Here is a 1,019,889-nt window from a genome sequence, read left to right as displayed (position 1 = left end):
TCATTGCAGGTAGAGCGCACTTTGGGTGCACTCTGTATGCCTAATGCCCAGGCAGAGGGGGAACAGGTAAATATGTCCATTTGGCAGGGTCTCTCGTCAATTCTGCTCTTCATCTAAAAGGATAGTGTAAGCAGGGTCTCTTTGGAGTCGAGATAGCTCAAAACACTTGGCAATGGAAGATTGAAACTGGCTCATGGCTTGGTAATCCAGTACCTGAACAAGGTAGGTCTGCAGTTCTCCAGTGCACTGTTGATGGTTGACCAGCCAGCCTGATTTATAAATCGAACCTGGAGGGGTAGACATGGCATTGGTGGCTGGCATTTTAACCACTTGGCTCCAGATAACCCTGCAACATGAACTCTACCTTCTACCTTCTTGATAGCTTGGTTTGCTGATTCTTAAGCATGATGATGGGTTTCCACATATGTCAGACACCTGATTAACAAGAAAAGGATGATGTTAGCTGCCATAGGACAAACTTCATTGATGCTGCGCTGTTGCTGGGGTTAGTGAAGATTTTAGACCTTTAGCACCAGCTATGAACTAGGCTGAAATGCAGAGAGAGGGGATTCAGAGATATGTGAAAAGACAGGTACATGAGTTTGATCTTCAAAAAAGAAATTGGTTTACTTGGATGTAATAACGTTTATCTCTGGGTAGAAGTTCTGTGGGAGTTCTCCCAATCTCCTGCCGTAACTTTGGCAAAAGATCATCAGAAACCCTGGAGCAAATGTAAATGGCCTATTTCTGCAGGGTGTCCGTGGATCTGCGAAGTTTAGGCTGGAGATCAGGACAATCCCTACAGAAATTCTACCCCCTTGTGTTCTTCACACTTTCCCTTTTCATCAATTACAATGTGTTTTCTGATTGTTTATTTACTTGTGTTAATCATCTCCCCTCTTCTTTCCAGAAGGCTTTGAATTCTCCTACACATAAATAATGATCACTCGGCTGAGACACCAGAGAATTATCAGTGACAATGAGGGTGATTCTCGACAATGAGTGTCCTCATCTATTCAACAGTGGAGAGCATCAGGGTTGAGCCTGATGTCTACTAGATTGCTATCAGAAACAAGAACTCTTCCATAACACTGAATCCAATGTATTACTCTCCTGAAACTGTCCCAGCTGAGATAAATTAATTAGTACAGACTGGAGACTGAACCTGAGATCTTCCTCGTCCACATGGCTCATTTACACACAGGATAAACTCCCTGGGCCACTGGGAGAGCCAACTACAGGAATTGTAACAAAACCTGGTATTATGACAGTGTTAAATGCATCTCATTACAAATTGAAGGTGATGTCGTCACCATAATGCAGAAAGCTTATCCGATGACATCACCAAACAAGTATTTATTCAAATACTCTGAGATCAAATGGAATTTTTCACTGTGATGTCACTGCTGTTGCTTAGCGATACTTTCTCCTCAGGTACAAAAGAACCCTCTAAGGTATAACTTTTAAACTGCCACAAATGGAAGGAGTATTTCAGAATTAAACTGAAATATAGGTGTCAAAATCCTGCCACTGATATTCTACTATACTTGCCACAGCTAATGTCTTCAGATATGTCCAGTTTTTGACTGTCATAATACGAAAAGAAGATCTTTATTTAACCTGGACAGAAATTGTGAAAATGTTTGCAGAAGACTCTCGTTGAGGCCAAAGTTTTCAAAAAGTGATTAAAAGAAGATGCTGGTAATGAATATTTGTCGCCATTTTCCTCAGTACATATATTACTGTTGTTACTGGACAGCTAAATTCCCACGTTCCTATAACCGTGAATGCTTTAATCAACCACCAGGGACAAGGAGGTACAAGAAACTCTTTATCAAAACTGAAGAAAATTGTTCAGAGGTGCAGTTTTTACACAAGAGTATAATCCCAACAATGCATTTTCAAGACAGTCTGCCAAGGTGGGTGCCTCAAGAAAGATAGGCAAATAAACAGAGAGATAACAAAAACTTTAAAGCAAAGATCAATTTGAAACAGCAAAGGAGGAAGGGTAAAACTGACAAAAACTGAAGTAACTTATCTATTGTAGAAATCTAAAACAGAACAAAGGAAAGTGCAACATCCATTTTACTCCGTGATAGCTGACGACGCATCACCTAAATAATAAAATAACTGTCATTACAACAATCTGGAGAAATTTAAAAACTATCCCATAAAACATAACAGAATATTGGTGATGTTTTATGGATGATCTATCCTGAGGAGGGATGTTACACTGTCATGAGAATGTCGATATGGTAGTAGTATTATGTTCTATATTTAGCATTCACATCATGTTCTCAACACACATCCAGATTTATCTCCATCCCATCCATGTTGCCTCAGAAATTTTTTTTTTTTCAAAATCCCATTAGCAACTTTCATGGCCTGATTATAAGGAAAGTATTGATCATCCTTAGAAAACCCATGGCTCACCAACTACTAGGCAGTTCTTCATCTTCTGTGCTTAGTACACATTGTTGGTAGATAAGCAATTCCGTGTATTTCTTTCTGTAACACAAGCTGAGTTTTCTGTTGTTTGGCAGTAGGGTTGTCGTGAGGATATTGCTTAATCTGTTTATTATATAAACTATTTAATATTGTGATGCTGCTGTTGAATTGTTATGTTGGTCAAACTTTAATATTGATGCCAGTTTTAACATCGAGTTCAGTGTTGAGCTAGTTTTGAAGTCAAGCTCTCTTCATTTTAGAAACAATTTATGCATCACTCTTTTTCAGCCTTGTGGCAATTGCTACAGTATGATTTATTCTTTTTAATGCTTAACTCAATTAATAAGAAGCTGTTATCAATTAAACTAATCATGTACTATGATGCATCGCAACTGTATTAAATTATAAGTAAAAAACAATTTATGCTAACCTTATCTAAATCATTATTAATACCACATTTGAAATATTGTGTGCAGTTTTGAGCATTCTACCTTCGACTATATTGATACATTAGAGGTTACTCAGAGAAAAGCAACAAAAATTATTCTGAATCTTAGAGTTGAGATGTAGAAAGAAACTCACAGTACTAAAGTTGTTTTCAATAGAGAAAGGAAGATTGAGAGGAGACATAAACCAGGTACTCAAAATGTTGAGAAGAATGGACAAAGTAGATTGGACAAAATAGACTCCCAGATAAAACAGTAAATAATGGTCAATTGAAGTATTTTACAAAGAGTGGAATAAATAACTAGTTAGGAACAGGATTGAAGGCTATAAGGATAAGTACAGACAAAGAAGTAATATAGGCAGTTCCTAAGCTGTAGATATGCGATGCCAAGGATGGCAGCAGGGCCAGGATGTATAGCATAAATACTAACTTGGCCAAAACATTGGGAAAGCAAGATTCCCTGAAGAATATTCTGCTACCCACTCCAAGACTAATCATGCCAGCCTAATCTCACTCTCCATTATCCAGTTGTATGTTTGTCTGAATCAGCCACACCAGCGCATGCAAAATAATATAATTTATTTCAATATAATCCTTGTTCTGGGGAATGGGACGCCAAGGATGGCAGCAGAGCTACTCCCTGCAGTGTGGGAAATTTGAATCAGCTGGTTTTAATGTGTGTATACTGCTGGTGAATCCCTGAAGCGTCTTGCTCTCTCTGATGCTGTCCTTACCCACAGACAAGCTGACCAACAGAGGCACCGAATCCTTAGATTGCGGTTACAGATCATCCCCGATATTAACACCAGAGGAGTAGATGCTCACAAGCTGCCACTTCGTAGATGTAAAGTCCGTGCTGGCTCTATGCAAAAGCAATCCAGCTAGTCCCACTCCCCCACCCTTTCCCCATAGCCCTGCAAATGTTTTCCTTTCAAGTACTTATCCAGTTCCCCTTTGAAGATTGAATCTGTCTCCACCACCCCCTTGGGCAGTGCATTCCAGATCCTAACCACTTGAGTTTTTCCTCAAATCACTTTTGTTTCTTTTGCCAATCAGCTTAAATCTATGTCCTCTGGTCCTTGACCCTTCCGCCAATGGCAACAATTTCTCTCTATCTACTCTGTCTAGACCCTTCATGATTTTGAATACCTCTATCAAATCTCCTCGCAACCTTCTCTGTCTCAAGGAGAACAACCCCAGCTTCTCCAGTCTATCCACATAACTAAAGTCCCTCATCCCTGGAATCATTCTAGTAATTAATACTTACTTTGTTTCTTTGACAATCTAAGTTAGTACTAAGATGGGTCTGTATGTATGATGCAGTCTCATGCTGAACGATAAAAGGACTAACCATAGTCGTCCACATTTACAGGAATCTAACACTCTCATCAAAAAACTGGCAGTGGATGATAGAATTTGCAGGGACAGTTGACACTTAAGAGTAACTACCAAGTGAGGCCCTCAGTGTGGAGCCTTACTAGAAAGAAGTGTGGATTGCAGAATCCGTCCTTTTCTCCAACTCATGGTCCGTACTGAGGTTCCACATCGCAAGCAGAGTCTTGCGGAATCATTCCACTATCCATTCCACTATCAATTGTGGGACTTTTAACAATTATTTTAGATGCAGTGGATGTGCGCAGGAATCAACCATCTTTTTACAACTTGGACCCTCATTTGGGTATCAGTAATTAGAAATTTACGTTGATATATGTTAACATGAAACCATATAAATATTTTCCCATTTCAATGGTTTGGATGTTTTAACTATTGAATAATCCATGGTGGCCTTCTGAATGGAACTGACTTTGAGGAGTTCAGTAGACCACAAAGAACTTTGATTTGTCAAATATATTGATTTGTAGAACATGGCCACATATGCTGAATTGTGCATAGTAGTTCATGTAATGATGTTGCAGTATTCAAAATGAATAAGCGTGCTTGTGTACACATCATTTATCATCTCTCTTCATTGATTAAGCAGTGCCCAGTTGACTACCGGCAGCATCCAAAAGCACCATGCATCTCAGCATCAACCATCATTAGCCCCAGTTGAAATAGGGATCCAGCACAGATATACATGCTGCTGGAGATGTTGATACTGATGAGAATGAGGACATGCAGGATGAGGCACTGAACACTGGTGAGGGAGAGGTAGTAGAGGTGGTGTTGGCTGATGAGGAGCCAGCTGGTTCAGAGTAGGGGCCCATTAAGCTTTGCATTCCTCTACTGAGCTTTTTTGGGGATGCAGAGCTTAGTGAGCCTACTTTCAAATAGAGACTATTACAGCAGCAGGATTGTATTGAAGAGTGTATTGCCTCACTGCACACTACATTGGAAGGTGGTCTGGGTAGTTCTAATTGCAGAGCTCAATGGAAGAAGTGGGCAACAAGACCCTTATGTACATGTCTTCATGTGCAAAGGTTTCCATTGCTGGTTCTTGCTGAAGTGGAATGCATGGTGATACAGAGCTTCAGTTACTTCTTTAATGGAATGGTACATGGCAAAGCTGCTGACTCCTGAAGTGTCCTGTAAGCACCCAGAAGGTTCAACTGACAAATAAGTTGAGGCCAATGGTGACCTTTACTGCTACCGCTAGGGAGTTGCAGATAGTTTCTGTGGACCAAGTGTCCCATCTCAATTGTGGTGCAACTTGTAAGTCTTCTATTCCCTTTGAGCTCCTGGACCTCCCAATGCTCCTCCTCCACCACAATATACCCAGCATCTGGGAAGAATGATTTTGTATTGAGTCTGCTTACAGCTCATATTGGCTAGCATCCAAATTGGTACTGGCCGACTCAGAAACCGACTCAGAGCTGACTTCAGTCTGACCTCAACATGGCAAGCTAAATTGTGTAAGAATGAGGATTAATTCAGCTGGAACAGTTGCTGGGCCATAGGATTAGCTCGAAGGAGGGAGGAGGTCACTTTAACAAATCAGCAATTTATGAAAACAATATACAGTCAGTTGGAGAGAATGTTCTCTGAGTTCAGCGCATTGATTCTCAACTTGTTTACGTGCAAAGATCTGTGAGGCAATGTTTCACAGTTCAATTAACTGCAGCAAATTGCTTTGAACTGCACACTCTGTTAACTCTGCTGCCCATATCCTAACTCGCATCAAGTCCCATTCACCCATCACCCCTCTGCTCACTGACCTACATAGGCTCCCAGTCTGGCAACGCCTTGATTTAAAAACTCTCATTCTTGTTTTCAAATCCCTCCATGGCCTCCTCCAGCCCAACAACCCTCTGAGGTCTCTGAGCTCCTCCATTCTTGCCTCTTGCACCTTCTCGATTTTCATCACTCCACCATTGGTGGCTACGCCTTCAGCTGCCTAGGCCCTAAGCTCAGGAATTCTCTCCCTAAACCTCTCTGCCTCTCTACTTCTCTTTCCTCCTTTAAGATGCTCCTTAAAACCTCTTTGACCAAGCTTTAGGTCACCTGTCTTAATATCTCGTTATGTGGCTAGGTGTTAATTTTTGTCTGATTAGCTCTCCTATGAAACACCTTGGGACATTTTATTACATTAAAGGCACTATCTAATTGCAAGTTGTCATTGGTCTAACCAAGTTGTAAGCTGCCTCCCACATGTATCACAATTTATGAAAAAATAAATTAAGTAAATAAAGAGTAAAAGTTAACAATACCTTTTTCAGGTTGCCTATCCCTAAACTTGAAGATAGCATTCGCCGTTATTTGGCTGCTCAGAGGCCGCTACTGGAAGAAGAGGACTATAGGTAGGAGATGATGTAGGACATGAACTTCAGGTGCATTACCTTAAAAATACATTGAAATGATCCAAATGTATCAAGGGACAGAGAATTAACAGATACAACACAAGATATAAGCCACAGCCTACATGTGTAAATGTAATGATCATGCACGACAGGCAGGGCAATATGAAATATCAATTTTCAAAATGCCCAGCTACATAGAAAGTAGTAATAGTTTACAATTTCAATCTTAGAGGGTTAAATTATGAGGACAAGTTCCATAAACTTGACTTGCATTCCCTTGAATAAAGAAGATTGAGGGGTGATCTGATTGAGGTGTTTAAAATATTAAGAGGATTCAGTCGGATAGGTACAGAGAAACTAATTCTTCTCATGAGGAAATCAAGAATGAGAGGACACAATCTTAAAATTAGAACTAGGCCATTTAGGAGGGAAAACAGGAAGCACTTTTTCACACAAAGGGTATTGGAAATCTGGAATTCTCTCCCCCAAATGTTTGTGGATACTGGGACAATTGGAGCTTTTAAGACTGAGTTAGATAGACTTTTATTAGCTAAGGGTATCAAAGGATATGGAACAAAGGTGGGTAAATGGAGTTGAAGTAAAGATCAGCCATGATCTAATTGAATGGAAGAGCAGGCTCGAGGGGCTGAATGGCCTACACCTGTTCCTATGTTCCTATTTGGAACAAGTCCAATGCACACTGTAACCCCTAACCATCTCCCTCTAAAGTTATCACATTCTAAGCCATGCTTAGAAAATTTTCTCTATTCTATTTATATACCAAAATCATAGACACATTCTTCATAAATAGGAGGGGGAGTTGCAAACAATTGCAACAAGTGCTACAGGATTGCATATATCATAAAGTTCAGTAGGGCTGAGAAATGTCAAATGAAATTCAATGTCAACAAGTGCAAAATGATGAAACTAGATAAGGGGAATAAACATTGAAACTATAAGCTAAATGGTGTTAGTCTGTAGGATACAGCACAGGAAAAGGATTTGAGGGTTTTGATGGACAGATTGCTGAAACCATCTGCACAGTGTACAGCAGTGATAAATAAATCAAATAAGATCTTAGCTCCTTAAAACCCATCTCTTTGACCAATTTTTTAATATCTACTTATGTGGCTCGGTGTCAAATTCTGTTTGATAATCGCTCCTGTAAAGCACCTTGGGATGTTTTACTAAGTTAAAGGCGCTATATAAATGCAAATTGCTATTACTGTTGTGTAGCGCATGGAATAGAACACAAGTCATGGGAGATGGTGCTGAGCCTATACATGGCATTGGTTCATCTCCATCTGGTGTACTGTGTGCAATTGTGCTTGTCATATTACAGGAAGGACATCATGGGGCCGATTTTCAGATGGCCGAGCGGGTGCGTTGGGGTGGGGGTCCGAAAATGGCAGAATCCCGGAGCAGGTTCGGAGCCCGGCTCCAACCCGCTCACTTCCAGGTTCCCCAATGACGCGTTCGGGTGCGCGCGCAGCTCCCGCATGCGGGACTCCCACCGGCAATTAAAGCCGGCGGGATGATAATTTAGATACTTATTTAGGTAGTTGAGGTACTTGACAGACCTCATTGACTGGAGATTTTGGCAGGGGTGCAATTTTGAAGGATCCTCAGCGTATTTCCCATGCTGTGGGAAACACTCCCTGTTGGAGCAGACATGTTTCAGCCAGCAGCCAGTGGGAGATGCAAAAGATTATATGTCAAGTGGGGGGCATACCTCATTTATTGCAGCAGGGCACTCTGTCACTTCAGACAAAGTTTTGGCTGCAACACCTTTGTCTTTCCACTCAAAATTCTTAATTTATACCCTAAATTCTGCTGTGCAAATGCATTTACCTACTTTGCGGACCCCCTCAAACTCGCACTGTCAGGATGGGGTGGAGGGGGTGGGAATCATGGCTGCATTCATCACGTCATCCCAGGACGAGCAACATCACCAGCCTCGCCGGGCACCCTGTCCACCTCCGCCACGTGGAGCTCCACAACACAGTGCTGCGCCACAGGCACCTGCACAACAGCAAGGAGGGCAACAACAGAGAGAGTGGCGTTGCAGGAGACACTACCCTCGCCCAGGGTCTACAGACCAAGGCTCAGCTTCCTGGAACTCTCTGAGGAGCAGTGCATACGGAGGCTCAGAGTCAGTCATCAGGTAGTCGCAGACATCAGCAGCCCCCTTCATGCTGAGCTGCTCCCGGCTGGCCCAAGCAGCATCTTCTTACCTGTCGCTGTCAAAGTCACCACTGCCCTCAACTTCTTCGCCTCCGGATATTACCAGAGTGTCACTGGGAACATCGTCGAGGTCTCTCAGTCGTCTGCACATAAATGCATAAGGCAGATCACCGATGGCTTGTTTCGCAGGGCCTCGCACTATATCAACTTCCCCCTGGATGACCTGAGCCAGACGGAGAGGGCAGTGGGATTCCACGCTGTGGCTGGCTTCCCACGGGTGCAGGGTGTAATCGATTGCACCCATATAGCAATACAAGCACCTCCACATGAGCCAGGACTGTTCATCAACAGGAAGGGCTATCACTCCATCAACACTCAGCTCATCTGTGACCACCGCAAAAGATTCCTTCACGTGTGCGCCAGATACCCTGGCAGCTGCCACGATTCCTTCATCCTCCGGGAGTCCAACATCCCGCCCCTCTTCCACGCACCGAACACCCGCAAGGGCTGGCTCCTCGGGGACAAGGGACACCCCCTGCACACGTGGCTCATGACACCCCTGAGGAACCCCAGCACCGAGCAACAGCGTCGATATAACGACAGCCACATCGCTACCAGGTCTACAATTGAGCATGCTATAGGGCTGCTCAAGATGCGCTTCAGGTGCCTTGATCATTCCATGGGAGTGCTTCAAAACGCACCAGACAGAGTGGGACACATTATAGTCGTGTGTTGTGCCCTGCACAACATGGCACAACAGAGAGGGGTGCCGCTGGAGGAGGCCCCATCCACATCTGCCACCCATATTGAGGAGCAGGTGGAGGAGGAGGACGAGGAGGAGAAGGCAGTGGAGGAGGAACAACCCATGGGCAGAACAGCGGTCACCTGGCTGCTCGAGATATGTGAACGGTTCTCCTAAAATCAGACAGTGTGAAGAGTCCAGTCCTCAGCACCTGGACAGAGAAGCGGCCACACCAGCCCCCTCCCTTAGGTATATGGGCCAAAGGCAGGTATATGGAGTTAGATCATGGATCAGCCATGATCTGATCAAATGGCGGAGCAGGCACGAGGGGCTGAATGGCCTACTCCTGTTCCTATGTTCCCATGTTCCTCCCCCGCCCCCTGCATAAAATAGTCGTGCAACTACACATACACCCACTGTAAAGTGACCCAATGGGTGGCATCAATTCATGGTGAACCTCATGAAAGGGACTTTTACACAAGCCAGTCAAGAATGGCCAAGACATGGCAGTAGTGGTGACAATAATAATATTTAATTGAGTTGAGCAAAAATCAAATATAAATAAAAAACATGACAAACCATCAAATACCCTTGTGCATCCCCTTTGTGCTCACAAAACCTTTGCCTTGTGCTTCCGACTACTCCTATGTGGTGCTTCCCCGTGGCTGCAACAGAGGTAGTGGCAGGTTGCTCTTGGTCATGCCCTGACGGATTAGATGCTTTGGGCTGACGCCCTCTGGGTTTTGGTGCCCGTGAGGGCCCCTCCAAAGACTGCTCCACCTGCACCTGTGCAGGGACAGACTCGACCACCTGGAGAGGAGGCAGCTTTGCAGGTAATGGTTGAGAGGGGGGTAACGGGTGAGACGTGGGAGCGCTTTGAGTGGTGTCCCCACTTCCATGTCCCCTTTCACCATCATCCCTATCCTGGGCCAGGCCCACATCACTCCTACCACCCTGCTGGATGACAGTTTGGAGGACATGTGTGAAGCCTTGTAAGGCCAGTGCTAGTGTATCTGCTTGCATATTTAAGGCAGCAGAAAGTTGCTCACTCTGAGACCGAAGGGCCATTGTCAAGGCCTCAATGGACTCATTGGTGAGCCGTGCTTGAAGCTCTATGGAGGCTAGCCTTCCCTCCATCGCATTTTGCCAGGAATTTCTGGGCCAATATGTTGTTATATTGTTTTGACTCCGATATTGAATTCCTTCCTAAGTGACTTAAGGGAAGAGCTCGCAACTATGATGTGAATCAGGCTTTTGAAAATTAGATTACTCTATAACCGGCAAAGTGCTCTATCATCAAAGGCTGTGAAAATTTTAACGTTTATTATTAATACTGCAGCAAGTATTGTTTTTGTGCAGTATTAGGAACTCAGGTAACCAGTGTATTTTTTTGTCTATTTGTGGTCATTTCTTTATTAGAAGCAGCACATGACTCTCAAAAAGATAAGCAGGCAGTACTCGGAAACAGTTATGGGAAGGATAATGGTCTTTGTACCATATATTCACCACGGCAGAGTTCAAATAGCAGCAGACATGTTAAAAATTATGAAATTGAAAGTAAGGAGGGAATTTAGGTGATACTGTCTTTTCCATTGAAAAAGACAGTATAAATGGTTTCAAGAGGTAATTTGATGTAGTTCTGCAGAGAGAAGGGATTGATGGATATGGTGAGAAAATGGGCAAGTGAAATTGGTTACCTTTTCCTAAAAATACTGATGTTCTTACAACTATCCTGTCAGAATAATTTTGCATCAAAAAACTTAATCAGAAATGGAATTATGCAAGTTAAAACTCCAACATTCTAGATTGAATTAAAATACATCATCAATCTCATGAGTTTAAACCAACCACATGGTCACTTTCAAGCTCACCAATCAATTAGTCAGCCAATATACTGACTTGAAAACAGAGAGATTTGAGAGAACACTATCAATTTTATATTTGTGAAAAGTTTTAACTCACAAAATTCAAACTAGATTTATTGCTTTGAAATAAATGTATATGATACTTTAAAATGGAGAAGAGGATCAATGCAGAGTTGATTAGAATTATAAGCTTGCAACATCAGAACATAAAAACAAAGATCAGAAAAGACAATCAGCCCATCAAGCTTGGCCCTGTAGTATTTAATCTCACCCAACTGTATCTTTAAGTACCCTAACATCTTTGATTTCAGTATCTAGCCTGCTAGATTATTCCAAATGCTTATTATCCTTTGAAACAAGATTTTACCCCAAAATCTGTGCTCTATATTATGTATATGTCCCCTTCTTCTATCGGACTGACTGTTCTAAAAGTAATGCTCAGGCTTTACGTTCTCTATTTGGTTTTACTACTTTATGTGTCTCAATGTGGAAAATTGCCCAGGTATGTCCTGTCACAAAAAGCAGGACAAATCCAATCCGGCCAATTACCGCCCCATCAGTCTACTCTCAATCATCAGCAAAGTGATGGAAGGTGTCGTCGACAGTGCTATCAAGCAGCACTTACTCACCAATAACCTGCTCACCAATGCTCAGTTTGGGTTCCGCCAGGACCACTCGGCTCCAGACCTCATTACAGCCTTGGTCCAAACATGGACAAAAAAACTGAATTCCAGAGGTGAGGTGAGACTGACTGCCCTTGACATCAAGGCAGCATTTGACAGAGTGTGGCACCAAGGAGCCCTAGTAAAATTGAAGTCAATGGGAATCAGGGGAAAAACTCTCCAGTGGCTGGAGTCATACCCAGCACAAAGGAAGATGGTAGTGTTTGTTGGAGGCCAATCATCTCAGCCCCAGGACATTGCTGCAGGAGTTCCTTAGGGCAGTGTCCTAGGCCCAACCATCTTCAGCTGCTTCATCAATGACCTTCCCTCCATCATAAGGTCAGAAATGGGGATGTTCGCTGATGATTGCACAGTGTTCAGTTCCATTCGCAACCCCTCAAATAATGAAGCAGTCCGAGCCTGCGACGCCCACATCCCATGAACGAATTTTTTAAAAATGAAGTCACCCCTTAACCTTCTTTTCGAACCACATAACTTAATTTTCTCTATTTTTCCTCATAACTCATTGCCTTTCACTTGGGAGCATTCTCTGCTCTGCAATGGAAGAATACCCCAGAATTCTTTTTATTGTACACCTACGATGTTCATTCTTTCTTCTACTGTACAGTACAGTATTCATTTGTCAGTTTTAACTGTTGTTTGCAATTCCTCTACCCAATTGCATAGCCAATTTAAATCCTTCTGCAAAGCCTTACCTGCATCTGTCCCTAGTGTCATCCTTACTTTAGTGTTGATGCAAATTCAGCAAGCTTGCAATTGGTTTCTGCATCTAGATAATTTATGTAGATAAGAAATAGCAAGGGTCCAAGCACTGACCCTTGCACTATTCCATTCAGTACCATCTCCAGTCTGACACTACACCTTTCGTGTTCACTCTGTTTCTGATATTTTTAATGCAAGTCCTTATCCAATTCCACATTCTACTCCAGATTCCCATTGATTTTAGTTCATTAGCCTTTCGTGTGGAATTTTGTCAAGCTGTTCTGGAAATACATATTACAGAGGCTTGCACTATCTATTTGATTTGTAACACCAAGAAGGCTTGTCAAACAGGACTTCCCTTCCTAAATCCATAAAGTTACTTATTAAGCCATTAGGATACGGGTGCTCCTTCACTCTACTTGGTATAGGTCCCAATATTTTGCCTGCTATTAATGTAAGGCTATTGGGCCTGTAGTTACTTCAGACAGATTTGTTTTTAAATATTGGCACTATGTTTATTTGCTGCCAGTTCTGTGGAATCTCTGCAATACCCAATAAATATTTTACTAATTTAGCCAAAGTCCCACAAATTTTCTTTCTATTCTCCTTAAGCTCTCTTTGATAATTCCAGGAGATTTGTCAGTCTTCAGTTCTTTTAAATTATCATCTTCCTCCTCACTGATTTCAAAAATCTCCATGATATTCATTGTAGAAACTTGCATTTAATTAGTGCCTTTAACATAGCTAAATATCCCAAGGTGCTCCACAGTTGGGGCTCAGACATGAGAAGCAGCAGAAGGGAAATTAGAGGAGGTGGCTGAAGGTGTGGTCAAGAGGGTAGGTTTTAAGTAGGCTTTTGAAGGAGAGAAGAGATGTAGCAAGATGGAAGCGTTTAGAAGATACAGTACATGGAAGGCTCTTCCACTGATGGTACAGCAGAGGGAGGGGTAAGGTGCAGTAGACAGAGTTGGAAGAGTAGAGGGTGCGAGCAGGGAGATAGGGCTGAGGAGGTAGCAAATGTAAGGTCAAGCAGAGACATTTAGCGGCTTGTAGATGAGGCTAAATTTATATTTAGCATTTTTTTAAGAGTGCTTTGTTCATTTAATGCTACTTCAATTTTCATATTGAATTTTGAAGCCAATTAATTATCCACCTGTGTTTTGTTGAAAGGTCAATGTTAATGAACTACACCTGTGAGATGGAGGTACACATTTTTAAAAGCCATAAAACAGAGATTAATGGGAGGGGATTTTGAACTTCTGTCCATAATAGGTGTGAAGTCAGTGGAGTGGGCATGCTGCCCACTAGAAGCCGACATTGGGAGGTTTCCCAGCTATGGCCGTTGCAGCTCGCCGGTTGTGGGAGGGCAGGAAATCTGCCAGCTACTACATTGAGTAGTGGGCCTAAGAGTGGGGTGGAGCCAAACCCGGGCGAGGCAGCGGGTGCTGGCAGCAGGTCACAGTATTTTTGTGGATCCAGGATGAGCACATCTGCTTTTTCTGGGCTCCTTTAATCAGCAGATTAGTCCACACACAGTACCTGGTGCAAATGGGCGGAGTGTGCCCCATACCCATTTTACCTCAAAATTGCAATCGGCGTCCTATAACGGCGTAGGACTCCAATTTGCATATTTGAACAGTTTCCTACCTGAAGCAGGTGTGCTGTTTACACATTTACAGGCCCGCTTTAAAATCGCATCAGGTGGGCCTTGTGCATCCAAGGGCTGGCTGACGTGCCTGCCCGATTTTCTGCCACCGGCTGTCCATTCTCCAAGTGAGAAACGGAGATCTGGCAGTTAAAAACTGTCGCCTGTCACAAATAAAGAGCAAGGCAGACAGGCAGCTCTAATTTGATTTCAGTTTCTTTTTTAAAAGCTGAATTTTGAAAGCAAATGATGCCTCTTTCCAGAAAACAGACAAGAAGGAAGGGTAGGATGGCAAGGGAGGAGGGAAGCTGGTTAAGGGTGAAGAGGCCACTGGCCTCTCAGCACCTGCCTTTGGGGAGAGTGGGAGATAGTTGGGGGAGTGGATGGAGAGTTAAGGGTGAGTTGGGTGACCGTGGAGCAAGGGGGGGGGATGGGGGCGGATGTAGGGGTTGCTCAAAGGGAAAGAGTAGCGGTCGTGATAGGAGCGAAGGGTGTAATAGGAAGGGGAATGGGTAGTGGGAATATGAAGGAGCAGGGAATACAATGGCCATGAGAGGGTTAGGGGAAGCATGTGATTAGGGGAGGGAATGAGGCGGGAGCAGCTGATGGCCACATTTTGTCCCACAACCCCCCTACAATTGCAGCCTGCAGTCATTGGTGGATCCATTCCAGCCACACCACTCCATAACACCCCCATCGTCCAGTCAAAAGGAAAGGTTTAAGGCTCCTTCAACAAGCACAGGGCCCTTCTTTGCAATATTTAAATTCAGCCAGCACTGCTTTCAGATGGCCACCAGGGACCCCTGTAAGCAAAACAGTCCAATATGTTCCACCACTGCTTATTGGCCACAGGACCTCCCACCCAGAAATTGGTATATCTTGCATCTGTTTTACGCCAGATAAATGGATGAAACGCATACCAAATTGTGCCCCCTTAATGCTATCCTCAATATTATTAGTTAATCTCCTGACCCCTTGTAATTCATTGGCTGTAAAGCTTTTGGGATGTCCTGAGAACCTGAAAGATACTATATAAGTATGCATTCTTTCCTTCTTTACCCTATTCGGATATAGTCCATCTTTCTTATACCAACCACAAGTGGTCCCATTTATTAATAAAGCCAACTCCATTTAACCTGCTCAAATAGCCAGTCATGCATTAACCCTTAGATTCAATACTGGACAGAAATTAAATACATTTATGACTGCATTATTAACTACTAATTACAAAGTGATTGGTAGCCCAGATGAATGCAATCAAGATTTGAATAATAACTTGTAAATACACAAATTATCCTAGTTCCAACAAGACATGCAGCTTACTCCCATTGATCTTATATTCACTGGTGAATAAATGTTGTGGTTCTCTAATTACAGCTCTCTGATTACAAACTGGTTCAGGAACTATAATTGTAGTTTTATCAGAATGCAAATACACACACGAATACACACATGTATGCACACACACACTTGCACACACATGTGCACGCACACTATGTTGGGAAAATATACTATGTCGGGGATGTTCACTGATGATTGCACAGTGTTCAGTTCCATTCGCAACCCCTCAGATAATGAAGCAGTCCATGCCCGCATGCAGCAAGACCTGGACAACATCCAGGCTTGGGATCATAAGTGGCAAGTAACATTCACGCCAGACAAGTACCGGGCAATGACCATCTCCGACAAGAGAGAGTCTGACCACCTCCCCTTGACATTCAACGGCATTACCATCGCCGAATCCCCCACCATCAACATCCTGGGGGTCACCATTGACCAGAAACTTAACTGGACCAGCCATATAAATACTGTGGCTACAAGAGCAGGTCAGAGGCTGGATATTCTGCGGCGAGTGACTCACCTCCTGACTCCCCAGAGCCTTTCCACCATCTACAAGGCACAAGTCACAAGTGTGATGGAATACTTTCCACTTGCCTGGACGAATGCAGCTCCAACAACACTCAAGAAGCTCGACACCATCCAGGACAAAGCAGCCCGCTTGATTGGCAACCCATCCACTACCCTAAACATTCACTCCCTTCACCACCGGCACACCGTGGCTACAGTGTGTACCATCCACAGGATGCACTGCAGCAACTCGCCAAGGCTTCTTCGACAGCACCTCCCAAACCCACGACCTCTACCACCTAGAAGGGCAAGGGCAGCAGGCACATGGGAACAACACCACCTGCACGTTCCCCTCCAAGTCACACACCATCCCTACTTGGAAATATATCGCCGTTCCTTCATCGTTGCTGGGTCAAAATCCTGGAACTCCCTACCTAACAGCATTGTGGAATAACCTTCACCACACAGACTGAAGCAGTCCAAGAAAGCGGCCTTCTCAAGGACAAACCACCACCTTCTCAAGGGCAATTAGGGATGGGCAATAAATGCTGGTCTTGCCAGCAACGTCCACTTCCCATGAACGAATAAAAAAAAAGGTAGCTTCTTGCACAGCTTTTGTGCAGACAATTAATTGAGTTCCATAGCAAGACAATTCATCAGTGAGAAATAAACAAATACACTGACACTAAATTGGAAATGAATTCCTAGTGTATTTAAATTTAACAGTTCTGATTCTGATCAAATCTTGACAATTCAATTACTTTGCACGATTGTGATAATTTACTATATCAGTTAGAAACAATTCATTTGTATTCTAATATCTCAGACCATATACTATACATCGAGTTACATCGAGTCTATAGCACAGAAATAGGCCATTCAGCCCAACTGGTCTATGCCCGTATTTATGCTCCACACGAGCCTCCTCCCACCCTACTTCTAACCCTATCAGCATACCCTTCTATTCCTTTTTCCCTCGTGTGCTTATCTATCTTCCCCTTAAATGCATCTATGCTATTTGCCTCCACTACTCCTTGTGGTAGCGCGTTCCACATTCTTACCACTCTTTGGGTAAAGATGTTACTCCTAAATTCCCTATTGGATTTATTAGTGACTATTTCATATTTATGACCTGTAGTTTTGGACTACCCTACAAGTGGAAACATTTTCTCTACGTCTACCCTATCAAACCCTTTCATTATCTTAAAGACCTCCATCAGGTCATCCCTCAGCCTTCGCTTTTCTAGAGAAAAGAGCCCCAGACTGTTCAGCCTTTGCCCACTATAGGTGCAAATAATATGGAAAAGGTAAATCCAGAAAGTTACTTTAAACTAAACTGTGTGAATAGAACAAGGGGACACAGGTTCAAGCTAGTAAAAGACAAATTTAGGGCCAGTATCAGGAAGTTCTTTTTCATAGAAAGAGTGATCAACACACGAAATGGACTCTTGGATAAAGAAATGGAGGCGGAAACCTTGGAATCATTTAAGAAACAACTGGATGTTAGAAAGGAGGGACTTTAGGGTCTTTCTGGATGAAGTATAGAATCATAGAATGGTTATAGCACTGAAGGAGGCCATTCGGCCCGTCGAGTCCGTGCTGGCTCCCTGCAAGAGCAATCCAGCTAGTCCCACTCCCCCACCCTATCCCCTTGGCCCTGCAAATTTTTTCCCTTCAAGTACTTAACCAATTCCCTTTTGAAAGCCACAATTAAATCTGCCTCCACCACCCTTTCAGGCAGTGCATTCCAGATCACAACCACTCGCTGTGTAAAAAAAGTTTTTTCTCATGTCACCTTTGGTTCTTTTGTCAATCACCTTAAATTTATGTCCTCTCATTCTTGACCCCTCAAAAAACAGTAAGATGGGCTGAACGGCCTTACTCATCTGTAATTATCTTGCAACCTCTCAAATGACACTTTCTGTACACAAATTCTGTCTTGGCAAAAGATATGTTAAAATGTTGAATGACTGTCAACCAAAAATTTAAATGCTATATGAGTAAATGAAGTGCTTCATAACATTTATGTTTGTTCTCTCTGATACAGGAAAACAAAAGAGATTGCTAGTAATTTTGAAAAAGGAGTTGGCAGAACACTACACAAGGAACTTGTTGATTTAAACCAAAAGAATAAAAATACGAGTTATATTAGTGGTAAGATAATCAGAGAATTTTATTGCTGGCTCATTACTTCTTTAGCTTTAACAATAAAAAAAGTCATTCTTTATGACAGTGTGTATTCAGAGTTGTGGTGTGTGCATGTGTGTGGGGGAGGGGAAGGGAATGACGATTCGGTCACTACTTTTGGAAGTAATAATATGGTTTTATTTAGATTAAAAATATAGTAATTAACCTGCACTTTGCAATTAGTCTCAGAAAGTGCTTTTCACATCTTACAACAGAACACTGTTGAGGATTACCTCTATTCTACAAATGTTTTCTCAAGGCTGCTTTACAATGGACGTCTAACACAGAGAAGACAACAACACGGCAGATATAGAAATTCTTAAAAGATTATTTCATCCATGAACACGTTACTAGAACCACAAAGACTTTCTGGTCCCCTCATGTAGAACATATAAACATTCAGTCTAGCCAACCTTGACCTGATTAGGTTTTGTTTTATAGACAATAAGAGCTGAGTTGCCAATTCCCCTCCCCAGGAGCTAGCATTCTCCAGGCTTTAACAATAATATTTTACCCCCAAGATCAAAGAAAAAGGAGACCTTTCACAGTACAGCTGCATCTAAAATACATTTAAAATACATTGGCCTACTTAAAAGATCACATGGAAAGATATAATACAGAAATGTTAGGAGATGATGCAGAGCAGAACCTTGCATCTGTTCCACTGATTTTAGATGTTGTCTGCAGGTCTTCATGGAGAAGTTGGCACAGTTCTGTTACAGCTTACTTGCTAAATCTCAGCCTCCTTGGGCACATATCTTCTGTCATTCCCAGGTAGCTATGACAGGTACAGTACATCCACTGTGTTGCTTTGCCAAGGAACCTGACAGGACATCACTTTGTGTGCTGCTCAACATCACAGGTGTCGCTTTCCTGTTAATGCTGGTCCTCTGTCAATTGCAGTGCTGGTGCAGCATTGAATGCAATCCCCATAGTATGAAGTGTTAGCTAAAGTATGCAGCAGCTCACCCTTCAATAAACAGTCTGAGTTGTCTCTGCAGCAATGTCAATGTCAATTCAATAAGAGAATTACAACGCATTGGAAAATAAGATCAATTCTCTGATGTCATAGGCAGATGCACGATTAGCACAGGGGATAGTTTGAAAATCGACAAATAAGCCTTAGACCTACACTGTGCAGAATTGTCCAGACTGGTATTTTCCAGCTGGGCTGCAATGCCATAGTCAGAGACTTTCACATTTTTATTTTAGATTTCAGGAAGTTTAAAACTCACTTTAAGCACCCTAAGCTATTTGGATGGCCATTCCTCTGGAAATTCCTTTTGCTTTCAGTGAGCTAAAGGATGAGGAGGAATGAACAAAGGGGAAGAATTGTCTGCAGTGCAGCCATGAGAAACTCTTCAGCTAAGTCTAATAGACACCACATTTACTAAAATTTAGAACATACCCATGCACAGTCCTGACTACATGTGCCCAATGAACTGGTCTACCAAACACCATACATGCTATTTTTACTTATCATTAATCATGCATGCCCAACCATTCATTTGCTGATTCCTAAATCTGTCCCATTATAAATTAACTTTCTGAACAAAATGGAAATTCTATTCAAACAAGTTAATTACATTTAAGTGCTTTGTGTGCATATCTATAGCATTTTTTTACCCTGATGCTTCCCCTCAATGACTGTGTACAGTGAGTGCCTTATATTATCTAATCTAGTGCTCCTTCTAGGCGCTAGCCCAGTCGAAGAAAGAAGCAAAATGGCTGGCTGCTGAACGTCATTGAATGGCTCTTGGCATGGATGTGCTCTTTACCTCCTGTGCTGATTCATGAGATGATCCTGCAATTGCTTGATGTTGTGGTGGTGGCCTGAGGCCAATGGGCCACACCTTTGGGGGGTGCAGACAGGGCAGCTTCTGCTGTATTTCGTAGCTTCTCTGGATTGACGAGCACCCAAGGTGTGCTCTTAGTTATGTGGGTGCCCGCCAGGATTATTGAAATGAGGGAGCCTCCCCTTGCCTCCAAAAAGTCTAGCAGAAAGTACCCAACAGGCTAACCCCTGCACTTAGGCCACAATCAAAGGCTCACAGATTTTTGGCCCAATTTTGTCCAACTTATTCTGTAAATTCTGGGCTGACTCTTATCAATTCCATTGCCCCTTAGTTTAGTATCTTGTACAAATTTGACTCATTTGCATTGAGTTTCTGGATCCAAGTCATTCATGTAGATTAGAAACAGTGGTCCCAAAACTGAGGCTTGGGACACCCAACTCAGTACTTCCCCAACCCCAACATAACTCCTCTAACCAGTACCCATTGTTTCCTATCCTTCAGTCAGTTTCTTATCCATTCCCAACATTTATTCTGTACCTCTACAGCTTTGAGCTTAACCTCTTGTGTGGAACTTCTCCTATCAAGCTAAGTACACCATGTCATAAAGTTTACCACAGTCCACTTGGTTTGTCACAGTCGCAAAGAAGTTTAAGTGGTTGGTCAAGCAGGATGTTCCCCTTATGAAGCCATGATGACTGCTGTTTACTAGATTATTGTGCAGATGATCCTCGACCTTACTCCTTATAATTGATTCCATTATTTTATATGGTATTGAAGTAAGTCTAATGGTTTGATGTCTTGAATGTGGCTGATCCAATTAAGCTTCTGGTTAATGGTGACTCCCGAGGTGTTGATGGAAAGGAATTTGGCAGTGGAGGTGCCATTGATATGACTGGTCTTTTTCTTGTTTGAGGTGGTCATTGCCTTATGTACACAAATGTTACCTGCCACTTGTCATCCCAAGCTTGGATATTGTCCAGGTCCATGAGCAGTGGTGTTCATTTAAGGAGTTATTTTACAACTTTCAAAACAAATATATTCCACTGAGGAAAAAAGAGTGTAAAAGAAATGACAGCCATCCGTGGCTAAGTAAAGAAATTAAGGATAGTATCCGACTAAAAACAAGGACATATATGGTAGCCAAACTTAGTGGGAGGATAGAAAATTGGGAAGTCTTCAAAAGACAGCAAAAAGTAACTAAAGGATTGATTAAGAAAGGGAAGATAGATTATGAAAATAAATTAGCAAAAATTATAAAAACAGATAGCAAGAGATTCTACAGTTATATAAAACGAAAAAGGGTGGCTAAGGCAAACGTAGGTCCCTTTGAGGATGAGACCGGGAAATTAATGGTGGGAAACATGGAGATGGCAAAAATGCTGAACAAATATTTTGTTTCAGTCTTTACGGTAGAGGACACTAAGAATATCCCAACACTCGACAAACAGGGGGCTCTAGGGGGGGAGGAGCTAAATACGATTAAAATCACTAAGGAATTGGTACTCAGTAAATTAATGGGACTCAAGGCGGATAAATCCCCTGGACCTGATGGCTTACATCCTAGGGTCTTGAGGTAAGTGGCAGTGGGGATTGTGGATGCTTTGGTAATAATTTTCCAAAATTCTCTGCACTCGGCAGATTGGAAAACTGCTAATGTAACACCCTTATTTAAAAAGGGTAGTAGGCAGAAGGCTGGAAATTATAGACCAGTTAGCCTAACATCTGTGGTGGGTAAAATTTTGGAGTCTATTATTAACAGGCCAGAACCTACTCTGTTAATGGTAGGGCGTTGGGGAGAGTTATAGAACAAAGAGATCTAGGAGTACAGGTTCATAGCTCCTTGAAAGTGGAGTCACAGGTGGATAGGGTGGTGAAGAAGGCATTCAGCATGCTTGGTTTCATTGGTCAGAACACTGAATACAGGAGTTGGGATGTCTTGTTGAAGTTGTACAAGACATTAGTAAGGCCACAGTTGGAATACTGTGTACAGTTCTGGTCACCCTATTATAGAAAGGATATTATTAAACTAGAAAGAGTGCAGAAAAGATTTACTAGGATGCTACCGGGACTTGATGGTTTGACTTATAGGGAGAGGTTGGATAGACTGAGACTTTTTTCCCTGGAGAGTAGGAGGTTTAGGGGTGATCTTATAGAAGTCAATAAAATAATGAGGGGCATAGATAAGGTAGATGGTCAAAATATTTCCCCATAGGTAGGGGAGTCTATAATGAGGGGACATAGATTTAAGGTGAGAGGGGAGAGATACAAAAGGGTCCAGAGGGGCAATTTTTTCACTCAAAGGGTGGTGAGTGTCTGGAACGAGCTGCCAGAGGCAGTAGTAGAGGCGGGTACAATTTTGTCTTTTAAAAAGCATTTGGACAGTTACATGGGTAAGATGGGTACAGAGGGATATGGGCCAAGTGCAGGCAATTGTGACTAGCTTAGTGGTATAAACTGGGCGACATGGACATGTTGGGCCGAAGGGCCTGTTTCCATGTTGTAAACTTCTATGATTCTATGATTCTATAATTTAATAGGACAAAGTCAGCATGGCTTTACGAAGGGGAAGTCATGTCTGACAAATTTGCTTGAGTTCTTTGAGGACATAACGTACAGGGTGGATAAAGGGGAACCAGTGGACGTAGTGTATTTAGACTTCCAGAAGGCATTCGACAAGATGCCACATAAAAGATTATTGCTCAAGATAAAGAATCACTGGATTGGGGGTAATATTCGGGCATGGGTGGAGGATTGGTTATCTAACAGGAAGCAGAGAGTTGGGATAAATGGTCCATTCTCGGACTGGCAATCAGTAGCCAGTGGTGTTCCGCAGGGGTCGGTGCTGGGTCCCCAACTCTTTACAATCTATATTAACAATTTGGAGGAGGGGACCGAGTGTAACATATCAAAGTTTGCAAATGATACAAAGATGGGAGGGAAAGTAGAGAGTGAGGAGGACATAAAAAACCTACAAGGGGATATAGACAGGCTGGGTGAGTGGGCGGAGATTTGGCAGATGCAATACAATATTGGAAAATGTGAGGTTATGCACTTTGGCAGGAAAAATCAGAGAGCAAGTTATTATCTTGATGGCAAGAGACTGGAAAGTACTGCAGTACAAAGGGATCTGGGGGTCCTCGTGCAAGAAAATCAAAAAGTTAGTATGCAGGTGCAGCAGGTGATCAAGAAGGCCAACGGAATGTTGGCTTTTATTGCTCGGGGGATGGAATATAAAAACAGGGAGGTATTGCTGCAGTTATATAAGGTATTGGTGAGACCGCACCTGGAATACTGCATACAGTTTTGGTCTCCATACTTAAGAAAAGACATACTTGCTCTCGAGGCAGTACAAAGAAGGTTCACTCGGTTAATCCCGGGGATGAGGGGGCGGACATATGAGGAGAGGTTGAGTAGATTGGGACTCTACTCATTGGAGTTCAGAAGAATGAGAGGCAATCTTATTGAAACATATAAGATTGTGAAGGGGCTTGATCGGGTGGATGCGGTGAGGATGTTCCCAAGGATGGGTGAAACTAGAAATAGGGGGCATAATCTTAGAATAAGGGGCTGCTCCTTCAAAACTGAGATGAAGGGAAACTTCTTCACTCAGAGGGTGGTAGGTCTGTGGAATTTGCTGCCCCAGGAAGCTGTGGAAGCTACATCATTGAATAAATTCAAAACAGAAATATACAGTTTCCTTGAAGTAAAGGGAATTAGGGGTTATGGGGAGCTGGCAGGAAATTGGACATGAATTTAGATTTGAGGTTAGGATCAGATCAGCCATGATCTTATTAAATGGCGAAGCAGGCTCGAAGGGCCGATTGGCCTACTCCTGCTCCTATTTCTTATGTCCTACTGTAGGCTGGCATGGACTACTTCATTATTGGAGGAGTTATGAATGAAATTAAACACTGTGAAATCATCAGTGAACAATCCCATTCCCAACCTTACGATGGAAGGAAAGTTACTGTTGAAACAAGTTGCCCTAAGGGCAGCAATTGGAGGATTTTTTCCTTGACCCTTGTTCACATCAGTTTTACTTGAGCTCCTATTGCCATACTTGGTCCAATACTGCCTTGACATTCAGGACAGCTACTCTCACCTATTTAGCTCTTGTGTCTGTGTCTGGATCAAGGTTGTGGTGAGATCTGGAGCCGAATGGTATTGGCAGAACCTGAACTGAGCATCAAGGAGAAGGTCATTGGTGAGTAGGTGTTGTTTGAAGGCACTATTGATGACTTTCATATTTTACTGATGATCGGGAGGACGTTGATAGGGCTATAATTGCTGGGTTCATTTAGAACATATGAACATATGAATGCAACAGACAGGAAGATATCTGTTGGCACATTAAGCCTGTCTAATACGGTCATGCTGCAACTTATCTACACTGTGACGCCCACCCAATCTCACACCCACCCACTAACCAGCCAAGAAATCTCTTAGATGAGGCAAAAAAAAGAGAAAAAAAACTTAAGCTAATTTAGGAAAAAAACCTCAGAGAAATTCCTATCTGACCTCTGAAGGCAATCAAACAAGTTCTTGGAGACCCTAGTAAATGGGAGATATATCCCCAAATACCCACCTACCTTCTATAGATAGTTATGTTGGTCACACTCAAGAACTTGGCCAGCTCCCTTTTGAATGTTCACAGTGAATCAACACTCACTTCATGACCCAGCAACTTGTTCCATTGGTCGATGACTCTTTGTGAAATGAAGTACTTCCTGACATCCAATCTAGTTCTATTCTTATTTTGTTTGTTGTAGATAGGTAGTTTATCCACCAGCCTAAATGTCCACGCTCTCCACCACTGGCGTACCATGGCTATATGGTGTACCATTTACAGGATGCACTGCAACATCTGCGGAAACACCTCCTAATCCCGCAACCTTCACCCCCTAGAAGAACAAGGGAAGCAGGTGCATGAGAACATCATCACCTCCAAGTTCCCCTCCAAGTCACACATCATCCTGACTTGGACATATATCTCCATTCATTCATTGTTGCTGGGTAAAAATCCTGGAACTCCCTACCTAACAGCATTACGAGAGCAACTTCACCACCTGCTCAAGGGCAACTAGGGATGGACAATAAATGCTGTCCTTGCCAGTGATGCCTACATCCCAAGATTGAATTAAAGAAAACATACCTGGACAATCGTCCACATTGTTTGGTAGATGCCAGCATCATAGCTGAAACAGCTTTGCTGAAGGGGTGGCTAGTTCTGGTGCTCAGGCTTTAGCACTACAGCTGGGATGTTGTCAGTGCCACATCCTTTGCTGTAACCAGTGCATTCAGTTTCTTCTTAAAGTCATGTGGTGTGAACCAAATTGGCTGAATACTGCCATCCACGATGGTGGGGATCTCAAGAAAAGACTGAGTAGTAGCAATCACTCGCACTTTTGGTTGAAGATGCTTGCAAACACTTCAGCCTTGTCTCTTTCACACATATGCTGGGCTCCACCATGATTAAGGATACAGATGTTCATGGAACCTCCTCCTCCCATTAATTGTCTGATTGTCCACCACTATTCTCAACTGGAATTGGTTGAAAGAGTGGTGTTATGGTGTACTGCCTCACTATGAAGGCATTGTTGCAGCTGCCAGGACAGTGAGAATTTTACATGCATTATGTATTAGTACCGGTGGAATGGTAGCCTTTCCTGTTCATGTAATTGATTGCATTGATGAAGGGAGCATGTATGTCCACACGTGTGCCATTAATTATAACTTGTACATTGGGGATCATGCCATTCTGTTAAACTGGACAGCCTTTTCATGCTTCTGGTAGTGGCCCATTGGGAAGTTGATGAACTGACTTGTTCAAGAAACCAATGCATCAGTAAGCTGCTTTAGGCATGTACTAACAGCCAACTGAGTAATGTCTGTTATGACCCCAACCTGGAAAGACCCTGTTGCATTAAATTTGAGGTTGATGGTTCTCTTAATAGCCACTTGCAATGCGGAACATATAGTGGAATAGGCTGCAGGTTAGGTTTCAGCAGGCAGCATGACTCATTGAGGGCTTCCCTTGTGAGGCACAGCTTTCTCAAGCAATGCTCCTAGTCAGGTGGAGGTAGTAGTAGTCAGTAAATCTTGGAGTGGGAGGTACCAGCAGGTGGGTACTCAATAGATTCTGTGGAGCCTCACCAGCCTGTCCTCCATAAATTATCCCTCCTCTTCTTCAAAGAAATTCAGATACAGAGATATTCCCAAAAGAAATCCCATAGTTGACTCAGTAGAATGGCTGAATGAACCAAAATGAAAGTCGTACAGCAGCAGACCCGTAGGTAAACATTGAAGCAGCAGTCATAATGGAAACAACAACATAAAAAGCAAAATGGCTACAAATGGTTACAAAAGAAGGATTTAAAAATGACCTGCTGTGTTGCCTTAAACGCACTTCCACCTTTTGATTCATGCTTTGTAACATTCTAATATACAGGCCTCAAATACAACAATCTAAAATGAAGCATGTGGACTGAAAATGTGGCTTATGATATTATGCCACAATTACTGCATCTTTATAATCTATTTGCATGTAAGTGGGCATGTGTTTTCAGTGAATATCGTCTTTTGTGGGGGAAAGCCTGACAAAAAACTCAACCCATTTTCTGTTGCTGCCTGCTCCAGTACCATCAGAAAGCCATCATACAGGCAGCAGAAAATCCTGCCGAATGAATAATTAGAATGTTGTGTGCAGCTTGTTTGCTTGGTAATTCAACTTATATGTTTGTCATCATTTGCTACCATAGACTACACTGATAGTTAATCCATATTAGCACTCCTTATTGTTCCATTTTCTGGCTGATGAAGGGAGTGATTCTGAAATCTTGTATGCTTGCTAGATCGGTTCAATAATAGGCATTTAAATAATTTCTGTACTTCTACAAAGTAAAATCTTTAAAGTCCACTAAATAGGGTCAACTTTGGTCTGAGAAAAAAAATCCCAACACAAAGTAGGAAAAGTGCTCCCCAGCATTCTAGTCATAGTGATCAGTAACTGACTGTCAGCTAATGATAAAATGTAAAATAACGTTTTTGTTATTTCCTCTTTTTCAGCTCCCTGGTACAACAGGTATCTGAAAGCAAGAGAACCTCTTGCTTTTAACCACAATCCTTTCCTCAGTCTATGTTTTGACCCCAAACCTGAATACAATAATCAACTCGTTCGGGCCACAAATCTGATCATCTCTGCTTTAAAGTTTCTCAAAACACTAAAGAACAATTATTTGGAACCGGATATATTTGAAATGAAACCAAAGTTGAGCAAAACCAACACATTCAAAAGAATGGTCAGCCTTCTTCCCACCAGAATTTCCTGGTATGGAGCCTACCTGGCTAGTGCTTATCCTCTGGATATGTCTCAATATGTCTGCCTGTTTAACACCACCAGGATCCCAAAATTAAACAAGGATGAGCTTCTGACAGTGGAGCAACCCAAGCATTTGCTAGTGATGAGGAATGGTCATTTTTACGTGTTTGACGTACTCAATAACTGTGGTGATATTCTCCACCCATCAGAAATTCAGAAGAGCCTTCAGTATATTCTCCAGGGGGAGAGCCCTCCTCCAGAGTTCCCACTGGGTTACTTGACAACTGAAGAGAGGGATACCTGGGCAAGAGCAAGGCAGGAGTTGGTGGATCTGGGGAACAAAGAGAGCTTGCAACAAGTGGACGGTGCCATTTTCTGTCTCTGCCTGGATGATAGTTGGGTTGAGGATGAGACTGAGCTCACCCATACTATGCTCCATGGGTACGGTGCAAACCGCTGGTTTGACAAATCCTTCAGTTTGATCATAACTAAGAATGGGGCATCTGCCATCAACTTTGAACACTCCTGGGGGGACGGTGTGGCTGTGCTACGGTTCCTGGAGGAGATCTTTAAGGACAGTACGACAACTCCAGCTATCAGCCCCAAGCCAGAGCCCACTTCATCAGGCTCATCTACAGCTGTCCAGAAGCTTGAGTTCAAGCTGAGCGAGTCAGTGAAAGCAGCGGTCAGTAAGGCACGGGAAAAATTTGAGCACAAAAGAAAATCACTGGGAGTTGGACAACTGGAGTACAGCAAGTTTGGAAAGAATTTCATAGCCGAGCAGAAGTTAAGTCCAGATGCGATGGTGCAGCTGGCTTTTCAAATGGCCTTCCTCCACCAGCATGGGAAAACTGTTCCTTCTTATGAATCCTGTAGCACCGCTGCCTTCAAACATGGGCGCACAGAAACCGTTCGTCCAGCCACTGTTCCTACCAAACAGTGCTCAAAGGCATTTGTCTATGAAAGGAGGAAGCACAGCTCAGAGGAACTGAAAAACATGATTCACAGTTGCTCCCAATATCACAGGAAGCTGCTGGTCCAAGCCACCTTAGGTCAGTTAATGTGTAATATTAATGGTAAAGACCACACAGGAAATTACTATAGAAGATTAAAGGAATATGGAATCAGGGAGATGATAGCAAACTGGATTAAATTTGGTTAGACGGGTGAAAACAGAGCAGAACTTAAGGGCAATTTTTCAGAGTGGTTGGAAGTGGGTAGTGACATCCCACAGGGTTCAGTTTTAGGGCCACTTCTGTTCACTGTGTATATCAATTATTTAGAAATAGGTCTAGAGGTACTGGTTTCAAAATCTGCAGATGATACCAAAATAGGAGGTATAGTTAATTCTTTAGAAAACCGATGGAAGCTGCAAAGGGATATTGATTATTGGAGGAATGGGCTAAAATGCGGCAGATGGAATTCAATGTTAGTAACTGTGAGGTAATACATTTTGGTGAAAAAAATAACAGCAGCAATTATACTATAAATGGAAATAGGGTAAGTGCGGTGGAAGAGCAAAGAGATTTGGGGGTACAGGTTCACAGGATATTAAAGGCAGCACCTCAGGTTGATAAGAGCATTAAATAAAAACTAATGGAATTCTAGGTTTTATCAGAAGAGGTATAGAATATAAAACCAAGAGGTAATGAGCCAATAGAAAATCTTAAAGAGACCTCAGTTAGAGTACTCTGTGCAGCATTGGGCTCCATACTATAAGAAGGATATTGAAGCTTTAGAAAGGGTATAGATTCACCAGGATGCTGCCTGGTACAAGGAAGTACAAATATGAAGAATGACTTGTAAAATTGGGGCTTTATTGTTAGATCGCAGATCATGGGGTGATATAACAGAAGTGTTTAAAATTATGGAAGGATCGGACAAGGTAAATGGAAGCAGACTGTTTTCGATAGTTGAGGGGTCTAGAACGAGGGGCCATAGATACAAGGGCCAGAACTTTCAACTTTGGCAGAGGTGTAAAATGGGCAATATCAGATTGGCCGCTTATGGTACATCCCGCCCAATTTTCCTTTCCATTGAATTACCAAGAATAAATTCAAGGCGGTGTTGATTTAAGAAATTAAAGCCTGGAAATTACAGTGAGTGAAGTTATCATACAAAAACTTAACACATTTGTATCAAATTCCTCTCTCAGCTATTTCAATGTAGGTATTAACACATTTTAAAATAAACAAATGCCTCAATTGAAATAACAAAGTTGAGATGTAGACATGAGCACATTAATCATTTGCACAGTAACATCAATCACTGTAATTACCTATTCAGTTACATGCCTTTTGCACCTAAACAGTTTTTATTACAAAAACGCAACGGGCCAGAATTTGCTGGCAAAATAGCATCGAGTTTAATGCGCACACCATTATTAATGTGTAAACTGTCCAGCAACTTGTAGTGAGGAAAAGCTACGCCGTGAATTGCAAATCACCAAAAGTTGCCGGGCAACTTACGCCACTCTGCCATTAGCCTCGCTCGCCCTCAACTTCCCCACGAGTTTCAAGAAATTGCTGCATCTGCACATTAATTATTAATTGAACTCGCCGCAGAACGTTAGGACTGGCACTTAACAGTGTAAGTACCTTTTTAATGATGAGATTTATGCGCCTGCAATGCCACTCATCCTCTCTGGCCCCGAAAGGGACCAATTTAAATTGTGGAGTTTTTTTTTATTCGTTCATGGGATGTGGGCGTAGCTGGCGAGGCCGGCATTTATTGCCCTCCCTAATTGCCCTTGAGCAGGTGGTGGTGAGCCACCTTCTTGAACCGCTGCAGTCCGTGTGGTGACGGTTCTCCCACAGTGCTGTTAGGTAGGGAATTTCAGGATTTTGACCCAGCGACGATGAAGGAACGGTGATATATTTCCAAGTCGGGATGGTGTGTGACTTGGAGGGGAAGGTGCAGGTGGTGTTGTTCCCATGTGCCTGCTGCTCTTGTCCTTCTAGGTGGTAGAGGTCGCAGGTTTGGGAGGTGCTGTCGAAGAAGCCTTGGCGAGTTGCTGCAGTGCATCCTGTGGATGGTACACACTGCAGCCACTGTGCGCCGGTGGTGAAGGGAGTGAATGTTTAGGGTGGTGGATGGGGTGCCAATGAAGCAAGCTGCTTTGTCCTGGATGGTGTCGAGCTTCTTGAGTGTTGCTGGAGCTGCACTCATCCAGGCAAGTGGAGAGTATTCCATCACACTCCTGACCTGTGCCTTGTAGATGGTGGAAAGGCTTTGGGGAATCAGGAGGTGAGTCACTCGCCGCAGAATACCCAGCCTCTGACCTGCTCTTGTAGCCACAGTATTTATATGGCTGGTTAAGTTTCCGGTCAATGGTGACCCCCAGGATGTTGATGGTGGGGGAGTCGGTGATGGTAATGCTGTTGAATGTCAGGAGGAGGTGGTTAGACTCTCTCTTGTTGGAGATGGTCATTGCCTGGCACTTGTCTGGCGCGAATGTTACTTGCCACTTATGAGTCCAAGCCTGGATGTTCTCCAGGTCTTGCTGCATGCGAGCTCGGACTGCTTCATTATCTGAGGGGTTGCGAATGGAACTGAACACTGTGCAATCATCAGCGAACATCCCCATTTCTGACCTTATGATGGAGGGAAGGTCATTGATGAAGCAGCTGAAGATGGTTGGGCCTAGGTCACTGCCCTGAGGAACTTCTGCAGCAATGTCTCACTCTTACAGGTAGTAAATTGTTGTTAGAGATTTATAAAATTTAATATTTTTCAATTGTTTTCTTATTTTTCCTTTCTGTCTCTTTTTTCTCTCTTTCTTAATCAGTCTTTTTTTCCTCTCTTTATTTCTCTTTCTGCACCTGATTTAACTATAATTCACTCTATTTCCTTCTCTGTTGTTTCTCTGTTTCTTTCTCAATCCTTAAATCTCATTGGTTAAGGTGACAGACTGTTGGTCCTGTTGTTCACCAAGGACCCAGATGCCTTGTTGCCCTCGTTATCAGCTTGCACTTCCAGCAATTTGCAGCGCAAAAATTTTCCAGCTGAAGGGCGAGGGAAAAAGTCTAAATAACGGGGCACACCATGAGATGCCCCACTCCAGCAAATTCTGGGCCGTTTGAAAGAAGGACCAGTGCACTTGCTAGATTTCGTACAAATCATCTTTAAAAAATTGAATTCACACCCCACCATTTATTGTGATTATACTTTGATATATTTGATTATATTTTTCATATTCATTAAATAACACATATTGATTTTTAAAATTAATCTGCAGGCAATGGATTTGATCGTCATTTGTTCGCAATGCAGTGTCTGTCAGAGTCTAAGGGTAGCCCTCTACCAGAATTCTACAAAGATCCTGCCTACATCCAATTGAATAATATCATCCTCTCAACCAGCACACTGAACAGCTCAGCTGTTGAAATTGGTGGATTTGCACCTGTCACACATGATGGCTATGGCATTGCGTACAACATTTTTGACACCTGGTTTGGATGCAATCTCACTTGGTATGCCAGCAGAGATGGGAATGAATTCCTGAAATGTCTGAACCAGAGTTTGGACGATATCTTTGATGTTCTAAAAGGAAAACCTTTAGTTTAATGGAGATGTCTTGTATGCGGAACAAGTTTTAAAGTGTGCTTCGCAGTACTGCATTGTTATCTGAAAAGCAGTGCTATTTTGAAATGGAATTAAAGTATGAATGCATGTAAATCATAGTATCATAGTACCATAGTATCATAGCAGGTACAGCACAGGAGGAGGCCATTCGGCCCATCGTACCTGTACTGGCACTTTGAAAGAGCTACCCAATTGGTCCCACTCCCCTGCTCTTTCTCCATGGCCCTGTAAATGTTTTCCCTTCAAATATTTATCTAATTCCCTTTTGAAAGTTACTATTGAATCTGCTTCCACCTCCTTTTCAGGCAGTGCATTGCAGATCATTACAACTCGCTGCGTAAAAAAACGTTTCCTCATGTCGCCTCTGGCTCTTTTGACGATCACTTTAAATCTGTGTACTCTGGTTACTGACCCTTCTGCCACTGGAAACAGTTTCTCCTTATTTACTCTATTAAAACCGTTCATGATTTTGAACACCTCTATCAAATTTCCCCCTAACCTGCTCTGTTCTGACGAGAACAACCCCAGCTTCTCCAATCTCCACATAACTGAAGTCCCTCATCCCTGGTACCATTCCAGTAAATTTATTCTGTGCCCTCTCTAAGGCCTTGACATCCTTCCTAAAGTGTGGTGCCCAGAATTGAACACAATACTCCAGCTGAGACCTAACCAGTGTATTATAAAGGTTTAGCATAACTTCCTTGCTTTTGTACTCTATGCCTCGATGAATAAAGCCAAGGATCCCATATGCTTTTTTAACAGCCTTCTCAACTTGTCCTGCCACCTTCAAAGATTTGTGTATGTGCAACCCTGGTCTCTCTGTTCCTACACCCACTTTACAACTATACCATTTAGTTTATATTGCCTCTCTTCATTCTTCCTACCAAAATATATCACAGGCCCTTTGATTGAATCCACCATATTTCCCATATGCAGTAGAAAATAACTGCCAGGGACATCCGTTATTCTTTTCATCTTTTAATGGTTATGCTGGTGCTGGTGCTGTGAGGAATTTCAAAATATGAATGTTATTTATATTGCACTGATCATCAAAGTGATTCTCTGCTGCTCATCCTGGAATAATGTTCCTTATTCTGCCTGAATCTGGAGCCAACTCCTCGAGCCCTCTTCCCCGTACAGCCTCAATGCAGCGACCGGCATGTACTGCAGTGGGTGTGAGATGCTGGTGACTCCCTGCTTAACTTCAGTACATTGGCTGCAGGTCTTTCCTTGTTTAATATTGGTATATGTTGTCCGCTGGCTTCTCCCCAATACATGATCAGCAATAAAAACCCTAAAGGTCTTTTGTAAACATAAGAAGGTGTAGAGTACCTTGAAAATACAGCAAGATGTGTAACCTGCAAAGAGTAAATGTCCACCAAAATCCAGGATAGGACAACAAACCTCCTCCTCCCCACCACTGAGCAGAAATTCTGGCACAAACTCTCATTCACCCCCATCTCGGAAGAAAAAAATTGTTGGTTAGGATTTAAACTGACATTCACTCCGAGACGCCCCCCAACGATGGCCGAGAACTCCCTGTGACGTCTCCGATCCCCCCTCCCACAATGTCTCTGACCCCAACCTCCCCCACGATGTCTCTGTTCCCCCCTCCCCCCCACCGCGATGCCTCCGATCTCCTCCCCCCGCCCCATCTCAGACTTACCTGGCATCCGCTCCCAGGCTGTTTTCCGTCCCAACAGGCAGCCAGCCTGTCAATCTAGCTGGCTGTCGTAAGGGAAACCCAGAAGCAAAAATAATTGCCTCCAATTGAGTTGCAATTGCAGATTCTGATGCACTCACTTGACTTCTGGGTTTCCCACATGAAAATCTACTCACCCGCTGAGTTCCCAGTTAGTTAAAATCATGCCTATGGTCACTGTTATGACACATTGGACCCAACACACTGAATTAAACAGATAAAAAAAATGAGCCTCACCATTGCATTAACAGTCATTACTTGTTATCAAAAAATAAACTGAAAATAAATAGTTGTCAAAAGGATATATCTATCAGTTAATGACACCAATATTCCAGAGAATTTTCAGTTATTGATAAGATTATTTGAAAACCTGAGGGTGCAGATAAATACAATTAATTTCTAAGCATAAATGAACCAAAAACTGTAACATATTCTATTACATGAAATTTTACTGCTCTCAAACCTTAAAGTGAATTCTCAGATTTAAAGCATTTTGACAAGTAGTATATCTTATTAAAGCTGATGTTCAAAAATTCCCTAAAGCAGCATAAATTTTATTGGCATAGAAGTGTTGCTCCCCCATTAGTAGACTAATTGCTCAGAAGATTGTCATAAACTGGCTAAATAAGGCAAGTGATATTACTCAAGTTGAAGTTAATCCTTAATCTGTCATATAAAATGTATAAGGCCATCGGTGTTAACTGTCAAATTTTTGTCAGTTATATCTTTACATCTTATTTCTGCATCAAGCAGACTTTAGAGTGTAGATCATATAAGTTAATGAAGGATGTACTCAGTAATTCTTATTCTTTTCTCTACCCTTCTTTGGTTAACCATTCACTTCAGGTGTCAGCCTTGGCTCAGTGCCTTGGAATCACATATGCTGGCTGGCAGGCTGGCATGCCTACTTTCACTGGGTGTACTAGCCCGCCGATGGATTCCCAGGCCAGGAACAATGAAACATCTGGTCTAAGAGTGCGTTCCCCCTGACCATGCCCCCTTGACACAGGTGATCTTATTTGGGGTTTGGGGCAGAGGCTCTAATTTCCAGCCCGTGCACTGGAAAGGCTGTGGAATTTCAGCCCCCTTGTTACTTAGGCATCCCAGAAGGTGTTTCAGGTTGCTTGGTACTTTCCAGACAGGCAGAAGCTAAGCATCACTTACTATGACTGACATATGTCCCATTGATTCTTCACCCACACGATGATGGTGGGGGGAGGGGGAGTGGTTGCTTCACCACATCTGGGTGATGTACCTTCTCTCTGCTAACAGTGAAAATTGTTGCAGCTTTACATTATGGAGGAGAATTATTGGTTTCCAGGAGGCAAGCCCAAAAGCCAGGAGAGGCCATTTGAGGGGATCATAATGGCAACCAATGGATCGCTGCTCAAAATGGATGCAGAACCAGAAGGTGTGCAGAAAAGAGCTGGTTTGGCCTGATCTAAAACTTTCCAGCACTTAACCATCAGGGAGAAGATTGTGGTGTAGGATGTGGTATGCTCAGGGTTTGAGCATAAGTTAAACCGTACATTTTTATTTGTTTTAGGAACATACAAATATGCAGAAATATGTCAGAATAAATATTAATCTCATTGCCTGGCAGCAGGTAACTTTTCATTCATAACGATCTTTAAAAATACATAAATACACTAATCATGATGCATGCTGGCTGATGATTTTGTCGTCGTATCTTTCCACCATCACCTACTCCATCAGAGATATGGTAAACAACCTTTGTGATGGAAATTCAGTTAACCTTGCATTACCAGATTTATACTTGGCAACTTTCACTTTTATTATGAGACCTCCTATCTAAACATGGGACCTCACCTGCCCATACAGGTGGTTTTGCATTGGAAGGACATCAGTTTGTGTTGCATTTTTCCTCTTTAATGCTTCTTTAGGATAGAACTCAGCCATTCAACTATTCTTCTCATACTTTGGGACTGGGGCAGGTAAAATAAGATCAATGAAAAGCAAGTAATCCAACTGATTTGACTTCATTCTGTTCTAATCAAAACTATGGTTCCAATAAGTCCTAAGACATTAACACCAGAGTGATCAACCCACTTAGAAGCAAGGGCTACAAAGAAAATGGTGGCTCCAGGTTAGAGGTGGACCCAGTGAGAAAATGTTAATTTGTATTTTATTAAGATGATATTATAGATGGTTGAAATTGAGTAATAAGGCTTATTTTCAGTAGTGGATCTGATTGCCTTAAAAGCCAGCGTCTCAGGGTTGGACTTCCAACTTTGGTGGGTCATAAAACTGGCAGTATCAGATCAGTCACTTGTTATACACCCTGCCTGATTTCCCTGCCCGAAAACTGGGTGGGGTATATAAGGGGCGGCCAATTCGATATCGCCATTTTTATGCGCCTGCCGAAGTTGAAAGTTCTGCACTTATAGGAATAAAGTACTTGAGGAAAGAAAGAACTTGCATTCTTTAGAGCCTTTCATGTCCTCAGAATGTCACAAAGCGCTTCACAGCCAATAAATTACTTTTGAAGTAGAGAAAGGTCCCACAAACAGCAAATGATGGCCAGCCAATCTGTTTTGGTGAAGGAATAAAATTTGAGCAGGACACCAGGGAAAGCTTTCTAGTATTATGGGCTCTTTCATATCCAACTGAATAGGTTTAACAACTCATCCAAAGCACAGCCCCATTAACAGTGCAGCATTCCTTCAATACTGTACTGAACAGTCAGCCTAAATTATGTACTCAAGTCCTGGTGTAGGGCTTGAACAGACAATGTTCTGAATTAGAGGCAAGTGCTACCAGATTAACATGTAAGGTCAAATTCTGCACATTTTCCTATACTGCATATATTCAGAATTGTGATCTTTTTAAAGTACTTGTTTGCTTCCCCTCACAGTACTGTTATGGAAATAATAGGATTCCCCTCCTACCCCCGCCATACCTCACAAGATAGGTTTGAATGAAGGAGATTCTTCACTTCAACCCCATCATCTTCTCATTGCAACACTCAGCATTCACCTGAGCAGTGAGACAGATATCTCAGTTTAACATCTCACCACCTGTGATTATGTACCACTCCCTCAATATTACACTGGATTATACAGACAAGTCCTGGTGTGAGGCTTGAACCTACAACTTTTTGACTCAGAGGAAAGAGCAGTACAAGCTAAACCAAGCTGACACTTAATCCACTCACGTGTGTAAAATGTCAAGTTACTGTTATATCCATCATGTGTAACTTTCATGCAGCTGCTGCTGCATCACAATGGGCTGATATTATTACCTACTGCTGCACTGAGGAGTGGCTCAGTCACAGGCACAAGACTCCCTGGGGCTGCATTGTAATCATTTTTTTTAAGAGTCTTTACTAAGAAACACCCACTGACCATTTTACTGTAATAACGTGCTCATCTTCTGGGAAGGCCCACTGGAATTGACACTAGCATGTTCACAAGACCAATAGGGTGGCTATGTGGTGAGCTTCTCTCTAAGTTTTCAGGGCATGGTAAGTTAAGTGAAATCAAATGACTTGTTGATTAACTCTTATTGCAGGGGTGCTGGCGCAATGGGGTTAGATGCTGGCCTTTCGCTCTAAGGTTTGGGTTCAAATCCAGTTCAGACTGGAACTGAATGAAAGTCTCCTCTCGGAGGGATCTATGTGAAATGGGTTTGGCATTCTCAATCCAGTACTTCTCCCAGTTTAATAGTTTCACAGGATGACAGATGTGGGAAATTGAAAAAATGCAATGGGGAATGCCGTCTTGAGGTTGCGAAGTTCTAGAAGGAGCTTTATTCTGCATTTGACTGTGTTATACCTAACCTGGGAGGGCTGAAATGGAAAGCATTCCATTCCCAACTTTAACACCCTTCAACTTAATGACTTCATAAGCATAACAATCTCTTATTGAAGGCTTTAGTTAACTAAGAAGCGAAAAATCTGGAAATATGCAGCAGATTCATCACCATCTGAAAAGCAATAGATTAGGATAACAATTCCTGAACTAGTTCTAACAAAAGGCTTAATTGAATTGTTAACCTGTATTTTCTCAGTTCAGATGTTGGTTGACCTGCTGTATATTTCCTACATTTTCTGCTTTTATTTCAGATTTCCAAGATTCATGCTTTTTCTTTTTATCTCTATTATGTTTAATACCTGTTTTGTAGCCTTAAATTTTGTTGTATCATATATATTTAAAATCTGCCATATTTGTTAATGTTCTACTTTAGGAATGGTTTAAAGGACTGTTTTGAAAATTTACCAGTTCTTGTTTTGATTGTGTATGTAAAGTCCTGTTTTGATCTGCCTGAGCTAATGGCTCTGGTTTCTGTGCTGCTGTCTTTCTCTTGCAGCTACTGTCATCCAACGGGCTGCATTGGGCATTGTAGAGGAGGCCAAGGATGAGTTTCCAAATCTGACATCACTGGTACAATCCCAGGTATATTATAGCCACCTGAGGAATTTAAAATAGTATTTCTACTGAAATGATCTATAAATGGGAGTAAAATAAACAATGTGTGAGCTGGAGTGTTCGCTCCTAAACTATGTTAATTGTACCAACAGTACTGTTTTTAAGGCAGTGTTGTCCAATATGTTAGCCACTAGCCACATGTGGCTAATTGAGAATCAGAATGTGGTTGTTTGCATTTTTGATTAGTAAATAAAGAACGAGTAATAGACACTGTCGTTGGACATGTGATCTCAATACTCATATCCACACGGCATATCATGTGTACTTTAACCTTTTTGCACATTTGCTAGTAAAACGGCAAGATGAAAAGCAAAGCGCGAGTGTTTTTTGATCATTGTGTGTGCTTTACTTCCTTGGTTACTGCTTATTTGTTATCTGCGAAAATAGTGTGTAACATAGGTGAAAATGCGTGACCTCAGCGCCATGGAAACAACATCAGCAGTGTATCAGAGGTCAGTTCAACCAATCGGAAAAATCGCTGCAGACCAGCAGAAGAAAACAAGCACAACCAATGACGAGTAGCTCCAACAGGCAAAGGGAAAAGCAGCATCCAGCCTTGTTCTACATAGAGAGCACATTGTGCGAGTCAACATTCTCAGCAATCACCCTGATAAAGTCAAAGTACTGCTTACAACTGCTGGACAAAAACCTAAAAGCTGCACGAAGATGTGCTATGTCTGATAAATTCATGTTGGAATTCCAAACTTTGGTGGAAAAGAAAGACTGCAACATTTCAAACTGAATGCTGGTAGATGTTTGTTAAGTAAATATATATATGAAGTACAGTTGTTTGTATAATATGCTTTCTGCTAAAATGAGTGCATGTGGCAAAAACGCTGTCGCTATAGCCACGCCTGTGCTGGTCAGCGATTTCTATTGGACAACACTGTTTTACGGGACTGAGCTTGTTGCAAGGAATCCAAAGATGTGTTTGTGAGCTGTATAAAGGATACTGCACAGGAAGTTGTTCAATGCAATGTTTATTCCATGAGTGAAGGAGACCATACAACAGAATTTACAGGTCTCTATTACTCTGGGTTGGCTGTGTAACACTGGTAATATTTGTTTGTGAGTTGCATAGTAAGTGTATATAGCTGTTTTTAAAAAATATCACTGGTTAAAATGTTATAAGAATATAAGAAATAGGAGCAGGAGTAGGGCATACGGCCCCTCGAGCCTGCTCCGCCATTTAATAAGATCATGGCTGATCTTCGACCTCAACTCCACTTTCCCGCCCATGTCCCTTGATTCCCCTAGTGTCCAAAAATCTATTGATCTCAGTCTTGAATATACTGAGCATCCACAGCCCTCTGCAGTTGAGAATTCCAAAGATTCACGACCCTCTGAGTGAAGAAATTCCTCCTCATCTCAGTCCTAAATTGCCCACCCCTTATCCTGAGACTATGCCCCCTAGTTCTAAAGTCTCCAGCCAGGGGAAACAACCTCTCAGCATCTACCCTGACAAGCCCTCAAAGAAAACGTTTCAATAAGATCATCTCTCATTCTTCTAAACTCCAAAGAATATATGCCCATTCTTCTCAATCTCTTCTCATCGGACAACCCTCTCATTCCAGGAAATAATTTGGTGAACCTTCGTTGCACTGCCTCTAAGGCAAGTATATCCTTCCTTAGGTAAGGAAACCAAAACTGTACATAGTACTCCAGGTGTGGTCTCATCAAAGCCCTGTACAATTGTAGTAAGACTTCCTTACTCTTGTACTCCAACCCCCTTGCAATAAAGGCCAACATACCGTTTGCCTACCTAATTGCTTGCTGTACCTGCATGTTAACATTCTGTGTTTCATGGACAAGGACACCCAAATTTCTCTGAATACCAACATTTAATAGTTTCTCACCATTTAAAAAAATTCTGTTTTTCTATTCTTCCTACCAAAGTAAATAACCTCACATTTCCCCACATTATACTCCACCTGCCACCTTCTTGCCCATTCACTTAACCTGTCTATATCCCTTTGCAGACTCTATGGTGGAGATTTTAAAACCCAAGAACGGGTGGGTTGGGGACGGGTTTTTGGGTCGCGACTCCAACCCGGATTTATTTCCGGGTTTAACATCGGCGCATAAAAGTACAGACTTCCCACTGGAAATGCAAAGTCTGAAAATTTTGCTGGTGCGACTCAAAGAAACAACTATTTTCAACTCCCATCCGCCCCCAACCCACCCATTCATGGGGTTTAAAATCACCCCCTATGTGTCCTCGTCACAGCTTACTTTCCCACCTAGCTTCGTATTGTCAGCAAACTTGGATACATTACACTCGGTCCCTTCATCTAAGTCAATAATAGAAATTGTAAATAGCTGAGGCCCAAGAAATGATCCTTGCAGCACAGGATCATTGCTTGGTTACAGCCTGCCAACCTGAAAATGACCCATTTATTCCTACTCTCTGTTTTCTGTCCATTAACCAATCCTCTAACTATGCTAATATATTATCCCCAACCCCATGAGCCCTTATCTCCTGTAACAACCTTTTTTGTAGCACCTTATCGAATGCCTTTTGAAAATCCAATTCATAACAGACTGAATATCCTATCTATTTGAGAATTTTGTCTGATAAAAATCTTTAATTATTATTTGAAGGACAGAGAATTTGGGATGCATTGAAAGTGGAGCATTGTTATCAATTCATAGACACTGTACTCCAGAATAGCGTGGAGAAAATGCTCTACAGATGTGAGATGCGTTTGTCACAACTAATGGTTGCATTTATAGGCAGAGGCAGGTTATTCAGCACCAACAGTTCTTAAAGATGATCCATAGTTCTTCACAGGCGATGAAGTACTTTTGAAGTGTAATATAGGAAATGATGCAGCCAATTTGCACACCACAACGTCCCACAAACAGTAATAAAAATAACAGTAACAACTTGCATTTATGTAGTGTCTTTAACGTAGTAAAATGCTCCAAGGCCCTTCGCAAGAGTGTTATCAGATATAAATTTGACACTGAGCCGCAAAAGGAGATATTAGGACAGGTGACCAAAAGCATGGTCAAAGAGGTAGGTTTTAAGGAGCATCTTAAGAGAGGAGAGAGATGTAGGGAGGCGGAGATGTTTAGGGAGGGAATTCCAGAGCTTAGCGCCTAGGCAGCTGGAGGCACAGGCGTCAAAGGTAGCACAAGAGGCCAGAATTGGAGGAAAGCAGAGTTCTCGGAAGGATGTAGGGCTGAAGGAGGAACGAGGCTATGGAGGAATTTGAACACGGGTGAGTATTTTAAATTTGAGACGTGGCTGGAACGGGATCCAATGTAGATCAGCAAACACAGGGGTGATTGGTGAACGGGACTTGGTGCAAGTTAGGATACTGGCAGCAGAGCTTTGGAAGAGCTCAAGTTTACGCAAAGTGATGGAAGTGTCATCAACAGTGCTATCAAGCGGCACTTACTCAACAATAACCTGCTCACCGATGCTCAGTTTGAGTTCTGCCAGGACCACTCGGCTCCAGACCTCATTACAGCCTTGGTCCAAACATGGACAAAACAGCTGAATTCCAGAGGTGAGGTGAGAGTGACTGCTCTCGACATCAAGGCAGCATTTGACCGAGTGTGGCACCAAGGAGCCCTAGTAAAATTGAAGTCAATGGGAATCAGGGGGAAATCTCTCCAGTGGCTGGAGTCATACCTAGCACAAAGGAAGATGGTAGTTGTTGTTGGAGGCCAATCATCTCAGCCCCAGAATATTGCTGTAGGAGTTCCTCAGGGCAGTGTCCTAGGCCCAACCATCTTCAGCTGCTTCATCAATGATCTTCCCTCCATCATAAGGTCAGAAATAAGGATGTTCGCTGATGATTGCATGGTGTTCAGTTCCATTCGCATCCCCACAGATAATGAAGCAGTCCGTGCCCAAATGCAGCAAGACCTGGACAACATCCAAGCTTGGGCTGATAAGTGGCAAGTAACCTTTGCGCCAGACAAGTGCCAGGCAATGACCATCTCCAACAAGAGAGAGTTTAACCACCTCCCCCTTGACATTCAACGGCATTACCATCGCCGAATCCCCCGCCATCAACATTCTGGGGGTCACCATTGACCAGAAACTTAACTGGACCAGCCACATAAATACTGTGGCTACAAGAGGCTGGGTATTCTGCGGCAAGTGACTCACCTCCTGACTCCCCAAAGCCTTTCCACCATCTACAAGGCACAGGTCAGGAGTGTGATGGAATACTCTCCACTTGCCTGGATGAGTGCAGCTCCAACAACACTCAAGAAGCTCGGCACCATCCAGGACAAAGCAGCCCGCTTGATGGGCACCCCATCCACCACCCTAAACATTCACTCCCTTCACCACCGGCGCACTGTGGCTACAGTGTGTACCATTCACAGGATGCACTGCAGCAACTCGCCAAGGCTTCTTCGACAGCACCTCCCAAACCCGTGACCTCTACCATCTAGAAGAACAAGGGCAGCAGGCACATGGGAACATCACCACCTGCACGTTCCCCTCCAAGTCACACACCATCCCGACTTGGAAATATATCACCGTTACTTCATCGTTGCTGGGTCAAAATCCTGGAACTCCCTACCTAACAGCACTGTGGGAGAACTGTCACCACGCAGACTGCAGCGGTTCAAGAAGGCGGCTCACCACCACCTTCTCAAGGGTGATTAGGGATGGGCAATAAATGCTGGCCTTGCCAGCGACGCCCACATCCCATGAACGAATAAACAAAAAAGGTGGAAAAGGGAGACCAGTCAGAAAAGCATTTGAATAGTCGAGTCTGGAGGTAACAAAAGTCTGAATGGGTGTTTCAGCAGCAGATAGGCTGAGGCTGGGGTACTGAGATAAATGGCTACACTGTTTCAGTGGTGTTGGTTGAGGGATATTCACTCTCCTGCTCTTCAAATCGTAACATGGAATTATTCACATTCACCTGACAGGGCAGATGGGGCCTCGGTTTAACATCACATCTGTGCAGTGCTGCATGACCGCCTGATCAAGCTGCAGACCACCAATGGACAATGTGGCCCTCCATGGCTCCCTGCTGTGGACCCCTTCTCAGCTGAGATCTCAAACGTATGCATAGCTTACTTGCTTTTACTGGGGCTTTTGTGACCTTGGGTTCCAATCAGCAGCTTATTTTGTTAGGAATTGCAATGTTAAGGAATCAGATTGAAATAGTCAAAATACAAACCTTCAGCAACCTCATTGTTGCCCTGTGTTCTGCTCGCACACAGATCTCTGGCGATGCTGAGAGTACCCAGCAGAAGGGCATGGTTGTAGCTACCATAGATGATGGAGATGCCACTCAGGACAATGCCACACCCATAACACCCAGCCTATGATCACAGACCAGCTGCACGTTATTGGAGTGGAATCCATTTCTTTTCATCAAAGGATTGCTTGGGTTTAGGGGCCCTTATGGTCACGGACGTCCCATGCAATTTGAAGCATGCAGCCAAATGATAAGAGTGCAGGGCTCTATCGTGGTGCTCTGTATTTTCCATGGGGAGTTTGCTGAATTGAAAAGCCTGGGCAAACATGGCATCTGTAATCTGAATGACGCAAAATGCACACTGCAGGTTGGATGAGTTGTTAAATAGTTCTTCTTGTTACTTGGAATTGCCTTGTTGCAAAAAGATTTGAGGCTGCTGTCACTTTGGCTGAGACTGACAGCTGTTCCTGAATTGATTTACAGGTCTGGCTGCAGAAATGTTCAGTTTGGTGACAGGCACTTTGGTGAAGTATTGTATCCACATACAGGTTTTGTCTGACATGTCCAGGTACACGTTTCTGGACCTGTATACACAATTAACAGTGTAAGGACGGGATCTCGTTTATTTCCTGAGATGCAGACATACGATCCTTCCCTTCCAGAGCCTGCAAATAGAGAGGTATGCCCATAGGCTACCAAGAACAATAACTTACATTTATATAGCACCTTTAACGTAGTAAAATGTCCCAAGATGCTTCATCGGAGCATTATCAAACAAAATTTGACACCGAGCCACATAAGGTGACCAAAAGCTTGGACAAAGAGGTAGGTTTTAAGGAGCGTCTTAGAGGAGGAGAGAGAGGTAGAGATGCGGAGAGGTTTAGGGAGGGAATTCCAGAGCTTAGGTCCTAGGTAGCTGAAGGCAAGGCAGCGGATGATGACCATTCCGTGGAGAACAACAACAGTTAACAATATAATGCCACTTTAAGAAGCTGTCAGTAGAACTCTAATCAGTTTCACTAACTTCCTTTCGCCCATAACAGCAACATAGCACAGAAGCAGTAAATGAGAAGCAGCTGTACAGAAATTTGATAATCATCAATATATCTTGAACAATGAGATGAAGGGAAGAGTACCTCAAGCAGTGCCCACTTCATAAGAGTGCTCAGTACCTATTCAGGCTTACTTAATGCATTATGGTGATATTTCCTAATTATCATAAAGCGAAGGCCTCAAAGACCTTAGTACGCCACAGGCACTTTCGAGTCACATCATGAGGCACATATTACATATAATTTACAGCACAGAAACAGGCCATTTGGCCCAACTTGTCTATGCTGGTGTTTATGCTTTGCATGAGCCTCCTCCCACCTTCCTTCGTCTAACCCTATCAGCATATTTTTCTATTCCTTTCTCCCTCATGTGTTTATCTAGCTTCCCCTTAAATGCATCTATGCGAGTCACCTCAACCACTCCATGTGGTAGCGAGTTCCACATTCCGATCACCCTTTTATTTCCATTTCTTCGTAACCAAGAAGGTTTGTTACTTTTCAGCGTTTGAAGAACATAAATGGGAAAGCATGTATTTGCTATGCCCAGACACTGCTTGTACACACCCGCTCCCAGTGGGGAACACACAATCCAGCGCCTCCGCTGACTCCTCCACTCATTAACGTCCTGGTAATTGGAAATGTTCCATTCTGTGAGAGAACAGCAGAGCAGTGAACCCAAATGGAGCTGAATCCAGATCGCCCAACACAGCCCACCGCCCACCCACCCCACCGGCACCCCCCCGCCATTCCTGTCATACCCCTCGTACAGAAGGACGTCACAGAGCATTTAACAGATTGGAGATATCAGCCAGGTTTGTTGCTACATTACCGGGAGTCTGAGTATTGCTGAGGCCCTTCTATCCAGTGCATCATCATTAATGATCACCAATTTAGTTAGCCGCCTCACCCCAAAATGTGAATTTCAGTAAAACGCTAATTTAGGGACAATCAACAGATCCTCGGGACATAGCCTTGATATCAACAGGTCATTTTTCTCCCTGTAAAGTTCCCAAATTCCAGTGTTCCTGATTAAGAAACACCAAAAAAATCCCTTGCCTAACGAACCACCACTTGAGCGATTGCGGCTACACTCAACTCCAGTAACAATCACCCCCTCCCCTCCTCCTACACTGAACCCCAGTAACAATCACCCCCTCCCCCCCTCCTACACTGAACCCCAGTAACAATCACCCCCTCCCCCCCTCCTACACTGAACTCCAGTAACAATCACCCCCTCCCCTCCTCCTACACTGAACCCCAGTAACAATCACCCCCTCCCCTCCTCTTACACTGAACCCCAGTAATGATCACCCCCTCCCCTCCTCCTACACTGAACCCCAGTAACAATCACCCCCTCCCCTCCTCCTACACTGAACTCCAGTAACAATCACCCCCTCCCCTCCTCCTACACTGAACCCCAGTAACAATCACCCCCTCCCCCCCTCCTACACTGAACTCCAGTAACAATCACCCCCTCCCCTCCTCCTACACTGAACCCCAGTAATGATCACCCTCCCCTCCTCCTACACTGAACCCCAGTAACAATCACCCCCTCCCCTCCTCCTACACTGAACCCCAGTAACAATCACCCCCTCCCCTCCTCCTACACTGAACTCCAGTAACAATCACCCCCTCCCCTCCTCCTACACTGAACCCCAGTAACAATCACCCCCTCCCCTCCTCCTACACTGAACCCCAGTAACAATCACCCCCTCCCCTCCTCCTACACTGAACTCCAGTAATGATCACCCCCTCCCCTCCTCCTACACTGAACTCCAGTAACAATCACCCCCTCCCCTCCTCCTACACTGAACCCCAGTAACAATCACCCCCTCCCCTCCTCCTACACTGAACCCCAGTAACAATCACCCCCTCCCCCCCTCCTACACTGAACTCCAGTAACAATCACCCCCTCCCCTCCTCCTACACTGAACCCCAGTAATGATCACCCTCCCCTCCTCCTACACTGAACCCCAGTAACAATCACCCCCTCCCCTCCTCCTACACTGAACCCCAGTAACAATCACCCCCTCCCCTCCTCCTACACTGAACTCCAGTAACAATCACCCCCTCCCCTCCTCCTACACTGAACCCCAGTAACAATCACCCCCTCCCCTCCTCCTACACTGAACCCCAGTAACAATCACCCCCTCCCCTCCTCCTACACTGAACTCCAGTAATGATCACCCCCTCCCCTCCTCCTACACTGAACTCCAGTAACAATCACCCCCTCCCCTCCTCCTACACTGAACCCCAGTAACAATCACCCCCTCCCCTCCTCCTACACTGAACCCCAGTAACAATCACCCCCTCCCCTCCTCCCACACTGAACCCCAGTAACAATCACCCCCTCCCCTCCTCCTACACTGAACTCCAGTAACAATCACCCCCTCCCCTCCTCCTACACTGAACCCCAGTAACAATCACCCCCTCCCCTCCTCCTACACTGAACCCCAGTAACAATCACCCCCTCCCCTCCTCCTACACTGAACCCCAGTAATGATCACCCCCTCCCCTCCTCCTACACTGAACCCCAGTAACAATCACCCCCTCCCCTCCTCCTACACTGAACCCCAGTAATGATCACCCCCTCCCCTCCTCCTACACTGAACCCCAGTAACAATCACCCTCCCCTCCTCCTACACTGAACCCCAGTAACAATCACCCTCCCCTCCTCCTACACTGAACTCCAGTAACAATCACCCCCTCCCCTTCCTCCTACACTGAACCCCAGTAACAATCACCCCCTCCCCTCCTCCTACACTGAACCCCAGTAACAATCACCCTCCCCTCCTCCTACACTGAACCCCAGTAACAATCACCCTCCCCTCCTCCTACACTGAACTCCAGTAACAATCACCCCCTCCCCTTCCTCCTACACTGAACCCCAGTAATGATCAACTCCTCCCCCATGCTCTGAACTCCAGTAACAATCAACCCCTCCCCTCCTCCCACACTGAACCCCAGTAATGATCACCCCCTCCCCTCCTCCTACACTGAACTCCAGTAACAATCACCACCTCCCCCCCCTACACTGAACCCCAGTAATGATCAACCCCTCTCCCCACTCTGAACACCAGTAACAATCAACCCCCTCCCCTCCTCCTACACTGAATTCCAGTAACAATCAACCCCCTCCCCTCCTCCTCCACTGAACTCCAGTAACAATCACCACCTCCCCCCCCCACACTGAACCCCAGTAAGGATCACCCCCCACTCCTACACTGAACCCCAGGAATGATCACCCCCTCCCCCTCCTACACTGAACCTCAGTAACAACCACCCCCTCTACGCTGAATCCCAGTAATGATCACTCCCCCAACGCCTCCTATGCTGAACCCCAGTAACGATCACCACCCACCCCACGCTGAACTCCAATAACGATCACCCCCTCCCCCTCCTACACTGAACCCCAGTAACGATCACCCCCTCCCCCACTCCTACGCTAAACTCCAGTAATGATCACCACCTCCCCTCTCCTTTGTTGAACCCCAGTAAGGATCACCCCCCTTCTAGGTGAACCTCAGTAACGATCACTCCATCCTTCCTCCAACTCTGAACCTCAGTAATTATCACCCGCTCCCCCACTCCTATGCTGGACCCCTGTAATGATCACCACCCCCTCCCCCTCCTACGCTGAAAGCCAGTGACGATCACCACTCCCTCCCCCTCCTATGCTGAACCCCAGTAACAATCACCACCCCCTCCCCCCCATGCTGAACCCCAGCAATGATCACCCCCCCTCCCCCCTGTACGTTCCCCCATGTCGCATCGCATCACATCGCTGCCACCCTCTATGGGGCACCAAAGATCATATTATAGTCCCTATAAGTATAACAGCAACAACTTGCATTTATATAGCACCTTTAACGTAGTAAAAGATCCCAAGGCCCTTCACAGGAGTGTAATCAAACAAAATTTGACACTGAGCCACATAAGGAAATATTAGGACAGGTGACCAAAAGCTTGGTCAAAGAGGTAGGTTTTAAGGAGTGTCTTAAAGGAGGAGAGAGAGGTAGAGAGGCGGAGAGGTTTAGGGATGGAATTCCAGAGCTTAGGGCTCAGGCAGCTGAAGGCACGGCCGCCAATGGTGGAGCGACGAAAATCGGAAATGTGCAAAGGGGCAGAATTGGAGAAGCGCAGAGATCTCAGAGGATTGTAGGGATGGAGGAGGTTACAGAGAGAGGATGGGGCGAGGCCATGGAGGGATTTGAAAAAAAGGATGAGAATTTTAAAAGTGAGGCATTGCTGGACCGGGAGCCAATATAGGTCAATACAATAAGAATATATATAATGGGTTAAAAATCTTTAATAAGTAAGCAATTACAGATAGCCCCTATGAATGAAAGCAATGAGATCATCTGCAATTAGAGCACGGAAACCATTTGAAAGCAACAGCCAGAATCAAATAATTCAGCCTATATCATAGCTAGCTATCCACTTTGGGTACAAGTGCCCCAAAAATCCATGGCTGTTCCTAAGTACTCCCATTGTAACTTCGGTGGGAATACACCAAAATTGCTGTAAAACTAAGCTGGGACTTTATTACACTGGGTTCTGACCTAGCGATGATCTTTCCAGAATGACCTTGTGGGGGCGTGGAGCATCAATTCTCCCCTTACAAGGTCATCGATGTAAAGGTATGGCTGAGGTGGGAACTTCAATTGTCAGAGTTCCTATGCCCAAGGTCTTCATTGTGACCCAACGCACAGTTAGCTCAGATATGCTTGGTGGGACAAAGCATACTGGCCAACCCAACAGCATATATACGGACCACCAGGATGGTAATCCAGTTACACGGGTATTAATCAAGTAGGCTGCTTTGCCTTGGATGGTTTTGAGCTTTTTGAATGTTGTTGTGGATGCACCCTTCCAGCCAAGTGGTGACTTGAGCCTTATAGATGGTGAAGAGGCATTGAAGTGTCAGGAGGTGAATCATTCATCACATAGGACCCAGCCTTGGTCCTGCTCTTGTAGCCACAGTGTTAATACGGCTGGCCTAGTTAGGTTTCTGCTCAGTGGTAATCACGAGGAAGTTAATGGTGAGGGACTCTGTGATTGTGGTGCTGTTTAAAGTCAGCGGAAGGTAGTTGCGGTTTGTCTTGTTAGAGATGGTCATTGCCTGACATTTATTTATGTGGCACAAATGTTGTTTGGTACTTATCAGCCCAAGCCCGCAAGTTGTCCAGGTCCTGCTGTAGGCTGGTAATTTTGAGAATTCCTAAATCAAGCTCAACCTTACTTATATACCACTCCAACTCCATCCATGTTGGGTCTACCTGCCGATGGGACAGGGTATACCCAAGGATGGTGATGGAGGAGCCTGGGATGTTGGCTGCCAGATACGACTCTGTCAGGTTTTTGCTTGACTAATCTATGGAACAGCTCTCCCAACTTAAGCATCAGTCTCCAGATGTTGGACAGAAGAACATTACAAGGTTGACTGGGCTGAACCTCGCATAAGTCTTATCGTCATCCGATGCCTGGGTCCATTTGATATTTCTATTACTGTTCTGAATTTGAACCCTCTCAGCTGATAGTTTAGTACCGTAAGCACCAGGGGCTCAATTTTAAAAGCTAAGTCCGGGTGCATTGGGGGCAGAGGGCAAAGAAAATCAGAAAAATCCGGAGCGGGAACGAATCCCGGCTCCAACCCGCTGACTTCCATGTTTGACCCAAGACGCACCTGGGTGCGCGCACGCTTCAGGAAGCTGGAAGTCCTGCTGGCAATTAAAGCCGGCGGGATGATATTTAAACCAGTAATTAAGGGAGTTGAACTTGTTAAAGTACTTCATTCCATGTTGATTGAGACAGGGAAAGGATTTTAACTCTGCCTCAGCATGTTTCCCGTGGCCTCAAACACATCATGGTGAAGGAGTCGTGTTTCAACCAGCAGCCATTTGGATATTTAAAGCCCTGTTTGACAGATGGGGATAAAAGGTCAGTTATTGCAGCAGGGCACTCAATTCTCTCAAACAAACTTTTGGCTGGGAGATCTTTGTGTTTAGACTGAAAATTCCTGGTTTCCACTCAGAATTGTTCTGTTGACACATATTCACCAACTTTTCCGACCCCCTCAAACTGACACCATCAGGATGAGGGCGCACGATGGCTACATTCACCACTACATCCGAGGTCAAGGAACATCACCATCCTCACCAGGGACGGCATGCACTTCTGCCACTTGGAGCTCCATAACACAGTGCTGTGCCACAGGCACCTGCACAAGAGTACAGAGGGCAACAACAAAGGGAGCGACGTCACAGGAGGCACTACCCTCGCACCAGGGTCTACAGACCAAGGCTCAGCTTCCTGGACCTCTCTGAGGACCAGTGCATACGGAGGCTGAGAGTGAGTTGCCAGGTGGTCGCAGACATCTGCAGCCTCCATCACGCCAAGCTGCGCCAGGCTGGGCCTGGCGGCATCTCATTACCCGTCACAATTAAAGTCACCACTGCCCTCAACTTCTTTGCCTCTGGATCATTCCAGGGTGCCACCGGTGACATCGCTGGGGTTTCTCAGTCGTCTACACACAAGTGCATAAGGCAGGTCACCGATGGCTTGTTTCGCAGAGCCTCACAGTACATCAACTTCCCCATGGACGACCTCAGCCAAATGGAGAGGGCAGTGGAATTCCACTCTCTGGCTGGCTTCCCACGTGTACAGGGTGCAATCAATTGCACCCATATAGCAATCCGATTACCTCTACACAAGCCAGGACTGTTCATCAACAGAAAGGGGTATCACTCCATCAAAGCTCAGCTCGTTTGTAACCAACACAAAAGATTTCTTCACATGTGCGCCAGATTCCCTGGCAGCTGCCACGATTCGTTCATTCTGAGGGAATCCAACATCCCGGGCCTCTTACATGCACCGAGCACCCTTAAGGGCTGGCTTCTCGGGAACAAGGGATACCCCCTGCAGATGTGGCTCATGACACTTCTGAGGAACCCCATCAGCGAGCAACAGCGTCGATATAACAACAGCCACATTGCCACCAGGTCTATAATTGAACATGCGATAGGGCTGCTCAAGATGCGATTTCGGTGCCTTGATCATTCTGGGGGAGCCTTTCAATACGCACCAGCGAGAGTGGGTTGCATTATAGTAGTGTGTTGTATGTGGCGCAACAGAGAGGGGTACCGGTAGAGGAGGCCCCATCCCCTCATTCACCATCCATATCTGCCATCTACATTGAGGAGGAGCAGGAGCAGGAGGAGGTTGACGACGAACCCATGGGCAGAGCAACGGCTCACTTGGCTGCTCGTGAGGCCAGGGCATCACTCATATGCGAACGGTTCTCGTAAGACCAGAAAGTGAGAAGAGCCCAGTCCTTACACCACCTGGAAAGACTAGCGCCAACACCAGCACCCCCAACCCTCGCCCCTCCCTGCACAAAACAGTCCTGCAACTATACATACACCCACAGTAAAGTGACCCACTGGGTGACCATAAGACCATAAGAGATAGGAGCAGGAGTAGGCCATTCGGTCCCTCGAGCCTGCTCCGCCATTTAATGAGATCATGGCTGATCTGATTTTTACCTCAACTCCACTTTCCCGACCTTTCCCCATATCCTTTGACTCCCTTGCTGATCAAAAATTTGTCTAACTCAGCCTTGAATGTATTCAATGACTCAACCTCCACAGCTTTTTGGGGTAAAGAATTCCAAAGATTCACGACCCTCTGGGAGAAGAAATTCCTCCTCGTTTCCGTCTTAAATGGGCGACCCCTTATTCTGAGACTAAGCCCCCTAGTTTTAGATTCCCCCATGAGTGGTGTCCCCACTTCCATGTCCCCTTTCACCATCATCCCTCTCCTGGACCAGGCCCACATCACTCCTACCACTCTGCTGGACAACAGTTTGGAGGACATGTGTGATGCCGTGGAAGGCCACTTCTAAAGTTTCTGTCAGCTTGTTTAAGGCGGCAGAATATTGTTCACCCTGAGTCCGAACGGCCGGTGTCAGGACCTGAATGGACTCATTTGTGAGCCGTGCTTGAAGCTCAACGGAGGCTAGCCTTCCATCCAGCGCAGACATTCCTGCACCTACCTGCAACACTATCTCAGACAGTTCCACGGTTACCTGCGACATTATCTCAGACATTTCAGCAGTTACACGCAACACTATCTCAGACAGTTGCTCACAACTCTGCGACATTATCTCAGAGATTCCCTTACATACCTGTGCCGCCATTCCACTCACACAAGAGTTGGACTCCTCTATCCTCTGTGTTATTGTGGAGAGTGTGCATGGCACCTGTTCCAGTACTGCTGTCCCTCGATCATTCTCTTTTTAAAGGATGGCCCCCAGGGTTCAGCATCTGTGTCCAGCTGAGCAGAGCCTGTAGAGGAGTGCTCCCACCGATGCGGACTCTCCGCAGCTACCAATGCCACCAGTGCCTGCTCGTGTTCCAACTAATTGACTACTGGGAAACACCAAGGTGTGAGTATCTGCGCTGGTGGATGGCTCGCTAAGATATGATGGTGTGCCCTCAGAGGCCAGGACCTCCTCTGAGGAATCGCTCTCTCACGTCACTGTGGTCGTTGAAGGGCATGTAAGAGAACAGAAGGCAATATTAAGATCATCACAGATGTGTCATGTTGCGATGAGCATTCTGAGGTGTTCAACATGCCAATCATTGTTAACATCAATTCATGTTGTGTGTGATGAATGTTAAAGTTGTGTCACCGGACATTTGTGGGGTGCCAGTCTTGGCGTCCCCGATGGACAGGCACTCGAGGGTGCAGCTGATCTCCAGCGCCTCCTCCTCCGCGTCTGTGAGGACCACTATTTGTTGTGGACCCCCTCCATTCCTCGCCCTCTCACATGCATTTTGCGCTCTCATCTCCGAGAAGGGGAGAAAGTACAGACGTGTGAGTGAGTGATGGTGAAGTGGCCAACCGATGAATGCATTGCTTTGGGTGAGGCTGACCGTGAAAGAGACGCATCAGAGGGTGAGTATGAGACAGAGACATCACATTGGATCAGGATTGGGGTAAGTGGCAGTGGTGGGGTCACAAATGGGGAGGTGAGGAAGTGCTCAGGAAGTGAAGGTAAGTTGAGGATGAGCCTTAAGTGGGTGTGAGGAGTGATATGATGGAGTAGTCTTGGCAGTGCAGAATGAGTTGGGGGGGGTGCTGTGGGGTGCACCACGGAATGCAGGAGAATCAGTAAGTGTGCTCACTTTTGCTGACCTAGTTAGGTCATTGAAATGCTTCCTGCACTGGACCCAGGTGTGGGATATGTTGCTCCTGATGGTGACCTCCTCTGCCACCTCGAGCCAGGCCTTCTTGGTAGCAGAGGCAGGGTGTTTCCTCCTGTCAGCCAGGTAAAATAGCTTCCTCCTCCTCCTCACCCTGGCCAGTAGCACCTCAAGTGAGGCATTGTTAAATCTTGGAGCAGCCTTGCCCCTGTGCTGCTCCATTGGGTCTCCTTGCTCTTTGCTCCAGCAAAATCCATTGGAGCAATGACCCTTTAAATCTAGACGCTCCGTCTGACAGCCTGTCATGTGGGTGTGCAGTCCGCCCACTGCGCAGCTTTCGGACGGCAAACCCGGAAGCCACGTCAAGGGCCACCAATTACGTCGCGATCGCGTGGGGAAAGGTAAGTTTTTATTATCCGGGTTTGCCGCGCGCCCATTGATTTCCCCCCCCGCTGCCATCCCGCCACCCTTTTAAAATTGAGTCCAAGGCTACTGTGCTATATATACATATGTACACAATAAATAAAGTCCGATAAAGTGCACTTAGAAACATAGAATAATACAACACAGAAATAAGGCCATTCGGCCCATCCTGCCTGTGTCGGCTCTTTGAAAGTCCAATTAGTCCCACTCCCCTTCTCTTTCCTCATAGCCCTGCAAATTTTTCCCCTTCAAGTATTTATCCAATTCTCTTTTGAAAGTTATTATTGAATCTGCTTCCCCCACCCTTTATAAAGCCAATGATCCCATATTTTAACAGCCTTCTCAACTTGTCCAGCCACCTTCAAAGACTTGTGTACGTACATCCTCAGGTTTGTTTGTTCCCACACCCTCTTTAAAATTTTACCTCTCTTCCTTCTTCCTACCAAAATGAAACATTTCACACTTCACTGCGTCAAATTTCATCTCCCATGTGTCTGGCCGTTTCGTCAGTCTGTCTATGTCCTCCTGAAGTCTGTTACTATCCTCCTCACTATTTACTACATTTCCGGATTTTGTGTCATCTGCAAACTTTGAAATAATGCCCTATATATCCAAGTCCAGATCAATAGTATATATCAAAAAGAGCAGTGATCCCAACACCAACCCCTGGGGGACACCACTGCACAGTCTGAAAAATAACCGTTCCCCACTACTCTCTGCTTTCTGTCTCTTAGCCAATTTCATATCTATGCAGCAACTGTCCCTTTAATCTTCTCTATCAATTGTCAGGAACTATTCACATGGAGGAGGTAATAAGCACAGTAAGCAAGCAGGCGTTGTACTTCAGTTTTAGGCTCTGAATTTCCTCATGTTCAGATCTTAGCAGTAATGCTGGGATCTCACTTGACAGTGCCCTCCAGGGTTGATCCTGCTAGAGATTGCAGAGGGGCCTCATCTGCCAGCACCACTTTAGGGGGCAATTTTAACCGAATCCACTTGGTGGGAAACTGACAGGAATGGAATGCCGACTGTTTTATTAGAAAGTAAAATCAGGCGGAGTTAAATTACCCCTCAGGTGTGCCTCTGACACCTGCCTGCCAGAAACTCTGGCAGCTGTCCACTCCTGGAGATGGAGGTTGCCCAGGCCACACACCCACAGGTTCGACCATGGTCATATCCTATCAGTCGCTTGAGCAAGGGGATCGATCTGGGAAAAATCTTTTTAAAAAACCTTTAAAGCCTGATACCGCAGGCTGCTCACCTGGCCTGCACCCCACTGGTGGGGCACACAAATGCCCTTGTAGAGGCCAGTACTCACTCACTCACTCAGCCATACTACACCAGGTCCCCATGTAGGCTCAAGACTGGAAACTCTTGAACTAGGAAGTTCCCACCCCAGGCTTTGCACCCTGGTTGTCATTTGCCTTCTGAGGGGTGGATGGAAGTTCCTTCCATACGAAGAAAAGAGGAACTCCGGGAAATGGCAGAGACCAGGCACAACTGGTTCTCAGCTGTTTTCCTGTGGGTTCCGTCTGTCTCCCACTGGAGTTATAGCAGGACACTGGTGAAATCCCTGTGGAATTTTGGCTCTAGTGTTTGGGAGAAAGATTTAAAATTCATCATTAATATTTATAGAATATGTTTATAGGCTGGCCTTTAAATCAGCTCAAATGTCATCATGTACGTTGCATGTTTAGGCCTGGATCGGAGTTTGTAGAAATAATGCCAGTGAAAGGATTGGGAGGGGGAAATGGAGCTATGCTATGGTGAAGTTGGGGAAAGCAGTCTCTCACTTATGCATAGTCAAAGAAATGCATGCAGCACCGTTCTCAGCCCTCTGATAACACTCAGTGAGGTTCTTAATGATTGAAAACACCTGAACTTTTACTCTAAAAAGGTGCCTTTCTTTTCTAGAAAAGGCATTGTATTAGCTGCTTTTTGTGTATTTGGGGAAGTTGGTTTAAACTTTCTCTTGTAGCCCAACATTATTTCAGGTTGTTGTGAATATTTATGATTCCAGAATGTTGACACGGAAAAACAGTGACTTTTCTATAAACATGTCTCCACTCAAGATCAACACAGTTTGTGACCTGTGCAGTTACAATCTATGCCTGCATGTACTCAAAGTTATTGCATTTGTAGCACATTTACACAATGCTGCAGACGTCACTGCAAATATTTACATCCACCAGTTGCAGTGAAATCTCACTGAGAGAAGTCAACCTTGAGTGTAAGCAGTAGGTATGTTGATGTGGAAGGTATGTCAACAGATTTTACACGCGCAAGTGCACTGTCTGATGCGCTTAAACTGTAAATCTTTAACTGACAAGTATTGTTTCATCACAGAAAAGAGACCCAGTTTTAAAAAGATCGAGAAGCGTAATGTCTAAAGTCATGAGCATACACAATGGTGAGGACCTTGCTAATGGAATGACCAATATCTTCAAATTCAGCAGATCAACACCTCAACTTCTGCGGACACAAATCCTTCGGAAAATGGGGAATCAGCACCGCACGTCCCACCAACTGCTGACAGCCCAAGCACAAGCCGAACAATCTCTTCTGGTAGGAAATTTGCTTTGTTATGGAATTTATTGTGAGACAGATTACTGTTTGTAAGGGTGATTCTAAAAGCAGAAGAATGGTTAGTTAAAACATCCATAGATGGAGAGGATTCATCAATCTTTAGGTGAAATGAAATGTTTTAGCCCTACTTTAAGAGGCCATTTCCCATCCATCATTAGACACTGCGAACTCCTAAAGGAAGACATCATGCTCGCAGTTCAATTGTAACTGAGCACAATTGCTATTTCTGTTGACCTCCCTGCGTATTTAGTTTTGTCCAAAAAGCTTTTAATTTCAGTTATATCTGCCACACACCACTAGGAGATAAATTCATGTCAACAGCAGGGACAATCACAAGGTGGTGGGAGAATTTCCATGTGGTGAGTTGCCAACAGAAAAAGATTTGTGCCCGCCAATGGACTGGAGAGGCACTTACATGAGATTTTCCCAGGTCAGTTCATTTGCATATCCATTGGAGCAGTGATTGGTGTAAATCCCATGTCAGATGGGTATAATCTGCTGGAGTGCATTGAAATTAGAGGGTAGCCTGCAAAAAAAAACTCTTCTGGCTGAAGACTGCAGCAGCAGCAGGTGAAAAAGAGAAAGAACTTGCATTATATAGCTCCTTTTACAACCTCAGGACATTCCAAAGCATTTTATAGCCAATGAAGTTCATTTGAAGTAGTCACTTTTGTAATGTGGGGAAATATGGCAGCCAATTTGTGCGCAGTAAGGTCCCACAAAGATCCATGAGAGAAATGACCAGATCATCTGTTTTAGTAATGTTGGTTGAAGGATGAATATTGGCCAGGAAATATTAGGAGCAAGAGTAGGCCATTCAGCCCCTCAAGCCTGCCCTGCCATTCAATTAGATTATGGCTGATCTGCACCTCATCCCTTGATACCCAAACCTACCAAAAAATCTATCAATCTCAGTCTTGAAAATTGACCCAGCATCCACAGCCTCTTGGGGGAAGAGAGTTCCAGATTTCCACTACCCTTTATGTGAAAATGTACTTTCTGATTTCGCTCCTGAATGGCCTAGCTCTAATTTTAAGATTATGTCCCTTGTTCTTGATTTCCTCCACTGGAAGAAATAGTTTCTCCGTATCAACCTATCAAATCTTTATAACATTTTGAATATCTCAATCAGGTCACCCCTCGATCTTATATACTCAAGGGAATACAAATCAAGTTTATGCAACCTAACCACATAATTTAACACTTTGAGCTCTTGTATAATTCTAGTGAATCGGCACTACACCCGCCCCCCCTCCAAGGCCAATATATCCTTCGTGAGGTGCATTGTCCAAAATGGAACGCAGTACTCCAAATGGGGTCTGATCAAGACTCTTCAATTGAAGCATCACTTCCTCACTTTTGTATTCCAGCCCCTTTGAGATAAAGGCCAACATTTCTTTGGCCTTTTTGAGTGCTTTTTGTATCAGTGCACTCGTTTTTAGTGATTTGTGTACATGGACATCTAAATCAGTTTGCTCCACTACAGCTCCTAGCCAACCACCTCTCACAATACTAGCCCTCAGGTTGCACCTAGGAGAAGCACTAGAATAGATGAAAGAAAAACCTGTGTAGCCACCCAGGGAATCACGGTGTAACGAAAGAATAGGTTGACTTGTGTTCACTGTGGATTTTATTGTAATAAAATAGGATGTACACTGACGTCTTGCTTTGATTGTCATACTGGAAAGAGTGATTTATTTGGTGCAACTTTATTGAATCAGGTGATTTTTTTTTTATTCGTTCATGGGATGTGGGCATCACTGGCAAGGCTAGCATTTATTGCCCATCCCTAATTGCCCTTGAGAAGGTGGTGGTGAGCCGCCTTCTTGAACCGCTGCAGTCCGTGTGATGAAGGTTCTCCCACAGTGCTGTTAGATAGGGGGGTTCCAGGATTTTCACCAGCGATTATTGGCACATTCATGTAGGGTAAAGAGGGCTAATGTGCTGTATTGTTGAAGGATGGGTACCGGATTAAGGGAGTTTACCTTTTTTTGAAAATGGCAGAAAAGGAGTTAAGTCTCTGGTGTCAAAGGTAAACTGTGTTCCACAGAAGAGAGGACATGAGTGATGAGATGTGCTCTGATGCCTTTTGCAGCAGTCACTGAGGGTTCTGTTGAGTACAGGTCATCATGATGCTTTCCTCCAACAAAGTCAGGGCCATCTCACCAGCAATGTCAAAGCCAGGCCTTACTGTATGGCAAATTTGAGCATGGCATAGTAAGCTATAGCTATGCATGACACATGATCTGAAGCATGCTGCAGAGCTCCTCCCAACCTGTATCAGCAACAAAACCATGCTTTTAAGACCCCAACTGTCCTTTCAATAATCAATTTTGTAGCGGCATGTGCCACACTGTAACGCTCCTCTGCTGGTGTCAGGCCACTCTTTATGGGGTCATTATCGATGGGAGCAAGCGATACACTTTGTTATCCAGAAGCCTCCATTGATCTGATTTTCTTCCCTGAAGAGCTCAGGGAGGGCAAATTTCAAAGGATGAATGCATCAAGACAACTTCCAGCTTATCTTATTTGAACATATAGGATTCTTTGCATGTTGTCACACAGAATCTGTACATTGAGGGAATGGAAGCCAATCCTTTATTTTAATTCACTCTTGGGATACGGGCATCGCTACCAAGGCCAGCATTTATTGCCCATCCCTAGCTGTTCTTGGGAAGATGGTGGTGGGCCGCCTTCTTGAACTAAAGCAGTCCGTGTGGTAAAGGTACTCCTACAATGCTGTTAGGTAGGGAGTGCCAGGATTTTGATCCAACGACAATGAAGGAACGGCGATGTATGTCCAACTCAGGATGGTTTGTGACTTGCAGGTGGTGGTGTTCCCATGCGCCTGCTGCCCTTGTACTTCTAGGTGATAGAGGTTGCGTGTTTGGGAGGTGCTGTTGAGGAAGCCTTGGCGAGTTGCTGTAGTGCATCCTGCAGATTGTACACAATGCAGCCATGGTACACTGGTGCTGAAGGGAGCGGATGTTTAAGGTGGTGGATGGGCTGTCGATCAAGCGGACTGCTTTGTCTTGGATGGTGTCGAGCTTCTTGAGTTTTGTTGCAACTGCACTCATCCAGACAAGTGGAGGGTATTCCATCACACTCCTGACTTGTGCCTTGTAGGTGGTGGATTGACTTTGGGGAGTCAAGAGGTGAGCCACTCGCCACAGAATATCCAGCCTCTGATCTGCTCTAGAAGCCACAGTATTTATGTGGCTGGTCCAGTTGAGTTTCAGGTCAATGGTGACCCCCAGGATGTTGATGATGGACGATTCGGTGATGGTAATGCCATTGAATGTTAAGGGGAAATGTTTAGACTCTCTCTTGTTTTAGATGGTCATTGCCTGGCATTTGTGGTGCAAATGTTACTTGCCACTTAGCAGCCCAAGACACCGTGTTGTCCTGAGGTAGTGGAGGAGGTTTTATGTTGGAGCTCGCAAAGCATCATGTGTGTTGTCGATTCCACCCTGGGCCTTGGGAAAGCCAGAAAATCCATAAAACTGGATGGCCTTATCTTGCTGCTGCCTTGTTGTGATGCCAAAGCTGATGCCTCAGGTCTTCTGTAAAGTGTACCAGTGACTCGTTGAATGCATGCCCATTCCACAGCCTGGCTGATATTACAGATCTTGCCTATGGCTGCCTGAATTGAGCCTGTGTCATAAAAATTGAATGTGGTGGTCACTTTCACAGCCACAAAGATAGCAGTACAGACAGGTCAGCACTGGTGCAGGTTGCCAAACAGTAGGGGGCAGAGCTCCCCTATTGCCTCTTTGGTAAAGCGCACTCACCGTATATGCAAACCCTCAATAAGGCCTAATATCTCTTGCATTTTATGGGGACGGGGGTATAATATCTGGTGGGCTGCATCCTACTTAAATGGAGTCTGACTCTCCTTGGCTCCATCCTCCCTCCATGGTAATAGCATATAAAGGTATGCTCATTGGGAGTGGCATATCTATTCCTAAAAAGCCCTAACTGTAGGGGGGGGGGAATCTGACCTTTTCAGAAGCAGTCAAAGCAAATCCACGTCTAGGTGGACCAATGGCAAAAACATTGGTTCAATAAATCGTTCCCAGCTACAGAAATCACTAGTGAAACTCTCCACACTCTTCAGGCTCAGATTTAATAGAATCATAGAACCATAGAAAATTTACGGCACAGAAGGAGGCCATTTGGCCCATCGTGCCCGCGCCGACCACCCAGCCTAATCCCACTTTCCAGCATTTGGTCCGTAACCTTGTAGGTCACAGCACTTCAGGTGCATATCCAGGTAGTTTTTAAATGAGTTGAGGGTTTCTGCCTCTACCATCCTTTCAGGCAGTGAGTTCCAGACCCCTATCACCCTCTAGGTGAAACACTTTTCCTCAGCTCCCCTCCAACCCTTCTACCAATCACTTTAAATCTATGCCCCCTGGTTATTGACCTCTCTGCTAAGGAAAATAGGTCCTTCCTATCCACTCTATCTAGGCCCCTCATAATTTTGTACACCTCAATTAAATCACCCCTCAGCCTCCTCTGTTCCAAAGAGAGCAACTCCAGCCTATCCAATCTTTCCTCGTAGCTAAAATTCTCCAGTCCTGGCAACATCCTTGTAAATCTCCTCTGTACCCTCTCTAGTGCAAGCACATCTTTCCTGTAATGTGGTGACCAGAACTGTACACAGTACTCAAGCTGTGGCCTAACTAGTGTTTTATACAGTTCCAGCACTGCTCTTATATTCTATGCCTCGACTAATAAAGGAAAGTATTCCATATGCCTTCTTAACCACCTTATCTACCTGTCCTGCTATCTCCAGGGATCTGTGGACATGCACTCCAAGGTCCCTCACTTCCTCAACACCTTTCAGTATCCTCTCATTTATTGTGTACTCCCTTGCCTTGTTTGCCCTCCCCAAATGCATTACCTCACACTTCTCCGGACTGAATTCCATTTGCCACTTTTCTGCCCACCTGACCAGTCCATTGATATCTTCCTCCAGTTTACAGCTTTTCTCCTCACTATCAACCACACAGCCGATTCCTCACTTCTGCCTGTCTCAGCTGATCCTGGCAAAGCTGTGGCTTATAATTCTCAGTCCAAGTCACCCTGAGTGCTTTCCAAGTGGAAACACAGAGCTGAAGCGACACTGGACTTCATTATAATTTATTCAAATTAGGTCATTAGGGAGTCAGTAGGTGGATTGCGGGAAGGGCCAAAAAGAACAAGAGAATTCAGAGGGATCTATTTTGGGGTGGAAAGCCAATGTAAACGCTTCTGCCCTATCTTCAGATTAGCAAAAGTTATTCGCCTCGATTTTGCACTGAAATTACACTGAAAATGGCTTGAAACCTCTGCCCCAAAAGGTGTACAGTAATTAAGACGTTTTTCATATCATATTGAGATGTCATCCTTTACCAGAGAAAAGGGTGCCTCTCACCTCGTTTATTCTGCTCTAAACATAAGTGCTTTTTGATATTGAATGAGCATTGGTGCTGTATTCACTGCCTTCAATCCAGTGATACTCAGTCTCCTAGGACATGGTGCCACTTTAAATTTGGTTTGTGAGGTGAGGCGTGAGCTTTTGACCTGCCTTTTCCTGAGTCCTCGGTCATGGTTGCCCAGCTGTACCTTTCCATCCCCATCTGCTTTTACGATCCAGGCCTCCGTGAACTGTGAAACCCTTAAAATCATTTGGCTTGTCGCTTGCCACCAGCCCACCTATATCCATAGTGACTGGAACTGACTCAGCAAGCCCTCTGCCCGAAATCACCTTTGTCTCCAGTATAAATAGTATCCCAGAAAGCTTCCACCAATTGTTACAAATCCAGGTCTGCCTTAATAGCTTTTCGAGTTCAGTGGCATCGATTGCTCTCGTAAGCGGATCCTACATCTTTTACATGCCGGAGTTGGTTCACACTCCCCGATATCTACTTATATACTTATCCACTTAAAAGCACAACCCAAAAAATGTAAGAATGACCCCATACAACCTTGACATATAAACTGGATATCATGGGGGTGAAATTGGTCTTCGGCAGTAGCACAAAAAGCACTGATAGCAAATTTACAGCCCATTTTACACTACACTCAATTTTCTTTTCCATAGATTGATTTACACTTCAGGCCAGAATGAAATATTAAGCTATTTTATTTCTCAAACAGCAAATGAACATTCAGAGCAACAGTTATGATCAGATACACAATTCAATCAGTAAAACTTGTCTTCATATATTAATAAAAAAGTGAACACATTACACTAACCACATCAGTGGGCCATGTTACTTGACTTAAACAAAGTAATTTCTAACTATCATTCTGCATCCTAACCTCCCGAACCTGACTAATGCCTGCCCTAACATAAAATCATAGAATCTTACAGCACAGAAGGAGGCCATTCGGCCCATCATGCCTGTGCCGGCTCTTTGAAAGAGCGATCCAATTAGCAGCCTCAAAAAAAAAATCATTTTTGGAACGTAACGAACGTGCAAGTTCCAAAAGACATTAATTACTCAAAAGAGTTATTCTTTGCTAGTGTCCCAGACTAGGTCTTCCCAATACAATGGATATGAGGTGCTTGTTGGGCTGTATTTCAACAGGGGTTCTCCTGCTCGCCCACCATAACTTTGATGGACGAGCCACAGAACTAAGACCATAAGACCATAAGAGATAGTGTGGCCGGGTCCTGCTCCGACTTCTTGTGTTCTTTAGATTTGTGGTTGGGATCAGATCAGCCATGATCTTATTGAATGGCGGAGCAGGCTCGAGGGGCCGATTGGCCTACTCCTGCTCCAATTTCTTATGTTCTTATGTTCTTATGATTAGGCCATTCGGCCCCTCGAGCCTGCTCCGCCATTTAACAAGATCATGACTGATCTGATTTTTACCTCAACTCCACTTTCCCGCCCTTTCCCCATATCCTTTGACTCCCTTGCTGATCAAAAATTTGTCTAACTCAGCCTTGAATGTATTCAATGACTCAGCCTCCACATCTTTTTGGGGTAAAGAATTCCAAAGATTCTTGACCCTCTGGGAGAAGAAATTCCTCCTCATTTCCATCTTAAACAGGCAACCCCTTATTCTGAGACTATGCCCCCTAGTTTTAGATTCCCCCATGAGGGGTAACATCCTCTCAGCATCTACCCTATCGAGTCCCCTCAGAATATTGTATGTTTCAATAAAGTCTCCTCTCATTCTTCTGACCTCCAATGAGTATAGACCCAGCCTGTTCAATCTTTCCTCATAAGACAACCCTTCCATACCCGGAATCAACCTAGTGAACCTTGTCTGAACTGCCTCCATTGCAAGTATGTCCTTCCTTAAATAAGGGCACCAGAACTGTACGTCGTACTCCAGGTGTGGTCTCACCAGCACTCTGTACAGTTGTAACGTAACTTCCCTGCTTTTATACTCCATCCCCCCAGAAATAAAGGCCAATATTCCATTTGCCTGTTTTCCGTGTAAACTGTGTTTACGCTGTTTCCTAGGATTTCTGCGGCTCTTCCTCCAAAGTTACAATGGAAGTTACAAAAGAACCTCTGCAAAAATTAATTCCCATTGTTTTTAGTATTTGGAAAAACAACTTCAATCCCTGGCCCATAAGCATTTTAACCACCTTTTGTTTCAGTGCTTTTTAAAAATAAACTTGTGCGAATACACTTTGCTTTAAAATTGCAACATTTAAATGTAACTCTTTTCTGTGAAAAATGGTCAAATAATCCTGACACGTGACACTGGTACCAGTCAAAAAGCCGCATTACCCAGAGCTTGGCCAAACGCTCCATACCAATCAGTTTGAAGCAGGAGAAATTACCACTGTATAGGCGATGTTCCTTCCTCATGTCAACAAGCTTGCAATTCTTTTGTCAGTGCCTTTATATCATACCGACCCCCTGGTACTATGGATCAGATATTCTTACCATTCTACTTCTTAGAGAAATAATCACTTTAGCCAAACTGTTTGGATCTTTCTGATAAGTATATACCATTTTACAGATATGTCTTGAATGCACAAATCTTATTCACCAAAAATGCCCACTCTCATCCCTTGAGGATACTACTGTTCAGTAGTTAGGCTCATAATGGTATGAAGCAGATATGCAAGAAGCAGAAACTGATTACCTGTGTTGTAGGTTTGCTTTATCCTTGTGTTTGAGTCCTGACCTCAACTGGGAAATCCCTCTTGTTCTATTAAGCTTTGCTGCCTCCATTAGCCTTATGTAAGTCCAAACATGTTAGAGGGAGTAGGGACCCCTACATTGGGAGTTCCTGCTTCCCCGGCGCCTAAATGACCCAACATAGTATTAGAAGCTGGTATGTCCATTGAGATGAAGCGTAAAACGGCAGCAATGGGCTCCATTGGGGGTTATCCAGGTAAGATACTGGTACTTGCAAAGATAACACCAGGCCATGGACAAAACTTTCAGGTTGCTTATTTTAAATAAAAGTAATAATGAATTGCACACTCACCTGGATTATAAATTGCAAATCACCAGACCACTGATAGTGCAGTCAGATAAATGATGACTGAATGTGCTATTTGCAACATTGCAATTACTCACACTAAGGAATTTCCAAAGTCCATAAACATTTGGGAGAGGGGTGTGGGGGGAATTAGAAACAACAATGAAACCTCCATCTATCTTGCGCTTGAGCAATGGTGAGAATCAAAAGGAAAAAAATAAGTTTATTCACTTTGAAAATACTTTAAATTATGTATCGGTTCCTATGTTATAGCTAATACTGGCAAAATTAAGACGTTTACCACAATAGATCCACCAACTCATTTAAATATTTTTTTTATTCATTCATGGGATGAGGGCATTGTTGGCAAGGCCAGAATTTATTGCCCATCACTAATTGCCCTTGAGAAGGTGGTGGTGAGCTGCCTCTTGAACCGCTGCAGTCCGTGTGGTGACGGTTCTCCCACAGTGCTGTTAGGAAGGGAGTTCCAGGATTTTGACCCAGTGACAATGAAGGAACAGCGATATATTTCCAAGTCAGGATGGTGTGTGACTTGGAGGGGAAGGTGCAGGTGGTGTTGTTCCCATGTGCCTGCTGCTCTTGTCCTTCTAGGTGGTAGAGGTCGCGGGTTTGGGAGGTGCTGTCGAAGAAGCCTTGGCGAGTTGCTGCAGTGCATCTTGTAGATGGTACACACTGCAGCCACGGTGCGCCGGTGGTGAAGGGAGTGAATATTTAGGGTGGTGGATGGGGTGCCAACCAAGCAAGCTGCTTTGTCCTGGATGGTGTCGAGCTTCTTGAGTGTTGTTGGAGCTGCACTCATTCCATCACACTCCTGACTTGTGCCTTGTAGATGGTGGAAAAGCTTTGGGGAGTCAGGAGGTGAGTCACTCGCCGCAGAATACCCAGCCTCTGACCTGCTCTTGTAGCCACAGTATTTATGTGGCTTGTCCAGTTAAGTTTCTGGTCAATGGTGACCCCCAGGATGTTGATGGTGGGGGATTCGGCGATGGTAATGCCATTGAATGTCAAGGGAAGGTGGTTAGACTCTCTCTTGTTGGAGATGGTCATTGCCTGGCACTTGTCTGCTGCGAATTTTACTTGCCACTTATCAGCCCAAGCCTGGATGTTGTCCAGGTCTTGCTGCATGTGGGCACAGACAGCATCATTATTTGAGGGGTTGCGAATGGAACTGAACACTGTGCAATCATCAGCAAACATCCTTATTTCTGACCTTATGATGGAGGGAAGGTCATTGATGAAGCAGCTGAAAATGATTGAGCTTGGGACAATGCCCTGAGGAACTCCTGCAGCAATGTCCTGGGGCTGAGATGATTTGCCTCCAACAACCACTATCATCTTCCTTTGTGCTAGATATGACTCCAGACATTGGAGAGTTTTCCCCCTGATTCCCATTGACTTCAATTTTACTAGGGCTCCTTGGTGCCACATTCGGTCAAATGCTGCCTTGATGTCAAGGGCAGTCACTCTCACCTCACCTCTGGAATTCAGCTCTTTTGTCCATGTTTGGACCAAGGCTGTAATGAGGTCTGGAGCTGAGTAGTCCTGGCGGAACCCAAACTGAGCATTGGTGAGCAGGTTATTGGTGAGTAAGTGCCTCTTGATAGCACTGTCGACGACACCTTCCATCACTTTGCTGATGATTGACCTACCTCAGCAAAATCCACAACAGGATGCTGGCTGAATGCATCCTTTGAATATGACAAACCTTCACTAAAGGCACTTGACCCGCCCAGCTTCATTTTCAAATTGAACCCTTTTGATTCTGACACTATTATATGCTTTTCTTTTTCTTTTTCAAAAGGTGGGGAAGAACCGTCTGCTGAACGCGATCTCCTTTCCTGCAAGGACTGTCATCACTAACTTAATGTATGCTTCTTATGCAATGATTATCTGCATGGTAGGTAAGCAATTATACAAATTTATTTTCAACAACCCTCTCTTTTTATTAAATGTGCTCTGTTGAATAAGTTTTTTTTTCTCAATCTCCACATAGGCAACCTACATCAAAATGGCAGTGGGACTATTGAAGGAATTTACTTTCGTTCAGTCTACACAACAGGAAAAGAACCGCAGCATTAACAATCAATATTCTTTTTCAAAACACCACACTACAATGAATGGATCTCCTTTGAAAACAAGCAATTTTGTTCTGAAGCATTAAACAATGTCAGGATCAGAATGATAGATGATAAAGCAACAAATGAGCACAATGGAGCTGCTTAAAACTGCTTTGCTGTACTACTGACCAACTAGGAAGACTACAGATAAACCAAGAAAGGATCATCACATAATTTTCTAAGTGTAGTGTAGCTTGCTGGGCTGCTTTGTAAGATCTAATAGTTTTCATTGATTGTCACTGGCACTGAAAGAAGTAAAGCTGGTTTACAGAATTTTTATACCAGTTTTGTTTAAAAGAACACACAAGAAACCTATGCCCATTCAGCATGCACATACCAGAATGTCCTTTTGATTGACAATTGGACTTATAGTATGTATTAGACTGAAACTTATCAAACAGATAGAAAAATGTAACATTTCCCCCAATTTGTCAGATGTGGAACTGAATTATACATAATAGGAAGCTCCCACATTCAATCCATGATCTGTGCTGAGTCAGCTGGTCTCAACCAGGATTATGGTCATGGTGCTATGATTGGGCTCAATGCTCCTGAACTGGGGAGGGGAATAAAATCAGGCACAGTTCTTTTTCTTGATGCAGTGATTCTTGCTGCAAAGTATATGCAGTTGAGAACAGCATTAAGACTCAGCTGTGATCAACTACTGTTGTCGGACAACCTGCCAGCGCTCACTGCCCAGGCTCACGTATGAAAAATGGCCACTTGGACAAGTCTTTGTTGGTTGCTGATGCCCTTGGAATCATACTCAGCATGAGCCATTGCCGTCAGGAGAGGAAAGAAGATGAGAAAATTGGGCAGGAACTGGAGACAAAAAATTAGCACAACTGTGTACTGTGTATGTAGAACATGTTTTATGTGCCACATTTTAATATAACGAAGCAGTGCACAATATTCAGCTCAGTAAATGTTATCAGATAAATAGCCGTGGGAGAAAGGAAGTGTATTGCAGCAGTGAGAGATCTTGGCACAAATGCTGGGATCTGCCCGCCCGTGAGCACTGATGCTGACCTTGCCAAAGTTAGTCATCTACTATATATAAACTGGGTCCAGAGGAGATTTAATATTTCAAACTGTTTGGGGTCCAGGCCTAGATCCCAATGTAGGCCCCAAATAAACCATTCAGCTGGCCAGTATGCCTACCTTCATTCAGTGTACTAGTGTACCATGGTGTCTCTCTGGCCTGGGAGCACTCACGCACCCCCCACCCCCCCAATACCAGAATTCTTTCTTGGGGCAAGCAGAGCCTCTGCCCCTAAAATGGCCCCATGGAAACTGCTGGGGAGGGCTGGGATACAGTAATCCAAGTCCTGGTCTAATTCATGGCTCTTACTCTGGACTTACAAGTGTTCAGAAGGGCTGTGAACCTTCAGCCTCACTCTGACTGGTATGGTGGCTGCATCAAAGGCTGGGGTTCTATGAATAGAGAGATTCAAAAATTAAGTTTAAAAAATAGGCTTCTGATAAATATAGGAGGGATGGTCCAGAAGAAAACCATGAAAAATAAAAAGAGAAACAAAAAGTGGGAAAAGGAGTATAAAAAAAGATTTACGGTCAATATAAAGGTTGAAATACCAAGGACTTTTATAAGCACACAGGATGTAAAAGAATAGTCAAAGAAGGGGTGGAATCACTTAGAGATGAGTCATCTTATAATTGAGAATGAACAAATGGTGGAAGAACTGAAGTGTTTTGTTTCAATTTTTACACAAGATGAAAGTGAGACTAGAAGAGTACCTGAGGAGAATGTGGATGATAATGCTGGAGATAAATATTCAAATAGTAACTGTGGGATGTGTTTAACAAATTGGTACTCCCCTGTATTACAACAGTTAATAGGACTAGAAGTAGGAAGGTCACGAGGCCCAGATGATATGCATTCCAGAATGCTGAAAGGTGAGAAGGGGATGATAGAGGCATTAATGATAATTATCCCAAACTCCTCAGAACAGAAATTGTGTCAGAAGATAGGACAGTAGCAAGTACAAGAAAGAGGAATTATTAATCTATGAAATTATTGGTCATTTAATCTTGCCTTACTTGTGGGTAAACTTCCAAGGTTCCAATGTACAAATTCAGAAAATCAATGGATGGAAAATTCTGCAGGACCTGCAGACTTCCACATGCATATTCACAGTATGTGATGCTGGCACGCTAAGCTCTGGGGAGCACGAATTTGTAGAATCTGCCTTGAGTATGTGGGGTGAAATGGGGTAATCAGGGATAGGCAACATGGATTTGTAAAAGATAGATTATGCTTGAGGAAATTACTGAATATCTAGATAAAAGGAATGCAGTGGATTCTATATTTATGGATTTTCAGAAGGTTTTGGTAAGGTACCACAAAGAAGACTGAATAACAAAACTTCCCCTCCAGTTAGTTGGCTGGCGGAAAGTGTGGGCTGATTGCCCAGTAGTTCTGCCAGGAGGCCCAGTCCGTTTTCAGAACCGGGCCTCGTTTGAGTGAGGCCAGCTGACGGCAGCCAGAAACTGAGTGCCCCAGGGCAGCCCACTGAAGGAAGGTCAGTTCCTGGGGAGGGCCTTGATTGGCGGAGGGAGGGACGCCAGAGCAGCAGCGGCCTTGCTCCCACAAAAATGAAGAGCAACTCACCTTTCGGATCCTCTTCAGCCCAGCCGCCCACTGTTACTGGCCAGAAATATTGCTTCCACTGGTTGGCGACTTGATAATGAGAGGACATAGATTTAGGAATATCACTACACAGATGAATGGGGAAGTTAGAAGTCAGGGGTTATAACACAAAGGGTTATAAGAATTGGAATTAACATAGGTAGCTCCAGTTGAAGAAATCAGTACCGGCACAGGCATGATGGGCTGAATAGCTTTCTTCTGTGATATAATTTTTATGTTTACATATTTAGTCAAAACTTGGCAAGAAGAAATTTTCAAGACATGATGCAATTTTGATTTTATTCTCCCATTGCACCAAATGGGTGCCGATAAAATGGGGCTTTAAAATTGGGATTTAAAGTCACTTGTAATTGATCCGATCTTACAAGATCTTTACTGAATTTTGAAACCTCATAGACTTCTTTTTTTCAGGCACCTCAGGCCTCTTTTAGGATCTATAGCCAAATGTTTTCATTTCACATTTAATGTGCTCACACATTCTATGGCCAGATGTAGTCACCAGGATTTCCTCACGGGGTCTCCCGATCCACTATCATAGCTTCGGCAGAAGATCAGCAGAAACCCCAGATAAACACGTGGGGGTAGAAATCGCTCGGAGCGGCGAACCAACAGTGCTTGGCGCGCCACAGATTTGTACAAACCCACAAACTTACCGTCTTTTCTTTGGGCATTTCCTCAAATAGGAAGCGGAGAAGAGCCCAGCGTCAGTTCAAACGAAGCTAGGACCCTGGGAGAAGCGAGAGGAGCGATCTCTCCCCTCGACCAATCAGATCGCAGCATTTTTGACAAGCTGCGTTCACTGTCTCTGCAGGCTTCCAATGTTAAACCATAACATTTTAACTCAATGTAAAAACTGTTAAAGACAGAGAAAAAAAAGAGGGTAAGAAATAATTGAATCAAATAAAAGAGACAGAAGGGAAAAGTTTAAAAAAATTAATTTTGTAATTTAAAAAAAAAAAATTTTAATGACCAAAAACTATTAAAATAAGGAATAATAAGACTCCACATTTTTAAAAGTTAATGATTGCCAAACAACTAAAAATTAAGACTTAACGCACTGTTAAAACATAGTTTAGACTTGTGTTTTTAAGCGTACCTGTTTGGTGGCGTAATTAGTTACTTTCCAGCTGGGCAGATAGGCAAGTTTGCACTTTTTCAATGATTTCTCTGATTGCAGTGTGCAATGTCCCTTTAATTCAAAGCTGTCATATCACCGGCAAACCACTACGAGCAAGTTCTGGATTCCCGTGTTTCACTGCGCATGTGCGAATGCCAGAATTTGCTCCTTCATTTCGCTACTAGCAACGGAGAGTGCTGTTGAGCTCTCCGTTATTCCGCAAGCAATTTCTGCTCCATGAATTACGAAGTAACGGATGACGATCGGCAGAAAGCCTGAGGAAATTCCCAACAAGAGTATTCAGAAAGGGCAGAGAAGACAGAAAAGTAGGTGTTGTAGGGACAACTGGGAAATAAAAATTCAAAGATGTATTATATACTCTTTGTTGTCCATGTTATGATTTTTGTGTATGTACTTACAAAATTCTAAATAAATTGTTTAAAAAATGTAAAATGTCACCACCAGTACTGTATTGTGAGATAGCTTTCCTTGAAGGTGATACCGTAGAACTAGGCGTTAGCTGAAGATTTGTTTTCCAACATTGTATACTAATTTAACTCTGATAAAAGAACTCTGCATCTCCTGCAGAGGCTGAGAAAATGTGCACCAAAGTTCCAGTTTCATTCAGGCATCTTCATCAGGACTTTGCTATTTGCCAGGGTCTAATAATATTTCTGATTAATTTTAAGTTTTATTATATGACTTTCAATTTGAGTCTCCCCTGCACCACCCTTCTCTTGATTCAAAAGGCACAGAATTTAATTTTGCAGTCAGGCGATCTCCTAAAGATGTGGTAAGGGTGCCACCTTTTACTTAACAGGGGCCAAGACCAGACTTAAGGAAACAGCTGTATTAAGGGAAATTATTTCAACTATTGTGTGGCTTCAGTAGTCAACTGGTACATTTATTTCTCTCTGTTACAGAATTTCCTGCCTCCTAACTGTTTGCCAGTTGTTTGCTTTAAAAGTTACAGATTTAAATGCAGTCCATTATTATTAATTCATTTTTCTAACCAGTTTTTGTATCGTTATCTCGATATATAACTGGAAGTATGCCTCTGGTCTGTGTTTCAAGTAGCTGATCTCAACCGGAGCGGTACTGGTACAAATGGTCTCATTGACACCAGGTTAAATTGGAGTCATTAAAAAAAAATCTGCTGCAATTTCTAATCCTGATCATAACCTAATGACCTGTACCACAAAGTGCATAAATAATCTGCTGACACTCATTCCCAGGCTAACACATGAAGACCAACCAAGTTGGTGACTTGCCTTTGTAACTATCCCACCATCAAAGAGAAGACTATCTGGAAATAAAATTACACTATTTGTTTCACTGTTTATTATCAACTACATTCATTACACATAAAGTGAAGGGGTGTCAGGTTTGATCCCTGGTTTTGCTGAGTTCACTGATTGCACTAGGACACAATGGAGGCTGTACAATTAACTTCAACTAGGGTGGGGAAAAAAACTACCATGGATCCCTTTCCTGATTACTATCCAATGACCCCTGCTAGAAATTCCTTGTGTGTTGATATTGGGTGAGCACAGGATGAGGCTTGGCTCTGACACTCATAGGTCATTCCTGAGGAATAGCTACTTGGGCAAGATACTAGAGGGTTCCCACCACCCCAGCAAGAACCATTGCATTTTGGAGGTGAGGGGAGAAAAGGGTAAATATTGAGGTCTGGAAAAAGAATAGAAATAACAACAAAAAGTAAAAATATTTGTAGTTTTAAAAAGTCATTTTTGCCATCTGCTAAGTTGCATTAATTTACCACAAAGTCACAAGGCAATCACCCAAAAAATGTAAATAATTTGGAGCAAAATAGCATGAACATTGAACAAAACGATACACTTTGAGTGATACAGGTTAGCTAGACTGACAGGTCTGACCTTGCTCCTGTCTTGTTAAGTTCTAACATCAGTATAGGATTTAAACTTTTTACATATTCAGCAGGTAAGTATCTGATACAACAAACACAAACAATGGATTTCACAGTTGGTTGTGTGAAGTAAACCTCTGTCTGTACTTGTAATCAATGTGTGTCTGTTTTGCTGCCTTTTCTCTGCTTTTTTCAGGGAGATGTCGGTATTCTGATCAGTAGCAAGTTGTGATCTCTGCAACATGAAAACATTTTTACATGGGATAGGAACTAAAGGATTTTCTTTGAAGGAAATAATCAGGGCAAGAGTGAAAAAAATAAAATAATTACATTTCTCTTAAAACTTGTGCCCATCGGGCCCACTGCTGCTTTTCTTTCTAACTCCTAGATTGTACCTGGTTAGCAGTTTTCATTTATTTTATTTTATTCACTATCTATTTCTCTAATAAAGAATCCAAATTCCTGTAGTATTTGATTATTACCACTGAGTAGCGCTGTAATTAACTTTTTTGTCAAAATCCAATGTTATGTCATTCTAGTGCCCTCTGGTGACTGTCATGGAGTTCCAGTTAAGACCGAAGGAAAGGTTTGTACAATAAAGAGTTTGTAAGATCAATTTTACACAACCAGCACAAGTGAAAATCAGTTGAAAAGTTAAGGTAACATTATTACTGCTTATGACTAAAATGGAGAGAAAAGAACTGCCAGAGACCTACAAAAGGAGTGAAATAAAATCCTTAAGTGGATGGAACACTGACAAAAAAAGTGATGGCAAATGGTTAGTGACCAGTTTGTTATAGTACACCCAACAACATGGTCCGTGGCACTTTATACAGCTGAGGAGCGTTTTGAGCGGAAAGGCTGAGTAGGAGAATACTTGCCGATTACACCACAGGTACAGTCGGCAAGCACAGTAGGAACAAACTATGCTCATTGGACTTCATGGATCTGCAGAGTTACAAATAGTATTGCATTATTGGCAGGCCTCTTATTCTAAGGTTCCTCTGTACTAATAATTAATAACTTAGCACATAGCTCTTGCAATAATTAATACAATGGGGCAGAAATCGCTCGCGAAATAACAGAGAGCTTAACAACGCTCTCCGTTGTTAGTGGTGAAATGGAGGAGCAAGTTCCGGGGTTTGCACATGCGCAGTGAAACGTGGAAATCCGGAACTTGTTCCTATTGATTCGCCAGCGATATGACAGCTTTGAATTAAAGGTATGGCACACACTGCAATCAGTGAAATCATTGAAGAGTTGCAAACTTGCTATCTGCCCAGCTGTAAAATAACTAATTGCACCACTAAACAGGTACGTTTAAAAATACCAGGTCTAAACTAAATTTTTACAGTGCAGTAAGTCCTAATAACTGCCCAACAACTAAAAAATTAACTTTTAAAAACGTGAAGTCTCATTGCTCCTTATTTTAATAGTTTTTGGTCATAAAAAATTTTTTTACTTTTTCCTTCAGTCTGTTTTAATTCAATTATTTCTTATCCTATTTTTTTTCTCTGTCTATAGCTGTTTTTACATTGATTTTAATGTTGTATCTTTCACTTCCTGGTTTAACGCTCCAAGCCTGCAGAGACAGTGAACGCAGCTTGTCAAAAATGCTGTGATCTGATTGGTTGAGGGGAGAGATCGAGCCTCTTGTTTCTCCCAGGGTCCTAGCTTCGCTTGAACTGACACTGGGCTCTTCTCTGCTTCCTATTTGTGGAAGTGCCTGATGAAAAGATTGCGATAAGTTAGTATAAATCTATGGAAAGGCGAGCAGCATTGGTTCGCCACTCTGAGTAATTTCTGCCCCAATAAGTCTGAGGGGAAATGCTATTAATTCTTCTGTCCTGATCCTTTGAAGCATACATTGCCCGAATAAAGGCAGTAAATAAAAAGTTTATTTATTTTTTTTAAAGTTCGGTAGTAATCAACGGGTTGTTCTGCAGTTGCAGTCGTTGAACAAACAACATAACTTTAGTACTATCACCATTAAAAATGCAACTGTCACTAGCATCGATAAATGTCAAGATAAAAGAAATGAGTCAGTACAAACTGCAACTTCTAGTCACGGCGCATACAAAAAGGTGAAGAGAAAAAAAAGGAATAAGGATAAGAGAAAAAATAAAAGAAAAATGGAAACAAAAATAAGATGAAGAAAATGATAAGAAGAAAGTGAAAGAAAATAAACCAGAAGAAGGAAAGCAAAATAAAATGAAATGTATAAAGAGGAAATGACTGAGTGTGCAGTGAAGGTACCACTCACCTGTTATCAGACCTGGAGTTGTGCGTTTCCAATTGCTGAGCCCAGAATACAGATTGCGCTTTGCCACTGATCTGCACTTTCAGGGGCTCTTGTTGACCGGCTTTACACTGTGAGTGAAGACGAGAGCCCAACATCATCTCTGGAATTCTGGACCTGTCAGTAGGTCAGTGAAGCCTTCTCCTCCTCCTTTTCCCTAACAAATTTAGGGGGTTCTTTCAAACGCCTCAATCTCCCTCTTCCAGGGAGACAAACAGGTTTGTTTTAAAATAATTATTAATGTGGACCCACCATTGGGCGCTGCATTGCTGAGAAAATGAACATCCTTGCTTAAATGTTAACGGGAGCAACAGGATACAGCTGGAGCTAAAAATTCCTGCTGCTATTGCTTCACTTACAGAGGAAATCATGTACTGTATTAATTGGCCCTTAACAGATTTAATTCTCTTCTAATTTTCTTTAAACTTTCAGAGTGTGTATTAAACATCAGAGGAAAACTAAAAACAAATATTCCACTCATTAGTGTTTGCTCCCTGACTGACACTGCTACTAACAATCATTATAATTAGCACTGAGAGCAAATTGGAGAGACAGGTAGGTCATCTACACAGTGCTCAACGTTTCCATGTATAATGACACACACTGCATCACCAACCAATTCGTGGTCATCTAGTCAGTTGGTGACAGTATTTTGGCAATCGTTATTTGACAATGTGCAGGTTATAACCAGCTTCTAAACTTAGTATATGCTGCAATTTTTGAAAAAACTAAATGGTATTTGAAAAAGCTACTGGTTCATTTGATGGACCAGTATGGGTGTAATTTGAGAATCCAAGGTTGAACTCTTTATGTGGGTGTTTATATATGAATTTATTTTAAAATGGTATATTTTCTGTATCATTGCTGATGGTGAGTGAGAGAATTTGCTGCTTTATAACAGTGTTTGTGTTATGTAAGGGATAACATTAGACCCACAATGGAAAGGAAAATTGCTCGGGGTTTAAAACAAGCAGCCCATCTGATATCGTCTGTTTTACACACCTACCAAAGTTAAAAATTCTGCTCTCTGTATCTCACAGGTATCCGTTTTTACAATGTTCACATTTTCTGTCAGCAAAACACAAGTGTTAATCAAGCAATAATTAGAGGTTTTTTGTTTGTTTAAAACTTCAATTAATTTATTATTTTTGTAAAATGGTGTCAAATTAGGCTAAAGAAAAGTACTGTGTCTCTTTCTGATCTTAATACACTTTCTGAAGTTTATTGAATGCAAGATAAAATCTATAACATGTAATCAGTAGTCTTTCTCTCTCTCACACACAAACAATCATACACACAGACTCTCTGCTTTAAATAAAACATTCCATTAAACATTTACCCAAATAAGGCTTTTTAAATTTGTTTTTTAGCTTTTCATCAAATAATTTTGAAAAAAAACTGGTATAAATTAAAGAAAAATATTCCAGCAGTTCAGTTTACTAAATGGTGCTGATGCATTCTGGGAAATTGTGTACATTGCACAATTTGCATTTGGCAAACAGAGTCACTGCTCTGGGCAAAATACCCTGCTTTTGGGAGAGTGAGGCCTTTGAGTAGAAACTTTTAAGGAAGGCATTAAAAGATACAAAGAGCAATGCAATGGATAAATGTAATTATGATATTGTGAAATATGTCATTCTAAAATTTTGCTTAAAATCATATTTTGGACATTAGAAATTTTGGTCATGAAAAAGAATGAAGGATTTTTTTTCAGAGGTCATTGAGTGATTTGTGGAAAAAGACAAAATAGCACCAATTAGAGGCTTACAGATAATTGTTACAGGAGAGTGCTGTCATTTGGAATTCCCATTGGAGCATCATCTAGTGGCATTACACGTAATACAGGTGAGGCCAGGTAGGATCAAAGAGCTGGATTTCCATACTTTAAAGAAGCGTAGACTTGAGGGGGATTTGATAGAGGATAATGATGGGATTAGATGGTGCTTGTGTAGACCACTTATTTTAACTGAATGGGTTAGGGAGGATTGGGGTTCACTCTTCCAAGTTATATAAGGGCAGAACTAGGTTAGATGTTAGGAAGTTCTTCTTTTCCCAAAGAATAGTGGACCTGTGGAACAAGTTACCAACTCGTGCAGTGAATGCTGATTCGCTGAATTCCTTCAAGAGCTGGACCTATTTGTAGCTGGGATGGAGATCAACAAGAGGTAGGTACCTTGTAATGTTAATCAGGGCGAGGGTGGTTTCCTGGACTAGTTTCAATCTCCTAAGGGGGTCAGAGAGGATTTTTTTCTTTTTTTTTTCTCTTAATTGGCCAGGGTTTTTATCTGATTTTTCGCTTCTCCCAGAAGATTACATGGCTCCGGGTGGTGTGGGCAGTGTATGTAATGTGATGCATAAAGCATCACCAAAGTATGGGACCAGTAGGTTTTTTAACCATCTGTCATTTTTCATATGTTCGTAATAGTGACAGGTACATGTAATAGGTAAATGTTGACCTTTTAACATTGAAATTCCCATTGGAAATGTTTAATTAGTTGGATTCAGTCAAAATATCCATTACCTGGCTGACCAAAAAGAAGTGTTATTTGGTCACATCCAGTGGAACTCCATTATGTGTGCTATCCTTTATTTATACAACATCTCTGGTTTTTGGAGTAGTGCTACAACATTTTTTTTTACAGGATTACTTTTCATCATTGTAAGTGATGCCAAGTGACCAAGTTAATACTGCTACTGTCCCCAGTCAACTTCAATTTGAAAAATGGGAGAAAAGAATTAAAAATCGGAACCATTCCTATCACAGAAGCTTTGTAACCATGTTAAACATGTGGAAATGTACAGAAAAATTGAGTTTTCAAGAATAAGTGAGAATAACATGTGTCACATTTACATTCAAGCCCAACACCCCATCGCGCATTAAAATCTTGAAGTCTTCACACAATTAATTGAAACCTAACCTACAAACCAAACCCCATAGGAAACTATGCCCTACAGCTTCATCAACAAATAATAAGATGCAACTGTGATATTCTTCTGTGACTTCTCACAGAAATTGAAATTTGGAACACTTTTGTAGTAATGTAAAAATCATATTGGCAGAAGTTCTGATCGGTGAAGTTCAGGTATATGTGCTTAATGCACTGACATTACATTCTGTGTGACCTATTTTTATAGACAATTGGATTTTAAAACAATCTCCCGCATTCCTTCAAGCGAGAGCTGGAGCTGTTTCTGGCTGGGGGGAGATCACCTCATACAAAAGGTAGGTACAGCATAAAATTATCATGGCCAGAGTGATCTCCTAGATTAGTTTCAATAGCCTAAGGGGCCAGAAAGGAATTTCCCAGATTTTACCCCCCCCCCCCCAAATTGGCCTGGATTTTTATTTTTTTTACCTCTCCCAGGAGATCTCATGGTTTCTGGTGAGGTGAGGTCTGGTCCATCAAGCTATCCCTCACAAGGTATCACAATTGTGAGGGATAGCTCGATGGACCAGAGGGTCTTTTCCTGTCTGTCATTGTTCGTATGTTTGTATAAAAATATGGCACAAAGGAATGTAGTATGAATGAATTCCCCAATCAGAATATCACACTGTAATAACTAACACTAGCTCTTGTATAATTAGAACTCCACGTGAAACATTTTCATAACTTGGACTTATGTTGTATGCAAAAGAACATGTATTTTATTCTCCACTTATACCATTTATGTGGATAAAATAACTATTGGATAACCTTCAGTGAAAAAGTCGCTGACCCAAAACTGATTTCACTCCATCTGAGCTTCTTGACATCACATTGGAAATTAATATAGTCAAGCCATGATTTTTTTAAAAATTAATAGTTTCAGCTTTAAGTCTAACTTTTTCTCCCCACAGTTGTTTCTCTTTTATTATTTATTGTCGAATGCTGGCAAGGCCTCGTTTATTGCCAATCCCTAGTTGTCCTGAGAAGGTGGTGGTGGGCCTTCTCCATGAACTGCTGTAGTCCTTGTGGTGATATTGCTTCCATAATCCTATCAAATAGGGAATTCCAGGATACTGACTGAACAACAATCAAGGAATGGTGGTATACATCCAAGTCAGAATAGTGTGGTGACTTGGTGTCGATGGTGTCCCCTTAACATTACTACTGTTGTCCTTCTTCTGAGTGGTTGAGGTTGCAGGGGAAGATGTTGAAGTAACCTTAGTGAGTTGCTGCAGTGCATCCTGTAGATCATACATTTTGCAGCCATAGTGTGCCAATGATGGAGGGGGTGGATATTGAGTCCAATGACAGTGACACCAATTAAAAGAACTGCTCTGTCCTGAATGGTGTCAAGATATTTGAGTGTTGTTGTAGCTATACCCATCTAGATGAGTGGTGAGTATTCAATCACACACCTGACTTAAGCATTATAGATGATGGAAAGGCTTCAAGGAATCAGGAGGTGAGCCTCTTCCCTGCTTTTGTAGCCACAGTGTTGATATGGATAGTCCAGTTAAGCTTCTGGTCAATAGTGACCCCATAGATATTGACAGAGATTAGGTGATAATAACACAGTTGAAGGTCATGGGTAGATGGCTGGGCTTTCTCTTGCATGAGATGATCATTACCTGGCATTTATGTGGTGCAAATATTACTTGTCATTTGTTAACCCAAGTGTGGATGTTATTCAGGTCCTGCAGTAGCTTGGCATGGGTTGCTTGATTATCAGAGGAGTTGTAAATGGAACTGAACATTATAGAATCATCAGCAAACAGCCTGACTTTTGACCTAATGACAGAAGGAAGATCATTGATGAAGCAGCTGAAGATGGTTGACCAAGGACACTTCCCTGAGGACCTCCAGCAGTGACACCAACGGCAATCATCTTTCTTTGCACCTGGTATGACACCAGCCACTGGAGGATTTGCCCCTTGACCCGTACTGACTTCAGTTTTGTTTGGTCTCCTTGGTGCCATATGCGGTTGAATATTGCCTTGATGTCAAGAGCAACTACTCTCACCTCTCCTCTGGCATTCAGCTCTTGCATCTATGCTTGGATCTAGGTTGTGATGAGGTTTGGAACCAAGGGTTCTGGCAAAACCCAAACTGAGCATAAAGGTTATTGATAAGTAGGTGTCACTTGATGGCAGTATTCATGACTCCTTCCATTACTTTACTGATGATTGGGAGGAGGCTGATAAGGCAGGAATTGGCCAGGTTAGTTTTGCCCTGTTTTTTGTGGCTAGGACATACCTGGGCATTCTTCCATTTATAAAAGATAATGCCTATTACAGTGTTACCTTTCACACTTATCTTATTCACCATTAGAAATATTGTTTTAAAGACATATTTTAATGTTTAATTTAAATATAAGTAGAATAGTAAATAGTTAACTATGGAATATCATATTATCTAATTCCCACTGAAGGCTTTCATAACTTTTATTATTCCTGGGTTACATAGTTTTATTGATTGGATAAAAATGTATTTTGCATAGTTAACCTACTTATCTATCATTTTCTTGCTTAATAAACAATATATATACTTTTATAAATCATTGGGAAGCTTTGCAGTAATTTGTTCGAGGGGTAGATCCCTCTGCTTTTGTCCCCAATTTGGTATAATTAAAGGCAGCGTCATACGTAACGTTAGCAGGAACTAGATTAATTATACACCTAAATATAATTACACCATCTGAAGTAAATTCTATTTTACCTGAGACCAGACCGTCTGGGAGCACAGCGATGCATTGAGACAGAAGAATGCCTTTTCATTCAAAGCATTTTAGAACGGGAGCAATAAAAACGATATATTTGATTTAACTGGCTCAAATGATAAGTCATGATGTGGAGATGCCGGTGATGGACTGGGGTTGACAATTGTAAACAATTTTACAACACCAAGTTATAGTCCAGCAATTTTATTTTAAATTCACAAGCTTTCGGAGATTTTCTCCTTCCTCAGGTAAATGTTCGAACATTTACCTGAGGAAGGAGAAAATCTCCGAAAGCTTGTGAATTTAAAATAAAATTGCTGGACTATAACTTGGTGTTGTAAAATTGTTTTCAAATGATAAGTGCATACTAGCTTTTCAGCTAACACGCATCTCTCCATCAAGTGACAATGGAACAAAAGTGGGCAAATTTCAAATGAAGAGTTGCTGCAACCAAAAAACACACCACAGCATGTGGCTTTTAAACACTTCTGTCAGCATATTAAACTAGCACCGCCTCAATGAAGGAGAATGAAAGAGTTCACAACGTTAAGACAGCTTCCCGTGGTAAGTATCAACAGCGGGCTTTAGAACATCGCCCAAAATCAAGTAGCATTTGTCATCCTCATTGGCAATGGTACAAATAAACGTTTAATGAATCTATCAAGAAAACGTTAGAATATATGTTTGCAGCGAGTGCGGTGGAATTGAATTTGTAATAGCGCATTGTTGAATCTAATACAATATACAAAATCTACAAGAATGACTCGGACTGCAGTTTGATGTTATCCCACATAACCGGCAAACAAAATGCAAAGCGATTTTTTTTACTCCGATATCACCAGAAATAAAGATATTTGTTAAAACATGGTTTTCATTTTGTACATCCCGACAACCTGAACGTTTAATCAGGATTGTATTTATTATTCAACACAATGATCGAATCTAAATATAATTGCTTTAATATAAGGTAAAAATGCTGAACCTTTATAGAACAATAACTTCGTGTCCATACTCGATCCTTCATATGAGGCACACGTCAAAAGATGTTTAACCTTTAATTCACGAGACAGCTCCAGTCTGTGTATCCAATCCATTTATATCAAAGGTTTTGAACTTATTGCACAACAGCAACAAGTCGATAGAGACGTCAACAGTGTTCCTTTGAAAAGGGTCTGAAGTAAGAATGTGTATTAGCATTGATCTGAAATGACCATATAGAGAGAAGGCCAATGCATCTCACAGCAGAGACGTCAGACGTGCTCTCCCACCAACATGAAACATTGGATTACTTACAGATGACGCGGATAATATATATATAAAGATACTAATGATCTCAGTCTCTGAATCTTTCAGTTCGAACGGACTAGCTGAGAAAGTTAAGTTTTACACCGAATCAAGACAAATTTATAACCGAAATAACGTTTGTGTAATGGAGATGGTGATGACCTTGGACAGTCTGGTGCACAGAAACTTCTCTTCTCTGGATGTTTGGAGTATGAATTCATCAGGTAATATGAGTGAACTCTCCGAGCTCCCGTTGTACAACAGACAGATCAGGATCATCTCCATGACGGTCATTTTCACCCTGGCTTTCGTAGGGAATCTGGCAGTGCTGCACAGAATCTGCTGCAGCAAAAACAAGAGGCGGAAAATTGATTTCCTCATCACTAACCTGGCTGCGGCGGACCTCTGTGTGTCTATCATGACCCTGCTATCTCAGATTATTTGGGAAGTGTTGGAAGACGAGTGGCTGGCTGGAGATCTAGCCTGCAGATTTTTCAAAGTTTTCCAGGTCTTTGGACTGATTGCTTCTTCCAGCATAATAGCGATTATTGCGTTGGAAAGACACCATGTTATAGTCAACCCACTGGACTCTCCTCTGCCGACAAAGATCTTGACTACCATAGCTTGGATCTGTGCATTCGTGCTCTCCATCCCTCAAGCCTTTGTGTTCAAACTGACAGTACAGGAAGACAGAGAGAAATGCCTGAGCACGTTTGGGCACCTGCCCAAATGGCACTTCCAGATGTACATCATATTTGGAGCGATTACTGTCTTCTTTGCTCCTTTTTGCATACTGTGCGTGGCGTACACGAGAATTCTCTGGACCATCTGGAGGAAAGAGCAGCACATCGAAAATTGCAAACCAAGTAAAAACGTTGACCAAAAGCAACAGATGAGGCCAATCCGAATTATCGCCACGAACAGCTCCATTCCAAGAGCCAAGGTGAAGACCCTGAAGATGACCCTAGTGATTATCATACTCTTTATAGTCTGCGGGTTGCCTTATTTTATTATAGAGATGAAAGTCGCCTTCAGGGCCATCAGTGAGACAGACGCTGAGGTGATTGCAGTCCTGGGAATCTTCGTGGTTTCCAACAGTGCCGTCAACCCCTACATCTACCTGTTCTTCAAGACCAACAACCTCTACTTGAGACGTCTGGAGAAGAATGTCTGCTTCTCCTGTCTGAAAAATTACAGAGAGAACACATTCCACAGGGAACTGTGCGCAGTTGGCAAACGAGTAGAGCACTCCAGCACCACCACATCTGAGGCAGACACCATCCATTCAGTTTCCTTTGTTAAACCTCCGTCTCCCAACAGTGAGCTAGTATCCTGTGATAGTTCTATCTGAAGAGTGCTCAACTCAACTGGCATTGCTGCTCCATGCGGGTAGTGATCATTGAAACTTTATTGACTTTCTTAAAAGACATTTTTACAGAACCCTTTGGACTTTTCTAAGCAGATCTATATCATAAGGAAATGTAAAATAGTTAAGCCAGCCTCCTTCGATCGTTTTCCATTTGTTAAACTGTTTAGCTTTGAATGAACCGTTAAATATAGTTCGCTTTTTCAATGCTATATAGTAGAATAGTGCTGTTCTTCCTGCAATCGGTATGATCTGCTTTTTGGCTGGGTTGTTATTCGCCTTTCACTTCACGTAGGCTGGAAATCCAGTCCCCAAGATGACCCAAAAACTCAAGTGGACACGTTGACAATGCAAAAATACTTATAGAATCATAGAAAGGTTACAGCAGGGAAGGAGCACGGAAGGAGGCCATTCGGCCCATCGAGTCGGCGCAGGCTCTATGCAAGAGCAATCCAGCAAGTCCCACTCCTCCGCTCTTTCCCCATAGCCCTGCATTTTTTTTCCTTTCAAGTACTTATCCAGTTCCCTTTGGAAGGCTATGATTGAATCTGCCTCCACCACCCACTCCGGGCAGTGCATTCCAGATCCTAACCACTCGCTGTGTAAAAAAGTTTTTCCTCATGTCACCTTTGGTTCTTTTGCCAATCACCTTAAATCTATGTCCTCTAGTTCTTGACCCTTCCGCCAATGGGAACAGTTTCTCTCTATCTACTCTGTCTAGAGCCTTCATGATTTTGAATACCTCTATCAAATCTCCTTGCAACCGTTTCTGTTCCAAGGAGAACAACCTCAGCTTCTCCAGTCTATCCATGTAACCAAAGTCCCTCATTCCTGGAATCATTCCAGTAAATCTCTTCTGCACCCTCTCTAAGGCCTTCACATCTTTCCTGATGTGCGGTGCCCAGAACTGGACACAATACTCCTGTTGTGGCTGAACCAGTGTTTTATAAAGGTTCATCATGACTTCCATACTTTTGTACTCTATGTCTCTATTTATAAAGCCCAGGATCCCGTATGCTTTTTTAACTGCTTTCGCAGCCTGCCCTGCCACCTTCAACAATTTGTGCACATATAGCCCCAGATCCCTTTGTTGATGTACCCCGTTTAGAGTTGTGCCCTCTAGTTTATATTGCCTCTCCTCGTTCTTCCTACCGAAATGTATCACTGCATTTTTCTGCGTTAAATTTCATCTGCCACGTGTTCGCCCATTCCACCAGCCTGTCCATATCCTATTGAAGTCTATCACTATCCTCCTCACTGTTTACTACCCTTCCATGTTTTGTGTCATCTGCAAATTTTGAAATTGTGCCCTGTACACCCAAGTCCAAGTCATTTATATATATCAAGAAAATCAGTGGTCCCAGCAATCACCCCTGGGGAACACCACTGTACACCCTCCAGCCCGAAAAACAACCGTTCACCACTAGTCTCCATTTCCTGTCCATTAGCAATTTTTTTTTATTCGTTCATGGGATGTGGGCGTCACTGGCAAAGCCAGCATTTATTGCCTATCCCTAATTGCCCTTGAGAAGGTGGTGGTGAGCCTCCTTCTTGAACTGCTGCAGTCTGTGCGGTGAAGGTTCTCCCACAGAGCTGTTAGGTAGGGAGTTCCAGGATTTTGACCCAGCGACGATGAAGGAATGGCGATATATTTTCATGTCAGGACGGTGTGTGACTTGGAGGGGAACGTGCAGGTGGTGTTGTTCCCACGTGCCTGCTGCCCTTATCCTTCTAGGTGGTAGAGGTCGCAGGTTTGGGAGGTGCTGTCAAAGAAGCCTTGGCGAGTTGCTGCAGTGCATCTTGTAGATGGTACACACTGCAGCCACGGTGCGCCGGTGGTGAAGGGAGTGAACATTTAGGGTGGTGGATGGGATGCCAATCAAGCGGGCTGCTTTGTCCTGGATGGTGTCGAGCTCTTTGAGTGTTGTTGGAGCTGCACTCATCCAGGCAAGTGGAGAGTATTCCATCACACTCCTGACTTGTGCTTTGTGGATGGTGGAAAGGCTTTGGGGAGTCAGGAGATGAGTCAATTGCCGCAGAATACCCAGCCTCTGACCTGCTCTCGTAGCCACAGTATTTATGTGGCTGGTCCAGTTAAGTTTCTGGTCAATGGTGACCCCCAGGATGTTGATGGTGAGGGATTCGGCGATGGTAATGCCGTTGAATGTCAAGGGGAGGTGGTTAGACTCTCTCTTGTTGGAGATGATGTGGAGATGCCGGTGATGGACTGGGGTTAACAATTGTAAACAATTTTACAACACCAAGTTATAGTCCAACGATTTTATTTTTAATCCCACAAGCTTTCGGGGGCTTTCCCCTTCCTCAGGCGGTGTGGCAACAACCACTAGGTAAGACTCCAGCCACTGGAGAGTTTTCCTCCTGATTCCCATTGAATTCAATTTTACTAGGGCTCCTTGGTGCCACACTCGGTCAAATGCTGCCTTGATGTCGAGGGCAGTTACTCTCACCTCACCCCTGGAATTCAGCTCTTTTGTCCATGTTTGGACCAAGGCTGTAATGAGGTGGAGCCGAGTGGTCCTGGCAGAACCCAAACTGAGCATCGGTGAGCAGATTATTGGTGAGTAAGTGCCGCTTGATAGCACTGTCAATGACACCTTCCATCACTTAGCTAATGATTGAGAGTGGACTGATGGGGCAGTAATTGGCCAGATTGGATTTGTCCTACTTTTTGTGGACAGGACATACCTGGCAATTTTCCACATTGTCGGGTAGATGCCATTGTTGTAGCTGGAACAGTTTGGCTAGGGGCATTGCTCGTTCTGGAGCACAAGTCTTCAGCACTACAACCGGGATGTTGTCGGGGCCCATAGCCTTTGTTGTATCCAGTGCACTCAGCCGTTTCTTGATATCACTTGGGCCAAGTCTCTCTTATTTTCGGCAGAACTGAAGTCTGCGAATCCCTACCGCATTTTAGTACATTACTTCATCGGCTACAGGTTAAACATTGCGATGCTCATTCTTGTATTTCATGTTTCGAAATGTTCACCTAAAATCTAAAGTGCGAAATATTAGAATACCTTCTCAGGCTTGATGCTTTAAAAAAAATCAATTTACGACAATGCAGGGAAATAATGGGCCGAATTTTGTTTTGAGCTGTGAAATAATGGCCTTGGTTATACTTGCACTTGCCCATATGAGCTTTTGCATGGCAAGTTCCTGTAAATTAGAGATCCAAAAAGTGAGGCAATCTGGGACCTGTGTGAACAGGGCAAGCAGCTGTGTAGTCCCTTAACCAATCAGATTGAAGCATTGTTAATAAGCTGCACAGAGACTGAACTGGGAAGCATAATTCAGAGTAGTGAATCTAATGTGAAATCAGGTACAATAAGCAAAATAAAGTGAGGAAAATAAATATTGGATTAAGAGACAGAGTTACGGGAGACAGAACAAAAAAGTGAGAACTTTTTTATTTAATTTTTTAAAAATGTCCAACAATAATTAATACCTGAAGGGATGAGACTCCGCACTTATAAAAGTTAATTTTCAGTGTCAGAGATGTTGTTTGGCACTAATTAATATTTACCACGCTGTTAAAATGGAACTTACATTGGACTAGACAAGGCCTAACTTTTTTTTGGTGACTTTACTCTGTATCTATCAGGTAAGTACAGGAACTTCACGCCATTGAATGGTCAGCTGGCGAGATGCCCGTTTTCGTGCTGCTTTTGGAGGAGCATCGCATCTCGTACAGCAACTTCTGGATCTCCACATTTAACGCGCATGTGCGGGGGCTGGAAGTTACTGTACGATTTGTACACGAATAACACCGAGCGCTGTTAGCCTCACCATTATTTTTGCAGCAAAATTGAGCCCAATGCTGATTATAACAGAATTATTGTCATTTCTCTTCCAATTTTTTCCACAGCTTAAATGTAGATCGATAAAGTGTCCAAATATTTCATATTTCCCTTATCGCCATATAAGTCTCCCAAGTAACATACACAGGGGCATGGAAAGACACGTAGCCAATATGTACACTATCATTTCCTTCCTTTCTTATGCCAAAGTGCATCCTCACATGGTTAGAGTGGGAGTTTACCTTGTGAGGAAATGCAGAGTCGCTGTCCTGTCAGCCATGGCACAGTTCACTGTTACTTAAAGGTACTGTACTAAGCCACCCCATAATTTCATTTAATTTAAAAACATGCATTATTCAATTTATATTTCTGTTCCAATATTTTAGCTGTGTGTATCATACACCTTTTTCCTGGTTTATAATTCAATGTAGTAATTCCATTACCATGGTGGGTAATGAAAGAACTTGCATTTACATACCCCTTTTCACGACCTCAGGACACCCCAAAGCACTTTACAACCAATTAAGCCATTTTGAAGTGTAGTCACTGTTGTAATGTAGGAAATGTGGCAGCCAACTTGCACACAGCAAGGTCCCACTAACAGCAACGTGATAATGACTGGATAATCTGTTTTTTTAGTGATGTTGGTTGAGGGATACCAAGATACCAGGGAGAACTCCCCTGCTCTTCTTCAAAATATTGACGTGCGATCTTTTACGTCCACCTGAGTGAGCAGATGGGACCTCAGTTTAATGTCTCATCTGAATACAGGACCTCCAACAGTGCAGCACTCCCTCAGTACTGTACTGGAATATCAGCCTGGATTATGTGCTCAAGTCTCTGGAGTGGGACTTAAACCCACAACCTTCTGACTCAGAGGCAAGAGTGCTACCACTGAGCCATGGCTGACACCTCAAGTTAGGTATTAGATACTGATAGCAAGAAAGCTACATGAAGTATAAAACCAAATAATTTAAAGTCAACTGTTATTCTGAAGCTGCTTTATTCAAAATACACCTCTTAAAATTAACATATTTCTTACAGATTAATGTGTTTAGAAATGTAGTTCAGAGCTGTTGTACAGATATGTATGTAATCTTGAGCTGGTGGACCAATATTGTATGAAGAAGTCATCACCCAAATGTGAAACACCATGTGTATCTGCAATTTGTCCCTTAGCCAGGTAATTTTTGTATAATACTAGTTGATCTCCTATGGCCTTTCACACAGGGAGTCAAGGCCTGTACGGTGTTCAATCTTGATGTTCCCAAACAATGCAATAACATTACACTTTAAAATGGTGAACAGAAATTACTACTATAATAACATGGAGATTAAAAATTAATGAAATAAACTGAGAAGTTAGACTACAAACAAATGTATTATTGTTTTTTGACACCATGCAATCATAATGGGAAAATCAATCCACTGAAACCAATGCAAACTGCATACATCACGACTAAAGGCACACTATAGCATAGCTAAGTAGGCACCAGTGAATTGATCGATAATAGTGGACCAGCCATTGCTGAATCAATAAATTCATAGAGTAGCAGGTACAGAAGTTAATAAATTGAGACATCAACCATTACAGCAGTGAATTAAAAAAAATAATAGAGAAGACAATGGCTTTGGTCTTCCCAGTGTTTAATTGGAGGAAATTGTGGCTCATCCAGGACTGGATGTCGGACAAGCACAGAGGTAGTGGAGGGGTCGAGAGAGGTGGTGGTGAGGTAGAGCTGGGTATCATCAGTATACATATAGAACCTGACGTCATGTCTTCGGATGATGTTGCTGAGGGGCAGCATGTAGATAAGAAATAGGACTGGGCCAAGGATAAATCCTTGGGGAACTCCAGAAATAATGGTGCGGGGGTGAGAAGAGAAGCCATTGCAGGTGAGAGCATTCCAACTTCGTTGGACACCGGAGGAGAGGCGTTTGAGGAGGATGACATGGTCAACCATGCCAAAGGCTGCAGAGAGGTCGAGAAGGATGAGAAGGGATAGTGCACTACAGTCATAGTCACTGAGGATGCCATGTGTGACTTTGATTAGGGCCGTTTCAGTGCTGTGGCAGGGGTGGAAACCTGATTGGAGAGGTTCAAATATGGAGTTAAGGGAAAGATGGGTACAGATTTGGGAGCTGACAACATGTTCAAGGACTTCGGAGAGGAAAGGAAGGATGGAGAAATGGCAGTAGTTCGTAAGGACAGAGGGGCTAAGGGTGGTTTTTTTGAGGATGGGGTGGTGATGACAGATTTGAAAAGGGAGAGGGACATTACCAGAGGAGAGGAACTGTTTACAATATCAGCTAGCATGGGGACCAGGAAGGGAAGATGGGTGGTCAGCAATTTAATGGGAATAGGGTCGAAAGAGCAGGAGGTGGGTTGCATGGACAAAGTAAGATCAGAGAGGGCATGAGTGGAAAAAGGAGAGAAACTAGAGTAAGATGCAAGTTCAGGGCTAGGGCAGGGGGGAACCTTAGCTAGGTGGGCAAGGGGAAGGGAAGGATGTGGCAGAGGCAGCTAAAAGGACGGTATCAATCTTAGTGACAAAGAAGTCTTTTAGCTCCTCACACTACCCCATTAATTAATACCTACCCCATTAATAGTAATGAGGCCTGGGGATCAATTTCTGCCAATTCTTTGGCTACCCTCTTTGGGTGCGCATTGGAGTTGCACCACCTGCTCCACACCCATAGTCGGGCGTTAACCAATTTCTCCCTCAAATAGGATATTGGGTGGGTTTGATGACAAAATATCAAAGGAGTAACTAACTAAATTTCAATTTTCCACTTCTACCTCTCCTACCTATTGTTCATAACTCCAATTAGCTATTGGAAGATAATAACTAAGTCAACTATATGATGTCCAAAAAAAAAATCACAATAAATCTATGCTGGCTGAAATATCATTATGAAGCCACTCAATTATAGTTTACATTCATATACCTAGGTCTCATATTGTGGCTTTTTACAAACAATGCACACTAAATTCCACAATTCTTTTAATCAAAACAAATGAAACAACAACAATTTGCATTCATAGTATCATAGTAGGTACAGCACAGGAGGAGACCATTTGGCCCATCATGCCTCTGCCGGCTCTTTGAAAGAGCTATCCAATTAGTCCCATTCCCCTACTCTTTCTCCATAGCCCTGTGTTTTTTTTTCTTCAAGTATTTATCCAAGTCCCTTTCGAAAGTTACTATCAAATCTGCTTCCACCACCCTTTCTGGCAGTGCATTCCAGATCATAACAATTCGTTGCATAAAAAAATGTTTCCTCATGTTGCCTCTGGCTCTTTTGCCGATCACCTTAAATCTGTGTCCTCTGGTTACCGACCCTTCTGCCACTGGAAACAGTTTCTCCTTATTTACCTGTCAAAACCGTTCATGATTTTGAACACCTCTATCAAATCTCCCCTTAACTTTCTCTATTCTAAGAAGAACAACCTCAGCTTCTCCAGTGTCTCCATATAACTGAAGTCCCTCGTCCCTGGCACCATTTTAGTAAATCACTTCTGCACCCTCTCTAAGGCCTTGACATCCTTCCTGAAGTGTGGTGCCCAGAATTGTACACAATACTCCAGCTGAGGCCTAACCAATGTTTTATAAAGGTTCAGCATAACTTCCTTGCTTTTGTACTCTATGCCTCTATTATCAAATGTAAACAATTTTACAACACCAAGTTATAGTCCAGCAATTTTATTTTAAATTCACAAGCTTTCGGAGATTTTCTCCTTCCTCAGGCAAATGTTTCAAGATCTCCTTGAAGCCTACGCATTTATACATATTGAACAATAATAAATGGTGTTTACAGACTGCCTCTGCAACTGCCCGTTGCCAAGGCAATCACCGTGTTCAGACAGAGAGGTGTTACCTGCAGAACCTCCGAATACACATTCAATAAAAAAACAAACAGGGAAAAAAAAACAGAGAAAAAAAACACAGAGAGAGGCAGAAACATCCGGAAGGCAGAGAGAGCCAGCAAATGACCCATTATATTAAAAACAGATAACATTTGTTCGCTGGTGGGGTAACGTGTAGCGTGACATGAACCCAAGATCCCGGTTGAGGCCGTCCTCATGGGTGCGGAACTTGGCTATCAATTTCTGCTCGACGATTTTGCGTTGTCGTGTGTCTCGAAGGCCGCCTTGGAGTACGCTTACCCGAAGGTCGGTGGATGAATGTCCATGACTGCTGAAGTGTTCCCCGACTGGGAGGGAACCCTCCTGTTTGGCGATTGTTGCGCGGTGTCCGTTCATCCGTTGTCGCAGCGTCTGCATGGTCTCGCCAATGTACCATGCTCTGGGGCATCCTTTCCTGCAACGTATGAGGTAGACAACGTTGGCTGAGTCACAGGAGTATGAACCATGCACCTGGTGGGTGGTGTCATCTCGTGTGATGGTGGTATCTGTGTCGATGATCTGGCATGTCTTGCAGAGGTTACCGTGGCAGGGTTGTGTGGCGTCGTGGACGCTGTTCTCTTGAAAGCTAGGTAGTTTGCTGCGAACGATGGTCTGTTTGAGGTTGGGTGGCTGTTTAAAGGCGAGTAGTGGAGGTGTGGGGATGGCCATAGCGAGGTGTTTGTCCTCATTGATGACATGTTGAAGGCTGCGGAGAACATGGCGTAGTTTCTCCGCTCCGGGGAAGTACTGGACGACAAAGGGTACTCTGTTGGTTGCGTCCCGTGTTAGTCTCCTGAGGAGGTCTATGCGATTTTTTGCTGTGGCCCGTCGGAACTGTCGATCGATGAGTCGAGCGTCATATCCCGTTCTTACTAGGGCGTCTTTCAGCGTCTGTAGGTGTCCATCGCGTTCCTCCTCGTCTGAGCAGACCCTGTGTATTCGCAGGGCCTGTCCATAGGGGATGGCCTCTTTGACGTGGTTAGGGTGGAAGCTGGAAAAGTGGAGCATCGTGAGGTTGTCCGTGGGCTTGCGGTAGAGTGAGGTGCTGAGGTGCCCGTCTTTGATGGAGATTCGTGTGTCCAAGAAAGAAACTGATTCTGAGGAGTAGTCCATGGTGAGCTTGATGGTGGGATGGAACTTGTTGATGTTATCGTGTAGTCTCTTTAGTGATTCCTTGCCGTGGGTCCATAGAAAGAAAATGTCGTCGATGTATCTGGTGTATAGTGTTGGTTGGAGGTCTTGTGCAGTGAAGAAGTCCTGCTCGAACTTGTGCATGAAAATGTTGGCGTATTGGGGTGCGAATTTGGTCCCCATGGCTGTTCCGTGTGTTTGGGTAAAGAACTGGTTATCGAAGGTGAAGACATTGTGATCCAGGATGAAGCGGATGAGTTGTAGGATGGCTTCCGGAGATTGGCTGTTGTTGGTGTTGAGTATTGATGCTGTCGCAGCGATGCCGTCATCGTGGGGGATACTGGTGTATAGTGCCGAGACGTCCATCGTGGTGAGAAGTGTTCCTGGTTCAACTGGTCCGTGGGTACTGAGTTTTTGTAGGAAGTCTGTAGTGTCACGACAGAAGCTGGGGGTTCCCTGTACGATGGGTTTCAGGATGCCCTCGATGTATCCAGAGAGGTTCTCACACAGGGTTCCGTTGCCTGATACGATGGGACGTCCGGGTGTGTTGGCTTTGTGTATCTTTGGGAGGCAGTAGAAGTCTCCCACGCGGGGATTACGTGGGATGAGAATGCGTAGGATGCTTTGAAGGTCTGGATCGAAGGTCTTGATCAGTTTGTTGAGCTGGTGGGTGTGTTCTTTGGTCGGATCTGCGGGTAACCGTCTGTAGTGTTCCTGGTTGTCCAGTTGTCGGTATGCTTCTTTGCAATAGTCTGTTCTGTTCTGTATGACTATGGCTCCTCCTTTGTCCGCTGGTTTGATGACGATGTTGCGGTTGGTCTTGAGAGCGTTGATGGCGTTGCGTTGTGCTCGGGTGACATTCTGGACTGTCTTCTGAGTGCGGCTGATGAATCTGGCATTGACGCATTTCCTGACAGCTTGAGCATACATGTCCAGCTGAGGGCAGCGACCCTCCGGAGGAGTCCAGTTTGACTCTTTCCTCTTCGGTTGCTGTACCGCGGATCCCTCTGTCTGCTGTTCCGGATCGTCGATTGTCTCATTGGGTTCGCTGCTGAAATCTTGGGGTTTGTGGTAGAATTCCCGGAGCCTCATTCTCCTGATGAATTCCTCTGTGTCCGCCGCGAGACTAGTGGGGTCCATTTTGGTAGTGGGGCAGAAATTGAGCCCTCGGCTGAGAACTTCGATTTCGTCTGGTTGAAGGGTGTGGTCGGATAAATTGACAATAGACTTCCCTGTGGTTGCAACCGTGGTACCAGGGGAAGCTTGGTCGTTGCTGGTGGTGATGCCGAGTTTCTCAAGCTTCCTGCTCTTGGTTTTCATGTAGGCAGCGTAGTTCCGTTGCCTCGTCTGTTTGGCGGTATAACGTAGCTGGTCTGCTGTGTCCTGAGTACAGGTTGAGAGTATGGACTCTATCTTGGTTTCGAGGTTGTGGCGTCTGCTGTAGAGTTGGTGTATGAGATGGTTGCGGAGTGTGCGAGAGGTACGGCGGCAGAGTCTCTCAGCGTAATCCGAGTTGTATGTGGACTTGAGTGGGTTCGTGATCTGGAGTCCTTTCGGGATCTTGTCTGCTTTCTTGCAGCTCTGTAAAAACTTGATGTCTGTGTCTAAATGCGCGATCTTCTTGGATATCCTTTCCACTGTGAGCCGGCAGTTTGTGGTGTCGATGGTAGTCATGATGTGGAGATGCCGGTGATGGACTGGGGTTGACAATTGTAAACAATTTTACAACACCAAGTTATAGTCCAGCAATTTTATTTTAAATTCACAAGCTTTCGGAGATTTTCTCCTTCCTCAGGCAAATGTTTCAAGATCTCCTTGAAGCCTACGCATTTATACATATTGAACAATAATAAATGGTGTTTACAGACTGCCTCTGCAACTGCCCGTTGCCAAGGCAATCACCGTGTTCAGACAGAGAGGTGTTACCTGCAGAACCTCCGAATACACATTCAATAAAAAAACAAACAGGGAAAAAAAAACAGAGAAAAAAAACACAGAGAGAGGCAGAAACATCCGGAAGGCAGAGAGAGCCAGCAAATGACCCATTATATTAAAAACAGATAACATTTGTTCGCTGGTGGGGTAACGTGTAGCGTGACATGAACCCAAGATCCCGGTTGAGGCCGTCCTCATGGGTGCGGAACTTGGCTATCAATTTCTGCTCGACGATTTTGCGTTGTCGTGTGTCTCGAAGGCCGCCTTGGAGTACGCTTACCCGAAGGTCGGTGGATGAATGTCCATGACTGCTGAAGTGTTCCCCGACTGGGAGGGAACCCTCCTGTTTGGCGATTGTTGCGCGGTGTCCGTTCATCCGTTGTCGCAGCGTCTGCATGGTCTCGCCAATGTACCATGCTCTGGGGCATCCTTTCCTGCAACGTATGAGGTAGACAACGTTGGCTGAGTCACAGGAGTATGAACCATGCACCTGGTGGGTGGTGTCATCTCGTGTGATGGTGGTATCTGTGTCGATGATCTGGCATGTCTTGCAGAGGTTACCGTGGCAGGGTTGTGTGGCGTCGTGGACGCTGTTCTCTTGAAAGCTAGGTAGTTTGCTGCGAACGATGGTCTGTTTGAGGTTGGGTGGCTGTTTAAAGGCGAGTAGTGGAGGTGTGGGGATGGCCATAGCGAGGTGTTTGTCCTCATTGATGACATGTTGAAGGCTGCGGAGAACATGGCGTAGTTTCTCCGCTCCGGGGAAGTACTGGACGACAAAGGGTACTCTGTTGGTTGCGTCCCGTGTTAGTCTCCTGAGGAGGTCTATGCGATTTTTTGCTGTGGCCCGTCGGAACTGTCGATCGATGAGTCGAGCGTCATATCCCGTTCTTACTAGGGCGTCTTTCAGCGTCTGTAGGTGTCCATCGCGTTCCTCCTCGTCTGAGCAGACCCTGTGTATTCGCAGGGCCTGTCCATAGGGGATGGCCTCTTTGACGTGGTTAGGGTGGAATGTAAAATTGTTTACAATTGTCAACCCCAGTCCATCACCGGCATCTCCACATCATGTCTATTATCAAAGCCCAGGATCCCATATGCTTTTTTAACAGCCTTATCAACTTGTCCTGTCACCTTCAAAGATTTGTGTATGTGCACTCCCAGGTCTCTCTGCTCCTGCATCCCATTTAGAATTGTACCATTTAGTTTATATTGCCTCTCCTCATTCTTCCTACCAAAATCCATCACTTCACACTTCTCTGCGTTAAATTTCATCTGTTCTGTGTCTGCCTATTTCACCAGTCTGTCAGTATCCTCCTGAAGTCTGTTACTAGCCTCCATATTGTTTACTACATTTCGAATTTCGTGTCATCGGCACAAACTTTGAAATTCTACCCTCTATACCCAAGTCCAGGTCATTAATATATATCAAAAAGAGCAGTAGTCCTAATACTGACCCCTGGGAAACACCACTGTATACTTCCCTCCAGTCTGAAAAACAACCGTTCACCGCTACTCTCTGCTTTCTGTCTCCCAGCCAAATTTGTATCCACGCTGCCAATGTCCCTTTAATCCCAAGTGCTTTAATTTTGCTAACAAGTCTGTTATGTGGCACTTTGTCAAAGGTCTTTTGAAAGTCCATATACACAACATCAACCCTCTCCATTACTTCATCAAAGAACTCAATCAAGCTAATCAAACAGCTTTAAATTGGAAAAACACTCTAAGGTGGTGTTAGGAAAACTGACATAGAGCCAAAGAAGGAGAGACTGGTGGGGGGATGTGATCAAAAGCTTAGTCAAAGAGGTGGGCTTTAAGAAGGGTCTTAAAGAAGGAGAGGTAGAGGGAGCGAATTCCAGAGCTTGGGCCTAGGCGGTTGAAGGCATGCATGCCAATGGTGGGGTGAAGGAGAAGTAATGCAGAAGAGGCTGGAGTCAGAGAAATGGAGAGTAGTTGGTGGGGGGTTTTGGTGAAGGAGATTACAGAGATTGGGGAGCAGAACTGAAGCCATGGAGCATTTTAAAGATGGGCAAGAATTCTAAATTTGAGGTATTGGAAAACCAGGAGCCAAGTTGGGTCAGCAAGGACAAGGGTAGTGCAGGACTTGGTGTGGGACCAGATACTAGCAAGATTACAAGACATTACAGATAAGGAAGGCCATTCAGCTCATCTTAATTCATCCAGTTAGAGAGATCCCATTTCAGCTTCCACTTTTTAAAAAAAAGTTCATATTTTGTACCTTCACTACTGCCTCCTGTAAGTCCATTCACTCTGTGTGAAGAATTTTCTGCCATTAGTCTGAAATTTATCCCTTACTATCTTGAACCTATCTCCCCTTGTCCTACTCTCGCAATTTAATTCCAAGTAATATTCCCATTTTCCATTCCAATAACTGTCTTATATACCTCTATAAGATCACTTCTCAGACACTTCCCTCCGGCCTGAAAAGACAAGTGTCCAGTCTTTTCTCATAGTTCAGCTCTTATTTAAAAAATAATTCTTGGGATGTAGGCGTTGCTGGCAAGGCCAGCATTTATTGCCCATCCCTAGTTGCCCTGAGAAGGTAGTGACGGGCCTTTTTCTTGAACCGCTGGCAGCGGTTTGATACAATTGAGTGGTTTTTTGGATCACTTCAGAGGGCAGTTAGGACAACCACTGACACTAGGTTTCATCCTCGTGGCTCTTCTCTGCATTACCTCTAGAGCTGAAATGTCACCCTTATATCTCAGCAACCAGTGCTCGAAGTACAGTTTGACTTATATAGTTTGGTCACAATTTTCTCTGACTCACATTCAACGTTTTGGCTATGTAGTTCAACATCTTAATGGCTTGGTTGATTGTTGCTTTGCATTGGGTTGGCATGTTGAGTATCAAGTCTCAAACTCGTAGGTCTCTCGGTTTGGTCCTTGGCTAATTCAACACCACTCATTGAGTATGTGTGGTTCCCTAATTTTGCTTCCCAAGTGCCGTACTTTATGCTTGTCTGCCACTGTTGCACACTTATATATTTTAGCCTACTCATTATGTATTTTCTGAGATGTCTTCTCCAAATCCACTGCCTCCTAGTTTGGGAGCAACTGCAAATTTGACCACTTTGCATAGAGTTTCTGAATCCAAGTAGTTGTCCCAACACTGTGCCCTGGAGCACCCCACTCAGTACTCCCCTCCCCCAGCTGAACATAACTCCTCTAATGAGTATTTATTGCTTTTTATCTTTCAGCCAATTTTTTATTCATTCCCAGAGTTTACCATGAATCACTACAGATTTGATTTTAACTAATATCCTATAATGTTAAACGGTCAAATGCCTTTTGGAAATATGGGTACACTACATTGTAGGCCTCATCACAGTTCACATGGGTTGTCACTCCCTCAAAGAATTCGAGGAGGTTGGTTAGACAGAATTGTTCTCATCTGAATCCATGTTGACTGCTGTTTATTAGGTTATTATGTAGATAATCCTCAAATTGACTCCTGATAATCAACTCCATCATTTTACATGGAATGGAACTAAGACTAATAGATTTGAAGTTATGTGTGTCTGCTTTGTCATCTTTTGTGCATATGGGCAGCAAATCAGCCTGTTTCCAGTCTACTGGCACCCCAAGTGTCTATTGACTTCCTCACTATGATTGCCAGTACCTCTCAAATCTCCTCCCTAGTCTCTTTCAGCAGAGAACTCTGAGATAAATACCTTCTAACCCTGGGGATTTATTTGCTTTGAGTTTTTTCAGCCTACTTAGGACTTCCAATTCATTAATATTGAAGTTCTTGATACTACTTTGCTTAGCGCAAATTGGGGTGGGCATGCTGCTCATATCTTCCCTTGTGAATACTTAGAGGAAGCAAATCATTCAGAATATTTACTACTTGTGTTCATCTTTAGTTTCATGTCTTTTTGCATCTTTTAGTGTTCTCTGATTGCTGTTGTACTATTGTAGCACTGAAATAATTTTTTACTACATGCTTATCCTCTGATGCTGTTTTTTTTTTCTAGGTCCCTCTTTGTTCCTCTGATCACCCTTTTAATGTTTCTGTATTTTATATTCATCCCAGTGCTAAGACTTCTAATTTATGTATGTTGTGCAGGTCATTGGCGATTACCAGGTCAAGACAACACTGCTTCTCGTGGCTTCTTTGACAGACTTAGTCATGAAGCAGTCTTGCATCACATTGATTAACTCTGACACTACAGCACTTGGATTTTCCTAGTTTATATTTGATCAATTGAAGTCTTCTTTTAAAATAACTTTCCTGTTCTCAAATACCCTACCTATTTCTTCATAGAGCAAATGGTCCTCCTTTTTATGCTAACCTGGTGGTCTGCAACATATCCCAAGCCTGGCGCTATTGGTGTTTGAGATGTCTAGCTCGTGTAATTTATTTTGAAGCCTACCCCTACCACAGATCGACTTAATTTACCTCCCACGTATCCCTGACAATATAGGGCTACATCACCTTCTGCACCACTGAATGTTAAATTCATTTCCATCCTCTGGATTTAACAATGCTTCTGTTATTCCCAGATTTGGATGAGCTGGTTTATATGGAGGATAGGAGGTTGCAAGTAGAGTATTGGAGTAATCAAGACTGGAGGTGATGAAAGCATGTATGAGGGTTTTAGTTGTGAATAGTAGGGGTGGAAGTGTGCAATGTTATGGAGGTGGAGGTAGATAGTCCTTGTGGTGGAGAGGATATGGGATTGGAAACTCAGCTCAGTGTCGATCAGAACCTGACACTGCAAACAGTCTGGCTGGGGAGGGGAATGGAGTCAGTGGTGAGGGAGTGCAGTTTCTGGTGGGGCCAAAGATGATGGCTTTGGTTTTTCCAATATCTAGCTAGAGGAAGTTATGACTCAGCCAAGACTGGATGTCGGACAAGCAGTCTGACACCATAGAGGCAATGGCGGGGTCGAGAGAAGTGGTGGATGGATAGAGCTGGATGTCATTGGTGTACATGTGGGAACTGACCCTACATTTGTAGATAATGTCACTAAGGGGCAGCAACTAGATGAGGAAAAGGAGTGGGCCAAGGATGGATCCTTCGGGAACACTGGAGGTAATGATACAAGGGTGGGAAACTAAAATACATGTAAAACTATACATCAGTAGTTGAATATATCCACCTTTTAACAGCATTTTGATAAACTACGGGATCCTTTTGCCAGTCCTGGTGCCATCTGAGATTGGCAATAATATCTGTGTAATTCTTTCCTAAACTTTCTTTCCATTTGACGAACTGAAGTTTGTTGTATTGATGAACAGATTTGGACACTTCGGGGTAATTTAATATGGAGCGAAGTTTCTTATCTAGGGTGTTTGTAACTTCTGAATACTTAGTAGCAACATTTATCAATTCATCTGGATCAGCAGAAAGATCTGGAGAGAGATAAAATAAACAAGTATTATGTCAGCACAAAACCTTTTAAAACCAACTTCACAGCAAAAGGATAGATGCAATACTGAACAGATAGAAATTTATCTCATGCTTCATGTCATGAGACCTGTGCGAAAATTCAGATCACCAGTTGACGATAAAGAAGTTTTGAGGATATTTACCATACCAAAACATAGGAGTAAACTTTAACCCCACGAACGAGTGGGAAGATAAAAATCGTAAAGAGTAAAACCCAATCCGAAATCAACCCGCCCACTTCCGGTTTTAACGGAGGGAGGTGACCAACCCGTGCTCAGGAGGTGGGTCGGTCAGTAAAATCCTATAAGGAGGCTGCGGGCCTCCATTGACAGGTATTTTATTTTTAACACCTGGGGGCGGGGATTCCCGGGCCCTCTGCTTCACGCCACGTAAGAAGAGGCGAGAAGGCCCGAATTAACTGCACTGCTTGTGGGCCAGGAGGAACAGAAGTGTTTCTTCCATGCCCAACAAGCCTTCCTGCCACACGCAATCGACACCCACCCCCCCCACCCAACAACGATCGCCAACTCCCCCCGATGTCCGACCCCGCCCCGCATGATCTCCGACCCCCCCCCCACCGATGTCCAAACCCCCTACAACACCCCCAATAACCGCCAACACCGCCTGATGACTGACCCTCCGATGACTCTGACCCCAACCCCGACCTCGCCATATGGGACTATGATATAGTGGCAATAACAGAGACCTGGCTCAAAGCGGTATTACCATCGCCGAATCACCCACCATCAACATCCTGGGGGTCACAGTTGACCAGAAACTTAACTGGACCAGCCATATAAATACTGAGCAGGTCAGAGGCTGGGTGTTCTGTGGCAAGTGACTCACCTCCTGACTCCGCAAAGCCTTTCCACCATCTACAAGGCACAAGTCAGGAGTGTGATGGAATATTCTCCACTTGCCTGGAGGAGTGCAACTCCAACAACACACAAGAAGCTTGACATCATCCAGGACAAAGCAGCCCGCTTGATTGGCAATCCATCCACCACCTAAAACATTCACTCCCTCCACCACTGGCGCATCGTGGCTGCAGTGTGTACCATCTACAAGATGCACTGCAGCAACTTGCCAAGGCTTCTTCGACAGCACCTCCCAAACCCGCAACCTCTACCACCTAGAAGGACAAGGGTAGCAGGCACCACCCTCACCTAGGGAACACCACCACCTGCACGTTCCCCTCCAAGCCACACACCATCCTGACTTAGAAATATATCGCCGTTCCTTCATCGTCACAGGGTCAAAATTCTGGAACTCCCTACCTAACAGCACCATGGGAGAACCTTCACCACATGGACTGCAGCGGTTCACAAAGGTGGCTCACCACCACCTTCTCAAGGGCAATTAGGGATGGGCAATAAATGCTGGTCTTGCCAGCGACGCCCACATCCAATGAATGAATTAAAAAAAATCGTGTTTGACTGACTCGATTGAGTTCTTTGATGAAGTAACGGAGAGGGTTGATGAGGGGAGTGCGGTTGATGCAGTGTATATGGACTTTCAAAAGGCATTTGATAAAGTACCACATAATAGACCTGTTGGCAAAATTAAAGCCCGTGGGATTAAAGGGACAGTGGCAGCATGGATACAAAATTGGCTAGGGGAGAGAAAGCAGACAGTAATGGTGAACAGTTGTTTTTCAGACTGGAGGGAAGTATACACCTCGTGGTGTTCCCGAGGGGTCTGTATTAGGACTATTGCTCTTTATGATATATATTAATTACTTGGACTTGGGTGTACAGGGTATAATTTCAACGTTTGCAGATGACATGCTACTTGGAAAAGTAGTAAACAAAACGGAGGATAGTAACAGACTTCAGGAGGTCATAGACAGACTGGTGAAATGGGTAGACACAAGGCAGATGAAATTTAACGCAAAAGTGTTAAGTGATGCATTTTGGTTAGAAGAATGAGGAGAGGCAATATAAACAAGATGGTACAATTTTAAAGGGGGTTCAGGAACAGAGACCTTGGGGTATACATACACAAATCCTTGAAGATGGCAGGGCAAGTTGAGAAGGCTGTTAAAAAAGCATATGGGATCCTGGGCTTTATTAATAGAGGCATGGAGTACAAAAGCAAGGAAGTTATGCTAAATCATTATAAAACATTGGTTAGGCATCAGCTATTGTTCAATTCTGGGCACCACACTTTAGGAAAGATGCCAAGGCTTTAGGGAGGGTGCAGAAGAGATTTACTAGAATGAGGGACTTCAGTTATATGGAGAGACTGGAGAATCTGGGATTGTTCTCCTTAGAACAGAGAAAGTTAAGGGGAGATTTGAAAGGTGTTCAAGATCATGAACAGTTTTGACAGAGTAAATAAGGAGAAACTGTTTCCTTTGGTCAGTAACCAAAGGACACAGATTTAAGGTGATCGGCAAAAGAGCCAGAGACGATATGAGGAAACATTTTTATTATGCAGTGAGTTGTAATGATCTGGAATGTACTGCCTGAAAGGATGGTGGAAGCAGATTCAATAGTAACTTTCAAAGGGGAATTGGATAAATACTTGAAGGGAAAAAAATTACAGGCCTATGGGGAAAGAGCAGGGGAATGGGACTAATTGGATAGCTCTTTCAAAGAGCTGGCACAGGCATGATGGGCTGAATGGCCTCCTCCTGTGCTGAACCTACTATGATGCTTAAATTCTGCATACGGCAGAAAAGATTAATTGGATCCAATTTGTCCGAACCTTTCTTAATTTTAAACACATATCATATCTTCTCTTTTCAAGAGAAGTAAGACCCAAGGCAGTCAATCTTTCCTCATATATAATTCCCAGGATCAATGCTGTTGCTTTTCTCTGTACCCCCTCCAATAACTCAATATGTAGGATGCTCATCTTACAGACACTTTATTTTCAAACATGTATTAATGCTGTTAATTGTCAAATAACTAACCTAAGATTACATATGACTATCACAGAGCAATAATGTTCTATTTGCACTATTGCTATGGGAAAGCATAGATTGAATATGTTGAGGGATTTTCTGCCAAATACTAAAAAGCACCAAATAATTGGTTGTTGTGTTCGCCTACACAACAGTGGTGACACTTCATAAGCCATTCATTGGCAAAGAAGTGCTTTGAGATATCCAGAAGTCATGAAATGTGTTATATAAATGCAAGTTAGTTCTTTCTTTCCTCAAAATGGCAACTCAATTCTGTAGTGACACATCAAAATCACTCCCTTCACTAAACTTATAAATTTTAAGTCCAATCTGGAGTAAAATAATCACATTTTGATATGACTCTTACACATAGGGAACAGTACACAAGATCACCATTAATGATCTTAATAAGGTTTTAAGAAAATAAGGAATCTCACTTTTTGCTAGCATTTTTACACCTTTTTGGAGGGATAGAAATCCTCAAAATTACCATTAAACATAGATGAATAGCCTGTTGGCACTTTCTACCAACATTACACTACTTCTTCATCTACTTTTTCTGTTCAATAGCAAAAGAAAGGAATGTCAGGGCCCAAAAGGGAGCTTTGCCCTTATACTTCTACACTAAAGTGATTGTCACTTTTAGTAATGAGTCAGAGTGATTGTAAAGGCCATACACATATTAATACACATGACAGACTCTTCTACCAACAACATGCTTTGACATTCAGCAATTTTTTTGGAAAGTGATGTTGGATGGCAAATGTTAAAAGCAGATTAGAAAAAAGCTAAGTTATAATCAATGCAATCCCTTTCATAGTGGGATTATTTTGCACTTCGGATGCATGAGTTCTTTTGGCACAGACCAATACATTTTATTTCTCTATGCTACATTCAGAATCTGAAAAATATAGTCTTAAAGATATTGTCAACAGGAGTTGAATAGCATAGAATGCAAATGCTGCCGTTGGGGAACATCTTCTGATCATTGAATCAGAATGGACAGGAGTGATATCAGATAAGAGGGTCACCAGCACTCTAGCCACCTCACTCATTGACAGTGGCTAACTCAAAAGAGCCAATTTTTATCTTCTGAACACCCCTTCCATGTGTACCAGTTTATGAGGCATTATGGCATGGAAAAAAAGAACAGAAACCCATAATGCCAGGTCTTCTCTTCTGTGTATGACACAAATTTCTGGAAGTCCAATACAGATGGAAAAAGCAAGAGCTTCATTATAGTATTTAAAAACGTGGGAGTAACGTAATGCCTCTGGTGTCTCTTCCCAGCCTTTGTGCTAGGCCCATGCCACTTCCAAGTTATGCCGGTTAAATGAGTGCACAGGGCTGCTAAGTGCTGAGCTGCATATGAAGTAAGCTTAAAAGACCTTGTAAGAAGATTCATTCCAACAGTGTTTAGGCCATTTCTTGCCCATTTTTCTTACTTGATTTTGTTGGCACTTTAATTCTCATGAGCATTCCATCAATTATTTCAAATTTTGTTTTGCCCCTAACCAATTACTGGTACCCATTTGTTTTCCCCATGAGGATGTCCCTACTTGACATGCTCGTATGAAAACATGGAGGACCAATGAGGAGATGCGAGGCAGCTCAGGCTGCATGAGGTGGTCTGTGCTTGGCATCCAGTACTTGCACACCTGCATCTGCAGACAGAGGTGAACATTCCTCATTTTGACAGATGATCAGTACACCTGGAAACTCAAACTCTGAAACTAGGTCATGATAGCATTGCTTATGGCACGATAGGTATGAAGGTCTGACTGACCGTTATATTGGAGGGTTCTTTAGAAGCAGCCCAATCACAGTACATCCTCCTTTCAGGGGTACTGTGTGAAAAATGGCATGCCAGGATGATCATGAGGCAGCAACCCCACGAAAATGCCACAGTACCTGGTAACGACTGTGGGAACTGTCTTGACAGAGTTCTCAGGATAGCCAGATGCAGAATTATCCTATCTGCAGCAAAGATTCCTGCAACTACAATGCAGCACAGGGCTGCCACAGCCAACGACAGTAGTGGTCTGCTGCAGCCATTGACTGGATTCCGCCTCCGTAGGCATACTACAATGCTGACCTACAGGAATGAAGTGCAAAGTGAGCCACCCTCATTGCAACTACCTCATGCAGCACCACCTCCAGCTCAGCAGTCATCAAACAGGGTGTTGGGTGCTGCACTGCTTTATCACTTGCCTGCTAATTCATGCCTGTACCTTGTGTTTCTTTTGCCTGTCACCGTTAATCCTCTGCCCCATCAGCCTTAGAAAAAGCTGCTAACAAAGTGAAATGCCTTCTGAGCTTTTCTTTAGGCTTTCAAAATTTTTCCCACTCTATTATGACACTTCCCTTTAATTGCCCTCATCCCTTTAAATTGCATGTATATACATTTTTCTGTTCCCTTCACCTACCCAAATCTGCACTTGGAATAATTATACAAATAAGTTGAAACACAAAATTCAAATATATTAACATATTATAATTTTGGTTAGATTTGCACCAGTTCTATACTATTTAAAACCAACAAAAATTGGCCGAAAAAGATGAGGAGAAAATCTTGGCAAGTTTAGTGTATACGTCAATTCTTCTTCAATAAAAAGCTGCTGAGGTGATGTAACATCTACTACATATATGTGAAAGGGATATATGGATAGTTCTGAATGTGCACATTTTCAAAAGCAACCTAGTTTTTGATGATGGTATGATACCGGTGAAATTCAATTAAGTCAATTTTGTTATTAAGCTGACAGGTTAAGAATGGACATATAAGAGGGCATATAAACAGCAGCCAAACATAAATACCACCTGTATCGAATGGCTTCAGGGAGTTTTACAATGACAATATCTCTTCTAACAGGAAGCCTACACATGCAAAGATAATCAGGTTTATCAGTGTGTGAAAATGTGTCACAAATGCAGTTCAACTATGTTATGCAATAATGGTACTCATCCCCCAGGCAAAAATAAGGATTGTAGCTCAGAACAAGTCAGACATAATGGCCCTGAAATTCTGTGGGGGTTCAGCCAATCTCCCACCGCAACACTGGCGTATCTCCCAAGGAAATGGTGTAAACGGCTGTTTACATTATTTCCCTGGGGGTTCCGCTGGTCTCCCACCAGTTACGGTAGACCTATAGAACCCCCACAGAACTTCAGGAACCAGACACAAGCAAGAAGAGAATGAATAATATTGCTGAATATTTTTATTAGTTCATGTTTTTGTTGCCCTAGCTATAATTTCCATGGCAACCACCAGGCAGAATCTGTTGTAACCATGGAAAGTTTGCCAGCTAATTAGAAAATACATTATCACTACTCTGCATGATTACTGTATGACCAGCATGTGTATTTTTAAATGAGTTATAAAGGTCTCCAGCATTGGCACTTGAGATGAATGGAGAAAGCAGTGATAAAATTATAATGGCAAGATTCAGTAGGAATTGGTCAGAAGGTACTACTAGCAGTATGTACAGAATATGGAAAGGAAAGTGCCTTAAGGAAGTTTTGGACTCTAAGGGAATTAAGGGATATGGGGATCGGGCGGGAAAGTGGAGTTGAGGTCAAAGATCAGCCACGATCTTGTTGAATGGCGGTGCAGGCTCAAGGGGCCGAATGGCCTACTCCTTCTCCTACAATCTTATGTTTCCCAACATCAAAATGTCTTAAAATGACTTTGTCTTTGGATTTTTTTTGGCTTTGCTGTGCTGAATTCTGTGGTAATTGAAGGTTCATTGCAATAAGAATTAAAGTGCTAGCAAAAGCCAAAGGTTTACTGGAACATCAAACACTCAGGGTGGGGGGTGGGGGGGAGTAGTGGACTTTGAACCTGTGAGGCTGAGTGGTTCACTGATGCTCCTTTGTCCTTTTCGACGGCGAATATTCGGGGGTTGTGGTAGACTTCAGTGATGTGTCTGTCTTGGAGATGCTCGGTATAAAGGAGCATAAGACGGTTAAGGACCACTGGAAAATCTGCTCTGTGGTCTGCCCATCTTAACAATCTACTCTACTTCTCTCGTTTTTTCTCTAATCAATCATTTCAGCTTTCCTTGGTTAGTCTACATGCTTTTTCTGTTACTTCCTTCCTGCATCTCTTACTCTACCTTTTTGTTCTCTCTTTTAATCTGCCCCTTTTTCTATTATCTGTCTCTGTATCTATTACTCTTTTCATCTACTTGTGACGCTCTAACTCTCTCTCCTTCTCCAAGCTTTTACCTTGCGCCCTCTTGCAACTTTATGTCAAAGCTCCAGCACTGTGGAAAGTTGTAAAAGGCAACAAGCAAGAGTGTGCTGGATGACCAAGTTAAAGCACAGAGCAGCTGGAACTGGCACTGGAAGGTGGGAATGGATGAAATCATTAGCATGAACGTGCCTTTGATCTGCTGTGTCCATGCATGCAGGAGTATACAGATGCGGTACTAGTAGCTAGGAGCAAAAGGTTTATCTGGGGTTGAGGCTATTCAATTTGCATGGGCTGGGGCAGGAAGCAAAAATATTGGAGCAGTTGGAAGGTGGGAAGGGGAAGTTTATGCTGATTTTTTTTTATGACTTACTGATTTTTTTAAGCTTTAAGTGATAAAGCTTATTTTTTTAGGGATATAAATTTGGTTGGATGAATAAATGTCATTGTGGTTGTATAGAAAAAGCTTCTGGCAGAATGCAATTTGTTCAATCATAAAAGTGACCAATCAGAAATGACAGATGATTCTGGGATCTGACTGATTGAATGGACAATAGTTGAGATTGGGGGATGTGATGGATTGAAGAAACAGTGGTCTTTAGTTCAACAATCTGATTGATTGAAGGGACTTTGCAACAACATTACAAGACACAAACATGCAATTAATAATTACATATTAAAGTGATGTCAGCACAAGGGACGGAACAGAATTTAAGGAGCTAGGAAAGAAACTAATGAGCAGTACCTCAAAGGGAGTAATCTCCGGATTACTCCTAGTTCCACATGCTAGTGAGTATAGAAATAGGAGGATAGAACAAATGAATGCATGGCTCGAGAGATGGTGCAGGAGGGACGGCTTTGGATTCCTGGGGCATTGGGATCAGTTCTGGGGGAAGTGGGACCTGTACAGGCCAGACGGGTTGCACCTCAACAGGGCCAGGACCAATAGCCTCGCGGGGAGGTTTGCAAGTGCTATTGGGGAGGGTTTAAACTCAAGTTCCCATCCCATTGGTGGGGGGATGGGAACCTGAGCGCAGATTCAGAAGGGAGAGAAGCAGAGCTGAAAATGGAAGAGAAAAAATTAGTCAGTGAGTTTGGAAGGCAGAGGAAACAAAGGTTATAAAATAGACAATAAAAGAGTTTGGCAGTGCTTAATGGTGTATACTTTAATGCAAGGAGTCTAGTGAATAAAGCAGATGAGCTAAGGGCACAGATAGACACGTGGAAATTTGATATCTTAGCTATTACTGAAACATGGTTTAAAGAGGGGCAGGAATGGCAGCTCAACATTCCTGGTTACAGGGTTTTCAAAAGAGATAGAGGGGGGATAAAAAACGAGGGGGAGTGGCAATATTGGCCAAAGAAATAATTACAGCTGTGAGGAGAGATGATATGTTAGAAGGATTATAAAATGAGGCCATATGAGTTGAGTTAAAGAACAAAAAAGGGGCAATCACACTGCTGGGAGTGTACTATAGACCCCCCCCAAACAATGAGGAGGAGATAGAAGAGCAAATATGTAGGCAAATTTCTGAGAAATGCAAAAACAATAGGGCAATAATAGTAGGGAATTTCAACTACCCTAATATTAACTGGGATACAAGCAGTGTAAAAGGTACAGAGGGTGCAGAATTCTTAAATTGCATTCAGGAGAACTTTTTAAGCCAGTACGTAGCAAGCCCAACAAGACGGGGGACAGTTCTGGACTTAGTTTTTGGGAATGAAGCTGGGCAGGTGGAAAGACTATCAGTGAGAGACCATTTTGCTGGTAGGGATCATAATTCAGATAGATTTAGCATAGTTATGGAAGAGGACAAAGATAGAACAGGAGTAAAAGTTCTAAATTGGGGAAAGGCCAATTTTACTAAGCTGAGAAGTGATTTAGCAAAAGTGGACTGGAAAAATCTACTTGAAGGTAAAATAGTGTCAGAGAAGCAGGAGGCATTCAAGGGAGAGATTGTGAGGGTACAGAACAAACATGTCCCCACAAAGAAAAAGGGTAGGACTGCCAAATCAAGGGCCCCCTGGATGACATGGAGCATACAGGGTAGGATACAGCAAAAAGAACTTGTGCTCCAGAACTAGCTGCGTCTCTAGCCAAGCTGTTCCAGTACAGCTACAACACTGGCATCTACCCGACTATGTGGAAAATTGCCCAGGTATGTCCCGTCCACAAAAAGCAGGACAAATCCAATCCGGCCAATTAACGCCCCATCAGCCTACTCTCAATCATTAGCAAAGTGATGGAAGGTGTCGTTGTCAGTGCTATCAAGCGGCACTCACTCACCAATAACCTGCTCACCAATGCTCAGTTTGGGTTCCGGCAGGATCACTCGGCTCCAGACCTTATTACAGCCTTGATCCAAACATGGACAAAAGAGCTGAATTCCAGAGGTGAGGTGAGAGTGACTGCCCTTGACATCAAGGCAGCATTTGACCAAGTGTGGCACCAAGGAGCCCGAGTAAAATTGAAGTCAACGGGAATCAAGGGGAAAACTCTCCAGTGGCTGGAGTCATACCTGGCACAAAGGAAGATGGTAGTGGTTGTTGGAGGCCAATCATCTCAGCCCCAGGACACTGTTGCAGGAGTTCCTCAGGACAGTGTCCTAGGCCCAACCATCTTCAGCTGCTTCATCAATGACCTTCCCTCCATCATAAGGTCAGAAATGGGGATGTTCGCTGATGATTGCACAGTGTTCAGTTCCATTCACAACCCCTCAGATAATGAAGCAGTCCGAGCCCGCATGCAGCAAGACCTGGACAATATCCAGGCTTGGGCTCACGAGTGGCAAGTAACATTCGCGCCAGACAATGACCATCTCCAACAAGAGAGAGTCTAACCACCGCCCCTTGACATTCAAAGGCATTACCATCGCCGAATCCCCCACCATCAACATCCTGGGGTCACCATTGACCAGAAACTTAACTGGACCAACCATATAAATACTATGGCAACAAGAGCAGGTCAGAGGCTGGGTATTCTGCGGCGAGTGACTCACCTCCTGACTCCCCAAAGCCTTTCCACCATCTACAAGGCACAAGTCAGGAGTGTGATGGAATACTCTCCACTTGCCTGGATGAGTGCAGCTCCAACAGCACTCAAGAAGCTCGACACCATCCAGGACAAAGCAGCCCGCTTGATTGGCACCCCATCCACCACCCTAAACATTCACTCCCTTCACCACCAGCACAGTGGATGCACTGCAGCAACTCACCAAGGCTTCTTCGACAGCACCTCCCAAACCCGTGACCTCTACCAACTAGAAGGACAAGAGCAGCAGGCACATGGGAACTGCACTACCTGCACGTTCCCCTCCAAGTCACACACCATCCCGACTTGGAAATATATCGCCGTTCCTTCATCGTCGCTGGGTCAAAATCCTGGAACTCCCTTCCTAATAGCACTGTGGGAGAACCTTCACCACACGGACTGCAGCGGTTCAAGAAGGCGGCTCACCACCATCTTCTCAAGGGCAATTCGGGATGGGCAAAAAATGTTGGCCTCGCCAGCGACGCCCACATCCCATGAACGAATTTTAAAAAAGGGAAGCTTACATCACATACCAAGAGTGCAATACTGCAGAAAGCCTGGAAGAGTATAGAAAGTGCAGCGGTGAAATTGAAAAGGGAATTAGGAAAGCAAAGAGAGGGCATGAAAAAATACTGGCAAGTAAAATCAAGGAAAACCCAAAGATATTTTATAAATACATGAAGAGCAAGATAATAACAAAGGAAAGAGTAGGGCCTGTTAGAAACCAAAGAGGTAACCTATGTGTGGAGGCGGAAGATGAATACTTTGTGTCTGTCGTCACAAAGGAGGGGGACGATGCAGGCATTGTAGTTAAGGAGGAGGAGTGTGAAATAGTGGATGGGATAAACATAGTAAGAGAGGAAGTATTAAAGGGTTTAGCATAATTGAAAGTAGATAAATCGCCAGGCTGTATCCCAGGCTGTTAAGAGAAGCAAGGGTGAAATAGCGGAAGCTCTGACCATCGTTTTCCAATCCTCCCTGGCGACAGGCATGGTGCCGAAGGATTGGAGGACTGCTAACGTTGTACCGTTGTTTAAAAAGGGAGAAAGGGATAGACCGAGTAATTATAGGCCAGTCAGTCTAACCTCGGTGGTAGGCAAATTATTGGAATCAATTCTGAGGGACAGCATAAATTGTTATTTAGAAAAGCACGGGTTCATCAAGGACAGTCAGCATGGATTTGTTAAGGGAAGGTCGTGTCTGACTAACCTGATTGAATTTTTTGAGGAGGTAACAAGGAGGGTTGATGAGGGTAGTGCATTTGATGTAGTGTACGTGGATTTTAGCAAGGCTTTTGACAAAGTCCCACATGGCAGACTGGTCAAAAAAGTAAAAGCCCATGGGATCCAAGGGAAAGTGGCTAGTTGGATCTAAAGTTGGCTCAGTGGCAGAAAGCAAAGGGTAATGGTCGCTGGGTGTTTTTGCGACAAGAAAGTTGTTTCCAGTGGGGTTCTGCAAGACTCAGTCCTAGGTCCCTTGCTTTTTGTGGTATATATTAATGATTTGGACTTGAATGTGGGGGGGCTTGATCAATAAGTTTGCAGATGATACAAAAATTGGCTGTGTGGTTGATAGTGAGGAGGAAAGCTGTAGATGGCAGAAAGATATCAATGGACTGGTCAGGTGGGCAGAAAAGTGGCAAATGGAATTCAATCTGACGAAGTGTGAGGTAATGGGCTCGATTTTAGCAGGCCTGCGGGTTCCCAGTGGGTGGTCCTCCGGGAGCGTGGAAAACGCGGACGGCTAATTGCGTGCGTCCCCCGCGCGATCGCGGGATAATTGAACTGGTTAAGCCGTGCTTCCGGGTTCTCCGCTCCCCAGCTGCGTGCCGGCCGGCTGCGCATGCGCAGTACCATCGACGCGATGCAGGAGCTCCACTTAAAGGGGCAGTCTCCCAAAGCCCCTCCTGCTGCAATCAGTAGGCTACAGATGATGGCTCACCCGAGGGGAAAGGCTGCGCCACGTTTTTCAGACCTTGCGCTGCAGCTGATGCTGGAGGGCGTGAGGAGGAGGAGGGACATGCTCTTCCCCGCGGATGGACGCAAGTGCCCTGCCGCCGCCACCAGGAAGGCATGGGCAGAGGTGGCAGCGGAGGTCAGCAGCAGGGCCAACACCCCAAGGACATGGGAGCAGTGCCGCAAGCGCTTCAATGACCTCACTAGGTCTGGCAAGGTGAGTACACCAACGGACCCTCCCACAGCCCGTCCCCACCATCACGCCAAACAGATCACAACCCCTCCTGCAGAGCCACCACAGCGCTCCCGCAGCAATCCTCACAGCCACTCACTCACCATCCTCGCCGTGCCCGCAAGTACCCACCGTCCCTGTCCCCACCCGAACACTACCACACACCCCAATCCCTATGCAATGGGATGGGCATGTGGCACACGCATCCTCCCATCCATCTGCCCCACGCTCAACCCACCCACACCGATGCTCGATGCGTCTCACTATGCAATACGCACCCACTCACGCATCTGTGCTTTGCCTTGACAGGAGAAGAGGAGCAAGAACAACAGGGAAAGGGCACGCACCGGAGGTGGCCCGCCGCACGTGGTAGACCTCACCGACGCAGAGGTGGAGGCGCTCGACCTCGCCCGCATGCCACATTGCCTGTCGGTGGCTGATGGCGAGTCTGTCGCTGCAGAAACGGCCGGTAAGGGAAAGCTGACACTCAACACCCATGATCGCGAGTGACCATATCATCACCTGCCATCAGGCGCACCGTAAAGTTGGTGCACATGCCTCTTAGTGCCCTCTGTTCTCTTGCAGGGCCGTCTGCGAGCGATGCGATTGAGGAGGGCGATTCCTCAGAGGACATGGCGGTCTCTGAGGGTGCATCGTCACATCTGAGCCAACCATCCACCAGCGCAGAGACACGCACCTCGGTGGGTCCCCCTCGCCAACTAGTTGGGGTAGCACTTGGTGATTCACCGCGCACGAGTGAGCATGAGCAGACCCTGGTGGCAGGGGCAGCCGCGGAGGGTCCGCGTCGGTGGGAGCACTCATCTCCAGGCTCTGCTCAGCCAGACCCAGATGCTGAACCCAGGAGGCCACCAGTGAAAAGGAGAGTCGTCGAGGGGCACCAGCTAATTGCTGAGGTACTGGGAGAGGTGCCGCGCGCATTGTCCACAATTGCGCAGGCGATGGAGGAGTCCAACTCCTGCATGAGGACATTGGTGGCGCAGGTACAGGAGGGTACCGGCGACACAGTGTCGCGGGTAGGTGCGGGAATGTCTGCGGTGGAGGACAGGCTGGCCTCCCTCGAGCGTCACGCACAGCTCCACATCGAGTCCGTGCAGGCCCTGACAACGGCTGTACGGATTCAGGGTGAGCAACATTCCGCCGCCATAAACAGGCTGACGGATACACTAGGGGTGGCCTTGCAAGGCCTCACACATGCCATCCAAACTGCCGTCCAGCAGGGTGGAAGGGGTGATGTGGGCCGAGGCCACGAGAGGGATGATAGTGACCGGGGACATGGAAGCGGGGACGCTTCTCAAGGCGCCCCCACGTCCCACCCGTTGCCCCCCTCTCAACCAGTACCCGCAATGGTGCCTCCTCTCCAGGTGGCCGAGTCTGCCCCTGCCCCCGGTGCAGGAGGAGCAGTCTGTGGAGGTGCCCTCATGGGCACCGAAACCCAGGGGCCGTCCGCCCAAAGCATCTACCCGGTCAGGGCGAGAACAGGAGCAACCTGCCACTACCTCTGCTGGAGCCACAGGGGTAGCACCACGTAGGGGTACCCGCAAAAGAAATCCAAAGGCGTTATAAGCACAAAGGGAATGCACCAGGGTGTCTATTAATTTGTACACTTTTTGTTTATATTATCTCACATTGTACATATTAAATACTATATTCTCACCACTCCTGCCACCTCTCGTCCATTCTTCCGCGGCCTGTGCAATAGGTGCGTTCCGTGCAGGCCATCATGACGGCGAACACCTGCTGCCACCCATTGGGCACACTGCTGTGGGTGCAGGAGTACTGGCAACAGTCTTCAGTGGAGGGGGCTGGTATGGCCCCTCGCATGTGCAGGTGAGGAGATGCGAGCGCCTCGCACTGTCTGACTCTAGGAGAACCGTTGACGTATGAGTGCCTTCCTGGCCTGGCGAGCATCCCAGTGAGTCGTGGTTCGGCGCATGGGTCGTCCACCATCCTCTGGCGCGTCCGCGTCCTCCTCCTCCTCCTCATCGCCGTCCTCAATGTGGGTGGCGGGTGTGGATTGGGCCTCCTCCAGCGGCACCCCTCTCTGCAGTGCCATGTTATGCAGGGCACAGCAGACAACTATGATTCGTCCCACTCTGAATGGTGTGTATTGGAGCGCTCCCCCAGAACGATCAAGGCATCTGAAGCGCATCTTGAGCAGCCCTATGGTCTGCTCAATTGCAGACCTGGTAGCAGTGTGGCTGTCATTGTACCGACGCTCTGGCTCGGTGATGGGGTTCCTCAGAGGCGTCATGAGCCACGTGTGTAGGGGATACCCCTTGTCGCCGAGGAGCCAGCCGTTGCCGGCGTTGGGTGCCTGGAGGATGGGCGGGACGGTGGACTCCCTGAGGACGAAGGCATCGTGGCAGCTGCCGGGGTATCTGGCGCACACATGTAGGAATCTCTGGCGGTGGTCACAGATGAGCTGGGCGTTCATGGAGTGATACCCCTTCCTGTTGATGAACAGCCCTGGCTCATGCGGAGGTGCCCGTATTGCGATGTGGGTGCAGTCGATTACACCATGTACCCGTGGGAAGCCAGCCATGGCATGGAATCCAACCGCCCTCTCCATCTGGCTGCGCTCGTCCATGGCGAAGTTGATGTAGTGCGAGGCCCTGCGGAACAACCCATCGGTGACCTGCCTTATGCACTTGTGTGCAGACGACTGACAGACCCCGGTGATGTCCCCGATGGCACCCTGGAAGGATCCGGATGCAAAGAAGTTGAGGGCAGTGGTGACTTTGACGGCGACAGGTAAGAAGATGCTGCTTGGTCCATCAGGGAGCAGCTCGTCGTTAAGGAGGCTGCAGATGTCGGCGACTACCTGGCGATTGACTCTGAGCCGACGTATGCACTGCTCCTCGGAGAGGTCCATGAAGCTGAGCCTCGGTCTGTACACCCTGTGCGGAGGGTAGTGCCTCCTGCGACGCATCTCTCTCTGTGGTTGCCCTCCCTCCTGCTGTGCAGGTGGGTGTGCCACAGCACCGTGTTGGGGGGCTCCACGTCTCCGAGGCGGACGGCGTGGACTGCGAGGCTGCTGGGGCTGGTCATGCTGTTCGTCCTCCGAGGATGTCAACGCACCACCTATCTGGCAGGTGTTGGTCTGAGGGATTGTGCAGGGTAGGTAGGTGGTTCCTCGCACTAGGGCTGCGGTTTCACGTCGGTCTGTCCTCTGGCTTGGCGGGGGGTGGTGGAGGGCAGGGGTTGCCCTACGTGACGCGGTGGCCTCCTGCGTGGGTGAGGGCTATCCCACCCGCTGTGGAGTGCACCTTGGCAGCTGCCACAGGCTGCTGGCTGGAACACGACCGGTTGAAGGGAGACTGTTTCCCCCAGTGTGTGAAACTCACTGCCTTGAAGCTAAAATCCCACACTTCCTGTTTTGACAGCTGCTTCAGCTCATTTAATGACCTCAACAAGCAAGGTAAGTACACTCAAGTGGAACCCCGCTGGCTTTAATTGCCTGCGGGATTCCCACCAGCGGGGCCTGCGCACGCAGCCCCGCACGTCAGCGCGGCACCCGGAAGTGGCCGGGATCTCGGCGCGATCTGGTCACGTGACTGGATATCGGGGTTTTCGGGGCCCCCCCGCTGGAAACCCGACGCTAAAATCGAGCCCAATGCATTTGGGGAGGGCAAACAAGGCAAGGGAGTACACAATAAATGAGAGGATACTGAGAGGTGTCGAGGAACAAAGGGACCTTGGAATGCATGTGCACAGATCCCTGAAGGTAGCAGGGCTGGTAGATAAGGTGGTTAAAAAGGCATACGGGGCATAAAAAGGCCTTTATTAGCCAAGGCATAAAATATAAGAGCAGGGAGGTTATGCTAGAACCTGGTCCTGTGTAATGAGCCAGGATTAATTAATAATGTCCTAGTTAAGGATCCCCTTGGAATGAGTGACCATAACATGGTTATATTCCATATCCCATTAGAGGGTGAGAAGGTTGGTTCTCAAACAAGCATACTGAGCTTGAATAAAGGAGACTATGATGGTATGAGAGCGGAATTGATTAAAGTGGACTGGGAAAATAGATTAAAGGGTAAGACGGTACATGAGGAGTGGTGTTCATTCAAGGAGTTATTTTACAACTTTCAAAAAAAAAATATTCCACTGAGGAAAAAAGGGTGTAAAAGAAATGACAGCCATCCGTGGCTAAGTAAAGAAATTAAGGATAGTATCCGACTAAAAACAAGGACATATAAGGTAGCCAAACTTAGTGGGAGGATAGAAGATTGGGAAGTCTTCAAAAGACAGCAAAAAGTAACGAAAGGATTGATTTAGAAAGGGAAGATAGATTATGAAAATAAATTAGCAAAAAATATAAAAACAGATAGCAAGAGTTTCTACAGTTATATACAAAGAAAAAGGGTGGCTAAGGCAAACGTAGGTCCCTTAGAGGATGAGACCGGGAAATTAATGGTGGGAAACATGGAGATGGCAAAAATGCTGAACAAATATTTTGTTTCAGTCTTTACGGTAGAGGACACTAAGAATATCCCAACACTCGACAAACAGGGGGCTCTAGGGAGGGGAGGAGCTAAATACGATTAAAATCACTAAGGAATTGGTACTCAGTAAATTAATGGGACTCAAGGCGGATAAATCCCCTGGACCTGATGGCTTACATCCTAGGGTCTTGAGGGAAGTGGCAGTTGGGATTGTGGATGCTTTGGTAATAATTTTCCAAAATTCTCTGGACTCAGCAAAGGTCCCGGCAGATTGGAAAACTGCCAATGTAACACCCTTATTTAAAAAGGGTAGTAGGCAGAAGGCTGGAAATTATAGGCCAGTTAGCTTAACATCTGTGGTGGGTAAAATTTTGGAGTCTATTATTAAGGAGACAGTAGCGGAACATTTGGATAAACATAATTTAATAGGACAAAGTCTGCATGGCTTTACGAAGGGGAAGTCATGTCTGACAAATTTGCTTGAGTTCTTTGAGGACATAACGTACAGGGTGGATAAAGGGGAACCAGTGGACGTAGTGTATTTAGACTTCCAGAAGGCATTCGACAAGGTGCCACATAAAAGATTATTGCTCAAGATAAAGAATCACTGGATTGGGGGTAATATTCTGGCATGGGTGGAGGATTGGTTATCTAACAGGAAGCAGAGAGTTGGGATAAATGGTTCATTCTCGGACTGGCAACCAGTAGCCAGTGGTGTTCCGCAGGGGTCGGTGTTGGGTCCCCAACTCTTTACAATCTATATTAACGATTTGGAGGAGGGGACCGAGTGTAACATATCAAAGTTTGCAGATGATACAAAGATGGGAGGGAAAGTGGAGAGTGAGGAGGACATAAAAAACCTACAGGGGGATATAGACAGGCTGGGTGAGTGGGCGGAGATTTGGCAGATGCAATACAATATTGGAAAATGTGAGGTTATGCACTTTGGCAGGGAAAATCAGAGAGCAAGTGAAACTGGAAAGTACTGCAGTACAAAGGGATCTGGGGGTCCTCGTGCAAGAAAATCAAAAGGTTAGTATGCAGGTGCAGCAGGTGATCAAGAAGGCCAACGGAATGTTGGCTTTTATTGCTAGGGGGATGGAATATAAAAACAGGGAGGTATTGCTGCAGTTATATAAGGTAATGGTGAGACCGCACCTGGAATACTGCATACAGTTTTGGTGTCCATACTTAAGAAAAGACATACTTGCTCTCGAGGCAGTACAAAGAAGGTTCACTCGGTTAATCCCGGGGATGAGGGGGTGGACATACGAGGAGAGGTTGAGTAGATTGGGACTCTACTCATTGGAGTTCAGAAGAATGAGAGGCGATCTTATTGAAACACATAAGATTGTGAAGGGGCTTGATCGGGTGGATGCGGTAAGGATGTTCCCAAGGATGGGTGAAACTAGAACGAGGGGGCATAATCTTAGAATAAGAGGCTGCGCTTTCAAAACTGAGATGAGGAGAAACTTCTTCACTCAGAGGGTAGTAGGTCTGTGGAATTTGCTGCCCCAGGAAGCTGTGGAAGCTACATCATTAAATAAATTTAAAACAGAAATAGACAGTTTCCTAGAAGTAAAGGGAATTAGGGGTTACGGGGAGCGGGCAGGAAATTGGACATGAATTTAGATTTGAGGTTAGGATCAGATCAGCCATGATCTTATTGAATGGCGGAGCAGGCTCGAGGGGCCGATTGGCCTACTCCTGCTCCTATTTCTTATGTTCTTATGTTCTTAACTGTATAATACATTGGTTAGGCCGCAGCTTGAGTACTGTGTACAGTTCTGATGACCACATTACAGGAAAGATGTGACTGCACTAGAGAGAGTAGAGGAGATTCACGAGAATGTTTCCAGGACTGGAGAATTTTAGCTATGAAAAAAGATTGGATTGGCTGGTGTTGTTTTCTTTGGAACAAAGGAGGCTGAGGGGTGATTTAATTGAGGTATATAAAATTATGACTGGACTAGATTAAGTGGATAGGGAGGGCCTATTTCCCTTAGGAGAGGGGTCAGTGACCAGGGAGCATAGATTTAAAGTAATTGGTAGAAGGATTAGAAGGGAGTTAAGGAGAAATTTTTTCACGCAGAGGGTGGTCGAGGTCTGGAACTCACTGCCCGAAAGGGTGGTAGAGGCAGAAACCCTCAACTCATTTAAAAAGTACTTGGATGTGCACTTGAAGTGCTGTAACCTACAGGGCTACGGACCAAGTTGCTGGAAAGTGGGATTAAGCTGGATAGCTCTTTATCGGCCAGCACAGACACGATGGGCCAAATGGCCTCCTTCTGTGCCTTAACTTTGTATGATTCTATGATATGATTAATTATTTATTTAGTTAAATATTTTACCAGCAGGAGGAAAAGACAAGCAAAAGAATACCATTTCACATTGCTAATTAGTGAATTATCACAAACATAATCTTGAGATTCTACTAACTATTAAAAATAGTGAGAGCTGTATGATAACAACCTCTCAATGGTGTTACACCCTTTTAAGTATACTCATGGCCACCTATTATTTTCTCTAAGGGATACATTCAATAATAATCTTGATGTAGATTAGTAACCCTCTATGTTCCGTTGACCCATGAACCTGATTTGTTTGTAATCACCAATGGGTTATAAGGGATGATTTCACAATTTTAGTATAAGAAAACTGCACTCACAGACAGCAGGTTTGAGACAAGGCCTCAATTCTCCAATCCATGCGCACTACTAGGGTGTTTCGCACTGGGAGTGTGAAAACGCAGAATCACTCCTATAATAAACTATTGTGATATTTAATTAATTTTGCTTTTGCTATTTAAAGATATTAATTTCAATGGGTCTAACTGTATAGAAATGGGTGACATTTAAAACATAACTGAATCCTTTCATCCTCACTGCAAGTGGTATCAACGTTACTGCCCCTGTAATGAAATATAACATTCGGCACTGATTTAATGTAGTTAATGATGTAGGAAATGGTCAGAAGTCATTACTTATAAAGTAAATCACTTAGAACAGAATTATTTTAATGCCATGATCTCAATCAGTTTCATATTCAGTCCATCCGTTATCATGATACTGGTACAGTGCTACGTAATGTATGACATTCATCTTTCAATTAGTAAAATTTATTTAAAAGCTGACACTTACATTTTTACAAGTACTCTGGGCAAAAGATTCAGCATTTTCAATTTACAGATTTTAAAGAAACAGAACTTTACGAGCTCAGCCAAAATAAGAAAAATATCAATATTTTAACATTTTATAAACATCAAGGCCTCACTTTAATTTACTGGAAAAGTAAAAGATTAGGCATTAAGTTAAAAAATAAAAAATCCCAATTTATTCAAAATGCAAGTCTTTACAGTAAACATTGGTCTTAGAGAACAATGGATTTGTGCAAGTAATTAGATGACAATAAAAACATCAGGGGATCAGAGGACATTATAAAATGGGGAAAGCAAAGCTCAAGTGGTTTAGAATTATTATCTGAACCCTACAGTGATATAACAGCCTTGAATTCACTCAAAGTTATCTATTACTTTAACTTATTTAGTGAATATCCTTTGCTCTTGCTCACAATGAGTCGAAGCAAATGATACATCTTTTCGTTGTGTTTGTTGTAACATTCTAATGTCCACATTCTAACTCACTTCTGTTGAAGAATTTTTTTCTATACGCTTCTAATTTGTTTTGTGCTTACCTTAAATTTGAGCTTTTCCATTTCTATCTTGCTGACCAATGGTAACCATCTATCACTATTTACTATATCATAACCCTTCATAATCTTGAAGAACTTTATTAAGTCATCCCTTAGCCTTCTCAGCTAAAGCGCAGCAGTTGCGGAGGTCAGAAATTAAGAGCAGTGATAGCACAGCGAGAGTGGCGGGGATATGAAGTGCGTCGGCAGCGGAGGCCCAAGATTAAAAACAGAGAGAACACAGCAAGAGCAAGACCAACTCAATCACAGGTTGAAATTTGAAGAAGTGAAGGCACAGTGATGTCAGAATCAGCGCAGAGAGAAAGGAGCGGTGGAACCCGAGGGACTTAAGATAAATATCGAGGTTAAGTATTGAGGTAAGGATCTAGGATAAAGAACTAGAATAAGGATCTAGAATAACCTTAAAAAAAAATTAAAAAATTAAAACCATTTAAAAAAAAAAATAACTAGACTAACTAAATACATAAACAAATAAAAACTAGAAATGGCAGTGCAAGCTATGTGCTGGGATTGCAGTATTTGGTAGTTTCTGATCAGCAAGACTGTCCCAGATTGCCATATCTGCAGTAAATGTCTCTGGCTTGAGACACTCCAGCTCAGTCTTTGAGCTGGAGTGCGAGTTAGAGACACTCTGGCACACTCTGAAGGGGGAGGAATATCTGGACAGTTTTCTCCAGTATCCAGTTACATCTCAGGAGGATAGCACAGGTACAGGGTGGGGGGGGGGGGGGAAAGAGTATGACTGGTAGTCAGCAGGCTAGTGGGAACAGAGGGGAGACAGAGTTCTTTATCCTAGATCCTTACCACAGACACTAGTCCTATTCAACAGGTACAATACACTTGACACCTGTGAGGATAAGGAAAAAGACTGTGGGCAGGACGGCCAAAATGCTGACCAAGGCACCCTGGAGCAGGAGGCTATCCAAGGCGAGGAGGTGCGGAGTAGAAAGGTGGTAGTTATAGAAGATTCAATAATTAGAGGCATAGATATGATTCTTTGCAGTCAGGATTGAGAGTCCTGAAGGGTGTGTTGCCTACCTGGTGCCAGGGTAGAGGACATCTTGAAATGGCTGGAAAAGAATCTAGAAAGGGAGGGTTAGGGAAGGAAATGAACCAGAGCAGATAAGAGAAGTAAGCGTAGGAGAACATTTAGGCATTAGCGATAACATAATAAGGTTTAAAATAATAATTGAGAAAGACCATAAGTAAGACAAAGACCAAAGTAATAGATTGGTAAAAAGGTAATTTTGAGGGGATGAGAGTGGAACTAGGGAAGGGAAACTGGAAGAAAATGTTGACAAAGAGTCAGAACAGCAGTGGGAATTATTTAAAACGGTGATCGAAAGAGTTCAGGAGAAATATGTTCCTCTAAAAAGCAAGAATAAAGTAGCCAACAATGAAACACCATGGATGAATAAAGAGATAAGGGTAAAATTGAAACAAAAAGAAAAAGCAAAAAAAGGAGAGGATGACAAAAGGGAATACAAAAAGGTTAGGAAAGAAGTCAAAAAACAATTAGGAAAGCAAAGAGGCACTACGAAATTAAATTATCAAGGAATATAAAAAGAAATAGTGAAGTATTCAACAGACACATAAATAACAAAAGAAAAATCAGGACAGGGATAGGGCCACTAAGGGATGTACAAGATAAACTCACAGGTAATGTCAGCAAAATGACAGAAATATTGAATAGCTACTTTTGCCTCAGTAGTTACCAGGGAGACTAACAAGGTGGGCATGACATTAGAAGAGATCAAAAAAGATATTAAAACATTTAAAATAGAAAGGTGAGAGATAATTGATAAACAAGTCAAACTTAGAGAGGAAAAGACCCCAATGAATATTAAAAGAAGTTGGGGAGGAGACAGCAGAGGTACTATTATATATTTAGAAAATTCATTAGAAAAGGGAATAGTGCCAGAGGACTGGAGGACAGCTAATGTTATTCCCATATTTAAAAAGGGAGATAGAACAAGTCCAGGGAACTAAAGACCAATTAGCTTAACGTCACCTTTCTATTTTAAATGGGATCTTTATTCAAAGATGTAATAGAATAACATCATGAAAGCAAAAATATAATAAAGAATAGTCATCACTGATTTCAGAAGGGAAAGTCATGCCTGACCAATCTTACTGAATTCTTTGAAAAAGTAATAAAGAGTAGACAAAGTTAATGCAGTGGATGTAATATATTTGGATTTTTAAAAAGCCTTCAATAAGGTACCATGTTGTAGGCTCATGACCAAGGTGCATGTGGAGTCAGGGGACATAGAGCAGAATGGATAGCAAGTTGGCTGCAAAACAGAAAATAGAGAGTAGGGGTCAAGACTGGCAAAAGTGAGAAGTGGTGTTCCACAGGGATCAGTACTGGGACCACTGTTGTTCACAATTTACATTAACGATTTGGGTTTGGGAATTGGAAATACAATTTCAAAATTTGAGGACGGCACCTAAATTGGGTGGAGTAGTTAATACAAAGGAGGAATGCAAGAGGACATTAATAAACTTGCAGAATGAGCGTGTAATTGGCAAATGAATTTCAATATAGATAAGTGTGAGATGTTGCAATTTGGTAGGAAGAATAAGGAGGCCAGATACTGCTTGAATAATAAGAGTCTGAATGAGAAAGAGGAGCAAAGGGATCTAGGGGTAAAGATACACAAATAAGGCCATAGAAAAGGCAAATCAAGCACTAGGGTTCATTTCTAGAGGGATAGAATTAAAAAGCAGTGAAGTTATGTTAAACTTGTACCGAACCTTGGTGAGACCACACTTGGAGTACTGTGCACAGTTCTGGTCTCCATACTATAAATAGGATATAGTTGGAGAGGGTGCAAGAAAGATTCACAAGGATGATACCAGAACTGAGAGGGTATACTTATCAGGAAAGGCTGAACAGGCTGGGATTCTGTTCTCTAGAAAAGAGAAGGCTGAGGGATGACCTGATCGAGGTCTTTAAGATAATGATAGGGTTTGATTGGGTAGATGTAGAGAAAATATTTCCACTTGTGGAGGAGTCCAAAACTAGAGGTCATAAATATAAAACAGTCGCTATTAAATCCAATAGGGAATTCAGGAGAAACTTCTTTACCCAAGGAATGATAAGAATGTGGAACGCAATACCATAAGGTGTAGTTGAGGCAAATAGCATAGGTATATTTAAGGGGAAGCCAGATAAGCATATGAGGGATAAAGGAATAGAAGGGTATCCTGATAGGGTTAGATGAAGTAGAGGGAGGAGGCTGAGTGGAGCATTATCGCCGGCATAGACCAGTTAGGACTAATGGCCTGTCTCTGTGATGTAGTTTCGATGTAACTCGATGTAAAGTATCTGTTAGAAAGATACGGTGCTGTTCCTTGCGTTGAGCTTCATTGGATCAGTGTAGAAGGCCAAAGACAGAGAGGTCAGACTGGGAGTGGGATGGGGAACTGAAGTGGCAAGCAACAGGGTTGCATTTACGGACAGAATGGAGGTGTTAAACAATGTGGTCACCTGACCTGCGTTTGGTCTCCCCAGTGTGAGAAACGCAGAAAGTATAAAAAGTTAATGTTTTCTTTCGGTTTTTCTGTTGTCAGCAACAACTTGCATTTGTATAGTGCCTTTAACATTACAAAATCTTTTTAGGCACTTCACAAAGGGGAAATAGACTGAGTGGTAGTAGAAGAAGTAGGAGAGGAGAATGATGCATGGCATTTGGCAACAAACCATGGAGGCTTTATTTTACTCTTTGTAACTTCACAATGTATGTGGGTGCCACATATTGCAAATAAATGCTGCATATTTTGGTTATGAGCTATACACTGTGATCCACATTGGTTATTAAAGAGATTGAGAGGAATGGGTTAAAGGTTTGAGACCAAAAAAAGCTGCATAACGTCAGAGATTTTGATTTAGGCACTATTATAGTCATAAGAATTAGCATTCTGCATCTAGTCTAATAGCCAAGTGCATGATAAACCTCAAACTAACCTCATCTGTTAATTAGCCACAAATGTGTGAAAGGACAGGAAAAATGCTTCTTGCTGGGATGATGACATTTGCATCGTAGTTATGTTTAATTATTTTCAAAGGGAAGGGAAATTATTAACACACAGCACCTCCACAACTTAATCACCTTGCAGCTTAATACTTTCCATCTGCAATTTTGTATTTTCAAAGTTAATTAAAGCAAAATAATTATTAAATAACAGGTTTCACATTATTTTTAAAATCTAAGCTCTTCAAAAGATTTTGATTCTAAATGTTGCTGGTGGGAGATTGCCAATGCTTTTAACAATAGAGTAACTCTATTACTATATGTAATCTGGATCCACTGAGAACAACCAATTATAGTTTCAGGACCTTGTTGTACTCAGAATTTTATGCTCATTATCTACATATCAGAATTTTTGAGAAGAAAGTTATCATATACAACATACAGATCATAGAATGTTTCAGCATGGTACATGTCCTTTGGCACATCAACTCTCAAGTCTGCATCATTTTTCCTCAATGTGAGCCACCAACTCCAATTCTGCTCTCCTGCTCAACCTCCATACCCTTTAAAAGTCTTCTTTTTCAATCGACTATCTAATTTCCTTTTCAAAGAATTTATGGACTCTGCTTCAATAACAACTTGTGGCAATGAATTCCATGTTTCAACCACCCTCTGTGTAAAGACATTTTTCTAACCTCTCCTTCAAATTTTAATTTTGTGATTATCTTAAATTTGTGCCCTCTCCTTTCCACCTCACCAACCATAAAAACATAAGAAATAGGAGTAGGAGGAGGCCATACGGCCCCTCGAGCCTGCTCCGCCATTCAATCAGAACATGGCTGATCTTCGACCTCAACTCCACTTTCCCACCCAATTCCTATATCCCTTGATTCCCCTAGAGCCCAAAAATCTATCCATCTCAGCCTTGAATATATTCAATGACTCAGCATCCACAGCCCTCTGGGGTAGAGAATTTCAAAGATTCACAACCCTCTGCGTGAAGAAATTCCTCCTCATCTAAGTCTTGAATGGCCAACCCCATATCCTGCGATTATGCCCCCTAGTTCTAGACTCTCTCGCCAGGGGAAACAATCTCTCAGCATCTATCCTGTTAAGCCCCTTCATAATCTTATACATTTCAATGAGAACCAGTGGAGATAAACGATTATTTACCTTATCATAACCCCTCATATCTTGGAAGACCTCAATCAGGCCATTCCTTAACCTTCTAAGTTCCTGTGAAAAAGCACCAACATCTCAAGTTTAATTTCAGAACTGTAACCCCTCAATCCTGGTAACATCTATCTTTCCCATTGGTTTTATATTCTTTCTATTTTAGATGCTCAAAATTGTACACATTACTCCAATTGTACCCTAACAAAGATATTGTACAAGTTTAATATTACCTTCTTGTCTTTTCTAAATCTTTTAATGGTCAGTTTCTGTCAAATACACTGGACATGGAGTCAAAAGATAGTGAATGATAGAATGAAGCCAAAAAGGCTTACTCTTTATGAGAAGCAGTTACTTTTTCTCCTCTAATGTTCTCCCTATTCTCCTGAAAGTAGCTTCCAAGAAGGCCCTCACAACTGAGCATGACTTCATCCTCACTCAATTCATCATTCATAAATATGTGTTTTGTGAACATGATCAGAACCAGGATTCCTGGCTAATGTTCGCACTCCTTAACTCAGAGACACTCTACCTCTGTCACAGCCCTGGCTGGCGGCTAATGCAGCGCAGATTAAGGATCAAATTTGGGAACGTCCTGGTCTGTATGCGTCGGTCCTGCACCAGACTGTGCTACAGAAATACTTCTATTCCAACCTCTTTCAAAGGGATTTAATTCCAAATCTTACTTGACGTAGATTGCTAACCCATTTTTGGAACACGGGCCAATTCCATCAATGGTGACAAATTTCCATGGAGGTGCTCCTGCTTGTCCGCCATAACTTTGGCGGGGGAGGCACGAAAACGCCAGGTCTGTGTTTCTAGAGATAATTCAGGATTTCTTCCTTTGCTTCAGTTTGTCAAACATCCAACTAAGGAAGCAGTTATTTGATTTCTGGTTCTAATCTTTAGTAATAACCCAGATATGATCTACAGGAGCTGGTAATGTGATACTCGGCACACGTAGTGTTGCTGCATATTAGCTAATCATATTATTGTTGCTGGGCCTATTCAGTGCCCATTGTGTATTGCACTTTATAATGCAATCCAGAAGTGCCTGTGGTGTTGTAAGCCTGTGTACCTGTTGTGTGCTATGCTCATTAAGACCCTCAAAAAATGCAAATGAAGCCATAGTTCCATAATGTAGTTAAAATGTTTAAAATGTCCAAACAGTGTTCTCAGCACCCATATTAAATGGGAGCTGCATGGAAGTCACAATCGCCATGTTATGTTTTTACCCTTGAAGTGGACTCATCCTTTTGTTACTTGTTGGAGTAGTTATTGTGTTTGTTTCCAACAATTTCAGGCATCTTTGTGTTTTTTTATGTTTTCAAGGCTGAACTTACTCTGAGCTTCTTCAAGCTGTACCCTATCTACTGTATGTGCTGGTTTCCCCCCAGAACTGTCACAGTGTGTGGCCTATACAGGAGCTATTGGTATCCCTCCAGGCATCCCTCTTTATCTGGAGGAGGAGGAGGATCAGAGGACGCATGCAAGACAGGTGCATCTGCACCTCAGGCGATCAAGCAGGACCTAACTTTGCACTACCACCAATGTACACAGGCCAAGGGAATCATACCTAGACATAGTCCAAGAAATCTACATGTGGAGATAACAATTCCCAAGGAGGCTGAGAAGTTTGCAGTATTTTGCAGCTAAACCTAGAAACCACTTCCAGTATGGGAATGGCAGTGCCAATGGCAGTCAAGGAAATAGCTGGCTTCGATTTTGACACCATAGAAGCAACAGCAGAAGATTTATCTCACATTTCCCAATCTGCAGCGCACAGCTACATCATGCAGGTCACAGTTGCATTGATTTTTCAGGACAGTCATTTCATCAATTTTTCCATAGAAAATATCCAAAAACACAAATAAGCCCTGCACTTCTATTATTTGACTTGATGCCCCAAAGTGTAGGTCATTAATGATGGCACAAATGTGATCATACAGACCCCTAACTCAATGGCACCCCTTTCATGGACAGAAAGGTTCCATTTCATAGATGTGCCACTGGTCTGTGACCCTTTCTAAATGAAGTCTCATGATACATTAGAGCACCAGTTAACTAAATTTTTATTTACCCCAACAGTGTGTGGTGCAGATGTGCTCAGTGTGTTTTATCTCAGTGTTGCTCCTTTATGACAGTGCATGGCATGTGTTTTATATTTCCTAACTATATGCTCCTAAGTGATTCCTCAGGGACGAAAGGAGTAAGGTGGATAGCTGCGGGATGTCAGTGTCTGTCTCTAGAAATGGAGATAGCTCTGTATTTCCTCAGTAGATAGCCTTGCAACGACAGGAGCCACAGGTATTAATGGAGTAGCTGCCTGGGCTGTATACTATCTGACACATCTGCAGTCCTTTAAGCAGGGCAGTTAGGTATTATGGATGTGGCATCATTGTGCCAGTTCCTGTCATTCCCCTATTGCTAGGCACTCCCTCAACATAGCTAGAGATCTGTATGGGAGCAAACAGCCAGGCAGCAATGAGATTATTAAAGCCCTGCTTTATGGCTTTCTCAATCTGATTCTCCAAAATGGTGATTCCTGACAAGATTAAACTGCTCTAGTTGTCTGGAGCTTAAGGTCTCTAGAGCCCCAGTAAAGCATTAATGATGAAAGCTATGCTCAGGCTTACGATCTTGGGCAAGGGGAGGGCGTTCTGCTACAGAGGGGCCTTGTAACTGCGCCTAAACCTCCCACACACACTTCCAATCTGCAACATGCTGCCTACTATCTCTAGCCCTTTAATTCAAATTATCTGATAATTCAAATTTTTTGAACACTGAATTCTAATTTTGTTGCATTAGTTACATTGCTTAGTTCAAATTACTGGATAATTCAATTTTTTACTGCAAAAACAACTGAATTATCAGGACTAGATTGTTCATACGTGAGAAAACATAGTCAAGGCCACTCATTTATGATATTCATAGAAAAATAGGCAGCAAAGTGGAATTTGATCCCAAAATATCAGTAAAGATCATATACTGTGACATAATCATCAAAAATCAGTGGCCCTGATAATACATTTTCATTGTTATAAAACAGTGCAACCTCCAAATCACTGTGAGCAATAACACAGGAGAACCATGAGTAATGAACAAACTTTGACAAGAAGAATAACTGCAATTACTCCTGATTATTCAGTTGTTCTCTTGGGCAAAAAAATGGAACCATCCAGAATTAAGCAACATAGATAATATAGGAAAGTAGGAACTTAGTGTGCCCAAAAAATGACATCTCAAGATAATAACTTTGAATTAAGAGTAGACTGTATGCCATGAAGCTACAAGAGGTCAATTGTTAGTTTTGATTGCCCATTTCAGTATCAGATGTAGTCCTCGTCATTGTGAGAAGCGCCAAGTGGAGACCAACACTTTACCATTGGGAGGGAAAAATCAAATGGAGGGTCAAACACAGATTGCACCCAGTAGACAGGTTCAGAGTGGTAAGTTGTTCCCCCATCCTCTTGACTGCATGATAAACAAGACCCGATTGTGGAAGGTGAAAAATATAACTTAAAAAAAGTGTGACACGAACAAAAATGTTCTTTTTTTTGCCTCCCAACTACTTAATTTGTTTTTTCGCATTATTTATGAGCAAATTTGCTTGGAATTAGTACACTTATTTCAAGTGAGAAATCAAATATAGATCAAGAAGAAACTTCAAAGCTATAAAGATTTAGCCCACAACTCTTAAGAATCATTTTCATAAACAAAATGTAAAGACACAAACACAAAGGAAAATAAATAAATTAAGCTAACTATTGTATTTTTGAGAGAGTAAGTGGGGTGGGGGGGTACCTAACTCTGTCACAGTTTCTGTCTGTACTGAAATCTTCTTCAAAGCTCCTGTTGCTGGTCTGTTCAACAAACGTCAAAGGACAACATCCAGAAGGTTACCTTTAAGGTTGCATCAGCCCATATCTGAGGACATCAAATAATTATCAGGGTAGCAGAGGAGAGTCATAACAAATGACAGAGAAAGACCTTTTAAGTTACATAACCATTCCACTATATTTACTCACGCTTAAAATACTAAAACAAGGTATAAATTACTGAACTATTAGAATCTTCAATCATAACAAGTCTTTAAATTAGTAAGTAAATAGAAAATAAGTGGATTTTTTGAGAAATCGAAAGATATCAAGATGGGGGTTGGGGGGAAGGGATAAGGAGTGGGAAGGAGAAAGAAAAGAGGAGGGATAGAGGAGGAGAAGGAGTGAAGAAGGAGAGGGAGGAGAGGGAGCAACGATGGGGAGGGAGGAGGGAAAGGGAGGATATGGGGTTGAATAGGTAGTTACTTACTCTAGAGCAGCATAGACTTAGAGGCCACCTGATAAGAGGTTTATAAAATAATGAAAGGGCTGAATTGCATGCCTTTTGATAGATTATTCCAGTCTGACAGATTGGGGAGGACCGCGCTTAAACTACGCAAAAGTAGGAATAGACTGGATGTTAGGCAGTTCTTCTTTTCCCAGAGAGTAGTGAGCCTCTGGAAGGCGTTGCCGGCTGGTGTGGTGTGTATTGTCTTCAAGAGGGAGCTGGACCAATTCTTGGCTGGGACAGAGATCGCATTGTATAGAACTTAAGTGGGTTAACAGATAACACATGTCCATATGATCTCCTGGACTGGCTGTGATTGCCTGAGGAGGTCGGAAAAGAATTTTCCAGAGTATTTTTTCCCTTATTGGCCCTGGGTTTTTCCTCAGTTATTTTGCCTCTCCCAGGACATTACATGGCTGCTGGTGGGGTGGGGGGGGGGGGAGGAGGCGGGAGTAGGAAGTGTCTAGTCATGATGCTCCAGCCATCATGTGAGTGGGGCAGGCTTGACGGACCAGCTGGTCTATTTCTGCCCGTCATTTTCATGGGTTCATATGTATGACAGTGTAAGAAAAGCACTATACAAGCTTTCTACATCATTATAAACCTAAGCCAAGTTATTATAAACCTTATGTTAAAAGTAAAATACATATTAGCTGGCTGTGAACAAAGGGCTTGCTGTCCATGAAAACAACCTGTGCCGTTTTAATGGCCTTGTCCATGGAATAGTGAAAGGCAGTCACCTGTACCCTTGTTGTGACTGCCTTGGAGATGCCTCCTGGAGGCCACTACTCATTAGGGAGGTGGTAGTATCAACCGGAGGAATATACAAGGGGGTTATTCGGAGGTTTTTTTATGCTTGGTGTGAAGACAAGGGCTCATTAGTGGCTGTGGGAATCAGAAAGGAGTGCTTCTATGCCAAATGAAAGGAGGAACGGAATAAGACTGATGGCCACCCCCCCACCTTTCAGACAGGCAGAGAGGGTGATTGATGGGAAGCTTATACAGACATAAAGCGCTTATTGTGTTTAAAACATATATAAGTGAGGTGCTTTGCACTAACTAATTAGAACGTTCTCGGGGCGAGGCTGGCGTCCATAGATCAGGCTGCCAAAGACGCGTTTTGGGGTCTGCAGTTACGTGAGCAATTAGCCAGGTTGTATCAATCCAACCAGCATACTTGATTGTACTCTTGTATTTTAAACATCTTTGTTACTTGTTATAACTTCTTAATAAAGCTATTACACTTTGGAACCACCAGCTTCACATCCTTTATTAAGGACAAGAACAGTTTAAGTAAAAGACATATCGGTATATATATTTTTACTTACATACGGCGCTCCAACGTGATGCATGAGGTGTGTTGGTACAAAGTATAAGTATTTGATTTGGGTTGTTGTTTAAGTATTCGGGTTGTTATACAAGAAGTATTTGGGTTGCTGTGATTGATAAACGGGCAAAGTTGGGTCATGTGTTTTGGAGTCAAGGGAGACCTGTTTTCCAGTGGTGGTACTGAGGTGGGCTGTTTACCTACGGTTTTTAGTTGTTAACGTGCTGATCACATGGACTCATGTTTTCATTGAGGCGGGCAAGTGTGCTCACGGTTTTTGAGGCGGGCAAGTGTGCTCACGGTTTTTGAGGCGGGCAAGTGTGCTCACGGTTTTTGAGGCGGGCAAGTGTGCTCACGGTTTTTGAGGCGAGCAAGTGTGCTCACGGTTTTTGAGGCGAGCAAGTGTGCTCACGGTTTTTGAGGCGGGCAAGTGTGCTCACGGTTTTTGAGGCGGGCAAGTGTGCTCACGGTTTTTGAGGCGGGCAAGTGTGCTCACGGTTTTTGAGGCGGGCAAGTGTGCTCACGGTTTTTGAGGCGGGCAAGTGTGCTCACGGTTTTTGAGATGGGCAAGTGTGCTCACGGTGTTAGAAATGTTTTTTTTAAAAAAGGGAACTAAGTTGCGCAAAGATGGAAGAGCCACCAGTAAAAACAACACTGGAAGATAAGAAAAGACAAAGTAATATATTCAGGAGAACATAGGAACTTGTTCTGCATTAGTCAAAACCTGTCAGACTTTGTGTGAAGTTGACAGCCAAGTGAAGGAGTTAACTGAAGAGGAAAAGATCAAAAGTGATAGCTGGAAAGCAGCAATACTGCTGCTTCAGCTTCAGGAGGTGGAAAGATTTAAAGTCAAACTGCAGGCAGTTCAGAATGAGAATAAAATGCTGAAAGATAAAGCACAGGAAATGAAGGAAGAACGTAGCATGACTGACAATGAAAATAGGAAATATACAGAGATGCCGCAGGGATCAGTGGCATACATGCAAACACAGGTAGCAAGGAAAACACATGAAGCTACCCAAACAGAAAAAACAAATGAATTGATTGCAGTCACTAAAACTACGGCTGACAGTATGAGGAAAGAAAGACAGGCAACCCAAAAGAGACCATATCACGGTATGTAATGTAATTGCTGAAATCATGTCGTAAGTCAGTGTATTGTAGCTGAAGGAGATGATAGCAGGTACTAAGGTATAGACTGGAAAGGGGAGGATGACCGAGATAATTATTATGATCGAGGTCCGAGGGACTCGATACCCAGAACAGCCCCCATGCTTACAGTCAAACAAAAGGTCGGGAGAGTTAGGATCAAAGAGGAAGCTCAGCTACCAGAGGGTGAAACTACAAATCTTGAAAACACTGCAGAAAATGTGACACAGACCATAGAGATCCCCTATATGGGTATGCAATTACCCGTACTAGTAACAACTGTTCCTGAAATAAAAGTCAGGGAAGACAAAGGAGCCTCCGTAGCAGCAATAAATCAAACTTCTAAATTGAGTGATTGATGATTGAGACAAGGTGCGAACGATACTATATGCTTGTAGTCCCGAGGTAGTCAAGTGTCTGCCAGCGGGGATACGAGCAGGCAGGCAGGGATGGGTGGATACGATAGCTACGATCTGGAAAGCAGTGGGGATAGGAGATAGTGGAGATCAGGCTGCTTTGCAAGCTTTGATGAATTGTAAGCTAGTCAAAGATGGAGGGATCTTCACCACACCAGGCTTGGGTGAAGGTACAGACAGTGAGTTTGAGACTTTGTGCTCGATATTAGCAGGGCGGTGGGTTCCCAGCAGGGGGTCGACTAGGCGCGCAGGTAACGCGCCCGGTGAAATCGGGGTGCTCCGCAAGCAATTACAGGATAATTGGATCCACTTACCTGTGCTTCCGGGTTTTCCGCTGGTAAGCTGCGCGGCGGGCGGACTGCGCATGCGCAGCAAGGTCTGTCAGCTGGAGAAGCCCTATTTAAAGGGGCAGTCCTCCACTGGCTGATGCTGCAGAAAATAGGTAAAATTACAGCATGGAGCAGCCCAGGGGGAAGGCTGCTCCCAGGTTTAATGATGCCTCACTCCAGGTATCATTGGATGGGGTGAGGAGGAGGGGGAGGACAGAGATCTTCCCCCCGGCAGGTGGGAGGGAGTGGCCTGCCTCTGCCACCAAGAAGGCCTGGCTCGAGGTGGCAAGGGAGGTCACCAGCACCACCAACATATCGCCCACCTGCATACAGTGCAGGAGGCACTTCAATCACCTAAGTAGGTCAGCCGAAGTGAGTACATTTACTCATTCCCCTACACTCCATCTGCCACATCACCGCCCCCACCCCACATCTCCTTCTGCACTGCCAACACTATTCTATCACATCACCCCTCACACCCAATCAAAGCTCATCCTCATCTTACCTGCACTTACTCACCATGCCAGTACTCATCCCACCACTACCACTCAACCCAATCCTCATACAATCTCATGGCTGTATCTCATACTCACCCTCTGATGCATCTCTTTCACAGTCAGCCTCACTCAACCTGCTACTACCTGTGCTGCAGCCACAGGGCATGCATCACATATGTGCAGTAGGAAGCGTAAGGCAAACGTGTCGTGAGCATGAAGGGTGTTTGAGGGTTTGTCATGGTGTTTACCTATATTTAATTTCTGATCAACTCATATTACATATTATATTGTCACCACTACTGCCACGTCTTTGCGATTCTTGTCTGGTTTGTGCAATAATGCCCTTTCCTGAGGATCACTATGAAGACCCACAACTCATGCCACCCATTGTGTCACTGCAGAGTGGGTGTAGGTGTATTTGCAGGGTTCTTTTGTGCAGACGACTGAGAGACGTTGGCGATGTCCCCGGTGGCACCCTGGAAGGATGCGGAGGAGAAGTTGTTGAGGGCAGTGGTGACTTTGATAGCGACAGGTAAGAAGATGGTGCTCGGGCCAGCCGGGAGCAGCGCGGCATGAAGGAGGCTGCAGATGTCCACGACTACATGTCCACGGAAGCTGAGCCTCGGTCTGTGGACCCTGTGGCGAGGGTAGTGCCCTCTGCGAAGCATCTCTCTCTGCGATTGCCCTCCCTCCTGCTGTGCAGGTGGATTTGGCACATCACTGTGTTGTGGAGCTCCACGTGTCAGAGGTGGACGGCGTGGCCGGCGATGCTGTTCGCCCTCCGAGGAGGTCATGACTGCAGCTACGGCGGCCCCCATCCGGAAGATGTACATTTGAGGGGGTCCGCAAGGTAGGTAAATGTGTCTGGACATCGGGGTAAGTGTGCAAGTTTATGCATTTGATTGTTAGGAGGAGGGTGGTGGAGGCCAAACTATGTCCAAAGTGACAGAGTGGCCTCCTGCAATGAGTGAGGGTCCCCCCCCACCCCCAACTGTCAAATGGACCTTTGCAGCTGCCAGAGGCTGGTGGCTGCAAAACGTTCATTTCAACTGGGAGTGTTTCCCCCAGTATGGGAAACAGTCTCAGTTCATTGCAAAATCCAATCCCTCCTAAAATATCAAGTCAATCAGGCCTGTAAACAACCTGAAGTACCTGTTCAAGTACTTTAAGTGGCACCCCGCTGGCTTTAATTGCCGGCGGGAGTCCCACATCCAGGGGCTGCGTGTGCATGTGAGCACGTTACTGGGAAACCCGGAAATGGGGCGGGTTGGAGCCGGGCTCGGGGCCCGCCCTGGGAATCCCGGATTTTCGCAGCCCCCCCGCCACGAACGCACCCGATCGCGGGTGCGAAATAGAGCCCTTTGAGTCAGTACAGAATGGGGTTATGTCACAAGCATCAGAAATGGAACTGTCTCTGTACTGTCTCTTTAAGAAGCCTGTTCTAAATCATGAGTGCTTTCTTTTCAAAGTTGTGGGCTATGCCCCTTTTAACGCTCGTTATGTGTTTTCCTCTTTTGTGAAATGTAACAAAGATTTTGTTCAGCTGTAAAGGCAGTTATTTCCAGTATTTTTACAGTTTTTGGAAAGGTGTGCCTGAAGAAAGAACAAAACGAAAGACAATATAACCTACTGGGTTTTAGAAAGCACGTGCTATCTTGATAATTTTATCTGTTTGTCTTGTGTTTAATAGTTTAATATCTGTTTTGTGTTGTGTTTAATTCTGATATTGCTGAATTAAAATTGGAGTTATTGAGGTTAACTAACCCATTAAATTGTGGAAACCAGACTTCTGCTGTGGCCAAGTAAAATTCTGGACATGAGATCATCACATAATTGGCATTTTGAATTTCTTAAATGCTTAATGATTTGAAGTGAATGTCGAGCGATTTGAAGTTTGAAGTTGTGTTGAGTATTGGAGAGTGTGAGTTGATCTGATTGAAGTTGTGTTGAGTATTGGTGTGTGAGTTGATGTGTAACTGCAAATTGAAGAACGATATCTTGTTATCTAGTACAGGGCATCAATTTTGATAATTTTGGGATAATCATCTTGGTTGTACTAAAGTGTGATAGCTGTTAGCTCTGACAGGACACCCTTGTGATCTTGCAATCTTATGATTGGCTGAGGTCAAAAAAAAGTGAACGAAAAACGGAACAGATTAAATAAAGGATATCTCCTATCTCCTTGATAGGAAAAGCAGGAAACCTAGAATAGCTAGGAGAGTTGGTTAAGATCATACTCACAAAAAGTATGTGGAGAAAAATGAATTGGAAATCTATAGTTGTGTTAGGGCAAGGACAGAAAATTATAAAATTTAAGAAACAATTAGAAACTGAGGGCAACTTCAACAAAAGTTGACCGAACAAAATTAGAGGTGGAAATCACAATAATCTACAAATGTTGGACTAACTAAAAACTAAAACGAACGCAGGGAAATGCTGCGTGTGTCTGCTATCGGGCTTCATCGTCTTGTTTCTGAAAAAAAAGTTAACCCCTTCCAAGGACATCTGTTTTTAACTCAACAAGCAATAACCTTTGCATTCATTTAAAATAATTGCCAAAAGGAGATTTAATTATAAAAGAAAAGATGCAGCTTTAAAGAATTACAAGTTACAGTTATATATTAATGTGAACTTCTTCGAAGCACTTTGTGCTTTTGTGATTGATTCCCCATCCCTTAAGATTTTGACCAGCAAGAAGTAATTAACCCATCCTTCAGTATTGCTGTCGTAAGTATTTGGACTGTACTAGTTTTTGCTTTAAGAAGTTGGTCTGACACCTTTGGAGCTTCCAGCACTTCAATGTGATGGAGTCACAGCTTTCTGAAAGTGGAAAGAGCAGTCACTGTATAAACAGTTTTATTGTGACTTGATAAAAACAATGATTTTTGTAAAGTTCGAAGTGAAACACCCCTTTTCTTCAAGGGTGCATGGCAAGGACCCTATGATTAAATCAGGATAGGCAGCGCCCTCTCAAGACACCAACATGAGAGTGTGACCATGGACAGGTATGCCCAAGTTCCGCCCTATCAATGATAATAGGTGGCGGCACAAGTTTGGTCCTTATGTAAAGGGTCTTGAAGTGGGGGATAAGGTAATGGTAAAATTGAACAATGTTACAGGAAAGTACACAAAGAAATTTGAAGGCTCCTTCTCCATAATAGACAAATTGAGTAATTCAGACTGATAAAAAGGATAGATGGATACATATTAACGAGATAAAGAAATGGCAGGGTCAGGATACCGAAACGATACACGTCATCGTTCCTGTAATCCTTTTGTGGCTATGGACAACGACAATGTGCAAGCTGAGGAGGACGAGACCGCCTCCACCGATTCCAGAAGGACATTCCCATGCTTTGAGCCTTTAATAATATGGGACGAGGAGTGGGAGTTCGAACATTCTGAACCCTCTTTACCTGAGAGAATAAATTAAATCAAAAACACCAAACACAAAGAGAAGGATTTGGAGTTGGAAATTCCAAAGTCAGCCATCCTATGTACATCTGTGTGTGGGAGAGACGGGGTTAATTTCAGACAGGCTGCAAGCTCTAGAGAGAGAGAGAGAGAGAGAACAGAGGAGATAGGCAGTCTCTCATGTTTTGTTTTCTGGATTTGTTTTGGGTAAAAGGATTACTCCTTTAAATAAATGATGAATTGACAAACTAACCCCAAGAAGAAAGATTTTCTGTGTTTGGTGGTTTTCAGGACCACATGAGTGTTGATGGTGCAGGATTACCAAGAGTAGTTCTTTCACATAAAGTGGCATTACAAAGTTACAGAGCAACCGTTGATGGAGGAATGTTGGTGCAGGAAACAATCCAGTGGTGTGAAGAATTTAAGACCTTATGTGTAGACATCGACAGATATCCAATGTCACAGCATGTTGATGATTTGGACTAAGACTTAAGACTTGGATTTTGGTAATTCAAAATTACATACATAGAGAAGGAAAAGCAATCATCAGCCTTGATCCAAGCTGCTTTTCTTCTTTGGAAAACATTTTGATTTGTTTTGCTTTAACCCAGTTATTGTCCTACAATACAGAGTGCTCAACAGGGAGATATGGGAGTTGCATCCAAAAGTAATTACAAGCACTTCTGTATACTGTAGAACCACAAAGCCTGGACATAATTTGTTTCTGAAATTGGAATTGATAAGAAAAATTGATATGAGTTGCTGTTCAAGCAATCGAATTGGGAAAATTTACCTGTGGCTTAAGGAGATAATCAAATTATATTTTAAAATATAATTGTGTAACAAGGAAGAATTCTTTTGGGAAGGGAAAATAAAATTTTACTTTGACAAGTCCTGTCAGTCCAACAATACTGCTCTCTTATCTGGGATAATTTTGAAATGATGGAATGGACTCAGGAACAATGTAGCGGGATATTTTGGGAAATGAAAAGCAGTTCAAGAAGAATTTAAGTAAAATAAATTTTAAAATGTATTGGGATATTTACTCAACTGTAAATATTGTATTGGACTGTAAAGTTCCTCCAGGGCTCATGATTGGTAATATAATGGGATGGGTAAAATTGGATGAGAGGAAGTGATTGAGAATTAAAGATAGAAACAGGGAAATTACACCACCAAATGAGAATTTCTCTAAAGTCATTGACCTGGATATGATTTAATAAAGTTATCAATCTGGTATAAATATACAATCTGATACAGGGGTGGTGCCAGAGGACTGGAGAAATGTAAATGTTCATAAAAGGGTGGAAGGGTAAACCCGGCAACTACAGGCCAGTCAGTTTAACCTTGAGTGGGGAAACTTTTAGAAACGATAATCCGGGACAAAATTAACAGTCACTTGGACAAGTGAGGATTAATTAAGGAAAGCCAGAACAGATTTGTTAAAGGCAAATCGTGTTTAACCAACTTGATTGAGTTTTGTAATGAGGTAATAGAGAGGGTTGATGAGGGCAATGCAGTTGATGTGGTGTATATGGACTTCCAAAAGGCAAAGTGATAAAGTGTCGCATAATAGGCTTGTCATCAAAGTTGAAGGCCATGGAGTAAAGGGGGTAGTGGCAGCATGGATACAGAATTGGCTAAGTAATAGGAAACAGAGAGTAGTGGTGAATGGCTGCTTTTTGGACTGGAGGGAGGTATACAGTGGTGTTCCCCAGTGGTTGGTACTAGGACCATTGCTTTTTTTGATATATATTAATGACTTGGACCTGGGTGTGCAGGGCACAATTTCAAAATTTGCAGATGACACAAAACTTGGAAGTGTAGTGAACAGTGAGGAGGATAGTGATAGACTTCAAGAGGACAGACAGGCTGGTAAAATGGGCGGAGACATGGCAGATGAAATGCAACGCAGAAAGGTGTGAAGTGATACATTTCGGTAGGAGGAACGAGGAGAGGCAATATAATCTAAAGGGTGCAATTATAAAAAGGGTGTAGGAACAGAGATATCTGGGGTATATGTGCACAAATTGTTGAAGGCGGCAGGGCAGGTTGAGAAGCGGTTAAGAAAGCATACGGGATGCTGGGCTTTATAAATAAGAGACATAGAGTACAAAAGCAAGGAGGTTATGATGAACCTTTAAAAAAAATTAGTTCGGCCACAACTGGAGTATTGCGTCCAGTTCTGGGCACCGCACGTTAGGAAAGATGTGAAGGCCATAGAGAGGGTGCAGAAGAGATTTACTGGAATGATTCCAGGGATGAGGGACTTTAGTTACGTGGATAGACTGGAAAAGCTGGAGTTGTTCTCCTTGGAACAGAAAAGGTTGAGAGGAAATATGATAGAGGTATTCAAAATCATGAAGGGCCTGGACAGAGTAGATAGAGAGAAACTGTTCCAATTGGCAAGGGGTCAAGAACCAGAGGGCATAAATTCAAGGTGATTGGCAAAAGAACCAAAGGCGACATGAGAAAAACCTTTTTTTAAAACATAGCGAGTGGTTGTGATCTGGAATGCAATGCATGAGGGGGTGGTGGAGCCAGATTCAATTGTGGCTTTCAAAGGGAATTAGATAAGTATTTGAAGGGAAAAAATTTGTAGGGCTACAGGGAAAGGGCGGGTGAGTGGGACTAGTCGGATTGCTCTTGCAGAGAGTCGGCATGGACTCGATGGGCTGAATGGCCTCCTTCTGTGCTGTAACCATTCTATGATTCTATCTAGTGAAAGTCAGGAAAGTGTAGTTAAGAATAGTAAATTGATAGCTTTCTCTTGGAGATGTTGTGTCCTTGCCTATATTGAACAATGGGAAAACTGTATTTGATTGTCTGGCCACTGACCAGACATCGGGACCATGCAGGGGGGAATAATCAAAGACCTCCAGACACCATCACCACCACGACCACCCTCCTCCCCTTCCCCCCTCAATCTTTTCAATAAGATAACCTGAAAGTCCAAGAATGGCTATAGTGGACATGAAAGATACAAATGTATGTTGCCATCATTGGAAACGGAGAGCAGGATGAAGAACATGATCACAAAGGCCTACGGCCTGGTGAGCTGTTGGATCCACTCTTTAAACAGACCAGTTGCTCTTACAGGATTGAATCTCATTGGACATATGACGTGTGCCATGGAAAATATGTTCGGAAATACCATAAGGAAAGAGAGACAGGCCAGCAGAAAGTTAACATCCAAGAACATTATCTATGAAATGTTGCATGCGAGGCAACTAGTATGTGGAACTACACGAATAAGATGCACTGAAGAACGGGTCTCAGACATGCTCAGTTACTTGACAGCAGGAAGACATGGAATAGTTATCGTAGCCCAGGAGACTGAGAAAACCTTTTAAGCAAGGCACTGACAGATGCTCCATAGAGAAATCAACTAATTAATGAAACAATCAGGAAACACTGGTACCAATCAGAGGGATTGAAATTAAAGTAAAGAGGGACATAGTAATTTGGATTTCCAAAATTCAGGGTTAGGTTCCTTTAAATGAACAATGAAATTGGGAAAAATAATACGAAGTAAAAATATCCACAAGATGGATATTAGTAAAAGAAGAGCTGGAGAATCTTTAAAATCCATGATTTCTTGGTATTATGATACACTGTAGGTTTCTGCATTAACCAAATTAAACTTAGAAGCAAAATGTGTGTTTATGTTAATAAAATACAACTCAAGGCGACCTTAAACAAGACCAAGAAGAAAGCTACGAGGTAAGGTGAAAATTGATCCAGAGTGGTTTCATTCAGGTTCAAAGTTCGTAGATGAAAGAATATGGTTTAAATCGAAACCTTGTCAATTATCCCAACTCGCTTGGCATCTAGGAATTTAGCAAAAGGGCGTTGCCAAGAGGTGACAAGATGCTATCTCTGTGTGAGGAAAAACTGCTTGTAAATGCACAGCAGGGGTAAAGGATGGGGTAGCCATGTGACATGGTCCATCGAAAGTTGTTGACACAGAATCAGCACGGGGTGGTGGGATCATTTACGACTAGAAGATAATACCAGAGATGTGTACGTACAGCCCCAAAAGCCGAATAGTATAAGGATAGGGCACTCTGCACCCAAAAATTAGAACCATTAGGCCACTTCGACCAAAAGAGCAAATGGCTCAGATAGGTATGTTATGCCGACAAGATGAGAACGTTAGATAAGACCATGTGAGGTCACCCGGGGCTGTTGAAGTTTAAGATTGAAATACTGAAATGAAACAATGCAATGCTAACATTGAAAAGGGGACATTACCCTTTCGCAGCATGCATGGTGGGAAACAACACTGAATGTAGGACAACACCCTTAGGCTAGAATGCAAATAGGGCCAGGGTAGGAAAGAATGGTAAAAAGACAAAATTAAAGGTTCTTTATCTGAATGCGCGCAGCATTTGTAATAAGCTAGATGAATTGACAGCATAAATAGAAACAAATGGGTATGATCTCGTGCCCATTACAAAGACGTGGTTGCAAGGTGACCAAGGTTGGGAGCTAAATATTCAGGGTTATTTAACATTTCGGATGGATAGGAAAAAAGATAAAGGTGGTGGGGTAGCTCTGTTAACAAAGGATGAAATTGGTATAATAATGGGAAATGATCTTGACTCAGAAGATCAAGATGTCAAATCAATTTTGGTGGAGGTAAAAAATAGCAAGGGAAAGAAATCACTGGTGGGAGTAGTATATAGGTCCCTAACAGTAGCTACACTGTAGGGCAAAATATAAATCAGGAAATAAGGGAGGCTTGTAAAAAAGGTAATGCAATAATCATGGACGATTTTAACTTTCACATAGATTGAGCAAATCAAATTGGCAAAAGTAGCCCTGAGGAGGAGTTCATAGAGTGTATTAGGGACTGTTTCTTAGACTAATACATCAGGGAACCAGGGAACAGGCCATTTTGGATCTGGTAACTGGTAACAAAACAGAATTAATTAATGATCTCAAAGTAAAGGATCCCATGGGAAGGATCCCATAGAATTTCACATCCAATTTGAGAGCGAGGATCTTGGGTCTGAAGCTACTGTATTAAACTTAAATAAGGGCAATTATAAAGGAATGAGGGCAGAATTGGCTAAAGTGGACTGGGTAAACAGATTAGATGGTATGATGGTGGATAAGCAATAGCAAACATTTAAAAAGATATTTTATGACTCGCAACAAAAATATATCCCTGTGAGGAGGAAAGACTCCATAAAAAGGGTGAACCAGCCATGGTTAACTAAGGAACTCAAGGATGGTATCAGGTTAAAAGAAAAAGCATACAACATGGCAAAGATTACTGGTAAGCCTGAAGATTGGGAAAACTTTAAAAACCATCAAAGGATGACTAAAAGAATAATAGAGGGAGAAAATAAATTATGAGAATAAACTAGCAAGAAATATAAAAACTGACAGTAAAAGCTTCTACAAGTATACAAAAAGGAAGGGGGTAGCTAAAGTAAACATTGGTCCCTTAGAGGATGAGACTGAGGAAATAAGAATGGAAAACAAGGAAATGGCAGAGGAATTGAACAGATATTTTGTATCTGTCTTCACAGTAGAAGACATTAATAATATACCAATAATAGTAGAAAATCAAGGGGCAAAGGGGAGGGAGGAACTAAAAGCAATCACCATCACTAGAGAAAAAGTACTAGGTAAACTAATGGGTCTAAAGGCTGACAAGTCCCCTGGACCTGATGACTTGCATCCGAGGGTCTTAAAGGAAGTGGCTACAGAGATAGTGGATGCATTGGTTGTAATCTTCCAGAATTCACTAGATTCTGGAAAGGTCCCAGCGGATTGCAAAACCGCAAACGTAACACCCGTATTCAAGAAGGGAGTGAGACAGAAAGCAGGTAACTATAGGCCAGTTAGCCTAACATCTGTCATTGGGAAAATGCTAGAATCCATTATCAAGGAATCAGAGCAGAACATTTGGAGACTCATAATACAATCAAGGAGAGTCAACATGGTTTTATGAAGGGGAAATCATGTCTGACAAATTTATTAGAGTTCTTTGGGGAAGTAACGGGCAGGGTGGATAAAGGGGAACCAATGGATACAGTATATTTGGATTTCCAAAAGGCATTCGATAAGGTGATACATAAAAGATTACTGCACAAGATAAGAGCTCATGGAGTTGGGGGTAATATACTGGCATGGATAGAGGATTGGCTAACTAACAGAAAACAAAGAGTCAGGATAAAAGGGTCATTTTCAAAGCATTGAATAAAGCAGAACAGGAGAGGGGTGTTGGTTAAAGTGGAGTGAGAGACCATTACTGCAGATAGTGAAAGTTTACTACTGTATTTGTGATACTGTGGCTGATCTTCTGCTCTGCTTTATCAGGTGAGAGACCAGCCATAACATTGCAAATAAAGTTACAAGTCGCCAGCCTCCATTCTATAGGTCTGGTCTCTCCACTGTTGTACCCACCAAATAGTGGTATAAATTTATCACCTTATACAATGGTATATTTGGTACAATATTGTTACCCTGTTTGATATTAATTTTAATGTAATTTTTTAACACTGCAAAATGTTTCAGGTAATACTCCAATCCATTCAACTCCATCATCACAGAATTTACTGTCAAAATAACGGTTAGGCTAATGACGCTCACCGTTATTTATGCGTAAATCGCACAGCAACTTCAGGCGAGGGCAGCTACGTGGTTAAACGCAAAAATCCGGAGGTAGCTGTACAAGATGCGCCGCTCCACTGATAGCTTCCCGAAAACGTCATCTTGATGTCTGAATCACCATTCAAAAGGATTGAATGGCATGAAGTTCCTGTGCTTGCATGGTAGATACGAACTAAACTCGCCTCAGAAAGTTAGGGCTTGTCCGTTTCAGTCTAAGCACCCTTTTTAACAGCTTAATTACTGCTAAAATTAACTTTTACAAGTGTGGAGTCTCATTCCTTCAGCTTTTAATTGTTGCCGGAGATTTTTTTTAAAATTTAAATTAATTTTTTTTAACTTTTTCTTTCTATCTCTCTCTTAATCCAATCTTTGTTTCCCACTCTTTATTTCACTTTCTGTACCTGATTTGACATTGAATTCACCATTCTAACTTACACTTCCTGCTTCAGACTCTGCGCAGTCCATTAACAATGCTTCAGTCTGATTGGCTATGAAGACACACTGTTGCTTGCCCTGTTCACAGGTCCCAGATGCCCCGTAGAGGGCGTCGCCCCGTTTCCATCTCGCACTTCCAGCAACTTGCCGTGCAAAAGCTCACGGAAATTAAATGGACAAGGGCAAGCCTAACGAACGGCGGGAGCCGTTCATTCGCTGGCTAAAGTAAATTCCGGCCCATCCTATTTTTCTTTACTTTCCTTCAGCCCTCTCTCCCACCAGTTTGCAATTACCCGACCAAGAAAGTAAAACAAGATATAGAGAATATGGAGGAGAAGCAACAGAGATTAGAAAGGCTAAAAGTGGGTATGGAGAAAGATTGACAAGGAATATAAATAGAAATAAAAAGGATTTTATAAACACATAAAAAGCAAAAATTGTTAAAGAAAAAGTAGGGCAACAGTGAGAGCAAGAGGGAGCAGCCTAGCTCTGGGGCCATTGCACTGCAATAGGAGTACAACATCAGCTAAGCTTAAAGTTTGAATTGGCATGGGCAGAAGAAAGCAAACAGGCACAGATATGCTGAGAGAAGGAGCTTGCTGTGACTGACTTGAACTATAGCCAATTATAAAGAACCCACCCAGCTTTGCTTCACTCAACAACCAGCATTATCCAAATTCAGTTTTCTTATTTTTAAAGAATACTTCACCATATTGAAAATTTGCATTTTAAAGTTACAAATTTATGAAAAATAAAATGTAAATATTCAGCAGGATGCCCACCCCTGATACTGTTCTGGTTTGGATTTTACTCTACACATGCAGGCTCATATTTCTGTTTTAGAAATGTAGAATAATGTTTTCCAGAATTTTTTTATGACTGTAGCAGAGTGAACCAGGTCAATAAACTAGGCCAAATTCCAAAATGGAATCTTCGTATTTTCTTTTATACTGAGACCTCAAAAACAATGTCTGTTCACATGTGGCATTTGTTTATTTTTCAACTTGCTGAGTCTAACGCACCTGGAGCTCTCTCAGCTTCCTCTTCAGCTATAAAAGAACTTCGATGCCACCTAAACTGTTTACAAATTCAACCTGTTGATGTGCCAGGTAAGGTTGCAAAATACCATACCTTCATAAGGACCCATAACAGCGATGAAAGTAGCCAGAAATCTCGCAGTGAAAAATCTGTGTTTTTGATCAATTTGAAAACTCGTTAAAGAAGATAATACTAATTTAAGTTTAGTAAAGGTACACACATTGGAAGGATTATTGTAAAGAACCCACATGGCTTCACTTCACTCTATCACCAGCATGAATCAAATTCAGTTTTCTTATTTTTAAAGAGCACATGACGATTTTGGAAATTTGCATATTAAGGTTATTGCTTCAAAAGGGAAAGAAAAAGACTTGCATTTATATAGTGCGTTTCACAAACTCAGGACGTCCAAAAGTGCTTTTCAGCCAACAAAGTACTTTTGAAGTGTAGTCACTGTTGTGGTGTAGGTTAACACGGCAGCCAATTTGAGCACAGCAAGGTCCCACAAACAACAATGATATAATGACCAGATAATCTGTTTTTGAGGTGTTGGTTGAGGGATAAATATTGTGCAGTACACTGGGAGAACTCCCCAGCTCTTCTTCAAATAGTGCCATGGGATCTTTTGCATCCATCTGAGGAGGCAGACGGGATCTCGGTCTAACGGCTCATTTAAAAGACAGCACTTCTGACAGTGTCAGCCTGGATTATGTGCTCAATTCTCTGGAGTGGGACTTGAACCCATGACTGTCTGACTCAGGAGGTGAGAATGCTACCACTGAGCCATGGCAGACACCTAAATTTCCAGTATAAACTGCCAAATGATGAATAAGGAACAGTCAGAATATTTTCAGTTTAACTCATTAAACTGAAAATATAGAAACTTCATATTAACATAGTAAAAAGCAGTGACATACATTTTCAAGGCTATAGAGTACATTGGATAATACAGAGAGTATATGATAGCAAATCTTACAAGCGATCAAAAATTTCAGAGACTTTTTAACCTGAATGAAATGCGCAACAGAAAATTTGTAACATAATTACTTTTTTTTGTAGATGCTCGTTTGAAAACATGAAATTTATACTTGGAATAATTGTCATGGTCATCAATTTTGTTGCATTATAAAAGAGAGTTTAGATTCCATAAATTTATTTTAACCAGACTTACCAAACAGCTGGGGAGGTACAGAAATGCCATCTGCATAGGCTACATACTTCCATCTGCCAGTTCTAATCATATAGGTGGAGGCATTTACATTGCAGCCATGAAACTCACTGAAAATCCAGTCACGTCGTGGATCTTTTAGAGAAATTTCCTCTCCAAATCCTCTCAACAACAACGGGAGCAGAGAATAACCACTTACGTTTCCACGAAGAGGGATTCCGGCAATGTCTAAATGGAAAAGAAAATGGTTGTTATAAATGAGTTTGAAAGTGATTGGAATAAATTATAATTCTGTGCATAAAGAATCATTTGTATTTAAATTTTCAGTTAACAGAAATCCATTCAACATTTGATTAAAAGGAACATTCATGCTACAGTTTCTGCTCAGTAACAATAAATTGGTAAAGGAAACATTTTGCTTGCTGCAAGTCTGTTACAAACTGTTAAGAAGTATCTTAACAAAACAATTCCAAAACCACAGTATGTATTTTTTTCAGCTGGGGCAGAAGGAGGGGGATGTCATTGCTGGGAAATTAAAAACTTTGGCATCAGATGTCAGCATTCCCAGGTCAGGTGCTGCATGCAGTATGGAGCTCCTTTTACTCTGCTCAAAAGGTGAGTTTCCAGGTGTTCTCTGTTAGTTAATGGAAGAATTGTTCATGCATATGGGCTAAGCCAGAAAACCAACAAAAGCTAACCAAAAGCTTCAAAAAAGCTGCCACAGGCCCCAAAAAAGCTGACAACTCATAACAGTTGTGATGTGTGAAGACAAATAATTACTTGGGCTTTGTGCCTTCAGCCGTAGATGCACACAATGTTCCTTCACTTGCAACTATAAAATACATGAAAGCCTTATTTGAGGTACAAAATTGGTGATACATTTTTGGAGAGGGGGGTGGTGGCGATGCCGGCATCAGGTGGACAGTGCAGCTGCTCTACCAACTTTGCACATGTTTCAGTTGGAAGGTGAAAATTGGCCTCAAGGTGTCAAGCCATCAGTAACTATTGGCAATGCAGATGTTGTATTTTTCAAACTCCAATTCTGTGATAAGATACACAAATCAGGGTGATTGGAAATGAATAAAATGTCACTTCATGGGCTTCTAATCCAGTTGACTTTCAAAACTTGGGCATGGAAAACAGAGGTGCAAAATCCCATTAATAGTGAGGTTTATTGTTTTCCTGTGATAATGAGTAAATTCCTGTCAAATACCAGAATTTTTATATATCTAGGATCTCTGCATCCTTGAATGCTAATTTAATGCCAAATTATGCGTGGTGTCCAGCAATTGGAGCTAGTTTGAGACTACCCAAATTCATTTAAGATCCTTTGAGGTTTATTTCAAGAAAACTTTCATCCTGTCAGTTTAGGATGAATTTAAATGCAGATTTCAGAGCTGATGGCTATGGGCATAATCTACTGTATCAAAACATCGATAGATATAATTAAATACAAACTATTTTAAGCTTATTAATCTCAGACACTTAAATGCTTTACTCACCGAGAAAAGTTGGATAAATGTCCACAAGAGATACCAAATTTGAAATCCGTTGTCCTCCTGAGATACCTGGTCCAATCATCAGTAAAGGAACGTGAGAACTTCCCTCATACATACTCATTTTATAGAACTGACGATGCTCCATTGCCAGTTCACCATGATCTGAAGTAAAAATTATGTAAGTATTGTTTTGGAGCCCAGTGTCACGAAGAGCTGTTAAAATCTCACCTGTGTAAATAGAAACAATTATTCAAATGTAATAATTCTAACTTTGGCAATGAGCTGGAAAATTCATTATACACAATACAATAAAATGAAAAGCTTGAATTTTACCTCATCAAAAGTCTTCTACTTTTTAGAATTGATTTTGCTGTCCCCCCCTGCGCTTAAGCACCAAGCAGACGGAGTGCACCTGAAGTGCGCTCTGCCTACAATGACATGAAACCACATTATCCTCTGGAGCAGGTATGCCTTCTGGCAGTGCCTGGAACTGGAGGGCCCGGGTTGGGGGGGGGGGGCGGGGTGGGAGAGGGTTTGGGGGTGGCTGGAGTTGAAGGAATACAGAACCTGCTGCAGGCCTGCAGAGACAATGTACACCAGGATAGTTAATTAAAAATTATGAAGTATAACAGCAGGGCCAGGAATGCCTTTCCTGCCTCATTACAATGGCTATATCTTTGTCGGGACTTATTGTACATGCAGACATTCACCTTCCCACATCTCCAGAGAAAGCACGAAAATCCCCATACAGCATAACAGCAGGAGAAATCTGGTGTCAAGGATCTCTGTCCCGTTTCCTTCTCTTTTATGCTTGGGAATGAGCATTCCCAAGCACAAACGAGAGGAAAATCAGCCCCTCTGTATTTTGTAAAATGGCAAATAAATGCATCATAGTGGTGGGCAATCATTATACAGTAATTGTCACTTTGAACTAATTTCACCCATACTTCACTCTTGTCATTGCACCGCACTAATGCATACAGGTTAAAACTACTTGGTCATATTTATTTATAGGTGAATATACAGAAACAAAATGGCATTCCAAGATACTAAAACAACCCAATAATTAGAAACAAAGGAACTAGAAGCAGTCCACAAAGGATTAATACACCTTTTTCTTATTAGTCTATCGACAACAGATCAGGTCCTTTGGAGTTTTTTTCTTTTGTAGACTTTCAAGACAAGATGTTGCACAGGAACAGCGTACATTTCAGTTTGCCCAGAATTCATTTGCTCTTATGCCAGACTAAAAACTAGCAGGTAGTACTACAGTTGTATGATATGGGGCTACTTTCATACTATAGCCATTCCTTTTGAAGTAAATAAGCAGAGTAAATCATAGAATCATAGAATGATTACAGCACGGAAGGAGGCCATTTGGCCTGTCGAGTCTGTGCCAGCTCTCTGCAAGTGCAATCCAGTTAATCCCACTTCCCAGCCCTATTCCTGAGCCCTGCAAATTTGTTTCCTTCAAGTACTTATCCAATTCCCTTTTGAAAGCCACAATTGAATCTGCCTCCACCACCCCTTCTGGCAGTGCATTCCAGATCACAATTACTCGCTGTGTAAAAAAGTTTTTTCTCATGTTGCCTTTAGTTCTTTTGCCAATCACCTTAACTCTATGTCCTCTGGTTCTTGACCACCGCCGCCCCCCCCCCCTCGGCCAATGGGAACAGTTTCTCTCTATCTACTCTGTAATAACCCGTCATAATTTTGAATACCTCCATCAAATCTCCTCTCAACCGTCTCTGCTCTAAGGAGAACAACCCCAGCTTCCCCAGTCTACGCTGCACTCCCTCCAAAGCCAATATGTCCTTCTGAAGGTGCGGTGCCCAGAACTGCTCACAGTACTCCAGGTACAGTCTAACCAGGGTTTTGTAAAGCTGCAGCATAACTTCAGTCCTCTTGTACTCTCGTCCTCTAGATATAAAGGCCAGCATTCCATTAGCCTTATTGATTATTTTCTGCACCTCTTCATGACACTTCAATGATCTATGTACCTGAACCCCTAAGTCCCTTTGGACATCCACTGTTTTTAACTTTTTACCATTTAGAAAGTACCCTGTTCTATCCTTTTTTGATCCAAAGTGGATGACCTCATATTTGTCTACATTGAATTCCATTTGCCACAGTTTTGCCCATTCACCTTATCTATCAATATCACTTTGTAATTTTATGTTTTCATCTACACTGCTTACAATGCCACCAATCTTTGTGTCATCGGCAAACTTAGATATGAGACTTTCTATGCCTTCATCTGAGTCGTTAATAAATATTGTGAATAATTGAGGCCTCAAGACAGATCCCTGCAGGACTCCACTAGTCACATCCTGCCAATGCGAGTACCTACTCATTATCCCTACTCTCTGTCGCCTTTCGCTCAGCCAACTTCCTAACCAAGTCCGTACTTTTCCCTCGATTCCATGGGCTTCTATCTTAGCTAACAGTCTCTTATGTGGGACCTTATCAAATGCCTTCTGGAAGTCCATATAAATAACATCCATTGACATTCCCCTGTCCACTACTTTAGTCACCTCTTCAAAAAATACAATCAGGTTTGTCAGGCACGACCTACCTTTCACAAATCCATGCTGGCTCTCTCTGATTAACTGAAAATTCTCGAGGTGTTCAGTCACCCTATCCTTAATTATAGACTCCAGCATTTTCCCCACCACAGATGTTAGGCTAACTGGTCTATAATTCCCTGGTTTCCCTCTCTCTCCTTTCTTAAAAAGCGGAGTGACATGTGCAATTTTCCAATCCAGAGGGACAGTTCCTGAATCTCGAGAACTTCGAAAGATTATAGCGCCAGAACTCTGCAGAAGTTAGTAGCGGACTCCTGCACCATCTTCAACATGTGGCGGTAGCTCTCTGGCAGGCTGTCCAATACATTGAGCAATTGCTGGTGTGCAAAAAACATTTTTCGTTTGAAGACTGGACTCCTAAAATCTGCATTTCTGCCTTCTGCAGCAGAGCTAGGACCTGAGCTTACCCTCCAGTAAGCCATTTCCTGGGTTATCCTTTACACTTGCACCTGCTTCTGCCTTCATGTACTAAATGAATCACCCTGTGCAGAGCCCTCCAAATCACTATTTACACCACCTCGGATGCTGATTTCTGTGCTGGTGCTTGGAAAGGAGTGTGAGTAATGGTGCACCTTCAGTACAGTGGCTCGTCCGCTCCAGCTGCACGGTTGCAGGGTCTGAGCCATTGAAAGAACCTAGAAAAAGGTTAGAGTGACAAGGGTTAGGATGTAATGGTAAGGTTAAGCAAAGCAGATGAGTGGCAGTGCAATGCAGCCCCAGGGTGCCATGATGTTTGTGTGTGCACATGTTAGAGAGTTAAGTGACAAGAGTAAAGAAAGGGAAAATGGCCAAGCACCCCGCTGTGCATGGCCTCCAGCCTCACCATCTCCAATTCTGCATGACCTCCCTCTGCCAATGATGTTGATGGTAGTGACCTCCATTGCAGTGAGTCTGCTACGTGGTTGCACCTCCCTTGGCTCTTCCAGACTCCCTTCTGTTGTGTGCAAATTTGTCCTGTAAGAAGAGTGGGAGTGGGTTAATGTGTGGCTTATGAAAGGATTGTGAAGATGTGTGAGGCAGCTTAGCCTATGGTGCATGCGGAAAGAAAGCAGCAAGTGTTGCAAGTGAGAGAAGTCAGATGAAAAAAAAGTGTATATAGTGTCAAGTATCAAAGAACTTAACAGAAATATGAGAATTAATCCAAGTCCAAATAGAATAAAACCAGAATGTTGTTTGCACCAGTTTTGAGGACAGTAACAGGTGTTGAATGAGTGAGTGTAAGCAGAAGGAGGTGTCGTGAAGTGCCCTGTGCTGATTGGACGAGAGAAGGATGGTAGAGCTGAGGGAAAAGTGTGGTGTTGCAGGGTTGTATCCAGAGTATGGAAGGTTGTGAAGAGGAGTCTTAATTGGCAGTCTTGGTAAGGTTATCACATTTTTACCAGTACTATAGCCAGGTTCTGGGATTGATGCTGCTGATACTGACCTGCTCAGCCACCTCTCTCCATGCATTCTGACATTTGTTGTAGCACCTGTCTGAGGGAAACAGGACTTCCTTCTTGGCCCTGATTTCTTCAATATGTACCTCCTCCACAGTATCAGAAAATCGGGATGCCTTGGCCGTTGACATCGTGCCTGCTGCTCCACAACACGCATCCTATACACCACCAATGAAAACTCCTCCTCACCTTTAAGAGGTGCAGACTGGCTTTAGGAAACGGCAAGCCCACTGGATTTCCTGCCCTCCCAAACAGTGAGCTGCCTATAAGCAGAACAATTAGTGCTGGCAGCTCGCCTCTCAAATTTAAATGAAGCCAGATTCTTGCCCACGTCATTGGGTGGGCAGAGCAGATGTGCAAAACAAAAATCGACCAAGATTTCCAAATGACAGAGATTTAAATCTAGATTCAATCGACTTTGTTTACCCCTAGGAATGGAGTGGTGGGAGGGAAAGGGGGAAAAAAAAGGAAATTAATACCACCAAGTCTGTAATACAGTGACATCAATGAATAAAGTCCACACCTAATTAATTTTGGTATGAACTTGCAAGATAAAATTAATGTGTATTGAGTCACTACCACCTACTGCTAAACATCAAAGTGTTATATGCAATCTTTCAGAAGTAAAGAATCACTTACCAAGCATCAAGTCTGTCTCAGCGCACATTGCATAGTAAAATGCTCTAATGTCCTGGATTTCCTGATTTGTGAAATTGCCAGTACAGTTCTTGGTATAGGAGGAATAAAAGTCTACAGGGTGCATTTCAGAGAAAGAAAGCCATTTTGGAATCTTAATGAATTGATATTTCACCTGCAATTACAAAAAAAATATTAAATTATACACTAGAAGTGGGTGAAATTAAGAATGATTGCCAAGTTTCAACAACTTTATTCTGAATGTTCCTTCAGTTTAAGTGAAGCAAAACCCATTATAAAGCTTATTTACGTATCTCTTACAGATAAAGAAACAAAGCTAATTGGACATTGTTTAGGATAGGAATTAAAAGACAATATTTATCGTAACCATATAATCTTAATGTGATGGCAACCGAGTTTTCCGATGGCTTAAATATTAATATTCATTCCTTCACTACATTAGCTGCTGATAGAGTAAAAAGACATATTGGCCCAGAATTTGCTGGAAAAATAACGGTGAGTTCATGGCGCCCGTCGCTATTAGTGAGAAAAAAAACAGCAATTTGCAGTGAGGAAGAGATACGCCACGAGTTGCGAATCACCACTAATGCTGGACAATTTGTGCTGCTCTGCCATTAGTCTCGCAAAAACAGGACCTTGCAGTCAATGTCCCCATGAGTGTCAAGAAATTGCTGGATTTGCGCCGTAAATACAAATTAAATTCGACACAGAAAGTTAGGGCTGCTTTTCATGACGTAAGGACCCTGTTAATATGGTGATTTATGGTCTTGACATGCCACTCAACCTTGGAGGCCCAGAAAGGGAACAATTGAAACTGTGGAGATTCACTCCTGCAAGTAGTAAATTGTTCCTAGGGGTTTCATAAATTTTAAATTTAAACTTTTTTCTTACTTTTCCTTTGTCTCTTTTATCTCTCTCTCTTAGTCCAATCTTTCTCCCCCTCTCTTTCTGTATCTAATTTGTCTTCAATTCACCCTATTTCCTTCTCCGTCATTTGTTGTTTTTTTCTCTATCCTTAAATTTCTTTGGATAAGGAGATAGACTATTGGTCCCGTCGTGCACCAAGGTCCCAGATGCCTCATTGACCTCGCCGCACCGTTATCAATTCGCACTTCCAGCAATTTGAGGCGCAAAAAATGATTGGAGCTGAAGGGTGAGGAAAATTTCACATTAAGTTCGAGAGTGGCGTACTTAAGTCCGAAACTAGAGTCTTAAACTTAAACAAAGCCAAATACATAGGTATGAGGGGCGAGTTAGCTAAGGTTGATTGGGAAATTAGATTAAAAGATATGACGGTGGATAAGCAATTGCAAACATTAAAAGAAATATTTCATAATTCTCAACGAATATACATTCTATGGAGGAATAAAAACTCCACAGGAAAAGTGATCCATCCGTGGCTAACTAATGAAATTGAGGATAGTATTAGATTAAAAGAGGCTTACAAAGTTGCCAAAAAGAGTAAGCCTGAGGATTGGGAGAGTTTTAGAAACCAGCAAAGGATGACCAAAAAATTGATGAAGAGGGAGAAAATAGAATATAAGAGTAAGCTAGCAAGAAATATAAAAACAGATTGTAACAGCTTCTACAAGTATGTAAAAAAGAGTAGCGAATGTAAACGTGGAAGCTGAGACAGGAGAAATTATAATGGGGAATAAGGAAGTGGCAGAGACATTAAACAAATATTTTGTATCTGTCTTCACAGTAGAAGACACAAAAAACATACCGGAAATAGTGGGGAACCAAGGGTCTAATGAGAGTGAGGAACTTAAAGTAAGATTAGTAAAGAAAAAGTACTGGAGAAATTAATGGGACTAAAAGCCGACAAATCCCCGGATCTGATGGCCTACATCCTAGGGTACTAAAAGGAGGTGGCTGCAGAGATAGTGGATGCATTGGTTGTGATCTTCCAAAATCCCCTAGATTCTAGAACGGTCCCAGCGGATTGGAAGGTAGCAAATGTAACATCGCTATTCAAGAAAGGAGGGAGAGAGAAAACAGGGAACTCCAGGCCAGTTAGCCGAACATCTGTAGTCAGGAAAATTCTGGAATCTATTATTAAAGACGTAGTAATGGGGCATTTAGAAAATCATAATATGATTAGGCAGAGAAAAATGGATTTATGAAAGGCAAATCATGTTTGACAAATCTATTAGAGTGTTTTGAGGGTGTAACTAGCAGGATAGATCAAGGTGAACCAGTGGATGTAGTATATTTGGATTTTCAAAAGGCATTCGATAAGGTGCCACACAAAAGGTTGTTACACAAGATTAATACTCATTGGGTTGGGGGTAATATATTAGTATAGATAGAGGATTGGTTAATGGACAGAAAAGAGAGAGAGGAATAAACGGGTCATTTCAGGTTGGCAGGCTGTAACTAATGGGGAGCCGCAAGGTTCCGTGCTTGGACCTCAGCTATTTACAATCTATACTGATGGCTTAGATGAAGGGACCAAGTATAATGTATCCAAGTTTGCTGACGATACAAAGCTAAGTAAGCTGTGAGGACACAAAGAGCATGATTTTAGCATGGCAATGAGGTCTCAGCAGGGGAGGTCTACGGGCTAGAAATTGGGCTGCGTAGCGCCCGTTGTTTCGGCGCTATACGGCCTCCCAAGGTGCCAAGATGGCATCTTGGCTGAGCACGCATCCAGCGTGACTTGCGCCGGACGCCATCTTGGTATAGGTATTAGCACATGCGCAAATACCGAACGCCAGTAGCATGTAAAGTAAGGAGAAAATGGATATAATCAGCATGTAAGGCTGATTGAAAGTTATAAGACACCATTTTGGGACTTAATGCTCAACTCAATGCACAGTCTTAACTACAAGCTTCTGAACATGTCTTAGAGTGTCTGGAGGCCCCCACAACCACTATTTAAAGGGACCATGCAGGATTTACAAGTTAGTTGCTGGATTATTGCTTCTGGCTGCTGATGCATTTGTAACTGTTTTTGGAGGTCTCCTATACTTGAATACTAGGACACGGGGACATAGCCTAACATTTAGAGCCAGGATGTGCAGGAGTGATATTAGGAAATGCATCTACACGCGAAGAGTGGGAGAAGTTTAGAACGCTCTTCTGCAAACGGCAAGTGATGCTAGCTCAATTGTGAATTCTAAATCTGAGATTGTTAGATTTGTGTGAACCAAGGGTATTAAAGGATACGGGGCTAAGGCGGGTATATGGAGTTAGGTCACAGATCAACCATGATCTCATTGAATGGCGGAACAGGCTCCAGGGGCTAAATGCCACTGCCACTTGCTCCCTCCTTTTATGCGCCACCTTCTCCTGCAAGAAAGTGGGACGTGTGTCTGGGTGATTTACCTGTCATGGTTGAATAGCTGCCAGTGTGTGTGGCCTGTGAGTTGTGGGTGGGAGGCTTGCAACAGTGATAATATGTAAGGGTGAGAGGAAACATCTGATTGGAAGAGTTGAGTACTGATGGGAAGAGTTTGTTGGTATGTGGGTAATGGGGTGTGTAGTGCGTGGTGCAGTTGGTAAGAGATGCCACTTGACAGCTGACCTCACTCACCATGACCACTCGTGTCAAAACATTGAACTTCTTCTTGTACTGCATCCATGTTCGTGGTGCTGTGTGCCTGGAATTGACTTCATCCTCTGCTGCTCCCCACTGCCTTTTTGGCATACGTCTGCAGGGCCTCTTGCCAACGTCCTCCCCCCCGACCCCGCGGATATAGGATGTCCCTCTTTCTGTTCACCTCTTGCACCAAGGTTTCTAGTGCATCAGCAGAGAACCTTGGTGCACGCACTCTCGCAGGCCTGGTACAAACTCAGATTGGTGAGGTCTGGGATGCAGATTGGAGGACATGGGATTTAGTAGTGCGCAACCTTTATTCAATGTTTTAACATAACTCATCAGTTTGTAAACATATGGACGGGACCTGCGTCTGTGTTTTACGTGTGCGATGTCTGATCTCCATTCACACTCCTTGCAGACAGCAGACTGTTATTTTTAGTAAATAACAGGTACCGGCTACCTTTAAGAGATTTTAAGAGACATCCTCCCTTTAAGAGATTGGGGCTCCCCTATTGGTAGAAAGTACGCATTTACTTGAATCGTTGTGTAAGGCCTACTTTTCAACGCTGCTTGACGGTAAGTACTCAAGCCGGACGAATGCACAGGGGCCATCGGGTGCGGGTTAATAGCGGATCGCGCTACCCACGCCCAATAATAGGCATTATCCAATTCTACCCGCTATGTGCGCGTGGGAAACTTGGAAAACATTTTCCTACCTTTTTGTATGTGTTTGCAACTTAATTGAAGGCCCTCAATGTGGCTTCCGGGTTTGGTGTTCCCACATCGGGCAGTGGACGCACTGCGCACTCAAATGATGTGCTGGGAGGTGGATCATTTAAAGGGCCATTACAAGCATGGTTTTTGAGGGTGAAAGACGGAATTTAACGAGATGAAGCAGCACAGGACCAAGTCAGCACCCTGGTTCAGTGACTCCTCACTTGAGTCGCGACTGGCTGGGGTGATGAGGAGGAGGGACATGTTGGACCCGGGGGATAGGAGGAAGTGCCCTGCCTCTCCCACCAAGAAGGTCTGGCTCGAGGTGGCAGAGGAGGTGACCAGTGGCAGCAGCAGATCTTGGACTTGGGTGTAGTGCAGGAAGCGCTTCAATGACCTAACTAGGTCAGGAAAAGCGAGTACAGTTACTGATTCACCTGCATTCTGTGGTGCACATTACCCCCCCCTCACACTCTGCCCTGCGAAGCCTACTCCATCACATCACTCCTCGCACCCACTTAAGGCTCATTGTCAACTTACCTTCACTTTATGTGCAGTTCCTCAGCTCCCCATTTGCGCACCCACCACTCCCACTCACCCCAATCCTGATGCAATGTGACCAATGTGTCACCCTCTGATGCATCTCTTTCATTGTCAGCCTCACACAAAGCAATTCATCCATCGGGTGACCCTGTCACCCTCACTCACATGTCTGTACTTTCTCCCCTTGTAGGAATAGAGAGTGCAAAATGCAAGGGAGAGGAATCAGACCAGAGGGAGGACACCACAAATAGTGGCCCTCACAGAGGCAGAAGAGGCGACCTTGGACATCAGCCAAACGGTGGAGTGCATGGCCGTCGGGGATGCCGAGACTGGCATCCCGCAAACGTCTGGTGACAGAACTTTAACATCCCTCACACGCAACATGAATTGATGTTATCAATGATTGACCCATTGCATACCTCAGTATGCTCGTCGCAACATCACTTCTGCGATGATTCTTAATATTGCTGTATTTTCCCTTCCAGGGCCATCAAGGAGTGAAGATGTGGACGAGGGCGATTCCTCAGAGGAGCTCCCTTCCTCTGAGGGCGCAGGGTCACATTATAGTAAGCCATGCACCAGCACACCTCGGTGGATCCTAATAGAGAGTTAGTTGGGTTGTCACCTGGTCAGTCATCACACACAAGTGAACATGAGCAGACACTGCTGTCAGGGGCAGCTGTGGGGAGTCCGCGTTGGTGGGCGCACTCCTCTCCAAGCTCTGCTCAGCTGGGCACAGAAGCTGAACCACAGGGGCCATCCTGATGGTGTCAGTTTGAGGGGGTCCAAAATGTAGGCAAGTATGTGTGCACACAAGATGAATGGGTTTGATCTAGTAGCCATTACTGAGATGTGGTTATAGGATGACCAAGGTTGGGAGCTAAATATTCCAGGGTATTTGACTTTTAGAAAAGATAGGCAAAATGAAAAAGGAGGGAGGAGGTAGCCCTGATAATAATGAATGAGATAAAGGTGATAAAGAATCTGAGCTCAGAAAATCAGAATGTAGAATCAGTATGGGTGGAGTTAAGAAACTCACTGATGGAAGTAGTTCATAGGCCCTCTAACAATAGTTATAGTATTGGACACAGTATAAATCAGGAAATTAGAGAAGCATGTAACAAAGGTAATGCAATAATATTGGGGGACTTTAATCTTCATATGGATTGGGCAAACCAAATTGCCAAAAGTAGTTTGGAGGATGAGTTCACGGAATGCATTCAAGACAGTTTTCTAGAACAATATGTGGAGGAACCAACTACGGAACAGGCTATTTTAGATCTAGTATTGTGTGATGAGACAGGGTTAATTAGTAATTTTACAGTTAAGGGTCCTATGGGGGAGAGTAATCATAAAATGAAAGAATTTCATATTGAGTTTGAGAGTGATGTAGTTAAATCCGAAACTAGGGTCTTCAATTTAAACAATGCCAATTACATAGGTATGAGGGGTGAGTTGGCTAAGGTAGATCGGGTACGGTAGCATAGTGGTTATGTTACTGGACTAATAATCCAGAGGCCTGGACGAAAATCCAGAGTCATGAGTTCAAATCCCGCCACGGCAACTGGCGAAATTAAATACAATTAATTAATTAAATTCAATTAAATAAAATCTGGAATTGAAATACTAGTATCAGTAATGATGGCCATGAAACTACCGGATTGTCGTAAAAACCCATCTGGTTCACTAATGTCCTTTAGGGAAGGAAACCTGCCGTCCTTCCCCGGTCCGGCCTAAATGTGACTCCAGACCCACAGCAATGTGGTTGATTCTTAATTGCCCTCTGCAATGGCCTAGCAAGCCACTCAGTTGTAAAATATCGCTACGAAAAATCACAATAAGAATAAAACCGGACGGACCACTAGGCACCGGACACGACAACGGCAAACGAAGCCCAGTCGACCCTGCAAGGTCCTCCTTACTAACATCTGGGGACTTGTGCCAAAATTGGGAGAGCTGTCCCACAGACTAGTCAAGCAACAGCCTGACATAGCCATACTCACAGAATCATACCTTTCAGCCAACGTCCCAGACTCTTCCATCGCCATCCCTGGGTATGTCCGGTCCCACCAGACCTACCAGAAGTGGCGGTACAGTGATATACAGTCAGGAGGGAGTGGCCTTGGGAATCCTCAACATTGACTCTGGACCCCATGAAATCTCATGGCATCAGGTCAAACATGGGCAAGGAAACCTCCTGCTGATAACCACCTACCATCCTCCCTCAGCTGATGAATCAGTCCTCCTCCATGTTGAGCACCACTTGGAGGAAGCACTGAGGGTAGCAAGGGCACAAAATGTACTCTGGGTGGGGGACTTCAATGTTCATCACCAAGAGTGGCTCGGTAGCACCTAAACTGACCGAGTCCTGAAGGACATAGCTGCCAGACTGGGCCTGCGGCAGGTGGTGAGCGAACCAACACGAGGGAAAAACTTACTTGACCTCGTCCTCACCAATCTACCTGTCGCAAATGCATCTGTCCGTGACAGTATTAGTAGGAGTGACCACCGCACAGTCCTCATGGAGATGAAGTCCCGTCTTCGCACTGAGGACACCATCCAACGTGTTGTGTGGCACTACCACCGTGCTAAATGGGATAGATTCAGAACAGATCTAACAGCTCAAAACTGGGCATCCATGAGGTGCTGTGGGCCATCAGCAGCAGCAGAAATGTATTCCAGCACAATCTGTTACCTCATGGCCCGGCATATTCCTCACTCTACCATTACCAACAAGCCAGGGGATCAACCCTGGTTCAATGAGGAGTGTAGAAGAGCATGCCAGGAGCAGCACCAGGCATGCCTAAAAATGAGGTGCCAACCTGGTGAAGCTACAACTCAGGACTACATGCATGCTAAACAGCGGAAGCAACATGCTATCGACAGAGCTAAGCGATTCCACAACCAACGGATCAGATCAAAGCTCTGCAGTCCTGCCACATCCAGTCGTGAATGGTGGTGGACAATTAAACAACTAACGGGAGGAGGAGGCTCTGCAAACACCCCCATCCTCAATGATGGCGGAGTCCAGCACGTGAGTGCAAAAGACAAGGCTGAAGCGTTTGCAACCATCCTCAGCCAGAAGTGCTGAGTGGATGATCCATCCCGGCCTCCTCCCGATATCCCCACCATCACTGAAGCCAGTCTTCGGCCAATTCGATTCACTCCACGTGATATCAAGAAACGGCTGAGTGCACTGGATACAGCAAAGGCTATGGGTCCCGACAACATCCCAGCTGTAGTGCTGAAGACTTGTGCTCCAGAACTAGCTGCGCCTCTAGCCTAGCTGTTCCAGTACAGCTACAACACTGGCATCTACCCAACAATGTGGAAAATTGCCCAGGTATGTCCCGTCCACAAAAAGCAGGACAAATCCAATCCGGCCAATTACCGCCCCATCAGTCTACTCTCAATCATCAGCAAAGTGATGGAAAGTGTCGTCGACAGTGCTATCAAGCGGCACTTACTCACCAATAACCTGCTCACTGATGCTGAGTTTGGGTTCCTCCAGGACCACTCGGCTCCAGACCTCATTACAGCGTTGGTCCAAACATGGACAAAAGAGCTGAATTCCAGAGGTGAGGTGAGAGTGACTGCCCTTGACATCAAGGCAGCATTTGACCGAGTGTGGCACCAAGGAGCCCTAGTAAAATTGAAGTCAATGGGAATCAGGGGGAAAACTCTCCAGTGGCTGGAGTCATACCTAACACAAAGGAAGATGATAGTGGTTGTTGGAGGCCAATCATTTCAGCCCCAGGACATTGCTGCAGGAGTTCCTCAGGGCAGTGTCCTAGGCCCAACCATCTTCAGCTGCTTCATCAATGACCTTCCCTCCACCATAAGGTCAGAAATGGGGATGTTCGCTGATGACTGCACAGTGTTCAGTTCCATTCGCAACCCCTCAAATAATGAAGCAGTCCGAGCCCGCATGCAGCAAGACCTGGACAACATCCAGGCTTGGGCTCATAAGTGGCAAGTAACATTCGCGCCAGATAAGTGCCAGGCAATGACCATCTCCAACAGGAGAGAGTCTAACCACCTCCCCTTGACATTCAACGGCATTACCATCGCCGAATCCCCCACCATCAACATCCTGGGGGTCACCATTGACCTGAAACTTAACTGGACCAACCATATAAATACTGTGACTACGAGAGCAGGTCAGAGGCTGGGTATTCTGCGGCGAGTGACTCACCTCCTGACTCCCCAAAGCCTTTCCACCATCTACAAGGCACAAGTCAGGAGTGTGATGGAATACTCTCCACTTGCTTGGATGAGTGCAGCTCCAACAACAGTCAAGAAGCTCGACACCATCCAAGATAAAGCAGCCCGCTTGATTGGCACCCCATCCACCACCCTAAACATTCACTCCCTTCACCACCGGCGCACTGTGGCTGCAGTGTGTACCATCTACACGATGCACTGCAGCAACTCGCCAAGGCTTCTTCAACAGCACCTCCCAAACCCGCGACCTCTACCATCCAGAAGGACAAGAGCAGCAGGCCCATGGGAACAACACCACCTGCACGTTCCCCTCCAAGTCACACACCATCCCAACTTGGAAATATATCGCCGTTCCTTCATTGTCACTGGGTCAAAATCCTGGAACTCCCTTCCTAACAGCACTGTGGGAGAACCGTCACCACACGGACTGCAGCGGATCAAGAAGGCGGCTCACCACCACCTTCTCGAGGGCAATTAGGGATGGGCAATAAATGCTGGCCTTGCCAGCGACGCACATGTCCCGTGAACGAATAAAAAAAAAGGTAGATTGGGAAATTAAATTATAAGATATGACAGTGGATAACCAATGGCAAATATTTAAAGAAATAATTCATAATTCTCAACGAATATATATCCCCTCGAGGAATAAAGGGCTCAATTTTTGAAATGGTGTTGGGTTGACAGCGGGGGGGGCGGGGGTGAAGGTGCGCATGGCAAACCCTAATAAACAAAAGTTACGATAGCATCGTAATTGATGATGATTAACATCCTCTCCGGGTTTTGCGCCCGTTGACAGGCTGGCTGCCATCAGGAGCAGCAACATGAGGGGGGGCAGAAGAAAAAGAGAGAGAGTGAGACGTCATCCGCGCTGGAACAGAAGATCGGCCGGGGGGGGGCAGGAGGGAGAGGGGGGTGGGGGAGAGAGGAAGATCGGGGGGGGGGGGGGGGGGGAAGATCAGGGGGGGGAAGAGTGGAAGATCGGGGGGGGGAGAGTGGAAGATCGGGGGGGGAGAGTGGAAGATCGGGGGGGGGGGGGAGAGTGGAAGATCGGGGGGGGGGGGGAGAGTGGAAGATCGGGGGGGGGAGGGTGGAAGATCGGGTGGGGAGGGTGGAAGATCGGGGGGGGAGGGTGGAAGATCGGGGGGGGGGGGGAGAGTGGAAGATCGGGTGGGGGGGGAGAGTGGAAGATCGGGGGGGGGAGAGTGGAAGATCGGGGGGGGGGGAGAGTGGAAGATCGGGGGTGGGGAGAGTGGAAGATCGGGGGTGGGGAGAGTGGAAGATCGGGGGGGGGGGGAGAGTGGAAGATCGGGGGGGGGGAAGAGTGGAAGATCGGGGGGGGGGGGGGGAGAGTGGGAGATCGGGGGGGGGGGGGGGAGAGTGGAAGATCGGGGGGGGGGGGGAGAGTGGAAGATCGGGGGGGGGGGGAGAGTGGAAGATCGGGGGGGGGAGAGTGGAAGATCGGGGGGGGGAGAGAGTGGAAGATCGGGGGGGGGGGAGAGAGTGGAAGATCGGGGGGGGGGGGGGGGAGAGTGGAAGATCGGGGGGGGGGGGAGAGTGGAAGATCGGGGGGGGGGGGGGGAGAGTGGAAGATCGGGGGGGGGGGGGGAGAGTGGAAGATCGGGGGGGGGGGGGGAGAGTGGAAGATCGGGGGGGGGGGGGGAGAGTGGAAGATCGGGGGGGGGGGGGGAGAGTGGAAGATCGGGGGGGGGGGGGGGGGAGAGTGGGAGATCGGGGGGGGGGGGGGGGGGGAGAGTGCGAGATCGGGGGGGGGAGAGTGGAAGATCGGGGGGGGAGAGTGGAAGATCGGGTGGGGGAGAGTGGAAGATCGGGTGGGGAGAGTGGAAGATCGGGGGGGGGGGAGGGTGGAAGATCGGGGGGGGGGGAGAGTGGAAGATCGGGGGGGGGGGGGAAGAGTGGAAGATCGGGGGGGGGGGAAGAGTGGAAGATCGGGGGGGGGGGGGGGGAGAGTGGAAGATCGGGGGGGGGGGAGAGTGGAAGATCGGGGGGGGGGGAGAGTGGAAGATCGGGGGGGGGGAGAGTGGAAGATCGGGGGGGGGGGGGAGAGTGGAAGATCGGGGGGGGGAGAGTGGAAGATCGGGGGGGAAGCGTGGAAGATCGGGGGGGGAGAGTGGAAGATCGGGGGGGGGAGAGTGGAAGATTGGGGGGGAAGCGTGGAAGATCGGGGGGGGGGGGAGAGTGGAAGATCGGGGGGGGAGAATGGAAGATCGGGGGGGGGAGAGTGGAAGATCGGGGGGGGGAGAGTGGAAGATCGGGGGGGAGAGTGGAAGATCGCGGGGGAGAGTGGAAGATCGCGGGGGAGAGTGGAAGATCGCGGGGGAGAGTGGAAGATCGCGGGGGAGAGTGGAAGATCGCGGGGGAGAGTGGAAGATCGCGGGGGAGAGTGGAAGATCGCGGGGGAGAGTGGAAGATCGCGGGGGAGAGTGGAAGATCGCGGGGGAGAGTGGAAGATCGCGGGGGAGAGTGGAAGATCGCGGGGGAGAGTGGAAGATCGCGGGGGAGAGTGGAAGATCGCGGGGGAGAGTGGAAGATCGCGGGGGAGAGTGGAAGATCGCGGGGGAGAGTGGAAGATCGCGGGGGAGAGTGGAAGATCGGGGGGGGGGGAAGAGAGTGGAAGATCGGGGGGGGGGAAGAGAGTGGAAGATCGGGGGGGGGGAAGAGAGTGGAAGATCGGGGGGGGGGGGAAGAGTGGATGATCGGGGGGGGGGGGGGGAGAGTGGAAGATCGCGGGGGAGAGTGGAAGATCGCGGGGGAGAGTGGAAGATCGCGGGGGAGAGTGGAAGATCGGGGGGGGGAAGAGAGTGGAAGATCGGGGGGGGGGAAGAGAGTGGAAGATCGGGGGGGGGGAAGAGAGTGGAAGATCGGGGGGGGGGAAGAGTGGATGATCGGGGGGGGGGGGAGAGTGGAAGATCAGGGGGGGGGGAAGAGTGGAAGATCGGGGGGGAGAGTGGAAGATCGGGGGGGGGGGGAGAGTGGAAGATCGGGGGGGGGGAGAGTGGAAGATCGGGGGGTGGAGAGTGGAAGATCGGGGGGGGGAGAGTGGAAGGTCGGGGGGGGGGAGAGTGGAAGATCGGGGGGTGGAGAGTGGAAGATCGGGGGGGGGGGGGGAGAGTGGAAGATCGGGGGGGGGGGGAGAGTGGAAGATCGGGGGGGGAGAGTGGAAGATCGGGGGGGGAGAGTGGAAGATCGGGGGGGGGAGAGTGGAAGATCGGGGGGGGGGGGAAGAGTGGAAGATCGGGGGGGGGGGGGGGGAGTGGAAGATTGGGGGGGGGAGAGTGGAAGATCGGGGGGGAAGCGTGGAAGATCGGGGGGGGGGGGGAGAGTGGAAGATCGGGGGGGGGAGAGTGGAAGATCGGGGGGGGAGAGTGGAAGATCGGGGGGGGGAGAGTGGAAAATCGGGGGGGAGAGTGCAAGATCGGGGGGGAGAGTGGAAGATCGGGGGGGGGGGGAAGAGTGGAAGATCGAGGGGGGGAGAGTGGAAGATTGGGGGGGGAGAGTGGAAGATCGGGGGGGGAGAGTGGAAGATCGGGGGGGGGGGAGAGTGGAAGATCGGGGGGGGGGGGGAGAGTGGAAGATCGGGGGGGGGAGAGTGGAAGATCGCGGGGGGGAGAGTGGAAGATCGGGGGGGGGAGAGTGGAAGATCGGGGGGGGGGGAGAGTGGAAGATCGGGGGGGGGAGAGTGGAAGATCGGGGGGGGAGAGTGGAAGATCGGGGGGGGGAGAGTGGAAGATCGGGGGGGGGAGAGTGGAAGATCGGGGGGGGGAGAGTGGAAGATCGGGGGGGGAGAGTGGAAGATCGGGGGGGGAGAGTGGAAGATCGGGGGGTGGAGAGTGGAAGATCGGGGGGGAAGAGTGGAAGATCGGGGGGGGGGAAGAGTGGAAGATCGGGGGGGGGGGGAAGAGTGGAAGATCGGGGGGGGGAAGAGTGGAAGATCGGGGGGGGGGAAGAGTGGAAGATCGGGGGGGGGGAAGAGTGGAAGATCGGGGGGGGGGGGAGAGTGGAAGATCGGGGGGGGGGGGAGAGTGGAAGATCGGGGGGGGGGGAAGAGTGGAAGATCGGGGGGGGGGAAGAGTGGAAGATCGGGGGGGGGAAGAGTGGAAGATCGGGGGGGGGGAAGAGTGGAAGTTCGGGGGGGAGGTGAAGTCGGGGGGGAAGAGTGGAAGATCGGGGGGGGGGGAAGAGTGGAAGATCGGGGGGGGAAGAGTGGAAGATCGGGGGGGGGGAAGAGTGGAAGATCGGGGGGGGGGGAAGAGTGGAAGATCGGGGGGGGAGAGTGGAAGATCGGGGGGGGGGAGAGTGGAAGATCGGGGGGGGGGGGAGAGTGGAAGATCGGGGGGGAGAGTGGAAGATCGGGGGGGAGAGTGGAAGATCGGGGGGGAGAGTGGAAGATCGGGGGGGAGAGTGGAAGATCGGGGGGGGGGGAGAGTGGAAGATCGGGGGGGGGGGAGAGTGGAAGATCGGGGGGGGGGGGGAGAGTGGAAGATTGGGGGGGAAGCGTGGAAGATCGGGGGGGGGGGGGGGAGAGTGGAAGATCGGGGGGGGAGAATGGAAGATCGGGGGGGGGAGAGTGGAAGATCGGGGGGGGGAGAGTGGAAGATCGGGGGGGAGAGTGGAAGATCGCGGGGGAGAGTGGAAGATCGCGGGGGAGAGTGGAAGATCGCGGGGGAGAGTGGAAGATCGCGGGGGAGAGTGGAAGATCGCGGGGGAGAGTGGAAGATCGCGGGGGAGAGTGGAAGATCGCGGGGGAGAGTGGAAGATCGCGGGGGAGAGTGGAAGATCGCGGGGGAGAGTGGAAGATCGCGGGGGGAGAGTGGAAGATCGCGGGGGAGAGTGGAAGATCGCGGGGGAGAGTGGAAGATCGCGGGGGGAGAGTGGAAGATCGCGGGGGAGAGTGGAAGATCGGGGGGGGGGAAGAGAGTGGAAGATCGGGGGGGGGGAAGAGAGTGGAAGATCGGGGGGGGGGAAGAGAGTGGAAGATCGGGGGGGGGGGGAAGAGTGGATGATCGGGGGGGGGGGGGAGAGTGGAAGATCGCGGGGGAGAGTGGAAGATCGCGGGGGAGAGTGGAAGATCGCGGGGGAGAGTGGAAGATCGGGGGGGGGGAAGAGAGTGGAAGATCGGGGGGGGGGGAAGAGAGTGGAAGATCGGGGGGGGGGAAGAGTGGATGATCGGGGGGGGGGGGAGAGTGGAAGATCAGGGGGGGGAAGAGTGGAAGATCGGGGGGGAGGTGGAAGATCGGGGGGGGGGAGAGTGGAAGATCGGGGGGGGGGAGAGTGGAAGATCGGGGGGTGGAGAGTGGAAGATCGGGGGGGGGAGAGTGGAAGGTCGGGGGGGGGAGAGTGGAAGATCGGGGGGGGGGAGAGTGGAAGATCGGGGGGTGGAGAGTGGAAGATCGGGGGGGGGGGGGGGGAGAGTGGAAGATCGGGGGGGGGGGGAGAGTGGAAGATCGGGGGGGGAGAGTGGAAGATCGGGGGGGGAGAGTGGAAGATCGGGGGGGGGAGAGTGGAAGATCGGGGGGGGGGGAAGAGTGGAAGATCGGGGGGGGGGAGAGTGGAAGATCGGGGGGGGAAGCGTGGAAGATCGGGGGGGGGGGGAGAGTGGAAGATCGGGGGGGGGGAGAGTGGGAGATCGGGGGGGGAGAGTGGAAGATCGGGGGGGGGAGAGTGGAAGATCGGGGGGGGGGGAGAGTGGAAAATCGGGGGGGGAGAGTGCAAGATCGGGGGGGGAGAGTGGAAGATCGGGGGGGGGGGGAAGAGTGGAAGATCGAGGGGGGGAGAGTGGAAGATTGGGGGGGGAGAGTGGAAGATCGGGGGGGGAGAGTGGAAGATCGGGGGGGGGGAGAGTGGAAGATCGGGGGGGGGGGGAGAGTGGAAGATCGGGGGGGGGAGAGTGGAAGATCGCGGGGGGGAGAGTGGAAGATCGGGGGGGGGAGAGTGGAAGATCGGGGGGGGGGGAGAGTGGAAGATCGGGGGGGGGAGAGTGGAAGATCGGGGGGGGAGAGTGGAAGATCGGGGGGGGGAGAGTGGAAGATCGGGGGGGGGAGAGTGGAAGATCGGGGGGGGGAGAGTGGAAGATCGGGGGGGGGAGAGTGGAAGATCGGGGGGTGGAGAGTGGAAGATCGGGGGGGAAGAGTGGAAGATCGGGGGGGGGGAAGAGTGGAAGATCGGGGGGGGGGAAGAGTGGAAGATCGGGGGGGGAAGAGTGGAAGATCGGGGGGGGGGAAGAGTGGAAGATCGGGGGGGGGAAGAGTGGAAGATCGGGGGGGGGGGGGAGAGTGGAAGATCGGGGGGGGGGGGAGAGTGGAAGATCGGGGGGGGGGGAAGAGTGGAAGATCGGGGGGGGGGAAGAGTGGAAGATCGGGGGGGGGAAGAGTGGAAGATCGGGGGGGGGGGAAGAGTGGAAGTTCGGGGGTGGGGAAGAGTGGAAGATCGGGGGGGGGGAAGAGTGGAAGATCGGGGGGGGAAGAGTGGAAGATCGGGGGGGGAAGAGTGGAAGATCGGGGGGGGGGGAAGAGTGGAAGATCGGGGGGGGAGAGTGGAAGATCGGGGGGGGGGGAGAGTGGAAGATCGGGGGGGGAGAGTGGAAGATCGGGGGGGGAGAGTGGAAGATCGGGGGGGAGAGTGGAAGATCGGGGGGGGGGGAGAGTGGAAGATCGGGGGGGGGGGGAGAGTGGAAGATCGGGGGGGGGGGAGAGTGGAAGATCGGGGGGGGGAGAGTGGAAGATCGGGGGGGAGAGTGGAAGATCGGGGGGGAGTGTGGAAGATCGGGGGGGGGGAAGAGAGTGGAAGATCGGGGGGGGGGGAAGAGAGTGGAAGATCGGGGGGGGGGGAAGAGAGTGGAAGATCGGGGGGGGGAAGAGAGTGGAAGATCGGGGGGGGGAAGAGTGGATGATCGGGGGGGGGAAGAGTGGAAGATCGGGGGGGGAGAGTGGAAGATCGGGGGGGGGAAGAGTGGAAGATCGGGGGGGGAGAGTGGAAGATCGGGGGGGGGGGAAGAGAGTGGAAGATCGGGGGGGGGGGAAGAGAGTGGAAGATCGGGGGGGGGGGAAGAGAGTGGAAGATCGGGGGGGGGAAGAGTGGATGATCGGGGGGGGGGGGGAAGAGTGGAAGATCAGGGGGGGGAAGAGTGGAAGATCGGGGGGGGAGAGTGGAAGATCGGGGGGGGAGAGTGGAAGATCGGGGGGGGAGAGTGGAAGATCGGGGGGTGGAGAGTGGAAGATCGGGGGGTGGAGAGTGGAAGATCGGGGGGTGGAGAGTGGAAGATCGGGGGGGGGAGAGTGGAAGATCGGGGGGTGGAGAGTGGAAGATCGGGGGGTGGAGAGTGGAAGATCGGGGGGGGGGGGGAGAGTGGAAGATCGGGGGGGGGGAGAGTGGAAGATCAGGGGGGGGAGAGTGGAAGATCGGGGGGGGGAGAGTGGAAGATCGGGGGGGGAGAGTGGAAGATCGGGGGGGGGAGAGTGGAAGATCGGGGGGGGGGGAAGAGTGGAAGATTGGGGGGGGGGGAAGAGTGGAAGATTGGGGGGGGGGGGGGAGTGGAAGATTGGGGGGGGGGGAGAGTGGAAGATCGGGGGGGAAGCGTGGAAGATCGGGGGGGGGGGGGGAGAGTGGAAGATCGGGGGGGGAGAGTGGAAGATCGGGGGGGGGGAGAGTGGAAGATCGGGGGGGGGGGAGAGTGGAAGATCGGGGGGGGGGGGAAGAGTGGAAGATTGGGGGGGGGGAAGAGTGGAAGATTGGGGGGGGGGGGGGGGGGGAGTGGAAGATTGGGGGGGGGGGGGGGGAGTGGAAGATTGGGGGGGGGGGGAGAGTGGAAGCTCGGGGGGGAAGCGTGGAAGATCGGGGGGGGGGGGGAGAGTGGAAGATCGGGGGGGGGGGGGTAGAGTGGAAGATCGGGGGGGGAGAGTGGAAGATCGGGGGGGAGAGTGGAAGATCGGGGGGGAGAGTGGAAGATCGGGGGGGGAAGAGTGGAAGATCGGGGGGGGGGGGGGGGGAGAGTGGAAGATCGGGGGGGGGAGACTGGAAGATCGGGGGGGAGAGTGGAAGATCGGGGGGGGAGAGTGGAAGATCGCGGGGGAGAGTGGAAGATCGCGGGGGAGAGTGGAAGATCGCGGGGGAGAGTGGAAGATCGCGGGGGAGAGTGGAAGATCGCGGGGGGAGAGTGGAAGATCGCGGGGGAGAGTGGAAGATCAGGGGGGGGAAGAGAGTGGAAGATCGGGGGGGGGAAGAGAGTGGAAGATCGGGGGGGGGGAAGAGTGGATGATCGGGGGGGGGGGAAGAATGGAAGATCAGGGGGGGGAAGAGTGGAAGATCGGGGGGGGAGAGTGGAAGATCGGGGGGGGGGGGGGGAGAGTGGAAGATCGGGGGGGGGGGAGAGTGGAAGATCGGGGGGGGGAGAGTGGAAGATCGGGGGGGGGAGAGTGGAAGATCGGGGGGTGGAGAGTGGAAGATCGGGGGGGGGAGAGTGGAAGATCGGGGGGTGGAGAGTGGAAGATCGGGGGGTGGAGAGTGGAAGATCGGGGGGGGGGGGGAGAGTGGAAGATCGGGGGGGGGGAGAGTGGAAGATCGGGGGGGGAGAGTGGAAGATCGGGGGGGGGAGAGTGGAAGATCGGGGGGGGGGAGAGTGGAAGATCGGGGGGGGGAGAGTGGAAGATCGGGGGGGGGAGAGTGGAAGATCGGGGGGGGGAGAGTGGAAGATCGGGGGGGGGGAAGAGTGGAAGATTGGGGGGGGGGGGAGTGGAAGATTGGGGGGGGGAGAGTGGAAGATCGGGGGGGGAGGGAGTGGAAGATCGGGGGGGGAGGGAGTGGAAGATCGGGGGGGAAGCGTGGAAGATCGGGGGGGGGGGGGGGAGAGTGGAAGATCGGGGGGGGGAGAGTGGAAGATCGGGGGGGGGGAGAGTGGAAGATCGGGGGGGGAGAGTGGAAGATCGGGGGGGGGGGAGAGTGGAAGATCGGGGGGGGGAGAGTGGAAGATCGGGGGGGGGGAGAGTGGAAGATCGGGGGGGGGAGAGTGGAAGATCGGGGGGGGGGAGAGTGGAAGATCGGGGGGGGGGAGAGTGGAAGATCGGGGGGGGGAGAGTGGAAGATCGGGGGGGGGGAGAGTGGAAGATCGGGGGGGGGAGAGTGGAAGATCGGGGGGGGGGAGAGTGGAAGATCGGGGGGGGAGAGTGGAAGATCGGGGGGGTGGAGAGTGGAAGATCGGGGGGTGGAGAGTGGAAGATCGGGGGGGGGGGGGGAGAGTGGAAGATCGGGGGGGGGGAGAGTGGAAGATCGGGGGGGGGGGAGAGTGGAAGATCGGGGGGGGAGAGTGGAAGATCGGGGGGGGGGGGGGAGAGTGGAAGATCGGGGGGGGGAGAGTGGAAGATCGGGGGGGGGGAGAGTGGAAGATCGGGGGGGGGAGAGTGGAAGATCGGGGGGGGGGAGAGTGGAAGATCGGGGGGGGAGAGTGGAAGATCGGGGGGGGGAGAGTGGAAGATCGGTGGGGGGAGAGTGGAAGATCGGGGGGGGGGGGGAGTGGAAGATTGGGGGGGGGGGTAGAGTGGAAGATCGGGGGGGAAGGCGTGGAAGATCGGGGGGGGGGGGGGGGGAGAGTGGAAGATCGGGGGGGGGAGAGTGGAAGATCGGGGGGGGAGAGTGGAAGATCGGGGGGGGGAGAGTGGAAGATCGGGGGGGGGAGAGTGGAAGATCGGTGGGGGGAGAGTGGAAGATCGGGGGGGGGAGAGTGGAAGATCGGGGGGGGGGAGAGTGGAAGATCGGGGGGGGGGAGAGTGGAAGATCGGGGGGGGGGAGAGTGGAAGATCGGCGGGGGAGAGTGGAAGATCGGGGGGGGGGGGGAGAGTGGAAGATCGGGGGGGGGGGGGAGAGTGGAAAATCGGGGGGGGGGGGGGAGAGTGGAAGATCGGGGGGGGGAGAGTGGAAGATCGGGGGGGGGGAGAGTGGAAGATCGGGGGGGGGGGGAGAGTGGAAGATCGGGGGGGGGGAGAGTGGAAGATCGGGGGGGGGGGGAGAGTGGAAGATCGGGGGGGGGGAGTGGAAGATCGGGGGGGGGGGGGAGAGTGGAAGATCGGGGGGGGGGAGAGTGGAAGATCGGGGGGGGGGGAGAGTGGAAGATCGGGGGGGGAGAGTGGAAGATCGGGGGGGGAGAGTGGAAGATCGGGGGGGGGGGGAAGTGGAGAGTGGAAGATTGGGGGGGGGGGAAGAGTGGAAGATTGGGGGGGGGGGGGGGGAGTGGAAGATTGGGGGGGGGGGGAGTGGAAGATTGGGGGGGGGGGAGAGTGGAAGATCGGGGGGGGAAGCGTGGAAGATCGGGGGGGGGGGGGGAGAGTGGAAGATCGGGGGTGGGGGAGAGTGGAAGATCGGGGGGGGAGAGTGGAAGATCGGGGGGGGGAGAGTGGAAGATCGGGGGGGGGAGAGTGGAAGATCGGGGGGGAGAGTGGAAGATCGGGGGGGAGAGTGGAAGATCGGGGGGGAGAGTGGAAGATCGGGGGGGAGAGTGGAAGATCGGGGGGGGAGAGTGGAAGATCGGGGGGGAGAGTGGAAGATCGGGGGGGGAGAGTGGAAGATCGGGGGGGGAGAGTGGAAGATCGGGGGGGGAGACTGGAAGATCGGGGGGGGGGGAGACTGGAAGATCGGGGGGGGGGGGGGGGGAGAGTGGAAGATCGGGGGGGGGAGACTGGAAGATCGCGGGGGAGAGTGGAAGATCGGGGGGGAGAGTGGAAGATCGGGGGGGGAGACTGGAAGATCGGGGGGGAGAGTGGAAGATCGCGGGGGAGAGTGGAAGATCGCGGGGGGAGAGTGGAAGATCGCGGGGGAGAGTGGAAGATCGCGGGGGAGAGTGGAAGATCGGGGGGGGGGAAGAGTGGATGATCGGGGGGGGGGGAAGAATGGAAGATCAGGGGGGGGAAGAGTGGAAGATCGGGGGGGGAGAGTGGAAGATCGGGGGGGGGGGGGGGCAGAGTGGAAGATCGGGGGGGGGGAGAGTGGAAGATCGGGGGGGGGAGAGTGGAAGATCGGGGGGTGGAGAGTGGAAGATCGGGGGGGGAGAGTGGAAGATCGGGGGGTGGAGAGTGGAAGATCGGGGGGTGGAGAGTGGAAGATCGGGGGGGGGAGAGTGGAAGATCGGGGGGTGGAGAGTGGAAGATCGGGGGGTGGAGAGTGGAAGATCGGGGGGGGGGGGAGAGTGGAAGATCGGGGGGGGGAGAGTGGAAGATCGGGGGGGGAGAGTGGAAGATCGGGGGGGGGAGAGTGGAAGATCGGGGGGGGGAGAGTGGAAGATCGGGGGGGGGAGAGTGGAAGATCGGGGGGGGGGGAAGAGTGGAAGATCGGGGGGGGGGGGAGTGGAAGATCGGGGGGGGGTAGAGTGGAAGATCGGGGGGGTAGGCGTGGAAGATCGGGGGGGGGGGGGGGAGAGTGGAAGATCGGGGGGGGGAGAGTGGAAGATCGGGGGGGGGGAGAGTGGAAGATCGGGGTGGGGGAGAGTGGAAGATCGGGGGGGAGAGTGGAAGATCGGGGGGGGGGGAGAGTGGAAGATCGGGGGGGGGAGAGTGGAAGATCGGGGGGGGGAGAGTGGAAGATCGGGGGGGGAGAGTGGAAGATCGGGGGGGGGAGAGTGGAAGATCGGGGGGGGGAGAGTGGAAGATCGGGGGGTGGAGAGTGGAAGATCGGGGGGTGGAGAGTGGAAGATCGGGGGGTGGAGAGTGGAAGATCGGGGGGGGGGGGGAAGAGTCGAAGATCGGGGGGGGGGAGTGGAAGATTGGGGGGGGGTAGAGTGGAAGATCGGGGGGGAAGCGTGGAAGATCGGGGGGGGGGGGGGGAGAGTGGAAGATCGGGGGGAGGAGAGTGGAAGATCGGGGGGGGGGAGAGTGGAAGATCGGGGGGGAGAGTGGAAGATCGGGGGGGGGGGAGAGTGGAAGATCGGGGGGGGGGAGAGTGGAAGAAGATCGGGGGGGGAGAGTGGAAGATCTGGGGGGGGAGAGTGGAAGATCGGGGGGGGGGAGAGTGGAAGATCGGGGGGGGGAGACTGGAAGATCGGTGGGGGGAGAGTGGAAGATCGGGGGGGGAGAGTGGAAGATCGGGGGGGGAGAGTGGAAGATCGGGGGGGGGGGGAGAGTGGAAGATCGGGGGGGGGGGGAGAGTGGAAGATCGGGGGGGGGGGGAGAGTGGAAGATCGGGGGGGGGAGAGTGGAAGATCGGGGGGGGAGAGTGGAAGATCGGGGGGGGAGAGTGGAAGATTGGGGGGGGGGAGAGTGGAAGATCGGGGGGGGGGGGGGGAGTGGAAGATTGGGGGGGGGGGGGGTAGAGTGGAAGATCGGGGGGGAAGCGTGGAAGATCGGGGGGGGGGGGGGAGAGTGGAAGATCGGGGGGGGGGGGGGGGAGTGGAAGATTGGGGGGGGGGGGGGGGAAGAGTGGAAGATCGGGGGGGGAAGAGTGGAAGATCGGGGGGGGGGAAGAGTGGAAGATCGGGGGGGGGGAAGAGTGGAAGATCGGGGGGGGGGGGGAGAGTGGAAGATCGGGGGGGGGGGGAGAGTGGAAGATCGGGGGGGGGGGGAAGAGTGGAAGATCGGGGGGGGGAAGAGTGGAAGATCGGGGGGGGGAAGAGTGGAAGATCGGGGGGGGGGGAAGAGTGGAAGATCGGGGGGGGGGAAGAGTGGAAGTTCGGGGGTGGGGAAGAGTGGAAGATCGGGGGGGGGGGAAGAGTGGAAGATCGGGGGGGGAAGAGTGGAAGATCGGGGGGGGAAGAGTGGAAGATCGGGGGGGGGGAAGAGTGGAAGATCGGGGGGGGAGAGTGGAAGATCGGGGGGGGGGAGAGTGGAAGATCGGGGGGGGGGGGAGAGTGGAAGATCGGGGGGGGAGAGTGGAAGATCGGGGGGGGGAGAGTGGAAGATCGGGGGGGGAGAGTGGAAGATCGGGGGGGGGGGAGAGTGGAAGATCGGGGGGGGGGGAGAGTGGAAGATCGGGGGGGGGGAGAGTGGAAGATCGGGGGGGGAGAGTGGAAGATCGGGGGGGAGAGTGGAAGATCGGGGGGGGAGTGTGGAAGATCGGGGGGGGGGAAGAGAGTGGAAGATCGGGGGGGGGGGAAGAGAGTGGAAGATCGGGGGGGGGGGGGAAGAGAGTGGAAGATCGGGGGGGGGAAGAGTGGATGATCGGGGGGGGGGAAGAGTGGAAGATCGGGGGGGAGAGTGGAAGATCGGGGGGGGGAAGAGTGGAAGATCGGGGGGGGAGAGTGGAAGATCGGGGGGGGGAAGAGTGGAAGATCGGGGGGGAGAGTGGAAGATCGGGGGGGGGGGAAGAGAGTGGAAGATCGGGGGGGGGGGAAGAGAGTGGAAGATCGGGGGGGGGGGAAGAGAGTGGAAGATCGGGGGGGGGAAGAGTGGATGATCGGGGGGGGGGGGGGAAGAGTGGAAGATCAGGGGGGGGAAGAGTGGAAGATCGGGGGGGGAGAGTGGAAGATCGGGGGGGGGAGAGTGGAAGATCGGGGGGGGGGAGAGTGGAAGATCGGGGGGGGGAGAGTGGAAGATCGGGGGGTGGAGAGTGGAAGATCGGGGGGTGGAGAGTGGAAGATCGGGGGGTGGAGAGTGGAAGATCGGGGGGGGGAGAGTGGAAGATCGGGGGGGGTGGAGAGTGGAAGATCGGGGGGTGGAGAGTGGAAGATCGGGGGGGGGGGAGAGTGGAAGATCGGGGGGGGGAGAGTGGAAGATCAGGGGGGGGAGAGTGGAAGATCGGGGGGGGGAGAGTGGAAGATCGGGGGGGGGAGAGTGGAAGATCGGGGGGGGGAGAGTGGAAGATCGGGGGGGGAGAGTGGAAGATCGGGGGGGGGGGAAGAGTGGAAGATTGGGGGGGGGGGAAGAGTGGAAGATTGGGGGGGGGGGGGGAGTGGAAGATTGGGGGGGGGGAGAGTGGAAGATCGGGGGGGAAGCGTGGAAGATCGGGGGGGGGGGAGAGAGTGGAAGATCGGGGGGGGGGAGAGTGGAAGATCGGGGGGGGAGAGTGGAAGATCGGGGGGGGAGAGTGGAAGATCGGGGGGGGGGGAGAGTGGAAGATCGGGGGGGGGGGAAGAGTGGAAGATTGGGGGGGGGGGAAGAGTGGAAGATTGGGGGGGGGGGGGGGGAGTGGAAGATTGGGGGGGGGGGGGGGAGTGGAAGATTGGGGGGGGGGGGAGAGTGGAAGCTCGGGGGGGAAGCGTGGAAGATCGGGGGGGGGGGGAGAGTGGAAGATCGGGGGGGGGGGGGAGAGTGGAAGATCGGGGGGGGGAGAGTGGAAGATCGGGGGGGAGAGTGGAAGATCGGGGGGGAGAGTGGAAGATCGGGGGGGGAAGAGTGGAAGATCGGGGGGGGGGGGGGGGAGAGTGGAAGATCGGGGGGGGGAGACTGGAAGATCGGGGGGGGAGAGTGGAAGATCGGGGGGGGGAGAGTGGAAGATCGCGGGGGGAGAGTGGAAGATCGCGGGGGAGAGTGGAAGATCGCGGGGGAGAGTGGAAGATCGCGGGGGAGAGTGGAAGATCGCGGGGGAGAGTGGAAGATCGGGGGGGGGAAGAGAGTGGAAGATCGGGGGGGGGAAGAGAGTGGAAGATCGGGGGGGGGGAAGAGTGGATGATCGGGGGGGGGGGAAGATGGAAGATCAGGGGGGGGGAAGAGTGGAAGATCGGGGGGGGGGAGAGTGGAAGATCGGGGGGGGGGGGAGAGTGGAAGATCGGGGGGGGGGGAGAGTGGAAGATCGGGGGGGGGGAGAGTGGAAGATCGGGGGGTGGAGAGTGGAAGATCGGGGGGTGGAGAGTGGAAGATCGGGGGGGGGAGAGTGGAAGATCGGGGGGTGGAGAGTGGAAGATCGGGGGGTGGAGAGTGGAAGATCGGGGGGGGGGGGAGAGTGGAAGATCGGGGGGGGGGGAGAGTGGAAGATCGGGGGGGGGAGAGTGGAAGATCGGGGGGGGGAGAGTGGAAGATCGGGGGGGGGGAGAGTGGAAGATCGGGGGGGGGGAGAGTGGAAGATCGGGGGGGGAGAGTGGAAGATCGGGGGGGGGAGAGTGGAAGATCGGGGGGGGGAAGAGTGGAAGATCGGGGGGGGGGGGGAGTGGAAGATTGGGGGGGGGGAGAGTGGAAGATCGGGGGGGGAGGGAGTGGAAGATCGGGGGGGGAGGGAGTGGAAGATCGGGGGGGAAGCGTGGAAGATCGGGGGGGGGGGGGGGGGAGAGTGGAAGATCGGGGGGGGGAGAGTGGAAGATCGGGGGGGGGGAGAGTGGAAGATCGGGGGGGAGAGTGGAAGATCGGGGGGGGAGAGTGGAAGATCGGGGGGGGGAGAGTGGAAGATCGGGGGGGGGAGAGTGGAAGATCGGGGGGGGGAGAGTGGAAGATCGGGGGGGGGGAGAGTGGAAGATCGGGGGGGGAGAGTGGAAGATCGGGGGGGGGAGAGTGGAAGATCGGGGGGGGGGAGAGTGGAAGATCGGGGGGGGGAGAGTGGAAGATCGGGGGGGAGGGGGGAGAGTGGAAGATCGGGGGGGGGGAGAGTGGAAGATCGGGGGGGAGAGTGGAAGATCGGGGGGGGGGGAGAGTGGAAGATCGGGGGGGGGGAGAGTGGAAGATCGGGGGGGGGAGAGTGGAAGATCGGGGGGGGGAGAGTGGAAGATCGGGGGGGGGAGAGTGGAAGATCGGGGGGGGGGGAGAGTGGAAGATCGGGGGGGGGGGGAGAGTGGAAGATCGGTGGGGGGAGAGTGGAAGATCGGGGGGGGAGAGTGGAAGATCGGGGGGGGGAGAGTGGAAGATCGGGGGGGGGGGGGAGAGTGGAAGATCGGGGGGGGGGGGAGAGTGGAAGATCGGGGGGGGGGGGGAGAGTGGAAGATCGGGGGGGGAGAGTGGAAGATCGGGGGGGGAGAGTGGAAGATCGGGGGGGGGAGAGTGGAAGATCGGGGGGGGGAGAGTGGAAGATCGGGGGGGGGGGGGGGGAGTGGAAGATTGGGGGGGGGGTAGAGTGGAAGATCGGGGGGGAAGCGTGGAAGATCGGGGGGGGGGGGGGGGAGAGTGGAAGATCGGGGGGGGGGAGAGTGGAAGATCGGGGGGGGAGAGTGGAAGATCGGGGGGGGGAGAGTGGAAGATCGGGGGGGGGGAGAGTGGAAGATCGGTGGGGGGAGAGTGGAAGATCGGGGGGGGGGAGAGTGGAAGATCGGGGGGGGGGAGAGTGGAAGATCGGGGGGGGGAGAGTGGAAGATCGGGGGGGGGGAGAGTGGAAGATCGGGCGGGGGGAGAGTGGAAGATCGGGGGGGGGGGGGGGAGAGTGGAAGATCGGGGGGGGGAGAGTGGAAAATCGGGGGGGGGGGGGGAGAGTGGAAGATCGGGGGGGGGAGAGTGGAAGATCGGGGGGGGGGAGAGTGGAAGATCGGGGGGGGGGGGAGAGTGGAAGATCGGGGGGGGGGAGAGTGGAAGATCGGGGGGGGGGGGAGAGTGGAAGATCGGGGGGGGGGGAGTGGAAGATCGGGGGGGGGGGGGAGAGTGGAAGATCGGGGGGGGGGGGGAGAGTGGAAGATCGGGGGGGGGGAGAGTGGAAGATCGGGGGGGGGGGGGGAGAGTGGAAGTTCTGGGGGTGGGGGAGAGTGGAAGATTGGGGGGGAGAGTGGAAGATCGGGGGGGGGGGGGGAGAGTGGTAGATCGGGGGGGGGGGGGGAGAGTGGAAGATCGGGGGGGGGGGGAGAGTGGAAGATCGGGGGGGGGGGGGAGAGTGGAAGATCGGGGGGGGGGAGAGTGGAAGATCGGGGGGGGAGAGTGGAAGATCGGGGGGGGAGAGTGGAAGATCGGGGGGGGAGAGTGGAAGATCGGGGGGGAGGGGGACGGGGGAGAGTGGAAGATCGGGGGGGGGGAGAGTGGAAGATCGGGGGGGGGAGAGTGGAAGATCGGGGGGGGGAGAGTGGAAGATCGGGGGGGGGAGAGTGGAAGATCGGGGGGGGAGAGTGGAAGATCGGGGGGGGGAGAGTGGAAGATCGGGGGGGAGAGTGGAAGATCGGGGGGGAGAGTGGAAGATCGGGGGGGGGGAGAGTGGAAGATCGGGGGGGGAGAGTGGAAGATCGGGGGGGGGAGAGTGGAAGATCGGGGGGGGGAGAGTGGAAGATCGGGGGGGAGAGTGGAAGATCGGGGGGGAGAGTGGAAGATCGGGGGGGGGAGAGTGGAAGATCGGGGGGGGGAGAGTGGAAGATCGGGGGGGAGAGTGGAAGATCGGGGGGGGAGAGTGGAAGATCGGGGGGGGAGAGTGGAAGATCGGGGGGGGGAGAGTGGAAGATCGGGGGGGGGGAGAGTGGAAGATCGGGGGGGGAGAGTGGAAGATCGGGGGGGGAGAGTGGAAGATCGGGGGGGGGGAGTGGAGTGGAAGATCGGGGGGGGAGTGTGGAAGATCGGGGGGGGGAGAGTGGAAGATCGGGGGGGGAGAGTGGAAGATCGGGGGGGGAGAGTGGAAGATCGGGGGGGGAGAGTGAAGATCGGGGGGGGAGAGTGGAAGATCGGGGGGGGGGAGAGTGGAAGATCGGGGGGGGGAGAGTGGAAGATCGGGGGGGGGAGAGTGGAAGATCGGGGGGGTGGAGAGTGGAAGATCGGGGGGGTGGAGAGTGGAAGATCGGGGGGGGGGGAGAGTGGAAGATCGGGGGGGGGGAGAGTGGAAGATCAGGGGGGGGAGAGTGGAAGATCGGGGGGGGGAGAGTGGAAGATCGGGGGGGGGAGAGTGGAAGATCGGGGGGGGAGAGTGGAAGATCGGGGGGGGGGAGAGTGGAAGATCGGGGGGGGGGGAAGAGTGGAAGATTGGGGGGGGGGGAAGAGTGGAAGATTGGGGGGGGGGGGAGAGTGGAAGATTGGGGGGGGGGGAGAGTGGAAGATCGGGGGGGGGGGGAGAGTGGAAGATCGGGGGGGGGGGAGAGTGGAAGATCGGGGGGGGGAGAGTGGAAGATCGGGGGGGGGGAGAGTGGAAGATCGGGGGGGGGGGAGAGTGGAAGATCGGGGGGGGGGGAAGAGTGGAAGATTGGGGGGGGGGAAGAGTGGAAGATTGGGGGGGGGGGGTGAGTGGAAGATTGGGGGGGGGGGGGAGTGGAAGATTGGGGGGGGGGGGAGAGTGGAAGATCGGGGGGGGAGAGTGGAAGATCGGGGGAGGGGGGGGAGAGTGGAAGATCGGGGGGGGGAGAGTGGAAGATCGGGGGGGGAGAGTGGAAGATCGGGGGGGGGAGAGTGGAAGATCGGGGGGGAGAGTGGAAGATCGGGGGGGAGAGTGGAAGATCGGGGGGGAGAGTGGAAGATCGGGGGGGGAGAGTGGAAGATCGGGGGGGGAGAGTGGAAGATCGGGGGGGGGGGAGAGTGGAAGATCGGGGGGGGAGAGTGGAAGATCGGGGGGGGAGACTGGAAGATCGGGGGGGGGGAGAGCTGGAAGATCGGGGGGGGGGGGGAGAGTGGAAGATCGGGGGGGGGAGACTGGAAGATCGCGGGGGAGAGTGGAAGATCGGGGGGGAGAGTGGAAGATCGGGGGGGGAGACTGGAAGATCGGGGGGGGAGAGTGGAAGATCGCGGGGGAGAGTGGAAGATCGCGGGGGAGAGTGGAAGATCGCGGGGGGAGAGTGGAAGATCGCGGGGGGAAGAAGAATGGAAGATCAGGGGGGGGAAGAGTGGAAGATCGGGGGGGGAGAGTGGAAGATCGGGGGGGGGGGGGGAGAGTGGAAGATCGGGGGGGGGGAGAGTGGAAGATCGGGGGGGGGAGAGTGGAAGATCGGGGGGTGGAGAGTGGAAGATCGGGGGGTGGAGAGTGGAAGATCGGGGGGGGGAGAGTGGAAGATCGGGGGGTGGAGAGTGGAAGATCGGGGGGTGGAGAGTGGAAGATCGGGGGGGGGGGGGGAGAGTGGAAGATCGGGGGGGGGGAGAGTGGAAGATCGGGGGGGGAGAGTGGAAGATCGGGGGGGGAGAGTGGAAGATCGGGGGGGGGAGAGTGGAAGATCGGGGGGGGGAGAGTGGAAGATCGGGGGGGGGGGGAAGAGTGGAAGATCGGGGGGGGGGGGAGTGGAAGATCGGGGGGGGGTAGAGTGGAAGATCGGGGGGTAGGCGTGGAAGATCGGGGGGGGGGGGGGAGAGTGGAAGATCGGGGGGGGGGAGAGTGGAAGATCGGGGGGGGGGAGAGTGGAAGATCGGGGGGGGGAGAGTGGAAGATCGGGGGGGAGAGTGGAAGATCGGGGGGGGGGGGGGGAGAGTGGAAGATCGGGGGGGGGAGAGTGGAAGATCGGGGGGGGGAGAGTGGAAGATCGGGGGGGGGGAGAGTGGAGATCGGGGGGGGGAGAGTGGAAGATCGGGGGGTGGAGAGTGGAAGATCGGGGGGTGGAGAGTGGAAGATCGGGGGGTGGAGAGTGGAAGATCGGGGGGGGGGGGGAAGAGTGGAAGATCGGGGGGGGGGAGTGGAAGATTGGGGGGGGGTAGAGTGGAAGATCGGGGGGGAAGCGTGGAAGATCGGGGGGGGGGGGGGGAGAGTGGAAGATCGGGGGGAGGAGAGTGGAAGATCGGGGGGGGGGAGAGTGGAAGATCGGGGGGGAGAGTGGAAGATCGGGGGGGGGGGAGAGTGGAAGATCGGGGGGGGGAGAGTGGAAGATCGGGGGGGGGAGAGTGGAAGATCGGGGGGGGGAGAGTGGAAGATCGGGGGGGGGAGAGTGGAAGATCGGGGGGGGGGAGAGTGGAAGATCGGGGGGGGGAGAGTGGAAGATCGGGGGGGGAGAGTGGAAGATCGGGGGGGGAGAGTGGAAGATCGGGGGGGGGGGGGAGAGTGGAAGATCGGGGGGGGGGAGAGTGGAAGATCGGGGGGGGGGGGAGAGTGGAAGATCGGGGGGGGGGAGAGTGGAAGATCGGGGGGGGAGAGTGGAAGATCGGGGGGGGAGAGTGGAAGATCGGGGGGGGGGGAGTGGAAGATCGGGGGGGGGGGGGGGAGTGGAAGATTGGGGGGGGGGGGTAGAGTGGAAGATCGGGGGGGAAGCGTGGAAGATCGGGGGGGGGGGGGGGAGAGTGGAAGATCGGGGGGGGAGAGTGGAAGATCGGGGGGGGAGAGTGGAAGATCGGGGGGGGGAGAGTGGAAGATCGGGGGGGGGAGAGTGGAAGATCGGGGGGGGAGAGTGGAAGATCGGGGGGGGGAGGGTGGAAGATCGGGGGGGGAGAGTGGAAGATCGGGGGGGGAGAGTGGAAGATCGGGGGGGGGGGGGGAGAGTGGAAGATCGGGGGGGGGGGGGAGAGTGGAAAATCGGGGGGGGGGGGGAGAGTGGAAGATCGGGGGGGGGGGGGGGAGAGTGGAAGATCGGGGGGGGAGAGTGGAAGATCGGGTGGGGGGGAGAGTGGAAGATCGGGGGGGGGGGGAGAGTGGAAGATCGGGGGGGGGAGAGTGGAAGATCGGGGGGGGGGAGTGGAAGATCGGGGGGGGGGGGGGAGAGTGGAAGATCGGGGGGGGGAGAGTGGAAGATCGGGGGGGGGGGGGAGAGTGGAAGTTCTGGGGGTGGGGAGAGTGGAAGATTGGGGGGGAGAGTGGAAGATCGGGGGGGGGGGGGGGAGAGTGGTAGATCGGGGGGGGGGGGAGAGTGGAAGATCGGGGGGGGGGGGAGAGTGGAAGATCGGGGGGGGGAGAGTGGAAGATCGGGGGGGGAGAGTGGAAGATCGGGGGGGGAGAGTGGAAGATCGGGGGGGGGGGGAGAGTGGAAGATCGGGGGGGGGAGAGTGGAAGATCGGGGGGGGAGAGTGGAAGATCGGGGGGGGGAGAGTGGAAGATCGGGGGGGGAGAGTGGAAGATCGGGGGGGGAGAGTGGAAGATCGGGGGGGGAGAGTGGAAGATCGGGGGGGGAGAGTGGAAGATCGGGGGGGAGAGTGGAAGATCGGGGGGGGAGAGTGGAAGATCGGGGGGGGAGAGTGGAAGATCGGGGGGGGGAGAGTGGAAGATCGGGGGGGGAGAGTGGAAGATCGGGGGGGGAGAGTGGAAGATCGGGGGGGGAGAGTAGAAGATCGGGGGGGGAGAGTGGAAGATCGGGGGGGGAGAGTGGAAGATCGGGGGGGGAGAGTGGAAGATCGCGGGGGGAGAGTGGAAGATCGGGGGGGGAGAGTGGAAGATCGGGGGGGGAGAGTGGAAGATCGGGGGGGGAGAGTGGAAGATCGGGGGGGGAGAGTGGAAGATCGGGGGGGGAGTGTGGAAGATCGGGGGGGGAGTTTGGAAGATCGGGGGGGGAGTGTGGAAGATCGGGGGGGGGAGAGTGGAAGATCGGGGGGGGAGAGTGGAAGATCGGGGGGGGAGAGTGGAAGATCGGGGGGGGAGAGTGGAAGATCGGGGGGGGAGAGTGGAAGATCGGGGGGGGAGAGTGGAAGATCGGGGGGGGAGAGTGGAAGATCGGGGGGGGAGAGTGGAAGATCGGGGGGGGAGAGTGGAAGATCGGGGGGGGAGAGTGGAAGATCGGGGGGGGAGAGTGCAAGATCGGGGGGGGGGGAAGAGTGGAAGATCGGGGGGGGGAAGAGTGGAAGATCGGGGGGGGGGAAGAGTGGAAGATCGGGGGGGGAGAGTGGAAGATCGGGGGGGGAGAGTGGAAGATCGGGGGGGGAGAGTGGAAGATCGGGGGGGGGAGAGTGGAAGATCGGGGGGGGAGAGTGGAAGATCGGGGGGGGAGAGTGGAAGATCGGGGGGGGAGAGTAGAAGATCGGGGGGGGAGAGTGGAAGATCGGGGGGGGAGAGTGGAAGATCGGGGGGGGAGAGTGGAAGATCGCGGGGGGAGAGTGGAAGATCGGGGGGGGAGAGTGGAAGATCGGGGGGGGAGAGTGGAAGATCGGGGGGGGAGAGTGGAAGATCGGGGGGGGAGAGTGGAAGATCGGGGGGTGAGTGTGGAAGATCGGGGGGGGAGTGTGGAAGATCGGGGGGGGGAGTGTGGAAGATCGGGGGGGAGAGTGGAAGATCGGGGGGGGAGAGTGGAAGATCGGGGGGGGAGAGTGGAAGATCGGGGGGGGAGAGTGGAAGATCGGGGGGGGAGAGTGGAAGATCGGGGGGGGAGAGTGGAAGATCGGGGGGGGAGAGTGGAAGATCGGGGGGGGAGAGTGGAAGATCGGGGGGGGGAGAGTGGAAGATCGGGGGGGGGAGAGTGGAAGATCGGGGGGGGGAGAGTGGAAGATCGGGGGGGGAGAGTGGAAGATCGGGGGGGGAGAGTGGAAGATCGGGGGGGGAGAGTGCAAGATCAGGGGGGGGGAAGAGTGGAAGATCGGGGGGGGGGGGAAGAGTGGAAGATCGGGGGGGGAGAGTGGAAGATCGGGGGGGGAGAGTGGAAGATCGGGGGGGGGAGAGTGGAAGATCGGGGGGGGAGAGTGGAAGATCGGGGGGGGGGAAGAGTGGAAGATCGGGGGGGGGGGAAGAGTGGAAGATCGGGGGGGGAAGAGTGGAAGATCGGGGGTGGAAGAGTGGAAGATCGGGGGGGGAAGAGTGGAAGATCGGGGGGGGGGGAAGAGTGGAAGATCAGGGGGGGGAAGAGTGGAAGATCGGGGGGGGGAAGAGTGGAAGATCGGGGGGGGGAAGAGTGGAAGATCGGGGGGGGGAAGAGTGGAAGATCGGGGGGGGGGAAGAGTGGAAGATCGGGGGGGGAAGAGTGGAAGATCGGGGGGCAAGAGTGGAAGATCGGGGGGGGAAGAGTGGAAGATCGGGGGGGGAAGAGTGGAAGATCGGGGGGGGAAGAGTGGAAGATCGGGGGGGGAAGAGTTGAAGATCGGGGGGGGAAGAGTTGAAGATCGGGGGGGGGGGGGAAGAGTGGAAGATCGGGGGGGGGGGAAGAGTGGAAGATCGGGGGGGGGGAAGAGTGGAAGATCGGGGGGGGGGGGAAGAGTGGAAGATCGGGGGGAGGGGAAGAGTGGAAGATCGGGGGGGAGAGTGGAAGATCGGGGGGGAGAGTGGAAGATCGGGGGGGGGAGAGTGGAAGATCGGGGGGGGAGAGTGGAAGATCGGGGGGGGAGAGTGGAAGATCGGGGGGGGAGAGTGGAAGATCGGGGGGGGAGAGTGGAAGATCGGGGGGGGAGAGTGGAAGATCGGGGGGGGGGGGAGAGTGGAAGATCGGGGGGGGAGAGTGGAAGATCGGGGGGGGAGAGTGGAAGATCGGGGGGGGGGGGGGGAAGAGTGGAAGATCGGGGGGGGGGGGAGAGTGGAAGATCGGGGGGGGGGGAGAGTGGAAGATCGGGGGGGGAGTGGAAGATCGGGGTGGGGGGGAGTGGAAGATAGGGGGGGGGGAGTGGAAGATAGGGGGGGGGGAGTGGAAGATAGGGGGGGGAGAGTGGAAGATCGGGGGGGGTGGGGGAGAGTGGAAGATCGGGGGGGGGAGAGTGGAAGATCGGGGGGGGGGAGAGTGGAAGATCGGGGGGGGGGGGGGAGAGTGGAAGATCGGGGGGGGGGAGTGGAAGATCGGGGGGGGGGAGTGGAAGATCGGGGGGGGGAGTGGAAGATCGGGGGGGGGAGTGGAAGATCGGGGGGGGGGTAGTGGAAGATCGGGGGGGCGGGTAGTGGAAGATCGGGGGGGGGTAGTGGAAGATCGGGGGGGTAGTGGAAGATCGGGGGGGGGTAGTGGAAGATCGGGGGGGGGTAGTGGAAGATCGGGGGGGGGAGCGTGGAAGATCGGGGGGGGAGAGTGGAAGATCGGGGGGGGAGAGTGGAAGATCGGGGGGGGAGAGTGGAAGATCGGGGGGGGAGAGTGGAAGATCGGGGGGGGAGAGTGGAAGATCGGGGGGGGAGAGTGGAAGATCGGGGGGGGAGAGTGGAAGACCGGGGGGGGGGAGGAGAGTGGAAGATCGGGGGGGGGGGAGAGTGGAAGATCGGGGGGGGGGGAGAGTGGAAGATCGGGGGGGGGGAGTGGAAGATCGGGGTGGGGGGGAGTGGAAGATCGGGGGGGGAGAGTGGAAGATCGGGGGGGGAGAGTGGAAGATCGGGGGGGTGGGGGAGAGTGGAAGATCGGGGGGGGGAGAGTGGAAGATCGGGGGGGGGGGGGGAGAGTGGAAGATCGGGGGGGGGGGGGAAGAGTGGAAGATCGGGGGGGGGAGAGTGGAAGATCGGGGGGGGGAGAGTGGAAGATCGGGGGGGGGGGGAGTGGAAGATCGGGGGGGGGAGTGGAAGATCGGGGGGGGTAGTGGAAGATCGGGGGGGGGTAGTGGAAGATCGGGGGGGGTAGTGGAAGATCGGGGGGGGGTAGTGGAAGATCGGGGGGGGGGTAGTGGAAGATCGGGGGGGGAGCGTGGAAGATCGGGGGGGGAGAGTGGAAGATCGGGGGGGGAGAGTGGAAGATCGGGGGGGGAGAGTGGAAGATCGGGGGGGGAGAGTGGAAGATCGGGGGGGGAGAGTGGAAGATCGGGGGGGGAGAGTGGAAGATCGGGGGGGGGGCGGGAGAGTGGAAGATCGGGGGGGGGGGGGGGAGAGTGGAAGATCGGGGGGAGGGGAAGAGTGGAAGATCGGGGGGAGAGTGGAAGATCGGGGGGGGAGAGTGGAAGATCGGGGGGGGAGAGTGGAAGATCGGGGGGGGAGAGTGGAAGATCGGGGGGGGAGAGTGGAAGATCGGGGGGGGAGAGTGGAAGATCGGGGGGGGAGAGTGGAAGATCGGGGGGGGAGAGTGGAAGATCGGGGGGGGGGGGAAGAGTGGAAGATCGGGGGGGGGGGGGGAGAGTGGAAGATCGGGGGGGGGGAGAGTGGAAGATCGGGGGGGGGGAGTGGAAGATCGGGGTGGGGGGGAGTGGAAGATCGGGGGGGGAGAGTGGAAGATCGGGGGGGGAGAGTGGAAGATCGGGGGGGTGGGGGAGAGTGGAAGATCGGGGGGGGGAGAGTGGAAGATCGGGGGGGGGGGGAAGAGTGGAAGACCGGGGGGGGGGGAGAGTGGAAGATCGGGGGGGGGGGGAGAGTGGAAGATCGGGGGCGGGGGAGTGGAAGATCGGGGGGGGGAGTGGAAGATCGGGGGGGGGGGAGTGGAAGATCGGGGGGGGGGGAGTGGAAGATCGGGGGGGGGGTAGTGGAAGATCGGGGGGGCGGGTAGTGGAAGATCGGGGGGGGGTAGTGGAAGATCGGGGGGGGGTAGTGGAAGATCGGGGGGGGTAGTGGAAGATCGGGGGGGGGTAGTGGAAGATCGGGGGGGGAGAGTGGAAGATCGGGGGGGGAGAGTGGAAGATCGGGGGGGGAGAGTGGAAGATCGGGGGGGGGGGGGGGAGAGTGGAAGATCGGGGGGGGGGGAGAGTGGAAGATCGGGGGGGGGGGGGAGAGTGGAAGATCGGGGGGGGGGAGAGTGGAAGATCGGGGGGGGGAGTGGAAGATCGGGGTGGGGGGGAGTGGAAGTTCGGGGGGGGAGAGTGGAAGATCGGGGGGGGGAGAGTGGAAGATCGGGGGGGTGGGGGAGAGTGGAAGATCGGGGGGGGGAGAGTGGAAGATCGGGGGGGGGAGAGTGGAAGATCGGGGGGGGGGGGGGGAGAGTGGAAGATCGGGGGGGGGGAGAGTGGAAGATCGGGGGGGGGGAGAGTGGAAGATCGGGGGGGGGAGTGGAAGATCGGGGGGGGGTAGTGGAAGATCGGGGGGGGCGGGTAGTGGAAGATCGGGGGGGGGGTAGTGGAAGATCGGGGGGGGGTAGTGGAAGATCGGGGGGGGGTAGTGGAAGATCGGGGGGGGGTAGTGGAAGATCGGGGGGGGAGCGTGGAAGATCGGGGGGGGAGCGTGGAAGATCGGGGGGGGAGCGTGGAAGATCGGGGGGGGGAGCGTGGAAGATCGGGGGGGGGGAGCGTGGAAGATCGGGGGGGGGGAGCGTGGAAGATCGGGGGGGAAGCGTGGAAGATCGGGGGGGGGGGAGAGTGGAAGATCGGGGGGGGGAGAGTGGAAGATCGGGGGGGAAGCGTGGAAGATCGGGGGGGGGAGAGTGGAAGATCGGGGGGGGGGAGAGTGGAAGATCGGGTTAGGGGAGAGTGGAAGATCGGGGGGGGGGAGAGTGGAAGATCGGGGGGGAAGCGTGGAAGATCGGGGGGGGGAGAGTGGAAGATCGGGGGGTGGAGAGTGGAAGATCGGGGGGGGAGAGTGGAAGATCGGGGGGGGAGAGTGGAAGATCGGGGGGGGAGAGTGGAAGATCGGGGGGGGAGAGTGGAAGATCGGGGGGGGAGAGTGGAAGATCGGGGGGGGAGAGTGGAAGATCGGGGGTGGGGGAGAGTGGAAGATCGGGGGGGGGGGGGAGAGTGGAAGATCGGGGGGGGGGAGAGTGGAAGATCGGGGGGGGGAGAGTGGAAGATCGGGGGGGGGAGAGTGGAAGATCGGGGGGGGGAGAGTGGAAGATCGGGGGGTGGAGAGTGGAAGATCGGGGGGTGGAGAGTGGAAGATCGGGGGGTGGAGAGTGGAAGATCGGGGGGTGGAGAGTGGAAGATCGGGGGGGGAGAGTGGAAGATCGGGGGGGGGAGAGTGGAAGATCGGGGGGGGAGAGTGGAAGATCGGGGGGGGAGAGTGGAAGATCGGGGGGGGGGGGGAGAGTGGAAGATCGGGGGGGGAAGAGTGGAAGATCGAGGGGGGGAAGAGTGGAAGATCGGGGGGGGGAAGAGTGGAAGATCGGGGGGGGAAGAGTGGAAGATCGGGGGGGGAAGAGTGGAAGATCGGGGGGGAAGAGTGGAAGATCGGGGGGGGAAGAGTGGAAGATCGGGGGGGGGGGAAGAGTGGAAGATCGGGGGGGGGGGGAAGAGTGGAAGATCGGGGGGGGGGAAGAGTGGAAGATCGGGGGGGGGGAAGAGTGGAAGATCGGGGGGGGGGGGAAGAGTGGAAGATCGGGGGGGGGGGAAGAGTGGAAGATCGGGGGGTGAAGAAGGGGAGGTCGGGGGGGACATCAGGGGTTGAAGAAGGGGAGATCAGGGGGACATCAGGGGGGTGAAGAAGGGGAGATCGGAGAGGGAGACATCGGACATTGGAGCAGGGTGGAAAGGTAAGTTGATTTTTGTGTTTTAACTTCGTGCAGTGGTTTTTTATGTCATTTATTTTGTTTCTTTTTGCCTGATTGCACTAGGCGTGAATCAGAAGTCGTGGGAAAGCCGCCCGGGTAATTTAAAAATCGTTCTAACTACCGAATATGTCACAAGTAAAGTGACTTAAGTACCTCAATGAGGTACATTTGGCTCTTTAACTATCATCCCGCCGGCTTTAATTGCTGGCGCGACTTCCATATTTGGGACGCCCGCGCGCTCACAGGTATGTCCGTGGGGAACTCAGAAGTCAGCGGGTTGGAGCCAGGCTTTGAACCCGAACGGGATTTCCCCAATTTTTGGAGCCCCCTGCCCCCACAATTTCCTGGGAAAATCGATCCCAAAATCTCCATGGGAAAAGTGATCCAACCGTGACTAACTAAAGAAGTTAAGGATAGTATTAAGTTAAAAGTTAGGGTTAGGGTATTAGGGTTAGGGCATTAGGGTTAGGGTTAGGGTTAGGGTTAGGCTTACAATGTTGCCAAAAAGAGTATTTAGCCTGAGGATTGGGAGGGTTTTAGAAATCAGCAGAGGATGACCAAGAAATTGATAATGAGGGAGAAAACTGAATGAGAGTAAACTAGCAAGATATATAAAAACAGATTGTAAGAGCTTCTACCAGTACATAAAAAGAAAGAGATTGGTGAAAGTAAACGTGGGGGACTTAGAGGCAAAAACAGGAGAAATTATATAAAGGGGAATAAGAAAATGGCAGAGATGTTAGACAAATATTTTGTAGCTGTCTTCACAGTAGACAACACAAAGATGATACAAAGCTAGGTGGGAAAGTAAGCTGGGGGAGGACGCAAAGAGGCTGCAAAGGGATATAGACAGGGTACGTGAGTGGACGAGAAGGTGACAGATGGAGTATAATGTGGGGAAATGTAAAATCATCCACTTTGGTAGGAAGAATGGAAAAGCAGAATTTTTTTTTTAAAAGGTGAGAGACTACGAAATGTTGGTAGTCAGAGGGATTTGGGTGTTCTGGTACATAAAATCAAAGAAAGTTAACACGCAAGTATGGCAAGCAATTAGGAAGGCAAATGGTATGTTAGCCTTTATTGCAAGGGGTTTGGAGTGTAAGAGTAAGGAGTCTTGCTGCAATTGTATAGGGCTCTGGTGAGACCATGCCTGGAGTACTGCGTAGTTTTGGTCTCCTTACCTAAGGAAGGATAAACTTGCCTTAGAGGCGGTGCAATGTAGGTTCACTAGATTGATTCCTGGGAAGAGAGGGTTGTCCTATGAGGAGAGATTGAGTAGAATGGGCCTATATTCTCTGGAGTTTAGAAGAATGAGAGGTGATCTCACTGAAATGTATAAAATTCTTAGAGGGCTTGACACAGTAGATGCTGAGAGGCTGTTTCCCCTGGCTGTAGAGTCCAGAACTAGGGGTCATAGTCTCAAGATAAGGGGTCGGCCATTTAGGACCGAGATGAGAAAAAAATTTCTTCACTCCAAGGGTTGTGAATCTTTGGAATTCTCTCCTCTAGAAGGCTGTGGATGCTCAGTCGCTGAGTATATTCAAGACTGAGATCGATGGATATTTGGACACTAAAGGATTCAAGGGATCTGGGGTTAGGGCGGGAAAGTGGAGTTGAGGTGGAAGATCAGCCATGATCTTATTGAATGGTGGAGCAGGCTCGAGGGGCCGTATGGCCCGCTCCTGCACCTGTTTCTTATGTTCTTATGTTGACTCGGGAGAGAGACATATATGTATCAGCAGGGTTCCTGTTCCTAATCACTCCCCAATGACCCTAGATAAAGCATGGGTAACAATAGGGTCAAGTTTGACTGTGATGGCTCTTATGGCCAGAATGTCCACTAATAATTAAACTAATTGATTAAACTATCGAATGAAAAATCAGAAATGGTCGGTAGGCAATTTCACAATCAGTACTTCCTGTCAGCACCGCTCCTCGCCAGGAATGCCCAATCAGGGAAATTGGCCCTTGTATCTATACTTTCTTGATCAAATACAAGAATACAAGTTTTGCACAATTGTTGTACAAGGAAAGGTGGTTTATTTATTAAGACTATAGTTAGGGCCAGCTTTACCCAAGGTTCTGAATTAAAATTAGTAGAAAGCAAATAACATTACTTTTATGCAGATTTTTAAATTTGAAATACTTGTGAACAAGGTTTATTTACAGCAACCATAAGTATTTCCTTCCTCAACATCCTTCAGTTCAGGAACAGATAAGAATGCAAACTCAAACAATTAACTGACGGAGAGGAGAGGTTTCTCCTTCAAGCAGTCTCTCCAATTACAAGACAAAGATCAACATATCCCTGTCCAATAGCCTATGAGCCAAAGGAACAACTTCACTACCCCAACCCTGAAACCAGTTTACGAGCAGGAGACACCCCCCCTTCCCCCCTCCCCCCATTCCTGGGGGTTGTATGGGGGAAGGAGAGATAATTGTTCTGCTCTGCACAGTATACAATATTGCTTCAAAGCAACCAAACATAAGAGCCTTAACAGGTCTATATTTAACATTAATATAATGCATTAAAACTGTGAATAAGAAATTCAAATTAAAAAGTGATAAACTAAATACACCTTACTAAAGCAGAGGGATTAAACCAGTCCTGCAGAGTACCTTTTTAAGCCAGTAGGGAGATGTTTTAAATGTGGATCCTCCATATGCTTCTCCCATACTTGGGGTTGGATAGGGATGAGGCAAATTCAGACCCAAGCTCAGAATAAATGGTTGACCCAGCTGGGTTGCTTTGTATCGTATCCATTCAGTTGCTTTATCTGTGTTCTGCCAGTCACGGTCCATGATTCTTACAGTCGACTCATTACCAATCAGAACTGTAGTCGGTCTACCTTCCTGTCTGAGCAAGAACTTGACATCCCTGGTCCAGGCTTCTACACGGTTACTGAAGTCAATGAGAAATGGTGTTAAGCATATGGAACATATATGGGTACTCCTGTGCTTTTGTTATTGACTATGCATGAACAAGCTATTCTCATAGGACAGAATTGTTGACTGTAATACAATATGTAAAAAAATAAATTGTACATGGAATTCTTAAGAATTTCCACAAAAAACAAAAGTAGCACCGTTTGCTTCAAACCAAGGCTTGATAACTTTGAAATAAGTTAGGGAGCTGCTGTTGTGTCTTCCAGTCTTACCCCATTTCCATTATCACACATTCTGTAGGGACAGATAAACCTGTGACTGGTCCGAGATGGGTGCAAAGGTTGGTGGAACTGACAAGTGAAAGGTGACTCTCTGATCATCTTGATTGTTAAAGTTTATATATGTGTACAATCCTCACTGGTCTATTGGGAGGTGCAAACATATTCCCTAACACTCTAGCAGAAAGATGCATGAATAGTTCCTGCTTGTCTAAAGAGGCTCAAGCACCGGCATGTTATCAGGATCCATCCTTGATTTCCTGTATCAAAAATCTAAAAGCTCATCCCCAACTTGCTAACCTCCAGAAGCTACTATTACCTTTCCATATAAATAGTATGAATTTGTAATAAAGTTACTTATCAGCCCTCCTGATGGCAGTGAGTAAATTATTTGCAAATAGACAAATGGGCTTAAAATTCCACATTAAAGATTGGGGAAAAATGATCAAAATAAAAACTATAAAGTAGAGAGATAAACTACAAGTCAAAAATGTCAAAAGCATCAAGAGGCTTAGGCATCATACATACTTTATCCATTCAGTAGTCTTGGGGTTAGCATTGTGGAGTTTGGAAAGTTCTCCCGGGGGACTGGCATGAAACGAGCAGCCATTCAGGTAGATGTGCGGCGTCCTCAACTGCACCACAGGTACAGAGAGCTGTTCCCAAGTCCCCGGGTGTGGTCATTTGTTGCACAACTTACCATCCCACATCTAAAATGGTTGAGCTTGCACCAGAGATGTCGTGGCAGCTTGAAGCCAGGCAATCTCTCATCAGGCTGGGTGATGATGAAGACGTTTCTTAGAGAAAGAGCAGCTGATCCCAATTCTGTTTGCTATAATGAAGCAGCATCTTCCGTGAAGATGGTTGGTACCCTAGTCCAGATTGGTCTTCAGCTGATGAATCGGTGGCAAGATACCTCCATATATCTTTGAAAAGTGGAAGTTATGGCATCTACTGGATTTTGTCAAGGAGATTCTTTGCTGCAATATGACGTGTGATGTTAGGAAGCCATATATTTGAACATAATGGTAGCCTTTCAGGTTTGTTGGTATTCTCATTGTTTGATTTAATTGTATATCAACTGGTTTTGTATGGGAAGAGTTTAACCACATGGAACACAATATTGTCCAAATGAGTAGCAGAGAGCTAGCACCAAGCTGCGCAATGTTTGCGCATTGGTCCCCATGTTAAGTCTGCAAGCTTTTTAGGAGGCCATTTTTGCTCTTGATCTTCCAAGCTACCTTAGTGAGATGGTCCTTTTAGGTAAGTATACTCCAAGATACACTGGCTTTCTCGATCAGCCAATCTTGATCCAAGAATATGTTGAGTACTTGTGAAGTGACTAAGATGGAAGCATGACAACACTTTCTTCGACACACTGGGCTTAAATCTCCACTTTTGCAAAGTCAATGATAACTGCCATGTCCTGATTCAAATTGTCCTCAATCCTTTTGAAGTCTCTGTCTCTTAAAGCGAGAAAGATGTCATCTGCCTACTTGAATAGCTTGGAGATTGTTGGAAGAAGACAATATGTTGAAGAGTTGGAGCAAGAACGTGTTCCCGGAAGAATCCATTCTTCAAGATCCTCCATGTGCTCAGTTTATCACCTAGCATTACCTGAAATTGTCGGTCTCAAAACATCATTTTCGTAGTCATAACAACCCATTGAGGTAACATCTTTGACACCTTGACCAGTAGGCAGGCCACTGTGCCAGATGGTATCAAAAGCTGCTGCCAAGTCAAGAGTGAGTGGTGAATGTTTCCTTTTCTGATGAGTGCTTTTTTTTCAACGCTTAGTTTATTTTCAGTTAAGTTTAGTTAATAATCTAATAAATCGAGGCATGGCAGGGCATCTCAGTCCCGTTGAATGCACATCTTGTGCTACGTGAGAACTTCAGGATGCTTCCCGTGTCCTGGACAACCACAGGTGCAGGAAGTGTCGTCAGCTGGAGGAGCTCGAGCTCCAGGTTTCGAAGCTTGAGCAACAGCTGGCGTCACCACAGTGCATCCGCGGGGCTGGGACCTACGTGGATAGCACATTTCTGGAGGTGGTCACCCTACAGCTTAAGAGAGTGCAAGCAGAGAGGGACTGGGTGTCACCAGACAGACAAGGAGCACCAGGCAGGTAGTGCAGGAGTCCCCGGAGGGCATCTCACTCTCCAACCAGTATTCAGTTCTGAGTGCTGGTGGGAGAGAGGGTATCTCTAGGTAGTGCAGCCAGTGCCAAGACCATAGCACCATGGGACACTCAGCTGCACAGTGGGGGAGGAGAAAGGACATAGTGACAGGGGATTCTATAGTTAGGGGAGCAGACAGGCGTTTCTGCAGCCGCAGACGTGATTCCAGGATGGTATATTGCCTCCCTGGTGCCAGGGTCAAGGATGTCACTGAGCAGCTGCAGAACATTCTGGAGGGGGATGGTACCAACAACATAGGTAGAAAAAGGGATGAGGTCATGCAGGCAGTTTTTAATGAGTTAGGAAAGAGATTAACAAGCAGGACCTCAAAGGTAGTAATCTCCGGATTACTCCCGGTGCCATGTCCTTCCGAGAGTAGAAATAGGAGGGTAGAGCAAATTAATACGTGGCTGGAGAGATGGTGCAGGAGGGAGGGCTTTAGATTCCTGGGGCATTAGGACCAGTTCTGGGGGACGAGGGACCAGTTCAGGCCAGACGGGTTGCACCTCCATGGAGCTGGGACCAATGTTCTCGCGGGGAGGTTCGCTAGTGCTGTGGGGGGATTAAACTAATTTGGCAGAGGGATGGGCACCAGGATGTAACATTGGAGAGGAGAAACAAGGTGAACAAAGGATTGGGAGGGAAAGATAGCACTAGAATAAGAAGTAGTTCAGTATTTGGTGGGATCAGACTGAGAGAGAAAGTCTAAGATTGGTTTACAGTGCATGTGTGTAAATGCACAAAGTGCGGTAAACAAGGTTGGTGAGCTGCAGGCGCAAATAGCCTCATGGGAATGTGATTTTGTGGCGATAATGGAGACCTGGCTCAAAAAAGGGCAGGACTGTGTACTAAATATTCCTGGATACAAGGTGTTCAGGAAAGATAGGGAAGGAAAGAAAGGAGGGGGGTGGCAGTATTGATTAAGGAGAATATTGCAGTGCTGGAGACAGAGGATGTCCTGGAGGGGTCAAGGACAGAATCTATTTGGTTAGAGTTAAGAAAAAATAGAGGTGTCATTACATAGGATGTATTCTATAGGCCAACAACTGGTGGGAAGGATATAGAGGAGCAAATTTGCAGGGATATTAGAGAGGTGCAAAAGCCATGGAGTAGTAATAATGGGGGATTTCAACTATCCTAATGTAGACTGGAATAGTAATAATGTAAGGGACAAAGAGGGAGAACTTTCTTGACCAGTATGTTTCCAGGCCAACGAGGAAGGAGGCATTGCTGGATTTGGTTCTGGGAAATGAGGCAGACCAAGTGGAGCAAATTCAGTGGCGGAACATTTAGAGAATAGCGATCATAGTATCATAAGGTTTAAAATAGCTATGGAAAAGGACTTAAACCACTCTAGAGTAAAAATACTCAACTGGAGGAGGGCCAATTTCAGTGGGATGAGAACAGATCCGGCCCGGGTAAACTGCAATCAAAGATTGGCAGGCAAAACTGTAATTGAACAATAAGAACATAAGAAATAAGAGCAGGAAAAGGCCATCTGGCCCCTCGAGCCTGCTCCGCCATTCAACAAGATCATGGCTGATCTTCTACCTCAATGCCATTTTCCTCCACATCTCCATATCCCTTGATGCTTTTAATATCTAGAAATCTATCAATCTCTGTTTTGAATGTACTCAATGACTGAGCCTCCACAGCCCTCTGGGGTAGAGAATTCCAAAGATTCACCACCCTCTGAATGAAGAAATTCCTCCTCATCTCAGTCCTAAATGGCCTACCCCTTATTCCGAGACTGTAACCCCTGGTTCTAGACTCCCCAGCCAGGGGAAACATCCTCCCTGCATCTAACCTGTCGAGCCCTGTAAGAATTTTGTATGTTTCAATGAGATCACCTCTCATTCTTCTAAACTCTAGAGAATACAGGCCTAGTCTACTCAATCTCTTCTCATATGACAATCCTGCCATCCCAGGAATCCGCCCGACGAAGGAGGAAGCCTCCGAAAGCTTGTGGAATTTAATTTAAAATAAATTTGTTGGACTATAACTTGGTGTTGTAAAATTGTTTACAATTGTCAACCCCAGTCCATCACCGGCATCTCCACATCATCCCAGGAATCAACCTTTGTTGCACTCCCTCTATGGCAAGTATATCCTTTCTTAGGTAAGGAGACCAAAATTGTACACAATACTCCAGGTACGGTCTCACCAAGGCCCTATATAATTGCAGTAAGATATCTTTACTCCTGTACTCAAATCCTCTTGCGATAAAGGCCAACATACCATTTGCCTTCCTAATTGCTTGCTGCACCTGCATGTTAGCTTTCAGTCACTCATGTACAAGGACAACCAGGTCCCATTAAATATCAACATTTCACAATCTCTTACCATTTAAAAAATACTCTGTATTTCTGTTTTTCCAACCAAAGTGGATAACTTTGTATTTTTCCACATTATATTCCATCTGCCATGTTCTTGCCCACTCACTTAGCCTGTCTATATCCCCTTGATACCTCTTTGCATCCTCCTCACAACTCACATTCCCACCTAGTTTTGTGTCATCAGCAAACTTGGAAATATTACATTTGGTCCTCTCATCCAAATCATTGATATAGATTGTGAATAGCTGAGGCCCAAGCACTGATCCCTGTGGTACCCCACAAGTCACAGTCTGCCAACCTGAAAAAGACCCGTTTATTCCTACTCTCTGTTTTCTGTCTGTTAACCAATTCTCAATCCACGCCAGTATATTACCCCCAATTCCACCTGCTTTAACTTTGTTCACCAACCTCCTGTGTGGGACCTTATCGAAAGCCTTCTGAAAATTCAAATACATCACATCCACTGGTTCCCCCTTATCTATTCTACTAGTTACATCCTCAAAGAATTCCAATAGGTTTGTCAAACATGATTTCCCTTTCATAAATCCATGTTGACTGCCAAATCCTATTATTATTTTCTAAGTGTCCTGTTATCACAACCTTTATAAATGATTCAAGCATTTTCCCTACTACTGCTGTCAGGCTAACAGGTCTGTAGTTCCCTGTTTTCTCTCTCCCTCCTTTCTTAAATAGTGGGGTTACATTTGCTACCCTCCAATCTGCAGGAACCGTTCCAGAATGAATAGAATTTTGGAAGATGACAACCAATCCATCCATTATCTCTACAGCCACCTCTTTCAAAACCCTGTGATTTGGATCATCAGGTCCTTGGGATTTATCGACTTTCAGCCCATTAATTTCTCGAGTACTATTTTTTTTCCTAATACTAATTTCTTTCAGTTCCTCATTCTCGTCAGATCCTTGGTTCTCTAGTATTTCTGGGAGGTTTTTTGTGTCTTCTACCGTGAAGACAGACAGAAAGTATTTGTTTAATTTCTCTGCCATTTCCTTATTCCTCATTATAATTTCTCCCGTCTCTGTCTGTAAGGGACCGACATTTGCCTTCGCCAGTCTTTCCTTTTTACATACCAATAGAAGCTTTTACAGCCCGCTTTCATGTTTCTCGCTAGTTTACTCTCATATTCTATTTACCCTTTCTTTATCAATTTCTTGGTCCTCCTTTGCTGAATTCTAAAATGCTCCCAATCCTGAAGCTTACAGCTTTTTCTGGCAACTTTATATGCTACTTCCTTTGATTAATACTATCTTTAATTTCTCATTAGTCACGGTTGAACCACTTTTCCTGTTGGGTTTATGTGCCTTAAAGGAATATATATATATATATTTGTTGCAAATTTTGTATTAATTCTTTAAATGCTCGCCATACCTTTTAATGTAGTTCCCCAATCAACCACAGCCAACTTGCACCTCACACCTTCGTAGTTTCCTTTGTTTAGATTTAAGACCCTAGTTTCAGATTGAACTACATCACTTTCAAACTTAATGAAGAATTCTATCATATTATGGTCGCTCTTCCCTAAGGGCTCCTTTACAAGAAGATTATTAATTAACTCTTTCTCATTGCACAATACTGGATCTAAAATAGTCTATTCCCTGGTTGGTTCCTCAACATACTGATCTAGAAAACCATCTCGTATACATTCCAGGAATTCGTCCTCCACAATATTAGTGCTAATTTGGTTGGTAGTGGGTGGCCTTTAAGGAGAAGATGGTTTGGGTACAGTCTAGGTACATTCCCACAAGGGAGAAAGGCAGGGCAACTAAAGCCAGAGCTCCCTGGATGACAAAAGAGAGAGAGTAAGATGAGGCAGAAAAAATGACGGATATGACAGATATCAGGTTGATAACACATGTGAGAACCAGGCTGAACAGTGAAAGATCAGAGGAGAAATGAAAAAGGAACTAAGGGGGGCAAAGAGAGCAGATGAGAATAGACTGGCGGCCAACGTAAAAGGGAATCCAAAAGTTTTCTGCAGGCATGTAAACAGTAAACGGGTGGTAAGATGGGTGGGGCCAATTAGGGACCAAAAAGATCTACTCATGGAGGCAGAGGGCATGGCCGAGGTACTAAATGAGTACTTTGAATCTGTCTTTACCAAGGAAGAAGATGCTGCCAGAGTCTCAGTAAAGGAAGATGTAGTTGAGATATTAGATGGGCTAAAAATTGATAAAAAGGAGCTACTAGAAAGGCTAGCTGTACTGAAAGTAGATAAGTCACCCGGTCCAGATGGGATGCATCCTAGGTTGCTGAAGGAAGTACAGGTGGAAATTACAGAGGTACTGGCCATAATCTTCCAAACATCGTTAGATACGGGAGTGGTGCCAGAGGACTGGAGAATTGCAAATGTTACAACCTTGTTCAAAAAAGGGTATATGGATAAACACAGCAACTGTAGGCCAATCAGTTTAACCTTGGTGGTGGGGAAACTTTTAGAAATGATAATGTGGGACAGAATTAATAGTCACTTGGACAAATGTGGATTAATTAAGGAAAGCCAGCATGGATTTGTTAAAGGCAAATAATGTTTAACCAACTTGATTGAGGTTTTTGATGAAGGCAATGCAGTTGATGTGGTATACATGGACTTGATAAAGTGCCGCCTAATAGGCCTAACATCAAGATTGAAGCCCATGGAATAAAAGGGGCAGTAGCAGCATGGATACAGAATTGGCTAAGTAACAGGAAACAGAGAGTAGTGGTGAACGTTTGTTTTTCAGACTGGAGGGAGGTGTACAATGGTGTTCCCCTAGGGTCGGTACTAAGACCACTGCTTTTCTTGATATATATTAATGACTTGGACTTGGGTGTACAGGGCACAATTTCCAAGTTTGCAGATGACACAAAACTTGGAAGTGTAGTGAACAGTGAGGAGGATAGTGATAGACTTCAAGAGGATATAGACAGGCTGGTGGCATAGGCAGACACTAGGCAGATGAAATTTAACTCAGGAAAATGCGAGATGATACATTTCGGTAGGAAGAATGAGAAGAGACAATATAAACTGAAGGGCACAATTCTTAAAGGGATACAGGAACGGAGAGATCTGGGGTTACATGTGCACAAATCATTGAAGGTGGCAGGGCAGGTCGAGAAAGCGGTTAAAAAAGCATACTGGATCCCGGGCTTTATAAATGGAGGCATAGAGTACAAAAGCAAGAAAGTCATGATGAACATTTATAAAACACTGGTTCGGCCACAACTGGAGTATTCTGTCCAGGATGAGGGACTTTAGTTACGTAGATAGACTGGAGAAGCTGGGGTTGTTCTCCTTGGAGCAGAGAAGTTTGAGAGCAGATTTGATAGAGGTATTCAAAATCATGAAGGGTCTAGACAGAGGAGATGGAGAGAAACTGTTTGCACTGGTGGAAGGGTCAAAAACCAGAGGTCATAGATTTAAGGTGATTGGCAAAAAAAACAAAGATGACATGAGGAAAAACTTTTTTACACAGCGAGTGGTTATGATCTGGAATGCACTGCCAGGGGAGTGGTGGAGGCAGATTCAATTGTGGCTTTCAAAAGGGAACTGGTTAAGTACTTGAAAGGAAAGAAATTGCAGGGCTACGGGGATAGGGCGCGGGAGTGGGACTAGCTGGATTGCACTTGCATAGAGCTGGCACGGACTCGATGGGCTGAATGGCCTCTGTCTGCGCTGTAACCTTTCTATGATTCCACATGGCCCATATCTTTTCCTACTGTTGGAAACAATTTTCTATATAGGTGCTAAAAGCAAGATCTTGCTCACAAATGCTCCTGTTTGGTCTGAAGCCTACCTGGTCATCCTTCGGAGTTTGCTCCACTGTGAGCATAATTCTTTGCAGAAGTTGGTAGGCACAGCTCAGAAGTGGTATAGGATGGTAGCAAGCTGGGAGAGAATGGTTCTTCCCTGCTTTTGGTATAGCTATCACCCTAGCTTTCTACCATATCTTAGGCATCACGCTCTCTTGCATGACACGGGACATGAAAATTGAGCCATTTTATGGTCTTCTTTCTGAAATGTACAAGCACTTCTGGTGAAATCTGGTCAAGGCCGCAAGCTTTTCTTGCTTTCAGGAAACTCAATGCTTTCATGAAACTCAACGCACTCTCCCCTTCCTCGTTAGAGAATGATTGGAAGATGTCTTCTTCACTCTGGGGTACAATGCTGCTACATTCTCATTAGTGGGATTGGGTGTAATATATTAGTGAGACTGGGGGTAATATATTAACATGGATTGGGGATTGGTTAACAGACAGAAAACAGAGAGTAGGAATAAATGGGTCATTTTCGGTTTGGCAGGTTGTAACTAGTGGGGTGCTGCAGGGATCAGTGCTTGGGCCTTAGCTGTTTACAATATCTATCAATGACTTAGACGAAGGGACCAAGTGTAATGTATCCAAGTTTGCTGATAATACAAAGCTAGGTGGGAAAGTAAGCTGTGAGGAGGACGCAAAGAGAGGGCGAGAAGGTGGCAGATGGAGTATAATGTGAAATTATCCACTTTGGTGCGAAGAATAGAAAAGCAGAGTATTTTTTAAAAGGTGAGAGACTAAGAAATGTTGGTAGTCAGAGGGATTTGGGAGTTCGGGTACTCAAATTACAGAAATTTAACATGTAGATACAGCATGCAATTAGGAAGGCAAATGGTATGTTGGCCTTTATTGCAAAGGAGTTGGAGTATAAAAGTAAGGCGATCTTGCTGCAATTATATAGGGCACTGGCGAGACAACACCTGGACGACTGTGTACAGTTTTGGTCACCTTACCGAAGGAAGGATATACTTGCCTTGGAGGGGGTAGAACGAAGGTTCACTAGATTGATTCCTGGGATGAGAGGGTTGTCCAATGAGGAAAGATTGAGTAGAATGGGCCTATACTCTCTGGAGTTTAGAAGAATGAGACGTGATCTCATTGAAACATATAAGATTCTGAGAGGCTGTTATCCCTGGCTAGGGAGTCTGGAACTAGGGGTCATATCTAAAGATAAGGGGTCGGACATTTAGAACAGAGATGAGGAAAAATTTCTTCACTTAGTGTTGTGAATCTTTTGAATTCTCTACCCCAGAGGGCTGTGGGTGATCAGTCGTTGAGTCCATTCAAGATTAAGATCGATAGATTTATGGACACTAAGAGAATCAACGGATATGGGGATAGGACAGGAAAGCGGAGTTGAGATAGAAGTTCATCCATGATCTTATTGAATGGCGGAGCAGGCTCGAGGGGCTGTTTGGCCGACTCCCATTTCTTATGTGCCCCATGTGATTACACTTCAGGGGAAACCAAAGCTGCAAACAGCAGACCGAATATGGACAACCCGGATCCTGGTTAAAGTGGTTCGAGGGCAATAAGTAAATATACCACGTTAGTGTGGCACTCAGCCATACAAATCAGAAAGGTCTCGGGTTTGATCACTGGTCCATGTAAAGGTGCAATGGGGCTACGTCAATTTTTTTTTTTTATTCGTTCACAGGATGTGGGCGTCGCTGGCGAGGCCAGCATTTATTGCCCATCCCTAATTGCCCTCGAGAAGGTGGTGGTGAGCAGCCTTCTTGAACCGCTGCAGTCCGTGTGGTGACGGTTCTCCCACAGTGCTGTTAGGAAGGGAGTTCCAGGATTTTGACCCAGCGACAATGAAGGAACGGCGATATATTTCCAAGTTGGGATGGTGTGTGACTTGGAGGGGAACGTGCAGATGGTGTTGTTCCCATGTGCCTGCTGCTCTTGTCCTTCTAGATGGTAGAGGTCGCGGGTTTGGGAGGTGCTGTTGAAGAAGCCTTGGCGAGTTGCTGCAGTGCATCCTGTAGATGGTACACACTGCAGCCACAGTGCGCCGGTGGTGAAGGGAGTGAATGTTTAGGGTGGTGGATGGGGTGCCAATCAAGCAGGCTGCTTTATCTTGGATGGTGTCGAGCTTCTTGACTGTTGTTGGAGCTGCACTCATCCAAGCAAGTGGAGAGTATTCCATCACACTCCTGACTTGTGCCTTGTAGATGGTGGAAAGGCTTTGGGGAGTCAGGAGGTGAGTCACTCGCCGCAGAATACCCAGCCTCTGACCTGCTCTCGTAGCCACAGTATTTATATGGCTGGTCCAGTTAAGTTTCTGATCAATGGTGACCCCCAGGATGTTGATGGTGGGGGATTCGGCGATGGTAATGCCGTTGAATGACAAGGGGAGCTGGTTAGACTCTCTCTTGTTGGAGATGGTCATTGCCTGGCACTTATCTGGCGCGAATGTTACTTGCCACTTATGAGCCCAAGCCTGGATGTTGTCCAGGTCTTGCTGCATGCGGGCTCGGACTGCTTCATTATTTGAGGGGTTGCGAATGGAACTGAACACTGTGCAGTCATCAGCGAACATCCCTATTTCTGACCTTATGATGGAGGGAAGGTCATTGATGAAGCAGCTGAAGATGGTTGGGCCGAGGACACTGCCCTGAGGAACTCCTGCAGCAATGTCCTGGGGCTGAGATGATTGGCCTCCAACAATCACTACCATCTTCCTTTGTGCTAGGTATGACTCCAGCCACTGGAGAGTTTTCCCCCTGATTCCCATTGACATCAATTTTACTGGTGCCACACTCGGTCAAATGCTGCCTTGATGTCAAGGGCAGTCACTCTCACCTCACCTCTGGAATTCAGCTCTTTTGTCCATGTTTGGACCAAGGCTGTAATGAGGTCTGGAGCCGAGTGGTCCTGGCGGAACCCAAACCCCGCATCGGTGAGCAGGTTATTGGTGAGTAAGTGCCGCTTGATAGCACTGTCGACGACACCTTCCATCACTTTGCTGATGATTGAGAGTAGACTGATGGGGCGGTAATTGGCCGGATTGGATTTGTCCTGCTTTTTGTGGACAGGACATACCTGGGCAATTTTCCACATTGTCGGGTAGATGCCAGTGTTGTAGCTGTACTGGAACAGCTTGGCTAGAGGCGCAGCTAGTTCTGGAGCACAAGTCTTCAGCACTACAGCTGGGATGTTGTCGGGGCCCATAGCCTTTGCTGTATCCAGTGCACTCAGCCGTTTCTTGATATCACGTGGAGTGAATCGAATTGGCTGAAGACTGGCTTCCGTGATGGTGGGGATATTGGGAGGAGGCTGAGTTGGATCATCCACTCGACACTTCTGGCTGAAGATGGTTGCAAACGCTTCAGCCTTGTCTTTTGCACTCACGTGCTGGACTCCGCCATCATTGAGGATGGGGGTGTTTGCAGAGCCTCCTCCTCCCGTTAGTTGTTTAATTGTCCACCACCATTCACGACTGGATGTGGCAGGACTGCAGAGCTTTGATCTGATCCGTTGGTTGTGGAATCGCTTAGCTCTGTCTATAGCATGTTGCTTCCGCTGTTTAGCATGCATGTAGTCCTGAGTTGTAGCTTCACCAGGTTGGCACCTCATTTTTAGGTACGCCTGGTGCTGCTCCTGGCATGCTCTTCTACATTCCTCATTGAACCAGAGTTGATCCCCTGGCTTGTTGGTAATGGTAGAGTGAGGAATATGCCGGGCCATGAGGTTACAGATTGTGCTGGAATACAATTCTGCTGCTGCTGATGGCCCACAGTGCCTCATGGATGCCCAGTTTTGAGCTGCTAGATCTGTTCTGAATCTATCCTATTTAGCACGGTGGTAGTGCCACACAACACGTTGGATGGTGTCCTCAGTGCGAAGACGGGACTTCATCTCCACGAGGACTGTGCGGTGGTCACTCCTACCAATACTGTCATGGACAGATGCATTTGCGACAGGTAGATTGGTGAGGACGAGTAAGTTTTTCCCTCGTGTTGGTTCGCTCACCACCTGCCGCAGGCCCAGTCTAGCAGCTATGTCCTTCAGGACTCGGCCAGCTCGGTCAGTAGTGGTGCTACCGAGCCACTCTTGGTGATGGACATTGAAGTCCCCCACCCAGAGTACATTTTGTGCCCTTGCTACCCTCAGTGCTTCCTCCAAGTGGTGCTCAACATGGAGGAGGACTGATTCATCAGCTGAGGGAGGACGGTAGGTGGTAATCAGCAGGAGGTTTCATTGCCCATGTTTGACCTGATGCCATGAGATTTCATGGGGTCCAGAGTCAATGTTGAGGACTCCCAGGGCCACTCCCTCCTGACTGTATATCACTGTCCCGCCACCTCTGGTGGGTCTGTCCTGCCGGTGGGACAGGACATACCCAGGGATGGTGATGGAAGAGTCTGGGATGTTAGCTGAAAGGTATGATTCTGTGAGTATGGCTATGTCAGGCTGTTGCTTGACTAGTCTGTGGGACAGCTCTCCCAATTTTGGCACAAGTCCCCAGATGTTAGTAAGGAGGACCTTGCAGGGTCGACTGGGCTTGGTTTGCCGTTGTCGTGTCCGATGCCTAGTGGACCAATGCCGGGTGGTCCGTCCGGTTTTATTCTTATTATGACTTTTTTTAAGCGATATTTTACAACTGAGTGGCTTGCTAGGCCATTTCAGAGGGCAATTAAGAATCAACCACATTGCTGTGGGTCTGGAGTCACATTTCGGCCAGACCGGGTAAGGACGGCAGGTTTCCTTCCCGAAAGGACATTAGTGAACCAGATGGGTTTTTACGACAATTCGGTAGTTTCATGGCCATCATTACTGATACTAGTATTTGAATTCCAGATTTTTTATTTTTATTTAATTGAATTTAATTAATGAATTGAATTTAAATTCGCCTAAACCTCCTTAGCTGAGGGAAGGGGGAAAAAAAAAAATCAGCCACTGGTTCCTGCTCTCGCCATTTGGGCAAGAAAGAGCCGTTGCTACCCATGGAACCATGCCTCAAGTGCAATCACCTTCAGGAGACGAGTGATGAGAGGAAATTGGAGGGAAGGAAAATGATACTTGCTATTTTCAATATATCTACAAATGAAGCATGGAAACATAGAAAATACTAGCAGGAGTAGGCCATTCGGCCCTTCGAGTCTGCTCCGCCATTCAATATGATCATGGCTGATCCTCTATCTCAATGCCATATTCCTGCTCTCTCCCCATACCCTAGATGCATCTATGATTACTAAGCTGTATATATTCTCACTTTAATTGCAGATATACCAATTTGATGTTGTACTAGCCTTTCCCTGTACTATGAAGATATGCACATAGTACTGATAGTAGACTACAGTATTGTGTGCACGTCTTATGTGTAATATTTAAAGTAGATCCTAGGCTATTCAGACAGCTTTATATCGGAATGGAGTTTGGGGCAACGGAGGGGGGGGCGCACGGGGAGGGGGGGGGCGCACGGGGAGGGGGGGGCGCACGGGGAGGGGGGGGCGCACGGGGAGGGGGGGGCGCACGGGGAGGGGGGGGCGCACGGGGAGGGGGGGGCGCACGGGGAGGGGGGGGCGCACGGGGAGGGGGGGGCGCACGGGGAGGGGGGGGCGCACGGGGAGGGGGGGCGCGCACGGGGGGGCACGCACGGGGGGGGGGGGCGCGCACGGGGGGGGGGCGCACGGGGAGGTGGGGGCGCACGGGGAGGTGGGGGCGCACGGGGAGGGGGGGCGCACGGGGAGGGGGGGGCGCACGGGGAGTGGGGGGCGCACGGGGAGGGGGGGGCGCACGGGGAGGGGGGGGCGCACGGGGAGGGGGGGGCGCACGGGGAGGGGGGGGCGCACGGGGAGGGGGGGGCGCACGGGGAGGGGGGGCGCACGGGGAGGGGGGGCGCACGGGGAGGGGGGGGCGCACGGGGAGGGGGGGCGCACGGGGAGGGGGGGGCGCACGGGGAGGGGGGGGCGCACGGGGAGGGGGGGGCGCACGGGGAGGGGGGGGCGCACGGGGAGGGGGGGGCGCACGGGGAGGGGGGGGCGCACGGGGAGGGGGGGGCGCACGGGGAGGGGGGGGCGCACGGGGAGGGGGGGGCGCACGGGGAGGGGGGGGCGCACGGGGAGGGGGGGGCGCACGGGGAGGGGGGGGCGCACGGGGAGGGGGGGCGCACGGGGAGGGAGGGGCGCACGGGGAGGGGGGGGGCGCACGGGGAGGGGGGGCGCACGGGGAGGGGGGGCGCACGGGGAGGGGGGGCGCACGGGGGGGGGGCACGCACGGGGGGGGGCACGCACGGGGGGGGGGCACGCACGGGGGGGGGCGGGCACGCACGGGGGGGGGCGGGCACGCACGGGGGCACGCACGGGGGGGGGGGGGGCACGCACGGGGAATGGCACGCACGGGGGGGGGCAAGCACGGGGCGGGGGGGCACGCACGGGGGGGGGGGGGCACGCACGGGGGGGGGGAGCACGCACGGGGAGGGGGGGGCGCACGGGGAGGGGGGGGCGCACGGGGGGGGGGGGCGCACGGGGAGGGGGGGGGGCGCACGGGGAGGGGGGGGGGGCGCACGGGGAGGGGGGGCACACGGGGAGGGGGGGGGCGCACGGGGAGGGGGGGGGCGCACGGGGAGGGGGGGGGGCGCACGGGGAGGGGGGGGGGGCGCACGGGGAGGTGGGGGCGCACGGGGAGGGGGGGGGGTGCACGGGGAGGGGGGGGGCGCACCAGGGGGGCACGCACGGGGGGGGGGGGCACGCACGGGGGTGCACGCACCGGGGGGGGGGGGGGGGGGCACGCACGGGGGGGGGACGCACGCACGGGGGGGACGCACGGGGTGGGGGACGCACGGCGGGGGGGACGCACGGGGGGGGGGGGGACACGCACGGGGGGGGGCACGCACGGGGGGGGGGGGGCACGCACGGGGGGGTAGGGGGTGGAAGAGGCACGCGTGGGGAGGAGGCACGCGTGGGGAGGAGAGAGAGGAAAGAGGAATGAGAAAAGCGTCCGGGGCAGGGGAGGGCCTCCCAATTGCTGCTGACCTGCCTTCACCTGGTGGGGAAGTCCTGGTGGCTTCCCCACTCAGGCCCGGGTTAGAATGCAATCGGGGTCCCACTGATGTCGTGGGACTTCTATTTACATTCATTCATAAGGCTCCCACCTGCTTCCGGTGGGCACCTCTGCCACCTTAATGCACTGTACAGGTAAAATGGTGGCTATCGCGATTCCAGCAGTAACGGGCGGTAAGGCAGCACGTTCCTATTGGGTTAAAATCAACCCCATATTCTTTTCAGGCTATGTTATCAAGCCACAAACCTTCTGCATTGGAAAGGACAGGACAGGCAGTCTGCTAACAGACTACCACTCTTATCTTGTAGCCCACAGGCATACAAGGGCAGCCCATTGAAGGTTCCTCATCTAATTTTTCCTTCTCGCAAATTAGACTTGGCAAATTGCCTCTTTCCCTTCTGATATTACACTTTCATCACTTTAATAAGGTTGACTTGCAGAAAATACATGATCCAAATACATCTTATACCTTGCATACTTTGTAAAAATCTGCATCTTTTCTATTTCAACACAGATCTTTGAGCTTTTACATCCAAATGGAATTATCAATTCGGGTATGACGTATTAATAGCCCCTGCCATCAGGGAAGGTACAGCTGGTCAACAAGTTGCAACTTGAAAAGTTCACACTTTTTTTTAAAAAAAGGAAAAGGACCAATTGACCCGAAAGGGAAGGCAGCTACTGTTCCTTCCCTGAAGAAATAAACTTCAAAAAAAAATATTTCCTACCTTACTGAGTGGTGTCCAGAAGTATAATCAGTCTTTCCATATACTTTAGTGTAATAGCCATAATTCTGCAGGATTTTCATCCAGGTGGGGTAATCATGGTTCAGGCACTTGTAATTATTCCAGGATTCCGTTAAATGAACAAAGAGACCACTCCACAAGGCTTAAAAATTTAAAAAAATGGCTTTCAATATAAAATCTTTATATGCAGCAATAAAATTATTAAAAATTGTCAATGTATAAAAAAACCTGTGGATATAGGTTTGGCATACAAAAATGATTTATAAAGTCAGATCAGGTGCTCAAAATTATCTTAAATCTGTCTCCTCCAGTGTAAACAATTTCTCCCTATCTACTCTATCAAAACCTTTCAAAACACCTCTATTAAATCTCCCTTTAACCTACTCTGCTATAAGGAGAACAATCCCATCTTCTCTAGCCTTGCCACATAACTGAAGTCCCTCATCCCTGGTACCATTCTAGTAAATCTCATCTGCACCCTCTCCAAGGCCTTGACATCTTTCATAAAGTGTGGTGCCCAGAATTGTACACAATACTCCAGCTGAAGCCTAACCAGTGAATTATAAATGATTAGCATAACTTCCTTGCCAATGCCTCTATTTATAAAGCCAAGGATCCCATATGTCTTTTTATAGCCTTATCAACTTGTCCTGCCACCTTCAAAGATTTCTGTACATAAACCCCCCAGGTCTCTCTGTTCCTGCACCCGCTTAAAAATTGTACCATTTAGTTTATATTACCTCTCCTCATTCTTCCTTCCAAAATGTATCACTTCACGCTTCTCTGCGTTAAATTTCATTTGGCATGTGTCTGCCCATTTCACCAGTCTGTCTATGTCCTCCAATAGTCTGCTACTATCCTCCTCATTCTTTACTACGTTTCCGAGTTTAATGTCATCTGCAAACTTTCAAATTATGCCCTATATATCCAAGTCTAGGTCATTAATATACTCAAAAAGAGCAGTGGTCCCAATACCAAGCCTTGGGGGACACCACTGTATACTTCCCTCCAGACTGAAAAACAACCGTTCACTATTACTCTGCTTTCTGTCCCTTAGCCAATTTTGTATCCACACTGCCACTTCACAAGTTCAAAAAAGTCTTTGGATTTTATATTAGCAAAATGAGATGTACTGAAAACACAATGCAAAATATTCATATATTATCTCTCATATTTCAAATGATGGATTTGCTTTCAGTTTGTTTACCTAGACAGTTTTAAAACTGAACATTCACAACTACCTTACTGTCATTTGTGACAGGAGATCTTGTATTATTCTTAAAAAGAACAATCTTTACACTCTGCAATGAAGTGTTTAATTCCTCTGCAATAATTAATTGGGATTATGTAACATGAAATATGTGGAATGAGTTTTTTCTTGATCTTTAAGTCTAGCTTATGTAAATCAATAGAAATGATAGTTTTATAACTCTTGACCTTTACTGTAACATCAAGTGGTGTAATTTGTTGTGTTGCTACGGAAGATCCCACTTGCCTTTACACCGCCTACCTTGTTGACGTCAACACGGAACCTTAGGTGATATGATATCAAAGCAAAAGCAATCCAAATGCATACAACAATCCAACTGCGGTAGAGGCATTTGTCCATTAACAAATTAAAAATGTAGGCATTGGATTGGTAATCCAAATCAATGAAAAAAAATACCCTTCACTTTTCAAACTAGTTTGATTGTCAACTTTATATATTCATCTCTTACTGCCACATAGGATAAATGTCCCACAAGTTGAAAGATCACTTCAGCATTATAGTTTTAAAATAAATGTATTTCGCATGAGTGCTTTTCCAGTCATTATATCTGACCCCTCCAAACCATACAAAGCTTAGCAAATTGCCTATCATTTATATACATTGCTAGTTTTCTATACTTCTGTAAAAGAAAGCATTTCTTCCAGCACACATCTCTATTTTATGATCTTCTATCAACATGTCTCTCATACTATGTACAATTTGTTTTTTTAAGACAATAAGTTAATGTTTACAATTCAACAATTGTTGTTCTTTACAAGGTTAATAAACTGCTTCAATATGACAACAAAAATTAAGAACTATGGTAAATCAGTAGACTGACTTTTTTGTAATTCTATTTTTTTGGATTGTGAACACTACATCTGAAAAATGAACAATTCACTAACAGTGCATATACAGAATGTGCTAGCCAGAAAGTTAAACAGTAGAACACAAAAGTGAATCATAATACAAAGATAGTGAGGACTGAAGGATTTCACTGCAGATTGTTTAAATTAACCATTTAACTGGCTATCCCCAGGTCAGTGCACCATCCAGTTTGATTCTTATCAGGTCGAATAGAACTGGTGGGAAGAGTTCATTCATTGTAATCAATAAATAGGGTCCATACATGCAGAAATTGCTTCATTCAGGTGGATAGAACTTACAATCTTTTTTGACACATACTTCAAAATATACTATTTACCATTACAACACAGGACAATACTTTTTTGCAGCAAATAAGAGATCCAAGAATCTACCCACACATGAGTTAAGTGGGGCCTTTATGGGCAGACTGAGCAAACAGTGCCATGATCCTATGGGGGTCATTTTGACTTTGGGTGATAGTGTAAAACGGACGATATCGATTCATCCGCACGTTATACATCTCTCCAGATTTTCATTTTCATTGACTAAAAATGAAAATCGAGAGAGATGTATAATGGGTGGCTGAATCAATATCACCTGTTTAACACTATCACCCAAAATCAAAATTACCCATTACCAGTAAAACAAATGATACTTTTTGAATAGCTTGCCAAATCATTAGGATTGATTTTAACCTGGGGCACGTTCAGGGTGGGACTGTGGTGTGTGTGGGGGGGGGGGGGGGGGGTGGGGGGGGTGCAGGGAAGCCCCAATGGGGAGCTCAGCTTGCGGCTTGGGCTATTTTAACCCCTGGGGCTCACTGGAATAATCCAGTACAGTCTCCCACCTGAAACTGGCAGGAGTGACTTTAGGGCTAGCAGGTGGGAGCAAAAATCAGGTCAGGAGTCTGAGGATGTCGGGGACCCAAGGGAATATTAGCACTGGGCATGGCTTTGGCAGCCAACGCCAGCTCGGTTTGCAACCCTCCCAGATTGCCCAGGAGTGTCTCAGAATGGGGCAAATCTGAGGGGGAGGGTGAGGGTGAGGGTGAGGGGCGGGGTTCAGCCACATCAGGGATCGTGTTGTTGTGCACATACATACAAACCTGCCTGGGTCAAACCCGAAAGTGGGCGCGTTGGAGCAAGGATGCAGTCCCACTTAAAAAAGCTGGTATCTTAACCTCCCACCCACCCCCAGCCCACCCATTCTGGGGGGTTAAAATAACCCCCATGGGGTCTGCTTTCACATGTATACTGGTAAAACCCACGTCTACCTCTCCACCATCTATCTCAACCCCTCCACTGCCTCTGAGGTGTTAGATTGCTTGTCCAACATCCAGTCCTGCATGAGCCACAATTTCCTCCAGATAAACATTGGGAAGACCAAAGCAATTGTTTTCCAATGCCCTCCCCGGCCATTGTCTCAGGGTGAACCTGACTGTCCTCAACCTCGGCATCCTATTTAACCCAAAGCTGAGCTTCCAACACCACATCCTCTCCATCACAAAGACTGCCTACTTCCACAACATCATCCGTCTCCGTCACTACCTCAGCCCATCTGCTGCTGAAACCTCATCATCTTTGTCACCACCTGACAACTATTCCAATGCCCAGCTGGCCAGGGTCCTATCTTACATAAACCTTAGCTCATCCAAAATGCTGCTGCCACATACTATCCAGCACCAAATCCTGCTCACCGAGCTACACTGACTCCCAGTTCACAAACGCCTCAAATTTGAAATTCTCATCCTCATGTTTGAATCCTTTCATGGCCTCACCCCTCCCTATTTTTGTAAACTTATCCAGCCCTACAACCCTCTAACAACCTTGCATTCCTCCAACTCTAAACTCGTACATTTACCCACTCCTTTCGCCCTATCATTAGCAGCGATGCCTTCAGCCGTCTTAGCACTAAATTCCCTCCCTATTCAGCTCCGCCTCCTTCTCCTCTTTTAAGGCTCTCCTTAAAACCCACCTCTTTGACTAAGCTTTTGGTCATCCCTTTTAATATCTCCTTCTTTGGCTCGGCGGCGATATTTGTGATTACACTTCTGCAAAGCTCCTTGGAACATTTTGATATGTTAGAGGCGCTATATAAATGCAAATTGTTACTTGATTCAGTGAAATCAGCACCAACACATTAATCTAAATAGTTCTGGAGTCCTATAGTTTATGAAATTGTTGGAAATTTGATAATGATGCTGTTTTGGTCCTTGAATATATTTCAGCATGTTGAGGTGTGTCTGTGTTTATAGTTGCCACTGTTCAAATCAGGAAGTTCCACAAAAGAGAAAGCACAAAAGAGGGGGCAGACCAGTAGTTAGATGCATACAAGCCAGCAAAGGGAAAGAGGCTGCCACAAAGGAAAGTGAGTAACTTAATGCTGACAGACAGCCAGGACAAAATTGGGACATATTTGTAAACATGCAAAAATTGTTCCAGCAGCAGCACACACCTCCAAATGATTGTTTACTTAAGAAAAATTGCCACTGATAAATAAGCCTGTGGTATAAGACATACACATGGACAATTTTTTTTAAAGAGACATACTCACTGTGGGTGAATGGCCTTAAAATATAATGAAGTTATTCATGTTCACAGAGAAATTATTGCAGCAAAAACTTCCTGTCCATTACATCATCACCTCTTAACAAGAAGCATAGTGTGCTATGCTATTTCTAATACCGGCAGGTTTACTTAGTCTTTTTTCCCAGACACCGCTAGAAACGTTGACTAGGCACCCTTGAATGCTAAATCATTCATCTTTACTTGTCCTTCTGCTGGGCATAAAGGGGCCAAAAATCCACAGACCTTCTAGCAAACCTCTGCCATAACTTTGGTGCGAGTACAGTGGAAGGGTCGCAAATTAGCCTAGTACCAGGATATGCTGAGTCCTGGCCTTATGTTGGGAATTCTGGGGAGGCCTGTTGGAGGTTCAGCCTCAGCCCACCCCAACCAAGGCCACTGGCATAAAAGGAGGTGGGATTAGGGGTGGTGACTCCCTACGTTGGGAGTTCCCGCCTCAGAGGGCACAGTGAAGACAGAGGCATGCCTGGTGAGACCCCAGAAGAGAAAGGGAATGGGTGCCCTCATATAATTTATTTCTGAGAGTTGGGAGGGAAAGAGGGAAGTAACAACAACCCCTCCCCAAACCAGCAACCTCCATCGCAATTTGTGAACTTTGATCAGATCAGCGGCAGAAATCCCAGGTGGGTACATCCTGGCAGTAACGCCAGGATGCACGTCAGGGATTTTCAGACCTAGGGATTTTTAAGAACAAGAAAAGCCAACATTTGTCTCCTGTTGAGAAACAAATCATAAAAACTACTGGTCCACTATGGGTCATTGCTATTAAGTACAATAAAGTTATTCATATATATTCATTCAAAACATTATTACAGCAGAAACTGATCAGTCAACAGATGTGTATTTATGTTAATTTACTGATAGCTCTTTTTTAAATAACCAACGATTTCCAGGTTTGGTGTGCCATTACTGGAATAATTTTTGAATATTCCCACACATGTTTAAACTTCCTCCTAATTGGTCATCATTGCCCTGGGGCACTGCCTCTTTTCTGGCTCTATAAAACACCATTTTAAAACAGTTTTTTAATATAAATGATAGCAGTTTGCAGTATCATTTTGCTTTTATTCTGCCCATGAAGAACACAGAAGAAATATATAATTTTCAGCTAACCTTTAAGGTGTCTTGTCATGATTGTCTGGCTGGAGCAACAGCAGCATGGAAGTAAATTCATTTAATAAATATTTTGTGACTATATTGCAAAAACAAAATCAATTCAAATCATAGCTCTTTCTGGAAAAAAAGACACAATATGCTAATATCACTTCTGCCATTTAACCATCTCCTATTTCCCACTTAAGGACTTTAAAGGTCATTCTAAGTTTTGTATGTACGTGTGCAAGCGGGAGCTTTTCTTTCTCCCTTCCCTGTTTCTTTTTAAATGCTGAACGTCTGTAATATCCTCCAGTTTTGACAAACAGCCTACACCTGAAATATCAACTCCTCTGTTCTCTCCACAGATGCTGCCTGACCTGCTGTGCTTCCAGCATTTTCTGTTTCTGTTTCAGATTTCCAGCATCTACAGTTTTTTTTGCTTTATGTTTATACGCCTTTTGCTGGAACAACTGATTTTGGTAATACTGATTTTGACAACAAATACAGTCATTAAAAGCACAGGTTCTTTTTACAGGAATTGTAATTGTTTATTTTAATTTTATTTATATTTATTTTATTTTCCAATTTCCTCACTGTGTCCCTCATTCCCATCTAACTCAATACTGTTTTATGATCAGTCAAAAGAGGTCCAATTCAACTTCAGTTTTTCCTGAATGCCTCCAAAAAAAACTTGAAATCCCTTGCTGACGTAAAAGATGCTTCTTTTAGCAATTCAGCTGAGACGTCACACAACACAGTAAAAGAGGAGCAGGCAACTCTATTACTTCAACTTTTAATGTTTTGGTTCGGAGTAAAATGTTCAACCATTCTTGAGCTCATGAGTTGGAAACAAGGATTACACAATACATTGTTTCTTCTCATATAGTTCCACTTTTCTCCACTTGTTTAGGTTCCTCGCACCACACCTTGACGGAGAGGATGGGCAGGTAACTTGCTGGCAAGCCTCAACCAATCTAAATCAACTGCAGTGTGGTGCAGGAGAGAGGCCCATTAGTGACCATGTGATCATCTTTCCCTTCCTGTGGGACTGTACCTGGTCTCTGCTCTGCAACCCCCTCCCCCATGACATGACTGAGGTTTGTGAATAGCTGAATGAGAAGTCAAATGCACAGATCAACATGCTACCAGTCTGGAGCACACCAGTTTTGAGCACAATGTGCAATGCTATGTTGGGTTTGGAATGGCAAGGGAATTTTTGCAAAAATATGTGTTTTTTTTAAAACCATACCTGCTCGAGAAGGGCAGCAGATTGGAGAGTTGCTGTAGGCATTGAGAAAAACAGCACCATTGTCTTTCATGAAATTTATGTTGGGAAGTTTTACTGTCTGGTTCTGTGAGCCAAATGTCAACCTTCCATCCTAGAAAGAGATTAGAAAAAATTATTAATGACTCAATAGTGTATCAGTCCAGTAGAATTTTAATCAAATTCCCAGTCCTCTTACAAGAAAATGTTGAATATTTGTAGGATTCAAAAACAAATTTATATTTCCACTTGAGAATTAAATATTGCAATCATGCTAAAATTTTAAACCATAAATGTGTTATTTCTAACTCATGATTATCAAATAAATGACCAGATCATTTGTTTTTGGTAGTGATGGTAGAGTGAAGAATTTTGGCTGGGTCACCAGGAAAACTGCCTAGTATTCTTCAAAAAGTACAATGGGACCTTTTCCATCTACCCAAGATGGGAGATGGGGCCTCATTTAACGAATCATTCAAAAGATGCCACCTTTTACTAATTTGAACCTGTGTCCCCTTGCTTTACTCTCGCAATTTAATTGAAAATAGTATTGCAGATATGCCTTTTCCATTCCCTTAAATATATGCTTCTACAAGAACAACTCTCGAATGCCTCCTATCCAGCCTAAAAGCACAAGACTCTCCAGTCTTTCTATACAATTCAGACTTTCAATGCTAGAAATCAGCCTCGTGGTTCTTCCCTTCACTGCCTCCCAAGCTTGAATGTCTCACTCATTTCTCTGAAACCAGAAGTAGACACAGTACTCAAGGTGCGACCTGATCAGAGCGCTGTACCGTTTGATCATGATTTTCTCTGACTTATATTCTACTGTTTTGTCTATGTAGTTCAACATTTTATTAACTTTGTTGATTGCTGCTCAGTATTAGTGGGTCGAGTCTACGAAAGCTCCTTGATCTGTTTTGGCTTCATCAGTAGCTATTTCAACATCATTCGTGGATTATGTGTTTTGCCCATTCTTCCTTCTTTTGTGCAATACTTTACACTTGTCTGCCACTGTTCTGCCCACTCTCATATTTTGTCCAACTCATTCTGTAATTTCTAAATTGCCTCCTTCGATTCCACTGCCTAATGTAGTTTGGTACCATCTGCAAATTTGACCAATTTACATTGAGTTTCTGACACTAACAACAACAACTTGCATTTATATAGCACCTTTAAACATAGTAAATCGTCCCAAGGTGCTTCACAGGTGCATTATCAAACAGAATTTGATACCAAGCCACATAAGGAGATATTAAGGCAGGTGACCAAAAGCTTGGTCAAAGAGGTAGGTTTTAAGGAGCATCTTAAAAGGAGGAGAGGTAGAGAGGGAATTCCAGAATTTAGGGCCCAGAAAACTGAAGGCATGTCCGCCAATGGTGGGAGCGATTAAAATTGGGGACGCACAAGAGGCCAGAATTGGAGGAGTGCAGAGATCTCGGAGGGTTGTAGGGCTGGAGGAGGTTACAGAGGTCAGGAGGGGTAAGGCCATGGAGGGATTTTGAAAACAAGGATGAGAATTTTAAAATCGAGGCGTTGCCGGACTTGGAGCCAATGTAGGTCAGCGAGCACAGGGTTGATGGGTGACTTGGTGCGAGTTAGGATACAGGAGCAGAGTTTTGGATGAGCTCAAGTTTATGGAGGGTGAAAGATGGGAAGCTGGCCAGGAGGGCATTGGAATAGTCAAGTCTAAAGGTAACCAAGGCATGGCTCAAGGTTTCAGGAGCAGGGATGGAGATGGGCAACGTTATGGAGGTGGGCAACGTTATGGAGGTGGAAGTAGGCGGTTTTTGTGATGGAGTTCATCTCAGGGTCAAATAGAACGCCACGGTTGCGTACGGTCTGGTTCACCCTCAACTCAGTGGCCAGGGATGGGGATGGAGTCGATGGCTATGGAACGGAGTTTGTGGCGGGGACAGAAGACAATGGCTTCAGTCCTCCCAATATTTAGATGGAGGAAATTTCTGCTCATCCAGTACCAGATGTCAGACAAGTGGTGTGACAAATGCTGGTGGTGAGGTAGAGCTGGGTGTCGTCTGCGTACATGTGGAACCTGACATTGTGTTTTTAGATGATGTCGCCGAGGGGCAACATCTGGATGAGAAATAGGAGGAGGCCAAGGGTAGATCCTTGGGGGACTCCAGAGGTAACGGTGCAGACAGGGAAGACAAGCCATTGCAGGTGATTATCTGGCTAAGACTAGATAGATGGGAATGGAAGCAGGCAAGGGCAGTGTCACCCAGCTGAACGACGGCAGAGAGGCGTTGGAGCATGGTGTGGTCAATCGTGTCAAAAGCTGCAGACAGGTCGAGAAGGATGAGCAGGGATCGTTTACCATGGTCAGAGTCACATAGGATGTCATTTGTGACTTTGGTAATGTTCTGTTTCAGTACTGTGGCAGGGACGGAACCCTGATTGGAGGTATTCTAACATGGATTTGCAGGAAAGATAGGCATGGATTTAGGAGTTTGCAACACAGAGCACTGTGATCCCCACTCAATACTTCCTGTCCCCACCTGACAAGAGAGAACTTGCATTTTTACAGCACCTTTCACAACCTCACAACGTCCCACAGCGCTTCACAGCCAATTAAGTATTTTTGAAGTATAGTCACTGTTGCAATGGCGGGAACTGTGGCAGTCAAATTGCAGATAGCAAGGTCCCACAGACAACAATGAGATAAATGACCAGATAATCTGGTTTTGGTGGTGTTGGTTGAAGGATAAACGTTGGGCAAAACTGAGGACTTCCTGCTTTTCTTCGAAAAATGCCACGGAATCTTTGACGGGTACCTATAAGGGCAGATGGGGGTCTCGGTTTAACGTCTCATCCAAAAGACAGCATTTCCGATACAGCACTCCCTCAGTACTGCACTAAAATGTCAGCCTAGATTACGTGCTGAAGTCTTTGAAGTAGGGCTTGAACCCAAAACCTTCTGACTCAGATGGGACAATGCTACCCCTGAGCCAAGTCTGACAACCAAGTACCAGTTGTTTTCTACCCTTCGCCAAGTTTATTATCCATACCTACGGTTTATCCAGAATCACTAAAGCTTGGAGTTTAACTACTAGTCTTTCATATGGAACTTTGCCAAAAGCCGTTTGGAAAATCTAGGTACACTCCATTGTAGGGCTTACCACAGTCCACTTGAGCTGTCACTTTGTCAATGCAGTTGGTTAGGCAGGATCTTCCCCCTCTGAATCCAATTTAACTGCTTTATATTACAGAAATAATGCTGAAGATAACTCCTAATAAAATCAGTTCACAAATTGAATAAAGACAAATTGGGGATAATTTTAAGCTTTGGACAACAGTGTAAAATGGGCGATATCACTTCAGCTACCTGTTATACATCAATAGGGAGAGATGTACAACGGGCGGCTGAATCGATATTACCCACTTTACACAATCACTCAAAGTCAAAATCACCCATTAATTGAGTCTGCAGTCGCCCGTCCTGTCACCTTTTTTGAATATGTGCACGACATTAGCTATTGGTTCCTATCCCAGTATCTATTAACTCCCACATAATGATTGTCAGTGCCTCATATTTTCTCCCTGGTGTCTCTCTCAGCACACTGGGATAAATAACGTAGTCCCGGGATTTATTTATTTTAAGTCCTAATAAAAATAATTTCACATATTGGGTTACTATAAGTCACTGATGGGTTACATGGAAAAGCACCCCTGTCATTTTTTTATTCGTTCATGGGATGTTGGTGTCGCTGGCAAGGCCAGCATTTATTGCCTTCCTGAACCGCTGCAGTCCGTGTGGTGAAGGTTCTCCCACAGTGCTGTTAGGAAGGGAGTTCCAGGATTTTGACCCAGCGACAATGAAGGAACGATGATCTATTTCCAAGTCATGATGGTGTGTGACTTGGAGGGGAAAGTGCAGGTGGTGTTGTTCCCATGTGCCTGCTACCCTTGCCCTTCTAGGTGGTACAGGTCACGGGTTTGGGAGGTGCTGTCGAAGAAACCTTGGCGAGTTGCTGCAGTGCATCTTGTAGATGGTACACACTGCAGCCACGGTGCGCCAATGGTGAAGGGAGTGAACGTTTAGTGTGGTGGATGGGGTACCAATCAAGCGGGCTGCTTTGTCCTGGATGGTGTCGAGCTTCTTGAGTGTTGTTGGAGCTGCATTCATCCAGGCAAGTGGGGAGTATTCCATCACACTCCTGACTCGTGCCTTGTAGATGGTGGAAAGGCTTTGGGGAGTCAGGAAGTGAGTCACTCGCCGCAGAATACCCAGCCTCTGACCTGCTCTTGTAGCCACAGTATTTATGTGGCTGGTCCAGTTAAGTTTCTGTTCAATGGTGACCCCCAGGATGTTGATGGTGGGGGATTCGGCGATGGTAATGCCGTTGAACGTCAAGGGGAGGCGGTTAGACTCTCTTGTTGGAGATGGTCATTGCCTGGCACGAATGTTACTTGCCACTTATCGGCCCAAGCCTGGATGTTGTCCAGATCTTGCAGACCGCGCATCCTGACTTACGAAGATGATGAACCAGTGTATAAATAGGCGTTTTTGACACTCCTGAGCGCTGGGCGCAGGAAGCACGGAAACAAATTCAAAAGAAACCACAAGTTTGTGCATTATTTTCTCCAGTGTGAGCCAGTCACAAATGACAACTCGCACTCTCCCTAATGCTGATTCCAGCCACACTTCCTCTTACCAAAGAGTCACAAGTGACCAACACTATGTTGGGTCCCGACACTTGCACTTGCTGCTCCTGTGCGTATCTCTGGTTGATCCCGGAATCACATCGGCGGCTCTCCGCTCTGTGAAGTGTGAACACAATCCAGAGCCGAATGACGGCGGTTACAATGGAACGGTTTGAACCGACCGAACGCTCCATCACGGCGAGCGGACACAGCGCGCGACAAATCAATCCCGTCACGCGCTTCAAACTACAAATTCTATTGGTGTCCGCAGCATCCAGTCCAAAAAAATACCAAAATCACGTGTAGTTGTTTTCTTTATATAACTTAAAAATATAAATCTAAGGAAAATCGGGAGGGGGTGGACATTCCAATCAGCCGATTCATAGTGTAATCTATTATCCTAATAAAAGTCGGGATTTCAGATTGACCCCTTGCCCCGTAAATCGTTACGTCAGGTGACACGAGGAGTCCCGCGGAGGATGCTGGGATCGGGCTGTTGTTGAAGTTGCTGTAAAGAGGGAGCGGTCTGAGAGACTTGGTAAATTTTCCTCGATGCTGTCTGTAGTTTGTGTGTAGGAATATATCTGGGGAAATATCTGTTAAAATGATCAATCACGTTGGCTGTTAGAAAAGTCTGGGTGTCAGCAAGACCGGCAGTTGATGTTGGATGGTCAGTGATTGGCGCAATTGTCGTTGACTTAAGGTTGCTCTGAGGTTTTCATTTAATATCACAGATCTTCTGTTTATATATTTATTAATTAATTCTGTTTTTGGAGGGACTAGGGAAGATGGTATTGTTCTTTTTAGCCCAGAGAAGGTTAAGGGAAGATTTAATGGAGGTGCTCAAAATTATGAGGGGATTTGATAGGGTAGATAGGAAGAAGGGTACATAGGAACATAAGAACGTAGGTATGGAGGACACATATTTAAGGTAATTGGTAGAAGAACCAGGGGGAAAGATGAGAAATTTGTTTATGTTGTGAGTTATGTACTGGAATGCACAACCTGAAAGGGTTGTGAAAGCAGATACGGTAGTAACTTTCAATAGGGAATTAGATATATACTTGAAAAAGAAAAAAAATGCTGGGCTATGGGGAAAGAGTGAGTCTAATTGGATAGTTCTTTCAAAGAGCTGGCACAGGCACGATGGGCCAAATGTTGTTGTCCTCCTCCTCTGCTGTATGATTGGGTGGCTGGCTCCTTGGTGGTGTGATGTGTGGTGTGTATTGTGTTATGCCTTTTCTAATTGATCCATAAAGATGGCACTGGGTTGTCCGAGTGTCATCAACAGAGAAACAAATTTGCACATGCCATTTTATTTTATGGAGGCACAAGTAATAAAAGAATTAAAATAAAGTCTGATTTATTTCCCTATACCCATTGACAGTTTATAAATTAGTCTCTTGTGACCCTTTGAAGGCCTTGGAGGTTGAAATACACTTCATAATATCGATTCACCCAGAGTAAGTTTGGAATGATTCCTCCAAAAGTCTGAGGTTAGTCAGACAAAATCTACCCTTTTTAAAGCTGTTTTAGCTGTCATTTATTAGGTTATTTTTATGCAACTATTTTTCATGTTTCTGATTAATGTTTATTAGATTTTTGATTATTGTGGATCAGGCTAATGGGTCTGTGATTGGCATTTATGTCTCTGTTACCCATCTTAAATAAGGGAACTAAATTTTCCTGCCTCCAATAAGTCAGAATTTTCCAGTGTTCATTGAGCCACCAACTCTCAAGTGCATCACAGATCTCTTCATATCTTGGAAGTACTCTGAGGTATAGTTAATTTGCCCAAGGCTTCCACCCACTTCTGGCATCCTGGAACCCCTGCTTCACTGATGTCAAAATACCAGCTTAAACAGAACTTGATGGTACAAATAAAAAGGGGAAAGAAAACTGCAAATGCAGAAAATTGAAACAAAAATAGAAAATGCTGTAAATGTGCAGATAATCAGTGAGCATTTGTAAAAGGGAAAGATGAGTTAGTTTTGGATGTGACCTTTCATCAGAATTGAAAGATAAACAAAGGTCCCCCAAAGCATTTCAGTCAACAAACTTCTTGAAATGAAATCACTTGTGTAGGTGTATACACCAGCTAATTTCCACACAGCATGATCCCACAAACAGTAAATGAGATGACTGGCCAATCAATCTGTTTTTGCTGGTGTTGGTTGAAGGAGAAATGTTGTCAAAGGACAGGCAGAAAATCCTGCTTTGCTTTGAGCCATGCATGGGATCTTTTATGCTCATTTGGGCCTCGGTTTAACATCTTATCTGAAAGATAGTACTTCTCGCAATGCAGCACTCTCTCAGTACTACACTGAAGTATTGGCTTAGTTTATGTGATGAAATCCCAGACGGGGAGGGTAGAGCAACTCGACATCTTGGCTTTAGACTCCCCTGTGAGAATTGTGTTCTGACTAAATATCTTTCATAATATACTCTGTTCATCCTGGTTTAAAACCTCCCAAAAAGTAGTCAATTAACACTAATTATCTCTTGTTCATTCTCCTGTTCAACTTCATAGAGGTCTATTTTGAGTTTCAGCTTTTTCATTGACTACTTTTTCACTGTTGCAGTATTTGAAGGAATTTATGGTGATACATTTTGTATCTGTTACGATGTCCCTTTCCAAATTTCTCTTGGCGCTCCCACTCTCTTGACCTACTTCTGTATAATCCTGCATTTGGCCTAATGATTATTTACACTCTTCCTACAAGCTTTGTTTTTAAAAAAGGTCAGAATCTCACTTAATTTTTCTGATGATTCATTGCAGAGCATTTTATGTTTATTTGCATTTGTTTAGATGTCTACGCTCCCCCAGTTCTTGCCACCGTTAGCGGCTTTGCGTTCAGCTGCCTAGGCCCTAAGCTCAGGAATTCCCTCCCTAAACCTCTCCGCCTCTCCTCCTTTAAGACATTCCTTAAAACCTATCTCTTTGACCAAGCTTTTGGTCACCTGTGCTAATATCTCCTTTTGTGGCTCGGTGTCAAATATTGTTTGATCGCTTCTGTGAATCAACTTGGGATGTTTTACTACATTAAAGATGCTATATAAATGCAAGTTGTTGTTGCACTTAGATATGTATTTGCCTTTATGTCCCATTTAATGTTTTTGAGGGATATCCATTTAGTGTAAGGATGTCTACTTATTCTTGAGGTTCCACCCCCCCCCCCCAAAAAAAAATCTCAGACCACGTAATGTTGAGGTTTGTTCACATAATTGTGTACTATGATTTGGTTCCATGCCTGTGCTCTTTCCCCAAGTCAGATTGAAAGTTATTTTATAATAGGCACTATTTTCTAGCTACTTCTACTCCCTGAGCAGTACCTTGCCCACTCAAGAACCAAGTCCAGAAAAGACCCACCTCTTCTAGATTCCTTGCTATATTGAGTCAGAAAGCAATCAGCACTCTCTCAATACTACACTGAAGTATGTTGATGAGTTCAGAGTCTTTACCACTTTGGCATTCCAGTTTTCACTGGTTGAAGTATCTTTTTTCCTCCCATCCCACCAGTATGATCATTTTCTTGCTCACCCCCCCCCCACCCCCCTCCAAACAAAATAGTCATATAGTTATTCAATCCTAAAATTGAAGTGTTGTAAAACCTATATGATTTGTTGTGCTTTAATTCCTGTTTCCTCTTTTACAGGGAAATGTCCAGTAAAGAGGTTAAGGCCGCATTAAAAAATGCAAGAGAAGCTATTAGAAATAAAGAATATAAAGAGGCACTGAAACATTGCAAGGTACTGTGAGATTTTTTTGTATGGCATGATTAATTTCTAGTTTAATATTGCTTGTGTATGGCATTTTAGCATTTGCAATTGCACGAATATCTAAATGCTAAGGTAGTTACATTATTCTAATAATATGCTTTTGTAAAATGAATGCATCCTTCTCAAGATTGCATCTAAAATACCGTGATTTGTACGTTATGTTTATAATAAATCAGATGATATGGTGTTCTGTAATGTCAGGAGCATTATACATATAATGCACAATATAATTTATTACAAAGGTGCAATTGTGAGACTAGACCTACCCTTTTAAGACTACAAAATTTAATTGCTATAATTAAGAGATCCTGGTGTCAATTAGAGGTTGATTGCTGTCATTGAAGGAAGTTTGTAGATTGGCAAAAGCTTGTAAGTTTCTGGTTCCAGGTCAGAAGAAACCAACATGAAATTAATGCCTTTTTCTTAAATAACTTTTGATGGTTTGAAATGTGGCACCTGAAGTCTGACATTGTATAGCGTGCACTTCCTGTAAGTGTCACGTTTCCTGTAACAATTTTCCTGTCCCACTTTGGCCATTCAGGAACGAAGTTAGGAAACACTTCTTCATGCAAAGGTAGAAGTGTGGAACTCTGTCTCAAAAATCAGTAGATGCTAACTCAATTAATAACTTTAAATCTGAGATTGATAATTTTTGCTAGGCAAGGATATTAAAGGATATAGAGCCAAGGCGGAGCCAAGATGGAGTTAGGATACAGATCAGCCATGATCTCATTGAATGGCGGAACAGGCCCGAGAGGTTGAATGGCCTACACCTGTTCCTATTTTCCTATAAATTAGTAATCCTGACAATATATTTTGCATTACAATGCATTACACTTGTATTGTTATAAAGCAGTATGTCCACTGACTCATATAACTGATGCCATGGGATATCTGCTATATAATATATTAAAAGTCTTAAACTTTATCACTAGCTTTCACATCCTCAGATAGTGCTCTCAAAGTTATTCCAAGTCCAACTCACCATCCATTCACGGCTGAGACTATCCCACCTAGTTGCCAATTTGCACGTTACTTTTTCTATATTCAAGCTAGGCCCTCAATATTCATTCCTTAATTAGGAACTACTTTTTAAAATATCTTTCACTTTCAGCAATTTAGCTTGGTTTTCCAATTTTTCTATACCTTTGCAGCAGCGATAACAGCCTCAGATGCCTACTCCTACTTTCATTAGAAACTGCAATTTTCCATAATATTTAACTACTGCCCCAATACAGCACAGACACAATCGGACTTACACCATTCCCCATAATCACAGGTCTTGAGGAGGATGATGGGCTTGTGGTTCATTTCTTGTGAAGGCTGCAGTGAGGTTGAGGATGGATAGTATACCACGGTCACAGAGAGTGTTGTTTGTGACTTTGGTTAGGACTGCTTAACACACCACTACGCCCATATTACCTCTATTACCCATATTGCTTGTCTCCCTTTAGACCACCACTTGTCTCCCTTTAGACCACAGCCCATTTCAATCCTTTACCACTGCTATTTCACATTCAATTTTTAAAATATATTTACTTCCAAAATGTATTGCTATAACCTCACCATCTCCCAATCTTAACTTTGCACCTTCCTGTTTTCCACCCCACATTTTACATGTCCTTGGTCCTCACTTGCTTATTATTACTCCTTCATTGAATTCCCCATTTTTAAAAATCTATTTAGTCCAGCATCATTGTGAAAACAGTAGTGAGAGCAAAATCTGCTAGGATTGTAACTCCTGATTACTATCCAGCAACTCTTGCTGAAAGTTGGTTGGGGCCAGATGAGAGGATTAAGGTCAACTGTGATATAATGCTTTGTCACTATCTAAGCTCTTGTGATAAATGGCTACCTAACTGAGGCACCACAAGACAACTATTTTTGGAATTGAATCTCAGAGCGCAGCTGCCTTTAGTAGATGATGTAAGGAAAACAAATTGCAGTGAAAATAAGTTTTTAATTTTTATGAGGCAATTTCTTCCATTTTCCCCTGAAAGCAGTAAGCTGTATTGAGGTATGACTGCCTGCAGCCCTCTGATACTTCCTCTTTAGTACCATTCTTCATGAGTGAATTCTTATGACAGGTTTTTCAACAATGAATGGCATTAGAGACACAATGATCCTCCTTACGATTCAGGCTTCTCAAGGTACTTTTTCTAGTGTACAGCAGGAAAGCCCACTTTGAGGCTTTCTATGAACTAAAGCAAGACCTTGCGTGGAAGTAATCTGGGATTGTGTGCCCGTGGGGAACTATAATCCCATTTATTGGGCCGGAATTTGTCGTGAACGGCAAGCGATCCACACTCGCCGCTTCTTACATACTAACTTATCCATATTGTATCTGCGGTCTTTATTGTGGGAACTTCCTCTAATGGGAACCAGAAAACAGTCCAATGTTAACTCCCGTAAACCTAGGACCTATGTGGGCGACGAGAGGATGTCTCTCTCCCATAAACCAATTACATTGCTGCATCCTTGACAAGCCGCGAAGAATCAAAACCATGAAGTGCAAGCTACAACGAATCAAAACCAGGAGGTGAAAACTGGAACAGTAAAACCAAATGTAGAAATAGTTAGAGAAAGCAAAATAAAGAGAGGGTAAGAAATATTGAATTAAAAGACAGAGAAAAAAGAGACAAAGAAAAAGTAAAAAAAATGTTTTAAATGCCCAACAACTATTAAAATTGCAATGAACGAGACTACACATTTTAAAATTTAATTTTCAGTACCAGAGAGGTTGTTTGGCAGTCGTTAATACTTACCATGCTGTTAAAACTTAGTTTAGACCTAAAAAAAAAACTCAGCGTACCTGTTTTGTGGTGAGATTAGTTTGTTTCCAACTGGGCAGGAGAGTAAGTTGGCGCTGGTCCATTGATTGCAGCCGGCAAGGTTCCTTTAACACAAAGCTTTCAGATCACCAGCAAACCAGGAAGAGCAAATTCCGGATTTCCGTGTTTGATTGCGCATGTGCAGTCGCCGGAACTTGCTCTTCGATTGCACCATTAATAACAGCGAGCATTATTAGGCTCATCGTTATTTTTAAAGCAATTTCCGGCCCATTGTTTTCCAGATTCCATGTAGGATCTCCAATACATGCCCCATCACTTCAGAAAATGATTCATGTCAATCACACAGGACACTTCAACAGACCAGACTACCAAACAGGTTTATTCATGTGTAGTCAGTCACAGAAATAAGCAGTAATAGTCAGGTGTTGAAGTCAATTCAGATAACTCAGCAGCTTTGAACCAGTTCATGAACTAGTTAAATACTGAGTTCCTTTTGGCTTTTTTGCAGCTCTTTCAAACAAATGATAGAACACTTTTCAGAAGGGGAATAGTTGCTGATCCCTATTAGTTAGTCTTTCTAAGAATTACATAGGCATTTTCTTCAGAGAACTGTGTTTTGCCTCCACCTCTTAAAACTAAGTCAAAGCTTGTATATCATGCTCATTCTTATATACCTAAAAAAACTCTTTGAAATACAGCCTTATCTCTGAAAAGTCAGTCTAGACACAGATGCTTTACTTGCAATGAACCGCAAGTTTCATAATACACACAAAGGAATGTCAGTGGCTACTGTGGTGTGTGACACGTGCTGTCTATACTAGGGCTATGTTAGATTATGTCTTCATTAATAGCCTGGTGACGCATGTTAACACTTGCGTGTATTTGACGACTGACTATTGTCCCAGACCATTACAGTATTAGATTTACTGGCTTCTTTATGACATACTTCATGAAAAGCCAAAACAATGGAAATTCAATTCCCAGCATTATGTTGTAGAAACCATTTTAAGGGTGGTATTTCTCTCAAAACAACATCTAGTTGCATCTTTTTGCACTTATTACATATAAAGAAATTTATAGGATGTGCAACACTGAGCTGGGGCTGGGATAGGAAATCGAGGGTCAGTGTATACAAATGCATGGTCAAAGAAGGTGGCCTTGCGTAGGATTTTGAAGGGAAGGAGGGTGGTGGCAAGGCAGAAATGCTGAGGGAGTGAGCTCCAGAGGGTTGGGATAAGGAGGTTGAAGCAATAGCTACCAATGGTAGAGCTTAGGAAATAGAGCACAAGAAATAGGCTAGTGTCAGAGGATCAGAGAATGAGCACAGGGACACATGGCTGGAAGAGATCAGAGATAGAAACAGAAGTAGGCCATTAAGCCCCTCGAGCCTGTTCCGCCATTCAATTTGGCCATGGCACATTTGTACCTCAATTCCATTTACCCATCTTTGTTCCTTATTCCTTGATACTCTTACCTAACAAAGATTTATCGATCTCAGTCTTGAAAATTCCAATTGATCCAGCATCCACAGCATTTTGAGGGACGGATTTCCACTACCCTTTATGTGAAAAAGTGTGTGCTGATTTCACTCCCAAATGGCCTAGCTGTAATTTTAAGATTATGCCCCCTATTTCCCCACCAGAGGAAATAGTTTCTCTGTATCTACTCTATCGAATCCCTTTGTAATTTTAATGACTTCCATTAGATCACCACTCAACCGTCTAAACACAAGAGAATACAAACCAAGTTTATGAAAGCTGTCCTTATAATTTAAGCCCCAGTATAATTCTGGTGAATCTGCGCAGCACCTGGTCTAAAGCCAGAATATCTTTCCTGAGGTTCGGTGCCCAAAACTGAACACAGTACTCCAGATGGGGTCTGACCAAGGCTCTGTACAACTGAAGCAATACTTCCTCACCTTTGTAATTCAAACCCCCTTGCGATAAAGGCCAACATTATTTTAGCCTTTTAGATTACTTTTTGTACCTGTGCACTAGCTTTTAGTGATCTGTGAATAGGGGCACCCAAATCCCTTTGCAGCTGAGGGAGGGATTTGAAGGTGAGGATGAGAATCTTAGTCAATCAGAAGCCAGTAGAATTTGGTGACAACGAGTGATTGGATTTTGGGCCTTGATCTGAATGAGCATTTGGGCTTTGGCATTCTGGGTGAATGGTATAAGCAGGGAGTCCAGCAAGAAAAGTGTTTGGAGGATTCCAGGTATGAGGTGATAAAAGATATGGATTTGGACAAAGTGAGGAGTGACAATGGCGGAGGTGAACAATGTTGCAGAGGTAAAAGAAAGTGGCCCTGGTGACATATGTCATGTGAGGGAGGAAGCCAAGCTCAGGGTTGAGAATTATATCAAAGTTTCACGTCTCTGGCCTGGGCCAAGGTGGCAGCTGGGGAGAGACATGAAGTTGAGGCCAAAGACACGTAGGTGTTTGCATGAGCTAAAGGAGCCGGCTTTGGTTTTGCCGATGTTAAGCTGGAGGAGGTTAAATAACTTATTTTAATTTTTAAAAGTGCAGTACAGAGAGGAAATATATAAGATGCAGACAAAACTGCTCTTTTTTGTAATAGTCAGCACACGTGTACTTTCCAGTAAAGTCGCTGAATAGCATTTTGACGAGGGACTGTGAAATGGTACTTGGGCGAATTATGGTTGCCCGATTGCTGGTCAGAATGGTTCATTTCTCCCTCAGGTGGTGCTTTTACCCATTAGAGGAGCTAATATTTCTTTCTTAATTTTCCTCATGTTTATTCTGATCACTTCTGAGAATGGAATACGTGTGCATTTGGATACCTATTATTGGCATCAGGTAGTTCTAGGTCAAGTGCTGCAAAATAAGGTTTGTCCACTCTGCCCCAACTCTGCCTTAACCTCTGCCTGAAAGGAGCACTGCCTACTGTGAATGGTTTTCATTTCACATACCATCCAACCTTATGGTCTCTGGATAAAATTGCCAATTTATACCATGAGCCCACACGCACTTTGAAATGAGTTGCGATCACTACATGTCACTTATGACTTTTAAAGTCAACAAGAGACTGACATCATACGCTTTATCTGATTAGTTTGGGCTGGATTTAAGGCCAGGCCCGAAAAGGGAAAGAACATTCACTCAAATTTCAGGTGGATAGCTGGATTATGTAACTTATTTTACTTTTGCTCCCATACTGAAGAACAAACAGCAAACTTTAAATTCACTTTTGTACTTCTATATCACCTATCTAAAGAATGTATACGTGTTTAAATAAAGAATAACAACCAGATCTCTAAGAGGGGCAGTATCTACCTACTCTGAACTGTTCTTGCTTACACTTTTATTCTAATTGTGCAGGCTGTGTTGAAACAAGACAAAAATAACTACAATGCTTGGGTTTTTATTGGAGTTGCTGCCGCAGAGTTGGAACAGCCTGACCAGGCGAAGACTGCATATAAAAAGGCTGCAGAACTTGATCCAGACCAGTTGCTGGCATGGCAGGTGATCAAATTGTGTTCTCACAAACAATCCTATTCTGTGAATGTAAAATTGTATCATACAATACTTGGGTTTTAATATTGCTGCACAATCCTGCTTCAATTGGGTTACATCTACACACAAAACTAAGACTTGCAACCATTGAGTTTACTAAAAATTACATGTGCTCTATTATCTGTCTCCAGTTACGTTAGTAGACACCCAGGTGTTAGTCAAGCTACCTGCAAGCTAATAGAGAAACAAAATGTATTTTTCCCATGCAATAGGTTCTGATACTAATCACATTTTCATCCAATACATGAGGGGAAACTTGTGGGCTTATTTTATGAGAAGGATATTGTATTGTAAAGACTGTTAAAGACTACGTACATCAGATCTCTTGTGGTGGTGTTCAAAGGCCTCTGTTACCTGTGACTATCGTCTTCTTGCTGATTGTGTGTATCCCCTATTTGTGTTTTTCTGTTCTTCTTGTCTTCTGCTTTTCTTTCCCTTTATCGATGTTTCTGTTCTTCTCGGTTTTTCTTTTCATTTCAGGTGTTAGGGGATGGGTGGCATGGCATAAAAAATTGCCAGTTCCCATTGTAGTGCTTGGAACTAACGAAGAAAAGTGGTGTGGGATAGAGCTGATTCGAGGCAGCAAGACTAGTGGATCATGGTTTGGACCATGGTTGGAAATGGGAAGCAGAAGAAAGAGTGATACAGGTTGGGGTTGGGACTTTGGCGGCTAGTGATAGCTGGCAGGTTGACCTTGAGGGAATGTATGGGAAGCAACTGCAAAGGCAGTGGTCGGAAGGAAGAACACTTCAAAAAAGAGGCAAGGGAGTGGGACTGGGTGGAAGTAGGCGAGGTTGAGTTAGAGCAACAGTGACCACAAGACCTTTCTATACCCTGTCGTTCACCCCCCGCCATGTCTTTGGTTCTCATCTTAACTGGCGTCCATCGTATCCATTGCTCCTTAGTAGTTAAAGGTAGTTCCTAGCATTAGTTTTGCCAATTTGTCTTTATGGCACTGTAAGTAGACAATAGCACGATAAGCACTTTAAAAACAAATTGCTTGTTCTAAGATTAGTGCTAGGAACTAGTAAAGAGAAAGCATCTTCCGATTGGGCCCAGTGTTGAGACCCTTCTGTTTTCTCAAAGATCTTATTAACAGCTGTCATTCAAAGTCAGTACCCAAGCTGGGAGCCTAGGCTTTGATCTGTGACTAGAGGACTTGTGAAAATCCTGAAACAAAGGGAACAGATCATAGTTTAACTAAAACAAATAGCTATTCATCAATATTTAATGAAGACAATTTCTGACAGTGGACTAAGATGCTTGTCATTGAATGCATTAGTTTTGTCCAATTGAATTTTCTATTGTCCCTAACCTTAACAATTACCATTTCTGAAGGATACTGTAGCTAGCTAATCTGGAACTGAATTGATGTGTTCTCCTTTGAAAATTTGTCGTCCTGATTTAACAAAAATTGAATCTAGTCAAAAATACATTTTTGTCAGTCTCTAAAACTAACTGATATGGCTCATTCTTTGAAAGCAACCAGTCAAAACCACTTTGTATAAAAGAAATGCTATTTTCACTATCTTTCAATTAAAAGCTCGGATTAACAATTTTCCTTTCACTAGAAGGCTGCCAGTTAACAACCAGCAAACTAATCAACCCTGCAAGAGGGGGAAATTCAGTGCCCTATGAATTTTCTATTTGTTCACCATTACACATCTAAAATGGTCTGCAACCTAAGCATCTAATAAAATAAATCATTCTGGGAAAAAAAAATCATCAAACCTATCCGTCATATCTTAGAAATCTCTCCAGCCAATTCTCAGTAAAGGAATAGGTGTTGGAGCATACCGATAGTTTGGGACATATACAGAAGATACCCACAAAGAGTGAGGAAAATAATTGGAGGCATATAGAGAGATACACGATGAGAGGTGTGCAACTGCTAGAGAGGCAAAAAGAGAGGAAAGCAGACAAATACAGTGAGTCATCCAGAATGAATTAGATAGCAGGACAAGATAAGAAACTATTGAGGAAGAGAATTTTTTTGTTTTTTCCTGTTCAGCAAAGCCTTGGGAGATCAACTTGTAGGGACTAATTCTGCTTAATATCTATATTACAAATTGCCTGCACATATCAATATCTCATTAAGGCTGATTTTTGCAGAAGGACACATACATCTAAAGTTTGAGAGGTAAGGATCCCAATACTTTCACATCAATCTGCATCCATTGATACCAAAATCCTGATTAAAAATTGTAATGTAAACTTTTGTATAGCAGAGGTTAGGCCATTTTACCAGTCTTATGCCTTCAATTACAGGGCCTGGAACTGAGCTTAAATTTAAAAGCTACAAGGAAAATGCTACTAATAATTTTAAAGGGGTTTAGTATGCTGATATACTCCATGTACATTATGTTCCAGCCAGTCCCAATCAAAGCCAAAGCACTTTCCCTAAAGAAAGAAAATCAAAATAGATTGTTGATCTGTCATTGACAGTTACAGAATGCACCAACATGATCTGAGAGTAAGTTGCTGACAGTTCTTTTAATTGAACATGGGTGCTTCACGTTGGAGCAGTCCTTTTGATTGATTGAGTAATATTTAAGGGTTAGAATTCAAAAATGCATGCCTGGAAAATACATTCAGTTAAAACATAAAAATTGAATACCTTTGTTCATAGAGCAGAGGAGCTATAAAGATCAACTTTTTAAAAAAACTAAGAGAAATTCAAATTCTATAAAACCAAAAAAAATGAGATTGCAAGTTGCAATATATAACATAGATACTGGATTACAATGGTGTGCAGAAAGTACACCGCTAAACGACATCAGGCCTATCATCTGAGTGCTGAGTTGTTTGAACTGGTGTATCTTCCATTTACCATCATATATCTTTACAAATGACGTGCACAGTGTGTTTTAATTTCTTACATTGTGACATCATAAAGTTCAGTTGAAATGACCTCATAGTATAATACATTTTATTTATATAGTACACAAGTCTGTGACTGTATATTATAGGGAAATCAGGTACCTGCTTACAATCTCATGTCTTTTATATTATCTTTTATAGTTACAATTTAGCACATTTTTTTGTATAATCTTTTTCAGCTATCCATAACCTTCACTAGTAAGAACATATACATAAAACTTAAATTTTGCCCCCGACTTGCTTCTTTCTACGTTATCTTGAGATGCATTGTTATCTTGGAATTTGTGAGTGCCTTCAACCAGAAATAGAGAGAATTTGCATGGGCGTGCAGCTATTCGTTGCCCCATATGTCATCCAGGTAGTACCATCCAAACTCACCTTCAACGCTTCATAAAGTCTCTTAGCAGTCTTTTATTTAATTCCTCAAAATATTTTCTAAAGACTTAGGATTTAAACACAAGGATGAGAATTTTAAGTTTGAGGGGTTGGGGGACTGGGAGCCAAAGTAGGATGGGGATGATTGGTGAGTGGGACTTGATGCAGGATAGGATACAGGCAGCAGAGTTTTGGATGAGCTGAGGTTTACAGAGGATGGAAGGTTGGCCAAGAGAACATTGACATAGTCAAGTCTGGAGATGGTAAAGGTATAGATGAAGGTTTCAGTGACACGTGGAGGGCTGGCAGTGTTTCAGAGATGGAAGTGAGTAATCTTTATGATGAAGAGGCTATGTGGTCATAAGATCAGTTCAGGGTCGAATAGGGCACCAATGTGGCGAACGGTCTGGTTGAGCCTGACACTTCAAACCTCCGCCCCCCCCCCCCCCCCCCCAACATTTTAAAAAAAAAGCCCTAATCGTTTTAAAGCAGTAAAAATGTGAGTAAACCTCTAAATTCTAATCATTTTTATTTGTGTATGCACTATGAGGAGGAATTAAAAGATAATAGAATTTTCTTTTCTTTTCAGGGGTTGCTAAATCTGTGTGAGAAGAATGATACATCTGATAACAAGCATGAGCTTTTGGGAATTTACCAAAAGCTAATGGAACTGTATGAAAGGTAGCCTGGTTGAATTTTTTGGACCTATGTTTTCAGTAGAGATCAGTATAGTTGTCTAGGTTGGCTTAAGAGCTATCTCTCTTTGCCTGTGCTTGCTCCTGCTCCTTTGCTCTTTTTTAGGAGCACAAAGGTTATGTATGAGCATAGAAATGTGGCAAAAAGGTTGAATTCAGATGGGTTTTTTTTCTTGTGGATCTGGTTTTACAGCTTTATCTGTGCACAGTTTATATTTGCTTCAACGTGATCTTTATTTTGCTCACAGCATTTTGTTGCTTTAATCTCAACCTATATTTTTTTAAAATGGTTTTCAGACACAGTTGTCCAATACATGAACACATTGAAGTGTGCACCATATATTTAAAGATTAGATATGTGACAGTAGAACCACAATCATGAGCTTGCTCATTATAGATAGATGCAGCCTGATCAATTACCAATCTTGGTTTATTAAATAGTTGACTTTTTAAACTTTTATTTAAACAATATATTTGAATTTACCATCTTGAAGCCTCTCTACATTTACTTTTTGCCATGGAATCAGCTGGCAAATCTGATTACTGGCCTGTTGCTCCTGATTTATTAATATTACTTGCCCCATTTATTTTGCAGAACTATTTCCAAAGGAAGCAATATAATTCAATTGCCAGTGTTTCAGATTCCCCTGTTTACCTTGTGGGGTGAATTCACAGACTAGCAGGAACATCTGCCATATGCATGTGCGGTTGTTCTAAAGTTACATTTGCAAATACCATTCTGGCTTCTGGACCTTCCCCCAAGACGGAAAGTTGTCCTGTATGGGTAGCCTGAACTCGCGGACTGCACAAGTAGGTTGAAATATCAGGCATTACTGGCCTTCTCTCAACATTAGGAATGGTCTGTGGCCAGAACGGGAAAGTCACAAACATGGCTTTGTGAACTGCACCTGAATGATCTTGGAATGTAAATGGGGTATTATATTACAAGTTTGTCTTCCGGGACAGTTCTGTAATAAATGCTCAGTTTACCGTACAAAGTTATCTCTGCCAACCAGAAGATACTCTGCTAGACAAATGATATAGTAGCAACGTGATCACGGGTGCTGAAATCTCTTCAGGTATAGTTTCAGCTTATGCCTCCAGAAGTAAAGTGATAGTGTAAGCAAATTGCTGCCACCCAAGTGTGTGGCATCAGATTCAACATTTCGATTCTGAACTTTCTGCCCACCTTTACAGCAGTGTGCTTTTGTTTTTGCTGGCATGAGATCGTCCCTCGTTACCTGGGAAGGTCTGTGGCCAGAATAATAAGTTGCAAAGATGACGTTGTAACAATTGTATATGTAGAAGATCTCACAATTGTACAATCAGTTTTTTACCTAGTCTGTCCCACAGTGCAAACTGGCTGAATTTACCCATGTGAACTGGCTTATGTTATGACCAATTCTTTCAATGTGTTACAGAAGGTTGGAAAACAATCATACTTATTGTAGCTCATGATGGCATGAAGTTTTCAATGTGGGGATGGGGAAACATTCACGCAGCTTACGTTCTTCTATGGCATGTGGGTGAGAAAATGATTCTGCCCTTGAAGCATGTTATGAGGAAAAAACAACGTGGACCTCCCTGTAATAGTTTCATTGCAAGAACTTGGTTAAATTTGACAGTATAGGAAGAGGATTTTTAAATTATACTATGGATTGTACATTAGTTGGAAACTGTATTTGATGGTGTTATGAGCTGAACGTTGTAGTCCATATTATAATTCCAATTTCCTTCTCTTTTCCACCCCCCCAACCAGATTCAAATGCTGGTGCAGTTTATTTTCATGTGCTCCATTGATTGATTATTTGTTTGCACAACATATAATTTTAAATATCTTTTTTCCATTTTGTAGTTCCGATAAGCAAAAATGGCATGAAGTCTGCCTAAAGTTAGTTGATCTCTATCATCAAGAAAAGAAATATCGAGAGGTGAGTACATTTAGAGGTCCAAGGATAGAAATAGTTTTAAGTGCATTTTCTACTTTGTTATGGAGCATCACTATTATAGTACATTGGGACGATCAGCATAAAATGCTTGCAGAAAATAGTGTTCCTCTCACATCCTCGCTTACTCACTATTGCTCTTGTGATTGGTTATTTGTTTTCAGGATGTTTGTGGCGCTGGTGAGGCCACGTTTATTGCCCATACCTAGTTCTCCTGAGAGGGTATTGTTAAGCCTTCTCCTTGAACTGCTGTAGTCTTTCTGGTGATAGTGCTTCCATGGTGGTGGTAGATAGGAAATTCCAGGATATTGATCCAATGACCATGGAGGAACTGCAATATATGACATAGTCAGGATAATGTGTGACTTGGAGGGGGACGTGGAGGTGATGGTATTCCCACAATGTTGCTACTCTTGTCCTTCTTAGTTGGAGAGGTCACAGGGGAGGGAGATGCTGTTGAAGTAAGTTTGGTGAATTGCCACAATGTGCCGGTGGTGGAGGGTGTGGATATTGAGTCCAGTAACAGAGGCCGACCGGGTGAACTGTTCTATCCCGGATGGTGTCAAGCTTCTTTAGTGTTATTATGACCATTTAGGCCAATGGTGAGTGCTCCATCACATCCCTGAATTACGCCTTGTAGACTATGGAGAGGCTTTGAGAGATCATGAGATAAGCACAGAACCCAGCATCAGCCCTGGTCTTATAGCCAAGGTGTTGATATGGCTAGTCCAATTAAGCTTCTGGTCAGCGGTGACCTCCAGATGTTGATGGAGGGGCACTCGGTGATGGTGATATCGCTGAAGGTTGGGGAGACAGCTGGGGTTTCTTTTGTTCAAAATGGTCATTATCACACAAAGGTATTAGGAATATTATGTGCCATTTATCTGCCCAAGCCTGGATCTTATCTAGGTCCTGCTGGCATAGGCTGCTTCATTATCGCAGGAGTTGTGAATGGAGATGAACATTGGAATAGTCCACCAATAGCCCACTTCTAACCTTATGGTGAAAGGAAAGACCATTGATGCAGTAGCTGAAGATAGTTGGGCTAAGGACACTTCCCTGAGGAACTCCTGCAGCGATATCCTGTGGGTGCAGTGACTGCCCTCCGACAACTACAGCCATCTTCCTTTGCTTCAGGTTTGAGTCTAGCCAATGGAAGTTTTCCTTTTGTCCCCATTGACCTCACTTTTGCTGAGACTCCTTGATGCCATATTCTTTTGAATGCTGTCTTGACGTCGAGGGCAGCTACTATTGCCTCCTTTTGTCTTTATCTAAGGCACATAAAGATAATTCAATTCCAGCTACCTACTTCCAATTGAGACAGGATTGGTTCTTAAAATGCTGTTACCACTGTCTACTGTTCATTAACTACAAAGTAAAGACTCTGTTATACTTTTTTATTTTCTGAGTGTAGAACTTCTGGAGAATTTAAAAATGAGTAGGCAATGGTCCAAGTTTACTTTGTTGTTAAAGTATTTTGGGAAACTGCATCTTTTCCAAGCAAGTTATAGTTTACTGTCGTCCTCTTCATAGGACATTACAGCACAGAAACATGCCATTAGGCCTATCAAGTCTGCTCCGGTGCTTTTCAATTTGAGCCATCTAGTCTAATCTCGCTCACTCTCCATGTGCTTCAAAATTTCTGTTTTTCATGCAGCCACCTAATTCCCTTTTAAAATAATTTTTGGACCTGTTTCAACAATTATTTGAGAAAGAGAATTCCACATTCTAAGCTCTAAAGAAATCATCTTCTAACCTCCCCATTAATTCTTTTTATGATTATCTTAAATTAGTGTAACCTTGTTACCATCTTCTTAACTGGTGCAAACAGTTACCAAATCATAACCATTCATAATCTTGCACATTTTTATCATCACCTCTTAATCTCAATGCTAGTGAAATAGCCCTAACTCCTCACGTCTCTCCTCTTAACGGTAATCCCCTCATCCCTGGTAACGTCTTTGTTGCAGGTTGCCAAAACATGGAGTCGATTGATACAGCTAAAACAACAAGATGGAGCTGGTAAAGAAGAATTGCATCAATTGTGGAAGAAGATGATCCAGTTACTTGTAGACAAAGTAGAGTGTCAGGATAATGAGACCCAACAACTGGTAAAGACACCTCATACGTGTTAATAAGTTTGTTATCAGTAATCATATTTAATGAATGTTCAAATGAATAATATACTGAGAGTTATAAGAAATAAATTAAAAATCTTGTATTCATTTTAATTTTCCTCCCAGGGGATAAAATATGAAAATTTTATCTTTTAAAAGAAAACTTAATTCAGTTGTTTTGTTGTACAGAATTGAAATTTGTGGTTACAGTTTATAAAATTGAAGCACCAACCATTTGGTACAGCAACTAAAACTAGGGTTGCGAACCCTTCCGGAATGGAGGATTGGTTTCCCGGATTGGAAACCCAGGAGAAAAGTACTTTACATTCCCTGTGCACTTTCACTTCCCGCAGGTCAGAGACGGGCCTGAACTATGGTCAGGGAACTCTCAGTAATAATTAGTTTTATTTATTGATTCCCTGCTCCAATGCAATTATCCCGAGCCCCAATCTTAAAAAGATCCGTTCTGCAATTCTGGGGCTTAATGGTGGTGTCCCTACCCAGCATGCAATGCGTGCTAGAATACGCCCTGTTATTTTAGAGGAAACTGGCGCGCAGTCGTAGAACGGGCTCTTCGTATGTCGGCTGTTGAATTTAGCAAGTTGTTTTTCTTCATTCAACAACACTCTGTTGACAGAAATAAGTAGTCAGTTGAAACCTTGCATACCAAAAATTCCACTGAATGCACTGAATATACTTTAATATAATGTCATAGGAAAATGTTACATTTCAAGAAAGACGATTTCACAATTGTAGAGGAGCGTTTAAATTTTACTCTTGGGAAAAGGAGACAAAGGTTTTCTTGAAGATACTACAAATGGCTTAAATGGCCAAATGAGCAGGCATTTAGGAAAGGTCAGTCTGTTGTTCTTAGTGCTGTGATATCTGAATGATAAAACTGACTCTTTTTCCTGAGCCCTCTTCTGATGCCACCCTGATTGACATTGTGAGAGGTAGCTGTGGGAGAGAAAACCCCCATCTTTGAAAGCGCTATTCTGTTGAAATTTGATTGGCAATTTACCAGGGTGTTTTCCTCTTTTAGAAATCGGGATGTTAATCTTGCCACTTTTTATTTTAATGATAACCAATATGAATGCTAAACTACTTCAGTTTCTCGTGGTGAGTTTGGTCTAGATGATAGGATTTCTTCAGCTATACCGGCAGAAATTTGGCCAATCGGTACTCGCCTGCAGTAATACTCATTTTGAACTTCTCGAGTGGCCACTTTAACCATAGCATTGAAATTGTACAGCTTGATTAACAACGCTGTTTCTCTGATTTTGAAAGAGTATTTACTCTCTTATGTAATCGACATTTGAGTTTTAAAATCAAACAAAAATTAAATTACAGTCCAAGATTTACAAATTGTATGCATCATCTACTTGTGTAGGTTGCATGGAAAACTGTGGGACAATAAGGCATTAACATTTGCAAATTGTGGGCAGATGTCGTGTGATTGGATGTTGTATGATTGCATGGCACGTGATTGGATCTCCAGGAATACATCGAACCAGAGTTGGCAACCCTAGCTAAACCTAATTTTTTTTTTGTCATTGTAATGAGTCAGAGGTAAAGCCTCTGTGACTTATTACAATGACAAAAAAATCAGTTTTACTTTAACCAGCAAACTCCATAAATTGTACAATTTAGAAAGATTATTTTCAGATGGGGTCCAAAGACCTGCTTCAGGAGGGTGAAAGTAAATCTGATTCTGATGTTATAACATAGTGTTTGAAAAGTAATTTTTTAGAATTAAAAACCCTAATCAGGAATTAAAGGATTTAATTTTTTTTAAAGTAACTAGTTATTGAAAAATATTTTTTGAGTTGTAAGTGCCCTTTCAGCCTCGGCTCAGTGGTAGTACTCCTGCCTCAGAGTCAGAATGCTGTTCTTGGGTTCAAGCCCCATTCCAGGACTTGAGCACATAATCTAGACCAACACTTCAGTGCAGTACTGAGGGAGTGTTGCACTGTTGGAGGTGCTATCTTTAGGATGAGACATTAAACCGAAGCCCTGAATGTCTTCTCACATGGATGTAAAAGATCCCATGGTACTTTTTGAAGAAGAGCAAGGGAGTTCTCCCAGTGCCCTGGCCAACATTTATCCCTCATTCAACACCACTAAAACAGATTATCAGGTTATTTATTTCATTGCTGTTTGTGGAACCTTGCTGTGTGAAATTAGGCTGCTGTGTTTGCCTACATTACAACAGTTCTTCATTAGCTGTGAAACACTTTAGGACATTGAGGTTGAGAAAGATGTTATATAAATGCAAGTTCTTTTTTTTGATAATGCATTGCTAATTCTCTTTTTTTTGTGTAGTTGATAACTGCTTTTGAAAATGTCCTTTCCTCCCTGGACAAGATTCCAAGTGATAACCATCAGAAGCTTTCTACTGACTATATTAAATTTCTATCAAAAGTAAGCTTGCTCATCACTAAAATCTTATCACTGAAAGAGAAAGTAGCAAAAGTAATTATGGTTTCTGCTGCACATTATAATACTCACACATAGATTTTCAAACTTGGGTCTGGAAATCTGAGAGGATTTATGATGCATCATGAAAATAGTGTCCTAAGAATTCATATTAGCATGTCATTTATTTTTGCTGTGTAATAGAAAATATGTTCAGCAGTGATGGTGTTTTCCTTTCGGAGCTGACACTGTCCTTTGGAAGTTAAGACAGTGTGTCTCTGAATGTCAGTATTCGCAGGTGATCCCTGGAAATGCCTCAATATTTGCAATGATCCCTTACACAAAAAAGTTTGATAAATACTGCACTGGTATATAGGAATTCAGTGGGATGTAAATAGTATTGTACTTGTAAGCATGCCTTTGCTATTTTTTTTATTCGTTCATGGGATGTGGCCGTCGCTGGCGAGGCCGGCATTTGTTGCCGACCCCTAATTGCCCTTGTGAAGGTGGTGGTGAGCCGTCTTCTTGAACTGCTGCAGTCCGTTATTATGCAAAAAATAATTAATTTCCAATTTTTTTAAGGTGCCAACATCAACTTAACTGAATACATTACTTAGAAAATGCTTTATTTTACTTTTATTAAAGTAGTATAACATCAAAGGCTCAGGTTTATGAAAGTAGAAGTATATATTTTTTTTAACTTCTTTTGTTTCAGCTGCGCCATGAAGAAGACAAGCTAAAACTAGCTTGTGAAGTTTTGATAGCCCAGTATCCTAATTCATCATCTTCACTAGAAGTACTCGGCATGCATTTTATCCAGACAGGTAGTTATTTTTATAGTTTCAAAGTATTAGAATTTTTTGTACAGGGATTTGGCTAAGATGTCTCTCCACAGCATAAAATTGCCCATACTTTGACACAAATTGCAAATCTCTCACAGAGAGAAAATAAGGATCGATAGTGTGAGAAGTGAAGAAATTCATACTGATACCGCAGGAGATACTCATAGAATCATAGAAATTTACAGCACAGAAGGAGGCCTGTGCCGACCGAAAAAGAGCCATCCAGCCTAATCCCACTTTCCAGTTCTTGGTCCGTACCCTTGTAGGCTGTGGCACTTCAAGTGCACATCCAAACACCTTTTATATGCGATGAGGGTTTCTGCCTTTACCATCCTTCCTGACAGTGAGTTCCAAACTCCTACCACCCTCTAGTTGAAAACATTTTTCCTCAGCTCTCCTCTACTTTAAATCTTGCCCCCTGGTTATTAACCCCTCTGTCTTGTGGTTGGGATTAAGGAGCATTATTGAGATAGAACAGAGAGAACTGGCAAATGCTAGATTAATCTGTGTGCATGGCGTTGACACACAGTGCAAAATGTGGGAGGGAGCACAATTCGCGAACACTGGCACTTCTCATCTTGATGATAGAAATGACATCTCCTCCATTCATAAAAGCTAAAATACTTTGGAAAGAGTAGGAATGCAAATTATTGATCCAGAACTGTTTCTTATAGGTTTTATCTTGAAAATAAATACAGGATACATTGTGTGGGTTACAGAAAAGTATTCCAGGTTAAGTTGTGCTGAAAAACTTCTAGATCAGCAAATTTTAACTGAATGGTGTCCAACACTTTGATTGTGTTTAGTGATGCATTGCTTTAATCAATTAGTACTTTTGCAGGTGTGTTATTTCTAAACATGCTAATGTGCAACACATATTTGTTTTTCAGTCCTAGTGTCCTCCACACACTTTAGGATCTTGCCATGGATACTGTTACTGGCAAACTTCTGTGTATAGAGGATGCCTTTATTTGAAGAATGAGAATGACACTACTAGGTGTAATCTTTCTATCCAATTTGCAGTGGTGATTAACCTGTGCATTACTGAAGGATTCTGTTAATACACCATCCTCTCGTTTTAAACAGAGTGCTTTAGTGAAGAGGCTATGCAGTGTTTCACAAGACTTAATAAAATGGACCCAACAAATGGGCCAGGCCTTATTGGACTTGGGATCAAAGCTATGCAGGAAAAGAGATATGAAGAAGCAGCAAAGAACCTTACTGAAGGTATTTATTTTTTAGAGGGGGCGACTCTTCTTGGGGAATTGTGCTTGTGTGATAAGAAGAAATCTTAGACAAATGTAATACATCATTTATAATGTCTCTCTGGTTCATCAATCCTCTAAAAATGTATCTGATCACTTTTTTCATGCTTTTTTTAAAATTAAGAATGGCTAATCAAGCAAAAGTTAATATCTGAATGTAGACTTTTGTGCTTACAATTGACCTGTAGATTGTGTTGACTATTAGGCTTCTGCATTGGTACATTTCCTTTTCACTCTGAGCCCTGGGTTTGTATCACTCCAGATTTATGAATGAATGTGGTCTACCAGCTGTAAGGGTTCTCCCTGAAATGAGTTTGACCAGTTTCAGCCCAGTTTCTAATGGATACTGGCTCTGAGCACAAAACTGTCTGAAGTCAGCACACAAACACTAAATTGGAAGGTTCATTTAGAGAGGGTGACTCGTGCGTGAAATGGAAAATGAAAATGGTTGGGGTTAAAGCAAGCTGTCAGTGCACAGTTCTCCATACTCTGCCCAATCTGGTTATGCCATATCTAATCTGCGAGTGCCTGGTGTAGGTACCCGGGACTGGGTGTCCCAAGTTTACTGTGTACAAGTTCCTTGATATATCTCGAGGGCATCTGGATCGCATGTATCAACTACCAATGTTACAAGCCTCCTTCTGACTGCATGGTTCAATTGCCCTGTCTGTAGTGGTGCAGTCAGAAAGTTTGCCTGCAGCATCAAGAGTTGAAAGCTGGCTCTGATGATCTGGGTTCCTTCCAGATAACTTGTAAGGTATATAAGTGGAAATGTATTTCGTTCTCTAGCGCTGACATAGTATGCTTTTAATGAGCAAGCGAGTTCACCTCAAATAAAATATAAAAGTCATAAAATGTATTTATAACAAATTGGAATGAATTTCAAATGTAGTTTGGGGTGTGGTGTGATTGGATATTCTAATGATCATTAATACAAATAACAATTTGAAACATTTTGCAATGTTGATTCTTAAGTAGCAATATTTTACAAATTAGAATAGAATGGAATGATAAAGAAAAGGTGTCATGCCTTGTGTACTCTTCAGAATCCCACAGCTCTGGGAGACAAAAACTCCATTTGGCAGACAGGTACATAAACCTACATAGACCATTCCTTTCCCCCACCCCAGAGTCTAGTGCCAAGTCCATTTCTGTACTTACTGTTCAATCAGATTTATTTTCTCTTTGCATGCTTCAGTTGAGTCATTATTCATTGTGTTAGGTGGCAGTCTATAATTGTATCTTTTGGCAATCTGCTTCAAAAAAAGTGAGGCTGTATAACTGTATTTTACTATGTATGGTTGCTGCTATGATCTACTTTGCATTCTGGTACATATATGCACTAGCCACTAAACAGATAAACATGATTGAAACTGGTGTTTTTTTCCCTTTTGCCTGTTGTTTGCTTTGCCTTATATGAGATCTGAGAGGACTGTTATTTGCATTACAGGGTTAAAACAGGAACGTTCAGCAGTTATAGCTTGGTTTTATCTAGCAGAGATCCAGCTCCGGATGCACAAGTATGAAGAAACAATTAGCTCTTGCAGGCAGGGTAGGACATTTTCTTCAGTTTGCCTAAAAAAATAAGCATATACTAATTGATCTCCCATAGTGGTGGATAAAATTGAACTTTTTTCCTCTTCCTGTAATTATCTGTTTGTCTCCAATGCTCAATTTTCTGTTTCCCTTTCAGGCTTTCTCTCATTGTCTGTATCTTTGTCTCAGACTTTTTCTCTTTTTTTCTCTCTAAGAAAAAGAGGCATATGTTCCCTTTCAAATATCTATTGTTATGATCCATTTAAAGTTGCTATGACTCTGTCTGTGTGGCAAATATGCACACATTTACAAATTTCACTTTTTGTTTGTTCTCGTTCCTTGATATTTTCCCTACCAGTCATGCTGGAAAGGGTGCCACCAACTGAGCTGTTGGTGGCACCCTTTCCAGCATGAGAACCAGTTTTTTTTTTTTGTTTTCACATGAGAAAGAAATCTCATGTGAAAACATGGGCTAAAGGCCTATTCTCAGCCTTGTTGCTGACAGAGGTAGATTTTCTGATCTGCCATTCCCCTCTTTCCCCCCCCCCCAAAATCACTTGTCAGGTACTGCCTGTTCTCTGGAAATGAACAACGTTGTTTCCTCATTGTGCCGTTTGCCATTTTATCCGAATATTTGAACAATTTCAAATGATCCCAACCAATAATAGTTTCTCTTCCTCTTGCCAAATTTCCTCTGTTTCCTTGAAAACTTCCCTCAGGAAAATAATTGAAACTAGATCTGAGTCATGATCATTGTTTCCATTGTTTCCCATGGTTTATTCTGCTTGCTCAAAGACACTCCTTCAATGTAAATTTAAAAACCTGTTAGATGATGAGAAGATAGAATTGATATGTCTGTTTTAAAATTTTTCGACTTGTATCTTTGTGTTTTTTTAAGTTGAGCTGTGTTTAAAGTTACAGGTTTGTTGGTACTGTTCAGTTTAAAAAAAAATATATTTATCACAATGTATTCTGTTGGAATTTTTGTGTTGCCCACTTGCGTTATTTTGATTCTTTGTTTCATACTTTAACCATAATCAAGAAGACAGCAAGTGACCTGGCACCACCAGAGCCACTAGACTGGCCTCTAGAAGCTGCATGAGAGTAACCGTCTGATTCATGTCCCCATTTCTTCACTCTCCAATCCTAAAAGGAATCTCTCCAATGTGCAAGTGGATGATACTGAGCAGTAATCCATGTTCTAAAATTGCTTGGTTCAACATATTGATGCGCCAAGGTGCTGCACTACCTGTGCGTACAGAGACAAATAAAATTCATAACACTCCTTGTGTTTGTGGTTGAAAATGATCTAATTAAGTTCCAGCTGTAAATTTGCTGATACAATATTAAAACTTTTATATATGTAGTCACTGGAGACAAATTAGGAGCTGAAATTCCCTTGAGTTTTCAGTTTGTGTTGGTTGTGATTAATGCCTATAGGTCTGAAATTGTTGGAAAGCAGTGTCCGTGATGGTAACATTCCGCAAAAAAACAAGTTGCTTCATTTGCAAGCAGAAGCTATGGTCAGATCTGGCGACCCAAATAATGCCGAGAAAGCCTTTGGCATCTTGGAACAGGTATGACATTCTTACAGATTAAAGTCCGACATTGTGTTTCTAATGTGAAGTCCTGATGCTTTTACTATTAATGTTAATATAAATTGCATCCAGAAGTTTTGTAGAAGATTACTGGCACGGTGGAAAGATCAGATTGCTTACCCAGTAGATCTCTTGAAGCAGAACTGGATTTTTGCAGCTTTTTTTATCGAAACAGGACTTGTACTTGAAATTTTAGGCTTTTCGGGAACTCTGTCTTAACCTTTCTGGTTTAATATATTAGTCTTTTCTAACTTCTGCTTAGCCATGAACACATGACTGGGTGACATGGCTGTGTGTGATCATAATGATGCTGAATCCTGGTCATCTGTGTTGTACTTCAAATTAAACAGCAGAATTTAGTATTCGACTAATAGGTTCCACTTATGTTCTATAATTCATTTGATTTACTGCTAATATTTTCTTACAGTTCACATACTTAAGGGAGGTTTTCTAATCACTTTGTGTTGATTCTTCTACTTCTTATGAACTCAGAAATAACTCTGTGAATTCTGTTTCTGCAAGCTGAGCAGGAATTACTTTGTCCAGAGTAGAAATTGAAATCTTACCGGTAGTTTAGAAAGCAATTTTCTGATCTTTGTGTAATACTGTGGATGTTGGTACCTTTCCAGCTTCCTAACACCAGTGAACCAGTAGTACTTGCTATGAAAGGCCAAGCTTATTTGAACAAGGGTCTGATAAAACAAGCATCTCAGGTTAGTGTGTGCTTTAAATTGCTTATTAAATGAAATGCAAATGCACATGATGTTAATGTTCTGACAGTTGTCAACATTATTTTCACTTCGCAAATGTAACTAACCTACTGTTTTGAATACTTGCATTTTATTTCTAGCAAATAGGGGAAAAAATAATTTTGATTTTAGTGCTACAATTCTAGTAAAGTGATTTATATTAAACTGCGATCTTAGGGTTTTTGCTGATGTTTCTTTCCATCAGCAACAATCTAATTATATTACACAGATATGTAGCAGAATTTTGAATCTTTGCTAAAAGATGATTTTTTTTTTTCCCTCCATATGCCTGATAGATTGCAACAGATCTTACAGGTTCTTATCCTAACCTGGCTGAGACGTGGGAACTCCAAGGCCTTATTAATTATACCCAAAAATATTATATGCGGGCAGAACAAAGGTAAGAAAGGTCATTTAGCTCTGAGCTCATCTTGTGCTTACGAACAAAAACTAAGGTACTTCCTTAACTTAATTAGGTATGATAAGTTTGATTTTAAAAAGAAACATTCTATGTAGTGAAGGTGTGAGTTGTAATTTATTTTATTTTAGAGAATTGACTATCTGAATTATGAAAATTCTTACTATTGCAAACCAGAAGCATTGACAGCATGAGATAGTTATGAAGCTTGCATTGCGAATGGCACATTTTTGTAAAGGAGCACCTCTGAATTGTAGTTTTCCTTCCTCCCCTACCCCCACCACTGCAGTTTGTCTCCCTTCTATAGGTGGTGACATGCTGATCTACAGGTGCTAGTAGCACACTGATACCTTGCTCAAATAGACATCTTTCCTTTGTGAATCTGGATAATTTATGTTGGCACGTGAGTGGTCTTACAACCAAGGCCAGTCCTGCTCTCACCTGACATCTACACATGGTTGCTGCCAAGTTTACTGTGTGAGAGTCAATAGTGCAGATCCTGACCAATTTGTTTTCCCCCATCCATGGTTTTAATCTGAGAATAAGCAGCTCAGTGCAGAGATCAAATCTGGGAACTTTCAGGTCTATGGTTCAGTACCACACCATTTTTCACTCATCCACCAGTTGATCTCCTGCAGTGTTGCACATTTGGAGTCAAGACCAAGTACAATATTCAGGTCAAGCAATTGAGTGGACGGAGGCATAATTGGAACTAAGCAGATGGGAGGGAGGGGGAAACTGGCAAGAGGACAGGGGGGAGAAAAGGCAGGGAAACTAGCTCAGCTGGAGGGAGTGGGTGAGGAGGAGTTCCTCTGCTGATGGACACACCCTTCCCAACCACCAAGATTTCATTGAGCATGCTGAAGCAGGAGCAGAAGATATATATGCAGGAATGAGGGCAGGGGACATTTGGCTCAGGGATGGGAAATTTTAAGGGATTGTATTGCCCAGGAAAGGGAAACGTACACTTGTCTTCAAAGTATGATCTGAAGGTAACCTGTTCCACTCATGGCAAGAATAAAGTACGGCCTAAAAAGATTATTTTGTTGGGGGAGGGGGTGGAGATGCTGGTGGTTGCCATGGAGACCGAAATCAGGTACAGCTAAGGGGTGGGATGTGAGGTTCACAGAAGAGCACCTGTGTGGTTAAGGACTAGCTAAAGTCTCACATTTGGAGGTGGGGGTGAGTGGGTAGAGGCCTGCACAGGTGAGGAGGAGAGGTGCCAGTGAGATTGCAGAGAAGGGCAGGCCAAGCACCCATAGCTTTTACAGATGCTGGGATCTCTTAGAAGGGATGCAGGCCTTGAGCAAGAGTAGAATCTGAGAGTAGACAGGGAGCTTGGAAGAAAACTGACCAAACTGGAGACTCCAAGTGACCTGTACGGTGGCAAAATTTTACAATATTGTTTTAAATTTACTGTCACATTTTTTCTATTATACACATTCTTTTGCCAACATCGCTGACACCACGAGACTCCGAACCTTAGCCTGCTGTATAGCCAAAGCCAACTCAAAATCTCAATGGGCCAGATTTTGCTGTGAGCACCTGCTGTCTGTCAGACTTGCACTTGCCCATATGAACTTTTGTATGGCAACTTCCTCTAAATTAGACAGCCAAAAAGAACGGCACCCTCTGCAGGGCATCTGGGACCTGTGTGAACAGGACAAGCAACTGTCTATCCCCATAACCAATCAGATTGAAGCATATCAATAAGCCACGCAGAGAAGTGTAAGTTAGAATAGTAAATTCAATGTCAAATCAGAAAGTGACATAGAGAGGGTGAGAAAGATTGAATTAAGAAACAGAGATAAGAGAAACAAAGAAAAAGTAAAAAAAAATGTATTTCCTTTTTAAAATGTCCAACAACAATTAAAATCTGAAGGAATGAGACTCCATGCTTATTAAAGTTGATTTTCAGTGCTAGAGAGGTTGTTTTGCAGTCATTAAGACTTAGCATGCTGTTAAAAGGGTACTTGCATCAGAATGGACAAGACCTAACGTTATCTGGCGAGTTTAGTCAGTATGTACGGCGTCAGTACAGGAATTTCATGTTGTTCCATTCAATTGAATGGAGAGCCAGCTGGCGAGATGCCATTCTCGTGAAGCTTACGGAGGAGCAGTTTGTCTCTTTCAGCAACTTCCGGATTTCTGCATTTAACTGCGCATGTCCGGTCGCCGGAAGTTGCTGACTGATTTGCATAGAAATAACAGTGTTAGCCTCACCATTATTTTCACAGCAAAATCTGGGTCATTATAAAATAGTAGCTACTGTGTCAGCTGCTAGGGAGTTACTCCAATTAGTGGTTACTAACATCAGCTAAAACTTAAATATCAAAAACCTCGTGCCACACTACCACCTGCAGGCAGGTATGTCTAATGTAAAAATGCCAAAAAGATAGTAGATATCAGAGTTTTCAATGGATTTTGAAGTTGAATGTTGTGATCTGCCTACCATTTATCACATAAAATAGCCATATACGTACCTTTGCTAAATTCAGTTGAAAATAACATATTTCATAGAATCATAGAAAATTTACAGCACAGAAGGAGGCCATTTGGCCCATGTCCACACCGGATGAAAATGAGCCACCTAGCCTAATCCCACGTTCCAGCACTTGGTCCGTAGCCTTGTAGGTCACAGCACTTCAGGTGCATATCCAGGTACTTTTTAAATGAGTTGAGGGTTAGTGCCTCTACCACTCTTTCAGGCCGTGCTTTCCAGATCCCCACCACCCTCTGGGTGAAAAAGTTTTTCCTCATTTCCCCTCTAATCCTTCTACCAATCACTTTAAATCTATGCACCCTGGTTATTGACCTCTCTGCTAAGGGAAATAGGTCCTTCCTATCTACTCTATCTAGGCCACTCGTAATTTTGTACACCTCAATTAAATCACCCCTCAGCCTCCTCTGTTCCAAAGAGAACAATCCCAGCCTATCCAATCTTTCCTCATAGCTAAAATTCTCCAGTCCTGGCAACATCCTCGTAAATCTCCTCTACCCTCTCTGGTGCAATTACATCCTTTCTGTAATGTGGTGAGCAGAACTGTACACCGTACTCAAGCTGTGGCCTAACCAGTGTTTTATACAGTTCCACATAACCTCCCTGCTCTTGCACACTGTGCCTCGGCTAATAAAGGAAAATATTCCATATGCCTTCTTAACCACCTTGTCTACCTGTCCTGCTACCTTCAGGACAGGTAGATAAGGTGGACATGCACTCCAAGGTCCCTCACTTCCTCTACACCTTTCAGTATCCTCCCATTTATTGTGTACTCTCTTGTCTTGTTTGCCCTCCCCAAATGCATTACCTCATACTTCTCCAGATTAAATTCCACTTGCCACTTTTCTGCCACCTGGAGTCTACACTTTTCCTTCTCACTGTCAACTACTCTGCAAACTTTTTAATCATGCCCCCTACATTTAAGTCCAAATCATTAATATATACCACAAAAAGCAAGGGGCATCGTACTGAGCCCTGTGGAACCCTCCTTGTTACCTCTTCAAAAAATTCAATCAAGTTAGTCAGACACGACCTTCCCCTTAACAAATCCATGCTGACTGTCCTTGATTACTCCGTGCCTTTCTAAGTGACGGTTTATCCTGTCCCTCAGAATTGATTCCAATTATTTGCCCACCACCAAGTTTAGACGGACTGGTCTGTAATTACTTGGTTTATCCCTCGCTCCCTTTTTAAACAATGGTACAACGTTAGCAGTCCTCCAATCCTCCGGCACCGCGCCTGTATCCAGTGAGGATTGGATAATGATGGTCCGAGCCTCCGCTATTTCCTCCCTTGCTTCTTTTAACAGCCTGGGATACATTTCATCCGGCCCTGGTGATTTATCTACTTTCAAAGATGCTAATCCCCTTAATACTTCCTCTCTCACTAAGTTTATCCCATCCAATATTTCACACTCCTCCTCCTTAACTACAACGTCTGCATCGTCCCTCTTTTTTGTGAAGACAGACGCAAAGTATTCATTAAGAACCATATGACGGCAATTCAGGGTTCAGATGATTGATATAAAATTTGCTCTTGTGCAGTAATATGCTTGCGATTTATCACTGTTTTGGCTCAAGGCAAAGCTGGATCACTGACATGGTGAAGCCTCCAACATGTTTAGTTTGCTCTTTCATTGCTGTCTGATCCTTGACCGAAAGAAAAGTGAAATCAACTGCATGACAAAATTTCCCAGATTTTCAAAATGTCACGTGATAGGAAGGAACATGGAAGTCCTCACTTTATATGAACCTAATTATTTTCTCTTTGGAAAAATAAAGACAAATAACATTTTGACATATATCCCTACAGTTTCCGGAACGCTGTGAAAATAAAAGCAGACTGTGGAGAATATTATTACTACCTTGGACTAACTTACTGGTTCATGGGAGAGGAGATGAGAAAAGACAAAACTAAAACTGCTACACATTTGTTAAAGGTTTGTGAAAAACATACTCACTGCAATGATCTTTCTTGCAATGTACAAATTCTTCAAATTGATACTTGGATATTTCAGTCCATACCATACTGAATAGATAATAATGTATAATGGTAGTAATTGAACTACTGTTCTTTAAATATAACGTGTAAGGAGTCGCACAACACCAGGTTATAGTCCAACAGCTTTATTTGAAATCACAAGCTTTCGGAGCTTTGCTCCTTCGTCAGGTGAGTGAAGAGTTGCATAAAGGCACAGCATATATAGTCAGAGAACAATGCTTGGTGATCACAGATAATCTTTCTAACTGCCCTTTATCACACCTCGGCAGAGAGATAATCACAGCAATCAAAGGAGTGTGAATGGTGTTCAGACAGGTTAGTCAGGGAAACATTACATCCAATGTTTCCCTGACTGGTGTTCAGACAGGTTAGTCAGGGAAACCTGGTGTTGTGTGACTCCTTACATTTGTCCACCCCAGTCCATCACCGGCATCTCCACATCTTAAATACAATATGTAGGGTAACCCACAGGGACATTTTCATGGTACCTGACCCATTAAAAACATATCTAATTGCATTGAATGATCTTCCTCCAGCACCTAATATTTGTCTAGATAGATATTGATAAGGAAAGCCTTTTAATCCATTTTATCTCATCCATCCAGGAAGACTCTGCAGTCCCCTCCACCTTAGTATCCTGCTGCTCCTTAAATAATCCCAGGGTTTTCATCTCTACTGCCCTACCCAGTAATCTATTACAGCTGTTGATCAAATTTTGTGTGAAGAGCTTCCTGGCATCAGTCCTAAATTTGCTATTTGCTAGTTTGAACCTGTGTCCCTGTTCCCCTACTGGTGATGGTTTAGTTTAAAGTAATTTTCTGAAACTACTTTTTCTATACTATTTACTATTTTCTATTCCTGTAAGATCCCTCTGTTGGATTTTTCAGCTTTGGAAGGTGCTAAGTTTCTCCTGTCTTTCACCATAACTCAGTCCTCTGACACCTGGCATTCGTCTTGTGGCTCTTATCCGAACTGCCTCAAAGACTAGAACTAAACAGTATGATCTGACCACAATACTATTTAGTTTCAGCATGACTTCCTGTAAATGTTTTGGCTATACAGTTCAGCATTCAATTTTCATTTATTGATTGAACATGTTAAGCATCGAATCTACTAAGACCTCCAAAACTCTTTCAACTTCATCTTCAGCTAATTCAACATCATTCATGGAGTACTTATGCCATCCATTTTTTTCTTTCTTTGTGCAGTACTTTTCCATTTGTCCATATTAAATTTAATCTGCCCACTAACATATTTTATCTAACTCATTTTATAATCTCCGAGCAGCATCCTTAGATTCAACTGCCACTCTTAGTTGAGTATAATCTGCAAATTTAACCAGTTTTGCATTAGCTTCTGAATCCAAGTTGTTAATGTAAATTAAAAAACAGTAGAAGTTCCAACACCGATCACTTGGGCACCCCACTGAGCAGTTGCTCCTGCACACAGTAACTCACCACAACAACAACTTGCATTTATGTAGCACCTTTAACATAGTAAAACATCCGAAACGCTCCTGTGAAGCGCCTATCAGGCAAAATTTGATGCCGAGCCACATAGAGATATTGGGACAGGTGACCAAAAGCCTGGTCAAAGAGGTAGGTTTTAAGGAGCGACTTAAAGGCAGAGAGAGAGTCAGAGAGGTTTAAGGAGGGAATTCCAGAGCTTAGGGCCTAGGCAGCTGAAGGCACTGCTGCCAATGGTGGAGTGATGGAAATCGGGGATGCGCAAGAGGCCAGAATTGGAGAATCGTGGCGATCTCAGAGGGTTGTTGGGCCAGAGGAAGTCACAGAGATAGGGAGGGGTGAAACCATGGGGGACTTTGAACACAAGGATGAGAATTTTAAAATCAAGACGTGGCCAGACCGGGAGCCAGTATGAGTCAGCAAGCACAGCAGTGATGGTTGAATGGGAATTGATACAAGTTAGGATATGGGCAGCAGAGTTTTGAATGAGCTCAAGTTTACAGAACATGGAAAGTGGGAGGAGGGCATTGGAATAGTTGAGTCTAGAGTAACAGAGCCATGAATGAGGGTTTCAGCAGCTGGTGGGCTGAGGCAGGGGTGGAATCAGGCGATATTACGGAGGTGGAAGTAGGCGGTCTTGGTGATGGAGAGGATATGGGATTGAAAGTGCAGCTCAGGATCAAATAGGATGTTAGGATGTGAGGTTGTGAACAGCCTGGTTCAGCCTCAGACAGTGGCCAGAGAGAGGGATGGAGTCGGTGGCTAGGGAATGGAGTTTAAAGTGGGGATCGAAGACAATGGCTTTGATCTTCCCAACGTTTAATTGGAGGAAATTTCTGATCATCCAATATTGGATGTTGGACAAGCAGCATGACAAATCAGAGGTGGTGGTGAGATAGAGTTGGGGGTTGTCAGCGTACATGTGGAATCTGATGTGTTTTCGGATGATGTTGCCTCCAGCAAATACCTACTTTCCTACCCTTCTTGCTGTGGTTTGCATCAGTTGCATTCTTGCTTCTACCATGAGTTTGAGAGATTCAATGTCACGTCTTTTCTGTGAGCTATAGAATGCTTTAAACGTCACTCATTACTTGACATAAACTGAGTAAGTTGGAAGTCATATGTGAATGCATGTAGGCATAGCAATAAGTTGTGACCATCTTCGTTATTTTGATATCAAAGTGCCCTTTTTTTAAATATAAGGACTAAGAATAAATACATTTTAAAGAAAAGTTTCAAAGGAACTGTTTAAGACAAATATTTACCATTTTTAATACTAACCCATAAACTAAAGTTCCCCTTTAATTTTTTTTTTGTAAACTTTTAAAATTAATTTGGCCACAATCAGTAATGTCTCCACCTCCGATGTGGATGGTGGGAGCCAGGAGAAAAAAAGAAAGGTAAATTTAAAATATTGAAAAGTTAGGATTTTTTTAACCACAACTGTAATTTCTGATTTTAATTTTTCTTGTCCCTTTTCCCATTTCTGCCCTGACTGTGCTCTGATTTCTTTCAGAGAACTTGGTTGTGCACAATTGGTGTTATGTACAGATATACATCTTGCTGCAGTCTCCAAGCAGATACCCAGGAAAATAAGATGGGGGTGTGGTGAAGTGACTTCTGCCTCAATATCACACTACAGAAGTGTGATGCAACAGAAAGGGGGCTACACCAGGCATCCCAGTTCTCCACCCCTTTTTCATCTGCCTTGTGCCCAGAGAAGAAAACCTGATCTTTGGACAGAATATTTAATTTAAGTAATAACATTCAAACAAGTGCACTATACAGGGGAATTTAGGGTGAGCAAAACCACAGGTGCAATCCATCTATCACTTGGCTTGTTCTTCAGTCTCTGTTAGTGTGTTTACAAGTATATTTATTACTACTCAAAATCTTGAAGAAAATGACCATTTTGAAGAAGTAAACCAAGTTTTTGCTTAAAACTGTTGCCGGTTCTGGCTTGGATACAGACTTATGTACTGTAAACTTTTTTTTAATTAACCATAGGCTGCCAAGTTGGACACGTACAATGGAAGAACATTCTGCTTCTTAGGCCATTACTATCGAGACATAGTACAAGATAAAAGCAGAGCCCGAGGCTGCTACAAAAAAGCCTTTGAGCTAAACAACAGTGATGAAGAAGCTGGAGCAGCAGTTGTTGATCTCAGTGTTGAACTTGGAGATATGGTATTAAACACGCTTACTTTTTTCAGAATTTGCAGGGTTTTTTCATATTTTCTTTGTAATACTGCAATCATTTTCACTGTTCGATTTGTGACCAAAACTAAAAGTTAAAATTGTAAATTGGTTTCTTTGATCACAATACTTCAGACTATAAGGGATAAATTTTAACGGGGAGCTGGGATGGTGGTGGTGGGGGGTGAAATTCCTGACTGGAAACCCGAAAATACGGATTTCCAGGACATCCTTACGATTTTGACGTAAGGATATCTTTCAGTTTTTCTCTGTAGGTTTCCCGCCCGACAGCCAGCCAGATTAATAGGCTGGCCGTCACTCGGACGGGATAGCAGCCAGGGAGCAGATGCCAGCAGGTAAGTCTTAGATTGGGGTGGGGTTCGTTCATCGACAGGGGTGGGGTCATCGAGGGGGAGTCAATCATCGGCGGGGGGGGGAGTCGGGGTCGGAGATCGGCGAGGGGGGGGTCGGAGATTGGGGTGGGGGTGGCCAATCACGTGTTTGTGGGATTGCGACAGGTAGGCTTATTGGGCCTGGAGGATTCACTCCTGCTCCTCCAGGCCCATAAGCAGTGCAATAAGGGCACTTACCTGTTGATCTGGGCCTTCTCGCCTCCTTACGTGGCGTGAAGCAGAAGGCCCGGGAATCCTGGCCCCCAAGAGTTTAAAAATAAAAAATCTATTGAAATGGAGGCCTGCTGTCCCCTTAAAAGATTTCACTGATCGACCCGCCTCCGGAGCAGGTGGGTTGGGGTCAGAATTTACTTTTTATTTTTTGCGTTTTTTTTTTTTACCTCTTTCCCCCCCCCCCCCATTCGTGGGGTTAAAATTTACGCCTAAGTATCAGCTTGACTTAGTAGCATTTTTGCCTCTGAGTTAGAAGGTTATGGGTTCAAGTCCCACTCCATGACTTGAGAACATAGTCTAGGCTGACTCTTCAGTGCAGTACAGAGGGAGTGCTACATTGTCAGAGGGTTCAATCTCTTGGATGAGATGTTAAAGCAAGGCCCTGTCTGCCTGTTCAAGTGGTGTAAAAGTTCCCATGCGCTTTTTTGAAGAGCAGAGGAGATCTCACGGTCTCCTGGGAAATATTGCTCCCTCAACCAACACTACAGATTAACTAGTTATTATTTCATTGCTGTTTGTGGGACTTTGATGTTTGTAAATTAGCTGCCGCATTTACCTACAAAAGCAACAGTGACTACGTTTCAAAAAGTAATTTATTAGTTGTGAAGTGGTTTGGAAAGTTCTACGGGTATGAAAGGCACCATATAAATGCAATTTTTTTTAATATAATGTTCTGTAATTTGTTTTAAACTACTTTTAATTTTGTTTGTACACAGTAGTTTAATCTGGTCTGGTGCTGATTCAAGTGCCTGCATAGTAACATTTCAGAGTAATGCATTGATTGTGAAACGCTTTGGGACGTACTGGGAGACATGATCAGGTGCTATGTTAATAAAAGTTTTTTTTTTAATATAACTGTTTTTTGTCTGAGCTTAGATGGTGAGTATCAGCAAGTTGTTCAACACGAAGGCATCTCAGCTGAGAGAGATGCTGTCTAACCTGACATCCCATCATGTCCACTTCCAGCTGGGTCACTGGATAGTGATCAGGAACGTGAACCTTGGCTGATTTTTTTTTTTTCTTCCTTCCTTCCTCCCTCCGCCCCCCCCCCCCCCCCTTCCAAAAAATCTGCCGAGGCTGAGGTTAATATCACTACTGCCATTCTGGTTGACATCAGCTAACTCGGCAGAGCCCAGGGATCAAACTTGTCACCTTCCTAGTCTGGATATGTGTGATGCATTTATTCCCTGAGATACCAGGGGAACTCTTATTGTTAAAACTTCTATGTTAGCCATTTTGTTCTCTCCATATTTTAATTTTTGTAAATATGCAATCTAGATTAATTCAATAACGACAAAACTTGCATTTATATAGTGTCTTTAACATAGAAAAAAATCCCAATGTGCTTCATAGAGACAGTCATAAAATGGATACTTAGCCAAAAAGGAGGATATTAGAAGGAGTGATCAAAAACACAGTCAGAGGTGGTTTTAAGGAGGTCCTTAAAGGAGTTATGACCAGCCGTTATTTTTAAAGGTACTTTTTTCTTTTTCCTCCTCTTCCTTATGGTATTCCTTTGCTACTTTCACACTTCTGTCATTCTGCAGCTGCATGGAACTGTGTGAATGTGATCGGGTAACTGTCACTAGCTTTCTTTCCCTAGTGAAGCAAAATAACCTTGCCTGCATTCAACATCTCCACAAAATGGCATAGCTGATATCAGTAATCCACTATTTGTGGGACCAATGTTCTACAGCCCCATAACACAACAAATTCTTTTTGAACCGAGTATGCTCAGGTCACTGACGTGGATTGGCTAGCGAGTAAAGAGCGTACAATATAACCCCGACAATATTACTGAAACCCAAACGTCACAAGATCTTTTCTCTTGCACACCAATGTGATACTTCAATTTTGCTAGATTTCTCATCCTAGCTGCCCCTGTGCAGGACTGTCAGTGTGGTGAATTATTAGTAGTTTTTGTCCTGTAGGAACTGGATCACTTTGCAGAAAGACTCTTAACCGTTTCTTCTGGGCTGAATTGAAGTAGTGGTTCTCGACTGATTCCTATTTATTGCTATTACAGGTCAAATATCTAATATATGGCTGGTCACTCACTGTTAGTGTTTCTGTTATTTAGCAAAAAATTGGAAAACTTTTCATATTGATTTTTCTTTTTCTTTTAGGAAACTGCTCTTGCAGTTCTAAGAACAGTGACTGATCAGTCGAGTGCTGGGACAGCCAAATGGGCTTGGCTTAGACGAGGACTTTATTACATCAGAATCAACCAGAATTCCCAGGCTGTTGCAGAGTAAGATATGCTATATGTTTGAGCACTGGGTGGTCAGTTTCATTGGACAAAGGGTCAACGGAGCAGATGGGGAGGTGGGTCTTATGGATGAGAGGAGCTGAGAGAGAACATAGAGGGAGATGGGAGAGGAATGGAGGAGGTACAGGTCTAGGGTGGGTATCCTGGTTGTGGGGGGAGGGTGGCGAGGAAAGAGGAAATCAGCAGAGGCTGCTGAATAGATGGTCTCTAACTTGATAGCCATCCGTGAGCGCCTCACACTTGTTAGAAGTGAGGGAGGACGGGACAGGAGTTTAAGCAGATTAAATTACTCCTACCTCATTTTAACCGTCGTTTATTTTTCTCCATGGCTGAAGGGCATTTAAATAGCCAGTGGATGCATGAGCTACAACTCAGAATTTGGTCATCATCTTTCAAATCCCATTAACAGGGATGAACAAAACTGTAAAAATGTCATAAGTTAGAATGTTGTAGAGCATTGAGTCACAGCTAGGAAAAAACTTCAATATTTGTCTTTATATTTTGGCTTTATATATAGTTATAGTGCTGAATCCTCCTGTGACTTAGTGGTGTAGTATGATCCAGTTTGGGTTAAAGCCTACCCAATGAATCCATTTTCTTCGCCACCATTGAGGGATTGGGATTTTTAAGCTTGTGAGAGAGCAGATCTAATAACAATGTTGTTCTATGACTTTTATTCTGTGGCATTGAAGGCTACATTTGGTTTTAATAGCAAAGTTAATGATCTGTCTCTTTTTTTAAAGTTTACAAGCAGCTTTGAGGGCAGACCCAAAAGACTCAAATTGCTGGGAATGTTTAGGGGAGGCTTATCTTAGTAGAGGAGGTTACACTGCTACCTTAAAGGCCTTCACAAAAGCCAGTGAACTGAATCCAAACTCCGTGTACAACATTTACAAGATAGCAGCCATCAAGCAGATCCTTGGCAAGTACGCAGAGGCAGTTACAGAGTATAAACAGATAATTCAAAATTCAAAAAACTACGTCCCTGCCCTCAAAGGTAAGTTTTTTTTTAAATTTCTCTTTCTGCTGGGATTGCACAAATAAATAAAAAGTTCTTCAAAACTAATAGTTCCATTTTTATTTGGCAGTTGTCTCACATCCTCTAATTGTGTGACCTAGTTTAGACAAGGTGAAGGATAGTGATGCTTATTCCTATACTGCCCTTCATATTTCAGGATTTTTGACCTTTTTACCATGGAAGGATTTGGGTATGGTTTATTTTTTAAATGTAAGAGTCAGTGTTGACTTTTGGTGCACCAACTGGCAGAGCTCACTGGCTGATTGCCTGTGCGGTGAAGAGGTGGCCGCAATTTTGAGGTCCGGCCTGATTTGCATCGAGCTGCGGTTTGCCGACAGAGTGTCCTGGTGTAGCTCGTTGGATTAAGGCTGGCCAATATTGGGCCGCGCCAGCAGTTTAATGTGGGAAGTGAGGGGTAGGGTCACGATTGCAGAGGAAGGGGGGGCCCAGATTATTTTTGTGGTCAGGCGGAATGCTCTTCTGGGCCCCACAAAAATAATTTCAAACTCACCTTTTGCAGGGCCTCTTCGGCTCAGTATTTGGGAGTACTTACTGACAGGACAGGCCTCCCCCTCCAAGCTGCTTCCTTTTGCTCTCACTTTTAAGAAAAGGAGATTTAGGGAACATTACTGGGGAACTTAGCACTCTGTAATTGAACTGTTACAAAACGCTCAGTGTGGTTACTAAAGAGGAAACAAAGCACTTTACTGAGCTATGTTCAAACTCTGGTGACTATGCTTTTCTTTGTCAAACACGAGACTGAGTGATTTTTAACCATCGATTAGGAAATTGATGTTATGGTACTATTCTGATTGTAAGTTGGGGTTATAGTTTGGTCATTTGGAGCATCATCTGAACAAGCACTTTAAAAACTAAGAAGCACTGAGCACCTGTAAAGCAACTACAGCTTCCTTAGAGAGACAGGCATAGAAAGATCCAAATAAAATAGTCATAGAAGTTACTATACTGGTTGCTAAAGTGCTATGGTGGGTCAGTGTACTAACTTAGTAATTCAGTCATTTCTGCTCCACATAGTGAGTTCCTAATTACAGTCAAGGATGAACATACGAATTAAGAGCAGGAGTAGGCCATTCGGCTCCTCGAGCTTGCTCTGCCATTTGATAAGATAATGGCTGATCTGATTGTGACCTAAACCCTACTTTCCCGTCTACCTGCAATAACCTTTGACTCCCTTGTTAATCACGAACCCATCTAACTCAGCCTTAAAAATATTCAATGACCCTGCCTCCACCGCTCTCTAGGGAAGGGAGTTCCACAGACTGAGGACCCTCAGAGAAAAAAATTTCTCCTCATCTCCGTCTTAAATGGGAGACCCCTCATTTTTAAACTGTGGCCCCTAGTTCTAGTCTTTCCCACAAGGGGAAACATCCCCTCAGCATCTACCCCTTCTAGTCCCCTCACGATCTTATATATTTCAATAAGATCACCTCTCATTCTTCTAAACTCCAGTGTATACAGGCCCAACTTGTCCAACCTTTCCTCATAAGATAACCCCCTCATCCCAGGCAGTACCAGGTACTTTCCAAGAGGAAGGGGAAAATTATTGGTAAGTCACTTCATTTCATTCCTGCTTGTTTCCCCTAAGGTCATTTACAAAACAGCCTTCAACAGTAATTTACAATTCTAAGCTATCCTCACGTGCTAAAAATGTTTCCGTGCAATTATTGGGGTGGAACGAAAAAGTGAACGTTGAGCAGAATGAAAAACAGAAAGGTTAGAGGTTAGACCAAAAGTAGTTGAACCAAAAGTACAGTTGAAGGAAAGAGGTTTTAGAAGGCTTTAGAAAGCAGAGCGGGAGATGGCAGGGTGGAGGAACCTAGGGAGGCTGTTTCAAAGGTAGTAACTAAAAGAATGGTCACTGATGATGCAGCATCAACTGGTGTTAGACAGTGGATGGTGCATGTGAGAACATATGGGTCGAGGATATCGATGAGCCGTGGTAATGGAGGACTTTGAAGTTGAGGATAAGGATAGTAGAAGGTTGGAAATAGGTCAGTTATTCACACTTGGTCAGAGAATAGCAGATGATATGGAGAGATGTAACGGGGAAGAACAAAAAATTGTTTGATGTATTTTACAAACAAAGCATTTATAGTAACCAGCAGTCATGGAATTATTTGAAACATATAAGCTGAAAAGGGGTGCTTCTTGTAAGTCCTTTATCAAGAATGAGGAATTGCAAAGTTAAGACTGACCCATTCCAGGGACCCTCTAATATAATCTTTGGACTGAGATGGGGAAGTGGGAGGAAATCTGTGCCCTCTTTATAGGAATATAGTAACATTCAAAATTACCTGGAAATGTGGCAGGAATCCTTTTGTTTCACTGAGACTATTCACAGGAGAAATCAATTGGAGAGAAACAAAATTCAGGCAATCAGATCTAATATCTTTTTTCAAATTCACTGCAAAAATAAAGCACCATGCAAAAATAGCATAAAATGTTCCAAAAGCTTTGATTTAAATATTTAAGAGGATCCTCATCTTTTTTAATAAATGAACATCCTCAAATCACATGACTTACTCATGTTTTTCTAGGTCTAGGTGAGTGCTACTTAATGATGGCACGAAGTTCCCTCAGTGATTGTTTGGATGGAAGAGCTTTGGATTCAGCAGAACAGGCACTTCAGTACTTAGCTGGGTGAGTAAAAATAAATGCATATTTTACCCAAGTGATTAAACAAATACAACCATCTTTGAACTAGGCTCTCTGAATACTTTGTTAGAAACTGGAAAGCACATAGATCAGTAGTCAAAACAACTGGGCTTCGTTCTGGGTGCCCTTCACACCAGTGGGAAAACGAGATACTTTTATTTGCAAACTACCCTATCAAGTTTTTTTTTGCATCAAGTATGATAACTGCAGCAAGCAGAGTAGAGGAGTGACAGGGGGTGCACTGTAAAGAATTAATATGATGTGGGTTTCCTGCTGCAATTCCTCTACTCCTTGCTGAGTTCTTGATCTCAATTGAAGCAACGTGAAGGCCAGCTTTCACATATTAACATTATTTCATTGTAACAGCATTAGTGCAAATTCTGATTTATTTTAAACAAAACAATCAAGAATAAATAATAAAACAGCATTATCTTTTATTAACGGAAAGACTAGCATTTATATAGCCCTCTATCATGTGTCTCAGAAACAGAACCATAGAAGTTTACAGCACAGACTGTTGCCGTTCAGCCCATTGTGTCTGTGTTGGCTTTTTGCTAGAGCAATCCAAAGCTAATCTTGTAGTTCGGCACTCTCCCCAAGCCCTATATCTTCCTCTGCTGCAAATATTTATCAATTTTCCCTTAATGATGCAGTGGTCCCTGCCTCAACCTCTCCCTGTGGCAAAGCATCCTATGTCTTTATAAAGACATTTCTCCTAACCTCTCTTCTCACTCTTAATGACAATTTCAAATTGATGATCCTTCATCACCAACTTCCCAGCCAGAGGAAATAACCTTTCTCTATTCACCTTATCAAAACTCCTCTTAATTTTAAAAACCTCTATTAAATATCCTCAGCCTTCTCTGCTCCACTGGAAATAGTCCCAGTATTTCAAGTCTCTCCTCATAACTAATCCCTGGCACCATTTTGTGCACCTATGTGATACAGTTTCTATGGCATTAATGTCCTTTCTATAATGTGGTGCCCAAAATCATACACAGTATTATAACTGTGGACTAACCAATGCATTGTACAAATTTATCATTATTTTGTAATGCATATACTCGATATGTCCATATTTATAAAACCCAAAATGCTGTTGGCTTTTTTGGAATCATAGAATGATTACAGTACAAAAAGAGGCCATTCAGCCCATCAAGCCCGAGGCGAGTCTGTAAGAACAATCTAGTTAGCCCCATTCCCCCAATTTTTCCCCATAGCCCTGCAATTTTTTTCCCTTCAAGTATTTATCCAATTCCTTTATGAAAGCTGCAATTGAATCTGTTTTCACGCTTTCAGGCAGCGCATTTCAGATCATAACTACTCGCTACGTAAAAAAGTGTTTCCTCGTGCCACTTTTGGTTCTTTTGCCAATCACTTAAATCTGTGTCTTTCGATTGGCGGAAGGGTCGAAAACCAGAACAGTTTCTCTTTATTTACTTTACCTAAACCCTTCATGATTTTGAACACTTCGATCAAATATCCTCTTAACCTTCTCTGCTCTAAGGAGAACAACCCCAGCTTCTCCACTCTATCCACGTAACTGACGGTCCTCATTCCTAGAACATTCTAGGAAATCTTTTCTGTACCCTCTCTAAGGCCTTCATGTCCTTCCAAAAGTGCGGTGCTCAGAGTTGGACACAGTACTCCAGTTGTGGCCAAACCAGTGTCTGATAAAGGTTCAGCATAACTTCCTTGCTTTTGTACTCTATGCCTCTATTTATAAAGCCTAGGATCTCGCCTGCTTTTTTAACCACTTCCTTCCTGCTCCTGCACCCCCTTTAGAATTGTACCATTTAGTTTATATTGGCTGTCCTCATTCTTCCTGCCAAAATGTATCACTTTGCACTTCTCTGCATTAAATTTCATCTGCCATATGTCCGCCCATTCCACCAGCCTGTCTATATCCTCTTGAAGTCTATTACTATCCTCCTCACTGTTTACTACACTTGCAAATTTTGGTCATCTGCAAATTTTGAAATTGTGCCCTGTATACCCAAGTCCAAGTCATTAACATATATCAAAAAAAAGCAGTGGTCCTAGTACCGACATCTAGAGAATACCACTGTATACCTTCTAGTCCGAAAAACAACTGTTCACCACGACTCTGTTTCCTGTCACTTAGCCAATTTCGTATGCATGCTGCCACTGCCCCTTTTATTCCATTGGCTTCAATTTTGCTGACAAGCCTATTATGTGGCATTTTATCAAACGCCTTTTGAAAGTCCATATGCACAACATCAGCTGCATTGCCCTCATCAACCCTCTCTGTTACCTCATCAAAGAACTCAATCAAGTTAATTAAACACGATTTGCTTTTAACAAATTCGTGCTGGCTTTCCTTTATTAATCCACACTTGTCCAAGTGACTATTAATTTTGTCCCAAATTACTGTCTCTAAAAGCTTCCCCACCACTGAGGTTAAACTGACTGGCCTGTAGTTGCTGGGTTTATTCTTGCACCCTTTTTTGAACAAGGTTGTAACACTTGCAGTTCTCCGGTCCTCTGGCACCACCCCCGTTTCTAAGGATATTTGGACGATTATGGCCAGCACCTCTGCAATTTTCACCCTTACTTCCCTCAGCAACCTAGGATGCATCCCATCAGGACCCATTATTTTAAATGGCTTTATCTACCTTCACTTTGCTGTTCAGGAAATTAGATATTTGAACCCCAGGTTGCTCTCTTCATCCAGACTCTTCATTGTTTTTCTATTGAGTGCATATTCCCTGTAATGTTTCAGGATTTCTAACTGCTGCCATGGGATGGATCTTGGTGTAATAAGTGTAAAAATGCTATTAAATCATGAGGACAGGTTGCATAAACTTAGTTTGTATTCTCTTGAGTTTAGAGGGTTGAGGGGTGATCTAATTGAGGTGTTTAAAATGATATAGGGATTCAATAAGTTCGATGCAGAGAAACTATTTATGCTGGTGAGCACGTCAGGAGTGAAATCAGGAAGCTCATTTTACACGAAGGGCAGTTGAAATCTGAAACGCAACCTCCACTCCTGCCCCCAAATGGTTGTGGGTGCTAGGTCAATAGAAATGTTGAAGACTGCTGCTGAACGCAGAAGGTATCTACAGCAAACTTTGAATTTAAAATTTTTCCATTCCTTTTTTTCCCTCCCAAAATGTATTACCTCACACTTTTCCGCATTAAATTGCATCTTTCGCTTGGCTGCCCATTCCGCTAACCTGTTGTGTCTTTCTGAAGTCTTTTAATCCTCCTTGCTGTGTGTCAAATTCCCTACTTTTGTGTCGCCAGAAAATTTCTAGATTGTGCTCCAAGTCCAAACGATCTACGTATATCGAGAACAGCACTTCCAACCCTTTTCCAGTCCGAACAATGTGCATTTACCCTAATTTTATTTCCTGTCTGTTAACCAACTTTCTATTTATGTTGCTACTTCTTAAAGCATACACTTGAATTTTTCTAGCAAGCCCCTCATGAGACACTTTATTGAATGCTTTCTGTAAATCTATGTATAATATATCTACCGCATTCCCTTTATCCAATCAGTCACCTCTTCAAGAAACTTAAATTTGTCAAACGTGACCAATACGTGGTCAACCAATACATTTCTAAATTTCCTATTCCCCTTCAAATACTGCCACGGGATCTTTAATGTCTACCCGAACCACTGGAACAAGCAGATGGTGCCTCAGTTAAGTACCATCCAAAGGATGGCAATGTAACACTCCCTCAGTACTGCACTGGAGTGTCCACCGAGATGAAAGAAGGAAATTGCATTTATATTGTGCCTTTCACATCCTCAGGATGTCCCATGGTGCTTTACAGCCAATGAATTACTTTTGAAGCGTAGTCACTGTTACGTAAGCAAACGTGGTAACCAATTTGAACACCGTAAGGTCCCACAAACAGCAACAAGTTAATGACCAGTTAATCTGATTTTGGCAGTAATGGTTGAGAGAGAACGAGGAAAAAGAAAGCTCAGCATTTGGTATCACAAAACACCATGCAAAAATTGATTACTCGGAATAGTCTTCCAGGCAAGATAATAGAAGCAAAAACTCTTTAATCGTTCAATTGGCAGTTGGATGCTGTATTGGTGGAACTATGTGTTTCTATGAAAGGATCAATTAGATGGCCAAATGGCTTCCTTCATCTTTACGTATCTTTGTGAGCTGTTAACTGCTTTGAAAAAAATCAAAGAAACCTTCAAATGTTTTAACGTGTTTTTGTTTTTTAAAACTACGTTGATTATGTTTCGATAGTCTTGAACTTCAAGGCTGCTACTTGTTAGTGATGCTCTATTTTAAATGCCTATATTTACTTTTTCACCTTTCATTTTATTGCAGAGCTGTACTGTTTCGACCCGATGTATCCTGTCTTTGGAAGCTAATTGGAGACACTTGTACCACCCTCCATGTTCTGTCACCAGCAAAAGTTAACATTCGCGTCTCTGCTATTCTTACTGGACAGAATGAAAAGAGTAATGTGCAGACTTTAAACAAAGAAGAACTACTGCGTCTAGGAGGAAGGTAAATTACTTTCAATCCAAATATGTATTAATTTATCTATCAGCTTGCTGAAGAAGCATATTTAATCTTTCAAAAGTATTGTCACTTTTTATAACACTCCCTGCCAATATACCCTATTACGCTGTGCTCACCTACAAATACATACGGGGTGATTTTAATAGTCCACCCTGCCAGTGGGGAACTTCCTCACGGGCAGCACATAACAGAAAATTGTGGGCACCAAGGACTTGTAAAATTACTCTTGCAATCTCAAATAATATGTTTCCTATTCGTTAAGCATCCACATACAAATTAAAACGGCAGTCATTTAACCTGGGAAGAAAAACATGCAATTTGGAAGCTAAATTACTCTTGACTACTTTGCATCTAATGTGGTCTAAGTACTTAAGTGATTCCAGATTGTGGAATTATTTTTTCTACTTCTATAATTGTGATGTAACCATTATCTTCCAGCATAATTCCTCAGGTGACCAGTTACTCCATTACCTTAGCATTAGATTTGGTGCGCAGACCGTCTGAAGCCTTCCTACCTGATTATGTTTTCTATCATTTGTCCCACCGACGTCACTGCACCAGCGTAATCCTAATTACAAAGTCACACCCCTTGGCCTCTACCCACTCCTCTGGCACCATCTCTTTCAAACATTTTGCCCTGTTCCATCCCTCCTGCCTCTCATTGAAAATCCTTGTTGTATACTGCCCTCCCAAGCCCCATGCTAACTTCTTCACTGACATTATTTCCCTACTCTCCTCCCTTAACCTTTGCACCAAGTGACTCCTTATCCCTGGTTACTTCAACCTATAACTAAATTCACCTAGCCTTTTTCCCTCCATATTCCTTCTCATCTTCACTTAATCTCACCTTTCACATAAACTATCAATACTCACAGCCGTCCCCTTGCCTCACTGTTTTTTGTGGCCTTTCTTCACCTGAGGTTTCAATCACTGATATGGCGATATCTGACCACTTGTCTGCCTCCCCATTCATCTGGAAAAAACCTTTAGCTTGCTCTCTCTTGAATTTGTGCTCTCTTGAATTTTCTTTCTCTCTCCCAACTCCTGCTGTTCTGGCCTTCGAACTGCCACAGCACTTCTCTCGTTATTGGCCCCACCTATACCTTTGCCCATGTTCCCAACAAATCAGTCATTGTCTCCGATCTTGTCACTCCCTCAGTATACCCCACATCTTGGCTACCTTAAATTAGAAATGCGTAAACTCAAGCATACCTGGCACACAACCAGCCTTTGTCATTAGTCGCCAGATTTGGTTAACCATATCAAGCCTCGCTTCTGTCAAAACTGCATACTATTCCAAAATCATCCTCGAGGGAAAGGGAAACCCATGATCCTTGTCTCCATGACTAATTGCTTCCTGAAACCCCCTCCTTCTGCCCCCTCCATCCTCACCTACAATATCAAATGAGATTAGCTGAGGAACTCCGTCTCTAAGACGGAGACCATCCATGCAGCTGCCTCTTCTAGTTCCTCCCCTTCCTCTCTATCCTAGAGATTTGCCATCTCTCTCCCCCACCCCCCCCCACCCCCAATTCTTCCAAGCATTCCAGCCCTCGTCTCACATCAGTTTGCAGTTTCTCTCCCATCTTCCACATTATGCTCTCCAAGCTCCCCTCTTCCAAGGATCATTCTAGAATCATAGCATGATACAGCATCCGAAACAAAATGTGGGAACCAGAGACAATAATTTGAACAGGACTGGCAGTTAAATATTGCACAATATAACTTAGTAATCCTGAAAAGTATAGGGAAGGAAGTGGGGGGTGGGTAGCTGTACTAATTAGAGACAGCATAACGACAGTATAAAAAAGGGACATGAGTAACTTTAACAAAGAAACAGAATCCATATGGATTGAGACAAAGGATAAGAAGGGATCGATCACGTTAATAGGTATAATCTACAGATCACCTAATAGTGGAAGGGAAGTGGAGGAAAAAATATGTAGGCAAATCTTTGAAATGAGTAAAAAAAAATGCAATAATAATCATGGGAGATTTCAACTATCCCCAAATAAACTGGCAAGAAAAGGGAATGGCGTTTTAATAGTGTGTACATGACTCCTTTCTTACCCAGTATGTGAGAAGCCCAACAAAAGGAATCACTGCTGGATCTAGTAATGGGAAACAAAGCAAAGCAGATAAGAACAGTAAGCGTTGAGGAACATCTAGGCAATAGCGATCATAACATAAAAAGGTAGAACCATAGAAAAGATGCTGCACCTAAGTGGGCCATTCGGCCCATCGTGTCCACGCCGGCTCGAAGAACAACCAGGTGCCCATTCTAATCCCACCTTCCAGCACCCGGTCCGTAGCCCTGCAGCTGACAGCACTTTAGGTGCAGGTCCAGGTACTTTTTAAAAGATTTGAGGGTCCTTGCCTCTACCGCCAATTCGGGCAGCGAATTCCATACACCCTCCACCCTCTAGGTAAAAAAGTTTTTCCTCGTGTCCCCTCTAATCCTTCCGCCAATCAGCTTAAATCTATGTCCTCTAGTTCTTGAACTCTCCGCTAGAGGAAACAGGTACTTCCTGTCTCCTCTGGGTACGGTAGCATAGTGGTTATTTACTGGACTATTAATCCAGAGGCCTGGACTAATAACCTGGAGTCATGAGTTCAAATCCCGCCACGTCAGCTGGGGAATTTAAATTCAATTAATTAAATTCAATTAATTAAATAAAATCAAAATTTTTTTTGTTATTCGTTTATGGGATGTGGGCGTCGCTGGCGAGGCCGGCATTTATTGCCCATCCCTAATTGCCCTTGAGAAGGTGGTGGTGAGCCGCCTTCTTGAACCACTGCAGTCCGTGTGGTGACGGTTCTCCCACAGTGCTGTTAGGAAGCGAGTGCCAGGATTTTGACCCAGCGACGATGAAGGAACGGCGATATATTTCCAAGTCGGGATGGTGTGTGACTTGGAGGGGAACGTGCAGGTGGTGTTATTCCCATGTACCTGCTGCTCTTGTCCTTCTAGGTGGTAGAGGTCGCGGATTTGGGAGGTGCTGTTCAAGCCTTGGCAAGTTGCTGCAGTGCACCCTGTGGATGGTACACACTGCAGCCACTGTGCGCCGGTGGTGAAGGGAGTGAATGTTTAGGGTGGTGGATGGGGTGCCAATCAAGCGGGCTGCTTTATCTTGGATGGTGTCGAGCTTCTTGAGTGTTGTTGGAGCTGGACTCATCCAGGCAAGTGGAGAGTATTCCATCACACTCCTGACTTGTGCCTTGTAGATGGTGGAAAGGCTTTGGGGAGTCAGGAGGTGAGTCACTCGCCGCAGAATTCCCAGCCTCTGACCTGCTGTCGTAGCCACAGTATTTATATGGCTGGTCCAGTTAAGTTTCTGGTCAATGGTGACACACAGCTTGTTGTTGGGGGATTCTGTGATGGTAATACCGTTGAATGTCAAGGAGAGGTGGTTAGACTCTCTCTTGTTGCAGATGGTCATTGCCTGGCACTTGTCTGGCGTGAATGTTACTTGCGACTTATGAGCCCAAACCTGGATGTTGTCCAGGTCTTGCTGCATGCGGGCTCGGACTGCTTAGTTATCTGAGGGGTTGCTAATAGAACTGAACGCTGTGCAATCATCAGCGAACATCCCCGTTTCTGACCTTATGATGGATGGAAGGTCATTGATGAAGCAACTGAAGATGGTTGGGCCGAGGACACTGCCCTGAGGAACTCCTGCAGCAGTGACCTGGGGCTGAGATGATTGGCCTCCAACAACCACTACCATCTTCCTTTGTGCTCGGTATGACTCCAGCCACTGGAGAGTTTTCCCCCTGATTCCCATTGACTTCAATTTTACTAGGGCCCCTTGGTGCCACACTCGGTCAAATACTAGTATCAGTAATGGTGGCCATGAAACTACCGGATTGTCGTAAAAACCCATCTGGTTCACTAATATCCTTTAGGGAAGGAAACCTGCCGTCCTTACCCAGTCTGGCCTATATGTGACTCCAGACCCACAGCAATGTGGTTAATTCTTAATTGCCCTCTGAAATGGCCTAGCAAGCCACTCAGTTGTAAAATATCGCTTAAAAAAAAAAGTCACAATAAGAATAAAACTGGACGGACCACCCGGCTTCGGACCACTAGGCACCGGTCACGACAAAGGCAAACCAAGCCCAGTCGACCCTGCAAAGTCCTCCTCACTAACATCTGGGGACATGTGCCAAAATTGGGAGAACTGTCCCACAGACTAGTCAAGCAACAGCATGACCTAGCCATACTCACACAATCATACCTTTCAGCCAATGTCCCAGACTCTTCCATCACCATCCCGGGTATGTCCTGTCCCACCGACAAGAGGAACTACGAAATTAAATTATCAAGGAATAAAAAAAAAAGCAAAGTATTCAACAGACACGTAATTAACAAAAGAAAAACAGGGATAGGACCACTAAGGGATGCACAGGATAAACTCGCAGGTAATGACAGCAAAATGGCAGAAATACTGAATAGATGCTTTGCCTCAGTATTTACCAGGGAGACTAACAAGGTGGGCATGACATTAGAATAAGAGATTAAAAAAGATATGAAAACATTTAAGATAGAAGGGGGGAGATATATATATAAAAAATTCATTGGAAAAGGGAATAGTGCCAGAGGACTGGCGGACAGCTAATGTGATTCCTTTATTTAAAAAGGGAGATAGAACAAGTCCAGGGAACGATAGACCAATTAGCTTAATGTTGGTGGTAGGAAAGATAATGGAATCTTTACTGAATGATATAATGGGAAAAAATCTAGCAAACTAAAATATAATAGAATAGTTAGCAGGGATTTCTGAAGGGAAAGTCATGCTTAAATATCCTTATTGAATTCTTTGAAGAAATAACGGAAAGAGTAGACAAAGTTAATGCAGTAGATATTTGGTTTTTCAAAAGGCCTTCGATAAGTTTCCTCATTGTAGAGCATGTAGAGTCAGGGGACAGGTAGCAGAATGGATAGCAAGTTGGCTACAAAACAGAAAATAGAGAGATGGGGTTAAGGGTAGCTACTCAGACTGGCAAAAGGTGGGAAGTGGTGTTCCACAGTGATCGGTGCTGGGACCACTGTTGTTCACAATTTACATTAATGATTTGGATTAGGGAATCATAAGTACAATTTTGAAGTTTGCGGACGACACAAAATTGGGGGTGTAGTTAATACAAAGGAGGAATGCGTCAAAATGCAAGAGGACATTAATAAACTTGCAGAATGGGCATGTAATTGGCAAATGAATTTCAATATAGGTAAGTATGAGGTGGTGCATTTTGGTAGGAAGAATAAGGAGGCCACTTACTGCTTGGCTAAATGGGGTAGAGGAACAAAGGGATCCAGGGGTGCAGATACACAAATCACTAAAATTAGTGATGCAGGTTAATAAGGCCATAAAAAAGGCAAACCAAGCACCGGAGTTTATTTCTAGAGAGATAGAATTGAAACGCAGAGAACTGATGTTAAACTTGTATAGAACCTTGGTTAGACCACACTTGGAATACTGTGCACAGTTCTGGTCTCCATATTATAAAGTGGATGTAGAGGCATTGGAGAAGGTGCAAAAAAGATTTAATCAGATGATACCAGAACTGAGAGGATATAATTATCAGGAAAGGCTGAACAGGCTGCGGCTCTTTTCTCTAGAAAAGAGACGGCTGAGGGGTGACCTGATAGAGGTCTTTAAGTTAATGAAAGGGATTGATAAGATAGACATAGAGAAAATGTTTTCACTTGTGGGGAAGTCCAAAACTAGGGGTCATAAATATAAGATTATTACTAATAAATCCAATAGGGAATTCAGGAGAAACTTCTTTACCGCAAGAGTGGTAAGAATGTGGAACGCACTACCACAAGGAGTAAATGAGGCAAATAGCATAGATGCATTTAAGGGGAAGCTAGATAAGCACATGAGCGAGAAAGGAATAGAAGGGCATGCTTCTTGGTTTAGATGAAAAGAGGTAGAAGGAGGTTCGTGTGGAGCATAAACCCTGGCATAGACCAGTTGGCCGAATGGCATGTTTCTGTGATGTAGACTTGATGTAGCACAGGAGGCCATTCGGCCCATCGTGCCTGTGCCACCTCTTTGGAAGTACTTTCCAATTAGTCCCACTCCCCTGCACTTTCCCCATAGCCTTGCATATTTTTCCCCATCAAGTATTTATCCAAGTCGCTTTTGAAAGTTATGATTGAATCTGCTTCCGCCACCCTTTCAGGCAGTGCAATCCAGATCTTAACAACTCACTGCGGAAAAAAAACATTTCCTCGTCGCCTCTGGTTCTTTTGCCAATTGTCTTAAATCTGTATCCTCTGGTTACCGACCCTTCTGACACTGGAAACAGTTTCTCCTTATTTACTCAATCGAATCCCTTCAAGTTTTTGAACACCTCTATCAAATCTCTCCTTAACCTTTTCTGCTCGAAGGAGAACAACCCCAGTTTCTCTAGTGTCTCCACTTAACTCAAGTCCCTCATCTCTGGTACCATTCTAATAAATCTTCCCTGCATTCTCTCAAAGGCTTCCTAAAGTGTGGTGTCCAGAATTGGCCACAATACTTTAGCTGGAAGCTAACCAGTGTTTTGTAAAGGTTTAGCATAACTTCTTTGCTTTTGTACTCTCTGACTCTATTTATAAAGCCATGGATCCCCTATGCCTTTTCAACTTGTCCCGCCATCTTCTGCTCCCTTGATTTCCCACATCTGACTCCTAATCATTGAATTACTTCAGCCCCATACCAGCTAATATTTTGAACAGTTTCCTTTCCTCAGGCATAGTCCTCCTCCCATCAAAAGCAGTCATCACCCCTTCTATTAAAAAAAAATCCTCGACCCATCCTTCTTATCTAATTATCACCTTACCTCTAACCGCCCTTTCCTCTCAAGGTCTTATGTACACACATTCCTCCAGCTCCATGTCCTTCTCACCCGAATCTCCCTGATTGTGGGTACAGTCATGTAGTGGTTAGGGTACTGGATTAGCAACCCAGAAATAATGAGTTTCTGTCCCATCATGGCAAGTTGTGATATACAATTCAATAAATCTGGTAATAAGTGGGTTGACACCAAAAAAGCTGATCGTGAAAGTTGCCAAATCCCAACTGGTTCGCTTATGTACTTCAGTGAAGGGAACCTTCTGTCCCTTACCCGGTCTGGCCCACACATGATTCCAGTCTGCCACAATATGATTGATTCTTACTGCCTTCTTAAGTGATCTAGCAAGCCACTCAGTTGTACAAACAATTGCTACTTGAGAAGGCCTGACCCCACCCTGTCGACAACTAGCGCTGGGCAATAAATATGGTTTGCAAGCATTGCTCACTGACTTTGAAATTCAAGCTCTGCTGACTCCTTTGTTCCAGTAAGAGAGGAAACCAAGAATTTGACTTCGACTCTTCCCACTGCACTGTGTGTCAAGAAATGGCTCATTACACTGTCAGTCGGTGTGAGGGTCGTGGCAACACATTGTCTGGCCAGCTAGAATGCATGCTGATCTTGATAAAATGAAGCAATTCTAATATCACATATGAGAATGTCTCTAACATGTACTGGCGAGGCCTGCTGTCTCAACCTGATGTGGTATGCAAGAAACACAGGTCTGTTGTCTGCTCCCAGCTATTGGATCTAATTTGTATGCCAAATTTAATACCATCATAATGGCTCGGAAATTGTGCTGAGCGGCAAATGAACCTTGCCCACCGCTCATTAGTTACGAACTCACCCACAAACTATTCGCGGGCTTCTGGACGCCAACTTCTTCACTGGTGAGCTGCAACAAGTGCAGCGGCCTTTCCTGTGCTTCTGTCAGTGGTGAGAGCAGGGAAAGGATCTCTCCCCTCAACGAATCAGCTTGAAGCATCCTTGACAAGCCGTGCAGTCGGAACTTGGAAGTGAAGCATCCTTCATAAGCTGCCCAGATTAAGAACCAGGAAGTGTCAGATAGTTCAGCAAATTCGCTATAAAATCAGTTAGAGAAATAAAGAGAGGATAAGATTAAAAGACAGATAAGAGACAAAGAACAAGTAAAAAAAAAAAATTAAAATTTTAAAAAATTATTCAGAATATGCTGCAAGTATTAAACTTCAACCCTTTCAAAGCTGCAATTGAAGTTTTGCATCAAAATTTTCAAAATTGCAGATTTATTTGAAGAATATATGATTAAAACAAAGTCCTATTTTGTTACATATCTAATTTTACTTCACGATATACGACAGGCCCAAATTTTGCTGCCAAAATAACGGCGAGTTTAATGCACGCGCCATTATTAATGTGTAAATCGTCCAGCAACTTGTGGCGAGGAAGAGATACTTCATGAATTGCGAATCGCCACAAGTTGCTGAACTATTTGCGCTGCTCTGCCGTTAGCCCTGCGAAAACAGCAGCTCGCCCTCAACCTCCCCGTGAGTTTCAAGAACTTGCTGCATTTGTGCATCAATTGCCAATTAAACACGCCACAGAAAGTTGGAGCTAGTATTTAACAGTGTAAGTTTCTTTGTAATATCGAGATTTATGTTCCTGCAATGCCACTCAACCTCTTCGGTCCAGAAACAGAACATTGAAACCGTGGAGTCTCATTCCTGCAAGTAGTAAATAGTTGTTAGAAAGGAATAGTAAGAAAAAAATGTAAAAATTTTAATTTTAAAAAATCTGTCAATTTTCGCACTCTCATAATCCAATCTTTCTTTCCCCTCTTTATTTCTCTTCCTTTTCCTGATTTGACTCTATTCCACCCAATTTCTTTCTCCATCATTCCACTGTTGCTTTCTCAATTCTTAAATTTAATTGGTTAAGGAGATAGACTGTTGGTCCCATCGTTCACCAAGTTCCCAAATGCCCCGTTGCCCTTGCCGCACCGTTATCAGTTCGTATTGCCAGCTACTTGCAGAGCAAAACATTTTTGCACTGATGGGTGAGGGAAAAAGTCTAATTGAAGGGGCAAGTTGCCACGCTCCAGCAAAATCTAGGTAGTGTTCAGAAAATTGTGAAAGTTCTGTGATGGAAAACATGCACAAAAGTATTCAGTACTTAAAATATAGATGTACCTACAATTACATAAAGCTTACTATAAAATGTAAAATCAGAGACTAGTTATAGAATCTTCTTCATAAAAGTTACAAATTTTAAATGAAGAAGCTTTTGGCTGTTGCATACTGGGAAGCTCAAGGTTTTTTTGAACTTCAGATTTTAAAATAAATGTTTAATGGTCTCCCAAGTTATTTTTCTGTGGAAAGGGGAGAAATATTTTTAATAACTAATTTATTTTCTCCTAGGTGCTATGGACGAGCCCTTACACTGATGTCTGCATCTGCCAATCTGTGGTGCGACCTTGGCGTAAACTACTACCGACAGGCACAACACCTAGCCACTACAGGCGAAGAGAATGTAGTGTCTGAGTTACAGGAAAAATCACTGCAGGTAAATGATTAACTCTTTAAACATAAAACAGAAGTGAGCCTACCTTACAGGAACTGCAAATGCAAAATTCAGCAGATTTTCCCATTTTTAAAATGAAAAATTTTGGTGCAGTGAATTTTTTTTATATTGTTTTTCTGCATCAAATTATATTGTGCACCACGATTGTTTCCATACTGCCAACACTCATTCAGTTTTTCTGTTTTTAAAAAAAAAAGTGTGGCTTGCTCACTAGTTGCAGCTATATCCGCAACAGAAATTTGTCTTTCCACTTATTGCCTTACCAATGGCAAAATGAACCCAACAAAAACCATTGAAAGGTAGATGTAAACAGTCGTTTCTCCGAGCATGGTACTGCTGGGATCAGTTATTTCTCTCTCTACAGTTCCTTACACATTTCAGTAGATTGATTCCTCTCTGAACCTGTCAGAATAGACTTCAAAATCAAGCTTGCATTTATCAAAATGCGTAACTTAAGTCTTAATCATGGAGCTGCAATTTAGCATTCTTTCTTGTGGAGATAAATACTTCATTCAAACCTTTCTGACTAATTTACAATCACTGGTGCTTAAAGTATCTTATTTTAAGTTGAATATAATGGCCTGGAGTTTCCGCATGATTTCCGCACAAATAAGACCTTAATCTGGGCGGAATCAAATCAAATGGCGCAAAGGAATTTTAAGAGTAAGTGAGTTGCGCCCATAACTACTTTACGCTCAAGCATCCTCGAACTTTTACACTAGTTCAACAGTCCTTTCGCCGAACCGGTCCCCACCCACAAAACTAGCTAAGCCCCCAGTTGGAAAGGTGAATTTCCGCCTATTGCGCTCGTTTAGGGACGTTCATCACATTGCACCCAGACTCAGCCGCATAGGCCCCCATGGTCACGTTAATTCAGCGTTAATCACTTGACCAGTCAGTTGAAGCCACAGGTCTGCCTTGCTACTGCAGAAATCATCAATTAGTTTAAACAGAAAGAAGAATGCTGCTTACCTTATGGTCTCCAGCCTCACTCTGAAGGGGAATTTTTTTTTCCTTACCTTTTATACTAGTCCACCCGAGCACCTTGAGGCCCCATTGGCCCTGTTCCAGTCACAAATCGATTACATTCGATTACACTGCTTGATTGTGCTGATTCGTGGTAGATTTTATATTCTGGCTTCTGCTAATGAGTTTGCAAGGAAACTTGAGCATAACTTCCCCTCAGCAAAATTAGCACAGTTTCAGGCTCTTTCGGGGTGCAATTTGACGATTGTGCCCTTAGTGGAAACTCCAGGCCTATACTTATAATCTGTTCAAGCAGTTTTTCCTAATTTTGTGTGGACAGATTGGGTCACCTAGGTGCAGAGTGTCGGTGAAGATCACATCCACATAATGGAGCCCATTTGATTTTTCACTTGCTTAAATTAATGGACAGAAAATCAAGCAGGCTCTGTTAAGCATGTGCGATCCTCCCAATTTTTCCTTTGCACTATGCCCAGACAATCCTTCATGCCCAGGTGCAATAAGCAAGAAATCTGAACCTAGGTGTTAACTAACTTATGTTTCCATTTTCCATTACTGCAGTTTAAAAAAATAAAGTAATTTTTAATGCATGTTTATTCCACAGTGCCTTAAAAAATCTGTGATGTTGGACAGCAAAAATCATCTGTATTGGAATGCACTTGGAGTTGTTGCCAGTTGCAAAGGTATTGCTATGTAGAGTTTGGTCCAGAGGTAAAAACTGACCTTTTTCAAACCTATCCTGAAGTCGTGTTCAATTGTCTCTTGCAAACCTTGGTAGGCCAAATTTTGTAAAAAGCTATTTATTTACAATATAGTTTCATCAGCGTAAAATTAGAAAAACAACAAAAAAGTTAAATAGCATTTTAGATTAGATTAAGTATATCTGTAATTTAAAATATTTTGATTCTTTTCCTCATTGTTCTGATACAGGTATTGAAAATTATGCCCTTGCACAACATGCGTTTATCAAATCTGTTCAGGTTGAACAAAATGTAAGTAAATTCACAACTTCACAACAATTGGGGTACATAATCACAGGATAGGGGGTCGGCCATTCAAGACTAAGATAAGGAGGAATTTCTTTACGCAAAGGGTTGTGCATCTTTGGAATTCTCTACCCCAGAGGTCTGTGGATGCTGAGTAATTGAATATATTCAAGGCTGAGGTGGATAGATTTTTGGATTCTGGGGGAATCAAGGGATTTGGGGATCGAGCAGGAAAGTGCAGTTGAGGTCGAAGATCATGCATTATCTGATTGAATGGCAGAGCAGGTTCGTATGACCTACTCCTGCTCCTATTTCTTATGTTCTTGTGTTCCTTTCTTACATTTTCTAGTTAAATACGTTTTACTGTCTACTGTTAATTCAAAATCATTTTTTGCTCCAAATATTTTGAATTATCTAGTAGGTCAGATGAAGTACTTTTAATAAAAACATGAGGCACTGTTTGCACAGTTGTAATTTGAATTAAGATAATTTAAATTAAGCAACTGTGAATTAAGAGGAGTAAACTTTTTTCAATGTTTCTAATTGCACATGTTTCAAAGTAAAGATGTAACAACAATGCTTGAACGTTGACTTTTCAAGTGTAATGATCTCTTGTATTAGAATGTAGTGGCCTGGACCAACCTGGGGGCAACTTATTTGAAGAATGAAAGTATTGAGGTAAATATTGAGACCACTAGTAGTTAAACTGCAATAAAATTGATAGTCAAGGTAACTGGATTTACTTAGTAGTTCTTCAGCTAGATATATTTACGCTCTGTTCATAGTATCTCTAAAGTACACAAACTGCTGATATAAAATCTTAGAAAATATTTATGGTTCAATTGCTGCAACAAAATTATAAGATTAATGTTCATTTTCAGTGTTATCACCATTGCTGTGTGTGCTTTTCATATATTTCCAATTTAGCTCGCCCATGAAGCCTTTAAGGTAGCCCAGTCTTTGGAGCCCTCATATGTTATGTGCTGGATTGGACAGGTAGATCATTTATACTGTTTTTACAATTTTATATTCTTTAAAGCAAGTTGAATATGTTCTTGCAGTTGTAATAAAACTGGTACACCTAGTGTAAAATTCAACTGCAAGGGGGGATACAGGACAGGTTGGGGATTCATCCATCCTATAGTGGTGGTAGCTTTGCCCATTTTATTGAGGGTCATTTTATTACACAATTTTTCCGCATTCTTTGACCAAGTATTACAGCATTCAGAAAGAATCTGTAAATTTGTTATACTTGTATTGCGGTATGAATGATATTGAAAGAGTTAAATGATGCTACAAATTGGCAATAAAAATGAAGACTCAAATGTAATAGTACTCTCCTTTGATGCAGGAAAAACAATGTCTGCTTCTTCCCTATCTCACTAATTTCCACGTGGATCACCATCACTGGTTCCTCTCCTCCTTTGTTGACTACAACCATAAGGGTTATAAAGTTGTTGGCTTTTACCTCATTTGGTTAGACTGCATACCCTTTGTAATGTCTTTCATAATTAAATAAAAGCAACAGACGCAGTGCTTTGGGTGCACTTAAACTATTTAATTGTCAGTATCATTACTCTTAATGCTATTGATTTATGCTATTGATCTATGCTATTGATCCTGTTTCATTTTGTGGTGTACATACAGAATATTGTATTTTTTTTCTTCCATAAATATTTTCTACATATATTGACAAGGAATTTGCTTAGTTTATTTCATATGTATTTTTGCTATGGCAGTCTCAATTTCCAGTCATTTACTTTTGCAGGCACTTATTGCCGAAGCTGTTGGCAGCTATGAGACTATGGATTTGTTTAGACATACCACTGAGCTTGGTGTCAATGTAAGTACTGTTTTCTTTTATCTTAACTTTGCTTACTAGACTAAAAATAAGCAAATCTAGTCTATTCAACTGTGAAATCAAATTGACAATCCTCAAATAACACTGATTAGATAATTGTGAGCGAGGGTACCTCTGGGTTTCTGCGATCTGGGACCCTTTCAATACCTTGAACCTTACTCATTGAGTTTTTTTGTGTGCAAGTATAAATTGAATCAAGCTTGATACTAGTTTTATAATTCATTGCTAATTCAAATTAGAGTTGAGGCCAGAACAGGTGGAATGGGAATGTTTACATTTTGCTACAAGTTATTAAACCAGAGTTTATTTTAATTTTACAATGTAAAGAGAAATTAGAAAAATATTCCTTCTTTATACAGACTGAAGGAGCTAAAGGATATGCACACTGGGTGTGTGCAACACTGCAGGATAAATCAAACAGAAATTCAGAACTGTACAAGTACAACATTGTACAGATGAATGCAATATCTGCTGCACAAGTTGTCATGAGCAAGTATACAGGTACAGTAAAATATATTTCTTGACAAGCTGGGGCACATACTTGTTAACTGATGTCCAAATTTGCTTTGTGTAGAAATATTTTCAAACAACACTATTGCCAAACAATGAATATATCCATTAATACAAGAATGTAGTACTACATGCTTAAACATTCGACATTGCCTTGGCAATATTTACTAATCATTAGGTTTATTGTAAAACAATGTCACACGTCCTAAAAATGAAATATCACAAGAATATTGTTGAGTTTGAGAACTGGTGGTAGATCAATATTTCCTAAATATCAATAACAACAACTTGTATTTATATAGCACGTTCAATGTAGAAAATGTCCCAGGGTGTCTCACAGAAGCGTAGCCAGACAACAATGCGCCAAGCCAAAACCGAAGATAGTTGAGGGAGCATCAAAGGAGGAGAAGGATGTAGAGGGGTTTAGAGAGGGAATATCAGAGTGTGGGGCCTAGACAGCTAAAGTCACAGCTGTCAGTGATGGGGCGAAGGAAAGGGGCAGATACATAAGAGGCCAGAGTCTGAAGAACAAACTTCTGGAGGAGGTTAAAGATGAGGAGAGGCAAGGCCTTAAAGGTATTTAAATACTAGGAGGAGAATTTTAAATTAGGTGTTGGGGGACTGGAAGCCAATATAGGTCAGCAAGGACAGGAGTGATGAGTCAGCAGGGCTTGGTGAGGGTTGGATACGGATAGCAGATTTTGGATGAGCTGATGTTTACAGAGCATAGCCGGCTAGGAGAAGGGAAGTTAGATGGTCAACAGTTTGGTGGGAAAGGGGTCACAGTGAGCTTGGAGAGGACATGAGGGGAGATAGAAGAGAAGCTAGAGAAAGATGTGGGATTACGGCAAAGGCAGGCGGTGAGTCTGGGGGGAGGTTTGCCTTGCTGGGAAAGGGGAGAAAGCAGCTGAAGGCGACAAAGTGGCAGATGAGCTCCTTGCACGTTTTTGGAAGTGAGGGTAGAGGGATAAGATTAGACAGTTGGTAGTGGAGAAAAGAAGCCAGGGGTTATCTTTGCTCTCTAGGATTATCCTGAAGTAGTGGGCGGATTTGGCAGATGATCGTGAAGCCTGATGGTGGATGGCCAAACCAGTTGTGCACCAGATACAATCAAGTCTGCGCCCCTTGGACTAGTGGGAGCGAAGTGTGGGCATACCAGGGGGAACGAACAGGATGGGAGAGAGTAAAAGTTTTACTGAGGACAGTGGCATCAAAAGTGGAGGTGAGTCGCATTTGACCAGATCAACAGCTGTAGAATTGTGAGACAAATGGAAGGCCTAAGGCTAGGCAGTTGGCAGTTTGAAAGTGCAATTGTAAGTGACTTGGAGGAGAGTTTTTTTCCAAAGGCAGATGCAAAAGGAAGTGGGATTTGAAGGGGTAGGGGGATCGTGGGTAATGAGGGATAAAAGGAAGTGCCTGGTGATGGCTTTGTCTTGATCGAGACCATTGGAGTTAGAGAGGTCACATGAGATGGTACGGTCAAGGGGTTGGCTGTGAATATGGGGAGGGGATTTATATGAAGGGAGATGTTGAGAGGACAGGAGGGCAGTGAATTCAGAGGAAAGAGGGCAAGGTGAGTTGAGATGGAGATTAAAATCAACAAAGGAGTTGCTCAGTGCAGTGGCTGAGGGAGGATGTCTTAGAAATGGGACTTGGAGATGATAGAAAATGAGGATTTTAAAAGAGAGGCGAGAGGGGTGAAACAAGATGAGATGCTCAAAGGAGGAGAAGATGTCAGAAAACTAGGGGAGAGACCAAGGTGTGACCTAGTGATGAGAGCCATACTACCACCAGGGAGCAGTGGAAATTAGAGCCAGGTGGGCAGGCTTCAGTAAGGGCCAGGTGTCTGCAACCATGAATCAGTCAAAGCTATGATAATGCAATCATCTACATGAAGTTGTGGATGAAAAGGGCCTTGTTCACAAGTGAACTGACACTCTAGAGGGATAATAAAATGGATGGTTGTGTGTAATTTATTTTGTTTGAACAGAATAACGGAAAGTTGTTTTACTTTGTTGTGTTTGAACAGAGAGAATTCAGACTGATGCAACAGCTTTCACAATGTTGGGTTACTTAAATGAGTATCTAAACCTCAAAAAACAAGCAGGAGCGGCATATCACAGGTAAGGATTGTGTTTTAAAGCAAAAAGTATCTACACAAGTTTAAGAAAAGGAAGGCCCTGAGACAAACGTGGTTAAAAAGCTACAGAGTTGCTTTGAAGTTGTTTCCCAATAGACTGTAAATAATGATTAATTCATTAGCCTATCTCTGGAATCAAAAAGCACCTCGCATCCATTGTGTCAGGAGGTCCCTGATCCTGGGTGCTTGGCAAGGGTTGTCTGCAAAAGCCCCCTCGTCTCCTTGTGGACACAGCAAGACAAAAGTTAGAGACAGAGACCCAGGCATCACTCAGATCTTTAAGCAGAAAGCTCAGAAATTTAGCATGCAGGAAGTTAGTTAACAGTTATTTTGTTTAAGTTAACTAAGATGACCCACCGATGTGGAGAAGTGTATTGTGTTCGTTATTTTGTATTATTATGAAAAGGCTAGCTGTACTGATTGAATCATGAGTCTGATCATAACTGTTGCTCTATATGTTTACTTGCTGTGAAATAAGGCAGCTTATCTATTCCTATATGGTCTCAGTCCGCCTCCAAAACGATTGGAGAGGCATGTGGGGAAATATGCAAAAGAAATTAATATCCAGTTCAGGTTACAAGGGGGTGCTATCATTACAGCCCTGGGTTACGTTATTGTATAAGTAGCTAAAGGGCAGTGTGAGCCAGCAGATAAGGGGCAAGGGATCCACTTATGGGAGCGATTGACACCACTGAATCTGAAAAGATATCTACAGCAAACTTGAGGCTACGGAACCTAAATTTACTCACTGGGGAAAAAATATTCCTTTTCTAACGTAAACTTTTTGCAAAATGGATTTACAGGAGAATTCTATGCAAAAGCAAGATAGATGAAGCAACGGGCATAATAAACTGAATAAGTTACTAGCTGAGAATAACTTAACCTCACAAGTGCTCTGCGATGTCTTTGTTTGTAATGAACAGCAAGTTTGTTCAAAGTCCATCTATGGAATAGACTGACTAGTGTTTTAGTTAAACTAAACGTGGAATTGGTAAACTTGTTACCTTATTGGCAAGTTCCTTTCAATTAAGTTTCAACACCAGCCTTGAATAGTCAATCTTCCCCAACCCTCCAAAAAAAATATTGAGAGAAAATATTACAAAGCCAAAAAGCACTTCTATAATCTTCATTTTTGATCTTGCAAATTTTTAAGAATTTCATATCATTGTTGAGCAGAAAAATTATTGCACATCATTTTAGCAAAGTGACAGTCTGGTTCTTAATCTAGGAAATATCAACATTTTCTCTAATCAAAAGGTCTTGCTTTGAAGTTTGGTGTAATTTGAAAACACCCTCCAGTCCCCCTCCCCTCTTGCAACAATGTTGCATTCCCCTGCTTCAAAATTTGTTTTAAGTGGCCCTAATTTTTAACTTCTGTTAATTATCATGCTTTCAAAAATAGCAATTACATTTGAAATTTTTCAATATATTCCCAGCTGTAATGAAAAAATAGTTATTTTCTGATTTCTGTGCCATTGTCACATCTTAAACACTTCCTAGGCAATTAGAAGTAAGGTAAATTTAGGGCAGCCATATTTGGGATATAGCCCATAAGGCCACTTTGGACCTAGCAGGCCTCTTTTGCAGCTCTTGGCAAGATCCATGTGTTCTACACTTTTAGCAGGAGTGTCTTGCTGGAGAACAAGACAGCAGAATAACCCTATAGAGGCGGGACATTCTGCATTCTCAGCCTGTGTGTGGTTTCTTGGGGCCTCCCCGTTCCAGATCAGGTTTCGTGTTGGTCTGACGTCACTGCTTTTCCCTTGGAGACACTAGCAGGGTTGAAAACCTAACTTGAGGGTCTCCTCTTGGGTATTAACAAAAAATGCAGAGTAAAGTTTAGGCATATAAAATGGGGAATACTTAAAACAGAAATGATTCCCCTCTAGACTTGCCCTCCCCTTTAATAAGCAGCTCGCGCACCAAGGTGGTGAAGAATTGAAAAATGATGCATTTTTGCCTCTGGGAACAATATTCTAGTTCAGATATTCTGTCCCTAAATTTGCAAAATAATGCATGTAAATAGTCTGTGAAAGGAGCTGGATTGATGGATAGTGTGAGGCTCTTGCATTATGCTGTGCCCAAGCCTTTCACAGAAATACTTGGATTAAGCAGATCCTTACACTTCTGTATCCAGGGTTTGGTTCTTACATGTTGAGGTTGCAGAGAGACAAGCAACTGTTGCTGAAGCTCTGGACTATCATCACCTGATGGAACCATTATTCAGTGTGGTATGGTCCATGTCCATGCTGGAGACAAGTGGATGGTAAGAGCGCACATAAATTTTATGGTGAGTTGTGTTGCTCACCATACCACTCGTGGGGACCTGATATCCACAACAAAGACTCAATTCCACGCTTTTTAGTTGTTTAATAGCCAACTAGTGAGTCTGCCGTTGCAGGAGAGTAAAGATGAGGGGAGCAAGATCTCTTTTAGGGTTGAGGTGGCTCCTGGATACAATTGATGATGGAAATTAGGAAACAACTAATTTAATTTAATTAACTAAGAGTGGGAGGAGGCTCGTGTAGAATATAAACACCAGCATTGGTTGAGCCTGTTTGTCCTGTAAATTCTATATAATTTTTTTGCTTTGGAAAATTGTTTTTTTTAGTTAAGATAAAGATTGGTTATTTTCATTTTCAGAGCAGTTGTGCTACTACAGAATACTGAAGATGAAGAAAAACTTAAGTATGCTCGGAGAAATTGGGCTCGAGCTTTGTGGTAAGTTATAAATGGCTTATGGGTGTGACATACTGTCTGTTTAGACAGTCACCTCCCATTGTTTTAGTTCTGTCATTGGTAACCATTCTAATGACAGACTTTATTCAATGGTATTAAAATATATTTAGATTCCAATGTACAAATCAGATTTTTTTTTAAACAAGCACATAAAATGTTCAGTTTATTTTATGAAAGTCAGCTGCATCTAGTTAATCTTCCTTTTATGGCATCACCTTTACCTTCAACAATTCTCTAAATCTAATATGTGAAAAATTCTCTAATTATGAAGCTCTTGACAGACTGAGTACTGAATTGGTGTTTATAAAATGTACATAAACACAAATAAATACTTCCTTTCCATTTGGGTATTACTATCTTAGTGTATAATAATAAGGTTATTATTCCTACTGCTAGGACCATTCAATACAGATTCTTGGGCATCTGTGTTCCCATTCTTGGGGTTGCAGTTAGCACAGCTTTGGAATGTTTAATTTGGTGGTCTCTTACTAATGTAGCACAAAAATGAATCCTAATCTATTTGGCTCATTTGTTTAATTGATTGTTTTCTTATGACCACTAACAGTACTAAATGATAACCCATGCTTCTAGCTTTTTCTGGGCTGCGTTCTCTGTATCTGCATCTGCATATCAAAGAAATCTTAGCTCCTCATGACTATGCCCTATTGTGATTTCAACTACTGCTAATTATATTGGGGCGTTCTGGTTAGTTGCATGATTAGCTACGGTTATTCTTGAATGTTTATGTGGCTTAATATTTTAAAATAGTGTGATGTTCTGTTCTGTATATAACCTTTTATTAGCCTGTACTCTGCCTTCCGTTTGATGCTCTAGCTCTATCACAGTTCAGAAAAATATCTCCTTTGGAAACCTGAATGTAAAGATTTAGAGGCAAGATTCTTAAAGATTCAGTCTTGCCTTTTTTAAGGACTACTTGTGCCTGAAAAATGGTGCCTGATTGCTCAATCTCTGCTTATTTCCAGGCATCAAATCCCATCTTCCTGAAAACTGATCCCTATAAAGGCGTATGCTCTCTTCCAGTTTATTCTATTTGATCCGGCACTTCTCATACGAACGAGTGCGCACATATTTGAATCTAGTAACTTATTGTTAGACATTTCCACACTACATCTTTTGTATGTGCTTCAGCATGCACATTGGCTCTTCAAGTTACAGAGGAATTAAAAGTTGCTAAAGTGTTATCCATTTTACCCAACTGTGCACATATTCAAAAAAGCTTACCAGCCTAAGGGGTCAGACTTGTAAGAAGAAGTACGGTGATTTCAATGGACTTTGTAAAATCAATGACATGCAATGGATTGGGGTGTTGAGTGGATTCCAGCTGTTACACTAAAACCAACGTATTCTTACTCCAATCACCTATTTGGGTATATAACAGTAGCGACAGAACAGTAAATTGAAACTTTGTCCAGCTTGTAAATGTTAGCAAAGTGGTGGCAGTGTCAAACTACAGCTGTATTATTTAACAATAATGGCAGTTGCACAACTTTTGTCACATTTCTGTATAAAGTTTGCATCTGCTTGCTTACTGGTGCAATAAATGCACAATGTGTTAAGTTGTCAAATACTCTAGCAGATTCGACTATTCACACAATACATTCCAATACCGAGCCTGCTTTAGCAGAACAGATATTCATTAATACAAGGAAAGTGGAAAATTACTACTGTAAACTTGATTTGGAATCAGTGTACTGTTGCTTTTATTGCTAGTTTTAAAAATAAACTGTGTTCCTAGTAGAATTTTCCAAAATATGACCAAAAATATCATTTGATTATTAAAAATATTCTTTGTCTTGAGATGTGGCAATTCTGTAATCCTGCTTGTAGACTTAGAAGGAATACGAAATTAAGGGCAATATGTGAACTTGTTATGAAATTTGTGATCCACAGCTAATTCTTTACATTCTTCAAATGAATGTTCCTCTTTTAGCAATTTGAAAAATATTTCCTTTCTATAATACACTACATTGATGTTGCATTTGGTGACATGAAGCTCATAGATATTCACTAATTCCAAGGCATTATTTTTTTGTCACAGCAAGCAATCTATCTTTGCATGGGAATAGGGAGAACCAGGAAGGAAGTTAGTCAGGGTTTAAGTTTTAAAGTTGACATGCGCTTAATGTGGTGAGATCTCTAGCCTAGGTAACAGACCTCTGGTTCTGTTGATTAATATGTTAGATTAAATCCTGTCCCAATGCTTTTTTAAAAAAAATTTTGGTGCTTTTATGTTAGTAGATTAGCCAAAGGTCAAATTCCTGCCAGCTATAGTGTGACTGTCCTGAAGAGCTTTGATCATTGCTCAATGTATTCACCTTGTGGGTTGGAACACATGCAGTTTGAAGATGACCTTGCTGCTACATCAAAGTCACCCTTTTACTCTTCAGTGCTGCAGGTCAGTATCAGGAGGCTATCCAGGCTTACAAGTTGAACCCGCTTGTGGAGATTGATGACATCACCGGTCTTGCTCTGGCTTACTTGAAGAAAGGGCTTCTTCAGGAGAGTGCCAAAGGTAAAGATGGAGTTAGCAAAACTGAATACATGGGGAGAGTCTGTCAGCTTGACATTTCTGTATAATACATTATACAGTGTTCATTAGTTCAAATGTATAGGTTAGCATCTCAGTTTAACTAGAATTATTATTTAATAATAGAAATAAGCTATGAAAAATGTATGTAGCAGTTTATAAACAGCAAGAATACCATCTCGGGATGGGTTGGAGGTCCTTAATAGATTAACTGATTCAGTTTACTTACAACAATGGTTGCCTATGTTTCAAGTCACTGCATCTTTTCAAAGTAATTCATTGTGTGAATCACATTTAGGTATTTCAGCATGTAAGCAACAATTTTTTTTTTATTCATTCATGGGATGTGGGCGCCACTGGCAATGCCAGCATTTATTACCCATCCCTACTTACCCTTGAGAAGTTGGTGGTAAGCCGCCACCTTGAACCGCTGCAGTCTGTGTGGTGAAGGTGCTGTTAGGTGGGGAGTTCCAGGATTTTGACCCAGCGACGATGAAGGAACGTCGATATATTTCCAAGTCAGGATGGTGTGGGACTGGGAGGGGAACGTGCAGGTGGTGGTGTTCCCATGTGCCTGCTGCCCTTGTCCTTCTAGATGGTAGAGGCCATGGGTTTGAGAGGTGCTGTCAAAGAAGCCTTGGGGAGATGCTGCAGTGCATCTTGTAGATGGTACACACTGCAGCCACGGTGCGCCGGAGGTGGAGGGAGTGAATGTTTAAGGTGGTGGATGGGGTGCCAATCAAGTGGGCTGCTTCTTGAGTGTTGTTGGAGCTGCACTCATCCAGGCAAGTGGAGAGTATTCCATCACACTCCTGACTTGTGCCTTGTAGATGGTGGAAAGGCTTTGGGGAGTTAGGACGTGAGTCACTTGCCGCAGAATACCGAGCCTCTGACCTGCTGTTGTAGCCACAGTATTTATGTGGCTGGTCCAGTTAAGTTTCTGGCCAACGGTGACCCCCAGAAAGTTGATGGTGCGGGATTCGGCGATGGTAATGCCATTGAATGTCATGGGGAGGTGGTTAGACTCTCTCTTATTGAAGATGGTCATTGCCTGGCACTTGTCTGGCGCGAATGTTACTTGCTACTTAACAGTCCAAGCCTGGATGTTGTCCAAGTCTTGCTGCATGCGGCACGGACTGCTTCATTATCTGAGCGGTTGCGAATGGAACTGAACACTGTGCCATCATCAGCGAACATCCCCACTTCTGACCTTATGATGGAGGGAAGGTCATTGATGAAGCAGCTGAAGATGGTGGGCCTAGGACATTACCCTGAGGAACTCCTGCAGCAATGTCCTGGGGCTGGGATGATTGGCCTTTGTGCTAGGTATGACTCTAGCCACTGGAGAGTTTTCCCCCTGATTCTCATTGACTTCAATTTTACTAGTGCTCCTTGATTCCACACTGTCAAATGCTGCCTTGATATCCAGGGCAGTCACTCTCACCTCACCTTTGGAATTCAGCTCTTTTGTCCATGTTTGGACTAAGGCTGTAATGAGGCCTGGAGCCAAATGGTCCTGGCGGAACACAAACTGAGCATCGGTGAGTAAGTGCCGCTTGATAGCACTATCGACGACAGCTTCCATCACTTTGAGAGTAGACTGATGGGGCGGTTATTGGCCTGCTTTTTTGTGGATAGGACGTACCTGGGCAATTTTCCACTTTGTCTGATAGATGCCATACATATACATATGACAGCTTGCAGAATGTGATTGTAATAAATTGAAAATATTACATCATTTTTATCAATTAATTCAATTAATATAATCCTATTGTCGTTTTAAAATTCCTTAACCAAGTAACTGCAATTACTCATTATGCATTCTGTTTGTGTACTTTTTTTGCTGTATTGAGATGTGTTTATAAGTTGAGAAGTATGTGTATTTTTGAAAGTTTCTTTTTGGAGGTGGGTGGGTGGGGGGGGGGGGGGGGGGGTCAGTTAATTTGTTGAAAGATTACATACACTTTTGTTCATTTATGTTTTGCCAGCTTATGAAAAGGCTTTAACTGCTGCTCGCACAGAGAAAGAGAAGGCTCACATACTGATTGCACTTGCAATGATCGAGTTCAAAAAGAACAGAATGGACAATGCCAAGACTTTACTTTTCAAGTGGTAAATATCTAGGAAATATAATTCATGTTACATTGCCATCTCAATTTCAAGATGTTTCTATATTTCTAATTCTGTTTATTGTAGTTTGTAGATATTGGTTATTAGAGGAATTTGAATTATGAGATATAGATTTTTGGACTGTAGGGGAATCCAGGAATATGGGGATCGGGCAGGAAAGTGGAGTTGAGGTCGAAGGTCAGCCATGATCGTATTGAATGGTGGAACAAGCTGGAGGGGCCATATGGCCGATTCCTGCTTCTATTTCTTATGTTCTTATTTTGTACCTAATATACAACACTTGAATATCTGTAAAAGCAAACTGTATTTTGGCATGCTGCAAGCTATGGAAGGACCTCTACTCAAAAAGGAGTAAATTTTTAGGTCAATCCCTTTTGTGTATGTATACTTTCTCACACGTGGTATGAGGCATCAGACTAGTAATTACCCACTATATAAAGGAGTTGTAATTTCTGCATACACAAGGGGAAAGAGAGAACTCCACCAAGTAAAATAATACTTTGCAGATTGTCTCACCACTGGAGTTCAGGTGGACACCAGCTTCATGACTAAATTTTAAAAATCTAATCTACCAGTACCTCAGTGCCACTTCACAGAATGCAGTGTTCCAGATCAAGATCAGGCTTTTCTGCTGTATTGTGGTATTTTCCTGAGCACTTGTACACTTTAGAGCACGAGAAAAGACAAAAACAAAAAAAATTACTGTTTTCTAATTAGCTTTGAAATAAGATTTAGGTGTTCATGCAGTTCTTGATCAGCAATCTTTTTTTCAAATATTTGTTTTTGGGATGTGAGTGATGCTGGTAAGGCTGCATTTATTGCCCATACATAATTGACATGATGGTCTTCTTCTTGAACCGCCGATCATACATACTGCTACCACAGTGCGCCAGTGATGAAGAGGGTGGTATTGAGTCCAGTGGTAGGTGTGCTGATCAAGCAAACAGCTCTGTCTTAGATCATTAGAGCTTCTTGATTGTTGTTGCAGCTGTACCCATCCAGGCGAGTGCTGAATAATGCACCACACTCCTGACTTGAGCCTTGTAGTTGGCAGAGACATACTGAGGGGTTCGGAAGTGAGCTACTCATTGCAAAGTACACAACTGCTGCCTTGCTCTTATTGCCACGCTGTTGATATCGCTGGTCCAGTTAAGCTTCTGGACAGTGATGAACTCCGGGATGTTGATGATGGGGGACTCTCCAATGGTGATTCTGTTGAAGGTCAGGCATGTGGTTAGGCTTTCTCATGTTGGAAAGTGTCATTACCTGCTGCTTATGTGGCATGAACGTTACCTGCCACTTGTTATCCAACATCTGCTGTAGGCTAGCATGGGCTGCTTCATATCTGAGGACCTCAAAAAAGAACTGAACTCTGAAATTATCAGCAAACAACCCGGCTCCTGAACTTATGAAGGAGGTTGATGAAGCAGCTGCAGATGGTTGGGACAAGAACACTTTCCTGGGGCTGCGATGATTTTATCATAGTATGTTGCAGCACAGAAGGACGCCATTCAGCCATCGAGCTGGCTCTTTGAAAGAGTTATCCAACTAATCCCATTCCCCAGCTCTTTTCCCTTAGCTCTGTAAAGTTTTTTCCTTCAAGTATTCATCCAATTCCCTTTTGAAAGTTAGTATTGAATCTGCTTCCACCACCCTTTCAGGCAGTGCATTCCAAATCATAACAACTCTCTGTTTAAAAAAAATGTTTCCTCATGTCGCCTCTGGTTCTTTTGCCAATCTCCTTAAATCTGTGTCCTCTGGTTACTGACCATTCTGCCACTGGAAACAGTTTCTCCTCATTTACTCTTATCAAAACCCTTCATGATTTTGAACACCTCTATCAAATCTCCTTTTAACCGTCTGTGTTCTAAGGAGAACAACCCCAGCTCCTCCAGGCTCTCCATGTAACTGGAGTCCCTCATCCCTGGCACCACTCTAGTAAATCTCTTCTGCACCCTTTCTAAGGCCTTGACATCCTTCCTAAAGTGTGGTGCCCAGAATTGAACACAATACTCCAGCTGCAGTCTGACCAATGTTTTATAAAGGTTTAGCACAACTTCCTTGCTTTTGTACTCCACGCCTCTATTAATAAAGCCAAGGATCCCGTATGCCTTTTTAAACAGCCTTCTCATCTTTTCCTGCCACCTTCAAAGATTTGTGTACATACACCCCCAGGTGACTCTGTTCCTGCACCCCTTTAAAATTGTACTATTTAGTTTATATTGCCTCTCCTCATTCTTCCTACTAAAATGTATCACTTCACACTTCTCTGCATTAAATTTCATCTGCCACGTGTCTGCCCATTTCACCAGTCTGTTTATGTCCTCCTGAAGTCTGTTACTATCCTCCACATTGTTTACTACATTTCCGAGTTTCGTGTCATCTGCAAACTTTGAAATTATACCCTCTACACCCAAGTCCAGGTCATTAATATATATCTCAAAAAGAGCAGTGGTCCTAATACCGTCCCTGGGGAACACCACTGTATACTTCCTTCCAGTCTGAAAAACAACTGTTCACCGCTACTCTGCTTTCTGTCCCTTAGCCAATTTTGTATCCACGCTGCAACTATCCCTTTTAATCTCGTAGACTTTTTAGCAAAATTGAAGCCTATTATGTGCTACTTTATCAAATGCCTTTTGGAAGTCCATATACACATCAACCCGCATCTTGATTGATGAGTTTACCCTCATCAATCCTTTCCGTTGCTTCATCAAAGAACTCAATCAAATTAGTCAAACACGATTTTCCTTTAACAAATCCATTCCGACTTTCATTTATTAGCCTATACTTTTCCAAGTGCCAATTAATTTTGTCCTGGATGATGGGCCTTTAACAACCATATCTTCCTTTGTGCCAGTTTTGACCCCAGCCACTGGGGCCATAACTGGATCTATATTTCCAATGACTACTGGAAAGTGTGCATTGAATTTGTGGAAGTCAGATGAGAACATGATTGAGCTCGGCTATTACACAGCCCAGTTGATTAAGGTACTGAAAGTATGTTGGTATTTATGTAACAATTTCCCTAGCATGAGCTACCATGCTCAAGAGAGGAGGGAAAAAAATTGAGATATAAAGGTTGGAAAATATGTGGACTTAACCGATAAAGCAACCTAAATGTGTTCATTAACTTTTTCTTATTTCTGCTTATGTTGTTCAAAGAAAAGTAGGGCAGCTAAATAAAAGTAGTGTTAAATTATTGGAAAGCACAAGATAAATGCAATGAAGGTTATGAGCAAATTGGCTCCAGCTCAACCATTTCTCCTGGAACATATTAAACTATTTCTGTGGACTTATCTAGCTTTTATTTCACAAGATAAATATCAAATTCTCATAAGACTTTTGTAAAATGAATTGGAATTTATTTTTCTTTTGAATTTTTGTGCTCATCAAATCAAATTAACATTAGTGCTGGAGAAATGAAGCATTTTCCAGTTTCTGGCATCCCGCATCAACATTAAACACTAAAACAGTGTTCCAGTTCTGACGAAAGGTCATCGACTTGAAATGTTAACTCTCTTTCTCGCTCCACAGATGCTGCCTCACCTGCTGAGTATTTCTAGCATTTTCTGTTTTTATTTCAATATTAAACACGATTAGGTCAAATACAGGTCAGCCAACTGTAGAGTAAATTTCCTCTACCCAATGAACTTCAGTTTCAACCTCAGAAGAGCACTCCTAACTGCACGATTATTACATTTCATTAACCATTTATGCTTGTATTCTTTGAATGGGATTAACAGTTTTTTAATATGGGCCCCTGCCTACTTGATATAGTGTAAAACCTTTGCATAGTTTTGGCATAATTCAAACTCGAGTTCCACATGTGTAAAGGATGTCCGCTCCAGGACATAATCTAGGCTGACACTTAAGTACATCAGTCCTCAGTTCTGCAGTGAAGGATCTGCCGGCCTTTGGATAGGATAACAAAAAAATGTGCCGTCTGCCTGTTCAAATGGTTGAAGCAGATGCTAAAGTCTTTTGGCACTATTCAAAGAACAGGGAATTACTCCAGTCTCTTGGTCAACATTCATCCCATAACCAACATTACCAAAATCAGATTAAATGGTAATTCCATCTCACTGCTGTTTGTGGGTCCCTGTTTTGTTACAAATGGCTGTAACATTTGCTTATATAATGACAGTGACTGCGCTTGAAAAACAATTCATTCTATATAAATGCAGCTGCAGGACATTCTGAAGGGGGAGGGTGAACAGCTACAGGTCGTGGTCCATATCGGTACCAATGACATCGGTTTAAAAAAAGGGATGAAGGCCTGCAAGCAGAATATAGGGAGTTAGGAAGTAAATTTAAAAAGCAGGACCTCTAAGGTAGTAATCTCAGGATTAGTCCCAGTGCCACATGCAAGCGAGAGCAGAAATAGGAGGATAGACCAGACGAATGCATGGCTGGAGAGATGGTGTACGAGGGAGGGGTTTAAATTCCTGAGGCATTGGGACCGATTCTGGGAAAGGCTGGACCTGTACAAGCTGGACGGGTTGTACCCAAGCAGAACCGGGACCAATATCCTCACTGGGGCATTTGCTAGTTGTGTTGGGGAGGGTTTAAACTAGTATGGCAGGGGGATGGGAACCAAAGGGCAGGTACAGATAGGACAAATTCAGACCAGGAAACGGGAAGTAGAAAAGCAATTAGTGACGTAGTTAGCGACTCAAAGGCAAAAGAAGCAAAGGTTAAATAGTATTCAGCACAGGAATTTGACGGGGTTAAAGGGTATATACTTCAGTGCAAGGAATATCACAAACAAAGCAGATGAGCTAAGGGCACAGATAGACACATGGCAGCATGATATCATTGCTATAACGGAAACCTGGCTTAAAGAGGGGGATAATTGGCAGCTCAATATCCCTGGATGTAGAGTTTTCAGGCAGGATAGAGTTTTAAAAAAAAAGAGGCGGGTAGCATTATTGGTTAACGAATCAAATACAGTTGAGAAGGGATGATATGCTAAATAGATCATCAATCGAGGCCATATGGGTTGAGCTAAGAAATAAAAAAGGGGCAGTCACACTACTAGGAGTGTACTATAGACCCCTGAATAGCAAAAGGGAGATAGAAGAACAAATATGTAGGCAAATTTCTGAGTGCAAAAATAAGAGGGTAGTAATAGTAGGGGACTTCAACTACCCTAACATCAACTGGGATTCAAACAGTGTGAGGGGCACAGAGGGTGCAAAATTCTTGATCGGTGTCCAGGAGAACTTTTTTAGCCAGTATGTGACAAGCCCAACAAGAGGTGATGCAATTCTAGATTTAGTCCTGGGAAATGAAGATGGGCAAGTGGGTGAAGTGACAGTTGGTGACCATATTGGGGATGGTGACCACATTTCAGTTAATTTTAGCATTCTTATGGAAAAGGACAGAGTTAAATCAGGAGTAAATGTTCGAAATGGGGGGATGGCAAATTTTACAGAACTAAGCGGTGATTTGGCAGAAGTGGACTGGACACAACTACTTGGAGAAACCAGTGGGAGGCACTAAAAAGTGAAATTCCATAGGTACAATGCAGACACGTCCCCTCAAAGAAAAAGGGTGGCACTGCCAAATTTAGAGCCTCCTGGTTGTCTAGAAGTATACGGGGCAAGATAAAGCAGAAAAAGAAAGCTTATGACTGTCACAGAAAACTAAATACTGCAGAAAGCAGAGAGGAGTATAGAAAGTACAGGGATGACGTAAAAAAGGAAATAAGGAAAGCAAAGGAAGGGCATGAAAAAATATTAGCTAGTAAGATTAAAGAAAACCCAAAGATGTTTTATCAGTACATTAAGAACAAGAGGATAGCTAAGGAAAAGGTGGGACCTATCCGGGATGATAAGGGTAACTTGTGTGTAGAAGCAGAGGATGTGGGTAGGGTTTTAAATGTATATTTTGTCTCTGTATTCACAAAGGAAAGGGATGATCCGGACATAGTAGTTAAAGAGGAGAGATGTGAAATATTGGATAAGGTAAACATTACGAGAAAGGAAGTACTGGAGGGAGTGGAATCCTTGAAAGTTGATAAGTCACCAGGAACGGATGGATTGTTTCTTAGGCTATTGAAGGAAGCCAGAGAGGAAATAGCGGATGCTCTGAGGATCATTTTCCAATCCTCACTAGATACAGGGGAGGTATCAGAGGACTGGAAGACTGCAAACGTAGTACCATTGTTTAAAAAGGGTACGAGGGAAAGGCCGAACAACTATAGGCTGGTCAGTCTTACCTCGGTGGTGGGCAAACTATTAGTTTATCCTATCTCTCAGTCTTGATTCTGTCACTTGGAAAGGCATGGTTTAATCAGGGATAGTCAGCATGGATTTGTTCAGGGAAGGTCATGCCTTACAAAGCTGATTGAATTCTTTGAGGAAGTGACCAGGAGGATTGATGAGGGTAGTGCAGTGGATGTTGTCTATATGGATTTTAGTAAGGCATTTGACAAGGTCCCACATGGCAGACTGGTCGGAAAGGTAAAAGCCCATGGGATATAGGGAAATGTGGCGAATTGGATCCAAAATTGGCTCAGTAACAGGAAACAAAGGGTAAAAGTCGATGGATGTCTTTGCGAATGGAAACCCGCTTCCAGTGGTGTTCCACAGGGCTCAGTGTTGAGTCCCTTGCTGTTTGTGGTATATATTAATGATTGGAACTTGAATGTAGGGGGCATGATTGGCAAATTTGCAGACAACACAAAAATTGGCCATGTAGTTAATAGTGAGGAAGATAGCTGTAGACTCCAAGGAGTTAGGGAGGGCAAACAGTAAAAGGGAATACGCAGTAAACGGGAATATATTGAGAGGGGTGGAGGATGTGAGAGACCTTGGAGTGCATGTGCACAGGTCCCTGAAGGTGGCAGTACAGGTAGATAAGATTGTGAAGAAGGCATATGGAATGATCCCCGTTATTAGCCAAGGTATAGCATACAAAAGCAGGGATGTAATGAGGGGAACTGCATTAAACACTGGTAAGGCCACAGCTGTAGTATTGTGCGCAGTTCTGGTCACCACACTACAGGAAGGACGTATTGCTCTGGAGAGAGTGCAGAGAAGATTTACAAGAATGTTGCCAGGGCTTGAAAATTGCAGCCAAGAGGAGAGATTGGATAGGCTGGGGTTGTTTTCCTTGGAGCAGAGGAGGCTGAGGGGTGACTTGATTGAGGTGTACAAAATTATGAGGGGCCCAGATAGAGTAGACAGGAAGTACCATTTCCCCTAGCGGAGAGCTCAAGAACTAGAGGACATAGATTTAAGCTGATTGGCAGAAGGATTAGAGAGGACATGAGGAAAAACTTTTTTTTACCCAGAGGGTGGTGGGTGTATGGAATTCGCTGCCCGAATTGGTAGAGGACCCTCAACTCTTTTTTTGAAAAAAAAGTACCTGGACCTGCACCTAAAGTGCTGTAAGCTGCAGGGCTACGGACCGGGTGCTGGAAGGTGGGATTAGGATGTGTTAGATCGGTAGATGTTGAATGCTGGCATCTTATAATAGCATAAACTACAAAGTTAATTTTGTTCTGCTTTTATTTTAACAGCTCCATGCTGAAGGAGCCCAGTATAGAAAGTCTGCAGGCTTTGTGTGCTTTGGGCCTGTCGAAGAAGGATACCACCCTCACTACAGCAGCACTTAATGAACTGTTCAAACACTGGGGTAAAACCAGTTCAACTTATGAAACCTGCCTTCTTTCTTCAGGGATGTTTTCTCTGCAAGGTAACAGTGTGGCTGTACAGAGACAGGCAGCCAAGGCTGTTCATAGGTAAGAAAAACTCATACTTTAATATACAGTCTAGAATTCTGCCATTACTTACAAGAAATCAGATAATTTGACCTAAGAGTAGACTCTGTATATGATGATCTTCATCTCCCTTTAATTTATATCCCAACCACAGAATAATTACCTTATATACCCCCACGTGCAGTTTTGATTATTCCATAGTGATATTACGGTAGATCTTTCCTTCTTAACTTCAACACTACTTTTAACTCTCAGCGTTGTTTTCTATTTTTGAAATTTTTATGGCCAGATTTTGCTGTAACAGGGCATCTAACGGCATCTGCCGTTAGTTAGACTTGCCCTTGCACTTTTGAGTTTTTAAATTTTTTGGGTGGCAAGTTGCTGAAAGTGGAAGCTGATAATGGCGCAACGAGGGAAATAGGGCATCTGGGACCTGAGTGAACAGGGCATGCAACTGTGTCCTTAAATAATCAGATTGAAGGATTGTGAAATAAACAACGCAAGGACTGAGAAGGAAGTGTAAATTAGAGTGGGCGAATTCAATGTCAAATCAGGTACAGAAAGAGAATAAAGGATAAATAGAAATAGGAGCAGGAGTAGGACAAACGGCCCCTCAAGCCTGCTCCACCATTCAACAAGGTCATGGTTGATCTTCGACCTCAACTGCACTTTCCCGCCCAATCCCCATATCCCTTGATTTCTCTGGAGTCCAAAAATCTGTATCTCAGCCTTGACTATACTCAACGACTCAGCATCCACACCCCCTGGGGTAGAGAATTACAAAGATTCACAACCCTCTGAGTGAAGAAATTCCTCCTCATCTCAGTCTTGAATAGCCAACCCCTTATCCTGAGACTATTGCCCCCTAGTTCTAGACTCTCCAGCCAGGGGAAACAAGCCCTCAGCATCTACCCTGTCAAGCCCCCTCAGAATCTTATACGTTTCAATGAGATCACTTCTCATTCTTCTAAACTGCAGAGAATATAAGCCCATTCTACTCAATCTCTCATCATGGAACAACCCTCTCATCCCAGGAATCAATCTAGTGAACCTTCTTTGCACCACCTATATATCCTTCGTTAGATGAGGAGACCAAAACTGTGCACAGTACTCCAGGTGTGGTCTCACCAAAGTCCTGTACAATTGTAGCAAGACTTCCTTACTCTTGTACTCCAAACCCCTTGCATTAAAGGCCAACATGCCATTTGCCTTCCTAATTGCTTGCTCTATCTGCATGCTAACTTTCTGTGTTTCTTGTACGAGGACACCCAAATCTCTCTGAATACCAACATTTAATAGTTCCTCACCATTTAAAAAATATTCTGTTTTTCTATTCTTCCTACCAAAGTGAATAACCTCACATTTCCCCACATTATACTCCATCTGCCACCTTCTTGCCCACTCACCTAATCTGTCTATATCCCTTTGCAGATTCTTTGTGTCCTCTTTACAGCTAACTTTCCCATCTAGCTTTGTATCGTCAGCAAACTTGGATACATTACACTCGGTCGCTTCATCTAAGTCGTTAGTATAGATTGTAAATAGCTGAGGCCTAAGCACTGATCCTTGCGGCACCCCACTAGTTGCAGCCTGCCAACTTGAAAATGACACATTTATCCCTACTCTGTTTTCTGTCCGTTAACCAATCCTCTATCCATACTAATATATTACCCCAACCCCATGAGCCTTTATCTTGCGTTATAACATTTTATGTGGCACCTTATCGAATGCCTTTTGGAAATCCAAATAAAATACATCCACTGGTTCCGATTTATCTACCCTGCTATTTACATCCTCAAAAAAACTCTAATAAATTTGTTAAACATGATTTCCCTTTCATACAACCATGTTGACTCTGCCAATAAGTGCCATGTTATCACTTCCTTAATACTGGATTCCAGCATTTTCCCGACGACTGTTGTCTGGCTAACTGGCCTGTAGTTCCCTGTTTTCTCTCCCCTTTCTTTCTTGAATAGTGGTGTTACATTTGCTACCTTCCATTCCGCTGGGACTGTTCTAGAATCTGGGGAATTTTAGAAGATCACAACAAATGCATCCACTATCTCTGTAACCACCTCTTTTAGAATCCTAGGATGTAAGCCATCAGGTCCAGGGGATTGGAAAGATTGAATTAAGAGAGAGAGGAAAAAAAGAGACAGAAAGGAAAAGTTTTTTAAAAAATTAAAATTTGACATTTTTAAAATCTGAGACTCCTCACTTGTAGTGATTAATTTTCAGTGCCAGAGAGGTTGAATGGCAGTAATTAACACTTATCACGTCGTTAAAAGGGTACTTAGACTTGAAATGACAAGACTTAACTTTCTGTAGTGAGTTTAGTTCATATCTGACGCGCAAATTCAGAAAATTCACGCCTCTCAATGCATTTCAATGGTGAGGCAGACAGCGAGATGCCATTTTTGCGAAGCAACGGCGGACTGTTGCAACTCAGACAGCAACTTTTGGATATTGGCATTTAAACACGCATCTGCTCCTCGCCTGAAGTTGCTTGACCATTTGTGCATAAATAACGGCAAACGCCATTAGCCTCAGCATTATTTTGAGAGCAAAATCTGGCCCAATGTGTTAGGATACAGTGTAATTAAAAGGCTGCAATTTAATTTGAATTCAAGTAGTGTTCAGAACTATTTCAAATTTGCCGTTGCAGCTTAACAATTGAAACATTTGATTTAAATTACATTTATTACTCCTAATCACTCATAATTGCATTTGTATTTGGTACTCATTGTAAGTAGCATTGATAGAAAGTTGAAGTTTTCTTTATGATCCATTTTGGAAGAATTTATAGAAGATATAAATCAGCAATCAGTAGCTTAAATTAAAAGCCGTGACTGACCATATAAATCATCATCAATACAGGCTTGAATGAATTACGACAGATGTGGCTTATTTTATGTAAAACATTGGTCCAGGCCTGTGTTACTAATGTGTTTGACTTAGTTAAACTCCTTTAAAAAGAAACTATTAGTTCTGACAAGATGTAGTAGTGTGGATTCAGTGAAAGACTGCAGAGATGCATCATGATGTGGAGTTGTCCAAAATAATAATGGTTTAAAATATTCAAAATTTGAATCCTAAAAATTGAAACAAGACTTATGTAAAGAATAGGGTGATTTACAAAAATGAATCAATTTTAAAGACACACAAAGAATTTGAGTAAAATTATGTTATATTAGAAAGCCAGCCATACAGACTCATTAGCTTAAATTTTACAGTTTAGTCACAAATGACTAGAAATGAGTGCAACGCTCACCTGAAGCTTAGTGTGTTGACTGCATGCAGTTTTACTTGGTGAGCTTAGCTTATTATCGTAATTATTTACAATTCCATCCTTTGCCAAAGCTGAAAGCGTAGAGGCATAAGGATGGGAAAAATGAAATGAAAGGAAACTAATGTGGAGGCATGAAATGGAGTCTGCAGGCAAGTGATGGAGCAGCCCAACACATGACCATCTGTTCGATAGCTGTTGAATTGGAAGTGGTGCTGCATGAGTTATGAGGAGTGTGTCTCCATTTGCCAGATCAGCACAATCTCCATTGGTCAGCATTACAGAATGGTTGGAAGGAGGTGGAAACAGGTGTGAGACTCCAGCTGATCATGGTTATCAATAGAAGTGCCAGCCCTATGCTTCATGTCCTTGCAGCAGATGGGACAGCTCTACATCTGGTCTTTGCTGACCTGGAACCTTTGAAGACTGTTGCCTGCAGTCATTAACAGATATTGCCTGTGGCATCTTGGTTGGTGTAATATAAATTCTATAATCTTGAAATAAATTCTCCATGTATGCTTTATTTCACCCATTTCTTGTTGCTATGACAAGTGGTCTCAATTTTGAAATGTTTGGACTCTGTAAAATATTTGGGGGACTCTGGGTGCTACTTACAGATCTCAGTATCATGTCTAAACTCTTTTTCCAAATGTGTATATGTAGGTTAATTGGGAAAAAAAATGATAACTTTATTACAAATTTTTAAACCGTTCTCCCCCAGCAATCCAGCTGACCCTGCCCTTTGGACATTATTATCCAGACTTGTTCCTCAACATACTCCCCAAAAGGCAGAAGTAAGTATTTTTGTTTAAAATCCTGTTGCCAGAGAACATATGTTTTTTCTAATCCTTTACTAGCAGCAGAATTTCTTGTTTTTATGTGTCTCATTAGGCTGCTTGTAATGAGAAAGATTGCATACTTCAGGTTAAATTATTTGAGAGTCAAAAGGAATGTTAAGATTGTTGCTGCCTAGAAAAGTTGATGGTAACATCAGTAGGAAGGCGCAGAAGAATTAAATTTGAATGGGCAGGGACTGATGTAATTTACTCGTACAGAGATTGGAATGCTCTCATGATGTGCACTAGTTGCCAACTTTTACCGTAGAGGAAGCACATGTAAAGGACAAGATATGACATTTTCCAGTCCAGAGTCCACTCGTGGAGCAGCGCAAGACGTGCTCGCGCTTCTTCTTCCAAAAGCTGCACAGAGAGACCTCTGTGATCAGCAGCCTGAAAGAGGAGGATGGCTCGCTGACGTCCTCGCAGGCTGACATACTGAGGATCAGCAAATCCTTTTATGCCGGGCTGTACGACGCGAATCCCACAGGCAGCACAACCTCCCAGTCCTTCCTGTCCTCTATTACAGAAGTCTTAAAGGACAGCAAGCGGGAGAGCATTGATCGACCACTGATCTTGGACAAGCTGATAAAGGCCGTCCAGTCCTTCAAGAAGGGTAGAACTCCCGGAAGCGACGGCCCCAGTATGCAAACACTGTAGGACGGGATAGGCCCAGACCTACTAGAAGTGTACGGGGGTATGCTTCTGGCAGGCAGCTTGACTGAGTCCATGATGAAAGGCGTCATCACCCTCATCTACAAGTGGAAGAGGGAGAGGGAAGAAATCTAAAATTGGCGACCCATTTCCTTGCTAAATGTCGATTACAAGATTCTGAAAAAAGCCATCGCCAACAGGCTCAAGTCTGCTCTGGAGCGGGTGATCCACCCGGATCAGACCTGCGCTGTACCCGGCAGGAAGATCTCTGATAGCCTTGCGCTGCGCAGGGATACAATTGCATACGTGCAGGACAGGGGGGGTGAACACCTGCCTCATCAGCCTGGACCAGGAGAAGGCCCTTGACAGAATGTCCACACGTACATGATGGACGTGCTCTCCAAAATAGGTTTTGGGGAGGAAATCTGCGATTGGATCTGACTGCTCTACGCGGACATCCATAGCGCAGTCCTAATCAATGGGTGGGAGTCAGAGCTTTCCAATCAGATCTGGATTCAGGCAGGGCTGTCCACGGTCTTGTTCGTATGTTTTATCGAGCCGTTTGTCACATCCACCTGGAAGGACACAGGTATCGGTGTTGACGATCCCAGACAGCAGAGGCTGTCAGGTTAAAGCCTCCCTGTACATGGATGACATGACCATCTTCTGCTCCAACCAGCAGTCAGTCCACACACTGATGGGCATCTGCGACTGTTTCGAGCTGGCCTTGGGGGCCAGAGTGAGCCAAAATAAAAGCAAGGCCATGTTCTTTGGCAGGTGGGAGGCCCGGTCCCTTGTCCCATTCACCGTCAGGTCCGACTACCTGAAGGTGCTGGGGATCTGGTTCGGTGGGCCCCTGGCCTGCACAAAAAACTGGGAGGAGCGGATCGCCAAGGCCAAACAAAAGCTTGGTATGTGGGTGGGGCAATCCCTATCCATAACCAGCAGGAACCTGGTGATAAGGTGTGAGGTACTCATGGTGTGCTCTACATGGCTAGGACCTGGCCCATTCCCCACAACTCCGCCGTCAGTTACCCGAGCTATCTTCCACTTTGTCTGGAGGTCCAAGGTAGAATGTGTCCGCAGGGCCACCATGTACAAGACCCCAGATGAAGGGGGGAACAGCGTCCCCAACGCCGCTCTGATCCTGATGACCACCTTTGTGTGTGGCTGCCTCAGGATATGTGTAGAGCCCCAGTACGCAAACACCAAGTGACACTACATGCTGGATTTCTACTTGTCCAACACACTGAGAAGGCTGGGTCTGTCCACGCTGGCCGGGCAGGCACAGGCTTTCCCGTCCAGCTGGACCGTTTCTCTTCTCCTCCCCCACCTGACCCAGGTGGAGAAGTTCTTGAGGAACTCCTTCAACCACAAGGCTGTCAGACAGTGGCCGACACGAAACTTTCTCAGAATCCCTCGATCATTTTCTTCCCCAACTAGACGGTCGTTGCCATTTGGCAGAACGTCTCATCGCCAGAACTGACCAACAAGAACTAGATTTTCCCCTTTCCCAATAAGCAACTCACCACATCCGTAAATTAAGGAAGATGCCTTCCAGGCATCTTTCCAGGCATCGCAAGAACAGTGACCCATTCCAAACACCAACCTCCATGACCACAGTCAGAAATACCTCCTGCTCTAAAGCATGTAACACTATCATAACAGCGTATAAGCTGCAGCAATATACTTTGTATTAAGATATGTTCCTGCAAATACTTTGTAAACAAAATGTAAAAATGGTGCCATGAATATGTTAACCTATGTAAAACTCACAGGGGAAAGTTATTTAAATTGAACTAAGAACTTTAGTATTATGTAGTTTTAGTTTTGTATAGTGATAAGATCAGAAACAGTACTCCAACAAATCTTTCTCTTTGTAGGGTGGGGCAGTGGCTGGCAATATTGCACAGATTCTAAGTTTTCATCATACAAAGGTAAATTCAAACAGAAGACATATTTATGCTGCTACTTGTGTTTATTCTTCAGACTAAAATCACTAATTGCAACTCACAATTTGCCAAAAAACTTACTTTTTTAAAAAAAACAGCTTAACAGGGAACATTCGTGGTTTTGGAATTTTGTGCCTTGAATTTGCTTTTCTCTTCTAGAATGCTCTTTTGTTCAGTGCTGTCAATCAGTTGGCAGCAGATAAACATGCAGCAGAAGATAAAAAGAATAATGCATTAAAGACGATCCAAAAGGCAGTCCATCTGTATCCAGGTAAGAATGCCAGTCTGTGTTTCAAATAAAAGCAAAAGATGCTTCTTTCCCCACAATGTGTGTTAAAAATTCTTAGGTCACCAAAGCAGTGAATTTCCATTACGTCGAAGACATTTTGACAGTAGAACAGCATGTTCTATATAATATATTTCTCTCTGTCCACCATTTTTTTTCTCTTGCTAGCAACAGGTATTCTTTTATATATGAAGTCAGTCATGTCACCCTTCATCTGGCTTCATGAGCTACTTGATATGCCACTTGCTGGCTGTGTTTGCTGTCAAAGCACAGCATGGGCTCTTGCTCTGGCTTCATTTTTACTGAAGGTTCAATGAGACTCTCTCCATTATACGAAGGCAATTTTGCAAAAACAAATCTTCAAACATTAAAGTTAGGAGCCTCAAGGTAAATTGGAGACAAAATTGGCACTGATCTACCAAGATTACCAGGCTCAGAGAGAACCTGATAAACCCTCCGATAGTCTAGTCCACTAGGTGTTCCAATGAATCCACATCCTTGGTCCTGTTATCTGTACTGATTTTACCTGAGTATTGGTTATTTGTCCATTTGACACTGAAGACCTTGACCATGAACTCAGTATTAAGCATGGTGTCACACTGGTTATCTAAAGATTTCTAGTGCTGATTGATGAGCAAGAAGGGTTGGAATTGAGTCAGCTGAGGCAATAGGTCACTGTATCTGCCAATGTCATTTGATTTCAATCTATCAATGCTGCTGTTTGGTGTCACAGAATTACATAGAAATTACAACATGGAATCAGGGCGTTCAGCATAGCTAGCCTGTGTTGGTGTTTATCCTCTGCATGAGCGGCAGTCCTAAACCCATTTGCCTGTCCTATTCCTGGAACCTAGTTTTCTTCAACCACCTATCTAACCAAAATACTAACATGGTCTTTGCTTCAGTCACTATCACTGACAGTGCATTCCATAGCCTTATAACCTTCTGTATACTTAAAAAAAAAAAGAAGTTTTTCCTGCTCTCTGCCCTAAATCACTTGCATTAAATCTTGTATCTTATATCTGTGTCCCTTCATTCAAGACTTCCCAATCATTGGAAACAGTGAACTCTGTTCCATCCCTTCATAATTTTATACTCCTCTATCAAAGCACCCTGTAACTTGCTCTGTTCTAATGAAAGCAGCCCCAATTTTTGAAATCTTTCTTCATATTTCTATAGCCTCATACCAAGCAGCACCCTAGTGAATCTGCGCTGTACCCTCTCTAGTCCCTCAGAATTCTCCCTATATACAATTAGCTTCTTTCTATTAGCCTTATCCACTTGTGCTGCTTTTAACGTCTTGTGACCCTGAAGCCACCAAATCCCACTGCTCTTCCACTTCACCCAGCCTCCTCCCAATTATTATTTCCTTTTTAAAAAAAAAATGTACTGCCTCACATTTACTATTCCATGTGTCACTTTTTTGCCCATTGATGTGTCTTCTCTACAGGATATATTCCATCCTTCATGAATATTGTCACTGCTCCTTTCTTATCTCTTCTGTCCTTCCTAAAAATGTTATAACTCAATATATTTTATTTTCCACTTCTGCCCAGTTTGCAGCCAACTTTCTGTTAGTGTTCTTAAATCTCTATCTTCCTGTGATATAATTGTTCAAATTCCCCCAGTTTATTTCCCACACTCTCTAAGCATTGCAATACACCTTTTTCTTTGTGTTTAATGCTACACCTTTTCTTTTGATTTTTGTCCCAAGCTAACAGCTCATTTCTTTTATCTTAGTCTTCCCCCTGTTTATCACTCAGCAATTTGATCTTCCTTTTCTATTCCCCTTATTCCTTCTGCACACTATCCTTTTTGCTAAATTATTTTTAATTGTATGTTTACCTCTACTCTCTGCTTTAATTCCTCTGCCCCTTTCCTATTTATCTATTTTGCTAGTTCGTTAGCTTCCTTCTTGTTCAAATGTAGCCCACCATGCGGAATAGCTCCCATCTTCCACTAAACTGGTGCCAATGCCCCATAAAACAAAAGTCCTCTTTTGACAACACCCCTTTAGCCAAATGTTGAGCTTCCTAATCTTCCTCTCCCCTATTCCAGCATGTGGCTGGGGGAGTAATCTGGAAATTATCACCCTTGAAGTCTTGCTTTTAAACCTGCTTCCTCATCTCTCAAACTCCTTTTGAAGGACTTCAGGCCTTTCCTTTCCTATACTGTTGGCTCCCTTGTAGACCATGATAATTGGCAACTCTCCCTCCCCTTCCATAATAATTTCCAGTTTTTCCAAAATGCCCGTTACCCCACCCCTGGGAAGCAGAAAAACATCTGGAACACTCAGTTGAGACTGCAAAATAGTGACCATCCCTATCGAATATCCTAATACTGCTACCTTCCTGACTGAATTGCTAGGAAGCCAGTGCTTCAAACTTGTAAAGGGCATTTACTCTGGATGTTCCAGCTCTAGCCTGTCCCTCCTCACTTTTCCTGACTTGTAAAGGGAAAGTGAGGAGGGACAAGTTAGAGCTGTCCTTGTCTACCAATGCTAGCACCCTATCTGTCAGCAGGGTGACTACCCTCTGCAACAGTTGCTCCAGAAACCTCTCTCCCTCCCTGATGTTTCAGATTGTCTCCAACTTTCTCTCAAGTTCTGAGATCTTGAGCTCAACTAATCTCAGTTGGAGACACTTCCCACAGATGTTTGTCTGAGTTAACATCTGCTACTCAAAGCTTTCACATCTTGCAGGATTCTTGCTATAAATAGTAAACTTATGGTTAACAACAACAATAACTTGCATTTACATAGCACCTTTAACGTAGTAAAATGTCCCAAGGTGCTGCACAGCAGTGTTATCAAACAAAATTTGACACTGATCCACATAAGGAAAGGTGACCAAAAGCTTGGTCAAAGAGGTAGGTTTTAAGGGGTGTCTTAAAGGAGGTGAAGAGGTTTAGGGAAGTTTTAAGTTTATATTCTCCATCCCCTAAATTTTAATTAAACTACTCTGCTGCAAGTTCCCATTTTAGAAGTACTGTTTTCACTCTGTTCCTACCTCACTCCATGGTGTGCTCTCTGCTCAAACTGATGTGTTCTTACGATTGCCTCTCTTGTTACATTCCTACCAAATTAGGTAACAAACCAGTCCAACTACACAGTAAAATGCTGGAGAGAGAAAAGCAGAGTTATGTTTGAGGTCGATCACCATCCATCAGAAACAGACGAAAGGTTATGGACCTGAAACATTAACTTTGCCTTCCTCTCTCCACAAATGCTGCCTGTCCTGCTGAGCGTTTCCAGCATTTTCTGTTTTAATTTCAGATTTCCAGCATCTGCAGTATTTTGTTTTACACAGATTAATTAGCATCTCGCCAGTGACAAATGATCACTAGCTACTTGTGAACTGGCATTTCACTATCAGTTGCACAAATTTAAATTTAAAGTTCAGTTGAAGAAAAGAGAAAAACAGAAGAGGGGATTTTAACCTCCACCAGCCCAAACCGAGCGGAGGTAGTTAAAATAAGGGCAACAATAAAATAAGGGCAACAAGCTACCTTCCCTCGGGATTGGATTTTAATCTGCTGTTTTCTGCAGGACACCTGACGGAAGGCAGCAGAGTCCTGCTTTAAATATTCAGATCGGGCAACGACTAATTTTAGCCCGAGGCTGTGTGAGCAAGCAGTGGTGTCCTCCCTGCCATGAGCTGCATTGAGTTCTTATAAGTTGATTTAAATTTTTTAAGGCTTCCTTGTGTGCTCCCTACTTTCCCCCGACTGCAATTGCTTGACGATCCCCATAGTCAACCTGCTTTAGTGCTGGGAACCGCTCCCGCAGGTCCCCGGAGGTAGCCTCCTGCCACCCGAAATCCTGACCCTGCACGCCAGTCAGGTGGTGGGGTTGGCCGAGAGACCGACAAGCTACATGTTAATGAGGCCTGGCAGTTAAAGTCGGCCGGGACTCTCTCTGATGCCAGAGTTCAGGTCCATCATTTGCCTCAGACCTCTGTCACCGATCCCACCTTGAGTTAAAATTGATCCCAAGAAGTTATGAATTACTTGCCCCTACTCACCACTGAATTTCCACTCTAGCCAAATTCTGATTTTGGGAAGTACTGTTTTCATTCTCTTCCTACCTCCCTCTGTGGTTTGCTCTCTGCTTGACTGCTCTGCTCAAGCAATCATCCTCAGTGCATTGGGATACAAGAGCTTCATCTCTACTTTGTGGTGTTTTGTATATCATGTCTACAAAGGTTCTGAGCTCCATTTTTGTCATCCCATTCCTCAGGCTTCTATTTGTTGCATTTGTCACTGCTCAACACTGGCAAAAGGGTACTCTTTTAGCTCTGCTGGCACTATCCCAGTCACAACAAGCATTATGTTGTAAGTTTCAGATTATAGGAAATGTGGCTCTGATTACAGCAACTGCCCTTTGCTGTGTACGGAAATAAAGTAAGTTGGGAAAAAGTCCGAATTGTAGCAGACGTTGTGGATGTTCATATCATTACCAATGTTTATAAATCTGTGGATGTTTATTTTCTCGCCCCACCCAAAGTGCAATTTACCTGATATGGCCTGAACCCACCTGGATTTCTGGGTTTAGGCCATTAGTGTAGGCTTGGCATTCCCCATGTAAAGGCCAATCCATTGGCGGGGCCTTGTGCCCGGAAATGGAGTGGAAATCCAATCGCAGTTGCAGGCCTGAAAGGCAAGGCAGCACTAATGGCTGCCTGCTTCAGGGCCTTCTGGCTGCTGTAAAAAAAAAACAGGCCCAAGGATGGTATCCAATACCTGTAAACAAAAGTTGCTTACCTTTTTTCCAGACTCCATCTTCTTGCTGACCCTTTCGAGATTTAATTGTTTCAATTATTACAAGTGTAAAGAAGATTATAACTAACCAAGAAATTAATTTAAATATATTTTTCATTACAAACCACAAATGCAAACAATACACCTTTTTAAACCTTGAATTATAGTTTGTATTTTCAAAATCCGAAAATGACCATGACTCTAAATCAGGCTGTTCACATTCATTGTTGTGCTTAATTTCCTTAATGTTCCTGCTTTGCACAGCTGTATTAATGTCCTTGGTCATTAAATGGTTGCTTAACAGCTTGAAAGGCACAAAATAAACATTATTGCAGATAAATCCAGGTTGGCCAAATTTCTGCCAATAAGGCTTAATGCCATTCGATTGAACAAACTCACCAATTGGAAAACTGACATAATAAGGATTCTGTTCATTGCTGTTAAAACAAAAAAAATGTCTTGATTAACATTCTGGTTTCTAAAAACAGATAACATCCCCTTTTGTTGCCTTTATCTTAATTTTAATTTTACATTTAATAACCTCAGTATTTCCATTTTTTTAAGAACTCAAAACAGCCAGACTTCTGCTAAACTATATGTTGTAGCTTGAAAAAATAATGAATGCTGTTGCCTAGTATTTGCTGAGACTTTAGTAGTGTTTTTTATTTACTGGATTGGGTTTTATTTTGCAGATGATCCTGCTGTGTGGGCTAGTTTAATGGCAGCCTGTCACATAGAAAAAACATTATCACATTTAAAAGATACAAAACCAAAGCAAACTGCATTGGAGGAGCTGTTTGTTACAACAATCACAGCAAAAGGTAAGTGGTGCATTTTACAACTTTAATTTAAATGGTCTGTTGCCTATAAAGGTTTATCTGTGTTCTTTCATTTCATTGCTGCACGTACTCTGAGCTGAGCTTCAAATCCAACCCATCACAAAGATTGCTTACTTCTACCTCCATGGCTAGCTCTGCCCTTACCCCACCCTCACTGTTGCTGAAACCATTATTCATACTTTCATGACCTTAATTAAGATTTGACTTCTCGTCAGGCTCCCTAGCTGCACTTTACACTGCATGTTTACTGACTAAATATTTCAGTTGTCTTCTACAGTAGCCGGTTATATCTGGCATGTGTGCTATTGCTTAGTTCCCTGCTAAAATGAAGGACATATTCAGAACACCCTCATTTTAATGGGCAGTTCATTCTTCGTTTTTATGTAGCTCCTAATGGAGCCTTTTTGAGGACGAAGACCTCTCTTTGGTGTATAATTTTAATATTTTTATTGTTATTTTGTAGTAGAAACAGAGAAGACCATACCAGTTCTCTATCTTCGGTCCCTAGAAAATTGGTCCCTCCAACAGGCTGCAACTGGACTAAAAGAAATGGGCAGGCACTCTCAAGCTGAAGCCTTCTGCACTAAAGTACTGTATGATTCAAACAACAGCTTTGACATATATAATAGTTTAATTTATTGCTGTGCAGGGTGGTGGCTGTATTAATAACCATCAGGCCAAAATATTCTAATATATTTCATTAAAGTTTTTTTAAAACTTTTATATCATGCCCCATTGGTCTTGCGGGTAGATGCCCTGCTGATGTATAAAAGGACTGCCATGTTTTGATTCCTACTTTTTGCTAAGTTATCTAATCTTGTCCAGGTCAACAGTTGAGCCGCTACCATTGACCTCAGCAGCTCCGAGTTAGAGGGGAAAAATCAGCTAGGGCTGCTGCTCTGGATGGCTAGCCTGCTGGAATGTGTGAATGTGGGGTGAGGATATGATTGGCCTTAGCTGAGATTTCCCCCTCCTGCCCCCCCCCCCCCCCCCCCAGCATGCTTAATTAGACTATAACACTCGCTGTCTATTCTCATGTAGAATGGCCGATGTGGTGAGCTGCCAATGCACCGAGAACTATACTCCAGCACCAGTCAGTGCCTTCAGAAGAGATGGGGAGAAAATTGAGGGAAAAAATGACTCTTTTTCTTTTCAACTCTCAAAAAACTGATGTGTGGATAATAGAAAATCACTGGTTTAAAAATTGAGCCAAAACAGCACAGCTGTTGCTGTAGAAATGTTTGCCTTCAAGAATCTTAAAAATATTTAATAATGGAAATAACTGTACTCTATTGTCAGGTCTGTCAACTTGACTGCAGTTATCTGGGAAACCATTTTATTCAGTCATTACTGCCACCACGGCTGTTTTTTTAAAAAAAAATAAAGTGAGGGGAACAATTATTAAAAACAAATTAAATAACCTGTACAGCAATGTGCACGGCATCCAAAGCAAAACGGGGGAACTGGAGGCAATAATTCATAGCGAGGAGCCAGATGTAGTAGGGATAACTGAAACATGGCTACATAAAGAACAGGACTGGCCATTAAATATTGCCGGATAGATATTTAGAAAGGGAAGGAAGAAGTGGGGGGGGGGAGTAACGGTACTAATTAGAGACAACATAATGGCAATAGAAAAAAGGGACATAAGTAATATTAAGATAGAAACAGAATCCGTTTGGATTGAGACAAAGGATAAGAAGGGATTGATCACATTAACAGGCATATTCTACAGACCACCTAATAGTAGAAAGAAAGTAGAGGAAGAAATATATAGGCAAATCTATGAAATGAGTAAAAAAACATTAAATATTAATCATGGGAGATGTCAACCACCCCCAAATAAACTGACAAGAAAAGATAGAGAAAGGGGAATGGAGTTTTTACAGTGTGTACAGGGCTTCTTTCTTACCCAGCATGTGAGAAACCCAACGAGAGGAATCACTGCTGGATCTAGTGATAGGAAATGAACCAGAGCAGATAAAGAGAAGTAAGCGTAGGGGATCATCTAGGCAATAGCGATCATAACATAATAAGGTTTAAAATAATTATTGAGAAAGACATAAGTACGACAAAGACCAAAGTAATAGGTTGGAAAAAAGCTAATTTTGAGGGGATGAGAATGTAACTGGAAAAAATGTTAAGTCAAAGGGATGGAACAGCAGTGGGTAATATTTAACACTGTGATCAATAAAATTCAGGAGAAATTTATTCCTCTTCAAAAAAAAACAAGAACGAACTAGCCATTTATGAAACACCATGGAGGAATAAAGAGATGTTTAAATTGAAACTTTAAAAAAAGGTTTACTCTAAGTATAGCCAATAACTGAGAGGATGACTAAAGGGTATACGAAGAGGTTAGGAAAGCAAAGAGGAACTACAAAATTAAATGATCAAGGAATATAAAAAGAAATAGTAAAGTATTCTATAGACACAAATAACAAGAAAACTCAGGATAGGAATAGGGCCACTAAGGGATGTACAAGATAAACTCACAGGTAATGTCAGCGAAATGACAGAAATATTGAATAGTTACTTTGCCTCCGTATTTACCAGGCAGACTAACAACAACAACTTGCATTTAAATAGCACCTTTAAAGTAGTAAAACGTCCCAAGGCGCTTCACAAGAATGATTAACAAGCAAAATTTGACACTGAACCACATAATGAGATATTAGGACAGGTGACCAAAAGCTTGGTCAAAGAGGTAGGTTTTAAGGAGCGTCTTAAAGGAGGAGAGAGACAACAAGGTGGGCATGACATTAGAAGAAGAGATCACAAAAGGTATAAAGACATTTAAGATGGAAAGGGGAGAGATAATTGATAAACTAATCAAACTTAGAGAGGATAAAACCAGCGATGAATTGCATCCGCGCATATTAAAAGACGATGGGGAAAAGATAGCAGAGGCACTAATATATGTATTCATTAGAAAAGGGAATAGTGCCAGAGGACTGGCGGACAGCTAATGTTGTTCCCAAACTTAAAAAGGGGATAGAACAAGTCCAGGGAACTATAGACCAGTTAGCTTAACGTCAGTGGTAGGAAAGATAATGTGGTAGGAATCTTTACTCAAAGATGTAATAGAAAAACATCTAGAAAACGAAAATATAATGAAGAGCAGTCAGCACATATTTCAGAAGGGAAATTCATGCTTGACCAACCTTATTGAATTCTTAGAAGTAACAGAAAGAGTAGACAAAGTTAACGTAGTAGATGTAATATATTTGGTTTTTCAAAAGGACTTCAATAAGGTACCATATTGTAGACACATGTCTGTGTCAGAGCATTTGGAGTCAGGGCACAGGTAGCAGAATGGATAGCAAGTTGGCTGCAAAACAGAAAATAGGGATTAACAGTAGTTACTCAGACTGGCAAAAGGTGGGAAGTGGTGTTCCGCAGGGATCGGTGCTGGGACCACTGCTGTTCACCATTTACATAAACAATTTGAATTCGGGTATCAGAAGTACAATTTCAAAATTTGCGGACGACACGAAATTGGGGGTGCAGTTAATACAAAGAAAGATTGCATTAAAATGCAAGAAGACATGAATAAACTTGCAGAATGGGCATGTAATTGGCAAATGAATTTCAATATAGGTAAGTGTGAGGTGGTGCATTTTAGTAGGAAGAATAAAAGGGCCACATGTTGCTTGGAAAATAAGAGTCTAAATGGTGTAGAGGAACAAAGGGATCTCGGGGTACAGATGCACAAATCACTGAAAGTAGTGACACAGGTTAATAAGGCCATAAAAAAGGCAAACCAAGCCCTGGGATTCATTTCTAGAGAGATAGAATTGAAACGCAGAGAATTGACGTTAAACGTGTATAGAACCTTGGTTAAACCATATTTGGAGTATTGTGCATTGTTCTGGTCTCCATATTATAAAAAAGTTATAGAGGCATTGGAGAAGGTGCAAAAAAGATTCACAAGGTTGATACCAGAACTAAGAGGATGTACTTATCAGGAAAGACTAAACAGGCTGGGGCTCTTTTCTCTAGAAAAGAGAAGGCTGAGGGGGTGACCTGATAGAGGTCTTTAAGATAATGAAAGGGTTTGATAGGGTAGATATAGAGGAAATGTTTCCACTTGTGGGGGAGTCTAAAACTAGAGGTCATCAACATAAGATAATCACTAATAAATCCAATAGGGAATTCAGGAGAAACTTCTTTACCCAAAGAGTGGTAAGAAGGTGGAACACACTATCACAAGGAATGATTGAGGCAAAATAGCTTAGAAGCATTTAAGGGGAAGCTAGATAAGCGCACAAAGGAAAAAGGAATAGAAGGGCGTGCTGATAGGGATAGATGAAGTATGGAGAGAGGAGACTCCTGTGGAGCATAAACGCCGGCATAGCCCAGTTGGGCTGAATGGCTTGTTTCTGCACTATAGACTCAATGTAACCACGCCAGTGAAATTTTAGGTGTGCGGTTTCAGAGCGAGATACTTAACAAAATTTCCTATCACCATCAACTACTACTGAAAGTTGCTTTATGATTGAATGTAATAACAACAACTTGCATCTGTATTGCACTTTTAATGTAGGAAAACATTCCAAGGCACGTCACTGAAGTGCAATTGGACACAATTCGATGCTGAGCCAAAGAAGGAGGTGTTACGAGGGTGACTAAAAGCTTGGCCAAAGGAACATACGAATTCAGAACAGGAGTATGCCATTTGGCCCCTCAAACCTGCTCTGCCATTTGATAAGATAGTGGCTGATTTCATTGTGACCTCAACCCTACTTTCCCGTCTACCTACTATAACCGACAACTCCCTTGTTAATCAGGAACCTATCTAACTCAGCCTTAAAAATATTCAATGACCCTGCCTCCACCGCTCTCTGGGGAAGGAAGTTCCACAGACTCATGACTCTCGGAGAGAAAAAAATTCTCCTCATCTCCGTCTTAAATGGGCACTTATTTTTAAACTGTGGCCCCAAATTCTAGTCTCTCCCACAAGGGGAAACGTCCTCTCAGTATCTACCCCTTCTAGTCCCCTCAGGATCTTACATGTTTCAATAAGATCACCTCTCATTCTTCTAAACTCCAGTGTTTACAGGCCCAACTTGTCCAACCTTTCCTCATCAGATAACCCCCTCATCCCAGGAATCAGTCGAGTGAACCTTCTCTGAACCACCTCCAAAGCAATTGTGTCCTTTCTTAAATAAGACGACCAAAATTGCACACAGTATTCTAAATGTGATCTCACCAATGCCCTGTACAACTGTAGCAAAACATTTCTACTTTTATATTCCATTCCCCTTGCAATAAATGACAACATTCCATTTGCCTTCCCAATCACTTGTTGTACCTGCATACTAACTTTTTGTGATTCATGTACTAGAACAACCAGATCCCTCTGTACGTCAGCGTTCTGCAATCTCTCTCCATTTAAATAATATACTGCTTTTCTATTCCTCCTGCCAAAGTGGACAAGTTCACGTTTTCCCACATTATACTCCATCTGCCAAATTTTCGCCCACTCACTTGACCTATCGACATCCCTTTGCCGACTCCTTATGTCCTCTTCACAACTTACTTTCCTACCTACCTTTGTGTCATCAGCAAATTTAGCAACCATACATTTGGTCCCTTCATCCAAGTTGTTGATATAGATTGTAAATAGTTGAGGCCCAAGCACTGATCCTTGTGGCACTCTACTCGTTACATCTTGCCAAGTTGAAAATGACCCATTTATGCCTACTCTCTGTTTCCTGTTAGCTAACCAATCCTTTATCCATGCTAAAAAGTTACCCCCTACACCATGAGCTCTTATTTTGTGAAGTAGCCTTTGATGTGGCACCTTGTCAAAAGCCTTCTGGAAATCCAAGTACACCACATCCACAGGATCTTCTTTATCCATATTGCTTGTTACGTCCTCAAAGAACTCTAATAAATTAGCCAAACACAATTTCCCTTTCACAAAGCCGTATTGACTCTGCCTGATTGCATTGTGATTTTCTAAGTGCCCTGCTGTAACCTCAATAATAGATTCTAGCATTTTCCCTATGACCGATGTTAAGCTAACTGGCCTGTAGTTTCCTGCTTTCTGTCTCCCTCCTTTCTTAAATAGAGGAGTTACATATGCTATTTTCCAATCTGATGGGACCCTTCCAGAATCAAGGGAATTTTGGAAAATTAACACCAATACATGTACTATCTCTGCAGCCACTTCTTTTAAGACCCTAGGATAAAGTCTGTCAGGACCTCGGGACTTGTCAGCTTTTAGTTCTAATAATTTTTCAGAATCTTTTCCCTGGTGATTGTAAAATTATTTTTTCGTTCATGGGATGTGGGCTTCGCTGGCAAGGCCAGCATTTATTGCCCATCCTTAATTGCCCTTGAGAAGGTGGTGGTGAGCCGCTGCAGTCCATGTGGTGAAGGTTCTCCCACAGTGCTATTAGGTAGGGAGTTTCAGGATTTTGACCCAGCGACGATGAAGAAACGGCGATATATTTCCAAGTCGGGATGGTGTGTGACTTGGAGGGGAATGTGCAGGTGGTGGTGTCCCCATGTGCCTGCTGCCCTTATCCTTCTAGGTGGTAGAGGTCGCTGGTTTGGGAGGTGCTGTCGAAGAAGCCTTGGCAAGTTGCTGCAGTGCATCTTGTAGATGGTACACACTGCAGCGTGGGGGTGGGGGGGGCCGGTGGTGAAGGGACTGAATGTTTAGGATAGTGGATGGGGTGCCACTCAAGTGGGCTGCTTTGTCCTGGATGGTGTCGAGCTTCTTGAGTGTTGTTGGAGCTGCACTCATCCAGGCAACTGGAAAGTATTCCATCACACTCTTGACTTGTGCCTTGTAGATGGTGGAAAGGCTTTGGGGAGTCGAGAGGTGAGTCACTTGCCACAGAATACCCAGCCTCTGACCTGCTCTTGTAGCCACAGTATTTATGTGGCTGGTCCAGTTAAGTTTCTGGTCAATGGTGACCCCCAGGATGTTGATGGTGGGGGAATTCAGCGATGGTAATGCCATTCAATGTCAAGGGGAGGTGGTTAGACTCTCTCTCTTGTTGGAGATGGTCATTGTCTGGCACGAATGTTACTTGCCACTTATCAGCCTAAGCCTGGATGTTATCCAGGTCTTGCTGCATGTGGGCACGGGCTGCTTCATTATCTGAGGGGTTGCGAATGGAACTGAACACTGTGCAATCGTCAGCGAACATCCCCATTTCTGACCTTCTGATGGAGGGAAGATCATTGATGAAGCAGCAGAAGATGGTTGGGCCAAGGACATTGCCCTGAGGAACTCCTGCAGCAATGTCCTGGGGCTGAGATGATTGGCCTCCAACAACCACTGCCATCTTCCTTTGTGCTAGGTATGACTCCAGCCACTGGATGTAAATGTTTTAAGTTCTTCCCTCCTTTTCACCTCCTGATTCACAATTATTCCTGATGTGGAGATGCCGGTGATGGACTGGGGTGTACAAATGTAAGGAATCTTACAACACCAGGTTATAGTCCAACAGTTTTATTTGAAAATCACAAGCTTTCGGAGGCTTTCTCCTTCGTTGGGTGAGGTGACGAAGGAGAAAGCCTCCGAAAGCTTGTGATTTTCAAATAAAACTGTTGGACTATAACCTGGTGTTGTAATATTCCTTACAATTATTCCTGGCGTTTTATTTGTTTCCTCTACAGTGAAGCTGGACGCAAAATATCTATTCAATTCATCCACCATTTCCTTATTCTCCATTTATTAATTCCCCAGACTCACTTTCTAGAGTACCAGTGCTCACTTTACTTACTCTTTTCCGTTTTTAAATACCTGTAAAAACTCTTACTATCTCTTTTTATATTTCTAGCTAGCTTCCTCTCGTACTCTAATTTCTCCCTCCTTATTATTCTTTGTCATTCTTTGCTGATTTTTATATTCTGTCCAATCTCCTGACCTGCCACTAATCTTTGCGGACTTGTATGCTATTTCTTTCAATTTGATTGAAAAGGAGGGTTTTGAAGGAAGAGAAGGAGTGTACAGATTAATTTTTTTTTAAATAAAATGCTTGGTGATTTATTGATGGTCTCCTTTTATTTTAGGTTCTGAAGAGACACCCAGATCACCCTGTGGTGTTCCTATTGCTGAGACAGATTCAATGTGAACAGCTATTGCTTTCACATCAGCAGCTTCCAGATACAGTTTTAGAAGAGCTAAAGAAGGCAGTGATGTCAAACTTCACATCAGTAACAGCTTGGCATGTATGTTTTGTTTTGTGGCTGTGTGTTACTGTAATAGTTCTTACTTTAGTTTGATTTATTGTTTATTGCTGTCTGAGCACTAGGTTTCGGGGCAGTAATTTAAAAACATTTCGTATTCACAATATTTATCAATGATTTGGATGAGGGAACCAAATGTAATATTTCCAAGTTTGCTGACGACACAAAACTAGGTGGGATTGAGAGTTGTGAGGAGGATGCAAAGAGGCTTTGAGGCGATTTAGACGAGTTGAGTGAGTGGGCAGATACATGGCAGATGCAGTATAATGTGGATAAATGTGAAGTTGTCCACTTCGGAAGGAAAAACAAAGGCAGAGTATTATTTAAATACTGATAGATTGGGGAATGTTGATGTACAAAGGGACCTGGGTGTCCTTGTACACCAGTCACTGAAAGCAAACAAGCAGGTGCAGCAAGCAGTCAGGAAGGCAAATGGTATGTTGGCCTTCATTGCAAGAGGATTTGAGTACAGGAGCAAGGATGTCTTACTGCAGTTATTCAGGGCTTTGGTGAGACCACACCTGGAGTATAAAATTCTGACAGGGCTAGACAGACTGGATGCAGGGAGGATGTTTCCCCTGGCTGAGGTAGTCACAGTCTCGGGATATGGGGTATGACATTTAGGGCTGAGATGAGGAGAAATTTCTTCGCTCAGAGGGTGGTAAACCTGTGGAATTCTCTACCACAGAAGGCTGTGGAGGCCAAGTCACTGAATATATTTAAGGAGGACCTAGATAGATTTCTAGACACAAAAGTCATCAAGGGGTATGGGGAGAGAACGGGAATATGGTACTGAAATAGAGGATCAGCCATGATCATATTGAATGGCAGAGCAGGCAAGAAGGGCTGAATGGCCTACTCCTGCTCCTATTTTTTTTTTCCTAGCTTTTCAATCTGTTCATTGGACACTGCATTCCAGATAAAAATATCATTAATTTAAACCATCAGCATTTCTTAAACCTCAGTATTCTCCACTCAACCACTGGTTTCTTTTGCAAATGAACATTCTGAGAACCATCTGAATGTCATCTTTAAGAATCATTACCTTTTACTTTTAAACTTGATTAAGAAGCTCAAAAATGGTTAGTGAATGCTGTGTATTTAGAAATATTCCTGTCAGTTTGTCATCTCTTGGGACATGTGGGCACCCCAGGATATGCCCCTAATGGTGCAGATGGCCACATGATATATTTAAATCACTGAACCTCCCCATGACCCCGCTACATTTGGCAGGGTCAGCAGCGAAGGACCTGGACGGGCACATTCCTCCCCTCCCACCCCCCACACCCCAAATCAGATCTGGATTTTCTATTTCAGACTAATATATTTTAGAGGTGAGGCAACCTAAAAATCATGCCCACTGCTATAACACTGATTTCAGATCTCAGCGAGTTAGACTCCATTAGTTTCCGGCCAAACTTTTAAGTGATTTCCCTTTGGACCCTAATTTCATTACTCTTCGCCTGGGCTGTGCTTTACTAGACCTATGAGTGCTTAATGCTGACAGAGTACTCAGAATGGAAAATTCATTCATCCAGCACAACTGCTTTCCTTCACCTTAATGAGGATGCTAACTCTGTTTTTCAAAATAAAAACTGCATGATACATTTTGTTGGGTGGAATTTTTATGCAAATTGGTAACATTTCTTAGTTTACTTTTGTCAAGAATTTTCAGTGTTGGAGAGCTTGAGCTATGTTTTCAATACAATTTAAAGGAAATAACGCCTGAATATAATCCAGAATTTCACTGGAGAAAGATCTATCATTGAAACATCACTTAACGACTACTGTTAGCACATGCAGATTCACAATCACCTGTTCTAATCATATGGATGTATGCTCACATCTAGACACTCTTGTATTTCAGAGCCTGATTTACCACAAAACAGCACTTAATGCTATTTAGCTATCCCACTGGGGATTTTGATTTGAGTTCAACACAGTCAGCAATCTACATTCATCTTTTAATGTCTGTTTCCCCCTAGTGGCTGGCAGAAGTATATAAATCTCAGGGTTTGATGGTAGCAGCAGAGATGTGCTACAGGCAAGGATTGCAAATATCTTCGCAGCAAGGCGACATGAATGGCAAGTTGTCAAGTCTGCTCCGATTAGCACTGCTTGCACTCTCGCTCAGTACGGTAAGGATTTCATAAACTAACTGCAACTTTAAATTTTTTGTAAGTAGTGTGAAGATTTTAGTGATGACTGTCTTTGGTGTGATGATATACACGTACCACAGGTGAAGGCTTTCCTGTTCTGTACAAATGAATTTAAGCCCCATTTGTTACTGCACTCTGAATCTTGTGATTAGAAGCTTGATTCTTGTTGCTAGATATTGCTTTAATAGCGCATTGGAGCTTTCATGGTCATTTCTTATTTCAAAGTAGGTTTGATCTTTTTCACCCTTCCCAGCTTTTTTGATATTTGGCCCAGAAATTGCTTTTAAAACAATGATGAGCCTAACAGCGCTCACCATTATTAGTGGCGAAATTGAAGAGCAAGTTCCAGCAACCATGCGCACATGCGCAGTTAAACGCAGAGATCCAGAACTTGCTCTTCCTGGTTCGTCGGTGATGTGACAGCTCGCCTTAAAGAGATATTGCGGACTGCAATCAATGTAATCAATGGACCAGCGCCAACTTGCTCCCCTGCCCAGCTGGAAATGAACTAACCTTGCCACAAAACAGGTACGCTCAGTTTTTTAAGTCTAAACTAAGTTTAGACAGTGTGGTACGTCTTAATGACTGCCAAACACCTCTCTGGCACTAAAAATGAACTCTTAAAAATATGGAGTCTCATCACCCCTGATTTTAATAGTTTTTGGACATTTAAAAAAAAATTAATTTAACTTTTTTTTTACTTTTTCCTTCTGTCTCTCTTATCTCAGTCTTTTAATCATATCCTCTCTTTATTTTGCTTTCTCTGTCATTTTACAATACGTTATCGGGCACATCCGGGTTTTTAGTTTGCGTAGTTTGTGAATGAACTGCACTCCCTGATTCTGAGTGGCTTGCTTCAAGCTGATTGGTTGAGGGGCCTTAGAGATCCTTTCACCACTCACAATGCCTGTGAAAGAACACTGATGTTATTTGAACTCGCCGTTCAAGGAAGTTGCCAAAAAGAACGCAGTAACTTAGTGATTGAATTTAAATCTAATGAGCGGCGACCACTGCTAGTTCGCTGCTCAAAGCAATTTAAAGGCCATTAGCACTTTGTGAAAAGTCTCTCTTCTGCCCTTGGGTGACACCAGTTCACATAGAAAATTCAGTGCAAGATTTTTAAATTGCACTGAAAACCTTTAGTGAGAATTTCAGAACTGCATCATATTCTAGTTTCTATAAATTGATGTTTGCATTAATAAAGTGTGGCTAAGGCCAATTTTTAGTAAAGTAAAGAAAATAAAAAACTTTTGTTCTGGAAAGTAAAATAGTTGGAAATGTTTCATTTGAGAGAGATGCTTATGATGATCTGAACCCAGAGTCCCTTCTCGTCATCCAGATTTTGTTATTTTATGTTCCTCCATTTTTTTTTTCCCCTTGTAGCTGATAGGGTGGAATGGAGACTTGGTCTCCCACTTCCATCAATTCCACAGGGTGTGTAAAAAAGGTTTTGGTGACTGACTCTTCAACTTTGTCTTCCTCCCTGTGAAGAAGCAACTTGGGGGTTTTTGCTTTACATCTCCCCATAATGGCATAGTTCAAATCAGGAACTTGCATCAAGGAGAATCACAACTCTAAATTTACATCCTACACAATTTAATAGCAGTCCTCCATTTTACAGTCAAGGGATCAAGCAAGGGCAGGGAATATTTGCAAAAAAAGCTGTGCCAGTTGAACTATGTTGCATATTGACTTGTATGACTGAAAGAAAGGCACTAGGAGTAGCCTCCTCCTGTATTCGTAACAAATCATCCTAACCCATGGGTTTGGAATCAGTTCAGTTTAGTGATCAGAGTATTTGAGTCACCAACTTGGGTGATTTTTCTTTTAAATTAATTAAATTTTATTTTTTTCAAATAATAAGCTACAGACTACGTTCAGAAACATTTACTAGTAGGAACACAAGCTGACATCCAATCCAGCAGGTAAATTCACATAAAATGTGATAAATATTCCTGCACTCCCTTTTTAATTACCTACCAAACAAAACAAGAAGCAGCAGTAAAAACAGAAAGAAAGGAAAAACAGGTGCTTCACTCCATTCTAGGATGAGTTCAGTATTCCCCCTTAATAGCTATTTCTGGTCCTGGAAAACTGTGCAGGAGGAAATCTTCCCCCTACAACATAATAAGTCTACATCTTAACCCTCTATTCAAAGGCCTTCCTTAACCCTTCCTCTGTCTGGTGGTACAATTCTATCTTCCCCGCAATACAAAATGCCAGTGTCTCCAGATTCATTTTTTTCAAGGATCGGATTCACAGATTGGGAATACGTAGGTGACTCCATTGAGTGTCATACCATGACAAGGAGCCTGTTTGCTTTCACCTTTGACGTTAATCCCAACAAGCATATTTTAGAATCATTATCAGTAGCTATGCCCCCTGCCCTGGTAATTACATTCATCACAGACGCACCCCCCCCCCCCCCACAGCGGAGGGCAATGCTTCAATACTTGAAGAAGGGTGCCCTCTTCTGAGTCACAATACCTATGCCTACCCCCTGATTAGTAACCCAATGTAGCCAACATATGTAAGGTGTAATAGAATCTGTGGATGATCTTCAAGTGTATCAACCTCATCTGAAGAGTGCTGAATGCAAGAGATGCATCAGACCAAATTATTGATCAGTTGAACTATGTGAATTCAAATGCATGCTCCTTTTTCCAAGAGTTTTGGGGTTCTATAACTTGCACTGTCTCCCACCTGGAACATAAGAAATAGAAGCAGGCCCCTCGAGCCTGCTCCACCATTCAATAAGATCATGGCTGATCTTCTACCTCAACTCCACTTTCCTGCCTTATCCCGTGATTCCCTTAGTGTCCAAAAATCTATCGATCTCAATCTTGAATATACTCAACGACTGAGCATCCACAGCCCTCTGGGGGAGAGAATTCCAAAGATTTACAACCCTCTGAGTGAAGAAATTTTTCCTCACCTCAGTCCTAAACGGCTGATCTCTTATCTTGAGACAATGACCTCTGGTTCTCCAGCCAGGGGAAACAGCCTCTCAGCATCTACCCTGTCAAGCCCTTGAAGTATTTTATATGTTTTAATGAGATCATGTCTCATTCTTCTGAACTCCAGATATTATAGGCCCATTCTATTCAATCTCTCAAAGGACAATCATCTCATCCCAGGAATCAATCTAGTGAACCTTTGTTACACCCTCTCTAAGGCAAGTATATCCTTCCTTAGTAAGGAAACCAAAACTGTACACAATACTGCAGGTGTGGTCTCACCAGAGCCCTATATAATTGCAGCAAGACCTCCTTACTCTTATACTCCAACCCTCTTGCAATACAGGCTAACATACCATTTGCCCTCCTAATTGCTTGTTGTACCTGCATATTAACTTTCTGTGGTTCATGTACAAGGACACCCAAATCCCCCTGAATACCAACCTTAGTCTCTCATCTTTTTTTAAAAAAAATTCTGCTTTTCTATTCTTCCTACCAAGATGGATAATTTCACATTTCCCCACATTACACTCCATCTGTCACCTTCTCGCCCGCTCACTTAACCTGCCTATATCCCTTTGTGTCCTCCTCACAGCTTACTTTCCCACCTAGCTTTGTATCGTCAGCAAACTTGGATACATTACACTTGGTCCCCTCATCTAAGTCATTGTTATAAACAGTTGAGGCCCAAGCACTAGTTACAACCTGAAAGTGACCCGTTTATTCTTTCTCTCTGTTTTCTGAGCATTAAGCAATCCTCAATCCATGCTAATGTATTACCCCCAATCCCATGAGCCCTAATCTTGTATGACACCTTACCGAATGCCTTTTGAAAATCCAAATATACTACATCCACTGGTTTCCCCCTTATCTACCCTGCTAGTTACACCCTCAAAAAACTCTAATAGATTTGTCGAACACGATTTCGCTTTCATAAAAACGTGTTGACTCTTCCTAATCATATTATGATTTTCTAAGTGCCCTGTTACTACATCCTTAATAATAGATTCTAGCATTTTCCCTACTACTGATGTCAGGCTAACTGGCCTTCAGTTCCCTGTTTTTTTCTTTCTCCCTCCTTTCTTAAATAATGGGGTGACATTTGCGACCTTCCAATCCACAGGAACCGTTCTAGAATCTAGGGAATTCTGGAAGATCAAAACCAATGCATCCTCTATCTCTGCAGCCACCTCTTTTAAAACCCTAGGCTGTAAGGTTGAGGGGATTTGTGGACTTTTAGTCCCATTAATTTCTCCAGTACTTTTTTTTTTACTAGTCTTAATTACTTTAAGTTCCTCACTCCCATTAGACCCTTGGTTCCCCACTATCTCCGATATGATTTTTTGTGTCTTCCACTGTGAAGACAAAATATTTGATCAACCTCTCTGCCATTTCCTTAGCCCCCATTATAATTTCTTCTATCTCTGCCTCTAAGGGACCCACGTTTACTTTCGCTAATCTCTTCCTGTTTATATATTTGTACAAGCTCTTACAATCTGTTTTTATATTTCTTGCTAGTTTACTCTCATTCAGTTTTCTCCCTCTTTATCAATTTCTTGGTCATCCTTTGCTGATTTCTAAAACCCTCCCAATCCTGAGGCTTACTATTTTTGGCAACATTGTAAGTTTTTAATTGAATACTATCCTTAACTTCTCTAGTTAGCCACAGTTGTATAGCTTTTCCCATGGAGTTTTTATTCCTTAAGGGAATGTATATTCGTTGAGAATTATGAATTATGTCTTTAAATGTTTGCCATTGCTTATCTACAGTCATATATTTTCTAATTTCCCAATCGACCTTAGCCAACTCACCTCTCATACCTACGTAATTGGCTTTGTTTAAATTTAAGACTCTGGTTTTGGACTTAATTACATCACTCTCAAACTCAATATGAAATTGTATTATATTATGATCACTCTACCCCAGAAGATCCTTAACTATAAGATTATTAATTAACCCTGTCTCATCACATAATACTAGATCTAAAATAGCCTGTTCCCTTGTTGGTTCCTCGACATATTGAATATCTTAGAGCTTTAGTCACAAAATTTTTTTTCTATTCGTTCATGGGATGTGGGCGTCGCTGGCAAGGCCAGCATTTATTGCCCATCCCTAATTGCCCTCGAGAAGGTGGTGGTGAGCTGCCGCCTTCAACTGCTGCAGTCTGTCTGGTGAAGGTTCTCCCACAGTGTTGTTAGGAAGGGAGTTCCAGGATTTTGACCGAGCGACGATGAAGGAACGGCGATATATTTCCAAGTCGGGATGGTGTGTGACTTGGAGGGAAACGTGCAGATGGTGTTGTTCCCATGAGCCTGCTGCTCTTGTCTTTCTAGGTGCTGGAGGTCGCGGGTTTGGGAGGTGCTGTCGAAGAATCCCTTGCAAGTTGCTGCAGTGCATCCTGTGAATGGTACACTGTGCGCCGGTGGTGAAGGGAGTGAATGTTTAGGGTGGTGGATGGGGTGCCAATCAAGCGGGCTGTTTTGTCCTGGATGGTGTTGAGCTTCTTGAGTGGTGTTAGAGCTGCACTCATCCAGGCAAGTGGAGAGTATTCCATCACACTCCTGACTTGTGCCTTGTAGATGGTGGAAAGGCTTTGGGGAGTCAGGAGGTGAGTCACTCGCTGCAGAATACCCAGCCTCTGACCTGCTCTCGTAGCCACAGTATTTATATGGCTGGTCCAGTTAAGTTTCTGGTCAATGGTGACCCCCAGGATATTGATGGTGGGGGATTCGGCCGTTGAATGTCATGGGGAGGTGGTTAGACACTCTTGTTGGAGATGGTCATTGCCTGGCACGAATGTTACTTGCCACTTATCAGCCCAAGCCTGGATGTTGTCCAGGTCTTGCTGCATGCAGGCTTGGGCTGCTTCATTATTTGAGGGGTTGCGAATGGAACTGAACACTGTGCAATCATCAGCGAACATCCCCATTTCTGACCTTCTGATGGAGGGAAGGTCATTGATGAAGCAGCTGAAGATGGTTGGGCCTAGGACACTGCCCTGAGGAACTCCTGCAGTATTGTCCTGAGGCTGAGATGATTGGCCTCCAGCAACCACTACCATCTTACTTTGTGCTAGGTATGACTCCAGCCATTGGAGAATTTTCCCCCTGATTCCCATTGACTTCAATATTACTAGGGCTCCTTGGTGCCACACTCTGTCAAATGCTGCCTTAATGTCAAGGGCAGTCACTCTCGCCTCACCTATGGAATTCAGCTCTTTTGTCCATGTTTGGACCAAGGCTGTAATGAGGCCTGGAGCCGAGTGGTCCTGGCGGAACACAAACTGAGCATCAGTGAGCAGGTTATTGGTGAGTAAGTGCCGCTTGATAGCACTGTCGACGACACTTTCCATCACTTTGCTGATGATTGAGAGTAGACTGATGGGGCGGTAATTGGCTGGATTGGATTTATCCTGCTTTTTGTGGACAGGACATACCTGGGCAATTTTCCACATTGTCGGGTAGATGCCAGTGTTGTAGCTGTACTGGAACAGCTAGGCTAGAGGCGCAGCTAGTTCTGGAGCACAAGTCTTCATCACTACAGCTGGGATGTTGTCAGGGCCCATAGCCTTTGCTGTATCCAGTGCACTCAGCCATTCCTTGATATCACGTAGAGTGAATCGAATTGGCTGAAGACTGGCTTCTGTGATGGTGGGGATATCGGGAGGAGACCGAGATGGATCATCCACTCGGCACTTCTGGCTGAAGATGGTTGCAAACGCTTCAGCCTTGTCTTTTGCACTCACGTGCTGGACTCCGCCATCATTGAGGATGGGGATGTTTACAGAGCTTCCTCCTCCTGTTAATTGTGCAATTGTCCACCACCATTCACGACTGGATGTGGCAGGACTGCAGAGCTTTGATCTGATCCGTTGGTTGTGGAATCGCTTAGCTCTGTCTATAGCATGTTGCTTCCGCTGTTTAGCATGCATATAGTCCTGAATTGTAGCTTCACCAGGTTGGTACCTCATTTTTAGGTACGCCTGGTGCTGCTCCTGGCATGCTCTTCTACACTCTTCATTGAACCGGGGTTGATCCCCTGGTTTGTTGGTAATGGTAGAGTGAGGAATATGCCAGGCCATGAGGTTACAGATTATGCTGGAATACAATTCTGCTGCTGCTGATGGCCCACAGTGCCTCATGGATGCCCAGTTTAGAGCTGCTAGATCTGTTCTGAATCTATCCCATTTAGCACGGTGTCACCCGTTGTATGGTATCCTCAGTGCGAAAGCGGGACTTTGTCTCCACGAGGACTATGCAGTGGTCACTCCTACCAATACTGTCATGGACAGATGCATTTGCGACAGGTAGATTGGTGAGGACGAGGTCAAGTAAGTTTTTCCCTCGTGTTGGTTCGCTCACCACCTGTCGCAGGCCCAGTCTGGCAGCTATGTCCTTCAGGACTCGGCCAGCTTGGTCAGTAGTGGTGCTACTGAGCCACTCTTGGTGATGGACATTGAAGTCCCCCACCCAGAGTACGTTCTGTGCCCTTGCTACCCTCAGTGCTTCCTCCAAGTTGTGCTCAACATGGAGGAGGACTGATTCATCAGCTGAGGCAGGGCGGTAGGTGGTAATCAGCAGGAGGTTTCCTTGCCCATGTTTGACCTGATGCCATGAGATTTCATGGGGTCCAGAGTCAATGTTGAGGACGCCCAAGGCCACTCCCTCCTGACTGTATATCACTGTACCGCCACCTCTGGTGGGTCTGTCCTGCCGGTGGGACAGGACATACCCAGGGATGGTGTTGGAAGAGTCTAGGACGTTGGCTGTAAGGTATGATTCTGTGAGTATGTCAGGCTGTTGCTTGACTAGTCTGTGGGACAGCTCTCCCAATTTTGGCACAAGTCCCCAGATGTTAGTGAGGAGGACTTTGCAGGGTCGACTGGGCTTGGTTTGCCTTTGTCGTGTCCGGTGCCTAGTGGTCCGATGCCGGGTGGTCTGTCCGGTTTTATTCTTGTTGTGACTTTTTTTAGTGAGACTTTACGACTGAGTGGCTTTCTAGGCCATTTCAGAGGGCAGTTAAGAATCAACCACATTGCTGTGGGTCTGGAGTCACATATAGGCCAGACCGGGTAAGGCGGCAGGTTTCCTTCCTTAAAGGACATTAGTGAACCAGATGGGTTTTTACGACAATCCGGTAGTTTCATGGCCACCATTACTGATACTGGTATTTTAATTCCAGATTTTATTTAATTAATTGAATTTAAATTCCCCAGCTGCCATGGCAGGATTTGAACTCATGACTCCGGATTATTAGTCCAGGTCTCTGGATTAGTAGTCCAGTAACAGAACCACTTTGCTACCGTACCCCAAAATGTGGTTTGTTTTTCCTTGCTGGATAAAGCTGTAACATCCACAGTTTGCCTATCATCCCAGAAGTGATCCTTTAGCATGCTAAGCTGACAAAACTTTTAAAATTGATTGAGTTAGCTTAAATCATGGACTTATCTGTTGGAATGATTGAAGAAGTCTTCTTTTGAATACGTCCTTAATATAGTTGATTACTGCTTTCACCCAATCATGATACATTATTGGCCTATCCTTTGTAATAAGCAACTGTCATAGAATGTGACATATAAATATTAAACCAATGATCATAGGCAAGTAAATATTCACGAGCAGCATGATATTTAATTTTGAGACTTTGAGCCGTGGTAGGAGGGTAAAGTAAGTTCTTGAAAGTACTGCACCCCTCTTCCACTCTGACCAGCCCACCATCCTTTCTTATGAGGCATACCCACTGCATCAAAGTTTGCATACATAATTATAAAAGTTTGGATCCAGCAGGCTCAATACATTCTTCATCATGCCTCTCTGCATTTTGGTTAAACTTAATCTGATCGTTTTCATTCCCAGAGGGAGTTCAGAACATCTGAGTATTATGTTCAACTTGAGAATGTTCACCTTACCTGATATAAAGTATGTAAATATCTGCCATTGATCAAGGTTTTTCCTAATGTCAACGAGTTAACCTCTAATAATATCGGTTCATGACAATAATTACGCCCAAGTAGACTGTCCCTTTAGTAGACCCATGTTAAAACTGGAAATTGAAAGATAAGTGAACCCTTTTAACTGAGTAAAGTTATGGGTGGGTGAGGAAGGAAAGATAATTGATAGAATGCTTAAGTAGTTGTTTTGAAACGTTGGAAAAGGCTGAAAACCAGTGGTGATCATATAAGATGAGCTCTGCTAGTTTTCATTTCTTTCCAGTTAAAGTGGTCAATTGGATTTACTCATTTTTCTCAGGTCAGTGAAATTTCATGTTTCCATGATGGGTTTTGATATAATTTGCCAAACAAACTAGCTCAATTTTAAATGAAGTTAGAGCCTAGCCCTGTCCAATCATTTTAGCATAAAATATATTGACCATTGAGATACCACTGGAACAGATTTAATAAACCTGGAAAGTAAATTGCATCATTCTTTTGACCTCTTGATGTACCTTCCCAGTCCAATACCCCATTGATTGGATTGAACATTATTATGTATAACAGTTTCACACTTTGACTTTTTTTTTTTTGTTAGATTAAATGTCAAAAGAATCGATGGACATCACTAGTAAAAGAAGCAACCAGTGAAGCTCAAAAGATCTCTTTCTGTCCTCTTGCTGGCCTATTCCAAGCACTCCTGCAATTTATAGTTAAAATGGGAGCAAGGTAACTTTATAGCTTTACTAGAATTTGTAGATTTCAAGAATTAAGTTTCTTGCCTCATTCGAAGCTATATTTTTCAAAATGCAAACATTTTTGTGAAATGTAAAATGTGTTTCTATTTTGTATGATTGATCATGTAATGAAAGACTACAACTGAGCACTTAACTTTTCTACTTTTTCCACTTTTGAGCAATATATCCTATTGCATCTGATAAAATCTCTGAGAAAACAAACTAGAAATGTACAGTGGTGCTATTTACAGGAATGTATTAAAACTCCTCAATTTTAAATAGAGTGGGCATAGTTGATGGGGCATTTACAGTGGATGAACTGCAGATAGTCAATGTGTACAACCTAAAATTGTAAGACAGGACATAGGTTTCATGGATGAGATAAACTTGAATAGGACGGTAGTGGGGGGAGATGGGGAAAAACTGAATAGATGCAGGGGTGAAGGGCTAGAATGGGAGGAAGAAAAGAGTGAAAGTTGATCTTGGTGACAAAGAAACCTATGAGCTCCTTGCACTTTTTAAGAGGTGAGGCTGGAGTAGAAAGCAACACGGGCTTTAAGGAGACTGTCAGAAGTAGAGAAAAGGAGCATGGATTTATATTGATAGAGGATAGCAAAGCAGACCTTGATGTGGTCAAACCAGATCAAGCAATTGATGGCTATGTTGTGCTGTATGTGGGTTTATGTTTGTGCCCCTCAGATATGAGGGAGCAAAAATGAGGCCTTACCGGGGGATTGACTGAGCTCAGAGATAGTGAGGGCTTTGCTGGGGATATGGCCATCGAAAGTAGAAGTGAAGGAGTGGTTGAGCAAATCAACAATTGCAGAGGTGTTAAGTTGAATGGAAGACCAAAGGCCCTGCATTCAACAGTTGGGATTCTGAAAGTGGGGTTGTAAACAACTTGGTGGAGAGTTTTATTCATGGGCAGATGCTGAAAGAAGGGGTTGAAGGAAGTTAAGAGAGTGTGGGTGGTGAGGGATACAAGCAAGTAGTCAGAGATAGCCTTGAGTGATTGAGATTACTGGAGATGGCAACGTCAAAGGGATGACCATGAATATGGGTAGGAGAATTTATATGAAAGGAGAGGTTCAGGGAGGACAAGAGGGTGGTGAATTCTGAGGAGAAAGGTTGGAATTATTGAGGATGAGGATTTGCTCAGTGCAGAGGCTGAGGAAAGAAAGAAAGAAGGAACATTGGAACAGGAGTATGGCATTCAGCCCCTCAAGCCTATTCCACCATTCAATTAAATCATAGCTGATCTGTATCTCAACTCCAGGGACAATATATCAAGTGGAACTTGGGTGAGGCTTAGGGGATAATAGACAATGGGGATTTTAAAGGAGAGGCAAGAGAGATGGAAAGCATGAAGTGCTTAAAGAAGAAGAAGGTCCCACTGGAGTAGGGGGAGAGGCCAAGGTGTGGCATTGTGATGAGGCAGTTTGGGTGGGAGAGGGAGTGGAAAGTTTAGTCGATCATTGGACTCGAATCCATTGACTTTGTTTCCAAACTTTGAAGGGTTTTAGTGCCTTTATACTACAAATGTGTTGATCCTCTTATGTCTTTCTGACAGGGAGACTCGACGGCTGCTGGAGCGAGTGATATATCAGCCAGGGTACACTGAAAGCATTGCATCAGTTGCACGTTGGTACCTCCTCCGACATTTGTGGGCCAAAAATGACGATGAACTTATCACAGTAAGATTAAACGAATTGACAACCATTTTTTTTAAATAAGGGTTTTTCAGTTGATGTCCCTAGCAATAGTCTTCATTATAAGGCTATGGTGTAATTTAACTCTAAACTATATGTTAAATAAAACTCATTTTGTGGTGTAATGATCAAGCCATAAAGAAAGTAAGAACTTACATTTATATGGTACTTTTCATGATCTCTTTTGAAATGTAATCACTGTTGTAATGTAAGCAAACTCAGCATCTAATTTAAATACAGTACGGTAGCATAGTGGTTATGTTACTGGACGAGTAATCCAGAGGCCTGGACTAATAATCCGGAGACATGAGTTCAAATCCCGCCATGGCAGCTGGCGAATTTAAATTCAATTAATTAAATTAAATTAATTAAATAAAAATCTGGAATTAAAATACTAGTATCAGTAATGGTGGTCATGAAACTACCGGATTGTCGTAAAAACCCATCTGGTTCACTGATGCCCTTTAGGGAATGAAACCTGCCGTCCTTACCCGGTCTGGCCTATATGTGACTCCAGACCCACGGCAATGTGGTTGATTCTTAATTGCCCTCTGAAATGGCCTAACAAGCCACTCAGTTGTAAAATCTCGCTTAAAAAAAGTCACAATGAGAATAAAACCGGACAGACCACCTGGCATCGGACCAGTTGGCACCGGACACTATAACGGCAAACCAAGCCCAGTCGACCCTGCAAAGTCCTCCTCACTAACATCTGGGGACTTGTGCCAAAATTGGGAGAGCTGTCCCACAGACTAGTCGAGCAACAGCCTGACATAGCCATACTCTCAGAATCATACCTTTCGGCCAACGTTCCAGACTATTCCATCACCATCCCTGGGTATGTCCTGTCCCACTGGCAGGACAGACCCACCAGAGGTGGCGGGACAGTGATATACAGTCAGGAGGGAGTGGCCCTGGGAGTCCTCATCATTGACTCTGGACCCCATGAAATCTCATGGCATCAGGTCAAACATGGGTAAGGAAACCTCCTGCTGATTACCACCTACTGTCCTCCCTTAGCTGATGAATCAGTCCTCCTCCATGTTGAACACCACTTGGAAGCACTGAGGGTAGCAAGGGCACAAAATGTACTCTGGGTGGGGGACTTCAATGCCCATCACCAAGAGTGGTTCGGTAACACCACGACTGACTGAGCTGGCCGAGTCCTGAAGGACATAGCTGCCAGACTGGGCCTGCGGCAGGTGCTGAGCGAACCAACACGAGGGAAAAACTTACTTGACCTCGTCCTCACCAATCTACCTGTCACAAATGCATCTGTCCATGACAGTATTGGTAGGAGTGACCACCGCACAGTCCTCGTGGAGACTAAGTCCTGTCTTTGCACTGAGGACACCATCCAACGTGTTGTGTGGCACTACCACCGTGCTAAATGGAATAGATTCAGAACAGATCTAGCAGCTCAAAACTGGGCATCCATGAGGTACTGTGGGCCATCAGCAGCAGCAGAATTGTATTCCAGCACAATCTGTAACCTCATGGCCCGGCACATTCCTCGCTCTACCGTTACCAACAAGCCAGGGGATCAACTCTGGTTCAATGAGGAGTGTAGAAGAGCATGCCAGGAGCAGCACCAGGCATACCTAAAAATGAGGTGCCAACCTTGTGAAGCTACAACTCAGGACTTGCATGCTAAACAGCGGAAGCAACATGCTATAGACAGAGCTAAGCGGTTCCACAACCAACTGATCAGATCAAAGTTCTGCAGTCCTGCCACATCCAGTCGTGAATGGTAGTGGACAAGTGCACAACCAACAGGAGGAGTAAGCTCTGCAAACATCCCCATCCCCATCCTCAATGATGGCGGAATCCAGCACGTGAGTGCAAAAGACAAATCTGTAGCGTTTGCAACCATCTTCAGCCAGAAGTGCCGAGTGGATGATCCATCTCGGTCTCCTCCCGATATCCCCACCATCACAGAAGCCAGTCTTCAGCCAATTCGATTCACTCCACGTGGTATCAAGAAACGGCTGAATACACTGGATACAGCAAAGGCCATGGGCCCCGACAACATCCTGGCTGTAATGCTGAAGACCTGTGCTCCAGAACTAGCTGCGCCTCTAGCCAAGCTGTTCCAGTACAGCTACAACACTGGCATCTACCCGACAATGGAAAATTGCCCAGGTATGTCCTGTCCACAAAAAGCAGGACAAATCCAAACCAGCCAATTACCTCCCCTTCAGTCTACTCTCAATCATCAGCAAAGTGATGGAAGGTGTCATCGACAGTGCTATCAAGCGGCACTTACACAACAATCACCTGCGCACCGATGCTGAGTTTGGGTTCCGCCAGGACCACTCTGCTCCAGACCTCATTACAGCCTTGGTCCAAACATGGACAAAAGAGCTGAATTCCAGAGGTGAGGTGAGTGACTGCCCTTGACATCAAGGCAGCATTTGACCGAGTGTGGCACCAAGGAGCCCTAGTAAAATTGAAGTCAATGGGAATCAGGGGGAAAACTCTCCAGTGGCTGGAGTCATACCTTGCACAAAGGAAGATGGTAGTGGTTGTTGGAGGCCAATCATCTCAGCCCCAGGAAATTGCTGGAGGAGTTCCTCAGGGCAGTGTCCTAGGCCCAACCATCTTCAGCTGCTTCATCAATGACCTTCCCTCCATCATAAGGTCAGAAATGGGGATGTTCGCTGATGATTGCAGTGTTCAGTTCCATTCGCAACCCCTCAGATAATGAAGCAGTCTGAGCCTGCATGCAGCAAGACCTGGACAACATCCAGGCTTGGGCTGATAAGTGGCAAGTAACATTCGCGCCAGATAAGTGCCAGGCAATGACCATCTCCAACAAGAGAGAGTCTAACCACCTCCCCTTGACATTCAATGGCATTACCATCGCCAAATCCCCCACCATCAACATCCTGGGGGTCACCATTGACCAGAAACTTAACTGGACCAGCCATATAAATACTGTGGCTACGAGAGCAGGTCAGAGGCTGGGTATTCTGCGGCGAGTGACTCACCTCCTGACTCTCAAGCCTTTCCACCATCTACAAGGTCAGGAGTGTGATGGAATACTCTCCACATTCTTGGATGAGTGCAGCTCCAACAACACTCAAGAAGCTCGACACCATCCAAGACAAAACAGCCCGCTTGATTGGCACTCCATCCACCACCCTAAATATTCACTCCCTTCACCACCGGCGCACAGTGGCTGCGGTGTGTACCATCCACAGGATGCACTGCAGCAACTCGCCAAGGCTTCTTCGACAGCACCTCCCAAACCCGCGACCTCTACCACCTAGAAGGACAAGAGCAGCGGGTACATGGGAATAACACCACCTGCACGTTCCCCTCCAAGTCACACACCATCCCGACTTGGAAATATATCGCCGTTCCTTCATCGTCGCTGGGTCAAAATCCTGGCACTCCCTTCCTAACAGCACTGTGGGAGAACCGTCACCACACGGACTGCAGCGGTTCAAGAAGGCGGCTCGCCACCACCTTCTCAAGGTCAATTAGGGATGGGCAATAAATGCCGGCCTCGCTAGCGACGCCCACATGCCATGAAAGAATAAAAATAAAGTGCCACAAGGTCCCACAATCAGCAATGAGATAAATGACCAGTTAATCTGATTTAGTGTTGGTTGATGCATCAATATTGGTCAGGACAATACTTGCTGGACAGAATATTAGCTTGCATTTTAAAGAAATCATGACCAGATTTGGCTCAGTTAGTAGCACTTGCATCTCACCCTGTTCCACCCCTCTCGCCTCTCCTTTAAAATTCTCATCATCTATCGTGGTCTACCATGCTTCTGCAAAAAGTGCCATGGAATTTTTTTTACATGCAACTAAACAGATTCATGGGGCCTTAGTTTAATGTCTAAAAGATGGCACCTCTGACAACACCACGTTTCCTCAGTACTACATTATGTTTTTAAATGCTGACATCCTCGAGTGGGGCTTGAACCCACAACTTTCTGACTCTGTGGTAACTTACCAACTGAAACAAATCTGGTCATGATTTCTTTTACACATAGAATATCTATAGCAATCAAAGAAAGTAATGTTTATTAGATCTATGTGAAATATTCTGGACATAGGGGAGCTGAAATTCTTGTAGGGTAGGAGGGCAAAAAGTTGCTGGATGCACTCGGGAGGCAGGAATTTGAGGCAGAATTCAGATCTGCCAGGTTTTCACCACATGCAACCTGCATCCAGAATTCAACTCGGGCAGGGCGAGTCTTTGATTCCCTATCCTTATATCCACAGCCAGGTTTGGGGGCACATCTGGAACAATCCCGGGCTACCCTGAGAATTCCGGCTAGCACACCCTGTCCAGGCCCAGCAGAAATCAAGCCTACAGAGAGCAGGCATGGGTTCTATTGGTGACCTAGTAAAGGCTTTAGAAACAGAAAGAGGTGAAGGTTGAGTGTCAACGAGCTACTTAGTTACAGGAATATCACAGAGAAGCCGAACCAGTCCCTACCAATGACCCCACACCATGCACTTGCAGCAGAGGTGCTGAATCCTCATCATGGGCAGTAATACGAGCTTTTTATTTCCTTTTTTGTTTTCCTCATTTTCCCACACCCCCAAGACAGACTGAGGTCAATTGTGGCACTCCTACCACTGCCTCGACTGAGATTAGCTAATTTGGCACAAACCAGGTATAGAACCTGGGACCTTTTTGATCTGTGTGGATCAGCAATTTACTGGATAAACTCCCATTACATGAGCCTCAAAGGATGTTCACTGGCTCAAAATTCCTAAATAGTTTTTGTTTTAAATGAATCTATTGTACTTCCAGGTTTTACTTCAAAATGCCAAAACAAATGGAGATTCCAGAGTGGAAGAGCTGTACAGGAAGCTTATTGAATCATCCTAATAACTAAGCAAAAACAAAGACCTGACCTCGAATGCTTGTACAACAATGTCTTGTATAGGAATTGCAGCTGTGGCCACTAATATTACTTGTTCTTCTGGTTGTCTAATTGCAGTACCTATGACTGGCTTTCTTTGAAGCAATATGACTATAGTACCATTCATTGCACTTTGGGTATATTAAAAAAAAAACATTGTTTGCCAATATCTAGATCTATACCTTCTCTTCTATACACCTATCATATTGTCTTGCATTTTGCATCTTAAAAGCTGAGAATTTAAATCTACTGTCATGGCCAAGAAGCATGCTTTCATTGTAACTTGACCAATGATCTGTAATATTGCAAAATGAATACTAAAACAATCATGTTTGAACATTTGTTGCAGAGGTTCAGTGCAATGTCACAACTAAACTATGCATTTACATCATGATTTCCTATTGGAACCTAGTTGTATTAAAACAATTATTTTATTGCATTTTTTTTCTTTTAGACTATTATTTTATTTCACGGAACTATTGATGATTGTAATGATGCATATGACTGTTAATGCCATCTCTATGATGGACTCAGTTGTTTAAGACAGAAATTTTGTTTGTGCTTTGCATCAAATGTATTCAGGTATGTCAAATGTATTACAGAATAGCAAATATGTACTGAAATAACCTTCAAAAATGCTGCTTCAATAAAGAAAACAACTTGATCTGTAGAAATCCTTAAATACTTTTAAAGATGGATCTTGGAAAAACATTACAATGATGTTTGTTACCTGCAGCTTGTCTTCATGTGGTTCTATTATGTCTTTATTGATATAAAAATTCAAAGAACTTCTTGTATTGATCATGATCTACACTGGGGGGTTTTAGTGCCCATTCTTTGGACCCCGCTTTTTATGCGGTTGTGCAGAATGGATGATTTGAATTGGTTCTAATAGAAAATGGAAAAAGTTGAGGACAAGTCAACCTGACCCAATCCATCTCTAGTGGGCAATTGCAGATGCCTGGATAGACTGCCCTTTCAGGTGGGGAATGATATTCTTAACTGGTTTCTGCAGAGTAACAAATTTTATGGAGCATTTTTAAAGTAGTGTCAAATTCAAATAAAATGTAAAAGCAGGGTTTGAGAATAATGTTTACCAGTTTTTAGACGTTGAGTAACGAAGCCTGCATTTTAACCCAGAGGCTCTAGTGAGGTCAAGAAACATGCACCATGGTCATAGTCACCTGAATATGGGGATTAGTGACTTTGACCTATGTTGTGCGAGTGGGAGACAAAACAGATTGACAGGACTAAACGGGGAGAGAGAGGCACAGAGTTGGGTGGCAATGAGAATGTTCCAGAACCTTGGTGAGGAATGGAAGGTTAGAATATAAGAACATAAGAGATGATAAGGTGGGGGTGGGGTGGTGGAGGAGTTTAAGCAGGTTAATTATGAAAGCTGGAGAAACAATGCCGGAGTCGAGGTACTAGTTGAGAATGTTCACAAGCAGTGAGCCAAGAAAGAGTAGTTGAGTAGTCTGGAGGAAGGTTAAGAGAGTGGGTCTTATGGAGCCAATGAGTCTTTTGAGAACTGAGTGGAGATAAAAGACGAAGTAGAGTGTTAGGTTAAAAAGGGTTAGGGGTAAGCTAGGTGTGGTCAGGAAGGGTAGGGCTGAGGCAGCTGATCAGGACTGTCAATTTTGACAGAAATCCATGAACGTCTCACAAATGGCATCAGATGTGAGGATGGAGGGGGAATCAAAGGTGTCTGTTTGTAGCAGAGATAAAGAGTAATAACTTTGTTGATCTCTTTTAAATATTTAACACTTGGGGGATTCTGTGCCATGAGTCAGAAAAATGACATCCCTAGGCCAGGAAATTGGTAGTGTAAAACATTTGGATTGTAAACAAAATAGCACATTCTCCAGCACTTCCAGCCAAAACAGCCCTGATTGAAGATCAGTTTCTAATTGTGATAGAGACTGCAATTTTCCAGCACTGTGCCCGAACAAAGAACCCAAAAATACTAATGGGGTGGTGACGTGGGAATGGCAGTAACATAACTTTGTGAAACAGCACATAAAACCATAACAAAATGTACAATAAATTTTTTAAAACACAATGGAAAAGACAAAAAAAAGTTAGTTTGTTAATACTACATCTTTAAATTTTCAGCACTGTGGGGTATTGTAATTTTAACAAAATAGTAAAATACATGAGGCATGTGAACATAGTGACCACGCAAAATTTCTGCAGTTTATTCAATGGTATGATGTAATCAAATTCCAGTTTTTATAATCACAATCAGCTGATAGCTAAATTAAGTTTTATGGTAACATAATTTAAATACTACAAAACCATTTTTTCTTGTATTTTGATTTTTAAAATATCAACATTAAAATAAAGTGCAAGTGATTATTACAGTATTTAAAAGCTAAATTAAAATACCTGTATACCTGCATTTTTTAATCCAACTAAATCTGAATATCACTTTTTTTTTTAGAAGTACCAGCTATCTGCACAAATGTAAAGATCTTTGTTTAATTGTGTATGAGTAAAATAAATATTTTTGATGCATAGATTTTACAATAAACAGCACACTATGGATATTCTCTACAAAATTATATACATTTAAATTAAGTACCAAGGAAAGTTTTCTGATCTGACTTTGCTCAGGTAACATGGATAGTTCTAGATAAATGCTAAGGGTAAAAGAAAAGTAGGAAATGATACTTTCAGATTTTCTAATTATTCTTTCATCATTTACAATCTTACTATAGTGCCATTTTGTATTTCCCACTTCATTAATAAATAGTTTGAAATAATGTAATCTCATTAGTCCAATCACCGAAGTGGCTTCAACAAAAAATACTACAACTTCATCTTCCAAAATTCTATAGATTATGGAACAGTTCCTGCAGATTGGAGGGTGGCAAATGTAACCCCACTATTTAAAAAAGGAGGGAGAGAAAACTAAACTACAGACCAGTTAGCCTAACATCAGTAGTAGGGAAAATGCTAGTCTATTATAAAGGATGTGATAACAGGACACTTAGAAAATATCAACGGGATTAGACAAAGTCAACATGGATTTATGAAAGGGAAATCATGTTTGACAAACCTAGTGGAGTTTTTTGAGGATGTAACTGGTAGACTAGATAAGGGAGAACCAATGGATGTGGTGTATTTGGATTTTCAGAATGCCTTTAATAAAGTCCCACATAAGGGTTAGTGTGCAAAATTAAAGCACATGGGATTGGCGGTAACATACTAGCATAGATTGAAAATTGGTTAACAGACAGGAAAGAGAGAGTAGGAATAAGTGGGTCTTTTTCGGGGTGGCAGGCAGTGCCTAGTGGGGTACCGCAGGGATCAGTGCTTGGGCCTCAGCCATTCACAATATATATCATTGATTTGGATGAGGGAACCAAATGTAATGTTTCCAAGTTTGCTGACGACACAAAACTAGGTGGGATTGTGAGTTGTGAGGAGGATGCAAAGAGGCTTCAAGGCGATTTAGACAAGTTGAGTGAGTGGGCAAATACATGGCCGATGCAGTATAACGTGGATAAATGTGAAGTTATCCACTTCAGAAGGAAAAACAGAAAGGCAGAGTATTATTTGAATGGTGATAGATTGGGAAAGGTTGATGTACAAAGGGACCTGGGTGTCCTTGTACACCAGTCACTGAAAGCAAACAAGCAGGTGCAGCAAGCAGTCAGGAAGGCAAATGGTATGTTGGCCTTTATTGCAAGAGGATTTGAGTACAGGAGCAAGGATGTCTTACTGCAGTTATACAGGGCCTTGGTGAGACCACACCTGGAGTATTGTGTGCAGTTTTGGTCTCCTTACCTAAGAAAGGCTATACTTGCCATAGAGGGAGTGCAGCGAAGGTTCACCAGACTGATCCCTGGGATGGCAGGACTATCATATGAGGAGAGATCGGGTCGACTCGGCCTGTATTCACTCGAGTTTAGAAGAATGAGAGGGGATCTCATTGAAACATATAAAATTCTGACTGCTGGACAGACTGGATGCAGGGAGGATGTTTTCCCTGGCTGGGGGGTCTAGAACGAGGGGTCACAGTCTCAGGATACAGGATACAGGACATTTAGGACTGAGATGAGTAGAAATTTCTCCACTCAGAGGGTGGTGAACCTGTGGAATTCTCTACCACAGAAGGCTGTGGAAGCCAAGTCACTGAATATATTTAAGAAGGAGCTAGATAGATTTCTAGACACAAAAGGCATCAAGGGGTATGGGGAGAGCACGGGAATATGGTATTGAGATAGAGGATCAGCCATGATCATATTGAATGGCGGAGCAGGCTCGAAGGGCCGAATGGCCTACTCCTATTTTCTATGTTTCTTTCTAAAAGTCTTAAGCACCCAGGGCTGTCTTTCACTGGAACTTACTTAACTTGGTTGAATATTGACTGCTGATTACAGTTTTCTGTGGTAATTCACCTTTCCATTTTAATTTAAAGGAAAAGTAGCTAAATATCAGAAAATCCCCCTCCCCCCAAATAAATCCAGCAATCTTACTTACACTGGAAGTGCCTCATAGATAGATCTGTGGCCAAGAGCTTTCTGCTTTCTATTCCGGTAGAATGCAGTGGTATTTGGTGGGGAGAAAGATCAGAAATAATTTCTTTTTGGGGGAGATGGTCCTAACCAGGTTCGTTTCGTGAATTTAAAACCATAATCCTGTGTTGGAGCTCAGATAAATATAAACCTTGAGCTGCGGTCTTGTGTATGATACCTGAACCCCTCAACAGACCTACTGTCTTCATTTCTTTACAGATATCTATAGGATCTTATACGGAACTTTATGGATAGTTTTTAAGATCAATTATCTGCCGCCTGATTTGTTTTAAGTCTTTCTGGAGCTTTTCTTTGTCCATTTTTATCTTCTTGTCACTAATTTCACTCAGTGAACTGATTGAGTCCTTAATGGATTGAAATCCTGTTAAGGAAGAAGAGTTACATTTCAGATATTGAAATAATTCATCTAAAATACATTTTAATTTTCCATAGATATAATAACACTTAATAAAATATTGAGGTAGACATGCATGTTAAACTCATGACAAGTTGTAAAAAAACAACCTTTTTTAAAGTTTAGACCCCACTAAATATCCATATGAAAGATATGTGGATATATATCTGTTATTAATCTTTTACTTCAGCTGGACTATTATCTAAGGAAACCATGCTGCAATTAAATTATTTGACCATTAGAAAAAGTAGTTGGAACATGATGTTTTAAATATACCCTTTTAGTGAGAGAAACTGTAATTGAACCAATCAACTACTAAAGTTTAACTTTGTATTTGAAGACTGACCATCTTATGGAATTATAGTGGATACTATGTAAATGGATGGTTGACTAGAATTAAAAGGCCCTGTCTTGAATTTGTTTTGGACTTGCATATGTGAGCAACATAACCTATGTCCATATAATATTAAATCATTGAAGAACATTATTATCCCCAGTAATTTTGTACCAACTACTTTTCTGTGTAGCATATACGTGACACTTTTTCTCTGTTGCTATAATTGGTGAGTTAACAGAATAGGCAAGGTTTTTTTTAAAAGGGGGACATGAATGTCAACAGATTGACTTTAGGAGTGCACAGTAATATGGAAATCTGCATATTTTCAAACTAAGGATATAAGCAAAAAATGCAGATAGATGAAGTTCTATGTTATATAAAATGCACAGTTTTTAAAATGCTGCAGGGTAAACTAGCCAGTTTTAATGAATGGTGCAAGTAATTGTATTAGAAATGAATCACCCGTGTTTATCAGTTTAGTCCACTGAATTAGGATCTGACCAAAATACAGTACCAACATTACAACTTGTATATTTTTGATCTGAACAGAAGTCAATCATGCAGTATGTTAATCTCCTAATTCAATCATCTTTTTACTTTATAAAACAAGGAGCTTCTCAGCATTGCTAAAGAAAAATAATCTCTATCAAAATTCTTATTAAGTAAATGCTTAAGCTGTATGAGGCATGAATTGGTGCTGAAAATTGCTATGTATAATTTTTTAGTAAATAGGATTCTCCCCAAGGCTTCAGATTTGATTTGGAATTATTGAAGTACTCGCCATTGCTATTGTTGACTGTACAGCTAAACCTCAAACTCTCGATCAGATTTGCTAGTAGAAATTTCAGATTACCAAAAAAAAAATCCTAGTTGAAAATCTCTGCTCTAATCTATTGTCATAGCACCCGAATCAGTTCAAATAAAATGAACTACTTACCTTCTCTATATTCATTCTTTATACTTTCTAACTCATACCAGATGTTCTTCTCTACTTTGGCAAGTTTTGCATTTATCTTCTTTTCAGAGTACTTCATTCTGTTGGATTCAATATCTAGACTTTGTCTGTCTTCTAGTTTTTCTAGTCTCACAGAGATGTGGTTAAGCCTCTCGAGTATTTTCTTCTCCGTCAGTTCCTATAAAACAATGATAACTAAGCTAACTGCTTATTCATAATAAAATGTTGTTCCCACGAGCTGTTCACAGGTTATCCTTCAGTTCAATACTTTCTTTTTAATGGATTTGTTCCTCTTCTGTGGTTTCCATGCACTATTTATAATGCTTCACTGAAAGCTACTGCCAGGAAATGCCTGAGAGCAGCCTAATTTTCCCTGAGATTCACCACCCTAATTTTCCCTCCCTCCATGTGCTAAAATGCCAGGTTTCTCTTCGCAGCATGGATGAGTTCAGTAACCCAGCAGTGTGGGAGATCCAATCTGTTCCCATAAAATCCATAGAGCAGCAGTATCTTGGTGTATCAGGACATTACATATAAATGGTGTATCAGGACATTACATATAAATGATTATTTTTGTTGGAATTAATTTGAGCAGCAAACTTAACATGTTCAACAGTTGGTACAACTTCCTGGAATAAAATGCTCTCTTTATGTATATACAGAAAATCATATTTAGGGACCAGTGTTTGAATCCAACTCTTAGCTGATATTCAAAGCACAACTTGAGTCCTTTCTCAATTTATGAACATACGAATTAGGAGCAGGAATAGGCCAATCGGCCCCTCGAGCCTGCTCTGCCATTTGATAAGATAACGGCTGATCTGATTGTGACCTCAACCCTACTTTCCCGTCTACCTACTATAACCTTTGACTCCCTTGTTAATCAGGAACCTATCTAACTCAGCCTTAAAAATATTCAATGACCCTGCCTCCACCGCTCTCTGGGGAAGGGAGTTCCACAGACTCATGACCCTCAGAGAAAAAATTTCTCCTCATCTCCGTCTTAAATGGGAGACCCCTTATTTTTAAACTGTGGCCCCTAGTTCTAGTCTCTCCCACAAGGGGAAACATCCTCTCAGCATCGACCCCTTCTAGTCCCCTCAGGATCTTATATGTTTCAATAAGATCACCTCTCATTCTTCTAAATTGCAGTGCATACAGGCCCAACTTGTCCAACCTTTCCTCATAAGATAACCACCTCATCCCAGGAATCAGTCGAGTGAATGGTGGGGAGCAGACCTGGGAGGAGCACCAGAGCGGTGCCAAATTTAAAAGCGGCGAAGCAGCGGAGAGGCCTACACTGAGACCCTCACTGAGACCAGCGGCGGAGTTCCAGAGGTGACGTCACCAGTGAAAAGGTGATGCGGTGCAGGGGAGGCAGCTGATTGGCAAGTAGGTTCAGGTGAGTATTTCTACTATTCTACAGTGCAGTAACTAAAGTAAAAAGAAAGGTAGGATCTGCAGGTCTTACAGCAAGTAGCGTTTTTTAGTGAATCAAGGTCCCTAGTGTAGTTAACATTCTCTAAATTAAGAATAATTTAAAGGAGTAAACTCCATAAAGGGAGTAACTAATGAGCTTAATCTAAGGCAAGTCATGGCAGCAGTGCTCGCACCCGTGATATGCTCCTCCTGCACAATGTGGGACGTCATGGACACTACCGGTGTCCCTGGCGACCATGTGTGCAGGAAGTGTGTCCAGCTGCAGCTACTGGCTAACCGTATTTTGGAGTTGGAGCTGCGGGTGGATTCACTGTGGAGCATCCGCGATGCTGAGATTATCGTGGCTAGCACGTTCAGTGAGGTGGTCACACCACAGGTAAAGATTACGAGGCAGAAAGGAAATGGGTGACTGCCAGGCAGAGTAAAAGGACTAGGCAGGTACAGCAGGAGTCCCCAGGGGCCACCTCCCTCTCAAACAGATATTCCGCTTTGGATATTGTTGGGGGAGATGGCTTATCAGGGGAATGCAGCAAGAGCCAAGACCATGGTACCATGAGTGACTCAGCTGCACAGGAGGGGAGGAAAAAGAATGGGAGAGCAATAGTGATAGGGGATTCCATCGTAAGGGGAACAGATAGGCGTTTTTGCGGACGCAGACGTGACTCCAGGATGGTATGTTGCCTCCCTGGTGCTCGGGTCAAGGATGTAATGGAGTGGCTGCAGGACATTCAAAAGGGGGAGGGTGAACAGCCAGAGGTCGTGTTCCATATCGGTACCAATGACATCGGTTAAAAAAAGGGATGAGGTCCTGCAAGCAGAATATAGGGAGTTAGGAAGTAAATTAAAAAGCAGAACCTCTAAGGGAGTAATCTCAGGATTACTCCCAGTGCCACGTGCAAGCAAGAGCAGAAATAGGAGAATAGACCAGACGAATGCATGGCTTGAGAGATGGTGTACGAGGGAGGGGTTTAAATTCCTGAGGCATTGGGACCAATTCTGGGAAAGGCGGGACCTGTACAAGCTGGACGGGTTGTACCCAAGCAGAACCGGGACCAATATCCTCGCGGGGGCATTTGCTAGTTGTGTTGGGGAGGGTTTAAACTAGTATGGCAGGGGGATGGGAATCAAAGGGCAGGTACAGATAGGACAAATTCAGACCAGGAAACGGGAAGCAGAAAAGCATTTAGTGATGTGTTAGCGACTCAGAAAGGCAAAAGAAGCAAAGGTTAAATAGTATTCAGCACAGGAATTTGATGGGGTTAAAGGGTATATACTTCAATGCAAGGAGTATTACAAAGCAGATGAGCTAAGGGCACAGATAAACACATGGCAGCATGATATCATTGCTATAACAGAAAGCTGGCTTAAAGAGGGGGATAATTGGCAACTCAATATCCCTGGATATAGAGTTTTCAGGCAGGATAAAGTGGGTGATAATAAAGGAGGGGGGTAGCATTATTGGTTAAAGAATCAATTACAATTGCGAGAAGGATGATACGCTAAATGGATCATCAATCGAGGCCACATGGGTTGAGCTAAGAAATAAAAAAGGGGCAGTCACACTACTAGGAGTGTACTATAGACCCCCGAATAGCGAAAGGGAGATAGAAGAACAAATATGTAGGCAAATTTCTGAGTACAAAAATAAGAGGGCAATAATAATAGAGGACTTCAACTACCCTAACATCAACTGGGAATCAAACAGTGTGAGGGGCACAGAGGGCGCAAAATTTTTGATCGGTGTCCAGGAGAACTTTTTTTTTAGCCAGTATGTGACGAGCCCAACAAGAGGGGATGCAATTTTAGATTTAGTCCTGGGAAATGAAGATGGGCAAGTGGGTGAAGTGACAGTGGGTGACCGTATTGGGGATAGTGACCACAATTCAGTTAGTTTTAGCATTATTATGGAAAAGGACAGAGTTAAATCAGGAGTAACCGTTTTAAATTGGGGGATGGCAAATTTTACAGAACTAAGCGGTGATTTGGCAGAAGTGGACTGGACACAACTACTTGAGGAGAAATCAGTGGCAAGCCAGTGGGAGGCATTAAAAAGTGAAATTCCATGGGTACAATGCAGACACGTCCCCTCAAAGAAAAAGGGTGGCACTGCCAAATTTAGAGCCTCCTGGTTGTCTAGAAGTATACGGGGCAAGATAAAGCAGAAAAAGAAAGCTTATGACTGTCACAAAAAATTAAATACTGCAGAAAGCCTAGAGGAGTATAGAAAGTACAGGGATGACGTAAAAAAGGAAATAAGGAAAGCAAAGAGGGGGCATTAAAAAATATTAGCTAGTAAGATTTTAAAAAATCCAAAGATGTTTTATCAGTACATTAAGAACAAGAGGATAGCTAAGGAAAATGTGAGACCTATCAGGGATGATAAGGGTAACTTGTGTGTAGAAGCAGAGGATGTGGGTAGGGTTTTAAATGTATATTTTGTCTCTGTATTCACAAAAGAAAGGGATGATCCGGACGTAGTAGTTAAAGAGGAGAGGTGTGAAATATTGGATAAGGTAAACATTACGAGAAAGGAAGTACTAGAGGGAGTGGAATCCTTGAAAGTTGATAAGTCACCAGGGCCGGATGCATTGTTTCCTAGGCTATTGAAGGAAGCCAGGGAGGAAATAGCGGATGCTCTGAGGATCATTTTCCAATCCCCACTGGATACAGGGGAGGTATCAGAGGACTGGAAGACTGAAAACGTAGTACCATTGTTTAAAAAGGGTATGAGGGAAAGGCCGAACAATTATAGGCCAGTCAGTCTTACCTCGGTGGTGGGCAAACTATTAGAATCAATATTGAGAGATAGAATAAACTGTCACATGGAAAAGCATGGTTTAATCAGGGATAGTCAGCATGGATTTGTTCAGGGAAGGTCATGCCTTCTGATTGAATTCTTTGAGGAAGTGACAAGGAGGATTGATGAGGGTAGTGCAGTGGATGTTGTCTACATGGATTTTAGTAAGGCATTTGACAAGGTTCCACATGGCAGATTGGTCAGAAAGGTAAAAGCCCATGGGATACAGGGAAATGTGACGAATTGGATTCAAAATTGGCTCAGTAACAGGAAACAAAGGGTAAAAGTCGATGGATGCCTTTGCAAATGGAAATCCATTTCCAGTGGTGTGCTACAGGGCTCAGTGTTGGGTCCCTTGCTGTTTGTGGTATATATTAATGATTTGGACTTGCATGATTAGCGAATTTGCAGACGACACAAAAATTGGCCGTGTAGTTGATAGTGAAGAGGATAGCTATAGACTCCAAAAAGATATCAATGGGTTGATGGAGTGGGCGGAAAAGTGGCAAATGGAGTTCAACCCGGAGAAGTGTGAGGTAATGCACTTAGGGAGGGCAAACAGTAAAAGGGAATACGCAGTAAACGGGAATATATTGAGAGGGGTAGAGGAAGTGAGAGACCTTGAAGTGCATGTGCACAGGTCCCTGAAGGTGGCAGTATAGGTAGATAAGGTTGTGAAGAAGGCATATGGAATGCTCTCCGTTATTAGTCGAGGTATAGAATACAAAAGCAGGCATGTAATGATAGAACTGTATAAAATGCTGTTAAGACCACAGCTGGAGTATTGTGCGCAGTTTTGGTCACCACATTACAGGAAGGATGTAATTGCTCTGGAGAGAGCGCAGAGAAGATTTACAAGAATGTTGCCAGGGCTTGAAAATTGCAGCTACGAGGAGAGATTGGATAGGCTGGGATTGTTTTCCTTGGAGCAGAGGAGGCTGAGGGGAGACTTGATTGAGGTGTACAAAATTATGAGGGGCCTAGATAGAGTAGACAGGAAGTACCTGTTGCCCCTAGCGGAGAGTTCAAGAACTAGAGGACATAGATTTAAGCTGATTGGCGGAAGGATTAGAGGGAACATGAGGAAAAACTTTTTTACCCAGACGGTGATGGGTGCATGGAATTCGCTGCCCAAATTGGTGGTAGAGGCAGGGACCCTCAACTCTTTTAAAAAGTACCTGGACCTGCACCTAGAGTGCCATAAGCTGCAGGGCTATGGACTGGATGCTGGAAGGTGGGATTAGAATGGGCACCTGGTTGTTCTTCCAGCCAGCGCGGACATGATGGGCCGAATGGCCCCCTTCTGTGCTGTATCTTTTCTATAGTTCTAACCTTCTCTGAACCACCTCCAATGCAATTATGTCCTTTCTTAAATAAGGAGACCAAAACTGCACACAGTGTTTTAGATGTGGTCTCACCAATGCCTTGTACAACTATAGTAAAACATCTCTACTTTTATATTTCATTCTCCTTCTAATAAATGACAACATTCCATTTGCCTTCCTAATCACTTGCTGTACCTGCATACTAACTTTTTGTGATTCATGTACTAGGACACCCAGATCCCTCTATACCTCAGCGTTCTGCAATCTCTCTCCATTTAAATAATATACTGCTTTTCTATTCCTCCTGCCAAAGTGGACAAGTTCACATTTTCCCGCATTATAATCCATTTGCCAATTTTTTGCCCACTCACCTAACCTATCTATACCCCTTTGCAGACTCCTTATGTCCTCTTCACAACTTACTTTCCTACCTATCTTTGATTCATCAGCAAATTTAGCAACCATACATTCAGTTCCTTCATCCATATCATTGATATAGATTGTAAATAGTTGAGGCCCAAGCACTGATCCTTGTGGCACTCCACTTGTTACATCTTGCCAAGCTGAAAATGACCCATTTATGCCTATTCTCTGTTTCCTGTTAGCTAACCAATCCTTTATCCATGCTAATATGTTATCCCCTACACCATGAGCTCTTATTTTGTGTATTAGCTTTTGATGTGGCACCTTGTCAGGAGCCTTCTGTAAATCCAAGTACACCACATCCACAGGATCCCCTTCATCCACGTTGCTTGTTACTTCCTCAAAGAACTCTAATAAATTAGCCAAACACGATTTCCCTTTCACAAAGCCGTGTTGACTCTGCCTGATTGCATTGAGATTTTCTAAGTGCCCTGCTGTAACCTCCTTAATAATAGATTCTAGCATTTTCCCTGACAGATGTTAAGCTAACTGGCCTGTAGTTTCCTGCTTTCTGTCTCCCTCCTTTCTTGAATAAAGGCGTTACAGTCACTATTTTCCAATCTGATGGGACCCTTCCAGAATCTAGGGAATTTTGGAAAATTAATACCAATGCATCTACTATCTCTGCAGCCACTTCTCTTAAGACCATGGGATGAAGTCAGTCAGGACCTGGGGACTTGTCAGCTTTTAGTTCTTATATTTTTTTCAGAATCCTTTCTCTGGTGATTGCAAATGTTTTAAGTTCCTCCCTCCCTTTCACCTCTTGATTCACAATTATTTCTGGCATTTTATTTGTATCCTCTACAGTGAAGACTGTCACAAAATATCTGTTCAATTCATCCACCATTTCCTTATTCTCCATTATTAATTCCCCAGACTCACTCTCTAGAGGACGAATGTTCACTTTATTTACTCTTTTCCTTTTTAAAAACCTGTAGAAACTTTTACTATCTGTTTTATATTTTTAGCTAGCTTTCTCTCGGACTCTAATTTCTCCCTCCTTATTATTCTTTTAGTTATTCTTTGCTGTTTTTTATATTCTGTCCAATCTTCTGGCCTGCCAGTAATCTTTGCGGAATTGTATGCTTTTTCTTTCAATTTAATTCTATCTTTAACTTCCTTAGTTAATCACGAATGGTACTTCCTTCCCCTAGAGTCTTTCTTTCTCACTGGAATGTATCTTTGTTGAGTGTCATGAAATATCTCATTAAATGTCTGCCACTGCATCTCTACTGACCTATCCCTTAACCTAATTTCCCAGTTCACTTTAGCCAGCTCTGTCTCCATGCCCTCATAATTGCCCTTATTTAAGTTTAAAACACTAGTCTTAGACCTACTCTTCTCTCCCACAAGCTGAATGCGAAATTCAATCATATTGTGATCATTGCTACCTAGGCTCCTTTACAATGAGGTCATTAATTAATCCTGAATCATTACACATTACCAGATCTAGAATAGTGGCTCTCTGGTTGGCTCTAGAACGTGCTGCTCTAAGAAACTGTCCTGAAAGCACTCTATGAACTCATCTTCCAGGCTACCTTTGCCAATCAGATTCTTCCAATCTATATGTAGATTAAAATCACCCATGAATATCGCTGTTCCTTTCTCACAAGCCCCCATTATTTTTTCCTGTATACTGTTAGGGGACCTATAAACTACTCCCACAAGTGACTTCTTGCCTTTACTATTTCTTATCTCTACCCATTCTACATCTACACCTTGATCTTTAGAACTAAGGTCATTTCTCTCTATTATACTCATGTCATCCTTAATTAGCAGAGCTACCCCTCCACCTTTTCCTAGCTTCCTGTCCTTCCAAAATGTCAAGTACCCTTGAATATTCAGGTTCCAGCCTTTGCCATCTTGCAGCCATGTCTCTGTAATGGCTATCAGATCGTACATATTTTCTAATGGTGTGCTCCCATCGGGGAAGGAAGGAGAAAGGGTTGGTACTTCCCACTGACTGATTATGGAGCCACACTCATGGCACCAGTACAAGCATGCAGTCTTGTCTAGTCTACCTTCCCAACTGAAGGAGAAAACCTATTAGAACAAGGGTATCCAAACTTTGACTCCATGAGCTGCATGGATGTGCACTATGGGAACTTGGGGACAACATATTAGGTTTAAATCTGTCTATTTGTCCTCCCTGAATCACCTTAAGTCATTTACCACAATAAATTAATATGTACTTGCAAGTTGTTATCCAATAAGCTCTGTTCAAGATGTATAGGCTCTTATATTTACTTTTGTTTTTGTTCTAGTGTTGGGAGAGCAACCTCAGTGCATCACACTCAGGTGTTAATACTGCCACCTTATTCTGGTCTCTAAGCCTAACAGAGACTGATTCAGTGGACAGATCTGATCAGGTCACTTTATGAAAAAGTTTGTTGAAATGTAATAATAATGAAACAAACCTTCTCAAATGGTGGCAGACCACAAATTAAAATTTTGTTGCCACTGTGACAAAGTTTGTTTGGAAGCTTGCAGCTTTTGAGCACAGTAACTATGCTATTGTATTTGTACAGTGTGAAAGCATTCAAAGCTGCTTCAGTGATTAACAATGTTTTGAAAACAATCAAAATGAAAAACTTTACAAAATCATTAGTTATTCTGATCAACATGAGACAGGTGCAGGAGTGAATGGAGGAGAATTATTTTTAGACAAGCAAAAGCAATAATGTTGACAAAAATGGAACCATGGTGCAGACGTACTTGCACTGGCAATCTAATTTTCCAATGGGACTCGCTTATCATAATTCAAGTAGGTTGCTGGCACATGAAAAGATTGCCCAGAGAGCTTGATCCATAGCACACTTGGCTGACAAGCAGGAAATCTGGTGAAGCAGCAGCTGTTAAAGGGCTCCAAGTCAACTTTTAAAGGGGAAGTTGTGATGGTGACAGAAAAGTTGTCTAATTGTTCACTGATGCAATGGAGACATTTGGCTAGCATTGCTAATTCTGATGCTGAAGGGTTGGAGGTCCTGCAAGAGATGCCCTATTTGACATTGAAGGCTACCCTCCAGTAAAAATAGAGGTGCAAGTTGCATGAGGGAGGTCACTGACTAAGTTACCTGGCTTCAAATGAGGACCAACTCTGATCTCCCTCCCAGTTCCCTCTCCTCTGGCCATCAAACTTTCATAACACCTCTGCTTCTGTTCACCTCTTCTGTTCCCTCACCTCTGTTTTTCATGCCCTCGTTCTCACCAGATGACTCACCATCTCCCACTCTTGCCAGTCCCCATCTTCACTCCCTTAAGTCAGATAGCCACAAACTGGCACACAACTGGTCTAGATAGATTTAGCTTGGGCATAACTATGGCTTACTCTCCTCAGCCATATTCCTCCAGTACTATCTTTTGGATGAGATGTTAAACCCTCTGCCCTCTCATGGATGTAAAAGATCCCATGGCACTATTTCGAAGAAGAGGAAGGGAGTTATCTCTGGTGTCCTGGCCATCATTTATCCCTCAACTAACACAGCTAAATCAGATTATCTGGTCATTATAACATTGCTGTTTGTGGGAGCTTGCTGTGTGCAAATTTGCTGCCGTGTTTCCTACATTACAACAGTGACTACACTTCAAAAAGTACTTCATTGGCTGCAAAGAGGTTTGGAATGTTCTGAGGTTGTGAAAGGCACTATATAAATGCAAGTCTTTCTTTCTTTACTACTGTATCTCCTGGGAAGGCAAGTACAACCCATGACATACTATTTACTCAAACCCCTTTCCTCACCCTATCTGCCCTCACTTTCAATACCAAGTGAAAAGAGCTGGTGGATTTCTCAAGTTCTAAGATTGAGATCATCCATGCCTCTGCCTCTACTTCCCCTATCTCTCACTCCTGATTCTCTGTCACTCTGCAGATTCTGTCTCATAAACCCATCTTTTCCATGAGGCCCACCTCCTGTTTTCTCAATCCCCTCCCCACTCAACTGCAGACCACTAAGTATTCCCTTCCCAGTCCCAAGCTAGCTGACACTTAATGGCTCCCTTTGCTCATACATGTTCCCTCTTCCATACATAACTGTTGTCATCATCCACCTCCTCAAAAAGTCCACCCAAAATACATCTGCCCTCTCCACCTATTAACTCATCTCTATTCTCTCTCTTCTCCCTAAGGTCATTAAACGTGTTATCTCCCAAGTCCATGCTCACATTTCCCAAAACTCCCTTTTTGAACCTCTTCAGTCCAGCTTCCATTCTATAGTGCCAAGACCGCCTTGGGCAAAGTTATGAATGACAGTCTTTGTGATTGTGATGGTGGTTCATTATCCCTTCTTGTCCTCTTCAATCTCTCCACAATAGCTTCTCTTCTTACCTCCACACCATCACTGTCACCTATGGTGTCCCCTAGGATCTATCCTTGGTTCCCTCCACCTACTAGTCTTCCACTTTGCCCATCCTCCATAAACTCCAACTTGTCCAAAACTCAGCTGTCCTTTTTGCTGTCCTACGCTAAGTCCTGCTCACCCATAACTCCATCTAAATGGCCTACATTGGCTACCTGTCCTCCAGCACATTGAATTTAAAATAGTCATCCTTATCCTGAAATCCCTCCGTGGCATTGCCCCACCTTATCTCTGCAATCCTGTGCCTTGGATGTTTTCTACATTAAAGGTGCAAGTTGTTGTTCTGTAATTATAAAATGGTTTTGTAGCACTTAGGCTAGTTATTTATTTCATACGCATAGTGATGAGATTTATTACCACCATGCAATTTTTCCATGTGAAGTAATATAAAGTGCTTACAGTTTTCTCTTGCGTAAAATGTAACAAGTGGTCTACTCTCTGTCCTTGTTCGTTCTCTGTTTTATCCAGTTTATGTTCTGCCCACTCGCGTTGGCTTTGTATCTGTGCATGCACCTCAGTCAATGCAGCAGTAATCCTGGAAAAGGGTTGTTTTGTGATTATATATATGTTTATGAAATTAATATAACATTCCAAGAAAAAATGGTTTACAATGCTACTAACAGGTTAGTCAGTCTCAATGAACTAAAAAATAAAGCAGATGAACTTAAGCTCATATTGTGGTTCTACAATGATTCTTGGAATTCTTACATAGTGCCAACATCTTTGCGACTCCTATGCTTTATAGCAGATTGTGAGGTCAGAATCATCTCAGCAATATGTCATGGCTACTTTTCGAAGAAAAGGAAGAGGGCACTTTGGAGCAATGTGAGATACTTCTCATTATATAATAAGGGTGGGTGAAGGTTTTGACAAACAACTAGAGCTTTGATAGTGTTTCAATTTAATTTTGCTTGTGCTACATTTTTATATCCAAAAAAAATTCAATTTAGTTATAGCAAAGTTAGCACTAACCCATCAATTAGGAGTCTGTGCATGATAAAAGTACATTATCTTCTTCAATGTTAGTAGGCAATTTGTGATATTGTTCCCATTTCATTCACAAGAATGAATACAGTAATAAACACTTAAAACTGGATAAATTCACATTCTACATATTGTAAAATGTTCGTACTTGAGATCTAGAAGCTGAAGTTCATGTTGTTGTTCTCCTCTTGCAGCCTTTAATTTTGAATTGTGTTCACATTTAGAACTATCTATTTTCCTCAGTAGTACCATCACCTGTTGAAAATGCAAAGGCACAGACTAATTGGATAGCTCTTTCAAAGAGATGGCACAGGCACGATGGGCCGAATCGTCTCCTTCTGTGCTGTATGATTTTACAAATGGGAATGGAAATGCTAAAGTTAAAGTTGCTCAAGTTACCAGGTTCTCTGCCTGCTGATCCTGTAGGGAAACGTTTATGTGTGCATAGAGACGCGAGCCGCATGGCTCATGGGATAAGAACATAAGAAATAGGAACAGGAGTGGGCCATCCAGCCTCTCAAGCCTTCTCCGCCATTCAACAAGATTATGGCTGATCTTCTACCTTTTCCTGCACTATCCCCATATCCCTTGATGCCTTTAATATCTAGAAATCTATCAATCTCTGTTTTGAACGTACTCAATGACTAAGCCTCCACAGCCCTCTGGGGTAGAGAATTCCACAGGTTCACCACTCTCTGAGTGAAGAAATTTCTCCTCATCTCAGTCCTAAATGGCCTACCCCTTATTCTGAGACTGTGACCCTTGGTTCTAGACTCCCCAGCCAAGGGGAAACATCCTCCCTGTACCTACCCTGTCGGAATTTTGTATATTTCAATGAGATCGCCTCTTAGTCTTCCAAACTCTGGACAATACAGGCCTAGTTTACTCACCCTCTCCTCATACGACAATCCCACCATCCCAGGAATCAGTCTGGTGAACCTTCGTTGCACTCCCTTTGTGGTAAGTATATCCTTTCTTAGGTAAGGAGACCAAAGCTGTACACAATACTCCAGGTGTGGTCTCACCAAGGCCCTATATAATTGCAGTAAGATATCTTTACTTCTGTACTCAAATCCTCTTGTAATAAAGGCGAATCTTTCATTTGCCTTCCTAATTGCTTGCTGCACCTGCATGTTAGCTTTCAGCGACTCATGTACAAGGACACCCAGGTCCTTTTGAACATCACCATTTCCCAATCTCTTACCATTTAAAAAATACTCTGCATTTCTGTTTTTCCTACCAAAGTGGATAACTTCCCATTTTTCCACGTTATGTTCCATTTGCCATGTTCTTGCCCACTCACTTAGCCTGTCTCTATCCCCTTGATGCCTCTTTGCATCCTCCTCACAACCCACATTCCCACCTAGTTTTGTGTCATCAGCAAACATGGAAATATTACATTTGGTCCCCTCATCCAAATCATTGATATCGATTGTGAATAGCTGGAGCCCAAGCACCGATCCTTGCGATACCCCACTAGTCACAGTCTGTCAACCTGAAAAAGACTTGTTTATTCCTACTCTCTGTTTTCTGTCTGTCAACCAATTCTCAATCCATGCCAGTATATTACCCCCAATTCCATGTGCTCTAACTTTGTTCACCAACCTCCTGTGTGGGACCTTATCGAAAGCCTTCTGAAAATCCAAATACACCACATTCACTGGTTCACCCTTATCTATTCTCCTAGTTACATCCTCAAAGAACTCCAAAAGGTTTGTCAAACATGATTTCCCTTTCATAAATCCATGTTGACTCTGCCAAATCCTAAAATTATTTTCTAAGTGTCCTGTTATCACATCCTTTATAATAGATTCTAGCATTTTCCCTACTACTGATGTCAGGCTAACAGGTCTGTAGTTCCCTGTTTTCTCTCTCCCTCCTTTCTTAAATAGTGGGGTTACATTTGCTACTCTCCAATCTGCAGGAACTGTTCCAGAACCTATAGAATTTTGGAAGATGACAACCAATCCATCCATTATCTCTACAGCCACCTCTTTCAAAACCCTCTGATTTGGATCATCAGGTCCTTGGAATTTATTGACTTTCAGTCCCATTAATCTCTCGAGTACTATTTTTTTTACTAATACTAATTTCTTTCAGTTCCTCATTCTCGCCAGACCCTTGGTTCTCTAATATTTCTGGGAGGTTTTTTTTGTCTTCTTCTGTGAAGATAGACAGAAAGTATTTGTTTAATTTCTCTGCCATTTCCTTATTCCTCATTATAAATTCTCCCGTCTGTCTGAAAGGGACCCACATTTGCCTTCGCCAGTCTTTTCCTTTTTACATACCAATAAAAGCTTTTACAGTCCGTTTTTATGTTTCTCGCTAGTTTACTCTCATTCTATTTACCCTTTCTTTATCAATTTCTTGGTCCTCCTTTACTGAATTCTAAAATGCTCCCAATCCTCAGGCTTACTGCTTTTTCTGGCAAATTCATATGCTACTTCCTTTGATTTAATACTATCTTTAATTTCTCTTGTTAGCCACGGTTGGACCACTTTTCCTGTTGGGTTTTTGTGCCTTAAAGGAATATATATTTGTTGCAAATTATGTATTAATTCTTTAAATGCTAGCCATTGCCTGTCTGGTGTCATACCTTTTAATATAGTTCCCCGATCAACCACAGCCAACTTGCGCCTCATACCTTTGTAGTTGCCTTTGTTTAGATTTAAGACCCTAGTTTTGGATTGAACTACATCACTTTCAAACGTAATGAAGAATTCTATCATATTATGGTCACTCTTCCCTAAGGGCTCCTTTACAATAAGATTATTAATTAATTAATTCAAGGGGTGTTGATACCCTCTGTTTTGAGTGGACAGGGGCTCCAAATGCTAACTATCCAAGTAAAAAGTTGATAATTGCCATGTATACGGGGGAACTGGAGGCAATAATGTAGTAGAGAGAACTGGAACATGGCTACGTAAGGAACAGTACTGGCAGTTATACATTGCAGGATATAATGTATTTAGAATGGATAGGGAAGGAAGAAGGGGGGAGTACTAATTAGAGACAACATAATGGCAAGAGAAAAAAATGGACATTAGTAATATTAAGACAGATACAGAATCCATGTAGATCGAGACAAAGGATAAAAAGGGATCAATCACATTAACAGGCATATTCTACAGACCACCTAATAGTGGAAGGAAAGTGGAGGAAGAAATAACTAAGCAAATCTGTGAAATAAGTTTTTTTAAAAATCAAATAATAATCATGGGAGTTTTTAACTATCCCCAAATAAACTGGCAAGAAAAGGTAGGGAAAGGTGAAAGGGGAATGGAGTTTTTAAAGTGTGTACATCACTTCTTTCTTACCCAGTATGTGAGAAGCCCAACAAGAGAGGAATCACTGCTGCATCTAATAATGGGAAATGAATTGGAAAAGATAAGAAGTAAGTGTAGTAGAACATCTAGGCAATAGCGATCATAACATAATAAGGTTTAAAATAATGATTGAAAAAGACATAAGTAGGACAAAGACCAAAGTAACATTGGAAAAAAGGTAATTTTATGGGGATGAGACTGGAACTAAGGAAAAAGTGAAAGATCAAGGGATAGAACAGCAGTGGGAAATATTTTAAAAGGTGATCGATAGAGTTCAAGAGAAATATATTCCTCTAAAAAAACAAGAACAAACTAGACAAGAATGAAACACAGTGGATGAATAAAAAGATAACGGTAAAATTGAAACAAAATAAGGCATACTCTAAGTACACAGACAATAAAGGAGAGGATGACTAAAGGGATTATGAAGGGGTTAGGAAGGATGTCAAGAAACAATTAGGAAAGCAAAGAGAAATTAAATTATCAAGGAATATAAAAAGAAATAGTAAAGTATTCTACAGACACATAAATAATAGAAGAAAAATCAGGATATGGATAGGGCCACTGAGGGATACACAAGATAAATTCACAGATACAGCAAAATGGCAGAAATATTGAATAATTACTTTGCTTCAATATTTACTAGGGTGACTAACAAGGTGGGTATGACATTAGAAGAGGAGATCAAAAAAGGTACAACATTTAAGATAGAAAGGGGGGAGATAATTGATAAACTAATCAAACTTACAGAAAGGATAAAACCCCTGGTCCAGATGGATTGCATCCATGCATATTAAAAAGTTAGGGAAGAGATAGCAGAGGCACTATTACATATATATAAAAATTCATTAGAAAAGGGAATAGTGCCAGAGGACTGGCAGACAGCTAATGTTATTCCTATATTTAAAAAGGGAGAGAGAACAAGTCCAGGGAACCTAAACCAGTTAGCTTAACATCAGTGGTAGGAAAGATAATGGAAACTTTACACAAAGATGTAATAGAAAAACATCTAGAAAATGAAAATATAATGAAGAATAGTCAGCACGGATTTCAGAAGGGAAAGTCATGCTTGACAAACCTTATTGAATTCTTTGAAGAAGTAACAAAGAGTAGGCGAGGGTAATGTAGTAGATGTGGTATATTTGGATTTTCAAAAGGCCTTCAATAAGGTACCACATTGTAGACTCATGACTAAGGTCAGAGCAAGTGGAGTCAGGGGACAGGTAGCAGAATGGATAGCAAGCTGGCTACAAAACAGAAAACAGAGAGATGGTGTTAAGGGTAGCTACTCAGACTGGCAAAAGGTGGAAAGTTATGTTCCATAGGGATCGGTGCTGGGACCAGAGTTGTTCACAATTTACATCAACAATTTGGACTCAGGAATCAGAAGTACAATTTCAAAATTTGCGGACGACTCGAAATTGGGGGATATAGTTAATACAAAGGAAGAATGCCTCAAAATGCAAGAAGACATTAATAAACTTGCAGAATGGGCGTGTAATTGGCAAATTAATTTCAATATAGCTAAGTATGAGGTGGTGCATTTTGAAGGAAGAATAAGGATGCCACATTTTGCTTGGATAATAAGAGTCTAAATGGGGTAGAGGAACAAAGGGATCTCGGGGTACAGATATACAAATCTCTGAAAGTCGCGACGTAGGTTAATAAGGCCATAAGAAAATCCAAACCAAGCGCTGGGGTTCATTTCTACAGGGATAGAATTGAAAAGCAGAGAAGTTATGTTAAACTTGTATAGAACCTTGGTTAGACCACACTTGGAGTACTGTGAACAGTTCTGGTTTCCATATTATAAAAAGTATATAGAGGCATTGGAGACGGTGCAAAAAAGATTCACATGGATGATACCAGAACTGAGAGGATATACTTATCAGGAAAGACTAAACAGGCTGGGGCTCTATTCTCTAGAAAAGAGAAGGCTGAGAGGAGAACTGATAAGGTCTTTAAGATAATGAAAGGGTTTGATAGGGTAGATATAGAGGAAATGTTTCCACTTGTGGAGGAGTCCAAAGCTAGAGGTCATCAATATAAGATAATCACTAATAAATCCAATAGGGAATTCAGGAGAAACTTCTTTACCCAAAGAGTGGTAAGAATGTGGAATGTGCTACTGAAGGAGTAGTTGAGGCAAATAGCATAGGTGCATTTAAGGGGAAGCTAGATAAGCAGATGAAGGAGAAAGGAATAGAAGGATATGCTGATAGGGATAGATGAAGTAGGGAGGGAGAAGGCTCGTATGCAGCATAAATGGCTGCATAGACCAGTTGGGCTGAATGGCCTGTTTCTGTGTTGTAGATTCAATGTAACTAAATGTAAGGTCTAGGCAACTGAGCAGCTCCCAAATTTCCAACAGTGTTGCTGCAAGAATAGCTACCAGTAAGTTCAAGAAAGCACTAGAGTAATTTGTCTGTTGATATATTCACCCTCTTCTGTGGGGTAGCACTTGTCTTCTTCTCTGCACCTGACAGTGTGGATGAAATCACTGGTCTCACCATGTTAGGAAGCACAAGCATGAACCTGATTCTTCCCACTCTGATTTGAAAGGTTTCAACAACACCAACAGCTTGCTTTTATATCATGATGTCCATTCACATAATTATCTTAAAAACATTTTCTACCAACCTTCCTTTCCAATTCTTTCATTTGTACTTCCAGGGATGATTTAGCATCTTGAATTTCATTCTTTGCTTTCTGAATCTCACTGCTGGTTTCTCTGATATCCCCAGCAAGCTTGGAGATACTGGCATCACACCTTGAATTGGGAAACAAGATTTTAAAACCACTGTAATAATTTAAATAGACAGAAAATCAGGCAGGCTCCCTTATGGGTGTGTGATATCCTCTCCATCCTTTTTTTTTTTTTTTATTCGTTCATGGGATGTGGGCGTCGCTGGCAAGGCCGGCATTTATTGCCCATCCCTAATTGCCCTCGAGAAGGTGGTGGTGAGCCGCCTTCTTGAACCGCTGCAGTCCGTGTGGTGACGGTTCTCCCACAGTGCTGTTAGGAAGGGAGTTCCAGGATTTTGACCCAGCGACAATGAAGGAACGGCGATATATTTCCAAGTCGGGATGGTGTGTGACTTGGAGGGGAACGTGCAGGTGGTGTTGTTCCCATGCGCCTGCTGCCCTTGTCCTTCTAGGTGGTAGAGGTCGCGGGTTTGGGAGGTGCTGTCGAAGAAGCCTTGGCGAGTTGCTGCAGTGCATCCTGTGGATGGTGCACACTGCAGCCACAGTGCGCCGGTGGTGAAGGGAGTGAATGTTTAGGGTGGTGGATGGGGTGCCAATCAAGCGGGCTGCTTTATCTTGGATGGTGTCGAGCTTCTTGAGTGTTGTTGGAGCTGCACTCATCCAGGCAAGTGGAGAGTATTCCATCACACTCCTGACTTGTGCCTTGTAGATGGTGGAAAGGCTTTGGGGAGTCAGGAGGTGAGTCACTCGCCGCAGAATACCCAGCCTCTGACCTGCTCTCGTAGCCACAGTATTTATATGGCTGGTCCAGTTAAGTTTCTGGTCAATGGTGACCCCCAGGATGTTGATGGTGGGGGATTCGGTGATGGTAATGCCGTTGAATGTCAAGGGGAGGTGGTTAGACTCTCTCCTGTTGGAGATGGTCATTGCCTGGCACTTATCTGGCGCGAATGTTACTTGCCACTTATCAGCCCAAGCCTGGATGTTGTCCAGGTCTTGCTGCATGCGGGCTCGGACTGCTTCATTAACTGAGGGGTTGCGAATGGAACTGAATTGTTCCTCCATGCTCTGCACTCGGCTCATCGTCTACTTCCAGGTACAGGAAGGTCTGCCCTTAATCTTTAGGAGGTTATCTTTAGAATTAGATTGTGTTCACGTTTGAAGCCTCTTCCAGCCTCCAACAAAAATTCATCTGAGACACAAAGGGATCGGGAAGCCAAAGGTAGTGAGGAAAATGAGAAAAGCAGGGAAAACAGAAAGACGGAGAAAGAGAAGAAACTGTCGACTAACCATGAATTCCATCAAGGAAATTGGGAGTCAGTACAAAGGCAGCACAGGAATGTAAAGAAAATAATTATTATAATTCTTAGTTGCATGACTTATCTTTTTATGGTGTACCAGAGATGAGAGAAAGTATTATAGATTACATCAGCTGTTATCTCCACGAGTAGTTGAAAGAGGTGCACAGATCCAAATCTCATGAATTTACAAAAAAACATGCGATTTCAGGAAATTGCACAATTGGCAACTCTGTCAGCTTTTGTACAAAAAGATCAATAAAAATTCATTCAGAAAAATTAGCAGGTAGTGTTTGGTAAAAACTGAAAATAAGGAACCTCACTAGATAGAGCCTATTTAGTATTCTAAGTTATTTGAAACTCCCAACTCTGGAACATTTTATAGATATTGTAGAGACTGTAGTTTTTATTCTTCTGATGCTCTTAACATTTTCATTCCTTTTTAGTGATTTTTAGCTAGGAAATTGTGCAGTTTGAAACCTTGTTTGTCAAACACTGAGCAGCAGACCACAGTTCAGCCTTTGGCTGTAGCACCACAGAGTTGTAAATTGCAGACAAGTACACCATTTATATTGTCAAAATATACAAGGACACATGCTGAAGAACCATGGAATACAAATTATATCTCACATGCAGACTGACCTGAGTAATAAATTATGGTCCACACCATCAATGAGATTTAATTCAAATCCCACATATCTTATTTATATCACACCTCAGATAAATAATTAAAATAGTAAAAAATAAATATAACTTCAAATACAAACTTATTATTGTGCAGATTGCAAAATGGCCCTGGTGATGTTGCTGCCCATGGGATTTTCCACCCGCAGTGCTATTTGTTTCACATTGTGTTGTGAACATCATGAAATACATAAAGAATATTTCTGAGATGACTATGTGGGGGTGAAATTGGACATGTGCGAGATGCAAAACAGGCGGAATCGCATTTGCCAACCGTTATATGACACGGCCGATATTGAAGTCAATGGATCTGATTATCGTGCGGGGCATATTAATGGGAGACCGATACGATGCCACCTGTTTTGCACCCCCGCCCATGTCCAACTTCACCCCTTGTATATGTGCAGGCCAGGAAATTATAGAAACTGTCAGGATTCTGACCTCCAGTATAGTGTTTACTCTTGTAAAATCCTCACAAAACAAGAGCTGCTTATAAAGTGATATGAATGAGCTCAGAGTGTGATCTTTGCCTCAGGACAGATGGAGTGTTTCTGCACTTTACCCTTGCATTTCGTGCTCCATCCCTAGTACCTGGCAACTCTTCCACGGAGGTCCCCAATACCAGCCAAATGCTTGTGGTCCAGGCTCTGAACTGCAAAGCTAGTTCCTGCAGTCACACCATCTCTTGTTCTAATCTGCTCTTCCAGAACCTAGGAGGACATTATATAATTTAAATGTTGTATTTAACATAGTCAAAGAAAAACATTTAACATTTCCAACACTACTTTTTTTTTTGAGGGGGAGGATTTTTTTTGCAAGGTATGGATGGGATGTGCATGGATTTTCTATCTTTTGCACCCAATGTCAGCATCAAGCACTTCCGGGTGAAATAAAGAACAGTTTAGATACAAATTAAAGCTCCCTCAATGCTGCTGGAACATTTGTCTAAACCCCAAGTGCAGAAGTGCCCCCTAGCTGCCCCCTTGTGTGATATTGGACCTCTCTGAATGAAATTTCCAAATAAAACTTAAATGAAAACAATTCTGTGATGTGGGCTTATGCCCATTAGGGAAGGAGTTGGAATTGTCCCTGATTAATTTCACATAGGAGATTTGCAATCAAAGGGAAAGGAGTATATAAAATCAGTCTATTCTGCATTCAAATCCAGATCCAGAAATGAGTGAACAGTGTTTTAACCCAATGCATCACTTAATCTCCTAACACAATGTTTTTGCTGTTATTTAAAAGTATTCTCTAAGGGGGCACCAAGTTGAAGTCAAAACAATTCACAGTATAGAGGGAAAATCAGATGTGTAACACCTCTGAGTGGTACAGGTAGAGATTAAGGAGTTGATTTTAACTCCCTCCACCCAGCAGAAACTGTGCCTAATGTGCATAAATGATGATTTGATGGCTTCAAACTTTAGTTTTCATGCCTAAGAGGGACTTGACAAAGGAATATGCCGTCAGTTCGGCACTTTCCTCGGGCCTTGATTGTTTACGCAGATTTTCACTTGAATTACGCAGGTTTTTATGTTCCGGCATATGCTAATGGTTCTCAGGGAACTTCGGCATAACTCGACGATGGGAAAATTGGTGTAAATTTCAATGTGACTACCATGAGAAATCAATTTATAAACGATGAATTAAAAGAAAACTAATCAAGACAAAAAATTGAAAGGAAAAACTGATAACAGAGGGAAACTTACATTTACCAAGATAATATCGGAGCTGACACAAACTTTAACTTTTATCTCTGGATGAAGAATGAGTAATGGCGAATTGGCAGCTCATTTTACACCTTGTCCGATTTTATTTTTCACAATGGAAAAGAAAATCAGACAAGTTGTAAGACAGGCTGCCGATTCGCTAGCATCCGTCTTTTTCCCAGCGATAAAAGTTAAAATTACAATCAATTTTAATATATAACAGATTAATACTGATGATATCACCTGGAGGAATTGGCTTGAGCGATTTAGTAAGACTGATACTGTGAGGAAGCTGACATGTGATTTACTGTACATCAGTCTCTAGGTGGCAGACTTGTGGCAGTTACGTGGATTGAATGTGTTTGGTACTGAGTGAAACAGATCACACAACCTGGATTCTCCTGATTTTCTCAGAATTTTAGAGCCACACCGACTTTGGGCAACATAAAATAATCAGTCCAAATGAGGCAGCCTCACTCATACCCAGACTGGTGAAAAGGAGGCTTATGACAAATGTAATGTTCATAATACACTAGAGAACCAGGCTGAATACAGAAAATACAGAGGAGATCTAAAAAAGGGAATGAGGGGCAAAGAGAGAGGATAAGAATAGATTAGCGGCTAACATAAAAAGGAAACAAAAGTCTTTTGTAAACATATAAATAGTAAAGGGGTAGTCAAAGGAAGGGTGGGGCCGATCAGGGACCAAAAAGGAGATGATCTTGTGAAGGCAGAGGGTACAGCTGAGGTACTAAATGAATACTTTGCATGTGTCTTCACTAGAGAAGAGGATGCTGCCAATGTAGAGGTAAAGGAGGAGGTAGTAGCGATATTGGAGAGGATAAAAATAGATAAAGAGAAGGTACTCTAAAGGTTGGCAGTACTCAAATTAGAAAAGTCACCCGGTCCAGATGGGATGCATCTTAGGTTACTGAGGGAATTAAGGGTGGAAATTGTGGAGGCTCTGGCCACAATCTTCCAATCCTCCTTAGATATGGGGATGGTGCCAGAGGACTGGAGGATTGCAAATGTCACACCCCTGTTCAAAAAAAGAGGAGAGGGATAAACCGGCAATTGCAGGCCATTCAGCCTAACGCGGTGGTGGGGAAAATTTTAGAGACAACAATCTGGGACAAAATTAACTGGCATTTGGAAAAGTATGGGTTAATAAATGAAAGTCAGCATGGATTTGTTAAAGGAAAATCATGTTTGACTAACTTGATTGAGTTCTTTAATGAAGTAACGGAGAGGGTTGATTAAGATAATGCAGTTGATGTTGTGTAAATGGATTTTCAAAAGGCATTTGATAAAGTACCACATAATAGACTTGTTAGCAAAATTAAATGGACAGTGGCAGCTTGGATACAAAATTGGCTAAGGACAGAAAGCAGAGAGTAGTGGTGAACGGCTGTTTTTCAGACTGGAGGGTAGTATACAGTGGTGTTCCCCAGGGGTCGGTATTAGGACCACTGCTCTTTTTGATATCTATTAATGACCTGGACTTGGGTATACAGGGTAGGATTTCAAAGTTTGCAGATGACACAAAACTTGGAAATGTAGTAAACAATGTGGAGGATGGTAACAGACTTCAGGAGGACACAGACAGACTGGTGAAATGGGCAGACACATGGCAGATGAAATTTAACGCAGAGAAGTGTGAAGTGATACATTTTGGTAGGAAGAATGAAGAAAGGCAATATAAACTAATTGGTACAATTTTAAAGGGAGAGCAGGAACAGAGAGACATGGGGATGTATGTACACAAATCTTTGAAGATGGCAGGACAAGTTGAGAAGGCTGTTAAAAAAGCATATGGGATCCTTGGCTTTATTAATAGAGGCATAGAGTACAAAAACAAGGAAGTTGTGCTAAACCTTTATAAAAGACTGGTTAGGCTGCAGCTGGAGTATTGCGTTCAATTCTGGGCACCACACTTTAGGAAGGATGTCGATGTCTTGGGGACGGAGCAGAAGAGATTTACTAGAATGGTACCAGGGATGAGGGACTTCAGTTATGTGGAGAGACTGGAGGCACTGGGGTTGTTCACCTTTCAGCAGAGAAGGTTAAGGGGAGATTTGATAGAGGTGTTCAAAATCATGAACAGTTTTGATAGAGTAAATAAGGAGAAACTGTTTCCAGTAGCAGAAGGGGTCAGTAACCAGAGGACACAGATTTAGGGTGATCGGCAAAAGAATCAGAGGGGACATGAGGAAGCATTTTTTTTATGCTGCGAGTTGCTATGATTTGGAATGCACTGCCTGAAAGGGTGGTGGAAGCAGATTCAATAATAATTAAATAAATAGTTGAAGAAATAAACTTTACAGGGCTAGGGGGACAGAGCAAGGGAGTGGGACCAATTGAATAGTTCTACCAAAGAGCCGTCACAGGCATGATAGGCCGAATGGCCTCCTTTTGTGCTGTATCCTACTATGATACGAGCTCCATAATGATATTAACAACATCAATCTCCCTGCTGATTATATTTAGCAAAACAAATAGAGTACCTCTATGTCAGTGCTTAGTTGTTTGAGGATACTGGTTATAACTTGTATGTGGTTTTCTAGCAGCTGTTGGGATATTCTCTCTACTGGGTAGTTGCCTTGGTTTCCTCTCAAGTAGGTAATGATGTCCTCTTTTATCCGAAAAGCTTGCTCTAGAAGTGTTGCAGTGGTCCTTTCCTGGTTGGATATACGATCATCCATGATTTGCAAGTGGCTTTTAGACACCACAGGAATTTTCAGAAAGGAGTGGTCTCTGGATAACCAAAATAAGAAGAAATACATTGAATTAATTTCACCTCACAGAAAGCTACCATTTAAAACTTATCTTTGGGTTCTCAGTTTGGGTTCCGCCAGAACCACTCAACTTTAGACCTCTTTGTAGCCTTGATCCAGACATGGACACAAGCTGAATGCCAGAGGAGAGGTGAGTGTAACTGCCCTCATGATCAAGGCACCATTCGAGTGAGTATGGCCTGAAGGAGCCTGGCAAAACTGAGGTCAATGGGGGAGGGGGAAACAAAAACCCTCCAGTGCCTGGGCGAAACTGACACAAAGGAAGCTGGCTGTGTTTGTTGGAAGCCAATCATTGCAGCTGCAGGTCATGACTGTAGGAGTTCCTCAGGGCAGTGTCCTCAACCCAACCATCTTCAGCAGCTTCATTAATGGACTTACCTCTATCATAAGGTCAGGAATGGAGTTGATTGTTGATGATTCTGCAGTGTTCAGCTCCATTCAGAACTGCTATGATAATGATGTAACTCATTCGAGCCTACAGCAGGACTTGGATAACCTCCAGGCTGGGGCTGGCAAATGGCAGGTAATATTCATGTCATATGCATCAGGCATTGGCCGTCTCCAACAAGGCAAAGTCCATCCACTTCCCCTGACTTTCAATGACATCGTCATCACAGAGTCCCCCACCATCAGCATCCTGGGGCTCCCTACTGACCAGAAGTTTAACTGAACTAGCCTTATAAATAATGTGGGTAAAAGAGCAGGGTAGAGGCTGGATTCTTTGCAATGAGTGGCTCACTTCCTGAGTCCTCCAAGCCTCTTCACCACCTACAAGGCTCAAATCAGGAGTGTGATGGAACGCTCAGCACTCGGCTGGATGGGCGCAGCTAAAACAACACTCAAGAAGCTTGACATCAACCACGACAGAGCAGTCCACTTGATCATTGCCCCTAGCACTGGACTGACTATTCAGTCTCCACCACTGCATACTATGGTTGTAGTATATACTATTTACAGGATGCACTGGTGCCACTTGCCCAGCTTATTTCACTTTGAATAACAAAAGCGTCATCACTTCCAAGTTCCTCTCCAAGTCACAAACCATGCTATCCTCAACATAGACTGCTGCTCCTTCATTGTCACTGGGTCAAAATCCTGAAACTTCCTACAAAACACCATTGTGAGGGCATCATCACAAGGACTGAGTGGTACAAGGACAAGGCCTAGCACCACCTTCTCAGGGCAACTAAGGATGGGAAATAAGTACAACCTTGCCGGCATTACCTATATCCCGAAGTCAGATAAGAAGAAAGTTTTGCAGCACATTTTTAATTTACTTAAAATGAAGCAGAAGCAAATCAGAATTGAGGAGGTAGGGAACAACCAATTGAAAATTAAGAAATGCAATGGGAAAGTTATCAATGAGAAGCTACTAATGACTTATGAAAACAATCAACTTTGCATAAGTAGCCAGGGGTAAAATAACTAGTCAGGAAAATCTACAAATTGAAGAAACAAGGAGGTGAACCAATGATGTCACTCAAGATACTTAATGGATTTTTAAAAAGCTGCCTTTTTTCCTTCAACATACCGATTACAGGCTCAAGATAAGGTTTCTAACAAACCAAAAGCACATGATTAAACATACCCATAAAACTATTTTTTGTCTCCTCGGGGTACCTCATTAATATTTTCCCTCGGAGGCTTCGCTCTCTCTTGCAGTTGATATTTTTCCCCAATCTTTCACTCTATCAGCTGAAGAGAGTAACAACTACATCTCTGTCTACTATTGAGTGTTTAATTTGTATTCAATGAGAGACACACAGACAGAGAAAGTGACACAGATGGATGACTAGAAATGATTGTTTTGTTCAAAATGTGAATTCTAAAACAGTTAATGCTTACAGAATATTGATTTGAAAACAAACCGCAAGATGAATTTAAAAAGCTTTTTGAATAAGTATTATCGACCACTTTTTTTAATGCAAGGTAAATCATGAACCTAACTCTGGATCATTACTACAAAAGCAAAATATCACAGATGCTGGAAATCTGAAATAAAACAGAAAATGCTGGAAATACTCAGCAGGTGAGGCAGCATCTGTTTACATTTACAGCTCCTTTAGACCCATCTTTTGTTTCTTGACTTGTTCCATTGTGCCTTGCACCATCATCCCTTTTGTCACTTAATCACTCCTGCTCTCCACCCTACCACTGACCTTCCCTTTTGTTCTTTCCTCCCCTCCCCCACCCTTTGCCTGGCTCTGTACTTGCTTAAAAACAGTTAAATCTTAAACTTCTTCCAGTTCTGATGAAAGGTCATCAACCTGAAACGTTAACTCTGTTTCTCTCTCCACAGATGCTGCCTGACCTGCTGATTATTACCAGCATTTTCTGTTTTTATTCTGGATCACTTTTACTGAGAGATCTTTAGCATTTTACTCAGCATTTCCTTTTAGATCCCCCCCTTGTCCCCTCCTACACAGAAGCACTCTTCACATTCACAGAGACACGTTATCTACCCGCCTTCACAAAACCCCCTCCCCCCCCACCAGGGTCACAAAGCTACTCTCTTCTCCTTGCTGCCAATTGTGGCTCCAACTCCTACTTAATTTTGCTTTGCTCCAGAAGTAGATTCTCTGCCTCACTGACCTGGGGAAAGCTAGCGAGAGATTAAAAGTTCCTGCCCTTAGCATGCAGTAGAACGTGGTTCTGGAGTGAAGTAGTAGAACCAGGTAAGAGCTGGACCCAAGACTAACTGGGGGTCACGGTTAACTTTGGTCCATCAATATTAAATGTCCTCTGTGTCTTATGAATCTGCTCTAAAATTATTACCTACATTTTTGGTTTCAAATGTTGCATATCAGAATGAGAAAGATGCACAGAACCATAAGTTGATATATTTGGAAGTATAAAATAACATTTATATATTAAATTAATATATTTTTTAAAAACTTTATTACAAAAATAGTTGGACATCAAGTACATAGAAAACCTTGGTTTTTTTTCTATGTTAGTCATGTCAAAATGTTAGGGCAGTAATATAACAGCTTTTTTGTTTGTATTTTAATAGCCAAAAGCAGTAAAATCAATAAGTATATATGTATAACCACAGGCTACCTAATGCTGACATGTTGCTTGACATGTACAGTTGAACAAGCTATGCTTCCCATTCTAGTCCATACCATGAGCTGGTCAGTCTAATTCATCCCTTTCAATTCAGCATTACTCCAAAAAGTAAACCAAGTTTCTCTCACTTACTTTTCTGGTACCTGAACCTGCAGAAAATTTTCTCTGGACATTTTTGTAAACAAAGTTCCAATTATTCACCAGGTCTCTAAAACAGGAGAAGACAAAAAACATCTTGAGCCAATGAAATGTTTTAAAATGTAGTAGTTATGTTCGGTACTCCAATTTAATTCTTATTAATTCATGTGATGTTTGATTTCAACATCACAGTCCCTTAGGCCACATATTGCAATGTTAACACAGAAGACATATTTACATGCAGCACTATCAATCATGTTATCATATACAATCTGTTTTGCTAGAAAGCTACAATACATATAAAATAACATTTATATATTAAATTAATATATTTTTTAAAAACTTTATTACAAGAATAGTTGGACATCAAGTACATAGAAAACCTTGGTTTTTTTTCTATGTTAGTCATGTCAAAATGTTAGGGCAGTAATATAACAGCTTTTTTGTTTGTATTTTAATAGCCAAAAGCAGTAAAATCAATAATTATAGATGTATAACCACAGGCTACCTATTTAAAATAAAATTGCTGGACTATAACTTGGTGTTGTAAAATTGTTTACAATCATCAACAATACTTTCAGTTACTCTAACACATAATGGCAAATTGCATTTTCCATGGGATGCCTGAGCTGAATTTTTATACTTATAATATTTCTGTAATACTAGATTCGGCATTTTTCTCAACAATAGCTAGATTTAAAGTGTTAATTAGTTATTCAAAAGGTGGGGGGGAGTTATTATGTACAATCTCAAACATTTCAGGCTATTGTGAGAAGGTAGCTTCTTGCGACATCCAGGTGTTGTTGCATTCTATTTACACAGCGGGGGCTTAGAGCTAGGCAGATGATGGAGAGCATTCTACTCCTACATTAAACAATAGACATTCATCTCAATGTAGTAATTACTGCTTACAGCTCAATAGCCATTTCTCAAACTTAAGAAGGAGAAATTGCAGAAGGGGCATCCCTCTCTCTCGCTCTCTTTCTCTCTCTCTCTCTCTGACAAAGTGTTTTGTGTTTTTGCAGCAGCAGCTTAGCTTCAATAGCTTAGCTACAGAAGGTGGGCCCATATTTAGAGAGTTAGCAAGTTGCAGTTTACTTTTTTTTACATAATCCAGGAGCATAGGGAAATTGATTGTTCTTACTGCAAAAACTGTATACCGTTCTTTTGTGCATTATATGTAAATAAATCAGTTGATGGTCTGAAGTTGTGCTTTGACTCAGTAAAGTGCTATTTCAGTCCGCCTTCCATAAAGTGAGGAGAATTCACATGGCAGCATGTGCCTTATTTCAGCAGCAAGTTTACAGAGTATGGGTTCTCCCTTATGATCCTCAGTCTCACTTTTGTTTAACTAGGTACAGGGCAGGAAAGGTGCTGTTCAGATCATAGGGAATGCAAGATTCACTTATGGAAGTGACAATGAACCTGAGAGAATAACTAGCACAAGAAAACTAAAATTGTGACACATGTATCACTTCAAACAGTTCCAAATCATTATATATCACACCTAATGCACAGGGAAACATTTCTTATATTTTGTTGATAGCATGTTTTTAGTATAGTCAGTACAGCCTGGGCTCTCCAAACATTGAAGATTAACTGCTGGAAAGCTCTGCATGTGTAACTAAGCACATAGGTACAGACCCTCTTTGTGGCTGTTAGATGCTTGGATGGAAGTTCAAACTGAAATTTTCATTTTAAACCCTCCAGAATTTCCTCTAAGTTGATTTGTGAGAGACTGCTCTGCTGGTCTAAATACATAAGAGCAAGAGCATAATTAAGGAAAGAGTAGGGCCTATTACGAGACCATAAAGATAACCTATGTGTGGAAGTAGAAGATGTTGGTATGGTTCTTAATGAATACTTTGCTTCTGTCTTCACAAAAGAAAGGAACGACGCAAACATTGTAGTTAAGGAGGAGCAGTGTGAAATATTGGATAGGATAAACAGTGAAAGAGGAAGTATTAAGGGGATTAGCATCTTTGAAAGTAGATAAATCGCCAGGCCCGGATGAAATGCATCCCAGGCTGTTAAAAGAAGGGAGGAAATAGCAAAAGCTCTGGACCATCATTTTCCAATCCTCCCTGGATACAGGCGTGGTGCCGAAGGATTGGAGGACTGCTAACGTTGTACCGTTGTTTAAAAGGGGAGAGAGGGATAGACTGAGTAACTGCAAGCCAGTCAGTCTAACCCCGGTGGTGGGCAAATTATTGGAAACAATTCTGAGGGACAGGATAAACCGCTACTTAGAAGGGCACGTATTAATCAAGGACAGTCAGCATGGATTTGTTAAGGGAAGGTCGTGTTTGACTAAATTGATTGAATTTTTTTTAAGGCGGGAACAAGGAGGGTCGATGAGGGTAGTGTGTTTGATGTAGTCTACATGGATTTTAGCAAGGCTTTTGACAAGGTCCCACATGGCAGACTGGTCAAAAATGTACAAGCCCATGGGATCCAAGATAAGTGGCAAGTTGGATCCAAATTTGGCTCAGTGGCAGGAAGCAAAGGGTAACGGTCGACAGGTGTTTTTGTGACTGGAAGGCTGTTTCCAGTGGGGTTCCGCAGGGCTCGGTACTAGGTCCTTTGCTTTTTGTGGTATGTATTAATGATTTGGACTTAAATGTAGGGGGCATGATTAAGAAGTTTGCAGATGTTACAAAAATTGGCCATGTGGTTGATAGTGAGGAGGAAAGCTGTAGACTGCAGGAAGATATCAATGGACTGGTCAGGTGGGCAGAAAAGTGACAAATGGAATTCAAACAGAAGAAGTGTGAGGTAATGCATTTGGGGACGGCAAACAAGGCAAGGGAATACACAATAAAAGGGAGAATACTGAGAGGTGTAGAGGAAGAGAGGGACCTTCGAGTGCATGTCCACAGATCCCTGAAGGTAGCAGGACTGGTTGATAAGGTGGTTAAGGTATATGGGATTCTTTCATTTATTAGCCAAGGCATAGAATATAAGAGCAGGGAGGTTATGCTAGAAATGTATAAAACACTAGTTAGGCCAGAGCTTGAGTACTGCATACAGTTCTGGTCACCACATTACAGGAAAGATGTAATTGCACCAGAGAGGGTACAGAGGAGATTTACGATGATGTTGCCAAGACTGGAGAATTTTAACTATGAGGAAAGATTGGATAGGCTGGTGTTGTTTTCTTTGGAACAGCGGAGGCTGAGGGGTGATTTAATTGAGGTGTACTAAATTATGAAGGGCCTAGATAAAGTGGATAGGATGGACCTATTTCCTTTACCAGAGGGGTCAATAACCAGGGGGCATAGATTTAAAGTTATTGGTAGAAGGATTAGAGAGGAGTTGAGGAAAACATTTTTCACCTACAGGGTGGTGAGGGTCTGGAACTCACTACCTGAAAGGATGATAAAGGCAGAAACCCTCATCACATTTAAGAAGTACTTGGATATGCACTTGAAATGCCATCACCTACAAGGATACGGACCAAGTGCTGGAAAGTGGGATTAGGCTGGGTGGTTAATTTTCGGCCGGCGCGGACATGATGGGCCGAATGGCCTCCTTCTGTGCTGTAAATTTTCTACAATTCTATTCTATGATTCCATGGTGACATTTCAGTAGCTGAATGTAAGTGCTTAATGTCTGGTGCCTTGAGGATTGGATGAATCACAACAGCATTTTTTACTTGTTCTTGGGATGTGTGTGACACTGGCAAGGCAGTATTTATTGCCTGCATATTGTGACACCACCATCGCCGAATCCCCCACCATCAATATCCTGGGGGTCACCACTGACCAGAAATTTAACTGGACCAGCCATATAAATACTGTGGCTACAAAAGCAGGTCAGAGGCTGGGTATTCTGCGGCGAGTGACTCACCTCCTGACTTCTCAAAGCCTTTCCATCATCTGCAAGGCACAAGTCAGGAGTGTGATGGAATACTCTCCACTTGCCTGGATGAGTGCAGCTCCATCAACACTCAAGAAGCTTGATACCATCCAGGACAAAGCAGCCTGCTTGATTGGCACCCCATCCACCAGCCGAAACATTCACTCCCTCCACCACCAGCACACTGTGGCTGCAGTGTGTACCATCCACAGGATGCACTGCAGCAACTCGCCAAGGTTTCTTCGACAGCACATCCCAAACCCACGACCTCTACCACCTAGAAGGACAAGGGCAGCAGGCACATGGGAACAACACCACCTGCACGTTCCCCTCCAAGTCACACACCATCCTGACTTGGAAATATATCGCCGTTCCTGCATCGTCGCTGGGTCAAAATCCTGGATCTCCCTTCCTAACAGCACTGTGGGAGAACCTTCACCACACGGACTGCAGCAGTTCAAGAAGGCGGCTCACCACCACCTTCTCAAGGGCAATTGTGGATGGGCAATAAATGCTGGCCCCACCAGCGATGCCCACATCCCATGAACGAATTAAAAAAACACTATTCCCGGCCAGAATGGAGATGATTGGGTGATTCTCCCGTCATTCACGCCTGGAGTCCGCACAGCTGTAAGTGACTGGGATTGATTTTACACACATAATTTGTATGTGCCTCCATTCACTGCATTTTGCTGGTGAAATCACCCTACTTTTATTGGGAGAAGTTGCTGTAGTTGTGGTCATGAGTTCTGTTTCCTGTATTTCGAAGAAACTCTTCTTAAATAGACTCTGTAGACTGTTTGCAGTGGTGTGTTGTTTAAATAGACTCTGTCTGAGTAAATAGACTTTGTTTAAGCCCTGCCCCGCCACCAACACATTGGCTGACACAGTGGTGTCAATAGACACACTGATATTTATTACCCATCCCTAGATGCCCTGAGGGCATTAATAGTCAACCACACAATGTGGGATTGGAGTCACATGTAGACCAGACCTAGCAGGGTGATACTACTGTTGAGAATGAAAAGCTGTCAGTTTTGATGGATTATGTCGTTGTCAGGTTTGCAGTTTCAGGGAGAATGAGTGAGTTGGCATTAGGTTTTAGTCTAGTCAATGTTTCAGGTAAGACTGGCTGATCGATGTTCACATCGGTGTCTGCATCAGTCTAATCTGGAAACGATCACATCGTTATTGGTTGGCACTTCCCTACAAAGTTACACCAAAGGACTAGGAGCTGCTCTGTGTGAGACCAGTCAAAAGTGGAATCCAGTAGACAGGCAATTGAAGATTTTACAGAACAATTACGAGAAAGAGCCTCATTGTAAATATAAAAACGTATTTTACAACCTTGAAATGTACTGAACAAATGGTGCCAGGTCCGATTGTGTTAATCGAGACTCGTTTTGCTTTAAATTTTATTCTATAAACAAAACCACTCACCCTGTAGCTTGGGTTCTGTTCCCAATAGGCTTCCCTGTGATCGGCAGAGTCCTTCAATACGGTTGTAACCACATCGAGCACTATATGACAACGCTAAAGGACAAACTTAACATGTAATCGGCACAGTCAACTTGCCATTCATTCCATTAACTCAACTGGTTTCGTGGGTTAAAAGGAGAAGTCGTCGTGTAACCTATGCCGGGCTCAATGTCTAAAACAAACCGGGTCAGTTTCCCGGAAGTGCAGATCTGAATGTGATCTTGTTTACTGTTGTTTCCTAGTTACTGGAGAATGGTTACCAATCAGTGGTCATTGCACTGAGCGAGATGAAGAAGAAAAGATCCATTCGTTTTCAGCAGTCGCTGCGATTCGAAAAAATAACATCAATTTAAGGCAAAAAACTAACAATTTTTTATCTTTATCCTGGTATTTTTATTGAATTGTGCCCGATAACATTGCTTTTGGGATATGCACTTTATTGTTCCAACAAATTCTAAACAAGAGATTTTTTAAAAGAAAACTATGAATTTCAATCGACTGCCTATATTTAAAAGTTAGTGCCTTTTGAAAGTAAAAATATGAAAGAGGAAATTATAAAGTACATCCACTGATTATACCTCAACTGGATGATTTCGTTGCTTGTAAAACTAAAATCAATTTTTAATGATGTAGCTGATCGTTTTGCTTTATAATCGATTTCAATTTAGGTTTTGTTGGGCAAAATTGTTTTCATTCCTTGCGGCATCCAGCCTCCTTCATCAGATTAAATCTTTGACTTCCGAGGGTTAAAGATCGGTGTGCTGACAACTATTTCTTTGATCCTCCTTCCCCTTCTTGAGAAGGTGGTGAATGGGGCGCGTTCTTCCACAGGGACCCAGCTGAGATCAGACTGGGGAGACATCAAACTTGCCTTTCCCACCCTCACCTCCGTGGCGCCATATGTTGGTATTTCAGAGACCATCGCATTTTTAATGGGGAAATTTGACACAAATTTAACGCTGAAGGTTCAAGGCTATGGTGAGGGTGCAGGGCAGTGGGGTTAGTTTCTGATTGCTCTAGCAAAGAGCAAGCACAGACAAATGGTCTCATTCTGTGCTGTAAACTTTAATGGTTCCAATAAACAGGCCTGGAGTTTCCGCATCGCTTCCGCCCAGATATCAGTGTAAACAGTCAAATGAAATAGCGTTAAAGATAGCGGAATTTTAAACGTAAGTGAGTTGCGCCCATAACCACTTTACGTTGTAGTATCCGCAATGTTGGTTCAAATGTCCATTTGCCTGAAGCAGTCCCCACCCACAAAACTGGCCATGGCCCCAGGTCGTCATGGTGAGTTTCCACCAATTGTGCCTGTTCAGGTGTATTCATTACATTGCGCCCAGATTCTCAAGCGTCTCAAGTGACCCGTGGTCACATTAATCCAGCGTTAATCTCCTGCAAATGCAGTGACCAACAGGCAATTGAAGTCTCACCCAGGTCTGTTTCTCCTGCTGCTGCAATTACTTTAAATTTAGTTTAAATTGGTCTAAATTCAGTCAATTGTAACAGAGCAGGACACACCTGTGTGATTTCAATTGACTGCTAGTCACAAGTCTTACGCACCAAGAGCAGATCAAAGCAGTCAATCGAAGCCAATTAAAAAGTAAGACCAAGAGCAATACATCAGTCAGTTGAAGGAGGGCTAATTTCCTGACAATCCCGCTCCTCTTTGTGATGCTGGAAAATGCCCTATTCCAGTCACAAATCGATTACGCTGCTTGATTGTGCTGGTTCATGGGAGATTTTACGTTCGGGCTTATGCTAATAAGTTTGAACGGAAAATTGAATGTAACTCCACCTCGCCAAAACTGCCACAGTGTTCAGCGTATTCTGGGTGCATTTTGCCAATTACACCTCTCGCGGAAACTCCATGCCAGAGTGTCCACCGTGCTGCTCTTCACGTGTTTACATAGATATGGCAATGATATAACTAGAGGTAAATTGAAGAGATTAAAGCTCGATACAAAAGACAATGCTTGAGTTGGAGCTAAGATGGTATAAAATGTTTCACAATGATAGACTTAATACAAGAGCAGAAATTGCTTTATTGGTAAGGAATGATATAACAGCTATAGAAAAGACGGCTATAGCAGCAGAAAGGGGATAAGGTTAAACCAATATGAATAGAATAGTAGTCATGATGTGGAGATCTTGGAGATCTTGAAACATTTCAAGGAGATCTTGAAACATTTGCCTGAGGAAGGAGAAAATCTCCGAAAGCTTGTGAATTTAAAATAAAATTGCTGGACTATAACTTGGTGTTGTAAAATTGTTTACAATTGAATAGAATAGAGTAATGGTGAGTGTGCAAATAAGCAATTGATTACTGCTATTGATCACCAACACAAGGTAATGAGGAGCTAGTAAGGAAAGCTGCAGAATGCAAACAAATTCACAAAGGCACTCAGGGATAATTTTATCATGCGACTGAACAGAGTGTTAGTTTGGTCACCAAAAGCAAGGTTGAAGAGATAGGTGCTGAGAGAGAGCCTATAACAGCTGAAGGCTCTGCAGCTGAAAGCAGAGTGAAGCAAAGCACGATGCAACGGAAGCCAGAATCAGAAGAGAGGAGGATGCGTAAAGGAACACAGGGCTGAATGAGGTTGCAGAGGCAGGGAGGGGTGAGGTCATGGAGGGATTTGTAGATGAGGACGAGAATTCCAAATCAATTTGTAGAGGGATAGAGATCCCGTGAAGGTTGGCAAGTGCAAAGGTAGAAAGAGAATGAGACTTAGTGTGGGATAGAATGCAGAGCTTTAGATGAGTTGCAATTTGTAGAGGGTAGAATTGAGAAGATTGGCAATGACAGCATTGACATAATCAAGTCTGGAGGGGATAAGTATTTCAGCAGCTTTTAGGGTGAAGTAAGGAGGAGATGGGCATAATTATAGTTTTGATGGTTGCACAGATGTAGACTTTGAAGCTCAGTTCAGAGTCAAACAGGACACTGAGGTTGTGCACCATTGGGCTCAGTCTGAGAAAATGCTAAAAAGGAAGGAGTCAGGTGTTAATGTGGAGTTTTAGGCAAAAGCAAAGCAGGATGGCTTCAGTCTTCATAGAATCCTAGAAAGTTATGGCACAGAAGGAGGCCATTTGGCCCGTCGTGTCTGTGCCGGCCGAAAAAGAGCTATCCAGCTTAATCCCACTTTCCAACCCTTGGTCCGTAGCCTTGTAGGTTAGGGCACTTAAAGTGCACATCCAAGTACTTTTTAAATGAGCTGAGTGTTTCTGCCTCTACCACCCTTTCAAGCAGTGAATCCGGATATCCACCACCCTCTGGGTAAAAAAAATTCTCCTCAGCTCCCCTCTAATCCTTCTACCAATCACTTTAAATCTATGCCCCCTTATCACTGACCCCTCTGCTAATGGAACTAGGTTCTCCCTAATCCTTCTATCTAGTCCCGTCATAATTTTATATACCTCAACTAAATCTCCCCTCAGCCTCCTTTGTTTCAAAGAAAACAACCCCAGCCTATCCAATCTTTTCTCATAGCTAAAATTCTCCAGCCCTGGCAACATCCTCGTAAGTCTCCTCTGTACCCTCTAGGGCAATCACATCTTTCCTGTAATGTGGTGGCCAGAACTGTATGCAGTACTCAAGCTCTGGCCTAACCAATGTTTTATACAGTACTAGCATAACCTCCCTGCTCTTATATTCTATGCCTTGGCTAATAAGGTAAAGAATGCCTTTTTAACCACCTTATCTACCTGTCCTGCTACCTTCAGGGATCTGTGGACATGAACTCCAAGGGTCCCTTTGTTCCTCTACACCTCTCAGTATCCTCCCATTTATCATGTATTCCCTTGCTCTGTTGCTTTCCCCAAATGCATTACCTCACACTTCTCTGGATTGAATTCCATTTGCCACTTTTCTGCCCACCTGACCAGTCCATTGATATCTTCCTGCCGTCTACAGCTTTCCTCCTCACTATCAACCACACAGCCAATTTTTGTATCATCTGCAAACTTCTTGATCAAGCCCCCCACATTTAAGTCTAAATCATTAATATATACCACATAAAGCAAGGGACCTAGTATGGAGCCTTGTGGAACTCCACTGAAAACAGCCTTCCTGTCGCAAAAACACCCTTTTGCTTCCTGCCACTGAGCCAATTTTGGATCCAACTAGCCAGTTTCCCTTGAATCCCATGGGCTTTTACTTTTTTGACCAGTCTGCCATGTGGGACCTTGTCAAAAGCCTTGCTGAAATCCATGTACACTACATCAAATACATTACCCTCATCGACCCTCCTTGTTACCACCTCAAAAAATTCAATCAAGTTAGACAGACACAACCTTCCCTCAACAAATCCATGCCGACTGTCTTTGATTAACCCGTGCCAATCTAAATAATGGTTTATCCTGTCTCTCGGAATAGATTCCAATAATTTGCCCACCATTGAGGATAGACTGACTGGCCTATAATTACTTGGTCTTTCTTTTTCTCCCTTTTTAAACAATGGTACAACGTTAACAATCCTCCAATCCTCCGGCACCACGCCTGTAGCCAGGGAGGATTGGAAAATGATGGTCAGAGCTTCTGCTATTTCCTCCCTTGCTTCTCAACAGCCTGGGATACATTTCATCCAGGCCTGGCGATTTATCTACTTTCAAATATGCTAAATCCTTTAATACTTCCTCTCTCACTATGTTTATCCCATCCAATATTTCACACTCCTCCTCCTTAACTATAATCTCTGCATTGTTCCCCTCTTTTGTGAAGACAGATGCAAAGAACCATACCCACATCTTCTGCCTCTACATATAGGTTACCTTTTTGGTCTCTAATAGGCCTTATTCTTTCCTTAGTTATCCTCTTGCTCTTTATGTATTTATAAAACATTTTTGGGTTTTCCTTAATTTTACTTGCCAGTATTTTTTCATGCCCTCTCTTTGCTTTCCTAATTTCCTTTTTAATTTTACCCCTGCACTTTCTATACTCCTCTAGGCTTTCTGCAGTGTTGAACTCTTGGTGTCTGACATAAGCTTCCCTTTTTTGCCTTATCTTACCCTGTATGCTCCTTGTTATCCAGAGGGCTCTAGATTTGGCAGTCCCACCCTTTATCTTTGTTGGAACATATTTACTTTAAACCCCTTGAATGCTTCCCATTGCTCTGACACTGATTTACCTTCAAGTAACTGTTTCCAGTCCACTTTTGCTAAATTATTTCTCAGCTTACTAAAATTTGCCTTTCCCCAATTGAGAACTTTTACTCCTGATCTATCTTTGTCCTTTTCCATAACTACGCTAAATCTGACTGAATTATGATCACTACCACCAAAATGCTCTCCCACTGATACTCCTTCCACCTGCCCAGTTTCATTCCCTAAAACTAAATCCAGAACTGCCCCCCCCCCCCTCTTGTTGGGCTTGCTATGTACGGGCTAAAATTCTCCTGATTGCATTTTAAGTCTTGCCAATGTTGAGTTGAAGAAAGTTCTTGCTCATTCCAGATTTGATTATTGGCTAGGTAATGGGACAGTACAGTGTTGGTCGAGGAGTCAGGAGTGGTGGCAGTGAGATAAAGATCACTGTTATTAGCGTACATGTAAAAGTTAACCCAATGCCTATGAATGATGTCACCAAGAACCCCCCTTTAGACAAGGGGACCAAGATTAGAGCCTTGGGCCACACCCAATATGTATACGCAGGGTCCAGAGGAGAAACCTTCATAAGGACATGTGTGGATGTGTTGTGACAGACAGGAGTTGAACCAAGCGATGGCAGTGCCTTGGAGGTAGGTGACAGAGGAGAGATGATGATGAAGGAATAGATTGGTCGACTGTATGGAACACTGCAAAAATATCAAGGAGGATGAGCAGGTACAGCACACTGCCACAAACATCACAAAGGATTCATTAGTGACCTGAACAGGGCAAACACAGTACTGTGGGCAGGGTCAAAACCGGATTGAAGGAATTTGAAGGGTGAGTGATGATACGGAGCTGAGTGGTAATGGCTCGTTTGAGGTCTCCTTGAAGGCACCAGCTGCTGCCGTAGAGAAACCACCTCCAGCTCGGTAACGTAATCCACCCCCCACCCCGCTGCGGAGGGAGACTATCCATGCTTAGGGATGGCTGGAAATGGGACCAGCTGGTGGAGATACAGCCAGGAGTCTGGGGAGGGGGAGGGAGAGAAACAAGTGGGGAGAGATGTGAAGCTGGGGATTGGGACTCGGCGGGAGGGAAAAAGAGTGGGTGGAGGGATTCTGGACTTGGTGCAGGAGGAGAGAGTGACAGTGGACTGGGGAGTCGGGGAGAGGCAGACAGGGGATTGGGGGTCAGGGTTGAGGGCTCGGGGAGAGAGGGTGACTGTGGAATGGAGGTTCAGGCAGGGAAGAGAGGAAGACTGAAGATCGGGAGGACTGGGGTGCTGGCAAGGGGAGAAAGGAAGACTAAGTAATAGGGTGTGGGGCCCAGCATTTCCTGTAAAGTCAAGAGCAACAGCAATAACATGGTATGTAGGAGCAGCCGGTAGAAAAATAGGAACATACGAATAGGAGTAGCCTGTTCAGCCCCTCGAGGCTGTTCTGCCATTCAATTTAAATCATGGCTGATCTGTATCTTAACTCCATCTACCTGCCTTGGTTCTGTAACCTTTAATACCCTTACCTAACAAATCTATCAATCTCAGTTTTGAAATTTCCAATTGACCTAGCCTCAACAGCTTTTTGGGGGAGAGAGTTCCAGTTTTCCACCTTCCTGCAAAGAAGTGCTTTCTGATATCACCCCTGAACAGGCTAGCTCTAATTTTAAGGTTATACCCCCTTGTTCTGGACTCCCACACCCAGAGGAAATAGTTTCTTTCCATCTAACCTATCAACTCATTTGATCATTTTAAACACCTCAATTAGATCACCCTAGTCTTCCAAACTCAAGGGAATACAAGCCTAGTCTATGCAACCTGTCCTCATAATTTAACCCTTTTAGCCCAGGTATCGTTCTGGTGACTGTGCTGCACCCCCTCCAAGGCTAATATATCCTTCCTGAGGTGCGGTGCCCAGAACTGAACGCAGTACTCTTAAATGGGTTCTAACCAGAGCTTTATATAAATGTAACATAACTTCCACCCCATTGTATTCCAGCCCCCTTGAGATAAAGGCCAACATTCCACTAGCCTCTTAAATTATTTTTGTAACTGTCCACTAGCTTTTCTGTACTTGGACCCCTAAATCTCTCTGCCCCTCCACAGTTCCTAGCTTCTTGCCATTTAGAAAATACTCTGATCTATCTTTTAGGCTCAAAGTGGATAACCTCACACTCCCCCACATTGAACTCCATCCATCTGGCACAGTTTTGCTGACTCACTTAATCTATCAATGTCCTTTTCAACTTTATATTTACATCTACACTATTTACTGTGCCACCTAACTTGGTGTCATCAGCAAACTTGGATATATGGCTTTCTATTCCTTCATCTAAGTCATTTATTAATATAGTGAAACCTGAGGCCCCAATACATGTCCCTAGGGGACACCACTAGTCACATCCTGCCAATTGGATTACGTACCCATTAACCTGACTCTCTCTCTCTCTCTCCTACCTCCTAACCAATTCCCTATCCATGTCAATAAGTTGCCTCCAATTCCATGTGTTCTCATTTTTGTTAAATGCCTTCTGGAAGTCCATATAAATAACATCCATAGATATTCCCTTATCTACTACGTTAGTCACCTCCTCAAAACATTCAACTAGGTTCGTTAGACATGAATTACCCTTTACAAGTCTATGCTGGTAAAGGGGTGAGTTAAACCTGGGGACTTTACTGTGAGTAAATAGTGAAAGATTGATCCCACTGGTGGGCAAATGGGGAACATGGGGACAGAGACTGAGGATTCTTACTGGAAGAACCAAGGCAGAAGGATGAAGGAGGGTTTTTGCACTGAGGACTATTAGTGTATGCTTCAACTCAAGTGGATATTGAGATAGAGACTAGTACATTATTTAAAAGAGGATGGGTAAAGTATTTGAAAAGGAGGAATATAAAAGGATCTGGGGGAATGGGGTTAAAGGAGAGTGCCAGCACCGGCACAGGGGGCTGAATGTGATCTAATTTTTGTCATTCTATGAAAATCTTCTTTATTGAGTCTGAGCCCAGGGAGTGGTTCATAAATAAAAACAGAAAATGCTGGAAACACTCAGTGAGTCAGGCAGCATCTAGAAATGATGCTGATACAACAGATGTTGCCTGACCTGCTGAGGTCCAGCATTTTCTGTTTTTATTTCAGATTTCCAGCATCCACAGTGTTTTGCTTTTGTTTGAGTGGTTTAAAAATGTTGTTGCTGAACTGAATTTAGGGCGATGTGCCCTGTGAGAATTGCTCCAAACACTGAGCCCGCTGCCCCAGATCCACGTTGGTTTGTAACGACCAGTTTTGACCGGTGAAGTCCAAGTACAGATCGCCTCTGACTGAGGTTCCCACTTCAAAGTTGTCACCTTCACATAGAACTGGAGTCCAACCCAGAGTCCAAGGAGATAGGGAGAGAGATGGGGCCTGTTAAAAGTGGCATCAACTGGGGAGCCTGACCACACCTTGTGCAGTGCAGCAGGATTCTGGATGTAGTTACAGGATGAATATCAGCAGGTTATAAGGTTACTACTTGTTACAGATAGGATATTGGGGTGTTACACATTACTATCAGTGATTTATTGTATTACTGTTGGTTATGAGGGGAATCTTAGTGTTACCATTATTATTAGTTATTGGTGCCATTTCAGTGAGTTACTATTAGTTATTGGTGGAATCAAAGTTCCTCCCTCCCCCCATCAGTTTTGCCTGTTTTCCGCCCTTGGTTTCCCTTCTTTGCCTGCTCGTGGAGTGGCCTCTTGGTGGAACTTCTCGCACAACAGCTGCTGGTGCAAAACCACAAACAAAAATACTCAACTACAGGGAACCCAATCATTATAAAAGGTAAATGCAATAACATTTACAGATGTCATGTGTTCAGACGTTGACATGATCAAACCTCCAGGAATAGCTCCAACCAGAGTAGGCAGCCCTAAGCCTGAAGTGTGGGTGTCATTGATGATGTCAGAGGACACAGGGCGAAGCAGGGATTGTGTGATGAGAAATTTAAAACCAGCATTCTACCTGAAACATTAATTATCTTTTCTTTTTCAGCTGTAGATGTAACTGCTATGTGTTTTCAGCTATTGCAGTTTTTTTCTTTAACGTGAGAGTTGCTGATGAAGCAACACTTAAACTTAATTTTGAATGTGTCAATTTTAATCAGGCTCAGTCAGACTGAACAACTTTTTCAAGACACTATGTGGTGAATAAACAGCAATGGAAGGAACAAAAGAAAATAATGTCAATCATTGGGCCAGATTTTGCTCTGAAAATAACAGTGAGGCTAACACTGATCACCGTTATTTCTGTCCAAATCAGACAGCAACTTCCAGCGAGTGCACATGCACAGTTAAACGCGGAAATCTGGAAGTTGCTGTACCAGATACCCTGCTTCTCGGTAAGCTCTGCGAAGATGGCATCTCACCGTCTGGCTCCCCATTGAATTGAACAGCGTGACGTTCCTGCAATGATGTCATACATACTAACTAACCTCACCAGAAAAATTTAGGGCTTGTCCATTCCAATGTAAGGACCCTTTTAACAGCATGGCAAGTCTTAATGACTGCCAAACAATCTCTCTGGCACTGAAAATTAACTTTAACAAGTGTGGAGTCTAATTCCTTCAGATTTTAATAGTTGTTGGACATTTAAAAAAAATTAAATTTTTATTTTTTGCTTTTTCTTTCTGTCTCTTATCTGATTCTTAATTGAATCTTTCTTACCTTCTCTTTATTTCACTTTCTGTACCTGTTTGACATTGAATTCACTAATCTAACATATTTCCTGGTTTGTCTGCAAGGCTTATTAACGATGCTTCAATCTGATTGGTTAAGGGGATAGACAGTTGCTTGCCCTGTTCACACAGATCCCAGATTCCCTGTAGAGGACGTCGTGCTTTTTGGTTCTCTAATTTAGAGGAAGTTGCCGTGCAAAAGCTCATAGAAAGTCTATGGGCAAGTGCAAGTCTACAACAGACTGCAGGCGCTGTTCGTTTGCGTTCACAGCAAAATCAGGTCCATTATCTTTGTTTTCTAGACTCCCGTTACAGAGTGAGACGAGAATCACCTAAAGACATGTTATATCCAATGTGTGATAACATGCCAGTTCACTTTGTGCAGAATTAGGGGATCATGAGCCAGATTTTACTGTAAAAATAATGGTGAGGCTAACCGCACTCTGTTGTTATTTCTGTGCAAATCGAACAGTAACTTCCAGCGACCGCACATACGCGGTTAAATGCGGAAATCGAGAAGTTTGTGTTCGAGATGTGATGCTTCTCCAAAAGCTGCACAAAAACGGTATCTCATGGCTGGCTCACTATTCAAATGAATTGAACAGCGTGAAGTTCCTGCACTGACATCGTAGATAAGGACTAAATTCCCCAGAAAAAAAGTTAGGGCTTGTCCACACCAGCATAAGTTCCCTTTTAACGGTGTGGTAAGTCTTAATGACTGCCAAACATCCTGTCTGGCACTGAAAATTAACTTTTACAAGTGTAGTGTCTCATTCCATCAGCTTTTAATTATTATTGGACATTTAAAAAAAATGTATTTTTTACTTTTTCTTTGTGTCTTTTATCTGTCTCTTAATTCATTCTTTCTCTCTCTTTTGCTGTCTGTACCTGATTTAACATTGAATTCACTATTCTAACTAACCTTGTTCTGTCCGCACTGTTATTAACAATTCTTCAATCTGATTGGTAATGGAGGTACACAGTTGCTTGCCCTGTTCACACAGGTCCCAGATGCCCTCTAGTGGGCACCAAGTCCTTTGGCTGTCCCATTGACAATAACTTGCAACGCAAAAGCTCATAGAAAGTTCACCTTCCACCCTGCCAGCCTCCACATTCAATGTATCATCCTCCTCCATTTCCGCCACCTCCAGCACAATGCCACCACCAAAACATATCTTCCCCTCCCCTCCCCTTTTAGCATTCTGCAGGGACTGTTCCCTCCGCGACACCCTGGTCCATTCTTCCAACACCCGCTCTCCTCACAGCACCTTCCTGTGTGAGCGCAGGAGATGCAACACCTGCCCTTTCACCTCCTCCCTTCCCACCGTCCAGGGTCGCAAACGCTCCTTCCAACTGAAACAGCGATTTACTTCTTGTACTTTCAATTTAGCACATTGTATTCACTGCTTATGACTCCTACATTGGGGAGACCAAACGCAGATTGGGTGATGGCTTAGTCCGCAAGCATGACCCTGACGTGCCGGTCGCTTGCCATTTTAATTCTCCGCTCCACTCCCTCTCTGTCCTCAGCCTCCTACACTGTTCTAATGAATTGTAAACAATTTTACAACACCAAGTTATAGTCCAGCAATTTTATTTTAAATTCACAAGCTTTCGGAGGTGAACCTGAGGAAGGAGGTAGCCTCCGAAAGCTTGTGAATTTAAAATAAAATTGCTGGACTATAACTTGGTGTTGTAAAATTGTTTACAATTGTCAACCCCAGTCCATCACCGGCATCTCCACATCATGTTCTAATGAAGCTCGAGGAACAGCACCTCATCTTTCCATTAGGCATTTTACAACCTTCCGGACTCAACATTGATTTCAATAACTTCAGACCATAACCACTGCCCCCTTTTTTTGTGGGACTGCAGGTGCTGGTAAATAGTTCTGCAGTTACCATTTACAGCTCCTCTAGACCTATCTTTTGTTTCTTTACTTGTCCCATTACGACCCTCCTTGCTTGCACCATCACACTTTTTATCATTTAATCACTCTTGCCCTCCACCCTATCAGAGACCTTTCCTTTAATTCTTTCCCACCCCCACCACACTGTACTTGCTTAAAAACTGTTAACCCCTTAACATCTTCCAGTTCTGACAAAAGGTGAGCGACCTGAAACAATAACTCCATTTCTTTCCCCACAGATGCTGCCTGACTTGCTGAGTATTTCCAGCATTTTCTGTTTTTATTTCAGACTGCCAGTATCCACGGTATTTTGCTTTTCATAGAAAGTCTAAGGGCAAGTGCAAATCTAAGAAGCGGGTAGCGCCGTTGTTTCCCACTCACAGTAAAATCCGGCCCAATACCTTGCCTCAGTCCGAGTGTCCTTTCTACTGTTTACATTCAGCGGGATTCATTTACTGTGGATGTTTTAACCAAATATATTAGTTTAAATCCAATGGAATCTATAAGTTTTAGCAATTACTTTTTGAGCTCCGCCCTGCTTTCGACACGTTCCCAGCGTGTTAGTTTGAGCAGTTAAACAAGGCTCCAGGTTGGTTGTAGATTCACCTCCTTTCCCGGTCACTGCGTTAAAAAGGAAAGACGGGTTTGGCGTTTAGATCACTTGTCGGGTGGGTTGCTTTCGAATGACTTTCAAAATCTAAGCATTTTATCCTGCTGGTTACCATTTGTTTCTAATTCTTCTCGAGCCTGGGATCTTGTCCCAAAAATAACCGCTGCTGTAGGGAATGTAACTTTAGCAAGAGCTGAATCTATTGAAGCAACAATGTTTATTCGGTTATATTGCTGCTGTTAGGGGAAATCGGGTAGACTCCCGCTGCAACCGGAGCTGCTGCATTTCGATAAAGATTGGAAAGCAAAGGGGATCCATTAACTCTTCACCCTAGGCTGTTCCCGATCAGTCATAGCGAGGCGGCTCCACTTCCCTCCCAGGATTTTGAGCAGACTGCAGCAGAATGGAGGAAGTCACCGACACTTACCACAAACAAGAATCCCACTCCATCCACACTCGCCTCCGCAAACACTTCCAAAAGACCAGACCGTTCCTCGCCTCTAAATTCGCATCTGACCAGAAGGGCGAAACAGCGGGCAAAGTAAATTTGAAAAGCAAGAGGAAACAGGTGCTGGATCGCGTCTTCTCATCCTCTCAGCCCAACCTCTGCTGTTCGGGGCCGAATGGTACCGCAGGATCCAGGGGGCAAAGGGACTCCCGAGTGGGGGTGAAGCAGGTGAGCCCCCCGGTCTCTGCATCCAAACAGTTGGTCCCGCAGAGGCAGAGAGCTATTTTTGCCAGTGTTTGGTCCGCAGTAACACACCAGAAGAGCTCGTCCCTGGGTGCATCTGAATGCTTGAAGATCTCAGTCTCGGCCAAGGAAGAGGAAACGTGCAGTCAGGCCGGAGCTGCAGCGATTGTGAGTAACAGTTAACGTCGCTGTGTGTCTGGGGCACTTGGTTTTGGTGCAATGTTTTAATGTTATCGCTTGCATGAGTGGCAGGTTGTTTTTGTAGTAAGCGTTGAATCGGCTCCAGGGGCCGATTGCACTCGGGCCTTTTCAGTATGAATATGTGAATGGCTGAAAGGTGTTTGGTGTTGTAAGTTCATTGATGTAAATGGGCGGCAGCTGCCTGCTACTGTAGCACCGCATTGAACAGGTGGCAACTTTATACACAGGCACATATATCATCCCAGAGTTGGGTTCCATCCAGAGAGGGAAGATGCAACCCGTGGGGGATCAGACAGGGGAATCCTGCCTTAGGGTAGAACTCAAACTTTTTGTCAGTTGTCAAACGGGGTAAAATGACAAGAGCACCGGGAGAGGCGGGGCTGCAAGTCTAAGCGAATTGAAGAATATAGGGATCATTTACACTGGAAATAATATAGCAATATATTTCAGGTAATGCGATCAGGCTATAATTAGCAAAACTGTTCCCGCTTTGGGATCTGTAGTATCTCTTGTGATTTCTCATTTAAACCGCATTTGGTGTCTGTACCAGCCTGGTGCAGCTCCGACCCTGAACTGATAAGATCCCACTCTCGCACGTACTTCCTGCAGCATCTATAAAGCATGCGATGTACTGAGGGTGGCAGACTCGCAACAGGAGGACCGGAGCTTCTGAGGCTCCATATGTTCGCAGAACTCTACTGGGCAATAATTATCACTAGATAAGTCGCAGAGTAACTCGTGAATAGAACGAAAACAAATGTGCTTCCCTTTTGTGAATTGCTCCTATTTTACATAGAAATTGCTAAATGAGAAAAATATTAAAGTCCACTTAGTTTGCCTTCTGGTAGTCACAGGATACAACAATAATGGAGTTGTTGACTAATCATGGCAATCAATCTCTATCAATTAGTCTACAACAGACCCAGACATGAGGAGGAAAACACCAGTGGTGGAAAGCTTTTGGAATCAGGTCCAAAGCCAACTGTTCCTCCCAAGCATACTACACTTACCATATGTCATGTCTCAAAGTACTCATATACTCTATCCCAAAATGTTGTTTTCTGAAAGACTTCTATCTAATTTGAGTGAATCAACACTATCTGCTTCCACCATTTCCCTAGGGAGACTGTTCCATGGATTTGCCACATGCTCACTGAAATAATGTTTCCGCAGATTAGTTGTAAATTTACCCCCCTCAAGTGCAGGCTGCATCCTCTGGTACTAATGTTCTGGAAATGGTGAAACAGCTTGTCGTGGTGTACATTATTTCACCCCTTTAGAATCCTAAAAACAGGAATCACTTCTCAACCTTCTCTTTTCCACTGAGAACATGCCCAATTAATGTAATCACTCATCATAATTCAATCCCTCCATGCCCTCTTCTGTATCCACTCAATACCTGTACTATCCTTTTTGTATTATGGCATTCAGAACTGTACATAGTATTCTAAATGCGATTGCACCAATGATTTATAAAGTGGCAGGATTACCTCACCATTTCCACTCAATGTTGATCTTTTAATGCATCCCAATATCTGATTTACCTTACTCACTGCCACCGAGCATTATTGCAATTGCTTCAATTTATTGTCAACCAGGACCCCCAGATCTCTCTCGTTTTCTATACACATTATTTTCTTTCCATTTAACTTAGTTCCTTCCTAGAATTTTTGTTCCCATGTGAAGTACTTATGAAATTCAATGTAGAGAATTTCACTGCCACCTGTCTGCCCAAATCCCAAGTATATTCAAATCGACCTGTAGTCTTTCCTGTTTAGCTTTGGACTCTACCACCTTCATTAGCTTTAATTTTTCTTCTCACTTGAGAATTCCTCTGCAATGAACACCAGTGCCCTCCTGAAAGGGTCGCAGGCACCCATAGCCCAGGCTTCTACTATTGCCTCAGGCTTTGGTGTTAATACACATTCTCGAGTGATTTCTCACTGACATGTGGAACAACAGGTTTCATAGCAAGCACCATTTGCTTCTCTGACAGCATCCTGTGAATACATAGAAATGGTGCTATCACTATCATTTTATTTTTATTTGGTATAAATAAACTTCATTAACCAATTATAAGTAAGAGCAGCCCGAAGCATTTTGCCTTTCAATAATCATTCCTTCCTTTTAAATAAGGACCTGCTTTTTACTCTTGATTGCACAGCCACAATTAAGCTTTACAAGCGCATATACTTAAAAGCTACAGAGGAAGTTTCGGTACTCCAGGATTAAAAGGCTGCATTTATGTTCTGTTACTGGTCTGAGAGGTTTGCAGTACTGCATTTATACTGCAGGCTGCAAAACCCCATTTGTACTGCTATGAGAGCTCTGCACACATGTGCTTGCATAAGTATGATGTGGAGATGCCAGTGATGGACTGGGGTTGACAATTGTAAACAATTTTACAACACCAAGTTATAGTCCAGCAATTTTATTTTAAATTCACAAGCTTTCGGAGGCTACCTCCTTCCTCAGGTGAACGATGTGGAAATGAAATCCTCGAAATGAAGTCTCATTTATAATTCACAGAACAATGCTTGGTGAGTACAGACAGTTTTTTCAACTGCCCGTTGCCAAGGCTTGCAGCTCTGCAAAAACTTGATGTCTGTGTCTAAATGCGTGATCTTCTTGGATATCCTTTCCACTGTGAGCCGGCAGTTTGTGGTGTCGATGGTAGTCATGATGTGGAGATGCCGGTGATGGACTGGGGTTGACAATTGTAAACAATTTTACAACACCAAGTTATAGTCCAGCAATTTTATTTTAAATTCACAAGCTTTCGGAGGCTACCTCCTTCCTCAGGTGAACGATGTGGAAATGAAATCCTCGAAATGAATAAGTATCCTTGCATAAATATGCAGAGCTCCCCTCCCAACTGGTTAATTTAAATGTGTTGAGACCATTGGCAGGAGTGCCCACTATGTCAAAATATTTTTAAAAAACTCTGCAGAGCATTTTTTAAACTCAGATTGGCATTGCTGGTGGTCATTTTTACAGGTGAGGCACACACCTGTTACTGCATTTCCAGTTAACCACTTATTATTTTCATACTAGGAGTCCTTTATGATTTGCAGCACTGATGTTATCCTGCCTTGTTTTACAATTGTACCCATCTCCTCTCGCGATCTAAGAGAAAAACCCTTTTGTTTAAGATCGCACATGATATCACTGTCTGTCTCGATGGACGCCATTTCCTAAGCAACATTCCAGCTCAAATTCAACAAGTTTGCATCTCTGCAAAGATGGCTGCACAGTTGCTGCTTAGGCAATATATGAGTTTGCCTAACCAAACTAGCCTATTACCATGGCAATGGGTCCTTCTCACGAGCATAATGTCTTTAGTTTGAACGCACTGTTTCCTTATGTAGAAATTTTAACTCTTGATTTAAACTTTAGTTGCAATTAATTTGTTTACTGTCTCATAGTTTATTAATAAAACGTAACTAATAAAAAAAGTTGGTTAAAGTGTTTAGATTAGGTGAGTCTGTGAGAATTCTATGTGAGGTAGTGCCTCACCTGATGAGCTGCCACTATTGGAATTATACTCCAACTGGTATCAAGTCCAAATAGTTTGAAACAACTTCCCTGAGAGGATCTCACGCCATTGCACTCAGAAATGAGATCACGGCTAACTGCAGAATTGTGTTGTCACTTTTATCTTGTTGTGATTTGGAAACCACTTCACAGCAATGCAAAAGTGATAATATATAGGTTTTGGACAGATGCTGACTGAAATTCATTATTGCCTCAGAGGAAGTCAGCAGATGCTCTTATTCACTGTACCTTCAAAAATTATATATTGCATATGCATATATCTGATAGCTATAATTCAGAAACCACACACCTGTTTTATTTATGGCTCAAGCTGAATGTTGTTAGGCCTATTTGCAATTTTTATTTAGATGAGATAGCTAACAAAATATACCATACAGCCATGTTCAAATATAATACCGTTACAGCCAAATGTAAGGAATCTTACAACACCAGGTTATAGTCCAACAGTTTTATTTGAAAATCACAAGCTTTCGGAGGCTTTCTCCTTCGTCAGGTGACGAAGGTCACTCACCTGACGAAGGAGAAAGCCTCCGAAAGCTTGTGATTTTCAAATAAAACTGTTGGACTGTAACCTGGTGTTGTAAGATTCCTTACATTTGTCCACCCCAGTCCATCACCGGCATCTCCACATCACCGTTACAGCCAGAACATTGGTACATGTACTATAACAGCCAGAAAGCTATTGTTACATGTACTATAGCAGTCAGAAAATTGTTGGTACATATCCAGAGATCCACCCAGATTCCTCAAACATTCCTCCATTTGTGGTATTTCTAAGAATGTCAAACTTGTAAACATTTTAATTTGTTTTGGTGCAGAAATGCTGTTGCAGTTTCCAAAGAGCTAAACAGCCTGACATGGTGTGATGATAATAGCAATAACTATCTATAATGTAAATAAAGGAGCAAATTAGGTGCAGGCTGATTGTATTTTGTTTTCCACCATTGTTATGGAGAATGAGAATCACTTGTTTTTATTTAAAGTAACTGTATTCCCCTCCTCTTCCTCCATTCTCTACATGATTGACTGTTGATAACTGACCTGCTCCCAGAATTCCAACAGTGTTGCTCTGAAACAAGCCACAATGTCATAAGATGTGATAGTGGCCCAGGGAAGACTTTCTTCTCACTATGTGTAAGCAACTGACCTGCATAGTGACATGGCTAAGATCCTTAGGTTACCATGTAGAGCTTCACTAGAGCAAACCCACATGCCAGCATCTGTGGCACAATCTCTTGCATGCTGTGTAACTGCACCTCCATAGATCTTGAAGTACAGAGGAAATCACTGAGAATTTTAAACTTTTGTTTCTGTTGTAGAGATTAAACAATGGGTTAGATTTACAGATCTTATACAAATTCTAGAGTGGCTTCTGAGCATTTCCAAAAGTAATTAGAATTTTTATTGCCTTATTCAGCTTCTCCCCTTTAATTGTCTTTGCTTCCAAATTTCACTTACATGCAATTTTGCACACCCATTACTGGTTTGCTCCCTGCACTCAGCCAAATCTGCACCTGAAGAATGCAAACGAGTTAGCCGTAGAAAATTATGTGCAAACAATACACTTCCATTTAAGCCTATTTAAAACCAACCACTAGCCATTCCAGTCTAAGCTGTGTCAATATTGTTAAATATAGGCTTTTGAGTTTATTTGCAGAAATCCAAACTTGAACCATTTTGCAAGCACATGTCTTGCAAAAACCTTGCACCACACATGCATTGATTCACTTTATCTGTCCCACCATTGCATCATGCACCTGAATACTATTTTACAAATTACACCAGTTGATGTGGGTATCTGTGACTGGAGCCACAGCAACAAAAGTATGTGGTTTTAAGGGAATATTTTCATTAAATAAAATTAACATTAGGAGGTCTGGCAGTTTAGTATTGGATAAGAACTCAGTGACCTCTGGTCATCCAGACAATTAGGAAGAATATGCTTGTGGTGATGGTTGGTATATGTCCAGTGCTCTTCTGAATTTTTTGGGAGCTGCAGAGTCCATGTTCAGTGGCTGCGTAGGAAACTTGCATATGAATTTCAGATGTTAGCATTGATTTTCATCTTTGCAAATGCTGTAATTCTAGAGCGGTCAATAACAATACCCAGAAATAAATAAACAATCCCTATCTTGGACCTCAGAAAGCAAAGACTGTTGAGCCCTGACAGGTTAACTGGGATAATTGACCGTGATAGTTGTGAATGCTAACAAACGCAAATAATTAATACAATGATATAAATATTCATAGTATGTTGGCAGTGGTGGCAAAATATATAAGAACACTAGCTGATCACCTGTGCTGAAATGTATAGATGCTTACCTCGCCTGCCTTGCCCCTTTTAAGACCAACGCTGATGTATTTACTGTGGGTAAATGTCTAAGTAGATCCTAAGACAACAGCGTTGAATGCACTTTAAAGAAATAACTTGCATTTATATAGTGTCTTTCACGTCCTCAGGATACCCCAATGCATTTCACAGCCAATGAATTCATAGGTGCAGCACAGGAGGAAGCCATTCGGCCCATCGTGCATGTGCTGGCTCTTTGAAAGAGCTATGCAATTCGTCCCATTTCCCCTGTTCTCTCCCCATAGGCCTGTAAATTTTTCCGCTTCAAGTATTTATCTAATTCCCTTTTTTGAAAGTTACAATTGAATCTGCTTCCACCACCATTTCAGGCAGTGCATTCCAGATCTGGAATTGCGTTTCAAAAAAAATATTTCCTCAAGTCGCTTCTGGCTTTTTTGCCGATCACCTTTAAATCTGTGTCCTTTGGTTACCGACCCTTCTGTCACTGGAAACAGTTTCTCCTTATTTACTCTGTCAAAACCGTTCATGATTTTGAACACCTCTATCAAATCTCCCCTTAACCTTCTCTGTTCCAAGGAGAACAACCCCAGCTTCTCAAGTCTCTCCACATAACTGAAGTCCCTCATCCCTGGTACCATTCCAGTAAATCTCTTCTGCACCCTCTCTGAGGACTTGACATCCTTCCTAAAGTGTGGTGCCCAGAATTAAACACAATACTCCAGCTGAGGCCTAACCAATGTTTTATAAAGGTTTAGCATAACTTCCTTGCCTTTGTACTCTGTGCCTCTATTAATAAAGCCCAGGATGCTATATGCTTTTTTAACAGCCTTCTCAACTTCTCCTGCCACCTTCAAAGATTTGTATACATACACCCCCAGGACTCTCTGTTCCTGCACTCCCTTTAAAATTGTACCATTTAGTTACATTTTGGTAGGAAAGGCAATATATCACTTCACACTTCTGTGTTAAATTTCATCTGCCATGTGTCTACCCATTTTACCAGTCTGCCTATGTCCCCCTAAACTATCCTTCGCATTGATTACTTCATTTCTGAGTATCGTGTCATCTACAAATTTTGAAATTATACCCTCTATACCCAAGTCCAGGCCATTAAAATATATCCAAAAGAGCAGTGGTCCTAATACTGACCCCTGGGGAACACCACTGTATACTTCCCTCCAGTCTGAAGAACAACCGTTCACCACTATTCTCTGCTTTCTGTCCCTTAGACAATTTTGTATCCACGCTGCCACTGTCCCTTTAATCCCATGGGCTTTAATTTTGTAACAAGTCTATTATGTGGTACTTTATCAAAAGCCTTTTGAAAGTCCATATACACAACATCAACCGCACTACCCTCATCAACCCTCTCCGTTACTTCATCAAAGAACTCAAATCAAGTTAGTCAAACATGATTTTCCTTTAACAAATCTGTGCTGACTTTTGTTTATTAGCCCATACTTTTCCAAATGCCAATTTGTCCTGGATTATTGTCTCTCAAAGTTTCCCCACCACCGATGTTAGGCTGACTGACCTGTAATTGCCAAGTTTATCACACTCCCTTTTTTTGAACAGGGTTGTAACATTTGCAATCCTCCTGTCCTCTGCCACAGCCTCTATATGTAAGGAGGATTGGACGCAGTTTCCACCTTTGTGTCCCTCAGTAACCTAGGATGCTTCCCATCTGGACCAGGTGACTTTTTTACTTTGAATACTGCCAATTTTTTATGATGTGGAGATGCCGGTGATGGACTGGGGTTGACAATTGTAAACAATTTTACAACACCAAGTTATAGTCCAACGATTTTATTTGAAATTTACAAGCTTTCGGAGGCGTCCTCCTTCCTCAGGTAAATGTCAGGAACTCCTCAAAGCCTACGCATTTATAAATCACAGAACAATACATGGTGATTACAGGTAGTCTTTGCAACTGCCCGTTGCCAAGGCAATCACCGTGTTCAGACAGAGAGGTGTTACCTACAGAGCCCCCGAATATACAGTCAACAAAAAAAAAACAAACAGAAAAAAAAACGAGAGAGAGAGGGGCAGAAACATCCGGAAGGCAGAGAAAGCCAGCAAATGACCCGTTATATTAAAAACAGATAGCTTTTGTTCGCTGGTGGGCTTACATGTAGCGTGACATGAACCCAAGATCCCGGTTGAGGCCGTACTCATGGGTGCGGGACTTGGCTATCAATTTCTGCTCGACGATTTTGCGTTGTCGTGTGTCTCGAAGGCCACCTTGGAGTACGCTTACCCGAAGGTCGGTGGCTGAATGTCCCTGACTGCTGAAGTCTTCCCCGACTGGGAGGGAACCCACCTGTCTGGCGATTGTTGCGCGGTGTCCGTTCATCAGTTGTCGCAGTGTCTGCATGGTCTCGCCAATGTACCATGCTCTGGGGCATCCTTTCCTGCAACATATGAGGTAGACAACGTTGGCCGAGTCACAGGAGTATGAACCATACACCTAGTGGGTGGTGTCCTCTCGTGTGATGGTGGTATCTGTGTCGATGATCTGGCATGTCTTGCAGAGGTTACCGTGGCAGGGTTGTGTGGTGTCGTGGACGCTGTTCTCGTGAAAGCTGGGTAATTTGCTGCGAACGATAGTCTGTTTGAGGTTGGGTGGCTGTTTAAAGGCGAGTAGTGGAGGTGTGGGGATGGCCATAGCGAGGTGTTCGTCATTGATGACATGTTGAAGGCTGCGGAGAACATGGCGTAGTTTCTCCGCTCCACTCCGCTCTGGTTGACTGTATATTCGGGGGCTCTGTAGGTAACACCTCTCTGTCTGAACACGGTGATTGCCTTGGCAACGGGCAGTTGCAAAGACTATCTGTAATCACCATGTATTGTTCTGTGATTTATAAATGCGTAGGCTTCGAGGAGTTCCTGACATTTACCTGAGGAAGGAGGAAGCCTCCGAAAGCTTGTAAATTTCAAATAAAATCGTTGGGCTATAACTTGGTGTTGTTAAATTGTTTACAATTGCCAATTTTTTAAGCACCCCCTCTTTATCTATTTTGATCTTATCCAGTATCGTTACTACCTCCTCCTTTACTGCTACAACGGCAGCATCCTCTTCTCTAGTGAAGACTGACGCGAAGTATTCATTTAGTACCAGCCATGCCCTCTGCCTCCACAAGAAGATCTCCATTTTGTCCCTAATTGGTCCCATTCTTCCTTTGACTACCCTTTTATATGTTTATAAATGACTTTTGGGTTCCCTTTTATGTTAGCTGCTAATCTATTCTCATACTTTCTCTTTTCCCCTCTTCTTCCCTTTTTAGCTCTCCTCTGTACTTTCTGTATTCAGCTTGGTTCTCTACTGTATTATGAACCTTACATTTGCCATAAGCCTCCTTTTTCCATTTCATTTTAATCTCTATATCATTAGTCATCCTGAGAGTTCAAGCTTTGGATGCCCTTCCTTTCCCCTTCATGGGAAAGTGTCTGCTCTGTACTGGAGGGAAATGGGTTCTTCCCAGTGATTCGTGGACCTGGACAATAGTTCAGACAAAGACACTCTTACACGACGGTTTCATTAATCAAATTGATTTTTTAATGATTTAAAAAGTGCACACTTAAGCATGAAGCAAATCAATCAATACGTGGATTACTAGGTCTAGATTGCTGCAGTGATTGCTGTGTCGAATGTTGGGTGATTGCTGCATCGAGTGATGTGTGGAGTGATATGTCAAGGTTCTTTGTCTTCTCGTCAAAGTTTAGAAGTGATGTATCGAGGTTCTTTGTCGTCTTGTCAAAGTTTAGAAGTGATGTATCGAGGTTCTTTGTCTTCTCATCATTGTTGGAGGCGCTCTGACTGCAGTAGTTGTTCAACTGTTGCTCCTGCAACTGTTGACTGTTGAAGCTTCTACGATGTCTTGTCTTTTATATGATTCTTAGTTAATAGGGTGTGATCCAAGTTATGAGAAGACCCAGTTTGGCCACTCACCCATCGTAGCATTTATGATGGGCAGTTGGTTGGATCAGTCAAGAACTTGTGAATCCACTGTATCATCTTCTCCGTGTGAATCCAGGTACATTTAACAAGCTCTTTTTTTGTTTTGAGAACCAGGTGGTTGTTGAGTATCAAAGATGAGAACCAACGTTATTAGAATCATCTCGAAGCTTCTCTATAGCTGTCTTCTTATCAGCTGTGTGAACTTTACACTTGTTATGAGAACCGAAGACTGGTTCAAACTCTCTCAAAGCTTCTAGAAGGTGATGAAAGCTTCTGTCTTTTGCGCTTATCAGTTGTTATTGAAAATCACAGCTTGTTGAAGTTTTTGTACGTTGCTGCTTTTGTAGTTTTATTTTGATGTCCAATTGTAATGTCAAAGGGCGAGTTAACCCTTTACTTTCAAATGTACTATCCAAGTGAATGTTCAAATCCTTAAAGGGACTGGTTAACCATTTATTTTGAGTCGTCCAGTAGGTCTTCGGTTCACAATCTTAAAATGGGGTTTGAACCTTTTCCTTATGGTACCCGAACCGTCTCCTCCATGAAGGACTCCCATTGTTCAATTACTGTATTGCCTACCAATTTTTGATTCCAATCCACCAGGGCAAGATCCCTTTTTAATGCACTGAAATTAGCCGCCCTCCAGTTAAGTATTTTCACATTTGGTTGCTCCTTTTCCTTTTCCATAACTATCCTAAACCTAATGATATTATGATCACTGTTCCCTAAATGCTCCCCCACAGAAACCTACTCCACTTGACCCACTTCATTCCCCAGAACGTGATCCAGTACTGCTTCCTTCCTTGCTGAGCTGGAAATGCACTGATCAAGAAAGTTCACTTGTATACATTTCAGGAATTCCTCCCTTCTTTGCCCTTTACACTGTTACTGTCCCAGTCTATATTGGGATAATTGAAGTCCCCCATTATCACTACCTAGTTCTTGCATTGTTCTGTAATTTGCCTGCAAATTTGCTCCTCTATCTCCTTCCCACTATTTGGTGGCCTATAGTATACACCCAGTAGCTCCTGTATTGTTCCTTAATTCTAACCAAATGGATTCTGTCTTTGACCCCCTCAATTACATCAGTCTTTTCCGGTGCTATAGTAGTTTCTTTGATCAATTCTGCCAGGCCCACTCTTTTCTTTCCTTCCCTATTTTTCCTGAACACCTTATAGCCAGGAATATTAAGTACCCATTCCTCCCCTCTTTGAGCCAGATCTCTGTTATTGACACTATAATCATAGTCCCATGTGACGACTTGAGCCTGCAGCTCACCAAATTTATTTACCATGCATTAACGCACATGCACTCCAAACTCATCTTAGACCGCCTCGCATTTCTTCCCACCCCCCCCCCCCCCACCGTCTAAAACATCTTATTTCGGAACTATTCTTTATTCTAGTTCTATTTGTCCCTCCCAGTCCTCTGTGCACCTAGCTTCTCTTCTATAATGTTTCATTCTGGTGCCCACCCCCCTGCCATATTAGTTTAAACCCTCCCCCACAGCACTAGTTAACCTTCCCGCGAGGACATTGGTCCCAGATCTGTTAAGGTGCAACCCGTCCATCTTGAACAGATCCCTCATGCCCCAGGAATCTGAAGCCCTCCCTCCAGCCAGGCATTAACCTGTCTTAACCTACTATTCCTATACTCACTAATGCGTGGCACTTGGAGTAATCCAGAGATTACTACCTTTTTTGAGGTCCTGCTTTTTAACTTCCTCCCTAGCTCCTGGAATTCTGACTCCAGGACCTGAACCCTCTTCCTATGTCATTGGTTCCCACGTGGACCATGACTTTTGTCTGTTCCCCTCCGGCCCAACCCCTCCCCACCCCTCAAAATGTTCTGCACCCTCAATGATTACCTTTACCCTGGCACCAGGGATTTAACACACCATGCGGGACTCTCGTCGGTGGTTGCAGTAACGCCTGTCTATCCCCCTGACTGTCGAATCCCCTATAACAACTGCATTTCTTGTGCCCCCTGTGCAACTGAGTCTTCCATGTTGCCATGGATTTGCTCCTGACTGTACTTCTCCAAGGTGTCAACACCCCCATTGATATTCAACCCTATATACAGGTTTGTGAGTGCCACACTCCCAGGGGACTCCTGCACTTCCTTTCTGTTCCTCCTAGTCTGTTTGGTGGTCACCCACTACCTCTTCGCCTGAACTCTCTGTAGCTGCGGGGTGACCACCTCCTGAAACATGCTTTCCACAAAACTCAGCTTCCCGTATGCACTGTAGTGACGCTCAGAAACTTTGAGCTCGAGCAGTTGGCAGCACTTACTGCAAACATAGTTTTCCAGGACACACAAAGTGTTCTGGAGTTCCCACATGGCACAGGATGTGCATGCGACAGGCCCCAGCTGTCCTGCCATGCTAGCTAACAGTTATTTAAACTATTTGTTTAGCTTTGAGGCAATTTACTGTTTAGCTAACACTACAAACACTAACCAACCACTAAAGACATCCACCACTAAGAACAATAACCACTAAAAAAAACTAATCAATAAACTAAATACTTATTGACTTACCCTCGTTGCGCCTTCGTGTCCTCTGACGTCACCTTTTGACTTTTGCTTGATTTTTTGATTCTGCTCTCATGCCGCTCGTTCAGTTTCACAACTTTGTTTATACTCACCGTTGTCTCCCGTTCCATTCTATGAAGTACAGTCACTGATGTTATGTAGGCAAATACAGCAACCAATTTGCACACAGCAAGGTCTCATAAACAGCAATAAGATGAATGGCCCGTTAATCTGTTTTGGTGGTGTTGGTTGAGGGATGAACATTGGCTACGACACCAGGGCAATTCCCTGCTCATCTTCAAAAAAGCACCAAGAACTTTTATTTCTATCTACACCTGCAGACAGAGCATCAGGTTAATATCTTGTCCAAAAGGCAACACTTACGACAGTGTAACACTCCTTCCGTACGACACTGAAATGTCAGCCTAGATTAAAGGCTCATGTCTCTGGAGTGGGTCTTGAACCCACAGCGTTCTGATTGAGGTGAGAGTTATACATAGAATTACATAGAAATTACAACAGAAAAACAGACTGTTCAGCGCAACCAGTCTGTGTTGATGTTTATCCTCCACATGAGCAGTAGTGCTAATTACATGGGGCTGATTCTGCAAACCACACATTTGGAATGCATAGGTGCATTTGCTGAGTACTGGTGCAGAATCTTTCCTAACAAGTCTCACCAATTAGAAGTAATTGCCACTATTTTTCACCTTAAATTTATTGACTGAAGTTATTAATTATGGATAACAATTTTCCAGATATCTGATGGATTGTTTGGGATGTCCATGGGATATGTTCAATAGTGTCATTGCAAAAAAGATTTTGATGGAAAACTGAATTTTAATTTTTAATGGTTTACAGCCTCCAATGAGGATCAAGGGAAACAACCCTTATCCTATAGTATTCCTTTCCCAATAGGTCAATGGCATGAAATTTTAACAGTATTACTTAAGGGAAAGAAACAACCCAGCAAACTCTAACCTGCCCAGATACAGAAGGCCTTTGCCACAATGAAATAGAACATTTCCTGGTGTTTATAGGCACTGAACTAATAGGTTTAAAATTAGCAAACTGCAAGTAAGGTTAGAAATAAGTTTTTCCTAAAAATGGTGGATATTTGGAACAGTCTCCCAGCAAAAGCAGTAGATGCTGACTTGATTAATTCCTTAAAAGAGGAGTTTAATAAACTCAACTTCATTGCTGTTCCTTTGACTAAGAACTGCATGTAACAATGCAGATTCACCTCTCTGGTTCACAGTGTAGACTCACAGAAACTGAGTGAACTTTAAGCCTCCAAGTTTATTTAAAAGGTTTATTTTTTAAAAAAACAATGGTCTCTACTAAATATGGAAAGTTGGTGTTTCTAAGGCCACATTTGGAACATTGTTTGCAGTTTAAGGTACTTTGCCTTTATAAGGACATCGATGCATTGAGAGGGTTCAGAGAAGAGTAACAAGGATGGTTGAGGTATTTACGTTATGAGGAGCAATTCACAGAGCTGAATTTGTTTTAATTGGAGAAAAGAAATTTGAGGGGACATGATATAGGTGTTTAAAATGCTGAGAGATGCAGATAGCGATGAATTAAGTAGGCCATTTAATATAGTTTATAGGCACTGAACTAATAGGTTTAAAATTAGCAAACCGCAAGTAAGGTTAGAAATAAGTTTTTCCTAAAAATGGTGGATATTTGGAACAGTCTCCCAGCAAAAGCAGTAGATGCTGACTTGATTAATTCCTTAAAAGAGGAGTTTAATAAACATCTGGTTTGGAACAGAACTGCAGCTAGGTATGAACAGAGGTGATCAAGTACTCCATGGTATACAATGATTCCCATGCTGCTGGGAAAAGGGGAATGTTTGGAGAACAGCAGCACGGGTTGGAATGTGGATATGTGAAAATGGATGAATATTCTGGAGGTTTACTTGATAGTCTTTGAGGATGAATTGTATTGATGATAATCTATGGCAGTCTTCATATAGGAGCTTTTTATGATGACCATCCCATTAACATTCATATAAAACAAATCACTGTAAAGATCTTCTCTGATTCAGATACTGCTGCCTTCTTGGATATGGAAAAAAGGAACTTAGTTTACAGCATTAATTTTCGCGAAGTAGATATTCCTGATGACAGTCCCCCTTTTAAAGGTTATTATCTGCAGTATTATCTATGCACCTGGCAGAGTGCATGGCTCACTGACAGTTTGAATACAAGTAGAGTCAAAACTATTTGCATGCAGATGAGATGTATGCAAATCCTTTTTTCCCTATGTACAGTTTTATGCGTGGTCTTATTCCTTTTGCAGTGTATATTCTATGTACAAAACAACATGTTCCTGGGGAGAACACATTCTCATGGAGTGTCTGAAGCACGAGTAATTCTAATTTTTAATAATGTTTTAGGTCAATTGTAAGGGAGTTGACATGAGCATGGATTCAACACCTTGCCGGCAACTTGTTCCATAGTTGATGTAGCTTCTGAAGAATATTATCAATAAGTTCTTGTAAAGTACAGGTTCAGTGTAAAAAATTCGCTCCATCAATTGGGTATTGTACCACATGCAATACAAAGTACACCGTGGAACATTTACAATCAATGAATGTAGGTAGATAAAGGAAATATTGACAGACTGTGTACCAAAGATATGTCAGCACAAGATATAAGGTTCAAAATACTTCAAATCTAAAATACTGACTCACTCCCTTGATAGTTTAGTGGGTAAATCCACTGTTTTGTATGGCACTAAACCATGCAGAATAAGAAGATTCCAGGATCAATCCCTGGCCTATGTTAAGTTAGCCAGGATAGCGGTAGGATTTACAATTGGACATAATGTTCTCCCCCAGGCTAGGAAGGGGAAAAAGCAGGGGATATTTCTAGTAAATATCCAGTGACAAGTTGGCCATTCCTTTAAATTGCAGGCTTTTAAGTGTGTGTCTTGTTGTCAGGTGAGAACAGGATTATGTTTGTTTGTGATGTAACCTTTAGTTGCATAGCATACCAACATTGATGAAAAATGGCCAATTGGGTGAAGTACCTAAGGACTGCTGGCACTCAGATATACCACAACATGAGCCAGCACAGGAGAGGAGGGGGAGTGAAATTCACACTAATTTTCTCCCCTCCCCCTCTCTCCTGAAGGCTCCTGACTCCCTGTTGGGGTACAACTCCACAAATACTGACCTTGCACCACACATGTACTTCTGGCATGGGCCATTGGATAGCAATCAGGAGCAGGAACCCTGGTTTTCCTCATTAGCTTGGTCAATTGTAGCACCCTTATTAATGCTATAACTGAGATCAGTTTGGCTAAGTTCTAAAAAGACTGACTAATGGATAGTTAAATGAGCACTACGTTACTGAGAAGTTTTTGGCAAACTTTTTTTTAATCATAATTACATCAAGAATGATGCGTTTTGCGACACCATATGTATTTTTAAAAAGAAATTATTTTCTTAAGCATGGTGCTGCTTTAACATTCAGCAGACTGGCAAGAGGATGCTGTCAGTCTTAAAATATGGCACAGCTACTATTTATTGCACTGTTGTGCTGAAATGATAGCCCAGAATACAATCAAGAAATATACACAAGACTGAGGACTGCAATGTCTGCCAATGGGCAATTTTGATCAGATGAACTCTGTGATCTGTGTAAAGCAATGGGAAATCAAATGATTATTCAGTCAGCAATGTTTAGTATTTGCATGGATAAATGCTAATGGAGTTAATTTTTGAGGACAAATGTTTTATTTGTAGGTATTGGGACCAACCTCAGTCACGTGACACAGGTACCACTTATTTTCCTTTGGGAATATTTACTTCCAGTGCTAATCTAGATAGGATTTTGGCATGCTTATTATAAAAACGTTATAATAACAATTATATGGTTATTATAATTACTCCAGTACTATATTAATATATGGAGACTTTTGAAATTCTTATGGAATTAATCAAAAATATCTAGCTTGGCAGCTAGTTTTCTACAGTTGAGATTTTGTTCAAACTGTCCATTACTTACAAAGCAATGAAATCTGCATTTAACAGTTCTTCAATAATGGGCTTTTTTTTTGTTATCTGCTGGTGCAGTACGGGTTTACCTTAGAGGGAAAGTGATAGAAGTTTATTATGTTGATTTGTTGGAGGTTTTAACTATAAAAACTTAAGAAATAGAGGCAGGAGTAGGCCATATGGCCCTTCAATCCAGCTTCGCTGATCTTCTACCTCAACTCCACAAAGTAATGGGCAGGGGAATGTCTATAGATGTTATTTATATGGACTTCCAGAATGCATTTGATAAAGTCCCTCATGAGACTGTTAGCTAACGTTGAAGCTCCAGGAATTGAGAGCAAATTATTGAACTGGTTAGGAAATTGGCTGAGCAGCAGGAGACAGAGAGTAGGGACAATGGACAGGTACTCAGATTGACAGGATATGACTAGTGGTGCTCCACAGGGATCTGTGTTGGGGCCTCAACTATTCACTGTATTTATTAACGACTTAGATGACAGGATAAGGGGCCACATATCCAAGTTTGCTGATGACACAGATAGGCAGCATTGTAAGCAGTGTAGATGGAAGCATAAAATTACAAAGATATATTAATAGATTAAGTCAGTGGGCAAACTGTGGCAATTGGATTTCAATGTAGGCAAGTGTGAGGTCATCCACTTTGGACCTAAAAAGTTAGACCAGAGTACTTTCTATATGGTGAAAAGCTCAAAACAGTGGAGATCCAAAGAGACTTAGGTGTCCATGTACATAGATCATTAAAATGTCATGGACAGGTACAGAAAATAATCAAAAAAGGCTGGCCTTTATATCTAGAGGACTAGAATACAAGGGGGAAGAAGTTATGCTACAGCTATACAAAGCCCTGGTTAGACCACACCTGGAGTACCGTGTTCAGTTCTGGGCACCGTACCGTAGGAAGGATATATTGGCCTTGGAGGGAGTGCAGCGTAGATTTACTAGAATGATACCTGGACTCCAAGGGTTAAATTACGAGGAGAGATTACACAAACTAGGGTTTTATTCCCTGGAATTTAGTAGATTAAGGGGTCATTTGATCGAAGTTTTCAAGATATTAAGGGGAATTGATGGGGTAGATAGAGAGAAACGATTTCTGCTGGTTGGGGTGTCTAGGACTAAGGGACATAGCATAAAAATTAGAGTCAGGAATTTCAGGTGTGAAGTTAGGAAACACTTCTAAATGCAAAGGGTGGTAGGAGTTTGGAACTCTCTTCGGTAAATGGCAGTTGATGCTAGCTCAATTGTTAATTTTAAATCTGAGATTGATAGATTTTTATTAACCAAAGGTATTAAGGGATATGGAGTTAGGTCACAGATCAGCCATGATCTCATTGAATGGTAGAACAGGCTCGAGGGACTAAATGTCCTATCTTCCTGTGTTCCTAGGTACCCACTCTATCCCCATATCCCTTGATTCCCTTAGGGTCCAAAAATCAATCTATCTATCTCAGCCTTGAACGACTGAGCATCTGCAGCCCTCTGGGGTAGGGAATTCCAGAAATTCACAACCCTCTGAGTGAAGAAATCTTTCCTCATCTCAGTCTTAAATGGCCGACCCCTTATCCTGAGACTATGACCCCTAATTCTAGACTCTCCCACCAAGCGAAACAGCCTATCAGCATCTACCCTGTCAAGCCCTCTCAGAATTTTATACATTTCAATGAGATCACCTCTTATTCTTCTAAATTCTAGAGAATATAGGCCCATTCTACTCAACCTCCTCAAAGGACAACTTGCTCATCTAAGGAATTAATCTAGTGAATCTTCGTTGCACCGCCTCTAAGGCAAGTATATCCTTTCTTAGGTAAGGAGACCAAAACTGTGTACGGTACTCCAGGTGTGGTCTCACCAAGGCCCTACATAATTGCAGCAAGACTTCCTTATTCTTAGCCTTTATTGCAAGGGGGTGGAGTATAACATACCATTTGCTTTCCTAATTGCTTGCTGTACCTGCATGTTAACTTTCTGTGATTTGTGTACAAGGATACCCAAATCCCTCTGAATACCAATATTTACTAGTCTCAGCTTTTAAAAAATATTCTGCTTTTCTATTCTTCCTACCAATGTGGATAATTTCACATTTCCCCACATTATACTCTATCTGTCACCTTCTTTCCCAAATCTCTTAACCTGTCTATATCCCTTTGTAGCCTCTTTGCGTCCTCCTCACAGCTTACTTTCCCACCTAGCTTTGTATCGTCAGCAAACTTGGATACATTACACTCTGTCCCCTCATCTAAGTCATTGGTATAGATTGTAAATAGCTGAGGCCCAAGCACTGATCCTTGCGGCACCCCACTAGTTACAGCCTGCCAACCTGAGAATGACCCATTTATTCCTACTGTCTGTTTTCTGTTTGTCAACCAATCCTCAATCCATGCTAATATATTACCCCCAATCCCATGAGCCCCAATCTTGTATAACAACCCCTTGTGTGGCACCTTATTGAATGCCTTTTGAAAATCCAAATAGACTACATCCACTGGTTTCCCCCTTATCTGCCCTGCTAGTCACACCCTCAAAAAACTCTAATAGATTTGTCAAACACAATTTCCCTTTTATAAAACCGTGTTGACTCTGCCTAATCATATTATAAATATTTAAGTGCTTTGTTACCGCATCCACGATAATAAATTCTAGCATTTTCCCTACTCCTGGTGTCAGGCTAACTGGCCTATAGTTGCCTCCTTTCTTGAACATTTGCTACCTTCCAATCCATGGGATTGTTCTAGAATCTTGGGAATTCTGGAAGATCAAAATCAATGCATCCACTATCTCTGCAGCCACACCTTTTAAGCCCCTAGGATGTAGGCCATCCCCCAATGGAAAAATTGCAGAAACTTGAAAGGAATATACTGGCTTAACTTTCCAGATTAAGTAAACAGGATTTTCCACCATTCTAGTTCTACAGTGATTTTCTAGACACCCCCCAGCAACATATCCTCTGAAAATATTGATATGAGACAGTTTCAATGTGAAACATCTATCTATTTTTATGAGAGCATCTGTAACACTTTGTTTAAAAAAAACAGCAAATCACAACTGAACATTCTTAAAAAAAAAATGCCAGAAGAGAAAGATGCTCAGTCATTACAGGTTATTTGCTGTTGGTATGAGACTTTATTGATTGACCTGGAGATGGATATTTACAGACATCTAGCAATGTGCAAACTAACCTTTAATTGACTTCAGACTTATGGGAACATAGGAAGAGGAGTAGCCCACTCAGCCCCTCGAACCTGCTCCAACTTTCAAACAGATCGTGACTGATCTGTACCTCAACTCTATTTATCCACCTTTGATCCATATCCGTTGATACCTTTATCTAACAAAAATCTATCAATCTCCAATCTTGAAATTTTCAATTGACCCATCATCCACAGCCTTCTGGGGGAGTGAGTTCCAAATTTTCAATACCCTTTGTGTGAAAAGATGCTTCCTGATTTCACTCTTAAATGGCCCAGCTCTAATTTCCCCACCAGAGGAAATTGCTATCAAATCCCTTTATCATTTTAAACATCTCAATTAGTTCACCCCTCAACCTTCTAAACTCTAGAAAATACACAGCAGTGCTGAGAGTTCTTTGAATCCCTCCATGACTACTGCATTGATTGTGTTCCAAACGTCTTCCATCTGGGACTGTGGACCCGAATGCCTTAATATCATCAGAGGGAACATTCCTGAGAGATGTTCCAATTGTGCCCACAACTTGTGTCTGAGGTCTCCCCTGCAGATGTCAGTAATTCTCTATGCTGCTCAATGGCAGTTTGCAGAGTAGACTACTCTTGCCACATGGCACTGCCCAATTAGGTAGAGATTTCACAACTTTACGCAGACCAGCTTGTGTTATTTTGTACAATGAAGCGATTTGATCGCCAGTTCATGTTTGTGAAGTATCTTTCATTTTTTTTGGTGGCCTCATGAAGTTGGTATCATGAGCTGACTCAGCAGAGCCTCTGGCCGTGCTGAATCCCTACAAAAGGCCCAAAGATAAAAATCTGAAAAGATAATTGATCTCAGAGGCTCCAATTACCTTTTATAATTGCTGGACAAATGTTCCCTGCTGGATATAAAGGAAAACCTTTGGCGGAATTAGAGTATGGGGCTTCCCCTTGGAGTGGTTGAGTGACCATCTGAGATTCGGGTAGCATCCAGATTCTGGTTGCCTGCCCTAATTATTGTAATGACTGTCCCTATGATTTAGTTCAGGGTCATTGTGAGGCTGTTGAAATTTTTCAGGATTTCCAGACTGTTGTATTTTAAAAACCCAATATGCAATCTACATTACTTAGAGTGTCAGATGAATCTTTCCCTTTCCTAACACATGCATATCAGAAAATCGAGTTGGATTCTACCATTCATGCCTTTAGATATCTTAAATTAGCTTGCCGTTGGACTGTCCCACATTGCGCAGCCCATATCAATCACAACAGCTTCACAGTGCAGCACTAAGTAAAGTGTAATTAACTCTTACTTGCCAGAGTCATAAGAAATGGAGTTGGACACAGAAGTGCATTAACTAACAATATTTTATTGAACAACATCTGTGATAACATAATTAATGCCATCGTGTTGGTTGACTAACCAACTATAACTAGAGTGTGTCAGAAATATATATAGTACAAGGAGCTTTGCAAAAGCACAGAGGTTGGGAAAGACAGAGTGAACCTCTAATGGAGTGAAGTGTTAAGAGTGAGGACTTTCAAGTGGGAATTTGGTGAGTGTTGGAATTTGAGTATGGGAAAGGGGGTGCTAAGTGATTTAAACCAAAGCACAATAGACTAAGACTGAGCGGAGCATAAAGGGAGCCACACGAGGAATCAAAACAAGGCAGGAGGAGCACTAAGGGTAAGTCAGTAAGTATTTAGTTCATTGGTTACTGTTTTAGTGGCAGATAAACAGCAAAGTGCCTTAAAGCTAAACAAAGTTTAAATAACTGTTAGCTAACATGGCAGGACAGCTGGGACCAGTCGCATGTACGTCCTGTGCCACATGGTAACTCCAGAGCACTTTGTTCTGGAGAACCATATGTGCAGGAAGTGCTGCCAACTGCTAGAGCTCAAGCTCAGGGTTTCTCAGCTTGAGGGGCGGCTGGCATCACTACAGTGCATACAGGAAGCTGAGAGTTTTGTGGATAGCACATTTCAGGAGGTGGTCACTCCTCAGCTACAAGGAGTTCAGGTGGAGGGGGAGTGGGTGACCACCAGACAGAGTAGGAGGAACAGGCAGGCAGTGCAGGAGTCCCCTGGGAGTGTGGCACACTCAAACCGGTATTCAGTGTTGAATACCAATGAGGGTGTTGACACCTTGGAGTGCAGTCAGGAGTAAATCCACAGCACCGTGGGAGATTCAGCTGCACAGAGGGGCAAAAGGAATGCAGTTGGGGATTCGATAGTCAGTGGGATAGACAGGTGTTTCTGCAACCATCGACGTGAGTCCCACGTGGTGTGTTGCTTCCCTGGTGCCAGGGTAAAGGACATCACTGAGAGGGTGCAGAACATTTTGAGAGGGGAAGCGGAACAGCCAGAAGTCATCGTCCATATGGGAACCAATGACGTAGGAAGGAAAAAGCTTGAGGTCCTGCAGTCAGAGTTTCAGGAGCTAGGGAGGAAGCTTAAAAAGCAGGACCTCAAAGGTAGTAATCTCTGGATTACTCCCTGACTCATGCATTAGCGAGTATGGGTATAGTAGGATAAGACAGGTTAATGTGTGGCTGGAGGAATGGTGCAGGAGGGAGGTCTTCAGATTCCTTGGGCATTGGGACCAGTTCTGGGGCAGGAGGGACCTGTTCAAGATGCACGGGTTGCACCTCAACAGAGCTGAGGAGGTTACCTGGTGCTGTGGGGGAAGGTTCAAAGTAATTTGGCAGGGGGATGGGCACCAGGATGAAACATTAGAGAGGAGAAAGAAGGTGCACAGAAGACTGGGTGGGACAAATAACACTCGAATAAAGAATAGTTCAGAAATAGGAGGGATTAGATAGGGGGCAAATGCGAGGCAGCCTGAGATTGGAGTACATATATGTAAATGCACGTAGTGTGGTAAATAAGGTTGGTGAGTTGCAGGCTCAAGTCGCCAAGCGGGACTATGATATAGTGGCAATAATGGAGACCTGACTCAAAGAGGGGGAGGATTGGATACTTAATATTCTTGGCTACAAGCTATACAAGAAAGATAGGGATGGAAAGAAAGGTGGGGGTGGCAGTATTGATCAAAGAAACTATTATAGCACTGAAAAGGGATGATGTAGTTGAGGGGTCAAGGACAGAATCTATTTTGTTAGAATCAAGGGACAATAGAGGAGCTGTTACGCTACTGGGTGTATTATATAGGCCACCAAATAGTGGGAAGGAGATAGAGGAGAACATTTGCAGGCAAATTACGGAAAGAGGCAGGAATTATAGAGTAGTGATAATGGGGGACTTCAATTATCCCAATATAGACTGGGACAGTAACAGTGTAAAGGGCAAAGAGGGGGAGGAATTCCTGAAATGTGTTCAAGAGAATTTTCTGGAACATTGTGTTTCCAGCCCAATCAGGAAGGAAACTGTGCTGGATCTAGTTCTGGGGAATGAAGTGGGGCAGGTGGAGTGTGTTTCAGTGGGGGAGCATTTAGGGAAAAGTGATCATAATAATGTTCAGAATAATTATAGAAACTGACAAGGAACAATCAAATGTGAAAATACATAACTGGAGGAGGGCAACTTTTAGTGAGTTAAAAAGGGATCTTGTCCAGGTGGATTGGAATCAAAAATTGGTAGGCAAAACTGTAATAGAAAAATGGGAGGCCTTCAAGGAGGAGTAGGTTCAGGTACAGAGTAGACATATTCCTTACAAGGGGGAAAGGAAGGGCATCCAAAGCTAGAACTCCCTAGATGACTAAAGAGATTGGGCAGGGGGACAGGAGAGCAAGGGAGGGGGCGGGGGTTGGAATTCCTGATGGGAAACCCCGAAGTATGGATTTCCCAGACATCCATATGATTTTGACGTAAGGACATTTTTTTTTACTGTTTCCCGGCCGACAGGTCAGCCTGATTGATGGGCTGGTCTTAGTTGGACGGGAGATAAAGAAGGAAGAGGATGGGAGCAGGTAAGTGTTAGATGGCAGGTGGAGGGTTGGCACAGTCTTCGGGGGGGGGGGGTCGGAGATCGTGGGGCGGGGGTGTGGTCGCTGCAGGAAGGCTTGGTGGGCTTGGGGGAAGCAATCCTGCTCCTCCAGGCTCACAAGCTGTGCTATCAAGGCACTTGTCTGCTGTTTCGGCGCTTCTCGCCTCCTCTTGTGGTGTGAAGTAGAAGGCCCGGGAATCCCGGCCCCCATGGGTTAAAAACCAAAAACCTTGTAAAATGGAGGTCCGCAGCCTCCTTGAAAGCCATCACTGACTGACCCGCCTTCTTTGATGAAGTAAAGTAACGGAGAGGGATGATGAGGGGTTGATGTTGTGTATATGGACTTTCAAAAGGCATTTTATAAAGTACCACATAGTAGACTTGTTAAAATTAAAGCCCATGAGATTAAAGGGACAGTGGCAGCATGGATACAAAATTGGCTGGAGGTCAGAAAGCAGAGAATAGTGGTGACCGGTTGCTTTTCAGACTGGAGGGAAGTAAATAGTGGTGTTCCCCAGGGGGTCAGTATTAAGACCACAGCTGCTTTTGATATTTTTAATGATCTGGACTTGGGTATAGAGGGTATAATTTCAAAGTTTGCAAATGAAACTAAACTCAAATGTAGTAAACAATGTGGAAGATAGTGACAGACTTCAGGAGGACATAGACAGACTGGTGAAATAGGCGGACACATGACAGATGAAATTTAATGCAGAGAAGTGTGAAGTGATGCATTTTGTTAGGAAGAATGAGGGGAGGCAATATAAATTAAATGGTACAATTGAAAAGGGGTGCAGGAATAGAGAGACCTGGGGGTGGACAAACACAAATCTTTGAAGGTGGTAGGACAAGTTGAGAAGGCTGTTAATAAAGCCCAGGATCCCAAATGCTTTTTAAGAGGTATAGAGTACAAAAGCAAGGAAGTTACGCTAAACCTTTATAAAATACTAGTTAGACCTCAGTTGGAGTATTGTGTTCAATTATGGGCACCACACTTTATGAAGGATGTCAAGGCCTTCGAGACAGTACAGAAGAGATTTACTAGAATGGTGCCAGGGATAAGGGACTTCAGTTATGTGGAGAGACTGGAGAAGCTGGGGGTGTTCTTCTTAGAACAAAGAAGGTTAAGGGGAGATTTGATAGAGGTGTTCAAAATCATGAAGTGTTTTGACAGAGTTAAATAAGGAGAAACTGTTTCCAGTGGCAAACGGGTCGTTAACCAGAGGACACCGATTTAAGGTGATCGGCAAAAGAGCCAGAGGCGACATGAGAATACATTTGTATACGCAGCGAGTTGTGATGATCTGAATGCACTGCCTGAAAGGGTGGTGGAAGCAGATTCCATAGTAACTTTCAAAAGGGAATTGGATAAATACTTGAAAAGAAAATACTTAGTGCTATGGGGAATGGGACTAATTGGATAGCTCTGTCAAAGGTCTGGCACAGGCACGATGGGCCGAATGGCGGCCTCCTGTGCTGTACCTACTATGCTACAAGGTTATCTAAACTATTTGAATATTTACTATTAATTTGGACTTTGTTGTTTATCATAGGCACCATTAACAGTAATTTAAGTGTATCACAATTGCTCAACATTAGTTAGATTTTACTTATCAACAGTATGACAATTACATACGGTTTTCAAAATTACAGTATGGCTTAGCAAGATGGAATTTACAGTCTGTATTTGTTGTATTATAGTTAAGTTTCCAATATCAAAGCTGTCCCTCTGTCAAAGATATACAACCTTGTCCTGTGTAGTAGGTTATCTGTTATGTGATAGGGCAATGCTGCCTTCCTCTGGGATGCTTGGCTTCACTTCTGGTGATGCCTATTTTGATTTGCCATCTGAGGTCATTCATTCCGTGGTCTTCAGTTGTCTCCTTCTCATCGTAGCTTAACTAACCTCACATGTATGTTATTTCTCTTTGTTATTATTATTTCACTCTCTGTGCCTAGAAAATCCAAGGCCATTAACTAACAGTTGGGACATTCTTGTAGTTTTACTCCTGTTCGATTAATTTTCTCACTTTTACTCAACACTGTAAAAGCTCATTACAACTTCCTTTAATCTTCTGCCCTTTTGTAAACCTTTCTCAAAACCTTCCCGAAATCTACTGGTTTGGATGGGCAAAGCACGACCTCAAATATTTTAGTTGATTGCTAATCAATCACTTAGGGGACTTGACCATTGAACTGATCATCTTGGCTGATTACCAGTCATGTAGGTGCTTTTCATTGGTATCATTTAACTAGAGAAATGTACATCAGAAACTATTATTACCAGATTTTCATTCGTTTGATGAAGGACAGAATATTAATGTGATGTCACACTCCTTCCCTCTACTTGTTTAAATCATGATGATAAAGACCTCTTTTTCTAATGTTAGGTTTGTTCAGTGTTCTTCCTAGCTCATTGACTCATCTATTCGAGGACAGTAACAGATTAATTAGTCTACAGTTTTATTCAGACCCTAGTTAAAAGTTGGTACCAGTTTTATTTGGAAACACCTAGTCATACCAGGATGTGTGAATCCTTTGTCTGTGTCTGAGGTTTAATAACATGAAAGGGTTAACTTGTTCAGTTTTGCCAGAATGCCAGCTGTGTGTCCAGGCTCTCTAATCTTCTAAAATGTGTCCAGAACGCCCCTAGTAAATGATAGTGATGTAGCTGGAGACTCCCAATCCTAATGTCTACATTCCAGGCGTGCATTATTCATTCATCACTGGTGCTGATCATGCAGGGCATTATTTGGTAGTCCTGATCTCTCTCTCAATGTATTTCTACATGACATTTTTGGGAGGGGCAGGGGCAGGGATTGACCAGTGTTGGGCTGATAGTGAGAGGGACTGATCCCGATTCTTGTTATTGTGGCGCTACCTTCTCTGTTGACGTCACTGATACTGATAAACAATTTTAAACTGTTGGGGTGTAGAAGTGCAGAGCATTTTTGATGCTTAGCACCAAGAACTAGAAGATAATTCAAACTCCACCTTTCTCCGTTCCGGATGCGAGCTGCACCAGATGGTAAGCTGCTGGGTGAGGCTGCTGCCTCTGAATACACAGGAGGGAAAAATTAGAGTCTCTCTCTAGGTCACTATCACTTGCCACCTGGTAGCTGGTCGAAGCAGAAACAGGTTGTATGTCTCTTGTCTGTAGAGGTGTAGAATTAAGGCTGGACTTAAATACAGGAGGTGGTGTGGGGGGGTGGGGGGTGGGTTGGGGAGGGAGGCGATGGTGGAGGAATGAAAGCACATGTAAGTATCCTGTGCAAAAAAATAAATTTCAGCTGGATCAGTATTGCAAAGTTGAATTTTCAGGGAGTCAGCAAAAGAAAATTCAGATATACAGTTGTAGTGACTTTACTGCACATCTGCAAGATTGTGATTTTAGCCTCAATATTATCAGTCACCTTTACTGATTACAATTAGCTTTCTAGAAACCGGTGCTGAACTGCAAGATGTCATTTTACATTTGGCACATGATGAGTTCTAGGCCTGAGGCATGCCCCTGCCATCAAGAAAAGTATCAATAGGATTAGAAGATACTGGTGCTTCTCGACAAAGACTGAAAGAAAATTCCAGAGAAGCCCTGTGAGGCACTTTATGCCTCTATTAACACAACACAATTGACAGTGGAACCAGGGTGCTGACTACCTGTTTGTCTGGGGAATAGGGATTGTGCAACAACATGTAAAAGAAAATGAATAATCCAATATTCTGCAGTTAAAAGTAAAGAAAAAGCAAATGTAAGAGCTGGCTTATCATGGGCCTTCTCCATAAGACATCTTTTGGGAATGCATAAAGTATACAGGATGCATTGCAGCAACTCTCTAAGGCTTCTTCGACAGCTCCTCCCAAATCCGCGACCTCTACCAACTAGAAGGACAAGGTCAGCAGGCACATAGGAACAACACCACCTGCACGTTCCCCTCCAAGTCACACACCATCCCGACTTGGAAATATATCATCGTGCCATCGTCGTCGCTGGGTCAAAATCCTGGCACTCCCTACCTAACAGCACTGTGGGAGAACCTTCATCACACAGACTGCAGCGGTTCAAGAAGGCGGCTCACCACCACCTTCTCAAGGGCAATGAGGGATGGGCAATAAATGCTGGCCTCGCCAGTGACTCCCACATCCCGTGAACGAATAAAAAAAAAAAGTTATATAAAGGGTAAATGATTGTTTATTGAACTGTTCCCATGTAGCATTAAATAATTTTCCTCTGCACTGTCAAGAGCTGAATGACAAAATATGGAAACATTGCACCAGGGGTGCTATTTTTCTAAATCATGAAGAAAATGTCACCCAGTGATTCACAAGTAGTTATTTATTATTTAAGTTCAATTTCCAAACTATCACATCAAAAAGTCAGCCAGGAAGAAAAGATCTATAGCAAGCCTTAAAAAAACTATTAAAATGTCCCAGCCTGATGCAGCATCTCTGAAATAATTGCATGTTTTAAATTGATTTTATTGCAAATTAATTATCAGTAATAACTCATTACAAAATGCTTGACAGACAGTACCCAGACACCATCGGGGTCTTGTTTGTGCAGGACTTTCCAGCTCCCTATCCCGCCCCATTCAATGCTAACGTTTGCTATCCAAAGGGACAGAAAAATAAAAATTCATAGGGGCCTGAAATTCTGGTTGGGGCTAAGATGGAAACTCAGCAAATGTCCAGTCGAGGAACTGGAAAATAGAGCAGAACCTGGTTCTCCTGGGATTCTACCCCATTTTGTTCAGGGCTTGCCATTTTCCGGTGTTGGGGAAAGTGTGATGATTCTTCTTCCCACCTTTCCCAATCCTTTGTATTTTTCTTAAACATATGGGGAAGGAAATTTGAAGGGTATGTATGGAGGATGTGGCTGCTCCCTGTGGGTGTTGTCTGGGTACCTCAAATATCAGTTCCCTTTAGACAAATTTCTACCTTTCTCCTCCCTCTACACCCATTCTCTTTATTCAACATCTGCACCTGAATTCCTGTCTCTGCGTACCGGCTGTTTGTTTGTCCTGTGTTTCCCTCTTTTAGGTTTTCACACTATTTCTAAGCTTCAATAAGTTTTTATTTTCCTTTTCTTAACTGTGGTTCTTCGACCTGGCTTCTGCCACACACATCATGTTATGGTCCTAAGAACCTAAAAACCTCTATCTGATTGGAACCATAGGAACCTGATGGTTCTATCTTACACTAAATTTACTAACTATGAACTTATGTGCAGATTTGCACATATTGTGCACACTACTATATATCAAGGGCAATTAGGAATGGGCAATAAATGCCAGCCTCGCCAGCGACGCCCACATCCCATGAACGAATAAAAAGAAACATTTGCTATGCTTACCAAAGATTAGATAACTATTGTGGAAATGCATAAAGGGATACTTGACCATATTAACTCTCTCTAATACACCTAACTCACGAATGTAGAAATGCATGAAGGGATACTTGACCATATTAACTCTTTATTGACTCACATAATAGGTTAGCTACAGCACACAGAGAAGCACAATTGTGTAATTACGTTTAAGCCTTGGTATGTTGATAATTAAGTTAGCTGAGCAGGTGCTTAGTACCGTCTGCTCCCCCCCCCCCCTTAGCAGATAAGGGTATTGCTGACTACAAAATTATAATGAGAATACAGTTTCTTGAAAGGCCATGTGGCCTTGAGACTGACTTCAGCCCTACTGATAACCAGGACAGAAATGTGGGGAGGATGGGAATGCTCAGGCCTACGTGCCAAAGTAATAAAGGGCTATGGACGTTCGGGAGGGCAGGCTCACTACTTGATTGACCAACTACCTGAGCCAATAAAGAATGTACGTGTACCCCCATATTCTGTGACAGGTGGGCGTTGTTACTGAGCTGTATAAACGTGAGCTGTTTCTTGAACTCAGCGAAGATGTATCCTCAACCATTGTCTTGAGGTGCTCTTCCACTTGTACAAGTAAAGTAATAAATTCTCGCTTGTTCTACTTTTGTTTGGGTGTGAATGCATTGTATAGAATAAGTAATATTAAGTTTTGACACTATCTTAATTTTTCTCACAGTTAACATAGAATTTGACTTAAGCTGTACATCTATTGCCATCACTTACAGCCTGGATAAGCTTGTTCCATAGTTATAAAAAAAATTGAACTTTGTAGTTATTTACACAAGTAGGGCTATGTTGTTTGGTATTTATTTATGGAAATTTAGTTGATTTGTTTACGTTGAATGGCAGCTATTTACTGAATGATTTTCATTGCTGAAGTACCCTGTATGTTTCTCCTTTGTTGTGCTCCTTGGGTGTTTCTGGGTGACACATATGGCTGAGGGGTCAGGCAGGTGACCTACTAGGATGCTGATTACTGTTGCCATGTAGTTTAGTGCTCAGAAATGAGGAAAAGTGCCTGGCCTCTGGCTGGCATCTACCTAAAGTGAAAATTACAGCAGCAATATCCTTCTGCTCCTAAGGAAATGTGCTGAACACAGGCTTATCATCACCAACACTATCATTCAGCTGTCAAATAAAAACAAGACAGCTTGGATGTACCCTTGTTCCAAACACAGGCATTTGATTGATGGCATCTTAATCAGGAAAAAGGATATCAAGGATGTCAAGATCACCAAAGCAATGAGAGGTGCTGAATGTTGGGCAGACCATTGGCTCATTCATGCAAAACTCAATGTTCACATTAAATCTCCTTGGATGCCCCAGGGCAAAGCACCCAAGAAATGTGAGCGCAAACAAGTTTGTTTACTCAATTAAAGAACTGTGCACAGCTATTCAAAACCATTTTATCACTGTCAGTATGGCTTCTGGTGACTTTGAAGCTGACTGGAACAGCTTCAGAGACCCAGTCCACAATGAAGCTCAGAAAACTGTCCGTAAACACCAGGGCTGGTTTGATGAAAGTGATGATGATCTAAAAAGGCTACTTGATGAGAAACACCACCTGCATTCATTATGATCAAGGACAAGTCATCAACCAAAAAAAAGCAAGCTTATGATGACATTCGTAAACCAATCCAGACTGAACTAAGCATTGTGTGACACCTGGTGGAGCAATCCTCTGCTGACCAGAATGACATGAAGAACTTCCTTAATACATTTAAAACAGTATATGACCCATAATCTAGTGGCTGTACCCCTGTTGTGAGCACTGATGAAACCACTCTTCTCGCAGACAAAAATCAGATCCTGAAAAGATGGGCTGACCATTTCCAAAACCTCCTAAATTAGCTATCCGTGATGAGGCCATCGATCAGCTGCCTCAGTGTGCCATTAATTATATCCTTGCAAAAGAACCGACTCTCAGAGACTGAAAAGGACATCCAGTTTCTCTCAAGTGGGAAGGCACCTGGTTCTGACGCAACCCCAGCTGAGATATACAAAGCTTGTGGCGACTAATTAGTCAAATGCCTCAATAAACCACTTCAATCTATGTGGCGCTCAGGAAAGAGCCCCAAAGAGTTCAAAGATGCTTCAGTTGTTCACCTCTACAAAGGAAAGGGCAATCATTTTATCTGTGATAACCATCGAGGAATCTATTTGCATCCCTGCGCAATCACTCTTCAGCATTTTGTTTGCTGCTATGCTTCAGTCACTGATTTTTCCAGTCACTGAAAGCAAACGTGCAGGTGCAGCAAGCAGTTAGGAAGGCAAATGGTATGTTGGCCTTCATTGCAAGAGGATTTGAGTATAGGAGCAAGGATGTCTTACTGCAGTTATACAAGGCCTTGGTGAGACCACACCTGGAGTATTGTGTGCAGTTTTGGTCTCCTTATCTAAGAAAGGATATACTTGCCATAGAGGGAGTGCAGCGAAGGTTCACCAGACCGATTCCTGGGATGGCAGTACTGTCGTATGAAGAGAGATTGGGTCGACTCGGCCTGTATTCACTCGAGTTTAGAAGAATGAGAGGGGATCTCATTGAAACGTATAAAATTCTGACGGCTAGGCAGACTGGATGCAGGGAGAATGTTTCCCCTGGCTGGGGGGTCCAGAATGAGGGGTCACAGTCTCATGATACGGGGTAGGACATTTAGGACTGAGATGAAGAGAAATTTCTTCACTGAGGGTGTTGAACCTGTGGAATTCTCTACCACAGAAGGCGATGGAGGCCAAGTCACTGAATATATTTAAGAAGGAGCTAGATAGATTTCTAGACAAAAAAGGCATCAAGGGGTATGGGGAGAGAGCGGAAATATGGTGTTGAGATAGAGGATCAGCCATGGTTATACTGAATGGCGGAGCAGCCTCGAAGGACCGAATGGCCTACTCCTGCTCCTAGTTTCTATGTTTCTTGTGGCTTTCAATAATTTCAAAATCTGAGTCAAGATTAGATTCTGGACAGATGGGTAGCTCTACAACCGTAAAGGACCACAAGCTAAAACTAAGATGGGCTGGAAGAACTTTTTTGTGAATTCCTATTTGCTGATTGTGCTCTTGTGCCCCACTCCCAGGATGCTATGCAAACAATCATGAACTACTTTGCAAAAGCTTGGCCTGCAATTTGGCATGACTATCAGCTTTAAAAAGACTTTTTTCCAACCAGCGCCGGGCAAAGATTACACTCCACCTATCATTATTATTGATGATCACACGCTTCAGGATATGGTCTGATTCACCTACCTGGGTAGTACCCTGTCTAGAGAGGTCCATATCGATACAGAAGCATCCTGCAGCATCACCAAATGCACACCTTCTTTCCCCACACCCCGCCTCACCCCCCCCCTCCCCCCCACCCCCACCCCCCCCCTCCCCCGATGGTGGATCCCTAGTGCGCAAACACCAAGTGTCACTGCGTGCTGAGTTTCTACCTGTCCAACACACTGGGAAGGCTGGGTCTGGCCGAGCAGGTGCAGGACGTCCTGTCCAGCTGGACCATTACTCCCCCTGCCCCACCACCACCTGTCCTAGGTGCAGAAGTTCCTGAGGAGCAACCCCTTTGACCACAAGGCCATCAGACAGTGGTCGACACGAAACGTCCTAAGAGTCCCGCAAGGAACGGAGAAGGTGGACTCGATTTGGCTTCTTCCCCGACCAGATGGTCGAAGTCATTTGGCAGAACGCCTCGTCGCCGGAACTGACCAACAGGCACCAGAATGTAGTCTGGATGGTGTGAAAAGGCCTTCCCAGTGTGGTTCTTCCAACACACACTGAACCTCAGCGCCACCGCGAGTTGCCCTCGAGGCTGTAGCAGGGAGGCCACTGTCGTCCACCTCCTGATAGGCTGCCCCTTTGTGCAGAGGGTGTGGAGAGAGCGATGCATTGGTATCTGTCCTGGTTCATCCCAAACAGTTTAGTAACACAGGACACTGTGCTCTATGGGCTGTTCGCTGGGATGCACACCGAGACAGTTATCACCTGTGGCTGGAAGACCACCAACTCAGTGAAGGAGACCCTTTGGTCTGTCCAAAACGTGCTGGTCTTCCAGCTGAAGGATCTGTCAATGACTGAGTGTTGCCGATTGGCACGCTCCCAGGTGCAAGGGTACATGCTGTGGGATGCGCTGAGGCGAGGTGCGACCTACGCAAAAGCTCCATGGGGAAGGGCCACCATGTAAGGCCACCCCACCTTGTATTGTACACCATGAGTCATAAGAAATACTGTGTTGAATTGTAATAATGAGATTGCTTTGTGTACGATCTGTGGTGTTTTGGTTTTGAATTGTACTGGTTTGGAATTGTGATATTTACAATGAACTGTGTGTATCTTTAAATTCTATCTTCTCCCAGGCCTATCTGATGTCGTCCACCACCCCCACCCTCAGATTTGTTCCATGGACCAGAATCTCTTTCTCTCTCCCTCCCCCCGATTCGCGGCTTCTTTCCCTCCCGACAAGCAGCCAGCCCGCCAATCTGGCTGCCTGGCGTGTGGGAAACCTGGATGCACAAATACTTACCTTCAATTGAGTTGTGACCGCAGATTGCGACGCACTCATTTGGCTTCCGGATTCCCCACGTGAATATCTATGGACGTGCTGCGTTCCGGCTCCGAGCTAAAATCATGCCCTTAATCTTTGGTCAGTATTAGCAAGTCTAAGTGAATCTGCTCATAAATGTTGTTCACTCACAGCGAAATAAGACAGCTTTTAGATTTGTATATGGCCTTGTCTCACCAAGTATGTAGCTATGAGGCAGAGTGAGTAAATTCCCAGAAAAATAAGACACTTGACTAATTATGAGAGCGAGTAACATCACTGAACCCTAGAAGGTATCAACATAAGAACAGGAGTAGGCCATTCAGCCCCTTGTGCCTGTTCCGCCATTCAATTAGATCATGGCCTATCTATACCGTAACACCATCTACCCGCCTTGGTTCCATAAACCCTTAATACCCTTGCCTAACAAAAATCTATCAATTTCAGTTTTGAAATTCTCAATTGACCTAGCCTCAACAGCTTTTCAGTTCCAGATTTCCACGACCATTTGTATGACATCACCCCTGAATGGCCTAGCCATTTAAGAACACCACCTGCACGTTCCTCTCCAAGTCACACATCATCCCGGCTTGGAAATATATCGTCGTTCCTTCATCGTCGCTGGGTCAAAATCCTGGAACTCCCTTCCTAACAGCACTGTGGGAGAACCTTCACCACACGGACTGCAGCAGTTCACGAAGGCGGCTCACCACCACCTTCTCGAGGGCAATTATGGATGGGCAATAAATGCCGGTCTCGCCAGCGACGCCCACATCCCATGAACGAATTTTTAAAAACGTTTTAAGCCATTTAATTTTTAAGGTTATTCCCCCTTGTTCTGGACGCTCCCACCAGAGGAAATAGTTTCTCTCTATGGCAGACCCCAAAATGATAACACTGACTTTATATAGTCTCTCGAAATTGTTCTATACTTTTATTTCAACCAATTTGGCAGGGGGGTGGGCACCAGGATATAGCATTAGAAAGGAGAACCAAGGTGCACAAAGGATTGGGAGAGACAGATAGCACTAGAGTAAGAAATAGTACAGTATTAGGTGGGATCAGACTAAGAGAGAATACAAGAAGGTCGAAGATAGGTTTACAATGCATGTGTGTGGTAAATAAGGGTGGAGAGCTGCAGGCACAAATAGCCACATGGGAATATGATGTTGTGGTGATAACAGAGACCTGGCTCTCAAAAGGGCAGGATTGGGTACTAAATATTCCTGGATACAAGGTGTTCAGGAAAGAAAGAAGGTGGGGTGGCAGTATTGATTAAGGAGAATATTGCAGTGCTGGAGAGAGGATGTCCTTGAGGGGTCGAGGACAGAATCTATTTGGTTAGAGTTAAGAAACAATAGCAGTGCTATTACACTACTGGGGGTATTCTGTAGGCCACCAACTAGTGGGAATGATATAGAGGAGCAAATTTGCAGAGAAATTAGCGAGGTGCAAGAACTATAGAGTAGTGATAATGGGGGACTTCAACTATCCTAATATAGACTGGGATAGTAATAGTGTGAAGGGCGAAGAGGGGGATGAATTTCTGAAGTGTGTTCAGGAGAACTTTCTTAACCAGTATGCTTCTGGCCCAACAAGGAAGGATGATGTGGAGATGTCGGTGATGGACTGGGGTGTACAAATGTAAGGAATCTTACAACACCAGGTTATAGTCCAACAAATAAAACTGTTGGACTCTAACCTGGTATTGTAAGATTCTCAACAAGGAAGGAGGCATTGCTGGATCTGATTCTAGGGAATGAGATGGGTCAAGTGGAGCAAGTGTCAGTGGGGGAACATTTAGGGAACAGTGATCATTGTATCATAAGGTTTAGATTAGTTATGGAAAAGCACCAGGAGCAATCTAGAGTAAAAATACTTAATTGGAGGAGGGCCAATTTCAGTGGGTTGAGAATGGATCTGACCCGGGTAAATTGGAGTCAAAGATTGGCAGGTAAAACTGTAATCGAACAATGGGCGGCCTTTAAAGAGGAGATGGTGTGGGTACAGTCTAGGTACATTCCCATGAAGGGGAAAGTTAGGGCAACCAAAGAGCTCCCTGGATGACGAAAGAGATAGAGAGTAAGATGAAACGGAAAAAGGGTGTGTGTGACAGTTGTCAGGTGGTTGATACATGTGAGAACCAGGCTAAATATAGAAAGTACAGAGAAGTGAAAAAGGAAATAAGAGGGGCAAAGTGAGAATATGAGAATAGACTGGCGGCTAACATAAAAGGGAATCCAAAAATCTTCTATAGGCATATAAATAGTAAATGGGTAGTAAGAGGAGAGGTAGGGACAATTAGGGACCAAAAAGGAGATCTACTCATGGAGGCAGAGGGCATGGCTGAGGTAATAAATGAATACTTTGCATCTGTCTTTACTGAGGAAGAAGATGCTGCCAAAATCACAGTAAAAGGGGAGGTAGTTGAGATACTGGTTGGGCTAAAAATTGATAGAGGAGGTACAGGAAAGGCTGGCTATGCTTAAAGTACACATGTCACCCGGACCGGATGGGATGCATCCTAGGTTGCTGAGGAAGTAAGGGTGGAAATTGCCATAATCTTCCAAACATCCTTAGATACGGGGATGCTACCAGAGGATTGGAGAATTGCAAATGTTACACTCTTGTTCAGAAAAGGGTGTAAGGATAAACCCAACAACTACAGGCCAGTCAGTTTAACCTTGGTGGTGGGGAAGCTTTTAGAAACAATAATCCGGGACAAAATTAACAGTCATTTGGACAAGTGTGGATTAATAAAGGAAAGCCAGCACGGATTTGTTAAGGGCAAATCGTGTTTAACTACCTTGATTGAGTTTTTTGATGAGGTAACAGAGAGGGTTGATGAGGGCAATGCGGTTGATGCGGTGTATAAAAAGACGTTTAATCAAGTGCTACATAATAGGCTTGTCAGCAAAATTAAAGCCCATGGAATAAAAGGGGCAGTGGCAGCATGGATACGAAATTGGCTAAGTGACAGGAAATAGAGAGTAGCGGTGAACGGTTGTTTTTCAGACTGGAGGGCGGTAAATAGTGGTGTTCCCCAGGGGTCGGTACTAGAACCACTGCTTTTCTTGATATGTATTAATGACTTGGACTTGGGTGAACAGGGCACAATTTCAAAATTTGCAGATGACACAAAACTTGGAAGGGTAGCAAACAGTGAAGAGGATAGTAATAGACTTCAAGAGAACATAGACAATCTGGTGGAATGGGCAGACACATGGCAGATGAAATTTAATGCAGAGAAGTGCAAAGTGATTCATTTTGGCAGGAAGAATGACTAGAGGCAACATAAACTAAATGGTACAATTCTGAAGGTGGTGCAGGAACAGAGAGACCTGGGGGTATATATGTGCACAAATCTTTGGAAGTGGCAGGGCAGGATGAGAAAATGGTTTAAAAAAGCATACGGGATCCTTGGCTTTATAAATAGAGGCATAGAGTACAAAAGCAAGGAAGTTATGTTGATCCTTTATAAAATACTGGATCGGCCACAACTGGAGTATTGTGTCCAATTCTGGGCACCGCACTTTAGGAAGGATGTGAAGGCCTTCGAGAGGGTGCAGAAAAGATTTACTAGAATGGTTCCAGGGATGAGGGTCTTCAGTTACGTGGATAGACTGGAGAAGCTGGGGTTGTTCACCTTAGAGCAGGGAAGGTTGAGAGAAGATTTGATGGAAGTGTTCAAAATTATGAAGGATTTGGATAAATTAACAAAGAGCATAAGAACATGATTTATAAATGAGTCTACATTCACACGATGAAATAAATACCTGAAACCATTCAATTAACAGAATGAGTTCACATTCGTTCATATGTATTAGAGCACATGCTCTAATGTTATATTAATGGGTAATTTGCTTACTCATCTATCTTTTTATATTTGGGCTCAATGCAAATTCTGGAGCATGTTTGCCTGGTATGAAAAGCAGTCCTGACAGCCACCAGCCAATTGTTCATATTTGTATGTGATCTTGCTGAAAGCAACCATAGTAACACTAGGCCTCATAAGATGTGTAAAGCTGAATTAGTGTTTCTGATGCAGTTTTTTTAGAATTGTTAATTACAGTATTTTTATCATTTAATATAAGCCCAAAAATTAATTATCATAATTTCTCTTCCAGAGGTAAAGCAGTGGGGTCAACAGATATTCCAATATCAACATAAGAATCTATTTTTCATCACACTGGGACCCACTCCATTGTTAAGTGTTGGAGTTATCTTGATTACACAGCCTCTTCTTTTGGGGGGACATCAGATTCTAGAAAACTGTATGGCACTTGCGATTAGAATTGGTAGTCCACTGAATTAGACCCTAGCTTGGGTTCTGGGTTCAAATCCAGGTCTGACGAACAAGATGAGAGTTCCCATTCTCTCCTGGATATAAGGGAAATGTGTTTTTTATTTTTTCGTGGGATGTGGGCGTCACTGACGAGGCCGGCATTTATTGCCCATCCCTAATTGCCCTTGGGAAGGTGGTGGTGAGCCGCCGCCTTGAACCGCTGCAGTCCGTGTGGTGAAGGTTCTCCCACAGTGCTGTTAGGAAGGGAGTTCCAGGATTTTGACCCAGTGACGATGAAGGAACGGTGTGTGACTTGGAGGGGAACGTGCAGGTGGTGTTTTTACCATGTGCCTGCTGCTCTTGTCCTTCTAGGTGGTAGAGGTCGTGGGTTTGGGAGGTGCTGTCGAGGAAGCCTTGGCGAGTTGCTGCAGTGCATCCTGTGGATGTTACACACTGCAGCCACAGTGCGCCGGTGGTGAAGGGAGTGAATGTTTAGGGTGGTGGATGGGGTGCCAATCAAGCGGGCTGCTTTGTCCTGGATGGTGTCGAGCTTCTTGAGTGTTGTTGGATCTGCACTCATCCAGGCAAGTGGAGAGTATTCCATCACACTCCTGACTCGTGCCTTGTAGATGGTGGAGAGGCTTCGGGGAGTTAGGAGGTGAATCACTCGCCACAGAATACCCAGCCTCTGACCTGCTCTTGTAGCCGCAGTATTTATATGGCTGGTCCAGTTAAGTTTCTGGTCAATGGTGACCCCCAGGATGTTGATGGTGGGGGATTCGGTGATGGTAATGATGTTGAATGTCAAGGGGAGGTGGTTAGACTCTCTTGTTGGAGATGGTCATTGCCTGGCACTTGTCTGGTGCGAATGTTACTTGCCACTTATGAGCCCAAGCCTGGATGTTGTCCAGGTCTTGCTGCATGCGGGCTCGGGCTGCTTCATTATTTGAGGGGTTGCGAATGGAACTGAACACTGTGCAATCATCAGCGAACATCCCCATTTCTGACCTTATGATGGAGGGAAGGTCATTGATGAAGCAGCTGAAGATGGTTGGGCCTTGGACACTGTCCTGAGGAACTCCTGCAGCAATGTCCTGGGGCTGAGATGATTGGCCTCCAACAACCACTACCATCTTCCTTTGTGCTAGGTATGACTCCAGCCACTGGAGAGTTTTTCCCCTGATTCCCATTGACTTCAATATTACTAGGGCTTCTTGGTGCCACACTCGGTCAAATGCTGCCTTGATGTCAAGGGCAGTCACTCTCACCTCACCTGGAATTCAGCTCTTTAGTCCATTTTTGGACCAAGGCTGTAATGAGGTCTGGAGCTGAGTGGTCCTGGCGGAACCCAAACTGAGCATTGGTGAGCAGGTTATTGGTGTCTCAGCAGTATCAACCCAGTTTCTGGTGGGCACAGACTAACAGAATATAATTGCCCCCAATTTGAGAATAACTGGCACTGTTTCTAATCTCACTCAGGCCGTGAGAACTGCAGGTGTCGGAAGTGAAGAAATTCACTCTGGTGCTTTAACTAACCTGGCAGTACTTGTTGCTGGCACAGGGTAATAGAATTGGGAAAAGTGTTCCAGTCTTCCTCCCTCCCCGCCAAAAAAAAATGCAGTTGTGCAAAACCTGATGGGGATAATACCAGGCCGCCTCCTGGTGAGGAGATTTTGAACTGTCAAATGAATATCGACTGCAGTAACTTCAGAGGGCCTAGAATTTAATTCCTTTGTACCAGCAGTGCAGGCACAAGCCTGGAGGGAACAGGAAATTGGGAGTTTGATCCCTGCCCCGGTGTGGGGTTTTGTGCTGGGCCTGCATAGGGGGCAAAAAAGATTGCACTCCTCAGTGGGGCAAACTTCATTATTGTATGTATTTGGGGCCTTTGGACAGCTTGTCTTGTCTTCTCTAGAAATTGCATTGATTTGCTATATTAGAGTAAACCATCTTCAGCTGCTTCATCAATGACCTTCCCTCCACCATAAGGTCAGAAATGGGGATGTTCGCTGATGATTGCACAGTGTTCAGTTCCATTCGCAACCCCTCAGATAATGAAGCAGTCCGTGCCCCCATGCAGCAAGACGTAGACAACATCCAGGCTTGGGCTGATAAGTGGCAAGTAACATTCGCGCCAGACAAGTGCTAGGCAATGACCATCTCCAACAAGAGAGAGTCTAACTACCTCCCCTTGACATTCAACGGCATTACCATCGCCGAATCCCCCACCATCAACATCCTAGAGGTGTCACCATTGACCAGAAAATTAACTGGACCAGACACATAAATACTTTGGCTACAAGAGCAAGTCAGAGGCTAGGTATTCTGCAGCGAGTGACTCACCTCCTGACTCCCCAAAGCCTTTCCACCATCCACAAGCCACAAGTCAGGAATGTGATGGAATAATCTCCACTTGTCTGGATGAGTGCAGCTCCAACAACACTCAAGAAGCTCGACACCATCCAGGACAAAGCAGCCTGATTGATTGGCACCCCATCCACCACCCTAAACATTCACTCCCTTCACCACCGGCGCACTGTGGCTGCAGTGTGTACCATCTACAGGATGCACTGCAGCAACTCACCAAGGCTTCTACGACAGCACCTCCCAAGCCCGTGACCTCTACCACCTAGAAGGTTAAAGGCAACAGGCATATGGGAACAACACCACCTGCACGTTCCCCTCCAAGCAATCCCGACTTGGAAATATATCGTCATTCCTTCATCGTCGCTGGGCCAATATCCTGGAACTCCCTCCCGAACAGCACTGTGGGAGAACCTTCACCACACGGACTGCAGCAGTTCAAGAAGGCAGCTCACCAGCACCTTCTCAAGGGCAATTAGGGAATGGGCAATAAATGCTGGCCTTGCCGACGACACCCACATCCCATGAACAAATAAAAGAAATCTCATCTCGGTGTTGCAAAGGCCACTGGAGCAGAGGGCAGGCCTGTTGGCCCATAGCCGCAGGAAACGCCTCATTGCATCTCCTAAAGTTGCGTTGGTATTTTATATCTGATATCTATTGAGTGCCAGTAGATAATACATATTAAGCTGTACATCTGCTTGTTGTTGATAGGCAAAACTTTTACAAGAAGCTGATTGGTTAGCTCGTAAACCGATTCAGCACGAGGAGGTGGTTGGATTTCCAGTTCAGTTCTTTATAGTCACAGCATTCAGTAAAACTGTATCAGTGGCCATGTTCAAAAATGGGGATAGGGATAAACCCAGTGACTACAGGCTAGTCAGCCTAATGTTGGTGGGGAAACTCCCAGAGGCCATAATCCGAGACAAACTTTACTTTCACTTAGAAAAACATGGGTTAATTAATTTTTAAAATTCTTTTTAATTCGCTCATGGGATGTGGGCATCGCTGGCAAGGCCAGCATTTATTGCCCATCCCTAATTGCCCTTGAGAAGGTGGTGATGAGCCTCCGCCTTGAACCGCTGCAGTCCGTGTCGTAAAGGTTCTCCCACAGTGCTGTTAGGTAGGGAGTTCCAGGATTTTGACCCAGCGACAATGAAGGAACAGCGATATACCCAAGTTGGGATGGTGTGTGACTTGGAGGGGAACGTTCAGGTGGTGTTGTTCCAATGTGCCTGTTGCCCTTATCCTTCCAGGTGGTACAGGTCGCGGGTTTGGGAGGTGCTGTTGAAGAAGCCTTCGACAGCACCTTAATGACAGCCAACACGGATTTATCATAGGCAAGTCATGTCTGACAAATGTGATTGAGTTCTTCGATGAAATAATGGGGAGGGTTGATGAAGGTAGTGCAGTTGATGTTTGATAAAGTGCCACATAATAGACTTGTTAGCAAAATTGAAGTCCATGGGATTAAAGGAGCAATGGCAGTATGGATACAGAATTGGCTGAAGAGATAGAAAGCAGAGAGTAGTGGTGAATGGTTATGTTTTAGACTGGAGGGAAGTATACAGTGGGTTGGTATTAGGACCACTGCTCTTTTTGATATATATTAATGACCAGGGGGCACCATTTCAAAGTTTGCAGATGACACAGAATTTGAAAACGTAGTAAACAGTGAGGAGGATTGTAGCAGACTTCAGGAGGTCAGAGACAGACTGGTGAAATTGGAAGACATGGCAGATGAAATTTAAAGCAGGGAAGTGTGAAGTGATGCATTTTGGGAGGAAGAATGAGAAGCAAGGAAGTTATCCTGAACCTTTCTAAATCATTGGTTCGGCCTTAGCTGGAGTATTATGTCCCATTCTGGGCACCACACTTAAGGAAGGATGTCAAGGCCTTGGAGAGGATGCAGAGGAAATTTACCAGAATTATACCAGGGATGAGGGGCTTCAGTTATATGGAGAGACTAGAGAAGCTGGGATTGTTCTCCTTAGCGCAGAGAAGGTTATGGGGAGATTTAATAGAGGTGTTGAAAATCATGAGGGGTTTTGATCAAGCAAATAAAGTGTTTCCACTGGTGGGTGAGTTGGTAACCAGAGAACACAGATTTAAGATGATAGGCAAAAAAACCAGAGGGGAGATGATTTTTTTTTAAGTAGTGAGTTGTTACGGAATGCACTGCCTGAAAGGGTGTTGGATATATAATTGAAAAAGAAAAAATTACAGGGCTATGGGGAAAGATCAGGAGAGTTGAACTAATTGGATAGCTGTGCTGTAAGAAACTATGATTCTAAGGTGGGCACCAAGATTTTGAGAACCAGTTTTATAGGAGTTTTTGTACATGTGTATCTGCCTACTTATTCTGTGCTGAGTTATTGAGCAGCAGGGATAGTAAGATTCTATGATTCTAGAAGTATTGAAAAATAAGATATATAGGCAATAGTTATTCATATGGTCCATGCTCCATACTTGGCTGCTTGCTTATAGAACATTTGCAGTCTGATTTCAATGACATGACTCAATGTTGTAAAGATAGATTCAGTCCATTTTATAGCTAAAACTATAAAGATCACGAGCAAAATGCCTTCAGGCTAATGGCACTAGGAGTGCAATGGGCTAGTGCTTCCTCAGCAAAAGAGACAATTGCTTTTAGCAATTAAGCTAAGTGGTGAGTCCCAGCTTTCACAGAATCATAGAAACGATTACAGCATGGAAGGAGGCCATTCAGCCCATCGAGTCCGTGCCGGCTGTATGCAAGGGCTATCCAGCTATTCCCCCTACCCTGCCCTATCCCCATAGCCCTGCAATTTTTTTCCTTTCAAGTACTTATCCACTTCCCTTTTGAAGGCCATGATTTAATCTGCCTCCATCCCCCTCCCTGGCAGTGCATTCCCGATCATAACCACTCGCTGTGTAAAAAAGGTTTTCCTTATGTCACCTTTGCTTCTTTTGCCAATCACTTTAAATCTATGCCCTGTGGTTCGTGACCCTTCCGCTAATGGAAACAGTTTCTCTCTATCATGATTTTGAATACCTCTATCAAATCTCCTCGCAACCTTCTCTGTTACAAGAAGAACAACCCCAGCTTCTCCAATCTATCCACGTAACTAAAGTCCCGCATCCCTGGAATCATCCTAGTAGATCTCTTCTGCACCCTCTCTAAGGCCTTCATGCCGTTCCTAAAGTGCGGTGCCCAGAACTGGACACAATACTCCAGTTGTGGCTGAACCAGTGTTTTATAAAGGTGCATCATGACTTCCTTGCTTTTGTACTCTAAGCCTCTATTTATAAAGCCCAGGATTCTGTATGCTTTTTTAACCGCTTTCTCAACCTGCCCTGCCACCTTCCAACAATTTGTGTACCCCCAGATCTCTCTGTTGCTGTACCCCTTTTAGAATTGGGCCCTTTAGTTTATATTGCCTCTCCTCATTCTTCCTACCGAAATGTATCACTTTGCATTTTTCTGCGTTAAATTTCATCTGCCATGTGTCCGCCCATGCCACCAGCCTGTCTATATCACTGTCCTCCTCACTGTTCACTACACTTCCAAGTTTTGTGTCATCTGCAAATTTTGAAATTGTGCCCTGTACACCCAAGTCCAAGTCATTAATATATATCAAGAAAAGCAGCGGTCCTTGTAGCGACCCTTGGGGAACACCACTGTACACCTCCCTCCAGTCCGAAAAACAACTGTTCACCACTACTGTCTGTTTCCTGTCACTTAGCCAATTCTGTATCCATGCTGCTTCTGCCCCTTTTATTCCATGGGCTTCAATCTTGATGACAAGCCTATTATGTGGCACTTTATCAAACGTCTTTTGAAAGTCCATATACACCACATCAACTGCATTGCCCTCTTCTACCCTCTATCAGGTTAGTTAAACACGATTTGCCGTTAACAAATCCGTGCTGGCTTTCCCAAATCAATCCACACTTGTCCAAGTGACTACTGATTCTGTCCCGGATTATTGTTTCTAAAAGCTTCTCCACCACCGAGGTTAAACTGACTGGCCTATAGTTACTGGGTTTATCCTTACACCCTTTTTTTGAACAAGGGTGTAACATTTTCAATTCTCCAGTCCTATAGAACCATAGAAAAGATACAGCACAGAAGGGGGCCATCGTGTCCACGCCGGCTTGAAGAACAACCAAGTGCCCATTCTAATCCCACCTTTCAGCACCCGGTCCATAGCCCTGCAGCTTACAGCACTTCAGGTGCAGGTCCAGGTACTTTTAAAAGAGTTGAGGGTCCCTGCCTCTACCACCAATTTGGCAGCGAATTCCATACACCCACCACCCTCTAGGTAAAAAAGTTTTTCCTCATGTCCCCTCTAATCCTTCCGCCAATCAGCTTAAATCTATGTCCTCTAGTTCTTGAACTCTTTGCTAGGGGAAACAGGTACTTCCTGTCTACTCTATCTAGGCCCCTCTGGCACCACCCTTGTATCTAAGGATGTATGGCCACTACCTCCGCAATTTCCACCCTTACTTCCCTCAGCAACCTAGGATGCATCCCATCCGGACCGGGTGACTTATCTACTTTCAGCATAGCCAACCTTTCTAGTACCTCCTCTTTCTCAATTTTTAGCCCTTGCAGTATCTCAACTATATCTTCGTTTACTGAGACTCTGGCACCATCATCTTCTTTGGTAAAGACAGATGCAAAGTACTCATTTAGTACCTTGGCCATGCCCTCTGCCTCCATGAGTAGATCTCCTTTTTGGTCCCTAATTGGCTCCACCCCTCCCCTTACTACCCTTTACTGTTTGCATGCCTATAGAAGACTTTTGGATTCCCTTTTATGTTGGCTGTCAGTCTATTCTCATACTCTCTCTCTGCCCCTCTTATTTCCTGTTTCACTTCCCCTCTGAACTTTCTATATTCAGCCTGGCTCTCACTTGTGCTATCAACCTGACACACTTCAAAAATTCCTCCCCCTCTTTTCCCCTTATTATTACTATCCCAATCTCATAGTTATACGGCACGGATAGAGGCCCTTCGTTAGGATAGTTGAAGTCCCCCATTATCACTACTCTATCGCTTATGCACCTCTGTAATTTCCCTGCAAATTTTCTCCTCTGTATCCTTCCCAATAGTTGGTGGCCTATAGAGTACACCCAGTAGTGTAATGGCACCTCTATTGTTTCTTAACTCTAACCAAATAGATTCTGTCCTTTACCCCTCTAGGACATCCTTTCCCTCCAGCACTGCAATATTCACCTTGATCAATACTGCCAAGCCCTCCTTCCCCTTTCTTCGACATCTTGTATCCAGAAATATTTAGTACCCAATCCTGCCCTTATCACCAGAGAGTGGGCATAAATGGGTCATTTTCAGGTTGGCAAGATGTAATGAGTGGAGTGCCACAGGGATCAGTGCAAGGGCCTCAACTATTTACAATCGATATCAATGACTTGGATGAAGGGACCGAATGTATGGTTGCTAAATTTGCTGGTGACGCAAAGGTAGGTAGGAAAGTAAGTTGTGAAGAAGACATATGGAGTCTGTGAAGGGATATAGATAGGTTAAGTGAGTGGGCAAAAATTTGGCAGGGAGTATAATGTGGGAAAATGTGAACTTGTGCACTTTGGCAGGAGGAATAGAAAAGCAGTATATTTAAATGGAGAGAGATTGCAGAACTCTGAGGTACAGAGGGATCTGGGTGTCCTAGCACATGAATCACAGAAGGTTAGTATGCAGATACAGCAAGTGATTAGAAAGACAAATGGAATGTTGTCATTTATTGCAAGGGGAATGGAATATAAAAGTAGAGATGTTTTGCTACAGTTGTACAGGGCATTGGTGAGACCACATCTGGAATACTGTGTGCAGTTTTTGTCTCCTTACTTAAGAAAGGACACAATTGCTTTAGAGGCAGTTCAGAGAAGGTTCTCTTGACTGATTCCTGGGATGAGGGGGTTATCTTATGAGAAAAGGTTGGACAAGTTGGGCCTGTATACATTGGAGTTTAGAAGAATGAGAGGTGATCTTATTGAAACATATAAGATCCTGAGGGGACTAGAAGGGGTCAACGCTGAGAGGATGTTTCCCCTTGTGGGAGAGACTGGAACTAGGAACACAGTTTAAAAAATGGGGTCTCCCATTTAAGATGGAGGTGAGGAGAAATTTTTCCTCAGAGTGTCCTGAGTCTGTGGAACTCCCTTCCCCAGAGAGCGGTGGAGGCAGGGTCATTCAATATTTTTAAGGCTGAGTTAGATTTCTGATTAACAAGGGAATCAAAGGTTTTAGTAGGTAGACTGGAAAGTAGGGTTGAGGTCACAATCAGATCAGCCGTTATCTTATCAAATGGCAGAACAAGCTCGAGGGGCCAAATGGCCTACTCCTGCTCTTAATTCGTATGTTCGTACAACATCATATTCCCATGTGGCTATTTGTGCCTGCAGCTCACCAACCTTGTTCACCACACATGCACTGTAAACCAATGTTAGATTTTCTTGTACTCTCTCTTACTCTGATCCCACCTAATACCGTACACTTTCTTCTTCTAGTGCTACCTTTCTCTCCCAATCCTTGTTTCTCCTTTCCATTGCTACATCTTGCTGCCCATCCCCCTGCCAAATTAGTTTAACCTCCTCCTTCCCCCCCCCCCCCCCCCCCCCCAACAGCACTAGCGAACCTCCCCGTGAGGATATTGGTCCCAGCTCCGTTGAGATGCAACCCATCCGGCCTGTACAGGTCCCACCTCCCCCAGAACTGGTACCAATGCCCCAGGAATCTAACTCCCTCCCCCTGTACCATTTCTCGAGCCACGCATTCATCTGCCCTATCTTTCCATTTCTATAGTCGCTAGCGTGTGACACCGGGAGTAATCCGGATATTACTACCTTTTTGAGGTCCTGCTTGTTACTTTCTTTCCTAACTCCTTAAAATCTGCCTGCAGGACCTCATCCCTCTTTCTACCTATGTCATTGGTACGATTTGGAGAACAGGAAGTGATGGAGAAATTTCTCATGAGACATTGAAGGAAAGGATTTATTGATTTAACAGTACTGTACAAGATGAACAAAATTCTAACTATACATAGTATATTATGGAGCACAATTAAAACACTCAGAATCCTAGATTTTCCTCATAGGTAAATTGTTTGCTGGAAGTGTGATGGGGCAAGTTTTCCACCACCACTGCTGACTGTCTTATTTATGGGTTTAGCACACTTCACATGATTAAGACCCCCCTCCAGGAAGAACACCACCTCTGACTGACAGCTCGTCACTGGGAGATCAGGAAATAGAAGCTCCTGTTGGCTTTAAATGCCTCCAGAGCTTAAAAAGCCCAGCATCACTGGGAACAAAAAGTGAAGAGGAGAAGAAGGCACACAGAGTACTGAGCACAATATCAGCAGCAGGACACAGAACCCAAAACATTTTCAGATTGTTCCAGAGAAGCTCTCCTCAGTAAGGTTTGGGGGAGGAGGGAAGCCCTGTCAGGCTCAGACTGTAGGAAAATATCCACGGGTAAAGTGCAGGCGTGGTAAATGGAGGTTTCCTGGCAGTAAGTGCCACCACTACAACCCCTCAGTCAGCCACTCAGTGCCACAAATAGTTTAATGACCTTACCAGGGCAGCCAAAGAAAGGAGATTGAAATTGACACACCAGCAATGCATTTGTTTATCACTTATGACCAGCTTTTCCTCACTGTATTGTACTGCTTGAAGAGCTTTCCATTAATATCCTGGGGGATCTGTTGTGTTGTTATCATGTTAGGCTTTCGCCTCCAATTTCAGCTTCATTCACTGGGCATGATTTTACTGGGGGTGCGAAGGTGGTGGTGAAATTCCTGTCAGAAAACCCGGAAGAATGGGTTTCCCGGACGTCCTTATGATTTTGATGTAAGGACGTCTTTTTTTTTGACTGTTTCCCACCCAACAGGCCAGCCTGATTGACAGGCTGGTCTCAGTCGGACGGGAGAAGAAGAGGGGAGAGGACGTGTTCAGGTAAATGTTGGATTGTGGGGGGAGTCACCGGTAGGGCTCAGTCATTGGGGGAGGGGAAGGGTGTCAGTCATTGGGGGTCACGGGGGTGTCGGGGTTCAGTCATCGGGAGTCATTTCACCGGAGGGCGGTCAGTCATCGGGGGTCGGGATCGGAGATCGCAGCGGGGGCAGAGATAGTGGTGGGGGGGGTGGTGGTTAGAGATTGTAGGGAGGTCAGTCGATCGCATTTGTATGGTCGCTGCAGGTAGGCTTGTTGGGCCTGAGGGAAGCACTCCTGCTCCTCTGGGCCCACAAACTGTGCTATAAAGACACTTGTCTGCTGTTTCAGTCCTTCTCGCCACCTCGTGGTGTGAAGTAGAAGGCCCAGGAATCCCGGCCCCCAGGCGTTATAAACAAAAAGCCTTTCGAAATGGAGGCCCGCAGCCTCCTTGAAAGCTTTAACTGACCAACCCGCCTCCTGAGAGCGGGTTGGTCGCCTGACGCTCGTCCTGCCTCCTTGAAAACTGGAAGTGGGCGGGTTGGGGGGGGGTTTTAGATTTAAAAAATTTTTACTGCCCCGCCCCCAACCCACCCATTTTTCCCATTTAAAATCATGCCCATTGTCTTACATGATAGTTGTACCTGGTTTGCACTTGTTTGTTTTGTGCACATCACATCACCTTATTATGGTCTGCCTGCTGTCACCTGGGCTCTACAGAATCTCATGACAACCAGGGTCCATTTGCACAATCTGCATTCTGCTCAAGGGAGAAAGCAGTTCATAACCACCTGGAGAGGTTGGCCGTAGTTGGTGGGTTGTGGGTGGTTCGGAAAGAGGAAGGGCGAAATTAGAGATGTGACATGAGTCAGAGCTCGAAGACAGCTGCTGAGAAAAGAGATGTGATTGTAAAAGAAGAGAGAAGGATAGCAATGAAGGTGAACACGTTAAAAGAGGAAAAAAGTAAATCACGCTAAAGAGATGAACAGAACTTCTGTTCCTGAGAGAAGTAGCAGTGAATTAAACAGTACAAGCAAAAAGTGATACAACTGCAGATGCCGAGTAAAATTTCCATGGGAATTCGTCAATCTCCTGCTGTAACTTTGGTGAAATAGTGAGGGACGTACCAGAAAAAAGTGCAGCGGGGGCTTAGTGGCCAGTAGACAATGAGGATTTTAAAGGAGGGGTGAGAGGGATGGAATAGGGTGAGATGCTCAAAGGAGGAGCAGATACTAGTGAAGTAGGGGGAGAGGACAAGGTGTGATTTGATGATAAGGGCTACAGTGCCGCAGTGGCAGTTTGGGTGCGGTTTGTAGTGGAAACATAGCCAAGCAGAGAGGCTTTGATAAGGGGCATGGTGTAGTGGCCCATTTTTAAAAATTCATTCATGGGATGTGGGCGTCACTGGCAAAGCCAGCATTTATTGCCCATCCCTAATTACCCGTGAGAAGGTGGTGGTGAGCTGCCTTTTTGAACCGCTGCAGTCTGTCTGGTGAAAGTTCTCCCACAGTGCTGTCAGGAAGGGAGTTCCAGGATTTTGACCCAGCGACAATGAAGGAACGGCGATATATTTCCAAGTCGGGATGGTGTGTGACTTGGAGAGGAACGTGCAGGTGGTGTTGTTCCCATGTGCCTGCTGCCCTTGTCCTTCTAGGTGGTACAGTTCGCGGGTTTGGGAGGTGCTGTTGAAGAAGCCTTGGCGAGTTGCTGCAGTGCATCCTGTGGATGGTACACACTGCAGCCACTGTGCGCCGGTGGTGAAGGGAGTGAACGTTTAGGGTGGTGGATGGGGTGCCACTCAAGTGGGCTGCTTTGTCCTGGACGGTGTCGAGCTTCTTGAGTGTTGTTGGAGCTGCACTCATCCAGGCAAGTGGAGAGTATTCCATCACACTCCTGACGTGTGCCTTGTAGATGGTGGAAAGGCTTTGGTGAGTCAGGAGGTGAGTCACTCGCCGCAGAACACCCAGCCTCTGACCTGTTCTTGAGCCACAGTATTTATGTGGCTGGTCCATTTAAGTTTCTGGTCAATGATGACCCCCAGGATGTTGATGGTGGGGGATTCGACGATGGTAATGCCGTTGAATTTCAAGAGTAGGTGGTTAGACTCTCTCTTGTTGGAGATGGTCATTGCCTGGCACTTGTCTGACGCGAATGTTAGTTGCCACTTATCAGCCCAAGCCTGCTTGACCAGGCCTTGCTGCATGCGGGCACAGACTGCTTCATCATCTGAGGGGTTGCAAAATAGTGAGGGAAGTACCAGAGAAAAGTGCAGCGGGGGCTTAGAGGCCAGTATTAATGAGGTTTTTAAAGGAGAGGTGAGAGGGATGGAACAGGGTGAGATGCTCAAAGGAGGAGAGGACATGGTGCGATTTGGTGATAAGGACTACAGTGCTGCCGCGGCAGTTTGGGTGGGGCTTGTAGTAGAAACATAGCCAAGGGGAACACTCTGCAATCATCAGCGAACATCCCCATTTCTGACCTCATGATGGAGGGAAGGTCATTGATGAAGCAGCTGAAGATGGTTGGGCCTAGGACACTGCCCTGAGGAACTCCTGCAGCAATGTCCTGGGGCTGAGATGATTGGCCTTCAACAACCACTACCATCTTCCTTTGTGCCAGGTAAGACTTCAACCACTGGAGAGTTTTCCCCCTGATTCCCATTGACTTCAATTTTACTAAGGCTCCTTGGTGCCACATTCAATCAAATGCTGCCTTGATGTCAAGGGCAGTCACTCTCACCTCACCTCTGGAATTCAGCATTTTGTCCATTTTTGGACTAAGGCTGTAATGAGGTCTGAAGCCAAGTAGTCCTGGCGGAACCCAAACTGAGCATTGGTGAGCAGGTTATTGGTGAGTAAGTGCCGCTTGATAGCACTGTCGACGACACCTTCCATCACTTTGCTGATGGCTGAGAGTAGACTGATGGGGCGGTAATTGGCCAGATTGGATTTGCCCTGCTTTTTGTGGACAGGACATACCTGGACAATTTTCCACATTGTCTGGTAGATGCCAGTGTTGTAGCTGTACTGGAACAGCTTGGCTAGAGGCGCAGCTAGTTTTGGAGCACAAGTCTTCAGCACTACAGCCGGGATGTTGTCGGGGCCTTTGCTGTATCCAGTGCACTCAGCCGTTTCTTGATATCACGTGGCTGAAGACTGGCTTCTGTGATGATGGGGTTATCGGGAGGAGGTCAAGATGGATCATCCACTTGGCACTTCTGGCTGAAGATGGCTGCAAACGCCTGTCTTTTGCACTCACGTGCTGGACTCTGCCATCATTGAGGATGGGGATGTTCACAGAGCCTCCTCCTCCCGTTAGTTGTTTAATTGTCCACCACCATTCACGACTGGATGTGGCAGGACTGCAGAGCTTTGATCTGATCCATTGGTTGTGGAATCGCTTAGCTCTGTCTATAGCATGTTGCTTCCACTGTTTAGCATGCATGTAGTCCTGTGTTGTAGCTTCACCGGGTTTGCAACTCATTTTTAGGTATGCCTGGTGCTGCTCTTGGCATGCTCTTCTACATTCCTCATTGAACCAGGGTTGATCCCCTGGCTTGTTGGTAATGGTAGAGTGAGGAATATGCCGGGCCATGAGTTTACAGATTGTGCTGGAATACAATTTTGCTGCTGCTGATGGCCCACAGCGCCTCATGGATGCCCAGTTTTGAGCTGCTAGATCTGTTCTGAATCTATCCCATTTAGCACGGTGATGTTGCCACACAACATGTTCGATGGTATCCTCAGTGCGAAGATGGGACTTCTTCTCCACAAGAACTGTGCGTTGGTCACTCGTACTAATACTGTCATGGACAGATGCATCTGCGACAGGTAGATTGGTGAGGACGAGGTCAAAAGTAGGTTTTTCCCTCGAGTTGGTTTGCTCACCACCTGCCGCAGGCCCAGTCTAGCAGCTATGTCCTTCAGGACTCGGCCAGCTCAGTCAGTAGTGGTGCTACCGAGCCACTCTTTGTAATGGACTTTGAAGTCCCCCACCCAGAGTACATTCTGTGCCCTTGCTACCCTCAGTGCTTTCTCCAAGTGGTGCTCAACACGGTGGAGGACTGATTCATCAGCTGAGGGAGGGCGGTAGGTGGTAATGAGCAGGAGGTTTCCTTGCCCTTGTTTGACCTGATGCCATGCGATTTCATGGGGTCCGGACTCAATGTTGAGGACTCCCAGCACCATTCCCTCCTGACTGTATACCACTGTACCGCCACCTCTGGTAGGTCTATCCTGCCAGTGGGTCAGGACATACCCAGGGATGGTGACGGAGGAGTCTGGAATGTTGGCTGAAAGATATGATTCTATGAGTATGGTTATGTCAGGCTGTTGCTTGTCAGTCAGCAGGCCTGACCTGCTGAATGTTTCTAGCAGTTTCACATTTTGTTTCAGATTTCTAGCACATACAGTACCTTTCATTATATTTAGCAGCCATACCACAATGGTTTCTTATTTGGAAGGGCCTTTCCTTTGACAGTAGGCCACAGAAAGGGTCAGAAATTCATCAAATCCTTATTTTAATATTGACATCAAATCTGTTCACTGTTAGGAGCCACTATGAAGCTGCTTTCAGTTTGAGACCGAAGCTTCTCTTGATGGAGACTGAACTGCTGTGCCCCTATTGCAATCACAGTGACACTTTATTTAATTGAGTTGTCTGCTGAAGAATCAGTACAAGTAATCTGCCTTTTCAGTTCTCATTGATAGGTGACTGATATGGAGTGGGGGGCATGCTTAATTAAATTGAATCTTGTTCGCTTTGAGACAAACTGACTGCTTCTAGACAAGCAGCTGTTAATCGGGTTGAGTGTCCCGCCAGCTTTTAATGTAATTGTTGCTCTTCTGTTCATTATTCAATTGCTTGCCTTTCCGTGGCTGGTGATAATAGCCGGGCAGGTCAGTGAAACGACACATTGGTTCACACCGTTGGCACAAGGATAAGTTTGTGATTCCCAACATTGTAAGTTTGCAATCTCAGACTCCCTGCGGGTGAAATCCTTAGCAGAGGCTACATCATTTTCAGGAGGTGAATTATTGTGCCCAGTTAGAATTACATAGAATGTACAGAACAGAAACAGGCCATTCGGCCCAACTGGTCCATGTTGGTGTTTATGCTCCGCTGAGCCTCCTCCCATAGCTCTTCATCTAACCATATCAGCTCAACCTTCTAGAATGGTACTGGAAAAGGACCTAGCAGCAGATCTGTTGTCTGTTTACCTTCTTATCCAAGGAACTATGCGTGGCTTGGGGTGAGAAAACACAACTAAACAATGAGATAAAAAAGAAATGAAGCCCAAATGTGTTAAGTGGCAGTACATTACTTTGCTGCAGCAGTCAATTATATAGCGTAGGTACAAATGTCCCTGTAGTAACATCATAATGCTAGTTTATGTACCACATCACCATACACTAAGGAGTTTTATACAGGAAAACATCAAAAATGCTAATTTATCAACAATAGCCGTGTAGTTAACAAAAATGGAACTTGCACTTTACATGTTTACATGTAGTAACAAGCTTATCAAATTAAATTGGTAACAAATGTTGAGTTATCTTAAATTTATAGCTTACATTGATTTTTTTTTGCTCCTTGGGTTGAGGGATATTACCTTTGGGAATGGAAAACTTACATGAGCACCCAGTATCAAGTACTTTCAAGTACTTATCCAGTTCCCTTTTGAAGGCCATGATTGAATCTGCCTCCACCACTCCCTCGGGCAGTGCATTCCAGATCCTAACCACTCGCTGTGTAAAAATGTTTTTCCTCATGTCACCTTTGGTTCTTTTGCCAATCAACTTAAATCTATGTCCTCTGGTTTTTGACCCTTCCGCCAATGGGAACAGTTTCTCCCTATCTATTCTGTCTAGGCCCTTCATGATTTTGAATACCTCTATCAAATCTCCTCGCAACCTTCTCTGTTCCAAGGAGAACAACCCTAGTTTCTCCAGTCTATCCATGTAATTAAAGTCCCTCATCCCTGGAATCATTCTAGTAAATCTCTTCTGCACCCTCTCTAAGGCCTTCACATCTTTCCTAAAGTATGGTGCCCAGAATTGGACACAATACTCCAGTTGTGGCCAAACCAGTGTTTTATAAAGGTTCATTGTGAATTCCTTGCTTTTGTACTCTAAGCCTCTATTTATCAAGCCCAGGATCCCGTATGCTTTTTTAACCACTTTCTCAACCTGCCCTACCACCTTTAGCGATTTGTGCACATATACCCCTGGGACTCTCTGTTCCTGCACCCCCTTTAGAATTGTATCCTTTAGTTTATATTGCCTTTCCTCGTTCTTCCCACCAAAATGTATCACTTCACATTTTTCTGCATTAAATTTCATCTGCCACGTGTGCGCCTATGCCACCAGCCTGTCTATATCCTCTTGAAGCCTATCATTATCCTCCTCACTGTTCACTACCCTTCCAAGTTTTGTGTCATCTGCAAATTTTGAAATTGTGCCCTGAACACCCAAGTCCAAGTCATTTATATATATCAAGAAAAGCAGTGGTCCCTGTACCGACCCCTGGGGAACATCACTGTACACCTCCCTCCAGTCCGAAAAACAACCGTTCACCGTTACTCTCTGTTTCTTGTCACTTAGCCAATTCTGTATCCATGTTGCTTCTGCCCTCTTTATTCCATGAGGTGCAATCTTGATGACAAGCCTATTATGTGGCACTTTATCAAATGCCTTTTGAAAGTCCATATGCACCACATCAACTACATTGCCCTCACGACCCTCTCTGTTACCTCATCAAAGAACTCAATCAAGTTAGTTAAACATGATTTATCTTTAACAAACCCGTGCTGGCTTTCCCTAATCAATCTACACTTGTCCAAGTGACTGTCGATTCTGTCCCGGATTATCGTTTCTAAAAGTTTCCCCACCACCGAGGTTAAAGTGACTGGCCTATAGTTGCTGGGTTTATCCTTACACCCTTTTTTGAACAAGGTTGTAATATTTGCAATTCTCCAGTCCTCTGGCACCACCCCCGTATCTAGGATGTTTGGAAGATTATGGCCAGTACCTCCGCAATTTCCACCCTTGCTTCCCTCAGCAACCTAGGATGCATCCCATCCGGACCGGGTGACTTATCTACTTTAAGTACATCACAAAAGTTGGTGGTTGAATATTAAAACAGTAGAAATGGTTGACAAATTTTAGAGGAGGTAGCTCAGAAATTGCAAAATAGTTGGCTACAATATGCAACTGGGCAGACCAATGACAGATGAAATTTAATGCTGACAAGTACAAACTACTACACATCGGGGAAAAAATGTAAGCGATACATGTAGTCCATGAATGGTGTTGAAAATTGCCAAGGACGAAAATGAAGTAGACCTAAAGGGTCATGATTTCAAACCATTGAAAAACCAGCAGAATGTTGAACTGCATAGTCAGACCAGTACAATATAAGTCAGAGGAAGTCATGACCAAACTGTGTAGTGCTCTGATCAGACTGCACTTTGAGTACTTCCTTCAGTTCTGTCACCGACACGCAAGAGAGACATTCAAGTGCTAGAGGCAGTGCAGAGAGGAGCCACGAGGCTGACCTGTAATGTTAAAGGACTGAACATTGCGGAAGGACGGCAGAGACTTTCTCATCCATGATTGATTTCACAAGATCACAATTTAATTAACAGCTGATCAATTGTAAATGTTGCTTGTATTTTCAGTCAAATGGAAATGGTCAGAGCCATCAGAAATTCTTGGGCGCAGATTTTTCTCAGTAAACACGGGGCCTAGAAATTGGATCGCGCCCATTTCGGGGTGCAGTTGCGGTGCAGCGCATGCTGTTTGCATCCAATGAAGCCAAAGGCAGCACCACGGCAAATTGGTCCATTGGCCTCACTAGTAGAGTACCGTCGAGCTGCAGCCACCATTTGCGGCCCCAGAGGCAGCTCACCAGTCGTGGGGTGAGGGGGGTGCTCAGAACGATTGGCCGGTTCAGATGCCGGTCGAGCATCTCAGCAGAGTCCAGGGTGGGGGGAGGCAATCGGGAGGGGATGAGCAGTGGCCGGCAGCGACCTAAGATTTTAATGTGGAGATGGGACGAACACTCCTGCTCCTTCTTGCTCCACAATAAGGTAAGTAAAAAATTTTAAACTTATCTTTCGGGTGGCAGCCTCTGGTGGTCCCTTTAAGGACTGCTGGTTTGGCTGCTGAGTGTCTGAAGAAACTGATCACAACATGCATGGCACACGCTGCAGTCATTCACAATCCAGTTTCGTGGGTTTGAAACAGGCTTTAGGCCCGATTTGCATATACAGTGGGCTCAATGCCAGTTTCAGGCACGTGCCCTGGACGCCAATGGCTGAGCCCTAACCAATATGGCAGGCGACGGTCTTCTGGTGCAGAATAAGCGCGCACGTGCAACCCATCATAAGGTGCCCCTTTTGGGCCTGTAAAACAGGCGCAGCGCGATCCAATTCCTAGGCCGGGTTATTTAAGCCCTATGTTTTTCCAAGAATTATTGAAGCAGGCCCACGATTGGTAGGAAAACTTACTGAGATGGAATAGTCAATGTAATTAGCCACCCCAAATTGGAATTTGATGCTGATACTTGTGCATGATTAAGCCAGAAGAAAAACAAACTACAGTTCAAGTCCATGATACTATTCCTTCGGACTGTAACCTGCATTGGAAACATTTTTTATAATTAAATACATTTAATTTTTTTCTGAGCTGTGTGGATGTGTTGGTTTCTTTGACTGTTGCCTTGGGCGTGAATGAAGGAGGAGTGGGCCAGGGCCAGGGTTGGGATGCTATTGTACATCTTTGAGGTGCAGCTCATCCTGGAATAGCTTGGTTTCAATAGCAGCAGCTGCAGGGACGTGCAGCTTGGTGTCTGAATAACAGGAAAGTATTTTTTTTTAAATCCATGAATTATTTATAATTAAATCATTTTGGTGATTTTATAAATCTTATAAATCTTAAAACATATTAAACTTGCTGATTATATTTTATGAGATTTATACAATGTACTGATGTAACCAAATGTAACTTTTTTGTAATTTTATCGATAAGTCTTCAAATACAGAATGTGTCACTAAAATTTGATCATTGTATAAATCTCAAGAAAAATAATGTACTACAAAAATGAAAAAATACATTTTTGGTGAATTTAGAACCCATCCATGACTCTTTGGGCAGGCTCATCCCATCGCTAGCAATAATAAATTTGGAAAATCAATCCTTGGCCTTTTTCCTTCACCAGCTACTGAGCCTCCCGTTCAGTCTTCCTATGCCATCCCGTTTGCATCCTACCTTCAGTAAAATGATTTAATGTCGTGGTATGTTGAATTATTTACTGGAGCCATGTTTTGGCTAGTGGGAGCATCTGAGTAATGCCTTCTTCAGAATCATTCAAAATAACCTGCAGCCACTGCAGTGGCATCAGATTTTGATCCCAGCTCAATTTAAATCAGCAATGCAATTATTATCAATAATGACACTTTTTTAAACTAAATGCTCCTCAGAGGATTTCAGTATCAACAAAAGTAAATACTCCAAAATGTAAAGTGACCAAAAGACTGAGTGGAATTTGCATTTGTTACCCATTTGCCACTGATTGTATTATTATAGATATTTAAAAAATGGACTGGGCCCAGAGTCTGCTGCTTTTTGGAAAGAACGAGCAGAATATATTCCCTAGTGGACTGATAGGACAAATGAATGCACAAAACGAGATTCAGACTGAAGACAAAAAAAAGCTTCATTTTTCCCCCTTAAAATTCACGAGTAAATAGAAACGATTTGGGGTAGAAATTGGTATGCGTGTGCCTGTTTTTTATAAAACTGGTGCAAAGCATACCAATTTAGCAGTTACATGGCCTGCACCCAATCTGCGCAGGCATTGATCCTACTGTGGACTCCATGTGGCCCATTTTTTAGATGACCCTCGGCAGACACCTAAAACAGGCATTAGAACCTTCAATATGTAAATTAGGGGTCTAACACCTATTAAAGGACCCCTGTGACAAATTGGTCACCAATGAGGGGGATACGCATAGAAACATAGAAAATTTACAGGGCAGAAGGAGGCCATTCGGCCCATTGTGTCTGTGCTGGTTGAAATAGAGCTACCCAGCCGAATCCCACTTTCCAGCAGTTGGTCCGTAGACTTGTTGTTATGGCACTTAAAGTGCATCCAAGTACTTATTAAATGCGATAAGGGTTTCTGCCTCTACCACCCTTTCAAGTAGTGAGTTCCAGACCCCACCACCCTCTGGGTGAAAAAACTTTTCCTCTGTTTCCCTCTTATCATTCTACCAATTACTTTAAATCTATGCCTCCTGGTTATCGACCTCTCTGCCAAGGGAAATAGTTCCTTCCTGTCCACTCAATCCAAGCCCCTCATAATTTTGTACACCTCAATTAAATCACCCCTCAGCCTTCTCTGTTCGAAAGAAAACAAACCCCAGCGTATCCAGTCTTTTCTCATTGCTAAAATTCTCCAGTCCTGGCACATCCTCGTAAATCTCCTCTGTACCCTCTCTAGTGCAATTACATCCTTCCTGTAATGTGGTGACCAAAACTGTACACTGTACTCAAGCTGTGGCCTAACTAGTATTTTATACAGTTCTAGCATAACCTCCCTGCTCTTATATTCTGTGCCTTAGCTAATAAAGGAAAGTATCCCGTATGCCTTCTAAACTACCTTATCTACCTGTCCTGCTACCTTCAGGGATCTGTGGACATGCATTCTAAGGTCCCTCTCTTCCTCTACACCTCTCAGTATCCACCCATTTATTGTGTACTCCCGTGCCTTGTTTGGCCCTCCCCAAATGCATTACCTCACACTTCTCTGGATTGAATTCCATTTGCCACTTTTCTACCCACCTGACCAGTCCATTGATATCTTCCTGCAGTCTACAGCTTTCCCCCTCACTATCAACCACACGGCCAATGTTTGTACCATCTGCAATCTTCTTAATCATGCCCTCTAAATTTAAGTCTAAATCATTAATATATACCACAAAAAGCAAGGGACCAAGTATTGAGTGCTGCGGAACCCCACTGGAAACAGCCTTCCAGTCACAAAAACACCCGTCAACCATTACCCTTTGTTTCCTGCCACTGAGCCAGTTTTGGATTCAATTTCCCACTTTCCCTTGGGCTTTTACTTTTTTGACCAGCCTGCCATGTGGGACCTCGTCAAAAGCCTTGCTAAAATTCATGTAGACTACATCAAATGCACTACCCTCATCGACCCTCCTTGTTACCTCCTCAAAAAATTCAATCAAGTTAGTCAGACACGACCTTCCCTTAACAAATCCATGCTGACTGTCCTTGATTAGTCCGTGCCTTTCTAAATGACGGTTTGTACTTTCCCTCAGAATTGATTGCAATAATTTGCCCACCACTGAGGTTAGACTGACTGGCCTATAATTACTCGGTCTATCCTTTTCTCCTTTTTTAAACAACGGTACAATGTTAGCAGCTCTCCAATCCTCCGGCACCACGCCTGCAGCCAGGTAGGATCAGAAAATGATGGTCAGAGCCTCTGCTATTTCCTCCCTTGCTTCTTTTAACAGGGATACAGTTCATCTGGGCCTGGCGATTTATCTACTTTCAAAGATGCTAAACCCCTTAATACTTCCTCTCACTATGTTTATCCCATCCAATATTTCACACTCCTCCTCCATAACTACAATGTCTGCAAAGTATTCATTAAGGACCATACCCACATCTTACGCCTCCACATATAGGTTACCTTTTTGGTCTCTAGTAGGCCCTACTCTTTCCTTAGTTATCCTCTTGCTCTTTATGTATCTATAAAACATTTTGGGGTTTTCCTTAATTTTACTTGCCAATATTTTTTCATGCCCTCTCTTTGCTTTCCTAATTTCCTTTTTAATTTCACCCCTGCACTTTCTATACTCCTCTAGGCTTTCTGCAGTATTGAGCTCTTGGTGTCCGACATAAGCTTCCCTTTGTTTGCCTTATCTTACCCTGCATGCTCCTCGTCATCCAGGGTGCTCCAGATTTGGTAGTCCAACCCTTTTTCTTTGTGGGAACATTTTTACTCTGCACCCCTTGAATCTCCCCCTTGAATGCCTCCCACACTGATTTACCTTCAAGTAGCTGTTTCCTGTCCACTTTTACTAAATCACTTCCCAGCTTAGTAAAATTGGCCTTTCCCCAATTTAGAACTTTTACTCCAATTCTGCCTTTGTCCTTTTCCATAACTATGCTAATTCTAACTGAATTATGATCACTAGCACCAAAATGCTCTCCCACTGATCTTCCTTCCACCAGCCCAGCTTCATTCCCTAAAACTAAATCCTGAACTGCACCCCCTCTTGTTGAGCTTGCTACGTACTGGCTAAAAAAGTTCTCCTGAATGCATTTTAAGAAGTCTGCGCCCTCTATACCTTTTACACTGATTTTATCTCAGTTAATATTAGGGTAGTTGAAATCCTCTACTATTACTGCCCTATTGTTTTTGCACTTCTCAGAAATTTGCCTCCATATTTGCTCTTCTATCTCCCTCTGACTGTTTGGGGGGTCTATAGTACACTCCCAGAAGTGTGGTTGCCCCTTTTTTGTTTTTCAGCTCAACCCTTATGGCTTCATTTCATGATCCTTCTTACATATCATCCCTCCTCGCAGCCGTGATTGTTTCTTTAACTAATATTGCCACCCACTCTCCTCTTTTATCCCCTCCCCCCATCTCGTCGGAAAACCCTGTAACCCTGTTAAACTACCATTCCTGCCCCTATTTAAGCCATGTTTCGGTAATGGCTAAGATATCAAACTTCCATGTATCTATCTGTGCCCTCAGCTCATCTGCCTTATTGATTATACTCCTTGCATTGAGGTATATACCATTAAGTACTGCCAAACTCCTTTGTTGTCTAGTTTCTAACCTTTGTTTCCTCTGCCTTCCAAACTCACTTACTAATTTTCTGCCTTCCCTTTCCAGCTCTGCTTCTCTCCCTTCTGAATCTATGCTCAGGTTTCCACCCCCCGCCAAATCCCTGGGTCGGCATTTTTAGCTGCCGCCAACCAAAGGCAAGTTTTGGAATTTTTAAAAAAACACCTTCATATGGAGCCAGAGGAACGGGAGTAGCCCCCCATAGAAACATCAGAACAGGAGTAGACCATTCAGCTCCTCAAGCCTGTACCGTCATTCAATTAAATCATGGCTGATCTGTACCTCAACTCCATTTACCTGCGTTTGCACCAAATCCCTTGATACCCTTACCTAACAAAAATCTGTCGATTGATGTCTTGGAAATTTCAATTGACACATCATCCACACCCTTTTGGGTGAGAGAATTCCACATTTCCATTGTCCTTTATGTGGAAAATGTGCTTCCTGATTTCATTCCTGAATGGCCTAGCTCTAATTTTAAAACTGTGTACCCTTTGTTCTGAATTCTCCCACCAGAGGAAATAACTTCTCTGTATCCACTTTATCAAATAATTTCATCATTTTAAACACCTCAATTAGATCACCTTTCAACTATCTAAACTCTAAGGCAATACAACCCAAGTTTATGCAGCCTGTCCTCATAATTTTGGGGCTTTAAGCCCCAGTATAATTTTGGTAAATCTGCACTGCATCCCCTCTAAGACCAGTATATCTTCCTGTTATGCGGTGCCCAGAACTGAATGCAATAATCAAGATGGGGTCTGACCAAGGCTCTGTACAACTGAAGCATAACTTCCTCCCCTTTGTATTCCAAACCTCTTGAGATAAAGGCCATTAGCCATTTTGATTACTTTTTGTACTTGTGCACTAGCTTTTAGTGATTTGTGTACCTGGACACCCAAATCCCTTTGATCCTCCACAGTTCCTAGTCTCTCCCCCAATAAGAAAATATTCCGATTTGTCTTTCTTGGATCCAGAGTGGGTTAGCTCACATTTCCCCACATCAAATTTCATCTGCTACAGTTTTACCCACTCGCTTAATCTGTCTTATGTCCCCGACTCCACAGGATTCGCGATAACCTCCCCCTGCCCCCACCACACAAAGCTCGCTTCCATCCCCTCCCGGGACTTAGCTGAGGGCCACTGATTTGAAGTTTATGGAGGATGAAGGATGGGAAGCCAGCTAGGAGAGCATTGGAATAGTTGAGTAAGAAGGTGACAAAGGCATGGGTGAGGGTTTCAGCAGTAGATGGGCTCAGTTAAGGGCAGAAGCCTTTTATGTTACTTGTGATGGAGAGGATATGGGATTGGAAGCTCAGTTCAAGATCATATGGGATGCTAAAGTTGTGAACAGTCTGGTTCAGCCTGAGTCAGTGGTTGGGAGGGTACGGAGTGCACGCAGGGGCTGAAGATGATAGCTTTGGTCTTCCAATGTTTAGCTGGAGAAAATTGTGCCTCATGCAAGGTTGGATGTCGGACAAGATAACAATCCAAACTGTCTCATGGAAAGTCAATATTTTATGTGAGGTCACAGAATCTGGACCAGTGAGTTGAAAATGGGATGAATAATTTTCTGCTCATATTAGTCTTGGACTAGTAATTGATTCTTGTGTAAAGAGTGGAGTTATTTATTTGTGGCTGACAATCTGATGTCCAGATACTGGATTTGAACAGTACTTACTGCATGTCAGGAGAGTTGTCAGGCTGGCCCAAATGGCTGATGCAAAGCTGCTACTGTTCTCAACAATAAATAAGAGCTAGTGCAGGCTAGTTCTCTACCATCTGATTAACTGGTCATTTATTTCATTGCTGATGAATGAATGTCAGTGGGATCTTGCTTTGTGCAAATATGATGCCACATTAGCCTACTTAACAACAGTGACTTCAGAAGTATATAATTGGCTTTAAAGTGCTTTGGCTGCTATATAAATGCAAGTTCTTTATACCATCAGGACAACAAGTAGTGTAAAAATTAGTGGGCTTAATTTCTTTTCTCCAGTATTTTAGCACACTAGCTAACATATTTGCATAAATTCATGTTTGTGCGATTTAAACCTATTTTCAATGAATTTTATAAGAACGTGTTAACTACAGCAGTAAAAAAAGAGGAAATTTACTGCGAGACAATGTATTCAGTGATCTGAATGAAAAGTGTTAATATGTTATGAGGCTGCAGCAAGGATTTATTCAACATTCATTTTGGTTGAGTCAGAATATCCTCAGGTTAAAATCATTTGTAGTACAATGACATTTTATTTGTCAATTTGTAATCAACTGAGAGATGTTGTGAAGTAAAATAACCGAATAAATATTTGCAAAAGTGTAAATGCAATCTCATTGAGATGGCTCTAGAGTGGCTTCTTAATGGGAAAATCAAATGCTGCAATTATTCTGCCTCTTATGTGTGAAGCAGTTCTGAGGCACATTGATGCGAATGTAGCAGTATAACTCCTGAGTCAGGTTCAGGATCTGACTCCCGAGTGCAGTCAAACCCACCAGGAAGTACTCTTGTACTGGTTTGCCTTTGTACCTGGTGTGGCATCACTACAGTCTAGTGCAAAGCCGCATTTTAAAGTTGCTCAGGCGGCATGCTTGACCTCCAGGGAACTTCATAAACTTCCGTTTTGATGTTTTTAAAGTTACGAAAGAAACACCAGTTCCGGCTGCGCTCTCAACATTAAACATTAGCGACCAGAGCAGTGGAGTCCAAGTACACACATGCAGTCCTCCTTAGTTACTGGTCTCAGCCTACATTGAGGTACTCTGGAAGTTAATTCAGGTTTGCTTCATTGATGGCTGGACTCTGTGGTACCATGCTTTAGTATAACTGTCGCCTTAGGAGCATTCAGTAGCTTTGTGTTACTTATATAATTTCAAAATGATTGAAAAAAATGGAAATAAAGGATAACCTTTCCAGGGAATATTCCTTTATTTATTCGTGTGAAAATTTCAATTCTTTAAGTGAGATAATGAAAGATTATCCGTCTGTTTCCGATTTACAACAATATTTATCAAGACTCAAACTGTTTTTCAACATCTTGCTTTTCTCTAATTCTTTGACCGTTTAAAGCTATGCTTTATTTTTTCATTATTATATGTATTAAGTGTAAGGATAATACACTCTTATTCTTCCAGATGGTACTTTAAAAAATATTATTAATTTACTTGTTTTCCAAGAACTAAACAAGCACATCTTTAACCCAACAGCCGTGCCTCTCTTCACACCGGCTGGAATGGCAGAGGCCACAGTAAGACTATTAGTACCCAACGTTGCCTTAGAAATAGATTCAGGCTGTAGATAGACAAAAAAGCACAGCCTGCAGTCTGCCCAGCCCAGCCTCATTCAGAGCATCGCTTTACATGTTAGTAATGTTTTCAAAAACACTTAAATTGTGTATCTTACCTCTGGCAAATTGTTGGTGGTAGAGTTATAAAAATGAGAATGGAAACCCCCTCCACAACTTACGCTTATACTGACAGTGCCTTTAACACAGCAAAGTGTCCCAAGGGTTGGGGGGACTGAACACCGACAAAGAGCAGGGAAAAGTTATAGGAGGTGACTGAAGGCATGGCCAAAGAGGTAAGTTTTGAGGAGGCTTTTGAACATGGGGAGAGATATAGCAAGGTGTAGAAGTTTAGGAAGAGAATTCCAAATTGCCGGGCATGATAGTTGAAGGCTTAGTGTCTCACTAAAGTGGAAGGTGGAGTTTGAATCAGCATTAATCTCAAGTGAATATTAATGTAGTAAATTCAGCTTTCAACTCTGTATTGACGAAGGGTCATCGACCTGAAACATTAATTCTGTTTCTTTCTCCACAGATGCTGCCTGACTTGCTGTTTTTATTTCAGATTTCCAGCATCCGCACTATTTTGCTTTTGAATCATGTAATCTGTTGTCTTGTTGAACAGCAGGTCTGTACAACGTACATCAAAGGAATTACATGCACTCACTTGGCATTGTTGGCAGTAGAATTTCCATTTTGTGATTCTACCATCAAACTTGTGTTAATTTTAACATATATACTGGTGTAATAGCTGGTGTAGCATACCAGCTGGTATTACAAGGGCTAGTATTTGGCAAGTAGGCAAACTGATTGCGATTATACTTTCTCATTGATCTGTAGCGTTACCCCGATCCAGAGGCAGGACGTTACAATGACAGGTGCAATAGGTTCACAATCATGTCACTGGTTCCAGTTTATTTAGAGGGAGTAAAAAGCAAAAGACTGCAGATGCTAGAAATCCAAACCAAAAAAGAAAATGCTGGGAACACAGCAGGTCAGTCAGTGCATGTGGAGGGAACAGTGGAGCTACTCGTTTCTTAAAACGTTAACTTGTCTGTTCTATCCACAGATGTTCACTGACTTGTTGCGTGTTTGCAGCCTTTTCAGTTTTTGACTAGGGGGAAGGCTGAATGTGCCGCAGTTTATGTCAACAAAAAAGTGAAGTCCCAGTCCTTTCTCCGTACATTTAAGCAAAAAATACCGACTCGGACACACTTCATCCTCCGGTGTGAAATGTAATTGAGTCCTCTGATCCCCGAGCGCTCAGTACTCGACCTGGGCAAACTCCTCCAACCTCCGGTTTCACTCCTGCAAGCGCTGCTAAGAGGACTCCGTCCCTCCAAAATTGAATTAGCAAAAAGTACAAGCTTTATTAAAGCCTTGTTAGGTTTTCAAATTATTGTCACCGATTTCCTGGCACTCCGCCTGTTAATTGCGAGCTGCCTGCTCAGTTTCACGTCAATTCAAAGCGAACCTCTTATGTCGATAAAAGTGGAATGGCCCCAAAATGTCGACATAAGAGGGTATTGATGGGGTGTATTAGTTTCATAAATATACTCCTATAAAGGATTTTTTTTTAAAGAAAAGGTTTCTTTAAGTGTCTAATAGTATCAAGTAGTTGGGTTGGCTAATTATTTGAGAGGATTCTGTAGGGAAAATGTAGACTTTTATCATGTTTATCCTGTTTGATTGTTATAATACCGTTGCCGTTTGTCACAAAAATGTGCGACTTCCTATTCCTTATCCTGTATCTATACACTGGTAGATTGACTTAAGTATCACAAGCTGCACCGAATACAGTTTGGTGGTTTACTGGCCCAACTGTACGTTGACTCTTCCTGTGGGCTTTGAACTGCTTGTGCGAGAATTAGATACCGTAAGAGAAAATACAGATGAAGAGGCATTCAGGAAATAAGATGGAAAGCATGCTCCGATTTAGCAGAAATGGTTACAACTTGGCATGAGCAATGTAATTTTGTGGATGTTATGAGAGGCTAGTTTTGTTTTCTCTGCTTTCTGAATCAAACGAGAACAATAGGCAATAACAACTAATTTAACATGAACTGCGTTTTGCTTTTTCCTGAACGTCACTAAAACACGAAAGGTAAAAATTAACTGTTAGTGATACGTTGGATGTATTAACCAATAACAATCCTTTCAAGTCGGAGACGAAGAACTGTCGTCCAAATGTGTTAAGAGTTTGTCCATTAATATCACAAAGTCATTTCTAACCACTACTTAGAGTAGGCATCTAAACTAATCAAAATATCTTGAACACGGCCCAAGAAAAATAAAATTTGTCCTTAAATGTAACAGCTTAAATATTAATTGTTACAGAAATAGAGCCATTGCTGTCTTGCTTAAGCAAGGAGGTAGAATGGAAAATAAACATTATTATACTTGTAACAGCAACGTAATAGGAACATTAAGATCAGGTTTGTGCATCAGTGCAGATATGTATGATGAGTTTGCCAACATGGACATGTACAGGCAGGAGCTGTGTCACAACCAAATGAGAAGGGGAAGCTCTAGGCTTCAGATTCAGGTTGTAGTGCTGTTCAGTGACTGATAATCGCAACCACATTCCAGATGGATTTGTGACTTTCACCTTTCCCCAGAAGCAGTACAGACAGTATAAATGACTGCCCATGTACCATTTGTAACCCAGATGCCATCCAGTCAGATGCTTTGGTTTAGACTGACTTGATTCTGACATCAGTTGCACAATTCTGAAAGTATCAAGAAAGCCCTATGTTTGCTCATTAAACCATGATGGACAGAATGCAATACAGAAGAACACAAACAGAATGAACAACCAGAGGATGGGAGGACACTAAGGCTATGACTGTCAAAATACGGCAGAGAATTTACTTTAGAACTCGCCAGTACTGACAACAAGCTGAAGAAGATTTCAAAGGAAAAGATCACAGAGGCAGTTTATTACTGGAAGAAGCAGGTGCTTCTTATGTGGTAGAATACTTTCTATTGGGCATCAAGGGGATGAGACACCTGCAGGGTGTCACTGAAGAGACATGATAATATAGTGGAGCAAGTGAATTCAGCAGAGTATTCCACCATTGGAAGTCTAGTTAAACAAAGGTGCTTCAAAAGTTAAAGAGATTTTCTTAATTGAATGTGAGAGTAAACTAGCAAGAAATACAAAAACACATTGTAAGAGCGTCTACAAGTATGTAAAAAGGAAGAGAGTAGCGAAAGTAAACGTGGGTCCCTTAGAGGCAGAGACAGGAGAAATTAAACAACTATTTTGTATCTGTCTTCACAGAAGACACAGAGAACACACTGGAAATAATGGGAAACCAAGGGTCTAATAAGAGTGAGGAACTTAAAGTAATTAAGATTAGTAAAGAAAAAATACTGGCGAATTTAATGGGTCTAGAAGCTGACAAATTCCCTGGACCTAGGAAGTGTGTCCAGCTGCAGCTACTGGCTAACTGCATTTCGGAGCTGGAGCTGCGGGTAGATTCACTGTGGAGCATCCGTGATGCTGAGACTATCGTGGATAGCATGTTCAGTGAGGTGGTCACACCGCAGGTAAAGATTACGCAGGCAGAAAGGAAATGGGTGACCACCAGGCAGAGTAAAAGGACGAGGCAGGTAGAGCAGGAGTCCCCGGGGTCATCTCCCTCTCAAACAGATATACCGCTGTGGATACTGTTGGGGGAGTTGGCTTATCAGGGGAAAGCAGCAAGAGTCAAGTTCGTGGCACCACGGGTGGCTCTGCTGCATAGGAGGGGAGGAATAAGAGTGGCTGGTCTATAGTGATAAGGGATTCAGTTGTAAGGGGAACAGATAGGCGTTTTTGCGACCGCAAACGTGACTCCCTGGTTCTAGGGTCAAGGATGTCACGGAGCGGCTGCAGGGCATTCTGGAGGGGGAGGGTGAACAGCCAGTAGTCGTGGTCCATATCGCTACCAACGACATAGGTAATAAAAGGGATGAGGTCCTGCAAGGTGAATTTAAGGAGTAGGAGATAAATTAAAAAGCAGGACCTCAAAGGTAGTGATCTCAGGATTACTACCAGTGTCACGTGCTAGTGAGTATAGGAACAGGAGAATAGACCAGATGAATGCGTGGCTGCAGGGATGGTGTAGGAGGGAGGGATTTAGATTCCTGGGACATTGGGACCGGTTCTGGGGAAGATGGGACCTGTACAAGCGGGACGGGTTACACCCGAGCAGAAATCAGAGACGCATGGTGGAAGGGTACAACTATAATCACGGGTGACTTTAATCTACATACAGATTGGTCAAACCAAATTAGCAATAATACTGTGGGGGAGGAATTCCTGGAGTGTGTACGTGATGGTTTTCTAGACCAATACATTTAGGAACCAACTAGAGAACAAGCGATCCTAGACTGGGTTTTATGCAATGAGAAAGGATTAATTAACAATCTTGTTGTGTGGGGTCCCTTAGGGAAAAGCGACCATAACATGATAGAATTCCTCATTAAGATGGAAAGTGAAGTCGTTGAATCCGAAACTAGGGTCCTGAATCTAAATAAAGGAAATTACGAAAGTATGAGGTGCGAGTTGGCTAGGATAGATTGGGGAACTTTACTAAAAGGGATGACGGTGGATAAGCAATGGCTAATATTTAAAGAACGTGTGCAGGAGTTGCAACAATTATTCATTCCTGTCTGGCACAAAAATAAACAGGAAAGGTGGCTCAACCGTGGCTTACAAAAGAAATTAGGGATAGTACTGGATCCAAAGTGGAGACATATAAAATTGCCAGAAAAAGCGGCAAGCCTGATGATTGGGAGCAGTTCAGACTTCAGCAAAGGAGGACAAAGAGATTGATTAAGAGGGGAAACATAGAGTATGAGAGTAAACTAGCAGGGAACATAAAAACTGACTGTAAAAGTTTCTATAAATATGTCAAGAGAAAAAGATGAGTGAAGACAAATGTAGGTCCCTTACAGTCAGAAATGGGGGAAATTATAATGGGGAACAAAGAAATGGCAGAACAATTAAACACATACTTTGGTTCTGTCTTCACAAAGGAGGACACAAATAATTTCCCAGAAATGTTAGGGAACCAAGGGTCTAGTGAGGGAGTAACTGAAGGAAACCAGTATTAGTAAAAAAAAATAGTGCTAGGGAAATTAATGGGGCTAAAGGCTGACAAATCCCCAGGGCCTGATAATCTACATCCCAGAGTACTAAAGGAAGTGGCCCTGGAAATAGTGGATGCATTGGTGGTCATCTTCCAAAATTCTATAGACTCTGGAAGAGTTCCTACAGATTGGAGGGTGGCAAATGTAACCCCATTATTTAAAAAAGGAGGGAGAGAAAAAACAGGGAATTACAGACCAGTTAGCCTAACATCAGTTGTGGGGAAAATGCTAGAGTCTATTATAAAAGATGTGATAACAGAACAATTAGAGGGCATTAACAGGATTGGACAAAGTCAGCATGGGTTTATGAAAGGGAAATCATCCTTAACAAATCTACTGGAGTTTTTTGAGGAGGTAATTAGTAGAATAGATAGGGGAGAACCAGTGGATGTGGTGTACTTGGATTTTCAGAAGGCTTTTGATAAGGTCCCACACAAGAGGTTAGTGTGCAGAATTAAAGCACATGGGATTGGGGGGAATATACTGGCATGGATTGAGAATTGGTTGACAGACAGGAAACAGAGAGTAGGAATAAACGGGTCTTTTTCCGGGTGGCAGGCAGTGACTAGTGGGGTACCGCAGGGATCAGTGCTTGGGCCCCAGCTATTCACAATATATATCAATGATTTGGATGAGGGAACTAAATGTAACATTTCCAAGTTTGCAGACGACACAAAGCTGGGGTGGAAAATGAGCTGTGAGGAGGATGCCAAGAGGCTCCAATGTGATTTAGACAAGTTGGGTGAGTGGGCAAGAACATGGCAGATGTAGTATAACGTGGATAAATGTGAGGTTATTCACTTTGGTTGTAAAAACAGAAAGACAGATTATTATCTGAATGGTGATAGATTGGGAAAAGGGGAGGTGCCACGAGACCTGGGTGTCCTTGTACACCAGTCGCTGAAAGCGAGCATTCAGGTGCAGCAAGCAGTTAGGAAGGCGAATGGTATGTTAGCCTTCATTGCGAGAGGATTTGAGTACAGGAGCAGGGATGTCTTATTGCAGTTATACAGGGCCTCGGTGAGACCACATCTGGAGTATTGTGTGCAGTTTTGGTCTCCTTATCTGAGGAAGGACGTCCTTGCCATGGAGGGAGCACAACGAAGGTTTACCAGACTGATTCCTGGGTTGGCAGGACTGACGTATGAGGAGAGATTGGGTTGACTAGGCCTATATTCACTAGAGTTTAGAAGAATGAGAGGTGATCGCATCGAAACACATACAATTCTAACAGGACTAGACAGACTAGAATCATAGAATCATAGAATCATAGAAGTTTACAACATGGAAACAGGCCCTTCGGCCCAACATGTCCATGTCGCCCAGTTTATACCACTAAGCTAGTCCCAATTGCCTGCACTTGGCCCATATCCCTCTATACCCATCTTACCCATGTAACTGTCCAAATGCTTTTTAAAGGACAAAATTGTACCCGCCTCTACTACTGCCTCTGGCAGCTCGTTCCAGACACTCACCACCCTTTGAGTGAAAAAATTGCCCCTCTGGACCCTTTTGTATCTCTCCCCTCTCACCTTAAATCTATGTCCCCTCGTTATAGACTCCCCTACCTTTGGGAAAAGATTTTGACTATCTACCTTATCTATGCCCCTCATTATTTTATAGACTTCTATAAGATCACCCCTCAACCTCCTACTCTCCAGGGAAAAAAGTCCCAGTCTATCTAACCTCTCCCTATAAGTCAAACCATCAAGTCCCCGGCAGCATCCTAGTAAATCTTTTCTGCACTCTTTCTAGTTTAATAATATCCTTTCTATAATAGGGTGACCAGAACTGTACACAGTATTCCAAGTGTGGCCTTACTAATGTCTTGTACAACTTGAACAAGACATCCCAACTCCTGTATTCAATGTTCTGACCAATGAAACCAAGCATGCTGAATGCCTTCTTCACCACCCGATCCACCTGTGACTCCACTTTCAAGGAGCTATGAACCTGTACTCCTAGATCTCTTTGTTCTATAACTCTCCCCAACGCCCTACCATTAACGCAGTAGGTCCTGGCCCGATTCGATCTACCAAAATGCATCACCTCACATTTATCTAAATTAAACTCCATCTGCCATTCATCGGCCCACTGGCCCAATTTATCAAGATCCCGTTGCAATCCTAGATAACCTTCTTCACTGTCCACAATGCCACCAATCTTGGTGTCATCTGCAAACTTACTAACCATGCCTCCTAAATTCTCATCCAAATCATTAATATAAATAACAAATAACAGCGGACCCAGCACCGATCCCTGAGGCACACCGCTGGTCACAGGCCTCCAATTTGAAAAACAACCCTCTACACCCACCCTCTGTCTTCTGTCGTCAAGCCAATGTTGTATCCAATTGGCTACCTCACCTTGGATCCCGTGAGATTTAACCTTATGTAACAACCTACCATGCGGTACCTTGTCAAAGGCTTTGCTAAAGTCCATGTAGACCACGTCTACTGCACAGCCCTCATCTATCTTCTTGGTTACTCCTTCAAAAAACTCAATCAAATTCGTGAGACATGATTTTCCTCTCACAAAACCATGCTGACTGTTCCTAATTAGTCCCTGCCTCTTCAAATGCCCGTAGATCCTGTCTCTCAGAATATCCTCTAACAACTTACCCATTACAGATGTCAGGCTCACCGGTCTGTAGTTCCCAGCCTTTTCCCTGCCGCCCTTCTTAAACAAAGGCACAACATTTGCTACCCTCCAATCTTCAGGCACCTCACCTGTAGCGGTGGATGATTCAAATATCTCTGCTAGGGGACCCGCAATTTCCTCCCTAACCTCCCATAACGTCCTGGGATACATTTCATCAGGTCCCGGAGATTTATCTACCTTGATGCGCGTTAAGACTTCCAGCACCTCCCTCTCTGTAATATGTACACTCCTCAAGACATCACTATTTATTTCCCCAAGTTCCCTAACATCCATGCCTTTCTCAACCGTAAATACCGATGCGAAATATTCATTTAGGATCTCACCCATCTCTTGTGGTTCCGCACATAGATGACCTTGTTGATCCTTAAGAGGCCCTACTCTCTCCCTAGTTACTCTTTTGCCCTTTATGTATTTGTAGAAGCTCTTTGGATTCTCCTTTGACTTATCTGCCAAAGCAATCTCATGTCCCCTTTTTGCCCTCCTGATTGCTCTCTTAACTCTACTCTGGCAATCTCTATACTCTTCAAGGGATCCACTTGATCCCAGCTGCCTATGCATGTTATATGCCTCCTTCTTTTTGACTAGGGCCTCAATCTCCCGAGTCATCCAAGGTTCCCTACTTCTACCAGCCTTGCCCTTCACTTTATAAGGAATGTGCTTACCCTGAACCCTGGTTAACACACTTTTGAAAGCCTCCCACTTACCAGGCGTCCCTTTGCCTGCCAACAGACTCTACCATCAAAATTGGCCTTTCCTCAATTTAGAATTTTAACTTTTGGGCCAGACCCATCATTCTCCATAGCTATCTTAAAACTAATGGAATTATGATCACTGGTCCCAAAGTGATCCCTCACTAACACTTCTGTCACCTGCCCTTCCTTATTTCCCAAGAGGAGGTCAAGTTTTGCCCCCTCTCTAGTCGGGCCATCCACATACTGAATGAGAAATTCCTCCTGAATACATTCAACAAATTTCTCCCCATCCAAGCCCCTAATGCTATGGCTGTCCCAGTCAATGTTGGGAAAGTTAAAGTCCCCTACTATTACCACCCTATTTTTCTTGCAGCTGTCTGTAATCTCCTTACATATTTGCTCCTCAATTTCCTGTTGACTATTTGGGGGTCTGTAGTACAATCCTATCAAAGTGATCTCTCCCTTCTTATTTTTCAGTTCTACCCATATAGACTCAGTGGGCGAACCCTCGGATATATCCCCTCACACTACTGCCGTGATGTTCTCCCTAATCAAGAACGCAACTCCTCCTCCTCTCTTACCTCCTGCTCTATCTTTCCTATAGCATCTGTACCCTGGAATATTTAGCTGCCAGTCCTGCCCCTCCCTTAGCCATGTTTCAGTAATTGCTATAACATCCCAGTCCCATGTACCCATCCATGCCCTGAGTTCATCTGCCTTGCCCATCAGACTTCTTGCATTGAAATAAATGCAGTTTAATCTAGACTTCCCTTGGTCTTTGCCGTGCTTTCTTAGACCATTTGTCCGGTCATGTTTTGTACACTCTCCCTTACTGCCTTTTGTTTAGTTTAACTCCTAACACCCTAAATTCAGCTTGTAGGACCTCATCCTGTTTTTTACCTATATCGTTGGTACCTATATGCACCACGACAACTGGCTGTTCACCCTCCCCCTCCAGAATGTTCTGCAGCCGCTCCGAGACATCCCTGACCCTTGCACCAGGGAGGCAACATACCATCCTGGAGTCTCGGTTGCGTCCGCAGAAACGCCTGTCTATTCCCCTTACAATCGAGTCCCCTATCACTATAGCTCTGCCACTCTTTTTCCTGCCCTCCTGTGCAGCAGAGCCAGCCACGGTGCCATGAACCTGGCCGCTGCCACCTTCCCCTGGTGAGCCATCTCCCACAACAGTATCCAAAACGGTATACCTGTTTGAGAGGGGGATGGCCACAGGGGACCCCTGCACTACCTGCCTGCACCTCTTACTCTTCCTGGTGGTCACTCATTCACTTCCTGCCTGTACTGCCTTTACCTGCGGTGTGACCAACTCGCTAAACGTGCTATCCACGAGTTTCTCTGCATCGCGGATGCTCCACAGTGAGTCCACCCGCAGCTCCAGCTCCGAGATACGATCGGTCAGTAGCTGCAGGTGGACACACTTCCTGCACACATGGTCGGCAGGGACACTGGTAGTGTCCATGACTTCCCACATCTTGCAGGAGGGGCATATCACGGGTGCGAGGTCTGCTGCCATGATTTGCCTTAGCTTAGTTACCCCTTTTAAATTACGTTGAAATTTGAAAATGTTAACTATACTAGGGACCTAGGTTCACTAAAAAAAAACTACCTGCTATAAAAGCTGCTTAGTTTCCCAGCTCTTAGTTTAAACCAATGCCCTAATTTAGAGAAGAAAAAAAACAGTAATACTCACCAACCAATCACTTACCTGCTGTCCTGTGACGTCACTCCTTGGTTTTCTGTTGTTGTTTTTGATCCGATCAGGTCCGCCGCCGCTCTGGTCTCGGGCCTCTGTCCGCCGCTCTTTTATCCCCGCTCTCGGTCTCTCTCCTCTGCTCCCGATCAGGTCCGCCGCCGCTCTGGTCTCGGGCCTCGGTCCGCCGCTCTTTTATCCCCGCTCTCAGTCTCTCTCCTCTGCTCCCGATCAGGCCCGCCGCCGCTCTGGTCTCGGGCCTCGGTCCGCCGCTCTTTTATCCCCGCTCTCAGTCTCTCTCCTCTGCTCCCGATCAGGTCCGCCGCCACTCTGGTCTCGGGCCTCGGGCCGCCGCTCTTTTATCCCCGCTCTCGATCTCTCTCCTCTGCTCCCGATCAGGTCCGCCGCCGCTCTGGTCTCGGGCCTCGGTCCGCCGCTCTTTTATCCCCGCTCTCGGTCTCTCTCCTCTGCTCCCGATCAGGTCCGCCGCCGCTCGGGCCTCGGGCCTCGGTCCGCCGCTCTTTTATCCCCGCTCTCGGTCTCTCTCCTCTGCTCCCGATCAGGTCCGCCGCCGCTCTGGTCTCGGGCCTCGGTCCGCCGCTCTTTTATCCCCGCTGTCGGTCTCTCTCCTCTGCTCCCGATCAGGTCCGCCGCCGCTAGATGCAGGGAAGATGTTCCCGATGGCTGAGGAGTCCAGATCCAGGGGTCACAGTCTCAGGATACGGAGTATGCCATTTAGAACCGAGATGAGGAGAAATTTCTTCACTCAGAGGGTGGTGAACCTGTGCAATTCTCTACCACAGAAGGCAGTGGAGGCCAAGTCATTAGATGTATTCAAGCAGTAGATAGATATATTTCTTAATGCTAAAGGGATCAAGGGATATTGGGAAAAAGCGGGAACAGGGTACTGAGTTAGACGATCAGCCATGATCATTATGAATGGTGGAGCAGGCTCCAAGGGCTGAATGGCCTACTCTTGCTCCTATTTTCAATGTTTTCATGTTCTATGATGGCCTACATTCTAGGGTTTTAAAAGAGATGGCTGCAGAGATAGTGGATGCATTGGTTTTGATCTTCCAGAATTCCCTAGAATCCAGAACAGTCCCAGAGGATTGGAAGGTAGTAAATATAACCCTGCTGTTCAAAGAAAGGAGGGAGAGAGAAAACAGGATACTATAGGCCAGTTAGCCAGACATCAGTAGTAAAGTGCTAAGATCTATTATTAAGGACGTAGTACCAGGGCACTTAGAAAATCATAATATGATTAGGCAGAGTCAACACGGTGTTATGAAAGGGAAATCGTGTTTGACAAATTTATTAGTGTTTTTTGAGGGTTTAACTAGCAGGGTAGATAAGAGGGAACCAATGGATGTGGTATATTTGGATTTTGGAAAGGCATTTGATAAGGTGCCACACAAGAGGTTGTTATACAAGATTCGGGCTCATGGGATTGGGGGTAATATTATGTTGGGCTCTGGTGAAACCACGCCAGGAATATTGTGTACAGTTTTGGTCTCCTTACCTAAGGAAGGATATACTTGCCTTAGAGGGAGTGCAATGAAGGTTCACTCGATTGATTCCTGGGATGAGAGGGTTGTCGCATGAGGAGAGATTGAGTGGAATGGGCTGATATTCTCTGGAGTTTAGTAGAATGAGAGGTGATCTCATTGAAACGTATAAAATTCTTAGAGGGCTTGACAGGGTAGATGCTGAGAGGCCACTTCCCCTGGCTGAAGAGTCTAGAACTAGGGGTCATAGTCTCAAGATAAGAGGTTGGCCATTTAGGACCGCGATGAGGAGAAACTTCTTCACTCAGAGGGTTTTGAATCTTTTGAATTTTCTACCCCAGAGGACTGTGGATGCTCAGTCGTTGAGTATATTCAGGACTGAGATCAATAGTTTTTTGGACTCTAGGGGAATCAAGGGAAATGGGAATCGGGCAGGAAAGTGGAGCTGGGGTAGAAGATCAGCCATGATCTTATTGAACGAGGAGCAGGCTCGAGGGGCCGTATGGTCTATTCCCGTTTCTATTTTTTATGTTCTTATTCTGCAGCAGCTTTGGCAGAGGCAAAAAGAAGCTATAACAGTTTAACGTGCCAGTATATTCAATCAGGGTGTGGGACTAATTGGATAGCCCTTTCAAAGAGCCGGCACAGGCATGATGGGCTAAATGGTCACCTTCTGTGTTGTATGATCCTATGATAAGTCCCACTCTAGAGACTTGAGCACAAAATCTAGGCTGACACCACAGTGCAGTACTGATGGAGTGCTGCACTGTCAGAGCTGCTGTCTTCCAGATGAGACATTAAACTGCCCTCTCAGGTGGACGTAAAAGATCCCCTGGCACTATTCGAAGAAGATTTTTGATAGAGTTTTGGCAGAGTAGATAGGGAGAAACTGTTTGCACTGGCAGGAGGGTCGATAACCAGAGAACACAGATTTAAAATAATTGGCAAAAATGCCAGGGGGGAGATGAGGAGAATTTTTTGTACTCAGCAAGTTGTGGAGTTCTGGAAGGCATTGCCTGAAAGGGTGGTGAAAGCAGATTTAATAATAACTTTCAAAACGGAATTGGATAAATACTTAAAAAGGAAAGATTTGCCGGGCTGTAGGGAAAGATCAGTGGAGGAGGATTAATTGGTAGCTCTTTCAGAGAGCCAGCACAGGTACGATGGGCCAAGTGGCCTCCTTCTGTGCTGTATGATTCTATAAGAGCAGGAGAGTTCTCCTCAGTGTCCTGGCCAAATTTATCCCTCAATCAACATCACTAAAACCCCAATGATCTGGTCATTATCACATTGCTGTTTGTGGGACCTTGCTGTGCTCAAATTTGATGCTGTATTTCCTACATTACAACAGTGACTACACTTCACTGGGTTACATGTGTCCGATGGGAACATTTTGAACCTTCAAGCAGAATCCATTTTGCAGATCTTCTTGTCAACGTAGAGGCTAAAGTTAAAAGGATGTTCACTAATTTGTAAAACTATTGTTCAATATATGACAACTTGCAAAACTCAGAAAGCTGAAGAACGGTTTCAAAAAGGGCTGACAGCTCAATAAACAACATATAATTTAAAAATAGCCTGAATAAAGACTGATGACCAAGACCAAGGTGGCTGAATATTTCAATTCCTTTTCATTACCTTGGACGTCAGAATTTTTATTGGTGTTTTCTGAATCACACTTTTCATTTCAGTTTATTATTCTGTGAAAATTGAAACCCAATGGCCTTGCATATGATATATGGAAAGATGCAGGTAGAATGGCAATGCAGTGGTACCTGAACTTATCATAACTTAAACTGCAGCTAAAACTAATTTTCCACCAGTTGTACTATAGGGGGAAAACAAACTGAAGTGCACAAAAGTGCAATTTTTTCATTGGTGGATTTAGAAATTTTTAGAGAAGTGAACTGTGAAGGTGGAAAATTAATTTTCTAAAAGCCCCTGGAAGTTTTTGATATTTTGCCATTCTTTAGTGCATTTTCCAGCATTTTGAAGTGTAATGTGATTATTTTACTTGTCTGCTTTTTTTCTGTTCTTTTGCTGTGCTTTTTCTTTTCCATATAAATTTAAATGTTTTTGTCCTGCGTGCGTAGCTGCTTAGTTCCGTTCTTTTGACCCGTGAACTAACTAAATGAGATAACTCAGTACAATCTAAAATGAATTTGTCTGAGGTAGAAACAAAAATACATTCAAAATCAAATGTGCTGCCTGGTGTTAAAAGAAAATCGCTATTGAACAGATTATATTTTGCAGCCATTAAATTAATCTGTAATTTGATTATGTTTGGATTCAAATAACCCAGGAGTGTTTATATACAGTGTCAGTAACATTTTACGTTGCTGAGGGCCACAGTCACTAAGTTTTCATTTTTAGAATAAAACTGTCACTTTTTCATTTTAAGTGCTGAAACTCTTTATTAGGATTAATACATTTTAATATTAATGTCAGCAATTTAGTTCATCTGAACATGAAAGGGACACATATTATATTATTATTCATTTTAGAAATCAAAGGTGTAAGATTATCATTCACCCTTTTGTTTTCCTTTAGTCAGAACTGTCACTATCTCCCTAAATTGGAACTAGCTGCCTTTTTATAAGGCTTTCATTTTGTTATATGATCATGACCCATTGTAATTCAAAGACACGGACCCAGTATAAATTAACGTAGTACTCTGGATATATGGCAAGAGGCATTAAAGCTCCTGATCTGTCATTTATCTGTTAAATTACCTGCAAAACTGACTCTTTTTTCCACTTCACGACTACACTATTTTTATTTTTTATGATGCCATTTTGAAGTCAGTCTTGAAATATTTAACTGCCTAATAACTTCCCAAAACATTAAACTCTTGGACTATCACCCATTTATCTGAATTTGGTGGTTGCTTATCTGCTGCAAGGCTGACACTGCAGCTGTAGACTCTGAGTAATTTGGAGGTATGGGTAACTTTGGTAAATCCAGCAAATACAGACTTGGTGAAGGCAACATTGGGACGAGTGGTCGCTCTGAAATCCTAATAACCGTTATCAATAGCAGCTGGTACACGCACATTCAAATTAATAAATCCAAATTTCCCACACTCTAAGAAGTTGTGACGACTGATGGGGTGGGGATTTCTGACGTGCAGAAAATTTAACAGCTTTAACTTCAAGTACTGATAAGTACTCATCACTGACAACATAGGAAAGTTGTTTGTTTAAAGTGATGATGTGGAGATGCCGGTGATGGACTGGGGTGGACAAATGTAAGGAATCTTACAACACCAGGTTATAGTCCAACAGATTTATTTTAAAATCACAAGCTTTCGGAGATTATCTCCTTCGTCAGGTGAGTAGTGAACTACTAGTGGACTATAACCTGGTGTTGTAAGATTCCTTACATTTGTTTAAAGTGAAGCTGTGGATGTTGCCTGAAGCACTGGTGCTGATGCCGATGATGTAGTTAATGTTGTATTGTTGCCTTGTGAACGACTGCACTGGGACTGGAACTATCTGACCTTATTTTTCTAGCTAGTTTAGAGATTAGTTGAGTCTGACATCGCCCTTGGGCTGGACCAAACACTGAACAAACACAGGGGTGTCTTTTCATTCAAATGTGACAAAAGTTTCTGAAATTACTCCCTTACTTTATTGTGCTTTCCATAAGTTCATGGCAGATAGCTTTGCTCCATGTATGGATTCCCCCTGACTGATACAAGCAGGCTATCCCTCTATGTCTCTTATAAGCAAACAGTTAATAACTTATAAGTTGCATTGTACAGACTGTGATAGCGAGGAACTATATGGAATAAGACATGAGCTGCAAAGTGACAGATTTTGTTGTAGCTTTTAAAAGTTTTGTCCTGAATTTTTAACCGTTTCTCCTACTTAAAAGCACGTGTTTTGAGAGCATTTTATTAGTTCTGGGTAGACTTCACAGTTGTATAAAAATGATGACAATTCTGGATGGCATTTTATTTTTCATTTAATTCTGTATAATTGGATCTCTTTGTGTTCTGAGTTCCTGCGTGTACCAGCTGCTATTGATGGTTATTAGGATTTCAGAGCAACCACTCTTCCCAATGTTGTCGTTCACCGAGTCTGTATTTGTTGGATTTACTAAAGTTACCCATACCTCCAACTTACTCATTACAGCTGCAGGATAATAAAACCAGTGTCAGCCTTGCAGCAGATAAGCAACCACCAAATTCAGATAAATGGGTGATATTCCCTGAATGAAGCACATAGTTCTATGAAACCCAGATAAATATGGATGATTTACATCCCCAGTAAAAAAAAACCTTATACTATCTGCCTCCTTGTTATCCATTAGTTGCTAATGACTTTTATTTCCTCACCCTACTGCAGCAATCCCCGAAACAAATCCTTTTTTAAACTGAAATTACGAGATTGGACTCCCGAAACCAATTGGTAGATTTTTGTTTTTACCGCCTGAGTGTAGCACAAAGAGGAAAATGGTGCGGGGAAGATCGCACGCCCTTTACAGAACCCACCCAATTTTCTTCCCGTTAATTTAAATGGAAGGATAAGTGGACTCGGTTACTGCTGTGGGATCCTCCCAGCTGGATTTTCCTCTCTGTGCTCTGCTCAGGCAAATTAACACCCAGGGGATAAAGACGAAAATCTACCCCCAAAAGTACAACCGACTGGATCCAGGATAACAATACACAGAATAAAAACTGACAATGTTTTTGAAAATTTTGTACTGTTGGATTTTTGCTGCCAGTAACATGATCAGATGCTTCCAGGCTAAAGGAGCAGAATTGGTATTCAATTATTTCTTAATGATCAATTGTGTTTGAAATAGGCTGCCAAAGTAAGCCATTTTCAAATATGAAACAAGCAATGCCCATGGGATACTTAGTATAATGCAAAAACAAATACATTTAAGCAATGATTCGGACAGTATAACTGCATCAATAGACTACATGGCATTTCAGTTCTAATAACAGCATGCTATTAGATTCCATAAGGCCTGCACTGAATAATAAAAAATTTGCATGGGCAACTAAGAATTGTTCCTGACAGTGTTGCCAATGTCTGTTTGTGCAGGATGAACATGGTCCATATTTCATTGGCCTGGATTTTCCTCTAATTACTGGCCACTTTGGAAAATGTGTTCTCCCGATTTCCGGAGAGCTGTAAAACAGGCTGCCAATTCGCTATCACCCATTTTTTGCCAGGTGATAAAAGTTAAAATTACCTGCCTTGTGTTTTGTTTTCAGTTAGGGAGTCACAAGCTTAACTCTCCTACTGAGCCTATGGCTTATGACCTATGGCATATGCTTCTCTAGTTTATGTGAGAATATCTTGTTTTTTTAAGCATTTACAGTCTTTTAGTATCCCATTGTTCAGTCTGGCTACTGACTCCAATTGAAGACACAGTGAGGGCAACTTTTAGGACATTGTGCCCACAGGGTCCTTCCAGCGGTTGACATCTCCGAGGTTGCTTCTGTGTCTGCCAGCTTGATGGAACGTTTCACATGGGTGGGTGTTAGGACTACCAAACCACAAGCCCACCAATGGGAGGGGAATCCAGGCTATTGTATCTTCCCTCTTCTGTGTATGCTCGATGTTTCGCACAATATATATCATGGGGCCAAGGGGTGGTTTAAATTGATTCAGGTGGTGGGGATGGGGACAGAGAGAACAGAAGCGAAAATTGCATACTGTCCATGCAAAACATGGAGAGTTGGCAATTATGAAACTGGATTTTGACATAGCTCTTATATGTAATAGTATATCTTTAGGTCAAGACTTCAGAATGCTCACTATATTCTTGAAGTACTGAAGCATGATCTTTTTTTTTTCAGGGCCATTCCACTAGCCATCTTAGACCTTTATTAGCTGTAGCAGATTCCAGAATGCCCAGCTGCGGGGAACCTCTTGTAAGTATTGCAATGTGCAGCTACATTCCTGTAACTAGGTGTGAGCTGATATCTGGTTGAATGATGTAGTTGTTAGTTTTTCTGTTGATGACTTGTCTTGTTTGTGTTTGACTTGTTTGTGGGTTTGTTGTGGTTACAGACTTCTCACGTAGTGTATGCTTTTGTTCTTTTATCTAGCTTTATTTATTTCCAATGGCAACAGCACCCAATAAAATAAAGTGGAAAATAGCTCCTCCAAAGATTTATTGGGTGAATGCATTGCCCCACGAGGTACTGGGTGTGCAAATTAGGAAGGCACCTCCAAGTTCACTCTCCAATATGTGCTGAGTTAGCTCCTTTCAGCTGAGATAGCAGTTGGCCACAATTAGCCTCAGCACCCCTGGACTGGGGAGAAGAAAATCAGTCAGGGTTCTTGCTCTTGATTATGATCCAATATCCCATGCTGGAAAGTAGGTCTATGTGGACATCAGATGACAACAAAATTAGACTCTGCTCTCATCCCTTCCATGGGTGAATATCTTGCTAATCCTCACTGCCTAGGCTCACACTTGAAGAAGGCCACTTGGTAAAGTAACCAGAAGGCTGTTGAAGTCTGTAGAGCTGTGCTGCACCAAGAATCAGTGCCTTTAGGAGAAGAGTGAAGGAAATTGGAGGGCAAAGCAATAGAAAATTGAGCAGTAGGTTTACCTCTGATCTGCCTGTTGTGGGCCAGCGTGTTCCTTTCCATAGAGATTAGGAACAGGGGAGATTGCTATTAGCTGACTTTCACCTCTGCCATTGGGTAGAACATTGGTGTCAACAGCAGCAGGAGCACAAATGGAAGAATTGAGCTGTTCATACGTTTATGTGGTATTCCCAAGGTACTGGACTGGATTCTGCTCTTTCCACCCAGGAGAGTCAGGGTGGGACTTCTACCCCCTGCCATGACCCCAACCCATTTTCCTGAGCTGGAGGTCATTTGGGGTGAATTTGCACTTTGCAGAAAATGGGTGGTAGCGGATTGGCTGCCCGTTTTACACCTGGCCCAATTTTTGTTTCCAATGCCACCTGATTTTCCCCACTATTTCCGCCACTATCCCGCACAATTTGGGGAAGAATAGCAGAGGAAAATCCACCTCACTTTGTGGGAAAAGCAACACCAGGACAAGAAATAGACCTCAGCAAATAAGGCCAGGAGCACTCTAGTAAATATGACCATACTTGTCAGAAATGGCTTTACAGTTTTATCTGTGAGACAGTTAAGTGATTTTTTTTTCTGGCTCACAAGAACCTTTTGAGAACAGTTTTCAAAGTGAGTTAATATAACAAGAAGATAGTAAGTCAAGATGTCCTTGCTGATGCAATTCAGATGTAAAGTAAGAGATGACGAACACCATAAGATAAATATCGATGAGAAAGGGGATTCAGCCATCTTAGCTCATCCAACTACAAAAACCTACAACTTCTTCGTCATGCCACAGCATCCAACTATCTCTTAAATTACTCAAAGGGGTAGAAATTGGAATGCTTGATTTTAGGGCACAAAATCAGGGTTAGGGGAACCAATTTTGGGTGGTGGTATCCCACGCTCAATCCCCCCCAGAAGTGCACTGGCTCCCAGTAACTTCCAAGGCACCTGCCTAAAACAGGCGTTAAGCCCTTTGATTATGCTGAGTCAGCTGTGGCTTAGTGGGTAGCACTCTTGCCTCTGAGTCAAAGTTATGGGTTCATCTCCCACTCTAGAGACTTGAGCACAAAATCTAGGCTGTTGCTTCAGTGTAATACTGAGAGAGTGCTGCACTGTCGGAGATGCTGTCTTTTGGATGAGACATTAAACCGAGGCCCCATTTGCCCCCTCAGGTGGACATATAAGATCTCAAGGTACTATTTCGAAGAAGAGCAGGGGAGTTCTCCCCTGTGTCCTGGCCAATATTTATCCCTCAACCAACACCTAGAAAACAGATTATCTGGTAATTATCACATTGCTGTTTGTGGGAGCTTGCTGCATGCAAATTGGCTGCCGCGTTTCCTACATTACAACAGTGACTACACTTCAAAAGTACTTTATTGGCTGCAAAGCGGTTTGGGAAGTCCCGAGGTCGTGAAAGGTGCTATATAAATGCAAGTCTTTTTGCTGTTTAATTTAAAAAGGTTAATGCCTGTGTAAAAATAGTACACATAGTACATACTAGTCAGTTAAATGTTCATACATGAACTCCGTTGATTAGACTTTCTGCCCTCTGCTATGTTCTTACCTCCCCCTCTGAACAAATCTCTAGATGCAAGTTTCAACTGGTTTTTGATTTGTGAATGTGGTACGGTGAGAAAATTTTGGTTGATTTCAACCAACTTGTAAGTACAAGGGGGGTAATTTTAACCCCAAAAAACAGGAAGGTTGGGGGCAGGTGGGAGGTTAAAATAAAAGCTTTTTGAAGCGCAACTGCAACCCAACTCCAACGCGTCCACTTCCGGGTTTAACGTGGATGCGTTTGATGCACGTGCGCAGCCGAAACTCGAAAGTTGCGCCCCCAATTAATGCCGGCGGGCAGATCGATAAAAGGGCAATTTACCTGGTTGAAATATTTGAGGTAGGTAATTTTTTGTTGATTCTCAACCTGAAACGAATTTAACCTCACCTGCAGGGGTTTCCCATGGCTTCTGCATCTCGCCATTGAAACAGAGGCGATGTGCAGCCGAAGTTGATTTGGCCCTTTAAACCTGTGATTGACACAAATAAATAACGGCTCAGGTATTGCAGCTGGTCTCTCAGTTCTCTCAAACAAACATTTGGCTGAGAGTTCTTTGTGTTGGGTCTCTATTTACTCTTCCAGCAATCACTCAATTAAATTAAAGATTCAGAAAATAATCAATTGTTAACACCCTGAATCAATCTTGAGTATGTGCACAAGCTATTATTTTTAAGAATGATGACAAAATTTGAAATATTGGAATATTCTGCAGTCAAGTTACTTGAAAGAATCATAAAATTTTATAAGAACGTGGCTGTTTGGTAATATAAATTCTAGCACTCCAAATATTTTTCTAATTCTCATCTATTCTTTATCTTTGTGTGGTCAATCCCTTCCCTTTTTCTGGCTTTCTTTTCCTCCATCTTTGGCAATAGGTTTTCCATTGATATTTATTACAATCTTGGAGTCTCGCAACTATTTGGATTGTGTTTCTTTGCTCCCCACTTCCAGTAAATACTTCATCATTTCTCTAATTTTCTCCTTCTGTCATATCTGCTCTAATAAATCTACTTTCAACACTAGTGTTCATAAAGGTCCTTCTTTCTCCTCAGCTGAGACTTCCCTCAGCAGTGGTTGACAGGCCCTTTAATTGAATCCACCACATTTCCCATATGCAGCAGAAAATAACTGCCAGGGACATCCATTATGCTTTTCATCTTTTAATGCTTATGCTGGTGCTGATAGCAATTTCAAAATATGAATGTTATTTACATTGCACTGATCCTCAAAGCGCTTCTCTGCTGCTCATTCTGGTGTATATTCCTTATTCCTGGCCTGAATCTAGAGTCAGTTCTTCGAGCCCTCTCCCCCATGCAGCCTCAATGCAGCGACTGGCATGTACTGCAGTGGGTGTGAGACGCTGGTGGCTCCCATTGACTCCCTGCTCAACTTCAGTACATTGGCTACAGGTCTTTAATATTGGTATATGTTGTCTGCTGGCTTCTCCATAGAACCGTAGAAAAGATAAAGCGCAGAAGGGGCCCATTCAGCCCATCATGTCCGTGCCAGCTCGAAGAACAACCAGGTGCCCATTCTAATTCCACCTTCCAGCACCCGGTCCGTAGCCCTGCAGCTTACAGCACTTCAGGTGCAGGTCCAGGTACTTTTTAAAAGAGTTGAGGGTCCCTGCCTCTACCACCAATTCGGGCAGTGAATTCCATACACCCACCACCCTCTGGGTAAAAAAGTTATTCCTCATGTCCCCTCTAATCCTTCCGCCAATCAGCTTAAATCTATGTCCTCTAGTTCTTGAACTCTCCGCTAGGGGAAACGGGTACTTCCTGTTTACTCTATCTGGGCCCCTCATAATTTTGTACACCTCAATCAAGTCACCCCTTAGCCTCCTCTGCTCCAAGGAAAACAACCCCAGCCTATGCAATCTCTCCTCGTAGCTGCAATTTTCAAGCCCTGGCAACATTCTTGTAAATCTTCTCTGCACTCTCTCCAGAGCAATTACATCCTTCCTGTAATGTGGTGACCAGAACTGCGCACAATACTCCAGCTGTGGCCTCAACAGAGTTTTATACAGTTCCATCATTACATCCCCGCTTTTGTATTCTATACCTCTGCTAATAACGGAGAGCATTCCGTATGCCTTCTTCACAACCTTATCTACCTGTACTGTCACCTTCAGGGACCTGTGCACATGCACTCCAAGGCCTCTCACTTCCTCTACCCCTCTCAATATATTCCTGTTTACTGCGCATTCCCTTTTACTGTTTGCCCTCCCTAAGTGCATTACCTCACACTTCTCCGGGTTGAACTCCATTTGCCACTTTTCCGCCTACTCCGCCAACCCATTGATATCTTCTTGGAGTATAAAGCTATCCTCTTCACTATCAACTACACAGCCAATTTTTGTATCATCTGCAAATTTGCCAATCATGCAAGTCCAAATCATTAATATATACCGCAAACAGCAAGGGACCCAACACTGAGCCCTGTGGCACACCACTGGAAATGGATTTCCATTCACAAAGACATCCATCGACTTTTACCCTTTGTTTCCTGTTACTGAGCCAATTTTGGATCCAATTTGCCACATTTCCCTGTATTCCCTTTCTGACCAATCTGCCATGTGGGACCTTGTCAAATGCCTTACTAAAATCCATATAGACAACATCCACTGCACTATCCTCATCAATCCTCCTTGTCGCTTCCTTAAAGAATTCAATCAGATTTGTAAGGCATGACCTTCCCTGAACAAATCCATGCTGACGATCCCTGATTAAACCATGCCTTTCCAAGTGACAGTTTATCCTATCTCTCAGTATTGATTCTAATAGTTTGCCCACCACCGAGGTAAGACTGACCGGCCTATAATTGTTCGGCCTTTCCCTCGTACCCTTTTTAAACAATGGTACTACGTTTGCAGTCTTCCAGTCCTCTGATACCTCCCCTGTATCTAGTGAGGATTGGAAAATGATCCTCAGAGCATCCGCTATTTCCTCTCTGGCTTCCTTCAATAGCTTAGGAAACAATCCATCCGGCCCTGGTGACTTATCAACTTTCAAGGATTCCAGTCCCTCTAGCACTTCCTCGCTCGTTATTTTTACCTTTCACACCTCTCCTCTTTAACTACTACGTCCGGATCATCCCTTTCCTTTGTGAATACGGAGAAAAAAATATTCATTTAAAACCCTACCCCCATCCTCTGCTTCTACACACAAGTTACCCTTATCATCCCTGATAGGTCCCACCTTTTCCTTAGCTATCCTCTTGTTCTTAATGTACTGATAAAACATCTTTGGGTTTTCTTTAATCTTACTAGCTAATATTTTTTCATGCCCTCTCCAATATACGGTCAGTAATAAAAACCTAAAGTTCTTTGTAAACATAAGGAAGTGTAGAGTATCAAAAATACAGCGAGATGTGTAACCTGCAAAGAGTAAACGTCCATTGAAATCCAGGATAGGACAACAAACCTCCTCCCCACCACTGAGCAGAAATTCTGGCACACAATCTCATTCACCCCCATCTCAGAAATTGCTGTTTAGGATTTAAACCTACATTCACCCTGAGCCCCACCTCCGATGGCCAAGAACCCCCCCCCCCCCCCCCGATGGCACTGATTTTCTCCCCTCCCCCCAGATGGCCAAGAACCACCACTCGATGGCTGAGACCCCCCAATAGCCCTGATCCCCCCCAGATGGCCGAGATACCTCCAATGGCCAACCCCCCCACCCCGCAATGTCTCCAGCCCCACCTCCCCATCTCAGACTTACCCGGCATCTGTTCCCTGGCTACTTTCCCTTCCAACAGGCAGCCAGCTAGCTTGCCAAACTTCCTGGCTGTCACGTGGGAAACCCGGAAGCAAAAATAATTGCCTTCAATTGAGTTGCGATCGCAGATTCCAATGCACTCACTTGACTTCCGGGTTTCCCAGTCGAAAATCTACCTATCCGCTGAATTCCTGGCTCCAAATGAAAATCGTGCCCGTGGGGTCAATATTTGACCCTGACACAGATTAAATATGTCATTCTATGCACTACTGGATGTGTGATTGAAGCAGAGATCATGTCAGCATTTAAAAATAAGTTAGATAGGTGGCTGAAGGAAAGGGACTATAAAGGGATATGAGACAGGGAAGGCACATGGTGTTAGGGCTACTGCTCATGTGGTGAATCGACACCAACATGGACTAGTTGGGCTGAGAGGCCTGTTTTTGTTTTGTAATTTCTATGTAATTATTGCAAATGTCATTTTTTAAAACCTGCAGCCCTTCCAGCACATCATTGCTGTTGTAACTACAGCGGGAGTGCACTGGAAATGCTGGAAATTAGCCCGGGAGTTGGATATGGCAGCCAACAGTGCAACAGAAGGCCGAGCCAGGATGGGGGTGTCCTAACACTGGGAGTTCACACATTCTCCGGCTCGAGGGGATTTGGCACATCATCGGTGGCATCACGCCTAGTAAGTACCAGGCCACCAAATGGCAGAAGTGGGCCCCACCTGGAATTGTGGTCTGGACTGCTGAAGAAAATGTAAAGAATTTCTAATTCGACTACAGAGGGGCCACTGGAGGTAGATCAAAGTCCTTTCTTGGAGGAGACCTAGCAGCCCCTGTAGAACACATCTCTGAGTTAGGGAATTGGGTAAAATTGAATTAAAAGCTAGAAGCATAAAACTACTGGTAGCTCATTAAAATTAAAGCTTAAACTACAGCAATATAACCAAAAATAACCGTATTTGAGGCTTAATTTGTTTTTTGCTTGGTTTAAGTTAATCTAATAAATTAAGGCATGGCAGGAGAGCTCAGACCCGTGGAATGCACGACCTGTGCCATGTGGGAACTCCAGGACGCTTCCCGTGTCCTGGACAACCACATGTGCAGGAAGTGTCGTCAGCTGGTGGAACTCGAGCTCCGGGTTTCGGACCTTGAGCAGCAGCTGATGTCACTGCAGTGCATCCACGAGGCTGAGAGTTTCGTGGATAGCACGTTTCAGGATGTGGTCACCTCGCAGATTAAGAGAGTGCAGGCAGAGAGGGATTGGGTGACCGCCAGTCAGACAAGGACGACCAGGCAGGAGTCCCCTGAGGGCATCTCACTCTCCAACCAGTATTCAGTTCTGGGTACTGGTGGGGGAGAGGGTTCCTCTGGGGAGTGCAGCCAGAGACAAGTCCAAAGCACCATGGGTGGCTCAGCTGTACAGTGAGGGAGGAGAAAGGTCGAGATAGCAATAGTGATAAGGGATTCTATAGTTAGGGGAGTAGACAGGCGTTTCTGCAGCCGCAAAAGTGATTCCAGGATGGTATGTTGCCTCCCTGGTGCCAGGGTCATGGATATCACTGAGCGGCTGCAGGACATTCTGAAGGGGGAGGGTGAACAGCCAGAGGTCGTGGTCCATATCGGTACCAACGACATAAATAAAAAGTAAGGAGTCTTACAACACCAGGTTATAGTCCAACAGCTTTATTTAAAATCACAAGCTTTCGGAGGCTTCCTCCTTCGTCAGGTGAGTGTGGGATTCCATAAAAGGTACAGCATATATAGTCAGAGAACAATGCCTGGTGATTACAGATAATCTTTCCAACTGCCCGTTATCAAGGCAATCAAAGGAGTTGAATAGTGTTCAGACAGAGAAACATTACATACAAGACTACTGAATACACAAACGTTCAGAACCCAAAGACATAGACAGAGAGAGAGAGAGAGAGAAACATCCGAAAGGCAGAGAAAGAGAGAGAATGACCAGTTGTATTGAAAACAGATAACTTTTTTTCGCTGGTGGCGTTACATGTAGCGTGACATGAACCCAAGATCCCGGTTGAGGCCGTCCTCATGGGTGCGGAACTTGGCTATCAATTTCTGCTCGACGATTTTGCGTTGTCGTGTGTCTCGAAGGCCACCTTGGAGAACGCTTACCCGAAGATCGGAGGCTGAATGTCCTTGACTGCTGAAGTGTTCCCCGACTGGGAGGGAACCCTCCTGTCTGGCGATTGTTGCACGGTGTCCGTTCATCCGTTGTCGCAGTGCCTGCATGGTCTCGCCAATGTACCATGCTCCGGGGCATCCTTTCCTGCAACGTATGAGGTAGACAACGTTGGCCGAGTCGCAGGAGTATGAACCATGTACCTGGTGGGTGGTGTCCTCTCGTGTGATGGTGGTATCTGTGTCGATGATCTGGCATGTCTTGCAGAGGTTGCTGTGGCAGGGTTGTGTGGTGTCGTGGACGCTGTTCTCCTGAAAGCTGGGTAATTTGCTGTGATTGACGGTCTGTTTGAGGTTAGGTGGCTGTTTGAAGGTGAGTAGTGGAGGCGTGGGGATGGCCTTAGCGAGGTGTTCGTCGTCATCGATGACATGTTGAAGGCTGCGAAGAACATGGTGTAGTTTCTCCGCTCTGGGGAAGTACTGGACGACGAAGGGTACTCTGTTGGTTGTGTCCCGTGTTTGACTTCTGAGGAGGTCTATGCGATTTTTCGCTGTGGCCCTTTGGAACTGTCGATCGACAAGTTGAGCGTCATATCCCGTTCTTACGAGAACATATCCTCGTAACCTTCACATAGATTGGGAAAAGCAGACTAGCAACTGTCAGAAAGGTAGTGAATTTCTTGAGTGTGTCCGGGATAGTTTTCTACAGCAGTATGTCCTCGAGGCAACAAGGGGGCAAGCCATACTAGATTTAGTAATGAGTAATGAACCAGATTTAGTGAACCGCTTAACTGTGCGTGAACATCTATCCAATAGTGATCATGACATGATCGAGTTCATTGTAGTGTTTGAAAGGGAAAAAAGTGAATCAGCTGCTAAGGTTCTAGACTTGGGTAAGGCCGACTTCAATGGGATGAGACAGAGACTGTCCACAGTAAACTGGGCAAATCTGTTAATGGGTAAAACGACTGATGGCCAGTGGGAAATGTTTAAAGAAACATTTAATGTGATAGAGAATCGGTTTATACCCCTGAGGGGCAAGAACTCTACTTGCCAAAAAAAACAGCCATGGACGACTGAAGAGGTAAGGGACAGTATAAGACATAAGGAAAGGGCATACAAAAAGGCAAAAAATGGCACAGATCCTGGCGAATGGGAAAGATACAAAGATCAACAAAGGGTCACAAAACAGATAGTAAGAGCTACAAAAAGAGAGTATGAAAAGAAACTTGCAAGGGATATCAAAACCAATATGAAGAACTTTTATAGCTATATTAGGAAAAAGAGGGTGGTCAGGATCAGTGTTGGCCCCTTAAAAACTGCAAGTGGGGATATTGTCATTGACAATGGGGAAATGGCGGACATGTTGAAGAATTACTTTGCGTCAGTATTTACAGTAGAAAAAGAGGATAGCATGCCAGAAATCCCAAGAAAACTAATATTGAATCAGGGACTCAATAAAATTAACATAAGTAAAACAACAGTAATGAAGAAAATAATAGCACTAAAGAGTGACAAATCCCAAGGACCAGATGGTTTCCATCCCAGGGATTTAAAGGAAGTAGGTGAGCACATTGCAGATGCCCTAACTATAATCTTTCAAAGTTCTCTAGATTCAGGAACTGTCCCTCTAGATTGGAAAATTGCACATGTCACTCCGCTTTTTAAGAAAGGAGAGAGAGGGAAACCGGGGAATTATAGACCAGTTAGCCTAACATCTGTTGTGGGGAAATTGCTGGAGTCTATAATTAAGGATAGGGTGACTGAACATCTCGAGAATTTTCAGTTAATCAGAGAGAGCCAGCATGGATTTGTGAAAGGTCGTGCCTGACAAACCTGATTGAATTTTTTGAAGAGGTGACTAAAGTAGTGGACAGGGGAATGTCAATGGATGTTATTTATACGGACTTCCAGAAGGCATTTGATAAGGTCCCACATAAGAGACTGTTAGCTAAGATAGAAGCCCATGGAATCGAGGGAAAAGTACGGACTTGGTTAGGAAGTTGGCTGAGCGAAAGATGACAGAGAGTAAGGATAATGGGTAGGTACTCACATTGGCAGGATGTGACTAGTGGTGTCCCACAGGGATCTGTTTTGGGGCCTCAATTATTCACAATATTAATTAACGACTTAGATGAAGGCATAGAAAGTCTCATATGTAAGTTTGCCGATGACACAAAGATTGGTGGCATTGTAAGCAGTGTAGATGAAAACATAAAATTACAAAGGGATATTGATAGATTAGGCAAAACTGTGGCAAATGGAATTGAATGTAAGCAAATGTGAAGCTATTCACTTTGGATCAAAAAAGGATAGAACAGGGTACTTTCTAAATGGTAAGAAGTTAAAAACAGTAGATGTCCAAAGGGACTTAGGGGTACAGGTACATAGATCATTGAAGTGTCACGAACAGGTGCAGAAAATAATCAATAAGGCTAATGGAATGCTGGCCTTTATATCTAGAGGACTAGAGTACAAGGGGGCAGAAGTTATGCTGCAGCTATACAAAACCCTGGTTAGACCGCACCTGGAGTACTGTGAGTAGTTCTGGGCACCGCACCTTCGGAAGGACATATTGGCCTTGGAGGGAGTGCAGCGTAGGTTTACTAGAATGATACCCGGACTTCAAGGGTTATGTTACGAGGAGAGATTACACAAATTGGGGGTGTTTTCTCTGGAGTTTTGAAGGTTAAGGGGTGATCTGATCAAAGTTTATCAGATATTAAGGGGAACAGATAGGGTGGATAGAGAGAAACTATTTCTGCTGGTTGGGGATTCTAGGAGTAGGGGGCACAGTCCAAAAATTAGAGCCAGACCTTTCAGGAGTGAGATTAGAAAACATTTCTACACACAAAGGGTGGTAGAAGTTGGATCTCTCTTCTGCAAACAGCAATTGATACTAGCTCAATTGCTAAATTTAAATCTGAGATGGATAGCTTTTTGGCAACCAAAGGTATTAAGGGATATGGGCCAAAGGCAGGTATATGGAGTTAGATCACAAATCAGCCATGATCTTATCAAATGGCGGAGCAGGCTCGAGGGGCTGAATGGCCTACTTCTGTTCCTATATTCCTATGTTACCCTGAAGCCAAACACTTCCAAGTAGTGGCAACAAACTGATAAAAGCAAGTGTCAACAGTCTTGTGATCGCAAAAATGAACAAAAAGCTTTCTTATGATTAGGCTTATGCATTGTGTGAGGAACCGCTGTGAAATATCAGTCTCTAGTGGATCGTCATTTTATCTGCATGGCTTGGCAGGGTTTGCAAGTTCTACAAAAGCAAATGTTTATCAATTAAAACATCCCAGATGTTTCTATTTATGTGCCACTGATCTTCAGTAGGAAGTGCTTACTGCTGGAATCTCACCACGGTACAAAAATTTCAAACATAATGAGGCAAATCTTTGTCGCCACTGCTTCATGAAAACTATTCGGCCGAGCATTCTCTTGCTTTCTCACTGGACGGTGACTAGCATTAATTGGTGGCATATCCCACATTCAGTGGAATGCGGAGAGAGAGAGAAAGAGAAAAAAATCAAGCTATCAACAGCATCTCCATACTTGAACTGATTCATGGTTGAAAAGTAAATCCAAAAACTAAATAGCTCAAAGGTCAGGTGAACAATTATGGAAACAAAGAAATTGTCAGGTGACTGATTTTGGTGATTTAGTCTGTTTTTTTGGCCTGTGTCTTTCACTTTCGGATTCAAAATTTGAGAAATTTGCTTCAAGCAGAGCAGAGTGCAGTATCACTCCATAATGAGGCAAATGCATTTGGTTGAACGTTTTGAGAAATTGGCAGCAATTCCTGAATACGGCTGATAATTTTCTAGAAATCAGCCCAATCAGAATCATTTTTATTCAGTGTTACGCTGATCTGTGTCAAAAAATGATTGACAGTGATTATAGTTCACAGGGCAGCTATCAACAGCAACCTTTCTTCCACTTTTCATTTGGACTTTAGGTGTCAAGAAATAGTAATAACATTAACCAATATTGCATTGAGAAAAGGTATGTTGAAGGCTTATTTCACTCTTTTGTAATGTGTCAGGTTTCTTAGACTAATACACTACTTAATAATGTGTACTGCATCTTGCAATATAGTATAAACGCTCCTTTACTCAGGCCCCTCACAGTAATGAGGGCTGTTTTAAATTCACATAGTGCCCTCCAGACATGACACGCAGCCAAGAATTCAGCAGCGTTTCCATTACAGCTGGACAGTTTTTTAAAAATGGATGGAGTAACTAGGGAGAGAGTAGGGCCTCTTAAGGATCAACAAGGTCATCTATGTGCAGAACCACAAGTGATGGGTGAGATCCTAAATGAATATTTCACATTGGTATTTACGGTTGAGAAAGGCATGGATGTTAGGGAACTTGGGGAAATAAATAGTGATGTCTTGAGGAGTGTACATATTACAGAGAGGGAGGTGCTGGAAGTCTTAACGCGCATCAAGGTAGATAAATCTCCGGGACCTGATGAAATGTATCCCAGGACGTTATGGGAGGTTAGGGAGGAAATTGCGGGTCCCCTAGCAGAGATATTTGAATCATCCATCGCTACAGGTGAGGTGCCTGAAGATTGGAGGGTAGCAAATGTTGTGCCTTTGTTTAAGAAGGGCGGCAGGGAAAAGCCTGGGAACTACAGACCGGTGAGCCTGACACCTGTAGTGGGTAAGTTGTTAGAGGGTATTCTGAGAGACAGGATCTACAGGCATTTGGAGAGGCAGGGACTGATTAGGAACAGTCAGCATGGTTTTGAGAGGAAAATCATGTCTCACGAATTTGATTGAGTTTTTTGAAGGGGTAACCAAGAAGATAGATGAGGGCTGTGCGGTAGACGTGGTCTACATGGACTTCAGCAAAGCCTTTGACAAGGTACCGCATGGTAGGTTGTTACATAAGGTTAAATCTCACGGGATCCAAGGTGAGGTAGCCAATTGGATACAAAATTGGATTGAAGACAGAGGGTGGGTGTAGAGGGTTGTTTTTCAAACTGGAGGCCTGTGACCAGCGGTGTGCCTCAGGGATCGGTGCTGGGTCCGCTGTTATTTGTTATTTATATTAATGATTTGGATGAGAATTTAGGAGGCATGGTTAGTAAGTTTGCAGATGACACCAAGATTGGTGGCATTGTGGACAGTGAAGAAGGTTATCTAGGATTGCAACGGGATCTTGATAAATTGGGCCAGTGGGCCGATGAATGGCAGATGGAGTTTAATTTAGATAAATGTGAGGTGATGCATTTTGGTAGATCGAATCGGGCCAGGACCTACTGCGTTAATGGTAGGGCGTTGGGGAGAGTTATAGAACAAAGAGATCTAGGAGTACAGATTCATAGCTCCTTGAAAGTGGAGTCACAGGTGGATCGGGTGGTGAAGAAGGCATTCAGCATGCTTGGTTTCATTGGTCAGAACATTGAATACAGGAGTTGGGATGTCTTGTTGAAGTTGTACAAGACATTAGTTAGGCCACACTTGGAATACTGTGTACAGTTCTGGTCACCCTATTATAGAAAGGATATTATTAAACTAGAAAGAGTGCGGAAAAGATTTACTAGGATGCTGCTGGGGACTTGATGGTTTGACTTATAGGGAGAGGTTGGATAGACTGAGACTTTTTTCCCTGGAGAGTAGGAGGTTGAGGGGTGATCTTATAGAAGTCTATAAAATAATGAGGGGCATAGATAAGGTAGATAGTCAAAATCTTTTCCCAAAGGTAGGGGAGTCTATAACGAGGGGACATAGATTTAAGGTGAGAGGGGAGAGATACAAAAGGGTCCAGAGGGGCAATTTTTTCACTCAAAGGGTGGTGAGTGTCTGGAACAAGCTGCCAGAGGCAGCAGTAGAGGCGGGTACAATTTTGTCTTTTAAAAAGCATTTGGACAGTTACATGGGTAAGATGGGTATAGAGGGATATGGGCCAAGTGCAGGCAATTGGGACTAGCTTAGTGGTATAAACTGGGCGACATGGACATGTTGGGCCGAAGGGCCTGTTTCCATGTTGTGAACTTCTATGATTCTATGATTAGTAAATAAGCAGTGGAGGGGGAACGATTAATATCTTGGTGCCCGGGCATTAATGAGGGGACTCTCGTTCCCTATTCGTTGCCGAACTTTGAGTTTTAATCCACAACCTTTGTTTCCACTGTAACCTGTTGGAACTTCAGGTTCTAAATCATCACTGGTTTAAACCAAACTGACCCATAGAGTAGATGTTAGATAGAATAGAACTTGCATTTATATAGCGCCTTTTACCACCTTAGGCTGTCCCAAAGCGCTTTACAGCCAATACAGTAATCGCTGTTGCAATGTAGTTCACCTCCCAGCCCACACAAACCCAGAAATACTGAGGGTAATTATAATGCCTGTCTGCTGTCCCAGGACAATTCAGTATAAACTAAGAATCAAAAGTGAGACCTGCCCTGTTTTGCACAGCTCAATTAATTATTGGATAAACCCATTCAGCCGTCAAGGGCGCTGAGAGCACTGTCAAAATCAAGCACTTGCCTAATCTGCCCATGCGAATTTAGTTACAAATCCAGATTGTAGCAGCAGATCTCACCACAAGCAATATACTAACAAACAGTGGCCCTTTTTACCAACCAGGCACAGCAATTTAGAACTGTTAGTTTCGATATACACTAAACTGCCTATATATGGAGATTGGAACCTGTAAATCAGGAGATGCTGGCTAACTGTACTGAGTTGATTTTGAGTAAGGGCCAATACTCTATGCTTACTGTGATGCTAATACTGGTTGCATTTTGCCAATAGGATGTTTAAATCATAGCAGTAAACGCACTGTTTCCTGTTTGTGTGGTGAATCATGCCAGTCAGATATCCAAACAGATTGTTCTTAAAGCTAATCGCAAAAGTTTTTATGAATATGTTAAGAGAAAGAGAGTGGTAAGGGGGAATGTGGGCCCATTAAAACAGGTGCAGGTGAGACTATAATGGATAATAAAGAAATGGCAGCCTTGTTAAATGCGTACTTTGTATCCGTTTTCACAATGCAGAAGAGGACAAAATACCAACGGTAAAAGAGAACCTAAAAATAAGTCAACAGGAGGAACTTAGTGGATTTAGTATAGTAAAAAGTAATGGAGAAAATAATGGGACTTAAATAGACAAGTCTCCAGTACCTGATGCTTTCCACCTCATGTTATTAAAAAAATAGGTGAGGAAGTTGTTAGATGCATTAGTCATAATTTTCCAAAGCTCTCTAGATTCAGGAATTGTGCCTTTGGATTGGAAAATTGTAAATGTCACTCCATTTTTTATGGAGAGAGGAAGGGAGAAACCTGGTAGCTACAGACTTGTCAGTTTAACATCAATTGTGGGGAAGTTACTGGAATCTATCATTAGGGACTGAGTGACTGAGTCTGCCGCGCATCCCCAGGTAGCTCGGTGGTGGCGCAAGGTCCGCTGCGATGCCGGCAGAAGCCCATAGATATGTCCCAGGAGGAAATGGGGAGGCAATCAAAAGGGGGCTGAGTGGGGGCTGGCAGTGGCCTGCAGTAGTGCTGAGCTGAGAGGAGCAGGACTGCTCATACCGACTTCACATTAAGGTAAGTATTTTTAAAAAACTTACCTTGTTGGTGGTAGCCTCCAGCAGTCCCCTTAAGGACCACAGGCTAGGCTGCATGTAGGCCAAATAATCCTGAGCAGAGCTGGGCAAGCAAATTTCCGGAATGAGTCCTAAAGTAGATGTTAGGCCCCATTTTAGTATGTTCAACGCTTGTTTTAAGCTGACTCCAGGGATGCCTCTACTGTGCCTAGGCAGGCGGCCCTAAATTGTTTTTGTTTCATCGGTTAAGCTGCCTGTGGAGGTGCGATCAGTGGCTGCAGCTCATCCTGACTATGCAAATGAGGCCCAAAGATGAAGTTCTATTGATTCTCAGGCCACTTGATTTGGACGCCTGCCGAGTCTGGAGCTAAGAACGGGCCAAGACCAATTTCTACCTCAGTATCTTTCTAGGTTATGGTAGGGGTTAAGGTTAGGTTTAAGATTAAGGTTGCTGTTGGATTGAGGGTAAGAGATGTCTGAAGGTTAGGATTGGATTTGAGGTTAAGGTTGGGGTTCGGATTGATCTTAGGGTTAAGGTGAATGTAATTCAGGGGTAACCGTACTTCACTGAAGGATATTATTTACTTCAATAGGAGATGATCAGTTTCAGATGAATTTACTGGTTTTGGGGGGAAACTATTGCAGAGGCTGATATATTCATGAAACTGGAGTCTCCCCAACCTTGCTGCTGCTGCAAATCTCCCTTGACACTGCCTCTGTTTTTGCTGGTTCCCCTCCTCCCGCCAGGGGTCATAGATTGCCGGGCCAGAGGAAAAGGTTGTGGGCCAAGTCAACGATTGCAGAGGCGAGATCAAAGCTATAAAAGCAATGAGGGAACGTACACTTTAATTACTGAGCTTTGTGAGAAGTATGGGATGAGAAAAGGCCATTCAACCTTCTCTTTCTAATAGACCATTTTCAATTTACACTGTTATGTATTCTTCCAAAGTTAATTTTCTGAGTGAAGTGAGCCACCGATACCTGAAGGCACTGTCGAAAAAACTCCAGGCTGTCAAATGATGCCTCCTTTGATGTGACTGTTGACGTTGCAAAATCACTCCATTTCCACGTTTCAGCTAACGGACCATTGAAAGGTTATGTTATCGTGCAGGAATACAGGCAATATTGTACTTGTGACCCCACTGCAAATATCCGCTGTCTACGAATATTCACTGTCAAATGAACGACTATCCACATGCAGGACAATTCCCACCCTTGCTGTTTATGCTGCTGGTGTCAAGCTGTGAACAGTTTGAACACCTGTTCTCTCCAGATGGCTCTCCTAATTCTGATTTTGTATCATTTGTCAGAAATTAAAGTACTGTCCGTGTACTTTTGAAGAATCAAAGCATTACTTAAAATCATGTAGAACTTTAATTTAACTGTTTGGGGATAATTTTATGAGACTGCCCTGCCAGTGAGGAATTTCACGCACCAAGGGTCTGGAGTCTGGATGTGACAATGGCATGGATAAAAGTTTCGGGAGCAGATGGGCTGAGGCAGGGGCAGAGACAGGCGATGTTACGTAGGTAGAAGTCGATGGTCTTTGTGATGGAGGAGATTGTGGGGTCAAATAGGATGCCGAGGTTATGAACAGTAAGTTTCAATCTGAGACAGTGGTCGTGGAAGAATCGGTGGCAAGGATATATGGTGTTTGTAGTGGGGAGCAAAAATAATGGTTTCGGTTTTCCAAATGTTTAACTGGAGTAAATTGCGACTCATCCAGGACTGAATGTCGTCTAAACAGGCTGACAACAAAGAGGCAGTGAAGGGGTCGAGAGAGGTGGTGGAGAGATAGAGCTGCATTTCGTCGGTGTACATGTGGCACCTGATGCCATGTCTTTGGATTATGTCACCGGGGGGCAGCATGTAGATGAAGGAGGGGACCAAGGATACATATCAACATCCCAATGGTGTGTTCTACAACAATTTGGATGAAGGAATGAGCCTCACTTTTTTTCGGCCTAGATGTGAGATTTCTGGTATTCCTGATCCCCCTGGCAACCATTGTCCATTCTTTCTGCTCCTTCAAAGAATTGTGGCACTATCAACTGTTGCAAGATGAAAGCATCATGATTGCTGCTGGGGTATCTTGCAGTTACCTCCATTATTTGGTTTTGATGGTCTGAAACCATTTGCAATTTGATGAAATGAAATCCATATTGGTCAGTTTATGCTATGGGGTTGTTGTTTGGCACCTGCTGATTACATAGGAAGCATCACACCGTCGTCGATTGTTCTCTTCTTTCCATTTGGAAAGTGACATATGTTCTGTCCCTGGCAGACAAGGCTGCAGCCACCTGCTTGATGCATTGATGTACAGAGGACTAACTTATCTGACAAATGTCACCAGTAGTGGCTTGAAACGAGCCAGCAGCATAAAAGTTGAAAGGTTCAGTATAAGTACACGTTGAATCAAGAGCTGCACTACAAAAATGCACTGCAAGTCTGGAATAGGACCAATTTACAGTAATGAACGTAATTTGTAGTGTACAGTGAGGCCAGCACATGCTCAAAGCATTGCTTTAATAACCTCAGAAACTTTTGCTTTTGTAGAATCAGGAGGTTCACAACGAATGGGCTGAGGTCTACCTTCTCGATTCCGCAAACCGTGCGTACTGCCGATGAGCTATTCCCTGAACGTATCACCACAGAATCAGACCATACTTTTTTGATAATGGGCCGGCTCTTGCTGGAGTGAGGTATCTCGCGGGATGACCCGTTAGTTAGCCTTTTTTCTGCACCCTTCAGCTCAAAATTTCTTTTTCCTTAACTTACTGTAAGTGCAAGTTGATAACGGCTTGGCGAGGGTAACGGGGCATCTGGGACCTCAGTGAACAGCAGGACCAACAACGTATCTACTTAAACAATGAGATTTAAGGATTGAGAAAGAAACAGAGGAATGACTGAGAAGGAGGGTGAATTAAAGTGAAATCAAGTACAAAAAGAGAAATAAAGAGTGGGAAAGAAAGACTGGATTAAGAGAGAGAGGACAAAAAGAGACAGAAAGGAAAAGTAAGAAAAAAAATTTAAAAATTTTAAATTTGACCTTTTTAAAATCTCTAACAATGATGGACTACATGCAGGAATGAAATCGAACACTTTAAATTGTTGCCATTCTGGGCAGAAAGGTTGATTGGCTTTGCACTAACAATTATCACATTGTTAAAAAGGTACTCTAATTACCAGACTTAAATTTCTGTGGCGTGTTTAAAGGGCACTTAATGTGCAAATCCAGCAAGTTCTCAAAGATAACAGGGAAGCTAAGGGCGAGATGCCGTTTGTTCGATGCGAGCGGCGTAAATCGACCAGCAACTTCTGGTGATTCGCAAATCACAGGGTATTTCTTAATCCTCTGAAGTTGCTGGCCGATTTGTACATTAATAACAGCGTGTGTCATTAGTACGCCGTTCATTTTCCAGCAAGACACGGCCCATCATTGGTAGAGCTGGCTTGGAGATGTTTTGACCTACAACGTGAGGGAGCTGTATTCCATTCAGAAGAGATACAGATCATTATCGATGGGCCGAATGGCCTCCTTCTGTGCTGTAATCATTCTATGATTCTATGATTAACCCAGGGTGCCTCAGTAATATTGCTGTTCCAGTTCATTTGTTAATTCGTCTCTCCATTGCAAAGCTATGCAGTTCCCCATGTTAATTTACCTGATTATTTCATCAGCACTCACTAATTACAACTGATGATGGTGGGAGAGCTATAATTGACCTTGCAAAAATCGACCAGGGAGGGAAAAAAATCAGGATGCTCAGAGCATGTGGAGTCAGGGGACAAATTGCAGAACGGATAGCAAGCTGCCTATAAAACAGAAAACAGAGAGTAGGGGTTAAGGATTAACTCGGACTGGGAAAAGGTGGTAAGTGGTGTTCCACAAGGATCTGTTGCTGGGACCACTGTTGTTCACCATTTACATAAATGATTTGGACTCTGGAATCAGAAGTACAATTTCAAAATTTGCAGATGAAACCAAAATGGGAGGACTGCGACAAAATACAGGAAGACATTAATAAATTTCCAGAATGGGTGTGTAATTGGCAAATGAATTTCAATATAGATAAGTGTGAGGTATTACATTTTGGCAGGAAGAATAAGGGGGCCACATAATTCTTAGATAATAAGAGTCTAAATGGGGTAGAGGAGCAGAGGGATCTGGGGGTACAGATTTACAAATGACTAAAAGTAGCGATGCAGGTTAATAAGGCCATAAGAAAGCCACCCAAGCATTGGGGTTCATTTCCAGAGGGATAGAATTGAAAAGCAGAGAAATTATGTTAAACTTGTATAGCACCTTGGTTCTAGAAAAGAGAAGACTGAGGGGTGACCTGATAGAGATCTTTACAATCATGAAAGGGTTTGATAGGGTAGACATAGAGAAGGTGTTTCCACTTGCGGGGAGACCAGAACTAGGGGACATAAGTATAAGATGGTCACTAACAAATCCAATAGGGAATACAGGAGAAATTTCTTTACCCAGAGAGTGGTTAGAATGTAGAACTTGCTACCACAAGGAGTAGTTGAGGCATCTAGCATAGATGCATTTAAGGGGATGCTAGATAAACACATGAGGGAGAAAGGAATAGAAGGATATGCTGATGGGGTTAGATGAAGGAAGGAGGGAGGAGGCTCGTGCGGAGTGTAAACACCGGCATGGACCTGTTGGGCTGAATGGCCTGTTTCTGTGCTGTACATTCTATGTAATTCTATGAATGGTATTTAGACAATGTGATTTAGACAAGTTGGGTGAGCGGGCAAGAACATGGCAGATGCAGTATAACGTGGATAAATGTGAGGTTATCCACTTTGGTTGTAAAAACAGAAAAACAGATTATTATCTGAATGGTGATATATTGGGAAAAGGGGAGGTGCAACAAGACCTGGGTGTCCTTGTACACCAGTCGCTGAAAGCGAGCATTCAGGTGCAACAAGCAGTTAGGAAGGCGAATGTTGGCGTTCATTGCAAGAGGATTTGAGTACAGGAACGGGGATGTCTTACTGAAGTTGTACAGGGCCTTGGTGAGACCACATCTGGAGTATTATGTGCAGTTTTGGTCTCCTTATCTGAGGAAGGATGTCCTTGCCATGGAGGGAGTGCAACGAAGGTTTACCAGACTGATTCCTGGGATGGCAGGACTGACGTATGAAGAGAGTTTGGGTTGACTAGGTCTATATTCACTAGAGTTTAGAAGAATGAGAGGTGATCTCATCGAAACATATAAAATTCTAACAGGACTAGACAGACTAGATGCAGGGAGGATGTTCCTGATGGCTGGGGAGTCCAGAGCCAGGGGTCACAGTCTCGGGATACGTGGTGTGCCATTTAGAACCGAGATGAGGAGAAATTTCTTCACTCAGAGGGTGGTGAACCTGTGCAATTCTCTACCACAGAAGGCAGTGGAGGCCAAGTCATTAGATGTATTCAAGAAGGAGATAGATATGTTTCGTAATGTGAAAGGGATCAAGGGATATGGGGAAAAAGCGGGAACAGGGTACTGAGTTAGACGATCAGCCATGATCATTTTGAATGGCGGAACAGGCCCAAAGGGCCGAATGGCCTATTCTTGCTCCTATTTTCTATGTCTGTGTCTATGTATCCACTGACTCCTGCTGGAAAGTGCTTGTGTGTGGATGTCGGATTAAAAACAAGATCAAACAAGGCTTGGCTGTGATAGCTTCCCATGGTCAAATAGCTTCCTGACACACAATGTCGAGGCTCACAAATGAAGAATGCCCAATGGGAAGCTGGTGCCTAGAGAACTGTATCCCAAAATGAATGAATACCATCGGGAATTGGAGGGGAAAAATAAAAAAGTCGTGACATAAATGAGCTGTTGATATCTGGAAGCAGGTAGTGCTATAAAATATTGTAATTGAATTAGAGAGCTAAGGGAAACCTAACCAATTGGGAATCAGTAATGACATCTCAAACTGTGGAAACAAGTTCATACGGAGATGATAAGCCATCATTAGTAAGATGATACCATAAATTCTAAGAGGCTCTAAGATTTCTAAATTGTTTAAAAACAGCAATCGAAATGATTCTCTAGTGGTCACTATGCGATTGAATTTTCTAAAGTGCAGTATGTCTTCAGTAAATATGAAGGCTGCAAAATCGCAACATTCTCAACCACAAGATGCCCAATATATGCATTTTGCAATGGATGGATGAACATGGGATGAATTCATTTCAAACTTGTGCTTATGTCACGGGGTGGGCGGGGGTGGTGGTGTGTGGGGGTTGGGAGTGGGGTGGGGGCAGAGAAGCCACTTCTACCTTCCACTAAGAAACCGGGTCTGTCAACAAACGATATTCTGTGGTATATTTCTGCAGCTATTATATGACCTTATTTTTAATTAGAAGATAGGCACAAGCCTCACGAAAGAAAGAACTTGCTTTTTTTTTAATTTAAAGCAGAGGAAGAGTCAGGCTATGGGGAGAGAGCAGGAAAGTGGGGATTAGTTTTGGATTGCTCTAACAAAGAGTTGGCACAGACACAACAGGTCAAATATCTCCTTCTGCGCTGTAAGTTTCTACAAATTTGGAGGGAGGGCTCTGAGTAAAAGTCCTGCAAAAATGTTGTAAAATGAAATCTTTTTAGTTACACTAAGTACTGTTGTCAAAATATTTGGTTAAAAAATGAAAGATGCAAATTAATTTAATCTCTTCATATGTTTAATAATTTTGGGTTCTTAGTATAAACACCCAGCCCCCTAACCCAATGGAATAGTTTCACACACACAAGCATCTGCACGTACACACACACAGGCATGCGCACATGTGCCCCACGTACACACACAAACGCAATTAAGTATGAGAGTCAGCGGGATGTGGTTAAAACAACTGCTTTATTCAGCCACTAAGAGAGTTTCATTGAGGCCAGACCAACATTGCCAGTTGACCTGTATTAAATAAATCAAAACATAAGAATCATGTTATGTCTCCTGTTTTACCTAAGTTTTTTTGTCAATTCTAGGCTTTAAACATTCATATTCTGCTTTACAGTTCCTTTCCCACTTCCTTCATGCTTAGAGGTATAAAATAAAATGTTTTGAAAAACAATGATATAAATCATAATTTTCAAAACTTTACAGAGAGGGAGATCAAATTAATAAATTCTCAGCTACTGTTGTCTAAATATTTAGTAAAGAAGGAGCAGTCTGCTTCTTCTTTACTAAATATTTAGACAACAGTACTTAGTGCTACCAAAAGGTTCTGCTATATAATGTTTAAATGTAGGACTTTTATTCCAAACATCCCCTCCAAATTCGAGTCATGGTACAAGCTTTCCAGGATTTCCCTCCTTTACGTTAAACCTTTTTCCTCTCCTTTTTTAATGTTTTCTTTCAGATACCATAGTCACAAATAACCATTCAGAACACATTGATAATTGTAGCATTGGAGGTGTCTGTCAATGCCTTTCAGAATGGAACGTTGTGTTACAGGTTCAAAATCTGTTCTATTTTGGGTTTTTTTTACTGAAAAGTAAAGATTTGTGAAAATTATGTTTAGTTCACCAGGAAGCAATGTATGTACTGGTTTGTTTTCATCTGTCAGTTGTAGGTAGCCACTTTTTTTCTTTTGGTAGTTTTGTTCTATTTCTTTTAGCACTAAGGCCCATTTTTCATATTAGTTGTAGATTCAGTGACTTCAAAGAAACCTTAAGGACATAAAGCAAAGGCTATTTAGCTCATCAAGTCTGCTCCTTCTGCAGGCCTTTTACAAACATGGATTCAACAGAATTTATTTAAATTCCTTCGGGAAGGTTGTGCAAAGTTTCCTTCTGCTTCCCTAAAGATAATCAAGGAAAATTCCAGAATACTGTTGGGCAGAGTATTAATCAATAAATAATAGGAACTTGTAACAAAGGTAATGCAATAATGGTGGGGGACTTTAATCTTCATATAGATTGGACAAATCAAATTGGCAAAGGCAGTATGGAGGATGAGTTCATGGAATGCATTCAAGACAGTTTCTTTGTACAGTACGTCATGGAACCAGCCAGGGAACAGGCTATTTTAGATCTTGTATTATGTAATGAAACAGGGTTAATTAGTAATTTCACAGTAAAGGACCCTCTGGGGAAGAGTGATCCTGAGAACCAGGCAGAATATAGAAAGTGCAGAGGGGAAGTGTAAAAGGAAATAAGAGGGGCAAAAAGAGAGTATGGGAATAGACTGGTGGCCAACATAAAAGGGAATCCAAAAGTCTTCTATAGGCATGTAAACAGTAAACGGGTAGTAAGAGGAGGGGTGGGGCTGATTAGGGACTATAAAGGAGATCTCCTCATGGAGGCAGAGGGGATGGCCGAGGTACTAAATGAGTACTTTGCAAGTGTCTTTATGAACGAAGAAGATGCTGCCACAGTCTCAGTAAAGGAAGATATCAAAATTGATAAAGAAGAGGTACTTGAAAGGTTAGCTGTACTTAAAGTAGATAAGTCACCTGGTCAGGATGGGATGCATCCTAGGTTGCTGAGGGAAGTAAGGGTGGAAATAGTGGAGGCACTATCCATAATCTTCCAAAATCCGTAGATACGGGGGTGGTGCCAGAGGACTGGAGAATTGCAAATGTTACACCTTTGTTCACAAAAGGGTGTTGGGATAAACACAGCAACTACAGGCCTGTCAGTTTAACCTCAGTGGTGGGAAACTTTAAGAAATGATAATTCGGGACAGAATTAACAGTCACTTGGACGAGGGTGGATTAACTAGGGAAAGCCAGCACGGATTTGTTAAAGGCAAATCGTGTTTAACTAACCTGATAGAGTTTTTTGATGAGGTAACAGAGAGGGTAGATGAGAGCAATGCAGTTGATGTGGTGTATATGGACTTTCAAAAGGTGTTTGATAAAGTGCCACACGCTAGGCTTATCATCAAGATCGCGGCCCATGGAATAAAGGGGGCAGTGGCAACATGGATACTGAATTGGCTAAGGCGACAGGAAACAGAGAGTAGCGGTGAATGGTGGTTTTTTGGACTGGAGGGAGGTGTACAGTGATGTTCCCCATGGGTCAGTGCTGGGACCACTGCTTTTTTTGATATATATTAATGACTTGGACTTGGGTATACAGGGCACAATTTCAAAATTTGCAGATGACACAAAACTTGGAAGAGTAGCAAATAGTGATAGACTTCAGGAGGATTTAGACAGGCTGGTGGCATGAGCAGACATGTGGCAGATGGAATTTAATGCAGAAAATTGTGAAGTGATACATTTCGGTAGGAAGAATGAGGAGAAGCAATATAAACTAGAGGGCACAAATCTAAGGGGTACAGGAACAGAGAGACCTGGGGGTATATGTGCACAAATCGTTGAAGGTGGCAGGGCAGGTCGAGAAAGCGGTTAAAAAAGCATACATGATCCTGGGCTTTATAAATAGAGGCATAGAGGTATGAAAGTCATGATGAACCTTTATAACCTTTCTGGTTCGGCCACAACTGTGGTATTGTCTCCAGTTCTGGGCACTGCACTTCAGGAAAGATGTGAAGGCCTTAGAAAGGGTACAGAAGAGATTTACAAGAATGATTCCAGGGATGAGGGACTTTAGTTACGTGGATAGACTGGAAAAGCTGGGGTTGTTCTCTTTGGAACAGAGACTGTTGCGAGGAGATTTGATAGAGGTATTCAAAATCACGAAGGGTCTAGGCAGAGTAGATAGAGAGAAACTGTTCCCATTGGTGGAAGGATCAAGGACCAGAGGGCATAGATTTAAAGTGATTGGCAAAAGAACCAAAGTTGACATGAGGAGAAACTTTTTACACAGTGAGTGGTTAGGATCTGGAATGCACTGCCCGAGGGGGTGGTGGAGGCAGATTCAATCATGGCCTTCAAAAGGGAACTGGATAAGTACTTGAAACGAAAAAATTTGCAGGGCTACGGGAAAGGGCTGGGGAGTGGGACGAGCTGGATTGCACTTGCATAGAGGCGGCACGGACTCGATGGGCCGAATGGCCTCCTTCCGTGCTGTAACCGTTCTATGATTCTATAATATGATAGAATTTCAGATTGAGTTTGAGAGTGATGTACTTAAGTCTGAAACTAGAGTCTTAAACTTAAATAAAGCCAATTACATAGGCATGAGGGGCAAGTTGGCTAAGGTAAATTGGGAAATTAGATTAAAGGGTATGAATGTAGATAAGCACTGGCAAACATTTTAAGAAATATTTCAATATTCTCAACGAATATACATTCCATTGAGAAACAAAAACTCCATGGGAAAGGTGATTCATCTGTGGCTAACTGAAGAAGTTAAGGATAGTATTGGATTAAAAGAAGAGGCCTATAATGTTGCCAAGAGTAGTAAACCTGAGGATTGGGGGAGTTTTAGAAATCAACAAAGGATGACCAAAAAATTGATTAAAAAGGGAGAAGATAGAATATGAAAGTAAACTGGCAAGAAATATAAAAACAGATTGTAAGAGCTTCAACAAGTATGTAAAAAGGAAGAGAATAGCAAAAGTAAACATTGGACCCTTAGAGGCTGAGACAGAAGAAATTATAGTGGTGAATAAGGAAATGGCAGAGATGTTAAACAACTACTTTGGGCCCGATATTAGGAGGGCGGCGGGTTTGCAGCAGAGGGTCAACTGGGCGCGTGGGTAACGCACCCAGTGAAATCGGGGTGCTCCGCACGCAATCGCAGCCTAATTGCAGCAACTTACCTGCGCTTCCAGATTTCGCGCTGGAAAGCTGCGCAGTGGGCGGACTGCACATGTGCAGCATAGGCTGTCACCTGGAGGAGCCCTATTTAAAGGGGCAGTCCTCCACTGACTGATGCTGCAGAAAATAGGAAAAATTACAGCATGGAGCAGGCCAGGGGGAAGGCTGCTCCCAGGTTTAATGATGCCTCAATCTGATCAACTCACATAACATATTATATTGTCACCACTCCTGCCACGTCTTTGCGAATCTTGTCTGGTTTGTGCAATAATGCCCTTTTCTGAGGATCACAATGAAGACCCTCAACTGATGCCACCCATTGTGTCACTGCAGAGTGGGTGTAGGCGTATTTGCAGGGCTCTTTTGTGCAGACGACTGAGAGACATCGGCGATGTCCCTGGTGGCACCCTGGAAGGATGCGGAGGAGAAGTTGTTGAGGGCAGTGGTGACTTTGACAGTGACGGGTAAGAAGATGGTGCTCGGGCCAGCCGAGAGCAGCTCGGCATGAAGGAGGCTGCAGATGTCCACGACTACATGTCGAGTGACTCTGAGCCTCCGTGTGCACTGCTGCTCAGAGAGGTCCAGGAAGCTGAGCCTCGGCCTGTAGACCCTGTGGCGAGGGTAGTGCCTTCTGCGACGCATCTCTCTCTGCGGTTGCCCTCCCTCCTGCTGTGCAGGTGGATGTGTCACAGCACTGTGTTGTGGAGCTCCACGTGTCAGAGGTGAACGGCGAGGCTGGTAATGCTGTTCGTTCTCCGAGGAGGTCGTGACTGTGGCTACGGCGGCCCCCATCCGGAAAATATACATTTGAGGGGGTCCGCAAGGTAGGTACATGTGTCTGGACACCGGGGTAAGTGTGCAAGTTGGTGAATTTTATTGTTAGGAGGAGGGTGGTGGAGGCCAAACTTTGTCCAAAGTGACAGAATGGCCTCCTGCAATGAGTGAGGGTCTCCCCCACAACCTGTCAAATGGACCTTTGCAGCTGCCACAGGCTGATGGCTGCAACGTGTCCATTTGAACTGGGAGTGTTTCCGCCAGTACGGGAAACAGTCGCAGTTGTTTGGAAAATCCCACCCCTCCTAAAATATCATGTTAATCAGGTCTGTAAACGACCTGAAGTACCTAAATAATTACCTTAAGTGGCATCCCGCCGGCTTTAATTGCCGGTGGGAGTCCCACATGCCGGGGCTGCGCGCGCATGTTAGCGCGTCACTGGGGAACCCGGAAGTGGGCGGGTTGGAGCCGGGCTCCGGACCTGCCCCGGGAATCCCCGATTTTCACAACTCCCTGCCACGAACGCACCTGCTCGGGGGTGTGAAAATCGAGCCCTTTGTATCTGTCTTCACAGTAGAATACACAAAAAGCATACCAGAAATAATGGGGAACCAAGGGGCTAATGAGAGTGGGGAACTTAATGTAATTAATATCAGTAGAGAAAAAGTACTGGAGAAACTAATGGGACTAAAAGCCGATAAATCGCCTGGACCTGATGGCCTGCATCCTAGGGTTTTAAAAGAGCTGGCTGCAGAGATAGTGGATGCATTGGTTATGATTTTCCAAAATTCCCTCGATCCTAGAATGGTCCCAGTGGATTGGAAGATAGCAAATGTAACCCCGCTAGTCAAGAAAGGAGGGAGAGAGAAAACAGGGAACTACAGGCCAGTTAGCCTGACATCAGTAGATGGGAAAATGCTGGAATCTATTATTAGGGAAGTGGTAAAAGGGCACATAGAAAATCATAATATGATTAGGCAGAGTCAACACGGTTTTATGAAAGGGAAATTGTGTTTGACAAATTTATTAGTGTTTTTTGAGGATGTAACTAGCAGGGTAGATAAAGAAAAACCAGTGGACGTAGTATATTTGGATTTCCAAAAGGCATTCAATAAGGTGCCACATAATAGGTTGTGCAAGATAAGGGCTCATGAGGCTGGGGGTAATATATTAGCATGGAGAGAGGATTGGTTAACGGACAGAAAACAGAGAGTGGGGATAAACGGGTCATTTTCAGGTTGGCAGGCTGTAACTAGTGGGGTGCCGCAAGGATCAGTGCTTGGGCCTCGGCTATTTACAATCTATATTAATTACTTAGATGAAGGGATCGAGTGTAATGTATCCAAGTTTGCTGACGATACAAAACTAGGTGGGAAAATAAGCTGTGAGGAGAACACAAAGAGCATGCTAAGGGATACAGACAGGTTAGGTGAGTGGGCAAGAAGGTGGCAGATGGAGTATATTGTGGGGAAATGTGAGGTAATTCACTTTGGTAGGAAGAATAGAAAAACTGAATATTTTTTAAATGGTGAGAAACTATTAAATGTTGGTGTTCAGAGAGATTTGGGTGTCCTCGTACAAGAAACACAAAGTTAGTGTGTGGGTACAGCTAGCAATTAGGAAGGCAAATGGCATGTTGGCCTTTACTGCAAGGGGTTTGGTGTACAAGAGTAAGGAAGTCTTGCTACAATTGTACAGGGTTTTGGTGAGACCTCACCTGGAGTACTGTGTGCAGTTTTGGTTTCCTTACCTAAGGAAGGATCTACTTGCCTTAGAGGCGGTGCAAAGAAAGTTCACTAGATTGACTCCTGGGATGAGAGTGTTGAGTAGAATGGGCCCATTCTCTCTGGAGTTTAGAAGAATGAGAGGTGATCTCTTTGAAACATATAAAATTATGAGGGGGCTTGACAGGGTAGATGCCGAGAGGTTGTTTCCCCTGGCTCGGAAGTCTAGAACTAGGGGGCATAATCGCAGGATAAGAGGTCGGCCATTTAAGACTGAGAGGAGGAGGAATTTCTTCACTCAGAGGGTTGTGTATCTTTGGAATTCTCTACCCCAGAGTGATGTGGATGCTGAGTCTTTGAATATATTCAAGGCTGAGATGAATAGATTTTTGGACTCTAGGGGAATCAAGGAATATGGGGATCGGGTGGGAAAGTAGAGTTGAGGTCAAAGATCATCCATGATCTTATTGAATGGCAGAGCAGGCCCGAGGGGCTGTATGGCCTACTCCTGCTCCTATTTCTTATGTTCTTAATATCTAACCAGCCGTACAATCTTCACTATTCTTCTTTGACCAGTCATTTCCCAAGACATTTCTCTATAATCCCAGCCGTTTATAACCAACATGTTTCAAATAGTATTTGATCAATTCCTTTCTAAACTTATAACCATTAATTCTGCCCGAACTACATATGTATCCAGGTCTTTGAGTTAATTGGCATGACTTTAAATGCTCTAGCTGGGAGATTATTTTACATATTCACAACTCTGTGCAAAAAAAACTTCTAACCTCCCATTTCCCTGGAGGCTTGATTAATTTATAATAAATTCCTCTCATTCTTTTTTCACAGTCTAAATTAAATACCCTGCTTATATGTACATTATCTGCCTCTCCGCATGTTAAAAACCTTTATCATGCCCCCATCATTGTTTTTTCTCATGAAAACAAGTGAATGTTGTCAGAGAAGTTAATTGAAAAGTTTGGTGTGGTAATACATTTTGCCATTTTTACAATTTTAATTTGGGGTATTTCATTTATTTTGAAAGTCTTCGACAATCTAGCTATTTAAATCTATTGGCTAAGGTATTTCCAAATAGTACTTTTATTGTTCTAAGTGTCTCAAAAATGCAAGTCACACCATAATGTTTGGAATGTGATTGATCCGAACTTCAGTTGGTTCAATACATTTCACAGCCACCTACATTGCTGCGTGACTCTTAAGTTCCAGTGGTCATTCGTGAGAAGCATATTTTATAAAACATATCTGTAACTTCACCATTCCTAGATCACAGTCAGATTTATTGATTTTTCTGCATTCCTTGCTTTTCTTTCATTTCATTTTATTTATTTCTCTGATTACTATCAGCTTCCCATACACGGGTGATTTTTTTCAATAAAATAAAGAATATTTGAAGCTACAGGGACAGGAGCACTGCAGTTACCATATAGCATTTCTTTATTCCCATTGTGGAATTTTCTTCCCTGACATTTTTTCGAAATCTTTCCTAGTGCTCCCAATCTTCAGTCACTATTCAGTCACAGTTTCAACTACCAATCTCATTCCTTAAAAGTTTCATTCCACTATTTCCATTCACAGTAGCCAAATTGCAGCATTAATCTCCACCGTTCCCAAACATCTACCTTTACGAGCAGCATTCTTGTTTGCCTGCCTTTAAATCCATTATTCCTGATCCTCAAAACTACAGCTTACAATTCTAGGTGTAATTTAAAGAAAACAGTTTATTTTTGCTCCTCCAGACAAAAGATGTCAAGGTTAAGGAAATGGAACATTTTCCCACCTTAGACACCAAGCTCTGTCATTAACCACTCCCAGATCAGTTACAGCACAGCCAGATATGAGGTCAAGTTCCCTATTACACCAGTGTGACATTTCCATTTCTCACACCAGCCATACTCCTGGCAATTATGAGCGAGGTTGCTAATTTAATACTGATTAGAACCTTTTCATTTGCTGCTGCATTATTTAACATATTATAAAGTGACTTTAGTATCATGTTTAGCCGACCACCCTATGAGTCAAAAGGTTGGTCACAGGCATCAGGAAACAAGATTTGCAAATTTAAAGAGAAGAACTGAATTCATTGGTGAGCCTCCGGCCTCCACCACTACGAACCTAGTCTTGTGCAAGCAGGTAGTACAAGGTAAAGGCTGTTGCGCTTAAATTATAAAAAGACTATTTTCTAGTTAAATACCCTCGGATTTTCAGCCCCCGTGGCTGAATTGTTTCCTTTTTTGTACTGTAGCTCCTTAACTTTAGAATCAAAACTATCAGGGAGGGCTCAATCCAAACCTAGGCCTTATGTGGACTGTTCTCCACCATGTTTTACATGGTCAACTGAAAAGCAAAATTGCGTAGCAGCTCACTTAATCTATTATCTTGGCTACACAAAGGCTGTGATAGATCTTTTGCCAAACTCAATAAGTAGTTCCCGACAACCAGAATTTAAATCAATAATTTGTGTTTGTCAGTGCAATGCCGGAAAACCAAGAGCATTATATTAATTAATGTGATGTGAATAATTTTAACTTTAAATTCCTGTTTACTGTATACTTTCCTTTGCTTATATTACACATGTTGCCATGACTGCAGTGCTATTTCCACAGTGTCATTCTCGACGTCCTGTTCTAGACAATGGCTGGATGACACACCTTAGTCCTTCACTTTTAGTCAACTTAACTGTATGGCCCAGAAATTTGGACACGTCCATCTTCGGGCACGTGGGGACGGCGCAGGATGCATGCCTTGTTCCCGAGTGGTGAAGCTCAAGGTGCCCCCAATATTGGGCCTTGGGCTTCATTATAATGGAGCCGGCGAGGTGAGAAGAGCCCACCGGTGAAGAGCAGTGCAAAATCGGGCTGCTGCTGGCATTGCAGCAGCAGACCCTCAGGTACCTGGATCGGAGCCGGGCTGGGGCCAGGGATTGGGAGGCCGGGGATTGAGGGTGAGGATTGGGGGTCAGGAAAAGATGTCGGGAGAGGAGGTAGGGGGTGGGATTGGAGGCCGTGAAGGGAAAGATCAGAAGCCAGGGGCTCCTTAGATACGGGGTGGTGCCAGAGGACTGGAGAATTGCAAATGTTACATCCTTGTTTAAAAAAGGGTGTAAGGATAAACTCAGCAACTATAGGCCAGTCAGTTTAACCTCGGTGGTGGGGAAACTTTTAGAAATGATAATCCAGGACAGAATTTACAGACACTTGGATGAGTGTGGATTGATTAGGGAAAGCCAGCACGGATTTGTTAATGGCAAATTGTGTTTAACTAACCTGATAGAGTTTTTTGATGAGGTAACAGAGAGAGTAGATGAGGCAACGCAGTTGATGTGGTGTATATCGACTTTCAAAAGGCGTTTGATAAAGTGCCGCATGGTAGGAATGAAGGGGACAGTAGCAACATGGATGCAGAACTGGCTAAGGGACAGGAAAGAGAGAGTAGTGATGAATGATTGTTTTTCGGACTGGAGGGAGGTGTACAGTGGTGTCCCCCAGGGGTCGGTGCAGGGACCACTGCTTTTCTTGATATATATTAATGACTTGGACTTGGGTGTACAGGGCACAATTTCAAAATTTGCAGATGACACAAAATTTGGAAGTGTAGTGAACAGTGAGGAGGATAGTGATAGACTTCAGGAGGATATAGACAGGCTGGTGAAATGGGCTGACATGTGGCAGATGAAATTTAATGCAGAAAAATGCGAAGTGATACATTTCAGTAGGAAGAACGAGGAGAGGCAATATAAACTAGAGGGCACAACTCTAAGAGGTACAGGAACAGAGAGACCTGGGGGTATATGTGCACAAATCGTTGAAGGTGGCAGGGCAGGTTGAGAAAGCGGTTAAAAAAGCATACGGGATCCTGGGCTTTATAAATAGATGCATAGAGTACAAAAGTATGGAAGTTATGATGAACCTTTATAAAACACTGGTTCGACCACAACTGGAGTATTGTGTCCAGTTCTGGGCACCGCACTTCAGGAAAGATGTAAAGGCCTTAGAGGGTGCAGAACAGATTTACTAGAATGATTCCAGGGATGAGGGACTTTGGTTACGTGGATAGACTGGAGAAGCTGGGGTTGTTCTCTTTGGAACAGAGAAAGTTGCAAGGAGATTTGATAGAGGTATTCAAAATCATGAAGGATCTAGACAGAGTAGATAGAGAGAAATTGTTCCCATTGGCGGAAGAGTCAGAAACCAGACGGCATAGATTTAAAGTGATTGACAAAGGAACCTAAGGTGACATGAGGAAAAACTTTTTTACACAGCGAGTGGTTATGATCTGGAATGCACTGCCTGAGGTGTGGTGGAGGCAGATTCAATCGTGGCCTTCAAAAGGGAACTGGATAAGTACTTGAAAGGAAAAAAATTGCAGGGTTACGGGGATAGGTGGGGGAGTGCGACTAGCTGGATTGCTCTTACATAGAACCAGCGCGGACTCGATGGGCAAAATGGCTTCCTTCCGTGCTGCACCTTTCTATGATTCTAAGGATAGGGGGTCTTTAGTGGAGGCCGGGAGGGAGGTTGGCAGCAGTGATGATTGGAGGGGATCGGGATTGGTGGCAACTGGAGTGATCGGGAGCGGTGGCGAGCATTTTTTGAATGTGGACTCGGGAGAAGCACTCCTGGTGTTTGATCTGAAATGTGAAAAACTTACCTTGTAAGCCACAGGTGGTCCCAAGGTCTGGTTTTACTGAGTGCAGCAGGCACTAGCGTGAGTTGCCTCAGGGCAAACCAAACTTGAAGTGAGGGCCCCAAACAAGCGTTGGGCCCCTTATTTGCAAAGGGACTAATAGCTGTTTTAGGCTTGGGCCCTGGACACCTATTTTTTTTCTTTCCCAATATGACGTGCTGCGCACTTCTGGCTGGAAATGCGCTCCCTGTCCACCATAACTGGGGGCTTGGTAGGCCAATTAGCAATTGAAAAACGGGCACTCCGTGGCCAAATTTCTGGGCCACAGTGTCATTAAAAAATTGATGAATTTGCAGTTTCACAGAAAGAGATACAACTCCCTGGTTTTATTTTTTCATTATTGCAAGTATGTGGTTCGTCCATTGGTCTGATTTTATTATTTTTTAGCTTATGTTTGCACTGATATATAGCTGTATGTCATTAGGGGCCTATTGTGTTCCAGCTGCTGGTTCTTGTTTTGCTTTGCCTTATTTTAATAATTCTCTGCTCATTGCTTGCTAATAAAAGGGCAGCCATTAGATTTCTTTAGAAATAAAAGTTCGAAAGAAGAAAAAGATGACACCAAGGATGAGCTCCGTAGATTATTTCTCATTGAAGTCCTTTAAGTGTGACAAACATTCTCTTTAAAAATTCACACAGAAATAACTCATTGTTAATTCTACCAGAATGCTGTAAACATAAATAAAATCCTGCGGCAAATGAATTATTCACGTAACATGGGTAAAGCAATGATATGATTTCGTATTTACACCATGTACTGAGAACAAATTCAAGTCTTCATGTAGCTAAAACTAAGTGCAGTATGTTCTTTAGCAACATCGTGCAAACTGCAATTGACCACTGGTGAAATAATTGATGCTCAGCATGGACAACAAGTGCAGGTGTCTTAGTCAGATCATTGCGTGGAATAGGCTTCTTGGTGCTGGTATGGTGGCAATAGTCAGCTGTCCTGTGAGCAAATATAGTTGAAACATTGAATTATTGTTGGTCCTTGCATCGTTTATTCCTAAAATGTTAATCACTGCTGAAAGTGAAAGAGGTACAAGAGTGCAATGCTTTCTTATACTTAACTTGCCAGCATGAACCTGGGCTGTGTTAACAGCCTAGGGGTCGAAGGGGTTATCAAAGGCATTAGAAAACAAGGCTTTCATATTTAAAGAATAGAACTGAATGATGTTGCCTAAGTCACCCCAGCAAAGTTATATTTGCTGGACGTAACTGGATGTTCTGGCTTCCTCCGAAACTCACAGCAGTAACGTGTTTATGCAGGCGTGTAAATGCTGGATCTTAAATGCGGCTTTAAGTTTCATGGGAACATAGTTCCCACTGATCATGCACAAATTATGTGTACCAACTAGTATATTACACACAGTCCTCATCGCTTACAGCAGGCGCATTGATGTTAATGCCATGTGCCCACTATAAGGATGGACGCTAAACCGTGAGAGAACATATCAGAGTAAGTGTTGTGTGTCTTTGAGCTAATCAATTCAATACAAAACCTGTATCAGCAAAGCCGCTCAGCAATGCAGCAATTACTGAAATTTTAATTATTGAAAATTCCTTTGAATTAAAAATGCTTCTTCATTTCTTTCCAGAATATAGGAGAACTTATCAGCCTTTCCTCACTGTTGGAACCTAATTGTAACCGTGCTTGTAAATGGCAATACTGCAGCAGTAAATGGCAGATAGTTGTAATATTTTCTCGAGTTGTGGGAATTCCGACCCTGTGAAACGTACGGTGTAAAAGAGAATTTGATAAAGGGCAGATTATTAATATTTCATGACAAAGCTTCCACCTCCCATATCTTGTCTCTGGCCACGTAAACCACCATTAGATCTGCTGCTGCCCGAAATGCCCAGCATTATAAGGTGTTATAAGCGACAACTTTGTAATTGAATTTAATGGTAATGACATATAGTTAGAGCTATTTGGCCATTATAGGCAGCTGCCTGTAATAAGTGTGGCTGATATAAGTGGTGGGGATTGTACCAGTCCAAGGTGTTAAACTTCTGTTAGTTGATACGTATAAATGGTGACTGTAATATGGATTATAATGTTAACACACACATTCAGTCATGGGGAACTGTGTCAACTCTGGCTGTCGGAGGAAAGGGTGGATGATCCTGAATTGCGACTTATATTTTTTAAATATATGTTTACATTGACACTTAGCAATGTCCTGTAACTGTTTCAGTATTGAAGTTGTCGGGTATGGTAGCATAGTGGTTAGGTTACTGGACTAGTGATCCAGAAGCCTGGACTAAAAATCCGGAGTCATGAGTTCAAATCCCGCCATGGCAGCTGGCGAATTTAAATTCAATTAATTAAATTAAATTAATTAAATAAAAATCTGGAATTAAAATACCAGTGTCAGTAATGGTGGCCATGAAACTACTGGATTGTCGTAAAAACCCATCTGGTTCACGAGGGAAGGAAACCTGCTGTCCATACCCGGTCTGGCCGAAATGTGACTCCAGACCCACAGCAATGTGGTTGATTCTTAATTGCCCTCTGAAATGGCCGAGCAAGTTGTAAAATCTCGCTACGAAAGATCATAATAAGAATAAAACTGGATAGACCACCCGGCATCGGACCACTGGGCACCTGCAAAGTCCTCCTCACTAACATCTGGGGACTTGTGCCAAAATTGGGAGAGCTGTCCCACAGACTAGTCAAGCAACAGCCTGACATAGCCATACTCACAGAATCATACCTTTCAGCCAATGTCCCAGACTCTTCCATCACCATCCCTGGGTATGTCCGGACCCACCAGCCGGACAGACCCACCAGAAGTGGCGGTACAGTGATTTACAGTCAGGAGGGAGTGGCCCTGGGAGTCCTCAACATTGACTCTGGACCCCATGAAATCTCATGTCATCAGGTCAAAGATGGGCAAGGAAACCTCCTGCTGATTACCACCTACCGTCCTCCCTCAGCTGATGAATCAGTCCTCCTCCATGTTGAACACCACTTGGAGGAAGCACTGAGGGTAGTGAGGGCACAGAATGTACTCTGGGTGGGGGACTTCAATGTCCATCACCAAGAGTGGCTCGGTAGCACCACTACTGACCAAGCTGGCCGAGTCCTGAAGGACGTAGCTGCCAGACTGGGCCTGCGGCAGGTGGTGAGCGAACCTGACACGAGGGAAAAACTTAATTGACCTCGTCCTCGTCCTCACCAATCTACCTGTCGCAAATGCATCTGTCCATGACAGTATTGGTAGGAGTGACCACCGCACAGTCCTCGTGGAGATGGACACCATCCAACGTGTTGTGTGGCATTACCATCGTGCTAAATGGGATAGATTCAGAAAAGATCTAGCTACTCGAAACTGGGCATCTGTGGGCCATCAGCAGCAGAATTGTATTCCAGCACAATCTGTAACCTCATGGCCCGGCATATTCCTCACTCTACCATTACCAACAAGCCAGGGGCTCAACTCTGGTTCAATGAAGAGTGTAGAAGAGCATGCCAGGAGCAGCACCAGGCGTACCTAAAAATGAGGTGCCAAACTGGTGAAGCTACAACTCAGGACTACATGCATGCTAAACAGCGGAAGCAACATGCTATAGACAGAGCTAAGTGATTCCACAACCAACGGATCAGATCAAAGCTCTGCAGTCCTGCCACATCCAGTCGTGAATGGTGGTGGACAATTAAACAACTAACGGGAGGAGGAGGCTCTGCAAACATCCCCATCCTCAATGATGGCGGAGTCCAGCACGTGAGTGCAAAAGACAAGGCTGAAGCGTTTGCAACCATCTTCAGCCAGAAGTGCCGAGTGGATGGTCCATCACAGCGTCCTCCCGATATCCCCACCATCACAGAAGCCAGTCTTCAGCCAATTCGATTCACTCCACGTGATATCAAGAAACGGCTGAGTGCACTGGATACAGCAAAGGCTATGGGCCCCGACAACATCCCAGCTGTAGTGCTGAAGACTTGTGCTCCAGAACTAGCTGCGCCTCTAGCCTAGCTGTTCCAGTACAGCTACAACACTGGCATCTACCCGACAATGTGGAAAATTGACCAGGTATGTCCTGTCCACAAAAAGCAGGACAAATCCAATCCAGCCAATTACTGCCCCATCAGTCTACTCTCAATCATCAGCAAAGTGATGGACGGTGTCGTCGACAGTGCTATCAAGCGGCACTTACTCACCAATAACCTGCTCACCGATGCTCAGTTTGGGTTCTGCCAGGACCACTCGGCTCCAGACCTCATTACAGCCATGTCCAAACATGGACAAAAGAGCTGAATTCCAGAGGTGAGGTGAGAGTGACTGCCCTTGACATCAAGGCAGCATTTGACCGAGTGTGGCACCAAGGAGCCCTAGTAATGTTGAAGTCAATGGGAATCAGGGGGAAAACTCTCCAGTGGCTGGAGTCATACCTGGCACAAAGGAAGATGGTAGTGGTTGTTGGAGGCCAATAATCTCAGCCCCTGGGCATTGCTGCAGGAGTTCCTCAAGGCAGTGTCCTAGGCCCAACCATCTTCCGCTGCTTCATCAATGACCTTCCCTCCACCATAAGGTCAGAAATGGGGATGTTCGCTGATGATTGCACAGTGTTCAGTTCCATTTGCAACCCCTCAGATAATGAAGCAGTCCGAGACCGCATGCAGCAAGACCTGGACAACATCCAGGCTTGGGCTCATAAGTGGCAAGTAACATTCGCGCCAGATAAATGCCAGACAATGACCATCTCCAACAAGAGAGAGTCTAACCACCTCCCCTTGACATTCAACGGCATTACCATCGCCGAATCCCCCACCATCAACATCCTGGGTGTCACCATTGACCAGAAACTTAACTGGACCAGCCATATAAATACTGTGGGTACGAGAGCAGGTCAGAGGCTGGGTATTTTGCAGCGAGTGACTCACCTCCTGACTCCCCAAAGCCTTTCCACCATCTGCAAGGCACAAGTCAGGAGTGTGATGGAATACTCTCCACTTACTTGGATGAGTGCAGCTCCAACAACACTCAAGAAGCTCGACACCATCCAAAATAAAGCAGCCCGCTTGATTGGCACCCCATCCACCACCCTAAACGTTCACTCCCTTCACCACTGGCGCACAGTGGCTGCAGTGTGTACCATCCACATGATGCACTGCAGCAACTCGCCAAGGCTTCTTCGACAGCACCTCCCAAACCCGCGACCTCTACCACCTAGAAGGACAAGAGCAGCAGGCACATGGGAACAACACCACCTGCACATTCCCCTCCAAGTCACACACCATCCCGATTTGGAAATATATCGCCGTTCCTTCATCGTCGCTGCGTCAAAATCCTGGAACTTCCTTCCTAACAGCACAGTGGGTGAACCGTCACCACACGGACTGCAGCGGTTCAAGAAGGCGGCTCACCACCACCTTCTCCAGGGCAATTAGGGATGGGCAATAAATGCCGGCCTCGCCAGCGACGCCCACATCCCATGAACGAATAAAAAAAAAGCTTTCACAGTGCACTAATTGTCTTGCAGTTACAAAACTGACATCCTTTGAATTTAGAACATTAAGTATTATAAGGAACAAGATGAGTCTGTGGAATCACAGAAATTTTTATTTGCATTGCTCGCTGAACTTTGTTTTTTTTAAAAGACCCCACTAAGTCTCCACTTGGTCTCTTTTACAAAGAAAATGCCCCAGCCTGCTCAACCTTTCCTGGTGGTGCATCCTCTCCGTGATGGTTGAAAAATAATGTTGGCCAGGACAGCAGGCTGTGTAGCAACTCCACAATAATCCCATCGTTCGCAGCAAATTACCTAGCTTTCAAGAGAACAGCGTCCACGACACCACACAACCCTGCCACGGTAACCTTTGCAAGACATGCCAGATCATCGACACAGATACCACCATCACACGAGAGGACACCACCCACCAGGTGCATGGTTCATACTCCTGTGACTCGGCCAACGTTGTCTACCTCATACGTTGCAGGAAAGGATGCCCCAGATCATGGTACATTGGCGAGACCATGCAGACGCTGCGACAACGGATGAACGGACACCGTGCAACAATCACCAAACAGGAGGGTTCCCTCCCAGTCGGGGAACACTTCAGCAGTCAAGGACATTCAGCCACCGACCTTCGGGTAAGCGTACTCCAAGGCGGCCTTCGAGACACACGACAACGCAAAATCGTCGAGCAGAAATTGATAGCCAAGTTCCGCACCCATGAGGACGGCCTCAACCGGGATCTTGGGTTCATGTCACGCTACACGTTACCCCACCAGCGTACAAATGTTATCTGTTTTTAATATAACGGGTCAGTTGCTGTCTTTTCTATGTTTCTACCTCTCTATCTTTTTTTGTTTTTTTGTTTTTTTTTGGTGATTTGTATATTCGGAGACCTTGCAGGTAACACCTGTCTGTCTGCACACTGATTGCCTTGGCAACGGGCAGTTGAAAAAACTGTCTGTAATCACCAAGCATTGTTCTGTGATTTATAAATGCGATTTCATTTCGAGGATTTCATTTCCAACAACGTTCACCTGAGGAAGGAGGAAGCCTCCGAAAGCTTGTGAATTTAAAATAAAATTGCTGGACTATAACTTGGTGTTGTAAAATTGTTCACAATAATCTAGTTTTAATATGTTAAAGGGTTGGGGCAGAAGCATAAGATTAATAGATATGACAATCTCATTAGCCAATTTTTCAGGTACATAAAAAAAATTAGTCTTAATTTCTACATGTAAATAATGAAAATATAAAAACATATGGGACGAGCAAAGAACTCTCAGCTATGAAGTTCATTCCTTCCACAGATCACATTCGATCTACCTTGCTATGGACTCTGACCTGTTCTGCTCCTGAGGAAAGGTTCTGATATGTTTTACCTAACTCAAACAAAACTCCACAGCATATTTTCCCACCCCCCCCACCCTTGCATCCAACATTATGTATTTTAAACCAGTTGTGCCCCAAAGCTTCATGGTTACAGCAACACAGGGACCAGGATTTCGCAACAATTTGCATTTATATAGTGCCTTTAGTGTAGAAAACTTCTCAAGGTGTTTTACAGAGGTGGGGGAAAGGAAAAATAGATTAAAGGGATCAAGGAATGTATGAGAGCTAGGAGAGGTGATCGAAAGCTTTGTTAAAAAGATGAGTTTTGAGGTTTTTAAAGGTGAATGGAAGAGTTGGAAGCATTTAGAGAGAGAATACCAGAGAATTGGGCCGAGGCGCAGCTGGAGGCTCTACCATCAGTGGGGGAGGTGGAGGACTAAAGGGTGCAGGAGGAATTTGAAAATGAGGATAATGTGTTGAGGCACAGGGAGGCAATATCGGCCAGTGATGATAGGTGAGAGGAACTTAATGTGGGACAGGATATGGGCAACTGAGTTTCGAACAATAGGGTTAAAGATGGGAGGTAGTGGTTGAGGTGAGCACAGTTGTGGAGGTAAGTGGTCCTGGTGATGGACAGGGTGTTGGATTTGAAGCACAACTCTGAATTGAACAAGATGTCAAGGCTTCACATGGTCTATTCAGCTCTTGTGAGTGGCTGGAGAAGAACATGAAGTCAGTACCAACTTAGCAGAGTTCATGGCAGGGACTGGATTTTATGGTGGGGGTGACACAGGATTCAATTATTTCTATCTGTATTTATTCTTACTGCCTAATTCCACTTCTGTCCAGATATTCAGCTAACTTTTTTTAAAGGACTTCATTATAACTACATTTGTTGAGATCTATTCCATATATCCAACACTCTGTGGGGGGAAAAATCTTAAGTCTTGCTTGAGACTTGTTAATTTTTTCATCATTTCTTCCAGTTCTGTGTTCAAATTCAAATTTAATAACCTATTTGCATCTACATTTTCATTCGTTCGGTGTTTGTGGCTCAGTGTCAAATTTTGTCTAATTATGCTCCCATGAAGTGCCTTGGGACATCTTACTACGTTAAAGGCACTATATAAGTGCAAGTTGTTGTTGTTTTGAAAAAATTCTTGTGCCAAAAAAAACTGGGATGCTTTTCGGAGTATCACATTACATTAATTAAATATTGGAGTAGCCAGTTAGGACAATAAATTCTAACAGTGCTTAAATATGGTCCTTATCTTTTAACAAGGTCTATAACCAGAATGCACTTTAAAATGTAAAATGATTTCCTGGCATATTTTTAGCACAGTAGTTTGCAAGTTTCCTCCCTACACATACATATCTGTCACTGTGTGTTGGCAGTGACAGATTCTCAGTTTTGCTACTTCCTTTTCAGATGATTAGTCTTTTACTGTGACCAAAACAGTGCTCTGCCAGCTGCTTCCTGGGGATCCATGAGCAGCAGGCTGTTTGGAAACCAAGAAGAGAGGCAGATATTCATCTCGAGTGATATCTTTTGTTGGAGGAGATGCATGTCGGGGTCTAGTGGTATTCAAAAAAAAACCCCACTGATAGGCACTCATTGTCTAGGAATTTATGAGCGACGTCTGTGGCAACTAAAGTTGTTTAGAATCATAGAATCTTACAGCACAGAAGGTGACCATTCGGCCCATCGTGCCTTTGTCGGCTTTTTGAAAGAGCTATCCAATTAGTTCCACTCCCCCCCCCCCCCCCCAACCCCAGTCTTTCCCCATAGCCCTGCAAATTTTTTCTTTGTTATCCACCAGTCCCTGAACTATATTCTGTTTATGTAACAGATTGTGCTTTATAGATTTGGAATGTATTTTGTGTTGGTTTGTTGCCACTATTGGGTGCACTTATCCTGTAAGCCCCGAAAATCTGCAGCAGGATGTATCCCAGGGTAAATGCTGAGATATGCCCATTGACTTTACCAAAGTTCGCAGGGGGAAGGGACACAAGTAGTGGGCCGTTGGCAGGTTGGGGGTGCATCTGAGGAGGGGGATGGGGAGTGAGACGGAGCTGAGTACGCCTCAGGAAAGAAATCCTTGGTGTTTCCAACGGACACCTGTGTTTGAAGCCCTTGTCTTTGGGGATCCAGGACTTGATGGCAGCCTGGACCCCTGGTAGGCCCCACACCTGCCTTTTTTGGCAAGGTATGCTTGTGAGACCAGGGATTCCTGTGTTGATCCTACACCAGGTCCGACTGAGGGCCGGGATGCAGGAACTCACAACTTTAGGGCGTCCCCACCTCTGGCCCTGCTCTCTTACATCGATGGCCTTGTAGGAGTGGACCAGGCTCTTCCCCCACAAGGTCATAGGAAATATCGATCCTAAGTCATGACCCAGCCTATCCAGATCCCGGCTGAATTGGAAGCCACGGCGGATCCCTGCTGAAGTTACAGTGGGACTCCACCAGAACAGCTGCAGATTTTCAGTCCCACCTGATAAGATCATGTCTATGTCATCGCGTTTATGACGTGATTCACGTCAGTATCTTTTATAATGTGTTTCTCAGCAACAGGCATTACCCCATAACACTAACACCCCTTTTCAAAAGGTTCTGGAGGAAAGCATAAACCACAGCTTTGGAATCCACGGGGCTGATTTTTATCTACAGATGTCAATCAGTTCTAAATAGTTAAGAACAAATCACACCTGAAAAGTCAAGTGTTAATAGGCCTCAATTCTCCAATATATATGTATTTACATAACTATTCTTGGCATCATGTGCAGGCTTATACGGATCTAAGGAGCATGCTAGAGGTGGGGGAGGAAAACTGAGTGTAAGTCAGATTTAAAGAGTTGAGGTTAATTGTAGGGGAGTGTTGTAAAGAGGGACAAAATTATGAATCTCAACCCATTAGCAGCCTTTGCCAAGGCTACAAGAAATTAAGAAGTGAAAGGAAAAATGAAGATAAAGGGAACTCATAGTGCAGACTTGAGTTTGCAGACAAGTGAAGGATGGCTCTTAAAGTCAATGTTTTGTCACATGTAATGCTTGCGAGGAGGGTTACCTTCTGTGCCATTACACAGTACCATCCCGTAGGTCAGCATGCTCCTTAGATCCGTATAAGCCTGCACATGATGCCAAGAATAGTTATGTAAATACATATATATTGGAGAATTGAGGCCTATTAACACTTGACTTTTCAGGTGTGATTTGTCCCTCTTTACAACACTCCCCTTTAATTAACCTCAACTCTTTAAATCTGACTTACACTCAGTTTTCCTCCCCCACCCCTAGCATGCTCCTTCGATCCGTATAAGCCTACACATGATGCAAGCAGGTGCAGCCAAGTTTCAGGCCACAGTTGATCATTACTGTCCTTGTATGTGCTAGCTCGATGCTGCAGGTGCCCTTGAAGCAGATACCACAGTTCTTTATCTGCCTTTCTGCTGACCCAGGCTCTAACAAGACAGTTCCCCACAGTCTTTCTGTGGTTGGTGTAACAAGGCCTGCAAAATAGCTGCTGGCATCTTTGGAGTGTGTCCAATCAGGCAACACTGGCTCTTGATCACTGTGGCATCTTGTTTCTAGCTGCTATTTCACTCACAGCAATCAAAACGGACAGTGAGGAATTCCTTTTGGGGTTCCAAAGGTGTGGTTAGATTTAGAAGAGGAAAATCATTCTTCGGGGGACATGAGCGACAGATACAACTATACGTCACACAATAGCCATGCACCAGTCCTTATCCCAGGAACCTTCCTACTGTAGAGTGCTGTCCATGGACATGAGAAGTGAATTTCTCAGTTCTTCTCCCGTTCGTCCACTGTAACTTTGGAAGAAAACCAGTGTGAATGCTGCTTGATCCATTTTGTCAGAGTTTCCACTGCTCTTCTACTGAAGTTACAGCAGCTGAGCAAGAGAACTCCTGCGGAAATTCACCCCCAGTATTCTAGCTACGGCCTAACCAATTTGCATTTCTAAAGGTTTAGCATTTCCTCTTTACTTTCATACTCTATACACTTATTTAAAAAACCTAGAATCCATTAGGACTTTTTAAACAGCTTTATTCATTTGTCCTCCCACATTTAAAGATTTATGTATCTGAACCCCTAAGTCCCACTGCTCTCCTACTCCTTTTAAAGTTTTACTATTTAGTGTGCATCTCTTATTCGTCCTCCTAAAAGTATATTTAACCACATTAAATTTCATCTGACGTCAATCGGTCCGATCTACTAACCACCTGAATGTCCTCCTGAAGTTACTTGCGGTCTTTCTTCACTGTTAACCACACTCCCTATTTTACGTCAGCTGCAAATTTTGATATTGTGTCCCTTATACCTAAGTTCACATCATTCATATATATTTGATATGTAAAATAATAAGGAAGCAGCTCATTTTCTATTTCGTAAACTTTAAAACAGAAGCTTTGTTCTTGTGCTGTTAAACCTTTTCAAGTTTCAAGTTGATCAAGCTTTTCTGCTAGTTGGCACAATCTTAAATACAGAACTTTTCTGTTAGCTTGCAAACTGGAAAATGACTCCCAGGTAAAACAGGCTTCCCACAGAAGTACAATTAAAATCCCTTTGAGGTTATACTGAAACAAAAGGCAATAGATGACTCCATCTCTCATAATTACGTTAGATCAACAAAGGGCTGCATTTCTCTTATCAGTATTAAATGAAGTGCCAATCTTTGACAGTGGTAAGGATATTTCATCCCTCCAACTACCCCCCCCGCCCCACCTCCATTTGATCTATCTATAATGATTAGAACTAATTGCCTCTCGCATCCTGCCATTAAAGCAGGCACTATCAATGCTTCTGAACTGCATTAACATATGAAAACATATGTTTTACAAAAAACATTGCCTTGATGCGCATTAATTGGACTTCATCTGATATAATAGAATGTGTATTTTCTGGGCCTTCTAGGAAAAAGCTCACAGAATACCACAATTAACCCTATGTGTACTGTTTCTAGTAATAAGAGATTCAAAGCAATCATGTAGTGCAATCAGAAAATACATTTCTGCCACAATCCCTTTCTGCCTTCTTGAACAGAGGTGTTATTTTTGCAGCTCTGCAATCCTCTACACAACTGTCATGTCTAAGGATGTTTGAAAGATTGTGGTCAGAATCTCTGGTATTTCCACTCTGATGTCCCTCTCCAGTCTAAGTTGTGTGCTATTGGGTCCCAGTGCTTTTTTCACTTTGAATTCCACTAACATTTTCAGTGCTACTTCCTTATTTATTGTTAATCCTTGTTTATCCTATCTAATTGTTCCACCTCTTCCTCTTGTATCCTTTCATTCTCACAATCACACTCATTCCCTACATAACAACAGTGACTACACTTCAAAAATACTATGTTGTGAAGGATTTTCAGATGTCTTGAGGATAAATGCAAATCTTTTCTTGCTGAGGCAAAGTACTAATTTTAGTATCTTCACAGTTGCTTCAACCACCATTAGAAGATTTCATTTTGCACCTCTAACTAGCTATACTCTTTAATTATTCTTTTACTTTGTATGTGTTTATAAACTCTTTTACTATTTCCCTTTATGTTACCTGCCAATCTTTCTTCATATTCCCTCCTAGCTTTTCTAATCTTTTTTTCCTTCCCCTCTCTATTTTCAGTATTCCACTTGATTTTTTGTGTTTTTAGGCTTAGATTTGTAATGTGTCTCTTTTTTAAGAAACATGAAGAAAGAATTTGTATTTACATAGTGCCTTTCATGACCCCAGACATCCCAAAACACTTTGCAACCAATTAAGTACTCTTGAAATGTATTCACTGTTGTAGACGTCTCATTTTAGTTTTAATTTTTCTATTCATTCAAGGAACTCCAGCTTTTGCCGCATCTCCTTTATTTCTTGCAGGAATATGACTAGTTTATGCCCTAATCATTCCTGACCGATTTGCTTTGCAATTTGTTTGAGTTAGTTTCCTTGTTAATCTTAGTGAAATTATTTTTCTTCCCCCAGTCAAGTGCTTTTACCTACAATTGAAAATTGGCAAGTTATTGCATTTTTTTTGTAGAATCTTCAACTGGCACAGCAGACCAGCCTGCAGCAAGGGCATGTGGCGATTTTCCTTTCCACCACTTGAGGCCAGCGTCCCAGCAGCTTCATAATGGCCTTAGTGCCTGCTTTAAATATTTAAATGCCTTTGACCACTGGAAGTGGGGCAGAGTTTGGGTTACCTCCAAGGGGAGGGTATAAGTCTTGCCCTAGTGCATTTGTGGTGCTAAAGTAGGAGCAAATTTCTGTCCCCCTCTGCTGCATAAGGGGGTCTTTAATGAAACACCCACCTATCTTATCTCTTTTCAGATGCTGAGGGATCTGCTATGTTTTTCCAGCACTTCCTGTTTTTATTTCAGATTTTCAGCATTTGCAGTTTTTACTTTTATCAATATGAAATGGTTGACAATTTCCATATCTGTGGTAATTCCTTGTCTTTGTCATTTCACCACTGATTGAAGAACTAAAAGACGAGGTTTTTTTTTAGCTGTCACGATCTTCTATGTCTGAATCATACCCATATGGCAATGAGAAGAATATCTTCCTCATCGTGTGGGTGCTTTAAATAAAAATAGAATATTTATACAGCTCTTTTTCTTGCTGGGACTCCTCTGCTGTGTCAGAGCTGCTCCAATATTTCAGGCCTCCGTCAGGGCCGATGTCACTGTCACACCTGCCCCCAACATGTTATGATTCCATCCCTGCAACTTGGGATGGGGTCGTCATCCGTAGCTGCAGATGGCTAGGAACTCCCCCAGACAGTCACTATCTCTGTAACCACCTCCAGCCCCACAATGCTCCGAGATCTCTGCGTTCCTCAAATTCTGGCTTCTTGCGCACCCCCAATTTTTATCGCTCCACCATTGGCGACCGTGCCTTCAGCTACCTTGGCCCTAAGCTCTGGAATTCCCTTCCTAAACCTTTCCACTTCTTTTTCTCTCTCTCCTCCTTTAAGTCATTCCTTAAAACCTACCTCTTTGACCAAGTTTTTGGTCACCTGTCCTCATATCTCCTTATGTGGCTTGGTGCCAAATTTTGTCTGGTAATGCTCCTGTGAAGTGCCTTGGGACGTTTTTATTACGTTAAAGGCACAAAATAAATGCAAGTTGTTGTTGATACACCTCCTAGAAATAAGGAACGCAGACCAAAGATTTGCCCGTGTCTCCCCCCACCCCCGCCTTACTGAAATTTGCCAGCCTCCTCTCCATGGGCTGGAATTCTGGCAGAACTGGATCCCACCCCATTTTCCAGCTCCCCTCTAGCGGTTACACTGGAGATATGCCCAGGGCTCGGGTAGAATTTCGGGCCTCACATTTCATGCAGATATTAAAATTGATACACATCACATAAAATCACTCAAAGTCAGCATGCCTGGCTTTTTCCTTAAAAAAAAATTCCGACGTGTAAATGCACCAACATTTTTGAAGCAATAATGGAAGTGAATTCAAGGGAATTCACAGTGGGCTGAGCTTCACTGCGTGTGCAGGACAAGCAAAATATTGCTACAAGGTAATGGCTTCCATGCCACATAAAGTATTTAGAAAACAAAAACAGACACAAACTGTGACAATTAAACACTGTGGTACAACTAGGATATTGAAGTGTGTAGTATGTAATCTTTTACACGAGGCAATTCTCATCATAAAATGTTGTGATAAAAGCCCCTGCGGCACAAGTTGTCATACTGATACACAACTGTTGCCTGTTGATTGCTTTTCAAATACTTTATTATACAAGCATTGACTGCACCGTTGATGAGATAATTACCTTACTGAGACCATTGATAGCAGATTAAACATTTGGGCGTAAATTTTAACCTACTGGCGGGATCTCAGCGGGAAGGCTAATGCGCGCGTGGGAAACACGTAAAAACAGGACCATCATCGCCCGGACGTGGATGCAGTGCAGGAAGCGCTTCAATGACCTAACCAGGTCAGGAAAAGTGAGTAGTTAGTGATTCACCTGCATTCTGTGGTGCATATTACCCCCTCCTCGCACTCTGCCCTGCAAAGCCTACACCATCACATCACTCCTCACACCCACTTAAGGCCCAGTGTCAAGTTACCTTCACTGTCTGCACTCCTTCACCTCCCCATTTGCGTACCCACCACTCCCACTCACCCCAATCCTGATGCAATGTGATCAATCTGTCTGATAGTCACCCTTTGATGAATCTCTTTCATTGTCAGCCTGACCCAGAGCAATGCATTCATCGGGTGACCCTGTCACCCTCACTCACTCACATGTCTGTACTTTCTCCCCTTGTAGGAGAAGAGAGTGCAAAATGCAAGGGAGAGGAGTCGGACTGGAGGGGGGCCTCCACAAATCGTGGCCCTTACAGAGGCAGAGGAGGAGGCCTTGGCCATCAGCCGAATGGTGGAGTGCCTGGCCGTTGGGGATGCCGAGACTGGCAACCTGCAAACATTTGGTGACAGAACTTTAACATCCCTTACACACAACATGAATTGATGTTATCAATGATTGACCTGTTGCACACCTCACCTGTTGCTCGTCGCAACATCACTTCTGCGATGATTCTTAATATTGCTGTATGTTCTCTTCCAAGGCCTTCCAGGAGTGATGACATGGATGAGGGTGATTCCTCAGAGGAGCTCCCTGCCTCTGAGGACGTAGTGTCACATTATAGTGAGCCTTGAACCAGCGCAGATACTTACGCCTCAGTGGGTCCTATTAGAGAAGTAGTTGGGTTGTCACCTGGTGAGTCACCACACACAAGTGAGCACGAGCAGACACTTGTGGCAGGGGAAGCTGTGGAGAGTCCATATTGGGGGGCACTCTCCTCTACAAGCTCTGCTCAGCTGGACACAGATGCTGAACCCTAGGGGCCATCCTTGAAAAGGAGAATGATAGAGGTACACACACACCTTTGCGACATACTGGAAGACTCAGTCTCCATATTAGCGCAGAGGATGGAGGAGTCCACCTCTAGCGTTAGTGGACTGGTGGTGCAGGTAAGTGCGGGAATGTCTGCGATGGAGAGGATGGCAGCCTCTATTACGCTTCATACACAGTTCACAAATGAGTTCATTCAGGCCCTGGCAATGGCCGTGCGGACTCAGGGTGAACAATATTCTGCCGCCTTACATAGGCAGACAGAAACATTAGCACTGGTCTTACAAGGCATCACACATGTCCTCCAAGCTGTTGTCCAGCAGAGTGGTAGGAGTGATGTGACCTTGGCCCGGGAGAGGGACGATGCCGAAAGGGGACATGGAAGTGAGGACACCACTCAAAGCGCCCCCATGTCTCACCTGGTGCCCCCTCCCCCTCAACCAGTACCCAACATGCTGCCTCCTCTCCAGATGGCTGAGTCTGCCCCTGCACAGGTGCAGGTGGAGCAGTCTTTGGCAGGGCCCTCACGGGCTCCAAAATCCAGAGGTCGTAGGCCGAAAGCATCTAAGCAGTCAGGGCATGAATCTGAGCAACCTGCTACTACCTCTGCTGCAGCCATAGAGAATGCACCACGTAGAAGCTGTAGGAAGAGGAAGTCTAAGGTTTTGTAATCACCAGGGGTATACACAAAGGTGTCTGACAGAATGTCATGTTTTTCAATGATATTTGTTTTTTGTTAAATGGACATTAAATATTTTAATTGTCACCACCACTGCCATGTCTTGCCCATTCTAGAGTCTCTTTTGTGAAAGCGCCCTTTCATGTGTTTGATCATGAACAGAGGGAATTTGGCGACACACCTGCAGAAACCTCTTCCGGTGGTTGCAAACCAGCTACGCATTGATGGAGTGATATCCCTTTCGGTTTTTGAACAGTCCTGGCTCATGTACAGGTCCTCTGATTGCTACGTGTGTGCAATCAATTGCGCCCTGTACCCATGGGAAACCAGCGAGAGAATGGAAACCCACTGCCCTCTCAGTCTAGTTGATATCGTCAATGGGGAAGTTGACGTAGTCGGATGCCCAAACAAGCCATCCATCACCTGTCGTATACACATATGTGCAGACAACTGAGAGATCCTGGTGATGTCACTGGTGACGCCCTGGAGGGATCTAGAGGTGAAAAAATTGAGGGCAGTGGTGACTTTAACTGCGACGGGCAATGCGTGGCCACCAGGCCCATGCAAGAGCAGTTCTACATGAAGAAGCTTGCAGATGTTTGTGACCACATGTTGACTCAATCTGAGCCTTCGAAGGCACTGCTCCTCAGAGAGGTCCAGGAAGCTCAACCTCTGTCTGTGGACTCTCTCATGTGGGTAGTGCCTCCTGCGACTTCGGCCCCTCCGTTGGTCCCCTCTCTGCTCTTCTGCAGGTCCTCGTGGCACACCTCTGCCTTGTGGAGCTGCAAGTCCCAGAACTGCACGCCTTGCCTGCCGCGGATGGTGATGTGCCTCCTCCTCAGATGTACTGCTGAATAAATCCATTGCATCCCCCACCCTGATGGTGTCAGTTTGAGGGGGTCCAAAATGTAGGTAAATACATCAAAACATGCAGCAAGACCTGGACAACATCCAGGCTTGGGCTGATAAGTGGCAAGTAACATTCGCGCCAGATAAGTGCCAGGCAATGACCATCTCCAACAAGAGAGAGTCTAACCACCTCCCCTTGACATTCAACGGCATTACCATCGCCGAATCCCCCACCATCAAAATCCTGGGGGTCACCATTGACCAGAAATTTAACTGGACCAGCCATATAAATACTGTGGCTACGAGAGCAGGTCAGAGGCTGGGTATTCTGCGGCGAGTGACTCACCTCCTGACTCCCCAAAGCCTTTCCACCATCTACAAGGCACAAGTCAGGAGTGTGATGGAATACTCTCCACTTGCCTGGATGAGTGCAGCTCCAACAACACTCAAGAAGCTCGACACCATCCAAGATAAAGCAGCCCGCTTGATTGGCACCCCATCCACCACCCTAAACATTCACTCCCTTCACCACCGGCGCACTGTGGCTGCAGTCTGCACCATCCTCAGGATGTACTGCAGCAACTCGCCAAGGCTTCTTCGACAGCACCTCCCAAACCCGCGACCTCTACCACCTAGAAGGACAAGGGCAGCAGGCGCATGGGAACAACACCACCTGCACGTTCCCCTCCAAGTCACACACCATCCCGACTTGGAAATATATCGTCGTTCCTTCATTGTCGCTGGGTCAAAATCCTGGAACTCCCTTCCTAACAGCACTGTGGGAGAACCGTCACCACACAGACTGCAGCGGTTCAAGAAGGCGGCTCACCACCACCTTCTCAAGGGCAATTAGGGATGGGCAATAAATGCCGGCCTTGCCAGCGACGCCCACATCCCGTGAACGAATAAAAAAAAAACAAGAATTCTCAGTGTGAACAAAGAAAACTCAGTCTAAACACAAAGAACTCCGAGCCAAAGGTTTGTCTGAGAGAACTGACTGTCCTGCTGCAAAACTCACCTTTTATTCACATGCGTCAATCACTGGTCAATGGCTGCCGGCTGCAACTCACCTCCATTTCCATGGCGTCTTTCAGAGGCCACGGGAAACACGTTCAGGTAGAGTTAAAATCAAATTATGTCATGGGCACTAGTGAGCAAACACTTAATGAATTTGTCCGAAATTCCTCTCCATTATTTTAGTGAAGGAGTCAACCCATTTCAAATAAAAAGATTTCACCTCCTCAAAAATTGCATGGAGGAATGTCAGACAAATGCATTAAGCAGTCATACATTAGTATCTCATAATGTAATTTCAGGACTGAGGTGTTCCCCTGATCTGTTCAAAAAGCCTATGTGGAATGATTTTGAATTGTGAACCTAGTATCCAGTTGCTATCCACTGCACAAAACAGATGTCACAACTCATACAGGGCAGAAAATTGAAAGAAAAAGGAGAGATTAAGGAAACATCTTTTTAAATAATAATTGGTCAGGTTATTAGAAATTGTTACAATCAATTCAGTGGATAAATAATTTGCCATCTTTCACATCAGACAGATTGAAAATACAAAAATTGAGGGTGAATTTCTGTGGTGGTTCGTTCTCCTCATTGCTGTGGAGAAATGGCGGAAATGGCATTTATGTCAGATTACTGACATTGATAGAGCAAGAATACTCAGAATTGCCAGTTCCAGAAAGATGCAGTAGAATTTCCTTTTGATAGCAATGTGTTAATAGCAAAGCAAATCTCAAGGAAACAGACAATTGTTCATAGATCATCAATACATTGTTATTGGCAGTGATTCATTCAGATGGATTTCTTCTTGGTTTCTCAAGTCTTCGTTGTGAAGAGGAATGAGATTCTGAAACTTTGATTTTCATCAAAGCCCAAGAAATTAATTCTTTTCTGAGACTGACTCGTGTAGATCCAAATCTACAGCATAAGATTATTTGTAATTTAATTGTCTAGGTTCTAGGTAGATAGTTGGAAATGCGAACTGCTGCAGCAGAGAGTAACCTTCCCAAACCAAAGTTTGGCTCCTGGCTTTAGCTGTGATTTTAACTCGGAGCGGGAATTGGGAGGGAGGGAACGCTAATCCTCCCTGACCCCATTGAGGCCTAGGTGACTTTAACTCCCGGGCCTCATTTGCATGTTGCCAGTCCACAGCCCGCCTGAAACAAAGCAAGCCAACGGGCAGGAGTGAAATTTCGGGGGGCAGGAGGCTGCTGACCGGCACCAAAGAAATTGTCAGCGGCAACAAGGTAAGTTGAGGCGAGAGGGTTTCGGGAGGGTCTCATGGGAGGAAATGGAGTGATGGAGCCCAGGGCAGGGGAGGCCTAAACTCTCCTTGTGAGACTAGGGGGAGCATTTCTGCTCCACAAGGAAAGTAAAACAAAAAAAATTGCCTGTTTGGGCCTCATCTGGCTCTGGATCTTCGTCCCACTTTCTTTACCTGGCAGGAAAGCCACATCACCGGAACCCAATCTACATATTTAAAGAAGGACTGTCGTTCCCTGTTGGGAACAATGGATCGCAGAATCACCTCTGAGATAGGTTGAAACCATATCCATAAGTCTATCAAAGCAATATGACTATCTGATTGTCTGTGCACAGTGCAGGCATTTCAATGAATTGTGTGGCTGGCAGTTGTTGGAATACAGGCACTAGTTTTCTTAACATTGCAATTAATTATTTTGTTTCAAAAATCCACGTTCCATTTATTAACAGCAACAATGACTTTGTCATTGAAAATCCTACTCATCAAGTAACTGATGTAATTTATTTTGCAAAAAACCTCCTGCTATTTTGTACTGTGTGAAAATTGATTTATTACTTGCTGAATTTTCTTTGGAAATTATTAAAACATCGGGGAGCAAGCCCAGGAGACGGGACTCATCATACCGGGATTCCCTGCTACATTGGCTTAATCAAGATTCGGTGTATCTATGGAGGCTGGTGCACCAAGTGAGTTGAGAAGTACTGGCCCCCACATTATCGAATGTGGACCCCATCGGTAACCACCGAGTTAAGGTCCTGAGGAATTTCAGGGCCATTGTTCTTAAGTAGGCAAACAAAGGTCTATGACCAAGGTCACTTATTCAAGACATCAAAATAAATGATTTCAGGATTTTTATTAGTGTTTTAGGATCACATTCCACAATTCAGTTGTTCTTCTGTGAAAACTGAAACCCAATGGCTTTACATATGACAAATGAAAAGTAGTTACAATGGGATTACAGTGAAAATAAACCGAAGGTGCAGCTATACCAAATGGGCCGCAGCTATACCAAATGGGCCACAGCTACCAACTGACCTCTTCTTGCATGGACAGACTGTTTTCCCAGAAGTAAAGGGAATTAGGGGTTACGGGGAGCGGGCAGGAAATTGGACATGAAGCTGAGTTCGGATCGGTCAAGGCCCTGTGGGTGGCGGAGCGGGCCCAGGGGCTGAGTGGCCGGGTCCTGCTCCTACTTCTTGTGTTCTTTAGATTTGAGGTTAGGATTAGATCAGCCATGACCTTATTGAATGGCGGAGCAGGCTCGAGGGGCCGATTGGCCTACTCCTGCTCCTATTTCTTATGTTCTTATGTTCCATTCACACTGTTCACATGGGGAGCCTGGAAAACAGCTCATCTGGGACTATCTACCACAATCTACCACATGCGGAAGAGATGAGTCACAGTGGATTTTGAGCTGCCTCCGCCTAGACCAGCTTTTTACCTAGCCACCATGTGATTAGTGTGAACAGCAGTTGGAGAAGCTGTTGTCCACACAAGAAGCGGGATACTTAGCAACTATGCTACCTTTTGGCTCATTGTGAACATTCAAGTCAACTAAGAAAAATCATTTGGCATTATTTTCCAATTAGGTGCTCAATGCTGCCCTTTCTCATCTCATCATCATTCACCTCATAAATCAATCTGATTTAAAATTTTTGTGAAAACTTTGCACTTTTCAAAAGCTTCATTACATCTTACTGTAGATAATAGATATGTGCTTCAATGTGGGACATTCCACACATTGTGGGGGTGGGGGAAAGAAAGAGAAAAAAGAAATAGAAATGAAAATTGGTTTCACGACTAGTCAGTTTTCATCACTATTATCCTCTCTATTGGATGCTCAGTTCAGGGGTTAATTTTAGATGAGTCAGAAAAGTTATGCTTTAACTTTGGATAGAAGCAGGAATAGGCTGAGTTTAAAAGGAAAAACAGCAAATATGTTAAACATGAAATAAAAATAGAAAACATGGGATAAAATTATATCCCAATCAATACACTAGGATGACCATGTCCTTTAGTCATTTTTTCTTGGAGGGAAAAAGGAAAGAATTCCACACCAAGGTGGAGGGGGTGGAATAGAATGAGGGTATTGGAGGGACCAGTGGGGGGGGGGGGGGAAGGAAAGAGATTGAGGGTATTGGAGGGACCGGTGGGGGGGTGGAGGGGAGGGGGGGAGGAGAGAGAGTGAGGGTATTGGCGGGACCGGTGGGAGGGGGGGGAGAAAGAGTGAGGGTATTGGAGGGACCGGTGGGGGGTGGAGGGGAGGGGGGGAGGAGAGAGAGTGAGGGTATTGGAGGGACCGGTGGGGGGTGGAGGGGAGGGGGGGAGGAGAGAGAGTGAGGGTATTGGAGGGACCGGTGGGAGGGGGGGAGGGGGAGGAGAAAGTGAGGGTATTGGAGGGACCAGTGGGGGAAGAGAGTGAGGATATCGGAGGAACTGGTTTTGGGGCTGGGGGAGGGTGGGTAAAGAGAGAGTGGGGGTATTGGAGTTGCCAATTGATCCCTGTTTATGTTGTTTGCATAAGGCCCTGCAGAATAGCTGAATTTGGAGCTGGCTAAAATCACCCCATAATCCTCCACACTAGAATATTGTGCGTGTGCAGGAGAGATGAAGAATGGCGTGAATTCAGCCAGCCCCAAAATCAAATGTTTTGAGCAACACAAACTGCGGCTGGAAAAGCTGATGTCCACTCCAAAAGTGAATGGTTGGCAACTGTGGTAATGTTGGGATAGCAACTTCCTGCCTAATAGGGGAGGTGCTTTGAAGTTCCAAGTGTTTATTACTGCATTGGAGCTCAATATCATTCCCTTCCCAAAACACAAATAGACACAAACGCATCAGAAATCCTAAGAAATTATAATACAAGCATCATTTCAGTTCAGATGACTATCCCAGCCACTGGCCACCATATTAGTGCCTATCATTGTGACATGTATTATTATCTCCCTGGCTAAAGACCTCATTTGTATGCAGAGAAGTATGTAACTAGTGATGTCTACTTACATGATATCATTACTTGTTTCTGATAGCAATTTAAATTTAAGTTTACTCAGACACATAGCACAATTTTAATTTGGGGGTGGGGGGGGGCTGACGCTGGTGACAAACCATCCTGATTTTAACTCCCGGTCCTCGCCAGCATGTTTCTGACCAGTTTCCTGCCTGAAACTGGCAGATAGTTGCTGCAGGGGACCAAAGGAACAGTCCTAGGCACTCATGTAAATTAGAATCATAGAAGTTTAAAACATGGAAACAGGCCCTTCGGCCCAACATGTCCATGTCGCCCAGTTTATACCACTAAGCTAGTCCCAATTGCCTGCACTTGGCCCATATCCCTCGATACCCATCTTACCCATGTAACTGTCCAAATGCTTTTTAAAAGACAAAATTGTACCCGCCTCTACTACTGCCTCTGGCAGCTCGTTACAGACACTCACCACCCTTTGAGTGAAAAAATTGCCCCTCTGGACCCTTTTGTATCTCTCCCCTCTCACCTTAAATCTATGCCCCCTCGTTATAGACTCCCCTACCTTTGGGAAAAGATTTTGACTATCTACCTTATCTATGCCCCTCATTATTTTATAGACTTCTATAAGATCACCCCTAAACCTCCTACTCTCCAGGGAAAAAAGTCTCATTCTATCCAAGAAGATATGAAAGAAGCAAAAGCTAATTGACCCATTGATCCTATGATTTCTACCAGACTATAATACAATTCACACTGTTATGAAGTCTACCCAATTTAATTTGCTGGGAGAGAATAACCACAGCAAAACTTCCAAGAGTAAAAGTCTGTGAAGTTTCTTCTTAGCCTCAAAGATAATCAAGTTAAAACTTCAGATTATGTAACACTACAACTTACATTATTTAACTTGACTAGCTTTATTCCACAGACAACATATCCACAGTATTAACAACACAGTTGTATTTTAAGGAGTATTTAACTGTTGTTCTGTACACTTATTCTTATTACTTTCTAACCCATTCTTAACCAGATATTCATCCAGCTCATTTTTAAAGGAGTTAATCAACATACCATTTTCTGCTTTTGATGGGAGTCTATTGTATATATTTACTGCTCTTGGGGAAATGCTCTTTGAACCTTTAGCCCCTCTTGAGGCTTTCCAAAAATTTCATCATGTCCTCTAGTTCTCTAATTACAATTTCAGTTAACTAAATAATTCACATTGACGTTGTCTTTGTCTTTTAGCATTCGAAAAATCTGAATTGTGACCCTTATCAATATTCTTTTCTCCACTAAAAACACATTTAATTCTGAGAGAAATTCGCTTCACAGCTTCGATCTCGAAGCCCCAAAACCATCCACGTTGCTCTCCTTTGAGCCCTTTCGGATGCCCTAGAGATGCATTCCAGGACTTGATAGCCTTTTGGTAAATGAATAATCAACAATAACATCTACTTCATTTTAACTTTCCACGTATGCCAATGGATAATGGTGCTAAAATAGAAAATTACAAAACCATATGTTGTAAACATTACTGGCATTCATATACAGGCATTTAGGTCCGCTGTCCCCTCGGCAACATCATTCGAAAACACAACGTCAGGTTCCACATGCACGCTGACGACACTCAGCTCTACCTTACCACCACCTCCCTCGACCACTCCACTGTCTCTGATTTGTCACATTGCTTGTCTGACTGGATGAGCAAAAATTTCCTCCAACTAAATATTGGGAAGACCGAAGCCACTGTCTTTGGTCCCCCCCCCACAAACTCTGTTCATTAGCCACGGACTCCATCCCTCTCTCTAGCCAATGTCTGAGGCTGAACCAGACAGTTCAGAACCTTGGCATCCTAGTTGACCCTGAGATGAGTTTCCGACCACATATCCACTCCATCACCAAGACTGCCTACTTCCACCTCCGTAACATCACCTGTCTCCGACCCTGCCTCAGTTCATCTGCTGCTGAAACCCTTTGTTACCTCTAGACGAGACTATTCCAATGCTCTCCCATCTTTGACCCTCCATAAACTTGAGCTCATCCAAAACTCGCACCAAGTCCCGTTCTCCCATCACCCCTGTGCTCACTGACCTACATTGGCTCCCATTTTTTAATTCTCATTATTGTTTTCAAATCCCTCCGTTGCCTCGCCCCTCCCTGTCTCTGTAACCCCTCCAGCCCTACAACCCCCTGAGATCTCTGTGCTCCTCTAATTCTTGCCTCATGTGCATCCCTGATTTTAATCGCTCCACGTTTGGTGGCCGTGCCTTCAGCTGCCTAGGCCTGTAGCTCTGGAATTCCCTCCTTCAACCTTTCTGCCTCTCTCACCCCCTTTAAGACGCTCCTTAAAACCTACCTTTTTGACCAAGCTTTTGGTCACCTATCCTAAAAGCTCCGTATGTGACTCTCTGTCAAATTTGGTTTGAAAAATCACACCTGTGAAACGCCTTGGGATGTTTTACTACATTAATAATGCTATATAAATGCAAGTTGTTGGTTTAACATCAACCGAAAGTCGACACCTCCGACAGCACACCACTCCCTCAGTTCTGCACTGAAGTGTCAGTGTAGATTATGTGCTCAAGGTCTGGAGTGGGGCTTGAACCCATAACCTTCAGATGCAAGAGTGCTACCGCTGATCCATGGCTGCCACTTTGCTAAAGTACTACATACTAGATTACCTTACAAGGTAGAAAGGCACAGAATAGAAGGTAAACTTTTGAAGTGAATAACTAACTGGTTGAATTATAGGATGCAAAGAATAATTGTAAAGACAGCAGCATCTACATGGAAAGAGGTGACTAACTGTGATTGGTACTGGGGCCATTGTTGTATATTTTGATCTGGAGGAAGTGTCAGTAACACAGCTTTCCAAGTCTGCCAATGATACCAATTGGGAAGAGATGTAATTGGTAGGGAACAAGCGGACCAGTTGCAGCGGGATTTAAATAAGTTAGGGGGATTGAGCCAATGAGTGGAAGATGTTGGAATACAAAATAAGAGAGAAAAATCTACAGGAAATGAAGTAAAAAGTAAAAAGTTTTAACAGAAACTACCCATAAACCATCAGCGCAATGTGCAGTAGTAGTGGAAAAGGCAAACAAAATCTTAGGAAGTGCAATTTGAGAGTTAGAAAGGAGTGATTGTTAGCTTGTACAAAGCAATGATCCACTCCCATCTTGACTACTGTGTACAATACTGGACACCATATCACAGTGGGACATTCTGCCTTTGAGGAACTATAAAGAAGGACAACCAAGCTGATAAGTGAAATTAGGTACCTAAGCTATGAGGAAAGAACGAGGGCGCTAGCAATGTCTACATTGAAGAAACATGGCTTAAAGTTGATCATACTAAGATATTTAAGATCTTGAGGGGAATAGATAAACTGGATTCCAGAATAATGTTCAATATTAACTCAAAATCTAGATCTAGTGATGTAACATGGATAACCATGTTTTCCTGGAGCTTCTTCGATTGCATTAGAATTGGGGAGGAACTTCTCAGAGTTTTTCCTGAAGCTGGCCACCATATTTTTTTCTCTGCTTTTTTGATTCCCCAAGAGTTGGCATTTGAGCCAGGGAGACCTGGCTCAAAAAAGGGCAGGATTGAGTTCTGAATATTCCTGGATACAAGGTGTTCAGGAAAGATAGGGAAGGAAAGGTCGGGGGGGGGTGGTGGGTGGCAGTATTGATTAAGGAGAATCTGGCAGTGCTGGAAAGAGGATGTCCTTGAGGGGTCAAGGACAGAATCTATTTGGTTAGAGTTAAGAAACAATAGCAGTGCCATTACACTACTGGGTGTATTCTATAGGCCACCAACTAGTGGGAAGGATATTAAGGAGCAAATTTGCAGGGAAATTACAGAGAGGTGTAAGAACTATAGAGTAGTGATAACGGGGGACTTCAACTATCCTAATATAGACTGGAATAGTAATAATGTAAGGGGCAAAGAGGGGGAGGAATTTCTGAAGTGTGTTCAGGAGAACTTTCTTGACCATAATGTTTCCAGCCCAAAGAGGAAGGAGGGATTGGTGGATCTGGTTCTGAGGAATGAGGTGGTTCAAGTGGAGCAAGTTTCAGTGGGGGAATATTTAGGGAACAGTGATCATAGTATCTTAAGGTTTAGATTAGCTATGGAAAAGGACAAGGAGCAATCTAGAGAAAAATACTTAATTGGAGGAGGGCTAATTTCAGTGGGTTGAAAATGGGTCTGGCAGGGTAAATTGGAATCAAAGATTGGCAGACAAAACTGTAATTGAACAACGGGCAGCCTTTAAAGAGGAGATGGTGTGGGTACAGTCTAGGTAAATTCCCACAATGGAGAAAGGTAGGGCAACTAAAGCCAGGGCTCCTAGGATGATGAAAGAGATAGTGAGTAACATGAAGCTGAAAAAAGGGGCGTATGACAGATGTCAGGTTGATAATACAATTGAGAACCAGGCTGAATATGGAAAGTAGAGAAGAAGTGAAAAGGGAAATAAGAGGGGCAAAGAGAGAGTATGAGAATAGACTGGCGGCTAATATAAAAAGGAATCCAAAAGTCTTCTATAGGCATATAAATAGTAAACGGGTAGTAAGAGGAGGGGTGGGGCCGATTAGGGACCAAAAAGGGTATCTACGCATGTAGGTAGAGGGCTTGGCTGAGGTACTAAATAAGTACTTTGCATCTGTGTTTACCATGAAAGAAGATGCTGCCAAAGTCAGGGTAAAAGGGGAGGTAGTTGAGATACTGGATGGGGTGAAAATTGATAAAGAAAAGGTACTAGAAAGGCTGACTATGCTGAAAGTAGATAAGTCACCCAGTCTGGATGGGATGCATCCTAGGTTGCTGAGGGAAGTAAAGGTGGAAATTACGAAGGTACTGGCCAAAACTTTCCAATCCTCCTTAGATACGGGTGCCAGAGGACTGGAGAATTGAAATGTTACACCCTTCTTCAAAAAAGGGTGTAAGGATAAACCCAGCAACTACAGGCCAGTCAGTTTAACCTCAGTTGTGAGGAAGTGATTGGGGGAGGGAGAGGCCTGGGCAGAGGGAGGCCTATATTCTCCTTGTGGGCCCAGAGGAGTACTCTGGCTACTCCTGGCACCACAAGCCAGGACCACTCGGCTCCAGACCTCATTACAGCCTTGGGCCAAACATGGACAAAAGAGCTGTATTCCAGAGGTGAGAGTGACTGCCCTTGACATCAAGGCAGCATTTGACCGAGTGCGGCACCAAGGAGCCCTAGTAAAATTGAAGTCAATGGGAATCAGGAGGAAAACTCTCCAGTGGCTGTAGTCATACCTTGCACAAAGGAAGATGGTAGTGGTTGTTGGAGGCCAATCATCTCAGCCCCAGGGCATTGCTGCAGGAGTTCCTCAGGGCAGTGTCCTAGGCCCAACCATCTTCAGCTGCTTCATCAATGACCTTCCCTCCATCATAAGGTCAGAAATGGGGATGTTCGCAGATGACTGCACAGTGTTGAGTTCCATTTGCAACTCCTCAAATAATGAAGTAGTCCGAGCTTGCATGCAGCAAGACCTGGACAACATCCAGGCTTGGGCTCATAAGTGGCAAGTAACATTCGCGCCAGACAAGTGCCAGGCAATGACCATCTCAAACAAGAGAGCGTCTAACCACCTCCCCTTGACATTCAACGGCATTACCATCGCCGAATCCCCCACCATCAACATCCGGGGGGTCACCATTGACCAGAAACTTAACTGGACCAGCCATATAAATACTGTGGCTACAAGAGCAGGTCAGAGGCTGGGTATTCTGCGGCGACTGACTCACCTCCTGACTCCCCAAAGCCTTTCCACCATCTACAAGGCACAAGTCAGGAGTGTGATGGAATACTATCCACTTGCCTGGATGAGTGCAGCTCCAACAACACTCAAGAAGCTTGACACCATCCAGGACAAAGCAGCCCGCTCAATTGGCACCCCATCCACCACCCTAAACGTTCACTCCCTTCACCACCGGCACACTGTGGCTACAGTGTGCACCATCCACAGGATGCACTGCAGCAACTCGCCAAGGCTTCTTCGACAGCACCTCCCAAACCCGCGACCTCTACCACCTAGAAGGACAAGAGCAGCAGGTACTTGGGAACAACACCACCTGCACGTTCCCCTCCAAGTCACACGCCATCCCGACTTGGAAATATATCGCCGTTCCTTCATCGTCGCTGGGTCAAAATCCTGGAACTCCCTCCCGAACAGCACTGTGGGAGAACTTCACCGCACGGACTGCAGCAGTTCAAGAAAGCGGCTCACCACCACCTTCTCGAGGGCAATTAGGGATGGGCAATAAATGCCGGCCTCGCCAGCGACGCCCACATCCCATGAACGAATAAAAAAAAAGAAAGTTAAAAAAAAAAGTTTAAAAAATATTATACCTTTTTGGACCTCTTTTAGGCTCGACTCCTCTTTCCACTAGGTGGACCTGGCCGGAAAGCCACAACCGCTTCTCCGGTTAAAATAGCAGTCAGACCCTGAAAGTGTCATTGGAGCCCATTCTGCTTATCTAAAGAAGGACCCCATAGGTTTCCGACAGCTGTCCCAATTGGTTGACAGACAGGAAACAGAGAGTAGGAATAAACGGGTCTTTTTCCGGGTGGCAGGCAGTGACTAGTGGGGTACAGCAGGGATCAGTGCTTGGGCCCCAGCTATTCACAATATATATCAATGATTTGGATGAGGGAGCTAAATGTAACATTTCCAAGTTTGCAGACAACGCAAAGCTGGGGTGGAATGTGAGCTGTGAGGCGGATGCCAAGATTTAGACAAGTTGGGTGAGTGGGCAAGAACATGGCAGATGCAGTATAACATGGATAAATGTGAGGTTATCCACTTTGGTTGTAAAAACAGAAAGGCAGATTATTATCTGAATGATGATAGATTGGGAAAAGGGGAGGTGCAGCGAGACCTGGGTGTCCTTGTACACCAGTCGCTGAAAGCGAGCATTCAAGTGCAACAAGCAGTTAGGAAGGCAAATAGTATGTTGGCCTTCATTACAAGAGGATTTGAGTACAGGAGTAGGGATGTCTTACTGCAGTTATACAGGGCCTTGGTGAGACCACATCTGGAGAATTGTGAGCAGTTTTGGTCTCCTTATCTGAGGAAAGATGTCCTTGCCATGGAGGGAGTGCAACGAAGGTTTACCAGACTGATTCCTGGGATGGCAGGACTGTCGTATGAGGAGAGATTGGGTCGACTAGGCCTATATTCACTAGAGTTTAGAAGAATGAGAGGTGATCTCATCGAAACATATAAAATTCTAACAGGACTCGACAGACTAGATGCAGGGAGGATGTTCCCGATGGCTGGGGAGTCCAGAACCAGGGATCACAGTCTCAGGATACGGGGTATGCCATTTAGAACCGAGATGAGGAGAAATTTCTTCACTCATAGGGTGGTGAACCTGTGGAATTCTCTACCACAGAAGGCAGTGGAGGCCAAGTCATTGGATGTATTCAAGAAGGAGATAGATATATTTCTTAATGCTAAAGGGATCAAGGGATATGGGGAAAAGGTGGGAACAGGGTACTGAGTTAGACAATCAGCCATGATCATTTTGAATGGCGGAGCAGTTCCAAAGGGCCGAATGGCCTACTTTTGCTCCTATTTTCCATGTTTCTATGTCCCTGTCGCCTGTTCAGAAGCCAGCTTAAAATTGGAACCCACGGGATCAATGTGGGACGTCAGACAGTGAGTCCCAAGGGTGACTTTAACTGCTCGTACGCCCAGTTTCCGCCAAGCGGGCAAGGTTAAAATCACCCCTGTACTTTCACCATGAAATGAACTGAATTTTATAAATGGTTTGTTTTACTTGCCTCAGTGTTGTAAAACCAGTTGTAGAAGCAAAAGATGAAACTGACAGTGAAAAATAACCAGGGTTTCAGGGTTATATACTATATATTTATGAAATCAGCTGTCGCTGATCCCATAGAAATGACTGGAACTATGAAACTGACAGTGAAAAATGGCACGTGCTGTTGCTAACTTCTTTATAATTACAACTTCACGTTGTAATTCATGTGATATCAGGGACTGTATTCTTGGGAGAATTTATGCTACATAGAAATCATTGCGTATTGATTTATCTCTGATATTTAATATTTAGATTTTAATTTCTGAGCTTAATTTCACACTAGGTATAACACTTTTTATAATTATCGACATTCAGCTCATTCCTCCATATCCTCACATGCCTGCAATAGGTTAGTTGAATACTGAACGTGTTGAAAAAATACTTTATCAAGAACTCACAAAACCGGGTTTCCCATCTACATCTGACCGAGTATCTAGAATTTACTTAATTGATTGCTTCTCCATTTACAAATCTGTTTTGAAATTAATTGGTAGGTCACTGGCAAAGGTACACTTAAGGGGACTGGGTGGCACAATGGCTTAGAATGTTATCCTTTCACCTCTGGGTCCTGGGTTTCAATCCCGTTTAGGGTGTTGGAATAGAATTCTCCTTTTATACTGGCTGTAAGGGCCCCAAGTAAATCAGATTGTGTATCTCACTCCAGCCCCTAGTGGACATCAGTCTTTCGCAGCACAAAACTTCCTGTAATTCGGCACTAAATTGGTAGGGGGTTAATTTCTACAGGGCTTCTCCTGTCCATCTATCTTAATTTCAGAAGAATCACAGAAACTCCAGGAATACGGCAGAAATGGAGGTTTCCGTGGCTCTTGAGCCAAAGTTATGGCAGACTAGCTGGAAAACTCCCATGGGAATTCACCCCTGCAGTGTCATACAGAAAAGCCAGAGACCATGAAAGGATCACAAAGTTAAATACTAGTGAGAGAGGTCACACAGCCTATTTCGCTCATGCTTCCATAGAAACCTACAAATCTCCTTCCCCATCACAGCATCCAACTGCCCCTTGACTAAGTCCAGCGTATAGCTCTACTACCCAACCCAGAAGACAATTCTAGGCACTAATTACTCCTTTTATGAAAAGAAATGTTTTGTTTCATCAGTCCTGAGCTTACCTTTCACCCATTTGTATCTATGTCCCCTTTTCCGGCAGTTGTTAATTTGAAGGTTTGAGGCAAAAGATTGTAATTGTTTAGTCATATGATCAGGGAGGTATACAAACGAAAAACTCTTTTAAACTGTACCTTCCTTCTTCTTGAAAAATAAGCGAAGTAAACTGGCTCGAAGAACTTTCTAGAACAGATCAAAAAAGAAACTTAAAAACAAACCAGATGTTCTTACTGGGATTTGGTGGGAGTGAGGCAGCAATAGGAATCTCCTGTATCCTATGTGCTGGATCTATGGAGCTAGAGAGGTTAGATACCTTAAACCCAACAAGGGGTGGCAACGCCCAATTTTGTTGCAGCAAAATCCTGAAACTTTGGATCAAAATTCGATTTGCTTTGTTAAGCTTACCTTTGCTCACGCCTCACTTACCTGACATGTTATCCTTAACAATAAATGAATTTCTGTTTTTTTTTAAAAATGCAGCATTTGTGCATTTTCCACTAGCTGCTCCAGGCTCTGTCTCCTGCTATCCCTTCTTCTTGCTTTAAAATGTAATGAAACCCATCAAATTTTTAATGGCTGTAGTTTGAATTAGAGTAAACCTAAGTAATGATTCAAAAATAAAGTAGATTAAAAACTTATTACTTTTGTTCCTTTAATTATACTCAAATTCCCTAGCATTTTGCAACAAGAGTATCTGGTAAAGTGAGAATGATGGATGTAATGTTTGTCCTTTCTGTATTGTATCTCACTGATTATCTTTTGTATTGACTATAGTGCTTTCTATTTAGCACTTTACAGATCATTTAACACGTTAATTCTATGTCAGTGATTAGTGTATCAATTGGTTCACTACCCCTCTCTTTTCTCTATTTTTCCAACCAAATGACTGTTTATCTCTTAGCCTTCAGTCTGACGAAGGGTGCATGTCAAAATGGTAACCTGCCTTTTCTCTTTACAGATACTGACTGACTTGTGTATTTCCTGTGGAGTTGATGTGTTAAGTGACCTGTAAAGTGCTAAATAGAAAGCAGTTAGGAGGTATAAAAGATCATCGATGAGATAATGCAATACACAAAGGACAAAAGAATGTGCAAATAACTGTAGTGGGGAGGGTGTAAAAAGACGGAGAGGTTCATATACAACAAAAGCATGAAAAATTAAGTCATTTATTAAAAAAATTTATTCGTTCATGGGATGTGGGCGTCGCTGGCGAGGCCGGCATTTATTGCCCATCCCTAATTGCCCTTGAGAAGGTGGTGGTGAGCCGCCTTCTTGAACCGCTGCAGTCCGTGTGGTGAAGGTTCTCCCACAGTGCTATTAGGAAGGGAGTTCCAGGATTTTGACCCAACGACGATGAAGGAATGGCGATATAAGAACATAAGAACATAAGAAATTGGAGCAGGAGTAGGCCAATCGGCCCCTCGAGCCTGCTCCGCCATTCAATAAGATCATGGCTGATCTGATCCCAACCACAAATCTAAAGAACACAAGAAGTCGGAGCAGGACCCGGCCACATAGTCGGGATGGTGTGTGACTTGGAGGGGAACATGCAGGTGGTGTTGTTCCCATGTACCTGCTGCTCTTGTCCTTCTAGATGGTAGAGGTCGTGGGTTTGGGAGGTGCTGTCGAAGAAGCCTTGGCGAGTTGCTGCAGTGCATCATGTGTATGGTACACACTGCAGCCACTGTGCACCGGTGGTGAAGGGAGTGAATGTTTAGGCCCAATCAAGCGGGCTGCTTTGTCCTGGATGGTGTCGAGCTTCTTGAGTGTTGTTGGAGCTGCACTCATCCAGGCAAGTGGAGAGTATTCCATCACAGTCCTGACTTGTGCCTTGTAGATGGTGGGAAGGCTTTGGGGAGTCAGGAGGTGAGTCACTCGCCACAGAATACCCAGCCTCTGACCTGCTCTTGTAGCCACAGTATTTAAATGGCTGGTCCAGTTAAGTTTCTGGTTAATGGTGACCCCCAGGATGTTGATGGTGGGGGATTCGGCGATGGTAATGCCGTTGAATGTCAGGAGGAGGTGGTTAGACTCTCTCTTGTTGGAGATGGTCATTGCCTAGCATTTGTCTGGCGTGAATGTTACTTGCCACTTATGAGCCCAAGCCTGGATGTTGTCCAGGTCTTGCTGCATGCAAGCTCGGACTACTTCATTATTTGAGGAGTTGCAAATGGAACTCAACACTGTGCAGTCATCTGCGAACATCCCCATTTCTGACCTTATGATGGAGGGAAGGTCATTGATGAAGCAGCTGAAGATGGTTGGGCCTAGGACACTGCCCTGAGGAACTCCTGCAGCAATGTCCTGGCGCTGAGATGATTGGCCACCAACAACCACTACCATCTTCCTTTGTGCTAGGTATGACTCCAGCCACTGGAGAGTTTTCCCCCTGATTCCCATTGGCTTCAATTTTACTCGGGCTCCTTGGTGCCACACTCGGTCAAATGCTGCCTTGATGTCAAGGGCAGCCACTCTCACCTCACCTCTGGAATTCAGCTCTTTTGTCCATGTTTGGACCAAGGCTGTAATGAGGTCTGGAGCCGAGTGGTCCTGGCGGAACCCAAACTGAGCATCGGTGAGCAGGTTATTGGTGAGTAAGTGCCGCTTGATAGCACTGTCGACGACACCTTCCATCACTTTGCTGATGATTGAGAGTAGACTGATGGGGCAGTAATTGGGCTGCTTTTTGTGGACAGGACATACCTGGGCAATTTTCCACATTGTCGGGTAGATGCCAGTGTTGTAGCTGTACTGGAACAGCTTGGCTAGAGGCGCAGCTAGTTCTGGAGCACAAGTCTTCAGCACTACAGCCGGGATGTTGTCGGGGCCCATAGCCTTTGCAGTATCCAGTGCACTCAGCCGTTTCTTGATATCACGTGGAGTGAATCGAATTGGCTGAAGACTGTCTTCTGTGATGGTGGGGATATCGGGAGGCAGCCGAGATGGATCATCCACTCGACACTTCCGGCTGGAGATGGTTGCAAATGCTTCAGCCTTTCCATCGTTGAGGATGGGGATGTTTACAGAGCCTCCTCCTCCCGTTAGTTGTTTAATTGTCCACCACCATTCACAACTGGATGTGGCAGGACTGCAGAGCTTTGATCTGATCCGTTGGTTGTGGAATCGCTTAGCTCTTTCTACCGCTGTTTAGCATGCATGTCGTCCTGAGTTGTAGCTTCACCAGATTGGTACCTCATTTTTCGGTACGCCTAGTGCTGCTCCTGGCATGCTCTTCTACACTCCTCATTGAACCAGGGTTGATCCCCTGGCTTGTTGGTAATGGTAGAGTGAGAAATATGCCGGGCCATGAGGTTACAGATTGCTCTGGAATACAATTCTGCTGCTGCTGATGGCCCACAACGCCTCATGGATGCCCAGTTTTGAGCTGCTAGATCTGTTCTGAATCTATCCCATTTAGCACGGTGGTAGTGCCACACAACACGTTGGATATTGTCCTCAGTGCGAAGACGGGACTTCATCTCCACGAGGACTGTGCGGTGGTCACTCCTACCAATACTGTCATGGACAGATGCATCTGCGACAGGTAGGTTGGTGAGGACGAGGTCAAGTAAGTTTTTCCCTCGTGTTGGTTCGCTCACCACCTGCCGCAGGCCCAGTCTAGCAGCTATGTCCTTCAGGACTCGGCCAGCTCGGTCAGTGGTGGTGCTACCGAGCCACTCTTGGTGATGGACATTGAAGTCCCCCACCCAGAGTACATTCTGTGCCCTTGCTACCCTCAGTGCTTCCTCCAAGTGGTGTTCAACATGGTGGAGGACTGATTCATCAACTGAGGGAGGACGGTAGGTGGTAATCATCGGGAGGTTTCCTTGCCCATGTTTGACCTGTTGCCTTGAGATTTCATGGGGTCCAGAGGCAATGTTGAGGACTCCCAGGGCCACTCCCTCCTGACTGTATATCACTGTACCGCCACCTCTGGTGGGTCTGTCCTGCCAGTGGGACAGGACATACCCAGGGATGGTGATGGAAGAGTCTGGGACGTTGGCTGAAAGGTATGATTCTGTGAGTATGGCTATGTCAGGCTGTTGCTTGACTAGTCTGTGGGACAGCTCTCCCAATTTTGGCACAAGTCCCCAGATGTTAGTGAGGAGGACTTTGCAGGGTCGACTGGGCTTGGTTTGCCTTTGTCGTGTCCGATGCCTAGTGGACCAATGCCGGGTGGTCCGTACGGTGCCTAGTGATCCGATTGGTCCGATGCCGGGTGGTCTGTCCGGTTTTATTCTCATTCTGACTTTTTTTAGCGAGATTGTACAACTGAGTGGCTTGCTAGGCCATTTCAGAGGGCAATTAAGAATCAACCACATTGCTGTGGGTCTGGAGTCACATATAGGCCAGACCGGGTAAGGACAGCAGGTTTCCTTCCTTAAAGGACATTAGTGAACCAGATGGGTTTTTACGACAATCCGGTAGTTTCATGGCCACCATTACTGATACTAATATTGAATTCCAGATTTTATTTAATTAATTGAATTTAATTAATTGAATTTAAATTCCCCAGCTGCCGTGGCGGGATTTGAACTCATGACTCAAAACAGTGGATGTCCAAAGGGACTTAGGGGTACAGGTACATAGATCATTGAAGTGTCATGAACAGGTGAAGAAAATAATCAAGAAGGCAAATGGAATGTTGGCCTTTATATCTGGAGGACTAGAGTACAAGGGGGCAGAAGTTATGCTGCAGCTATACAAAACCCTGGTTAGACCGCACCTGGAGTACTGTGAGCAGTTCTGGGCACCGCACCTTCGGAAGGACATATTGGCCTTGGAGGGAGTGCAGCGTAGGTTTACTAGAATGATACGTGGACTTCAAGGGTTAAGCTACGAGGAGAGATTACACAAATTTGGGTTGTATTCTCTAGAGTTTCGAAGGTTAAGGGGTGATCTGATTGAAGTTTATAAGATATTAAGGGGAACAGATAGGGTGGATAGAGATAAACTATTTCTGCTGGTTTGGGATTTTAGGAGTAGGGGGGCACAGTCTAAAAATTAGAGCCAGACCTTTCAGGAGCGAGATTAGAAAACATTTCTACATGCAAAGGGTGGTAGAATTTTGGAACTCTCTTCCGCAAACGGCAATTGATACTAGCTCAATTGCTAAATTTAAATGTGAGATAGATAGCTTTTTGGCAACCAAAGGTATTAAGGGATATGGGCCAAAGTCAGGTATATGGAGTTATCAAATGGCGGAGCAGGCACGAGGGGCTGAATGGCCTACTCCTGTTCCTATGTTCCTGTGACTCCGGATTATTCATCCAGGCCTTTGTATTACTAGTCCAGTAACATAACCACTATAACCACATAACCCTATAAATGACTTAGATGAAGGAATAGAGAGCCATTTATCCAAGTTTGCTGATGACATCAAGTTAGGTGGCACAGTAAATAGTGTAGATGGGAGCAGAAAGTTGCAAAGGGACATTGATAGGTCGAATTAGCAAATGGGCAAAACTGTGGCACATGGAGCTCAGTGTGGGGAAATGTGAGGTTATCTTTTGGACCTTATAAAGATCGATCAGAGTATTTTCTAAATGGTGAGAAGCTAGGAACTGTGAAGAAGCAGGGAGATTTAGCGGTCCTAAGTACAGAAATCATTAAAAGCTAGTGGACAGGAACAAAAAATAATTAAAAAGGCTAATAGAATGTTGGCTTTTATCTCAAGAGGGCTGAAATACTAAGGGGTGGAAGTTATGTTACAATTCTATGAAGCTCTGGTTAGACCCCATTTAGAGTACTGCATCCGGTACCTCAGGAAGGATATATTAGCCTTGGAGGGGGAGCAGCACAGATTCACCAGAATGATACCGGGAATAAAAGGGTTAAATTATGAGGACAGGTTGCATAGACTCGGCTTGTATTCCCTTGAGTATAGAAGATTAAGGGGTGATCTAATTGAGGTGTTTAAAATGATTAAATGAGTTGATAGGGTAGATAGAAAGAAACTATTTCCTCTGCTGTGGGAGTCCAGAACAAGAGGGCATAACCTTAAAATTAGAGCTAGGCCGTTCAGGGGTGATGCAAGGAAGCATTTCTTCACACATATGATAGTGGGAATCTGGAACTCTCTCCCCCAAAAAGCTGTTGCGGCTAGGTCAATTGGAAATTTCAAAACTGAGATTGATTGATTTTTATTAGGCAAGGGTATTAAAGATTATGGAACCAAGGCAGGTAGATGGCTGAACTGGCTCGAGTGGCTGAAAGGCCTACTCCTGTTCCTATGTTCCTAAAGAAACCATAAACAAAAAGAAAAACCAAAGCTGTGGATGTGAAATTAATGGAGAAAATGCAGGTGAAGCATGGTGAATACACAAATGTAAGAAGATAAAATGAACAAGCTCACATTGTGGGCTCAAACTCCCCCCAACGTTATGCTCTTTGTCAGCAAAAATTGATACAACTTTTAAGAATTGACTTTTACAAACTGCAGGCAACCTTTAACATTGGTTGTAATGCAACCACAATAAATAAGGCAGAAAGCACTCCACTCAAGATAAATGGCAAAAAAGCATTTTGAAAGGATCAGTGATCGATTACATTGCATTATCTCTCCAGTTATAATAAAATCCCAATTTTTTTAACCTTGTTTAAATTAAGCAGAATGTTGTTACCCAGCAGCAGCCATATTGGATGAGGTTATTTTCATTTGCCAGTGACCAGCGGTAATGCCATTACCAGAACAATGTCTAAATTTCACCTGGTGGCAGCAACACATAGTCTTCATACAGTGGTCCACTTCCCTCCTTTCTCACGGATTGATCTACAAAAATGACTTACATATGAATATAAATAGGCCATTCAGCCCCTTAAGCCTGTTCCACCATTCAATTCAATCTTGGTGATCAGTCCCTTGAATCCCACCTCTGATCTATACGCCTTGATACCCTTATCTAATAAAACTCTGTCAATCTCTGTCTTGAAAATTTCGATTGTCCTAGCATCCACAGCCTTTTGGGGAAGGGAATTCCAGACTTTCACCACCCTTTGTGTGAAAAGTATTTCCTGATTTCATTCCTGAATAGCTTAGCTCTAATCTTACGATTGTGCCCCTTTGTTCTGGATTCTTCCAAGAGAAGAAATAGTTGTTTCTGTATCTACCCTGTTAACCTATTGAATTATTTTATCATTTTAAACACCTCAAATAGATTTTTTTGAACCAATAAAATTGCTGTTGTACTTGCATGCAACTGTCCCTTGAAGGATTTTGTTTTTCACAAGATTCAGGCCCTGAAATTACTTGGGCCATGATCCTGGCAGGAGCGTGGGATCACACTGATGGTGTCCAGCAAGGTTCCCTCTAATTTTTTTTGGCCACGTGCGGAATGAATTTGGGTTTGTGAATCGATATAAAGACAGTGTGCGCCACCGTAAAAAAAATCCCAACTTTAAATAGAACATCTTTTTAGAAAACTTTATTTAAGGTATATAACAAACAGAACAAATGCATAAAATAATGGATAATTGTAACAATTTAATGTTATATTGGCTGATAAATTTATACAATTTATGAAATGGGTTTCTCAAGTTGCACTAGGATTGAGCAGACCAGTCTCGTTATATTTTAATAAAAATTATCTGATGGGAACGATTCCCATCAGCTTTTTGTTGTATCAGCTTAATAACTGATTGCACACAATTTATTTCTGTTTGAATCAGAATATTTAAATTGAGTCAGAAATACAAAACAGATGGCAAATCAGTCAGTGCGAATTTGGGGATAGGGAATAGTTCAATTAAAGCTCGCCTCCCTCCCCCTCCTCCTCTCCCCCTCCTCCCCCACCCCCATTGAATCCTCAGTCAGTGCGAATTTGGGGATAGGGAACAGTTCAATTAAAGTTCCCCATCCTCCCCCCCCCTTCTCTTCCCCTCCCCCCATTGAATCCTCAGCAGGGTTTAACAAATTATTGCATTCCAATTGTACATCTTGCAGGTCTCATTAGTTTTGGCTGCCTCGATGTATGGGCCCCTCATCTCTGATTGGGCGAAGATGCCTGGTCTCTGATTGGGCGGAGATGCCTGGTCTTACATGATTGGGTGGATAGATCCGGTCTGTGATTGGCCACTGACTAACGTATCAGTTTCGATTTTACTTCCTGGTCTGGTTTCCACGCAGCCAATCAGCTGCTCGCTGACCGCATTTCCTCGCAACACGGTTAACAGTGCGGCAGCTGGGGCCATAGCCGCGGGATCGTCATCGAATTTTACAGCACAGGAGGAGGCCATTCGGCCCAGGATGCCTGTGCCGGCTCTTTGAAAGAGCTATCCAATTAGTCCCATTCCCCTGCTCTTTCCCCATAGACTTGCAATTTTTTCCACTTCAAGTATTTATCCAATTCCGTTTTGAAAGCTATTATTGAATCTACTTCCACTGCCCTTTCAGGCAGTGCATTCCAAATCATAACAACTTGCTGCATAAAGTGTTTTTACCTCATGTCGCCTGTTTCTTTTGCCCAATCACCTTGTGTCCTCTGGTTACCGACCCTTCTGTCACTGGAAACAGTTTCTCCTTAGAAAGAGGACTGTAGGGCTGGAGGAGGTTACAGCCACAGACAGGGTTTGGAGGAATTTGACAAGAGGATGAGAATTTTAAAGGCAGAAGCCACCAAAATAGACTGCTGTTTCCCCCAGTACAGAATGTGACTCAAGACTAACAGGAAGGATGTTACTTTAACTACTAAAAGCGCAGAAAAGGTGAGACATTGTCCCTCTAAATATCACAAATCGATGCATAATGAGGGGGAAATCAATCTCTGAACCTTCAACTAACAGCACATGGAAAGAGGGAAATGAATGACCTTTAAACACCTGGTCCACTTGGCACTAAAGTGTCTGAAACTCATAATAGGAACTCCAGGAAAACAAAATACTGACAAATTTTAAATTGTTTTCTTGACAAAAGAAATCTCGATTTGGCTTTTGAAAGAAAAATTGTTTAACAGGGTTCACACGATCTCACCTGACTCACCAACCCAGGTTCCACTCTTCAAGCACCGCGAGTGGTGCAGAACACGCTGCTCCCTTGGCCCTCTGGCCTGAGCTCGCTTCCTGTTGGTTCCTGGGGCTCGCCAACGTTACGATGCCGCATGAAATTGAGGGGCTCAGGAAGAAAAAAAATGAGACCTTGAATCTGCCAGCTCCCGGGGCCGGAGCCATCGGATCGGACACTCGGACCTCCAGACACTCCCCAGCACTAGAGGCAGAGCAGCCCGCTTGGGGCTGGAGCACTGGGGACCAGGGAGGCAGAGCTGAAGAAGGGCCTGGGGTCTGGGCACTAGTCAGTGTGGGTGAGGGACCTGGAGACTGGTCAGTGTGAGAGAGGGGCCGAGAGCACCAGTTTGGTGCGCAGCCCACGACAGACTGCCGCTCGGTCATGCACGCGCGCAGCTTAGAGGAACAGTGATGTCCAGTGTTGACCCCATCAGAGTTTGTCGCATTAGTGGGAGGGTAGCTCATTGCATGGGATGACTGAGCACCCGTGCCAATACAGGCATATCTCGGGTACCCGCTGGCCCCAAGTAGCTGGAAACTCTGGCACCTGACCATCATCAGGGGTGTGCAAGCCCCCTCTCCACAAAGACCCCAGGCAGTTTCCCCCCTAATGGAGTCCCTAAGGGGCTGGGGAGGCAGGAACTTCCAGTATAAGGAGTCCTCAGTTCTGCAACCCTGTCATAGCTAGCCTTGTAAGGAGTGAGTGGAAGCTCCATCTCATACAAGGCCAACAAGGATTTCCAATTAAGGTCCGAACCCAAGGTATCTAGGTCCTGGCCTTTTTCCAAACTGTTCTAATGGAGCCATCCAAGGACTTTGGGCCCTCAACTCTTAGTGGCCTAGGAAGACAGTTGACAGTATCGGGGTAAAGAAGTGGAGTTGTGAGTGGCATTGCTATTGACAAGATGCTACAGTAATCAAGAGATGATTTAGCCTCACAATGGGAGGCCAGTGTTAATTTGGGTGGAAATCTGCAATGTAAAGGAAAGTGAATTCCTAAAATAATTGGAAATTGTATAAGTAGGAATGTACAGGGCTGAGAGACAATTGTGATCCATTTGATTGGTCTCAAAGTTCAAAAAAAAGTACCATGCAACATATGACCTATACCCCTCAATCGCTTTCCATGCCAAATATCTAATCAGTTCCCCCCTGAATATGTGAACACTGTTTGTCTCTGCTCTCTTCCTGGACAGTCTGAGGCTGAATTTCCACGGGGCTTTTCCTAATTGTTTGCCGTAACTTCGGCAGAAGAGCTGTGAAAACCCTGAAAAACAACTGCTGGTGTATATCTAGTTGGAAGAAAACAGCAGAAAGATCGATGCACTCTGTATATTCAATTCTTTCATGTCCGATGATAACAGATGGTTGCACCTGCTTGCTTTCTCCTTCAAGCTTCATGTTTTTTTTGAGTATGATACTGCGGTCTCTTAATAAAATGTTTGAACGATAACCGAAGCTAACAAATATCCCAGCCATATTTTACCAAGTTTCCTGGAAAACTTCAATTAAAATTGGTATATTATAGTCATACTTTTATTTGGTGTTTAATTTTTCTTTTAATAATTGACTCAGACTTGCATCACAGTTTGAATTATTTGACCATTTAAACTATGGATTGTTGTGTGAGGGAAAATGAATGCACCAGGCCAAGTAAGCAACAAGCCCCTCCCCACACACGGATGCACATTAGGATGCTGGTTAATTTATGCTGAATTATGAACTGAACATAATTATAATTCTTAGATTATAAATTTTAAACCAAATGTATTCTCATTTTCACCAAATGAATAATACATTACCATTTCGCCATATTCTGTTATTTATTTTTCCCACAGGCATCAGTTGGTTATTGAATGAAATCTAAAAAATTGTTGGTATTTCGTTAGAATGTGAGCTGTAAGTTAAATTAACCCTGATCAGATCTTATAGAATGAAAGGCTGAATTATAGCCTGATATTACTTCTTGATATACCTTCTGAAGTGCTTCTGTGCCTTTTTTTTATTGTTCTTAATAATCAAATTATTTGAAGTTTCAACATGAGGGGAAGATTGTCTCTCACCTTTTAACATCTTCCCCCCCCATCTCCTCCTCCCCATAGTTGGGTGTGGGGAGGATTTAGATTAGTAACACGCAATACATTAGTTGTGACTGGTCTCAGATAGATGGGTTTCCCGGTGTAGTGACTGTGCAGCAGGCTGCTCTCAGGGGTGATCGTATGCTGTAGCGGGGCTTGTGTAGGCTGCCTCACTGCATCGTGGGGGGATGCCAGAATGACTTTACCTCTCGTCCACAGGAAGGTAAGCGCTCTGCATTTTTTGTGTGCACTTTGTGCTGACAAATGACCCAAAGGGACCGTTTCTCAGCCGGATTTCTCTGTGGCGTTAACCACGTTTACACTGCCACTGTCGTAGGATCGTCTTGGGTTTGGGTCGAGACCCTGTAAACTACGCGGCGGCGAGGGGATTGTACCCAAAGGGGGCTGATGTTAAATTAACTCCAGAGAGTCCAGGTTCTTTATAGCAGTAGGACTTTACTTTGGAGCTCTGTACTGAGGGACGGGAGATAACGGGTATCACTCTCAGGAGTAGGTGAAGTAATAGACTCCCCACCGTTTACCAGCGGTAGGTTTTCAGTGTGATACAGAGTGGAACTTCGTTCCCCCTTCAATGTATTGGGGGTGAGGGGTTGCTCACTTCGGGTCAATTGCAGAGTTCCCACACTGAGTATAATTTTTATCACAAGCAGCTGTCACTTTTCTTTAAATATATAACGCAATTGGAGCAGTTGACAAAGTATCCTTTTTTTCTAATTAATTTCTTTACATGCTTATTACTAAGTGCCTTGGGTAAAAATTCTGCTTACATTTAGCATTTTATTTACAAGGAGAAGAAATTCCCCGGTTGGGTTATTGATTCACAGGGCACATAACAGTACGCAATTAACGAGAAAGTATCTTTTGTCGATTCACACAAAAAACTATTATTTTTCCTATTAAGCACATACATAGAGCAGCATGTCAATGAGCTGCTGTGCCGGACTGATGAGGGGCGCTTTTTCTAATTGCAATATTTTCAAGCTATTGCTTGAAATATAACAAGGACTGCAATTATACTGACACTATCGTGTAGTTTTGGGTGTGCAATGATACAAAAGTGGCAGCATAGCTCTGCAACCAGGTCCTAATCTGCCTGTAGAACATACTAAAGCGTGTGACCCACAGGGACTTCAAAATATAGCCACTGGGGAAAGTGCAGCTCTCCTCATGTGTTTAAACTCAGCGCCCTCTCCTGGTGGGCAAAGTGCAATCAGCAATATAAACTTGGAATAAAAACAGAAAATGCTGGAGCAGCTCAGCAAGTCAGGCAGCATCTGTGGAGAAAGAAACAGCGTTAAATTTTCAGGTGGAAGACCTTTTGTCAGAACAGCATCCGCAGTATTTTGTTTTTAATATAACTTGGATGTTGGCAACTGCACTTTGCTCTCTAGTTTGGAAGGTTGAGAGGTTATCTAATATGATAAAATGATAAAGAGATTCGATAGAGTAAATACAGAAGAAACTATTTCCTCTGCTGGGGAAATCAGAACAAGGGGACACAATCTTAAAATTAGAGCTAGGCCATTCAGGAGTGAAATCTGGAAGCACTTTGTCACACAAAGGGTTGTGGAAATCTGGAATTCGCCCTCCCCGCAAAAGTCTGTGGATGCTGGATCAATTGAAATTTTCAAGACTGACATTGATAGATTTTCTTTAGGTAAGGGATATGTATCAAAGGCGGGTAAATGGAGTTGAAGTACAGATCAGCTAAGATCTGATTAAACTGTGGAACATGCTCAAGGGGCTGAATGGCCTACTCCTATTCCTTTTTATGAAGTAAGCTATTGGTTTAAAATAAACTAACTGAGCTAACTGAATTGCTTTTCTAGTGCAAGCTCCAGCCCGATAATTCAAAAATGACCATGTAAATACCAAAAATTGAGTTCAGTTGGTTAGTCAGTGTGATCCAAATGAAGACAGAATAATGGTTAATAAGTAAATTTGCCAATGAAAAATTCCATGGGGGGAGGGGGTGAGTAGAAGGTGCTGTTCTCACTAAATAGGAATCCAGTATTTAAATAATAAATGGTCTCAATTTAGAGCTCACATTGTTTTGTGAGGTTTATCAGTATTGCTGAAAAGCTGATTATTTTTGGTTTCGTGCAAAACTATAAATTGTGTTAGAGTTAGCAGTCAACCTTATTCTGCACTTTTACCACATTCTCACTCTTAGTCATAACATACAGGTATTGCTCATTTAGTTTGCGTTCCCTCAAATCCATCTGCTAACTCAGCTTCTACTGGGTCAAAGGAAATTCTACACCTGCTACTATAACACTTGTAAAACCAATATATCTTCTTTCACAAGACTTTTATGTTGTGTTTCTCAAAGTTTTAAACTACCAATTAATTACAACAACTTGTATTTCTATAGCATTCTTTATGTGCAAGAAGATGTCTCAAAGTGTTTTAAATTGAGGATAAAACAGTGGAAGTTGAGCGAGGCCTATCTTGGGCCATTTGTAGGAAGTAGTACAGGAAAGTAATGGAGGTAATGATAAACAGAATGTGTCAGGAAGGGACAGAGCGTACAAACATAAGGGTGCACAAGCAAATGGGACCGGGGTAGGAAAGAATGGTAAAAAGACAAAATTAAAGGTTCTTTGTCTGAATGCGCGCAGCATTCATAATAAGATAGATGAATTGATGGCACACATAGAAACAAATGGGTATGATCTTGTGGCCATTACAGAGACGTGGTTGCAAGGTGACCAAGGTTGGAAGCTAAATATTCAGGGTTATTTAACATTTCGGAAGGATAGGAAAAAAGGTAAAGGTGGTGGTGTAGCTCTGTTAATAAAGGATGAAATTGGTATAATAGTGAGAAATGATCTTGGCTCAGAAGACCAAGATGTCGAATCAATTTGGGTAAGAAATAGCAAGGGAAAGAAATCACTGGTGGGAGTAGTATATAGGCCCCCTAACAGTAGCTACACTGTAGGGCAAAATATTAATCAGGAAATAAGGGGGGCTTGTAAAAAAGGTAATGCAATAATCATGGGTGATTTTAACTTTCACATAGATTAGACAAATCAAATTGGCAAAAATAGCTCTGAGGAGGAGTTCATAGAGTGTATTAGAGACTGTTTCTTAGACCAATACGTGGGGGAACCAACCAGGGAACAGGCCATTTTGGATCTGGTAATGGGTAACGAAACAGGATTAATTAATGATCTCAAAGTAAAGGATCCCTTGGGAAGCAGTGATCATAACATGATAGAATTTCACATCCAATTTGAGAGCGAGGATCTTGGGTCTGAAACTACTGTATTAAATTTAAATAAGGGCAATGATAAAGGAATGAGGGCGGAATTGGCTAAAGTGGACTGGGTAAACAGATTAGATGGTATGATGGTGGATAAGCAGTGGCAAACATTTAAAAAGATATTTTATGACTCGCAACAAAAATATATCCATGTGAGGAGGAAAGACTCCACAAAAAGGGTGAACCAAACATGGCTAACTAAGGAAGTCAAGGATGGTATCAGGTTAAAAGAAAAACCATACAACATGCCAAAGATTACTGGTAAGCCCGAAGATTGGGAAAACTTTAAAAACCATCAAAGGATGACTAAAAGAATAATAAAAAGGGAGAAAATAAATTATGAAAATAAACTAGCAAGAAATATAAAAACTGACAGTAAAAGCTTGTACAAGTATATAAAAAGGAAGAGGGTAGCTAAAGTAAACATTAGTCCCTTAGAGGATGAGACTGGAGATATAATAATAGAAAACAAGGAAATGGCAGAGGAATTGAACAGATATTTTGTATCTGTCTTCACAGTAGAAGACACTAATAATATACCAATAATAGTAGAAAATCAAGGGGCTAGGGGGAGGGAGGAACTAAAAACAATCACTATCGCTAAAGAAAAAATACTAGGTAAACTAATGGGTCTAAAGGCTGACAAGTCCCCTGGACCTGATGGCTTGCGTCCGAGGGTCTTAAAGGAAGTGGCTACAGAGATAGTGGATGCATTGGTTGTAATCTTCCAGAATTCACTAGATTCTGGAAAGGTCCCAGCGGATTGGAAAACCACAAACATAACACCCCTATTCAAGAAGGGAGTGAGACAGAAAGCAGGTAATCTGTCATTGGGAAAATGCTAGAATCCATTATTAAGGAAGTAGTAGCAGGACATTTGGAGACTCATAATACAATCAAGGAGAGTCAACATGGTTTTATGAAGGGGAAATCGTGTCTGACAATTTATTAGTGTTGTTTGAGGAAGTAACCGGCAGGATGGATAAAAGGGAACTAATGGATGCAGTACATTTGGATTTCCAAAAGGCATTTGTTAAGGTGCCACATAAAAGATTACTGCACAAGAGCTCATGGTGTTGTGGGTAATATACTGACATGGATAGAGGATTGGCTAACTAACAGAAAACAAAGAGTCGGGATAAAAGGGTCATTTTCAAAATGGCAATCTGTAACTAGTGGGGTGCCACAGGGCTCAGTACTGGCGCCTCAACTATTCAAAATATATACCAATGACTTGGATGAACGAACAGAGCGTCTTGTGGCCAAATTTGCTGATGATACGAAGGTAGGTGGAAAAGCAAGATGCTCTGAGGACACAAAGTGTCTGCGAAGGGATATTGACAGGTTAAGCGAATGGGCAAAAATTTGGCAAATGGAATACAATGTGCGAAAATGTGAAGTCATCCACTTTGGGAGGAAAAATAAAAAAGCAAAATATTATTTGAATGGAGAAATACTACAAAATGCTGTGGTACAGAGGGATCTGGGTGTCCTCGTACATGAAACACAAGAAGTCAACATACAGGTGCAGCAGGTAATCCGGAAGGCAAACGGAATATTGGCCTTTATTTCTAGGGGATGGAATATAAAAGCAGGGAAGTGAGACCACACCTGGAGTACTGCGTACAGTTCTGGTGCCCTTATTTAAGGAACGACATACTTGCATTGGAGGCAGTTCAGAGAAGATTCACTAGGTTGATTCCGGGTATGGAAGGGTTGTCTTATGAGGAAAGATTGAACAGGTTGGGTCTATACTCATTGGAGTTTAGAAGAATGAGAGGAGATCTTATTGAAACATATAAGATTCTGAGGGGACTCGGTAGGGTAGATGCTGAGAGGATGTTACCCCTCATGGGGGAATCTAAAACTAGGGGGCATAGTCTCAGAATAAGGGGTCGCCCGTTTAAGACGAAAATGAGGAGGAATTTCTTCTCCCAGAGGGTCGTGAATCTTTGGAATTCTTTACCCCAAAAAGCTGTGGAGGCTGAGTCATTGAATACATTTGAGGTTGAATTAGACAAATTTTTGATCAGCAAGGGAGTCAAAGGATATGGGGAAAAGGTGGGAAAGTGGAGGTAAAAATCAGATTAGCCATGATCTCATTGAATGGCGGAGCAGGCTCGAGGGGCCGAATGGCCTACTCCTGCTCCTATCTCTTATGGGCTTATGGTCATTGCTGGTGACACAGCGGCCCAATATTGAAATATTTTCACTATGGGCTCCCAACTTGTCGTCATTCTACATGATCTCGCATTGTAGCCTCTTGTTGTCATATAATACTGATGCAAATTATAGATACTTTTATGGCTTCTAAAAGGTAATGTCAGAAAAGGAAAAAATTGCAGGGTTATGGGGAAAGAGCAGGGGAGTGGGACTAATTTGATAGCTCTTTCAAAGAGCTGGCACAGGCACGATAGGCATTCTGTGCTGTATGAATCTATGATTCTTTGTTTGGATATCAAGGCATAGAGACATTTCTATGAAGTAGGATTAATTTCCTCCAGTGAAATCTCTCACAGCTATCACAATAAGTAGGTACCACAATAAGTAGTACGAACACAATTAGTATCCTGGTGATTCATAATTATAGCTATGAGAAATTAGCTTGTTACAATAAGCTGTATGGAGAAAGCCACCTTTATTATCATTGTGCATGTCATCTGCATTAAGTTAAATAAAATAAATAGATATGTGTGTAATACATAATAGCTCCATACAAGAGTTTTTATTATTGGGACTTACTTTTTGGAGGTTTTGACCCACGGAACGGGTACGGTAGCATAGTGGTTATGTTACTGGACGAGTAATCCAGAGGCCTGGACTAATAATCTAGAGTCATGAGTTCAAATCCTGCCATGGCAGCTGGGGAATTTAAATTCAATTAATTAAATAAAATCTGGAATTAAAATATTAGTATCAGTAATGGTGGCCATGAAACTACCGGATTGTCGTAAAAAACCATCAGGTTCACTAATGCCCTTCAGGGAAGGAAACCTGCTGTCCTGACCCGGTCTGGCCTATATGTGACTCCAGACCCACAGCAATGTGGTTGATTCTTAACTGCCCTCTGAAATGGCCTAGAAAGCCACTCAATCTCGCTAAAAAAAGTCAGAATAAGAATAAAACCAGATGGACCACCCGGCATCGGACCACTAGGCACCGGACACGACAAAGGCAAACCAAGCCCAGTCGACCCTGCAAAGTCCTCCTCACTAACATCTGGGGACTTGTGCCAAAATTGGGAGAGCTGTCCCACAGACTAGTCAAGCAACAGCCTGACATACTCACAGAATCATACCTTACAGCCAACGTCCTAGACTCTTCCAACACCATCCCTGGGTATGTCCTGTCCCACCGGCAGGACAGACCCACCAGAGGTGGCAGTACAGTGATATACAGTCAGGAGAGCGTGGCCCTGGGAGTCCTCAACATTGACTCTGGACCCCATGAAATCTTATGGCATCAGGTCAAACATGGGCAAGGAAACCTCCTGCTGATTACCACCTACTGCGCTCCCTCAGCTGATGCATCAGTCCTCCATGTTGAACACCACTTGGAGGAAGCAATGTGAGGGTAGCAAGGGCACAGAATGTACTCTGGGTGGGGGACTTCAATGTCCATCACCAAGAGTGGCTCGGTAGCACCACCACTGACCGAGCTGGCCGAGTCCTGAAGGACATAGCTGCTAGACTGGGCCTGCAGCAGGTGGTGAGTGAACCAATACGAGGGAAAAACTTACTTGACCTCATCTTCACCAATCTACCTGTCGCAAATGCATCTGTCCATGACAGTATTGTTAGGAGTGACCGTCTTCGCACTGAGGACACCATCCAAGGTGTTGAGTGGCACTATCACCGTGCTAAATGGGATAGATTCAGAACAGATCTAGCAGCTCAAAACTGGGCATCCATGAGGTGCTGTGGGCCATCAGCTGCAGCAGAACTGTATTCCAGCACAATCTGTAACCTCATGTTTGCATTTTCCTCATTCTACCATTACCAACAAGCCAGGAAATCAACCCTGGTTCAGTGAGGAGTGTAGAAGAGCATGCCAGGAGCAGCACCGAAAAATGAGGTGCCAATCTGGTGAAGCTACAACTCAGGACTACATGCATGCTAAACACTAGAAGCAACATGCTATAGACAGAGCTAAGCGATTCCACAACCAACGGATAAGATCAAAGCTCTGCAGTCCTGCCACATTCAATCGTGAATGGTGGTGGACAAATAAACAACTAACGGGAGGAGGAGGCTCTGCAAACATCCCCATCCTCAATGATGGCGGAGTCCAGCACGTGAGTGCAAAAGGCAAGGCTGAAGCGTTTGCAAACATCTTCAGCCAGAAGTGCCGAGTAGATGATCCATCTCGGCCTCCTCCCGATATCCCCACCATCACAGAAGCCAGCCTTCAGCCAATTCGATTCACTCCACGTGATATCAAGAAACGGCTGAGTGCACTGGATACAGGAAAGACTATGGGCCCCGACAACATCCCGGCTGTAGTGCTGAAGACTTGTGCTCCAGAACTGGCTACGTCTCTAGCCAAGCTGTTCCAGTAAAGCTACAACACTGGCATCTACCCAACAATGTGGAAAATTACCCAGTTATGTCCTGTCCACAAAAAGCAGGACAAATCCAAACTGGCCAATTACCGCCCCATCAGTCTACTCTCAATCATCAGCAAAGTGATGGAAGGTGTCGTCGACAGTGCTATCAAGCAGCACTTACTCACCAATAACCTGCTCACTGATGCTCAGTTTGGGTTCCGCCAGGACCACTCGGCTCCAGACCTCATTACAGCCTTGTTTCAAACATGGACAAAAGAGCTGAATTCCAGAGGTGAGGTGAGAGTGACTGCCCTTGACATCAAGGCAGCATTTGACTGAGTGTGGCACCAAGGAGCCCTAGTAAAGTTGAAGTCAGTGGGAATCAGGGGGAAAACTCTCCAGTGGCTGGAGTCATACCTTGCACAAAGGAAGATGGTAGTGGTTGTTGGAGGCCAATCATCTCAGCCCCAGGGCATTGCTGCAGGAGTTCCTCAGGGCATTGTCCTAGGCCCAACCATCTTCGGCTGCTTCAACAATGACCTTCCCTCCATCATAAGGTCAGAAATGTGGATGTTCGCTGATGATTGCACAGTGTTCAGTTCCATTCGCAACCCCTCAAATAATGAAGCAGTCCGAGCCCGCATGCAGCAAGATCTGGACAACATCCAGGCTTGGGCTCATAAGTGGCAAGTAACATTCGTGCCAGACAAGTGCCAGTCAATGACCATCTCCAACAAGAGAGAGTCTAACCACCTCCCCTTGACATTCAACGGCATTACCATCGCCGAATCCCCCACCATCAACATCCTGGGGGTCATCATTGACCAGAAACTTAAATGGACCAGCCACATAAATACTGTGGCTCCAAGAGCAGGTCAGAGGCTGGGTATTCTGCAGTGAGTGACTCACCTCCTGACTCCCCAAAGCCTTTCCACCATCTACAAGGCACAAATCAGGAGTGTGATGGAATACTCTCCACTTGCCTGGATGAGTGCAACTCCAACAACAGTCAAGAAGCTCAACACCATCCAGGACAAAGCAGCCCGCTTGATTGGCACCCCATCCACCACCCTGAACATTCACTCCCTTCACCACCGGCGCACTGTGGCTGCAGTGTGTACCATCCACAGTATGCACTGCAGCAACTCGCCAAGGCTTCTTCGACAGTACTTCCCAAACCCGCGACCTGTACCACCTGGAAGGACAAGGGCAGCAGGTGCATGGGAACAACACCACCTGCACGTTCCCCTCCAAGTCACACACCATCCCGACTTGGAAATATATCGCCGTTCCTTCATTGTCGCTGGGTCAAAATCCTGGAACTCCCTTCCTAACAGCACTGTGGGAGAACCGTCACCACACGGACTGCAGCGGTTCAAGAAGGCAGCTCACCACCACCTTCTCAAGGGCAATTAGGGATGGGCAATAAATGCCGGCCTTGCCAGCGACGCCACATCCCATGAACGAATAAAAAAATTGATACAAACCAGTGTGTGCCTTCACCTGTTCAATATCCAGGTCATTTGTAGCAAGCCCAGGGGTCATACAGAAAACCTTCATCACTGTATTTCCACTTACTGGTTATATTAGGTACCCTCACACGATCTTCTTTAATTTTGGAAGGCAGTAGGATAAGCATTCTATTATATCGAGCTTTAGGCTATCAACTGCCGAAAAGATTCCTTAAAAGTACGTGGATAAGTGAGCTGTAGCAATGATACACTATAGATTTACATTATCTCTCCATGGAAGATAGAAAATAACAATCAGCTGTCCTAAAATTCAATGTGAACTGGACCTGGCTGAAGGTCCCTGACTTATTCTTATAAGCAGTTCACTGTTGCCATTGCACAGAGTTTCTCTCTCTCACTCTCTAGCTTCTAATGTGGAGATGCCGGTGATGGACTGGGGTTGACAATTGTAAACAATTTTACAACACCAAGTTATAGTCCAACAATTTTTATTTGAAATCTACAAGCTTTCGGAGGCTTCCTCCTTCCTCATGTAAACATTTACCTGAGGAAGGAGGAAGCCGCCGAAAGCTTGTAGATTTCAAATAAAAATTGTTGGACTATAACTTGGTGTTGTAAAATTGTTTACAATTCTCTAGCTTCTAGATGGATTGACATATAATCTGACCAGGATAAAGAAAATTTAAATATGTATCACTTAAACTCTGACAATGAAACAGGATCCTTATATTTCAATTGAATATCCCTCCCTCGGATAATTGTCACAGACCTGTCCATCCTGTTGCTATTGTGTATTAAAACAAGCTGGATCATTTTCTGCAGCTGAATCTGTTTTTTAACTCTATGTACCTTGGCAGAAAGTAAGAAGCCAATAACTTGATACACCAAAGGTAAAAATGCTTCAGTTTTATCACAGGAACCATCACTGTGCTGCATCCAAAACTCAGGAAAGAGAAAACCAAAACTTCAGCGATTGCTCTTTGTCCATTCATTCTGGTGTGTAATATCAATCTTGTAATACCGTTTGACAAAAGAACTTAATGGAAAAATTGCTGTCGTACTTTTTTGAACCCACTCAAACAATCCTTCGGTGCTGAAAGTGTCAGTCACTAGGTAGCTGGACTGGCTGAGCCACATTTTAACCTTTTTTTGGCAAATGGTTGTTTTTTTGGATACATCATCCAATGGAATGAGAGCATTGTGAATGAAAGGTTTCTGTTTTGCTGAGGTGCTAATTATAATACAGTACTTTAACTTAATGACACAGTGGAAGTAGGGTTGTGAACTTTGGTCGGACATATTCTGGGAGGTTTCTTCACATAATCTTGTGCCTCCAACTGCCCCCGCTCCCGCCATTGGTCGCCTGACACGTCCATCCTCATGTCACATCACCTTCCCACACCAATTGAAAAGCAAAGCGACTCTTTATTGCCAAATTGGATGATTCTATGCTGTTATTCACAGTCTTTTTTCCCTACCTACAATTTTTTTTATGCCTGTATGTTTAATCCCTGCAGACTCCAGGAGGGTTGGGAACCCCAAGTGGAACCAATCCTTCATTCTCTTCCAATTACTGCAGCACTTTTATGGAAAGATGGTTTTCGTACGAAGGTTATGTCACACGCAGTGCACAATGAACACTGATTGCTCAAAAAACGTGACCAGGTTTAGAATTTTTAACCTATTGAAGGGATCTTTTCAAGAGAAACATTTCTTGTATTGTCTTCTTTGTTCTCAAGCTACTTTTTTTATTTGCAGTATGAAGCATTTCATTAAATACTACTCCTGGAGATCATCACTTTGTTGCTCAGCAAGTCCACCTACAAATATGCATTACTCATGAGTCCAGGGTTATATATATGCTTCTCAGCTAGGAAGTCCTAGTGGGATGGGTCAGTGCTACTCTGATTGATGGACAGGATGAGCCAACCACAACTTTCTTTCAGACCCCTGCTATCCTGAGGCACCTTTTCTTATGGCCTGTTTATAAAATGACAAAGCTCATTTCTAGCTTCAGTGGGAAGATTGCAGTGGCAAACTCAGAACCATTGGGTTTGAGGCCTAGTATTGTACTCTCTATGCTGTGCTCCATGGTGAATTTCTGATTTTGTAAATACTTGTCTCATTTATAAAGAAAATGGCATACAGTCCCAGAACCTGATATGTTTTTTTATCCCTTCCATTTTTTCCTCCTCTTCTCCTGGAGGTACTGGCCTGTTCTGGAGTACAGATTCACGGGTATCAGGCACTTTCTGGTATGTTATCAAAATAGCTATTCTTCACATGTTACTTTAATAGGCTATTCAAATGTGGGAGGCATCACAGCAACAACAACAACTTGCATTTATATAGCGCCTTTAACATAGTAAAAACATACCAAGGCGCTTCACAGGAGTGTTGCCAAATAAATTTTGACAGTCAGTTGAGCCTGATTGTGCATACATTAACCTGATGACCATACATGCCCGATTGCCAGCAAAATCATTCAGTAATAATTAAGGGTGGGAACGCTGGCTGGTTTAAGTTGATGGTCAAGCAGGCTATGCTGGCTGTTGATCACCCTGGCATGTCTTTTCAATCATGCAATATCACTGAAAGCATGGCATCTTGTGATTGGAGTGCTTCCAAGGAAACATCCAGCAGTAAGATCAGTCAGGCATTCGCATATCGTGTTTGTACCATCTGGCTGCTGTCTCAGCTTACTTTGGGAATAGGAGCTTCTGCATTCACTAATCCTCTGTCAAAGCGAGGGATGTTCGCCTCTGTCTCTAGATGTGGGTGGCCAGTACTGGTAAATGAGAAAGCACAACTCTGATGCAGCCTGGCCTGCCTGACATCACTCCATTGGTCCTTCATTTTTTGCCACCAAAATACTGAAATGGAGGATTCCCACTGGTGATCTCATCGGTGGCAATAATGGAGCTGGAAGAAAAACAGCAGCTAAGCAATTATCACAAAAGTTCATGAAAGCAGGGAAATAAACGCCAGAAATATTAAGGCAATCAGGATAGAAATGGCCTTAAAGCTGCTGAATGAATCTTGTTACTGGGCCTTTTAAACTTACTGCCGTTTGCAGCTGAGCGACTAGGAAGCCTGGATGCTTGTTATATATGGACGTCATTACAATCTAGTGCAGTACCATCGTAATGACCTGAAAATGAGACAGCAGGTGTAACGATATCACTTCTGCATCATTAAAATATTAATATTCAGTTCCTGCTTCTGCTGCCCCCCCAACTCCCCACCTCCTCCTCTCCAAGGGATTACAAAGCTAGTGAGTTGTGCCAACGCAACACACAATTTCCCTTTTTGTTACTATTGGCACTGTCAGTGAAGGCTAAAGAAAAGCTGAAGATCTGACTGACGGAGTTATTCATTTGTAATGCTGCCAATAAATCTCTCCCTGATGGGGAAACCACAGCGAGGCTCTGTAAACAACTTCCGCTTTCTGTGTGGGTTGCAGTTTCCGTTAGCATTTAATTAGTATCAGTACATAACCAAACAACAGAAGGTGTAGTAGGACAGATATTAAATTCCCTTGACAAATTACTAGGCTTCAAATAATTGCTGAGTGGTGGGTGAAGGAACTTTTTCTTAAGCTTTAGCACCTTTTCCTGGGATGGGAGCCTTTGACTTAGTGGTAACATTCCCGGACCTGTGTCCAAATGTGCAGGATTTGAACCCCGCTCCAGACAGTCCAGGTGAGCGGAGACCGGAGATCCAGCTCTGAATTCTGGGTTGACATCCAGCGGGATACTCGTGTCTGGTGGGTGAAGGTGGCCCCCCCCTCATTGTACAGGTTGTGGGAGCCCATAAAACCTTCCCGCCATATAGAACTAATCATCCTATCGGCCAGTATAAATATGGTTGTGGCCATGGAAGGAGAGTTCATACCACAGCCTGTCAGGCTGTTAATCAAAGAGAGAAAGTCTTGCATTTATATAACGCCTTGCACAATCTCAGGACGTCCCAAATCACTTTTTTTTGAAGTGGAGTCACTGTTGTAATGTAGGAAACACAGAAGCCAATTTGTGCACAGCAAGGTCATTTAAGGAGTTATTTTACAACTTTCAAAAAAAAAATATTCCACTGAGGAAAAAAGGGTGTAAAAGAAATGACAGCCATCCGTGGCTAAGTAAAGAAATTAAGGATAGTATCCGACTAAAAACAAGGACATATAAGGTAGCCAAACTTAGTGGGAGGATAGAAGATTGGGAAGTCTTCAAAAGACAGCAAAAAGTAACTAAAGGATTGATTAAGAAAGGGAAGATAGATTATGAAAATAAATTAGCAAAAAATATAAAAACGGATAGCAAGAGTTTCTATAGTTATATAAAAAGAAAAAGGGTGGCTAAGGCAAACGTAGGTCCCTTAGAGGATGAGTCCGGGAAATTAATGGTGGGAAACATGGAGATGGCAAAAATGCTGAACAAATATTTTGTTTCAGTCTTTACAGTAGAGGACACTAAGAATAACCCAACACTGGACAAACAGGGGGCTCTGGGGGAGAGGAGCTAAATACGATTAAAATCACTAAGGAATTGGTACTCAGTAAATTAATGGGACTCAAGGCAGATAAATCCCCTGGACCTGATGGCTTACATCCTAGGGTCTTGAGGGAAGTGGCAGTTGGGATTGTGGATGCTTTGGTAATAATTTTCCAAAATTCTCTGGACTCGGCAAAGGTCCCAGCAGATTGGAAAACTGCTAATGTAACACCCTTATTTAAAAAGGGTAGTAGGCAGAAGGCTGGAAATTATAGACCAGTTAGCCTAACATCTGTGGTGGGTAAAATTTTGGAGTCTATTATTAAGGAGACAGTAGCGGAACATTTGGATAAACATAATTTAATAGGACAAAGTCAGCAAGGCTTTATGAAGGGGAAGTCATGTCTGACAAGTTTGCTTGAGTTCTTTGAGGACATAACGTACAGGGTGGATAAAGGGGAACCAGTGGACGTAGTGTATTTAGACTTCCAGAAGGCATTCGACAAGGTGCCACATAAAAGATTATTGCTCAAGATAAAGAATCACTGGATTAGGGGTAATATTCTAGCATGGGTGGAGGATTGGTTATCTAACAGGACGCAGAGAGTTGGGATAAATGGTTCATTCTCAGACTGGCAACCAGTAGCCAGTGGTGTTCTGCAGGGGTCGGTGCTGGGTCCCCAACTCTTTACAATCTATATTAACGATTTGGAGGAGGGGACCGAGTGTAACATATCAAAGTTTGCAGATGATATAAATATGGGAGGGAAAGTAGAGAGTGAGGAGGACATAAAAAACCTACAAGGGGATATAGACAGGCTGGGTGAGTGGGCGGAGATTTGGCAGATGCAATACAGTATTGGAAAATGTGAGGTTATGCACTTTGGCAGGAAAAATCAGAGAGCAAGTTATTATCTTAATGGCAAGAAACTGGAAAGTACTGCAGTACAAAGGGATCTGGGGGTCCTAGTGCAAGAAAATCAAAAAGTTGGTATGCAGGTGCAGCAGGTGATCAAGAAGGCCAACGGAATGTTGGCTTTTATTGCTAGGGGGATAGAATATAAAAACAGGGAGGTATTGCTGCAGTTATATAAGGTATTGGTGAGACCACACCTGGAATACTGCATACAGTTTTGGTCTCCATACTTAAGAAAAGACATACTTGCTCTCGAGGCAGTACAAAGAAGGTTCACTCGGTTAATCCCGGGGATGAGGGGGTGGACATATGAGGAGAGGTTGAGTAGATTGGGACTCTACTCATTGGAGTTCAGAAGAATGAGAGGCGATCTTATTGAAACATATAAGATTGTGAAGGGGCTTGATCGGGTGGATGCGGTAAGGATGTTCCCAAGGATGGGTGAAACTAGAACTAGGGGGCATAATCTTAGAATAAGGGGCTGCTCTTTCAAAACTGAGATGAGGAGAAACTTCTTCACTCAGAGGGTAGTAGGTCTGTGGAATTTGCTGCCCCAGGAAGCTGTGGAAGCTACATCATTAAATAAATTTAAAACAGAAATTGACAGTTTCCTAGAAGTAAAGGGAATTAGGGGTTACGGGGAGCGGGCAGGAAATTGGACATGAATTTAGATTTGAGGTTAGGATCAGATCAGCCATGATCTTATTGAATGGCGGAGCCGGCTTGAGGGGCCGATTGGCCTACTCCTGCTCCTATTTCTTATGTTCTTATGTTCTTAAACAGCAATGTGATAATGACCGGATAATCTGTTTTAATGATGTTGGTTGAGGGATAAATATTGGCCAGGACCCTGGGAGAACTCCCCTGCTCTTCTTCTAATGGTGCTATGGGATTTTTGATGTCCATCTGAGAGGACAGATGTGGCCTCGTTTAACGTCTCATCCGAAAGACGGCATCTTCAACAGTGCTGCACTCCATCACTACTGCACTGAAGTGTCAGCCTACATTTTGTGCTCAGGTCTATGGAGTGGGACTTAAACCCACAATTTCCTGTCAGTCATTGTTCGTATGTTCGTATATATGGGATGATTTTATTCAGTTGCTTGGCTTTGTGTCAGCAGCGGCTGTCCGTGGAGCCAGTTGGTTTCCATGCTGCTCTTGGCCAACAATATTCATACTGAAGAAGTAATAATAATGACACCATTTCTATAGAATCATTGAGAAAACTTGGTTACTGACCAAACATTATAGGAAAGTTGATTAAAAGTTGTGCTCTCTTTTGTAATCTTTCAATATATCTATGTTTAAATATAAAACTACTGATTTTTTGGTTTGGTCGTCAACTGTTGGACATCTTCATTGTGGTTTTGAAATATCAAATCAGGGATCTGGAATTTGGGTTTCTGAAACAGTCTGAGTGAGTATTCAGATCTAAACTAGCCAACCAGATCACTAAACTAATACAATTAGTACCAAGTTTAACATTACATAGTATAAGTCAAAGGGGCCAATTTGGGCTTGTCGTGTATATCAGACGGGTGGTAGGTAGGGCATCCATGACACCCACCCGATGATGTTGACGGGAAGCTGCATTTTGGTGGCCCAAATTTTTTGGTGGTTGAGCCTCATTTTAGTATGAAGGACGAGCTGCTAATGTGATTCGCGCTATCTGTTGGCAGCTCGCCTATTGGGAGGGTGGGAAATCCGGTGGGGTTCCTGCGATTTAAAGTTCGCCTGCAGCACTTAAAGGGAAGGTGCATTTTTTCATGGCTCAACGTTGGAAGAATTTCTCCACCAACAGAGAAGATGACTGCAACCAGGGCCCCCAGATATGCAGATGGTGCCGTGGAGGTACTAGCAGAACAAGTTACTAGGAGGTGGGAAGCCCTTTTACCACGTGATGGCTGCGGGGTGCCCAGGTAAATTGTACAACAGCAGTGGAGAGAAGGAAGGAGAATGCCACCAGCATCGCTTCTAGGACATGGCAGCAATGCCGCCAGAGCTGCTATGATAAGATTCCTATTCACATCTCGCTTACTCTGTACACAGCCCTGCGCTACCCTACTTCAGACCCAGCACTATTATGCCTTCCCTTCTCTGCTTCCTATGACTCTCATACAAGAGCGGCAGAGCACTTCCCTGCTCCTCCTTCTGCTGTGACCTACACATTCAACACTTGCCACTGCTCTCACATCCACTTCCCCCTTTTCCCCACACCTGCTGCTTCTTCCTCTCAGCATGAATATCAACTTTAGCAGCCTTCCACATCTTTCCAACCCTGCAACAGGGCACACACTAACTCACTCCCACTCTTCCTGCAGGATAAGCTGGCACAGAACAAATTGCAGATGGCAGGATCTGGAGGAGGCCTGTCATCAGTGCAAGTGCTCATGGCAATGTAGGAGGCTGCTAGTGATATCATTGGCAGAGGGATGGGTGCAGCATTGCATGTGGATGGAGAGGTTGGAGGGCCAACATTCAAACGTTCCTCTTTAGATTGGGATCAGTGTTCAGAGTGTTCAGGTGCTTGTCAGTTATAGCAGCTGCACTGTGACTCAGATATATCTGCACGTCTACCTGTACCTAGTTGATGAGTTGATCCAAACTCCCACATAGAAGGTGTGAGGCTCCTACCATTGTCTTGTGAGCTTGCATTTCTAGTGAATTTACAACAGTTTCGATTGGAGCCTACTTAGGATTTGATATTCATTAAGTGTGCATTTTCACACATCCTTGGGATTAGTCTCCTTTGAGCTATATCATTCCATATGCCAAGAGCTAACCTTTGAATTATCATTCATACACATTAGCCAACAGATAATTTGAATTCAAAGATAGCAGCCATCTTCATGCTTTCTTAAGCTTTGCTTCTTGTAAGACTATTGCAATTGAATCTTCTGTCAAAGTAGTCTCCGAAATAATCTTCCCTATCCTAGACGGCAATTATTGACTAGGCTTCTGCACTCGGGTCAGTTCCCTCTCAAGGTTCAGGCTACAGTTTCTGCCTCCATCACTCAAATCTGTGACAAATCTCTAGAGAAGTGTGGCACACATCTCCAAGGTAGGTAGACTAAGGAGCTATAGACTTCACTGGAGTCCAAATAGCAGATAAGCAGGTTAGAACTGTAAGCTGTTAAACAGATCTTAACCTTTTCCAGTGAAATTTCAACCTGTTCAATTGCGGATGGGAAATACTACTGGTTCATAACGTTTATTAAAGGAACAAGGAAGGACAGGGTCCTTAATTCTATTCATAGATTCCCTTTTAATTGATTACTGGTACCATGGGCATCAGACAAACTTAGCTTAATATATAGACAGAATAGATAATAGAAGAGTACAGAGTAGGTTCATCAACACAAAAGAAAAATCCTCTCAAATGTAGTAAATTCTTACCTTCTTAAGTGGGGATATGCAGAGATGGATGGCTTTGTCCCATATGTTAACAAGAGATTTCACTGTATCTGCTCATTGTTTCAATGATTTAATGAATGTCCTCAAGAATGTTATGTCATTAGTATTCTGTAGTATTTCTTCAGTAAATCACCAATGCTAGTCAGTCAGTATTCGGAGTGTCTGTTCACACCACTGTGTCAGCCAATGATTTGGAGGTGGGGCGGGACTTACGGCCGGCAGGACTTACAAGTGTATTTTACAGCAAAGAAAGCATACAGCAAAGCAAACAAAGTCCATTTAAAAAGAGTCTTTACGAACTGGAGGAAACAGAAGTCATGTCCATATAATCAATCCCAGTCACTTACAGCAGTGATTGGCGGGGGAATTCCCCCGTTATCTCCATTCTGGCCGGGAATAGTGCTGTTACTATATGCAGCCGTTAATGTTAGTATAATCAGATCCTCGTTAATTATTTTGCAATACTTAGTGCGAAGGAAAGGTATACATTTTAAAATAAATCCTTTCAATAAATAGGAACTGGCATGTTATTGTATATTGGGGAACATCTGACTCCTGATCTAAGTGGCAGTACAGACTGGTAATCAAAAAAACCCACAGAGAAAAATTAAATGATATTCTCTCATCTCATATCTAAATGGCTTCTATGTAGCTTATGTACGTTTCTGTAAACGTGTATGTGAAAAGGGCAGGGGAATGGAACTAAGTGGTGGCTCTTTCAGAAAGTTGAACGGGCGTGATGGGCAGAATGGCATCCTTTATTATAAAACTCTATGATTCTATAAAAGTTATCTCTGCAACTTCAAAAGCAGCCTGTAGTATTCATTCCTTTTAAATAAATGTGGTGTGACCACAGATTCTCCGCATGAGCAAACCAAGATCCAGTAGTATACTTGCTGCCTGACTAACTTGTCATGGACCCTTAAAATTAAATTTTAAGAAACAAATGTTCTGGTGAAATTATCAGTTACCTAATTTATATAGTGGAAGTTGATTGCAGTACGGGCTCTAATTTGTACTTTAATACTTGTAACATGTTAATTAAAAATAGTTTCTTTTATATTTTTGACTGCTTGTTTTGTATAGGTTGATTGATTCTATGAGGAAGTTTAGTTCAAGTACAACAACGAGTATAAGCTTTGTGGGTTGCAAGCGTTCTGTTAAGCACCGATCTCCCTTCCTGTGTCGTCTTCCTGTGTAGTGCATGAACCCTGTTTAGTCTTCACAGTTTGTGGAGAAGATGTTTTTGAAGCTGAAGAACATAATCTTATGCAAAGTGGAGCATGTAGAGATTGGACGACCACTTTCACAAACACATGATGACTTTGAGGTGCGTATCTTCAAGTATATTTTACAGAATAATATTTTTTTGCTTGACTTATTGTGATAGTAACTTGAAGTGGTGCAAACGGAAAATGTGAAGAAATAATGTGTTGTGCAATTAGTTTTGAAACAATACTGTGGCATTAACAACAGATATTAAATATAATAAAAAGAAAAATACAGCAAATGCTAGAAATCTATAAAAATAACTGAAACACAACAGGTCAGTCAGCATCTGTGGTGAGAACAGTCTATAGGGGGGAGTTTTAACCCCCAGGACGGTTGGGAGAAGGGCTGGTGAGGGGGTGCTGGGGTGCGGGTAGGTTAAATTCTTAAAAATGTGAAACCTGACTCCAACCCACTGCGAACGTGCCGACTTCTGGTTTAACCAGAGCGAATTGAGGGGGACAGGTGAGTAACCTGCTCTCGAGAGGCGGGTTAGTAATTTAAGTATGTTACTGAGGCTGTGTGCCTCAGATTTTAGCAGCCATTTAGATTTAGCAGCTGCGGGCCGGTTTTCCCAGGGCTCGGGAAACCTGTCAGCTGAAGGGATGCGAAAACTGCAGGATCCAGCAGCTAAGTGCTTTTCGAGCACTGGTTGTGGGCCAGGTGGAGCAGGGGTGCTTCCCCCGGCCCCTCAAGCAAATCTTCTGCCACAACCGACCTCCCTCCCCATGATTTGCCAACCCCTCCCCTGCGATCATATGCCACTCCACGATCTCCCCCAACCCGCAATCTCCCCCACCCCCTCCCCCGGTGATCTCTCCCTCCTCTCCGGTCCCCGCCTGCGGCCTTCTACCACAGGCCCTCCCACCCGACAGCCAGCCCGTTAACCTGGCCGGCTGTTGGGCGGGAAATGGAGAAAAAAAATTCAAATAGGGTCCTGCTGTTAAATTCGGCAGGACCTCCGCGTTCCCCGTATTTCCGGGTTTCCTGGCTGCTAAAAGTCTTCCCCCCACGCACCCCCCCGGTAAATATCGGGGCCTGTTTCGGTCTCGAAGGTGTCAGCTGTGGCTCAGTGGTAGTACTCCTGCCTCCGAGTCAGAAGGTTGTGGGTTCAAGTCCCACTCTGGAGACTTGAGCACATAATTTAGGCTGAGGGAGTGCTTCACTGTCATTCGAATTAAACATTAAATGCAGGTCCCATCTGCCCTCTTGGGGATGTAAAAGATCCAATGGCACTATTTCGAAGAAGACCAGGGGAGTTCGCCCCAGTGTCCTGGCCAATATTTATCCCTCATCCAACATCACTTAAAAAAAAATGACCCGGTCATTATCACATTGCTGTTTATAGGACCTTGCTGTGCACAAATTGGCTACCCCGTTTCCTACATTACAACAGTGACTACACTTCAGAAGTACTTAATTGGCTGTAAAACACTTTGGGACGTCCTGAGGTCATGAAAGGCGCTATTTAAATGCAAGTCTTTCTTTCAGAACAGGTATTAATTGCTGTTTGTGACTATCTTTGGAAGTCTACAAAAGGTGCATTGTAAAGGCAGTGTTTACATTCGCCGTTATGTTGGTGAGGGTGAATCAGAGATCATGATATATCAGAGAGTGTCACTATGAAGTATTACTTTGTCTGGAATAGCAGATGAAGGGTATATTATATTATTAAGGAGACAGTAACGGAACATTTAGATAAGCATAATTTAATAGGACAAAGTCAGCATGGCTTTATGAAGGGGAAGTCATGTCTGACAAATTTGCTTGAGTTCTTCGAGGATATAACGTATAGGGTGGATAAAGGGGAACCAGTGGACATAGTGTATTTAGACTTCCAGAAGGCATTCGACAAGGTGCCACATAAAAGATTATTACTTAAGATAAAAAATCACGGGATTGGGGGTAATATTCTGGCATGGGTGGAGGATTGGTTATCGAACAGGAAGCAGAGAGTTGGGATAAATGGTTCATTTTCGGACTGGCAACCAGTAACCAGTGGTGTTCCACAGGGGTCGGTGCTGGGTCCCCAACTCTTTACAATCTATATTAACGATTTGGAGGAGGGGACCGAGTGTAACATATCAAAATTTGCAGATGATACAAAGATGGGAGGGAAAGTAGAGAGTGAGGAGGACATAAAAAACCTGCAAGGGGATATAGACAGGCTGGGTGAGTGGGCGGAGATTTGGCAGATGCAATATAATATTGGAAAATGTGAGGTTATGCACTTTGGCAGGAAAAATCAGAGAGCAAGTTATTTTCTTAATGGCGAGAGACTGGAAAGTACTGCAGTACAAAGGGATCTGGGGGTCCGAGTGCAAGAAAATCAAAAAGTTGGTATGCAGGTGCAGCAGGTGATCAAGAAAGCCAACGGAATGTTGGCTTTTATTGCTAGGGGGACAGAATATAAAAACAAGGAGGTATTGCTGCAGTTATATAAGGTATTGGTGAGACCGCACCTGGAATACTGCATACAGTTTTGGTCTCCATACTTAAGAAAAGACATACTTGCTCTCGAGGCAGTACAAAGAAGGTTCACTCGGTTAATCCCGGGGATGAGGGGGCGGACATATGAGGAGAGGTTGAGTAGATTGGGACTCTACTCATTGGAGTTCAGAAGAATGAGAGGCGATCTAATTGAAACATATAAGATTGTGAAGGGTCTTGATCGGGTGGATGCAGTAAGGATGTTCCCAAAGATGGGTGAAACTAGAACTAGGGGGCATAATCTTAGAATAAGGGGCTGCTCTTTCAAAACTGAGATGAGGAGAAACTTCTTCACTCAGAGGGTGGTAGGTCTGTGGAATTTGCTGCCCCAGGAAGCTGTGGAAGCTACATCATTAGATAAATTTAAAACAGAAATAGACAGTTTCCTAGAAGTAAAGGGAATTAGGGGTTATGGGGAGCGGGCAGGAAATTGGACATGAAGCTGAGTTCGGATCGGTCAATGCCCTGTGGGTGGCGGAGAGGGCCCAGGGGCTGTGTGGCCGGGTCCTGCTCCGACTTCTTGTGTTCTTTAGATTTGTGGTTGGGATCAGATCAGCCATGATCTTATTGAATGGCGGAGCAGGCTCGAGGGGCCGATTGGCCTACTCCTGCTCCAATTTCTTATGTTCTTATGTTCTATACCCTCTTCTGAAGTACTGTTGGTAGACAGATTCGTAAATAATGATGGGTACAGAGTTTTGATGTACAATCATGATGAGGTACAAGTAATGCCATGTTAGTAGTGACCGAGCTTATTGAGGAGGAAAACATTCAGCAGGTCACAAAAAATAATTTGTACAATTTGTTAAAAGTTATAATTTTGAAAAGAATGTTAATTAGTTATTGAAAATATATACTGCACTGCGACAATAAAACTGAGGTGATGTGAATGTCTCAGACCATTCAAAGCCAAGATACGTTATATGGGCATCTTTCCTCCATTACATGTGATTAGTAATATATTCTGTCAGTCCTTGAAATGCTACTGTAGCTTTGCTGTATGTGATGAATTGAGACAGCCACAACTCTAGTGAATTGTTTGTGGTCAAAGGCAGTGACATACTGCAATGTGTTCTTTTTAAAAGCTGATGGCTAACTGGGATGAGCAAATGATTCAAAGTAGAGAAGCCCTTTTAAGGAGCAGGTCCCACTTTTCTTCCATTGTAGTGCAGTAATACTTTATTGTGACAGTGTTTGGGAGTCATTGAAGATCGTATTATAACAAGAAAAGCATTCTAAGTGAGAGGAATGAGTGTTTCCAGGCACAGTTTCATATGCCAAAATAGAACATTTTATTAGCTAGACTGTAGCATTGAGCAATTCTATTTCTGTTAACGAGCAAAAGTAATGAAAGTCAGAATGACGAATTTTCTGACCCAAGCTCCTATACTATAATGTAGAACATGAAAGCTCCCATATCAATGCAAGTTCTTCTTTTCTTCCTACCTTTCTTCCTTTTTCAGTGGTCCTTAAAAGACACAGGGGGTTAAATTAGGCCACATAGCACCTGTTTTTCAAGCACTACGTGGCCCCAAAATGGCCATCCAGGCCTGCACCAGCAGTGGCCCAAACTTGGAGGAGTTATCTGATGCTGCCTTCTACAGCTGCGCCAGCTTCATGATGATGAGATCCGATGCCCAATATCCCAGGCTTCTTGGACCTCACCATTTGTGTGTGGGGTGTAACGCTGCACGGGGTGGGCAAAATTGGGGGGCTCCAGAATTTAACCCCACAAAGCTTGACTGGCCTGATTGGCACCACATTCCTATGTCAGGAATATCACTCTCATATGCTGAGTGGCAATGGCAAGATCTCTCCAGATACAGTCTTTACAAAGTCATACAGTTCTTTGAATTCCAGCCACAGAAGTGTAAAACAAGGATGTCAATGGTGTAGTCTTAATCTCAATACACTGGCATTCCCTATTGCCTGCAAGCTTGTGGGGTAGATCAAAGACAGAAGGATGGCATACCAGGGTAGTATTTATTTAACAAATAAGAATGCAACTATTCTTGAAAATAGCCAAAGGCGTATATTTTTGTTGACTGTTTACACTGTAGAAATAACTCTTCCAAATATATTTCAGAACAAGTTTCAGAATATAAACTGAGTTTGAGAAATCTGGGATGTGTATAGATGCTTTGGCCTGAAGAATCTTAGCAGAGCTGCGAAAGTAAATCATAAGCCTTCTCTATGGATACATATTTTTCAGAAAAATAATCAAAAGCTGGGACAAGAGAATAATAAAAATAAATTGACTTTTTTTTCGGTCTCTTGTTCTTTTATTACAGGATTTTTTGAGTGGTAGAAGAGCAATTTAATAAGAAGTTTATGGCATTGGTCGTTGGCTAAATAACTGATCTAAATTATTCAGGAAAAGTCTTTATTCAGCATTGCCACAGATGGAAATACCCTTATGTTATATCTTGCTGGCTCACTTAGATGTTAATAATGAGAGTTGTTAAGCTACCATCTGGGAGATGGTTTGAGTGCATGTCACTTGAGACACATAATGGTGTTAAAGAAAATACCTTTTTTCTATCTGTTCAAACCCATCTTCCAGAACAGAAAAGCCTATGTTCCCAAGTGATTTACCATTGAGTCCTACATTACCCATTCTCAATTTAATAATATGTACTATATGTACTATTAAAAGCCAAACGGTCAGATGGCGGCAAGATGGTATGTTGTGTTGCAGTTCCAATGAAGTGCAGAGTTGTAAAATGTTAGTTCATACCCATGGATGAATCTTAGCTGGGCTGTCCAACGGGAGGTTGCTGAGTGGAGGTGAGGGGGAAAGGATTTGATCAGAGTGCAATATTGTGACACCGGGAGACCTATAACAGTGAGAAAGACATATCTGCTAATGTTCTCAGTCCCCATTTGCTCAGGAGCTTGGTGGACCAATGAACTTACTCCACAATGCAGTGTGAGTTATCTCTTCTGCACATGTATTAAAACATTGAAGCATACTCAGAAGAGATAACACAAAATACATTTAGAATGAGCAAGTATTTGGATTCCTGCACAAGCAGCACGAATGGAGGTCCAAAATGCTGATCATCCGTGCAAGAAGTAGACGATTGGCAACTATTGAAATCTTGGCCTTTCTTCAACAAATCCAAATGAGAGTACTGATTCCATTTTCATTTTTATTTCATCTTTCAGAATTCTTTACGAGTTACTCTAGAATGGCCTTTAATAAGCCCTTAACTAGTGGTTTTATTTTGGGGGGAGGTCTAATTTTTGTAAATGTATTTTAGCATGGGGGCAAGACTTGAAGTAGTGATAAAAATGGAAGAAAGGTCCATTGTTGCTCTCTACCGTTGCTGCTCTCTGTTTGCTCATTTATTTTTTGAAAAATCTAATATGCAGAAGAAATGATCTTTTGCATACAGTAAAAAATCTACTTCGCCAATCAATATCTTGGAAACAAGATAGGAGGAAATAGTTAATAGGGAAAAAGAACAAAGGAGGGTTATTTACTAATATAAAGGAAGTGTTAAAGGGAAACAACACTCTGTGGGGAAGTAGTTCAATTCAAAATACTCCGGCCATACACAGGGAGTTTATGAGAGTGTCTCAGCAGATATTGTGGTTTTGAAAGGCTGCATGATGATCCCTATCAGAATCCAATAATGCACTCCAGTTCCAACCACCTTCACATATCCAGTAACTAGAACAAACCTCTTGCATAAGTTGTTTTGTTACTTGTGCAAAGATAAACACAGAAAGAAAAAGCTTACTTGGTGTTGATCAGCATAGTCAAAGGCTTTTTTCCCCATTGTGTAAACATTGGTTGATACTGCAATAAACAAACTGTAAACAATTTTACAACACCAAGTTATAGTCCAGCAATTTTATTTTAAATTCACAAGCTTTCGGAGGCTTCCTCCTAGTTGCTGGGTTTATCCTTACACCCTTTTTTGAACAAGGGTGTAACATTTCAATTCTCCAGTCCTCTGGCACCCGTATCTAAGGAGGATTGGAAAGTTATGGCCAGTACCTTCGCAATTTCCACCTTTACTTCCCTCAGCAACCTAGGATGCATCCCATCCAGACTGGGTGACTTATCTACTTTAAGCATAGTCAGCCTTTCTAGTACCTTTTCTTTATCAATTTTCACCCCATCCAGTATCTCAACTACCTCCCCTTTTACTCTGACTTTGGCAGCATCTTCTTTCTTGGTAAACACAGATGCAAAGTACTTATTTAGTACCTCAGCCAAGCCCTCTACCTACATGCTTAGATACCCTTTTTGGTCCCTAATCAGCCCCACCCCTCCCCTTACTACCCATTTACTATTTATATGCCTATAGAAGACTTTTGGATTCCTTTTTATATTAGCCGCCAGTCTATTCTCATACTCTCTCTTTGCCCCTCTTATTTCCTTTTTCACTTCTTCTCTGTACTTTCCATATTCAGCCTGGTTCTCAATTGTATTATCAACCCGACATCTGTCATACGCCCCTTTTTTCAGCTTCATGTTACTCACTATCTCTTTCATCATCCTAGGAGTCCTGGCTTTCTCCCTTGTGGGAATTTACCTAGACTGTACCCACACCATCTCCTCTTTAAAGGCTGCCCATTGTTCAATTACAGTTTTGTCTGCCAATCTTTGATTCCAATTTACCCGGGCCAGACCCATTTTCAACCCACTGAAATTAGCCCTCCTCCAATTAAGTATTTTTCTCTAGATTGCTCCCTGTCCTTTTCCATAGCTAATCTAAACCTTAAGATACTATGATCACTGTTCCCTAAATATTCCCCCACTGAAACTTGCTCCACTTGAACCACCTCATTCCTCAGAACCAGATCCACCAATCCCTCCTTCCTCTTTGGGCTGGAAACATTATGGTCAAGAAAGTTCTCCTGAACACACTTCAGAAATTCCTCCCCCTCTTTGCCCCTTACATTATTACTATTCCAGTCTATATTAGGATAGTTGAAGTCCCCCGTTATCACTACTCTATAGTTCTTACACCTCTCTGTAATTTCCCTGCAAATTTGCTCCTTAATATCCTTCCCACTAGTTGGTGGCCTATAGAATACACCCAGTAGTGTAATGGCACTGCTATTGTTTCTTAACTCTAACCAAATAGATTCTGTCCTTGACCCCTCAAGGACATCCTCTTTCCAGCACTGCCAGATTCTCCTTAATCAATACTGCCACCCACCACCCCCCCCCCCCCCCCCGACCTTTCCTTCCCTATCTTTCCTGAACACCTTGTATCCAGGAATATTCAGAACTCAATCCTGCCCTTTTTTGAGCCAGGTCTCCCTGGCTCAAATGCCAACTCTTGGGGAATCAAAAAAGCAGAGAAAAAAATATGGTGGCCAGCTTCAGGAAAAACTCTGAGAAGTTCCTCCCCAATTCTAATGCAATCGAAGAAGCTCCAGGAAAACATGGTTATCCATGTTACATCACTAGATCCAGATTTTGAGTTAATATTGAACATTATTCTGGAATCCAGTTTATCTATTCCCCTCAAGATCTTAAATATCTTAGTATGATCAACTTTAAGCCATGTTTCTTCAATGTAGACATTGCTAGCGCCCACGTTCTTTCCTCATAGCTTAGGTACCTAATTTCACTTATCAGCTTGGTTGCCCTTCTTTATAGTTCCTCAAAGGCAGAATGTCCCACTGTGATATGGTGTCCAGTATTGTACACAGTAGTCAAGATGGGAGTGGATCATTGCTTTGTACAAGCTAACAATCACTCCTTTCTAACTCTCAAATTGCACTTCCTAAGATTTTGTTTGCCTTTTCCACTACCACTGCACATTGCGCTGATGGTTTATGGGTAGTTTCTGTTAAAACTTTTTACTTTTTACTTCATTTCCTGTAGATTTTTCTCTCTTATTTTGTATTCCAACATCTTCCACTCATTGGCTCAATCCCCCTAACTTATTTAAATCCCGCTGCAACTGGTCCGCTTGTTCCCTACCAATTACATCTCTTCCCAATTGGTATCATTGGCAGACTTGGAAAGCTGTGTTACTGACACTTCCTCCAGATCAAAATATACAACAATGGCCCCAGTACCAATCACAGTTAGTCACCTCTTTCCATGTAGATGCTGCTGTCTTTACAATTATTCTTTGCATCCGAGAATTCAACCAGTTAGTTATTCACTTCAAAAGTTTACCTTCTATTCTGTGCCTTTCTACCTTGTAAGGTAATCTAGTATGTAGTACTTTAGCAAAGTGGCAGCCATGGATCAGCGGTAGCACTCTTGCATCTGAAGGTTATGGGTTCAAGCCCCACTCCAGACCTTGAGCACATAATCTACACTGACACTTCAGTGAAGAACTGAGGGAGTGGTGTGCTGTCGGAGATGTCGACTTTCGGTTGATGTTAAACCAACAACTTGCATTTATATAGCATTATTAATGTAGTAAAACGTCCCAAGGCGTTTCACAGGTGTGATTTTTCAAACCAAATTTGACACTGAGTCACATAAGGAGCTTTTAGGATAGGTGACGAAAAGCTTGGTCAAAAAGGTAGGTTTTAAGGAGCGTCTTAAAGGGGATGAGAGAGGCAGAAAGGTTTAAGGAGGGAATTCCAGAGCTTCAGGCCTAGGCAGCTGAAGGCACGCCACCAAAGGTGGAGCGATTAAAATCAGGGATGCACATGAGGCAAGAATTAGAGGCGCACAGAGATCTCAGAGGGTTGTAGGGCTGGAGGGGTTACAGAGACAGGGAGGGGCGAGGCAACGGAGGGATTTGAAAACAATAATGAGAATTTTAAAATGGGAGCCAATGTAGGTCAGTGAGCACAGGGGTGATGGGAGAACGGGACTTGGTGCGAGTTAGGATACGGACAGCAGAGTTTTGGATGAGCTCAAGTTTATGGAGGGTCAAAGATGGGAGGCCTACTGGGAGAGCATTGGAATAGTCTCGTCTAGAGGTAACAAAGGGTTTCAGCAGCAGATGAACTGAGGCAGGGTCGGAGACAGGTGATGTTACGGAGGTGGAAGTAGGCAGTCTTGGTGATGGAGTGGATATGTGGTCGGAAACTCATCTCAGGGTCAACTAGGATGCCAAGGTTCTGAACTGTCTGGTTCAGCCTCAGGCATTGGCTAGAGAGAGGGATGGAGTCCGTGGCTAACGAACAGAGTTTGTGGGGGGGGACCAAAGACAGTGGCTTCGGTCTTCCCAATATTTAGTTGGAGGAAATTTTTGCTCATCCAGTCAGACAAGCAATGTGACAAATCAGAGACAGTGGAGTGGTCGAGGGAGGTGGTGGTAAGGTAGAGCTGAGTGTCGTCAGCGTGCATGTGGAACCTGACGTTGTGTTTTCGAATGATGTTGCCGAGGGGACAGCGGACCTAAATGCCTGTATATGAATGCCAGTAATGTTTACAACATATGGTTTTGTAATTTTCTATTTTAGCACCATTATCCATTGGCATACGTGGAAAGTTAAAATGAAGTACATGTTATTGTTGATTATTCATTTACCAAAAGGCTATCAAGTCCTGGAATGCATCTCTAGGGCATCCGAAAGGGCTCAAAGGAGAGCAACGTGGATGGTTTTGGGGCTTCGAGATCGAAGCTGTGAAGCGAATTTCTCTCAGAATTAAATGTGTTTTTAGTGGAGAAAAGAATATTGATACGGGTCACAATTCAGATTTTTCGAATGCTAAAAGACAAAGACAATGTCAATGTGAATTATTTAGTTAACTGAAATTGTAATTAGAGAACTAGAGGACATGATGAAATTTTTGGAAAGCCTCTAGAGGGGCTAAAGGTTCAAAGAGCATTTCCCCAAGAGCAGTAAATATATACAATAGCCTCCCATCAAAAGCAGAAAATGGTATGTTGATTAACTCCTTTAAAAATGAGCTGGATGAATATCTGGTTAAGAATGGGTTAGAAAGTAATAAGAATAAGTGTACAGAACAACAGTTAAATACTCCTTAAAATACAACTGTGTTGTTAATACTGTGGATATGTTGTCTGTGGAATAAAGCTTACAATAATGTAAGTTGTCGTGTTACATAATCTGAAGTTTTAACTTGATTATCTTTGAGGCTAAGAAGAAACTTCACAGACTTTTACTCTTGGAAGTTTTGCTGTGGTTATTCTCTCCCAGCAAATTAAATTGGGTAGACTTCATAACAGTGTGAATTGTATTATAGTCTGGTAGAAATCATAGGATCAATGGGTCAATTAGCTTTTGCTTCTTTCATATCTTCTTGGATAGAATGAGACTTTTTTCCCTGGAGAGTAGGAGGTTTAGGGGTGATCTTATAGAAGTCTATAAAATAATGAGGGGCATAGATAAGGTCGATAGTCAAAATCTTTTCCCAAAGGTAGGGGAGTCTATAACGAGGGGGCATAGATTTAAGTTGAGAGGGGAGAGATACAAAAGGGTCCAGAGGGGCAATTTTTTCACTCAAAGGGTGGTGAGTGTCTGGAACGAGCTGCCAGAGGCAGTAGTAGAGGCGGGTACAATTTTGTCTTTTAAAAAGCATTTGGACAGTTACATGGGTAAGATGGGTATAGAGGGATATGGGCCAAGTGCAGGCAATTGGGACTAGCTTAGTGGTATAAACTGGGCGCCATGGACATGTTGGGCCGAAGGGCCTGTTTCCTTGTTGTAAACTTCTATGATTCTATGATTCTTACATTCATAACAGCGATCATTCCACATACAGACCTGTGGACCATCAAATTGGTGCACAATGCATTGTGTCAAATATATGATGTGAGGAGAAAGAAGGAGACTGTGCCTTGTCCTTGCCACACTGTTACATTATCTGCCTTTGGACACTCCTGGCTGTTTGTGCAAATGGAATCAGTGTGATACCCAAACTGACCAAATATGTATCTGAAAGAAACTGAATTCTGTGAATTAACTTTACTTTCTTCCCATGATGCACATGTCATATGATATCTTCCAAATATCAGCTTAGTTGTCAGGGGATCCGGTCAAGTAGATGTGAGGCATTTCTCCGCAGATAGGGAATTAAAAATCATCTCACAAGTAATCCTGAGCTTGTCCTATGTCCTTTTGTGTCATGATGTGGAGATGCCGGTGATGGACTGGGGTTGACAATTGTAAACAATTTTACAACACCAAGTTATAGTCCAGCAATTTTATTTTAAATTCACAAGCTTTCGGAGGCTTCCTCCTTCGTCAGGTGAACGATGTGAAATCGTTTCACATCGTTCACCTGACGAAGGAGGAAGCCTCCGAAAGCTTGTGAATTTAAAATAAAATTGCTGGACTATAACTTGGTGTTGTAAAATTGTTTACTTTTGTGTCATGTAGCTGAATAGCACTGGCAAAATGTGATATCCTCTTTCAGTACTCTGGAGAGTTAAGCAATAACCATGTTACCCATTTTATTGTTGTTAAAATTGTATTGATATTCATTATAGCAGCTTTGAATTCAATCACTATCTGTATTCTAACCAAACAACTGCTAATTATACTACCTTTTATGGTTAATTTCTATTACCCTTGATGCTATGTTTGGAATGGAAGTGCATCGAGAGCACTAGCATTGCTAATTAGCTAAACCTGCAAAGGTGCTTTACTCAACAATTGTATCTTTGTACAAACAACTTTTCTCGTTAACAAATCCCAGATTAAAATCTACTTAAACATAAGCTTTAAAATGAGTCATCACTTCAAGTGTTGCATCTTTGTAAATTTCAATCAAGCATTTTGTCATGTTGTGACTTTTTTTAATGGTACTATGTTGCAATGAATTCACTGCCTGTGTCTGCAACAGTGAAATCTCCACTACAACTACTGCAGCTGTCCAGACAGGAAGTCGCACACGTCACAGTTAATGATATTGCTGAATGCTGACATTCAAGTATCATACGATAATTAGACAACTTGTTGTGTGGTAGTACAGTGTTTACAAGCTCTAGTATGCTGGTGGGACTTTGATTGTTATACAATAACATCTTGGGCCCGATTTTAGCACCCGCTATCGGGTGCGTTCTCGGCGGGGGGGGCTCGAAAATCGGAAAATCCAGGATCCCGAACGGATCCCGCCTCGATCCCGCCCATTTCGGGGTTCCCCGCTGACGCGCCGGCGTGCGCGCGCAGCCCCCGCTGGTGGGAATCCCGCAGGCAATTAAAGCCAGCGGGATGCCACTTGAGAGTATTTATACTGGTATTTCAGGTCATTGACTGACCTGATAAAGGGACTGTGTGTGATTTTGGATCAACATGGGACTGTTTCCCACACTGGGGGAAACACTCCCAGATCAAATGGACGTGTTGCAGCTGTCAGCCTGTGGCAGCTGCAAAGGTCCATTTGACAGGGGTGGGAGGGAGACCCTCACCCATTGCAGGAGGCCACTCTGTCACTTGGGACAAAGTTTGGCCTCCACCACCCTCCTCCTGACGGTCAAAGTCACCAACCTGCACACTTACCCCGGGGTCCGGAGACATGTACCTACCTTGCGGACCCCCTCAGATGTACATCTTGCGGATGGGGGCCACCGTAGCTGCAGTCATGACCTCTTCGGGGGACGAACAGTATCACCAGCCTCGCCATCCACGCCGTCCACCTCTGACACGTGGAGCTCCACAACAGAGTGCTGTGACACATCCACCTGTACAGCAGGAGTGAGGGCTACCGCAGAGAGAGATGCGTCGCAGAGGGCACTACCCTCGCCACAGGGTCCACAGACCGAGGCTCAGCCTCCTGGACCTCTCTGAACAGCAGTGCACACGGAGGCTCAGACTCACTCGACATGTAGCCGTGGACATCTGCAGCCTCTTTCATGCCGAACTGCTCCTGGCTGGCCCGTGCACCATCTTCCTACCTGTCGCTGTCAAAGTCACCACTGCCCTCCCGAACTTCTCCTCCGCAGCCTTCCAGGGTGCAACCGGGGACATCGCCGATGTCTCTCAGTCGTCTGCGCAGAAGAGCCCTGCAAGTACACCTACACCCACTCTGCAGTGACACAATGGGTGGCATCAGTGGTGGGTCCTCATAGTGATACCCAGGAGCGGGCATTATTGCACAAACCGGACAGGATTGGCGAAGACATGGCAGTAGTGGTGCCAATATAATGTGTGATGTGAGTTGTTCTGAAATTCAATATAAGTAACACCCACGACAAACCCTCAAACACCCTTGTGCATCCCCTTCATGCTCACGACACGTTTGCCTTACGCTGCCTACTGCACATATGTGATGTATGCCCTGTGAGTGAGGCTGGCCGTGAGAGAGATGCACGAGAGGGTGAGTATGAGATAGAGCCATGAGATTGTATGAGGATTGGGTTGCGTGGTAGTGGCGGGGTGAGTACTGGCGAGGTGAGTAGGTGCAGGTAAGATGAGGATGGGGTTTGAGTGGGTATGAGGGGTGATGTGACAGAGTAGTGTTGGCAGTGCTGAAGGTGATGTGGGGTGGGGGCAGTGATGTGGCAGACGGAGTGTAGGGGAAAGACTACGTGTACTCACTGTGGCTGACCTACTGAGGTCATTGGACCGCCTCCTGCACTGTGTGCAGGTGGGCGATATGTTGGTGGCGCAGGTGACCCCCTCTGCCACCTCGAGCCAGGCCTTCCTGGTGGCGGAGGCGGGCCGCTTCCTCCCGCCCGCCAGGTGGAAGATCTCTGTCCTCCCCCTCCTCCTCACCGCATGTATTGATACCTGGGGTGAGGCATCATTAAACTGGGAGCAGCCTTCCCCCTGGGCTGCTCCGTGCTGTAATTTTTTCTATTTTCTGCAGCATCTGTCAGTGGAGAACTGCCCCTTTAAATAGAGCGCCTCCAGCTGACAGATCTTACTGCGCATGCGCAGCCCGCCCGACGCGCAGATCAGCAGCGGGGAACCCGGAGGAGCAGGTAAGTGAATCCAATTAGTGGGTTGCCTGCTGCAATCGCGCGGGAAACCCACTAATTTCACCGCGCCCGCTTGCCCATCCGCCGGGAACCCGCACCCCTGGTAAAATCGGGCCCTTTGTCTCAGTTTTGATGTTGTGAGAGACACAGAGAGGAATGGAAAATCAGGAGAGACATTCAAGCCATTTTTATTTACCTCCCAGCTGTCAGTTACAGAGTACCATTGGCAGAGGCTTGCAGGCAGAGTGTCTGCCTGTTCTCTCAAACATGGGTGATATTTAACACAGGGAAACCAAAGAGGAGAATCGTATAAAGAAATAAAAATAAATTGTTCAGGATTGTCCACCTTTTTTAACACGTCAAGAGTTATTTAATTACATGAACATACAGTGAAGTTTTCAGATTCCCTACAAGTACTTTGATATTAGAGCCAGAATTGTCACCCACTCCCACTCCTCTTTAATCGCCACACAGACATAGGAAATGGGAGAACTTCAGTGCACAAAGTCTGGTTGTTGTGCACTCTGATGAAGTATGTGGATAAACTACCACTGACACTGATAAAATTAAAACAGTGCCCCCATTTCGGCATCACCATTTTAAAATCAAAAGGCGTTCTGTTGATGGATCAGTGTGACAAAGTATACTGATACATTATGGAATTATTTACCCCTCCTAAATTATTGCACATCTACATTTCTTTGACATACTTTGTTGACATTGTATATAAGCTTTGATGGTATATTGACATTCATGGTATAAACAATGGCTCAGAAATTGCTTGGAGTGGCAAACCAACATTGCTCACCAATCCATAGATTTGTACTAACCCAATAATTTTTTTTTAACTTTTCCCTTCTGTCTCTTATTTAATTTGATTGTTTCTTACCCTCTCCTTTTTTCACTGTCTATAACTTTTTACAATGATTTTAATATTGTACCTTTCACTTCCTGGATTTTACTTCTGATTGGTCGAGGGGAGAGTGTGATCCTCTTGCTTCTCCCAGGGGTCCCCTCTTCGCTGGAACTAACACTGGGCTCTTCTCCACTTCCTTGTAGAGGAAGTGCACCCAGTAAAGTAAGTCCCGGTAAGCTAGTGGGTTAGTATAAATCTATGGAGCGTTGAACACTGTTGGTTTGCCGCTCCGAACAATTTCTGGGCCATTAGTTACTTTCCAGCTGGGCAGATGAGCAGTTTGGCGCTGGTCTATTGTTTCCACTGATTCCAGCCAGCGATATCCCTTTAATTCGAAGCTGTCATATTGCTGGCGAACCAGGAGGAGCAAGTTCCAATTTCTGAGTTTCACTGCGCATGTGCGAACACTGGAACTTGCTCCTCGATTTTGCCACTAACAACGGTGAGCGCTGTTGAGCTCACTATTCTTTTTTAAGCAATTTCTGGGCCAAGGTGATCAGCAGTTTGTAGCAAGTTACAAAAGAAGACAATTACGCTGGTAAGTAGCAGCACTGCTGGCACTTATGCCTATAGTTCGTCCATGCATTCAGAAAATATCTTGCCATTTATTTTTTTTAAATAATCTTTACTTACAAGGTTCTTCCACAGATTATTGTGAGCTTCCACTTCAACTAGCAAGCAGGTTTGGAGCACAGAATAGATAAGGATCTCCCTTACCCAGTCTTATAGTTGGGAGAAATTGGTTAGTACCTGTCTATGGGCGCAAAACATAGGGTGCGACGACAACATGCGCCCAAACTGGTGTGCCTGAGAAATGCCTAAAATTGGTCTCATTACCATGATCAATGCAATGGTACCTGGAAAAACAACGTAATGAAGCCTTCAGGAGAGAATTCTATTCAGTTTGTACAATGGCAAAAGTACATTTGTGTAGTTAATGTGTAACGAAAGCTTGAACCTGACTTAATCACTTCTCAGAACACTTAGCACTTCCTTCTCGATGTGTCCTGTGGCATATGTAGTTCAGGACATGGCCTGTGCTTCATGGGGAGCAAAATCAAAACTAATCTGTGAAAACATTATTTTAGTGAGTGAGTGGTAAATCGATGGAGACAATGGAAGCAGATAGTATTGATTCATTCAGATGCAAATTAGATAGATTTCTTTCAGAAAATAATATTTTGGGATACAGTATATGGGTAATTTGAGACATGACATGTGATAAGTGTAGCATGCTTGGGAGGAACAGGTGACTTTGGACCTATGGTTCCCAAAGCTTTCCACCACTGTCGGGGGGAGGGGTGGAGGGTTTCCTCACCTCATGTCTGAGTCTGTTGCAGACTAATTGATAGAGATTGATTGCCAAGATTAGTCATCAACTCCATTATCATTGTATCATGCGACTTCTGGAACGGTAGAAGGCGAACTAGATGGACCTTGGCCTTTTTTGTCTACCGATTGCTATGTTCTCCTTTGATCAATCAACTGTGAATTATTTGAAGCAAACGTATTTCTGCACATACATATATTGTGCCAAGCTCTGCCCATTAGTTGTGAAAACAGCGAGGTAAATTTTAGTCTTCACTGCAAGGGCATTAATCTGGCGGAGCGGATCACCCGCCTGTTATAGAACCTGTCCGATTTTCATTCCATTGAAAATTTACTTGACTAGGTCTGCAGTATGTTGTTTGGGAGAGGTCATAAAGTCTCTGACACCTTTTAGATGTCATACTTGTCACAGCCATTGCAAAGGGGAAATACTCCATCAGCAAAACATCTGCAAATGATGCACAAGCAGTGTATTCAATTTGACAAAGAGTCCACATTAGTATCTCTCGTCTTTCCGCAGATACTGACTGACCTGCTGAGCATTTGCAGTGTTTCCTGTTTTTGTTTCAGATTTGTGTGTATGGACAAATGGACATCTGCAATTAATTAGTTTAATTCATTACTACACCTGGTTGCTAACATTAGTGCTATTTTATGCTTGTTTTAGTATCACTGTTCCTTCATCAGGGAAAGGGATTGCTGTAATAATTTCTATGTACTGTGAAGGATTATTTCCATCCTGTCAAAGCTCCAGCATACTGATGCAGGAACAAAGCAAAATCTTTGTTGTAATATTTCATTATTATTTAGTTGACAGAATGAAATAAGGTTTTGCACTCAGGCCATCAATCAACCTACAGATAAATAATAGAATTCTGCCCTTAATGTATTTTGAGCTGCGAGGACCTCTAGTTGTGAATTCAGCACTTTGTTAGAAAAAAAACATTGCAGTTTGAAATTGTCTTAAAAATTCTTTATTGTTCAACCTGTAGTTGACTCACATTTGCATCACAAATAGGCTACTGTTTACATATGAAAATTACAGACCAGAAAATCCATATCTCAACGTGCATCTTATGTTGTTCACCATTACTAGGCAATTTTTTCCTCATCAATTTTCTACCATCTTCATCTTTCCCAAAAGTTGTTGGGGTAGAAATTGAACCTTGTGCCTATTTTACGGGCGTGAACAGGCGCAACGAGGGCCAATTTTAAGGACCAACGTCCTGCGTCCTTAGGACGACTGAAAGACATCCGACCCGACATTGGATCAGGCCTTTTTTCAGATGTCTGGGGCAGCTGCCTAAAACAGGCGTTAAGCCCCTTGCATATTTCAGTAAGGGGTCTAACACCTGTTTTAGGTCCCTTCTGGGAAATTGAGTTACTGGGTCTGCTCCACTCAGATTTTCCTGGCGGGGATGCAGCCAAGCAAGTGGCTGCCCTCAAAAAGGTAAATAATTTCCCGGGACGTACCTGAAATTGATCTGTTTACAATGGGCGAGCTGTCTGTGGAGGTGCAACAGACACTGGCAGCTCACCCAAATTATTGGAAAGAGACCCAGACGAAATTTCATGTGAGCCTCTGGCCTCCTGGTTGGGGCACAAGCTGCCTGCACACCATTGGTTATGCACCTTTAAAATGAGCCATAACCCATTTCTACCCCATTGTCGCCTTTCTGGTATATGGTTCCATAATAATACGTCCTCTGCTGATACCTCACTCAAGTGACCATTATCGATGTGTGTTCCTCAACCAAATGTTTCCATATGCGTATTTTCCAATGCAGCTCAGGCATTGGACCTGGGCCATTCCTATACTGAATGGCTGTGTTAGTCACACACCTTAATTAATTGAGCCATCAGGTTGCCTCAGTCAATATTTTATTAGTAAGAACAAGCCCGTTAAATTTCCATTATGTACATTATGTCCGTATCTGCCTCTTGTTGATATATCACAGTAATATCGCTTTACTTTGGTGGTAGTTCTTGTTTTGTGACACTTCTTCTTGATCACATTAAGTGCCTTTGCTGCACTGGGCACGAGTCTCTTTGCCATGACTTTATCTCTGTTGAATTATAGTTGATGCCCAGCAGCACCAAAAAATACTTGACCCCGATATTCTTCCAGGGGGGGTTCTTCTGATTTCCTGATGTAAGTTTGGCAGGAAGTTGGCAAACCCCCAGAGAAACAATGTCAACAGCCGATTGGGAGAATCGCTGTGGGATTTTAGGCTCTTTTCTTGAACATGCTATCTACTATCACTTCTGGTCAAGGAATCCAGCTTTACAAATTGACTGCTGGCCATTGTACAAACATTGAAAGGAACATTACTACTGGCACATGATTGGCTGATTTTCTGCCCTTTCCAAATGTGATAAATTCATGAATTGAATCACAAGAAAATAGCAACCAGCCTCCCGTTTTGCTGTCAGGCATTAAAATCTACAGCAAAAGGCATCAAAAATTTTCCTATCAAAACAAGGCCAAATAATATTAAAAGTACAGGTCTCATCATAGATTTTACAATCAGTTTTCATTTAATTCCAAACATTTTCTACCCATGATATCGAAAGGGAGTCAGATTAGCAGTTGGCTATGGTTACTCTATTTTATTAAAAGTAGTTGTAAATTTACGGGTGTATTTCCTCACTGTTTCCCTGCTCCAACACTGTAACTTTGGCAAAAACCTCATTTACACCTATAAAGGGGGTTTCTGCCGTATTTGCAGTGGCGGAGTGGGAGAAGCCCTTAATAAATTCACCCACTGTTATGTTTTTGATACGATTCAGTGAACTAACTTTATTGCTTTCAGTAGGAAGTTAATGAGCTTCATAAATTTAAAATGATTGCACTAACTTTTTAAAACAAAAATATTGGGATATATTTTGCTCTAGGTGTTAACGTGATAAAATATAGATGCCGCCGAACTGATGAATAAAACCAGTAGTGGAAGTCTTTTCCATTATCGCTGCTTGTTTCACACTTGTTCACAATCTAAGATGTATATCCATGGCATTAAATTTCTATGCCGCTGCATCCTATCAATTCACCACTGAAGGCGTTACCAAATCAGTCAGTGATCTGTGCAGCAATGCAGCAAACAAAAGTCAGAAGCCTTGTTTGCATTTTCATGAATTCGCTGTTGGAAGGAGACAACAGCATGAGCTGGCTGGTTTCTCTAAAGTGCAGAGACTCATAGAAAGTACACAGTGTTTCACTCCATCTCATAAAATACATAACAACTTAGTACCGGGAGTTAACAAAGTGAGATGTTCAAGAATTAATGTTTGTGGAGGCTGGCCAGTGTAGGGAAATAAAGCTCCATCATATATAGCAGTAGCTGAGTTTTATTGTAATTTTCTCCAGAAGGTTAATGAACCAAAAAGCCAGTGATGTGAGTGATTACTCGGTGTCTGTATTATTGCTTTGTCAAATATGGAACAGTTAAGGAAAAGCCTCATGCACCTTGTGCATAACAAAAGTGGCTAAATCAGTACTTAATAGAGCTAAAGTTCTCGTCAGCAAACTTCACATACAAATGTTTAACATGTTTGTACTATATTCCTGTGTATCCTATTTTTACGTAAGTGTTAACCAATTTATTTTAAACACCTGTGTAAAATAATGTATGCAGGAATGTGCTATGAGCATCTCAAGTGTTTGTTATTGAAATCCGCTGATCAAAATTCCTACTTTATATAATCAGCAACCAATTTGCATTATTAGGGGTCTCCTTGGAGCACATTTTCAACTTACAATCAAATCCATTATATGCCAACCTGATGTTTTTACCAAATCCGCATTTGTTCCTGATTTAGTACTATTTTAACTAGCATTTTTACGTGCAGGTTTAGCTGTGGGCAATTTGTTTTCCCTTCCCTAACTTAAGCAGATAATATCGGTCTACTACCACCATGTGCACTTTCTCTTTGTGTAAGTGGGCCTTTTTGAGTACCCCATATACTGTCACATTGCCAGAAAATAATGGAGCGAGGAGTGGAGAGCAGCCATTGCGTAGTGAGGTAAAACTGACAAGAATAATTGTTCAACAAAGCAGCTGAGTCCTGAGCATCTGTATTCCAATTGTGTGTGTAGCTTCGATCAATGGACACCTACAAATGAGATTTTTCTTCCATTTTGAATAAAATATGATAGCTGGAAATACTAACGCCAGGTGGAAGCAAACCTTTGTAGAGGGTTTAAGGATTTCCTACTTTGAAATAAAAAATGTCAATGTATTTCTTTTTAATCTGTTGCAAGATTTATTTGCAGAGGGCGCCCAAAATTCATTAATCCAATCCGGGCAATTACCGCCCCATTAGTCTACTGTCATCAGCAAAGTGACGGAAGGTGTCGTCGACAGTGCTATCAAGCGGCACTTACTCACCAATAACCTGCTCACCGATGCTCAGTTTGGGTTCCGCCAGGACCTCTCGGCTCCAGACCTCATTACAGCCTTGGTCCAAACATGGACAAAAGAGCCGAATTTCAGAGGTGAAGTGAGAGTGACTGTCCTTGATATCAAGTCAGCATTTCACCGAGTGTGGCACCAAGGAGCCCTAGTAAAATTGAAGTCAATGGGAATCGGGGAAATCTCTCCAGTGGCTGGAGTCATACCTAGCACAAAGAAAGATGGTAGTGGTTGTTGGAGGCCAATCATCTCAGCCCCAGGACACTGCTGCAGGAGTGCCTTAGGGCAGTGTCTTGGCCCCTCCAGCTGCTTCATCAGTGACCTTCCCTCCATCATAAGGTCAGAAATGGGGATGTTCGCTGATGATTGCACAGTGTTCAGTTCCATTCACAACCCCTCAGATAATGAAGCAGTCCATGCCCGCATGCAGCAAGACCTGGACAACATCCAGGCTTGGGCTGATAAATGGCAAGTAACATTCGCGCCAGACAAGTGCCAGGCAATGACCATCTCCAACAAGAGAGAGTCTAACCACCTCCCCTTGACATTCAACAGCATTACCATCACTGAATCCCCCACCATCAATATCCTGGGGGTCACCATTGACCAGAAACTTAACTGGACCAGCCACATAAATACAGTGGCTACAAGAGCAGGTCAGAGGCTGGGTATTCTGTGGCAAGTAACTCACCTCCTGACTCCCCAAAGCCTTTCCACCATCTACAAGGCACAAGTCAGGAATGTGATGGAATACTCTCCACTTGCCTGGATGAGTGCAGCTCTAACAAAACTCAAGAAGCTCGACACCATCCAGGACAAAGCAGCCCGCTTGATTGGCACCCCACCCACCACCCTAAACATTCACTCCCTTCACCACCGGCGCACCATGGCTTCAGTGTGCACTGCAGCAACTCGCCAAGGCTTCTTCGATAACACTTCCCAAATCGGCCACCTCTACCACCAGAAGGACAAGGGCAGCAGGCACACGGGAACAGCACTACCTGCACGTTCCCCTCCAAGTCAGACTCCATCCCGACTTGGGAAATATATTGCTGTTCCTTCATCATCGCTGGGTCAAAATCCTGGAACTCCCTACCTAACAGCACTGTGGGAGAACCTTCACCACACCTTCTCAAGGGCAATAGGGATGGGCAATAAATGCCGGCCTCGCCAGCTCGCCCACATCCCATGAACAAATTTTTAAAAATGGGAAGAATTACCATCTCGGATGTGCCATTATGGTCATCTGCTTCCTCTTATGGAAGGAGGGAAATCTGGAAGGAGAGCGACACCGAACTGCTCTGACACACCTTAAGAGCCAGCTTTTCTCAGCAGTATAGGGCCGGATTTCCGTGCTGGGAATGAACATATGCTGCAGGGATACCGCAGAAGGAAAAGAAGGGAAAATATCATAGTATTATAGTATAGTACAGCACAGAATAAGGTCATTTGGTCATTCGTACCTGTGCCCGGTTTGAAAGAGCTATCCAATTAGTCTCACTACCCTGCTCTTTCCCCATAGCCCTGTAATTTTTTTTCCCTTCAGATATTTATTTAATTCCCTTTTAAAAGTTACTATTCAATCTGCTTCCACCACCCTTTCAGGTAGTGCATCCAGATCATAACAACTCGTGCTTAAAAAAAAATGTTTCCTCATGTCGCCTCTGGTTCTTTTGCCCGTCACCTTAAATCTGTGTCCTCTGGTTACTTCTGCCACAGGAAACGGTTTCTCCTTATTTACTCTATCAAAGACATTCGTGATTTTGAACACCTCTATCAAATCTCCTCTTAACCTTCTCTTGTCTAAGGAGGACAACCCCAGCTTCTTCAGTCTCTCACATAACTGCAGTCCCTCATCCCTGATACCATTCTAATAAATCTCTTCTGCACTCTCCCTTAGGCCTTGACATCCTTCCTAAAGTGCGGTGCCCAGAATTGAACACAATACTCCAGCTGAGGCCTAACCAATGTTTTATAAAGCTTTAGCATAACTTCCTTGCTTTTATACTCCATGCCTCTTTTAATAAATGTAAACAATTTTACAACACCAAGTTATAGTCCAACAAATTTATTTTAAATTCCACAAGCTTTCGGAGGCTTCCTCCTTCCTCAGGTGAACGGTATGGAAATGACATTTTCGAATCCTTCGCATTTGAAAATCACAGAACAATGCCTGGTGATTACTGCCCGTTGCCAAGGCAATCACAGTGAGCAGACAGAAAGGTGTCACCTAAAAAGGCCACCGAATATACAAACCCCCAAAAAAAAAGAGAGAGAAGGAAGACAGTCAATGACCCGTTATATTAAAAACAGATAACATTTGTTCGCTGGTGGGGTTACGTGTAGTGTGACAATGACGATCCGGATTCTTTCCCCTCAGTCTGGTTCAGTAAAAACTGAAGTCGAATACATTTTAAAGTTCATCACATCTTTAATAGCAGGGTTCTTAGTCTGCAGCATTGATTTGGACTCCTGATAGAGTCCCTCTATGCTGGCAGAGCAAGAACAAAAACATACAAAAATCCACACGTTTTTATACAAATCAATAGGGTTGGAACATACTTAACGAGGGTCAACACCAATCATAAGCCGGGCATAGGTTGCCATGCGGGGTTACATTATTTCCGGCCAATCATAAATCGTCCATGTGCTGATCATGTTGCTGTTAGACATCAAAGGGGATACTTCCTCACCTTCCAACTTGGAATGTTCTTCCCTGTCCCTTCTGTTCCTTATCTCCCAACCTGGAATGTCTTTCAACTTTGGCTAAGTTCGTTACCTATATTGATCTGCCATAAACATGGAGACATTCAGACCAGTCCTTGAATCACATCAAAGACTCTACATTGCTAAGACCATGCAAACCTGCTGACTACGCAAACATATGGCCCAGCAGGAGGGCCAGGCCACCTGTACCAATCTCAGTTACTAACTAATTAACCCTTTCTAACCATTTTGCATTCTGCTTCTTTGCCACGTAGGCATCTTAATACTTTACCGAAAACTGACCACGTAGGGATTCTCAACATGAACCCAAGATCCCGGTTGAGGCCGTCCTCATGGGTGCGGAACTTGGCTATCAATTTCTGCTCGACGATTTTGCGTTGTCGTGTGTCTCGAAGGCCGCCTTGGAGTATGCTTACCCGAAGGTCGGTGGCTGAATGTCCATGACTGCTGAAGTGTTCCCCGACAGGGAGAGAACCCTCCTGTTTGGCGATTGTTGCGCGGTGTCCGTTCATCCGTTGTCGCAGCGTCTGCATGGTCTCGCCAATGTACCATGCTCTGGGGCATCCTTTCCTGCAACGTATGAGGTAGACAACGTTGGCCGAGTCACAGGAGTATGAACCGTGCACCTGGTGGGTGGTGTCCTCTTGTGTGATGGTGGTATCTGTGTCGATGATCTGGCATGTCTTGCAGAGGTTACTGTGGCAGGGTTGTGTGGTGTCGTGGACGCTGTTCTCCTGAAGGCTGGGTAATTTGCTGCGAACCAGGCATTGTTCTGTGATTTTCAAATGCGAAGGATTCGAAAATGTCATTTCCATACCGTTCACCTGAGGAAGGAGGAAGCCTCCGAAAGCTTGTGGAATTTAAAATAAATTTGTTGGACTATAACTTGGTGTTGTAAAATTGTTTACAATTGTCAACCCCAGTCCATCACCGGCATCTCCACATCTTTTAATAAAGCCAAGGCTCCCACATGATTTTTTAACAGCCTTCTCAACTTGTCCTACCACCTTCAAAGATTTGTGTACATACACCCCCAGGTCTCTCTGTTACTGCACCCGCTTTAAAATTGTATCATTTATTTTATATGGCCTCTCCTCATTCATCCTACCAAAATGGAGCACTTTACACTTCTCTGTGTTAAATTTCATCTGCCATGTGTCTGCCCATTTCACCACTATACAATATATATTACAAAAAATATTGCTGCTTTCAAGGCAATTATTTTATTTCAGTATCTCAATATTAGTCCTTCATTTGATGCTGTTTTTTTTTCATTTTCTTTGTGCAGGGGAATCAAGTTCTCAGATCAAGTAAGATAGACCTCACTTCAGCACACACAGGAATGTACCAGCTGAACATTCTGCTGAAGAGTGGCCACAACCTAGCAATACGCGATCGTGGAGGTAAGAAATGGAAGCAGATAGAAATGGTTTCTTCTATTAATATAAAACTATTCCTTGCTTTAAAGGATTAAACTCACTCTGGGGTAGGATTCTCTGCCCCCGAGGGCTGTGGATGCTGAGTCATTGAATATGTTCAAGGCTAAGATAGATAGAATTTTGGACTCTAGGGTAATCAAATACGCGGATTGGGCAGGAAAGTGGAGTTGAGGTCGAAGATCAGCGATGATCTGATTGAATGGCGGAGCAGGCTCGAGGGGCCGTGTGGCCTACTCCTGCTCTTATTTCTTATGTTCTTATGTGGAGTGTAACCCCCAACACAACATTGGATTGAAATTCTGCTCCTACTATCAGTGAATGTTTATTGATGTACAATAGCCACAGTGCATCATAAGCAACAAGTTTCTTACTCAGAGAGTGGAAAATTGGCATAATATGATTTTTAGTTTTATGAATGACACTGTCTGGATAATTCACAGGTATTGGGATGTTTTTTTCAGGCAGTGAATTCCAGATCATAACCACTCGCTGTGTAAAAAAGTTTCTCCTCATGTCGCATTTGATTCTTTTGCCAATCACCTTAAACCTGTGTCTTCTGGTTCTCAACCCTTCCGCCAGCGGGAAAGGTTTTTCTTTATTTACTCCGCCCAGACCCTTCATGATTTTGAACACTTCTATCAAATTTCCTCTCAACCTTCTCTGCTCTAACGAGAACAATCCCAGCTTTTCCAGTCTATTCACATAACCGAGGTCCCTCATCCCTGGAATCATTCTAGTAAATCTTTCCTGCACCCTCTCTAAGGCCTGCTCATTTTTCCTAAAGTGCGGTGCCCAGAACTGGACACAATACTCCAACTGTGGCTGAACCAGTGTTTCATAAAGGTTCAACATAACATCCTCGCCTTTTTACTCTATGTCTCTATTTACAAAGCCCAGAATCCCATATGCTTTTTTAACCGCTTTCTCAACCTGCCCTGCCACCTTCAACGACCTGTGTACATATACCCCCAGGTCTCTCTGTTCCTGCACCCCCTTTAGAGTTGTACCCTTTAGTTTAAACTGCCTCTCCTCGTTCTTCCTACCAAAACGTATCACCTCACAGTGTTAAATTTCATTTGCCTCAAGTCCGCCCATTCCACCAGCCTGTTGTCGTCTTGAGGTATATCACTATCCTCCTTACCGTTTACTACACTTCCAAGTTTTGTGTCATCTGCAAATTTTGAAGTTGTGTCCTGTACACCCAAGTCCAAGTCATTAATATATATCAAGAAAAGCAGTGGTCCTAGTACCGATCCTCGGGAAACACCACTGTATACCTTCTTCCAGTCCGAAAAACAACCGTTCACCACTATTCTCTGTTTCCTGTCTCTTAACCAATTTCATATCCATGCTGCCACTGCCCCTTTTATTCCATGGACTTCAACTTCGCTAGCAAACTTATTATGTGGCACTTTATCGAACGCCTTTTGGAAGTCAATATACGCTACATCAACTGCATTGCCCTCATCAACCCTCTCTGTTACCTCATCAAAAAACTCAATCAAGTTAGTTAAACACGATTTGCCTTTAACAAATCCATGCTGGCTTTCCTTAATTAATCCACACTTGTCCAAGTGACTGTTAATTTTGTGGCAGATTATCGTTCCTAAAAGCTTCCCCACCAGCGAGGTTGAACTGACTGGCCTGTAGTTGCCGGGTTTATCCTTACACCTTTTTTTGAACAAGGGTGTAACATTTACAATTCTCCAGTCCTCTGGCACCACGTCCATATCTAAAAATGATTGGAAGATTATGGCCAGTACCTCCGCTATTTCCACCCTTACTTCCCTCAGCAACCTAGGATGTATCCCATCCGGACCAGGTGACTTATATACTTTAAGTACAGCCAACCTTTCTCGTCCTTCCTCTTTATCAATTTTTAGCCCATCCAGTTTCTCAACCACCTCTTCTTTTACTGCGACTTTGGTAATACCTTCTTCCTTGGTAAAGACAGATGCAAAAGTATTCATTTAGTACCTCAGCCGTGCCCTCTGCCTAATGGTCCCTAATCAGTCCCACCCCTCCTCTTACTACCCGTTTACTATTTATATGCCTATAGAAGACTTTTGGATTCCCTTTTATCTTAGCCACCAGTCTATTCTCATACTCTCTCTTTGCCGCTCTTATTTCCTTTTTCACTTCCCCTCTGTACTTTCTATATTCTGCCTGGTTCTCACTTGTACTATCAACCTGACATCTGTCATATGCCCTTTTTTCTGCTTCATCTTACTCTCCATCTCTTTCATCATCCAGGGAGCTCTGGCTTTAGTTGCCCTAACTTTCCCCCTCATGGGAATGGACCTAGACTGTACCAGAACAATCTCCTCTTTAAAAGCTACCCATTATTCGATTACAGTTTTGCCTGCCAATCTTTGAATCCAATTTACCCGGGCTAGGTCTGTTCTCATCCCACTGAAATTGGCACTTCTCCAATTGAGTATTTTTACTCTAGTGTTCTGTGTGCTCTTTTCCATAGCTAATCTAAAACTTATACTATGATCACTGTTCCCTAAATGTTCCCCCACTGACACTTGCTCCACTTGACCCACCTCATTCCCTAGAATCAGATCCAGTAATGCCTCCTTCCATATTGGACCAGAAACGTACTGGTCAATAAAGTTCTCCTGAACACACTTCAAAAATTCCTCTCCCTCTTTGCCCTTTACTCTTTATGCCCTTTACGACACCATATTATGACACCTTTATGACACCATATTAAACAAGCAAAGCTGAAGATATTTCAAAAATATGTTACATACCAAAACCTGTAGGTGGGTCACAGAATTCCATGATACACCTGATATGCCTGTAGGCGGTGCTGCGATAAAAATAATCTGAAGTATCACATAACATTACCAGATTACTTGGTTTCTGGCCTTTTGAGTCTGAATTGTATTGCACACATTGGCCACCAGATAGCTCTTTACTAATATCTGTGCTATATCCTTAAAACTTCAAAACTGCATTGATACAATAAGAAAATAAAGTATGAACTTATAAAGTTAAATACTTGTAGAGAAGCTATCTTAACATGCTCAATTATGGCTTTTTAGGATTATTGTCAGCTTCCACATCCTGACTAACTTGACACTTGCTGTTCTAATCTCCCAGTTCTCACTTGTAAACTCCAATGGCCAGTGAAATTGATGATTCCACACCTAACGCACTAAATCCCGAGAAACTATGACAAGAGCCTTCAAATAGTCCCCCCCCCCATCCCACTGTGGGAACAAATGATTCCTCCCCCCCCCCACCTCATTGAGATAACATGGCACCTGGAAGGGTAAGGAAACCCTCCTCCCCCAAGATAATCTTTCTGTCTACTGAGAGCTGAATGACTGGTCAGGATGCAGTATTCCCCCTCCTTCCCCCTAAGATCATGACTTGACCCTGGCAGATGCACACTGCTACTGCCTCCCCATTTTTCAGATGGAAGGATATCGTACTTCAACTCACCCCTCCGACCCACTGAGTAGATATATTAGGCCTAGCAGATGGAAAGGTCGAAAAATATCTCAGGGTGTTTAATATAAAATAGAAATGAAGCATCAGTTTCAATCAGTAACACCATGTTTGCAGTTTAGGTGAGGGGTGGGAAGAGGGAAAGGCCTTTGTTGTGTATTATTTATTAATTTAGCAGAGGCGATTGTTTTATAATGCACTCTACAGGGCTTAGCGTCCCACTAATTCAAAATGTTTGGACAACACTGCCATACCGGAAAATTTCAGGAGCGATTATAACAGTTTTTATATGATTCTGATCTTAGAAATGTTGGGTCTGAAAATCAAGGGAGGGGAATACATCACAGCATAAGTGCTGATATGTGCCCGCCTTGGACCTCCAACACTGACCCAGTCAAAGTTCGCAGGTTCAGGGGAAGGTCCCCTCTTTTAGTGTCATTGGCAGGTGCTTGTACCACTAGGGGCACATCTAGGACGACCATCACTGCAGAGAGGCTGGAAAATCTGGCGGAGGTTGTCGCTCCCAGGGAGGGGTCCCGTCCCTCAACCATTGAACTCCTGGGGTAAGGAATTCCAGACCCTGTCCTGTCTTATGCCAATAGCCTTGTTTGGCACAGCTGGTGGTTCTGCTGCCAACACCCATCCTGGAAACTCCCATATTAGGCCAAAACCCAGTACATCTGGGTCTTAGCCTTGGCTGCTGAGGCCATTTTGAAAAAATGATTTCAATAATGTGATGATTTGAAGTTGCAGCTTTTCAAAAGGGGTAGCTTTGTTGTGGGATCAATATGGCAAAATAACTGCGAGTTTAATGCGCATGCCATTATTAGTGTGTAAATAACCCAGCAATTTGTGGTGAGGAAGAGATATCACATGAGGTGTGAATCGCCACAGATTGCTGGACAATTTGCGCCACACCGCTGTTAGCCTCGCGAAAATGGGAGCTTGGGATCAGCATCCCCATCAACAGCATTTGCGCTGTCAAAACAAATTAAACTTGCCGCAGAAAGTTAGGGCTGGTATTTAACGATGTAAGGAACCTTTTAATGATGAGATTTATGTTCCTGCAATGCCACTCAACCTCTCCGGCCCAGAAAGGGAACATATGAAACTGTGGAACCTCAAGTAGTAAATTGCTCTTAGAGGTTTTTAAAATTTTAAATTCTAAAATAATTTTCTTACTTTTCCCTTTTGTCTCTTTTTTTCTCTAACTCTTAACCCAATCCTTCTTTCACTTGTTTTATTTCTGTGTCTGTCCCTGATTTGACTCTAATTCACCCTATTTCCTTCTCCTTCATTCCTCGGTTTCTTTCTTTATCCTGAAGTCTCATTGATTAAGGAGATAGACTATTGGTCCCGTTGTGCACCAAGGTCCCAAATGCCCAGTTGACCTTGTTGCATCGTTACCAACTCACACTTCCAGCCATCGCTGCGCAAAAAAATTTTGAGTTGAATGGTGGGTAAAAAAATCTAACAAACGGGGCACGCCGCGTGAGGCCCCAAATTCTTGGCCAGTGAGAAAAGCCTGACTTTTTTCAGTTACAACATTTAATTGCCACCCACAGATTCAATGTGTGATATGTTATATACAAGCCTTTTATTATATCATAAGTAGATAGATAGGCCTGAGGTTTTGCTGCTTTTTGTAAACTGAATTTGATAAATCTGCTTGGCATCTTTTCCTATTTAACATGAAGACCTAGACCAAAACCAGATTTCAAATCTGAATTGCTCTGCAAGGGTAAAAATTCCAGTATATAGATACTCGTTAATGAAGTGTCATTTTCAGTATTGAGTGCTTCAGGCAATCTGTAAATGAAAAAGCAATGAAATTCTGATTAATTAACATTAATATGTTCTTGGTACGGTACCTACATCAACTCAAATAATTTATTTTGAGTTGTTTCAGAATAATGTTATAACTATGGTTATTAATTTGGTTGTCAGACACATGTAATGGTGTTATCAATTACTCCACTGGTGGGCAGTGACAACTGCTTTATAGCAGACTGAATTAGCCCTGCATATTGATCGACTCTTAAAAGCCTGGAAAGTTTATTACACTGTCATTCACGTTCATCGACCATAAGGTTATAGCTATCCGCATAAAATTGAAACTGAAATGTAGGGGCCGATTTTCGGATGGCGGAGCGGGTGCGTTGGGGGCTCCTAAAATCGTGCAAATCCGGAGCGGGTTCGGAGCCTGGCACCAACCTGCTGACTTCCGGCGCGCGCCTCCTGAATGCGGGACTCCCACTGGCAAATAAAGCCGGTGCGATGAAAATTTACATACTTTTATACAGAGTTAAACTACTTGAGATACCTGATTGAGTAGACATTTTGGCAGGGGTGCGATTTTGAAGGATCCCCAGCGTGTTTCCCGTGCTGTAGGAAACACTCCCTGTTGCAACACACGTGTTTCAGCCAGCAGCCAGTGGGAGATGCAAAAGATTATTTGACAGATGGGGAGAAAACCTCATTTACTGCAGCAGGGCACTCTGTCACTTCAGATAAAGTTTTGGCTGCAAGACCTTTGTCTTTTCACTCAAAATTCTTACTTTCCACCCAAAACTCTGCTGTGCAAACACATTGACCTACTTTGCGTACCCCCTCAATCTCACACCCTCAGGTTGGTGGGGTGGGGGGGGCGTCATGGCTGCATTCACCACTTCATCTGAGGATGAGCAACATCACCAGCCTCGCCAGGCATGCCGTCCACCTCTGCCATGTGGAGCTCCACAACACAGTGCTGCACCACAGGCACCTGCACAAGAGCACTGAGGGCAATAACAGAGAGAGCAACATCGCAGGAGGCACTACCCTCGCAACAGGGTCTACAGACCGAGGCTCAGCTTCCTGGATCTCTGAGAAGCAGTGCATACGGAGGCTTAAAGTCAATTGCCAGGTAGTCGCAGACATCTGCAACCTCCTTCATGCCGAGCTGCTCCCGACTGGGCCGAGCAGCATCTCCTTACCTGTCGCTGTCAAAGTCATCACTGCCCTCAACTTCTTCACCTCGGGATCATTCCAGGGTGCCACCGAGGACATCGCTGAGGTCTCTCAGTCATCTGCCCACAAGTGCATAAGGCAGGTCACCGACGGCTTGTTTCGCAGGGCCTCGCACTATGTCAACTTCCCCATGGACGACCTCAGCCAGATGGAGAGGGCAGTGGGATTCCACGCTGTGGCTGGCTTCCCACGGGTGCAGGCTGTAATCGATTGCACCCATATAGCAATACAAGCACCTCGACACGAACCAGGACTGTTCATCAACAGGAAGGGCTATCACTCCATCAACACTCAGCTCATCTGTGATCACCGCAAGAGATTCCTTCACGTGTGCGCCAGATACCCTGGCAGCTGCCACGATTCCTTCGTCCTCAGGGAGTCCAACATCCCGCCCCTCTTCCACGCATCGAACACCCGCAAGGGTTGGCTCCCTGGGGACAAGGGATACCCTCTGCACATGTGGCTCATGACACCTCTGAGGAACCCCAGCACCGAGCAACAGCGTCGATGTAACGACAGCCACATCGCTACCAGGTCTGCAATTGAGCAGGCTATAGGGCTGCTCAAGATGCGTTTCAGGTGCCTTGATCGTTCTGGGGGAGTTCAATACGCACCAGACAGAGTGGGACGCATTATAATCGTGTGTTGTATCCTGCACAACATGGCACAACAGAGAGGGGTGCCGCTTGAGGAGGCCCCATCCACATCTGCCACCCACATTGAGGAGGAGGAGGTGGAGGAGGAGGAGGAGCAACCCATGGGCAGAACAGTGGCTCACCTGGCTGCTTGTGAGGCCAGGGAGTCACTGATATGAGAATGGTTCTCCTAACATCAGACAATGTGAAGGGTCCGGTCCTCATCACTTAGATAGAGCAGTGGCCACACCAGCACCCCCCCCCCCCCCCCCACCCCGCACAGAACAGTCCTGCATCTACACATATGCCCAATGTAGAGTGACCCAATGGGTGGCATCAAGTGTGGGCATTCATAGTGAACCTCATGAAAGGGCCTTATTACAGAAGCCAGTCAAGCATAGCCAAGACATGGTAGTAGTTGTGACAATAATATTTAATGTGCCTTTAACAAAAAGCAAATATAAATAAAAAACATGACCAACCATCAAACACCCTTGTGCATCCCATTTGTGCTCACAAAACCTTCACCATTCGCTTCCGACTACTTCTACGTGGTGCATCCCCTATGGCTGCAGCAGAGGTAGTGGCAGGTTGCTCTTGTTCATGCCCTGACTGATGAGATGCTTTGGGCCTACGCCCTCTGGGTTTTGATGCCCGTGCGGGTCCCTCCACAGACTGCTCCACCTGCAGGGGCGGACTCGGCCACCTGGAGAGGAGGCAGCATTAAGGGCACTGGTTGAGAGGGGGGCAACGGGTGAGACGTGGGAGCGCTTTGAGTGGCGTCCCCACTTCCATGATCCCTCCCCTGGGCCAGGCCCACACCACTTCTACCACTCTTCTGGATCACAGTTTGAAGGACATGTGTGAAGCTTTGTAAGGCCAGTGCTAGTGTACCTGCCTGCCTGTTTAAGGTGGCAGAATGTTGTTCACCCTGAGTCCAAATGGCTGATGTCTGGGCCTGAATGGACTCATTTCTGAGCCATGCTTGAAGCTCCATGGAGGCTAGCCTTCCCTCCATCGCAGACATTCCCACACTTATCCGCGACAGTATGTCTGAGATGCCCTCATGTCCCTGTGACAGTATCTCAGAGATGCACTTCCTTACCTGTGCCACCATTCCACTCATGCAGGAGTTGGACTCCTCCATCCTCTGCGCGATTGTGGAGAGTGCACGTGGCACCTGTTCCAGCACCTCGCAAATGTGCTGCTGCCCCTCGATCATTCTCCTTTTCATTGATGGCCCCCAGGGTTCAGCATCTGTGTCCAGCTGAGCAGAGCCTGGAGAAGATTGCTCCCACCGACGCGGACTCTCCACGGCTGCCCCTGCCACCAGTGTCTGCTCGTGCTCACGTGTGTGGTAACTCACCATGTGCGACCCCAACTAACTGCGGACGAGGACCCACCAAGGTGTGTGTATCTGCACCGGTGGATGGCTTGCTCAGATGTGACAGTGCCCCGTCAGAGGCCGGCAGGTCCTCTGACGAATTGCCCTCCGCCATCACAGCGGCCGCTAAAGGCCCTGTAAGAGAACAGAAGGCAATATTAAGCATGATCATAGATGTTGAGGTGTTGAAGATGGCAAGGCATGTTAACATCATTTCATATTGTGTGTGCTGAATGTTAAAGTTCTGTCACCAGACGTTTGTCGGGTGCCAGCATCTGTGAACACGACTATCTGTTGCGGCCCCCCTCCGGTCCTCGCCCTCTCCCGTGCATTCTGGGCTCTCTTCTCCTATAAGGGGAGAAAGTAGAGAGGCATGAGTGAGTGATGGTGACGTGGCCAACTGCTGAATGCATTGGTTTGGGTGGGGCTGACCGTGAAAGAGATGCATCAGAGGGTGAGTATGAGACAGAGCCATGGCATTATATGAGAATTGGGTTGAGTGGTAGTGGTGGGGTGAGTACTGGGGAGTTGAGGAAGTGCAGGTAAGTTGAGGATGAGGTTTGAGTGGGTGTGAGGCGTGATGTAATAGAGTAGTGTTGGCAGTGTGGAATGAGTTGGGGGTGGGGACGGTGATCTGGAAGAATGAGGGAATGTAGGAGAATGAGTAAGTGTACTCACTTTGGCTGACCTACTGAGGTCATTGAAGTGCTTCCTGCACTGGATCCAGGTGCGGGAGATGTTGCTGCTGCTGGTGACCTCCTCTGCCACCTCGAGCCAGGCCGCCTTGGTGGCAGAGGCAGGCCACTTCCTCCCGTCCGCCGGGTAGAAGACATCCCTCCTCCTCCTCACCCCATCCAGTAGCACCTGGAGTGAGGCATCATTAAATCAAGGAGCAGACTTTCTCCTGTGCTGCTCCATTGTGCTGTGTGGGTGTTTGCTCCAGAAGCAGTCATTGGAGGACTACCCCTTTAAATAGAGCTCCTCCAGCTGACAGCCTGTGATGCGGGTGCACAGTCCGCCTGCTGCGCAGTTTTCCGACGGCAAACCGGGAAGCCACGTTAAGTGGCTCCAGTTTACCCGTGATCACGTGGGGAACGGACAGATTTTATTGGGCAGGTTACCCACGCACCCAATCACCCCCCCCCACTGCCATCCTGCCTCCCCGCTAATATCGGGGCCGTAATCTTTGCACCTTTTCATTTGTCTCGTCAAAATCATCTGTCATTTCTGTTTTTTATTTCTGCTGTGATTTTTCTTGTTTTGCGGAATTTAATAATTGTGGTCAGGCTTCAAGCCATAAAGCCTTACAGTACAAAGTTCATTTGATCAACTACAGGCCAGTCAGTCTAACGTCGATGGTGGGGAAACTTTAGAGACAATAATCCAGGACAAAATTAATTGGCACTTGGAAAAGTATGCGTTAATAAATGAAAGCCAGCACGAATTTGTTAAAGGCAAATCATGTTTGATTGAGTTCTTTGATGAAGTAATGGAGAGGCTTGATGAGGGTAGTGCGGTTGATGTTTTGTATATAAACGTTCAAAAGGCATTTGATAAAGTACCACATAATAGCAAAGTTAAAGCCCATGGGATTAAAGGGACAGTGGCAGCGTGCATACAAAATTGGGTAAGGGACAGAAAGCAGAAAGTAATGGTGAATGGTTATTTTTCTGACTGGAGGGATGTATACAGTGGTGTTCCCCAGGGGTTGGTATTAGGACCACTTCTCATTTTGATATATATCAATGACCTGGACTAGGTTATAGAAGGTATCGTTTCAAAGTTTGCGGATGACACGAAACTTGGAAATGTAGCAAACAGTGAGGAGGATAGTAACAGACTTCAGGAGACTATAGACAGGCTGGTGAAATGGGTAGACACATGGCAATTAAAATTAGCACAGAGAAGTGTGAAGTGATACACAGAAACATAGAAAATAAGAGCAAGAGTAGGCCACTCGGCCCTTTGGGCCTGCTCCGTCATTCAAAATGATCATGGTTGATCGCCTAACTAAGTACCCTGCTCCTGCTTTTTCCCCATATCCCTTGATCCCTTTAGCATTAAGAAATATATCTATCTCCTTCTTGAATACATCCAATGACTTGGCCTCCACTGCCTTCTGTGGTAGAGAATTCCACAGGTTCACCACCCTATGAGTGAAGAAATTTCTCCTCACCTCGGTTCTAAATGGGACACCCCATATTCTGAGACTGTGACCCCTGGTTCTGGACTCCCCAGCCATCGGGAACATCCTCCCCGCATCTAGTCTGTCCTACCAAAATACATTTACGAGAATGGTTCCAGGGATGAGGGACTTCGGTAATGTGGAGAGACTGGAGAAGTTGGGTTTGTTCTCCTGAGAGCAGAAAAGGTTAAGAGGAGATTTGATATAGGTGTTCAAAATCATGAAGGGTTTTGATAGAGCAAATAAGGAGAAAGTGGCAGAAGGATCAGGAACCAGAGGACACAGATTTAAGATAATTGACAAAAGAACCAGATGCGACATGAGGATAACATTTTTTGTAAGCAGCGTATTTTTATGATCTGGAATGCACTGCCTGAAAGGGTGGTGGAAGCAGATTCAATAGCAACTTTCAAAAGGGAAATGGATAAATACTTGAAGGAGAAAAATGTGCAGGTCTATGAGGAAAGAGCAGGGGTGCGGGACTAATTGGATAGCTCATCCGAAGAACAGGCACGTTGGGCAGAATGGCCTCCTTCTGTGCTGCTTCATTCTATGATTCTGTGATATAAATGGTATAAGTGACATTATTCCACTGGATCAACATTTTATTGGTGAAAATATCAGAAACATTCTGGGAAGAAGAAGCAGGATATGTCACTGTAGAAAAATAAAAAGCAATAGCATCATAACTACCAGAGTCAAATGATAATCTATATTTTTTTCCATGAATTTATTAACATTTATCTTGTTGAGCATGTTTAATTATACTGTATTGGATCTGGAACACTCTCATAGTTCGGCCCTTTCTGAAAAGCCTTGCCCATCATGAAGCTGCAATATGGCATAGGAGTACGACTATGTTGTGTGTTGGTCCAAATGCTGTTAGTCACTACTAAAATAAATTTAACAGCATATACACTTGGATATAGATGTATGATGGGCTTGTAGTTGAATATTCATTGAAAAAATACCTCTGAAGAATCTTTCAAAAATATTAAAAGATACCAGGTGGCTATCCTTCATATTGAATTTGCCTTTTAAATGAGGTTCGGTGTGATATTTTATTACCCTCCCTTGGTGTGTCTCATTGCTGCACTGAAACAATCATGTCAAGCCAGAAAACTAGCAAAACTTAAACTGATAGGCCCCAGAAAAGCTGACGGAAAGAAAGAAAGAACTTGCATTTATATAGAACGTTCCACACCCCACGATGTCTGAAAGTGCTTCACAGCCAATTAACTACTTTTGAAGTGTCGGGAAGCTGAAAAAGAATCCTGAACATATATATGTATATACCTTATAATACATGAAGATGAGGATCATCTTTTGCAACATTAGTTGCACTGACAATGCAATGGGACATGGGCAGGTATATATGTGTATACATCTGATGAAAAAATCCAGAAGTAGAGTTTACAGCTTTCGTGAATATAGAAATTATCGAAGGAGAACGTGAATACTAAAGGTGTGAGAATTCTTTTCTTGTAGGAGCTGCGAACTTGCATCTCCCAGAATTGTTTTGTTTTTAAATACTTGTAGATTTTAACTTTCACTGCCGTGTGGAAACTCTGGCGGGATATATAATGGGCGGCCTATCTCCTACTAGCAGTATTCCACCTGGCAGTGAAAGTTAAAAGCTACCCCTTTATTTTGTGCATTTTCCACCATTTTGGACCCTACTATAATTCTTTCTTTTAAGCCAAAGCTAGTTTCTCCTGGAAGAGTTGGAAGTATTTTAAGTATGAAAATAAAAGTAGTTTTGTGCATGTCAATACAACTTTACAAGTGATGTTGAAATGAATGGGTTAACGCCCTATTATTATAATAACGGACAAAGCAATGTCAAACGAACACATTAAGCGTTCATCCTCCATTATCATCAACAGTAATTTGTGGTCGATGTTGATATTTTCAACCTGTCAAAAAAAGTTTATTTTGCTCTACCTCCTATTCTGTTCCATAGCTAGTGATTGGCATATCTATTCCATAAGTTTTAGTAAATTCCAGTCGTTCTTTTGTGACTCAGGGAGTTGGGTAAATGATTGACACAGGATGTGTGCAGATTAAGAGTACATTGTTGTGGAGGATGGCATAATTAACAGCACGCACAATATACTTCAGCTATCTTAAGCATAGGTATATTGTTGTTAATTTAATAGCTATTTTGAGCATAGGTATATTTGTTACACAAAGTACAAAGCTGCCCATAATTAAACACTGAATGGGTAATCTCACTCAGAGGGATTATATAGTTGGCTAGTGAGAAATTATATCGCACAGTTTGCTTAGGATAATCGAACAAGCACCAAACTAAATAACCTGCACTGGGCCATTTTGGATCAGATCAAATTTTGGATGATCCTGTCACTTTAAAAAAAAACTCACACATAGCAAAGTAAATTATGCCAAATGACTGAAGTCCTCAAGCAACTGTCACTTGAATGTTTTTATTCTGCAAAGTAACGGGCCATAATTTGCACTCAAAGTAATGGTGAGGCTAATGGCACTCACCGTTATTTATGCTCAAATGCTACAGCAACTTCAGGTGAGGGCAGATGCACGGTTAAGCGGGAATATCCAAATGTTGCTGTGGGAATATCCAAATGTTGCTGTCTGAGATGCGCTGCTCCGCTGTTAGCTTTGCAAAAACGGCATCTCACCGTCTGGCTCACTACTGAAATGCATTGAATGGCATGAAGTTGCTGTATTTACGCAGCAGATATGAACTAAACTCACCGCAGAAAGTTAAGTCTTGTCCATTTCAGTCTAAGCACACTTTTAACGATGTGATAAGTGTCAATTACTGCCAGTCAACCTATCTGGCATTGAGAATTAACAATTACAAATGTGGAGTCTCATTCCTTCAGGTTTGAATCGTTGTTGGAGATTTTAAAAATGCCAAATTCAAAATTTAAAATTTTTCTTTACTTTTCCTTTCTGTCTCTTTTTTTCTCTCTCTCTTAATCCAATCTTTCTTTCCCTCTCTTTATTTTTCTTTCTGTACCTGATTTTCCATTGAATTCAACCACTCTAATATACACTTCCTTCTCAGTCCTTGTGCTGTTAATTTCACAATCCTTCAATCTCATTGGTTAAGAAGATTCACAGTTGCTTGCCCTGTTCACTCAGGTCCCAGATGTCCTGTTTCCCTCGCTGCAACATTATCAGCTCGCACTTTCAGCAACTAGCCACGTAAATTTTTTAAAAACCTAAATGTGCAAGGGCAGGTCTAACTAAGGGCAAGATGCCTTGCCACAGCAAATTATCACCCAGGATTCTACTTTTTTGCTTCAAACATTTTGTGACTAGCAGCTTAGCCCATATTCTTCAGAAAATCGTCAGACAAACCTCATATGTAAAAATGTTGTGGCAAATTGTTGGAATTAGAACCATCTTCAAGAAAAATGTTTGAAGTTTTTATATAAGCACACGGAACAATGACATAAATTACATTAAAATGTAATGTTGTATGACTTCTATGCAAAGTCTTAGAGGTAAAATAACATTGAGCAATGACTTTTCTCTCTCTCCACACTAAAAAAGCTTTGCCAACTGCCTTTTTGTGATGACATGGCCTCTTCAAATGTTAGTTAATAGAGTCCACTGTCCAACAATGAAGCCCACAGACCAACCAGTTTTGGCATGTGTCCTGATTTATTCTTTTAATAAGCCATTTGCTTTAATTGTAATTCTAATACTATTGGAGAAGCATCTGTTCCTCAACTGCTTCTTATGACATTGCGTCTGAACAGAAATATTGCCTGAGAGCAAAAGGATGTTTCTGGAACTAAATATTGTATGAGAAAAAGTTACATCACTGGCCAATATCTTGCAGCAGTGATTCACAAGGTACATTAGAAAGGGTATGATCTGATATGTTGCACTGAGAGATGCTCTTATTAATAGCAATAATAACATTGCACTGCACAGGCAGGTGAAACTGTATTGAGATGTAATTAAATGTAGAAGAGATATTATTCAATTAGTAATAACTACCTTTCAAAATCTAATGGAATTTCTCTGCTGTAGCATTCATTTGTTTCCCAATTTGTTCTCCTGAAGGCGTTGACTCATGGTCTGGCACAGTTCCATCAGTGCCAGCAATCCTCCGGTATATTGCCTAGGTGGCTATTCTTCACATGTAAGCCTAGTCTGTGAGTGTCAGAAACCAATTAACTGTGGTGAGTCATTGCTTAAAGACTTCACTTTTACTTTCCAGCTCTACATAGAGATCATAAGAACATAAGAAATATGAGCAGGAATAGGCCATAGAGCTCCCCGAGCCTGCTCCGCCATTCAATAAGATCATGGCTGATCTTCAACCTCAACTCCACTTTCCCACCCGATCCCCATACCCCTTGATTCCCTTAGAGTCCAAAAATCTGTCAATCTCAATCTTGAATATACTCAACGACTGAGTATCCACAGCCTTCTGGGGTAGAGAATTCCAAAGATTCACAACCCTCTGAGTGAAGAAATTCCTCCTCATCTCAGTCCTAAGAGACTGAGAGCGGAGTGCGGGATCGGAGATGAAAGGAGGAGAGAGAGAGATCGGAGCACGGGATTGGCAATAAAAGGAGGAGCAAGAGAGAGAAGGTGGAGCGTGGGATCGGCAATAAAAGGAGGAGAGAGAGAACGAGCGGAGTGTGGGATCAGTGATAAAAGGAGTAGCGAGAGAGGAGAGAGAGCGGAGCGCGGGATCAGCGATAAAAGGAGGAGAGAGAGAGGAGAGAGAGAGAGTGGAGTGCGGGATCAGCGATCAAAGGAGGAGCGAGAGAGGAGAGAGAGAGCGGAGTGTGGGATCAGTGATAAAAGGAGGAGAGAGAGAGGAGAGAGAGAGAGTGGAGTGCGGGATCAGCGATAAAAGGAGGAGAGAGAGAGGAGAGAGAGAGAGTGGAGTGCGAGATCAGCGATAAAAGGAGGAGAGAGAGAGGAGAGAGAGAGAGTGGAGTGCGGGATCAGCGATCAAAGGAGGAGCGAGAGAGGAGAGAGAGAGAGCGGAGCGCGGGATCAGCAATAAAAGGAGGAGAGAGAGAGGAGAGAGAGAGAGTGGAGTGCGGGATCAGCGATCAAAGGAGGAGCGAGAGAGGAGAGAGAGAGAGCGGAGTGTGGGATCAGTGATAAAAGGAGGAGAGAGAGAGGAGAGAGAGAGAGTGGAGTGCGGGATCAGCGATCAAAGGAGGAGAGAGAGAGGAGAGAGAGAGAGTGGAGTGTGGGATCAGCGATCAAAGGAGGAGAGAGAGAGGAGAGAGAGAGAGCGGAGTGTGGGATCAGCGATAAAAGGAGGAGAGAGAGGAGAGAGAGCGGAGTGTGGGATCAGTGATAAAAGGAGGAGCGAGAGAGGAGAGAGAGAGTGGAGTGTGGGATCAGCGATAAAAGGAGGAGCGAGAGAGGAGAGAGAGAGTGGAGTGTGGGATCAGTGATAAAAGGAGGAGCGAGAGAGGAGAGAGAGAGTGGAGTGTGGGATCAGTGATAAAAGAAGGAGAGAGAGAGAGCGGAGCACGGGATCAGCGATAAAAGGAGAAGCGAGAGAGGAGAGAGAGAGCGGAGTGTGGGATCAGCGATAAAAGGAGGAGCGAGAGAGGAGAGAGAGAGAGCGGAGTGTGGGATCAGCGATAAAAGGAGGAGCGAGAGAGGAGAGAGAGAGTGGAGTGTGGGATCAGTGATAAAAGGAGGAGCGAGAGAGGAGAGAGAGAGTGGAGTGTGGGATCAGCGATAAAAGGAGGAGCGAGAGAGGAGAGAGAGAGTGGAGTGTGGGATCAGCGATAAAAGGAGGAGCGAGAGAGGAGAGAGAGAGAGTGGAGTGTGGGATCAGTGATAAAAGAAGGAGAGAGAGAGAGCGGAGCACGGGATCAGCGATAAAAGGAGAAGCGAGAGAGGAGAGAGAGAGCGGAGTGTGGGATCAGCGATAAAAGGAGGAGCGAGAGAGGAGAGAGAGAGAGCGGAGTGTGGGATCAGCGATAAAAGGAGGAGAGAGAGAGAGCGGAGCACGGGATCAGCGATAAAAGGAGAAGCGAGAGAGGAGAGAGAGAGCGGAGTGTGGGATCAGCGATAAAAGGAGGAGCGAGAGAGGAGAGAGAGAGAGCGGAGTGTGGGATCAGCGATAAAAGGAGGAGAGAGAGAGGAGAGAGAGAGCGGAGCGCGGGATCAGCGATAAAAGGAGGAGCGAGAGAGGAGAGAGAGAGTGGAGTGTGGGATCAGCGATAAAAGGAGGAGCGAGAGAGGAGAGAGAGAGAGCGGAGTGTGGGATCAGCGATAAAAGGAGGAGCGAGAGAGGAGAGAGAGAGCGGAGCACGGGATCAGTGATAAAAGAAGGAGCGAGAGAGGAGAGAGAGAGAGCGTGGGATCAGCGATAAAAGGAGGAGCGAGAGAGGAGAGAGAGAGCGGAGTGTGGGATCAGTGATAAAAGAAGGAGCGAGAGAGGAGAGAGAGAGAGCGTGGGATCAGCGATAAAAGGAGGAGCGAGAGAGGAGAGAGAGAGAGTGTGGGATCGGTGAGAAAAAGAGAGAGAGTTGTAAAAACAGCTAAAGTGACGTCAGCACAAGGGAAGGAGTTGATTGGTAAGTAGCTGGTGAGTGCTTTTTTTTCTGGTGGGTATTTTGTTTTAAGTCTTTAAGGTTATTTTTGTTAAGTTTAGTTAATAATATAATAAATAGAAGCATGGCAGGGCACCTCGGTCCCGAGTATATTCCTGGACGGCCACAGATGCAAGAAATGTCATCAGCTGGAGGAGCTCGAGCTCCGGGTTTCAGAGCTTGAGCAGCAGCTGGTGTCACTGCAGTGTATCCACGAGGCTGAGAGCAATGTGGATAGCATGTTTCAGGGGGAGGTCACCCCGCAGCCTAAGAGAATGCAGGCAGAGAGGGACTGGGTGACTGCCAGACAGCCAAGGAGGACCTTGCAGGTGGTGCAGGAGTCCTCTGAGTGCATCTCACTCTCTGACCGGTGAGGGAGAGGGTTCCTCTGGGGTGTGCAGCCAGAGCCAAGTCCACAGCACCACAGGTGGCTCAATTGTACAGTGGGGGAGAAAAAAGGTCAAGAGAGCGATAGTGATAGGGGATTCAATAGTTAGGGGAGCAGACAGGCGTTTCTACGGCCGCAGATGATTCCAGGATGGTATGTTGCCTCCTTGGTGCCAGGGTCAAAGATATCACTGAGCGATTGCAGAACATTCTGGAGGGGGGGGGGGAGGGTGAACAGCCAGAGTCGTGGTCCATATCGGTACCATTGACATAGGTAGAAAGAGGAATGAGGTCCTGCAGGCAGATTTTAAGGAGCTAGGAAAGAAATTAATAAGCAGGACTTCAAAGGTAGTGATCTCTGGATTACTCCTTGTGTCATGCGCTAGTGAGTATAGAAATAGGAGGATAGGGCAGATGAATGCGTAGCTGGAGAGATGGTGCAGGAGGGAGGGCTCTACATTCCTGAAGCATTGGGTCCAGTTCTGGGGGCGGTGGAACCTGTAACAGCTGGACGGGTTGCACCTCAACAGGGCCGGGGCCAATATCCTCGCAGGGAGGTTTGCTAGTGCGATTGGGGAAGGTTTAAACTAGCTTGGCAGGGGGATGGGAACCTGAACATAGATTCAGGAGGGAGAGAAACAGAGCTGGAAGTGGAAGGCAGAAAATTAGTAAGTGAGTTTGGAAGGCAGAGGAAACAAAGGTTAGAAACTAGGCAACAAAGGAGTTTGGCAGTGCTTAATGGTATATACCTCAATGCAAGGAGTATAGTGAACAAGGCAGATAAGTTGAGGGCACAGATAGACATGTGGAAGTACGATATCTTAGCTATTACTGAAACATGGCTTAAACAGGGGCAGGAATGGCAGCTTAACATTCCTGGTTGCAGGGTTTTCAAACAAGATAGAGAGAGGGATAAAAAAGGAGGGGGAGTGGCAATATTGGTTAAAGAAACAATTAGGGCTGTGAGGAGGGATGATCAAATAAGGCCATATGGGTTGAACTAAAGAACAACAAAGGGGCAATCATACTGCTGTGAGTGTAATATAGACCCCCAAATAGTCAGAGGGAGATAGAAGAGCAAATATGTAGGCAAATTTCTGAGAAGTGCAAAAACTGTAGGGCAGTAATAGTAGGGGATTTCAACCACCCTATTATTATTATTTTTTGTATTAATTCATGAGATGTGGGCGTCGCTGGCAAGGCCAGCATTTATTGCCCATCCCTAATTGCCCTTGAGATGGTGGTGGTGAGCTGCCTTCTTGAACCGCTGCAGTCCATGTGGTGAAGGTTCTCCCACAGTGCTGTTAGGAAGGGAGTTCCAGGATTTTGACCCAACGACGATGAAGGAACAGCGATATATTTCCAAGTCGGGATGGTGTGTGACTTGGAGGGGAATGTGCAGGTAGTGTTGTTCCCATGTGCCTGCTGCCCTTGTCATTCTAGGTGGTAGAGGTCGTGGTCGTGGGTTTGGGAGGTGCTGTCGAAGAAGCCTTGGCGAGTTGCTGCAGAGCATCCTGTGGATGGTACACACTGCAGTCACAGTGCGCTGGTGGTGAAAGGAGTGAATGTTTAGGGTGGTGGATGGGGTGCCAATCAAGCGGGCTGCTTTGTCCTGGATGGTGTCGAGCTTCTTGAGTGTTGTTGGAGCTGCACTCATCCAGGCAAGTGGAGAGTATTCCATCACAGTCCTGACTTGTGCCTTGTAGATGGTGGAAAGGTTTTGGGGTGTCAGGAGGTGAGTCACTCACCACAGAATACCCAGCCTCTTAACTGCTCTTGTAGCCACAGTATTTATATGGCTAGTCCAGTTAAGTTTCTGGTCAATGGTGACCCCCAGGATGTTGATGGTGGGGGATTCGGCGATGTTAATGCCGTTGAATGTCAAGGGGAGGTGGTTAGACTCTCTCTTGTTTGAGATGGTCATTGCCTGGCACTTGTCTGGCGCGAATGTTACTTGCCACTTATCAGCCCAAGCTTGGATGTTGTCCAGGTCTTGCTGCATGCAGGCATGGACTTTTCCATTATCTGAGGGGTTGCGAATGGAACTGAACACTGTGCAATAATCGGCGAACATCCCCATTTCTGACCTTATGATGAAGGGAAGGTCATTGATGAAGCAGCTGAAGATGGTTGGGCCGAGGACACTGCCCTGAGGAACTCCTGCAGCAATGTCCTGGGGCTGAGATGATTGGCCTCCAACAACCGCTACCATCTTCCTTTGTGTTAGGTATGACTCCAGCCACTGGAGAGTTTTCCCCCTGATTCCCATTGACTTCAATTTTACTAGGGCTCCTTGGTGCCACACTCGGTCAAATGCTGCCTTGATGTCAAGGGCAGTCACTCTCACCTCACCTCTGGAATTCAGCTCTTTTGTCAATGTTTGGACCATGGCTGTAATGAGGTCTGGAGCCGAGTGGTCCTGGAAGAAACTAAACTGCGCATCGGTGAGCAGGTTATTGGTGAGTAAGTGCCACTTGATAGCACTGTCGACGACACCTTCCATCACTTTGCTGATGATTGAGAGTAGGCTGATGGGGCGGTAATTGGCCGGATTGGATTTGTCCTGCTTTTTATGGACAGGACATACCTGGTCAATTTTCCACATTGTCGGGTAGATGCCAGTGTTGTAGCTGTACTGGAACAGTTTGGCTAGAGGTGCGGCTAGTTCTGGAGCACAAGTCTTCAGCTCTACAGCCGGGATGTTGTCGGGGCCCATAGCCTTTGCTGTATCCAGTGCACTCAGCCGTTTCTTGATATCACGTGGAGTGAATCGAATTGGCTGAAGACTGGCTTCTGTGATGGTGGGGATATCGGGAGGAGGCCGAGATGGATCATCCACTCGGCACTTCTGGCTGAAGATGTTTGCAAACGCTTCAGTCTTGTCTTTTGCACTCATGTGCTGGACTCCGCCATCATTAAGGATGGGGATGTTTACAGAGCTTCCTCCTCCCGTTAGTTGTTTAATTGTCCACCACCATTCACGACTGGATGTGGCAAGATTGCAGAGCTTTGATCTGATCCATTGGTTGTGGAATCGCTTAGCTCTGTCAACTGCGATAGAATCAGTGTAAAAGGTATAGAGGGCGCAGAATTCTTAAATTGCATTCAGGAGAATTTTAGCCAGTACGTAGCAAGCCCAATAAGACGTGGGGCAGTTCTGGATTTAGTTTTAGGGAATGAAGCTGGGCAGGTGGAAGGAGTATCAGTGGGAGAGCATTTTGGTGGTAGTGATCATAATTCAGTTAGAATTAGCATAGTTATGGAAAAGGACAAAGGTAGAACTGGAGTAAAATTTCTAAATTGGGGAAAGGCCAATTTTACTAAGCTGAGAAGTGATTTAGCAAAAGTGGACTGGAAACAGTTCCTTGAAGGTAAATCAGTGTCAGAGCAGTGGGAGGCATTCAAGGGGGAGATTCAAGGGTTTCAGAGTAAAAATGTTCCCACAAAGAAAAAGGGTGGGCCAGCCAAATCTAGAGCCCCCTGGATGACAAGGAGCATACACGGTAAGATAAGCCAAAAAAGGGTAACTTATGTCAGACACCGAGAACTCAATACTGCAGAAACCGTCGAGGAGTATAGAAAGTGCAAGGGTGAAATTAAAAAGGATATTCGGAAAGCAAAGAGAGGGCATGAAAAAATACTGGCAAGTAAAATTAAGGAAAACCCAAAGATGTTTTATCAATACATAAAGAGCAAGAGGATAACTAAGGAAAGAGTAGGGCCTATTAGAGACTAAAAAGGTAACCTATGTGTGGAGGCGGAAGATATGAGTATGGTTCTTAATGAATACTTTGAGTCTGTCTTCACAAAAGAGAGGGACGATGCAGACATTGTAGTTAAGGAGGAGGAGTATGAAATATTGGATGGGATAAACATAGTGAGAGAGTAAAATTAAGGGGATTAGCATCTTTGAAAGTAGATAAATTGCTAGGCCCGGATGAAATGTATCCCAGGCTGTTAAGAGAAGTAAGGGAGGAAATACGGAGGCTCTGACCACATTTTCCGATCTTCCCTAGCTACAGGTGTGTTGCCGGAGGATTGCAGGACTGATAACATTGTACCATTGTTTAAAAAGGGAAAAAAGGATAGACCGAGTAATTATAAGAACATAAGAACATAAGAAATAGGAGCAGGAGTATGCCAATCAGCCCCTCGAGCCTGCTCCACCATTCAATAAGATCATGGCTGATCTGATCCTAACCTCAAATCTAAATTCATGTCCAATTTCCTGCCCGCATTATAGGTCAGTCAGTCTAACCTTGGTGATGGGCAAATTATTGGAATCAATTCTGTGAGACAGTATAAACCGTCACTTAGAAAGACATGGATCAATCAAGGACAGTCAACATGGATTTGTTAAGGGAAGGTCGTGTCTGACTAAATTGATTGAATTTTTTGAGGCGGTAACAAGGAGGGTTGATGAGGATAGTTTGTTTGATGTAGTCTACATGGATTTTAGCAAGGCTTTTGACAAGGTCCCACATGGCAGACTGGTCAAAAAAGTAAAAGCCCATGGGATCCAAGGGAAAGTGGCAAATTGAATCCAAAATTGGCTCAGTGGCAGGAAGCAAAGGTAATGGTTGACGGGTGTTTTTGTGACTGGGAGGCTGTTTCCAGTGGGGTTCCGCAGTGCTCAGTACTAGGTCCCTTGCTTTTTGTGGTATATATTAATGATTTAGACTTAAATGTAGGGAGCATGATTAAGAAGTTTGCAGATGTTACAAAAATTGGCCGTGTGGTTGATAGTGAGGAGGAAAGCTGTAGACTGCAGGAAGATATCAATGGACTGGTCAGGTGGGCAGAAAAATGGCAAATCGAATTCAATCTGGGGAAGTGTGAGGTAATGCATTTGGGGAGGGCAAACAAGGCAAAGGAATTCATAATAAATGGGTGGATACTGAGAGGTGTAGAGGAACAAAGGGACCACAGATCCCTGAAGTTAGCAGGACAGATATATAAGGTGGGTAAGAAGGCATAGGGTATACTTTCCTTTATTAGCTGAGGCACAGAATATAAGAGCAGGGTAGTTATGCTAGAACTGTATAAAACACTTGTTAGGCCAGAGCAAGAGTACTGCGTACAGTTCTGGTCACCACATTACAGGAAAGATGTGATTGCACGAGGGGGGATACAGAGAAGATTTCCGAGGATGTTGCCAGGACTATGAGGACTATGAGGAAAGATTGAATCAGCTGGTGTTGTTTTCTTTGGAGCGGAAGAGGCAGAGGGATGATTTAATTGAGGTGTATAAAATTATGACGGGATCGATAGAGTGGGCAGGAAGGACCTATCTCCCTTAGCAGAGAGGTCAATAACCAGGGGCATGGATTTGAAGTAATTGATAGAAGGATTAGAATGGAACTGAGGAAAAAGATTTTCACCCAGAGTGTGGTAGGGGTCTGGACCTCACTACCTGAGAGGGTGGTAGAAGCAGAAACCCTCAACTCATTTAAAAAGTACTTGGATATGCACTTGAAGTGCCGTAACCTACAAGGCTACGGACCAAGTGCTGGAAAGTGGGATTAAGCTAGGTAGCTCTTTTTCGACCGGCCCAGACACGATGGGCCGAGTGGCCTCCTTCTGTGGCATAAGTTTTCTATGTTTCTAAATGGTTGACCCCTTAACCTGAGACTATGCCCCCTAGTTCTAGACTCTCCAGCCAGGTGAAACAGCCTCTCAGCATCTACTCTGTCAAGCCCTCTTAGAATCTTATATGTTTCAATGAGATCACCTCTCATTCTTCTAAACCTCTTCTGTAGGCCCATACTAATCAAGCTCTCCTCATTGGACAACTCTCTCATCCCAGGTCCTCATCGGACAACCCTTTCATCCCAGTAATCATTCTAGTGAATTGTCGTTGCACTGCCTCTAGGATGAGTATATCCTTCCTTAGGCAAGGAGACCAAAACTGTACACAGTACTCCAGTACCAAAGCCTCGTATAACTGCAACAAGACTTCCTTAATCTTGTACTCCGATTCGCTTGCAATAAAGGCCAACATACCACTTGGCTTCCTAATTGCTTGCTGCAGCTGCATGTTAACATTCTGTGTTTCTTGTACAAAGATACCCAAATTCCTCTGAACACCAACATTTAATAGTTTCTCACCATTTAAAAAATATTCTGTTTTTCTATTTTTCCTACCAAAGTGAATAACCTCACATTTCCCCACATCATACTCCATCTGCCACCTTCTTGCCCACTCACTTAACCTGTCTATATCCCTTTGCAGACTCTTTGTGTCTTCCTCACAGCTTACTTTCCCACCTAGCTTTGTATCGTCAGCAACCTTGGATACATTACACTCGGTCCCTTCATCTAAGTCATTAATATAGATTGTAAATAGCTGAGGCCCAAGCACTGATCCTTGTGGCAGCCTGCCAACCTGAAAATGTCCCGTTTAGTCCGTTAACTAATCCTCTCTCCGTGTAATATATTACCCCCAACTCCATGAGCCCTTATTTTCTGTAACAACCTTTTGTGTGGCACCTTATCGAATGCCTTTTGAAAATCCAAATATACTACATCCACTGGTTCCCCTTTATCTACCCTTCTAGTTACATCCTCAAAAAACTCTAATGGATTTGTGAATCACGATTTCCCTTTCATAAAACCATGTTGACTGCCTAATCATATAATGTTTTTCTAAGTGCCCTGTTACCATTTCCTTAATAATAGATTCCAGATTGAGAATTAAAACCCTGGCTGACATTTCCTTTCCTATCCCGTTATGGTTTTAAAAAATGGTAACTCTCAAATAATGCAGCATGAATCAGGGATTGAGACCTCCTTAGTCTATATCATTCATGCCAGGCAACGCACCTAACCAAGAAGGCATTGAGAGTGCCTTGCATTTTTTTTCTAGTTTAGAAAGTATTGTCCTCGTTGTGTTTGCTCCTGAACTGCAATATTTGGAATGCACAGAGAACCTGGTTTAAAGTGCTAGCAGTATCATTCTGCTTGCCAAAGTTAACAGCTCCGATTTTATTGCATTTATTCATTTCTGCTTTGGACTCAAGCCTATGTAATTATTTTCAGTCCGTTGTCATGTATAAAGGAAGGCATGTTAAGCCGAAATGATGTGCCGCTCAATGTAACTTTTACTACGTAATAACAGTTTCTACTAAGGCAACTTTCTAGCCAGAAGGCCTCCAGCCCTGATTCTTTCTCTGCTGGCCCTGTAGAAGGAAAAGACTTAACTTCTAGCTAGCTACAAGTTTGTTTTCAGGCCCTGCTCAAACTCTCCAATCTGAGCGAAGCTGAGTGCAATGCCTAAGGCCCACTTTTGTTGGCACCCCCAAATGGCAACCCACCCTGCGCAAAGAAAGAAAAATGAGGCAAGAGGTGCTCTGACATCACATCCACCTCATTTACACTCCCCTCCTGAGGGAAGCCCTGGAAGTCCCTGAGCAATGTCCAAGGCCTCGCATAACGGGTCTCTACTTCTTTTACCTCTGCTCAGGGAATAAGTGCTCCTCGGGTGCAAAGTAGCAGTAAATTAGTCCAATATCTGCAGTCAATGTGGAAGGATGCTGTTATTATATTATGCAACATATATAGTAATGCATGCATTGCTGCTTTAAGTTGCTGTGCCAAGAAGTGCTTGAAGACAGGTTCATGACCATGGTCTCCTGCGCTCAACGTGAATTCCTGGGGCATGATTTCAGCATGGAGCCGGGAATTGAGCGGGTGGATTGATGTTCGTGTGGGAAACCCGGAAGTGAATTGAGTGCGTCAGATTCTGCGATCGCAATTCAATTGAAGACAATTAATTTTGCTTCCGGGTTTCCCGTGCGGCAGCCAGCCAGATTGACAGGCTGGTTGCTGTCGGAAGGGAATGCTGCCGGGAATCGGAGAGGAGGGAGGAAGGGAGAGATGGGGGTGGTGGGCCGTGGAGAAGATTGCAGGTCGGCAGTAGTTCGGAGGTCGGCAGAAGTTCGGAGGTCGGCAGAAGTTCGGAGGCCGGCCGAAGATCAGAGCAGAAGTTTGGAGGTCAGAAGGAATCGGAGGTGAGGAGGGGGGGGGGGGTCGGACATTGGGGGAGTCTTCCATCGGCAGGGGGTTGGACATCGGCGGGGGGGATCTCCCATCTGGCGTTGGGGGGGAGTCGGCCGATCGCGGAGGTCCGATTGTGGCAGGTAAGCGTGTTGGATCTGGAGGGAGCATTGCTGCTCCTCCTGGCCCACAAGCAGTGCTATAAAGGCACTTACCTGATGAACTGACCCTTCTCGCCTCCTTTCACCCGATGAGATTCAAGAGCTGCGGGAAAGCTGTCCTGGAGGCGTTAAATTTAAAGATGAGTAACACTCAATGAAAAGAAACCTTCTGTAACTATTTCAACGAGATAAATTGCCCCATTAACGATCCATCCGCCAACATTAAGTGACGACAGGATTTCTGGGTTTCTGTTGTGCACTCACATCCATACATGCCTGGGTTAAACCCGAACATGGATGCGTTGGAGCCGGGATCTGGTTCTGCTCCAAAAACTAACTTTTTATTGCTCACCCGCCCCCAACCCACCCGTTCTTGGGGGTTAAAATTATGCCCCCCCCCCCCCGATATCAGTTGTGCCATTTTGGGAGGAGGTGCCTAGAAAGACCGTCTGCTTCTTGACAGGGAAGAAGGGCCGATTGGATACTCAGTTTTTTGTATCAGTCTCACAGACCTCTCGGTAACCAAATAAGCAGCAGCAGGAAGTTAACCTCTCTATCACGGAATGATACATTAACTGGAAGATAATCCTTTTTTAGCTTATTTATGTATTTTTAAGGTACAAGATACAGTAGGCAGAGGTGGACAATAAATGCAGTGGTATAGAGCATGCAAAATTATAAACATGACCATACCAGCAGACATTGAGACCTCAATTTTAAGCCATCTCCCCCCCACCATGGACGGATGGGAGAGGGTGGAGGAAAAGGGTTAAAATATCAGGATTGGGTAAGCCGACCCCAACCTGACCTCATTCCCACCCCTATAAATTTTAAAGTGCAGAAATCAGGCCATGGACGAGGCTCCTACAAAAGGCAGATGGGGGCCTAATTAACATACCAAAGTCGCGGCCTGATGACATCTTCAGCGCCGCAACTTAAATTTAACAGTAAGTGAGGGGGAAACCCGACCTGTGGGATTCCCAGCAGCTGATCCAAGGCGGGAGCTGCCCGCTCCCCGCTCCCCACTCTCCAAGGTAAGTGGCTCTTTTAGCACTCCTTTTGGGCCAGGAGGAGCAGGAGAGCTCCTTCACTCAAGGAAGCCTTTGACCTCCACCAGTCCCAATCTCCAACCATTCCCCCCCCAGCCCTCCTGATCTCAAACCTCACCCCAGCCCTCCTGATCAAACCTCCCCCCTCTCCCACAATGATCCATCCATTAAAATCAATTGATGGAAAATCGTGATAAGAGTATGCACCTAAATTCCTGATATGCACTGGGAGAGCTAAAGACAAAAAGTCTTCTTCACAGGACAGCACTCCATAAGGTAGGTTTTATGAACTCACATCCTGACGTGGAGTTCTGTACACCGGGAATGCATATTCGGAAATCTTATCCTTCCAACAAAATTCATGTGGGGATCGCTAATCTCCATACCAAAATTCCTGATATGCACTCCTGGTAGGTGAAGTTCTGCATCGGTGGCATGAATCCTTAAATCAACCCTCATATGTGCATTCAGGAACCATTGGCAGGATGAAAAAATTAATACTAACTTCACAGACCACTAAATTGGCTTTGTATACCAGTCGCTGTCAAGAAAAATAGTGGCCACAGCACTGAAGACCAAAACCCTTGATTTTGGTCCCCGCTGCAAACTCCGTTCCCTAGCCACCAACTCTATCTCTATCACTGTCTGAGGCTGAACCAGACCGTTTGCAACCTTGGCGTCCTATTTGACCCTCAAGTTGAGTGAGTGGGCAAATACATGAGGTTCAATGAGGAGTGTGGAAGAGCATGCCAGGAGCAGCACCAGGCGTACCTAAAAATGAGGTGCCAACCTGGTGAAGCTACAACTCAGGACTATATGCATGCTAAACAGTGGAAGCAACATGCTATAGACAGAGCTAAGCAATTCCACAACCAATGGATCAGATCAAAGCTCTGCAATCTTGCCACATCCAGTCGTGAATGGTGGTGGACAATTAAACAACTAACGGGAGGAGAAGGCTCTGTAAATATCCCCATCCTCAATGATGGCGGAGTCCAGCACGTGAGTGCAAAAGACAAGGCTGAAGTGTTCACAACCATCTTCAGCCAGAAGTGCCGAGTGAATGATCCATCTCGGCCTCCTCCCGATATCCCCAACATCACAGAAGCCAGTCTTCAGCCAATTCGATTCACTCCACGTGATATCAAGAAACGGCTGAGTACACTGGATACAGCAAAGGCTATGGGCCCCGACAACATCCCGGCTGTAGTGCTGAAGACTTGTGCTCCAGAACTAGCCGCCCCTCTAGCCAAACTGTTCCAGTACAGCTACAACACTGGCATCTACCCGACAATGTGGAAAATTGACCAGGTATGTCCTGTCCACAAAAAGCAGGACAAATCCAATCCGGCCAATTACCGCCCCATCAGTCTACTCTCAATCATCAGCAAAGTGATGGAAGGTGTCGTCGACAGTGCTATCAAGCAGCACTTACTCACCAATAACCTGCTCACCGATGCTCAGTTTGGGTTCCGCCAGGACCATTCGGCTCCAGACCTCATTACTGCCTTGGTCCAAACATGGACAAAAGAGCTGGATTCCAGTGGTGAGGTGAGAGTGACTGCCCTTGACATCAAGGCAGCATTTGACCGAGTGTGGCACCAAGGAGCCCTAGTAAAATTGAAGTCAATGGGAATCAGGGGCAAAACTCTCCAGTGGCTGGAGTCATACCTAACACAAAGGAAGATGGTAGCGGTTGTTGGAGGCCAATCATCTCAGCCCCAGGACATTGCTGCAGGAGTTCCTCAAGGCAGTGTCCTAGGCCCTACCATCTTCAGCTACTTCATCAATGACCTTCACTCCATCATAAGGTCAGAAATGGGGATGTTCGCTGATGGTTCGCTGATGATTGCACAGTGTTCAGTTCCATTCACAACCCCTCAGATAATGAAGCAGTCCATGCCGACATGCAGCAAGACCTGGACAACATCCAGGCTTGGGCTGATAAATGGCAAGTAACGTTCGCGCCAGACAAGTGCCAGGCAATGACCATCTCCAACAAGAGACAGTCTAACCACCTCCCCTTGACATTCAATGGCATTACCATCACTGAATCCCCCACCATCAACATCCTGGGGGTCACCATTGACCAGAAACTTAACTGGACCAGCCACATAAATACTGTGGCTACAAGAGCAGGTCAGAGGCTGGGTATTCTGCGAATCACCTCCTGACTCCCCAAAGCCTTTCCACCATCCACAAGGCACAAGTCAGGAGTGTGATGGAATACTCTCCACTTGCCTGGATGAGTGCAGCTCCAAAAACACCCAAGAAGCTCGACACCATCCAGGACAAAGCAGCCCGCTTGATTGGCACCCCATCCACCACCCTAAACATTCACTCCCTTCACCACCGGCACACAGTGGCTGCAGTGTGTACCATCCACAGGATGCACTGCAGCAACTCAACAAGGCTTCTTCGACAGCACCTCCCAAACCCGCAACCTCTACCACCTAGAATGACAAGGGCAGCAGGCACATGGGAACAACATCACCTGCACGTTCCCCCCCAAGTCACACACCATCCCGACTTGGAAATATATCGCTGATCCTTCATCGTTGCTGGGTCAAAATCCTGGAACTCCCTTCCTAACAGCACTGTGGGAGAACCTTCACCACGAGAACTGCAGCGGTTCAAGAAGGCGACTCACCACCACCACCTTCTCAAGGGCAATTAGGGATGGGCAATAAATGCTGGCCTCGCCAGCGACACCCACATCCCATGAACGAATAAAAAAAATAGCAGGTGCAGTATAATGTGGATAAATGTGAAGTTATCCACTTCGGAAGGAAAAACAGAAGGGCAGAGTATTATTTAAATGGTGATAGATTGGGGATTGTTGATGTACAAAGAAACCTGGGTGTCCTTGTACACCAGTCACTGAAAGCAAACATGCAGGTGCAGCAAGCAGTTAGGATGACAAATGGTATGTTGGCCTTCATTGCAAGAGGATTTGAGTACAGGAGCAAGGATGTCTTACTGCAGTTATACAGGGCCTTGGTGAGACCACACCTGGAGTATTGTGTGCAGTTTTGGTCTCCTTACCTAAGACAGGATATACTTGCCATAGAGTGAGTGCAGCGAAGGTTCACCAGACTGATCCCTGGGCTGGCAGGACTGTCTTATGAGGAGAGATTGGGTCGACTCGGCCTGTATTCACTCGAGTTTAGAAGAATGAGAGGGGATCTCATTGAAACATATAAAATTCTGACAGGGCTAGACAGACTGGATGCAGGGAGGATGTTTCCCCTGGCTGGGGGGTCCAGAACGAGGGATCACAGTCTCAGGATAGGGGGTAGGACATTTAGGACTGAGATGAGGGGAAATTTCTTCACTCAGAGGATGGTGAACCTGTGGAATTCTCTCCCACAGAAGGCTGTGGAGGTCAAATCACTGAATATATTTAAGAAGGAGCTAGATAGATTTCTAGACACAAAAGGCATCAAGGGGTATGGGGAGAGAGCGGGAATCATAGAATCATAGAATCATAGAAGTTACAACATGGAAGCAGGCCCTTTGGCCCAACATGTCCATGTCGCCCAGTTTATACCACTAAGCTAGTCCCAATTTCCTGCACTTGGCCCATATCCCTCTATACCCATCTTACCCATGTAACTGTCCAAATGCTTTTTAAAAGACAAAATTGTACCCGCCTCTACTACTGCCTCTGGCAGCTCGTTCCAGACACTCACCACCCTTTGAGTGAAAAAATTGCCCCTCTGGACCCTTTTGTATCTCTCCCCTCTCACCTTAAATCTATGCCCCCTCGTTATAGACTCCCCTACCTTTGGGAAAAGATTTTGACTATCTACCTTATCTATGCCCCTCATTATTTTATAGACTTCTATAAGATCACCCCTTAACCTCCTACTCTCCAGGGAAAAAAGTCCCAGTCTGTCTAACCTCTCCCTATAAGTCAAACCATCAAGTCCCGGTAGCATCCTAGTAAATCTTTTCTGCACTCTTTCTAGTTTAATAATATCCTTTCTATAATAGGGTGACCAGAACTGTACACAGTACCCCAAGTGTGGCCTCACCAATGCCCTGTACAACTTCAACAAGACATCCCAACTCCTGTATTCAATGTTCTGACCAATGAAGCCAAGCATGCCGAATGCCTTCTTCACCACCCTATCCACCTGTGACTCCACTTTCAAGGAGCTATGAACCTGTACTCCTAGATCTCTTTGTTCTATAACTCTCCCCAACGCCCTACCATTAACGGAGTAGGTCCTGGCCCGATTCGATCTACCAAAATGCATCACCTCACATTTCTCTAAATTAAACTCCATCTGCCATTCATCGGCCCACTGGCCCAATTTATCAAGATCCCGTTGCAATCCTAGATAACCTTCTTCACTGTCCACAATGCCACCAATCTTGGTGTCATCTGCAAACTTACTAACCATGCCTCCTAAATTCTCATCCAAATCATTAATATAAATAACAAATAACAGCGGACCCAGCACCGATCCCTGAGGCACACCGCTGGACACAGGCATCCAGTTTGAAAAACAACCCTCTACAACCACCCTCTGTCTTCTGTCGTCAAGCCAATTTTGTATCCAATTGGCTACCTCACCTTGGATCCCATGAGATTTAACCTTATGTAACAACCGACCATGCGGTACCTTGTCAAAGGCTTTGCTGAAGTCCATGTAGACCACGTCTACTGCACAGCCCTCATCTATCTTCTTGGTTACCCCTTCAAAAAACTCAATCAAATTCGTGAGACATGATTTTCCTCTCACAAAACCATGCTGACTGTTCCTAATCAGTCCCTGCCTCTCTAAATGCCTGTAGATCCTGTCCCTCAGAATACCCTCTAACAACTTACCCACTACAGATGTCAGGCTCACCGGTCTGCAGTTCCCAGGCTTTTCCCTGCCGCCCTTCTTAAACAAAGGCACAACATTTGCTACCCTCCAATCTTCAGGCACCTCACCTGTAGCGATGGATGATTCAAATATCTCTGCTAGGGGACCCGCAATTTCCTCCCTAACCTCCCATAATGTCCTGGGATACATTTCATCAGGTCCCGGAGATTTATCTACCTTGATGCGTGTTAAGACTTCCAGCACCTCCCTCTCTGTAATATGTACACTCCTCAAGACATCACTATTTATTTCCCCAAGTTCCCTAACATCCATGCCTTTCTCAACCGTAAATACCGATGTGAAATATTCATTCAGGATCTCACCCATCTCTTGTGGTTCTGCACATAGATGACCTTGTTGATCCTTAAGAGGCCCTACTCTCTCCCTAGTTACTCTTTTGCCCTTTATGTATTTGTAGAAGCTCTTTGGATTCTACTTTGCCTTATCTGCCAAAGCAATTGCATGTCCCCTTTTTGCCCTCCTGATTTCTCTCTTAACTCTACTCCGGCAATCTCTATACTCTTCAAGGGATCCACTTGATCCCAGCTGCCTATGCATGTCATATGCCTCCTTCTTCTTTCTGACTAGGGCCTCAATCTCCCGAGTCATCCAAGGTTCCCTACTTCTACCAGCCTTGCCCTTCACTTTATAAGGAATGTGCTTACCCTGAACCCTGGTTAACACACTTTTGAAAGCCTCCCACTTACCAGACGTCCCTTTGCCTGCCAACAGACTCTCCCAATCAACTTCTGAAAGTTCCTGTCTAATACCATCAAAATTGGCCTTTCCCCAATTTAGAATTTTAACTTTTGGGCCAGACCTATCCTTCTCCATAGCTATCTTAAAACTAATGGAATTATGATCACTGGTCCCAAAGTGATCCCTCACTAACACTTCTGTCACCTGCCCTTCCTTATTTCCCAAGAGGAGGTCAAGTTTTGCCCCCTCTCTAGTCGGGCCATCCACATACTGAATGAGAAATTCCTCCTGAATACACTCAACAAATTTCTCTCCATCCAAGCCCCTAATGCTATGGCTGTCCCAGTCAATGTTGGGAAAGTTAAAGTCCCCTACTATTACCACCCTATTTTTCTTGCAGCTGTCTGTAATCTCCTTACATATTTGCTCCTCAATTTCCCGTTGACTATTTGGGGGTCTGTAGTACAATCCTATCGAAGTGATCTCTCCCTTCTTATTTTTCAGTTCTACCCATATAGACTCAGTGGGCGAACCCTCGGATATATCCCCTCTCACTGCTGCCGTGATGTTCTCCCTAATCAAGAACGCAACTCCCCCTCCTCTCTTACCTCCTGCTCTATCTTTCCTATAGCATCTGTACCCTGGAACATTGAGCTGCCAGTCCTGCCCCTCCCTTAGCCATGTTTCAGTAATAGCTATAACATCCCAGTCCCATGTACCCATCCATGCCCTGAGTTCATCTGCCTTGCCCATCAGACTTCTTGCATTGAAATAAATGCAGTTTAATCTAGACTTCCCTTGGTCTTTGCCCTGCTTTCTCAGACCATCTGTCCGGTCATGTTCTGTACACTCTCCCTTACTGCCTTTTGTTTCTGTCACCACTTTATTTCCCACTGACTTCCTGCATCGGTTCCCATCCCCCTGCCATATTAGTTTAAACCCTCCCCAACAGCACTAGCAAACACTCCCCCTAGGACATTGGTTCCAGTCCTGCCCAGATGCAGACCGTCCAATTTGTACTGGTCCCACCTCCCCCAGAACCGGTTCCAATGTCCCAGGAATTTGAATCCCTCCCTCTTGCACCATCTCTCAAGCCACGTATTCATCCTAGCTATCCTGTCATTCCTACTCTGACTAGCCCGTGGCACTGGTAGCAATCCTGAGATTACTACCCTTGAGGTCCTACTCTTTAGTTTAACTCCTAACTCCCTAAATTCAGCTTGTAGGACCTCATCCTGTTTTTTACCTATATCGTTGGTACCTATATGCACCACGACAACTGGCTGTTCACCCTCCCCCTCCAGAATGTCCTGCAGCCGCTCCGAGACATCCTTGACCCTTGCACCAGGGAGGCAACATACCATCCTGGAGTCTCGGTTGCGTCCGCAGAAACGCCTGTCTATTCCCCTTACAATCGAGTCCCCTATCACTATAGCTCTGCCACTCTTTTTCCTGCCCTCCTGTGCAGCAGAGCCAGCCACGGTGCCATGAACCTGGCCACTGCCACCTTCCCCTGGTGAGCCATCTCCGCCAACAGTATCCAAAATGGTATACCTGTTTTGGAGGGAGATGACCGCAGGGGACCCCTGCACTGCCTTCCTACTCTTCCTCTGTCTGTTGGTCACCCATTCACTATCTCCCTCAGTAATTTTTATCTGCAGTGTGACCAACTCACTGAACGTGCTATCCACGACTTTCTCAGCATCGCGGATGCTCCAAAGTGAGTCCATCCGCAGCTCCAGAGCCATCAAGCGGTCAAACAATAGCTGCAGCTGGACACACTTCCCGCAGGTGAAGGAATCAGGGATACAGGAAGGATCCCTGAATTCCCACATCCCACAAGAGGAACATGACACGGCTGTGGGATCTCCTGCCATGACTTAACCCTTAAGTTAGCTTAACAACAACTACAATGTCAAGAGAAAAAAAAGGAAAGAAAAACTACTTACCACTCCCTTTAAGGAGTTTACTGCTTTAAATTGTTCTTAATTTAGAGAATGTTAACTACACTAGGGACTTTGATTCACTAAAAAATATACGCTACTTCCTATAAGACCTGCAGACCTTCCCTTTCTTTTTACTTTAGTTACTGTAATATGGTATTGAGATAGAGGATCAGCCATGATCATATTGAATGGCAGAGCAGACTCAAAGGGCCTAATGGCCTACTCCTGCTCCTATTTTCTATGCTGAAACCCTCATCCACGCCTTTGTTACCACCAGACTGTACTATTCAAACGGTCTCCTGGCTGGCCTCCCATCTTCCACCCTCCATAAACTTGAGCTTATCCAAAACTCTGCTGCCCTAACTCGCACCAAGTCCCGTTCTCCCATCAGACCTGTGCTCGCTGACCTACATTGGCTCCTGATCCGGGAACGGCTCGATTTTAAAATTCTCATCCTTGTTTTTAAATCCCTCCATGGCCTCGCCCCACCCTTTCTCTGTAACCGCCTCCAGCCCTAGAGCCCTCCAAGATTTCTGCGCTCCTTCAATTCTTGTCTCTTGCACATCCCCGATTTTAATCGCTCCACCATTGGCAGCCATGCCTTCAGCTGCCTAGGCCCTAAGCTCTGGAATTCCCTCCCTAAACTTCTCCGCCTCTCTACCTCTCTCTCCTCCTTTAAGACGCTCCTTAAAACCTACCTCTTTGACCAAGCTTTTGGTCAGCTGTCCAATACCTCCCTATGTGGCTCGGGGTGAAAATTTGTTTGATACCCCTCCTGTGAAGTGCCTTGGGACGTTTTACTACATTAAAGACACTATACAAATGCAAGTTGTTGTTGTTAATAGATTTTGTATATTTTACTTTCAGATTTATGCTTTGATTGGTAACAGATATTCTGCTTGCACCACCAACAAATAAAACATCCTTCCAGCTGGCCTGAGAAACCTTATTTCCATAAGCAAACAAGACTAATTGGAAAATAGACTGCCAACTCTAACACAAAAGTCCTAAACACTATCACTATGAAATTGGAGGAGATATTTGCTTTGCTAAAGGGACAGTGTATAATCCAAAAAAGTCGCGGACCGGAGCTGATGCTCCATTCCCAGTGCCATGGACTGTCCCCACAATTTCCTGGCTGCGGCCTTGCGTCGCTAGTCTCCCATCCTGCCCACTGGCCAGACTGTTAATTTGGCTGGTTGCAGGTCAGGAGGCAGCCCTACAATATGCTAATTCTGCCCAGCTTTTAAGATCGACAGGGCCTCCATGTCCCCGTCCTTGCCGGGTTTCCCTGCACTCCTCCGCACCCTCCCAGCCTCCCCGTAAATATCGGGGCCTGAGACTCAGATGCTAGCCCTCAGATGCAGGATGTGTAGGGTGGAGCTCTCCAAAAGGCTAGTATAGGTTCAGATGTTTGGATTCCTGAAGTCATCTGAGGCGAATGTGGTGGGAAGTAATCCCTTCCACAAGGCATTCAGGTAGAGTAGACTTATATTAAATAAACTGATTTGCATCTCTGAGGCAGGGTTTATGAAGTGGCTTACTGGTGGAACTTTTTTTGTGAAACTAAGTGAAAGACCACGAATGCAGATACCACCCAGTTGAAAAAAACAGGAGGGAGAATATAAATCAAGAAACAGTGATTATGTGATTCTAAGCTTGTGTTTTAAAAGCCTGTTTGGGGATGCTGAAAGAAGTAGATGGCATTAGAGATGCTGGCAATACTTGCTTTTTGATGATTGCTTATGAGTGTTACAGAGGGGATGGAGGAATAGCTTTTGCACTGTTCCCTTGTGATACTTATCACTAGGTTACTTGCATGTTTCATCGGAGATCCATGGCTGGAGGGTCTCTGTTAGGTTAAGAAGGAGATGCTGTGGCTGGTCTATTTTGCACATTAGTCAATCAATTCTTGAATTTCAGGTGTTTCCACAAAAGACGGGAGAGAGTTGACAACAGTTTGAATCTCGGTGACAGCCTTCCATCCATTTACATGTTGAGGCCTAGTATGGCTGTATTTTGAGACTGGTCCAAAGGGGATGAAGGAAGTCACTGTAAATATAAATGATTTGGATTGGACCTTAAGGAGCACAATCTCAAAATTTACTGATGACACAAAAGTAGGAGATTTGGCAAGTAATGATGAAGACTGTAAAAGACTTCAAGGAGACATAGTCAGCCTCTGTATGGGGATGGGGGAAAAAGTGTTCTAATGGTTCAGGTATTTTGGAGTATGAAAGGTGCAACGCGTGGCCTAGAAAGTCCATAGGGACTGGCACATCCTGCCCACAGCTTCCATCATTGACCCTGACAATATTCACGGATCGTAAGGAGAGGTTACAAATAGCGGGCCTGTGAGGGGGGCGCATTTGGGGTAATGAAAAGACAAAAAATCCTGGTTGAAGCATGTCAGGCCAGGGGGGTGGGGAGGGGTGTCAAGCTTCCCACTCAGGAAAGGGAAGAGACTACCCCCAGCATTCCCATGTGTCGGGGCCACTTGTAATACCTGAAAAAAAATTCTCCCTCACCCCCCAACCATTTTCAGGAATCCAGGCCCCAATCCAAATTTGGACCCCTAGATGATCCCTCCATCTACCCTTGTTGGCAAGGTACACATAGTGAGCGCAGGCATATCTGCATCAACTCAAAGCCTGGTCCCAACTGAGTGCTAGGGCATAATGTACTGACAGTCATACATAAGATCTGCAGAACATAATTGACAATGAAGGACACAAACATTTTTCATATATGGAGGCAGTTCTTACAATTTAATATTCCTGGTTCAAATCCCACATCCTATTCACCAGCAAGACCACTTATTTTCTACCTCCAAAACATTGCCTGTCTCCACCCTTACCATACCCCGGCAACCAGTGAAACTCTTATCTACTTTTTGGTACATCTAGACTTGACTACTCCAATTCTCTCCTTCTGCATCCTCCTACCTACCCTATGGAGTGCTGTCCTGTGAAGATCATCCAAAACTCTGTTGCCTGCGACCAGTCCCCTTCGCCCATCACTGACCTACATTTGCTCTCCATTCCCTCAACAGATCTAACTTAAAAGTCCATGCTCGTTTAATATTAAAAGTCATAAATGGAATCCCTAGGCCCTTATGTCTGTGTGCACTTGTTCAATTCAAAATTTCTGTGCCTACATTTAGAATGGAAAATACCCATGTAAAACTTGGCACATTAATTGCAACCTCCCTCATGGGACTGCTGCAGTGCCACCAATGGAAGGAGGGTGTAATTACAGGATGACAAAATTACATGTGGACATTGGATTTTATAATGGAAATATATAAAAATAAGGACAGAATATATGACTTTAAGAGAGAAACGGAAACATATTTGGGTGCCCATGCCCAATTATCCTCCATCCTCTAACCCTGCTTCACCTGAAGACTACACTTGGTCTTGACTCCCTTTGTGCAACACCACAGATCAACTAGTTTCATATACAAAGATAAGCATTTGATTAAACGTGAATCTCATGTTCACTCACTCCATTCTAAAATTATTATCTAAAGCTATTAACTCCCTCACTATCTAAGTTAGATAAGTTCAATTGGATCAACTTTGTCTCTGCTGGACTTGACCAGAAAGGATACAGATTTGTTTACCTTCCACTCGTCTCTGGTTGAACAATGTAGTTCAGGACCTTGTTATCTAAGAGCACGTTCTTTAGGCTTAATATGATTGATTATGGAAATTAAGGGCTGTAATGTACTGCATTTCTTGGCATTAATTGGACTCTGGCTGAGCTGATAAATGACTGACTATCTTTTTATTGTTCCTTCAGGATGTTGGTTCTGGTGTGGTTGCTCTATTTCCAAATTGTGGGGTTATTATGAACACCAGACTTTGCACCAGCTGAAATTTTAGACCAAACAAGCTGTGGGTACAACTGTGGTTCAGTACTCTGACAGATACTGAATCGTTTTTCTTTTCATGTATTAGTTGATGCATATATATTGTGCTCATTAAGCTGATTGATGAACGTGCTGGAGAATGGAGCATTTTTTACAGAAAATGTGAAACACTCTTAGGTTTCATGTTAGATGTAGCAGGCCCGACTGCATCAGTGTGGTGTTTTCTATTTGTGTTTCCTCTCTGGACTGGATTCTGCAATTTGTAGTGGTCGTTGCTGAGTTTCGGAGCATTTGCTATGGCCTTGAAGCCACTGAGATTAGAGGACAGCTCAAAAGAAAGAAAACTCTGCTCCATCCCCATTTTTGCTGGATTTGAATTCAGGGCCCGCAGCAGGAAGCATTTTAACTGACTTTCCGTCCCTATCCACCTCTACAATTTTTTTCAGTCAAAGCTTGTAAATCTAAATAAGACTATTATTAAAGTTACCCTCAGAGCAAATGAAGCTTTTAAGTAATTGCCAGATAGATCCTTTAGAGATAAGTTGAGAAGAAATATTGTGGATAATCAGAAAGATGGTGTTGTGTTAAAAACTATGGACAGATTTCAGATCCAGTAAATTTGCCTAAAGAGCCTATAGGGCAGATTTTGTCTCCCCTCAATGGTATTAGACAGGAGCAGCATATTATCTGATCCCAGGTATTTTTAATAGCACTCCCTGATGCAGACCTGCCCCAGCAGGGTCTAGCGCCATTGGAAGGGGCAGGAAAATAAGGCTTGGTTGCAGAACTCACAGCTACTTGTTAGGCCTTGATCTCCATTGGTGGCTAAAAAGTCCCAATTCGATCTAAAGATCCTGGGAGGGGTGGGGATTGTTGATTTTTTTTTTAAAAGCCAACTTGAAGTCTTCAACCCAGGACCTGCTATTCGCTGACATTTCCATGGGGCGTTATTTGGCTTGGAGCTTTGGCCCTGACTTGTGAACACACTGTCAGGGCCGGTATTCTCAGCAAGATGAGGCATTCCTGCTTGCTGGCTGGTAGAAATAAAATCCACCTGGCTGTTCATATCTGGGACTTGGTCTGGACCAACCCCTGTTGATTTTGAAAAATGATGTATTTTCAGCCCCCTTTATAAGAGCTACAATCCACGCTTTTTTGGAGGGTGACCCTTGCACCCCCTTCCCTGGAGTAAACAGCCTTTGCTGCATTTTGGAGCCTCCTCCGACAACCAAATGCCCAAAACGCACCCCTTTTGGCGCAGTCAACCGTCCAGATTTCTCTGTTTTCTGACAGCAAAACTTCAATATCAGCCTCTGAAAAATTCGATGCTCACCTTTTCCCTCCTCTTGCAGCTTAAATTGATTCATCCCTTTAAATGACAAAGTTATGCCTTTGCGGTGCCCCTTTTAGAATGTGCTGCCTCCTCTCCCTCCCCCTCCGGAATGCCTGGCCGAGTGCTGGCAGGAATCACACCTTTGTCCTGCCCAGCATTATGTAAAGTAGGTGATCCTGGGATTTCCAGTGTGGTCAGCATGCTTGGGTATTAGGAGGTGGAAGACCTAACCCGCCACACTTCTGCTGACACATCGTGGACCCAGGAATTTAGGGTCTGCACCTTTAAAATAAACCTTCAGAACAATGAATTTGTTCATACGTAGTTAGAATTGAAAATGGGTATATCACACATTCTGAGGTATCATTTATTGGTTGGTTTGATGGCCTCCATTACCTGCAGAGTGAACTTATACTGCCGCCTTCATGCTGTAAGAAAAAAGATTAAAAATTAAAAATTTGAAATTTTTAAAATCTCTTAAGAATTTACTACATGAAGGAACGAGACTGAATAGAATAAATTGTTCCCTTTCTGGGCCTGAGAGATTGGTTGGCATTGCATTAACAATTATCACGTCGTTAAAAGGGTACTTACGCTATTAATTGCCAATCCTAACTTTCTGCAGCGAGTTTAATGGGCAATTAATGTGCAAGTTCTTAAAAGTAACCTGGAGGCTAAGGGTGAGATGCAATTTATGCGAAGCGAAAGGCGTAAATCGACCAGCAAGTTCTGGAGATTCCGAACTCACGGCGTATCTCTTAATCCCCTGAACCTGCTGCCAACTTGCGCATTAATAACGGTGTGCGTCGTTAACATGCCATTATTTTTCCAGCGAGATTTTGCCCATTATGTTTCGTATGCCCCATGTCAAGCTGCCCCTGCAGCCAGCATTTAATTTTTATTAATTTCAGTGTTTCTTCCCTCTTGTTATGCCAAAGGGCAGTCAACATTTGTGGACCTGTCACCCATGAATCAGTACCTTTAGAGACAAGGGAACATTTTTTAAAAAATCAACACATGAAAATTAGAGAAATTATAGAATAAACCTAAAACATCAAAATTTCGAAATACATATTGCAATGACATCTAATGGTATGTTGTATGTGTCATTCCTACATGGCTTCCATGAACAGCAATATACTGACATACTGGAAAAGTACTTTTTTTAAAGATTCTAATGGATCATTAAGAAATGGTGTTCTAGAGGACTTTTTTTTATTTGTTCATGGGATGTGGGCATCGCTGGCAAGGCCAGCATTTATTGCCCATCCCTAATTGCCCTTGAGAAGGTGGTGGTGAGCTGCCTTCTTGAACCGCTGCAGTCCATGTGGTGAAGGTTCTCCCACAGTGCTGTTAGGTAGGGAGTTCCAGGATTTTGACCCAACGACGATGAAGGAACGGCGATATATTTCCAAGTCGGGATGGTGTGTGACTTGAAGGGGAACGTGCAGGTGGTGTTGTTCCCATGTGCTTGCTGCCCTTGTCCTTCTAGGTGGTAGAGGTTGCGGGTTTGGGATGTGCTGTCGAAGAAGCCTTGGCGAGTTGCTGCAGTGCCTACTGTGGATGGTACACACTGCAGCCACTGTGCACCGGTGGTGAAGGGAGTGAATGTTTAGGGTGGTGGATGGGGTGCCAATCAAGCGGGCTGCTTTATCCTGGATGGTGTCGAGCTTCTTGAATGTTGTTGGAGCTGCACTCATCCAGGCAAGTGGAGAGTATTCCATCACACTCCTGACTTGTACCTTGTAGATGGTGGAAAGGCTTTGGGGAGTCAGGAGGTGAGTCACTTACCACAGAATACCCAGCCTCTGACCTGCTCTTGTAGTCACAGTATTTATGTGGCTGGTCCAGTTAAGTTTCTGATCAATGGTGACCCCCAGGATGTTGATGGTGGGGGATTCGATGATGTTAATGCCGTTGAATGTCATGGGGAGGTGGTTAGACTCTTGTTTGAGATGGTCATTGCCTGGCACTTCTCAATGGAGTATTCTTACCCTTTTTAAAAATCACATATGGCAAGCTTAAACTTGAATAAATTAACACGAATGGAAATAATCTCCCAGGAAATGATACTGCTTGTGACAGAATTTTAGGCAAATTATATAAAAATGGTGCACCTGGTTATATATTGATTCATGGACAACTTTTCTACTATCAGCTGCTAAGTTATAGCTACAGATACTTTTATATCGAATTCTAGATTTTTATACAGACTTTCTTTGTAAATATCAGCTTGGTAGCACTCTTCCTTCTGAGATGGGAAGTTGTGGGTTCAATCCCACTTCAGGAGTTGAGCAGATAATCTAGACCAGCATTTCAGTGCAGTACTGAAGGACTGCTGCATTGTTGGAAGTGCCATTTCTTCATATGAGAGGTAAAACTGAGGCTCCACCTACCTATTCTGATGATTCAGGTAGATGTTTAAAGATCCCATGGCACTATTTGAAGACGAGTAGTGGATTCTTCTGGTTTCCTGGCTAACAGTGCTTCCTCAACTAATACCACCAGATTGTGGAATCCTGCTAAGTCTTCATAACAATCACTGCACTTCAAAATAATTCATTGTATGTGAAGCTTTGAGATGTTTCTGAGCAACATGATATGGTGCTCTATAAGAGCAAGCTTTTTTTTGTTTTGATACATATGGGAAAAGTGTTGAGCAAGTAGCTTTTATATTATGTTAAAATTTTCATAATATCATTGTGAATATTGCATTATGGGAAATTTTTTATAGTACAAAATGGTGAACCCAGTAGGAATTATTTCTAGCGGTTTACATTTTCCATGAGGCAGAGCTGGAACTAATACAAATGCTAATAGAATGTGTTAAATCACTTGTGAGAATAGTATACTAATTAAAAAGCCAGAGTGTTAAACTCCCAGCTAGGAGACTCATGTTTGACTCCCACTTTTCTCTGGCATTTGCAATCAGGCTTGCTTTCCTAATCTTAGACAAGCTGTCTGAATACTTGGACTAGTTCCCTTCTCATATCACTCAAATCTATCCCTTGGGAGACCGATCAAGAACAGCATTAAAATGCCTGTGAAGATAGCTGCAGGATGAATTATACACCTGTCTACAAGAAACAAATGATAAACTCGCTCTAGTAAGACACTGGCAAGATGTATCTTAGATACCACGGGGTAGATTTAAGCTGGGAGGAGACCCGAACTATTTCAAGGCCCCAGCCTCATTTCCATGCCATCAGTGAGCTGCATGTCCTGAATGGACATCCCGTTACAGCTTGCCAACTTCAGGCCGGCATAATATCAGGCGGCTCAAATGGATCCTGGAGGGGACAGGTGGAGGAGGGGGTGAGCCCAGGCCGGCAGCCAAGTAGAAGTTGGTAAATAAAAAATTGGGACCACTGCAGAGCAGTCCCTTTAAGGACTGCTGGTTAGGTTGCTCAAGACCCGGACACATGGGCAGACCATTGTGGTGCACACTTTGCCCATGTGTCCCTTAAAATTGCAATCAGGGTCCTAACTACATCATAGGACCCGGATTCGCATAGTAAGGAGGCCCACTACCTGAAACAAACGGACACTCCAGCCACCACGGGAAGGCTCCTTTAAAAATGGCGGCAGCGGGAGTGTGAACGTTAACTGGGAGGTACGTCTATCAACCCCATTTTGAGGCCATTACCACTATGTTAACGCCATAATCGGCTAGTTAAAATGAAACTGGCAAGCAACCATAAGTTTAAAAACACCATGGTCCTGATGCCGAATAAAGTGCTTTGTGTATTTCCATACATACCACTCAAGCCTAATTCCATTTTTTGGAACCTCAACCCTTATTCTTTTTTCTGGTTTTCTCATTCAACTTTATGATGTCCTTTGACCTTTCTACAACAGTATTTTTATCTCTTCATACTGCTAGTCCAGTACCATAATCGCTACATTATCAAACCCATCTCCCAACTCTTTATATCTGGTTACAACTCTGTTTATGGTGACGTGTATATAATATTTCCAAGGAGTGATATGCCACCTTGTGGTGAAATTAAATTTGAGTTGTAACATACAGTAATTGTATCGGTGTTTTACTGATAATTACAGTAATCCTTAATTAGTGCTGTACAAGCAGGATGCATTAAGGTGGTTACTGAGGAATTTATAAAAACTGTAATGTCAGGCCAGAGAACTTTACATTGCACATTGAATTAATAAAATTCTCTAGCCTAAGATTACAATTATAGAGTGTTTTATACTGAAAATTCATTGAAGGACTTTGATGAAGTCTCTTCTCTTTCTACAAAGTGCAGACTGTCGAAGATATATTTCTCTTTTTATGGTATTCTGAAAATTTGCATAATTCTGCTAGGTTGGCACTAGATGTGGGTGCATTCTATGAATGGCATGAAGGGCAACCCACTATCACATGATGTGCTGACATGAAATGGTTTGAATTAATTGGTTATTCAAGGTATCAAATAGTGGCAGATATATTAGTGTAACATAATAGATGTACTTTGGAACAACTTGAAAGATTTACATTAAATTTCTGATAACCCATTACTTAAAACAAAGCCCCCAGCCAGTGGGACAATTAGGCCCATCATTCTTGTCTTCATACTATTTAAAAACACCAGACAGACAAGTTGAATTTCTGGAAGAGATTGTGCTTAAACTTCCACTGTGCTGGTTGTTGAGGAATAGACTGTGCTACAATAGATATTCTATTATTTGCTGCATTGTGAGCCTACAGAATGGTAGGACACAGCTTCATTACTTCCCCACACAGTGGGGTGATTTTAACAGAGTGGGAGCAGCCTCAAAATTGCAGAACACACTTTACTGCCTGATCCGCCTGCCGCCATTTTGTGTAGGGCCCTGAGAAGGGCAGCCCAGGCGCCTGCCTGTTCTGGCATTACAGTTTGCAAATTGGGTGCTATGGCGTATATAGGACCCCAATGTAATTTTTAGGTACCAGTGGGTGGAGCGTTTGCCGCTTTGGCACCAGGTGTTGAGTGGATTAACCAGTGTTCCTTAAAGGCACCACCGCAGGTTGCTTGCAAAAAAGATATTTCTCAAAAAGTCTGAAAAATTATTTGCAATGATTGTAACACTTGATTAATCTTTGCAAAAATCATCATACATGTAGTATTTCTGAAGGGGCTGAGTTATCACACAAAGCTTTATTCCACAACAGTTTGATCCCTTTAACTGTGCTTGCCCTGTGGCAATATGTTTCTTTCTGCCAACTCAGTAAAATTGTGTCTTTCATGGCAAAGAAAAATTAAAAATCAAGCTTTTAATAAAGTGTATTGATTATTCATAGCAATATTAACAGTGAATTAATTGTAGATGTTTATCTTCTAATAAGAAAGTAATATTTTTACACTGAATTTTCTCCAACACTATTTCAGGAACGAGTGATCCATATGTGAAGTTCAAAATAGCAGGGAAAGAAGTTTTCAGAAGTAAAATAATTCACAAGAACCTCAATCCAATCTGGAATGAAGAAACCTCTCTTCCGATAGAAAACATTGCAGAACCTTTGTACATAAAAGTAGGTAAAACTCTAAACAACCTATGCTCTGCGGTTACGAGTTAGAAAACATCAAGGGGTTAAGTTGGTCTTGGGCGATAGCGAATCAGCAGCCTATTTTACACCCCGCCCAATTTTCTTTTCCACTGATGTCAGCAGTAAATGAGTGCAAGGTAAAGTGACGGGGTGAAATTCGACTTTGGTGGCAGCGCAAAATTGGTAATAGTGAATCAGCAGCCAGTTTTACACCAAACCCTAGTTTCTTTTCCATTGAAGTTTTACGCTATCGCTGAAAACCGATTTCACCCCCACAGAATCTCATTCACTTTCTAATGTTTAATATGCCATGAACCCACATGAATTATAAGGCTTTTCCTGTAGATGACACTTTTCCCCACTTAATTTTTCCTGTATTTCAAACAAACATAGGCAACAAAAATCAAGGATGGATCTCTGTGATCTTGAGACCTTATGAATTGTACAAATTGTTTTGTCTATTGACTGAAAAATCTTGAACTAACTAGATGGCACACCAAGGCAGACCTTACAGCCACACAGTGTATGAATATTCGGTGTTAATTATATTGTGCAGGAGAATTCTCAGTGAAGTGATTTGGCAGGACATTTCAAAGTAGATTGAAAGAAAAACTGCAAATACTGTACTGGAATCTGAAATAATACTAGAAAACGCTGGAAATTCACAGCAGCACCATCAGTATGTGAAAACAGAAAAACACAGTAATGATTTGGGTGGATACCCATCGTACAGGTGTAGGGAAAGCCCCCATACAGGGCTGAACAAAACATAGGGGACGAGGAGAACAACAGGTATAGATTATGGCGTAATTTTTTGAGTTTGCACTATCAGCAAAGAGCCTCAGCCAGCAGTTGATCATATCAGGAAATCACAGACATGTGTTCAGCGATTTCCCAATAAGCGCATCCAGCAGATGAGGCTCCCCACAGGTAGCACAATCTCAGAAAATGAGTCTTTGACTGTCAGCTTGGCTCAGTTGGTAACACTCCTGCCTTTGAGTCAGAAAGTTGCCGAGTCAAGCCCCATTCCAGCAATTGAGCAAATAATCTATGCTGACACTTCAGGGTAGTACTGAGTGAGTGCTGCATTGTCAGAGGTGCTATCCTTCAAATGGGACGTTCAACCAAGACCCCATCCACCTGCTGAGGTGGAGGCAAAAGATCCTAATACACATTTAAAGAAGAGCAAGGAGATTTCCCAGTGTTATGGGCAACATTCCTCCCTCAACAAACACCAGCAAAAAAATTGTTTATCTGACCATTCACTCATTTGCTGTTTATGAAACCTTACTGTGTACAAATTAACCATTATATTTGCCTATATAACAAAATCTGCAATTCAAAAATAATCTATTGGCTATAAAGTGCTTTGGAACATCTTGAGAATGTAATAAAGTACGATATAAATCCAAGTTCTATAAGTGTTCAGATTTGCTAGCTACTTTTACAAAGAAGCAGCTAATGGGTCTAATAGCCAGTGAACAAAATTTTCAAATCTGAAAGAGGTGAAAAAGCTGGTCAAAATACAAAGATCGTCTCAGTCAGGTGATGAAAGGCATTAGAAAAGCAAAAAGTGAGTAAAATAACTAAAAACAAAAGGACACAGTGGAATTGTGAATGGGAGTATCTTTGGGGTGTGACCGCCACCTGCTGGCTATAATAACTATAATAAATATTTTATTATAGCAAATGTTTTATTCTTTCATAGTACTGTATGTATTAAACTCATTCACACTGAAGCCTCTGATCTCTTTACTTCTGTTGACCGTTAAAGTGTCAACTTTTGGGGAGATTTCATTAAATGCTTCATTTACTTTCTCCTATTAGCTTTAATGATTTAGTTAAATTGGTAAAGAGGAGGAAGATTTAATAAATACAAGACTCTGCATCATTTTCATACTATTTCTAAATACATTTTTGAGTAAACATAATGAAAATGGTTGAAGTTGGCAGTTTCCCAACCCATTTTCAAATGGTTGTATCAGACCTTGGACCAGCTCACTAATCTCTTAGTAACTCTTTCCTATGTGAAGAGGAGCACAGGTACCATCACCACCATTACTGCAGTCACTGGTACCCAAACTCCTCTCATCATATGATGCTTATCAGGCTCCCTATTGTTTTAACACTGTTATACATGTAGCGTGCATGGACAGGTATTTTCCCACAAAGTCTGTGTTACATTTTAGAGCTTTTACTCTAGGGGCTGCATTTTCCTGTGTATTTGAGCTCAGCGACACGTGTAATCGGGGTATAAAGCAAATACCAAGCGTAAAAGATTGAGGAAACTCGGGCGCAAGTGTGTTACGCACGTAATTACACTACATGTGAATTTCCTCGCTCTTTTACACCAGTTTATCCATCCCTGCACCCAAATGCATCTCAGCTTATTATATTGGATCCACACCCCCCTCCCCCCAGCTACATTTCCTCAATTACGCTGGTTCAAAATGGGTGTAAAATGAAGCGGATAATTGCTGATCATCAACAGAGTATCTCTGGCCTATCTGTCTCTCTCTGATGGCTTTAAATGGATGACTAAATTTGAACAAGACAGGCTGAGAAATACTTTTCAAAATTTCACTGGGAAAAGGAAATTTAAATATGTGTGTCTTAAACTCAAAAACACATATTTAAATAAATGCCACAAGTTACTTGTATTTGAATTGAATTGAATGTTTGGCCCTTGTCTTGGATACCTGACCAGATATTGGCCAGGGTTTTCCAACTGTGTGCTTGCCAGATCTCAAATTTCTTGTCCATTGAAATGAATGGAGGGAAAATCACAGGCTGGCAAGTGCAAAAGCGGAAATCCCTGTCCGTAATGTCTATACACTGGAGCTTTAGGTATCAAGTCAAGCTGGGGCATTTTCTATGAGTGAACCTGACATTTAACCTCATATATACTAAAAGAAACCAATATGTCATAGAAAAAAAAAAATCTTTTTTTCTCAAAGTCTGCATTGCAGCTTTTCAGCACATGCAAGAGAATTAAAACACACAGAAAACACAAGAGCCTAGAATTTGACCATGCAGACCTGTTTTCTGGTTGCGAAACGGCATCATAGACTCCAATATGGTGGACAGAAGGCGCATGCTCATTTTGAGCTGGAATTACGCTGCCCGCCATATTGGTATAGGCAAAAAAAAATCGGCATCCAAACCCACCCCTGAAACAGGTGTTAATCCCTTTACATATGCAAATAACGCCTGTTTGAAGCACCTCTGGAAGATTGGTTTGCCGCGAGTTCAGGAAAATCAGGTGTGGCCCAACAGGCGGTCCCTAAAGGAACAATTGAAGGCCACAACCAACAACATTAAGATTTTAAAATATACTTACCTGAATGTGGAGCCGGGAGGAGCAGGAATGCACACGGGCTATCGTGGCTACCTCCGCCCTCCTCCCCAATCCCAGACGCCAGTTGCCCCGCGATCCTGGCCTCTGCCCTCCCCGATCTTGGCCTCTGCCCTCCACAATCCTTGCCTTTACCCTTCCTGATTGCCTACCCTCCCCTCCCGACCACCACTACCCTCCTGACCAAATTGCCGTTATGCTCCCAGTTGCCCCCCTTCCTGTTTGCCCACCTTCCCAATCGCCTCCCTTCGTTGTTAAGAATACTTGGTGCTCACGTGGTTGTTCAGCAAGTTTATCCAATGAACAGCTGAGCCATAGGTTCAATCCCTAGCATGCACCGAGTTAGCTGATCACTGTCACAGCGGTAGGGGCACTACAATTGACCTCAGTTCTCTGGAAACAAAAAATGACTGGGATTCTGGCTGCTGATCATCATCTAGCGATTGGGCTTGGCTGTAGTGCCCCCTGCGGGCAAATGGCCTGAAGACATGCACTGTAAAAGTACCCACATGAATAGTGGCCACTTGGGTAAAGTACCAGTTAATGCCCAGTACTTGTGGAACTGAATCCCAGTGAGGAATCAACACCTTCAGGAGAGGAGAAAAGAAGATAGGAGAATATTGGCATGGGAAACGCTTAGCAAATTAATGTGAATAGTACGTACAAAAGTGGGTTGTGTTGGCAGCAAAATATCAGCACTGTAACTTTCAGCATGATTTTTTCAGGTGCATTTTGTGAGTTATAAACAGAATTTTCAAACAATATACCGCTCGCACCCTCCAATATGCAGATTCACACAGGCACAAACATTCAGTAAGCTACACTTGATTTATCGCTTTTAAGAAGTTCAAATCTGCAGTTTCTCAAAAATTGCTCACTCTTCCAGCCTGAGAATGGATTAGTTTATTTAGAGCCTCCCAATGGGCAATCTTCCCATTCCAAGCTATCCCTTACAAGGCAGGAAACTCTAGAATGTGATTGGTGACAAAAAAAAAGGCAGTCTGACATTGCCATTAAGCTCCTTTGATAGTTTTAATAACTCAGCAGTTGCAGGAAATGATGGCTTGAGGGTTAGTTTTATTGGACATTTATTCATCTTCAAATATCGGCCGAGAGTTTTGAGGAGCAGGGCATCTCGCGGCTTGCCCAATTAGTTAGACTTTTTCCCTCACACTTCAGCTTGAAAATGTTCTGCCCTTCATGTTGCTGGAAGTGCAAGATGATAACGGCAGAGCAATAGCAACGCGGCATCTGGGACATTGATGAGCGATGGGACCAACAATATATCTCCTTAACCAATGAGATTTAAGGATTGCGAAAGAACCAGGAACAACGGAGAAGGAAATAGGATGAATTAGAGTCAAGTCTGGTACAGAAAGAGAAATAGAGAGAGAGAAAGAAAGATTGGATTAAGAGAGAAAAAAGACACAGAAAGGAAATGTAAGAACATTTTTTTTAAATTTAAACTTTAAAAATTTCTAAGAACAATTGTGCAACATAAAAGTACTTGACCAGATCTTTATCAATATAATTTGTGGTCTGTGGTGGGCCACTTCTCCATTACAGTCATACCTAAATCATCCTGTTGATTATATCATTTATTATCTTTTTACTTCAGTTATCACCCTGGAAATTATATTATATCAATAAAAGCTCCAAGGTAATTAAAGTAGAAAAAGCTATGCCTTTAGCTATCAATGTCAAAGCATATAAATCTGTTAAGAGTTTCTGAACTTTATGAGCTGTGAATGTCCTTTAAATTTGATTTGAGCCATTTATGAGTTTTATTGTACAAGATGATCTAATCCAATTAGACCCCTTGGATGCTCAAAAGAACACTTTTCTCCCATTCTCTCCCCTCCTTCTGCCAGTTTTCTCTCCTCTCTCACCACCATGAGAACCCTTGAACTAAAATTCCAACCTGAACTATAGGCTAATTAACTGAGTTGCTGTCTCAACAAACTCTTGATCTATACTTCTTAAGCATTGTCGCTGGGTATAATCCACATTATTCCCTCCCTCAGAGCAGAACTGGAAATGTATTATGAATACTCAGATCCTCAGCTGTAGATCGGTTAATCCCTGGTCAGACGGTATCTTTTATACAGCCAATGAGAAACCAAACACACTGGCATTGGCTGAAGACACAATGATGGACAGAGAACTGGCCAATCACCAATTAGATCAGGCAAGAGAGTCGTGATTAGGTGTCAAAAGGTGTAGAATCCACTTTAATTTAAATCTCTGACTGTTGGGCAGAAGGAGCTCCCTGAGAATTCCAAATCAGTTACACCCTCAACTACAGCTGGTGAGTAACTAACAGCTTTGTTTATAGGCCTAATGGTTTCGTATGTTACTAAGAGCCTGTGGACCAACTCTGTGTGGTGGATTTCTAATTAAAATAAAGAGTTTAATTTTAATTAATTACAGACGGGGAACTCTGGGAGCTGTACTCTTGGTACAAAGAGTTCACCATCTCTAATATTTTTTTTAAAAGATTAATTAGGGATCCTGCCAACTCTGTCCACCTCCCGCCCTGCCCTGTGGAAGGGATTTGTGAGGCAATCATTGCCAATCATTAGCAGGGAGTCACTGGGCACTAGGGAGGCACCAGTAGATTGCAGATAGGCTAATATGCTGCCCATATTCAAGATGTGAATCAAAAAAGACTCAGGCAACTACAACTCAGACCCATTCTATTCCATGGAACTGACTATCAGGAATAAATTTGAGGATTATCTGTATAACAATAACTTAGATAACAGTAGTCAGCATGGATTCGAGACAGTTTCCTAGAACAATACATTGTGGAACCAACCAGGGAACAGGCTATTTTACACCTTGTCTTGTGTAATGAGACAGGGTTAATTAGTAATCTCATAATAAGGGATCTGCTGGGGAAGAGTGATCATAATATGATAGAATTTCACTTTGAGTTCGAGAGTGAAGCACTTAAGTCAGAAACTAGAGTCTTAAACTTAAATAAAGCCAATTACATAGGTATGAGGGGCGAGTTAGCTATGGTAGATTGAGAAATTAGATTAAAAGATATGACAGCAGATAAACATTGGCAGGCATTTAAAGAAATATTTCATAATTCTCAATGAACATACATTCAATTGAGAAATAAAAACTGCAGGGGAGAAGTGACCCATCCGTGGCTAACTAAAGAAGTTAAGGATAGAATTAAATTACAAAAAGAGGCTTATAATGTTGCCAAGAAGAGTAGTAAGCCTGAGGATTGGGAGAGTTTTAGAAACCAGCAAAGGATAACTAAAAAATTGATAAAGAGGGAGAAAATAGAATGAGAGTAAACTAGCAAGAAATATAAAAACAGATTGTAAGAGCTTCTACAAGTATGTAAAAAGGAAGAGAGTAGTGAAAGTAAACGTGTGTACCTTAGAAGCTGAGACAGGAGAAATCATAATGGGGAATAAGGAAATGGCAAAGAAGTTAAACAAATATTTTGTATCTCTCTTCACAGTAGAAGCACAAAAAACATACCAGAAATAGTGGGGAACCAAGGGGCTAAGAAGAGTGAAGAACTTAAAGTAATTAATATTAGTAAAGAAAAAGTACTGGAGAAAAGCTGACAAATCCCCTGGACCTGATGGTCCCAGTGGATTGGAAGGTAGCAAATGTAACCCCACTATTTAAGAAAGGAGGAAGAAAGAAAACAGGGAACTACACGCCAGTTAGCCTGCTATCAGTAGACTGGAAAATGCTGGAATCTATTATTAAGGATGCAGTAACGGGGCACTTAGAAAATCACAATATGATTAGGCAGAATCAACATGGTTTTATGAAAGGGAAATCGTGTATGACAAATCTATTAGAGTTTTTTGAGGATGTAACTGGAAGGGTAAATAAAGGGGAACCAGTGGATGGAGTATATTTGGATTTTCAAAAGGCATTCAATAAAGTGCCACATAAGAGGTTGTTACGCAAGGTAAGGGCTCATGGGGTTGGGGGTAATATATTAGCATGGATAAAGGATTAGTTAACGGACAGAAAACAGACAGTAGGAATAAACAGGTCATTCTAAGGTTGGCAGGCTGTAACTAGTGGGGTGTCGCAAGGATCAGTGCTAGGGCCTCAGCTATTATAATCTATATTAATGACTTAGATGAAGGGACCGAGTGTAATGTATCCACGTTTGCTGACGATACAGAGCTAGATGGGAAAGTAAGCTGTGAGGAAGACACAAAGGGCTCGATTTTTGCACCCCCGAGCGGGTGCGTTCTTGGTGGGGGGGGCTGCGAAAATTGGGGATTCCCAGAGCGGGTCCGGAGCCCGGCTCCAACCTGCCCACTTCCGGGTTCCCCAGTGACGCGCTGACTTGCACGTGCAGCCCCCGCATGTGGGACTCCCGCCGGCAATTAAAGCCGGCGGGATGCCAGTGAAGTAATTAACCAGGTACTTCAGGTTGTTTACAGACCTGATTGACCTGATATTTTAGGAGGGCTGGGATTTTCAGATCAACTGGGACTGTTTCCCGTACTGGGGGAAACACTCCCAGTTGAAATGGACGTGTTGCAGCCATCAGCCTGTGGCAGCTGCAAAGGTCCATTTGACAGGTCGGGGGGGAGACCCTCACTCATTGCAGGAGGCCACTCTGTCACTTTGGACAAAGTTTGGCCTCCACCACTCTCCTCCTAACAATAAAATTCACAAGCTTGCACACTTACCACGGTGTCCAGACACATGTACCTACCTTGCGGACCCCCTCAGATGTACATCTTCCGGATGGGGGCCGCCGTAGCTGCAGTCATGACCTCCTCGGAGGACGAACAGCATCACCAGCCTTGCCGGCCACGCCATCCACCTCTGACACGTGGAGCTCCACAACACAGTGCTGTGACACATCCACCTGCACAGCAGGAGGGAGGGCTACCGCAGAGAGAGATGCATTGCAGAAGGCACTACCCTCGCCACAGGGTCTACAGACCGAGGCTCAGCTTCCTAGACCTCTCTGAGCAGCAGTGCACACGGAGGCTCAGAGTCACTCGACATGTAGTCGTGTACATCTGCAGCCTCCTTCATGCCGAGCTACTCCCGGCTTGCCTGAGCACCATCTTCTTACCTGTCGCTGTCAAAGTCACCACTGCCCTCAACAACTTCTCCTTCGCATCCTTCCAAGGTGCCACCGGGGACATCGCCGACGTCTCTCAGTTGTCTGCACAAAAGAGCCCTGCAAATACACCTACACCCACTCTGCAGTGACACAATGGGTAGCATCAGTTGTGGGTCTTCATAGTGATCCTCAGGAAAGGGCATTATTGCACAAACCAGACAAGATTCGCAAAGATGTGGCAGTAGTGGTGACAATATAATATGTAATGTGAGTTGACCAGAAATCAAATATAAGTAAAAACCATGACAAACCCTCAAACACCCTTGTGCATCCCCTTCATGCTCACGACACGTTTGCCTTACGCTTCCTACTGCACATATGTGATACATGCCCTGTGGCTGCAGCACAGGTAGTGGCAGGTTGAGTGAGGCTGACTGTGAAAGAGATGCATGAGAGGGTGAGTATGAGATAGAGCCATGAGATTGTATGAGGATTGGGTTGAGTGGTAGTGGCGGGATGAGTACCGGCGAGGTGAGTAAGTGCAGGTAAGATGAGGATGAGCTTTGAGTGGGTGTGAGGAGTGATGTGATAGAGTAGTTTTGGCAGTGCAGAAGGAGATGCGGGATGGGGGCGGTGATGTGGCAGATGGAGTGTAGGGGAATGAGTAAGTGTACTCACTTTGGCTGACCTACTTAGGTCATTGAAGTGCCTCTTGCACTGTATGCAGGTGGGCGATATGTTGGTGGTGCAGGTGACCTCCTCTGCCACCTCGAGCCAGGCCTTCTTGGTGGCAGAGGCAGGCCACTTCCTCCCGCTCGCAGCATGCGTCAGTGGAGGACTGCCCATTTAACTAGGGCTCCTCCAGCTGACAGCCTATGCTGCGCATGCGCAGTCCACCTGCTGCGCAGCTTTCCAGCAAGAAACCCGGAAGCACAGGTAAGTACCTTCAATCAAGCTGCGATTGCGTGCGGAGCACCCCGATTTCAGTTGACCCCCCGCTGCCAACCCGCCGTGCTCCTAATATCGGGCCCAAAGAGTCTGCAAAGGGATATAGACAGATTAAGTGAGTGGGCAAGAAGGTGGCAGATGGAGTATATTGTGGGGTAATGTGAGGATATTTACTTTGGTGGGAAGAATAGAAAAACAGAATTTTTTTAAATGGTGAGAAACTATTAAATGTTGGTGTTCAGAGCGATTTTGGTGTCCTTGTCCACAAAACATAGAATGTTAACATGCAGGTACAGCAAGCAATTAGGAAGGCAAATTGTACATTGGCCTTTATTGCAAGGGGGTTGGAGTACAAGAGTCAGGAAGTCTTGCTACAATTGTACAGGGTTTTGGTGAGACCTCACCTGGAGTACTGTGTACCGTTTTGGTCTCCTTACCTAAGGAAGGATATACTTGCCTTAGAGGCAGCACAACAAAGGTTCACAAAGGTGAATGGGACTTAGTGTGAGTTAGGATATGGGCAGTAGAGTTTTGGATGAGCTAAAGTTTATGAGGCTGGCCAGGAAAGCATTATCATAGTCGAGTCTGGAGATAGAGGAACAGATATGTAGGCAAATCTCAGAAAACTGTGCAAATAATAGGGTAATAATAGTGGGGGATTTCAACTTCCCCAATGTTAACTGGGATACTCAGAGTGTAAAAGGCTTAGAGGGTACAAAATTCTTAACGTGCAACCAGGAGAGCTTTTTGAGCCAGCATGTAGAAAGTCCTACAAGAGAGGGGGCGGTACTGGACCTAATTCTAGGGAATGTGGCCGGCCAAGTGGAAGAAGTGCTAGTAGGTGAGCACTTTGGTGACAGTGACCATAATTCGGTGAGATTTAAGGTGGTCATGGAAAAGGACAGGGAGGGGCCGGAAATAAAGGTTCTAAATTGGGGGAAGGCCGATTTTAATAGGATAAGGCAGGATCTGGCCAAAATGGACTGGGATCAGCTGCTTGTAGGAAAATCCGCATCGGAGCAATGGGAGTCTTTCAGAAGGGAGATTGAGACCATACAATGGCAACATGTTCCCGTAAAGGTCAAGGGTGGTTCCAAGAACTCCAGGGAACCTTGGATGTCAGGGGATATACGAGAATGGATTAGGAAAAAAAGGAGGGCTTTTGGCAGATACAAAAGGCTAAAGACGGAGGAAGCCCAAGAGAAGTACAAAAAGTGCAGGGGGATACTTAACAAAGGAAATTAGGAGATCAAGGAGGGGCCATGAAATAACACTGGCGAGCAAAATAAAGGAAAATCCTAAGATGTTTTATAAGTATATTAAGGGTAAGAGGATAACTAGGGAAAAAATAGGGCCCATTAGGGACAAAAATGGCAATCTGTGTGTGGAGCCGGCAGATGTAGGAGGGGTTCTAAATGAATTTTTTGCATCTGTTTTCACTATGGAGAAGGACGATGTAGACATAGAAATACGGCAGGGGGACTGTGATATACTCGAACATATTAACATCGAGCGGGAGGAGGTATTGGCGGTTTTAGCAGGCCTAAAAATGGATAAATCCCCAGGCCCGGACGAAATGTATCCCAGGCTACTGTGTGAGGCAAAGGAGGAGATTGCGGGGGCTCTAACACATATATTCAGAACCTCTCTGGCCACAGGGGATGTGCCAGAGGACTGGAGAACCGCTAATGTAGTACCATTATTCAAGAAGGGGAGTAGGGAAAAACCGAGGAACTACAGGTCAGTGAGCCTAACATCAGTGGTAGGAAAATTATTGGAAAAAATTCTGAAGGATAAAATTAGTCTCCACTTGGAGAAGCAAGGATTAATCAGGGATAGTCAACATGGCTTTGTCAAGGGAAGATCATGTCTGACTAATTTGATTGAATTTTTTGAGGGGGTGACTAGGCGTGTGGATGAGGGTAACGCAGTGGATGTGGTATACATGGATTTCAGTAAGGCCTTCGATAAAGTCCCCCACAGGAGACTGGTCAAGAAGGTACGAGCCCATGGAATCCAGGGTGCCTTGGCACTTTGGATACAAAACTGGCTTAGTGGCAGAAGGCAGAGGGTGATGGTCGAAGGTTGTTTTTGTGACTGGAAGCCTGTGGCCAGTGGGGTACCACAGGGATCGGTGCTGGGTCCCTTGCTGTTTGTGGTCTACATTAACGACTTGGATATGAATGTAAAAGGTATGATCAGTAAGTTCGCTGATGATACAAAAATTGGTAGGGTGGTAAATAGCGAGGAGGATAGCCTCAGTCTGCAGGACGATATAGATGGGTTGGTCAGATGGGCAGAACAGTGGCAAATGGAATTTAACCCGGAAAAGTGCGAGGTGATGCACTTTGGAGGGACTAACAAGGCAAGGGAATACACAATGAATGGGAGGACCCTAGGCAAGACAGAGGGTCAGAGGGATCTTGGTGTGCAAGTTCACAGATCCCTGAAGGCGGTGGAACAGGTAGATAAGGTGGTAAAGAAGGCATATGGAATAATTGCCTTTATTAGCCGAGGCATAGAATATAAGAGCAAGGAGGTTATGATGGAGCTGTATAAAACACTGGTTAGGCCACAGCTGGAGTACTGTGTGCAGTTCTGGTCGCCACACTACAGGAAGGATGTGATCGCTTTGGAGAGGGTGCAGAGGAGATTCACCAGGATGTTACCAGGGCTGGAGCGCTTCAGCTATGAAGAGAGACTGGGAAGATTGGGTTTGTTTTCCTTGGAGCAGAGGAGGCTGAGGGGGGACATGATTGAGGTGTACAAAATTATGAGGGGCACAGATAGGATGGATACTAAGGAGCTTTTTCCCTTCGTTGAGGGTTCTATAACAAGGGGACATAGATTCAAGGTAAAAGGCAGGAGGTTTAGAGGGGATTTGAGAAAGAACTTTTTCACCCAGAGGGTGGTTGGAGTCTGGAACTCACTGCCTGAAAGGGTTGTGGAGGCAGGAACCCTCACAACATTCAAGAAGCATTTGGATGAGCACTTGAAATGCCATAGCATACAAGGCTACGGACCAAATGCTGGAATATGGGATTAGAGTAGACAGGGCTTGATGGCCGGCGCGGACACGATGGGCCGAAGGGCCTCTATCCATGCTGTATAACTCTATGACTCTATAACAAAAGCATGAATGAGGGTTTCAGTAGCAGATGTGCTGAGGCAGGGGCAGAGACGGGTGATATTACGGAGATGGAAGTTGGCGATCTTGGAGAGGACATGTGGTCAGAAGCTCAGCTCAGGGTCAAATGTGATGCCAAGGTTGTGAACAATCTGGTTCAGCCTGAGACAGAGAGGCCTAGTAGGAGAATGAAATCGATGGCAAGGGATCAGAGTTTGTGGCAGGGGCCAAAGACTGTGGCTGGAGTCTTCCCAATATTTAATTGGAGGAGATTTCTGCTCTTCCAGGACTGGGTGTCAGACAAGCAGTCTGACAACACAGGGGCATTTGAGAGGTCGAGAAAGGTGGTGGTGAGGTAGAGCTGGGTGTCGTCAGCATACGTGTGGTACCTGATGTTGTGTTTTCAGATGATATCGCCGAGGGGCAGCATGTAGATGAGAAATAGAAGGGGGCCAAGGATAGATCATTGGGGGGACTCCAGAGGTAACGGTGCAAGGGCGGGATGAGAAGTCATTGCAGGAGATTCTCTGGCTATGACTGGATAGTCTTGGAACCAAGCGAGGGCAGTCCCACTCACGGATGCACTGGCTTCCATTTTCTGTACATTCTCTGGATCCTTTACAAATAGCAGGTCAAGATGACCACTACCTCTTGTTGCTTCCTTGATGCACCACGTCATAAAGCAATAATACATTACATTTCAGTGCAACTAAGGTTCACTAGATTGATTCCTGGGATGGGAGTGTTGTTCAATGAGGAAAGATTGAGTAGAATGGGCCTATACTCTCGGGAGTTTAGAGGAATGAGAGTTGATCTAATTGAAACATATAAGATTCTGAGGTGGCTTGTCAGGATAGATGCTGAGAGATTGTTTCCCCTGGCTGAAGAGTCTAGGGGGCATAGTTTCAGGATAAGGGGTCGCCCATTTAAGTCTGAGATGAGGAGGAACTTCTTCACACAGAGGGTTGTGAGTCTTTGGAAAACTCTACCCCAAAGGACTGTGGATGCTGAGCCGTTGAATATATTCAAGGCTGATATAGATAGATTTTTGGACTCTAGGGGAATCAAGGGATATGGGGATCAGGCAGGAAAGTGGAGTTGAGGTCAAAGATCAGCCATAATCTTATTGAACAGCGGAGCAGGTTTGAGAGGTCTTATGGCCTACTTCTGCTCCTATTTCCTATGTTTACCAACTCTGATTTTAAAATTCATGAGTTTTCCCAGTTTCTGTATATTTTTATTTGCTCTTGGGATCTGGGAAATGCTAGCAAGCAGTAACACATCCCTAGTTTCCTTGAGGGTTTCCAGATGAGGATCATCTGAATGAAAAGAATGGATCTCCTCTGAGCAGACTACTGGATCTGCTTCTGCACTCTGCACATTGATGAAGCTTCCAGTATGCAGATTCTGGGTACAAATAGTTTGGACAGTGGGCCAACCCAAGAGCCTCTTGGGTTGGCCCAGAATCTGCATACTGGTTCTCAATATCAAGAGATTAGTTCCTCTGCCTGGAAATGCCCTCATTCATATGTAGCTGATCTGCTTAGTTTGATTTGTAGGGTGTATCATAGTTCCTTCCTTCTTCATGTCTCACTTCTCTCCTATAAACATTATTTAGTGTAACATGTTTTGGCACTGTGACAGATGTTGCTGTAAAATATTAAAATGCTTTCTTCTCATTTGTAATTGCTTTTGTAAAATATTACACAAAACCTGAAAATAAGACTTTTTTTGAGGTAAAGGTAGCTTTGATAAAGGGCAGAATTAAGTTTTATGTTTCTTATAGCCATGTTGTCAATTTTTACATGAGATTTTAACTAAGGTTTCTTTCCTCTAGGTGTATGACTATGACTTTGGGTTGCAAGATGACTTCATGGGTTCAACCTATCTGGATCTAACTAAGTTGGAATTAAAGAGGTAACGTATATTAAAGTTAATTTATACCATCATCATTTTATTTATATAGTAATTTGTTTAAGTGTGTAATCATCATTCTGGATGGGGGAGAAAATGAAATGGATACAATTCATTCAAACAGATCATCCCCTGCTAGGGTTGGATATTTGATTTTAGGAAATCTTAGATTCAGAAGCAGAAAGTTCTGGGTATTTGGGAAGTTGAAACCAAATCATACAATCCAGGTTGGTGTGCCAGCTGATCTAAGAGGCAAGGGAATAAGAACATAAGAAATAGGAACAGGAGAAGGCCATACGGCCCCTCGATCCTGCTCCGCCATTCAATACGATCATCGCTGATCTTTGACCTCAACTCCACTTTCCGGTCCGATCCCCATTTCCCTTGATTCCCCTAGAGTCCAAAAATCTATCGATCTCAGTCTTGAATATATTCAACAACTGAACATCCACAGCCCTCTGGGGTAGAGAATTCCAAATATTCACAACCATCTGAGTGAAGAAATTCCTCCTCATCTGAGTCTTAAATGTCCAACCCCTTACCCTGAGACTATGCCTCCTAGATCTAGACTCTCCAGCCAGGGGAAACATCCTCTCAGCATCTACCCTGTCAAGCCCTCTTAGATTTTATATGTTTCAATGAGATCACCTCTCATTCTTCTAAACTCCAGAGAGTATAGGCCAAATCTACTCAATCTTTCCTCATAGGACAACCCTCTATCCCAGGAATCAATCTAGTGAAACTTTTTTGCACCACCTTTAAGGCAAGAATATCCTTCCTTAGGTAAGGAGACCAAAATTGCACACAGTACTCTAGGTGTGGTCTCACCAAAGCTCTATACAATTGCAGCAAGTCTTCCTTACTCTTGTACTCCAACCCTCTTGCAATAAAGGCCATTATCCTCCATCTGTGGATGTCCAAAGAGACTTAGGGGTTCAGGTACATAGATCATTGAAGTGTCATGAACAGGTGCAGAAAATAATCAATAAGGCTAATGGAATGCTGGCCTTTATATCTAGAGGACTGGAGTACAAGGGGGCATAAGTTATGCTGCAGCTATACAAAATCCTGGTTAGACCGCACCTGGAGTACTGTGAGCAGTTCTGGGCACCGCACCTTCGGAAGGACATATTGGCCTTGGAGGGAGTGCAGCGTAGCTTTACTAGAACGATACCCGGACTTCAAGGGTTAAGTTATGAGGAGAGATTACACAAATTGGGGTTGTATTCTCAAGAGTTTAGAAGGTTAAGGGTTGATCTGATCAAAGTTTATAAGATATTAAGGGGAACAGATAGGGTGGATAGAGAGAAACTAATTCCGCTGGTTGGGGATTCTAGGAGTAGGGGGCACAGTCTAAAAATTAGAGCCAGACCATTCAGAAGTGAGATTAGAAAACACCTCTACACACAAAGGGTGGTAGAAGTTGGAACTCTGTTCCGCAAACGGCAATTGATACTAGCTCAATTGCTAATTTTAAATCTGCGATCGAAATCTTTTTGGCAACCAAAGGTATTAAGGGATCTGGGCCAAAGGCAGGTATATGGAGTTAGATCACAGATCAGCCATGATCTTATCAAATGATGGAGCGGGCTGAATGGCCTACTCCGGATCGTATGTTCTTGTGCCACCTTGCCCACTCATTTAACCTGTCGATACCCCTTTGCAGACTCTGTGTCCTCCTCACAGCTTACTATACCATTTGCCTTTCTAATTGCTTGCTGTATCTACATGTTATCATTCTGTGTTTCATAGTTTCCCACCATTTAAAAAATATTCTGTTTTTCTATTCTTCCTACCAAAGTGAATAACCTCACATTTCCCCACATTATACCCCATCTGCCACCTTCTTGCCCAATTTGTGTAATCTCTCCTCATAACTTAACCCTTGAAGTCCGGGTATCGTTCTAGTAAAGCTACGCTGCACTCCCTCCAAGGCCAATATGTCCTTCCGAAGGTGCGTGGGTGAAATCTTTCTGCAGGAGTCTGCGCAGCACATGTTCCACAGTGTTGATCGTGACTCCTGTATGATATGGTACCTGTCGATATCCCTTTGCAGTCTCTTTGCATCCTCCTCACAGCTTACTTTCCCACCTAGCTTTGTACCATAAACAAACTTGGATACATTACACTCGGTCCCTTCATTTAAGTCATTAAAATAGATTGTAAATAGTTGAGGCCCAAGCACCGATCCCTGCGGCACCCCACTGGTTACAAACTACCAACCTGAAAATGGCCCGTTTATTCCTATTCTTTGTTTTCTGTCCGTTAAACAATCCTCAATCCATGCAAATATATTACCCCCAATCCCATGACCCCTATGGGATTGTGATTCCTCCTCACCAATAGAACCTTTTCCACTGGAAATTGGATCCATTTTCCCTCCAGAACAATGGAGAACATTCCCTAGAAGACCATCATTGATTGTTTCCCCCTCACCAAAGTAGACCTCCAGAGAACACTGAAACATACAAGATCATTGGAGTGGTCGGGAACATGTAATTCTCCTCAAACCACCTGAATGTCCAGAGACAAATACCAGCGTTGCTGCCATTTTCTTTAGAGTGAGCAGTCCCACAGCATCTGTAATAGTCTCAATTTGGGTCAAATTTTAGTCTTTGCAGTGAAACCTACAATATCAAAATTAAATCCACTTTGGATTTTTAGTCTCTGTTCTCCATTTTAACACCACTAGAGTGTGGCATTCTTTATATTAATTTGCTATCTACAGAGCGTGTAGGACTAAGCCTATATATTTTGTTTGTATAACCATTATAAAAAATGCACAGTTTCAGTACACACCAAAATGAAAAGTTTCTAATTAGGCAATAATGAAAGTCTTACCATACGAGTGATATACCAGTGATTGTTTTAATATATGACCCTGCCTTGTGCCAACAAAACTACTGACATAGTTTAAAAACACTGGCATACGTATGACTTATTCATTATTGAAATTATATTCTGTATCCCATTCACTGACCTATAAAATTCAACTGATGTTTTAGATTTTGAAAACTGCTAAACCTTGACCTGCAGAGCCAAATATTTTTAAACAGGGGTTGACATAGATTGACAGTCATTTCAGCGTGGGTGAAATCTTTCTGCAGGAGTCTGCGCAGCACATGTTCCACAGTGTTGATCGTGACTCATGTATGATATGGTATATGATATAAGAACAGGAGTAGGCCATTCAGCCCCTTGAGCCTGTTGCACCATTCAGTGAGATCATGGCTGATCTGTATCCTAACTCCATCTACCTGGCTTGGCTCCATATCCACATCCCTTAATGCCTTTGGCTAGCAAAAATCTATCGACTACAGATTTAAAATTATTAATTGAGCTAGCATCTACTGCCTTTTGTGGGAGATAGTTCGACACTTCTACTACCCTTTGCGTGAAGAAGTGTTTCCTAACTTCTCTCCTGAGTGAGAGAGGCTCTGATTTTAAGGTTATCTTCCCTTGTCCTGGACTCCCTCACCAGCAGAAAAAGTTTCTATCTACCCTATCAATTCCTTTCAAAATCCTAAAAACCTCAATCAAATCACTCCTTAATCTTCTATATTCCAGAGAATATGAGTCTAGTTTATGTAATCTCTCCTCATAATTTAACCCGTGGAGCCCATGTAACATTCTGGTGAATCTGTGCTGCACTCCTTCCAAGGCCAATATATCCTTTCTAAGGTGCGGTGCTCAGAACTGCACACAGTACTCCAGATGTGGTCTAACCAGGGCTTTGTGTAGCTGTAGCAAAACTTCCTCCCCTTTTATATTCCAGCCCTCTAGTGATAAAGGCTAAAATTCCATTAGCCTTTTTGATTATTTTTTGTACCTGGCTACTACGTTTTAGTGATCTGTGTACATAGACCACTAAATCTCTTTGGACCTCCACTGTTCCTAGCTTTTCACCATTTAAAAAATACTCAGATCTATCCTTTTTTGGTCCAAAATGGATGACCTCACACTTACCTGTGTTGAAATCCATCTGCCACAGTTTTGCCCACTCACTTAATCCATCAATGTCTCTTTGTAATTTTATGCTCCCGTCTACACTACTTAATATGCCACCAATCTTTGTGCCATCAGCAAACTTCGATATATGGCTCTCTATTGTGTTATCTAAGTCATTAATAAATATAATGAATAGTTGAGGCCCCGGCACAAATACTTGTGGGACACCACTAGTCACTTCCTTCTAATTCGAGTACATACCCATTATCCCTATTCTCTGTCTTCTACTGCCTAACCAATCTTTTAACCAGATCAATAGTTTGCCTTCAATTCCATGAGCTTTAATTTTAGATAACAGTCTCTTAAATGGAATCTTATTGAATGCCTTCTGGACGTCCCTATAAACTACATCCATAGACATTCTACTACTTTAGTTACTTCCTCAAAAAATTCAATTAGGTTTGTTAGACATGTCCTACTCTTTACAAATTTATGTTGGCTCTCTAATCAGCTCAAATTTCTTTAAGTGCTCAGTCACTCTGCCCTTAATTATAGATTCCAAAAACTTTTCCACGACAGATGTTAGACTAACAGGTCCATAATTTCCTGGTTTTTCTCTCTCACTTTTCCTAAGTAATGGAGTTACATTTGCAATTTTCCAATCTAAAGGGACAATTCCTGAATCAAGAATGCTTTGTAAGATTATGGCTAAAGCATCTGTAATTTCCTCACCTACTTCCTTGAAAATACTGGGGTGGAAACCATCTGGTCCTGGGGATTTGTCACTCTTTAATGCCATTATTTTTTCTAATACTGTTTTCTTGCATACGTTAACTTTAGTGAGTTCCAGTTCTTGATACATTATTAGTTTCCCTGGAATGTCAGGTTTATTTTCCCCTTCCTGTCCCTGTGAAGACCGACACAAAGTAATCATTCAACAAGTCTTCCATTTGTAATATTACTCGCATCTGTTTTTAAAGGGCCCACATTACCCTTGACTAGCCTTTTTCTTCTAATATAATTGTAAAAACTTTGTGTTAATCTTGATATCCCTCAAAAGTTTCTTTTCGTATTCCCTTTTTGCAGCTCTTACTATCTTTTTTGCCTTCCTTTGCTGTTCTTTATATCTTTCCCAGTCCTCTGGATCCACACTATTCTTTGCACTTTTGTTTGCTTTTTCCTTTAGTTTTATGTTATCGCTCACCTCCTTTGTCAACTATGGCTGTTTTATTTGGTAAGTAAAGCTCTTGTCCCTTAGGGGTATATACTGGTCCTGTATTAAGCTAAGTTATTTTTTGACCACCTCTTACTGTTCATCAGTGGTTTTACCCGATGACAAATTTGACCAGTTTGCTGTTGTTAGTCTCTGTCTCATCCCATTAAAATTAGTCTTACCAAAATCTAGAATCTTAGTAACTGTGTTAGGTTTCTCCTTTTCAAACCAATATTGAATTCGATCATATTATGATCACTATTAGATAAATGTTCCCTTGCTGTTAGATTATTAACTAAGTCTAGCTCATTACTTATTACTAAATCTGTATGGCCTGCCCTCTTGTTGGTTCTAGAGCATATTGCTTCAGAAAATGATCTTGAATGCACTAAAGAAATTCACTACCTTTTGACTTGAGCTACTCTGCTCTTTCCAATCTACATGAAAATTCAAGTCTCCCATTAAAACAACTCTGCTTTTGCTACAAGCCTATCTAATCTATGAATTAATACATTCTGCCACTTCATTGATGCTATCAGAAGGCCTGTAGATAACTCCCATTACAGTTTTTAAGTCTCCTTTTATTCCTCAATTCTAACCATTGAGTCTCCACTGATTGCTTTCCCTTATCTATATCATCTTTCTAATAAGCAGCACCACAAAGGTAATCTCCGGATTACTCCCAGTGCCACACACCAGTGAACTTAGAAATAGGAGAATAGAGCAGATGAATGCATGGCTGGAGAGATGGTGCAGGAGGGAGAGCTTTAGATTCCTGGGGAATTGGGACCAGTTCTGGGGGAGGTGGGACCTGTACAGGTCGGACGGGTTGCACTTCAACAGAGCTGGGACCAATATCCTTGCTGGGAGTTTCACTAGTGCTGTGAGGGAGGGTTTAAACTAATTTCACAGGGGGATGGGCACCAGGATGTAGCATTGGAAAGGAGAAACAAGGTGCACAAAGGATGGGAGAGACAGATAGCACTAGAGTAAGAAATAGTACGGTATTAGGTGAGAGAATACAAGGAGGTCTAAGATGGGTTTAGAATGCATGTGTGTAAACGCATGAAGTGTGGCAAATAAGATTGGTGAGCTGCAGGCGCAAATAGCCACATGGGAATATGATGTTGTGGTGATAATGGAGACCTGGCTCAAAAGAGAGCAGGACTAGGTACTAAATATTCCGGGATACAAAGTGTTCAGGGAAGATAGGGAAGGAAAGAAAGGAGGGGGTTCGGTGGGGGTGGCAGAATTGATTAAGGAGAATATTGCAGTGCTGGTGAGAGAGGATGTCCTGGAGGGGTCAAGGACAGAATCTATTTGGTTAGAGTTAAAAAACAATAGCAGTGCCATACACTACTGGATGTATTCTATAGGCCACCAACTAGTGGGAAGGATATAGAGGAGCAAATTTGCAGGGAAGTAACAGAGAAGTGCAAAAGCCATACAATAGTGATAATGGGGGACTTCAGTTATCCTAATATAGACTGGGATAGTAATAACGTAAAGGGCCAAGAGGGGGAAGAATTTCTGCAGTGTGTTCAGGGGAACTTCCTTGATCAGTACGTTTCCAGCCCAACAAGGAAGGAAGCATTGCTGGATCTGGTTCTGAGGAATGAATTGGGTCAAGTGGAGCAAGTGTTGGTAGGGGAACATTTAGAGAACAGTGATCATAGTATCATAAGGTTTGGATTAGCTGTGGAAAAGGACAAGGAGCAATCTAGAGTAAAAATACTTAATTGGAAGAGGGCCAATTTCAGTGGGTTGAGAACGGATCTGACCCGGGTAAATTGGAATCAAAGATTGACAGGCAAAACTGTAATCAATCAATGGGCAGCCTTTAAAGAGGAGATGATTTGGGTACAGTCTAGTACATTCCCACAAGGGGGAAAGGTAGGGCAACCAAAGCCAGAGCTCCCGGGATGATGAAAGAGTCAGAGAGTAAGATGAAGCAGTATGACAGATGTCAGGTTGATAATACAAGTGAGAACCAGGCTGAATATAGAAAGTACAGAGGGGATGTGAAAAAGGAAATAAGAGGGACAAAAAGAGAGTATGAGAATAGACTGGCAACTAATATAAAAGGAAATCCAAAAGTCTTCTATAGGTATATAAATAGTCAACTGGTAGTAAGAGGAGGGGTGGGGCTGATTATAAAGGAGACCTACACATGGAGGCTGAGGTACTAAATGAGTACTTTGCATCTGTCTTTACCAAGGAAGAGGATGGTGCAAAGTCACAGTAAAAGAGGGGGTAGTTGAGATGCTGGAAGGGCTAAACATTGATAAAGAGGAGGTACTAGAAAGGCTGGCTGTACTTAAAGTACAGGGCTGGACTATAACTTGGTGTTGTAAAATTGTTTACAAGTACTTAAAGTAGATAAGTCACCAGGTCCGGAGGGGATGCACCCTAGGTTGCTGAGGGGAGTGCGTGGAAATTGCGGAGGTATTGGCCATAATCTTCCAATCATCCTTAGATACAGGGGTGGTGCCAGAGGACTGGAGTCTAGAGGCTTCTGTATATTATCAGTTCTGGAGTGTTTAGCATCTGGTGACTTGCATGAAGGATCAAATGTTGTACCCTTCTTCAAATAAGGGTGTAAGGATAACCCCAGCAACTACAGGCCAGTCAGCTTAACTTCGGTGGTGGGGAAACTTTTAGAAATGATAATCCAGGACAAAATTAACAGTCACTTGGACAAGTGTGGATTAATTAAGGAAAGCCTGCATGGATTTGATAAAGGCAAATTGTGTTTAACTTGATTGCATTTTTCGATGAGGTAACAGAGAGGGTTGATGAGGGCAATGTGGTTGATCTGTATATGGAGTTCCAAAAGGTGTTTGATAAAGTGCCACATAATAGGCTTGTCAGCAAAGTTGAGGCCCATGGAATAAAAGGGGCAGTGGCAGCATAGATATGAAATTGGCTAAGTGACAGTAAACAGAGTGTAGTGGTGAAGGATTGTTTTTGGGACTGGAGGAAGGTATACAGTGGTGTTCCTTGGGGTCGGTGCTGGGACCACTGCTTTTCTTGATATATATTAATGACTTGGACTTGGGTGTACAGGACACAATTTCAAAATTTGCAGATGACACAAAACTTGGAAGTGTAGTGAACAGTGAGGAGGGTAGTGATAGACTTCAAGAGGAATAGACAGCCTGGCAGGATGGGTGAACACGTGGCAGATGAAATTTAATGCAGAGAAATGTGAAGTGATACATTTTGGTAGGAAGAACGAGGAGAGGAAATATAAACTAAAGAGTACAGTTCGAAAGGGAGTGCAGGAACAGAGAGACCTGGGGTTTTATATGAACAAATCGCTGAAGGTGGCAGGACTGGTTGAAAAAGCAGTTAAAAAAGCATACAGGATCCTGGGCTTTATAAATAGTGGCATAGAGTACAAAAGCAAGGAAGTTATGATGAACCTTTATAAAACACTGGTTCGGCCACAACTGGAGTATTGTGTCCAATTCTGGGCACTGCACTTTAGGAAGGATGTGAAGGCCTTAGAGAGAGTGCAGAAAATATTTACTAGAATGGTTCTAGGGATGAGGGACTTCAGTTATGTGGATAGACTGGAGAAGCTGGGGTTGTTCTCCTTAGAGCAGAGGAGGTTGAGAGGAGATTTGAGAGAGGTGTTGAAAATCATGAGGGGCCGAGACAGAGTAGATAGAGAGAAGCTGTTCCCATTGGCAGAAGGGTCGAGAACCAGAAAGCATAGATTTAAGGTAATTAGCAAAAGAACCAAAGGCGACATGTGGAAAAACTTTTTTAAGCAGCAATTGGATATGATCAGGAATGCACTGCTGAAAGGATAGTGGAGGCGGATTCAATTGTGGCTTTCAAAAGGGAATTGGATAAGTACTTGAAGGAAAAAAATTTGCAGGGCTACGGGGAAAGGGTTGGGGAGTGGGACTAGCTGGATTGCTCTTGCAGAGAGCCGGCATGGGCTCCACCGGCCGAATGGCCTCATTCTGTGCTGTAACCATTCTACGATTCTACGAATGTTATAATCGTATCTTTAATAAATAAGGCTGCCCCTCCTCCTCTTCCAGTTTCCCTCTCCCTTCTAAAGACCTTATAACCTGGAATATTTCACTCCCAATCATGATCAGATTACAGTAATGGCCACCATGTCATAACCTCTAAGCTGTGTTTGAGCCTCAAATTCACTCAATTTATTTCTTACAGTCCGTGCATTAGAATATAAAACTCTTTTTTGGGCAAGAGACCCTAACCTGTCCTTCCGCCCTGATGTTGTCTTTCTCACATCGTATAACTTAACATGTTTCTTATTTGTCACCCCTGTTGTAACTACTTTAGTTATTTTAGTATTCCCTTCACCTGGTGTATCTATCCAGGCACGCTCTGCTCTTATCCCTTTTTTTTATCTTTAAACTCTAATTTTTAGTATTATTTTTGACTGAGTCCTCCCCCCATTTATTAGTCCCCTTTACCACCCCATTTATCCTTTCCGCTATGACCTTGGTCCCAGCCTGGTTCAGGTGCAGCCCGTCCCAACAGTATAGTTTCCTCCTGTCCCAGTACTGGTGCCAGTGTAACAGGAAGTGGAACCCCTTCTTCCCACACCACTCCTTTAACCACATGTTCACCTTCCTGATCTGTTTGTCCCTATGCCAATTAGCACGAGTAATAATCCTGAGATGACCACCCTTGACGTCCTGCTTTTTAGTTAGTCCTTAACTCCTGATACTCCCTCAGCAGGACCTCCTCCCTTTTCTTCCCAATGTCATTCGTCCTGACATGGACCACAACAACTGAATCTTCCCCCTCCCTTTCCATATTCCTTTCCAACCCCATCGTGATATCCCTTACCCTGGCATCAGGTAGGCAACATACCGTTTGGGACTCTTGATCGTGGCTGCAAAGGATGCCATCAATCCCCTTAATTATTGAATCCCCTATAACTACTACATTTCTATTCTGCTCCTTCCCCCTTTGGACAGCCCTCTCCACGGTGCCTAGGTCAGCATTCTGGCTGTCCTCTCTGCAGTTTTTCTGCTTATCCTCACAGGTATCAAGTACCTGTTGGATAGGAACAGTGTCTGTGGGACCTCCTCCTCCATCTCCCCTTGATTGCTTCTACCCAGCTGATTAACAGTCTTCCCTTCCTGCACCTGTGCTTACCCATGAGGCATGACTGTACACTGGAAAAATTATCGAGAAATTCCTTCTGCTCCCTTTTGTGTCGGAGTGTCTCTAACTCATGCTCCAACTCAAGGACTCTGAGCTGGAGTGTCTCAAGGCAGAGACATTTCGTGCAGATGTGGCAGTCTGGAACAGCCTGGCTGTCCACAAACTCCCACATACTGCAGTACCGACACATGGCCTGTGCTGCCATTTCTAATCTTTCTTTCTTTCTTTCTTTATTAGTTAGCAGTAATTTATTTCTAGATATAATAGAATTTCTTAAGATCAAATTTATATTTAGTGGATGGATTTAGCTTGATTTCAGATTAATTTGTAACTAATTAGTTTTTTTTTTGTTATTTACTTCTTTATTTTAGTCTCCCCTCAACTCCTATTTATTTATTATTTATGGATACCAGATTTTTATTTAATGCAATTTGGATCCCTTCAATGTTGGTTTCCTCTACTTAGTTAATTTTAATTTTATCCCCTTAGATCTAATTAATTACTCTGATTATTTATTTATACTTATTTACTGTTGCCCCTTGGTTTAAATTACTTAGCACCTCCTTCCCCCTCTGCACCTAGTTCTCACTCTCACCAAATTCCTGTCTTCACTCTCTTTAGCAAGTCACTCCGTTTAGCAGATTCACCCAGCGCTCACCCAGCTTTGTGCTGCAGCTCACATATCATATCATGTGGCATGATATATGATATGTGACAGACAAAAGAAAACGTGTTGAGCTATAGGCTATTGCAGACATTTCCGGACAGATGCCAACATGTGAGAGTCACAAGTGGAGAATAATCCAAATCTGTTTTACATATGATCAAACAATAATCATCATAGACAGAAAGATATGTTAATCATAGAATCATAGAAGTTTACAACATGGAAACAGGCCCTTCGGCCCAACATGTCCATGTCGCCCAGTTTATACCACTATGCTAGTCCCAATTGCCTGCACTTGGCCCATATCCCTCTATACCCATCTTACCCATGTAACTGTCATGGTGAAAGGATAAGAATATTGATCTGCACAGTGGGTTTTTTCACCAACAGGGCCTTGGTTCAAATCAGGCTAAACTGATAGGATAAAAGTTTTCTCTCTCCTTTGGCTGTAAAGGTCATAAGTGAAATGAGTGTGGGGAGTCTCAATTGACTTCCTAATAAGTGTGAGTTCACAACATGGAACTGACCATAATTTGACATAAATTGGTAATCTTACTCAGAGGCTGAAGTGGGAAAACGACATTTCATTCTTTTCTGAATTTGGGGTTAATACATGTTGTTAGGATAGAGCATTATTTTGCATCCAACCCCCGTAAATATATCTAATACACTTGATAATGAAACTGAGTGCAAAAAGTAGAAAACTTTTAATTCTGTAGCAATGATAAATGCAGGTTATTTTCTCATTTATCTCTAGATGTAGGCAACATTGGTAAGGCAGCATTTGTTGCCTCATGATGGTGATAGTACTCTCACAATGGTGTTAGGTAGGGAATTACAGAATATTCACCTAGCGACGATGAAGGAACAATAATGTATACCCAAATCAGAATGGTGTGTGAATTGGAGCGAAACTTAAAGGTGATGGCATTCCCATGATATTAATGCTCTTGTCCTTCTTGGTGATAAAGTTTGCAAGGAAGGGAGGTGCTGTCAAAGTATCCTTGCCCTGAGTTGCTGCAGTACATCCTGTAGATCATACATTCTGCAGCCAGTGATGAAGGGGATGGATATTGATCCTGGTGATAGGGGAGCCATCAAGATTTTTCGACACAGAATATTATTTGGCAAATAATTCAAAATTACCTGCTAATTTTAATAGGCATTTTAATCTAGGTAAAATGGCTTTCATGCCACTTTAGCAGATTGTAAACAGAAGTATACAGTAATATCAAGGAATCATCAATCATGTCTGTAATAAAAGTACTCTTTTATTTCAAATTTAAGTTGATAATATCCCTTTAAAAAGTATCAGTCCTTTGGTAGACATTTTGTCAAATTTTGTTTATGGTGTATTGTATATAACTTTCTTTTTCCCACTAGACCAACCGAAGTCACTTTACATCTGAAGGACCCAAGCTGCCCTGTTCAAATTCTAGGGAGCCTGTTAATGACAGTTACCTTGGTTTGTAGAGAAAGTGATCCAAGAGTCATTGTAAGTTTATAATTTTATTCTTCAGAATGTGGGAACATGTAACAGATCATTTCCTTTACTTGTGACAGTATTAGCTTTCGTGGAAGTATTTCAGTAAAATGTAAAGGGCCCAATTGTTCATTACAGTAAGGGAAACTAGTGTGGAAATTAGGAAGTGTTCAAAGCCATTCAATACCATTAATCAGTGAGGATTGTGGCAGCCGTCTTTGAATCTACATGTGTTACTTCACTGTGGTTAATTAAAAAAAAGAGTCAGTGCAATGATGGAAGAGTCCTGTTACATTTATTTTATCTGTTTGACTGTTAACAGTCCTGGTATTACTATTGCAAGGAGCCAGGTTCTAGAACTCTAAGGGGGAATGCAATTTGGATTCAAATTGAGCACCTGACTCAAATTCTCAGTCCTTACTTTCAATTTAAAAGAGAGTGGTTTTATGTCTTTGTGAATGTCACCAGTAGACATGGATCATTGTGCATTCTGTAGTGCTCTGCATAAATTGGGCTACAATAATACTTTTGCTCCTTTCGCATGAAGGGATGTCTTTCATACAGTGTTCATGACTGTGCAGTTCCGGTCTTGAATTCCCTGAACTTATGCTGACCGCCAAGGTTTTCAAAGTAAATGTCAGCATCCGGGCTAGTTGCTGAGGTAGTCCCACCTGGAAGGTATCAGGTTATTTTGTGTGAGCTCTCTGTAGTCTTTCTTTTTGTGACACTTGCTTTGCTCTGTTGTTTCACTTTTTCAAAGACCCTCCGAGCTGCTCCGCCACAACTTCAGCGGAAACCTCGTTTTATGGGGTTTCCGCCAAACTTTCTCCAAAGTCCCAAGGGCGTAGTGGGAGAAGCCCCATGGAAATTCACCCCCTATATATTATATAATTACTTAATACTGGATATCTGTGCTTGTGACCACTGTTCATGAGCCTATGTATATGCAATTGTTGGCACACTGAACTGCATCATTATCAACCCTAACCACTCTTGATGTGCATTATGTACGGTTGAATGGTTCATAGTGTTTGTTAGTAAAAGGGTTCAGGTTAGATTCAGTCATGCTAAGAAAATTTTGAAGGAGTTAATTTTAAACAATGGGTTTGACCCTAGGAGCAAAGAGATAACATGAGTGGAATACCTGTTTTTCACAGGAATATTTTTGACTGTCACTATGTGAGTAACTATCACACTGCTTTCTTGTCCTTCATTCAAAGTTTGTGACAATAAATAGCATGTAATAAAGGAACATGTAAATTCTAAAACACTCAAACAGAAATAAAATTCATTTGTTTAAAAAAAACTTGACAAATGAATCAAAATTGATCTCTTCGTGAGTCATATTCCAACCCACTAGCCATTATCCCAAATATCATAAATATGTATAAAAGTTGAAATTAAAAATTCACAAATATCATCTGAAATTACAAAAGAACTTGCACTTCTATCACACTCCTCAGGAAAGGAAACCACGTCGAGTAGGGATGAAAATAATGAAGGTTGGGGAGGGCTGAAGGCACGATTGTAAAGATGGATGTTGAGGAGGTTTTGGAAAGCAAGAAAGGTGTGGCAAGGTAGAGGGATCTTGGAACAGAGTTTTAGAAGTCAGAACATAATGGTTGAAAGAGCAGTCACTGACGAGGAAGCAGGGAGCAAGGGAAAAATGGGTGGGTTGGGGGCAGGCAATCAAAATTGCTGTTTTTGGGAATGGGCAGACATCCCGGCTGGAACCCGCACGTTTTTGAATGAGACTTAGGCAATTCTGTGTGCGAGCGTACATCAGTCACCAAGAAGTCCCGCCCCCACTTAAATCCGGTGGGCTGATAATTAAAGGGGCAAATGTACCTCCTTGAGGTAGTTTATTTTTTGTATATTGGACACTTAAAAACACTTTAACGTTACCTGGGCGGCTTTCCCACAGATTCCGATTCATGCCTGGTAAAAACCAGGTGGGAAGGGCCGGATCAATGAAAAATAGACTAAATAAATTAAATAAAATTACATTTCCCTTTGTAAAAAAAGTAAACAAACATACCTTAAAAACGATGTTGCCTGGACCACCCTCCCCCCAACCAGATCTCCAATGTCCGATGTCTCCACTTTGATCCCGATGTCCGATGTCCGATGTCTCCATTCTGATCCCAATGTCCGATGTCTCTAATCTTTGTTACCCTCCCCCTGCCATCTCCATCTTAATTGCTGGTGAGGTCTCTCTCTCTCTACCCCCCCTCTCGAATGTGCACCTTCTGTCAGCAGCCAGCCAGTCAATCAGGGCGTGAAACCTGGAAGAGGCTTTAATTGGCCTCATTAGGGTCGCGATCTGCCTACTTCCCTTCTGGGTTTCACATCTGCTATTCACCCCCCACCCACCCTGGACTCTTCCTGTCGGCATATTAAAATCCTGCCCCCCCTGTGTCAGAGGAGTGGGGGAGTTTGAAAGCAACCACACAATATCAAACTAAATAACAAACAGAACAAACTTGGTCTGTCAACTTCAAGAGAAACACTAATGTGAACAATAAATAAAAAATCACTGGTACAAAGATCACAATATAATACAGATGAGGAAGGTCATTTGGCCCATCTTAATTCATGCATCATGATTCTAACGTCCCCCATTGTAACATCCAATTCTTTTTTAAATGGTTTTAGGGTTTTTGCCTCCACTAGGCTATCTGGAAGTTTATTTCATTCTTGTTTGAAGAACAATCTCTTGATATCATTCCTAAAATTACATTTTACTAGTTTGAGCCTGTGTTCCCTACTCCTACTCCCACAGTTTAATTTGAAGTAATAAGAAATAGCTGACAAAGATTTCCTAGATCGCCTATAAGATGTGGAAAACAAAAATACTTTCAAAAAATAAAATGCCATTTTAAAATCCACACCTTTTCTACAACTAGGAAGAAATATAAAAACTGATTGTAAGAGCTTCTACAAGTATGTAAAAAGGAAGAGAGTAGCAAAAGTAAACATTGGTCCCTTAGAGGCTGAGACAGGAGAAATTATGATGGTGAATCAGGAAATGGCAAATGCATTAAACAAATATTTGTATCTGTCTTCACAGTAGAAGACACAAAAATCATACTAAAAATAGTGGGGAACCAACAGGTAAATGAGAGTGAGGAACCTAAAACAATTAATATCACAAGAGAAAAAGTACTGGACAAACGAATGGGAATAAAGTCGACAAATCCCCTGGACCTGATGGCCCACATCCGAGGGTTCTAAAAAAGGTGGCTGCAGAGATAGTGGATGCATTGGTTATGATCTTCCAAAATTCTCTAGATTCTGGAACGGTCCCAATAGATTAGAAGCTAGCAAATGTTACCCCACTATTCAAGAAGGGAGAGAGAGAGAAAACAGGGAATTACAGGCCAGTTAGCCTGACATCGGTCATCGGGAAAATGCTGGAATGCATTATTAAGGAAGTGGTAACAGGGAACTTAGAAAATCATAATATGATTAGGCAGAGTCAACATGGTTTTATGAAAAGGAAATCGTGTTTGACAAATCTATTAGAGTTTTTTGAGGATGTAACTAGCAGGGTAAATAAAGGGGAACCAGTGGATGTAGTATATTTGGATTTTCAAAAGGCATTCGATAAGGTACCACATAAAAGGTTGTTACACAAGGTAAGGGCTCATGGGGTTGGGGGTAATATATTAGCATGGATAGAGGATTAGTTAAAAGGACAGAAAACAGAGAGTAGGGATAAACCGGTCATTCTCAGTTTGGCAGGCTGTAACTAGTGGGGTGCCGCAAGGATCGGTGCTTGGGCCTCAGCTATTTACAATCCATATTAATGACGTTGATGAAGGGACCGAGTGAAACATATCCAAGTTTGCTAGGTGGAAAAGTAAGCAGTGAGGAGGACACAAAGGCCCCGATATTAAAATGGAGGTGGGATGGTGAATGGGAGCGTGGGTAACCCGACCAATAAAAATGTCAGTTTCCCACGCGATCGCAATTGAATTGGTGCCACTTAACGTAGCTTCCGGGTTTGCCATCGGAAAGCTGTGCAGCAGGCGGACTGCGCACCTGCATCACAGGCTGTCAGCTGGAGGAGCTCTATTTAAAGGGCCATTGCTCCAAAGGCTTTTGCTGGAGCAAAGACCCAGAAACCACAATAGAGCAGCACTGGGGCAAGGCTGCTCCAAGGTTCAATGATGCCTCACTCCAGGTGCTACTGGACAGGGTGAGGAGGAGGTGGGAAGTGTTTTACCCCGCGGACGGGAGGAAGTGTCCTGCCTCTTCCACCAAGGAGGCCTGGCTCGCAGTGGCAGAGGAGGTCACCAGCAGCAGCAATATCTCCTGCACCTGGATCCAGTGCAGGATGCGCTTCAATGACCTAACTAGGTCAGTAAAAGTGAGTACACTTACTGATTCTCTACATTTCGTGTTGCACATCCCCCCAACTCATTCTGCACTGCCAACACTACTCCATCACATCACTCCTCACACCCATTTAAGGCTCATCCTCAACTTACCTGCACTTCCTCAGCACTTCCTCACCTCCCCATTAGACACCCCACCACTACCACTTACCCAATCCTCATCCAATGTGATGGCTTTGTCTCATACTCACCCTCTGATGCACCTCTTTCACGGTCAGCCTCACCCAAAGCAATGCATTCATCGGCTGACCACTTCACCATCACTCACTCAAACATCTGTTTTTTCCACCCTTCCAGGAGAAGAGAGCACAAAATGCACGGGAGAGGGCAAGGACTTGCTTAGTGGTATAAACTGGGCGACATGGACATGTTGGGCCGAAGGGCCTGTTTCCATGTTGTAAACTTCTATGATTCTATGATTCTAAGGACTGGAGGGGGGCCACAACAAGTAGTGGTCCTCACAGACATGGAGCAAGATGCACTGTAGCTCAGCCACACCCTTGAGTGCCTGTCTGTCGGGGACGGCGAGACTGGCACCCCGCAAACGTCTGGGGACACAACTTTAACATTCATCACACACAATATGAATTGATGTTAACATGCCTTGCCATCTTCAGCGCCTCAGTATGCTCATCGCAATATGACACATCTGTGATGATGCTTAATATTGCCTTCTGTTCTCTTACAGGGGCTTCAGCGACCGCAGTGACAGCAGAGGGCGATTCCTCAGAGGACCTGCCGGCCTCCGAGGGGGCACCGTCACATTTTAGTGAGCCATCCACCAGCGCAGATACTCACACTTCGATGGATCCTAGTACTCAGTTAGTTGGGTTGGCACCTGGTGAGTCACCACACACAAGTGAGCACGAGCAGACACTGGTGGCAGGGGCAGCTGTGGAGAGTCTGCGTTGGTGGAAGCACTCCTCTACAGGCTCTGCTCAGCTGGACGCAGATGCTGAACCCCGTGGGCCATCCTTTAAAAGGAGAATGATCGAGGGCAGCAGCACATTTGCGAGTTACTGGAACATGTGCCACACGCACTCTCCACAATAGCGCAGAGGATAGAGGAGTCCAACTCCTGCATTGGTGGAATGGTGGCACAGGTATATCTGAGATACTGTCACAGGGACGTGAGCAACTCTCTGAGATAGTGTCGCAGGTAAGTGCGGGAATGTCTGCGACGGAGGGAAGGCTAGCCTTTGTTGGGCTTCAAGCACAGCTCACAAATGAGTGTATTCAGGCCCTGACAACAGCCATTCGGACTCAGGGTGAACAATATTCTGCCGCCTTAGACAGGCAGACAGATACACTAGCACTGGCTTAAATAGCATCATACAAGTCCTCCAAACTGTTGTCCAGCAGAGTGGTAGGAGTGATGTGGCCCTGGCCCGGGGAGGGATGATGGTGAAAGGGGACATGGAAGTGTGGACACCACTCAAAGCACTCCCACGTCTCACCCGTTGCCCCCCTCTCAACCAGTACCCGCAATGCTGCCTCCTCTCCAGGTGGCCGAGTCTGCCCCTGCACAGGTGCAGGTGGAGCAGTCTTTGGTGGGGTCCTCATGGGCTCTGAAACCCAGAGGGCGTAAGTCCAAAGCATGTAAGCAGTCAGGGCATGAAGATGAGCAACCTGCCACTACCTCTGCTGCAGACACAGGGTAAGTACCATGTCGAAGTAGTCGTAAGAGAAAGGCGAAGGTTTTGTGAGCACGAAGGGTATGCACATCTGTTTGACAGGTGGTCATATTTTTAATTTATATTTGTTGTTTGTTAAAGTCACATTAAATGATATGATTGTCACCACTAATGCCACGTCTTGCCCATTCTTGACTGGCTTTGGTGATCGGGCCCTTTTATGAGGTTCACCATAAACGGTGACACTTGATGCCATTCATTGGGTCACTTTACAGTGGGTGTATGTGTAGTTGCAGGATTGTTTTGTGCAGGGAGGGATGGGCGGCCTGGTGTGGGCGCTGCTCTTTCCAGATGGTCTGAGGACTGGACTCATCACACTTTCTGATGTTAGGAGAACCGTTCACATATCAGTGACTCCCTGGCCTCACGAGCAGCCAGCTGAGCCACTGCTCTGCCCATGGGTTCCCACTCCTCTGCCTCCTCCTTCTCAATGTGGGTGGCAGATGTGGAAGGGGCCTCCTCAAGCAGCACCCCTCTCTGTTGTGCCATGCACTACGATAATGTATCCCACTTTGTCTGGTGCGTATTGAAGCACTCCCCCAGAACGATGAAGGCACCTAAATCGCATCCTGATCAGCCTATAGCATGCTCAATTGTAGACCTGGTAGCGATGTGGCTGTCGTTATATCGACGCTGTTGCTTGGTGATGGGGTTCCTCAAAGGTGTCATGAGCCACGTGTGCAGGGGGTATCCCTTGTCCCCGAGGAGCCAGCCCTTAAGGGTCATCGGTGCGTGGAAGAGGGGCGCAATGTTGGATTTCCTCAGATTGAAGGAATCGTGGCAGCTGCCAGGGAATCTGGCGCACACGTGACAGAATCTTTTGCGGTGGTCACAAACGAGCTGAGCGTTGATAGAGTGATACCCCTTTCTGTTGATGAACAGTTCTGGCACATGTGGAGGTGCTTGTATTGCTATATGGGTGCAATCGATTATACCCTGCACTCGTGTGAAACCAGCCACAGAGTGGAATCCCACTGCCCTCTCTGTCTGGCTGAGGTCGTCCATGGGGATGTTGACGTACTGCGAGGCTCTGCAAAACAAGCCATCGGTGACCTGCCTTTTATGCACTTGTGTGCAGAGGACCGAGACACCCCGGTGATGTCCCCAGTGGCACCCTGGAATGATCCGGAGGCGAAGAAGGTGAGGGCAGTGGTGACTTTGACAGCGACAGGTAATGAGATACCGCTCGGCCCGGCCATGAGCAGCTCGGCATGAAGGAGGTTGCAGATGTCTGCAACTACCTGGTGACTCACTCTTAGTCTCCGTATGCACTGCTCCTCAGAGAGGTCCAGGAAGCTGAGTCTCGGTCTGTAGACCCTGTGGCGAGGGTAGTGCCTCCTGCGACGTTGCTCTCTCTGCTGTTGTGCTCTTGTGCAGGTGCCTGTGGTGCAGCACTGTGTTGTGGAGCTGCAAGCGGCGGATGTGCACGCCGTGCCTGGTGAGGCTGGTAATTTTGCTCGTCCTCGGATGTAGTGGTGAATGCAGCCAAGGCGCCCCCCCATCCTGAGGGTGTGAGTCTGAGGGGGTCCGAAAAGTTGTTAAATATGTGTGAACAAAATAATTGTGAGTGAAAAGTAAGAATTTTCAGTGAAAACACAAAGATCTCGCAGCCAAATGTTTGTGTGAAAGAACTGAGTGCCCTGCAGCAAGAACTCGCCTTTTCTCCCCATCTGTCAAACAAATATTTCAATGTGCAACTGGCTGCCGGCTGAAACATGTCTGGTAGAACATGGAGTGTTTCCCACAGCACGGGAAACACGCTGAGGATGTTTCAAAATCAGACCCCTGCCTTAATGTGGACAAAATTAAGTACTTCAAGTACTTCAAGTATGTACATAAGTCTCTTAACTCTCCCCCCGCCGGCTTTAATTGCCGGTGGGACTTCTGCATTTGGGAGGTGCACGCACACCCAGACGCTTCAGTGCGGAACCCGGAAGTCTGCGGGTTGGAGCCGGGTTCCGAACTTGCTCGGCATTTCTACGATTTTTGTAGCCCCCTACGCACCCGCTACTTCACTTGCAAAACAAGCCAAAAGAGTCTGCAAAGGGATATAGACATATTAAGTGAGTGGGCAAGAAGGTGGCAGATGGAGTATATTGTGGGGAAATGTGAGGTTATTCACTTTGATGGGAAGAATAGAAAAACAGAATATTTTTTAACTGGTGAGAAACTATTATATGTTGGTGTTCAGAGAGACTTGGGAGTTCTCGTACAAGAAACAGAAAAAGTTAGTATGCAGGTACAGCAAGCAATTAGGAAGGCAAAAGGCATGTTGGCCTTTATTGCAGGGGGGTTGGAGTACCAGAGTAAGGAAGTCTTGCTAAAATTATATAGGGCTTTAGTGAGACTACATCTGGAGTACTGTGTACCATTTTGGTCTCCTTACCTAAGGAAGGATATACTTGCCTTAGAGGCGGTGCAACGAAGGTTCACTAGATTAATTCCTGGGACGAGAAGGTTGTCCTATGAAGAGAGGTTGAGTAAAATGGCCTCTTCTCTCTGCGTTTAGAAGAATGAGAGGTGATCTCATTGAAACATATAAGATTCTGAAGGGGCTTGACAGAGTAGATGCTGAGAGATTGTTTCCCCTGGCTAGAGAATCTAGAACTAGGGGGCATAATCACAGGATACGGGGTCGGCCATTCAAGACTGAGATGAGGTGGTATTTCTTCACGCAGAGGGTTGTGAATCTTTGGAATCCTGTCGGCTGTGAATGCTGAGTTATTGAATATATTCAAAGCTGAGATGGATGGGGATTTTTGGATTCTAGGGGAATAAAGGGACATGGGGATCGGGCGGGAAAGTGGAGTTGAGGTCAAAGATCAGCCATAACCTGATTGAATGGCGGAGCAGGCTCGAGGAGCCGTATGGCCTACTCCTGTTCCTATTTCTTATGTTCTTAACTCTACACTATAGTAAAACATATATATACAATGTCAATCTATCACAAGAAAAGAAAACAAAAATTTGCATAATGGATGTACCAAGTGATGAAACTCTCATGTCTCCAGCAAGCTCCGGAGACAGAAAAAATATCTGCTTTGTTAAACAAAAACCATGGGTTAAATTTTTGTCTTCATCACACAAGCTGCAATCTGGCAGAACGGATCACCCACCCGAAATCAATGGAATGAAAACCAGGTGGGTTCTATAACAGGCAAGCAATCCGCTCTGCCAGATTACTGCCATGTGGTGAAGAAGAAAATATATCCCTTTGTTTCTTTGTTTCCAAAGATTGGTTCATTTGCAAACAAAATATTTATTGTCCATCTAAAAATGGATTCCTGCACTCATAATGATAAACATTAACAACAACTTACACATCAGTATAAGATAGGTCTCAATTTCTTTAATTGTTGCAAACAAAATATTAAAAAAGTATATAGAATAACTTGCCCATTGTGCAAACATTTGGGTCCCTTTATATTAGCACTTTTAAACATGTAGTGGGCTTGGCTGTACATAGTATACTCAGAACATTGTCACTTGTATATTATGCAGTCTGGTTCTCTTGTTTAAATACATTATTACATACAGACCTGTGTGGTATCTTTAGTTTCCCTTATTAAGAACATAAGAAAGCATGGAAAGCGAAATGGGCATTCAGCCCATGGACTGATCCTTCTATAGATCACATAGCAAAGTGGTTACGTTACTGGACTAATAATCCAGAGTCATGAATTCAAATCCCGCCACGGCAGCTGGGGAATTTAAATTCAATTAAATAAATTTTTAAAAACTAGTATCAGTAATGGTGGCCATAAAACGACCGGATTGTCGTAAAAACCATCAGGTTCACTAATGTCCTTTAGGGATGGAAACCTGCCGTCATTACCTGGTCTGGCCGATATGTAACTCCAGACCCACAGCAACGTGGTTGATTCTTAATCGTCCACTAAAATGGCCTAGCAAGCCACTAAGTTGTACAATCTCGCTACGAAAAGTCATAATAAGAATAAAACCACACGGCATCGGACCACTAGGCACCGGACATGACAAAGGCAAACCAAGCCCAGTTGACCCGACAAAGTCCTGCTCACTAACGTCTGGGGACTTGTGCCAAAATTGGGAGAGCTGTCCCACAGACTAGTCAAGCAACAGCCTGACATAGTCACACTCACAGAATCATATCTTTCAGCCAACGTCTTAGACACTTCCATCACCATCCCTGGGTATGTCCTGTCCCACCGGCAGAACAGACCCACCAGAAGTGGCGGTACAGTGATATACAGTCAGGAGGGAGTGGCCCTGGGAGTCCTCAACATTGACTCTGGACCCCATGAAATCTCATGGCATCAGGTCAAAGATGGGCAAGGAAACCTCCTGCTGATTATCACCTACCGCCCTCCCTCAGCTGATGAATCAGTCCACCTCCATGTTGAGCACCACTTGGAGGAAGCACTGAGGATAGCAAGGGCACAGAATGTACTCTGGTTGGGGGACTTCAATGTCCATCACCAAGAGTGGCTCGGTAACACCACGACTGACCGAGCTGGCCGAGTCCTAAAGGACATAGCTGCCTGACTCGGCCTGCGGCAGGTGGTGAGCGAACCAATACGAGGGAAAAACCTACTTGACCTCGTCCTCACCAATCTTCCTGTCGCAGATGCATCTGTCCATTACAGTATTGGTAGGAGTGACCACCGCACAGTATTGCGGAGATGAAATCCCGTCTTCACACTGAGGACACCATCCAACGTGTTGTGTGGCACTACCACTGTAATAAATGAGATAGATTCAGAACAGATCTAGCAGCTCAAAACTGGGCATCCATGAGGCGCTGTGGGCCATCAGCAGCAGCAGAATTGTATTCCAGCACAATCTGTAACCTCATGGCCTGGCATATTCCTCACTCTACCAATACCAACAAGCCAGGGGATCAACCCTGGTTCAATGAGGAATGTAGAAGAGCATGCCAGGAGCACTACCAGGTGTACCTAAAAATGAGGTGCCAACCTGGTGAAGCTACAACTCAGGACTACATGCATGCTAAACAGCTGAAGCAACATGCTATAGACAGAGCTAAGTGATTCCACAAACAACGGATCAGATCAAAGCTCTGCAGTCCTGCCACATCCAGTCGTGAATGGTGGTGGACAATTAAACAACTAACAGGAGGAGGAGACGGCTCTGCAAACATCCCCATCCTCAATGATGGCGGAGTCCAGCACGTGGGTGCAAAAGACAAGGCTGAAGCGTTTGCAACCATCTTCAGCCAGAAGTGCCGAGTAGATGATACATCTCGGCCTCCTCCCGATATCCCCACCATCACAGAAGCCAGTCTTCAGCCAATTCGATTCACTCCACGTGATATCAAGAAACGGCTGAGTGCACTGGATACAACAAAGGCTATGGGCCCTGACAACATCCCGGCTGTAGTGCTGAAGAGTTGTGCTCCAGAACTAGCCGTGCCTCTAGCCAAACTGTTCCAGTACAGCTACAACACTGGCATCTACCTGACATTGTGGAAAATTGCCCAGGTATGTCCTGTCCACAAAAAGCAGGACAAATCCAATCCAGCCAATTACCGCCCCATCAGTCTACTCTCAATCATCAGCAAAGTGATGGAAGGTGTCGTCGACAGTGCTATCAAACGGCACTTAGTCACCAATAACCTGCTCACCGATGCTCAGTTTGGGTTCCGCCAGGACCACTCGGCTCCAGACCTCATTACAGCCTTGGTTCAAACATGGACAAAAGAGCTGAATTCCAGAGGTGAGGTGAGAGTGACTGCCCTTGACATCAAGGCAGCATTTGACCGAGTGTGGCATCAAGGAGTCCTAGTAAAATTGAAGTCAGTGGGAATCGGGGAAATCTTTCCAGTGGCTGGAGTCATACATAGCACAAAGGAAGGTGGTAGTGGTTGTTGGAGTCCAATCATCTCAGCCCCAGGACATTGCTGCAGGAGTTCCTCAGGGCAGTGTCCTAGGCCCAACCATCTTCAGCTGCTTCATTAATGACCTTCCCTCCATCATAAGGTCAGAAATGGGGATGTTCGCTGATGATTGCACAGTGTTCAGTTCCATTCGCAACCCCTCAGATAATGAAGTAGTCCGTGCCCACATGCAGCAAGACCTGGACAACATCCAGGCTTGGGCTGATAAGTGGCAAGTAACATTCGCGCCAGATAAGTGCCAGGCAATGACCATCTCCAACAAGAGAGAGTCTAAACACCTCCCCTTGACATTCAACGGCATTACCATTGCCGAATCCGCCACCACCAACATCCTGGGGGGTCACCATTGACCAGAAACTTAACTGGACCAGCCACATAAATACTGTGGCTACTAGAGCAGGTCAGAGGCTGGGTATTCTGTGGCAAGTGACTCACCTCCTGACTCCCCAAAGCCTTTCCACCGTCTACAAGGCACAAGTCAGGAGTGTGATGGAATACTCTCCACTTGCCTGGATGAGTGCAGCTCCAACAACACTCAAGAAGCTCGTCACCATCCTAGACAAAGCAGCCCGCTTGATTGGCACCCCATCCACCACCCTAAACATTCACTCCCTTCACCACCGGCGCACAGTGGCTGCAGTGTGTACCATCCACAGTATGTACTGCAGCAACTCGCCTAGGCTTCTTCGACAGCACCTCCCAAACCCGCAACCTCTACCATCTAGAAGGACAAGGGCAGCAGACACATGGGAACAACACCACCTGCACGTTCCCCTCCAAGTCACACACCATCCCGACTTGGAAATATATCGTCGTTTCTTCATCGTCACTGGAACTCCCTTCCTAACAGCACTGTGGGAGAACCTTCACCACACAGACTGCAGCGGTTCAAGAAGGCGGCTCACCACCACCTTCTCAAGGGCATTTAGGGATGGGCAATAAATGCTGGCCTTGCCAGTGATGCTCACATCCCATGAATGAATAAAGAAAAATAGAATCTACTATATCATGGAGGGTGATTCTGGTCCCTGTTTTCGGGCAGGAACAGGGCCATAGCACTCTAAAAGTTACAGGGTGGAACTTACCGCCCCCTTCCCACTCCCGATCCCTTCGTTGGCATTTTCTCTGAGGCATTCATGTGGACAGCCCAGCCAATTGTCTGTTTCAGACGAGAGCCTATTTATAATATGCAAATAAGTGTCCTACGCCAGTATAGGATCCCGATGCAATTTTGAGGTACCAGTGGGCGGGGAGTGTGTCCGTTGGTACTCGGTGTCGAACAGCCTAACCAGTGTCCTTAAAGTGATGCCTGCAGGCACTCCAGAAACAAGTAAGTAAAAGTTTTCTGCATGATATTTGTGAGACCAGGAAGAGTATGAATGCTCCTCCTGGCCCCACAAAAACCTTCTAGCTCACTCACGCCCCTCCCCCCCCGCCCCTCCCCCCCCACGCCCCCCCCCCCCCCCACGCCCCCCCCCCCCCCCCACGCCCCCTTTAACATGGAGCTTCTGGCTTGGCTCCGTGGAGGAGCTTCCAACATTTCTTTCGGCCCCCCTCCCCACAGCTGGTCAACTGGTGAATGCTGGCTCAGTGCTCGGTGACAATATCCAAGTGAAGCCTAGTCACCTAAATCCCATGTAAAAGCTTTTTGCATGGCTGCTTGCCATACAAAACGCTGTAGTAGATTAGTTTATGCAGAAGTTATACCTATTTAGCTCCTCTTACACAATGCACCATATAAGCAGCAATTAAGCTGGAACCCTTTTTTTGATTTTTAAAGAAATTATCACAAAATGAGGCACAGAACTTGGGTATTTATATCACTACCTATCAGTTTTTTAAGTTTGAAAACATGTAAGATTTTTCCCTATATAGCTATTCAAGATGCTGTACTCTAGCTGTGTATTGTATTTACATTTAAAACTAATATAACACCTGCTGTCAAGCAACACTGACAATTAGCTGTATTTTAAAGCTTGATGTGTTTTCCTTTAAGACATTGTAGTTAGGGCCATGTAGTGTCAATTTGCAATGTGGCAGAGCAGTAGGATGCATTCCCCACAAGACGAGTTCCTGATTTCAGCTACATACTCAAGTGCTGAGCAGAGGGTAGATGCTTCCCCATAGGGAAGAGACCACTCTTACACTCTTCCTATCAGCTGGTTAATCTGATAATAAGTGTTAGTGAGCTATTTAAGCATGGAAATCATTGCAACTAAACTTCATCCTATCTTCACTTGGCAACCCCACACATATGCCTCCAGTGGGGCTTTCTAGATAGTGATCAGGAGCAGGAACCTTGGCCTCTTTTTTTAAGCTTCCCTGGCCCAGGGACATTGGGGCCAATTTTAACTTGCATTAACAAGGTGTTAACGGCCTCAAAATGGGGTCAGTAGACTTACAGTCCCATTAACACCGATGCTCTAGCCGCTGCCATTTTGAAAGGTCCCTACCGCTGAACGGTTCAGGCAGTACGTCCTTTTAATACGCAAATTGGAATCTATGACATACAAATGAGCCCGATTGCCATTTTTGGAAAGAACTAGGTAGAGCATGTGCTCGGCATGCTCTGACCATTTTTTTTGGTGGTAAAGCCGATGAGGACCAAAAAGATAAGTTTTAAATTATTTTTATGGAGCTAGGAGTAGTAGGAATGCTCCCCTGGGCCGCACAAAAATAATATGAGCCGCTGCCACCCCAGGATTCCTCCCCCTTTACGATCGTACCCCCTCCCCAGGACTTACTCCTTGCAGCTGACTGGGCAGCCTCTGGACTTAATCCAGTGAGCTGCATTGGGATGCCATTTATAGCAGACACCTCATCGGATCTATTTAAATGAGCCCAAGTCTTAAAATGGCTCCAATCTCTTCGCTCCTGGCATGGGCAGCCAGTTATGGAGCAAGTGGGAGGTCAGGGAGGATCATGATCCTCCCAATCATTTTTGAGGTCACCCAACACGGCTTTGGAGGACCTCCTCCATTTCTCTCCCAGGAACCTCTGTCACTTGTGTTCAGCTACCAGGTTTGGCCTGCAAGTCTGTGCGGCTTTCAACTCTGCTTTGGGCCTAGGTGTGTTGGCTCACCCCAGCTCCCAGCTGGGTCCCCTTCTAGCCACGTTGGCCAAATCTCAAATGTGACTCCCTCAGTTAGCAAAACCCAGTTCTGCCACTGTGGCCGAGTGATTGGCACACTGCACTGGTTAGCCACCCAATGGTTTAAATCTACCCCATTGACTCTAGTTCTAATACACACGCTCCTACTTTGGTGGATAGCAACTAACTCAATACTGCCCATGGACATCCTGGTCCATATTTACTACCACATCATGCAGTTCATTTATCCATTGAGCCACTGGGAAATGAGACATGTTTAAAAAGCAAAGTCAAATTACATGACGATAAATGGTCAGGTTAAGTTTGTATGGAGAAATCCACTCCCATGTAGACTCCTACTGTAGAACTCTGGCAAATGTCAGATCAAAATCAACAGAGGTGCACATATTCTTTTGTAATACATCTCAGACAATCTATTTTGTACTCAATATATTAAAAGTTATATTTTAAAATTCCTCCCAATTATGAAACTCAGAAGACCACTGAGCTTAAGGTCGTGAGTTTTACAAGAACACAGATCCTCTTTTGATGCCTGAGTTTTAGTATGTGATGGTGCATTTTAGGTTATAGCCAGGCAGACCCATGTAATATTACTTGGATCCTGCCTGCTGGAATTCTAATCATCCTGCCCAGGAGAGAGTTCTTCACATGCTTGGACACATACATGTGCAGAGATCTCTTCCAATAGTTAGAAATTTAAATGTTTAAAGAGTTGGGAAAAACCTTGTTCTGCAAACATTTCAATTGAGTTGAAGTACATTTAAAAAGTACTAAGTTCTCCAATGGACCATTGAGCACTTTGTAAACCAGGTTTGACAATGCATTAGATTTAGACTCCAAGCAGTGTCAAACTGAAGTGGTGTGAGACTATCAACTTGGGGGAGTCTCACTCTGCTTCGCTCCAGTCAGGTCAGGCCCAGACTTCAGAGTTAAACTGCAAGATTTGTATCAGTGCAAAGCATAAGTCACTTGCACCAATGCTAAACATGCAGTGTAAATGCACCCTTAGATGGCATTGTTTATATATTAGTATCAACTTTTAATTTCCCAGGCTTCTTAAAATAAGTTTGGAAAATCAGCTGTTTTTATCTCCAATCTCTGTTCTGTTCTATTCAGCAAGTCCAGTAGGCAATTTCTCCATTGAAAACTGATAATCAGGAACACAACATTCTTGGCTATAATAAAACTTCAAAAAAATCAAATTAGAGTAAATTTATGTTGTAAGTTCCTTGAAAAATGGATATTTCAGTTGTTGAGCTTGGTTAGGCCTCTGGCTCAGCTATTGTGCCCTTCATTCAATTTTACTTGGTTATTAAACCTTCCATTTGTACAAGGCACAATATGGTACACTGAATCCCCCCGCCCCCCACCCCCATTTTCTCTAGTGGCAGCACTGCTTCCCATATCAGTATATATATATTATGATTAACATTGCAGCTCAGTGGTGTTTAAATGTTTTGTCCTCTCCACAGAATATGATTTTGAGAAGGAGTTGGACAACATCCTGTAAGGTAATGGATAGTCTGATAATTGTTTGCCACAGGTTTTGAAACTCAACTTGGGGAGAAATAAAAGCTGCCTTGTAGCGTGCATCTTTCTGCTTAAAGTTGTGATGCATTTACCAGTTTTTTTTCCTTCTCACTAAGCGAGCAACCACAATCAAGTTGTTTTAATGTATACAGTGTGGATTGATAGTGTATATTTCTGCATAAGGAAACATTTTTAAAATTCATTTAGTCACTGAGGTCAATATTGTGGAAGCATGATGAAAGTCAGTCAATGGTTCTAGCAGATATTGCCGATATTACTTTTGTCCCCACAACCTGATCTTTAACCTTATGAAAGAAACTAGACAACAGATAATATTCTGATTGTTAATGTAGGACAGGCCTAGTATCAATAAGTGTTAGTAACCTTGTTGTCCTTTCTTGTACACTGTTAAATAGCATAATTGAAAAGCTTGGGTCTAGTGACAACAGCATTTTCGCGATTGGTTTCAATTTTTTTTTAAATTGCCAGCAGATATCAGATGGTTATAATTTTAAATTTAAAAGGGTGGCAGAGGGAATGATTGTAACTGTGTTGAGGAAAAAGCACAATCTATTCTCGATTTGCAGCAGTCTGAGTGCTATCCATTGTTGTACTCAACAAGCCTTCTACAACATAGATGGTGCATTAGTCCCACTCTTGGAGAACAGCATGTTTCTTCATTGTACATGGTCACAGTATTTCATATTTTCCCATTCATTTCTGCTCCACACATGTCTGTAAGAACTGAGGACGTTGAACAGCATTCAGAATATGCTATCTTTCTCAGGCGAATTTTTCATCTATTAAAAGTGACCACTGCTATGTGTTAAGATACCTGTCAATATTTCCAATGAGCAAAATTGTTGCTTAAAATCTAAATTGGTCCAATTTATCCCAGTTTTGGTCCATTTGGATTTAGAAACTGTTTTGCAGTGCTCCTCTGTGAAAGTGTATACTTTGCGGTTCTGACTGTATTACTGGTCGCAATTAAAAAAAAAATTTATTATTTGTTCATGGGATGTGGGTGTCGCTGGCGAGGCCGGCATTTATTGCCCATCCCTAATTGCCCTTGAGAAGGTGGAGCAATGCTTGGAACAGAAAAATTTGATGTATTTAATTCAGTGATTGCAGGTGAAGTCTGTTTAAAAGTATACAGTTTATTCAATCTGTACTGTAAGATGGTGAAGTTTAGTTTTATTTGTACAGCAGAGCATGATGGAAGGATGGAGGCACAAGAGGCTTGGCGCAAGCGCAAAACAGACAATAAACTACAGCCTGTTTTACACACGCCCGATTTTCCTCTACCATTAAAATTGGGCGGGGTGTAAAACAGGCTGCTGATTCATTAGCACCCTTTTTGCATTATCACCGAAAATCGATTTCAACCCCAGAAGTTAAAGTTTGGTTTGGTGTCATGTTATGTTTCTCGTGAAGTTGAACGACATGTCAGTTTTTCATTCCAGTGACATTACTGCACCTGGCACCTCCTTCTACTCTACTCCACTTAGAGAACTGGAAAATCCTATAATAGATATCAGTGGAGTCTGAGGGGTCGATTACAACTCCTGAGCAGGAATAAGAACGGAAGAAATAGAAGCAGGAGTAGGCCATACGGCCCCTCGAGCTTGCTCCACCATTCAATAAGATCATGGCTGATCTTCCACCTCAACTTCACTGTCTCGCCCAATCCCCACATCCCTTGATTCCCTTAGGGTCCAAAAATCTATCAGTCTCAGTCTTGAATATACTAAACGACTGAGCATCCGCAGCCCTCTGGGGTAGAGAATTCCAAAGATTCACAACTCTCTGAGTGAAGAAATTCCTCCTCATCTCGGTCCTAAATGGCCAACCCCTTATCCTGAGACTATGACCCCTAGTTCTAGACTCTCTAGCCAGGAGAAACAGCCTCTCAGCATCTACCCTGTTAAGCACTCTCAGAATCTTATATGTTTCAATGAGATCACCTTTTATTCTTCTAAACTCGAGAGAGCATTCTACTCAATCTCTCCTCAAAGGACAACTCTCTCATTCCAGGAATCAATCTAGTGAACCTTCGTTGCACCACCTCCAAGGCAAGTATATCCTTCCTTAGGCAAGGAGACCAAAACTGTACTCAGTACGACAAGTGTGGTCTCGCTGAAGCCCTGTACAATTGAGCAAGACTTCTTTACTCTTGTAATCTAACCCCCTTGCAATGAAGTCCAACATGCCAATTGCTTACTGTACCTGCATATTAACTTTCTGTGTTTCGTGTACTAGGACACCCGAATCCCTCTGAACACGAACATTTAGTAGTTTTTCACCATTTTAAAAATATTCTATTTTTCTATTCTTCCTGCCAAAGTGAATAACCTCACATTTCCCCACATTATACTCCATCTGCCACCTTCTTGCCCACTCACTTAAACTGTCTATATCCCTTTGCAGACTTTTTGTGTTCTCCTCACAGCTTACTTTCCCACCTAGCTTTGTATCGTTAACAAACTTGGATACATTATACTCAGTTCCTTCATCTAAGCCATTAATATAGATTGTAAATAGCTGAGGCCCAAGCACTGATCCTTGCGGCACCCCACTAATACAGCCTGCCAAATTGAAAATGACCTGTTTATTCCTATTCTCTGTTTTCTGTCCATTAACTAATCCTCTATCCATGTAATATGTTACCCCCAACCCCATGAGCCCTTATTTTGTGTAACAACGTTTTGAGAGGCACCTTATCGAATGCCTTTTGAAAATCCATATATACTACATCTGCTGGTTCTCCTTTATCTACCCTGCTAGTTACATCCTCAAAAAAACTCTAATAGATTTATCAAACATGATTTCCCTTTCATAAAACCATGTTGAATCTGCCCAATCATATTATGATTTTCTAAGTGCCCCGTTACCGCATCCTTAATAATGTATTCCAGCATTTTACCGATGACTGATGTCAGGCTAATTGGCCTGTCGCTCCCTGCTTTTTCTCTCCCTCCTTTCTTAAATAGCGGAGTTACATTTGCTACCTTCCAATCCACTGGGACCATTCTAGATTCTAGGGAATTTTGGAAGATCACAACCAATGCATCCACTATCTCTGCAGCTACCTCTTTTAGAACCCTAGGATGTAGGCCATCACATCCAAGGGATTTGTCCACTTTTAGTCCCATTAATTTCTCCAGTACTTTTTCTTTACTAATATTAATTACATTAAGTTCCTCACTCTCCTTAGCCCGTTGGTTTCCCACTATTTCTGGTATTTTTTTTGTGTCTTCTACTGTGAAGACAGATACAAAATATTTGTTTAACTTCTTTGCCATTTCCTTATTCCCGATTATAATTTCTCCTGTCTCAGCCTCTAAGGTACCCACATTTACTTTCGCTACTCTCTTCCTTTTTACATACATGCACAAGCTCTTACAATCAGTTTTTATATTTCTTGCTAGTTTGCTCTCATTTTATTTTGTCCCTCTATCAATTTTCTGGTCATCCTTTGCTGGTTTCTAAAACTTCCCAATCTTCTGGCTTACTACTCTTCTTGGCAACATTATAAGCCTCTTCTTTTAATCTAATACTATCCTTAACTTTTTTAGTCAGCGACGGATGGATCACTTTTCCCATTTTATTCCTCAATGGAATGTATATTCGTTGAGAATTATGAAATATTTCTTTAAATGTTCGCCATTGCTTATCTACCGTCATATCTTTTAATCTAATTTCCCAATCAGCCTCTGTCAACTCACTCCTCATATCTATATAATTGGCTTTATTGAAATTTAAGACTCTAGTTTTGGACTTAAGTAAGTCACTCTCGAACTCAATCTGAAATTCTATCATATTATGAACACTCTTCCCTAGAGGATCCCTTACTATGAGATTACTAATTAACCCTGTCTCATTACACAAGACAAGATCTAAAATAACCTGTTCTCTGGTTGGTTCCATGACGTATTGTTCTAGGAAACTGTCTTGAATGCATTCTATGAACCCGTCCTCCAAACTACTTTTGCCAATTTGATTTGCCCAGTCTATAAGAAGATTAAAGTCCCCCACGATCTCGCTACGAAAAGTCATAATAAGAATAAAACCGGACGGACCACCCGGCAGCGGACATGACAAAGTCAAACCAAGCCCAGTCGACCCTGCAAAGTCCTCCTCACTAACATCTGGGGACTTGTGCCAAAATTGGGAGAGCTGTCCCACAGATTGGTCAAGCAACTGCCTGACATTGCCATGCTCACAGAATCATACCTTTCAGCCAACGTCCCAGACTCTTCCATCACATCCCTGGCTATGTCCTGTCCCACCGGTAGGACAGACCCACCAGAGGTGGCGGTACAGTGATTATACTGTCAGGAGGGAGTGGCCCTGGGAGTCCTCAACATTGACTCCGGACCCCATGAAATCTCGTGACATCAGGTCAAACATGGGCAAGGAAACCTCCTGCTGATTACCACCTACCGTCCTCCCTCAGCTGATGAATCGGTCCTCCTCCGTGTTGAGCACCACTTGGAGGAAGCACTGAGGGTAGCAAGGGCACAGAATGTACTCTGGGTGGGGGACTTCAATGTCCATCACCAAGAGTGGCTCAGTAGCACCACGACTGACTGAGCTGGCCGAGTCCTGAAGGATATAACTGCCAGACTGCGGCAGGTGGTGAGCAAACCAACACGAGGGAAAAACCTACTTGACCTTGTCCTCACCAATCTACCTGTCGCAGATGCATCTGTCCATGACAATATTGGCAGGAGTGACCACCGCACAGTCCTCATGGAGATGAAGTCCCATCTTCACACTGAGGACACCATCCAACGTGTTGTGTGGCACTACTACCGTGCTAAATGGGATAGATTCAGAACAGATCTAGCAGCTCAAAACTGGGCATCCATGAGGCGCTGTGGGCCATCAGCAGCGACAGATTTGTATTCCAGCGCAATCTATAACCTCATGGCCCGGCATATTCCTCACTCTACCATTATCTACAATCCAGGGGATCAACCCTGGTTCAATGAGGAGTGTAGAAGAGCATACCAGGAGCATACCTAAAAATGAGGTGCCAACCTGGTGAAGCTACAACACAGCCTAAACAGCGGAAGCAACGTGCTATAGACAGAGCTAAGCGATTCCACAACCAACGGATCAGATCAAAGCTCTGCTGTCCTGCCACATCCAGTCGTGAATGGTGGTGGGCAATTGCACAACTAACGGGAGGAGGAAGCTCTGTAAACATCCCCATCCTCAATGATGGCGGAGCCCAGCATGTGAGTGCAAAAGACAAGGCTGAAGCATTTGCAACCATCTTCAGCCAGAAGTGCCAAGTGGATGATCCATCTCGGCCTCCTCCCGATATCCCCACCATCACAGAAGCCAGTCTTCAGTCAATTCGATTCATTCCACGTGATATCAAGAAACGGCTGAGTGCACTGGATACAACAAAGACTATGGGCCCCGACAACGTGCCGGCTGTAGTGCTGAAGAGCTGTGCCTCTAGCCAAACTGTTCCAGTACAGCTACAACACTGGCATCTACCCGACAAAGTGGAAAATTGCCCAGGTATGTCCTGTTCATAAAAAGCAGGACAAATCCAATCCGGCCAATTACCACCCCATCAGTCTACTCTCAATCATCAGCAAAGTGATGGAAGGTGTCGTCGACAGTGCTATCAAGCGGCACTTACTCACCAATTACCTGCTCACTGATGCTCAGTTTGGGTTCCGCCAGGACCACTCGGCTCCAGACCTCATTACAGCCTTGGTCCAAACATGGACAAAAGAGCTGAATTCCAGAGGTGAGGTGAGAGTGACTGCCCTTGACATCAAGGCAGCATTTGATCGAGTGTGGCACCAAGGAGCCCTAGTAAAATTGAAGTCAATGGGAACCAGGGGGAAAACTGTTCAGTGGCTGGAGTCATACCTAGCACAAAGCAAGATGGTAGTGGTTGTCGGAGGCCAATCATCTCAGCCCCAGGACATTGCTGCAGGAGTTCCTCAGGGCAGTGTCCTTGGCCCAACCATCTTCGGCTGCTTCATCAATTACCTTCCCTCCATCATAAGGTCAGAACTGGGGATATTCGCTGATGATTGCACAGTGTTCAGTTCCATTCGCAGCCCCTCAGATAATGAAGCAGTCCGTGTCTGCATGCAGCAAGACCTGGACAACATCCAGGCTTGGGCTGATAAGTGGCAAGTAACATTCGCGCCAGACAAGTGCCAGGCAATGACCATCTCCAACAAGACAGAATCTAATCACCTCCCCTTGACATTCAACAGCATTACCATCGCCGAATTCTCCCCACCATCAACATCCTGGGGGTCACCATTGACCAGAAACTTAACTGGACCAGTCACATAAATACTGGGGCTACAAGAGCAGGTCAGAGGCTGGGTATTCTGCGGTGAGTGACTCACATCCTGACTCCCCAAAGCCTTTCCACCATCTACATGTCACAAGTCAGGAGTGTGATGGAATACTCTCCACTTGCCTGGATGAGTGCAGCTCCAACAACACTCAAGAAGCTCGACACCATCCAGGACAAAGCAGCCCGCTTGATTGGCACCCCATCCACCATCGGCGCACAGTGGCTGCAGTGTGTACCATCCACAGGATGCACTGCAGCAACTAGCTAAGGCTTCTTCGACAGCACCTTCCATATCCACAACCTCTACCACCGAGAAGGGCAAGGGCAGCAAGCACATGGGAACAACACCACCTGCACGTTCCCCTCCAAGTCACACAACATCCCGACTTGGAAATATATTGCAGTTCCTTCATCGTTGCTGGGTCAAAATGCTGGAACTCCCTACCTAACAGCACTGTGGGAGAACCTTCACCACATGGACTGCAGCAGTTCAAGAAGGCATCTCACCATCACCTTCTCAATGGCAATTAGGGATGGGCAATAAATGCCGGCCTTGCCAGCGTCGCCCACATCCCAGGAACGAATAAAAAAAAATTGCATTACCTTCGTTACAAGCTCCTATTATTTCTTGATTAGTACTCTGTCCAACAGTATTATTACCGTTAGGGAGCCTATAAACTGCTCCCACCAGTGTTTTGTGCCTCTTATTTCTTATCTCCACCCATACTGATTCTACTTCTTGATCTTCCGAGGCAAGATCCTTTCTCACTACTGTCTTTATGTTATCCTTTATTATCAGGGCTACCCCCCCTCCTTTTCCATTTTGTCTATCTTTTCGAAAAGTCAAGTACCCTGGAATCTTTAGTTCCCAACCTTGGTCATCTTGCAACCTCATCTCAGTAAAGGCTACTGGATCAAACCCATTAATCTATATTTGTTTCAAAAATTCATCCATCTTGTTACGAATGCTTCGTGCATTAAGATAAAGGGCATTTAATTTTAACTTTTTACTATTTTTCCCTGATTTAACCTTATTCACTGATGCACTATTTCCGTAAAACTCTCTGTCCCTTCCTGTCACACTCAGCTTATCTTTACCCAAATCGCTACACTGCTGAATTGCCTTGACTTTTCTCTTTATATTTATAAATTTACCCTTACCTGAATGCGGCCAAATGAGCAGCTGGCCCATCCGGGAGCGGTAGCAGGGGGTCCTCGGATGATTTTAATGGCCAGGCCTCCTTAGCATGCTATTTGCTGACTTCCTGACCAAAAGGTTCGGAAAGTCGGTGGGAAACGGCTCCCGATCATTAAAGTCAGGTGTCAGGAGGCCGCTGCCAGTGACCCAGGGGAACTGTCCCCGGCACAAGGTATGTGCTCTGGGAAGGGAACTCCAGGCGGGGGAGTGGGGGAAGCCTGGGGCAGGGGAAGCTCATTGTTTCCTTGTGGACTCCTCCTGGCCCACAAGGAAACCTGTCTGAAAAAAAATCTTAAGACTCACCTAACAGGGCGTCTTCTTTCCCAGGCTGCTGTTCATAGCAGATTTTGCCTGGCTGGAAAGTCACCACTGGTGCCTGCTCAGGCCTTAGGTTAAAATAGCAAATTGGGCCCCAATGACATAATCGGAGCCCAATGTGTATATTTAAAGAGGACCCCACCGGCTTAGGGCTAGTGTCGTTGCTGCCTGCAATTTAAAATTGCAGTCGACCAGATTTGAGCAGGAAAGGTGTGGGTCAATCCCCCACTCCATTTTAACTGCCCCCATCTGGTTGCCATGAGGTAGGGAGAGTTCAAATCAACCCCTGAGTCTCAACTGAGTTGCAGGGTGTCAGCTTGGCTTAGTTGGTAGAATTGCCTCTGGAATAGAAGGTTATGGTTTCAAGCTCCACACTAGCATTAAAGTGCCTAATCTAGGTTGACTATCCAGTATAGCACTGAGAGAGTGCTGTAATATTAGAAATGCTGATTTTTCAACAAGATGTTAAAATGGGGTCCTGTCTGGCTTTTTAATATGGATGTTAAAAATTATAATGGAAAGACAGTAGGGCTGGTGTGTTGGAAGGATGAGATCAAATGATGAGCTGAAGGGTATATCCAAGTCTGTCTTGTAAAAAAAAATCAATTCTTATGCCGTCAGTCCTTTGAAATTCAGATTTTCAGCTGAAATAATTAATTACAAACAGTATGGAATTTATATGCTCTAACAGTTTTTAGTAAGAAAATTGACATTGGAGATGTCTTGAGTTGTGAAGCAGGACGTTAATATTAAGTGATACAGAAACTTGATTCAAGACTCCTGCTACAATTTGCCAGGAAGGGAACCTGAGTGGTTGCATCATCTTTGCTTATCCCACTAACTGCTTTCATGATTGTAAGGAATCTTACAACACCAGGTTATAGTCCAACAGTTTTATTTGAAAATCACAAGCTTTCGGAGGCTTTCTCCTTCGTCAGGTGAAGTGTGGGATTCCATGAAGGTTACCGCATATATAGTCAGAGAACAATGCCTGATGATTACAGATAATCTTTCCAACTGCCCGTTGTCAAGGCAATCAAAGGGTTCAGACAGAGAGACATTACATACAGGACCACCGAATATACAAATGGCCAGAACAAAAGACAGAGAGAGAGAGAGAGAGAGAAACATCCGAAAGGAAGAGAAAGACAGAGAATGACCCGTTGTATTAAAAACAGATAACTTTTTTTGCTGGTGGGGTTACGTGTAGCGTGACATGAACCCAAGATCCCGGTTGAGGCCGTCCTCATGGGTGCGGAACTTGGCTATCAATTTCTGCTCGACGATTTTGCGTTGTCGTGTGTCTCGAAGGCCGCCTTGGAGAACGCTTACCCGAAGATCGGTGGCTGAATGTCCTTGACTGCTGAAGTGTTCCCCGACTGGGAGGGAACCCTCCTGTCTGGCGATTGTTGCGCGGTGTCCGTTCATCCGTTGTTGCAGTGTCTGCATGGTCTCGCCAATGTACCATGCTCCGGGGCATCCTTTCCTGCAACGTATGAGGTAGACAACGTTGGCCGAGTCACAGGAGTATGAACCATGTACCCGGTGGGTGGTGTCCTCTCGTGTGATGGTGGTATCTGTGTCGATGATCTGACATGTCTTGCAGAGGTTGCGTGGCAGTGTTGTGTGGTGTCATGGACGCTGTTCTCCTGAAAGCTGGGTAATTTGCTGCGAACGATGGTCTGTTTGAGGTTAGGTGGCTGTTCGAAGGCGAGTAGTGGAGGTGTGGGGATGGCCTTAGCGAAGTGTTCGTCGTCATCGATGACATGTTGAAGGCTGCGGAGAACATGGCATAGTTTCTCCGCTCCGGGGAAGTACTGGATGACGAAGGGTACTCTGTTGGTTGCGTCCCGTGTTAGTCTTCTGAGGATGTCTATGCGATTTTTCGCTGTGGCCCGTCGGAACTGTCGGTCGACGAGTCGAGCATCATATCCCGTTCTTACGAGGGCATCTTTCAGCGTCTGTAGGTGTCCATCGCGTTCCCCCTCATCTGAGCAGATCCTGTGTATTCGCAGGGCCTGTCCATAGGGAATGGCCTCTTTGACGTGGTTAGGGTGGAAGCTGGAAAAGTGGAGCATCGTGAGGTTGTCCGTGGGCTTGCAGTAGAGTGAGTTGCTGAGGTGCCCGTGTTTGATGGAGATTCGTGTGTCCAAGAAAGAAACCGATTCTGAGGAGTAGTTCTGGAGAAGCAGATAATATCTATAGTTCTGGACAATAGGTTCCTCTATTAGCACTATTAATATTACTGCAGAGCAGAAAGTGTAGTTTATGGGGAATGATTCTCTTTCTTTGACCCTCCGCTATCCATCCCCACCCCCCCTCGCTCAAACTTGGAGCAGCCCACCCATGAAGTGCATCAACTAACAGCCCAGTTGAATCGGCTGATATTTAATACCACAAAGGCTCATCCACTGAAACAGAAAATAAGTGTGAACCCAAGGAGATTATGTTCAACTTGAGTCTCATTGATCAGAATTAAATGCCAACTCTGAAAGTTGATGTACAACACTGAGATTCTGAACAAATGCAGAAAAATAATAACTCAAAGCTCAAATCTGAGTACTAGGCTTTGTGACTATATATTTGAAAGTGTCCATTTCGACTATTGGTGACATTAAAAAAAAGGGCTTGAACTTTAATTCTTTTAAACTGCACTATTGTCTCAAAGCACTAGTGCTGTTTGTATCTGTAGGTTTGTACTAACATAAGGATTAGTCAAATTTACACAAACAGTTTGTATATGTATTTTAACAGTACCTCCCACTTCATTGCATAGCCTATTTATGGGATATGTTGTCTTTAAAAGACTTTCAGTGGATGAAATTCCATAGGCACAAATAAAAGGTATAAGTGTGAAGGTGGTCATCGGGTTCGTATGTTTGCAGCAATAATCTTTGAATCTGTTCAAAAATGTCATTAACATGAAACATGCCAGTAGAACTGAATGACTGACTGTCGCCATATGCAATGCATGTAGTCCTTTTGGCCCCATGAAGAGATTTTTAAAAGTCATTGTAGTCCATTCCATTGCATAGATATCTAAAGCAATGATCTTTTTCACATTGTTTCCTCTGTAGTTAGAATGAACTTAATCAAATTGTTTATTGGCATAAACCGGGTAATTGTACATTTCACCACCATTTAGTCTCATGATCTAATCACAGCAACCAAAATGCTCACTGGTCTCACAGACAGGACAGCAGAAGGCTGTCCTTATAAGATAAAGAACACCACACAGTACAGTGACAGAATCATCTGAGAATTATGATGCTTAATTTTTCAGTAATTTGCATAATTTTTATGACTACTAAATAATACCTGAAATACAGAAAAGGAAATTTATATACAAAGGAATTTGGATTTAAAACCAGTCTCTTTGTAGTAGAGGTTGTTTATTCTCAGTATATTGCATTTAAGAGGGGAGGGTACTGCATTGATTTGAGAATCCTACTGTTTGCCGATCTATTTAATGTCTACTATATAGATGGGATGTTACAGTAGACAATCAGTTCTAAAGGTCAGAATGAATTAGAATTGACAAAAAAATTGCTATGTCGAACCCTGGTGTGTGTATATCTTAAGCATGCTCTTACTGATATTCATTAATGAGTTGGCAAACAATAATGTACTGTCAGTAATCAGTGCTTAAATGAATTTCTTTTAGTAACTTCCCTTCTTCTACATGGTCCCCTCAGGTACAGAATGCCCGTCTTCTGGAGGCACACAAAAGGGACCAGCTCTGGAGAGGGATTGTCAGTGTCACTCTAATTGAGGGCCGAGACTTAAAGCCCATGGATCCAAATGGACTCAGTGATCCATATGTAAAATTCAAAATGGGCTGTCAGAAATACAAGAGTAAGGTAATGTTTTAAAAGAAGTACTTACTCATTCAAAATGCATAATAATGATTTAAAAAGCTTTGTAAATATTCTGTTCACTGCCCAACAATTTAGTGGTCTTTGTAGATAAACTGTATGTGTGTGTGTATATATATAAATATATAATATATATATGGGATAAAATTCTGGCGTAAGTGTTCTATCAATGCCTGCCATGATCTTACCACCACAAGAAACAGGAACACAAAATAGAATAAAACTACCCCCGAAGTGTAGAGTGTATGTTACAAGGAAACTCAAACATATGTGGGACTGCTATCAAGGCAGTTGGGTTACACACTACTTTTACTTAGCTGCTCATCTGATGGGTCATTTAGTAAACTGATACGGAACCTGGATTCATTTCTGGTCTGTGCTGGTCTTAACTCTGGTGGTATCGATGCCACTCAATCAGGAGGGAGAAAAAAATCAGCCAAGGTTCCAGTTCCTGATCACTATTATTGGGACACCATTGGAAAGTGCATATATATGTGAGTGCAGAATGACGGTTGATTGGGCTCAAAAGTGATGCTGCAGACCCAAAATACATAAAATATAACAACTAAAATCCCATATGGATTTTCAGTAGTTGTGTGTCTCAGTTAATTGGCCCCATACTTACAATTTCTATGTTGTCTTTAGATTTGCATTTGGAATGGCAGCGAACTTACTCCCTCGCCCAAAAGTAGTGGCAGGCACTTGTCTTTTTTTCCCACACTGTCAGAAATGTTATTTAGCAAAAAGAAATCTGGGTGATGCTTACCACCCTCAGCAGGATATTACCTGCTTAAATCTACTGCCAACAGGAAACATGATTTCAGGTGTAAACATCTGGTTCCACCAACTACCTATTTAATTACTCATTGGTTGACACAGTGCAACTCATTGGGCCAGAAATCACTCCCAAAATAATGGAGGAGCTCTCAGTTTTTTTAGTGGTGAATTGAAGGAGCAAGATCCCGCGTTTGCACATGCTCAGTGAAACGCAGAAATCCGGAACTTGCCCCTAGTGGTTTGCCAGCGATATGACAGCTTTGAATTAAGGGGACATCACACGCTGCAATCAGAGAAATCATTGAAAAAATGCAAACTTGCTTATCTGCCAAGCTGGAAAGGAACTAATTACGCCATCAAACAGGTACACTTAAAGATACCAGGTCTAAACTAAGTTTTAGTAGTGCAGTTAGTCTTAATAGCTGCCAAACAACTAAAAATTAACTTTAAAAAACGTGGCATCTCATATTATTCCTTATTTTAATAGTTTTTGGTCATTAAAAAAAAAATTAAAAATTAAAAAATTATTTTTTTTTACTTTTCCCTTCTGTCTCTGTAATTTCATTCAATTATTTCTTTGGCTTTTTATTTTTTTTAAAATTATATTTACAATGACATACAGAATACTAACTTTAAATGAATGAAGTCTGCTTGTCTGCTTGAGCAATGCAGCCTGAATCTGTGGGCGTGACTTCTCTTCCTGACAGATTTTGTGGGCGTGGCTTCTCCTCACAGACTTTTCTAGCTGCGCGGCAACTCACGCTGCTCAGAGGCTGGGTTGATAGCGCACATTTTGTTTAAAGTTCAAATTCAAGCAATTCGACGCCATAGAGCCCGCAGTGAGTACTTTCGTTAATTAAATTCGCAGGAGCTGCAGTGAGTGTTGCCTCACCGCTCCGCACGATTCCTGGCCTGTTGTCTGACACAGTGGTGTCAATACTCACTGTGTTAAATACTTCCCAATGCCTAGCAGGAAATGAACTTGCTTGAGACCATGACTAACTCCTACTGGTTGTCAGGTTATGCACTTGTTCAGTCAGAGGAGGGCCTCATAGCACTTTTTAAGTTAAGTAACCAAGCATATGATCCCCTAAACTTCCTATTCTGTTAATTTATTTTCAGTAATTATTTCACTGCTAATGAGAAAGTAATGTGTTATTAATGGCCATATATCCTGGTTATTATGGCATCTTTTCTCCCTCCTTCCAGCCCCAGCTTGTTAGTTACAATCAAATTGACTGTAAATTGCATTAAGTGGAAAGCAACACAGTCACCTAATTTGTTTGTCTACTTTAAAAAAAGAAAATAAATAAAAGTTCACAGGAACTAGTAAGCAGATAATTATGAAAAGACACATCTGGTAAATTTATTGGGATTAAAACTATAATATGTTATATTTTTTAACATTGACATTGCTTGGTAATACTCAGTTAAGAAAAAATCTATAATTTATACATTATTTTAAGACATGAAATGTAGCTGTGAATATTTCTGTGAACTTTGTAAGAGGGACAATGAAGCCTGCTGCAGTAATCTAAATTTAAAATATGTGAATAGATTACAAATTACAGGTATCAGCCTTGGCTCAGTGGTAGAATGCTCACCACTGAGTCAGAAGGGTTTGAGTTCAAGCCCCACTCCAGAGACTTGAGCACATAATCTAGGCTGACACTCCAGTGCAGTATGAGGGAATGCTGCACTTTCGGAGGTGCCGTCTTTCAAATGAGACATTAAAGCAAGGCACAGGCTGCCCTCTCAGGTGGATTTAAAAGATCCCTTGGTATTATTCAAAGAAGAGCAGAGGGAATCTCCTGGTGTCCTGACCAACATTTATCCCTCAACCATTGATTTCAATGGTAAGAAAAATTGAGCAGGATGTATAACGGTCACCTGATCCGCTACTGCCAGTTTACTGCCCTTGCCAGAGTTGAAAATTACCTCCATTATCTGGTCATTTATTTCATTGCTGCTTGTGGGACCTTACAATGAGCAAATTGGCATTTCCCTACATTGCAACAGTGACTACACTTTATAAGTACCTCACTGACTGTGAAGCAGTTTGGGACATCCTGAGGTCATGAAGGGCACAATATAAATGCAAGTTCTTTTTTTCTTTTCTTAATATTGCAGCAGTATTGCCTAGTGAATGCAACTAACTTTTATCATCAGCTTTGATGCAAAAAATATTTGTTCATTGTCATTAGCTCTGATTGTAGCAAGCATAGTATGTTAATGTACTATTTCCTGTTGGTAGTATTGCAAAGATGTAGAGTGAAATCTTCAATGCTCATCTTGATGCTGTCTACCAGATAAATCTGAATGTAACTGTGTTAAATCTTTCAGACTATTTTAAAAACTCTGAATCCTCAGTGGAGGGAACAGTTTGATTTCCTTCTTGCTGATGAAAAGGGTGGCATCATAGACATCACTGTGTGGGACAAGGACTCTATGAAAAAGGATGACTTCATTGGCAGGTCTGTAGTAACATTTTGACTCTCTTAAATCACCTGACCTCAATCTCCTGTAGTTAAAATGTATCTCTCTTTCAACTCATTAAATTCATCTGCGCTCTCCTAACCCTGATAACTCTCTAGAACATTGTCAAGCAAAATGAAATTTTTCAACTAATTTCACCTTTGAATTCACTATTATTAAAAATAATATTTTTGCATTTACGTAGCACCTTATCACGTTAAAAGATTTCAAAACACTTCGTACAATAAGATACTTTTGAAGTTTAGTGATTGTTATGCAGACATTCTTAGTAGCTTCAGTGTTTATTATCAGCAATGGTTCCACTTTCTCTCTTCTACCAATCATGCCATGTTAATGCCAAGTATCAAGTACTTTGCTATCCTGAATGACTCATATCTCTGATCAGCTGGTAATTCAGCTAATTTCCTAGACCTGTTCCTCACCCCCAATCCTAACTCTTTACACTGTATCAAACACTCCACTGCTGGGCTCTTTTGACTATTGCCTCATGTCTGCCTCTTGTACAACACCTGCAACAAATCATACCTGTAAATCACTCCTGTCTTGTCTAGGGTAAATTTTAATTAATTTCTGTGATTAATTTTAATTACTGGAAAATCAACTGTACTGTTCAATAAGGGCGCACTGACCTTGAGACCCAATTCCCCGAGCTCTGAGTTCTTGTTGAGCAAGGCTCCATGGCAAGAGCATAGCCGTGCAAAATTTATCCTTACAAATTAGCCAACAGGGATGGGGTTGAACTTCCTTGGGGCTTCTCCCGTTCCACTGCCATAACTTTTGCTGAAGTTCAGCAAGTAAATGGGGTTTCCGCCGAAGTTACGGGACCCTGAAGAAATTCACCACCATGGCCTTTGAGAATTCTTTGCTGCTTTTTCCTGGTCCAGATTTTGATCCCTTCGTTACTGTAACAGGCATGGAAGGTTTCAGACCTCATTCTTTCCCCTTCTGACAAATCTGGTTCTGCATCCTGGTTCAATCATGCCTCCCACCTATTATGTGTTATAACATTTCAGTTTGTTGATTCTGGCATTTTGATTAACCTGAGGCTTCCTGAGCAAACTTACTTTCTGCTAAACATATATTATTACGAAGTGGCAACTGCTGTCTTCCTGCCCCTCCAGCAGATACTTCTTCCAATCCCTTGCCAATGCTGTCTCTCATCACTTCTATATATGGCCTTATCACATTTCCGGTTTCTTTCCAATAACACAAAAAGTCAGCTAAATGTTTCAAAGTCTTAACAGTTCTCCAAAATAACTTTTGAGCATTTGTCCATGATAAACGTGAGTAATGAACCTCATCGAGCCTATAACGCGTATAGTGGCACAGCAAAATGGGAAACTGAGGAATATGGGGCACCAGACTCATTTTGCTTTAAGCATTAAGAAAGAAAGAACTTGCATTTTTATGGCATCTTTCATGACCTCAAGACATCCCAAAATGCTTTACAGCCAATTAAGTACTTTTTGAAATGTAGTCACAGTTATAATGTAGGAAACGTAACAGTCAATTTGCACACTGCAAGGTCCCACAAACAGCAATGAAATCAATGACCAGCTCGTCTGTTTTAGGTGTTGTTTTGAGGTATAAATGTTTTCAGAATACGGGGAGAACTCCCCTGCTCTTCTTCGAGTAGTGCAAAGGGATCTTTTATGTGCATCTGGGAGAGCAGGCGGGTCCTTGGTTTAATGTCTCAATCGAAAGATGGCACCTCTGACAATACAGCAGTCCCTCGGTACTGCTCTAAAGTTCCAGCCTAGATTATGTGCTCAAGTCTTCGGAGTCAAGTCTTTGGAGTGTGGCTTGAATCCAGGGCCTTCTGACTCAGAGGCAAGAGTACTACCACTGAGCCAAAGTCTAGCTCCGAATTTACCTCTGACCCATGTCAGCTCTTCAATTTCTTCTATTCCCAGTCTGTCTTTCCTTCTTCTTGAAAATCTGCTAATGTTCATTCTGTCCTTATGAAAGGTGATCATTCTTTCTCTTTTAACTTCCACCCTATTGATCTTATTGAACTTCCTAAAGTCATGGAAGCTGCTGTTAACATTCAAATTATCTATGATCTTGAAAGATCTGGCCTAATTCATAACTAGCAGCATGGCTTTCAGCATAGCCATCCTACTGGTATCTTGTTGCCTATGTTATACATCCTGGAATTCTGTTCATGAACAGTTTGGAGGATCAACTCTCATTGCCTCAGACATCTCCAAAACCTTTGACAAGATGCAGCACTATGCATTCCTAAATATGGTTTTCTTTTTGGCAATCTAATGCTCTAGTCTCCTCAAAGCGTTGACTCCTTACTGGAGCACTGTTATATGCAAGAATGCACTTTTTTTTTTATTCGTTCATGGGATGTGGGCGACCCTGGCAAGGCCAGCATTTATTGCCCATCCTCCCTAATTGCCCTTGAGAAGGTGATGGTGAGCCGCCTTCTTGAACCGCTGCAGTCCGTGTGGTGAAGGTTCTCCCACAGTGCTGTTAGGTAGGGAGTTCCAGCATTTTGACCCAGCGACGATGAAGGAACTGCAATACATTTCCAAGTCAGGATGGTGAGTGACTTGAAGGGGAATGTGCAGGTGGTGTTGTTCCCATGTGCCTGCTGCCCTTGTCCTTCCAGGTGGTACAGGTCGTGGGTTTGGGAGGTGCTGTCGAAGAAGCCTTGGCGAATTGCTGCAGTGCATCCTATGGATGGTACACACTGCAGCCACTGTGCGCCGGTGGCGAAGGGAGTGAATGTTTAGGGTGGTGAATGGGGTGCCAATCAAGATGGCTGCTTTGTCCTGGATGGTGTCGAGCTTCTTGAGTGTTGTTGGAGTGGCACTGATCCAGGCAAGTGGAGAGTATTCCATCACACTCCTGACTTGCGCCTTGTAGATGGTGGAAAGACTTTGGGGAGTCAGGAGGTGAGTCACTCGCCGCAGGATGAGTGCAGCTCCAACCACACTCAAGAAGCTCGACACCATCCAAGATAAAGCAGCCCGCTTGATTGGCACCCCATCCACCACCCTAAACAGTTTAGCTAGAGGCACGGCTAGTTCTGGAGTGCAAGTCTTCAGCACTACAGCTGGGTTGTCGGGGCCCATAGCCTTTGTTGTATCCAGTGCACTCAGCCGTTTCTTGATATCACATGGAGTGAATTGAATTGGCTGAAGACTGGCTTCTGTGATGGTGGGTATGTCGGGAGGAGGCCGAGATGGATCATCTACTCGGCACTTCTGGCTGAAGATGGTTGCAAACGCTTCAGCCTTGTCTTTTGCACTCACGTGCTGGACTCTGCCATCATTGAGGATGGGGATGTTTACAGAGCTTCCTCCTCTCGTTAGTTGTTTAATTGTCCACCACCATTCACAACTGGATGTGGAAGGACTGCAGAGCTTTAATCTGATCCGTTGGTTGTGGAATCGCTTAGCTCTGTCTATAGCATGTTGCTTCCGCTGTTTAGCATGCATGTAGTCCTGTGTTGTAACTTCACCAGGTTGGCACCTCATTTTTAGGTATGCCTGGTGCTGCTCCTGGCATGCTCTTCTACACTCCTCATTGAACCAGGGTTGATCCCCTGGCTTGTTGGTAATGGTAGAGTGAGGAAAATGCCAGGCTATGAGGTTATAGATTGTGCTGGAATACAATTCTGCTGTTGCTGATGGCCCACAGTGCCTCATGGATGCCCAGTTTTGAGCTGCTAGATCTGTTCTGAGTCTATCTCATTTAGCATGGTGGTAGTGCCACACAACACCGTTGTATGGTGTCCTCAGTGCGAAGACGGGACTTCGTCTCCACAAGGACTGTGCGGTTCGTCACTCCTACCAATACAGTCATGGACAGATGCATCTGCAACAGGTAGATTGGTGAGGACGAGGTCAAGTAGGTTTTTCCCTTGTGTTGGTTCGCTCACCACCTGCTGCAGGCCCAGTCTAGCAGCTATGTCCTTCAGGACTCGGCCAGCTCGGTCAGTAGTGGTGCTACCGAGCCTCTCTTGGTGATGGACATTGAAGTCCCCCACCCAGAGTACATTCTGTGCCCTTGCTACCCTCAGTGCTTCCTCCAAGTGGTGTTCAACATGGAGGAGGACTGATTCACCAGCTGAGGGAGGATGGTAGGTGGTAATCAGCAGGAGGTTTCCTTGCCCATGTTTGACCTGATGCCACGAGATTTCATGGTGTCTGGAGTTAATGTTGAGGACTCCCAGGGCCACTCCCTCCTGACTGTATATCACTATCACCACCTCTGGTGGGTCTGTCCTGTCGGTGGGACAGGACATACCCAGGGATGATAATGGAAGAGTCTGGGACGTTGGCTGAAAGGTATGATTCTGTGAGTATGGCTGTGTCAGGCTGTTGCTTGACTAGTCTGTGGGACAGCTCCCCCAATTTTGGCATGTGTTCCCAGATGTTAGTGACGAGGACTTTGCAGGGTCGACTGGGCTTGGTTTGCCTTTGTCATGTCCGGTGCCCAGTGGTCCGATGCCGGGTGGTCCGTCTGGTTTTATTCTTATTGTGACTTTCTGTAGCGAGATTGTAGAACTGAGTGGCTTGCCAGGCCATTTCAGAGGACGATTAAGAATCAACCACATTACTGTGGGTCTGGAGTTACATATAGGCCAGACCAGGTAAGGCCGGCAGTTTTCCTTCCCTAAAGGACATTAGTGAACCAGATGGGTTTTTACGACAATGCGGTAATTTCATGGCCACCATTACTGATACTGTTTTTTTTAATTCTAGAATTTTATTTAATTAATTGAACTTAAATTCGCCAGCTGCCGTGGCGGGATTTGAACTCATGACTCTGGATTATTAGTCTAGGCCTCTGGATCATTAGTCTAGTAACATAACCACTATGCTACTGTACTCCAATACTTTGCCTAAGTAGCCATCATTCATGGGTACCACAAACTATTTGACTGTGGGGGAAACCATGCCCAAACCCAGAATGACTTTGTGCAGCATCCACACACATGTACCTTCCATAAGGATTACTGGATAATGATTAGGATCAACAACAGTGGCTGATTTTCATTCTTGCCCCAACTACCTTCTCAACTGAGTTTAGCTAACGGATTAAACCTGGAACATTTTGGGGGGGTGTATGTTTTAGTGCTGCATCATGTCGTGCCTTTACATACCAAGACATGGGAGATCTTCCCCATCCACTTTGAAATGACTTAAGGCGTTTACGCCTTTTCTCTGTGATTTCCACTGATTATCCACAGAGACCCCCAGATATCTTCGTCCCTCTGATTCTGGCCGCTTGTGCATCCCCTTCTCCCTTTGCCCCACCATTGGTGGTTGCGCTTTCAGCCATCTAAGGCCCCATGCTCTGGAATTCCCTCCCTAAACCTCTTCGCCTCTCCGCCTCCCTTTTCTCCTTTAAGACCCTCCTTAAAACCCACCCCTTTAACCAAGCTTTTGCTCACCTCTCCGAATATCTTCTTCTTCGACTCATTGTCCATATTTGTCTGATTATGCCTCTGTGCAGCACCTTGCGGTGTTTTTTAGGTTAAGGGTATTATATAAATACAAGTTTGTTGCTGTGGAAAGTTGCAATTAAATTTTAACCTCTTGTCCAATAAATAATCCCTCTATTGACTTCAGCATCTCTCTTTTCATCTCACCTTTTCTTGTGTCCCTGTATTTTATCAATACCATTATGATTTGGTTTCCTCTGAACTTTCCTCTCTTGTTCCTTCTAAACTCCAGACGTACTACATGTTTTTTTCTAAATATATCACTGGTGAAATTAAGATTCATCACGCTATCTTATTCTTTCCTAGGAATTCAGAACTATGAACATCATTACATCCCTTAAACTTTCCTTCTTCCTACAGATTTTTAAAATCCAAACTTGGCTTCACTTAACCATTAATTCATGATTTACCCTGTTCTCTCTTTTTTTTACTGTTTTTAACCTTGGTGCTATCCCACACTATTGTCCTTGGTCCTTTACTATATTTTCTCAATTTAAAAGATAGGTAAAGTGCACTCACACAAGAAGCAAATGTTCCCCAGCCAGAAATAAGATGGGGAAACTGTAAATTAGGTTAATTTAGCCGTCACTGTGTTGTACTTCATTTGATGTACTTGTGTTAAAATGTCCTGACAATGTAATGTATCAGTTTTTCCTGTTTGATGAATGATCAAATTCTTCCGCACTTGCCTTATTGGTAGGTAATACATCTTTTTGTTGGAGTTGGGGAATCACCCAGAATATTTTAGGTGAGACCACTTGATATGCAGATTTGTGAAGCTCCACTCCTCGCGAGGGGCCTTGCTCAGTAGGAGCACTTATCAGAAAATCACCAGAAAGTCAGGAGCACCACAAATTAGATGCATTAACCTCCATGTGTGATTTTCCAATCTGCACTCCTATCAAGCGAAGTTCTGACCTCAGAGTGGAGCCTTTCAAAATGTACACTTTATGCAGAGTTCTGAAAAATCAATCAGGTGATTTCATAATTTTGTCCAGTAGGTGGCAAACTCCACCATTTCTTCAAAATGTAGCAGTGACTAGAAGCCTAAGTGTGAAAGTAGCTTGAGCTTTACAGTCAAACTTGAATCCACCATTCGAACATAATGGCAGTCTGACTAAGATCACTAAAGACTTGTGATTGCTCTATTTAAAGGGGTCTTTGTAGAATGCGGAAAAGTGTGGTTCCAGATAAAGTAGTGCAGGTTAAAAAGCCTGGAATTATTTAAGAAACAATTAGATGCTGAAATGGGAAGAATGTAAGATCTTTATGGATTGTTGAACTAAGATGGTCCAAATGGTCTTCGTCATCCACAATTATCTTGTGATCTTGTAAGATGGTAACTGTACATTTCATTATAGTTAATAAGTTACCCATACACCTCCTCCTTACAATAAATAAATATTCTGATTGGGCTCCCATTGGATCCCAGTGGACTTCTCCACAGATTGGGACTCTCTCTGCCAGTTTCTGAGTGACCAATTGCAATGGCATTTTCCTTCCCCATCTCTTCCAAAAAACCCTTCTACTTAGTAGAGTTAAGCTTAGAAATTTGACTGCGCAGTTTTATGGATGGTAAACGGCCTCCTAAGCCTCCAATATGGCGGACAGAGCTGGAAATGCACCACCCGTCATATCATTGTAAAAATGCAGGCGTCCTGGGCCCACGTCTAGAACAGGCATTAGGTCCTTTGCATATTCAAATAAGAGGCCTAACACCTATTTAAAGCCCCTTCTGCAATATTGGGTTGCCTTGAACACAGCAAGCGTCGGCCAGCTGCGTTCAGGAAAACCAGGCCTACATGTGGCTTAACAGGCTGCTACCAACAAGATAAAACATTAAAACCACATATCTACTGCTTCCCCCCCTCCCCCCAATCGTGTCCTTGATCTCCCCCCATCCCGGATCCCGCTGCTCCACCACCCTGATCCCAGCCTCTGCCCTCATCAACCGACCCTGGCCTCTGCCCGCTACCCATCCCCCACAGGCCACTGCTACCCTCCCGACCTGGTCCCCCCCCACCTTCCCGATCCCTTTAACTACTTACTAGAGGACTGCTGCTGGGATCTCAGTGCCTGATCTTCCCTTCCTCTTCGTGATGAGCTGCTTGGGGACGCTTCGAATATCTAAGCCAGGAAAGAAAAAGAACACTCCCTACTGCAGAGACATAGCGGTTATCAATTACCCACACCTGCCATCCTGTGGCCTTTCAGAGTGAGATTGCCAATTAGTGTAGTTTTATGTTGTTGGCCCATTCCCACCAAAAATTGGATTCAGACAGCGATAAAGACTATTAAGAAACTAGAACTGAAAATTAAAATTTACATCCATGGAGGAAATCTGTGGTCATGCTTCTCCTTTAAGAGTTTTGTTTGCAAGGTGATTTTCACCTTCAGTTATCTATATTGTCCAGTAGGTAGCAGGCTTTACCATTTTTAGACAAAAGGGGCTACTACGAGTTGCATTGCTAACAGGTAAGAAAAGGCCATTTGCCTTTTGACTGAATGCTGCCTTCTACAACTGAAGCTATTTGATCAGTGAATTGGCTGCAGTCTCCATGTGTGTGGCAAATTAGTGCCATTATACAGGATTGGTCAATGGAGACATTTCAAACTGTAGCATAGTAGCCCCACAGGTGAACCGGAAAAGAATAATACACTGCAATTAGTTATAAATGTTATGGTTTTTAAAAGCAAATCGAGCTAGCAGATCTCCTGTGGTGTTGCTCATGGGTCGTCTCAGGTCTGGAACATAGTTGTGCTATTTAGCTATTAACCCCATCTGTGCCTTTCATGGCACCGCTCTAAATAGGCAAATCCAGGGAAGTGGAGCTACTTATAAACTGCTGAGGTCAACCAAATTCAAAGGGCAGATCTGATTGCTCATAAATCCCAAGCCCCAGGTCAATGACTGGCTTTGATATTTTAAGATTGCCTTGCATCCGTAATAAAGTGTGATGTTTTGTGTTTGATGTCTAGTCTGTAGCATTTGGCATATGATGGACATGTGCTAGACATAAATTTTTGTACTAACAAATCTCCTGAGACATGGCTTAAGATAAATCTGATAATACGCTATTTTATAATGACAGGAGCATAATACCATGTAATACAGGTGTCAGCATTGGCTCAGTGGTAGCATTCTCACATCTGAGTCAGTCGGTTTTGGGTTCTAAGCTCCCCCCTCCCCCCTCCAGAAACTTGAGTGCATAATCTAGGCTGACGCTTCAGTCCAGCACTGATAGTGTGCTATATTGTTAGAATGGCTGTCTTTTAGATGAGATATTAAATCCAGGCCCCATCTGCCTTTTCAGGTGGACGTAAACGACTAAGATACAATTCAAGGAAGAGTAGGGGAGTTAGAACATAAGAACATAAGAAATAGGAGCAGGAGTAGGCCAATCGGCCCCTCGAGCCTGCTCCGCCATTCAATAAGATCATGGCTGATCTGATCCTAACCTCAAATCTAAAGAACACAAGAAGTAGGAGCAGGACCCGGCCACTCAGCCCCTGGGCCCGCTCCGCCACCCACAGGGCCTTGACCGATCCGAACTCAGCTTCATGTCCAATTTCCTGCCCGCTCCCGTAACCCCTAATTCCCTTTACATCTAGTTCTCCCAGTATCCTGGCCAACATTTATCCCTCAACCAACATCATTAAAGCAGATTATCTGGTCTCTAATCTCATTGCTGTTTGTGGAACCATGATATGCGCACGTTGGCTACTGTGTTTCTCGAGATTACAACAGTGACTGCACTTCGAAAGTACTTCATTGGCTGTGGGGCACTTTGAGACATCCTAAGGTCTTTTTTTCTTACACCATATTATTCTGCTTCTAAGGTGAGCTGCATAGTAGCTGTCCCTTTAAGCTTATAAAATCCAATTGCAATGGGGAAGAAATTGTTCCCCGTCCAATTTCTGGACCGATCCCCCGCATTGGCGACCGGCGGCTTCCGAGTGCCCGGAGCCATGCTCAGCTCAGTTTTTCCTGGTCTACAGCAGCCTAACTAGCAATCCTTAAAGGAACCGCTGGAGGCTGCTGAAGAAGAGGAGAGGTTTTTTTTTTAACTTACCTTAATGTGGAGTCAAAAGGAGCAGAAGTAGTCCTCCTGGCTCACAGCAATACCGCTGCTAGCCTATGCTTGCACTGTTCCTATACACCTCCCCTCCTCTCAGAACTTGCCTATGGGATTAAATTGGCATCCACAGCTCGCTGGTGTTATGTAGATGAGGCCCGAGGCCCAATTTCCAGTGAGTCTTAAGCCTTAAAAAAGGTCCTAAGATTCATGATCCAGCTTGTCTTGAAATCATAACATTTTTAATATATTATTGATGGATCTGCCATGGTTCACAGTAAATCTGATGATGTGCTGTTTTATAATGACAGGAGTATTATACCATGTAATGCACAATGTATTATTTTGCTGTACTGATCCATCCTGCTCTTCAATGACGATTCGCTGGCAGCTCTGTGCAGCTCGCTGGCTCTATGGAAATGATGCCCAAGGCCCAATATCTGGGGTGACTTGGGCCTCCCCTTCTGGCACATGGAATGCACCCTGCGTTCCCCTGCACACCCAGAAATAGGCGTTCCTGAATTTCTAGACCTAAGAGTTAAATTGTTGTTTGGTAAGAAATCTTTGCAGATTGGGATGTGTTTTCAGTTTCAGACTGCATCACAGAAGTGCCCAGTATTTCAAAATTGTTTAATATCTGTACCAGTGTGTGATATTTAGAGAGCAACATTTGCATGTACTAAGTATACCATTTTTAATGTATTCATTTTTATATTTGTAGATAACAAAGCAAAATATTTAAGAGATGTAATGATTTAGCAATTGAACCAGGTAGAAGCAAGTGTAAGAGGAGTTATTTGTGTTGTGTCTAAATACATAGATGTGTGAGCTAAATATTTTTGATTTGTAATGATTTAGTGAGGGAACCAGGATGGACTTCGTTGTGTTCATGTTTAGAAACCTGTATAGGGGCTAAAAGCCATTGAAAGAGTGGTTGTGTGCTGCATGGGACTTGAGGGAGCCAACAGGTGCAACCAATTATTAGTACCTTTTTTCCTTTTTAAATACTTTATAAATTGAACAAATCAGATTTAAGGAATTAACAGTTTATTTTTTACTTGGGGATGACTACGTTTAGATGTCAACTTGTACTTGTACTTTGTGTGAGGCTAAAAATCAATACAATGCACGTTCCCCTCCAAGTCACATACAATCCTGACTTGGAAATATATCACCGTTCCATCATTGTCGCTGGGTCAAAATCCTGGAACTCCCTACCTGTATAGGATAGAGAATTCCCTCTGTTTGGATAAGCAGATGTGATGTGGAGATGCCGGTGATGGACTGGGGTTGACAATTGTAAACAATTTTACAACACCAAGTTATAGTCCAGCAATTTTATTTTAAAATGCGTAGGCTTCAATGAGATCTTGAAACATTTACCTGAGGAAGGAGAAAATCTCCGAAAGCTTGTGAATTTAAAATAAAATTGCTGGACTATAACTTGGTGTTGTAAAATTGTTTACAATTGGATAAGCAGAGGGGGTGGGGAGGGAAGAGGGTTACATGGAATGGCGGAGCAGGCTCGCAGGGCCGTATGGCCTACTCCCGCCCCTATTTCTTATGTACTTATGTTCTATGATTATGCAGGCAGTAACCCTTTTAAAAGCACATTAAGCATTCGTACAGGAACTTCTGATTGGAATTTCTGCTCTATACTGCTTATTGCTCAGTTTAAAATATCAGTTTATTTAAATGTATCAATATGAAATTTCTCAAGCATGAGAGAAATTAATTGCAATCATTGACAGTCAATTGATAAACAATTGGATAGAATTGAAAAAAAATGGCTAATGGAAATTAAAATAAAAATGCTGGAAATATACAGTAGGTCTATCAGGATCTGAAAAAAAGGCAAGGTAATGTTTTGGGTGTAAGACCCTCAGATAATCAGTTAGCTCTGTACTTGCTCAAAATACGTGGCAATGACCATCTCCAACAAGAGAGAGTCTAACCATCTCCCCTTGACATTCAACGGCATTACCATCGCCGAATCCCCCACCATCAACATCTTGGGGGTCACCATTGACCAGAAACTTAACAAGACCAGCCACATAAATACTGTGACTAAAAGAGCAGGTCAGAAGCTGGGTATTCTGCAGCAAGTGACTCATGGAATATGATGGAATACTCTCCACTTGCCTGGATCAGTGCAGCTCCAACAACACTCAAGAAGCTGCTCACCATCCAGGACAAAGCAGCCCGCTTGATTGGCACCCCATCCACCACCCTAAACATTCACTCCCTTCACCACCGGCGCACTGTGGCTGCAGTGTGTACCATCTACAAGATGCACTGCAGTAATTCGCCAAGGTTTCTTTGACAGCACCTCCCAAACCTGCGACTTCTACCACCTAGAAGGACAAGGGCAGCAGGCACATGGGAGCAATACCACCTGCGCATTTCCCTCCAAGTCACACACCATCCTGACTTGGAAATATATCGCCGTTCCTTCATCATGGCTGGGTCAAAATCCTGGAAATCCCTTCCTAACAGCACTGTGGGAGAACCTTCACCACACGGACTGCAGCGGTTCAAGAAGGCGGCTCACCACCACCTTCTCAAGGGCAATTAGGGATGGGCAATAAATGCTGTCCTTGTGAGCGACACCCACATCCCATGAATGAATAATTTAAAAAACATGCCTGGAAGTGATTACCCATTTTTACACCAATGAGCCTGTCAAACAATAAATTTACATAATTCTCACACCACAATAGGTGGACTAAAAAAACTCTAATCTATTGGACAGTTGCCATAAATTGTCACGAACGAACGTCATCTGCCACCTGTTTGGATAAGCAGAAGGGGTGGGGAGGGAAGAGGGTTACATAAATATCATTGTCATACATTTTTCAATCTGTTAGGGTTCTTGCACTCTACTGACAGCAGGATTTATGGCAGGTTTTGTTTTCTTTATTCATCCTCAGGACGTGGGTGTCGCTGGCAAGGCCAGCATTTATTGCCCATCCCTAGTTACCCTGAGCAGTGTTTCTTTGATACAACTGAGTGGCTTGCTAGACCACTTTAGAGGGCAGTTAAGAGTCAACCATGTTGGTGTGGGACTGGAGTCAATTATAGGCCAAACCAGGTAAGGATGGCAGGTTTCCTTCTTAATTGGGTTTTATGACAATCCGACAACAGCTCATGATACCATTTTATTTCCAGATTTTTTTAAAATGAATTCAAATTCTGAAACTGCCATGGTGGGCTTTGAACTTCCGTTTCTGGATATTTAGTCCAGGCCTCTGAATTATTAGTCCAGTAACATAACCAAGACAATACGGTACCCGGGATGTATTGGATATGTATGGTTATAATGTAACACTGATGTTTTTTGAAGTATTATAACCAGCTGGCATAATCTTTTCCAAGACCAATGAATTTGCTGTTATTTGTCCATGTTCATGGTGGCCAGGGTCTGAGGGAGCTCATTTTATGAACTTTGAAGTAAGTCACATTGAACAAATCTGATAACTGTCACACAGCTTGGACATTGTGGTCAAATGTCACAATGATAATTGTGTAGTCTCCCATTTTGTCATGGGTACACAGGTCACATGAAAACAATTCCACATTGCAGGAAGGCTGAATGTAATGCATATGTTTTTATTTTAATAAGTAAGGAAGTTGTAGGATTATCACTCAGATTCATAGCTAACTATATCAGAAGTAAGAGCTGCCCACCCTCATTTTACTCTTGTCATGTCAGTTGTATCAGAATAAAGCTTTCAGTGTGGATTCTGCTGTCATCTGGTTGATGTGTGATCATTGAAAACAGATGGTCAAAGCTCCTCAATTCTCAGCAAGTTTATCCAGTGATTAGCTGAGCAATACCAACCAGTGAGGTCTTTGGTTCAATCTTTCTTTTTTGCTAAATTAGCTGATCTCAGCTGGGGAGGTGATTGAGGTGCTGCAATCTACCTTGTGTTAGGGAAGGGAAAATCAATAAGGGTTCTCATTGCGGATCACTGTCTAGTGCCCTCTGTTCGAAGTACATGTATAAGAGCAGGATCAGGCCTGTATGTGAAGCCCCCACAGTTGAACAGCCTGCCCACACCCATCATCAGGGCTCACAGATAAATAATGACTATGTGGGCAAGATACTGAAGGGCATCCAGTGTCCTTGGAACTCAGCCCAACAGACTAGTAGTACTTCTGTTTTACCTGATTTTGCCTTTGTCTCATTGTTCTGATTATATATTGTGCAACTTTTGAATGCATACGGTTAATAGTTTTTTTAGAAAGAAAGTAAATAGCATTCAACCATGATGAACATTGGTCATCTTAAGATTTAAATTCTAATCTAGCCCAGAGATGATAACCTAAAAGTAAAGTTTTGGAGTCAAATGTGAACTGAAATCAGATAGTTTCTATCTCGTCCCTTTTGGACGTATGTCTAAAACACAAAATTGCTTCTTTTCAACTGCTTTAACATTGACGTGTATGAAGAGATGTGGCATTTGAGAAAAAAAATCAAAAATAACAGTGATCTTCTAAATTACTTCTTAGCAGCACCATAACTTCAGTAGGAGACTAGCGCAATCCCCAGAGAAATGGCATAAATGGCCATTTTGAGCTATTTCTCTGCAGATTCCACCTATTGTCCCACTGACGTTACAGTGAGAGATTGAGAATCTCAAGGCCCATAGAACATGTCGGGGTATATTTTACAAGTTAGCAATCCCAGTACAGGGTATCACTTTGTGGGAGGGCAGATCAGTCAGTTGGGTACGCTATTTACTGTGCCCAATTCACAGCCCTCTCAATTTTCTAGTTACTCATTTTAATAACCAGAAAATTGGGAGGGCCGCAAATCGCTGACCTCCATGCCTGATTGTCGGATGTGTCCTTCCATCAAGCAAGGCTCTACACCAAAAGTGCTGATTCTGTAGTGTTTATTTAGTTATTTCTTTGACGTGCCTATAAAATTAACATTGTAGAGACACAGTGTGGAGTTATTCTGAAATTCATCTAGTTATTAACAAATCCTTCAGGATTCAAATAAGAAAAAATGGAATTCCTATAGATAATTCTTACAGTAGTATCTGATGGAGCAACGTAACAATAATATATGTAGTACAGAGCTTAAATAATATAATGCAATACTTTAGCATTTGGATTCCCTAAGCAGCTTTATTACTGTAGTTCTAATATGCTGACTTAACAGATTTCAGTTTTTCCTATTTTCAAAAGCTGCCTGATTTCTTGCCTTCCCATCCTACCTAGCACTACCCCAGCCCACACCGTCCCAGTGATGCTTTTTTCTTGGAGGAAGAAAAAAAGAAAGGAATTACTAACCAGTATTTTATAGTACAGAGCCCTTCTTACACTTGAATAGATGAATTTGACCTTAATTGCAAAGCAAAACTGTGACCACAAAGATTTAAGAATTTTAGGCCAGGTTTTCCATTTCTATGCTCACCAACACCCAATTTTCTGCCTGCTAAAGTGAATGAAAAGAAAATCAAGGGCTGGCAATTGCAGAAGTGTAAAACCTTGGGTTATATCTGTACATGGTGTAGATGACTGAAAACAATGGCCCATAAATTGCTCCGAGTGGCGAACCAGCTGTGCTCGCCGCTCATTAGATTTAAATTCAGCCACTAAGTTACCGTGTTCTTTTTGGCGGCAACTTCCTTGAACTGCGAGTTCAAATCACATCAGCGTTCTTTCCCGGGCTGTGTGAGTGGTGAAAGGATCTCTAAGGCCCCTCAACCAATCAGCTTGAAGCAAGCCACGCTGCGAGAACCAGGAAGTGCAGCACGTAGACAAACAGCGCAAACTAAAAACCCAGGTGTGCCTGATAAGGTATTATAAAATGACATAGAGAAAGCAAAACAAAGAAAGGATAAGAAACAGAAGGAAAAGGTTTTTTAAAAAGTTGTAATTTCTTTTAAAATGTCCACAAACTATTAAAATCAGGAGTAATTAGACTCCACATTTTTAGAAGTTATTTTTTAGTGACAGAGGTTGTTTGGCAGTCATTAAGACTTACCACGCTGTTAAAACTTAGTTTAGATTTAAAAAACTAAGCATAGCTGTTTTATGGTGAGATTAGTTCGTTTCCAGCTGGACAGAAGAACAAGTTGCTGCTGATCCTTTGATTCCATAGATTCCAGCCGGCGATATCCCTTTAAGGCGAAGCTGTCACATCGCCAGCGAACCAGGAAGAGCAAGTTCCAGCTTTAACTGTGCATGTGTGGTCGCCAGAACTTGCTCTTCGATTTCGCCCTTAATACGATGAGCGCCTTAGGCTCACTGTTATTTTAAAAGCATTTTCTGGGCCATTCTTTCGTTCAGTTTTAACATGCTTTATTTAATTACAAAACAATGAGTAATTAGAGGGAAAAATAAATGTGAAACGTTTACTCCGTAAGCCAATTTTAACAGGACACACTAATTTTGGTAATTGACTGTTTCTTGTCTCTAAATATCTATTCATTTAAGGCTGTCATGTTTATCTAGGTTTACTGGTCCTGAGGATTATCTGTCTCTTCAAAATCAATTGATATTTTCATGGAGACTTGTAAGGTATTAGAATAATGTCATAGAGTACATGGATCCGAACTGGAATGGTAAGGTAAATGATTGGTGGTAAAAGTTATTGGGTCAGATTTTGCAGTGAGCAGCGAATGAACAGCACTTTCCGTCCGTTAGACTTGCACTTGCCCATAGACTTTCTATGAGCTTTTTCACAGCAACTTCCTCTAAATTAGAGAGCCAAAATGCACGAGGTCCTCTACAGGGCGTCTGGGACCTGTGTGAACAGGGCAAGCAACCAATCAAATTGAAGCATCATTAATAAGCCACGCAGAAACTGAACCAGGAAGTGTAAGTTAGAATAGTGAATTCAATGTCAGATCAGGACAAAATAGAGAGAAGGTATGAAAGATTGAATTAAGAGACAGAGATAAAAGAGACAGAAAGAAAAGGTAAAAAGATAAAAATGTATTTAATATTTTTAAAAATATCCAACAATAATTAAAACTTGAAGGAATGAGACTCCACACTTGTTAAAGTTAATTTTCAGTGCCAGAGAGGCTATTTGGCAGTCATTAAGACTTGCCATGCCAGTAAAAGGGGACTGACAAGCCCTAACATTTTCTGACGCGATTAGTCCGTATCTATGACATCAGTGCAGGAACTTCACGCTGTTCCATTCATTTGAACGGGGAGCCAGACGGTGAGATGCCGTTTTTGCAGAGCTTACAGAGGGGGATCGCAACTTCCGGATTTCCATGTTTAACTGCGCATGTGTGCTCGCTGGAAGTTGCTGTATGATTTGCACAGAAATAACGGTGAGTGCTGTTAGCCTCACTGTTATTTTTACAGCAAAATCCAGTCCATGATGTTTCTAGAACTTGGACACATATGCAGTGAGCTTTCCAAGATTTGGCAAAATTGGCAGTTTCCTTGTTAAAACGATTTTTTCCTGTTTTACGTTAATTTTCTCAGATTTTAGAAATTGACACAAATTGAAAATTCTCTTTATCTGTTTTACAACTAGACTTCTGTCACTTACCATTATAATGCGGACACAAACCATACAGCAGAATTACAAAGCTAATTGAAAAGAACACATTTTTAAAAAACCTTCCTATTAATTCTAGCTGGAGACACTTCATGTTCAAATCACAGTGTTCCATTCCTTTCTCAATCTGGTTCTAGTAGAAGAGAACAGATGGATTCTAGCATAAAATTACAGGACGTCGCCAAATCATTCATCTAAGAAATCCAAGCCTGTCTTTTGAATAATTTTTGAAAAAGGACTACCAAATCCGATGAAAACTGTCTAGACTCTTGGAGACCACGTGCTAATGGCTCCAGAGGGATCAAATTCAGCTTCGTTTTCAGCCACTGAAAAGAGTTGGTTTACTTCTCTTATCTTTCCAATTTAACTGGATACACTTACAGGCAACAAATATGTCAATTAACTGCGTTGTGTTTGAATTATTGGTTTTCATTACGATTTGATGCATACAACAAGTGGGACATGGAGTGATCGTACAGATAAAGGTGGCAGCTAATTATATTCTATCAGTATGTTTTTGATTTTCTAGCCACAATTCCCATGGGGACATTCAATTACAGCATGTCAAGAAAATAACCAATCAGAAGTTACTAGGAATGGAGATAACGTGCAAGGAAGTCATTAACATTGTATTCAGTGCCTTTTTGCTCTAGTAAGAGTAATGGTTGCAGGAAGCCATCACATCCCAATAATCTATATTTAGCATGCCCCACAATTCATTTTGTTGCTCTCTTTGGACAGCAATGCCATTAATTTGAGACCTTGCCTAGGAAGGTGTTACATAAGTACAGTGTCTAGCTTCGTGACATCAATGTTACATCAATTAGCAAAAAGTACAATAGAAAAGCTAAATTAAGGAACAGTGGTATCATGGAGGATTATCCTGGCATTTTAAGTTGAACTTGCAGAAGACCCCAATATTAAATTTGCCTTTGCCTTACTCTTTCTGTCGATTTTTCTCTCCTCTTTTACATACCTCAGTGCCATGAACCATACTCTTTCTGTCGATTTTTCTCTCCTCTTTTACATACCTCAGTGCCATGAACCATTCCCTAGCCAGGAACTAATCTGCTCTCAGGCCTCTGCCAGTGCCATTCTGCACCAATGTGACAGTGAACCATTGGAAAATTTCACAATTTATTCAAGCTAATACATTTATGAGCAAAATATTTTATTGAATAATATAAAACGCTGCATCTTGTAAATCTCAAAAGTATCACTCCAGATATCCACCCTGCCTTTTTCCCTACAATATGTTTTGCGATGATTAAATTGAATTTCCCTTGTCGTATTTGTACATTCTAGTCAGGCAAGAAATTAAAGATATTCCAAGCAATTTCAGACTTGCTATTTTGTAACTGAATTTTTTTTCTATACATACCAGATTGTATCAGATCTTCATTGGGATTTCATTCCATTTAAAAATTGCTCAAGAATGGGATTTAATCCTAAATTTACTATTGGCTTTTGATCATATGGAAATGGTGGGGTCAGTAACAGTGTAGTTATTTGAGTTTCCAGATCGCCACATCAGTTGTGTAATCTTTCAGAATTAGTTATCTGAGTGCATGTGGTCAATATTGCAGCATTGCTGGTGATAACACATCTGCCAGCTTTTGAAGGCTGAGCCCATGCAGTCCTCAGTTTTGATTTATACTAACAAGGCTTGTATATAGAATTATGACTGATTTAGAGTAATAAGACTATAATTTAATCAAGAGGTTCCAATGACGATACAAACCACAAGAGCAAAGCTCAAGTGGTTGTCATCTGAACCCTGAGATTAAATTATAGTTTTTAGTTGCTCTCTATCATCTATTCTTTATATAATGCATAATATTACAAGCTCAGGAATACAAAAGCAGTGTATTGACAATTGGAAGTGGTGCAAAATTTAAATTGATTGAAGACAGAAAATCTAATTCAACATCACCACTATGGAATAGTATTGTCACATGATTCACAGGAGGATCTAATATGGGAATTATTCTGCAGTTTGGAAGCATTAATTAAATGAAATTGAAACTTTAGTATAATCAGTTTCAGATCTGTGTGAGTTGTGGGGCATATTTATAAAATAAACACATTTGTCAGTTAGAAAAAGGTTATACACTCAGGATTTCCTATTGAAATACTAATATAGTGCAGGTTCCTATATTAAAAAAGAATTTTATTCCTGAATTAGTTATTATTCACCCAGCATTTTTTATTTAAAAATCAGAGCTCGAACATATGTTAGCCTTTGATCCCAGTGTAAGTCCTAAGATCCACTTGCTGGGAAACTTCACTGCTGACCCCACCAGAGTATGTGAGATTGTAGGAGGTTCCTTGTTTTAAATATTTCTGGTGGGCACTTCTGCCACTGTAGGCATATCTCACGCAACCATCATAATATGGGGTGGATATGATGGCAGAGGCCTGCCACCCCATTGGCCCCAATGCCAGCAGCCTGGCCAAATCCTCTCATGTTCTTCATCTCGTCTTTGGATATCCAAGCCAAGACCAAAGCCTGGACCCCCTGGGTGTTTCCTACTTCCGTCAACCAGGAAGCTGGTATGTCTCCTCTTACCCGGCGTACTGACCTTGTGGTAGTCCCAAATGGGGATTGAGGATCCCCTCCCTTCAGCCATGCCCCGTCTGATGTAGAGGACCATTTTTGAAGTAGAGGGAGGTTTTACCCAAACAAGGCCCCACAGAAAATGGCAGCGCAGGCCGGGGCCTGACATATCCATGTTCTAGGCCTAATTCACTGGCCTTCCGTAGTACTCCTATCTCACTTAGGGCAGGAGTGCACTAGAAGGCCCATGGAATTTCAAGTCCACTGTATTCATCTACTGTTCCCCACTGAGGAATATTTCTTTCCTTTGTATTTGCCATTATGTTGTTCAAAGCCCTTGGGACCACAGGCACTTCTTCAGCCATTATTATGTAGGAATTGTATAGCCCTCAAATTCAAATATAGATAGTGTTGGATATCCTGTAACTTGTTTCTGAATTTGCCAGCACTGTACAAAAGAAAAAGTGTCCGTAGGTGGTGCAGGAATTGGTGACTGGCAATTACGAAGCAAAACCTATTTACACATCCTGTAATTCTTGCAGAAGGGCAAAAGCCTGCTTAAGCATGATGCAACTATAACAGATGCAACAGTCCTCAGTGTCTTAGGATGCATGGAGCCAGTTGGAGCTGTTCTGTAGATAAATGGAAGGATAGTAACTAGCACTCCTGTAAAACTTGTCTTGTAATTTAGACCCAGAACATGGTGCACAATCTAAAATTCAAAATCCATCACCCATTCGTTTGTTGTTATCCCCACCCCCCCCCCCCCCCCCCCCCGAATATGCTCTGCATTTTGGGGTCTATAGATTTTTTTTTCAGGTTCCACGGATGAATCCTCATGCCCTATGGCCTGGAGTGTGCCTCTACCTGCTCAATTTGTAGTGAGCGCAGGGATTAAACAGAGAACCCTCGTCACTGTATTTCGGCTACTAGTTATATCACTTGCTTTCACATGATCTTCCTCAACTTCAAAGACAGTAGAATAAACACTTCACTAAACTTTAGCGTAGGCTTTGAACTGCCAAACAGATTTATTAAACTATAAATTGGGTCAGCTACTCTAAACTGCAGTGTAAACTGGATCAGACAGATGGTCCTTGACTATAACCCTTGTGGTGGTTTCCTGCCGACTCTCCATGGAGTTTCTTTCTAGCTTCAGAAAAACAACTCAATTTTAACAAAATAAAATGACAGAGGCAAAGGAAACTTAATTTTGTGGCTCGTAAATTCCAAAAGAGTTGACAAACAAGCACATATACAAATGTAAAACCCATAAGATGCTTGCATTTTATTTGAATGTTCTGTGTCGTTGTTATCAAAACATGCTGGTCTATTTTCTGTGATTGAACATGGTTTTCAACCCTATATGTACCGTGACAGAAAGAAGCCAATACCATGATCCATCACAGACAAAAATGATGCATTTTTGTCATACCTTTGTCTGCCATTGTCAATATTTAGCTTCTTCCTTGCATTTTCTTTAATCTAGTAGCTATGGGGAAAGGTTTCTACCATTCACTACAACAAAAATGTAAATGTGTATATAAAGAATGCATTTATAATTTCACTATTGTACCGAACAGTGGAATTCTTCCCCGTGTTGAATCCATGGTGGCTCATGAGAGAATTTGTCTGGAGGTATGGTTTTGATTTCCTTGCCATCTGTACCTCCAATACCACAGTGATTTAGAGATAAAATGCAGCTAATTCCCTAGCAGTGTAATGATGGTATGCATCCAACTTCCCTGGCAGGGAAGCAGGAGCACTGCTTGGATTTAGGTCATCACTGTGCCAGAATCCAGAGCTCAAATTGATCCAGATGCTTATCTCAACTTCCAACAGTCATATCAGAAGATCACAATGAATAATTAGTGAGAGGATTTGACTTTGGCACCTGAAATGCACCCTTAGTAGGCCAAGAATTGTCACTTTAACTGAAATAATCCTTCCAGATTTTTAGCCATTTTACAATTTTAGTGATGTGTTCCTCCAGGACTACACAATATTATGGTGTAACCACAAGGAAACTGGTGCATGGATGAAGTAGTCTTAGAGTTTCATCACTTTTATCTAAATATGGAATGGGTCACAGATGGTTTAGTCATTTATTCAGTTACTAGGCGATTAATCAAGAATTTTCTGCACCCCAAGAGAAACATCATAAGTTTATGTTCCAGCCTTGGCTCAGTAGTAGCACTCTTGCCACTGAATCAGAAGGTTGTGGATTCAAGTCCCACACCAGAGATTTGAGCACAAATTCTAGGCTGACACTTCGGTGCAGTACTGAGGGAGTGTTGCACTAATGCTGTGTTTCAGATAACACATTGAACCAGGTGGATGTAAAAAATCCCATGAAAATCTTCGGAAAAGAGCCGGGGAGTTCTCCCCGATGCTAGCCAATATTCATCCCTCAGCCAACACCACAAGAACAGATTATCTGGTCATCATATTATTGCTGTTTGTGGGACTCTGCTGTGCACAAATTGGCTGCCATGTTTCACTACATTACAACAGTGACTACACCTCAAAATACTTCATTGGCCGTAAAGTGCTGAGATCGTGGAAGGCACTATATAAATGCAATTTTCTTTCTTTCTTTCTTTCTGCTTTCTCTTTTTCTTTCTTCATACAATAAATACTGTATGATAATTGTATTGCTAGTGATAAAAATAGCACAAATACAAAATGCTATTGTAATTCTTTTGTGTAGAATCACTAATCAGGTCTTTTTTTTTCTTTTTGTTGCTGTTACACGATATAGTTTACAGAAAAACCCTGATATTTGCTAGTATTTTAATCAGTGTATTTGACTGACTGACCAGTAAATTTCTGACAGCCCCTATAGTTTTCACTGTACAGCATATTAGCATGTTGTCATGTATGCTTGATATATTTTTCACTAAACATTGATGTTGCCTTCTATCTCCTTCTCACTAGTCAATAGCATTTTGAGATACTAGTGAGCAAGAAACATTACTTTAGCTAAATGCCCCATTGTGGAAATTATCCAATTCTTGCAATTTATTTGGTGGTGGGGAGGGGGGGTAGATTTATTCGATCTTTCTTCTTAGTGTAATTAGCTTTATACTTAATAACTAGAAATTAACCAAATTTAAAATTTTGGTGGATGTGTTGACATATTGATCTGATTTTGCAAAGAAATTGCAGACCTGTTAAACTAATCCAACTATAATTTATAATGGACATATGGGTGCAGGCGTTGGGTTGGGCGCCAAACAGGCATGGTCTCGGCATTGTACCTGTGGCACTCACCCAACGTGTCAGTCAGGAGGCCCGAACCACTCTCAGGTTCGGACCTCATGAACATTTTATCGGCAAGCGACTGGCATCAAACAGACGCCCCGCTGCAACTCACCAGTTTCTTGCGGCGGAAAATCGGCCGGCTACTCCACAAAGCCAGCCAGCAGATAAGGCCTGTTGGGGACAGAAGCAGATGCCGGGTGTATAGGGTGAGAAAGGGTCAGCTGTGGGCCAGAAGATTTTTGTGGAGCCCAAAGGAGCACTCTTACTCCACCTGACCCCACAAAAATCTTTAAAACCCTCCAAAAACAGACCTTTTGGGAGAGGACTCCAGTGGATACTTTAAGGGCTGCCGGTTAGGCCTCTCAACACCCGGAGAAATGGGACTGACCCGCATCGTACATGCTTCCCCCATTTCTCCTTAAGTTGCAATCCAGATCCTACAACTGGCATAGAACCCCTGATTTGTGTATCTAAACAGCTTCTAGCCTGTTTTGGGCAGAATGCTTCGGTGCCCACTTAAAAGGCCTGCCTGAAAGTAGATTCAGGTGGGAAAATGGGTGTACAAGATCCCCACCAAATTTCTAACTGCCGTTTGCCCGTTTCTCAGGTGAGAAACAGGCAGTTGAAAGTCTACTAAAATAACTGTCCTTTACAGAGCTTTCTAATATATCAAAGATAGTGATATTCATATTTCTGTAAAGCTCCCATATTAATAACTATTATAAAACATTCCCATCAAGACAGCGTTTTCCGTGGCTCGCACAAAAAATTTAATACAACAATTTAACTGAAGTATCTACATTTTCCATGAGTCAAATACTATAAGAGAGATAATTGATTCTTTTACCTTTTTTATTGCAGGTGTCACATTGACTTATCAGGCCTAAGTAAGGAACATACACACAAACTGGACATGACCCTGTCAGAAGGGAAAGGCCACTTGGTGCTTCTGGTCACTCTGACAGCATCTGCTCCAGTCAGTATCTCTGATCTTTCTATCAGCACATTGGACAACCAGGAAGAACGCAATAAAATAATGACAAAATATGTACGTATTAACCATCTAATATTTGTAAGAGTCATTAATGTCAATTCCTGTTATCAATTTAAAAACCTGGATTTTTTTTTTCAGGTTTTATTTTTAGTATAAAAACACAGGAGAAAATTAGTGGAAAAAAATTGGACCAGGTAAATGTGGAGAAAATCAGTATTTATTTTGAATATTGCTACAACCCAAAAAAGCAAGCAATGGACTTTAAAATGGTACAGTTGAGCTAAATAATAATCCTCAATTATTTATACATCTCGCCAACACCCATCAAACTCTCACTTAAACCCAAGGTAGATTTTTTAAAATTAAAATTAAAAGCAAAATTGAACAACCTGGGGTCAAAATCCCACAAGGGTGCCATTGGTATCCCACCATAACTGAGGCGGGAGATTGGTGGAACCCCCAGGGAAATAGCATAAACTCCTGTTTTTAACCAATTACACCAGGAGACTGGTAGAGCCCCCATGGGATATCAGGACCATTAAGTTTATTGGTGTTTCTCTAGCCACTTAGCTGCCACTGTGATGATGGAAAAGTAAAAATTGTTGGAGATTTATGTCTTGCTTATAGTAAACAATGCCTTAGTGTGTGAACTGAATCAGCCTTTGACTGATGATCTTCAGAGGACAATGCCAATGTGCTACTATCCTTACTCTATAAGAACATAAGGAATCGGAGCAGGAGTAGGCCATACGGAGCCTCAAGCCTGCTCCACCATTCAATAAGATCATGGCTGATCTTCGACCAGCCCTATCCCCGTATCCCTTGATTCCCTTAGAGTTCAAAAATCTATCAATCTCAGTCTTGAAAATACTCAACGACTGAGCATCCACAGCCCTCTGGGGTAGAGAATTTCAAATATTCATGACCCTCTGAATGAAGAAATTCCTCCTCATCTCAGTCCTAAATGTCCGACCCCTTATCCTGAGACTATGTCCCTAGTTCTAGACTCTCCAGCCAGGGGAAACATCCTCTCAGCATCTACCCTATCAAACCCTCTTTAGAATCTTATATGTTTCAATGAGATCACCTCTCATTCTTCTAAACTCCAGACAGTATAGGCCCATTCTACTCAATCTTTCCTCATAGGACAACCTTCCCATTCCAGGCCTCTAAGGCAAGTATATCCTTCCTTAGGTAAGGAGACCAAAACTGCACACAGTACTCCAGGTGTGGTCTCACCAAAACCCTATATAATTGTAGCAAGACTTCCTTACTTTTGTACTCCAATCCCCTTGCAATAAAGGCTAACATGCCTATTGCTTGCTGTAATTGCATGTTAACTTTCTGTGTTTCGTGTACAAGGACATCCAAATCACTCTGAACACCAACTTTTAATAGTTTCTCACCATCTTAAAAAAAATTCCGTTTTCTATTTTTCCTACCAAAGTGAATAACCTCACATTTCCCCACATTGTATTCCATCTGCCACCTTCTTGCCCACTCACTTAACCTGTCTATATCCCTTTGCAGACACTTTGCATCTTCCTCACAGGTTACTTTTCCACCTAGCTTTATATCGTCAGCAATCTTGGATACATTACACTCGGCCCCTTCATCTAAGTCAATAATATAGATTGTAAATAGCTGAGGCCCAAGCATCAATCCCTACGGCACTCCACTGGTTACAAACTGCCAGCCCGAAAATGATCCGTTTATTCCTACTCTCTGTTTTCTGTCCGTTAACCAATCCACAATCCATGCTAATATATTACCCCAATCCCAATCCCCAATCTTGTGTAACAACCTTTTGTGTGGCACCTTATCAAATGCCTTTTGAAAATCCAAATATACTACATCCACTGGTTCCCTCTTATTTACCCTACTAGTTACGCCCTCAAAAACCTCTAATAGATTTGTCAAACACGATTTCCCTTTCATAAAACCGTGTTGCCTCTGCCTAATCATATTATGATTTTCTAAGTGTCCTGTTACTACATCTTTAATAATAAATTCCAGCGTTTTCCCTACTATACCTAAGAGTGAATGTTTGCTGCAGTGTAAAAATCCAAATTGCATTGTGTCCAGTGATGTGCATCCATTGCATTCGTGATATTAGCATGACATTTTCACGCGTTGTATGTGTTGATATCACGGAAGTGATGTAGCTTGTCTCTGGACCTGATTTTTGGTTGAAAAACAAAGGGACATTTCCGGAGAGTTCTCAAATTTGGGAGGAAATCAGTTTTATCAATAAAAAATCCAGGATTTTATCAGTGGAATTCAGTAAAAGATGATTTGTGTGATCAATAAATATCTGTAAGGAACCAGATTCTGTACACATCTGAACAATATTGGCCTAAAGTTTAATCCGGAAGAACGGGTGGGTTGAGGGCAGGTGGGCAGTAAAAATTTTTAAAATCTAAAACCGGACCCCAACCCATCTACTTCTGGTTTTAACAGAGAAGGGACGAAGGGAGGGCAACCAATCTGCTCTTAGGTGGCGGGTCGGTCACTGAAAGCTTTCAAGGAGGCTGTGGGCCTCCATTTTTACAGCTCTTTTATTTTTAACCCCTGGAGCCGGGATTACCCGGCCTTCTGCTTCATGCCACGTGAGAGGAGGCGAGAAGGCCCGAAAGAGCAGGTAAGAGCCTTTATTGCACGGCTTGTGGGCCCGTAGGAGCAGGAGTGCTTCCCCCAGGTCCAATAAGCCTACCTGCAGCGACCCCCCGCACCAGAATCTCCAACCCCCCCCCACCCCCGATGACCCCCAATCCCGACCCCCCCCCCACCCATCTATAAGACTTACCTAGAATCATAAAAAGATTACAGCACGGAAGGAGGCCATTTAGCCCATCGAGTCCATGCGGCTCTATGCAAGAGCAATCCAGCTAGTCCCACTCCCCCGCCCTATCCCTGTAGCCCTACAAATGTTTTCCTTTCAAGTACTTATCCCATTCCCTTTTGAAAGCCATGATTGAATCTGCCTCCGCCACCCCCTTGGGCAGTGCATTCCAGATCCTAACCATTCACTGTGTAAAAAAAGTTTTTCCTCATATCACCTTTGGTTCTTTTGCCAATCTATGTCCTCTGATTCTTGACCCTTCCGCCAATGGGAACAGTTTCTCTCTATCTGCTCTGTCCAGACGCTTCATGATTTTGAATACCTCTATCAAATCTCCTCTCAACCTTCTCTGTTCCAAGGAAAACAACCCCAGCTTCTCCAGTCTATCCACGTAACTAAAGTCCCTCATAAGAACATAAGAAATAGGAGCAGGAGTAGGCCAATCGGCCCCTCGAGCCTGCTCCGCCATTCAATAAGATCATGGCTGATCTGATCCTAACCTCAAATCTAAATTCATGTCCAATTTCCTGCCCGCTCCCCGTTACCTCTAATTCCCTTTACTTCTAGGAAACTGTCTATTTCTGTTTTAAATTTATTTAATGATGTACCTTCCACAGCTTCCTGGGGCAGCAAATTCCACAGACCTACTACCCTCTGAGTGAAGAAGTTTCTCCTCATCTCAGTTTTGAAAGAGCAGCCCCTTATTCTAAGATTATGCCCCCTAGTTCTAGTTTCACCCATCCTTGGGAACATCCTTACCGCATCCACCCGATCAAGCCCCTTCACAATCTTATATGTTTCAATAAGATCGCCTCTCATTCTTCTGAACTCCAATGAGTAGAGTCCCAATCTACTCAACCTCTCCTCATATGTCCACCCCCTCATCCCCGGGATTAACCGAGTGAACCTTCTTTGTACTGCCTCGAGAGCAAGTATGTCTTTTCTTAAGTATGGAGACCAAAACTGTATGCAGTATTCCAGGTGCGGTCTCACCAATACCTTATATAACTGCAGCAATACCTCCCTGTTTTTATATTCTATCCCCCTAGCAATAAAAGCCAACATTCCGTTGGCCTTCTTGATCACCTGCTGCACCTGCAAACTAACTTTTTGATTTTCTTGCACTAGGACCCCCAGATCCCTTTGTACTGCAGTACTTTCCAGTTTCTCGCCATTAAGATAATAACTTGCTCTCCGATTTTTCCTGCCAAAGTGCATAACCTCACATTTTCCAATATTGTATTGCATCTGCCAAATCTCCGCCCACTCACCCAGCCTGTCTATATCCCCTTGTAGGTTTTTTATGTCCTCCTCACTCTCTACTTTCCCTCCCATCCCTGGAATCATTCTAGTAAATCTCTTCTGCACTTTCTCTAAGGCCTTCACATCTTTCCTAAAGTGCGGTGCCCAGAACTGGACACAATACTCCAGTTGTGGCTGAACCAGTGTTTTATAAAGGTTCATCATGACTTCCTTACTTTTGTACTCTTTGCCTCTGTTTTTAAAGCTCAGGATCCCGTATGCTTTTTTAACCGCTTTCTCAAGCTGCCCTGCCACCTGCAATGATTTGTGTACATCTACCCCCAGATCTCTCTGTTCCTGTACCCCTTTTAGAGTTGTGCCCTTTAGTTTATATTGCCTCTCCTTGTTCTTCCTACCGAAATGTATCACCACATTTTTCTGCGTTAAATTGCATCTGCCACGTGTCCACCCATTTCACCAGCCTGTCGATATCCTCTTGAAGTCTGTCATTATCCTCCTCACTGTTCACTACACTTCCAAGTTTTGTGTCATCTGCAAGTTTTGAAATTGTGCCCTGTACACCCAAGTCCAATTCATTAATATATATCAAGAAAAGCAGTAATCCTAGTACCTTCTCGCATTCACTTCCTTCCTCTTCTCCCGCCCAACTGACAGCCAGCCTGTCAATCAGGCTGGCCTATCGAGCAGGAAACCGGCAAACCAACAAAGAAAAATGTCCTTACGTCAAAATCATACAGACATTCGGCGGTACTTCCGGGTTTCCCGTCAGAAACTTCCCCCTCCCCGCCGACTTCCTGGCTCGGTGTTAAAATTTAGGCCGTTGTCTTTTCACATTTTTAACATAGTGAATTTAAATTATTTTTATTAAGAAAGCTAGAAATCCACAAAGTCTGTCAACATCCAAAGGTGATAGACAGATTAACTTATTGGGTGGGAATATTCATCAGAACTGGAGGACAGTTCATCTGTACAGGATCAGAACTAGAGGGACGATTCATCTGTACAGGATCAGAACTAGAGGGACGGTTCATCTGTACAGGATCAGAACTAGAGGGATGGTTCATCTGTACAGGATCAGAACTAGAGGGATGATTCATCTGTACTGGATCAGAACTATAGGACAGTTCATCTGTACAGGATCAGAACTAGAGGGATGATTCATCTGTACAGGAGCAGAACTATTTGACAGTTCATCTGTACAGGATCAGAACTAGAGGGATGATTCATCTGTACTGGATCAGAACTAGAGGGACGGTTCATCTGTACAGGATCAGAACTGGAGGGACGATTCGTCTATACAGGATCAGAACTGGAGGGACGATTCATCTGTACAGGATCAGAACTATAGGACAGTTCATCTGTACGGGATCAGAACTAGAGAGACGGTTCATCTGTACAGGATCAGAACTAGAGGGATGGTTCATCTGTACAGGATCAGAACTAGAGGGATGATTCATCTGTACAGGATCAGAACTAGAGGGATGATTCATCTGTACAGGATCAGAACTAGAGGGATGATTCATCTGTACAGGATCAGAACTAGAGGGATGATTCATCTGTACAGGATCAGAACTAGAGGGATGATTCATCTGTACAGGATCAGAACTAGAGGGACGGTTCATCTGTACAGGATCAGAACTGGAGGGATGATTCATCTGTACAGGATCAGAACTAGAGGGATGGTTCATCTGTACAGGATCAGAACTAGAGGGACGATTCGTCTATACAGGATCAGAACTGGAGGGACGATTCGTCTATACAGGATCAGGACTAGAGGCATGGTTCATCTGTACAGGATCAGAACTAGAGGGACAATTCATCTGTACAGGATCAGAACTAGAGGGACAGTTCATCTGTACAGGATCAGAACTAGAGGGACGATTCATCTGTACAGGATCAGAACTAGAGGGATGATTCATCTGTACAGGATCAGAACTAGAGGGACAGTTCATCTGTACAGGATCAGAACTAGAGGGACGATTCATCTGTACAGGATCAGAACTAGAGGGATGATTCATCTGTACAGGATCAGAACTATCAGACAGTTCATCTGTACAGGATCAGAACTGGAGGGACGGTTCATCTGTACTGGATCAGAACTGGAGGGACGATTCATCTGTACAGGATCAGAACTGGAGGGACGATTCATCTGTACTGGATCAGAACTAGAGGGATGGTTCATCTGTACAGGATCAGAACTAGAGGGATGATTCATCTGTACAGGATCAGAACTATAGCACAGTTCATCTGTACAGGATCAGAACTAGAGGACAGTTCATCTGTACAGGATCAGAACTAGAGGGACGGTTCATCTGTACAGGATCAGAACTAGAGGGATGATTCATCTGTACAGGATCAGAACTATAGGACGGTTCATCTGTACAGGATCAGAACTAGAGGGACGATTCGTCTAGACAGGATCAGAACTGGTGGGACAATTCATCTGTACAGGATCAGAACTAGAGGGATCATTCATCTGTACAGGATCAGAACTAGAGGGACGGTTCATCTGTACAGGATCAGAACTAGAGGGACGATTCATCTATACAGGATCAGAACTGGAGGACAGTTCATCTGTACAGGATCAGAACTAGAGGGATGGTTCATCTGTACAGGATCAGAACTATAGGACAGTTCATCTGTACAGGATCAGAATTAGAGGGACGATTCATCTGTACTGGATCAGAACTGGAGGGATGATTCATCTGTACTGGATCAGAACTATAGGACAGTTCATCTGTACAGGATCAGAACTATAGGACAGTTCATCTGTACAGGATCAGAACTAGAGGACAGTTCATCTGTACAGGATCAGAACTAGACGGATGATTCATCTGTACAGGATCAGAACTAGACGGATGATTCATCTGTACAGGATCAGAACTAGACGGATGATTCATCTGTACAGGATCAGAACTGGACGGATGATTCATCTGTACAGGATCAGAACTAGACGGATGATTCATCTGTACAGGATCAGAACTAGACGGATGATTCATCTGTACTGGATCAGAACTAGAGGGACGATTCATCTGTACAGGATCAGAACTAGAGGGATGATTCATCTGTACAGGATCAGAACTAGAGGGATGATTCATCTGTACAGGATCAGAACTGGAGGGACGGTTCATCTGTACAGGATCAGAACTAGAGGGACAATTCATCTGTACAGGATCAGAACTAGAGGGATGATTCATCTGTACAGGATCAGAACTAGAGGGACGGTTCATCTGTACAGGATCAGAACTAGAGGGATGGTTCATCTGTACAGGATCAGAACTAGTGGGATGGTTCATTAGAATTGGAGAGACGATTCATCTGTACAGGATCTGAATTGATGGAAAGCTTTGGGAACCATGGGTTTAAAGTCACCTGTTCTTCCCAAGCATGCTACACTTATCATGTACTGTGTCCCAAAATATTATTTTCTGAAAGTACTCTTTCTAATTTACATTTGAATGAATCAACACTTTCTTTTAACATCAGGAAAGGGACAAATACAGAATGGTAAAGTTGAGATTGTGACTCAGTAGTAACTGCCCACACTCAAGATCACGTATGTATTTAAAGTCATAATCAGAATTTTGTAGGAACCGTGTATATCCAAATCTTGTGCCGTGCACTTGTTCTAATGTTGGCAGATGCTCAGTAGAGTATAAATGGGTTGACCTTGGAACAGTGGGAACCAGGTCATATTGCAAAACTGCTTTCATAAATGGGTTGCTTGGAGCAGTCGAGCAATGAGCTCCCTACTGGGGGTTTGCAAGTTCAAATCCCATTCTAGATTTCCAACGCAAATGCAACTGTCCTCATTGGCACTGCTGACTGAGTTGCTATGATAGAATACTAAATAAATAATAAACTTACCTCTGCCTCCACTAACCTGCATTCTATTAACTGCACTGACTTTTGCTAGTTCCTTAGTTAGTTTTCTAGCCAATCAGGGGGTTAAGCATTAAAGTTTGATCTAGTTGTACCATTAAACTAACCAGGTTAAACAGCTTTTTACTTTTTTTTAAAAAGAGAAACATTGGGCCCACCAAACACTTAACACGTTGCTGTGTCAGTGGTCAAAATAAACAGGTGATGTCAAAACTGGTTACCTCATTAGCAGTTTCCAGAAATTTGAAACATCTTGCCACTATATATTAAGTTAAATCATAAGCAATATTAAGTAAATGTCACATCAGTTTTAAATTGTCATGCAAAATGGTCAGACTACTTAATGTTGCCACATCACTTAAAAACAAGTGAATAAACTGGGGCTGAAATTCAGTGGGTGTTCTACTGGTCCCTGCCATAACTCTGGTAGGAAACTGATCAAAACCCTGTGGAAATTCTGGGCCATTTTGTTTAGAGTTTGTGGAGAAGTAATGCTAATTTTAGGTCTGTCTTGCTGCTTTTTGTGTGTGAGACAGGGAACTGTTGAGCTGGATGCTGCTGAAGATATCCCCCACTCTGCTGTTTATAGGCACATGGTGCGTTCCATTGTACCAGCAGCACCAGCAACAAGACTATATTTATTTCAATACTGTTGGTAACACAATCTTTCCATGGTACGGGGAAAGTAGCTCTGCAATGATACCATTTCATAAACCAGGAACAATTTTTTTATTGTGTATTACTTAAAAATTAATACAAGAGCTTCCGCAATGAATCAGCTGGTTAAGCCAGTTAGTAGCTAACACATAAAGTCCAGGGCAATTCTAAATTTGATGTCTGGACTATATTGAGTTAGCTGATCTCAGTCAAGAGGGTTTGCTTCAGTGTTAGACAGGGTAGTATTGGAAGTGCACAAGTAGTCATCAAGTGAGGACACGATGAGGCTCAGCTATGATGCCCCTCTGGTTGAATAGCCTGCAAAAAATCAAAGCCTTTGGGAGGAGAAAGGAAAAAATTATTGGGGGAGAAAAGGAAACAGAACAGTATGGGAGGGCATATGCATTCGATCTTCAATGTGCTGCGCCATTGAATGGCAGGAAATATATTTGCACCTATAAATCTCCATATGTATGTTCCTGATCTTGGCTGTGATGATAAGTGCATGTGCTAAGTGAAAGGTGGAGATAAAATCAGAGACTGAGTCACCCCAAGCTACTATTGTGTACTTCATAGCATCCCAACTCAACAGCAGGATTGGTAGGGGCCTTTCAGCTGCCCACATCTCTTAGCCAATGAATAGAAGACCTAAAAGAGAAGAGGACAAATAAATGAAATTGAAAAAGAATGGGAAATAATAAAATGTAATCAGGAAACCAACATGATTTTTTATTGTTCAGGGTAAGACTCCCTCTTCTTTGAATATTTTCTCCCCTTCCCATCTATCCATGTGCCATACACTATCTCTAGCCAAGAGGATAGGTGGATGATTGCTCTTCAAATTCTTCCGAAATGGGCCTTGAGGAAATGTCTGAGAGTGGCTCGGACTGACTACCTCTACGTTCTGACTCCTCCCTATAGGAATGTGCCTGACCTTCATGGCTAAGTCAGGAACTCAGTGTATGGGGAATCACTATGGAAGCCTGTGAACCATTACTACAACTACAACAACTTTGCATTTATATAGCATCTTTAATGTAGTAAAAAGGTCCAAGATGCTTCACAGGAGCGTTATCAGACAAAAATTGACACTAAGCTACATAAAGAGACATTAGGACAGGTGACCAAAAGCTTGGTCAAAGAGGTAGGTTTTAAGGAGTGATTTAAAAGAAAGGTTTAGGGAGGGAATTCCAGAGCTTAATAATAATAAACACTTGGGCTCAAACATGTTGCACCATCATTCTGCTACATGAAACTTTACATCCGCCTTTGAAAATGCAGTTGGCGAAATACTGAAATGCAGCTCACCCACTGCAGTTTTACAAAACGAGCAGAGAGAGGAGCTATTACACTGGGTTTAGCTTAAAACAATGTATCCCAGGCTCTACATAATAAAAAAAGTGATAACGTACTACAATTAAAAATGCACTCATTTGATATGCAGGCTATTATTTTAATACAGCTACACTAGGCACTCAAACATGCCAGTGGGAACAGTTCAACAGAGCTTTAAAAATGTGAAATATATATTAAAATATCCCCATCCCCTGACTGGCATGCACTGGATAACTGAATTTAATAAAGACATATCTTATCTGCCTATGCAGTGAGCAGATAATATGAAGCAGTGGTACAAATGCTTTACAATACTCTTCAAACAGATTAACAGAGCACTTGCTGTAGCTCAGTGGTGGATTTCTTCCAGTCGTCTCTGAATCAGCTGTTTGCCTAGACTTGTATAAATCATAAATGTATGACGCGATCACAAAAATAATGAAAGGCTCATTGGTACCTTTTAAATGTTGTTACTCATCTCTCGGGGTGCGAAATACCTGCTGTTAATAATTTTACTGAAAATGTCGTAGGAGCACAAAACAGGAAATACCATTTTATACTCGCATTGACCTTTCACTATATTAATAGATGGGAGGAATTTGACTCCCTTAATGCATTCATACATACATCTGCTTTATAATATGACTTTAATATTTACCTCAAGGTTGGTTATAGATTAATATAAATGGACTTATTTTTCTGGGCTAATGCTGTAGAAATCTTAAAATAAGCAAGATAATACACGAGGGTGGCTGTGATTCTTTTTCTTAAATGACTTAAATCATTTGACAAAGCTGAGAATTATTTGCAGCCATGACCCTGCTATCAGATTGAGTTAGCCTAGAAAATGAGTGTATTCCAGTAGTTTAACCATTTGTAACCAAATGTGCAAATGCATTAAATTAAATGGACGTTTCAATTCTCATCATTAATGTGAAAAACCTTTTACAATATCCCTTGATTTTCTTTAATGGGCGTTAATGGATGGCAGCCAGAAGGCGATTTGGTGACCTCCTTGGAATGGGAGCATGAAACCACTGCTTTCCCCTTTGTCACTCCTTAAATTCAGAAGAGCTAGTTTGGAAAGAAGTTGTTAGCATTCCATTTTTATTATGACATTTCACAGTCATCCGATTTAATGTCCCTTGACCGAATTGTCCACCGTGAGACGATGGGCTTGAAATGTTATTTGGAGCATTGATAAAAGGTGAGCGGTTATAAGATGACAGCAAGTCATAAGGCTGGTGGTGTGACATTAATTTTCTCCATAACAGAGATGGAATAAGACGTCATGATGACAAGCTGTCAATCAGTGCTGGCCCCTGTGTGTATCTCCGTGCTATAGGATAGGCTATTGCTTCTCCCATAATAGACCTGAACTGGAAAGCTCTTGCTGACAGCTGCTGCCATACAGAAAATTTATTATACAGCCTTTCATTAAAAAAATAAAGAGGAATCATCTCCTGAGCATTTCAATCTTTTCTGTCTATTGCAGTCTGAAAGGATTCATGGGAGAGAAAAAAAAATCTACTATAGAAATTCCAATATTTAAAAAAAATACAGGGGGTGGAAGCACATGGTAAATAATCAATCTATAGAAAAATGGTGAACAGTCCTGGCTGTGGATATTTCACACATTAAAAAAATTGTGCTGTATTCTAACATTGGAACCGCATGGAGCAAACCAAGACTGTCACAGTTTGTAATGAATTAAGTCACCAGTCAAACATAAACTGAAAATCCAAATGGTAATTAACCCTCAGGGTACTGAGAGCATTTCTGCAGAAAACCATTAAATGTGACAAGGCTTGCAAATTTTATTTCATTGTCAGGGAGCAGAGTTTCTTATTCCCTTTTCTTTCAACCTTGTTCATGATGATAATTTACACAGTGCTGTTTCATTCAAGTTGTGAGGCTGAAAGAATGCAGCTCGCAGTCTACACATATTGAAGGGTTGGTTAGTTCATCTCCAAATGTGTGGAAAAGCCCCTTAAATGTACTTTTGAAATCTATCTGCAAATACAGTATATTTTTTATTTATGTTACCTGTTTTTAAAAAGTCCCCTGAAAGAATTTTAAATTGCTTAGGGATGTTAGTTTTTTTCCAAGTGAATGGCTCATTTTTCCACAAATTATATTCACTAATCAAAAATATTTTGTTTTTGTTAGAAATGCATAGTGGGATAGTACTGTGAACCTTCTGTTGCACAGTTTCTTACATTGCTTTAAAAAAGGTTTGCTAAATATAAACAAGCATATGAAATATCTTAACTTGCTGTATGTTGATAAAAGTCCTACAACACACTGTGCAAAAGATTACACTATAAATTAGGCAGTGAATTTGGTACAATATATAATCTAACCAAAGAAGAATTCCTGGAACTTGAATTTACATCTAAGATTATTCAGTTAACAGAAGTGATTACATTAGGAGTAGTTAAGAAATGGTTTGACATTTTCTGTTCACTTAACTGCAATGTTCAATTATTGGATATTTAGAGAAGTGTAGTTGACTGCGTTTTTAAAGGGGCATTTTCATCCAGTTGTGGAGTTTTCAATCAGATTTAATTCCTGGATTAGTTAGGAACAGCCTACTCTAAAATCTCAGCCACAGTGCTATGTCAGACACTGAAACAAGTTTGCTCTCCTGCAGACTTTATATTTCTTGCTGTGTGACCTTTAGCAAAAGTTGTCTTTGAATTATTTTTTAAAAATTAGCAATGATAAACACTTGCCCAACTCTTTAATTTATATGCATATGTCCCTCCCTGCTCCTTTTATATTGTGTATAACTTTCTTTATTCTTAAGCATGGACAATTATTTCATGCCAGTCACAAATTATATATTTTGTAATGTAAGCACAAATTCTGACCTTAAAATTCTGTAAATCAATACTTTGGTAACAGTTAATATGTTGGTTTTGATTCTGTGCATCGCATATACATGCAAATATATGTACATAAGTAAAGATAAATTAGTTTAGATGGAATGCTTTCTTTAGCACTTCAGCCTCTTACAAGAAAAAGGGTGATTGTCTGAATTAGTAATGTCAACCAAATGTGCAGCAATTTAAAATATTAACCATATGAAAGGGTTTATATTCTGGAAAGTCTGGCATTTCTTACACTAATTTTGAACTCAACAATTTCTGCATTGACTTCAAATATAGTTTTTTTTAATGTTTAATTTTGAGGAACTGAAAAAGATTGCGTGCTTCAATTTTTGTCATGCTGGGATTGTTTTTCATATCTTTGTTTTCAATACAACAAATGTTCGTACCCTGCAAGCCATTTTTAAGTCTTTGAATTTAGGTCCTCCTTGTTTCAAACATTGAGGACAGACCAGTGCAAAAGATACTGGGGTAGAAATTGGTATGCATTGTGCCTGTTTTTCAGGCATAAAATGAGCAAAACATATACCAATTTCTGGGCGCGAGGCCCTGCGCCAGCAGCATATTGGTCCTCACTGTTTTTAGGCGTTGGTGATGGCTGCCAGAAAGCAGCATTGGATCAATTTAAATATGCAAAGAAGGTTACTTTTTTAAAAATTCATTCATGGGATGTGGCCGTCGCTAGCGAGGCCAGCATTTATTGCTCATAGCTAATTGCCCTTGGGAAGGTGGTGGTGAGCCGCCTTCTTGAACAGCTGCAGTCCGTGTGGTGAAGGTTCTCCCACAGTGCTGTTAGGAAGGGAGTTCCACGATTTTGATTTGACCCAGTGACGATGAAGGAACGGCGATATATTTCCAAGTCGGGATGGTGTGTGACTTGGAGGGGAACGTGCAGGTGGTGTTGTTCCCATGTGCCTGCTGTCCTTGTCATTCTAGGTTGTAGAGGTCGCCGGTTTGAGATGTGCTGTTGAAGAAGCCTTGGCGAGTTGCGGCAGTGCATCCTGTAGATGGTACACACTACAGCCACAGTGTGCCGGTGGTGAAGGGAGTGAATGTTTAGGGTTGTGGATGGGGTGCCAATCAAGCGGGTTGCTTTGTCCTGGCTGGTGTTGAGCTTCTTGAGTGTTGTTGGAGCTGCACTGATCCAGGCAAGTGGAGAGTATTCCATCACACTCCTGACTTGTGCCTGTTTCAGCACTCTTCTGCAAAATTCGTGGAAAGACAGGCCTAACATGTGCCACGCATGCTCTGGCTAGTTTTTCCAGTTCTCCAGCAGTCCTTAAAGGGGCTGTTGGAGGCTGCCAAAGAAATGGTAGGGAAACTTTTTTTTTACTGCTCCTCCAGTGGAGACGGGAGGAGCAGCAATCTCCTCCCGGCTCCACAGCATTACTGCGGGTCGCTGTCAGACGGCACTCAGCCCCTTTGCATTTTCCTACATTCCCCCCCCTCCCCAGGATTTACCTGAGGGTCGTTATTGGTGAGGCAGCAGGTCAAATTCAATCCCCTGACATCTGGCGAGCTGCCTCTGGAGGCATGACAAATGCCGGTGGCTTGCCTCTATTATTAAAAGAGGCCTGGTGCCCAATTTCAGGTGAGCCTTGAGCCTTTGTCTTCTGGCATGGGCTTCCAGCCCAACTGCTATTTTGGGCCCAGAAACTAGCCTAAAAAAAATTTCCCCCACCCCTTAGTGATCTACGCGCAAATTATTCATGACCCTGCAACATTGTTTTTGCACCATTTTTTAACTCTTTTGGAAGTAGATACAATGGCAAGGTAAGAAGGAAAAGGAGTTGATTTTGTTTTAAATACCTATCTGAAACTCTGTAATCCAGGATTGTTGAGGTTGAAATTTGCTTCATTTCTTGCTGGTATTTCCACAGCTCCAAAGACTTGGGTGGTGATTTTAGGAGGCAAATGCAGGTGCGTTGTGGGCGGGGGGGCTCCGAAAATCGCGCAAGTCCCGTTCAGGTTCGGAAGTCGGCTCAAACCCGCTGACTTCCGAGTTTCCCAGGGACCCACCTGTGTGCGCGCGAGCGACCCGAAAACCAAGTCCTGCCGATGACAATTAAAGAGCCAAATGAACCTCATTGAGGTACTTAAGACACTTTACCTGTGACAGATGAAGTAGTTAGAAAGATTTTTAACTTAGCTGGGAGGCTTGCCCACCGCTTCTGATTCACGTCTGGTAGGCGTGAAGGGCCAGATCAGGGAAAAAGAAACTAAATAAAAAACCATGCACGAAGTGAAAACACTAAATGCACCTATCTTTGAAACCTGCTCCGATGTCCCCCTCTTCACCGTCCCGATCTTCCCCTGATGTCCTGATTGTCCTCCCGATGTACCCCGGTGTCCTACCGATCTTTCTCTCTCTCCACCTCCCCCCCTCCCCCCGGTCTTCCAGTCCAGTGCCGGATGACGTCTCGCTCTCTCTCTTTCTCTTCCCCCCGCCCCCCCCCCCCGCCCCCCCCGACTCCCCACATTGCAGCTCCTGATGGCAGCCAGCCTGTCAATCAGGCTAGCTGCTGGACGCAAAATCCGGAGAGAACGTTAACCACTATCAATCAACGTGTGATCGCGTTGGAAACGGTAAGTTTGGTTCATGTGGGTTTGCCACGCGCGCAATCACCGCCCCCCTGCTGCCATCCCGCCCACTCACTAATGCCAGAGCCTTTATATTTGTATTGTTAAAAGAAATCCCTGCTGGTAGCTGCAGTGACGTAAAAAGTCCTCACTTGCTTCAGCCGCATCACTAAATGTTGCTAAATACACCAGTGAGGTGTACGTCTGCAGTGCTTTGAAAGAGAAAAAATATGTATTTGTGCAATGCAGTATTTTTTTAATAAGGCCCCGTGATTTCATTTTGTAACTTTTTTTCTTTTAAATTCAGTGCATATTGAGGGAAATAATATCCCATGCCAATTTCCCAAAGTGTAAAATGTTTAACTGGGCACATTTGAGTATGATTGTATTGCCCTCATGAAAAGGTTTTGAAAATATCAGAAAATATGCAGCCAGTCTTTCGTGCCTTTTTAATCTTTTGACATGCAAGTTATGTAATGTGCCTTAATTAGGGACTTGGCACCGTGCTAAATAAAAGTAGAAAAACATTTACTGCTTTTGTCGTATTGAGACATAAGCTTGAAAGTGTTTCAATTTTCAAATTAACTGATGTCTAAAATGCAAAGATTGTCATATTCAATCTATGAACTCTGCATAATAGAACATTTCAGTCTTCCATTCGTAAGGCAGCACAATTCAACACAATTTAATAAATATAATAAAAAATTGATTGCTTTTTGTAAGTTTTAAAAATACATCACAACTTGTATAAATATTGATACAGCCTTCCCACTTTGTTATTGGAGTTCATTTAATCTCCCACACATTTCCAGGCTAACTTAAATTTCACATGAAGACACACACCTAAATCTTTCATTAGCTCCATTAATATATTAGCATGTGAATAGTCCTGACCTTGGAGTTAATCCTTTAATCCCTTCCCACCCATTTTACAACACTTCTACAACTCTTTCTCACTTTATTTTATCTTATTATGCAGTACACATGTTCAGTGTGGAGCTGCTTTTCCATAGTTTTATGTATACTGTACTTATCAGGGGTTTACACTCAACAGGAGTACTAGTGTGCTGTCATATTAAAACTAATTTATTTACAAAAATGCTATTGTGTATTTACAGTCATAGGGCAGTTTAGAACTGCTTAAAGAGCTCAGACTGTGCTTTTTACGTTGGATGGACTAATAAATCAATGAACAATTAACAGATTTCCATTAGCACTGGTGAGAATGGAGAGTTGGGCTATAAAATCATACACTCAAAGACAATTACCCATATTATTATACACTTCACAAAATAGGCTTCCATAGAAATGAACGGGGAGAAATTTTGCCTTTGAAAAAACTATTCACAAGTGTATACCCCTGTTAAGTAGAATAGACGGGAGTACATCTGGCTCTTTTTAATTTTCTTTGATTGCTTCATTTCATTTTTAGTTCTCTTTCTCCCAGTTTAATCCTATAGGCTATTTAATGTCCTACATTTGGTTGGCAAATTGGGTCTGATAATAAGAGGGTTCTGTGGTTATTCACTGGAACTGTTCACATTTTAATGCGATGAAGCAAGGGAAAAAACTGTATTTTAGTAAGCCTGCCCCCATATGTCAGTGTCTCTTTAATAATTGTGGATCCCTCAAGAAAGGATTTATGAACAGGCAACATTTTTTGCAGACTTGAAATACTAACAACTACACAGTTGTAGATTTCCAGCTGCGTTGGTGGTCAGGAATACAAAAACAAATTAAATTATATGTCAATGGAAAAGAAAATTGGGCAGGATGTACAATGGGCTGCCGATTTGCTATCGCCCGTTTTGTACTACCATTAAACACCAATTTCACCCCCATTTTACCTCAGCAACAAGTTGAAGGTATCTTAGCCACTGATTTAGTATTAGAGAATTGAAGACTTTATTTAACAATGGCGACAAAGAGAAAACAAAGCGAGAATTATGACTCAAACTTTTTATGGTTGTTAAAATAAGTTGACATTTTAGTTACTGCAGATTTTTTTTGTTTTTCTTAGAAATAGAAATATTTAAACCAGGATCCCTGTTCTGAATGGAATAACACCACATTGGCCCCAGTACTTGCTGGTACTGTGCTGTGCACAATCCTTGCAGTGCTGGAAAGAATGATTGTAAACAATTTTACAACACCAAGTTATAGTCCAGCAATTTTATTTTAAATTCACAAGCTTTCGGAGGCTACCTCCTTCCTCAGGTGAACGATGTGGAAATGAAATCCTCGAAATGAAGTCGCATTTATAATTCACAGAACAATGCTTGGTGAGTACAGACAGTTTTTTCAACTGCCCGTTGCCAAGGCAATCAGTGTGCAGACAGACAGGTGTTACCTGCCAGGTCTCAGAATATACAAATCACCAAAAAAAACAACAAACAAAAAAAAAACAGAGATAGAGAGGTAGAAACATAGAAAAGACAGCAACTGACCCGTTATATTAAAAACAGATAACATTTGTTCGCTGGTGGGGTAACGTGTAGCGTGACATGAACCCAAGATCCCGGTTGAGGCCGTCCTCATGGGTGCGGAACTTGGCTATCAATTTCTGCTCGACGATTTTGCGTTGTCGTGTGTCTCGAAGGCCGCCTTGGAGTACGCTTACCCGAAGGTCGGTGGCTGAATGTCCTTGACTGCTGAAGTGTTCCCCGACTGGGAGGGAACCCTCCTGTTTGGCGATTGTTGCGCGGTGTCCGTTCATCCGTTGTCGCAGTGTCTGCATGGTCTCGCCAATGTACCATGCTCTAGGGCATCCTTTCCTGCAACGTATGAGGTAGACAACGTTGGCCGAGTCACAGGAGTATGAACCATGCACCTGGTGGGTGGTGTCCTCTCGTGTGATGGTGGTATCTGTGTCGATGATCTGGCATGTCTTGCAGAGGTTACCGCGGCAGGGTTGTGTGGTGTCGTGGACGCTGTTCTCTTGAAAGCTAGGTAATTTGCTGCGAACGATGGTCTGTTTGAGGTTGGGTGGCTGTTTAAAGGCGAGTAGTGGAGGTGTGGGGATGGCCATAGCGAGGTGTTCGTCGTCATTGATGACATGTTGAAGGCTGCGGAGAACATGGCGTAGTTTCTCCGCTCCGGGGAAGTACTGGACGACAAAGGGTACTCTGTTGGTTGCGTCCCGTGTTAGTCTCCTGAGGAGGTCTATGCGATTTTTTGCTGTGGCCCGTCGGAACTGTCGATCGATGAGTCGAGCGTCATATCCCGTTCTTACTAGGGCGTCTTTCAGCGTCTGTAGGTGTCCATCGCGTTCCTCCTCGTCTGAGCAGACCCTGTGTATTCGCAGGGCCTGTCCATAGGGGATGGCCTCTTTGACGTGGTTAGGGTGGAAGCTGGAAAAGTGGAGCATCGTGAGGTTGTCCGTGGGCTTGCGGTAGAGTGAGGTGCTGAGGTGCCCGTCTTTGATGGAGATTCGTGTGTCCAAGAAAGAAACTGATTCTGAGGAGTAGTCCATGGTGAGCTTGATGGTGGGATGGAACTTGTTGATGTTATCGTGTAGTCTCTTCAGTGATTCTTCGCCGTGGGTCCATAGAAAGAAAATGTCGTCGATGTATCTGGTGTATAGGAAAGAATGATCACATTGGTTCCAAAGTGCATCAGAAGCTGTATTGTATGCAAAGTTATTTAAATTATGCAAATGTTCAGAAAATAATATACTTGTGTTTTAGAGGTGAAGAGCATTCAGTGTCAAGCAATTAGGTAATATGATTTCCAGAATACAAAGCTAAATACTGTTTGTTTTTTTTTAAAAACTGTCCAAACCCTAACATTTAAAAAAAATTGTCACATGCGTGGGTATTTAACCTGCAATGAAGAGCCTCAGATTTTTTTAATAGCTTGCATGGGACAACCACCTTTGCTACCGTTTGGGCAACCACCAGATCTGTATTACAGTGGTCTTCTGGGGTATCGCCTCTGTGTGACTTGTGCCTACATCTCTGTATAAATCAGTCACTGAGTAAGAAAGGCCTTTCAGGATGTCCCAAAGTGCTTTACAGCCAATTATGTACTTTTGAAGTGTAGTCACTGTTGTAATGTAGGAAATGCAGCAGCCAATTTGCACACAGCTAGGCCCCGCAAACAGCAATGCAATAATGATCAGATAATTTTTTTTTAGTGAAATATAGAATATGACACCTGAATCCTCTCACTTCATGGCATCACACATTGCTAAAGTTGGCAATGCCACTGTTCTGTTGGATAGTTGGTTTTCAAATAGAGCTTAAATTTAGTTACATCAATGGTGACCACAACCTTTCTGCAGAGTTGCACAGATGCCTCAATTTTTAATGATTTAAAGATAGCATGCTAAGTGGCAAAGCTTTCTACAGTATTCTGATATTCAAGTGGAGCATTGTTATTAGCAACGATGAGTCTTGATAGAAAAGACTTCCAATTGGCTAACTACCATGATAAAACTCAATACCTACTTGGTTTCACTCACATTCAGATTATTGCTCACGTCAGAGCTGCTACTGTGAAGCTGAGAGGATGAGAGAAATAGAAAATTAAATTAACTAATTTAAGAAATGAAAATATCCATACCCTAACCTGAAGGGAATAATGAATCTGACAACTCACATTTACCTGGGTTTTAACTCACCATTGTAATGCCATTGTAGTGCTCACCAGTGGTTTGTGACAGAACAAATGAGAACATGCATTGTTTCCTGTGGATATTAGCCACAACTTGAAACTGAGCTCAAAAGCAAATGGCAGGGTACTGGAGCCCCTGATAAATGCATACTTTCTCATGTTGTTACCTGACATAGGGCTGACAATTGATGTAAGAAAGCTGTCCCTTTTTTTAAAAACTTTTTTTTTGTACACCAAATTTTACAAGCATATCAAAATTGAATACATTAATGCACAGAGATAATTATTAATCTGGAATGCAGCAGTTTTTTAAAAAAATGAACAACCAGGATGAAAGGCCTTGATCCATAGTACAAGAAAATACCATAGCTGAAAAGAGTGCGAAATCAGAAAGTAGTGCTTTGTTGATGCCAAGTATGGGTTTAAAAAACCTGAAGATTGTAGGAGGAACGAAAGACTAAGGATGGTTATAAGGAGTTCCACAGTTTGTAAGTCATGGGAAAGAAAGAGTTGGAGTTGGAGATTCTGCAATGAGTCTTGACATCAATACAGTGCAGATGTAGGGAAGAGAAAGAGCATGTAGGATGGCATACTTAGAACTTAAAAGGAAAAAGAGAGCAAGTTCAGAGGAGCATTGACCCTAATGGTGTAGAGAAACACAAGAGGTTGTGATGGCGAGAGGGGCTGTAGGTTAGACGCGAGTGAGGGATTACCTATGAGACAAGCCTTTTCTTGTATCCAATCCAGGAGTATGAGCTAGTGTTAGAAGAGCCTTCCCAAATATGGGAACAGTATTCAAACCTTATATAGAAAGTCGAGAGCTGTTGAAGGGAAAAGAAGTGTTTAATGCAAAAGGGAAAACTGAGTTTCTTGGAGGCAGCATTAGCAATAGAAGAGATGTGGGAGTTCCACTTCAAGACAGAGGAGAATGTGATGCCAAGAATGTTAATATTTGAAGAAGGTCTAAACGTAAAGCCATCTAAGGTAAGAAGTGGTTATGACAAAAATGAAGCGTTTGCTTCTGGTCTTAACTGGTATTAGCTCCTTTAATTCAGTCACAGTACATAAGGAGTTAAATACAAGTGCGCTCTCAAGGACTGTTCAACTGTCTCTGGGTAGGTTGCTTGAGGAGGGAAGCAAGCCATATAAATTCAAGCACAAACATGCTGTGTGATTGGTTTAGATATATGTACAACTGGCAGCTCCTTTTCAATTTAGGAGGCAGTTATTATAATTCCATGATAACTGTTTCAGTGATATTTAACAGCCTGGAGCTTTTCAAAAATCATTAAGTCTGATCTGGAGTCTGAGAAGAGAGGTTATATGAATAAACCTCTGACAATAATCAGCTAACTAGCCACTTCCATAGTTGGTGAGAATATAAAAGAATAGCTATGTGTATAAAAGTTAACTATAAAATATAGTTCAGTATAGAGTTTACAAACCACTTCTTATTTCCATATATGAGGAGTTAGCATAGTCTAATTACTGTTAGTTTATATACTATTTATTCACTTGTTCAGTTACTGTTCACTCAATCTGCTTAACAATTAAAGCCTATAAAATCAAGTTCTAATGTGTTATTCTGCCACTTCTTGAAGGATCCTATGGAACTAATAGCTAAAGCAAATCTAAAGAAGGATTTTCTGTTCATTATCCTGGGTGTGCTATCAAACTTACCTAGAAATCTGACAAAGTGCGAACACACTCGAGGATGTAAGATGCAAGGGCTTACTTGCAAGAGTAATCAGAGACACAGAAGCCAAAAATATAACTAGAGTGAAAAGAGTAAAAAAAAATAGCAGTGGTAGCTGTTAATTAGACTTTTGAAAGATATAAAGAAATTGTGCTCTGAAGATTTGAAAGAAACAAGATTTCTACTGCCCCATTGAAGGATATGGAGGAGATCAACATGTAGTTATTCAGTCATTGCAATGTGAGGACTGGAGATTGTGAGTACTGAAGGTGTATTATCTGAAGGAAGTTGATAAATATAGAGTGGAATCATGAACAAAAGAGGACTGGCTGAATAATGAGTGCAGAATGTCACTGATATGAAGAAGGAACAAACTGTCAGAGATGAGAGACTCCTGGGGAATCCCTGAGTTAATGGAAAAATAATCAGAGGATGTACCATCACTGAAATGGTTTGAGTGATTTGAGAGGAAACTAGATAGCCATAAACATAGCTTTGATAGGAAATCATGTGATGGTAACTTGTTTAGAAACAAGTTAGATATCCAAGACAATCATAGGAATACATAAAAGTTACAACACGGAAAATGGCCAACCAGTCCATGTCAGCAAGAAAATAGTTCTAATCACATTTACTCATCTGGTTCCCATATCCATTCATCCCCTTATCCTTCATCCAGTCTATTCTTGAATGTTGGTATAGTTTCTGCCTCAACCACGAACCCTAGAAGTAAATTCCACAGCCTCACGACTCTCTGTGTAAAGAAGATTCTCCTGCTCGATTGAAAAAGGCCCTAATTTTTCAAATGTAAGGAATCTTACAACACCAGGTTATAGTCCAACAGTTTTATTTGAAAATCACAAGCTTTCAAATAAAACAGTTGGACTATAACCTGGTGTTGTAAGATTCCTTACATTTGTCAACCCCAATCCATCACCGGCATCTCCACATCATGGCTAATTTTTCAAGACTCTCTTCATATTTATATTTCCTCATGTCAGGCAGCATCCTAGTGAATCAACATTACACTCTCTCTAAAGGCTGTATATCCTTCCCATAACACGAAGGCCAATATTGCACACAGTATTCTAATTTAGGTCTTATTGAGGTTTTATATAAGGTCATCATTACCTCTTAACTTTCATATTCTATACTTCTTGTGATAAAACCTAGAATTTCATTAGCTTTGTTTACAGCCTTATGAACCTGAGGTGTTGTCTTTAATGTCCTATGAACCTGTATCCCCTAAATCCCTCTGCTGTTGTACAGCACCGGGTCTACTTCCATTCAAAGTATAATTACTTCTGTTATTTTTTTAACCAGAATGCATCGCAATCATACTGCTATGGATTAGATATAGATTTAAATATTTAAAGAAGCACAAATTGAAATCCAAAGGACCACAAGAGCTAGACTCGATTGCCAGCTGCTAAAGGAAGGAGTGCAGAGTGTTGCAATTTTTAAAACCACTTATTTATAATGGTCAACTGCTCCAGTTGTGTTGTGGAAATTTTGCAAATGCATCCAGTGAGATAGCTACCCCTGGAAATGTTCGTTTTTGACTCTATGGGGTGATTTTAGGAGGCAATTGCGGGTGCGTTGGGGGCAGGGGGGGCTTCAAAAATCACGGAAATCCCGTTTAGGTTCGGAAGCCAGCTGCAACCCGCCGACTTCCGAGTTTCCCAGGGTCCCACCTGTGTGCGCGCAGGCAACCTGAAAACGGAAGTCCCGCCGGCTTTACAGTTAAAGAGCCTAATGTACCTCATGGAGGTACTTAAGGCACTTTACCTGTGACAGATGAAGGGATTAGGAAGATTTTTAACTTACCTTAGTGGCTTGCCCACCGCTTCTGATTCACGCCTGGTGAAACCAGGAGAAATCAGGGAAAAAGAAACTAAATAAATTAAATAAAAAACCATGTAAGGAAGTGAAAACACTAAATGAACCTACCTTTGAAACCAGCTCCAATGTTCGATGTCTCCCGCTCCAATGTCCCCTGCTTCACCCTCCCTCTCCCCCTCCACTCCCGATCTTCCCCTCTCCCCACCCCGGTCTTACAGTCCAGCGCCGGATCTTCCATTTTACCCCCCGCCCCGGTCTTCCGTTCCAGCACCAGATAACGTCTCGCTCTCTCTCTTTCTCGACCCCCGACCTCGCGTTGCAGCTCCTGACGGCAGCCTGCCTGTCAATTAGGTGAGCTCCTGGGTGCGAAACCCGGAGAGGATGTTCATCACTATCAATCAACGTGCGATCGCATCGGAAACAGTAAGTTTGGTTCATGCGGGTTTGCCATGCACACCTCCCCCCCCCCCCCCCCCACCGCTGCCAACCCGCCACCATGGTAAATTTGAGCCGTGTGTTTGGGGCATTTAGCAGCAAAATGTATTATATTCTTTACTGGCAATTGTAGAAATGGGTATCCTGTAAAATGCACCGAATGCTGCACTGCTTACCAGCTGGAACGACAACTTTTTTGCAGGGAAGTGAACTGAATCCTGTGTCGTTCGAGCAGGAGTGACTCCTGATTGCACCACCACCAACTGAGTGCTCACGAGGCATTACAAAGCAAAGCTGCTGTGTACAGGCAGCAAGAGGGATAAACTCTCCTTACCTCGCTCCCCCAGATTCAAAGTCGGCGATCCCAAGAAGCATATGCTGCCATTTATGCAGCTGAAAAGTGAGCATATGCTCCTCTGTTGAAAATAAAAGTGGATATACAGCATATGCCTGCATCTTCTCCTGACTACACCTCCCATCTGCTTACATTTCCAGCTAATCCGGAAGGTCTTGGGAGACTAAAGTGAGAGAGAACCTAAGGTCCACTGCAAAACAGTTTCTTTTATTACACTTCTCTATTTACTGAATCTGCAGTCTTCAGTGGCCCACATATCAATTTTAAATACTATCTCCATTAAAAAATGTGTTAGGCAAACATTGCTTTATTTGCAAATGCACGAGTGATGAAAATTGCATCAAGAGGTATCATAACGGTGTTTGACATAACATGATTGTGGTGAAAATGGCACATGGGACTTTCAGCTCTTATTCTTCCCCACAAATGGTTTGCTTTCTCATGAAGATAGAACCCTTTTAATATGTTATGATGTGGAGATGCCGGTGATGGACTGGGGTTGACAAATGTAAACAATCTTACAACACCAAGTTATAGTCCAACAATTTTATTTGAAAATCACAAGCTTTCGGAGGCTTCCTCCTTCGTCAGGTGACCATCTGACGAAGGAGAAAGCCTCCGAAAGCTTGTGATTTTCAAATAAAATTGTTGGACTATAACTTGGTGTTGTAAGATTGTTTACATTTTAATATGTTGGCATTTTTTCTAACATAAAATCATTCTGTGACTCCGTTGGTTGTTTAATTTTTAGAATAATTTTCATTATTAGAATATTTTAAAGCTTTTTTTATTTTAGTAATCGGAGGGTTAAGGAGATTTGTAGAGCAGATTGTTATATTGGAAAACTGAAACAACTTCCCCTTGAACATACTGTAGCCTTGTTGGAACAGTGCATACTTGATAATCATAGAATCATAGAAGTTTACAACATGGAAACAAGCCCTTCGGCCCAACATGTCCATGTCGCCCAGTTTATACCACTAAGCTAGTCCCAATTGCCTGCACTTGGCCCATATCCCTCTATACCCATCTTACCCATATAACTGTCCAAATGCTTTTTAAAAGACAAAATTGTAACCGCCTCTACTGCTGCCTCTGGCAGCTCGTTCCAGACACTCACCACCCTTTGAGTGAAAAAATTGTCCCTCTGGACCCTTTTGTATCTCTCCCCTCTCACCTTAAATCTATGCCCCCTCGTTATAGACTCCCCTACCTTTGGGAAAAGATTTTGACCATCTACCTTATCTATGCCCCTCATTATTTGATAGACTTCTATAAGATCACCCCTTAACCTCCTACTCTCCAGGGAAAAAAGTCCCAGTCTATCTAACCTCTCCCTATAAGTCAAACCATCAAGTCCCGGTATCATCCTAGTAAATCTTTTCTGCACTCTTTCTAGTTTAATAATATCCTTTCTATAGTAGGGTGACCAGAACTGTACACAGTATTCCAAGTGTGGCCTTACTAATGTCTTGTACAACTTCAACAAGACATCCCAACTCCTGAATTCAATGTTCTGACCAATGAAACCAAGCATGCCGAATGCCTTCTTCACCACCCTATCCACCTGTGACTCCACTTTCAAGGAGCTATGAACCTGTACTCCTAGATCTCTTTGTTCTATAACTCTCCCCAACGCCCTACCATTAACGGAGTAGGTCCTGGTCTGATTCGATCTACCAAAATGCATCACCTCACATTTATCTAAATTAAACTCCATCTGCCATCCATCGGCCCACTGGCCCAATTTATCAAGATCCCGTTGCAATCCTAGATAACCTTCTTCACTGTCCACAATGCCACCAATCTTGGTGTCATCTGCAAACTTACTAACCATTCCTCCTAAATTCTCATCCAAATCATTAATATAAATAACAAATAACAGCGGACCCAGCACCGATCCCTGAGGCACACCACTGGTCACAGGCCTCCAGTCTGAAAAACAACCCTCTACAACCACCCTCTGTCTTCTGTCGTCAATCCAATTTTGTATCCAATTGGCTACCTCACCTTGGATCCCGTGAGATTTAACCTTACGTAACAACCTACCATGCGATACCTTGTCAAAGGCTTTGCTAAAGTCCATGTAGACCACGTCTACTGCACAGCCCTCATCTATCTTCTTGGTTACCCCTTCAAAAAACTCAATCAAATTCGTGAGACATGATTTTCCTCTCACAAAACCATGCTGACTGTTCCTAATCAGTCCCTGCCTCTCCAAATGCCTGTAGATCCTGTCTCTCAGAATACCCTCTAACAACTTACCCACTACAGGTGTCAGGCTCACTGGTCTGTAGTTCCCAGGCTTTTCCCTGCCGCCCTTCTTAAACAAAGGCACAACATTTGCCACCCTCCAATCTTCAGGCACCTCACCTGTAGCTGTCGATGATTCAAATATCTCTGCTAGGGGACCCGCAATTTCCTCCCTAACCTCCCATAACGTCCTGGGATACATTTCATCAGGTCCCGGAGATTTATCTACCTTGATGCGCGTTAAGACTTCCAGCACCTCCCTCTCTGTAATATGTACACTCCTCAAGACATCACTATTTATTTCCCCAAGTTCCCTAACATCCATGCCTTTCTCAACCGTAAATACCGATGTGAAATATTCATTCAGGATCTCACCCATCTCTTATGGTTCCGCACATAGATGACCTTGTTGATCCTTAAGAGGCCCTACTCTCTCCCTAGTTATTCTTTTGCCCTTTATGTACTTGTAGAAGCTCTTTGGATTCTCCTTTGCCTTATCTGCCAAAGCAATCTCATGTCCCCTTTTTGCCCTCCTGATTTCTCTCTTAACTCTACTCCGGCAATCTCTATACTCTTCAAGGGATCCACTTGATCCCAGCTGTCTATGCATGTCATATGCCTCCTTCTTCTTTTTGACTAATGATTCTCACTTTCAAACTGATATAGTAGAGAAACTAGACAGGACCCAGGAACATCCTAAAAGTACCTGTGCAGAACCTAGTACAGATCCAGCTGAAGTACACAGTGACAACCAAGTCCATTAAAAGTGCATAAGGTAAAAATTCTGCGATCGCGTAGAACTGGGATCAATTCTGGAAGGGGACTGCAATTTGGGGCGGAACCCAGTTTAGCCGGGTTTCCACCCTACTTAAAAGATTAAAAAATTCACCCAAGGGGTGGGTGCTTCTTCAGCAACTTTAGAGGGATCAATTACCTTAAAGTTGTCCTTTGTTCCCTGAGGGAAATTTAAAAAATCTGGTGGCCAATTTTCCTTGGCAGAATTTGGGCCTTGGGTGCTCCCTTTTGGAGTGGCAGGAAGACTCTCCCGAGTTCCAACTCCTCACTGGGGTTGGCACTTTTTGTTGCACTGCCATGGTCACCCACCCACATATTATAATGGCCCAGATTTTGCTGGAGTGGGCCATCTTGCGGCATGCTCCATTAGTTAGACTTCTTCCTCACCCTTCAGCTTGAAAAAAAATTTTGTCACTAATTGCTGGAAGTGCGAGCTAATAATGGCAGGGGCAACGGGGTTTCTGGGATCTTGGTGAGTGACGGGACCAACAGTCTGTCTCCTTAACCAATGAGGTTTAGGGATTGAGAAAGGAACCGAGGAATAACGGAAAAGGAAATAAGCGAATTAGAGTCAAATCAGGCACAGAAAGAGAAATAAAGAGTGGGAAAAAAGAGCCAGAAAGGAAAAGTAAGAAAAAAAATTAAATTTTTAATTTTAAAAATCGCTAAGAACAATTTACTACCTGCAGGAATGAAACTCCACAGTTTCAAATGTTCCCTTTCTGGGCCGGAGAGGTTGAGTGGCATTGCAGGAACATAAATCTCATCATTAAAAGTGTCCTAATGCTGTTAAGTACCACCCCTAACTTTTTGCGGGGAGTTTAATTGGTAATTAATGCTCAAGTGCAGCAATTCCTTGAAACTCACTGGGAGGTTGATGGCAAGCTCCCATTTTTGCGAGGCTAACGGCAAAGCGGTGCAAATTGTCCCGTAATTTGTGACGATTTGCAGTTCACGGGATATCTCTTCCTCGCCACAAATTGCTGGACGATTTACACACTAATAACAGTGTGCGCATTAAATTTGCCGTTATTTTGCCAGCAAACTCTGGGCCCTTATAATGATCCTGTCCCTGGGATTTGGGATGGGGTCAATGACGCAACAAAGCAGCAGGCAGACATCCCATCCCACTACACTTCACCACCCTGAATGGGTTTGTGGGAATTCTACCCTTATTTATATAGAAAAGTATTGCTTTATGCTTGTGATATTAGGGCCTTTTAGAATAGGTTAAGGAAATAGGTACGATCTTCACGTTGCTGAGAGTTTGGAGGTTAGTGAAACATGAAAGGTCAAACTAGCCTATTTATTTAAACAATTAGTAGATTAATGTGCTAAAATGAGAACTATATATCTCCTCTATTAATTTGTATGTAATTGACTAGCAACATTCCCTACAAGACCAGTCTGTTAAAAGCAATAGTAAAGATCTTCACCGTTGTAAGTCTATATTACTCCATGATATAACTGCACAGACACTGATTGATATTGATTGATTCATTTTAAATATATCCTTTTATTCTATCTGCAATTATCTCCCCTCCACCCCTTCCTTGAAGGCATTAATTCCTTGTTGTATTACAGTTTCACAGGCACCAGTCACCTTTGATACTTTGCCCAAGTGACTATTATTCACATATGAGCATTTACAGTGAATAACATCAGAATATTTAACTCCAGGGGGCATCACAGCTAAATGTGATGCTGTCCTCCACTGATGTCCATTCACCTGCACTTCCAGTAGAGGTTGTTGAATAGCAATCGGAAGTGGGAGCCCTGATCATTTTTATTTTTTTCCCCTATTTAATGCTGCTTTGAAACCTATTGTAGCACCTCTACCGCTGCCCCAACTGAGATCAGTTAACGTAGGATGAACTCTGAGCCTTGAATCACATTTTGATGGGAAATAAAACATACAGGTTAATGAACTAGAGTTAAATTCACACTGTTTGCAGTTATACCAGGCACAATTATTTTCATGTAATTAAGTACAATGGCTATTGTTAGATTGGTTAGATCAAGTAAGCTTGCAGAGGTGCTTGAAAAGGAAATCTTTAAAGTGAAAAGAATGATCAGGTAAATTGATTAGATGTAATTTTTCACTTTATTTTCATTTATAAGGTCTTCTCAATGGAACCGAGACTAATAAAGTTCATCTTCTGTTCAGCAAAATGCTGTATATTATAGAACTCAATCGAGGTCTAGTTTTTTCTTTGGTTATGGATAGACATTCCATTTCACAAAGGGGCATAAATGTTGGGTCACAATCTGAATCTTTTTATGGATATCCAAAATGTTCAATAGGGTATGAAAAATATAATTCCTAGTTAGAATTAACATCACACTTTCAGTGTATTTACATGTACATTTTATACAGTTGCATGGGATAAACAATAGTTTTTAAACTCTGCTCCATTGTTACATTGAGTATTGAACTGTGTTTAATGACCTCATTAATAATGGCACCATGACATTGTAATGGGGAATGGCTGCGCACCTCAGTCTGTCTTGTTTGGCCTAATGAACCCCAGAAGAATATAAATGGGAATTCCTGCAGTACTTAATGAATAAGGTAATGTTTAAGTGGAGTCAACATTACAAGCCAACACAGAAATAATGGTCATTGATTTTCCCCACCATCATGTGCTATCCTAAGCTATGCCAGTATGATTAGCTTCGCGCAGAGTATTAAAACACCTTATTCATCTGCCAGATATGAGTTACTTAAATTTCCTTGGTAGATTTGCCCATCTTTGTGCCCATGTTAGGTCTGGTGGGCACATTTCGTTCGGATGCATGAGGCACTCCGAGCTCTCTTTGTGTCATTTGGAGTCAGAGGCCATTTTATACAACTCTGGCTTATCAACATAAATCTGATAAATGAGTCACTAGAGCAGAGACAGGTTGAGCTTTGTTTTAGACTTCTCTTTATCATCAATGATAAAGAAATAGGAAAACCACTCACTGGAACCACTGACCCATCATGCTACATGCAGAAATATTGCCTTAGCCAAATTCTGTCTGTAGTTTTCTACCCATCACACTGGGAGGCGGAGGAGAAAAAAAATTCCGCCATGGGCATGATATGGTTGTAACTGTGATAAGTAGTGCAAGCACTGTTTAAGCTGGTACAAATTGTGAGAAATCATAGCCAGCATGTCTTTATCTTCCACAAAGGTTTCTCATATTGGTAAATCCAGTTCTAAAAGATACAGTTGCTAATGCTTATCTGCAATAGTTCTACCATTTATCTGTATGAAAAACCTTTGTGAGAATAAAAGCTAAATCAACTAGCACCATAAATAATAAACTATTAGTATAAAACCTAATAAGATCATCTTAAAAGATACTCTTTATAAATGTTCTGCATCAGCTATAAAACCAATGGGATTTTATTTGTGTCTTGTTATCTAATATAGCTATGTGACTATAGCCATATAAATTTCCATTCCAATTCTGGTAAAGAAGCATATTAAATAATTGAGAATGAACTGCAAAACTATTGACTTGTCACATGTTTGTTAAATTGTGGCATAGAAATACTATAATCGCAGAGTGCAGACAGGATAGAGCACACTATGAAAGAGAAATAAAACTGATTATTCACTATCTGTTGCCTTTCCAGTCATGGTTAAAATCCTTCCACAATCTGAGAGACATAGGATTCGTCCAGGTAAAGATCATCAAGGCAGAAGGGTTAACGGTGGCCGATGTTACAGGTAAGGAGGTGTCATTTAATTGTTTTGTATGTAAGAGGGCCGCTGATATTCAACACGTCACTTTAGTAGTCCTGTTTCCTGCTTATGCCCACATATAGAAACATAGGAACAGGAGTAGGCCATTCAGCCCCTCGTGCCTGCTCCACTATTTGATAAGATCATGGCTGATCTGTGATCTAACTCCATATACCTGCCTTTGGCCCATATCCCTTAATATCTTTGGTTGCCAAAAAGCTATCTATCTCACATTTAAATTTAGCAATTGAGCTAGTATCAATTACCGTTTGCGGAAGAGAGTTCCAAAATTCTACAACCCTTTGTGTGTAGAAATGTTTTCTAATCTCACTCCTGAAAGGTTTGGCTCTAATTTTTAGACTGTGTCCCCTACTCCTAGAATCCCCAACCCGCGGAAGTAGTTTCTTTCTATCCACCCTATCTGTTCCCCTTAATATCTTATAAACTTTGATCAGATCACCCCTTAACCTTCGAAACTCTAGAGAATACAACCCCAATTTGTGTAATCTCTCCTTGTAACTTAACCCTTGAAGTCCGGGTATCATTCTAATAAACCTACGCTGCACTCCCTCCAAGGCCAATATGTCCTTCCGAAGGTGCGGTGCCCAGAACTGCTCACAGTACAGTCTACTCCAGGTGCAGTCTAACCAGGGTTTTGTATAGCTGCAGCATAACTTCTGCCCCCTTGTACTCTAGTCCTCTAGATATAAAGGCCAGCATTCCATTTGCCTTCTTGATTATTTTCTGCACCTGTTCATGACACTTCAATGATCTATGTACCTGAACCCCTAAGTCCCCTTGGACATCCACTGTTTTTAACTTTTTACCATTTACAAAGTACCCTGTTCTATCCTTTTTTGATCCAAAGTGGATGACCTCACATTTGTTTACATTGAATTCCATTTGCCATAGTTTTGCCCATTCACCTAATCTATCAATATCGCTTTGTAATTTTATGTTTTCATCTACACTGCTTACAATGCCACCAATCTTTGTGCCATCGGCAAACTTAGATATGAGACTTTCTATGCCTTCATCTAAGTCGTTAATAAATATTGTGAATAATTGAGGCCCCAAGACAGATCCCTGTGGGACACCACTAGTCACATCCTGCCAATGTGAGTACCTACCCATTATCCCTACTCTCTGTCGCCTTTCGCTCAGCCAACTTCCTAACCAAGTCCATACTTTTCCCTCGATTCCATGGGCTTCTATCTTAGCTAACAGTCTCTTATGCGGGACCTTATCAAATGCCTTCTGGAAGTCCATATAAATAACATCCATTGACATTCCCCTGTCCACTACTTTAGTCACCACTTCAAAAAATTCAACCAGGTTTGTCAGGCACGACCTACCTTTCACAAGTCCATGCTGGCTCTCTTTGATTAACTGAAAATTCTCGAGGTGTTCAGTCACCCTATCCTTAATTATAGACTCCAGCATTTTCCCCACAACAGATGTTGCTTAAAAATATTCAAAAAAACCTAAATTATAATTGTAGTTGTAGTGAATCTATTTTATAATAACATAGGTATGGAATCAATACAGTTTCATACATTTTCAAATCAAAATCAAATTAGGTTGTGAAAATTCACACTGTGGTAACTGCAAAAATAGCTGCAGGTTCATATAAAGTTTTATTTCAATGACCTATGGTGTGGTTTTTATATGTATGTAATAAAAATGGAAGTAAAATACGTATATATGTATCTGTTACCTTGAAACTTTGAATAGTATCTGCTATTTTGGGTCTTCATGCCTCCAGAGGCAATCATGGGGAAATGCAGCTCTGTCCCTGAGTTCCTCCGCTCATTTTAATGGAACAAAAAATTCATATGGGCTGTGAACTAACCTGGAGCTGGATAACTCTGGGGAAAACAGTCTACTGCTGGGTATTGCTGCATAATCAGCTGGTTCTAGGTTTCCCCAGACGTCAGGAGGCTCCAGATTGGCTCCCAGGCTGGTCTGAAGTTACGGGCCTCATTATAATGAATGGAACCACTCTTATACACTGGTGACATCAGAAGAATGGCTCAGGAAACATGAGACCCAAAATGTCCAGGCAGCAAACTATAAATTTCATTTTTAAAAGGTAACCAGTATATTTAGATATTTTTATTTCACGTAGGTGGTAAAATTACTCTTGGCGCACAAGCAGTGCTTTAAATGGTATCAACTTGTTGCTCATTTATTTTTAACACATTTGCACAAGTGCAGAACCTTGCTGTAGTGCATGATCTTGAAGTTCAGTTATTCAGGGTTCGCTAAAATAACACACAACTGAATGGCCATTCTTACAAGAATACTGCTTAACTAGCTAATCAGCCAATTAACCAATATAAATAGTAGACTATGGGTCAACCCAGCTGTTGAAACTATGATATCTATGAGAAATGAGAATAAGCATGAATAAACATAGCCTGCTAAATATGGAAGCTGTCTTTTAAGTAAATTGCCACTGACGCCAATCAAAGTAAGTTACAGATAGCGGACAAGTTTACTTATCATATTTGTGTACTTAATATGAGTTGATCCAGTAACCTGCTGCACATGTAACACGGAGGGAAATAACAAAAATGGTTAAGAACTAGCGCAGCAGGATCAAAAATGAGAAGCTAGAATGAAGCAGTTGGGATAGATTGGAGCCTAACTAATTCTTCACAAAATTAGCTGACAGCTACAATGCACTCACTTAGCTCTAAAATGCTCTCAAATTTTCTGTAGGTTCAGTACGTTACATTCAGGTAAGTTATGAATAAGGCCATAAAACCATGCTGGTCCCTCAAGTACACCGCACAAAATATTCTCTCATTTAAATTGTATTTCTATGCTTTAGAGAAAAAAAGCCACTGAAGTCAGCAGAAGTCAGAATGCAAATAGGTAGGGGACTCAGTGGGCCAAACTGCTCACCCCCTCTAAAGGTACTGTCACTTAGGTCACCAGCTGGGAAATAGAGCATGGCGGGGCTGATGAACAAACTGAAAGGCAGGAATGCCCCAGGTTTGTAAATAATTATTTTATGATCACATACCTTCTCTGTGCAAATGTGTTTCAGCAGGTGTAAAGCAGTGACCACGTTGTGCTACAAAATGTTCATTGACTCACCGTACAGTGGGGGCTAAATTGGGCCGCAGAGCGCCCGTTTTGTAGGCATTATGTGGGCACCTAAGCCCTGAAAATGGCGTCTGAAATGCGCACGCACACTTCCGGCATGACGTGTGCAGGGCGCCATATTGGTAAAGGTGGTTGCCTAACGATCGTCAGAAATATGTAGAGTAGGGCGATTATGACACAAATCAGAGTGCAACGCTGATTTGAAGCAGGCGGCGGCATTTTCTAACTCCCCGCTCCAGCCAGCACCCTGTCCTAACTTCGCACAACTGAACAGGAGTTAAAGGGCATGAAGGATCCCCCCACCAGCGCAATTTAAAGGGAGCATGCAGGAGTTAAAGGTTAGTTGCTGGATTAGTTATTCTGGCTGCTGGTACAATTGTGAATATTTGTGGAAGTTTCCTATGCTTGGAGAATGTTGCAAAATTAAATAGAGGTTCTGGTTGGTCTTGCAGTACTGCTAGTAGCAAAAGACCAAAGTTGCTTCCAGACATGTTTGACCTGCTAGGGCTTCCTCTGGGAATTGAACGTGACTGGGAGCATGCAGAGAGGCCACGCAGAGCAGGACAAGCTGCGGGAAGAGGGAGGAGGAGGAAGAGACTTGGAAGGAAGTGGAGGAGGAAGAGGAAGTGGAAGAAGAGGCAGGGAGGCAACAAAGTAGACAGGGCCTGTCTTCCAGGGCTCTGCGTGATCAGATGATTAATGAGTGATACCAGTAACCTCAACGACACCTCCCCATTCACCAACAGTCCCACACTCCTTATCTTTCCTTTCCCACATGACCATCAAATCATCCTCTTTATGATTACGCATTGCTCGTCCCTCAGCTCATCACAGAAATGAAAACCAATACCAATTACAAATTCATAACCACATTTATAGATTCACACATCAAATGATTCAAACAAACTGATACTATTCACTCTTGTGCAGTCCCTTAGTGTCTGCCTTTCGTGTGCCTTTACCTTTCCTAGTGCTCCTACGAGGTGCATCCCCAGTGGCTGGAGCATGGATGGTGGAAAGCTGCTGACCTTCATTGGATGAGTATGCAGATGGACTTGGAGGATGACCTCGAGCAGCTCTGGGCCGAGACGGCCCATCTTCAGACCGCACCATCTCGGCATGGGCTACAGCAGTCCGGCCTGGCTGGCTGACAGGCAACAGCAAGGACACTGGTGGAGTGGCAGGGGTCGGAGCAGGAATGCTGTCATTCTGAGAGAGGACAGCAGGTTCGTCTTCCATGGCTCAACTGCTATTCTCCTGGGACGGTGCCTCAGCAATCCTGGTGATCTGCTGGAGAACAGATTGCTGGACTGCTGTGGTGCCCTGGAAGTCCCGTTCCACAATGGAACCCAGAGCCATGATAGCAGCAGTCTCAGCTCCCAATGCCACAGTCAGACCTTGGATGGCAGATGATTGTGCTGCAATGGAAGCTGTGACATCGGCCATCAGACGCTATATCATGGTGGATTCCACAGGTGTGCTGATGGAAGTGACCACCCGTTCCATATGGGAAGGGATGGGGCTCCTAGTTCTGCACAAAACGTTGCTCCAAGTTGGAGCTGGACTCCTCCATGCCCCTTGACATTGTGCGCAAGCTTTCTGGCAGGCTTTCCAGTGCACCAAGCGTTTGGTTTTGTACGCTCATTATCCTTCTTCTGTAGCCTGGCCCATCGAAGTCATCATGTGACTCCTCTGCAATAGAACTGGTGTATGACCTTGCCCTCCGGCAAGCTGGCACCTGCGGTATCCATTCCCCCCGCCCCGGCTCCTGAACACTTGTGCCCAGTGTCTCACCACATGCAGATCCCTCCTCTATCCTAGCCTCTAAAGTACGCGCAATGTCAGTATCTGAGCTCGTGGCCCTGAGTGTAAGATCGAGTGACGGTGTGCCTGCATCATCACTGTCATCTTCCTCTGCCTCCTCTGACTGTGCAGGTTTCAGTTCCTGGGTATCTGAAATGACAAAGGAACACGGATTGAGTTGTGGTGCGGGGAGAGGAGAAAGTAAGACGTGCGTGCTTACACCGTCTGCAGCACGTGAGTCAGAAAAGATTGTGGGACGAGAGAGACAGGGGAAGCGAGAAGGAAGATTAGGTATGCAGAGACCCTCATCATTGATACCTCCAGCACCGCCAGTGGCCACGGCCTCAGCCACGTCCCATCCAATGATGGACAGCACCGACTCTTCTATGGGGGTGAGAACGTGTAGGCGTACCTGTCCTCCATCTGTTCTTTTCTTCTGCCACCTTCTCCTGCAAGAAAGTGGGAAGTGTGTCAGTGAGTATCCTGCAAGATGTTTGGGTGATGTGGCTGTCATGGTTGAATAGCTACCAGTGTGTGTAACCTATGAGTTGTGGGTGTGTGGCTTGCCAGAGTGGTAACGTGTGAGGGTGATATGCAGCATGTGATTTGAAGGGTTGAATAGTGATTGAAAGAGCTTGTTGGTAGGTGGGTGATGGGGGGGGGGATGTAGTGCATGGAACAGTGGATGAGGCTAGTGGTGCAGTTGGTAGGATATGCCACTTGAAACTTGAACTCACTCACCTTTACTGCTCGTGTCAAATCATTGAATTCCTTCCTTTACCGGCATTGACCTCATGAGCCACAGCCTCCCACTTCCTCTTCAGCATATGTCTGGAGGGCCTTTTGCCCCCTGCAGATAAAGGATGACCCTCCGTATGTCCACCTCTTCCACCAAGGTCTTCAGTGCACACCTGAGAACCTTGGTGCACACTCTCTCGCCAGCGCAGCCATTCTTCGGTATATTCCACCACAGATTCACTTCCCAAAGCACTTCCTGCAGCCATAGCGCACCTCCCCTATAAGAGGTGCAGGCTGCCTTTAAGTAGTGCTAGCCACTCCCGATATTGGGGCCCCCTGCTAGTGCGTGCCGCCAATCAACAGCGCAGGTAGTGCTGGCTGCACGCAGCAATCATTGAAAACATTTGTGCTGCCTGCATCGCAATAAATGAGCATGGGTTAATCGCGCACCACAATTTTACTGCCCGTTTTCGGGGGTTAACCAATTTAACCCCCAATATTCTTGTTACAGACATGCCATAACCCAAGAAGTAGTAAACCAAGCATTCTTTGCCAATAAGTCTTATTACAGCCATCTCTGCATCATTGCTACTGGAAGCAGATGACAACACAGAGACAGGCCCTCTGGACAGTTTTACTGATTTAGAAGAGTAACTACAGGATGAGCCGCAAGTGTAGAGGTGACAGAGGTGGAGGCTAAAGAGGGAGTTGTTGGAGATGAGTGGAAGCTTGCATTGTCATAGGCCTGTTGAGTCACTTTATGATTCTAATCTCACAGGGCCAGCATGCACAAATCCACTTTCCTCCTCACAGACCATACTGTAAACTGAGTTTGCTACAAATGCAGATTCTCTTACCAAGTTGAGCACTGTCATGGAGCAAGGGTTATATGGCCTGCAGACTGTCATTCAACAGCATGCAGCATCAGTATGGAAAGACTCAGGCACACAGACAGCCGGAACAATTGGGGCATTTCTGAAATTGGAGTACTGAGAGCCATCATGTGGTAATGGCCAGCTTCAACATGCTTGGAGACAAGACTCCAGAGAACCAGGTTCAGAGACCTGGTAGTACAATGTTCTGTGTTCAGATAGAGGAGTGGCTGATAAGGGCTCTGCCTCCATCAGCGACATTCGGCCAAGAGCACAGCAACAGGCAGGTGGTCCTCAAGTCGCCAGCAGTCCATTGCCTGCCCCAGCTTCTGGATGAGTGTCAAAATAAATCTCGAAAGCAAATAAACCTCTGCACACAGGCAGGCTAGTGTAATCAGCAACAGAATCACAAGCACATCTGCAGCAGACCTCTGGGGAAAGCTACCATACCTGTTCAGTCCAATAGTACGTGTACCACAAGGGAAAGGCACAGCAGCACCTTATGTTAAACACACACTATACCTTTAGTGTTATTTTTTCAATAAAGGTATAATACATTACCTGAAACTTCATACTCCGTGTTTACGTTTGGTTTTTGGATGAAAAGCAATATTGAGGAATAGTTGTTTATTAAAAAAATAAGTTAAAGCCAGAACTGCCCAAATCAGACCTGAGTGACACAGTAGGTGTTGATCTTCTGCTTGCTCTATTTCATTATCCACCTTCTGCTGCTCCTCCTGTGCAATGGCTTGTGCTGCTCAATTTCCACAAATACACACATGTCTTTTTCAATGACTGTGTTGTGCATCATACAGTACACCACTATCACCCAGCTAACTCTCTCCGGAACGTATTATAAATAAAGTCCAAATATGGAAACCATTATCTGAATACAGAAAACCTCTGTTTGCTGATGTTTTTGCCTCAAGTGTGCTTCACTGTATGCATGGGGTGTGTGATGGTATAGTGATGCCATGAGCTGTGTTTCAAGTAGGTAATATATTTCTCCAAAGAGCTAACTGTTCAAATTGTTTTCATCCTGCAGTAATTGGGGAACTCCATAATTTCCTTAAGATATGGCCTTGTGCGTACACTCCCCACCCCACCCAAAAGCCATGTAATCTCTGGGAGAAGAGAAAAAACAGATTAAAAACTCAGGCCAATTAGAGAAAAGAAATCTGGAAAATTCTTCGACTTGAGTAATGTAATGGTAAATCACAAATTGACTGATCCTTGTCAAGTTTCCTGCCATTGTCTGGAAGGAGCCTGCAGCAAAAAGGTTGAGTGTTGGTATTAATTTTATTTCTACTGGCAGTATGGTGTTGATGTTGCTCCTTTGGTGCATATCTGTTTCCAGGAGATTGCACAGTTCATCTATAATTTCTTCTTGGAGGCATATCCTTCTCGTACATTAGTCCTTGATGAGGTTCAGGTAACTTTATCCCTGGGGGTATGCATGCTACCTGTGGTAGTAGTCAATATTGCTGGGTTTTATTCTATAGCCTCATATTCCCTCCCCTGGCCCACCTCTGCTCTTCATCGTCCTATATTTACTAACATGTCCAGCGAAGTAACACTTGCTGATCCACTCAGGCTGTTATGTGGACTGGAACAGATGAGTCATTTCTTACAATGTCCCCATCTCTACTTTTTGCTGGATCTCTGCTAACTCTCTCTGCTGCCTTAATGCCACTTTTATAGCAGGTGCTATTAAGACAAAGTGGGCTGGAAGACCACATCGTGCCCATGCAAATGTGCCCTTTCACCTTCAACTGGTATTTAACAAGCCTTTAATAAAACTGTGAATGCTGGGTCCGTTCAGTGAAACCGGTTCAATCATGGGAAGAATTTTGGGAACATAAACAAAAATGCGCAAATGCTGGCTGAATGCTAATGCACCAAATCGCTACACATTTACGGACATTTAGTACAGGTGTTAGCTCTGACACACAGAATAATTTCATTGAACAGAAAGTGTCCCTCTAGACTTCCCATCCCCTTTATTGCACAGTGCAGTTCCCTGAAAGTTACCTTCAATAACAGAAAATGTTGGAAATACACCAAGGGCCCCTTGTGAGTTCTGACAGTTTGCGTCTGAAATGTCTTTTCTCTTTTCAGATGCTGATGGACCTGCTGCGCATTTCTAGAATTTTCTGTTTTTATTTCAGTGTTAAGATCATTTTTCTTCAGTGTATCACTTCTCATATAATGTTATCCCTGTTAAACTGCAATTAAAAAGAGTTGATACTATAAGGGATCGACTGTGCCTAATCAGAGAATTAAAAAAAATATTTGATTTGGAAGCATACTTTTTCAATTCTAACAGCTAACATGTCTTTTATTAAAAACCCAATGTTCAAAGTTCAAAATCCTGAATACACACTTTCCATTTTATTGCCAAATAATATTGTTCTGTTTTTATATGAACTGTTCATCTGGGTAGTCTCATGGTTTGAATTGAAACTGTGAGAAGAACAGCTAAGATTCAATTCATGACATAAGCAGTAGTCTAGCCCATTGAGCGGGGCAAATCAATTTGACAATAAAATTGTAGGTATGTCTTCAATATCTGAAACCTTTCAACATTTATAATCTTTCTCGAAGCTCCATTACTTGTCAGAATTTTAAAAGTTCATCACTGACTTTAGTGAGGGAGGGGAAAGGGAGAATCATTTGAAATTTTGAAAGCAGTTCTCATGATCTAAGGACTTTATTTCAATGGCTATTTTTACTTTACATTTCCCAAACCTTTCAAATGAGACACCAGGGCACTGATTGATTCAGCTTTTTGCATATCAAATAGAATGATATTTACCAATAGAAATACACACATGACCAGGATCTGTGTTTTTCCCCCTCTCCAAGTTTCTGTCCTCTCTCCTCTTCTGATGGAGTTGATCCCTTGCATGGATACAGTTCCACAGGCACTGGGTTGCCAGCTGCTATCTCACCCAAGTGGCCATTATTTGTGCATGGGAGTAATTTTAACTTTTATTGCTGAGCATAAAACAGGTGATAGCAAACCAGCAGCCTGTTTTGCACCTCGCCCGATTTTTCTTTTCCACAATGGAAATTGAAGTCATATATTACTGGTAGATTTCAATGCAGTAAGCTAACCTGTAGGTTGAATTGAAAGGTTTTGCTGCTCGCTCAATTAGATTACTGCCTCATTGAAATTGCCACTAGTATTTACTAGCAGATATCCCATGGCATTTCTCACAGTGAGTCAGGATATACTATTTTCTAATGGGGTTATGCCATGCAAAATGTATTATAAGGCCCATTAATTTATGGTGACTAAGTCAAATTCTGTTCTGTTAAATCAATAAGATGTGATTGACAAAGTGACTAACTAAGAATTAGAGGAAGTACACACTATACATGAGAATTTTAACATATTATTGGCCATTCGTCGATGATATTGCACACGGAGAGTTAAGACCAAGTGTCGTCTTCAGGTGAAGTGGGGTTAGAAACAGGGCAACAAATGAATCAGTCCCCATCCAAGGTCAAAGATTCTGTCTTTATTTTTGGATTTCCATATAAATTCCTACGTTCCCATTTGTAATGGGAAATGTCTATGTTAACTTGTCATGTTGCCATTACATCATCTTGCCAATGGTGATTCTGCTGCACCTCCACTGAGGGGAGGGTGTAATTACAGTTTTAAAGTTTTACATAGGCAGTTTCTATTATTAATTTGGATATAGGAATTTAAAATGGAAAAGTTGATACAAAATGCAAGCAGATGTAAGATTTTTAATATATTATATATTTTTTTCATATGATCAATAAAATATCTCTAAGACATCATAGGATGTTATGGAATCCTGTTGTCTGATGGGCAGTGTAGCTGCAATGGAGAATAGTTTATGGAGGTTGGCCACACAATTAAAAATAATTCCCCTGATTGCTCAGTCGGTAGAGGCACTGGCCAGCAGAAAGTTGAGCTACGCAGACCAGAAAGGTTCAAGGTTTGTTCCCCAATCTAAGCTAAATTAACTGATCTGAGATGTGTGGTACAGTTCTCAGTTAAATCTAAAAGACCCTCTGGCACTTTTCAAAAAAGAGCTGGGGAGTTCTCCCAGTGCCCTGGCTAACATTTATCCCCCAATCAACATCAGTAAAACAGATGAACTTGTCGTTATCTCATTGCTGTTTGTGGGACCATTTTTGTACAAATAGGCTGTCGTGTTTCCTACATTACAACAGTGACTACACTTCAAAAGTATTTTATTGGCTGTGAAGCACTTTGGGATGTCCTGAGGTCATAAAAAGCGCTATATAAATGCAAGTTCTTCTTCAGTTTCCCTGAAGGGGGGAAATCAGTCAGATTTCTTGCCCATTTTCACTATCCCATTTTTGTTGAAAAATCTGTGTTTGTGAACGTTAGATGATGATGGGATTGGGCTAGTAGTGATAGTCTCTTAGTCGAGTAACCTGCCAAAAGTCACCCTTTAGCATTAAACATGCGAAATAGGCACTTGGGTGAGATATTGGTATGTGGCTGCCACCCATGCAACCATATCCGAGCAAGTACCTTCAGGTAAAGAGAGGGAAATATTTACTGCTGATGGAATACAAACCATGTCACACCATCCTTCATGAAGTACTAGCATTCTGTTTGTATCACTTCGGTATGCATTTAATTAAACAACGTAACATATATGATTTTAATGGAATTTGGGGACACTTTTATGCCATCTTCTTTGTTAATGGGAGAAAACTGCAAGCCTTCAATTTGACACAAATGATTGTATTGAAAATATTCATATCTGGTTTAAATATTAATACTACAATATGTAAATAGACATTTGGAAATTACAAGCTTTAGTTAATATCCACAAGTTTAGGCAGTTTAAAATTAGTTGTTATAATGCTAATTTGTGTCATGAAAATGTGTATTGTAATGTATCAGAGTCCATTGATATAAAGCTATCATACCTCAGAGAGCATTGCCTACATGCCAGGATGCCATAAATCTTTTAATGATTACAAAAGATTTTTCTTTCTCTCTTTTCAAGGACTGTTTTCTGGAGCTGTAAAGAGTCATTTAGAAACATTTGAATAGTACATTAACCCTTTCAAATTAAAAAGCAATTAGGAACGCTTTGGGATCTTTTCTGAATGAGAGGGTTAAGAGAACAAATCACTTTTGGTGAAACTGTGAATTCTTTTCTTTCACACAATGACTCGTTGCCTTGTTCAGCTGAATGCCACCACAGTGTTTCACCTCAATTAAGCTCCTCATAAAATGTTGAGTGGAGAGTATATTTTTTTCTTTTATGAATGGCTCAGTGTTGGACATTGCATTTCAATTGCTGGAGGTTATTAACAAGAAAAAAGGGATTAAGTGTTGTCGTTAATACCTCATTTAACAACTCCCACATATTGATTAAGTATAACTGCAGCATCATTCAACAAAAAAGGCAAAGAGTGGGTTGAAATTTTATATAAATTAGTCAGGGGCTATTCATCCTGTGGCTAGACCGACATGCTTTGCGGCAGGGGCCTCTGCATGGTGAAGGCTTATCACCATTAATCAGATACTCTGAGATGCTCGTCAGTAGCAGTATGATGAACAGTGATGCAAAACTTACCATTAGTAGTGCTGCTAAATTTGACTGGGTTAAGGTTGGCAGTTGGTCTGGAAAACAGCCTGTTTGGCTGTCTGTGGGCCTTAATTAAGATGTGTTCAATTCTAACTCCCCTGCTGTGTCACAGACCAGTGCTCAGACATTTTCAGCTGGTCCAGCCCATGACTTTGACCTTCTGAGCAGTCCAAAGTTCCCTGGGGAACCGTTCAGCTCATGAGGTCTGATTTCACACTTCTAGGCTGCTTCGCCTCTCTTCACAATGACAGGGAGACAAAGCCCTTTAGAGTAGGGCGCATGGGGACTTGTTTAAATTGGAAACTAGAGAGGTGTCAAGGAACAGGGTTATGGTCTGCAGAATAGCATTTTTTAATAAAGAGCTCAGAGCTTTGAGTCAGCTTAAAAGGCTGGTTTTACCAATACAATTAACAGAGAGGGGTGTTATCTTCCTTAAGCCTGTATAGTCCCATAGCATTTTATATTGTCCAGTTTGTTGAATAAGACTTTTGTATATTTAAACAGAGAAAATGTAAAAAATATAGATATTTGCTAGTTGGTAAATATTTTCAAACTGCAAGTTTTTTTTTAGTATTGATGACTAATAAAAAGCTGGTATCAGTAAGTGACTATGAAGCAGTCGGATTGTCGTAAAAACTCAACTGGTTCACTAAGGAAGGAAACCTTATCCAGTCTGGCCTATATGTTCCACACCAGCATTGTTGACTCTAAACCGCCCTCTGAGATGGCTTGGCAAACCACGCAGTTGTATTGTATGGGCAACTAAGGATGGGCAATAAATGCTGGCCATGCCAGCGACATCTCGAGAATGATTTTTTAAAAAAGTAACTTAAGGAAAGTTTTCTAACCTCCTATCATTTTGTAGGCAGTTTCAGTATAAATCCTAGACACATTTTCTGTCCTGTTTATAGTGCAGTTCTGCAATGTATTAAGGCTTCTCATCTTCTGGAGTTCTCCCATTTGCGATGTGGAATGGATTTCAGAATATTGAGACAACTCTGCATGCACAACCTTTGCACAGTTGTTCAACAGTCACAAACTTTTATGCTTCTCAATGGTAGAATTCTCGCCTGCCACATGGGTGGCCTGGGTTTGTTTCCCAGCCAATGCATGGCTGTTTATCTCAATTAAATGGGCAAAACTGTGGCAAATGGAGTTCAGGATGCAGAAGTGTGAGGTCATCCACTTTGGATTCAAGGAAGACAAAACGGAATATTTTCTAGCATTACCAAAAGTTTAAATTATTCTCTCTGTCTCGATTCCCCATATGCAATACCAGGAAAGATTGACAAGTGTAATATTAATATTATAGAATGTTTTAATTCAACCTCTTGTCCATCCTACCTACAGCAGCAGTCAAAACAAGGGCTGATCAACCAATTGCATTATATTGGTAATTTATGACGTGCACACTCAAGAATTGGTTCCACGGCATTGCTACTGCAAATTTACTGAGAAGCAATTAACAGTTGATTAACAGGAAATTCTGTTGTTAGTTTATGTTCTGGACATTTAGTTCTGAATACCTGTATTCTGTCATCTCTTTAAGTTTCCGTTCAGAAGCTTGGCAGCATTTATACATGAAAGGCAATAATACATATGCAGATTATCAAAATGCTGTAAATTTTTCATGAACAAGCAGTGAGAAATGTCTATAATACTGTCAACTTTTTTACATGCAAAATCTGTTTTTTTTTATAAGCCTGGAAATTGGTGATAATAACTGATTGCATTTGTATGATGGTCCCTGTCCACTATTTTAGCATAAGGGTTAACCCATTTAAAATAAGTGGATTAACAGCTGCTTTAAAACAGTGGGCAAAAGGAATGTCATACGAATGCATTAAGTTTTCATCTGCTAACATTGCCAACAATCATTTCTGGCTAGAATCTCTCAAATTTGAGATCAAATTTTGAGAATCACTCAAAAAAAACCCACAACAAGTTGCACTTATATTGTACCTTTAATGTAATAACCTTTCCAATCAAGGGGCTAATTTGCTGCTCAGTGTAAAGTGAGAAAAGTGGAAATAAGCTTTCATTTGCTAATATGTATATTTTTATATAGTATAATCACCTTTCTGGTGCCACATTTAACTTAATCTCTGGAATATGCTGGTACTTGTAAAGCATTTCATCATCACTCTCAGTGCTTATGGAATCATCAGGACTGTATGAAAAAAATTACAGCCTTGCCACTGCCCACTAACTATTACCCCCTATACAAGCAATTTAAAGTTTACAAAATTCAATCATACTGATTGAGGCACTACATAAAATACTTCCTTGGGCCACAATGGGCCAAGAACACCACCATATGTAATGTAGAACTTAATTATATTTAACATAAAGTTCTCTTACAAAATGCAGGTACATTTTTATGAATTATTTAGCATAGAAATCAATGTCTTTTTAATCTGATGACAACAGAAAAATAATGCAATTATTCACAAAAAACTAAGAATACTTATCTTTTTATACTTAGTAACAGAGTGAAGAGGTTCTGCTTTAGTCCTTAGAGAGTTTCAATCTCCATATCATTTGAAAGTGCCATAAAGTTCAGATAACCTAATAATTAATGTTACATTTTAAGTAACTTTTACTCCAGCTATTACAATATACACTAATTACCAACATATTTAGATTTTTTGTATGTTGTGAAATAAGCATCCTAAATAATGAATTCACCACCTTAGAATGCATGTTCTGTAGACTGGCTTTAAGGGTCACTTGTGTGGCTCTGACAGGAATATGTGATCATCGTATGGGGCTTTGTGTTGGAAACAGGGAAGTCCTGTAGGAATGCCCTTTGGACAATATGTCAGGGCTTTTGGCTGTGCTTTCCTCGCTTTACTTTGTCATCATTTCATATGAATTTTTGTAACTGCTTTATCTGATGTTATATTTTTAATAGCTCTATGAAATCCTAGCCTAAAGAGGGCAGCATGGTTTTGCCCTGGGACAGAGAGAAAAAAAATAACTGGTCACATCAGCCAATTAGGTCAATGGTCTGATCTATCTGTACAGGCTACATGTAGAGTATTATGCAGAGAACACCACCAGAGAGACCTGATGCTTTGCTTGCATTCTGATTGGCTGTTGTAAAGACACCAGAAAATAAACTTGTTTGAAACTTAAAAATTAAATTACAGTTTATATAAAATGGCTAATAATAATGGAGGTATTTATAACTAACCTCGCTTCACTATTAAGAGAGAGAACATGATGATTCCAGAGGAGTCACTTGAGCTTTGCTTGATAATTTTATATTTAAATGTAAAAGTAACCTAAAGGACCTTAAACAGAAACATCTTCACAAACTGTGTACGTGACATCACTTCTTTGGGAAAGACTGCATGAGAAAACCACAAGTACAAACCGTTAATTTTTCCACGCATTTATATGCTTTAGTTGAGATCCCCTTTTGTGTTTATAAAATGACTCATTAGTCGGGAATGTCCTTGAGGAAAATATTGGGAATGAATTTCAAAGACAATTGTCTGCTTAATAATAGCTTAATAATAAAAGCTTTGAGCACACATGTAGTACCACTGATATTTCAGTGCATGTACCGAGCATTCACTTCCCATGAACCTGCACAATTGCCTCTCATTTCTTTTTCTATTAGAGTACTTTGTTGACTGTTTTTCACAAGCATATTGCACTTTGGACAACTGGTTTTAAGTACATCTTTGTTTCTATATCTTTTTAACTTAATTAACACATTTCTTCTGGTGTCAGTTAAATGGCCTGAATAGTAGTGCAGTATTCTACAGCCATACAAAAGACTTCTTTGATCCATATGATCAAAGGGATTGCAGTTATCTCAGATGTCCTGGTAATGTGGCAGACTTAATTGAGATGTGTGTTTTTTGTCATTGGGGCCTATCTATTTGTTGTCAGTCCCTACATGGTCAAGTTAATTACCACAGGAATCTAGAAATATCCCTAGTCATCAATGAATGTGGTAGCCGCTTTGTCATTTCATCCTCTTCAGGGGGACTAAAAGTGGCAATGCCAGTGAGGAAGCCCAGCTATCTTTGTAGGATAGTTGCATGGACAATACTATCGAATGGACCAAAAAAGCACCAAACTGTTGAAATGTACATATGCAGGTCATGTCAATTATATTGAACTCTCATAATTTGTTTATTTGTGTCAGCTAATTTATTAAAGGGCCACATCAACAGTGGAGGCTGCTTCCTATGGGCTAATAGGAGTTAATACAGCATGAATTGTATTTAACATCAAGTTTAACAATATGGCATGGATCAGCATTTAACACCAAGATTAAAGTCTGTCATTTAAACCTTTGTATAATGGAAAGAAAATCCAAGTACAAGTTCAAAATGCTGTTTTCTTCAGCTGTGGAGTTTTCTCATGAATAATTTGAGTTAATACCACAGTCCATCGAAATCAGAGATCATGAGGTTGAGTCACAGGGTTTTCTGTCAACTCATAGGAACATAGGAGCAGGAGTAGGGCTTTCAGCCCCTCGAGCCTGCTCTGCTATTCAAATAGTTGGTGGCTTATCTGTATCGTGACTCCATTTACCTGCCTTGGTTCCATATCCCTTCATGCCCTTACTTGACAAAAATCTATCAGTCTCAGTTTTGAAATTTTCAATTGACCTAGCCTCAATAGCTTTTTGGGACAGAGTGTTCCAGATTTCTATTAGCCTTTGAATGAAGAAGTGCTTCCTGACATCACCCTTGAACAACCCCCTTGTTATGTCTCTTTGTTCTGGACTCCCCCACCAGAGGAAATAGTTTCTCTGTATCTACATTATTATATCCTTTGATCATCTTAAACACCTCAATTAGCTCACCCCTTAATCTTCTATACTCAAGGGAATACATGCCTAGTCTATGCAACCTGTTTTCATAATTTAACCCTCTAAGCCCCATTATCATTCTGGTGAATCTGTGCTGCACCCCCTCTAAGACCAATATATCTTTCCTGAGCTGCGGTGCCCACAACTGAATGCAGTACTCCAGCTGCGGTCTAACAAGAGCTCTATACAACTGCAGCATAACTTGTATTCCAATCAGTCTAGTGCAGGCTAGAACATGTCAGTTCTCAGCTAGATCTCAGTGAGATGGTGGAGCATCTTTATGAAAATGGAGGAAAAAAATTATATGATGTTGCACAATTTACCTCACTTGAATTGTACCACCCACTGGATGATTTTGGAATGGTATTGACAAGGTGAAGTCTGCAATTCCAATGGTGCTACCCTCCTGGTTGCAAGAGGGTGCATGATGGTAAAAGCGGACTGTAATAGGAGAGGCCAGGGATAGGGGGAGAACCAGTAACCACTGGTTACACAGTTACGCAACTGAAAATCTGATCCAGTTTTCGAATTCCCATCAGTGTAAGTAATTGTCGCTTCTTAGCTTGTAATTCCCAAGTTATGAAAAATGTTATATTTAAAAATGGCTTTTCTTTAGGGAGCAGTGACCCATTTTGTGTGATTGAACTGAGCAATGACAGACTGCAGACACATACTGTCCATAGGAGTCTCAACCCTGAATGGAACAAAGTCTTCACTTTGTGAGTATGAGCACCGTGATTTCCAGCTTTTTCTATCCAAATGCATAAATAATACAGTTTCCTGTCCCAACTACACAGCCTTTAGCAACAGCTAAATCCAGTATATAACCATTTGTATCAGCAACACTAAGGAAAAATGAGCATTCTCTAGTATATAGTTACACCAAAGTGATAGGATTGTAGTTCCAAATTTGCTTTCCAAATAATTAAATCTGTATGTCAAACTAAAATTATTTAAGAATATATATATGTAAATGAAAAATTATTTTTAAATGTATGTTTGTCTTCTCCTTTCCCTCTGCCATCCACTATTCCTGAAGCAAAGGGGCAGAATCGCCCTGCTCCCAGATCTTTGCAGTGCTGGTCTTAAACCGACTGCGAAGGGATGTGTGAGAATAGTTTGGTTTTTGTTGCCATTGATTTTCCCTCCCTGTGTGTGGAGGAAAAGTCAAGCGTCATGCTGACTGCAGAGGTCAAATTGGGAGCGTGCTTTTGAGGGGAGTTGCCAGACCTGCGCCCATATTGGCCGTGCTGTGGTATGGTCCATTAAGCATCAATACATTGTACCACATTGTCACTAGGTATTTAAAAAAATTATTTTCAAAACAAATTTTACAGTTGTATTATAATTCTACAGACATTTCTGATCATTTCTAATAGTTAATGCATGGAGTTGTCGGTGAAATAGTTCTAGTAATAAATAATCTTAAGCACAAGGAAGATTATAGAAAGACATTTACAGTTTTGTAGGTGTTGTTGGAGAAAATGTAATGTCAATCTAGTGATCCTCTCTTTCTTTAAGTACAAGATGATATCATTTATGTAAACCTCAGCCAAGTGCAATTTGTGCTGCTTAAAATGATAGGAAAGATCTGTAATGACTTCATCCCATTCGAAAAGGTCAAGTTGTTCATCTCTTAAATTATATAGAATTGAACGAGAGGCTCTCATGTACAGAGTGAGTAAACAAGAGGGCATACTGTCAGAGCAAGATGTTTTATTTATTTATTAGAATATAATATGATTTATTGTGTCATTATTGATCAACAATGTAACAGCATACAGAAAATTGTGCTACATGTAGTGAATTCATATGACATTGGTTTTGTATATTTTTCCATGTATGCATCTGTAATTATGCAGGTATCTATTATCTCTGTCTCTCCATCTATCAATAATTGACCAAAAGACAATGGGATAAATTTTCATCTTCACTGCCTGGGCAGTAATTTGGTAGAGCAGATCCATGAAATTAAAATTGGGCGGGTTCCACACTGAGCAGACGATTCACTCTGCCATATTACCCCTCAGGCAGTGAAGATGAAAATTTACCCCAGTAGATTTTGCATCCTGTTTTTTCTTTTAGAAATGGAAGGGCCTAAACTTATTCCTGCTGCAGACATGAGGAAGTTATGCAGTGTAAAAGCACTGAGAAACTATAAGATCAATTTTCTGGTTGCAGTGGTGCCAGGACCAGCAGTATATATTGCGTGCCAAGTGCTTTCATGGCCCTTGCGCAAGGTTGTGGACTGGGCCCTGCGCAGGAAGCATGCAGGACATGGGGAAAGGATATCGCATGCAACAGCAGATTTAAACAGCTGCTGCTGTGTCTTAAAGGAGCACTTACACATTTTGATGTGTTGACATTCGCTACAGGAATTCCATTCACTGGATTGCAAGAGATGGCTGAGGACAGCTCCAGGACCCATAGAAGAGGCAAGAGTGCCTCCTTTGCCGAAAGAACCTTGGCGGTCACATTGAGGCATTGTAGCAAAGGAGGGTTGCCCTCTTTGGGACAGAGGAATACACTCTCAAAAGTCTGCTGTCCAGTCAGCCGGGAAGGAGGTGGTGGAGCAGGTGAATGTGGTTTTATATGTGCTGAAGTCAGCTACACAAATGAGGAAAAGGTTTTCCACGTGAGGAAGTTTACCAAGATTAGTGTATCCTGCATTTAACTGCTTAACTGTAATGGTATGGCATGTTTTGTGCAAAAATTTTCACCCTTATCACCTGCACTTTGACTATGGATGCATTAATATTATTTGGGAAACCTTTAGCCTCTTTCACACAATCACAAGCCAGCCCATATTCATGGAATACCTCCCTGCTGCCCAGAAATGATATGGTTCACTTATCAGAAAATTTAGGCCCAGTAACATAGCTTCCACTAACAGTCACTTACATGCCCACTGACTCAGCTATAGTTTGGAAGGTAGAGTGGCCACTTGCTCTTCAAGTTTCCAGCACTTTGACAAAGTGTTGCTGTTTGCAAGAATAAAAAAAGTAAATAATAGATGGGAGAGATGAAGAACAGTGGTTCCTTCAGCCTTAAGCCCCTGATCTGCCTTTGGGAAATGACCCTCTTGATAGTGGCCCAGAGTGATCGAGCTAATTGGAGAGGGTCGTGTGGGACAGTATCGCACAGCTTCAGGATAGTACCCATCTTTCTTGCATATTCTGCGTCCCCTTAATCCTTAACACAATCAGGCACTCTGCCATTCAAAAACATATCCTGCACTACACAATCATAGCATGCCATGTATTAGCAAGTCACATGTGTTAAGAGTATGTTGCTGACACCATTGTCATATTTGTTCCTCTTGTGTTTCCATAGGTTCTCTCAATATTCACCAGCCACAGCCCTGAGAATGCTGAGCTTACCATTTGCAACAGTCAAAGGCATTCATTTCACCTGACACAATCACCAGCATAGGTACATCTACTCTGGGAGACTTAGATTTTGAAATTGAGGAGCAAGTGAAACACACAGCACAAGGAGGGAGGAGGAAATGAAGGTGAATGCAAAGGAGCAGGAACTTGCTGACTGAAGGGTCAGCTCAAGCCACCCTCATTTGCCCAGATGTAGAATTGGTGCCATCTAGCACCTACATGTAAAAATCGCTGCTTCCTGAGCACTGTCAATTCATGCTGTTATTTGAGAGTGTGCAATGCACCCTACATGATATGTTGGGGCTACTGTGGAGGACAGCATTAGCCACATCTGTGTAGTAATGGTTGACAGCTTCACTGACCTACAATCCACATGGCACCTCCAGGGCCTTCTGCAGCAGAGCTCCTCTTAACAGAGGATCTGTGTGCAGGCATAGATTCTCCTCAGAATGAACTGAGGCTATAGAGACCTTAGTTTGCAATGTCCATGTCTAATCTGTCTGGATTCACCACACCAGGGAATCAGCAAGGCAGTATCCTCACATGGAGCATCAGCCTCATTGCAGTCTTGTGATTTGCTCCCACACAGATCACAGGACATGCTGAGGGATAGCAGGGGCATGGCAAGAGTTGGCATGTATGAGCTAGCTGTCTCTCAGGGCGACACAGCATTTACGCCAGCCAGCTGCCCAACTTAAAATTACCCAGACTGAGGCAGAAGTATGGCAGGTCTAGACAGCAACCACAGCATCGAATGTGGCACAGGCAATTGCAGGGCAAGGAGATGACCATCACAAGGAGCTGACAAGCCACCTGTATCCCAAGAACCACTCACTGACATTCAGCAGCCAGCCATCTGACTTCATTCCCCCATTCAAATAGCACTTAGAAGCAGCACTAGATTGATTAAGACACTTAGCATGCACAGTCACTGAGGGGAAGCATCGGGGTAAGAAAAACTGAATAGTACTTTTTAAAAAAGAAATAAATTGACTAAAATGTTCATTTATAATTATACAGATTTAGGTAGCAGCAGATGACTGGATGGGCATGCATGATAGATGTTCGGTAAAAATGGTGCTTAGTGAACGAGTTCATTGAGCACCCGTGGTCGGGGCTGCTTGTGCATAGGCGGGTTATAAAATTTATTAAACCAAAGGATTCTCAGCTGCTGATTCTTTCATCTTGGCTCGTTCCTCTGCAATTCCTCCTCATCCTCCGAATACCCTAAGGGCAAGAGGATTTTCTAAAGGAATGTCTATCCTAATTGGGTTTTTTAAAACTGTTTTTAAGCCCCCAGTAGTACTAAAATCTGTGGAATAAAACATGCACAAAAATGCAAATAATGATGAAGTAGGGAGGGAGGAGGCTCGTCTGGAGCATAAACGCCGGCATAGACCAGTTGGGCCGAATGGCCTGTTTCTGTACTGTAGTTTCAATATAAAAACAAAGCAATAAACCAGTGCACCAAATTAAAAAAGAACCCAGATGCCTAGAAGTTCATGTTGCCACACTGTTTATCGGGTGCTAAACGGGCACCTAAGGAAGTGCAACCTCATTACAAGCCAGAAGTGCCATATTGGTAACTGTAACAAGATACGCATCCATAGCCCACGCCTGAAACAGGTGTTAGACCCTTTGCATTTGCAAATAAGGTGCCTATCTCACTTCTTATGAGGAACTTTTATTTATGTTTAATTTAGTATATTTTGTGATGTCATGAAGTGCTATTTCTGGCCACAAATAAGGATGGTCATTAATAAATATACTTTGTTTTAAAAGTTACTTTTGAGTGCATTGTCAGCTATGTGTCCGCCACACGCAGAAACCGAAAACCTTAAGCATCTGCAAATTACTGAGATGTTCACACAGATAGAGGCCCTGAAATTCCTCAGGGGCCTGACTATCTCCCACCATAATTCTGTGTGAAGAGATTCAGTTGTGCTGGGTCTCCACATTTCTGGGAATTTCTTCAATGCCTTGTAAGGGGAGGAAGATTCATCCAACCCTACCAAGGTTTATGACAGCCAGATGGCTCAGTGTGGACCCCTGAAGCAGCCGATAGGACATGGCCAGGAACAAAGTGGGGCGGGGTGGGGGGGTGCGGTGTGGGGATGCCTGGGTAGTCTTTCCCTTCCCCACAGTGGCGCTATCTTTTTATTCATTCTGGGTACATGGGCATAGCTAGCAAGGCCAGCAATTATTGCCCAAATCTAGTTGCCCTTGAGAAGGTAGTAATGAACCACCTTCTTGAACTGCTGCAGTCCATGTGATGAAGGTACTCCCATATTGCTGTTACATACAGAGTTCCACGATTTTAACCGAGCAACCACGAAGACACAGCGATATATGTCCAAGTCGTGATGGTGTGTGACTTAGAGGTGATGGTGTTCCCATGCACCTGGTGCCCTTGTCCTTCTAGGTTGTGAAGGTCACAGGTTTGGGAGGTGCTGTCGAAGAAGCTTTGGCGAGTTGCTGTAATACATCCTGTAGATAGTACAAACTACAGCCACAGAACATCGATGGTGGAGGGAGTGGATGTTTATGGTGATGTATGGGCTATCTATCAAGCTTTGTCCTGGATTGTGTCTAGCATTTTGTGTTGTTGGAGCTGCACCCAACCAGACAATTGGAGAGTATTCCATCACACTCCTGACTTGTGCCTTGTAGGTGGTGGAAAGGCTTTGGGAGTCAGGTGGTGAATCACTCACCGCAGAATACCCAGTCTCTAACCTGCTCTATTAGCCACGGCATTTATGTGACTGGTCCAGTTGAGTTTTTGGCCAATGGTGACCCCCAGAATGTTGATGGTGGGGGATTCGGTGATGGTAATGCCATTGTATGTCAAGGGGATGTGGTTAGACACTCTCTTGTTGGAGATGGTTATTGCTTGGCAGTTGTGTGGTGCAAATGCTGCTTGCCACTTATCAGATGTTATGTAGGTCTTGCTGCATATGGACATGGACTGTTTCATTATCTGAGGAACTGCGAATGGGGCTGAACATTGTGCAATCATCTGACCTTATGACAGAGGGAAAGTCATTGATAAAGCAGCTGAAGATAGTTGGGCCTAGGACACCATTCTGAAGAACTTTTGTAGCAATGTCCTGGGCTTAGATGATTGACCTCCAACAACCACAACCATCTTCCTTTGTGCCAGTTATGACTCCAGCCACTGGAGAGTTTTCCCCCAATCCCTTTTGACTTCAGTTTTATAAGGACTTCTTGGTGCCACACTCGATCGAATGCTGCCTTGATGTCAAGCGTAGTCACTCTCACCTCATCTCTGGAATTCAGCTCTTATGTCCATGTTTGGGTCAAGGCTATAATGAGGCGTGGAGTCGAGTAGTCCTGACGGAACCCAAACAGAGCATCGGTGAGCATCCCCCTAGTCTAAGCTAGTAAGGTGCCCTCCTGCTGACCCCAAAATTTCTGGCAGAATGAGTTGGAGGGCACAGTCAGGCATCATCCCTGTGTAACTGCTGGGATCAACCCAAGAAATTTCAGGGTCAAAGTTTCTCTTTGCCTGATATGGAGCACGTGCTTTTCCCCTTTTGGGGACACACACACACCACTTACTTGAGACCTGAGAAGTTAGGTGTAAATTGGGCAGATCCAAGGCTAAGGAATCCCAAATGTGCACAGGGATACTGCTGTAGTTTAACCCTTTAGAACCTTGCAGCCTGTCAACACAGAGCACTGGTAAGCGTCCCAAATTCTTGTCTAGCTTGCACCACACTACCATTGTAGTGTTATCTTGAACTGGATGGGAAGCATCCCAACACCCAATGACACACCTATCCCAACAAGTTACATCAGTGACCCAGGTTAGCTGGTCAATCATTACGGTGCCGTGGAGTCTTCCACAGAGAGTTAACTTTGGTTCTGAACTTCCATTGTCATTATCCTGGAGCCACCTCAACAGCAAAGAGACCCTGCTTACCCTCTCCCCTTATAGCTTCCAGTAAGTAACTGTAAGATCCCCTCTGGAGCCATGCAAAGCCATAATACCACACTGGGGGACACCATCACCTTATCAAAAATGTCAAAAGTTAAACTATTTTATGATGTCATGAGAAAATTGATGTGAAATTAGATAATTATTGTGATAGTTAAACAGAATAATATTTCATGTTAGTTATGGAATGTGGCTATCTCCATGGCTTTAGCCAGTAGTGCAGGGATAGTCATGGGCTATGGTGCTCATTGTGGCATCATATGAGATAATGAACTAATTCCGGATGTGGGCTCTTCTACCTCATGGAAAGGTGGTCTGGTTCAGATGTAGGTAGGCAGGTAATCCTTTGTTTTCAAAGATGACCAAGAATACAGGTGTTCTGCTTTGCTATCAAAGATATTTTAATGTATGACTCCAAAGGCCCAAACAGTCATCTTATTTTTATTGGGTTACAGCAAGTTGTTATTGGTCTAATTTCTGCTATTGACATTTTCTTCTAATTCCAGAATGCAGCATTGCACAAATCTCCAAAATTCTGGGACAGTTATAAGCTGTGGGCTTTTTAGTAAAGCATCAACTGACAGAAAGGGGAAGAATGTCCACACACCATATTAACTCTTAAAGGGGATATTCCTCCATCCCACAATATAGATAGATCATAAAAGAAAAAGGAGAACAATACTAGAAATGACACAAAAGTCCACAATTGAATAGCCTGCCAACAGACTCGATGTCTACCCTCCAATGTGAAGAATGCTCACTTGCTTAAGGTACTAAAGGGTGGACAATGCCTATGGAACCTTATTCCAGCATGAGTCAGCAGCTTCAGAAGAAAGAGGAAAAGGAGAGGGAATTGGAATTTGAAGAACAATAGTAGCAACAACTGATAGGAAGAGCTTCGGCGAAATATAAGAGAATGTTTATATTAGAGATGTCAAACCCCTATGTGTACTTCTATCATATAAAATAAATATTTAAAAAAGAGTGGATGATACAGCAGCAGTCCAAATATATGTAATATAACTGTGCGCTGTAACTCTCCAAATCACAGACAGTGGCATGCACAGCAGCGTTCAGTCCGGTTTTCATCAGAGAACTAAAGTTTGAAGTTTGAAGTAATGCAGTGGCTTGAGGTAAGGTCAGTCACTTTGTGGTAGACGTGTGGTTGTACATACTGCACCAGCTAATCAAATATACCAGCCAAGCCAAATTGGACAGTATTTACCTATTTTAACAAATATATTTGCTTAAATACCTGTTCAAATTATGCCAGTCTAACCAGTTAAAATAGCTCTGAGAGTATTGCCCTTCAACTCCAGTGCCAGCTTATCAAGCATGTTTGCTAATAATCCTTTATATTGCCCACTGTACAGGAGATACCAACTATTTTGTCCATGTCAACTGTGCTTTCTGTGTCAAATTTACTGATTGTGACAGATGTGCTACCTGTTCCAGCCGTGCCAGCTGTACCAAGTCTGCCAATTGTGTTTACTGTGACAGCTTTCAGTACCTGTGGCACTGGAACAGCTGTTGCTTCAGATACTGACACCACTCATCTGCATCCCTATTTGCTTTCTCATTCATTATACTTGGATCCTAAATTATTTCAATTTCAAAGCATCCTTCAGGCTATATTTTTGTCTTCATTTGAAGAAAGAACTAATAACACTTTTTATCATTATTTACAAGTAGGATGAGTGAATTTTTTTAATGTGCAATTTTGTGCAAAATGATTTTGTTAGCGAGAATAGCCCAAAAAAATCAATCACCATCCACCTGTAAGAGTGATCCTCTAACACCTCTCAATTAGATAACAAGCTAATTGATGTGTAACAGAAAATTCATGAATCCAGTTGTTAAATGCACAATATTTTTATAAAGTGCTGAGTGACAAGGTCATAGAACCCTTTTTCACAGACTGGGCCCTGACTGCCCTATAATTCTATAATTTAGAATCATAGAAAGGTTACAGCACGGAAGGAGGCCATTTGGCCCATCGAGTCCATGCTGGCTCTATGCAAGAATGATCCAGCTAGTTCCACTCCCCTGTCCTATTCCCAAAGCCCTGCAATTTTTTTCCTTTCAAGTGCCTATCCAGTTCCCTTTTGAAGGCCATGATTGAATCTGCCTCCACTACTCCTTTGGGCACTGCATTCCAGATCCTAACCACTCGTTGTGTGAAAAAGTTTGTCCTCATGTCACCTTTGGATCTTTTGCAAATCACCTTAAATCTATGTCCTCTGGTTCTTGACCCTTCTGCCAATGGGAACAGTTTCTCTCTCTCTACTCTGTTTAGACCCTTCATGATTTTGAAATCTCCTCTCCACCTCCTCTATTCCAAGGAGAACAACCCGAGCTTCTCCAATCTATACACATAACTAAAGTCCCTCATCCCTGGAATCATTCTGGTAAATCTCTTCTGCACCCTCTCTAAGGCGTTCACATCTTTCCTAAAGTGCAATGCCCAGAACTGGACACAATATTCCAGTTGTGGCCAATCCAGTGTTTTATAAAGGTTCATCATGACTTCCTTGCTTTTGTACTCTATGCATCTATTTATAAAGCCCAGGGTCCCGTTTGCTTTTTTAACCGCTTTCTCAACCTGCCCTACCGCTTTCAACAATTTGAGTACATAAACCCCCAGATCTCTCTGTTCCTCTACCCCTTTTAGAATTGTGCCCTTTAGTTTATATTGCCTCTCCTCATTCTTCCTACCGAAATGTATCACCTCGCATTTTTCTGTGTTACATTTCATCTGCCACATGTCAGCCCATTTCACCAGCCTGTCTATATCCTCTTGAAGTCTATCACTATCCTCCTTACTGTTCACTGCACTTCCAAGTTTTGTGTCATCTGCAAAATTGGAAATTGTGCCCTGTACACACAAGCCCAATTCATTAATATTTATCAAGAAAAGCAGCAGCCCTAATACCGACCCCTAGGGAACACTGCTGTATACCTCCCTCCAGTCCGAATAACAGCCATTCGCCACTTCTCTCTGCTTCCTGTTACTTAGCCAATTCTGTATCCATGCTGCTGCTGCCCCTTTTATTCCATGGGCTTCAATCTTGACAACAAGCCTATTATATGGCACTTTATCAAACGCCTTTTCAAAGTCCATATACACCACATCAACTGCATTGCTCTCATCAACGCTCTCTGTTACCTCATGAAAAAACTCAATCAAGTTAGTTAAACACGATTTGCCTTTAACAAATCTGTGCTGGCTTTCCCTAATCAATCCACACTTGTCCGAATGACTGCGAATTCTGTCCTGGATTATCGTTCCTAAAAGTTTCCCCAACGCCAACGTTAAAGTGACTGCCTGTAGCTGCTGGGTTTATCCTTACACCCTTTTTTGAACAATGGTGTAACATTTGCAATTCTCCAGTCCTCTGGCAGTACCCCCGTGTCTAAGGATGTTTGGAAGATTATGGCCACTACCTCCGCAATTTCCACCCTTACTTTCCTCAGTAACCTAGGATGCACCCCATTCGGACCGGGTGATCTATCTACTTTAAGTACAGCTAACCTTTCTAGTACCTACTCTATATCAATTTTTAGCCCATCCAGTATCTCAACTATATCTTCCTTTACTGAGACTCTGGCAGCATCTTCTTCCTTGGGAAAGACAGACGCAAAGTACTCATTTAGTACCTCGGCCATGCCCCCTGCCTCCATGAGTCGATCTTTTTGGTCCCTAATCGGCCCCACCCCTCCTGTATTTACCTGTCTACTGTTTACATGCCTATAGAACACTTTTGGATTCCCTTTTAGGTTGGCGGCCAGACTATTCTCATACTTTCTCTTTGCCCTTCTTATTTCCTTTTTCACTTCCCCTCTGAACATTCTATATTCAGCCTGGTTCTCACTTGTGTTATCAACCTGACACCTGTCATACGCCCCTTTTTTCTGCTTCATCTTACTCTCATCTCTTTTGTCATCTAGGGAGCTCTGGCTTTAGTTGCCCTACCACAAAAAGCAGGACAAATCGAATCCGGCCAATTACCGCCCCATCAGTCTACTCTCAATCATCAGCAAAATGATGGAAGGTGTCATTGACAGCGCTATCAAGCAGCACTTACTCACCAATAACCTGCTCACCGATGCTCAGTTTGGTTTCCGCCAGGACCACTCGGCTGCAGACCTCATTACAGCCTTGGTCCAAACATGAAGGAGAGGTGAGAGTGACTGCCCTTGACATCAAGGCAGCATTTGACCAAGTGTGGCACCAAGGAGCCCTAGTAAAATTGAAGTCAGTGGGAATCAGGGGGAAAACTCTCCAGTGGCTGGAGTCATACCTAGCACAAAGGAAGATGATTGTGGTTGTTGGAGGCCAATCATCTCAGCCCCAGAACATTCCTGCAGGTGTTCCCCAGGGCAATGTCCTTGGCCCAACCATCTTCAGTTGCTTCATCAATGACCTTCGCTCCATCATAAGGTCAGAAATGCGGATGTTCGCTGATGACTGCACAGTGTTCAGTTCCATTCACAACCCGTCAGATAATGAAGCAGTCTGTGCCCGCTTGCAGCAAGACCTGGACAACATCCAGGCTTGGGCTGATAAGTGGCAAGTAACATTCGTGCCAGACAAGTGCCAGGCAATGACCATCTCCAACAAAAGAGTGTCTAACCAACTCTCCTTGACATTCAACGGCATTACCATCGCCGAATCCCCCACCATCAACATCCTGGGGGTCACCATTGATCAGAAACTTAACTGGACCAGCCACATAAATACTGTGGCTACAAGAGCAGGTCAGAGGCTGGGTATTCTGTGGCGAGTGATTCACCAAAGCCTTTCCACCAACTACAAGGTACAGGTCAGGTGTTTGATGGAATACTCTCCACTTGCCTGGATGAGTGCAGCTCCAACAATACTCAAGAAGCTCGACACCATCCAGGACAAAGCAGCCCGCTTGATGGGCACCCCATCCACCACCCTAAACATTCACTCCCTTCACCACCGGCGCACCGTGTCCGCACTGCAGCAACTCGCCAAGGCTTCTTCGACAGCACCTCCAAACCCGCGATCTCTACCACCTAGAAAGTCAAGGGCAGCAGGCACATGGGAACAACACCACCTGCACGTTCCCCTCCAAGTCACACACCATCCCGACTTGGAAATATATCGCCGTTCCTTCATCGTCGCTGGGTCAAAATCCTAGAACTCCTTTCCTAATAGCACTGTGGGAGAACTTTCACCACACAGACTGCAACGGTTCAAGAAGGCAGCTCACCACCACCTTCTCAAAGGCAATTAGGGATGGGCAATAAATGCTGGCCTTGCTAGCGATGCCCACATCTCATGAACGAATAAAAAAAACCTTTCTCCCTCGTGGGAACGTATCTAGACAGTACCTGAACCATCTTAAAGGCCACCCACTGTTTAATTATAGTTTTGCCTGCCAATCTTTGATTCCAATTTACCCGGGCCACATCTGTTCTTAACCCACTGAATTTAGCCCTCCTCCAATTGAATATTTTTACTTTAAACTGGTCCATGTCCTTTTCCATAGCTATCCCAAACCTCATGATACTGTGATCGCTGTTCCCTCAATCTTCCCACACTGACACTTGCTCCACTTGGCCTGCCTCATTCCCCAGAACCAAATCCAGCAATGCCTCCTTTCTCGTTGGGCTGGAAACATACTGGTCAAGAAAGTTCTCTTGAACACACTTCAAAAATTCCTCCGCCTCTTTGCCCCTTATATTATTACTGTTCCAGTCTATATTAGGATAGTTGAAGTCCCCCGCTATCACTACTAGAAATGGTAGGCCTTGCTGGAAGAAGATTGGTAGGAGGAGGAGGAGGTGGAACATGGTCCCCAACAAAAATGGAGGCACGATATGTTGCGATGCATAACAAAGCAGCTGAGTTTGGTCACCACCACTCAACAAATCTGGTAGGAGGTCTGAAAAAAATTGCAGGCCTTGAAAAAGAGACACAAAAAATTGGCAATAGCAGTGGAACATATCATACTATTATAGAATGATACAGCACAGAAGGAGGCAGTTCGGCCCATTGTGCTTGTGCCGTCTCTTTGGTAGAGCTATTCAATTAGTCCCACTCCCCTGCTCTTTCCCCATAGCTCTGTGAATATTTTCCCTTCAAGTATTTATCCAATTCCCCTTTGAAAGTTATCATTGAATCTGCTTCCACCCCCCTTTCAGGCAGTGCATTCCAGATCATAACAACTCTCTGTGTTTTAAAAAAAATGTTTCCTCATGTCGCCTCTGATTCTTTTGCCAATCTCCTTAAATCTGTGTCCTTTGGTTACTGACCCTTCTGCCACAGGAAACAGTTTCTCCTTATTTACTCTATCAAAACTGTTCATGATTTTGAACACCTCTATCAAATCTCCTCTTCACCATCTCTGCTCTAAGGAGAACATGCCCAGCTTCTCCAGTCTTTCCACACAATTGATGTCCCTCATCCCTGGTTCCATTCTAGTAAATTTCTTCTGCATCCTCTCTAAGGACTTGACATCCTTCCCAAAGTTTGAAGCCCAGAATTGAACACAATACTCCAGCTGAGGCCTAACCAGTGTTTTATAAAGGTTTAGCATTACTTCCTTGTTTTTGTACTCTATGCCTCTATTAATAAAGCCCAGGATCCCATATGCTTTTTTTAACAGCCTTTCAACTTGTCTTGTCACCTTCAAAGATTTGTGCACATACATCCCAAGTCTCTCTGTTCCTGTACCCCCTTTAAAATTGTACCATTTAGTTTATGTTGCCTCTCCTCATTCTTCCTACCAAAATATATCACTTCATACTTGTCTGCATTAAATTTAATCTGACATGTGTCTGCCCATTTCACCAGTCTGTTGGTGCCCTCCTGAAGTCTGTTACTATCCTCCATATTGTTTACTACATTTCCGAGTTTCGCATCATCCGCAAACTTTGAAATTGTACCCTCTATACCCAGGTCCAGGTCATTAATATGTATAAGGAAGAGCAGTGGTCCTAATACCAACCTCGGGGGAACACCACTGTATACTTCCCTCCAGTCTGAAAAACAACCATTCACTACTACTCTGCTTTCTGTCCCTTAGCCAATTTTGTATCCACGCTGCCACTGTCCCTTTAATCCCATGGGTTTAATTTTGTAACAAGTCTATAAGTGGTACTTTATGAAATGCCTTTTGAAAGCCCATATACACAACATCAACCGCACTACCCTCATCAACCCTCTCCGTTACTTCATCAAAGAACTCAATCAAGTTAGTCAAACATGATTTTCCTTTAACAAACCCATGCTGACTTTCCTGTATTAACCCATACTTTTCCAAGTGCCAATTATTTTTGTCCCGTATTATCGTCTCTATAAGTTTCCCCACCACCGACATTAGGCTGACTGGCCTGTAATTGCCGGGTTTATTCCTCTCCCCTTTTTTGAACAGGGGTGAAACATTTGCAATCCTCCAGTCCTCTAGCACCGCCCCCATATCTAAGGGGGATTGGAAGATTGTGGCCAGAACCTCTGCAATTTCTACCCTTACTTGCCTCAGTAACCTAGGATGTATCCCATCTGGACCGGGTGACTTTTCTACTTTGAATACTGCCAACCTTTTAAGTACCTCCTCTTTATGTATTTTTATCCTCTCCAATATCACTACTACCTCCTCCTTTACTGGCAGCATTCTCTTCTCTAGTGACGACGGATGCGAAGTATTCATTTAGTACCTCAGCCATGCCCTCTGCCTCCACAAAATCTCCATTTTTTGTCCCTAATCTGTCCCACCCGTCCTTTGATTACCCTTTTACTATTTATATGTTTATAAAAGGCTTTTGGGTTCCCTTTTATGTTAGCCACTAATCTATTCTTATACTCCCTCTTTGTCCCTCTTCATCCCTTTTTTGATCTCCTCTGTACTTTCTGTATTCAGCTTGGTTCTCTACTGTGTTATGAACCTTACATTTGTCATAAGCCTCCTTTGTCTGTTTCTTTTCAATCTCTATATCTTTAGTCATCCAGGGAGCTCTAGCTTTGAATGCCCTTCCTTTGCCCCTCGTGGGAATGTGCCTACTCTTTACCTGAACCATCTCCTCCATGAAGGCCTTCCATTGTTCAATTACTGTTTTGCCTATCAATTTTTGATTCCAATCCACCAGGGCAAACTCCCTTTATAACTCACTGAAATTAACCCTCCTCCAGTTAAGTATTTTTACACTTGATTGTTCTTTGTCCTTTTCTATAACCATTCTAAACCTAATGATATTATGATCACTGTTCCCCAAATGACCCCCCACTGAAACATGCTCCACTTGCCTCACTTCATTCTCCAGAACCAGATCCAACACTTCTTTCTTCCTCGGTCTGCTGGAAACACACTTATCACAAATGTTCTCTTGTATACATTTCAGGAATTCCACCCCCTCTTTGCCCTTCACATTGTTACTAAATCCCAGTCTACATTGGGATAATTTAAGTTCCCCATTATCACTAATCTATAGTTCTTGCATCTTTCAGTAATTTGCGTGTAAATTTGCTCCTTCCCACTATTTGGCGGCCTATAGTATATACCCAGTAGTGTTAAAACTCCTCGATTGTTTCTTAATTCTAACCAAATGGATTCTGTCTTTGGCCGCTCAACGACATCATCCCCATCCTAGTCCATATATTTAAGAAGAATTATAATTGCTAAGAAGATAGACGAAATGAAGAAGTACGGGGCCGTATGGCCTACTCCTGCTCCTATTTCTTCTGTTCTTATGTTACGCATGCCGTGTTGGCAAAGAGGCCAAACTGCACGGAAGAATTTCCTTGGGGCAAATCAACCTGTTTAAACCATACTGCTCTTATATTTAAAGGCAAACCTGCACATAATACATGAGCAAATAATAGAATATGTGGTAAACCTTATCAGCAATTACATCACTTATCAGCAATGACGTCACAAAATGTAAATAGAGAAATGTTGATTTATTCAGAGGGAAGCACTTTAAGGCATTATGCCTGAGGAGGTTGGAAGATTGTCCAGACTAGCATGTACTGTACTAATCATCACATATTCTGTGATTTGTACAATGTTATATCAGTGTCTATATGCACTGATTATGTACTAGTGTATAATAGTGCACGTAAGATGTACTTAAGTGCCCAAAATGTCCCACGTGCTCTCTTCAGAGAAAAAGAGAACTAAGTGGCATTCAAGATAGACCAGAAAAGGAATGATTACCACAGTACTAATCATTACCACACACACTTCCGTTAAGCACCAACATAGGTGTAACATTTAAATAGTGGGCCTGCTTTCTAACAGAGGGTGTTAGAACACAAGCGTTGTTTTGAGTAGTCACCTGTGTCCATACACAGAAAAGTAACAGGTGTTATGGTCGGTTGTTTGCACGGTAATTTGTCATTGCAAAGGGAGTATTGCCAGTAACACAGGTCATAGAAACAGCAGTATTAGTATCTCTCAAGAATGTTCAAACTACTGCTTTAAGATCCAAACTCCAAGATGCAACTACAGTTAGTTTCAACTCACTTGGAGAACAGTTAGAGACATCCATGAAGGAGAGATGAAGAGAATTCACAAATGTCCAATATTTTGTGCTCAATGATCAATGATGAAATGATAGCCTCCAGCCATAGCATTTCTGAAGAAGCACAGGAGCATCAAGCTGACATTCATGTCAGTGGAAGTTCTGTAGCCCTGCAAAATTAACTGCAGATGATGCTGCAAATGACAATGATCTCCCAGCGATTCCTGTAAAGAAGACTCCTGGCACTAATGCAGGTACAATCGGATTAGTTGCAGATACAGGTAGAGAGTATTTTTCATCCTGTACAAGTTGCCAGTTGGCTGAGCAGCCATCCACCAATGCTGCATGGTCAGCTCTTTAGGCACACAGGACATATACAAGGCATGCACAGAAATTCACAACTCAGAGAGTAAATACACTGAGACTGAAGGCATTGGAAAAACACATTGAGCATATACATTGCTGAATAAAATGAATTTGATTTTAATAAATCCTGCAGTCTGTCATCTTTTATGTGCAGAAAAGAAAGTGTCAATCATCCAACAGTAAGGCTAGCAGGATGTAAGGGCTGAGATTGTCCTCCATGACCCTACCCAAAATTGGGTAGAATCATAGCGGAGAATGAAGGAAAATGCCTCACTGGCTGACCTGTATTTCCTAACCCCTGCCCCTGTTGGGACCACCCCTGGTTGCTCCTTCCCCATACAGTGCACGTAAATGATGACAGGGAGGCCAGGGCCCAGGCCCCAGGCAGATTTCTCTCCTGTCCGTCTCTGTTACCGCCACTTTCCAGGACCTCCACGGGGAACATGACGGTAGACCCCGGGAAGCAGCAGTAACAACCCTCCTCTGCCTCCAGGCTTGTCCTCCAACCCTTACCTGTTTGAAAGCCCTGGTCTCAACCGAGGCATGCACACCAAACTCTGGGGTGGCTCTGGCCCTTTAAGGTCCCTTGCCGGCTCATCCCCACTGCAATATCATTGATATTCTGCTCTTCACGCTAGTGAGCTCCCTCTTCGTGGTGGAAATGATGCCTGGAGCCTCTTGTGCGTTCCTGAAGAACCCTGATCCAGGGAAATAGGCCAGGATTGGGGCAGGTTCAGAGTGCTGCACCAAAGAGAACAATCCCATCCATTTAGCAAAAATCAGGCAGAGAGACCCTCACTCTCACCTTTCTCCCTGGCTGCAGTGTGTGCTCTTTGGTTGCAAACCAGTGTCCTCCCTGCCTGTGAAATATTTTTTAATAAACCCATTTTTGTTTGAGGACAGAGAAGAGCCATGTGGTTTTTTTTGTCATCAGCATGTGACGCAGTGAGTGTTCCAGTGTGATTCATATCACTGCGATGTGTTTGAAATAAATGAAAAATTGTTTGTCAAACATTTTCGTGCAGATGGCGTACCCTTTAAAGTAGTTCCAAGGTTCAGTGTTAGTTCTAAGTTTTACTTAGTGTGGCAGTGATCACCATTATCTCAATCTCCTGCAGTCCCACTTAAACAATCGATCAGAAAGAATCCAATAGAGAATTCTTTTTACAACATTGGCATATATTGTGTCAGCTACAAGTATGTTGCAATATTACTATTTTAAGCAATTTAACAGTAATCTACTTTATCACCTGGCATTTCTGCAGGGTTTCTCCAGGAAAAGATCAGCAGAATCCCCTGAGAAATGGAGTAAATTGCTAGAAATGATGTTTTACATAGTTTTTCCAGGGCTTTTGGTGAAGTTACAGCAGCTGATCAGGAAAACCTAGCAGAAATTCAGGGTCTATATATTAGCATCTACATTTTTCCTTTTCCACCTTCCATTTTCCTTGATTTCAGTGAAATCGACTCTCTAATTCTTGTTTTGTTTTGCGATCGACTATATTGACTGCAGTTTCAATATGGCCAACCACTCCATCCTCTTCCATCAACTTTCCCTATTGTCCATATCTGTCAAGTGCCCTTTTGTAGTTCACTTTTACCTGTCTTTCCATCCGACCCTGCATCATAACTTCTGGAGTTCCCCCAAGGATCTATCCTTGGCCTCCTCTTATCTACACTGACCTGTTGGTGATGTTATTCATGGGCAAAGAGTCAGCTTCCGCATGCTGAATCCCAATTCTATCTTGCCGCCACTTGTCTCAACCCATGTGCTGTCAGATTGCCTGACATTGTCATGGATGAATCTAATTTTACTCCAATTGAACGTCAGGAAGACTGAAGCCATTGTTTCACCCACCGCCTATAAACTCCCTTGCCACTGACTCCATTCCCTTTCTTCAGCCACTTGCTTGAGTTGAGTAAGATTGTGCAAAGCCTTGGGATCCTGTTTGACCCAGAGCTTAGCTTCAAATCCCATATCCAATCCACCACCGAGACCACATTCACCTCTGCAATATTGCCTGCCTCTGCCATTACCTCATCTCCACTGCCACCAAAACCCTTATCCATGCTTTTGTCAACTGGAGACTCAATTTCTGCAGTGATCTGCTTGCTGGCCTCTAATCCTGGACGCTCCATAAACTCCAACTTCAGCTACCTGTATCCTGTCCCATATTAATTCCTGTTCGTCCATCATGCCCGTCTTCACTGACCTACATTGGCTTCCTGTCTCCCAGTATGTTGATTTTAAAATCCTTGCTCTTGTCTTCAAACCCCGCCTTGCCCCAACATACTTCTGAAAGCTACTCCAACCTTTCAGCCCTCCCAGTCTGGCACCCTGTGCATCTCCCTCCTTGGCCTCACCATTCATGGCAGAGTGCTCCACCGCCATGGACCTACTCTCTGGAATTTTCTCCCTAATTCCCTCTGCCTTTCCCCCTCTCTGTAAACCTTCGCAAAACCCCTATTTTAGAACCATACTTTCTGTCACCTGTCTTAACTATCAAACCATGGCTTGCTGTGTGTTCCTTTATTCCTTCTTTCAATTTTTTTTCTTCCCCCTTCCCGAGCACCCTTGAGACATTTTCTACATTGAAGGCACTATATAAATGCAAGTTGATAATGTATCTCTTTTCTTAGTTATAACATGGATAACTTCGACTTAACTCTTTTGTATTTTTCCTTTTTTTTCCTCTCCCTTACTAATACTCCATTATACATCTGAGCTTTCCTATTTATCTCATTTGTTCCTTTCTTTAAATTTTCTATGCATGCTGCTGCCTTTTCATTTGTTCTTTGCTCCTTTTCTGTCTACTTATACATCTTTTTATGAAGTTTCATATTTGTTGCTCATTACTTATATTTGTTCTTCTTCTCTATTTGCTTCCCTTCCTCTACCTCCTATTTAGCAACATTAAGGACATCCATTCGGTTCTGGAAGTGTCAATTTATGATGAAGACCGGGATAGGAGTGCTGATTTCCTGGGCAAAGTTGCCATACCTTTGCTAAATGTAAGTTTTAACTGGCTGACACATTGTTCGTTTTTCTTACTTACTAAAATTCCAGGCTATATGTCTGTCATTTCTCAAGCAAGGTTTGTAGTAATAACGCTAAAATTCTCGCATGCCCAATCCCACGATAGTTAATTTTTTTTGACAGACTTGGTGCTGGTAATGAACAGGTACTTGTCAGAGTTGCCACAGTTGTTTTGGGTTCTCTGTCAGTTTCAGCAGCTGGGGGTCAAAGGTCACTGTGGGAGTGTATTCAGCAGAGACTGAGAGACAGACGGCTGTCATGTCCTTTTCCCACAGATTCAAAATGGTGAAGAGAAAGCCTACGTCTTGAAAAACAAGCAACTGACAGGGGCAACAAAGGGGGTCATCTATCTTGAAATGGATGTGATTTTTAATGTTGTAAGTCTTAACTTTGCCTTTTTATACTGCCTAAGAAGTTCTTCTGTTTAGTCAAATAAATCTCTTTGGTAATTCTGTCTGAGAGTTTTTATGTTACATAAAACATCTTATTTTCCTCAGTTTTTTTTTCCTGCAGAGCACCAGTGTAAATGTTGAGCAATTGTTATCACAGTCGTGAGATTGCCATGGGAAATATTTTGCACTGAGAATGAAACATGTTTTTGTGTCTGTGATACTGTGCAGATAAAGGCATGCATCAGAACAATCACTCCCAAAGAACAGAAATACATTGAAGAGGAGCAGAAAATCTCAAAAGAGGTACGTTTTTTGCCACAATAAAATTGGTTTCTGAATATTTTCACAATAATCTTTCAAGACATGTATTAAGAACAATATCAATGATCCATTCTGCAAATTCAAGTGTTCCTATGTGCCTTTACCTTTCAAGTCAATGTTACCTGAGCAGTGGAGAGGTTCAACGGATTGTATATCTATTTGTCACTGGGTTTCCACACACTCAATTAAATAAATCAATACAAACATGTGCACCACTAAATGTCTTTAATTAAAGATTGACTTCAATATTTGTACTATTTAGCACAGTTCTATTAATATACCAGAATAAATTTCCAACACTAGGAAAAAGAAATATATAGCAGTGTTGTCACATGGATGTCTGGTGCGATGGCAGGCAGTTGAAATTTTCAATCATTATATTGCTGTATTTTTCATTTGCATTTTGACACAACATCATAGATGGTTGTGTGAACTTTTCATGCCAAGCCCATTTAAAGTGTGTGAAAAACCCAGAAGTACAATTATTGATTTTGTCCTTCCAAAGTTAGGTTGCAACAGGAGAGAGTGCTCTGAACTATATGGGGCCGATTTGCAATTATAGTGCACATCAGGTGGGCAATGGACAGAATGATTGCACCGCCTGCCCATTGGTATTAGCAAGAGGCCCAAACCATTTTCATTTAATTTTGTTCACCAAGCTGCAAGCACTGAGGGGCGGATTGCTGATCAGGAAGGGAGGTGGGAAATCCAGCAGTTCCTCTGTGGAATTGAGCCAGAAGTTAAACCTTAAAGTGGGGGGTGGAAGAGAAAATCCTGAATGGAAAGCCCATTGAACGATTAGCAACATTCATGCTCTTCCTGGCCTGTGGTACATTGATTTTTGCCTCATTTTCAGAATGGCCTGCAGCAGTCCCTTTAAAGATCACAGGTTAATCCACTCTCTGTCCAGTACCACTGGGGGGAGCTTGCGGAAGGACTGGTCGTCCATCTCAAAGCCTGCTCAAAAATTGAGTTGGGCGGCTTATGGTGGCCAGTGCATTAGTAGGTTTTTTTTAAAGTTTTGTTTGCCAATGCCCTGGAACGAGGCAGTCGACAGATGAAAATCGCCACCTAGAATTTTAGAATGAAGTACCAGTTGTTACACATGTGTTGCTGGTGCTGCCGGTGGTATAGCAATTTGAGCTGATGAAGTAGATTGTTGCCCGGATTTTGAGAAAGTAATCGAGGTGTGCTACTTTCTCAAATTTATCTCTCTAACGTGCAGCCGGTCTTACTGTCATCCAGCTGCGCTGTGCGGGCCTGCCATTCCATCCATGCACAGGCATTTTGGCCAATGCAAACTTTTGGACTAATGGCATCATTACATTGTATCATGATATCACTGCTAACATGTGCTGGCACCACTGGAATAGTGTTTTCTGGTCCTAAAAAGACAGTTGTCAATTAGCAAGGCCTAAAATGGCTGCTGGTCTAAAACCTCACTAAGTTCTATCTAAGCAAGTTTATTTTAATATAACTGTCGGCTATGTGGAACCCATGCTACAGGAGCTGAGGGCCTATATACTAATATGAAAACAGCTTAAGAAAATCATGCAAGAAGTGTTTGCACACCAGTAAACAGGCTTAAGGGAAATTTTTGCATAGCATGTCAATTCACTAAATAAGCCCAATGACAAACACGATTGTATGGGCTTATCAAAATCCAACTCCTACACAAGGAAGGCACTTGCTGAAGGCACGTACTGAGACCTATTTGAATCAGGCTATATGTCTGGCTAAAGTACTAAAAGCAAATGCTGATGCTGTGTTTGAGTCTGTTCATACTAATTTTTTGAAAGTTTTTTTTTATACGGATTAACTTTTAAGCGTACAGCACAATCTGCACCAAAGCGCATCCAGGCAAAAAAATAATTCTGATCCAAGCATAGAATTCCACTGGATTGGTCCTATCCCCCACTGATACATATGTGCTGATATAAATGCTGCATATCTTTCTGTGTGATTAACTGGATTAAAATGTATACCATTAAATTTAATATTTGTACAAAATATAAAAAGATTATTGTTAGGGCATCTGTAATGTTCTCACCTACTTCCTTTAAAACCCTGGGATGGAAACCATCTGGCCCTGGGGATTTGTCACTCTTTAGTGCCACTATTTTCTTCATTGCTGTTAATTTGCTTATGTTAATTTTGATGAGTCCCTGCCCTGATTCAAAATTAGTTTCCTTGGGATGTCCAGCATGCTATCCTCTTTCTCTATTGTAAATACTGACGCAAAGTAATTATTTAACATGTCCGCCAATTCCTTATTTTCATTTACAGTATTTTAAAGGGCCCACATTGCTCTTGACCACCCTCTTTCTCCTAATATAATTGTAAAAAAATTTTGTGTTGATTTTGATATCCCTTGCAAGTTTCTTTTCATACTCCCTTTTTGTAGCTCTTACGATCTGTTTTGTCACCCTTTGTATCTCTCCCACTCGCCAGGATCATTGCTACTTTTTGCATTTTTGTATGCTTTCCTTTTAGTTTTATGTTGTCCTTTACCCCTTTTGTCGTCCATGGCTTTTTGTATCACGTTAAATAATTTTTGACAGCCTCCTATAACACATCATATGACAGGTCAAATTAATAGTATGAAACTGACTTCATTCAGTTAATTAAGAATAAGTTCAGTCTCACTGCATGCGATTGAACCCATAGGGATATTCAAAGCCTACAAACGGCATGGATTGCACAAACTGTAAGTTACTGACTCTACCTCGCTTGTATGATAAGTTAGTGCACCACATTTTATCGACACTTGAAAACAATGCAAGTCAAATACATAATATGAGTACATTTCATAATCTAGTTGGACATTTCTAGTTTGCCAGCTAATATAAATTTGCTAATCTAATTTGGTTTTATCACTGTACAAGTATGTGCCATGAAGTGCAACCAGATTTTACAAGTCACATTTGTTAAGACACAAAAATGCTATGAATCCCATTGGCGGAAGGGTCAAGAACCAGAGGACATACATTTAAGGAGATTAGCAAAAGAACCAAAGGTGACATGAGGATAAACTTCTTTACGCAGCAAGTGGTTAGGATTTGGAATGCACTGCCAGGGCAGCTGGTGGAGGCAGATTCAATCGTGGCTTTCAAAAGGGAACAGGATAAGTACTTGAAAGGAAAAAAATTGCAAGGTCTCGGGGATAAAGCGGGGGAGTGGGACTAGATGGATTGCTCTTGCATAGAGCTGCCACGGACTCAATGGGGCAAATGGCCTCCTTCCGTGCTGTTAACTTTCTGTGAGTCCATGAGTCAAGTTTTAAATTTAGTTCATATTTGAAGCTTCTTAGCATTGTTTCCACATAAAATCGTGGATGTCCCAAAATATTGATGACGATAACGGTGCCTAGAATTCAGCGTTAGTTATTTACAAGGACAAAGGACATCTGCTTATCAGTATGCTTAACTGTTCAGAACATGGATTCTTAAAAATCTAAAGAGACCAGAATTGCAGATGGTCATCCCAGTGAGTACTGAACTAACTGATTCTGCCAGACTTTCCAGGACCAAAGAGAGGTTCCCTACTTTGAAACCCAGTGACGGCATCTAGGTTGCTAGGGACACATCTTGAGCTCCCCACCTAAACCTGGAGGTCCAAACTGTGGCATACTGTGCCGGGTCCAGAGGATGTGTTGGGATTCCCCCCCCCCACCCCCCCAGGAAGGTTGAAAGAACTGCCCTTTTAGCCTCCTTCGTAAAATAATTTTTAAAAATTGCCACCCTCAAATCTTCCTCACCCTGGATCCCGAGTTGGGCCCCAATTATAGGAACATAGGAACAGGAGTAGGCCATTCAGCCCCTCATGCCTGCTCCGCCATTTGATAAGATCATGGCTGATCTGTGATCTAACTCCATACACCTGCCTTTGGCCTATATCCCTTAATATCTTTGGTTGCCAAAAAGCTATCTATCTCACATTTAAATTTAGCAATTGAGCTAGTATCAATTGCCGTTTGCGGAAGAGAGTTCCAAACTTCTACCACCCTTTGTGTGTAGAAATGTTTTCTAATCTCGCTCCTGACAGGTCTGGCCCTAATTTTTACACTGTGCCCCCTACTCCTAGAATCCCCAATCAGCGGAAATAGTTTCTCTCTATCCACCCTATCTGTTCCCCTTAATATCTTATAAACTTCGATAACCCCACCAGTGAAAAAAGAGTTATCTGTTTTTAATACAACTGGTCATCCTCTCTCTTTCTCTTCCTTTCGGATGTTTCTCTCTCTCTCTGTCTTTGGGTTCTGACCGTTTGTATATTCAGTAGTCCTGTATGTAATGTCTCTCTGTCTGAACACTATTCGACTCCTTTGATTGCCTTGACAACGGGCAGTTGGAAAGATTATCTGTAATCACCAGGCATTGTTCTCTGACTATATATGCGGTACCTTCCATGGAATCCCACACTCACCTGACGAAGAAGAAAGCCTCCGAAAGCTTGTGATTTTCAAATAAAACTGTAACCTGGTGTTGTAAGATTCCTTACATTTGTCCCTTACCTCTTCAGTTGTCCATGGCTGTTTTTTTTGGCAAGTAGAGTTCTTGCCCCTCAGGGGTATAAACCGATTCTGTATCACGTTAAATGTTTCTTTAAACATTTCCCACTGATCATCAGTCGCTTTACCCATTAACAGATTTGCCCAGTTTACTGTGGACAGTCTCTGTCTCATCCCATTGAAATCGGCCTTACCCAACTCTAGAATCTTAGCAGCTGATTCACTTTTTTCCCTTTCAAACACTACATTGAACTCGATCATGTTATGATCGCTATTGAATAGATGTTCGCGCACAGTTAAGCTGTTAACTAAATCTGATTCATTACTCATTACTACCTTTCGTAACAATGTTTTTTTCTCTATGGGAGCTTGTTTTGCCAAGGAAATATTGGTAATCTGGAAATCCAAAACGTACATAAATATTTAAATGTATATTTATTTATTTAACATGTTCAAGTTGGCAGTGACCTACAATTTGAAAGGCATGAGTCAACTAATCTAGATAGCCATCCTGAAAGCATTCTAAAAAACATTCCCCAGTTTGACCACATGCATTACCTTTATTCCAGTTGTGTCATTGGAGAGTTAAAATCACACAATATTAACATTGTTCTTACAACAACAACTTGCATTTATATAGCGCCTTTAATGTGGTAAAAAGTCCCACGGCGCTTCACAGGAGCGTTATGTAACAAAATTTGATACCGAGCATCATGAGGAGATACTTGGTCAAAGAGGTAGGTTTTAAGGACATAAGAACATAAGAAATAGGAGCAGGAGTAGGCCATACAGCCCCTCGAGCCTGCTCTGCCATTCAATAAGATCATGGCTCATCTTCAATCTCAACTCCACTTTCCCACCCAATCCCCATATCCCTTATTCCCTTAGAGTCCAAAAATCTATCGATCTCAGCCTTGAATATACTCAACGACTGAGCAGCCACAGCTCTCTGGGATAGAGCATTCCATAGATTCACAACCCTCTGACTAAAGAAATTTCTCCTCATCTCAGTCCTAAATGGCCCTTATCCTGAGACCATGTCCCTAGTTCTGGACTCTCCAGCCAGGGGAAACAGCCTCTCAGCTTCTACCCTGTTAAGGCCTCTCAGAATCTTATACGTTTCAATGAGATCACCTCTCATTCTTCTAAACTCCAGAGAGTATTGGCCCAATCTAATCAACCTCTCCTCATAGGACAACCCACTCATCCCAGGAATCAATCCAGTGAATGTTTGTTGCACTGCCTTCAAGTCAAGTATATCCTTCCTTACGTAAGGAGACCAAAACTGTGCATAGTACTCCAGGTGTGGTCTCACCAAAGCCCTGCACAATTGCAGCAAGTCTTGCTTACTCTTGCACTCCAACCCCCTTGCAATAAAGGCCAAATACCATTTGCCTTCCTAATTGCTTGCTGTACCTGCATGTTAACTTTTTGTGTTTCGTGTACAAGGACACCCAAATCCCTCTGAACACCAACATTTAATAGTTTCTCACCATTTAAAAAATATTTTGCTTTTCTATTCTTCCTACCAAAGTGAATAACCTCACATTTCCCCACATTATACTCCATCTGCCACCTTCTTGGCACTCATATGTCCATCTGTCCCATCTGTCCATATCCCTTTGCAGACTCTTTGTGTCCTCCTTATAGCTTACTTTCCCACCTAGCTTTGTATCGTCAGCAAACATGGATACATTAGACTCGGTCCCTTCATCTAAGTCATTAATATAGATTATAAATAGCTGAGGTCCCAGCACTGATTCCTGCGGCACCCCACTAGTAACAAACTGCCAACCTGAAAATGACCCATTTATCCTTACTCTCTGTTTTCTGTCTGTTAACCAATCCTCTAACCATGCTGATATATTACCCCCAACAAGGAGCGTCTTAAAGGAGGAGAGAAAGATAGAGAGTCAGAGAGGTTTGGGGAGGGAATTCCAGAGCTTAGGGCCTAGCCAGCTGAAGGCACAGCTGCCAATGGTGGAGCAATGAAAATCGGGGATGCGCAGGAGGCCAGAATTGGAGGAGTGCATTGATCTCTTTGAAGAGATTACATAGCTCTTTGAATTGTCTGCAGATCTCCACCTCTATCGCATCTCCACTGTTTGGTGGCCTTAATGTACATCAGGAATTGTACCATTTCTCTTCCTATTTCTTAACTCTATCCATTTAGATTCTCGCCTGGAATTTCTGCAGGGATTTTCTGTTGGGAGATCAGTGGAATGGCTAAAAAGAGCCATTTATGCCAATTCTCAAGTGTTTCTGCCAATATTTCACTGATCCTCCACTAAGTTAGAGCAGGAAATTATTTGAACCTTATGGAAATTCTCCCCTTCTGTCTTAACACAACCCCCAAGAACACCGTAATATTTTAGCACAGCCGCCTCACTCCCATTTCTCTCTCCCTATCTATCCCATAAATGTTATAGCCAGGAATATTAAGGCCCTAGTCATGTCCAAAGTTAAGCCAAATCTTCATTATAGCCACTATATCATTTCCTTCCATAGCTATTAATGCTTCTGTCTAACATTTATCCCTCAACCAACACTGTTGAAAAAAGCAGATTATTTGGTCATCTCATTGCTGTTTGTAGGACCTTCCTGTGTGCAAATTGGATGCCGCATTTCCCTACAGTACAACAGTGATGGCACTTCAAAAGTCCTTCATTGGCTTTGAAGCGTTTTGGGACATAGTGAGGTAGACAAAGGGGCTATATAAATGCAAGTTCTTTCTTTCTTTCTTTTCTCTTTCCTTCTTTCTTTCTTGCTTTCTTTCCTTTCTTTCTTTTACTTTCTTTTTCTTTCTCCTTTCTTCCTTCTTTTTCTTTCTCTTTCTTGCTTTCTTTCTCGTTCGTTCTTTTTCTTTCTTTCTCCTTTCTTCTTTCTTTCTCTTACTTTCCTTTTCATTCTCCTTTCTTTTTCTCTCTTGCATGCTTTCTTTTTCTTTCTCTTTTTCTCCTCTTTCTGTTAATTTTTTTCTCTTTCTTTCTCTTATCTTGCTTTCTTCTTTCCACTTCCTTTCTCTTTTTCTTTCTTCTCTTTCTTTATTTTTCATTCTTTCTTTCTCTTTCGTTTGACTATCATTCTTTATCTTGGTTTCCTTGTTTAACTTTTTGCTATTCATTACTCCTTCTACAACAGTGTGTTTATCTTTTACCACCTCAAAACCCGTTTCCTTCCCTTTCTCCTCTAATAGTATTTTCTAACAATTTATTTCAGATAACCTTTCTTCTATTCCAGTAGTTCTATTAATCCTGCTCTCGCTCATTAGTCTCAAACCTGTGTTTTCCCCACTCTCATCATATTAGTTTGAATCCTCCCAAACTGTTCCATTGACCCTCTCGGCAAGGACATTGGTGCCATTTTGGTTCAGTTGAAGGCCCTCCCCTTGGTATAGCCTTCCCTCTTTCCAACTCAAATTTTTAGGGGTAGATGTTTAACTTCCAGGTGTAAAACTGGTGTCACAGATCGTCTGCACATTATCAAAACCTCCCGATTTATTGATTTCAATGGACAAGAAAATTGGGTGGTTTCGGTAACGGGTGGCTAATCCACAGCATCAGTTTTACACTCGAACGACAAATTGGAAATCTATCCCAAACTGTCTTAACTTACACATTAGTCCAACTGTCACAGGAAAAAACGGCCACTCACACCTTTTTTGTAACTAATTAATTGACTATTACTGCTTCAAACCGCTGACAATTAAAATACCAAATAAACAGCTTTAAACAGCTCCTGGTATTGAACAACTAAATTGATGTAAATTAAAATAAATTTAAATTCAAAATATAGTCAAATCAATAAATAAAAATGTCAATACTTATATCCCAATCACTCCCACGTAGGTTGAGTTCCATACTCTTCCCGCATCTCGCACTTCACTGATTTCTCGCAGCTGCTGTTGTGGCGTTCAGATGTTTTAGTATCTGTATTTTTTTTTTAATTTATATTTTGCTATTTATTCAGTTTACTAGCTCTGTGTGCAGCTGTCAAATTTCCTTACCAACTTCCTGATTTTGCATTCATCCAACTGATAAGAACATAAGAAATAGGAGCAGGAGTAGGCCACATGGCCCCTCGAGCCTGCTCCGCCATTCAGTAAGATCATGGCTGATCTTCGACCTCAACTCCACTTTCCTGCCTAATCCCCATATCCTTTGATTCCCTTAGATTCCAAAAACCTATCATTCTCAGTCTTGAATATACTGAACGACTCAGCATCCACAGCCCTCTGGGGTAGAGAATTCCAAAGATTCACAATCCTCTGAGTCAAGAAATTCCTTCTCATCTCAGTCCTAAATGTCCGACCTCTTATCCTGAGACTATGTCCCCTAGACTCTCCAGCCAGGGGAAACATCCTCTCAGCATCCACCCCGTCAAGCCCTCTTAGAATCTTATATGTTTCAATGAGATCACTTCTCATTCTTCTAAACTCCAGAGACCATAGGCCCAATCTACTCAATATTTCCTCATAGGACAACCCTCTCATCCCAGGAATCCATCTAGTGAACCTTCATTGCACCGCCTCTAAGGCAAGTATATCCTTCCTTAGGTAAGGAAACCAAAACTGTACACAGTACTCCAGGTGTGGTCTCACCAAAACACTGTACAATTGCAGCAAGACTTCCTTACTCTTGTACTCCAAACCCCCTTGCAATAAAGGCCAGCATACCATTTGCCTTCCTAATTGCTTGCTGTACCTGCATGTTAAACTTTCTGTGTTTCATGTACAAAGACACCCAAGTCTCTCTGGTCACCAAAATTTAATAGTTCTCACTATCTAAAAAATATTCAGTTTTTCTATTTTTCCTACCAAAGTGAATAACCTCACACTTCCCCACATTATACTCCATCTGCCACCTTCTTCCCACTCACTTAACCTGTCGATATCCCTTTGCAGTCTCTTTGCGTCCTCACAGCTTACTTTCCAACCTAGCTTTGTATCGTCAGCAAACTTGGATACATTACACTTGGTCCCTTCATCTGCGTCATTAATATAGATTGTAAATAGCTGAGGCCCAAGCACCGATCCCTGTGGCACCCCACTAGTAACAAGCTGCCAACCTGAAAATGACCCATTTATTCCTACTCTCTGCTTTCTGCCTGTTAACCAATCCTCAGTGATTTCCTTAATGGGTTCCTGGCTATGCATTTGCTGGTTCCAGTTCTTGAGTGGTCCAGTGGGACCAATGCATCAATTTCCTTGGCAGTTAAGCCATCTATGGATCTGGTCCCCTGTGTACTCTGGCGATCTCGTGAGCTGATGCATTTTTAGTCAGCCTTCTGAGTTAGATGCATTTGAATTCCTTGGTGATCTAATGACGAGATGTGTCCAAGTTTCCTGGCAATCCAACGGCTATTTCTCTGCCTGGGTTCTCTTGTAATGTAGGGGATCTGATGCATTCAGGCTCCCTGGTGGTCTTCAGTCCGATGTATCCAAGTTTTCTGGCAGTCTGGTGGCTATGTATTTACCCAAGCTTTCTGGTGGTGTAAAGCACCTGATGCACCAAATTTTCTCGATGTGGAGATGCCGGTGATGGACTGGGGTTGACAATTGTAAACAATTTTACAACACCAAGTTATAGTCCAGCAATTTTATTTTAAATTCACAAGCTTTCGGAGATTTTCTCCTTCCTCAGGCAAATGTTTCAAGAGCTCCTTGAAGCCTACGCATTTATACATATTGAACAATACATGGTGTTTACAGACTGCCCCTGCAACTGCCCGTTGCCAAGGCAATCACCGTGTTCAGACAGAGAGGTGTCACCTGCAGAACCCCCGAATACACATTCAACAAAAAAACAAACAGGGAAAAAAAAGAGAAAAAAAAACACAGAGAGAGGCAGAAACATCCGGAAGGCAGAGAGAGCCAGCAAATGACCCATTATATTAAAAACAGATAACATTTGTTCGCTGGTGGGGTAACGTGTAGCGTGACATGAACCCAAGATCCCGGTTGAGGCCGTCCTCATGGGTGCGGAACTTGGCTATCAATTTCTGCTCGACGATTTTGCGTTGTCGTGTGTCTCGAAGGCCGCCTTGGAGTACGCTTACCCGAAGGTCGGTGGATGAATGTCCATGACTGCTGAAGTGTTCCCCGACTGGGAGGGAACCCTCCTGTTTGGCGATTGTTGCGCGGTGTCCGTTCATCCGTTGTCGCAGTGTCTGCATGGTCTCGCCAATGTACCATGCTCTGGGGCATCCTTTCCTGCAACGTATGAGGTAGACAACGTTGGCCGAGTCACAGGAGTATGAACCATGCACCTGGTGGGTGGTGTCATCTCGTGTGATGGTGGTATCTGTGTCGATGATCTGGCATGTCTTGCAGAGGTTACCGTGGCAGGGTTGTGTGGCGTCGTGGACGCTGTTCTCTTGAAAGCTAGGTAGTTTGCTGCGAACGATGGTCTGTTTGAGGTTGGGTGGCTGTTTAAAGGCGAGTAGTGGAGGTGTGGGGATGGCCATAGCGAGGTGTTTGTCCTCATTGATGACATGTTGAAGGCTGCGGAGAACATGGCATAGTTTCTCCGCTCCGGGGAAGTACTGGACGACAAAGGGTACTCTGTTGGTTGCGTCCCGTGTTAGTCTCCTGAGGAGGTCTATGCGATTTTTTGCTGTGGCCCGTCGGAACTGTCGATCGATGAGTCGAGCGTCATATCCCGTTCTTACTAGGGCGTCTTTCAGCGTCTGTAGGTGTCCATCGCGTTCCTCCTCGTCTGAGCAGACCCTGTGTATTCGCAGGGCCTGTCCATAGGGGATGGCCTCTTTGACGTGGTTAGGGTGGAAGCTGGAAAAGTGGAGCATCGTGAGGTTGTCCGTGGGCTTGCGGTAGAGTGAGGTGCTGAGGTGCCCGTCTTTGATGGAGATTCGTGTGTCCAAGAAAGAAACTGATTCTGAGGAGTAGTCCATGGTGAGCTTGATGGTGGGATGGAACTTGTTGATGTTATCGTGTAGTCTCTTTAGTGATTCCTTGCCGTGGGTCCATAGAAAGAAAATGTCGTCGATGTATCTGGTGTATAGTGTTGGTTGGAGGTCTTGTGCAGTGATTTTCTCGGTAGTCCAGTGGATCTGATGCATTGAATTCCTCAGTAGTTTTGTATTTATTCATTATTTAAACCACCAAAATCAATATTAATGATCTATGATGTGTTACCTATGAATTTTCAAGTCACTTTTTTATCTTAACATGCAAATTATTTGAAACAATTAGATAGATTTCAAGTTAGCCAGGGGCAGATTAGCCATCTGTTAGGCCTCACTAAAAATAAAGACAGAAATTTATTTCCTTGAAATTGAAATCATTGTTTCAGCGTGTTTCTATTCTGATTGAATCTGTGTTCCTCATTAATTGGATTCTAATCCCTTACAGTATTGTGTAATAATGTAGGGTAAAATCAAATTTTCATCCATTACACTTATCTAAAGTAGTGAAATATAATAAACTAGAGTCCAGTTGATTTTTTTTTAATATACAGTAAATGCTAGGGTGCATTCCCCTGGCTGGTTTTGCCACTCAGGGTCAGCATTGTGGAATGCTATGGGGGCTGATCAGGAAATATGTGATATGCCATAATGACTCCCACATTGCCCTGAATTACCACTGGTTAAGGGATATTACATCCAAGATCATTAAGGACCTGCCATTTTGGGGCTTCCAGCCACAAGAGATGCATTCTGCTGTTATTGCCAGTAGCTTGTCAGTGAGTGGTTTTGATAAGCATTCATTCCCAGTCCTAGATACTGATATCAGGGCTTCAAAGTGTCTGAGATAATGTTCCACATTTCCACATTCACCTGAGGAAGGAGGAAGCCTCCGAAAGCTTGTGGATTTTAAAATAAAATTGTTGGACTATAACTTGGTGTTGTAAAATTGTTTACATCTGAGATAATGGCCAGCGGGGGGAGGTGGAGTTCTTGTTGAGGATATGGAGTTTTCCTCATGACTAGTAGGTGGTAACAAGAGCCAAATAAAAACAAAACAATAACTCGAACTGAAAAAGATCCAAAAAATGCATCACAATCAATCTAATAGAAGAAATCCCCAAAGTAAAAGCTTTAAAAGATATATAATTACCAATCCAAGGGCATTAGAGCTAAGAGGTGCAGGGAGGTATTTCCTTATGGCTGTGCACTGGCGGCCTATCCTCTGCTCCAACGTTAATTGGAGCAACTGGAGGAGCTTGCTTCAAGGGAGCAAAGCAACCCAATTTCTGGGGCTGACCAGACACACCCCTAGATCACCCCAAATACATAGAATAATGAGGTTTGCCCCCTGGAGTACCCTCGGCACAGCCCCAGCAGAAAATCTTGGGCTGGCGCAAAACTAATACAAGGACACTGCCTTTTGCTCTCTCTGCACTCAGCTGCCTTTGTGATAAGTATAAAGGGGCTGAAGTATTTTACTCAGGGTTGGACCTGGCAAGAATAAGCTTAACAAATGAGAACCTTTCAAAACATTGCCACAGCAGTCACAGAACTGAATAGTGCACAGGAGATTTTGACAGAAAGTATGAAATTAACTGCCACACGACAGGTATATCACAGTGGAAGAGGAGGAGAGGGGGCCCTGGGAGCGCAAAGGGCATAGGATACTGTCCCAGGTGGTGGCTATACCACAGCGGAGTTGGCAATGTGGGTATAAGGAAGCTTAGGTGATGCAGGGAAACTGTGACTGAAGTATGCCACCTGAGCATGAAGACGTGCGGGGACAGTCACCGTGTGACGTGCACGTCCAGTGGCAATGATAGTCAACACTCACTAAAGTTTAATGCCACAGGGACCTACAGTGGACAGCTAGGGAGTCAGCCATCTTGTTTGCCTTTTGGACAACTGACACTTCTTTTGCTCAAAAAGAATGACAGCCTGCAAGATAGAAATGAAAATTAATGAATTTCATTCAAATAAAAAAGGAAAAAACTGCAAATGCTGAAAATCTGAAATAAAACCAAAAAAATGCTGGAAATATTCGGCATGTCAGCCAACCTCTGTAAAGAGAAAAGACAAGCTAACATTTTAGGTGTGTACCCTTCTTCAGGTTAATGTTTCAGGTGTATGCCTTTCATCAGGTTAACATTTCAGGTGCGTGCCCTTCATTAGGCTAACATTTTGGGTGTATAACTTTCATCAGAGTTCTGATGAAGGGTGCACACCCATACTGTCGACCTGTTCTTCTCATTACAAAATTCTCATTTTTTTTGCATGCAGTCAGTAGCTTATGGTTAGGGGTCCACTGCTTATTTCACTCTGTGCTCTCCAATTGTATGCCAGGTCTGCCTTGAAATGTAAGGTTAGAGGGGATGTGGATCCTGAAAATTACTTTCTGCAGATGCAACGTCTTGCGGACTTTGCAGTGGAGAACTGAGGGTACATATCTGGAGGGAGAGGAAGGATCTGAGAAGCGGGGGAGTCAGGTGTGGAAATACATCAAGATGATTAATGTAGCGCCACCGATTAGAAGGACCTGGATGGAAGTGAGAAGAAAACGACATAAATTAAGGAAGAGCACAAAGGTACTGCAAGAATATTGCTGTCTCTCATATCATGGAGTGAATCGTAATTTGCATAACACTGCTACTGTCCCTTCTATTTTACTTTCTACATTCTTATTAACATCTCTCTCCTTAAATTTGGTTTTGTTATTAAAAATTATATATATATTATTATACTACTTTTCACAATCTTCGTATATGTCCCGTGCCTGCTAATTGACAGCAATATTCTTGCAGTACCTTTGTGCACTTCCTTAATTTATGTCATTTTCTTCTCACTTCCATCCAGGTCCTTCTAGTCAGTGACACTACATTAATCATCTTGATGATGTATTTCCACACCTGACTCCCCCGCTTCTCAGACCCTTCCTCTTCCACCAAATATGTACCCTCAGTTCTCCACTGCAAAGTCCACAAGTCCACATGACTTGTTGCATCTGGACACTTGAAACAAGTGCTATCATTCTCTGGTGCAATTGTGCAGTCCACAGCTGGATTAACAAACTTTCCATCATTTATACAGATTAAGTGACCCATTGGCCATTTGAGGAGGTTTTAAGGATTATGCCCAGTACCAAAATCCAAGCACATTTACTCATTGAGCCTTTGAGGGATTTCTTTAATTTATTTCTATTAAAATAAACTGCAATTCACTTCAGTGCTTCCCTGGTTAGGGGAGGTGGGGGGAGAATTAAGCCACAGGTCCTGCTCCACTAAACCTATTGAAAAATGTCGGGTGAAAATGGCAAGAGGTTCACTTTCATTCTCCCCTCATGCTCTGTACAGTCAAATAAACAGCTTCGCTCTCTGTTAGTACTGGTTCATGAAAATTGCTTCTTGGTATCAGAGGGCCGCCAGCAGCTGTGGCACCATACCCCAGTACCCATACCCAGTACCAATCAGCACTTTCAAGACAGATGGGGAGAGCATTGGGGCACATAAATAAAATACATTCAAAAATAGTACTTTGATCAGTTGTATCAAGATGGATATCAAGAGAGAATTAGATTTGGAATTAAATTGTCCAGTATGGCTTAAGGAAAAATTTGTACCAATATGTTTTAATCAAGTTTTCTATTACATTGCAGCCCCTCATACTTCATAAAATTGAGCCTCCAGCAATTGAGCTAATTGTATACTTTGAATTATGTCGGCTAGGAGTATCACATATTATTTTAGACATTTCTTGTCTGATAACACCGTGACCTTGTATCTCCAAGAAGTCATGTTGACTTTCATTAGGAATATGAAATAATTAGTGACTTTTTTCCCTGATAGTTATGCAACTCATTATGCATATCTTGTACTGCCAATAACCATGACATCTAAATCATAAGTGTTTTTTATTCATTCATGGGATGTGGGTATCGCTGGTAAGGCCAGCATTTATTGCCCATCCCTAATTGCCCTTGAGAAGGTGGTGGGGAGCTACTTTCTTGAACCGCTGCAGTCCATGTGGTGAGGGTTCTCCCACAGTGCTGTTAGGTATGGAGTTCCACGATTTTGCCCCAGCGACGAAGAAGGAATGGTGTGTGACTTCGAGGGGAACGTGCAGATGGTGGTGTTCCCATGTGCTTGCTAAACCTGTCCTTCTAGGTGGTAGAGGTTGCAGGATTGGAAGGTGCTGTCAAAGAAGCCTTGGCGAGTTGCTGCAGTGCATCTTGTAGATGGTACACATTGCAGCCACGGTGCGCCGGTGGTAGAGGGAATTAATGTTTAGGGTGGTGGATGGGGTGCCAATCAAGCGGGCTGCTTTGTCCTGGATGGTGTCGAGCTTCGTGAGTGTTGTTGGAGCTGCACTCATCCAGGCAAGTGGAGAGTATTCCATCACACTCCTGACTTATGCCTTGCAGATGGAGGAAAGGCTATGGGAGTCAGGAGGTGAGTCACTTGCCTCAGAATACCCAATCTCCGACCTGTTCTTGTAGCCACAGTATTTATGTAGCTGGCCCAGTTAAGTTTCTGGTCAATGTGACCTCCAGGATGTTGATGGTGGGGGTTCGGCAATGGTGTTGCCATTGAATGACAAGGGGAGGTGGTTAGACTCTCTCTTGTTGGAGATGGTCATTGCCTGGCACTTGTCTGGTGCGAATGTTACTTACCAGTTATCAGCCCAAACCTGGATGTTGTCCAGGTCTTGCAGCATGTGGGCACAGACTGCTACATTATCTGAGGGGTTGTGAATGGAACTGAACACTGTGCAATCATCAGCGAATATCCCCATTTCTGACCTTATGATGGAGGGAAGGTCATTGGTGAAGCAGCTGAAGATGGTTGGCCTAAGACACTGCCCTGAGGAAGTCCAGCAGTGATGTCTTCGGGCTACCGGGTACGGTAGCATAGTGGTTATGTTATTGGGCTAGTAATCCAGAGGCCTGGACTAAAATCCAGAGTCATGAGTTCAAATCCCGCCACGGCAGCTGGCGAATTTAAATTCAATTAATTAATTAAATTCAATTAATTAAATAAAAAAATCTGGAATTAAAATACTAGTATCAGTAATGATGGCCATGAAACTACCGGATTGTCGTAAAAACCCATCTGGTTCACTAATGTCCTTTAGGGAAGGAAGCCTGCCACCCTTACCCGGTCTGGCCTATATGTGACTCCAGACCCACAGCAATGTGGTTGATTCTTAATTGCCCTCTGAAATGGCCTAGCAAGCCACTCAGTTGTAAAATCTCGCTACGAAAAGTCATAATAAGAATAAAACCGGACGGACCACCTGGCATCGGACCACTAGGCACCGGACACGACAACGGCAAAACACCAAGCCCAGTCGACCCTGCAAGGTCCTCCTTACTAACATCTGGGGACTTGTGCCAAAATTGGGAGAGCTGTCCCACAGACTAGTCAAGCAACAGCCTGACAGAGCCATACTCACAGAATCATATCTTTCAGCCAACGTCCCAGACTCTTCCATCACCATCCCTGGGTATGTCCTGTCCCACCGGCAGGACAGACCCACCAGAGGTGGCGGTACAGTGATATACAGTCAGGAGGGAGTGGCCCTGGGAGTCCTCAACATTGACTCTGGACCCCATGAAATCTCATGGCATCAGGTCAAACATGGGCAAGGAAACCTCCTGCTGATTACCACCTACCGTCCTCCCTCAGCTGATGAATCAGTCCTCCTCCATGTTGAACACCACTTGGAGGAAGCACTGAGGGTAGCAAGGGCACAAAATGTACTCTGGGTGGGGGACTTCAATGTCCATCACCAAGAGTGGCTCGGTAGCACCACTACTGACCGAGCTGGCCGAGTCCTGAAGGACATAGCTGCTAGACTGGGCCTGCGGCAGGTGGTGAGCGAACCAACACGAGGGATAAACTTACTTGACCTCGTTCTCACCAATCTACCTGTCGCAAATGCATCTGTCCATGACAGTATTCGGTAGGAGTGACCACCGCACAGTCCTCGTGGAGATGAAGTCCCGTCTTCGCACTGAGGACACCATCCAACGTGTTGTGTGGCACTACCACCGTGCTAAATGGGATAGATTCAGAACAGATCTAGCAGCTCAAAACTGGGCATCCATGAGGCGCTGTGGGCCATCAGCAGCAGCAGAATTGTATTCCAGCACAATCTGTAACCTCATGGCCCGGCATATTCCTCACTCTACCATTACCAACAAGCCAGGGGATCAACCCTGGTTCAATGAGGAGTGTAGAAGAGCATGCCAGGAGCAGCACCAGGCGTACCTAAAAATGAGGTGCCAACCTGGTGAAGCTACAACTCAGGACTACATGCATGCTAAACAGAGGAAGCAACATGCTATAGACAGAGCTAAGTGATTCCACAACCAACGGATCAGATCAAAGCTCTGCAGTCCTGCCACAACCAGTCGTGAATGGTGGTGGACAATTAAACAACTAACGGGAGGAGGAGGCTCTGCAAACATCCCCATCCTCAATGATGGCGGAGTCCAGCACGTAAGTGCAAAAGACAAGGCTGAAGCGTTTGCAACCATCTTCAGCCAGAAGTGCCAAGTGGATAATCCATCTCAGCCTCCTCCCGATATCCCCACCATCACAGAAGCCAGTCTTCAGCCAATTCGATTCACCCCACGTGATATCAAGAAACGGCTGAGTGCACTGGATACAGCAAAGGCTACGGGCCCTGACAACATCTCAGCTGTAGTGCTGAAGACTTGTGCTCCAGAACTAGCTGCGCCTCTAGCCAAGCTGTTCCAGTACAGCTACAACACTGGCATCCACCCGACAATGTGGAAAATTGCCCAGGTATGTCCTGTCCACAAAAAGCAGGACAAATCCAATCCGGCCAATTACCGCCCCATCAGTCTACTCTCTATCATCAGCAAAGTGATGGAAGGTGTCGTCGACAGTGCTATCAAGCGGCACTTACTCACCAATAACCTGCTCACCGATGCTCAGTTTGGGTTCCGCCAGGACCACTCAGCTCCAGACCTCATTACAGCCTTGGTCCAAACATGGACAAAAGAGCTGAATTCCAGAGGTGTGTTGAGAGTGACTGCCCTTGACATCAAGGCAGCATTTGACCGAGTGTGGCACCAAGGAGCCCTAGTAAAATTGAAGTCAATGGGAATCAGGGGGAAAACTCTCCAGTGGCTGGAGTCATACCTAGCACAAAGGAAGATGGTAGTGGTTGTTGGAGGCCAATCATCTCAGCCCCAGGGCATTGCTGCAGGACTTCCTCAGGGCAGTGTCCTAGGCCCAACCATCTTCAGCTGCTTCATCAATGACCTTCCCTCCACCATAAGGTCAGAAATGGGGATGTTCGCTGATGACTGCACAGTGTTCAGTTGCATTCGCAACCCCTCAGATAATGAAGCAGTCCGTGTCTGCATGCAGCAAGACCTGGACAACATCCAGGCTTGGGCTGATAAGTGGCAAGTAACATTCGCGCCAGACAAGTGCCAGGCAATGACCATCTCCAACAAGAGAGAGTCTAACCACCTCCCCTTGACATTCAACGGCATTACCATCGCCGAATCCCCCACCATCAACATCCTGGGGGTCACCATTGTCCAGAAACTTAACTGGACCAGCCATATAAATACTGTGGCTACGAGAGCAGGTCAGAGGCTGGGTATTCTGCGGCGAGTGACTCACCTCCTGACTCCCCAAAGCCTTTCCACCATCTACAAGGCACAAGTCAGGAGTGTGATGGAATACTCTCCACTTGCCTGGATGAGTGCAGCTCCAACAACACTCAAGAAGCTCGACACCATCCAAGATAAAGCAGCCCGCTTGATTGGCACCCGATCCACCACCCTAAACATTCACTCCCTTCACCACCGGCGCACTGTGGCTGCAGTGTGCACCATCCACAGGATGCACTGCAGCAACTCGCCAAGGCTTCTTCGACAGCAGCTCCGAAACCCGCGACCTCTACCACCTAGAAGGACAAGGGCAGCAGGCGCATGGGAACAACACCACCTGCACGTTCCCCTCCAAGTCACACACCATCCCGACTTGGAAATATATCGCTGTTCCTTCATTGTCGCTGGGTCAAAATCCTGGAACTCCCTTCCTAACAGCACTGTGGGAGAACCGTCACCACACGGACTGCAGCGGTTCAAGAAGGCGGCTCACCACCACCTTCTCGAGGGCAATTAGGGATGGGCAATAAATGCCGGCCTTGCCAGCGACGCCCACATCCCGTGAACGAATAAAAAAAAAGATGATTGGCCTCCAACAACCACTACCATCTTCCTTTGTGCTAGGTATGACCCCAGCCACTGGAGAGTTTTCCCCATGATTCCTATTGACTTCAGTTTTACTAGGGCTCCTTGATGCCACACTCGGTCAAATGCTGCCTTGATGTCAAGGGCAGTCACTCTCATCTTACCTCTGGAATTCAGCTCTTTTGTTCATATTTGGACTGAGGCTATAATGAGGTCTGGAGCCGAGTGGTCCTGGCAGAACCCAAACTGAACATTGGTGAGCAGGTTATTGGTGAGTAAGTGCCGCTTGATCGCACTGTCGACGACACCTTCCATCACTGATGGGGCGGTAATTGGCCGGTTTGGATTTATCCTGCTTTTTGTGGTCAGAACATACCTGGGCAATTTTCCACTTTGTCGGGTAGATGGCAGTGTTGTAGCTGTACTGGAACAGCTTGGCTAGAGGCGCGGCTAATTCTGGAAGACAGATCTTCAGCACTACAGCTGGGATGTTGTCGGGGCCCATAGCCTTTGCTGTATCCAGTGCACTCAGCCATTTTTTGACATAATCTGGAGTGAATCGAATTGGCTGAAGACTGGCTTCTGTGATGGTGGGGATCTCGGGAGGAGGCCGAGATGGATCATCCACTCGGCACTTCTGGCTGAAGCTGGTTGCAAACGCTTCAGCCATGTCTTTTGCACTCACGTGCTGGGCTCTGCCATCATTGAGGATGGGGATATTTACCGAGCCTCCTCCTTCCATTAGTTGTTTAATTGTCCACCACTATTCACAACTGAATGTGGCAGGACTGCAGAGCTTTGATCTGATCCGTTGGTTGTGGAATCGCTTAGCTCTGTCTATAGCATGTTGCTTCCGCTGTTTAGCATGCATGTAGTCCTGAGTTGTAGCTTCATCAGGTTGGCATTTTTTATGTACGCCTGTTGTTGCTCCTGGATTCTCTTCTACACTCCTCATTGAACCAGGGTTGATCCTCTGGCTTGTTGGTAATGGTAGGGTGAGGAATATGCCGGGCCATGAGGTTACACATTGTGCTGGAATACAATTCTGCTGCTGCTGATGGCCCACAGTGCCTCATGGATGCCCAGTGTTGAGCTGCTAGATCTGTTCTGCATCTATCCAATTTAGCGCTGTGGTAGTGCCACACAACACATTGGATGATGTCCTCAGCGTGAAGACGGGACTTCATCTCCACAAGTACTGTGCGGTGGTCACTCCCACCAATACTGTCATGGACAGATGCATCTGCGACAGGAAGATTGGTGAGGACAAGGTCAAGTAGGTTTTTCCCTCATGTTGGTTCGCTCACCACCTGCCGCAGGCCCAGTCTGGCAGTTATGTCCTTCAGGACTCGGCCAGCTCGTTCAGTCGTGGTGCTACCGAGCCACTCTTGGTGATGGACATTGAAGTCCCCCACCCAGAGTACATTCTGTGCCCTTGCTACCCTCAGTGCGTCCTCCAAGTTGTGCTCAACATGGAGGAGGACTGATGCATCTGCTGAGGGAGGGCGGTAGGTGTTAATCAGCAGTACGTTTCCTTGCCCATGTTTGACCTGATGCCATGAGATTTCATGGGGTCCAGAGTCAATGTTGAGGACTCCCAGGGCCATTCCCTCCTGACTGTATACCACTTTGCCACTGCCTCTGGTGGGCCTGTCCTGCCGCTGGGACAGGATATACCCAGGGATGGTGATGAAGGAGTCTGGGACGCTGGCTGAAAGGTATGATTCTGTGAGTATGGCTATGTCAGGCTGTTGCTTGACGAGTCTGTGGGACAGCTCTCCTAATTTTGGCACAAGTCCCCGGATGTTAGTGAGGAGGGCTTGCAGAGTCGACTGGGCTTGGTTTCCCTTTGCTTTTGTTGTGTCCAGTGCGTAGTGGTCCGATGCCGGGTGGTCCGTCCGGTTTTATTCTTATTATGACTTTTTTTAGCGAGATTTTACAACTGAGTGGCTTGCTCGGCCATTTCAGAGGGCAATTAAGAATCAACCACATTGCTGTGGGTCTGGAGTCACACATAGGCCAGACCAGGTAAGGATGGCAGGTTTCCTTCCCTAAAATACATTTGTGAACCAGATAGGTTTTTACGACAATCTGGTAGTTTCATGGTCTCCATTACTGATACTAGCTTTTTATTCCAGATTTTTATTTAATTAACTGAATTTAAATTCCCCAGCTGCCGTGGCAGGATTTGAACTCATGACTCTGGATTATTAGTCCTGGCCTCCTGGTCCAGTAACATAACCACCATACTACCATACCCTGGTGTACAGTACTTATCTCTAATTTGAACCCTTTTGATTGTGTCTTTAAACCAAAGCATGACGTAGGAAAATAGTCCTATATCAATATGGGCTGCTGAGATTTTTTAGTCCTCTGGCAATCGCTTCCTTTTACATAACAACATAAGAAATAGGAGCTGGAGTAGGCCGTATGGTCCCTCAAGCCTGCTCCGCTATTCAATAAGATCATGTCTGATCTTCTACCTCATCTCCACTTTCCCGCCCTATCCCCATATGCCTTGATTCCATTAGTGTCCAAATATCCATCGAACTCGGTCTTGAATATACCCAGCGACAATCCGGTCAAGCCCTTTTCCATATTGTGTATTAAATCCATGTTTTACCTTTTAAGTGGCACTTTACCCCCTGTGCCTCAGTGAAAGTGGGGACGATTAAATTTTCTGGAATAACGAAGTTAATTCTCTGGAACATTTGTACTTGATAAAGATAAACTATTAGATGGAGGGGAATCACAGCATAAGATTTTTAGGCTTGGCGCATTCCTCAAATTTATCACCGACTCTCAGAAAGTTGCCGTTTTTAGAATTATTATTGATATCTGGTGTTGATTTTTTTCCTCCTATTCTGATTGAATTTAAGTAGCATTGATTGTGTCAGAATATTCTATGGCCTATTCCAGCTAGAGTTGTAAAGACCAAGTCATTTCTTAGCTGCACTGTATCTATGTACTTTTTTGGGGGCCATAACAGAGCTATTTTATTTCATAATATTTTTATTCATAGCATATTAAGAATCCTTAATTTCCACCTGTATCTGTAAAGAACCCACAGATGTGGTACATATTATTAATTCCATTTCATGAATGGATGTCCTAATTCTGTGCTAGCAGGATTTTCTGTTGTCATGGTGGATAGTATGTCTGGGTGGAATTTTTCTTTCAAAAGTGTTTAAAACTACTAAAAATGAATTTCTTTCCACCACATTGAAGATAAGCCACTTTATCTTATTTTTTGTTATTTGCTTCTTTTTGGTGGTGGGTAAGAAATACTCGCTCTCATCTTTATTGGTTTGTTGCTTTTTCCAGCTCCTCCAGAAAAACTACTACCGTGTGAGGCGCTGCATCATGGTACTTGTGAACACCGGCCGCTTCATTAACAGCTGCTTTGAATGGGAATCACCACAGAGGAGTCTCACTGCCTTCCTGGTATGTAAAATCCATAGGCAGGATTAACACAGCCATGTTGATGGATCTTGGATGCGCTAAATGAAATGCACAGTCATGCTCACTGATTAAAACACAGTCTGACTTGTACAGAAAAGGGTTTAAACAAGACTTACAAATTAAATTCAGTAAAGTATTCTATTTATATTAGATTTACTTAGGAACACCTCGACATTGTAGTAACTATATTAAGAAATAATCTTCACTGAATTAGTTTACATAAGGGTAAAGATCATGGCTGTTGTTTGAAGAGGAATACTTTTAGTACAAAGTGCATAGTCATCTGTAGACTTTATCTCTTACCTGACAGGAGATATCTTGAATACAGTAACTCATTTTTACTCCCGTGAAGGATGGTTGGCCTTGATTTTATGGGGGGGGGGTGAGCCCTGAAGCTGGTGGCACACCCGAATGTAACTGAGAGGTCGAGGCTCAGCTGGTTTTAATGACCGGGCCTCGTTTCCATAAATTTTCTCCAACTTCCACCCAAACCCAGCCAGATCCACTACCTGGCCAGCGGGCAGGAGTGGGAATTCAGCAGCAGGAGGCCACAGCTGAGGACCCACGGCAATGGTCTATGGCAGTCGGGTAAGTGGCAAGGGTTTCTGTCTGGCAGGGGGAGTTAATGTTGATGTTGAGGCCGTTATTTCAGATCTCAACTTGTATCAATTATTTGATCAAATGGATATTTTTCTGCAAGCCTGAAGAGTGTTGGCAGGCTACTTTGACTATGAGTTGAATCACGATCCAGCCCAATTCTGTCCTCAACCAGTGTCCATACACGCACACTTTCCGTCAGGGGGTCACTGGATACTAATCAGGGGTGGGAACTCTGGCTGAATTTCCTCTCCCGAGCCAAGGTGTGCCGAGGCCAATTATAGCCCCTTACCACCACACTGATTAAGATCAAGGAACTCAGCACAGACTAGGGATCGAATTTGGAATCTTCTGGTTTGTTTGGCTTAGCTCTACACCAACTCAACCATAGGGATAAGCACTGAAACAACACTTTTTAAACTTGTGGCGTAAAATATAATTTTATCAAGATAGGAATGTGTGATACTCATGCACATTATGAACTGAGAGTTTTCCTCCCTTACAAACATATAAACATATTTTAAAAAGGCCAAAAAGCACCACCAGTGCTCAACCTTTTTCATTAGAAGATGCAAAACCTTTTAAAAACCTCTGTTACATCTCAACCTTAGCCTTCTCTGCTCTAGAAATCACCCATTGTCACAATTGTCTCCTCATAAATATAGTTTCTTGTCCCTGTTATTCTCCTGATAAATCTACACTGTATGGTCTCTCTGGCTTTAATGTATTTTCTATAATGGGGTGCCCAGAACTGCATGCAGTACTGTAACTATATCTTAACCCTAGCCTTGTACAAATTTATCACTATCTCTTTGCCCTTGTACTCTATGCTCGTATTTATAAAACCTAAGATGCTATTGGTCTTTTTTATGGCTTTATCTAAACAGACTTGCACTTTCAAGGAATTATGTATTTGAACTTCTAGATCTCTGTTCCCTTCTGCAACTCTCTATTGAATATGTACTTCCATTTCTTGTTTTTCCTCCCAAAATGTATTGCCTCATACTTTTCTGCATCTGTCACCTATCTACCCATTCCATTACTAGTCTATGTCCTCTTGAAGTCTTTTACAGTGCTCCTTGCTGTTTGCTAAATCCTTTCCCTATTAACCCTGTTTTTTTTTCCTGTCCATCAACCCACCTTCTATTCATTTACAGTTATCCCATATGGCTGCTTTTTTTTACAGGCCTTCTTTGAGACACTTTATCAAACACCTTCTGAAAACGCATGTACACCATATCTACTGTATTCCTTTCATCTATTCAATCGTTCACTTTTTCAAAAGAAAACTATTAAATTTGTAAAACATTCTTTCAGGCTGTTGGGCTGTGACTGTTATAAATTTGGATAGCCCGGTGGTGAAGGATAGAATACTAGAGCCTGGTCTTCAGTTGCTTCCAAGCCTTTATTCACAGAGATCAACACAACCCACACCCTAGATAAGCCCCGAGGCTGGCACCCCACGGGCTCTGTAAGTGGCGTAGGTACTTGCTTAAAATATGTAAATACCCTAACTCCAGTATTATGGACTGTTTCAGGGGTGTATCCATGGGACAGGTGGAAGTTATGCCCTGACCCACATCGGCTCAAAAGGCCACCCCAGAATTTCTAGACTATTTTGTGTAATTATAGTGTTTGTAAATCAGAATCAGACTTTTCCTGTTGAATACTTCTCTTTACCTATAATAGCTATTTAGGCTTCCCTATATGTTTTTCATTAACGAAAAGGCACCATGAACAGTGTGGATAAAGACATTGTTATGATATTTTGCTGAATCTTGTAAAGAACATAAATACTGTAGTTATACTTGCTTGAGAATGACATACATAATTAATCTACAAGTGCCACTTCCAGAATAGGACTAATGCAACAACTTGAATTAATATAGAGCCTTCAATGTAGAAAAATGTCCCAAGGTGCTTCACAGGAGCGTAATCAGATAAAAATGGACGCGGAGAAGGAGATTTTAGGAGGAGTGACCAAGTGATTGGTCAACTGCACTGAAAAATGTTAGTTTGGTGATGCCAGTTAAATCCCCATGGAGATAGCCTGGCTGTACATTAATGCTCCAGAGTTAAAGATCGATACTTGTAAGTATAGGTTGATGTGTAGACTGGATTGTGTTACAATCAGGTATTACATAATGGGTGCAGATGGATCATAAACAAAACATAAGCAATTTATCAACATCACCTGAAAGCTGAGATTGGTTCTTTGCGCCAGAATCTTGTGGTGTCCTTGTATCTTTATATAGAACTTATATTTTTATTTATCAAGACATGTAAAGAAAGAAATACTTGCAATTTTGTATCACTTGTCATGTTGAACTGGCTCAATGTGCTTCACACAATGAAGTTGATTCCAAAATCACTTTCCTACAGATTTTCTTTACAGCTTGATGTTGTATGTTACATGTTTATTGAAGAGCTTGGTGTATAGAATTAATTGCAGTTGGGAGGTTTAGCCACTCATTATTATACCTTCTTCATGCTGTATCTTTAATATAGCAGGGTTCCACCTGCTATATTACTGTATATCTGGAGTTGTTCCAGTATAATGTGCTCCAGCTTTAAGTGACCCCTTCACAGTCTAGCAGATAGGAGAGGGTTAAACAGTGCCTGTGTGCATAATTGAATCAATGTAGCAGCAGGGTCTATAGGGTTGAAGGTTGTCCACTGGAATTATTTGACCCTGAGAGTTTACAATGGAGACTGGATTCATTTTCAGATTTGGACGGCATAAGCTCTCCAATGTGTGTCCATTCCTTGGTGTAACTGGCTCCAGTTGATAAACTGACCAATGCCAATGTGCAATGCTGCATTCATATCAAAGAAATACGTTGTTCCACAAAAAAATAACTGAGCAATCATAGGAGATTTTTTGAAGAATCAAGGTAACTAACCTTTAGCAGATCATTTGCCACTTACGATAACTTAGCCCCTTCTTTCAGAATTATGTATTCAGATTTTTTACATAGAAAAAAATCCATTACATAGAATCTATAGCACAGAAACAGGCCTTTTGGTCTATGCCGTTGGTTTTACTCCACATGAGCCTCCTCCCATTCTAATTACCTCTTTCCATCCTTCCCCCATAGCCCTCTATTCCCTTGTCCTTCATTAAAAAAATGAGTTGTATTATGCTGTTTTTGGTTGTCGAGTTTTGGTTCCATTGTTAAGTTAAAATGCACTTCCCCTTACTTCCTATTATATTTCTAGTTTTGTGCACCAAACATGATTCTGTTTTTCTGCTTTGAAGGTTATTTTGCAAGGATGGATTATGAAAGCACAGATCTGAAGCTGCACCTTTCAGCTGATTGGTCATGTTTTTAAGTTGGTTACATCAGTTTCAATTTTCATTATTCTTATATAAGGCAGCCAAGAATTAATCAAACGCATTAGCCAAACAGTAGTCCAAGATTCAGTAGTATCCTTTCACTCATATTTATTTTGGTACAAAACATATCGGCAGAAACAGTAAAGCACATTCACCAAATAATTTGCGGCTTATGAACACAGTGTGACGACTGGACATGTGTTAGCAATAGTTACTTCATTCACGCTACTGCATTTTCAGGTAGGTTAACTTTTATGTAGTCAGGTGTATTTGTGAGGTTATAACAGAATGTTTGTACAGTAAATGAATTGTTAGTACTTCATTTGTAGATATTAACAGACAGAACAAAAAAGAAAGTATAGACAGAGGGGTCGATTTTAACCCACCTCACTTGCAGGAATGGGCAGGGAGGGCCTTTAAAATAGAGTGTTGTCCTTTACTTCCCCATTCCCATTGGAATCCCGACGGCCACCATTTTTAACTACTCACTGAAGGTAGATGGCTCGTGTCAGAAGCAGGCAGGAGCCTTCTGAAATAATGCAAATCATGTTCCTATTTCATCAACGGGACCTCGGTTGCATTTTAACCTGGATCTGTGCAGGGAAACCACTGCAGTTTCCCGCCAGGTGAAGGCAGGTCGACAGCTGTCGGGAAGGTCGAAGAGGCCCTCCAAGATAAGTGGAAATCTTTCGTTTGTTGGACCAGGAGGAGCAGGAGACCTCCTCCATGCTCACAGGGAAAGTCATAGCCTCACCTGCTCCGGACTCCCACCCCCCCGCCCCCACCTTCCTTCCCGCAAGACCTTCCTGAAATCCCCAGCCTGAGACGTACCTGCTTACTGGTGAGCTTTCCTTTGGTGCCAGCCAGCGGCTTCCAGCTGCTCGAACTTCTACTGCCGCCCACCAGCTAGTTACCACTTACCGCCCATTTCGGGCAGGCAGCTCACCAGCGGGGCGTAGATGAGACCCAGGAGTTAAAATACCCTGGATCTCAAACGTACACATTTTGTGCCCCCCCCCCTTCCACCCACCATAAACGCGCTGGGGGTTAAAATCAACCCCAGAGAGAGACAACAGAAATGTTCGCTTTCTGTCTTTTTCAGACCTTTTCTCTCTTCTTTTAGTATTCATCCTAAAGAACTTTCCACAAATCCCCAAATATAGGTGGGATATCCATCTTTATTGTTGCAAATATCTTGCAATCACATTATCAGTGAAACTTTGATCATCAGTAACAAAACTACAATACTCTTTTTACCATCCCCTGAGAAAGAAATTATACTTGGATGCCACAAGCTGACAGTGGTCAGCTTGCATTTGCACTATCACCTGGATGGATAGGCTAGTGAGAGGCACAAAAAACTGGCAAGAGTTGGCCAGAATGCTTGTTATTCCTTACTGTTGAGAAGCCACCTTTCTCCCCTCACCCGTCTACTTTTCTGAAAGCCAACCAACCACATTGTACACACACTGGCAAGCAAGGTGAAGGTTGTCACACTCAGAATAAATCCTGATGCTAAAACTTAATTCCAGATGTTAAAGGTGTAAGAGGAATGCTGAGGCACAGCAACATCTGCCTACCTTGACATTTAATAAAAACAGTAAGACTCCAGTATAGGCTAATCAGCAGATATGCTGCCGCTTCAATTAGCCATCACCTTACATGTCTGGTAAATAGAAGAGCTGTAAAGTTTATAAGCAAAAGTTCACACGCAAAAGTCAATACATCATTTTAAAGGATTAACTTTTAACCTTTTTTATGGGATTGCAGGGAATTTGCTGCGCCAGCATTTTTGTCTGCATTAATTGAGATTTTGCGAGTTGTATTCTCATCTGTGTGACACTGTTCAGCATTTACATTTGATATTTTACACAGTTAATTTCTGGTCTGAAGGCCCACTGGGATTTGAACTGTAGTGCTACATGAGAGAGGCAGAGTATTGATCAGTTAACATTTCCCTTACATTTTTTGTATGCCATGAAATTAATGAGACTTCAAGACAAAAATGTCAAAGTACTCCAGTAAGCAATGATGATTAGTTTTACATTTACAATCTCTGGTCTGTTCAAATTAATAAGTCGTGGATTATTGAAAAAGACTTGCTTTTGCTTACTGAGCACATAAAGGAGTAGGTCCTGCCACACAGGGGAGTACACTTATTCGATGTTTGGGGTAATTTTTATGCTTTGTTTGCCTTCAATATTAACTCTTTAAGAAAACATAATGAGATTTTTGAGATTATCTCGCTCCTCACAGGAAAATAAATAATAAAAGTAATAAAGTAGTTTTCCAGTCTTTTGAGGCAAAAGAAAAAGAAAAGTTTGTAAGATCTTTGTGCTGATTTCTGAGCTTATAGCAGTGTTTTTTTCAATTGCTTTTGAATTTCCAAGTTCTGCATCAGTTGATCACTACTTTGTGTCGTGTTCCTAACTCCTTTCAAAGGATATTTGTTTTATTTGGTATCAGTTACTATTTAATGGGGCGAACACCTGCAGTTTGACTGGGTGATAGGCAGAAGTCTGTTTTATATGGCTGTGTGACTGGAAGCCTGTGATTGACAGTCAATTCTGATCAGCCATCTGTTGATACACTGGCTGATTATTTTGCTGTATTCTGATGGCACAGGTTTTTTTTGGCGGAGCAGTCTGGGGGCTTGATTACTAAGCCAGTAGCCTCTGTTTGTTAACTTAATGTCTGAGGTGAGTTCTGTTGAATTGTCATGTGAAAACATGAACCTATCTGTCTCTTTCACATGCTGAGGGACCTGCTGTGGATTTACAGCATTTAAAAAAAAATGATTTCAGGATTTCAAAGATTCAGTTTTTCTTTTCCTCCTCACTCTGTGATTGTCTGAATTTACACAGACTTGTATTGAATTCTAGCCATAATTTAGGCGTACCAGCATTTTTTTGAGGTGTATTCTGCGGCAGCACATATTACTCCCGGGATCCCACCCTGTGGTGGCTGCTCTAATGCTTTCACCACAGTTTGGGGATCCCATGTGTACACTCATTGATGCTGCTGGGAGCTTATTAGCATATATTACAATGAGGATGAGCACATGACTTGCACCCCCAGTGCATCAAATGTAATTAATAATGATTTAAAAGAAGTATACCTGTTGTCAGTTTCACCTGCTACTGACAGAAGTGCTTTACTTTGGAGCCTGAAGAAACAGAGGAGTGATTGCTGGAGTTACAAAAAGCTTTTGGAGTGTTTTTTCTTTGCTTTGCACCTGGTTGGAGCTGACCTTGTCTTTGACCACCGGGCCTCGGAGAAATATTTCCAACCCCCAAAAATAATAGGTTCTGAGTCACAGTAATGGGATTTCCAATGGGCTAGTTTTTGTTGGTAATTTTACTGGAGGAGGAACAGTACAGGATAGAGGATAGGAGGGTGAGGCAGCATTTGAGGGGGATGCACCATACAAGAAGCTTATGTCAGATACCGAGAGCTCAATACTGCAGAAAGCATAGAGGAGTATAGAAAGTGCAGGGGTGAAATTAAAAGGGAAATTAGGAAAGCAAAGTGAGGGCATGAAAAATTATTTGCAAGTAAAATCAAGTAAACCCAAAGATGTTTTATAAATACATAAAGAGCAAGAGGATAACTAAGGAAAGGGTAGGGCCTACTAGAGACCAAAAAGGTAACCTGTATGTAGAGGCAGAAGGCGTGGATTTGGTTCTTAATGAATACTTTGCGACAGCCTTCATAAAAGAGGGGGACGATTTAGACATTGTAGTTAAGGAGGAGGAGTGTGAAATATTGGATGGGTTAAACATAGTGAGAGAGGAAATATTAAGGGGTATAGCATCTTTGAAAGTAGATAAATCGCCAGGCCCAGATGAAATGTACCCCAGGCTGTTAAGAGAAGCAAGGGGGAAATAGCAGAGGCTCTGGCCATCATCTTCCAATCTTCTCTGGCTACAGGCCTAATGCCGGAGGACTGGAGGACTGCTAACGTTGTGCCGTTGTTCAAAAAGGGAGAAATGGATTGACCGAGTAACTATAGGCCAGTCAGCCTAACCTCGGTGGTGGGCAAGTTATTGGAAAAAATTCTGAGGAACAGTATTAATTGGCATTTAGAAAGGCATGGATTAATCAAGGACAGTCAGCATGGATTTGTTACAGGAAGGTTGTGTCTGACTAACTTGATTGAATTTTTTGACAAGGAGGGTCGATGAGGGTAGCGTGTTTGACAAGGTCCCACATGGCAGACTGGTCAAAAAAGTAAAAGCCCATGGGATCCAAGGGAAAGTGGCAAGATGGATCCAAAACTGGCTCAGTGGCAGGAAGCAAAGGGTAATGGACGACGGGTGTTTTTGTGACTGGAAGGCTGTTTCCAGTGGGGTTCCGCAGCGCTCAAAACTAGGTCCCTTGCTTTTTGTGGTATATATCAATGATTTAGACTTAAATGTAGGGGGCATGATTAAGAAGTTTGCAGATGATACAAAAATTGGCCGTGTGGTGGATAGTGAGGAAGGAAGCTGTAGACTGCAGGAAGATATCAATGGACTGGTCAGAAAATTGGCAAATGGAATTCAATCAGGAGAAGTGTGAGGTAATGCATTTGGGGAGGGCAAACAAGGCAAGGGAATACACAATAAATGGTTGGATACTGAGAAGTGTAGAGGAACAGAGAGGCCTTCGAGTGCAGATCCACAGATCCCTGAAGGTAGCAGGACAGGTAGATAAGGTGGTTAAGAAGGCATACGGGATACTTTCCTTTATTAGCCAAGGCATAGAATATAAGAGCAGGGAGGTTATGCTAGAACTGTATAAAACATTAGTTAGGCCACAGCTATAGTATTGCGTACAGATGTGGTCACTACATTACAGGAAAGATGTGATTGCACTAGAGAGGGTACAGAGGAGATTTACGAGGATGTTGCCAGGGCTGGAAAATTTTAGCTATGAGGAAAGATTGGATAGGCTGGGGTTGTTTTCTTTGGAACAAAGGAGGCTGAGGGGAGATTCAATTGAAGTGTATAAAATTATGAGGGACCTAGATAGAGTGGATAGGAAAGACCTATTTCCCTTAACAAATAAGTCAATAACCAGGGGCATAGATTTAAAGTAATTTGTAGAAGGACTAGAGGGGAGTTGAGGAGAATTTTTTTCACCCACAGGGTGGCGGGAGCTTGGAACTCACTGCCTGAAAGGGTAGTAGATGCAGAAACCCTCATCACATTTAAAAAGTACTTCGGTATGCACTTGAAGTGCCATAACCTACAAGGCTACGGACCAAAAACCGGAAAGTGGGATTAGGCTGATAGCTCTTTTTCGGCCGACACGGACATGATGGGCTGAATGGCCTCCTCCTGTGCCGTAAATTTCTATGATTCTATAAGATATTACCCCCACCGCCCAACGAGTTTACAGATCATATGAACATCTTAGTGAGGAGCTCTGAAATGCCACCTTCTGCATGAAGACTTGCAGCCAAGATCATCTGCCCAGACAACTCTGCCTGTGGTGATAAAAGTAACCATGGCACTCAGTTTTTATGCAACATATTACATGAAAGCTGAACTGCAGAAATGCCAGAAAGGGTATAAGCGCATCATAGCCTGTCTCTTGACATAAATGTATAACTTGTTTTCCTTTTGGCTGGGTTTTCCAGTTCAAGTTTATATACCTTCTGTTATTCCTTTGATTTTTCCCCTAGTGTTGGAATAGCACCTAGTTTTCTCTGAGGCTTTGTATCGCATGATGGAAAGTTAGAATTTCACTGGAGGGTAATGTTTTCAACTAGGAAGGGACAGTTTTGCTGAAACATAATATACCATGGGGAGAATTTGTACTCTCCCCACTGAGCAGGAATGGAATGGGTGAGCAGTTAAAACGGAGCAGCTCCATTTCACATTCCACTCCCGCCAATTTCCAACTTTAACATCGTTGGTTTTGGTGGTGGATGAGGTGCCCACTGGACTCAAATGGGAGCCTCATGCCTCAATCTTAATTGAGGTCCTATTACATCAATAGGACCCCAATGGCATTTTAACTGGCACCTGAGATGCGGCCACCACCAAAAAGTAAGTATTCTATTTTTTTTTAACTTACCTTCCTATGGATTCACGAGGAGCAGGAGTGCTGCTCCCAGCTCCTGAGGGCCACTGACAGTCCAAGATTGTCTCCCTCTGGTTTTTCTTTCCCCCACCCCTCCACCTCCCCACCTACTCCAGAACTTTCCTGAGGGCCACTCCCCTTTCACCCTTTTTGGTGTGAGACATACATAGTTGAGGGAAATTGGGGTCACTAGTAAAAGTAAAAAATATACATCATTAATGTTGTTTCAAACTGATTCTTAGTGCACCAGCTGTTGGTTAAATAAACAAAATATTTCATCTGATTTCGCCAAAAGGTCGCTAAATACTTTAATAGCAACACACATGTTGGAAAGTTACTAGAAATGCGCCCCTTGGGATCTAGTTTTACAAAGAATTATAAAAAATAGATTTTATTTCATCAACAGTCCAACTGATTGTTTCAAAGCTATTTCACTGAAGGTTACATTGAGTTACATCAAAACTACATCACAGAAACAGGCTATTCGGCCCAACTGGTCTATGCAGGCGTTTATGCTCCACACGAGCCTCCTCCCTCCCTACTTCGTCTAACCCTAAAAGGATATCCTTCTATTCCTTTCTTTCTCATGTGCATACCTACCTTCCCTTGAAATGTATCGATGTGATTTGCCTCAACTATTCCTTGTGGTAGCGCATTCCACATTCTTACCATTGTTTGGGTAAAGAAGTTTCTCCTGAATTCCCTATTGGATTTATTAGCGACTATTTCATATTTATGACCTCTAGTTTTGAACTCCCCCACAAGTGGAAACATTTTCTCTACGCCTATCCTATCAAACCCTTTCATTATCTTAAAGACCTCTATCAGGTCATCCCTCAGCCTTCTCTTTTCTAGAGAAAAGAGCCCCAGCCTGTTCAGCCTTTCCTCATAAGGATATCCTCTCATTTCTGGTATCACCCTTGTACATCTTTTTTGCACCCTCTCCAATGCCTCTATATCCTTTCTCTACTATGGAGACCACAACTGTGCATAATATTGCAAGTGTGGTCTAACCGAGGTTCTATACAAGTTTGATGTAACTTCTTTGCTTTTCGATTCTATCCCTCTGGAAATGAACCCTAGTGCTTGATTTGCCTTTTTTATGGCCTTATTAACCTCCGTCGCTACTTTTAGTCATTTGTGTATCTGTACCCCTAGATCCCTTTGTTCCTCTATCCCATTTAGACTCTAATTATCCAAGCAGTATATGGCCTCCTTATTCTTCCTACCAAAAAACACCACCTCACACTTAATGATAGTGAAATTCATTTGCCAATTACACGCCCATTCTACAAGTTTATTGATGTCCTCTTGCATTTTGATGCATTCATCCTTTGTATTAACTAAGCCCCCCAATTTGGTGTCGTCTGCAAATTTTTAACTTGTACTTCCGATTCCCGACTCCAAATCGTTAATGTAAATTGTGAACAACAATGGTCCCAGCACCTATCCCTGTGGAACACCACTTTCCACCTTTTGCCAGTCTGAGTAACTACTTTTAACCCCTACTCTCTATTTTCTGTTTTGTAGCCAGCTTGCTATCCATTCTGCTACGTGTCCCCTGACTCCACATGCTCTGATCTTAGCCATGAGTCTACAACATTACCCTTGTCTACTCTTTCTGTTACTTCTTCTAAGAATTCAGTAAGTTTGGTCAAGCATGACTTTCCCTTCTGAACTCCATGCTGACTATTCTTTATTATATTTTTGTTCTCTAGATATCTTTCTGTTACATCTTTGAGTAAAGATTCCATTATCTTTCCTACCACCGATGTTAAGCTAACTGGTCTATAGTTCCCTGGGCTTATTCTATCTCCCTTTATAAATATAGGAATAATATTAGCTGTTCACCAATCCTCTGGCACTATTCCCTTTTCTAATGAATTTTTATATATATGTAATAGTGCATCTGCTATCTCCACCCTAACTTCTTTTAATATTTGCAAATGCAATCCATCCGGACCAAAAGTCTTATCCTCCCTAAGTTTGATTAGTTTATCAATTATCTCCCCCCTTTCTATCTTAAAGGTTTTAATATCTTTTTCGATCTCACCTTCTAATGTCCTGCCCACCTTGTTAGTCTCCCTAGTAAAAGCGGAGGCAAAGGAACTATTCAATTTTTCTGCCATTTTGCTGTCTTTACCTGGGAACCTTATTTTGTGCATCCCTTAGTGGCCCTTTCCCTAACCTGAGTTTTCCTTTGTTATTTATGTATCTGTAGAATACTTTACTATTTCTCTTTATATTACTTGATTATTTAATCTCATAGTTCCTCTTTGCTTTCCTAATTGTTTTTTTGACTTTCCTAACCTCTTTGTATTCCCTTTTGTCATCCTTTCTTTTATTGTGTGTGTACTTAGAGTATGCTTATTTCTTTAGTTTCAATTTTACCCTTATCTCTTTATTCATTCACTGTGTTTCATTATTGGCTAGTTTGTTCTTGTTTTTTAGAAGAATATATTTCTTCTGAACTCTATCGGTCACCGTTTTAAATATTTCCCACTACTGTTCTATCTCTTTGTCTGTCAATTTTTTTTTTCCAGCTAACCTAGTTCTATTCTCATTCCCTCAAAATTAGCTTTTTTTCCAATCTATTGTTTTGGTCTCTGTCTTAGTTATGTCTTTCTCAATAATTATTTTAAACCTTATTATGTTATGATTGCAATTGCCTAGATGTTCCCCTATGCCTACTTCTCTTAACTTTTCTGGTTCATTTCCCATTACTAGATCCAGCAGTGATTCCTCTCTTATTGGGCTTCTCAAATACTGGGTAAGAAAGGAGTCCTGTACAAACTGTAAAAACTCCATCCCTTTTTTTCCTTTCCCTACCTCTTCTTGCCCATTTATTTGGGGTTAGTTGAAATCTCCCATAAGTGTTATTTTATTTTTTAACTCATTTCATAGATTTGACTACATATTTCTTCCTCCACTTCCCTTCTGCTATTAGATAGTCTGTAGAATATACCTACCAACGTGATCGATCCCTTCTTATCCTTTGTTTCAATCCATATGGATTCTGTTTCTATCTTAATGCTACTTTTTCCTATTGCCATTATGTTGTCTCTAATTAGTAGAGCTATCCCACCCCCTCCTTCCTTCCTTTCTAAATACATTGGGGGTGATTTTAAACCCCAAGAACGGGTGGGTTTGGGGCGGGTGGGAGTTGAAAATAGTTGTTTTTTTGGGTCGCAACCGCAAAATTTTTGGATTTTGCATTCTCAGTGGGAAGCCTGTACTTTTACGCGCCGATGTTAAATCCAGAAATAAAGCCGGGTTGCGGTCGCGACCCAAAAGACAACTATTTTCAACTCTCACCCGTCCCCAACCCAGCCGTTCTCGGGGTTTAAAATCACCCCCATTATATCCTGCAATATTTAACTGCCAGTCCTGTTCCTAATGTAGCCATGTTTCAGTTATCCCTACTACATCTGACTCCTCGCTATGAATTATTGCCTTCAGTTCTGCTGTTTTTTTTCGGATGCTGTGCACATTGCTGTACAGGCAATTTAATTTGTTTTTAGTAATTGTTCCTCTCCCTTTGTTTTTAACTGTCATTTTGTACCTATGTTCTATAACTGTATTTGTTCCCTGACTATTTACGTTACCCTTATTTCTTAACTTGGTCTGACCTTTACTCTCAGTTCCTGTTTATTTTTTCTTCACACTTACGTTGTCTTCCCCAGATCTCTCCCCCCATCTTACTAGTTTAAAGTACTATTGACAGCTCTATTTACCCTTTCTGCCTCGGCCGTGGGAGCATTTAAAAAATAAAGAAAACATATTTTAATACTTTGCCATTCTCTTTGGAGCTTGGACCTCCTGTTCAAAGCTGCAAATTCATATTCATTTTCCACACTAGGAAACATTGAAGACTTTTTTTTACATTAGCACAATTACAATACAATCCATGCCTTTTGCATCCGTTGATTTCATGATATATCTCACTTGAAGATTGTATATTTGGCTGAGAATCTCGAGGAAGAGACAATCTGTGGCAGAAGCACAGCTCAGTCTTGGATCATAACATATAGATTCTTTTACTTTTAAACTTCACATATTTTCCTTTGGGAGACCGGAAACTGTTAAACCACCCGATGCCTCAGGCAGAAAGCAGTTAAATCTACTCTAGAGCTTCGTTAGGGAAGAAATACCAAAGGCAAAATTTATTTCAGGCTTTGCTTTTCTATTTCTATAAAATATTAATGATGAAATCTTTTGGAAGTTAAAAATAGACAGTTCTTTTGTTCTGATGTTAACCTTTACTGACTGTTTATAATATGTATACAAGGTATGTTTTAGTATCTTTTACGACATAATCTGTACCCTCTCAGCTTTGAAACTCCCTGTTCGGCAACCATTATTGTAGATCCTGAGTTAATTCCAAATTTCAAAGGAATTTGCATATGCATTGAGGGCATCCTGCTCTAACCTAACAGCTTTGGCATGGTAACATTAATGTGTAGCTGTAGTAAATATCTAGTAAATTATGCTGTTTGCAGGCTACAGTTTGGAAAATGAGTAAACAAAAAATAATTTTATTCAAACAAAATATCTTGTTTAGTAATCTTATTATGGGCTGGTTTCTAATTGGGCAGAGTGCTGTATAGCATTATACAGTTCTAAGTCACATTTTGAAATATCATTGTAGGGCTTTTTTTTTATTAAGTAGATGAAAAAAATAACCTGCAGGACATCTGTTTATTATTGATGTTTGCTGTTATAGTCTTGTAATTAACTGCTGGCTGTCAGGTTGCAGAAATATTACTTTGAGGTCTGAATGTTAATAAACTGTGAATAAAAAATGTCTAGTCAGGTACAAAATAGGACATTTCCACAGGGATTGATGAACCAAACAGAAGCACTCTCACATATCAACTTTTTGAAATGTTAAATTTAACTCTTTAAGGATTACAGGTCTTGGGTCAACCTTTGAGAAGGAAATATGTTTTTCCCTCATATTAAGGAAACAAATAGCGAAAAAAAATGCTGAAGTAAAGGGCAAGTAGAATATCTCTGTGATTATACTATATGCTGTAATATTATTAAAATATTAGTGCTGAGAGATTTTAGGTCAATACCAAATTTGTACTGCAGTATAAGAATGTCATATGACTTTTGGATAGTGGGATAATAATTGATAATCAGTGTATTACAGAATAACATTAATCCTGCATTTTCATTAGAAATGCAGGTTTGTTTGCCTAAGGATAAAAAGCTTCCTTAAGGTAATCCTGAAACATTTTCAATTGATATATCACATGTCTCAATTATGACAGGGTCTCACAATAGAGGAGAAAACAGATGATGTCATGGGGTTTGCAGATCACACTACATAAAGTCTTATGATTGCTCAGTGGGGAGAGCTGTTGTGTTCTTCCCAGCTGCTCTTGGGGGAATTCTGATAAGAGCATTGCTGAATGAAAGATGTTTCAGTATCGTTACATCCTTGCTTTAGTCCACAGTGGGTGCAAGAAGTATTATTTGCTGGAGCGATACTCCAGTTAGAAGCGTAAGGAATCTTACAACACCAGGTCATAGTCCAACAGTTTTATTTGAAAATCACAAGCTTTCGGAGGCTTTCTCCTTCGACAGGTGAGTGTCGAGATTCATTGAAAATTACCGCATATATAGTCATAGAACAATGCCTGGTGATTAAAGATAATCTTTCCAACTGCCCGTTATCAAGGCCATCAAATTAATTGAATAGTGTTCAGACAGAGAAACCTTAGATACTCCAAACAACTGAATATACAAACGGCCAGAACCAAAGAAAGAGAGGGAGAGAGAGAGAGAAACATCCGAAAGGAAGAGAAAGAGAGAGAATGACCAGTTGTATTAAAAACAGATAACATTTTTCCCCTGGTGGGGTTACGTGTAGCGCGACATGAACCCAAGATCCCGGTTGAGGCCGTCCTCATGGGTGCGGAACTTGGCTATCAATTTCTGCTTGACGATTTTGCGTTGTCGTGTGTCTCGAAGGCCGCCTTGGAGAACGCTTACCCGAAGATCGGTGGCTGAATGTCCTTGACTGCTGAAGTGTTCCCCGACTGGAAGGGAACCCTCCTGTCTGGCGATTGTTGCGCGGTGTCCGTTCATCCGTTGTCGCAGTGTCTGCATGGTCTCGCCAATGTACCATGCTCTGGGACATCCTTTCCTGCAGCGTATGAGGTAGACAACGTTGGCCGAGTCACAGGAGTAAGGAGTATGAACCATGCACCTGGTGGGTGGTGTCCTCTCGTGTGATGGTGGTATCTGTGTCGATGATCTGACATGTCTTGCAGAGGTTACCGTGGCAGGGCTGTGTGGTGTCGTACTTCCCCGCAGCGGAGAAACTACGCCATGTTCTCCGCAGCCTTCAACATGTCATCGATGACGACGACCACCTCGCTAAGGCCATCCCCACGCCTCCACTACTCGCCTTCAAACAGCTACCCAACCTCAAACAGCAAATTACCCATCTTTCAGGAGAACAGTGTCCACGACACCACACAACCCTGCCACGGTAACCTCTGCAAGACATGCTCCTCATACTGCCTGAGCATGGAATGCCACTGCCATCAGCAGTTAGATGGGGGAAGGGAGGAAGCAGTAGGCTGAACTGACTGGCCCACCTGTCTGAACATAAGAACATAAGAAATAGGAGCAGGAGTAGGCCATACAGCCCCTCGAGCCTGCTCCGCCATTCAATAAGATCATAGCTGGTCTTCGACCTCAACTCCACTCCCCCACCCCCCCCAACCCCCGATCCCCATATCCCTTGATTTCCTTAGAGTCCAAAAATCTATCGATCTCAGTCTTGAATATACTCAATGACTGAGCGTCCACAGTCCTCTGGGGTAGAGGCTTCACTGGAATGAGCGCCAATAACTATGATCCATTCTTGAAATTTAGAAGTAAAATCAGAAAAAGAGCAAGCTTTTCATTCAGCTCTTTGTTAGTTAACTATCTATTATCCAACCAACCTCCAACATTGAGTTTATGTATATAAGTACCAATTTTCTGAATCCACACTGCTGGCACAAAGCCTCACCTGACAGGCGCACAGGTGAGGAAATCACTGGCCTCCCCAAGGAGGTTTCATGGCTGCGGATGGAGAAGGGGGGAAGGAAGTGTCTAGTCATGATGCTCCAGCCATCGTGGGTGTGGGCCAGGCTTGATGGACCAACCGGTCTTTTCCTGCCCATCAATTTCGTATGTTCATATGTCAGGAAATCAGTTTTCTGTCTATTAATTTTAATTGATGGAAAATTGTGGGAAGTGGACCTGCACTTTCCCAATATGTGTTCCCAGTGGATGAGGCTCCTCATTGAATCATAGAATCATAGAAGTTTACAACATGAAAACAGGCCCTTCGGCCCAACATGTCCATGTCGCCCAGTTTATACCACTAAGCTAGTCCCAATTGCCTGCACTTGGCCCATATCCCTCTACACCCATCTTACCCATGTAACTGTCCAAATGCTTTTTAAAAGACAAAATTGTACCCGCCTCTACTGCTGCCTCTGGCAGCTCGTTCCAGACACTCACCACCCTTTGAGTGAAAAAATTGCCCCTCTGGACCCTTTTGTATCTCTCCCCTCTCACCTTAAATCTGTGCCCCCTCGTTATAGACTCCCCTACCTTTGGGAAAAGATTTTGACTATCTACCTTATCTATGCCCCTCATTATTTTATAGACTTCTATAAGATCACCCCTAAACCTCCTACTCTCCAGGGAAAAAAGTCTCAGTCTATCCAACCTCTCCCTATAAGTCAAACCATCAAGTCCCGGTAGCATCCTAGTAAATCTTTTCTGCACTCTTTCTAGTTTAATAATATCCTTTCTATAATAGGGTGACCAGAACTGTACACAGTATTCCAAGTGTGGCCTTACTAATGTCTTGTACAACTTCAACAAGACATCCCAACTCCTGTATTCAATGTTCTGACCAATGAAACCAAGCATGGACTCCACTTTCAAGGAGCTATGAACCTGTACTCCTAGATCTCTTTGTTCTATAACTCTCCCCAACGCCCTACCATTAACGGAGTAGGTCCTGGCCCGATTCGATCTACCAAAATGCATCACCTCACATTTATCTAAATTAAACTCCATCTGCCATTCATCGGCCCACTGGCCCAATTTATCAAGATCCCGTTGCAATCCTAGATAACTTTCTTCACTGTCCACAATGCCACCAATCTTGGTGTCATCTGCAAACTTACTAACCATGCCTCCTAAATTCTCATCCAAATCATTAATATAAATAACAAATAACAGCGGACCCAGCACTGATCCCTGAGGCACACCGCTGGACACAGGCATCCAGTTTGAAAAACAACCCTCTACAACCACCCTCTGTCTTCTGTCGTCAATCCAATTTTGTATCCAATTGGCTACCTCACCTTGGATCCCGTGAGATTTAACCTTATGTAACAACCTACCATGCGGTACCTTGTCAAAGGCTTTGCTAAAATTGAGACGATGCATTCGGAAAGGCAGCCCTTTAATTAACGTCAAAAATGAATGTTCAATAACCCATCCCTCCCACTAACCAGCAACAACAAACCAGATGGATAGCTAAAGCAAATGGAAAAGGCAGGAAGGTATTGCTCGGATGAAGAGGAACTGTCATCAACCAAAGATATTCTAATTTAAACAATTACATTGGCCCCTAGCCATTGACATTTCTTATCTAGTTACTTCTTGGCTGTCGGTCGCTTTTGTTTTAATTATCCCAGTTCTTTCTTTTACAGTTCCTTTCAGTTCAGACATGATGATTGCTGGAATTTTCTACTGTGAAATAATTCTTTTCCAGTCCCAGCTTTTTCCCTTTTATTACCAATAATAGTGGTAAGTACTGGCCACACTTATAAGAACCTCAAATAAGCCATGCCATGGCCACAGCGCTACCAATGACTGGGCGGTAGTAATTAATGGAGTATTGCCTCCCCATCACAAAAATAATGATGCAGATTTAATGTCCAGTTATCACCCAAAAATAATGCTGTTGTTCACTAGGGGAAAGTTCTAACTGTTGCCACTTATTTATTGTTGAATCCTATATGTCAGCATAAATATATAATTTTGAGTTCATTACTGATTGAACATTTACCAGTATCACAGTAGTGAGGAAATCCAAGAGTACACAGTCAATTGTCATCTGTTAGCATATGATTTTCTACATTGTCAATTCCCTTTCATTTCAGGTTAACTGCACTTAAGTGCCACAAAAAGGCACTCATAAAGTCAACTTTCATCCCTACTATTTCAACTGTGATAATTGTTCAGGGGCTATGATGCATTGTTGATGGTTTTTAGAGACCTATTAAGCTTTTACTAGCACAAATCAAGTGTCAGTCAGCATACCAATGAGACTTATATCCAGTCCTAATGCTCCCAAGAAAACTATACCTACTGCAAGTTTGAAATAATCAACAGCCAAATTCATAAGTATTGTCCCACGAGGAAACAAACTATGCCACTGAATTAGTGAGAAATTAAAGGAGCAATGTGCTTTCATTACTGGCGTTAGCAGCGGATTTTTTAGGACCTCCAATAATCTGCAAAATCAAGATAGAGGGATTTTTAACCTACCCTGCTCAGCAGGAACAAGACGGGCATGCAGTTAAAATAGCTGTGCAAAGACTTATTGCCTTGTTCCCACTTGATTCCTGCAGGAGCCTCTCATACATGCAAATAGGGATCCAAGATATCATTAGGACCCCACTGTCATTTTAATGGCCTCCTGAACAGAGTAGTTACACAGGAACCCCGCCCGCCAGTGCTCTTTAGTGCTGACCCCGCTCAGTAAAGCCTGGCAAGGAAGAAGAGGAGGCACTCGAGGGTAAGACAAAAACTTTTCTTAGTGAAGAAAGGAGGAGCCGGAGTGATCCTCAAAGTTCCACAAGAAAATTCTAGGCCTCGGCTGCCCAGGATACCCCCCTTCCCACCTGCGAAATGGCCCACATTCCCCCACCGCGACTTACCTTGGTGCCAGCGGGCAACCTCTGGGCCCTGTGATTCTGACCTGCTCAAAGCCTGCCAGCTGCGTCTCTCCACCTGTGTCTTACAGGAAGCTGGATAGTGAACGCAAATGAGACCCAGGAGTTAAAATAGACCAGGCCTCAAACTGATGATGTCAGGCGGGTTTGACAAGTGCCTTGACCCCCCCCCCCCCCACACAAAACCCACTCCCAGTTAAAATCCCCACCACAGATCCTGAAATATCTCCAGATGTAACCTTGGCAGTTACACAGGAGCCCCACCTACCAGTGCCCTCTAGCACTGACCCCGCCAGAGTTTGCATAGGGCAGGCAGGCACAAGCACCATTATGAGTGTATCTCCATGTCATGCCTGGCCATGCCCATAGAAACTTTGGCATTTGCCCAACCTTGGTGGGGGGTGGGTTTCAAGCAGACTGACATAACTGCTATCTTGTCTACCACCATTTTCAATGTGAGGAGACAGCAGGTGCATTTTACTACCTGTCTACAGTCTGACTCCATTTCGCAGACTAAGGACAGTGAACAAACTGGAGGGAGACAAGATCAATTGGGTTTGGTGTGTATTGAATTTTTGTAGGAAAATAAACCGTAAGCAAAAATAATTCTTCCTGCCATCTCGCCACCAAGTTTCTCCCTTCCTGTTCTGATGGTGCTGTCTATATGGTAGCATAGGTGTCAACAGCGATTGGCTACCTTGCTTAAATAACCATTCTTCATTTATCAGACTAGAGAATGAGTGTCAACAGGCTACTTGACCATTGGTCATCAGAGTTGAGCCCAATCCTTTCCTTACCTGACGTTATCAAACACACATGTCACTAGATAGCAATCAGAGGCAAGAAGCCTAACTTCTTTTCCCCCTCCATACCCAGGAGTGCTGAAGCCAACTGTATCAGCCTCATTGCTGGCCCAGCTGAGATCTACAAGTTCGGTACAGATCTGGGATTGTTTCCTGAAGCGCTCTTTAAAGCAATGAGTGTACAGCACACCATTATTTTTAAATAAAATCTTCTGCTCTTTTTAACAATAATCCAGAGAACCTAAGCAATAAATAATAATCTGTCAGAGCTGCTTTATTCACGAAAATAACAGTTACTTTTGTGGAATCTTCTATTTCTGGCGTAGAGCAAAAGGGTGAAGAAAAGTCACAGAATGTTAAGTAGTAGAAAAACTATATTGCATCAAGAAAAAAGAAAATGGACCAGGATTTTTTTTTTAAAAGCTGTCCCACTCAAGTTCAGGGTGAAGCCTGCCCAAATGCAAGACTGTGCATTTGAGGAGTTATCATTTCTTTATTACACATACACCTTGACACATTTAATAGTATTGCAGTAAGGAGAGGTGTAGTCATTTAAGGCAGTTATAATCGACAAGATCAAAGCTGTATAAATAACTAATACATTAATATTAGCCAATCTACTTGAATTTGAATAGACTGGTTGTTGTAATTGTGTGAGAAAGAGCAGTCCCAGAGTTACCTACCACACTCTTTCAGGGGTCAAATTCCCCTTTACCTTTCTACCGAAACACCTGCAAATTGAGTTCTCTCCCATTTCACCATGAGAGAACAGTCCCATTGTGGCAGGAAGTAGTGTTTGTTTCTGGGAGAAAATGATGCTAGTTCAGGAGCTGAAAAGAAGACAAGGCTATTATTACTCATGGGATCCTAAGCATCACTGCTTTTGTCAGAAAACAAATTTGCTGTAACTTTATCCAGCATTTAGTCCTGAATGGTCACAGATAGACTCAATGGTATACTCTACAAGGAAAGAGAAAGAACACTTGTTCAGCATGCAGAAAGACTATAAGCCTTTTATTCTTGGGACTTCTTTTATCGAGGCAGGGTTTAGTATGGAGCTGAAAATATTTTGGTTGCAACCTCAGCACCAAACACCTGTTTTAAATTTCAATAAATAAGGCACTGTGAGAAATGTTACAAAAATGTTTGTGGGCACATTGTGGTTCTTTGGTACATTAAAATTGCAGTTTTCCTGAGGCCACTACACAGTGTCAATGAGTCATGTCATTTCTTTAAGGCAGGGTCACGTCCTGGAGTAATGAACTCCCCATTACCACTTTTGTTCTTGAAGCCAAACTTTGTTTGACTTGACCTTAGTTAACTTGAAACAGTAATGAGTATAAATTCAGGGACTGTCTTAATCCAGCACTCCTTGTAAAAATGAACAATTAAAATTCCTGACTTCATACTCAGTGTCAGCTGCTGAAAAACACCAGTTAGTAGCCATCTGGTAGTAAGCTGGAGATTTGCACGGATAAGAGGCACGTTTTCCCCAAAGAAACAATGGAAGCCCTATTGCAAGCAGATTAGAAAAATGTATCTTTTAACTAAATGGACTGTGGCAGGGGCTTAGTTACTTTCTAAGTGTCTGTGTTTTATAAGGAAATGAGAGTTATGTTTCCCTTCAAGTTAAATAAAAAAGAGAGAAATCTTTCACGCAGATTTAAAGAAGATATTTCCAGCAAAATGATTTTTCTTATCAATAATTTGCATCTTTGAATTTGAAATGTCACTACACTATCCCTGCTCTGTAATATTTTGATTTTTTTTTTACGAGTCAGTGGATTGTTATTAAAATGTGAATTCCTCCACAGTTACCTAATGAGTTAAAAGAATGCAGTGAAAAATTTAAGGAAGTTAATGGTAGGTTTCTTCCCTTTCATTGGAAATTAATGCCTAAAGAATGAGTTTTGCCATCAGAACCCTTTTAAAAACAAATTGGTTACAAATAATAATAATTAATTCCCTTTGTTTTCACGTGTATTCCTCTTGAATATTTTTGAATATTTGCATTTCTGCACTGGTATTGAAAACATAATGAAACTGAGAGGGAAAATTACTGAATCTGCCAGTGTGAAGGAACTGAATGGACTGCAGTAAAGATCATTAAATCTGATTGTGTAGTTTTAACAATGTAAAATTCAGCTCCATGTGATATCAGTCTCAGTACTTTTTCTCTCTCCCAATTATGTCATCAACAACAACTTGCATTTATATAGCATCTTTAAAGTAGAAAAGCATCCCATGGTACTTCACAGAGGAAATAATAAAAAAAAGGAATGGATGATGACCCACCATGGGAGTTAGGAGATGTGATGAAAACTTGGTCAAAAAGATGGGTTTTACAAAGTCCTTTAAAGATGGGTAGGAAAGCAGAGAGGTGGAGGGGTCTAGCGAGGGAGTTCCAGAGAGCAAGACCAAAGCATTCTGTCATCAATTGTGGGGTAAAGGGAGGGGAAGTGCACAGCAGACTAGAGTTAGAAGACTGAAAGGTGAAGGAAAGGATATAAAACGAATTGCCAAGGGAGGGTGTGAAGGGATTTGAAGATAAGTGTGAAGAGTTTAAATTCAATGAGGATAAAATTGACTTCAATGGAAAAGAAAATTGGGCGGGGTGTAAAGCAGGCTGCCGATTCACTATTGCCCATTTTGCTCTACAGCCTAAGACCAATTTCACCCCCTTTGTGTTTGGGGTCAGGGAGCCAGTATAGATCAACAATGCAGGACTGGATATACACAGCTGACTTCTGAGTGAGTTAGAGGATGGAGGCCAGCAAGGACAATATTGGAGAAACTAGCTCTGAAATTCTGCAGAGAATCTCCCAACCTGCTGCTGTAACTTTGGTGAGAGATGGGTGGGAACCCCAGAGAAACAAAATAAACGGCTGATAATGGCCATTTACACTATTACCCTGGGAGTCATCCGGTCCCCCACCAAAGTTACAGCAGTAGATCAGGAGGAGATCTTGGTGATGATGTCACCATGGGTATAGATGATGATTTTAAATGAGAAGCAGTGGAGATGGAAGAGGCTGAAATGCCAGAGAAGTAGGCGGAGAAGCCCAGGTTGACTTGACAATAAGAGCTACAGCACTGCTACAGTGGTTTGGGCAAGGCAGGTGACCATATATATAGCTAGACGTGGAAGCTTCAGTGAGAGAAAAGGGTTCACCACCTGTGAGCCAGGTTTATGTCACTGTCAGGATGTGACTAGATTGATCCACAATGAGGCCATAGATGGAAAAGGCCTTGTTTGCAAGTGAATAACATTTTGGTGTACAATGGGGAACAGAGAAATGGTCATTAATCCACTGGCAGAGTCAGAGGTGTCCAGTGAAAGAGATATGGGGAGGAGGTTATATAGATTCATTCCTGAGAATTGATGGGGTGGTCACTGCAAATGGAGGAAGAGAGATAAGGTGACCCAGTGATGGGTACCATGTTGGGTGTAGCAGAGAATACCAAGGGAGAAGTAGAGGGAGGCCTGTTCAGAGGGTCTCGAGCTTGGGATAATATTGGCAAAGAAAGTAGTCATGAGATTAGATAATAAACAATGGCAATATAAGCTGAATTACATTATTGTACAGGAGACAACATAGGAGTGGGATTTGGGGATACTGATCGATAGATCACTGAAGCCATCAGTAGAGTGTACAGCAACAGTAAAAAGAGCAATTAGGATATTGGACTTCATAATCAGAGGAATGGAGAGTAATGCCGAGTTTCTACATAGCACTGGTCTGGCCATCAAGATCCCAAAATAATTATTGACGAGGAAGGTCATTCAACCCATTTTCATTCATCCATCCAGAAAGACCCTAAAATCCCCCCACTATGACATCCAATTGTTTCTTAATTTAAGTTGGTGAATGCAAGTTAGATTGAAAGTGACGGGATGGATGAGTTTCTGCAACAAGTGCCAGAAGTTCTAAGGCCTGGTATTTCATCTTCAGCTGCTTCTTGTACCCTCTCTTGGTTTGGTGGTTCTGAGGATACAAAAGAAAGTCAATGATTAGTACACATCTGTTTCTGTAAATGACATGGTCATCAGCTCATGTTTCTGTTTCAGTCAAACATTTTGTTCAAGATCTGATCTATTTCCATTAGCATTGATTCTCATATAAGTACTTGGTCATTAGGAACCGATTGTGGGCACAAGAACTCCAGCTTCCCCATCTGCCAGAGCTTGGGAAGAGTTACTCCTCTGGATTTCCATGGCTTCCTCCATGGGAAGGTCTCACCAGGTAGTCCTGGCACTTAGTTGGTTTGTCATTAACTTTCATCCAACATTACAAGGGGATCTATGAGGTTGCGAAGCTACATCCTCCTTCCACATCACATATGAACATACGAAAATGTAGGAGAGGAAAAGATCTGCTGGTCCATCTAACCTGTCTCATACAGTCATGATGACTTCTGCAATATGATTAAGACACTATCTACCCAACAGGAAACTTGTAATCTCCTGGGAGCAAAAAAAAAAGATAAAACCCAAGGCCAATTAGGGGGAAAAAGTCTGGAAAATTCTTCTCCGATCTCCCTAGGCGATCAAAACTAGTCTAGGAAATCAGATTGACCATGATTTATATTAATTGTGACCCATCTCTTGAATGACGTGATCTCCGCCCCTACCAGGAACCGGTTGGGGTGGAGATCAAGGACTCGATGTTCGGGTGAAGGAGCCGTTGCGTTGGGGGCGGGGGAGCTCCGAAAATCGCTGAAATCTCGAGCGGGTTCGGAGCCCGGCTCCAACCCGCCGACTTCCGGGTTCTCCAGTGTGCGCATGTGCCTCCCGAATGCAGAAGTCCCATCAGCAATTAAAGCCAATTCCCACTGGCTCTATATTATGATACTTTGCCTAGTTTGTCCGATAGTTGAAGTACTTGAACTACTTGATTGACTTGACATTTTGGCAGGGGTGCGATTTTGAAGCATCCTCAGCGTGTTTCCCGTGCCGTGGGAAACACTCCCTGTCACAACAGATGTGTTTCAGCCAGCAGCCAGTGGGCGATGCAAATGCTTCTTTGACAGGTGGGAGGAAAACCTCTTTTACTGCAGCAGGGCACTCTGTCACTTCAGACAAAGCTTTGGCTGCAACACTCGGGTTACCCACGCAGCCAGTCGCCCCCCCGCTGCCATCCCGCCTCCCCGCTAATATCGGGACCCAACTCTCTTTTGAAGGTGTACAGTGAATGAGGAATCATCGCACAAGCCAGTAACTTGTTCCATAGGTCCTACTATTCTCTGGGAAAAGAAGCACCACCTGACTTCTAACCTATTTCTGCCCTTATGTTGCATGACCTCTGGTGCCCCCCAACCTATTTTATCCATGAACACAATCTAGTCCCTACGTTATTTAATAGGCCTCAATCAAATTTGCCCTGAGTCTGCGGCCCCAATTTTAACTTCCTCCGTGCCTGGTGGAAACCTGGCGAGAAGGGGGTGTAGTTACAATGAGGCCACTCACTTGCCCCCTCTGATCTCACTGCCTTCCCTTCGTGTCCCGATCTTAACCTGCTCTTTTGAGCAGGCGAGCGGGACACCCGCAGGAAAGAAGTGGGTCCTTCTTTAAATATGCAGGTCGGGTCAGAAGTTACCATTGAGACTTGATCTGCAACTTTAGTTGGAGACCTGAGCGAGGGAGCAGTAGCGGCTTCCCTGTCAGGCCAAACCTGTCGGGAGCTGGATCATGGGCCAGAAGCAGACCCTGAGGTAGGTTTGACAAATTTAATGTCAAGTTTCCTTGTGAGCCAAAGGGGCAGGAGTGCTCTTTCAGGGCTCACAAGGAAGCCTTGGGTCTTCTTTGCCCCGGACACTCCTCCCCCCCCCCCCCCATCATGGCCAGAGCACCCTGCCTGATCGCCTCAAGAGCCCCCCCCCCCCTCCTTTCAACTGACGTCCAGGATCCTTGGCTGCAGCCTCCTGTCACTGAACTCCCTCTTCTGCCCTCTGACCAGATAGTGGACCTGGCTGGGTTCAGGCGGAATTCCGGGAAAATTTATTCAAATGAGCTCTGGCCAGGCCTCCATGTCCCCAGATGCGCGTCCACTTCAGGGCTCCTTACCTGTACCCCCGTTAAAACTGGGGCTTCCGTTTCTGTGTAGTATATAGACCCAGCTTTTTAAGCCTTTCTGAGTAACTAAGATGTTTTAAACTGGGAATCAATTTTGTGACCCTCCTCTGAACCTTTTCCAAAGCCTCAATATCACCACTGGTGAGGGGACAAAAACGGGACACAGTATTCTAAATGAGGCCCAACCAAGGTCTTGTACAAAGATAAAATGATATGTTTTATTTAAATTGAATACTCTTGAAGCCTAATGCCCTATTTTCCTTAGCTATAGCTTTATTACATTAGTTGTGAACATTTAGAGAGTTATGAACTATGATGCCAAGATCTTTTTCTGTCACAACACACTTCAGTTCTGTTCCCTGTAAGGTGTATGTATATTTAGCATAGTGTTCTGCCCATGTGCATTACACTGCACTTGTCTAAGTTGAATACCATTTGCCAAATGTGGTCCCATTCCCCCAACATATCGAGATCTGCTTGCAGTAGTTCAGTCTCCTCCATTGTAATAACGTTTGCACAAATCTTTGTGTCATCCACAAACTTTCAGATCATTTCCCTAGCACCTACAAAGGCCCTAACATCAATCCCTGTGGGATAGCACTGGTAACTGGTCTATGGGCAGCTGTATTGCCTCCAGAACCAAAGAGGCCAGCCTTATTTCATCCAGCAATGCAGTCACTTCATAGCCTGTGAAGTTTGGGAACCTCTTCTTTGCGCCTTTTGCAGTTGCCATCTCTGCGTCGCCTCCAGTGCTCTAACCTCTCCACTGTGGTGCAAGTCTTTAATTGTGAGCTTGTATCTTGAACTCCACCCTCCCCCTGAGCTTTCTGGGACCCCCAAGGGCATAACTGCCATATTGTAGTTGGACTGTCACCTGTGTCCCACCAGAAAATCTCTGAGCTGACCCTGGGATTTCATACAGAGTCAGCGTCTATCTCCGTAGATGGCCCGAAATCCCACCATGCCAATGGAGTGAGAGGCCAGGAATTTCAGGGCCAATATATTTGACATAGTCACAGATTCTACAAGAGGGCATAGCTTCAAATTAATGAGAGGAGGTGAAAAGGCAGTTTAGATTAAACTATTTTACACAGGGGGTGCTGAATGTATGGAATAGAAATCAAAGGCAGGCGGAGGGGAGCTGATTTCATCGGCAGATTTAATAGACAAAATCTTGATGGGGGTATGACGAGTATCGTGGGATATGATCTTTCCTAGACATTGAACCAGGCAGATGTACGAGGGGGAGAGATCGCGGGGGAGAAGGATCGGCCGATCGTGATAGGTTAGCTTGAGGGGCCAGGGGGAAGCACCCCTGCTTCGCCTGTCCCACAAGCAATGTTCGAAAAGCACTTACCTTCTGGATCCGGCAGTTCTCGCCTCCCTTCAGCTGCCGGGTTTCCTGAGCCCTGGGAAAATCGTCCCGCAGCTGTTCAATTCAAATGGCTGCTAAAATCTGAGGACAGCCTCATTAACTATTCTAATTACCGGCCCACCTCTCAAGAGTGAGTTTGTCGACCGCCCCCCCAACCCGCCCCGGTTAAACCGGAAAGAGGCGGGTTCAGGGTTGGTTGGGGTTGGGTTTCCCATTTTTAAGAATTTAACTCCCATGCCCCTCTCCCGCCTGTCCTGGAAAAAATATAAAGTTCCAAATGAGAAGTAGTAAGAATTCTTTCCCACTGCAAAATTATAAGAACATAAGAAAAAGGAGCAAGAGTGGCCATCCGGCCCCTTGAGCCTGCTCCGCCATTCAACAAGATCATAGCTGATCGTCTACCTCAACTCCACTTACCCATCCGATCCCCATATCCCTTGATTCCCCTAGAGTCCAAATATCTATCGATCTCAGTCTTGAATATATTCAATGACTGAGCGTCCACAGTCCTCTGGGGTAGAGAATTCCAAAGGTTCACAACCCCCTGAATGAAGAAACTTTTCCTCATCTCGGTCCTAAATGGCTGACCCCCTCTCTTGAGATTATGATCCCTAGTTCTGGACTCTCCAGCCAGGGTAAACAGCCTCTCAGCATCTACCCTGTCAAGCCTTCTAAGGATTACATACCTTTCAATGAGAGCACCTCTCATTCTTCTAAACTCGAGAAAATATAGGCCTATTTTACTCAATCTGTCCTCATAGGACCAGGAATCAATCTAGTGAACCTTTGTTGCACCCCCTCTAAGCCATGTATGTCCTTCCTTAGGTAAGGAGATCAAAACTATACACACTACTCCAGGTGTGGCCCTATATAATTGCAGCATGACCTCCTTACTCTTATACTCCAACCCCCTTGCAATAAAAGCTAACATACCATTTGCCTTCCTAATTGCTTGCTGTACCTGCAAGCTAATTTTTTGTGATTCGTGTACAAGGACACCCAAATCCCTCTGACTACCAACATTTCTTAGTCTCTCACCTTTTAAAAAATATTTTGCTTTTTTATTCTTCCTACCAAAGTGGATAATTTCACATTTCAAACACATTATACTGCATCTGCCACCTCTCTCCCACTCACTTAACCTGTCTATATCCCTTTGCAATCTCTTTGCATCCTCCTCACAGCTTTCTTCTATACTTAGATTTGTATCATCAGCAAACTTGGATACATTACACTTGATCTCCTCATCTAAGTCATTGATATATATTGTAAACTGCTGAGGCCCAACACTGATCCTTGTGGCACTCCACTAGTTACAACCTGCCAACCTGAAAACCTACTCTTTGTTTTCTGTCCGTTAACAAATCCTCAATCCATGTAATATATTACCCCCAATCCAAGAGCCCTACTCTTGTGTAACAACCTCTTCTGTGACACCTTATCGAATGCCTTTTGAAAATCCAAATATACTACATCCCGCTGGTTCCCCCGTATGCACCCTGCTAGTTACACCGTACTCGTTGAGAAGTATGAATTATTTCTTTAACTGTTCGCCATTGCTTATCTACTGTCATATCTTTTAATCTAATTTCCCAATCTACCATAGTCAACTCACCCCTCATACCTATGTCATAATTATCATAATTTGAAATCAACACACTTAAAAAGGCACATTCATTACTGTGGTTTTCCTCACTAAGGCCAGGGCTTTCCACTTCTGTGTACACTGGCCTGTGATTTCCTGCCTATTCACTCTAATGGTGGGGGGGCGGGAGGCGGGGTGGGGGGTTTGCGGAATTGCAGGCTGGTGAGCTCAGAGGCTGATCTTGTAGTTTTAAGGGAGTTTCACAAATGTTAAATCCAAGGAGTGATCATCTGCCTGAGGTAGAAATGGAACCCAATTAGATAAAATATCGCAGAAGTTCAAATTTGAAGGGATAGATGAAGAGTGCATTGTATTTGGTTATAGATTTCAATAGTAATGCAGTCCTTTAAAAAACCTAAAGAGGTATCTTTAACTTGAAAACGTACATACGCTAAGTTAATTGTGGTTGCTGAACTCTCAAAGCTAAAAATTTCTGTTGGCATCGGTAGATGAGCACTTAACATGTTTCTATGGCATCCCATTGTTTATTTTACCACATGCATTAGCCTGTAGCAGACAGAAAAATACCATATAATTGTGTCAAGCATTTGTCCAAGGGATGCAGGCTTGTGCGTATCTGGCACATAATTGGTTTAGCCATCCCTCATCAGATCTGGCTGGACCGTATCAAGTGCTAACAGGCTTCACTCTCCTCTGCCAAATTTGCCCACTCTTCCAGGATCATCCTAGAAAGCAAAGATAACCCCCAGCTTCTTTTCTGCACTACTAACCGTCTCCTTAAACGCCTCTCCCTTTCTCCCAACACCTTTACCTCCAACAAGTGCGAGGAGCTCATGGACTTTTTTGTCACTAAAATTGAGATTATCTGTTCAGCTGCCACTGATGCTTCTGCCCCTTTCCCCTTGTGCACCAAGCCAAACCTCCTCCCAGGCTCCCCCTATCCTAGCCCTTAACCCACATCTTTCTCCAGTTTTTCTTCTGTCGTTCCTTCCATGTCCTCTCCGAGCTCATTTTATCCATACGACCCACCTCCTATTCTCTTGACCCCATTCCCACTAACCTGCTGACCTCTTCCTGGCCCCAGTGCCAGCAGATATTGTAAATGGTTTCCTCTCTTCAGTGACTGTCCCCTCCATTTCAAAACAGCACATCACCCCTCTCCTCAAAAACCCACCCTTAATCCGTCTGTCCTTGCAAAATACCATCCCATTACCACCCACCTTTGAAAGTGTTGTTACTTCCCAAATCTGTACCCAACTTTTCCATAACATCATGTTTGAATCTCTCCAATCAGGTTTCCATTCCTGCCACAGCACTGAAAAGGCTGTAATCAAAGTCGCAAATGACATCTCCTGTGATTGTAACCATGTTGCATTTTCCCTCCTCAACCTCTCTGCAGCCTTTGACACGGCCAACCGCACCATCCTCCTTCAATGCTTCTCTGTTGCCCAGTTTGATTCCACTCTTAACTATTCAGGCATTACCAGAGGATCTCCAGCAATAGTTACTCTTCCTGTCTCCACTCCGTTTCCTTTGGAGTCCCACGAGGATCTAGCCTTGGCCCCCATCTCTTCTTCATATACATGCCGCCCTGTGACAACAGCCAACCAAAACGGGGTCAGCTTCCACATGTGCGGTGATGACACCGAGCTCTACCTCTTGACCCCTCCAGTGCCTCCGAGCTGTCAGACTGCTTGTCCAACGTCCAGTTTTGGATTAGCCGCAATTTCCTCCAGTTAAACATTCAGAAAACCAAGGCTATTGTCTTTGGCCCCCACCACAAACTCCATACTCTTGTCACCAATTCCATCCCCTCCCCAACCATTGTCTCAGGTTGAACCAGAATGTTTGCAATCTTGGCATCTCCCAAGCTGAGTTTCTGCCCACTTCCACCTTTATAACATCGCCCACCTCTGCCTTTGCCTCAGCTGGCTTGCTGCTGAACCCTCATCCATGTCTTTGTCATCTCCAGGCTCGACTATTCCAATCATCTCCTGGCCAGCCTCCCATTCCCCAAACACTATAAGCTTTAGCTAATGCAAAACTCTGCAGCTCACATCTTATCTCACACCAAGTCCCACTTACCCATCATTCCTGTCCTCGCTGATCTCTACTGGCTCCCGTTTATCCAACACCTCCAAATCTCTTTATTCAGAGGGAAGTGAGAATGTGGCACTTGCTATCACATGGAGTGGTAGGTTTGAGTAGCATAGATGCATTTAAGGGGAAGCTAGGTAAGTACATGAGGGAGAAAGGAGTAGAAAGGAATAGAAGGATATGTTGATAGGTGAGATGAAGTAAATGGATTAGGAGGAGACTCATGTGGAGCATAAGAACCAGCATAGTGGGCCGAATGGCCCGTTTCTTTGGAATTCCTTCCCTAAACTTTGCCGCCCGTCTTTTCCTTTGATTTCCAAGCAGTCTCCAGTTACTATGGCAGGGCAATTAACATCAACGGCAACATTGTTGGAATGCCTGAGTTCTTACACACTGCCATGCAATATGTGGCAAGACTGTCCCAATGCAAAGAGTATGCTTTCTTTTTAAATAGAGTAGATTTGTAAGTGGACCCAATGAAATAAAGACATCTCAGTACAATGATTTGCAGCAGTTGCGATAAATCATTAACAAACACACTTTGTAAGCAGTCAGAAACATGTTAAACCCTAGAACTTCACCTTGCAGCCAACACTGTAAGAATATCTAATTATAAATATCAGTCTGGGTTATAGTGGCGTATGGAAAGACACTGTTAAAGTGTTCTCTTAAAGGATTGATGGTGCAAACAAGCCCGGATTGAGGTATCCAATTTCTCTGGTTCCATATCCATTAGTTCTACAGTGAAGTGCTTTACAAGATCTTAAGTGAACCTCTCCAAATACTTCAGAAATTGTGATTCGTGATCCACACAGCATGTTGGATAAAGCTTTAAAGTCAATGCAGAGATTGTCCTTTGTTACTGCTGAAATATTGTTCTTTAACCACTAGATGGTAGTGCTGCATCAGAAATATTAGGGAAGTTCCACTAATAGAAAGAACTTGAAAGAATTTATATTTATATAGCACCTTTCATAGTCTCAGGATATCCCAAAGCGTTTTACAGCCAATGAAGTACTTTTGAAATATAGTCACTGTTGTAATGTAGGGAAATGCAGCAGCCAATTTATGGACCGCAAAGTCCCACAAACAGCAATGAGGTAAGGACCAGATAATGTGTTACATTCCAAAAGAAAGCTGTGCAAGTTTTAGTCTTGTGTACTTTGCGGTCTCTGGTGTCAATACAAAATGTATATTGTCGTCACTTCGGCCAAAGAATGAGAATAAATAATCAATCCTTCAAATTCACGCCATTCTTCAGATCCTTATTTAGAACCCACATGTCTCTTTTGCTTTGGTTCCAATCATCTTTCTCTCTTCCTGTTCACTTCTCTCCCCTCCCCCACTGATACCATCTTCCAGAATCCTTTAGTGCTATACAGTTCCCAGGATATTGATGGGAGCATTGTTTGGATTGACTGGTGCGGGGTGTGGTCGGAGAGGGCGAAGACTCCAGTAACATTAGCCAGCACATCTCTCTCTAAATCTTTAGCTCTGAATCTTTAACTGAGAAGTGAAAACATCATCAGACATATTGTTAAGTAGAACAAAAGCAAAATACTGAGGATGCTGGAAACCTGAAATAAAAACAGAAAATGCTGGAAATACTCAGCAGGTCAAGCAGCATCTGTGGAGAGAGAACAGGAAGAAGTTTGAGATTTAACAGTTTTTAAGCATGTACAGAGCCAGGGAAAGGTGGGTGGGGTTGGGGGGGCAGGGAAGGAAAGAACAAAAGGAAAGATCTGTAATAGGGTGGAGGGCAGGAGTGATTCAATGACAAAAGAAATGATGGTGCAAGGCAAAAAGGGGTGGTAATGGGACATGTAAAGAAACAAAAGATGGGTCTAGAGGAACTGTAAATGGCAACAGCAGAACCATTGCCAGCACCTGCAGTCTGAAAAAATGGGCTTTCGGAGATTATCTCCTTCGTCAGGTGAGTGAGGTGAGTCACCTGACGAAGGAGAAAGCCTCCGAAAGCTTGTGATTTTCAAATAAAACAGTTGGACTATAACCTGGTGTTGTAAGATTCCTTACATTTGTTCACCCCAGTCCATCACCGGCATCTCCACATCATGACAAAATGGGAGCACTGGTTATGATCTGAAGTTATTAAAATCCAGAAGGTTGTAAAGTGCCTAATCGAAAGATGAGGTGTTGTTCCTCGAACTTCTGTTGAACTTCATTCAAACAGTGTAGGAGGCTGAGGACAGAGAGTTCAGAGTGGGAGTGGGACAGAGAATTAAAATGGCAAGCGACCGGAAGGTCAGGGTCACGCTTGCGGACTGAACAGAGGTGTTCAGCAAAGCGATTACCCAATCTGCATTTGGTCTCCCCAATGTAGAGGAGACCACATTGTGAGCAGCGAATACAGTATACTAAATTGAAAGATGTACAAGTAAACCACTGTTTCACCTGGAACGAGTGTTTGGGGCTCTGGACGGTGGGAAGGGAAGAGGTGAAAGGGCAGGTGTTGCATCTCCTGTGCTCGCACGGGAAGGTGCGGTGGGAAGGGGAGCGGGTTTGGGGGTGATGGAAGAGTGGACCATGGTGTCGCGGAGGGAACGGTCCCTTTGGAATGCTGAAAGGGGAGGGGAAGATATGTTTGGTGGTGGCACCGTGCTGGAGGTGCCGGAAATGGCGGAGGATGATACATTGAATGTGGAGGCTGTAGGGGTGGAAGTTGAGGCCAAGGGGGATCCCATCATGATTCTGAGAGGGTGGGGAAGGGGTGAGGGCAGAAGTGCAGGAAATGGGACTAACACGGTCGAGGGCCCTGTCAACTACAGTGAAGGGGAATCCTTGGTTGAGGAAAAAGGAAGACATATCGGAAGCACTGGTGTGGAAGGTGGCATCATCAGAATAGATGCGACGGAGACGGAGAAACTGGGAAAGTGGAATAGAGTCGTTACAGGAAGTGGGGTGGGAGGAAATGCTATCAAGGTAGCTGTGTGAGTTGGTGGGCTTATAGCAGATATCGGTTGACAGCCTATCCCCAGAAATGGAGATAGAGAAGTCAGGGAAGGGAAGAGTCGGAGATGGACCATGTGATGGCAAGGGAAGGGCGGAAATTGGAAGCAAAGTTGATGAAATTTTCCAGTTCGTGGTCAGAACAGGAAGCAGCGCCGATATAATCATCAATACGATCATATGAACATACGAATTAAGAGCAGGAGTAGGCCATTCGGCCCCTCGAGCCTGCTCCACCATTTGATAAGATCATGGCTGATCTGATTGTGACCTCAACCCTACTTCCCTGTCTACCTACTATAACCTTTGACTTCCATGTTAATCAGGAATCTATCTAACTCAGCCTTAAAAATATTCAATGACCCTGCCTCCACCGCTCTCTGGGGAAGGGAGTTCCACAGACTCACAACCCTCTGAGAGAAAAAAATTCTCTTCATCTCCATCTTAAATGGGGGACCCCTTATTTTTAAATTGTGGCCCCTAGTTCCAGTCTCTCCCACAAGGGGAAACATCCTCTCAGCATCTACCTCTTCAAGTCTCCTCTGGATCTTATATGTTTCAATAAGATCACTTCTCATTCTTCTAAACTCCAGTGTTTACAGGCCCAACTTGTCCAACCTTTCCTCACAAGATAACCTCTCATCCCAGGAATCAGTCGATGTACCAGAAAAAGATGTGAGGGAGGGTACCTGAGTAGGACTGGAACAAAGAATGTTCCACATATCCCACGAAAAGGCAGGCATAGCTGGGACCCATACCTGTTCCCATAGCAACACCTTTTATTTGGAGGAAGTGAGTGGAGTCGGAGGAGAAGTTGTTCAATGTAAGAACAAGTTCAGCCAGACGGAGGAGGGTGGTGGTGAATGGGAACAGATTGGACCTCCGTTCAAGGAAGAAGCAGAGGGCCCACAGGGCTAGTGGGGGGATGAAGGTGTAGAGGGATTGGACGTCCATGGTGAAAAGGAGACGGTTAGGGCCAGGAAACTGGAAACTCTTAAAGTGGCTGAGGGCGTGGGAAGAGTCGCGGGTATAGGTCAGAAGAGACTGGACAAGGGGAGAAAAAATAGAGTCGAGATAGGAAGAAATATGTTCCGTGGGGCAAGAACAGGCTGAAATGGTGGGTCTACTGGGGCAGTCCTGTTTGTGTATCTTGGGAAGGAGGTAGAAGCGGACTGTGTGGGGTTGGGGGACTATGTGGTTGGAGGCTGTGGGGGGATGATCTCCAAAGGAGATGAGGTCAGTGACGGTCTGTGAAACAATGGCCTAATGTTCGGTGGTGGGGTCATGATCCGGGGGAGGTAGGAGGGAGTGTCGGAGAGTTGGCGTTCAGCCTCTGCACGGTAGAGGTCTGTTCGCCAAACAAAACAGCGCTGCCCTTGTCAGCAGGTTTATATTGTTAAGTAGTTTAGTGTACCAGCCTGTTGTCTGAAATATGCTTTCTTGTGCCAGTACTACGGTAATTCCGCAGATATTTTACTATTTTTAAGTAGTTCTACAAAAACTACCATCCACCAGCTAAATGGTCATTTTACCTTAATAGCATTGCTTCCGACCGCAAGAACACTCTTGCCGTCCGCTCTGTAGAATAATCCAACTCATCTCAAGCACTGAAACCCTTCTTGAGAGGTAGCTTCTTTGCATGCTCCAAAAGCAAAATTACATAACTGGTAATTGTGTTGGATCACCACTTTGATTTTGAGCTGAACTGTACAGACCTTCCCTTAATATCAGGTAGGGAGCTGCAAATACTCAAAATCTGAGCAACGAACGCAGGTGCAAGATTTATACCTATACAATTGTGTTGTTGCTAAATTTGTCCCACAGTATAAACGGGCATACTTGACACATTGGGAACTGACACAAAATTGAAAGCGCTTCCATAATATGAAAGGGCATTAGAGGAATAGAATTGCCCCCCGTGGTATTTGTTCGTATGGAATTCCACTATTTGAACATGTTTCTCAACCTATTTAAGGGAAGCAGATTGATGCATATGTTACAAATGCTGCTGTGAGCAATTTCACCTTAGATAAGCTGTGGAGGTACTCCCCCCTCTCCCCCCAACTTTAGGTTGGAAAACTCTGGCTGGCTGATGAGTAGAACTTCTCAGCCTCACCCCAGTTGTGAGGAGACAGCCTCAACATCTGCATTTTGAGGCTGTTAATATTGAACTTGATTCAGAGTTTGTGCTGATAAATGGAAGTGAGTATCATATTATTCAGGCTGCATGTTTTATACAGCATAGAGAATCAAATGTAGGCTGCGATGAGGGTCCTGTTTGGGGACTATTTTTTATTCATTCATGGGATGTGGGTGTCGCTGGCAAGGCCAGCATTTATTGCCCATCCCTAATTGCCCTTGAGAAGGTAGTGATGAGCCACCTTCTTGAACCGCTGCAGTCCGTGTGGTGAAGGTTCTCCCACAGTGCTGTTAGGAAGGGAGTTCCAGGATTTTGACCCAGCGACGATGAAGGAACGGCGATATATTTCCAAGTCAGGATGGTGTGGGACTGGGAGGGGAACATGCAGGTGGTGTTGTTCCCATGTGCCTGCTGCCCTTGTCCTTCTAGGTGGTAGAGGTCATGGGTTTGGGACGTGCTGTCGAAGAAGCCTTGGCGAGTTGCTGGAGTGCATCCTGTGAATGGTACACACTGCAGCCATGGCGCGCCGGTGGTGAAGGGAGTGAATGTTTAGGGTGGTGGATGGGGTACCAACCAAACAGGCTGCTTTGTCCTGGATGGTGTCGAGCTTCTTGAGTGTTGTTGGAGCTGCACTCATCCAGGCAAGACTTATTTAATTTTAAATAGTTCTAACTCATATTTTGTTTAATCCTTCTCCACTCTTTTGTTAAACTGGTCACCTGGAAGATCCAGCAGTTGGATTTTTACCTTCCCACTAGTTGGTGGCCTATAGAATATACCCAGTAGTGTAATGGCACCTTTTTTATTTCTAACTCTAACCAAATAGATTCTGTCCTTGATCCCTCCAGGACATCCTCTCTCTCCAGCACTGTAATATTCTCCTTAATCAATACTGCCACCCCGACTCCTTTCTTTCCTTCCCTTTCTTTCCTGAACACCTTGTATCCAGGAATATTTAGTACCCAACACTGCCCTTTTTTGAGCCAGGTCTCCGTTATAGCCACAAAATCATATTCCCATGTGGCTATTCGCGCCTGCAGCTCACCAATCTTGTTTATCATGCTTAGTGCGTTTACATACATGCACTGTAAACCAGTCTTAGACTTTCTTGTACTCTCTCTTAGTCTGATCCCACCTAATACTGTACTATTACTTGCTCTTGTGCTATCTTTCTCCCCCGATCCTTTGTGCCCCTTGTTTCTCCTTTCCAATGCTACATCCTGGTGCCCCCCGCCCACCGCCCCCCCCCCACAGCACCAGCGAACCCCCCCTCCCACCATGAGGACATTGGTCCCAGCTCCATGGAGGTGCAACCCGTCCGGCATGAACAGGTCCCACCTCCCCCAGAACTGGTCCCAATGCCCCAGGAATCTAAAGCCCTCCCTCCTGCGCCATCTCTCCAGCCAAGCATTCATCTGCTCTATCCTCCTATTTCTATACTCGCTAGCGCGTGGCACCAGGAGTAATCCGGAGATTACTACCTTTGAGGTCCTGCTTCTTAATCTCTCTCCTAACTCCTTAAAATCTGCCTGCAGGACCTCAACCCTCTTTTTACCTATGTCGTTGGTACCAATATGGACCACGACCTCTGGCTGTTCACCCTCCCCCCCCAGAAGGTTCTACAGCCGCTCAGGGACATCCTTGACCCTGGCACCAGGGAGGCAACATACCATCCTGGAATCACGTCTGCGGCCGCAGAAACGCCTGTCTGCTCCCCTAACTATAGAATCCCCTATCACTATTGCTCTCCTGACCTTTCTCCTCCCCCACCCCATACAGCTGAGCCATCCATGGTGCTGTGAACTTGGCTCTGGCTGCACTCCGCAGAGGAACCCTCCCCCTCACCAGTATTCAGAACTGAATACTGGTTAGAGAGTGCGATGCACTCAGGGGACTCCTGTAGTACCTGCCTGGTCCTCCTTGTCTATCTGGGAGTCACCCAGTCCCTCTCTACCTGCACTCTCTTATGCAGCGGGGTGACCACCCCCTGAAACGTGCTATCCACGTAGCTCTCAGCCTCACGGATGCACTGTGGTGACGCCAGCTGCCGCTCAAGGTCTGAAACCCGGAGCTCGAGCTCCTCCAGCTGATGACACTTCCTGCACCTGTGGTTGTCCAGGACATGGGAAGCGTCCTGGAGTCCCCACATGGCACAGGCCCCGCATTCGATGGGTGTGAGGTGCCCTGCCCTGCCTCGATTTATTACATTGTTTACTAAGCTTAACAAAAATAAATTACGCCTTTAAAAAAACACTCAACAGAAAAAGAAATGCTCACCAGCCACCATCCAATCAACTCCTTCCCCTGTTTATTTAGTTTTATTAGTCTAGTTAATAAACTAATTTAAGTTATTAAATTTAATAAACTATCAACAATTTTACACTCCCAGCTTTTAATTTAATTTTGCCCACTTCACTAACTCAGAGGGAAAAAAGAAGCTCACTGTATTATTGTAAATTAAACATCATTGCTGTACACCGCTAATCCAACTACAAATCGTTTGTTTTTTAAAAAATTATTGAAATCAGCCTACAGAAGTAATCAAAAAAAAGGTTACAATGGGGGTTAAATGCGATGACCCCCGAATCTGGGGGTCACAGTGTGCAATTAACCCACGCCCGGTCATTCCGATGCAGGCAGCACATGAGATTCATGCTGCCTCCTCATTTACCTGATTCCAGTGCAAGCAGCTGGGCCTAGGTGCGTTGTTCAGTGACTCCTCAGTGGAATTGCCCTCTGGTATTTGTTCGTATGGAATTCCACTATTTGAACATGTTTGTTAATCTATTTAAAGCAAGCAGGTTGATACATTTGTTACAGTTTCACCTTAGAGAAGCTGCTGAGGTACTTCCCCCTCCCCTCCCCTCCCCCTCCCCCCCCCCCCCAATTTTAGGTTGGAAAAGAACCTCTGGCTGGTTGACTGGGAGAACTTCTCAGCCCCACCCCAGATGTAAGCAGGGGGGCCCAGATATCGCGTGAGTGCCGAGTGCCTCTTAAAGGCAGCCTGCACTTCTTGTGTGCAAAATATAAGGTACGGGTCCGCACGGAGTCTGAACGGAGATCAGATATCGCACAAGTAAAACACAGATGCAGGTCCCATCCCTATGTTTACAAAATGATGAGTTATGTTAAAACATTGAATAAAGGTTGCACACTACTAAATCCCACATCCTCCTATCTGCACGCCAGACCTCATCAATCTGCCAAACTGAGTTTGTACCAGGCCTACAAGGTTCTCCGCTGATACATAGAAGCCTTGGTGCAAGAGGTGGACAGAACGAGGGGCATCCTATATCCGCAGCTGGTGATGGCGGGGGGGGGGGTGGGGGGCAAAAGGCCCTCCAGAAATATGCTGAAGAGGTAGTGGGAGGCAGTAGAGGACAAAGTCAATGCCAGGCGCATAGCACCATGAACATGGATCAGTGCAGAAAGAAGCTCAATGCTTTGGCATGAGTGGTCAAGGTGAGTGAGGTCAACTGTCAAGTGGCACATCCAACCAACTGCATCACTAGCCTCATCCACTGCTCCACACACCACACCCCCCATCACCCACCTACCAACAAATTCTTTCAATCAGTACTCAACTCTTCCAGTCAGATGCTTCCTCTCACCCTTACACATTACTACTGTTGCAAGCCATACTCCCATAACTCACAGGTCACACACAGGCACATCACCCAAACATCTTGAAGCCACCCACCGACACACGTCCCGCTTTCTTGCAGGAGAAGGTGGCGCATAACAGGAGGCAGCAAGTGGCAGTGGCATTTAGCCCCTCGAGCCTGTTCCACCATTCAATGAGATCATGGTTGATTTGTGACCTAATTCCATATACCCGCCTTAGCCCCATATCCCTTAATACCTTTGGTTGACAAAAAACTATCAATCTCAGATTTAAAATTAACAACTGAGCGAGCACCAACTGCCGTTTATAGAAGAGCATTCCAAACTTCTACCACCCTTTGCGTGTAGAAGCATTTCCTAACTTCACTCCTGCAAGTCCTGGCTATGTCCCGTAGTCCTAGTATTCAAGTATAGGAGATCGCCAAAAGCAGGTACTAATGCATCAGCAGCCAGAAGCAATAACCCAGCAACTAACCTGTAAATCCTGCATGGTCCCTTTAAATAGCGCTTGTAGGAGGGTCCTCCAGGCCGTCTACGTATTCAGCTGTTCGTGGTTAAGACGGTGTGTTGAAGCGTTGAGTTCCAAAATCACATCTGTTCCTTTAAATCAGCATTGCACACTGATCTAACGCATATTCTCCTTATTTTACATGGTACCGGCGTTCATTATCTGCACCTGCACAAATGCCTTTACCAAGATGGCGTCAGGCGCACGTCACGCTAGAAGCTTGCGCGCGCATTCCGGACACCATTTGGGATCTTAGGAGGCTGCAAAGTGCCTAAAAAATGGGCGCTACACGGCCCAATTTATAGCCTAAAGTCTCTAGCAAGGGACAAGTTTTGGATTGGATAAGTAGTACTCATAGACTGAGCAGCCACTTGATGGTAGATACTGCAGCTCTGAGCCCGCCCTTCACTCCTTCATTTCTTTGGACTGACTGTTCACTAATCCTTTAGAACCTCATTTGATTTCTTTGTGATACCTATGACGGTCTCCTCTACTTCAAGCTGAGTTGACAGGCTCTCTGGTCTATACATTTGGTTTTGGCTTTCAGTACCTACAAACCAGCACATAGCTTCAGTCTGCATCTTTTGCTTCTTTCCATTGGTCTCAAGGTTTTAGGCCTGACCACATAGAGTAATAATATTTAAAGTGCTGAGTTTTACATACTCAAGGAAAAATAAACGTGCTTAAACTACAGCTGACTTTTTCTTTTAATCTCCAGTAGGAGAACTTTAGTAGGTTTGAATACTTAATAAATGATAACATAAGGGTCGGGCAAACTACCTAATCTGAGCAGGGAGTCATTGTAATCAAAGCTAAAGATTTGCAGGGACTAGGGAAAAGTTCTCATTAAAAGCTGACATTAGCTTGTGCGCTTTTTTTTTAGAGCGCTTTCCAATTTTTGATGAAGGTGTACATGAGTACAAAAATTCCGATATGGAAAGAACCAGCTGTAGCATCAATCCACAATAACGGGAAGAAACAAATCAATCCTTCAACAGGATAGGTAGAGGAGGGGGGAGGGATGTGACATTGGGTAATGAAGACAGAGTCAAAATTTTCCTTCAGAAATTCTCTAAATGATCTCAGGTCCTTTTTTTAAAATTCAATCTCAGGATGTGGGCGTTACTGGTTAGGCCGGTATTTATTGCCCATCCCCAGTTGCCCTTGAGAAGGTGGTGGTGGACCCTCTTCTTGAACCACTGCAATCTGTGTCGTGAAGGTAATCCCACAATGCTGTTAGGTATGAGTTCCAGGATTTTGACCCAGCAACGATGAAGGAATTATAATATTTGTCCAATCAGGACGGGTGTGTGACTTGGAAGGGATCTTGGAGGTCATGGTGTTCCCATGCACCTGCTGCCCTTTGTCCTTCTAAGTAGTACAGGTTGCAGGTTTGGGAGGTGCTGGCAAAGAAGCCTTGGCAAGTTGCTGCAGTTTGTCCTGTAGATAGTACACACTGTGGTCACGGTACGCCAGTGGTGGAAAGGGTAGATGTTTAGGCTAGTAGGTGAAGTGCCGATCAAGCGGACTGCTTTGTTCTGGATGATGCTGAGCTTCTTGAGTGTTCAAGCTGAACCCATCCAGACAAGTGGAGAGTATTCCATTACACTCCTGACTTGTGCCATGTAGGTGGTGGAGAGGCTTTGGGGAGTCAAAAGGTGAGACACCTGCCGCAGAATACTCAACCTCTGACCTGCTGTAGTAGCCACGGCATTTATTTGGCTGGTCCAGTTGAGTTTCTGGTCATTGGTGACCCCCAGCTTGTTGATGGTGAGGGACTCAGTGATGGTAATGCCGTTGAATGTCAAGGGATGTTGGTTAGACTTTCTCTTGGTGGAGATGATCATTGCCTGGCACTTATGTGGTGCAAATGTTACACGCCACTTGAACCAGGGTTGGTCATCTGGCTTGATGTTGATGGAGGAGTGAGGGATATGCCGGGCCATGAGTTTACAGATTTTTTTTATTCATTCATGGGATGTGGGCGTCACTGGCAAGGCCAGCATTTATTGCCCATCCCTAATTGCCCTTGAGAAGGTGGTGGTGAGCCGCCTTCTTGAACCGCTGCAGTCCGTGTGATGAAGGTTCTCCCACAGTGCTATTAGGTAGGGAGTTCCAGGATTTTGACCCAGCGGTGATGAAGGAATGGCAATATATTTCCAAGTTGGGATGGTGTGTGTCTCGGAGGGGAACGTGCAGGTGGTGTTGTTCCCATGTGCCTGCTCCCCTTGTCCTTTTAGGTGGTAGAGGTTGCGGGTTTGGGAGATGCTGTCAAAGACCACTAATTGTTCACCACCATTGTGCCTCATTGGATGCCCGGTTTTGAGCTCCTTGATCTGTTCTTAATCTATCCCAATTAGTGCCACATGACACGATGGAGGGTTTCCTCAGTGTGAAAATGGGACTTGGTCAGAATGAGGACTATGCGGTGGTCACTCCTACTAATGCTGTCATGGATAAAGGTATCTGCGACAGGTAGTTTGATGAGGGTGAGGTCAAGTTGTTTATTCCTTAGTGTTGTTTCTCTCATCACTTGCTGCAAGCCCAGTCTGATAGCTGTGTCCTTCAGGACTCGGCCAGCTCGGTCAGCAGTGGTACAACCGCACCCCTCTTGGTGATGGACATTGAAGTCCCCCTCCCCCCAAGAGTACATTCTGTGGCCTTGCTGCTCTCAGTACTTCATCCAAGTGATTTTCAACATGGAGGAGTACTGATCCATCAGCTGAGGGAGGGCGGTAGGTGGTAATCAGCAGGAGGTTTCCTGGGGTCCAGAGTCCGGGGATACTCCCCCCATGATTATATACACACTGTGCCCCACCTCTGGTGGATCTGTCCTGCTGGTGGGACAGGATATACCCAGGGATAGTGATGAAGGAATCTGGGACATTGGCTGATAGACATGATTCTGTGGTTATGACTATGTTAGGATGTTGCTCAACTAGTCTGTGTGACAGCTCTCCCAACTTTGTCACCAATGCCCAGATGTTAATGAGGAGGACTCTGCAGGGTTGACCAGGCTGGGTGTGCCTTTGTTATATCCTCATTCGATGCCTAGGTCACAGCCGAGTGGTCCAACTGGTTTGATTCCTGTTTTTCTTTCTGGTGGTTTGATACAAGTGAGTGGCTTGTTTACGAGGGCAGTTAAGAACCAACCATGTTGCTGTGGGACTGGAGTAACATATAGGCCAGACCAGGTAAGGAGGCAGGTATCCTTCCCAAAAGGACATTAGTGAACCAGTTGGGTTTTTAGAACAATCTGACCGTTTCATACCAGCTTTTTAATTTCCAGATTTTTTTTAACTGAATTCAAACTCTCAAACTGCCATGGTGAGATTTCAACTCATTTTTCTGGATTATTGGTCCAGGGCTCTGGTTCACTAGTCCAGTAACACAACAACTAGGCTATCATACCTCTTCATCAGTCTTTCAGTAATGCATAGAATCTACAGCACAGAAACAGGCCATTCAGTATGCAACTGGTCTATACTGGTGTTTATACTCCACCCGAGCCTCCTCCCATTCAAATTATCGCTTTCCCCACCCACATATTCCCCTATTCCCTTCTCCCTTATATATGCATCGAGTCCTCTTAAATGCATCAATGCTGTATGCATCAACCACTCCATGTGGCCACAAATTTTGCATTCTCACCACTGTCTGTAATGAAATTCTCCCTAAATTCTTTATTAATATATTCTCCATCTCTAGATGTTTTGTTATCTGATCTTTTACCAAAGATTCTAGTATCTTTCCTACCACTGACATTAAGCTAACTGGTCTACAGTTCCTTGGGTTAGTTCAATCTCCCTTTTTGAAGATAGGAATTATATTTGCTGTTCACCAGTCCTCTGGCATAATTCCTTTTTCTATTGAATTTTAACATATGAATACTCCTGCCTCTGCTATCTCCTCCCTAATTTTATTGAGTATTCACGGGTGCAATCCATCTGGACCGGCGTTTTGTCTGCCTTAAGTTTGGTAAATTTGTCGAGTATCTCCTTTCTTTCTATCTTGGCTATTGTATATCCTTAACTTCTTCTTATGTTGTTATTTCCTCTTTGTTAGCCTCTTCAGTGAAAACTGAGGCAAAGTATCTGTTCAGTATCCTTCCCATTTCAATATTATCTCTTGTGAGTTTATCTTGCTCATCCCTTAGTGGCCCTATCCTATTTTAATTCTCCTTTTGTTACTTATGTGCCAATAGAACACTTTACTATATTCTACGATATTTTCATTTCATATTTCCTCTTTGCCTTCCTAATTGCCTTATTATCCTATTTCCTAAGCTCATCATATTCCCTTTTGTCATCCTCCCCTTTATTGTTTATGTACTTTGCATATGCCTTTGTTTTTAGATTCACTTTTGTCATCACTTCTTTATTAATCTTTCTTGGCTAGTTTGTTCTGATTTTTTAGTGGAATATATTTCTTCTGAACTTCATTGATCTCCCCTTTAAATATTGCCCACTGTTGTTCTAATTAAGAGTCAGTAGATTTCTTGTAGCGTTGCTCATGGGATGTCTGGGTCCAAGAGTGCAGTTTCTGATGCTTACTGCGAGCGCTATTGCTGGTTATTTTCCTGTGCCCTCCCTCAGGGAACTGGACATGTGTAGCACACCCAAAGTGCACTGTGCCTGTCCTTGCCTCAATATGTCTGAATTTGATGGACCAGATTGACGATCCTGATTCTTTCCCCTCAGTCTGGTTCAGTAATAACTGAAGTCGAATACATTTTAAAGTTCAACACATCTTTAATAGCAGGGTTCTTAGTCTGCAACATTGATTTGGACTCCTGATAGAGTCCCTCTATGCTGGCAGAGCAAGAACAAAAACATACAGAAATCCACACGTTTTTATACAGATGAATAGGGTTGGAACATACTTAACGAGGGTCAACACCAATCATAAGCCGGGCATAGGTTGCCATGCGAGGTTACATTATTTCCGACCAATCATAAATCGTCCATGTGCTGATCATGCTGCTGTTAGACATCAAAGGGGATAACTTCCTCACTTTCCAACTTAGAATGTTCTTCCCTGTTCCTTCTGTTCCTTATCTCCCAACCTGGAATGTCTTTCAACTTTGGCTAAGCTCGTTACCTATATTGATCTGCCATAAACATGGAGACATTCAGACCAGTCCTTGAATCACATCAAAGACCTATCATTGATAAGACAATGCAGGCCTGCTGACTAAGCAAACATATGGCCCAGCAGGAGGGCCAGGCCACTTGTATCAATCTCAGTTACTAACTAATTAACCCTTTCTAACCATTTTGCATTCTGCTTCTTTGCCACGTAGGCATTTTAATATTTTACCGAAAACTGACCACGTAGGGATTCTCATTCCCCCCTTTTATCATATCATGATAACCAATTATTACGGTGCTCACTAGTTCTGCAGGTTCTGCAGTGCAGCAACATTTAAGTAAGCAATAAACTATAAGAATTATAACAATGAATATGACTAGCCCTTGAACTAGATCCCAATAGAACACAGACATGTTTCATCAATACGCCTTTGTACTCTTATCTGTTCTCAGGAACAGACTCCTTCTAAACATCTCTCAAGTAAGCTGCGAATGTCCTTGGTCAGCTAAACCTATTCATGTTAGTTTGAAAAGGCTAACATAGTCAAATATCCCATGGTGCTTTATATTTTGTTTCCAGCCTAACTAGACTGAATGGTACCTTTCAGACCATTTTACACCTGTGAATTGGTGCCCTCCCCATTATATCCCTTAATCCAAATTCTCCCTACAATATCCCGTTAGATGCTGTACCTCATCTTAACCAGGTTCCCTTCGTGTTGGCCACCAGTCCGGGTGGAAGAGAGGCAGAGCATCTGATAATCCTATCAAACTATAATTGTCTTCCCTTTTACATGCACCTTACCCCAGCGGGTGCTACTCCCGGTACCATTAAGATGTGTTCTTAGTTGAAACCACAGAGACAATGGGGACATTCTCACCCAGGCTCTGTTTTACTATCTTTGCCAAACCCTTCATCCTCTGCTTACATTGATTACATGCAATGAAAATCAAGAAGCACATTACAACAAACTGCACTACGACTAATACATATGAAATTAATCTAATCCAAGGATGGATCTGTATATTCAGTCCCAAATTCCAGAGGTCATTTCACCAGGTGGTGACTTTAATTTGGTCAATGTCATGCTTAATGTTGTTATTGTCCTGTTGTAGGTTATAATAAACCTTCTGGGAGAGGCGTATCTCCATTCGCAATGCTTCCAAGTATTTAGGCAACAGGGGTGTCAGATACCCAAATGTGTCCTGATATGCTTTTAAGTCCTTTCTGACATTCTCAGAAACTTGTAAGGTGGTGAGGTTATGCCGGTGTATCTCTACCAGTTCCTCGGGTCCAATCCGAACCGGGACTTCAGAAATGGAGTAGAATTCTGGACTTAAAATATCACAAGTTAGATTGGCATATTTAAACGTTTTCAAATTAGTTGTAACACAATATTCGCCCTCTCCGGCATATACCACTTAAGTGGGTTTTAGATCCGCCTCTAGGACCTCCATGGTACAGTTAATATCCCGATTGGTACCGGTATTATTAAACCCACACTGTGCTTCTAGGCTGTGTCCAACACTATGTGGACACACAGTGACAGCATGTCTGGTAACACATCCCTTTAATTTTGTTCCAGCCAATCTGCTTAAATCTACGTCCTCTAGTTCTTGAACCCTCTGCTAGGGGAAACAGGTACTTCCTGTCTACTTTATCTGGGCCCCTCATAATCTTGTAATTTTGTATCCATCGTGCGGATATCTTCTAAATATTGTTTCTCCCAATTTTATTGTTAACTGATGGGAACCTAACCCTGAATTTTGGAAATCCAAATTACTGTGTCCAGATCATTCACATGACCAGGTTGCACACCACCCCCCCCAACCCCCCCACTACCTTGCCTCCTGGTCGGACCTTGTGCCTGGAAATGGAGGTGGGAATACAGGCCAGCAGCAAGTTAAAGAGGTCTGCAGCTGCAGCACTGACTGCTGGCTTAGGGGGCTTTTGGCTGATATTGGAAAAAGGGCCCATCAGAGAGGGGAAACTTTCATTCCATTAGCCTAAGCTGGAATAAGCCCAAGTCTTAGAAGTGAAAAGACAATATGCTAACCAACTGAACATTTCTGTCCTCCCAATATAGTTGCTATTTTAGTTACTACTGCAATTGGAAACTCAGTGGCATTGCTCATGCTAAATTGGAGGATAAAGTTTTATTAGGATGGGAGAATTATACCCATGTAACATTTTTAAGTCATAGGGTGAAGATATTTTGACTTCTTTGTTAATGAGATATTTTAGAATCATAGAAGTTTACAACATGGAAACAGGCCCTTCGGCCCAACATGTCCATGTCGCCCAGTTTATACCACTAAGCTAGTCCCAATTGCCTGCACTTGGCCCATATCCCTCTATACCCATCTTACCCATGTAACTGTCCAAATGCTTTTTAAAAGACAAAATTGTACCCGCCTCTACTACTGCCTCTGGCAGCTCGTTCCAGACACTCACCACCCTTTGAGTGAAAAAATTGCCCCTATGGACCCTTTTGTATCTCTCCCCTCTCACCTTAAATCTATGCCCCCTCGTTATAGACTCCCCTACCTTTGGGAAAAGATTTTGACTATCTACCTTATCTATGCCCCTCATTATTTTATAGACTTCTATAAGATCACCCCTAAACCTCCTACTCTCCAGGGAAAAAAGTCTCAGTCTATCCAACCTCTCCCTATAAGTCAAACCATCAAGTCCCGGTAGCATCCTAGTAAATCTTTTCTGCACTCTTTCTAGTTTAATAATATCCTTTCTATAATAGGGTGACCAGAACTGTACACAGTACAGTTGAAGTCTTGTACAACTTCAACAAGACATCCCAACTCCTGTATTCAGTGTTCTGACCAATGAAACCAAGCATGCTGAATGCCTTCTTCACCACCCTATCCACCTGTGACTCCACTTTCGAGGAGCTATGAACCTATACTCCTAGATCTCTTTGTTCTATAACTCTCCCCAACGCCCTACCATTAACGGAGTAGGTCCTGGCCCGATTTGATCTACCAAAATGCATCACCTCACATTTATCTAAATTAAACTCCATCTGCCATTCATCGGCCCACTGGCCCAATTTATCAAGATCCCGTTGCAATCCTAGATAACCTTCTTCACTGTCCACAATGCCACCAATCTTGGTGTCATCTGCAAACTTACTAACCATGCCTCCTAAATTCTCATCCAAATCATTAATATAAATAACAAATAACAGCGGACTGTTGGTAGGAGACTTTCTCTGTACATTCGAAATGACTAGTTATCTTCCTTTTTTTATAAGACTGTTGGAAGAAACTTGCATATGATCCAATCAGCTGCAAGAAGTTTGCCTAAAATAAATTTGCTTTTAATTATATTTGACAGCGAACTGTGACTCGGTGAGTGTGATTTTGCAGACCGAAATGCATGCACTCGTATTGCTATTATATTATATAGATAGATTTAATTTATTGATGGGGCAAGTTTGTATACATCAATGGGAGGAATTCAGTGCTATTATTGTCACTTGTAAATCACAGTCATTAATTTTTCTTATTGTTTACTTTTTAGCCAAAGTCCTCAATAAATTCAGTTTGATAGGTACTGTATTTTATCCACCAATTTGGGACTGACATTTTGTTTACTTGCTCAAAGACAGAATCAGCAGTGCAGCTGAGATCCAGGGCTTTGTTCTCCTGCAGGAGTAACTGGCATCAAACCTCTACAGCCAGAGCTCATTATTATTATAATCTAATTAAGTTGTGCAGTTCCTTTTTATTGGAGCTTTATCTTATTGAGCTTCTAGATCTTTTGCTGACTATAGTGCAGTTTCAGCTGAAAGGATTTGTTATAACAGGAGGTGATGTAAAAATAGTTCTAATGGTCATCTAAAAATAATTGTAATGATCAGAAGATATTATTATTGTAGCCTGATTAAAAGATAAATATAGATGAGGAAGGCCAATTCATACATCTTAACTCATCCATCTGGAAAAACCTCTGATTTTTTTCCCTATCTGTGGGAATCAGCTAGTTTCCATCAGCACCAATGTTGCTGGCATGGTCAATCTCTGGAACTCTCCATGTGGTGATTCATAGGCTGCAAGCATCAAAGGCTGGCCTTAACCTCCCCTCTAATACAAACAAACCTGAATACTAAGCGAGTACAGTGGACCTTCATCCTGGTGCAATGTTTCAGAGTCAGGCAAGAAGAAAGCTAGATTGAATAATGTATCATACCAGGATCGAACATTGATACCAATATCGCAGATACATGTATGTGTTGTAAAATAAGTATGTAACTAATCCAGCAGAAACTAATTCAGTAATTATATGTAATATACAGGATAGCAGTTTACAGGAGAGTGTTATAAGAAAAAAGGGTAACTGTACTAATATCAGTACAGATAAATGAGGATTAATAACAGATCCTGGGACTAAAGCAATCAATGAAAGGTTGAGTGCAACTTCAGAGAAATGATGGATAACAAAATTAGAAGTGGGTTTAACATGTTGCTGTCCATTGTGTGTCTGAGATTGCACTTAAATTCTCAATAGTCACATGCATACTGATGACATCGGTGGTGCACAGCACTGTTACTACGAGTGTTGGTATTTAGCTCATTCGTGACCCTTGACAGGCATTTTCTTACCTTGAGTAAGATTGAAAACAGACTTTTAGAAGTGAAGAGCAGTAAGTGCGACCAACATCATAGCCTGCCCCACCAAACTTCGTAATCCCACATTGTCACATGAATTATTTATATAGATACCGATAATAATTGTGAAATGTATCACCATAATTATATCTGTAATGATGATCTGGCCAACACGTGATTTATATATAAATGATATTGATCATAAACAGAGGCTGATTTTGATAGCTGCCTCAATAAGTAGAATTGTTCTTGGTTTCGATTTGATGTCATAACAAATTATAAAGTATGCTCCTTGATTTTTGGTTAAATATACTGCAAGGTGTTGTAATCAGCCATACAGATTAGAAGGCCCCAAGATCAATCACTGATCAATATTGAGTCATCTGGTTTCAGCTAGGACATCATTTGGGCCTCAGCACCCTGGGCAAGGGAGTGTCTTGCTATCCAATGACCACATGCTGATATGCCACATATGTGAATGACAGATGAAGACAGGTTCAGGTTTAGCCCCAATACCTTCTGTGGTCAATTAGCTGGTTGACACTCACTATTTAAGCTCACATATGAAGAATGGCAACTTGGATGAGTTACTAAGATTTGCTAGCACCCGTGGAGCCATTACCTCAGCAAGAATCAGTGCCTTCAAGAAAGCAAAGGAGAAAATTGGAAGGGAAAAAATATGAAGGCAGTTTTGCAAATTATTATGTGCTCTTAAGCAATATTTTTGATTTTACATTTTTTAATGTTTAGAGGGGAGTGTGTTTTAGTACTACATTGTAACCACTAAACTCATAGGGGGCTAGATTGAGCCGTGTAGCACCTGTTGTGTAGGCACTACGAGGACCCCTAAGCCCCGAAAATGGCATCCAAGATGCGCTCACACACTTCCGGCATGACGTGCACAGGCGCCATCTTGGTAAAGGCCTTTGCACACCCACACCTAACGAACGCCGGCAGCATGTAAAGTAGGGAGATTATGACGTTAATCAGTGTGCAATGCTGATTTGAAGCAGCTGGCGCCATTTTTGAACTCCCCGCTCCAGCCTACGCACTGTCCTAACCTCGCACAGCTGAACAGGAGCTAAAGGGCACGAAGGATCCCCCCTATTTAAAGGGAACATGCAGGCGTTACAGGTTAGTTGCTAGATTAGTTATTCTGGTTGCTGGTTCAATTGTGGGTGTTTTTGGACGTTTCCTATACAAGACTAAAGTTACAATATTCTATAGAGAGTGGACTGGCTGATCGTGCAATACTCTTAGTTGCATTTAAAATATGATGTGGAGATGCCGGTGATGGACTGGGGTGGACAAATGTAAGGAGTCTTACAACACCAGGTTATAGTCCAACAGCTTTATTTGAAATCACAAACTTTCGGAGCTTTCCTCCTTCGTCAGGTGAGTGTGGGATTCCATAAAGGCACAGCATATATAGTCAGAGAACAATGCCTGGTGATTACAGATAATCCTTCCAACTGCCTGTTATCACACCTCGGCAGAGATATAATCAAAGCAATCAAAGGAGTGGATGGTGTTCAGACAGAGAAACATTACATCCCAGACTACTGAATACACAAGCGGTCAGAACACAAAGACAGAGAGAGAGAGAGAGAGACACCCGAAAGGCAGAGAAAGAGAGAGAACGACCAGTTGTATTAAAAACAGATAACTTTTTTTCGCTGGTGGGGTTACATGTAGCGTGACATGAATCCAAGATCCCAGTTGAGGCCGTCCTCATGGGTACGGAACTTGGCTATCAATTTCTGCTCGATGATTTTGCGTTGTCGCGTGTCTCGAAGGCCGCCTTGGAGAATGCTTACCCGAAGATTGGTGGCTGAATGTCCTTGACTGCTGAAGTGTTCCCCGACTGGGAGGGAACCCTCCTGTCTGGCGATTGTTGCACGGTGTACGTTCATCCGTTGTCGCAGTGTCTGCATGGTCTCGCCGATGTACCATGCTCCGGGGCATCCTTTCCTGCAACGTATGAGGTAGACAACGTTGGCCGAGTTACAGGAGTATGAACCATGCACCTGGTGGGTGGTGTCCTCTCGTGTGATGGTGGTATCTGTGTCGATGATCTGGCATGTCTTGCAGAGTTTGCCGTGGCAGGGTTGTGTGGTGTCGTGGCTGCTTTCCTCCTGAAAGCTGGGTAATTTGCTGCGAACGATGGTCTGTTTGAGGTTAGGTGGCTGTTTGAATGTGAGTAGTGGAGGCGTGGGGATGGCCTTAGCGAGGTGTTCGTCATCATCGATGACATGTCGAAGGCTTCAACACCTCGCTAAGGCCATCCCCATCTTGCACCAAGGCCTCTAGTGCGTCGAACCTGATGCCGCTCTGTCACAGGGCCAGCCATTCCTCAATATATTCCAGCACAGAGTTAGTTGCCACACCAATTCCCGGTCTCCCTGCAGTCACAGTGCACCTCCCCTTTAAGAGGTGCAGGCCGCTTTTAAGTAGTGCTAACCACTCCCCATATCAGGACCCCCTGCTGGTTCGTGCAGCCAATCAACAGCGCAGGTAGCGCTGGCTGCACACAGAAATTACTGAAATCACCAGGCAACACGAATGTTACGTGCTGCCTGCCTCTCAACCACCAGGCGCTGGTTAATCGCACACCGCGATCCCAGTGCCTATTTTCGGGGGTTAACCAAATTAACCCCCATAGCCTTATTATTGAGCATTTAGTCTATATTTTATATATTATTCAAGAGAGAATCAGTAAAAATATAAAGTCCCAAACTATTTTGCTTAAATGTTGTTCCATTTACAATAAATAACAGCCTAAGACAGCTGGGAGCTCAGGGGAAAAGTGCAAAATATGACATTTGCAGCTGTTAGACGCTGGGGTTATTCAGCAATGAGGTATTAAACTGGTGTGTTTAGTGGATTTTTTGAATTGCAAACAAGAGATTGTTTAGGGATGCTTTCCGAGAAGCGTGTACAAACCACGATGACTGTTATACTTGCTTCCTTAGAGATTGGTATATTTAAACAGGATATGCCATGAACAGCTAAAACCTAAAGAGTAATGCGACTGGAATTTCCGCAGGTGTTGTTAGCAGAAGATCAGGAGAACGCAGTGGGAATTTAGGGTCTTGGATTCTAATCTGGTGCCCATATTCAAAATGGTTAGCAAAACTGATTCAGATAACTACAGGTCCATTTATTCCATGTTATGTCAATTCCATGTAAAATAATGGAAATGAGGATTATCCCTATTAAACAGCAGTCAACAAAGGTTCAGAAGGGCAAGGTTCTGCTTGACCTACCTCCTTGACTTCTTTGAAAAAAAAGGCATTGAGAAAAAGGCATTTGATAAAGTTCCACATGTATATTTTACAGTGAATTATTAATTATTTGGTTTTCTGAGTTGTGCTGGGGGGACTGAGTGGGCTGCACAAGGCCTGGTGTTTGGACCACTAATTAGGGCCAATTTTAAATATTGGCAGTGAACGGGGGACGGAGCCATTCTTGCCAGCGGGAGGCCCGAGCCATTTAGAGGTCTGGGCCTCATTTCCATTTCATCTGCGAGCATCAGGCATCAAGCTTGTGCCCCGTTGCACCTCGCCAGTTCTGAGAGGGGCGATAATTGGCCATCTCCCACGCTCAGCTGGGTAACAGTCGGAGCCGGGTGGGATCTCAGATGGACCGGCAGCGGCCTGAACTTTTTTTTGTGGGCCCAAGAGGAGCAATGTTTCCTGGACTGTTTTGTGAGTGGCCTCCAGCGGTCCTGTGTGCTTCAGGTGTGCTCCTAGGCTGCCGTTGTAATCACCCTAGGTAAAATGACGACAGGCGAGATCAGAGCGGTAGGCACAGCAGTCCGAATTCAGGGTGGTCAGTACCCTGTTCCCGCCAGGTGAACTAAGTTAAAATCAGCTCCGCTGTTTCTAATTTGAGCAATGTGAGACTCGTGCTTCAGTACCAAATCAAGGAGCAAATATGAAAAAAGATCGCCATATGATGTTAGATGCACATTTATTCTTTTCTGCAGGGAAGCCTCTAATCTTAGTTCTTGGTCTTCTCCACTGGTTCAACCAAGGCTGGGAGCTCATTGTGTGTGGTATTCCAGGCATGAACCTACATGCATTTGTATTTCTGTATATATTTAGGGAGAATGCCTGATGAGATACTGACACCAGCTAATAGCATATCAGTGTTTACATTCCAAAGTCATACAAATATAAGGACCAACAGGAATGTTGTTAATGCTGGTTCTCTACTGACATCTATCACCTGGTAGGATTTAAACAATGAAACCATGGTCTTTGTACTGCTATAAAGTCAATGGAGCTTGGGACATCTCATGTCTGAGCAGTGCTGCTTGGTGGGATTTTGAGGAAGGGATAATGACAGTCGAGTCCAATATTTCATGGTATTGTGCCATTCAGGAGAGGAAGATAGGTGACGAAAGCTGTAAATCTGATGTTCTTCACCCAGTTTCCTAGTTGTAAAATGAATCTGTGAAAGGGGAGAGATTAAGTACGTGATAAGATGTGCTGCAACTGAGTAACAAGACAGTAATTCAGTTAAGTGGTTTTGATTTTAAACTGTGAAAGATAAATTCAAGCAGTTTATGAGCACAAACGGAACTGTTCAGTTGAATTGCTGTCTTAAACTCACTGCCACATATTTTTCTTAAGGAATGACTCTCTTTTTAAAAGCTTTTTATAGCAAACGTCATTTATGTAGTGGCAATGGTTCATTTTCCCTCTCCATTTCTGCCATCTCTCAATGACTGTGGGTGTTCATTGCAAGTAGTTTACTTTGCAAAGAAGCCTGATCTAAATTGTGCTTCCTGGAAATGGAGTAAAATCTTTATGGAAAAATAACCTCTTGACTATGTCAGGGCAGTAGCACAGTCACGGACCCTGGTGGAAGTTTTTACAGGAAAATTCATTTTAAAAAATGATATATTGAGAGACATCTTCTGGTTACATTTCTATGTTGCATATAGCTTTTATTAATGGCTGTGACTTCAGACAAACCAAATGGGAAACTAATTGAAATTGCCTCATTAATAGTGCACATGTCTGAGGACAGTGAACACAATGGGAATTTTGTAAAGGTTTATGTTACCGAATTTCTAATTGTGACGACAGAGGTGCGGAAGATGTTTAAGAAGGGGGAAGTATTCCATTAAAATAGGAACATCACCATTTTTGGAAATAAAGCACACACAGAAAGTGAGAACTCACTATAACTTGGTATGATATTGGCTATTTTTGACCTATATGTTACAGAGTCACTGTCTGAAACGTCAAACAGGCCCTTCAGACTGCTAAAACCTTATTGTAGCAAAGATGACTGAACAATGTACACTTTCTTAGAGAACACAAACTAGCCTATCTAAACCTTGACATTCTCATTGTTTGTGATGCTGTGCAGCAATCTTAATTCTTTGTACTTTCCCTCATTCTAACCATTCCAGTAATAATGGAAAAATAACAGTAGTATTAAAATGACTTTTTAAAATAGTTACTAAGCTAAGAGCAGACAACACAGTACAGTAACTAAAATACTTCTTGGATAACTTGAATACAAAATGCAATCTTCGGCTAATGGAAGACAATCAGTGCTTCACAATGTAATCCTTTAGGTATCTAATTAGTATTTATTGTTACGAGCATTGGTGTCTTAGTACGGTGATTTTCCCAGGTTTGTAAACAAAGATGGAGAATGTCAGGTTCCTGCCTGATAGCATATTAGAGATTTTAGTCTTCACTGCCTGGATGATAATCTGGTGGGTCAGATCAATGAAATCAATGGGATGAAAATCAGGCAGCTTCTATAAAGTGCGTCCAATCCATCCTGCCAGATTACCACCCAGGTATCTGTGTCTACATAAAATTGAGTTGAACTCTCACTTTGCAGTACTAATAATGGGTTAACGCCTTCCTTAAAATAGCAGGCAAATTAAATTCATACAACCAGATTAACACGCTCAGTATGAATATTGCAGCTGCCAGGAATACGAGCATTCATGCACATTTCAGTTTCTGTGGTCACAAATCAGCTGCACATTCATGGATTGGAGTCCTTTCCCTTAATTAATGCATTGGTATTGGGATAGGGGAGCCCTATGGTCACATGAGTGCAGTCAATAATGCCCTGTACTATGGGCAAGCTTGTCACACGGTGGAACTAGAGGCCCTTTTCATGCTGCTGCCTGCTTTTCAGTGACCTGTGTGAATCAAGTGTGCAGTGAAAGCTAGGAGATATGATTCAGATATGAATCAGAAATTACCAATTTCTACCCCCATGAGTCTCAGATGCAACACTGTAACATAATGTTAAAGAATGAAGTGTTGGGTTGTTCAAACAGTAAGGCATTGGAAACTGATCTCTGTTCTGCTGCGTGCCATGTACTCAGTGCACAAAGCCACACCTGTCTTGCTGTGAGCTGAAATGTCATGGTGAAGACTGACTACAAATAAGGTGATCATAGATTGCAGCCACCGATGGACTAGAAAGTGCTTATAAAAACAAAGAGAATACAGCCAAGTGAGCACCTGGCTCTTTATCAATGAGCTGACTCATGTTTCTGTTTTACTTACCGAGAAGCACCTTTAATGAGTTCAGTGCTGTGTTGAGTGCAGTGCTATAATAACAATGAGTTTTGATCATTGATCTCAATCACCTAAACAACTGATAGTTGGAGCTTTCCAGCTTACTCCTGCCATGACTCCATAAAGTATGTCTGAAACACCGGGTATTGGGTAGGGAGGGCACCCAGTATGGAGTCAGAAGGTTTGGAGGTTCAAGTCCCACTCCAGAGACTTGAGCACATAATCCAGACTGACGCTTCAGTCCAGTACTGAGGGAATGCTGCACTGTCGAAGGTGCCGTCTTTCAGATGAGATGTTAAACCGAAGCCCCGTCTGCTTTCTCAGGTGGACGTAAAAATCCTCTGGCACAATTTCAAAGAAGAGCAGGAGAGTTCTCCCCGGTGTCCTGGCTGATATTTATCCCTCAACCAACCTCACTGAAACAGATCATCTGGTCATTTATCTCATTGCAGTTTGTGGGACCTTGCTGTGCGCAAGTTGACTATTACCTACTGTCAACACATAATGAAATACATTCTTACATATCTCAAACTGAAGAATTTGCATTTATTTCTGTTCATTGTGTACTTATGTCTACAGGTCCTTTTTGACTCAACATTTTAGTAATGATTCTAGAGTAGTCAAGCTTGCTGGCAAATCTAATAAATACTGTACATGCATTGCTCAGGCTAGTCTGATGAATATAATAAGCAGTAAGCATTAATAAAACTGTCACTGCAAGTAAGAGTTGTACCTATGGCATACAGATTTGCTTTACACTGGAACTGTTACCATCTGATATACTCTACTCTGATTAAGGTAGGCTTCTGTTGAAGGAACAATGAACTACCAGCAGTACATAGAATTACATAGACTATACAGCACAGAGACTGGCTATTTTGTCCAACAGGTCCATGCCGGTGTTTATGCTCCACAAGAGCCTCCTCCCACCTTTCTTCATCTAACTCCATCAATCTATCCTTCTATTCCTTTCTCCCTCATGTGTTTATCTAGCGTCCCCTTAAATGCATCTGTGCTAATCCTCTCACCTACTCCTTGTGGTGGCGAGTTCCACATTCTAACCACTCCCAGGGTAAAGAAGTTTCTCCTGAATTACCTACTGGATTTATTAGTGACTGTCTTATATTTATGGCCCCTAGCTCTGGTCTCCCCCACAAGTGGCCATTACAGAAACATGGCTGCAGGGTGACAACGACTGGGAATTAAATATGCCAGGGTATTTAACAATCAGGAAGGACAGGCAGGAAGGAAGGGGAGGTGGGGTGGCTATGTTAATAAGGGAAGGAATCACTGTAATACAGAGAAATGATGTTGGGACAAAGCATCAAGATAATGAAACAGTTTGGGTGGAGATAAGGAATAATAAGGGAAAAAAAACATTAGTGGGCGTAGTATATAGGCCTCCTAATAGTTGCAACTCTGCTGGAAGAAGTATTAATCAGGAGATAGTCGGGGCATGTAATAAGGGAACAGCCATAATTATGGGGGATTTTAATTATCATATTAACTGGACAAATCAAATTGGGCAGAGCAGCCTTGAGGACGAGTTCATTGAGTGCATCAGGGATGGATTTCTTGAGCAGTATGTAACTGATCCTACAAGGGGGCAGGCAACCTTGGACCTGGTCCTGTGTAATGAGTCAGGATTAATTAATAATGTCCTAGTTAAGGATCCCCTTGGAACGAGCGACCACAACATGGTTGAATTCCATATCCAATTAGAGGGTGAGAAGGTTGATTCTCAAACAAGCGTACTGAGCTTGAATAAAGGAGACTATGATGGTATGAGAGCGGAATTGATTAAAGTGGACTGGGACAATAGATTAAAGGGTAAGACGGTACATGAGCAGTGGTGTTCATTTAGGGAGTTATTTTACAACTTTCAAAATAAATATATTCCACTGAGGAAAAAAGGGTGTAAAAGGAATGACAGCCACCCGTGGCTAAGTAAAGAAATCAAGGATAGTATCCGACTAAAAACAAGGACATATAAGGTAGCCAAACTTAGTGGGAGGATAGAAGATTGGGAATTCTTCAAAAGACAGCAAAAAGTAACTAAAGGATTGATTAAGAAAGGGAAGTTAGATTATGAAAAGAAATTAGCAAAAAATATAGTTATATAAAAAGAAAAAGGGTGGCTAAGGCAAACATAGGTCCCTTAGAGGATGAGACCGGGAAATTAATGGTGGGAAACATGGAGATGGCAAAAATGCTGAACAAATATTTTGTTTCAGTCTTTACAGTAGAGGACACTAAGAATATCCCAACACTGGACAAACAGGGGACTCTCGGGGGGGAGGAGCTAAATACGATTAAAATCACTCAAGAGATGGTACTCAGTAAAATAATGGGACTCAAGGCGGATAAATCCCCTGGACCTGATGGCTTCCATCCTAGGGTCTTGAGGGAAGTGGCAGTAGGGATTGTGGATGCTTTGGTGATAGTTTTCCAAAATTCCCTGGACTCAGGAGAGGTCCCGGCAGATTGGAAAACTGCTAATGTAACACCGTTATTTAAAAAGGGTAGTAGGCAGAAGGCTGGAAATTATAGGCCAGTTAGCTTAACATCTGTGGTGGGTAAAATTTTGGAGTCTATTATTAAGGAGACAGTAACGGAACATTTAGATAAGCATAATTTAATAGGACAAAGTCAGCATGGCTTTATGAAGGGGAAGTCATGTCTGACAAATTTGCTTGAGTTCTTCGAGGATATAACGTATAGGGTGGATAAAGGGGAACCAGTGGACGTAGTGTATTTAGACTTCCAGAAGGCATTCGACAAGGTGCCACATAAAAGATTATTACTTAAGATAAAAAATCACGGGATTGGGGGTAATATTCTGGCATGGGTGGAGGATTGGTTATCAAACAGGAAGCAGAGAGTTGGGATAAATGGTTCATTTTCGGACTGGCAACCAGTAACCAGTGGTGTTCCACAGGGGTCGGTGCTGGGTCCCCAACTCTTTACAATCTATATTAACGATTTGGAGGAGGGGACCGAGTGCAACATATCAAAATTTGCAGATGATACAAAGATGGGAGGGAAAGTAGAGAGTGAGGAGGACATAAAAAACCTGCAAGGGGATATAGACAGGCTGGGTGAGTGGGCGGAGATTTGGCAGATGCAATATAATATTGGAAAATGTGAGGTTATGCACTTTGGCAGGAAAAATCAGAGAGCAAGTTATTTTCTTAATGGCGAGAGACTGGAAAGTAGTGCAGTACAAAGGGATCTGGGGGTCCTAGTGCAAGAAAATCAAAAAGTTGGTATGCAGGTGCAGCAGGTGATCAAGAAAGCCAACGGAATGTTGGCTTTTATTGCTAGGGGGATAGAATATAAAAACAAGGAGGTATTGCTGCAGTTATATAAGGTATTGGTGAGACCGCACCTGGAACACTGCATACAGTTTTGGTCTCCATACTTAAGAAAAGACATACTTGCTCTCGAGGCAGTACAAAGAAGGTTCACTCGGTTAATCCCGGGGATGAGGGGGCGGACATATGAGGAGAGGTTGAGTAGATTGGGACTCTACTCATTGGAGTTCAGAAGAATGAGAGGCGATCTTATTGAAACATATAAGATTGTGAAGGGTCTTGATCGGGTGGATGCAGTAAGGATGTTCCCAAAGATGGGTGAAACTAGAACTAGGGGGCATAATCTTAGAATAAGGGGCTGCTCTTTCAAAACTGAGATGAGGAGAAACTTCTTCACTCAGAGGGTGGTAGGTCTGTGGAATTTGCTGCCCCAGGAAGCTGTGGAAGCTACATCATTAGATAAATTTAAAACAGAAATAGACAGTTTCCTAGAAGTAAAGGGAATTAGGGGTTATGGGGAGCGGGCAGGAAATTGGACATGAAGCTGAGTTCGGATCGGTCAATGCCCTGTGGGTGGCGGAGAGGGCCCAGGGGCTATGTGGCCGGGTCCTGCTCCGACTTCTTGTGTTCTTTAGATTTGTGGTTGGGATCAGATCAGCCATGATCTTATTGAATGGCGGAGCAGGCTCGAGGGGCCGATTGGCCTACTCCTGCTCCAATTTCTTATGTTCTTATGTTCTTATGTTCTCCAAGTCTACCCCCTTAAACCCTTTCATAATCTTAAAGACCTCTATCAGGTCACCCCTCAGTCTTCTCTTTTCTAGAGTAAAGAGCCCCAGCCTATTCAACCTTTCCTGATAGGTATAATCTCTCAGTTCTGGCATCATCCTAGTAAATCTTTTTTGTACCTTCTCCAGTGCCTCTATATCCTTTTTATAATATGGGGACCAGAACTGTTCACAGTACTCCAAGTGTGGTCTAACCAAGGTTCTATACAAGTTTAACATAACTTCTCTGCTTTTCAATTCTATCCCTTTGGAAATGAACCCCAGTGTTTGGTTTGCTTTTTTTCTGTCCTTATTAACCTATGTCGCTACTTTTAGTGATTTATGTATCTGTACCCCCAGATCCCTCTGCTCCTCTAGCTCATTTAGACTTTTATTTTCGAAGGAGTATGTGGCCTGCTTATTCTTCCCACCAAAATGTACCACCTCACACTTATCTATATTGAAATTCATTTACCAATTACATGTCCATTCTGCAAATTTGTTAATGCCTTCCTGTATTTTCTCACAGTCTTCCTTAGTATTAACTATACCCCCCAATTTGGTGTTGTCCGCAAATTTTGAAATTGCTCTTCCGATTCCCGAGTACAAATCGTTTATGTAAATGATGAACAGTAATGGTCCCAGCACCAATCCTTGTGGAACACCATTTCCCACCTTTTGCCACTCTGAGTAACTACCTTCAACCCCTACTCTCTGTTTTCTGTTTTGTAGCCAGCTTGCTATCCATTCTGCTACTTGTCCCCTGACTCTACAAGCTCTGACCTTATGAGTCTACAATGCGGTACCTTAACGAAGGCCTTTTGAAAATCCAAATATATTACATCTACTACGTTACCCTTGTCTACGTTTTTTCTGTTACTTCTTCAATAAGGTTGGTCAAGCATGACCTTCCCTTTTGAAATGCATGCTGACTGTTCTTTATATTTTCAGTTTTTAGATGTTTTTCTATTACATGTATTCTAAGTAATTCTTTGTATTCTTTATTATATTTTCAGTTTCTAGATGTTTTTCTATTACATCTGTGAGTAAGGATTCCTACCCCCGATGTTGTTAATTGGTCTATTGTTCCCTGGACTTGTTCTATCTCCCTTTTTAAATATAAGAATCACATTAGCTGTCCTCCAGTCCTCTGGCACTATTCCCTTTTCTAATTAATTTTTATATATATGTAATAGCGCCTCTGCTATCTCATCCCTAACTTCTTTTAATATGCACAGATGCAATCCATCAGACAGGAGTTTTACCCTCTCTAAGTTTGATTAGTTTATCAATTATCTCCTCCCTTCCTATCTTAAATGTCTTTATATCTTTTTGATCTCTTCTTCTCATGTCATGTTCACATGTTAGTCTCCCAGGTAAATACTGAGGCAAAGTAATTATTTAATATTTCTGTCATTTCACTGTCATTACCTGTGAGTTTATCATGTATATCTCTTAGTGGCCCTATCCCTATTCTGATTTTTCTTTTGTTATTTATGTATCTGTAGAATACTTCACTATTTCTTTTGATATTCCTTAAGTCAGTAAAGCTGACTAATGTAATTGTTGTACTCTGGAATTGTATAAAATGCAGTAGTCAATTAAAAAATGAAAACAGTTTTCTCTTTGCCGGATTCACACCAATGGTATTATGCATTTAGTTGGATGTACTATTATTACCCCTGAAACCTAGCCTGACCGCTAAAAAGTGCATGGTCAGGGTTAAAAAAGTAATAGACTCTATGTTAACACTATAATTGACACCAAATAATCTTGGGGTGTAATGTCCTGTCCAACTTGAGTGGGTAGATTCTGCAGTGCTACTTACTGAGAGAGCAGTGTAGAATGGATGTAGCGGGTTTGCAGAATTGGGAGGGAAGATCCTGTGCATATTTCCTACTGGGCTACAATTCTGTGGTGTGCAGCAGTTTATGTGTTGAAGTGTTTGCACCCATTTCGTGCCTTAGCTTCTTTAAGCCCGAGATTTGATGCAGAAATATTTAAATGAATTCCTCGCTCAATTTTGTGACTTTAGCTCCAGGTTTGCCCTTTTTTGCTTTTGGAATGAGAGCACAGGGAGCTCCATGGACAAAGGAACTCTTAAAGTGCCATAGGCCTTGTGTGTTTTTTGTTGCAATGTTTACTGGATCTTTTTAATATCGTGTTTTATTAGCATTTTTTTGCCATATTTCTGCAACAATTTCTGAGGTCAGTTTTTATTTACTCTAATGGAAAGCTCATTTTTAAAGCCCCTCAAATACAGTTCTTTTGGGGTTGAAGTGGAACAAGATGAAAATAGGCATGCTAGGGAGATTGAAGTGATAATCTCTTGAGTGGGGCTTGAACCCACAATCTTCTGACTTAGAGACGACAGTGCTACCACATTGAGCCAAGCTGACAGTTATAGATACATATTGATTTCTGTATTGAAGAGTTGTGTAGAGTGCCATCCACTTGAGAATAGTAAATTTAAGAATGAATCTGTCAGTGGCACTTACTAGTAGAGTTCTACTAAAAGTCATTGAACTTTCACCAAAACTATTTCTTCATTTTTGCAGGTACTGTGAAATAAGCCTATGCACTAACATCATAATCTTTTTAACCAAGCATAGGACAATTAAATACATTTTATCTGCTTCTGCAAGGGTGGAAATTGCGGAGGTACTGGCCATAATCTTCCAATCATCCTTAGATACGGGGGTGGTGCCAGAGGACTGGAGAATTGCAAATGTTACACGCTTGTTCAAAAAAGGGTGTAAGGATAAACCCAGCACCTACAGGCCAGTCAGCTTAACCTCGGTAGTGGGGAAACTTTTAGAAACGATAACCTGGGACAAAATTAACAGTCATATAATAGGCTTGTCATCAAAGTTGAAGCCCATGGAACAAAGGAGGCAGTGGCATGGATACGAAATTGGCTAAGTAACAGGGAACAGAGAACAGTGGTGAACAGTTGTTTTTCAGACTGGAGGGAGGTATACATTGGTGTTCCCAGGGGTCAGTACAAGGACCACTGCTTTTCTTGATATATATTAATGACTTGAACTTGAGTGTACAGGGCACAATTTCCAAATTTGCAGATGACACAAAACTTGGAAGTGTAGTGAACAGTGAGGAGGATAGTGACAGACTTCAAGAGGACATAGACAGGCTGGTGGCATAGGCAGACACATGGCAGATGAAATTCAAAGCAGAAAAGTGTGAAGTTATACAGTTCGATGGGAAGAACATGAGGAGGCAATATAAACTAAAGGGTACAATTCTAAAAGGAGTGCAGGAACAGAGATATCTAGGGGTAGATGTGCACAAATCGTTGAAGGTGGCAGAGCAGGTTGAGAAAGCGGTTAAGAAAGCAAACGGGATCATGGGCTTGATAAATAGAGGCTTAGAGTACAAAAGCAAGGAGGTCATGATGAACCTTTATAAAACACTGGTTCAGCCACAACTGGAGTATTGTGTCCAATTCTGGACACCGCACTTTAGGAAGGATGTGAAGGCCTTAGAGAGGGTGCAGAAAAGATTAACTAGAATGATTCCAGGGATGAGGGACTTCAGTTTCATGTTCTCCTTAGAGCAGAGAAGGTTGAGAGGAGATTTGATACAGGTATTCAAAATCATAAATGGTCTGGACAGAGTAGATAGAGAGAAACTGCAGCTGCAAAGGTCCATTTGACAGGTTGTGGGGGGGGAGACCCTCACTCATTGCAGGAGGCCACTCTGTCACTTGGGACAAAGTTTGGCCTCCACCGCCCTCCTCCTAAGAATAAAATTCACAAACTTGGAACCTCAACCCCGGTGTCCAGACACATTTACCTACCTTGCGGACCCCCTCAAACGTACATCTTCCGGATGGGGCTGCCGTAGCTGCAGTCATGACCTCCTTGGAGGACGAACAGCATCACCAGCCTCGCCGTCCACGCCGTCCACCTCTGACACGTGGAGCTCCACAACACAGTGCTGTGACACATCCACCTGCACAGCAGGAGGGAGGGCAACCGCAGAGAGAGATGCGTCGCAGAAGGCACTACCCTCGCCACAGGATCTACAGACAGAGGCTCAGCTTCCTGGACCTCTCTAAGCAGCAGTGCACACGGAGGCTCAGAGTCACTCGACATGTAGTCGTAGACATCTGCAGCCTCCTTCATGCCGAGCTGCTCCCGGCTGGCCCGAGCACCATCTTCTTACCTGTCGCTGTCAAAGTCACCACTGCCCTCAACAACTTCTCCTCCTCATCCTTTCAGTGTGCCACTGGGGACATGGCCGGCGTCTCCCAGTCATCTGCACAAAAAAGCCCTGCAAATACACCTACACCCACTCTGCAGTGTCACAATGGGTGGCATCAGGTATGGGTCTTCATGGTGATCCTCAGAAAAGGGCATTATTGTGCAAACCAGACAAGATCGACAAAGTTGTAGCATTAGTGGTGATAACTTTTTATGATTTTTTGCAAAGCAAAGGAAAATAAATCAAAAACATGACATTTCATCTTACACCCTTGTGCATCCCCTTTGTGCTCACAAATCCTTCGCCTTACGTTTATGGGAACCCCTAAGTGGTGCTACTCCTGTGGCTTCAGCAGAGGTAGTGGCAGGTTGCTCTTGTCCATGCCCTGACCGATGAGATGCTTTGCGCGGATGCCCTCTGGGTTTCGGTGCCCGTGAGGGCCCCTCCAAAGATTGCTCCACCTGCACCTGTGCAAGGGCAGACTCGGCCACCTGGAGAGGGGGCAGCATTGCGGGTACTGGTTGAGAGGGGGACAACGGGTGAGACATGGGAGCGCTTTGAGTGGCGTCCTCACTTCCATGTCCCCTTTCACCATCATCCCTCTCCTGGCCCAGGCCCACATCACTCCTTCCACCCTGCTGGACGACAGTTTGGAGGACTTGTGTGAAGCCTTGGAAGGCCAGTTGTAAGGTATCTGTCAGCCTGTTTAAGGCGGCAGAATGTTGCTCACCCTGAATCCGAACAGCCGTTGTCAGGGCCTCAATGGACTCATTGTTAAGCCGTGCTTGACGCTCGATGGAGGCTAGCCTTTCCTCCATCGCAGACATTCTCACACCTACCTGCAACACCAACTCAGAGATGCCTTCATGTCCCTGTGACAGTATTCCACTCATGCAGGAGTTGGACTCCTCCATCCTCTGCGTGATTTTGGAGAGTGCGCGTGGCAACTGTCCAGTACCTCGGCAATGTGCTGCTGCCCCTCGATGACTCTCCTTTTCATGGCTGGCCCCCAGGGTTCAGCATCTGGGACCAGCTGAGCAGAGCCTGGAGAAGAGTGCTCCTACCGATGCGGACTCTCCACGGCTGCCCCTGCCACCAGGGTCTGCTCGTGCTCACATGTGCGTGGTGACTCACCATGTGCAAGACCAACTAAGTGAGGATGGGGACCCACCAAGGTGTGTGTATCTACGCTGGTGGATGGCTGGCTCAGATGTGACGATACACCCTCAGAGACCGGCAGGTCCTCTGAGGAATCGCCCTCCACAGTCACGGCGGTCGCAGATGGCCCCACAAGAGAATAGAAAGCAATATTAAACATGTGGACAGATGTTGAGGTGCTGCAGATGCCAAGAGATGCTAAGATCATTCACTATCATGAGTGCTGAGTGTTAGATTTCTGACACTAGCCGCTTGTGCACTCCCAGTCTCGGCGTCCGTCATGGACTGGCATTCCAGCGTCCGGCTTATTTCGAATGCCTGCTACTCCGCATCTGTTAAGGCCACATGGTTTGGTGGGCCCCCTCCGGTCCTTGCCTCTCCTGGGCATTCTGGCCTCTCTTCTCCTATCAAGGCGAAACACAGAGGCGTGATGTGTGATGGTTGCATGGTGGCCCACTGCATGCATTAGCGTGGGTGGGGGAGAGCATGAGGGAGATGCATGGGAAGGTGCGTGTGAGACATAGCCATGAGATTGTATGAGGATTGGGTTGCGTAGTAGTGTTTGAATGGGAACTGGGGCGGTGAGTACGTGCAGGCAAGGTGAGGATGATAGTTGAGTGGATGTGAGGAGTAATGTAAGACCGCTGTGGTGGCAGTGCAGAAGGAGTTGTGTGGTGGTGGAGGTGATGAGAAAGACGGAGTGTGCGAGAATGCGTAAGTATACTCACTTTGGCTGACCTGGTTAGGTCATTAAATCTCTTCCTGCACTGGACCCAGGTTCCGGACGCATTGCCACTGCTGGTGACCTCCTCGGCCACCTCCAGCCAGGTCTTCTTGGTGGTGGAGGGAGGACACTTCCTCCCATCCGATGGGAAAAAAAATTCCCTCCTCCTCCTCACCCCATCGAGCAGCACCTGGAGTGAGGAGTCAGAGAACCTTGGAGCAGCCTTGCCTCTGGCCTGCTCCATGTTCTTAAATTGGTTCTTTGCTGCAGGAGGAGCATTGGAGGACTGCCCCTTTAAATAGGACTCCTCCTGCTGACAGCCTGTGATGCGGGTGCGCAGTGCGCCCGTTGCGCAGGTCTAGAACGGGAAACCCGGAAGCCAAGATAAGTGCCTTCAATTAGGCTGCGATCCCGTGCGGAGCAACCCAAATTCACTGGGCGCATTACCCACACGCCCAGTCAACCCCCCGCTGCCAACCCACCTCCCTCCTAATATTGAGCCCTTGGTGTCAAAACATCAATCCTGCTTTCATAAATAACTGGGAACATTGTAGGAATAAACAGTACTGGTGCAGGAGAGAGGTATCTTAATCAAATTGGAGCAAAGAGACTTGCAAGGAACATTGAAGCAACAATTGAAAATCTTTTAAACTAGATAGTTGGGAGGGGGCAGGGAGATAACTGGATCCCAGATGAAATAGATTGTAGCTTAATTCAGTCAACAGATGGGTATGAACACAGTAACCCTGAGAAACATATCTGTACTGGAGCTCAAGAAAAAAGCTGACACAAGGAGACATGAAGGAAGGGAAATCTGCATTAGGATGCTTATATATGAACACTAGAAGCACTAAAAATAAGATGGCAGAACTGGGGGCGGGCGTGGCAGTTGGGAATCACAATGTGGTGAGAATTTCAGAAACACAGCTAAACCCAGAGGATGGAAATTAGTTTATTATTCAGCGGTGTAGTGTCTTCAAAAAGGACAGAAAAGGAGGTGTTGTAGCAGTATATGTCAGGGACAACTGGGAGGTAAATGAAGTTGATCCGTTAGAGGGGATAAGCTACATTAAAAAATACTCTGGATAGAAATTTCTGATGTTTACAAATCCAAGCTAATACCAGGGTTTAGTCACAGACCACCAGGTCAACACAAAAATTACATTTTCTTCTATGAATAGGTAAGAAGTTGTGAGAACAGGAAAACTATATTACAGCAACTTTAGGGCTAACATCAGGAAGTTCTTATTTCCACATAGAGTGGTCAACACGTGGAATAGACTCTTAGGTAGAGCAGTAGAGATGAAAACCATGGAATCATTTAAGAAAGAGCTGGATGCAGCAATGAGGGGAATGTAGGGTTGTTCTGGATGGATGAATTAAGATGGGCCCAATTGTCCTTCTTGTCTATAGGATCTTGTGTAATGTCCATTATTTTCAACTTTCAAAGCCACCTTTTAAGTTGGGGTGATCTGAGTCCATTGAGGATATTTAGGCATAGCTTTGAAGTATGTTGCTAACATGGGTTAAGTCCAATGGAGCTTTACCTTAAATCAAATTATATTTTTTATCTGCAGCATCTGGGACAACTGAATGGAAATTCTGGAATGATCACCCAGGAGACAGTTTGTAACAAGCAATTTGCTTTTTGCCCATCTGTAATGATGCAGGTTTGAGAATTCCATGGGTATTCTTCTGCGTATCGATACAAGAGCAACCACCAACTTGCTAGGGATCAAGGCCAGCATTTGCCATGTATCAAAAATAAGGCAGTGGCACTTTCAGTTTTGGAGCAATATCCTACTAATGGAGAAAGGCGCTCTATCTTGTGGGCATCATTTTCTTTCCCTTCGATGGTTATCTAATCTGACGGTTTTACAGGGCATCAGACGACAAAAAAAATGACAGAACTATGAAGAAGATTTTACACTACTGGATTGATAGACTCCCTTCTGTTTTGCATTGCAGCCTATGAGAAATGACTTGAATTCAGAGTTTAAAAGAAAATATGTTATGTTAAATAATACCAGTTCACATTGGCTCGATTTATATGCGGTTATAATTTGTAACTAATTTAACAAAGTTTAACTTATGGAGCCCAAATTAAGTAATTTAATGCAAATGTTTGATATACTGTAACTTTTTCATATCCATGCTAGCTGCTTTCCTGTGGTGCACGTTTGTGATATTTGGATGCTAATATTGAGCTGTGTTCAATTTGGCCTTTCCCTTAAGGCCACTGCTCAGATGCTGCCAGTGGAAATTGGTCTATGTAAGCACATCCTGAGGCCAATTAGAAGCTTACTGCTGCAGGATATTTCTGTAAATTGGCAGCTCTTTGTAGATCCCTGGCTTCTGCCCTTGGAGGGAGGACAGGTTATCACGGTCAGGAAACCCAGCAGGAAATTACTGGCATTCTTTTTCTTTTTATATCTTTTGTCACTTCAAGAGTGATATCTGAAGTGTAACAGATGCACCCCAGATACAAAGCTTTTATATATGATGGCAGATCTACCATGGTGTTGCTCCGAGTGAGCAGAATGAGTTGATGATGTGACTTGTGCTGTACTGAGAGGATTAACCAAGCATCAAGTACAACGGTGACAAAAATTAGTTTGACAGTTTTTTTTTAAATGGGTAAATCAGCACAAAATAGACTGCTTTACAAAAGTATTATAGCAATGTTTGTTTACAGAGGAAGACACCATAATGTCCTGGTTGTAGTCATGCCTGATGCTATAAATAAATGTATTTTTAAAATCCTAATTTGAGTAAAACTAAAGATAAAACTGAAGAGATTAACATTGCAGAGGTTTGTATTACAACAGAAATAGGCCTTAACCCATTCATATGATGTTTCTTTTCCTATTATTTCATTTAAAATAAACAGCATAACATCTACATTAAAATATCGTACAAAGGACTGTAATATCAATGTGTCAAGTGTTTGTTCACAAATATTACCAAAAGTAATTTCTAGGGTATAGCGTCTTCTGCGACCAGTACTATGCCCAGAGGCCAACATGGCTATGTTGGGCTTCAGAGCAGGTTTATCCTCTTCAGAAGCTTCCCAATATGTACCAAGACTGGGGGATAGACATCAGTGCAGTAACATTTAACTTTTCTGACGTCATGCTCCAAAATGTTACATTGATATGGCAATGGACATGGCAATAACTGTCAGAATTACATTTTACTATTCCAAGTTAATCAACCATTTTCCTAGGTCTCCAAGTGTGAAACACACAGATCAGGGTGGTGGGGGGAAACAGTATTTTTTTTGCTAACTTCAAACAGAAATGTCACGGGTTGTACTTTAACCGGGTTGGGCTGTTTAGCATATTCTTTTGTTAAATGTAATTTAAATATTATTAACTCTTTGAATAAGGAATATAAAGTGATGTTGATAGCATAGTCCCTCAGTGTTAGAACTCAAAGACTTGCATCAAATTGGTAGGAGATAGCCTTAACTATGCAATTCCCTTCATGCTGTGCAGTGGTGGGAAGGCAACACTTCACTTTAGGGAAGGAAGGAGAGAAAATCAAAGCAGGAATCATCCCAGGTTATTTCATGTACTTACTTGAAACTTGCACCCAAGCAGGATTGGTAGGGGTCTAGGATCAAGCTGATCACTTGATGGTCGCATGGTAAGACCAGGAGTTGTCGAGTGAGAAAGTAACTTTTATGGGAAAAAAAGGACATCTTCCCCTGAAAAAAAGTCAAAAGAAAATGTTGGTGGAAGATAGAATTTTTAATTGAACATCCTGACCATTGACATTTAAAGTTGCCACTGCAACTTTAAAGGGGACAGAATGCAACACAAAAGTACATGAAAAGATTAAAAATAGATTGTTTAAGAAATAATCTGCTTGATTTTACTCTACATGATTTGTTTATGATTGACTATTTTTATCTCATTATTTTGTCTAGATCTATCTTGTTATAGTTTGGAACTTTGAACTCTATATGATCCCACTGATGATATTCATTTTGATGATCTACAACTACTTTTTAATTAGATCAGGAAAGGACAGCAGAATCAGCTCTATGGTAAGAATCACATTTTGTCATATTTCCTTAATCAGCCTCGGCTAAAAACTGTTTGACTACTAGGCTCTTAAAAGTTGGATCTAGAGGAAAATTCATAGTTCTTACAAAACCAGCTCAACCTCCCCCACTGTGCTGCAGCAGATTAGACCTCATAACCACAATAGATATTAATGCTGTTTAAAACTATTGCAGTGTTCATCCACCATTCAGATATAAAGCATTTCTTTTTATCCAAACAGATTCTGTATCAGGATATTTATTGTGTATATTTGTATTAGGAAATCCTTCCCGGTTTAATTGACAATAGTTTGAAATACAATTTGTGAAGCCTTGTTGAGATCTGTCACTCATTACTAAAAGAGCAAGGAGCATTATTCAGACTCAAAAGCTGTATTGGCTGATGTGTTTTTATTCTCAACCGTAGTCATAACAAGTCCATTAGATTCTAATGTCAATTAGCCATGGGCTTGTAAACAGCAATACGGTTGTACTGTGCTTTTTAGTAAACTCACAAGGATTATTATTTCAGGTTTCCTTGTGCTGTATGAACTTTTAGCCATTAGTTTTTTTTTTGAATTCAGAAATTAGTAGGGGTAACCATAATGTTGAATTATTATTTTGTCATTTGAGGAACAAAACAAACTTATGCTTTCCTCCTTTATTTCTTCTTTTTCTACTTTAATTTTCCCTTCAAATTTCTCCAATAGCCCATTCTCCCTTGAAGGCAGCAGGTTAGGCAAGCGTACAATTCTAACAAACCCTAGGTCCCTAACCCAAATAGTCATTATTAATTTGCAAAATGAACAAAGAGTCTTGGCAGGAGGGAGGAATCAAAGCCAAACCCAGTCAAGTCCTAATCTAATGTCCATACATGGGCACTCCGGTAGGAGGCACTGGAGAATGATCAGGAATGGAAACTCTGGTTGATTTTCCTCTCCCAAACTTTAGCTGAGGTTTCCCAAAATGTTTATTTATGGTTGGGATTTTTTTAATTAAAATATATCTTATTAATCCTAGCAGTGATTTTCGAGTAGCCATTGGCAAAGGCATGGGAACAGCTATCACCCATCTCAGGTTGGATGTGATTTGGTCCAGGGAGACTCAATAATATGGAATGTAAAAAAAAGACCTATATTGTTGCTCAAAAATGACCTCAAATAATGAACTTTATTAAAAAGAAACTTTAATTTTTAAATCATTTCTTCTCTCATGCTTTGGTCATCTGTGCATAACACACCATATTTTGCCTGGCAGTGTATGTTGTTGACTTGTTTAAAAGTCTGTGCCAATACCACTCTTGAGGCAGTTACCAAGGGATACAAAGCAGCAGCCTGACATAACTTTAATAATGGCTGTCCCATTTGCAAAGGCAAACACAGATGGCCAAAAGCAACCTGATGACTACATCCAACCCCCCAAATATGCACCCTGCCTTGGGAGCACACTTCGTTACATGGGACCCCTATGACCTTGCAGGAACAGCACTGATAGCTGCATCTCCAGAGGCCTGGGCTCCCTATCCACTCTATATGCCTAATACATATGCAACATGCAGGGACGAAGGCAGAGAAGATTCGAGATTAGGCTGGTCGTGCCGCCTTACATTTGATCAGTCTGAAACACGACATTGCCTGTCTTCTGAAGCAGAAATACTGCTAATTGTAATATGGATTAATTTTTCATTAGGGGGAATTTCAGATGGGAACTTGGACTAATTCAGTACTCAACTGGGCATTCAAACTTTATTAATATCCCTAATTCTATGAATACAAATAGTCAGCAAGGCTCTGAGAAACTTTAGGTAGATTACACCAGAAACATCATTTCAATATTTGATGACTTTATGAATTCAAATAAAAAATTACCATATCCTGAGTCATTAGTTATTAAATGTGAAATTAAAATAGCAGGTGAAATCCTTGAATTGTATAGGTCAGCAGTATAGTCAGTTTAGTTAGTGCACTATTTTGTACAGATTATGAAATCCTGCTGTTTTTCTTCTTTGTCTCTGTGTATAGATCTCATGAAGCCAAATATCTTCTTTTTTAAAATTCATTCTTGGGATGTAGGTGTCTCTGGCAAGGCTGGCCTTTATTGCCTATCCCTAGTTGTCCTGAGAAGCAGATGGTAACTGAACGGCTTCCTAGGCCATTTCAGAGGGCAGCTAAGAGTCACCCACATTAGAGTGGGACTGGAGTCACATATAGGCCAGATAGGGTAAGAATGGAAGGTTTCCATCCCCAAAGGACATTAGTAAACCAGTTGGGTTTATACGACAATGCAACAGCTTCATGGTCATTTTTATCGATACCTGCAGCCTGCTGACCTGCTCCCAGGTTTCCAGCAATGCTGTTTCCAGCTGGTTTCTAGGAAATGCACTACAGTAGCCTGAACATAAGAAAGCATGGAATGAAAAAAGGCCATCTGCCCATGAAGCCAGTTACACCACATAACATGTAAAACTTAGCATCTCATCATAACTTGGTATTTATGCTACCAATTTGATCTTGTGAAAGAATGTTCTGAATAAATCTTCCCTGGTCCCCAAAAGGTAATGAAGTAAATTCAAGAATATCTGAGAACTCCCATGTTTCCGTTCAATTCTAGTCTCCTCCAGTAGTAGAAGAACAGGAACCAGTGGGGTGGAAAATCAATGGCCATCCAGGCACACTTCTGTCCTAACTCAGACGGGAGTCAGAGTTAGGCTTAGAGCTGTATATGTTGGGTCCTAGCTTCCCCCAGCAGATTCTGCAAAACCTGCCCAAACAAAGCCAATGGCATTGGAGGGAGCATGCTGATGGCGGGAACTCCCAGGCAATGAATTCCCACATCCCTGGCCTGGTGGAATATCTGCACACCTGTATGCCAAGAGAAAGTGTGTGTATCAACCTGCCAATCAGAGCAAGTGGGCCCATCTTAGGGCTGGGACATGGCATGGACCCCCGAAGATTTTGCAATTTAAAAACAGGAAGGAGCTGCACTGTTGGGACAAGCTCCACCTGAACCGGAATGGGACTAGAGTCCTATCCGAAGGGATACATTTTTTTTATTATTCGTTCATGGGATGTGGGCGTCGCTGGCAAGGCCAGCGTTTATTGCCCATCCCTAATTGCCCTTGAGAAGGTGGTGGTGAGCCGCCTTCTTGAACCGCTCTAGTCCGTGTGGTGAAGGTTCTCCCAGTGCTGTTAGGAAGGGAGTTCCAGGATTTTGACCCAGCAACGATGAAGGAACGGTGATATATTTCCAAGTCAGGATGGTGTGTGACTTGGAGGGGAATGTGCAGATGGTGTTGTTCCCATGTGCCTGCTGCCCTTGTCCTTCTAGGTAGTAGAGGTCGCAGGTTTGGGAGGTGCTGTCGAAGAAGCCTTGGTGAATTGCTGCAGTGCATCTTGTGGATGGTATACACTGCAGTCACAGCGCGCCGGTGGTGAAGGGAGTGAATGTTTAGGATGGTGGATGGGGTGCCAATCAAGCGGGCTGCTTTGTCCTGGATGGTGTCAAGCTTCTTGAGTGTTGTTGGAGCTGCACTCATCCAGGCAAGTGGAGAGTATTCCATCATATTCCTGACTTGTGCCTTGTAGATGGTGGAAAGGCTTTGGGGAGCCAGGAGGTGAGTCACTCGCCGCAGAATACCCAGCCTCTGACCTGCTCTTGTAGCCACAGTATTTATGTGGCTGGTCCAGTTAAGTTTCTGGTCAATGGTGACCCCCCAGGATGTTGATTGTGGGGGATTCGGCGATGGTAATGCCATTGAATGTCAAGGGGAGTTGGTTAGACTCTCTCTTGTTGGAGATGGTCATTGCCTGGCACTTGTCTGGCGCGAATTCTACTTGCCACTTATCAGCCCAAGCCTGGATGTTGTCCAGATCTTGCTGCATGTGGGCACTGACTGCTTCATTATCTGAGGGGTTGCGAGTGGAACTGAACACTGTGCAATCACCAGCGAACATCCCCATTTCTGACCTTATGATGGAGGGAAGGTCATTGATGAAGCAGCTGAAAATGGTTGGGCCTAGGACACTAGAAATAGAACAGCAGTGGGAAACATTTAAAACAGTGATCAATAGAGCCCAGGATAAATATATCCTACTAAAATGCAAGATCAAACTAGCCAGTAATGACACACCATGGATGAATAAAGAAATAAGGGCAAAATTAAAACTAAAGAAAAAGGCATACATTCAGTACATAGACAATATAGGAGAGGATGACAAAAGGGAATACAAAAAGGTTAGGAAAGAAATTAAAAAAAACAATTAGGAAAGCAAAAAGAAACTACAAAATTAAATTATCAAGGAATATAAAAAGAAATAGTGGAGTATTCTACAGATACATAAATAACTAAAGGGTCACTAAGGGATACACGCAATAAACTCACAGGTAATGACAGTGAAATGGCAGAAATATTAAATAATTACTTTGCCTCAGTATTTACCAGGGAGACTAACAAGGTGGGCATGACATTAGAGGAAGAGATCAAAAAAGATATAAAGACATTTAAGATAGAAAGGGGGAGATAATTGATAAACTAATCAAACATAGAGAGGATAAAACCAGATGGATTGCACCCACACATATTAAAAGAAGTTAGGGGAAGAGCTAAGAGGCACTATTACATATATATAAAAATTCATCAGAAAAGGGAATAGTGCCAGAGGACTGGAGGACAGCTAATGTGATTCCTGTATTTAAAAAGGGAGATAGAACCAGTCCAGGGAACTATAGACCAATTAGCTTAACGTCGGTGGTAGGAAAGATAATGGAATCCTTAAACACAGATGTAATAGAAAACATCTCGAAACCGAAAATATAATAAATAGTCAGCACGCATTTCAAAAGGGAAGGTCATGCTTGACCAAACTTATTAAATTCTTGAAGTAACAGAAAGGGTAGACAAGGGTAATGCAGTAGATGTGATACGTTTGGATTTTCAAAAAGCCCTCGATAAGGTACCACATAGTAGACTCATGACTAAGGTCAGAGCATGTGGAGTCAGGGATTAAGTAGCAGAATGGATAGCAAGCTAGCTACAAAACAGAAAATAGAGAGTAGTGGTTAAAGGTAGTTACTCAGACTGGCAAAAGGTGGGAAGTGGTGTTCCACAAGGATCAGTGCTGGGACCACTGTTGTTCACCATTTACATAAACGATTTGAACTCAAGAATCGGAAGTACAATTTCAAAATTTGGGGACGACACCAAGTTGGGGGTTTTAGTTAATAACGAGGAGGACTGCGACTAAATACAAGGAAGATGTTAATAAACTTGTAGAATGGAGGTGTAATTGCCAAATGAATTTCAATATAGATAAGTGTGAGGTATTACATTTTTGTAGAAAGAATAAGGGGGCCACGTACTGCTTGGATAATAAGAGTCTATATGGGGTAGAGGAGCAAGGGGATCTGGGGATACAGGTGCACAAATCACTAAAAGTAGTGATGCAGGTTAATAAGTCCATTAAAAAAAGCAAACCAAGCACTGGGATTTATTTCTAGAGAGATAGAATTGAAAAGCAGAGAAGTTATGTTAAACTTGTATAGAACATTGGTTAGATCACACTTGGAGTACTGTGAACAGTTAGAACCATAGAACAATAGAAAAGATACAGCACAGAGGGGGCCTTTCGGCCCATCGTGTCCGCGCCGGCTCGAAGAACAACCAGGTGCCCATTCTAATCCCACCTTCCTGCACCCGGTCCGTATTCAGGAGAAACTTCCTTACCTAGAAGAGTGGTTAGAATGTGGAACTTGCTACCACAAGCAGTAGTTTTCATCTCCATATTATAAGAAGGATATAGAAGCACTGGAGAAGGTGCAAAAAAGATTTACTAGGATGATACCAGAACTGAGAGGATATACTTATCAAGAGAGGCTGAATAGGCTGGGGCTCTTTTTTCTAGAAAAGAGAAGACGGAGGGGTGACCTGATAGAGGTCTTTAAGATTATGAAGGGGTTTTATAGGGTAGACATAGAGAAGATGTTTCTACTTGCAGGGGAGACCAGAACTAGGGGCCATAAAGTTAAGATAGTCACTAATAAATCCAATAGGGAATTCAGGAGAAACTTCTTTACCTAGAGAGTGGTTAGAAAGTGGAACTCGCTACCACAAGCAGTAGTTGAGGCGACTAGTATAGATGCATTTAAGGGGAAGCTAGATAAACACAAGAGGGAGAAAGGAATAGAAGAATATGCTGATAGGGTTAGATGAAGTGGGAGGGAGGAGGCTCATGTGGAGCATAAACACCGGCATGGACCTGTTGGGCCAAATGGCCTGTTTCTGCGCTGTACATTCTGAGTAATTCTATGTAAAAAAAAGCTTTTCTCAGCCCCCTTATAAAGGAGGCCGATGGTCATGCTACAAATATGTTTTGACACCCCCCAACCTCAGCACACTCCAGTGCAGGACAGGCAGGTGCCCAAGACGTGCCCCTAACCCTGCAAACTCGGGCAGTGTCAGTGGTAGAGGTCAGTGGCAAGCGAATCCCTTCATTTACGTGGGGATCAAAGGCCTAAGGGTTGTTGGGCCCATTGTGTTCTGGGGAACATCTGATTATCTTAGTCTCCTCCTTTCCTATAAAATCTGGTCCTGTTCAAACTAGATACTTATCTAATTTATTTGAAGGAATTAATCAACAGCATCAACTACCTGTGCTGATAGTCTGTTCAACATATCCACTATTCTGCAGTGCATAAAATATTATACTTAATTTTGAACCTGAATTCTCTAATTCTGTACTCACAGAGCAATTCGGATAGATTGCTTACCTCTACATCTCTTTAAAGATCTGAATCACGTGCCCGTTGAATCTTCTTTGCTATAGTGAAAACACATTCAGTTCTGTAATTCTCTCTCCATAATTTAGAGTCCTGAAATAATTCTTGCCACTCTTCCATGAATCCCTTCCAAAGTGGAAATGTGGTTTTAAAGTTAGGGTTTTCAAAACAGCATACAATTTGATAATATGGTGTGGCTGATATAAACAGCAGGAGCTGCATCTACACTGCTGGGTCAACCCAGACTGCCTGAAGATCAGCTTTGAATAAAGACCAGGAAACAGGCTAGTTACCCATCCTTTGGGTTAGCAATGCTGCCTTCTATGTCAGGGTGGAGCTAAAGATGGAGAGAAAGATATGGGAACAGGATTTCTATTTTGTCAGAAATGTAAACATGGATTTGATGAACCACTCAATTTAAGAGTTGAGACCAACACTATTTTAAATCGGCACCTCAGAAAGCAGATAGTGGACCATATGATTTTTGGAGGGAATAGTTTACCATTCATCTGGAAAATAAGTTGTAAAATTATTTTGAAAAATACTAGTATGTTGAACTAAACTTTTTTTTATATATTAGTTTTTTATATATATTGTATGTATTTCCGAAGAAAATATTTGAGTTCTGCGATTTGAAATCGCTTCTGAATATTTTTGACCATGATATTAAATTACTTATTGATTACCTACAGATTTCCAGGTGTATGTGGCATCCATATGCCCTTGATTCTAATATTTAATTCCATCCAGTACAGCTAGTACCTGCCTAGTAAAAGATGTTTGAGGCAGTTTCAGATATCAAAACATTCCCATTAGCTCTCCTTCAGCTGGGACCATGAGTTAGATTGCTAGGTGAGCATGAGTAAGAAGATCTCCTTCCTCAGAGTATCATGCCAGGCATGCCAGTTCAACTCTAGTAGGGCTGGCCCTCGAGCAGCTGTCAAAGAAGTCTGGCAAATTCATCAGACATATGACAATGGTTTGAACCTAGCTTCACCCAGGATTTGAACCTGCAATCAAATAACTAGTAATGCTAGTATTTTACAGTCAGGCTGCTACACTGTACAGTACAGTGATTGTTTTCATGCACTAAAGTTGCTGAACATCACAGTAAATAGTGTAGATGGGAGCGGTAAATTGCAAAGGAACAGTGATAGATTAAGTGAGTGGGCAAAGCTGTGGCAATGTAGGAAAGTGTGAGGTCATCCACTTTCAACCTAAGAAAAATAAATTAGAGTATTTGCTAAATGGTAAGAAGCTAGGAACTGTGGAGAGGCAGAGAGATTTAAGGGTCCATGGACAGAAATCACTAAAAGCTAGTGGACAGGTACAAATAATAATTAAAAAGGCCTTTTTCTCTAGGGGGCTGAAATACAAAGGGGTAGAAGTTATGTTACAGTTATGTAAAGTTTTGGTTAGACCCCATCTGGAGTACTGCATTCCGTTCTGATTGAGACTCATCTCTCTCGAGCTGTCATCTAAAGATGCCTTCACTTCGTCTCCCCCTCCCCCACCCATTCTTCTCTGACTTCATCACAGAATCCCGTAGCTAGCCTTTTCCACCTGCCCGAACTGGCCTTTCACCACAGACCCCCTGAGGATTGCCTTATATGTCGTGTCCTTCTCAATGGTGATGCCTGTGGTTCACCCCAGCCTGCACCCCGCACTTCAAAAGGCCATTTCCTGCCATTTCTGGCATTGAATTTTGGAGTGCAAGGAAGGGATTCCATAAGCGGCTTAGCCATGACCTTGGGAAAGCCTCTATTAGAATCATAGAAAGGTTACAGCAAGGAAGGAGGCCATTTGGCCCATCGAGTCCATGCCGGCTCTATGCAAGAGCAATCCAGCTAGTCCCACTCCCCAGCCCTATCCCCGTAGCCCTGCAATTTTTTTCCTTTCAAGTACTTATCCAGTTCTCTTTTGAAGGCCATGATTAAATCTGCCTCCACCACCCCCTCGGACAGTGCATTTCAGATCCTAACCACTCGCTGTGTAAAAAAATTTTTCCTCATGTCACCTTTGGTTCTTTTGCCAATTAGCTTAAATCTATGTCCTCTGGTCCTTGACCCTTCCTCCAATGGTAACAGTTTCTATCTACTCTGCCTAGACCGTTCATGATTTTGAATACCTCTATCAAATCTCCTCACAACCGTCTCTGTTCCAAGGAGAACAACCCCAGCTTCTCCAGTCTATCCACGTAACTAAAGTCCCTCATCCCTGGAATCATTCTAGTAAATCTCTTCTGCACCCTCTCTGTGGCCTTCACATCTTTCCTGAAGTACGGTGCCCAGAACTAGACACAATACTCCAGTTGTGGCCGGACCAGTGTATTATAGAAGTTCATCATGACTTTCATACTTTTGTACTCTACGCCACTATTTATAAAGCCCAGGATCCCATATCCTTTTTTAAGCGCTTTCTCAACCTGCCCTGCCATCTTCAACAATTTGTGCACATATACCCCCGGATCTCTCTGTTCCTGTACCCCTTTTAGAGTTGTGCCCTCTAGTTTATATTGCCTCTCCTCATTCTTCCTATTGAAATGTATCACTATTGTTTAACGTGGCAGTAACGGGGGCACTCAGAGCCAAATTATTGGAAAGCCCTTTCCTTTTTTTAAACCGGGGTGGGTGGGGGGCGGCGGAGAAGGAAGACATTTGAAGGCTTACTTCAGTCATTTTCCTTCACTCTTTTCCCCCTCCCACTCTTGCCTACACCTGCACTGAGTGCCAAGCCTTCCCCCTCAAGTGTCCATACGTTCCCCCTCCATATTGTCTTCTACCACCTGTCACATCTCCCACCCTGAGTGACAGTGCCTTTCTCTTCCTCCTACCTACACCACAAACATCCTTGAATTTCACCCTGTTCCCTGCCCATTTCCAATTCCAGTGCCAATTAAAATTGCCATTGACACACTCCTGACTATGACCCAGGAACTGTCTTTAAATTCTTTGAAGCTCTCACTAACATAGCAAAAGTGCAGTAATTGTTTTTAAAAACTTATACCCAGTTCCCTCAGACATAGCTTCAAACCTGACTATGCTGCTGTCTATCAGCAGTGCCCTGCAACCCCCTCCCACTGTTCCCACCCACTTAGATTCACTTCCCACTACTCTTTAATTATTCAATCACGAAAAACCAATGGCTTGATAATATATTATATGTGGCCCTGAAAATCCACGAGGCCAATTGTGCCACTATTGTGCCCTGGAGGTAAAAATTCCACCCATGGATCCTCTCTGCATGATGTCAGCCTGTTCTCGGTGGATGCCTGGGTTGTCCATTTGAAGGACCCCATCAAAATTGTGACAAGTCGGACGATGGCGAAAGCTACTCGGCGATGGTAAGTACTGTGCCACAATTTTAATGGCGCTACCGCCCCATTCCTGCCGGAAAACCAGTCTTTTTGTTTCTTTTGGAAGTTTCTTTGTAATATGTTTTCAGAGACTAAACTGCAACATTTAAGGATCCCTTCCTCATCACCATTATAATGCTTCTTAGGGTTTATATTTTACAGTAGAATACTAATAAAGAAATGGCACAAAGGCTGAAAGTTTTGTAGTTAGCATCCTTTATTCTGGCTCCTTTAGTTTCACTTTCCATGAACCACTATCCATGTATGAACCTGAACCAGGAAAAGAGTTTTAAGAATTATTGCAGTGACAGAACATTATGCTGAACATTACAGTGGTAGTTCAAATACATAAAAATATATATATAGTCAGCACAGATATCAATAACAACAACGACATCAACAACTTGCATTTATATAGCGTTTTTAATGTAGTAAAACATGCCAAGGCGCTTCACAGGAGCAATTTTCACACAAAATTTGATACCAAGCCACATAAGGAGATATTAGGACATGTGACCAAAAGCTTCGCCAAAGTGGTAGGTTTTAAGGAACGTCTTAAAGGAGCAGAGGTAGAGAGGCGGAGAGGTTTATGGAAACGAATTCCAGAACTTAGGGCCTAGACAGCTGAAGGCACAGCCGCCAATGGTGGAGCGATTAAAATTAGGGATGCGCAAGAGACAAGAATCGGAGGAGCGCAGAGATCTCGGAGGGTTGTAGGGCTGGAGGAGATTACAGAGATAGGATGGGACGAGGCCATAGAGGGATTTGAAAACAAGGATGAGAATTTTAAAATCGAGGCTTTCCCGGACTGGGAGCCAACGTAGGTCAGAGAGCACAGGGGTGATGGGTGAACGGAACTTGGTGCAAGTTCGGATACGGGCAGCAGAATTTTGGATGAGCTCAAGTTTATGGAGGGTGGAAGATGGGAGGCCAGCTAGGAGACCATTGGAATAGTCAAGTCTAAAGGTAACAAAGGCATAGATGAGGGTTTCAACAGCAGATGAGCTGAGGCAGGGACGGAGACGGGCGATGTTACGGAGGTGGAAGTGGGCGGTCTTAGTGATGGAGCGGGTATGTGGTCGGAAGCTCATCTCAGGGTCAAATAGGACACCAAGGTTGTGAATGGTCTGGCTCAGCCTTAGAAAGTGACCAGGGAGAGGGATGGAATCAGTGGCTAGGGAATGCAGTTTGCGGCGGGGACCAAAGCCAATGGCTTCGGTCTTCCCAATATTTAGTTGGAGGAAATTTTTGTTCATCCAGTACTGGATGACGGACAAGCAGTGTGACAAATGAAAGACAGTGGAGGGGTTAGGAGAGTTGGTGGTGAGGTAGATCTGGGTGTCGTTAGCATACGTGTGGAATCTGATGTTGTGTTTTCGGATGATGTCGCCGAGGGGCAACATGTAGATGAGAAATAAGAGAGGGCCAAGGATAGATCCAAAAGGGAGAGTCATGTTTGACCAACCTTATTGAATTCTTTGAAGGAGTAATGGAAAGAGTAGACAAGGGTAGTGCAGTAGATGTAATATATTTGGATTTTCAAAAAACATTCACTGAGGTACCACATTGTTGACTCATGACTAAGGTCAGAGCATGTAGAGTCAAGAGACAGATAGCAGAATCGATAGCAAGTTGGCTACAAAACAGAAAACAGAGAGTAGGGGTTAAGGGTAGCTACTCAGACTGGCAAAAGGTGGGAAGTGGTGTTCCACAGGAATCGGTGCTGGGACCACTGTTGTTCACAATTTACATTAACGATTTGATCTCGGGAATTGGAAGTACAATTTCAAAATTTGTGGATGACACCAGATTGGGGGTGTAGTTAATACAAAGGAAGAATGTATCAAAATGCAAGAGGACATTAATAAACATGCAGAATGGGCGTGTAATTGACAAATGAATTTCAAACTAGACAAGTGTGAGGTGGTGCATTTTGGTAGAAAGCATAAGGAGGCCATGTACTGCTTGGATAATAAGAGTCTAAATGGGGTAGAGGAACAAAGGGACCTAGGAGTACAGATACCCAAATCACTAAAAGTAGCAACACAGGTTAATAAGACCACAAAAAAGGCAAACCAAGCACTGGGGTTCATTTCTAGAAGGATAGAATTGAAAAGCAGAGAAGTTATGTTAAACTTGTATCGAACCTTGGTTAGACCACACTTGGAGTACTGTACACTGTTCTGGTCTCCATATTATAAAAAGGATATAGAGGCACTGGAAAGGGTGCAAAAAAGATTCACAAGGATGATACCAGACCTGAGAAGATATACTTATCACATATACTTATTGAATAGAATGGGCATATAAGAATGAGAGGTGGTCTCACTGAAACATAAGATTCTGAGCGAGCTTGATAGGGTCGATGCTAAGAGGCTGTTTCCCCTAGCTGGAGAGTCTAGAACGAGGGAGCATAGTCTTAGGATAAGGGGTCAGCCATTTAGGACTGAGATGAGGCGAAATTTCTACACTCAGAGGGTTGTGAATCTTTGGAATTCTCTATCCCAGAGGGCTGTGAATGCTCAGTCATTGAGTTATATTCAAGGCTGAGATTGATAGATTTTTGGACTCTAAGGGAATCAAGGGATATGGGGATCAGGCGGGAAAGTGGAGTTGAGGTTGAATATCAGCCATGATATTATTGAATGATGGAGCATGCTTGAGGGGCCATATGGCCTATTTCTGCTCTTATTTAGTTGCGATTACGGAAACATGGCTGCAGGGTGACCAAGGATGGGAACTGAACATCCAGGGGTATTCAATATTTAGGAAGGACAGGCAAAAAGGGAAAGGAGGTGGGGTAGCGTTGTTAGTAAAGGAGGAAATCAATGCAATAGTGAGGAAGGATATTGGCTTAGAAAATCACGATGTGGAATCTGTATGGGTGGAGCTAAGAAACACCAAGGCGCAGAAAACGTTGGTGTGGATTGTCTATAGGCCCCCAAACAGTAGTGGAGATGTAGGGGAGGGCATTAAACAGGAAATTAGAGATGCATGCAAGAAGGGTACAGCTATAATCATTGGTGACTTTAATATACATATAGATTGGTCAAACCAAATCAGCAATAATACCGTGGGGGAGGAATTCCTGGAGTGTGTACGTGATGGTTTTCTAGACCAATACGTTGAGGAACCAACTAGAGAAGACACGATCCTAGACTGGGTATTGTGCAATGAGAAAGGATTAATTAACAATCCTTGTTAAATAATCAATTAATTAACAAGGGAAGAGTGACCATAACATGATAGAATTCTTCATTAAGATGGAGAATGAAGTAGTTGAAACTAGGGTCCTGAATCTAAATAAAGGAAATTACGAAAGTATGAGGTGCGAGTTGGCTATGATAGATTGGGGAACTTTACTAAAAGGGATGACGGTGGATAGGCAATGGCTAATATTTAAAAGGCATGTGCAGGAATTACAACAATTATTCATCCCTGTCTGGCGCAAAAATAAAACAGGAAAGGTGGCTCAACCGTGGCTTACAAAAGAAATTAGGGTTGTACAGGGCCTTCGTGAGACCACATCTGGAGTATTGTGTGCAGTTTTGGTGTCCTTATCTGAGGAAGGATGTCCTTCGAAGGTTTACCAGACTGATTCCTGGGCTGGCAGGACTGACGTATGAGGAGAGATTGGGTCAACTAGTCCTATATTCACTTGAGTTTAGAAGAATGAGAGGTGATCTCATCGAAACATAGACAGACTAGATGCAGGGAAGATGTTCCCGATGGCTGGGGAGTCCAGAACCAGGGGTCACAGTCTCAGGATACGGAGTACGCCATTTAGACCCGAGATGAGGAGAAATTTCTTCACTCAGAGGGTGGTGAACCCTGTGGAATTCTCTACCTCAGAAAGCAATGTACAGAAACAGAAAACATTAGATGTATTCAAGCAGGAGATAGATATATTTCTTAATGCTCAAGGGATATGGGGAAAAAGCAGGAACAGGGTACTGAGCTAGACAATCGGCCATGATCATTTTGAATGGCAGAACAGGCCCGAAGGGCCAAATGGCCTACTCTTGCTCCTATTTTCTATGTTTCTATGTTTCTATTTCTTATGTTCTTATTTTATCAGGAAAGGCTGAACAGGCTGGGACTCTTTTCTCTGGAAAAGAGAAGGCTGAGGGGTGACCTGATAGAGGTCTTTAAAATAATGAAAGAGTTTGATAGGGTAGATGTAGAGAAAATGTTTGCACTTGTGGGGGAGTTCAAAACTAGAGATAATCAGTATAAGGTAGTCACTAATAAATCCAATAGGGAATTCAGGAGAAACTTCTTTACCCAAAGAGTGGTCAGAATGTGTATCACGGTAGCACAAGGAGTAATTGAAGCAAATAGCATAGATGCTTTAAAGGGAAGCTAGATAAGCACTTGAGGGCAAAAGGAATAGAAGGGTATGCTGATAGAGTTAGATGAAGAATGGTGGGAGGAGGCTCGTGTGGACCTTAAGCGTCGGCATAGACCAGTTGGGCCGAATGGCCTGTTTCCGTGCCGAAGACTCGATGTAACTTTTCAAGGAGATAATGCCAATGGTCACAGAATAAAAAGCAAAAATAAATGAATCATAAATAATAATTAATAAAATAAGCGGGACAACAAAGGCTGATGATGGTCAGAACAGAATGCAGGGTCATCCCTTCCTTTTTCCCATTGACTCCTGGTTTGTGTCCCATCTCATGCTGTGTGTTCTCACTCATCGTTTTCTTTCCTCCTCCCACTCCAACCTAAAATCAGAAGTTGATATCAAAAATGTTAAAAATCATCATAGAAGCTATGGAAATACAGATGTTTTCTGACACACACAAATACAAAATACTGAACTTACGTACTTTTTTTTAGATTTCAGTCAATATTTTAGTACTAACTCTTTGTCACAGCTTTTTCAGTTCCACTTGTTCTGATCTCAGATCTTCATTGCTGTGCATGTGCTACGTGCATGGGAAGACAATACATTTAAAAAATCAAGCAGGCGAACTCTGACTGACAAAAGAGTTCATTTTGTGGAATTTCATATGACACCTCTGAAATTTTTTGAACAGACTAAACAAGCCAATCTTTTCTCACAGTGTTCTCCTGAGATTATTAAAGAGCTTTGCTTTTTTTTTCTGAGGGTGCTTATGTGCTGTTTTACTCTTAGACAAATAGAATCACTGAATATCAAGTGAATAACTGCTGTTATGTATCTAAATCTCTGTGAAGCTGTGGTTCAATTACGTTTAATGTTTGACACAGGAGCAGCCTGGAGGCCTAGTGGTAAAACATTCGGCTCACATTTCTTTAGTTGGATCATAGTCTGTGTGGTTGAATTTGTTAGAGTTCTCTGCCAGCTCCTGGAGGTTCACTGGTTGTAAACTGACAAGTTTGGCTTGGTTACCCAAGGACTGCTGTCTACTTACTTGTGCCCCCCCAACACCCCCACCCCGCCCCAAGCAACAGTGCATCCTGTTGGCAAACCGCAGAATCTGTATAATGTTGATATTAGTAGAGCCCCTGTAGTAAAGGATGTAATTCTAGCTGGAAAGAAGCCAGTATGAATTTTAGGATGCCTAATATGATTCTATCACACTGGGGATTATAATCAATCAATGTCAGTCATAGTTTTTGAAAGACATTTCTTTATATATGGTTTGTGGACCATCAGGAGAATTTCTTGGCTTGCTGCCTGCTTCTTACAGCTTATTCCACAGGCTGATCAAAATGAAGCAGGTCTTTGAAATATCCTGTTTTTCATACTGAACTCCAACTGATGAAGTAGAAAGCAAAGTACCAGCATTAATCTCTCAAGAACTCAGAGGCCAACCTTGCTGCAAGTGGCGAGTAGCCAGCCTTAGCACGTGGCATTCCAGGAGATGTGCCAAGCCACATGGCCAATGGATTGGGTCAAGAGTAGGATTGGCAGTGGTCTAATAGCAGTTTGACCACTTGGTCTTTGGCAAGAGAATCGTGAGTTGCATAGTGAAAATAAATTGGAGAGAAGAAAATCAATGAAAAATAGAGATATTTTTCTTCCAACTTAATTTTCCTGAGCCGTGCACGATTTACTGGCTAAATCAAACCTCAGTAAAAAACTGAGCACAACTTGAGACAGTGAGGTGGATTTTTGTTTTCACTGCCTGGGTGGGGGGGCAGGATAGCATGCCCGCTATAGAACCCACCTGATTTTTATTCCATTGGAATCAATATCAGCCGGGTTCTATAAAGCGCAGACAATCGGCCCCATCAGTGGTGAAGACAAGAATCTACCCCAGTAAGTTAAAGTGTCATGGAAACTTTCCACACAGCACCAAAGGCAGAGGTAAGGTGGAAACATAATTAGTTAAGTATAATAAGCAGCGCAACAAGGAACTCTGTTTTTAAAAAATACAGATATAGTGAAACTTGCCTTACAAACCACTCGTGTTTAGTGGCTACCTAACATCATTAGCGAATGCATCTGAATTGAGACTGGAGTAGGAGACATTTGTCTATAAGACCACATAAGGTAATTCCCCAAGATGAGTTCATCTAAACAGGTTTTACTGTGAATATACGGTCAGCTACAGATAACGCATACCTGATCCAAGTGTGCCAAGCTACTTGCCATTCTCTCCTGATCCAAACATAAAACATTCCCTGTTATCTTATTTTTGATGCTATCCACAAAAAAACTAGTCAGTCCACTGCCAAATACCACCTGGAGACAGATAGAACAAAGAGAAGCAAAGTGTCTGTGAAGTTGAATCTTTTTGTGTCAAATATGTTTTTTATATATATATTATTTTGAAACTGAATTGTTGAATGAATGGTTGGTTAAATAAGCTATGGTATAAAGATTTAGCAAGAATTTCTTTGAATTATGAGCTATCTATATCTTCTGCAGACAGGGGAGATGTAGTTCATATGTACATAATATGAAGTATTATAGTACTCTGCCATCGTAATAGTTACCATCCAGTTAATAAAAAATACAAGCCAAAAATTATACAGTGCAATTTTAGCATAAAGTAAAATAAAAAAACATAAATCAACACCTGTTAAAATAGCACAAATACTATTCTTACTTCTGAGGCCAATTGTAGCTCCATTATTTCCATCCTAACTAAGATCAGATAACCCAACATAGATCAGGGATTAAACCTGGGGGTCAGCTTCCATATGTATGCTGATGACACCCAGCTCTATCTCTCCACCCCCTTCCCTTGACCTCATGGCCACCTCTGTGCTGCCAGTCTGCCCATTTGACATTAAAACATGAATGAGCCAGAATTATTCAAATTACAAGCTATTTGTATCTGCCATTTATTAAAAAATATTGATGTAAACGTAATATTTTTTTGACAGGTTACCTATATGTTTATTAGGATACGTGTCTATCTGTCTGGCATCACTATTTATTATCTACTATCTATATCTATCTTACCATCTGTCATGTATACACACATACACATACAAAGGGAATTATGCTCGAAAGCACAGTAGAAATGTGGAATTATAAATCAAACTATGCAGCTGGCTATAACAGATTTCATTTCTTCCATATTTCGACTGGTAATTTACGATTTTTCTTTATTTAATTTTTTTCAAATAAATTATGGCTGCAGACCATTATGGTGGTGGGAAGCACAAATAGGAATAGTATTCATATTACTTCATCTGATATTATTTTGTTTGTCATCTGTTCTTGAATTCTGTCGCCCAGAAATAATGCTGTGCAATATTAGTGCACTGATGCCTTACTACTTTGTGTGAAATTACTTTGCTATTTTAACAGAAGTTAATTTATTCTGTGCTAATATTGCACAACACAATTTCTAGACTTCCATGTTTTATTAATTATAGGTGGAGACAATTGGATGGGTAGAGGGTACTATAATGCTACATATTATGTACACATGAACTGCACCTCCCCTGTGTGCAGGAGTGCCAGGCCACCATTTTGAAAGTCTCTAAACAGAACAACAGGGATGATTCTGCATATCAGGAATTTAAGTTATATGGAAAGGTTTCTCCCCTCCTTTTTCTGTCGTATGGAAGCTCACCTAAGTGGCCAATCTTAATGTGAGAGTCTGGACAGTGCATGTCGGTAGGCTATTCAAACTTAGGGGAAGGGGTGAAGGCATCAAAGCCAGACTCCATCTTGTCCTCTCTCGCACACATTTCCAATGTGGGGTTGCTAGGTAGTGATAAGAGAACAAAAGTCCTCGTCAACCCAGAGTCCCTGAGGTCAGTTGTAGTGCCCCTCCTATCACCCCAATTGAGATTGCATAATTCAGCATAGTGGACACCATACCTGGAGGTCAGCTTCCATATATGTGCTAACAAAAACCAGCTCTACATTTTCACAACTTCACTCGATCCCACAGCTATCATTGTGCTGCCAGACTGTTTTGAGTGACATTATATTGTGCATGAACCTGAAATTGCTCAAATTGAACTTCGGGATGTCCAAAGCCATAGTTTGTGGCCATTACTAGCAACTCCATCCTGCTCCTTGGCTGCTTGCTCAGGTTGCACACAACCTTAGCACCCTGTTCCACCCTGAGTTGAGCTTCCTATCTAATACTAAGACCACTTCTACCTTCGTAACATTGCCCACCCTTACTGTTATGACCAACACCTCACTCAACCCCTCCACTGTCTCTGACTTGTCACACTGCTTGTCCGACATCCAGTACTGGATGAGCAAAAATTTCCTCCAACTAAATGTTGGGAAGACCGAAGTCATTGTCTTTGGTACCCGCTACAAACTCCATTCCCTAGCCACAGATTCCATCCCTCTCCCTGGCCACTGTCTGAGACTGAACCAGACCGTTTGCAACCTTGGCGAACTATTTAACATTGAGATGAGCTTCTGTCCACATATCCACTCCATCACCAAGACCGCCTACTTCCACCAATGTAACATCGCCCATTTCCGCTCTTGCCTCAGCTCATCTGCTGCTGAAACCCTCATCCATGCCTTTGTTATCTCTAGACTTGACTATTCCAATGCTCTCCTGGCCGGCCTCCCATCTTCCACCCTCCATAAACTTGAGCTCATCCAAAAATCTGCTGCCCGTATCCTAACTCGCACTAAGTCCCGTTCACCCATCACCCCTGTGCTTGCTGACCTACTTTGGCTCCCAGTCCAGGAACACCGCAATTCTAAGATTCTCAACCTTGTTTTCAGATCCTTCCATGGCCTCAACTCTCCCTCTCTCTGTAACCTCCTCCAGCCCCACAACCCTCCGAGATCGCTGCGCTTCTGCAATTCTTGCCTCTTGCACATCCCTAATTTAAATCACTTCACTATTGACGGCTGCTCCTTCAGCTGCCTAGGCCCTAAGTTCTGGAATTCCCTCCCTAAATCACTCCGCCTCTCTACCTCTCTCTTCTCCTTTAAGACCTCCTTAAAACCTACCTCTTTGACCAAGCACCTATCTTAATATTCTCCTTATGTGGCTCGATGTCAAATTTTGTTTGATAATCCTGTGAAGCTCCTTGGGACGTTTTACTACATTAAAGGCACTATATAAATGCAAGTTGTTGAAACCCTAATCTGCATCGTTTTCACCTCTAGACTAGATTTCCCTAATGCTCTTCTTGCTGACCTCCTCCCTCCATAAATTCCATCAAATTTAAAATCCTTGTCCTCATCTACAAATCCTATCATGCGCACACCCTATATCTGAAACTTTCTCCCTAATTTTGCCCCTTCTATGCCCTCCAGTTCTCTGACTCTGGCCTTCTTTGGATCCCCCTTCCTCTGCTTCACCTTCAATGACAGAACGTTCAGCCATCTTGGCCCTACTCTCTGGAATTTCCTCCCTAAAACCCTTAACCTCTGTTCTTTCCCCCCTTCTCACATTTAAGAGCCTTCTGAAAACCCATCTCTTCGACTAAGCTTTTGGTTACCTCTCACTATGTTCCCAGAAAGGCTCAGCATCCATCCCTTTCCTCTCCTTTGAAGCACCTTGGGACACCAGTTAAAATGAGGAAATTAGGAGTAAGGGAAATTGGGTGGAATGTTTTTGTCCAAAGGCTAATAGACTTGTGGAGTAAGGGCCCAAAACATACGCAATCTGTCAATCAGTGTGTAAGTGCTACCATTCGACTGCTGGGAGCCACTGCTACTGACCCCATCACAGTATGGGGGGAAAGGGGGTCAGGGGAAGATTCCATGTTTTAAATATCTCTGATGAGTACCTGAACCACTATGGCCACAAATCAGGCATCCATTATAGCAGGGAGGTTGGATATTGCTGTAGAAGGCTATTACTCTAAAGGGTCCCGGCAGCACCAGGTCCAGAAATATTTTGTTTGGGGCCTCTCAGCCCCGTCATAAAGGGGGACAATTCCTGTCTTGTTCTTCATTTTGTTTTCCAAGGTTCAGGCCAAGACCCAGGCCTGACTACCCAGGTGGGTCCTACTTCTGGCAGTGAGGAGGCTGGCACACCTTCTTTCACTCAGCATATTGGTTGCCCAGAAGCTCCCAGGCCAGGGTCCGGGCCGAGAACATCCTCCCCCAAGCCACATCTATTTTGACACAAGGAACAATGTTTGAGGTGGACAGAAATTCTACCCTAAACAAGGCCCTGCAGAAAATGGTAGCCCAGGCGTTCTAGCCAAGCTGTTCCAGTACAGCTGCAACACTGGCATCTACCCGACAATGTGGAAATTTGCCCAGGTATGTCCTGTCCACAAAAAGCAGGCAGATCCAATCCGGCCAATTACCGCCCCATCTGTCTACTCTCAATCATCAGTGCAGTGTCCTAGGCCCAACCATCTTCAGCTGCTTCATCAATGACCTTCCCTCCATCATAAGGTCAGAAATGGGGATGTTCACTGATGTCTGCACAGTGTTCAGTTCCATTCGCAATCCCTCAGATAATGAAGCAGTCCGAGCCCGTATGCAGCAAGACCTGGACAACATCCAGGTTTAGACTGATAAGTGGCAAGTAACATTCGTGCCAGACAAGTGCCAGGCAATGACCATCTCCAAGAAGAGAGAGTCTAACTACCTCCCCTTGACATTCAACGACATTACCATCACCGAAACCCCCACCATCAACATCCTGGGGATCATCATTGACCAGAAACTTAACTGGACCAGCCACATAAATACTGAGGCTACAAGAGCAGGTCAGAGGCTGGGTATTCTGCAGCGAGTGACTCACCTCCTGACTCCCCAAAGCCTTTCCACTATCTACAAGTCACAAGTCAGGAGTGTGATGGAATACTCTCCACTTGCCTGGATGAGTGCAGCTCCAACAACACTCAAGAAGCTTGACACCATCCAGGACAAAGCAGCCCGCTTGATTGGCACCCCATCCACCACCCTAAACATTCACTCTCTTCACCACCGGCGCACCATGGCTGCAGTGTGTACCATCTACAATATGCACTGCAGCAACTCGCCAAGGCTTCTTCGACAGCACCTCCCAAACCCGCGACCTCTACCACCTAGAAGGACAAGAGCAGCAGGCACATGGGAACAACACCACCTGCACGTTCCCCTCCAAGTCACGCACCGTCCCGACTTGGAAATATATCGCCGTTCCTTCATCGTCGCTGGGTCAAAATCCTGGAACTCCCTTCCTAACAGCACTGTGGGAGAACCGTCACCACACGGACTGCAGCGGTTCAAGAAGGCGGCTCAGCACCACCTTCTCGAGGGCAATTAGGGATGGGCAATAAATGCCGGCCTCGCCAGCGACGCCCTCATCCCATGAACGAATAAAAAAAAATTGGCAGTCCCAGCCAACTTACAGCAGGAGTGTGCCAGAAGGCCCGTGGTTTTTCAGGCCCAAGTTATCACGGAAGGCCAATGAACAAAATAGTATAAATGGACTGAACAGATATTCTTCTTAAATTCTCCCCTTCTGTCTAATACTCATGTACACTTCACACTATCGCTGCTTAAGAGGGTGAAGGGTCATTTGCTCCAGATTTTCTACCAATGATGCCCTGAACTGAATACTAATAGGTGAGTGAGGGAGAGCTGGTCTGCCTTTGATTTTCTTTGCAGTCTATTGGAAATTACCTTGCTTTCACATTACATTTTCCCACAGTAGTGTGGCTCAGATCGTAAACACAAAGGTGCTAGGGATCCAAAGCATTATGCCAGTCTTTTTACACTTTAAAAAAAAATTGAGCTAAATAATTTGTGATATTACAATTTTAATTAAAAGGAAAGTAATTGCATTCAATGTAAAGAAGAAATATAATATACCATATATTACAATAAATCACACTGATATACAACTACCATGATTTTTTGGAGGACTGACAAACTTTGTTCCAGTTTTCTGACTCCACATGTGATATAATAGAGAACAGTATTTTGCTGGGCATGAGTACAAGACAGAAATTTTGCGAAGTGGGGTTTAGGCACTCTGACAGTTTATAACCATTATCTGAACCGCAATATTATAATACAGCATTATAGTCAGTCCGATTAATTAATTCTTATATCCACTGTGGTGTTAAGGAGTTGTTTTATTGCATTTTCGTTCTTTTTTTTAGTTGACATTGATGTGGGATGATGCCATGCTGAAGGATTAATGATTATGAAATTTATCACGGAGTGATCAGCAGTTCATTATTTGGAAATAATATATTCTATATGCATTATATAATATCACTGCTGAACTTATGAAGAATAATTGTGAATAATTCATACTTTAGCTTCAGAAATGTTGTGTAAAGCCAGTCCTGTAGAGGGAGACATAGTTCATGAAATAACTAATTTTTTTCTTAGTGATGAACATCTGCCAAGCTTAACAGAGAAAGCCCTTTATCTTGGTGATCTGAGTAATATGCACAGTGAAATTTGCAACAGATGTGCTGTTTATATTCAAAGTTCATCTCAAGCAGATCAGAAAAAAAGAACAAGTGAACAATAAAAAGAATGCAGCGGAAAATCCCAACACCAAAATGTACCTGATTGATAGGGTTGGCATGACATCAGTCTGATTTCTCTTCACCAGCTGACAGTTGAGCAAATTGTCATCCCAGTGAAGATTCTCCTGTGGTATCTGTGCCATCCCTAAGTGGTGCTTTGGGCAAGGCATTTTCTCAGCTGTCATTCAGCAAAAATAAAGGTCAACTCCACCAAAATGACAAGTTGAAATAACCTGCCAAATTTGGCATGTAAACGATAGTGATAAATCCACGATCATAGGGAGCAATTTTTACAATGCAGTGTAGAAAAGTTTTTTGTAATGAAAATATTCACTCTGCAGCCACTTGAACTGAATTCTTGCATTTATAAAGGATTCATTCTTTATCTGTTTCTATTCCCATATTTACAGGCCTTAACTACTAACAGTCTTACTAGTATTAATGGAGAGTGAAGTTCCAGGGGAGTTCACCCACTCATCCACCATAACTTCAGTTGAAGAGCCTTGGAACTTCCATGGAAATTCACTCCCCCAAATCTTTAACTTTCTCAATACTAGCTCCACTTGCCTTCAGTTCCTCTTTGCAACATTTGGTGATTTGCTGGTGGATTAAAACCTGTACAACTCTTCATTCTGATTGACTGTCCTTTATATACAATGACATTATCTTACATTATATTATTTCACAATAATTTGTCGGATCTTTGTAACCTTATTTAAAGAGCTGATAAGATTTAGAAATCGTGAGGAAACTAAGTCTTTAAATAATATAAGCCAGAGTCAGTCATATTCTTTTTACAAATACTGCTTAATTCATAGTACGGATTCTTTTAATCAAATTATTTTAGTCTTGAACATTATTTGATTTTCACTGACTAGTGCGGTGTTACTGTAGTTAAGTGTCCAGGGGTCAGAAGAAACAAATCAAATCCCCAGACATCTTACCCTGATTTTAACTCGGGGCAGGATTCGGGGGGTGCGGGGGCCGATGCGGGCAGCTGTCCTTCTGGCCCCACCAGGGTGTGAGGCCTAGGAGATTTTAACTCCCAGGTCGTGTTAACATTTCTCAACGCTGACTCCCGCCCGAAGCAAGCGGTGATGATGTGGAGACAGGCAGCTTGGAGACTGTGCGCAATTCACGCCTCTCACAGTTCAAATTGCATCGGGGTCCGAATGACACATTCCACTGACATCATCAAGCGGGCAGAGGGAGGTGGGTGGACAGAGGAAGATGGGCTCAAGATTTACAAACCATAAAAAAAATGAAAGCATCCAAACGACAGAAGTGAAAGTGAAACCCATAATAACAAACATATTTTACAAATTCTCCATATTCATGCAGCTTTGTTTTATTTGATCAGTAATACCCTTGATGATAATTCATCATTGACTCACGGGGGTGGGGGGGGGGGTGAAATTGGTCTTCGAGGAAAAGAAAATCGAGCGGGATGTAAAACGGGCTGCCGATTCGCTATCACCTGTTTTACATGACCGCCAAAGACCAATTTCACCCCCACTGACTTAAAACAACTATAAAATAAGAAAGTAGCATAAATAGCAAAATTCCTCCAAAGTCAGCAGCCAAAAGGTTAATGAGAAGTGGTCACAGGTTAGTAAATCTCTATGGCTTTTAACAAACTGACCGTGCATTGTAAAACAGACTGATCAAAATGACTAATAACTAGGTTATTGACTCTGTGTGAAGTCAGCTGAACCATTGGTGCTGTGGACTGACCCCAATGTTTCTAGACAGACCTCAATCCATACAATGTCAATAACCTATTATTACATTTACACACATAAAATGTAAATCAATTCCCACACAAACATACGTTGTGATCTATTTATGTGCCATGGATCTTGGAGAAATCAAGTCCAGACCAGCTAGATTAATTGATCTCCAACCCAAAACTTTGCTACCATGAGGGTAGAAAGAGTAATTTTTTTCTGAATCCATTTTAATTTTCAATAACTTCATCAATTTTTGGATTTATTCAGACTTTTACTTTTGAATACTATTTGAAACCAAAGAAGATATTGCCTCTTTTGATGGTCTGTAAAAACTGGATTAAAAATTAAAACTGCAGAACATCCCGTTCTATTTGCATGGATACTATCACAAGGTTCAAAGGGGGAAAATTGGATAGGGGCCGTTTTTGGGCAAGGGTAGTGTGATGTGCTATTATCCCGCGCCCAGTGGCCCCTGCGCAGGCAGGACGCAAATTTTTGCCTACCCAAGGACTCACCTGCAATCAGCGTTCCATTCCAGGCCTGGCATGTGGAATCAATGCAATTTGCACTTCCCACCACCAGAGGAGCCCAATCTCTTAAAGGGAGGATGTTTCTTAGAAATCTCTTAAAGATAGATGGTACCTGTCATTTGCTGAAAATAACAGTCTACTGTCTGCACGGAGTCTGAACGGAGATCAGACATTGCACATGTAAAACACAGATGCAGGTCTCATCCCTATGTTTACACAATGTTAAAACATTGAATAAAGGTTGCGCACTACTAAATCCCACATCCTCCAATCTGCACGCCAGACCTCACCAATATGCCGATCTGAGTTGGCACCAGGCCTGCAAGAGTGCATGCATCAAGTTTCTCTGCTGATGCAATCGAGACCTTGGTGCAAGAGGTGGACAGAAGGAGAGACATCCTATATCCGCAGATGCTGGGGGGGCAGGGGCAAGAGGCCCTCCAGACATATATCCAAAAGGCAGCGGGAGGCAGGGGGGGACAAGGTTAATGCCAGACGCACAGCATCATGAAATGTATGCAACGCAGGAAGAAGTTCAATGCTTTGACATGAGTGGGCAAGGTTAGTGAGATCAACTGTCAAGTGCCGTCTCCTACCAACTGCATCATGAATTACAATCCCCATCACCCACATACAATAAACTCTTTCCATCAGTACTCAATTCTTCCATCCAGATGCTTCCTCTCACCCTTACACATCACCATTGTTTCAAGCCATGCACCCACAACTCACAGGCCACACAAACTAGCTATTCAACCATGACAGGCACATCACCCAGACACTCGTCCCACTTTCTTGCAGGAGAAGGTGGCACATATCGGGAGGCAGCAAGTGGCAGTGGCATTTAGCCCCTCGAGCCTGTTCCACCATTCACTGAGATGATGGTGGACCTGTGATCTAACTCCATATATCCGCCTTAGCCCCATATCCCTTAATACTCTTGGTTCACAGAAATCTATCAATCTCAGATTTAACATTCACAAGTGAGCTAGCATCAACTGCCGTTTGCAGAAGAGTGTTCCATCGCCAAATCCCCCACCATCAACATCCTGGGGGTCACCATTGACCAGAAACTTAACTGGACCAGCCACATAAATACTGAGGCTACAAGAGCAGGTCAGAGGCTGGGTATTCTGCGGTGAGTGACTCACCTCCTGACTCCCCAAAGCCTTTCCACCAACTACAAGGCACAAGTCAGGAGTGTGATGGAATACTCTTCACTTGCCTGGATGAGTGCAGCTCCAACAACACTCAAGAAGCTCGACACCATCCAGGACAAAGCAGCCTGCTTGATTGGCACCCCATCCACCACCCTAAACATTCACTCCCTTCACCACCGACGCACTGTGGCTGCAGTGTGTACCATCCACAGGATGCACTGCAGCAACTCGCCAAGGCTTCTTTAACAGCAACTCCCAAATCCGCGACATGGGAACAACACCGCCTGCACGTTCCCCTCCAAGTCACACACCATCCCGACTTGGAAATATATCGCCGTTCCTTCATCGTCGCTGGGTCAAAATCCTGGAACTCCCTTCCTAACAGCACTGTGGGAGAACCTTCACCACACGCACTGCAGCGGTTCAAGAAGGCAGCTCACCACCACCTTCTTAAGGGCAATTAGGGATGGGCAATAAATGCCGGCCTCGCCAGCGACGCCCACATCCCATGAACAAATTTTTTAAAAGTCTCCCACCTTTTGCTTGTAGAAGCATTTCCTAACTTCACTCCTGCAAGTCCTGGCTCTAAATGTTAGGCTATGTCCCCGCGTCCTAGTATTGAAGTCAAGGAGTCCTCCAAAAACAGTTACAAATGTCTCGGCAGCCAGAAGCAATAATCCAACCACTAACCTGTAAATCCTGCATGATCCCTTTAAATAGCGCAGGTGGGGGACTTCCAGGCGCTCTAAGACACGTTCAGATGGTCGAGATTAAGACTGTGCGTTGAGTTGAGCGTTAAGTCCAAAATAGTGTCTTTAAATCAGCGTTGCACACTGATTGAAGCCATTTTCTCCCTACTTTAGATGATTCCAACGTTCATTATCTGCGCCTGCGCAAACTCCTCTACCAAGATGGTGTCCGACGCATGTCACACTGGAAACATGCATGCGCATCCAAGACGCTGTCTTGGATGTCGGAGAAGCCGTGTAGCACCGAAACAACGTGCGCTACACGGCCCAATTTAGCGCCCACTGTGTTTTAAATGCACTCACTCACAGAACAACACCTACTCACATTTCTATAGTGCTCCTCACGTGCAGAGAGACATCTCAGAGCTCCGTAAAACGTGGTGGACAGTGAAAGGACGCAAGACGTTTAACTGTACAAATTAGCCTTTGTTTTTATTAACAAGTTTACATACTTACTTTAAAATTACATTTTATGCTAACCATATTGATTCTTTTTCTAAAGGCTTGAGTATTTAAAAACATTTTTGAATAGGATTAAGTCTTGATTGTTACTGTTGGCTGAGAAGAGCTTTTTGATTATATATAAATGATCTGAATGAATTCATGCATTCATAAATGATGCTGGTTATTTTCAAGAAGTCATTTATAACCTCCCTAATCAATTATTGTATAGCATGAAAATTAATTGGTGTTCTTCAACGTGATTTTGGAGTTACATCAATTATTTAAATGCTTCTCTACCAATGAAATGCCAATCATTTTATACCTTTTTGTATTTTCATGGGATTGGGTAGCATTGTAATTTAGAAAAGACTTCTCTTGCTTTTGGGAGCAAGATTTCAATCCAGCTGACATTTAATTTGAAAGGCTCCCCTTTCTCTTTATTAGCTATAAGTGTCAAAAGTGAAATTAGTTTGAACAGTTTTTTAGTTTTTCCTAAAAAATGTTAGGCTCTATTCTAACCCACTGTGCCTTGAAATAAAGAAAAAGGCGAAACATTTGGCATTCCTTTGGTTCACCATTGTGACAGACTTGGAGCGGGTTGCTGTCTGAAACCTGGACTGTTGCTTGGAATCTGGATCATACAGGGAAGCAATAGATGGATAATGGATGGAAGCAGTTGTTGCCATGACCATGGATTATGAGAAGTGTCAGCTGGATTGAAATCTTTATTGTTTTGCCGTTTATTGTGGCAGTAGAGATTTTATTGATGCAGAGGTTTATTAGATGTCAGCTTTGGTTTTGATTTTGATGATGGTATCATTTAAATATGAACGGTCAGTTGGCTATTTGATTATCTAGACAGTTAGTTTTAGGATTTAGGATAATTGGGTAATTAATGTTGCTGTACAGTATCCAGCCTAAAAGCGGATGGAGTCCCTGTGGTGTGTGGAGTGGTTCTGTGTTGGCGTCTGGTTGCACCTATAGGTGTTTTGCATCAGGAATCACAAGTGGACCAGCCAAGATATTATTCAAATGCAGTCTTACTAGTGATTGGGAGCTAGTCAGGATTATGAAAAAAATCTTCTGCAGTATTTATACATTCAGGGATGGGAGGAAACAAAAGGGATCTGTGTCTTTAAATAAACAACATTAAATGCAAATACTATTTGAAGATGAATCATGATTGATTTGTTACACACATTGCAATTTAATTAATTTAAAACCGTAGTGAGTCCAATATTTCTGTTATTCCCCAGTCTATAACCTGTCAGCACATCAGTAGGAAAGCAAAATCATAATTTCCATCATTACCTCATTACATTGACTGGTTTGAGGTGTAAATAGTTGCACAGTGGTATAGTATTTTTCAAGAGTGTAGGTTTTACATAATATGCAAATATGTGCAGATTGCAAATATTGAACTACTAGATGCTGCAAAAGAGCACATGCTGCTTCGTAAGCAAAGGATTAATCTTGCTGTGGGCTGTGAGAAAGGGTTTACTAATTGTAGTGTAAACCCAGATAATATGCTTTTCATTCCCTTTTATCAAAATACATCCCTGTACCACCTGTTACAAAGTACCCTTTTTGTGCAATTAAATTGGTGTCATTGATCTATTCTTATTTTAAGTCAATTAAACACCTGACATTGTTTTAGTAGAGGCTTGAGTTGTACAGAGATGTGTATAAGTTTGTCTAATGATGACATTCTGTGCAATTTAAGTCCTGCTGTAAAAATGAAGATTTGGACATTGACAGCTTCCTACTCTGTATTGAATAGACTGACAGACAGTCCTTTACCAACAGCAGTAAATGTTGTACAGGCAGATACACATTGGCCCCAAAACAGGGTATATTATGATGCCATGCAAATGAGGGAAAAACATCATACAACATATATCCCACCAATTGTTCCCTAGCAATTCTGGGCGCAAGAGATGCCTATGCACTCTTGATGTTCAGCGTTGCTAAGGGCTTTGAGTTGGGCATTTAACATTTTAGCAGGATGAGTGTTTGCTTTCAAGAACCTAGCCTTTAGAAAATGTTGCAGCATTTTTTAGTTTTTAAATGTAGTTCCCTCTTATCCCTGGGCCCACTTATGCTGCAGCACGATGCCACAGCAAATCACCAGCTCATCACCACAACCGTGCACCCCATTGGTGCCTGGCAGGAATGTGCATTGTGCGTGACTCTGGGATTAGTGGCCGGGTCAGGAGCGCATCCACAGTGGGATGGAAGTTCCACCCACCCCAGATGCACCCCAAAAGCCAGTTATTGGTAGAGATAATTATTTTCACTATTCAGCTAAATAGATGCACCAGCATCATGGATGTGCCCCTGACCCCATTGGAAATAATAGGATCAGGGACATTTTTCAACATTGAATGATGCTCTTTTCTATCCTCTGATTAGTGTTCCAGGGAATTAATCTTGTATTTTAAACTTGTTTCCAGCTTCCCTCTTTTTATTAGTGTTTCCCCTTTCCATTTTGTTTTATTTTCTCTTCCTTTCTTGAATAACCTTAAACCACTGACCGCTGAGAGAGTGGACATGCATTAGATTCCTAGGCCTCTCCCAAAGCCACTCTTGAATCAAATACTAGGACCTACATGCAGCAGAGCAGATTAACCTCAATTTATGATAGTCCCTCTGGGGAAACATTTCTACTTCCCCAACCCAATGGTTCACCTGAGACAGAAATATACCATGGAGGAGAGGAGGAAGGAACAGGGAATCACAGGTATGAATTGATATACTATCTCTGTGTGACGCTATGTATTTGAGGACTGATAATCTGTACCTTTGGGTCATCTTTTATTAAGAAACCTAGGTGAAAGACCAGCCTTTAGTTCCGATCACCGCCAAGATTGAAAATAAGAGAGGAGAGAAGAGAAGTTAAACCAGAAATAGTGATTAGCTGATACCAAGCTTGTTTTTTTAAAGTCAGTAGAAGAGAAGACTTTTACAGAATTACTTAGTAGTAGTGGCTACTCAGTCCGATGATTATAGGTTCAGGTGCTGTGGCTGCAGTTTTCTCCAATTTATTGGCACACTCAGTGCACAGCTGGGTCACTGAATAGAGCACCATTCTGGTGATGGAGCATTCCGACACAGGGAGAAAACAAAGTAACATGGTCCAGCTCACACCCCACAAAGAAAGAGCATGTGGCCTCGCTCATTTTAGATTTGGATCCCAGTTTAAAGAAGGGAAACTCATTGTTAAGGTTTCTGCTGCATCAAATGTTACATTTGTTGTAGTTTAACTTCATACGTCAATCAGCATGTCAGTGCGGTTTTTTTAAGCAGTCGGTCCCAGGGCCTGAGCATGCCAGAAAAGCCCTTAAGGAGATGATAACTCTTCTTTAATGTCATCTTTAAATCAAACAGAAATATGATTTGTCATCCAGACATGACATGAGAAGAGGAAAAGGCAGAAGGAAAAGTCATTCACTGTTTCCTCTCATGTACCTCCAAGCAGCCAGTTTCAGATCAGCTTTGGCGATAGCCAGGGAGAAGCTTGTCCTAAAGGGTTGTCATCTTTTGCCAAGTTCAAAACCGTCAGAAGGCCGGACTGAAGGCGGCATGACTTAAGAAAACAAACTGTTTAAAAATGGCATTAAGGAAAATGATTAGCTATTGTGTGGCTTCAACATTGAACTGACATAGTGATAAATTTATTCCAAATGCTGTCCTGCTCTCTCTCTCTCTCACATTCCCTCTCTCTCTCTCACACTCCCTCTCTCTCTCTTTATCTCTCTCTCTCTCTCTGGCATGATTTTGGCTTCCACTTGTCTGCCAGCTCTTTGTCTAGATGCTGCAAATTTAGATGCAGAGCCTTGGCTCCTTATTATTGCTTTAATTTTTATTATATATTTTCATTATTATAATTTTTATTACAAAACTGTATCCAGTTTTTCTCTAGGTTTCTATATGTATTAAATGGATTCAACTATTATTATTATTATATTTTGTATTGATTATTAGTTTTGACCCCAGTTCATATATTTATTTGAAGGCAGTATCTGTTACATGTTTTATATTTATTTATTTATTTTGATTCTATCACTCTGGCAATGATGCTGACTGACCATGAGTTAAATGAATTCTCTATGTCTCCTCATCAGCCGCACATTCAGAGTCTTCTTGTGATAGGGAATGTGATCCCAGTTATGGCTGGTTTCAATGCCACAAACTCAGCAATTGTAAACAATTTTACAACACCAAGTTATAGTCCAGCAATTTTATTTTAAATTCACAAGCTTTCGGAGATTTTCTCCTTCCTCAGGTAAATGTTTCAAGATCTCCTTGAAGCCTACGCATTTATACATATTGAATAATACATGGTGTTTACAGACTGCCCCTGCAACTGCCCGTTGCCAAGGCAATCACCGTGTTCAGACAGAGAGGTGTCATCTGCAGAACCCCCGAATACACATTCAACAAAAAAACAAACAGGGAAAAAAAACAGAGAGAGGCAGAAACATCCGGAAGGCAGAGAGAGCCAGCAAATGACCCATTATATTAAAAACAGATAACATTTGTTCGCTGGTGGGGTAACGTGTAGCGTGACATGAACCCAAGATCCCGGTTGAGGCCGTCCTCATGGGTGCGGAACTTGGCTATCAATTTCTGCTCGACGATTTTGCGTTGTCGTGTGTCTCGAAGGCCGCCTTGGAGTACGCTTACCCGAAGGTCGGTGGATGAATGTCCATGACTGCTGAAGTGTTCCCCGACTGGGAGGGAACCCTCCTGTTTGGCGATTGTTGCGCGGTGTCCGTTCATCCGTTGTCGCAGCGTCTGCATGGTCTCGCCAATGTACCATGCTCTGGGGCATCCTTTCCTGCAGGAGTTCCTCAATTGTAAACAATTTTACAACACCAAGTTATAGTCCAGCAATTTTATTTTAAATTCACAAGCTTTCGGAGGCTACCTCCGATGTGGAAATTGTTTCCACATCGTTCACCTGAGGAAGGAGGTAGCCTCCGAAAGCTTGTGAATTTAAAATAAAATTGCTGGACTATAACTTGGTGTTGTAAAATTGTTTACAATTGTCAACCCCAGTCCATCACCGGCATCTCCACATCATGACAAACTCAGCAGAGGGAGCACTCTTACCTGCATCAGAAAGTTGTAGTATCGAGTTTCACACCAGAGACATGAGTACATAGGTTGGGAATTTCCTGAATGCTTCTTCCACTTCTCTGGAAATGCAGCAGAAATCCCCTTATGCGCATAAACAAGGTTTCTGCCACCCTTCCATTTAAGGTACAGCAGCGGAGTGGGAGCAGCTACAAGGAAATTCCCATCATAATGTAGGTTTACGCTTCAGTTCAGTACTGAGGGAGTGCTGCACTGTTGGAGGTACTGTCTTTCAGATGAGATGTTAGACTGAGGCACTGTCTGCCCTCTCAGGTGGATGTAAAAGATTCTAAGCACTATTCAGAAAGGAGCAGGGGAGTTCTGGTGTCCTGGCTGATATTTATCCGTTAACCAACCTCACTAAAACAGATTATCTGGTCATTTATCTCATTGCTGTTTGTGGGACTTCGCTGTGTGTAAATTGGTTGCCTTTTTTCCCTACATTACAACAGTTGCTACAAAATCAAAAGTACTTAATTGGCTGTAAAGTGCTTTGGAATGTCCTGAGGTCATGAAAGACCTCATATATAAGTACAAATTCTTTCCCTTTCTATTTCTCTTTTAAGCAGCACGGCAGTTGCTCAAGAACTTCTTTCAAATCCAGCTCCAACCATTCCATGTATTGCATCATTCACAGCTCCCATTGTTAACTCCCAGGACTAGGTACTCCTCCCTTTGGTGGTAGCATTAAACTTCTTTCCACAGAAACTGTTTGAATTGGTCTGGTTTTCATCTTACCTAAAGCCACACAAGACCAGACTAAATCTGCTTAAAACAGGACAAAATCCTGGAAAACCGGACTTTCGCTGCCCAGTTTACATTAACATTTTTCTTTAAAAGACAGCCTGTTGGAAAAATGGACTATCAGGCTGAAAACCAGAGAAGTGATAATCCTATAGCCCTCCCAGCCCTATAAGTCTGGTGTGGAAGACCCAACTGAGAATAGGCAAGATTTTTTCTTAAAGTTGTTACTCTCATAGAAAATAAAATAAGAAAAAGCAATAAGGTAAAGTGGTCATTTTCCAATAGTATTTACAGTGTGTTACAAATAGTATCAATCATTGCATCCCCTTTGTTTGAGTTTTGACATCTGAAAACTTATGTTTAGAAAATAATTATTCTCGGTTTAGTAAAAATTTTGGAGTGATATATTTATAAATCTCTTCTGCACAGTATTTTTCAGTATATCAAAAGATCTGCTTCAGTATGAACACTGTGATTCCATAGAACCATGGTTATCAAACTTTTTGGAGTATCCGTTGGTCTGTAACTATCCTCAGATGAGTTAATCTTTTATAGTTTCCTAAACTGTGACTATTATTCTAGGACTGCCATATTTCATCTAAAAATTAATATGAATATGTTGTAAGCCATGCATGTGTACCAAGATGGTTAAAGTCATTTGGACTGATGTGGCACCCGTGATTTCCCACATAGTGAGTTCCTGAACCAACAAGCAGTTGGTGTGCTGAGCGAGGTACTTCCAATCCCCAGCCCCAGGAGGGAAGGAAATTGGAGGGAGAGTTACCTAGGCCACTCTGACACATCTGCCAGCAGCCAATTAGAGCAACACTGGGAGCGGGCTATATTTGTGGCATGGTGTTTGCAGGAAGAGGAGAGGAATAACAACTAAAGTTACTTCATTGCAAGTTTTTACAATGTCCAGCCACAGCTGCTGCAAAAACTTTTTCCAGTCTTACAGCAGCTCAGGCTGGACATTATGTCCCAGTTTTTCTATCTTTCATCTTTCTTTCACATCATCTTGCCAAGGCTCCTGGAGGGGAGTTTATATCTATTTCTAGTGCTATTTAGAAAGCATAACCTGAATATAATTCCAGTCACATAACAATATGGCGTTTCCTTTTCATTGCTGATGACCATTTCATATTCTCTCTTTCCTCTCAACAGCAAGAGTTAGAGGAGAGCTTGATAGCGTATGAGGACGATGAAGAAGACAGTGCTGAAAAGGTAATTATCTTTGGAACACTTCTGTTTTCCCTCAGGTACCGAGGACTGTTGTTTTTAGACCTGATGGAGTCTTGGAGACTGGAAAGAAGTAGTTGAAGAGTTTGAGTGCAGATAATTGGACAGAGCTGTTTATCATCCTAACAATTGTTAGTGTGTACATTGTGAAGGGGAAAAGTGAGCAATAAATCCTTTTCTCTGGCCCGTGACTGGGTCAAACATATTTTTTGTGTGTGTATGTTGGTGTGTGCGTGCGTGCGCATGCACATTAGGAAATAAGAGTAATTCAACATGTCTTGCATTTCATGGCTTTGTAAAGATAATAGCAATGACAGGCTTCTGAAGGACAAAATTGAGTTTTAGAAATGGTGCAGCAACTCCTGGTTGGCAAGAATATAAAGTAAATCCCTGAGTGAATCTGAGAAATTGAAGTAAGTTCAAACCTTTTAAAATGAAAAGCAATCAGCAGCAGTATGTATGAAATGTTGAATATAAGACTATTCAAATCGGCAATCATTTAAATTTCTATTTCAGTTGCTGCATTGTTTTCCTTTTTACATGTGATTCTTGATATTTATGTTAATTTATGTGAAATCCATTTTGCTGTAGATTTTGACACAGATTTTATTGCTCATAAAAGGTCAAAATTGGTTAATCATAATAATGTCGTACAATAGGAAAAACACAACTGAAGAATGTGCTGTGCTCAATGCACAGAATAAACTGGGCTTTATTAAATTTGGGTCCAGGAACAACTCTTATTCTTAGAATGATATTAATAAATTACAACAACCAATGACGAAAGTGACAAAAATATATGTAGAATAATGGGTAAATGGGGTTGGGATCGCAGTCACAATCACAAAGTCCAGGTCATTTTGTAAATCTCAAGCGTGAATAGTTTTGCATGTCATACAAACATCTGTTAATGTTTTATTTCCTAGTGCTTACTCTTACCATTTGCATTTTTATATTTATATATATAGATATATTTGATTTTTTTTAATAAAGTATTTATCTATGAGACACTGTGTGATTCTAGGATGTCTTCCTTTTTGCTGGCAAGAGCTCCTATTCAGAAATGTGTTTGCCCTTGCATTCCTATGAAAATATAAAGAAAATGTGGGAGGTGTATATTGCAGGTGCTACACTGTCTTTTGGCAGGATGTTAACATGTTCCAATAGTTTGAGTAACTTGTAGTAGTGTCTATTGTTGAAGTAATTCACAATATAACAATGTATAGAAGTACTGGCAAATAATTTTGATGAGTGCATGTTACAAGCTTTCACAACATTGCAAACAATGAGGAGAAATTGTTTCCCGTTGCCTAGCACCGGTTTTAGGACACTGATGCCAAAGTTAGCAAAAACTGGGCACAAAATTGGCAAAATCCACACATGCTCCACTCAGTTTTTCTGGGTTTACTGCGGTCTAACCAGCGTTCCTTAATCTTAAGTTTTTTTTTAACTTACCTAACGTGGAGCCAGAAGGGAGTAGGAGTGCTGGTTGCACAGCAATACTGCAGGCCTCTGCAAGCTCACGCTCATGCCCTTCTCTCATTTGTCTCTTCCCCCCCACCCCCCACCCCGGTCCAGGATTTAGCTGTGTGCCAGCTCCTCATCCGAGCCACCAAATTTTGCAGGCCCCTGACCAGCATACTGTATCAGGACGCCCAATTAATGTAGATGAGGTCCAAGGCCCAATTTCCCACTAATTTTGGGCCTTCATCTTCAGGCATGCATTGCAGGCACACTGTCCACTTCGCACTGATTTCCGGCATGAGACTAATTTCCCAGCTAATATAACTAATGCTAGGACATTACAAAGATATTCTTTACAGTGATTTATCAGTATATTCTCTTTCCTGTCAATAAGAATAAATTCAGTGATCCCACGTTTGCAGAAAGGAGCCTCACTCCAAGTTGGCAATGGAGGAGCTGATCTTCCTCTCTCGGTGCTGTATGGGAACAATTAGCACGTACGCATCGGAAATATTCTCTGCTAGGATCAGCAGCTGAATGCCCCAACTTGCTCTTGGTTTTAGTTTAAATAAAAGAGGCGCCATGTGAGCACACTTGGGGACACACCTTTGGCTGCAGCGATGAAGACAGGAGAAAGACTGGTCTTAAAGGCACCAGCAGTTATAAAGGGTTATGCACAGTTAATGCCCCATTCGAGAACCAGAGGATTATATTTTACAGGTAATGCACCTTCTGATGAGGAACAGTAAGTTTTAAAATAAGATGCGCCAGCCAAAAGCTGTGATTTGCATATTGGTGGTCTTTACATTTATGTAAAGGTTTCATCCCCTGTGAATGAATACGTGCTGTTGTGCCTTGGCTGGGATGGCAGCAATACCCCAAGCAGCAGTCTGCATGTCCCTACAGTCTGATTCGGAGAAGGCTAGTAAGGGTGCCATTGTGGTACCAAGTAGTAGGTGGAGGAACAAGGATATCATAGGGGTGATTTTAAACTCCAAGAACGGGTGGGTTGGGGGTGGGTGGGAGTTGAAAATAGTTGTTTTTTGGGTCGCGACTGCAACCCGGCTTCACTTCCGGGTTTAACGTCGGCGTGTAAAAGTACAGGCTTCCCACTGGGAATGCAAAGTCCGAACATTTTGCAGTTGCGACCCAAAAAAACAACTATTTTCAACTCCCACCCGCCCGCAACCCACCCGCTCTTGGGGTTTGAAATCATCCCCTATGTGTGGGTATGAAGAATGATGATGCAGGAAGAGGAGGAGGATGCTGGATTGACTCTAATCCAGGTGGCTAGGAGCATGTGTACAGTTGGGAGGAGGGATTTCCTATTCTATGATAAGGAAACAAATGTTTGTGGCTCAGGAGATGGTCGAGCAAATGACTCCAGAAGCAGTCAAGGTTACTTGTGGTTGTTTCCCCTTGACTGCCTCGAAAGGAAGGTGGCATCACACAGCCTTCATCCCTAAGTGCAACAGCATTCCGCAACACGTACTGAAGCAGCAAATGCATTTTTAAATTTAAAAAGCCAAAAATAAAAACATTTCTTGGCAATACAGTACCAGACTGCCTAAATAGCAGCTCTGGTATCAGTAGCACCAAGTTTTTCTGGGAGACATTTGCCTCCAAACTACACCCAGGTGCTATTGGATGAAGTTTTTTCAGAGGCCTCTGATACTCATTTGAAAGTTACATTGGTGCGCCCTCTCCAGGCACGGTCAGGTTCAGACACTAGGGGGTAAATTTTAACCACCAAGAACAGGCAGGTGGGGAGCAAAAATCCTCCCTTTTCAGATTGGGATTGCATCCTGGCTCCAAAACGCCTACTTCTGGGTTTAACTCAGGCAGGTTTTATTTTATTCATTCATGGGATGTGGGCGTCGCTGGCAAGGCCAGCATTTATTGCCCATCCCTAATTGCCCTTGAGAAGTTGGTGGTGAGCCACCTTCTTGAACCATTGTAGTCTGTGTGGTGAAGGTTCTCCCACAGTCCTGTTAGGTAGGGAGTTCCAGCATTTTGACCCAGCGATGATGAAGGAATGGCGATATATTCCCATGTCAGGATGGTGTGTGACTTGGAGGGGAACGTGCAGATGGTGTTGTTCCCATGTGCCTGCTGCCCTTGTCCTTCTAGGTGGTAGAGGTTGCGGATTTGGGAAGTGCTGTCAAAGAAGCCTTGGTGAGTTGCTGCAGTGCATCCTGTAGATGGTACACACTGTAGCCACGGTGTGCCGGTGGTGAAGAGAGTGAATGTTTAGGGGGTGCCAGTCAAGCAGGCTGCTTTGTCCTGGATGGTGTTGAGCTTCTTGAGTGTTGTTGGAGCTGCACTCATCCAGGCAAGTGGAGAGTATTCCATCACACTCCTGACTTGTGCCTTGTAGATGGTGGAAAGGGTTTGGGGAGTCAGGTGGTGAGTCACTCACTGCCGAATACCCAGCCTCTGACCTGCTCTTGTAGCCACAGTATTTATGTGGCTGGTCCAGTTAAGTTTCTGGTCAATGGTGACCCCCGGGATGTTGATGGTGGGGAATTCGGTGATGGTAATACCGATGGATGTCAAAGGGAGGTGGTTAGACTCTCTCTTGTTGGAGATGATCATTGCCTGGCACTTGTCTGGTGCAAATGTTGCTTGCCACTTATCAGCCCAAGCCTGGATGTTGTCCAGGTCGTGCTGCACGTGGGCACGGACTGCTTCATTTTCTGAAGGGTTGCGAATGGAACTGAACACTGTGCAATCATCAGTGAACATCCCCATTTCTGACCTTATGGTGGAAGGAAGGTCATTGATGAAGCAGCTGAAGATGGTTGGGCCTAGAACACTGCCCTGAGGAACTCCTGCAGCAATGTCCTGGGGCTTCCAACAACCACTACCATCTTCCTTTGTGCTAGGTATGACTCCAGCCACTGGAGAGTTTTCCCCCTGATTCCCATTGACTTCAATTTTACTAGGGCTCCTTGGTGCCACACTCGGTCAAATGCTGCCTTGATGTCAAGGGCAGTCACTCTGGAATTGAGCTCTTTTGTCCATGTTTGGACCAAGGCTGTAATGAGGTCTGGAGCCAAGTGGTCCTGGCAGAACCCAAACTGAGCATCGGTGAGCAGGTTATTGGTGAGTAAGTGCCGCTTGATAGCACTGTCAACGACACCTTCCATCACTTTGCTGATGATTGAGAGTAGACTGATGGGGCGGTAATTGGCTGGATTGGATTTGTCCTGTATTTTGTGGACAGGACATACCTGGGCAATTTTCCACATTGTCAGGTAGATGCCAATGTTGTAGCTGTACTGGAACAGCTTGGCTAGAGGCGCGGCTAGTTCTGGAGCACAAGTCTTCAGCACGACAGCTGGGATGTTGTCAGGGCCCATAGCCTTTGCTGTATCCAGTGCACTCAGCCTTTCCTTGATATCATGTGGAGTGAATCGAATTGGCTGAACACTGACTTCTGTGATGGTGGGGATCTCGGGAGGAGGCCGAGATGGATCATCCACTCGGCATTTCTGGTTGAAGGTGGTTGCAAACGCTTCAGCCTTGTCTTTTGCACTCAAATGCTGGACTCTGCCACCATTGAGGATGGGGATGTTCACGGAGCCTCCTCCTCCCGTTAGTTGTCTCACTGTCCACCACCTTTCACAACTGGATGTGGCAGGACTGCAGAGCTTTGATCTGATCCGGTGGTTGTGGGATGGCTTAGCTCTGTCTATAACATGCTGCTTCCACTGTTTGGCATGCATGTAATCCTGAGTTGTAGCTTCACCAGGTTGGCACCTCATTTTTAGGAACGCCTGATGCTGCTCCTGGCATGCTCTTCTACACTCCTCATTGAAGTAGGGTTAATCTTCCGGCTTGATGGTAATGGTAGAGTGAGGAATATGCCGGGCCATGAGGTTACAGATTGTGCTGGAATACAATTCTGCTGCTGCTGATGGCCCACAGCGCCTCATGGATGCCCAGTGTTGAGCTGGTAGATCTGTTCTGAATCTATCCTATTTAGCACAGTGGTAGTGCCACACAACACAATGGACGGTGTCCTTAGTGTGAAGATGGGATTTTGTCTCCACGAGGACTGTACTGTGTCACTCCCACCACTACTGTCATGGATGGATGCATCTGCAACAGGTAGATTGGTGAGGACGAGGTCAAGTAGGTTTTTCCCTCGTGTTGGTTCTCCCACCACCTGCCGCAGGCCCAGTCTGGCAGCTACTTCCTTTAGAACGCGGCCAGCTCGGTCAGTTGTGGTATACCAAGCCACTTTTGGTGATGGACACTGAAGTCCCCCTCCCGGAGTACATTCTGAGCCCTTGCTACCCTCAGTGCTTCACTGTGGTGCTCAACATGGAGGAGTACTGATTCATCAGCTGAGGGAGGGCAGTAGGTGGTAATCAGCAGGAGGTTTCCTTGCCCATGTTTGACCTGATGCCACGTGACTTCATGGCGTCCGGAGTCAATGTTGAGGACTCCCAGGACCACTCCCTCCTGACTGTATACCACCTCTGGGTCAGGACATACCCAGGGATTGTGATGGAAGAGTCTGGGACGTTGGCTGAAAGTATGATTCTGTGAGTATGGCTAAGTCATGCTGTTGCTTGACTAGCCTGTGGCACAGCTCTCCCAAATTTGGCACAAGTCCCCAGATGTTAGTGAGGAGGACTTTGCAGGCTGGACTGGGCTTGGTTTGCCTTTGTCGTGTTCGGTGCCCAGTGGTCCGATGCCGGGTGGTCCGTTCGGTTTTATTCTTATGTCTTTTTGTTGTGGGATTGTACTACTGGATGGCTTGCTACACCATTTCAGAGGGCAGTTAAGAATCAACCACATTGCTGTGGGTCTGGATTCACATATAGGCCAGACCGGGTAAGGACGGCAGGTTTCCTTCCCTAAAGGTCTATGTGAGGAGAGCAGATAGCAGGAAGATTCTCCTCCCCTCCCCTCCCCTCCCTCCCTCCCCCATTTAAAGCCGACAGGCCGATACTTAAAAGGGCAATGTAGCTCATTGAGATACTTGAGGTACTTAATATTTAACCTCACCTGTTCGGTTTTTCCATCGCCTCTGATTTACATCAGGTGAAAGCAGGTGGGAAGGGCTGGATCCAGGAGGTGAGTGCCTTTAAAGAAGTGCTTTATCCAGGCCCAACAAGCTCACCTAACCAGCAGGAGCTCCCTCCCCCCGATTGGCCAACACCCCCCACCCCGATGGTGGACCCCTCTCCCCAGAGGGTGGACCCCCTCCCCCCAGTGGTGAAACCCCTGATGGTGAACCACCACCACCCCCCCCCCCCCGCGGATGGTATACCCCCACCTAGCTCCGACTCTTCACCCAATCTCCAGTGACCTCCGATCTTCTTCCCGGCCTCCCAATTTGCTCCTCTGCCCCCGATCTGTTCTTCTGCCCCCCAATCTGCTCCTCGGCCCCCCGACCATCACCCCGGTCCATGATCCCTCCCTCCCTTCCACCAATCCCTGGCTTCCTGTCCGACAGCCAGGCAGCCTGTCAATCAGACTGGCTGCTGGGCGCAAAACCCAGAAGTGCAATTGATTGGCCTGATTAAGGTCACGATCTGCCGCCCACTCACCTTCTGGGTTTCGCACCTGGAAATCTTACCCCCTTTCCCTTCCCAGCTCCACGTTAAAATTTACCCCCAGAAACGCCATAGAGGAAGTTAGTGTGCAGTGCTGTTCAGGAGCATCCATTTTTTCTCTGCATTGCACCCATTTTGAGGCACTATTTGGGAGCAGGGCAGCAGAAAATCGGACCTAAAATTATAATACTGTAGTGCCAATTTTCTGGCCCGTTAAGCAAGGATCCCCAATGGGAGTATGGGATTGTAAATTTTCCCTGTATTATAGAGCGATATGAAGGCTGTAATCCAATTGAAGGCTTCAGATGTCATAGATTGCAAAGCTCAAACAGTTTGCAACAAATTCTGAACCACAAATTAAATTACAGCTTTGGAATCACTGAAGAATGCATCATTTTTTTAATAATATGCACTCTGAATTTCATGGGGTATTTTTTTTCCGACCTTTACTTAGTGACAGGAGCATTCAGTTCTGAGGCTGATGACCGGTATGCTCCATGATATTGTTGCACAAGGATATTCATTGAAGAATTAATGTTTTTGTTCTGTAAGATGATCAAGAAATAATTTGCAGTTGAATACCTGGAAGTAACATGGCAGGTGTCTATTAGAATGTTATATTCAAGAGCATATTGGATGCAAGTATCCAACAGGCAAACATTAATGGACCTGTTGCTGTTGGTACAGATGAAAAAGTATAGCTTTTTTATCCACCATGGGAGCAAGTTTAATATATAAGTATTTAAATATCCACAGGCATCTATTTTGCATTATGGAAGCTATTTTACTTTCCCGTAACTGGCACTCAGTAATAGTTGAGGCTGCATGAACAGTACATGTAGAGGGATTTTTAGTATAGTGAGGTTTATTCTGTTTTTAAGTACTTAAAAGTCATATCAAATGTCAAATCATCCCACCAAGAAGACTTTGAATCACCCTATGAGGAGCATAGGCACCAACAGGAAAAGCAGAGGTGCAGGGATGTTATGCATCCCCAATCTGAGATGACTGCCCTTGTATCACCCAGGGACATGGTAGGCTTATTACATAGAAAGATAGAAAACAGGAGCAAGAGTAGGCCATTCGGCCCTTCGGGCCTGCTCCGCCATTCAAAAAGATCATGGCTGATCGTCTAACTCAGTACCCTGTTCCCGCTTTTTCCCCATATCCCTTGATCCCTTTAGTATTAAGAAATATATCTATCTCCTTCTTGAATACATCTAATGACTTGGCCTCCACTGCCTTTTGTGGTAGAGAATTCCACAGGTTCACCACCCTCTGAGTGAAGAAATATCTCCTCATCTCGGTTCTAAATGGCATACCCCGTATCCTGAGACTGTGACCCCTGGTGCCGGACTCCCCAGCCATCGGGAACATCCTCCCTGCATCTAGTCTGTCTAGTCCTGTTAGAATTTTATATGTTTCGATGAGATCACCTCTCATTCTTCTAAACTCTAGTGAATATAGGCCTAATCGACCCAATCTCTCCTCATACGTCAGTCCTGCCAGCCCAGGAATCAGTCTGGTAAACCTTTGTTGCACCCCCTCCATGGCAAGGACATCCTTCCTCAGATAAGGAGACCAAAACTGCACACAATACTCCAGATGTGGTCTCACCAAGGCCCTGTACAACTTCAGTAAGATATCCCTTCTCCTGTACTCACATCCTCTTGCAATGAAGACCAACATACCATTCGCCTTCCTAACTGCTTGCTGCACCTGAATGATCGCTTCCAGCGACTGGTGTACAAGGACACCCAGGTTTCATTGCACCTCCCCTTTTCCCAATCTATCACCATTCAGATAATAATCTGCCCTTCTGTTTTTACAACCAAAGTGGATAACCTCACATTTATCCACATTATACTGCATCTACCATAATCTTGCCCACTCACTCAACATCTCTAAATCACATTGGAGCCTCTTTGCATCCTCCTCACAGCTCACATTTCACCCCAGCTTTGTGTCGTCTGCAAACTTGGAAATGTCACATTTAGTTCCCTCATCTAAATCAGTGATATTTATTGTGAATAGCTGGATCCCAAGCACTGATCCCTGCGGTACCCCACTAGTCACTGCCTGCCACCTGAAAAAAGACCTGTTTATTCCTACTCTCTGTTTCCTGTCTGTCAACCAATTCTCAATCCACGTCAGGATATTCCCCCCAATCCCATGTGCTTTAATTTTGCACACTAACCTCTTGTGTGGGACCTTATCAAAAGCCTTCTGAAAATCCAAATACACCACATCCACTGGTTCTCCCCTATCTATTCTACTAGTTACATCCTCAAAAAACTCCAATAGATTTTTTAAGCATGATTTCCCTTTCATAAACCCACGCTGACTTTGTCTAATCCCGTTAATGCTCTCCAAGTGTTCTGTTATCACATCTTTTATAGTGGACTCTAGCATTTTCCCCACTACTGATGTTAGGCTAACTGGTCTGTAATTCCCTGTTTTTTCTCTCCCTCCTTTTTTAAATCGTGGGGTTACATTTGCCACCCTCCAATCTGTAGGAACTGTTCCAGAGTCTATTGAATTTTGGAAGATGATCACCAATGCATCCACTTATTGCTGGAAGTTGCCAGCTAGTGGCTCGCTTGTCTGTGTTTGCAGTCGAATCAGCGATGCAAATTTCCCATGCTCAGCAGAGCTATTGATCCATGGTTCCCCAGAGTGCAGGAAATTTGAATCTACTAATAACTCCTTTACAGTCCACCTGAGTCCTGCTTCCCCATTGTTTCATGAGAGCTGCTTAGGCATTGGTAAAATGAGCATTATTATCCTGCCCAATCCCACCAGTAGCACATCATGGAAAGGAAAAAATCAGATTCTGGATGGATATTTCTGCCTTTGCACCCCCTTCAAAACCTGTGTGCACCTTACCCAAATGGTAGTGGTAGCTCCTTCATCCCGGGAACTGGAACAAGCTAAAGTTATTTTAGCTGTCATTTTGGCTTTTCAACCACTACTAGCAGGCAGGAAATCAGGTTACTGCAGCACTGGTGACACCTTTTTTGCTACCTCTAACAAGAAGACCACACCCACACAATCTTACGCTGCTTTTAGATTTGTCTTCAAGCATTGGTTCCCTGGTTAGCACAGGTCTGGTGCAGCCAGCGGCACCCTCAAGATAAATTTGCCAGATTCTTTAAGATAACTGACCTGGGGAGATCCGTGTTTTATTGCATCTTCCGAACTGCATGGAGCCACTATATGAACCATTCTGGCAGCAGCAGCACGTTGTGCTAGTGATGTTATGATGCCTGCCCACAGTTACCTCTCTGTAATGACATCACAACTTTGTTTGCGCATTCTGGCCAAAATGTCACGGCTAGTCTGTGCAGCTATTTTAGAGGATGGCTGGCTGCACTTCCCACAACAAAATGCACAGTTAACTTGTTTTCCCAAGACCCATACTGCAATATGGAACACAAAAAGAAAATCTACCTGTAAACCATATGAAATACACATTATTATACATTATCATACTCAAGGTTCTATCTAGAACTATAATTGAAAGGCATTTATTCGGACTGAAGACAGATTAAAAGTAGGTACCAAAGAAACTCACAATGTGGTATTTGGATATATTCCTCCCCTACATTTTGGTCCTTTCTTCTTCCTGTACACCATTTCAATGCTAAGATGCCTGGCAGTTTGCTCCCAGGTTTCTGTAATTGCGAGTCTCCAGATGCGCCATCTGCCAATTTCAAACCCCCCCCCCCGCTCCCCCCACTTTTCAAGGTGAGACATTTAGCCCTGCTCCATGCCTTCTCCTCCCATGTTGGTTGAGATGGGAAAGTCATCTTGCAGGGGAAATTGCAGACATGAATGCACATCCTACCTCTCAGCAGCACAGCATATCAGAGCAATTTGCTTGTCGGTTCCACTGTGAAGCCAAAAGCAAATTGTAGTTAAGGTAAACAAAATCGAGCTTTTCTGGAGCACTGATTCACACTGAATAAGATGGACACAAGTGGCAACTTCCTCCTTTTCCTTGCTTCCTAACAGCAGCACAATTCACAAACCCTCTGTTAATTGAGTAACTTTTTATTTGTGGTATTAATATTAATGAAACTGTTAACATGTACATGGAGGACCTGCAGGGTATGTGGAACATGCAGTAGGGAAGTTGGGAATGGATTTATAAAGGTAGTGTTTATTCACTATGATCGAAAGCAGTGGTCAGATTAAAGGATTTCATATTTGCTGCACATGACTCTAGAGGGATTCTTTTCCCTTTTTACAGGCATTATTTTTTCTTGTAGGTTCACAATAAATTGAAGTTCGCTGTGCAACAAATTTGTCTGTTCTAGTGCTAGCAGGTAGAAACTCTTTTTCATTACTCCTCTGTTTGTTCACGCTGAAAAATATTAAGGTCAGGTCAGAGGCTTTTTAAAAGATGAAAGTAAAAGATTAATAAATGTGCCAAAGCCTCATTCTAATTGAAGCTGAAGCATATGCTGCAAGTATGTGAAATATGTCCCAGATGTTTAACCTCGGTCTGTGCCTCTGCTCTCCCTGTGCAGCACAAGGCACCCATTAGTCGTGTAACCTTTGTACTCAGGGGTAAATGGGGTATTACATGGCACAAAACTCACACACCTGTTTTCCATTCAATAAGGACCCCTCACGGGCGTCACATAAGCCCCTGCATGTGTTTTCACTTAGCAGATTATTGGCTGATTGTGAAAAGTGTCTTTCTTGGAGCCAATGTAGATATTAGTCACTTAGTCACAATGAAAGGGCAAGTCAGCGGTTAATTGATGAGAGCTGAGTCCGTAAACTGTAGCAGGTAACTGAAAAAGAGGCCTTCTGTTTTCAGAGTTGTGCACAGGCTTTAGATTAGTCTGAATTTATAGCTGTTAAAATGAAAAGCCCTGCTCAGCTTAGTGGTGGCAGAAAATATATAATAGAATTAATGGGTTTAATTATTATTAAACACTTTAAAAAAAGTTTTGCTACCCAATTGCATTATGATTACATTGTTTTGGATATATTATATATAAGAGGTGCATTATAATACATTAGTTCTATACAGCGTATAATGTAATATGTGGCATGCCATATAGAAACATTGGTGGTTAGATGAGCCTGGCAGTTGCACTGGTCTTTGGTGGATTTCTGTTCTGGCTGGGCTGGCTCCTTGGTCCCTTGTTTTTGTTGTGTTTTATTTGGTTTTTTTTCCCTTTTCACTCTATATTGCATTCTTGTAATTATCAGTTGGGTAAACCTTGGGCCTTTGACTGGATGATGCGTTGGTGTGGTTGTTTGCTGTTGCCAGTAGCCCAGGAACCTGTTGTTAAAAAAGGTTTCACCTGTTTTATCTTCAAGGAGCATATAAATTGTTAGATTGGGCCATCTTCCACACCTTTGGACCCACATTGCACACCTGGGGAAGCCTGTCTGTTACCACTTCAGTAGAATGCACTCTCAGGCTTCAAGCAGAAGAAAACCCAAAATGTTTCCAACATGACTCTCAAGGAGTTTCTGTGGGTGCCCCAGGAGGCAGTGTGCCAAGTTGGGCTGGGTAGGGAGCCAGTTTATCTTTTTAATTCCCCATAGCAAGTTTTCCTAAAAGGATTGGTCACATCTAGGAGCTGCATGGGATTGTACCTTCTGTCCAGCACCTGGGTTCTACATTAAGTTTGAGGGAGGGAGCAGGTATGTGTGGTTGTTCATTTTATTCAGTCCTACTTTTAATCTGTGGAAAACACTTTAATATAAAATAATAACAGAAAATGCTGGAAATACTCAGCAAGTCAGCCAGCATCTGTGGGGAAAGAAAAATACTTAACATTTCGAAGACCTTTTGTCAGAACTGGAAGATGATAAAGAGTTAAAATATTTGAGCAAGTACAGAGAGGGAAAGGGGGGGAGGGAGAGGAAGAAAGAACAAAAGGGAAGGTCTCTGATAGGATGGAGGGCAGTAGTGATTAAATGACAAAAGGGATGATGGTGCAAGGCAAAGGGGGTGGTAATGGGACAAGTAAAGAAACAAACAATGGGTCTAGAGGAGCTGTAAATGACAACAGCAGAACCATTACCAGCAGCTGCAGTCCCACAAAAAAAATGGGAGCAGTGGTTATGATCTGAAGTTATTGAAATCAATGTTGAGTCTGGAAGGTTGGAAAGTGCCTAATCGAAAGATGAGGTGCTGTTCCTCGAGCTTCCATTGAGCTTCATTGGAACTGTGTAGGAGGCTGAGGACAGAGAGGTCAGAATGGGACAGAGAATTAAAATGGCAAGCGACCTGAAGCTCAGGATCACGCTTGCAGACTGAGCGGAGGTGTTCAGCAAAGTGATCACCCAATCTGTGTTTGACCTTACTCAGGTCCCCTCCCTCACCTTTTCTTCTGGTATATTGATGACTGTATGGGTGCCGTTTCCTGTTTTCGCCCCAAACTGGAAAATTTCATCAAATTTGCTTCCAATTTCCACTCTTCCCTTATCTTCACATGGTCCATCTCCGACTCTTCCCTTCCCTTACTCAACTTCTCTATCTCCATTTCTGAGGCTAAGCTGTCAACCAATATCTACTATAAGCCCACCTACTCCCCTAGCTACCTTGATTACTGCCAGAAAGGGTGGTGGATTCAGTCATCGCTTTCAAAAAGTAACTGGATAAGTACTTGAATGGAAAAAATTTGCAGGTCTATGGGGATAGGGCGGGGGAGTGGGACTAGCTGGATTGTTCTTGCATGGAGCTGGCACGGACTCAATTGGCCGAATAGAAACATAGAAACATAGAAAATAGGAGCAAGAGTAGGCCATTCAGCCCTTCAGGCCTGCTTCGCTATTCAAAATGATCATGGCTGATCATCTAACTCGGTACTCTCTTCCCGCTTTTTCCCCATATGGCCTCTTTCCATGCTGTAACCTTTCTATGATTCTATGATTACACGTCCTCCCACCCCGCTTCCTGTAAGGACTCTATTCCATTATCTCAGCTTCTCCGTCTCCGTCGCATCTACTCTGACAATGCCACCTTCCACACCAGTGCTTCCGACTTTTTCTTCAACTGAGGATTCCCCTCCAATGTAGTTGACAGGGCCCTCGAGATGCAACACCTGCTCTTTCACCTCCTCCCTTCCCATCGTCAAGGGCCCCAAACACTCCTTCCAAGTGAAACAGCAATTTACTTGTACTTCTTTCAATTTAGTATACTGTATTCGCTGCTCACGATGCGGTCTCTATATTGAGGAGACCAACCACAGATTGGGTGATCGCTTTGCTGAATACCTCCACTCAGTACGCAAGCGTGATCCTGAGCTTCCAGTCGCTTGCCATTTTAATTCTCCATCCCACTCTCTGTCCTCGGCCTCATACACTGTTCCAATGAAGCTCAATGGAAGCTCAAGGTACAGCACCTCATCTTTCGATTAGGCACTTTACAACCATCCGGACTCAATATTGATTTCAATAACTTCAGATCATAACCACTGCTCCCTTTTATTTTGTGGGACTGCAGCTGCTGGTAATGGTTCTGCTGTTGTTATTTACAGCTCCTCTAGACCCATCTTTTGTTTCTTAACTTGTTCCATTATCACACCATTTGCCTTTTGTCATTTAATCACTCTTGCCCTCCACCCTATCAGAGACCTTCCCTTTTGTTCTTTTTCCCCCCGCCCCCTTTTCCTGGCTCCATACTTGCTTAAAAAATGTTAACTCTTTAACGTCTTCCAGTTCTGATGAAAGATCTTTGACCTGAAACGTAAACTCTTTTTCTTTTCCCACAGATGCTGGCTGACTTGCTGAGTATTTCCAGCATTTCTGTTTTTATTTTTTTATTTCAGATTTCTAGCATCTGCAGTATTTTGCTTCTGACTTTAATATAAAAACCTTGTTTGTGTTGTGTAGTGCACTCTCCTTGCTCTGTGTAGAACTCATTAAAAATTGATAGCATGTCAGTTTAGAAAATCTGTGAATAGAATGGAATTCTTTGTGTTTTTTAGGCTTGTACAACAAATGAATCTGAGTGCACAAATGGTTGGAAATAGAATAGCTAATTTTACAGAAGATGTTACTTACTTAGTTTGTCTTGTTGCATTAACTATAGCCAGGTAAAACATTGAAAGAGAGAGGTACTATTATCATGTTCTCTGATACTTGCATGACTGTGGTATCTGAAAGGTCTCATTTTAATGTGAAATTACTAAGTGGCATCCTCTGGTGAGATACTATTATATACCGGGATGGCTAATCACATTGGTTCTGCAGTGATGTGTTCTGATGTTGATAATTATTTTTATTATTGCTTTTACTTACTGTACAATACATTTCAGAATATCCCTAACCCAAATGTGACTTCAATTCTACCTGTTAGTAGCTGGGGTTATTAGGGTAGAACTTTTGATTGGTGTAGGTCACGTAAAAACCCTTAAAGCACTCGCAGTACATTCCAGAATGCTATTTTGTACACTGGTGTTAACCTACTGAAAATAAGCAGGTTAAAACCTATGGTAAAATAGCAAGCAGAGGAATGTAGTATGAATGTGTAAGGCAGTGATATGTGAATTTGGCTGATTGGAAGCTCTACCCTAATAACCCAGGCGGATACACCTACTTTTGCACTCGCCTGTTCACATTTACACAAGCAGTTGCAGTACTTCTTGTTAACTGTAGAAAAATTAGAATTGGTCACATTCCTGTACAAAATCCTCCATAACCAGTTCTGAGGGTTTTCCTGTACTCTACATTGTTTGTCCCTCTATGTTATTTTATATTGCTGATCATTTTACTATATTCATAAATGAAAACACACAAATGTATCAAGAAAACTATCAAGACTATGTTGTTAGTGTGACATTTGTTGATATTTGAGATACAGGATTCCCTGTTAAGATGGGAACATTGCGGTTACCCACCCCATGCAAAGCCATCAAAACATCTCACAAACTTGTTTTCATTATAGGTAGACCCATGCTAGTTGTTTTCATGAAATTATAGTAATGGAGGCCAAGAGTCAAGAATACAACATAAAAAACATTTTCTTTAAAAATTACATTCCTAGCTCCCAATTAAGACATGCTGGTCAGTGGAACTGCATTTAGAACTGCTGTTCTGCAGTAATATACAGCCCAGTCTGAGTAAAATTAGATGTCCTCAGCCAGCAATAGGCTGCCGTTAGTGTAATTTCTTTGACAGCGCCACTGCTACATTGCTGAAATAGAGTAAAATAGGCCATATGTTATGTATTTGCATAATACTAGACTGACACAGCTTCACAAAATAGGTGAGTGCAGTTGGTCCAGTGCATTGAGTATAATAACACTTATAAATCACCAAGTTAAAAATGAAAAAGAACATTTATTGGGCAGTGAATCAAAATAAGGAATCGTCATTCTGAGGAAACATGTTACAAATTTCCTTCTAAAATCCTTGCTTTTGTAGAATTGCATTCAATGTTAAAATGCATCTACTAAGCGCTTTCATTGAATTTTATAATCAGAGCACTGAGGGAGCCCTAGGCTGGATGATATTCATATGCTTCCCCTTCAGGCTTTTTATTGCAAGAACTAAGTACAGATGTAAGCCATCTCAATGACCGAATCACCCAATGAATCACTGTTTCCAGCCTGAAAAATCTCAACTAAATCAAACTAAATCAGTGGTACAATCTCAGGGTCTGAATACACCATTTGAGCACTGATCTTATGGGTTATGCTGTCCTCGATTGTATCACAGCTGTGTTACGCATGCTCTATGTCAGCTACTCCATTTTTTTTGTCACCATCACATTATCCATTTATGTACGTATAAAGCAGATGAGGTGAGGAGCAAAATGTTTTCATGTAGGCATTTAGAGGAACTGCAGGATAGCAAAGCCCAGTGCCACTTTCTTTTTTTGTTGATGAGACCAGCAGTTGTTCAAAGCTGGACACACATCAATTGTCCTTATTTTGCATGCATGGTGGACAAGCTCTGCATGAAAGAACCAGTGAGTTATTTTACTAGCATTACAATAAATTACTGGATGTGAAAGACACAGGATAATTCAGTTCCTAAAATTAACACTTGTTCAGGAAGAAAGTCGTCCCTAGAGTTAGTTTGGTGGGGGGGGGCAGGGGAAGCCTGATAAAAATGTCTATACAACAGAGGATAAAGATAGGGTGATATAAATATGCTCTCAGGAAAAGGAAAAATCACTAATCCTGTCATATTTAGTGTTTGGGGCAGTAACACTAAATTGATGAACTAATAAACAGCTGTTGAAGTCTGATAATGCAATGTTTGTATTGATCAGCCTCTGATTGGTACAGCTGGCATGTATTCGTCTTACATCAGGCTTTCTCTGCCTGCAGGGTGGGTCTGTGAGGTAGCCTTTCGCTTGGTTGACCTTTGTACTCAGAGTTTCTTAATCTGAGGCTTCAGATTTCAAACCTGGCAATTATATTACTTTTTAATGGATTACATTAGAGAAATGTGTTGGCTTTGAGCAGAAACATATAACATTAAATCAGATCAATATCCACGGACAATTATAAAATAAAAAGTGAAATATGGAATTACAGCCTTACTTATCTCTAGATAACACATGGAAAACTAAACTCACAAAGCTGACATATTCCCCTGACTCCTCAGATATATTTTAATGTGATAGTTGTCAGTAAATGGAATGTAACAGGATTACTCTAATGCTTTTTGAAACAAGAGCAAAGTTGATTTAAGGCAGGAAGGTATCCGATTCTCTTTACCTGAGATAAGCTTATTTCAAATGCAGGAAATGGATGTAGGTTTATTATTGGCTAACTCACGGACCAAAACAATAATGCTTTGAAAATTCAAATAAAGGCCAATTTTTGGAATATATTATAGCTAGGTAACAATTACAAAAAAAAATTACAACCTGGGCTTTTTATTTGAATGGGATAGTCTATTAAAAATGCACATAAATATTTTACTGGAAACATAGTTGAGTGCTTTTGGCAAAATAAATGCATTTTTGATTGAACAAAATCTCACAGTAGGTAAAGCTCAAAAAATCTCAGACCCATTGCTTCATGCACTGAACCCCAATCATCTTTAAAAGTAGTTTTCATACCTGAGGTAATCAATTACAGCTTTCATCCTGCATACATTTGCATTAATAGTTTCTATATACTTTAACCAAGAATCTGACTGCAGCAAAACTTCAGATAGTTAATGGTTTCTATAGCAGTTGTTATAATAACATTATTTTGCCAACATCTGTTTATGTTTTTTATTAATGGCTTGTAACTAATTCTGCAGGCTGACCTCTAGAAGAGTGTGTCATGTATGTCCAAATATTTAACAAGCTTTACAAATATAGCCCAGTTAGGACTTCACATTCGTGACAGTTAGTGCAGCTAATTCTTCTAGTAAAAATAATGGCAAATATGTAACATGCAGATCAAATTTTGGGTCCAAGCAATGAATTATGCCACTGAAATTTGAAGTCAAGCTTATTCTAGTGTTGAGAAGATTTCTTTGCACATTAATGCTTATGATATTATCAAATTTGAAGGGCTATTGTTGCCTGGAAAATTATTTTACAAGACAGTTGATCAAATTAGTAGACAGGAGTATGTAATAACAAGATAACTTCAATTTTTAATACATTTAAAAATGTAACATTGAATCCAAAGGAGAAATTTTAAACCTGCAATGTGAAAGTGCTTCAGGGATCTGTGCCATTTTTTAAAAATGTCTTAATTAAAAGTAATGATAATCAGGCACAGACAGAACCAGTTAAGATTTGTTGCCTTGGAAATGATCAAGTGGCAGAAGTAGCCAGTGTAAACACAAGGCTGTTCAACAAATGTTGTAGGATGAAATCAATGGAGCCCAGTTTTATTAAAGATGTAAATTAGATTCGGTGTGGGAAATGAGCAATGGAAATATGGCTATCATGGGATATTTTTGACAACATGATAATCTGGAAATAACACAATATTTTGATGACTCCTGGAAATAAGCCAATGCTTGTTATTACCATTTCTATTGCTCTGATATAGAGATGGGGATGCAGATGAGTAAATGCAAAAGTAACCTTTTAGTTGTTACATTTTAACAAATTGATTACCCTTCATCTATGAAAAGCATTGCTTCATATTTTATCTAAAATAGAATTGTGCTGTAAATTCCATTTTAAGCACTCGGAAAACTACAGTTCCTCTCATTTTGGTGTATCAGGATAATTGTCTTACATGCTTACCACAATATGGGAAAAAATAGATGACATAGCTAACATAGGATTAAAATTACACAGTTAGATGTTGACTAGTTCATCATGGTGTCCCTAATTGGAAACTCTTTCAGAGCCTGTTCTTGCTGGAGTGGAAGTATTTGGAAGTTCTTGAAGTGTCTGTGCTGTATGCAGTGACAGGAAACAGTAACAATGTGACACCAGTTGACAATGACAGACTTGTCCCTGTGGCTTTCAAACTGGTAAATTGCTGAGTTGATTTTCATTGGAATTAACATCTTTCCTCCTTATCTTCCTTTTTGTTCCCCCCTGGAGTCCTTAACTCATCCTGTTTGGTTCAGTATAAAGATTCTAGTTGGTCTGACCTTTAAAAGGTACTGAAAAATTGCCATCTGTTACTGGTGTAATAATTTCCATTTCCTTTAGTAGTTAAAGGTTGCTGCATGTAATTGAATCATGACACGTTTCAGGAACCTGTTAAAGTAAAATGAGCTGGGTACCACAGGCAGATTTCCTGCACAGTATTTTCATATTAAATTATTTTTTTTAAAATTTTGTTAATTTTAGTTACCAATGCCTCCCATTCCACAACTGCTTGGTTTTTCACATCCTCTTCCATGATCAGCTGGTAAGAGATGCCATTTCATGATCAGCTGGCAGGAGGTGCCATTCAAAGAGTGAGCAGGGTGCTGTTGCTTTTCCATTCCCTTCAGCAGGAAAGAGCTCATTTCCTCATGGAGTTTTGTCTATCACCCCAACTGATATAAACTCCATAATATCTGGTTTCAAACCAAGCGCTAAACCACCTGAGCTACGTTTTTCAATATGAATTTCTCTTACTGCTTTCCATAATTTTCCATACTCTGTTAAGTGATGATACTGAATAAAAGTGAGTCCACAAAAGCTATTATTATTATGATTTATTTGACTTTTTCCAACTGCCCCAGTCACCTCATCTTGGTTCTCCTTGTGCCACCCAATAGTCTTCAGCTGAGAGGCAAGCATGCAACCTAGGTTCCTCTCAGCATGGGAAACATGACAAGTGGGTCTAAACTGTGCCCTACCGTTCCATGCTGCAAGAACAATGGAACATGAATCCAACAAATCAAATTGTTAATCTGAAAGTACTATGTTTTGAAATGTACTGCATAATTTTACAGGGTTCTGCCATTGTATTATTATGATTGATTAAAGCAATCAATCAATTTTAAAAAGAAAATGAAAGAAATTAGCTGTTGAGTGCTCAGAAAATAATTTTAAGTAGGATCTCCTTGTATTTTGACCACATTCTTTATTTCCCAATGATTTTGGTCTCCTATAAGCTTTCCTCTGGACCACTGTTGAGATCCCACTTGCTGGTGGAGGTTCTGCTGGGATCCCACCATGAATATATAATGACCCCCAACCCAGGAAACTCTCAGCTAGCTGCTGGCAGATATAAATCAGGCGACCCAGCACTCACATAAGTTGCATGGTGGGGGCGGGGTTCGACAAGGTCTTGTGGGTGGGAAATGCCCAATTGTTGTCTGCAGCTTGACGGCTCAATATTACGTGTGCTGTGGGCCTGTCCATTCAGGCGCAGGGATTGATCACTGCACGCCCATGTTTGGGCGCCCTTGAATTTCTAGGCCTGTACTAGCATCTGGAGCTGACCTTTATATTATTGCACAGTAACTGCAAATGCTTCGAAAGATTTTTGTTGATAAGATACCATATAAATTATTATCATTTCCAACCATCACATAAGTTTGATACAACGGAATGGCTTGCTAGGCCACTTCAGAGGACAGTTGGTGTAGGATTGGAGTTACATATAGGCCAGACTGGGTAAGGACGACAGATATTCTTCTCTAAAGGACATTAGAGAACCAGTTGCATGTTTTCAAGAAACCAACAGCTTCATGATCATGTTTACCAATACCAACTTTTTAATTTACAGATTTTTAAAAACTGAATTCCAATTCTCAAACTGCCCTGGTGGGATTTGAATGCATCTTCCCTTTATCATCTTTCATTAGTCCAGGCCTCTGGATTACTAGACCAATAACATAATCACTATATTGCTGTATCCTAATGGTACCTTCACCCCATGGTTCAAGAAAAAGGGCCGCCACCACCTTCTCAAGGGCAACTAGGGATAGGCAATAAATGCCAATCTTGCCAGGGACACTCACATCCTGAGAATGAATATTTAAAATATATAAATATATAAAATGTGTCCTGATCAATTATCCTGTTCACATATCTGGATTTACACATGGACTATGCATGTTTTGTAACACATTTCAAGGATGATCCTCCTGGATCTGCAAGTGTACAGTGATATATTGGTATACCATCAATTTAATGACAACAACTTGCTTTAGTGTTACGGCAATAGAAAGTTGTTTATTTGGGAAATTTGTTCATTTATCTGATCCCTTTTGCTCTTTGCCCGTGCCTTGGTTGCAGGAGACATAATAAGCCATTCCACTGTTTTCCCATTTAAGATCGTGATGACCTGGCCTTTACTGCAATCGCTCTTACCACTTCTCATGAATTGTCTCTAAGATGCATTGGCTCACTGATGAAACAATCAGCTCTATTACAGACAACAGATGCACTTGTAACAAAAAGCTGTTCGATGTTGTTTGTTTCACTTACTCTTATTTTGTCAAAGTATTGAACAAGCAAGAACATTTGTCTGATACTGTGTCACATTTGTGGCTGCCATTTTAAACCACGTTTGAAATGCCAAGGTCCCACAGGCACTATTTCTGTGCTTTACACTTATCGTTTAAGATATGCTGCTTACCAAATATCACATTTCAAATGCAATTTGGCTGCAAGACAACCACGCAAGCTCCATATAACTGCGTGTTTTGTTTACAGAGTGTGAAGATGTCCAGTGGCAGAGATTGGAGATAAGCAATCATTCAGTAAATAAAACAGGCGGTTGTTAGCTTTCATTTTCCTGACTAAAATGAAATACAAAATCTATGTAGTGGACTGTGCTTGAAGTTTCAATTTGGTAATTTAATTTATCATCTTCATAAATGGAAAGATTGGCTCCCCAATGGCTCAACTGGTAAATGCACTGCGAGGTATGGTACCTAGCCATAGAGACTGGAGAGACCTCGGGGGCTAAATTGTGTCACGTAGCACCCGTTCTGTAGGCGATACGCGGACACCTAAGCCCTGAAAAAGGCATCTGAGATGCGCGTGCACACTTCCAGTGTGACATGCGCAGGATGCCATCTTCGTAAAGGTGGTCACCTAACCAACGCCGGCAGCATGTAGAGTAGAGAGATTATAATGTAAATCAGTGTGCAATGCTGATTTAAAGGGACCGCTGTGATTTTGGAACTCCAGAAGAGTTGAGTACTGATTGAAACCCAGAGTTTGTTGGTAGATAGGCGATGGGGGATGTAATGCATAGAGCAGTGGATGAGGCTAGTGGTGCAGTTGGTAGGATATGCCACTTGACAGTTGAACTCACGCACCTTGACTACTTATGTCAAATCATTGCACTTCTTCCTGCACTTCATCCATGTTCGTGGTGCTATGTTCCTGGCATTGACTTCATCTCCTACTGCCTCCCACTGCCTTGGGAGCATATGTCTGTAGGGCCTCTTGCCCCCCCTGCAGATATAGAATGCCCCTCCGTCTGTCCACCTCTTGCACCAAGGCCTCTATTGCATCATCAGAGAACCTCGGTGCACGCTCTCTCACAGGCCCGGTACAAACTCAGATCGGCAGATTGGTGGGGACTGGCGTGCAGATTGGAGGATGTGGGATGTAGTTTTAAGCAACCTTTATTCAATATTTTAAAATAAAACAACAGTTTTTAAATATAAGGACGAGACTTGCATCTGTGTTTTACGTGTGCGACTTCTGATCTCCGTTCAGACCCAAAATTTATATTTTGAAAATATAAGAGTCCTGCAAACTTTGAGCAGCCAAGTTGTTGCTCATTAAAAATTCCAGAGTTCCCATCATCACCATGCTTCACTATATTTCAGCATGCATTCACTTCATAATTGACTTCCACCACTTCCTGCAGCCACAGTGCACCTCCCCTTTAAGAGGTGCAAGCTGCCTTTAAGGGATGCTAGCCACTTCTGATATCAGGGCCCCCTGCTGGTGTGTGCAGCCACTCAAAAGTGCAGATAGCGCTGGCTGCACGCAGCAATCATTGAAATCACCAGGCAGCACGAGTATTACCGCAATGCTCCCACCACTACAATGAGATCAATTAACTCGGCATAGATGAGGTATCAAACATGGGGGAGGGGGTTAAATTGGTTAACCCCCAAAAAAGGGCACTGGGTCTGCAATCCCAGCACCTGTTTTTGGGGGTTAACCAATTTGACTCCTCCCTCCCAAGTTTGATACCTCATCTGTGCCGAGTTAATTCATCTCATTCTAGTGGCGGGAGCATTACAGTTGGGTTAAATGTCCCCAGGCCAGAGAAGAAAAGAAACAGCAAGGGTACCTATCCTAATTGCTCTCCAGTGACTTTTGTTAGTAAAAGCCTGGGGAGGACAGGATTGGCCCTTAGATATGATGCCCCCACTGTCAAATAGCCTGCCAGCATTCTCTGTGAAGTATCACACATGAAAAATGATTATGGATGAGGTACCAGAGAGCTGCCAGCACCAGCCTTCAGGAGTGGAGAGGAATAAAATTGGAAACAATATTGAAAATGTGATTGTGGCCCATGGCCAATTTAATTCCCTTTATTTGGATTTGTATGAAAGCTCTTGTTATAGTCAGTGTCTTGTGAAGTTCATTCCCTCCCCCACATAAGTGCATCTGATGCTTGATTTTGATCATGCTGAATGGTTAACAACTTTGATGTCATTACTGCTAATTTAGTTTGGAATTGATTTCCAGGAAAGTTCGTGCCACTACCTAATGTAGAGTATTAAACGGGAAAATGCTACGCCAATTTATTTAACCGGCAATACGAATTATAGAAAGCTGTAATGCAAACCAGTACCACCTTTTGGAAGGAAGTTCATTCAAATCTATACAGAGATTTGTCCCACTTTGCATAGAGGATAAAAAGAGACAAATTTAAATGTGGTGGTGGAGAGAAGGGAGAGTGGTCAGGCAGCACCAATTCCGACAGCTGGACTGACTCCAGTGTAAACTGGGTTTGCAATTTAGCTAAGGCACACTATCTTGGCTTCCCTAATACCTTAGAGGTAAAAACACCATCTCTGAGCCAACAGGTCCGATCCTTGGGCAATGTTGAGTTAGCTTATTTCAGCCAGGACAGTACTGAGGAACTGCTGCACTGTCGGAGGTGCCGTCTTTCGGATAAGACATTAAACCGAGGCTCATCTACCCTTTCAGATGGACCGTGAAGGATCTCACGACACTATTCAAAGAAGAGCAGGGGAGTTCTCAGTGGTGTCCTGCCAATATTTATCCCTCAAACAACATCACTAAAAAACATATTATCAGGTCATAACCTCTTTGCTGTTTGTGGGAGCTTGCTGTGCGCAAATTGGCTGCCACATTCCCTACATTACAACAGAGACTACACTTCAAAAGTACTTAATTGGCTATAAAGTGCTTTGGGATGTCCTGAGGTAGTGAAAGACCTATATAAATGCAAGTCTTTCTTGTTTCAGGTCAGCAGTACAGTTGGCCACAGTACCCCTTGGTTAGGAAAGGGAAAATTGCCCAGACTTCCTACACCTGATTGTTATCTAGCAACCCATGCTGGAAGTACATGCGTGTGCGGCTGTTGAGTGAGGACAAGATCAGGCTCAGCTGTAATGTTCTCCACGGCTTGCTGATACTCACTGTCGCAGCTCACATGAATGATGGCCACTTGGGCAAGGCATCTGAGAGCCACTGCCACCCACAGAACTTTATCCCAGATAGGGAGTAAATACCTTCAAGAGAGAAGGGAGAGAAGGAAATTAGAGAGGAAAAGAAAATGCATTTTGCTAAACAAATCTGTGGCATGATATTTAGTTTTGTCGTGACGGGCTAAAATCTTTTTGGACAACCTGGATCCTGGAACCCCCAGTAGCACTGGCACCCACTCCAGCTGAAACAATGTCAATGTTTTAGTCCCAGAGAGTGCTGTCTGTCAATGGTAGTTGTGCCAAAAAGCTCAGAAAAAGCTCCACTAAAATTGACCTTTGACATTCAAAAACTGACTGCCAAACTTAACATCCACTTTACAGTTTATGTTTTGGATATTTTTTTCATGATTTTAAAAAATATTTGTTTGGGAAGCATTCACCATTCAAATTGGATCATAATACATAAATTATATGCTTGAATCATATTGGAAGTGATTGTAGCATTTTGGTACTAAATAAAAACAAAACAAAAAGAAAAGAAAACACATTCTTTAAAGTTCAGGGTTCACAAAATGTTCCAAATCCAGAATTGCTCTTTGATTCTTTGACTTTACAGCACACTCCCTGAATTTTAGTCCCATAACATCCACAAAAGTGTTTCAACACTGTTCCAATCTACTGAACGATTGGATGAATAGAGCGTTTTGTGATTTCAGTACTCATTTTTTAGAACATATGCTTGATAGTAATTTTTAATTTACTGCTAAAGTACTCTTGCAACCCTCAAAGATTTATATGTTATAATATAGAGAAGCCACACATTTCCTAAATAACTATCATAATTTTTCCCCTTTCACTTGTATTTGTAAAAGCTGAACCATGTAGATTACTGTGACTTAAAATACTGAACAATTACTGAAGTGAGATAGCTAATGATGATGCTGATTAAGGTGTGAATCTATCTTCATTTGCTTTAAGTTGAATTTCCAGATTGTGTGCTAAAGTGCAAATAACATCCTTCTTTCAGGAGGTATGGGATGGCTTGGTAATACAAGCATGAACTCGCCCATCACTGGGAAACCAGCTAATTGGGTGTCTGTACAGATTCTCTTCTCGCAGTGATTAAACAAGTAGTGATTGCTTTCACCATTTTGTGAATTTACTCTGTTAACCGACCTGTGATAAACTGCAAGTTTCTTGAATGTGAGATAGAGTATGTGATTTCATACAGTATGCAATCTCATACATTCAAACAGTTTGAAGAACAGGGAAAAGTGAGCTGTTAAAATATCTCACGTAAGGTGAATGATTTTGTATTATTCTTCCTTGCTGCTCACTTAACTAACTCCCCTCACCTCTGTCAATAAAATTAGCATTAATAGCTAGCATATTTTGTAATGAAATGTGCTATTGCACAGCTGTCTTGTGAAAGGATTGACAGACAATACATTTAATTGCTTGAAAGGTGCCATTACACCATCCATATAGAACAAGTGAAAAGAATGTTATTTGTTAAGAGTGTACACAAGCTAGTGTTATTTTTAATGCATGTAGAACATCTGTCCTTTTACACTTATTATTTAACGACGTGGTGCAGAATAAATGAGCATGGTCAGGTTGTCTTAAAAGTTGACAGGAGCTTGTGTGTGTTTCGTACTATTGAGTGTTTCGTACTTTGAGTGTCTTAACAAGCTGCATTCTCTGAAATTACTCTGAGTATTCTGGCACATTAATACTAATTTTATTGACAGAGGTGAAGGAAGCTGCTTCAGCAGAAGTCCGCAGCAATATTTTATCTCTTTTAAGTGTGCCTTTGGAAAACAAAAAGTTCCTTTTTAGTAATGAGTGGCTAATGCAGCTTATGTTCCAGTTCATGTTAAGTAATAAATGCGCATAGAATAATAAGTGCCTGGCAGTGAGTTACAAGGCAGTAATTTAGTCATATAGTTCTGGTAATGTTATAAGCTGTAAGGTGGAAAGTTCATGAAGGTGGCATGTACAGAAAGGTACAAATGTCATGTTAGTGGTGTGATAGTATTACAATCTTTTTATTCATTTTTGTGGGGCAGTGGATTAGCAGAAAATAAACATTATATTTTAAATTATGTATTAATGATGATCCACATGTTGTATATAGAGCATAATTTAAATAACTTTTTGTATTTGGTGTTAAGCCTGGAGTGTATGTTGCACTAGTAAATATTACCTTCTGAACCTCAATGTTGAATTTGCACCTAACTGAATTGTCTTGTAATTAAAAACTTGCAGCATGGAATGCACTCTAATAATAAGATTCTAATATAGACATATTGATGCAGTACAATGGCACAGCATATGGGTACACCAATACATTGTGCTAAAGGATGGTAGACTACTAGGATGAGGCATGCAACTGCCCACATGTGAGCTTTCAATTTCAACTAAGGGTGGCACAGACTGGAGTTTAGAAAGAGAGAGGAAATGAGGGTAAATAATCCAAGAGATGCTGTCACACACCTCCTAGAAGCTGATGACAGTGGCACTGGCAGAGCCTCTGGCTATTTTGCATATCACCGTAAATCTGTATCCTCTGGTTACTGACCCTTCTGCCACAGGAAAAAAATTTCTCATTACTTACTGTATCAAAACCGTTCATGATTTTGAACACCTCCATCAAATCTCCCCTTAACCTTCTCTGTTGTAAGGAGTACGACCCCAGCTTCTCCAGTCTCTCCACATAACTGAAGTCCCTCATCCCTGGTACCATTCTAGTAAATTTCTTCTGCACTCTAAGGCCTTGACATCCTTCCTAAAGTGTGGTGCCCAGAATTGAACACAATACTCCAGCTGAGGCCTAACCAGTGTTTTATAAAGGTTTAGCATAACTTCCTTGCTTTTGTATTCTATGCCTCCAATAATAAAACCCAGGATGCCGTATGCTTTTTAACATCCTTCTAAACTTGTCTCTCTGCTGCTGCACTCCCTTTAAAATTGTACTATTTAGTTTATATTGCCTCTCCTCATTCTTCCTACTAAAATGTATCACTTCACACTTCTCTGCATTAAATTTCATCTGCCTTGCATTTGCCCATTTCACCAGTCTGTCTTTGTCCTCCTGAATTCTGTTACTATCCTCCACATTGTTTACTACATTTCCAAATTTCGTGTCATCTGCAAACTTTGAAATTATACCCTTTATACCCAAGTCCAGGTCATTAATATATCAAAAAGAGCAATGGTCCTAATACTGACCCCTGGGGAGAACCAATGTATACTTCCCTCCAGTCTGAAAAACAACCGTTCACCACTACTCTCTGCTTTCTGTCCCCTAGCCAATTTTGTATCCACACTGCCACTGTCCCTTTAATCTCATGGGCTTTAATTTTGCTAATAAGTCTATTATATGGTACTTTATCAAGTGCCTTTTGAAAGTCCATATACGCAACATCAATCGCACTACCATCATCAACTCTCTCCATTACTTCATCAAAGAGCTCAATCAAGTTAGTCAAACACGATTTTCCTTCAACAAACCCATGCTGACTTTCATTTATTAGCCCATACTTTTCCAAGTGCCAAATAATTTTGACCCGGATTATTGTCTCTAAAAGTTTCCCCACCACCGATGTTAGGGTGACTGGCCTGTAAAGAAACCAGTCGAGTTTATCGCTCTCTCCTTTTTTGATTAGGGATGTAACATTTGCAATCCTCCAGTCCTCTTGCAACGTCCCCATATCTAAGGAGGATTGGAAGATTGTGGCCAGAGCCTCCGTAATTTCCACCCTTACTTCTCTCACTAACTTAGGATGCATCCCATCTGGACCGGGTGACTTTTCTACTTTGAGTACTACCAATCTTTTAAGTACCTCCTCTTTATCTATTTTTAGCCTATCCAATATTGCTACTACCTCTTCCTTTACCGCTACAATGGCAGCATCCTCTTTAGTGAAGACCGATGCAAAGTATTCATTTAGTACCTCAGCCATGCCTTCTGCCTCCACAAGAAGATCTCCTTTTTTGTCCCTAATCTGTCCCACCCTTCCTTTGACTACCCTTTTACTATTCATATGTTTATAAAAGACTTTTGGGTTCTCTTTTATGCTAGCTGGCCCTCTTATTTCCTTTTTTAGATCTCCTCTATACTTTCTAGGGCTCTCTACTGTATTATGAACCTTACATTTGTCATATGCCTCCTTTTTCTGTTTCATTTTAATCTCTATATCTTTAGTCATCCTAGGAGCTCCAGCTTTGGATGCCCTTCCATTCCCCCTCGTAGGAATGTGTCTACTCTGTATCCGAACCATCTCCTCCTTGAAGGCTTCCCATTGTTCAATTACTGTTTTGCACACCAATTTTTGATTCCAATCCACCTGGGCAAGATCCCTTTTTATAACTTATAAATAAATTACACTATTTGTAAAAAAAAAAGCCACTTAAACACAATTTCAGGAATGCCACTAACAACATGAATGAAAGGGTTTTTCCCCATGTGATATTTTTGATAAAACCAACCAATTAATCTGTTGGAAAAAAGATTTACTCAATCACATTGAAGCAAAAATAAAATTTCTCCACATCCCACACCCTGTTATATACCCCGTTAAAGTAATATTTGTCTCAAAATAAATAGCTAAAGAATTCAAAGTTCACAAAAAAAATCGTAGACTTACTTATAAATGTACCGTTTTCAGTCACATCAGCGACTTTCTTCTGCGAAAGGCCTGAAGGCCTGATGCTTTTTTTAAAATTTCAAAATATACTTATTTCATAAAATTTAAAGATACACACAGTTCAATGTAAAAAAAAACAATTCCAAGCAATACAGATCAAACCAATACAAAACAAAAGGCCTGATACACCGCACAAATCTCACCACAAGCTTTGACCCCCACAAACACCCTCCCTCACTAGTAGAGAGTGTCATACCTATCCACACCCCTTTAGTACGTGGCTGAGGCCCTACTTGGGCAATGTTTGTGCAGACGACTCACTGACATCACTTTGCAACCAGGCCGCAGGCCTATCCACCTGGCACCAATCTATGTATTCCTACCCTCACAGCTAAGGTACTGTAAGATTAATTTATTTGGACCAAGCATTTCCAGTGAGTCCACTGATTCCAAACAAATTCCATTTATAGAATATCATTTGCATTAGAATTAAAATAAAATAAAAAAGCTACTAACCAAAATTATGGAAAATGTTTTCCAGAAAAATTAAGGGACCTGAGGAAAGCTGAAAAGTGTAACTTGTCACGCTTGGGGATGGAATAGGGAATGTCCATTATTCTGAAAAACACCAGAGACATGGCAAATAAATTCTGGCTATACTAAATAAACTGTACACAATATCATTGTACAAATTCCAAGCTACCAGTTACATAATCTGCATACAACATATAAACTATATAGGTAACTGCAATAAATGGACAATTATTATGTGAACTATACAAAATAAATTATGTCAACCATATTCATAGAATATTATCTCAGACATTTACGTTGGCTCCCACTTGCTCTCAGGGCAGGGTTCAGACTCCTGCAACCTTTCCAACCCGCACCCCAGGTTTTTTCTTATTTGCATCTGTTGCAGTAGCTCTTGGACAGCCTCTCTCCATGTGGTCCCTAAACCCACATCTGACCCAGTACGTGTTGGTTGTCATCTAGCTCCATGTCCTGAGCTTTAAAAAAGGTAAACGGTACAAATTAATCAGTGATGGAACATCTGTGAGAGGCATAGAGAGAGAGAGAGAGAGAGCATAAGACATGGAAAGATGAGGAGACAGGGGAAGCAAGGATTTAGAGAATGAGGGAGAGAAAAAGAGTGACTAAAAGTCAAATTAATGGACAGATAAAGGGACAACAATGTGACTATGTTAGAGCATACAGAGAATCAAGGAGACAGAAAGAGTGAAAGGCATTTAGAAAGACAAAGAGACTGAAAGAATTAGAGAATGCAAGACAAAAAAAGACATTTACAGCAAGACAATGTTTTAATGTTCATCAACAAAAATATAAAATATGGATGTACAGAAGACTTATGAAAACCCTCCCTCCAGCTTTGTCAGATTTATAATGAAGTGCAAAACAGTTGCAGTTAACTTTCTTTAATGTATCTTTTTATTCCTTCACATGCTTACATTTATTTCTGTTCTGAAGTATAACTGAAATTTTTTTGTTATTTTTATAATATAAAAATCAACAAAACTGTAAAAGACTGGAGTTTTACTTGTGCTGAATATTTCAACACTATATGCTTTAAATAATTAACTCAGTTGCTCAGGATACTAATCTCCACACAAACTTTTTCTTAATAGTTTTTTAAAATATGTAATTTTAAGCAGTTGGAATGACGGCAATATTTTGTTGTAATAATTACTAAAACCTGTGAGTAAAATAAAGCACAATCATGGAAATGAAATGTTGTTTAAACAGCGTAGAATACACCCTCTTCTGTATTAAGCTGATGATTATTTCTAGAAATTTCCTATTATAGCCAGAAAGCGTTGAAATTGATTCCATTTACCAGCCATTTTGGAATCGAAAGGAAATACCAGTTGTGCTTCAAACTGCATTGGTGAGATCCACAGTTGTTCAAAGTTGTCTTATGAATCCTATTTGCTAACACAGCAGCTTGTTGAAGAAGCAGAGCTCTTCACTGCCTAGATTATTTTTCCTATAAGCCTTCAGCACAGGAAATAGAAAACAGCTAATGGTTTGTGGGGCATGTGGAATTAGTTTAAGTAAAGCCGAACTCTGATCCCACTGACCGCCTCCTCTTTCCTGTGCTATTTTGTCTATGGCTTGAGCAGAAAATGTCAACAAATTTCTTCAGAGCTCTGCTGAATTTTTGAATAACTTTACACAAGCCTAATTCAAAACAGATGCACTTGTAAGAAAAATGCAGGTTTGTCTTGTACTTCTAATATATTTGTAAGAAGAAACAGCCTCGGGTTCCTACAATGTGGTTTCCTATTTATCTTTGAAAATTGACAGTTTGAGTGTTTTCTCAAAGATTATAGAAGGTGAAAATAAGCAACAGAGCTTACAAATGTGTGTCCGTGAATATTTATTCCAGCAGATCAAGTGCTGTATTCTGCAAGACGCAATACTTGGTGCCAGAAGAGAGCAAGACTACAGGAGTAGCCTTCCATGTTTACTGGCAATGTTTGAATTAATGGAAGAGTTTTAATACTTTGTTTTTAACTATCACTACAACAGCTTTTGTGCGTATTACAAATGAATTTTTCTCCCTTACAGAGAACAAAGGCCATATTACATCTTAAAGTAGTAACAGGAGCTGCATTATTTATCTGCATTTTCAGTTGACGCGACATTACTTTTGTAATTTCAGTAATTGTCAATATGTATAGCTGCAGCAAAGTAAATCTTTTCATCAATAATTAATGACCTTAAGTGTACAAGTCACAGCTTGGAGTGAAATTCCTCTATTAATGAAAACAGGAGAATGACTGTTTTCTATGGAGTTAATCACTCACTAACTAAATCAAATCCTCTGAAATCAGACAATTCAAATAGGTAAAGTAGTGCACATTGGTCAAAAAACTTGTGTCATAATGATATAATGAATGAAATTGACTTAGCAGAGGGAGGCTTAGAAAGGAACTGGGATTAATAGTACAGATCTCATTTTCAGGCCTAGAGTTTCCAATTGGCATTAATTTGTTTAAAATAAATAGGTTAACATCAGCATTAAAATAACACTGATTGGAAAATGTAACCCTCAAACTCCAGGCAAGGTGGCTAAACAATAATAAGTGCTAATGGAATGATGGTATATATATCCTGAACAATAAAGTGTAAAGTGAAAAAAAAATTCGGTAAGACCTATTATTGGGTGCGGGTAGTGTGATCTGCTATTAACCCACACCCAATGGCCCCTGCGCAAGCAGGATGAGACTTTTGTGAGGCCTGAGGACTTTGCTGCAAGCTGCATTGGAAATCAGCGTTAACACGAGGATTCAATGCAATTCCCCTTTTCCACCAGCAAGGGGAGCCTCAATCTCTAAAGGCAGGCTGTCCCTTAAAATCTCTTAAAGGTAGCCGATACCTGCTATTTGCTAAAAATAACAGTCTGCTGCCTGCACGGAGTCTGAACGGAGATCAGACATCGCACACGTAAAACACAGATGCAGGTCCCGTCCCTATGTTTACACACTGATGAGTTATGTTAAAACATTGACTAAAGATTGCGCACCAAAAATCCCACATCCTCCAATCTGCACGCCAGACCCCACCAATCCACGAATCTGAGTTTGTACCAGGCCTGCAAGACAGCGTGCACCAAGGTTCTCAGATGAAACACTAGAGGCCATTGCGCAAGAGGTGGACAAAAGGAGGGACATATATCTCCGGGGGGGGGGGGGGGCGGGGTACGAGGCCCTTCATACATAAGCCCAAAAGGCAGTGTGAGGCAGTGGGGGACGAGGTCAATGCCAGGTGCATAGCACCACGAACATGGATGCAGTGCAGGAAGAAGTTCAATGCTTTGACACGAATGGTCAAGGTGAGTGAGGTCAACAGTCAACTGGCTTCATCACCCACATACCAACAAACTCTTTCAATCGGTACTCAATTCTTCCAATCAGATGCTTCGTCTCACCCTTACACATTACCACTGTTGCAAGCTGCCCACCCACAACTCACAGATCACAAACACAGGGCAGCTATTCAACCATGACAGGCACATCACCCAGACACACTTCCCGCTTTCTTGCAGGAAAAGGTAGCGCATAACAGGAGGCAGCAAGTGGCAGTGGCATTTAGCCCCTTGAGCCTATTCTGCCATTCAATGAGATCACGGCAGATCTGTAATCTAACTCCTATACCCACCTTAGACCCATATCCCTTAATACCTTCACAGAAATCTATCAATCTCAGATTTAGAGTTCACAATTGAGCTAGCATCAACTGCCATATGCAAACGTCTCCCACCCTTTGCATGTAGAAGCGTTTCCTAACTTCACTCCTGTTCATGTCCTGGCTCTAAATGTTAGGCTATGTCCCCTAGTCCTGGTATTCAAGTATAGGAGACCTCCAAAAACAGTTACAAATGTATCAGCAGCCAGAAGCAATAATCCAGCAACTAACCTGTAAATCCTACATGGTCCCTTTAAATCGCGCTGGTGGGGGTCCTCCAGTTACTCTAAGACATGTTCAGATGGTCGTGGTTAAGACTGTGCATTGAGTTGAGCGTTAAGTGCTAAAATGGTGTCTATCACTTTAAATCAGCGTTGCACACCGAATGTATCCATTTTCTCCTTACTTTACACTCTGCTGGCATTCGGTGGTTGCGCATGCGCTAATACCTATAGCAAGATGGCGTCCGGCGCACGTCAAACTGGAAACGTGCATGCGCGGCCAAGACGCTATCTTGGATGTTGAGAGGCCGCATAGCACCAAAACAACGGGCGCTACACGGCTCAATTTAGCGCCCTAAGTCTTTACAATGCGTTGGTTAGTATGCACTTGGAATATTTGGTTCAGTGCTAGTCACCATGCCACTAAAATAGATGTACAGACTTTGTAAAAGGGTGCAGGAAAGAGTAGCAAGACTGATCCCAAATGTAAAGAGGATGAACTATGAGGAAAGACTAAAGAAGCTCAACAAAGAAGGTCGTTAAGGGTGGACGTTACTAAGTTAAATAAAATATTAAATGGTATAGATAAGGCAAACCAAGAATTTGGCTGGAGAATTGGGCCCCGGTTCGCCAATTTTTGGGGCATAAAACGGGGGGAAAATTACCATTTTCATCCCCTGCCCCAAGGACAACTAAAATAGACTGACCCCCATATTGAGTTGGGCGATATTCAGGGCATCCCTTGCAGCCACCTAAAACAGGGATTAGACTCCTTGCATATGTTAATGAGGGGCCTAACACCTGTTTCAGGACCCCTCTCCTTGGTGAGTGTGAGAGGAGTATGCTCCACTCAGGTTTTCCTGTGGCCATCAGCAAAATGGTATTTTTTTTTTAAATGTACACATTTACCTTCAAGTGGAGCCAGAAGGACCAGAAAACTCCCCCCACCCCCCAGGATTTACCCGAGGGCCACTGCCAGCCCGTCCAAATTGGAGGTTCGTACACCAGCGAATAGACTCTGAAGGCACGAGAGGTGCCCACAGCTGACTGGAAATATGCTGATGAGACCCAAAGCCTAATTTCAAGTATGCCTCGGGCCTCCAGCTTCTGCCATGTGCTCCTAGTGTGCCAATCATTTCAGGCCTGAGAATGGGCCTAAATAAATTTCCAGGATATTAACTTCAAATTAAACCAGAAAAGTGGGACTAGAGAGCATAATTTCATGAAAAGTAAACTTAAAACAGATATTGGTAGAAATTCTTTGCTCAAAGAATGATAAATGTTTTGAAAAATCTGCAAGATAGAGGCAAAAGCATTAAAGGCATTCCTAAAGCAGTTGAGTGCTATAATAGAAGAATTAGGGTATTAGAAGGATGGGCTTTGATGAACTGAATGCCCTTTTCCTTTCCTTGGCTTTTTTAATGTTCTAGATTACACAATTTAACACCATTTTAATTGCATTTTCAAACAGCAGTCTGTTTTTCATGAAAAAGGGAGATTAGTGAGGGCACTGGGTTAAGAACCTTGAAATTTTATTAGCTTTTTACTGTGCTAAACCCACAAAAACAAAGGATCGAAGACTGTACCAAGCTTTACTTTGTGGGAGTAAGGAGGATAATAATTCAAATGGACCAGTAATCTTTGCTTGCAATTTTCTCAATTTTTGGCTTTTTAAGGAGCTAAGTGGGATCAAATGAAGCAAAAATGTGAGCTTTACAGGAGTTTTGCAATGATAATAGAACACGGTGAATTTAACAACCAAATGTCAAGCACTTTTAATGGCTGCAGTCTGCCTCATTCAGTTTTGTACATAAATAACAAAAGGGCAGACTTAACAGATGTAGCAAAGTAACACACAACACATTGATAAAACAAGACACATAGAAATTCTTTCATTTTTCAGACTCTCTATCCAGTTGTAGTAACATGAATCTCTATTTGTGTTAGAGGGTTTCAATGTGCTTCATGTCATAAATACTGAATTTTACTGGAGTGTTGCTCATAGCCACTAAAGTTAACTGGGAGTGATGCCAAAGGACTGGAGGATTGCAAATGTTACACCCCTGTTCAAAAAAGGGGAGAGGGATAAACCTGGCAATTACAAGACCAGCCAACCTAACGTCGGTGGTGGGGAAAGTTTTAGAGACAATCATCTGGGACAAAATTAATTGGTACTTGGAAAAATATGGGTTAATAAATGTAAGACAGCCCAGATTTGTTAAAGGAAAATCGTGTTTGACTAACTTGATTGAGTTCTTTGATGAAATAATAAACAGGGTTGATGAGGGTAGTGCAGTTGATGATGTGTACATGGACTTCCAAAAGGCGTTTAATAAAGTACTGCAAAATAGACTTGTTAGCAAAATGAAGCCCATGGGATTAAAGGGGCAATGGCAATGTGGATACGAAATTGTCTAAGGGACAGAAAGCAGAGAATACTGGTGAATGGTTGTTTTTCAGGCTGGAGGGACAGAACAGTGGTGACCCAAATGTCGGTGTTCGGACCACTGCTCTTTTTGACATATTAATGACCTCGATTCAGGTATGCATGGCATAATTTCAAAGTTTGCAGATGACATGAAACTCGGAAATGTAGTAAACAATGAGGACGATAGTAACAGACTTCTGGAGGACATAGACTGGTGAAATGAGCAGACACACGGCAAACCCGCGACCTCTACCACCTTGAAGGACAAGGGCAGCAGGCACAACACCACTTGCACGTTCCCCTCCAAGTCACACACCATCCTGACATGGAAATATATCGCCATTCCTTCATCGTCGCTGGGTCAAATCCTGGAACTCCCTACCTAACAGCACTGTGGGAGAACCTTCACCACACATCACCACCTTCTCAAGGGCAATTAGGGATCGGCAATAAATTCTGGCCTTGCCAACGATGCCCACATCCCATGAACGGATTTTTAAAAAGATGAAATTTAACGCTGTGTAAAGTGATTCATTTTGGTAGGAATAATGAGGAGAGGCAAAATGAACTAAATGGTACAGTTTTAAAGGGGGTGCAGGAACAGAGAGACCTGAGGATGTATGTACACAAGTCTTCGAAGATGGCAGGACAAGTTGCGAAGGCTGTTTAAAAAAAAAAGCATATGGCATCCTGGGTTATATTAATAGATGTAAACAATTTTACAACACCAAGTTATAGTCCAGCAATTTTATTTTAAATTCACAAGCTTTCGGAGATTTTCTCCTTCCTCAGGCAAATGTTTCAAGAGCTCCTTGAAGCCTACGCATTTATACATATTGAACAATACATGGTGTTTACAGACTGCCCCTGCAACTGCCCGTTGCCAAGGCAATCACCGTGTTCAGACAGAGAGGTGTCACCTGCAGAACCCCCGAATACACATTCAACAAAAAAACAAACAGGGAAAAAAAACAGAGAAAAAAAACACAGAGAGAGGCAGAAACATCCGGAAGGCATAGAGTAAAAAAGCAAGGAAGTTATACTAAACCTTTATAAAACACTGATAAGGCCCCAGCTGGAGTATTGTGACCAATTCTGGGCACCACACTTTAGGAAAGACGTGAAAGCCTTAGAGAGGGTGCAGTGGAGATTTTCTAGAATCATACCAGAGATGAAAGACTTCAGTTACATGGAGAGACTAGAGAAACTGGGATTGTTCTCCTTATAGCAGTGGAGGTTAAGAGGAGATTTGATAGAGGTGTTCAAAATCATGAAGGGTTTTGATAGAGTAAATAAGGAGAAACTGTTTTCAGCGGTAGAAGGGTTGGTAACCAGAGGACCCAGATTTAAGGTAATTGACAAAAGAACCAGAGGTGAGATGAGAAGACATTTTTTTACACAGCGAGTTGTCGTGATTTAGAAGGCACTGCATGAAAGCGTAGTGGCAGCAGATTCACTAATAACTTTCAAAAGCCATGATGTGGAGATGCCGGTGATGGACTGGGGTGGACAAATGTAAGGAATCTTACAACACCAGGTTATAGTCCAACAAATTTATTTTAAAATCACAAGCTTTCAGAGATTATCCCCTTCGTCTGACGAAGGGGATAATCTCCGAAAGCTTGCGATTTTAAAATAAATTTGTTGGACTATAACCTGGTGTTGTAAGATTCCTTAACTTTCAAAAGGAAATTGGATAAATATTTGAAGGAGAAAGAATTGCAGGGCCACGGGGAAAGAGCAAGGGAATGGGACTAATTGGATAGCTCTTTCAAAGAGCCGGCACAGGCATGATGGGCCGAATGGCCTCCTTCTGTGTTGTATCATTCTACGATTACGTGGGACAAATTTCTACCTCACGTTCCTGGAACCATTTCAGACCTCTTCCTAACAAACCCTGTGGAATAAATCAAACATCACATTAGTGAATTTCAGTTGTTCTTTTGGTATTTTCACGGCATTTACATTTTCAAACACTTTTCACTTCTTTGGGTTCCTTGGCCTAAATTTTAACACGGAGCTGAGAAGACAGCAGGGAGGTGGGGGGGGGGGGGAGCTCCTGACGGGAGACCCAGAAGTACGGGTTTCCCGGGCGTCCTTACAATTTTGACGTAAGGACATCTATTATTTTTGTTTTGTCGGCTTCCCTGTTTGACAGGCTGGCTGTCAGTCGGATGGGAGAAGAGCAAGGAAGTGGATGTGAGAAGGTAAGTCTTAGTTGGGGGGTCATCGGGGTGGGGGAGGGGGAGCGGAGATCATGGTGGGGGGTTCGGAGATTGTGGGCGTGGGAGGGGTTGGCGATTGCGGGGTTGGGGGGTGCGGAGATCGTGGTGGGGGAGGGGGGTCACTGCAGGTAGGCTTGGGGGAAGCATTCCTGCTCCTACGGGCCCACAAGCAGTACGATAAAGGTACTTACCTGCTGTTTCAGGCCATCTCGCCTCCTCTCGTGGAGTGAAGTAGAAGGCCCGGGAATCCCGGCCCCCAGGGGATAAAAATAAAAAAGCTGTAAAATGGAAGACTGCAGCCTCCTTGATAGCTTGTAGTGACCGATCCGCCTCCTAAGAGCGGATTGATCGCCCGCCCCTCGTCCCGCCTCCGTTTAAACCGGAAGTAGGTGGGTTGGGGTTGGGTTTTAGATTTTTAAAAGCTTTACTGCCCCCCGCCCCCAACCCACCCGTTCTTCTGGATTAAAATTTAGGCCCTTGCATCTCAGACCAATTCTAGCTGAGAGGTTTCCTCCCATGGGGAAGTGGCAGGCCTCTGCTTAATGTTTTCCTATGACAGCATAGCTGAATTGGGGCATAGCTGAGTTGGGGCAAACTCACTATTTAGGGAATCACTGGCATGAAGATATGATCTACCACTCCATGGTACATGGTGGTGGTGCTTCAGTAGATTGACACTGCAACTGTTCTTTAATGAAGAACATCTCCTGTAGGGGCAAGCCATAAGTTGTTGAGTTTGGGTCGACTCAACGCAATTCCTGGTGGATGAGAGCCCATTGAATAAAAACTATCCACTGACACTAAGTTAGCAGTGTCACTATAAGAACAGCTAGTACAGGAAGTGGAAAAATTCACACTGGTATAGTAAGCAATTCTCTTCTGAGGTTAGGGTTGGAGCGGAGTGCTGAGAGCTTGAGTTGGCATTTCAATTTATGTTGTACAGGGATGTAGCTAGGTGTACATGCTGTATGCAGATAAATGCACATTTTAATCCCTGGGGCGGCACTCAGCTGTTTCAGCACAGCAACAGTTGCTCCAAGGAATCCGGCTGGGAGATTGCTGCTACTCCACACCCTGATGCTCTTCTCGTTGCTGGTCCCAGCTGCAGCTTGTACTTGACACTGTTACTTCACTCTCCAAGTTGATTCTGTGCTGCGGCTGTGCATGGGAATTCTGGGATTTGCAATGGGTCAGGAATTCTCATCTGCAGTGCAAAGTCTACTCCTGGAATGAAGCAGTAGTATCGGGTAGAAATTGCAGTCAATAACGGCAATGAGAAGACCATCGGGGAGGGAGATTTCCACTGCATACTGGGTGGACAGGTGGAGACAGATGAAAACCCATGTGAATTAGTGGTAGGAGTTAGAGGGGGAAGTGTGCCTTTGTAAAATTGGAATTTAGAGGGGAGGGTATCTCTGTGAACAAAGAGAGATGTAAGGAATCTTACAACACCAGGTTATAGTCCAACAAATTTATTTTAAAATCACAAGCTTTCGGAGATTATCCCCTTCGTCAGATGAATGAGTGAAAAGGTTCTCAAATCGCATATCTTATACTATGTTGGGACAGCATCACACCAATCAAAAGGTGTCGTTGTTATTCAAACAGGCCAGTCACGGAGAACAGCACGTCCCAGTACACTGGATATACATTGTGTCGATTACAAAAAAAAAGGGGGGAAAAAAAAGGGGGGAAAAAATTATATGGTTTTTAAAATTCTCTCTCTCTCTCTCTCTCTGCCATTTTGAGTTTCTTTCTGCCTGCCTGTGTAATCGACACAATGTAAGATTCCTTACATTTGTCCACCCCAGTCCATCACCGGCATCTCCACAACAAAGAGAGAGGCAGAGAAGAAAAATGCCTCTGTGAATTGGTGTGGGGTTTAGAGAGGAAAGTACATCTGAACTGGGGGTTAGAGGGAAGTGTTCTTATGTCAGTTGGAGAGGTTAGACATATAAGGGCTGATTTTAACTTTCGGCGGTGGTGGAAAATGGGTGGTAGAGGATCAGACACCCGTTAAACATCCCGCACGATTTTCCTTTCCATTGACTTGCCAATCCGCAACGCCAAGTTTACTGTCTGTCAGTGAAAGTTAAAATCAACCCCACAGAGTACCTCTGAATTGAGGGAGTAAGAAAAATATAGTGCCTCTGTGAAGGGGGGAAGGGACTTCTGTGAATGAGAGGGAATGCCTCTGAGAAGGGGCTGGAATGAATGTTCAGGTAGCTTTTGATGAAATTAAGGTCGGCTGACAATGGATAAAGCAAAATGTCACTTATGTTTTCTTTTTTAAGATTAAAAATATATTGGGCTAGAAATTGGGCCATGTAGTGCCTGTTGTTTTGGCGCTACGCGGCCTCCCGAAGTTTCAAGATGGCGTCTTGGCTGCGCCCGCATGTTTCCAGTGTGACGTATGCCATATGCCATCTTGGTGTAGATATTAGTGCATGCGCAAATACCAAATGCCGGCAGCATGTAAAGTAGGGAGAAAATGCATGCAATCAGTGTGCAGCGCTGATTTAAAGTGATAGACACCATTTTGGGACTTAACGCTCAACTCAACGCACAGTCGTAACCACGCACACCTGAACATGTCTTAGATAGCCTGGAGGACTCCCCATCAGCGCTATTTAAAGGGACCATGCAGTTGTTGCAGGTTTATTGCTGGACTATTGCTTCTGGCTGCTGGTGGAATAGGATGTGTTTTTTGAAGCTCCCTATATTTACTGAGAGTTGCTACAGTACATTTAAGAGTGGTTTGGCAGGTACTGCCTTACAGTTCAGAAAGTTACAACCGTGGTTGAACAACATTCCTGGCAACCATGGGTGATCTGCTAGGGCTCCCACTGGGCATTGAGCACGACTAGGAGCATGCAGAGAGGCCACGCACAGCAGGTGAAGCTGCGAGGAGAAGGAGGAGGAGGCGCAGAGCACTGAGCTCCATATCCAATGAGGGCCTTCCGAGACCAATTTTCTTACCTCAACATGAGCGAGGAGCATTGCATCCGATGGCTGAGGTTCACCAAGGAGGCCGTGATGGAGATCTGTCAACTGGTGCAGCCACAACTGCAGCCTCAGAGCAGGGTAAAGGCAGCATTGCCTGTGGCTGTGAAGGTAACCATGGTGCTGAACTTCTACGGCTTAGGATCATTTCAGGCCTCTGCTGGCGACGTGCAACATCTCGTAGTATGCAGTGACTGCTGCATAAGGGAGGTCACAGACGCACTGAGCGAGATGAGGAACAGGTTCATTATCGTCTCTCTTGACAGAGGCAAGCAGAATGAGCAAGCATGGGGGTTTGTTCACATTGCTGGCTTCCCCATGGTGCAGGGTGCCATTGACTGCACGCACATTGCCCTGCGTGCCCTGCATATCAACTCGGCCGTCTTCATCAACCAAAAGGGCTTCCACTCCCTGAACGTGCAGCTGGTGTGCGACCACACGCATCGAATCGTGGAGGTCGATGGCCGCTACCCTGGGAGCAGTCATGCCGCCTTCGTTACACGACTGCCTAATGTGCCAACTATCTTTCACCCGGCTCGGCAAGTCAAAGGCTGGCTACTGGGCAACAAGGGCTATCTCTTCGCGCCATGGCTCATGATTCCGATCAGGAACCCACGCATACGTGCACAACAGGCCTACAATGAGAGCCATGCTGCCACACATAACGTAGTGAAGCATACCATAGGCTTCCTGAAACAATGCTTCCGCTGCCTGGACCGTTCTGGAGGAGCCCTCCAGTACCCCGCTGAGCGGGTGGCAAGATTCGTGGTGGTATGCTGCATGCTGCACAACCTTGCCATCATGTGGGACCAGCCCTTGCCACCGATGATCGGAGAAGACCCTGAGCCAGAGGTGGAGGCTGAGGGGGAGGGGCCGGAGGAGGAAGTGGAGGAAGACGCAAGGGTAAAACAGGAAACACACACTTTGTCTGCAAGGGCTCTGCGTGCTCGCCTGCTCCGTGCCCGCTATCAATAATTTGAACTATATCCCCCAACTCACCAACACTCCTACACTCCCCAACTGTCCGCTCCCACATGACCATCAAATCGCCTTCCATCTGATTGCACATTGCTTTCCCCCTCAGCTCATTGCACAAATAAAAACCACCATCAAATGCAAATTCAAAGTCAAATTTATCAATGAACAAATCAAATTATGGAAACAGAACAGAACTCTTCACCCTTGTGCATTCCCTTAGTGCCTGTTGTTCGTGTGACTTTACCTTTTCTAGTGCTCCTACAAGGTGCTTCCCCAGTGGCTGGAGCATGGGTGGTGGGAGGCTGCTGGCCTTCAATGGAGGAGCATGTAGATGGCCATGGAGGAGCATGTAGATGGCCTTGGAGGACGACCTCAAGCAGCTCTGGGCCGGGAGGGCCCGGCTTCAGACTGCACCATCTCAGCATAGGCTGCAGCAGTCTGGCCTGGCTGGCCGATAGGCAACAACAAGGGCACTGGCGGAATGGCAGGGGTGGGAGCAGGAATGCTGTGGTCCTGAGAGAGGACAGCAGGTCCGACTGTCATGGCGCCACTGCCACTCTCCCGGGGTGGCACCTCGGCAATCCTGGTGATCTGCTGGAGAACAGATTGCTGGAGTGCTGTGATGACCTGGGTGGCCCATTCCACAGTGGTCCCCACAGCCACGATAGCAGCAGTCTGAGCTTCCATTACAGCAGTCTGAGCTTCCATTACAGCAGTCTGAGCTGCAACCGTAGCTTGCAGATCGTTGTTGACATCAGTCTATGCTGTAATGGACGCCGCAACATCGACCATCAGGCGCTGCTTCATGGTGGCTTGCACAGGTGTGCTGATGGATGTGACCACCCGTTCCATGTTGGAAAGGATGGGCTGCAAGCTCTGCGCAAAGTCCTGTGCCAAGCTGGAGCTGGACTACTCCATGCCCCTTGTCATTGTGCACAGGCTGTCTGGCAGGCTTTCCAGTGCCCCAAGTATTTGGTGGTGTATGCCCATCAGCTGTCTTCTGTAGCCTGGCCCATCGAAGTCCTCATCTGACTCCTCTGCAGCAGAACTAATGAGTGACCTTGCCCTCTGGCGATCTGGCACCTGTGGTATCCATTCTCCCCACCCCGGCTCCTGCACACGTGTGCCCAGTGTCTCACCACGTGCAGATCCCTCCTCTAACCTAGCCTCTGAAGGAGGCGCAGTGTCATTCTCTGAACTGGTGGATGCGAGTGTCAGATCGAGTGACGGTGTGGCTTCAGTGTCCTCTCCTCCTCGGACGGTGCCGCCACATGTTCTTGGGTATCTGCAATGACAAAGGGAAACAGGTTGAGTTGTGGAGTGGGGAGAGGAGCATCTGCAGCATGTGAGTCAGAAAAGATTATGGGAGGAGGTAGATGTGGAAAAGGAGAAGGATCATTAGATATGCAGAGATCCCCTTCATCGGGACCTCCAGCGTGACATGTGGTCACGGCTGCAACAACAGCCCGGCCAATGATCCAAAGCACAGTCTCCTCCAAGGGTGTGAGGACGCGTAGGCGTGCCTGTCCTCCCTCAGGTCTCTTTTGCTGCCAGCTGACTATGCGCCACCTTCTCCTGCAAGACAGAGGGCAGTATGTCAGTGAGTATCCTGCAAGGTGTCTGGTCGATGTGCCTGTCGTGGTTGAATAGCTGCCAGTATGTGTGACCTGTGAGTGGTGGTTATGTGGCCTACAAGTGTTGGTACTATGTGCAGGTGAGATGCAGCCTGCCGAGTGCAGCATTGCATATGGATGGGCAGTGTTTGCTGGTGGGTGGGTGATGGGGAGTGTGATGTGTGGCGCAGTGGTGCAGATGGTAGGACGTGCCACTTGACACTTGCATTCACTCACCTTGATCACTCGTGTCAAATCATTGAACTTCTTTTGGCACTGCACCCATATGCGTGGTGCAGTGCTCCTGGCATTGATTTCCTGGGCCACAACCTCCCAATGCCTGCGGAGCTAGAGTTTGGAGGTCTCTTGCCACCCTGCGGGTACATGTTGTCCCTCCTTTCTTCCACTCCCTCCACCAGGGCCTCCAGTGCATCATCAGTGAACCGTGGGGCCCGCTCTTCTGCCGGTCCTACCATCCTTCCAGCCATCTTTCCCTCCTCCAAGTGGACTGTGCATATCCCATTTAAAATGTGCACCTGCACCTTTAAGAGGTGCAGGCTGCCGATGTCAGGAGCTAAGCGCGCCCATTTCGGGCTTCCTCATACTCTGTGCAGCCTCTCAGCAGCATGGGTAGTGTTGGCTGCACGGAGCTATCGTGGTAAGTAGCAGGCAGCTCGAAATTCACGTGCTGCCTGCATGGGGGCCATCGGGCACGGGTTAACAGCAGATCGCACAACCCGCGCCTGATAATAGGCCTTATCGAATTTTTCCCCCATCGATTGTGAAATTTTAAAAAGTATTTTATAATTAACCAGAATGCACCATTTTAGTGTAAACATTTTCCAGGGCAATATTCCCCAGATTCCCAAGAAATGCATGTGGGAGGAGTGGAACAATTCTAAATTTTCTGCCTATGCCTCTGGTGCTATACCTGAACCTCGGAGTGTTGGGTGCAAAAAGTGAAAGAATATGACATTCCCCAACAATGACATTCCTCACCTTAATAAGGACAAAATAAATTTACCAATAAATTGGTGAAACCAATAATATTTGAGTGTAAAATAGCTAGAGGAAAAAGCTTCTGAACTGAGCCAGCTATTTTTTCTATGAGACAGTATGATATAAACTTTTTTTCCTCTGACAGTTCATTTGGCAAGGTAAATAATAATCTATTATGGTTGAAGAGCAAATATCCAATCAAAAAATGTTGATAATTTTCAATATTAATTTCTTAATATAACAAAAAAAAACAAAATCTTAGCAAAAATCCTGGTATTGTAAAATGTTGCTTCCAAATACAACAAAGTGCATGATTTATTACTGTTCTTTTCCCTCAGGAGGCTGAAAGGAAAGGCTTGATGGATAAATTGTTTGCCATCCAGGAAGTGTGTATAGCTGTCCAGAATGGTCTGGATGATGTTGCTTGCCTTTATGAAAGAATAAAAAAGTGAGTCCTGCCACATTGTATTTATCTGTTTCTGTGATGGTCCTCGCATTTCTTTCTGAGCAAGGTGCAGAATGCTACATTTTTGGCAGGGAGCACCAGTTCAGGATGATGAATGATCAGGTCCTGTCATTACTTACCTTTCCACACACCAGCCTTTACAATGAGGACTTGCAATTCTTGTTCTTGTGTAATTCATCTTTCCAAAAAATGACTTGTGGCTTTTGAAATAGAAAGTGGAATTTGTCCTTTGCTTCAGAGGCAGAGGATGTTTTTAAAAGAAACATGTGGAAAAAGACAAAGAACAATACAAAGTTAGTAACTGCTAACAGGAATTGACCTAAATTAGATTGCTGCCAAGTTTATCAAAAATAATGCATAAAGGTTACTAGAATTGTTCTAACAAAAGACTTATAATGAAGGTTTGGGCAGTTCGCTTTTGAAAAAACAACTTGTCTGTTTTATTTTTCTATTTAACAAGACCCTTTACCCAGAGAGTTGTTGAATATTTTATGCATACTAAAAAAAGTTTTACTTAATTTCATTGTTTCTAATATTGCTGGTACAACTAAATAAATAAATAGAATGTTACATGAGGAAAATACTGAAATTACAACTGTTATGAATAATTAAAATGCATCTATGCATTTATACTTGTAGCAGATAATGGTGACATTGCAAGTTACAAAAATACAATGTTCTTACACATGTTCTGATTGTAATTGATAAAGAATAAAGTAATACAAAAATCTATTTTGCCTTAAAATTGAAATACAGGCTGCCAAGTGCAAATGCCCAAAAGAGCTACCTTCTGATGTTGGTCTCTCCTTAACTCAGGACATTGCTTTAGCATTGTCATGTTTAACTGCAGTCACTCATTGTAAGTAACCAATTGCTTTCAATAATAATTATTTTTCATTTCTATTAAAGTACCTTCAACTGGACAGTTCCTTTCCTGAGTTGGTTGGCCGTTTTTGCCCTGTCTGCCGGTACCATACTCCTTTATTTTGTTCCTCTAAGATACATTCTTCTTGTCTGGGGTAGGTCAAACTTTCTACACTATGTCGTACACATTTCTTCAAAGGATTAATTGTGCTGTTAGTAATTTTTGATACTAATTGTTATGGAGTTGCTTATTAACTGTGACTTATCTAGTAGTGTGAGACAACTCTCCGTGTCTAGAAATAGCAGACACAATTATATGAATGTTTGCCCTTTTAATGGTGTTGAAACAGAAGGTACTAATGTTCTTACTCTAATAAGCAGGGAATAATAAATGAGAAATGGATTAACCTCTGTATTGCCAACCCATTCAGGAGATTGCTTTTGTTTAATACAGTTTATTAAGACTTTCCAATTTAATTTTTGTTGGAAATACAATTTGGTGTATGTAGAGTATGGTTTATTTCATGGTAATGCTATAGTATTAGTCTGTGATACCAATTACCTTACCTTCCTGCCTGAACATGATCCTTATTATTCTTTCACTACATAACAGTACCTGCACTATGCTTCATATATCAATCGCAAAAACAGATTTTTAAATTTAAAAATATACTGCATTTTCTGAAAAAAATAGAAACAGGCAGCAGGCAAGAAATAGAATTTCATCTATATAACCCCATTCATGTCCTCGACATCCTAATGCACTTCACAGCCATGAATTACTTTTGAAGTATTGTCATTCAAAACCAATTTTGCACACAGCAAGGTCCCCCAAACAGCAAATGAGATGAATGACCAGTTATCTGTTTTTCTAGTGTTGGTTGTGAAATGAATGTTACCCATGATGCCAGGAGAACTCTCTGCTCTACTTTGGAAAGTGGCATTGGATCATTTAAATCCACCTGAACAGGCAGGTCCTCATCCAAAAGACACTACTTCAAACAACGCAACATGCTCTCAGTGTCAGCCTAGTTTATGTGTTCAAATCCTGTAGTGGAGCCTGAACCCATAAACCTCTGAATCCGAGATAAGAGCGCTACCACTGAGCCAAACTGACATGTGAAGCAGTAAATCAAAATCAGTTATACTGAGCTTCATAAATTGCTAGAGCTTTTCCGTTATATCACTATCACTTTAACATAAGGGGAAATGAATATATTTCGTGGAGGTCATCAAGGGGTAATTTTAATCATTCATACTAATCATGGCTTTATGTGTGGAAAGTCATGTCCAAATGTAGTCTTCAGGTGAAGCGGGATTAGAGGGAAGGGAATTATTAGACCAGGATGCACAGATGTAATTCAGTCACCATTTTAAAGTCATACATTCTGTCCTTATTTTTCTCTTTATAATATAAATTTCTATGCCCACATAGTGCCACCACTGGTGGTAGAATGTAATTAGAACATGATGATTTTATGTAAGCAGTTTCCATTATAAATATGAACATAGGAATTTATAATGTGAAAAAGTAACAGAAAGTGCACACTAATGTAACATTTTTAATATATTACAGATTGTAAAGCATATATAAAATAATTCATTGCTTTGAGAAAAACCATATATTTCTTAAGTAATGGGCAAATCAGGATTACATTTACCAAACTATAAATTATGAATTTGAAAAATAATTATAGCTAAGCCATACGTGACAAAGTTATAAAAAGTTAACCTAAGAAAATGAAACTGCTGTCATCATGACTAAATTATTGCATCCTAACGCTATAAATGGTAAGTAGAATTTACACAGAGATTTTTTGTTCTGAATCAAGTATTCCATAATCCTTTTGTTGGCTTACAGAACCTTAAAATTAAGACTACAAAAATCAACCTTCCTTACAAATAGTTGCGCGTTGGAGTGCCAATAATGCCTGTCACTTGAGCCCAGCTTCTATTTTTGGTATAGTGTGGTGAAAAACATTGTTACATTAACATATTTGTGACTGTCCCATTCCATGTTTTATGACAGATGCAGTCAGCTAGGTGATTGAGGCAGAAAGTGTTGAAAGGGTGTGAACTTGGAGCACACGGTTGATGATGATGGTGTAAGAAAGAGCAAGCACAATATATTACACTGTTTTAAGCAGATGTGTGTCATGAGTTGGGAGTAAATGTTTTTAGTTTCTACATTACTCTGTAGGCTTGTTAAGTAGAGCATGTGACTTAGCACTTCTCAGGAAAAAGGAAAATTGAATGTTCATCTTGCCCTTTACAACAATTATGGTAGTGGAGCACTGCTTCTCAGGAGGAGGGAAGATTGGCATTAAAACTCATGCTAAACAAGTATGCTTCTTTTGAGCAAATGTTGGTTGCTTTGACTGAATCTGTGGAAAAGTCCACTCATGCTTATGGCTGAAGGATGGCAGGATTGCAGCTGGAGGAAAAGAGAATAAACTAGGGATAAAATTATATTAACTTTTCCCCAATTTCCTCACCTCTTTTGAAGATGCCAAGTAATTGAGACAGAATGTATTGAGTGGGTATGAACTAGGTGCACATGGCTGAATACCATACACAATGGGAGTGAATTTCCTTGCCATTTTCGGCATAGTTCCAGTGCATAATCAGGGCAAATAATTTTTTCTGACAGGAAAATTGGGTAAAAGCCCTTCCACCAGTTTTCCACCATTAAATTGCCTACCTCGTTTGCTCACACTTTTTGGCCTTTCCTGCGATCTGCCTACCGAGTCCTGAATGCTTTCTTTTAAATATGTGGTAACGAGGACTAATGGAACTATTAAGAACATAAGAGAACATAAGAAATTGGAGCAGGAGTAGGCCAATCGGCCCCTCGAGCCTGCTCCGCCATTCAATAAGATCATGGCTGATCTGATCCCAACCACAAATCTAAAGAACACAAGAAGTCGGAGCAGGACCCGGCCACATAGCCCCTGGGCCCTCTCCGCCACCCACAGGGCATTGACCGATCCGAACTCAGCTTCATGTCCAATTTCCTGCCCGCTCCCCATAACCCCTAATTCCCTTTACTTCTAGGAAACTGTCTATTTCTGTTTTAAATTTATCTAATGATGTAGCTTCCACAGCTTCCTGGGGCAGCAAATTCCACAGACCTACCACCCTCTGAGTGAAGAAGTTTCTCCTCATCTCAGTTTTGAAAGAGCAGCCCCTTATTCTAAGATTATGCCCCCTAGTTCTAGTTTCACCCATCTTTGGGAACATCCTTACTGCATCCACCCGATCAAGACCCTTCACAATCTTATATGTTTCAATAAGATCGCCTCTCATTCTTCTGAACTCCAATGAGTAGAGTCCCAATCTACTCAACCTCTCCTCATATGTCCGCCCCCTCATCCCCGGGATTAACCGAGTGAACCTTCTTTGTACTGCCTCGAGAGCAAGTATGTCTTTTCTTAAGTATGGAGACCAAAACTGTATGCAGTATTCCAGGTGCGGTCTCACCAATACCTTATATAACTGCAGCAATACCTCCTTGTTTTTATATTCTATCGCCCTAGCAATAAAAGCCAACATTCCGTTGGCCTTCTTGATCACCTGCTGCACCTGCATACCAACTTTTTGATTTTCTTGCACTAGGACCCCCAGATCCCTTTGTACTGCAGTACTTTCCAGTCTCTCGCCATTAAGAAAATAACTTGCTCTCTGATTTTTCCTGCCAAAGTGCATAACCTCACATTTTCCAATATTATATTGCATCTGCCAAATCTCCGCCCACTCACCCAGCCTGTCTATATCCCCTTGCAGATTTTTTTATGTCCTCCTCACTCTCTACTTTCCCTCCCATCTTTGTATCATCTGCAAATTTTGATATGTTGCACTCGGTCCCCTCCTCCAAATCGTTAATATAGATTGTAAAGAGTTGGGGACCCAGCACCGACCCCTGTGGAACACCACTGGTTACTGGTTGCCAGTCCGAAAATGAACCATTTATCCCAACTCTCTGCTTCCTGTTCGATAACCAATCCTCCACCCATGCCAGAATATTACCCCCAATCCCGTGATTTTTTATCTTAAGTAATAATCTTTTATGTGGCACCTTGTCGAATGCCTTCTGGAAGTCTAAATACACTATGTCCACTGGTTCCCCTTTATCCACCCTATACGTTATATCCTCGAAGAACTCAAGCAAATTTGTCAGACATGACTTCCCCTTCATAAAGCCATGCTGACTTTGTCCTATTAAATTATGCTTATCTAAATGTTCCGTTACTGTCTCCTTAATAATAGACTCCAAAATTTTACCCACCACAGATGTTAAGCTAACTGGCCTATAATTTCCAGCCTTCTGCCTACTACCCTTTTTAAATAACGGTGTTACATTAGCAGTTTTCCAATCTGCCGGGACCTCTCCTGAGTCCAGGGAATTTTGGAAAACTATCACCAAAGCATCCACAATCCCTACTGCCACTTCCCTCAAGACCCTAGGATGGAAGCCATCAGGTCCAGGGGATTTATCTGCCTTGAGTCCCATTATTTTACTGAGTACCATCTCCTGAGTGATTTTAATCGTATTTAGCTCCTCCCCCCCGAGAGTCCCCTGTTTGTCCAGTGTTGGGATATTCTTAGTGTCCTCTACTGTAAAGACTGAAACAAAATATTTGTTCAGCATTTTTGCCATCTCCATGTTTCCCACCATTAATTTCCCGGTCTCATCCTCTAAGGGACCTATGTTTGCCTTAGCCACCCTTTTTCTTTTTATATAACTATAGAAACTCTTGCTATCTGTTTTTATATTTTTTGCTAATTTCTTTTCATAATCTAACTTCCCTTTCTTAATCAATCCTTTAGTTACTTTTTGCTGTCTTTTGAAGAATTCCCAATCTTCTATCCTCCCACTAAGTTTGGCTACCTTATATGTCCTTGTTTTTAGTCGGATACTATCCTTGATTTCTTTACTTAGCCACGGATGGCTGTCATTTCTTTTACACCCTTTTTTCCTCAGTGGAATATATTTATTTTGAAAGTTGTAAAATAACTCCCTAAATGAACACCACTGCTCATGTACCGTCTTACCCTTTAATCTATTTTCCCAGTCCACTTTAATCAATTCCGCTCTCATACCATCATAGTCTCCTTTATTCAAGCTCAGTACGCTTGTTTGAGAATCAACCTTCTCACCCTCTAATTGGATATGGAATTCAACCATGTTGTGGTCGCTCGTTCCAAGGGGATCCTTAACTGGGACATTATTAATTAATCCTGACTCATTACACAGGACCAGGTCCAAGGTTGCCTGCCCCCTTGTAGGATCAGTTACATACTGCTCAAGAAATCCATCCCTGATGCACTCAATGAACTCGTCCTCAAGGCTGCTCTGCCCAATTTGATTTGTCCAGTTAATATGATAATTAAAATCCCCCATAATTATGGCTGTTCCCTTATTACATGCCCCGACTATCTCCTGATTAATACATCTTCCAGCAGAGTTGCAACTATTAGGAGGCCTATATACTACGCCCACTAATGTTTTTTTTCCCTTATTATTCCTTATCTCCACCCAAACTGTTTCATTATCTTGATGCTTTGTCCCAATATCATTTCTCTGTATTACAGTGATTCCTTCCTTTATTAACATAGCCACCCCACCTCCCCTTCCTTCCTGCCTGTCCTTCCTGATTGTTAAATACCCTGGCATATTTAATTCCCAGTCGTTGTCACCCTGCAGCCATGTTTCTGTAATGGCCACAAGATCATACCCATACGTAGTTATTTGTGCCGTTAACTTGTCCATTTTATTACGAATGCTACGTGCATTCAGATAAAGAACTTTCAAATCTGTTTTGTGACGCTTAGTTCCTGCTTTTTCCTTTTTTAACACTTTACCTATTACTCCATACCTTCTGTCCTTTCCTGTTACGCTTTCCTCTCTCTCCCTGCTCAGGTTCCCAACCCCCTGCCACTTTAGTTTAAACCCTCCCCAACAGCACTAGCAAACACTCCTCCTAGGACAGCGGTCCCGGCCCTGCCCAGGTGCAGACCATCCGGTTTGTACTGGTCCCACCTCCCCCAGAACCGTTTCCAGTGTCCCAGGAATTTGAATCCCTCCCCCTTGCACCATTCCTCTAGCCACGTATTCATTTGAAATATCCTCCTATTTCTACTCTGACTAGCACGTGGCACTGGCAGCAATCCTGAGATTACTACCTTTGAGGTCCTATTTTTTAATTTACCTCCTAACTCCCTATATTCTGCTTTTAGGACCTCATCCCCTTTTTTACCTATATCGTTGGTGCCTATGTGCACCACGACAGCTGGCTGTTCGCCCTCCCCCTCCAAAATGTTCTGTAGCCGCTCCGAGACATCCTTGATCCTTGCACCAGGGAGGCAACACACCATCCTGGAGTCTCGGTTGCGGCCGCAGAAACGCCTGTCTATTCCCCTTACAATTGAGTCCCCTATCACTATAGCTCTGCCACTCTTTTTCCTCCCAGCCTGTGCAGCAGAGCTACCCGTGGTGCCAGGAAGTTGGCTGCTGCTGCCTTCCCCTGATAAGTCATCCCCCCCAACAGCATCCAAAGTGGCATATCTGTTTGAGAGGGGGATGGCCACAGGGGACCCCTGCACTACCTGCCTGCATCTCTTACTCTTCCTGGTGGTCACCCATTCACTTCCTGCCTGTATACCCTTTACCTGCGGTGTGACCAACTCGCTAAACGTGCTATCCACGAGTTTCTCTGCATCGCGGATGCTCCACAGTGAGTCCACCCGCAGCTCCAGCTCCGAGATACGATCGGTCAGTAGCTGCAGGTGGACACACTTCCCGCACACATGGTCGGCAGGGACACTGGTAGTGTCCATGACTTCCCACATCTTGCAGGAGGAGCATATCACGGGTGCGAGGTCTGCTGCCATGACTTGCCTTAGCTTAGTTACCCCTTTTAAATTACGTTGAAATTAGAAAATGTTAACTATACTAAGGACCTAGGTTCACTAAAAAAAAACACTATCTGCTATAAAACCTGCAGATCTTCCCTTTCTTATTACTTTACTTACAGTAAAATGGTAGAAATACTCACCTGAACCTACTCACCAATCAGCTGCCTCCCCTGTGCCGCGTCACTTTCTGACTGGTGACGTCACCCCGAACTCTGCCGCTGGTCTCAGAGTCTCGCTCCGAGTTTCCTGATTTTACACTCACAGTGCACTCAGGCACTTAGATTTAGGTTTATAAGGTGTGGCTGTTGCCAGGATCAGCTGAAATAAGTGTCAAGGAGGGTGAGTTGGAGGAGATTGGGACAGAGGAACATGGGGCAGGAAGTCTGTACAGGAACTCATGGGTAGGCTTCAGTCCACCATCATTTCCCTCATCATAATCCTCATTGTCTTCCTCCTCATCATCAAATCCAGAGTTGACAAGGAGGTAGTTGTGTCTGTGCTGTTCTTCATCCTCCTCATTATCACCATCGCCCTCATCTTGTGTCCCCCTCCCCCATGAGACAGAGAGGAGGTGGACGTTAATGTCTGCATGGGGCTTTGCAGGGTGACAGTGTAGATGCTCAGTCACTAATCTGGCACCAGTGATATGCCACCAACCTTGTCATCTCCCACAGCGAAAGCAGAATGCCTCTCAATGAGCTCCACGGCCTTTCCTTCAAAGGATGTGAGTTTAAGGTGAGGATGCCCCTTCTAGTGGTCTGCCTCTGACGGCCATTGTGGGCCAACATCTTCTGCAAAAAGATTGAATAAATGAGGCGAAAGCTAGCAGTTGAGAAGAGTGTGCTATGTGGCATGGGAGAGGTGAAGTAAGAGAAGTGGGCATATTCAGTGTGTTAAAGCGATGGAAGAGATATTAGGGTTGTGCATATAAGCAATTCCAGTTAGGGGAGCTGGGTAGCCATAATGCCAGATCCCAAGTTCAAGTCCCTCTTAACCAGAGTACATTGTGAAGGGTTAGTTGTGCATGTGTTCCTTAAAGAGGATGAAGATTGTACGAGAGTGGGCAAGAAAGAAAAATTGGGCAAGAGAGAAAAGGAAGAGTGTCCAGTGTATTACCTGACCTGCCCTGGTGAAGCCAGTGAACTTCTTATGGCACTGGTGTGCAGTCCTATGGTGAGTAAATTGGCACTTGGTACGAGTGAGATTCTCGACAGGTGCATTGGCACAGACATCAAATAGTCTGTGCCTCCTTAGTTCTATTTCCTCCAGGTAGGCTTGGAGATCCAAGTCTGTAAAATTCTGGGTTCTTTCTTTCTATGCCTGGGTACCCTGCTCTGCTGCCTTGTTTGGCTGTTTGTTCCAGCGGTTCCTGCTATAGACATCTTGAAAGGTATGAGAAAAAGATTGTTGAAACATTCACTGAACATACCTGAGAGTCAAATGAGTGAGCCAAGCATTGCTCCATTCTTTACCTGGTTGTTCCGCAGTCTGTTGCTGCAGTTTTCAGCCAGAACTTGCTTTTTAAAGCTATACTCCAACTCCAATGCAATCCAATGGACTACACCTTTTTTACATGGGATTTATGCCAAGCCCTACTCCAATGAGTATGCAAATGAGCTGACCCAGGAACCCCTCATGTAGGTACCTCTCCTGATCACCAGCTGGTGCAAACCTTTTGCCATTGGCATAATAGTGACGCAAATCACTGTGAGGAAATTCGCCCCCAAACTATTAAGCTGTTTTAAACAGGTATGCCCTATGTTGGGATAAGTGTTGTGTGCTGGACACCTTCTGGTAATTTGCCCAAGCACTGTCTTTGTGTACAAACCTAGACAATGAATGTCGGCAAGCCATTTGGTCACGGAGGGCTTCACATCAGAGGCCAATCCCATCCTCAACCAACCTCCACACTTGTACACTTTCCAGAAGGGGTCACTGAATAGCCATAGAGTAACTCTTTGTACCTTTGCTTTATTAATGCATTGCAATAATAAAATTATTTGAAACAATAGAAAATTGTAAAACTTGGTTTCAGAAATAATTCCTGCGGCCTGATTAATTATTCAAACATTATTGCGCAGTCATGTTGGTACATTGAAAAATTAGTAGGGCATGATTTTTTTTCTGAGTCAAATTTTGTCACTGTTACTATAAGTCTTAATCGTTTGCTATATAGATACTGCCTGTAGTTATATTTAGCATCTTCTATGCACCAAGCTGCCTGGCCCCTGCAGTTCTGTGAAAATTTAAATTGCTCTATGTTTTAACAGCAGTTTAATTTGAAATGTGGCTTGTCTTATCATGTGTTCTCCTTGGATACAATTACTGTAGGAAATTAAAGTTACATATAAGGGGGTAGAGGAAGCTGAATATGTGTGAAAGAAACAGGACTAAACAAGCTTCGATCAGTAAATGAACTGAATTATGCAGAAGCTATGCAGTAATTCCTTTCTCAGGAACTGTTAAAAGCTATCACAAGGAAAGAACAGTAATTGGACTCATTACTTTTTTAAAAATCTGTTTGCATAAAATCATATTGTTCAGTATCTGGCCACTGTGTAAGTTAATATAGATGCGAAGGACCAAAACTAAGTGTGCCTAACTGATATATTTTCTGCAGTATAACTATTTCAGTAGCTGAATTATTTTGGCTGATTGACACACAGCTGTAGATTTTCTGTCAGCTTTGCAAATGAAGTTACAAATGGAGCTGCAATATTTCTTCACTTTTTTCCCATGGAAATCTCTGCTTGAACCTTGCGTCAAGTAAAGGTTTGAAGGACTATAGGAGGGATGTGGCTTATCCATCTCTAACCCAATATTGAAAGTAACACTGTTTTTATGAAAAAAGTATTTGACAAATCTTTTTATGTTTGGGAAGGGGGAAAGAGACAGAAGAGTTGTGCATCATTATCACCATAACACATCACAGACAGGTCCCATGGAGATGTTTCAATGTGGCTTTTGATCTTATAGTTCATGTAATGAGTTTGCAAATTCAAAAATAAAGTTTGCTAAACACTTCTTGTGGAACTGGAGATCCTTTATCTATTATTGTTGTTCTTCCTGACTAATGCAGGATAAATCAAATATATGATAAGCTCACAACCTGCTGGACAGGAGGAATCACACGCTGCAAAGGTCAAGCACATATAACAGAAATATGAGTTTGCACAGGTCAGCGCCTGCATACAAATTATTAAAACATTGGTTATTTTTATCAATGCATGAAGTTTACAAAAAGATGCAGAATAAACACAAATTTCCACAGGTAGCCTTCATTTTGGATCAATAGAAGTAATAATGCAAAAGATGAGCAGTACCCTTTGACTAACAAATAACAAGCTGAATTATTGCCAACTCTTTTTTTACAAAATGTTTATATTTGTTTTATAAACCTTTCATTATATTTTCCTCTTTCATCTTATATTTTTCTCTTATTTTGTTTCTCATACTATTTTGCTTGTCCTCTATTTCTCGGAATCTTCTTTTTTGTTTTATATTTTTAATGTTTTCCATTTCTTTGCTTTAATTTATTCCCTGCTTCATGTTTTTCTTTCCTTTTTCTGGTACCCACAATCTCTATTTTTTTCAGATTTTTCTTTTGCTATTTCTATATCTATATTTCCAAGTCCATTAATACTATTTATCGCTCTATTTGTCTCTTTTTTTACATTGTTGTTTCACTGTTCCAACTAGTTTCTGGCTCTATTCCTGTGGTTTCATGGTTCTTCCCTCCATCACCTAGACAGATTGCTGTGACCTCCTATTTGTTTTCCACCTCCTAACTCTGTCTTTCAATTTTTATCTTTGTGAGGCTTGACTGTGTCCATCTTCATCTCCTGAATGTTTCCTGTGCCCTGCTCTTCTCCAGTCTCTATCAGCTTTTTTTGCCTCTTGTGGATGTACCTTGTCTCTATCTCAGCTTTGTTCTTTGTTGTTTTCTGCATTGATCATCTCAATCCTACAGTTAAATTTGCTCACCAACCCAGTGCAAGCATGACCATTGCTCTACATCTCAATAGCAGCCACTGTCTCACTATTGGTACTGTACAGTTTGATGGAGATTTTAACCCTTACTCTGTGTTTGAATTACATAGAATCATAGAAATTTATGTAAGGAACCTTACAACACCAGGTTATAGTCCAACAGTTATAGTATAACCTGGTGTTGTAAGATTCCTTACATTTGTCCACCCCAGTCCATCACCGGCATCTCCACATCATAGAAATTTATGGCACAGAAGGAGGACATTCGGCCCATTGTGTCTGTGCCGGCCGAAAAAAACTATCCAGCCTATTCCACTTTCCTCTCAGCCTCCCCTGATCCAAAGAAAATAACCCCAGCCTATCTAATCTTTCCTCATAGCTAAAATTCTCCAGCCCTGGCAACATCCTCGTAAATCTCCTCTGCACCCTCTCTAGTGCAATCACATCCTTCCTGTAATGTGGTGACCAGAACTGTACGCAGTACTCTAGCTGTGGCCTATCTAGTGTTTTATACAGTTCTAGCATAAACTCCCTGCTCTTATATTCTGTGCCTCGGCTAATAAAGGAAGGTATCCGGTATATTTCCTACCTCACTATGTTTATATTTCATACTCCTCCTCCTTAACTACAATGTCTGCATCGTCCCCTTCTTTTGTGAAGACAGACGCAAAGTATTCATTAAGAACCATACCCACAGCTTCCGCCTCCACACATAGGTTACCTTTTTGGTCTCTAATAGGCCCTATTCTTTCCTTGGTTATTCTCTTGCTTTTTATGTATTTATAAAACATCTTTGGGTTTTCCTTGATTTTACTTGCCAGTATTTTTTCATGCCCTTGCTTTGCTTTCCTAATTTCCTTTTTAATTTCAACCCTGCACTTTCTAAACTCCTCTAGGCTTTCTGTAGTATTGAGTTCTCGGTATCTGACATAAGCTTCCCTTTTTTGCCTTATCTTACCCTAATTGAACCTTGACATCCACATAGCTCTAGATTTGGCAGTCCAACCCTTTTTCTTTGTAGGAATATATTTGCTCTGATCCCTCATATTTCCCCCTTGAATGCCTCCCACTGCTCCGACACTGATTTACCTTCAAGTAGCTGTTTCCAGTCCACTTTTGCTAAATCACTTCTCAGCTTAAAATTTGCCTTTCCCCAATTTAGAACTTTACCTCCTGTTCTATCTTTGACCTTTTCCATAACTATGCTAATTCTAACTGAATTATGATCCCTACCACCAAAATACTCTCCCACTGATGCTCCTTCCACCTGCCCAGCTTTATTCCCTAAAGCTAAGTCCGGAACTGCCCCCCCATCCCCTCTTGTTGGGCTTGCTACGTACTGACTAAAAAAGTTCTCCTTAATGCAATTTAAGAATTCTGCACCCTCTATATCTTTTACACTGATTCTATCCCAGTTAATATTAGGGTGGTTGAAATCCCCTACTGTTACTGCCCTGTTGTTTTTGCAATTCTCAGAAATTTGCCTACACATTTGCTCTTCAATCTCCCTCTGACTGCTTCCAGCAGTGTGATTGCCCCTTTTTTTGTTCTGTAGCTTAACCCATATGGCCTCATTTGATGATCCTTCTAACACATCATCCCTCCTCACAGCTGTAATTATTTCTTTAACCAATATTGCCATCCCTCCTCCTTTTTTATCCCCCTCTCCATCTCGTATGAAAACCCTGTCCCCAGGAATGTTGAGCTGCCATTCCTGCCCCTATTTAAGCCATGTTTCAGTAACAGCTAAAATATCAAACTTCCACGCGTCTGTCTGTGCCCTCAGCTCATCTGCCTTATTCACTAAACTCCTTGCATTTTAAGAATTCTACGTCCTCTGTACCTTTTACACTGATTCTATCCCAGTTAATATTAGGGTGGTTGAAATCCCCTACTATTACTGCCCTGTTGTTTTCGCATTTCTCAGAAATTTGCCTACATATTTGCTCTTCAGTCTCCCTCTGACAGTTTGGGGGTCTATAGTACACGCCCAGCAGTGTGATACATCAATGATTGTGAATTTTTAAAAATCACCATCAAAAAAATTTGATTTTACTTTACTCTGAGACAAGTTATTTAAAAGGGCACCATCATCAAGAAAAAGCGCATGGAAAAACACTTTTTAAAAATATATAACGTGAAGTAAATTTTATGTAAATACATCATATCAGTTGTGCAAGATGTCATCAGGATAAAAATGACACAACTTTTCCTGCTACTGGTGCTCCCTAAATAATTGTCCATGAAGAGAGTTGCCGTTTAAACTATTACAAGCACAGTGATAGATAGATAGCTTAGGCTTCACTAACTTCATGGACGTATAACCATCCACACTTGTAATTTATTTTGTCTGCTACTTGCTTAACATTACCTGTAGAGAGGAATACTCCTACCCCATTTACTGTACAGGATTGTGATGTGACAGCAAAAGAGCCGTTGACAGCATTTTTTAATATAAATGTCTCAGAACCATTCCACAAAAGCACCAAATCCCCTTCGGGAGAAGGTCTTGAGGGGACTTTGATGAGAAAGTGCTAGTGTCGGCAAAGGTTATTGCCAGCAGTATTCACAGGGGGTCTGCCGTCTGAGGTCTCATATGCCAGCACAGTATAAATGTGGCATATTTAGCAGCATAAGAACAGGCAAATTCTGTAATATAATTAGAATTTAAACAGGAGCACAGTGTTTGGAATAATCTTCAAGATAGTAGACATAAAAGTACAGTGCTGTAGCTATCAGCTGTCTTTTTCAAAGGATCACTAAAAATGTCTTGTAGTGTAGGATTTTTGCCATTTCTTGCACTTATGTAGTTTACAATCCTTCGTAGTTGCTTCCCACTATACCTGTTCCTGCAGCAATATGAGCGCGCCAACAGCTTGGAAACCTTCGAGTTAATAAAATCAGTTTTATTTTTATGGTTTGGCTAGTGGGTGTGCGTTTCCATGGATCAAGCCACAACAGTGGTGCTAGTCCTTTTAAATTAATTTTTCTTCTGTGCTGTGAAATATCCCACCAATGACCAAAGAACTAACTGTTGAGCCCATTATAATATCAGCACTAAGCAGGCTCAAATAGTAACTATGGTGCAAACCCATACTGACAATAACAATGTGAAGTTACTAGACCATATTCACTCAAACTTTGTTTAATGATGCTGTTAAGAACATTTTGGAGCTGTTGAATTAATTTGGAACAAACTAGACTGGTAGAAAAGTAACAGCAAAGCTTCTTTAACATTATTATGGTCCCAATAATCAGAACACCTCTTAAAAGTCAGTTGCAAAAACTGGATCATTTTGCAACATTCCTGAAGTTAGAATAATGCAGAATTAAATATAAACTTTGCTGTTCCAGTTCTCTAAAACTTTGCCAAATGTAGGTGAGATATTACAGCTATTATCTGGGTTACTTCGAGACATACAAGGGGGATGAGGGGCAGTCTGCCTGGGAGTGCTTTTGTGCCCTACAGTTAAAGTAGATTCATTGCATAGCTTTCACAGTTGATAGATTTCAGTTACAGGCCACATTGGGCTGTCTATTTAGAACAGGCCTCTATAGAGCATTGTCTTTTTCGGCTAGTTTGATCTTGAGATGGCCTACTAAAGCCCAGCACTGCTCTTTAGAGAACTGCTGGTGTAATTCTGCACCAAAATCAAAAAATGTTACAATTATTTTTTTAAAGATTAATCCACAAAAGGGGTTACTTTTTCTGAGAGTCAATATGATTTAATAGGTTGAACTAATAAAATGTTACAGATTAAGCAAAAAAGAAGCATGTTTTTCATTGTGTACATGTTTGTTGTAATATATTTATGGCAGAAAAAGCAATTAAAATGTCATTTATATAACAAAAATAGTTAGTCCATAACTAATGTTTGCTTGGAACGGTGCTGAATGCTCTCCAGTGCCTTGGCCAAGTAGCCATTCTTGGTGTGTGAGCCCGTGTATGAGCATTGGTAGTTTCATAGAATCATAGAAGGTTACAGCACAGAAGGCGGCCATTCGGCCCATTGAGTCTGCAACGGCTCTAAGCATGAGCAATCCAGCTAGTCCCACTGTTCTGTCCTATCCCCGTAGCCCTGCACATTTTTTCATTTCAATTACTTATCCAGTTCCCTTTTGATTCATGATTGAATCTGCCTCCACCATTCCAGATCCTAACCACTCGCTGTGTAAAAAGGTTTTTCCTCATGTCACCTTTGGTTCTTTTGCCAATCACCTTAAATCTATGCCCTCTGGTTCTTGACCATTCCACTAATGGGAACAGTTTCTCTCTATCCACAGTCTAGACCTTTCATGATTTTGAACACCTCTATCAAATCTCCTCTCAAACTTCTCTGTTCCAAGGAGAACAATCCCAGCTTCTCCAGTCTATCCACGTAATTTAAGTCCCTCATCCCTGGAATCATTCTAGTAAATCTCCTCTGCACACTCTCTAAGACTTTCACATCCTTCCTAAAGTGCGGTGCCCAGAACTGGACACAGTACTCCAGTTGTGGCCGAACCAGCGTTTTATAAAAGTTCATCATGACTTCCTTGCTTTTGTACTCTATGCCTCTAGGACCCCGTATGCTTTTTTAACCGCTTTCTCAGCTTGCCCTGCCACCTTCAACAATTTATGCACATACACCCCCAGATCCCTCTGTCCCTCTACCCCTTTTAGAATTGTACTCTCTAGTTTATATTGCATCTCCTCATTTTTCCTACTGAAATTCATCACCTCGCATTTTTCTGCGTTAAACTTCATCTGCCACGTGTCTGCCCATGCCACCAGAGTGTCTATATCCTCTTGAAGTCTATCGTTATCCTCCTCACTGTTCACTACCCTTCCAAGTTTTGTGTCATCCGCAAATTTTGAAATTGTGCCCTGTACTCCCAAGTCCAAGGCATTAATATATATCAAGAAAAGCAGTGGTCCCAGCACCGACCCCTGGGGAACACCACTGCACACCTCCCTCCAGTCTGAAAAACAACCGCTCACCACTACTCTCTGTTTCCTGTCATTTAGCCAATTCTGTATCCATGTTGCTATTGCCCCCTTTATTCCATGGGCCACAATCTTAATAGCAAGCCTACCATGTGGCACTTTATCAAACGCCTTTTCAAAGTCCATATATACCACATCAACTTCATTGCCCCTCATCAACCCTCTCTGTTACTTCATCAAAAAACTCTATCAAGTTGGTTAAACATGATTTGTCTTTAACAAATCCATGCTGGCTTTTCCTAATCAATCCACACTCGTCCAAATGACTGTTGATTCTGTCCCGGTTTATCGTTTCCAAAAGTTTCCCCACCACCGAGGTCAAACTGACTGGCCTATAGTTGCTGGGTTTATCGTTACACACTTTTTTGAACAAGGGTGTAACATTTGCAATTCTCCAATCCTCTGGCACCACCCCTGTATCTAAGGACGGTTATCAGATCATTGTGCTTGGGGGAAGCTTCTGGGTAAAGCATACCTCATACCTGACATCCACACACATGCATGTTCCTGCAAGAGTCACCGGATAGTGATCTGGAGGGAGAAGGTAGGCTGATTTTTTTTTCCCTCTCTAGCCTAGGGACATTAAAGTCAGCTCAGATCAGCTAGGCCAGCATAGACTGGGGTTTGAGCTGGGACTTTCTTGGTCTGTACAACAGGCAGTGCATTTACCCACTAAGCCAATGCTCTGAATGCTTTCTCTGAATGTACGTTCTGAATGCTGTTCTCTGCATGTATATTAGCAGCACTCTCACCTCTGATTCAGACGATTGTGGATATCAAGGTTTGAGCTAATGACCTAGGCTGACACTCCAGTATAGTACTGAAGAAGTGCTGCATTGTTGGAAGTGCCATCCTTTAGATGAGACTTTAAACTAATGATCCCAGAAGAGCAGGTCATTCTCCTGGTGTCTTGGCCAACATTCCTCCTTCAATTATTCACAAGGTATGTGCCCATGGGATCACTGAAAAAGTATTAGGCTGGATTGGTGCATAGCTTTTTGGTAGACAGCAAAGAGTGGTGGCTCTTGGGGAATTGTCAGTGGAAACCAATTCCATAAGGGTCGGTGTTGGGACCACTGTTGTTTATAATTTTTATATAATTTGGAGAACAAAATATTGTTCAAAGTATCTAAGTTTGTAGATGATAACAAATTGGGTAGAGTGGCAAATGATGCAAATCTATGTGTAATAATCCAATGGGATCTGGACAGGCTAGTTCAATGAACAGAGGTAGCAGATGGAGTTAAACACGGATAAGGGCTGTCTGGCTGATTCCTAAACTTAGAAGGCTGGGTTATAATGATGGTTTGTCTAAACTGGAACATGACCTCTATTGAGAAAAAGAGGATGAGGGGAGATTTAATAGAGGTCTTTAAAATTTTCAGAATAGGAGAAATTAGATTCAGGAAAGTTCTTCTGTCAGGTACTAGCTTCAAGCACCAGCAGACACAGTTTAAAGTTAATGATGTTGGAAGAAGATAAATTTAAGTAATATTTTTCAGAAATAAAGGTGATAGATATGTGGAATGGTTTACCAGTGGTGAAACCATGGAAGGTTTAAAAAAGGGACTGGATGAATTCCTTTTGCTGTTTAAGATACAGGTCTATTATTTGTAGAATTACAGTAAGGAGATTTGTAAGCCTAGGTTAGATGGACCAATTGTCTTCTTTTGTCCAAAACATTACTATCCTGTTATGTAGCTAACATCACCAATAAAAACCCAGATTCACTTGTCATTCATCCCATGCCTGTTTGTGAGACATTACTGACAAAGAATAGCTGTCGTATTTTCCTACATAACATCTGTCACTACGCTTCAAAAAAAATTAAATGTGTGAAGCACTTTAAAACATTTTGATATATATAGAAATACATAGAAGTAACAACACAGAAACAGGCCATTCGTCCCAACCAGTCTGTGCTGGTGTTTACCCTCCAACCGAGCAAATAGTCCTAATCATATTTATCTATCCTGTTCCCATGTGCCATCATCCCCTTTTCCTTCATCCACCTATCCAATTTAACCTTGAATTATGACACGATTTCTGCCTCAACCACTAACCCTAAAGTAAATTCCATTGCCTCACAACTCTCTGTGTAAGGAAGTTTTTCCTGCCCTCTGTTCTAAATTTCTTACAATTAATCTTGTATCTATGGCCCCTTGATCTTGATTACTGGATGTGGAGATGCCGGTGATGGACTGGGGTTGACAATTGTAAACAATTTTACAACACCAAGTTATAGTCCAGCAATTTTATTTTAACTTCACAAGCTTTCGGAGGCTTCCTCCTTCCTCAGGTAAATGTTCAGGAGCTCCTCGAAGCCTATGCATTTATACATATAGAACAATACATGGTGTTTACAGAATGCCCCTGCAACTGCCCGTTGCCAAGGCAATCACCGTGTTCAGACAGAGAGGTGTCACCTGCAGAACCCCCGAATACACATTCAACAAAAAAACAAACAGGAAAAAAAACAGAGAGAGGCAGAAACATCCGGAAGGCAGAGAAAGCCAGCAAATGACCCATTATATTAAAAACAGATAACATTTGTTCACTGGTGGGGTAACGTGTAGCGTGACATGAACCCAAGATCCCGGTTGAGGCCGTCCTCATGGGTGCGGAACTTGGCTATCAATTTCTGCTCGACGATTTTGCGTTGTCGTGTGTCTCGAAGGCCGCCTTGGAGTACGCTTACCCGAAGGTCGGTGGATGAATGTCCATGACTGCTGAAGTGTTCCCCGACTGGGAGGGAACCCTCCTGTTTGGCGATTGTTGCGCGGTGTCCGTTCATCCGTTGTCGCAGCGTCTGCATGGTCTCGCCATGGTTGATGAACGGACACCGCGCAACAATCGCCAAACAGGAGGGTACCCTCCCAGTCGGGGAACACTTCAGCAGTCATGGACATTCATCCACCGACCTTCGGGTAAGCGTACTCCAAGGCGGCCTTCGAGACACACGACAACGCAAAATCGTCGAGCAGAAATTGATAGCCAAGTTCCGCACCCATGAGGACGGCCTCAACCGGGATCTTGGGTTCATGTCACGCTACACGTTACCCCACCAGCGAACAAATGTTATCTGTTTTTAATATAATGGGTCATTTGCTGGCTTTCTCTGCCTTCCGGATGTTTCTGCCTCTCTCTGTTTTTTTTCCTGTTTGTTTTTTTGTTGAATGTGTATTCGGGGGTTCTGCAGGTGACACCTCTCTGTCTGAACACGGTGATTGCCTTGGCAACGGGCAGTTGCAGGGGCATTCTGTAAACACCATGTATTGTTCTATATGTATAAATGCGTAGGCTTCGAGGAGCTCCTGAACATTTACCTGAGGAAGGAGGAAGCCTCCGAAAGCTTGTGAAGTTAAAATAAAATTGCTGGACTATAACTTGGTGTTGTAAAATTGTTTACAATTGATTACTGGAAACAGTTTGCCATTATCTACTCTGTTCAATGCTTTCATAATTTTAAAAACTTCTATCATACCGGCTCATAATCTGTGTTGTTTTAATGAAAAATGATCCAATTTTTCAAGTCTTTCATTGTATTTGTATTTCTTCATGCCAGGCAGCATTCAAGTGAATCTGCATTGAACCCTCTATAAAGTCTCAATATCCTTTCTGTAGTTTGGAGCAATGCTGCACACAGTACTTTAACTGAGGTCGTATTAAGGTTTTAAATAGGCTCATCATTACCTCTTGGCTTTTATATTCTATTCCTCTTGAGATAAAACCTAGAATTCAATTTGCTTTTTTTTTTACAGCCTTATCAACTTAAGGTGCCGCCTTTAATGTCCTGTGATGTGGTAAAATGCTATATAAATGCATGATTTAGCTATATATTATATTATTATTTATAACGGTCACTTTCAAACAATTGTCAGAAAAAATATTTTGTCGAAAGGAAAGCGAAAAAGTCTTAAAGTACATAAAGGGTTCAAGTTGAATATTCTGTTTCCAGGTTAAAAATCAGTTCCATCTGTTTTGGAAATATTTTGTTTCCATATTGTTTCAGCAATGCATTGGAAGCTAATTATAGCACACAGTTTTCATAACATATTAAATCATGCCTTTTTATGGTTTTGCCCAGGATGGCATTTAAAACAGCCAAACATCTAATTGCTTTAATATACATTCTTTAAATGTTTCTATACTCTGAAAAATTCTAACTAGAAACTGCATTTTCTTTTTGCAAGCTCACAATTAAAAATGGCAGGCAGCAGAATGGACGTGGTTTTATTTGAATTTTGCCTTAAACTTAATTGTAAACAGTAATAAGTTAAAAAAAAATGTTTTATTCACAACTTTTAGTCACAATGTATTGTACAAAACTGGTAATAAAAGGTAAATTGTGTTGATGCTTCAGTGCACCGTGCCATGGAGTGAGTGGTAGGTCACAATTTAGTGTCCATAGTTCTCCACGTGACATGTTCCTGATCTCAGCTGTGCTGAAAGACATTTAGCAAAGATGAGACAATTTTTCACTGAGAAGGAGAGAAAATCAGAGTGTGAATCATCCTAAGTCATTGTTATAAACCTATTAGTGACCAGTACAAAGTGGAGGCACAGGTATAGATACCAGTTTGAGACCAGTAACTGCCTGGAACAATGCAGTTCAGGAATGTTATATTGCTTAATCTAAACTACTCTGACCAGACAAAATAGATCTCTGCCTTTTGTGTGCTTGCATGCAATCACAGAGTTACAGTCATTAGCATTCAAATACTGGCAAAATGTTAATGCTAACAAAGAGTGAGTGGAACAGTGGACCTTCTGGGAACCTCGCATTGGTAGTAGATTTACTGTAGCTATCATGAAGCCAAAGCATCAGTTGCTGAACCTTGATTCAGGTGACTTCATGCACATTATAGTACACAGTTTGGGAAAGAAATTCAACTTACGGCTGCCCGTAAATGAGTGTTAGGCCTCCAAATTGTGCATCGCAGTCTGTTGCGCCCAATCTGGACCGGAAGTGCGTCGGATACCATTTTGGCTCAGCCGACTTTAGTCGTTCTGATTGCGTGCCTGAAACAGGTATTAGGTTCCTTAAATGTACAAATCAGGAACCTACGTGAGTTGTGGGACCATAAGTGCGAAATTCAAGTACAAATGGGCGAAGCTTACGCCTCGCATGCGCCATCTAGTTGTACCAGGTCTTGAGCGGCATAATCACCTGGAGGCTGCTCAAAAAAAATCTCTAAGCAATTTTCAGATTTTATTTGTGGGCCCGTTCTGGGAGCAAGTCAAATTTCTCCTCCTTTGTGTCATTGTCAAGTAAATTTGATTTGCATTGATGCAAATTGTGTGATATAATTGGCCTACAGTATTGGCCAATGCCTGCAGCAACTTACTTGCCCATCCTCTCAACGAGGGGACAGTGGGGCCAACAATGTTGTCCCGCGCAGTGCCAGCTGTGAGGAATGAGCTGATCTCACCTGATAATATGTTCAGCTCATCTACATATTTTTCTGGCGCCCTGCATACATCACTCAGGATGTTCTGAGAGCACTGGGCATGCGGCGGCCCAAATTTCGTAGCTAGTGAAAAGCTGCTCGCTGCCTGTGGAGCACCAACAGTTTTGCCTGCTGTGGGGGAGTAGGAGGAAGTTGAACAGCAATGCAGGAGAGGGAGGAAGACCAGCAAGGGCTTTTTTTTAATTCGGGCCTTCCATTCAGTTCCCATTCCAAATGGGCACTGGGTGACTGGAGTGCAACTCGGGTGACTTGATGGGGAGGTCCCCCTAATTCAAATGAGCCTTACTCCCAAGCATCCAGTGACCCCTGTGCTGGCTGACTGCATTGGGGCATTTACCTGAGGAAGGAGGAAGCCTCCGAAAGCTTGTGAATTTAAAATAAAATTGCTGGACTATAACTTGGTGTTGTAAAATTGTTTACAATTGCATTGGGGCATACTGAGCGCCTCGGGGGCATTGCAGCCCTCAGGCCTCCGTGGCCAGTTATCTAGAGATTAGGTGCTTGTCATCACATTATCTGCCTTGACGTGTGACACAAAGGTACCTGAAAAAGGGGGAGGACAGGAAATACTAAAATCTGTTTCTAAAAACATTTTGTTAACCAAAAATACAAACAATTCTATTTTCATATTTTAATGTTCTTTCAGAAAAGGAGGCTAATATCTTATTTCATGTAAACTACATTTTGTTAATTGCCTTAGATCTCCTTGATTACCGGAGTGATGTGGAATGTCAGGACTATCACTGTGTTTTTCCAGTGTTAGGTTTTAAGCTGTAAGAGAAATAAAAGACAGGATCAGCCAGCATAATGTACAAGATCCTGTTGTCAGGTGCCACAGCTTCAATTAAGAAAAGTTTTATGTGCAAATTATATCTAATGGTGACCTAATGTTGGAAGATTGTGACACAATTCAATAATGCAAAATTGAAATAGGAAACCATGTAAGGTGACTTCATTGTGTAGATGTCCATTGTCATTTTCATAGATGTGAAGATTGATTGTTCCCTGTCTACTGTTTACAATTCATCACATTAACAGTCATTTGAACTGTAGGAGATGAGAAAAACAAGTAGTCTGAGATTCTTTAATTAACAATTTTCACAGGTATCCACAAGTTCACAAAGAAACTTCGCAATCCATTTCTCATTGATAACAATGAACTGCTAGACTTTCTCTCCAGAGTTCATTCTGATGTGCAAGTGGTAAGTGCCTTCGTATTTGTCTCAAGTAACTGCTAAACTGTAATTTGGTGAAGTCATAGGTGCATGCAAACATGAAATTCTTGGGCCTCAGAGGGCAGAATGAGGATGCAAGACAGGCAGGGGATGGGGGGGGGCGGGGGTGGGGGGGTGGTGGGGGCGGTGGGCACCCCTTTCTTTCTCATTAAATTCAAAATGGGGAGGCAACCACTTCTAGCGCATGCTCCTTTCCATCGTGATATGAGAGGTGGGACTGGTGAAGTAAAGCCCCCCCTACACCAGAAATTTCACCAGTTATGATTTTACTGTGGCCAAGCGTACTTACTGAACTAAAATGGAGTTGGGGGACTTAATGCTAATTTACTAATGTTGATCGATTGACATTGAGAAAGGGCTCTGGATAAATAGTCAGCATTTAAAAAAAACTAACATCTTCAGCAGAAACAGCCTGCACCACCCCCTCAATGGTGCAGCTCTGACTTTCCTGGGTCTCCGTGACGTGGATACTCTGGGAGCACCATAAATGACACATGACCCAGCATATCTCCAGCATAAATTAATAGGGCTGATTCTGGGGTTGGCCATTCCTGGTGTGGAATGTTATTCACAGGCTGGGAAATCGTGGGCCCATAGTACCAGACTTTCCTTCCATTAATTTATATGGACTGAATGATTTCCCGGTAAGTGCCGTTTTGCACCAGGGACAACCCTTGTAAACCAACTTATAACAGCTGTGGATATATGCCAGAAATGGGGAATGATATTTTATGCACTGTCCCAGAAATACAACATCAAAATAAGCTCCTTCTAGTCACATTACAGATTTGTTCCAAAGCGATCACATTTCAAGCTGAGGTTTGAGTTCTTGTGATTGACTACAAATCTTTCACTCACTCTCTGATTTCTCACTCTTAGTATGTGTGTGGTTCTGAGCACATTACTCTGACTTAAGCCAGGTTGGGTGCAAAGCTGCCTTACATGCCAACCAGAGCCAGCTTAGCAGTAGCTGTTCAGATTAGTGCAATGAACCACAAAAAGACTTTTTGAGAAAACATGAGGAACATCAGAAGAATTCCAACATATCTGGATATCTTATGATTCTTGACAACAGTGATAAAATTCAATATTATTCAGTGATCTTTTTAACATTCATTCTCATACTGTATGCACCTCTGTTGCCACTCGGGACAGTATTTTGTGGGCATCTTGTACTGCTCACCTTAAAGTGTAGACTGTTACAGGCAGAGCCTCCTACAGATTAACATTTTAGTTCTGATTCAACTCTAAAGGCAGGTCAGAAGCGTTAATAGTCCCAAAATGCAATAATAGTCCCAAAATGCAGTATCCATGACACGCAACATGGGTGATGAATGTAACTGCACTTTACTTTTGTATTCATATATTCACTTCGTAAAGACCAGAATAAAAACGTCATTATCACAAAAAAAGGAATATTCAGCAATAACAGTCTAGCTCATTTTTAAAAGCTTTGAAAAGACACTAATGACACATCATGCACACTCTGGTAGGAATTGTGAATAATAAAAGTAGTTTGATGAACAGAAATAACCATTTTAAGAGATTTTATAGGCATTCATTTTTCTATTATACTTAGGGACAGCACAATTAGAATATTATTCCTTTTGAAGTGTTCATGAAATTTACACACTTTTGTGTTCTTTTTAAGCAATGTGCTTAATAGAAAAGGCTACAGTTTCAAGTTTAAGATTATTGTAAAAAATGCACATTCTTTGTTAACTCAGCACATGGATTATAACATTAGAATGAACCTTCACAGAATTAAACATTTGCTGTTTTAAATTTTCTGGATGGGACACATGAAATCTTATATTGAAACATGCAAATATTAATGCATGCAAAATGTGTATGTATTATTGATTACATCACCACTTGTGCTTTCTTTGTAATGTTTTTAAAAGTGTCACTATGAACCGGATGATTAATTAAGAGAGTAAATTGATTAAACATGCAGTGGGATTCACAGTTTCGTATACATAACCTTGTCTTAATCACATTTAAAAAAAAACTTTCTTCCCTCCTCTACTAAAGGTGGCAACTCATACTGGGGTGTGATTGCAGGGGCACCAGCGCCTTGCCTAAGTGGGTGTTCTACATGTAGAGCCTAAACAGTGAATGGAAGGCATCTATTCCCTCGAGGCTTTCAAACGAGCAGGACAAATGGTAGAGCAATTTCCGGATTTCCGCGTTTGGCTGCGCATGTGCGCTTGCTGGAACTTGCTCTTCCATTTGCCCTGAAATAACAATGAGTCCCGTTAGCCTCGCTGTTATTTTATGAGCAATTTCTGGGCCATAGATTTTCATTGTCTTAGTAGTGAATTAAGTACAAAATTTGTTGATAGACAAAAATAGGAAAAAAGTGTTATAAAGCAGTAAAACTTATTTTCCTCATACAACCACCTCTGATTAGTACATGTACAATTAACCTAGAAACTAATTAGCCACATATGAGTGGAATAGGAGTTATCAACACCTTCCGCTAGTTACGGTGGTAACTTTGTAACGCATTAAGTCACATTTAATCTTTCATACCTTTGTATAAAAACTAAATTATCAGGAAGGAGAATTAAAGAGGAAGTGGCCTAAGAGCCGACCTTCCACTCGGGGCTCCCACTGGGCACCCAGCAGGCATGGCCCAGGCTCACTCCCAGTGCAGGCCTTTCCCCTTGCGCTGGATTTAGAGGATTGGAGCCTTTTGGCTAACTGCTCCTAGAGAGCAGCAGTCTGAAGGCCCATTGGCAGAAGTCAAGTGCCTCAAGTTTGTTCTGGGTTGAGGGAAATATTTAAATTTCTTTGTCTTCTTGAATCCTCTGGCTGCCCTCGGTGAGTGGAAAGTCCCGGTACAAGCCCCACTACCATATATTTTGGACCGCATCTCTGTTAAATGATTTTGGGGAAGGCCCGGAAATCCCGGGGTAGTGTTGTGGTGGTGCAGACCTGAGACCACGGGGGGGAATTTCTGCAGGGGTTCTCCTGTTTATCCGCTGTAACTTTAAACATTGTTTATGCCACACTCCTGTGGTTTCTGCGGCAATTCTGCCAAAGTTACGACAGACGAGTGGGAGAACCCCGCGGACATTTACCTCCTATGGGTCTCTACTCCCCTTTCCTCTGCACTGCGTCTGGGAACTGAGAGTTACTTGGACACAACGAGGAAAATTTACACCCTAATCTTTGATCCCAAAGTTTGTTTCTAAACTCACCATTTCAATAAAGTTTGGTTATGTAAGTGCAAGTTATCTGCAAGGTTCTCGCACATATTGAAAATTAGCTGGGATGAGCTAATAGTTAATTACAGAATGTGTATAAAGGTGATACCACTGAGGACAGCCCAGTTCTGTGATCTTGAATCCTACAGAAAGCACCAGCACAGCATGGATGGAAATAATCATTAGCTGGTCGTAACATCCTTAAGTATAGAAACCGGCTTTTGAGCAGATTTTGTTTATTTTCTCTATTCTGAATTCTCGAGAACACACAGAGACTCAATGGTGTACACACAGCACTGTGTTTCCTGGCAGAAGTTTCCCCAGTGCTGTTTTTTTTTTCCTTTACACCATTTCTTTCACCCTTTTGTCTTCAGTCCCAGCGGGGCCACTGAAGCAGCTTTCAAGGGATTGCTGATTCTTCCCATGTACCATCCCAGCCCTTCCCTACGCTTTTCCCACTGCCAGCAAAGAACCACCTGATCAATTGGTTTCTCAAAACTTATGTTTAAACAGGTGAACTTCCACGAGTTGAATCAAGAATCTAGTCAGGGCCTAATGATTTTTAAGAAGAAAAACAACTCAGGCTAGCCAACTCCCGCGACCACAGAGTTACACATCTGCTTTCTGAAGATTAGAAAGGGATCAGCCATCGGAGCACCATTTCCTTTTCTTCACTCATTTATTTTGTTTTTTATAATGAAATGTAGCATCTGTAAATGTTGTACAATATTGAACTCTGTATTTGAAAATGCACACTGCTTATTATTGTATAAAGCACTTGTGTTAAAACTTTTAAAATTATGTTCTCATTATATTAAAGCTTTACAGAACGTGCCTAATGCCTGGATCTTTATAAACATTATAAAACAGAGGTGGTAAATATTTACAAACTGTCCAGTGGCAATTGTTCTAGTTATTTAAAAAGATACTACAGCATTGCAAATTTTGATTGTTTCTAATGCATTTTTTCTTATAAACAATCACCACAATTCCTATTCTAATGACAAACACCTATAATAACATGATGTAATATTAGCAATGTACATATTTTCTCCTTTTCGTCTTTGCTCAACAAAATGCTAGATTGGAAACATATTTGGCTCTTGCAAAGTTAGCATGGGCACTGCACAATTTGTTCAAAAGAATCTATTGCAACAAAGTGGCTGTTTGTTTTTCCCCAGGTTCAAATAACATTCTCCACTCCTGAACATATTCCATGTTAATCTGGGAGTCTCAAGTTAGAAGTATATTCCCACCTTCATATTGTTGATCACCTCACTCTTGGTCACTCTGCCAAGAAGTGATCTGGCTTATCCATTGGTTGTCTGAAGCATGCAGTGACACATTCAAAATCTGATGTGGAGATGCCGGTGATGGACTGGGGTGGACAAATGTAAGGAGTCTTACAACACCAGGTTATAGTCCAACAGATTTATTTAAAATCACAAGCTTTCGGAGGCTTCCTCCTTCGTCAGGTCACCTGACGAAGGAGGAAGCCTCCGAAAGCTTGTGATTTTAAATAAATCTGTTGGACTATAACCTGGTGTTGTAAGACTCCTTACATTCAAAATCTAGCCTGGATGGACGTATGCCAGCAGAGAGTCTCACCTAGCTGTCAATTCGCCTCCATGAATGTCTGTCCCTCCCACCTTCCGCTGTTGTGAAGTGTCTTAAGACATTTTGTTAAATTAAAGGTACTATAAGTGTAAGTTGTTGCTGGGGCATGAAATCTTCTGGACCTGGGGTTACCTGATGAATCAAGCTCTTCTGATCAACCATCACAGACATGTCAACTGGAGGTTAGAAGATCTTTCTCCTTAAGAAAATGTGCTTCTTTAACTTTTCCTGATCACAAGGGTGGTGCAGAAAATTCAGAGCAGAAGGAGCATAGGCAATTCTGGTAACCCAATCAATGAATTTTCAAATGATGGGTTTCAGAAAACCTAGCACTGAATAGTACTTGCCTAATCTCATTTCCCCACAGAAGTAAAATCTTCTCTCAACTGTCAGACCAAATTCTACACTCCGATCCAGTTGTTGGCTTGACTGTTGAGAGGGGCTAATTCCTTGACCTTAGTATTGTGCTTATAATACTAATGGAAGGAATCATCCGCAGACATGAGGTATGCTTCCACAGGTACACTGATGACACCCAGCTCTACGTGTATCCACCCCTACTCAGCCTATCTGCCACTGAAATGCTCATCTTGTCACTTCCAGACTTGATCATTCCAATATTCTCCTGGCCAGTCTCCCAACCGCCAGCCTCCATAAACTTCAGCTCATCCGAAACTCTGTTGCTCATATCTTATCCTGCACCAAGTCCCACACGCCCATCATATAAACAGCAACAGGAGTTGGCCATTCGGCCCCTCAAGCCTAGTCCACCATTCTATTAGATCATGGGTGATGTATACCTCAACCTATCACTCGCCTTTTCTCCATATCCCTTGATACCCTTACCTAACAAAAATCTATTGATCTCAGTCTTGAAAATTTCAATTGACTCAATATCCACAGCCTTTTGGTGGACAGAGTTCCAGATTTCCACTTTGTGTGAGAAAATTCTTTCACTCCAAACTGGCCCAGCTCTAATTTTAAGATTATGCCCACTGGTTCTGGATTCCCCCAGAGAGGAAATAGTTTCTCTAGATTTAATCTATCAAATCCCTTTATTATTTTAAACAACATCACTCTTGTTCTCATTGTCATACATTTGCTCCCAGTCCCCCAAAGTTTCAAATTTAAAATTCTCATTTTTGTTTTTAAATCCCTCCATGTCCTTACCCCTCCCTATCTCTATAACCTCCTCCAGCCATACCTCGAGCTCTCCATTCCTCTGACTCACACACCTTTCACCCACCATTGGTAGGCATACCTTCAATCACTTAAGCCCTGGAATTTCCTCCCTAAACCCCTCTTCTCCTTTAAAACCCCTTTAAAGCCCACCTCGTCACCCCTCCTAATATCTCTTGCTTTAGCTCACTGTCCACTTTATTTGCTCTATATGGAGTAACCTCCATACCTTGCTACTTAGACTTAGCAGTAATGGAATGATAATACCTTTGGTAGATCTTTTTTGTTAGCTGAGGTTTTTCCCTTTCTCCTAGTCCAAGGTACTCCAAGGTACCAGTGTGGTGTGGAAAATGATCATAGAAATCATAGAAATTTACAGCACAGAAGGAGGCCATTTGGTCCATCATGTCTGTGCCGGCCGAAAAAGAGACATCAAGCCTAATCCCACTTTCCAGCTCTTGGTTGGTAGCCTTGTAGGTTGCGGCACTTCAAGTGCACATCCAAGTACTTTTAAATGTGATGAGGATTTCTGCCTCTATCACCCTTTCAGGCAGTCAGTTTGAGACCCCCACCACTCTCTGGGTGAAAAAATTCCTCCTCAACTCCCCTCTAATCCTTTAAATCTAAACCCTCTAGTTTTTGACCTCTCTGCTAAGGGGAACAGGTCCTTCCTATCCACTCTATCTAGGTCCCTCATAATTTTATATACCTCAATATAATCTCCCCTCAGCCTCCTCTATTCCAAAGAAAACAACCCCAGCCTATCCAATCTGTCATCATAGCTAAAATTCTCCAGTTCTGGCAACATCCTCATAAATCTCCTCTGTACCCCCTCTAGTGCAATCACATCTTTCCTGTAATGTGGTGGCCAGAACTGTACGCAGTACTCTAACTGTGGCCTAACTAGTGTTTTATACAGTTCTAGCATTACCTCCCTGCTCTTATATTCTATGCCTTGGCTAATAAAGGAAAGTATCCCTTATGCCTCCTTAAGCACCTTAATTTACCTGTCCTGCTACCTTCAGGAATCTGTGGACATGCACTCCAATGTCCCTCTGTTCTTCTCAGTATCCTACCATTTATTGTGTATTCCCTTGCCTTGTTTGCCCTCCCTAAATGCATTACCTCACATTTCTCTGGATTGAATTCCATTTGTCACTTTTCTGCCCACCTAACCAGTCCATTGATATCTTCCTGCAGTTTATAGCTTTCTTCCTCAACCACACAGCCAACTTTTATGTCATCTGCCAACTTCTTAATCATGCCCCCTACATTGAAATCTAAATCATTGATAAATACTACGAAAAGCAATGGACCTGGTACTGAGACCTGCGGAACTCCACTGGAAATAGCCTACCCGTCACAAAAACACCCATCGACCACTACCCTTTGCTTCCTGCCACTCAACCAATTCTGGATCCAACATGCCACTTTCCCTTGGATCCCATGGGCTTTTACTTTTCTGACCAGTCTGCCATGTGGGACCTTGTCAAAAGCCTTGCTAAAATCCATGTAGACTACATCAAACGCGCTACCTTCATCGATCCTCCTTATTACCTCTTCAAAAAATTCAATCAGGTTAGTCAGACACGACCTCCCCTTAACAAATCCATGCTGACTGTCCTTGATTAATCTGTGCCTTTCTAAATGGCGATTAATACTGTCCCTCAGAATTTTTTCCAATAATTTACTCACCACCGAGGGCAAATTATTGGAATAATTGATAAATGTGGAAGAGGTAAAACCTAACTTTGTGGGATCTTTAAATAATATTCATCCTCCACACAGACTGCTTCTCCAGCACCATCCCCTCAGAAGTCCAGGAAACACACACAATTTTTTGTATATTATCGGTCAGTTTGGTTTAGACTTTTACTAAGAACTGTCCTGTGCTTCATTGTGAAGCAGAACACAGAAGTAGGGAACCTATGGCCATTGCACATGACATTGGTGCATAACAATAACAAAAATGCCACCAGCCGGCATTCCACAACATGCAGTTTCCCTACAAAAATTGATTAATCCGCTCAACTCCAACTGTATGCGGAAGATGCACATTACTTGAAGAATGAAGACCATCCTTCAAGGTAGGTAATCTTACTTTACAGATGCACAAAAAAACTCCCATTGCACCTGCAACAGGGAACAAATTCAGTTTGCTAAAAGTATGCAGCCACTTTAAAATGTATCCACTCAGTTTGATAACACTTTACACTGAATCTGTAATTGTACAAACCTTTTAAATTCCAATTGCAGTTTTGACATTAGGCAAGTAAATGTAAAAGTCCACATGGTCAGTTTGTGAATAATTTCTGCAGATGTAATAAAATATGCATTCGGACTATATTTATTGTTGCACAAGCATTATTTCTATCCCTTGACTTGGTTGTGTCAATTTGTTTGTCTTGAAGTTGACGTGCAAAGTTAAGCTAAGCACTATAACGTTAGTGTTACATGACTGCCATCAAAAGAAAATTGCATCTCTAAGAAGCATGATGATGGTTTTGCAATATAAAACATTTGTATTTTATCTTTTCTGTCAAAGATATTCAGCTGCCAAATATATTTACATACATTACAATGTTTCTGGTCTGGTTTTTCTTAAATAACTGCTTACACATATATAGCACGTTTAATTCAAATAAAACATTCTGAAGCACTTTGCAGAGGCATGTATATGAACTTTCGGAACACGTTAGATAAGGAGAGTTGATAAAATTACAAGTTATTAAAGGGACTATGGCTATATATAGATTGTGTGTATGTAAAAGAAAGAAAGCAAGAACTTGCATTTATATTTGTAAACAATTTTACAACACCAAGTTATAGTCCAGCAATTTTATTTTAAATTCACAAGCTTTCGGAGGCTTCCTCCTTCCTCAGGTGAACGAAATGAAATCCTCGAAATGAAATCGCATTTATAATTCACAGAACAATGCTTGGTGATTACAGACAGTTTTTTCAACTGCCCGTTGCCAAGGCAATCAGTGTGCAGACAGACAGGTGTTACCTGCAAGCTCTCAGAATATACAAATCACCAAAAAAAAAACAACAAACAAAAAAAACAGAGATAGAGAGGTAGAAACATAGAAAAGACAGCAACTGACCCGTTATATTAAAAACAGATAACATTTGTTCGCTGGTGGGGTAACGTGTAGCGTGACATGAACCCAAGATCCCGGTTGAGGCCGTCCTCATGGGTGCGGAACTTGGCTATATGAGGGGCGAGTTGGCTAAGGTAGATTGGGAATTACATTAAAAGGAATGACAGTAGATAAGCAATGGCAAACATTTAAAGAAATATTTCAATATTCTCAATGAATATACATTCCATTGAGAAATAAAAATCCCACGGGAAAAATGATTCATCCGTGGCTAACTAAAGACGTTAAGGATAGTATTACATTAAAAGATAAAGCTTATAATGTTGCGAAGAAGAATCGTAAGCCTGAGGATTGGGAGAGTTTTAGAAACCAGCAAAGGATAACCAAGAAATTGATAAAAAGGGAGAAAAGAGAATACGAAAGTAAACTAGCAAGAAACATAAAAACAGATTGTAAGAGCTTCTACAAGTATATAAAAAGGAAGAGAGTAGCAAAAATAAACATTGGTCCCTTAGAGGCTGAGATGGGAGAAATTATAATGGGGAATAAGGAAATAGTAGACGACAAACAAATATTTTGTATCTATCTTCATGGTAAAAGACACAAAAAGCATACTAGAAATAGTAGGGAACCAAAGGGCTAATGAGAGTGAGGAACTTAAAGTAATTAATATTAGTAGAGAAAAAGTACTGGAGAAACTAATGGGACTAAAAACCGATAAATCCCCTAGAAGTGATGGCCTACATCCTAGTGTTCTAAAAGAGGTGGATGCATTGGTTATTATCTTCCAAAATTCCCTAAATTCCAGAACAGTCCCAGCAGATTGGAAGGTAGCAAATGTAACACTGCTATTCAAGAAAGGAGGGCGAGCGAAAACAGGGAACTGCAGGCCAGTTAGCCTGACATAAGTCATCAGGAAAATGCTGAAATTAATTATTAAGGAAGTGGTAACAAGGCACTTAGAAAATCATAATATGATTAGGCAGAGTCAACACGGTTTTATGAAAAGGAAATCGTGTTTGACAAATTTATTAGAGTTTTTTGAGGATGTAACCAGCAGGGTAGATAAAGAAAAACCAGTGGATGTAGTATATTTGGATTTTCAAAAGGCATTCGATAAGGTGCCACATGAAAGCTAAGAACGATAAGGGCTCATAGGGTTGGGGGTAATATATTAACATGGATAGAGGATTGGTTAATGGACAGAAAACTGAGTAGGGATAAACGGGACATTTTCAGGTTGGCAGGCTGTACCTAGTGGGTTGCCGCAAGGATCAGTGCTTGGGCCTTAGTTACTTACAATCCATACTAATGACTTAGATGAAGGGACCGAATGTAATGTATCCAAGTCTGCTGACGATACAAAGCTAGGTGGGAAAGTAAGCTATGAGGAGGACGCAAAGAGTCTGCAAAGGGATATAGACAGGTGAGTGGGTGAGAAAGTGGCAGATGGAGTATAATGTGGGGAAATGTGAGGTTATTCACATTGGTAGGAAGAATAGAAAGACAGAATATTTTTTAAATGGTGAGAAACTATTAAATGTTGGTGTTCAGAGAAATTTGGGTGTCCTCGTACAAAAAACACAAAAAGTTAGCATGCAGGTACAGCAAACAATAAGCAAGGCAAATGACATGTTGGCCTTTATTGCAAGCGGGTTGAATATAATTGTACAGAGCTTTGGTGAGACTTTACCTGGAGTACTGTGTACAGTTTTCGTCTCCTTATCTAAGGAAGGATATACTTGCCTTAGAGGGGGTGCAATGAAGGTTCATTAGATAAATTACTGGGATAAGAGATTGAGTAGAATGGGCCCATACTCTCTGGAGTATAGAAGAATGAGAGGTGATCTCATCAAAACATACAAGATTCTGAGGGGGCTTGACAGGATAGATGCTGAGAGGTTGTTTCCCACGGCTGGAGAATCTAGAACTGGGGGGCAGAGTCTCAGGATAAGGGGCCGGCCATTTAAGACTGAGATGAGGAGGAATTTCTTCACACAGTGGGTTGTGAATCTTTGGAATTTTCTACCCCAGAGGGTTGTGAATGCTGAGTTGTTGAATACATTCAAGGCTGAGATAGATTTTTGGACTCTAGGGGAATGAAGGGATATGGGGATCAGGTGGGAAAGTGGAGTTGAGGTTGAAGATCAGCAATGATCTTATTGAATGGTGCAGCAGGCTCAAGGAGCCATATGGCCTACTCGTGCTCCTATTTCTTATGTTCTTATGTTCTCATCACATGGTCAGGAGGGCGGGGTCAGAATCCCGGGGTTGGGGTGCTGGGATGGAGATCTTAAACGACTGTTCACGCCATTTCCATCAAAAGGCTCCAATATGGCGGGCAGGAAGTGCACACATATTTCCAGCCGGAAGTGCACTGCCTGCCATATTGGTTAAGGTAGATGCGCTGGCATCAGGAGCGCACATTGTAATTATTTAAAGAGCAAAATATTTTATTTAAATAAGGACCCTGCGCTTCTTGCAGGACCAATTTTCAATTTTCGAATGCTCCAGAGCTTCACTCGGAATGTGCTGAACTCGCACAACATGGCACCAACCAGCATAAAGGCCAACCTCACTACTGATATTTAAAGGGATCATTACATAATCAGTAATTAGTTGCTGATTTCTCATTTCAGGCTGCTGATTAAGTTCAGATTTTTTTTAGTGTGTTTTATCACTATGGAAGTTCACTTTGTGTAAACAGAGCAAGATTTTGCTGGTGTTGCACTGTTTTTGGTTGAGCACAAATAGTTTGGCTGCAGCCATGGGTGGTCTGGTAGGGCTACGTTCAGGGCTGGAGGACAAAGGGGACAAGCAAGGAAGACAGCAGAGAGCAGGAGCAGCTGCCAGAAGAGGGAGGAGGAGGAGGCCATACCCACAGTGGGTATTCAGGTTGCACTTCACCTATATTAAATTTACTCAGGAACAATGACTCAGGCGCCATTGCTTCACCCAGGAGGCTGTCACCTGCTGCAGCCACAACTCGAGCCTTGCATCATGGCATGAATAGCATTGCCTGTGGAAGTCAAGGTCACCATGGCTCTCAACATTTATGCCAATGACCTCTTGTAGGCTGCAACAGGTAATATCAGCAACATCTCACGGTTCACAGTACACCGATATACCAGGGAGGTGACTGAGGTTCTCTACGTCAGGAGAAACACCTGCATCTCCTTCCCTATGGATAGAGCGAAGCAGGATGAGAGAGCACTAAGCTTCACTCACATGGCAGCCTTCCTCAAGAGGCAAGGTGCCGATAGATTGCACACACGTTGCCTTGCATGCTCCCTGACGCCAGCCTGTCACCTTAATCAATCAAAAGGGATTCCACGCCCTCAATTTACAGCTGGTTTGCGACCACAGGCAGCGCATCATGCAGATCTGTGCCCGTAATATTGGCAGCAGTCATGACTCATCCTGCGCCAGTCCTCTATGCCGCCTTTATTCCAACCAGGCTGCCAAGTTACAGGCAAGCTATTTGGTGACAAAGGCTATCCTCTCCTGCTTCATCTCCTTCCTGGTCCTCCTTCTCCTCCTCTTCCTCTTCCTGCTCCCCCTTCTGCGCTTGATGCTGCCCAGCTGGTGGTAAAGGCTTGTCCCTTATAATGGCAATGTTATGGAGCAGAAGACCACAGATCTGGATACCTGCTCCGAACGGTCCAGGCAGCGAAGGCATTGCTTGAGCATGCCGATTGTTTGCTCATTAATTTTTCTTGTGGCAGCATGGCTGGCATTTTCAGCCAGCTCTGCAGCTGTGCACATTCCTGACATCCGATTGTCATCCTTCAGTTCAAATTTATGGGTCTTACCCTTCACTATAAATATAAATACTAACACCAAATCCAGAACAAAAAACAAATTTATCAATCAAATCAATTAAATCTCCATCGAATAGAATTAATTAAGAACGATCATTGTGCCAGCCGTAGTTCCCGCCTTGCATGTTCCTTTCCCTGTCCTAGTGCTCCTACGAGGTGATTCCCCAGTGGCTGCAGCTTGGGAGGTGGAAGGCTGCTAAGCTTCCATTGAGGATACTTCAGATGGCCGTGGAGGAGAACCTCAAGCAGCTCTGGGCCTAGAGGGCTCGGCTGCAGACTGCACCATCGGCGTGGGCTGGAACAGTCTGGCCAGTGGCTCTGTACCACTAACAAGGGCACTGGCAGAGTGGCTGGTGGGGGAGCAGGCATGCTGTTATCTTGAGAGAGGACAGCAGGTGCCCAGCACTCCTACACCTCTGTGTGTGAACGGAGTGCAGGACTGCTGTAACACTTTGTAGGCCCCTGTCGACATTAGCCCGCAGAGTCAAGATGGCTGCAATCTGTGATTGCATGGCAGCAATGTGAGCTGCTCTTGCAACCGTCTGAGCTTGCATGGCAGCAGTCTGTGCTGTCATGGGAGCAGTCAGCAGCGGCTGCATTATGGTGGGTACCACTGTATTGGTATTGGAGCTGACCATTTGGTTCATGTTGGATAGAATGGTCTCCATGCTTTGTGTAAAGACTTGAGGCAAGTTGGAGCTGGACGCCTCCATGCTCCATGTCATTTTGCGCAAGCTCTCTGGCAGGCTGCTTAGTGCAGCTAGCATTTCCTGTGAGATGCCCATCAGCCTTCTTCGGTAGCCTGGGCCCACAAAGTCAACATCTGAGTCCTCTGCAGCAAGACTAGTATGCGACTTCGCTCTTCACGAGTGCCCTAGCTCCTGCGCACTTGTGCTCGGTAAGTGACCATGTGTCGACACCTCCTCTAACTTAACCTCTAAAGAATGCATGGTGCCAGTATCTGAGCTAGTGTTTGTGAGAGTCAGATTGAATGACGGTGCATCTTTGGGAAGGCTCGCCTCCTTTTCCTCACTGGCACAGGGACTTCCACCTCTCAGCGCCTGAAATGAAAGAGAGGGACATGGGTTATCTTGCAGTGTGAAGGGAGAGAAGTGGGAGAAGTTGATGGTGAAAGCATCTGAAGCTTGTCATGCACAATGCGTGGGGTGAGATAGAAGGCAGAAGGGACAAAGAAGATAAGGTCTGAAGGAACCCTGCGCAACATCTCCTCTCGCATTCTCAGTCATCAACCTCGACTCTGTCCCTGCTCATGATGGCTAGCATGCTTTCTTCAAAGAGAGAGAGGGTGTGCAGGCGGGCAAAAGTGCAAAGTGCTTCAGCAGGAGCAGGGGGCTGGGATGTGATTGGGGCAGAGGCACCAGGTAATGTTGTAGAGGTCAAAATAGAATGTGGAGTTTGAAGCACAGTTCAGAGTCAAACAGGGCACTGAGGTTATGCATTCATTCTAAAGAACTGCCAGAGAGAGGGAAGGAATTTGGTGCTATGGTATGGGGAGCTAAGATGGGAGCTGAGCAGGATAGCTTCGTTCATGCCAATTAGAAGTGGAAGGAAATTCTTGTTCATCTGAAACTTGATCTAGACTAAGCAGTTGGACACCATAGTGGAGGTCAAACAGTTGGGAGTGGTGGCAGAGAGGCAAAGCTGGGTTTTAATAGTATACATGTGAAAGTTAACCCATGTGAATGATGTCACCAAGAGGCAGCACATAGATACAGAAAAAAGGGTGAAGGACGGAGCTTTTGAGTGCGCCCAATGTGATTGTACACAGGTGAGATGAAAAACCATTACAGGAGATGTGTTGGCTGTGTTGATACAGGTAGGAGCAGAACCAACCTAGGGTTGTGGCATGGAGGTGGATCACAGAGGAGAGATGGTGAAAGAGGATGGAGTAATCATCAATGTCATGGTAAGGTCAAGGATGATGAGGAGAACTAGCACATTGCAATCCAGTCTGAAAGGGCTCATTGGTGACTTTGATGAGGGCAGTCTCTGTGCTGTGGATAGAACAGGAACTGGATTGAAGGGATTTGAAGAAGGATGAGAGAGATGGTTATGGGGCTGACATGTTCGAGGACATTAAGGGGAAGGTTGTTAAAATTGTACACACTGTAATTTCATCCTAAAAGTTTTACTTATCTTGGTGTTTGCACCGGGGTAATAATAACTGAGTAAACAATATGTGAATATTATGTTACATTACTTGTAAGTGTTGGTAACTAGAGGCATACAGATATACTGATCCAGCAGCCAAATTATTGAACCATGGAACTTTCCCTGAATAACTTTGATCCTGAGATCATCTTCTCTCTCCTGTCACATCAGTGTGAATTATGGAGTCATTTAAAAATAATGTACTGCTCAATACTATATCACCAAGGATAAGTAATTGCTTACCAAAGGTCTCTTCCACATATTATGGGTCAGATCCTGCAATTGCCAACATCCACAGGGGAAGTATGTATCTGTCTCTTTAAATTTCACATAAGTATCACATATACCTTCTGGCAAGATAAATGCCATATACCTCCAGCCATGCTTTCATGCTATCTTAAATTTACTGCTCTTATTATTTGCAGTAGCTAGATATACCAATTTCACTGTTTTACACAATAATTGAAGTAGCTTAGTGTAAAACATATGTATGCTGCCGGTACTACAAACTATTCATGGTTGAAGAAGTCATTTAATAATTTATGTTGAAAAGGGATGGTTTTAAACTGTTTAAGCAGCAATAAGGCTATTCCTCGTGCAGCCTTGTCTACTCTACACACTTTAAAGACCAGAACATTTCAGGGGAACATGGTAGGATTATTGGATACTGTGGAAAGAAAGGGCAGGATTGAACTAATAAGGAAAGTCCACACTATGCATTGATGCAAGCAAACTACAGATAGTAGTCAGCCAAAGATCAAGATCAATCATAGAAAATTTACTGCACAGAAGGAGGCCATTCAGCCCATCGAGTCTGCACTGGCTGAGAAACAAGCCACCCAGCCTAATCCCACTTTCCCGCATTTGGTCTGTAGCCCTGCAGGTAATGGTAGTTCAGGTGCACATCCAGGTACTTTTTAAATGAGTTGAGGGTATCTGCCTCTACCACCCTCTCAGACAGTGAGTTCCAGACCCCCACCATCCTCTGGGTGAAAACATTTTTCCTCATTTACACTCTAATCCTTCTACCAATCACTTTAAATCTATGCTCCCTGGTGATTGACCCCTCCGCTAAGGGAAATAGGTCCTTCCTATCTATGTAGGCCCCTCATAATTTTATACACCTCAATTAAATCACCCCTCAGCCTCCTCTGTTCTAAGGAAAATAACCCCAGCCTATCCAATCTATCATCATAGCCAAAAATCTCCAGTCCTGGCAACATCCTCGTAAATCTCCTCTGTACCCTCTCTAGTGCAATTACATCCTTCCTGTAATGTGGTGACCAGAACTGTGCGCAGTGCTCAAGCTGTGGTCTAAATAGTGTTTTATACAGTTCACGCATAACATTCCTGCTTTTATATTCTATGCCTCGGCTAATAAAGGAAAGCATTCCATATGCCTTCTTAACCACCTTATCTACCTGTCCTGCTACCTTCAGGGATCTGTGGACATGCACTCCAAGGACTCTCACTTCCTTTACACCTCTCATTTATTGTATATTCCCTTGCCTTGTTTGCTCTCCGCAAATGCATTACCTCACACTTCTCCGGATTGAACTCCATTTGCCACTTTTCTGCTCATCTAACCAATCCATTGATATCTTCCTGCAGTCTACAGCTTTCCTCCTCACTATCAACCACACGGCCTATCTTTGTGTCATCCGCAAATTTCTTAATCATGCCCCCTAGATTTAAGTCCAAATCGTTAATGTATACCACAAAAAGCAAAGGACATAGTACCGAGCCCTGCGGCACCCCACTGGAAACCGCCTTCCAGTCCAAAAACACCCGTCGACCATTACCCTTTGCTTCCTGCCACTGAGCCAATTTTGGATCCAATTTGCCTCATTCCCTTGGATCCCATGGGCCTTTACTTTTTTGACAAATCTGCCATGTGGGACTTTGTCAAAAGCCTTGCTAAAATCCATCTAAACAACATTAATTGCACTACCCTCATCGATCCTCCTTGTCACCTCCTCGAAAAATTCAATCAAGTTGGTCAGACACGACCTCCCCTTAACAAATCCACGCTGACTGTCCTGGATTAGTCCGTGCCTTTCTACGTGACAGTTTATCCTATCCCTCAGAATTGATTCCAATAATTTTCCCACCGCCGAGGTTAGGCTGACTGGCCTATAATTACTCGGTCTATCCTTCACTCCCCTTTTAAACAATGGTACAACTTTAGCAGTCCTCCAATCCTCCGGCACTATGCCTGTATCCACTGAAGTTTGGAAAATGATTGTTAAAGCCTCCGCTATTTCCTCCCTGGCTTCTTTTAACAGCCTGGGATACATTTCATCCAGCCCTGGTGATTTATCCACTTTCAAAGGTGCTAATCCCCTCAATACTTCCTCTCTCACTATGTTTATCCCATCTAATATTTCACACTCTTCCTCCTTAACTTCAATCCCTGCATCATCCCTCTCCTTTGTGAAGACAGATGCACAGTATTCATTAAGAACCTTACCCACATCTTCCGCCTCCACATGTAGTTTACCGTTTTGGTCTCTAATAGGCCCTGCTCTTTCCTTAGTTATCCTCTTGCTCTTAATGTATTTATAAATCATCTTTGGGTTTTCTTTGATTTTACTTGCTAATATTTTTTCCTAGTTTCCTTTTTAACTTCACCCCTGCACTTTGTATACTCCTCTAAGCTTTCCGTAGTATTGAGTTCCCAGTGTCTTTCATAGGCTTTCTTTTTCTGCCTTATCTTACCCTGAATGCTTCTTGACATCCAGGGGGCTCTAAATTTGGCAGCCCCTCCCATAATGCTAAACTGTCACCAGTTCACAAATTGCACATTGTAAGTCCATGATAGGAGAAAGATACCAAATCATCCCTAAGAGAAAACCATGCAGAGCTTTAAATAAGAGCATGAAACAATTGCTTAAAAACTGAAGTTGGAGACCAAGGAGAGAAAATAGAAGCATTGGTCTACCAAGTCCTTTAACTTTTACTACATTGTTACAGCTTGTGACTAGGGTATCTGACATTCCTTTTGTTTCAAGGTTCCATCCATAGGATGATAATTCTCATGCAGTACTCCACCCTGCATAAGCTCCAATTAGCACTCCTGAGCTTTGGCAAATAAAACTAGCCTAAGGGCTTGCCAACCATGAAGGGAGGAAAGAAAAACACCCTTCTGTGCTCCACTTCCTGGAGAAACATCTCAATCGCACTATCATTGAAGCATTGGGCCCTGTTTCTTCTCCTAGTGGCTCCTGCCATTCTTCCCATGAATTGCCACCTTCCATGCAGACCTATACAACGTGATGTGGAGATGCCGGTGATGGACTGGGGTTGACAATTGTAAACAATTTTACAACACCAAGTTATAGTCCAACAAATTTATTTTAAATTAAATTCCACAAGCTTTCGGAGGCTTCCTCCTTCGTCGGGCGGATGGTGGACCTATACAACAACAGCTTGCATTTAAACAGCACCTTTAATGTAGAAAAATGTGCAACAGCGTTTCACAGAAGTGTAATCAAATAAAAATGAATGCCGAACCAAAAGAAATGATAATAGGAGGGCTGACTAAAAGCTTGGTCAGAGAGCTGCGTTTTAAGGAGGGTTTTAAAGTAGGAGAGGGAGGTGGAGAGGCGGAGATGTTTCGGAAAGGAATTCAAGAGCGAAGGGCTCAGACAGCTGAAGGCACAGCCGCCGTTGCTGGAGCAAAGGAAGTTGGGGATGCACAAAGGCCAGAGTCAGAGGAATGAAGAGTCCTTGGAGGATTGTAGAGCTGGAGGAGGTTACAGACATAGGGAGGGCCGAGTCCATGGAGGGAATTCAACGTGTGGATGAAAATTTTAAATTTGAGACAATGGGGGACTCAGAGCCATTGTTGATCAGAGCACAACAGTGAATATGAGCAGGACCTGGTGTGGGATAAGATGTGGGCAGCAGAGTTTTGGATGAGCTGAAGTATACAGAGCATGGAGAATGGAAGGCCAGCGAGGTGAGCATTGGAATATTCAAGGCTGGAGATGACAAAGGCACGGATGAAGATTTCAGCAGCTAATGGACTGAGGCAGGGGCAGAGGCACATGTTATGGTGGTGGAAGCAGGTGTTTTTTGTGATGGAGAGGATATGTGATCGGAAATTCAGCTCGAGGTCCAGTAGGATGCTGAGGTTGCGAACAATGCCAATTCTACAGCAGTCAAAGCAGCTGCACAATGGAAGCCAACCATATTTGTAGTCTTGGGGTTTTTTTCAGGGCTGCAGCACAAGATCAGCTACTTGCAAGTCTTAGTTGCCTGAGCCACTGCTGGCATCCACCAAGTTAGCTGACCTTTAAGGCCTGTAATCACACAACAATTTCCTCCCGCTGAAATGGGTACATGCCCAATCATAGGGTTAGCACATAAATGCCCAGAGCATGAAAATTAAGCAAAGCATTAAATACAGACACCTTCAGGCGCTTCTGGTTGTGGGACATTCTACAGCAGTTGTACACAGGCATATGGGGAGAGAAATATTGGTGTAACATTAGAATTCTGTAACACATAAAATTTAATTTAACTTCTGATCGAAGTTTATAAGATATTAAGGGGAACAGATAGGGTGGATAGAGAAAAACTATTTCCGCTGGTTGGGGATTTTAGGAGTAGGGGGCACAGTCTAAAAATTAGAGCCAGACCTTTCAGGAGCGAGATTAGAAAACATTTCTACACACAAAGGGTTGTAGAAGTTTGGAACTCTCTTCCGCAAACGGCAATTGATACTAGCTCAATTGCTAAATTTAAATCTGAGATAGATAGCTTTTTGGCAATCAAAGGTATTAAGGGATATGGGCCAAAGGCGGGTATATATGGAGTTAGATCACAGATCAGCCATGATCTTATCAAATGGCGGAGCAGGCACGAGGGGCTGAATGGCCTACTCCTGTTCCTATGTTCCTATAATAGAAACAAAATGAATATGTCATACATTACAAAATAAAGTCAGCTGCCATCAACTGCTGAAATGAATAAATTCCTCCAAGCATTATTTTGTTTTGATAGGACTAGACACTGTTAGATCATTAGAAAGGCCTGCAACTGTAAGGAAGCATACACAAAAAATCAATCCACTTAATAGTTTTTATTACTGGTACTTAAGTGGACAAATGTGTTTTTTCACAACATAGTTTAATGGAACTAAATTGTATAGTAGCTAAACTGTATACTAAATTTCATTCAAGTCTAGGATAAAAAAGGAAGCCTATTCTAATGCACAATGCAATCATGGTCATAATGATACATTAGATGTGATGTATGAAAGGCTAATCAATGTGTCCTGAAGATATATTTTAAAAAGCATCAAATCATCATTTTTTTTTGCTTAGGATTTATTTTCTAGATTTTTCAGCAGAATCATTTTATCTAACTTATATGTCTTAATCCAAACAAGTAAGGTTTGTATGAGTTACAGGATTCAGTTATCCAATTCTGCAACAGCAGAATGGTGCATATTAATTGGATCTAGTCTAGAATTTGGCTTCAATGAAGAGTTAGAGCATCTATTTGTCAGCTGATAAATATAACACTAGGAGGTGAATATCCGTAGGGCTTCTCAATGCTGTCATATGTTTAGTGTATATTCCAGTAAGCTGTAGAAAAACAAATCACACTTGTGCCAATATGTTTTAATGTATGACATGCTTGATTGTTGCTTTTGATGCTTCACCTCAAATTGTTTCTATCATTACCACCAATGACACCTGTATTCAAGTGTGCTTTGAATAAGCTCAAAATGCTCTCACCAGACACAACCCTAGATTGGAATGAGAAATCTAATTATATTGCTGGGCATTTTTCATAGTTTAAGTAGATACAGTATGAAAATTTCACAGACTAGAATCTCCTCAAAATGAGTTACACCGCTATTGCATCTTTTAAAAAAGTGTTACTTCAGCCAGTGGTCTCTAGAGGGACATACACAAGAGATTCCTGGCTCTGCTTATTTACATTGCAATTGGTGCAAACTCTGGTGTAAAATGGGTGTAAGCAGCTGAACTACTGTGCAGCCATTATAGACAAGTCAGAGAACAACAGTGCTTGGCTCTTCATTCTCTCATAGCTTGTCTACATGCCTTAGCAAAATTTCTATTATCCTTTCTGAAAATTATGACCATTCAAGCACCATCTGTGCCCAGAGGGCAACAGGGCATGGCTCCAAGCCTGAGAAGACCACAAAATTTCATTCATTTAGACTCCTGGAGGGCATTGAAGGCAAAATGAACAGACTCCTAGGTTTGGGTGCCACCATGTCACCCAAATTATCTCTCATGCCTGGAGAGAAGTGGCATGGGCACTGATTGACAATTCTCTCACTCTGGACCGCAGAACAGTATTGCACAAAGTTCCACTTCCGCTGCAGGGCGGCCAAAGTAACATACTCCTCCTCGCCCCACAAAAATAAAAATTGAAAGTTTCATAAAAATATTAAAAGGAGGGAAATGGGATGACAGTAGATAACTCTAGTGAGGAAGGTAACACCTTCCTCACTAGAGTTATCTACTGTCATTGTTATGTACTTTATGTACAGAATGATAAGGTCGATGAAGTAGGGAGGGAGGAGGTTCATGTGGAGCAGAAACACCAGCATAGACCTGTTGGGCCAAATGGCCTGTTTCTGTGCTGTACAGTCTATGTAATTCTATGTAATACACAGACGTAATGGGGAGATATTCCTCGGTCACAGCCGCCTGCAAAGGAACTCACTCAATTTTCCACTATTAGCTTAAATGGAAGGAAAATCTGGCAGGTTACAGGTATGAGCTCTGACCCACCCGATGTTCTGATAATCCAGTGTGCCTGGATGCTGCTACATTTCGTCCTATACCATACACCTGAATTTTTCTAAAAATACAGTTGTGAGGCACCTAATTTAACATCTCTGACAATCCATATACACTACACTTACTGTATTCCCTTTATCTAATTCGTCACTTCTTCAAAAAAACTCTAATAAATATGTCAAACACAATTTGTCTTTAACCAATCCATGCTATCTGTCCTTGATTAACCCATGCATTTCTAAATGTTTATTAATTTTATCTCAAATTATCTGATGAACTGATCCTCCACATGCTATATCTAAAAACACAGAATATTCTATTTCTAAGCAGAGATTCTTCATCTCATCACTGCCTGCTATTTGTTTCTTCCATATACTCTGGATGCAATATCTCAGACAAAGTTGGATGGAAAGTTTTAACCTTTGGGTGTTGCTATTAATTCTTGATTTTCATTTCTAAATTTTTTAAAATATATTTGTTTATTCACCACATGGGCAACTCATCCAGATGTATGTGGAGGACTTCAACTAAAGGAAAAATGGTAATTATTATGGTAAATCCAAGAATTTTTTTGTATTTGTTCTCAGGATATGAGCAAAACGGGCAAAGCCAGACTTATTACCCATCCCTAGGTGGCCTGAGGGGGTGATGGTGGGCCTTCTTCATTTGTTTTTACAGCTGATTTGCTTGCTCAGCCACTTCAAAGGACATTAAGAGTGGCTTTGATGACATTTATAGGATATCAGTCACTATATAGGACTTTCCATTGGGTGATCAGATGTAAGGTGGCAACTTATTTTTTCATTTGACCATTTCATTAAAATTGCTGGACTTTTGGGGGTAATTAAGTGAGATGACCTTAGATACCAGCACATGATCACCAAACCAACAATTACTAGGGAGGATTTGAACACCATAATTTCACATGGACTACAAACATAGGACACTTATTACATGAGCTAGCTTGAAAGACTGCATAAATAATCTAATCTCAAATGTTGGGAAACTTCAGTTAAATTGTACAGGGGATATAAAACCAACAAAAATAAAATGAGTGTGATCTGACTTGTTACTATACATCTTGGCTAGAATTATAAGATTCAGTAATGTTTCATTATCAAGAACAATTTAAGAACCTCAGTCTAAATGGTACCAAAAATATTTCATCAAAACAAGTTAAGAGGCATAGTAAGTTGTGTTGATGGGAGCAGGAAGTTACAAATAGACATAGACATAGAGTGAGCCAAGCCGTGGCAGATGGAATTCAATGCGGGGAAATGTGACGTAATCCATTTTGGATTCAAGAAAGACAAATCAGAATATTTTCTTAATGGCGAGAGACTAGGAACTGTGGACAAGCAAAGGGATTTGGGTGTCCAGGTATGCAAATCACCAAAAGCTAATGCACAGGTACAAAAAGGTAACCAAAAAAGCTAATGTAATGTTGGCCTTTGTCTCAAGGGGGCTGGAATAAAAAGGGGAGGAAATTATGCTTCAGTTGTTAAGACCCTTGATCAGACCCCATTTGGAGTACTGCATTTTGGGCTCTGAACCTTAGGAAAGATGTATTGTCCTTGGAGTGGATTCAGCACAAATTCACCTAAATATTATCAGGGTTAAATTATGAGGGCAGGTTGCATAAAAGTGGTTTGTATTCCCTTGTGTTTAGAAGGTTGAGGGGTGATCTGATTGAGGTATTTAAAATGATAAAGGGATTTGATACAGAGAGTAGCTACAGAGAAGCTATCACCTCTGGTGAGGGAATCCAAAACAAAGGGGCACAATCTTAAAATTAGAGCTAAGCCATTCAGGAGAAATCAGAAAGCACTGTTTTGCACAAAAGTTAGTGGAAATCTTGAATTTTCTCCCCCCAAAGAGTGTGGATGCTGACTAAGCTGAGATTTTCAAGACTGAGATTGGCAGATTTTTATTAGGTAAGGGTATCAAGAGATATGGATTAAAGGCGGGTAAATGGAGTTGGGGTATAAATCAGCCATGATCTAATTGAAAGACGAAATGGGCTTGAGGGGCCTACTCTTGTTCCTATGCAGCGGTGACTATACTTCAAAAGTAATTAATTGGCTGTGAAGCACTTTGGGATAACCCAAGAATATGAAAGGCACTATATGAATGCAAGTTCATTTATTCAATTTTGCACTTAAAAAGATTTTAATTTTAAACATTTTCAGGTGTAATTTCAGGACTTCTTCCTAATGAATATTTTTTAAAAATCGGGAATTTAATATGATGCATAGTTTTAAGTATGTTGATGATTAAACTTGATAGAAATAATTCAGCAGAGAATAGCAAGAAACATGAGAAACACCATTAGAAATTGGCTTCAAAATTTACTTTCGCTAAATCTTATAGGAACATAGGAACAGGAATGGGCCATTTAGCCTGTTCCACCACTGAATGAAATCATGGCTGATTTGTGCCCTAACTCATATACCCGCCTTTTTTTTTATTCGTTCATAGAATGTGGGCGTCGCTGACGAGGCCAGCATTTATTGCCCATCACTAATTGCCCTTGAGAACGTGGTGGTGAGCAGCCTTCTTGAACCACTGCAGTCCGTCTGGTGAAGGTTCTCCCACAGTGCTGTTAGGAAGGGAGTTCCAGGATTTTGACCCAGCGACGATGAAGGAATGGCGATATATTTCCAAGTCGGGATGGTGCGTGACTTGGAGGGGAACGTGCAGGTGGTGTTGTTCTCATGTGCCTGCTGCTCTTGTCCTTCTAGGTGGTAGAGGTCGCAGGTTTTGGAGGTACTGTCGAAGAAGCCTTGGTGAGTTGCTGCAGTGCATCCTGTAGATGGTACACACTGCAGCCACGGTGCGCCAATGGTGAAGGGAGTGAATGTTTAGGGTGGTGGATGGGGTGCCAATCAAGTGGGCTGCTTTGTCCTGGATGGTGTCGAGCTTCTTGAGTGTTGTTGGAGCTGCACTGATCCAGGCAAGTGGAGAGTATTCCATCACACTCCTGACTCGTGCCTTGTAGATGGTGGAAAGGCTTTGGGGAGTCAGGAAGTGAGTCACTCACTGCAGAATACCCAGCCTCTGACCTGCTTTTGTAGCCACAGTATTTATGTGGCTGGTCCAGTTAAGTTTCTGGTCAAGGTGACCCCCAGGATGTTGATGGTGGGGGATTCGGCGATGGTAATGCCTTTGAATGTCAAGGGGAGGTGGTTAGACTCGCTCTTGTTGGAGATGGTCATTGCCTGGCACTTGTGTGGTGCGAATGTTACTTGTCACTTATCAGTCCAAGCCTGGATGTTGTCCAGGTCTTGCTGCATGCGGGCTCGGACTGCTTCATTATTTGAGGGGTTGTGAATGGAAGTGAACACTGTGCAATCATCAGCGAACATCCCCATTTCTGACCTTATGATGGAGGGAAGGTCATTGATGAAGCAGCTGAAGATGGTTGGGCCTAGGACACTGCCCTGAGGAACTCCTGTAGCCTTAGCCCCACATCCCATAATACCTTTGATTAACAAAAATCTATCAATCTCAGATTTAAAATTATCAATTGAGATAGCATCAACTACTGTTTGTGGAAGAGAGTTCCAAACCCCTACCATATTTTCCTTAGAGAAGAGTTTCCTAACTTCACTCCTGAAAGTCCTGGTTCTAATTTTTAGGCTATGTCCCCTAATCCTAGACTCCCCAACCTAAATATGAAATGAGAAAAACCACACACTTTGTCTTTGAACTTTAGCTCTCTATCAAACATTCCATCATTGCTCCACAGAGACACAGTCCAACAAAAGTGGGTTTTCATCTTGATATTTTTGAATGCTGAATCATGAAAGTGAACAATTTGTTCTGAGGTATGATACAGTAAAGAGGGGAATAAAAAGTTCAACTTTATGTACCACAGGGTATTAAGTCAATGTGCAGCTGCACTTGGTAGGACCACCTAGACTGTAAACTGAGGTAGCTGTAATAACAGCTGCTGCTTACTAATACTACCGAGGTCCAACAACTTATTTAGTGAATAATTTGAATTTCTGAGTTTCTGCTTCCTCCACCTCAAATAGAACTTTTCAGATCCAGAGGACTGTTCTCAGCCAGCAAGGTACAATAGGCAAGGCTGCACACCTCTTTAACACTATTGTTAGCCAACTAGAGATGTGTTTGCATTGAACAACACAGGGAAATGTTAAAAGGGATGTTCTTTAGTTGTGAAACTCTCCATCTATGGGTGTATCTCAATGATAGACAATGAGAGAAATCCATAATGTCACCATACTACTAACAAACAATATGAAACTGCTGTACGTCTACAAATTAATAGAGATTCCTTCAACAGCTCACTAAATGCAAATGGTTTATTTTGCAAAATTGTGTATTTGTGTAGCTTATGTTATAATTTGGTTGGGCATGTGATACCTGTGGCAGTTAGAGGCACAACTCAAAGTTATATTTTTAAGCAAATAACTTATTACAACCAGCAACTGAAATAAAGCCTATAACAGCTGTCCTGAAAGGGGTTTTTGTCAGTGGATCAAAAAAATACACAATCAAATTTGATTTAATAACTGACCTGCATACTTAAAGATTGCAGCTATTTTCATGTCATCCACACACAAAGACATCCAATACGGATCTCCTGTTAATGTTACTCTGGATACATATGGCATAAAAAATGACAGCATTAAGAATTATTTTTTCTTTTTACTATAGATCACCCTTTTAGAATAAAAAGATTAGGCTCCCCATTATGTTACCAATTTGTTTTCGAGCTGTGGGTGACACTAGCAAGGCTGCATTTATTGCCTAGTTAGAATGTATAAATTCCTCTGTACTTTCCATTAGCTACCTATAGGTTCTTACTATAAAGGGATTTGCTGCTACATTCCAAAACGAATACCACCATTTTTTTAAAAAACAGAGCCACCAATATCCTTCCACATAACCCAGATGATCTACATAGAATCATAGAAGTTACAACATGGAAACAGGCCCTTCGGCCCAACATGTCCATGTCGCCCAGTTTATACCACTAAGCTAGTCCCAATTGCCTGCACTTGGCCCATATCCCTCTATACCCATCTTACCCATGTAACTGTCCAAATGCTTTTTAAAAGACAAAATTGTACCCGCCTCTACTACTGCCTCTGGCAGCTCGTTCCAGACACTCACCACCCTTTGAGTGAAAAAATTGCCCCTCTGGACCCATTTGTATCTCTCCCCTCTCACCTTAAATCTATGCCCCCTCGTTATAGACTCCCCTACCTTTGGGAAAAGATTTTGACTATCGACCTTATCTATGCCCCTCATTATTTTATAGACTTCTATAAGATCACCCCTTAACCTCCTACTCTCCAGGGAAAAAAGTCCCAGTCTGTCTAACCTCTCCCTGTAAGTCAAACCATCAAGTCCCGGTAGCATCCTAGTAAATCTTTTCTGCACTCTTTCTAGTTTAATAATATCCTTTCTATAATAGGGTGACCAGAACTGTACACAGTACTCCAAGTGTGGCCTCACCAATGCCCTGTACAACTTCAACAAGACATCCCAACTCCTGCATTCAATGTTCTGACCAATGAAACCAAGCATGCCGAATGCCTTCTTCACCACCCTATCCACCTGTGACTCCACTTTCAAGGAGCTATGAATCTGTACTCCTAGATCTCTTTGTTCTATAACTCTCCCCAACGCCCTACCATTAACGGAGTAGGTCCTGGCCCGATTCGATCTACCAAAATGCATCACCTCACATTTATCTAAATTAAACTCCATCTGCCATTCATCGGCCCACTGGCCCAATTTATCAAGATCCCGTTGCAATCCCAGATAACCTTCTTCATTGTCCACAATGCCACCAATCTTGGTGTCATCTGCAAACTTACTAACCATGCCTCCTAAATTCTCATCCAAATCATTAATATAAATAACAAATAACAGCGGACCCAGCACTGATCCCTGAGGCACACCGCTGGACACAGGCATCCAGTTTGAAAAACAACCCTCTACAACCACCCTCTGTCTTCTGTCGTCAAGCCAATTTTGTATCCAATTGGCTATCTCACCTTGGATCCCATGAGATTTAACCTTATGTAACAACCTACCATGCGGTACCTTGTCAAATGCTTTGCTGAAGTCCATGTAGACCACGTCTACTGCACAGCCCTCATCTATCTTCTTGGTTACCCCTTCAAAAAACTCAATCAAATTCGTGAGACATGATTTTCCTCTCACAAAACCATGCTGACTGTTCCTAATTAGTCCCTGCCTCTCCAAATGCCTGTAGATCCTGTCCCTCAGAATACCCTCTAACAACTTACCCACTACAGATGTCAGGCTCACTGGTCTGTAGTTCCCAGGCTTTTCCCTGCCGCCCTTCTTAAACAAAGGCACAACATTTGCTACCCTCCAATCTTCAGGCACCTCACCTGTAGCGGTGGATGATTCAAATATCTCTGCTAGGGGACCCGCAATTTCCTCCCTAACCTCCCATAACGTCCTGGGATACATTTCATCAGGTCCCGGAGATTTATCTACCTTGATGCGCGTTAAGACTTCCAGCACCTCCCTCTCTGTAATATGTACACTCCTCAAGACATCACTATTTATTTCCCCAAGTTCCCTAACATCCATGCCTTTCTCAACCGTAAATACCGATGTGAAATATTCATTCAGGATCTCACCCATTTCTTGTGGTTCCGCACATAGATGACCTTGTTGATCCTTAAGAGGCCCTACTCTCTCCCTAGTTACCCTTTTGCCCTTTATGTATTTGTAGAAGCTCTTTGGATTCACCTTTGCCTGATCTGCCAAAGCAATCTCATATCCCCTTTTTGCCCTCCTGATTTCTCTCTTAACTCTACTCCGGCAATCTCTATACTCTTCAAGGGATCCACTTGATCCCAGCTGCCTATGCATGTCATATGCCTCCTTCTTCTTTTTGACTAGTGCCTCAATCTCCCGAGTCATCCAAGGTTCCCTACTTCTACCAGCCTTGCCCTTCACTTTATAAGGAATGTGCTTACCCTGAACCCTGGTTAACACACTTTTGAAAGCCTCCCACTTACCAGACGTCCCTTTGCCTGCCAACAGACTCTCCCAATCAACTTCTGAAAGTTCCTGTCTAATACCATCAAAATTGGCCTTTCCCCAATTTAGAATTTTAACTTTTGGGCCAGACCTATCCTTCTCCATAGCTATCTTAAAACTAATGGAATTATGATCACTTGTCCCAAAGTGATCCCTCACCAACACTTCTGTCACCTGCCCTTCCTTATTTCCCAAGAGGAGGTCAAGTTTTGCCCCCTCTCTAGTCGGGCCATCCACATACTGAATGAGAAATTCCTCCTGAATACACTCAACAAATTTCTCTCCATCCAAGCCCCTAATGCTATGGCTGTCCCAGTCAATGTTGGGAAAGTTAAAGTCCCCTACAATTACCACCCTATTTTTCTTGCAGCTGTCTGTAATCTCCTTACATATTTGCTCCTCAATTTCCCGTTGACTATTTGGGGGTCTGTAGTACAATCCTATCAAAGTGATCTCTCCCTTCTTATTTTTCAGTTCTACCCATATAGACTCAGTGGGCGAACCCTCGGATATATCCCCTCTCACTACTGCCGTGATGTTCTCCCTAATCAAGAACGCAACTCCCCCTCCTCTCTTACCTCCTGCTCTATCTTTCCTATAGCATCTGTACCCTGGAACATTGAGCTGCCAGTCCTGCCCCTCCCTTATCCATGTTTCAGTAATAGCTATAACATCCCAGTCCCATGTACCCATCCATGCCCTGAGTTCATCTGCCTTGCCCATCGGACTTCTTGCATTGAAATAAATGCAGTTTAATCTAGACTTCCCTTGGTCTTTGCCCTGCTTTCTCAGACCATCTGTCCGGTCATGTTCTGTACACTCTCCCTTACTGCCTTTTGTTTCTGTCACCATTTTATTTCCCACTGACTTCCTGCATCGGTTCCCATCCCCCTGCCACATTAGTTTAAACCCTCCCCAACAGCACTGGCAAACACTCCCCCTAGGACATTGGTTCCAGTCCTTCCCAGATGCAGACCGTCCAATTTGTACTGGTCCCACCTCCCCCAGAACCGGTTCCAATGGCCCAGGAATTTGAATCCCTCCCTCTTGCACCATCTCTCAAGCCACGTATTCATCTTAGCTATCCTGTCATTCCTACTCTGACTTGCCCGTGGCACTGGTAGCAATCCTGAGATTACTACCTTTGAGGTCCTACTCTTTAGTTTAACTCCTAACTCCCTAAATTCAGCTTGTAGGACCTCATCCTGTTTTTTACCTATATCGTTGGTGCCTATATGCACCACGACAACTGGCTGTTCACCCTCCCCCTCCAGAATGTCAGAATGTCCTGCAGCCGCTCCGAGACATCCTTGACCCTTGCACCAGGGAGGCAACATACCATCCTGGAGTCTCGGTTGCGTCCGCAGAAACGCCTGTCTATTCCCCTTACAATCGAGTCCCCTATCACTATAGCTCTGCCACTCTTTTTTTACATGTAATCTATTATCTATACTCATCATTAATTGGAAATTTTTGGTGACTTACAAGAAAAAAAAGTCGTTTACTTTTACTGAAGATTCTTTGAAACACTTTTTCCTAGGTTGTTTGTTGTAAACAATGTATGCAAAAGGCTTGTGGCTTTCCCCTGCTCCATCTGCTCTCCATTATGATGCCAAGGTGGCTCAGCCTGTGGATAACTCCTCCAGTTTAGATCCCGCTGATGAGATAGTCCAAAACAGAAAGCTTGAATGTAAATGTGTGTGCCAAAGGGATTCAAATTTGGCTTTGTTCAAAGTCCAACGTTTTACTATTGTAAGTATTGAGAAGGATTTATATCTTTTTATATGTGCATTTAAGCTCACATCAAATCCCAGAGGAACAGAAAGTCATTTACCACAAAAGCAACCTCCCTGGTTGTTAATGCATCAGAGATGATTTTTCTCTGCTTTGCATTCTAAGTGCACTTATTTTCAGTGTGCAAAGGAAAATTGGCAAAGACCTGATACACCAGTCTCCGCTCTGATTGCGTGCTTCCAGTTGCTGGGTAGTGGAAGAGTCAAGTCACTGCACCAAGAGGTGCTTGCATTTAAATTGCGTTCTAAGTGGGTCAAATGACTGCAGCCAGGTTTACTGCATTTCTATTGGTTGCAGGTCAGATGCCGGATGCCCCTATAAAACCTGGGTATTCAGGTAACTAATATGGTGTTACTAAGGCTGACCATTTGAAACAGACAAGTTACAAGTTGATGAGAAGTGCATTAATCTTTTTGGACATGATTCTCATAAATTTGTGAAGGTTGCTGCTGCACTAGGGTGCACCTATGCAGAATTTTTTTTTAGAGCTAGGGAGTCGTTAAGACTACCATCGCCTTTAGCAAAATGCGGACATCCTTACAAGTTGAAGGAAGAGGATGACGAACGGCACTTTTGGACGCCAGGAAGGTGCAGCATCATCATCATCAGAGGAGAATAACTACCCGTTATTATCCTGCTGGATTAATCTATCGGTCCATAGAACTTTTCTGAACCTAAGAGGAGGGAAGCATTTTCAGACTTGGATTCCAAAGATCATTGTAACTTGCTGCAGGAGGACCTCCAGGTCCTGGCCCTGAATCTTTAGAACCCACTCATCAAATGAGGTCAGATCACGCATTGTACCTACTTTCTCCCCCTCCTGCCCCGCCCCCCTCCTCCGTTGGTTGTTTTTTTTTATTCGTTCATGGGATGTGAGCGTTGCTGGCAAGGCCAGCATTTATTGCCCATCTCTAATTGCCCTTGAGACGGTGGTGGTGAGCAGCCTTCTTGAACCACTGCAGTCCGTCGGTGAAGGTTCTTTAACTGTGCTGTTAGGTAGGGAGTTCCAGGATTTTGACCCAGCGACAATGAAGGAACGGCGATATATTTCCAAGTCGGGATGGTTTGTGACTTGGAGGGGAATGTGCAGGTGGTGTTGTTCCCATGTGTCTGCTGCTCTTGTCCTTCTAGGTGGTAGAGGTCGTGGGTTTGGGAGGTGCTGTCGAAGAAGCCTTGGTGAGTTGCTGCAGTGCATCCTATGGATGGTACACACTGCAGCCGGTGGTGGAGGGAGTGAATATTTAGGGTGTTGGATAGGGTGCCAATCAAGCGGGCTGCTTTGTCCTGGATGGTGTCGAGCTTCTTGAGTGTTGTTGGAGCTGCACTCATCCAGGCAAGTGGAGAGTATTCCATCACACTCCTGACATGTGCCTTGTAGATGATGGAAAGGCTTTGGGAAGTCAGGAGGTGAGTCACTCGCCGCAGAATACCCGGCCTCTGACCTGCGCTTGCAGCCACAGTATTTGTGTGTCTGGTCCAGTTAAGTTTCTGGTCAACGGTGACCCCCAGGATGTTGACGATGGGGGATTCGGTGATGGTAATGCCGTTGAATGTCAAGGGGAAGTGGTTAGATTCTATCTTGTTAGAGATGGTCATTGCCTGGCACTTGTCTGATGCGAATGTTACTTGCCACTTATCAGCCCAAACCTGGATGTTGTCCAGGTCTTGCTGCATACGGGCATGGACTGCTTCATTACCCTGAGGAACTCTTGCAGCAATGTCCTGGGGCTGAGATGATTGGCCTCCAACAACCACTACCACCTTCTTTTGTGCTGGGTATGACACAACTGTATGTACGCAACTACCTTCTATTGTGCGCTGCCTGCTTCTACAATATGTGCACAGATACTAGTTGCCCTTGTGTGTGAAGGTTGGGATTGAGAAGACAGGCATATGCAGTATACAAGTGGTGAGCATGGGAGGCAAGTCAGCAAATTGTGCTGAGCATGCTTGGGCAAGGAAACTGGTGGAAAGTGCACACGGGGGTCTCATGGAAAACAGGGAGAAAAGCAAAGGAATGCACGAGATGTAGGGTGACATTGCCCCAGCTTGCCCTGCCCCATATACTTTTTGACTTTTTTCCAGTACTGCAGCCATATCCCGTAGATTTTGTTGATGGCATTGATTCTTTCGACCACATTCTTCTACCACAATCCTGGAGCCTTTACAACTTTGGGTGGGAATAGCCTTCCCTCCTCTGCTTCACTTCCTGCAGTTGTTGAAGAAGGGGGCCCTGATTCTTGCCTATTTCTACAACAAATAATAGGCAGCCACAAAAAAACTTCCCAAATCAGAAGATCCTTCCCTCAAATTGCAATGATTGCAAAACCGCTATGTCTTCAAGCTGCAAATGTGATCTCCTGGACTAGTTTTGATCGCCTAAGGGCGTCAGAAAGGATTTTTCCAATTTTTTTCCCCAATTGGCCTGGGTCTTTATCTGGGTTTTCACCTCGCTCAGGAGATTACATGGCTCCGGGTGGGTGGGTGGGGAGTGCTGGTATTGTGATGCATAAGGCACCACAGCTGTGTGTGACAGGCTGGATGGACCAGTAGGTACTTCATTTTCGTATGCTCCAGGCCTTTAAGGCTGCTTGCAGCAGCCCTACAACTTCCTCCTATGTTCATGCATCCAGTGCATGCCCACAATAGGTAAAACATTTGAACAGAAATATAGGAGGGTTCAAGTCTGACCTATTGGAGTGCATATCCTCTGCACTCCATCAACTACACTCAGGGTGCAGTGGTTGGAGAAAAATCAGCCCCCAAAAGTACATTCTAAACATTTCAGTTCAGCCTACAAAGAAAAGCATATGCTTACATTTTTGAACATTGTTAAAGTTTACATTCATGAAAATTGCATTTAACTAATAGCTACATCTGGTATAACTTGATGCATTCCATGCCATCTTACTTCCACTTAAATTTTAGCCCACAGACCTGCACAGCAGGGTGATTGCCAATTGATACATTATGACAAGGAATATTAAAAGTATGAGCACTAATCCTGAAGGTAACAGTGTCACAAACCTCAAGGTCTGTTAACCTTGGAACTAGTTTTGCTCACTTGCAAAGAGAAGAATTTATATCTAAAAATATAATAGAGATCAGAGGTAAAATGCCAACACTGTATCTGGTATTTTCCCTATGGCCAGTGCAACTGGTTAAGGTTATAGGATTCCTTTTTTTGGTCCTTAGTTTTCTATGTTTGTGTCTCATTTCTAGTCATTGCTTGATTGCAAAATATTTCAGAATCATAGACCAGCAAGTGAGTTTCTTTGAACCAAGAGATTTAAACTATCTGATTTTCATTTCAGTCCTGATTTCCTATGCTCAGCTTTCAGTTTTACAAGGCAGTTCATCTTTAACTGAAAGAAGCTTATGATCTCACCAACTGTCCATTTCCTTTTTGAAATTCCTTGTAAAAAATGTCATCACATTATCAACTCCTAAATGCTAGCTTGACTCAGTGGTAGCATTCTCACCCAAGTCAGAAGCTTATGGATTCAAGTCTTATTCCAGGTACCTGAGCATCTAATCTGACCCTTCAGTGCAACACTGAAGGAGAATGCACTGCATTGTCAGAGGTACTGCCTTTTGGATCAGATATTAAATAAAGTCCCTATCTCTGCTCAGATGAACGTAAAAGATCCCATGGCAGCTTTCGAAGAGCAGAGAAACCAATGCCACCAAAATAGACTAAGTAGTAATTCATCTGACTGCTGTTCGCAGAATCTTGCTGTGCACAAAGTGGCTGATGCATTTGCCTACAAAACAAGTGACTGCACTTCAAAAGTAATGAATTGG

At 43.5% G+C, this 1,019,889-nt stretch overlaps 6 protein-coding genes across 16 annotated transcripts; 4 read left to right on the top strand and 2 right to left on the bottom strand.

Moving 5' to 3' along the window:
* The first annotated feature begins 1,696 nt into the window (after positions 1-1,696).
* Positions 1,697-32,169, top strand: LOC137320627 (carnitine O-palmitoyltransferase 2, mitochondrial-like). Its single transcript, XM_067982310.1, has 5 exons — positions 1,697-1,919; positions 6,553-6,633; positions 18,350-18,456; positions 27,351-28,655; positions 31,841-32,169. The coding sequence occupies exons 1-5, from the start codon at positions 1,705-1,707 to the stop codon at positions 32,167-32,169; spliced, it is 2,037 nt and encodes a 678-aa protein (XP_067838411.1). The 5' UTR covers positions 1,697-1,704.
* Positions 32,170-82,373: 50,204 nt separating this feature from the next.
* LOC137320487 (probable G-protein coupled receptor 150) lies at positions 82,374-83,756 on the top strand. The gene has a single exon (XM_067982178.1). It carries the CDS (start codon positions 82,403-82,405, stop codon positions 83,606-83,608), a length of 1,206 nt encoding a protein of 401 aa, XP_067838279.1. The 5' UTR covers positions 82,374-82,402; the 3' UTR covers positions 83,609-83,756.
* Positions 83,757-95,266: 11,510 nt separating this feature from the next.
* Positions 95,267-219,549, bottom strand: arsk (arylsulfatase family, member K). 2 transcript variants are annotated; one of them, XM_067982860.1, is made up of 9 exons: positions 219,319-219,549; positions 214,631-214,760; positions 207,568-207,727; positions 190,960-191,242; positions 152,354-152,525; positions 147,697-147,921; positions 146,198-146,422; positions 99,534-99,786; positions 95,267-95,401 (listed from the first exon to the last, which is right to left on the bottom strand). In XM_067982860.1, the coding sequence occupies exons 1-9, from the start codon at positions 219,499-219,501 to the stop codon at positions 95,290-95,292; spliced, it is 1,743 nt and encodes a 580-aa protein (XP_067838961.1). In that variant the 5' UTR covers positions 219,502-219,549; the 3' UTR covers positions 95,267-95,289. The 2 variants fall into 2 exon arrangements, with proteins under 2 accessions (XP_067838961.1, XP_067838962.1); XM_067982861.1 differs by having other exon boundaries at positions 95,314-99,786.
* Positions 219,550-219,739: 190 nt separating this feature from the next.
* skic3 (SKI3 subunit of superkiller complex) lies at positions 219,740-336,783 on the top strand. Of its 3 annotated transcripts, none has more exons than XM_067982857.1 (41): positions 219,740-219,845; positions 222,964-223,057; positions 229,222-229,365; positions 233,261-233,352; positions 235,222-235,297; positions 237,283-237,423; positions 239,752-239,850; positions 240,560-240,668; positions 241,773-241,913; positions 243,402-243,503; positions 244,928-245,064; positions 245,715-245,798; positions 246,131-246,234; positions 250,565-250,691; positions 254,227-254,406; positions 257,168-257,292; positions 258,054-258,307; positions 260,887-260,989; positions 265,327-265,509; positions 274,764-274,908; positions 276,515-276,593; positions 276,841-276,902; positions 277,518-277,574; positions 277,824-277,892; positions 278,665-278,739; positions 279,117-279,258; positions 281,297-281,390; positions 284,051-284,128; positions 286,555-286,679; positions 288,683-288,806; positions 296,353-296,574; positions 300,561-300,633; positions 303,213-303,266; positions 303,441-303,552; positions 309,018-309,146; positions 309,628-309,752; positions 317,199-317,357; positions 319,361-319,513; positions 329,020-329,150; positions 330,729-330,852; positions 335,648-336,783. In XM_067982857.1, exons 2-41 carry the CDS (start codon positions 222,968-222,970, stop codon positions 335,723-335,725), a joined length of 4,701 nt encoding a protein of 1,566 aa, XP_067838958.1. In that variant the 5' UTR covers positions 219,740-219,845; positions 222,964-222,967; the 3' UTR covers positions 335,726-336,783. The 3 variants fall into 3 exon arrangements, with proteins under 3 accessions (XP_067838958.1, XP_067838960.1, XP_067838959.1); XM_067982858.1 differs by lacking the exon at positions 219,740-219,845 and adding an exon at positions 220,729-220,803; XM_067982859.1 differs by lacking the exon at positions 243,402-243,503.
* A 2,050-nt stretch (positions 336,784-338,833) lies between these two features.
* Positions 338,834-369,090, bottom strand: fam81b (family with sequence similarity 81 member B). The gene is made up of 8 exons (XM_067982177.1): positions 369,033-369,090; positions 365,541-365,790; positions 361,919-362,037; positions 359,280-359,409; positions 353,462-353,568; positions 352,729-352,864; positions 341,972-342,167; positions 338,834-340,664 (listed from the first exon to the last, which is right to left on the bottom strand). The coding sequence occupies exons 1-8, from the start codon at positions 369,071-369,073 to the stop codon at positions 340,528-340,530; spliced, it is 1,116 nt and encodes a 371-aa protein (XP_067838278.1). The 5' UTR covers positions 369,074-369,090; the 3' UTR covers positions 338,834-340,527.
* Positions 369,091-386,693: 17,603 nt separating this feature from the next.
* LOC137320893 (multiple C2 and transmembrane domain-containing protein 1-like) lies at positions 386,694-989,979 on the top strand. 8 transcript variants are annotated; one of them, XM_067982848.1, is made up of 22 exons: positions 386,694-387,554; positions 469,267-469,341; positions 589,765-589,879; positions 634,859-635,001; positions 649,358-649,437; positions 661,803-661,914; positions 678,477-678,515; positions 690,086-690,250; positions 693,386-693,516; positions 717,295-717,481; positions 748,493-748,586; positions 766,191-766,293; positions 785,689-785,791; positions 786,092-786,193; positions 786,437-786,511; positions 809,521-809,640; positions 881,238-881,357; positions 916,008-916,067; positions 961,756-961,865; positions 962,793-962,902; positions 985,215-985,312; positions 989,071-989,979. In XM_067982848.1, exons 1-22 carry the CDS (start codon positions 387,099-387,101, stop codon positions 989,143-989,145), a joined length of 2,673 nt encoding a protein of 890 aa, XP_067838949.1. In that variant the 5' UTR covers positions 386,694-387,098; the 3' UTR covers positions 989,146-989,979. The 8 variants fall into 8 exon arrangements, with proteins under 8 accessions (XP_067838949.1, XP_067838950.1, XP_067838957.1 ...); XM_067982856.1 differs by lacking the exon at positions 386,694-387,554 and adding an exon at positions 397,654-397,671; XM_067982850.1 differs by lacking the exon at positions 386,694-387,554 and adding an exon at positions 437,119-437,187.
* Positions 989,980-1,019,889: the final 29,910 nt, after the last annotated feature.

The sequence above is a fragment of the Heptranchias perlo genome, chromosome 4 (assembly GCF_035084215.1).
Source record: "Heptranchias perlo isolate sHepPer1 chromosome 4, sHepPer1.hap1, whole genome shotgun sequence".
Taxonomy (NCBI): domain Eukaryota; kingdom Metazoa; phylum Chordata; class Chondrichthyes; order Hexanchiformes; family Hexanchidae; genus Heptranchias; species Heptranchias perlo.
The sequence above is the reverse complement of the archived record's forward strand: the minus strand, read 5'-3'. Positions and strand labels throughout refer to the sequence as shown.

Excerpts from the sequence above, each read along its gene's own strand:
- LOC137320487 (XM_067982178.1), top strand. The coding sequence starts at position 82,403 with ATGGAGATGGTGATGACCTTGGACAGTCTGGTGCACAGAAACTTCTCT.
- LOC137320893 (XM_067982848.1), top strand. The coding sequence starts at position 387,099 with ATGGAGGAAGTCACCGACACTTACCACAAACAAGAATCCCACTCCATC. Across the intron at positions 589,880-634,858 it reads AGCAATACGCGATCGTGGAG|GAACGAGTGATCCATATGTG; the intron begins GTAAGAAATGGA and ends ACACTATTTCAG. Across the intron at positions 766,294-785,688 it reads TGGAACAAAGTCTTCACTTT|CAACATTAAGGACATCCATT; the intron begins GTGAGTATGAGC and ends CCTCCTATTTAG.
- skic3 (XM_067982857.1), top strand. The coding sequence starts at position 222,968 with ATGTCCAGTAAAGAGGTTAAGGCCGCATTAAAAAATGCAAGAGAAGCT. Across the intron at positions 303,267-303,440 it reads TAAGTTTTCATCATACAAAG|AATGCTCTTTTGTTCAGTGC; the intron begins GTAAATTCAAAC and ends TTTCTCTTCTAG. Across the intron at positions 303,553-309,017 it reads GGCAGTCCATCTGTATCCAG|ATGATCCTGCTGTGTGGGCT; the intron begins GTAAGAATGCCA and ends TTTATTTTGCAG.
- fam81b (XM_067982177.1), bottom strand. The coding sequence starts at position 369,073 with ATGTCCAGAGAAAATTTTCTGCAGGTTCAGGTACCAGAAAA. Across the intron at positions 365,791-369,032 it reads CAGGTTCAGGTACCAGAAAA|AGACCACTCCTTTCTGAAAA; the intron begins GTAAGTGAGAGA and ends TTGGTTATCCAG. Across the intron at positions 353,569-359,279 it reads TGAAAGAATTGGAAAGGAAG|GTGATGGTACTACTGAGGAA; the intron begins GTTGGTAGAAAA and ends CATTTTCAACAG.
- arsk (XM_067982860.1), bottom strand. The coding sequence starts at position 219,501 with ATGGAGCGTTCGGTCGGTTCAAACCGTTCCATTGTAACCGCCGTCATT. Across the intron at positions 207,728-214,630 it reads CTGCTGCCCTTCTCGAGCAG|CCTTGTGGAGTGGTCTCTTT; the intron begins GTATGGTTTTAA and ends TAAATTTTTAAG. Across the intron at positions 152,526-190,959 it reads CTCCCTACTGGCTTAAAAAG|GTGAAATATCAATTCATTAA; the intron begins GTACTCTGCAGG and ends TTGTAATTGCAG.
- LOC137320627 (XM_067982310.1), top strand. The coding sequence starts at position 1,705 with ATGAATATTTGTCGCCATTTTCCTCAGTACATATATTACTGTTGTTAC. Across the intron at positions 6,634-18,349 it reads CTGGAAGAAGAGGACTATAG|GAAAACAAAAGAGATTGCTA; the intron begins GTAGGAGATGAT and ends TCTCTGATACAG. Across the intron at positions 28,656-31,840 it reads GCTGGTCCAAGCCACCTTAG|GCAATGGATTTGATCGTCAT; the intron begins GTCAGTTAATGT and ends ATTAATCTGCAG.